General features: G+C 35.2%; 3 protein-coding genes and 2 pseudogenes across 11 annotated transcripts; 3 read left to right on the top strand and 2 right to left on the bottom strand.

The window, feature by feature from the left end:
• Nucleotides 1-45,262: 45,262 nt before the first annotated feature.
• On the bottom strand, nucleotides 45,263-176,817 carry LIN7A (lin-7 homolog A, crumbs cell polarity complex component). The gene is made up of 5 exons (XM_063076255.1): nucleotides 176,736-176,817; nucleotides 123,427-123,545; nucleotides 81,876-81,947; nucleotides 79,374-79,583; nucleotides 45,263-45,481 (listed from the first exon to the last, which is right to left on the bottom strand). The coding sequence occupies exons 1-5, from the start codon at nucleotides 176,815-176,817 to the stop codon at nucleotides 45,263-45,265; spliced, it is 702 nt and encodes a 233-aa protein (XP_062932325.1).
• A 78,444-nt stretch (nucleotides 176,818-255,261) lies between these two features.
• On the top strand, nucleotides 255,262-255,999 carry LOC134361256 (ribosome biogenesis protein NSA2 homolog; annotated as a pseudogene).
• Nucleotides 256,000-303,539: 47,540 nt separating this feature from the next.
• Nucleotides 303,540-490,511, top strand: ACSS3 (acyl-CoA synthetase short chain family member 3). The gene is made up of 16 exons (XM_063076153.1): nucleotides 303,540-303,850; nucleotides 343,489-343,633; nucleotides 362,508-362,696; nucleotides 366,551-366,685; nucleotides 370,608-370,748; nucleotides 384,229-384,309; nucleotides 384,396-384,491; nucleotides 406,821-406,972; nucleotides 419,842-419,945; nucleotides 435,893-435,988; nucleotides 438,796-438,859; nucleotides 448,748-448,829; nucleotides 451,415-451,537; nucleotides 489,205-489,304; nucleotides 489,394-489,569; nucleotides 490,443-490,511. The coding sequence occupies exons 1-16, from the start codon at nucleotides 303,540-303,542 to the stop codon at nucleotides 490,509-490,511; spliced, it is 2,064 nt and encodes a 687-aa protein (XP_062932223.1).
• LOC134360922 (large ribosomal subunit protein uL15-like) lies at nucleotides 328,702-329,123 on the top strand (annotated as a pseudogene).
• Nucleotides 490,512-494,891: 4,380 nt separating the features above from the next.
• PPFIA2 (PTPRF interacting protein alpha 2) lies at nucleotides 494,892-983,328 on the bottom strand. 9 transcript variants are annotated; one of them, XM_063075430.1, is made up of 31 exons: nucleotides 983,304-983,328; nucleotides 978,795-979,045; nucleotides 894,669-894,722; nucleotides 695,249-695,350; nucleotides 674,339-674,503; nucleotides 668,257-668,331; nucleotides 640,049-640,165; nucleotides 611,920-612,141; nucleotides 603,571-603,717; nucleotides 601,800-601,934; nucleotides 595,923-596,006; nucleotides 595,522-595,653; nucleotides 593,553-593,615; nucleotides 589,487-589,578; nucleotides 584,542-584,677; nucleotides 582,561-582,781; nucleotides 575,843-576,080; nucleotides 572,547-572,576; nucleotides 569,292-569,422; nucleotides 567,346-567,500; nucleotides 553,920-554,013; nucleotides 527,967-528,048; nucleotides 524,604-524,804; nucleotides 517,014-517,076; nucleotides 515,808-515,837; nucleotides 514,056-514,249; nucleotides 510,472-510,569; nucleotides 502,461-502,636; nucleotides 501,519-501,587; nucleotides 498,251-498,410; nucleotides 494,892-494,920 (listed from the first exon to the last, which is right to left on the bottom strand). In XM_063075430.1, exons 2-31 carry the CDS (start codon nucleotides 979,041-979,043, stop codon nucleotides 494,892-494,894), a joined length of 3,744 nt encoding a protein of 1,247 aa, XP_062931500.1. In that variant the 5' UTR covers nucleotides 979,044-979,045; nucleotides 983,304-983,328. The 9 variants fall into 9 exon arrangements, with proteins under 9 accessions (XP_062931500.1, XP_062931496.1, XP_062931492.1 ...); XM_063075426.1 differs by lacking the exons at nucleotides 894,669-894,722; nucleotides 983,304-983,328 and adding an exon at nucleotides 540,599-540,607 and having other exon boundaries at nucleotides 978,795-979,043; XM_063075422.1 differs by lacking the exons at nucleotides 494,892-494,920; nucleotides 983,304-983,328 and adding an exon at nucleotides 497,007-497,065 and having other exon boundaries at nucleotides 978,795-979,043.
• Between the last annotated feature and the right edge of the window lie 59,848 nt (nucleotides 983,329-1,043,176).

Raw genomic sequence — 1,043,176 nt, 5'->3', positions numbered from 1 at the left:
AGATTCAGGAAAATGAGAAAAATGATAGAAGGTATTAAAATTAGACATTTAAGTATTTCGTACATGATTTAAAACACTCTATAGTTAAATCTAACCAAATGTTTGTCAAAAACTGGGACTGAATACTTTAAATTCTATTTGACTAACCCTATATGAGAAATCCACTGTCAACAAGTTCTGCCTGTATATATACAGCTTCCAATCAGCTTTTTAGATCTGAGCTCTTAAGTATGTGAAGACAACCAAGAATCAACAGATGTGCAATGAAAAAAAGCCAAAATAATAAAAAGTAAAGTGTTGGAGGAAACAGACTACACAGAGAGAAGAAGACCTCTGAAAATATCCACAGAAAGATTAATTCAACAAGTATTTGAGGAACTACTATGTGCCAGACACTAGGAATTCAACACTAAGTAGTACAGACAAAAAGCTCAGCCCTCATGAGGCTTAGACACTATTGTATCATGAAATAAGAAAGAATTCTATGAAAAAGGAATATTTGGAAAACAAAAAAGAGCTCATGGAAATAAAAAAATATAACAATAATGAAATATTCAAGAGAAGAATTGAATAATGAAGTTGAAGATATCTGCCAGAAAATAGAAAAGAGAGCAAATAGCGAAGAAAAGATTAGACATTTTATTGGACCAGGCCAGGCAGTTTAACATCCAAATAATAGGAGTTTTAAAAAGGAGAACAAAGAAAAAAGTGGAAAGAAATAATTTTTAAAAATCAAAATAATTCAACAAATTTTCCAGAAAAAAAAAACTCCACAGAATTTTTTTCAGATTGTATCAGTCTATTGAATGACCAGTGAAATGGGTGAATATCGACCCCAGCCAAATAACATTGGTGTGCAATTTCAAAAGACTGAGGACAAAGAGAAGATTCTAAAACATCCAGAGAGAGAGAAAAACACAGATTTTGTATACATGATCAAGATCAGAATGACAACAAACATGTCAAGAACAATAGTGAAAAGCAGAGGAGAGCAAAACAATGCTTTCACAATTCTGAGTGAAAATTAATTTTCATCTAGACTTTTTCAATTAACTGTGAAGCCAGAATAAGGACATTTTTAATAGACATGCATGATTTCAAAGAAATTTACCTTCTGTGCATTCTTTTTCTCAGAAATTTACTGGAGGATGTGCTTCATTAGTGGGAAGGGTTTACAAAGAACAGGACATAAGATCCATGAAACAGGAAATCAAACACAGAGAAAGGCTAAAGGGAGATTTCAAGGGAAGCCTGTTTTGTTGCCCAGGCAGATTGGAGCAAGACAGAATTCTCCACAAAGAACATCTTCAGGATTAAACTGAAGAATACCTTCTGTTTTTAAATGTATTGAGAAGAGATTAACAAAACATGTAAGAGTTAGGAGATAAATTAATGATAATGAACAAAAACTCACATAACAAAGAAAGCAAAACAAAAATTAATTCTATAGAAAACAAAAAAGTTGTGCAGGAAAGGAAGAATAATCTTTATACTACATGGCTTCTCTGAGTAGCAGGTACAGAGCCATAAAACTGGAAGTATTCTGGGGGCAGGGATGACCTCATAGGCTGGTTGGTGGATGTTAATTCAGATGTATGAGGTCAGTTCTTGCTTTTCCTGATATATTGGAAGAGCTCTTGAGTTTACTATGCCTTGTTTCGACAAATAAAATGTGGTTGTAAGTGATGTTATACAAGTATCTAGGACTCAAGAAGCCTTGCACTTATCACTTTTGCCCACTTGGAACCCTGAGATCATCATGCTGTAAAAAAGCTCAGCCAAGTCTTTTTGATAATAAGAGAATACATAGAAAGAAAGGGTCAGCCATCCCAGGTGCCCCAGCTGAGCACAGCCCCCAGCCAACAACCAGCTGAAGTTCAAGTGAGATCAGCAAAAGAGCTGTCCAGCCAACCCACAGAATTATGAAAAATAATAAACTGCTGTTATGTTAAGCTACTAAATGTTGGAGCACAAAGCTATGACTGATATAGTAATAGATGGTTGATATAGTATATAGCTATCTATTTGCCTCTTTCAGCAATACCCTTTCCTTCCCCAACCCAATTTTCTGTCTTACCATGAATATTACTAGCTGCTGCTTTTCCTAAAATGCTTTAAGTATTTCCATAATATAAAAATTTTTTAACTTGTTTGGTTTTATACTCGGTACCTATTATGGGTCAGGCTCTTTATACATAAGATGTGGCCTCTGGCTTCATCTCTGGCCATACCTCATTCCATCGCTAATTGCAATCCTCCAAATGTGACAGTTGTCCCATGCCTTTTACTCTTTAAAACAATCATCTCTCTCTCTGGGGTAATCTTCCTTCCTTAACTGCCTGATAACTGCTTACCTAGACACACTGTAATATTGCTATTTCCTGGCAAAGTTTAAAATTAGCACTGCATGATCCCCAGTGACTAGGTTTCATTATTTCTTATTTGGCCTATTCAAAACTCCTTTATTTTCATCTCCCCTGGAATCTGCTTGATGCTGTGATCCTGCACTAACGGACAAAGCCTCCCTTTTCTCCTGAGCACAAGCATAATGGCTGCTGTTACTGCTTTTTGTATATTGTTTTCAGGCTTGTGAGGCCAACATGCTAATGAAAGATTTCAACTGGTCTCTGCTTTTGTTGAGCTGCAGAATCACCTGTGGTAAATTCATGAATAGATGCCCCTGCTAAAAATTTGAAGTTTGTGTTCCAGGACCCAGTAAAGAACAATACCACTGCCATGTGTTCCCCAAGACATTGTTTTCCTGAAGGTTTTACATATTCCAGATCTTTCTTGCTTCATATTTGTTATATTCTTCCTTTATTTCCCTTTGATATTCCACTGCTCCTTGGAGGAAACTTCAATTCAACATTAACATTTTACCTGATGCTTAAATTGCTCCCTTTCCTAATTTATGCAGGTAGCACTAGCAGTATTTGCTTGATTTGAGTGTCTTGTTCTTTCTTTTTCTTACTGGCTCATACTTCACTTTTATTACACATTCCTCTAGATTTTGTCTTGTCTGTGTCTGCCATAGACAGAAATATGAGGTTTATGGGCCTGCTAAAATCTCCCACTATTCAAACAAATGTGTCCACCTTTATTTCTCCAAGTCGGATAATCCCACATAGGAGATATTCTTCCACGGGACATTCAGATCAGGCAGTACTCTGTTATTGCTCTATCCAGCTTCCTTTAGTATATCTTGTTTAGTATGTCTTTGCTTTCCCATGCATTCATAACATCAAAACTTCCCGGAATATATTCCTCCAAGGCAAAGGCGATCTCTGCAAGCCTGTCAACAATAACTTTCACTTTGAAAGTTCAAGTAAATGTTCAGTTTCTATATCGATCTTCCTGATTTTTCTTTCTGAAATATGTCCAATTATTCTATGTTAAAACAGTTTGATATAGCTGTTCGATTCTTCAAGGGGATTTCCCAAACGTATTCACTTCAACTTTGCAGCTTTACTTGAATTACTAACTGCATAGTTCAAAGTCAGTAATTTCCTGAATCCTGCTCTTTGTGGAGCAGTCATTTTAACCTGCTCTTTAAGATCTTGCTTATCTTTCTCTATTAGAAGTTATTGGACCCTAGTTACTACTTATGAAAACAAAAATAATTTTTCCACTTTATATATTCTCTTTATAAGAAAGGAAACCTGGAAGTATCTCCTTTGCCTTGAAGATCTAATGTTTTTCTCTTCATATCTGTCTCAAATATCTTCTATGATTTTAAAATTAAAGAATTCTTTCTCTTCCTCAAGTTTAATTAGTTGCCTTACTTTATTTTTATTCTTTCCTTATTCCTGTGTGAATGTGTGGCTGAAACCTATTTTTATCAAACTGTTTCTTCGTTTCTTGGGAACTGTGATTCCAAGAAACATAATTGTTACAGGCACAGACTACTTTAATTACTTTCATGGGCTTTGGTTTGCAAAAGTTTTACTGAGTTGTTTCTCTACCTCCAACCAAGAGAAGGTATATCCTTTTTATAGTGGGGACCACAATTTTTTTTTTCAGAATTACCAAAACCAACCATCCTAATGTGAGTAAAATCATAGCTTGTGCCTCAAAAATTTAAGTCAGACCTTGTGTAATAAACAAAGCTACAGCTATTTTGAGATCAGGTGATGAAGGTTGTGGAGGGGGTACATGTGGGGAGATGTGAACACAGCACATGAATGGAAGATGCTAGTTCTTACTTTGCCAGGAACGTGGTTCAAGACAACAAAAAGAAGGATGGGATTTCAGGCGGATGATCTAGCACTGTCCATTTAGTCCCAGCACTAATAATTTAAAGTTTGAAATTCACTAGTGGAGTCCACTTGGAACTCAACAGCCTGTTCTTGAAATGAAATTTCAATCTGAAAGCCTGGCTGAAAATCATGGCATAAGCAGCAAATATTTTTCTCCCGATCAATGTTCAAAAAGAACTAATCCATTTTTCTGTCTCTCTTGCAGTGCCAAGCAAAAGCTACAGCAGCAGCTTGCATCCTAGAGCCCAAGCAGCCAACTTCTGCCAAGGCCATTACAGGCCATTTTTGCTGAGATAGAATTAATTGCCTGAGGATAAAGCCATCCTAAGTTGCGGTGTCATGCCAAAGTCGAAATTTCATGTAGCTTCGCACTCAACGGAATACCCAGTCCAAAGACATTCACCTAAATCATGCCAGTTTACAGGTTGATTTATACTATACAACTTTAAAAGCATGCTATGAAGTATAATTTTGACTATCATCTAGGTTTAAAATAATGAACACTTGGTTAAATAAACTACCGCCAAAACTTCAATCCCTGGTTAATATATTACCAAAAGCCTAAGAGTAGATCATAATATATTCTCTGGAAGCAAGCCGATCCCAAAGGGAATCCAGTAGATGCTGGGCCACACATGCTTGGTTCCTGACTCCTTCTTACATAGGAGGAGCTAAGTCATTTCTCCTTCATAAGAGGACTGGAATTTATTCTCCAGCAGTCACACTATACCACCAGTTCCCAACCAGGGGCAACCCCTGCCTCCTCCACCCCAGAGACATTTGGCATTTCTAGAGAAATTTTTGGTTGTCAAAATTGGAGTGGTGTTACTGGCATCTAGTGGGCAAAAGACAGGAATGCTGCCAAACATCCTGCAATACACAGGACAGCTACCACAACAGAATTATCAGGATCAATATGTCAGTAGTGCCAAGGCTGAGAAACACAGCACTACATAGAAATATGAGTTGGGAAATAGTATTTCTTCCTCACATCCAGATTTACCATCTCACTAAAATTATACATTAGGGGGTACAGATAATACTCTATAAGGGTATTAGAATACTGATAGGAAGGGGGAAGATGCTAAAGAACAAAATGACAAATGTTCTCTTCAAAATTATATATGTGTGTTGGGCGTATATTTGGAATGGTTAAGAGTAGCTGTCTAGATGGCAGCATTTTAGATTATTTTAATTTTTTGTATTTATATTTTAATTTTTCTATAATTAACTAATACTTTAAAAAGGAAATAACTTCCTTTACTTGAGTCTTCCACCTCACTTGGGGGAAAGAGCATGTACCTTATGAAACAAATTATTCTGAGCCTCCCAAAAATGTCAGGGAACATGTGTCCCCAAGTTGCCAAAACTGCCAAAAAGTACTGCTCAAATTCTGACAGCCCCTTTGGGAATAAAGAAGAACTTATTACAATTATTATTATTTAACTTTCAGGAGGCAATAGAATTCTCACTGCTCTGCAGAATACAAAGGAACACGTGACTCCGCAAATTCTTCATCACACATTTCCTGGTGCCTGTACTCTCCCCTTTTGTGTAGCATAACGGGACTGACAGAGTTGCTTGACTCTTACCCTATTATTAACTCTAAATCACATCTGAAATAGGAGCCCTGCAAGGAGGATTGAGATAACGGCACATCAAAGAAAATGCAATCTAAAAATATTTGGTTTACAATCTCATTCACAATGTGCCAAGTATTATTTTCCTTGACATCCTCTCTTGCCTGCCTTCGCAAAACTATAATTAGAATAATTTCCCACTCATGTTCAACAGGAAAGAGGGTGGGGATTTGTGACCCAGCCAACAAATTTATAGATAATGAGAAAAGTTTAGTTCAAAGAACTCTAGAATCATAAAATTCTAGAGTGAAAAGAAAATTATGATCATCCAGACTAACTTCCTTGTTTTTAGAAACTCAGAAATGGGGACCCTCACACGGAGGTTTATCTTGCTGAAGATCACGTAGCATGTTAATAGAAAAGCCATAGACTATATCCTGACTCCTGGATCAATCCTTTGTCTACTCTGTGACACTGGCTTATCTATTGTATCATACTTTCATCAAATATTTATGGATCATCCGATAGAGGTCCTTTGGAAATTCAAAAATGAAGCAGAAAACTCTTACAGAGCTGACAAATGGTTAAGGGGAAAGACTTGTATATTGATAATCAGACAAACAGACACTCAGAGATACATGCACTAACAGAGAAAATCAGAGAAATGAAACTCAAACTCCTATAGAAAGTAGACAGGTAATGTAAAAAGTGAAAGCGGCTCCGTGTGATTAAAACACGAAGTTACAAATGTTTGAAGTGATGGATAGACTTAGCACCCTGATGTGATCATTGCACACAGTACCCAAATACCATATTGTACTTGACAAATATATACGATTATCATGGGTCAATTAAGGAAAGTACATTAGTGAGAGAGAGAGAGAGAGAGAGAGAGAGGAAGAGAGAGAATAGTGGTTACCAGAGACAGAGAAGGTTGAAGGGAGCCCAGGGAAATGTTGGTAGACCTGTATAAGGTTACAAAGTTACAGTTAGGTAGGAAGAACAAGTTCTGGTGCTCTAGGGTGACAATAACTAGTAATATTGTATTGAATGTGTCAAGGGAGCCAGAAAAGAGGGTCTTGAATGTTATAACTACAAATAAATGACAAATGTTCAGGTGAGAGCTATGCTAACTATTCTGATTGGATCATGATACAATATATGCATGTACTGAAACAACAAACTGTACCACATAAACATGTAAAATGAAAAAAAAATTAAAATAATGATTAAAAAAAAAGAACTAGTAAGGTCTGGAACAAACAAGAGAATCCAGGGAGTGTGTACTTTCAGTTATGGCTAATTATCACCAGGAAAGAATCAGGCCCATTTTTTCCAAGATAAACTAAGAATCTCACTTTTTATGTAAACTGGTCATATTTTTTAAACTCCTAAGTTTGTATGTGTGTTGTGCAGAAAAGGAGGAGTGATAAGGAGAAGAGAGAAAAGAGAGAGACTAGAGTGATGATGAAAGGCTTTGGGGCTGAGCGGGCTATCAAGGCAGACAGCTAAACATTATACAGGTTTGTGCCTGACCTTGTCTCAGCAATCCCTCTTCCTATTATATTTAATACTGATTTTTTAGTTTTGCTTTAGCGTGAGGTAAATGAGCTATTGTGTACGTCTTTTCGTTATCTCAATACCTGGTCCATTTTCCGACTCTAACATGGCTTCATATGTACCCTGGGTACTAGCATTTGCATTTGTCTTGAGGATTGAGATGTGAAACATCTCTGCAGCTTTTGTGCTACCCCTTTGAACCTCAGGTGGGCAGTGAATCTCATTTGTGACAGGCTCGTATTGAAACTACAGAACAGATGGGAGTTGGCTGGAAATCATAAAGAACAGAGAGAAATCAGCCATGAATTACGATTGCCAAGAAATCCTCCAAAGTTATTCTGCATTAAGTAGCATGGAGTATACTGGAAGACCCAGAATACTTTAAGAATCAGGGAATTCATTATTTTCTCCAAAGAGTAGTGAGAGCTTTTTGACAGATTTAAGCACCTATTTTCTTTCTCCTAAAATAGAGGTAGATGTTGATTTCTTCTCAGACACAGAGTGGCTGGGTACAGAATGGGGACATGGTTGGTACTCAGGTCCTCTTATGACCCACAACAAGAGTTGCTGCACCATTAAAGTGTGAAGTATGCAGTAATGGCACTGTATTAAAGACATAGATCCTATCTTTAAGGTACTTAAAATACAGTATGTGTAGGAATGAATGCTATTTCAGCCATGTATTGATGTAACAGGAGAGAGAAATTATATTTCTCTTAAATCAAGGTGAGAAAATCACAAAGTAGTTTTTCATGGATGGTTATTCTGTTTAATAATGGAGAAGTGATACAACCACTGGGATAAACATTTATAGAGTGCTTACTATATGAAAAAGATTGTCTACCTGCTGGGATTTACTAGATAAATAATACAGTTCCCTATATATATCATGCTCTATTTTGGCCTCTTGGCCTTGAAAATACTATTTCTTCTCTCTAAAACCTGATTCCCTCCTACTCATTCTTCAGATCTCAGATTAAATGATTCCTTCTCTAGGAAGCCTTTTCTGACCGTACAAGGCTGGATTAAGAGCTCTTCTTGTGCACTCTCATAAAAGCCTGTGCACATCTCTATTAAAGCCCTTGACTTCCTGTCTCTTCATCTACACTGTAATGTGAAGGCAGAGTTTTATTCAATCTTATAGCCTCAATGTCTTGCACGGTGCTTAGCATGCTGCATGTACTCAATAAATGTTTGTTGCATGAATGAATAAATGAATAAATTAAGAAATGAATGAATGGATGGATGGATAGAAGAATGAAATACAATCCAGAATGAAGTATAGACCGAGTGGCTTACTTCACCTAAAGAAATTAAGGACTTTACAGAGAAGATAGAAATATATGTTGAAATTTTAAACATTCTTTAACTCGTTTAGTAAAGATTTCTTAAGAGTCCTAATCAGTGTCCTACTTTTTTCTAGGTAGTGGGACTACAGTTCAGAAAAAAATCAACAAGGTCTCTACTCCCAGAGCTTACAGAGTAGGGATAGAGAGACTATAAAGTAATACATACAAGGAGTCCTCAAAAAAGTTTGTGGAAAATGCAAATTATGAAAAAAATCTGCATGGATTTCAAATTTTTTGCATCAAAATAAACTCATACTAACTTGTTATAACATGTCTGAACACGATCTAGTTTGAGTCTAAGAAGGATAAGATATCAGTTTGAAAAGAGCCCATATCAGCGCAACATGGATTCAGCTAACATTGAAGCAAGAACAATTTATGATGAAGCTTGAGTGAAAGAATGGTGAAATCATTGATGTTTTATGAAAAGTTCAGGCAGACAACGCCCCCAAAGACATCAGCAGTTTACAAATGTGTAACTCATTTTAAGAAAGGACAAGACAAGGTTGAGGAAGAAGCCCACAACGGCATACCATCAACATCAATTTGCAAGGAAAGAAATCAATCTTGTTTGTGTCCTAATTGAAGTGGATTGATGATTAACAGCAAAAGCAATAGCCAACACCATAGACATCCAACTGGTTCAGTTTACACAATTCTGACTAAAAGTAACAGTTGAGCAAACTTTCTGCTTGATGGGTGCCCAAACTGTGCCCAGGTCAGCTGCAGACAAGAGCAAAGCTCTCAATAGAAATTTTAAACATCTGAGATCAAGATCCTGAAGCATTTCTTTTTTTTTTTTTTTTTTTTGTCTTTTTCGTGACCGGCACTCAGCCAGTGAGTGCACCTGCCATTCCTATATAGGATCCGAACCCGCGGCGGGAGCGTCGCTGCGCTCCCAGCGCCACACTCTCCCGAGTGCGCCACGGGCTCGGCCCCTGAAGCATTTCTTAAAGGAATTGTAACAGGAGATGAAACGTGGCTTTACCAGTTTGATCCTGAAGACAAAGCACAATCAAAGCCATGGCTACCAAGAGGTAGAAGTGGTCTAGTCAAAGGAAGAGCAGATCAGTCAAGAGCAAAGGTGATGGCAACAGTTTTTTGGAATGATCGAGGCATTTTGCTTGTTGACTTTCTAGAGAGACAAAGAATAGTAACGCATGCTTATTATGAGAAAGTTTGCAGAAAGTTAGCCAAAGCTTTAGTAGAATAACGCCCTCAAAAGATTCGCCAGAGAGTCCTTCTCCACCACAAAAATGCTCCTGCTCATTTTTCTCATCAAACTAGCACAATTTTGCTAGAGTTTCCATAGGAAATCATTAGGCATCCAACTGACAGTCCTGATTTGACTCCTTCTGACTTCTTTTTGTTTCCCAGTCTTAAAAAAAATCTTTAAAGGACACCCATTTTTTTCAGCTAATAATTTAAAGAAGACTGCATCAACATAGTTAAATTCCTGGGACACTTAGTTCTTCAGTGATGGACTAAATGGCTGGTATCATCGCTTACAAACATGTCTCAAGCTTGCTAGAGCTGATGTTGAGAAATAAAGTTTATATTTTTAATTTTTATCTTTTAATTCCAATTTTCCATAAACTTTTTGAAGTCACCTCATACATACATACATGCATCATACATACATATGTTTTAGGTAGTGATTAGCGCTATGATAAAAATAAAAACAGTTGTATGAGAGGGAATGAGTAAGGGCAAAAATGAATACAACTTTTCCAGAGTTCAGCTTAACCGAAACTCTTTGTAATTTTATTAACAAATTCTGGTTGACTCTCAGTCTTCCTGCTTACTTGAAGCAGTTTTTTGAAAAGCACTTTACTTTAGTTGGGCAAAATCTTCAGCCTTTCGCTGCCCTTTCTTCTCCCCACTTTGAACTTCCTGCCCTTTTCTACTCCATGCTCAGTACCTTTTTTTTTTTTTTTTTGGTCTCCATAGCCAAATGATCAAAAGAGTATTCAAGCAAGTAGAGAAGAAAGTGGAGTCTTTTGTTTGGGTTTGGAGTGAACAGAATGAATTGTTGGCATGGGTCATCAGCATGCACAGAGGCAAAAATGTCTTTCTCCTAGATGGGAAAGGCAACACAGAGTAACTGCCTTTCATTGGGCTTTCTACACAGATATGTAATAAATCTTTGACTAGGCTGAGATGAATGGCAGTCCAAAATTCTCCTGTAAACCTACTTAAATAATAATCAAGAAATGTGAAGAGTAGTCAATGAAGAATATATTTTGCAATTTTAAAATTTCCAGTGGAAGCACTGAAGTGTCAAAGAGTTGCCAAAATTCTTTCTTTGATTAAATGTGAGCATATTCAATGCAAACATTTTATGACACATACTCATAAGCATTGTAACTATGTGCTATAAAAATCCCAAAATTTACTGTAAGAACTATGGAGCTTAATGAGTCAAATTCTACTCACATTTATTGCTTAGTAAGCTGTGCTCTTCCAATTGTAATGCATAGGTTTTAGTTACTCAGACTAGCAGCAAATTACATTTGTTGTCTAAAACATTACTGATCATGAATTATAATATCCATTATTCTAGCCTCTGCATCACTAAGGCAAAAAATGCCGTTTCATGGTAAATTTAAGATGCCTGTATTATACGTAGAACTTCTTAATATAACTTACTGCTTCTAACTTGGATCTTTTTAAGTGATCAAATAAGAACTTTACGAAAGCTGCCCTGTCCCACTAGAACCCAGTGACAGGTATTTCCTATTTATTGATTCACTCAATAAATATTAATGAAAGCCTACTATGAAACAAGGCATTTTACTAATTTCTGGGGTGCAATGGAATTTATTCTGTAATTAGGAAGACATTAATTAGATAATAATGTAGATAGAAGTAAAATGCAAGTGGTACAATGGTTACAAAGTGCTTTATGAGCATGATAGGAATCCTGAAATGGTCTGGAGAATCTGGATAAGCTTCCCAGAGATAGAAATAAATAATCTGAGACATAAGGGAGTTAACTGGGTGAACAGAGAGTAGCTGAAGTGTAGGGGTGTAGAAAAGAGTTTCTAGCAGAGAGAACTGCATACAAATTCCTGCACTGAACAAGGCTTCCATCAAAGAGAATACTGTGAAGGAAGGATTATTCTGTGATGAAGCCAGAGAGTCGGGTTGAGGCCAGATCTTGCAGGATCCAGAAGGCCACTTTAGATATATTGGTCTTTACGTTAAGAACAACAGGAAGCCCTTGAAGGACTTGAAGCAGAATAATGATGATATGGTCAGCCATGTGTCGTATTTGAAATAAATTTTTGTAAAGATGCCTCATACTACATCTTAACAAGAATGAAAAAAAAAATCTATTTGCTGTGCTTAAAAGTGGTATGCAAATTTTCCTACCAAATTGTTCCTTTGCTTGCAAACATGTTTTTCTCAATAGTTGTCAAAGTCATAAACATGCTTACTGCATTTTGGATAAGCACAGGAGATAAACACTTGCTGTGCCTCAAAGATGGAAGTGTATTTTGAAAAGGAAAGGATGCTCTGGAATACACTCATAAGGAGTGATGTAACTGTAAAAATTATATAATCGATGCAGTAATGGGTTATGTAACTTTGGGTCTAACCAGTCATAATGAGGTTAATGTGAGTCAAAACCAATCGAATAGGAAATTCTAGAGTGCCCAGTTTCCCCAGACAGGCCCTGCTGGACAAACTGTGAGGCACATTGACTCCCTGCATCCTTGAGAGTGTGCAGAACTGTCACAAATTGCCATGTGAAGAGCATTAGGCAACTCCTGTCCTTGATGAAGACATTGGCAAAGACAATCTGCAAGTGAGATCGTGAGACACACAGGCACGCTTTTTGAAAACCTCTCTTAAACTAGATGGAGAACTGCTTGTCTAGACACTCCTTAGTTCTTTTGCTAGTTTTTCCTCATCCACTTTATTTAAAATTGTTAGCATGACTTGGGCATCAGTTCTTGGTGCCTTCTATTATCTTGATACACTTATCCCTTGGTGAACTCATTCAATTTCATGGCTTTAAATATTTCAAATGTTGAAGACTCCCTAAGTTATATCTCTGGCCTAGATTTCTCCCTCTGAACTATAAACGTATAAATCCAATGGGAATGATTAACCACTCTCCTGAGATGTTTAGAAGGCATCTCAAACAGCACATGGACAAAGCTGAATTAGATATCATCTCTTAAACTTATTCCTTCTCTCTCAAACCTAACATCTTCTTCCGCCCCCTCAGTAAATGACAATTCATTATCTCAGATGCTTAGGATGAAAACCTCAGAATCATCTTCTATTCTTTTTATTTCATGCTATTATGACTTATGATAAAATTCTGTTCTGTTGTCTCTACATTCTAATATAGAACAAAAATTAAATAACTTCTTCCTACTCCCACTGCCACTACATTGATTTTAGCTACCATTTTCTGACACAGTAATCAGAAAGATCCTGATAAAACATACATCGAATCATATTATTTCTCTTCTCAAAACTTTGATGGTTTCTCATTTAATTTCCCATAAAAGCTAAATTCCTTCAAGTTATCTAAAAAGCCCTAGAAGATGTGTTTCCACATTACTTCTCTAATCTCACAGTGATATTCTTTCCCCAGGTCACTCTGGTGTAGCCGTATTTGCCTCTTTGCCGTTTCTTGAACACAGGCATATACTCTTCCCCCAGGGATTGGATTCATCCTCTCTGTATGTAGAATGCTCTTCCTCCAAATACCCATGTGGCTCACACTCTCACTTCCTTTAGATCTTAACTTAAATGTCACTTTCTCAGGAACTCAGAAGTATTCCCTGGTCATCCCCAATCCCTACACACTTCTTATATCTCTTTTCCTGCTTTATTTTTCTCCTGTGATTATTACCATCCAATATAATTTGTATTTTACTTTTTTGTCTTATTCTCTGTTTCTACCACTAAAATATAAGTTCCTAAGGGGCATGGATTTTGTCCATTTTATTTGTTCTTATTATCTTCATAGCCGAAGAAATTGCCTGACACTTAGTTGGTGCCCAATAAATGCATGTTGAACAAAAGAATTCATGTTCATGGCATTATGAGTAAAAATGTAGGAACATGCTCAATAAAGTAGTAGGCAGCAGGTAGAAATACTTAATTAGATTTACAAACAGCATCATAACTAAATCTTAAGATTCAGTGCTTAGTGAAAAAAATAAGATGCAGAGTATAACCTTTTGCATAGTACCATTTACACAATTTAAAAACTCATCACACTAAAGCAAAATCATATTTCTTAGTATATCTACTTATATGAATAAGCAGAGAGGAGAAAAGAATGGTAATGTGGAGTACAGGGGGAAAATAATAAGATATAAAGTAAGAGAGGGACTTGCATGGACTGATGATAATAGTGTGCTGAGTAATAAGAGTAACCCAACTCTTAACACCCAGGGTCCCAAAATAACCACACACACACACAAACAGGAAGCACTCTTGCTATGGTGCAGAGGATGACTCTCACACCAAGAAAAAAGCAAGAGTCAATGTGGAATGCCCAGATATCAATCCATTGCAATCATCCGGGTAGGATACGGTAACAGTGGAGATGGAGAGCCCTGTATGCCTTTGAAAGGTTTTGGGGAGGTAAAAATCATAGGATTTGATGATAGATTGGCTATTGTATGAGAGAAAGGATACGGAGGTTTCAAAGATAATTGCTAAATTTCTGGTTCTGATGTTATCATTCACTGAAATAGGGAACATTAGTATAGGAATTTCCTCATCATTTTTGGTTTGGCTGTATATTTATAATTTTGATCATCTAATTAAAAGTGAATCAGATAGTAGTATTCATGAAGCTAGCTTTATGAACACTAATTTTTTTTGATATATGCATGGATTATATTTTATGGGATCCATATTCATATTTTCTGATTCATTTCAACCTCAGATAAGACAAATGGAATTGAGTCCCATTAGCACATTAGATTATGGGAAGTTACCAGCTTAAAAAAAAATATGTAGAGCTTCAGGGTTCAGGGGTTTATATTTGTCAATGCATTGCTTAAACAAATTGAGGTAACGACAAATAAAGATTACAGAATCTAATAAAATAAAATAAAACAAAACCCATAGCAGTTATTTGGAGTTGACTGAGTTCAATTTAGTTAAATCATCTTTCAAGAACTAAACACACACAAATTTAAAATAAAATTAAAAAATAAATATCTAAGTATTGTAATTCATCTCTTCTATTCCTGCTTTTTCTGTGCCTTTATGTACATTTATATTAGCATATATCACATCCTACAGTGAATTACAGTTATTGCTGTTACATGTCTTGTGTCTCCTACCCAGTTCTAACCACTTACTGGGCAAAGACACTGTTTCATTTTTTTGTATCCTACTCACTCCTCACACATTGCTTAAACTATAATACTCATTCAATATATGTTTGCTGAATTTTGTTATCTTTTAAATTATCAGTTTTAGCTCCTGCTGAGACAATTTTTTTTAGGAGTCTGGATCCAAACTACTCTTCATAAAAAAAAATACAAATATGAGCTTATATTTGACAAACTTGACTGCTAAACCCTATAAGGAAAGAAAAAAAAACCTTTTCTTTCTACCCATCTTAGTATCATTGGCTGGAGCCCTGCAAATTAGACTGATGAAAGACAGATAACAAGAGAAAAACATACAAAAATATTTAATATACATTGCACATGACACAGATGCTTTCATAAGAAGATGAAGACTTGAAGAAATGGTTAAACTTGAATGTTTTTATATTAGGTTTGATGAAGAAAGTTCATCGAGTTGGAAAATTGTGGAAAATTTTGATAGGACAAAAAGGTTTGAGTTAAGTGTATTACGCTGGTGGAGACTTAGCAAAGCCTGTTCTTTCAGATTCCTCTTGAAATCCTTCAGGCTTCAGAAATAAGGGTGCTCCTTTGCATACAGGGAGGCCACCTCTCGCATGAGGGTCTTATGACCTGTTTTAGGGGTAGGTTAGAGAGTTCTTTCTGCACCTGCTGTTCATCAAATTCCTTCAGCTTAAAATATTCAACATGCCAAGGCACCATATTTGGGGGTAGGGTGTTCTGAATTCTGTCAACCTTGAAGCATGTAAGAACTGTGCTTACTTGTCTTCTGCAGCTCCATTCAAAGAATCTGGCATTTTCTTTTCTTCCTGTTTCTGTTCCCTATTCTTGTTATTGTTATTGTTCTGGCCCAGTTATATACAAAGAGATAGCGATATGATGATTGTGTTTCAACAACTACTCCTGGTATCTGAAGAATGACTTCTAAGCAAGAAATGGTGATATGAGTCCGTGTTAACAGAAGCTTGAGTTTTGTCAATCTCATATAAAAAGGGAAAACAAGTAAATTTTTATTTGAACGGTGCTTAATAAATCTTCAATGTTCCTCAATTCCTCTCTACATACTACTCCTGCCCCACCCCCCAATCCATTCAATCATTTGGCAAATATTTATTGAGTGTTTTAGGTAGTGGGGACAAAGAATAAAACAGATCAAAATCCCTGCCCTCATGAGCTTATATTCCAAATGAGGGGACAGACAAAATAACATTGGTAACATAAAAGAGAGAGAAGGAAAGGCTGGCGAGGAGGATATAGACAGATATATATGTTGGAAGGTGATAAGTACTAAGGAACAAAGAATAAATAAAACAGGGTAATATGGCTTGTGAGTGTGATGGGTGTGGACAAGTGGGCTGTAATATTAAACAGAGCAGTTAGGGTGGGTCACACTGTGAAAACAAGACCAGAAAAAAGCCAACTACTTCTCTGGGCGAGAGTGTTCTAGGCAGAGAGAAGAGCTAGCTCAAAGGCCCTAAGATGGACGTGCCTGGCATTTTTGAGGAACAGCACAGAGGCCAATGTGGTTGGAGGGGATTGAGCCATGGGAGGCTGGGAGGACAGGAGAGAGGAGTAAAAGGAGTTGCTCACAAAAAGCCCTGAAGGCCATTTTAAGAATCTTGGTTTTTTCACTCTAGGTGAAGAATCATTACAGGATTCTGAGCAGAGGAGTGACACAATCTGACTTATGTTTTTAAAAGATTTGGCTGCTGTGTGGAGAATAGATTGGAGGCTGTGGAATCAGGGGGACCAGTAGGAAGCTATTAGAGTAATCCAGGTGAGAGATGGAGGCCAGGCCCGGACAATGACAACGGAAGAAGTGAAAAGCAGTCAGCTTCTGGATATATGAGGGTGCTTCAAAAAGTTTGTAGGCAAATAAGGAAAAGCAGAAAGCTTCTGGATATACTAGTGAACCTAAAAAATTTGTGGAAAATAGAATTAAAAGATAATATAAATATTTCCATGAACTTTTTGAAGTATCCTCTTACTTTGAAGGTCGAGTCAACAGAATTTCCTAACAGACTAAATGTGGAGTGTGAGAGGAGCATACAGAGGATCACTCCTCTGTATGTGGTTTAAACAACTGCCATAAAGTAAGATTGCAGGGCGTGGGGGAGTCCTGAATGTGAAGGCCTGACGGTCAGGAGTTCACTTCTGAATGTGCTGGGTTGGAGATGTCTATCCATCATCTAAGATCATACCTTAGTACTTCTTAGTTGAGAAAGAGCTTTGAAACCACAGTAAATGCAATATTTGTCTGACTACCTAATATTATCTCATTTATAGAAACAACTCAATGAATTGCATAGAGCTGCACAGCGTAATTGTTGTGATGAACAGTTCTTTTAAACTACAGTCTGGGCATTAAATCACGGCCAAGCTCAGACTCCTCCGGCCTATTTAAATGAAAATCTTCCAGGGGTAATAATTCCAGTCACCTGAGAAGGAACTTAAAGAAACCTCCTTTGTAACGAAGACATACAACTAACGTTCATTAGGAGTATGCCTCACGCCGCACACACTGCTCCCTTATCTCACTTGAAGATCACAGCAGCCCTATGAGCTAAGGCCTAAAACAATTTTCCCCATTTTACAAAAGAGGTAAGGAAATCACAGAGAGGTTAGGTAGTCTGCTAGTTAAGTGCACAGCTGGGATTTAAACCCAGCATCCTGACTTCTGAATCTAAAGTTCTGCGCTGTGCCCCTCTCTCGTTTGCTTAAGTATTCAAGCCCTAAAAAAATGCAGTCGGTGCTTGGAAGGGTAACTTTGAAAGTTGGTCAGTCACTATGTCTTTTATGACAATTGTGGTTGTGACAATAGGTGTTGAGAGAGGGAGAAGCAAGCATGCATATATTTGGCACTGAGGAAGATGGGGGGTGGGATTACAGAAGTGTGAAAGAGGATAAGAACTGGGGCCAGGGGGAGGAGATTAGAAATCCAGATTTCAAAGACTAATTTTCCAACCTAATTCTACCTATGACTCTAGTTATCCTTTGGGAAAGGCCTATTTAATAAAACCCGGGTGAGCTTATTTATAACATTAAGTGATGCCTTTGAATTAAAGTACATAACATGTTGATTTTGTGTATGAAGAATAATTTATTTAAACTTGCCTACAAACAAGAATTTTACGCTACGATTTTATTGACTGTATAGTCAATGAACTGGAGTTTAATTTAAAATGTGCCAGTAACTACACTGAGTCTTTATTGGCATTTACACACAAATTAAATTGAGAAACCACTTACTTTGTTCAGCTTGCTTTGCTATGACTAAAGAGAACTAAGGAGGTCTTTGTCAGTAAATTAACTGTGGTGATGCCTTGCAATATTTACTTTCTTTAGACAAGTCGAGCAATTCCAGAGAGCAGGCAGGGTACATATGCACATCTTTTCGTTCATTAGTACTTTACCTTCAGACAGAGGAGACGCTGCCTCATCACAGAGGGTTCATAAAACCTTTATATTGTGATGTGATATGGCTAAAATGTTTTGTTTTAACATATGCCTTCTGGCATCCTTTATTTTTAAAATGGAAAACCATTGTGTTTATCAACACACTTCATTTACATTCCTTTCATGGTAAGTTATTGACATTTTCACCTCTAAGGGATCGAAGAAGGGCTTTTCTTCCAAGGCATTTGTCTGCTACCTGGTGGTCAGATAGAAAATTACACCTTCAGGCACTCAAACTGAGTACTTCCCTACCACATTAAAAAAAATATTTCAGATTTGCATTTAGAAGTGCATTGCCTTACATTTCATCAGGAGGTAGGTTCTACATTAAGTTCTATTATTATTTCCTTAGTTTCACTGAGGTTCAAAATGTTCCTTTTATTATAACATGTATACAGAGGAATTTCTGTTTGCATAATTTCTAGTGTTTTACAGCTATAGTTGTTAGAAAATAAAAAAAAAGATGAAAGCAAGATTAAGAATTATTCCTGGAACTGTGAGGGTGAATTGCTGGAGTGGTAAGACCAAGGTTTTCTTCTGGTTCCTATTTTTTCTTTCACACACCACAGACACACACACACACACACACACACACACACACCCCACAAGAAAAGAATAAATTTCCCTTGGTGGTGATTGTTCACTTTTCATAATTTTCTGTTCTGGTGCCCAGGCCCAAAGCAGTATGGCTGCTGCTCAGAGTCTTCCGCAGCATGCTTAGTAAACAACTGCTTTGGCTTCTCTGCTCTACTTTTTCTCTCCTGCATGGTAAATCCCCAAACCCCTTAAAAAGATATGCACGCCCAACCAGAGATAGGTATTCCTACCCTTCTGCAAGTAACTTAGACAATCCACATCCAGAAGAGAATGACTGTGAAACTAACGAGACTTAAACTTCAGGGCCCTCACCTGCAGCAGCCCCTTCCCAGGCTCAGGGAAAGGACCTAGCAATGTTTTCATGTCTCTGTAGAATTTGCAAAAAGTAAGGTGTATTATTACGCTAATTGAAATGAACCAGACCCAGAAGGACAAACATCTTGCTGATTTGATGAAAAATGCTTATGAAAGAAGAAAACATAAAATTTCATAGTACACCATTGCTACAATGAGAACATCAATAACAAAGTGTTTAAAGAATGTCTTCTATTCAAAGAGAATTAATATTTAACTGGTAAATCACTGTGCAAAGACTTCCCTGAGAACGTATGACTCACACATGAACAGAACATGATAGACGGTTTTCTAAATTAATTACAATCCTAAAAAATCAATTCGGCAACTCAAATAACAAGTTATGAAGTTGTAAGAAACTCTTCTAAACTAGCAAAAATTAACACACACACACACACACACACACACACACACACACAAATTTTGATCAACCAATCTAGAGGAAAGAGAATTATCTTTCTGTTCTCTCCACTGAAAATATTATAAAATCAATGTCATATCAAGAGGCAATTCAAAGAGTATACAGAAAAAAAATTAGGAAAATCTATTAAGGACTTTTTCAGGTCATTAGTAAATAAAATTATGCAATATTTCTGTATTGGTTTGATATTTGTCAACTTCTGAAAATTTCTAATTTCTTGTGATTTCTATTCTCATTCTATTTTTTAATTTGCAATTTTTCTTAAAAAGCCTCACTTTCTGCCTCTCCCTAGGTAAGCTTCACACCCCTGAAAAAAAGAATCTAATGCTATAACACCTCCACTGTAACCATTACCAATTGTGGATCCCTTCTCAATTCTTATACAGCAAGGTCACACACGTAGTCTCAGTGGTGATTCGGTTTCCTCTAAGAGTCAAGAGTAAAGCTTGGGAAATGACTTTGCATTTGATTAGCTAAAAGGCCACACTCTTAACATTCCATCCCCAAGGTGAATTCATGTCTGTCTCTCTAATGTAAGAGATGTGCTTATACCTTTCAAACGTGCTACTATTCAAGTCTTTCCCACTACCATCATGGAACAGACAAAACAAAATCTAAACAAATTTAGGTCCTCAATTTCATTTAGGCTCTTTTCCCCAATGTTCCGTAATATTAAATGACTATTCTTATTCAATTTACCGTGTGTCCCCTGTCTAGCACAGGATGTATTTCTCAAGATGTAAGTATTTCTTGTTAAAAAAAAAGAAAAAAGAAAAAATCCAGGTGCCATTAGTACTAGAAGCACTGGCCAGAGAAAGATAAGCCACCGCTCTCTAATTTCTACATAGCAGATTTGTAGTTTTGTGGAAAAGGGAGCATCTGTGACATTATCTTTGCTCAATAATTTCCACTTGGGCTATAATGATAATGACAACTTTATACTGTGGTGTATTTCAGTCCAATACAAATTAAGAAATGCAAATTCTGTTAATGCTACATTGAATGTGATTCTGCTCTCTCAAAGTATATTTCAAATGAGAATCTTAGATCCAAAAGCACAATAGGCAGATTTTGCTCAAATATATAAATACAACAAGCCTCCGTACATTAGCCTATCCAGTTTTTTTTGTAGTCCAGAGAAAGTAAACCTTTCTCTTAGAGTTTTGTATGCTTTTCTCTGATCTGAACTGATTATTTATCTAAATAGTATAAAATTGATGTCTATAATTCAGGAGGTAAGGAAGAGTACTAAGAGGACTAACAGGAGATGTAATTTTAGACCCAGAAAACATTGTATGAACTTCATATGCTGGTGCCTTGCTGTTGGGATTCTGCGATGGTGTTGATACTGGCAATGAGCCATATTATTGATTAATTTCCTCCTTGCACAGGCAATGAGATGAATTAGCATTCCGGTTTAATCAACATTTAATGAAGGAGATACACACTAAAGACCAAAGATGTGGTACCACTGTTGCATAAAAGCAAAATTTAGATTTTTGAAAGGCTGGAATATTCAGAAGCTAATCTAACTTCTTTGGGAATTGGATTTTCTATTTAATCCTTTGTTTCCATGTTCTAGTAGTCTCGTGGCTCTCTTCTTCAGTCTATGGTTGTGTGAATGATTAAAGGAGGAAACCTTTTAGTTTCTTGTCTGTATGGATTTTAAATATAGCATTCAAACACTGCTGATTTATCATGAATCCATTATACTTTACCGGTGGGCTCCATCTTTGATCTTTTGCTCTTTTGGCTAACTAGCAAGATAAAGTGATTTGTCTTAAATCATGCAATTGCTCTCAGAATTGAGAGTTCATTAATACTCACTAAGAATCATATATAATGCAGAAAGCAATATTAGAGATTCTGTATTAGTCAAGACTCCTGACTGCATGTGACCCAACATGAATTAGTTTATTGGCCCACTACTAACCAACCAGACTTTGGGAATGGTATGGTGGGGGAGATAAAGATGGTGATTCTCTCCATACAGATCAGAGAAATTCAGAGATTAAGACATTGTCTCTGTGTTTCCAACACTGCAAAGGAGAACAATTGCTATTCAGAACTCTTACTATTTTAGGGACTAAATGTTTATTTTTCACACAAGTATTTATTAAGCAAAAGTTACTAGGCCATCAATGTCACCTTGGTTTGAATTGCAAAAAGATGCCTCCAGGCAGATGGATTGCAAAAAAAAAAATTAAAAAACCAAAAACCAAACCAAAACAAAAAGACTCTCTCTGTACAGATGAATTACAGAAGGCACTCTCTGGGTAAATAATGGCAAAAGTCTAAAAAATAAAGCACTCTTAAACTGAAAAACAGCCCAAGGCCAGCAAAACTTGGTTGAGAAACTAGCCCCCACTCACCCTCTTTGCTGAGTGCATTTATGCAGTCTACAATACACAAAACCGTACATTTGATCCTGGAGAGTTCATCAGATATTTCTGAATCCTGAATAAACCTGAATAAAATATTGCATTGGACTCTTTTGTAGGGGGGTGAGGGGGCAGTATCTGTTAGGCTCACAATGAAACCATTAATTTTCCTATTCCATCTCTTCTACTACTACTTCCCAACCCCAACAGCTGTATTGTACCACATGTCTTCACATTCTTGACCACATCTGTTTGGACACTGGAGCCAAGCTTTACAAATTAGGGTTTGTTGAGGCTAAGAAAATGATACCCCTAAGTATGGCACTTTGGCATACTAAGTACTTTGAACTGATGGACTGACTTTTTCCTGTCCTTCTTTCTCTTGCTCCCCTTTTTCACCCAAGCCAGGTCATCGAGACTAGAATTCCTTTTCCCCAAGGCAGACCATAGAAACCAGAACTCTTCTCCCTCAAAGCCAGCCATAAAACCTAGCAATAGTACTCTAATCTTCCCCTGCTTTTCTATGTAGGAGCTGGCCATAAAGAAATTTTTTGACCTACCTTGTCTTAAAGTAGACACTAAGATGCCCATTCCAGGAGAAGTCCTGCCCTCCACTGGGAGGAAGGAATGCTACATGGGGGGGCCAAGGAGAATCAAACCCACAGGCCTTGCTGGGTTTCCCCACTCAGTCTTCTCATTCTCTTTTTGTCTAATCACATTTCTGCATGGCTGTGCAGTCTTCATTGAATCTGAGCATACAAATGAACAGTTTTCCCTTGGGTTTTTGAGTATTCCTCTCTGAAGTCTCCTGCTTTACATAAAACTTTGATTAAATAAAGCTGTTATGCTTTTCTTTGGTTAACTTGTCTTTTGTCCTAGGAGTGTCAACCTTGACCTTTACGATGGGAGAAATGGTATCACACTCTTTCCGCCCCTACAGGTGACTTCCTAGCAACTTACAAGTGTCATGAGAGAAATTGTAAGCCTCTCTTAGATGTGCTGCAGTGTAGGCATTCTCTATGCACAGCCCAGAAACATTTAAAAAAAAAAAAAAAAAAAAAAGCCAGTCCAGGTGTAACAGGTTGAACAGAAGTGACTCCGTTTTGTTAAACTTCTAAATTAAAAAGTTTTTTTTCTCACTCCTGTAACCTGAACCGCATAGCTTGCATCTGGATATTAGAATACAATGATTCTTATTCACATGATTGCTAGAACACAACTTTTGCTCACACTGTACATAGAGTAATCATAGAAGAAATTATTCACCCAGATGGCCATTCTTTATTAGCTCACTAACTAGATCTTTTTGAGGTTAATAGGAACTGAATCCGTGACTTGACTTCACGGAGGATGGTCACCATGAATCAGCTCCCACTGGAGAAGTTCGTTGATGTTTATCTACAGTTTTATGATTATGCCTTCATGTCCCTGCTTAGATCACCATGGATCAGCCCCCTACCACCTGTCCCTATAAAACCCTTTGGCAAGTCTGGGAAAAGCGGAGATGGCCTTTGAGACATGAGTCCACCGTTTCTCCAGGCTGCTGGCGTCCTGATTAAAGGTTACCTTTCCTTCCACCAACGCTTGTCTCTCAATTCCTGGCTGTTGAGTGGTGAGCAAACAGACCTTTGGGGTTTCAGCGACACAGGCAAAGAGATGAATGAAGCAGATATGCAGGGGAAAATAGGGATGGAACACAAAGTGTGGGGATGACGTTTCCTGCTTTTATGAAGCCCTTTGCATCTGAGGAGTACCCCCGTGTCCCGATTATACAATCTCTTTTTCTGCTTTAACTAGCTTAAGCTGTTGCAATTGTTGGGGCTCAGAAAACAATACCCCCCAAATATGGTGCTTTGACATGCTGAGCAGAAGCAGCCTCTCTGTCTCTGACCTTCCTCCCACCACCACCCCCGCCCTGTCCCCGCACTCCCCATCTCTCAGTTCACTCCCCCTCTCGCAATTCACGCCCCCTCTCGCAACTCACCCCCCTCGCAACTCACCCCCCCTCGCAACTCACTCCCCCCTCGCAATTCACCCCCCCCTCGCAATTCACCCCCCCTCGCAACTCACTCCCCCTCTCGCAACCCACCCCCCCTCGCAACCCACCCCCCCTCGCAACCCACCCCCCCTCGCAACTCACTCCCCCCTCGCAACTCAACCCCTCTCGCAATTCACCCCCCTCTCGCAATTCACCCCCCCCTCGCAATTCACCCCCCCTCGCAACCCACCCCCCCTCGCAACCCACCCCCCCTCGCAACTCACTCCCCCTCGCAACTCACCCCCCTCTCGCAATTCACCCCCCTCTCGCAATTCACTCCCCCTCTCGCAATTCACCTCCCCCTCTCGCAATTCACCTCCCCCTCTCGCAATTCACCTCCCCCTCTCGCAATTCACCTCCCCTCTCGCAATTCACTCCCCCTCTCGCAATTCACTCCCCCTCTCGCAATTCACTCCCCCTCTCGCAATTCACTCCCCCTCTCGCAATTCACTCCCCCCTCGCAATTCACCTCCCCCTCTCGCAACTCACGCCCCCTCTCGCAACTCACCCCCCCTCGCAACTCACCCCCATCTCGCAACTCAATCCCCCTCTCTCAACTCACTCCCCCTCTCTGAACTCACTCCCCCTCTCTCAATTCACTCCCCATCTCTCAATTTTCTGTCTCTCCCAAAGCACAGGATGAAGCTGTTCTCTGAAGTCTCTTATCTACATAGAAACTGAACAGCCAAAGAGAAATGCGGTTGCCTCGGATCCACTCCCTGATATTTCATTAACCAGAGAAGTTTTAAAATCATATCACAGAAGAGACTGAAAACTAAACACCACATCTACAGCCCAGATAAACTTTGTTCCAAACTATTATCTGTTCTCTAGTCCGATTCTATTTCCAGAGAGCATTATTTACTACTTGGGCCTATTTATTTCGCCTAAAAATTATTTACTACTCCTCAAAATTGCCACATTTCCCGCATCTTCCATTCCCCTGTGAAAAAGGGTGTTAAGCATCTGATCCTCACTGGGTTATGGAGTAATCATTCTCTTGCAATTCCTGTGTTTATGCACATTAAATAAATTTGTATGTCTTTATCTTTTGCTAATCTGCCTATTGTCAGTTCATTTTCAGTGAACCTTTAGAGGGCAAAGGGGAAACTTTCTCTTGGCCCCTACACATTCATAATGCTCATTGCAGGAAAGCTGAAAGCCAGACCCTATTCTAAACTATTCCCGAGATATGAAGGAAGAGGGAAAGGAAAGAGCCCCAGGCACTACCAAGTCACGGTTACAACCGTTCCTCTTTGAATCTTCACATCAAGCAATTGCCCTGTTCTGGATCTGCCTTCAACTCCCAAGTATAATTAGCATCAGGAGAAAGTAGCTGTCATTCATTGTAATCCACCAGCCCTGGGGGTTTAGAAGGGAAAGGATGGAGGTGTGAGAGCCTGAAGCTAGGCAGATAGCTGGCCAGGGCTGGCTCACCTTAATTTCACTCCTGTGGATACCTGCAACAGAGGTCTCAGCCTTCTTGCAGATCTCTGCAGTGGGAGGCAGCCCTTAGGCATTGTTAAGGTGGAAGAGGCAAGAAAGAACAGAATTTCAACTGCGTTTCTCCAGTGTATCCTTTCACTGCCCAGTCGTGTTTTGCCCTAGGCTGCCCTTCTCTTTTCCTTCCACTCTCAACATACCAATTCAAGACCACCCTCCTCCTCACAGGAATTACTGTATTATTTTCCAAATTCATTTTTTCTCTCTGGCTTTTCCAGAAAAAACAAAGCAGTCTGAGCTAATTAATTAACCATTTTGGCAGGATTCTAAATTCCATTGAATAGATTTTTGAATAAAAATTATGTAATAAAAAAGTCTAGTAAATTAGTTAATAGAAAAGCTGTCTATACCTTGTGGGAAAAATACTTTCTTTTTTGATATTCTATTGTGTTCCTGCCAAAGTCAGGATTGTGGGTCCATTACTCTAATTGGTTAAATTTTGAAGAAGGTCCATTGCTGTGATTAGACTTTATTCAAATATAAGCACTTGCAAAAGAGTAAAATAAAATGGGAATATAATATAATTATTACATGTAATGGGTTCATTGAGGAATTTCTATACCTTGGGGTATAAACAGTGCTTTTTGGTTTTTTCCAATCTTTGTTCTCAGAAGTGTTTTTCTTGAATTCCTCTTTGCAATCCTTTTAAACAATATCATGGACAGATTCTATGACTTTCTGGTTGCTGAGGCTTATTGAAATTAAATTCAGTTCTATTCAAAATGGAAAAATCTTCATATTTGTTCCATAGTTCTTTATACCCAGCACATACTTAAGCAGTCCTGTTCAAAGTGGAGCACATAGACTGTTTTTGGTTCATGAATGTTTTGTTATTGGTCAGAGGCATATTAAGTAGGCATTTAGAAATGTGTATAGTAATTTGACTTTTATGTATCATCCAAGTGCATCCTGCCTTCTTCTCTAACTCCTACGCTCCATCACACAAACCCAATGGCATTGCCAAGGCCCTCTTCTGTGAACCCTGAGAACCACAGAGACTTGGAATGAAGTGGAGATTTGTCTGTATCGTCATTTCAAGCACCACATTCCCTTCAAGCTCTGCTGGCACAGGCCCCGAAGGACGCTTCCCTGTCTTAGTCTCTTTGTCCGTGTATGCCCCCACAGCTCCGGGGACATATCTCAAAACTCTCTTACGAACCCTCTCATCACATTCAGCTACAGAAGTACTGGGACCTTTGGGAAACTATAGATTTCTGCAGCTCAGCGTCATCCATCTGAGGAGTTTCCAGTGATGTTTCCTTATAGTCATCTCTACATCTTAATCAGAGTTCATTTCAAAGCTCGCTTCACTCATATGGCTTGGGCTAGATGGACGTGGAAGTGGAAATGGAAAACCTTCAGTCCAAAACACTATTCCCTGCATATCTCTCTTTCTCTGTTGATGTGCTATTTGGTAGTGGGAAGGAGTTGAAGTAAGTGTGGCAAATGCTACTACTTTTAGGAAGTCCAAGGCTTTCTTTAGAGTATGGGAATATATGGTAAATTCTTATTACAGCTTTGGGTCTTAGCCATAACTCTGAGCCAATAAAACAATTCCTCTCAACATCCTACTATATCTGCCTGAGTAGACTGCATTCAGTTTGGGCGTAAGAAGTTAAAATCATCCTTCCAGTTTCTGCATTCTACCCAGGTAACTGGGAACATAAGCAGTGACGATACAGGGTACTCTAACTTCTGATGAGGGGCAAAAGCCCAGAGTGCAGAAAATTCCTGATGCTGGGCTCAGCTATGTTTCCTTTACTATGAATAAGTCCCATCTAGATTTCCATATGCAGGTAGTCTGTTTCTCTGAAATGAAGAATGTTGCAAGAATTAAAAGGTACTAATATATATGAAGCTCTTAGAATAGTACCTGACACATAGAAAACATGAATGTAGTGAATTCTCATAATTTTATGTTGCTTCAACATCCATTTTGAATATAGGTTTGACTTTCTTATACCAGAAGCAGTATTTAGTTATCCTTGCCAGAGTTTCCAGTTCTCCACCTCCTCATAGTTCCTAAAGGTGGTCCATCCAGATATCTGCTTTATACAATCAATACAACCTTCTCGACTCACCCCACTGACCCCCACAGCCTGCATGGACTACACAGATAGGCCCTAGTGACCACCTCTCAGTCACAGTGGGAGTCCATGGAAGTCCTGCCTGCTTGCTTTAAGCCCACCAATTAGAACTCCCCAGTGGAACTCACTTAGGTAATGCCCTGAACCCCAATGAAGGATTTGGCCCATAGGTCTTTTGTTCCTTCTCTTGCTCCTCACTTGCTGGTTGAGTGTGTGTGTCCTGGATGGCTCCTTCTTTCCCATAAGTTTTTTGTGAGAGGAACACCTGTTCATGGGTCAGACACTGAGGCATTAGGCTGTTTGATAGTATAGAGAAGTATCCCACGAAAGGTACTCTAAGCATCCGTGGCCGCTTGCCCTTGTGCCCCATCAGGGCAGGGCTACAGTTTATAAACACCCTACAGAGACAGGCCTTGTATTAGTCCATTTTCTGTTTCTTAGAACACCTGAAAATGGGTAATTTATTTTTTAAAAAAGAAAATTTAATTCTTACAGTTTGGGAGGCTGGGAAGTCCAAGGCCTGGGGGCACATCTGGTTAGAGTCTTCTTCTTGGTGGGGAGTCTCTACTGAGTCCCATGGTGACCCAGGGTATCACATGGAGAAATAGGGAAGAATGCTTATTAACATGCTCACTCGCTCTCCTTATAAAGCTACCAGTCTACACCTGTGATGATAACCCATTAAACCACCAACCCATTACTCCATGAGTGGATTAATCCATTCATGAGAGCATAGTCCTCACAATCCAGTCACCTCTTAAATGCCCCACCTATCAATACTGCTATAGTCTGATTTCCTACCCTATTAACAGTTACAATGGGGACTAAGCTTCAATGAGTTTTGGGGGGACATTCAATCTGCAGCAAACTTCAAGACCAAATTAGAGGAAAAATATAATAACAATAAATGTTAGTTGTTAATTTTAGCTTCACCTATCAGGATGCTTTCCCAACTGTCTTATTTCAGTAAAACACTGTTGTAGGTTTCAAAAAGCATCCAATTTCTGTTGCTCTGAGTATCCATGACCTTTACAATGAACTTCTCCCATCAAGAGGTACAGAGTTATTTTCCAGTCCTTGAGTCTGGAGAGTTATTTTCCAGTCCTTGAGTCTGGACTGGCCTTGTGACCTGCTTTGGACCATAGATTGTGACAGAAATGATATTGTGACAGTCTGAGTCTCTCAAAAGGCCTTGTGGACTTCTGCTCCCTCTTGAATTCCTTACTCTGCCATGAGAACAAGCCCAAACTAGCCTGCTGGAGGATCTGAGACCATGTGGGGGAGAGTTGAGGCACCTTGGTCAGAAGTCAGCCAACCCCGTAAGCAGAGATGCTGAGCTGCTGAGCAGTTGATTACAGACACATGGGGGAGCCCAGCCAGCCAAACCTGGAAGAACTGCCCAACCGAACCCAGCCTAAATTGGTGACTTTCAAAATAAAGAACAAGGTAAATGATTCTTGTTTTAAGCCAAGATTTGGGGTAGTGATCCTCCTCCAGTCAATGTCTATCTCAACACTATTCCAGACTCCTTGCCTACTTCTCAAATCCCACTTGATGTTTAGCATCCATTTCAATTGACATTTCTTCCAAGATTTTTCTAGTTTCTGCAGGTAATGTGTTATCTCACCTATAATTGAACCTCCATTTTTTTTTCTATTTTTGTCCCTTTGTAGTTCTTTTCTTAACTTGTCGTGTATTAGAGCTAGTACGAGTTAGTGTCCCACTCATCTTGGTTTCCCTACAGCTAGTAGAGGAGACTCAGGAGGTACGAGAACATTACCCAGGACTGGACAATCATCCCACCTTTTCCCAAAGAGATTCGCTTCAAGAGGTGAGCACCAGACCCAAGCAGGGTCACTCAGAGTCTGCCTGCAAGATATAAACATTGAGGACAAGAGTCTGGTTTTCCTTTTATATTAAAAGGTATAAAGATAGAGGTCTGGTGCTATGAAGGTCTAGGAGAGGAACATACAAAGGGGAGAGAATGACTGCAACAAGGGAGAACAAAAAGAGGAGAGACGAGCACAGCTGAGGAAGAGAGAGGGGTAGGAAAAGTGAGAATTCTACCAACATCGAGACCTGGATCTGGCCTGCTTTGGAGGTAATTAATTCTCTCTCTCTTGCACGGCGCACGCATTTTTTTTTTAAACTAAAGCTCAAGTTGAGTTGTGTTTTGATTACTTGCAACAAAGAAGAATCCTTCCAATCATTTTGTGAATTGAGGAAGGTTACTATGAACATTACGCCAGTGCTTTATCACTTCTAGATAGATTGGTGCTATAGATTGGATATACTCCCCCACCCTCGCTGAGGCTTAACCTCCACTGTGACTGTTGAGGGTGGGGAATCCTGTTATGGTAATTGAAAGGTGGGGCCTTGAAGAGGTGATTGGATTGCAGGACCATGATGTAGTGAATGGATTGATAATGGTGGTCAGAGGCATGGTTCTGAGGCTTGAAAGGAGAGCACAGGAAGAATTTTTCTCTCTGATCCACCATTTTCTGCCATGTGAGACCCCTGGGTCACATTTGCCACCACCAAGACGCTCACCAGATGTGTTCCCTGGACTTTGAACTTCCCAGCCTCTGAAACTGTAAGCAATAAATTTCATTTTCTTTAAAAAATACTCAATTCCATGTATTTTGTTATAAGCAACAGAAATGGCCACATAATGGGTTGTCCAAATTCTGAGTAAAAGGGCTTGCACTTAATGATTCTGAGAAATCAGATGTTAACTGAGACTGTCTCTTTGAGTTTCCTAGAAAAAAGCAAGTGAACCTGGATCTGCAAGGCTGAGGACTAGATGCTGGACTTTTGTGTTACAAAAAAATCCAGGTATAGATCCTCCACGGGTCTCCTTCATTGTGGCAGCCAATCAGCCTCTCACCTTTATAGCCCTTTTACATACAAAAGGTTAATAAACAAAAGCCCACAGGAAGCAAAAATGTATAGGATAAGTAGCAATTAAGCTCTTTGAAACTATGCCCTGTTTGTGTTGGATATTTCTTGAAGTTCTATTTGTAGTCATTATAAATTAAAGACTAAAACAAAATGTAGGTGTTAGTCCATGTATGAGAATTTTTCTTCAGGATATTGTGTTTTCTATCCTTGGGGGGTGGGGGGAAATCAAATTAATATCATGTTTGAGTTAGATTTTGAATACGTTTGATATATAAATGTTAAACTCATAAAACTTTGTGATGGTAACAATAGAACACAATGTGGGTTAAGGCTTAAGAAATGTTTTGATTTCTATCACCTGTATTAACTTGTATCTTCCTGTATCAAGTATAGCAGTTGAGATCATGGTAATTCAACTCACAATCTCCTGTTCCTGATGTAATGGCTTAGGGTGCCGGAGCGCTAATGAAGAGTAAATGGGTGTGTGTTTTGATAGCAGCAATAGGCAGGACAATTAATAAAGGACTCAGGTCTAATTGGAAGTAGTGTTAGGGTACTCATCTTGCTTGTTCAGATGCTGATTTGAAACCCAGTTTTATCCTTTAGAATTTCTCCCATGGAATAAGCAACCAAATGTGTATCTGTAGTAAAGTCATTGTGAATGTGTGTGTTGTTGGAGGGGTGGGGTTAGTGGGGGAGTTCACTTAATCTGTGTACATCAACTCCATTCATACTGAAAATAAAAATCAGACCAGAAAAATCTAGAGAATAGGAGATAAGGATTACCACTTTTATCTTTGTTATTTTTCTTTTCCGTTTTTAATCAAAATAATAATTAAGGCTCTTTTCCCTTTTAAATATGTCTGGTGTTGAGATCTCAATTCAGATGAACTTTGTCGGTGAGTTACAGAGGCCTGAGACAGACCCCAAATAACCAGCAGTCATTCTCTAAAGTTGATAAGTGAAAGGTGATTCCTTTTTCGAAATATTAAGCACCCACTCTGTGGGTAATTACTAACTGCAGGGGAAATTAAGAAGACAAAGACACAAATGGGTCTCCTACAAGACAAACTAAGAAAAGAGCTAAAGAGGAGCACAAATATCACACTTGGGTTTGATGATGTATAACCTCAGGACCAGAAAAATTATAAAAAACTTATTGTGATGTGTGAGACGGACCATTGAAATGAGTCTTAAAAGTTGAGGAATTTTTCTGGGGAAAGAAAGAGGCATTTCAGGAATAATCAAAAGGTCAGGAGAAGGAAAGTTTGGGACAGTTCCCAGGAATAGGTAGTGGTCATCATGAACTGTCAGGTCAAACAAGAAGGCTAGAAAAGAAGTGCTATAGAGTAGGAAACTACACATCTCTAACCATAACCTCTCCTTATTATTACTTAACCTGTTAGCCTATCCCTGCATATTTCCCACCCCCACCATCACACACACAGACACACACACACAAACACATTCCAAGCACACACTTTGAAATTAGTGGGTCATAATATGATGTAGTCACGTTAGATATCTTTACCGCAGTGCACAGCTAGTTTATCTTTGTATTTAATTTCATCTTGAAGAAAAACTTGTGTATTTTCCAGGGTCATGAAACTCCATGCCTTCTATTTCACAGTCCATATAACAGATTTCAATACCATCACATTTCAGCCCCTCCCACCAACCTCCAGGAAAGTGTGTATGTTGGGGTGTGGGGGATGCTGGAGGTCAAGCTCTATAAAAACTCTTGGACAGAGATTTGATGGGCTTCTGGGTTGCTGAACAAGTGGAGGTGCTGGGGGTGGCATATCCAAGGAGGGCATGAAAGCCCCACCCCCGTTACCTTGCCCTATCCATCTCTTTATCTGGTTGTTCATCTGTACTCTTTATAATATCCTTTAGGTTTTCTCAGAGTTCTGTGAACCAATACAAAAAATTAGATGAACTCAAGGAGAAAGAGGTTGTGGGAACTCTGGCCAGTAGATCAGAAGTATAGGTGACAAGCTTCTACTTTCGATTGGCATGAGTTTTATGGGACTGAATCCTCAACCTGTGGGATCTGACACTACAGATAGATGTGTCAGAATTGAACTGAAGTGAATTGAATTGTAAGATACCCATTTGGTACCTGCTTGGAGAGTTAATTGGAAAAAAACCCTTCACATCTGGTTACAAAAGTGTTCTGTGTTGAGCGTGAGAATAGAAAGGAGAAAACAGTTTTGTCCTTTACAGAACCTGACCCCTCAATGTGATGACCCCACTGTGTAGTTAGAAAGGGAGAAACACAAGAAATCTAGCATCCAAATATTCAGGTAGCTTCGGCATCTAAAAATTTCTCTACATCTGTGCTTTAAAAGAACTTAAAATCATTGGATAATGAAGACAATACTACTTCCAGTCTGGTTTTTAGTACTTTTACTTCCCAGCAGCATAATACCACTTTGGTCAGGTTGAACCACTGCACAACTTTGCAGCTCTTTTAGAAAATAATGAAAACAATCAGAAAGACATGATGCACATGCAATGGTGAAAAATGGTACTATTGCCCAATCCTTCCCCATAAATGTAAAATATCCTTGGTTCATCTCCACACTGTGTATTAATTATAAGCCCTTACAGCAGGGATTTTGTTTCTTTCAGTTTTTGTAGCACCAAATAGACACAGTGGCTAACAATAAAGAATTCTGAAAAGTCGCTGAAATACTTTTCACATCAGAACTTTTCTGGATCTGTACTTTTATCCATGCCCCTGGCTTGAAGTATTCTTCATGAGAGTAAGCTATAAATAACCTAAGATTAACTTCTCACCCTGTTTTTGCCACCAATGTGATTTGTTGACCATGAATAATACCTTACTAATATCTTTTTGTATACTACTTTACAATTTCACAGTACTTTTATATACAGTGACTCACTTACTTTAATGATTCATTCATTTTAATGTAATGATGCCCCCCAAGCCACAGATAATGTTAGGCACATGAGCTCTTCTGTCAGACTGCATGGGTTCAAATCCAGTTCCACCTGCTGGCTGTGTGACCTCGGACAAGTCACATAACATATCTGTGCTTCAGTTTTCTTTTCTATAAAACAGAACCTACTGAATAGAGTTGTTCAAGGGATTCAATGAGATAGTTCAAGAAAGCACTAAGCACAGTCGCCAGAACATAGTAAGAGCTAAATAATGTTATCTATGAATAAACTATTACTTACCTACCTCACTGGGTTATAACTGTGGTTGGTAGATAAACCAGGTAGCATTTTTGAGTAGCGTGTTTAGAAAAGTAGGTTCACATAAATCTGTGCAGGAAGTATTTCATGATTTCCATGGGGTGAGAGATTTTATTTTTTCTATCAGGTGTGAAGGAGACCCGATGGATAGTGAACTCTAGTTATTAATAGGGTAAGTATTGAGGATCCTCACTGTAAGCTCCATGGGGGGACTATATCTGTCTTGTTTGCCACTGTATTTCTGGAACCTAGCACACTCTAGGTACACAATAAATATTTGTTAAATGAATAAACCCATGAAATGCCTGAATAGGTATGTGGTTAATTTTCAGCTCAGTACATTCTAGAAATCAAATAGGAAAGGAGAAATAATCTTTTTAAAGCAGGAGAAGATTTGGGGATGGTGTCTCCAATCAGTACATATTCCTTAGAGAAAAGTTGCTAAATACCGAAGGGAATATTCATAATATGCTTGATGTGACTTTCCTTCTTTTTAAAAAACTAAAACATAATCTTCTAAAAAATTTAAAAGTGGAGTTCCATGTTTGGATCATTCTTGCCAAATAAACCAAGGAGCTTTCATAAAGAGCTAGAAAGTTTGGGTTTTGTATATTGTAACACTCTGAATCCCCAAATATTGTTCCTTATTCATTGTTCAAATGTCCTCAAATCTTTGAAGCCTTTTGAAGTAATGTGATTCCAAATTAATATATCTAAAAATTTTTTATGAAGAGTCAATTCTAGCTCTAACTATGAAATTAAAAAATTATAGTGTCTATCAGTACAATACAAGCTGGTAAAATCTGTGAAATTATCAAGAGGAAAAAATAATTGATTTGTCTACCCACCTATTCAATCATTCATACATTCAACAAATATTGAGTCTACAAGGCAGTCAGCCCTTTCTCTCATGGAACTTGTGATCTAGAGAGGAATGAGATGGGTAGGACCACCCACGTTCTGGAAGATCTTGCTCTATGTTGGCCTCCCTGAATCTTCAGAGCATTGATTTCTACTTCACGATGTTGTCTAACTGGTCTTACTAACAGGCTGTGTCTGTGTGATAAACATGAGCTAGCTAAAAGATGGGAAATTCAGGCATTATTCACACATCCACAATCACCCATAAATGTTTAAAACAATGTAGACAAAATATTCCATGCCTTGGCGTCCTACAGCTGAGTAAAATGAAATAAGATCAGTTTGATGTCATAGTTGAAAACTGTACTTGTAAATTGGTATAATTCATCTCTAGCCTAGTTCTTCAGAGATAGCCTCAAATCCTTAAGAATCCCCTGAATGCTAGATTTTGCATTTAGATCTCAACATTGTCTTAAAAGATAGTGGTAGTTCACACAACTAGAGAATTCCCTATTGATTACATGATTAAGAAAGCACAAACGTCTGTTATTCTTTCCAAAGTCAATTGTAATTTAAGCTCATTATCTCCCTGCAGATGTTCTATTTCAAATGGCAACAGAATCAAAATGTAAATGCTCTTGTGAAAATGTTTGGGAATTCTTTTACTGAACTATGCTCTGTATATTTGCCTTCAAAACCACAGGAAGAGAAAGTTCAGAAAAATCTGTTCCACTGGTCAGGTAACTAAACCTGATCAGGGAACTAAAATTCACCAGGATTGCTGGTGAAGAGTCACAACAGATTTTTCCCCTAACTTTTAATACCTAATTTGTTATATTGAAGATTCAGCTTCATGTGAGAACAACCTGATATGTCTTTATTTTAATATGATTCAGAACATGTTAGTGGCTCTAATGTGATTATTAAAAATAAAGAGCACTAGTACAAGTTGTGGGAATTTTTCCCCCTCCCCTCTGGCTTCAATGAAACTTGGAACTACAGCATCCTCTCTAAGTCTTAGGGATGTCTACTTCTGGTTAAAATTTTAGGGGAAGGCTTAAATTTCAACAAACTAGATTTTATTGAAGAAAAGCGGCCATTTGTATGTAGGACCACAGTGACATGTAATCTGTCCTTAGATGCTGTCAGTGTGATGGATTGCCCCTTCACTTTGACAAACAACCTGGGATATATTTATCAGCACTTAACACTATGCAAAAAAAGGATAAAATACAGAGACTTCTAGAAAAGACAAATGTAATGCATGTGCCCATTTCATAGTTGCTTCTGTAACACCACTGCAATTTTTGTATTAATATGAAACCATATAACTTTAATATTAACTGAACACTTATGGTTAAATGAAAACATACTCACCTTCAGCTCCAAATTTATACAATGTGTTGAAATGACAATTTTCTCATTACAGGGTGCAATGATTTCCCTTTGCTAGAATCTTGTGGCATTGTCTGAAGAGCTTTAATATTTCTTTGTTAAATGATAACTAAAATATATGTCTTATTAATTTTTTTATAAAAATGAAAACTATCTTTTTCAAATTGAGTAATACTCACATAGTCTCCACTCATTCCCTTTCATCATGCTTGTCTTTTTTGTAAATCTATTTTACATAACATTCAGGGTCCTCACTGCCCCCCACCCCCTCCCCCATTCTCACAAGTAAAAAATGATATGTTTTCAAGGACGGGAATATGGAGAATATGTAACCACAGCAGGGCATTGTTGGAATTGTGTACCTCCTAGTTTCCTTGCTGTTTGTCCTCTGGTGGGTGATGTAGTATGAAGAGCAGGGAGAACTTGGCATTCATGATGCCACCAGGGAAAAATAAAATATGCTGGGTAGTTCTAATTGGTTTTATTTTATTTTCAAGAAGACAGTCTCTCTAAACTGAGCTTCATATGTTTCTATTCTGGGGAACTATCAGAGATGTCAAATTTACTGTATCTTGGGTAATCAGTTTCTGCATTTGAAAAAAAGGAATATTTAAATATTTGCCTTAGTTTTAATGATATATCTAGGATGTTTCAACTGGGCAATCATTCTTTTTTCAGGTACATTTTCATGCTTACGGTATTTAAGTGCCCAAATAATTATTGTTTCCTATTCATTCCATAAATTAAAGCCAGACTTAGCTGCCTAGATTTATCATAAGTCAAAATTATGATCTGTATAGGTGGCTCTAATAGAACTTTCCAGTGAATAACACTTTTCAAAGGATGACATCTTATTGTCTATTTACCTATACTAATATGTGTAATGAAATAGTTGTCTTTTCCTTCCGGAGGAAGCAGCATCTGTCATTCACAATACTGATATCACTGGTTTTCATATGCCTAGTTTTAAGAGGAATAACACCATTGATTTCAGAGTGCTAAAATATCCAGTTATGTTTGGGGAAACTGATCTAAACTTTGTGTGACTTCTAAATTTGTATATATATGCATAGATATTATAACTTAGTTTTGTAAAGCCCTAAGCTTTAAAATATCAAATAGACTTGTATGACAGCACATCAGTGCAGGTAGAAAGGGTTTAGATTTCTCCAGAGTTCATCAATCAAAAAACATAAAACTTAACAAGAAAATGTTGAGAACAGGGTTGTATGGATCAGTTCACGAAGCTAGGTCCTTTGCTAATATTCTCTTATTAGATTCATAACACTTGGTCAGAGAAGAATCTAATTTGCAACAAATGTGCTCTGATAATACATATTATGTGGAATAAATATATATTATATTCTGTTAGAATTAATAATAATAGATACAAGTAACACAAATAAAAAAAATAGAGTACTAGAGTTCCTACCCTCACTTCTAACAAACTAAAAGTTGAGCTAAAATTGCTCCACTCTATTAATGCATAAAAAAATTCATGGAAACAAAAAATAAACAGCCAATTGCTTCTAGAACCTGAAGAGAGTATAAATATAGTATAATAACTTGCTATTTTCAAGAGGAGAATAGAGGTTGAATTTGCAATGAACTAGGATTCCAATTCAGACAACTCAGCACTACGGATTGTGGAACAGGTCAGGAAGGGGGGGCAATGTGTAGATTTCTTTCAAGTGGTGATAACCTTGAACTGATGCAGTTTGAACTACAGCCTAATGAGGAGTTTGTTAATCTCTGGAAAAGCTATAGACCAAAGATTCACTTAATTCTGGCCCTGGTGATATAGTCAAAAGTCACAGACTTTATTCTTCTCATACTGTTTCAGTCTGCCGACTGGAAAACCTCTCCCTCTACACACTGAGAATTCCCACTGCAGCGAATGGAAGGTCTATGTGTGTAAAGAGCACGTGAGCAGTGCGGGTTCAAGCCCAGAGAAAGAAAGTGTGGAGTTGCCTTGGTAAAGAATTTATACACCATGTGTTCACAGCTTCTTGACAGGTATAATTATTGGTGTTGTCTTTTCCTTTTACTATGTGCTGGGATTCTGAAGCACGGTTTCAAATTTGTGACTATCAGATGTTTGATCAAGTAGCTTTTCCTCAAGGACCTAAAAAGGGGGAAAGAGTGAAGAGAAATCAGTGATTAGTATTCATTTGTCAACTGCAATATGCTAAAAATATCAAAAGAGCATGTGCTATGTGAACAGCAAGGGTTATTTTGAGCACTATCATTCATGCACACTCTTCCACACATGAAAAAAATCATTTGATGTTTGCAAAGGAAGTAATTATTGAATGAGCATGGAAAAGCCACAGTTATTCCCTAAAATAAAATAAAGAACCCCAGTTGGGAAACATTTCAAATGTAAAACATTTCTTCCTCCCATTTCCAGATGTTTCTATTTTTCTTCATGCAGGCAAAGAATAAATAACACTTTTATGACTCTCAGGGCATTTAGTAGTGCTTTTGTTGAGGTACAAACCATCAAAGCCTTTCTCTGATAGGCTGGAAGCACAATTATCCTTTCTCTGAAGCAGACATTAAGTCTGTCTCTCCTCCCACAAGGTCAGCCTGACACCGAGTAGAATAGAGTAGACAGGGTCCCAAATGGTCAGATTCAGGAGAGCAGCCTCCCCAAATACCTCTTTCCATACCTGACACATTTCCACTATTAAGGAGTCATTTCTTTCAGAGAAAACAATGGTTTTCAATCTCCGTTCTTAAAGCTGCTGATATTTTTATTTCAATGAATGCCAAGCACCGTATACAAAACAGATAGTAACAAAATTATTCTGCCTACTTTGCATCAGCACTCTCCAGCTGCCATGGTTCAAGAGATGTGCCACCTCCACCTCCATCATCACCCACGGTCTACTGAGTGTATTGAAAACCATATATGGGACCATTGTGCTTCTTCAGGGGCCATCTAACAACGTATTATGTAAATATGTGCCATTAACATTTTAACTACTATAACACCACTATTCCTACTATTGCTACTATTACTAAAATTTATTGTGCTCACTAATTGCCACATATTTTGCTAAGGGTTTTACATATATTTTTCTTATTTAATCTCCATAACAGACCATTTTACTGAGTCTTTGAGTAACTTCCTAAAGGTCACTTGGCTACAAAATGACAGAGATGTAGAGAATGTGTTTTCAATGAATTAAATTATCATACAGTTACATGTCCTGAGGGGATGGGACTCAAGAGAATTTTGGTGAGTCTTGGATCATCTATCCAGAGGAAGAATAGGCCTGAGAGGTATGCCAGCAGCTGAGAGAGCACTGGGCACTCAAAATAGGGGTCACTGAAATACCTTGTGGGAAAAAACTATCTGCACCAAATGTCTCATTATTTCCTTTAGTCCTTTGATTTATAATTCAACAGACTACGATTCTTTTTCTTTTTAAACAAATGCCTCTTTTCCATATTAGTGTGAAATTCGTTGATCAAATTGCCTTGCTAACTCTTAAATGAGCCACTGAGTTAGGCAGATCCGTGCCTTCCCCCCCCCGATATGTCCACGTCCTAGTCTCCAGAACCTGTAAATAAGTTAGATTAGATGGCAAAGGGAAATTATGATTGTAGATAGAATAAAGGTTGCTAATCAACTGATGATCTGGTTGAGCTCAATTAAAAGTGGAAGAGGGATGAGCCAAAGAAAAATCATGGAAATGGTTCATTTTATCTAGGTTATCAAATTGGTGGATATAGAGCTGTTCATAGCATCCTTTTACTATCCTTTTAATGTCCATGGGATTTTTGAGTTGATTTTCGTGTATCTTGTATATGCTATGACATAAGGGTCCAATTTCACTCTTCTGCTTGTGGAAATCCAATTTTCCCAATACCATTTATTGAAGAGACTGCCCTTTCTCCATTGTGTGTTCTTGGCACCTCTGCAAATAATCAGTTGACTGTATGTAAATGCATGGGTTTATTTCTGGGCTCTCTATCTTCATTTGTCAGCGTGTCTGTTTTTATGCCAGTACCATGTTGTTTTGATCACTATAGTTATGTAATAAGTTTTGAAATCAGGTACTGTGATGCCTCTGGTTTAGTTCTATTTGCTCAAGATTATTTGGTATTCAAAGTCTTTTATGGTTTCATACAAATTTTAGGATGTTTTTTGTGTGTTTCTGTGAAAAATGACATTGGGATTTTGATAGGGATTGTGTTGAATCCTGAAGAATTACCAGATAATAAACTTGTGTTATTTTGAGTCACTAAATTTATGCTAATTTTTTATGGCAACAATAGAAAATTAAAGCAGTTGTAATGATGAAGTAGTTTGAAGTATGGGGTGCTGTTTTGCAGGTTAGTGGTGAGGGTGACTTGACTTGGATACCTCCAGTTCTCAGCAGCATGAGAATGAATCCCCAGGAAGTTCATAAATGTGTCTAAGAGGTGGAATCAGGGATGTAAGGGCAGGTTTCATTGATTAAAGAGGCAGTGTTTCAGAGTAGTTAAGAGCAAGAAGCTTTGAAATCAAGTTTCTGGCTTTGAATCCTGGCCCTATCACTTGCTAGCTGTGAAATATTGTGTACGTTTAAAAAAAATTCCTGTATGCCTCAGTTTCCTACATGAAACGACATTTAAAATTGTACCTAATCCTCTTCGGGATATTGTGAATATCCCTATGTTTATTTAATTTTATTTAATTGTTTACTTAATTTTAAGTAAATTAATATATATGAAGCACTTAAAAGAGTTCTTGGTATATACTCCTTGTTTAATAATGTTAGCATTATAATTATTTCTGGTCCAGTTTTCTGCTTGGTAACTCTGGATTCCTTGAATTCATGTTTATCATAGTCTTCCTCTGGGACCTGGTTCTGATAGTTTCGATAGTGATAACCTGGATCAGATCATCAGGACCATGGCTGTGGTAGTGGTAGTAGAAGGTACAGAAAGATTTCAGTTATCAACAAAATAAAGGAACTAGGGGTTGTCTTATGAGCAGGACAAAAAAGAAAGCCAGTAAGCCATGACAAATGTCATCGACTCCTTTGTAAATCTGTTGAAATATAGCCTGGTATTTGCTGTCATGAATTCTCTACCCTAGATCCAGCAGTGGAGGCCAGGGACAAGATTTTCAGCTCCACTTCTCCAGAATGTTGACATCTCAAGAAGTATTCCTCTTCCTTCTTACTCTCATTCTTTGGAAATCTGGGTGAAAATGGATGTATGTGAAGTCACACTTTAAAACTGAGATGCTTATCTGAATAAATGCAGCACTCTTTCTCAAAAGAAGTGGGCATAGCATGTAAAAGACCCATATCCATAATCTTTACTTAGATTTCTATCATATTATTGTACAGTAATCCTATTTTTTACATTTTAGGAAATGTAATCTATTCTTCCTAATTATGAAACATAGAAGTTAGGGGGGAAAGACAGCTGTTTTTTACTTCAGGAAAGCTTAAAATTAAAAGTGGGCATAAGAGACAAATTGCCCACACAGTATTTGCTTTCAACCCATTTTCCATTTGTACCCACCATTTACTATTGCTAGTTACTTCATAACTTTCACCACCTCAAATAAAAAGAATATTATTTTGAATTTAGAGAATAGGAATTGTATTTCATCCGATAAACAAGATAAGTATTCATATGAGTATTTTGCTTTACCCAGTCTTTGATTGGTCAAACGTAAAAAAAAAAGAAAGAAATCTGAGATCTATTCTAATTTAAACAGATTAAATTAGCTTCAAATCTCTTCTCAGAAGCAACTGTAGTATGAGTTAGCAAGTGTAACAAATTCCATTTAATCCTTAGAAATTGAATTAATTAAGAGGCAATTAAGAGCTAATGTAGGTCTCTTTGACTGAATTCACCATAAAATCCATGGATGACACTACTTGGTTGTATTTTATTTGTATCTGAAGTGGTCACTACAGTTTCATTCCAAGGGGCCATGATCCTGTGTACTGCAAGTGCTATCTTAGCAGGCATAAATACAAATTTCACGTTCACTTAAGTAGAACTCTACCATATCCTGTGCTAGAAGAAACATCATTTGTAAATGCCTTTTGTTAAAAATTTTAGTCTTTGGTGATGAAATCATAGGAAATGCTGAGATGATTTAATGAAAATGATGGAACAGAAAAATGGAGTTTAGTATATGGTCCAGCAAATATTTAAGGCCAACTTGTGTACTTCCAAAGATAGCTGAATAAGCATAACACTGGATACCCTTAGTATGACCTCAGCAGTCTGAATAGCAACATATTTCTTTCAAAACACTTTTGAGCAATTTTACTATAAGCCAATGTAGTAAATCAATTAGGATAACTGGCACGTGTCTATATTATCAAGGATGGAAGAAACAATGAGTTAGCAGGAAAAGCATCAATATTGACTAGTAAATACTGGGTTGTCTCTATGACCAGAAAGACCTTTGAAAGAATTCTGAAAGTACAAATGTAAAGTATCTTTACATTTGGAATGGATGACAGAGAAGATGGATATGAACAAAATGACTACCATATCTGCCTACAGCACTCCATCTCAACAGCATCATCCTAGTCCAAGCCACAGTGTCTCCTGCCTGTACTGCTACATTTAGCTTCCTAACTGGTCCCTGTTTCTACTCTTACCCTGTAACAAACCATTGTCATAGCAGCCAGAGTGATCTTTTTGATACATAAATGAGATCATGTCACTCCCTTGCTAAGAAACCTTCAGTGGCTTCCATTGCAATAGAATCTAACTTCCCTTAGTGGTTTACAAAGCTCTCTATGACCTGGCCCCTAATGATCTCACTGACCTCATAATCCACCACTGTCCTTCTTACTCACTATTCTGTAACTACCCAGGCTTTCTTTCTGTTCCCCAAACATCAAATAGGTCATGCCTGTCAGAGAGCTACTGCACTGGCTATGTCTTAACTCTTATTCTCTTTTCCTGGCTTCTTGTCATTCAGTCTCATCTTAAATGTTAACTCCTTTGAGAGCTCTTCCCTGACCATGCAGTCTAATGTCACCACATAGCCAGTTTCTATTTAAACACCCTATTTTAACTCTGCAATGTACTGCTCCCCGTAGGATACTTTTATTTACTTGTTTGTTTATTATCTATCTCTTTCAATCAGAATATCAGCATCATGAGAGCAAGGACTTTGCTTTGTTCATGCTGGTTCTGTAGCTCATTGGAAAGTGGCTGGCCTATAGCAATACAAAATAAATATTTATTGTTGAATAAATGTACTTTTTAGAATAACATGTAATTTTAGATAAAAATACTGAAACATGTTATACATAATAAAACTAGCAGGCTATAAAAGATAAATAGGTTGTTAAATTCCCAAGACTGTCTGATGACAAATTTCATACTAATTTTTGCTTCCCTATGTAGCCTCTCCTTTTCATGAATGTCACAAAAAATTAAAAGCCTCATGTTACATCCAGTGATTTTGGTTGTGCAAATAGTCATATGGTTCTGAATGACTGAAAACCACCATTATCCATTATCATTTTTCCAAGAACATTTAAAGCTCATTTCAAATACACATTTGGAGCCATCATAAAATAAAGGTATCTAACTATATGAACAGACTTTTCCAAAGATAGTGCTAGGGGTTGAATCTATCCCCAGGAAGTTCATGTGTTGGAAACTTGATCCCCTTTATAACAGTGTTAAGACAGTAGGAAACTGATTATGGTATTTGAAAGGTGGGGCCTTTAAGAGGTGATTGAGTCATAAGGACTGTGCTCTCATGAATAGATTAATCCACTCATGGAATAATGGGTTAATAGTTTAATGGGTTATTATGGTTGTAGACTGGTGGCTTTAAAAGGAGAGCACATGAAAGCACTCTTGCCATTCTCGCCATGTGAGTGCCTACGTCACCACAGGACTCTGTAAAGAGTTTCCACCAAGAAGGCCCTCACCAGATGCATCCCCTGGACCTTGGACTTCCCAGCCTCCAAACTGTAAGAGATAAATTTCATTTTCTTAGAAATAACTTAGTTTCAGGTAGACTGTTATAAGCAACAAAAAACGGGCTAATATAGATAGCAAGAAAAATTTACATAATTCCAGAATATCTGATGTTGGCAGATGAAATTCCTGGTAGAGTAGGAAGGAAGATAATTCAATGTTACTTATAGGTGGGGTTGTGGGGAACTGACTGAAGATATTGTAGCTTAAGACTGTTCATCTAAAAAAAATGGGATTTTAATAATGTAATACTTACCTTGAAAGGTTTTTCTGAGGATTAAAGATAATGTGTGATAAGGGCCTTGCACATAGTAGGCACTTCAAAGACAGTGCCTCTTATTATTAACATCTTATCAATTTTTTTGAAAATATAGAGCAAAATCTGATTTAGTATTTGTCATAAGCAGAATTTAGAAAAAGACACGAGCATCATAACTACATTTTAAGTGAGCACACAAAGAGAACTTCAATCTCAGAGCATGGACACTGGCAGATCTCTATTCTTTTCAGGGCAGCAGATTTCCAATAAATTGTATCTTCATATTCTAAATGAGATCTTCCCAGGGTCAGCCCTATAAGGTTGTGCTGCTTGTACACTGTATAAAGGCAAGTGGGTGGATGAGGACTGGAATCCAGCTCACACTCTTCTTACATAGCTCTATGCCTGAGGATCTGGGTTTGCACAGAGGCTGCATTTTCCTGATTTGTATAAAGGCATCCTAGAGTTTGTACCTGCCCTTTTCCAAGTATATTATTTTCCAAAATATCTTACATTTGAGGGGAATATAGCTGAATGACACAAAGAAACTATCTTGTTCACATTTTTTGAGATCATTGCCTTTTGTTCAATTTGTTTGGATTATCAAATCTAGTGATTTTGTTTCAGATGTTTAAGAAACTATATCTTAAAAAATAGCAAATGCGTGCACACATACACACATTAGGGCTTTTCTTGTATAGAATAAGGCACTTCTCACCTACGACATGTGGTTTTGCTGTGTTTGTTGCTGCTGCTGCTGTTGCTGCTGCTGAATTAGCAATTGCTGCTGCTGCCGACGCCGGGCTGTCCGTAGCTTTTCAAATCGAGCTTCCATTTCTTCCAGGACTTTGGGGGTATATCGGACCACTAGCTTGACGCTGTCCTTAGCAGCCTTGAGTAGTTCCACAGCTTTCTCATGGTGTTCTCCTTCGACACTCTGAAAAGACAATGACATTCCTTAACGGGGAGACCTTCAATGTTCTTCTACCTGAGAGACAAATCTGAAATTAGTATCCTATTAAGAACACAAAATTTGAAATTTCAAGAAAGCAAATGGCAAATGGGATATCTTATCATCATCAACATTATTTATTATGTTTGTAGCTTCACTATACTCAGGTTAGGCTGCACTAGATTGGATGGAAAGGGTTCAAGTTAAGAGGGTAAGAAACAAGGAAGACCAAAATTATTTTCATCAAGAAGAGTAAATTCACCAGTCAAGAAAATTTTTTGAAAATTAAAAAATAGTAACAGAGGAGAGCTTTCCCTATGAAATATTAAAGTTTATTAAGAATATACAATGATTAAAGTGGTATCTTACTGGTATATTAAGAAATAATAGAACATAACAGAATCCAGAAGGAGATCCAGCATATGTAAAACTTCATTATACAATAAATGTGGAATTTAGACCAAAGGGATTATTAAATAATGAATTTTTAATGGATTTAACAAAATAACAGATTTAATAAAGGATTATTAAATAATGATGCCTGAACAAATAATTAAAAATAATGGAGAGCCTGATCTCATACTCTATGGTAAATATAATAAATTGATTAACAATTTAAATGCAAAATTAAAGCATAAAATAGTTAAAACAAAGGAAAATGTTCATGTTGCAGTGGAGAAGGAATTCTTAAGTAGAAATACCAAGGATTGTCCTGAGTCAGTGGAGAGAAAAAAATAAAATAAAAAGTAGACATATCAAGGGAAGAAAATCACAAAATCAGATTTATATAATGTATGTTTCTATACCTCAAACACTGTAAAAAGGGCAAATAACCAGGAAAAAAATACTTTCCATATATGACAATCTGTTAATATTCTTCATATAAAAAACTTTTACCAGTCAATAAAGATAGAAGCCAAATGAGCAAGTGGCACACGTGGACAAATAATAAAAAAATACAAATGGCCTATAATCCTATGAAAAGATATTCAAGCTCCCTAGTAATCAGTGCAGGTATCACCTGGACATGATGATTTGCATTTCTTTGGGTGCATACCCAGCAGTGGGATTGCTGCATCACATGGCAGTTCTATCTGTAGTTGTCTGAGGAACCTCTATACCATTTCTCATAATGGCTGCACTAATTTATAGTCCCACCAACTGTGTAGGAGGGTTCTCCTTTCTCTGCATCCTCACCAGACTTTGTTACTCTCTTTTTGATAATAGCCAGTCCAACTGGGGTGAGATGATATCTCAACGTGGTTTTGATTTGCATTTTCCTGATGCTTAGTGGTGCAGAGCATTTTCTCATGTGTCTGTTGGCCATTTATACATCTCCCTATGAGAAAGGCCTATTCACCTCCTTTTCCCATTTTTAAAATGGGTTACTTGTTTTTTTACTGTTGTTTGAGTTCCTTGTATATTCAGGACATTAATCTCTTGTCGGATTCACAATTTGCAAGTATTTTCTCCCATTCTTTAGGTTGTTTTCTTGTTCCGTTAATTGTTTCTTAAATATAGACTAACACAAAATATTTCATTTTTAACTTAAAAATGGTAAATAGTATTTTTAAATATGATGTATGGACAAAGATGTAGGGAAATGGGACACTTACAGATGACTAATAAGTTAATAAAAACTGGTACAACTTTTCTGGAGAGCACTATTGTTATTCATTGAATAAACACTTTATAATGAATAATTTTACTTTCAGAGAAATTAGCTAAGGATATAATCACATATGCACACATGCCTATAAGGCACGTATGATATAATAAAAGCAAAAAATAATTCTTGGCCTTTGAGTTTCAGAATAGTCTTTTGAACATCATAGCATAGATAACAGTTGGGGAAACTATGTTTACTCTAAGTAAACACAAAGCTGCTTCTTACCCAACCCTCTTAAGATCCCAAGGTTGGGATAAGAGAGAAGCAAAAGGGAAGAAAGTTGCAATCAGACTTTACAGGACCCTAAGAAAAGGAGGCCCTGCCTCCAGCCGCTCTCTGCTAATGCAGAGAGCAAATGACATAATCCCTCTTTTATAGGATTGAAGCGCAAAGGCCTTCTTGCCTTGCTTCTTGGGTAAAGTCCAGAGAAAAAATGGCTGTGTAGTGTGATAGATAGGGACTGAGATAGGCTTAAAGATTATCAGAACACCTAAGAGTGGCACTGAAGTGTCCAAAAAAGCCACCCCCAATTGGTGGAGATTATATTTTCACAACTCTAGCAGAACGGGGACTCAAATTGTATATGAAATTGAGTTACGGAAAAATAATATTACATCTCAAGCACACTTCAACTATATCTTGAGATTCATAATTACTACTATTATATAGATTTGGGGAACTAAGGGATTGTATTCAATTCTATCATTTGCTTCTGAAAGATGGGTGTGACTGAGGGGAAAAAAGGTTTGAATCTAGCAATGGGGTTGTCATTTGTGGCCTGTAAGAGCACCACTTGTCATTTATCTGAGTACCGAGCAGGTACTAAGGGTTTAAGAAATGACCTTGGTGAGCGAGTTTCATAACCTCTCCTCCACAATGTCTGGGTTAAACAGAAAGCAAGGGGTTGTAAACAGTCTTTCGGTAGAGTGAAATTTTATCTATGGCTGAAGCTTAGGAAAGTAGGCTTGTGTGTTGATTAATTCATCCTTTTAATTATCCATTCAATCATTAACTTAATCACTCGACAGATGTTTAGTAAGCATTTATTCTACTAGTTAGATACTAAGTTATTTAGAAGAACATGAAAGATGGGGAAACTCTGACAATACTGTACAAATTAAGTCCTATTTTTGGTGTGCTTGTAATATTTTTGTAATTTGACCCAAGATAATACGTTAATGTATGGAATTTTCCTTTAAAAAGAAAACTTGGTGATTTGCTTGTCCATACCCTTCTCTAATTTCTTTCTTAATTTTAAAACTTGCATTTTTCTATGTTTTAATAAAAATGGTTCACCTGTTTTCTAGGCCAGATGACTAGTCTCCAGACTTCCTTTTGGCTTTTGTTCTATTTGCTTTCATTTAATAGGGTTGGAGATTCTAGGCCAGATCTTTAGAGGCCCATTATCCCTGCTTAGGCACTGTGAACACAATTCAGAGTTGCCACAGGAGGGCTGTGGTACTAACACATCAGACCCTCCCGGCAGACAGAGTGAAGAGTTGAGAGAAATATGGCCAGCAGGCCACATACTGGACCTGCAGAGCTGTCAAGGTTAGCCTCCTCCACCGTCAGCTCTGCTCGCTCCCACACTGTTAGCAATTTATCAAAAGCAGACTCCATGCTCTCCAAAACAATAACTTTTGCCTCAATGCTTTATCTCTAGATGATGACTCAGATTCTCTTTTGAGCTCACCAGAGTCAACAGGTCACTTGGTTTGACTCCACCTTCCTCTTTGTCTTCCCCACAAGGGCACAGAACCATTATATGGTATCAGGGCAGCATCATACTTCATTTCTAGTACTAAAAATACTTTCTTAAAATAATACAATTACATATTTAAGCAGTGTTGTGGATTGATTGAATTGTGTCCCCAAAGTTCCTGTATTAGAAGCTTATTTCCCACTGTTACTGAGGGTAGGAAATACTATTATGGTAATTGAAAGGTGGGGCTTTGACAAGGTGAGTAGATTGTAGGACCATGCCATAGTGAATGGATTAATAATTTGTGGTCAAGGATGTTGTGATTCTGAGGACATTAAAAGAAGAGCACATGAGAGGTTACTCTCTGCTCTGCCATTTTCTGCCATATGAGACCCTGGGTCACTGTCACCACCACCAAGACCTTCACCAAATGTGTTCCCTCGACTTTGGATGTCCCAGCTTCTGAAACTGTAAGCAATAAATTTTGTTTTCTTATAAATTACCCAGTTTGAGGTATTTTTGTTATAAGCAACAGAAACAGACTAATAAAAGAAGTATAATAGAAAATAAGAGGTGAATTTTTGTGAGATTTGAAAAAATATAAGCATGTTTGTAGAATTTATGATGTCAAACACTCCTTGACTTTGTTTTTTCATTGTTTTTAAAATGTCTTAACTCTTGTTTTAAGGATTGTTCTGGGTGGCCCTCTTTATCCACTGGCTTTGTCTACTTTTTAAATACTTTCGAGTACATATGTTTGTCTCCTTAACCTATTATTTATTTATCTCCGGATTGCTTTTAGTCTGTCAGTATAACATTTTAGTAACAATAGGCAGTTTTCTCTCTTTTCATTCCCCTAAAGGTAGAAAGAAAAAAGCAGATCACCTTCTCACAGAGGTCTTGTTCCATGAACAAACAAAGACCAAAAGATCTGTCCAGTTAGTGTATAAATGTTGATGTGCAAACACTTATTCATAGACATTCCTTGAACCCTGAAGATTTATCATCTATTCCCGCTTTTGACAGTCTATTTCTCATTCTTAATGAAAGTATGCCTATTTCAGGATAAATATTTAAGACATGTTTTAAAATGTGATAGATTGTTTGTAAACAGTTAAACTATTTTTATCAAAGCAGTATATATAAGCCCTTCTGATGCAGGAGTTGTCCTTTACAACAATTAGCTCAAATCTGAACAATCACTGGCAACTTGCAGCACTGGCTTTTGGCACAGGATGAGAATGTGGTTCTTATGTGACTTGAGACCTAGAAAGTCTTCCTGTCTTCAAGTGAAACCCTTCTTCCATTTAAAACCTGAAATTCTATATTTTTAGGTTTCATTAAAAGTTTTGTTATACCTATTGCAAATTGAGAAAGTCACTAGCATGAATTAATTTAACAAGGCTTTCCAATGGACATCTGGTAAAAGTTGGATTTTATTAAGAAGGTGAGGGGTGGTGAAGAAGGCATGGGGTGTACTAGGTAATCAGGAAATATTTTGACTGAAGAGAAGTGTGGTCCTGAAAGAGAAAAGCCCCTAAAGAGAAACTTTACCTACCCCATAGCTGTGCTTTGGTTGGCCTGAGCATTCACTAAAATGAATTAAAATGCACTAGGAAGAATGGATATTCTCACCCTGAAAATATTCCTATCTTTCCCTGTTAAATCTTTTAAAAATACACACAAAAATCAATATGGGAAGGACAGTTCAAATAGTTTTATTACCATTTTAAAATTAATAAATACAAACTAATAAAATACTAAAATGTATAAAATAAGAACTGGATCCCTTATAATGTTAATATCTAAAGATATATATTTTCATTCAGGAAGCTGGGGAAAAAACAGATCATAAAGAACCAGACGCATACTTGTTTCATCAGCAATTGTGTGCAGTAATAAGCTCTTGGAAGCTTTGAAGTTAGTTAATTTGATGGAAATTTAGCAAATCAGTGACTGGTAAATGAACCAAACTTTAAACACGGCTGCATCCTGATATTGTGATAGTTTTTCTATTTCCACACATTGTGAGATATCAAAATGGCTGCTCAATTTCCTAGTCAATTAAGAATCCTCTCTAATGAGACAGAATTTGGATTTTACTGCATACACAAATTTACTCATGATATGTGCTCTCTGCTCCCCTGCTATAGAGTTAAATTTTAACCCTGGCTAGACCTCAGATGGAAGAGATGCCTGCCCTGAGAAGGAATCTTGCTATCTGTGCACCATCAGTTGCAAAATGGCCCATGCCCAGGTCTTTATCCAGGCTTATTTTTGTAGGGATTACATGGACATCATCCTGACCTAGTGTGCTGACAGGTAAATTGCTTAAAAACTTGGTTGGACAACTGAGAGTTGGCTAGACCTCTTGATTATTCTAGGCATATCTCAAGCCAAGATTATGCATAGGCTCCTAAATGATATCAGTTATTTCTTTAGATTAAGGACCAAATGATGTTATCAGGGAATAAAGGATATCAAAGATATCGAGTTATAATACCTTAGTGCAATTAAGGAGCTCAGAAACTCAGAACATGACACCTGGAAAGTCCCTTAAAACAATCTCATTTATCTCTTTGTATCTTAGTACATAAGAAAACAGAGGCCAGCATGGCTGTGACGTACTCTGTTTTATAAATTTGTTAGTTGCAGGGCTGGATTAGAACTCATTATTCTTGATGACTCCTCTTTCAACAACCCCATGCTACTTTCCTAGACTAACTAATCCAGAAATGTAACACATCGCAGGTTGTTTTTTGTGTGGTGTGAAAGAATAGGAACTAATGGCAAAAAAAAAAAAAGATCTGTCAACTCCTAAAGGGTGTGTATTGGAGTAAAGGAGCAGCATGAGCCTACCTGAAAGACTCCCTATTAGTGTGTTATGATTCTCAACTTTCAAAAACCCAACATAGCCAAATAAACACCTACTCCTTTCCCACAAAAGCAACAGTGATTGATCATTTCATTCTTATGATAGTTTTGCTTTTTTTCCCATTAAGATGTCTTAATATTATTTTAAGAGTGTGTGTTTATACATATAAATGTGTGTATGCATGTGTGTGTGTATATGTATGTATGTATATTCTAACATTTATTGAGCACTTATTAAATGCAAGGCACTGTTCTAGGTGCCCAGGTAGTAAGGAGAACAAATCTACCTGAACTGAGATCTTTCTGTGTCCAGAGACTAGGCTCTTACTTATCAATCTATAGCTTTACACAAAATAATAAAGTAAATATCATATAGGTGTCTTTCCTTATTTATGGAGTTTTTAGATAAGTGGTTCTTAAACCTGGTTGTACACAGACATCAACTGAGAAACGTTTTAAATACAGAGACCTTGGCTGTTCCCAGACTTGCCATATCAAGATCTTTAGCAATATGACCTAGGAATACATGACTATTTATAGTACTCTGATCCAGCTAGCTAGTCACTGATGTGCAGATTTGTGTTCAGACACGCTGCTCCAGACTATAACTAAACTAAATAGTAAATGCCATATTAAGGGTTTCTCTACTATGTTACTTTAGGTAAGGGGGTTGGTTAGATGAGAAAAGCTTATAATTTTGCCTTGCTGTAGCTCTATAGCAGCACTTTTGGTCATTAAAAGGAACAGCTATGTTGATTGGGTATTTAATTGAGAAAAATATCTCTGAACAAGATAGAGGATTCAGAAAAGAACTTTATGATTCTTTGATCCTTCCCTTTTCTCAACTATGTTAATTTTTCTCTTCTAAATGTATTCTCTTTTGCTTAAGAAAAGTAGCAAGTGTGTAAAAAGTATCACATTTATCCCTTGGAAACCATATGGTAATGCTCTCCCATAGTACTTTGTTCCTGCTTACATGCTCATATCTATCTCAGGGCACTATGATTTATCAGTTCACAATCATTCTGCTGCCACTATACTGTCCAAGGGCAGGATGAGTCTTATTTGTCTGAGTCAGGATTGCCTGGGTTTGAATTGGAGTTTCTTTACTTACCAGCTCTGTGAACTCAGACAGGATGCTTAATGTCTCCAAGCTTCAGTTTCCTCATCTGTAAAATGGGCATCATACAGTACCTACTGTATAGGTTCATTATGAGCATTAAATTAACATACACAAAGCACTGGGAAAAGTGCCTGGCCCTAAAAAGGATCCAACAAATGTTGGCTCTTTGTTGAACTATTTCCTTTGTGATAATCTTGCTTAGGGCTTCAGATGCTTAAGGACAACAGCAACAACAAAATGTAATTTTGCCTTTGGAGCAGGTAGAAGTTTCCTTCATATTATCTCAGAAACAAAAGTTTACTAAATAAATTAATAGTGTTTGGGGTTTGTTGGAAGAAAGCTTAAAACTTCTTAGGTGAATCTACTGCTTTTAAATCATCCTCAAGTAATTTAGCAGCATTATTTCCATACATACAACTGACATGCTAATTACAAAAGATCATTAGTTATTCATGAAAAACTTCTCAGTCCCTCCAGTGTCACTTTGTTAAGGAAAGGAGGAGTGTGCGGGAGATTCACTTGATAGGAGCATGCATAATGTGAGAGAACTTAAGAGAGGAAAATCATCAAATAATAGAACACTACAAAAGAGCCAGGAGGTTAATGGAAAAAAATGTGTATATAATTATACATATTTTTATCCTGTGAGAATAGTTATAAATATAAAAATTTTTGAACCATGAAAAAGTAGAATGCAGAGCGTTAGCAGTAGGCCCAGGGGGCAGAAAACCTAAAACAAGAAATAGCTTCTGGAAAAAAATCAGTGCCAGAAATCAGATCTTCACAAATCTAACATTCAGTTGAACTTAGCCCACCTTTCAGATCTGGAGACTAAAATTGGAAACAAATGCAGCGACTGCACTGCAGGAGTAATGCTTTATAGTAAGTCTGGTCAACCCTTGACATTCTGGCACCCAAAGAAGGGGAAAAAATACTTCCTGATGGTTGTGTGGATGAACATTAAATACACACACAAAGTTGCCTGGAAAAATATTCCTAGAAAATGAGATCTTTAAATCAGTCTGTTAATTTTTGAGTGGTAGGTTTCACCTAGGCAGTCAAGATTACAGGGAACCCTTCCTAACCATGATTCACACTGATCCATGCTTTTGAGATGCATGTTGTGCCCACCCATGCTCTCCCAACCCGTGACAGTCTGTGACACTGAACTCCCAAAGAGCAGAGCCTCTTGCAAACGTTCCTAAGCTGGAGTGCTGTGATCACCAATTCTTAATATTTGCTTCCAGATCTGCTTTAGCATAGGGAAGGGGTTGTGGAGTTGGTGATAACCACCATCCCCACACATTCATCAAGAACTACCTCCCCCATACTCACCACTATAACAACTCCATTATAAAAATGCAAATGCATCTTAGTCACTAAAATTTAGTGTGACTCCTTAATCAAACCACCAAACTCTTAGCAGAGCCCGTGTGACAGAGCAGAAATGCCAGGGATTGGGTCAGGAGGATCTGGGTTTGTATCATAGACAAATCACTGATTAACAGTGTGACCTTTAGAATGTAACCTCTCCTCTTTGTGCCTCAGTTCCTAGATTGGTACAGTCCCAGTTTTAGCACTGTAAGTCCCCAAATGCCTCAGATCCAGGCAAACGAAGACAATTGATCATTCAAGGCTCAGGAAGATGTTGCGAAGAATGCTGAGTGCCTACTAGTGCCTTGTACATAATATTTCTTTAATAAATATTTGTTTCTCTAAAACAATCAACAGCCATCAGGAATTTGAAATTTCAATGGATATGAGGAGAAGTGATTTTATCAAAGAGCATGGGTCATTGACACCAAAGGGCAGCATGAGGAAGGGCAAGGGAAGAAGAGACTTGAATTAAGGTTTAAAAGAGTAGTTCTGAGAGCACAAGTCATTTTTGCTCATTCTGTAATTCTGCCATGACCCTAAAGGCAGACCTAGTACCATGGGGCATTATCTCCTTCTGCCACTACAGAATCCCAAGAACAATCCAGCCTGGCTTAACATAGCAAAGCTAGTTTAGAGGAAGCACAACAGATTCAGGTGAGGGATTTTTCATGTTTATGAATCAGTGTTGCATACCTGTACACTGGCGGAAATCCCTGAGGACAAATATCAAGGCCACCCTTCAAATAGTCTCCACTAATTTTTATGACAGATGGGCTGTTATTGTGACAGGCACAGGGTTAAATCTGGCAGTTTCTATGAAACACTCTGCAACCTAGAAAAAGGCTTAGCCCATAGGAAGGTTTTTTGGAAATCTTGCTTCCCCAAGTAGAGTATACATCATCTGCCTTCTCTCCCAAGATGACAGCACATAATATGCAGTATTAACATCTTCTAGGATTCTGTCAACCAAAATAGTTTATTATATTTTTCCTTCAGTATCTTACTCACAGAGATCATACTTTTCTAAGGAGTGCCATAGAGACAGCAGTAGATTGCTGAAATTATTCAACCAAACCCTTTAAAAGATACACTTTCATACCTAACCTGTTTTAGAATCCTAGAAGCCCCAGCAATTAATCTAAAGCATAAGTGGGAAACAGCAAATCTAGGGAGAAGTTGTCTGACCTTGGAGCTGTCCAATGTGTTTTTTGTAAAGTGTAAAATGACATGGACATTTATGTTGCTGTGTATCATGAATAACAAAACATTAATAATAGCTATAACTTAAATTGAAGACTCAACATTGCAGATGCCTTCTTGTAGGAGAAGTGAAAATATAAAGGCTATCTTGGATTTGCTGGCCAATATCTCCCTGGCTCTCCATATAAATGTCTTTTCCAATTAAATGCACACCCACAGAATATTGTCTGCATTTGCCACCATCAATTTATGCTAAGATTTTTTGCTTATTTTAAATCCTCTAACTGGCTTTCTAATGTCCAAAGATTCTTTTTTAACCCTCCTCTCTAGTTTCCGCTATCACAGTCACGCAGCCACCTAAACTAGACACCCTGGGGATATCTTTAACTCTTCCCTCAACCCGCATCCAATTAACTACCAATACTGGTTGATATTTGCTGGTCAATTACCATTGCACCTCATCCTCTCCTCATTTTGTACAACGTCTTGCCTGGATTTTAGAATATCCTCCAGCTTCTCTCGTCTAAATTCTTCTCCAGATTCCAGCTTGAGTCACTTGTTTTTTGCATGCTTTTGCTTAAAATCTAGTAAAGAGTAGAAAGAGCACAGCTAGGTAGACATTGTCCTTGAGGGCAGGGGCTTTGCTACATTAATTGTTTCTCCCCAGTATCTAGCACAGCACATAGTACTCACCCAGTGTTTGCTTAACTAATCTGGAAAAGGCTGGCTTTGAAGCTTAGGCACAAAGACTACAGTTATAAGAAAATTATTTCATTTCCCTGAGCCTCAGTTCCCATATACGCAAAATGGCATAAATGACATCTCCATCAGAATTCATTTAGGATTTAATAACCTACCCATGTAAAGTGCCAAGTAGTAAACCTGGGCCACAGAATGAATGCCCAAAATTTGGGTTCCTTACCCCATGAATATCTCCCTATTTTCTGGAAATGAAAATGTCCTATAGAATGCAAAGCACTTCCCAAGAACAAGTAGGTCCAACCCTATATTTCCTAAAATTAATCTTCATTATAAGAGCAATACCGTGTTTTTGATTTTACCACATATTTTCGTGTTTCCATGATCTCTGTTGTATCACCATGGCCTCTAGAATGTCCTTCCTCTACTCCCTCCCCCCATCATCCAAAGTCAATCCCAAATAGCACTTATTCTCTATTATATCACGTTCTTGCTCAAAATAAAATGCAACCACTTTATAATGGCCTCCAAGGACCTTCACTCTCCGCTCCCAGCTGGCCTCTACAACCTCATTTCTAAGACTCTCCCCATCACTCGTACTCCAAATCACACCGAGGATCTTTTCTGCATTGCACATGTCTGGTTCATTCCTGGCCCAATTTTGTATGACTAGCTTCCTCTCATAAAGTTCTGTTATAAGATGCTCAACTTCATTATTAGTTAGGGATTTTAGCTGAATCATCTCAGAAATTATGAATGTAGAACTGTGGTCTGTGGACACCTCAAAACCCCAATTAGAATGGAATGCCACCAAGATTCTGTTTGAACAGTCATGACTGAATGGCTTTTCTCCTGGTATCATTAATTTGCTAAAACCTGAGTTTTACTTTCCTACATTTTCTCTGTTGTTTATTTCTCAGTGTCAGGATATCAGTTATAAAGCCTGGCAGATCACTCATGTTTCAGTGTACATGCTTTAAAGCTGTGTTTTCAGGGATAATCTTTAACTGAGAAATGGTGAGGAAGGCTCACGAAATACTTCATGTTGGAATTTTTGCTTTTCATCTAATGGCTCCTAAGACGAAAAACTGCAGTGATTTCAATCTTGATAAATGTGAGATCCCAGAGAGAGTTACAAATCAGTTGACCTAGGAATTTTCCTAAATATGAAATGAGTTGGCTTCATATTTTTCCTGTGGTACAATTATTATTCCTCTCCCCCGTCCTCCAAATAACAATGTGGCGTAACAAAGAAACATAGCTGTCCCCTACAAAACAGATTCATAATGACATCTGTTTTTTCTCTCATTAAACATTAGTTATGTCTAGTGCCTGGTTGTCCTGCCTCTAATTCTGGCCCCTTCCAAATCACTCTTCACATTGCAATGACAGTAATCATCCTAAAATGCAAATTTGATACTGTCACTGTAGAGTTTTAAATCCTTCTGTATCCTCATATTGCTCAGATACTGCCCCAAAAGTCTTCGCTTTACTGTACCTCGCCCTTTAGGATCTGGCCCCCACTTACATTTTCAGCCTCATTTGCTAACCCTCAAGCTTCCAAAATGAAGGATTTGCCATTTTCTCTAGTGACTGGACCCTTCCATGTGTGTTCTCTCTGGGTTACTCTTTCTCTTTCCTCACTGCCTCCAATCACCTGCTTGCCCGTGGAGGAAAGGTCTCTGTCCCCACCAAAATCCCCAGTCTGGATTAGATGCGCTACCTAAGGTCTTCCATGGAACCCCATACTTGTCTATAAAATAACCTGTGTTGCAAAGATGATCTGCTTCCCTGCCTATTTCTTTCCCCTATAAGAGAAAGTGAAGATTTGTCTTTATTTCATCAGTGATTAGGATAATACCAGGCCCAATAACATTTTGCCAAATGAATGAATGAATAAATATCTGAGGTTTATGGATTGGCTAATGTTTATCAACAGTTTTGTTACGTAAATATGTTGTCACTTTTCTGAATATACTTAACAATTTCTTATTTAAACCAATGGCTGCTGCTTGATTATGAACTAGTAACAATTATAACTAACATTTATTTAGTACTTAACTATGAGTTCAGGAGCGGTATTATGCCATTTAAACACTGAAATATAAAAACCATTATTATCATCTTTCAGCAATGAGAAAACTAATAAGGTTCAGAGAAGTTAGCAAATTACACACCAAACTCCACAAATTACATGGAGTTAATTTATGACTTATAGAGAGTTAGCAAGAATTAAAAGGTTCAGAGCATACAGAGTACTTAGCAAATGCCTGGCCTGCGCATTCTAGAAGGAAGCCTTTTCTGTTACTTTTGTTATCAGTGTTGTTACTACACTTGGGGGAGTCTGCTCTATTTCTAAACCTAATGCCTGGAAATTTTTTAATTACCATTTTAATGTAGTTGACATACATGTCGAGTAGAAGATATGTTTTTTAAAAGTGGATTTTTTTTTAATTAGGAAAAAATTTAAAAATTAAAAAAAAAATGTGAGCTACTACCACTAAACTCATCTCCTTCTCTGTCCTCTACCTCATTCCAGCCCAGTTTCTCCGGCTCCTTGTTGATTCTCCAGCAGGCCAGTGCTCTCTTACCTTAGAAAGTCTGCACTGACTCTTTCCTCTCTGGATGGAATGTTCCCTGTGGCTCACTCCCTTATCTCCTTTGATTCTCTCCTTGAACATCGCTTTCTCACTGAGGCTACTCTGACCAGCACCACACCCTCCCCTCCCCTGCCCTGGCATTCCCTATCTTCCATACACCTTGCTGATTACTTTTTTTTTTCCTTAGTACTTGCCACCATCTACATTACATGTGTTTACTTATTTATTGTGTTTATTGCTTGTCTGCCATACTGTATTATAAACTCCACAAAGGTGAGAATTTTTTTCTCTTTCTTTTTCTTGCCTTTTTTTTTTTAATCCTGATTGCCTCAAATAGTATGAAGTAGATGCTTAGTAAATACTTGTGGAATGAAATGAATAAATGAATATTAAGCCTATGCCCAGCAGTGTTATATAATCTTATTTGGCCACACATGTGCTCTAGATACAGGGTATTTATGTATATTTTGTCAACTTATTGCCCTACCTAACATCTTTCAAACTAAGGGTTTGGTGGAGTAACTGAACAGCTCAATCTATTAGAGAAAACAGATAAATGTGATTGGATCTAAGTAGAGTAACAGAAAAAAGATGGTTAAAATTAGAAGTTTGACTCAAACTTCTAATTCAAAGCCTCCCACTCCTATTAACAATTGAAAGTGCATCAAGGAAGTTTTAATGACTATAGTTGACTTGTTTTATCCACAAATAACCAAACATACATAATAAAAGTTCCATATAATCAAATTCTAGATCATTTTCTTTAAAAAAGTACAAATTTATTACAGGCTAAGCAAATTAAAAATAATTGGGCTTCCTTGTGATACACCCCAAATATGTGTAAAATTATATCCAATGCAACTAGAGGAAAACATATTTAAAACACCTGCAAATACTGACACCATAAAATGATTTGTGATCTAATAACCAGCATCATACAGCTTTGCATTATCCTCCCTGCCAATTCCATCTAATAAAACAGGACTTGCGTGAAATGGTGTGTGCCCTGGGTTCCTGGCGTAATTAGCTGCATCTGAATTGCTATAGCATGGGCAGTGATATTTAACGTTATTCTCACAATGCTTAAGAGTGAGTAGCAGTATAATAATTATCATTTAATTTAGACAAAAAATTTAAACAGACCATGGATGTGAAAATAAGAGGAATTTCAGGATGAGTAGCTATCTAACTCCCCTGATGGCCAGCCTCATTTCAGATCCATTGTAAAACTGACAGAGAGCTTTCAGGTTCCCTGTGGACTTTAGTTACAGATTCTATTGAGTGGTCAAACAGATACTGTGCCTTCTAGACTTGGGCAGAAGAGAAAAGTGGCGATGCTTTGGCATATTTCTGTTTATGACATAGCGGCACAATATCTCTACAAATCACCCAAAGCTAAAGCTAAGACCAATTATAAGTATTGCAGCCATTTCTACTTATGCAAAAATTAACTTGATGTTCCTAGGAGAATTAGATAAAAGTAAGCTCCTTTAGGGTATGATCTATGTTTTCTTTAAACTGTTCCTTTACCAGTGCCAGGCATGGCACAAAAATGATATTCTTATAATACTGTTTCTCTGTAAAGACAGATTTAATGACAAATGTAGTAATGGTGAGCTGTCAATTGCTTTGCCACAAAGGCAAACATCCATGCTAATTAGGATCAACTGTGATGTTCCTCTTCACGGATCCTTTGATTCAGGGACAATCTTTGGATGAAGTCTCTTTTCCAGAATGGTCTTCATTTGTGGCATTCCCTATGTGCTATGATTTGGCAGAAGTCCATTCTATTCACATACATCATACAGTGTACAATGTGTGCATTTAGATTTTAAAAGCACAACTAATATGTGGTTTGCATCAGTTTTCATAAAATTGGGCTGATTAGTTTAAGATAATGGTTCTCAGCCAGGGATGATTTTGTCTCCCAGGGGACAGCTGGCAATGTCTGGACACATTTTTTGATTGCCACAACTGGAGGGAGTAGGGTGTAACTGGCCAGGGTAAACATCCTACAATGCACAGAACAGCTTCCCTAGCAAAGAACTTTCCAGTTCAAAATATCAGTAGCTCCAAGCATAAGAAATTCTGGTTAAGGCAAAGGTAATTTAATGAAAAGTGTACATAGTAGAATTTTTTTAAAATAAAGTTTTCTACTTTGAAATTCTATCAGTTTGACAGAACTCAGCCAATTAACTTTAAATTTACATCTTGCAAAAGGCAAAACTAAATTAAAACCTATGTCCTTGTATACTTTCACATGGATGACCCATAGACACCACAAATTGCTGAGTACTGAGCTTCTCACTTTCTCGCTGTAACCACATTTTCTCCTGCATCAGTCAGCAAGAGGCAGAATCCAGGCCAGAAGCCTGAGACTGTTCTTCACCTCTCACATCCAATCAATCACCATTACCTCCAAAATAGTTTTTAAATCTCTTCCTTTCTCTCTCCATCCTAATTACTCTTCTCTGAGTTAAGACTGTCTTCATGTCTCTCCAGAACCCCTAAGAGCCTAGGTGATCTCCCCACCTTCAATTTTTTCCTCCATGTCTCCACACACCCCATGTTCACATGCTGGCAATTGCCAGAATAACTTATCTACATGCAAATAAAATTATGTTACTTTTGGCTGTTTCCTAATCACCTTCAAATGATAAGTTCAGGCTCCTTATCATGGCTTATGGGACCTTCTGTTACATGGCTCCTGCCCAACCCTCCTACATCCTCTTTAGCTACAAATATGCAATTCCTCACGTTTGTGTCTATGCTGTTCCCTCTGCCTGGAATACCCTCCATGAACCTATCCACTCTGTATTTCCGTAGATAACCAATACTTATCCTCTAAGATCCCACTTATTATTATACACAGAAAGGGTGTTGTTTGTTTGCTTTTAAATTCTGCCACACTGTTCACAATCCCCAACGACAATAACTGGCTGGAACTGTGATGGGGCATTTCTTCTCTAGATTGCCACAGTTCCCACTTGATTATCTCCACTCATTTATATAATCTACTCTTGGATCCCATAATAATCAAATTTATCACTCCTACTTCAGGGAGGGGTCTTTGCAAAACCAAATCTAGTACAGTGTCATGCTATTTTGGCCTTCAGAGGTAGAAGTCCAAAGACTGTCCAGAATCTGCAACTTTTCTAAGGTCACATTTTACTAGATTTCTGAATATGTAATGGCTAGTGTGTATGTGGTGATGAGCTGAGAATGAAAAGGCTTAATTGAGATGCAAGTGCTGGGTGATACGCTGGGTTCAAGCTGATGCTAGGAGATCAAATTTCATGCACACCAGCCTTGGAATGATTTAAATTCATGTCCCATCAAACACATAATTACAACATATACAGACTTTGACTGCAGGATCTAAAGTCTTATGCATTGATTCATATTCAAAGTTACATTCTTAAGTCTTTAGCTATGCTATATATTTATACAATTGTTAGTGATGAACAAGCACATCTATGAATAGAAAATATGACTTCTCCTGAGAAGTGTTTCGGTGCCACTAAAGGGCTGGGTCAGTAATTTGCATTTCAGAGTAAGGTTGTCAGTGACAAAATTAGCAACTAATGATTCTGTATCTATGAGAGAGGAGAAAGCAAACAAAGAAAGGAAGGACTATGGTCCAATATGACACACTTGGCAACTTTATTAAAACAGGCCATACCTCATGGCTGAACTTAGAAATGTGTGCTCTGGCTCCAAAATTGCCAAAACTCATTGCATTTCCCATATCTGAGATTCAGCAACCAACATTTGAGTTAGAGTTTGGACATCTCACACGAACCTCCCAGCAACCACACGTAGCTTACGACATGTTATGTGATTTCATGTTATGTGTCAATGGATTTTCTCATCAGTGTCTTCTTTCTTTGAGAATATAATTAAGAACAGGACAAGGTCAAAATCCATTATAGAAAACTATACTGACCCTTAGACTTATCATTTGTTTGCATTTTATTAGGTATACCCGTGGAACTGGGGTATATTAACAACACTTCAATCTTGCTTTAGTCTGGTGCCAGCAGTCTGTAGACCAGTATCAATAAGTAAGAAGAATGATCCTCCCAAGCAAGTTGGGCTTAAATTGAATCACTGGCTCTCCACTAATGGTTAAAACAATAACTGGTAATTGGGTTTGGTGAGTTCCACAAAGCACAAATGATGCCAGAACTTGACCCATAACAGAATTTGAAGACAAACATGGTATTTCTTTGAGATGAATAATACATTTCTCATACAGAAGAAGGATCATAACTGTTTACATTTTCTGCTTTTGTAAACTAAGACTTTGTTGTGATAGGAAACATGAGGAGACACAACTCGGGGTTTGAAGAAAAGACTGTTTAATAATAATATACAGCAATAATGCTGTGTTTTTGTGGAAACATAAAGTATTATTTTGCCAATACTATACTTATCATTTCTCTCCTTTATCCTAATTACTATTAGGAAGGATAGATGGGACAGGTGTCATTACAGCAGTTTTGCAGATGTAAGAATGCCACAAATTCCAATGACTTGCTAATAATCAACCAAACAATGGAAGGGGATCCAGGTTCCTCTGGAATTAGAGTGGTCAATGGAAGGTTTACTGTCTCTTGAAGATATACAGAAAGCAAAGAGAATGGCTTAAACTGGGCTGAGAATTTAACTCTATACGGAGGCAAAATTGTAAACTAAAAGGAGACTATTACCTGACTCAATGGGAAGAAATGAACAATTATTGGGTCTTTAAAAGGTATCCAGCATAATGGCAGATACTCTCACATACTCTCTCTTATTTAGTCTTCAGTTCAGCCCTGTGATAAAGGTATTGCTATTTCTGCTTTACAGGTGACAAAATAGAGTCTCAAAGAGTAAATGAACATATTAATATTAGAATATCCTTAAACTCCTGAGAAAACTATAAGAACTTGAAATGTAATAAGTCCCTTTTGAAATGGTGAAAATATCAATTGGCAATAAAGTAAAAGTTTCTAATGCCCATTAAAAGTAAAAATAAAAAGAAGGAAAATTGCTCCTAATGTTGTTATCAGATGCCAGATCCTAGTCAAGTGGTATAAGGGTATAGTAAGAAAACTCCAAGAGAAAAAAAATTCAACTAAAATAGAGAAAAAATATAATACATTTCATTTCTTAGTGAACAGGCTTAGGAGATACTAGAAATTCTTGGCATATCACCAGATTTCAGAATTGATGTGCTACATTGAGATTTATATTGCACTTAAAAATGTGTGAGTGCCACCCCTGAGCTCTCAATCAACTCTTCAGCCTCATCTTATCCCACTGCTTATACCCCAGTCACCCTGGTCTTCTTTCAGCCACCCCTAAACGGCAAGTCATGGAATTTCTTACCTTGGTACCTTTACAGCTCTTTCTTTTTTTTTTTTCCAGAACAATAACATGATATTTTTATTAATTGACAGCCTGACAAACTTCTCTTACAACTTTATTTATTTATTTATTTATTTATTTATTTATTTATTTATTTATATTGGTTATGAATATTCATGAGATACAAAGCTGATTGTCAGCCCTCATGCCCATGATGTGGGGGCCAGATTCATACTGGCTGTATATCCATTACCACAAATTGTGATGATGACTCTTCTTTATCCTTAACCTTAGCTTAAATGTCATCCTTCAAAGAGGCCATTCCTAACACTATTAAAAGTAGTTCCTCTTCTTTCATTACATGGATCCTTGCTTTCTTCTCCTTTTTCCTATGTTAACACTTGTCACAGTATTTATTTAATCAGGAGGAACTGTTATGTCCTGAAGTATAAAGTTGTGTTCTTTGTGTATTTCCCTTACCCCTCTGCTTCCTTCAGCCCACACCTAGGGAGAAAAAAGGGACTCAAAAATAGCTGAAAGCCTTTGGCTATAAAGCAGAAAGAGAGGGTTGCATGTGCTCATATCATTTTTTTTCTCATCAAAGACTAGATAAGATTGGGGCTGGGGGAAAGGAGGAAGAGGGGGCTGAAGGGCCTTATTGACTGGATAAGCTGAAGCAAAAGGAGCGAAGTGCCCAAAGCGGGAGGGGAAGAAGGAACTTGCATTGTCAGAACCAAGAGCAAAGTGAAAATACTCATCACACGCTGTCCTGAGAATGGAAAACCAATATGCTCATGGCCTGTGGACAACTGGTCCTATTCCATAGCCCTGGAAATTTGTGAGCTCTCTGGGTTTATAACATTTATACTTTGTAGAAGGCTTGATAAGCTTCCAAAGATATCAGATCCTATTCCCTGGGACCGTATACAATGTAAATGTAAATGTTACCATATACAGAAAAATGGCCTTTTCAGATATGATTAAGTTAAGGATGTTAAGATGGAGTGATTATCTCACATTATCTCAGTGGTCCATAAATACAATCACAAGTGTCCTAAGAAAAGTGAGGTTGAGGGATATTTGGCACAGAAGAGAAGAAGGTAATTTACCATGGAGACAGAGCTTGGAGTGAGATGGCCATAAGTAAAAAATTGCCAGTAGCCACCAGAAGCTGGAAGAAGCAAGAAATTGATTCTCCCTGAGAGCCTCTAAAATGAGCACAGCCCTGTTAACACCTTGGTTTCAGGGCCAGTAAAACTGATTTGGGACTTCTGGCCTCCAGGACTGTGAGAGAATGAATTTCTGTTGTTTAATTCACCAAGATTGTGGTAATTTGTTACAGCAGCCATGGGAAACTAATACACACATGGAGTGAAAATCTCATTACTCTGACCGATGAAGAACTAAACAGAATCATTGGGAAATTTTCCCTTAGGCTGAGATAAATGGTGAATATATCATTACTGTTACATATGCATTATATTTATTATTATTATCATCATTATGCTCTCACTGTCTACCAGGCAGAAAGTTCCATGAGGGTTAAAACCCTTTCTGCTTTGTTCACAACTCTAATACCCAGGGCTTAGATCAGTAGCTAGCACATAATAATTGTTGTCCAAAAACTTTTGAATGAGTGAAAAACATGCTAAAATGACAGCACAAAAATAAGGAAAACAAAAACAATGAATGGTAAAATCAGCTATGAGAAAGACTACACCAGTAACTAAGCTGAATCATTAAATACTCATTACTAATGCTCTAAATAGAGATTTGGGTCAGTCTAACCTCCTGTGTGGGAATGCTTCCTGTGTCTAGAAACTTGTACCTTAACACTGATTGATTGTGAATGTGTTCTGGCATTGACACGTTTTTATCATCAGTGTATGTTCAAAGCTCAAATTGGTCTATTAATGTGTGAGAGCTAATATACTTGGTGCGCATTCTTACAGGCTGAAATCACAGCAAGGGAATGCAGTTCTAGCCTGTGAGCTACTGTTCCCTGTTCTGTTGGGATAACACAATATTTCCCTGTTCTGCTTTTTAAATTAAAAGATATCTTATCATGCGCCAACTCAGAATAAAGGGTACTAGAACACCACCTGCTCAATGTTGCAAAATATGCTTCTACTCCAATGACCAAGTAGGTTTAGAAAATGCAAAGGGCCGATGGCTGTCCAGTCAGCTGTGTTGTTCATGCTATTTTGAAGGCGAATGGGATAATACAACGTAACTGTACTTCTCTTGGCACCTTGACAAATGTGAGTGAAGTGTCAAATGATGTCATTCCGAGAACAAAAATTTGCAGCACTTAACTGAAATTCCAGCTTGTACTCCTGTCTAATTATAACCCAAACAGTCTCCCACTCAGCCTCTGAGAAAGGTAAAGAATCTGCTAATGACTCCTAGGCAGACAGAGGATGTGAGAATAGCTTTAACTGAGGACTCTTAGCCTAGGATTAAGTTGGGGAGTCCTCATGCCAGGCCTATAAGGCCAGTGCTCTGCCTTTCCCGTACTCTGCCAGCACTAGCCTCCTCTAACGACCAAGTGAATTTAGAGAGCAGTGTGGATCAGGCTGTTCAGTCAGGAGAAAGAAGATGGCTTTTCAGGTCACACGCTGGTGCCTGGAGCAAAGTGGAGGGTGGTTAGGCAGGGATGGTACAATTCAAACACACTTAAACCAGGCTCTTCACACATCCTCAGTATTCTGAACCGTTTGAAGTAAACACCTTCTTTTCCAAATAATACTATCTTTAGAAGTGGTTTTTGGTTGGGAGAAGACAAGATGATGGACCAGAGGTGCCCAAGGCATGTTTCTGGAAAAGACCAGAACAAGGAACAGTCAACTAAGTATTAAAGAGAGTATCGGTGAGAGGCTGTAAGAGGGCAGCAGGAGTCTGGTGAGGACAATATGGAGCAACGAAAACACAGCAGAGTGGCATAGAGAGAAGAAAGAAGCACACAGCTTCAGATGCCACATCTCTGATACCAGGATCAGCACAGGAGGAATTTTCCTTTATGGTGAAAAGAATCTGCTCCACTAATGAGCACTTCCTAGTGGTAATCCCCCTCTTGCTCATGCCCCAGCCTACCACCACCACTGCTGCAGTTGCTGCTGCTGTTGTCTGGTTCCAGAATGCCACTCGTCTCTATGCACAGTAGTTCATTCCACTTCCTGCCTCAGACACTGCCACTCATGCTGCCACCATGGCTCCTGCTGCAGATGCCACCACTCCTACTGCACAGCTCCTGCTGCCACTGCCACAGGCTGCAGCCAGCTTTGTCTGGCCCCAGAGTGCTGTGGCTCCAACCACCCATCTCCCCACACTGCAGTTCATTCCCCTCCCTGCCACAGCCTGTGCTGCTCCTGCCACCCAGCCCAGGTGCCACCAGTTCCACTTTGTCCCAATTCGGGTGTTCCTGTGTTTTACAAGGCAGGAGGAGAGTGGAAAGAGGAGAGCGAGTGCAGCCCTGTATACCCAGGGGTGGGAACTGCTTGTGCAGCCCGCATGACTGCCTTGATCCAGGGAGGGAAATGCACAGAGCTCCTGAAGAGTGCAGAAACTCAGGATAGCCAAAGAGAGTATGGAAGAAAATATCCAGCCAGCATCAACCCATCCCCCAACCAGGAGAAGCAAGGATCTAGGAGAAGCCACTGCCTGCAGGAAAGAGACACTCTGCCTAGGCTCATCCTTTCAAGCTGAGGCTTCAGTATACCCCAGTGCACTTATCAGGATCATGGGACACTCGCCAGAGTGCCAACAAATCTTCCCAGGATCACCCACCTCAGCCAAGGAGCGACAGGGTGCTTAGGCACTTCTCCCCAAAACTTGAGATCTTGCTCCCATCCCAGATGGCCCAAAACAGTATTGCTCATCTCAGCAGGGGGCCACTGAGTGCCCCAGTGCCTAGGCCATGTTGGTACTCACAAACAACTCCAGCATTATAGGCAGTGGAATTAACCACATGGATACTACACTACTGTGTCTATCTGGAACCAAAACTAAATGACCAATGATCAATGAAAAACAAATCTACAAGGGGGAGTCTCTCTCCTCAAAAGCCACTCCAGAGTAATAGAAGAAGCAACTGCTCCACAAGATGACCAGACATTAATGTAGGGATACTATAAATATGAAAAAACAAGAACATATGAACCACCAAAGGAATACAAAAATTCTCAAGTACCAGACCCCAAACAGCAGGACACCTTTGAAATGACTGAAAAGGAATTCTGACCAACAATCTTAAGGAAACACAATGAAATGCAAGAAGACTCAGATAAATGACACAACAAAATGAGAAAAACAATCCAAGACACAAGTGAGGAAACTTATAAGGAGTTAGATATTTAAAAACAACATAGCAGAATTCCTGGAACTGAAGGATTCATTTGACAAAATAAAAAATACAACTGAGAGCTTAAGCACCAGGCTAGAGCAAGCAAAATAAATAATTTCTGATCTTGAAGACAGTGTCTTCAAAATAACCCAGTTAGAAAAAACCAAAGTTAAATAAATAAAATAAAAGTCAAGAAAATCTATGAGAGCTACCAGAAAACTGTAAGTGCACAAACATTTGAATCATGGGTATTACAGAAGGGGAGAAGAAAAGAAAAGCCATTGAAAACAAATTGAACAAAACAACAGTGGAAGAGTTCCCAGGTATTGGGGACATATGGAATTCCAGGTCCAAGAAGCTCAAAGGTCCCCAAACAGATTTAATCCAAAAAGTTCCTCACTGAGACACATTATAATCAAAAGGTCAAAAATCAAAGACAAAGAGGGAATCCCGAAAACAGCAAGAGCAAAGTGTCAAGATACCTATAAAAGAGTCCCCACCAGACTAATAGCAGATTTCTCAGCAAAAATCTTACAGGCCATAAAAGAGTGAGATGATATATTCAAAGTACTAAAAGAAAAAAAAAAAACTGCCAGCCAAAAATACTATACCCAGAAAAACTATCCTCCAGAAATAAAAGAGAAATAGTGTATTTCCCAGACAAACAAAAACTATGGGAGATTATCATCACCTAATCAGCCCTACAAAAAGTCCTCAAAGGTGATCTGCATCTGGAATCCAAAAAAGAACAAAACCCGCTGGTAGAGCAGATAAGCAAATGAGAAAGGGAAACTATATTTTACCACCTCAAAAAAAAAAAAAAATACCAATGAACACTGAAGACAAACAATAAAACAGAAAGAAAAGAACTAAAGATATTTAAAACAACCATATAAAAATCAATAAAGTTCCCAACAAGAATTTCTTCATGAGCCCAGGACTAAGAAAATACCTTTCAATAACTCCCCTAAATCTAAATAATTTGAATTGCCCACTCAAAAGACATAGACTGGCTGAATGGATTAAAAAACTAGAACCAACTATATGTTGCCTACAAGATACTCACCTCACATGTAAAGACTCATGCAGATTAATACTGAAGGGATGAAAAAAGAGCTTCCATGCAAATGGAAACCAAAACAAGCAGGAGTAGCTATTCTTACAATGGATAAAATAGACTTTCAACCAAAAACTATAAAAAGAGACAAAGAAAGTCATTATATAAAGATAAAGGAATCTACCAAGCAAAAAGATATAACAATCACAAATATATATTCACCCAACATTGGAGCACTGACACATATAAAGCAAATACTGTTAGACCTAAAGAGACAGATAGATCCCAATACAGTAAAAGTTGGGGACCTCAACACGCCTCTCTCATTACTGGACAGATCATCTAGGCAACAAATCAACCGAGAAACACAGGATTCAAACTAAATCTTAGATAAGTTAGATTTGGCACACATCTAGAGAACATTTCATCCAACAACTACAGAAAACACATTCTTCTCATCAGCACATGGAATATTCTCCAGGATAGCCCATATGTTAGGTCACATATCAAGTCTCAACAAATTGTAAGAAATTGAAATCATTTCAAGTATTTTTTCAGACCACAATGAATTAAAACTAGAAATAACAATAACAAGTGAAACTTTGGAAACTATTCAAATACATGGAAATTAAACAGCATGGTTCTGAAAAAACTATGGGTCAAACAAGAAATTAAACAGGAAATGAAAAAATTTCTAGAAACCAATGAAAATAAAAGATACATCATACCAAAACCTGTGGGATACTGTAAAAGTAGTAATAAGAGGGAAGTTTATTGCAATAAAAGCTTACATGAAAAGAGTAGAAACTTCAAATAAACAACCTAACATTACACCACAAAGAACCAGAAAAACAAGAACAATCCTACTTCAAAATTAGTAGATGGAAAGAAATAAATAAGATCATGGTTGAAATAAATAAAATAGAGACCAAAAAAAAAAAAAAAAAGAAGAAAGAAAAGAAAAGAAAAAGATACCGAACATGAAAGTAACAAAAAGTTGTCTTTTTGAGAAAATAAACAAAATAGACCATTAGCTAGATTAACGAGAGACAGAGAGAGACAGAGAGACAGAGAGAGAGAGAGGACCCAAACAAATAACAAAAATAACAAAAGTAAAAGGAGACATTACAACCGATACCACAGAAATACAAAAAATCACTAGAGATGGTTATGAACAACTATATACCAAAAAATTTGGAAACCTGAAGGAAATGATGAATTTCTGGAAATGTATGAACTACCAAGTCTGAACTAAGAAGACACAGAAAACCTGAACAGACCAATAAGAGTGAAACAGTAATCAGAAATCTTCCAACAAAGAAAAGCCCAGGACTGGATGACTTCACTGCTGAATTCTACTAGGCCTTTAGAGAGGAATTAATACCAATGGTTTTCAAACTATTCAAAAATACTGAAAAAGAGGTCATTCTCCAAACTTCTTTCTATGAGTTCAGCACCACCCTGATACTAAAACCAGACACTGAAACAACAAAAAAGAAAACTACAGGCAAATATCCTTGATGAACATAGACACAAAAAATCTTCAGCAAAATATCAGCAAACAAAGTACAGAAGCACATCAAAAAGATTATACATTACAATTAAGTGGGATTCATCCCAGGATTCAAGGATGGTTCAACATATGCAAATAGATAAATGTGGTACACTACATTAACAAAATCAAGGACAAAAACCATATGATTATCTCAACAGACACAGAAAAAGCATTTGACAAAATTCAATATCCCTTCATGATAAAGACTCTCAGCAAATTAGCTATAGGAAGAATCTCAACACAATAAAAGCCATATATGACAAATCTACCACCAATATCATGCTGAATGGAGAAAAGCTCAAAGCTCTTCCCTTAAGAACGGGAAGAAGACAAGGATGCCCCCTCTCACCACTCCTATTTAGCATAGTATTGGAAGTACTAGCCAGAGCAATCAAGCAATAGAAAGAAAGAAAGGGCATCCAGATTGGAAAAGATGAAGCCAGACTGTGCCAGTTTGCAGATGACTTGATCCTATATATAAAAAAACATAAAAAATCTACCAAAAAACTCTTATAACTGATAAACACTTTCAGTACAGTTGCAGGATACAAAATCAACACACAAGAATCAGTAGTTTTTTAATATTCCAATAACAAACTAGCAGAAAAAGAAATCAAGCCCATTTACAAAAGTCATGAAAAAATAAAATATCTAGGAATCAATTTAACCAAGGAAATGAAAGATCTCTACAATGAGAACAAATCACTGCTAAAAGAAATAGAAGAGGACACAAAAAAATGGAGAGACATTCTGTGCTCATGGATTAGAAGAATTAACGCTGTGAAAATGTCCATACTACCCAAAGCAATCTACAGATTCAATGCAATCCTCATCAAAATACGGATGACATTCTTCACATAAATAGAAAAAGTAATCTTAACATTCACATGGATTAAGAAAAGACCCCAAATAACCAAGGCAATCCTAAGAACACATGAAAAAAGGAAAAAATGAAGCCAGAAGCATTACACTACCTTCTAATTATACTACAAAGCTATAGTAATGAAAATAGCATGACACTGGCATAAAAACAGTCACATGGACCAATGAACAGAATACAGAACCCAGAAATCAACCCAGGTACTCACAGCCAGCTGATCTTAGACAAAGTCACCAAGAACATACGTTGAGGAAAGGACAGCCTCTTTCTATAAATTGTGCTGAGAAAACTGTATATCTACGTGTAGAAAAATGAAACTAGATCCCTATCCCTTGCCATTAACAAAACCAACTCAAAATGGATTAAAGACTTAAATAGAAGACCTGAAACTATAAAACTCCTAGAAGAAAACATAAGGGAAACACTTTACGATGTAGGACTGGGCAAAGACTTTTTGAATAAGACTTCAAAGGCACAGGCAACAACAACAAAAAATAAACAAATGGGATTATATGAAACTAAAAAGTTTCTGTACAGCAAAGGAAACAATCAACAGAGTGAAAAGCCGACCTACAGAATGGGAGGAAATATTTGAAAACTATACATCCAACAAGGGATTAATATCCAGAAAATACAAGGATCTCAAACAACTTAACAGTAAAAAACCAAATAATGTGTTTAAAAATGGGCAAAGGAGCTGAATAGACAGTTCTCAAAGGAAGACAGGTACCTGGCCAACAGGTACATGAAAAAATGCTCAACTTCACTAATCATCAGTGAAATGCAAATCAAATCCAAATGGAGATTTCATCTCACCCCAGTTTGTGCATTATCAAAAAGACAGAGAATAACAAATGCTGACGAGGATGTAGAGAAAAAGGAACAGTCATACACTATTGGTGGGGCTGTTACTTAGTATAGACATTATGGGAAACAGTAGGGAGGTTTCTCAAACAAATACAGATTGAACTTCCATACGATCCAGCAATCCCACTACTGGGTATATACCCAAAGGTATGGCAATCATCATGTCAAAGAGATACCTGCACTCCTTTGTTCACTGCAGCTTTATTTACAATAGCCAAGATATGGAAACAAACTAAATGTCCATCGAAGGATGATCGGATAAGGAAACTGTGGTATATATACACAATGGAATACTACTCAGCATAAGAAAGAATGAAATTCTGCCATTCACAGTAGCATGGATGAGCTTGTAGAAAATTGTTACATGAAATAAGCCAGGCACAGAGAGAGAAATACCACGTCCTCACTTATAAGTGGGAGCCAGATAAATAAATAAAAAAGAAAGGAAAAAAGAGACAACAATCACAATAACGTGTTTAATTTTCAAAAGGAGAGAACAGAACTGTGGTTACTAGAGGTGTGGAAGGGGGGAGGGGAGGGGGCTTAGCAAGAAATTAGTTAAGGGTCACAAAGGATGATTATGTTTTGTGATGACAAATATACTAATTATCTTGATTTGTTCATCAAATATTTTACATAGGTATAGATATTCAACTCTGTACCCACAAATATATATATATATATATATATATATATAATATGTATAATCAGTGATGTTTCCACAAAAAAAACCTGTTTCTTAACTTTTTAAAGGTCAAAGCCCCTCTTGAGTAGCTGAGAAAAACAACTGACCATCTTTCCACCAAAAGTGCACTTATGCATATCCGTAAAGGTTAAGAAACCTTGATCCTTTCTACATCATACATGAATATACTAATTTATTAATGGCTAAGGTAGTTATTTACCTTTAAATTATGACTAATAAGGTCATACTGCCTGAGTTAGAATCTCCATCTCTGCCACTTAGTAGTTGAAAGAGTGTGGGCAAGGTACTTGATCTCTCTTTTCCTCGGTTTCCTCATTTGTAAAGTGACAATCATAATAGCACCTACTACAAAACATCATTATGGGGAAATGGGTTCATTACATAACATGCTTACAGCAGTGCCTGGCGTTCAACAAATATTTCTGGACTTTCAACTACGTACAGGGACTGTTCTAAAATCAGAGATAAGGTAATGAACAAAAATTACTGCCATCAGTAAAGCATACATTTTATTGTGGAACTTAAATTGTCATATAAATCTTGCAGTATATTTCATAGCAATTTATCTTTTTTGTTCATGTTTCCTCTTTTTTTCAGGTAACAGATAAATAAGTTTTTAATACAGATTTTCCCTCTGGGATACTGTAGCTTCACAGAGCTCAAATCTAGAGCTCTAATTTTTGTTTCATCCTCATTCCACATCTGACAGCCATTCTGCATAAATTATTTGGGCTGTGCGTACTCACGCTTAACTTGGCATAGGTATTTATAAAATGGGAGAAAAGCCAGATTCCAGAAAAATGATTTATTCTGTTCCATCCCTAAACTTTTATTCATTCATCTGTTATGCTTAAAAATCAATTAGCAATGTGCATACACTGTATTGACAGCTTTATTTAGGTTCAACTACAGAGCTAGGCAAATTTAACTGTAATTTTCCCTACCTATTCCATGAGACTGTTTTGAGGAACAAATGGAATACCATGTGTGTTAGTCTGTTTCTGTTACTTAGAATACTTGAAACTGGGCAATTTATAAATAAAATCGATTTCTTATGGTTTTGGAGGCTGAGAAGTCCAGGGTGCACATCTGTGAGGGCCAGGGGACACATCTGGTGAGGGCCTTCTGGGTGGGAACTCTCTAAAGGGTTCCTTGACAACCAGGGTATCACATGGCGAAGAGAATGGCCTGAGCAAGAGAGCTAATCTGTTCACTTGCTCTCCTTTTAAAGCCATCAGAACCACACCTGTTACTCCATGCATAAGGGCACAGTCCTCACAATCTAATTACACCTTAAAAGCCCCACCTTTAAAATACCATAATTGGATTTCCCACGCTCTTAACACTGTTACAGTGGTGATCAAGTTTCCAATACATGAACTTTTGGGGGACACATTTGACCTATTGCTCCATGTAAATACTGTTAATAAACTGTAAACACCTAACTAAATAAAAAGTATATTAGATTTCTCATCTTTCCATTTGGAAAAAATATCTCATGAATAGCACACACAGAAGAGCCTACTTATCTGCCTCAGTGTATAAGGCAGAGTGTGTGTGTGCGTGGCAGGGAGCGGTAATGAAGTATATAGCAGTTTCAGCAAAATCCCATTCAAAGACCGAATCACAGAGTCACAGAGTTAGAAGAGACCTTGTGGCTAACTGTTCTCATGCTCTATGCGGTACACATATTTTAAAATACTCTTGTCAGGCAGTCTTCTAATCTCTGACTAAAACTTCAAATGATGGGCACATACCGCCTTACAATTCCATCCTTCTCTGTCAAGAGAGCTCTGAATGTTTAAAAGTTCCTAATTATAACAAACTGAAATCTGCCTTCCCTGTGACTTTGGTCTTGTTTCTGCCATTTGGGCGTCTCACGATGGAGGATGACTGAAGACAGTCATAGTTGCCCTAAGTTTTCTCTTCTCTGCCCTAGAAAACTCAAGCCTTTCTTTAACATGTTCTTCATTTACAAGCTGCTCATCCCTGGATGAATTTATTGTTATTTGCAAGGATGGAACGAGGATCAGAGCACAACAGAGTGTGAGCTGAACAGCATACTCAAGAGTGGCACCAGTCTCTTTCCATGTTCTGTTCAAGACATTTGTATCAGTGCCTCTGCAATCACATTAACGTGTCCCCCCCACCCCACTTGCCTTAAATTCCTCTTGAAATTAACTGAAATCCCCCAGGCTTTTTTTTTTTTTACCCCTAGGCTTTGATTTTTAGCCATTCCTCTTTATTCTGCACATATGTGGCTAGTTTTCTGGGCATAGAAGCAGGACTTCATGCAGATTCTTATTAAATTAGGCCTATTGTACCACTCTATTGAGTTTTTTTTATATCCTGACTCTATCACTAAACATATTTACTGTCCCTGCTGGCTCCACACTGGCTGCAACCTTTATAAAAAGTCCTTTAATCCTTTCTCAAAATTGCTAAGAAAACACTTGAACATAAAAGGGTGAGAAGGAGATCATTAGAAAGCTATAAATTCCAACCCTTACATTTTGACCTCCTATTAACGTTGAATTTTAATTCAGCATTTGGCTGTAAGTTTTTGCTGAGGGTTGACATAAGAAGTAGCCATACACAAAAGGCCTCTGTATTTTCTATAAAATTGTGTTAGGTGATTCAATGTCTTATTTGTAAAAATCCCGTGGGAAATTTCTCTTGGAGCCCAGGGATAGGAAAAAAAAAATATTTCCCAATGATAGCTGAGCTGGTTTGAGTTTCCTTCTATTTTGACTTCTAAGAAGCTAAGAGAAAATAATCTATTGCAGTATTTTTTCTTTATTTCTATTTATTGATTTTTCCCCCTTTCCATCCCACTTTATTAGCTAAACAGTCCTTGTTAACAGTTCTGTATTGACATATTTTATTTTTTACCAGACATCATAACATGTCTTTTCTAAATGCAGGCAGGACATAAAAACAAACAAACAAGTAAACAAAGATAATTGGGATATCATTTCAGAGGTCTTTTCAGATGTTTAAACGTCCATGGAATAATTTCTTTACTTTTTAAGCAGGACAGTTGGAAATTTTCACCAGAGTAATACTGAAGTAGTTAAGATTTGCTTCAGCCCTCCAAATCACTTCCTTCCAAAATTTGTTCTCAGTTTAGAATGGCATGTTCTGAAAATCTTCCATGTTAATCTCTCCAAATGGTAACTTATTTCAAAGTAGAAATAGAAATCATTCAATCATTTGCTAATGTTTTCTTTTTTTAGCCCTTCCATTACAGAATAATTTTTTTCATTAAGTACTGCTACCTGCCTGACATTATGGTTCTAGAATTGAATTAACTACTCTTTGTGTAACTATGAACTAGGTCATAAAGTTTCTCATTTACAGAAGACTTCCTTGTCATGAACACTTGTTAAATATTAGGCACTGTTACAATGTATATAACTTACTTTTAAACACTTTAAAATACTTTTGATTATATAAATGTGCAATATTTTAAGCTCCAATTATAGGAACTTAATAAATCAGTCTAGGGTGGTCAGCCAGTGTTATGTCAGAAAGGCTACACAGTAGAAGTGGTCTGAATAATGGCATTTTTTATACCTATTTCAATGAACAAATAACACTTTGCTTATAGTCAAAAATATGTCAGAAACTGATTTTCTTTGGTGAAATTAGTGGCCTAATAACTAGCATGATGTTATAAATGGATCTCCATTGGTAAAATTATAGGTTTTAAATATATGTAGAATACTAAAATCTACTGGAGACAATCCCCATTTTTGTGTGGACAGGGTATAAAAATCTTAGGGAGACCCAGTGCCTGAACCACAGGATCAGTGGCCAAAGTTGGTTCACTAAACCATCCTACTTCCAACCATCAGTTTAATAAAATTTTGTGTTGTCTGATGCTGAATATATGGGTAACAAAATCTTGGTTCTGCCTCAAGTGAACCTTTTTCCCCAAGGTTGTGATTGGAACAACTGAATGGACAGAGAACTGGGATTTAATCAAATTTACAGAAGTGGCTGTATGAGTTGATTACTGCCTTCTTGCTAATAAATGTTTGCTAAGATATGACTAAATGTGTAGCAGATTTTGCTTTAAGACTTACATTTAACATAACTAGCAAAAGCAATTTCACTGGGGGGTTGTCAACCCTCACCCACTTCAACCTTCTTCAGTAGGCACATTTAACTATCAAAAGTGTGCGTGACCAAATAATCACAGAACATATTTAACAGACATTTTACCTCATTTTGATCTTCATCAGAAGCCTTCAAATTAGTTACTATTCCCCTTTTTCAGATAAGGAAATTCAAGTTTAGGGGACATAATCATGTGGACACTGAGTGGTAGAACCTGATCTGTTTGATTCTATTGCTCCAATACTCCCTGCTGGATCTCAGGTAAGTCACAAGGTCATTGCAAGAAATGGATTGTAAAATGCCTACAGCTATGTTACTTGCAAATATTGGGATAAACAAAGGTTCTTAAGCTTTCTGAACAGATGGTTCAAAGTCAGCCACTATATTTATTGTTGCTTTATACAACTACAATTACTATTAATATATTTTGGATTTGGGGGGTACTTTTCATGGTTTTTACCTTCTTTTGATCTATGCAATATAGTCAGAGAAATCATAAATTCATATGCTGAGGCACAGATTACTGTATGACATAATTGTGTGACCTAGCTCTAGAGCCCTCTACCAGAAAGCTCGACTCTGATATTATCAGTTGAAAAGTGCTTTGAAAAAGTCGAAGTTATCTAAAGGTCAATAAAAAGCTTATCTCCAAGCATTGTTACACAGGAAAAAAAGTAAACGGAATGGTAATTTTAGAGTTGGGAATGCTGAAGTGACATAAAACATTCATAAATTTATCATTTTGATCTACATTAGAGAACAACAGAGGTGGATATTTTGGGTTCTATCTAGTCAGGATAAAAATAAAAAATAAATAAAATTCAAAACATACATACAGAAGAATTTTACTCCATAGTTACCAATAAAATAATCACATTTGCAATACATTTTATCTTGGATATTGTGTTCTGAGCATAAATCGATACGGCCACAAACAACCCAGATCTAGTTTATATATTGAAATCTTAAGTTCTTAGAAAAAATATCTTAGGTTAACAGAAAGGTAAACATTGATTTATTCCTGTTTATATTTCTGAATTTCATGCTTTTAGGTTATTTATTTTTATTTTTGTTATAAGTGACAGGAGAAGAATTTATTCATTTCACATGAAGCTATTTCTTTAGCAACTTATTGTTACATATAAAGTAATGGCATCCAAAGAATATAAGGTAACAAAAAAAAAGTACATTCATACTTTTAGTTTAAAATGTTATATATTTTAATTTAATTTCATTTGAAAACTAAAATATATATGGTGAATAGGTAATGTAATCAAACTATTTTGGAGGAGAGGCTAATATATTTTTATTATATTATAGCTGTAGACCTGACTCAAAGAACATTAAAATTATCCTTCCTCTGTAATTAAAATGAAATTTCCAATGCACTAAAAGGTGATGAGTTTTTTTATTTTAAAAATTTGTGTATTTGCTTATAGTAACTTAGAATAAAAAGTGCCTTGAAATTATTATGTTCCTCTATACTTTAATTCAATTAAAGCGTTATGAGAGAAAATTCTACTTGTTGAGATAATTTCTTAGGATGACTTTTCAACTAAGCTGATATTTATCATACCTGAACAAGATGAGATGAGACATAAAAATATAAAATGATAGCTTTTATAGGTTTAATACCCATCAATGTTTGTTGGGCACAAAATTATGATTTGTTCTAGGATTTCAACACTGATTTCAGTAAACAGGAAAAAAATGTGCCTAGGTTGAAAATCTCTGGTTATTTTATGGACATACCACTCCGTTCACTGATAGCAGCTGGTCTCCTCTTTTGAGGCCTCCGTGTCTTTCAGCCACACCTCCAGGAATGATGCGAGAGATATAAATAGGGGAATTTTGCTCCTTTCCTCCCATCACGTTAAAACCGAGGCCTTCATCAGTCTTTGGCAGTTCGACTACCCGAGGGTGGGAGTGGCCTTCACTAGCTGCAAAAGCTGCAACTGTTGCCTGAAAGAAAAGATGGTCTTTTGGTAATAAAACGAGAAAAATGAGGCTAATCATATGCTTTGCAGTGGGTAGCTCAGGCAACTTCTCATATTTTTATAACATTCTCCTGTTAAAGAAAGAACACAAAAGGGAAGGGCCTCTGCATTTAGATGCCATCTGATTCCTTTCTTTACTAAAGTGCTGCCCAGTTATTTCCAGCTTTCTAGAGCTTATCCACTATGATAAATTTCTCTTCTTCATAAAAATCTTTGCCAGTTGCCTTGGTTAGCTCCAATTCCTCCTATTTCTGGACTCCAAGTAGTTCTGGTACACAGACTACCCAGTATTATGATTATTTTCTACATTTCATACATATTTTCTACATTTTGCTTGATTATGAGCACCTTCAAGGAAGAGATGTGTCTTATACTTTCTGTATAACACACAGTTTAACTCACTGCTTGCACATAAATGTTGATCAATATTTACTCAGTAAATTGAAGAGCATTTATATAAGTATATACTTGTGAATACATATATAATCTTATTATTAGACTATTGGCTTAGCAAATTTAATTTTTTTTATATTGAGGATACTTAAAAGCTAAAATAAAATAATATAATAGATTTAAACAGATTATTATTTCACAGTAATATCCCATATTATGGGAGATCCTCTTATCTGGCACAGGATTTTTTCTGCCTACATTTATTTTACATTAACATTTCAACTACTGTAGCAACATAAGCAAAATAAATAGTCCATGGTTTTATACCTAGATGCACAAAACATCACTTAAAATGGACATAATTTTATTTTAAAATTCATATATTAGTTTCTTTAAGTCCAAGAAAACAACTTACCATTAGTTCCTACCCCCCACAGAAATAAACTAATAGCTTTTAAATAGTTTCTATCAAGACAAGATTCTCTGCCTGCTTCTTATTTTCCACTTCCTTTATCCTGCCTTAACCACAGTTGATTAGATGCCTACTATGAAGTGACTTGCTCAACAATGTGAAAATATTGATTCCCAACTACTGTGCATTCTTTTCCACACGCAGCATTATCACATCAATTTAGCGTTATGCTACTGTCTGCATTGAGTGAAAGATAGTGAATGATATGGAAATAATGGCTGGTTTTTAGCTACATGCATCTGCTCATGCAAATCTTATTGTCATGCATAGGTTTTAATGGCTGACATGGATGCAATGCAGACAGCCCAGAAACAACCAGAAAATATTGTGCTATTGCAACATTATGCTGCTATCCTGCTGTTCTACATGAATAAGAAATGAGAATGGTAAAACACTACATAATTCACTTTGCCCTTAATTAAACCATGTAGGGATCATTTTTCTCTGTGTGTTCCACTTCAGTACAAGCAAAGCATGACGTAATGATAATAATATCCTCTTTTTGCCTGGGTTAAAAACAAAAGATGAAAAAAACAAAAAAAACAAATCAACAGTGTTCAGTAACAGAATGACTACTAAAAAAATCAGGAGAGAAAACCAAACAAGAGGTAATATAACACAAAAGAAATAAATGAAAATTCTGATTATTTTCACTGGATCTTACTTCTTGTACATTATTAGAAAGATAAAAGCTTTTAAAAAGCAAGTCATATTTCTATCATAACATTTCTATATTTTAAAATAAGAACTGCATCAGTGATTTTAGTTTAAAACTACTGTTTCCTAATGGTCTATTTTCTAGAAAGTTTCATGATCCTATTGTAATATATTCATTAGTAGGGTCTCTGCAATCTCTAGATTTGAATTTTTGGAGAATAAATGTGGCCACTACCAAAAAACGTGAGAGGCCTTCCATTAGGTCAATGCCACCTTCTTTCAGCAAGTTACCCACTGCTCAGCTGAATACAAAGAATCCCAGGTCAGTGGGTATCAGGTGAGTTCTTTTCATGTTTAACTGAAATCAAGTCTTTAGACCTGTGCAAATAAATCTCCATGCACTGAATAGGATACAGTCTCTTACGGATCAAAGGAATGTTTCAGAAAACCATGCAGCATTTTATAAAATGAACCAGTAGATTTGCTTGTGCCAAATGGACATCTAGTGAGTTTCATGAAATCATTCTCCTTTCTTAAGCTACAGAAGCAGCAGAAACGTTCAATTTTCCATTAGGATTTTTACCTGGGAAGTAGTACTGGTTCTAGACTCTGGGCTGCCACTGATGTCTAAATTCTCTTACAGTGTACACACGAGAATACCTGAAACACACACGCGCACAATCAATTACTAGATCACTGGGGTCAAGTATATTTTTAAAGTTACTCAAAGCTTACCTTTGCTGTGGCCCTCGCACGGAATTCAGGACAGCCATTAACAGTTATCGTTTCATGCATGTATTGATACACCTAAAATGTTCACATAAAAAAAAGAATGGGTAAGAACATTAATAAGATCAATTCTTTCATTGCAGATAGAACAATAAATTTTTACTGTAGGATAGAAGTTCCCTATCACAAAGTACAATGGGCCAGAATCAATTATCCTGGTGATCTGGACCAAAAATTCCTCCTATTATTTGAGGGAGGAGGAGATTGAGTTGGGAAGGCAATCACTTTTATTTAGAAGTTTTTAGTTTGGCCATCATTGTTTACCAAATAAAAAAAACTCTTTAACATTTTGTTTTATAAAATTTCTACTAAGTAAAAATTCTTACCATTGTATACAGCTCTAGCTCTCAACTGATAAAATTTATGTATGAGGCTACTTCAAAAGTTTGTGGAAAAATGGAATTAAAAGATAATATGAATCTTTCCGTGAACTTTTAGAAGACCCCTTGTATACAGTTACTTCTTGAATCTTGGTAGCACTTTAAAAATAATAGTTGTCTAAATTAAAATTCTGCAAAGCTGGGATAATAATATCCTTTCCTTGGCCCAAACTCCAGCATGTTACTATTAAGGTATGTTACTATAAATGATACACACATAATTTTGAATGTTTGTAACTTAGTCTACTCTGTGAACCTATTTTATTTAAATTTGAGAGGGGAGGATAATCAATGGGTCCTTTAAGCATGAGGATAAAAATGGTATTCTAGAGTATGAAGACAAGTAAAGTTAGAGATTCTTAGAACTAGTAACAAAGGGCGACATATCAGTTATGGGTTCATGTCAACACTTAGATGAAATAAAAAGGATGAGGGTAAAATCTCGACAGAGAATGATGTTGTAGAAAACATACAAGTTTTACTGACAAATGGACCTGACTTTGAGCTTTATAATACAATTGGTCAAGAACATTTACTTAGTAGGGTCATTTTTATTTGGAATAGCACTTTCAAGGTGTCTGGCACCTAATGACACTCCTTAAACAGCAAATGTGATTACTAATTATGATTTTAGATGCAATTATAGAAACTGTTGAAACATAGTAGAAGAAATGTTTTTTTCCTAAACCACTGATATGGGATTAAAAAATCTTTATATCATTAGTAAAATAAATTGCTTCATCTTAAATAAACTAAAGTATGAAGAATGACTTTAAAGCATAGCTTGAAAAAGATATTTGGAAATAAATAAAAAGATTAAATATGTTGGACTATAAGCTCATTTTGGCTTTAAATAATAAAGTTGCAAAAATCTGTTGCATAATGCATAGAGGTGAAGGTCCATTTGGTATTATCCTGTAATATTTTTTGGAAGTGACACATTAGCTATTTCAGAAAAAAAAAGAAATAGAAAAACCGTAACTGAAAATTTAAAGGTTTTTTTCCTCTTTTTGTTCATCTTATTTTACATGCTAATTTGAAAGTTATTAAAGTGAATTCAAATTTGATTAATTCAACTGTTCAACAACTATTTATTGAGTATCTGGGACTAATCGCTTCCCAACATTTTTGGTTTGGCTCATCATTTCTCAAATACGTTTGGTTAAATCTCACTAATGCTGACTCATCTTTCCCAGGTGAGATGGATAGAAGGAGATACACAAAGTTGTCTGGATTCAGAATCTTCAATCTCCTTTTATCTTTGAACCTCCATTAAACAATTGGGATATTCAATTTCTGTTGGGAATCTAAATGGGGACAAGAACAGGTTTCCAACACAGTAACTGTGAAATCTGAGATTTGTTACTACAAATTCTCCAGGGCACCAGAATAGCTGCTAAACATATTTGCATGTTATTTCCTTGAAAGTGCAACATTGTGTTCCATAGAGACAGTCCTTCCACAAATAAATTCTCTGTAGTTTTGCTCTAATAGTCCATTTAAGAGGAGGATTTTCCCTGCCCTCCTTCTCTTGGTAATAAACTCTATCAAATCTGACCTTTCAACCCACTCTTACTCATTATCTCTTATTGAAATCCCGGCACTGATGTCTTAATTGGGTCTCCCCACCACCAAACACTACTCACTTCAGTTATTATCATCAAGTACCTACCTGAGCATGTCACTATTGTCCTCTTGGTCGTCTGCTACCCTTAAAGGTGACAAAGTCAAAAGCCTACAGGAGCCAAGCCAGAGATTACAATGCAGAGCTCAGCCTTCTCTCTAGTCTTATTTTCCATACCTTCTTTCCTCTATCCTCACCGTTCCCCAAGCATATCAAACCCTCCCAGTTGCCCAGGCCTTTGTACATGGTGTTTACTCTGCGTGGAATGTCCTTCCACCTGGCAGACTCATTTATCCAAGTCTAACATGATCATTAAAGGCCTGATTCAAATATTCTCCTCTGTTAAATGTCCTTTGCCTCCCTCAAGCAGAGTAAGTCTCTCCCTCCTCAGTTCCTGGGCATCTGAATTTGTTTGGGGTTCTTTTGGTTAATTCTTCTGGGGAAAATGACTTCCTTGCATTCAAGGTTGTTTATGAAGTTGATCATTCAGCAAATAATTGGGAGGCTGTCCTCAATTGATTAAGACAAAAGATAATTTAGTAAGTACCTGAGATAAAGTAAATACCTAGCATATCTCACAATTTAAGAAGAATTATCTGTAACATCCCAATTTGAATTTTGAATTAAAAAGTGGGATATGCAAGGCCAGTACTGTATAGTAGATAATTACACAGGCTCTGGAGACAGCTCAAAAATAATCCCTGGCTATGCCACTTATTAATTGTGTGATGTTGGTCAGTTACTTGATTTCTCTGGGACTCAATTTTCTCATTTAAAAAATGTGCCTTAACATAGTAATTAACTTCTAGGTCTTTTATGAAGATTAAATAAGTTAAGAACAGATTATCACATGTAGTAAGTTTACCAAAAATTATCTATTATTATTATTGTTGTTGTTCTTCAATGTTTCTCATCTTATTTGACCGCAGGATCGTTTGAAGAGTATCTTCTAAACTAGCAATACCTGAATATTCTCTATGAAGAATTGACTGAAGGCTGTAGTTCTCAATTGGGGGTGATTTTTCCCCCCAGGAGAACCTTGGCAATGTCTGGAGACATTTTTGGTTGTCACAAATGAAGAAGGAGGCAGTGCTACTGGAAATCTAGTACGTGGTAGCCTGGGATGCTGCTAAACATCCTACAGTGCACTGGGAAGCCTCTCGCAATAATGAATTATCTGCCAAAATTTCAATAGTGCTGAGGTTTAGAAATCCTGATCTAGGAAATCAAGTTATGCCCTTCTTAAATAGTAAGCCATAAAAATGCACTTGTATAGCACTGAGTAAATATAGCACTGCGATAAATAATTGTTAGAGTAAATTATCATGATTCTGGTGTGCATTTAGTGAGTATTTACTCTGGACCAAATGTACTGCCAAGCATTTTATATCCATGAGCTCATTTAATTCTCACAACTTATAATTCAGGCACTCTACCCACAAGGAAACTGAGTCACAGAGATGGTAATGTGCCTGACACATGTGATGTGATGACATAGCTGGTTAGTTGCAGGTTTGGTACATAAACTCATCTCTACCTGCTTCTAAAATCTTTCCTCTTTCAACCTCATCAAGCTTTCTTATATTAAGACAGCGTCAGACCACTACTATTTTGGAAACATGCATGCAAAAAGAAAAGTGCAGATGTCACAAGCATTTCTTTATATTTTGAATAAAGGTATCTGGGTTTTATACAGTACCTACCATTAAACACGTGGTGGCTGCAAATGTACAATGCAATAATTCTGAAACTAAAAAGTTCATCACTCCAAATGAATATAAAATAGCATTTTAATCTCCCTTTATAATTATAATATACTAAGATAAAGTGAAATGAATCCAATATTATTGCCAATCATTTTTTCTCTATAACACACAATAGATTTTGATTAGTTGGTTTTTAAAAGTGAGCTGAAGAGGACATGGTCTAGTCACAGAGTCAGGTCAAAGTCTGGAGATATTAATTCTATTTCCATTAGCTGAGTCACCTTATGAATTCCTCAGTTTCTCACTTCCTAAGGGACAAAGGTCTCCCTGCCTATCTTACTGTTCAAGGACAATTATAAAAATATAAAATTTTAAAGAAAGTTGTCATGGAAAGCTAAAGTATTTTACAGATACACTGAGAGAGTTCTCAAAAGGAAAAAAGAAAATGTTTGCATAAGCTTCAACAAGGGGCAGGGGAGCTTATGGTCTCCCGAATCCTCTGGATCCTGAAATGTCGGTAAACTTCAGCTACAGCACTTCTAAGCACATTCCATGGAGTATGATGGGCTTAATTCCTAGCACAGTCAAATAATTGACAGAAACTCTTATAAAAAGTTTTACCTTACATTTCCGCATCAGTAGTCTCTCAACCTTGAATAAATCTCACAGATTCAATAACGTTTTGCATATTTATAAATTATTCCAAACTATTGAAAATTTTAAAAGATATGTCAATTTAATAAAGGCAATGGAATTGTAGTGAGTTGGTTCAGAAAGCTCATTTATTCATTCTTTCGGATAACATTTATTTAGGAGCTATTCTAGTCAATGTGTTAGGCACCTGGGCTAAATTATGAAAGAAAAAAATTATGGTTGTTTTTAAAACTTTGAAATAACATTAATTTTCACTATGGGGTTTCAAATTTTTTTAATGAAAATTTACATTTTACTTTTTTTTACATTAAAAAGCAAATAGATTACTTTTTCTGGATGGAAATTTAATCACTGAGAGAATAACAAGTACACATGAAATAAAAGCTTCACTTTAACTTCAATTTATTTACCAAATTTAGAATAGAATTCCCATTATTTAGAGTTAAGCCAAAGAGCTAAAATTCTAATGCAAGTGGATTTTTGCTTTTGAGCTTTCATTTATACACAGGCCGTGTAAACAATACCATAATATAAACTTTACATTGCAGAGTTCTTCTTGAGTTTGAAAACCCTGATTGGTACAGAGGGGTAGGTAAGGGATGACAAACCTTTATCATGAGTTTCTCATTCTGGATCCCTTTTGATGTGACTTTAAAAGACCTACCATCTGTGCACCTTGGTTTTCTATTATGTAAAACCCTATCTTCAAAGAGGCAGTCAGATAAGATAAAGTACATGGTTCCATAAACCATAACCCATTATTCTTATGATGCTCTTATTATAATAGCTCTAGCTATTATTTCTATTATTACTATTATATGCACATCTAAGATGCAATTGGAATGATGCCTTTAGAATTTAGTTGCTTAGCCAGCAGAAAGTTTCTTTAAAAAATCTTAAGTTTCAAACTACATTTTGATTGTTTGGTCTTCTACTTCCATAGAATAATTTTATTGCCTTTTTGTATTTTGATGTTATTTAAAGATTTCTATGTGAGGCAGACACTTGGCAGGTTAACCTCACACAGTCCCCATTTCAACCCCCTTCTTCCAGCATTATCTGTCCCTGTGACCCAGTTCTGTCCCATGGGAATTCAATTGAAAGTAGATGAAAAGTCTCTGAGAAAGTGTTGCTCTGTTGGTACAAGTATTGTCCTTCCCCATCTTCTACTTCTTGTCCTGAGTGTGGAGATAATCAGCTATGGTTACAACCTTCATCTTCAAGAGAAAGGCCAAGAAGTGTATACATACCAGTTCTGATTATGTGGAGCTCCTTAATTTGTGCAAATAGCTGCCTATTTCTCAACTTGTTGTAAAGAAGAAAAACAGCCTTGTTTACTTAAGGCACTAAAGTTGGAATTTTTGATACTTTCAGCCAAAAGAATTCTTGAATGCTATATTATTCAAGGAAATGTTATTCAGGGCTATGTTATCTTTAGAGAGTCTCTTTTCTTCTACTCCTTCCAATTCTGAAAGAAGTATTATAATTTTGTTCATTAGAAGTTAGTGCAAATTTGTTAATATGAGGGCCTGGGAACTAAGATAGACTAAAATCACAGTTTAAGAAAAAAGCAGAAACAAACTCTTTGAAAAACACTCTTAAGAAAATGAAAAGACAAGCCAACTGGGAGAAAATGTTCGCAAAACACATATCTGATAAAGGCCTCATATCTAGAATCTATAAAGAACTCTCAAAAGTCAATAGTAAGAAAACAACCCAATTAGAAAATGAGTAAAGCACATGGAAGATATATGGGAAGCAAATATGAAAAGATACTCAACATAATTAGTTACTTGAGAAATGCAAATTAAAACCATAAGTAGACACATCGACGCATTTATTAGAATGTGTAGGTTTAAATAATACTGTTGCTGTCTAGTGAAGGTGAGAATGTTGAATAACTAGAACTCTTGTACACTGCTCGTGGTACAGCCCCTTGAGAAAACAGGATAACAGTTCTCTCTAAGGTTAAACCCACATTTACTATAAGATCCACTCATCTACTCCTAGCTATTCATCCAAGATAAACAAAAAGTTATATTTATACAAAAATGAGATGCAAATATTTATAGCAGCTTTACTCATAATCAGTAGAAACTAAAAACCCAAATAGCCTTTCAGCTGTGAATGAATCATCTAATGGAGGTACATCATACAATGGAATACAATCTAGCAGTAAAAAGGAACAAACCAGTCACTTATACATGCAGCAATGTGGATGAATCTCAGATGCATGTTCCTAAGTGAAAGAAGCCAGAATGTGTATTGATTTTGTTTATGCGGCAACTCTGGAAAAGGCAAAATAACAGGGACAGAAAAAATATCAAAGGTTGCCAGAGGTGACCAACTTAAGCATGAAGTAAAATTTTGGGGGTTTTGGAACTGTTCTATAACTTGATAATGGTGATAGTTACATGACTATATGATTACTAAAATTCTTAGAATAGTGCACTTAAAAGAGGAAAGAGATAAAAATATTGAGAAAGTTGATTGTGATTTTGGAAGTTAAAAATAAGGGTTTTGAAACACAAAGATTTACATATAGTTAAAAAATTATTTAATGTAATATAAAGATGACATTAACTCCCATTCCTCAAAGTTTGTAAATGTGGAAAGCAATAGACAGATACTCTAATGGGTGAGAACATCTCTTTAAAATATAGAATGCTCCAGAGATTTTGTAGTGCCTCATTAAGGATTGTCTGGCTACTAAAATGTCAATAGAATTACAATTAGGATCAGATAAACCCTTCTGTATCAGAGACTGGGAAAAAAGAAATAAACCCTTCAGCAACATTGTGAAAAATGAAAATGACATTAGACCAAGTTATCTCAAGAGGAAAAAAAGTGGAAAGACCTATAATCAGAATTATCAGAGCAAACAAATGAGAAGCAAAGTCCTCATGGAAAAATAATATGGTCCAAATCATGGTGTGCACTAAGGCTTGTTAAACGTGCGGCTTTTTATAAGAAAGTTAGGATGTCTTTTTTTAATAAGAAAAAAAAAAATAAAAGAATTAAAGCCAATTTCTATATCTATAGTTTTTTAATGCATTTCCGATTTTTCAGATTTGGAAACTCAGATGATAGTTGAAAAAAGAAAAGTTATTTGATGTGGTATCTGACTTTAAAATACTTAAATATCTTCATAACATTAAAAATAAAAAGTAAGCTCCCCATATTCTTTTGTAATTATAGTCCACCTGGGTAGTTGGACAACATTCACAATATTAAGCCACAATGTATTTATCATAATGTAATAAAAACACTGCATGTGTTTTGAAAGCAGATTTCAGGCCAGAGGAGGTATTGAAAATAAATCTATGGCTCATTTGTGGCTCTATATTTAATTGAATTCAGGGGAATGGAGTTCATGCCTGCAAAATCAAGTGCTCTGATGTGAATATGCATACTGTATTTGATATGACTAGAATAAAATTGGAATAGAGTTTAAATCACCAAAAACTTGGTCTTCTTATTTAAGGATGTTTTGTAGAAATAATTCCAGATCAATTAAAAATTGATTCATCTACTAAAGGAGAGATATTCCAAAAATGTCTATTTTTTTTTGTCTTGAGTTTCTTCTTTCATTTTGGAAAAATGACAGCTACATATAAATTTTATATATTTAAAGCTACAGCTTTCTGTGCATCTTTCATGTACATTTTTCATATGCTTTTGTAACTGTGAAAAACATTCTTTAAAATTGCAGCGTTAGACTTTCTATAAACTAAAGAATTTAGGGTATAAAATTTACTGTATAGAGCAAGCCCCCCTTTTTTTTTCCAAAAAAAAAGCAAAAAAAGGAAGGAAGAAAAGAAAAATAGTTGTCACACACTGTTTACAAGTCATGTCTACTACAGTAAGACCATCAAGGGTCAAATCAATCCAGTGAAACAACCTAAACATTCATCGATGGATGACTGGATAAGGACATTGTCGTATACATATACCATGGAATACTACTTGGCCATAAAAAAAAAGAATAAAATTCTGCCATTTGCAGCAACATGGATGAGCTTGGAGAAAATTGTTAGGTGAAATAAGCCAGACACAAAGAAATACCACATGTTCTCACTCATAAGTGGGTGCTAAGAAAGAAGGAAAGAAAGAAAGAAAAGACCACAATAACACATTGATCTTTCAGAAGGAGAGAACAAATCTATGGTTACTGGAGGAGGGAGGGGGAGAGGGAGAAGTGAGGGGAGAGACTGGGTAAGGGGCATAAAGAATAATTAAGATTTGTAATAATGAACATGCTGATATTGATTTGATTAACACATGTTGTACACAGGTGATAGAAGTCAACGTTGTACCCCCCAAAAGATGTATAATCAATCATTCTTCAATTAAAATAAACACATTAAATAAAATTAACTGTTTAAAGATAGCCATTTTTTGAAAAAAAAAGGAAGAAAAATTAAATGGCACACACTGTTTACAAGTTATGACTACTACAGGAAGACCATCAAGGCTCAAATCAACCCAGCAAAAATCCAAGAAGGATAAAATTTCCAGAGTAACATCTTTCTACATTTCTCTATAGCCATTAACTTTGATAAAAATGTGTCACCCATTGGACAAGAAAAAATACTGACAGGTATAAGGAAGCAAAAGACAACTCTCTATGAGGTTGAAATAATTCACAAAATAGGGTTCAGCCATTAAAGCAGATGTTTGATGGTATTACTGGTAAAATCAGTATGGTTACTGACATTTCTTCCAGGAATGGGCCAAGGACTTGGAGAGGAAACATTCCTCCTTGGTACAGTGATAACTGTGCCGTGTGAAAAGAAATACTCTTTATACCCTCAAGCCAGGAAGGGGAGGACAAATGGACTCTTCAGTTTTAGTCCCAAAGGACATAAAAGACCTGCTAATCAGCTTTGTTGCTTCATTACTATTTTAAACCATGCTGGTGCAGTACACATTAAAATGCCTCTGACTGGATAGTGCTTTCTTTTAGCATGGAAGAAGAAACCATAGTTAACACTGGTCAATATCACTATTGTCTTAAAGAAATAAAATCAGCCTTGCTACAGAGTCTCTTACTTTAATTGTATCCTGACATGATGCATCTCATAACTAAGTCATCAACAGGATGGCACTACTTACAATTAAAAACAAAAACAAAAAAACACTGAATTTGAAGAGTGAAAAGAAATATGATGCTTTGGGACTAAAAACTTCTGGTCCTCCCTCACATATTTTAACCTCTGCACACCTGCTTATTTGTTGCCCAAGACCCCTAAGGAAGGAAGACCTGATCATGTGATTGGTCAGCACCCAGAAACTGTGTTAGGCCATCGCTTTACTAGTGATACTGCTCACTAGTGGTTACTCTAAAAGGTTAGCAGCCATGAGATACACCCTCTCTTTCTGCATCCATGTCAACAGAACTCAGGTAGGGGTTGCCTGCTTGGGGCAGAGATAGCTAGTCTTCTTATTTTATATTCCTCCTTTTTAGGCCAAACCAGACATCTTAGATTCAGACTGGAGGAAAACAGAGAGTTCACCTAGCTCCATTCCCCAATCTACATTTAACAAGAAAGTGGGGCACTAGAGAGGATTCAGGTGATTTCCATGTTGACAACAAAGTGGTACTTTGTTTCCCATTTAGTTATGGTCCTTTCACCTAGCTTCCTTGGATGGTGTCCCCTGGTTGGAAGGATAGAATGCACAAGAGAATGTGAGCCCTCGTGGAGCCCTCGTGTGACACCGTCTTCAGAGCACTGTAACCTCAAGTCTACTTCTTACAGCCCACATGGCATTCATGAGCCCAGCTACATAGCTCAGACATTCTGCTGCAATGCAATAATGCCATGTATGATTTGCTTTAAAGGACATTAAGTAGACTACGGATACAGAAAATCTGAATTGAAATAGTCCGTAATTTGTCGCCAATCTCATGTCCTTAAGTGAATTTATGAGAAAGGTATTACTGGATTGAAGGAAAACGTACTCTCAAATTGCAAGTGATCTCCTATGCTCAGATCTAGATGAAGATGAGGAGCACTTTGGACAAAGTGATGCCCTTAAGTAACTAACCATCTGTCTAGCTCAGTTACAAAGAAACTGGGACTTTTTCTGAAATGCTATTTATAGATTAAGTCTAATGAGAAGCGCACATGAAGAAACATCTCCAGGACTCTGCCTCTTAAGTGATTTGGGAGGGATGGGAGGACCCTCAAGGACAGGATTCTGGAATCACTAATGAGAGGATTAAACGCCCTCTTGTGTCTGACGATAAATGGCACATCCTTTAATTTGTTTTTGATATTGTGAGAACTCAGCAGGGAAGCATCAGGACTATTAGGATGTTATGTAACATAGTCCTCAAAACCTCTACCAACTTTGAAATTTCCGGAAGTTATTTATATCACTTGTTTTAAGTGAATTAAAATGACTATGCCATATACTTAATTTTCCAAATGGAACAGAAAATACTTTGTTCAAGTTTATAGTTTCAAAACTAATTGTTATACAAAAGCAGAGTAATTAGTTATGAAATTATAAAAGTGAAGAATGACTATAATTTTAAAAAGTGTGCCATTAACCTTTAATTTCACTACTTATTTTTAGAATTGGTTTATATTTCCTAGTGGGTTTTTAACGTATATAATTTCCATAAGGTTGTACATATTAAATAATTTGTACAAATCACTTAATAACTTCAAGGCAAAAAATGAGACCACAAATAACAGAGCATTTCTACAGGGTGCACATGGCAGGTGGCCAAGCCACCAAGGAAAAATCTCTTTTCTCATAGTTGTCCAAAAAGAATTCCCTTAAGGCAGCTTTTCTCGTTCTGTCCTTGTTACGCAGCCAGAGTCCCCTGTGACAGGAAATGCCTGAGCGAAACTTTGGGAAGATGTCATTTCCAATTAGTATAGCCCCATTCAAAGTGACTGGATTATCTCTATTTGCTTATTTCAGGTAATATTCAAACAAGGTTCGGAGCTTAACATTTATCTTTCTTTTTACTCATTGGTTTATGTGGGTGAAAGCTCGTGAAGTGCCAGGATACTGGCTCAACAGGGTTGAAGTTTACCAGTGTACTTAAAAGTTTGTAAGGGTTGTAAAATCAGTTTTTACTTCTTAAAATACGTCTTTATCAGGAAAATGAATCAATCAATTTGGAACACTTAGGTATATATGGTCATCGTCATAGAAGTCATATCAGCTAATCAAATGAACACTGAAGAAAAAATTTAACTTGGTTATTAAGAACCAACTTGATTATTCAGTTGACTGAATTAAAAATATTATGGCTAATGCTAAGTTGCTAGATGTAGCAACAGAAATACAGGACGGCTGATTAAATTGAAATTTCAGGTAAACAATGAATACACTTCCAGTTTAAGCATGTTCCACATAATATTTGAGACACAGTTAATATTTCATCTTAGATGAGTTAAGGTTGAAAAGGAAACTTGTACTTTGGCAAGCAAGAGATGTTCAAAATAGTCAATACAATTAAGGAGTAATCAGAATTTGGTGATAGTAAGCTCTGAGTGAGAAATGGGAAGAGGTCAATTTGGTGGCATGATAAAGGATGTGGGATAATGAGTTGGATTTTGGACAATGTTGTTTGAGTTGTCTGTGATCTCCAAGAGGAGATTTCAGTAGACAGCTGGATATGCATGTCTGAAGCTCAAAGGAAAAATACAAGCTGTAAGACATAATTTGTGAGTTATCTCTTTAGTTGGCAAATGAAGCCCTCTGTGTATGTTTTATTGGTAGGAGATATTTAGAGTAAAAAGATGTGAGGATTTTGAGGGGCTCCAACATCTATTTATGTAATTTATAAGCCCAACATTAGTCTTGCATTAAACCTATTGATTCATGGAATACATTTTTTTCTTTTCAATTCAAACAACTCACATGTATTCCTTTCAAGTGAATTATATTCAGGAGAAAGGGAATACAAAGAAATAAACCTTTAAAAAGTGATTTTAAAGTAAAGAACTCATATATGTTACAGAAAATGTCTACGATATAAAACTGCACAAGCAAGACATTAAAATTATAATTCCACACCAAGGAATAACCACTGTTAACATTTTACAGTATTTATTTTTAGTCTTTTTATTTATTGATTAAAGAAGTCATCAGTCATTACATACTTTTTATAATCTTTTTATCTCACAATCTGGACTGCAAAAGACAACTTTGTACATGTCTTTGAGAAGTGTGAGTACATTTCTTTACGACAAACCTTTGAAGTGGATAACTAAGTCAAAAGTATATGCATTTCCAGTGCTGACAGATCTTGGTATATACTGCCCCTCCAGTAGGGTTTGGAGAAACTATAGCTAGCAGACCACACTCAGCTCAGTGCATCCGATAATCACAAGGGCAACCCACATCCTGCATAGAGAGACAATCTGTGGCCCAAACACCCACCACTGGGTGGATAAATAAACAAATGTGGTATCTACACAATGAACAATACTCAGCAATAAAAGTGAATGAACTACTGACTCATGCAGCAACAGGGATGACCTCAAAATAATTATTCCGAGTGAAAGAAAGCACATAAAAAAGAGCATACACTATACAATTTTATTTTACAATTTTTGTTTAAGTTGTAGAATTTTTTTTTTATTTAGTGCTAGATTCACTGATAGTTGTACAATGTTCTACCTACTGTCCATAAATCACAGGAAGACAGTGAAGCAATGTCATAGTTCATCATTCATAATCTGCTATTGCACAGATTTTAAGAGGTTTAGAATCATGTCCTACGGAGATATAAGGCTTAGTGTTTCAGAAAATTGATCAGTGAAAGAACGGATGTGAGTCTTGTCATTCGAAGCGTAAAACAAAATCTCATCCAACTCACAGTCCAGATAAATGCCAGTCCTCTGGGCTTGTACTTTCGCAAAGTGACTGGAATAGCACCTCGAGCAACATAATCATTATTCTGCAGCTCAATTGTCCAGCCTCTCATCTGTCCCCATGGGGGTCCCTTTCCTTCCTGAAAAGGGAGCCTTTACAGACCATGCTCCACTCAGGCTTGTGAATGGACCACTTCAACTTCTAGGAATGTCGGCAGGAATCGAAGCCTTTTGGAACCCAGAACGACTGGATAAACTGAAATCTCTTTGGATTCGGATGAACTATTTAGTTTTTCTTCACAGATGTCACACATTTCTTTTTTATTCTCAGAGAAAAGCAGATTACAATGTGTTGTTTTGGGATCCAGAGTAACATCTTCCTTAAATTACTTCACTTTCTTCAGAGTGAATACTGTGAAGGAAGACAGCACTTTTCTCACCTTAACTGGAAAGAATAGAGAGCCAAAGTTTTCAGGCTTTCATGCCTACCAAAGATACTCTTGATGCCCATCAGCAATTTACTTCTAACAACACACTCTTCTCTGCCACCTCCTTTAGTTTACCGCTGAGTGTAGAAATGTAGTCTGAAAATACTGTTTCTGTTTGCGCTGAGTTTCTATAGAACGTCCATCTCTTCACCAGCTAACCTTGAGAGAATTGCCTCTTGCTCACATTCTACAAACTGGTTCAGGTGCTCAAATTCAGAGAACTATTTCTGTATCTGGGTTTTCTCCCTGTTTCTCGGTTCTAAAGGTTTTTATTCTGAGTAGCTACTAATTTTTGAATGTCTGCATTTGCTTCTTCAGGGGCTCAGTGTAACTTCTGAGTCTCTTCCTGTGATGAGAGGCAGCCTCCTCTATGGGCCTCACATGGTGACCCTGGTGGTCAGGGGGCTGAGAACATGGGGGCACCACACCTCTAGATCCTCCTCATTGAGAAGGGTCAGGATTTGATGTGCTTCTCGCACAATCATGTTGGTTCTTGCCTCTTCTTGCTCCTTATAATGAGGAGGAGTGTCGCAACTTTGGTCAAACTTCCCAGCTGGGTGTTGTTCCTGAAGTGCTCCTCTTGGCACTGTTGATGCCAGACAGGCAAAGAAGCCTGTCCTATAAACCTGCCTAGCACTGTTGGATGCAGGAGTGACAGAAGTTGTGCCCACATCTGGTGGTGGCACGGTCATTCAGGTAATCCCGACAGATGGGGCAGTTGGCTTCTGACTGGAGTCCTGCCAGGGCTGCCACAAATGCCATTTGGTCATGAATGAGTGTCTAGACTAAAGTAGGTTTTCTTCAGGAAGGTTTAGCTTTGCAGGTACTCTCCAGTGAGAAGTAGACATACCCTCAGATATCACAGCCTTTACTGTCCTGACTGTATCCTTGTCTCAACTGGTCAGCCTTGATATCCCATGAGGCCACTGGTCCTCAGTTGCAGAGGGAGGTGCCCAGAGGAACTCCACTTACAACCTGCAGCCAATGGCACATAAGTTGGCAACTAGCTGCCCTTGGCAGCCTTGAGGATACGAAGCCAACTTAAGCAATTCTCTTGGTAAGAAAACAGACATGACTCCAAGGTGCCTATCAGTTCCTGGAGCAGGCAGCTCTGTGGCGGGTCTGTGAGAGTTGTCTTTGAGAAGCCAGTCTTGCACCAGATTGTTTGTATAATTGATATTTCACTTAAAATATTGTGAACATTTCCCCCATGAGTTAAATACTCTTTCACATTATTTTAAGAATGTCATCGTACTTAATCCTATAAATATACCATATGTATTTATGAAAAGATGGTTGAAAAATGGAAGGTCTTCTATGTATGTATTGCTATGGTCTCAATGTCTGTGTTCCCCCCAAATTCATAGTTCGAAACCTAATCACCAATGTGACAGTATTGGGGTCATTTAAATACTTTTTCGATAATAGTTGCATGGTCTTCAAAATAGACTTATTTCAAAATAGAAGATTTGATCTTTTTCCAAAGAAGTTACCAGATGGCTGAGTTATGTCTCAATTATGACCAAGTCTTTCAACTTATACGAACCCCACAAAGAGTGAGGCACAATTTGATAATCTGAAACCTGCAAAACTAGTTTCACCATATTTCAAAATTTCCAGGTACTTTGTAAAATGATGAATTATGATCCTTTATATGATACAAGTGTATACTTAGGCCTGATCTTTCTTCTTGAATTGATTGTATTAAAAATGAGGACTACTGTTGGTTCTTGTCATTTTCAGTAATGTTCTAGAAAGTTTCAGCAAATGCAGAATTAGTAAACACTAAACCATTGTTGCTAGAGAAAATACAGCGTTATGCTCCTGTGAGCCTGGTCATGACAGTTTCACCAGCCAATCAATTCATAAACTTGTTTTATGTCTTTTTGTTTAGAGACATCTTATTTAATATATATTAAAAGTTGGTGAAAAATCGAATTTAAAGATAATATGAACCTCTCCACGAACTTTTTGAAGTACCCTCGTATAATGCATGTTTGAATGAAGCTTACCTAACACATGTATTTTCTCTGTAAGGCACATCACAGATTTCCTGCTGAGGAACACTAGACAGCACTTCAGCACTACATTGGGGGACCATCTTAAATATAAAAATCACTAACGAAAAGCACACAAATGTGAGGAACAGGGCACCCAGTAGATGGTGAAAAACACACTTTTTTGTAGTATGAGAGCTGTACTATGAGGCTTATTAGTCCGTTTTCTGTTGCTTATAACAATACCTGAAACTGGGTAATGCATAAAGAAAAGAGGTTTATTTCTTTCAGTTTCAGAGACTGAGAAGTCCTTGGTCCAGGGGCACATCTGATGAGGGTCTTCTTCTATGTGGAAACTCTACACAGGGTCCAGTGGCTATGCAGGGTATTGCACGGCAAGAATGGCAAGAGCACTTTCATGTGCTCTGCTTATAAAGTCACCAGTCTACACCCATGATAACCCATTAAACCGTCAGCCCAGTACTCCATAAATGGATCAATCCATTCACGGGGGCACAGTCCTCATGCTCCAATCATCTCTTGAAGGTCACACCTTTCACTTATCATAACTGGATTTGCCACACTCTTAACATTGTTACAGTGGAGACTGAGTTTCTAACATACTTGGGGGACACGTATGACCCATAGCAAATGCAGAACATTGCCTTGTTCATCCTTAGCTGGGAAAGTGAGTGTAATACATTGGGTGACAACTTTTTCTACAGAAAAAGAAGCTACAGATTGAAGAATTCTAGATAGGGCTTGCCTTTCCTAATGCTGACCTGACTCATCATTACAGAAACACACTCTACAGACTACTCATTACAGAAACTAACATTACAGATTACAGTCTTCACAGAGAAGAGTTTTCCATTCCATCTTTTCTCATGTTTTCTGTTAGATCCAACTTATGTTCAATGCACCATGCTTAGCTCTATATAGTTAATCTCATAAGTTGAATGAATTTGATTGAATAAATAAAATAATCACTAGGTTCTGATTTGTAACCAAAGATGACCTCTGGCTCTTAAACGTGCAGCTTTGATAGCAACAAAGAGCATGAAAAGGAAGGGGATTTTAAAAATGCTGACTTAAGGCTGACCTCTGTAAACGTTTTATTTCAAGCACATTCATTTAAGGGCTAAGCACATACTCACAAATAATGATTTCATTCTCCATGTACTTGTAGATTAAAATAGGTAACTGAAGTAAAGCAAGTAAACAAGCATAATTAAACATACTTTGTTTATGAAGGTAGAGCCTTAAAAATGTCTAAGGTTTGTTTTACAAAAGAGCAGTCACACGGTGTCCTCTCAAAGACGAGAAAAGAGAGTACATAATTACCTACCCCAAGTATACATAAACTTAATCAAGCTGCTACTAACCACGGATTTTACTTGGCTTGAATTACCCAGATTGCCCATGTCTCTTGACCTTCTACTCTGATGAGTTGTGTAATTATATGTCCTAATGACTATGATGGCTCAGTCACCCAAGAAGAAAAGAAAGGATGTTAATAATAACTCCCCTGGTGGTAAATAGGTATTGAAAAAGTGAATATTTTGATACAGTCTATCTGAGGTGGCATTTTCACATAGTCCTCTTAACACAGACAAATACATTTTTTAAAAAAGTATTTAAATTGGCAAATTGCAATTGTACATGCTTACGGGGTAAAATTTGATGCTTTGATACATATATATGTTGTATAATGATTGGGTCAGGATAATTAACATAACCATCACCCTATGTATTTATCATTTCTTTGTGGCAAAAACATTCAAAAAACTCTCCTCTAGCTATTATGCAATATACAAAACTTAACTGTTAACCACAGTGACCCTATTGTTCCATATACCACTAGAATTTATTCCTCCTATCTAATTGTAATTTTGTACCCACTGGCCAACCTCTCCCTGTTTTCCCTTCTCTCCTCACCTCCCTTCCCCAGTTTCTGTTAAGACGAGTAAATTTAAAACATTATATTTTTTATTACTAAGCAATGGATACAACAGACATCTTTGGTCCTCACCGCATCCTGTGCCCCAGCTGGTGTCGTGGGTTATGATGCCTAAGAATAGGTTAAAGACATCTCTTGTGCTATCAGCTGGAAATTCTTTTTCAAAAGCTAACTGGTGAAAGGCTTGTTTTCTGAACAACATTAAAATGTTTCTTTGAGGAAAGTGCAGCAGCAAACATTCACTTAAACCTCAAAACACATTTCGAGTTTTGGTTTTGCAAAAAACTCAGCTGAATTTTGCAAAATTTCATGTTTTTTTTAAAAAATAAAAAGATTTGTTAAAACATTCACACAGACCTTCTTTCATTATTTTCATCTATGGAAATCTCAAAAGACAGAGTTACATTAATAGGGTTTGAGGGCATAATACTTGCAGCAACTGTATTCTGCACTCTGTATTTCTGTGTTAAAATAGAATCAGCTGACCCAGACATAAGGTTCAGGTTGGCATGGTAAATCAGTTCAGAGAGTCAATTCACAAGGCTTGACCTCACTGCTCTAATTAACCCCATTCCACTTGAGATCTACATAATTTTTGCAAAAATGGTTTGTTTCCATATTAAGACAAGGGAAAAAAAGGTAAAAGAAATGAGTCACTTCAGTGCTGCTACAGAACAGTGCAAAAATGATGAGGAGAAAGTAATGGCTGTTTACATTTGCCATCTTAGAATGAAGGCATTTAAATTTTTTGTTTTGAAAAATGATTCTTTTCTATTTGCCAGGAAGTAGGCATGTGTTTTCATTAGGAACATTGTTGGAAAATCTCCACAGAGAAAAACATCTGCATCATTATCACTACTATCATAAAAATTCCCTGGCATGCAAAGTAGTGAATGTGGCTTGTCTCAGGCAGCAGAGATGCTAACTTATTAAAAAGCCCAGACCTGAAAATGAACTAAACTTCATTTAACTTTTGGAAGTGATATGCCAGCTTTAATTATAGTATGCAAGAAGAAAGGCACCAAAATGCAATATTTTTTACGTGAAAAATATTTCATAAGACATTTTCTCCCTGAAAGAAAAAGTAGGTCAGTTTTATCAATGTGAAAAATGATTTGAATCAGAATGCGTTATTAACCTGTATTTGGGAATGACAAAAATCTGCCTTTATATTTCCATATCCTTCAAATTAAATCCTATAAAAATCTAAGTTAGTTTGGAAAGGGGTGGGAGGAAGAAAAGCTCAGAAAGTTTTAATTAGGTTGAAGTGCTTCATTAGTACCTAGCCTCAATCAGGTAAATGTTATCAATTCACATGGATGCAAAGACTCCCTCCGACACTGATTATTCCTGTCACATTGTTCATTCATTTTTATCAGAGATAACTGTTAGCATAACTTAGCATTAAAAGAAAATAACCTTCTGATTTAACGGCTGTTTCAAAGTCTATGGTGTCCTCTTTATGGTCTTACCGCCTATCTAAATACATAGTTTTAAAAGTCTTTTATTTAAAGAATAAGGTTGGGTAGTCATACTTCTCATCTGTTAAGCAAATTATCTCTTTGTATTATAAAATTTAAAAAAATTCTACTTTCATCTGACCTATGAAATGCAAAGTCCATTCATCTTTTGGTATACCAGCTTTGTTTTTTAAACTAAGTGACCTATCCTGCCATCTGATGAGACTAAGGATGCCTATTTATATAGTATTTATACAAGTTTTATAATCTTACATGAAGATGAAATAGGAAATCAAGTCTTGAGTCCAAGAACTGATCAGTGGAGAAAAGGGATGGGATGAACAATGGCTGTGAGATATCAAGATCTTTGCAGAAATTGGAGGTTTTCTCTGGCAGCTCAATATTAGATCATGATGTAGAGTGATCACAAACATGGTCAGGATTTAAGGTACTAAAAATATCCACTCTTGGACTGCATGGTGACATCGGGGTTCCCAGCAAGATCCCGGGTTTAATGCAGTGTTTTCTGAAAGCGTGAGAGGAGGAACAGGCAGCTGCCTTCTGGATCTCAGTTTAGGAAAAGGACTTCAGAGATTTTGCTATGTGATCTTTACCAGACAAGTAGACAAAAAGAAGTCTCTTGACAAGTAGACAAAAAGAAGTCTCTTTCCTCAAAAGAGGAGGGAGTACAGCCTTCTAGAAAGTGGACAATGTTTCTTCTGTAACTTGTTTGAGTCACAGAATTGTTGCCAGGATTCACAGTGAGCTGTCAGGTTTGTTGCCTATGTCTCCCCATATGGAGTGTAAGTAACTATGAACCATTTCTTAGATGGTATCCTGAATTATAATTTGTGGACCAGCAAGAAGTTAAAATGTTAGAGGGCTTTAATTGAGGATTACCAGTGGTTCAAAAAGAAGTGTGTGTGTGTGTGTGTGTGTGTGTGTGTGTGTGTGTGTGGCTGGGGGGATTTGTAACAGGTGACAGGATAACTAATCTTCCTTCCTTGAAATTAGATATAATGGAAACCAATATTTGTTTCTATTACGTAGACATACTCTCCAAAGAACAAATTTAATAAAGATGAAAAGAGTCTCTCACTTTTAATTATTTTGCATAAATTAAACTACAGGTTATTTGATACACAGCTTTATAAAAGGAAATAATCAGTGAGACTACTCTGTCAAGAGTTGTAGGTACTTGATTGCATTTGAATATGGTTCAATTTGATTGCTAAGTAACTTAGTTTCTTTACAAAATTATTAAAGCATTTTCCTGACTCTATTACACTCTTAATATTGTTTCTGTTTTATTATACAGTGTAGCTACTTGCACAAATAATGTCTTCTGTTATGATTTTTTTCTAGTTTACATTTTGTTGTTTCACTTAGAAAGAACTCAGATAGAAATAAAAAATACAATTCAAAATGGCTCAAACCGGATGGATCCCAAATGTTGACGCACAATGGAAAGACCTGGGAATCCTTCAAATATGGCATGTCTGGCTCCCATCCCAACATCCTGATCAAACTGAAGTGGGGGGGGAGAGCTGGGCATCAGGATTTTTTAAGGCTCTCCAGGTGATTCTCATGTGCAGCACAGTTTGGGAACCACTGGCTCAAACATTGAGAACAGCTAATAACAAGGAAGTTCAAGGTAAAGTGAATTTAGAGAATTAGTTCAGGGACTTACTCTTGAGGTTTTTACTCCTCTGGAATTCTCAGAATGTCCTTCTTTGGTGGCTTATTCTCCTCATAATCCTCTAAAGGCTGTCACAGTTCCAAAAACCACATCCAGATAGAACAACATCCAGTGAAAAAGAGGGCATTATCTGGTCCCTTGTCCCTTTTAATAGTTATGATATCTCTCTCAGAAACTCACCCTGAGCTTCCACTCATGCCACATTTGCTGGATCAGGATCACAGGCCCACTCCCAACAAGGGGAATGAGACCAAGACACCTGCCTTAGATTAAACTGATCAGATTTAACCTCCTAGCCAAGGACAGGGTCGCCCTTCCCTAAGTCATACTGGGAGTAGGGGCTAAGAGGTGGGTGCATAGACACCTGAATGAAATCATATTTCTGCCAGTTAGAGAGAAGTGAAGGAGACTGTTGGGAGAACACCTAGAGTATCTGCTCTATTCCTTTTTTCCACATTCTATCCCATAGCCTGCAATCTACTTGAATGGTTTCTCTTATGTGAGATGTCCGTAAATTTTCTTCTTCAGCTTCTCTCTTTATATGAACATTATGCACCATAATAATGAGAAATAATAAAGATGTCAGGGATATGTATCAGAGGAATATCAACTGGAAACTACCCCATTCCTAAAGTATGCTTCTCTAGGTAGTAAGATCTTATAAAAAAAAAATCAATTGTTTACTTTTTTCCCTTCTTTTTAAACATTTTATTGTGGTAAGAACTCAATGTCACTAAACATCAATTCTTTTCAATTTACACTTTGCTAATATTTGCAACCCATCTCTTTCATAACCAGAGATATATAAAAAAAAAAAATTCCCCTACATGTGTTTTATATTGCCAATTTAACATATCAGAATTTCAATTTTTATTTAAACATGTTTCAGGTTTACAATCCTCATGGAAATATTTATCCCTAAAGTGTTACTACACTGATAGCAGGGCAAAGGGAAAGTTGGGAGCAGATATTTTCAGATTGCTGTGGTGAAATAAGGGTTAGCAACTTGACTGCACGTCTTTTCTGTGATAATGCTTAAGTTGCCTCCCACAGGAGTGTAATAGTGATTATGAGAGGCCATCTGCCTAGTACCAAGGTAATTATTCACAAAGTTCTCTAAACATGTTAGTGTTTGCATACCCAAGGACAAAGAGACATCTGCCCTGCTGGTAAGAGAGGAAAGAAACTGTAGGAGTTAGTATATGCCTTTCTTCACAGCCGTGTGTTATTTATCTTCTGAAATAATTTAGGTCAAAGTTCCCAGGAACTAATTAATTCAGTAACCACGAAGTGGCAAGTACCTCATTTAACTGTCTCCTGACAAGATAGATCTGAGATGCCACCTGCCCAGCTGCTCTCAGCAGAGACTACTGCTTTGCTTTAACTAAGTGAGGTTACACAACCTGTTGGATAGGATCACTGGAGGCCAGTACTGGCCTCTAGGCTGGTTTCACGAGGGGCTCCTATCAGACATGCTTACTCTCAGGTAGGAGGACGGGCTCACCCTTGGAGAAATCCTAGGGCAGAGACTGTTTTCCAGTGTCAAAAGCCAGACCCACTGCATCTCAGATGTTCTGCACTTGACATTTAAGGAAGGTGAATAAGAATGTGATACTCTATGTAAATGATGATACAATTGCCAGCAAGAAGCTGCAAAGTGAAGCAGAAGATGAAGTGGGGGTGGCCTGAGTTTTGGCTAAGTGGAGAAAAGGCGTTTAGCAATTTAGATCACAGTATCTCAATCTACTAAAAAAAGGAAAAAGTCAGGTAGTTCACAAGACAAATGAGCAGAATCCAATGCAGCTCACGTAAAGGCTTTGTGGGAACTCATTTTTAAATTTAGAGGCACGGGGCCGAGCCGGTGGCGCACTCGGGAGAGTGCGGCGCTGGGAACGCAGCGACGCTCCCACCACGGGTTCGGATCCTATATAGGAATGGCCGGTGCACTCACTGGCTGAGTACCGGTCACGAAAAAGACAATAAATAAATAAATAAATAAATAAATAAATAAATAAATAAATTTAGAGGCATGTTTTCTGGTCACACGTAAATAAATAGAGCAATTCAATCTGACTTAGAGCATTCTTCAATAGGGGGGAGTTCTATGGACACCTGGACACCTTCCAACCAATTCAAAGGGCTTAGTTGGGTTGCTTAGTCATGTGGGGGTGGATTCATCCACAGGCAGAAGGCACTGCACTCCATCTGAGCACCATGGGAGAAGGCTGGCAAAAATCCCCAGAGGTTTGGGTAGAAAACCATGTCACTTGGCATCCTCTGATTTTCTTTTTTAAATCACATCTCAGGAGTCCTTTGAAGAGACATAATTTTAGTTTAAAAATTGTTGGGAATCATTTCAGTAAATAACATGCATTTTAGAAAATTCTAAGAAGTAGATGGTCATTCAATAGTATTTTTATTGTCAGTAATTTAAATGGACTATATAGCTACCAAGAGTATTCTGAATTCTGCCTATGGTTATCTATTATTTATTTATTTATTTTGCAAATTGTCTTCTTTTTACCACAAGAGAATACCACACCTGAATACTCTCAACTTTGGCCCAACAGGTAAGTGGACATGAATTACCCTAACAGTGTTGCATGTTAAGCCAATCATAGAATATAAAAAAATACAGAATCAGATATTTCTAGGAAGCATTTCTCATGGACATTGGAGTTTATGGAGAGAAAGTTAACCAGAAGATTGAAAGCCATTGGAAACCATGCCATGTGAGGAGAATAAAAAGATAGAATATTTAACTTAAGGAGAGGAAACTTAATGGTAGCAAGGCTCTGGGAACTTCTGCTAACTCCTAATAGATTTGGGGTCTCTCCTAGGATCTCAATGCACACAGTATTTTCCCCTCTGTACAAAATGGCAAGAATATGTTAAGGGAAATTTCCTTCCATACTTAGCATACTTGGTGCCTCTGTGCATTTTAGAAAAACTGGCCCTTCCTTGAGAAAATGCCATATGCCAAGAAATTATATCAGTAGATATTCAAATTTAAGCTGACTACAAAAATGAATGGTTCGTCTAAAGTTTGCAGTGTATAATCCTATTCTTCAGTTTTTAGAATTTCCAGACATATTTCAAGTGTATGTACACTAAGTATGACATACTCTCTCCCTCAGCAAGAAGAGGTAAATCATGCCAGTCCACATGATCAGAACTGATGCTACATGCAAATACTGAGCAAGTCCTGGGCAGGGGGTGGAAGAAAAAAGCTGCTGTAAAATGAAAAGAAGTGGGGAGCACAGCAAGCATAGAAGACTGTGGAAATGTCCCAAAGATGCACTAAATTATAACTATCATCACAAACACCTACTGTGTGTTTGGCATCATCATCTGTGGATTACTGGGAGGCTACAAAGGGAAACAAAGCCTCTTGTAACTAGAAATTGTGAACAGCAGGAAGTTTGTTGAGCCAGGACAATGGCCAGACTATGTATAGCAGCATTATGTACAGTAGAAAGCGCTCCTCCTTTGCTAGCTGCAAATTGAAAGTTAATATTTTTTTGCATTGAGAAAAATATTTTTGCTGCACTGTCCTAGGTACATTCACATTTACAAATTTTGGACTTAATTTACCTTTGTACATGAAAACTGTAGATATGATATGTTTGTATTATCTTAACAGCAAACAAGCATTCCACGGAATTATTTGTATTCCTAAGGAAGGTGCAATGTCAAATTCTGCTATAAATAGAAAAATCATTCACATAAAAATGATCTAAGCCCCAAGGTCCTAAAACTAGTAACTGATACATTTTTTGAAGGAATGAAAAACACAGGCAAAATTAAGGAATCTCAGACTAAAAATGGTGGGGAAAATATGTTCATTTCATTCAGCTTCTTTCCCTCTTCCAGCTACATTACGAGCTAAAGATGATGGGATGAGAGAAGGTAGAGAGTAAATCAGAGGATATTTTGTTTTCAGAGGACAAGTCAAAGGGAAGCTAATGGAGAAGAGTGTGAAATAGGAAATGTCCATCTGAGTTAGCACATAATATGAAATAAATTTATTTCCTAAATAACTTGTTATATTAAAATGAAATTATGTACATTAAATTGTAGTGTCTAAATATCTCTAGAAAGTATTTCTCTATTAGGAAAGCAAGTCAACAAGCTTAATTACAATGTAACTGCCTCTAAATCCAATTAAATAGATTTATATATTAAAATTAGCCATTGCATTGAGGAAATTCTCTCATCTTACTCTTTTTTTTAGTTACCAATATGTACATCAATACCAAACACTGAAATATAGTTCAATAAGCATGTTTGTCTAACACTTAAACATTTGGCATTGACTAAATGAAATAGTCAGATGATTATCCTGAATATTTTTCTTGTAAACTAATGTTTAATTGAGCATCCATTGTAAAGCACCTTTCAAAATTATGGGTATTTGATAGTCAAAAATTTTCTAGAATCTTAAAAAATGTAAACCTTTTTATTACTGGGAATTCAATGAGTAAAACAGTTTTATCTTCTACAAAATGGAAATATTTTATGAAATATAAACACATTAGTTGATATTTAAATTATTTTTCTCACTATTTGATCGTTATGACTATTTAGCTAACTAAACTAAACATAAATGGTCTGAGATTTTTTTTTTAAGCTGTAGCTTAACAGAGTCCAATTTTCATTACATAGAAATTGAAGTTGGAAAAAAATCCATTTGTACAGCTAAATGTTCAAATAGTGGATATTTTAGTTTTTGTTTTTGCACCTGGCAATGGAATTATTATAAAGCTATAATTGAAAAGATAGTCAATTTCATTAGTCTTTATTTTTAAGTCTTATTTTAGGTGGGCTCCTTATTACTCAGTTTATCCTTTCTAAGATGAAAATGTGAATATCAAGCATGATTCAGTGATTCTATTACTTGCAGTCCTTAAGTCATGGTGATCTTGAAAAATTCCTCCTGCAGCTGCAATAATGTGCCAAAATTGATTAAGGCAAGCAAACATTCTAAATGAATCTCTTCCTCTTAACTATTGTTTGAATAATTGCCTATGCTTGACAAGGTATTTTGCATGAAATATCAACAATGTGATTTGAATCATACTCATAATTACAAACTCTTCAACTATAGTAATTAATAAATTACTGTCCTCTCATGGGATTATCATCAAACATTTAAAATATTTATTATCGAGAAGTTCTATTGAGCTATTATGGTGTCTTCATAATTTTCTAAGACCTTGAATTTCTTCTAACCTTATTATTTGACTATTTTAATTTTTAATTTTCATTGAAATATATTTGACAAAAATCTTTGTCATATTTGGAAGAAGGACATATTTGGAAGAAAGTCTGATTTACTAGTTAATGTCTAGCAATCCCAATACTCTCAATGCACAGTGGTAGCTGGTTAGGCTCTATCCTGGACACAGATGTAATTACTGTTCCATAAGTGAGGAAACTGAATTGTTTTCAAAAAAATTTTAATAGAGTCCAGTTGCAACTCACTTTCTGAAGTCAGGAGTCAACAACTGGCAGTCTAGCAGGTGACCATGGAGGAAAATTAACAGAATATCCTTTCAATCAGAAACCCTGCAAAGTAGGATTCTTTAATTTTGATACACTGCCAGTAAACTTTCCCCCATCGTCTCCATATGTGTTTATATTTTTCAGAATAGTTATCCCCAGGTATTTTTTTTAAAAATATGTGTATGGTACTGTTGTCCCTGTTTGGCTGTGTGCCTGTTGACATCCCCAAGTTAGTGAGACCTTAAAACTATGTAGGAAGATGTGTGAAGAAAGTGATGTCAAGGAAATCAGTGAAAGGGAAATAATCTATCTATTGAGTGTTCCAGGAAGACTAATTCCCTTTTCCTTTCTTGACCTTAAAGACTGAGGGACATTATTGCATTTAACATGGAAAACACGCATCTGTCTGTTGTCATCAAGGTTATGCTTCTGTCAGTTCTCCAGACCTCCATGATTTCTCTGTCACTGGTGCCATTGGTCAGTGGCCCATCTTTCTAGAAGGAAAACTGGGGAGAGGAAGAGGGAGTTTCTGCTGGTCCCTACTCCCTTCTCCTGAGTGACTCTAAGGTAAACGGTGTCTTGTATTCTTTTTGTTGTTGTTTGGTTAATTATTGGTTTATTCGATTCTTATATTTGGTTATTTATTTATTTATTTATTTTTGCATGGTCCCTGAAACACTTTTTAAAAGGTGAAAAGACACCTTTTAAAATTAATGCTTGTCTCTTGCCTATCAACTGGTAGGGCTGCATTCTATGACTGTACCTCCAGGTGCTAGCAAATAAGAAATAGCAAAGTACTTCTGAGCTGGACTTTAGGCAGTAGGACAAGTCTGGGATGTCCTATTGCTGAAGTGTGGGAAACAACAGCACAGAGAAAATGTAGCGCAAAAAGTTTCCAAGTATCATGCTTAATAAATATTTGGGGGTTTCTTAATTATATGATCAACAGTTTGACATGTGAAAAACAAGGTAGTTTGGGAAGATAAAATTACTTGCAACAGATTTCTTTTCTCTTTATCTAGGAAAACAGGCTTTCTCCCTAATTTTGTCGCTATTGATTGAATATGATTTCCCTGGCTTGAGTGCTAACTTACTAAGAAAAGACCAATGGGCACATTTGAATAGACATGCATATTTGTGGTAGATCCTGAAATATATTTGTTAAAGTTTGATCTTAAAAATACTGAATTGTTACAGAAAGAGCCAAAATTTTCTGGAAATGTTATAACTGTTTTGGTAAAATAATGCTAATTATACAAAAATTAGTAACTAAATTTTTTATATTGCTTTCCGGAAACTGAATAACAAACATATTAGAGAACATATTACTAAAACACAATACAGAGTCTTGAGTTTACTGAGGCAAAGAAAGGACAAGAAAGCAAATTTCTTTTTTAAATTATTGTTGGTATAAATGAAACACTGACATGAATAGGGATTATGAAAACGGGAATCATGGTGCAATTTTCCAATTATTTTAACTGATCACTGACAACTAGTGAAATAATGTTTTATTATTTCCACATTTCAGAATGTTCTGTTTTTGCCACTATGCATAGCAAATAGAACTAGGACTGGATTAGGATCCATGAGACTTTGGTTCTTGTGCTAACTCAGGCAATAACTAGATTGAAGGACCACTTAAACTTTCTGCACCTTATTTTCTCATCTATAAAATTAAGACTTTATAGTAGGTCAAAGTGCCAAATAGATCAGTTTCAGAAGATTTACCAGCCCACTTAATTTTTAATAAAAATATTTGCACATGGACATTTTCCTGGAAAAAGGGGCCATAATTTCACCAGACTGACAAATAAATTAATGATTCCCCAAAGGCTAAGAACCACGGAACTAGGTGCTTCCAAGGTTTCTTTTAACCTTATATACATTACTAACCTTTATGTCAATGTTTTGTATAACATTTATACATTTACTACGTAAAATCAATGGATTACATATTTGCATATTCATATCAATGTATATATTTTTGCAAATAAATAAAGAACCCGAAACATTTTAGTTCTAACTATAGATTGCTTTTCAAGAATGGAAGCCATTTTAATGTAAATAAGATCTTATTCTGAACTCAAAGTGTTAACATGTTTTGTCTGATTTGTATGAGCTCAGAATCCCATTTGAAAAGCCAAGATTTCTGAAAATCAAATATATGTTTGTCTACTAATTAAAATGAGTCATCTTAATGAATTCAATTTCCTCATGCAGACAACAAATATTAAGTGTTCATTATTTGGCAGATATCATGCTAGGTGCTAATTTTCTGTTATAATTAAAATAGACATTCTCTATTTTTAGTCTAGTAAGGTAGATGACTCTTACTTAAAATCTTAATTAATCTTAATTAAAGAAATAGAAAAAGATCCACAAATCTTGGATTTGAAATTGTTCCTGTTTTGAAAACTTTAGTCTGTGCTCTATTTTTTTTTTCCTGCCCCTGTTGGACCTCATGTGCAAAGAACAGAATTAAGAGTCTATCACAACCTTTACTTTATGGCACATGCTCATCACTGTCCACTGATCTGTGAATGATTTGCTTTTATTAACTTACTTTTTCACACACACACACACACACACACACACACACACACACACACTTCCTACTGAAACAAAAGCTAAGATCACAACCAAGTAGAATCAAAATTATGTGCCACCCCTCCCCCATACTTATTGCCATAGATCTCCCAAATGAGTTAAATAGTGTGTTAATGAAGGAATAAATTGATCAATTAATCAGAGAACCCAGAAACATATTCATGTGTGTAGACTATGATATATAATAATGTGACAGATCAGAAAAGAAATTATGGATTATTCAATAAATGGAGCTGGAAGTAAATAGTTATCCTTATAGATAAAAGATAAAATTGGATCTCTACCTCAGACCATATACAGAAATAAATTTTAGATGCACTAAGGACATAAATTTCAAAAATAAAATTTTAAGTTAGTAGAAAACATAGATAAATATCTTTTATATGTTGGGGTAGAAAAAGATTTCTTAACTGATATACCAAAAAAGAATTGATTATTTAAAAAAAATCAATGTGAATATTTAAAACTAAGAATTTTATTCGTGAAAGATACCTTAAAGACAAGTTACAAAGTAGGAGAATATATTCACTATATCCACCACCAGTAAAGAATTATTAATAAGAATATATTTTTAAAATATATGTAATAGCACAAACTGGAGAAAAATGCATGAATGAATGTTCACAGAAAAAGAAACTCATATGGCCAAGAATTACAAGAAGGGATATTCAACAATTTAATGGTCAAATAAATACAAATGATGACTATAATGAGATACCATTTTAATACATTCAAACAGTGAAAATTTAAATATCTCATATACCAAGTGTTTGAGGTAATCTGGATACACAACTTATATACTGCTTGTCAGTGTGTAGATTGGAGCAACCTATTTGAAAACTATTTTGTATTGTCTCTTGAAGGTGAACATTCTCATACTTTATGAATGAGAAATCCCCCATCTGCATAAATATATACCCAAGAGAAGTCTTGGTCATCTAACAGGGGACACATGTCTGTTTATAGTAGTCCCAATCGTAATAGTGAAAACCTTGAAGCAACTCAGATGTCCATCAATGGGAGAGTGAATTAATAAACTGATATATTCACACAATGTAATATCACATGACAGCCACACAAAACATGTGATTAAATCTTAGTAGTGTGATATTAAGTGAAAAAGTACATCCCCCCAAGATTTTATCAGTATGGTATCTTTTTATAATATTTTAAACAAATAAAATTAGAATAAATATATTTTAGGAAAATACACATACAATCAGACTATATAAAATAAAAGGAAGGAAATGAACGAACAATACAGTATTTTGTTTCCAGCCTTAAATCTTGTATATTTCCCCCGGAGAGGAAAAAAGATGGGAAGGAAGAAAAAGAGGGAAGGAGAGAAGAGGAAGGAAAGGAGGAAGTTAATAACTGCTTGCATATGTTTGAATTATAAATGATACTAATTTCATTTATTTTTCTATATGCAAACCACCCTCAGAGATAAAAGCAAGCTGGTTTAAAAATGTTGATTTGTAACTTAACATTAACTTTAGATGGCTTGTACAATTGGGCTTTTTCTTCATATGTGTTGGCAATACTGAAGCAAGAAAAGGTTGAATAACTTGTTCACGGAAAAAGAAAAAAAAAATTGTTATCTGTGGCCAAAAATAGTTCTGATTTCCAGTCCTGTGATCTCTACAGAAGACAGAATGTTCACTTTATCTGACGGATATAAAATACAACTTCTCCAAGGACTCTATTATTTTGAACTACAGTAAATACATGTAATTACCAGCTTCTGGAAATATGTACTGTTTATTTTATCATTTGTAATAGCAAACAGAAAGACTTCGGCTGAGAATTTACCCAGCAGTGACTCTAACAGCCTTCAGAGTCATTATAGACTATTTGTGAGGGTCTGTCTAGATATCTTTAAGATCAATGACCCATTAGTACAATTATAATCTAAGATGGTTCCTGCCACACAGACCCTGTTCTTGCTACCAGAAAGTGACATATTGATGTTATAAACATTCTGCACATCATTACAAATGAGTCTCTACTTAGAGAAAGCTGCTGAAACAGAAATAACTATACTTTAAAAATCCTTCTTCCAGTGAGTGATGTAGTCATTCTCTTTTTGCAATTCCCCTGATAAAATTATATATCATATTCTCTAAAAACTCAATAAAATTAGTACGTTTGTTCTTTGGTATTATTTTTACCAGTTTAAAAATCTTTATAGTATCTGTCTTCCCTATTCCAGTCACACAGTGTCCCACAGAGTCACATATTCCTGCCGTCTATATATGCCCAGCTTTTCACATAGATTACATGTAATCTCCATGCACAAAAACAGACTACTTGCTCTGTAACTATAGATTCACAGAATTGGAAGGATATTTATCGACTGGTATCATAATCCCTTAACAGGGAGCAGTTTTCATTTTTTGGCAGGTTGGGGGAGTGGAAAGAGATATTATAGACCCTTCTGAGAATCTGATAAAATTGTGGAGTCATTCCAAGAAAAACCCACCCATGTATGTAAACGTTCATGCCACTTTTTTTTTTTTTTGCATTTGACAATGAGTTATTTCACATATTACAAAGGATTATGTGACTTTTATTTTTCTTTAAAAATTGATGACTCTTTAATAAATCCAAATCAACCAAATCATATATATATATATATATATATATATATATATATCTGCTTAAAATGTATTTCAATAAGAAGGCTGTTTTAACTAGCTTTGCAAGAAGTTAAAATTTAGAGTGGTCTTTTACATGGAAATATTGATGTCATTTTTAGTATTCAATCAATTTCAAGTCTATTTTAATAGCATCAAGTGCTCAAAGTTGTAACTTTCAATAGCAAACAATTAAATTTCCTATCAGAGCAGAGTAGACTTTCATCAAGACAACTGAACTTGTTCCAAGACATTTTCAAGTTGAATTCAGTTTCTACCAAATCCTTTGTCCTCAAGGCAAATAAAGACCTTTTTGGAAAGGTTGGTATCAACAATGAAGCCCTTGTCAGCAAGGAAAGACCTTTGAATCTTTCTTTCAATTTTAAAAAGTCTAGGCAGAAGTAACCTTTAAAAGAATTTTGCAGCATTTCCGGGCATTTGTCGATCTTCCCCATGGATAACCTGTTCAGACTTTTACATTTTCAACTCCCTGGCTCTCATTGAAGTCTTTCTGTCAGCACTGGAGAGGTCACAAGTTTCACCTCCAATTTCTTCCTCCAAAATGGCAAGTGTTTTTATAACCACTCTACTGGACAAGAGAATCTGGAATTGAAAGACCAGCCTCATTCTTTTGGCCTAAGAATAAACTTCTCTTGTCAAATTGTTCTAAGATTCAGCTCTAATTTACTTGCAATAAATAAATAAATAAAGTAAAATTTTGACCCAAGTTCAGCCAAGTACATTAACACTTATTCTCTGGAAAACCGAGAAACTTTTGATAGTAAAAAGAACACATTTGGTTCCATTTCTAAGTAAAAACTCTTGAAAAATATAAATTCAAGCCTATGGCTGTGAAATTACCAGTTCACTTTTAATAGGAAGGCATCTTTTAAGAAAATTGTCAGAGTCTTTGACACTAATGCATGGTGATGGTGAAAAGCAGTAAGTCTCTATGACAAGGGGAAACTCTTGTTGTCACCATACTAATCAAGCTGGACCTTGGATACAGAAACTGTATATGTACTCCATATGTACACACAGTAAAGTATTTTTCTTCCATTAGTTTTTTCCATATGTACACACTGTACAATATTTTTCTCCCATTAGGAGTTTTGCCTGACAGAAAACTTTTCACTGCTGGAAGAACTTGGCCTTTAAGGTATCCAGGGGGCATCTCTCTCTCTCTCTCTCTCTCTCTCTCTCTCTCTCTCTCTCTCTCTCTTGTTCCCTCCCTCCTTCCCTTTCTCTCTCTCCCTCCCTCCCTCCCTCTCTCTCTCTCTCCCTCCCTCCTTCCCTTTCTCTCTCTCCCTCCCTCCCTCCCTCTCTCTCTCTCTCCCTCCCTCCTTCCCTTTCTCTCTCTCCCTCCCTCCCTCCCTCTCTCTCTCTCTCTCTCACACACACACACTCTCTCTCTCTCTCTCTCACACACACGACACTAGCATTTTTGCATAAAACATAAAAATCATTTTTGCTCAAACAATAATAGTTTTACTCAGTTGCATGCCAAATGGGAATGGCACAGCTGTTATTTTCACCATAACTGGCTTTAAAAAATTAGCAAAATGTCAGAGTTCAGGAATAGGTTGTATCAAGAGAACAGAGGCACTGTTTTAATTTTGTTCTTGTGCTAAGCAACCCACCAGTTCAAATATTTCTAGAGAACTTGATAAACCTTTTTGCAGTTATTTATGGTTTCTTTTGCTTGGAAATGTGTCATGACTTTCATGTTGGGGCAAATGTAAGTTTTGGTAAATTTCCACACGTTTATAATTGAACTTCTTCTCTAGGGAAAAAATCCATATTGTGTGATTTATTTTCTGGATGCTCAGAAATAAGCTTTCTTGACTACATGCTCCATTGGCAGAAAACTTATTACACAAGAAAGAAATAGTCTGGCTTTTGTGTCCCATCACATTTAGCAGTGCAAATAAAATCAAAGGAAATGTGAGAGCCATCAAGCTTTCTTTTCTTTGACATTTGCCAACTTAAGCTAAATTTAATGTGAACAAAAAGAGATACACAGAAACATAATGTCAGATACATTTTCATTAGTTCTAATGAATGAAATGCTATTCTGGATACCATTATACAAGGATGATAATTTTACATAAAGAACCCATGCTACTCTATCCATGTTTAAAGGAAAACATTAAAAACATATAAAACATTAAAAACATTAAAATATTAAAAGCAAGACACATATTTTGTAATAAACATTTTTGCACAAAAAGGGAAAGAAACTAAAATAAAGCTAACTAAGTTTTTTATATATGTATTTTACATACATACATACATATATATATATGAGGGGTCTTCAAAAAATTCATGGAAGGATTTGCACTGTCTTTTAATTTCATTTTTCCACAGATTTTTTGAAGTATCCAATACACACACACACACACACACACACACACACACACATACACAACTAATAAAATATATCTTTTTATTTAGCTTTTATGTTTGCTCTTACCTCATCTACAGCATGAAGTCTATACATGACCTTCAGTTAAAAAATTCCTGTTCTAAAATGATCTAAAATATACCAGCTAACCTCTACTGTTGTGATAGGAAGCTTTCTATATTACATGTGAGCCTATTGCTGGATATTTCTAGTTATCCTTAGTTATCTGCATTCTTTCATTTTTCATCCAGAGGTCTGGCAGGGTTACTTCTTTTTTTTTTCTGTATTCCATCAAATACCAGATGACAAATCTCATGTTACCCATGATTTTTCTTTGTTAGTGGCTAAAAATCATGAAGTCCTTAACTTCTCATCATATGACAAAGTATCCACATACCTTCTATGCTGGTTGCCTTATTCTAAAAGCACTACAGTGTGTCAACATCGTTCTTAAAATGGGGAGCCTTCTATTAAAAAATTCATTTTTTTGGATGATCGATAACTACAGGACTATTATTCTTCTTATTCTTAACTAATACTTCTATTAGAACATATTAAAATTTTAGCTTATGCCAATAAAGCCACAAAGCTTTTCACCAGAATAGCTACAATTTCTCAATTCCTTACTCTTTTAGCTAGACACTGGATTAATCAAGGTATTTAATGTTATCTCATTTGATTTAATTTTCCCAACAATCTCATAAAGTTATCATTGTCTTATTTTATCTTAAAAATAAAAAAGAGGATAAACAGAACCAAGATCATATAAGTTAGGTAACTTGCACAAGATTACATAGTTAAATGGCCAAGCAAGGATGTGAATCTAGATTTGTCTAAATTCATTGTCAATGCTCTTTCTGTACTTTTCCATTATGCTACATTAAGCCATGATTCAGCATTAGCCAGACTTCCTTCCTCCCTTCCTTCCTTCTTTCCTTCCTTCCTTCCTTCTTTCCTTCCTTCCTTCCTTCCTCCCTTCCTTCCTTATCTTCCTTCCTTATCTTCCTTTATTCCTGCCTTCTTTTCTTCCCTCCCTTTCTCCTTCACTCTTGCCCACTCTTCCATCTTCCAACTCCTCTTTCTCTTTCTATTATCCTTCTTTTACCTCATCTTGTCACTAGTGACCAAAGTATATGTTCTTTAGAGTAATTCTGAATCTTTGTTCTATCATTCAACCAATCATTTGCTCTCTCATAAAGCTGATTAAATTTGCCTTCTACATTTTCATCCACAAAGTAAATTAAGACATTGTATAAAACAGCATTAAGTACAAAAACAGGTGTCATAATGCTACTTTTCATACAGTTGTGGAATTAGGGTGCAATGGCTTTATTTTGTTTTAGCAATAGATGAAGGGGTAATAAATATATTAGTCTTGTGTATTTTCTTAGATAAAGCTTATAGAAACTATCACTTCTCTTTCCATCTGTCATTCATTTCCTGACTTACTAAAATACTAAAGATAATTTGGGATCCTACTCTTTAATGATAATAGCATTCATCGATTGTATAATTATTGGCTATAAGACACTATACTAGGTGGCTTTACATATATTATCTCTAATGATCAGGACCACTGCAAGACTGGTGGTATTATTCCTTTATTCTAAACTGGAAAATAAAAATTTCAGAGAAGTAAAAAATAAGTAGCCAAGTTGAGATTCAAACCTTGGTCAATCTGACTGCAGTACTACTTTAATGACTTTGCTGTTCCCTCTGACCTGACAGAGTGCTTCACAATGACTTTTCCCACATGTCTCTGGTGGGAGGCATTGTGGTGAAAATCCCCAGTCTTTAGATCCCTCTAAAAAAAAAAAAAAAACCTCACTGGGAACAAGAACACTTTAATGGTAGACTGAAACATTCCAAATATTTCTCCTATCTTGATTATACTTTCAAGTCTATAAGACCAAAATATTGCTTTATAAAGAAATGGTGTATGATTTAGACGGGGGGGCTGTGGTGCTGGAGAGTTAATGAGCTCCATCCTCAGGAAGAAAAGAATAACAGTGGGAGAAAACAGGAGATAATCTAGAAGCAAAAAGAAATCTATGACCCAAGCTTCTCAAAATTTTAAAATTTGTGAATCACCTTATGGCCATAGATACTTATATTGATCACCAATTTCATGCAATTTAAAAAAGACGTATTGCGGTTTAGTAAAAATATAGTTTTTAAACATTAATTTTGTTTTAAGCAGTTAAAGGGTTAATATTGCTTATAACCTTTCTCCAAGGTAAACACGGTTGATGTTCGTGTATCATCAGCCAGGATAGCCTGGGTTATGCTGTGGTACAGTAATCTCAAAATCTTTGGGGCTTAGAGTAATAAAGGCTTATTTCTTGTTCAGGCTGCATGTTCATAAAGGGTTGGCTAGAGCCTGTATTTCTCACTTTCTCAATCTGAAATCCAGGCTGATTAATAATTTATCATATAAAACATTACTAGTCACCAAGCAAAAGGAACGAAACATGGCAAATAGTATACTGACTCAAAGACTTCCAAGAGGAAGCAGAACACATAATTTCCACTCACACGTATTGGCCAAAGCCATTATAAAAACAGTGTCCAGCTTTATGGAGGGTGGAGAAATCCAACCCTAGCACGTGCTGAGAAGTAAAGGAGAACTGGAATATTTTTGAACAACTCTATTGACTATTGCAGAATGATAGTTACTCCACATGGAGTTGGTTTATTCTCTTTTTCTACAATTCTATTACATGAGAAAATACTAACATGGAACATCTGGCGACTGGCCAAAGAAGGCAGTTTTTGGTACCTGTGTCATTTTGCTCGCATTTTTGGTTCAAACATGGATATGACAGTTATAGATGTAGGAGTAGATCCTCACGACAGGCCACTGTCAGCAGCACATCGTGCTCCAGTTCAGTGAACACGTCTTCCTGGAAAGCTTGAATGTTTTACCACTTGGAAAATGATGACAGTAAATAGATTGCTAAATATGTTTTTGATCACTTCGGTTGTAGAAAGAATTTCTTTGCATTCTGTTGCAGAAATTGGATGCCTCTTAAAATATGATCATTTACACATTTATTGATTTCTTTTTCTGAGGCACAAAGAATATGAAGTTTCAGGAAAAAGTCCATCTCTTGGCAATTGAGATATTTGTACTGCAATTCAATTCTCTTAGACAATTTTCTTATTCAGAAATCAACATTTTATAATTATTATATTTCAACCCTAAATGTTTAGGTTATTCAAGCTAATTAATGCAGTACCAATCTAAAACTTGAGGAAGTCACTTAAAATCATAGAAGTGGTCTTTACTAGGAATACAAGTACCACAAAATTTCTATTCCTTCTCTCTCTCATAAACTTGTGTGAAAGTTCTCTTATCAGCCAGGGCATCTCATGATAGAAAAGTAATATGTGTCAGTCTATTTCTCTGCCTGATACTCTGAAATTCCTTGCACAGAATAGGTGCAATTTAATTATTGATCAGGGTTCTTTTGAGATCCTTCAGCAATAAAACACAATCAAGTAATATATTGGTGACTCCTATCTGTATTCTGTGAATAAAGCTGTGTGTGGATTGGCATTAAAGTGTAAGTTACTTCTTACTAGAGCAAGGCCTTTCTGAGTTGTATACATGAATGACCTTCCTTCAGTACTGATCTCAACATATGAGGGTACTTAAAAATTTCATGGAAAAATTGAATTAAAAGATATGACAAATCTTTCAGTGAACTTTTTGAAGACTTCTACTTTTTTTAGTCTTTATTATACATTACAGAAAAATAAGTAAGGAAAAACTTGTAATCTCTTTTAAGCATCCATTTCTAGTAAACCAAAAAAATAACAAAATTTCATCAAATTATTTTCCTCACATATGTGTTGCACATATGCCAACAGCTGATTCAGTGGTTTCATCTAAATGTAAAGCAAAATATAGGATTACCTCAACATATAATAATAACTGCTGTTACACTTATGTAAGACAATTTAAAAAACTTGGCAACAGCTTCTCCTGCTTTCTTTTATTTTTATTTTTATTTTTCTTCATTTTTTGCCAGCTGGCCATTACAGGGATCCGCACCCTTGATCTTGGTGTTATAACACTGCACTCTAAGCAACCAAGCCAACCAGCCAGCCCCTGCTTTCTAGTTGAGCATAATTTGGGTTTTACAATCTGGTTGGCACAGGTGTGACCTGTACCTGTGTTTGCTCTGGTGAGTACAACTAAGAATGACGCCACTGTAACTTTTATTCTTTTCTCGACCTTCCATGACAAAATGTATAATTTTCACACTGGAACTAACGTATTAACTAGCAAATACTTCTGAAAAACTCAAATAATCTAACCACAAAGATTCTGAGCATTATATGAATAAGAAACCAAAACTTCAAAGGTTTCTTGGCAGCATAACAGGCCAGGAGTGAAAATATTCTTGGTTCAATATGATTTAATTTTCAGATATTCGTTGTCCTATTTTTTATTTGCACATTTCTTTTTTTTATTGAAACTTAATTGATTATATATATTTATGGGCTACAGAATATCAATACCTGTGTACAATGTGCGATTATCGAATCAGGGTAATTAACATATTCATCATTATACAACGTAATCATTCTTTGTGAAATTGCACATTTTTTCACTGGCTTTTGGATTCAGCTGTCTGGCAACATGTATTTATGCTTTATATTTTTACTGAAGAACTTTTCACTAGACAGATTCACAACATTATTCATTATTTTTGTATACATATTGCTATTTTTACCATTACTTCTCATAGTAATGAGAACATAGTAATGTAAAGCAACACAATAAGAAAATGAAGAAAATTCCAAACTTAACAAACATAAACAATACCATAAAACTGATATGAAATCCTAGCCAAGATGAAGTGATCTTTCCCAAGTTCTGTATAACATGCATTGCCTTTAAAAACAAAATTATTACTAAGGAAATTACTGTGAACATAAAATTAATCTTACCAGTCCAAATTTGTAAAATGTAAGGTAGATAAGTTATATCATCTCTTCTCTTTATGAAATTGCTGGATTGCCTATTGATCAGTTATAAACTACCATGGATAGCTAATGATGTACATACCCACTTAACCACTTTATATGCTATCTATACAAAGTTTCCACATCTATTTTAATTTTTACTCTCATTTTTTTTCCTTAGCAAACTCTTTAAATAAAAAAGGCCTGTGTGTTTATTTGAATAGATATCTATACCACCTTTATGTTTCCAGACCCAACTTTTCCCCAAGCATCACAGGTAGATGCCATCCAAGTAGAGATGTCTGAGAAGCATCATCAGCTTACTATGTCCAGAACAAAGCTCTTGGATAGTCTCCCTACCCAGCCTACCTCCCAAGATTCCCACATTGTCATATCATTATTCAGCTAACTGTTCAAGCCCAAACATAAGACTCAATCAAGTCTTCTCTCTCTCATAGCCTATATATCCAATACATCAACTATTTCTGTTAACATTGCTCAAAAACATATATCTGGAATCTGACAACTTCCCACTCCTTGCACTACTGTCACCTTTGTCCAAGCTGCCGTCACCTCGGTGCCCACTTGATCTACTTGTTACTTTATCACTGGTCTCTGTCATTTCTACTCTTGTATCCATACTTGTATTCTCACAGCAGCCAGAGAGACATTTTTCAAAAAGCAAATGAGATCATGTCAAAACTCCACAAGAGCTTCCTATCACATTAACAATGAAATTCAATGTCCTTTCTATGGCATGCGACGCCTTACATGATACTAGCCTTTGGGGTGCTCCTTTTGTGAATTAATATCATTCTTGCCCCTCAGTTTTTGCACGTATTTCTTCTAACTGGAACACTATTCCCCCTGATATTTGGGTGACTTTTTCCATTACTTCAATTTTTTTTTCTGAGCACCCTAAATTTAGTAGAGTCTTACCCTGACTCTTATAATTCTGCTTTATTTCTCCATAGACTTTCACCCTGTGATACTGTATAATCTACTTATTTATCATAAGTTTCTCTCACTGGAATATAAGTTCCACGAAGGTAGAGACTTTGAATTGATCATGAGCCATATACCCAGTGAGCAGAGATATATATTTGATGTGTCCTATCCTTTTGTTAATTTGGTGGAAAGCAAAATGCTAAGAAACAGAAAAGATGATAGAATCTCTAAAAAGGAAAAGTCAGCCACCAGATCTCAGGTGAATGGCATTCTGTGAATGCAAAAAAGAGTGTATAGTGGGTTTAGCCTTTGTTTACATAGTGAACACGGGAGTGACCACAGTAACTGAGAAGGAGCTCATGAGGTTTCTAGATATCATATACATTTTTCACTGAGGGGAAACCAGTAGCAGAGAATTCAAATACTTTGAGAAATTTCCTTTCAGCCTTTCATCAAATTTATAGGTTAAAACTTAGAGGTGCAGTTATGGTTATTTACTTAAGCTGTGTTCAATATTAACAAAAATTAAATAGTGAACAATATTTAGCACAAGCACAGTATAAGTTAAATCCCAGAAGAGGGCAAATTTCAACAGCATTGCATAGGCATTAGTTTAAATCTGCAATGAGAGAGGTTCGATATGTCTCTGCCTTAGTCACCTGGGTCTTTTCCACCTAATGACCATTTGTAAACTAGCATTGTTGAGGCAAAAGAATGTGCATTAGCCACAAGTAAAGTTGCAATGAGGAAGAAAGGGTGGTACAAGCATTCCTTGAGAGGTGTATGCCCTGTGCTACAACAAACTCTCCAAGTATTCATTGGGTTCAACTGGCCTTGGAGAGAATGGACTAGATAATTCATCACTGGGGACTTGTAGCAGGGAAAATATACAGAACTAATAGACTGTAGGTTCTAATTAATGAATTATCACCTAGTATCTAATGGGGAAGGGGTAATAGGTTATTGAATAAGCAATATAGTTTATATACCTCAAGTGGCTTCTCTTGTAACCTATGAAATTCATTAGTTGAAGAGTCAGTTCCACCACAAGTCAATACAAAATTCAGTCATTTCAACACACTTGTTTCTTAGTTGTCTTAAAACCATTAGCCAGGAAAGTATTACAAGGATTTGCTACAAAGACATATCAGCCCGTTTGGAAATTTTCCATTATTGCACTAAATAGCAATGAGTGTATAACTATAACTTTAGTCATTAGGAGCTTAATCTACCAGATTTACCTGTGAAAGACTTAGTTGAGTATTCTCCTAAGAAAAGCTGAGCTACCATTCCTATATAAATTTCCAGGTGGTTTCACGTGACCAGTAAATAGTTTAGACTATATGCAACAGTCACCAGCTGAGACAGTCCCTTCATTGGCACCATAAGATCAAAATTTGGTTTTATATGTATGTATAAAACCTGGCTGGATCTAATTTAAGAATTTAGCAGACTAAATTATATTTTATCATCTGTCCAAGGAGCTTAAAACAGAAAATTAAGATGTAGTTCCAATCTCAACTATTTCAACTGTTTGTGTGGAAAAGACATGTTTTCTATTCAGAAGACATATGGCTGAATGGATATAGTTATTAAAATCTTAGTGTCATACCTCTCGAATAGCTGTACAAAACTCACTCTGAAGCACTTTTTTGAGGGATTGTAGTTTGTGCACTGGTACTTCTCCAGATTCCTGTAGTTTTTCCAGTAATTCAATTGCTCTTGCAACATCTGAATTAAAAAAAAAAAAAAAAGATCTAGATAAACTGTATCTCAGCCGCAAAGTACCATTATTCCAATTGAATTGTGACATTAATTGCAAGTGAAATTAATTGCAAAATCAAAATTTACAATTCATAGCTTATTGTGCTCATTTTTTGGTAAAAGTTCATTTTAATCTGGTCCACACAATTTGTTACTTGATACATCTTCTTTGATGGCATTTCATATATGTTATTTTTGTCACACAGATCAGTTTAAGTATTCTTTCAGGAAAGAAGAGCAGGACACGTGTCTATTGTTTATTCTGACACGCTAATAGCCAAACTATATTTGTCAATTTTACCTATGAGATTTTTTTTTTCAGTTTGACCCCTCCTTTCTTATATCACATGTATTACAGTTGCAATGTTACATTTATTAATATATGATTTGATTGATGTGCATGTGCTCCACTTGTCTATAAACTCTTTAAGGGTAGCAACTTGTCTGGTTTGGTCACCACTGCATCCCAGAGTCTGGTATAATACAGTGAATACATGTTTGATGAATGAATGAATGAATGAATGAACAGAATCTCTCCATTTCATTGCCATTGCATTATTCTAGGCCTTCATTATCTCTCCTCTGTCCAACTACAATCATTTCTTCTCCAACGTCTTTATAGGGTCCACAAAGTTATCTTCCTAAAACAAGGATCAATTCATGTACCTACCTACCAGCTTATAAAACAGTACCAAGCAAAAGAATTTTTAATAACAGTTAATTTAAATACCTCTTTTAAGGGCCGGCCCATGGCTCACTTGGGAGAGTGTGGTGCTGATAATGCCAAGGCCATGGGTTAGGATCCCTATATAGGGATGGCCGGTTCACTCGCTTGGAAGAGTGCGGTGCTGACAACACCAAGTCAAGGGTTAAGATCCCCTTACCAGTCATCTTTAAATAGATAAATAAATAAATAAATAAATACCTCTTTTACACTTGAAAATATCAAAGGTTAATGTCAAGAAACATATTGTCTTTTATAGCCATAACTTGAAAATTCCCTTAATTATTTCATACTGCCAAGAGAAAATGAAATAATGAAAGGCCATCTTAAATATATTTATGGGAGATCTCTTCTACCCCTATTGCTACAGTCAACAGCTCACTGAAAAGTCACTTAGGAATTTGTGTTGCAGGATATGAGGTTTTCAATTCCTAGGTGACTAGCTGTAGAAAGTATCCCATTTCCCTGCCATCAGGTTATAAATTCATTCGTTCATGTATCCATCCATCCTTCTGCCCATCCATCCACCCATCCATCCATCCACTAATTTGAGTTCCTCTTATACCAGGCACTAGCTTGAGAAAGATAAAGCACTCTTTCTCTCTGACTCCACAGTCTAATGAGAAAGGAATATAATAGCACAGATACTTATAATAAAATTGTTACCAGCTCAGAATTCAGATGGGGTTAGCATAGGTTTAAGTATCTACCAAAAAAATAACCACAAAGTGACTTTAACAGGGACTCTCCCTGAAGTAGTTATTTTGATTGCCAATTGTAACCCAAAGTAGCACAAATCATTAAATCAATATGACACTGCCAGTTTCCAAAGTCTGTCATTTACTGCATAAACTAAAAGTCAATACATTCAATTGGACAATACCAGTCATATCCACAATCAATAAGGTGCCAAGATGGGATTTTATTCAATTCTAGCTGCATAGAATTCTCTATTCAGATGTCCATGGGCATATGGAACTCTCAACAGGTTTAAAACTGAGCTCTTTATTATTTTTCCCTAAAACTAGCTCCTCTCTTCCTATATTTTGTATTTCCATTAACAGTATCCACACCCAGCCTGTCTCCCAAACTAGACCATGCCATCATCTTTGACACTCACCCCCACATGTAGTTAGTCAGCAAGTGCTGTCAATTGTATCTCAGAAATGCTTTTTGAAAGGAGCCTCTTTGCTTCATTATTTCAGGGAAGCCTTTATCATTTCTCACCTGGAACATCTCCTAACTGATCTTTTTAAAATTAGTATTTTCTTTTTCAGTCCATCCGCCACCACTGCTTCCAGAGTAATTGTCCTGAAATGATTAACCTAATTATTATTCTTGCACATTAAACCTTCCCTGGCTTCCCATTCCTCACTGAGGGTCACAGATAAAGCCTTTAATAGCCAACCTCTTCTCACTCATTTCTGGATACCACCTCCTGCTTATCCTATACATTGGCCATCCAAAATTTTTGCTATTCCTAGAACATGCCACACAATACCATGCCTCTACAGCTTGCCTCATATCATCCCCTGTTCCTAGAATGCAATTCATCCATTCATTCAGTAGAGCTAGGCAATGTGCTGTGCACAGGAGACACAGTGGTAAAGGAGACAGCCCCTTTTCGTGCTTTCATGGAATTTACAGGCTTGAGGGGTCACAGACATGCAAAAAAGAGGGCTGTGTTATAAACGTAGCATTATAGGTTGGTCCATGAATGTCTAACAAAGATATTTATCATCATCCATGAGGCCAGGGAGGACCTACTTGTGGAAGTAAAACCTAAGCAGAGTCCTAAGTAGGAGGTTCCTGTAGAGAAAGGGGAAAGAATGTTCCAAGCAAAGGGAATAAATGCAGATTGAAGGCTTGTTAAGAGAGCATGGGACCTTCAAAGAACTGAAAGGAGTTTGGTGGGCTAAAGCTCAACCAGGGCGAGAGTAGCAAGAGATGAGATGGACAGAAATCACATATTGGAGTATATTTTAGGCCTTGCAGGGAAGACCTAGCATTTCTTCAAACCTGTCTTCCCTGACTCTCCCAAGCAGCTTTAGTTGCTGTCATGTCTATGTTCCCATGGTTTCTTGTTCACTCATCCATTGTAATAATTACTACTCTGCTGTACCTCTGTTTGCATGCACATTTCCCTCCTTCATCCCCACAAGTCTATAAGCTTCGTGAAGTGTCAGGAACAATATCTTATTTGTCATTGTCTCCACAGTTTATTGCACAGTATCTGACAAATATTACATGTTTAAGGAACATTTGTTGAATAAATGACAGACTAATTAAAGAGACTGGCTCAGGAAGGCAGGTGTTAGAGGTCTATGTCTGTGTGAACCTGTAATTTCTCAGACTTCCGGATCTTGGTCAAGCCTTGCTTGGATCTGGAGTGGGGGAAGGAGGCCAGCCTGCATATGCAGGCTGAAGGGTATTAGTGACTCCATTAGGGGAAGTTCTGAAAAATTGAAAATGGCACCAATCTGATTATTCAGTAGCTCTCAACCTGGGCTGCACATTGAAATTACCTGGGGTACATTTAAAAATTATTAATGCCTGAGACCCACCCCAAACGAATTAAACCAGAATCTCTATAACAGTGGTTCTCAACCTTGGCTGCATATTGGAATCACCAGGGGAGGTTTAAAAACCACAGATGTCTGGATAGGTCCCAACCCAGAGATTCCCATGTAATTGGCACAGGAAGGGGCAGGGGGACTGGGCATGGGGCTTTTTAAACTCCTTCAGGAGATGCCAAAGTGCAGCCAAGGTTGAAATCACTGCTATAGTTGACATGGGTATTTTTAAGGTCTCTCTGTGATTCTAATGTGCAGCCAGGGTTAAGAACCTCTGCTGTAGATTAATGGTCCTAATACATGAATGTGCTGAAGAATCACCTGGGAGAGCTTATTGAAATGCAGGCTCCTGACACTCAGCTTCTTTTGAGAGATGTTGATTCAGGAGCTGTGAGGAGGAGGCAGGAGTCTCAGAATTATTGATAAAAGGAAATCTCACAGATAAAAGCAATTAATGTGAAGTCCCACCCGCATTCTAAAACGGTGGTTCTTAGCAAAGGGTGCTCATTAGAATCACCTGTGAAGTTTTGAAACCGGCCTGCTACCCCAGACCAAGTAAATCAAAATCTGTAAGAGGGGAATCCACTCATCGGTGTGTATTATTTTTTCTAAGCTTCCAGATGATTCCTATGACTATGCAAGGCTGAGAAAAATATTGTTCAAAAAAGAGCCATCAAGAAAATCAGACACACCTTCATTAAGACTTATTAAAAGCAGGGCTGACCCTGTTACATTACTCCACAGGCCTTTTCCACTCCTTATAAGAGGTAACTGGGATGTGAGAGAAAATTCAAGAATCGTTAAGTCATTAACTTAAGATAGAATACAGGGTCTTTTGCTTCCCTTCCATCGACTAAGTGAGGAAGGTTCTAACAGAACCAATTATAATGACGGGATGTTCCTGAAGGGAGACTAGCATCCCTTTTGTGGTTGCACAGGCAATGAACTTGGTGATCTGCCCACCCTCTACGCCTATCCAGACCAGGAAAGCAGAGCCTGAACCATCTTGTTTGTCCCCACCCAAGGAAATCTGGCAGTGTGAGGCCTGGGATACACAGTAGGTGATAAGAGCCAAAAGAAATCTAAAAACCAAAAGTGGGGGAGATCAGGTCCCTTCAGCCCAAGCCTGGCTGTTGTTGAGTGTAGGGAAAGTGAAGGAAAATGATCAGGTCCCCTTAGATGTTCAGAATCTTGCTGAGCATTTGATGTAAATATCCACGTGGGCCCAAGTGTTCCTTGGCTATTGTCTAATGTAATTGCGTATGTGCAGGTGTCCTGGATTATGGACTTAAGTATAAAGGATGAGCACTCTGATCTACGGTGCCCCCCACCCCCAGGATGGCCCTGGGGTGACCACAGGGAGGCCACTACTGCTGCTGGAGGTTGTTGCTGCAAGCTGTTGCTGCCAGTGGCCCCAGGATGACCCAAGAGGCCACCACCGCTGCTGCTCCTGCTGCTCCTGCTGCTTTAAGCTGCTGCTGCTGCTGAAGAAGCTGAGGACTGAGCTTAAGTTATCAGCCAATGGCCCCTGGAATCTTTCCCAATTACCTAGAGCGTGGACCTGCATGTGAAGGGTCTCAGCCCTAGCTTCTGACAATGCAAATGGAAACTTAGTATAACTAAAATAATGAAATGTTTGGGGAAAATTGAACACTTTGGTCAGGCTCCCTTGCCTCAGAGTCAGTTCAGGGTCGTTCAGTAAACATTGTGTGGGTGGAGTGAGTGCACCTGCGTGGCGCCACTTTGGCTGGTATTTTTACTGGCTTGGGAACCCGCCCTTTGCAGCCATGTTTTTCCAGACCTGTAGCTTCCTGCGTGAAGGGGTCTGGTGACCCAGCCTGGCATGTGACCCAGTCTGTGAATGGGCTTGAGGGGTCTGGGAGCTCCAGACCCATCCTTAACTCAACCATTGGCCCAGTCGGTGCAGGATTACCAGCAGGTAGAAGAGCTGCGACAACTAGTGTGGTGGCCTAGTTTTACAATTGGCGTCATGAACAGGATTAAGAGCTAGACAATTGGCACTGTGACGATTCCAGGCCTTAGCTGTAGCTTAGCAGTAGCTAGACACCCAGCCATACAATTAGCATAGCTATTGCCCTAGCAAAACAACTGGGGTAGTCAGAGGCAGGATTCTGAGCAAGTATGGGAGCCAATAGCCATTTGGGAAGAGGAGGAAATGCAGCTACTCTTGAGTATGTGGTGCCTGATGGCCACTTTCCTATTGACTGAGGTCTGGTTGCTGCTCACTATATTGTGAGCCAGCATAGACCAGGCACTCCGTGAAGCAGTGCAGCTTCGAGATTTGCAGCAGAAAGCCCCTTGGGAGGGGGAGGAAATGTGGCTACCCTTGAGTAATGTGGTGCCTGGTGGCCACTTTCCTGCTGATTGGAGTCTGGTTACTGCTCACTATACTACAAGCCAATTGAGATTTGCTGCAGAAAGCAGAATTGCTGGACGTGTCGATACTTGTCCTGAAGGATGAAGTGCGGCAATGGGTCATTCCTGCTTCTCACACCAGAGAAGATGACAAACCCAGTGTTGAGTTGGGGGAAACTGTGCATCTCCAGGCACGGCCTGTTGTGCATCAGAAAATGAAACAAGCAGCCTATAGGACCATGCAGACAACCAGTGGAAAATCCACATATGGGACCCAATTCACCACCTATGTCCCCTATACCCAGGTCAAACTAGTTGACTTGGGGAGACAGCTCCGGCAGAAACAGGGGGAGCCCCTGGTTGCTCAGCTGCTGTGGTTATGGGACTTGGAGGTAGATTGTGTGATATGCTCTGGTGAGGAGATGGAAAAGTTGACCTCCATTACCATACACCCATCCCCAAGGCAGCCGCTACAGAATAGCTGCAGATATGCACAAAGGTTGGGTAATCACTCCTTAATGGACTGGGTGAATGCAGCTGCCCAAACTGTGTGGGCTAACACTGGAGAACTGCCTCAAATTGTGAGTAAATGGCAAACATATGCTGAGTTGGTTCAAATAATTTGGGAGCTGGGGATAAGCCAGCCCATGTTTAATGTAAACACCTGTGGCCCAGATGATGACTATTTTACAGCCAGCATGGGAGACACAGTGCTGCAAAATGCCCCATCAATGTCCTTTGGGTCACTGGTGGCCATACTGGCCCCATATGTTGATCTCCCTATACATGAAGTAACAACCATGATAGCCAGTCTGGGGGAAGTGGAAGAGAAAAGACAAGCAAAAGGGGTCCAGAAGGTGGCTAAGACCAAACCCCAAGAAATGCTCAGTATTTTATCCCAAGGGGACCAAGCAAGACCAGCCATAAGCAGATGTGGCTTGACTTGCTTGTGGTAGGGGTTGATAGCAAGAAAACTGACCAGCAACCAAATGCAGTCCTGTTTGCTTTGTGGCAACAATTGTGCCCTGAACAGTGTTTCAGTAAACATCTGGAAATAGGTGATGACGTATGCCACTGGATTTAAAGGATTGTTTGGTTGTTCCCACAGAGGTGGGTGAACTATACCATTTAGATTAGGGAGCAGGCCAAGGTGCTCATCTTTTGGGGGTGGGTGAGGACCGGAGGTCTCACATTGAACTGGCAATATGTTGGTCAAGGACAAATGTGCAGCATGTATTGGCATTGGTGGATACTGGCATAGAATGTAGCCTGATATATGGCAATCCAGATAAGTTGCCAGGGACCACAGTTCATGTAGATGGCTATAGAGGACATAATATTGAAGTCAAAGCTATGTCACTGCCACTGGGCATAGGATGATTGCCCCCTCATGTATATACTATATATGTACCCCAAGTAGCTGAATACATCTTAGGTATGGATGTACTTTATAGTTTGCACCTGCAAACAACAGTTGGAGAGTTTGGGCTGCAAATACAGAGAGTAAATCCTGTGTTACTGGAATATGCTAAACATGACCCACGGGTATTACCCAAACCTGCTGGGAGAACAAATGGAGACAGGTGCCACTATTTTGGAGTTAGAGAAAGTTGGCATTATTCATCTGGCTCACAGCCCATTTAATGCTCTGGTATGGCCAGTGAAAAAACCTGATGGTACATGGAGAATGACTGGATTGCTGAGAAGTAAACAAAATAGTGCCTTCTTAGCATGCAGTCATGCCTTCAGTTCATGACTCAATGGATCAGCTGATGATGCAGCTAGGAACTTATTATGTATTGGACCTTGCAAATGCTTTTTTCTCTATTCCAATCTCAGCTGATAGCCAAGATCAGTTTGCCTTCACCTGGGAAGGGAGGCAGTGGACCTTTCAGGTATTACTCCAAGACTATCTGCATAGCCCAACCATCTGTCATGGTTTAGTAGCTAGGGATGTAGCCAAGTGGACTAGGCCCAGCACAGTTACAAGTTTTCATTATATTGATGATGTGCTACTAACCTCTGATTCTCTTGCAGATTTAACCCAGGCAGCTTCAACACTGCTAAGTTATTTGGAACAATGTGGCTGGGCTGTGAAAACAGCCAAAGTGCAAGGAGCTACAGCAAGTGCAGGCTTTGCAAGTGGCTGATCCCACTAAACCTTTTGAGTTAGATGTACATATAACCCAGGAGGGGTTAGGATGGGGTTTGTGGCAGAGACAAGACTGATTCCAAACACCTGTAGGATTCTAGTCTCTGCTCTGGAAGGGCACAGTATGTTATTCTCTGATACAGAAACAGTTAGCAGCTGTGTATTCTGCCCTAATGACTACTGAAGCTATTGCAGTAACTGCCAAAGTCCCAGTAAGGACAACGCACCCCATACTAGGTTGGTTGTGCACATGGGCAACCACCCCTAAAATGGGTGTAGCTCAGACTCCCACTCTGTCTAAATGGGGAGTATATATAGAACTAAGAAGCACTATGTCAATGAGTCCTCTGTCTAAAGAGTTGCAGACTGTGCTAGGACCAGTAGAGGTTGTGGAGGAAACTTTGACACAACCCTTACCCATGGAGGTGGAGGCTACACTTTTCCATGAGGGACAGGGACCTATCACAGAGCAAGCTTGGTATACAGATGGCTCTAGCATGGGACCCTCAGCATCATGGACGGCTGTTGCTGTCCAACCCTTAACAGATACTACATGGTATGAAAATGGCACAGGGCAAAGCAGTCAAAGAGCCGAATTGAGAGCAATATCGATGGTGATAAAAAGCGAGCCTGGGTCATTGACCATCCGTACTGACAGCTGGGCTGTGTAGATCTCTACTTGGAAATATCAAAGGTGGATGGTAGGCCATTAACCTCTGTGTGGACAAGCCATGTGGCAAGAGTTATGGGAATTGGGGCATGAGAAAGAAGTAAGTCTTTTCCATGTCACAGGACACTTCCCCTTAGCCAGTCCAGGCAATGATGAAGCCGATGCCTTGGCTAAGGTAAGATGGCTGGAGAGAGCTCCAACTGCTGATGTAGCCCAGTGGTTACACTGACGAATGCAGCATGCTGGCAGCAAAGTCATGTGGATGTCAGCTCAAAGATGGGCCCTGCCCATAAAATGGGAAGATGTAGTGAACACTTGTCATGTTTGTCCAGTATGCGCTCAAGAGAGTCCATATCCCCGACGAGTGCCACATACAGATGGGCAAACAACTCGAGGAAGAGTGCCCCTGACTCGATGGCAAGTGGACTTCGTCAGACCACTTCCAAGGTCAGAGAATTCCACATGTATCTTCACTGCTGTTGATACAGCTACTGGTCTTCTGTTTGTATGGCCTCGTAAGGCCCCAGACCAGGTAAGCACTGTGAAGGCACTGAATAGCCTTACGGCTATGTATGGTCAGCCTGTAGTCATAGAGAGTGATAATGGAACCCACTTTACTGGACATGAGGTTCAGAAGTGGGCTTCCCAGTTGTCTATTCAGTGTAAGTTACATATGCCATATCATCCACAGGCAGCAGGAATGACTGAACAGTACAATGGTCTTTTTAAAAAGGGACTAAGGCTATCCGCCCAAGCCCCATCCAGCAGTCAGGATTCTAAATGAGAGACCCCGCAAAGGTGGACCCTCTCCAGTGGAGGCTCTGTTGCATAGGGCTGCAGCACCTATACAACTGCAAGTCACTACAAAAGATAAGTTTTTGAAACCAGGATATGGCAAGAATGGAAATATTCTCTTACCAGCTCCAAACTGTTTACAACAGGGGCAGACAGTACAATGGGAATGGCCTTGGAGAATAGAAGCCCCCTATACACGCTGGGTAGGTCTAGTAGGGCCTTGAGGGAGAGGATTAGAAGACTTGCAAGTTTCACCTTGGGTGACAAGTACCTGGCCTCCCTAAGTGGAACAGATGCCTGGAACAGATAAGCACTCTATTCCAAAGGGCACATTTGTATTATCATTATGGCCAATTATGAGTCGCCCTATACTGTTACATGTAGTACCTACAGATCCAACAGTGTTAGTGGATAATGTATGGTATCATAAACCCAGTAAGATACCTATTCCTGCAACCATCCTTTCTCAGGATGGCAAACTGGCATGTATTCTACCAGGGGGCAAGAACTCCCCCTACTGGTACCAATAACCCATAGTGTTTCGCCCATGGTGTTGTGGCTGCAGGCACCAACATACATTTGTGTGGCCGATGTGTCAGCTTGCTGAATATGCACTGAACTTCCCATCAGTAGGACTACAGGATTCCCAATCACCCCAATGATGACTACTAACTGGACATGCATAAAGGAAAGATTCTCGCAGCTAATGGTTAAAAGGATAGAACTACAGGACAAGCCTCGAGGTGTACTGAATGGACAATAGGTTATATGAATGTGAGGGTCATTTGTCCTCGCTAAGGGAACATCACAGAAGATTCTGGATGTGTAGATTGTACGGCGAAGGACCCTGAAGGGGTGGATTGTAGGGAAAGTGAAGGAAAATGGTCAGCGCCCCTCAGATGTTCAGAATCTTGCTGAGCATTTGATGTAAATATCCACATGCAGCCAGGTGTTCCTTGGTTATTACCTCATGTAATTGCATATGGGCACCCAGGTGTCCTGGGTTGTGGACTTAAGTATAAAGGACTAATGGCTCTGATACACGGTGCCCCCTTGGAATGCTCTGGGAGGCCTCTAGGGCAGCTGTTCCTAGCTCTGAATAAAGCCTATTAATTTTTTACCCACGGCTCCCAGGACTTTTTCCTATTACATAGCTAGTGGACCTGTGTGTGACGGGTTTGTGATCCAGTCTGTACAACGGGCTTGAAGGGTTTGTGAGCCCTAGCTTGACATTGAACTGGAGCTTTAAACATATTTCTGACTTGATTTAGTTCTATAAAAGCACCATAAACCTTCAAGGCTAGTATCTAGAAAGGAGCAAAAGAAGCCTTTGAGCCAGCAAAATATTTATTCTTAAAACTATTGCAATAAAGTGTGTGTGGTTTATTTATGAGAATCCCCTTAAGGTTCTTGTTCAGAACCTCCTTACACTTATTTTATGAAACTTTTCTACTGAGTCTGTTACCAACATAGAAGTCTGGGTTTACTAGAATAGCTCAGATTAGAAGGAATATCTGATAAGGACTGGGAAGCTGCTAGACACAGTGAAAACAAGATGTTAGAATTTCTTCCTGAAACCTGCTCCTATTGTCTGCCAACTCTGGTTAGTATATCTATCCCATTACATAAGGAAAATACTCAGGTGTTACCCATGCCTTCTCACTCTCCTTCACATCTCCCATTCCATCCATCCCCACTTCTGAAAGCAATAATCACGGTAAACTTCTATTGAACATCTGTGATGTGGGGTCATTGTATGCTAAGAGCTTTACATTTTTTAAACTCATTTTATCCTTACAACAATCCTATTTGGTGGTGAATATCCACATTTTGCAAGTGAGAAAATTGAGGCTTATACAGACAGAGTTTGAGTCACTAACAAGTAGAAAATCTGGGTTTGGAGTCCTGATCGGAGTGATTCTAAACCCTGTGCCTATTATTTTCATTTCAATCACAGCTTTGCTTTTGCAGCTTTGTCTTCAACATTCAGTACTTTTATAATAGCTCGACTCTGCAGGCTTCCTTGGTCAGAGGCTGAACTCTTAATCTTCTCTCCCTCAATGAAGATTAACCCTCATTCCATTAAACAGTATAGGTCTCTCAGGTAGTATTCATTGATCATCAGAATCACCTGGACAGCTTTTAAATGATAGAGTGGAGTGGGTCTCAGCCTTGACGGCCCATTGAAATTACCTGGGAGCACTAGAAACACAGATGCCTGGATTCTACCCACATGTGTTGCTGATTCATTGGTCTGGGGTATGGCCTGGCCATCAGGATCTTCAGCGCTGCCCAGTGATTATAATGTATAATCTTGTTGAGAATCACTGATATAAAGTCTCGAGGTACACCCTGGAGATTCTAATAACAATGTTACTTATAATACTAATTGCTGTCACATGTAGTATTTATGTCACTGCTTTAAACATGTCTCTGAACGGCACTAAGAGGTAGGTCCTATTATTGTCCTCACTTAATAGAAGAGAAAACTGAGACTTCTCCAAGGAAAGAGCTAGTAAGTGGTTGAGTTAGGATTTGAATTTAAGCTACAAATGAATTTGAGCTACGTCATGATGTGGCTCAGGAATCCACATACTTAAAATCACTCCCAGAACACTTCTTTTTCTCCAAGGTTGTTAACAGAGATGAAGCTAATCTGATCGACAAATCTCTACTTGAGGTTCTTACATTTTAGTCAACATAAAAATTTACCCCTGGATCATTTGTTAAATTGAGACAAAATAAAATAAAATAAGAGGCCAAGGTGGAGCCCTAAAATCTGCTCTTTTAGTGGTCATCTCAGATTATTCTGATGCAGGAAGTGGCTCACAAATGTCCTCTATAAATGACTGAGTGATGATCCAGAACAAAGTGGGTTAGTAGCCATCATTCATTCAGTGCTTACTTGCCTTACTTAAGTCATCTGATAAAATCTTCACAAGAACACAAAGGGATTACTATTATTTGTACTGCATAGCTAAAGAAAAAGAAAAAAAAAAAAACAACTGAGACTTGGAAAGATGAATTACCTGGCCCAAAGCTACACGACTCATAAATGGTGGGACCAGGATTCAAAACAAGCTGTGCTTGGCTCCAGTGCCCGTGCTCTTATTTATTCCTCTACCCTGCCACTTTGAAAGGGACTAGAAATAAAATTAAGCTTTGCCAAACTTATTTTGTTAAATATAGCAATATGGACCATTCTGAGCTGGAGCAAATAGTAATAACACCGCCAAAATGTCAGATTATATTACAGTATAATCAATATGTTCACAGTTATAACATTAAATCATTGAAAAATAATTTAAACATCAATTGCCTGATGATAGTAAGATGACAAATTTTGGAAAGACTTCCTTCGAAATAGGTAAAACATTATAAACAAAACAAAAACAACAACAAAATATTGGAATTTTAAAAATATAGGAATTTAAAGGGAATGAGTTTCTACTAATCTGGAATAGTTTGATCATCATCTTCTCATTCTTTAATGATGAGTTTTGATTAACTTGATTGACATTTAGACTGTGGAATTTACACATAACTCATCTGAAGCTGGAGCTTGAGTGAAGATAAAGCTGGGTCATTTAAAGCTATTGTCCACTAATTCCACAAAAATTCATTAAGCACAACGAGAAACAGTATGAACTATCTGCCACAAAGCCAGTCCTCTTTATCCCTTGCCTTCTACTACAGAACATACTTTTTCCAGCCACTACTGTAATTTGGCCAAGTTGTTGTAAAGGAAGAACACTGGGTATGGCTTCTAGGGAGGCCTTTGGAATGGACAAACTGCTAGCATATGCCTTCAGCATTTGGGTCTTTGCACCCTTCTTCTTTCCCCTTTCTCCTGACAGCTATGATGCTCTGAAGTGCCTAAAGGTGAAACAACCATTTTGTGATCATGAAAATGACTGTCCTGTGCTAAGGATGGTAGAGCAGGAAGAAGGAAGGGGTCTTGCCCTTGATGTCATCACTGAGCTATTGACTAGCTCTGAACTGTCCCACACCATTATTCTTGTCTATGAGAAAAGATACATGCTTTACTGTGTGGTTTTCTGTGGCTTTCAACCAAATGCAAGCTAGCTGACACAAGAGCACATGACTTTAAACGGCACTGTTTTAGGTGTCAGGGATAAGGTCGATGTAGGGAAACTGGAGTAATGTATGGTCATCCTTTGATTAAAATAGTTATGGAAAACCTCTGGGAAGGTGACATTTGGACTGAGACTTGAATATTAGAAGGAGCGAGCCATATAAAAATCCAAAGAAGGAACATGCAGACAAGAATAGATGCTAAAGTGAGGGGAGCAAACCCGCGTGTTAGAAGTTTAGATAAAATCACTTTCAGTGGAACACTGTAATTGGGGCAAAGAGCAATAGTAATAGTGCTGTGTCGGTAAATGACTAATAACCAGTTCTCCAAAATGAACAGACAAAACCAAACCAAACAAAAATAGCCCTAATTTATTGCATTTACTGATTTCTGTAATACTCTTACCATGGCCAGTTTGAGCTACCAACATAATATCACTCACTGGCTTGTAAGATTCTCGAATATTTAACAATCAGCTCTCAAGCCAGAAAGCATCAACCCCAGTATGATGCTGGATAGGAGACAAAGCTTGAGAAGTAAACAGGGGCCAGATTTTGTACAAAGATTTCATAAGAGGGTTAGATTTTAGTATAATTGCTAAAGAAAGTCATTGGAGAGTATTCTGCAGAAGAAGGATGGGATCTGATTCACATTTTATGAATATCAGTATGAACGTTATTTAGAATAAGTATTGTAGTGGACCAAGGGTATACACAGGAAACCAGTCAGGAAGGAGGCCTTGGCAAGAGATGGTGGAAGCTTAGACTAGAATGGTGACAGTAGGAATGGCAAGACACGGATGGGAGGGTGAGAGGAGAATCACCACCCTGAGGTGATGCACAGCTATATGATGAGGCTGTCCACAAATGCCTGTCAGGCAGAAAAGTGCATACATATCAGTGAGTACATTTACGTGCCTTAACAGTGCTTCATAAATAATTGTGGCTATTGCCTTATCTATAAGCAAATGGTGTCAATAAATTTGGTAAGTGCCAACAATAACACAGTAGAAGAACCCTGAAAACAAAATTATTTTAAAAGGAAATAATGAGGGTGGCATTTTGTCCCCATCATTCTGTTCCTATCCATATAAGATTGCTCAATTCAGGATCGATAAGGGATTATGTAAAATGTCTCATCACTGCACCAAGCAGTTGGAGAATATGCGAATAGACCTAAAAGTCAAAGAGACCTCTGAACTAGAAAAAGTAGTAATAATGACTTTATACAGTTATTGTGAGGTTTAAATGAGAATATAAGTTTAATGAGATTTTAATATAAAGTATTTGGCATGCAATCTATACATGAGATCTATATCCTCTTTTCTCCTCTTTTTTTCTTGTCTTTATTTTCTGTTCTATGAGTGGCAATGTTTGAAGGGAAAATGTAAAATTATAGAAAGGAAATTCTGCAATTCCAATTTCCTTTGATAAAAGGACTAGATATCCTCTTTCTAAAGACATATTCTTATACTTGAGCAATCGAAGTTTAAATAGAACAGCTTTAAAGAACCATATGTAGCCATAAGTCAGTATTTCTTGCATAGTATTGTAGAAGTCACCATTAAGAGTACATTTTAAATAGTGTACATGAAATACTGGCTTTTCTGATGTATATAAAAATTGGGTCAAAGAATGCTCAGTTTAACAGTCTAGTACTGTAAAACACAGCATGTGTAACAACAAAATAAATGGTCAATAATGCTGACTTCCATTGCTGTGATATGAAAGAAAATTGTGCCAATTTACAAGTTACTAAGAAGACATGACAATCACTGTGTCCTACTCGTCTGACACTTGTGTCTGCTTTGATCTGCCAACAACTTGCCATGCTCCTTAAACAAAGACTAATCAGTAAACCCTAAAAGAACTGGCTCAATTTAAATGTGCTCAACTTTTAAAAAAAACTTACACATTATTCTGTTCAAAATACCCATTTCATTTTTGTTTTCAAAAATGGAATGAGTTTTTTCTTCATGGGATTTGGAATGACATTGAAGTATATCACAAAAAAGTTGACAACACTAGAATTTTTAAATCATAAATTTATATCATGATGAAATCCTAGCAGGGACCGCGCAGTATTTGCCAAACCCACTGCAATCACGGGAACAGTTTATGCTACAAAATGCAAATCTACAGCTGCTAAGAGATTCTCTGAAATGGAAGGTACCTATTTCATATGAAAGTGATCACTTACCCAATAAACAAGTCTTTAGGTATACAAAGCTTAAGATGCGGCTTTCTTTGTTAAACAATTGCTATTATGTGGTTGGAATGAGTAATGTGTTCCCAGTACTTTAGAAACTATATTCAGCAATTTGTCCTTTATCTTCTTCTTCTTTTTTTTTTTTCAAGTTCATCTAATTTTCTTTTCCAAGCAGCTAAAGTTGAAGTTTGATTTGCCTACTGTAGGGTTACAGCAATAGCTACACTAATTGTCCAGCTGAGGTTATTGTCCGACTCCTGCTGATGTGGCCAGTTGTACTGATAGGGCTAGGGCCCAGAGACCCTTCAAACCCATTCTACAGACTGGGTCAAAGACCCCTCATATGCCAGGCTGGGTCACCAGACCCCTCACACACAGGTGCACGCTAGATGATTGGGAAAGATCCCGGGAGCCATTGGCAGACGACAGAGCTCAGTCCTCAGAAGTAGCAGCAGCTTACAGCAGCAGTAGCAGCAGCAGTGGCCTCTTAGGGCATCCCGGGTGCACTGGCAGCAACAGCCTCCAGCAGCAGTAACGACTGCCCCATGCTCCCCGCCAAGGGGCATCCTGGGGGTGGAGGGCCCCGTGGATCAGAGCCATTCATCCTTTATACTTAAGTCCAATAACCCAGGACACCCGGACGCACATACGCAATTACATTAGACAACCAAGGAACACCTGGGCACACATGCATATTTACATTAAATGCTTGGCAAGATTCTGAACATCTGAGAGAGCTCTGGCCATTTTCCTGTATTTTCCTTACACCTACCATTACCTGAGACTTCATGAAATCAAAAGTTTCACCTTTTATTCTCTATAAGCTTTCTTTTCTCTTTACTACAGTTGATGTCTTTCCTTTTCTTCTGTATTTTCACCTCACTTTTCTATTTCGTACCCATGTCTTTACATCGTTAGTCAACTATAGCCTTATTTCTAATCACAGTAAAATTAGCGTATTTCATTTTTTCTTGTTTCCAGCCTTGATGGCACCCATGCAAACAAACACCTGACTTGATTGTGTTTTGAGGATCTATGAGGAATTAGACCTGGCCAAAATGTAATTGATTTTTGCATGTCCGAAAGAAGTTGAACAATCAGCTGCCCTCTTTTATTATGAATACTATAACACCTGTTTCCTATTAAATTTTGTACACACCATTGTATCCAGTATAGAATCATGACAATTGCAGACACTTAAAAATAGTTTGTTGAATAGAATTAATTGTATTAAATTAAATTTTCTTATTATATTTATGTAAATATTTGTATTCACTAGTTAACAGTGATACTATGTCAAACGCTATTTGACAAGATTTTGATTTCTTACAAAATGTGAATGCTGAGAAAATGAGGATTTAAGGGATCAGACTCCATCTTTCTATAATGATCAAATTTAATCTTCTACAAGTGAGAGCAGTAAGAAGCAGAGGGGATGACTCAAAAGTAGATCAGAGTTCATTTTAAGCCTCATAAAAATTTGGGGGGATGTCATATTTTTAAGCTCTCTGCAGGAGATAATCTAAAGTATACTGTCCAAACTACAATATTTTGTATGCAGACAATTTTTTTCAGAAGAAGTGTCTTAGAAAATGAACACAATGTGCACTTACACTTCATCTACAACTTCAGTTTATTTTATTTTATTTTATTATTTTTTAATTATGAATATTCATGAGATACAAAGCTAATTGTCACCCCTCGTGCCCATGATGTGAGAGCCAGATTCATACTGGCAGCATGCCCATTACCACAAATTGCATTTGTATCCCATATTCCCTATCAGTTGATTTTAGATGCAGCTAGATGAAAGAACAGAGCTTTCACAGAGCTTTGATTTTAAATTGAAGCCTGTATATTTCACTTTTCCTTCCATAACTTCTTATCTACCACATGATCTCTCAATAAATGTTAGCTAAATAATTATTGTCTGGCATCATAAAATATCAAGAACAAAACGATGTCAGTTACAGTATTTTCCTAGCTTAGTACCTAAAAATACCCAGCCTTTCATGGTTCCACCTGTGCGTGTCACAAAAATTGGGAGTTTTTCCTCATATTATAGTTGGTAAATCCCGCTCCCCTTTTTCATAGTGCTAAGGAAATTGGAAGAGAAAGACCATCAGGAAATTGCTGGACAGAACCCAGTCAAGTTCTGTGTTTTCAGAGAGCTCGTTATGAAGAAACTACAAATTTAACTTTTCTTGTCCTCAAGTACATCCTATACTAGAAAATGGATGAATATTTTTATCTAAACTGACACTTTGGTATATTATTCTGCTATCAAACTACTTAATAGTATGTTTCCCCTTTTACCTTATCACTACTACATCGTACTGTCATCCAATTTCTCAGCTACTTTGAGAGGTATGGTGAGGTTACTGTGGTGGAATATACATCTTTAAAAGATGATTAGAGGGCAAAGTGGAGCTTGGTGTTTATAGAAATCGTTATGGTGAACAGTGTATGAATTTTGTTGAGAACATGATTACTATCAGGAAGTATAAAAGATGATATAAACTTTCAAGTAAAAATTATAAAATAATGAGTTTCTCTTCATTATGTCAGATTCCTTGGGGCTGCTTTTTCAGATTTTCTATTGATGTTTCTTTCATAAACCTGACTTTGGGAATAGAGAAGGAGGAAAAGTAATTGTCTGATAACTTACTGCATTTGCATAGCAAACTAACAGTAACTAATGAAGTGGTATTTAGTCATAAGTACAGATATATGAAATATTGAATAAATACATTTTAAACATTATCAAAAGCCAACTGGAGTAGTTTATTTTCTAATTACAAAATAAATTAATATCTGGGGGTTTTATAGGGTAAGTATAAATCTCAGTCCTAAGCTTTAGATATTTTTCAATGTTTAAAAAAATCTTTAAATTTTTTTGTCTATGTTATCAAGACTATTACTATCATTTTTTTCTAAAATTAAAATGAAAACTTACAAACATAATTGAAAATAACTGAATAATTTTAGCTTGATTTTGAAATTTAGCTATTTTCAAAATTTATTTATTTTTCAATTGACAAATAAAAATTGCAGACATTTGCTGTGTACAACACGATGCTCTGAAACCTGCACACACCATGGAATGGCCAAACCAAGCAGTCAACATATATATATTACCTCACACACTTAGCCTTTGTTTGTAGTGAGAACATTTACCATCTACTCTCTTAGCAATTTTGAAGAATATAATATGTTGTTACTAATTATATTCACCATGTTGTACAATAATATCTCTTGAACTTATTTCTCCTAATTGAAATTTTGACCAATATCTCCCTAACCATCACCTCTCCCTCCGCCCCAACACACAAAAATGCTCACACCCAGCCTCTGGTAACGTCCATTCTACTCTCTGCTTCTATGAGCTCAACTATTTGACTGAGATGTATTATTTGCCATTCTGTGCCTGGCTTATTTCACTTAACATCATGTCCATCAGGTTCATTCATGTTGTGGCAGATGACAAGATTTCTTTCTTTTTTAAGACCAAATTTTATTCCATTGTGTGTATCATAGTCCCCCTTTATTCATGGTTTTACTTTCTGCAGTTTCAGTTACCAGCAGTCAATTGTGGTACAAATATATTCAATGGAAAATTCCAGGAATAAACCATTCATAAGTTTTAAATTGCTCACTGATAGAGTTTGGATGTGTTGTCCCCCCAAAACTCATGCAGAATCTGATCCCTGATGTGACAATGTTGGAAGCTGTTTGAATCATGGGGGCAGATCTCTCTTGAATGGATTAATGCTCTTTCTGCGGGGTGGGGGTCCTGAATGAGATCTCGCTCTATTAGTTCCTCCAAGAGCTGGTTGTTTAAAAAGACCCTGGCACCTCCTCTCTCTCTCTCTTGCTTCCTCTCGCCATGTGATCTGCTTGTACTTGCCGGCTGCCTGCCATTTTCCGCCATGAGTAGAAGCAGCCTGAGGCCCGCTCCAGATGCAGCTGTCCCAGTATCCTAAGCCAAATAAACCTCTGTTCTTTATAAATTATCCATTCTCAGGTATTTCTGTTATAGCACAACAAAAACAGACTAATACACTCACGGTTCTGAATAGTGTGACGAAATCTCACACTGTCCTGCTCCATCCTGCTCAGGATGTGAATCATCCTTTTGTCCAGTGTATCCACCCTGGACATGCTACCCACCTGTTAGTGACTTAGTAGCTATTTCGGGGTTATCAGAGAGACTGCCATGGTATAATGTGCTTGTGTTCAAATAATCCTCATTTTACTTTTATTACATTATATTGTTACAATCATTCTATTTTATTATAGATTATTGTTGTCAATCTCTGATTGTGCCTAATTTATAAATTAAACTTTATAGTAAGTATATATGTATTGAAGAAAACATAGAATATATAGGGTTCAGTACTATCTACAGTTTCAGGAACCCACTGGAGGTCTTGAAACATATCCCCCATGGATAAGGGGGGGAGTACTGAATATACTATATTTTCTTTATCCATCATCCATTAATGGACACTTAGGTTGATTTCATATTTTGGCTATGGTGAATAATGCTGCAGTGAACATGAGAGTGTGGACATTTCCTTGACTAATTGATTTCAATCCCTTTGCATATATACCCAGTAGTGGGATTGCTGGGTAATATGTTAGTTCTATCTTTAATTTTTTGAGGAAACTCCATATTGTTTTCCATAACAGATATACTAATTTACATTCCCACCAGCAATGTGCAAGAGTTCCCTTTTATCCGAATTCTCTCTAACACTTGTTATCGTTCTTCTTTTTCATAATAGCCATTCTACAAGGATGAAGTAATATCTCATCGTACTTTAAATTTGGATTGTCCTGATGATTAGTGATGTTGAACCTTTTATTACACACGTGTTGGCCTGTTGGCCATTTGTATGTTTTCTTTTGAGAAATGTCTACTCAGGTCCTTTGGCCATTTTAAAATTGGTTTTTTTCTTGCTATATGAGCTGTATGAGTTCCTTATATATTTTGGATATTAAACTCATCAGACGTATGATATGCAAATATATTCTCCCATTTTGCAGGTTGTCTCTTTACTGATTGTTTCCTTTTCAGTGCAGAAGCTTTTTAGTTTGTTGTAATCCCATTTGTATATTTTTGCTTTCACCGCTTGTACTTTGGTGGTCATATTCCAAAAACTATTACCCAAATCAGTATCATTGAGCTTTCCCCCTATGTTTTCTTCTTGTAGTTTTACAGTTTCAGGTCTTATGGTTAAGTCTTTAATCTCTTTTCAGTTAATTTTTGTATGTGGTGTGAGATAAGGGTCTAATTTCATTCTGCATCTGAATATCCAGTTTTCCCATCACCATTTACTGAAGAGACTGTCCTTTTCCCATTGTGTGTTCTTGGCACCTTTGTTGAAAATCAAGTAACTAAATGCATGGATTTATTTCTGGCCTCTCTATTCTGTTCCATTAGTCTATATGTTTGTCTTTGTGTCAGAACCATGCTGTTTTGATTACTATAGCTTTGTAGTATATTTTGAAGCCAGGTAGTGTGATGCCTCCCGCTTTGTTCATTAGGCTCAATATTGCATTGGCTATTCAGGGTCTTTTGTGGTTCCATATGAATTGTAGAATTGTTTTTTCTATATCTGTGAAGAATGACATTGGAATTTTTATAGTGATTGCATTGAATCTGTAGATTACTTTGGGTAAAATGGACATTTTAACACTATTAATTCTTCCAATCCATGAAAATGAGATATATTTCTATTTATGTGTGTCTTCTTTGATTTCTTTCATTAGTGTTTTAATATTCAGTGTTCAAGTCTCTAACCTCCTTGGTTAAATTTATTCCAAAGTATATTTATTTTTGTATCTTTTGTTTTCCTAATTTATTTTTCAGATAGTTAATAGCTGTTTTATTTAGTTTTTTTCTAAGTCTCAAAATTCATTTTACTAAGAATTGTAATTATCAATATATGGGATTCCATTTCTTTAAAATTTAGTTTTACAATAATTTTCTTTGTTATCAGATTTTCTTTATGTAAGAATTAAAAGAATTCTGCCTAGTATTTTATTTACTGAGATACCAAAAATTATTCTTCCATTGATTTTAGTGTGTTCTCTGGAATTGTTAAAACATTTTAAAGGTATCTTTTCTTTGAAGAACAGATCTTTGTAAACTCTTGTGAGCCTGGAGATTGCTTAAGGATGGCTTTAGCTTTTTAATTTCTTTTGTGATTGGGCTCTTTGTAGTCAACCTTAAGAATTTTTATGGTCCTCGAATGTATGACTGTCTCTTTTTCATAGAAGCTTATTTTCTCAATTTTCTCTGATATTTATTATTTTAAAAACATGTAATCTGTTTGTTCCATTAATTCAATTTCTCCTGGGATAATTTTTTTTTTTTTTTTTAGGTAGAGGCCTGCATGAAGATGGTCATCCTTAAAGTGCTGGTGACTTTTTTGTTTTTATTTATGTTGGCACTTAAAATTTTAGATTAAATTTTGCACCTTCATCATCAAATAGGTATTCCCATTCAGGTATATCCCCTGTCAGTGGATACAGGGTCCAATAATAAGAGCCTATTTCCAGGACTAGATGTGCAGGTGGCTGAAGAATGGAATGTTCAGCAAGGAGGAATTAAGAGATGATTTGTCACTGAGAGTGATGGCTCAGTCACTCTTAGCCGTTGAAAAGTGTCTTAGGCTATTGCTATGTCTCTTTTCTCATATCACTTCCCACTCTAAAATTTAGATGTCCTACTTCAGAGAGTAATGCTGGGGGCTTTAACCTAGGAACAAGTGCTGTTGTTTCTAAGTGTAGAGAAGTAAGAGAGGATAGAATGGATTCACCCAGTAATTCCAATTCAATTAATCTTTAATCAGTTATCAAATGTTATTAAAAAAAAAAAACAGGACTCTCTTCTGCCCTTTGTATTTGAGTTTATAGTTTTTTGGCTTTCATTGGGGAAATTTGCCCTCACCCTTGCATTTGCTTTCTCAGGTTCATGCTTTGAGTTTTAGTTTTCTCTGTTCTGTCATGATACCACAATGAAAGGAGATAGAAGGAGATAAGAATTAGAGAGGTGTGAAAGCTAAGTGGTTTGAGGACGGGAGGTCCAGAAGGAGTCTCCAGCCTCAGAGTGCCTGGATCAAATCTTAGTTCGGCATTTTCAAATTGTGTCACTTCCGACAATTCAACCACCCTACCTGAGTTATATTTTAAGTAAAACAAAGATGATAATAGAATATACCTCAGAATGTGTATGCTGTTTGTGTATATGTGTTTTGAGGATTAAATAAGATAATAAGTGAACATGCTTAGCACTGTATCTGGAACACAGCAAATGATTAATGGAAGTCACTACTGATATTTACTACTATAATTTTCACTCATCAGTCTGATTTTATCTGTTGGATATCTTCCAGAACTTCTTTAAAAATGTTTGTCCATAATAACACCTTTGTCTTTAATAACACTCCAGCAGCAGTTTTTAAAAGTTATTGTTTGCTTTATAGCTTTTTCACATCTATGATGTTTTGGGTGGGAGGAGATAAAGACATATATGCTTTATGTGACATCTTGATCCAAATCCTCTTTTCATTGATATCTACTTGCTCTTGAAATTCATTATCGTTTTATAAAAATACAAAAACAAAAAAACAAACAAAACAATGGACTTGAAAGAAGTCAAGAGCCCTGATTTCTAGTCTTAACATTGTTGTTGTAAACTTAAATTTTTGGAAATTTGCTTAATTTCTCAGTTCTAGCAGCTTTATCTATGAAATGAGTGTTTGGACTAGTTTATTTCTTCTGGCATTGAAGAATCAGTACTCTGCCTAAAGGGATGGTCCGTTTGTCAACAGTTCTATTAATTAATGGGACACTAAAGAAGCAATGGGGAGAGGGCAATTTGAGTCCCAGAAAGAATGGATCCAATACAGTATTACAACAATGTGGCTTTTTAGAGGAGAGAGGAAAAGGAAGAATGCTCAAAGAGTAGGAGATGATAAAGAGAAAACACTGTTACAAAGTAAACTAACAATAAATACAAGATGGTAAAAAGAAAATGACATTTAAAAGTGTTCTAGAAAGACAGCCTGATTTCAATTATTGTAAGTGTCTGAAAGTAATAAATCTTTATAGAAGTAACAAACTATTCAAATTGAAGGTACCCTAGTGATAATCAAATCAGTCTCCATAAATTCATAGATGAGAAAACCAAAACCAAGTAAGACAAAATTATTGCCCAAAATCAAAAGGTTGAGAGCATTTTAAATCAGTCTGAAATGTCAGTGATTAAGTCAGAACTAGGACTAAGATGCTCTGAATCCCAGGCCAGATCTTTTCCCCACTACATTACTCAATATTTAATTAAAATTGATGAGACTCGTTTTTGCCATTTAGTCCTAATTAAAATTAGCTTGCTTGGAGACACAAATGTTCATAAGAAAGATTCCAACATTTACTAAATCAATATTCGCATATCTACTACATCAATGTTAATTCTTTTATGAAATTCAGATATATCAGTAATAAGAATTACAATAAAAATTTGTCCCAGGGGGAAAAGTTACAAAAATAACCTAGATGAATGCTCTGATTTTAATATGCACAATTGCATGAAGAGTATGTCTTATCATAATTAGATATCTATATTTGTCTATTCATATACCATAGATTGGTCAAATGTAAGTGAAAGATGCTATTCTTGTTTGATTTTTGTCAAGAAGTTATCAATTTTAGGAGAATGAAGTAGCATCACAGAGTTGGAAGTGACATTGTATTCCAAATCCCACTTTTTACATACAAAGAAATTAAGGTCAGAGAACCTAATATATGAGGGTACTTCAAAAAGTTTGTGGAAAAATAGAATTAAAAGGTAATATAAATCTTTCCATAAAATTTTTAAAGTACCCTTGTGATTTGCCTGAAGTTTTGATCACAGGGTTAAATTTTGGGAAGATGTGAGTTTATTGTCAATGAAAAATAAGTACTGGAAAGAGAAGACTAAGGCATCGAGGCTTGTAAGAGAGCTTGATCATGATAGGAGAGTCATTTCTATACTGCTTTGTACTCAAGACAAATGCAGAGTAAAATTTACCTTTTTAAAAATCATGCTTAGAAATGAGGTCTTCTAAAAAACAATTAGAATATCTCAGTGTATTTTAATTTGCTTTTTCCCTAAATACTAATGATAATCACTACCTTTTCATATGCTTATTTTCCATCCATATATCTTTTTCAGTGGCATGTCCATTCAAATCTTTTGTTCATTTTTTAAAAAATTGGGTTGTTTATCCTCTTTTATTGCTGAGTTTTAAGAGCTTTTTATATATTCTGGATACAAATCCTTTATCAGATATGTTTTGCAAATATTTTCTTTAAATGTCTGGCTTGTCTTTTTGTCTTATAGTTTTCTTAATGATATCCTTTAAAAACCAATAATTTTGAATTTATTATCATTTTCTATTATGGTTCATGCTTTTCACATTCAACCAAAGAAATCTTGGACTAACCTAAGGTCTCAAAGACTTTCTCCTATATTTTGTTTTAAAACAATGTAGTTTTAGGTCTTACCTTTAAATTTTTGTCCCATTTTGTGTTGATTTTTGAATGTGATGTGAAGGATTGAGGTTCTGTTTTTTTATATATGAGTATTCAATTCTTACAGTACTTTACCGAAAAAACTAGCTTTTCCCCCATGAGTTTCCCTGGCACAATTATTGAATATCAATTGACCATATATTTGTTGGCCTATTTCTGGACTCTATTTCATTGACCTATGTATCTGTACTTACAACATTATCACACTGTCTTGATCACTACACCATTATAGTAAGTTTTGAAATAAAGCAGTAGTACACTCTTAGTTCATTCAGGCTGCTATAAAAAAAAAAAAAAAAAAAAAACATAGTCTGGGCAGCTTATAAACAACAGAAATTTATTTCTCACGGTTCTGGAGGTACAAAAGTTCGAGGCACCAACAGATTCAGTGTCTGGTAAGGGCCTGCTTTCTGATAGATGGCACTTTCTCACTGTGTCCTTACATGGTAGAAGGGGCAAGGAAGCTCTCCGAGGCCTCTTTTATAAAGACACTAATCCCATTCATGAGAGCTCCATCTTCATGATGTGATCATCTCACAAAAGATCCCAGCCTCTTAAAACCATCACCCTGGGGGTTAGGACTTCAATATAGTAATTTTGGGGGGAACACAAACATTCTAACCATACCACCCCCAACTTTATTCTTGTTTTTCAATTTTGTTGTCCTATGTCCTCTGCATTTGCATAGATTTTACAGTTAACTTGTCGATTTTTACAAATAAAGAAAAGCCTGCTCACATTTTAATTGAGATTGTGTTGAATCTTTGTAATAATTTGGAAAAACTGACATATTTACAAAATTGAGTTTTCCAATCCCATAAACAAGATGTATCATTCCATTTGTTCAAATTTTTAATTTATCTCAACAATGTTTTATAGATTTTAGTATATAATTCATGCACATATTTTGTTAAATTTGACTCTATTCATTATTTTGATGTTATTGTAAACAGTACTCTTTTAAGTCTAGTTTCCAATTGTTCATTACTATTATATAGAAATACAATTGATATTTTTATATTAACCTTATATCTTCTCTTACTATAGTCACTTATTAGTTTTAGTAGCTTTATTGGTAGATTCTTCAGAATTTTCTACATAGACAGTCATGTTGTATGTGAATAATGACAGTTTACTATTATCATTCACATCTTTATATTATTTGTTTCTTTTGTTTGCCTTATTGCACTTAGTAGGACCTCTCATGAAATCCCGAATAGAAGTGATGAGAGCAGACATCTTTGCCTTGTTCTCAATCTTAAATGGAAATAATTCAAGTCTTTTATCATTACTGCTGTAGGATTTTTATAGAAGCCCTTTATTAAGTTGAGGGAGTTTTCTTTTATTCCTATATTACTAAGTGTTTCTATCATGAATGAATATAGAATTTAATCAAACGCTTTTTCTACATCTATTGAAATGACCATATGATTTTCATTCTGGTGAATTAGTTGGATTGACTTTCAAATGCTAAACCATCCTTGCCTTCCTGGGATGAACCCCCACTTGATCATTATATGTTATCTTTTGCAATATGTATCCTTTGTATGGATCCTTCATATGTATCTTTTGCTGGATTTGATATGCTAAAATTTTGCTAAGCATTTATACATTTATATTCATGGGAAATTTTTTTTTAGATTTTTTTTATATTGTCTTTGTCTGATTTGAATGTCAGGATAATCTTGTACTATTAAAACAAGGGAAGTGGTCTTTCTTCTAATATTTTCTGGAAGAGTTTGGGTTGAACTGGTAATATTTCTTTATTATATGTTTGGTGAAATTTACCCATGAAATCACCAAGTCAGGAATTATTCTCTGTGGGAATATTTTAAAATACAAATTAGTCAATTTTTAAAAATAGATGCATATCAAAGAATTTGTCAATTGTTTATCTCAATTACCAATTATTACTACAAATTGGTTTATAATATTCCCTTATTATATTTTTATGCTTCCTCTCTCATTTCTATTATTGGTGATTTGTGTTTTCCTGATCTCTCCATTTTAGTAATACAAAATTTATCAGAAAACATATATCCTGACTTTATCATCACACATTGTACACAGGTATTTATACTCAAATCTGTACTCGACAAATATGCATAATCGATTATATTCCAATAAAAAACATGTTTTAAAAAGACAATATAAATTATTTTTAAGATAATGTTTTGATTGATTTAAGTTTAACACTGATATATTTATATAAGAACAGTCTAGGTAAAACTGTGAGCCAGATAAACTTTAACCTGTTTTCTTCTATCTCTTGTATATACTGGAATAATCTCTTCCTAGACTATGGAAAGAACCCAAACTCAACTTGTTCAAGCCTGAACTCATCTTTCCTCGAATTTTTTCATTTCTAGTATAACTTCTTGAAGAATACTACCATTTTCCATCCAGATATGAAAGCTAGAAATATAGTAGATATCTTTAATGTATCCCTCACCCTATATATTCCCAATAAATAATTAATTTGCATTCCTGTTCATTTTAACATTTTATAGAATGTCTTGAGAATCAGTATATGCCTGTCTATCTTCATTACTTTTCTCTCTAGTAAGTCATTATCGCTTGTCTGGACTACTGCAACAGTTTTCTAGCTAATCTTTTTATTTACTTATATTTTGGCTCATATTAGAATCTATTTTAAATCCAAAAGCACTACTTTTTCCCAAAACATTGTCTTCATGGATATTATTTCCCTATTTAGAACAGTTTGATGGTTTTTCCATTGCTCTAAGAATGAGATTACATTTCTTTACATGGAAGATAAGGCCTTTCTAGACACCATAAAGCACTCCAGCTTCTTCTGGCACTATGTTCTCCTTCGAGCTCATTACGTGCCCACTCTTTTCTGTCTGTTATGATCTATCTTGTCATGCATCTTGTGTTTCCTTTCAGGGACTCTCTTTCCTACACTCTTTACCATTGAATGCTTATTCATGCTTCAGATCTCAGCTCAAACATTACTTCCTCAGGGAAGCTTTCTCTAGGATAATTCTCTATTTTATACCTTTCATTCAGTTATTTTTTCATTAATCCAGCCAACAAATATTAAGCAACTACTATTAAATGCCTAATATATGCCATGGTTCTTTCATGGTATCCACCTGTCTCTGTTTCCTAGTACTTATCATTATGGTATATTTACGTTTATCTCCATGATTATTTGATTAATGTCTCTCTCTTCCAGATTGTAAGCTCCCTGAGAACAAGAACTAGTATTGTTTTTTCTTCTCCCCTGATGCCCAGCTTAAGGCCTGTAACATGGCAGGTACTCATTAAACATTTACTGAATAAATAAATGAGCTAAAAGGAAACACCTATCCAGAAGATGAAGGAAATATTTTGGGGTAAGTTTGTCTTGCTCAATGCCATTCAACACCCATTACTCAAAAGATTGTTCACTGAGCTGTAATCATAACTCAATCTTTGTATACATGAAAATGTATCAGAAATTTTTTTTAATGTAATTTTAAGGACATTCTAGGAGATGCAATTTGGAGGTTAGATTGTAGACTCTTAAGCATGGAGAGTTGATTTTTAAATTTACAAATAAAGCATTAAGTTGTAAAAAAACAGATGCAACAACCTTATATTTGATTTTTTAAATAATTTAATATATTCTTGTCAGCTGAAAAAATTTAATCCCAGAAACCACTAGATGCCCTTAAAATTATACTTGTACCTTTCCTTTTCCAGTTCATGTGTCATTAGGATCTAATTGAGTCAAAATAAACAGGCAAATGCAATAAACTTGAAATGGCTTGTTCAACAAGGTTTTGAATTTATAGTAAATAGCTTGGTTTTGTTCCATCTGAGAGAAGATTAAATAAAATAATATTAGCTTTGTTTATCTTAAAATAAGTAAGATCCTAGTACTTAATTCACATTTTTTTAAATGCAGGACAAATTACTCATGCATAAATAAGTTTAATTTGGAAGGCATTATTCTTCAGGTGGTATTAACAGAAATCATTCCTGCCATAATTAACTGAGCATTTTTATCTTACCTTTATTAGTTATACATACACTAAACACCTTAGCTCAGGTGCAAGTACTTCATCACATTTTATTAATGCTTTAAATGTATTTATTTTTCTGTTACATTTATTAAGGGTGTATCTAATGAATTAGGAAAATTTTAATATGTCTCTTTTAGGAATCCCTTCTCTTCTGCATGCATCTAGTATCAATGCTTATTAATGCATATAAACAATGCAAAAGCAAGAGGAAATTATTGTGCTGGTTTATTAAGCACTGATGCGGGGGCACCCTTATTATCTTTATCTGACATTTCAATAATGGAATGCCAATTCAAATGCCAAAGAAGTAGGAAAGCAGTGAATGAGAACAGCACATTGTTTACCTGAAAAGCATTGTTTATATAAAAGGCATTATGTTCTTCTCAGGTATGGAGTGGGGGTGAAGGAATATACTTAACGTGACAATTATGTTCAAGGAACATTTTTAACTGAATTAGTTACGAAATCAATATGCTTTTTCTTATTAAAAATAGATCTCCATTTAAAAATACATTCTATAGAAAATATGTACTATACATATATTTAAATGAAAAAGATCTAAAGGTTACACAAGCTGGTCTCCAGAAAAGTAAAAAAATAAATCCTTTATGTGAGTTTAACAACTATACCCGCATTTAATAAACTGTGAAATCAAAATAAGCATTTTAAGAATTCTAAAATGTTAATTTCATTCCAAGCAAAAATAAGAACAAAGAACATAGGTTTCTTGGTGAAAAAAAAATAAAAGGACTTATTGTTTTTATTTGCAATCGAAATGTCAAATGTAAGAATTCACATGGCAGGGAGGGAGTTGAAGAAAACACAGGTGTCTAATTCGCAAGCTACAAAAAACAGTATAAAGGTGACCATCTGGGGAAAGCTGGCTGACTTAATTTTCCTATGAGCTTACCGTCTGCTCCACATTTCTTTTCCAAACCCCACATTCTGACCTTGAAAATGCATCTATGTATTTTGCCACATGCATTTCCTTCTAAAAACAAATGCAGGTAGATGTAATTATGCAAAGAATATAAATACAACAAAGGACATATTGTGTTGTATTTGATAGAATCTCAGTTTTCTGAGTTTTTAAAAAATGTTTTGTTCCTGGTGATGACGCTTTTCTGCCTTGCAGCCATTCTATAAATTCCTATACTTTCCATGACACACCTGCAAGTTCTGACAAGCACAGTTCTAAGAAACAAATGCTGCTTTGAGAAGAGTGATTCAGAAGAAGGGGCAGAAGGAAGACCTCTGAGAGTGTGCAGGAGAGGAGATGGAAATCTAGGATTGTAAGCCTGATGTGGACACCATGAATTGTGAAGCAATACCCACAGTGAGGAAGAGAAAGCAAAGGCAGTAGGTTGTCAAAAAACACTGATTGCTCAAGTATCCTGAGTATGTCAGGATTTCTGAAGAAGGCATCACGCTTCACTGCCATGGTAAATAAATATGCTGAGCAGAAAGAAACATCTTTTACTTGGTTTTCCTTTTATATCTCAGCTTGAATACTGAAAATGATGCTTGTCAAACAAAAAGTACTTACTTTCAAGAATTTATTGCCATATTTTTCCTCTAAGTAGTCTTTTGCTCTATCCTGCATTTTTTTTTGCTGAAAAAAATGTAGCTATTATTTCAATATCCTTCATTTATGCTTTAATCATTTTGAAATTATTCTACATCACTATTTACTGTACAGTGTCTGTGCTTCTGAAACCTGATTCTAGTCTTGAACTCCTTTCCTATATCAAAAGCCCCAATTTCTACTTGCTTGTCCTCCAGCATCTCAAAACTCATTAAATGCGAAGCTAAACTCATTAACTTTGTGGACCCATATGTTTTTCCTTGAACTTTTTCTTTCCTTGTTTTTACCACCTATTAATCAATAAGGCATGCCCATTAATATCTATTTCTCCTTTTCCATTTCAAAACCCTTCCTCAAGTGCGGGTCAGATCATCCATATATCTACCATAATATAGTCCAAAATTCTCAAACTGTTTGAAAGAATAATAGGGTTCCCTGAACAAAGAGTTCCATGGTCTGCATATTCCATACTACCTGGAGATTCAAAAAGTATATCATACACTACGGTAAAGAAACATCTTTAAGTTTCTTTAACCCAGTGTTTGGGAAACCCAATATTTCCTAATTTACTTTACCATGAATCTTTCATTCTAGGAGCATCCAATAAAATCCTCCAGAATAATGTTTGTAAAACACTGATCCTCCCCATATATTCAATCCTGCAGCCAATTTTCACATTCATTGATAAATATTCAGCTCAGATCACTTCACTTCCCTGCTCAAAATTTTCAAACTCTCAATTTTCTATCGACGAAAGCTAAGCTTATCTACTGCAACCTACATATTTCACCTTATTTTTCATGACTTCATTTATCTTTGTAGCTCCCCAAATTTCAAGCTTAACATCTATTACACTACAACTGCCCATCCTCACATCAAATAAATGTGTACTATGACTCAGCAATGAATCAACATTTCACATACAACTATGGTACTACGGGCAATAATTTTAAATGTATTCTGATGCTCTCAAACTTGAATCAAACTCCACTTTGCTGAAGAAAAATATATCTACTCTATTTTCTCCATGATTCACAAACCTCTGCTTTTGATGATGAAAGCTACTTGCACCAAATACTCTCAGCAAAATAATTTGTCATATTGCATGATTCTTCTAAAATAAAGTTGGTATGTGGTACTTAGCAAAGTGAGTTAGATGGGGAATTGGTAAGTAAACATGAAGTGCTCATATTATCTGTGATCACTTCACTATTTTTTACCAGTATCAAAATACATATTGTCCAATTTAAAAGTCAAAGTAACATATATTGAAAATATTTCTAAATTGTAACAGATTTTACTTAATAATTTTAACTGAAAAGGCACTTATTTGTTCAAGAAATATGTAACTGAGCATCTGCTTTTGGCCAAGCATAAGGCAGTCGACAATATGGAATAGTTGTTACCATAAGGTATAGTTCTTACCATTATTACAGACACAGGAATTTTAAGCATCTTGAGTATTATATCTCCTTCTAGGTACTCTCCTATTTCTCGTTCCTTTGAAACAAAACTTCTCCAAAAAGTTGTTCATACTGTCTCTAACACATCTGTTCCCATCCTCTGTTGAACCTACTCCAACGAAGCTTTTACACATTATTTAAACAAAGAGTTAGGACCACCAATGCCTCTACACACACTGCTAGATGCAATGGTCAGTTCCCAGATGACATTTACCTCACCTATTAGCATTTCACACACATAATTTGTCACATTTCCTTAAAACACTCATTTACTTGGCTACTGGTCACCAGTCTGTTGGCTCTCCTATATATTCTCAACCTATACGTGTTGAAACCTATGTGTGTTGGAATTACCCAGTGCTGAGTCCTCAAGACTTACATCTTTTCATCCTCCAGATGGCTTTAAATATCATTCGTATGCTTCTAATCCCCATATTTATATCTCTATCCTGGACTTTTCCCTTAAGTTCCAGAGTTTTATTTACAGCCACCAAATCAAACTCTTCATTTGGGTGTCTAACAGATATCTCAACCTGTCCAAAACCTATATTCCTCATGGCCATAACTCTTTCTCCCCTATAATCTTCCCAATCTCAATAAACTGAAGCTTCATTCTTCCAGACACTCAGGCCAGACACCTGATTCATCATCAAACTGCTTTGTTTCTCTCACACCATTCATGCTTTCAACAAATCCTGCTGGCTAAGTCTTCCAAATGTATGCAGAATTTGACCACTTATCACTACCTGTCCTGCCACTACCCTGCTCCCAACTACCATCATCTCTGACCTAGATTCTTTTAATAACTTTCTGACTAATCTCTCTGTCTACTCTTTTACTCCTTACAGTCAACATAACGGAGTGAACTTATGTAAACACAAGTTGCATCTTGTCACCCTCCACAAAATCCCTCCTGTGGTTTATTATCTTAGAGTAAAAGCCCAAGTCTTCAAAACAGCAAGCCTCATCTGCATCCATCCCCCTGCTCTCATGCGCTCTCTCCCTCTCTCCCTCCCTCCCTTTCTTCATCTCTTACTACACTTTCCCTTCTTCACTCTGCTTCAGCCACACTGGACTTACTGCCTCAGTGCATTTACACTTGCTATTTCCTCTGACTGGGTTATGCTTCCCCAGTTATCCTCCTGGATGACCCTTTTTTCTTTAAAGACTCTCTTTCAAAACACCTAATCGTGAGAACTTCCTTGTTCTTCTATATAAAAAAAGCAATTCCCGCCGTGGTGGTTGGAACATTGTCAGCACTCAATGAATATTTGTTGAATGATGATTGGATAAATTTACAAAAGGATGTTACAAGGTGCTATGGAAGCATAAAACAGAGGTACCTAACCTAGGCTGAGAGAACATGAAAAGATTTCTTGAGGAATCTGAATACTGAATACTAACAAGACAACTAGTCGTTTATCAGAAAAAGGGAAAACAAGGGCTGACTATACTGATCTAACCACCACACACTCTACACAATTACTGAAAATCAACGTTGCACCCCACATGTATATATAATAATAAAAATAAATTAATTAATTAATTAAATTAAATAAAAAGGGAAGACAAGGAAGAGAAGAGCTTTCCCACAGAGACATTACCAAGACCCTGAATTTATTAACTCACTCAACAAATATTTATTAAACGCAAGGCTTCTCCGAACTACCTTATTCCTATGAGTTTGAGCATCATACCCACAAATCTGATATGATCAACTTATATACTTTCTATTAAAAAAAAGTTTGACAACTCATATTACCCTTATGCATATGACGTATCTCTATACCTATTTTACTATTGATTATTCTGCTACAAACATAAGAAATATGCCTGATAAAAGAGTTACTTTCATAGAGTAAATAACAGAGGTTAAAGCCATCTTATTTCTGGAATGATAGGAATTGAACCTATTCTTAAGAATTCAAAAATCTCTGTGCCACCTAATTCACATATTCTATAGTAAGGTGAGCTAAATAAGCTGTCAGGCTCATACCCCCAAAATGTTGGTTTATATCCTTCCCATACTCATTAATCCTCTCATCTTTTCTACCATTCTATTTACCCTCCTTACAGGAACCATAATCGCAATATTCAGCTCATGCTGACTAGTAATCCGAATAGGACTAGAAATAAATATATTAGCTATTTTTCCAATTTTAATCAAAAAGGCAAACCCACGATCCACAGAAGCAGCTACTAAATACTTCTGAACATAAGCAATCGCATCTATATTCCTAATAATATCCATCATCAATATATTATTGTTCACTATACTCCAGGCAGTGAACAGTCATAAAAATCCCTAACCTAACAGCATCCCTAATAATTACTATGGCACAAATTAGAAAACTTGGACTCTCCTCATTCCATTTTTGAGTCCCACAAGGAATTTCACTAATATCAGGCATAATCCTACTAAGGTGATAAAAAAAAAAAAAAACTGGCACCAATTTCAATTATATTTTAGGTTTCATCATCAATTGACCTAAACGTAATAATTGCTATACTATCAATTATAGCAGAAGGGTGAGGAGGACTTAATCAAACACAACTATGAAGAATCCCAGCCTATTTATCAATTGCACACATAGGCTGAATAATAGCCGTCTTTATAACCCTTCCAAAATAATCTTGAACCTACTAATTTACATTATTCTAACAGTAACCGTGTTCATAATATTTAATTTAAACACAACCACCACAACACTATCACTATCACACGCATGAAGTAAAGTACCACTAATATGTGGTAGAATTCTTCCACGAACTTTGTGAAGTACTCTTATAATCTCCATAATCCTTATAAACCTTTTATCTCTTAGGAGGTCTACCTCTACTTACAGAATTTCTACCTAAATGAAACATTATTCAGGAATTAACAACAACAACAACAAAATAACAGCATTACCATGCCAACATTCATAGCTATTATAGCATAACAGCTTATATTTGAGTAATATGAGCCTCGTACTAGGCTATGTTCCAGGCATTTGGGACATAAAGTGTACAGGGGAAAGGCTGTATGCAAATAAATATTTGGCATACGGTCACTTAATAATAATGCAATAAAAACAAATTAAGCTGGGATAGAGAATAAAGAATGATGGGGGTAGGAAAAGAAGACTATTTAGATATGGCAGGTAATACTTCTAAAGAGGTGACATTTGAATAGAGACTGAATGAAGTTCACGGTAGGTTATCATCTGAGAAAAAGCATTCCAGGCAAGTGAACAGCAAATTTGGGAAGAGAAGGGTATGTTTATAAATGAAAAGAACTGAAAACACTGGCCTTAGAAAGTGGTGAGAGGGGAGCTGGAAAAATATAGACCCAATTCTAGAAACCCACCAGGCGAGTCATATTAAGAATGTTGCACAATGGGAAGCCACTGAAGAGTTTTACTTCAAGGAATGTCACGATCAAATTAATATCTCAGAAAAAGAAAAGCCAAACATTAACCTGGAGGTTTTAATGCTTAATTCACAATAGCTTCCTTTTAAGTTCAATGGGTATTTCAGAAATAAGGCTATAGCATCAGTTAAAATAAAAATGTTGCTACTTAAATGGTTTTTGTTTCATTGTATGAGTACATGAGTAAATGATATTATAAACAGAAGTTTTAAAGTTTTTCGAAACTTTAATATAAAATTTAATGTCATTTTGTTCTTTAACATCTTCTTTCAATGTTCTTTCTCATAGTTTTCAATAATCTTTTTCAAATTTGCCTATTATTATTTGTGTCATGTTCTCTATTTGTACTCTATTCTTTTACGATATATATTTTTAATATTATAAATATCTTCTTTCATTGTCTTTGATGTCTTCAATATCAAGATCTTTCAGTTCTTCAAACTGAAAATTCTTTTAAACCCTCTTCCCTCTGAATCTGTACCCTCTGCCTGAAACACAGGGCTCATTCGTTCATTGGTTTGTCGTGTGCACTGACACTCCAACATTTCTTCTCTTTCTCATGTGTTTTTAGTGTTTAATTGTGAGTGCACCTGTAGCAGGAATTATTTGTTCTATGAGAAGCCAATGTAGCTAGATGTTTCTCAAGAGTGCTGGCTTTCATTTTACACCATCCAGCCTGCCCTCGCCTAGGAGTCCTTTTATGTAAATTTCTTGAGAGATGGATTTCCTGAACCAAGTGGGTGGCATGTATTTAGACTCCATCTAAGTAATACAGCTTAGTTCATGGGCATAGTGCCTCACCTCCAGTTCCTGCATTGCCCCCAGCCACTAAGTCTAGGACCACCTGTGCCCTTTTCATCTCCCTTTCCCCACTTCTACCAAATTGTCAGCTCACAACCCTACCATTCCAGCCTTCACTTTCTTTTTAATTTCTGGCACCTGGAAATTACACTTCCTCATTTGCAATCTAAGCTATAGATAGTTTTTTAATGGCTAAATTTTATCCAGCACACCTTGATGTTTGTTATGGGAGAGGTTCTGTGTTAGCTCAGCCTGCCGTATTACAGATTCACTTAAATTAGTCTCTAAATTGGATTTTAATTTGAAATATGAGCAACAACATAAAGACAGTCTGCATATCCAAATAGTTGCTCAGATGTGCAAATAAGTACCAAAAATGAACCAGACTGCAAAAATGCTTTCAACGTCTGTCTTCCCAACTGGGAACACAATTTCTTTCTCTACTAGGTGAGCATAAATGATAGCTCACATAGGATGAATTAACTTTGCAAAAGATTAACTTGGAGGTATAAAAAAAAACCCTCCAAGCAGAGATAGGAAGCGAGCACAGGCTTGTTTATCCATGGCACAGGACGGGGAGAAGAGACACAGTTGCTATACCAGTGGGTAAGGAAAATTCAGCTCAGTTTTAACAAATTGATAAAAGGTCAAGTGTGAGATAGCATAAGAGTATAGAATTTCTGAGAGTGGCAAGCACTCATAGACCTTTTCCCACAAACTTCTACTGGGTGTTCCTAAGAAAGAATGGATCAGGGTGAAAGACTAAAGGAGAAGACTTCTGACAGCTGGGAGAAGAGTAAAAGAGAAAAACCCTCCACCCCAGGAAGAGAGGAGGCAGAAAACTGTCCTAGTTCCAATTCTTTGGAATTGCGAATGATATGCCAATCAATATTGAAAATGCAAATACTATTAGAGGTATCCTACCACTGGGAAGGGATAGGAAACTCTCCCACCCAAGACCCTCCAGAGACAGAAGGCAGAATTTAATCTGGCTGACCAAGGAGAGGCAGGAACACTGAGAAATCTCCATCCCTGAGACCCAGGCACACAGGGCTCTCCTAAGACAGAGGCTGGGCTAGGACAACAGAGAAACTCCTTTGACTTCTTTGTCCCATCCCTGCCTTCTCCCCCCGCCCACCTCCTTAACCGGACCAGGCTAGTAAACACCAAGTAACAAGCAACGGCAGTCTATCCTTGGAGAAGGTAGAAGGTAAAGAGAGAGAACCTTTCTGTGACACAGGTACGCACTGAAGACTGAAGGCTGAGAGTGAGCTCCTCAAATGCTTAGAAGGAAAGTAAATAGAAAGTATAGGTTATTTTTTCCATTTTTTTAGTGCTTTCAAAGCAGGGGGCAACAAGCATTTTTTCTGTAAAGGGCCATACAGCAGATAGTTTAGGCTTTATGGCCAAACAATATCTGTCACAACTACTCAACTTTCCCTTGCAGTTCGAAAGTACTCAGACGATTTGTAAATAAATGAATGTGGCTGTGTTCCAATAAAACTTTACTTATGCACACTAAAATTGCAATTTAATATAATTTTCATGGGTCACAAAAGCTTCTTTTGAGTTTTTCAACCGTTTAAAAATGTAAAAGCCACTTAAGTCACAAGCTGTATTTGACATGGGGTTGTAGTTTAGAACCTCTGGTTTAAAGCAAAATTGGTAGCAATAAGTTGTGGGTTTATAGCACAGGTACAACAGCAGAACAAAACTTAGGCAGGAGCAACTGGAAGTATATTGTTGTATATAAATAATATTATTTTAAGGAAATCTCTGATAAATTAAAGATATATATACTAAACCCTTCAGCCACCACTACAACAAATGAAATAAAGATATATAACAAGATAAGCAATGTCCTCCATCATTGGTAGATCAGTAAAGTATTATTTGCATATAAGACAATCAATTAGTTACAGCTCCTTCACATTTGGAAAATTTATAATTTCCAAAGACAAAATCTCATATCGAAATATTCATATTTAGGAGAAATTTTTAAGACTAAAAATAACTAAATATATTTCTTGAAAGCTCTGAAAATAATGGAGAGAGATCCAAGAAAAGCAGCTTTGAAAACTTGCTAGTGCATATAAGACAGAGATTTCTAAACCAAGAGGGGGGAAAAATGGAAATGAGCAGGAAGACAGGCATACTTTCAGTATATCCATGTACAGTTTTCTTGCCTATGGCTAATCCATTGAACTATTTAGGATAGGGGATTGCCAGGATCATGTGATGATTGTTACACTGCCTTACTCGGCTCCAGCTATGTTATCGTCTGAATGTGTGTGTCCATCAAAAACCTAATCATCAATGTGACAATATTAGGAGGTGGGAGCTTTGGGACGTGATGAGGTCATGAGGGCAGAGCTCTTATGAATGGGATTAGTGCCCTTATAAAGGAAGCCCCAGAGAGCTGACTTCCCCCTTCTACCATGTAAGGGCACAGGGAGAAGGTGCCTTCTCTGAACTGGGAAACAGGCCCTAACCAGACACTGAATCAGCCAATACCTTGATCATGGACTTCCCAGCCTCCAGAGCAAGGGCTTCATTTGTTTTGTCTTCTACTATTCCGTTACCAAAAGATCCATTTTCTAGACAACATATGCTATACTGAAGAAGGAAAGGGTGTGTGTGTGTGTGTGTGTGTGTGTGTGTGTGTGTGTGTAAATCCTGTATGGTTAGGTTTAAAATGGTTAAAAATAAAAATTTTGGCCTAAAGGATTAAGCTTCAGATAACTATAAGTTTCACTTAGGCAGAACATCTCTTCCACATTTAATGGTAGACAAATATAGTATTACTTGGGCCACTGAAATCCATATTAAAACCCCAAGACATGTATTTTAATGAGACGGGGTAAGCAGAGTGTGTTTATGACCTTTGGGACATTTAGAACTAATCTTGAAGGAAAAAAATGTCACAAGTTTCCCTTTATGCCTGAAATTCAGGTTCTGCTACATTCTTCCTCTTCTGACTTGCAGGTAAAGACTGTAAGGAAAGTGGACTTGGGGCACTGTTACCAGGGTTCCACTCTCTTATGTGAGCCTGTCAAAATTCTAGGTCTGTAAAGAAGTTTTGTCTGTGCATTACAGATCACTGAAAGGTAACTTGAATGTCACAGTCATTATCTCTTGGCTCACTGGCACAGCCTGGGAAAATGAAACAGAATATTGCTGTTACTTTCTTATAATTCTGTCTATGGGTATTTTCACCTTTAGTACTAAGAAATTAATAACTACTATTAATAATTAGCACAGCCATTTATTAAACCCCTGCGATTTTCCAATAATCATGCTAGACATTAAAAATACCTTACTTAAACTAGTCTATACCAACATTAGTATACATTCTTTTCATAAGCATTGGACAAAGCTCTGTCTTTTTTTCTAGGACACCATGCTCTCCTGTTGTGCCTCCTACCTGTCTGTCTGTTCTGTGAAGCCTCTGCAAGCACCTCTGCCTATAGTGTTCCATACAAGTTCATGTTCCTCAGGGCTTGCTACAGACCTATGCACTTGCTCTTGCCAGTGTGGTGTAGTGATTAAGCCCAGGGTCTCAAGAATCAACCGGCCTACACTCTTAACTTCCTTTATTTAGCCTCCTATATTCCCAATTCTTCAAAGTACTAATTGCTCCTGCCTTACTGGTTTCTTGTGAGGATTAATTAAAATGAAACATGAAAAATGCTAAGCACAATGCCTGGCATGTAGTAAATGCTCAATATGTGTGAGCTGCTGTTATAATACTCACAATATGTCATCATAAATTATTTGCTTAATGTCTGTCTTTTTCCCTAGACTGCTAGCTTTATCCTTAGCCTGTGACTTTGTACCTTTCACACAGTAGGCTCTCATTCATTTTTCCTTGAATGGTTAAGTTAAGGAAAGAAGAATCAAAGGAACAGATCACCATGCAAAGTGGGTGTCATTATTCTTATATTATGAAAGAAAATGTAGACAGTTGGTTATAGCATGGTGATGGTAATACGAAGGTCCAGGGTTCAATCCCTGCAGCCTGCTGCCAAAAAAAAAAAAAAAAAAAAAAGAGAGAGAGTAATCAATATTTTTAGTTTCTACAGATAATAAGTGGCAGAATTGCAACCCACCTCCATATCTATCTAAATCTGAAGCCCATGCACTTCTCATTTATTGCACTGGGGAAAACGCATGCTTCTGGGGAGAAGAGATGGAAAGAATCAGTCATTACTGAGCACTTACTGTGGATCTGGTGGCGTTCTAAGAACTTGCATATGTTTTCTCAGTTAATTTTTACAGCAATGCTACAAGGTAGCAACTATTATTATTTTCCATTTTACAGATGAAAGTTAAAGTACAAAGAGGATAGTAACAGGTCAAGGTAACATGGCTAGGATGAGGCAGGGTAATTAGGGTTGGGACTCAGCCTCAGAGCTCATACTGCCACATGTTTGCTTCTTTCAGCATCATGTGATGCTTTACAATTAAACAGCACTGAAAAAGGAGTCAAACATCACTCTTAGTTATATTGTCTCCAGTCAAGTATTTAGTATACTTTTGTTATCTGTATATGATTAGTTTGTATTAAAAAAAAATAAAAGGCCACTGAACATCTACACAAACTCTAATTCTTGTCCTAAACAATGACTGAATTTTAAAGTCCTCTAAGTCATCTTTAACAACTTTTACAATTTATTATTCACCTCTGCCTTAACATTTCCATTCATAAGATATTCACAAATTCACAGAAGGCAGTAATTCTAATTTTGAAAGAGTGAATGTAGGAAATTTTTTCTTGGATAAAAATCTGTCACTTTACACCTTCTGCTCATTTACCTGGTTTTGCTCCCTGAAACTATGCCATATTTGAAGACAAATGTTGGGAAAATAGAATAGTTTGGTCAGGGCCCTCACCTTGGGTCCAGTTGGGTGTGGTTTTAGCACATCCTTTGTAAGCAAATTGCTTGTGTGTGTGTACGTGTGTGTGTGTGTGGAGTTAATGCGCATGCACACCAATTTATCTTTTCAGTTTTGTTGCTATTCTTGTGATCTTCAGAGAGAGCGAGAGAGAGAGAGTGAGAGAGAAGAGTTTTAGTGAAGCAGGTGGGTGGGCGTCTGCCTTGGGCATCTGCCCTGTGCAGCCATGCTTTCCAACCTATGGCTCCAAGGACCTTTTTGCCAGTTACCTAGCTCATAGACCTGCGTGAAGGGGTCTGGTGACCCAGCCTGGCATATGAAGGGTTTGTGACCCAGTCTGTGAATGGGCTTGAGGGGTCTGGGAGCTCCAGACCCAGCCCTAGCTCAACAATCAGCCCAGTCACTACAGGATTACCAGCAGGTAAAAGAGCCCAACAACTAGCGTGATCATGGAGCTAGACAATTGGTGTCACAAACAGGATACAGAGTCCTACAATTGGCAGTATTGACAGGATTCCAGACATTAGCTATAGCTTCACAACAAGCCACTCATTTATTCAGCAAACATCTGAGCACTTATCTTTCAAGCACTGTGACAGGCAATGTGTGCCCAAAGATAAATATAAGAAACTACTGTTTTTAGGGTGACAGCTGTGTAAAAGAATAATTTCAACCTCGTGTGGTAAGAGTTTTAGCAAAATTATAAAAAACAATTATGGAAGTATCAAGAAGTAAGTTGTTTGGGGAAAGAGGATTGGCAAATTAGGTGAGTATATGGAAAATTTTGTTTTGACCTCTGTCCCCAGCCCTCTGGCAGTAGGTAGGGAGTACATGACATTCCAGGACTTAGAGAAGAAACAATTATCATTGTTGAGTGGTTACAATGTCAGACCTGTTCTAAGTACTTTATACAGATTAACTCATCTAAAACCAACAACTCTGTGTTGGTGCTATTCTTACCATTTGCCAGTATACAGATAATTGATTTGACTCCAAGCAGTCAAATAACTTTGGTGGAAGTTGAAGAGCTAAGTAGGAGGAAAAACTGGGATTCAAACCCAGGCAGTGTGGCTCCAGAGTGCATGTTTTTAAGTGCCATGTGGCTTCCCAAACAACAAGACACCCTAGAAATGACTTATAGTACAATAGAAACTAATAGTATTGGAATGCCACATCACATAGTATTTGCCATTCATTATCTCATTTAATTCTCACAATAATCTCTTTAAGTAGGTATTACCAGCTGACACTATATGTCCTTCTGTTCCTGTCTCCTCTTCCTTTCCTATTACAGCTTTCCATTGCTTGAATCCACCAAGATTATCACCTTTGCACCAGCTTCTTTCCCCTTCTCAAAATGCTCTTCTTCCAGATCTTTGCATGGCTATCTTTGCTCTAATGTCACCTCCTCAGAGTGCCCTTCCAGAATCTCACTGTGTACATAGCTCTCAGTACCATTCCACTGTTTACTTTTCTTCTCCGTATTCATTGCTCTCTGGAATCGTACTATTTGTTTAACTATTTAAATATTTTGTCTGTCTACCCTAAATAGAATGTAAGCACCATCACTAACAGAGAGCTCGCCTATCTTGTTTGCTTCTGTATCCCTAAATATCTACTAAACCGTAGGTAAGTCATATAGTAAACATTCAAAAACATTAATTTCAGCTTTTTTATTCCTACCTTTTTGTTATTTTTATTCTTGTGAATTAGTGTTCTATCAAATTATTAACTTATTTTTTGGATCCAAATAATAATATATGGATAGTCTTTAAACATAGGATTATTGATTTGTGCATATTAGTGATTATATCACCTCAGAAAATTCACTTATACTTTCTAATAGCTATTCAGTTGATAATCAAATAATCTAAAAATAATAATTTTGACAGTTCCTCTTTAATATCTGATTGCTTATTTTTTATCTTATAATATTGATTAAATCATTTCTGTACTGTTCTTGATGTTAATTTTCCATATTTCACCACTAAGTATAAGAATTGACATTGGCATTTGGTGGTTAGTTTTTATAATGTTAAGAAAGTGCTCTGCTTACAAGTTACTAAAGTTATTTATTTCAAAATCAGGTATTGATATTATCTTTCATCACATGCCTTTATCCATATATACTTAGATGATACGGCTTTTCTCCTTTAATCTGTTAGTGTAAAAAAAAATCACAGGAAAATATTTCCTAGTGTTGAACAATCCTACTTTCTTGGAAATCAATGGTTCTCAACTGTACGAGTTGGTACTGCCTGTGATGATACTCCAAGATAGTACTTTCCAGGAATCTAGAAATTCGTCAGGTGTTTTCAGTGACACAATGATGGGACAGACAGAATTTAGGCTGGTATTTAATGCCTAGGAGCTAAACCTCCTACATCACAAATAAGTTTAGGGCTCCAAATACCTATTGTGTCTTAGTTGAGAAACACTACTGTGAGTTAGTTTTTCATCATGTTTTAAAACTTATTATTAATATGATTAATATGCCAACACAAAGTGATTCCTAATTTTGAATCATTCTAACATTTTTGAAATAATACCTGCTAAGTTATGGTATATAAGTGTTTTATTACATTACAGTCGGCCCTAGTATCCTGGGTTCTGCATCTGCAGATTCAACCAACCATGGATTGAAAATATTCCACAACTGAAAAGATACAATAACAATTCAATAATAAAAAGTAATACAAATAAAAAGCCAATACAGTATAACAACTATTTGCATAGCATTTACATTGTATTAGGTATTATAAATATTATAATCTAGAGATGATTTAAAGTATGTACAGGTTATATGCAAATATTATGTCATTTTATATATCTGTCATCTGCAGATTTTGTATCCACCAGAGTCCTAGAACTAATCCCTCACAAATACTGAGGGGTGACTTGTATTAGTATTAAATAGTTTTATATTCAACTTTAAAGAGAAATTGGGCTTTTTTAATATTTTATTTTTTAATATTTTGATAATTTTATCACATTGGTCATGAATTTGTTAAATAATGCCCCCAATATTTTTCAAATCAACTTCTTTTAAACCAGATTGTTCCAGCCGTATTGGAGTGCAATCAATATGAATCTAATCACGTTGTAATGTGATTCAACCAAATCATTTCTACTACATTTTACATCTTTTATTGTAACCTGCTATTTAAGCTAAGTATAATTTTAGAATATTGATTTGGTTGGCCAAATTATTTGCTATTTCTTTCAGCTCTATGTTACCTGTAAATTTGATTAAAATATGTTCTAGGGCACTCATTCAAAATATTGGTAACAGTGCAGAACAGGACAAAGAACCAAACTTCAATGGGACACTGTTTCAACCACTAGAATTCCAAGAGTACAATTATCCACTTCATGTATCTCCACATTTTCCACAAGGCTTCTATAAGAGTTGTAATGTCATGAGTATATAGTATGGCTATGGCATACATCTGAAATTTAGCAGGACCTATTCTTAGGGATCCCATGTAGCCACTTTCTTTCCTAAGAACCAATATTCCATTCTTTTAATAATATGCCTTATATTTTTCTGTTAGGAGACAAACAACAAATGGATTAGTCTATAGTTTCCTAAAACAACTTTATCACCTTTTTGGAAGCCAGGTTATTTGTCCATCAGCAGTTACTGTTCTTCTCCAATTTTCCTCAAAAATAACTTTCAGCAGTCCCTTAACCATAGGTCCTGATTCTTTCATTACTGTTAAGTAGACTCATCTGTGATTTGATGCTTTCCCCCATCCCCACCTAACTTGGTGGTTTATCATTCTGTGACTCCCATCATTCTATCTTTTCTTGATTAAAGGCAATTCTTTGATAGAAAAAAAAACCCAGAAGATTTTATACTGAGATATAACTATCACCACACTGGGAAAGTAAACAAAAATAGCAGAACCAGTTAAGACTTGAAATAGCTACAGTGTTTCTAGGAGAAATTACCATCAGTTTAAATTAGAAGCCCTAGTTTTCTGTCCAAAACAGATATCTGAGTGGAACTTCAAAGTAAGTTTCAATCCCACATGATTTTTTTTTCAAGTGGTCATTTTCTTTTTTTTTTTTCCTGAAAATTTTATTTATTTTTTCTTATACATATTTATGGGGTACACAAAGTTGTCAGTGTTTGTGTACAGTATGTGATGATCAAATCAATATTATTAGCATGTTCACCATTGCAAATTGTAATTATTCATTGTGTCCTTTACCCAATTACTCCCTAACCCCCTACCCCCTCCCCCTTGCCCACCTCTAGTAACTATATGTCTGTTCTCTCCTTCTGGAAGTTCAACATTTTATAGTGGTCTTTCTTTCATTCATTCTTTTTTTTCTTTCTTAGCTCCCACTTATGAGTGAGGACATGCAGTATTTCTCTTTCTGTGCCTGGCTTATTTCACTTAACATAATTTTCTCCAAGCTCATCCACGTTGCTGTGAATGCCAGAATTTCACTCTTTTTTACGGCAGAGTAATATTCTATTGTGCATAAGTAACCACATTTTCCTCATCCAGTTGTCCATCCATGGACATTTAGGTTGGTTCCATATCTTGGCTATTGTAAATAGTGCTGCGATGAACGTGGGAATACAGGCATTTTTATTAGCCACCTCTTCAAATTCAACTAGCACTTTACTTACCAAAACTCAATCATAAGAAAACCTTCTCCATGTAGACCAGAAGTAAAGCACTTACGGATTTTTTAAATCACAATATGATTTTTTAAGGTTATGCTCTCATTTAATGATTTCAAATTAAATCCATTTTAGCTTATTTAAAAGGACATAGTTCTATCATTCATCCATTTGTGGTTAAAAAAAATAGGGCAGTATAGCTCATCTGTCTGTGTGTCGATTCTGTAGCCTGCCCCCTCTTCCCCCCCATTAAAAAAAATTCTTTTCAATCTTTTCAGCTATATTCTGACATTAGCTTGTCTGGTTTAAGTCACAAGTTAAAACAGTGTGGTGGGTGCAGGCAACGGATACAGGGCTATTAATATCAACACCAATGCTTCACAGTCTTTCTTGGCCACAGAGAGCACTCCACTTCTAGAAGTCTGCTACACACACACACAGGCAAAGTCACAACCTAAGGTAGCCACTGTTTTTGCATTATTTTAGGTTGGAAGAGTTTTTGTTTGTTGATTTGTTTATTTTTTAGCATTAGGAATATTCCACGATAGCTAGTATAGCTAAATCAATTTTGTTCATTCATTTATTCAATCAACAAATATGAAGAGTGTGCCAACTGTGTGCCACACAGTATGCTGGGCTCTACATAAACAAACCCAACATGTTCCGTAACCCAGCAAAGTGTATATCCTAACAGACAGATATGAAGATTTTAAGAAAAGAACGCTCTCCAAGAGATGTCTATTTTGCACATATCAAACCATCCCTAATACCCAGTACATCTTCTCATTTGATATTACTCCCTAAATGTTCCCTTTCCCCTACTAAGCAGCTAGGTTCTCATTATGATCCCTAAGAAAAACACTCCAGGAGAAAAAGAATTAATTTCAAAATGACAAGAGTTACACAAATACATCTTGAGGCTTGGATAGTTGACATACCAAGCGGGAAGGTATTCACCAGATTTTCTTTTTCTGGAAACTCTATCATTAATTTACGTATTTCTTTAAAATTTTAAAGCTATATATAAAACTCTCCTTAAGTACAAAATACCTTTTTTTTCTTTGTAATTGAAACTCTTCAGAGATTTAGGTCCTTCTCTTTGGAACTTTTTAGTATCAATCAAAAAATAAAAGACAGATGTGGCAAAATTCTGACTCCTATAAAGTGTTACATAATTACACAGTATAGTACAAAAAGAATAACTCAATATTGATTTACAAAAAAAAGTCAAATAAAAATAATTTTTAAAATTTGGAGCTTACAGAAAATATGTGAAAGAAAGCAAGGACTTAATGTTCGTAGACTAAAATATATCTGGCTGCTGATGTGGGAAGGATTTAGGACAAGTGACATAAAATATAGTCAGCCTCTCTTTTTCCTCCCCAATCAAAACCACCAGGGCATCATCTTTAAAACAACTAGAACTAACTTAATTTTTGCTTTCCTTCTTCCTTAATCTCTCTTCGTGTCAAATAAGAAAAAAAAAAAAAAGTCAACCAGGAGTGAGAGAAGGGGCAAGCCCCTTTGGACTATGAGCAAAAGCCATTTTCAGCAAATACTGATTTTATAAAAACGGGTGAATATCATTGATTAGAAGAGCCATAGGCTGCTCAAGGCTTGAATTGCAAGATACATGAAGCAATAAGCTCTGCATGCCTAGAAAGTGAAAAGGGAAAAGAGAAAAATTTTAATATATCACAAATTCTGTGAAAAGTGTGGCACCCATGGGGTTCTCATTTGCATTCAATTTTTGTTCTCATGTTTTTTCCATAAGGTTGAAATCCACAAAATAAAAGTTCTTGGATTTATATTAGAATTTTCAAAAGACAAAAGTGATTTTTTTTTAAAAAGGAAAAGCATACTAACATTGGTTTAATCAATATCTACGACTTACTTCAGAAGCCAAGAAATAAAGATTTCCATTTCCATTTTTGCAACTTATCCTAAAAGAATTTAACTCACAGAAAAGTTAGATGACAGTAATATCAACATTTTATCTTATATAGGTACCTACATGCAAATTGTAAGCTACCAATCATGTCACAAGGAAAGTATCAAAATTTTTAAATTATATAATTTTAATTCATTCCTAGAAATGTTTTAATTGTTCATTTTTCTTCAAGAGTTGGTTTTGTATGATTCCTTTGTACGCCATGATTTTTTCAAGGCCATTTGGCTTAAAATTAGGAGGAAAAGATAAGCAAAAGTGAAATTCTGGAGAATTCTTTTGAATTATCTTTTCTGACCTTGAGATAAAAAGTGAAGGAGAATTGGAGCAACCGTACTGAAGAAAGGGCCTAAATCCATGCAATCTTTAATACAGTAAATTGTTCCTATGTCCTTTAATGTGAAGGTGTTAAGTGTCATGGATTGCATTCTGTTTTGTTCCCTTGAGTTTAGCTGAAGGTCATTCCTGGTGTCAGAGATTAAAATCTGCGCAAGCTAACCTCTGATGCAGGGAAAAGTTGCTGTGAACATGTTAAAGTCTGGAAGAGAAGAACTCTGCTCTAATCTCCTTATCAGCATCTTCTCTTTGCCACGAGGGTAAATTACATGTACTAATTCCTATATTACTGTCTCACATAAAATATTACACTGAAAATGAATATATCTCATAGTATGACCACTTGGATTAAAAAATGTAGATTTATGCATAGTGATATGTAAATTACAGTGCCCAGTATATCTTTGAAAATCCAATCATAATATATGATGTTTTAGCCTAGCAATAAAAAGAAGTGAAAAGCAGATCTATAGATTTCCTTGGCATACACAAACAAATTTCACCCCAGTATACATACTAAAAGGTGTTATTCCTTGGTAATTTTAATTTTCAATCAGTTTCTTGGTTATAGATGTATTAACTGGATGGTAACCAAGTTGTAAATGTGAAACTACTTTTATGTATACTCTTCCATCTCTCCAGAATGCTTTTCCTGAGGATCATATTATTATAATACATCAAAACCCAGTTTAAATTTTGCTTTCTTAGTGAGCCTTCCTTGAGCAATGCTAACTAAATAGGTCCTTCCCCATTATTCTCTATCCCAAAGACATGTTTATTTTCTTCAGAACTCTTCATATTTTCAACTAAAATCTAAAATCCTAATTATGAATTACATCATCTGCCCCCTGGCTACCAACTTCATGCATACCATTTTCTTTACCCTTCCCTCTCACTTTTCCATACTGACTTCCTTGATGTTCCCAGGATGTACATGTGAGTTCCTCCTCCTGAATACATTCCCTCAGATATCTGCACGTTTCTTTCCTTATTTTCTACAGGGCTCTTCTCAAATGTCACCAACTCAAGAGGCCTTCCTTGACTAGCATATCTAAAACAGCAGCCCCTATCACTTTCCTTTATCCAGTTTTATTTCTTCTATCTAGCACTTATAGTTGTACATGTATGTGTTCATGGTGTGACTCTCATTAGCATGTAAATGCCATGAGATTTTATCTCTTGTGTTCATTAGCACTGCCACAATGCTTGACATTAAAGCTGGCACTCAATACTTAATTGTTAAATCAATTGATTAATCCCATACTTATTATCTGTCTCCTCCACTGATTCTTAAGGACCGTAAAAGTAGAAGCTTTGTTTCTGGCATTCCTATAGTATCTTGCATATAGTAGGTGATAAATGAATATTGAATGAGTGAGTGAATGAATGAATGGTCTACTTGTGTGTGTGTTTTTAAATCTCCTTCCCCCAGTAGGTTCTAATTACCATGAAAAGTAGAAATATGTCCACTTAGAACATCAGTGTATACTAATCCCACAATAGGGTCTAGCTTATAGTAGACCCTCATAAAGTAAGTGAAGCATATCAAGGACTGGGACTAGAGTGAACAGAAACCTAACTCTGGTTATAGCCACACGCAGGTCCCCACAGGGTTAATCTGAGGTCTTAATGGAAGATGGAAAAGGGTTTAGGATATGTACAGAGCCACGAGAGCCTTAAGTCACAGGGCCCAGCCTGGACCTTGAAAAGGCTTGCTTTCCAGGGGAGACCCAAGAAGTTAGGTGCACACATCTGAGCCTCTTACTTTCAGATTACATTTTTTGAATTTGGGGAGGAGTAAACCTTAACTTCAATCCATAGCTTTGATTCGTCTGATTGAAATGTTTGCCTTGAAGATTCCAGATGTATCAATCTATGACATCAAAGGACAACAAACAAGAATTAGATTTTAACATAAAATCTCCCACTAAATAGTACAGTAACCTTGAAAACATCTCCACCGTCACTTCTGTCATGTTTTTCATTTGTAAAATGAAGGTACTAGGAAAAAGGCAGCAGCTCTAAAGTTAGGGATTGCATATTCAGGTTTGCTGAAATGCCCTTGGGAGGCTTTGTCTCTCCCTCTCCTTTCTCCACCTGTCGCAATCCCTCTGGGTTAGAAATTACAGCCTGGGTGAGCTATTGTTACTGACGGGAATCTGTCCAGTGTGTAGGGAAAGAAAAGTTAAGAGCCACTGGCCTATGTGATCTCTACCACCCTTTTCAGGACCAAAAATGTTGTGAATCTATGAACTGTTATGTACCTCTCAGTTCAGTACAAAATCCCTATATTTTAACATTGCTTAAGTTACTGCCATCTGTAGTTTACTAACTACACTAACTTAACTAGCTTACCCTAACTTACACTAACTTAATTTTTGATCCTACTATGAGTCAAGGACTATGGCAGGCACTGAGAATTCAAAGATGAATTTAGAAATGGTCTCTTCTCTCAAGGAGCTCTGTCCAACGGGGAGGCAAATGCAACAGAGTGTGATAAATGCTTTGATGGGGCCAAAGCAGGGAGTAAATTTAGAACACATCAAAGGGCACCAAAGCAGCCTTTTTCTGGAGGGATGATCTGGAAAATCTCCCAGTAAGTGACCCCAAACTGAGTCCTAACTTTAATTAATTGAATTATAGACTGCTAATGCTGTACAGTGTCAGAATCATCTAATCCAAACTCCTGAGGAGGCACAAAAAGGAAACTGATTTCCACAGAGGGTCACTGATTCATCCAAAGTGAGTACCAGGGTTGCAACTAGGACCCAAGTAAGCATTACTGGGCTACCTCTTTTTCAAGACACTTTTTTTGGAGGGAAAATTTTTAGAACTTCTTCCATTAGTTTAATGATGGAATTAATCAATGAACTAATCATAATTTAATAAGGTAGATAAATATTTATACATATTGACTTCATGTGCAGTGGTGATACCAATAACCCATCATCCCTAGGTTACAGTAGCAGTGTGAGCTGTTGGTGAATTTATTTAGATCCATCCACAGTCTAACCCAGCTTGACTCCTGAGCTTCTGCATAGACCTAATCACACTGAGAAGGATGGTACAGTACAGTTTGGCTGTGAATAAGAACAAACTTTAGGAATAAATCTTGGTCTGATTAGCACCTCCCCTCAACAACTGACTGAGGCATCTAGAGGCTAAGGTAAAACCCAAGAAGTAAAATATTTTATTATTAGTAGTAGTAACAGTAGTACTAAATAAAATTGCTCAGGTATGCAATCTTGTTGGAGTTTTTTCTCCTAACATCGTTTTACTCGGATTATTTAATGACTGTGATTTAGTAATGGGACAATATAAGAGCTCATCACATTAAAACAGAACTACTCGGGAAATCCATAGTTTCTAATAGCGTGCCATCTGTTTGGCTCTTACTGGCAATGGATTTATCCTGCTTAGTGCAGATGATGATATTGGGGGTGAAATCATGGATTATACAATAGATTTCTGTGCTATTTAACTACTGTTATTAATTTGCTACCTTTCAAATCAACATTTCCCAACATAAAATCAATTATTTTTTATTTTTCAACTCTTACCCCAACTGAGGTTGCTACAGGCACCATATAGCGTGTGTTCTGGCGCCAATGGTAAAGTCACCCACAATCTCTCCAAATCAAAAACCTCAAACTGAGTTCACTTTTTCCCACTGTACTCGCTGCACGATGCTCTTTTGCCTCGCCCCACCGTCCAGTGCAAAGGTACATCGGACTGAATCATTTTCTTTGAACACACCATTTCCAAATGGCCGCCCAGGGTCCTAAATCCGGCCGCTGCGGACAGCGACTAGCGGGTGCCGTCCTCTGCAGAGCTTTGGGACTCGAGCGCCCTTATAACTGGACGTCGGAAGCCAGAACGGAAACCTGAACAGTCAGGGACAGGTGTCACCCCGCACGGGTGCCCCAGAGAGGCCCCCGAGAGCAGCGAGGGACTCCTTCCCTGGGTTTGCGGAGGTCCTAGGGCGAAAGCAAACACTGTCCCCCGTTCAAGTCAGAGAGCAGGACGCACAGGGTCACAGGTCAGAAGTTGAATTTTAACCCAACCTGCCTTTCACAGCCCGGGCACCGCGGTGGCACTGAGCCAGGAGAGAACGAGGTTGGCTGCGGCGGGAGAACCTGAGAGTTGCGGCCGCCCGGGAGCTGCCGGCGGCGGGAACGGACGCGACCCCCGCCGCATTGGGAACGCGAAGCCGGGAAGAGCCGGGCTCGGCTGCCGCGACGCTGCGCCCCCGGCCCGGGCACGGCTGCCTGCGCTCCGCGTTACTCTCTCGGCAGAAGGCAGCTCCCCGCCACGGCAGCCCCGTCGCCGTGCGCCTGGACACCCCCGGCTGCTCCCTGCTCGCCCCCGGGCGGCCTCCTGGGCACCGGCAGCGGGACCGCCCCTCGCCCTCGGCGCCCGGACAAACTTCCATCCTCCTGGGCCCGGGCCGTGCAGGCTGGCAGGCGGCTCCCTCGCCCGTCTTCGCCGGTCCCCGGCCGGGCGAGCTTCCTCTCTGCCCCTCTCCAACCCCGAGCCCCAGGCACCGAGCGGTCCCCGCGCATCCGCTCCAACAAAGCCGGCGGCCCGGAGGCGACCCGGCCAGGGGCTGGGAGTGGCGGCGGGGGCGCCCGAGCCCGAAGCAGGCGCCCCTCGGCTGGGCTGGGACCGCGGGCAGGAGCAGCGGGGCCGTGGCGGGGACAGAAAGGGGTTAGAAAGTATCCCGCTCCCGGCGCGAACGCCTTCTGGGCTCGTCCTCGCCCGCCCTGGCTCCCCCTGCCCGAGCGCGTCCCGCTGTCCCGGTGGGAGTTGGCGGAGGCAGAGGGGACGGCAGAGGGCACGCGGTGGCCTGGCGGGCCAGCCGCTTCCTTACCTCTGTCCAGAGTCAGCGGCTGGACCACTGTCAGTGTCGCCATGTCTGCCGTGGGAGCCGAAGTGACGCTCGGCTTCAGCATCAGCAACCGCTCGTAGTGAGAAAAAGAGGAGGAGACTGGGGGCGGGGGCGGGGAGGGAGGACGGAGAGGAGGGGCGGAGGGGGAGGGAGGAAGGGGCCGTGGTGCGGGAGAGGGAAGCTTGGGCGGCTTGGTGGCCAGATGGAGACGCGGCTGCTCCGCGGCGGCAGATCCTCCGACGCGGCGTGCAGCGGCGCAGGTACCCGGGCGCCTGCATCGCCGGGCTCCGGGAGGAGGCTCGGCCCGAGAACGCTGCGATTCCGGCCCCGGAGCGCTGGGGGGGGGGGGGGGGGGGGGGGCGCAGCGGGCGGGCTGCTTGCTTTCAACTTCACTCCAAGAAAATGGTCAGAATGTACGTGCGTGGCAGGGGAAGGGTTATGAGGGAGGGAGGTGGGGAGAGGAGTCTTTCCAAAGGAAGAAAAATTGTCAACCCAGCATCCCATTCCCTTTGGAGAGAAAATACTTCTTGTGTCAGAAATGTTTGGGGTTTAATTGCAGTTGCTGTTAATTTCTGGTAAAGTGTTTTGGAATGTTGACATAACGGTATGCAAGATAACTGACGCAAAGCCAGGGTTCCATCAGTAGGTGTCCGTTTAGGATTTGAGGACATTGCCTAGAAAATCACGTACCTTTAAGAGCGAACTTCTAAAAACTGGTTTTAAAGTAAAAACATGAAGATCAGTTTCTATCACTAAGTTTGAAAAACAGGTACCTATCACTTTTTCACGTTGATCTGTAACCAATGGTCATTCAGAGATGCTACTTACTGATCAATTAACGTATGTGCTAGGAACTGAGCTAGGAGTGTTACATACCGTGTGTCATGTCTTAATTTATGGTTATAAGTATAGTCCCTGCCTTCATGTAGCCTGTGATCTAGTGGGAGATGACGTTTTTCAGAGGCTGACTTTAATAAAGTCAGTTGATCAGGATTCAATCGCAGGAACTTTCAAATGACTGTGACCCATTTGTCCCCCAAAACAGACTCCTTTCACTGTCTTTCCACAATAGTGACTCTTCCTGATCAAAAATTAAGAAGCATAGAGAAACCTTCCATAAACAGAATGTGGACAACTGTGGGTGAAGGATTGGAAATGACAAAGCTGCCGCCATTTCCTTTCCTGTGACAGAGCTGAATTGTTTTGGCTTAGCAGTAAACTATTACAGGCAGACACTGTTTTGCAGCAAAATATTTGCATATAATTGATGCTATTTTCTTCTGATTACAATATGATTTCTGAAGATCTTTTCCATCCTATGGTCTACAGCTGAAGAAGAAAAAAAAAAAGCAAGATTTCACCAATGACTGAGAGTCAAAGATGATTAGCTGTACATACATTTAACAGACCCCAAAGACACACCTAAAATAGTAGTTTAATATGCCTATCTTTTCATTTAGTGTTTTAGAAAGAATCCTAATGTTGAAATTCAGGTCTCAGTTATGCGCTCTCAGAAGTCACATCATCTCTCACTGATCCTCAGTTTCCTCATGTCAAACAAGGGAAATAATATCCTTCAGTCTCACAGAGATTCTGTAATATAAGGGAACTAATTCTACCCTGGAATCTGACTGAATTTTGTGAGGGTCTGATGGGTTCATACATATGAATGTGCTTTGAAAACAGTAAAGAATATACAAATTTATTCATACAAGCATACATCTCATCTGAAATGTGTGGCAAGCATTGCTCTAAGCACTGGTTGTGCAAAGATTAACGAGACATGGTCCTCTCTCTGTACACTGCTCAGTCCCGATTGGGAGACAAATAGTGAGCAAACCATGAAACTTTGCAGTAAGAGCTGTAAGTATCATAAGAAGGAAGTGCTGTGAGAGGCAAGAGGAGGAAGCAACAGCTCTGGTTGATTATCATTATTCACATCTCCTGAACTAAGCAATCAAAAGAAGTTGAGTCATATTCAATGATATTAGAGTGTGTTCCAAGGCTTTGCACAAAATACCAAACCTCATTCAATAATTGAGGATGAAAAGCACATGCAAATCCCTTGGTCACCAATGTAGTTCTTCTAACAACATGCTTTATTAGGAATATGTATTTGAGCGGCTTGATTCATAAGTCTAAAAGCCATCATCGTACTTATTTCAACACAAATCCCAGATTGTGAGGTCTATGGAGGCAGGGATTTTGTGTTTTGTGTCCTGATATATCTCCAGCACCAAACATTTCATGTTTCTGGACTTATGCCTTGAGATCCTTAACAGAAAATTTGCTGTATCATTTTTTCTCTGTGTTGACTCTAGGTATTTTATTTTTTAAAAGATTAAAAGAGCAAAGTAAGAGGAAGCAAAAATCACCATATATTCATAAATTATTATTTCTGGTAGTGGCAAGTCTAATGCCTTTAGCTTATGTCTACACTGGTGTAGAAAATGAATAATTCATTATCTGTTAGAATTTGTTTATATAAAGGATGAATAACTACTGTCTCTCCAGTAATATTTGTGAATTTCTATTAGAGAAATTCTATTTGAGTGAATCTCTATGCAAAAATGTAAGAAAATTTCCTTAATCTCTTCTTCTGTGTGGGTGAATGTGCCCATGCCTATGTCTCATGAATAAATGCCTGGTCCTTTTTTCATCAAGGTCACTGTATTTGACCTGCTCACATACCTGTTGCTTTGTTGTGTATTAATCAAAGAATTGTTTAAATGTCTGTAATTATACTTTTATTTTAGCTACTCGCTTACATTATCACTATACTCTTTTCATTAAATTATACATAGTAATTTAGTTCACTGGTAACTATATTTTATAATTAATTCAATAAACATTTACTGAGCACTTTATACATGCCAGGTTTGGTGCAAGTGATCTTTCCCTTTCTTTCCACCCCAGGAAAGTAGGTATTCTTATCCCATTTTGTAGATAAGTAAACTGAGGCTCAGAGAGTTAAGCAACTTGCTTAAGTATAGTAGCACCCTGTGCTTTCCACTAAAAAATCCACATTTTATGCTATATTATTAAAGATTCAGTGATTTCAGCCTTTTATTTCAGAGTTCCAGATGTGTGTGTGTGTATATATATATATTTTTTTTTTCTCTTTTTGTAATTGTGCTTGAGATATACTCAAAGAGAGGAATGCACGAAGGAAAATTAGGTCAAAGGACAAAAGAATTATGATACTGTTTCCATTCTATATAAATATAGTTAATATGAAAACAACTGCCTACATTGAAATATAAAATCTGCTCTTGTTAGAAAATTCATTCAAAGCTACATTAAGGTCTGTTTCACTTAATTGAATCTTTTAAAATTATATGACAAAATCAAGAGAAGGTTTGCATAAAGCATTAGCATACCAAGAAAATGTGTTTAGTTAGATCATAAATGGAGTATAATAAGCACAGTTTTATGTAAGAAAATAGCACCTTCAAACTGGAATTCTTTCAGCCTGGGTGTTAGAAATTATTTATGTCTGATTCAAGACATCACATTATCTTTCTTAATTCACACAGCTTTGTGAAAATAGCACTAGATTAAGATGAAGTGCTAACCTATACTTCGGAATATAAATGTTATGTTTTCCTTAAATCATCATAAATACAGTCTTACTATATTTATTTTATCTTTAGATTTGTTTTGATAACTACGTACTGTCTGTTCATTCAACTAATGCTTAATATACCTGCTACATGCCAGGCTCTGTTCTATGCACTGAGATATTTCTTTTTAATAAGAAAAAGTCCCTGTTCTCACTTGGCTTATATTCTACAGGGAAGAGAAAGACAATACACAAATAAACAAGAAATAGAGCAATTAGTGAATAGTTGCAAAGAATGAATAAGTTGAAGATTAAATTAGGTCAAGAATAATGTGAGGACTATAAAAGACAGAGATAGGAAGAAGGGCTTTCTAGGGAGCAGAGGAACAGAGCCAGGAATGGGAGAGCAGACAAAGTACCTGTTTGGATAAAGGCAGCAGTTCAATTTGAATTATAAGACAAAACAAGCCTAAAGAGGGCCATTGAGAGTCAAGTGGTGGAAAGTAATATAATTAATGGAAATATAATGAACCTGTCATGAATTACTTTGTACCTATCATATAATAAAATGTACAAATGCAATGTGTGCTAAGAAAAAATTTGTTTGTAGCATCTATATTAAAAATTACTAACATCAGAATGAAATGCAGAGTTACTAATTCAGTTGGATGTTAGAAAATGAAAGATGAAATGAAAATATTAAAAGGCAATGCTAATTATTTTTCATTTCCTTTCAAAAGAAATAAAAAAGAACTTCAAGAGGACATCTGAATAAATATTCCTCACTTGTGAGGTCTTGCTTTTCATTATCTTATGTTACCAGTTACGCAAAGCATATGTATAACAATCACCTTTTACTCTGATTCCGCCATAGTCAATAACACATATAATTCATAAGTGCAAAATCTTTTTGGTCCTAGAGTGTTTTGTTTATGCCTGTTTGACTCATAGAATATAAAATAATTTTTTTGTTTCATTTTGAAATGAACATTTTTCTATTTTCACAGTTGGAAGTTATGATTGATCTTTTATAATGAAATTTAAATCCAAAGCTTACATTTTTTTTCTTTTTCTTTATGCATCTCAATCTTATATTTACACCATTGCATCTCAAACTCATATTTACATCTTTTAGGAAAGCCTAAGAGAGACAAGAGATACAAAGCAAACATTTTTTAAAGTGATGCACGAGTCGTCTCTTCTCACACTTGCTCAGAAAATATTTTCAAGCTATTAAAACACACTACCTTCAAAATTTTTAAAAAATTTTAATATATTCAACTTTGTGGGTAAGTTCTGCTTTTATCCAACAAACCTTTATTAAGCCCCTGCTATATGCCAGGCACTGTTCTATGCTTAGAGCTTTGTTTTGATGAAGGCAGATAGATAAAATACAAATAATGTGAAAATAAATCAGACAATCTTACATAGTGGTGAGCACCACAAACATTGGTGTGCTGAAGACTATTTATGCTGTTATGTGAGAGCCAATTCAATTATGTGCATCTTGTCCCAACATCAATTTCAGTGACACTGTACTGGTATCTTCAGATTGGTCATGGTGGGAGTATTTGCATCATGGGATTGGCAAATACTATATACGAAAGTTTTCCTTTTTCCTCCAGAAATCCAGTTTTTAAACACTTACTAGCACATCACAAAGTTCATGAAGAAAATAAAATAGAAATTTGTGATGAAATATGCAGCAAGGAAGGAGGCCTCTTTAGAGTCATCAAAAAGGAAAAGTCACATTGTACTTAACAGAAAAAATTTTTAAATAAATCTACAGTGTACTTGATGTGTACTGTACTGACTTGACTAGGACACTGGTCCGGAGATGGAGTTAGAAGAAGCAGAAGGCATTCACGTTATGTTTGAGGAGTTTACATAGTAATCCAATGGAAAACAGAAGCATAGAATTAATTACAAAATAATGTATCAGCAAGAATAAATGATATTATAAACTTGTGTGTGTTCAAGGCATACAGAAAAAAAGTAAAATCTGGATTGTAAAGGCTTCCTAGAGGCAGATTATGTTCACTTTCAGAAGAAACTTGGACATTTTTTCTTTCATGCATGTATGTAATAAAATGTTTCACCCTGGAGCAGAAAGAGCCACTCTGCAATTTTGAATCAGAAGAGTGCTAACCAAAAGGATCAGGATATTCATTTAGGATTTCATGGAAAGGTAATGAAAAAAGAGGGACCCGGTGATTACAATGGGATGTCTGTGCTGCTGGCGAATCTAACCATGGTGAAGGAGCAACACTGTCACCTTGATCTTTGGAAAGGACGTTAACAATGGTCCTTTGTTTGGGAATTTAGCTTCATTTAAAACATAGTTTACATAGCCTTCTCTAGAAAAGCACCTAAGTTTCCGACTTTTATTTCTTTAAATCCAGCTTAATTTATTCCATCCAGCAGTATAATTTCTCCCTAGTTTTGGTACTACGGAATTAATTAAGGATATTAGAAAGAAACAAATGTAAAAGGCCATCTCCAAATTCTTTCCACATTCTTACACGGCACAATAATTGAGGCTAGTAAGAGAATTTACTCTAGGCATGCTGAAAAACATACATGTTAGTAATTAGCAAGTTTAAGAGCTAAATGAACCATTAACATAGCACATTCTGAAGAGAGTTCCAAACTCTCCTTAGTTTTTATCCTCCAATGCTCTAATTTAAAGCAAAAATTGCTACAATTTTAATTAGTTTACATTTAAATATGATCTTTCTGGGCCCAACCTGAAGCATAAAGTACCGTTTCTTAAAATGTATTAGTGGGATCAAATTATGCTTCTTGAAAACTGAGTTCCTCATGCTCAGCTTCTCTGCCTTCCTGGCCTTTCTGGTCCTGGATGAACTCCTCACCTTGCAGATGGGACTTTCTGATGCTCGTAATCTTATGCCATTTCCCAATTCTGTGCAGTTATGCAAGGAAAATCCGCTTCCTGAAATGCAGTGTCTCTGAGAAGTTTCCTCTTTCAAAGATGTCTTAATTTTATTTGTTGCTCAAAGCATTTATTCACATAATAAATCCAATTATGACCTTATGACCAATTATGACCTTTTAAGGATTTAACCAGAATGGGAAAAAAATGCGGCAGATGAAGACAGTCTTAACTCTGAATATGACAAGGTTTCTGTTACCTGGAATATTGGATAGAATGATTATGGCAAATCAAGCTGAATAAATATTTTTATCTAGATCTCAATCCCAAAAAAGTGGAGAGTGTAAGCAAATCTCTGCCATCTTTATCTAGGTAGGATAAGCAAGAAAACTATTCTATTACGTCCTTTGTATCTTTCGTACATTCTCTTTTTAACAAGGGTTTTGTTTTGAAATTTTAAGTGAAAGACAATGCACATGGCAAACAAGTCAAGTGGTATTACAAGAGCACAAGTAATATTAACAAGGATTCATATTGTCTTTCAATTCCATTTTTTCATAAACTTTTTGAAGTACCCTAGGGTGTGTGTATATGTACACACACATATGCATGCATATTTTTTTTTAAAAATAGGAGTACATGTTACATTATTTTATTTTAGTAATATTTTGATTTATGTATTTTATTTTAGTGATATTTTTATAATAATACATATAGGTTTATATAATTCTTAACTACTTCATAAAATTCCATTGAAATAGGGTCTTATAGATGTACTTTCTGATTTTTTTCTAGGTTTCTACTATCTCAAACAGTGTTATGGATGAAAATCTGTTTATATCATCTTTATCAGCATGAATTCTGCTCATTTAGGCCTTGCATTTCTGTATAATCCAGGGGCAGTGTGGCAATTTTCAGTGATACGCTTCTAGATTATAATACCTGTGACCATTTTATTCCTGCTTCATTGTACGCATTTTATCATATGCCCATTGATAACTCTTATCTATAGAAACATCATATTTAATTGAATTTCTAAAACCTAAAGTAATTTTTTTTTAAAACTAGTTGCTATAGATCGATGGCCATTTTTTTTCCAGTTAATATATGTGGTATTATGCACTATTCAGCAATCTGGTAAGTCAAAGATGATTAACATAATTTTCTACTAAGAAGTTAACACTATATATCTAAAGCAAGAAAAAATTAAGAGCCTAAAAAATCCACTTATTTTATTTTATTTTTTTAAATTGGTAGATAAAATTGTATGTATTTACCATATGCAATATGATGTTTTGAAGTATGTATACATTATGGAATGACTAAACCTAGCTAATTAACATGTGATTACCTCATCGTGATCATTTTAGTGTTGAGAACATTTGCTTTACATCCTCTCTGTCAGCATTTTTAGGAACACAATATATTATTAATTATAGTCACTATGGTGTACAATAAATCTACTTTTAGGTATTTGTTTCATTAAATTTTATTTCCAAATATGAAATTATATAGAAACACAGTGAAAACACAAGTAATCTGTAAGTACCTTAATTTTCAAATAAAATGACACATTGATTTATTCATTGGAGAAAAATCTCAATAAAATTTAAAGTGAGAAATAATAATTTTTATTAAATTTCATTAGTAGTTAGTAATCCAAAAAAAAAAAATTGAAAAGCTAGTGCATGTAGTGCTCTCTACTGGCCTTATTTTTATTGCAACTAAAGTGTCAAATCTGTAGTTATATAGGATCATGAAAATCATCTATCTCAAAAGTCTAATGATATTTTAACTTTAATTCCTGTTTGGTTTCTACTTTATGGTGGTGTGTGTGTGTGTGTGTGTGTGTGTGTGTGTGTGTGCGCGTGTGCATAAATATTCACTCTTGAATTTCTAATATGAAGTCAGTTGTGAACTCTGCAAATAAGTTGGTGGCATATATTATCACAAATAATTATGTAGTAAGGAGAAAATACAAAAAGATGATGTAGAGGATGAATGTCAGAGAAAATGTTTATCAATTCAGGTAATAAACTGTGGCAGTACCTAAGGTTCTTGCTTTCCCTGTCTCTGGGGAAGAAAAGTGTAGCCCTTTCAGGAGCAGAATAGGTGGCTATGTATATCCAGCAATTCATAGGGGACAGAGACCACCATCATGGACTCTTTTCTTTCCTTTCTCCTTCTAATACTTCTTCTTTCCTGTACCATCCCCAAAACAAAAAATCTCACTAATGTTCTTTTAAAGCTTAGGAGAAAATTTTATTACAAGTGATTATATAAAAGCCGTTTGGTTCAGAAGGGTGTGTGTGTGTGTGTGTGTGTGTGTGTGTGTGCGCACATGCATCTGTGCATGTGTTTATGAGAGAGACAGAGATGCATTCTTCATTCATTCTCTAATTTCATGTCAAATGGCCACTATGTGCCATGCTTGTGCTAAACACTGAAGATAAGGCAGTATTTAAGACCACCAATACCCTTCTGAAATTTTTGGTATTTGTAGAATTATTTCTCAATTAAAATAATTATAAATGCTATTAAGGAAAAGTACATAGTACAATGAGAGCCTATAGCTGGTAGGTAAGCCAATATGAGGATTCAGAAAAGACTTCTCCAAAGAAGTAACATTTATGGTATGATGTGAAGAATGAGTATCAGATATTAACCAAGCAAAGGTGAGGGCTGTAGACAGCAGTCCAAGATCAGATACACTATGCGGGAGGCCCCTCAGGCACAAAGGCACTTGGCCCTTTCAAGAAGCAGAAAGAAGAGTTAGTATGACTAAAAGGAACAGAGCCAGAGAGTCTGCCAAGCTAAGGTGAAAATGACAGGTCTTGAATGCTACATTAAAAGTTTTGGATTTCATCCCAAGAGAAAGATGAGGTCATTAAAAAGTCTCAAATGGAAAAATAAGTGAAATGAACAGATTCACGTTTTCTTAATTCTCTGAATGCAACATGGAGAGTGACTGGGGTGCAGGAAGCAGGTATAAATCAGAGGAGACCTTTTAAAAGGCTACTCAGCAATACAGGTGGGAGAGTATGGTGCCTCAAACTGGGTAGATGGAGTCGATTTCAGTGAAGTGGATGGATCCTGGGAATGTTTGGGAGATGACATCAACAGCCCTTGGTAATAGGTAGGATGTAAATGATAAAGGAGAGGAGAGATCAAAAATCCCTCCCAGGCTTCTGACATGAATGAATGAATAAATGGTGGAAGGGAACACTTTAGAAAGAATAGTCTGAGGAGAAAAGAACATGAGTTTAGTTTTTAACGTATGAAGTTTGGTGTGGGTTTGTGATATCAAAATGGCTATGCCATAATTGAAGTATGGATCTGGAGTAAGAAGAGAGTTCTGAACTAGAGGTATAAATTTGGGAACCATTTGAATTATAATTGAAATCGCTAAAGTGGAGGAAACTGCATAAAGACAGACTGCTGAACAAGAAGAGGAGTGTCTCAGATTAAACCCTGAGGAAATCCAACTTTTATTTACTTATTTATTATTATTCTTTTTACATTCTAAGATGTTATGGAGCAGTGGGAGGGGGAGGGGAGAAAAGGAAAGGGGAGAGGCTGGGCTGGCCCATAGCTGGCTCCTTTGCTGGCTTGGTTGTGGAGGACGGTGGGGGACGTGGCTGAAGCCCTCGCCCCTGCAACCCTGGATCAGGAGGCTGGGGGGTCTTCTGGCTGCGGCTGGGTCCTTGCTGGGCTGGATGAAGACTTTGGGGATGGGGGTGGGGTGATACATTTAAAGTTCATATAAAGGAAGAGGATCCAGGAAAGGAGAAACAAGTGGTAGCAGCAACACTAAGAGAGACTGAGAACATACATGTCAGGGGAATACAAAAGAAAGAGGCCTTTGAGCAACAAGTACTACTGATAGAATAGGAGCAGACCTGGAAAAAGTCCACTGGATTTAGCAACGTAGGTCACCGAAGTTCTTATTGAAAGCCGTTCTGGCTTAGAGGTGGAAGGGAAAGGCAATTTGGAATGGGTTGCCTAGTGAAAGAGAGTCAACAAAGTTTTATGAGAAGATTGTGAAGGAAAAAGAGATGGGTTAACATGTATGTATTTAAGGAGAGACTTGAGCATGTTTAAAAATTGGGGAGAAGTAGCTAGCAGAGATGGAGACTGAAGATGAAGAAGTAATAATAGATGGCCAGTGGCTACCAAGAAGGCAGAGGGATAAGAGGGATCCAGGGCATAGGTGGCAAGATAGGCCTTGGTAAGAGGAGGATATCTTCTCCGTTGCAAGAAGAAGATGAGAAGATAGCATCGCAGTTAGATCTGTAGGGTTGTGAAAAGATTGAGCGAGTTTCTTTTGGAAGCCTTCTATGATCTCAATGAAGTAAGCAGTAAGGCCATGTGCTGAGACCAAAGTATATTTGCAAAGAGTAGAGCATATTGAAATACATATTGCCTAGGGTTGGTAATAGTGGATTGAGGCCCAGGTTTAATCAGTCTTGCAGGGATTTCTTCACCTGAGTTGACTGGATAATACCTCAGTCACGTAGGTTCTTCCACTCCCAATTCCTTTAAATGCCAAATTATGAATTCTGTGAATGGCTTTGTGAATTACTCCTTTTAATATTTTTCAAAGCAAATCATAACACTGTGTAGTTTGGCCATTGTTTAGAGTCCTCAATTTCTCCCTAGAGCAGTGAAGTGAGTTCGGACAAGTCATCTTTCCCATCATGACTGTCTGACTGAATAAACGTGGGTGAAGGGAGTACCCATAACTCTGGGAAACTTCCTGACCGGGATTTTCCAATGTGGCCATCGTTTTTCTAAAGCAATACACTGCTAATCCTATGCTTTTTATTATTAACTTTTAGTAACATATGTTAGGCCTACTAAAATATTTGTTTGAAGTTGATTTCTGTTTTTTTATGACTATTTGATATTACTAAGTACTCACATGCTCTGGTTCTGTATTTGGTGCACACTCAGAGAAAGAAACTTAACCCTAAAAAAAGACAACTTTGATAACATATATATTATTGAAAAAGTTGCATCCACCCAAAAATGTTGCTCCAGAGTTAAGTTAAAATGTAATAACATTTTTTGAGCCATGAAGGATGGTAAAGATCATCAAAGTTAACCAGCAGTGGTAAATGAAACACCAAAAGATTATATCAACTGCCCAACTTTACCCGGCTAATGAGGAACACGGCTCAGACTGGAACCCGTGTCAACCAAACCGGTGCCTTTTATATTACACTATATTATTGTAAATTTCATGATTGTAAATTTCATGAATATGTTAGTTTGCCCTTGTATACTCATTGTCTGGCATGGAAATGATGCTCAATAAACATTTGTTAATAAAAGAACCATACTGCCTAGCAGATAATCTTCCTCTTGAATACACTTTACAGTGGAAAATTAGTTCGACTACATTTACTGATTGCTTATTTTGTATAACATATTTGCTCTACTATGTTCTATGAAGATTTACAAAAAAAAGGCTAAATAAAATGTGGTCTCTGCCCTACAAAAGTTTAAAGTTATCATGGTTATCTGCATAACAGGTAGGACATGGTAAATGCCACAACATTCAAGACACATGAGCAAAGTAGTACATGGAACATGGAAGCCTTCATGAAAGAGGTGCCATTCCTGCTGGGTCTTTAAAAACAGGAGGGTTTTGGGCCGGCCGGTGGCGCACTCGGGAGAGTGCGGCGCTTGGGAGCGCAGTGGCGCTGCCCCCGCGGGTTCAGATCCTATATAGGGATGGCCAGTGCGCTCAGTCAGTGAGCGCCGTGTGGGCGACACCAAGCCAAGGGTTGCAATCCCCTTACTGGTCACAAAAAAGACAAAAAAAAAAAAACAGGACGGTTTTTAGGTGGAGGTAGGATTGAAAGATATTTCAGCTGATCTGAACGGAATGTGTAAAGAGTCAGAAAACATTAGCATGTATTTTATTACTGCAACAGTCCAGTTGACTGCAACATGGGAGACAAGAAGGAAAGTAGCAAAATATTAAGAATTGAAAGGAGTTGGTAGGGAAGCGAAATGGCAGATGCGGTAGGGGCTTTGAGAGTCACTCTAAGGAGTTTAGAATTTATTCAGAAGGCCTTTAAAACTTTTTGAGCTGGAAGGTGAGATGAGGTTTTTCTTGACATACTGTATTAAAATTTATAATAGAAAAATGATTGTAAGCTCGAAATAGGTATAATAACAGAAAGTAAAAAATTTTCATATAAACTGATGATATTGCAGACACTTAGGAAGAAAACAGATCCATTTTCAGGCCATAGAGACAGGGCTTCCCACCAAATGACAGGTTGGTCCATTGGTTAGATGGCACTCAGTGCCATTTTCTTCAATATTCTTCATGGCAGACATGAAAAAATATATTACTTTTTTGAGGGCATATGAGTTTGGCTGTAGAAAAATTGTAGGAAAAAAAGGAAAATATGTAGAATACATTTGAAATTCTGAGGACTCAAAATTTCTTAACACTCTACACCTTTCCTAAAATGTGCCTATATATATCACCGAATAATTGTACTGTTTTATAAACTCCCTGTAATTGCATTAGCTTATTTTATCTCCAAGCAGTATAAAAACATGGTAGCAATTAAGTCTCAGCTGGCTTAAGTATCACAGACTCATACATAAAGAGCAACAATGAAATAATAATAATAATAAAAGCTAGAGATTTTAACATAGATAGGAAATAAACAAAATACTGGTATTATATCAGGGATAACATGCTCATTATGGGAAGCTTTAGGGAATTATTGAGGAGACCTCTTCATTCCAACATGGGTTTTGAAATAATGATGCTACATTCATTCAGTTGAAATGTTTTGAAGAAAATGAACTAGATGAGGAGAGAGAGTGGCTATGACTGATTTATGTCAGTTCTGTTATAATTACTATTAACATCAATTCTACAATTAGAAGCAAAGCCTGGGGAAAAATGGAAAATATAATTGAGCCTGTAGAAATTATATTATCAGGTGGGAAGAATCTTTCTCTTCTTACCTCAAGCCTTTGTGTGAACAACATTCTCACCATAGATCTTCGGCATCATAATGTTTTAGTACGTTGTGACTGGCATTTTTATGCAGACTATTGCACGTATAAGACAAAGATTCAATGTGTGTAAGACATTTTAACTGTATACATGGGACTTATTTTTCATTTTCGTGTAGGATGTATAAATGTTACAGTTCTTGAGGCAGAGTACATTTAATGTCAGTGGAACTTTCACATTAGTAGGTGAGATAAAATATTTAGGCAATAGGAAAGATGGTAAATGAACAAGTTAACTATTTTGTGTAATGTGCAGCTTATAATGATAGCTCTGCGAAGAGCTCCCACTGAGTCAATGGGAAGCGTGGGTGGAGGTTAGTGCCAGGTTAATTGTTGCATTCAACATCATTCAGGAGAAAAAGTGGAGATAAAATTGCAGCATTTATATTTCTGCCTTTCAATTTTCCTTCATCTCCATACTCGTTGTATTTTCTTCCCTTATTGTTATTTATATCCTCTGATTTTTTTCCCTCCTCTGTCTTCTGGGTTTACTGAAGAGACATATTCCATAAAATTGACTTTCAAGTCATTTTAAAAATAAAGAAAATGCCATTCATCTATTCATTTTCAATATAGAGTTAAAAATGTAGTTAAAATGTTAAAATGTAGTCCTATGGAAAATAATACTGAGTAATCTAATTGAAAAATAAATTTTGTAAGGAAAGAGGTATTTTACTAGATGTTTTCATGGCATGCTAGGGATTGTACTACACTAACAATGCTAAGCCTGCAGGTAATTTTAATTATCATCTGACAGGTCATTTTTCTTTGTTAGTAGTGTTCTAGCCCTTTGGGATCCACTTCCCTCAATGACCAAGAACTTCCATGAACTTCTGACTTCAAATGTGCAGCTTCAAGAATTTGGTTTTCATTTGCTCTATGAATCCTTGCCTTTACAGTATGATTTAGAACTGAGTTATAGTATAATCATTTGTCCAGGATAGCTTTAATGTTTGATACCTAACATTTCATCAACTCCAGGTTGAAATTGTCTTTAAATTTGAGGCTTTAAATTACTATCAACGTTTTTTCACTTCTTTGTTAATTCAGAAATTAATATTTATATAATTTAAGTAATGTCTGTATTTTATCTCTCATCTTCTTATGTATTCTTTTCTTCATGTTCTCATTCTTCAAATTTTCCACTTCTATGATAGCTCTATTTTCATCTCTTTAAACAATTTTACTGCCTTTCCAAATTTTTACTTTGTGTGATACATTCCATTGCTAAATTTGAAAAGAATTTACGCAAATTCTGAGGGAACTGAAGGTAGCACAAGACATATACAACAACCTTTTGTGAACTATAAATTGTCATGTTTATAAAATGAAAAAAAATTTGTTTTGAAGAAGAATAAACAAAACTTACTTTTTCTTTATGTCTTCACCTTTAAAAGAGAGCTCAGCAAAACTTTTCTTTAGATTACAAATTTTACTGAATATTTTAATGAAATAAACATTCAAATTAAAATTTTAAGCTTTTGACATCATATATGTATTTAAAATTATCATTATGTTGCTTACATCACAACTTAAATTTCTGACAAAAAGTATATTTTGAGTTTAAAAATTATTTAAAATTGTCATTTAATTTTTACAAACCTGAGTGCATTCTATGGTAGAAAGGCTTATGTAATTATATGTATTCATTGGTTTTACTGGTCCTTTTGAGGACTTTTACTTATCTGTATGAAAACCATGAGTCATTCATTCGTCTCCCTAGATATACAAAATCCTAGTTCATTTTAAAATTTAAACAGATCAAAATATGGTAAGATGTCTTTCTGAAACTTGGCAACATTCTTATCTCCATCAGATGAAATCTTCTCAGATAGACATTACCTTATTTCATTGAGAAAGTACAAATAAGTTTTCTTCAGAATGAATTATAGGTTGACCTTTCTCATCTTCTTGGCCTGAAACTACTACTGCCTAAAGGGTTAATTTAATATAATATTCTAGTGTTACTCATGACTTACGATTTTCATTTAGACAAAATAGCAACCGGGCATCAAACTATTGTCTAATTCTATTTGTATCATTGGAACATTTAGAAATCAAAAATCAGGGAATTCTTATTAATAAGATTTTAAATGTAGAAGTATAAAAATAGAAATACACAACTGTAATTGATCCCCCAGCTTCATAACAGATGGCAGTCTTTAGAGCTAAACACATTATTTTTATTATATAGTCATAGAAGAAAAAATATCATGATGACAAAAAAAAAAGCATTTACCAAATTTTCATCTAGTACCAGAATTTTAGCCACTAGAATTCTAAAATATAAATACCAAGATGCATAAATGGTCTACGCATTTTAAATTTCTCTATGGTTTTAAGCAAAAAACTCAGTTCCATTGATTAATATTTGGCATGTTTCTAAGAGTTAAGCCAACACTGAGAAATGTGGATGCTCCTTATTCATTGAAAGGGCATAAGCTGTGCACAAATAAGACCATGTGTGGGTTTTGTTTTATTTTGTTTTTATTTTGTCTACAAATCTAACACATACTGGTGAATGACTAATTAATAGATGGAAAGAAGGAAGGGAAAGAGAAAAGGGACAAATGAATGAATACATGAATGGAGAATGATTAAGGCTTGTGTGATTGGGAAATAATCCTAATAGAGAATATTTCTAAGTATTTATTTTATATCTAAATTTTTTTATACTAACTGCAACACAGCAGTTAGACTAGTGTTACCTGAAAAGTCTGAGCCCTAACAAAGTGATCAGTTTTCTGCTACTAGAATATCCAAGTACCCCGCTAGAGGAGGGCTGATGTTTACTTACATTGTATTTACTTCATAGGCTGTCTGAGATTTTGCAAATTACGGTGAGATTGCCCCTTACTAGGGTTAAGTCCTAAAGTCAGCTGGTAAGGCAAAAACTGCCCCTGAATTCCTTTTATTACCCATAAAACTTTATTTGGAGGTGTATACTTTCAGATAGTAATTTGCAAATGCATTAAAATTTGAGGAGTACTGTGTCAAACTTAAGGCAAAATGAAGTCAAAACCCTGGGTAGTGAGTGACTGAACCATTGCTCAGTAACAGTATAGCTTAGAGGTTGATTGCCTAGTTTGAATTCAGCCACTGACTTAGGTCCATTGCTGAGTAGCTGTGTGACCTTGGCCAAATGACTTAATATCTGGATAATCTGTGTAAGCGGTTTGAAACAGTTCCAGGCATGCAATAAGTGTGTTTGCTATTCCTCCTGACTTTATAATAACTATAAAAACACCTAACAGAGAAAAATGATGGATGAGAATTATAAAATGTTTCTGCTTGCTTGAAGGATTTACTCCATTCTGTTTTAATAAATCAGTTTCTGTAAACAATGAATATAAACATATTGTTTCCTGGAAAGAGGTAAGGAGATAAATATTGCCTGGCACACAGTAGGTAATGCTTACTGGATTTTAATCTAAATCTTGCTTGAGCAGATACATGTGCACATTATTCTCGGAAAAGATACGGAGATGACTTTGGCTGCAGGCATCCTGTGTTTCTAGTCTGTCAGTACCTTTGGAGGCCCCACTGTACAGGAATTAGTCTTATGCTCTCAGGCATTAAATGCTTATTAAGTGAGAGTTAGGTTCTAAACACAGCTCAAAAGTTAAATGTCCTCATAGTGTAAAACCACTGCACTAAGACCTACCACTTCACTCTTTCTTCACAAATCTTTTTGGCTCCTCAGCCAAAATGTCTTTCCTATGATTATACGTGGCCACACTTCAAAGGCATATGCAACCCCAGCTATAATTTCCAAAGGAATTGTTCTTTGGTATGACATATCTTTATTTTCATTCATTTCTAGAAATTTTTTGATTTCCTGTTTAATTTCTTTTTGGACCCATAGGTCATTCAGGAGCCTATTGTTTAGTTTCCATGTATTTTGTATAGTTTCCAAAGTTTTGCCTATTATTTATTTCCAATTTTAGTCCATTGTGGTCTGAAAAGATACTTGGAATGATTTCAGTTTTTCAAAATTTACTGAGACAAGATTTATGACCTAATATGTGGTCTATCCTGGAGAATGTTCCATGAGTTGTTGAGAAGAAAGTATATTCCTTAGTTGTTGGGTGAAATGTTCTGTATATATCTGCCAAGCCCAGTTGGTCTAAGGTATAGATTAAATCCTGTGTCTCTTTGTTGATTTGTTGCCTGAAAGATCTGTCCCACACTGAGAGAGGGGTGTTCTGTATTAGGGCCTATTTCTTTCTTTAGGTCTAAGAGTATTGCTTTATATATCTGTGTGCTCTGGCATTGGGTGCATACATGTTTGTGATTGTTATGTCTTCTAGCTGGATAGATCTCTTTATCATTATATAGTGGCCTTCTTTGTCTCTTTTTATGTTTTTTGGTTAAAGGCCATTTTGTCCAATATAAGAATAGCTAGTCCTGCTCATTTTCGGTTTCCATTTGCATGGTATATCTTTTTCCATCCCTTCACTTTTAGTCTACGTGTATCTCTACAGGTGAGGTGGGTCTCTTGAAGACAGTATATACTTGGGTCTAGCTTTTTAATCCAATCAGTCAGTCTGTGTCTTTTGAATGGCGAGCTTAGTTCATTCACACTTAGGGTAGTTATTGACAAGTGTTGCTTAATTACTGTCATTTAATTGCTTCTTGTTTAGATGGTTTAAATATCTTTTGGTCATTATTTCCCCTTTTATTTCTCTTCTTCAATGTTAGTTGGAAATTTAAGGTGAGATGTTTTGACTTCTTTCTCTTTTTTGCTGGCATTTTTATTTTAACAGTGGGTTTTCAAAAGCAGTACTAAGACGTAAATTTATTGCAATAAATGCTTACATCAAAAGAATGGAAAGACTTCAAATAAATAACCCAACACTATACCTCAAAGAATGTGAAAAACAGCAACAATCCAAACCTAAAGTTAGTAGATGGAAAGAAATAATTAAGATCAGAGCAGAACCAAATGAAATAGAGACCCAAAAAACAGTAGAAAAGATCAACAAAACAAAAAGTTGGTTTTTCAAGAAGATAAATAAAATAGACAAATCATTAGCTAGGTTAACAAAAAAAAAAAAAAAAGAAATGAAAAGGGAGACATTACAACTGATATCACAGAAATACAAAGAATCATTAGAGACTATTATAAACAACTGTATGACAACAAATATGAAAATCTAGAAGATATGGATAAGTTTCTAGACACATACAAACAACCCAGACTGAACCAAGAAGAAATAGAAAACCTGAACACAAAACCTGAAGAGACCAATAACAAGCAAGGAGATGGAAGTGGTAATTAGCAATCTTCCAACAAAGAAAAGTCCAGGTCCAGATGGTTTTATAGCTGAATTCCATCAATCTTTTAAAGGGGAGTTAATACCAGTTCTCCTCAAACTATTTTAAGCAATTGAAACAGAAGCTATTCTCCCAAACTCATTCTATAAGGCCAACATAACTCTGATATCAAAACCAGAAAAAGATACAACAACAAAAAAATTACAGCCCAATATTCTTGATGAACCTAGATGCAAAAATCCTAAACAAAATATTAGCAATCATAATACAGCAACATATTAAAAAATTATACACTATGATCAACTGGGATTCATCCCAGGGATGCAAGAATGGTTCTACATATGAAAGTCAATATATGTGACACATCACGTAAGCAAACTCAAGGACAAAGACCATATGAATATCTCAATAGATGCTGAAAAAGCACTTGACAAAATTCAACATCCCTTCATGATAAAGACTCTCAATAAATTAGGTACAGAAGGAAAATATCTCAACATAATAAAAGCCATTTATGACAAGCCCACTGTCAGTACATTCTGAATGGTGAAAAACTGAGGGCCTTTTCCTTAAGAACAGGAACAAGACAAGTATGCCCATTCTCACCACTTCTATTTAACATAGTAATAGTGGTTCTAGCCAGAGCAATCAGGCAAGAGAAAGAAAGGGAATCCAAATTGGAAAAGATGAAGTCAAATTTTCCCTATTTGCAGATGACATGATACTATACATAGAAAAACCTAAAGACTCTATCAAAAAAACTCCTAGAGCTGGTTAATAACTTCAGTAATGTAGCAGGATACAAAACAAATGTCCCCAAATCAGATGCATTTATATACTCAAATAATGAACTAACAGAAAGAGAAATAAAGTAAGTCCATTTACAATTGTCACACACACAAAAATAAAATACCTAGGGATCAATTTAACCGAGGAGGTGAAAGACCTCTACAATGAGAAGTACAAACCACTTCTGAAAGAAGTTAAAGAAGACACAAAAAGATGGAAAAATATTCCATGCTCTTGGATTGGAAGAATTAACATTGTAAAAGTGTCTATACTACCCAAAGTGATCTACAGATTCAATGCAATCCCCATCAAAATACCAATGACATTCTTCACAGAAATGGAAAAAACAATCTTATCTTTCATATGGAACAGCAAAAGACCCCAAATAGCCAAAACAATCCTGAGCAAAATAAATTAAGCCAGAGGCATAACTCTACCTGAGTCCAAATTACACTGCAAAACTATTGTAACCAAAACAGGATGGTACTGGTATAAAAATAGACATTCAGACCAGTGTAGTAGAATTGAGAACCCAGAAATCATCCCTCAGGCTTACAGCCATCTGATATTGGACAAAGGCAACAAAATCTACACTGGGGAAAAGACTGTCTCTTTAACCAGTGGTGCTCAGAAAACTGGATATCCATATGCAGAAGAATGAAACTAGATATGCATCTCTCACCGTACACTAAAAATTAACTGAAAATGGATTAAAGACTTAAATATAAGACCTGAAACAGTAACATTACTAAAGGAAAATATAGGTGAAACACTTCTGCAACTAGGTCTGGGCACAGGCTTTATGAACATGAGCCCGAAAGCACAAGCAGCAAAAGAAAATATAAACAAATGGGACTGTATCAAACTAAAAAGTTTCTGCACAGCAAAGGAAACAATCAACAGAGTGAAATGACAACCTACAGAGTGGGAGAAAATTTTTGCTAACTATGCATCTGACAAGGGATTAATATCCAGAATATACATAGAACTCAAGCAATTATACAGTAAAAAAAACAAATAACCCAATTAAAAAATGGGCAAAGGAGCTGAATAGACATTTTTCAAAGGAAGACATACAAATGGCCAACAGGTACATGAAAAAATGCCCAACATCACTAGTCATTAGGGAAATGCAAATTAAAACTACATTGAGATACCACCTCACCCCAATTAGACTGGCTATAGTCAAAAAGATGGTAAATAACAAATACTGGTGAGGGTGTGGAGAGAAGGAAACACTCCTACATTGTTGGTGGGACTGTAAATTAGTACAACCACTAGGGAAAACAGTATGGAGGTTTCTCAGACAACTACAGATAGATCTTCCATATGATCCAGCAATCCCACTTCTGGGTATATACTCAGAGGAGTGGAAATCATTATGCTGAAGGGATCCCTGCACTCCCATGTTCATTGCAGCTCTGTTTACAATAGCCAAGACATGGAACCAACCTAAATGTCCATCGATGGATGATTGGATAAGGAAACTGTGGTATATATACACCATGGAATACTACTCTGCCATAAAAAAGATTGAAATTCTCCCATTTGCAACAACATGGATGAGCCTGAAGAAACTTATGTTTAGTGAAATAAGCAAAGCACAGAGGGATAAATACCACATGTGCTCACTCATATGTGGGAGCTAAAAGAGAAAGGAGGAAGGAAAGAAAGACCACAGTAGAGCATACGTCTTGCAGCGGGAGAGAACATTCCTTGGGCTACAATGTGGAGGGGGTGGGGAAGAGGGAGGTGGAGAGAAGTGGGGATAATTGGTTGGGGGGACACAGGGTACAAAAGCACATTTCAAAAAACTCAATTTAAAACCCTTCCTGGGCCATATCAGCTTTTCATCCACCATTCAAAAGCTAACCCACCTATCTCCATTCCAGTTCCAGTCTGTTCTTTATTATTAGCATTCGAGGTTGGCAATTATTTAAATGCCAGCAGGGGTTACTTTGCCAGGAGGATTTGAATCGATAAGAATACTTCTTTGAATAAGACTCTAAACGTAGGCAAAGCAGATAGAAATACTATAATTAAAACGAGGCTAGAATTTGTTTTATTTGATGTTACAATGCATTTTTTGTAAAAACTAACGCACTCGAAATGTTTTCTTTAGCTTTTCTCACAGATATACATAATTGTCTCTAAGAATCAAGCAGTGGTTTGAATGCACCAGATACATGGAGAGGAATGTTGTTTCTTTTTCATTGAAATCTCTTTTCTCTATCCATATAAACTGTGCCCATCTTTAGCTTCTCTTGAAAAACCTTCAAGCATTCTCAAAGCATAGAATCAGTGCCTTATAAAGAATTTGCATTTTACATTTGGCTGTTTCAATTACTGAGTGGCTCCCTTTAGTGTTTGTTCTGTCTTTATGTTTTGTTCTGTTATACAAATGCCTTTGAAAGTTTGAGAAGTTTGGGAAATAGCAAAGAATCATATGCTTCAACCTTAGGAGGCTCCTTTTACCTTACTAATATTTCTTGTCAGGTTTCAAAGTACCTTTGACATATTTTTGTTCTCTAAAATGATAGCTTTAAGCCAGTATAAACCAGGGGCATATATGTAATACGTCTAAGATATTGTCTGCAACCATTTCCTCATAAAATTGCTGGGTTCCAGAACTTTCCCACTTTATTTTTTATGTTCTTTTTTAAAAATTGTATTTTCTGATTTTGTTATAAAATGTTCTACTACTCAACAAGTTAAAAACTAATAGAAAACTTTTTATTTTTTTTTATTTTTTTACTTTTTTTATTTTTCGCCGAACCACATTTTTTGAATTCCTTTAATTACATCAAATTGCTGATTTCTAACATCCATGATGCTGATCAACAGGACATTATTTCTATTAAAACCCATTTCTGACAGACATTCACAATATTCATTTACAAAGCCTTTGTTGTGATGGAGACATGGAAAATAGAGCACTTTTTAAAAGTTGCATTTGAATTAGGGATTTCCCTTTTAAATCAACATCTGTCCATTCCCGGACTGCATTTTTTTTTTTTTTAATTTTATTTTTTTGATATACATTGTAGCTGATTATTGCTCCCCATCACCAAGACCTCCCTCCCTTCTACCTCCCCCCTCCCCCCCAACAATGTCCTTTCTGTTTGCTTGTCGTATCAACTTCAAATAATTGTGGTTGTTATATCTTCTTCCCCCACCCCGGTTTTTTTTTTTTTTTTTTTTTTTTTTGTGTGTGTGTGTGTGTGTGTGTGTGTGTGTGTGTGTGTGTGTGTGTGTGAATTTATATATTAATTTTTAGCTCCCACCAATAAGTGAGAACATGTGGTATTTCTCTTTCTGTGCCTGACTTGATTCACTTAATATAATTCTCTCAAGGTCCATCCATGTTGTTGCAAATGGCAGTATTTCATTCGTTTTTATAGCTGAGTAGTATTCCATTGTGAAGATGTACCACATTTTCCGTATCCACTCATCTGATGATGGGCATTTGGGCTGGTTCCAACTCTTGGCTATTGTAAAGAGTGCTGCGATAAACATTGGGGAACAGGTATACCTTCGACTTGATGATTTCCATTCCTCTGGGTATATTCCCAACAGTGGGATAGCTGGGTCGTATGGTAGATCTATCTGCAATTGTTTGAGGAACCTCCATACCATTTTCCATAGAGGCTGCACCATTTTGCAGTCCCACCAACAAGGTATGAGAGTTCCTTTTTCTCCGCAGCCTCGCCAGCATTTATCGTTCAGAGTCTTTTGGATTTTAGCCATCCTAACTGGAGTTAGATGGTATCTCAATGTGGTTTTGATTTGCATTTCCCGGATGCAGAGTGATGTTGAGCATTTTTTCATATGTCTGTTAGCCATTTGGATATCTTCCTTAGAGAAATGCCTATTTAGCTCTTTTGCCCATTTTTTAATTGGGTTGCTTGTTTTCTTCTTGTACAGTTGTTTGAGTTCCTTATATATTCTGGATATTAATCCTTTGTCAGATATATATTTTGCAAATATTTTCTCCCATTCTGTTGGTTGTCTTTTAACTCTGTTAATTGTTTCTTTTGCTGTGCAGAAGCTTTTTAGTTTGATATAATCCCATTTGTTTATTTTTCCTTTGGTTGCCCGTGCTTTTGGGGTCGTATTCATGAAGTCTGTGCCCAGTCCTATTCCTGAAGTGTTTCTCCTATGTTTTCTTTAAGAAGTTTTATTGTTTCAGGATGTATATTTAAATCCTTAATCCATTTTGAGTTGATTTTAGTATACGGCGAGAGGTATGGATCTAGTTTCATTCTCCTGCATATGGATATCCAGTTATCCCAGCACCATTTGCTGAAGAGGCAGTCCCTTCGCCAGTGAATAGGCTTGGTGCCTTTGTCAAAGATCAGCTGACAGTAAATGTGTGGGTTAATTTCTGGATTCTCTATTCTATTCCATTGGTCAGTGTGTCTGTTTTTATGCCAGTACCATACTGTTTTGGTTATTGTAGCTTTGTAGTATAGCTTAAAGTCAGGTAGTGTTATGCCTCCAGCTTTATTTTTTTTGCTCAGCATTGCTTTGGCTATGCGTGGTCTTTTATTGTTCCATATAAATGTCTGGATAGTTTTTTCCATTTCTGAGAAAAATGTCTTTGGAATTTTGATGGGGATTGCATTGAATTTGTATATCACTTTGGGTAGTATGGACATTTTCACTATGTTGATTCTTCCAATCCAAGAGCATGGGATATCTTTCCATCTTCTTGTATCCTCTCTAATTTCTCTCAGCAGTGGTTTGTAGTTCTCATTATAGAGATTTTTCACCTCCTTGGTTAACTCAATTCCTAAGTATTTTATTTTTTTGGTGGCTATTGTAAATGGGCAGGCTTTCTTGATTTCTCCTTCTGCATGTTCACTATTGGAGAAAAGAAATGCTACTGATTTTTGTGGGTTGATTTTGTATCCTGCTACTGTGCTGAAATCATTTATCAATTCCAGCAGTTTTTTTGTAGAGGTTTTAGGCTGTTCGATATATAGGATCATGTCATCTGCAAACAGGGACAGTTTAACTTCATCTTTCCCACCTGGATGCCCTTTATTTCCTTCTCTTCTCTGATTGCTCTGGCTAGTACTTCCAACACTATGTTGAATAGGAGTGGTGAGAGTGGGCATCCTTGTCTAGTTCCTGTTCTTAAAGGAAAAGCTTTCAGCTTTTCCCCATTCAGGATGATATTGGCAGTGGGTTTGGCATATATGGCTTTAATTATGTTGAGATGCTTTCCCTCTATACCTAACTTATAGAGGGTCTTTGTCATGAATGAGTGCTGAACTTTATCAAATGCTTTTTCAGCATCTATAGAGATGATCATATGGTCCTTGTGTTTGAGTTTATTAATATGGTGTATCACATTTATTGATTTGCGTATGTTGAACCAACCTTGCATCCCTGGGATGAATCCCACTTGATCGTGATGAATAATTTTACGTATGTGTTGCTGTGTTCTGTTTGCTAGTATTTTAGTGAGGATTTTTGCATCTATATTCATCAAGGATATTGGCCTGTAGTTTTCTTTTTTGGTTATATCTTTACCTGGTTTTGGTATCAGGATGATGTTTGCTTCATAGAATGAGTTTGGGAGATTTGCGTCCGTTTCAATCTTTTGGAATAGTTTGTAAAGAATCGGTGTCAATTCCTCTTTGAATGTTTGGTAAAATTCTGCTGTGAATCCATCTGGTCCTGGGCTTTTCTTTGTTGGGAGCCTTCTGATAATAGCTTCAATCTCCTTTATTGTTATTGGTCTGTTCAAATTTTCTCCGTCTTCACGGTTCAGTTTTGGGAGCTTGTGTGTGTCCAGAAATTTATCCATTTCCTCCAGATTTTCAAATTTGTTGGCGTATAGTTGTTTATAGTAGTCTCGAATGATTCCTTGTATTTCAGATGAATCAGTTCTAATATCGCCTTTTTCATTTCTAATTTTTGTTATTTGAGTCTTCTCTCTTCTTTTTTTTGTTAGCCATGCTAATGGTTTGTCAATTTTATTTATCTTTTCAAAAAACCAACTTTTTGATTCGTTGATCTTTTGAATTGTTTTTTGCTTTTCAATTTCATTCAGTTCTGCTCTGATCTTAATGATTTCTTTCCGTCGGCTAACTTTAGGTTTGGATTGTTCTTGTTTTTCTAGTTCTTTAAGGTGAAGTGTTAGGTTGTTCACTTGCCATCTTTCTATTCTTCTGAAGTGAGCGTTTAATGCAATAAATTTTCCCCTCAATACTGCTTTTGCAGTATCCCACAGGTTTTGGTATGATGTATCATTGTTTTCATTAGTTTCAATAAATTTTTTGATTTCCTGCTTGATTTCTTCTTGGACCCATATGTCATTAAGTAGAATGCTGTTTAATTTCCATGTGTTTGATAGTTTCCAGAGTTTCGTTTGTTATTAATTTCTAGTTTTAATCCATTGTGGTCTGAGAAGATACATGGGATAATTCCAATTTTTTTGAATTTATTGAGACTTGATTTGTGACCTAATATGTGGTCTATCCTGGAGAATGATCCATGTGCTGATGAGAAAAATGAATATTCTGAGGTTGTTGGGTGGAATGTTCTGTAGATATCTGCCAATTCCAATTGGTCTAGAGTCTTGTTTAGATCTTATGTTTCTCTACTGATTCTTTGCCTAGATAATCTGTCTAATATTGACAGTGGGGTGTTCAGGTCCCCTGCTATTATGGTATTAGTGTCTATTTCCTTCTTTACGTCTAATGGAGTTTGTTTTATAAATCTGGCTGCTCCAACATTGGGTGCATACATATTTATGATTGTTATGTCTTCTTGATGGATCAGTCCTTTTATCATTAAGTAGTGTCCCTCATTGTCTCTTTTTATGGTTTTTAGTTTAAAGTCAATTTTGTCAGATATAAGAATAGCTACTCCAGCTCGTTTTTCTTTTCTGTTTGCATGGTAAATCTTTTTCCATCCTTTCACTCTTAGTCTGTGTGAATCTTTATGGGTGAGGTGGGTCTCTTGTAGGCAGCATATAGTTGGGTCCTGCTTTTTGATCCAGTCAGCCAGTCTGTGTCTTTTGATTGGGGAATTTAAGCCTTTTACATTAAGAGTTGTTATTGAAAGGTGTTGATTAATTCCTAGCATTTTATTGGTTGTTTGGTTGTCTTAGGTGTCTTTTGTTCCTTGCTTTCTGATTTACTGTTTGTTTCCTGTGTTTGTTGGTTTCTTAGGTTGTAGACAGTGCTTTTGTTAGCTTGTTTTCTCTTCATGAATGCCATTTTTATTATACTAGCGGGTTTAGATTTTTCTTGGGTTTTTATGGCAGTGGTAGTTATTTTTCAGGAACCAAACCCAGTACTCCCTTGAGGATTTCTTGTAAGGGTGGTTGTGTGGTAGTGAACTCCGCAGTTTTTGTTTGTCTGAGAAATATACTATTTGCCCCTCATTTCGGATGGATAGCCTTGCAGGGTAGAGTATTCTTGGCTGGCAATCTTTGTCTTTTAGTATTTTGAAAATATCATCCCATTCCTTTCTAGCTTTTAGGGTTTGTGATGAAAAGTCTGATGTTAACCTGATTGGGGCTCCCTTATAGGTGATTTGACGCTTCTCTCTTGCAGCTTTTAAGATTCTCTCTTTGTCTCTGAGTTTTGCCAATTTGACTATGACATGTCTTGGAGAAGGTCTTTTTGGGTTGAATACATTTGGAGATCATTGAGCTTCCTGGATCTGAAGATCTGTGATTTTTCCTATACCTGGGAAGTTTTCTGCCACTATTTTGTTGAATATGTTTTCAATGGAATCTCCATTTTCCTCCCCTTCTGGAATACCCATGACTCGGATATTTGATCGCTTATGGTTGTCTGATATCTCTCTCAGATTTTCTTCAATATCCTTGATTCTTTTTTCTTTCTTTTTGTCTGCTTGTGTTATTTCAAACAGCCCATCTTCAAGTTCAGAGGTTCTCTCTTCAACTTCGACAAGCCTGCTGGTTAAACTCTCCGTTGTGTTTTTTATTTCGTTGAATAACTTCTTCAGTTCAGCAAGTTCTGCTACATTTTTTTTCAGGACATTGATTTCCTTGTACATTTCCTCTTTCAGATCCTGTATACTTTTCCTCATTTCATCATGATGTCTAGCTGAGTTTTCTTGTATCTCATTCAGTTTCCTTAGAATTATCACTCGAAATTCCTTGTCAGTTATTTCAAGGGCTTCTTGTTCTATAGGATCTAGAGTTTGAGATTTATTAACTTTTGGTGGTGTACTTTCTTGATTTTTTGTATTTCTGGTGTCTTTTTTTTGGTGTTTATTCATTGTTGCAGGGGGTTTCACAGTCCACCGGTTTGAGACTAATGACTAACTAGGATGTTGCTGTGGTTGCCAATTTCGTATGGCTCCCTCCGTGACTGCTCAGTTGGCCTCTAGTGCCTTGTGTGTGTGGTTGTCTCGGGTCTTGGGCTTCTCCAGGGAGCCACCTTTCTGGTCAGCTTGGACTCTGCTGGGCTGGTGGATCATGTACCACAGGGTGTGTGATCTCTGTTGAGCTTTCACTTCCTGTGCAGGACTTCTCCCTGTTCCGTGTGCTCTGGCCCAGGCTGTTAGATCGTGCAGTGGCGACCCCACCGGGTGTGTGGTTTCTGTCGAGTCTCCGCCTCCCTGGCCGCACGTCTCCCCACTCTGTGCGCACTGTGCTGGGCTGGGGCGTGTCTTCTGCACTCCTCGTCTATCAGCTGGGCCTTCAAGACCCTGCTCGGCACCGCCTCGCCCAGGAAGTCTACCAGGTTTCTGCTAGGCACAGACGACCGGTCTCTCTGGGTGCCTTTGTAGCACTATGTAGATCTTTCTCGGGTCTTGTTCACCTTTGTATCCCCCCGGTATAAACCGAGTCTAGTGCCCACTTGCAGCCAGCTCTGCGGCAGGTTCAAGCGGACCTGGGAACTCTCCTACCACACTATTCCCAACCAGAAATTCGTTAGGCTTTTTTCCAAACTGGTGGCCGCAGAGGTGGTATCTGCCTCCCAGTAACAGGGAGTTTACCTGGGGCCAGAGTCCAGGATGTGGTGGAGTGACAGTCGACCCGCCCGTACTTCCTTGCTCTCCCGACACTGGCCCGGGACACCCCCCGCCACCAGCCCCGCCAGAGAACCGCGGAGGTAGTGGGAGCGGAGACCGGTCCACAGGCTCCGGAAAGCCGGCGCCAGGCCAAGCAAGTGGGAGGGCTCAGTGATGGCCGAGCAGGGCGGAGCTGCCCGCACCTGGGAAAATGGAGGCAGCACCGGGAGGTGAGTGGCCTGGTGGTGCAGGCGGGAGCCGCGTGGGCATCCACCCCCCGAACAGAGCTGTGCCAGGGATCACTCACAGTGCTGTGCCAGGTTGGGTGCTCGCTCTCTGTCTCTGGTTTGCCGCCTTCCATGTTCTTGGCCTCTGCCGCCTCGGGCTGTTCAGTCGCGGCGCGGCTTGGGCGCTCCCAGGAATCTTCTTTAATGCCGGCCTGAAACCTCGAATCCTGAATAGGGCAGCTGGCCACCTTCAGCGCGGCCCCGGCCTTCGGGGTCCTGGCTGCATCCACAGCAGCCCTGGCGCCGCATTCCCTGTTTCGAGACTCGCTTTTGCAGCTTAGAAACAGTTCTTTTCCTGCTCCACACTTCAAAGCTGTTGCCTGTAAATGAGGCAGCCTCTCCTGCCGGGGGGTAAAGTGGCGGTCACTCCCCACGACCGGCCAGCAGCAGTGGTCCTCCCTTAAGAGATGGCGAGAGGAAGGCCCACAAGTTTCCCTGCTGCCTGAGGCCCAGTGGGCACCTTTTCCACCTCAGCTACTCCGCGCCAGCCGCCACAGCCGCCGCCATCTTGAAAAAAACTAATAGAAAACTTTTTAACTTGCACCCCAAGTTATTACCTTTCCTGTAAACACCAAACATTCAAATTTATTATTCTATCCATTTATTGAGATATAATTCACATGTCATAAAATTCACCCACTTAAAGTGTACAATTGAGTGGTTTTAAGTATATTCACAATGTTGTACAGCCATCACTGCTGTCTAATTTTAGAATATTTTCATCATCCCCAAGAGAAACCCCATACACATTAGCACTCACTTCCTATACCCTTCCTTCAGTTGCTAGCAATCACTAATATTGTCTCTCTAGGTTTACCTATTCTGGACACTTAATGTAAATGGAATTATACAATTTGCAATCTTTTGTGTCTAGCTATGTTCATTTACCGTGATGTTGTCAAGGTACAACCATGTAGTAGCATGTATCTGTATTTTATTCCTTTTTATGACCAAACAACATTTGTTTTTGCATAGATGGCATACTTTTTAATTCACTGTTCAATGGATGAATATTTGGACTATTTCCACTATTTTGCTGTTATAAATAATGCTGCTATGAATATTCATGTACGCATTTTTGTGTGAACACAGGGTTTCATTTCTTTTGGGCTTACACCTAGGAGTAGAATTGCTGGATCTTATGTTACAATTTGAGGAACAGCCACACTGTTTTTCCAAAGCGGCTGCACCTCTTTACAATCTCACTAGCAACGTTGTGAGGGCTCCAATTTCCCCACCTTCTAGGCAACACTTGTTATGGTCATTGTCTATTTATTTTAGGCATATAAGTGGGTATGAAGTGGAATCTCATTATGGTTTGGATTTGCATTTCCCTAATAACTAATGATGTTGAGGATCGATTATGTAATTTTTGGCCATTTGCATATCTTCTTTGGATAAATATCTATTCAAATTCTTTATCTTTTTTAGATTGGGTTTTTGTTTATTATTGTTTAGTTTAAAGAACTCAGCATATATCTGGATACAATTCCCTTACCAGTTACATGATTTCCAAAATTTTCTTTTTTTACTTTCTTAATAATGTTCTTTGAAAAATGAAACACAAAATTTTTAAATTCGATTCAATTTAGTTTATCTATTTGTTCTTTTGTTATGCTTTCGCATCACATCTAAGAAAGCGTTTCCTAACTCAAGGTCACACAGATACACTCCTACATTTTTCTGTAAGAGATATATATGTTTAGCTCTTACATCTAGGTCTATAATCCATACACATATAATATTTGTATATGGTTTATGGTATCTTCATCCTTTATGTGAACTCTATATTTATTATTTTGTGAACTTTATGTTTATTATTTTGAAGAACTGCCAAACTGTTTTCTAAAGTGACTAAACCACTTTACAATCTCACCCGCAATGTATAAAGATTCCAATTTCTGTACATCCTAGCTAAACACTTGTTATTGTCATTACCTATTTATTGCAGGTGCACAAGAATGGGTTTCCAGTTTTTCTAGCCTCATTTGTAGAAAAAAAAACTTATTATTTTTTTAATGTCTTAGCAACCTCGTTAAAAATCAATCAGCCATAAATGTAGAGGCTTATTTCTGGACTCTTGATTCAATTCCACTTATCTATATTTCTAACCTTATGTCAGTACCACACTATCTTGATTACTGTAGTTTTGTGGTAAAATTTGAAATCAGGAAGCGTGAATTCTACAACTTTATTATGTTTCAAGATTGTTCTATCTATTCTGGACTCCTTGCATTTTAGTATGGGAGTTAGTATTTGTTAATATCTTCAAATAAAACATCTAACATTATGACAGAGATTGCATTGAATCTATAGATCAATTCAGGGAGTATTGCAATTTAACAATATTGCAATTAACGAAGGTGAATGTCTTTCCACTTATAGTTGACAAGTGAAGTCACCTGGGACTGAAATTTTTCTGTGGGAAATATTTTGATTGCTAATTCAATCTTTTTAATTGTTGTGGGTATAGTCAGATTTTCTATTTTTTCTTAAGACCCTTTTGATAGTTTCTATATTTCTAGTACTTGTCCATTTCATCTATGTTATCTAATTTTTTGGCATTCCATTGCTCCTAGTATTCCTCCATAATCTTTTTTATTTCTGTGAGTTAGGTAGTGTGCTGTCCCTTGTTCATTCCTGATTTTAGTAATTTTAATATTTTTCCAGTTTTCCTTATTTGGTCTAGCAAAAGTCTTCTCAATTTTGCTGATCTTTTTAAAGAACCAACTTTTGGCTTTGCTGATTTTGACTATTCTATTCTTTCTTCTACTGATTTCTACTGTAATATCTACTATTTTCTTTCTTCTGCTTGCTTTGGGTTAAAGTTGGGTTTGTTTTCTTTATTCTTAAGGTTTATCTCTAACCACTATGTTAGCTGTAAGTTTTGGTATGTTGGGTTTTTCTTCTCATTCATCTCAGAGTAATTCCCTTGGAATTTCTTCTTGAGCCATTGGTTACTTCAGAATATGTTGTTTTAATTTCTTCTTATCTGTGAATTTCCCATTTCCTTTGTTTCCTTTCTTCAGTTATTTCATTCCATTATAGTTGACAGACAATGTTGTATGATTTCAATTTTTTTAAATATAATGAGAGTTATTTTATGGCCTAATATATAATCTATACTAGAGAATGTTCTATTTGCACTTAAGAAAGATGTGCATTCTGCTGTTATTGCGTAAAATGTTCTGTATATGTCTGTTAGGTTGTTTGTTTATAGTGTTTTTCAGGTCTTCTATTTCCTTGTTATGCCTAGTTGTTCTATACATTATTAAAAGTTGGGTATTGAAGTTGTGGTACTTTACAGTTTGAGAATTTCTATTTGGTTCTTATAAACAATTTGTTTCTTCATTGATATTCTATTTGGTGAAACATCTTTCTCATTCTTTAATTCTTCAGACATGGTTTTTTCGTTTCTTTTTTCCTTTGGACATAATCATAATAGATGATTTAAAGTCTTTGTCTAGTAAGTCTAACATCTGACTTCCTTAGGGATGGTTCTGTTGACTCCTTTTTTTTCATGTTAATAGGGGCTTTCTTGTTTCTTTTTGTGTTTTGTAATTTTCTGTTGTAAAACTGGATATTTAAAACAATATAATGTGGTAAATCTTCAAACAATCAACCTCTCACTACCTAGGGTCTGTTGTTGTTGCCATTTGTTGTCATTATTTTTGCTGTTGTTGATGCTGTTGTTCTTTGCTTATTTAGTGACTTTCTTGGACTAATTTTATAAAGCCTGTGTTCTTTGTTGTATGCAACCAATGAAATTTCTTCTTGGTTACCTTAGCAAACAGCTAATTATTAGATAGAGATTTCCTTAAAGGCTTGAATTAATAAGTCTCTAAGTCTTTGTCAAGGAGTTCCATTTGTATTGTGGTGTATGCCGTCAGTGCTCCAGCACACAGTTAAGACTTTGCCTTAGTATATACCTTCTGCTTGGGCAGAGCATCAAGGTAAGCCAAAGGTGAGAGATTAGGGCCTTCTCATTCCTGGGCATATACACAACCCTTTATTTGAACAGGACCTTCTACATTTCCAGGAATGTGTTGAACCTTTTAAAATCTCCCATCAAGTATCTCATTACCCAGTTTTCTCTTTTAAGAATTTTGGTCAACCTCTTGTTAACTACAACTGGTATTACTGCGTCAGCCAGCTGCAATGTTAAACAATTGCCAATAACTGTTTTCCAGATATACCCTGGAGATAAGTCTCACACAAAGGGAATTCTGAGTTAGGTCAAATAAAGGCAAGTCCTAAGAATGGAGCTATAACTAGGAGCACTAGAAAGGTCAAAGAGTAACATTTCTCTGGGGATGCAGCTTTTAGGAAACTTCAAACCCACTCTGTTCCCACTATGGCTGCTGGTCTACTGGTTATTACAGCTATATACTATATTTGTAAACCTGTTGGTTTTCAATGCTATGGAACCAGGAAGAGTGTGATGGGAAGAGTACAAGTTAAAATGCTACAAAGCTCCTGTTCTTTCTGAGATTCTGCCATTTTTCTTGCATAAAAGCTTATGTGATTATTGCAAGTCTTTGGTTAATTCCAAGAGTTTTCAAACAGTTGATTTTAACCATTATTTTTAGTGTCCTCATTACTTTTATGGGTAGCAGATTTTTAGAGGTTCTGGAAGTGCCATCTCTTCTTGTATATCTCAGTGGTATCTTAATTCAACATCCCAAAATGGACTTATTCTATCCATATCATATCCCCCCACATTTTCATGATCTTCTTTTTTATCTGTCTCAAAAATTAGCCCCAATATCCATCAGGCTTCATTAGCCAGAAATCTAAAGGCTATTTTTTACACTTATTTCTCTTTCTCTCTTTTATCTTCCACCTCATATTCAATCAATGGCCATGTCCAGACATATTTTTTCCTAAGTGGGGTCTCAAATCTATCCACTTTTGAACATCTCCAGGTAAAATGTTATAGCTTAAGATCACATTATCTGTTTCCTGGATACTCTAATAACACTTTAGTTAATCTACCTGCAATCTGTCCAGCCCCATCTGATCATTTATCCACATCGTAGACTGCATGCCATTTTTAAAATGCAAAAATGGTCATGTCACCTTTAGTTAAAACTCTCAAATTCCATTCTCTTCTCTTAAAAGAAGCATAAACTTTCTTACTATTATCTTCAAAACTCATTCATGGTCCAAACTATCTTCTACTATAAGGTATCAGCATACATTTTTCCTTCTACCTGGAAAATTTTTTCTCTTACTTTGGTTTAGTAAACTATCACTTACTCATTGTATTTTTATCTTGGGTGACTCCCTTCGAGAAACTTTTTCCAACACTCTGACTAATTCACATAGCACCATTCACCTGTCTTTCCTAACAATTATTACAAGAGTGATTTTACATTTGTTCATGTTATTATTTAATTCAAATTGGTCTCTTCTATTAGACAATAAGCTCCATGAGTGCAGAGGCCCTTTCTGATTTTGCTTACATTTGTATTCCCAGAGTTTTGTGATCAATTAATATCTGTTAAATAAATGAATGTTGGTAAGTGATCTGTGCTAAGGCTATAATGGGACAAACAAAATTAATTCCTTCCCTTTTAGCCAAGAAGTTAAACAACATACCAGACAGTAAAAGAAATCAGTCCAAGTTTGTTTGTTTCTCCTTCACTGTTTTACTCTTTATTGATAAAAATGTTAGGTTTTTAAAAATTTTTTTAAAAATTTGAACAGCAATATCAGGCCAAACAAATATTTGGAATATTTATATACTCAATTGAAAGTTAATCAGCAAAATCAAATTTTGAAAATTATTATGACAATTAAGTTCCTAATTGCATATTGTATTGATTTTCTTTACATATTTAAATATGTAGCACAAATAAGCTAATAATGTTTTCTATTTAACAGATACTCTCTGATCATCACCAAGAAATAGATGAAATCACTGTATTATCTTGAGCTATTTGAAGACTATCAGTGTTATTAAAAGTATTTTCAAGGCAAAGGCCTCAAAATGCTTAAATGTTTTTCTATTATATTGACTTTTAAAGTTTTTCTGTTATATTGGGGAAAGCCTTTGAAAGTATTGATCTGTAGTTAACTCCATTCACAATGATGTATCTTTTGTTGGAAATGTCATCATTCTCTCAATGATTGAATTGTTTTCCTGTATTTGTAGAGATTGAAAATGAGATTTCCTGAGGATTGAATCAGGGTCTATCACTTTGCTTTTAGCATCAAGGGCCCAGGGTGCCAATAATACCCTTCTCTGATGTGACCTGACACAGACTTTGTACAATATCAGTTTCTTTTTCAGAAAATTGCCAGTATGACTTAATTTGGCTTAGGACTATTATTTTATAACTGAGTATGCTGTCATGGGCTTACAATGCTTTAGATGACAGCTTTGGATTTCTCTGCTTAACTTTTTAAAGCATTCAAACTTTAGCGATGTCTAAGATAAACTGTATCAATTTAGATTTATTCTTGGCATAGAATTGTCCTTGCATTATAAGCTGTACACTTTCTACCTGGAATAGTTATTTCGTAGGAGATATGTTGATGGTTTAGAGTATTTTTTTCTTTCAAATGTAGGAAAAATCTGTTTTCTTTCTTATTGTGCTGATTTTTCCCTCCAAATATACAAATGAATTGCCATTCCATTGTATTGCTCACTATAATTTCCCAGACATCATGCTAACTCTCTTACTGCTTTTGGGTAGCTTCCAAAATACAATACTTGAATTAAATATGTCTTCAGTAGATTTTACTCTTTGACTGTATCCTGCTCCCTCTTTTGTACTGCTATTATATATAATCTCTGGATGATTTTATTATATTCAGAGCATGACTGTTATTTCCTACTATTTTTTTCTTTTCTACCTGAAATAGAGTTTCTTATTTCTCTAGCATTTTTAGGATAGCAGCCCACTAGTTATAAATGTAAAAGCTGCAAAAATTTTTAAGTAAAACATTATATAGCAGAATATTACTAAGAGAATAAACATATTTAGAATCCTTTGATTCATTTTATTGTACTTTGTTAGATCCATGATAAAATAATTTCTACAACAAAATGTGTCCAATATGGCTGTCCAAATACAATAACTTGTCAGGTGTTTTCTGCCAATTTTAAAAGAAACTCTTAATTTTAGAATAGTTTTAGGATCACTGAAAAATTGCAAAAACAGTACAGTGAGTTCATGTATATCCCAGAATATTGGTACATTATCATTAACTAAAACTCGTAGTTTATTCAGATTTCTTTAGTTTTTACCTAATAAGCTTTTTTTGTTCTATGATTCCATCAAGAAAACCACATTACATTTAGTAGTTCTGTCCTCTAAGCCTCCTTGTAGCTGTGACAATTCCTCTGACTTTCCTAGTTTTGTATGACCTTGACTGTTTTGAGGAGTACTGGTCGGAAAATTTGTAGAATGTCTCTCAGTTGGGATTTGTCTGATGTTTTTCTCATGATTAGACCTTGTTTATATATTTTGTGAAGGAAGAATACAGGCAAAGTCCCATTCTCATCAAGGGTACGTGCTATTAACCTGACATCACTGCTGATGTTAACCTTCACCATCTGGCTGAAGTAGTGTTTGCTGGGTTTCTCCACGGTAGTTTTTCCTCTTTTCTGCATTGTACTGTATTCTTTGGAAGGAAGCGAATATGCACATCCCAGACTTAAGGAGTGGACAGTTATGTTCCACTTCCTTGAAGGCAGAGTGTCTACATTATTTTATTATTAATATCAGTGTAGACTCATGGAGAGAGTAAATTAGACTCTGAGTTATAATTTGATACAATTCTCTATTTGTTATTTACTTATTTATTCAAGTAGCCACTGGGTTTTATTTTATTTAATTTTTTTTAGGCTGGCCAGTAGGGATCCTTATTACACTGTGCTCTAACCAACTGAGCTAATGGACCCACCACTAGCCTTGGCCATTGGGAGCACTGTCACTTGTCTCCTGTGTCCTTTTGACATACCTCTATAATTATTTGTTTTGTTTTTTGGTTTTTAGCACTTCTTTACTTTCTGGCACTACAAGATGCTCCAGGCTCATCTTGTATGTTTCCTGTCCAAGTCCTAGAATCAGCCATTTCTTCAAGGAACTCCAGTTCCTCTTATTCGAGAATGGTGTTAAAACCAAGATCTGGGTACAAGATGTTCTGTCATGTATTTTTCAAGTGAAAGGGAAGGAACTAACATTCTTGAGGTTCTACTTTAATCTAAACCTGAGGTCAGCGATGTGTTCTCTAAAGTGCCAGATTGTAAATATCTTAGGCTTTACATTTATATTATCTCTGTCACACCTATATTGATTTTGAAGTGAAAATGCAGCTACAGACTATATGTAAACAAATGCATGTGGCTGTGTTCCTATAAAACTGTATTTTCAAAACTAGGTGACAGGCTGAATTTGGCCCACATTCCATGGTCTGCTTCCCCTGATATAAGATGTTTGTGTGGCTTATGTGTATGTATGTGGAGAGAGTAAGAGCAAGAACAAGGCCAAAAGTGAAGGAGGAGGAAAAAGAAAGAGTGGAGCAGGGGCAGGGGAGAGAGAGATAATAATAAGGTGAGCAATAATCCTTGGGGAGAAAGAGTTAGCGACTGAGCTCCAGTGACCAGATTATAAAACCAGCATTACTTTTATTTTGTTCTACTGTCTGCCAGTCAACAACTTTTCCAGCAGTTCTTTGTAATGTCTTTTTCCAGCTTTCAGAAAGTAGTAAACTATCTCATGGACACACTAATCAGATATTGTAAGTGATGAAACTGTAACAACAATGCGGATTCTACATGTCATACCTGGATATCAATCTTATTTATTTTTAGTAACATATTGTACAGCTATATACTACAGGTGATTAATAAAATGAGCAACCTAGACAAGGGAGCTGTTTGCTAAAATATGCTGTTGGAAAGTAAAGACATTTTCCAGCTAACATGGTTCTCATCAGCTACATGTGTTTGACAACGAACCAGCATAAGACAACAAATTCATCAACAGTCTTCTCCAGAGTCTAACAGAGGAAGACAATGAAGAAAGGTAGATATGACAATTTAATTATACAATCAAACCCTTTTTAAAAAGGGAATAATAAGAATCAAAGAAAAGTTAAGAAACCCTAATGTGAACCAGACTGATCTCTGAGATCATTTTAAGTACGTCGCTGAAGGGAGATGTGTTTTCTCTATATTGGTTCTCTCTTTTCTGGACCATTTTAGAAATTATTCCCCAGTTTTAAGCCCTCACAGTCATAAATTCTTCTATGAATTTATATTCCTATATACTAAATTCATTGATCATGAATTTACCTCTTGCAAGGCAGACTAGCTACTGAAAATAAAGTAACTTCACTTTGGCTGTGAAACAAGGTTACCTGTGCAGTATATTTTCTCTTTCAAAGTGTTATATTACAAGTCATGGGTAATCAATATAAAGCAGGAAAAAAAATAATGTATTAAAGGTAAATCACATAATGTTTCTAGACACATTTGCCTTATGTAGGACATAAGAACTCTCTTATTATTGATTATACATTCTTCTAATTGTTCAAAATCTGTTCTCCAAAATACCAATGATCTTCCTTAGACAGGTTTCAAATGAACTAAATCTCTCCTCCCATTAGGCCATTGATCTGTGATGGAGATAAATCTACAGTGGAGTAGTTGGATGAAACACAAGTTTATATAACTATTGATCATTCATTATATATACTTCTAGGCCAAGAACAGAGTCTATGTGGAAAAGAATTAGAGAAGTAAATTGGAAAAGTTGGGTAGGCAGTTTAGACTTTTTATCTCTGGATAATGTTTCAGAGGATAGTAATAATAATATCACTGTAATTGATATTAATAATAGTGATAGCTGTGTCCATCTGTCAGGAAAACAGAAACCACTGTAGATATTTCAACATCAAAGGGATTTAATGCGGGGAATTAGTTACAAAGTTGTTGGAAAGGCTGGGTGAACAAAAGAGTACAGGGAGACATCCATTGATCCAGACTTGGTATTATTCTTGGGCTGTAGCTCTGCCTTGCTGCTTGTTGGCTATAAGCTCTGCCCCTGCTGTTATTGCAGCAGAGTGAACACCTGGCAGCCACACTCCCACTGAAGAGCCCATCTGACACTGCTGTTACATTTCTGCTGAAGGCATCTCTAAAGGTAGGTAAAAATGGTATCTCTCTTTCTCCTACTTTCCAATCTCTGAACCCAACTAGCAAGAGAAATATAATTTCAGGCTATCACTCCTACAAGTCAAAGATGAGTATCAAGAGCAGGAATAGAGCTTATGGCAAGGGAAAAATAATAAAAATGCATGCAATATAAAGGCACTATTTTTAGTATTTTAAGATAAATAGATAGATAGTTAGATATTCAATTAATTTTCATAACAACCCTCTGTGGTAGGTATGCTTTAACCCTATTTTACTGATGGGGAAACTGAGGCCTAAAGAAACTGGATTATATGATCAAATTCACGTAGTTATTAACAGGTGGAATTAAGATTTGAACCCAGGCAATATGATTCTAGAGTTCATACCTGCAATTATTGTACTACATTCAACAAGGATAAGTGCTCTGGGCCCTCATTTATTTGTCCAAAGGGAAGAGCCAGTCTTTCCAGGGTGCCCTTCCAAGTATTTCTGATATGCACCTGCCGAGGTATTTCATGTGATCTGATCTCCACTTGCCACTGTTACTGGCCAAGCTGGACCTATGTAGCTCCACATTTTTGTGTACCCAACAACACCAATAAGTAATTTTGTATAGACTCCTTTCCAAGGTCACCTTCCCTTAAAGCCACTGCTATTACCACCATACTGGTCTCAGAGTGAGGATAAACACTGTCCCTCCCCTTTCTCTCCATCCTGATGTGAATACCTCACCAAACATGGAACAGACACTTCCTTTAATTTCCCGCAACACAGCTAAAGACGAGGCCGTAAACACTTGGCAGTATTTTACTGGAGCCTGGAGATAAAGAAAGGCTATTAAAACAGAATAAATTTTAGTTACAATAAAACAAGGCTGCATTTGGAGTGCATCATTCCAGGCCCATCCTCAAAGAGTCCCAGTCACAGGGCACCTCCTGATTTCTGGCCTGCCCCTAAATAAGTGCCTCTATACTGGGGCCAGGGTACTCTTTCCTCATGGAATGGTTTTGAGTCTGTTTATCAGAGTCCTGGCCTGCTACCCAAGCTCCGCTTAGGGAAGGAGTCCCTCTCTAACCCCAACTTAAGATTAAATGTCTTAGACTTTATTTACTTCCCCATACTAAGAAAAAGTATCCAAAACTTGGGATGTAAAGGATGAGGGCCTATCCTTTTCAGGGCATACTAGAGCACTAACAGGGCTGCTTCAGGCTTATCTAACTCTCTAGGAAGATTCAGTTTTTTTGATTTACTATTTACTATTGGTAAAATTTCAGACTGTGCAGTTAAACATTAACCTTTAGAAGACTTAAATTGCAAATGATTTTTGTCCAGTTGAGATGCAAATTATTTCTGTCTGATAGAAAAACTAACCCTAAAGGTTACTTTTTACAGTCCTGGAGGACATTAAACAGTTTTGTATTTAATTTAGCAATGTCATTTCAGCAAATTTTTTCTTCCTGTAACTATATATACTTCGATCTTTCCTATACCCATTAAAACAGTTTAACCTTTGACTTAATCCTTCATTAAGGTTTTTGACATGGGCTCACTTTATGTTTTTATCAGTTTTATATATATATATATTTTTTTTTTCTGAGATGGTTTCTTTTTTTATTGGTTATGAATATTCATGAGATACAAAATGGATTGTCACCCCTCATGCCCAGGATGTGAAGGCCAGATTCATACTGGCAGCATACCCATTACCACAAATTGCATTTGTATCCCGTGTCCCCCATCCAATTATCCCCATCCTCCCACCCCCTCCCCCTAACCCCCACTCTACTTTGTAGCCCAAGGAATGTTCTCTCCCTCTGCAATTCCAACGCACCCCCATGGTCTTTCTTTCCTTCCTTCTTTCTCTCTTAGCTCCCTTATGAGTGAGCACATGTGTTATTTATCCCTCTGTGCTTTGCTTATTTCACTCAACATAAGTTTCTCCAGGCTCATCCATGTTGTTGCAAATGGGAGAATATCATTCATTTTTATTGCAGAGTAGTATTCCATGGTGTGTATATACCACAGTTTCCTTATCCAGTCATCCATCAATGGACATTTAGGTTGGTTCCATGTTTTGGCTATTGTAAACAGAGCTGCGATGAACATGGGAGTGCAGATATCCATTTGACATGATGATTTCCATTCTTCTGGGCATATACCCAGAAGTGGGATTGCTGGATCATATGGAAGATCTATCTGTAGTTGTTTGAGAAACCTCCATATTGTTTTCCCTAGTGGTTGGACTAATTTACAGTCCCACCATCAGTGCAGGAAGATTCCCTTCTCTCCACACCCTCGCCAGCATTTGTTATTCTCCATTTTTTTAATTATAGCCAGTCTAACTGGGGTGAGGTGGTATCTCAATGTAATTTTAATTTGCATTTCCCAAAAGCCATTTATGACAAGCCCACTGCCAGTATCATTCTCAATGGGGAAAAACTGAGGGCCTTTCCCTTAAGAACTGGAACAAGACAAAGATGTCCACTCTCACCACTTCTATTTAATATAGTACTAGAGGTACTAGCCAGAGCAATCAGGCAAGAGAAAGAAATAAAGGGAATCCAGATTGGAAAAGATGAAGCCAAACTGTCTCTATTTGCAGATGACATGATATTATATGTAGAAAATCCTAAAGACTCTATCAAAAAACTCCTAGAGCTGGTCAATAACTTCAGTAACATTGCAGGGTACAAAATAAATGCCCCCAAATCAGTTCCATTTATATACTCAAATAATGAACTAACAGAAAGAGAAATAAAGAAAGTAAGCCCATTTACAATCATCATGGAAAAAATAAAATACCCAGGGACCAATTTAACCAAGGAGGTAATAGATCTCTACAATGAGTTATATTTTTAATTTTTAGAAAATCATACTTTGACACTCTTATTGGCTTCTTCACATGATTAGTTAAAATAGAAATGTCCACTTTCCTCAGAGCAAATCTCACCACCATTTTTAAATCTGATGTTTGTGGACCTGAAAAACATTACAAATATAAGTCCACATACAATATGACTAAATATTTAAGTGTTATAAATCAAGATTGCAGGCTATTGAATGAAATATATTCTACCCTTCTACCTTGACAAGTATCCCTTCATAATAAATACATTAAAAGATACATTCAGGTTCAGGAATTTTTATTTCTGAAGGTTAGCAAAATATCAAAAATGATTAGATTTAATTATTATAACATTCTTTGTTGTTTAATTGAAAAGAAGAAAGTATTTAAATGAATTTTAAAAACCACTAATTATATATCATTATGTATTTCAGATAACTTATTTTTGTTGCATTTGTGTTGACAAAATTACTGACGTATTATTATAATCAGGGTTTAATTATAACCCATATTCTATTGACAGCAAGGCAAAATTAGACAATTTTTTCTGAATCATCATAGTGCTTAGATAAGTTTTATTTGTTTTAATAACTTCATTTTGGACAAATTTGTTTGAAATTGTTAATAGAACTAAAAGGCAGTGCTTATACTTGAACATAAAATTTTATGTTCAAACACTGTAATAAGGGCAATGCTTGAAAATTAACACTTTGCAGAAATTATTACAAAAATATTTAATTCAAATATATAAATTTACATTATTTATTAAGATTTTTATCATTGCATAACACAACATCCATAACCATACATATTTCTTGACTTTTTCCTAATTTTTCAATGTTAGGAGATTATAAAGAAAATTTAAAATACTAATTCATGGCTTGATTTTCTCAATTCTCTCTTCCATCAAGACTATACCTTAAATTTATAATAAGCAGAAAACAGCCTCTACAGAAATTAGTTTCAATATTATTTGTATGTATGTCTTCTCCTTTATGGTCATTCAAATATTTTTCTTTCCTTAATCTGTTCATATTTCATTAGAAAGCCAATTTCATTGCATATTTCCACATGTATTTTAACTTAGAAAAATAATTTTCTCTAAATTTTGAATTAGTGTATTTACTGTCAAAATTGAAGTAGCTAACCTTAGATTTGTTTACCTTTTTAAGTATTTGCTAACATTATTAGTGGCAAGCAACAGTTCATACCAAACAACTGTAGATAGCACAAATTCAAAACTGATTTCATCTTCTTTCAAAGACCATAGTTCACTAATTTTTGTTGCTGGCATTTAAAAGATTGTTTTAATGTTGTTAATACCCTTCTGATTATTTACTTGAGTGCACTGGAGATCTTTAATACATGATAAACACTTTCTACAATTAGGTTTGTGTAGCACATATTTAACAATTTAAAGCATCACCTGTATAAAATTATAAGCAGATTAAAAAATATAGATAAACATTAAAACCTCACATTCTCATCACAACTATATGAAATTTTTATACTATTTCAAAGGTACAATTTCATACTTATACACATCCCATGAAATTCTCAGGTTTATTACAGAATTGGTCAAAGAAGAAGAATTTTGTGCTTACAACAGATTCTCAATAATTTAGGCTTTCTGGGTTAAAGCATAGACTAACTTCATTTAACAAGATAACGGTTAGGTGTAATATTCAGATAACATATGCTGTACAGAAATTTTCCAAATCCCTCCAAAAATAGAGAAAGACTTCAAGCATCCCTCTGTCTTAGCACTCCTTGAGTTTAGGGTGTGGTTTTACCATTCACTCCTTATTTGACAAACTTCTGTTGTTTTCCATAACTCCTCTAGTGTATATTGTTTTAATAGCATGTAGTTAACATTTCCATGGTGTGTTTGAGAGTGTTATAAGGTGAAATTTGGTGTTTATTTCACGAAATATTTCAAAAAATATTTCCACTGTTGGCATAGTTGAAGCTATGTTTTTTTGGTAACAGTTCAAAGTAGGCCCATACAAAGAATGATTCTAGCTTTTCACTACAAGTCTAGAAAGTACACATTTCTTTAGTACTATTTCCTGAGATTTCCTTTAATAGTTTCTAAACTAATTAAATAAAATGAAAGAAATCATTTTTTTGAAATTTCAATGAAATCTTATTAAACATTTTTACAAAAATACCACTGATTTTCAGTGTCCAGTTAGGTGCCTCTGAGTAGATCTGATATTGCACCTCACCCATATTAGGTCTAGATAAGCACTGTCACAGAAATGTAATGTGAGTCACACATATCATTCTGAATTTTCTATTTGCCACAATAAAAAAATTAAAACAAAAAGGTGAAATTAATTTTAATAATATATTTTATTTTACCCAACATATCTGAAAATAGTGTCATTTCAATGTATAATCAATATAAAACAGTATGAAGATATACAGTATTACATACTTTTTTAATACTAAGTCTTCAGAATCCAGTATTTATTTTGCACTCACAGCACTTTGGACCAGCTGCTCTTGAAGTGTTTGATGACCACATTGGCTAGTGGCTACTGTGTTAGACAGTATAGATATAAACTTACCTATACTCAAATTTAAGAGAAAAATGATTGTTTTATATTGTAAAATGTTTTTCAGCCTCCGTTAGTGACTGTCACAAATACGCACACTTTGAAAGTACCTCTGATACTGCAAATTGAAACAGGAAGTGAGAAAACGGGCACCCACACTACCAGGAAATAGTATTTTATTATTAGACCAGACTCCACAGGATACCATGAGAAGGGATTTGACAAGTTGGTTAATTTGTCTTTTCTCTTTTCTTTTACCACTCTTCACCACTCAAATCACCTCCACCTCTACCCTTGGAAGTAATGCTTGTCGCAAACTTCAGCAGCAGCATAACACATAAACCTCCAGACCTACCAAAAGCAGTTGTCTTTGTTTTGAGGACAAAAGTTGTAAAGGAGCCCTTCCTGGGGCCCGACCAATGTGTGATATACAGAGCCTCCTAAAGTGCTGTACCCACCATTTAATTCCTATTTAAATCTCAGAGAATCATGACCTGAAGTGTGTGAGACTCAACTCTTTCTTTATTTTATGAGTAATTGCCCAAAGAAGAATACACCATCTTTATAAAAGCAAATACTTTGCTATTGCAGGGTATCCTGCTATGTCCATCTTCAACAACAATGAGAGAGACAGAGAGAGAGAGATTGGTTGATTTTGGACAAAGGAAAAAACAAGTATTCACAAATAGAGCTCTGATTTATTTATTTATTTATTTATTTTATTTATTTATTTTTTTCGTGACTGGCACTCAGCCAGTGAGTGCACTGGCCATTCCTATATAGGATCCGAACCTGCGGTGGGAGCGTCACCACACTCCCAGCGCTGCACTCTCTCGAGTGCGCCACGGCTCGGCCCAGAGCTCTGATTTAAAAGGTCCAAATAATTGCCCCAGTTTCCCCAAGAACAAAGAACAAAAGCCAAACCACTTGCTTTATTTATGTGTAACTAAATAGCCTAATAAGGTGCTCCTCATTTCCCAGCAAGGCACTCTATGCTTTAAAGGACTATTTGAATTCCACAAGTTCCTTTCAAGCCATTTTTTCTAATTTTATCTGACCTCAGAATACAAGAGTGACACTTTTCAAAACTGGGCTCTAAAATGGTTAACGAATATTTTTCCAAGTAATTCATTCATTTATAAAAGCATATTTATACTGCCTCTGTTCCATTTTAGCACGATTCTAGTTGTTGAGAGTAAAAGTGCACAATCCATATTTTTGGTTTTTTAAAAAAATACATGTCATTGTCTGTATTATTTATTTGTGCAAGTGAAAATATTTATGTAGACATGGTGCTTTGAGAGCACAAAAGAAGGATCTATTAGGAAAGCAGGCATAGCATCGCATTCCCAGTGCTATTTCTCTGAGGTAATATAATTAAATTCAATCCCCTGTATTAATCTTCATTTATTTCCTGACTATTGATGACCTTTGAAACCATAAATAGCCACAAGCTGGGACTCTCTTCCAATCATACACTAAAGCCATAAAAAGGGTAAATTCAACTCAGTTACAACCACATCTTTACAATCTCACAACTGTCCCCATAGAATACAATGGCTTATTTCCATGAATGGATCAATGGATTATTTGTTGTTTCTGATAACTTACATCATCACTCCTCTCTATTTACGGTGAAATGGTGGATAGAAAACTGTACAATTAAAATTGAAGATAACAACACAATGGCTTTTAAAAAATCAATGTTAAGAATATAATTTGCCCAGACAGCCATTGATTTAAGTGTTTACAAATATAATACAGGGTAGGAAGACGTGGGTGTTTTTCTGAGTTTAGGCTCAATAGCTCAGAAAATATGCCAGTGAATTCTGGCCCATGAAGACTTACCAGAATGATCAAAAATAATGAAGTCAAGAGGAAAAAATCAATAGTATTTATTCTGCATCACTTAAATAAGAAGGTGTGGTGAATCACTAATTTTTTTCATTAAAAATATATTGAGAATATTTGTGAAATTTTATTTGAATTAAATGATAAAAGTCTTATGAAATATTCATCCTGTAGTTTCTCAAAAATAATTCATACTGTTCATATTGGCCAAATTTAAATATATGTATACACACACACACACACACAAACTCTTTCAAGTTGCTCAAAGCATGTTTACATATACTATCCCATTTATCTTCATGATAATCCCTATGAGATACAGATGGGTTATTATCATCACCTCCTTGGAAATAGAAAATGTGAGGAACAATGGGTTAAATCAATAGAGGCAACCATAAATCGACTTATAGCTTTAAATCCTTGCAAAATAAAATCATGCCTAGTTTACAATTTATTTTTAGAAATAATGGTTTCTCAGGTGTTCCAAAGGCAAAATTTATCACCTTAGACTTTATCTGATAATTGTACAATGTAGTGGTTTTTCAATTACCCTAGAGGGTCATATTTTATTTCTCAAGACATAATCCACGTAAGAAAATAATGCGTAAATGATGTGTATGTAAACATTAATAGAATTTGGTCAGTAATTAACTGATGAAGAAAATTTAACAATTTCTGCTTATGCATGAATACTTGAGAAATTAATTTATAGACAAATGTCAAACATGCAGTTCACATTTTCTGGAATGGTTTTACTATTCTGAACATACTCACAGACTCATTCACTTTCGAATGTGTCATACTGAGAGATTTCATGAGGTTGTAAAACACTAATATACAATTCAGATTACTTTTATAACCTTGGTTCAAATGAAAATGTGGGAGAAAAAAATCCAATATGTTTTAGTTACCAAAAGAAACAACAAAAATTCAGACAATAAAATAGGCCATCTCTAAACCTTGCCTTGATAGACTGCTCTTATGAGGCAGCCCTCGGGGAATGTTTTAATTTATGTCCTAGCCTGAGGGGGTATGCCTTAGAGATCCTCAACCTGTGTTCCAGTATTTGGCTCTTCATCTCCTTTCAGTATTGATGTTATCTTTTCTCTGCTGATCTTAACACACAAAAAGCTTTTTTAAAAAATTAGAAGCAAGATGATAGAATCCTTTGTTTACTTTCTTCTTTCTTTTCTATTCTATGCTTTTTTTATTTTATTTTTATTTTTTAAGAAAAAAGGTCAGGTATGTGTAATTTGAATATAGCTAAAACATAAGATTCTTCATCTCCTTTCTAGGAGGGAACTCGGTAACTATCTACCTTTAGCCTTTTTGGAGCATATATTTACCTCTCTTGTGAGGGAATGCACACTGCACTTCTGTACTGATGAACTCCATCTATAGCCATGGAGCCTCAAGTCTATGATCCTGGTAAATGGCGCAGAATGACATGAACATAACTGAAGATTATAAATCAAGGGCAGAGTTTGGTACCCTCGTGAAGTGTTCCGATCGGAAATTGAAGGATACCCAGAATGCAGAAATGAGTGTAAGGTATCTAGCACATTGTCTGAATAGCACACTAAAAGCACTGAATAAGCCTTGTTACCTCTTCCTTTTCTCCTTCAGATTGTAGGTATCAGCTGAGTCAGTGTGCAGCTTGTGGATTGTCATCATCTGAATTAGCATGTGTGAGAAGCTCAGAGGGAGAATTTATAGCTTTCTGTGCACTGAGGCTCAATAATTGCCCTCTTAGACACCAATGAGGGACTCAAACCCACTGTGTATTAAGGCTTGTTGACCATTTAAACTGCACACTGTTAATTTTTCTAAATAGTTGTTTCATTTGTTGTCAACACAGAACAAAGTATCTTTGGTACTGCAAGGCACCTGAGCTTCTTCTCATTGACTCTTTTTAAAATTTGGTTTTGGTAAGAATAATTCTCCTTTTTATATCTGTCAACAAAAGCACTGTGATAAAAAATGAGAATGTTAGTGAATGTAATACTGATGACATTTTAAGATCTGTACTGAATTGGCTTTACATGTCTCCATGCCTGGAGCGTCCCTCAGAGCCAAAAGCAGAGAATCAGATGGCAGCGTGATTCACCACATTCCTAACCCCATCTGGTTTTGATGGAAATTGACTTGATTGGATTTGAAGCAGGCCTGAATACTGGAGGTGGAAGGTGGGGATGGGTGGCATAATGAAGGGAGCTGATCAGATTCTGTCAGGAGGAGTCAGTTTAGTTTACTATACGATTCTTCCCAAATTCATTAACATCCTGAAGGGCATTTTTTCTGTCTTCTGCTACTTCTGTTTTTTTGTGTTTGTTTGTTTGTTTGTTTTTGCACAGCACCTATTACAGTATGAGCTCATTTGAAGGAGCCTGTTAATATTCCTAAATCACATTAATTAAGGAAAGGGCTCCCTCTGGACACTTAATCTAGAGTGACCTCCCTCTCCCAAGCACTACATAGCCCATCACTCTATTTTGTTTTATTTGTAGCACTTATCACTTTATAGCTTTTTCAAATTCATTTGGTTTTCTATTATCTGGTGTCCCCTTGAGGGTGGGACACCCAACATATAGAAAACTGCCTGAACTCTTATAATCATAAAATAAATAATCGATGAATGAATAAATAAATGAGGAGTGCTAAGGTTTTTAAGGATTTCCTCTTCTGGAAAGTAATTATCACTGTCAGGCTGGTGTGTTTAATTTAGTTTTGAACTATAGACTCATTCCAGGAAAATAATGAAACAGCCCTGCTCCTATCACACCCTTGATTCCCCTGAAACAAGAAGAGGGAAAACAGAACCAACCAACCTCCTAAAATCTATGAGTAGTTTTAGCTCATCTTTAGTATCATGAAGCAGAAGCCAAAGAAACTGTGGAATGTATCAGACCTTAGAGGTTTGGCTGGAACTGAATTAAGTTAGGAATACAATAAACCTAACAAAATTCAATTAGTAGCAAATATTTTGGGGAGGCAGAATTATTTGTTTGAAGGGCACTGGACTATGGAAAATTTCTTTGAGTCATTAGAATCTTATCTTTTATCAGGAGAAGGGTTAAAATAGATAGAAATAGAGGCTATTCTACTTGTGGTGGTCATCCACTGTAAGCCAGATAATTTTCTAGATTATTACTTCACATGCGGCATATAGCCTGGAAGCTCTTCCTTTTAATTTATAAGTATAGATGTCGATAAAGAATTTTTGCCAAAATATGGAAGAGAAACTGAAAAATAACGCTGTGAAGTGAGACTAAAACTCAATGTAACCAATGACCTGTATAGCCAAAGCAATCAATCTGATGAGAAATGCATGTCTGGGAAGTTCTTCTCTCTGTAGTCAAGTTGATATAATGATAATTTTATAGGACTGAGAGGCCAAATGTCTGTTTTAAGTCCATGTGTCTAAAGAAAAAGTATCTTTGTACTATTCAGAATATTCATATTCAGGATTATTCAGAAGGTTATGTGGTGGTGTAGTGAACACCAAAATCTCAGTCCTTTAAAATAGTGTTTACTTCTTATTTATGCTTTGCGTCAACATGGATTATCCCGAGAACTCTACATTTTATGGTGATGCAAGGATCTAAAGTGAAAGAAGTTCCCCTAGTTTACAAGTAAGGTCACTATTTCATCATGATGTTTCCACATTTGCCTTGGAAGGAAGAGAGAGAGCCTGAACGTTTCTTATCCACTCTGAAATGCTTCTACCCAAAAGAAACAGAGACACTAATCACTGCTCCTCACATTTAATGGACCTAAGCAAGTCACATGGCTATTCCTAACTTTAAGATGATACAGTTTCTTTTTGTCCATCCAGGAAAGCTTTAGTAGTGTCTGCCACAACAGCTCTGATTATGAAAGAAGGGATACAGTAGAAACTGGGCATGACAGGGTATGTCATGCATAATGCAAAAAGAGGTTAAAAAAAGATTTTTAGCAGAAATCTAGAGATTTTGGCAGCGGAAAAATGAAAAATGGATACGGTGTGGTCAGTACAAGGGAGAAATGTCACCTCCAAAACTCCCTTCCTTTTTCTTTTTTTCCTTTCTTGTTTCCTCCCTCCCTTCCTTCCTTCCTTCCTTCTTCCTTTCTTACTCTCTCTCTTTCTCTCTTTCTTTTTTCCTTTTTTTCTCCTACCCAGTATGTGGTGTGGGACAAGAATATTGCTAAGAATTTTGATGTAAAACTATAAAGAGATAGTGTATTAGTAACACCTGATGATTTTACTGAGGTCATAGATCTGGCTCCAAGTTTGCCTGTGGTTCTCTTATGTTTTGGGATGAAAATGATTCATTTTCAGGTTAAGAATGCAGACCACTTTTTTGCTGATTCTCACCAAGGGTACAGAGCATGAGCTCCCCTAACAGAGGGAACAGGAATTAGAAGTGTATCTCAACAGGCAGTGAGCTCTCATTGTATCATCTTCTTCCTGTCAGTGAAGAGATGGTATCTTCACAAACCCTATCTAAAAGAGTTTACAGAATAGAAAGTAGAATTACAAAAAATAAAATTACAATATGCTAATTTTATATATTTGGATAATGCTTGGTAAGAAAAATACAATAATAATAACTGACATTTTGATGAGCATTCTGTTGAGTCCTTTATGTAGACAGTCGTATTTAATCTTCACAAGAAAACTATGACAGATGTTCTGTTATTATCCCAAAGTGACAAGTCAAGAACTGAGAGATTAAGTAAATTTACTAAGAGTTGGAGATGGGACTATACTCTTTAACCTTCATCACAGTACTTTGCTAATACAAATGCACAAGAATCAATGAGAATAGAGGGGAAATTCTGTCCAAGTCTTTCTGAAGAAATAAAATCAATAGAACCTTCACAGAGAAGGTGATATTTTGAGGCAAGACTTGAGAACCATTAGGAGTTTTTCAGTCATGTAAGAATTACAGCCAAAATGAAAAACATATTAGAATAAGGTTAAGTTTAGAGGAAGTGTAGGAAACTGACTCAGTGGGTTAAAAGGATAAAATCACAAAGTGCCTTTTGAGCCAAGCTTATGAGTACAGATTGAATAGTGCAGGCAATAGGGAATCATTGAAGAGTTATGGGCATGAGGTGACTTTGTATTATTTGATTACAGAAAAAAAAAAGAAAGAAACACCCTGTGGCAGTGGAAGACGGATTGGAATGATACAGAAAGGAACAATAAACTGCTTTCATATATTGCACAAATACAGGTCACACAATCGACTGGTATAAAAATATGGGCTTCAGGGACACACAGAACTGGGTTTGAAAACTAGCTGTACTATATAGTAACTCTGTGACCATAAGGACATTATTTAACATTTTTTTAAGTCTGCCTTCTCATCATTAAAATGGAAATGATAGCAGTACTTACCTCAGAGGACTGTTTAATGATTTAATAAGATAATCATTATAAACCCCTTAGCACAGTGCTTTGAACATACTATGCAGTAAAAATGATAAGCTATCATTGCTATGAAAAGGCTTTATACATTATCTGGCACATAGTTGGTTCTCAGGTAATGGCAGCCTTTGTACAGATATCAACGTCTTTCTCTATTTATCTACATAACATCAGTTGTAGTATCAGAATGTACTGTAGAGAAAGAATTAGACAACTGGCTGGAAACAAAATGAACAGAAAATAAAGCTCTGTGAACTCTTTTCCCAAAGAAAAATAGAAGCTAAGATCCTACTCCTTCTTTATACTCCCACAAAGACCTGGCCTTCTCATAAGAAACCAGAGAAGGCCCTACATATTGTCCATAAGGAGACATCTGGTGAAAGCAAGAAGAAAATTTTGTGGGCTGTGGTTTTTCATGGGGTAATACATAGAGCCCATTATGTCATAAGCCCTAAGATAATGGCCTCAGTAAAGAGCATGAGTGAAAAATTTTCCCTCCTTTGTAGACATCCCAGATGAAACTACAGCAATACCAAGGCAAGGGAGATAGCAGCATGAGAAAGAAAAATTGATTTTGATAGCTTCCTCTGATAGGAATTGTTTTTTTAAGAAAAAACAACACAAAAAACAAAAAAACCCTCTTATATGTGTGAATACAATTTTGATTCCATAATAAGTATTATGATGTGTCTGGCATATCTTACAGCATAAATATATCAGTTTGGCTTCAATTAGAACAAAGCAGAGACCATTCTAAGCAATCCAAGAAGGAAGAACTATAATAGAAGGAGTTAAAAGCTTGGAAAACCGCTGGGTATGTTGGAAAAGTAAAGATTAGGAAAAGCCACCATAATTCTCAAGTTCACTATTAGCTTCCTGAGAATCACGCAATTGCAGGAAATATAGGGATCCACTATGTATGTTTACAGCTGCCTGTAGCCCCAAACAGATAATTTGCAGGAGAATTCTCAGAGGCTGTTGCAGAACTGCACATCTGCTGAAGCTCGCGTATATCCCACTGCTGCCCCAAGAGCAATAAGATGGTTTTAGCTTCTCTTCTGTTTTCCATTTCTCACATGAGTTCCTCTCATTGCTAAATCTAGGACAGAATCCAGTTGACAAGGGAAAAAGACAGAAAATAGAAGAATTTAGGAATGGTGTTAAGTTGCCAACAATCAGAGATAATAAAGGAAAGTAACTTTTATATTAATCCAGGTAGTACATTGTCTACTTAAGACAGGACATTTATAAAATTTTTAGTCTAGTACTTTTTATTTTGCCAAAGAATGATGGAATGTTTTTATAAGGATATTTTAACTTTTAGTACGTTTATTTATATATTATATTAATTATATGTATACTTCATAGCTGAATAGCAAGCAAATAGAAATCCTGCTTACAGACGTCAACAACTAAGACAATCTTTTTCAACAAATGGTGTTGGGACAATTGGATATCCACATGTAGAAACTGAACACCTGCTTCACACCATATACAAAAATTACTTCAAAATGGATCAAACTAAAATGTAATAGCTAAAATTATAAAAGCTCTTAGAAGAAAATCTAATAAATCTTTCTGAGCATGGATTAGGCAGTGTTTTTTTAAATATGACAGTAAAGCATAAGTAATGAAAGCAAAAATATACAAATTAATCTTCATCAAAATGAAAAACTTTTGGCTTCAAAAGACAGAATTGATAAAGTAAAAAGACTGCCCCCAAAATGGGAGAAAATATTTGCAATTCACAAGTCTGATAATGGGCTTGTAACCAGAAAGAACTCTTACAACTCAACAAGAAAAAGACAAGTGACCTAAGTAGAAAAGGTGCAAAAGATGTGAAACTTATATTGAGTGAAATAAGCAAAGCACAGAGGGATAAACACCACACGTACTCACTCATAAGTGGGAGCTAAGAGAGAAGGACGGAAGGAAAGAAAGACCACAGTGGTGCATTGGACTTGCAGAGGAAGAGAACATACCTTGGGATACAAAGAGGAATGGAGGGGAGGAGGAGGGGGAGGGTGATGTGGGATAATTAGGTGGGGGACATGGGGTACAGACACAATTTGTGGTAAGGTGCATGCTGCCAGTATGGATCTGGCCTTCACATCTTGGGCACAAGGGTGACAATCAGCTTTGTATCTCATGAATATTCATAACCAATTAAAAAAAGATTTGGAAGATTTGAACAAAGATGTCTTCAAAGAAGATAAACAAATGAAAATATGTGCACTTGAAAAGAGGCTCAACATCACGAGTTATTGGGGACATGCAAATCAAAACCACAGTGAGTTTCTACTTCACACATGCTAGGATGGCTAAAACAAAAAAGACAGATAATACCAAGTGTGGGTTAGAATGTGAAAAAATTGGAATCCTCATACATTGTAAATAGGATTATAAAATGATGCAATCACTTTGGAAAACAGTTTGTCACTTTCCCAAAATGTTAAAGATAGACTTACCATAGGAAATAGCAAGTCCAACTCAAGGTGTATACTCAAGACAATTGAAAACATACGTCCGCATTTTAAATGGTTGAATTTTAAGTGAATTATATCTTTTAAAAAAACTATAATTTAAAAAATAGCAGAGCTGAATCTGAAGAAAAGAAAATCCTAAGAATCCAGCAATGCTAGCAATCTAACCTCTTATGTTAACAATGAGAAGTATAATAAGCTATGTAATATAAAACAAACTATAAAATAATTAAATGGGATTAAATATTTTTATTCATAGTGGTATAAAATGAGGAGGTATTTAGTGTGGTTCATGAATTAGATTATAATTTACCAGATAGCAATAATCATTTATGCTTAATACTGTACCCAGTATGGTGTCACTCCAATGCAAATGTTTAATATGTACTTTTAATGATGCTTCTCTTTTAGTTTCAGCATTCTAGTTTAAGAATATGTAATGGTAGCACTTAAACTTAGTGAAATTAAAGACCGTGGGAATAAATTCTAAATTTAAAAAATCTGTTATTAGTACATTACCACAAAATAAAGGTAAGGTAATAACATAAAATAAATGTAATAAAATGCAAAATGTAAGATACTAAAAATGTAAATTATTATTTGTAATAATTAATTATATTAATAATTAAATATTCACATTATTTAATATTTATGTTATTAATTTTAATAATAGTTGTAATACTATATTTACATTATTATAATAATGCAAACATTAAATATTAAATAATGTTAAATTGGAAGAGCATTTGGAAGAGCATTGTTACAAATATGTTTTTATTATGTTTAAACTGATGCAAAGGAAGTTATTTATAGAATAAGTAATATCTTTTTCATTTGTAACAGTAGTAAGAAGGTGAGTCACTATCCTAGGAGAGAATGATATTGAATTATTTAACAGAAATATTTCAATTTTTTTCAGAACAATAGTAACTAAGAAAACATGAAAGTAAAGAATCAGCATATTGAAGTTTTAAATATCTAGATAAAGGTGAACATTGGGCACATTTAATTTTCAGATAAAATCTATGATTTTTTTGGCATCAGCACTGTCATAAACTGTTATTTTTCTTATATACCAGTAATAAATGCTTTGACCACTGTAGATATTTTCCCTTTCATAGTTGTTCATTTAAAAACAAAAATAATTATGGTAGCTAGAATAACTCATGAATAGATACCACAGCTTTCTATATAATCATTGCTTCTTTTTCTTTGCTTTAGCTATACTTATGCCTCATTTTCACTGTATCTTGCTAAAATTCATTTTTATTTCTATCAATTCATCTTATTTCACCTATCCTATGATCTCATCTTGCTCCCTCTTGCCATTTTATGTGATTATTTATTCTTTTTATTTCATAGTCTTATTAGATATTTTTATTCATCCGCTTGGTTTTATAAATCTGTTATTAGATATAAAAATATTTTCATTTCTCACTCAATTTTAAGTCTTCTCTAAAACACTAATTCATACAAATGAAAAACAGGCTATAGGGTGTCTTTGAAGTTAAGCAATTAGAAAAGATTTCTAGTCTCAATTTTCTTCCACCTCCCAGGCTTATGTTAATTTCCTGCCTCTCTACAGGAATTCTCCACAGGAATTGTCATCATTTCTCCAAGGCGTAGGGTTGTGGGTTTACTACACAGTTGACACCCTCTTTGGATCTGGTTGGCAAGATTTGACAAACAGTGTCCTAGATGCCTTGGTATGACCCAAAAATATGCCAGATGGTGGGAGGTAATCCCCATGAAAATTCAAGAGCCTGCTGCCTCAGTGAAGTTTCTAAAGTGCCTATGTCATGTTAACTTATCCCCTCCAAAGTGAAAGATAGATTGCCACACCTTGCACTCCCCATCACTGAAGAAAAGGCCCTTTTAGATTCAGCAGGGAACATGCATTCTCACTTCTCTCTCAGCCTGTACCTAAGACTTCATAAACCTCATAATCTGTAGGTTTCCTATAACCAATTGTACGAGAAAGAAACATTCCAAGGCTGGTTTGCACATTGTAAATAGGTTTGCAGTAACATATAACTCCACTCCACCGGAGTTTTGGAAGACATTAGGAAAATCTTCCTAGTGAGCAAAACCTTGAGCAGTGCATTTAGTGTTTCACTTTGTTGGTCTTGGAGATGATCAGATATACGGATAGATACCAATTAGTAGATGGCCTCAGTGGATTTCCTAAATCGTCATAAACGTGGAAGGAACATGAGCGGAGGATTAGTAACAAGAAAGTCAGAGGGGAAGTAAAATGGGAGATCAGCAGAAGAGGACCTATTAGGTCATTACTGAGTGCCAAGGATATTTGTTTCCCAAGTACACACTGCCTCACCAGAGGGCATACACTGTGGAGGAGTCTCGGGGGATGTCAGTCTCTTTCATCAGCCACTCCAGTGTTTGTTCAATAAATTCAAGAACAAAATGTTCAAGGTAGCTCATATGAAAGTTATGCAAGAGTGTAACCCTCTCCAAAGCTAATCTGGCTAGGGAAGTTGCTGAGTAACTAATGTGCCAACAGCTGAGATGAAAGTTGAGGTTTCAATATGCTACCATTCACCATGGCCAGCAGTCATCCAGCGGCAAATTGATTACATTGGTTTTTACATAATATTAAAGGTAGCAATTTGATCTCTTTGGAATAGACACCGTGGATATGTATTTTCCTTCCCAGTCCTATAATCTGCCACCAGCAACATCACTCTGGAACCCTACTTACTGTCATAGAATTCCAAATATTATTTCTAACCAAAGAGCTCATTTACTGTGAGATAAGTAAGGAGATAAGCTAATACCCATGTGGTTCACTGGTCTTACCAGGTACCCCATCACCTAGAAATATAGTGAGAACATGTGGGCCTGGAACCAAGAGAATAAATGAAAGTGGCTCATCTCATTACTAATACCCCAGTTCCTAACAACTTTGAGCTTTGGGCTCCATGGTTCCTAAGGGAGAAATGCTTCTACCATGAAACCAAATAAAATTTCTATGAAACTAGAAGTTGAGATTGTTATCTTCTAGTTCATATCAATGAACCAACAGGCAGAAAAGAGGTTTACTGAACAGTTTTGGGTAAATGATCCTGACGATTAAGGAAAAATAAGGTTGCTGTTACACAATGGGGTGGAATGTGAAATAGAAAGGATCTTCTGGGAAGCCCTTACTTTTCTATCTACAGTGGGAGAAGTTAAGGATCCTCTATAGCAACTGAATGCAGGAAGGACCACTAAGGTTTAGAGCACCCCACCTAATAAAGAAGCACAAGCACCTGAGGTAACAGCAGAAGACATAGAACAGTTACCAGGAAAGGAAGTTACTATTATTAATTATTGCTTCATTTCCAGGTGCAGAAATCATTATAGTACTCAAACACACTTTCCGGCTTGATTTGCTATGAATATATTTGTGTTCATTAACCTATATAGTTCTTTGTATAAAATATTTTGGTGGTGTAAACCTTATAACTAGTCTTTAGGTTAATGTTTATCAAAGAAGGATTGCTATTAAACTAGAAGGATATGCAACATCACCATGATTTGGGTAAAGAAACTGATCAAACTTTGGATCTTTTCTTTGTAGGGAGAGAGTAAACACATCTTTATTTGAATAAGAAATAATTGCAGCATGTTAGATTTAAGAATGTTGCTATTTTTATTGCTGTTTATAAATTTAAATATAGGTATAAGGGTTTATATCACAAAGGAGGGTTATATCACAAAGGAGTGACTGTGTTGCATATTATTTTTTTCTAGTGCAACCAGCATGCACCCTTATTTATTTTCTGGCTGTCCTTGTATCACAGTGACTGGAAGCTTGGGAAATACATTTCTCAGATCCCTGGCCAGCAGGTTTCTGGGTTAGAGTCCACCAAGCAGAGGCTACAAAGTTTGAAAAGTCCGAGAGAGGCAGAAACCATTATTCTTCATTCGACAGGGCAACCTCATGGGCTTCACCAGATGTGATGCTTTGCGGCCCCTCCGGATCCCCTGGAAATTGCTCATCTGGTGCAATGGTGAGCTGAGATCATTGGTGGAGGTTTCCTGTGATTCCTGAGACTTCCTAATCCTCTCAGGGCTGGCAATGAAACTGTGTAATAGTGAGCACTCTTCATGATCTCTGCTCCTCCAGCCCTTCCTATGTATTTTTAAATCAGCAAATTCACTGTATTAGATTACTTCCTGCTTAAAACATCAGGAGGTTTTTCTATTTTTTCTGATCAAACCCTGACTGATACCACGACACTGTTTGAATCAACCCTTAAAATTTGACATTTGGCAACATTACTTGATTTAGCCTAAACTTTTCAATGAAAATTTGATAGGTTGACTCTTACCACACTGAGCGAAATCTTTAGGCTTTGTAGGATGAGAAATAAGAGAACATGACTGATTCTCAGGGAAGAACAAAAACCTATGGTCCTCTATAACATAATTATATCAAAATAACATTTCTTGAGTGCTTACCTTGAGCTAGACTCTGTTCTGAGAACTTTGCCTGTATTATTTCATTTAACCCTTACAACAACCCTATGAGAGAAGCACTAATATTTCCTCTATTTTAAGGTTGTAAAATCAGAGACTTAGAACAGTAACTTATCAGGCATGGCACAGCTTGAAAAAGGTGGAGACTACATTCATACTCAGCCATTGTCACTACAGAGAGACTTTAATCCTAAATATTGCAGTGTGCTGTTTTGTAATACAAATTTTTTTTAAAAAAAGGTTAATTCAAAGATACACAATGAAAGTGGTTTAAATGAAAAATATAGGATATAGGTGGGCAAAGGTTTTATATAAATTAAAATGTTTTCAGAGGCTGCTTATGTGATATGAACACGTTCCTTTTCTTTTTTAATTTCCTATGTCCCCCAACTCCCAACTTCTACCTGTATCCTGGTATTGGCTGTTTGTTAAAAATAATGATGATGTTATGGTAATAATTGACATTTATTGAGCAGATATCAGCCAGTCACTGTACCAAAGACTTCACATAACACTTCACATATGAATTTCATCCAATCATGACTATGATCTTATTATCGCCCACATTTTAACAGACTGGAAAGTTGAGGCCTAGGTTATTAAGTGATTTGCTGATGCTGGTGACAGTATAAAATAACAACCTACCTCACTCACTCCAGGCCTGGAACTTACCCACCAGGCTATCTTGTTTAGGAAGCTGTCACTATGGAGGAATTGCATTCATGTTCCTTGGAAAAGCCCTGATCTCTTGAAGGCATTGGAGAAATCCAAATTTAAGCTTCTCTCTTTTTTCTACTATGAATACCTTTGTGAAAATAATCTCATGCCCAAGCCCTAAATTACACTAAAGTGGCAAAGAAAGAGAGGCAGAAGCCTAAAAGAAGATCTACTTTTTGCTTTGTGGATAGTGGATTTTTATGGGACCCTGTGCTTCTTTTTTTTTTTTTTTTTTTTTTGTCTTTTTCGTGACTGGCACTCAGCCAGTGAGTGCACCGGCCATTCCTATATAGGATCCGAACCCGCGGCGGGAGTGTCGCCGCGCTCCCAGCACCGCACTCTCCCGAGTGCGCCACGGGCTTGGCCCGGGACCCTGTGTTTCTTAAGGAGAACTCTGGATTTATTTCCTGCAGGTAGAAACTTTTATTCTCTTACTTTAAAAGAAGATGGAACTAACCAGGAGAAGAGGCTGCATGCATGTAAGGCAGGGTTTTTGCAGATATCTTGATGTTTGAAGTAACCTGAAGGCCTTTATTTGCCATTTCATTACTATTTTTCTCAAGTGATATGAACACCTATTTGAGGTGGCAAATGGAGAAACCCTTGATCCAAGTCCTCTGAGGTTTCAGGCTCCCATACTCTAAGAGAAAAAGTGGATAAATAAAACATTCTTATGTTAGCAGATTGACACACCACACATTATACTGTGCTTCAGTTTGATCTGCATTAAACACATCAGCTGGGAAGCAGCCCTGTACCCATAGACTGCCAGTCTTAATGTGATCCAGATTTGGTCTTTAGCATACCTCTGAACAATCTATGGCTTCTTTCAGAGGCAGTTATCTGGCAGAGGCAGTTATCTGGCAGTTATCTGACATATGGTTTTACAGCACCCTATTAAACTTTGTGGTACTCACCACAATTGTTATTATGTATCTGTAAAATTATTCATTGTATATTTGTCTTCTTTTTTGGCCTGGAGATTATGGTACATTGTAGAACAATATATCTAGAGAAGTTGGCTTAGTTATAATTTTTGTAAATTAACAATCAAAGGCTATAGCCACATGGTATAAAAAAAAAGCAGGGGGAGGGGAGCATTTTTTTTCAGGAGATAAACTAGTGAATGAACTTTTATGTTTCAGAGCTTTGATGGATAAATCCATGAGCAGGAAAATTAAAAACCTCAGGTTTAGTAAAGACTTTGTCAATAATTCTAATTCTGTTGACACATAAATATTCAGGATGGGAATTGTCAAACCATTGAGTTAAAAACAAATCCAGTTTGGAGACACTTGCTACATGTAGATTCAGTTATGGTGTAAAGAATCAAGAATTTTAGGCTTGAAAGCAATTTAAATGATAGTCATATATCCTAATTTTGTAGGTGAAGAAAGTTGGTGCTCAGAGTCATACAGATATGAATTTCAAAGCTGAAATCAAAGGGAGGTATATTCTTATCAACAACAGCACATTTTCCCATAAGCAGAAGACATTATTAAGTTTCATAAATTTACATCAGCCAGTGAGCATCCTCTGCTGCAAACAATAGAAATAGGCTCTGGTTTATATTCACAGAAATAAAATTTACAGAATCATTTCAAAAACTTGTGAAATAAAATCACTAGGAATTAGGCTTTAATAGGGTCAGGCAAGAGGCAGACTTGGGTCAAAACTCCACCAACCTTCTAACTGCAATAAACTCTTATTCTTACTGTCAGATTGCTATGGTAGAGTGGGGATACTGGGAATTAACACTGGCTCAGTGTACCAGTTCCCTGAGAGGTCTAGGAAAATCACTTTCTCCAGGATGCAGTTGTGTGAGTAACTGGTCACAAGTCACCTTAAGGAAGCAAATAATCAGACCCTAGGTTTGAGGTCACGCACTGAATCGTGCATGAATCTCTGAGGGGTACTCATATTGCTACCTCCAGCCCAATTTTAAGTTATATTACTTCCTCCTTTGTTAAGTGCCCTTAGAATCTACTCTCACTCATATTCCCACATACTTGCAGATATAAAAGATATCAAAGTTCTGAACTTCTCTGAGCCTGTTCTGAACTTCTTTGAAAGCCTGGGGACAGTGAAGAATATACCACCATTGTGTATGAAGGAAATTGGCTTAATTTCTTAGATAACATTCATGTAAGGAAGTTGCAGTATTTTAAGCAGATGGGAAGGGGTTTCTTTGTCTGGCAAGAGGTCAGTGGAATTGACAAATGAGCATATTTGAAGCCCTCTGGAATCTCCCCCATATACCCATCCCTATTGTGTCCTCACTCTTTCTCAGCCAATGCCATAAATTTCATGTAAAAGAATTAACAAGACCATGGATTCAATGATATTATAATTAGGCAATCATATTTTGGTATTTGGTTAGTTCAGTGTCAATGTTGTACGAGTGGCATTGTTTTTTCTGCTTTATTTTTGTTTTTATTTCTATTTATTTTTTTAAGCACAGTAATAGAAAGTACCAGGGTTTTAGACTGGACTTCAAGTTGATAGTGTAGACAAATGCTGTTAATAGAAATATAACGTGAGCTGCAAGTGTGAGCCTCATATGTAATTTTAAATTTTCTAGTAGCCACATTTTAAAAAGTAAAAATAAAAAGATAAGACTAATTTTTATATTTTATTTAACCAATATATGCAAAATATTATTTCAACATAAAAGCAATATAAAATTATTAATGACATATTTTTCATTCTTTTTTTAAGTACTAAGTCTTCAATATCCCAGATGTACTTAGCCATATGGGCCTACTGACTACCTTAATAAACAGTACAGTCTCCATGCTCCTTCTCTCCATATATAAGCTTTCCAATATGATTATAAGTAGCCATCCTACCCTACAGTTGTAAATTCTTCATGCCCTGCATACCTTAGTTGCTAGTTTTCCACCTATTGATAATTACAGGAGATATTAATTTCCCTTCAGCATTCTTTAGGTCAGAATCCTCATTTCTCTAAGTATCTTCTGCTTACAACTTATTTTGAAATACCAATTTTTTTCACCAGAGTTTTAGTCATAAACAAAAACACCAACTCTGGAGAAGTTAAGTAGTTATTATTTTCCTGATGAGTAATGTTTACTTCAAAAATTCAAAGAAAAGCTGGAGAATCAGTCTCAGAAAATAAGCAGATACCCAAAAGTTAGATATCAATGAGCACAGTCAAGGTCATGCCAAGGTTACCACTCTTGGCACCTCTGCAAGACTCTTGTATTTTTACACTAAAGTCGGCAGTACCTGCATCTTTGCCTCACTACCTCAAGATTCAAGGTCAAAGCTGAAGCATTTCATTGGTCAAGTATCGTGATCTGGCACTCTAGAGGGTCAGGAAGAGGAGATATCTGGATGGTTTAGTTTCTGTAGTAGGAGCCAGAATTCTCTTGTCACTTAGATCAGGAGAATTCTTCCCAAATAAAATAGGTGGTAGGATACCGGATAGAAAAAGAAGTCAACTCTCCACTACAAAAAACACTCAAGAAATAAATACAGTGGAATAAGTGCATTTCCTTGTTTACAGCAAATGAATTTGTGAACTGTCATTAACATGTTCAGTAAAAAACTGAGGGCCTACTACTCTGAAGTGAGAGTTTATTGCTTGTTGTGAATGAATTTATATTGTTAAGTATTTTAAATTTTAAAAAATAGCGTTTCTGGTTTTAATAAGTCAAACAAAGAAAAAATGTTATAATTCTTCTTAAGGTAGCCAGGGTGAATAGTTTGTTTGTTTGTTTGTTTGTTTGTTTTTCTTCTTCTTTTTCTCTATTATTCTGTGCCAGGAGTGATAGTTTAGAAGATTCTCTAATTAAAGTATGAGGGCACTTCAAAAAGTTTATGGGAAAACAGAACTAAAAGATAATACAAATCTTACTATGAACTTTTTAAAGTACCCTCATATTTTCGTATCAGGGTAAAGAAAAGCCTGCATCAATTTTTTTTAAAAAATTATTTTTATCTTAGAAGAGTCTGCAGAAATATAATGATGTTATAAATCTAATGACAGTGACTGAGATAAGGAAGTCAACATGTTTTTTGTTTGCTTTTTGTTGTGGTAAGAACACAACACGAGATTTACCATTATAATAAATTTTTAAGTGCACTATACAGTATTGTTAATTACAGGCACAATGTTGTATACAAACTCTCTAATGTTGATGTCAGAATCTTAAAGTCCCTGAGGAAAGGAATTATTTAGTTCTTAGAACAGCTTAAATAAACAGCATGGAAAGTCTTTGTTGTAGTATCAAGGCAGTAGTATTCAACATTTTTAAAAATAGAACAGGAAGATAGTCACAGAACTCACCATTTACATTAATTTCAATATCACTCTACTAGGATTTAAAACACATTTTTATTGTCATTTGTCATGTAATCCATTTCAAAGATTACAAAAATGATGTATACTATGCAATCTTCTTTATGTAATGAAATGTGAAAATGGCAAGACAGTTTAAATGAACTCTGTGGGATCAAGGGACTGGGTAAAACCTCATCGCAACCAACCAATAGAGCCTCTTAATCAAGAGGAGTGTATGCAGGACACAACATAGTTGAATTTTGATCCAGGGGCTGGCAGACACATAGCAGAGCTGGGGAAATTCAAAAATGAATCGTAATGTAATTTTGATTGATTCTAAATGGAGAATGACACAAAGAAAATCAGGTGCTGACTGTTATAGGTTGTAGTCTATTTTTCCATTTTCTCAGCTGATGCTTCAGTACAGATTTTAGGCCAATCAAAAACATTCGTTGACAACTAACAGAGTTTCTGATTAGGACAATATTCAAGTCATAATGTAAAGACAGGTCTAACTTTACAAAAAATCAGCTGTGATTTTATTTGTTCTATTTTTTCCCCTCTATATATTACAATTAACATCTTTATTAAGTGCCGACTATGACTACATACTGAACACATAATATTAAGCAGTACGCCTAGGTGATTAATTCAACTTCCATATAATGATTTAAAATGCCAATTTGGTAAATGTGTCCTGGCTGATTATACTGTGAGCAATTTGATGTAATCAGCTAGCTAAGTGACTTATCTCCACCTGGCATATTGCTACTTTCTTCATCCTACATCAGTCACTAGTGCCAAAGTGAGCTATAACTCTAACTGCTTTGGTACTGACACCTCTGCCTACTCAGTTACAGAGCACTTTGCTTCATTAGACACTGAGGAGCACCTTAAATGGTAGAGCAACCAGCTATATTTGAGATCTTTATTTCCCAGAGTACAACACATGCCAGGAAATGGGGAAAAAATCAACAGAGACAGAACTGTCATATTTTTCATGCAGAATATTCTTGGTAGTGAGAAGTGAGTCACAATGAAGATAACACAGGAGCTGAGGGGAAATGGAGAAGCAACTAGTTATAGCAACTGATTCCATTTTGTAGCTTCTGCCATTTTCACAACCCTCATAGTATATGCTCACCTTATCATTTCTCTTATAATTTAATATCTGCATCGTGAGTACTAAAAACTTCATTCTTATTTTCTTTTTCAAGATTCTGCCAAATATTATGGCTCTATACAACTGTATACATGTTATGAAGGAGTATAGAAACTCGTATAAACCTACTTTTGTTGGCAAATTATGTTAAACGCTTCTTGAAACCCTCCTGACATTTCTATATAACTTCTCCTGTAATGTTCATATGATTCTAGGATTTGTTTTCATTTATTCAACAAAGGTTTATTGAGAACCTACTACATTCCCAAAACTCTTCTAGTGTCAGTGGCTAGAGCATAAACAAAGACATATAACATCTCTGATATCATGAAGCTTATATTCTAGTGGGAGGAAGCAGACCATAAACAAATAAATAAAATATTAGAGGGTAATAAATGCTATGGAGCAAAGTAAATCAGATTAGGGGATAGAGAACATTGGAAGGTATCCTTTTAAGTAGGATAGCTAAGGAAGACCTTGCCAAGAGGATGACATTTGAATAGAGGCCTAAAAAGAACAGAAAGATTAAACTTTGTAGATAGAACAATTAAATTATTAATAAGAAAATTGATGACTGGGTTTGTGTGGCTGGAGGTGAACTGCATAAAAATGCACCAATGTAAGTATCATGGAAATCATTAATACAATAACAACAATATTTGTAGTACTTGGCACAGAAGTATTTAGTTTACTTTTAGAAGCATATTCCACACAACGCCCATAAACTATTAATCAAATAACAATGGGAGGTTAGAATAAAAGTTGTGAATTAATAGTATAAAAGAACACACAAAATGGTGTGTTCACAATTGTAACCAAAATATAGCATTGGAAATTAACAAGCAGAAAGTAGCAACTTTTAAAGGTAATGAAATATGACAGTTCAAAATATGCATGCAGAATAATATTATGAGACAGCCTAGTCCTCATGTCTTAGTCTGTTTTGTGCTGCTATAACAGAATACCTGATACTAGGTAATTTATAATGAGTAGAAATTTATTTGGCTCACAGTTCTGGAGGCCGAGAAGTCCAAGGGCATGGTGCTGGCATATGCTTGACATCTGGTGAGGGCCTTCTTACTGCGTTGTCCCATGGCGGAAGGAGAGAGGGTAACAGAGTGCATAGGAAAGAGAAATCAAGAGAAAACTAAGTGCTCTTTTATAATAAACCCACTCTCTTGATAAAAAACCCATTCCCAAGATAACAACATCAATTCATTAATCTCAACACTGTTGCATTGGGGATTAAGTTTCCAACACATGAACTTTGAGGAACACATTCAAACCACAGCACCTCATTAATATGAATCTACCGCTAGAATTTTTAGAGACAATTTTGTTAGCTAGAGGAGAGACTATGCAACTGTGATGAATAATAAGTTCACATGTAGAAAGCCACAGCATGGATAAGAATGAATCTTGTGTATTGATTACCATTTACAGCGTATTACCAAAAACATAAAAATTAAGAACTTGATAATACTTCTGTTTATTAAGGGTTATTTTTAAAGTTTCATTAATAGATACTGGCTTCCTTCCTCAAATTTTTTTATTCAAAATGCTTTTATTTCATATTTGAAAGCTGAAGGAGTGCAAGACTCAAATTTTAATTTAATCATATCATACATACAAATTAATTGGATCAAATTTATAAAAGACATCACAGAATAGTTCAGAAGGTCATATAAATAATTAGTAAGTTCTAGGTAAAAAAAAGAAAAAGAGACTATTCTAGTTATTTACTTAGTTTTATAAATATTTGTGATATTTAAATAGATAGCTTACTGTGTTTTTCTTTGGATTTGTTTTAATTTTATCATTATCCTACAAAATGTCTTGCAATCCAGTTACCATTGTTGGTGTAATACCCTAGACATAAGCTCAATTTAACTTTTAGAATTTTAATCACACATTGAGTAGACACAGGATACCTGATAAAAGTATATGAGGTGATGAAAAAGTTCGACTTAACATTAGCAGTGAGAAGATGCTATAAAAAGTACATTCATATATTTCAGTGAGCAGAGCAGTTAGCAGAGAGAAAGTATCCTTTCTGCCGTAGCATATTTAAATCACTATAAATATTTTACAGATTCAGTCTCCAAAAAAAGTAGCAGTGGCTTAGTTACTTATCTTCAAATGCTCTCCTAGAAACCATACAAAGCATCAAGGAGAATGGGGCAGGTTAATTAGATCTTCCACAAAACTAGGAAGCTTGGTGTATTTGTGTTGCTTATAACAAAATACATGGAACCGGGTAATGTATAAGAAAACAAAATTTATTTCTTACAGTTTCAGAGGCTGGGAAGTCCAAAGTCCATCTGGTGGTGGCGACAGTGACCCAGGGGTCTGACATTGCAAGACAGTGGAAGCAGAGAAAGCAAAAGAGACAGACTCTCCTCTTTTCTTAAAGCCCTCAGAACCACACCCCTGACCACCGTTTTTAATCCATTCACTACTGCATGGTCCTACAATCCAATCACCTCTCCAAAGCTCCACCTTCCATTAACGTAATAGGATTTCCCACCCTCTTAACAATCATGGTGGGGGCCAAATTTCTAATACATAAAACTTGGAGGACACAATTCAAGCTTCAATAAGTTTTGGGGGGACATAATTCAATCTGCTACACTTGGGAATTCTGGAGACTATATGTACATATAAAAAAAAGCACATGATACTCACAGAAGCTGAGGAGAAACTGCTGGGCGCAGTGTATCAGGAAAGAATGTGGAGTTATGACTGCAAATATCAGACATCAATAAAACATAGCCTCTCAGAAGGAGGCAGGCCTACACAGAATAGCCGTTTGAAAACTTAATTTTAAAAAACTGCCAAAGTAACTATTTGTTCAAATAGAAGACAGAATCTGCACTAATAAAATTCTCAGATACAAAGAAAAATGAGAACTTGTAGGATACAGCCAAATGTACGCTCAGAAGTAAAGTAATATGATTCAAAGAGGACATTATTTTTAAAGAACAGAGAAACTAATAAATTACTCAAAGAAGAAGGGATAAAAAGTTTACACAAAGTATGAGAATGAAAATAAATAGAATCAAAGCAGGAAATCGGTTATAAAATTTTAGGAGAGAAACAATTTACAAATAAGGCTAAACATTGTGATTGCTCTTTTTGTGTTTTTGTTTTTGTATGTGGGGGAGGGACTGGGAAGAGATGAGGTAAAATATAAATTCTAACAAATGTAAAAAAGGAAAAAAAATTATGTTTTATTTCTATTTTATGTCTAAAATTTTTTAGACATAAAATAGAAGATACAACTAAAAGACTTTCAGAAGCTACTTTTTAAAAATTGGTACATATTGATTGTTCATAATTTTTACAGAGTTATATATTTCAGTACATGTACACAATGTATAGTGATCAAATCAGGGTAATTAGCATATCTGTCATTTCAAAAATTTACCATTTCTTTGTGATGACAGCATTTGAACTCCTCTCTTCTATCCATTTGAGAATGTACAATAAATTATCATTAAATTAACAATAACAGATGCCTTAATAGACCTAAATACATTTAAAAATATTATTGAAATAATTTTCTGAAAAATAACCAATACTGACTCCAGGAGTAAAAATAAAATCTGAATAAACTAATAATCATTGAGATAATAAAAATACATTATTAAAATTATCAAAGAATGTATTTAATATATTAAAGAATTCTTCCCTTAATGATTTTGTTGCAGATGCATCTAATGCTATATAAACTACCATAGAATAAAAACATGGACAGTTTTTTCCTATCGTTTACAAAGTTAACATACTTCTGATATCAAAACCGAGTAAAAATTTCTCTCTCTTGTTTATGCAAACCTGCTTATGAATATGTACAATAAGAGTCTATAGAATTGATTAAAAATCAACATAAACTAATAACCATCTATGACCACTTCGAGCTATTCAGTTACTCACACTAATTCAAGGATATATTGATATTAGGATGTAATATAGAAAAAAAAAACCATTTCAATAAATAACTACAAATTCACGTAATAAAATTAAACAACTAGAAGCTGATGAACTAGGAGGAAAATGAGGCAAATGTGGTATCAGAGAAACCTAGAGAAAAAAAGGATTTCTATGTCAGGTTGGGTGTTATTGAGACAAAGAGTTGGAATATGATAAGGATAGAAAGTAGGCTACTGAATTCAGTAAGATGGAAACACTACAACAAGTATAAAGGAAATCATTGTGATGTCGATGAATGGAGTTTCAATGGAATTCGGGTAGCAAAAGAAAGAATGGGAAGTAAGAACTCAGAGAGAGTAAGTACAGATAATTTTGTGTTCTTTGGCTATGAAGTCAACAACATATATATAATTAGATTGTGCAGCAAACAATTCAATTTCTTTAATATCAACTATGGAATAACTAGAATTTAAGACTGTACACCTAACTAGTGATACTGTTATTTATAAAATATATTTGTTGTTTCATTCACTAGTAGCTGAGCAGCTAGCTACTAGGTAGGAAGAACTCTACCAAAGGATTCGAAGAAGAACTAAATTCTGTTCTATTTATGCGTTTGTATTCTACTTTTGGAAATTAAGGTAATTAAAATGCAGAATAGAAGATTTAGGGCTGTAATGAATTTTTATTCTGGCAAGAAAACACACAGCAGCAGAATATTTCCCATTATTTTTCAGCAGGCCACAGTTTAAAGCTTATTTAGCAATATGCAGTCTAATGCTTTTTAAATTGTACAGTGTCTTGAAAATAAAGGTAGGGGTATTAAAATATGTTATACCATGATAATGCATAATGTCTCTACACAAAAGGTATTTTAGTCCGTTTTGTGTTGCTATAACAGAAATACCTAAGACTGGGTAATTTATAAAGAACAGAGGTTTATTTGGCTTACGATTCCGGGACAGCTGCATCTGTCATGGGCCTCAGGCTGCTTCTACTCATGACGGAAAGTGGCAGGCAGCCGGTGGGTACAAGCAGATCACATGGTGAGAGGAAGCCAGAGAGAGGGAGAAGATGCCAGGGTCTTTTAAGCAAGGAGCTCTCTCTGGAACTCACTCACTACACCTCCTCCCCCAGGGAGAACATTAATCCATTCATGAGGGATCCGCCCCCATGACTCAATCAGTTTCCAACACTGCCACATTGGGGATCAAATTTCCATATGAGTTTTGGAGGGGCCAACACATCCAAACTCCATCAAAAGGCAATTAATTACTTGAGTGCTTCAGGCAGAAATAAATGAAACTGTCAATCTTTTAAGCAAAATTGTCGGTTATTCAGAATTTCTGTTTGAATACCACAAATCTCATTCCTTCTCTAAATATTGACCTAATTTTAGTAAAATTTTTGGAAAATACAAGTAAATCAAAATCTTCAAAGGCCAGGAAAAATAGAACTGGGCTAGGAAAACAAAAATTGCGAAAGTAAATTTGTAGGATAAAGTATTTATAGCTCAGATAATTGGTACAAAACTACTTTTTGTTTGTTAATTAATTCCAAACATGGCTTTTAAAAATTATTTATTGAGTATCTGCTTTGTATAAGGTACTGTGAGATGTTATGAGAAGAATAAATAAAGGAGTAAGACAAGTCGCTCTCATAGCATTTTATAATATAAAGTCTTTTGCATTTCTTGTAGTGCGGATTTCTGGGATAAATATCTTAGTTCGGCTTATCCGAAAAAAATCTTTATTTTATCCCTATCATTAAAGAATAGTTTTGTTGGACATAGATTTCTGATTTCCTTAAGCACATTACAGATATTCCTTTTTTCTCTCCATTTTTGTTCTTTTGTTCTGATGAGAATTAGTCCACATATTTCATGTTGTTGTTTCCCTGAATGTAATTTATCTCCCCCCCCTTTCTACTTAAGATACTTTTTATCTTTTACACTGATTGGCAATTTGTTTAAGATGTCCCTATATTTATTGTCTTTGTATTTACCCTGTGTGGACTTAGCTGAGTTTCTTGCTTTTCACCAAATTTGTGAAAATTTTTTCCAAATATTTTTTCTGCCCTATTCTTTCTCTCCTGTCTTTCTAGAACTTGAGTCACATGTATGTCAGACCACTTAGTATTGATCACAGCTCACTAAGGCTCTGTTTATGTTTTTACAATCTTTTTCTCTACCCTCAGATTGGATGATTTCGAAGGACCTGTGTTCAAATTCACTGATACTTTCATTGTCTCCAGTCTGCTGTTTAGCTCATTGAACGTATTTATAACAGCTTCTTTAAAGCCGTTGTCTACTATCTCCATTATCTCGGCTATCTCAGGGGAAAATTTTTCTATTGAATTTTTTGATTTATTGATGATGAGTCATATTTTGTCTTCCTTTGAGGTCTAGTACTATTTATTGCATGTCAGATATTGTGGGGTTGAGTTGTAGAAACTGTCCATTGTGTTATCTTCCTCTGAAAGTGTTTGTTTTTGTTCCAATTGACAAATTGCTGGTCATTCTCCTTGACTTTGAGAGGTTTGAGTTCATATTTTGTTACACTGTATTAACATTTAAAGCATATTGTTTATTAAAACAATGCTATTATTTCACTAAATCTAGTTGAGTTGGAAGAAGTTATTAGAAAAAAAAAAAACTACTCATGAATGGAAATACTAAAAATGTGCATTCAAACTGAGACAGAAGGGAAGAAAGCCTGATGCTGATAGGATTAACTGCAATCTTGAGACTGAAGTATATCACCCTTCATAGTGCCATCCCGGGGAGCTTTCCAGTTTTCTCATCCCTGTTACATTCTACTAACACCCAGAAGTAGAACCTGACTCGTTTTAAGACTCATGCTTTTGCAAATGCTGTTTTTTACACCAGTAATACTCTTATAGCTTTTATCTTTTAAACACTACTCACATGTAACTCCATCATAAAACCTGTTCTAATTCTATCAGATAAAGTTAAATCCTACATCCTGAGACCTTCCACAATACTTTTTTCATATCTCTATTATAGGTTACATCTCATCATATCACTTCTCTAGTGAAATTCTTCTTAATCATTAATCTATTTATTCAACAACAACCCTGTATGTACAATGTGTCTGGGTACTGAAGATACACTGATGAAAGCAATTGAAACAATTTCTGGCCTCAGAGTCTGGTGGGTTTTGTATGTAGATCTTATCTTGAGAAACAGACAAGGTAGTGGTTAAGGGAACAAACTATGGAACTAGATTGCATTGTTTGAAGCTCTTTCTACCATTTATGAGCTGTGTATCCTTGAGCAAGTTACTGAAATTCTTTGTGTCTCACTTTCACCACTTGCTAAATGTGGGTAATATTCCATAGACATTTTTTGAGGATAAAATAAGTTGAAACGTGTAAAGCATTTAGAATGGTGTTTGGCATATAAAACCTCAATAAATATTTGATATTAGTTGTTTTGTCTTTCCCATGTGTAGTATGATGTACAAAACATAATAGGTAATTATTGCATACTGTGGAATGAATGAATATCTATGCTTCAGATTAAAAAATACGTATATCAGAATTTTATATTGCTTCTCTGTTTTCTAACGTTGTTTATATAAGAGTCTCTGGCTAGAAAATGTTATAAGTAGAAAATGACTGGCCTGAATTACTTTCATTTATGAATGTAATAGCTGAATTTACTCTTTTTCTACTGCGACTTTCATTTGCTCATTCATTCCTTTAACAAAATTTTTTTGGTGCACTTCCTCATTAAAAAAAAAACGTGACAGTCGTTTTTATCATGAGCTTACAAGCTCAATGGAAAAGTGATACGTATTTAATTATATATAATAAAATCTAGTATACAATGAGTACATGAGGGAATCAAATGAATCACACATTTGAAAAAATACACAAACTACTATCGCATATATTAATTTGTGTAATATAAAATTACCAAAATTTTTGACTATTAAAATGTCAATTTAATATGAATCAAAATAATTGCAGATAATAAACAATATATTCTATGTATCAGAATAGTATATTAGTTTGGAAGAGGGAAAAACTCTCAACCAAGATTACCCAGTAAGACTTTAGAAAAGGGGACAATTAGAATAGGTCTAAATAAAAGGTACAGGAAGGGCATGTGGTTTAAAGCAGCGATTCTCCAAGTGTCGTCTCCCAATTTTAGATGGGCATAGAAAGTGTCAACTTAATATAAATGACAGAGAAACTGGCTCTCCAAAAACATGTTTATATGAGAATAGTAAGGAATTGCAGTCAGGATATGCATGCCATAGTGAGCCACAGGCACTGCTGAAGAGGCTGGGGTAAAGACAGCAAGTAGAAGATTACATAAGTTGTTTTGAAACAAAGCTAATTGGTTCTTGAACTTCGTGGCAAGAACTGGCAATTATTCATTCTTAACACTGGCTGTTGCTGAAGTGATGCCTTCAGAAAAGAAGCTTATCTGGAATTCTTGTGGTTTTTAGGGAGTTCTTGCAACAATTCTTATCACAAGCAAACATGCATGAGGCTCCTCCTTCACGGTCTCCAAGCTCTATTTCATTAGGGTTTGATATAAGTGAATTCATTTTGGTACCGACAACTTTCACAAAAGTAATGACCAGAAAACAACTAACCTGAAAAAAACAGTGGTCAGGTATTTTTTAAAAATAGTTATTTCATTTTATTTTATTTATTTTCCCATAGTATCCAACTCTCTGACATGGGGGGGGGGAGAAATTAGCTCAGGAGAGAGTATCTCCAACTTGCAAAGTACACATTCTTTAATTAGTTAAATTTCTTTTAATTAGTTTAATTTTAATTAGTTAAATTTTACAGACCTAATAGTAATTTCAGACATGTAAATCTATGCTGTATTTTGCAGTTGATTGAATTATGTCCATCTAAAACTCATTGAAGCTTGAATTGTGTCCCCCAAATTTTATGTCCCCACTGTGACTGTAAAGAGAGTGGGAAATTCTGCTGTGGTAATTGTAAGGTAGGGCCTTGAAGAGGTGATTGGACTGTTGGACTGTGCAGTAGTGAATGGGTTAAAAATGGTGGTCAGGGGTGTGGTTCTGAGGGCTTTAAAAGAAGGGGGGGCTGTCTTTCTCTCTGCTCTCTGTGCTTCCACCATCTCGCAATGTGAGACTCCTGGGTCACTGTCGCCACCATGAGATGGACTTTGGACTTCCTAGCCTCAGAAAATGTAAGCAATAAATGTCATTTTTCTTTATAAATTACCTAGTTTCAGATACTTTGTTATAAGCAATGAAAAAGGACTAATACACATGTGATATAATATTTCCTTCAGATAATTTTTACCTGATATAACTTCTAAAAGTCCAAATGACCAAGCTGGGTTTTCAGTTCTGTATAGTATAGCACTAAAATATTCTCTATTAAGTCAGAAAAACTAAAATTTATTTTCTTGACCTACATAGACAATTCATTTAGCAAAATTCAGCAACATGCATTTTAAGGAGTCAACTCTGTTCAAACTAATTGATTTAATGAATAAAGAGGATACCAGAGTTGCAGGACACTCAAATACTTAAAGCAGTGCATGAAATTAAGAACACTGTGTGAATTTAAAGGAAGGATTTTCAGTAAAGTTTCACACTTTAAAATGGAAGCAGTTTGAACTCTAATTAAAGATAGACTGTTAATATTTCTCACTTGAAGGCCTGGGTTTATGCTTTTTTTAAACAGAAATTTGAAATGATGTGTATGTTATTTATGAAAACTTCACTTAGCTAAGGAAAATTTTTATTAGATTTCACATTAATTTATATGCCTTTAATACTGATAACGTTATTTTTGTATCTGCACATGACATAAAAATAAACAAAATAACTGCTTATGTTTTGAATAAAATACCATATTACCACTAAGACAATGTGCTTAGTTTAAAGTAGTGATTCAAAAATTACTCCAGTATGCTAATTAATATGAACATTTTATCTTACAAATACCAGTTCTATTCAGGAAAAAATTATAAATAAAAATGAATCTGCTGTTTATTGGTTACCTTAGAACAAACTAAGGAGACAAAGGCATTTTTGATGTTGTGGGATGACCTCTGAACTAGAATTTAGGATACCTTTGGTCACCACCTGTGAAACAAGGGACTGAGATTAGACCCTCTTTATCAGCTCTAAAGTTCTATGATAAGCATATTAGATTCACAAAGAATTCTGAAACTACTGTAATAATAGCTTAATGAAAACTACAAAGGATATCTTTGCCAGAAAATAAAGTATGTTTCTTGTCTATTTCTCTTGTTTCTTGTAGTTTAAACTCAGTCTTTACCCATCTTCCTTTATTTGGTGAGAAAAACATTTTCCACACATATAAGAGACATTTGTTTAACTGAAAAGCCTTCCAAAAACAGCAGAAAGGTGATATTACTCTTCTTGGCATTTGAATAATCATAAGAAAAGATTAAAAATACCATCTTTAATTTTGATCAAAGTAGCTGTTTTCATTTGATCCCACTTACAGAATAAATATATTTTCACAGAACTGACTATAGGAAAATCTGTGAAGAATCTACTGGAAGACATCTTCCTGTAACCCAAGCATTTATTGCTGGGATTCTCCTTCTACCATCCTGCTATCTTTTCTAATGAAGGCAGTTGCTCTTTCTTCCCACTCATTCTGGGACTGGTTCTCAACTGATTTTTTCCTGTGGAGCAACAGTTTAAGGTATGACTAACCAGTCAGGGATACATGGATTTTAATACTGAGGACCCGAAGGAGTAAATTCCTTAGTGACTAAATCTTGATATTATAGTATATTTAAGCGAAGTTTTCACCTATCAGACCACTAAGCAGATACCTACAGAGAAATGTGGTCATATATTTTCACTTTTGTGTTAAATTCTTGCATATCTATTTCCTGTGGTTCTGGACACAAACTCACACTCACATTGGCATAAGAAAACAAATGGTTTACAAGTTTAAAATTGTGGATAATGAAGGACTAAGATCTTAAAGGTAATGGAGTGGTATATGTGTTCAGTGTAGAAATCAAATATGAGGACAGTCGTGCACTGCATAATGGCATTTGGGTCAAGGACAGACCACATATTAGAGGGTGGTCCCATAAGATTATAAAGGAGCTGAAGGTGTGTAGTAGGCTATACCATCTAGGTTTGTGTAAATACTCTCTCTGTTATTCACACAACAAAATCACCCAATTACACATTTCCCAGAATGTATCCCTGTTGCTAAACAATGTATGACTGTAAGTATGTGGGTTGATTTCTGGGTTCTCTATTCTATTCCATTGGCCCATGTGTCTGTTTTAAACGTGAGTTAACTTACAGCCAATTGATCTTCAACAAAGGAACATGCATTGGGGAAAGAACAGCCTCTTCAGCAAATGGTGCTGGGAAAACTGGACATCCATGTGTAGAATGAAACTAGCCCTGTGCATCTTGTCATATACTAAAATATATTCAAAATGGATTAAAAAGTTAAATATAAGACCTGAAACTATATAAAACTCCTAGAAGAAAACAGGGGAGACAGTTCAAGATATAGCACTGTGTAAAGATTTTATGAATAAGACCTTAAAAGCACAGGCAATAAAAGACAAAAATAAAAAAAATGGTACTTTATGAAACTAAAAAGCTTCTGCACAGTAAAGGAACCAATCAACAGAGTGAAAGACAATCTACAGAATGGGAGCAAATATTTGCAAACTATACATCTGACAAGGGATTAATATCCAGAATATACCAGGAATGCAAGCAACTTAATAGTAAAAACACAAATAATCCAATTAAAAAATGGACAAAGAGCTGAATAGACATTTCTCAAAAGAAGACATACAAAAGGCCAGCACACACATGAAAAATGCTCAACATCACTTAATATCAGGGGAATTCAAATCAAAACCACATTGAGATATCATCTCACCCCACTTAGACTGGTTACTATCAAAAGACAGAGAATAACAAATGCTGATGAGGATGTGATGAGAGGGGAACCCCTATACACTGTTGGCAGAACTGTAAATCAGTACAGCCATGGGAAAACACTACAGATAGAACTACCATATGATCCAGCAATCCCACTACTGGGTGTACACCCAAAGAAATGGAAATAATCATGTCAAAGGGATACCTTTGCAGCTCTATTTACAAAAGCCAAGATATGGAACCAATCTAAATGTCCATTGACGGATGACTGGATATGGAAATTGTGGTATATTTATGCAGTGGAATACTACTCTGCCATAAAAAAGAATGAAATTCTGCCATTTGCAGCAACATGAATGAACTTGGAGAAAATTATATTAAGTGAAATAAACCAAGCACAGCAAGAGAAGTACTACCTTTCCTCATCTATAAGTGGGAGCTAAAATAAAAATAAATGAAAGAAAGAAACAAACAAACTAACTAACAAAGAAGGAAGAAAGAACAATCACAATAATATGCTGAACTTTCAGGAGAACAGAACTGTAGTTACTAGAGGTGGGAAAAGGGGAGGGGTTAATGAAAAATTGATTAACAGACACAAAGAATGATTAGGTTTTGTAATGATGAACGTGCTAATTATCCTGATTTGATCATCATACATTGTACACAAGTATTGACATTCAACTCTGTACCCCACATATATGTATAATCAATTATGCTTTAATTAAATAAACAAATAAATAATCCCCCCCCTCGAAATGCATGATTGTAATTGCAACCTATTTCCATTAATTGGTATGTTGTTGACCTGTTCAACCATGTAACTAATTAAGAAAGTAACATATGGTGGGGATGATGAGATGAATGATACAGTTTTTAAAACATCATATTTATTTGTAATGAAAATAATACCTTCAGAATATTTTAGCACAAAATTAGAAAAACACATTAAAACTCACTAGAAAGCAACATAGTGTAATATTTAAGAACACATAGTTGGTGTCAGACAAACCTTTGAGTATCAGCTCTGCACTTGCTAACAAAGGGATTCTTTATAACCTCCTCGACTGTGCTATAAGGCTCTTCTGTAGCTTAAATTAGATGGTTCATGAAAATGCCTGGCACATTGTAGAGTCTCTCAAGTAGATACCTGGATGGGATTAGTCCTGAAAGAGATTTACTGGAGAAGAGAGTAGGAGAAGGTAAGGAGAGCCATCAGACCACAGAAAATCAGGCCTGACACCTACAGAAGGAAGGAAGGAGGATTGGGTTGAAAGAGCCTCAAAGTGCAGCACAGTTCCAAGAAAATTTGGATCAGATTGATGGGGAGTCCTTGAGCCAAAGCCACTTACAGAAGGGGTCTGTTATCGTGCTGAAATGTGCTTGCCATGCTCCGTAATTGGCCGGGAACACCAGAGACTCTGAATTATGCATTTTCATGATTAACACAGCATTAAGTGTACCACTAAGTGATTGGTGTTTTTATAATCACTGTTACAATATTCATCATTTTCAAACATTTCTTTATACGAAGTACCTGCCATACATCTATGACTCTATATATCCCCTTTGTCCTATCAAAGTAAGAGGTATCTAAATACCTTCTTCTCCAGAAAATTCCCTATCGTATTGGTGGTCCCATTAAAAAAACAAAGTTTTAAGTAATCTTGTTCCTTGTTATTAATACTTTTCATTATGGCAGTAATAATTTAAAATTTGCTTTTCTGTCACGAGCTGTGGGGAGTCACCTCATGGACCTCTGAGACCCCCAAACTGAGAGTATCTTCATGCTCTGGAGGCTATGCCTGGAGGTTCTAGGGCCATCGCCATGCCACAAAATGAATATATAGAATTACACTGTAAACACTACGGATATTGTTTGGATGACCATGAGAAAAAGAGAAGAAAAGTTGAGTGGCTCATGAACGTTAAAAGATGGCAAAAAAAAATGATTGGTGTTAAGGCTAAGCTCTACCATAAGTAGCGCCATGCTGAGAAAATACAAATGAAAAAGACTATCAAGATCGTGAAAAGAGAAATACCAAACAAAAGAATGTTGAAATGACTCCACAGGGAGCACTACCTGCCTCTCTACTGGACAGAGAGTGACAGGAAAATGAAAAAGCAGGAAAATGGGATGTCCCTCTGCCCAAAGTTTGTGCCCAGGGAGAAACAGAAATATTAAAAATTATTCGAAGAGGAAAGAGAAGGAAGAAGGTGTGGAAAGGATGGTTATTAAAGTCTGCTTTGTTGGAGATGGCTTTATGAGAAAACCACCTAAGTATGAAAGATCCATTAGGCCAGTGGGCTTACATTTCAAGAAGGCCCATGTATCACATCCTGAACTGAGAGCTACCTTTTGCCTGCCAAAACGGTGTGTAAAGAAGAATCCTTCATCCCCACTATGTACAACTCTGGTATTATTACCAAAGGAACTGTCATCATGGTGAATGTGAGCGAGTTAGGCCTTGTGACACAAGGAGGCAAAGTTATTTGGGGAAAATATGCCCAGGGGACCAACAATCCCCAAAATGATGGGTGTATAAATGCAGTCTTACTGGTTTGACAGCAGTTTCGTACAAGTAACTTCGTATAATTATCCAAGACTACACACTAATTGGGAAAACCACACTTATTGTGCTGTTTCTGAATGCTGCTAAACTACCAAACAAGTCTTACCTGTCTGCAGTCATCAAGAGAACTATTTATTACATTGCAAAAAAAAAAAAAAAAAATTAAAATGGCCCAGTTTTAAAATAATCATAATAATAACCATAATAATTTTAAATTAACATATGTCGTTTGAACATGAGGTGTAATTTTACGTTTTCAATTTTTCCCATTATGCAATTGGTGTAATCATTTATTTTTATAAATATTATCCTAAATGTTAAAATTATATACTCGTACAAACTCATAATTGAATGACTCTTGAAGCTTATTTAGTCTAATCCCATCGCTCCATTTTGCAGATAAGGAAACTGGCACTCAACAATTACAAATTACTTGCCCCAGTCATAGCGTACCAAATATCCTTGTTATGCAGTTTCATATTGCCATTTCACTAATTCATAAATTAGTCCCAATATCATTTTAATATTTAAACTGTATATGTATTTTGTTTAGACATGTTTAACTATATTGTAACAAATTCCAAATTGTCCTAAAAATATTTGCTAACCTCTTAGTACCCATATATTGAAGAATCTTCAGAATTACTTAAAACATATTTATTTATAGGAAGAAATAATAAAAAAACCAAATATTTTAGGTATAAGCTTCCAAAATCCAGAAAGTTACTTGAATTTGGATTTTTCACATTATATTAGGATATTGTGACATATGAAGACATGGAAGAGCCCATTTTTTTTATTATTCTTTAAAATATCCATATCATGCCACATTGATGACTTATTAAGGGGATATTGAGAAGATAAATTGGTGATTATATTGCAAAGGATAGAGTAACATGAGAAAAAGAGTCTTTAGTCCTTTCAAATGTTTTACTGACTCTCTGATTTTAGTTACTGAGACTTCTCCAGCAAAATTTATAGAAACAAAAAACTTTTAGAAAAAAATTTAGTTAAAATTTGCAAAGTACCAAAAAATCTTTTAAATTGATTATTTGGTATGGTTGATTGGTTATGAGAAAGCTATACAAAATTGTCAAATATATCAATGATTTATAGTTAGTTAACTTACCCAAAAGCTTCAAAAGAATCTATGCGGATAATTAACTTATTTCTCATTGGTAGTTGAGGGGGTGGGGGTAGAAACACTGAGAAACTGGAGGAAGATGAATAATCTCTCTTCAGACAATCACTAATTAAATTAGATTAGTTTAGATTAGATTAGATTATTTGGAGAGAGATTATAGATAACAAATACTGTAGGAAGGATAAATAACTGGAAAAATTCCTTAAGAAAGATAAATTACCAAAGTCAGCATAATAAAAACCAGAATGTCTAAACAGTCCTACATCTATGGAAAAAATTGAATCTGTAATTTAAAATTTTCAGTGTTGAGTAGATGTCATGTTAAATGTTCTTACCACAAAAGAGAAAACACACACACACACACACACACACACACACACACACACACACACACAAAGGAATGCAAGGACATTTTTGGAAGTGATGGATATGTCTATTACCTTGAGTTTGGGATAATTTCATGGGTATATGCATTTGTCCAAACTTGTCACTTGGTATACATTAAACATGTACAATTTATTGTATATCAATAATACCTCAACAAAGCTGTTTTAAAAAAATTTAATTAAATCTTTACAAAAGATAAATTCCAGCCTTCAAATGAGAATTGAATGACAGTGATTCAACTTGCACTACAATAAAAACTCATGGTCATTACTAAAGTACTTCCTCAGGTCCTAAGACATAAAGCTAGGGAACTGTATCTGTAAAATATCCTTTTTTCTCTTGCTCAACATTTGTTGATCTCTGTATGTCACATTTCTTGCCAATCCCACTAAACTCTGATGTGATATCCCTTCCTTTTATCAGGGACCTTACTGATAATAGCAAAATTGATCAGTCTATAATATATTTTATCCTTTAAAAAATATATATATAAGATTTTTCCTCTTGCATATAAGTGACTGAATCATGGACATTTAACCTTAGCTGGCACAATCAAGTTGTTTATTCCAGGAATTTGAAACTATGATTCAGAGACAGGTAGGCAATCTTTGTGTGTAAATGAATCTGAAGCTGTAAGCTCAGGAACTATAGGGCTCCTGTTCATGAAGAAGATTTATTCTGGTTGAAGAGCTCTAGATGTATAGCATAGCATAGCAGATGTGTGTGTGTGTGTGTGTGTGTGTGTGTGTGTGTGTGTGTGTGTGTGTGTGTGTGTGTGTGTGTGTGTGTGTGTGTGTGTCTGTTGGTAGATGATAATATAATCACTCTTTCTTGTAGTGATTTATTCAAACTATAAAAATAACTCCTTGAAGCTTAGATTGCTGTAAAAGATAGGCTTACTCAAGAGTTCATAATAATTTATGCTACTACATAAAGGACTATAACAATCCTTCAAAGGGAAAGTCAGCATCTTGAGGTAAAAGAGTCAATACATATAAAAAATTTAAAACAATTTAAACTGTTTTAAAGCACTCATTAAATATTAGCTATTATTAATCATCATATTAATTATTAATATTGGTAACAGACACTAAATATTAGCTATTGTATTATCATGGAAAGCTGGATTGGCTGAAGTGACAGAGAACCTCTTACAATAAAAAATGAGGTAAAGGGAAAGGAAAGATGGAGAAAGAAATAACATGTTCTTTAGAACACATGAAAACTTTGTCTTGCAAGTTAATGAATGTGTTACCAGAATAAAAACCAAAGCTACACAGTGGCTCAGTTCTTAAGTGGATAGTTGAATAACAGGAAAAAGGGCTTTTTATATCTTCAGTTTTCTGAAATGTTCTTTTTTTAAAAAATCACCCAATTTCTTTTAATCTCTTTAAGTATTCAGCCCAAAATTGTTGCATTTGAAAGTGTATGAAGAACACATGCAGCTTGAGAATCAATGAGCTAGTTCATGAAATTACTCTATCGTAATTATATTGCTAAATTAACTGTTGCTGAATGATTAATTTAATTTATAAGTATTTTCCATGGAAACAAACGTGAGGTAGAAAGAGAGCAAAGAATTGTCTGAACCAAGATATGTGATTTGGCTCTCTATAAAAGCCAAATTCAGGACATAAAATAACAACGGTATAATTTAGTTATGGAGAACAAATATCCAGAAAAATTATTTCTAAAATACAATGCATAATCTTGCCTTCCATATTTTGGATTGTCTGATACTAAGACAATCAAATGAAATGTAAATAAAGTAAATACATTGGAAGAATAATTCTCTCTAACATTTATGTATATTTTATGGTGTCAGAGTCTCTGCTAGGTACATTACACATATTATTTCTTTCAATTCTACAAAAACTCTATAAGGCAGACTGCCAAGGGACATGGGTTTTGGCATCCACATCCACCATTCCTGTCCCTACCCCCACTGTAAAGTCACTATGTGGTTTAAGATTGAGTCTACTCCCAGGTCCACACTTTGGTCTAAACCAATAAGAGTACTACTTTCCATTCTTCCTGCCATAAAAAAAAAAAACCATTTTATAATGGTGGGCATGTACCTCTAGATAGTGAAATCTGTATGAAACCTGAGAGCTTGTATTTGATGGTTGAGGGAAAAGTAGATTTCCTTTACTCTGGAAGTAATACTGTGAGATGTGATGCTTATAACCACTGCAGCGTGAGCCAGAATTGGCACAAAGCCTTAGAAAAACAGAGCCAGAGCTGTGATCAAAGCAATCTGGAAACTTCTGAACTCTTTATTTACGTGAGCCAATGAATTTTGGTTAAGTTTGTTTTGAGTAGAATTTTGTGAAACTTATAACCAAGCATACTAAATGATTCATGGGTATATTATTATCCCCATTATGCACATGGAGAAAGTGAGATTCAGAAATGAATGTTATGTAATTGCCTAAGAAAGTGAGTTTTAAAACTAGGATTTAGATTCTAAAAGTCCAAACTGCAGAGCTGTGGTGTTTAAGTTGTAATCTGCAAGGCCTTCCTAAATGATGATTGGAAACATTATAGCATTTATTATCATATTCAAGGAATTTTAAAGAAGTGTTTCTTATTATTTTTTCATCTAGTTGAAAATATTTTAATGGTGAAGTGTTTTGTTTTGTTTAGTTTTTTTTTTTTAAATTTAGTTTCTTTGGGCAAAGTGAAAGAAAGGATTGAGATAATTATTTAGATATTTTAGAAACCAAATACTTGGGTTACCCTGTATAGAAAAGGAATTTTGAAAACATGAAAAAACCACAATTGTTCCATTTCTCTAACTTGGAATCATTGTTGGGTTCTTGAGTGTCTTTTAACTTTGTTGTACGGAAAAGTTCGCTTGTGGAAGTGTGGGAAGAGTATAAGTTTAGGAGATTAGACATTTGGAGACCTTTGATTGAAATCTACATCACTGATGGGCTCAGTGATACTGACCAGTCTTTGAACCTCAGTATCTTCTTCTGTAAAAATTAGTTAATAATACTTCCCTCACCTGCTTGTTGGACAGATGAAATATAATAGTAGAATCATGACTGGAAGAAAATAAGCCCTTAATAAATGATATCAAGATAATATAAAATATTTAAAAAATTCTATCCACTATAGGGCCTTTTAGTAGTGCCTAATATTTTTAAATTCTCAGAGCAATTACATTCTTTAGATAAATGATGTTGGCAATATATTCATTCCTTCCCAACAACACAGAAGAGCACTTAGCTCAAACTCATGGTTTTGTTGCACACATTTGCAAATTTTGTCACCCTCAGTCAAAACTCCCTGTTTATTTCTCCTTGTTGCATGGTGTGTTGTAATGAGTATTGACTTTGTAGTCATAGAAACTATGAAGTTAAAATCTTGACTCTGGTGATTAGTAACCATACAAATGGAACAATTTGCTACCTTCTCTCATGTCATTTGCCAAAAAGGAAGAAAAATGCTTTTTTTAGTAGAATAATTAGTGGATCACAACAGACAACTTCAACCACAATAATAATATAAATAATACATGTAAAATGCTTTACATAAATTAATCATTACTCTGATGTTCGTTCCCACTTGTCCTTCTTGCTATCTCTTTTCTCGTTGTCACTAGAGCCTCACATCAGAGTATTCTTTTATGTGTGGAGGAATCAGCACCTTTTAATGAATGAAAGTTATTCTCTTTGAAATCTGAGAGAATTAGGAAATTTAGAGACTATCTACCTGAGTGCTGAATATAGTTCAAAGTGAGGTTTAAAATTGAATCAAACAATATTTCTCCCTGTTTCAGACAAGTTTATGAAATTCTTCTGCATCCCATTTGGAAATATTGCTTCAAAAACCTCAGCAGGCTGAGAAATTTAGAGTCCTTTGGAAGTCTAGGTTTAATTTTTTCTGTAAAATTTAAAATTAAATTTTTCATGAACATTAGAATGCAAAGATTATAATTCCATGTTATTTTACCATACATGCATGCTCGCGCATACACACACACAGAAACCATACAGAATATATCAAAATTACACAGATCCAAAATCTCCTTTTATTTATACATATATTGAAATTTTTAATCTTAAAAGCATGACTAATTGCTTTAGTTCTCTGTTTTTAATGTGCTTCAATCAACCTTAAATTTCACTCTTTTAAATTAATTTTGCTTCCTGTCCCAGTAGACTTGTACTACGTAGCACATGTTAAATATGTAAAAAAGGTGCTTCATAACACATTACCTTCACCAAAGTAAATTAAGCCTCTCTTTCAAAGAACAAGAATGCTTTTGCAGAATGCTAATAAGTTAGTTGTTTCTTTTTATGGCATCCTATTTCTATTACAAACAACAATACTTTTAAAAATTAAAAAAATATATTAAAAGAACAAAATAATAGGCTAAAAGAAAACCTGAGCAGGTGCAGAGTAATGCAGTATTCAAGGTAGAGTAATGGTAACTTTTTCCTTTGGGCATTTGTGGTTTATATATTTAGCATTAGTGCAGTGTCTGTGGGAGATTGACTTATACAAAGGAGACCAAATTGGAAACAAAGGCCCCTACTAAGGAGACATATATTGTATACAGACTATCTATCATCTTGTGATCCCAAGATTAGTTCTAACAAGGGGCCATATTAGTATTCAGGTTCTCGTGTTTTATTCCTTTTCCAGTTTCTGTTCTTGGAATGAGGTATCCCCATGAAAGTCATTAAACTGCCTATTTCTGTAGCTGACACTCCACTCAGGCATGAATAATCTATGGGGTAAACAGAATGTTGATATAAATATGCAAGCATTTTTGATGAAACATAATATCATAGGTAACTAAGAAACTAAAGAAGACTCCTAAAGCATAAAGAATATTGTACTACTTTTATTATGAGTAGTTATGGAAAACTCTAATCTGAGTTTTAAATGCTTGTTGAAATGCATGTTAGAACTTAATTACCAAGTACTCATACAGATGTAAGATATTATCAATACTATGAGTATTTAAAGCATGGGGATGAGAAAAACAAATAAATAATTGTAAATTCCTTTTCTTTGATCACATTTAAAATAGTGTCTTACATATAAGGTCACAATGGGGGAAGGAATCATTTTTTATTTATTTATTTATTTTTTTCGTGACCAGCGCTCAGCCAGGGAGTGCACCGGTCATTCTTATGTAGGATCCGAACCCGCGGCGGCAGCGTCGCCGCACTGCTAGCGCAGCACACTACCGAGTGCGCCACGGGCTCAGCCTGGAAGGAATCATTTTTTAATATGTTCTCTGGTGGTAGGTACAACTCTGAAAGAAATAAACTGGGACTCAAAAATTCATGCAAATTTAGAAAATGGATCATCCATTTTGAACAATAATTGTGTAATATATCTCAAGGAAACAAATTGAAAATAAAAAATGATTTTGTGGGCCGAGCCTATGGCGCATTAGGGAGAGTGCGGCGCTGGGAGCGCAGCGACGCTCCCGCCGCCGGATCGGATCCTATATAGGAGTGGCTGGTGCACTCACTGGCTGAGCGCGGTGCGGGCGACATCAAGCCAAGGATTGCGATCCACTTACCGGTCACAAAAAAGACAAAAAAAAAAAAAAAAAAAAAAATGATTTTGTGATATGACTGTTGGCACAACAATTTTCAGTCACTAAATTGGCAAAAATTAATGTTTGATAACAATTATAGGGAAGTAGAACTCAAACTTTACTGGTGATACTGTCAGTCTGAAAAATTCCTTATGAGAACAATTTGGCAATAGCTAGTGAATTGTTTTCTACAATATATAAGAAAATTATTATAAATCTATAAGAAAAACAAAATTAACTGAAAGGAAAGAAAGGATATGAGCAGGTAATCCGTAGAAAATATGACAAAAATTATATTAGAAATACCAAACCTTTTTAATGTTCTCACCACAAAGAAATGAGAAATATTTGAGGTGATGGATATGCTAATTAGCCTGATTTGATCATTCCATAATGTGTACATGTATCAAAACATCACTTTGTACCCCATAAAATATATATAATTATTTGTCAATTAAAAATAAAAAAAGAAAAAAAGGCTAAACTTCATTAGTAATTGCAGAGATGAAAGTTTAAATAATATTTTGATACCATTTGACACCCAATAAATTGGCAAAATTGAAACAGTCTGACAATAAAATGATGGATAAATATACGTAGAACTATTGATTCTCTTAAGATATTAGTATGAATGTAAACCAGCTCAACAATTTTAGATAGCAATTTGGCAATATTTAGCAGATTTGAAGATGTGTGCACATTTTGATGAAGCAATTGTGCTGCTAGATGTGTACCTTAGTGGAACTCTAACAAATGTGCTCTGAGTTACAGGTTCATAAGAGTGTTTAAAAAATAAATTCTGATTACTTTTGAGTTCTGTCACCTTCAGATTTTTTTCTAAATCTAATTTCATGTTGTATGAGTATTTTTATATATTTATTTCATATGTAATTTTCTTAATATCTTTTAGCTCATTTTGAAATAGTAGGTATGGTTTTGATATTTATTTGTCTGTGTATATATGTATGTATGTATGTATGTATGTATGTATGTATGTATGTATGTATCAGGAGCATGTCTTTTCTGAGGTCTTTTTATTGCATGAATGCTATTTTGTTTTGCTCATTTCTGTGTAAAATTAGTTTACCTTAACTTTTATGGGAAGATTTGACTCAAATGGGTCTTCTGACTTCACAGACCTTCCACTTCTGTTGTTTCCTGTAGTAGCTTGCTTCCTGAGATTCCTGGCTTTACTATCTCCCCCATTTTCATCCTCTTTCCTTCCTCTCTGCCACCTGTGTCATGCTAAATTTGGATTCCACTCCCAGCAGTTACACTTTAGAGCCCTGTCCTGGAAGTGGGCCTTGGCAGGTCAATTTCAAACCTTGTTAAGGACCAGAGTGTCCCCATCTCTTTAGACTTCCTAACCACGAGCCCTTTTGTTTGTCTATATTTGGAGCATGGCTAACCCCTGCCAGGTACAGTTTTGACTGTTATCATCTCTCAGTGCTTTCCAATGAACACCTGTTGGTAAGTAAGGTGCTCTTCTTTGCTAATACCCATGTGTGTCCTCATCGCTTGGCTCTATTTCCCTCTCCCCTGGTGACCCCCTGACCCCTGTAAACACACAGATGCATGCACAGATCTTGTGGCTACTACTGGTTTGTCTCCCATTTGTCTGGATTTGGAGTTTTTTTAATATACCTTGTCACCTAGCTTTTTTGCAAAAGTTTAGTTTTGCTAACTGGATGTTTTTTTCTAATTTAATGTAAGGATTTGAGAAGATCCAAAAACTAAACTGTCACTGCAACCTCCAACTTCTCAGAGATGTTTTAAATAATAATTTAAAAATACCAACTGTAAATGTTCAGCAGAGGAAATTGGATAAATAAATATGCAATGAACTACTGCAATCTTTAAAATGAATTAACTAAATATACCTAAATCAATATGGAGAAATCATTTAAAAATATTGGTCTTTTAATATCCATATGACTGGGTAAATCATTATCTTTCCCATTTGTTCTAGAAATAATTTAAAAGCAAAAAGAAACTGTAAATAACACATGTACTTGTTAGCTGCCTAACAAACAGAAAACTCATTGGCTTAAAACAACCATCATTTAGTATTTCTACCACATCTGCAGGTCGGCTGGGGTCATCTGTGCAACTTTGCTTCAGTCCCTGGTGACTGTGATGGTTCTGCTTCTCACTGCAAGTCTTTGTGTCAAATGAGGTAGTTCTGTTTCACGTGTTTCTTATCCTTCTCAGACCAGCAAGCTAGCCAGGGTGTGGTAATGTCAGAGACTTAAAAAATAAAAGTGGGAACCCAAAGACTGTTAAGATCTAGGCCTAGAACTGGCTGTGGAGAGAGGTCAATAAGTGGAGCCAAAAATTCAATCTACCAAACCTACTAACTCTATTTTTGGCAATCTATGATATAAAAAGAACACCCATATTCAACATTTCATATAATCTTCCCAAAGAAATTGAGCTCAGAAAGAAACCACATGGAAAGGTTTGGATAAGAAAAAGTGTAGAGGAATCACAGTGGGTCCAGTGGCACTAGGTCTCAGAGGAAAAAAAAAACAAAAAACAAAAACAGTTCCTATAGGTGAGGTTTATACTCATCTTGTAACAGTCAGATCCCTTCTTTAACACCAAAGGTGGCAACCGATGCCCCCAAGGTCTTGTTTAATTCCAAAGAGAAGTTCAGGCATAGCCTCAAAATGAATCACAGAAACAAGCCATAATTACAGGAAGCAGTTTGTCTCTGTGGCAACAGTGATGAAGCAATCTGTTGTGTGTGAAAACCAGATAGGCTGCAACTCTAAAGAGTGGCAAAAATTCTTGCAAATAAAGAATGCTTACCAGAAAAATATAATTACAGTGCAGATAAAAATATACACACACACACACACACACATACATATACGTATACACACACACATATAAACACATGAGGGGCCTTCAGAAAGTTTGTGGAAAGATTCATAGTATCTTTTAATTCAATTTTTCCATGAACTTTCTGAAATACCCTTTTATATATACACACATAAGATCTCTGTTATTATGTTACTAGGTTTGATAATATAGATTTGGTTATATCTTTACTCATATTTTGTATTACAAAAATAAACAAGTTCTGAAAAAGAAGAGCAATGAGCTAGACTTGTTACCTATAAAAATATTACAAAGTCCCAGTAGTCAAAACAGGATGGTTCTTGTGCAAGAAAAGATAAACCAATGGAATAAAATAGAAAGTCCGGAACTAGATACAAATACATAAAGGAATTTAGTTATTTTTATAGGTGACATTTCAAATCAGTGAAAAATATATGCATTATTTAGCAAATGGTGTTGAGACAACTAAAAACTAATAATATCGGATCCATTTCTGCACTGTATATCATGGTGAATTCCAAATAATCCAAAGATGAAGTGTAAAAAACCAAAAAAAACGAGAAGAAAATATGTAAAAATTTCTTTATAAACTATAACATAAAAAATTGAAAAGTTTGGCTAAAATTTGAAAATTTTAAAATTCTGTATGATAAATATTATATGCAAAACCAAAAGGCAAATTATTAAGTGAGAAAGATATTTGCATTTCCCAATATTAACAAAGGGCTTACCACCTTAATACGTAAAGTTTTCATACACATTGATATGTCAAAGTCCTATAACCCAATAGAAAATTAGGCAAAGTTGACAGAAAATACAAATGGCTCTTAAACATATTAAAAATGCTCAACTTTGGTTATAATAAGAGAAATTCAATTGAAAAAACAGATAGATTTTTTCACTCTTCCAATAGGCAAAAAATGCTAAAGTTCAATAATGTATTAGAAGCATATGTGGAAATATGTACTCTTACACATTCCTGTTGAGAGTGTAATTTTACAGTCCAGAGAAATTTAGCAATATCAGTTACAGTTTTATATGTATATAAACATTGAACTAGCATTGCTATTTCTAAGAATTTATCCTGCAGATATAATCATGCTGTAGGCATTTTTTCGTATGGGCCCCAGTGATTCTGCCTCATTGGATATTTTTACACCAGGTGTAATTCCATTCTCTTAGATGCGGGTTGGAATTCTTGACTTACTTCTGGTGAATAAAATATGGCAGAAGCCATAAGCTGTTACTTCTGAGGTTAGGTTCCAAAAGACTATGACTTCTTTCTTGGACACCCTCTCTTGCCATCTATCTATCTATCTCTCTATCTATCTATCTATCTATCTGTCTCTGTCTGTCTGTCTGTCTGTCTATCTATCCTCTATTTATATATTGCCCTATCTCTCTCTCTCCCTCTGGCACAGCTCCTGCTCTGGAAGAAGCAATCTGCCATGTTGTGAGCTGCCCTTTAAAAAGACTCTTCTGGCACAGAAGTAAGGAAGACATCTAGCCAACACACAGTGAGGAACTGAGGCCCTCAGTCCATTAGCCTCTAAGAAACTGAAACCTGACAACACCCATGTAAGTGAGCTTGAAACTAGATCCTCCCCCAGCCGAGCCTTCAGATGAGCACATAGACGTGGCCAACCCCTAATTACAGCCTTGTGAGAGTTACTGAAGCAGAAGAATCTAGCTAAACTGTGCCTGGATTCTTGGCCCACAGAATTTGTTACATTGCAATAGATAACTAATATCACTTACATGTGCAAAATTATGTATATATGTATTATATATTTCTGCATTATTTGTAATTGCTAAAAAATAGAAACAAAATAAATATCATCAATAGAAGAGTAGTTAAATATGTTGGGGTTCATTCATAAAATGAAGCATGATGTCACACTAAGGATAGGATGTTCTTTATGCACTTATATGAAAAGAAAATCAATATATTATTAAGTAATAAAAGTGATGCAAAGAACAGTGTGCATAGCATGCTATCACTTGTTTACACATTTAAAACATTTCTGGAAGGATATACAAGAAACTAGCAACCATGGGTACCTATTATGGGAGACTGAAGTGGGTGGGAACTGGGTGGTTAAAGTACAGAGGTGGGAGGAAGACAGCTCTATAGCATTTTATGTTTATTGACTTGGAAACCATGTGAACAGATTAGCTACTCCACAAATTCGTTAATTGTTTAAATGTTTAAGTAAAATATATAACAGAAATGCATTTACTTATTTTAAAACCAAATAAAACATAATGTTGAACAAGAAAAAGCAAACTGTACTCTGTGTAGTACATTCAGGCAAATCAATAATATATAATTTATTGATATTTGCTTATGAAGTAATAATTCAACAGCATGCATAGAAATGATGCATTTCAAATTTAGGCTCATGATTATTTCTGGAAAGAAAAAGAGATGAATAGGATCAGGGAAGTGGGGGAACTCAAATTATTTCAAATGTATTGTTTACATTTTAATTTTAAATTAGGTCATATAGATTGAAAAAATTCAAAGGACAGATATATGGAAATACTCGGTCATTTCAGGTAAGAAATTATTTTGGGAAAGTCATTTAAATATACTTTATATTTTAATGATATTAACATCAACTGGGATTCTGTAAAAAATCATATGAAATTTAAAGATGGCTATAAATTGAATCGTCATTGGATCTAATTAGGAGGATTTATACAAAGAAATACAAAAGCTCATGAATATATCTTCATTATTAAGAACTATGAAAGTAAACATGCCAGTATGATTAGAATTCATTGATTGCTAATTACTCTACCAAGGCAGTTTCATTTTGTGTTCATAATAAACAACTCAGTTCGTAATATAGCTGAAGCTCACTTTGTAAAAGCAAAGCATTGTAAGCTCACTATGACAACAAAACTAAACCAAAACAATGAAAACAAAAATTGTAATATTTCAACCAAAGCAGAGCCAATAATAAGTATATACACTCATATGTGAGTAGTTTTTATAGCACCATCTTAATAAAATCTAGGTATTTTTTGGAATTCAGGAGTCTTCTTGTTCAACCTATTAGCTCGATATAATGACAGTCTTTGTAACACCCCTGAAGGATGTTTTTTCAGTTTCTATTTCTAGCCAGTTGATCCTAATTATGCCTTCTAGGGCTATGGAGAGCATGTTCAATTTCTCATTGCATAAACCCTTTCAAGTATTTGGAAACTGTTTAAAGTATCTTTTAAACCTTTTGTTTTCAAGCTGTACATACATAATTTTTCAACTGTTCTGTTTATGACAAGTAGTCCAGGTCTTAATAAGCTATTTTTTTTAAGTGCTTCAGTTCAATTCAGTAAATTTTTTCTAAAATTTGGTTCTCAAAATTTACCCTATAACTACCTTAGAAGCATAACTGAAGAGTCAACTGCTTACAAAACATCAGCAGCTTACAGGTATTAGGAAGATAATTCAGGCTTGGTAAAGATAACAGTGAACTAAACTGCCTACCATTGTTTAAAGAGGGTGTGATAATCAGGTTAGATTAACTGCAGTAACAATCCCCAAATCATAATGATTTAACAAAATAAAGGTTTATTTATTACTTACATTACAGTGAGGACTGTATTACTTACATTACATAAGAACTCTGCTCCATGTAATAGTTCAGGGATCCAAGTAACTTTCATGCAGTGTTGTCATCATCTGTTAGGGCCTTAAACTCTTCCAACTATATCCTTTGCATCAATCTGACTTACGCAGTAAGAAAGTGAGCATCGATCATCATAAAGACAATTTTTTCAGTGGCCATTCCTCAAAATGACATATATACTTTTAACTATATCTAATTGGTTGAACTCAATCAGCCATACCTAATTTTCAGGAAATTTAATCTAGTTGTGTTCTCACAAAGAAAAACAAAAGAGAGATTTAGTGAACACATAGCATTGCGACATCCGCTCAGCTCAAAACTATTAATTATAGCATGTGGTAATGTTGATCCAGTGTTGCCAGATCTTTGAATTTTCAAGAGATACTGAATTTTGTTTTCTTTTTTAATGTGACATCTGATTTTTAAATGTTGTCAACTAAACTGCTTTTAATGATTATGTATGAGCCAAACAAAATATGTCTGTAAACTAGATCCTGTCTGTAGGCCAGCAGTCTGCAAACATTGACTGTATTAAAATATCCTAAGAGTGAGCATTGAAGGGAGTCAAAGTTCAAGATCTCTTCTTCTGTAGATTGTGGGTACACAGTGTTCTAACATTAACATATTGGTTGGCACCTAAGAAGAGTTGGTGTGTGGTGACACAGAAGCCAAGGGGTGGGGAAAGATTTTGTATACAGCAGTGGTCAACAAGGTCACATCCAGTGAACTAGGGTGAGGACACAAAGGTCAATGGACTTGGCAAATCAAAAGCCAACCACAACCCTGTAGTAAAGTTATGCTTCCTATCCTCTTGAAACTTGCAGTACAGTTGGAGAGAAGTTGCATACAAACAGAGTGCCTACAAAAAAATACAATCCAGAATTTGTGGTATGGATTGAATACAGCAAAACTGAGAGACATAAGTCATCATTCTGTGGTATGGAAGTTAGAAAAGGCTTTGTGAGGTGGAAGAGACCTGAAACAGAGCTTGAAGAATTTAATAATGGAGAACCTGAGTATATTCACATAGTAAGTGGAAACATGGTAATGAAAGAATGGGCAGGAATCCTACAGAGCTGAATTAACTCTCAAGTTCTGCTTACCTGACTTCCTGAGTGTCAGAGGCTGCTAATTATCTCCCAATTACTGTTCTTACTTATCAGTTTTTGGTTGAGCACATGGCTTCCTTGCCTTTTGGTTCAACCATATGTCTAAATTCTAGCTAATGGATATAAGGAGAGTAGGGTGTGAAACTTGCAGGAAATATTCTCAAATAGAGCCATTTTCATCCCTCTCTCCTTCGTGCTGGTTAGAATGAGTACCTAAATGCTGAAACTTCAGCAGTTATCAGGAACCATGAGGTGGCCTTGGGAATGGAAGTCCTTACAGCACAGCAAGGAGACTGAGGAACCTGGGCTAGAAATCTTTACATCCCCTGAATGGGAGAGAGAAACAAACTTGCCTCTTGTTTGCCACAGTTATTATGTTTGTTTATTGTGATAGTTTTATCTTTATTTTTGCTTTTTTTCTATTACTCAAACTTGAACATACTACTTTATTTCTCTGAGCTGAAATGTCCTTAAAATGAGGAAGGTGGCTTTGTGTAGATAGTCCAAATGATGTCTTTGTAGTTTGGCATTCTACATGATTCAGCAAAATTAAAAAAAAAATCTATTTGAATAATTGTGCCATGTCACAGTTTGCATCAACACATCTTATATAAAATGTGAAAAATTAGCCACTTATTCAGATATTTTCAAACATATTTTTCATAAAGAAAATATGGGATGATATTCCAACAAAAATTGGAATAGAAAAATATTCCAGTTCTGCTCATTCTTTAATATCACACTTAAAACCAAAAATTAAATCACTAATGACAATGTTGAAATTTTTATAAGTAATTCTTTTAAATGGGTGAATAACATTAGCATCCACCAGCTCAATATTTCCCAAAGTGTATTCATTTGAGTACAAATTTTGATAAGGAATAAACAAAATATGTATGTTGGGTTAAAAGCATTGTTTACACCCTTTTTTAAAAATTGACCAATAAAAATTGATATGTTTATGGGATACAATATGATGTTTTGATACGTGTAGACATTGTGGACTAATTAAATGAAGTTAACTTTGATCCAATTTCCTTCTGAGAGATTCACCAAACACATTAGAATATGAAAAACCATGAGCCATCTCAAACAAGCAGATTAACAAAAACATTTATCTACCTTTAATCAGTTATTTTTATAACATATTTAACCATAACAATGTTTTTCTTCAGGGGAGGACTTAGGAAGCAATTCTAGAGTGTATTTTTTCCCAGAATTCTTCCTTTATATCCTGCTGCTTCTCTATTTGGCCCCAAGTTAACAAATAAGTTAAAATCAGTTTGCTATTTCACAGCACATTCCACAAGAAAACTGTTTGTAAACCACAGCTTGAGGTTCTCAGAGGAAAACAAGAATGATCAGTGAGCTCCATCTGAATATCGCACATTTCATTTTGCCTTTTGAGCTGTGTTTCTTGGTGGTAAAGCTCAGTTTTGCTTCAGAAGTACCATTATTGTATTATGAGCATCAGTCAGATACCTGACATATGCCCTAGGCTTTATGTCTGTGGAGAGAGATTTTAAGAAGGGAATTTTAGTGGTTGCTTCTAGATCTTTTCTTGGCCATAAACCTTACAATCTTACATAAGTAATAAAATATTTTTTTTTATATATCAGTAAAAATAGAAGCAAAAGACTAACTTAAGTTTTAAAAAGTACAATAAATACAAAAATAGGCAGTTAGTGCTTGGAAACACCTCCTTTTTGCTACAGCCTAATTTTTTTGTTCTTTTAAATGTTTTGTCTACCAAGAGAACAGAAATCTTCTATAGGAACTAGGAGAAGCCATCTGGTTTTATGCACTAGTACTATAAAAAATAAAAGCTCTGTTTTTCCTCAATTGTAATATATCTAAAGAGCCATTCTCTTGAGATTTCAATTACTGCGCCCAGGGAAACAGATTTTTCTTTAATTTCTTTTTAGCATTTATGAAAATAGTCTAAAAGCCATTTTCATTATTTAAAACACCCCCACAGATTTGTAATACAAAAGTAAGAAATAGAAAGAAAAACTGATACATATCAAGAATTATAAATCCATAAAGTTGCTGAGAGTCCAACATATTTTGAGAAGTGCCCTTAAAAGTTATAATTAATATTTTTTCTCTGGAAATCATAATAACTCTCAACAAGCTACAAAGGGCTATGTCACAAACATACCGATTTTGAATACATAGCACAGATGGTAGGTTTTCATTTTATTTGATTGCTTTACAGATGGGTGCATCAAACATCCAGTAGAATCTTAATTTTAATTTAATTTGCACTTATAATTCTAATTACATATTGTGGTAAGAACAGTTAACAAAATGCCTTTACAGAAACATAACAATAACAACGTATGATTATTGATTCAAAATTGCTCTTCCTGGGGACAGCCCAAAAATCATTTGCTCAGAAACAATTTGTCAGCTTCACACTTCAAAATATATGAATAGTCATGCATAGATATATTTGGTAATGATTAACAATGATGTATGTTGATAGGTTAAAAGAAGATATATTGTGCAGGAAAGTAAGAACAGCTGTAAGAGATCAGATAAGATACTGTCAATTCTGGCTTTTAGCCACATTGGATAAATTGACTGGGAGATAACCATTTGCGATAATTTTGGAAACTGCACATTTTACATGCTTACAAAATGTGATGATCATATGTAACTCAAAATGAAAAGTACAGCTACAGACATGAGGGTTATACTGTCAGTTTGGAGTCAAATGTTTACTTGGCCACAGCGGTATTTCATGAAGCTCTTGAACTTATGAACCAGTGCCATTCTACACGGATGGCTTAACATGAACAGAGTTTGATTGTTTTTCTGAAAGACCAGTAATATTAATTTTTGTATATAGTTCAGAATACTCTATTTTGAAATCCAGGACATTTCCTTTCAGTCTACTGACTTAGTCCTCTAGAGAGAACAGAGACTATTAAATTTTCAAAAATTCTCAGTGCTATTCCTGTATCTAATAGAAAAAGCCAGTTGAAAATAACTACTGTTCCTCAGGGAGTCTAGCTGCACCTTATTACCTAATGTCCATTTTCTGAGACATAGTGTAATCATCATTAACCTTGGGATTATTAAATTGCTGTACTGGCCTTAGATAACTATTTTAATGAGGATAAATTCTAAAAGTTTCTAAAGAAACAGTGAGGCTCTGCCTGTTATTATTGTCATACACCTGCTGCTGTGAAATACATTTCTTTCAATAAGTGAATTTCACAGAAAACAACAAATCTTTTTTTAAGTGTCAAAGTAAACATTTTAATAATATGTACTTTAAATTACAATCCTAATAAAATGAGAATAAAATGAAAATTCTACTAAAATAAACACAATTACCTACTTGCTTTCATAAACAGACAATATCAAGAGTAATTTAGCCCTTAACAACTTTAGAGTCATTTTTATGACCATCAGTTTTACGCTTGGCTTTAATATCATTGTTTTTCTGTCTCCTCATTACTGTTTTTAGTTATTACAGAAAACTTTAGTTTTTCAGTGCATTGATGAGCATATCGAAGTTTTTAAATAAATATTCGTGGAACAATTCTCCGATGAAGTTTTCAGTTACTCCCCTTTTCATTTTATGTGGTCAGAGAAATAAAATAACCAAACTTGCTGGAAATGTATATTCATTATATTGAACATTGAATCAAGGGTCCAGCCAATAGACAAAAATGCTTGAATCTTGGAAGACCAGGTTTCTTAGTTGGTCAGAATTTTTTCACTTGCTATCAGATTCTCAGATTCATTACAGATGTTGAAGTTGCTAACAGGTTGACCGCTGAATCAATCAGATGCTGTCATTAATGAGAAAATGACATGTGAAAATAATGTAGTCTTGGGCAATACTATTACGCTAATTATATGCTTTGCCTCACAATGGTTATTATATTTAGTCATTGTTAGATGTAAATAAAAAGTCATATATAAATGTTAAGATCTCCTGTCTTTCCACATGTGAGGCTAGACAATTCTAAATAATTGCACCATGACAGGATAGTGTTGTATATGTTAAAAACTGCAAAATTAGTGAGCATTCCTTTGGTACAATCCAGGTTTCTTTATATATTCCTAAACTGTTCGCTATGATTTTATTCTTATTGATATTTCCTGGGATAAATATGTTGATACTTTGTTTTTTATGTTTTTAAAATTTATCTTTTTCACTATACATGTTTATGGGGTACAGTTTATTGTTTCAATACATGTGTATATATAATGATCTAATAGTGAGTGTATCAATTATCTAATCATTTATCATTTCTTTGTTGTTATAAGATTCAAGATTCCCTTATATTGATACTGTGAATATAAATACACACACATACAAATACATATATATGAATACCTATATATCAGTATATATTGATATATTTCAGTATATATATATATTGATGTTGACATGATTAGATCAGTAACAAATTAGACAATGACCAAAAACAAGCAAACAAAAAGTAATGTTGTCAGATAATCATTTTTAGAAAATATCTGAACAGTGGGACAATAACCTTTTAATCCAAATTATTGCATACTTTATAAAAATAAAATTTAATTAGAACAACTATAATTCTTTTTGTGTACGTTTTTCCTTCTAGTTTTGGTATTTTTTTCCTGAAATAAAGTTTTTAAAAATTGGGAACATTGGAAAATTATTCTCTTGTGACTCCCCCATGCTTTGCCTTCTCCAGCATGTTAAATGACAAAATTTGTTTGCCTTTTCTTCCTATTGATCTAAATTTGTCAGTGATTTTTACTAATGAACCTTTAGGGGTGAAGTTTGCCTTTGGCTCCTACAGTTAGGGTGCTGTGAAAAGGATAGCAAAAGCTGCTCTATCCTTCTGGGGCTACAGATGCAGGAGAACAGAGCCTGAAGGCTGGAAGAAAAGGGTAGACTCTCTTACCAATCAGACTTCTGTTCTCTCTCTTTCTATGGAATCCAGTTAAGTGGTGGATGGCAAATATCATTATCTCTTTTTGATCAGTGGGAGAAAAGGGTTTGTATGACTAGTTTTTGGTATAGCAGCTTTGGTATATGTTTTGTCCTTTGTCTCTGTCTTTCTGTGTCATTTTTTTCTCAAAGAGAACTATATATGGTTATCCTCCCTTCTTATTTATGTCCTGAAGTTTGACTTATAACCAAGTGGGAGCTCTTTCTCTCTTGGTTTTCACCATTTGGGAAATGTGGTTTTTGAGTCATGTTTGCTGGCCAATTTAAATTAACTGGGAAGTTTGGAACAAGGCAAGCTCTCAGGGGAGTTTGTCATATGATGCTCAGTACATAAGGGCTTTTCTCATCTCAACCTTGTTGTCTTTTTGTGCTGGGAAACTCTCTTCTCAGTATTGCCTCTCTGGGGTCACAGATTAGCAGGTCTGTGACTGGAGGAGCCCCACATTCTATGGAGGACTGAAGACTTTGTCTTAACTATGTGTGGCAACAGGAATATTTCTGCCTATCTCTGAGAGTAAATTTGGGGGGATAATGAGGACTTTCCCTTCTATGCCCTCTCAAAGTCTGAAAACTATTTCCTGATATTTGTTGAATTGTGTTGCTATTGAAATTGGGTGCACCATTGGGGAAGATACAGAATTATCTCTTGAAAGACAATGGATCCTTTGAATTGGCTGTGTGCAAAAGAGAACTTTTTAGAAAGCTCTTGTCTTAAACAAGCTGTCTTATAGGTGCCTATAAAAATATTAATATTATACCTATCCTTAAAAATTTTCTTGGCCAGAAAAAAAATTAAAACAAAACAAAACAAAACAAAAAACTTTCTTGGCTCTGTGATCTAAGAAAGAATCCTAAAAACAGCAAGAGAAAAGGCATCATGTCAACTATAAGGGAGTCCCCATCAGATCAACAGCAGACTTCTCAGCAGAAACTCTATGGGCCAGAAGAGAATGGGATAATATATTCCAAATACTAAAAGAAAAAACCCCTGCCAGCCAAGGATGCTGTAATCAGCAAGGCTATCCTTCAGAAATGAAGAGGGGATAGTGTTTTTCCAAGACAAACAAAAGTTGTGGTAGTTCACCAACACAAGACCAGCCCAACAAGAAATTCACAATGGAGTCCTGCATCTGGAATCCAAAAAACAAAAGCCACTACTATGAATGCACATGAATGAATAAAACCCACTTGTAGAACAAATATACGAATAACAAAGAGAAAGAAGCTATGACTTATCACCTCAAAAAACCAATGAACACTGAAGACAAACAATAAAAGGAAGGAAGGAAAAAAAGATATTTAAAATATCCAAACTAAAATCAGTAAAATGCCAAGAGTAAGATAATACCTTTCAAAAAGAACCCTAAATGTAAATGGATTAAATTCCCCACTCAAAAGACACAGACTGACTGATTAGACTAAAAAGCTAGACTCAACTATATGCTGTCTTCAAGGGACTCAACTCACCAATAAAGACACACACAGACTAATAGTGAAGGGATACAAAAAGATATACCACACAAATGGAAACCATAAACAAGCAGAAGTAGCTATTCTTATATCAGATAAAATAGACTTTAAACCAAAAACCATAAAAAGAGACAAAGAAGGCCATTATACAATGACAAAGGGATCTGTAAAACAAGAAGACATAAAACTTATAAATATATATGCACTCAACACTGGAGCACCCAGATATATAAAGCAAATACTACTGAACCTGAAGAGAGAGATAGACCCCAATACAGTAGTAATAGGAGACTTTAATACCCCTCTCTCAACTTTGGAAAGATCATCAAGGCAACAAATCATCAGAGAAACACAGGGTTTAAAATACACATTAGATCAGCTGGACCTGGCACACACTGACAGAACATTTTGCCCAACAACAACAGAATATACTTCCTTCTCATCAGCACAGGAAACATTCTCCAGGATAGACCACATGTTAGATCACAAATCAAGTCTCAACAAATTTTTAAAAATTGAAATCATTTCAAGTATCTTTTCAGACCAGAACAAATTAAAGCTAGAAATTAATAACAAGCAAAACTCTGGAAACTATACAAATACATGGAAATTAAACAACTTGTTCCTGATCAACTTATGGGTCCAAGAAGAAATTAAACAGGAAATCAAAACATTTCTTGAAACTATTGAAAATAAAGACATATCATACCAAAACCTGCAAAAAAAATAATACTAAGTGGGAAGTTTATCATAATAAATGCTTGGATCAAAAGAATAGAAAGATTTCAAGTAAACAACCTAATGCTACACCTCAGAGAACTAGAAAAACAAGAACAATTTAATCACAAAGTTAGTAGGTGGAAAGAAATAATTAAGATCAGAGCAGAACTAAATTAAATAGACACATAAAAATAATACAAAAGAGCAATGAAACAAAAAGTTGGTTTTTTGAGAAGATAAACAAAATAGACAAGCCATTAGGTAGGATAATTAAAAATAGAAGTGAGAAGACCAAAATAACAAAAAGTCAGAAATGAAAAAGACATTACAAGTGATATCACAGGAATACAAAGAATCATAATAAACTATTATAAACAACCATATGTCAACAAATTTGAAAACCTGGAGGAAATGGATAAAGTTTAGGACACATGCAAACTACCAAGATTGAACCAAGAAAAATAGAACACCTGAATAGACCAATAATGAGTAATGAGATTAAAGCAGTAATCAGCATTCTTCTAATAACAGCAAAAAAGCCCAAGACTGCACAACTTTACTGCTAAATTCTATGAAACATTTAAAGGGGAGTAAATACCAATTTTCTTCAAACTATTCCAAAAAATTGAAACAGAGACCATTCTCCCAAACTCATTCATGAGGCCAGCATCACTTTGATACCACAGGCAGACAAAGAAACAAACAAAAAAAGAATACTACAGGCCAATATCTTTGGTTAACCTAGGTGCAAAAGTCCTCAACAAAATAGTAGCACACAGGATATAGCAGCACATCAAAAATATTATACACTATGTTCAAGTGTGGTTCATCCCGGGGATGCCAAGATAGTTCAACATACACAAGTCAATAAATGTGATAGACCACATCAACAAAATCAAGGACAAAAACCATATGATCATCTCAATAGATGCAGAAAAAGCACTCAACAAAATTCAACATCTCTTCATGATAAAGACTCTCAGCAAATTAGGTATAGAAGGTAAATATCTCAACACAATAAAAGGCATATATGACAAACCCAGTAGCAACATCATCCTGAACGGACAAAAGCTGAAAGATTTTCCCTTGAAAACAGGAACAAAACAAGGATGACCTCTCTCGCCACTTCCATTTAACATAGTACTGGAAGTACTAGCCAGAGCAATCAGACAAGAGAAGGAAATAAAGGTCATCCAGGTTAGAAAAGTTGAAGTCAAACTGTCTCTGTTTGCAGATGACATGATCCTAAGAAGACACAACAATCACAAAAATTCCTGGAACTTTTAAAGTCAAGTGAACAGATATGATGTATGTGTGGGGGGGGGGAGTAGTGGAGAGGAATGGGTAAAGGGGCATGAAAATCAACTACAATATATATTGAGAAGCAAAATAAAATTTAAAAAAGAAATAAAACAAAAACCAAAAAAGTCCCTAAAGGCTCTACAAAAAACTCTGAATTGATAAACAATTTCAGTAAAGTTGAAGTATAAAAATCAACATGCAAAAATCAGTAGCATTTTACACTCCAACAACAAACTAGCAGAAAAAGAAAACAAGAAAGCAAGCCCATTTACAATAGCCACCAAAAAAAATAAAATACCTAAGAATCAATTTAACCAAGGAGGTGAAAGATCACTACAATGAGAATTACAAATCACTACTGAAAGAAATTAAAGCGGACACAGAAAGATGGAAAGACATTCCATGCTCTTGGATTGGAAGAATTAACATTGTGAAAATGTCTATACTACTCAAAATGATCTACATATTCAGTACAATCCCCATCAAAATACCAATGGCATTCCTCAGAGAAATAGAAAAAACAATCTGATATTCATATGAAACAGCAAAAAACCCCCAGAAGCCAAAACAATACTGAGCAAAAAAAAATAAAGCCAGAGCCATAGTACTACTTGACTTCAAATTATACTACAACTCTATAGTAACCAAAATAGCATGGTATTGGCATAAAAACAAAAACTCAGACCAATGGAACAGAGTAGAGAACCCAGATATCAACTTACCTACTTACAGTGAACTGATTTTGAAACAGACACCAAGAATATACATTGCAGAAAAGACTGCTTCTTCATTAAGTGGTGCTGGGAAAACCGGACATCCATATGTAGAAGAATTAAACTGGACCCATACGTCTGGCCATATAACAAAATCAACTCAAAGTGGATTAAAGACTTAACTATGACACTTGAAACTATAAAACTGCTAAAAAGAAAACATAGGGGAAACACTCAAGGATGTAAGACTGGGCAAAGAGTTTATCAATGAGACCCCAAAATCATGGGCAACAAAAGAAAAAATAAACAAATGGGATTATATCAAACTAAAAAGCTCTTGTACAGCAAAGGAAACAATTAACAAAATGAAAAGACAACCTACAGAATGGGAGAAAATATTTGCAAACTATGTTCCTAAGAAGGGATTAATATATCTAGAATATACAAGGAACTCAAACAACCTAGTAAAAGAAAAAAAAAAAGAGTAGCCCAATAAAAAAATGGGCAGAGGATCTGAATAGGCATTTCTCAAAGGAAGATATACAAATGAAAAAATATTCAACTTCACTAAGCATCAGGAAAATGCAAATCAATACCACACTGAGACATAATCTCACCCCAGTTAGGCTATTGTCAAAAAGAGAATAACAAATGCTGGTGAGGATTTGGAGAGAGGGGGAATCCTTCTACTATGTTGGTGGGACTGAAAATTAGTACAGCATTATGGAAAACAATACGGAGATTCCTCAGACAACTACAGGTAGAACTATCATAGGATTCAGCAATCCTGGGGCAGTGTATATACCCAAAGTAATGGAAATCATTATATCAAAGGAATACCTGCACTCCCGTGTTTAAGGCAGCTCTATTTACAGTAGCCACTACTTGGAACCGACATAAATGTCTAACAACAGGCAACTAGATAAGGAAAATGTGGTATATATACACAATGGAATGCTAGTCAGTCATAAAAGGAATGAAATTCTGCCATTTGCAGCAACATGGATAAACTTGGAGAAAATTATGTTAAGTGAAATAAGCCAGGCACAGCAAGAGAAATACCACATATCATCATTCATAAGTGGGAGCTAAAAAATAAATAAATAAGTAAAAAAAAGAAGAAAGAAAGATGCAACAATCATAATAATCTTTGAACTTTCAAAAACAGAGAACAGAACTGAAGTTAGCAGAGGTGGGAAAAGGGGAAAGGAGAGGGAGTTAGTGTGACATTGGTAAAGATCACAAAGCATGGTTATATTGTGTCATGATTAATATAGTAATTATCCTGATTTGATACCCACATATTGTACACAGGTATTGATATTCAACTCTGTACCCCACAAATATGTATGATCAACTATGTTTCAACTTTAAAAATATTTTAAATGTACAGAAAAAAAATAGTGAATAATACTCTGAGGACCCTTGTAACAACTATTGATTTTAAATAAATCTAAACATTTTGTTAAAAAAATAAAAATTAAAAATAAAAATAAAACTTAAAAGTTTGGAAAAAGTTTTTCAAAATTAATACTAAAGTACTAAAAGATGTTCTAATTTTAATGTACAATGATGATTATAGTAATTTAATATTATGTTATGATTCTTCCTAAAATTTTGAAACAAAAAGGCATAATTTAGAAATTGGAATATCTTTTTTTATTTTTAAATGGATATTGGTGAAATTTGTTTTATGAAGAGTAGACTATATTTATTCTGTAGTATTGATGCAACCTCCAGTTACAGGCTGTCTTGGATTTAGATGATACCTGTCTAAAAGCTGGAAATCTCAGTGCATATGGAACCTCAAGTTGGGGTCTGTAGTCTCCTGGATTTGAGGATATGTTCTGCGGTTTTGTTATAATTTTGCTATATAATTTTTAAAATCTGTTCTTCGTTCTGTATGTGTGTGTTGAGTAGTAATTTTCTTACTAGCTCTTAAATTCAGCAACTGAAAACTCAAAACTGAGGAAAAAGGGGCTATCCATGCCCTGCATACTTAAGAATGCCAAAAGTAATTAAGAGGCTATAATCTCCTTGATGGTTGATTATGAGGTAGACAAACAGCTCGGCCACTCCTCATTATTATCCTTGTCTCCAGCCCACCCTCAAATTTATTTAAGCAAAACTTCATGGAATAGGGAGAGTTCAATTTGTCCTAGTTGTGAATTACTGGCACATGGAAAAGCACTGTGGCTTTTCACTTCTTTGCTTTAAGAATGAGGACACGGTACTTACCAAATGCAAGGGAAAAGGCCTCAAGAAGTACTACTCCCAGAAATTAGAAGAAGCCAACACTGGTACCTTATTTCCCAGTTTAATGTTATATATGCAGCAAACTTGTTAATTGGTGCCTATCTGTGCAGAGGTAATAGAATTAGAAAATTCTAAATATAAACTGAATTTGATTTATTAAAAATCTCCCATAATTATTGGTTTAATGGTTATTTTTTTCTGGATCTAGTAATCATTTCAATATGATACAGAATTCACCAAAACAACATAAATATTTTATAAATGTTATAAAAATAACAAGTAAAATTTTGTTTGAAATATATAAGTAATAATTAATTAGACATGAATCTCTTAATGAGATCAAAATATTTGAAAAATTTAGTTCAGGCATGCAAAGATGAATATTATTTTATGTTAGAAAGCAACAAACTTTGCATCAATTTCCTTTCTATTTTTCATTTTTATAGCTGTACAGGCTAAACAATTTGCTTCTGTAAATACGTTCACAGGAATGACAGTATTAGTCAATTATTTGAATTCCTTCTATAATTCAATAACCGTAATCTATTATCAAAAAATGTTGTTAATAACTTATTAACTGATAGCTAAATTAGGTTCTCCTTCAATTTTGCCAAAAGCAAAGAATTTGAAAACCACTGATTTCCAAAAAGATTTATGACATAGCAGTCAAAGACATTTATTTTCTCCTTAGCTGGGAAGTATTATGAAATGACTTTACCAAGACATCAAATGGCAATTTTCTTTAACTGTTACTCTTTTACTAATGGCATCTACTTTAACTGAAAAATAGCTAAAACTTATCCAGTATAGTCTTTCCTAAATGTCAGGAACTGTTAAGAAGTTTCTCTATCAGATTGAACCGTATGAAATTGGTGTCTTTACTGGTCAAAATGGTTGAACACAGAAGTTTCATATAGTTTAGCCATATATTAATCATTTACTCTCATAAAGAGTCATGGATAGGTACTATTGATATCCCATTTACAGATAAAAACTGAAGCATGGAGGGGTTAAATCACTTGTCTAATCTCTTAACTAAAAAGTGGAGAAGACAGAGATTTGAACCCAGACAGTGTAACACTGGTTTGTACTATTATTTACTAAATTAAAACTGCCTCACTGTACTCAGAAAGTTTTGGAAAATGAAAATATTCTTAATTTCAAAACGTATTTGACAATATTACATTTTAATAATATGTTTTATCTTGCCATCTGCATAAGTAGGCTTTATAAAAACTTTGGAGCTGCAGATTTAGCTAAATTTAGCTGCATGCAGCTAGATGGGTAAAGCCAATCCTCATTGTCAAACCAAAAAGCCATTATCGAAAATGTTTTCTGACAAGGAAAGTCTAACTTTATTTTTCTACTCAAATAAACAATTAATACTCATTTTGAAAAGTATTACAGAAATCACTGAGCATAAGAATATAAAACATGTCTTGTAAGATACAGTTCTCTTAATTGTGTCAATTGACAAAGTTAATTCACTCAATTTTATAATAATTTATAAAACAAAATTATAAATCAGTGTCTATTTCTCTTTACTTATTTTTAATAACGCAATATAATACATAGCTCATATCATAATTCATTTATGAATTCAGAAATATTTTCTTATAAAACGTGTGTACGTACACATTTCAAATTCTAATGCTTGGTCAGTTGGAAATAATTAAACTAAAATAGCATATAAAATCAGAGAAAATTCTAATACTTTTGTAAGCTATCATGACCAAACTTTTCTGTGTGTATTTAAGAAAGAAAAACTTCTCTACTGCCCCAAACTAACCATTCTGACAGCTAGCATATACTCTTATTTTGTTAATAAAAAGTAGAAAATGTAGTCATTTTATAAAATGGAATAAGAGAATTAACTAATTACAATATTTCATTCTATGCCTTGAAAAAAATAGATATTAACTATCTTGTTAAATAATGCATATAAAATCTGAAAAAATATCATAAAATTTCATCCATAGGCTTTATCCAGGGTATCATAAAATTTTTGGAGGTCTCCAAAAATATTTTATTATAGTCTACTTCATTAACCTACATACTTCAACTCTTCAAAGCTTTTCTTTTTAGTTAATGTCATGTCCCAAGGATGAGTGTTGAAAATAGCTGAAAAGAACCATGCACATTTAAACACATGAAATAAGCTGTATTCAGCATTCAGTATTTCTTACTCATATGCATTTGCTTTTTGGTCCAAAGGAACTCCCACAAAACTAATGCATTCTTTTGCAGTAGTAGAAAGATGAAAAAGGGCAGGTCATAAACAATAATTATCAGTACCAATGTATTTTAAGTGTTAGTTTTTCACCTTTAACATAAATATCTATAAGACAGGGAAAGATACAAATTCTAAGATGGTTTATGTTTCCTTGATTATCCATTAAAAGCAATTTCTTTTCTTAAACCAGTTGATTGAAGTCACTTTGTTTTATGTACAGAGAGGTTTTGAGGTAAGTGCCTTTCTTCTGTGAAATAGAAGAGATAGGGAGAGGGAGGTGGAAAAGGGCAAACTGCCTTAAGTTTCTTCCACAGATTCACTATCAGATAGAACACATATGAAACTGATTGTATGGAAATTGATACTCTTAAAACTGTCCTTCCCCTTTATTCCTTTTAAAGTCTTGGTGTGACAGAGGTTTGCATACCTGAGTCTAAAGACTGACCAGAGTATCATAAAGGCAGGGATTGGAGAAAACTAAAACTCTCTATTTGTACCCCACCAAGTTCAGACTTTTTAATTACCAGACAGATTGATGGATATATAGTTAGATTATATATGTGTATGTATAAACATGTTATAGATCATCTGACAAGTTCTTTCACAATCATGTAATTGCCTTGTAATTTCCATGTAAGTTTGTGTTTATGGTTTTATTAGACCAAGATATAGCATAAGAAGACTTCATTTAGTGGTCAATTGTAGTATTTCCCAATCTAGGGTTCATAGATTCTCAGTAATCCACAGATTCATTCTCAACAGTCTGCAAATTCTCAGGTCTGAGAAATTCTGGTTAGAGGACTTAGTCATTAAGTACTCAGGACTTCAGAGCTTGTCTCACACGGGTCAAATCATAGCTCCTGCACTTACTAGCCGTGGATCCTTGGAAAAGTTATCTTTTCTCTCTGAATTTGTTTTCTCATCTGTAAAATGAGAAATATAATGTAATGTAAAATGTTCTCTTCCACTTAGTTTAAATTAATTAAGAGAAACATTTCATTTACATATAAAAATCACTAAGCCAAAAATGCTATTTCAGGATAATAGAGATTCCTTGTTATTCTGATGTTTGGGTTCTGGGTAAAATTAAGTAAAAATAATGTAATACTTCAGAACTAATTGCACTAATTTTGTTAGCCATCGTGATCAATTTTTTCCATGCATTTAAAGAACGAGAAACCTTATATTGCTAAAAATTAATCAGCCCAGCAGCAAGTGTTTCATTTTTTAATAGAAAGGGGAAGCTTTATTCATTTTATAAGATGAAATTAGATGAGGATTAATTCTAATTGGAATGAGTATTTCATTGTATGATTGGATAAAATGGGTTTTAACTATAGATTTTCCTTAAATCAGACTCCCTAGAAGCCAAAATTTTTCTATTTCTAATCATAGGAAATTGTCTAATAGAAATATCCTTGCAGATAAAATGAAGTATGTGGGAGAAGAAGTTATTATTAAGAATTAACAAAAGTATTTTCATATTTTGTGGGACAAAGGGAGAATATTTTGATTCTATAGTAAACATGGAATGTTTCTTATTTAGACTCACATTTCTTGTTGTAAAAATGCTGGAAACAATTGATCAATAAATTTCTAATAATATCCAGATCAAATTCACCCTTATTTAGACCAATTGGCACACAGTTAGTGATAACTTAATATAAAGCAAGGTTGAGCATATTGAGTGTTAAGAGAGGAAAGCATAGACAAGATTTCTTTATATTCTCTGTATTATTTACGTTACACTATCCTTTGTAACAAACTATCCCCAAATCTCAGTGGCTTAACACAACAGAGATTTATTTCTCATTCACATCACAACTAACACAGGTAAGTGGTGAACTTTGTTCTTATGGTTTTTTAAGGACCTAGCTCTTTTCATGTAGCTCCACCATCTTTTAAGGACTTGGAGTCTTCCGTTGGATTCTCTGCAGCCAGAGAACAGACAGCAAGGAAAACAAGCTGAAAGATCTTAATCAGGGGTTTTGAGGCCAGCCTCGAACAGCACACATTACTCAGACCCACATTACTGACCAGAGCTCAGACTCATGGCTACACCTTGTAGGCTGCTGGAATTGTAGACTAGTAAGCATGACAAAAAAAAAAAAAAAAAAAAAAAAAAAAAAGAACACAGATAATGGTGAAAACAGACCAGGCTCTGCCAATCTTCTTTAGAAATTCAGGATACTTGGTTTAAATTCACATACTTTTCCTGGTATGTGAATTTCTACAACCTTTTAAAAATGTTTTTGTATTTGCATTTGACTCTCCACCCCCAAATTTTACAACTTCTAATTTGGATCTAATATTATGAATATTATGTTTTACAAATATTTCTGTTACATTAACTTTGTTTGTACTTAATCATAATTGATATTAACTCATTGATTTCTAACTCCCTAAGAATCTGAATAATCTTGTATACATATTGACTTAATTCTATTATGAAGCAATTGAATTAATTATAACAAGGCCAGTTACATAATTGCCAGCAGGTTAAATATAAATGCAGTTAAATCTAATTTCCTAAAAAAAGACTAAGTACAGTTTTGCATTACACCCATAAAGACAGCATCGAAATCTTGAGGTTAATAGTAAAATAACAATAAACCATTGTAACAAAACTAAATTCTCCTAGGATATCTTCTTGCAGACATATTAGTACGTTTATGGGTAATAAGATCAAAATCTTATGATGACAAGATCTAACAAGAAAGGATCTTCACTCAAATCTTACTAACATTATATCTTAAAACATCTTCAAAGGTATCTGACTTGTAAATATTCTTTAGCCTTCTATTCTGTTATTTAACAAGATGTTAAAGCCTGGCTCATTGTTTTGTTCAAAACATTCATGTTATAATGTTAAGTTTCTTCTTCTATCAAAATTCTTGCTACTCAAGTTTTGGTTTTGTCTTTTTAAATTTATTTTAACTGATTCTGCATGAAAGACATTGGGGATTTAATTTTTTAAATTTCCACTCCTACTACTATTCTTGTACTAAAAGAAATTGGCAAATGCTGCTGGTTAAAAATGCTATTTTGTTTATCAGCAGATCTAGAATACTGGAGCTGAATTTCCTATTATTTTCAGTTTTTACATAGTGAAATAAATTATGACCACATGTCCCAAACAGAAAGTATTTGCTTTACCTGAGATTTAAATCCTAGTCAGGCCACAGTCTTTTATTCCTGTATTTCCAATTCTTAAAAAAAAGCAATCAGCATATCCTGTCTATAAAACTGCTTAATATCAGCGAGGTTTATACTAACATCAAAAATGATCATATTTGTTTCACTTTAATTATCAATGCAAGTGAGTCTATCAAGTAATCTTCTTCTACAACCTTTTAAAAATGTTTTTGTATTTGCATTTGACTCTCCACCCCCAAATTTTACAACTTCTAATTTGGATCTAATCCAATCTCTTCTACACATACCATTGGATTAGTCTTTAGCAAGACATTAACTCGAGTGTTTTTGTGTGTGTTTTTTGTATGCCTTATTTATTTGTTCACTTGCTCACTTGGTAAGACAATTGGCAAATCAGATACAGTCACCAACAAATATGTAATAAATACCTACTACTTAACAGTACAATGCCAGATATCATGGTAAGCGAGATCATCGTGGACACAGTGACAGTTTATTGAGGCAGAGAGTAAATTGTGCTAAGTGCTATGGCAATGGAAAAACACAGCAGAAGCATCCACTGTACTTAGAAAAGGCTTCCTGGAGAAGCAATACACAAAAAGAGATGGGAAGGCTGAGCCGGAATTATCCAAGCAAATAGGAATAGAATGGTCTAGCAAAATGAAGCAATGTGTATAAGCAGAGGGGGTGGGAACCAGGCATAAAGCAGTAGGATAACTGAAAGTCCAGGGGAGAACTTGGGAACATGGTAAGAGATGAGGAAGGGAAGCTAAAGAGAGGCTAGATCATGAAGTGCCTTTTAAGTTAGGTTGAGAAATTTTGATTTTATTTGGGGTGCAATAGACAAATAAAATTATTTTCCCACTTTCTTTTCTATCTCTGACATACACAGTCTTTTCCTCAGGTCATAATTTGGCATAAAGGCCTCTGATTTTTTGCAATATACAGTCGTGCTTCTATTGTCACTACTGCCATATCTATATCTTTTGGACTGCACATTCTGCATATTTACACCTGAAATTATACTCTGCTCGGTTCAGTTTCCTTCTTGCTGCATTCCTCAGTCTAGTGTCACAGCAGATACTGTTTTCACATTGACCATGAAGCTTAAATTAATGCTATTACTTGCAGCTTCTGGACCATTCCATCTGTGGGTCTATTTTCTCAGCAGCCAAAGAAGATCCATTTCTCCTTTCCTTTCCCCAAGGTAAGTTGATTCTCTGTAAGGAAAGTTTAATGGGGAAAAAATTAACCTACAGAAAACAACATTCACACACACACACACACACATGCACACACACACACACACGTGCACACACACACACACGTACACACACACATGTGTTTAAGTGCCTTCAATGACTTCTTGTTGCCTTGAAGATAAATTTCGTATTTTTCTATGTGGCTTATAAAGCACTATAATATGAGTTCTGACTACTTCCTTATCTCACCATTACTAATCACTGGGTATGGGTACAGAGAGATGGGGCAACAAGAGAACAAAGAGGTGGAAGAGTGTTCCAGTCAGAGGTCACAGCATATAAAAATAGCTAGAGATGAAGATGAGAAGGGCTTATGCCCATCTGAATCTCTAAAAATGATTTAAGCCATTTTCACTGTCTGTGCTATTTTCTCTGTCTGGAATGCTTTCCTGTCCTGTTTTCTGCCCAACCCATGTCTATTTCTGTAGTCTCAACTTAAAAGTTATCTTCTCCCAGCAGCCTTCTCTGGCTCACCTTGCTCCCCCAACCTCTTCAAGTATGATCATGTGCTCCCATACTTGCACAGAACTTTCTTAGAATTGAAAATTTTTCTCTACTTTGTACTAAACTGTAAGTTCCAGGACACTATCTTGCTCCTATTATATTTCTTTTGGCCAGCAGAATGCCTGGCATATAGCTGGTGCCTAATAAATGTATGTTGAATGAATGAATGGAAATAATCAACTATTTAGTACCAACTATGAACTGAGCTCTGTACCAAGCACTTAATATGCATCATCTCTCATAGCCCTCCAATAACCACATGAGATACTATTGTTAATATTCCCATTTTACACATGAAGAAACTTAGTGTTGGTAAAAAAAAACTTGACCAAAATCACGCTGCCAATAAGAGACAGAGCAAGGACTGAAATCAAGGACTATCTGTCTCAAGAGCCTGAGTTCTTAACCATTAAATTATAATAATTTCTCCCTGGATTTTATATACATATATATTTATCCCTTTGATGACCTACCTGGGAGTTGCAATTTGTTTGACTCATATCAAAGGCTATGGTAGCAACTGGAGAAATTCATATAATATCAAAATGTTTTTAAGTTTCCTTTCTCCATTTCTCTATACTCCTGGATAATATTAGCTTGACATGTTCATTATCAGTGTTTATGCTTATTTCAATCAGCTGTATTTTTATAGTGTGCAACTCAAATTCTGTTCATCTGCCTGCGCAGTATGGTTAAAAGAAATCTTGGTTCATTTTTCTTAAACAGAGATGTTACAGATAAGTTTAAAGTAGAATTAAAATAATTATGCTCTTTTGTTCTTAGTAAATCTTTTTGATTGCATAACAGTGGATACTAATGTTATATTTTAAATCAATGTTTCATCTCCAAAGAGAAATTTGCAGTGGATTATGCCCTTTCTTTTGCAAGCTTCGTGATTATTATCTTTCTAACCTAAACTGATTACATGTATTCTGAAGAGGTGAGGAAAGAGTATTGCCTACAAAACTGATCTCTTAGATCCAGATTTTGTACAAATTCTTGATCAAATTACCAAAAGGAAAATTGTAGCAGTTTAGTTAAACATTTACGTGATTCTTTATTTTGAGTTAAAATGTTTATTACAATATCACTTTCTAATAATATTTGAGGAGAAAAAGTAGATTTGGGAGTTATAAAAATCACAGAACAAATGTGATGACCAATCAGTTATATAAAACACAACCAATCTCTAGGATAGATTCAATTTTGTCATTACTGCAAAAGTCTTTATTTCTGTAGAATCTTACAGAGTGCCACTGTGTGTAGCACTGCTTAAAATCAATGGGCATTGCAGATATGGTAGATAAAGAAGTATGCAGGGGTAAAAGCTAGCTACCTTTTTTATCGTGGCTTATATAATCCTCAGAAGAAGAAATTTTTATTTTTAAGGAGATTTAGTTGTTTTTTTTAAGCTAAAATTTTAATTCAATTATTGATAGTGGTTTATGTGTCCTAAATAGTATTGCATACAGACCCAAGTAAAGGTTTAGTTCAATTCCTAAATTATCTAATTCCAGGAAGACAAAATGTAAAGGAGGCATTCATTGAGGTGAGCTTCTGCCTCTTCTATAGTTCCTTAATCAACGTGGCTTTTTCAGTGTGTTTAATGTTTTTCCATTACAGAGAACTTAACAGAAAAAACATGGTCTTGATGATAGTAAAGAGGATATATTTGGGGTGGAGGTGGGAAGGAGGGAGAGATATAAAATGACTGATCTTTTATCTAAGATTAAGATCTTTCTTAGGCAAGCTGGATGCCTTGGGCCTAGGACAGCGTTGAATGTACTCCAGTTTGCAAAAGAATTATCAGTGTGACAGTGAGGAATATTTGGCAGTATTTGACCATCTTAAAATTGTTTCGGTTTGTGTAGGGCCCAACTCTCTCAACTATTCTTGAGCCTTAATCAAAAAGTCCAAAATGGGGTTTAAGATGTTAGTTTTTTTTGTTGGTGGTGGAAGTAGTCTCCTTGTAGCTATCTAATGTAGACTTGTAAAGGACATCAGCAAGGAATAAGAATGGCTGAAGAATTAATTAAGTGCTGTCTAGCCAATAGGTAAAACTAGAATATAGGGTTTAGGAGAAAGGGCTTCCAGAACTTGAGTCAAGGAAGGAGTCAGTATCGAACTTTCATGAAATTAAAACATAGATAACAGAGGCAGTGCAGCATGAGCAAATCCAAGTTGTTTCTGGTTTGGATATGTTGGTCACAGATGTCAGAATTAGTAGCAAATGTTTATGATAAGAACCAGAATAAGGAGTGTCAAAACCCCAAAACATTACAATAATAAATAAGAGGTTATCACTCCTGTTCTTGAAATTCATCCACTTGCTCTCAACTGAGTTTAGTGTAAAATCTAAACTCCTTTCCATAGCGTATAAGGTCCTGAAGATCTATCAACTCCTATCTTTCAATCTGCATCTCTCAACCTTTTAATGTGCTCCAACATCACTTGTTCACTTTCTAACTCCCATAAATGCCAAGCTTATTCTGACCACAGAGACCTTGTACCTGTTGGTGTTTCTGTCCCTCTATCTAAAGATCTTTTGTAATAGATATTCACATGCCTGATTCCTGCCTATAATATAGGCCTCAGTTTGCTTTGTTTTATTTTTGTCATAGCCCATATTGTTATCTAAAGTAATATTTACTTATTGTGGTATGGTATGCGAGTTTTTTTTTTTAACTTCTCAATATACATTGTAGTTGATTTTCATGACCCTTTACCTGTTCCTCTTTCCCCACTCCCTCTCTTCCCTTCCCCCTCCCCCTGCATCATATCTGTTCACTTGTCTTAACAAGTTCAAGGAATTGTTGTGATTGCTGCATCTTCTTCCATACCCCACCCTTTATTTGTTTGTGTGTTTGTTTATTTATTTATTTTTAGCTCCCACAAATAAGTGAGAACATGTGGTATTTCTCTTTCTGTGCCTGGCTTATTTCACTTAATATAAATCTCTCTACATTCATCCATGTTTCTGCGAATGGTAGTATTTCACTCTTTTTTTATAGCAGAGTAGAATTCCATTGTGTAGATATACCACAGTTTCCTTATCCACTCATCTGATGATGGACATTTGGGCTGGTTCCAACTCTTGGCTATTGTAAATAGTGCTGCGAAAACATTGGAGTACAGTTATGCCTTTGTCATGATGATTTCCATTCCTCAGGGTATATTACCAGCAGTGGAATAGCTGGGTCATATGGTAGATCTACCTGTAATCATTTGAGGAGACTTCATGCCATTTTCCATAAAAGCTGCACCATGTTGCAGTCCCACCAATAGAGTATGAGAGTTCATTTTTCTACACAATCTCACCAGCATTTATCCTTCTCAGTCTTTTGGATATTAGCCATCCTAACTGGAGTGAGATGGTATCTCAAAATGGTTTTGATTTGCATTTTCTAAATGCTGAGTGATGTTGAGCATTTTTTCATGTGTCTTTTTGCCATTCAAATATCTTCCTTGGAGAAATGCCTATTCAGCTCCTTTGCCCATTTTTTATTTGGATTATTTGGGGGGGGTTTTGCTGTAAAGTTGTTTGAGTTCCTTGTAGATTCTGGATATTAATCCTTTGTCAGATGTATATTTTGCAAATATTTTCTCCCACTCTGTTGATTGTCTTTTCACTCTGTTGATTGTTTCTTTTGCTGTGCAGAAGCTTTTTAGTTTGATATAATCCCATTTGTTTATTTTCCTTTAGTTGCCTGTGCTTTTGGGGTCCTATTCATGAAGTCTGTACCCACTCCTACTTCCTGAAGTGTTTCCCATATGTTTTCTTTAAGGAGTTTTATTGTTTCAGGATGTATATTTGATTTTTTTAATCCATTTTGAGTTGATTTTTATATATGGTGAGAGGTATGGGACTAGTTCAATTCTCCTACATATGAATATCCAGTTTTCCCAGCACCATTTGCTGAAGAGGCAGTCTCTTCCCCAGGGTGTAGACTTGGTGCCTTTGTCAAAGATCAGATGGCTGTAGGGGTATGGGTTGATTTCTGGGTTCTCTATTCTATTCCATTAATCCGTGTACCTGTTTTTATGCCAGTACCATGCTGTTTTGGTTATTATAGCTTTGTAGTATAGGTTAAATTCAGGTAGTGTTATGCCTCCAGCTTTATTTTTCTTTCTTAGGACTGCTTTGTCTATGCGTGGTCTTTTATTATTCCATATAAATGTCTGGAGAGTTTTTTCCATTTCTGAGAAAAACATCATTGGAATTTTGATGGGGATTACATTGAATCTGTAGATCACTTTGGGTAGTATGGATATTTTCACAATGTTAATTCTTCTGATCCAAGAGCATGAGTTATCTTTCAATCTTCTTGTGTCCCCTTTAATTTCTCTCAATGGTAATTTGTAGTTCTCTTTGGAGAGATTTTGCACATCCTTGGTTAACTTTATTCCTAAGTACTTTATTTTTTTGCTGGCTATTGTAAATGGGCTTGCTTTCTTGATTTCTTTTTCTTCATGTTCACTGTTGGAGTATAGAAATGCTACTGATTTTTTTGTTTTGATTTTGTATCCTGCCACTTTGCTGAAATCATTTATCAACTCTAAGAGTATTTTTTGTAGAGGCTTTAGGCTGTTCAATATATAGGATCATATCATCCGCAAACAGGGACAGTTTGACTTCATGTTTTCCAATCTGGATGACTTTTATTTCCTTTTCTTCTCTGATTGTACTAGCCTGCTGGTTAGATTCTCTGTTGTGTTTTTTATTTCGTTGAATGAATTCTTCAGCTCCACAAGCTCTGCTACATTCTTTTTCAGGGCATTAATTTCTTTGCACATTTCTTCATTCAGATGCTGTATATTTTTTCTCATTTCATTGTGTTGTCTAACTGAGTTTTGTTGTATCTCATTTTGTTTCCTTAGAATTGTTGCTCTAAATTCCTTGTCAGTCATTTCAAGGACTTCCTATTCTGTAGCTTCTAGAGCTTGAGAGTTATTATTTTCCTTTGGTGGTGATGTACTTTCTTGATTTTTCATATTTCTAGTATCTTTCCTTTGATGTGTAGTCATTGTGGAAGGAGATATCATCGTTCACTCATTCCAGCCTAATGTCTGGCTTGGATCCTGAAGGGTCTGCCAATTCTGGGCCATGGGAACTAGCCTGGGCTGGGTGTTCATGGTGCCTGCCTGTTCTGGCATGGCTGGCTCAGGGCATGTGGGCCCAACAGCTCTCAGGCCTCTCTGGGCAGCAGGGACTGGCTTGGCTGGGGGGTCCCACAGCACCTGCCTGTTCTGCTGTGGCTGACTTGGGGTATGTGTGCCCAGCAGCTCTCAGGCCTCTCTAGGCAGTGGGGACTGACCTGGGCTGGAGGTCCCGTGGCTCCTGCCTGTTCTCACATGGCTGACTTGGGGTGTGTGGGCCCAGCAGCTCTCAGGCCTCTCTGGGTGGTGGGCACTGGCTTTGGCTGGGGGTCCCACAGCACATGGCTCCTGCCTGTTCTGGCATGGGTCTCCTGTTGTTCCTTTTTTTTTTTTTTCAAAAGATGACTGGTAAGGGGATCTTAACCCTTGTCTAGGTGTTGTCAGCACCATGCTCTCCCAAGTGAGCTAACCTGCCATCCCTATATAGGGATCTGAATCTGTGGCATTGGTGTTATCAGCACCACACTTTCCCAAGTGAGCCATGGGCCAGCCCCTGTGTTGTTGCTTTCTAATAGTTGCAAACTGGTTGACTTGTGGGAGATAGTGACACTAGGGACCATCTACTCCGCCACCTTGACTGGAATGGTATGCTAGTTTTTTTATTTCATGTATCTGCCCACTAGAATGTAAACATCATGATATCTGAAAGAAAAGTACCTGTCTTCTTGACCTCTGTATCTGTAAATGCCTCACATATAGTTGACATTCAATAGCTCTTTGTTAGAAACACTAACTGAATGAATGAGCTTACATTGAATCAGTTATTTAGGTATATCTCCAAGCAGAGTATGAGAAGAGTCTGGGAACAGGTGAAGGTCCAGAAAGGCATTCATCATCTAGAAGGTTTGGAACTCAGTCAGGACACGATCATGACTAGCAGGCCAAATGTTACAGGTAGAAATTCATAGACAATTCTGTAATCTAAAATCAAGATTAAAACTTCAACTTCTAGAGGACTACTAAATTATTCCTGAATAGCATAGTTGATTGAATTAATAACCTACTTCTTATGGTAATGTATTTGGATATTGCATTAACACTTTGGGAATAGTAAGCTTCAGTTTTCATAGCTTTCAGATTGTTGTTGCTTGTAACTTAGCCCATTTGGTGCTAGTATTAACTATTTTAGGATGATAACCTTTTATGCTGGAATTGCAGATTCAGTTTACTAAATGCTATTAGCTGTAATATAGCACATTGAGAATTTTATTAACTCATTGAGTTCAGTAGTTAAACATTATTAAATGCACTGAGGCAAGATTATTCTTTCATGATTTATATTAAAATTTGAACTTCAACATGAACATTTTCTGAAAGATACTAATCAGGTAGTGCCCCTAAAATTTATAGACTTTATCTATGAAAACATAATTTCTGCTAATCCTTTAGGCAAAGACATAGCATATTTATTTTTTAAAAAATATTATGGAATAGGAAGGTAAATTTGGACTTCAATAGGAAACAAATTTAATAAAATGTAATCTGGGTTTTAAAAGATCAGGCCAGTTGTTCTCAGGCTTTTATATTCTGCAATTCCCTTTTAAATGGCACATTCTTGTATACACATGTACACATATACAGACAACACACTATTATTTTGATCATTCATTCAACTAATGTGTATTAAAAAGTGTTGACTATGTGCTGGGACTATGTAAAGTATGGGGACACTGAGATTACACAAAGATTATATAACATAGTCCTGCAGGGGCTCACAGTCTTCTGAATGATGAGGATTGGTAAAGGAGTAAGTACATCAGTGCAATAAATGATACAGCAATGATGTAAATAGGGCAAGGAAAAGCAAGGGCTCATTCTGCTTAATGAGATCAGGGAATGCTTCCAGGAGAAGATATTTGAGCTAAATCCTGAAGGGGGAGTTTGAAATTTGCCAAAGTGAAGAAAGCATTACAGCCAGAAGGAAGATTTGTGGCAGTCAGAAGGAATAAGATTTTACAGGGGATCACAAGAAGCTAGGCACAACTGAGCACCAGTATATGCGTGTGGAAAAAGGTAGCATCCACAAAGTGTACAAGAGGACATCATAAAGAGCTATTTGGCAGCACTGCTGGCATTTTGGTAAGGGGCTACAATTCCTTCTTGTTCAAGACATTCATATCCTTGGTCCCTGCTCATGCCTGTAGCAATCTCCAGTCACATTAACAAAACAAATGTGCCCTTACTTTTGGTAACCAGCTTCCAAGATGGTCCCAAGTTATCCTCATTTTTGCTATTCACACCTTTGTATAGTCTCCCATATTGTACTAAGGTTGGTCTGTGTGGCCAATAGCATAAAGCAGAGGTGATAAATAGCCCCTGCTGAGATTTGTGTTATAAAAGATTGTGGAGTCTGTCTTAGTGTCTCTCTCTCTCTCTCTCTCTCTCTCTCTCTCTCTCTCTCTCATTCTCACTCTCACTCACACGCACACGCACCCCCCCCACACACACACACACACTCTCTCTCGCTCTCATGCATCACTCATCTCCCTCTGGGGTAAGCAAGCTGCCATGTCTTCTGAACAGCCCATTGGAACTGAAACCTCCTGCCAAAAGCCACATGAGTGAGAATGGAACCATATTCTTCTGCTCATTCAGGTCAACCTGACTTCCACCTCATTAAAGCCAGTGCTACCCAACTAAACTAACTCAGATTCCTAACTTGTAGACATTAACACGGGATAATAGACATTTATTGTTTCAAGCTGTTAAGTTATGGGATAATTTATTAGACAGTAATAGATAAGAATGCACTGCTCATTTCCAAATGCTCTTTGGGAATGCAGTATAGACACCAAGTGAAAAACCACAGGTCTATGCTAAAGGCTTTAGACTTTTCCCTATAGACAATGGGGAGCCATTGACAGATTTTAGAGAAGAAAGTGATACAATTGACTTACAGTTTAGAATAATTACTTTTGCTTTGAACACATATATTTCCATTCTCTGTACTTGGTCTACTATTGTTTGCTTATCTACAAAAGGCCTAACAAACTATATGGCACATGTTGGCTTATTTTCCTCCTCAATACACTGTGAGCTACCTGAGAACAAAGAAGGATTCTTAGTCATTTAAAAATAGTTCTTTATGTTCCTGGAACCCTGCTGACCATGATGAGCCACTCAAAAATACTTGCACTCTGTAAATACTTGCTGATTAATCCAATGATAGGAGATAAGTGAGCCAGCAGGCAAAAAGTTGGGTTAGTAGGCCATCACATAAACTCACTGGAAAAGTGACAAAGAAGTGGACTTTAGAGATGTTAAAGAAGAAAAAAAAAAAGCAGAAGTTAGTCATTTTACACACACATACACACACAGTTTTGAAGGTGTAACTGACAAATTTCAAAAAAATCCTAAACCTTTGTATTGCCTTCTGGTGGTGTGACAGAGATACAAAGAAGAGACTCCAGTAGCTGGAATAGTCTGATAGAACCCAGTAATATTACTCAAAGTTCATAGTTAAAAAACAACAATACAAAAAATGACAAAAAATAAAATTAAAAAATAACAGTTTTCTTGCTCTTTCAGATGTGATGAGTTGGTTTATAATAGGCCGATACCAGTTTCAATGGGAATAAGCAGTATAGTGCTATAGACAAATAAACTCTATATCCATATACAGTTATAAATATATAAATATAAAGAAAGAAATTTTATATTCACACCAAGGTATAGGCGTATCTGAATTTTAAAAAAAATGCAAGTACAAGCAAATAACAAAGACGACAATTAAAATCTTTTTTGCACAAAATATCTTTTCTAGAAATTCTAAATATACTCCAGACCGCTTGATGAAATTTACAAACATCTCTTATTACAACACATATCATAAGTAAGCTGTAAATGTTTAGTTGCTCAACTCTAAGAACAGGTAGGAAGTTGTATCAGCAGACAAAACATGAAAGTAGCACAAGAATCATCTAAGTGTAGTACCATCATTCAGAATAATGGTTGGAGAAATGTGTCCAAATAGCTTACTGTACCTGTTAACTTTTTTTTATCATGCCATTCCCTAGTTGCCCAGAGTGTAGTGTAGTAGGTGTGGAAGTGTGGAAATGGGACCAAAGAGAAACTGCACAGCTAAATATTGGCCACTTTACACTAAAATCACCCAAATACCCAACATATACTCATATTTTCAGTTTTTTTCCCCCCACAGTGCTTTTAATAAATAAATGAGACACCTGGTTTTATGATCTACTTAAATTAAGTCATTTTCCCCCTATATTGCCTTCTGTTTGAAAATAGTACTTCAGGTGAAATTTTTGTGTTGTCTTTGAAATCCAAAAATTATTACCAAATTCCTTGTTGCATAAAAGCTGCTCCTGCTTGAAAAACTGTCCTTAAGTTTCACTTAAGTTTCATCTTCTTTTTTTTTTTTTTTTTTTGTCTTTTTCGTGACCGCCACTCAGCCAGTGAGTGCACCGGCCATTCCTATATAGGATCCAAACCCGCCGGCGGGAGCGTCACCGCGCTCCCAGCGCAGCACTCTCCCGAGTGCGCCACGGGTTCGGCCCCTTAAGTTTCATCTTCTAGTTTAATTTTATACCCACCCATCCCACCAGGAACACACACACGTAAAAGTTGGCAACCTAAATTGATATTAGGCAATCAACTGCACTTTATGAAAAATATTATGACAAAGTATTCTTCTTTTCCTTTTCATTATTTGTTGGCATTACAATAAGATCCTTTCATATATAGAGAGTATTATTACAAATATTTGAGACCATGTAGTGGTTTTAGTTTACTAATTTCTTAGGAATTATCTCTGCACAAGAACTTAAATCTCAAAGATTTTGGTGATTGGATTAAAATATTTGTAATTTTTATTGACTTTTCTATCACAACTGCATTGATGAGACTTTTTTTCTCAATGGTAAATTGGTGTTCCAAAGGAAAAACAAAAACAAAAACAAAACAAATACTTGAGTAAACAATTAGAAATATTTGCCTAGGTTGTTTCTTTCAGATTTTTCTCAAATAGAAGCCACTAAATACTTTTCTTAACTAGAAATACTTTTTATGGTTTTTGTCTTGTTTTGTTTTTTGGTTTTTTGCTTTTAGAAATAACAATAAGGTTAGTGGATGAATCCCAGGTCTTATTTTATTTGGCTGCTGGAATTAACTGAAATTGTAGAGTGTCTTCCCATCCACTGGAATGTTATTTGTTCTAAAATAATTCTTCCATCTGCCTTTTTCTTTTTGTCTTTACTGCAGTAACTATGTGGGCAAAAAAAATAAATTTTCAATTTTATTGATATGTGCTATTTCATTCTAGAAGGTTTTTATTTGTTTGTTTGTTTTCATTTTAGAAGTTTTAAAACTATTTTTTAAGCTATGAAAATTAGCACATTTGCCAGAAGCCCTTTGTCAAATCAGAATAAATCTGCGGTGTTTCTGCAGGCTCAAATTTCAGCTCAGCATGTACCTGTTGCAGAGATGAAATGTGTTGTGAAAACACTTGTACTTGCCAAGTTTTCATAATATTCAAGCAACTGGAAGAATGAGAATCATAAGCAAAATTTTAGTAGCACTAATACTTACACATAGTTAGATATATGATTCTTAACAAATTTAGGTGAAAGTATGAATTGTGTGGCCAGCAGAATCCATGGCCATGGTAATCTATAATTTCTTCTGAAGTGTTCTGATTGTAAAATTTTAGGTATGTTAATAAAGCTGAAGGTTTTTAGGGTTGATTTTAGGGGATTGGTTTGTTGTTTCACAAGCTTTGCTGTTGTCCTAAATTAGCCTAAACAGCCCCGCTGCTAAGCAATTTACACATATTTAAACCTTGCAACAATCCTGCGAAGAAGTAAGACTATCAGTCTCAGATTTACAGATGCAGAAATTGCAGTATAGGCAAGTTAGTAAACTTGCTGAGTCTTCCACCTAATAAGTAGTAGTACTAAGATTCAAATGGAGACCCAATGGCTGATGATTTTAAACTTTTTACATGCTTAGTGATCAATTAAGAGTCTATGGTGTCTTCATTTAAAGTCTGATGGTTTATTGTAAGGCCCTGAACTGCATCTGACACTATTTTACACCTCCCTATCTGGCTGGTTACAGTAAAATTTTCTAGCCCTACTGTCCTCTCTTGCTCTATCATTACTCTACACTACCTTCAACCCAGGCTCCTTGCCTCTGCTGGACTGCACCTTCACTTACAGTCTCCCCTTGGCCTGAAATGGAGCTTGTGTTAACAATTTATTCTTTACAATTACTTCAAAAAGACAAGATGATGTACTAATGGGTCCACAGGAAGTGGTTTCATCTCGCAATGTGAGGGTTGAACTTCACCTCACAATCTTTTAATCAGTCTTTTTATTTTTAAGCACTAACCTTCATTTTGAACCATCAGAGCAATCCAGGGCCTCCAAATCCTGGAACATTTTAAGTGTCTAAGGAGAAAATCCATTTTCTCTTCCATAACTCGTATACTAGGGATCTAACTTTCCATTCTCTCATTTGGTTTCTTCTCTCCTGTTCTCTGTCCTTGAAGGTTTTTACCACCACCACCACCCTCTTTGATTCTCTTTCAATGTGGTTTCTACAAGGAGAGGAATGAATGTAGGTATTCAATATCTCATATTTTATTGGAAGTCTAAAATATTTTTTAAAAAATGGAAGATAATCAAGCTGGTGTGAAAATCATGGACTTTGGAGTCAGATTTCCCAACTTATTCAAGTCACGGCACAGAGAGAAAATGATATTTGTACAGTGTGCTGGACTAATTGACAGGACTGAAGTGGACTGTCCCTGAGCCCTTCACCTTGAAGTGGAGGTGATCAGTATCATGGCACACCTGTAATTCAAGGCATCCAGGCTATGAAGCTTTGAGCATCAACAAGGTTTGAGTCCTGTTTTACTTTGGCAGCTGTGTGGCCTGGGGCAAGATAATTTCTTTCTATTTTCCTTTTGTAAACATTGGGGTTGTAGTTCCCATCTCTTAGTACTCTTATGAGAATTACAGGAGCTAATACTTTTTTAAGTGCCCAGCACAATATGAACACATTTTAGGTGCCAATAACGGGTGTCAGGTTGTGAATGGGGCCAAGAGATTAAATGGCTTAGGTTAAATGGCTTTGTAACCTACTCTGGATTCAAGTGGAGACAGTGACTTGCCATCAGACATTATTTGATTTGAGACCTTTGTAAGGAATAGAGTAGAATTTGGGTGTCAGGGAAAAGTGTAGTGCTTTGTTTCTCAGTTAAAAAGGAATAGCTGAGGTGGTTATTTAAAGCAATTATTGGTTTTGCATTAGATTTATCTTTGGTGTGCTTGGCCTTTATCTCCACATTATTCCTTTCCTGTGGAATCATTTGTTTACAGCTTCTCAAGTTATGATCCTTCCCTGGGTCAGAGACATTTCACTATTTCTCACCTCAGATTTGGAAATATACATCTTTACGTTTTAGACTGTGTTGGGGCCCAGAAAGCTATATCCCAAAGGGAAGGACTCAGAAACAGCCTCAAAAACAAAGTTTTCCTCTGACTTTCCCCTGCCCTCCAGTCTGTCAGTCTCATTCTCCCCTGACGCAAGCCATGGAGACTAGAATCCCCCCTCCCCAAGGTGGGTCATAGACATACTCTAATCTTTCTCCCTTTCTTTCTGTCTTGGAGCTGACCATAAAGAAATTAATTCCCTGACCTGCCTTGTCTGATTGTAGGTCATAAGACCCCATTCTAGAAAGGGCCCTGCCCCATACCCTGGAGGAATGAATGCTACCCAGAGAGGCTAAGAAGAATCTAAATAGACAGACCTTGCTGGATTTCCCCACTCAGTCTATTAGCATTAGGTCATACTTTTTTTTTGTTCAATCACATTTCTACATGGCTGTCCCTGCTTCATAGAACCTAAGCATAAACATGGAAAATTTTCCCTGTATCTTTGGTCTTCATTCCGATGACTTCCATGTTGCATAAAACTATGATACAATAAAATTTGTTATGCCTTTTCTTAAAATTTATCCTTGCTTATCAGGTGATTTTTCAGAGAACCTTCAGGGGCTCGAAGGGGATGTCTTCACACCAAGACATAATGTATTTGGCATAACATTAATGCAGAAGATTGTATCTGAATTTCCCTATATCATGAAAAACATCAGAGCTTGAAGAATGTTAAACCCAGATAGTAACTTACACTATCTTTCTCTTTTAATTTTCCCAGCTTCCTTTTTATGCTTTTTGATTCATTTCATTCTTACCTAGCCCTTGCTCCCCTTTGCTTTGTTTAGTTTTCTCCTCAGAAAAAAAGGCCACAGAAACGCCAAAAAGTCCAAATAGAAGGGAACGAGTGTAACAAGTCCTTTCTGCTCTCTGCCTGTAGATCCTGTGGGGAGTCCAGCGAGCAGGTGAATCTCCATCCCAGTTGGGTGACCGTCTCCAGTGTCCTGTCAATCACCCCACGAAGTACTTCCCAATTTGGCTGGCACAACCTCCTTCCACTCCCACCCACTCAGCTGTCAGGAAATCCTGGAACAATCCTCGCCCTGGCTCTGTTTGTGTTTTTAATAACCAGGGATGAAGCAGAGTTTTAAAATAAAGACGTAAATGAAAATAACAGTTCAGGGTCTCGCGGCGATGCGCAGGGCGGCTGGTTTCCGCGGTAGGCGACAGGCGATGCCGCCTCCACCGGTGCCCTCTCCAAAGATTAACCCAGAGAAGCTGCGCACAACTTTCTTGTTGGACCATCGAGAGCGAGTTGGGTCCTTTGGCCTTGTCCTTGGAGTAACTCGTGTGTCCCAGTCGAGAGGGCATTCTGCGCTTTGAGGTGCTTTTCCTGGGAAAGCCGCGGGGTCGGAAATGCGTGTAGGGACTGGATTTCTTGCAGCGGCACAACTCGACTCCCTCAAAGGCGCTGTGACACCCCCTCGCCCCGGGTCCCCACTCCAGCCTGTTGCTTCCCCGGTGGCTCCAGGTCGGTTTTTCCCGGCGACTCTAGTGTGACTTCCAAACTTCTGGGCTCCGAGCTCACCTCGGAATTTGCCCCCGCCCCCTGCTTGCTCCCCTCGGTTCGCAGGAAGTCGCAAGCGCTACGGTTGTCGCCTAACAAGTGCACTCAGGGACCGTGGGCAGCGCAGCCTGAGGGGGACGGACAGCCGGCGGCGATGAAGCCTTCTTGGCTGCAATGTCGCAAAGTCACCGGCGCCGGGGGACTCGGGGGCCCCCGGCCTGGGTCCTCTCCCGCCCGCGGAGCCGGCGCGGCCCGCAGGGCTTTCGTGGCCCCAGGCCCGCGGGGTGGTCTCGGGGGCCGGGGCTGCCGGGCTCTGTCCTCTGGCGGCGGTGGCGAGTACAGGACCCACTTCGCGGCCTCGGTGACAGACCCCGAGAGGTTCTGGGGTAAAGCCGCGGAGCAGATCAGCTGGTACAAGCCCTGGACCAAAACGCTAGAGAACAGACATCCGCCCTTCACCAGCTGGTGAGTGACTTTTTCGCCAACTCTGATCCCTGCTAACTTCTTGGGCGCCAGGGCTTGACGTCCCTGGAACCTGGACTCTGGAGTTCTAAGTAAAATTGACATTGGAGATGTGCTTACACCTTTCAATTTGTGTTTGATTTCAATTTTATTGTCAGCACTCTTGCTTTCTCCACTTGAGGGGATCTGTTGTGATCTCAGTTTCCCATAAACCAGAGATTTACCTGTATGCAGGTCTCTGCTTGGTCCTGGGAATGTTAAGGGGACCAAAATAAAGACCTACATCTAGGGACAGCACAGTCAGTAGGGAAGACACCACATGAACAGATGCAAGCAGTGTAATAAACCCAGGAAGGGTTGTGAAGTATGCACGCACTGTGGGGAGGGAGCAGGTTGAGGAATCACACCTGAGTAGGGTGTGGAAGGATGGTATGTCTTCTCAAAGTCAATGAGGGCCTCATCTCAAAGGATTTATGTACCTGCCAAGTAGCTCAGACTAGGTCCAAGTGCTTGTTGTGTATATATAGCTGCAGTATGGTGTACCCAGAAAGAATGCAGATGCAGGCCATGTAGTGTTGGAAGTCATGGTAGGTATAAAATTTTCTTCCTGGAGTTGCCATTATAAGTAGATATGAATATTATTTTTATGTTACAACAAACAGACACGTTGTAGAATAAATGCCAAACTTGTTGGAATATTGTGTGGTTGCTCTCATCTGCTATCCATTAGGGAGGGGTGTTTCCTATAAAAGTTTGAAAAACACTGCTCAGTAAGGAGGTAACGGTCAGGTTTGCATTTGACTAATGTATGCCTCCTTGGTCAGAGCATGGAACCTGGAATGAACTCAACGGGCAAGAATCTCTTCTGTGTCCTCACCATGCCCTGTTCTCGCATGATTATTTGGGAAATGTTTACTTGGTGTTGCCTTTAGAATCTGAGCATCTTGCCCTTCCATTCCAATTTTTTTCAGTAGTATTTGATAGATCCTTTTTTATGTGCCAGACAATGAACCAGGCACTAAGTATACAACAGTGAGTAAAACATGGCCCCTGCTTTCTGGGAGTCATAAGGGTTAAGAGCATGGACACTGAGCCCAGACTACCTGGCTTTGAGTTCTGCCTCTCACAGTTACTGTGTGTGTGTTCACAGTCAAATTACTTAATCTCTCTGTGCCTCAGTTTCTTCAGATGTAAATATGGAAATAGTTTGAGGATTAACTGAGTAAAGGATTAAGACCACGTGTTGTATAGTGTGGATTCTGTAAATGGTAGAGCAAGAATAGTTATCTTTGCAGTCTTATACCACAATATTTTTAGGAGCAAGAAACCTTTCTAGGGTTCCTCAGATCAAAACACAGAGATTATTGCCTCTCCTAACAGTGTGTGGCTTCTTGTCTTTATTCTCAAAGCTCTGTGCACAAATATCTATCATATAATGTGGTCCAATAATTATTTTTTGTGGCCATCCCTACCATAAAACCAATGTGCAGAGAATCCACTTAAGAAGCCACCGAAATATTCTAAATGAAAACCAATGAAGTTCAGACTTAAGGCAGTGGTAGTAGCAAAGGAGGGGAAAGAACAGATTTGATTGATTCAAGAGGGTTAGAGGGGTCAGTGAAGACCCCAGAAAATGCAGAGGATGTTGGAGTCAAAGTGTCCAGCAGTTAGGCACTGGAGATTTCCTTTCTAATAATTTGGGTTTTTTTTTTTTTTCTTAATCTTTATGTGTTTGGCTAAATTTTCTAAAATTTTGTGCACAAAATGTTGCCTTAATGAGAAATTTTGTGAAATGTCCTTGTATTTTAAAAAACTCATTACATTATAGATCACCAACATTTGATAATACTGTATCTGAAGTCTTCATTTTTACACTCTTGGAATCATGCAGCTATACCTATTTTATAACAGCCCAGAAGAACAAAGTGAGTAAGTGAGAAAACTTCAAGTCTGTATTTATTTCAGGAGTGTGTTTCAATCTCCCTACCATTTTTTGGTTGGCAGAGCAGAGTCAGGGAGGGAAGAGAGGTAAGAGACCAATCTTAAACTTCAGTAAGTGGTTTAAATTTGAATAGATTACTGTGTTGGATGCCTAATTGAATATATTATTGATTGATTAGCAATTTTCCACAATGCCAAACTCAAGGGCAAGGTGACTTTTTTGTCGTTTGGTTTTGGTCCTTATATCCCTAAGGTCTAGAGCAGAGCTGGCAAAATGATAGTCAAATAACAGGATATGTAGGTTCGATGATCTTTGCTGCCATATGTCTTTGGGAGGTAGTGAGTGGGTGTAAACACAATTTGGTGTGAAAGGGCTTTGCTAATTTTCTTTAAAGCTGGAACGTGGGGAAGGTGGATTTTGGAAGTCAAGTTCTTAAGCAAAATAAGGAGGGATTGCTACAGCTAATCGTTCTAACCTAAATGGACTGGCATACATTTTTGTCATGGTCTCTGATGCCCTTTGACTTCCCAGAGGCAAGAGGGATTCTCCTTTGTTATAAGCTCATCTATTTGTTTTTCATGAAAATAAACTCCCCTCAATCCACAGCCTTATCAGAAGAGTTGACACATAAAAATATTGTATATTAGCTTTCACAATGGCATAAGCTACCCAATATGTTAAACATAGAGCAATATTAAAATGGAATAGAAATCTTTTAAGGCAAATATATGGAATGGACTCTCCATTGTAGTGAATGACCCTATAAAATACATTTCCAGTACTATAATCTCTGAGATATTTGAAAAGTAAATCCCAATTGAATAGAGGTGCTTTAGGAACTTGCAAACAACTACCTCTCCTCACAGTTTGGAGGTTACTTCATATTGTTGACACCTGGTTCTTTGGTAATAAAGTCTCTGTTTGGGAGACTTCAGAGGAGAATTGTAATCAAAGTTAAAGCAGTTAGAAATCCTAGTAATTCTTTAATCTTAGAAAAACAAAGTGGATGTTTTTGGTTCTTTTCTCCTAATGAATTGGTCATCCTGCTGCATGACTTGAAATTGAAATCCACCTGTCAGTCTCTAAAGGATTAGACAATTTACTTTTCCATTTTTCAATGTGGTTGACTCTCTGGGTCATCAATTTATCCCATTCTATGGAAGCATTGCAATCCAATTTTCATTTATTTTTATTCAAACCACATTCAGTGATAAGAATCTCACATATCATTTGATTTAGAATTTAATATGCACTAACAATATCAAAGATAAACAGAGTTTATTTAATCAAGAAATAGGTTCTAGAACCCAACAGCAGTCTGGACCAGAGATGGTTCAGAGTGCCCCACCCCATCACATATACATATTTAAAGGTAGAGAAAAGGAAGTGACATACAGAAACAACCCAATTGGTTACAGCTTGGTGTTTGCCTTATTTGGGCATAGTATGGTGAGACATTTGCCTTATATGGACATGGTCTGGTCAGATGGCAGCCTATGATTGGCTGAAGCTTAGCTGCTATGATTGGCTGAGACTTGGCTACTTGTTACAAGGGTATACTTCTACACTAGGTTATAGAATTTTTATACATGAAGGTGGGTTACATTTCACTATATACAGAGAAACCTTGGCCAAACTTATTTTGATTTAACAACAGTGAGTATAAACTGAAAAGGAAAATATGATCTAAGTGCAGGTTATTAGAAAATTATTTAAGCTTAGTTAACATTTCTGTGAATAGTGTAATAGTGTAGGTTTTTCAACATGCAAGATCTCAATTACTTACTAGCTATGAATTTAAGGTTGTTTTATCCTGTCAAGTGTTAAAATGACTTATAAGAGTTAATGAACATCAATCATTCACTTACTGTGTGTACAGTACAGAGTAAATGATGAAAGAGAGAGTGAAGAAACTCATCACACAGCATCGGGGGAGACATACATTAAATAAATTATTACAAAACTATTTAGAGTTGCAGTAGAGGCTATGGAATACAATGGCTAATGGGGCATATAGCATAGTCTTCTTCAGAAGGATTACAGAAGAGGTCTTGAGAAAGTGATGTTTTAACTGAGATCAAAATGAGAAGGGATTTGACATGTGAGAAAGGAGGAGGAACATTCCAAAGAAAGCAGCATAAACAAAGACCATAAGGTATGATGTGTTCAGTAAGTTCTGGAAACTGAAAGAAGGTTTATGTGGTTGAGACTTAAGAAATGACAGAGATATTATGAAGAGATGAAAGGAGAGAGCCCTATTGTGAATGGTCTTTGAGTAATGTTAAGGTTCTTTTATTTTTTTCCTGGCATTTAATACCTGTTACATAATAGATGACCAAAACATGAATTTCTTATTCTTTCTTCTGCACTGGATCAATGCAGGCTTGAATTCAACCCCAGCCCTGCCACTTACCTTGTGAAAGCTTCAATAACTTCATTTGTAAAATGAGAGTAATGAAGGTATCAATTTCTAAGGATTAAATGGTGTAATGGAAGCTTATAAAATTTCTAGGAGTGGGGCTGACCCAGTGGCCCACTCAGGAGAGTGTGGCGCTGGGAGCGCAGCAGTGCTCGCGCCGCGGGTTCGGATCCTATATAAGGATGGTCAGTGCGCTCACTGGCTGAGCCCGGTGCGGCCGGTCACAAAAATGACACACACACAAAAAATGTCTAGGAGTGTGCCTGGAAAAAAGTACTAGATATGAATATCTTTGGAATTTAGTAGAGATATTCCCATGAACTAATGTGGTCCAAGAAGCTTTTGGAGGAAATGGTAGCATTTTAACCAGATCTTAAAGTAGGACTTAAAGAGGAGGAAAGACACTTCTGTGTGGGAAAAACATGACAAAAGCATAAAGGTAAGAAAGAACCAAGTGTCCTTGGAGGATAGTTATACTAGACCAGCTGGCTTGTAATGGTTTTTCTGTATTCCTGGTACTTGATTTCAGCAGATAGTTTCAGGATAATTTTAGAAGGCTTGTTGTGGCAAGCTAAGGCATTCATTTAGGCTGCGGGTCACAATGTGGATGAAAGACTGCAGATGGGTTTTGTTGACCCAGATGATTTTTTTGTTGTTGTTGTTGCTTTTGCTTTTTACTTAGTTGCCCATATTTAAACATTGAGAAATTTCATCTAAAATCTAAATTTCCTGTCAGCTTTTGGACTTATCTTAAAAACAAAACAAAACGAAACAGAATATCTGTCAGCAGTGGGTCGGTATTCCTGCATGGCAACACTTGGCCGGAACTGAGCAGCTACTGACTCTTTTAAGTGGTGCATGTGCTTGTTTGTCATCCACTGTCCCCACCACTATTGCATTATACTCTGCTTGTCCAATCGTTAATTTTGGCCATTGTGAGCATTTTTGTTTGCAGTGCCTGCATAAGGCAGTAATGATCCATGGAAATTTTTGTTCAGAAGATAATGGGATAAAATTAGTATCAGAGACCAAGTTTGATCTCAGATTTCAAGGTTTCTTGGGAGATTGGAGAATGAGAGAGATTGGAAAGATCAGAGTAATACTAACATGAAATAATGTGTCTAACGAGCTAGGAATAAGGGCAGGAGGAAACGAAGGAGAGAAACTTCAGGAATCAAGATCAAAGTAGACATAGTGACTGCCTGGCAGTGGGGTTCTGGGAAGAAAGGATGTTATGGTAAGTGCAAGAATTTGAATCAAATGTCCAAGTGGAGGAATTGATTGGGCAATGAAAGATACTGTGTTGAAAACTGAGAAAGAGCTTGGTGTAGAATTACATATTTGAGTATAAGTTGCAAAATGGTGCATGTTAAAAGCTTGTGAATGTTGAGTGGGGTGAGAGAGAGTGGAAAGGGAAGAGAAAATGCTAAGAACTAAACTTTGGGAAGAAACAGAAGAAAAAAGAAAAGCCTGCAGAAATGGATAAGACTTATTAAAAGAAGTGGGAGAAGGAAGAGCAGGATATTTTAGTGTCGTGGAGTATGAAGGAGAGAAGAGATAAAAAATAGAGTCAATAGTGGTCAAGGGCTCTAGAGATGTTTTGAAGCTATTGAGAATTGATGCAAATCAGGTGTTACTAAGCAATCCCTGGTGACTTTTAATAATTTCATGTTAATAAAGAGATGGGGGTCAAAGACAAAATAGTGCATTACAGAGTGAACTGGTGGTAGGCAGAAACATTCCATGGAGGAAGGAGAGACAGGATAACAGCTTCCTTGGGTAAAGTAAATGATATTTCACTTCCCGTCCCTCCCTTATCCCCCTCTCCTTTACGAGAAATATTTGTTTAAAGGCAAAAAAAAAAAAAAAAAGAAATCTGTAAAATAGGAATCAAGGGAATTTTGCTTATTTTAAAAGGTATTGCTCAACAGGACTCCCTGTTTTTGCAAGTTGAACTTTGTGTGAATTCCTCTGTTTTCTTTCTTCAGTTACTAAAATTTCGTGGAAGAAACAGGCTAGAAAATTCTAAGAGAATAAAGAGCTACTCAGAGCTTGGTGTTCTTGTTATATACCACAATGATTGTAGTGAACTAGATATGTCGACATTTGATTGTGAATCTGACAGAGAAGATAAGGAAACAGTTGAAAAGGGATAAGAGAATATTTGTTGAGCTCTTTCTCTAAGCCATAAACTGTACAGTAGAGTTTATCATGTATTTCAACTTAGTCCTCCCCCAAATGCTGAAAAGCTAGTATTGTCATGCCTTTTCTGCGTATGAAGGAAATTAAGCTCAAGGCCAAGCAGCTAGTTAATAGAGGGCAGACCTAGGCTAGTAGTAATAACCCCAGGGGTCCTGACTCAAAGCCTAGACTCTTTTTCTACATATATCTAAGCAACTGTTTCAGAAGCCCAGTTGCCAAATCTTGGAAAATATAAAGCAGATTTTGAGCTGAGGAAGTGTTCAAATTGAAGGAGACTGAAGAGATGGGAACCAAATGCAACAGGTCATTCTGAATTGGATACTTTGCTGTAATTGACGTTTTTAGGACAAGTAAGGAGCCGGAATAAGGCTTGAGGATTACATGGTAGTAATGTGTCAATTTTAATTTCCTGAATTTGATGGTTATATTGTTTTTCTCTAGGAGAATGTCCTTATTTGTAGTAATTACATACTAAATTATTCTAAGTTTATTGGGTATCATGTCAGTAAATGGTTCAGAGGGGAAAAAATTCTTTGTCTTATACTTGTACCTTTTCTGAGTTTGAGATTGTTCCAAAGGGAAACAAATAAGAAAAATATAATGTGGATTTTATGTAACCAGAAAAAAACAATACCCCTCCTAAACATTTGTTCTTTGGCAAACAAATGCACAGCCACATGCAAATGCTTGCGATATTCGGTCTTTTTCTTTCTTTTTTTTTTTTTTTTCCTTTAACTTATTAAGATTCTGTGAAATTTTCTTTATACTTATCAGATATTGAAAAAGTTATGTTTAATTCTGGTTTGAAGGTAGGAGTTTTATATGAAAATGAAAAATCTGCTTTCTTTTGACACACTAAATTAAATGAATTTATTCATAGCATACACAGTACACGTATATTTAAAATTTTAAATAAGAATTTTAATAAAGATATTTCTAAAAGGTACATTGTCAGAATGAAAAATTTTCTCTTAAAAATAAGGTCTCTAGAAATAACCTCATCAAGAAAGTCCAATTTTGAAAGATCGGCCTTATTTTATATTCTGAAGGTCAGCAGCTTGGTTCTTTGCTGTATCTAATTTTCTCAGCCTGTCATGCTGCTGAACCTTCAGGACAGAACAGAGTGAACTACAGGAATGCTGCAATTACATAAGCAAGGATGGATTGCCTGGAAAATAGCACAATCAATGAACAATGGAAATTGAATCAGCTTTGACCTATCAACTACCAGGTGTTGGGAGAAAATCCAACTCTTTGCACCTCCTGGAAGGCAGCTAACTTTTGCTTTGTTCATGTCAGCTGAAAAAAAAATTCAGAGGTTAAAGTTATTTGCTTCTTTTTAAAAAGAATTTCCACTTTCATAAGCAACAAGCCACAACTTTATAAGGTAGACCTTTGCTTTCCACGTAGTATGACATTTGCAAAAGAAATCTGTGAGAGGCTAATGAATCTTTGTAATAAAATATATAAATGTAATAACCTCTCTGAATTACAGTTTTAAGAAGTATATGTGAATATGTAACTCAAATCCTTTAAACTATGTGGATAGAGAACTTGTTATATTAAAGGTATTAATTATATTTGCTTTTGCCAGTATTGTGACCAAATGAGGTAAGGGACAGTGCATAGAAAGGAGACATAATATTCTTATAAAATCCAGGAAGATTAAAGTTTAAGAATTTTGAGTTTTAAAGAGTTGAAAGTATGACAGTAGCAAAAAACAGGTCTTTCACGTTTTGAGTTAGAAAGGGATGGAATTTAATTACGTGACTTTTAGACAAACTGAACTTCAGTGATTTTTGAGTAGGAGAAAAGCAACTAAAGTCCACAGGTCTATAAGCTAACTCTGGACAATAAGAATATCTTTTCCTGTTCCAAGCATAACCTTTCAAGATGTCTCTCCTAAATGGGCTTATCAGTTAAGTAATAGAAATATGGGAAGATGAAGACAAAGAAGGAAAAGGAAAAAGAATGACCAGTCTCTAGTGTAGACCTGACCGACATAGGTATTTGTAAAATAAAATGATAAAAAGTTTTAGAAGCTGAAGGGACAAAAAAATCACTATTACTGACTGCTTGCTAAATAACTTTAAGCTCACAAGTGAGCTTCGAAAAGCCTACTTTTGTACTAATCTCACTTTGTTTTCTCTCCACACTCTTTTTCTTGCTTTCATAGACTTTTATTGATTCTCAATTGAGAGTTAAGTACTTTTCTAAACCACAAATGCCCTGACTATGCCTTCCCACTAACTGTCCCCCCTTAATCAAGTCCAAATGAAGTTTGCTGCTCTTACCAGTGGGAATTGGTTGGATACTATAATTTTGATGGGTAGAAGAAAAAGGTTGAGGATCAGTTAGTGGAGAAAACAATCTGATTTTTGGCTTAGAATCTTGGCTTTACTCTTTAAATGGTATCTTGCCCCCATAATTATAGAATGTGGGGATTATAAAATGTGGTCTGTGATGGGTATTACTGTTCTGTGTGTCTTCTGCTCTCTTATCTGTTCCCCTCAACTTCTGAGCACACAGGAGGATTGGACTTCCCCACGTAGGTGTGGTTATGTGGTTAGCACTGGCTGATGCAATACGAGGATAAGGCTTGCCACTTCAGGGTAAGCCATGTAGTTGCTACAGCTTCAATCCTTAGTCCTCTCTCACCTGCCATGACCATTGTGGAAGCACACGTAGGATAGAAGCAGTCTGGATTGCTTAGCAAAAATACATAGATGACAGTGCTTTGAAGAGTTCACTTGGACCCCAGTAGAGTGACATGAATGAGAATTAAGCATTCATGTTTACAAGTCACTGAGATTTTCATGGTTGTTATTGTAGCATAATCCAGCCTATCTTTACTGATTTAGGGGAGATAGTAACTTTATAGGACTATTGGAAGGATTACATAAGCTAATATATATAAATAGTGTCAGGCATTAGTAAAAATAGCTAACCTTTATTGTATTCATGCGGTGAGCCAGGTGCAATACTAAGTGCTTTAATTTATTTAATATTTTTAACAACCTTGTGAAGTAGGGTCAGTTTTTATTCCCATTTAATGGGTGTGGAAATGGAGATAAAGAGATCTTACCTAAACTTTACCTAAACTTGTAAAACTAGTAAATAGAAGGTCTGGGATTTGAACCCAGGCAGTTTGACTTCGGGGTCTGTACTCCTAAATATATTACATTGTTTCTGTTAAATGTAGTTTACTTTTAAAAATATATATACAATTATAAGAAGAGTTAGAAAAACTCTGAACATACATTTAAGAAATATTTGGTAAATATCCATATTTGGTAAGGAATAATAGATTCTCTTCAACAAAATTAATTCTTCATATTTTGTTGTGTACAAAGGTCCCCAGTGTGGGGCGAGGGGAGCTTTAAATTAGTTGACAACTACTTCAGAAATGTTTCCTGGACAGTAGAAAGCAATATTAATCTCCTCCTTAAAATGCTCTGTTGGTTTTCTGGTTTAAGGAAAATCTGTAGTGACCACATTATTCATTGCTTGTAGTATGCTTTAATTTTATTTTTATGAGAACATGGTGATAAGTAGCCTAATTTATTGATCTATTTAAGAATATTTGAAAATTTTTCTTTCTTCCATCCTCTTAATGAAAGAAAATACTAGGATCCATTGTATGTTTGTAATTATAAAACTTGTTGATTTTATTTACTTTTTAATGAATTTATATGTAGTATTCTTTCTTGCTTTTCTTTCATTGCCCTTTGTCATAATCCTATTCTTCTCCTTCACATGTAGGAGGGAGATATACAGGTGGCCAGACCTTGGTAAATGGCATATGTTAAGTACAGAGGTGTTTTTCTTAGGAACTGCATTACATCCAGATTTCTTAGTTCTAATGCGAATATCCATTTTTCGAATCCAATAAAAAGACCATGGGTTGTAGTCTTTCTCACTTACCAGTGTTATTCCATAGCTATTGCCAAACTTTGGGGTACAAATTGTCTGAAAATGTAAAATGCTTTTTTTGAGTGTTTAAGGGTTGAGCCAAAATAAGATGTGGGCTATTTTGGGAACCTGTAATAGATTGGTAGATAATCACATGAACTCTCTAGTGATTATTCTCTAGATTGTGACTGGGACATTCTTTTCTTTAAAGCTGATGTATTATCTCTCAGCAATAATAATGATGATGATAATAATAACAACAAAACAACAGCAACAACAATGGCAATGACAACAGCAGTACTAATTATTGAGTACTTGGTCTGAGTTAAACCCAATGCTAAGCACTGTACATACATTATTTCTTTGAATCTTCCCAACAAACCTTATGAAATATAATACATTTTTGTAACTGTGTAAGCAAAGAGAGACAAGTGGCTTCTGGAAGTCATACAGTTGTGGACATAATTTTTCAACCCAGTTGGGTCTTACCATAGAGCCTAATTTTGTTGATAGGTTGTAACCATACTCTAATGCCGGAGACCAGCTCCGCAGAGTTCGTTGGACCTGAATAGGTGGTGTGGCATCGGCGAGGAAAGAAAGAGACGGACCATAGATGTCTAGCGCAAGTGTGGACAACAACCACAAAAATCTTGCTTTATTTATATGTTTTTACCTAATCTTTTACCATTGATTTATCTTTTAATCAAAACATTTTGTATTTTGTTTCTATTGAAAAAGAAAAAGGTCAAAACGTTCCAAGGCACTCATGTTGTGACAAGGACACCTACTCATGCATCAATAGTTCCCCCCAAAGCCTGTGGCTTGTGGCCAGGAAACTATACAATAGCAGCATGCTTGGCACTAGAGAGCATCAGACTTTTGGTCTGAATCACAATTCTTGACCTTTTAAACTTACACATAAACTTATATTTTAATTTCTTATAAAATCTTACTTATACTTATATTTAACAATTTAATGTCTTATGTTTATATTTATTATTCTAATTTATGACTAAAATGACAATATATACAACATGATTTTATATAATGAAACTTGATTATAACGTTCTATTATATTTTATACTACTATTAAAAACAATTATGCTATAGACTAATCTAAACAAACCCTATTAATATCAAACACCTTATTATATATTTTTACTATTTTACCTATTCATCTTTATAGTAAAACTTTCTAATTTCTTTACCAATTGACTCTGGGAACAGAACAAGGAACAAAGTGAAAAATTAAATGATCCTACTCAAACTAACAAAAACACAATATATCATTCTTATTATTACAAGGGAAACAACATGTACTTGGCAAATCAAGTGAAACTGTGGGAGTGGGAGAAACAAAGAAATCTGTAACTGGCTGATGATCAATTAGTTATAAACATTACTGCACTCGGACCCACCGTCTCCCTGGGGGAATGTAAATAGAAACCTAACATAATAGCTTCATTCCACAGGTACAAGAGCATGACCACAGCCGCAATGGGTCCACGCACACATCACTAACAAGGAAGATTAATGACAAAATTAAATGGAGCCAACCCATACCAGGAACATGCCTCACCTACACCTTTAGTACTGACAATCCCCTTTAAATAAAGCAGTTAATTTTGATGCATTTTAACATGTCCTTTGAGAAACTCCAGGGAATTTCCCAAAGCCATACTAAGCCAGAAGGTTAGGCTGTTTAATTCTGGGAAGCCTTGTCAAGCAACCAAAGGTGAACAAACAAGAACTTCCATGGAGCCGTGTCACACACATGGGACCTGCTTGTAGCCTGCAGAACAAGGGGTATCACTCCTCAGGCTCCCATACCATTCCCTATAGCAGGACAGCTCACGGCACAGAATTCTAAAAAAATTATCAGGAATTTTAACTTCTCTTCTGCTCATTTTTCCCTTATGTTTCTGTGTCTTCCACTCTCTTCTCACCTTAGAGGAATGTAAATCTTCACTGTTTTCCCAGAGCCAACTTGCACATGTATTTTTGATTTCACCTCCTGCCAGTGTTTGTATGGATTTCACCCTAAAATCTTTAGTGGTTCTTTTTTAAAAAGCACATCAATCTTGTTTCCCTTTCACCTGATTTGGCAAAAAATGTTCAGTACTCATCTCCATTTTGCCACTACACATCCACTGTATAAGCTCATACTCCACTGATACTTTTACAGGTAATTTAACAAATCACTACTAGGTAATAGAAGAGCAGGAATAAGGTCTAAATCATAATTGTTATCTCCACAGCAGAATGCACAGGACCTTATGTATATCAGTTGAACTGATTTTAAAACTTTACCATATGCAGATTAAACTTCTTAATTCATCTCCTAAGTCTGGATTTCTATATAAATTGCAGGTAGATATCACCTGAATCATCCATCCAACCTGAGCTCCAAATGACCCATGAATCCTCTCTATGAAGATATCAAAGAGTTTGAAGTTCTGTTGTGTTCATGGGTCTAAGCTTTATTTTGAGGCAGTTGGCTCCCCTTTCTCCTCCTTTGCTCATTGACCTTTATGCTGTAGAAGAAGGTATTTTACAATGAACATGGGTTCCTGTTCATCAGGTCAAAGACATAAATACTGTAAACAGGGAAACACCTCACTTATGTGGTACAGACCATGAGCCAAATGAATGTGAAATGAATAGTTGTTTCTCCGGCACATATCAGATTCCAAGGATTTCAGATTTAAGAGTTAGATTTGATACAATGTTATCAGATTGCCACTTTTTTAGTAATATGTTAAACAAATAAAAATCACAAGTAAAAAGTGATAGCAATCAGGTAACACAAAACAAAACATTATTTATCCTTAGGGCACATTTATATTATCATAAATTATGATATATATTTATATTATTTAGAGTAAAAACTTGTCATAATGTGTTAAAAGCTTGAAGTTGAGAAAAATATAAAACATTTTACTGTTTTAATTGTTATTTTAAAACCTTGAGTCCCAGCTCCTCAAGATCTCCTACATAATTCTACTATAAACATATCACTATTTTACTTGAATATTTTGAGAGCTGTATGAAATGTAATTGGTAATTACAGGCTTAGTAGGCCTGATTTGATGAAATTTTCTCTTATTTTGGTTTACTTAATTTATCAAAGGATTGATTTTTAAATTTGTAATTAGTACAATATACTTTTTATAAGGAAGATTTTCTTTTTCTTATTAAATTTGTAATATTTTAAAGACTGTGTTTCCTGGAAATGGTACTACTTTTAAATCAAAATCTCTTAAATCCTAAAAGATGATTTTACTCTATAAGTATGTATCTGTGTGTATGCGCATGGCATGTGCTTGGGTGTGTGTTTGTGAGTATGTGCTAAACTATTACAGGATACAAAACGTATTATTGCAGTAATAATGACAACAACAATAATGCCCTTTACCATAGTTGTTTAAGTTCTCAAAAGCGTATGTTCTTAAAGAATTTAGGGAAGGTTAAGTAATTTGCTAATGTTCATTTGGCATGCAGATGGCAGATCTAGGATGAAAAAACAGACTTGTTAGACTTTAGAGTGCATTTACTTCTCCTTGTATCGTATTTCCTGTCCAATTAATCCTATTTTATCCTCACAAATACTAGTGCTACAGATTTGAAAACAAGCCAGTTGTGTAATACATATACACGCACATATGTTTGTTAGCTTGCTATATTTATAAAAGTCGGTTTTTTTTCAACTTATTCATTTTTTGTTGAACTTATTCATTTGTTCCTTCTTTATCGCTTTCACTCATCAAACATTTATTAAATATCTTCTATGAACCAGACACTATTCTAGATGCTGGATAAGCATCCAGTTAGAATGCAACTTTAAAAAACAGTGTCATATATCAAGAGAGAACTAAAAAGCATTTTTGCTTATAATAAGGTAGCCTTCATTTTCCTGTTCAATAAAAGATGAGTTATCACAAGTGATATGGACTGTCTAATTATTATTTTCTGGAAATATGGGCAATAAAATTTGTTTTATTTTACAGTCAACTCTGAATTGCCTTTGACTATTGAGGTGTGAATAACTGGAGAACACAGCCTCCCATTTTGATGAACAGTGGCCATCTTCTAAATTATGAGTCCTTTAATAGATAAAAGAACCAACTAATTTTAATTTTATCACTCTGCACCGCCTCTCATTTTTTGCTAGAGGTGCTAATAGGCAGGAAGGCAAGGATAAGACAAGTAACAAAAGAGAATAAAAGGAAGTAATGGCCTTCGTTAGCAATAGCTAGATGATGGACTCTTGAAGAACTGAGTGAGCTACACTGTATTCAAGTTTCAAATTATGGAAATGTTAATTAAAAATATTTCATCTATGAAACATTCAATTGGGGGATTGGCAAAGATGTAGCAAAGATGTAGTTTGTAACATTGTCCTCAGATATTTCGAACAAGGCTGGGGAAAAAAGGCATAATTAAAAAATTATCTTAGTCTAGTGGGATTTACCTTTGTAGATATGTCAATGTTACATTTGTGTTTGCGTGTGTGTAAGGTTGTTTTGGTGAGGGGTATAAACAGAGTTGGAGAGAGGTGTAGTGTGGTTTAATGAAAACAGGAGAGGTTTTATAAACACAAGGCCTAGGTTTGAGACTTACGTTTGAAATGCTTTTCACTGGCATTTCTACACGCAGGAATAATTCTGACTGAAATTTAGGTTTATGCCTTTTTAAAAATAAAAGTAGTATTACTCAAAATTTTGGTTAGGTAAACCAAGGAAAGCCAAATATCTTGTTATATTTGCTATAGTTCCCTTTAGTCTTTTTGTTTGTTTGTTTTAACTTTTTTATTTTGAAATAATTATAGACTTAAAAGAAGCTGCAAAATAGTACAGAGAGGTTGCCTGTACCCATCACCCAGCCTCCCTTATGGTAACATCTTTTTGACTACAGTGCGTTATAGAAACTAAAACTGATATTGGCATGATATAGTTAACTAGACGATAGACTTTACTCAGATTCACCAGGTTTTGCATTTATTCATTTTTTTGTGTGATATGTGTCGGACCTTAAAAACTAACGCCACCGTAAGTGACATTACAAGCGGTGCCATTATGGGCCCACAAGGGCATATTAACGTGGCAGCCTAAGATGGCGCTAGGAGGAAGTAGGGTGGGAGTGTCTGCCGGAACCTTGCCTTAGCCCTTATTGGCCAAATACGTGCTTCTGCGCTCGTGAACACTGCGTGGTTGCAATAGCTAGGCATTGAGACAGGATGCATGCTCTCGTAAACTTTAAGCTGATTGGAGGATGTAAAAACCTCCCTTCCCCATTTGCCTTTAAAAGCAAGTGCTTGTGTGATAATAAACGGAACTGCTCAACAGAACCCCCTCCGCCTCTGAATGTCCTTTAACTGGGCTGGTTGGGGCCGGCGGCTGTTCTCACCTCTCTTCACAGCTCTCTTCCCCCATCTCCTTCCAAAGGGGACAGGAGGGAAAGAGGAATCCAGGCCATTCGCTCGCCCACCAAAAGGAACGAGGCTAGGGCTGTTCGGGTCGGCCGATGGTGGACCTGACAGAGTGGTGCCCCATGTGAGGCATTTTTTAAAACTTGTGGGTGAAAGGCGAGCGAGTGAGGCCCACGGCTGCTCGGTCCTGAAAGAAGGTCGATGAAGGGTGATCAACCAGCAGAGTGGCCCCCGCAACCATGGTAGTTGCAGTGAAGTAATCCGCCTGCGTGTCAGGGTGAGTACCATAACAGGGGGAAGTCCCTGCACTTCTCTGCCCTTTTGCTTCCCTTTGTCCCTTCCTCACGGGGCAACATGCGAGGCGTGTGTGGAAAGAGTGACGAGATAGCCTGCAAAGCTCTAAAGTACATGTTAAAAAGCAGAGGCCTAGAAATATCTGACTCCACAGTCACCAATACCTGGCGTCATGTGGTGAAGGTGGCCCCTTGGGCACCTTCGTCCAACTTGTTCTCGTATGAGACTTGGGACTGGGTTCAGACCCTGGCCAGAAAGAACGAGATTAGTCACGGGCTAGACCCCCCCCTTAGGGTTCTACCCAACCATCTCTGCCCTAAAGCTCTGCTTCCATCCTGAACATCAGGAAGGGGCCGAAAGGGATTGGGCGCAGTTCGATGAGGAGAGAAAAAAGGAAACAAAGCTGCCAATGCAAGGCCCTGAGCAAAGTTTAGCCGAAGGAGAGAAAGCGGCACCTGAAGAAGTGGAGGAGGCTAGCCCACCTTTAAAAACATCCCCGGAAGAGCTGCAGGTTTTTCCTGTCATGGCTCGCTGGGAACTCCCAGCCGGGCTGCGTGGGGGAAAGCGGCCCCTCAGGCCTATCTGGTCAACGTTGTAAAAGAACTAAAAAAGGCTGTTGCTGAGGCCAGGACTTTATCCTCAGCCTTGCAGGCTCAGACACAAACTTAACCGAAGCCTTAAAGGCGTTTATGGCCCTGATCCCCTCAGGAAACAATACTTCCCCACCCTTCAAGGGACAATGTTTTGGTTGCGGAAGACAAGGTCATTTTAAAAGCCAATGTCCCAAGGCTAAAGGCAAAAAACCCCTTACCACACCTTACCCCCGATGTAAAAAAGGATTACATTGGAAAAAGGACTGTAGGTCCAAATTTGACAAAGCCCCCGGTGGAAATAGGCCGGCTGCTTGGTACCTTTGGGAAGCTCATGAACTTAAAGAGCTGAAAAAGGCTGTCGCAGAGGATGGGCCCAATTCCCCATGGGCAGAAACCATCCTCCAGGGCTTAGCGCACCAACCCTGCACAACCCAAGATTGGAAAATGCTCTGTAAGGCTGTCCTCCCCCCAAACTTGTTTATCAAGTTCTGCGCCTTCTTTAAAGAAGAGTGCCATGTGCAGGCAGAGATAAATCAAGCAGTAGCGTTGCCCAATGCCACCAACCCCGGACTCACCTTCCCACGGGTCCTTGGCAAAGGTTCCTGCGTAGGTGCCAACAAACCCTTTTGCAGCACTGTGGCAAATCTCACCGCCCCAAAACCCGAAATAAGCGGACCCGAAACAAGCGGGCCGCAGGGGCAGCTGCGGTGGCCATCAGCTCCCTCTTGGGAGTTATTGGAGTGGGTACTGGGACCGCCAGAATAGCCTTGCTACATCAACAGGTAGCTTCCCTTAGGGAGGCAGTGGACATAGATCTTGGCAGCTTGGAGGTGTCTGAATCACATTAAAAAAAAAAATCACTAACATCACTTTTTGAAGCTGTTTTACAGAATCGATGTGGAGTAGACCTGTTGTTCTTACAGCAAGGAGGATTGTGCACTGCCCTCAAAGAAGAGTGCCGCTTCTATGCTGACCACTCTAGAGTGGTCAAAGATTCCCTAGCTAAGCTTAGAGAAGGGCTAGAAAAGTGCAAAAAAAGAGCAAGAAGCCAATAGTAATTGGTTCCAAAGCTGGCTTCAACCCCCATGGTTCCCTGCTGTCCTCCCTGGCGGGCCCCCTAGCCATTTTCCTTGTCTTAATCATCTTGGGACCTTATGCCATTCGCCAGGTTGTGTCCCTTATAAGGCGCAGCACCACTTCTCTCGTAATGCTCACCCAGGTGGTAGAGGAGGTGGCCCATAATGAAAGCCCTGACAGCCCTTGGGTCAATATGGCCCTTCAAGAAATCAACGCCAATCTCTAAGGCTCCGCCCCACCCCCGCTTGGCAGGATAGTCAATGACGGGTAAGATTTCCAGAGGGAAACAACCTAAGACAGGCACAGCCACCAGAGGGAATGGAGGCCAGGCTGGGAAGGTTAGCTGCCTCCAGCTGCCTTATTAAAACAAAAGGGGGGAGATGTTGGGCCTTAAAAACTAACACCACCTTAAGTGACATTACAAGCGGCACCATTGTGGGCCCACAAGGGCGTATTAACGTGGCAGCCTAAGACAGCACTGGGAGGAAGTAGGGTGGGGGTGTCTGCCGGAACCTTGCCTTAGCCCTTATTGGCCAAATACGCGCTTCCGCGCTCGTGAACACTGCATGGTTGCAATAGCTAGGCATTGAGACAGGTTGCATGCTCTTGTAACCTTTAAGCTGATTGGAGGATGTAGAAACCTCCCTTCCCCATTTGCCTTTAAGGGCAAGTGCTTGTGTGATAATAAACGGAACTGCGCGACAGAACCCCCGCCGCCTCTGAGTGTCCTTTAACTGGGCTGGTTGGGGCCAGCGGCTGTGCTCACCTCTTCACGGCTCTCTTCTCCCGTCTCCTTCCAAAGAGGACAGGAGGGAAAGAGGAATCCGGGCCATTTGCTCGACCACCAAAAGGAATGAGGCTAGGGCTGTTCGGGTCGGCCCGCGGCAGACCCGACATATATGTTATACCTTTTAAAAATCTAGAATCTATGTCCATCAGCCTGTTTGACTTTCTAGCTCTTTCTCAATTTTTGTTTTTACAACAAAATGGAATTACACCAGTCATATTATTTGATAGGTCATTTTCCACTTGTAATAAGCTGTGATTTTTCCCTTCTCCTATTCCATGATTTTTAATGTGTGCACAATATTTTAACGTATTGGTTGAATATTAAATTATTTATTTCACAGTCCCTTCATACTGACAATTAGATGATTTCTTTTTATTTGCTAATATAAATAAGCAGATATTCTTGCATCTTTGGCCACGACATTCCAAAGATTTCTCTCTTTCTCTCTCTCTGTCTCTTTCTTTTCTTTTGATAAATTCCTAGAAGAAGATTTCTAGGTCAAAGGGTAATTGTGTACTTTTTGAGGTATATTGTTCTTCAAACAATTAATAAATATTGTGAATAAGTTCCTACAGTCTTTTTACTTATGAAATATTTAAAGAATAAATAAAGATAATAACATAGAGGACACTCAACACTGAGCTTTGTAAAATCTTAATGTTCTATAACATTTGGTTCAGATCTTTTTATTGCAACCAGTAAAACATTACAGATACAATTGATGTGCCTTGTGTATCTCCTCCAATTACATCGTCTTTATAGAAACAATCTCAGGATGATTTATAAGGCTCAGTGGAAAGAAAATGTTCTTTTTAGATATTCTAAAATGATTGATAGTATTTTTCCTCTTTAATAAGAGCTTGAATTCAACATCTCTCTGTGGACATGAGCTAAGTGTTGGGCAGAATAAGTTACTAATGTGATATCTGCCTTCTGGGAACCTCAGCTGTAGAGCAGAGTTTCGTCAGAGCATTGCGGTATGTTATTCTCCATTAGCTATAGCCTTAAAGAGAATGGCTAAGATGAAGATTTAACATGAAAATAGGAAAAATATGCAGTCCCAAAGTTCTCAGGTTTAGAGAATATTAGTTTCAATCCTTACCTATTTCTCTCTTCACTTCTTCCCATTTCTCCTTAACCAGAGTAAGATAACACCATGTAGACAAGTCGGGTTTCTCTGCCCCTACATGGTGAAACCACTGCTGTTTATTCTCTTTTCTCCCTCTACCCATCTTTCTTCTTTCTTCATCATTTCATCATTGTTGTCATTAGGATTAAATGCTGAGAGGCATCTTCTGCTCCTTCCAATGAGTGCTAGTTGGCATTGGAGAACACACCCTACCTTTCCCTCCTTCCTAGTTCTCTGGATAATTCTTAGGTTTCTTCCGAGTTACCTGCTTGGGGCCCTTGGGGGGCATCCTAGATTGTAGGTCTGGTTTTCTAGGAACCTACTATTGCTTGGAGTTTGGTTCCTTACAAGTTCTTCATGACTTATTTCTGAGTTGGTTGAAAAGGGACCACGGTTCCTAAGAGTGTCCCAAGTGTTATGAAAAGGGCTGACTGATGAAGTTTGCTTTTATTTAAGAAATGTACCTTAAATTTGTTTGTTTAGCCTTGTATTTGATTTTAATAAACTTTTGCTTTGAAATCTTTTTTTTTTTAATTGTGAATGTTCATGAGATACAAAGCTAATTGTCAACCCTTGTGCCCATGATGTGAGAGCCAGAATCATACTGGGGGCATACCCAGTACCAGAAATTACTTTTATGCCCCGTGTCCCAACCCAATTATTCCCCAACTTCCCTCCCCCTCCTATCTCCCCTACACTCCACTTTGTAGCCCTAGGAATGTTCCCTCCCTCTGTAAGACCACCACGCTACTGTGGTCTTTCTTTCCTTCCTTCCTTTCTCTCTTAGCTCCCACATATGAGTGAGCACATGCGGTATTTATCCCTTTGTGCTTTGCTTGTTTCACTCAACATAAGTTTAAATGTGTTTTGATCTTACCTTTTACTGTTGACTCTTAATATTAATTTGGTTAATTATAATTTTATCTTTTCCTTCTTTTCATATTAAACCAAATTCTATTTCCTTTTCCTTTAGTTCTCTGTTTTTCCTGCATTTTCCTCCAGAATACAAATAAAACAGGATGAAACGGTATCTTTACCTCCTTCTTTGAATTTACTGTCAGGCATGACTCACAACCTGAGAATCTTTAAGATCATTCATTCATGCCTTTCCTCTTTATTGACAGTGGATTCAGTTCAGATAACAGGTATTGATTTCCTGAAAGCCTTTCTTTCTATTCTTTTTCCTGTGGGCTGCATTTATCACACATTAGCAGTTCACTCGGGTTTAATCTGAGATGATCTGGCAGGGGTGCAGAGGTCTGCGCTGTCCTTTCATGTCGAGGTGGGGCAATCTGTGGCTAAGCTGGTGTGATGGGGCCAGTTCTGAGTACACATACTCATGTAGAAAGGATTGATAGTACTCAAAGTGTCTCTCTCATGACATTAGCTTTCTCTGTTAAAATAATTGTCCATCCTACAGAGAAATGTGCTTTCCACATACTTTCACAAAAACAATATCCCTAATGATTAAATTAACATAAGGCTATTGTGCTGCTCCAAGTAAGCAATTACTCAATTTGGAGAGTTGCCTGGAACAGTCAATTGATACTACCCAAGGCCAAGTATCTGTAATTTAGATAGGATGTCACTGTGTGAATAAATCAAAATGATGCCCTCTTGAAAATGCTTAAAGCCTTCTCTTTGTACAGTAGTAGTCTTCTGAGATAGTCATTGTTTTTGCTGAGTGTTGACCGTTTACCACATCAGACTCTTTTTTTTTATTTGTGTTAATGCCTCAGAAGAGTAATACTTCAATTCACATTCATTCACAGTTGCAGGATTTTATTTTAAAATATTTATTGTGAGCATTTGTTGTGCATCATTAATGAGCTAGCACATCGTCTCTGCCCACAGGAAGCAGAGTGGCTAGGAGGGTACAAGGATTACTTATATAAGCATAAAGACACTTAAAATTGGAGCTTTACTCATAACATTTTCCATGGAATTAGAAAGCATTGGATTCCAGTCTGCTACATGTTAGTTTTACAGTTCTGGGAAGTTGTTTGACCTCTCTGAGCCTCATTCTCTTCTGTAAAATGGGAATAATATTGTCTTCCTCAAGGGGTATCATATGGATTAAATGATTTAATATATACAAATTACCAAACTCAGAACCTAGCACATTACTGGTGACTGTCAAAATGTTAGTTTGCTCCCCTACTTCAAAACTGTTTCTTTTTCTTTTTTTTTATTTTTCCAGGTCTCCCATAAACTTGATGTCCACAGATTATAAAAACCTCAGTTTTCTTTGACATCACCCTTCTTCCTATTTCTAATTCTTTTTGATTTGTTCCTATAATAATCACCCTTCCCCATGTTCTTATTGTATAGCGTGACTTTCTAGGCTAGTCAATTGTTCCTAACTGATCCCATTTCCTTGCTTATTTCTCAGGTCTCACCTTCACACTGTCCCCCAGGGATTCTTCCTGAAATCCACTTCTGAGTAGTTCATTCCTCTGCTCCAAAAACTTAATGGCCTCTTCTTCCTTAACTGGACATTTTAGGCTTTTAAGATGAGGCTTGCATTTGTCTTTTCTGCCTTAGCTCATATTATGCTCCCACCCCAAGCACACATCACTTGTTTTAGCAGCACTAATGCTGCTAAATGTTATAGCAACACAAAACAGACAAATACAGGAAACTGGTACTGAGGAGTGGGGTGTTGCTTATAACAGATACTTGAAAATGTGGAAAGGGCTTTGGAACTGGGTTTTGAGGAGAGGTTGGAGGAGTTTGGAGGACTCAGAAGAAGACAAACAGATGAGGGAAAATTTGGAATGCCTTAGAGACTGGGTAAGTGGTGGCAAGCGGAATGCTGATAGAAATATGGACTATAAAGACCATCTAAGGAGGTCTCAGGTAGAAATAAGAAGGAGTTTATTGGACACTGGGGAAAAGATCACCCTTGCTATGAACTGGCAAGGAACTTGGCTGCATTATGTCCATGCCCTAGGAATTTTTGGAAATTGGAGCTTAGGAGTTGTGAACCAGAGTATCCAGTGGAAGAAATTTCTAAGCAGCAAAGCATTAAAGGAAGCTGCACGGCTACTTGCAACAGCCTATGCTGAGTTATGGCAGCAAAGGCACGACATAAAGCCAGAATTTAAAAGGAAAGCAGAGTGTAAAGATTTGGAAATTTACAGTGTGGCCATGTGGTAGAGAAGCAGAGAAAATTTTCAGAAGAAAAATTTAACGGTACTAAGAGTAGTACAAAGGAAAGGGATTATCAAGGGAAGGAGAAAAAGTCCCTGAAGGCATTGCAGAAGCCTCTAGAGCCAACCCTTCCATTTCAGGCCCAAAGACCCAGGGAGACAAAACATTTTTGGAGAACAGGCCTGAGGCACCCTCCATGGGCTTGCTGCCCAGGACCACCTCTAGAAGCTGCTTCCAGCACCAGCATCCCTACTGCTTTGGCTGCTCCAGCTGTGGGTAAATTGGCCCTAGGTATGACTGGACATATAGCTTTGGAAAATACAAGCTGGAAGCTTTGGCAGCATCCATATGGTTTTGGGTCTGCAGGTCTTCAGAATGCTAGAGTTGTGGAGGCTTAGGAGCCTCCACCTTGATTTCAGAAGATGTGTGGAAATGTCTGGGGGCCCAGGAAGAGATCTGTCACAGAGGTGGAGTCATCGCAGACTTTTGCTAGAGCAATGCCCAGTGGAAATATGGGGTCAGAGTTGCAGCAGAGAGTGCCATGCCTCAGGGAGCTGTGAGAGCAGGACTGCCATGGAGACCCCAGACCTGTGGAGCTACCAGCATTCAATGCCAGCCTGCAAGAGCTAAAGCATAACCTAAGACCAGGAAAGCCACAGGAGCAGAGCTGCCAGAGGACTTGGGGACCGAACCCCCACACCAGTATGCAGAGGATGTTGAACATGGAGTCAAGTTACAAGATTTACCAGCTTTGAGATTTAATGCCTGCCTTGCTGAATTTCGGACTTGTTTGGGACCTGTTTCTCCTTTCCTTTGGCCTATTTCTTCCTTTTGGAATGGGAATATATTCACTATTATATTAGCCCATTTTTGTTGCTTATAACAAAATACCTGCAACTGGGTGATTTATTCAGAAAACAAAACTTATTGCTTATAGTTTCTGAGGCTGGGAAGTCAAAAGTCCATCTGGTGGTGGTGACAGTGACCCAAGGGTTTCACATTGCAAGATGGTGGAAGCAGACAGAGCAGAGAGAGAGACAGATTCTCCTCTCCTTTTAAAGTCCTCAGAACCATGCCCCTGACCGTCATTTTTAACCCATTCACTACTGCAGAATCCTGCAATCCAATCACCTCTTCAAGGATCCACCTTCCAATTACCATAATAGAATTCCCCACCCTCTTAACAGTCATAGTGGGGGCTATATTTCTAATACATAAAACTTGGGCACAATTCAAGCTTCAATGAGTTTTGGGGAGACATAATTCAATTCACTACATTCTGCTCCTGGTCCCCCAAAACTCTTGTCTTTTTCACATGCAAATACATTCATTTCATCCCCAAATTCTTAATGAGTTTCAGCTCAAAAACCGAAAGTTTAAAGTCCCATCTGGAAAATCAATACAAATTATCTACTTCAGAGATACAATGCTGGGATGAGCATAGGTGATCTGTGCTTTCACCATGCTTAGTTTATACCTCTGTCAGGAAATTTGTCACATTTTGCTTCTTCTTATATTTATTGCAAACCAGTCTTCCTTTTAGACTGAAGAACATGCTCCCAGTTATATTTTTTCCTCTCTCTTTACAATCTCAGCTCTAATCAACAACAAAGTATTATCAAATTTATTGAATAAAAACACTTTTGAAGAGAAAATTCATTATTAACAGTTAATATTGAGTTGTAATCTGCTGAAGTCTGTTTATGAGATCATAAATTATTTCTTATAAAGGTTGTATATTCATCAATATTTTAGTATGTGAATAATCAAATGTAACTTTCATCTTTGAATTGTTTCTGATACGGTGGCCACAGGTTTATTTAACTTTCGAAAAATAGCCTGAAGTGTATTTTCTGTCGTTGTTGTTGCTGTTCTTTTAAATTGTGATAAAAGCTCTTTTGTCTCGGCTGCCGCCATGCCATCCAGACTGAGAAAGACCCAGAAACTAAGGAGCCACGTGAGCCACGGCCATGGCCATATTGGCAAGAACCAGAAGCATCCAGGAGGCTGGGGTAATTCTGGTGGCAGCATCATCACAGGATCAACTTAGACAAATATCACCAAAGTTACTTTGGGAAAATTGGTATGAGGCATTACCACTTAAAGACGAATCAGAGTTTCTGCCCAACTGTCAACCTTGATAAATTGTGGACCTTGGTCAGTAAACAGACATGGGTAAATGCTGCTAAAAGCAAGACTGGAGCGGCTCCAATCATTTATGTGGTGTGGTCGGGTTACTAGAAAGTTCCGGGGAAGAGAAAGCTCCCAAAGCAGTCTGTCATCCTGAAGGCCAAATTCTTCAGCAGAAAAGCTGAGAAGGTTGGGCGGGTGGGGTAGTTGTGTCCTGGTGGCTTGAAGCTACATGGAGGGAGGTTCATTAAATGCTAACAAATGTCAATAAAGAAAAGAAAAGAAAAAAAATTGTGATAAAATAAAGACCCAAAGAGGAGGTCATCAAGAAATTGTAATATTATACTAGGAATAAAGCTCATATTAGAAGGTAATTTATAAGCTTTGACTTTCCAGTTATTTAATAATAAATATATGCAAAGTGCAGAAATTAGTAATTGAGAGCACAGAGAAGGTTGCAATATTATGACTAAATATGATTGTGTTGAGAGTTAAAAGACAACCGATAGAGTGGGAGAAAATACTTGCAAAATGTACATCTGACAAAGGATTAATATCCAGAATATACAAGGAACTCAAACAACTTTACAACAACAACAAAAAACAAGTAACCCAATTAAAAAATGGGCAAAAGAGCTAAATAGGCATTTCTCAAAGGAAGATATACGAATGGCCAAAAGACACATGAAAAAATGCTCAACATCACTTAGCATTCAGGAAATGCAAATAAAAACCGCACTGAGATACCATCTCACCCCAGTTAGGATGGCTAAAATCCAAAAGACTGTGAATGATAAATGCTGGCGAGGTTGCAGAGAAAAAGGAACTCTCATACATTGTTGGTGGGACTGCAAAATGGTGCTGCCTCTATGGAAAATGGTATGGAGGTTCCTCAAACAATTGCAGATAGATCTACCATGTGACCCAGCTATCCCACTGCTGGGAATATACCCAGAGGAATGGAAATCATCAAGTCGAAGGTATACCTGTTCTCCAATGTTCATATCAGCACTCTTTACAATAGCTAAGAGTTGGAACCAGCCCAAATGTCCATCATCAGATGAGGGATATGGAAACTGGTATAGCTACACAATGGAATACTACTCTGCTATAAAAAAGAATGAAATACTGTCATTTGCAACAAGATGGATGGACCTTGAGAGAATTATATTAAGTGAAACAAGTCAGGCACAGAAAGAGAAATATCACACATTCTCACTTATTTGTGGGAGCTAAAAATAAATAAATAAATACACAAACAACCTGGGTGGGGTGGAGGGAAGAAGACATAACAATTACAATTCCTTGAAGTTGATACGACAAGCAAACAGAAGGGAGATTTTTGGGAGGGAGGGTAGAGAAGGAGGAGGGAGGGAGGTTTCAGTAATGGGCCACAATAATCAACTACATTGCATATTGACAAAATAAAATAAAATTTAAGAAAAACATATTGTTGTGTTGGAGGAACTTTCAACAATTATTTCATGCAAAATGAAATATGGCAGTTACTGAAAGAGTTTTATATCATAGGCCACACTATTAAAAATATATTAAGTTTTATTCTTGGAATAGGAGGGGATAGAGGAATAGAGAGAAATATTTTATTTTATTTTATTACTTTACATCTACTTAAAAGGTTTTTTAAAATTTATTTTGTTGTTGTTTTCTTCATTACACAATATAAACATTTTTTTTGTGTGGCCCTTTACGAATTTTACAAATTTCTCCCTACCTCCCTCCACTTTCCCTCCCCTCCCTTTCCCACCTCTGGTAGCCTCACTTCCATTTATTTTTTCTCTTGCTGCCTGTGCTTTTGGGGTCTTGTTCGTAAAGTCTTTCCCCAGTCTGAAGTGTTTTGTATTTCTGTGGTATTGGTTGTAATGTCTCCTTTTTTGTTTCTGATTTTTGTTATTTGGGTTTTCTCTCTTCTTTTTTTAGTTAGCCTAGCTAATGACTTGTCTATTTTGTTTATCTTCTCAAATACAAAAAAACCCAACATTTTGTTTCATTGATCTTATGTATAATTTTTTGAGTCTCTAATTCATTTAGTTCTGCTCTGATCTTATTTCTTTTTGCTCCTACTTTTGGTATTAGATTGTTCTTGTTTTTATAGTTCTTTGAGGTGTAGCATTAGGTTGTTTATTTGGAATCTTTTCTATTCTTTTGATGTAATTGTTTGTTGAGATAAACTTCCCTCTGAGTGCTGTCTTTGAGTATCCCACAGGTTTTAGTATGATGTGGCTTTATTTTCATTAGTTTCAATACTTTTTTTGATTTCCTGTTTAATTTCTTCTTGGGCCCATAGGTCATTCCAGAGCATGTTGTTTAATATACATGTGTTTGTATACTTTCCTGAGTTTTGCTTGTTATTGATTTCTAGTTTTAATCTGTTGTGGTCTGAAATAATTTCAATTTTTGAAAATGTAAAAATTTAACATGTTGTGGTTTGAAATGATTTCAGTTTTTAAAAATTTGTTGAGACTTGATTTGTCATCTAACATGTGATCTATCCTCAATCATGTTCCATGTACTGATGAGAAGAACGTATATACTGCAGTTGTTGGATAAAATGTTCTGTAGATATCTGCCAGGTCCAATTGGTGCAACGTGTAGTTTAAATTCTGTGCTTCTTTGTTGGTTTATTGCCTATATTGTCTATCCAGTGCTGAGATTGGGGTGTACAGGTCCACTACTATTGTTGTATTGGGGTCTATATCTTTCTTTAGGTCTAATGGTGTGATTCAGTGTTAGGTGCATATATGTTTATGAATGTTATATCTTCTTGCTGGATAGATCACTTTATCATTACATGGTGGCCTTCTTTGTCTCTTGCCACAGTTTTTGGTTAAAGTCTACTTTATCCAGTATAAGAATAGCTACTCCTGCTTGTTTTTGATTTCCATTTGCATTGTATATCTTTTTACATTCCTTCACTATTAGTTTTGTGTGTCTTTACAGGTGAGATGGGTCTCTTGAAGACAGTGTATAGTTGGGTATAGCTTTTTAATCTAGTCAATCATTCTGTGTCTTTTGAGTGGGAGCTTAATCTACTTACATTTAGGGGGTTGTTTTGGAAGGTATTGTCTTACTCCTGGCATTTTATTGATTGTCTTTGGATGTTTTAAATATCTTTCATTCCTTTCTTCCCTTTTTATTGTCTGTCTTTGATACATACTGGTTTTTGAGGTGATTTGATTTAGTTTCTTTCTTTTTCTTGCTGGCATTTTTTTTCTACCAGTGGGTTTTGCTCTTTCGTGTGTATTAATGGTAGTGATTGTTGTTTTTCAGATTCCAGATGCAGGACTCCCTTGAGCATTTCTTGCAGGGCTTTTTGTGAAGTGTTGAACTCCTGCAGGTTTTGTTTTTCTGGAAAATTCACTCTTTCTCCCTCATTTCTGAGGACAACCTAGCTAGGTATAGTATTCTTGGTTGGTAGTTTTTTTCTTTTAGTATTTTGAATATATCATCCCATTTCCTTCTGACCTGTGAATTTTCTCTTGAGAAGTCTGCTGTTAGTCTGACAGTAGCTCCCTTATAGGTGACTTGACACTTTTCTATTGCTGTTTTTAGGATTCTTTCTTTGTCTCTGATCTTTGAAAGTTTGACTATAATGTGTATTGGAGATGATCTTTTTTGGTTGAATCTGTTTGGGGATCTTTGAACCTCCTGGATCTAAAGGCCTGTGTCTCTCCTTACACCTGGAAAGTTTTCATTGTTCTTTTGTTAAAAGGGTTTTCAATACATTTTCCTTTCTCTTCACCCTCTGGAACACTCATAATCCAAATGTTTGTGTGCCTAAGGCTATCTGTTAGCTCTCTTAGATTTTATTTATTTTTAAAAATTCTTTCTTCCTTTTTTTATTTTTTTTCCCCTGCCTGGTTTATTTAGGAAAGTTTATCTTCAAGTCAGAAATTCTTTCTCCTACTTGTTCTACCTTGATGCTTAAGCTCTTGGTTGTGTTTTTTAATATATTAAATGAATCTATCAGTTCTATGAGTTCTGTTGTATTCTTTTAAAAGTATTAATCTTTTTATAAACATCCTCCTTTATATCCTGGACTTTTTTTCTCATTTCATTATGTTGTCTAACTTACTCTTCTCAAATCTAATTGATTTTCCTTAACATTGTTGCTTAGAATTTCTTTTCAGTCATTTGAAGGGTTTTGTGCTCTATAGGATTTGGTATTTGAGAATTATTGTATTATTTCAGTGTTGTCATATTTTCTTGGATTTTTGTATTTCTAGTGTCTCTATGTTGATGTCTGGTCATGTTGTAGAGCAGTTACTCCTTCTGTTACTCTTTAGTGGACCCTGAGGAGAGAGACTTCCTCTTCATTTTCTGGTCTCTTCTGGTGACTGTTCTTGTGCAATGCAGCTGAGTGGCTGGCTGCCCACCTACACGGTGGTTATGGCTGCAACTGTAGTGGCAAGCTGCTTTTGTGGTGGCCATGGCTGTGGTGGGCCACTCATATGGAAATGGTGTTTTCAGCATGTTCCTGCCTTCTGCTGTGTGGTGGGGTCTGCCGAGAGAAACATTTTAGACTTTACGAATTAAACTATCTGTACCTGGATAATCAAATCAATAGATTAAATGCTATCTATTTCCCCCACTGGAAAAGACATTTTTTTTTAGTGTCAGAGTTTTATTGCCTTTTATAATGTTTAAATAACAAATACATACTCAAATAACAAAGTTTTAACTCTCAGCAAAGGGAGGTTGGAAATTGGTGGTGATGGGAAATAGATGGAAGAATCATGTGAACATATGATACTAGCCTTCTTCTGGCACCCAAAGGGCAAGACCATGGAACTTGTCAGGCCCCCACCTCTTAAAAACCCTGTAGATACCCACCCACCTTCATTGACTGAGCCCAGTATGTGAGCCAAATACAAGCCCTGTCTAACTTATTTGATAAAAAGGCCCAAATCAAATACAGGATGGGATAAATTAAATTTTAGGACCGACAAGATATTCAGAGTAGGCTACAGTGAAGAGCAGAAGAAATCAAGTTCAAGGAAGATTTTCTCCATGGGGCTGAATCTAAGCTTTTATTCTGAATGTAAGTTAACAGGAGTTAATGAGAAGGTAGCACAGAAAATTGAAAATTATGTGTAATAAGAAGTCCCAAAGGAATTTCAAGAGCTTTCTTCTTTACCGAGCCCCTTAGGAAGACACTCCACCCTACCATTGAGAGCTCAGATGCTTACACCTTTCCAAGGACATCTAACTTAACAGTAGTGACTATGTATTTACAGAAGCTAAGATTTCTCCCATTTTATTTGTCCTGGAATGCATCCCTCTGCTTCTTAAATTATAAAATATGCGAATTTTAAAGTTTGTTTAAATTTGCCAATATTCATGAATCTTAATACTTTTGTATCTCTCACAATAGACTAGGTTTTTCTGTGGAAATAAACAACCCCCAAATCTTCCCAGTTTAGAATAGCCCAGATATTTCTCAGTTATCTTACAAGTTTATCTTGGGTTATTCAGTAGATTTGCTTTGTGTCACCTGTCCTCACTCAGGTATATAGCATGACGGTGCAGTCACTATTTGGAATGTCACTGGTCCTTGTACAGGCAGAAGAAAATGTGGTAAGCACCCACTGGCTCTTGAAGAATGCTTTGCTTTGGTTACTTCTGTATCTCAAGCCACAGCAAGCCATATGGCCATGCCTCATTTCACATGGGTATAAAAGTGCAGTCTTTGAAGTGCCCGGAGGAAGGACCAAAATTGTGGTGAGCAGCAGGAATGACAACCACAGACTCATAGCAGATTTCTCTTTGTAATTTGAAGCTTCTATGTAGCCATTTATTATTGGCTGTTCAACTGCTTGAGATTGATTCTGGTGGGAAACATAAATATAAAGAAACAAAATTTTTATGTCCCACATTCTGATTTCTTAAAACTGAGTTTAGATGTTGTTACAAATGGAAAAAATGCTTCATTTTACCAAAAGAAAATTCAAAAATGATATTTTTACTTAATTAAAATACTTTTCTTTGATGGTAATTATACGGACTATAAGTCGATGATTCATTCAGACCAAAAGACAAGCAAGCTAAACCATTAAAATTTATATTTTTTGTTTGAAAATATTTAAACCACCCATTCAATGCATAAACACATGCTCATAAAAATCAAGTGACACAGAAATTTTGTTGTACAAAAAGTAGACCCTTCTCCATTACTGCCCCCCAATTTTTCTTCTACTCAGAATTTACTCCTATTAATATTTTCTCATACATTTTTCCATACTCCCTCTTATGTTTTTATACAACACTTAGATATGCACACAAGCAACTTGATTTGACTAAGCTAAAAGTTCATTTTGGACATTGTTTCATGTAATGATTTTACATTTTTTTTAATGATTGCATAGTATTACATGATGTAAATTTAAAATCTTGAGAGATACTGATTATGAGCTCTCCTAATTGCTTAACTAATGTATTTGCTCACCAACATTACATCAGAGTGTTGGTTTCTCTTTATTCTCACCAACACTGTGTATTACATCTTTATATCAATCTGATATAAATGGCATTTCATTTTTATTTTAATGGTCATTCTCCTGACAGTAAGGTTAAGCATCATTTTTTTATACTTCTTGGCCATTCTCATTTTCTTTTGTCAACAGATATTGTGCTGAGATTCCTTGTCTATTGGATTTTTAAATTTTTTTTATTGATTTATAGGAACACTTTAAATATTATTAAAGTTGCAAATGTACCTTTAACCTTGTTAGGTATGTTGAAAATATGCTCACTCCACACCCCGGCTTTATATTGTCTTTCTATCTATCTATCCATCCTTCTATCTCTATTTATGTATATATGCATGTACATGCACACACATACATTCATCTGTGTCAAGATGCAGGTAGCTGAGTGGAGTACATTTCAGAATCTGAGTAAGGGTCTTTCTTCACTCATCAGAGAATGCAGATTTTGATTACTAGAGTCCTTCTTCCTGTGAAAGATTGAAGGAGCAGAGGAGATTTCCAGGTGGCAATGCTATCGAGGGTTTCTAGGCTTCCAAAGAGAGCCTTGTTCCTCTTCTACCAGTCTTACATCTTCTATAAGATTCTTCATGCAGAAAGTCTCTCATCTCGCAAAGTTACATTCTAGGCCAGTAAAAGTTTGTGCGATGTGCATGTGTGTGTGAGTGTAAGGGGAGGGAGGAATGTGTATGGCTTACATCTCAATTATCTATCCAGACACCCATGACCCGTTTTTAATTCATATGCCTCTGATCTTGGAGTTAGTTTAGAGTTTTAATGAGAGAGAGTTTTTGTTGCTGCTGTTGTTGTTGGGATTTTTGTGGGCCTTTTTATTTAACCTGCTTAGGGTTTATAGATTCTTCATGAATGTAGAGTATTCTGTGCTTTGGTTGTATAAATTTTTCTACACCTATCCTTTCTTTCTTTTTCTAACTTACCAACATATAAAATATCATGGAAATCATTTTTGTGTATCAGTATACTTCGATCTACCATGTCTCCCATAACTTCTGGATGTAGCAACCATTCTGCTCCTGCCTCTTTATATATCCAGAAATTAGTCACTGCTCTGGACTGATGATGGCACCATTATCAGTTGTTCCACTATTGCTATCAATTTAGTATCAGTTTTATAGATAATTTTTCTGTTATTCAAATGGGCTGGGAGTACATTTAGATTGCTTGAAATTTTCTATGGAAAAAATTTTTGTGGGGATTGGGGTAAGATAAAGAATATGAAGTCTTTTCTATCTTCAACAGAACTGAAAATTGACTGAGTTCAAAGAGAGAGCTATTCATAAGACTTTACTGACAGAACATTCCAGTAGTTACGTTTAGAAACTATACAACCCTGAAAAGGACTCTGGTATATATTAGATGCCAATACACATAGGAAGAATGGAGTGTCACAAATGAATGAGGACAGCAAGGATTAGTCAAAAATTAATGCTGGGAGGGCTGGCCAGTTAGCTTAGTTGGTGAGAGCATGGTGCTGATAACACCAAGGTCCAGGATTTGATCCCTGTATTGGCCAGCTACCAACAAAATAAAATAATAAAATAATACTTGGAAAATTGACTATTGATAAACAAACAAATATAATTTTATTTTAATGTAATGCATATGTGTAATGTATAACAAATAACAGATATTACGTACAGATCACATATACATGCATATGAATTAATTATTGGAACACTTAAGAGATCAATATAAAAGATAAATCAGAAGAGAGGATACGAAAGTACTTCAAAAATATATGAGAAGATTCGTATTATCTCTCAATTCTATTCTTCCAAAAATTTTTTGATGTATCCTTGTGTAAATTATCTTAGGGAAAGACACTGCAGAGGAAAATGGTGAATTCATCTGAGTACATACAAATTTAAAATATTTTCATATCAGGAAACATGATGAATTAAAATTAGTGAATAGAGAAAATCGTTTGTAACAATGTCAGACATAAGTTCAATATCCTATATAAAGAGCTTTTAAAAATTGGTAAGACATTGTATTTAATCAATATTAGTAACTAAAGAAACAAAATTAAAATAATTTTTCACTTTTTAAATTGAAGAAGATTGAAAACAATCTGTTTGAAGAAGTGTGATGAAATGGACATCAGATAATGCTGATGGTAATATAAATTGATTCAATATTTAATGTGTGTGTGTTTGATTATAGAAATTTAGTCTGCAAATGTAACACAAAAAATAATGTGACCAATATTTCTCTACAAGAAATATCATCCTAGGATCATTTAAACTAATGACAGTGTTGTGGAAGGCAATTTGCAACAATGCAAGGTTCACTTTATTATTGAACAGCTGTTGAATGGAATATTATAACATCATTAAACATAATTTTTAAGAATTTGTTAGGCCCTTGGAAAAAGCTTATAATGTAATACTAAATATAGAGCCAGAATATTAAACTGTCTATACAATAATATTGTTTACATACAGAGAGAATAAAAAAAAAATTCCAAAGTATGTTTTTCAGTTTTCTACAGTGAGCATTAGTTATATTTTTATAATCTGAAGAGAAAAACCATTTAAAACCTGCCCACAAATGTAGAAGGAACAGTGAAGAGACAGTGCATAAAAGGCATTCAATTGACCTTTACTGAAATGATTTGATTTAAAATGAAATAAGAATCTTGTCATAGTAGAATAATCAAATCTTTGAGCTGGGAGGCCCCTTCCAGGTCACTTGGCTGAGTCATCCACAGTAAACCAATCTCTGAGTTTAGTCAATTTATGTTGGTGTATTCATTACCTGTAGCTGCCTCTGGAGCCATGCCGATTTATTATCTCCTGCAACAATTCTTCTTAACACTGCTTGTAGCCCTTCCCTACATTTGTATCTTCTTCCTCCCTGCCCAAAAGGGTATCCTTAAATTTTAAAAGATTTCTTTAAGGATACTACAAAAAACCCCAAAAAAGGTTTAGTAATTTCAACATGAAACTACCTCAAATTTGCAAACAATTGAAAACAAACTAAGTTCTTTGAATATTGCCTATATAAGTAGTGTCATATATTGTTTAAGGGCTTGGTTCTATAATCAGGATTCCTTGAGCAAGTTATTGTCATCAGTTTCCTTGTATGTAAAGTGGGATTAATAATAGTACCTACCTGATAGCAAAGGATTATTTTTTATTAAATGCGTTAATACATATGAAGTCTCGGCCTAGAGTAAGGGTTCAATAAATGTTATTTAGGGACTTCAGATTTCAGGACAAGATGGAGAAAATACACTTCTCCCTATTTATCCTGCTAAACACAGTTGAAAACCTGGGACATTACATATCAAGCACACACAAGAATACTTTGAAAGGTAGAGAGAAGGTCAACCACCTAGGAATTTTGGGACATGAGGAATGACAAGGCAATAAGTCCCCTGGGTTTTCTTTTTGTCTCGTATATCCCAGACTTGGGGCTGGAGAAGTTGGCAAGCCAGAAACACCAATAAGGATGGACTAAAAAATGCTCCAACAAACCCTCTCTCCGTGGCGAAAGAACCAAGAAAGAGACAGCCTAGTAAGACAGAAAACTTTTAGATAATAACCACCCTATTCTAGCCAAGCACTACTGTGGCCACAATCCTAGCCTCACCAGTAAAAGCCTGGTGAAGATTCTAGACTTCTACTCTTGCCAGACTGTAACAAGGTGCCCCAGACATTGCCACCTCCCCTGGTGGTGTCAGATAAGTTTATGTGGGGAGTCACAATTTTCATTCTGGCTAAGGTAACGCGATAAGGAGGCTCTCCCATCCAGCAGTGTCGGTGGAGGCATGTGGGGAGCTCCTCCTATTCTCATCCAGGATGCTGTGGAAACCTAGTGAGAGCCTGAACTTTCACCTCAGCCCATCACTAATGAGGACCTCTCAGCCCAAGGAGTGTCAGTGAGGTCTAGTGATAAACTGGGGCTTACACCTACACTTGGTAGTAATGAGATGCCTCCCTCCCCCACCAACACAGCATCAGAGGAGGCATGCTAAAACAGATTTAAATCAGATCTTTAAATAAGCCCCAGTCTCATGATGTAAAACCCAGGATGTCCAGGATACAATCCCAAATCACTGATTATACCAAGAACTCCGAAAAAACCATCAATTGAATAGATGTGGGCACGGAGATAATACAGAGTTTGGAGTTATCTGACAAGGATTTTAAAGTAGTCATCATAAAAAAAATGCTTCGGTAAGCAATTTTAATACAGTTGAAACAAATGTTTTAAAAGTCTTAATAAAGAAAAAGAAATCCTCAGCAAAGAAGTAAAATATATAAAGAATAACCAAATGGACAGTTTAGAACTTAAATATAACAATACCCAAAATGAAAAACCCACTGAATGGGCGCAACAGCAGAATGGAAATGAAAGAGGAATGAGTTGGTGAAGCTGAGGATAGAAAAACTCATTATTTATAAATGACTGAATGAATAAAAATGTTGTGGACTAGAACACCAGTCCAGATGTCTGAAGACTTTGGTTTCAGGTATGGTTTTCTCCAATTCATAACCAAATGCTCTGGGTGTCACTCTTTTTAAGTCCCTATTCTCTTGACTTTAAAATGGAAGAGCAAAAACATTTCCGGCTAGTCTACTTGGATTCTAAATACATGCTTCTTGAAAGCCTGCTAATGTTTTCATTCATTCATTTGTCAAAAATTTATTGAGTGCCTAGTATATGGAAAGTGCCATAGTAGATCCTAGGACATCAAGGAGAATATGACATGGTCTCTGCTCTCAGGTAGACTGCAGTATAATGAAGGAAACATCTAAGTAAGTGAACCTATTGTTAATACAGTGTGGTAAGTACTATGGTAGAGATATGAACACAGAGCTTTGGAACCACCTGGGGAAGGTTGTGGTGAAGGTGAAGGACAGCCACAGAAATAGCAGCTGACTGAAGTTAAGGGACTGCAAATTTTGTAATTTAGTATAGCTGGATTGTGCAAAATTGGATGACGGGAAATGAAGCTGAGTAGATGAATGAATTTTGCATGTCATCTAAAGATATCTTTTATCCTGAACTTTATGGAAAGGTATTAAATGATTTTGAGCACCATTTGATATGACAATATTTACATTGAGAAAAGACATTCTAGCAGAATTGGGATATGGCCTGAGAGGATGGGATCAGATTAATGATTCCTAATCAAGGAGGTGGTCATTGTAAATCGGTGATCACTGAGAGAACCAAAAATTACAGAGACAGTAATGACAGATGTGACATTACATATAACTAATTGGATGCAGAGTGTGAGGGTCCAAATATGACTTCTGGTTTTCTAATTTAGGCCACCAGGTGCAACACGGTTCCATGAAATATAGAAAGTAAGATGAGAATGATAACACCAAGGTCCAGGGTTCCATCCTTGTGCTGGCCAGCAAAAAAGAAAAAAAGAAAGAAAATAGGAGGAGAAGCAGGTTTGTTGTTGGCGTGGGGCCGTGGGGTGGAGGTGGGGTGAAATGATGTCCAGCAGACTGTTAGCTGTAAATGTATGGAGCTCAGAAACAAGATGAAGAGGGAAGTTGAAACCATAGGAGTATAAAGGTCACCCAGGGAGAGAGCGTAGCATTAGCAAAGGGATGCATATAGAATGCGAGGGATCACAGCCAATTAAAGATGAGGCAGAAGAGACTCCTCAAAAGATACTGGGAAGGAGCAAGTAAAGAGGTAGGAGAATAATAAGGCAAATGATAAAGTGAGTTCTCTATGAATCTCTGGAATTGAGGGAGCCTTTTTCTTTTTTTTGAGGAATGTTATGAGCATAATTAAATATTGAGCACAAAGAGTGATAGAATAGGAGTCGTAGATTAAAGGACAAAAGAATAATGATATCATCAAGAAGTTCCAGTAAGTAAATAGCCCATGTGTCTGAAATTTGTTCTTTTCAGGAAAAATAAATAAATAAAAACCAAAAAATGAAGATATTTTTTTGTGGGAAATTCTATAAAACATCTTTCCTAATTTCTGCCACAGAATGCTGAGCCAACTTTACCTTTTTATTTGTGTATTAGTTAATTTTGACCAAAATTATACTGCATAACAAGTAACCACAAGAGTCTCCTCAACCTGACGTATTCAGTAGTTATTTCTGAGTAACTGCAGATTGTCATGCAGTCAGCTAATCTAGGATGGTTGTTGCTAGGTGTGTGGCTTCAAGACATTTATGCTGCTGGGCTGGATGGGTTCCATGCTTCTCTTGGGTTTTGTTCCAGCCTGTAAATGCTCATTCGAGGTGCCAGGGTAGGGACAGGAACAGTTATACTCTGGAGGCTCTTCTCTTGAAGAAGGTAGAGGTGCAGGAGAGCAAGCCCAATTATGCAAAAGCTTTGCAAGCCTCTGCTTGCATCATGTCTGCTGATAAGCCCATGGATGAGTCCCAAATCAAGAGACATAGTCTCCACTCAAGGATGAGGTCCAAAGGGAAGACACAAAATATTTTCGATGGAAATAGAGTGAAAGGCAGAGGTGATATTTTTGAACAAATATGAGATTTATTGCAGTTGGAAATGCAGAACCATTAATTACTTCTTTTGCTATGATGTAGGTATTCATATTCAGAATTATTGAAGTGTACAGGGTCACTTGACCCTGATAAGACAATCCCTCCTCCTGCCGCCTTCTGTAACTATTATTTTTAGTACTGCCACTGTATCTATGGCTGCTTTTAATTCACTGCTTCACTTTACACATGGCTCTTTAGTTGAAGACCTGAAGTTGATACTCAGCTACTAACAGGACTTTTCTTCTCGCTTGTTATATTTTTTCCTGTTACTTAACATTGTTATAATATTTGGTAGTCTAACACTGGAAGAAATTGTCTGTTACTGTTCTTGCATATATTTTTTAAATCCCTTCCTCCTAAAAAGTAGCAAATACTAAGCTTTTTCTTTTGGGAAAATGAGCTATATGTCCTTAAAAAGTGTCTGCATGTTTCTACATGATGTCTGTGCTTTCAGAGGAAGGAATTGACCCATTAAGAGACAAAGAGTACTGAAATGCAAAGGTGTTTAAAAATTAATGAACATTTTGTGTGTGTGTCTGTATTAGTCCATTTCTGTTGCTTCTAACAAAATACCTAGAACTTGGCAATTTAGAAAGAAAACAAAATTTATTGCTTACTGTTTCTGAGGCTAGAAAGCCCAAAGTCTAGAGAACACAACTGGTGAAGGCTTTCTTTGGTGGTGACTTCAATGATGGCAGAGTATCACATTGCAAAACGTGCAGAGCAGAGAGAGCAAGAGAAAGAGACAGACTCTTCTCTCTCTTCTTTGAAAGCCCTCAGAATCACACCCCTAACCACCATTTCTAATCCATTCCCTTGGCACGGTTCTACAATCTAACCACCTCTTCAAGGCTCCACCTTTCAATTACCGTAATAGGATTTCCCATCCTCTTTAACAATCACAGTGGGGGCCAAGTTTCAAATACATACAACTTGGGGGACAAAATTAAAGCTCCAATGAGTTTTGGGGGGACATAATTCAATGTCCATTATTTATTTAAATTATGAAGCATTTCAGACATGAAGAAAAGACCTTATGTATTCTTCATGTAATTGAAGGTATCACATTGTTTTTAAACAAAAAAAAAATCTGTATGGACCTTTCAAAGAAGAATTGAATTTTCCAGTGAGTTTGTCTGTTTGCAGCAGGTACCAAAACTTTAGTCATGCATCTACTATTTGCCCTTTCAAATCTCTAATGCCCTTGCACTATACATGATTCATTTTATCTATGTAAAATAGATTACTTTGGTACCTGTACTCTAGGTTCATCCTAAGCAACAAAATCCACAAAATTGTCAGCTTAAAGTGCGAGGTGCATTTTTTTTCTAGTGTACATCAAAATAAATACATATTTATTAAAATAAAACTGTATACTCTGAACCATCTTAAATGTCTAGTTTGCAGCCATGATTACCTGGCATAGCATGCACTGGGAAACACTGTTTTAAGGCCAGCTCTGTGAAACTAGAAATACTCGTACAGTAACTTAGTTAAACAATAATGTATTTTGAAAGGAATCATTTACTTTTACTTTTCAATTATTTTTCAGGTTTGTGGAAGGAATGCTTAACATTTGTTACAATGCCATTGATCGTCATATTGAAAATGGTAAAGGGGATAAGATTGCTATCATCTATGACAGTCCTGTAACAAATACTAAGGAAACTATTACCTATAAAGAAGTCCTGGAGCAGGTAATATCATGAACTTTCTCTATATATTGAAAGTCATATAGGAATTACTTAAATAGCATACATTCTCATTGTATAACCTTTAATTCTCTTAATGCATCGGTATATGTTACCATATTTTTTTTCTAATGCACACTGGAAAAGAAAACAGGTGTGTTAACTCCTTTAGTCTTTCTTTATCACTTTAATTTACATTTCACAGTACTTGAAATATGCTCATTTTACAGCGAGAGATTAGCAAATCTCAAGAATATGGTGAAATTCTCTTCTGGCCTTTGCTTTCCATATACATTGCCATCATCTTAGCACAGTCACTCCTCAGCTCTTGGACTGTTGAAGAAGTTTCTGCTTTCCCTATTATCTGGGTAGGCTCATGTTAGATTGTCACCTAAAATGGCCTCAGAGTTTTCTTCCTAAGAAACAACATATTTCTCTACCCTACTTAAAAATCTTTTCCTGAAAAATTGCTATTATTCATAAAGTAAAAACCAGACTGCTGTGTGTATAAGACACTTTGGAATCTGATCACAGCATCCATTCCCTCCAAGCTCCATTTCCCAACATTTTTGGTCATGCACACCATCTTTTTCACCTTGGATGTCCTCTTATTCCCTCAGACACTCTTGGACCTTTCCAGCTCTTTGCACAAGCTCCTTCCTTTGCTCAATTTGCTCTTAAAGTTCTTTCTCATCTGTGTGGTTCTTAGGTGGATCACAATATTGACATATGTTATGAGATTTTTCTCTTTTAACATTAGGGTAGAAATAAGTTTTCAGAAGTAATTATAAAAGTGTTTGGGTACTGAGGGCTGTGGTAAGTTTTTCTAACTCTGTGAAGCATTTATTTATATATGGTTCAAAGAAAGATGATGGTGTAGGGCAGGATTTCTCAACTTTGGCACTACTGACATGTTGGATTAGACAATGCCTTGCTGTGTGGGGTCTATGTATATTGCATAAGATTTAGCAGTATCCTAGACCTCTATCCACTAGATGCCAGTAGCACCCCTCCTTGAGTTGTAATGACTAAAGATGTCTCCAAACATTGCTTATGTCCCCTGGGTGACAAAATTGTCACTGGTTGAGAAGTATTGGTTAAGCAGAGTCTGTCATACTAGGGTTTGGAAGCATTTTCTTTTAAATGAAAACTTTTTGAATTGCATTCTCTCCTTTTGATCTTTAAACTCATTTAAGGGTTCCATTAAATTTTTAGAAAGTTTGGTCAACTCTCCAACTCTCTGAAGTTATATTCTTCTGCATCAGCATTATTTCTATTTAGCCTTGTAAGAGATTTCAAGAGAGGCAACTTAGACAAAACAATTACCTCCCCAATCCTGAATTGTTACAAACAAGGCAGAAAAGTTAAGCCAGCTTGCTCCATTTGGGTATCAGCCTGGCTGCAGCAACAAATCCTAACTTTACCTGATTTACACATCAAAAGGACTTACAAAAAAGGAAGACTGATGAACTAGGCTCAGAAAAATGGTAGACCTCAAGGGAGAAGGGACAGCAGTGAAAAGTTAAGGAGAACCCACTAATTGTCTATTAACCAGACTCACTGCCATAAGTCTATTTCTTTCTAGCTTGAAAGACTGAGTAAGACCATCTGGTTGGACAAATGTAGGTTGCATGCAAACTAGCAGGCAGTCGGGAGGAAAAATCTTGTCCTCTTGATTTCATAAAATCCTTGCCTCTGTCTAGGACACATGCAAGGGAAATCCCAAGCTAATAGGAATGGAGTTCTAATGCTGGGCAGCCCAAGAGAGAACAAAACAAACTGAAATAATGCTACAAACATATTGTTTGGTATTTTGGGGTGGTCTGTAAGTGGGAACCCTGTGTATTTTCAGAATGAAGGAAATTTTCAGAATGCACTTTGAGGCTGAGCAGGGAAGACACTACATTACCGAATGAGCTTGTTATTCATATGAGGATGTGTTTTTATTGTAAAAGATAATGTATATTTCCTGAAAACCTATTATACTCCATGTTCTACTTTAGGTTTGCATTTTCAGCTTTTAGAATCATCTATGATTAAAAACATGTTCCTGTGATTTGGGCATGTTGCCACAGTCTCATTTTCTGAATTTGAAAGCCTAAGATACTGATAAATTTTCACTGATATACAGATCAGGAGGTTTATTTATATACTATAATAATATTATCTATATCAACATATTGGATTTGATACATAATCAAACATCAAAGTCAAAGAAAAAGCTTCAGAGAAACCTAAAATAAGAAGAGTTTTGTGCCATTCTCATTTTCGGTTGTTTTCTTTTTAAATTAATTATATGGGTGTATATGATAATTTTACATGAACATTTTACTTATAAGCTTTTCCGCTAACTCATCTGAATTTTCTAGCGTGAGTCTAGTGTCTTAGACCCTTTTAACATTTGTACTGGTTCATCGGTTTCAGTTTAGCCTGACATCGAAGTACTTGAAAGGACTGTTGTTCTCACCTGCTGATAGCCTCTGATTCCCGAGGCTTCTCTTCGCTAAAGTACTGAACGAAGGAAGAACTGTTAGGAAAGAGAGGAAGGCATTGTGTGCTATTTTGATTACCTGTTCCTGGTTGCCTGTGGCCTTCATTTTATTAAGGAGAGAAGACAGAGGAAGAAAGATTTAGTGGGTAATGCACTGAGAACAAACAAAAAGAAGTCCCTTTGTACATTACTTGTTAATCTCCCCTGTGTCATGTATACTGGGAGCTTCTGGCTAGGTAAAACTTGATTGAGTTAGTATTTGTCTATTCAATTAGTGAGCCAACAAATTTCAGGCTAAATTGCCTTAATGACATAAAAGATCTGAAAAGTTTACTAAATGGTTCAGAAGCAGAGCTTATCCAGAACTGTCATGTTTTATGTAGGTCTGAATATTTCAAACAACTCTTTATTAAGGTTTTTTTTTTTTTTTTCCACAAAGATTTGAGCCCAGTTCAAGATTGATCATTCATCAACAAATATTTGTTTTGTATGCCAAACCCTGATAGGAACAAGGGATACAGGGTAAATGGACCAATTTCCTATTGAAAGAAGCTAAGAAAACATGTAAACAGGTGATTTTAGTGTAGCATAATAAGGATTATGATAGGGTTAGTGTTATATTCTATGGAAACACATGTAAAGGCACCAAACTCAGCCAAGGGTAAATAGAGTCTAGGAAGGCTTTCTGAAAGAGTCAATGCCTAAAATAAGCCCACTTGCCTACCCTATGTTTGAAATAATTTTTCCTCCAAATGTCTTACAGTTCATTTTACCAGAATGTTATTCTCTCAGTGAGATCTTTTCTAACCATACTAAATATAAATGTTTCTGCCCACACCACTTCATCACTACCTTGTTTTTTTTTTTGCTTGCTTTTTAAATTCAGCACGTATTACTTGGTACCATTCTTTATATTTTATTTATCTGTCTTCTTTAGTGTTGTTTCCTTTTCTAGAATGTTAAGTTTCATGAGAGCAAGGATTTTTTCTTTTTTCACAGGACAGTGCCTAGAACCTAGTAATTATTTGTTGAATGATGAATGACTTAATGAATAAAATACCATTTGAATTGTTGCAGGAACTTCTTATCTTTATATTGTGTCAGTAGTAAAACTGTATCTTCTCTCTAAGTAATTCTAATTTCTATCTCTTTAAAAAACTTATTTACATTCAGCTTGGTAGTTCAAGATGTATTTTCTCCTTGAATTTCCCACACTTGAAATTCAGAAGATCTGCATTCCAGGACACATGTATATCTTTATTGTGTCCCTCCCCTTATTAGCTCTTTTCAAGTTAGTGGCTGTTATATTAAACCTCAGTGAAATAAAAGATATGTGTGAGAGAGTATGTTTTTATGAGTATGTATATATTATATACAGTATTAGTCATTCTTAGATATTCCTACATTGAATTTACTTTCTTGATCACTAATTTCATTCTCACTGTACCTCTGTGTGGTAAGTATGCTCTTTTATGCATTATAACAGTTATTAATTTTTAAGTACTTATTTGCTAATTAAGAGTATAACCCTTGAAGGCCATTTGAAAAACTTTCATGAATATATATATATTTATACATGAATATATATATATATATATATATAGAAAGAGAGAGGAATATATATATATATATACACACATGTGGAATACATATATATATGAATATGTATATATATATATGAATATATATATATATATATAGGGAAAATTGATAAAACCTAACGTGTTCTAAATTTTCCCTATTCAATTCAAACTGAAAATGCCTATTATCTCTACTAAAGGTAATTTTTTGAAATATCATTTTGGCAATGTTTATAATTTAGAGGAGAAAATTACTCTGAAATCAAGGGCCATATCCCATGAGAAGTCCTTCCAACCCCTGCCTTTTATGAAGTTCTCTTCAAAGTATAAATTCCATCTACTTAGAAATATGTCAGGGTAAGATAATCTGATATTCATTTGTCTGTCATATCAGTATTTCCTTAAGTGAAAACCTAAGACCGAGAGAACATGTAGAAATTCAGCCCTGTCAGTGGTTATTTGTTAAGTGGAAAGGATATAGCATTGCATACGATCAGTTTTCTTTCCTTGAAATTCCTAAATAAACAATTGAAACTTAATTTATACTATATTCAGCTCTGCTAAAAAGTGTGTCTCTGTAACATAAATTACCTTTTACGTTCTTGGTAAATAGGCAAAGGATGCTGGTATGAGATAGAAATTATAGTAGTTTATATATTTTTGCCCCCCAAGACACATTTTTTGTAACTTTTATTAAAACTGTTATTAAGATAAAATATACATTCAGATAATAACATAAATCAAAATTTTATAGATTTTGTTAGATTTTTCCAAACAGAATACACCCATGTGACCAGATCAGGAAACAGAATATTCCCAGGCCCCCAGAAGTCCTTGTTATGCTTTCTTTAGTCATTTCTTACTGAGCCCCCACATAATTGCTATCTAGATGTTTGAAGGTTTACCTGCTTTTGAACTTTATGTAAATTGAATAATTCAATGCACTCTTTTGTGTCTGGCTTTTTTCATTTGGCTTTCTGCTTATGACATTTATTCATTTAAGTGCAAGAGGTTGTAGTTTGGTCATTTGGATAATGTCTAGTTTTGGGTTATTACAAATAATGCTGCTCTGAATATGTTTGTGTGCATATTTTGTTGATGCTATGTATGCATTTGTTTTGGGGATGTGCCTAGGAATCAGATGGGTGTTTGATATGGTGTGCACATGTTGGACGTGAATAGATAGTGCAAAACAATATTCCAGAGTGGTTGTACCAGTTTATATTGCCACCTGCAGTGTATTCTAGTTTAATTCTAGTTGTCAACACTAAATACCAAGTCTGTTTAATTTTGTAATTTTGGAACTTTCTGGAGAATGCGTAGCGATATTGCCTTGTGGCTTTAATTTGCTTTGACTAATGAAGTTGAATTCCTTATCCTGTGCTTATTGGCATCTGTTGATCATCTGTTTATATTTTTTTGCCCATTTGTTCTTCTGTTGAATTGTTAGCATGCCATGTTTTGAAGTTTTGGAGAAGAGACTTTCTTATGATTACAGAGAAGAACTTATTAATATTTGAAAACGTTAAGAAAAAAATGATAAGGATCCTTTAGTGTAAGTGTTGGCGAGTTAAGTGGTTTTAAGAATCTAAAGCTAAGAAGACATTCTCCCCTGTTTTAAAAATAATTAACATAAAATCTACACTCTACTAGTCTACTAGCCACTCTTTGGAAGCAAATTTGGAAGTGAGTGATCTCCAGCAGAATATTTTGAAACAGAAAACATGAGCCCCAGTGTTTAAGGCTGATGATGCTGGAAGATGATGCTGTGTTAGTGCTTTTATTAATGCTGAAAGACTCTAGTTACATCGATTTTGAGTGGTTTGGTCTAACCATATTTTTCTATAAGCCCTGTTTTGTTTGTTTAGTTTTGTTTTGTTCTTGAGCTATTTTGTATAATTTAAAGTTGCATAAACAGCAGAAACATTTGTATTTCATTTTAAATAGTTGAGTATACACTAAAAATTGACTTACATTTTTATCAAAATTATAATTGGAACTTTGTTTTGAACAACATTGCAATTTAGTGAAATTTAAGTTAAATCCTAGGAGGACTCAATATGAAGAAAATAAGTACTAGACCAATTTTAATAGATAATATTGGAAGAAATTGAATGAAGACATAATGATTTGGTTTCCTATATCTTCCCCTTTTCGATGTTTAGAACCATCTGTTCCAAACTAAAACTGTCTAAAGATTATTCTTATCTCAAACCAAAATAGCAATAATACAACCGACTCCCTTGAACTTTTCCAGTCAAGTTTTTAGAGATTATATTGTCCACTGAATCAAGATTACTGTTAGAAGGGTGGCTCACTTCTTTTCACTTCTCCCAGTGGCAGAAGCTATTTCTCCATGCTTTGAATTCCAGGGCACTTTGCTCATAACTTTTTGTAATATATTGGTTCGTTTTTCATTTTTATTCTACATTAGTACACCTATATGATCTCCTGACCAAAGAAAAAGCTCCTGAGGTAAGGGTGATATTTTATGTTTTTTTAAAATTTTACTTATACAGTAGCTAATATAGGCCTCATTGAGCATGGGATCATATTACACACTAAATGAGTTCAAGAATAGAACATTTAAAAATTCATTCATTAAAAAGCAAAGAACAATCTAATCCTTGTCTAAGAGAAATAATTATTTCCAAAAATATTGCTTGTCATCTTCACATTGTGATTTTTCTTTTTTTACACTAGAAATTGTTATTTTTTAGCAGTGTGAGAATATTCCCTGTTTTAGTGCAATTTCTGATTTTGGAAGTCTGTATCCTGCATCATTTAAAGCCCTGCTTAAAACATATGCTTTACTTTGCCATCTTGGAAACCTGGAAATCTGGTTCATGGCTTTTATTTTTACATTTGCTTAATGAATTTATTTTCATTGTTCAATGATAGGCCCTTACTAGATTTGTCTTATCTTCAGGGTGGCTAAGTACTGACCTTTTAGAAAGTTAACTCAACAAAATCAGTTGGCCATCTGCTTTGAACTTTTTTTGTTGGACTGGAATGACGATGGAGTTGAATTTATAGTAGGCAAGACTGGAAAAAGGGAGATAGCAAATGATCCAGAAAATAAATGAATAGGCACTCCTTAGCTCAAATCCCCTTAGAACAGCAGCATTTGGTTGTGCATGGGAAATGAAGGGATAGGATAGACATAGTCTGTGCCATGGGATTCTGGAAGTTATTCTTACATATGTGTCTTATCTTGGATCTCTGGGTACACCCACTGTGTTTAAAAAACTCTGACTGAGGCTTTTATACAGCAGCCACCTGTAAATGCCCTGCTTGCTCCCCATCTTTCAAGATCTTTTGTATAGCACTACAAGGAATTGTTGTTGTATAATTTTCAAGTAGAATCCTAGGAAAAGAAGACTATTTGTTTTAACTTATTTGGTTATCTTTCATATATATATATATATATATTCAAATAGTTTCATATACATTTTCATCATTTAAAGTTTGCTTAATATTCGATAAATTATTTTCTCCAAAAATCTCTTAAATGTTAGGTTGAAGGCTAAGCTTCCAAAACAAAGATACTTATAATATAGTGACATAAAATCTAAAAAACGTGTTTCTCTTATACGATAATCAAAAGATGATGAGGTTCAATTTGGCATGACCCAGGTTCATCAAATCTTATTGCACCTTCACTCTCTAGTTTGTTGCCCTCATGTGCATTATTGAAGCTGAGGCAAAGGTGTGTCCCAACTCTTGGGAAGGTGAAGGATGACATAGAGGAACAGGCATGCCATGTTTTACGGTCCATACCCGGAAATATACATGGCCTCCACGCACATTTCATTTGGCCATCAGCTATAGGGACGGCTGGGAAATGTAGTGTAGCTGAATAGATTTTGATGGGCAATTAGGAGTTTCTGCCACAAGTACACTTTCATTTCATAGGCAAAATAAATATCAGATCTTACATGTAAATAATTATAACCTGTTAATGTCAATAAACAATGAGTCCAGGAAAACAAATAACAGTGGATAATAAAGTTGCATAGGAGGCAAGCTAGAGATAAAGAAGAAAGACATCTTCAGCTACATATTCCTCAGATATATAGTGAATGCTTGAGTATTATTTACTGTATGAGACAGTGGGGTCATAAAGATGAGTAAAACGTGGTTCCTGCATTCAAGGAATTTATAGTTTGCCTGTTAAGAAAAACACAAAAGCAATTGATTATAGTGTGATCATGTAACAATAAAGCTTTGGGCATTTGTAGCACTGAGAAGAAGGACCAACCTGCCCCAGCAGATCAGAGAAGGTTTCACTGTGGAAGTAACACATCAGCTGGGTCATGTAAGAAAAACAGGAATATGCACAGGCAGCCCTCCACAGGTGTTTCCCCAAGGGTCTGCAGAAGATATATCCAAGAGGCATATCTGACATGGTTAATAAAGAAGGTGTGCACCCTAAGGACAAAATTGAGTGCCTTTACTGGCCTAAGTTCTAGACCAACAAGGTGAATTAAATGGGAAACAAAATAGTAAGATTGTCAAAGAGTAAAAGAGAGAGACAGACAGTCAGTCATTCAAGTTAAGGAGGAACAGAATAGAAAAAGAGTTCCTACAATGTTAGTGAGAAGTACTGGTAACAATTATTTTATCTGTTGAGTAGCACCGACACCTCTTATGCAGTCAGCAATGTTAGGACAATTGAATGCATCAAAAACTCTCGGTTTCAGACCTTTAATAATTAATGTATAAAAGTGTAAAATCATTTGACCTGGCATAATTTTCATAACAAGTAGAGCATAAAGCTAATTAACATAAATTGAAGGTCATTGGGTAAAGTGATACAAATAAAGATATGAGGATGGAATTATATTTTGAGTATATGAAACAAAATATTTTTCACATAAGACTTTTGAAATAGATACATATGTAGCTATGGAAATTAATTTAATTTATTTGGTAGTTTTAGGTTCACATTTGTGCACTTTGCAGAGATATGTAGCAGTTAAGTAAAATAAATTTGAATAAATCAATTGTGGAAGCTTACATTCCACAGAATTATAAAATTAGAGATCTTGGGAAAATTCATTGTTCATTTTCTCATGCTATATTTGATTTAAAAGCATTTTGTTTCCATTATAAGTCTGAATAGTGTTACCTTTATCTTTTATAGTTTTTGTGGGAAACTTGATATATTCACCAATATTTATGATAAATTCTTGGCTTGTGTGATGATCTATGTTTGCTTTGTTTATTAGTTGCTAGTGTATGTATTACATTTGTGAATGTTTCTTGTTTCTAAATGTGTACGGCTCATTTGGTTGAGTGATGTAAATGTTATTGGAACAGACCCAACTATTGCTATGACCTCATGTCCTTGTGCCATTCCTGGGATATTTAGCAACTTCTCTATGAGCCTTTCACATATATTGATTGACCTTCCAGATGTATTCATCAACAAAACCCTAAAGGTTAACAGGAACATAGCCTGATGCTGGGAAGTGTGTTTTGTGTACCCATAGTAGCTGTCATGCTTTATGTACTGTCTATAGAAGTTTAGGGGTGTTTGTTTAATTAGAGCTTTGATTAAATAATCAGTGAAGAATTTTCTAAACCATTCAGAGTTCCTGTTGTCATCTTTTGCTTATTTCATATTTGCTGTTAAGAGCCAAAAGAAAAAAGAAATCTAAAAAACCAATTTATTAATTTTTTTTTCTCAAAATTGTGGGATTCGTAAATGCTTTATTAAGAAAAAACATACTTACATACTTTTGGTATTGACTGAGATTATTTTTATTTTAAAAGATAATGGAAACTAGACCTTAATATCCTCTCTCTTCACAATTCAATACATATATAACACAAATCTAATTCATAAAGTGGATAAAAGAAACTCACAAAGCCAATCAAGCTCAAATTGACAATAATTTAAAATAGCGAATAATGTTTTGCTGGAACTGAATGACTGATTGCAGAATGCGTGTAGTACTGTGGCCCTGGGGCTTGAGCTTGGTGACATGTTCACTGTGATGCCTCAGTTCTCTTGTCACATATTAGTGATAGAACTTCCGTAAAGCCTTTGATTATACAATGTACCATGACATCATCTGGCCTTTACTTAATATGCATGAGATTTTTAAAACAAACACAAATGTACACAATACAATTCCATGAGTGCTCAGATCATTTAAAATATACTATATTAATTTTTTAAATCTGTCATCAAAGTGAAAATACAGTTTAAAAATGCTCATAAGAAAACTCAAAAATTCTCATAGAAAATATCTCCACAGACTCCAGTTTGAGAAACACTACACTAAACAATTTATTTGATCAAGAAAAAAGAAATCTGGCTTTAATTTAATAGCATGAGTTAATATTGCTTTTTTATATTTTCCATTAGCCATTTAATGCAGTGTATATAGCAGCCACACAGTGATTGTTTTAAAACAATAAATGTTTCACATTTTGCATGTTTATTGTTCTATAAACAGATATGTAGGGCAGTTATTACTATCACAGCCTTTATGTTCATTGAAGGGGTATAGCGTTATCTAGACGGCTTACATTAAATTTGGGTTTAATTGAACATTATTAATGGAGCGTAGTAGATTCTGTTCCTTTTCAAACATTCTGTACCTTTGGAAGCTTGTGTACTTGCCACATTATGCTAGATTTTTTAGAATACCTATACAAAGCATGTAAATGCATAATCATGAAAAGTGACTTCTCTAGTAGTATAATTTTCTGTTTCATTTTAGTTCAGGTGGATTATAGTTTTTAAAAGGTAATAAAACTTGCTTCAGGACATGGAATATTTTCTTTAGAAACACTCTTTCAAGCATACAGAAAGTGATAAACTTTGAATCGAGCTGTGTTTTAAAAATTCATTTGAGAAAGTTTTAATTGGAATCTATACTAAATTTCTCCATATATCTATGAATGGTACTTTTCTGAATGGTGTTTGGGTTCCAATCTAGCCACTAAACTGCTTAACAGATAATACAGCTGAAATGCAGTGCATTAGCAGTGAAAAATAACAAAATCAATATTTTTGCAGTACTCAAATAAGGGAAGGAAATAGAATGAATCCAAATTAAAAATTATTGGAAATGTTGGTGCTAGAATCTGTGAAAAGCAGATTCTATTAGAGGTTGCTCGAGGGATAAACTAAGTCATGGGGAGAGAAAGGGGAGAATAATAGTTGAAATTTCTCAAGGATGAAAGGAGGACTTTGTGAGGATAAACTAGAAACAAATATATGAGATAATCCTAGAATTTTTTTTTTTTTTTTTTTTGTAGATGGACAAAGGAAGAGAATATATGTACATTGGGGTTTGTAATTTTTAGAATATCTTTTAAACTTCAGGGGTTTTTTTTGTTTGTTTGCTTTGTTTTTTTGTTTTTGTTTTTGGTGGCTGGCTGGTAAGGGGATCCGAACCCTTGACCTTGATGTTAGCACCACCACCACACTCCCCAAGTGAGTTAACTAGCCAGACCTAAACTTCTGGTATTCTTATACAATACAACAAAACCAGATTTTCGGACAGTTTGGACCGTTAGACACAATACCTATTTAAATAGCATAGTTTTAAATGGTTCGAATGCTGTGTAGTCACTACGTAAGGGTCCCTTCTGTCTTCACCTTTCTCTTTGTCCTGGTTAGATTCTTCAGTTTACCCACACAACCCCTCTCTTGCCAGTATCCTCATCTCTCTTGCACATTGTTGTTCCATCTCACCTCCATGGCAAAACTCCAGACCTAGGTCAATCCAATTCTTTACCATCTTCATTCCTGTACCCAATATGTTGAATCTTGTTGGAGAAAAATCGCATACATACAAATATGGTTTTATTATAAATCTGTGGTCTCCAACCCATTGGGACCTCAATGCTGCATTTAAATTTTTTTCTTTGAATTTGTCTGACAAGTTTTCCTTCTGCTCTCCAGAGGCTGTATTAAACTTTTGACCTTCCCAGCTCCATGCCTCAAGCTTAACAGAAACATTGATTGACACCCAGGAACCTTGACGAGAACTTATCAGCATCAGACCTATAGACTTTCCTGTATCCCATTCATTGTTTTCTCTTTCCCTCCTTTTACAATGAAGGTTAATCTTTCTTGGGTATCATAAAGCCATTTCTTCAACTCTTTTTAGTGCTCTTGTTCTGTTAGCCTCTTTTATATCTGTATCACTGCTGGATTTTTCTCTTCAAACCATGCTTAAGTCTTTGTTGCTAGCTAGTTTCCTGACTATTTTCCTTCTGTGAGTAACTTTGAAATAATCATCTATATTTGCTTTCTCCTACTCTCTTACCACACTCTTCTCCAAAACCTTCTAAAATATGTCACTGTCTCTGAAATTGCCTTATCTAAGGTAATTAATATGTTCTTATCACTGACTCCAATAGATGTTCACTATTTTACTCCATCTGTTTACCACATCTAACGTTTTTGAACACCCTCGGACAGTCTTCACTCACTTCTGCCACACCACCTGTCCTCGTTTTCCTTTTTCCTTGCTGCCCATTTTGTCTAACCCTCCTTCTTTAGTGCTTGCTGCTTTCTCTGCTCATCTCTTCACTACCTACCTGTCCGAGGCCACCTTCTCTTTTCATCATACACATCTGTCTGGGATGCCTATATCTGCTCCAATGGCCTTCACTGCCACATAGGTGATGATTACTCCTAGTGACAACACTGGCTATTTCTATTCTGTGTCACCATCCCACATCTTTTTCCTGACATTGAGATCATGTGTAAGACTGCTGAGTCGATATCTACACATGATAGTCCCACTAACATCTCAGATTCAAACATGTCCAAATCCACTTTTCCTCCTGTGTTTTCCAGCTTTGTGAATGGCATCTCTTTCCAACAAGTTGCTAAAAGCCCAAACCTGGACCCATTCTTAAGCTTTCCTTTTATCTTCTTCCCCGCATTCATCAATCAGCAATCCTTGTACATAGTACACTGAATACTTTTCAAATCAGTTCAGTTATTTTTATCCTCATTGTCTCTTTAGTGCATGCAATAATCATTGAATTTTAAGAATACGGAAAGTACTTATTTCTAAAAAAGACAACACTTTTTGATTATTACACATTGCTCTCAGGAAAGTCTAAATTTAATGCAGCTTAACAAGTTCTGCATGATAGTTGATACCGAATGTCTTCATATCTTTCAAGCCCATCTCACAACCCTCTTCACCCTGAATTTTTGCTCTACCCACTGTGAACTGCCTTTATTTTCTCAGTCAGATGGCACATGCCATGAGGACTAGAGGCTTTGGCTGAAACTGTCAAGTGACTAAAAGTAGGAGGAAGTCATAATTACCCAATTATTAATGCCTAGAGTGGAGAGATGTTAAAATAGTAAAAAGTGGAGTCAACCTATTAATTATTCTTTGTCTATATACATTCTTTCCTTTTTATTACATGCACTGTAGTCATGTTGTGTTAATGATAGGCCTCAATTACACTTTTCATTCTTTTAGAACTTGAAATTCTCCTTAATTTAGGATTATTTTCCCTGTCAACAAAGGCCTGATGGTTACACAGAAGTACTGTTTTAAAACTAATAAGGTGCTGTTTTCAAGATGTGATAAATTCTGATGATCTACTTGTAAATCTTAACACATTAATATGAAAAAATGGAAGAGCACATTTCTTATCAAGACTATGAGCACATATACATAGAGAAATATAGGACTGAACTAATTTTCTGTGAAATATAGTCTGAAAATCACATTAGTCTTAAAAGCACAGAGATTGTTAAAATTGTGGCTATTTTGAGCTTGAACTAAATGAATTAAATAATTCTCCATTTCACTTTGCTTGTGAATACATAGTCTGAAAATGATAAATATTGATTGAAACCCACTTGTGAAAAAAAGTGGAAATGAGAAAAGTGATTATTCTGAGTAATGGTATTTTCTCCTTCATTTGGAGAAAATTATTTAAGAATAAATGTGCTAGAAAATGTTTCCTAAACCACTGTCAGATAACTGTTTTGAACCTAGGATAATATTTTGTATTTTTTCTTTCAAAAAATAATAAAATGCCTTTCCTAAATATAAAATACATATTCCCTTTAATAGTGTTACCTCTACTTTCTTGCTATTAAGATGCCTAATTCACTGTTAAACTACCTTAATATAGAATTATATTTAAATGAAAATTATCTCAATGCTGTATCATACATTGTGACTGTCTTAAAAGTTACATTTCTAGAAGCTTATATTATATGAAAATATTTACATTCTTGAAACATTCTCTTTCAGAAAAGATAGTTTTAGTATCATTTCAAATCTTAAGAAGTTTTAGGATAAATTATACTTTCCACAGATATTTACCTGGATGCATAGTTAGAGCATGGCCAAAGGAACAAATTATTCATTAAAATTAAAGTTTCAATCTTTCTGTCGTTTTTTCGTGACCGGCACTCAGCCAGTGAGTGCACTGGTCAGTCCTATATAGGATCCGAACCCGCGGCGGGAGCGTCGCCGCGCTCCCAGCGCAGCACTCTACCAAGTGCACCACGGGCTCAGCTAAAGTTTCAATCTTTCTGATGGCTGTGTGTATACAAGTAAATCATGCATTTATGAGTGTGTACATAAACACATGATTATCTTAATATGTTTAAAAGTAAAATGCAGGTATTTTAGGTAATCATCTCTTTCTATGGGAAATTCTTACATACTCTCAAGAACAGGCTATTTAACCCCAATTTTAGTAACCTATTTCCTCAGACGTTATAGTTGGTTTTTAAATTGCTTATATTTTCTGTTACTTTTGGATTAGGGTTTGCAATGTAACATTGTTGCAGCTTGAAAATATGCCTTCCCTTGTCTTCTGTTTCATACAGTTTTCTTTGACATGGCTGTGAGGTTGCCCATGATGGCTGTCTTTTTACTATCAATATCAACACTATGTTTTTTATACAAGCATGCTTTTCTTTAGATGGGCACACTTGATATTTGTGAAGCAAGTGCTAATTGGCTCTGTAGATGAGGGCCTTTGGTTAATTTTGACAGATCTTTATATTTGTGTCATGGGTATTTGGCCATGAAATTATGCTAACCCACAGACTTATTTTGAATAAAGAATTTCCAGAACAAATACATAAAATTTTTATTAAATTCTTTTCATTATTTATACCAATATGTTACATTAGAATTCCAAAATTGAAATTTTTTACTTGTACCTAGTGCAATATATATAATATATGTCATCTATAAACCAAATATATGTGTATACCATTTTACATTATATAAATTTTTGTTGTTGTGTTTTCTTATTTTATTATTATAGTTCATATTTGTGGTTTTTCTCCTGAGCTCCAGTTTTTTGGTTTGTTTGTTTAAAGATGAACCATGTCTTTCTCATTTTTGTATCTGCATACTTGACTTTAGTATAGGACACATAGCAGATACAACATAAATTGATTCCGTGACAGTATACTTATCTATTAAAATGGCTTTAAGTTAGTACCAAAATAATGATTAAGTCATAGAATTTCTAGTGGGAAGAATCAAGCAATATTGTATCTAAATATATATATTATATGTTTAAATATATATATTTCTCTGTTTCCCCAGGCTTCCTTTACAGCATAGTTATCCCCATGCTAGCAGAATGGCATTCTCATGCTGGCTGACTATAATTTGTATGGCCCTTCACATCAGACTGAAAATCAATTTTAGTAGTCTTTGCCTGATATAAAACTATCAAATTGTTGATAAATTGAAACACAATTTTAAGAAGGTGCAAAGATAAATATAGATTGGGTGAATGGTGCATGATTTATCTTTTCAGTCGAAAAACTATAGGTTATACATGATATATGTTAAAATATTTTCCCTTTGGATAAGAAATGAAATTATAAGTCTACACTCAGACATCTGTAGTAGGATAGAAATATGTCATTGAATAAAGATAGTATCTATTTATCCTTCTGTTTGATAATTGTCCATCTGAGGTTGATAAAAACAAGGTGAATACTGAAATAGTAGTGTGAAATTGCCCTTTGTGTTGAAGTTCAATAGCACCTTTATTTGAGTGATTATGAAGTCTTAGATGAGTGGGATTTTTAGATTTTTCTTCTTATTATTCATTGTTGCCTACTCTTACCTTCAAAATGATTTTATTTGCATCTGAGACAAGTCCATTAAGTCTTTTGTTCTGGGGCTCCCATTTTAATTGACTCTAAATTTAATATTAAAAATAATTTTTTTATTGAAAATGTTTTAAAATTTACTTGTACATATTTGTCTGGTACAGTATGTTGTTTCAGTGCATGCACATACTGCACAAGGATTCACTTAGAGAAGATAGCATAGTTTTGCACCCATTAGTCCACAACTTTTATATTCTCAAATATTTTTATGTTAAATCAATGTCTACTTAGTTTTTCTTGCTATGCACTAATATTTTGTTTTTCATGAGCCTATTTGTTAGAAGTGTCACCAGAATCTTATTTTCCCATAAATTTTTTACATATGTATGAGAAAATTATATGTGTGTGTGTGTGTGTGTGTGTGTGTGTGTGTGTTTGAGAATACACACATACACACACATCTTTAAATTTACCAGTTACAATGGATAATTTTTAGAGTGACATTTAGCCCTGGAAAACACTGAAAAATAAATCTGTACTATTGACCATTTAAAAATTTTGTCTTTAGACCAATTCTGGTATAGTTATCAAGGTATAAAAACATTTAGGAGTAGCTGCAACAAGCAAGGCCAAATGAACTCCATCTAGTGGTTAACCAGACTCGGTGCAGCCTAATTAACTTTTCAAGGCAGTGGTTGATTATTTTTATTTAACAACAAGCACCATTCAAGATGCTAAGGTTACAGCTGTGAATAAGACAAACTCTTCTCCTTGGTCTCAGTGGAATACCTTAAATGCAATGCCCAGTAATGCGATCAGAGAACATGTTCTCTTTCTGCAGATACTGCACACTGAGATGTTTGGATATAACTTTCCAGTGTTTACTTGGTTCTTGAGCTCCATATAGAATTGAAGTTGATTTATATTACTTTCACGTATCTTTCTCATAATTTTCTGCTGGGCAGCTTTGGAGTTCCTAAAATACAGCACTCAATTATAGAGTTTGCAATATAGAAGAGAATAAAACACTGAGATAGGTTTTTATTTCTTCTTTTTCACCAGACTCCTTAACCTTGACCACGTATTTCTCCATCTACACAGAGGAAGTGAATAAAAAGAAAAGAAAAAAATGGTCAGCACTCAGAATTATTTGAACTTGTTCAGAAAGTAGGAGAGGCAGAGTTAAATAAAAGGAACCACAAATAGCCCTGTGGCCTAATTCCTTCTCTCAAGTCTCCTCTGTTCATTATCTTGAACAGTCACATTCAAAGGCAAGCCATAGTCTTTCCAGCTGCCCACCAGGCCCCTGAGGGCCTTTAATTCCCTGACCTGATCTACAGCTGCCTTCTCACTTGTTCCTGCTCCAGCCCTCTGGTCTCCTCATTGTCCCTTGATTGCATCACATATGATCCTCCTTCCCCTTTACACTTTTGTATTGCTGTTCTTTCTGCCTAAAATAGCACATTTGCAGATATCCACTTATTTTCAACTTTCTGCACATCTTTGCTAAAATGTCACTTTCTTAGTAAAGCCTACTTTGAGAATTACATCCACCCCTTCCCCTATACTCCAATCTCCTGTACTCTGCTCTACTTCCATACCCCTAGGATTGATGACCTTTAAACGCAGTATATAATTTTCTTATTATGTTTATTGCAAGTATTCTCTCTGCTAAAATATAAGTATCTAGAGGGTAGAGATCTTTGTCTTGTTTTGTTTACTGATGTAATGTATTAGAATACAGTGCCTAGCATATAATAGGTACTCAGTATATATTGTTTAAGTGAAAGAACATTGAACTTATTCACTTTGGTCTGGGCATTCTTGCCACAGTTTGCTATAATTGACCATGGAAAGATTTCTTGCAACAAATTTTATTGTGTATGGGCTTTTGATCTGTTTTGTCTTTATTACTAGAAATTGCAAAAACACATGCCAAGAGGAAAGAGACATTTGTATATTTGGTTTCAAAAACACATGTTAAAATAAAAAGAAGTTTGTGTGTTTAGTCCAAATATAGAGGGAAATCACTTATATAAATAATTAATATAAAAAACTATAAAAAGTTTTTTTGGCTTGAGGCAGTAGAAGAGGAAAGAATATGATGTCTGAAGACCAGTGGATGGTATCCTGGCTACCTCATTTACTTTCTCTGATCTTGGTTAGCTATTTATTAGTTTGAGCCTCAGTCACTTTATTTTTTAAATGGCAATAATAATATAGTAGAATCCGTTTCATTTGCCTAATAAGTGTATAACAATACGTTTTCTTAATAAATACTGTTCCCTTTAACAACTAACACCACATACATCTGAATTTGTAATTATGTTATTTTTCTGTTCACTTGGCAGATTCACCCTTTAGAGTATAAGCTCCATGGGGGCAAGTCTGTGTCTTTCTTTTTCAGTGTTGTGTTTCAGACTCTAAACACTGTCTTTTGAGGGTAATAGTTGCTTGGTAAATATGTGGAATGAATGATTTAAAAAATTTAATCCATAAAGTTCATATGACATAATAATAGTAAGTGGGTTTGTAATTAATTAATATATGTTTGTTATTACTGTCACTATCTAAATCATTATCGTCATCATCAAATGTGCTACTCAGGCTTTAATTTACTACCAACATGGTGATCATCTATTAGTTTCACTGCCTTAACTTAGAAGTTTAGTGAAATAATACAGAAAACACATTACTGATCTGATTATTTTGTTACAGGTCTCTAAGCTGGCTGGGGTTTTTGTCAAGCATGGCATCAAAAAAGGTGACACTGTCGTCATCTACATGCCCATGATCCCGCAGGCAATGTATACCATGCTGGCATGTGCAAGGATAGGAGCTATCCACAGCCTCATATTTGGGGGATTTGCATCTAAAGAACTAAGTACTCGCATTGACCATGCAAAGGTAAGTGCTTTATTTGGGGAAATCAAGTAGTAGCTACCTTTACTATAGCTATATTTTTCTGGAAAGGAATCATCTGAGAATGATATTTACTTGTTAGATCATCCTTTCAAATAGGATACTTAAAATATACTTTTTCTTTGGCACATATCTATTAATCAAACATTGATTTTTTGAGTCAGTCCTATGTGAAAGGCATCTTGCTAGTTTCTTTGAGGAATTAAAATATAAGATAAGGTGCATGCCTTTCAAGTGAGCTTGTCATATATTTGGGTATATAAGACATACAAGAGGAAGAACTAATAACTAATTTATTTATTCTACATATATTTATTAAGTTCCCACTATATGTCCTTGAAACAGGAAAATAAACACTACTTATCAAATGGATGGGACACATAACTAGTTTTATAATCTATATAATTCCAGAAATGGAGGTAATTAAGTGATTAAGAGGTGGTGTCAGGAAGATGTGAAGTCACATGTTTGAATGGGTACTAAAATAACAAACTTCATAAGTTTGTTGTAAAATATCACTGAGATATTCAATTTAAAACACTTGGTACAATGTCTAGCATGTAGTACTCATTAAAAATGTTATGGATTTATGAGCAGGAGTCAGAAAATTTTTTTCTGTAAGTGACCAGATAGTTAATATTTTAGGCATTGCAGATTACATGGTCTCTTTGCAATTATTTAGCTCTACTGTTATAATGCAAAGGCAGCCTTAGACAACACATAAGTGAATGGGAATGTCTGTGCCCCAGTACACCTTTACAAAAACAGGCTGTGGGCTGGTTTTGGCTGACAATCATAATTTGCAGACCCCTGATTTAGAGGAAGAAGCATTTTCTTTTAGTTGGGGTGGTGAAGAGGGCTTCCTGAAGGAGGTCAGATTTGAGTTAGATCTTGGCTAAGATTCAGCTCATTGAAGAGAATGACATAGCAGTATCCAAAAAGAGAGAAAAAGGATTTGAGTCACGCATTAGAGGCAAGAAAGAGTAAAATTCATTTGGGAAGACAGAAAGTAGATCAGTGTTACTGAAGAGGGAGAGAAGGTGAGCTTGCAAAGGCAAGTTTTGTGTGAACTGGATTCTGTAAACCTTGGCCAGTAAACGTTTTTGAGCAGGTGAGTGTCATGTTTCAAGCTATGCTAAGAGGAGGCAAGTCTTGCAGTATGATATGAGTAAGGAGAAGCTAGAGGCTGGAATAAGAACCTTTGACAGGTGGTCTATTTGTGAAGCCATGGGTAATAAGTGGAGAATAACAATAGTAGGAAAATTAAGAATGGAAGGTTGTTATTAGAGTATGTGATAGCTGACATTTAGAGTTTTTCAAGCCCAAGATGAGACATTCTTAACAGGGAAGGGAACGGATCCATTTTGAGAGCCTCCTGAGTGCTAGGCATAGAGTGAGGCTTTGCATATTTCACTTGATCTGATGATAGATCAGTTACTGGTACTAGGATGCTGATTTGTTACTTTATTTTTATTTTTCTTGTTTTTCTTTTTTAAATGTTCTGAGATAATGTTTATGAAGAAAATCAGGGGGAAATATGAATCAGTCACTGACCTGCGAATCAGTGGAAAGTTGGGGACTTCTCTGAAGAAGCTATAGACTCCATTTTTTTAGCTAGAGAAATCCCAAACAGCATATAGAAAAAGGTATTGCATGTATTATTTCGTTTAAAAAATTATAAGATATGGAGAAAATGAAATATAGAAAAAATAAGGATTTACAAAATGTATGCTATACACTTGAGTTTTCGTTCATAACACACACACACTCTCACATACACACACACAAACACATAGCCTTTTGAAGGAGTTTAGGCAGTAAATGCATGTTCTTATGCGCAAGGCCATCGGACATATCAAATTTAAGTAATACATCTGAGATATTTGAATAAAATTAATAGTTGAAATCAGGGATGATTTTGATGTCATGATTTTCAAGTAAATAGGCTAAAGAAAAAGTTTTATTTTAACAGACAAAGATGACAAGAATGTATTCTAACAATTTGGTCCAGATCCCAGTAAAATCTCCAGTAAAATACTGTTAATAGAAATATGAAAGGGATTATTTAACCAGAGGAAGAGTTTAATTTTGACTTTATTAAATTATTCACTTCCTAACATATTCTACATATGTTCTTAATTTATCTGGGTTTTGTTATTTTTTATTTATTCGTTTATTTATTTATTTTTTTTGGCGGCTGGCCAGCACACAGATCAAACCCTGGACCTTGGTGTTATCAGCACCAGTCTCTAACCAACTGAGCTAACTGGCCAGCCTGTATATGTTTGTAATTTGATATGCAGCTTAGTTTCATTTATTCAGAATTCTAATCTTAGGAACTGTTATCTAGAGTTATTTTTGCAAGTATTACAGATATTAAAATGTGCGTTATATACAAATTCCTGACCTTTAAAAAATAATAAAAGGAAACAAGACTTATTTTTCTTTCTTTTCTTCCTTTCTTTTTTTTTCTTCTAAAATGCAACTTCATGTAGTGTAAAGAAAAAAGTTCTGCGATCAGACTGGCCCTTTTTTCTGCTTCCGCCATTATAACCTGGGGCAAGCTATGTAACTGTACTGAGCCTCAGCTCCATGCATATTAAATGATATTCAGAAAGCAGAGAGTATTATACATGCATATATTTGGCACAGTATAAGCCTTTCCTAGATGAAATGTACTGTAACCAAAAATCAGAATTCAGGAATGGATGCAATACCTTGGATTGATTATCTGTCTTCTGAATAATTCATTTTCTGTCTCCTTTGCTTTGGATTTCTTGGTGAAGAAACAGTATACTTAAAAGGAGGAAAACATATTTGTTCCTGAAAATTAATGAGAATTTTGGGTCAGTTCCACAAATATTTATTGAGAGCTTATGGCATGGCATGCACTGTACCAAGTATAGGAGACACAAAGGTAAATGGCATCCAAACATGGCCTTGGAAAGTTTACTGTGCAGTGATGGAGATGAACAAACACTTTTACTGTAGTCAGACATCTGAGGTATGCCCAGAATGTACTGAGGAAGGGACATTAACCCAAGCTGTGATCCCTTCCAGGGACACCTTTTGGCTACACCTGAGTATGCCTTAAAGAAAGACTAGCAAGTTGTCAGGTAAAGAAGAGTACCAAGTGTATTTTAATGAAACTTAAATCAACTGGGGGCCCTTTTATGAAATATAATATAAAATTACAATAGAATATGTAGTAAATATGAATATGTACAAGGGATCTTCAAAAAGTTCATGGAAATATTATCTTTTAATTCTATTTTTCTATGAACTTTTCAAATTTTGTACCTCATAGTTCAAATTTTTTACCTCACATTTAAAATGGGAAAAATTCATTTAAAAAGTTATTGGAGACTTGGGTCCCTTCCTTTTGTGGACTCTTTAGGCACTTAGAAGAGATGCTTACATTGAAAACCTTAGAAATGCTTCTTGATGGTAACGGGGCTGGCCTTCTCCACCTAAGAAGTGCTGCAACCTCAACAACAGCTCCTACAGGTGTCTCTGCAATGAGGGGCCCCAAGGTTTGAATTTCACTGGTTCGTGGCAAATCCACAGGGTTTAACGAATTCTTTGGAAGGTGTTTTGTGAGCCAAAAAAAAAAATCATTATGAGCCAAAAGCATCATTGAGTGTGTAATTTTGAATAGGTAAGTAAAATTTATGTGGAAGTGGTTAGATCTACTACATTGGTTTTAGGCCATTTTATTCAATAGAGAACAGAATCGTTCTAACATTTCTTTAGAAATGTTAAACTACCAGTCTGCACCTGAAATATTGTGATTGCCTTAATTAGGATTGTTAAAGCTTTCTCAATTTTTTTTATTGTAGCCCAAGGTGGTTGTTACAGCATCATTTGGTGTTGAACCTGGAAGGAGGGTAGAGTACATACCACTTCTAGAAGAAGCACTAAGAATAGGACATCACAAACCAGACAAAGTTCTCATTTATAATCGTCCAAATATGGTAATTTGAAATTGAGTTTGGTTCTTGCTTATGGTAATGCATTAAAGATGATTTTGGTTTTGACCATTTGAAAGAGACACTCAAATTATAAACAATTAAATAACTGCCTGAATGTCATTGTTATTTTTAGAAAAAAAAAAAAAAAAGATATGTATGATACATACTGATTTTATAAAAAACTAACTTAAAACCAAAGGATTCAAACACAGAAACATAAGTGATATTAATGAATTGGGTTCTTTGTATAGTGTGATTGTGTAAAGTGTTATTTACTAGTTCAAATTATAACAACAATAATAATACTAACAAACACTAATTGGCTGCTTGTCTTATGAGTTTTAAGACACTGTACTAAAGGATAATTTAAAAAATCTTCCCGGTAACCCTGAGCTACATGATACTATTATTCCTATTTTAAAGAAGAGGACTCTAATGAACATAGAGATAAACTTGCCCAGTAGTAAGTGCCAGAGTCGTGATTTGAATGCATGCACTCTGCATGCCTAATTCCTCAGCTATCCTGTCTCTTGGAGAGGTATGATTAATCTGTATGCAAAATGCCTTTTAAAAAATTTGGAAAGGTATTTAGGCCAGAAATAAAACTATGTTCAGGAAAACAAAACATGAATATTCTAAACAGATAAATTATTCTGTGATCTATGAAGGAAAAAAAAATGCATTAGAATACATCAATAAGTACATTTTACAATACTTTTCCTAGTGACTTTGTTCTTATGATCACCTTATTCCCACATCCAAGCAAGTCTCCAGCTATTTATGGTAGGACCAACTTGGGTTTCTAGCAGATTAAATTTTTTTTTTTTTTTTTTTTTTTTTTTTTTTTTTTGCAGAAGAGAAATCACAAGAGTGCAAAGAATTGTGCAATTCTGTGGAACTCTTGAGAGGTTATCTGCAGAAAATAATTAGATAACAATATATGAAAACAGAGAGGATTAAAACAATGCTATTTTGATCACCACCTAGCAATTCCCATTGCCTACATTAAATTTCCGTGTACAGTTTTAGTAGCCTGTGGTTCATGAACTGTTGCACTCAATGATTTTAATGTTCTTACTGTCTCAAAGAAGAATTTTAAGTTTCTTTCAGATGACCTCAAGCATATTTTTTAAAAAGTTGATGCTTTGATGCTGTTTAAATCAAGGAATCAAAGTCAGCAATAAAGAAGGTTTTGGGTAAGAGAAGTTTAGAGGAATGGCAAGAACACACACACACACACACACACACACACACACACACACACAAAAGTGTGTTTATGTGAGTAATGTATGTGTGTTATCCACATACATATATGAATTCATATAGAACTTATAAAGAACTTATTATGTGCTAGGCCCACAGCTAACGTCTTCTTCCAAATACTTCTCCTTATTTAATTTTGTCTCTTAGAGATATGATTAATTTGTATGCAAAATGTCTTTTAAAAAGTTTGGAGAACTATTTGCACCAGAAATAAAACTATGTTTAGAAAAACAAAATATGAATATTCTAAACAGATAAATTATTCCGTGATCCATGAAGGAAGAAAAAACAATAGAATATATCAGTAAGTACATTTTACAGTACTTTCCAATGAAGTAGATGCTATAACTGGCCCTATTTTACAGAAGAAGAGTCTGAATAATGAAGAGGTCATACCCAACGTCACAGCTGATAAATGGTAGAGCCAGGATTTGAACTCCAGTTTAATGACTTTTAATCAACAAGATATATGCTATTTCTTTCACTGTAAAAATATAGGATATGTATATTAATGTTCCCTATTCGAGGGGTGACAATCAGCTTCGTGTCTCATGAATATCCATAACCAATAAAAAAAAATGATAGCTAACATTTACTGAGTGCTTGCTAGACGTCAGGCCCTGGGTTAGTGTTTTAACAGTAATCCTCACATTGAAAGTAAATGTTTTAGGATATTACCCAATATTATTGTCTTGTCTGTAGATACATAATAAGTTTTTAGAAAAGGACAAATGGACAAAAGGATAGCTTCAAGATAGTGATTATGTCTGGGGAGGGACAGATGAGAATAGAGTGTTGGGGCTTCATCTGTATTAAAAATATTGTACCTTAAAAAATGATACATGTGGGTGATGGAAATATTCATTATCCTGATTGTGGTAATTTTTTCATGAGAGTATATGTATGTCAAAATAACAAATTGTACACAGTTATATGTAACATATGTCAACCATAATCAATAAAACCGTTAAAAAGCAAAAAAAAACAAATAGCAACAACAACAAAAAATCAGGAAAAACATGTCTGTAAAAGTAAATGCACATGTGTAAAACCTAAATGTAGATTTTTTTGATTCATTTTGTCAAATCTCCTTTAAACATACCTGTATTTCTTAGCTTCAAGAATAACCATTAATTCAAGTCCTCATTTCATTAGAGGCCTATAAAAAAATCATCAATGTGTAATTATTTTTGTGATTACTCAATTGACATTTTTTATTATGCAGTGAGATACTTTCTTATAGGTCTTTAATTGTGATGCCAAAAATTTGATAAATTGAAATTAATTGCTTTTATCTGATGCATAAAAATAAATGGAAACATGATTTGGCCACATAGTTAGCTGTTTTTATTTATCTAAGTAGCACAGCCAGTACCTAACAGAGTGAGGTTGTATAAGCCAGTTGGGTCTGAAACTTCATCTTCATGAAAGGTCTTCAATTCAGATTGTTACCTATAAATGTGTTTATTCATACAGGCATCATATTTGTGATATTGTATTGAAGCATTAATTTGTAAATGTAGCTACTTAAATATATGACCAGTTTTTACAACCCCGATTAATATATTAAGGAGCCCAGAAAATGGAAGTTGCTTGTCTTTTCTAAATATCTTGGAGTCTTTGGGGTTACCTCAGCTTGCCCAAAGCTTTCACCTTGATGAAATAATTGGTCAAGTACATCTCTACATGGCATATCTCACTAACATTCACTGAGGAATGCATAGCCTTGCTTGTACCTGTGCTATCATGTTCATCAATCATACGCTTCCTGATATGTGATCTTAAGCTTAGCTAACATATCAGAAAATAACCAGACACTTCATGGGTATTAACTCTACTTAAATGGCTTTAACTTCGCATTAGATTAACTTTTCAATAAGATGCTTCCCTACTGTTCACTTACCTGGCCATTTCATTGCCACTGTTTTTAAAGGGGTCTGTTAAATTCTTTAAAGTTGTATCTAATTAATTCATGGTTCCGTTGTTACAAAGTCTACAACACAGGGCCTGGTTCTCAGAACAAAAAAAGAACACAAAACAAACGTTTCTACTACATTAATTAATGACCTAGAAGGAAAAAACTAGGATAGCATTTTAGATATATCAAATAGTCTCATTAATTTTAAAAACTGTCTTTTATGCTTGAAAAAGCAAAAACAATTCTCTTTCACCTCTGAAGATGATTTAGTATTTCCTCATTTGCAAAGGTGGCTGCAGTATTACTCCTAAATGCCCTTGTATAAAGAGAAATTTTAACGGGTTAGTTGACATTTCATTGTGAAGATGGAACTTATAATGTAAAAGAAGTAGATTACAAAAAATATAAATTAATTTATAAATTTATTAGTGTACATTCATCTACAGAAACATGGACCTCTGTTAGGTAAGCTCTGAGTGTTGAAAACCTAACTGCATCAGATTGAAATTCTTGAGTATCCCTTGATTTGAATAAAACATGTCAACATCAAACTCTTGGAATTTTTATAAACATTTACCTTAACTTATGATTTTGAAATTCTTAATCATAAATCTGATGTTTAGTGTTCTATAGGCTTAGATTTTCAGTCATATGGTCAGACCTATATAGATTTAGATACCCTCTGTTGTTCCCTTGATTTAATCTCCTTTTTACAGAGCATATTCCTGTATTTTTGCTGTGTAGGAAACGGTTCCTTTGGCTCCAGGTCGTGATCTTGATTGGGATGAAGAGATGGCAAAAGCCCAGTCACATGACTGTGTTCCTGTTCTTTCAGAACATCCACTGTATATTCTTTACACATCTGGAACAACGGGGTTGCCTAAGGTATTCACTCTCTTTGGAATAAATATCTATAGCAGCAGATTTCCTTTGTGCTCATAAAATTTTATCACTGAGAGAAAATATTTACAGACTGTACCTTCATAAAGTTACTTTATATCAAATTTTGTGGTTTAGACAGTTACTTAATATTAAATGTTGTAGTTAACTCTAAATGTAAAAAAAATTCATTATATTTAATGTCAAATGCTTTGCTTGTATTTCTTTCAAAATCTTTTCAAATACCAGAAATATGCCATTACTTTAGTAAGCTAGTAAAATTGATAAATAGTTGACTGAATATCTGAAGGTTTAATAAAATTTTATACAAATATATTCTAAATGAAATATTTTTATTGTTTTAAATTGAGGTATAACTTTCATATGGTATGAAGTTGATTTTTGATCTAGGGAAATCTAATTTTTTTTACAAATGTAAGTTTGAGAATTGGCCTAGACAGTCTGAACAAAAGACAATTTATCCAGAGTACTGAATTATTTTATTTACAGCATAGAAAATGATGAAGGATTTTTAAATCTGTTTACCATGAGAGGTGTTTTCACAAAGGGAAGTTGAAAGCATCAATATTCATGAATGTGTCAAATGTCAACAAATACCACTTTTGTCTGTTATCTCCAAATAATATTGTTTCTTCATACAACTTTGTAAACGCTTATGGAATCATCTGCGTTACTCATCCTTATTAGGGGGTTCAGTATTCATTGGATCATAGAATTCGGTGGGGGAAGAGACTTTCATAATCACTTTGATCCTGAGGGCAGTGGCCTCTTTATTACTATTAGATGTTTGTAGCATCAGAGTTCTGAACACATAATCTTTTAATAATCCTAAAATAATTAATATATTAGATTGGATTTTAAAAAGGAAATTTAAGATGTTCCAAGTAAAACTTGCTTGTGAAAAGGAAAATACTTGGTAGGGGAATTTATTGTCTCTGAGGACAGAGAACATGTTTTACCACATTTTGGTCTACCATTATGCTTTGTATGTAGTTGATCTTCAATAAATTTTTACTGAATGCATAATAAACAGATGCATATGCATGAAGATATTTATGTCATTGTAGGATTGAAACTTTATGATATTTTTACATCTCTAGTCATTTGAAAATTAATATTCCTTCATATTGAAGACATTAAGAATTTTTTTTGTTTAAGCATTCTAAATCATCTGCTGGACACAATTCTCACCCTCCAGTTCTTGCAGTTCTGCATCACAGTGCAGTTCTGCACCAGCCACATGGAGTCCAACCAAACATTTGGCTGTAAAATAAAAGAGGACTCAGCAAAATTATAATCTAACATAAAAGTATCAACATGAGAGGAAATCCTGGACCCTGAAAACAGTATAATCTAATGAAGTTAAAAACAACAACAAAAATACTTTAACCCTTTAAAAGCCCGTAGGAATCTTATAAAAATGTTTGTACCACCTCAAGACTTTAAATCACTCTGAAATTCACTGTGACCTGGATTAGGATCTGAATGGGAGGAGTAGAAGAAGAGCTTGTCGGCCATTCAAAGCTGACTCAGCCAGGATAGTACAAATAAAATAAAAAGTAATACACAGAGCATTAAGATTGAAAAGTGGTGGTTCAAAATAAGGAAGGATCCTAGCTCCTCCAGGTTTTCTCTGGGTCAAGACGTTCTTTTCTGGATTCCTTTTAGTGCCCAAACTGAAGATCCTTTGATGCTTCTGTCATTCTCAATTTTTCTCCTAATGTACCATCCTGAAGATAATCTATTTCAGTAAATTGGAGAGGGCTTTAGTTATTTGGAAATTTCTCTATTCACTTTGAATTTGGCTCAATTCAATGTCTGTGTACTGAGTGCTCATTCTGTGCTAGAATAGATAAAACTATGAGTATACCACAGTCCCTTCAGTCTAGTGGGATTACTGTCACCTCTCCCCCAGGGTGACAGAGACACAAAGGATTACTCAAAGCCCATTTCTTCTGAGAAGTGAGAGGCCCGAAAGGGGTTAATTTTCCAGGAACCCTCAAGAGAGAGACATTCCTCAGAAAAATAATGCCAAACTAGGGTCTTCTCTCAGTATTTATTCTCCAGGCCAGAAAGTTACAGAAAAGGAACATAGGTAGTTACAAAAAGAACAGTAAGATAATTGTCATGGCAACACTCATTAGGTTTAGCTGAACCAAGGACACCTGCCCTTTAGAGCCAGCAATTTTGCTGTGTTACAATTCTTTATCGACAACAGAGACTGGGGAAAGTTTCCTGTCTTTTGCAAGCTTAACATTTCTATATGTAATTTTAAAAAGTTAGGCCATACGTGAAACTACAGGGCCTTGGAAGCTAGGCCCTGTGAAATATATTTGCTTTATAAATGTTAGTATACTCCACAGATTACAATGTATGTGAACATAGGTAATTCAAGATTTGACTGTGATCCTTTTGTTGGGAAGGTGGTGATTACCCACAATGGAGGCAAGGAGATTATTTTTCAGGCTGTTTAGTTTAGGAATTAAATTAAACTTAACAGGGAGAAATCAGAAGGCTAGGAGTGGACAGAGGAGGAGTCCAAGACTTCAAACCTTAGAACATAGGAGGGTGATTTTGAATCTTCACTGAAATACAAACACATGAGGGTGTTTGGGGACTGGGAAAACTGGGAGTTTTTTTTTAACATATTATGATGTGTCTTGGGGACATTAACATAGAGATGCCCGGTCAATAGTTGGAAGTGTGGCTGTGGGTTGGAAATAGACCCTTGTGGGTCATCGGTATAGAGGGCTGGTGCTTAAATCATGAGAGTGAGTGGTTTTGGAAGGTGAAGTATGCAGAATGGAAAGATAAGGCAATTCTCTCTCAAGGTCCATCAGAAATACTTCCCTCTCTCTTCAAGCGGACTTTGAAATTTCAATTACTTTGAAATTAGGCCTTGCCAGGAAATCTTATTTTTATCTACCTTGCACATATTAGTTTGTATTTAGTTATTTTCATAACATTGAATATTCTCATACTTCTTTGAATCTGTTATGACACTAGCCTTAAAATCTGACCATGGTAGATCCTCAGAATATTTATTGAATGAGCTCTTATTTCTCTAGTTAGCCCCTCTGACTCCTTTTTATTCATAAAATTGTCATTTCGTTTTTGGTAGGCATAATCAAGATTGATAGTATCTAAAAATTTAATGTTGGGAGCTCGAGAATAGAAGTACAGGAAAGATGAGCACACTTGCATTAATAAAGCATTTAGATATAAATTTCATGTCATCATATAGTTAGTTTTCTCAATCTTTGATCTTCGTGAGGAAAAATGATGTTGTGAGCCCATAAAAGTATTCTGCTTAAAAATGCTTGTTTTTCATAGGCACATATAAGACACACATAAGGCAGTCTATTTTTTGGTTAGAATTTGCAGATATATTTAGGGCATATTTGCATCTCTTCATCTGCCATCCCTGGAGTTGTCAGGTTGCTATATGACAGGTTAATCTGTTAGCTGCTGCAAATATTCCAGCAACCACAGCTGAGCTGCTTAGCATACAGTTTAGTTTTGTTGTGGGCTTCGGTCCTGTTTGGTTTGGGTGCCTATATTCAAGAATGTTCAAAGCACTACACAATAAAAGAATCCTTCATCTGAATGGCGTGTTCTTATGGGAGCTGGAGATTTAGTAATGGTCATATTTACCTTCTTCCAGTATAATATCATGGAGGGAAGTGAAAACCAAAAAAAAAAAAAAAAAAGAGAGAGAACAGGGAAAAAGAAACCAAAAGGAAGGGATTGAAAGGAAGGATGCCTTTTGTCCTGATGTGCATTTACACAACTTATGTAATTTTTATTCTTACTTGTTAGGTGACTTATTCATATTTCCTGCCCTAAGGAAAAAAATGGAAGGCAAATTAAAAAAGCAGTGAACTTTAAAAAAAAATCTGTCCTATAATTTTTGCAGTTAAAATGCTGAACTTGCTACACCTTTGCCTCGTATCTCATAGTTGTTCAAACCAATGAAAAATTGGAGCTGCTAAAGTATCCTCCATAGAGGTAGTTTCAGAGTCATCCAAAAACCTGTAGCAAGATTTTGTGTTTGATGATGTATCCCAGACGGAAACATTATATTTCTTCTAAGATGATTCACTGTTCTTCAAGTTTCTAAGGTTTCTCCTCAACGAAGAAGAGTATTTTAAAAAATAATTGTATTGTTCACACGTGTGTTTATTTCCTAAATTGTTCACTCATTTAGTCAGTCAACAAATGTATTAAACGTATTAAATGCTGAAGACACAGAGGCATTCTCTTCACAGCATTAGGTGGTGATGTCAGTGCTCTAATGAGGTTTGCAAGTTCTGGGTGCTATAGAAGACCAGGGACACATTTAACACAAACAATAGGATGAGGAACAATTTCCCACAAGGAGTGACACTTTCACAATGTCTTTGCATACTTGTGTGAACAAGTAGGAGCTAATCAGCTTCAGAAAAAGGATGGGACTTTCTTCTAAAAAGGTGGGAGCTAAGAAAGAAAGGAAGGACAGAGAGAAGGAAGGAAGGAAGGAAGGAAAGAAGGAAGGAAGGAAGGAAAAAAGGAAGGAAGGAAGGAAGGAAGGAAGGAAGGAAGGAAGGAAGGAAGGAAGGAAGGAAGGAGAACCATTATAATACATTGAATTTTCAGAAGAAGAGAACAGACCTATGGTCACTAGAGGTGGGAAAGGGGGAGGGGGAGGAAGATTAGGGAGATAATGGATACAAAGAGTATTATGATTTGTAGTGATGAACAAAAACAGCAGAAAAAATAAAAAACTAAAAGAGGGGATGCTGTCTGTAAAGCAACTATCACAACAAAGTTGATGTTGATGTGTTGGGTTTTTTAAAAAGGTAAATCAGAATCATTTCTTTTATTTCTCAACTCTCTGACTCCAGGAATCATTTGGTGATGGATTTCTTTTCAAGTACACGATTTATTTCCCATTTGTTTCCTCACTATGTCAGGCTGAGTTAAAAAATATATATATACTCATATACATATATACACATACAAACATATACACGTACATATACACATATATAAGACATATACATAAGCATATACATGTCTATAAACAGATATGTATACATATACACATATATTTACATATGCATGTGTGTATAAATATATTTTTTATGTATGTAAATATGTATGTTTCTCTTGTATAAGGCTTTACTCTAGAGTAGATGATAAAGAGGCTCAATTTAGGAAGTATGAAGTTATGTCACATACTCCAAACTTTTCTTGCTTTGTATTTTCAGATTTGCTTTTCAGATTTTTATAAATGTGTTTTTTGATAATAGCACTTTTCTAGGATGAAGAATCCCAGGCTCTTAATTTCACCACACATGTCAGTCTTCCTTTCTCTTCCCTTACAATACCTATTGTTCCAATGGTATTTTTCATTTTTAAGTTGCCGCAACCAAAATTGCATACGACACTTGATACTGACATGTTTTTTCTTTTACTTTAATGGCCCCATGTATGGTATTTTATGACTCTTCTTGTCTTTAAAAGCAGCTCATTAAGTTGGAAATCATAAAGAACCATCTGTGATCACCCTGTGGCTTCATTCCTAAGTGACTAATAATCACCTTTTAATTTTAGTTGTACAGATTGAATTTTTAAAATGCCATTTACATTATAAGTGGTCAAAAGAAAGAGCACCTTTACATTGTCTCCTTTCCCTTTTCTGACATAGAATTCACTTTTATGTCTTTATTTGGGGTCCAGAATGTTACTCCCAGCTCGGTGTTTTACAAGTTCTCCACAAGACTTTAAGAATTATAGCTGATCCTACAAAAAACAAAAACAAAACCAGAAAACCCCAAACAGTATACAGGCAGGTTAAAAGTCTTTTCTGAGATTATATTAGATCACCTAATACCATCATTTTTAAGGTAGGTAGGGTATAACTAAATATAGAAAATAATAACAACGATTCAAAAGACTAAAATGCAGCATGCATGTGTTTTAGGGGTAAGCATTGGTATTGAATAAATATTTTACCTCATGCTAAATATTTCAAATATACTTTAAAAATCAGCCATTATTAGTTTCTGATTAATTTTGCTTGCTTGGAATATAATTTGGTTTTTTGAGCATGATTTAGGTGTTTTCAGAGACTGAACAGGATTTTTCTTTTGCATTTTAATTATTGCCTGGAAAATATAATTGCAAACAAGAAACAGACTCTTTATCATCTTTCTTTAGTCACAAATTAATATTTATAATAAGGAAAATCTTTTTAGACCTAATCTTTCCATTTTTTTTTTTTTTTTTTACTTTCACACTTGTAAAATATCTTCATGGAGAATATGAAACCATGTAGTTCCTTTTTCTTTTTTTTTTTTTTTTTTGGTGGAATATGGAAGTCAGCTTTAATTCAGGAATATTGGTGCCCTGAGGAGAGATGTTAGGCTATCCCATCTCTCTGGTAAAGCTGAAGGAGACTGGCCAGACTAAAACCATCTCCCCAACTCAGATTTACTACTGAGGGTTTTTTTTTTTTTTTTTTTTTTTTTTTTTTTTTTTAAATTTTATTTTGTCGATATACATTGTAGCTGATTAATGCTCCCCATCACCAAAACCTCCCTCCCGTCTCCCTCCCCCTCTCCCCCCCAACCATGTCCTTTCTGTTTGTTTGTTGTATCAACTTCAAATAATTGTGGTTGTTATATCTTCTTCCCCCCCCCCCCCCGGTTTGTGTGTGTATGTGTGTATGTGTGTGTGAATTTATATATTAATTTTTAGCTCCCTCCAATAAGTGAGAACATGTGGTATTTCTCTTTCTGTGCCTGACTTGTTTCACTTAATATAATTCTCTCGAGGTCCATCCATGTTGTTGCAAATGGCAGTATTTCATTCGTTTTTATAGCTGAGTAGTATTCCATTGTGTAGATGTACCACATTTTCCGTATCCACTCATCTGATGATGGGCATTTGGGCTGGTTCCAACTCTTGGCTATTGTAAAGAGTGCTGCGATGAACATTGGGGAACAGGTATACCTTCGACTTGATGATTTCCATTCCTCTGGGTATATTCCCAACAGTGGGATGGCTGGGTCGTATGGTAGATCTATGTGCAATTGTTTGAGGAACCTCCATACCATTTTCCATAGAGGCTGCACCATTTTGCAATCCCACCAACAATGTATGAGAGTTCCTTTTTCTCCGCAGCCTCGCCAGCATTTATCGTTCATAGTCTTTTGGATTTTAGCCATCCTAACTGGGGTTAGATGGTATCTCAATGTGGTTTTGATTTGCATTTCCCGGATGCTGAGTGATGTTGAGCATTTTTTCATATGTCTTTTGGCCATTTGTATATCTTCCTTAGAGAAATGCCTACTTAGCTCTTTTGCCCATTTTTTAATTGGGTTGCTTGTTTTCTTCTTGTAAAGTTGTTTGAGTTCCTTATATATTCTGGATATTAATCCTTTGTCAGATGTATATTTTGCAAATATTTTCTCCCACTCTGTTGGTTGTCTTTTAACTCTTTTAATTGTTTCTTTTGCTGTGCAGAAGCTTTTTAGTTTGATATAATCCCATTTGTTTATTTTTCCTTTGGTTGCCCGTGCTTTTGGGGTCGTATTCATGAAGTCTGTGCCCAGTCCTATTTCCTGAAGTGTTTCCCCTATGTTTTCTTTAAGAAGTTTTATTGTCTCAGGGTGTATATTTAAATCCTTAATCCATTTTGAGTTGATTTTAGTATACGGTGAGAGGTATGGATCTAGTTTCATTCTCCTGCATATCGATATCCAGTTATCCCAGCACCACTTGCTGAAGAGGCAGTCCCTTCCCCAGTGAATAGGCTTGGTGCCTTTGTCAAAGATCAGATGGCAGTAAGTGTGTGGGTTGATTTCTGGATTCTCTATTCTATTCCATTGGTCAGTGTGTCTGTTTTTATGCCAGTACCATACTGTTTTGGTTATTATAGCTTTGTAGTATAGCTTAAAGTCAGGTAGTGTTATGCCTCCAGCTTTATTTTTTTTGCTGAGCATTGCTTTGGCTATTCGTGGTCTTTTATTGTTCCATATAAATGTCTGAATAGTTTTTTCCATTTCTGAGAAAAATGTCTTTGGGATTTTGATGGGGATTGCATTGAATATGTATATCACTTTGGGTAGTATGGACATTTTCACTATGTTGATTCTTCCAATCCAAGAGCATGGAATATCTTTCCATCTTCTTGTATCCTCTCTAATTTCTCTCAGCAGTGGTTTGTAGTTCTCATTATAGAGATTTTTCACCTCCTTGGTTAACTCAATTCCTAAGTATTTTATTTTTTTGGTGGCTATTGTAAATGGGCAGGCTTTCTTGATTTCTCCTTCTGCATGTTCACTATTGGAGAAAAGAAATGCTACTGATTTTTGTGTGTTGATTTTGTATCCTGCTACTGTGCTGAAATCATTTATCAATTCCAACAGTTTTTTTGTAGAGGTTTTAGGCTGTTCGATATATAGGATCATGTCATCTGCAAACAGGGACAGTTTGACTTCATCTTTTCCAATCTGGATGCCCTTTATTTCCTTCTCTTCTCTGATTGCTCTGGCTAGTACTTCCAACACTATGTTGAATAAGAGTGGTGAGAGTGGGCACAACTCTTAATGTTAAAGGCTTAAATTCCCCAATTAAAAGACACAGACTGGCTGACTGGATCAAAAAGCAGGACCCAACTATATGCTGCCTACAAGAGACCCACCTCACCCATAAAGATTCACACAGACTAAGAGTGAAAGGATGGAAAAAGATTTACCATGCAAACAGAAAAGAAAAACGAGCTGGAGTGGCTATTCTTATATCTGACAAAATAGACTTTAAACTAAAAACCATAAAAAGAGACAATGAGGGACACTACTTAATGATAAAAGGACTGATCCATCAAGAAGACATAACAATCATAAATATGTACGCACCCAATGTTGGAGCAGCCAGATTTATAAAACAAACTCTATTAGACCTAAAGAAGGAAATAGACACTAATACCATAATAGCAGGGGACCTGAACACTCCACTGTCAATATTAGACAGATCATCTAGGCAAAGAATCAGTAGAGAAACACAAGATCTAAACAAGACTCTAGACCAATTGGAATTGGCAGATATCTACAGAACATTCCATCCAACAACCTCAGAATATTCATTCTTCTCATCAGCACATGGATCATTCTCCAGGATAGATCACATATTAGGTCACAAATCAAGTCTCAATAAATTCAAAAAAATTGCAGTTATCCCATGTATCTTCTCAGACCACAATGGATTAAAACTAGAAATTAATAACAAACGAAACTCTGGAAACTATACAAACACATGGAAATTAAACAGCATTCTACTTAATGACATATGGGTCCAAGAAGAAATCAAGCAGGAAATCAAAAAGTTTATTGAAACTAATGAAAACAATGATACATCATACCAAAACCTGTGGGATACTGCAAAAGCAGTATTGAGGGGAAAATTTATTGCATTAAATGCTCACTTCAGAAGAATGGAAAGATGGCAAGTGAACAACCTAACACTTCACCTTAAAGAACTAGAAAAACAAGAACAATCCAATCCTAAAGTTAGCAGACGGAAAGAAATCATTAAGATCAGAGCAGAACTGAATGAAATTGAAAACCAAAAAACAATTCAAAAGATCAACGAATCAAAAAGTTGGTTTTTTGAAAAGATAAATAAAATTGACAAACCATTAGCATGGCTAACAAAAAAAAGAAGAGAGAAGACTCAAATAACAAAAATTAGAAATGAAAAAGGCGATATTACAACTGATTCATCTGAAATACAAGGAATCATTCGAGACTACTATAAACAACTATACGCCAACAAATTTGAAAATCTGGAGGAAATGGATAAATTTCTGGACACACACAAGCTCCCAAAACTGAACCGTGAAGACGTAGAAAATTTGAACAGACCAATAACAATAAAGGAGATTGAAGCTGTTATCAGAAGGCTCCCAACAAAGAAAAGCCCAGGACCAGATGGATTCACAGCAGAATTTTACCAAACATTCAAAGAGGAATTGACACCGATTCTTTACAAACTATTCCAAAAGATTGAAACAGACGCAAATCTCCCAAACTCATTCTATGAAGCAAACATCATCCTGATACCAAAACAAGGTAAAGATATAACCAAAAAAGAAAACTACAGGCCGATATCCTTGATGAATATAGATGCAAAAATCCTCACTAAAATACTAGCAAACAGAATACAGCAACACATACGTAAAATTATTCATCACGATCAAGTGGGATTCATCCCAGGGATGCAAGGTTGGTTCAACATACGCAAATCAATAAATGTGATACACCATATTAATAAACTCAAACACAAGGACCATATGATCATCTCTATAGATGCTGAAAAAGCATTTGATAAAGTTCAGCACTCATTCATGACAAAGACCCTCTATAAGTTAGGTATAGAGGGAAAGTATCTCAACATAATTAAAGCCATATATGATAAACCCACTGCCAATATCATCCTGAATGGGGAAAAGCTGAAAGCTTTTCCTTTAAGAACAGGCACTAGACAAGGATGTAGTTCCTTTTTCTACACCATATCAAATACTCAGAAATTCAAAAACTGTACCATCTGAACAAATTGGGAGGCAAGACCAAGCTGCAGATCTAGAGTCTAGATCAATGAATGGTAAAATGATGCTTGACTAAAATTTCTATACTCATTCTTTAAAAAAATAAAAGTGGGTATCAGAGACAAATGAAAAGCAAAAATTATGGATTTCCTCTCAGCTCCATCTTACTTGTTTGTAAGGAGAATCTCTGATGCTAACCTCTAATTATTTTGACATTTGTGCCGTTGGGGTAGTATCAGCACAGAGTAAAATAAAAAGCAATAATTGCTAGAACTAAGGAAATAACTCTTAATATGATTAAATTTTGACCTTTACAACTTTAAATGCTTTTTCATGCATGGTCTCATCTTTAAGTCTCACTTTTTTTGACCAGATGGGTTTAAATATTCGCTAATTTACAGACAAAGTGACATTGGTAAACATCATTTGAAGAAGTACCCAAATGAGAGATAAATAGAAATTTGATAATATATATTTTAAATTTATCTTCTAGGTTTTTCAATTGAATAACTACTCAGTTATGTCCTTCCTAAGCTTTATTCCCTTTCATAATTTCCAGTCCATGCATCTTACCTTCTGTACCATACAACCTAAAAATTTACTCAGTTATAATAATATTTAAAATTTTTTTTTTTTTTTTTTGTCATTTATTTTATTTTTTTTTTTCTGTTTTTTTTTTTGTTTTTTTTTTTAATTTTATTTTGTCGATATACATTGTAGCTGATTATTGCTTCCCATCACCAAAACCTCCCTCCCTTCTCCCTCCCCCCCTCCCCCCCGACAATGTCCTTTCTCTTTGCTTGTTGTATCAACTTCAAATAATTGTGGTTGTTATATCTTCTTCCCCCCCCCGGTTTGTGTGTGTGTGTGTATGTGTGTGTGTGAATTTATATATTAATTTTTAGCTCCCTCCAATAAGTGAGAACATGTGGTATTTCTCTTTCTGTGCCTGACTTGTTTCACTTAATATAATTCTCTCAAGGTCCATCCATGTTGTTGCAAATGGCAGTAAAATTTTTATAGGGCCGGCCCTGTGGCGCACTCGGGAGAGTGCAGCTCTTGGGAGCACAGTGGCGCTCCCGCTGCGGGTTTGGATCCTATATAGGAGTGGCCGGTGCGCTCACTGGCTGAGCGTGGTGTGGGAGACACCAAGCCAAGGGTTGCAATCCCCTTACCGGTCACAAAAAGACAAAAAAAAAAAAAAATTATTGATAAAAGTGAGCTCTAAATGCAGGTACAGGTAGAGTGGAGAAAAAATTCTAAAACATTTAAAAAGTGAAATAATTGCTGAAATTAAGTATCACCATCTATTATAACATATGGACAACATATTGTCTATGAAAAAACTGTACTTTTTGTCTTCTGCACAATGAGTAAAAGTGTTTATAAAAAAGTATATGCAAATTAATATCAAATTTAGCAAACTATTGAGTGATGGGAAAAGACCTTCTCAATAGAACAAACTAATTAGCAAAGGGCATGAAAGGTAGGATAGAATATACTGGGAAAGTAACTGCTCAGTTTGCAATGGAAAATGTATGTGTGAAACCTAGTGGTGGGGGCTTAGGATTTCTAATATTCCCAAGGTGATCAAGAGAACCAGCTTCCTGCTAAACATGTCATACAACCTAGAAAGTAGCTCTCAAATGCCAACAAAGCTGCACCTGATATTTGCCAATAGACCAGGTGTTGTTGCTAGTAGATGAAATATGTTCCACAGCTTGATACCTTGATTTTATTAGTGGTATCTGAGGAGAGCAGCAATTTTGTAAAATAATGGAAAGTCAATTTCTTTTTTATTTCCCTGATTCATATATGTGTGTTAAAGCTGAAGAGCTATGCCAAAAATGTACATCTAACAGCACATTTATTAGTTAGGTCAATGTTTGCCCTTTTATGTAAACCAATTATTTTTTGCATAAAGCAGTTATAATTGCTGTACTAAGAGATGCTTCGAAGTACATGTGAGTGGAATATAACTCGTATTTCTTAGCAGGCATTAACCTGCTCATTCTAAATATCCACATGGTTATGTCTTATTGAGCCAATAATGATTAATGCTTTTAAAGAAGTGATAAATGAAATTAATTATTAAGTTTACCATTAATTCTTATTTATGGTGACTCTTGTGCCCAGTGTTCAAATATTAATCTTTTATTGAAGTTGAATATATTCACAGTTTTGAGGAAAGTTATTTGAAACTGATTTGTAAAAGCTGTACTACAATGATGTATCTTGCCCAAAATGCAAAATAAGGAAAATCTGTTAGAATTAGATCCAGATCATAGTGATTCATTCCTCAGAGTTCCCGAATTCATCATTAAAGAATTGCTCAGCTCTGATACTGTGCTTGCATGATCTCCAGCATAGCATTGTAATGAGGCTCCAGTTAGAGTACGGCTTTGTTTCCTCTAAGCAGCCAATTATTATTTAATTACTTTAAGAAATAGATGTCCTTATGTTAGTCCATATTTTAGGCACTCAACTACATTTTACCTTTCTATGCACTTAATTTTAATAGTTTCCATTTTTACTCTGGAAATAGGCCTGAAAATGTAATGTTAATAATGTGTGTTACCATTAGAAAAAATTTTATTGAGTGTGAAATCACAAGTTTTCTTTAGAAAGTCGAGGATATTAAGTAAGAATGAGTTCTACAAATGGCACTGGTGGGGAAAACTTATTCCGTGTTTAATATTGGAGGAGCCAAAGAAATAATGATTCAAATATATTTATAAAAAAGTCAAAGTAATTTTTAGCTTATAGAATACAAAATTTGTTAAACCAGGAACTTTTAAGTTGGGTAGTATAAAGACAGAGAATCTTTTAATACATTGTTTATTGATTTTAACTTCACTTTTTTCTCTCCTTTAGGGTGTGATTAGGCCCACTGGAGGATACGCTGTAATGCTAAACTGGTCAATGTCTTCAATATATGGACTTAAACCTGGAGAGGTAATAATGGTTTTAAATTTACATCACATGGCATTTATCTGATTAAGATACTCATACATGCATTTTATTATCTTGTTAATTTTTAGGTGTGGTGGGCAGCTTCTGACTTAGGCTGGGTTGTAGGACATTCCTATATCTGCTATGGACCTCTTCTGCATGGAAACACAACGGTTTTATATGAGGTAATACAGTAAGAATAACACTACATATAGATAATATTTTTTTGAAACTTTTTGAGAAGCTGTCCTGAGTAGGAACAGAAAAATTTGATGGGGACAAAGGACATTTTTATAACTTCTTCCAGTTAAAATTATGATTTCAAAAGAGAGAGGGATATGTAAAAAAAGTAACAGCTAGCTGTTTCAATTGTGTTCAAGAACACAGTCAGTAAAAATTAAATTCTGAAAAACATGCAATAAAAAGCTTGATGTTTATCCCTAACAGACTTCTAGAAAGTACTGTATTATCAAACTTATATTGATTTTAGAGTCCTAGAAAAGAAAATAGTTACTATAAAACAAGCAACGTAGATTCACCTTTTTGTGTTGTTATAAGAATAATGGATTTCCAAAGGCATGGGATCTCAATTTTAGCTGATATTTTCCACGGTTTCTGACAATAGCTTTGTGTGTAAGAGAGAGAAATATAGTCTCATCAAATTTATAGCAGAATAAATAACTACTTGAAGATTCTGATGCATGTATTAATATCATCCAGGAATAGGGTTTCTGTGTATATATACTGGAAAATTCCCCAGATATGCCTTTTCAATTTATCAATGATGTGTATGAAGACTTAGAAAATATGCCTATCAGATTTGTAGGAGATCAAAAGCTTGCAGGTGTAACAAATATGGTAGTTTGCTAAACTATTACTTAAAATGATCTTGAACTTTGGGGACAAAACTAATAAGATGGGAAAATACAGAAATCTTTACAGTCTTATATTTACATTTTTAAAAATACAGAAATTAATTAGGAAAAACTTGAGTTGATTGTAGTGTATGTGGTTAAATACGTGGGTTTTATAATCGTCCATAACAAAAACATAAACTGTTGTAGCATTGCTTTAAAAAATGTTCACTATACACAATGATATAATCTTAACTTTACTCTTCCACATTTGAAAATTTGTGTTCAGTTTAATGGAGAGGATAAAAAAATCATTAATGATAAAAAATCATTAATCATTTTCAGAAAACATCTGAAAGAAGGGAGCTAGGATGAAAATAATGTCATACAAGATAGAAATGAAGGAAATGGGAATGATTAGTTTAAAAAATAAAATATTTAATATGCATATAGAGAGCATATATATGTATATATACAAAAAATTATATATTTTTTTGATATGTAAAGAGCTGCAACACATAATGTAAGTAGTCTTACAATGCAAAGTTACAGAGAGTTATATCTTGGAAATAATCAGAGATAATTTTAAATCTTCAGTAGTAGAATAGTAAACTTAAATATAAGGCATTCTTTCACATGAAGTGGTCTCTGAACAAGGGATCTGAAGAAGAGAACATTACATGTGGGGTGTGGAGAATAGTGTTAAATGATGTCAAGGTGTTTTACAATTTTAAAATTTTGCAACTCAGTGAATCTGCACAAATGAGAGGCTATTCTATATTTTCACGGAATTCTCCTAGTTCCCATTGTTATTTAAAGGCCATTGTTATTCCTGGCTGGTTTTCTGTGTCTGAAAGCATATATATATATATATATCTGAGTGACAAAGAAGGTACATCATATCAAAATTTTTGGGACACAGCTAAAGCTGTGCTGAGAGGGAAATTTATAGCACTAAGTGGATATTTTAGAAAAGAGAAAAATTCTCAAATCAAGAATTTAAGCTCGCATGTCAAGAACATATGAAGAAATAAACCCCAAACAAATAAAAGTAAGGAAATAATAAAGAGCAGAAATAAGTGAAATTGAAAACAGAATAACATATAAAAATTAATGAAACAAAGGCTGGTTCTTTGAAAAAATAAATAAAATTGACAAATCTCTATAAGTCTGACCAAAAAAAAACAGAGAGAAGACCCAAATTACCCATATCACACATGAAATACAAATATCACTAAAGATCCTGTAGACATCAAAAGAATAACAAAATAATATTATGGGGCAACTCCACATACATAAATTTGACAACTTAGATGAAATGAGTCAACTTCTCCAAAAACATAAACTACCACAACTCACCAAATGAGAAATAGGTCACTTGAATAGCCTTATTAATATTACAGAAATAAAATCTGTAACTAAAAGACTCCCAACAAGAAATATTTGGGCACAGAGAGTTTTGCTAGAAAATTCCACCAGATGTTTAAAGAAGGATCAACACCATTTCTGCACAACCTCTTCCAGAAAGTAGAAAAGGAAGGAATACTTTCCTGTTCATTTTATAAAGTTAGTATTGCCCTAACAACAAAACCAGACAGAGACAGAAAAATAAAATACTGCAGACCGATATCCCTTATGAATATAGATACAAAAATCTTGGCTAAATATTAGCAAACAGAATTCAGCAATATATAAAAATAATTGTACACCATGACCAAGTGAAATTTATTACAGAGATTCAAGGTTGGTTTAATATTTGAAAATCAACCAACGTAATCTACCATATTAACAGGCTGAAGAAGAAAAAATCATATAATCATATCCATTGTTACAGGAAATAATTTAATAAATTCAACATTCATTAATAAGAACTCCCAGAAATCTAGGAGTCTATTAAAAAACCTACCACTAGCATCGTAGTTAATGATAAAAGACTAAATGCTTTTCCCCTATCCTCAGGAACAAGGCAAGGATGGTCATTCCCACCACTCTATTCAACATGGTTTTGGAAGCTCTAGCCAGTACAGTAAGGCAGTATAAGGAAACAAAAGGTATACATATCAGAAAGGAAGAAATAAAATCATCTCTGTGTGCAGATGGCATGATTACCTGTGTAGAAAATTGTAGAAAACACACAAAAAAATCCTATAACTAAGAAGTGAGTTCAACCCAGTCGCAGGATATAAGGCAAACATAAAACTATCCATTGTGTTTCTGTGTGCCAGACGTGAACGCACGTGTCTAAAAAGGGCAACATGATGGATCCCTGTGGAGCTAGAACTGTTTTGTGTCTTGACTGTATCAATGTTCTGATTGGGATATCACACCACAGTGTTGCAAGATGTTGCCACTGAAGAAAGCTGGATAATGGGTACATGGGGGGCCGGCCCGTGGCTCTACTCGGGAGAGTGCGGTGTTGAGAATACCAAGGCCCCGGGTTCGGATCCCATATAGGGATGGCCGGTTAGCTCGCTGGCTGAGCGTGGTGCTGATAATGGGTACACGGTATATCTTTGCATTTTTCTTACCACTGCTTGTGAATCTACAATTACCTCATATGAAAAGACTAATTAAAAAATAAAAAATACAAAGCTCTCGAAGAATTTGGTTTCTTAAAGAATATAATTCAAACTCATTTGCATGATCCAAATAATCCATAGTTATCTGCCCCCTGCCTACATTCTCTCTGGTTTCTGGCTTCTGACTTTTCCTTCCCGTCCGATACTCCTATCTCCTATCATTCTGGGACTTACATGAACAGAATTCTCCCAGTAATAACGTTGTTTCCTCTGTTAAAACTCCACTTTACTGAACTTGCAGTCTTACAAATAAAGTTCTGTGATACTAAATTCTGTGAGAGCAAGGGTTGTTTGTCATTTCCGTATCTCTACTGCCTGGCAGAGTGCCTTCCAGGAGGTAGGTAAAATTTGTTTAATGAGTGAACCATTTTTAAGAGTGTTAATTAACAACTTGAGCATTTAAAATGCAGAGAAAAATTTTCCTTGATTGATTAACTAAAACAAAATAAAACTGAACTCAAAAAGAGTCCTGACTTGTCACTAAGCCAGTAAGTAAACAGAAAAAATTAAACTTTACAAAATAATTGTCACACTTGTGCTTCTATTTTAGGCTGATTATCAAATTAATATTTAATTTTAATTTACTTTAGTATTATTAGTAATATTTTATTTAGGAAACCAAATTCTTCATTAAAATAATAAAATTATCATCCATTCTATAGTGAACAAAACAATTTAGCAGATCATTAATATACACCTTATAGGATTACCCTTTCTAAGGAGGAATAAAATTATATTACAGCTCAGTGTGATCAAAGTTCTGTTTTTATTCTTAATCAATTATAGCATTTCAAAGCTGTAACATAATATAGATAGTGAAGTGGTATCCAGAACAATATTTTTTCTCAATGATGAATTCTGATTTAACAAAAATTGATATTTTGAAGTGCTAGGAAATTTGCAGTTCATTATGTGCTAAATCATCTAGAGTACAACAGCCAGTTCATAAAACATATCTCTTTTATTGAATGCAAATGATTCATGATATTTTATGAATGAATAATGAGTTGGTCTTTTTTTCTCATCAGCAGAACATTTTTTATACTCTGAAATTTCCTGCAAATCTATAACTATATTATGTGTAAAAAACTCAAAAATGGTTATAACTAAGTTGGGTATTCAGTTTCACTTCTATATGCATAAGAGTTACTTGCTTGAAATAATCTGTTTCAACAAGAAAATATACAATGGATATTTAAAAAAGATTTTCTTTTGTGCCATAAGAAAACATATAGCTGTACATCTGTAGGGTGAAAACATATCAAAAATCCTGTTTTCCTGCTTCGCTGATAATTATCACATGTTTAAACAAATTGGTATTTCTCTCACTGAAACTTAAAAACAAACAACAAAAATCCTTGATCCCTTATTCTCTTGCAGCTACAACATTCTCTCTTCATTTGCTAAGCCTTGTCTGTACTCAATAGCTCCATTTTCTAACCTGGAACTTACTCTGCAGTCTTCTCCAATTGGCCTCTATCATCATCTTTTCGTAATAACAACTTTTAAAAAAATATCCCCAGTCATCTCCATTTTTCCAAAGGCATTGGGCATTTTCAGTCCTCATTGTACTGGGCTTCTCACCATTTGGGAGTGTGGACCATTTGCTCTATGTTAATCATTCCCTTCCCTTCTAAGGCACAACACACTCCTGTTTACCTGCAGTTATTCCTCTTCTCATTCCTGCTGCAGGAACTTTGCCCATTTATTTTGTTTATCTGAAATATACACCTCTTATCCTTCAGATCTCAGCTCACTTGTCACTTCCTCAGGGAAGTCCTCCTTGACCTCTTTTACCAGGTCAAGTCCCCTGAGTCTCTCAGCATTTTTCCTGGTGGCTTGTGTCACAGCTGCAGTTTTATATTAGTTTGGAGTCTCCTTTGATATGTTTGTTTACCCCTCTGTCCTCTAAACTCTGGTGGAGAAGGTCATCTCAGTTTTTGCTCACCATCATTTCTCAGCTCCTAGCCTTATTATTGACACATATTCAGTCCTCAGTAAATATTTAAGTAAATGCCTGAATAAAGATATAGATAGATAGATATCTATCTATATATATATATCTATAGGTAAAGACTTATTTATAATTTATGATTTATAGGCAAAGACTTTTCCTCTCAGTAATTTTAATTTTCTGTTTTACCAGAGGACTTCATGAAAAACTTGTATAAAACAGGCTATATTTTTATAAACAAAGATTATATTTTATTAATTGAATTGAACATATTTATTTATTTATTTATTTATTTATTTATTTATTTAAATTTTATTTTCTCGATATACATTGTGGTTGATTATTGCTCCCCATCACCAAAACCTCCCTCCCTTCTCCCTCCCCCCCTCCCCCCCAACAATGTCCTTTCTGTTTGCTTGTTGTATCAACTTCAAATAATTGTGGTTGTTATATCTTCTTCCCCCCCCCCCCCGGTTTGTGTGCGTGTGTGTGTGTGTGTCTGTGTGTGTGTGTGTGTGTGTGTGTGTGTGTGTGTGTGTGAATTTATATATTAATTTTTAGCTCCCACCAATAAGTGAGAACATGTGGTATTTCTCTTTCTGTGCCTGACTTGTTTCACTTAATATAATTCTCTCAAGGTCCATCCATGTTGTTGCAAATGGCAGTATTTCATTCGTTTTTATAGCTGAGTAGTATTCCATTGTGTAGATGTACCACATTTTCCATATCCACTCATCCGATGATGGGCATTTGGGCTGGTTCCAACTCTTGGCTATTGTAAAGAGTGCTGCGATGAACATTGGGGAACAGGTATACCTTCGACTTGATGATTTCCATTCTTCTGGGTATATTCCCAACAGTGGGATAGCTGGGTCGTATGGTAGATCTATCTGCAGTTGTTTGAGGAACCTCCATACCATTTTCCATAGAGGCTGCACCATTTTGCAGTCCCACCAACAATGTATGAGAGTTCCTTTTTCTCCGCAGCCTCGCCAGCATTTATCGTTCAGAGTCTTTTGGATTTTAGCCATCCTAACTGGGGTGAGATGGTATCTCAATGTGGTTTTGATTTGCATTTCCCGGATGCTGAGTGATGTTGAGCATTTTTTCATATGTCTGTTGGCCATTTGTATATCTTCCTTAGAGAAATGCCTACTTAGCTCTTTTGCCCATTTTTTAATTGGGTTGCTTGTTTTCTTCTTGTACAGTTGTTTGAGTTCCTTATATATTCTGGATATTAATCCTTTGTCAGATGTATATTTTGCAAATATTTTCTCCCACTCTGTTGGTTGTCTTTTAACTCTGTTAATTGTTTCTTTTGCTGTGCAGAAGCTTTTTAGTTTGATATAATCCCATTTGTTTATTTTTCCTTTGGTTGCCCGTGCTTTTGGGGTCGTATTCATGAAGTTCGTGCCCAGTCCTATTTCCTGAAGTGTTTCTCCTATGTTTTCTTTAAGAAGTTTTATTGTTTCAGGGTGTATATTTAAATCCTTAATCCATTTTGAGTTGATTTTAGTATATGGCGAGAGGTATGGATCAAGTTTCATTCTCCTGCATATGGATATCCAGTTATCCCAGCACCATTTGCTGAAGAGGCAGTCCCTTCGCCACTGAATAGGCTTGATGCCTTTGTCAAAGATCAGCTGACAGTAAGTGTGTGGGTTGATTTCTGGATTCTCTATTCTATTCCATTGGTCAGTGTGTCTGTTTTTATGCCAGTACCATACTGTTTTGGTTATTATAGCTTTGTAATATAGCTTTAAGTCAGGTAGTGTTATGCCTCCAGCTTTATTTTTTTTGCTCAGCATTGCTTTGGCTATGCGTGGTCTTTTGTTGTTCCATATAAATGTCTGGATAGTTTTTTCCATTTCTGAAAAAAATGTCTTTGGAATTTTGATGCGGATTGCATTGAATTTGTATATCACTTTGGGTAGTATGGACATTTTCACGATGTTGATTCTTCCAATCCAAGAGCATGGGATATCTTTCCATCTTCTTGTATCCTCTCTAATTTCTCTCAGCAGTGGTTTGTAGTTCTCATTATAGAGATTTTTCACCTCCTTGGTTAACTCAATTCCTAAGTATTTTATTTTTTTGGTGGCTATTGTAAATGGGCAGGCTTTCTTGATTTCTCTTTCTGCATGTTCACTATTGGAGAAAAGAAATGCTACTGATTTTTGTGTGTTGATTTTGTATCCTGCTACTGTGCTGAAATCATTTGTCAATTCCAACAGTTTTTTTGTAGAGGTTTTAGGCTGTTCGATATATAGGATCATGTCATCTGCAAAGAGGGACAGTTTGACTTCATCTTTTCCAATCTGGATGCCCTTTATTTCCTTCTCTTCTCTGATTGCTCTGGCTAGTACTTCCAACACTATGTTGAATAGGAGTGGTGAGAGTGGGCATCCTTGTCTAGTTCCTGTTCTTAAAGGAAAAGCTTTCAGCTTTTCCCCATTCAGGATGATATTGGCTGTGGGTTTGGCATATATGGCTTTAATTATGTTGAGATACTTTCCCTCTATACCTAACTTATAGAGGGTCTTTGTCATGAATGAGTGCTGAACTTTATCAAATGCTTTTTCAGCATCTATAGAGATGATCATATGGTCCTTGTGTTTGAGTTTATTAATATGGTGTATCACATTTATTGATTTGCGTATGTTGAACCAACCTTGCATCCCTGGGATGAATCCCACTTGATCGTGATGAATAATTTTTCGTATGTGTTGCTGTATTCTGTTTGCTAGTATTTTAGTGAGGATTTTTGCATCTATATTCATCAAGGATATCGGCCTGTAGTTTTCTTTTTTGGTTATATCTTTACCTGGTTTTGGTATCAGGATGATGTTTGCTTCATAGAATGAGTTTGGGAGATTTGCGTCCGTTTCAATCTTTTGGAATAGTTTGTAAAGAATCGGTGTCAATTCCTCTTTGAATGTTTGGTAAAATTCTGCTGTGAATCCATCTGGTCCTGGGCTTTTCTTTGTTGGGAGCCTTCTGATAACAGCTTCAATCTCCTTTATTGTTATTGGTCTGTTCAAATTTTCTACGTCTTCACGGTTCAGTTTTGGGAGCTTGTGTGTGTCCAGAAATTTATCCATTTCCTCCAGATTTTCAAATTTGTTGGTGTATAGTTGTTTATAGTAGTCTCGAATGATTCCTTGTATTTCAGATGAATCAGTTGTAATATCGCCTTTTTCATTTCTAATTTTTGTTATTTGAGTCTTCTCTCTTCTTTTTTTTGTTAGCCATGCTAATGGTTTGTCAATTTTATTCATCTTTTCAAAAAACCAACTTTTTGATTCGTTGATCTTTTGAATTGTTTTTTGGTTTTCAATTTCATTCAGTTCTGCTCTGATCTTAATGATTTCTTTCCGTCTGCTAACTTTAGGATTGGATTGTTCTTGTTTTTCTAGTTCTTTAAGGTGAAGTGTTAGGTTGTTCACTTGCCATCTTTCCATTCTTCTGAAGTGAGCATTTAATGCAATAAATTTTCCCCTCAATACTGCTTTTGCAGTATCCCACAGGTTTTGGTATGATGTATCATTGTTTTCATTAGTTTCAATAAATTTTTTGATTTCCTGCTTGATTTCTTCTTGGACCCATATGTCATTAAGTAGAATGCTGTTTAATTTCCATGTGTTTGTATAGTTTCCAGAGTTTCGTTTGTTATTAATTTCTAGTTTTAATCCATTGTGGTCTGAGAAGATACATGGGATAATTCCAATTTTTTTGAATTTATTGAGACTTGATTTGTGACCTAATATGTGATCTATCCTGGAGAATGATCCATGTGCTGATGAGAAGAATGAATATTCTGAGGTTGTTGGGTGGAATGTTCTGTAGATATCTGCCATTTCCAATTGGTCTAGAGTCTTGTTTAGATCTTGTGTTTCTCTACTGATTCTTTGCCTAGATGATCTGTCTAATATTGACAGTGGAGTGTTCAGGTCCCCTGCTATTATGGTATTAGTGTCTATTTCCTTCTTTAGGTCTAATAGAGTTTGTTTTATAAATCTGGCTGCTCCAACATTGGGTGCATACATATTTATGATTGTTATGTCTTCTTGATGGATCAGTCCTTTCATCATTAAGTAGTGTCCCTCATTGTCTCTTTTTATGGTTTTTAGTTTAAAGTCTATTTTGTCAGATATAAGAATAGCTACTCCAGCTCGTTTTTCTTTTCTGTTTGCATGGTAAATCTTTTTCCATCCTTTCACTCTTAGTCTGTGTGAATCTTTATGGGTGAGGTGGGTCTCTTGTAGACAGCATATAGTTGGGTCCTGCTTTTTGATCCAGTCAGCCAGTCTGTGTCTTTTAATTGGGGAATTTAAGCCTTTTACATTAAGAGTTGTTATTGAAAGGTGTTGATTTATTCCTAGCATTTTATTGGTTGTTTGGTTGTCTTAGGTGTCTTTTGTTCCTTGCTTTCTGATTTACTGTTTGTTTTCTGTGTTTGTTGGTTCCTTAGGTTGTAGATAGTGTTTTTGTTAGCTTGTTTTCTCTTCATGAATGCCATTTTTATTATACTAGTGGGTTTAGATTTTTCTTGGGTTTTTATGGCAGTGGTAGTTATTTTTCAGGAACCAAACCCAGTACTCCCTTGAGGATTTCTTGTAAGGGTGGTCTTGTGGTAGTGAACTCCCGCAGTTTTTGTTTGTCTGAGAAATATACTATTTGCCCCTCATTTCGGAAGGATAGCCTTGCAGGGTAGAGTATTTTCAAAATACTAAAAGACAAAGATTGCCAGCCAAGAATTGAACATATTTAAAGTCCGCAATTCTGGAAGCCAAATTGGACAGACAAGTTAAAATATGGAAACCAATTCTGAGTAATTCAGTCGTTAATTTTGAGAGGAAGAAAATGAAAGATATTTATTCAGAAATCTGTTGATGGAGCGCTAGTTCCAACAAACCTAACCTCAGCAACACATGACCAAGGACAAGTATTGGGTATAGTGGTTTTGTCAAAGAGGAGAGATGAAATCAAACAATCTTTTAATGTAAGAGCTTTAATGTATAAACAAATTTAGTAACTTGGTGTGTATGTACATGCGTGTGTGTATGTTGGCAAATGGTGGTTTTACACAGATTTACTTCCTGCCCTCTCTTTTCTATTTAGTATTTGCCCTCTTTTCCAGCCTATCATTTGCAGAATCAAAACCCAACACTTCTCAAGGGCATAGAAAACCTCGTAGGCACTGCATTCTCAGTTCCTTTGCTGCATATCAGTGCACAAATGTGTCTTGCACACACAATCCTTTTCATCATTCAGTGAGCCCAGGCTTCCATAGTGGCAGAGGGATGATTAAGCAAGAAACCAGCTTACTGGTCCTTTGCTAAGTTGTTATCCAGATGTAGAATGGAATGTTAGTAGTTACTGTTTGCCTCAAATCCAGCTTAGGATTAAACCATGAACTAATTGGCATGCTTGGTGTTGGTATGGCAAATGCCATCCTTATGTAACAACAGTCTTTCTAAATGTCCTCAAGGGATGACAGCTTGCTCTCATTTTACATTTGTATGCATTTCACAAAATTGTACACTTCATAGAAGCAAGCCATTTTAGTAAATTCTTTGGTATGCTCACTAAATTAGCCAGGGCAGATAGTCATTTTTTAATAATTCGACAATTAACATTGAAGGTATGTACTACGATCTGTTTTCTCAGGCAATAAATTGGTTAGAGAAAATAGAGGACTTAAGATTCTGAATTGTGGCATAGGAGCATGATCACCAGATTGGAAATATTAATATCTGTGTTATTTATCTTGCTTTGCCTTTATCTACCTATATGACCTCGGCAAATGAATTCAAACTCTTTGGGAATCCATTTTTTCATCATTCAAATGAGAAGGTTGACACATGTTCTCCCAGTTTTCACTTATGTGAATCTTCTTCATGTCAATGATTTTTCTTTTTCTAAAATACATGTATTATCTGGTAACGTTTTAATTTTTCAACTCTGGAATTCATGTAAATTTCTTTTCATAGTTAGCGAAGCTGATTTTTTAAATGTGTTTACTGAAGAAAATTTTTATTTTAAATTAGTGACACACTTTTAGTGTTTGAGAGGAAGCATGGTAGTTAAAACTGCATGGCATGATTTCTGACACTTCTAAGTATTATTTTTTTGGCCTCAGAAGTGCTCTTTAACTGCTTTCTGACTCAGTTTTCTCATCTAATAACTATCAGTAGTAATAATAACTTTGTTACATTACATTCAATTGGTTAATCCATGAAAAGGTCTTTAGACTACGTCCCAGGATATAATAGTACAATCAAATTCTAGATATTATATGCTATAGTTATTATTCAAAAATATAAATTTATTCTATGCCAGAGTAGAATTCTGACACACAAACACTAGTCATCCATTCCCTTGAAATCCAGTTATTTTAATGCTTGAATTTTAAGGTACTCCACATGTCTTCTTTCAAAGTCTGTTTGTCCTTACAACATTGAGTCATTAGAGCACTGGAGGCAGCTCTCTTTAGACCCCATTAATTCTCTTCTAAGCATCAAGCGACGGCGTCAGTACACAGGGATGTGCTGACCTGCTACTGTCAACTTTGAAGAATGAGCAGTAGATGTGGAAAAGAACCTAGTGGTCTCTCTCCTCAAGGATCTGTCTTTTAAGAGTAGAACTTATAAGTGAAATAAGAGTGGGCTTGAAGGCTTTCATCTGTGAATAGTAGAAAACATCTCAGTTTCACCATTATCCAAACATTTATAAACTTTTGCTTCTATTTTTTGATAGGCTCTATCACTACAAGTTTTCATGTTATATATATCTTTGAAAACTTCATAATATTCGGCTTGATAATCTCTTATTGAATGCTCTTATCTTGAATTCTTAGAAGGAAGAGAGTATTTAGATAATTCTATCTTTTCTTTCTTTATAGAATAATTAGTGTGAGAATGAGCTCTTTACTCTCCTGTATTTGTACAGAAATCAAGTGGTCTAGAGTACGTGAAAGTAGTTTCAAAGATTCAAAGAAATATCATTTTATATGTTTGACAGTATACATGCATATTTTATACATGTGTAAGTATGTGTATCTATTATCACTTTATATACAGGGACTAAAACTGTAAGCCATTTTTAAGTATGAAAGTCTCATGTTTGAGAATATTGAGAATGGAACTACTTCCAAGTTATTTTTTGTATTTAACACTCTGCTAAATCATCCCCAAAGTATCTTGGATGAACATGTCATTTATGTCTGTGCTGCACTGGATCTATAATCTTCACGAAGGCATTCTATGCTGTATTTTCTACACATGAACCTTCTGAATTCGTAGTGCCTCCCAGGCTTCATTTTAACAGTGTAATTGTTACCTGCGTTTATGTAGTTATCTTCTCTTTGCATGAATTTTGCATTTTCACTTATGGTAATCTGTTCTCTCTGATTTGTTTATTCCTTCTTCAAGGACAGGGATATGTTACTTCGTTTTAAGACTAGTAGCCATGATGTTGCTAACAAGTAGGCTCAATAGGCAACATCATAGTCCTTTTTTTTCCCCACATGTAATGGAAATTATTTTTTTCTTTTTGCAATCTAGTGTTACAGCAGTTTGCTTTTCTGTATGTCTAGGATGAGAAAAATCATGACTCAGCTATTACTCTGATTCAGACTATATAATTTGATCTTCTCAACTGGAAAAGATTATAAAGCTGATGCCAGCATCTTTTAGATTTCTCACAAGGCTAGTTGTTCAAAAATATTTACTTTTGAGTTTATTTTTCTCTATATGTGCCTGTGTTTTATGTTGGAGTAAGCAAGTGCAGCTGTTGTCATACCTCTATCAACAATATTTATTGGTGCTTACTGTGAGCTCAATATCATTCTAGAGGCTGATCGGAAAACAGAATAAGTATCAGATATGGTCCTTGTGGTGATGGAGCTGACAATATACTCAAGAAATTTAAATTGATATGAAGAACAGAAAGCAAACAAATAAGACATTACCTAATTAAGAAGTCTCTCATACTGTGTAGGAGATATGAAAATTTCTTTGTAAACTGCAGCAGCCCGTCACCTATGATAGATACTCTACGTTTAATTTTTGTACCTGGCTCACAAGTCTGCCCACTAGTCCTTTAAGGGAACTTTAAGACTGGTAGACTGGGAGAACCTTGTGGATGAGATAATAATAATAATAACAACAACAACAACAACAACAATAGCTATTATTGATTGAGTGTTTGATGATCAGAACTCTTGTTAGAACTTTGTATATAATGCCTTAAGTGTAACTACAAACCCATGAGATATTTTGGGTCCCCTATTCACAGCTGTAGAAACTAAGAATCAGAGACAATAAGAAACTTTAATAGTGGCATTAAAATGATGAAGCTGAAATTTGAAACAAATTTCTCTGGCTCCAAAGACAGGGATCTTGTCATAATCTAGAGAAAGACAGTTGGAAGCTGTTGAGTAGTCCAACATACATGACCAGCACAAGGGTGTCAGTGATTAGAACATTAAGGGGAAGGCAGGATAGTAGGGTGCCAGGTGAATATTGTAAGAGAGAGATGAAAAGCGAATTTTTAGAAAAGCTCTGATGTCTTTGGCTAAGAAAAATGATAAAACAGAAGCTTTAAGTGAAGTTCTACAGCATGAGGAACAACTGGTAAAGAGGAAAACAGTACTTTTGGTTTGGGTAATGGTTACACCTCTCGCTGTGTAACAGAGACACAAAAAGATGACTCAAAGCAACATGAATGCAATGAGAAGCCCGAAGGGACTGCACCTCAGCAACTCCTCTGTTAGAAGGAGAAACTGGGTACAGCCCTGAGTTTGTTTTTGGTTCAGTTTTTATGGAAAAGACAAGGAAATTACAGGAAAAGAACAGATGGCTAATCAATCATAGTAAGAACATAAAGAAATTGGCTATGTAACAATCTTTATCCAAACATGCATGGTTCAAAATAGTTTAAACAATATACCATCAAAAAGTCATAAATTTAAGCGAGGTGACATGCAAAAGGAATAGTAAGACAATCAGTAAAGTGCCCAATTTCTTGAGAAACTCAAAGGAACAACTTAAAGCAAAATGTAGGGAAAAAACCCCACGTACTAACTAATCTAGCAAAACGTCCCTGGAAATCTTAACTCACATATTTTCCCATCATTTAAGCTTTGTTGTATTAAGGGTTGTTGCCCTCAGAACAATCCCTGTTTAGTTTCAGTTCTCTTGTTCACATTAAAGGCTTTAAACCTGTGTGAGTTTCCTTCTCACAAAATCTTTCAATGAACCTATTATATTAACAATCAGTATATATAATCCTTTACCCAAATGGTGATTAGAAATGATTCAGTGGGCTCTTGCCCCCTAGCTGTAGGCTCTTGCCTCCTATCTGAGGACTTTTGTCCCATGCATGCATTACCTAAAAACCCTATCTAATAATCAAATAGGAATCAAAATTTCTAACCCTCTGCAGGTAATGTTGAGTTTGCAGGTGCTGCTCAGACACTTGTATAATATTGGAAAGCCAGGTTTGAAGCTAAGAAAAACTTTCAGAATTAGAGATTTAGAAGGATTAATAATTATATTTCTAAAGAGATTAAGATACTCAGATTAAGATTGAGAGCAGAAATTTATGAAGCCCTTGGGGCTGAGAAAGAAAAGCTAGGTAAGTTGAGAATGAGGAATTTGGAGAGGCTATAGGAACATCAGAAGAGCAAAGGGTACTGAAGAACAGTCAAGAGCAGGCTTCTCAGAAGGTGGTGGCTCAACAGTGCCACGTGCTATTGGGAGACGTCTGAAAGGACAACTGAAGAGGGCTTTGGTGATTAGGGTGTCATTAGTCACCTTTATGAGAGCAATGTCACAGGAAGGTTTGTTGTGTTTGTTCTGCTTTTTTTTTTTTAACATGGGGTAATATGAGCATGTTTGAAGGTTGTTTTGGACAAAATATTGGATGGTATGGCAGACCCAAGCTTTGTGCAACCTCGGGTTGAATTGCAGTATACGTATGGAATAGCCACACTTTTCCTGGGCAAAAGTCTGGTAGTGTAATTAAGCAAGAAGCTACTTTAATCTCTCTGCTTACAGCAAAGTCTTACTAATCACTATGAATAAGGAAAAAACCTTAATTTGTCCCTCTAGTACAGGATAGCAGAATGATTGCATATCGGCATGGAAGAACTCAGAAGTGAAATCAGTCCTGCTAGATGCCATAAGCTGCAAGCTATCCCAGGGATAAATGCTCTCTGTGACTGCTGAAAATGCTAAGTATGTCAGAGTCCCTAATTAACTCAGCACTAAGTTTGCAGAATTACCAGTGCCAGTGCTCTGCTTCATGTACCTGACATTCATACTTCTAGAGGTAAGCTTCTTTTTAGTGGGACACATTGACTCTTATCACCTGGATGGAAGCAATGGCTTATTCACTGGGGGGAGACTTCATAATAAGGCCAAATATGTTCAACTCTCAGAGCTGGGAAGAAGCAGAAGAACCAAACCAAAACGGATATATCTAGACAGATACATGTACCATCCGAGTTTGTTTTGTGCTACTATAATATAATACCACAGAGGAGGTAATTCATAAAGAGCAGAAATTTGTTTCTCAAAATTCTGGAGGCTGGGAAGTCCAAGATAAAGGTGTGGCAGGTCCTGTCTTTGATTCTAAGATGAAGCCTTATTGCTGCATCCTCCAGAGAGGAGTAACCCCGTGTCCTCATGTGGCAGAAGAGCAGAAGAGCAAGCTAGAACTCCCAGAAGCCCTCCTTATAATGACATGAGGGCAGAGCCCAAAAGGCACCACCTTCCACAACTGATGCATTGAGAATTAAGTTTCCAACACATAAATTTGGGGGGACACACTGGGACCATAGCACACTCATATCATGAAAATGTATATGGGGGTACTTCAAAAAGTTCATGGAAAAATAGAATTAGAAGACAATATGAATCTTCCCATGAACTTTATATATATGTATGTATAATATGTATGTATGCATGAAAAGATCTTGGAGGTTTAGCTATGAAGATGTCTCACTATCTCGGGCCTGGAAGCCACAGTATGTTCTTAATTGAAGAAAGGGATGGACTTAAGCCTGAGCAATTGCGACTCTGTGGGACCAACCACAAGAAGATGGTGAAGAGGGACTGTCAAAGTAGCAAGCTGATAGAACGCATTGATTCAAACAATGTGAAAGTGCTGATATTTAACTGGTTTTAATTTACAAAAATGGCAATTGCATATGATCAAAGTAATAGGAGGAAAAAGTAGATAGGTCGGTTGGGGACCTCAGATGGAGAATATTTGCAGCCCTTTGATAAAAAGGGGTTGAAAGGTTAGTCCTAAGGAGACTTATCTATCCTGTGGAGAAGAAAATGAAAAGATGTTATTATGGTCTGCACACGGCCACCTGCATTTTTGCTTCATCCAAGCTATTTCTCAGAGTCAAAGAGAAAATCTTTGAAGGTTTAAAGAGAAAATCTTTGCCGTAAAGAATTTGGCACAATGAGCTACTTTTACACAATTATTTCTTCTGTATATGGCCTCCTACAGTTAGATTTCAATGATCAGTATATTTGTTTGTTAACACTTGGACTTATCTAGTTTATTTATAAGAGATGGAAAAAATTATTAATGGCTAATGTTAAATTCTGGGTTCATCCAATAAAGCAACCAGGCAGGTGGACTTTAAAAAATATCCTTTTTTCAAGTAGTGCCTATCTGAAGATGATACATTGGTTTTAAACCCTGCCTGTAGATTACAATACTTTACTGTTAAAACACAACAATGCCAGGCGCAACTCAAGACGAATTGATTCAGAATCTCTGGGACTGGGGACCAGATACTCATCCCTTAATAAAGGCAAATGACACACAGTAGGAACTCAACTTTCCAATTTCTCTCCCTTGAAGGCAGTCAATCTTTTATGTGCAATAGTTAATTTAGGTATAAGCAATGTCTTTTCCCCCTTTTAAAACAAATGATACTGTACAAAAGCATCCCAAGCAGTTCTACTCTGCATATAAGGTTGACAACCACTGGGTTAGTGGAACATTAGAAGGTGGTGTGAGTAAGATGAGGAAAGACAAGTTGGCAGTACGTCCTTACAGGTGAGGCCAGTGGAATGATGGGAAATCTCTAGCAAGCAAGCAATCAAGGAGGTCAGTCTGATATGAATCAGATTGTATTTATTACAAAGTTTTCAATTTTTATTCATTTATTTTATTTATTTACTTATTAGTTTTTTAGATAATTTATTATACATATATGTAGGTTACAATGTTGAGTTTCAATAATTGGTGTACAATGTGTGATGGTTAGATCAGGATAGTTGGCTTATTCATCATTACAATACACCATCATTTTTTGTGTCCGTTGAGCAATTCCTCAGCCCCTCCCTCCCCCAACCCCTTTCCACCTCTATTTTTCTAAAAGTTCATCATATTACTGTGATTGTTGTTTTTTCTTCCTTTCTCTCTGTCTCTCTTTGTTGTTCGTTTGTTTATTTATGGATTCAGTTCCTGGTTATGAGTGAGAACATGCAGTATTTCTCTTTCTATACCTGGGTTGTTTCAAGTCTGCTATAATAACACAATATCTTAGGTCTGAGGAGGTTAAGACATAGGACAAGTATCCCATAAGGCTTTAAAGCAGCAGTAATTTTTTTTTTTTAAATGGGACAAAACAATGTGTTATAGAGAGAAACACTTTGGGGAAGAAAAAGCTCATTTTTAAAAGAGGTTATATACTCACTTGATTCATATTTTTAAACTTACAAAAGGGTAAACTGAAAATATCACTGTCCACTGTTTTCAGCTTTCCAGTTTCTCTCCCTTGAAGACAATCTTTTATGTACAATAGTTAATTCATGATAAGCTATGTCTTGTCCCCTTTTTTATTCAAATGATACTGTACAAATGTTATGCACAGTGATTCTGCATTTTGACATTTTCCCACTAAATAGTATATCCTGGAGAATTGCTTATGTTTTAACAAGTCTCGAGCTTAAATGTTGTAGGCCCATCCAGTCATCCTTTGATAAAGGCAAATGACATACAGTAGGAACTCAACAAATGCTCTTGCCAGTTTCATCATTCCTCTGAAATTAACAAGCCAACGCTCTGCGGCACCTGTCTGCTGAAATGAAATTCAGTACTAGTTGATAAGAGATGCTGCTGTCTTTACCTTAGAACCTCAATAGAAACATGCCTTGGGTGACATTCTCAAAATCAGTGTTTAAAAAGTGGCCAGATGTACAAGGGTACTTCAAATAATTCATGGAAAAATGAAATGAAAAGATAATACAAATTTTTCTATGAACTTTTCAAGGTACGCTTGTACTTCAAAAACCGCGGTTGACTCAAAGATTATGTCAATGTCTGCAAAACCACAAGTAGCCTTAACTTCACACCTTGTATAAACTGAACCATAGAGTTAATAATAATAAATTTATGCGAATTTTTATTAAATCTTTATTCAAATATTTAACTCTAGTGTTTAAATATATCCTCGTTTGGTTAAATGGTTGTATTTTCCTGTATTGGAAACTTAACTTCAGTGAGAAAATTGTGAGAAGTTGAGATGTTACCTGGTTTTTAAATCGGGGATGTGTCATCTGCAGTCCATTCATATTAACACCTAGAATCATAAGTGGTAGAGAATTATACATGGAAGTTAATTTTAAGGTATTTCGGTAACTCTTGGTTTCTGGGCTTTATAGCATTGTTAGCCACACTATAAATCATATTAGCAGTTGATATTTTACCAATCTTTGATGTTAAAAAATCATGATTTATAACAGCTGACAGCTTAGAATCTCTGCTTTACCTTTGGAGATATCACTTTCTGCTTCTGTTATCTAAGTAGCAACCAACAATCAGACTTTAGTTTGGGGAAGGGGATAAAAAAACAAACGGTAACGACATTGATTTGAGTTTGAAGAGTTTCTCAGCTGCTACATTTTAGTTGCATTATTGCTTTTGGTGCGTGTGTTGTTTATTTAAAATCCCTACAATCTTAGAATCTTCTTATTTTTAAATTGAGTATCATTTGGGCTGTTGCAAGTTCTGGTATCAGTGTCATTTTCTCCAGGGAGCTCAGTATGCTTAGTGTGTTACTGGCTACTTTTAAAAAGCATTGTAAAGAAATTATATTTATCGTGAGTGTGTGTGCTCGTCTGTGTGTGGCATATGCAGGAGGGCAGGGAAGAAGAGTGTTCAATAAAATCGGTAAGCCATTCAGTCACTTTTATGGAGTGTTCATAATGAAAGATGTTCACAGGTTTTGCTTTGGTTTTCTGAAGCTACTAGTGTTCTTAAGTGCTGTGAAAGTACAAGTCCTATGATTATTACTGTATGCCTTCCCTTTATTAAATACAAACAGCTTGCCGCATCGGCTATGTAATTTTGAATAACATTGTCACACACATGCACATACACACTCTCTCTTACTTAAGAGGCTGTAAGTTCCATTAGAGCAGGACATTCATTACCTGGCTTATTCAAAAAAATTGTTCTCAAGATTTAGATGCTCAGTAAATATTGACTAATTGAATAAATATACCAACACTACTTACTTTATTATTACTTGTACTTGAACAATGCTTTCTGATGAAAGATCTTGTTCCGTGCCACTTTATATTACCTGATGTGGTTACATCATTGAGGACTTAATATTTATGTTAATCAGCAGGATATTTTGGAAAAGGTAATTTCTTTGAAATCATAATTATGTTTTAATTATATTTGAAATCAAACAGAAGTTCATAAGAAAATAAAGTAAAACATATAAATATTAAAATAGGAAATCTTTTTATTCATAACATCAAATTATCTTCTGGGGATTGGACAATAAAATGCAAAACAACTGAATTTTACTGAATTCTACTAGCTTACAAAGGAACATTGTGATATTTTATGCATCAATTCCTTATTTTTCTAGTATTAATGTTATGTCATCAATATTTTTATTTTCAATAAATATAATATTGAAGGAAATTTGGTACAGGGTGAGACTTGTGATAGTAGTTATAATTTCATGTTATTTATTAAAAATATGGTATAGTTTTTATTAATATTTCTAATACTTTGTCTTTCTTAGTATAATTAAACATAATTAATTGAATACATTTAAATATATCAAATTGTGTCCTTTATGTAGGAAGTCATATTAGTATAGCATTTTCATGATGACACTAATATCACCCTTTAGTGATATTAAGTTATGTTGTCATTGTCCCCTGACACTGACACTGTAGTGGAATTCAACTTCAACTGGTTATGTAATATCTTTCTTTGTTGGAGGTCAAACTTTTTAAAAATATTATCTCAGTGCTTTTAGCTTATTGATGAAATATTGGCAAAGTGATTTATTCTTATTTAGCTGGCAAGAAAATGAAGCACGGGCAAGTCAATTGTATAAGGTCAGTGAACAAATCATTTTTATGTGGGTTAGATCAAATTTCCCAAGTCACAACCTAGTGCTCAAGGGACTGAATAGTACCTAAGACATTTTGAAGAAATAAAAGTAAAATGTTTACCTTGCTTTGTTAGAAAAAAATAAAATTATTGATTCGCTTCAGAAAGATGTGCTCAAGGCTTCAAAATTTGAGCAAAGTTATGTACATGTGTTGCCAGTTTGTAACTAGAAATTTGAATTTGAATTTGAATTCAATTTGAATGAGCTGAACTGTATGAATGGGAATGACATAAATTGAAGTTAAGTACTTTGAGATAATTATGGTAATAAAGTGGATTTTTAGGTACAACAAATACTTTTTTGTGTGTTAAATAAGCAAGAGAGAAAGCGATAGAATATAAAAAAGGGCTAAAGTATTCATTTTTTTTAAAAGAGGAAACATAATTACACTAAAGAAATTAAGGACAACCACTGAAAAATAAAAATTAAAAGTAAATAGTGCCCTATCAAAGATCCAGTTAGAAGTGGATATTGAATCTAAATTATTGAACAGCTATGGTCTACGTCATACTTATCTTCTACTCTTAATATTATTCTCTGTTTGGGGAGATCTCTGAGTTTCCTACTAGTAAATTTTTTCTTATTTTTATCTTAGTTTAGTGTTTTCTATGTGTATTTTCCTGAATATAAAATCCTTGAAAGCTCAGGTGGGGGATTTGGTCAGAGAAGTTTAGGAAATGTTATAGACTGTTAGCTATCTTTTGGAAATTCTTGATGTACTTTAACAATTTTATGGCTTCAAGAAATGATCTAAGATAAGAAGCTTGTTTTCTTTTGTTTACCCCAACCTCTACCAAAAGAATGTGATTTTGAAATATGTATATTTTTGCATAAAATATATTCACATTCCAGGCACCTTGCCTTAGAAACACAGGAAAAGGTAGCAGTTATGAGAATGGATTGAAGGATGAGAGATGGCTGGGCCAAGATAGATGTTATGGGTCACTTAGAATTTTTGCAGAGTTTTTGACGTATTTCAATAACTTGCTCATTTTCCACTTTGCAGAAACATCAATTTAAAATGCTTTGTGTTTTTTTTAATTGTATAGTTTTTCAAAATTGTTGGATTTCTCTGCATGATTTTTCCAATGAGTATGTGTAGTGTCATTTTGAGGCAGTGGATAACATGAATTTTGGATTTTTTTTTTTTAATTCATGGAAGTTACTTTCCTTGGAACTGAAAAGGTCATTGCTCAGGAATCACTACGGTTTCATATTTTTCTCTTTTCTCAAATGTTTTGAGAATTGCTGTTGTCATTTTTAATACTGTAGTGATGATGAAAAAATGTGTTAAATGTTAAAAATTCATAACGACCATACTTTCTTCATTTACTGTACCACACAAAACAATATATTTAATTTCTTGGCAAAGAGAAGAATGTTTTATGTTTTTAATTTGAGCGTGATATATGTTTCCTGTTTTTTATCTTCAAAATGTGAGAAAAGAAAAATTCCAATTTTAAAGCTTTTAGTATGCCATAAATGGAGCAGACAGCCTCTCTGATCCTGGGCATTTGGTTTGTTTTATTTATGATAGAACATGGGAATGTTGGAAAACTAAGATTTGTTGAGAACCCGATTTTATTAATATAGCTGTGTTAAATGTAGGGGCATTGAATTGTCAATGAAATATGAGACATTTTACCCAATGACATTTTAAATGAATCTCATCATAGGGAAAGCCTGTGGGAACACCAGATGCTGGCGCTTATTTTCGTGTGCTTGCGGAACATGGAGTAGCTGCCTTGTTTACAGCACCGACTGCAATTAGAGCAATCCGTCAACAGGACCCTGGGGCAGCCTTGGGGAAGCAGTACTCTCTGACAAGGTGAAGTCGGGATGCACAGGGCAAATTACATTAAAAACTGCAATCAGAATGAGTAACTCAACATTATATTTTTTCTATTACTGTGATACCTCTATGTGAAGAGAGAAAAGATTCTGAATGTTATTGAGACTGATTCTTGTAAACATAACTTTGAAATAGTTAGGATTTTAACTATATTGTAGAGATTTTTAATATATCATGTTTATTTCAGTTCACCTCTTACCAAAATATTTCTCTTTTTAAAACTACACTGGTTATATTTTTCTTAAAAAGAAAAAAGCTGATTATGACTTAAAATGCATGAATACGTATATGTGTACACAAATATAGCATCTGTCTTTTGAAAATAATGATTTAAATGGAGAGAAAATATTATTTAAATTTATGTATACAGATAAAAATGCGAAAATTATAGTCCAAATTTTATTTGTTGAAAGAGTGAAGGAAATTATTTTACTTTTGTTTTGCAATAATGTGCTATGAATAGTTTAGATTTATTTTTGGCCGGTTTATTGACATCTGTTTTAGTTTAATGATGTGTATATTCAAAGATAATTATAGCAATTTGTATCTTCAAGGCAGTTTCCATCATCAATTCTCATTGAACCTCTTCGAAATAGGTCACTATTTATTATAAACTAAAAAACAACAAAGATTTTGTGGTCTCTTCAAGTCAAAAAGTAGACTTGAATTAAGGCCTTAATTTTAACTTAAATGCCAGAGTATTTGCATTGTATGTTCCTATAGCCCAAAGAAATTAAAATAGATATCATACATTAAATTGCAAATATAAGAAAGAAGCTTTCAATTTAGGTATGGTTAGTAGTTTCACTGGTTTCTTTTTTCTCTTTTTTTATTTTACAAAAAAGTAGATCAGGATTTATATAAAATTGTATTTATAATGTAAAGAATGCACTTATTAAAATAAAAGGGTGTTTTTAAAATGTATGTCTTCGATTATAATATTTTATTCACCCTCTTTTTGCTCCTTAATTCACAACTAATTTAGATTCCTCCACTTCAGCCCAAAGGAGAGAAAAATAGATTTTGATCAAAACCTCTTAGAATATGTGCAGTCTATGCACCTTAAGAAAATTCCAGGGGTTTTGAAAAGAACAGTGGTGGTAGCTCCTGCAGTGTCTCTTTACTGACAAGTGCACCCTGATTGCAGGGCATGAAGTTGTGTGACCAGCAAGCTAAGGTCTCACTTTTGCTGTGTCTTCTTTTCCCATTTGCACATCTGTTTTTAGATGTCATCTTCCAGTGTGAAGGCAGAAACCATTTCTAGTTTACCTAGTGTATAAAGCATCAAGCAATACCAAACGCTCACTACATCACTCTTTTCAAACAGATACATATAGACACAAGAGTATGAGATTTTAGTATAAGTGAAATTACAAGAAACTCCCCTGATTATGCCCCTTTGTGTCTGGGTAAGCAAGTTATTGACGATGGTGTGTACATCAGATTTTAACAGATATTTAGGAATGCAGACTCGACAAATACCCTCAAGCTATTCAAATAGGTGTTATTCATATATACAAACACTTACTGCTTACTTACAATATGCCAGACACAAACAATATAAGTTTATTATCTCATTTAATCATCAAAGCATCCCTGTTAGAGTAAAGTTAGGACCAGACAGTTTAAATAACTCTTTAGAAAAAAAACTAACTCAGGCAGACAGTCTGAATAGGACCAACATTCTTAACTAAATAACCCCGGGTGTATTTTTCCTATAAGGGGTAAATTAGAAAACTAACTTAACTCAGGGATTTTGTCATTCATACGATAAAAGTATATTTTCCTTTTTATATTTTTGGTCTATGTAAATCATACCATCACTGAACTACTTTAATAGATTCTCACTTGTAGACTAAGAGAATGTTAGAAACAGGAAGGATCTCAAAAGTCTTATTATTTTATTTTAAAAGCAAGGAAACTGAGTTTCAAAAAAGGTTAAGTATGGATTAGAGACTGAATGAAGAGGAAAACTCAAGTCTTCTCATACAACTATTCACTTAGTTTTAAATTTATGTTCAAGACATTTTATACTTACTGAGTTGACCTTCACTAGACATTATCATTGTAGGCACATAATGTGCAGAGTTTTTTTTTTTTTTTCTGTCTTCTTTTACAGATCATTTTAAATGATGAAGTTTTCCTTTAAAATGTGTTGCATATCTCATTAAAAGATTATTTAAAAATAAATAGGAAGGTTTTCCAAAAATTTCACTTCCCCAAATAGATTTATGAGGGTACTCTGTAATAGGAAGCTAACCAGAACTGTGAATTCATTTTAAGATAGTATCATAGATGACTAGAGTTTGAAAAACTAGTTTAAAAGTCATCTGGTGGAATCATCTCATTTCACAGATGATAAAACTTTGTCATTGAGAGGTGAAATAACATCCCCAGGATTACAGAGCTACTCTGGGCAAAGTTGGAACTAGTCAATATGATTTAGTAAAGATTCTCACTCTGGAGTTACACTTACCAGGTTCAAATGTACCGTTTTGGAGCTATGTGACCTCAGAAAATTTATATTATACCTCTCTGTTCTTCAGGGTTTTTGTCGTTTGGAACATAAGGGTGGTAGCAGTATGGGGGTATAATGAAAATCAAAGGGAAGTAATCTAAGCAAGTCATTTGGAATAGTTCTTAACATAGACTGTCTTTATTATTGTTGCCTTCTGCTTTCTAATTTACTACTCTTTTTCATTACATCATAGTGATTTACTTTCTCACGGTCTCCTAATTCAATTTCAATCAAGTTAGAAAAAATTCAGTGCTGGGACTTCCGTTCAAGATATCATGACAACTAATTCTTTGATGGAGCTCTTCTTTTCCAATTACACAGCAATGAAAGATAATACAAAAGAGAAAAAGCAGAGCACCAGAGATAGCTCAAAAATAAGGTTAACATTTCTGTGGACTAGAAATGAAATAGATTTACAAAGTGGTGAGGTGGCTGAAAGCAGAGGCTTGCTAGGTATATAAGCAGGCATTGGCAGCATGATAGGGATTCAGTATTTCCCTGCTTTGACCATGGAATCAGTCAGCTCAGTGCCTGAAGATGGGCTGGGGTGTAACTCTCCACGTATGAAAGGAGGCTGTCAATAATGGATGTCAGTCATTTTCCAGGACTGTGACTTATGGCAAGATTTGGTCTAGGGGTCTGAATGAGACAGTCCTAGCAACTGGAGACTGAACTATACTGCCCACCTGTCATTGGACCTTGGGGGATATTTATGTCACTGTACCTATTTGACAGAAAGGATGAGCAAAGGAAAGAGAGCCAGAGAAATAAAAATTAAACAAATGCAATTTGTGGTTATGGGTATACAGCTGTTATGAACCTGGCCTCCACATCACGGGCATGAGGGGTGATAATCAGCTTTGTATCTCATGAATATTCATAACCAATAAAAAAAGACATACACACTTAAAGTTCAGTACAGAGTGCAAAGAAAAAAAAAAGAAAGAAAAATCAAACAAAGAACCATACTTTCAAAAAGAGCCTGAAAAATGAGATTTCAAAACACATGAGGAAATCTAATGCTTTAGCAGTTAGAACAGTTAGTATAGTCAAATCAAACTTGAAAATAAGAATGTTAAGGATAATCAAAGTCCTAAAGTAATAACTTTCATTTAAAATTATTAAAAATGTAATGACTGTGAACAAATTACTATAAGAAATGCAGTAGATGGTATAAACTAACTAAATAAAATAAATAGAAGTACATAATGAAAGAACTATTAAAAAGTACAAGATAGTATTAAGGAAATTACCCAGAATGCAGTACAGAGAGAAAAAAGAGTAAAAAGTCTGAAAGAACAGTTAAGAGACTTGGAGGGAAGAGAAAGAAGATGCAAATGCATCTAATAGAAATTTCAGAAAAAGAGAAAGGAAGGATCGTTAAAAAAAAAAAAGATAGTTGAAAAGCCAATAATTAAGAATATTGCAAAACTGAAGATGACATTAATACCAGATAGAAAGTGCTATCCAAGTACCAAGCAGGTTAAGTCTGAGTAAATTCACTTTGGACACGTCATTTTTAAATTTCAGAACATCAATTACGGCTATAGAGAAAATCTAATAAACTGCCAAAGAGACTCACCAGAAAATCAAACTGATGCCAAGAGAGGCCAAAAGAAAATGGATTAAGATGTTCAAAGGGCTGAGGGAGAATAATCGTCAAACTGAAAGATTTTATTGTGGCATGACTAAATCTAGTTAATTAACATATTCATTACCTCACACAGTTATCATTTTTGTTGTCAAAACACTTTACATTTGCTCTTTACATTTTTCAAGAATACATTATATTATTAACTATAGTAACCATGTTGTCTAACAGATCTCTTGAATTTATTCCACCAACCTGATTGAAATTTTGTATCCTTCGAACAACATCTCCCCAATGCATCCTCCCCACAACCACCTCAGTCCTCAGTAACCACCATTGTATTCTGTACTTATATGAGGTCAGCAGGGGAATGATTTTTGGTTGTTTCCAATTTGAGAGCTGTTACAAAATGCAGCATTAATAGTACATGTCTTTTTGGTGTACATACATACATATAATTGTTGAGTGTAATGGCATGATTACGGAGTATTTCAGACAGTTTTTCACACCCATTTGCAATGTATGATTGTTCTAGAATTTCCATGTTTTCACCAGAATGTGATAATGTCATTTTTAAAATCTTGACCATTCTGATTGTCATGTGATGATATCACATTATTGTTTAATTAAAGTTATTAATGAGGTTGACCACTTTTTCATGTTTTGGCCATTTGAAAATCCTATTTTGTGAAGTCTTTTGCAAAATTTATTTTTTTCTTTCTCATTGATTTGTAGGAGTTTTTCATATATTTTGGATTCAAATCCTTTATTAACTATATGCATTACAACATGTTTCTCCAATTTGTGGTTTGAATTTCCTTTTCACTATCTTAATGATCGATTTTGATGAAAGGATTTGTCTTATCATTAATATTTTTTTTATGGTTGGTGTTTTTTTGCATCCTATTTAAGAACATTTCACCTATTCTAAGGTCAGGAGTTATTCTTTTATGTCATTTTCTGGAATCTTTATTTTACCTTTCTAACTTAGAACAATAATCTATCTGGAATTAATTTTTGTATATGACATGAAGTAGGGGGTGAAGTTTTATTTTTTCCTTATATATATCCGCTTAAACAATTTCATTTATTTCAATGGCCCTCCTTTCCCCACTGTTCTGTAGCACCACTTTTGTCATGACAGTGCCCACGTATCCTTGGTTTGTTTCTTGCCTCTGTTTCTGTTCTATTGGCCTATTTGACACACAATCACAGAATCTGCTGGGATTGTGTTTGAGATTGCAATTGAATTCATAGACTAATGAAGTGAAAATTGACATGTTAACGTGTCTTCCAATTCATGTTTATAGTATATATATTTATTTATTTACAACTTTAATTTCTCTCATTAATGATTTTTCAATTACTGTGTGAAAGTATTACATATATTTTCTTAGATTTATTATAAGAAGTTTTACGCTATGATCAACGGTTTTATTGTTTACATTTGCCTTTTAATTTTTTGTTATGAAAAATTATAACAAATTTTTGAGACTCTGGGCGTTGTTATATACCCACAGAATGATTTTTATTTTAGCAGGTGATTATCTTAAGAGAAGATCATTTTCATCTAATTAGGTATTTAGCTGATTTGAAGCTAGTCTTTAATATTTGAGAAGGCAGTTTTCCTCTATTGTTAGGGTGTACCTCTTAGTGTTTCAACTGACCATGAGGGTGTTTTACAGCACCCCTTTTTCCCTTTTTCATTGTGAATTTTGAACTACAGCTTTCCTTTCCCAAGAAATTATGATGGCTTAAATGACTGTTGAGTTTCGAGCCTGTCACCTACACAGTTTTTGTTAGCCTCTCAGCTTTTCAACTACTGTTTGCCAATTGGCAAATGGCTTGAGAGGGAAAAACAGCAAGTCAATATCAGGCCAACTTCCCTATACATTTCTCCTTTGGAGTGTTAATGCCTCAAATGCTCATTGCCCTTTTAGGTCTCTGATGCTTTCAAAAGTGTTTCTTTTTAAAAATATTTTTGTCTAGCTTTTCTGATTGTATTTGAGAGATTGTTGGGCAAAAGGCTAGCTGGCCATTGATAAAAGAGGCAAATACGTGTGTAATATTGACTAGTGTCTTTACATTTTAAAAGTGAATTCTAGTGAGGAGTAAGTAGAAGAAAATAGAATGAAGGAAAAAGATGGAGATAACCTCAGGAATACTGATGTCAAAAAATAATGATGATCTGTCATGCGACCAGAAGTTGATGAGGCGTCACTGAAATAATTTATTTTTATTTAGCATCCGTTGGCACAAGTGAAGAGTAACTTTGCTTGTTTAGTAGTTTATGGACCTTGAAAGAAATATTCATTTTAGTTTTCTTCTGTTCCTACTTTATTATCTGGAAATTCTTCAACACATTTGTCTTTTATCTTTTTATCCAGTTTTATGTAGCTTACTCCTTATTTTGAACTAAAATTAGTTTAACATTACTCTTTTTCTGTTTCATTTTGCTTAATGTTCAGCTTCATCTGAGTCTTAAATAAAATTGTGCTCAATTTTATATAAAATTGGGGAAATGTGAATAGGTCTCATACTCATTAATTTTTTCTCCTCTCCATTTTTTCCTGTTCTTTATATTGTATATTATCTTTCTGTTTATGTTTTTAGCATTACAGATTTGAAAACAGTTTCACCTTTCCATGTATTATCATCATCAAAATATTACCCACACATTTAATTAGTCAATAATAATCTAGGACAGCACTCACTGATAAAACTGAGCTCTACAATATGGTAGGCATTAGCCACATGTGATTATCAAACTCCTGAAATGGGATTAATATTACTGAGAAATCGATACTTTAAACTTTCACAGTTTTAACTAATTTAAATTTTAAATAGCCCCATGTTTCTAGTAGCTACCATATTGTACAGTGCAGATTTAGAGTACATGAAATTAACTTAGCTAAATTTATTGTTGAGAGAGCCCATATTGCCATGTGGAAATGGTTAATTTTAACTTTAGTCAAATGCGTTTTTTAAACAAAATATATTTAAAAAATTTTCAATATGGAGTATTAATGCCTTTGTATTATTAATAAAATAATGTCAAGGTCATTATTAAGAAATCTAACTGTTGAAAACGTTACTAAACCACTAAAACCACTAAACTTTCTTAGCCAAGATATGGAACCAAACTAAACATCCATTGAAGGATGACTGGATAAGGAAAATGTGGTATATATATATATATATATATATACACAATGGACTACTACTCAGCAATAAAAAAATAATGAAATTCCTTCATTTGCAGAAACATGGATGAGCTTGGAGAAAATTTCTTAAGTGAAATAAGCCAGGCACAAAAAGAGAAATACCGCATGTTCTCACTCATAATTGGGAGCTAAGAAAAAAAGGAAGAAAGAGAGAAGGAAGGAAGAAAGAAAAAGAAAGACAGGAAAGACCACAATAAAACTTTGAACTTTCAGGAGAGAACAGCCTGTAGTTACTAGAGGTGGAAAAGGGAGAGGGGGAGGGGGTTAGGAAGTAATTGGGTAAGGGACACAAAGAATAGTTATGATTTGTAATGATGAAGTGCTGATAATATTGATTTGATCATCACATATGTACATAAATACTGATAGTCAACTCTGTACCACATAATTATGTATAAACAATTATGTTTCAATTCAAAAAATTTTTAAAAAATGAAAAAATAAAGTCACTTATTCAAGAGCAAAAAAAAAATTGACAACTCATGCCTAAGATAACTTTAAATTGTAGATTTATACTAAGATTTTTTTCAATATCATTATAATCACAAAAATAGCAAATCCATAGCATAGTTTTGTTTACTAAGGGGAATTGGGTGTTAAATAATATTTGATAAAATATTTATCACAAGATTTTAAATTGTTTCATTAGTCATGTCTTATTCCTAATCTGTATTTGTTTGCCGTGTTTAAATTGGCAGTCTGTAATTGATAAAATAACAATATTTTTTTGGCAGTTTGAAGAATTTCAATACCAAAATAGATTGATAATTTCTAGTGTATTTAGGGAAAGGAATCATCTGCATTACTTTGACATTTTTCTAAGTCACTAATAATCTCACAATTTTTCCTCTGCTTTCAGCAAATGATAAATTGATCTTGTGGAAATGGAAGAGATTTCTCACTTTCAGGGAAGCCAGATGTCACTTTTAACCTCCCTTATGGAATATCATACCTTTCTATTTTGTTTATAATAGTGCCAGCATGAAGATTGCTGCCATAATGACACTAATGTAATTTCAATCTAGGAAAAAAAAAAAAAAAGCAACAGAGTTTCACTGCAAAACCATAGTAATAAATACTAAATTTAAAAATATCTAATGATGAAAATTTCCATCAGGTACGAACTCAGTGCTAACACGTCATTTATTATTATAATCAATTAATTAGATTAATTAGATTAATTGTAGTTTATTTGGCCGAGAGAAAAATGCCAAAAGTTAAATTAATCAGAACTTGTAAAAAATGCTGATACTGTCAAGATATTGGCTGTCACTTGGTTAGCCAAAAATTTTGTGCTATGTGCTAATATTTTTTAACTAGCAGCATTTGACATCATGTCTTCAATAGTAAATATTTTTTAAAAATTCTAGATCTTCAATTTCACATATAAACCAAAAACATGGCCACTTGGACCATGTAGAATCTTTCAAAATGATCTGTGGCTTGATAAATGATGGAAATGAGATCTCTGATATCTCTAAAGCTCTTCTTTTTTTGTTCTTTGCCTACACTATTGGAGTCAGCCAAACTATTATTTTATGTTTAATACGAATTATATAAATGCACAATGTCCTCCAACACAGAAATTTTCTAAAATATTCGGATCCTGTTTGAATAAGACACAATTAAAAATACGTTCATGTTTTTCAGTCCTAGAATTATCAACAATATGGCCTTTATATTTTTAGTTTTGTCCTGTTGTTACATGGTATCTAATGTTATAGATGTGTCAACCTAATTTTAAACTTTAAAACTATACACTAATCTTTGTTACAGTTCAGCCTACTTTTAAAAATTTAATGTGTAAAATATTTGTTTCATTCTACTATAACATTTCTGTCCAATGAGGTCAGATCTGATAATCCAAATTTTAATCTCGAGTTACACATATATACATTTGATTATTTAAATTTTATCTCAAATTGCAAATATAGATGTAATTCATCAAAAGATTATCTGACTTTCTTTTTTTGTAGTCTCTGCCTCTTATTAATTCTCCTTTTCATTCTTTCTATTCTCACCTTTTTTTTCCATCACTCTTCTTTGTTCTCAAAGATTTACATATAACCCAGCAGCCCTGCATGCTGTGAGAGGCTACTCACCAAAATTACCCAAATGATTTCTTAGCAAGGGCTAGTAATGGTTTCTTTCTCATATGAAATTTGAAGTTATGCTTCTTTGTCTTTACCAGCACATTTAAATTTTGCCTTTGGTACCTATCATGTTAAAGGGTGGCTCCTAGATAATTCGGATATGTAGGTGGGAAATATGTTACTGGGCAACTACTCAATCTTTATTTTTGACAGTGCATTGTATTATTATTTGAAGTCTTATAAATATGCCTACTTATTGAACCAATACAAATCCTAAATTTTGCAAGGCTGTTGTGGTAACAGCCTATTTATAGAAACATTAAATAGTAAAATGACATTTGTACTCTCAGACATGCATATGCACACAGATCCAAGTCAGAAGAAATTATTGACAGAATAGTTTGAGAAGAAGTTGCATATTTAGTATTAAGTTAAAACTTTTGTTTGTCTAGACCAGTATAATAACTTTGTTGCTCCTTCAGAAAGTCATGGCCCACCTCCTCACTGTCCCATATGGTAGCCACACGTAGCTATAGAGCTCCTGAAATGTAGTAAGTCCAAATGAGACTTAGTATGAAAACAAGACACGAATATATCTCACTAGTAATTTTTATATTGATTACAAGTTTAAATAATAATATTGTGGATATATTTGTTTTAATAAAATATATTATTAAAACTAATTTGACCTCTTTCTTTTTACTTTTCTGAATGTGGCTATTAGAAAATTTCAAACTACAGGTATTTCTTGCATTTATGGTTCACATTATATTTCAGTTGGACCATACAAATCTAGGTAATCCTCAGGGTCCATTTATATAATTCTAAAAAATTAGATATTGTGGTAAGATAATTTTATTTCCTGAATATCTCTCTATTAGCAGATGGTGATTTTTTTTTTTCTTAGAAAACACGTGGAGCAGTAACAGTACATTGAGTGTTTTACACAAATTAACTAAAACCTCTTTTGACACCCTTATGTATAGATAGCCTCATATATAAATGAAAATTACCAAAAATAATTTCAGCTGGTAGCACTTCAAGTATAGATGTCATTTATCAATGACTCATTTATACTCAGAAACTAATTAACATGTGTTTTCAATAGCTTGTCTGCTACCAGGATTTTATGTAGAATAGTTCAACTCTCACCTTTTTTCCATAGTTGAGTCCAAATGCATCTTTGGGGCCAAGATTATCTATAAAAATTATAGAGGATATTAAAGTAAAGTTGGTAACATGAGAACTTGATAATTCGTTTAATAGCCTGCCTTCAATTGAAGTTCATGCTATCCATTTGTAACACCCTCTCCCCATCTTCAGAGTTCCTCTCAGTGACATTAGTCAATAAATCATGGACTTCCTCTCTATTCTCCACTGCTATGGTCCTTGAGTGATTGTTAATATCTTGATGATGACCCTTCTATAAACACATGCTTATATCCTCCAGTGTCTTCAATGTTAGAGTCTCTTAATTACTGTAAACACGGTCAACCCTCAGAACAGACACATTTTCAAGATACTTCAGTTTAGATTTGCCCTCTCTTGCATGTCCTCACTCATAAGGGGGAGCTAAGAGAGAAAGAGGGAAGGAAAGAAAGACCACAGTGGCGTGTGGGACTTGCAGAGCATAACCCCAGGGTTGCAGGGTGGGGCAGGGGGGAGGGAGAGGTAGGTCAGGGAGAGGTTGGGTGTAGGGCACCGGGGATTACTGAAATTTGTGGTGAGAAGCATGCTTATAGTATTGATCTGATTATCACATCTTGGGCACAGGTGGTGATGGTCAGCCTGACCCCAATAATATGCATAATCGATTTTTTAAAAAATGCCCTTTCTCACAACTATACAGTATTTTTCTGACTCCGCCTTTGTTTTCACCTTCTTTAAAATTTCTTCTGTGACTTCTAGTCTCTTACAACATTATTTTTCCTGGTAGTTCTCTTCAGTCTGGTTATTCCTACTTTTTCTCCACACGACTGTTGCCTGTTGTTTAGTCTGGAATCCCTATACAGCATTTCCAGCATTGATTTGTCATCTTTTCTTTTCTGTATCACACACAATTTGTGCTATCCCAGCATAGCCTCCCAGGCCACTGATTGAGTTCAACTGGCTGTTCTTAACTACTTTCGCTTTTATGATATGTACTTAAACTTTGCTTTCATAGCCATTCCAGAATGTTTCTCTCCTCATCACTGTTTCTTTGTCAATTTAAAAACTCTTGGAAACCAACATGCCTCTTGTTTTACTTGGAAGAGTGAGTCCAACTGGAATAAGTACCTCTGTACTTCATCATTCTGAGCATCTAGAAACTTAAATAAAAAAATCCTACTTATTTTTGTTGGTATGGGGATCAAAAGATGAATGCTTTTAAGAAGCACATAGTTCAGTGTGCGAAATAGACGAGAAACAAATAATTATACAGTGAGATACACGTTTATAGCAGAGAGAGAAGTAGAATGTTCTTGGAGCATAGAGGTGGGAATATTTGAATTTCTGTGAATCTTCATGTAATGAAAAAATAAATTAAGGGAATAATAAGGTAACTTCTGTGGCAGTTTACATTGTACGGGATGAGTAGGCAGGTTGTTGATTTTTGTTTTACCTTGATGATAATAAATTAACTCTTTATACACGTATTCTTTTTTTGACAGCAAGCTATCATGGCACTGAAAACGGAATAAAAATATCCACTCTCTCAATAAACCACTAATTGGGTCAAAACAATGTTATTTTTCTATCTCATTCTTTTTATTCTGTGGCATGATGCTCCCTGCAAAAGTTGCTAGTTCTCATTCATCTCTTAGTAACGTTGTATTCCTATTGATAAAAACATTTCTGACCTACAAGGCCACATGGCATTTACTTTTTCGTCAGATATCTTCCCTAGCTGTGTCCTTGAAATGCGGGAAATACATGCAGTAAATCAGAGTAATCTTTATCAGAGGAACTCACAAAAGGGATAAGTACATTATATTTATGAGCATATTTGTTGCCTTAGCTTGTACGTGTGAGTGTATTTTTGTGTATATCCTTTAGTAAAATAAAGCAATCAAACTTGGAGCTAAAATTAGCAAGGATAATGTCAAGGGGGAAAAGGTTTTTCATCTTTGATCATTAGATGCATATGACAGATGTACTCGTATTACAGAGATCACTCAATTGCTCTTTTCAAAACTGAGAAGCTGTAGCTGTGGATCCTACTTAAGAAGCATCTCAGTCCAAAGCTATAATGTGCATCTGGAACATTTGGAGCAAAACAGTGTCTCTCACCATTTCGCAGTATGATCTACTGGAAATATGGCTATTTTCCTTCGACATAATTGATGTGGTTAGATTCTACAACGTTTAAAAAAGTAGATGTAATTATTTAGATTTATTTTCAAGGAATAATTTGAATTCAATGTCTCTCTTATATGCAGGTTCAAAACATTATTTGTAGCTGGAGAACGATGTGATGTGGAAACCCTGGAGTGGTCCAAAAAGGTCTTCAAAGTACCTGTCCTAGATCATTGGTGGCAAACTGGTGAGCATTTTCCAAACATGCACATAAACATTGCAGAAATGCTCAAAAAAGCTGTAAGGACTGGAGGAAGTCCTGAGCTATGACCAGACAGCACAAACTCAGGATTCAGATGGTTCTGGTTTCAGTAGAAATTACACAATTCTTTGATTGGAGTACTGTTAATGATGTCCTTAATAAGTGACACTGATGCCACCATTTTCTTGGTCCCTAGGTACAAAGCACTAAAGATCTCTTTATCTTCTCTTCTTTGTTTCCTATATTCAGTAAATTACTAAATCTCAGATTTTCCTTTGAAGTGTCTGTCAGATTCACCCACATTCAGTACTTCCAGCGTCTTTGAGCTGTGGCAGCAGCATTATCACCTGCCTTGATTTAAAATATCCTCATCACTAACCTCTGTTTTCTCTAATTTCTTATATACCCTTCACGCTTCTCCCAGAGCACTTTTTTAAAGCACTGGTCCTCTCATAGGATTCTCTGGAAATCTTGTGTTCTATAAAATCTAATCTCTTCTGCCTATCATTCAAGGCAGAAAAATTTATTTTTCTCAAAAATAATGGTCTTTACGTATGTAATTTATTTATTTACTCATTTTATATGTTCACTATTTTCCTCCCACTAAGTGATCATTGGGAAACAAATTCTCATATTAAGTGGTTAGAGTATAAGCTTTGGAACAAACAGGAAAAATTAAAAACCTTTCTACTTCTTCCTGGAGGGATGACTGTGTGTATAAGAGAGAGAGGGTAGATTGTCTGGAATCTGTCTTCTTCCTCACTGAGTATAGGAATTTTTTCTTTTGAACCACTAAAAGTAGCTACGAGCTATGAGAGACTTATAACTTTCATATGTGTATATTTCAGTTCAGTCCCACTGAGTTCAGTGAATTAGATTAACCCTTTTTTATTAGTGTTTTCAGTAATTACACCTTCTCAGCACATGGGTCATAGTATCCAATTTGGATTAAAAAATTAATAAAGTTTCTTTGCAAAAATTAGACCTAATTTTAAAAATTATTTAAAAAAAATTTTATAGAAAATCAAGTGAGTGACTAAAATTGAAGTTTAGTGTTTGATATTTTAGAACATTCTTAGAAATTATACTTTTTATATTACCTCTTGGAGTATTGCTCTTTGGAAAAAGTGATTTTCTATATCCTTTGGAAAATGGAATATAAAATGAATAATCAGAACAGAAGACACACATTCCTTACATAAGATAAAAATCAGAGTGAAGGTTTCTATTCTTTCTAATTTTATTTACTAAGGGGAAAATACTTATCTAAATTTAGATTTGTAACTATTTAGGAAATACAAAAGCTAAGACTGAATTTGGAGAAAGATCAATGCTATGTGTAGAAACACACAAAAACAAGTAAAGAATTATTGCCTCTGCAATATATTATAATATTGATGTATCCCTGTTGGGAAAATGGAACAATTTGGTCAGGCTCCCCTGCCTCAGAGCCGGTTCAGGGTGGTTTGGAAACATTGTGTGTGGGGGTGGAGTAAGTGCGCTTGCAAAGCAGCGCCACTTCGGATGGTGTTTTACTGCCTTGGGTGCCTGCCCTGGGCGGCCATGTTTTTCCAGACCTGCAGCTTCCAAGGACCGTGTGGCTGGTTGCCAAGTTTATAGACCTGCGTGAAGGGGTCTGGTGACCCAGCCTGGTGTGGAGGGGTCTGGTGACCCAGCTTGGCATATGAAGGTTTGTGACCCAGTCTGGACAATGGGCTTGAGGAGTCTGGGAGCTCCAGACCCAGCCCTAGCTCAACCATCGGCCCTGTCGGTGCAGGATTATCGGCAGGTAAAAGAGCCACAACTAGCTTTACAATTGGCGTCAGGAACAGGATTAAGAGCTAGACAACTGGTGTCACAAACAGGCTTAAGAGCTAGACAATCCCCTATTAGCTAGAAAAGTTTTAACAGTTATTTTCCTGAGTGTAAACTGGAAAATATCTTGTCACCTTTAAGATGGTCTTCTTTACATGGTCAAAATGAGGTTGCTTCCCACACAAGTGACCTTACACAAATGCTTGCAGAAGAGTTTTGTTTTTCCCCTTTAGAGGTGTTTATGCTCAAGCTTGTTGAAGGAAACCAACACATTTATAAATAAAATTATGATTATTTTACTTTTTCTTGTAGTTATCTGTGTGCATAATGGCCTGTGGTATATGTAGTTAGTGCACTCAAGCTTACAAAAAAGCTCACTGAAGCCTGTGTGAAATAAGCACGTGAGGTCCCTGGTGTATACGGAACTTCATGTGAATTTGCAATTTTTCTTTTAATGTATTGTTCGGAGGGAATTAATAACCACATTATGTCAGTGTGCTGTCACTGTAATCAGGTTGGAATGGGTACTCATTACTGTGGGAAACATAGTGGATTTCTACTAATAGAATGACTAATTCTTTCCACCCCACCCCCATTTGATTTTATGGCATTTTAGTATTCTGTCCAATTAAATTACACAAATACATACATCTGGCTAGGTAGGTAGGTGGCTAGCTTGCTAGTTTTCTATCTTATAAAATAGTTTCATCCTAGGTGATGCAGATTCAGCTACTAACAGAAAATCTAGTTAAAATTTTTATTTATTTGCATTGAAGAAATCAATTTTTTCATTTTCAAAGTTGTATGTTGTGGTAGTGATTGTAAAGTGATGCTGAAGTTTAGTATTTGCTATTGTTATTCTTTCTTAAGATGATATCAGATTAATGTTAAATCATCAGGGGAAAAGGGTGATTAACTCTTAAAAAAAGGAAAAAAACCCAGATACTTATAGCACATTTCTAAATTTCCTAATGGTTTAACTATCAAATAGATGATGCTGCAATCCCCAAGAGGTTTGCTAGTTTGCAACTGATAATGTTTAAGGGAAGGTTAAGCTTTTAACAAAGAATACTTTTTTAAATTTCAAATTTCACGTTTTCTAGAAGGTTCCTCTTTCTTGTTATTGACTTAGAAATTGATATTTTTATACACTTGCATACTTTTATGAACCTTCCATATATTCGCGAATAATTTATGAATTTGCTGTCTGATTACATTAATAATTGTGCACAAATGAGCTGTTTAGAAACCGTGATGTATAATTTTAAATTAGTAAGGGATATGTTAAGTAACTAAAATGTATGAATAAAAATTGATTGGCTTCTGTGACTTGGGTTGCAAGAAGGTATTCTGCAGTCAATCCATTTGTATTACCATACTGATTTTGTAAACTGAGTGTAATCTGTATTAGCAACAACAGATTTTTAGTGACCAGCATCCTCTTTTGCTCCATTAATATTTACACTCTTTGATATTTGATTTAAATAATATCTAAGATTTTAAATTGAGAACTAAAATTTAATCCGTGGAAAATCCGAGAATAAATCAGCACTCCCCAAGTCCTCTTAGGAACATTTTAATAAAGAATCGTTTCTGTTCAGCACCACTGAAGCATTAAGCTCTTGCTTTGGTTTATAATAATATAAACATTTCGTACTCTCATGAAGGAAATTGGTCTTGCTAAGTTTAGAGAGGGAGGTTGTATCTATTTGATCCATAAATCTGGATAGATGCTAAATCGTTGTTATTCACCTGGATGTTTTAATCTTCACAGTTACTTATCTGCGAGATGATGGAAATCATCCAGATTACAGATTGATTTTTTTTTTTGCTTTCTTTTTTACTCAAAGATAAAGAAACAAATATTTTACAATCAAATTTAAAAAGAGGAAATAAAGGGAATAGATCATTATTTCATTAACATTTGGTAATAATGTGTAAAATGAGCGCCAGAACTTCATTACCCTCAGTTGTACAATCTCCAGATAAAGCACTGTATCGTTGTACATCATTTTTAGTGCTAAGAGAAGCTTTTCCAGAAATCAGACAGGAAGTACAATTTTAGAAGTAAAGAACTGTCAGTGCAATACATGATGTCCTTTACAGGAATATTTTTTTTCTTATTTAAGATGACTGTAAAAGAATTCTTTGCCTTATGAGTAAATGACTGAGTACCAAAAAAGAATTAGAATCTTAAATTTCAGAGACTATTAAAATCCAGACAGAGTAGATCTTATTCCTTTTTGAGATTTCCTTCCTTCCTTCCTTCCCTCCTGTTCTATCTCCCTCCTTTTTTTCTTCCTTTTTTCCTTCCTTCTGTCCTTCCCATTTGCTATAAGATATAGTATTATTTAGAAATGTAAGAAAACAGCTGGGAGCTCCACCTTTTAATATTATTCAATCCTATTTAGAAATACTTTATTCTTCTACTTGCTATCAGTGAATTAAAGACAATGATAACAAACCTAAAATACAATGGCTTTTATAAGGTACAATGTGGTAAAGGGTTTAAATCAACAGAATTCATGACTCTTTCCACCAGTTAGCAGAATACTGTCTGTGTAGTTTCCATCAGAAGATGCAGAGCTTATGTTCAAAGTGTTTCAAGTGTCTTTATGTCCAGGTGTAATGATATAATTGAAATGAGGTAATTACCACCAACTTGAGCAGCACTAGGTGATTTTGTTGTTTGTTTATTTTGTTTCTATCACTTTAATGGAGGAATAAGATTCTTCATAGAATTTTTAAAACCCTAAGGAGGGATTTTAATGAGAAAACAGTAGTCACCTAATGGACATCACCAATGGGACAGTGGTGATGATCAAAGTTATTGATCTTGCTTTATCTGCCTTGAGCCATCTTTGTGGGTTCCTATATCTTCGAGTAATCAGAGTATTTCTCTCCCTATTTGATTAAACTGCTGCAGTTTTAATTGCAATTTCAGTTCCGAAGTAACTATAGTCTCTGTGTAGCCTAAATCCTCTTCCTTTGAGGAGGAATCTGATAATTCTGGATTTTATTAAAACGGACCCAAAGGCTCTAGCAAACTTCAGTCATGCCAGCTCTTAAATCAAAACCGTTGATCCTAAGGGCACACATATCCTAATACCATATTAATAAAATGTGTCAAGGCTACTTGACAAGATAATCCTTATTTTTGCACAGTTCACCAAGATATACTTCCTGAGAGCATACATCTGGGACAAGAGTTTTAACCACAAAAGTTGGTTAGATTAACCAAATTCAGTCCTTATCTTTAGGTATATCTGGAGAAGATCCATTATCCCAGCGTACTTTTTAAAGACAAAAATACATATTATTTATAAGAATAAAAACCACAAAATAGAGTAACTAATTGCAGTTTGATAACAATTATCCTGAGTAGAGATCTCTATGGGAAATGTTATAGGCACAATTATATCACTGTCTCATTTCTCCTAAGTAAACTAACTGTAAAACACTTAACCAGGATTTGAGGATTTGATAGGTAGAGTGTTAAAATCTGTCACTTTTTTTTTTCAATGTTATTCTTTTCCTTTGTTACCTTCAGATTCTCAGACATTCTGCTTTCATGTGTCCACTTTGATATATTTATTGCACAGAGATTCCAATGTCAGTATGTAATTCTAACTTTATCCTACAATAGGGAATTTTCTCCATTCCTAGAATTCATCATTGGAAACTTTATTACTCTTGTTGTTTCTTCCTTTTTTTTTTTACAATTTATAACTATGTGCTAGAAGTGTGACTTTTGTCCAATTTAAAAATATTTTGCTTATTTTGCTTGTGCCTTGTGCAAAATCTTGTGTACTTTACCGCAAAATACGTTCTTAGGACTAAGGCATAAAGGGCTCTATATGGCTGGCATGACAGTAAGGAAAGTGTCTTCTTGGTGACTTTATCTTGAGGACTCTATCTTTAATTATTTAAAGGCCTCTTCTCTGTGGCCAGTAGTCACTAGAACATGTTCCTTTGGCTATAGATCTGGGGGTAAAATATTTCCGTATATAATCAAATGTTGCCTTCTAGATTTTGCTTTTTAACTCTTTGTTATTTCCTGCTTCTAGATTTTACTTAATAATTTGAGTCTATCAAATGTGGGCTATGGTGATAGGGTGCTTTTAAAGAACATGCTTATATTTTCAAAGACAATGGATTGAACTTTGTAAAATGCATATTGTGGAACTGAAAGGGCTGGGTTGGACTGGACTGGCAATGCCATTGCCCATGAACTGGGTTGTCCAGAAGATACCCTATGCTACCTTCGTAAAGCAGAATACAAACAGTCTTTCAGTAATATAAATGAACCACTACTGTCTGATGCATGTTTGTTTTTCACTATTTAATGGTTTCAAATAAATTCACCTTTTTTTTCTCATTCATAGAAAATATATTTTAAATAGTTTAGCATGAGAAGTTGTGATTGGAAAAAACAGTTGCATAGACAGTGTCATCTCAGCAGTGTGCAGCTCAAGATGCTGTGACAGTATCCATCTGGTGAGAGAGAAAAAAAGTCCTGATGTCATCATTGTTGCCTGGCAACAGCATTTTTTTCCCATTTAGAATGGTCTTCATTAATTTAAAGTAGGTGATTTTTACTGATAATTTGAGAAACAGGAGCTTAGAGGTAAGCTATGTGAATTTAGTTTATGGAAGGAGTAATCTTTTGTGAAATGTAAGGCATGCTTGATAAGGTTTTCTCTTTTTGAAAGTGAATAACTGTTTACAAACTGTTAAGCCTTCTGCAAATGAATTCCTAAGCCAAACAGCAGTCATTGAATCAGACATTTTTTATCTTCATAGCATTATAATGTAGAAAGTACATCAAGTGACTTTTTTCAAATATGATTACATGAATTAGTTTGGAAATGTATAATTGTTTTTTAGAACCACTATTTGGGCTCATTATTATATTATTGATGATGTTTTGACAACAGACTAAACACTAGAAAATTGATTAATAGTATAAAGTTGGTTTGGTCTTTGAAATATCATCTATTCTAATTCCCCCGCCCCTGACAAGGATCACGTTTAATCCACCCTAGAAAGGTTTAAATATGTCATGTTTATACAGATTTTCACAAGGAGAGTTTCTAAACCTTCTCTTGACAAACCTTACTATCTGGAAATTTGATTTTCCTGTTTCACGTACACCCCCACACTGCGAACCATTGGCCCCACAAAATAGTTACTAATTCCTCTTTTGCTGTCAGTTTTAATTTGGAAAACAGCAGGTGACTATTCTCCTTGGGAAACAGTGTGGGCAGTGAAAAGTAATATGGAATCCTAATAAGACTACTTTTAAATCCTAGTCCAGCCACATACTCTGTAGCCATGGGCAAGTCATTGATCTTCTGCTCCTGAGTTGTCTCACAAGTTTATAGTAAGCTTTAAATAAAGTGGAATATGTAGAAACAACCTAGCAGATAGAGTTCCTGGTCTGTAGTCAGCCCTCAATAAATATTATGTTTCTTTTCCTTTCCTTTCCATGAATAACCCTTCATGAATGTATAGGCCATTTTTAGCATCCTGGCCTGTAGATAATCTAGATGCAAGAAAACTTAGAAAATAAGAGCTCTATTTATACATGAAAAAAAGTAACCATAAAGAATTTAATTTCCTTGAGCTAACTGGCTAGCATTAAAACCAGAACTCTCATTGTTTTGTGCTGTCCAGAGTCTTCTCTTCATTCATTTTATCTCATGCTTTCATCAGTTCAGCATTTCTTATCGAATTGAACTGCAGGTTATTGAATTGAACTGCAGGGCTTCTCTATTGAGTTACCCACGGTTAGAGGTAGTGCGTCGGTAAGGGAGTAGGATAAGACCAGTGTATCCCAGTTAGAATTAATGGTATGCTTCTAGTACAAACAGTTAGGTTGCTTTGAATTAAGTATTTTAAACTGCAATCGAACCATCTCCTGAACACAAAGATTAAATTGATTTTCTTTCACCGGTGTACACCTCACTGTTTCTGCTTTCTTTCTGCTACCACCATTCAAGTTATTTATAGCTCACTGTATAGATTCAGAGGTGGAGAGGATAGTTTCTCTACAAATTGCCTCTAAGCCCATCATGATGCTGTGATTAATATGAGTCAGCAGTGGTAGGCTGCTGCATTGATTTATTTCTAGGACTTCCACTCTCAGCATGGGCTACCAACTTCTAAATCCACATTGCTTAAATGTAGTGTTTCTAGAATCACAGTAGGGGCAGAATGACAAATTGTCACATGCATCAGGAGCTCTCATTTACAGAGCTGGATTTGTAAATTTGCCACCATATTTTTCACCCTACCCCTTGCTCACATCTACTTCTTTCTGTGTTATCTTTCATTTGTAAGCCAAAACCCTGGGGGTTATCCTGGACTTCTCTCCATCTTGGTCTTTCCCCATACCCAAACAATCACTAAGACCTTTTGATTCTGAGCATAACTGAAGTTCAGTATTACCTCCCACTGCTGCTCACCTGCACCAGACCACAAACATCTAACTCATTTATTGCTCTGGGCTGGGATCATCAGTTTAGTGCTCCAGTTTGCAGCTGAAGAGATTTTTCTGTAATGCAATTCTGAGCAAATTGCCCCTGCTAAACCCCTTGTGTCTCCCTTTGTTACGGGAATAATATCCAAATTTCTTGACATGGAATAGAAGGCACTTCATTATCTGATTGTACTCACCTCTTTTGCTTTGCCTTTCCTCATCTCTCTCAGTCCACCTGCCACCTCCAAGCTTTGCTCACTGAATAAATTGGAGTTCTGTGAAGATCTAACTTCTGAACCTTTACACATACTGATATTTCTATTTGGCACATCTTTCCACCCTTAACACTGCCTTCCCCTAAAAAGAAATGCCTTTCACTGAGTAGGATATATTCAATAAATACTCATTGAAGGACTGACCTCTAGTATCATTCTTGGAATAAGAAAAGATTGTAATAGAATTATAACAGTAACATATAGTTTTTCTGTTCCCAAAGTCCTCTATTTGTCCTTCTCTCTGGTTCATTTTGGGATTGCATTCTGTGACTTACTATTTACTTTTTAAGAGTGCTGATCTTAATAATGGAAAATGGGGCCTAAAATCATGTCAGAAATTTGTATTTACTAGTCAGCCAATGTTACCTGAGCACAAAATGTCAGGAACTGGACAGTTTGGTCCTGCTGATGCAAATGACTCAGGAAAAAGAACTTGATTTCACACAAGCTAAGAGAATGTCTTCATACACAATTCTTTTTGATAATTGCGGTAAGTCTTTTAAGAAAGATTTTGTCAGATTTTTAACGGCAAGTGTTCCATCTATCTATTTCTATATAAAAAAAAATTACTCAAAACCCAGTGCTTAAAATACCCATATCTCATGATTTTGTGGAAGATAGGCAGAAATCAGCCAGGGATTCTAATGCTCCACATTTTGTTGACTAAAACATTTCAGACAGTATTTAATGGTGAATGGACTAGAATGGAGGGTTCTGGAAGGCTTTGCTCTCATGCCTGGGGATTATTGGAAGGCTGGACTCAACTATGATGGTTGACTGAAATGCCTGCACATAGCGTTTTTAGCTTGGCTGACTCAGAGTAGTGGTTCATATATCTTACATGGTGGCTCAGGGGTTCTAGAGACAGTGCATGAAGATTCTTAAGGCCTGTTCCTGGACACTGACATAGCATCACTTCCGCTGTCAGTCAAAGCAGTCAAAAAGCCATCCAAATTAAGAAGATGGCACATGGAACCTACTTCTTGATAGGAGAAGTGTCAAAGAATTTCAGCCATCTTTAATCCACCACTGTGGGTAAATTTCAACATCATGGATGTAGCCTTTTGGACTCGTCAACATAACTTCCCTATTTCTAAGCATTTGAAATAGCTTCTGTTAATATTTTTCTATGTACCTTGCCAAGATATATATTTGTGCTCAATGTATATTATTTACCCCCCAAAATGATTCATCATATTTGTTCTGTTTTATAACTTTTTTCTAAACAATATTTTGTGAAAATTATTTCCTATTAGTGGACATTCTTCTGTAGTCTTCAAATGGCCTTGCATTACTCCTTAATATGGAATCACTTCTATTTTTGGATTATCTAAACTCTAATATAAACAATACTGTGATAAATATTCTCGTTGCTAAATATGTGTGAACATCCACAAATATTTTCTTGTATATAACTCTTAAAGTGGAAAAACAAGGTTAAAAAGTGTGTGCATTTTCAAGGATCTCTTATAAGAATTGCCAAATTGCCTTTCAGAAAGATTGTATCAATTTATATATACATTAACACATTTAATCAAGGCGATTATTTTTGGTTTGTGTGAGCCATCTACCCACACAATCTGTCTCCCATTTACCACCTATCTGTGCCAAATCTTGTGAAATCTCATGTGAATTGGTTCCTGATATTCAGGAAGCCACAGGAATCTATTAGTCAATTATTCTAATACAGCTTTTGTCTGCCTCTTTGTTTCCTCCCACACATCTCCCTTGAAGCCCAAATAAAATAATCCTGGACATAGGACATAAATGGTATGCAAATATTTAAACAAATTACATTTGCATTGTTATGATTCATTAACTTTCTGCTTAAAAGTCCTCATGAGTTTACATCACCACTCAGACTAAAAGCTTGAGGTTTTTCCATGGCTTTAAAGTAGTCTTAACATGATCTGTCTTCTCTCTATCTCTCTGAACTTATTTTCTGTTAATGCTTTTCTTATTCATTCTGCCTCCCTCCCATTGGCCTCACTCAAACACCCTATGAATAAATCTACCTCAGGACCTTTGCATTTGAGATTTCCTCCCCTACATTCTTTTCCTTAGATATCTATGTGTCACATGTCTTCACTTCTTTCAGGTGTTTACTGAAGTGTCACCTTCTCAGCGAGGTCTTTCCTGCTCAGCCAATGTAAAATTGCAGTCCCTCCCAAGACATTTCCTATCCTATCTATGCTTTCTTTCCTTAGCACTTATCATTCTTTAATATACAATATATTTTACTTTTGTATATTGTTCATTGTTTCCCCAACTAGAATATGAGCCACTTTTGTTTATTGCTGTATCTCTGGCTCTAACAACAGCATTTAGCACATAATAGCTGCTCAATAAATATGTGCTAAAAAGATTTGTACACCACTACTTCCATTTGCAAGTATGAGAGACTGGGCTTACTCCCTCTCACAAGGATTTTTCTTCCTCTAATGAGACATAGTCTTGGTGTTTTCTACTCCCTTCTCATCCTCTTTGACATGAGAACCTCAGAAGTGGTATATTTATCTATTCCATTCTTCTCCTTCTTTGGAAGAACTATGTGAACTGGATTATTTGTCTTTTTGCTGTGATGTTGTTTGAATTCCTTATGTATTCTGTATATTAGCCCCTTGTCTGATGTGTGGTTTGAAAACACTTTCTCCCATTCTGTAGGTTGTCTCTTCACTTTGTTGATTGTATCTGTTGGGAATATAGAATAATTTAATCAGGCCCCCCTTGCTTTAGATCTGGTTGGGGGTGGTGTGGTACATTCTTTGTAAGAAAGTTGTGTGTAGATGGATTTAGGGGGCATGTGCGGTGCTGCCACTTGGCTGGCATTTACTGCCTCAGGTGTCTGCCCTGCACAGCCATGCTCTCAAGCCTATAGCTCCAAGGACCTTTTTTCCAGTTACCTAGCTCATAGACCTGCATGTGAGGGGTCCGGTGACCCAGCCTGGTGTGAGGGGTCGGGTGACCCAGCCTGGCATGTGAAGGGTTTGTGACCCAGACTGGACAATGGGCTTGAGGGGTCTGTGAGTGCCAGACCCAACTCTAGCTTGATGTGTCCTTTGCTATGTAGAAGGCTATTTAGTTTGATGTAGTCCCATTTGTCTGTTTTGCTATAGTTGTCTGTGCCTTTGTGGTCTTGTTCAGAAAAGTGCTGCCACCTCCCATTTCATGTAGTATTTCACCTATGTTTTCTTCTAGTAGTTTCATAGTTTTGGGTCTTAAATTTAGATCCTTAATCCATTTTGAATTGATTTTCATGTATGGTGTGAGATAGGAGTCTAGTTTCAATCGTTTGCATGTGGATATCCAGTTTTCCCTGCACCATCATAGAAGAGGCTGTCTTTTTCCCAGTGTATATTTTTGTATCTTTGTCGAAAATCAGTTGGTTACAGATGCAACAATTTATTTCTGGGCTTTCTATTGTGTTCCATTGCTTAATTTGTCTGTTTTTATGCAAATATCATGCTGTTTGGATTACTATAGCTTTATAGTATATTTCAAAGTTAAGTAGTGTGATGTCTCCAACTTTGTTCTTTTTGTGATTGCTTTGGCTATATGGAGTCTCTTGTGGTTCCATGCAAATTTTTAGGTTGTTTTTTCTATTTCTATGAAGAATGTCCTTGGTATTTTGATAAGGATTGCATTGAGTCTGTAGATTGCTTTTGATTATATGGACATTTTGATGGTATTAATTCTCCCAAATTGTGAACAGGGGATATCTTTTCCTTTATTTATGTCTTCTTCAATTTTTTCCACCAAAGTTTTATAGTATTCATTGTAGAGGTCATTCACCTCCTTGGTTTAATTTACTCCTTGGTATTTTATTTTTTTGGTAGCTATTGTGAATGGGATTAGTTTCTGGATTTCTTCTTTGGGTATTTTGTTGTTGGTGTACAGGAACACTATTAATTTTTGAGTGTTGATTTTTTATCCTACCACTTTAGTAAATTCATTTATTAGTTCTAGTATTTTTTTTGGTGGTGTCTTGGGGTTTTTTATGTATATGATCAGGTCATCTGCAAAAAGAGATAGTTTGATTTCCTCCCGTTCAGTTTGGATGCTCTTTATTGCTTTCTCTGGCCTTATTGTGCTGGCTAGAACTTTCAGGACTATGTCAAGTGACAGTGGGGAAAGTAGACATCCTTATCTTGTTCCATATCTTAGAGGAAAGGCCTTCAATTTTTGTCCATTAGGTATGATATTAGCTGTGGGTTTGTCTCTATTAGCTTCTAATGCAGGCTGAGTATAAAATGTACCATTGTAACATTCTTCACACCCTTTAATTCCCTCCCATCTTCTTCCTGGCTATCTCTTACCTAAAGAAATTATGCTAGTGATTTGCTGTGCATTTTGTATTTCTAAAGCTAAGGTCTCTGTTAAGATTTTTCCGAATGAAGCACCCAATTCTCTTCTTCAAAGAGAATGTGCTCGTTTATTAAATCACAACATGACATCTGGATTTCCTGTCTCTCCAGATAACTGTTAGCCAGTTAATTATAGCCTGAGTCGTGTGAAGCAGATGTTTATGGAACATCTTTGAAAAGGGGCTCTGGTAGTCTTTAGGATTTTAGTTAAAGACTGCAGCATGCTTGGGGCTTTTCCAGATCAGAAGCTTATTCTGTGCATGGACCAGCTTGACAGCCAGGGTGTTTATGTGGTCTGTGTGCATGGACTTGTGCACACACATGTGTATGCTTGTGTTGTAGATAGATCAGTCAGTCCTTGGGACCTGGAATGTTCAGAGGTATGCAGAGAGGAAATCAACGTGTTTTTGACAAGTGTTATGGTGGTTCTCATCCCACTTTTGCCCTAACTATAACTCACCACACTTTGAGTCTTAGAAACTGCTATTTTGTCTGATTATATCTTCAGCAATAGTTCTTTTTCTAATCCCCTAGATGAATAAATACATAAGTTCAATGGGATACTTGAATTAATGTCCAAAATATAAACTTATATCATCTACTCTAAGTAACCCGAATAGATAATCCTTTTCAATGCTTTTGAAATTCAAAGTAATTATATAGAAAAATATGCTTTTCATCATTGTCTTATTAACTGTAACAAAACAGGTGCAAGTTAAAAGATTATAAATAAGTAATCGCTATACAAAGAAGCTTAAGAATCTCAGGATGTATTAAACTTACTTTAGACAGAGAATACTGACAGTGCTTTGCCAGTCCTTTCTTGCATTTTTATTTAACCTTAGGTTTTAGTCTCACTTTCTCTTTCCACACTCTCCTCTTGGTGGGATAGGACGAACAGAGTGCCGACGTCTTTTTTAAGAATCCACACTGAGATGGGATCGAGTATGGTGCAGTTACAGTTTTGTTGTGGTGGTTTTTGCTTGTTTTTCTTTTAGGCGGCAGGTACTAGAGCCATTGGTAGGTACATTCGTGGGTTCTAGAGCCATCTGCTGACAAGTTGTAGAGGCCTTGTGGAGTTGCGAAGCACTGCAGAGAGTTTGTACTCCAGACGATTGGAGTGCCTCCATTGAGGAACTGAACCTGATAAGAAGTACTTTTAAAATCAATTTACTATAGCAGTGGCTTTCCAAGCGGATGGGGGAAGGAGCAGAATTATCTTGAAGGGAGTGTCTCCTTTCCTAGTGTGTCCTAGTAGCTTCTGTTTCGTTTGTCATTTTATTCATTCTGCATACCTTTCTTTAGGCAGCTCACTCTGCCAGCTTGCTTCCTGTCTTCACCCCCACACTTCTCTCTCCCATCAGTTTTGAAGAACGGCTGAGGTGTGCACCTAGATGTTTTTAAAAAGACAAAGGGGAAATGCTGTTAATCCTTCTGAGCATGTGGATTTTGTCCCATGCTTTGATTGTACTGTAAGGAAAACGGGCAGGAGCAGTGCACAGGGATGGCATGCCATTTCATAAAATACTTTTCTACTTTTTGTCATGATATGAAAATATTTGAAAACTCTTTGTTAGACATCAGCCATGTCTGCTCTGGTTGCTTGCTGGTTATCCTCAGTGATGACCATATGGCTTAGCTTCTTAAGCACTGGACTGTGACTTAGAAACCATTTTAATGTTCAAAATTCCATCTTCTGTTATTGATGCCAGCTGAGCCACCACCCATAAAATGTGATTAATAAACTGAACTACACGGGGAGGTAAAGAACAGTAATAAATCCTTCTCATCATTCTAAAATTATACAAATGTACAATAAATTATGGTAAAGACCATGGTAAAAGGAATACATTCTGAGTAGTTAGGTAGACGGATATTTTTAATTTTTCAGATTATTTTGGATATGAATGGCTTGGCAATTAATTCCTAGGGTTTATGCATGTGTATGTTTGTGTGTATAATATTAAGCCAGTGGTTCCCAAACTTTCACTGTCAATATCCTGTAACCCTGCCACTCCATACATATATGAGTTTATCTCACATTTAGAAAATTCTGTTAACTCTAAACTTATATTTATCAATAATAACAAATGCATACCTCCATAAAAATAATCACTTTCAGAACTTATAGTTATCAGGTAATAGCTGCTATTATTCTGGCTCATACAACATGAGAAAAAGAAAACAGATTTAACATTTTTGTTAAACAATGCAGGCTAATTATTAATAAGTTCATGGTCTTGGTGGAATAGTCAGCATAGTGTAGACATTTTCCTTCCTATGTTTTGGGGCTTCTGGGTGTCCATAAACAACAGAGTGGGAACAACTTGATAAAGTATTGGTAAATTCAGTTTTAGATGCAGGGTCTCTAGGCAAGTGTGTTCTTAGAAAATTCGAGCATGACATTATTCATATATTTTTAAAAATCTTTTAGTTAATTATTTCAGAGAATAAGCTACAAATAAGAGAAATATTTTGCACTCAACTGTAATTTACAATGATAAACAAAATAGGTGAATCAAGTGAAAGCATCTTTTCTAGTGATCTTTTAGCTTTTAATGTGTGCTATAAAACATACATGGTTACATAATTTGCCATTCTTTATGCCTGCTGATCCACAACTAGAACACTAGAACAGCCTTTCTTTTCTTTAGAAGAAACATTACTGTACAAATTATTCTAAATATGTATCCTTAAGTTTTAAAGCTTTAGACGTGTTATAAATTTCTGGATTTTTTTTTTCTTTTGTGAAATCTTGGTTACAGTCTTTTGTTCATTTTTAAAATATTATTTATAATAAGCATATTATTATTATAAATCATAATTTTTCTTTATGCCCTTTATTTCATTTTTAAATATTACACTTGCAGTATTCATCTATTTCTAATGCAATTAAATTATATGACAAAATAGGGTGTGGTAGGTTGTGCATGCACTGAAGAAACATCATGATCCCAGATTGAAACATTAAATGATAAGTAACATTTATTTCTCCAGAAACTGGATCCCCAATTACAGCGTCGTGCATTGGAATAGGTGATTCTCAAACACCTCCACCCGGGCAAGCAGGAAAAAGTGTTCCAGGATACAATGGTAAGAAATGGCTCTGATTATTTGAAATATGCTGTGTTCATAAATTTGGTATTTTACTGCATCTAGCATGTATCATATTGCATGACGCATACTAGGTGCTTAATAAGTATTTGATTGAGAAAGTGCCTTGTATTAAAAAATAAATGCCTTAATTTTTGCTGTCAAAAGTAAGGTTGTGGACCTTCAGGGACATGTTCTAAACAGCTCTAATACCAAAAAAATATATAATTTGAAATGTATATTAAGAATATGGGTTTGATATTACTATGTATGAAATACCTGGCAGGTGCCCAAACTTTAGACTGCATTATTCTAATTAACACTGAAGTATATTTAATTCAAAGAGATTATTACCATCTTAAAGATGATTAAACTGATGCCCAGAGAGACAAATAACTTTCCTAAGGAAACACAGCTAGTTAGATCCTGCAAACCATTGTGAGTTTTGTTTGTTTGTCTCTTTCTTTCTTTGCTTGCTCTCAATACAAAAGCTGCAATTTCTTCCATTACATATGCTACCTTTTAATTTAGGAGAGATGACAAGGCTTTTGAGCCTTCTTGGCTAAAAATAAACACAAAGAGTAAGAGTTCTAAAGGGAAACATTTGTGATGCTGGCTTTATGTGACAAAGAGATAAAATATCCTTTGAATATTTCTTTTTAAAATTATGGTAGTGATTATAGTAGTTAAATAATTTCCTTTGGACTCCACTCCTCAGCTGTATAACTTATACAAGTCATCTAACTTTTCGAACATTCAGTTTCCTTATTTCTAAATAGAATAATAATTTTATATGCTTTCTAGGGCTGCTGTGTTTTGATGTTATCCAATGAAATATTAACGCAGTGCTTACTAGTAGAAAGACTGAATTAAATCTTAGCTAATAGTGCTCCTGATATTTCAAAAAGCCAGAGGGACTGATGATTTAGATTCAGAGACTCATTTCACAGACAAGGAATATGAGGCACAGAGGTTATGTAATTTGTATAAGGTCACACAATTTAACTTAATAGATTTATGAGGAAAACCCAGCTTTGGGGGACAAAATACGATTCCTAATGGATGTTTTCTATTAGCATATAAATTACAAAATTTAGAGATTTATCTTTTGCTTCCCTAACATAAAAATATTGTAATTTCCTTTTTGGACAATGACTAGTTAAAAAAAAAAACAAACCATGAATCATTTGGTTTAAGTTAGTAGATATATTCATAAAAAGATACTTCAGATTTTTTATTCAGGGCAGAAATAGATATTCCGTGAAATCAGTGACTTCTGAAGCCATGGAAAGGTGAACCTAGATTTACTGAAATACTCCATTTGAACAGTTCTGTCACCTCTGCTTCTTTTATCATAAAAATTTTTGTGTTGAGACATTTTTAGGGGTTGCTGATTGTGAGAGATGTTAAACACATTTCCCTTTTAGTATTTCAGTACCATTTTTAAATACAGCTGTAAGAAAGAGTTAAGCTTGGTTGCCTCATGGAACTTCAATACAGAAGTTTCTCACTGGTTTGCAGACAGCACAGGTTAAATATTTATAATCAGGGAACCAGTGACTTTATGACTGATGATTTTTATGTTTTGTGGTTATTCAGAGATCAAAAGCATAATGTAATATTCGATATTATAATAAAAAAGCAGGATCCTTTTGAGAAAGGAAAGAAAACGCTTTTTGTATGAAAAATATTCAGTGTAATATAACACTTAATTTTATTCATTGAGTATCTTATGCAAGCTTTTCACTTTATATTCCTTGTTTTTCCCCCAAGTAACTCTTGTTTCAACACTATGAGAAAAGAATTTCTCCTATTTTATATATAGGGAAACCAAAGTGGTAATAGACCATGCCCAGGGACACACAGTAATTTGGCTACTGTATTGGGTTTGGGGACAGAAAGATGAATTAGGCATGGCCTCCACCTTTAATGAGCTCACAATCTAGTGAGATACAGATATTCACACCTCTACTAATTGAATGTCAAAATAGGGTTTGAAAACAAATTGCTCCAGGAACACAAAAAAGAAAGCAATTAATTTTTGGTGGGACGGACGATGTCCTTCTCTTCTCATAGCTACTTACAATAGAATTTCCTGGATTAATGAAGCCACATAAAGAATCTATCACAGCTTAGAAGATGATGATTTATCTTCATATTCAGTTTGCAGTAAGGGTTACCGAATGTGGATACCAGCTTTGATCTCCTAAAGTCTTTCAGGATTTTTTTTCAGGATATCACATAAAGCATCTGGATAATATTTGGGAAGATGAAATTGACCTAATTTAAAGTTTATAAGTGGGTATTATGCCTTAAATCAGAATAAGAGGTTCTCTATGCCTTTAAATGCTTTATTTTTTTGCCTACAGTATTTTTTGGTTTATTTTAAAACATTGTTTCCTTTAGTTTCTAGAAAACTGAAAATATTTTTAAAGTTTTTGATAGACTAGACAGATATATTAAATGAACATAAACATAGATCATAAATTTTTCTTCAGAATCTCCCTTAAAGACATCATTTTTCAAATATAAACATAGATCATAAATTTTTTAAAACATAGATCAAAATCTCTTTAAGGGAGATTCTGAAGAAAAATTTATGATCTTGTTAGAAATCAAATGAGCATGCCCTTTATATTTTTTGTATGATATTTTAGTTATTTGCATATGTTTATGGTCTCACAGGAATTGGAAGATTTTTAAGGTAGAGTTTTGGGGGTTAAAAACAGAAAATGTGGAAAAATGGTTAAGCATTAAGGTTATGCATTTTTGTTAAAATTTACATTTATTTATATTTTACTTTGTAGTTATGGTTTTGGATGACAACATGCAAAAACTGAAGGCTCGGTGTTTAGGAAATATTGTGGTGAAGTAAGCAAAACTTTTAATACTGCTATTTAAAGAGCAAAAATTGGAATATAATATTTTTTTAAATGGAGTGATTGTAGTGATAATAATGGAGGAGTTTGCAGAATGAGCTTGTGTGTTGCTCGGGAATTGTGCTAACTCTATTGTGATTTAAACATGCAAGCCCCATGAAGTACAACAAATGTAGATATAATTTTTAAAAAGATAAATTTGCATCTTTTAAAATAATTTTCTTCTGATTATACAAGTAGTGTATAGATAATAAAGTAGCATGTATACAAAAATCATAAACAAGTAAATAAAGATTTTGAACTTTTACTCCTCAGCAATACACTGTTAATTTTGTAATATATGTGACTTTCCTCTTTTTGACAAGCATTTTACATTGTTGAATCAATTCAGTATATTTTTGTGTATTTCTGTTTTCCCTTAAACCTGTCTCAGAAGCATTTTCAATTTTTACTCTGTTTCTTAATGCAGGCCTCGTAGTCTTTTTTGAATTTTTAGGATTATAATTACTACTGTATTGAATACCTTTTTGGTTTTACCTTTTCTTCTTTTCTGATAATTGATATAGTAATGAATAGATTCCTAAAAGTATAATTACTGTGTCAAATAGTAGCATATTATAAAGTTCCTGACTTATGAAATACCACAATACCTTGTTAACATTTTTTATCACTGTTCATTTAATAGGTAAAAGAGCTAAAATTTGAAGTAAAAATATTTACATTTGCTTCAATTAAATCATTACTTTAAAATGGTATGTTAGTGGAAGCTGAAATGGAAGTTTATTGAGAGGCACATAATTTGTGACATTTTAATAATTGATACAGGTTTAGTGCCTCTGGTTAGCATGATATTGGAATCTTTGCTGATGTGGTTTAAGTCATAGAATTTGCCAGAATGAACTGCTGTAAATAAAGAACATTGTATGTGAGGGCTTAGAAAAGACTGGTTTTCTCATATATTTCTGTTAGAACTCAAAAGAACTACTATTTCTTGGCATTTTCAACTTGGTATAAGATTGTCTCCCATTAATAATGTATTATAAATTCTATGAAAATTACTTGAAAAGCACTAGTAAAAAAAGAACATATTTCTTTATCTAGAGATATTTTAACTTCACAAAAAGCTGATAGAGGGATAGACATTATGATACAATTCTTCATATACTCGTATGCATCACTGTTAACACTAACCCGTTTGTTAAAGTTTCAACAAGATGGAAAAGTTAAATATTAAATATGTCATTTGTAGTTATATTTATCTGAATCAGAATCCATATTAACATAGAGCTGGTTGAAATTTGATTTCTTTGGGGAAAAACAGTGGGGCTAGCGGAGTGGGTTTGCTAGAGAAATTAATAATATGAACACAATTATGAGTGGATATTTAGCTTGCTTAGGGAATTACATGGTTTTGGAGAGCTTTAAAAGCACTAGAGGAACACACATTTTTATATAACCTCCTAACTGTGTGAATCATCTATTTCATAAAGCAACTCTTGCAAGATCTCAGAGGTGGCATTTGATGCCAGCACAGTTTTTCAACCCCTCACGGATCCTGTCACTCTAATTATGGATGCTTCATCCCACATCCATTCAGAGATAATAAAATACAGCACTATTCCACATAAACTATAATTTTTTCTAATAGCCATTATTTCAAGTACACGAAAGTAACACAACTATTGCCTTTAAGCATTCTATGTTTCAGATTGTCACCAATTCAGGATGACTTTCTACCCTCTGTAGAAAGGAAATCCTAAGCAGGGAATTTTATTGTACAGATCTGTGGTTCTTAAATTTCATTATAAATTATTTAAGGATGCAATATGTTATAATAGGCCATGGAATTTGATTCTTCTCTTAGGTTGATGGTGAAACTAGATACTTGAAAATATTATATTTATTATTGTTTTAGAATGGTAAGGTAGAAATGATCAGGAAAAAAAAAGGTTACCACTAAGAGAACCCACCTCCCTTTTAATAGAACAGCTCCTGAAACCATTTTTCAAGAGCCCATTTTTATCTATGAGAGCAAGGGTTTCCTTTTGAAACTTGCATCGCCAGTAGCCATTCTTAACTCATCAATGTGAAAATTATTCTTGCTTCCCGATGGCTGCCTGCAGTATGTGCAGGATGTTTTCATATTTAATGTCTATCAGTAAGACTTGTTCATGTATTTTCATATTTAGAAATAGTGATATAAGGAGACAAAAAGGCAAACAAACAAACAAAACCCAAAACACTCTTGGTCCATTTAGATTTTTCCACCTCCTTTGTTATGGCATTCTGGAAATCACTGCTTTGCTCTCCTGGGGACTAGAAGGTGGAAATTTTAGTGATTCCTAAACTACTGTAGGGCCTAGGATATAGTAAACAGGAATCTAGCAGTTTTAGTGTTTTGATAGACTACTTGCATCCATAGAATTTATTTTTCTAGTATAAGAGAAAACTTCGTGTCCACATGGATGTAAGAAAATTCTTTTGATTTTGAAACCTACTCCAGGCAGATAATTGAGGGGAAAAGTTATGGTATCTGAATTGCTATGAATACAAAATGCTCATGAATATTAGAAGGTGCTCTTATAATTGTATCCAGAGCTCCAAGGTGCAGAAATAAAACTATGAGTCAGTAATTTCTAGGTAACAGGGAGCAGGGCATGAAAAAAATTTTAAGTGCATTTGCCATCCTTAGTACCACAGTGCTCATTGTTATTAAAGCCATAGGTCTTTGGCTCTTTCTCTCTGAAGGGCATACATTTTCTCTGGCCAGATCTTTTGTTGGTATTGGCAGGGTGGTTTGTCTACCCCGTGCTGTGTTCCACTGACCTGTGCCCTGCAGTCAGTAGGGGGTTCAAGGGAGCTGTATGAAATTGTCCAAGTGGCTTTTAATTTAGCACCTACCAATTTCTCATTCTCCAGATATGAACTCTTGGCACTTACTGATGTTTGTTCACATCTTTACAGCTTCCCAGGAGTAATTCATTCACTGTGCTGCCATCTAGGGAAAGGGTCAGAACAGCTTTCTTTTCATCAGGGTGTCGTTTGAGTAAAACCAAGGATGTCACATAATTATAATCCTGTTCCTTTACAAATCCCACATACAGATTTTAGTATGATCTTTTATCAGCCTTATAACAACACTGTGAGGTAGGCAATGGGACAGATATTATCCTCATTTTAGTCATGAGAAACTAAGTATCAAAAAAAAAAAAAAGAAACTAAGTATCATTAGTAATTAAACAGCTAGAACTCACATTATTACCCCGTCTTTTGTCTGCCCACAGAGAAAGAAACGATGGCCTAGTCGGTCTCTTCTGGGGAGCTAAAAAGTAACTTCATATAAAAATGTCAAGTAAAGCCTAAGGACCCTTTAGTAAATACTGGGTACAAAGTTGGGATTTAACTCCAGAATTTTCTAGGGAACAGGAATTATGTCTTCAATTTATTTCTTTTACCATGGGGATTCCTAATAAAGGAGTGAATACAGACCATCCCTTATCTGGAAGAGAAGGCACTTAAGAATTTCCCATTTCAGACTGGTCAGGAATATGTTACCCTAGGACAAGGGGCATGCTCTTTCTGCCTTAGCTATTTAAGATTTCTCAGCATTCTGATGCCTCCCTCTCACATGGGTATCACTGCTGCCTTAGTTATTCCTCTTTCCCCTGCAGATTAGTCTCTTTGGAAAGGACATTCTGTAAGAGGAACACCAGATTCACAATTGGAGGAATAGTCACAAAATTCCCTTTTGCACTTTGCTTGGAAGAGGTGGGAAAGGTATCGTAGGGTGGTAGCATTTGATTTTAAATTTGAGGATGAGAATAGGCCTTAACCAGCACATTTTTATATCTTTCCCTTCCTTCTGTCAGTCCAATGCATTTTTATACTATTGCAAGTACAGAAAAAGTGTTCTTTTTCTGTAACTTCAGAAAATGAGCCCCAGTGCACCCACTAAAGAAGAACTGTACTTAATATAGGATAATCCTTAGAATAGCAGTAAGGCAAAAAGTGTTAATTTGGAATACTGCAAAAAAAAATTCTGCTCTAGCTCATATACACCTAACTTCTGTCTGGATCTTTTTGCTTCTCTTCTCACGTTTTCTAAAATTTATATATGTATGTATGTGTGTGTGTGTGTGTATATATATATATATATATAAACATTTATACACCTAATTTGTATTTCTATTTGTATTATACACCTAATTTCCAATTCTGAAAACTTTCTTCTTTTCTGCTTTTCTTTAGGACCATTATATGGCTTATTCCAAGGTTCCTTCTTTAGATATCATTTGCAATACGGATAACATCATCTGAATTTTTAAAGATGCCACACCTTATTAGTGGGGAACAGAAAACATTTCCCTATTTCATCCTATTAATTACCAATTGCAAACTACAATCTTGCTTTTCAGCCTAATTTCAGTTATTTTAGAAGGTGCTCTAAAGGTTTTCTTCCATTTATTTCAAAAATAACTTGGGACAATCACACATGCTATTTCAGCAGTTCCACACCTTGGGTAGGGATGAAAACTTCTCTTCCAAGAGCTTCTGGCAGTGCAGGGCTTAACCACCTGCTATAAAACTTTCCTCACAAACATCTTGAATATTTGCATTTTAACATCATTTCATTAACTAAATGGAGTAGACACCATTCGCGACAGTCTTTCTCCCTATTTTCATTCTAAAAATACTAAATTTCTTGTAGTTTACAATATGACAACATCTCCATACATCTGAGACCGTGGTTTATATCTTTGTATTATTAATACTTAAGAATGACTGAGGAATACCAAGCACTGAGCAAATATCGATTGAACAAAGAAAATGAATGCATGTGTTCATACGTGAATGAATGAACATTTTCATCGTCTCTCCCCTGGCCGCTTCCACTGAAATCTTCCCCATCCTATATCAGCCTGCCTCTCTGTGTGAAACCACTGATTTATATCTCTCCTTCCAGTCACCCACAAATATTTAAAAAGTATAGCTCAACCTTACTGCTTCTACTTACTTCCTGTTTGCTCCTTAATCACTTCAGCTCCCTGAAATATTAATCCTGAAGATATTTGTAATACCTTGATTACTGTGTTCCATGACTACTGTTGAATCCACTCTCAAACAAAATTTGTATTTCATTTGACCTTTTTGAAGACTCAGTTATTATTAAAACTCTACTCTAGTGGCTCCTGTGATACTACTTTCTCTAGGTTCTTGTACATCTCTTATTTTCTTTTTCTTTTCATTCAATTGTCTTCTTTCCTTGATCCTACTTTGACACTAATGTTTGGTCTTGGTTTTCTTCTTCCTCTTCCATATCCTCTCCCTGAATCATCTTACTGATTTCTAACATGTCTTTAATTACCTAGCTGCATATGATGAGCATATCTGTATATCCACAGGCCCATCTCCTTTCTCATTTTCAGACATGTTTTTATTGACATCTTATTTGATTGCTCCACCTATGATGCCACAGGTTCTTAAAAATTGGCATCTAAACCAAATTCTCTATCTCCTCTCTACTTCTCCAAGCCCTAGTATGGCACCTCTCTGGAAAATATTGCTTTTACTACGTTGTGTACTTTGTGTTGGCATCACCATTGGTTTAGACTAGAAACTTTAGAGTCGGATTTGATTATTCTCTCTTCTTCATCCCTCATATTTGATTTCCATCCTCCTACTGTGGCTTCTAGTTAACTAATCCATCACAACACCTTTATTATTCTTCCTAAAACAAAGATCTGACTATATACTTTCCTTCTTTTAAAAAACTTTGGTAACTTAGCATTATCACGTGCCTATTGTACTATTCAGGGTTCTCCAGAGAAATGGAACTGATAGGATGTCTATATACATATATATATATAGAGAGAAATTTATTTTAAGGAATTGGATCATGCATTTGTGGAGACTGGCAAGTACAGAATCTGTAAGGTAAGCTGGCAGGTTGAAGACCCAAAGAAGGGTTGCAGTTTGAGTCTGAGGGCAGAATTCCCTCTTCCTCCAGGAAAGTCAGTCTTTTATTCTGTTAAGACTTTAAACTGATTGGATGACAACCACTCACATTATGGAGGGTAATCTGCTTTATTCTGAGTCTACTGGAAAAATTTCATATAAAAATACCTGCACAGAAACATCTAGAATAATGTTTGACCAAATATCTGGGTATCATGTTCTAGGCAAGTAGATACATGAAATTAACCATCACACCTATTCATGATGTTTAGGGCTATGTAAAATTTGCCATTTGCTCCAGTTCCTATTTTTTCCTTTGTTCAGACAGTTCATACACATCCTTCCACCCCCCACACACATCCTATGTGTGGGTTAGATTAAGCAGACATATGTACTTGTGTACATCTTATTCAGTTCATTTTTTCCAGCTCTTCTTTCTGTACCTTACATATCTTAAGAAATCAGCATATATTTGTTGATTAACTGTCTGAATGGGAAGGGTTTAGGAATGTTGGTCACAAAACATGAAGTGCCTTTGTTTACTGTTCCTTTCTCAGCTTCGTGAATTTGTTCTTCATAATCCAAATCATAGACCTACTATATGTCAAATTCTCTGAGCTCCCTACCTTCTCATGATATTTCCTCTTGTATAAGAAGTCTATCACACATTGCATATATTGGGCTCTTTGTTATATGTTCCTGCAGGATGATTAAAATGATTCTAGCACCTGTTTTTCTCCTTTCAATATTCTGGGACCCTATCTTCCTCTTTTTCCTCCTTTACTTCCTCCTACACTTCTCACCTGTTTTTTAATTCTCTTCATTACCATTTCTCTACCATCATATGGCATATTTAAAGGCAATTACCTCTGTAGTCCAAAAGAAACAAACTAGGCATATGATGTCTCTCCCCAAGGATGGCTTTAATCCTGGAGAGAAAAAAAAGGACTGAGATTTTCTATTTCTAATGATTAAATTTAAGGGTGCTTTAAAGTACTCTTAGGATGACCTATTTTTATCACTGAGTGCATTTCAAGTTGATACTCTATTTCCATTGTACAGAGGTTTTAACGTTTGGTGATTGAATGAAAGTCAAAGACTTTCTCCTCAGAAACATATAATAGATATCTACATATAGCTAAATTTTACATTTAATTTCAGGGGGTTCAGAAATTTCTCAGCCTTGTTCATGCACCTCAGATAAAAATCACTTGGTAAGTTTTTCTTAATTCCCAGGATCTATGAGTATATACCAACTTATGCAGACATTTCTTGCTGTAATGAAAGATGGTATAAATATCTGTACTGTCTCGTTCTTCAGAAAATTTATTCAGGCATTTAAAGCTTTGTGCAATAGCTGAGAAAGCCTGTGTCCTTAAAGCTTTTTTTCTGATGGATGGCTACCTGTACTTTTAATCCTGTAGCCTTCCATAAGAATGTACTCTATCACAAATCACTAACACCATGTCTTTCTCAGGAAGCAAGAGAAAACACAGGTTATAGGGGAATCTCCTCTTAAGAACAGAGGTTGCAAACCTAAGTGACTTCTGGAAAAGTGTAAGATTTTCTCTTTCTTTCTAGTAACACTCAATATAAAATGCTAAACTTTTGGCTCCATCTACACACGTTGAATTAGATACATATAAGCCGCCAGGAAAATCAAATCATGTTCAATACAGCAAGTACTAAATCATTTGGATTATTATTGTAAGAACTTAGGAGTCTATACTGTGAAGAGGCGATATGTGAATGCTGATGAGCTGAAATCTTTGATTTGGGGTGAAGTGAGAGAAACGCTTAACAATATGCACTTTGATATGCATAGTTCTCTTTACGGGCATATTATCTGATTAAATATTTAGATCAGTGTTCCTATGTATCAGCAATCAGATAGAATTAAGAAACACCTGTTCCAGTTGTACCTGGCATGTGCATTCTAATTTGCTCCAGTCCCCACCACTCTCTATTGTCCTCATTCCAGCACGAATGTCAGTTGCCACAGTCTCTCAGAATGACCTTTTATATTTCTTCTAGTATAGTAGAGGGATATTCTCTAATACCCATGTGTCTGTCAAAAAATAGTACCATGAAAGACAGATAGGACTATATATCATGGCATATTTCTTGGAAGCAACTAAAAATTGTCTCTTATTTAATGGGCAAGCAGAGTGCATCTCCATCACATTTATTATTGTTTATTTCACATATTATCTGCTGCATTCATTAATGTTATTACCCCTTTTGGACCCCTTTGGCATTTAATTTGCCACTTCTTCTTAGTGCCTTCTTTACCTCTTTACCTTCAGAATCCTGAAAATATTGCTAAGTTGATTTTTAGTAGTTGTCATATTCACATATTATTTCAATGCTTAATAATGGATTTTATACTTTTTGTAAAATATTAACAATTAAACTAATGAAGTAAAATTATATATATACATATATATGTGTGTGTGTGTGTGTGGTTTAGAAGGATTAACATAGTAAAGTCAGTTATAAAAACCTGACGGGATTATCTGCTTCAGCCTGCTGTCCTCATACAGATGTAGTAATGGACAGCAATAGCAACAACACACCAGCATTTTAATTTTTTTTACAGATTACAAAATGCTTCATGTGCATTTTATGTAATTACATGAGGTCTAGAAAAACTGATGTGGCAGCATATTTTCTCCATCGTAAGGAAAAAAAGAACCTAGCAAAGGAGACGGTCTCACGAGGGTCATTACTGGGAGGTTGAACATGGCAGAAATGGGCAATATCAGCTGGGCTGCCCAAAGAGGCATCCACAGCTGCTCCCAGCTGTAGCAGCATTTTCTGCCTGACAGAATGAGAGAATAAAATTTGGTGCTAATACAGTCTAATATGAGGGTGGCCATCTGACCACCCTGCTTCCCTCTTACCCTGTCAGACCTGAAAACATGGCTTGCAAGGAGAGTGTGTGATGTTGCCTCATGTGGGCAGTAGCCCTCTCTAGGTCATGTTCAATTTTTTCAGAATCGGAACTGTGAAGGTACCATTCTACTTTGTAAGTACTTTTTCATTGTATAAGTACTGGAAAACAGGTTTCTGAAAGTCTTTAAGTTTTACAGTATCTGAATTTGCAAACTAGAATTTCTGTATCAAAGAAACAATCTGAATGGTTATATTTGTTAGTAGGCACTTCCTACAGAGGGCTAACATAAACATAGATGGATAGATGATATAGATGGATAGACAGATAGATAGATAGACAGACAGATAGAGATTAAGCCCTTGCCATGTGTATAACATCTGTTTAACACTATGGAGGAAAGAAGAACGTATGAGAGGAAATTGGCTGGTAAGAAAAGATATATGTTAGCTTACATTTTACATGCTCAGGTATTTCTGTGTGTTCATAGGTGTGAGAAATCACATAGGACTGGATGGTCGTGGAAAGAAAAAATAGAACAGGGAGCAGTAAGAGGCAATTCCCAGAGGAAGGAGGGACATTGATAGTGAAGATAGAATTGAGCACTGAATGCTTAATTGGAACAAAAAGACAGGTGAAGATGACTTGGTACTTCAAATAAGCAAATTTATTTTCCTCTGTTTAAAGAATATTTCTCTTAAAAAGTGATTCAGTTATGCATTTTGGGGGTTTTTTTGCAGATGTTGTGCTTTGGGTTGAAACGATAATTATTGCTCTTAGCTATTTGAATGCCATATGTGTGTGCTTTTTGTGCAACTTCCAGACACTATAGTCATTCTTCAATAATTCTGCTGTGCAATGGTCAGCAATTTAGGCCTCAATAGACATAATATTCCCAGCAGATTTAAGGGTTACATTTCAATGTACGATTTGAACTGTAGTTCTCCATCACACTGGAAAATTAATAGTTCTAATCAAATTGTTTTTATTACCACTTTTATCATAATTTCAACTGCTCTGTTTTTATACAAGGTTGCCATTACCACCTGGGGCTTTTTCGGGACTCTGGAAGAATCAAGAAGCATTCAAACATTTATACTTTGAAAAATTTCCTGTAAGAACTTTAATATACTTTTTTATCTTCTTATATACTTTTCTATAATTCTTGCATAATAAATTGAGTAACTTGCTCCTATGATTATAGATTAAAAAGCAACTTTTAAAGGTTGTCTGGACCAGTTTCCAGATCTCAGGGATGAGAATGATCAAATATATGTCAGTCATTTTTGTACATATTATCAGTCTTCAGACAGAAATTTCTTAGTTCCTTTTTTCAACTTTTCCTAGAACTTAACAGCCTTCAGTGTCAGAAAATTATTGGTTAAATTAAAATGATTTTTGGGTTCTCTATATTATTTCCTCCACTGTGTTTTTCTGTACAGACTGAGAGCAGCTAATCAGAACTATACAAGGTCATGAAGACCCCTTAACCTTCTCTACACCCAATTATGTGAGCAAAATTCATTCAGCTTGCCCAGAAGTTGTATTTTTCCATCCCTTAGTCTATTTTTGACATCCTTTCCTGAATGTACTCTGAATTCTTTGTTTTAAAATCTCATTTTAAAAATACAGATACAGAATAGAGATAGTGTCCTCAAAGCCCAACAGCCCTCAGTGCTCTGGACAACAGCGAGTGTCTACCTGTTTCCCATTTTGTCATTGCCCTGTTACTCCATGCCAAGGTGATGTGGGCTGTGTTCTCGACAGTACTTCATTGATCACACTTGTCACAGTCCCACCAACATCCTTCAGCTGTTCTTTTACTTCTAATTCTTTCCCTGAGAGTGTAACCTAGTCCTCATTCGACATTAGGTAAAAAGGAAAGAATATCAGAATTTTATGAAAAAAAGTTGTTCAAGTATTTAGCATTCTATCTTTATTATTTGTGAGCAAAGGGCAGAGAACCTAATCAACTTGACAAATGACAAGAATTAAAATAGTTTTCTTTAGAAAGAGGTCGTAGATTTGAATGACCTCAGTAGACAAAATTAAACATGCTCCTGATAAAAGATGCAGGGAAGATATGTCAGTATAGTTGACTCCTATTAGCCTAATCTATCTGCTTGGTGGGCCACAGTTAAATCCTCAGAGTACTGATATGATTAATTATAACCTGACAATGGCAAATAATATGTGCATGTGGATTTGACATGATCACCTTAAACACTGAAAACTCCCTCAAAGCCCCAGTTTTATGGTTAAACTATATGAAGTGACACTATAATCTGCCTTGTTACCTGACCTCAAACCTCTAATCTGAGGGCTTAATAACAGTGCAGGAGGGTTAAACCCAAAGTCTGGCTCCAGAGTTCATGCTCTTAACTCAAGGTTGCCTCTCAAATAGTAATCACAGTAGTAATTGCAGTAAGATCAGTCAGTTATTGAGAGCTTCTGATATGCCACAGTCTGTCCTCTTTACTTCATGTAGAGTTTGCTTCTGTGGCTTATAACAAAATACCTGAAAGTGGGTAGTTTATAAGAAAACAAAATTTATTTCTTACAATTGCAAGCCTGGGAAGTCCAAAGTCTAGGGAACACATCTAGAGAGGGCCTGTTGGTGGTGGCTCTACAGCAACACAGGGTATCACATAGCAAATGGGTTAGCAAGACAGTGCTAATTCCTCATTTGCTCTCCTTTTAAAGCCATCAGAACCACACCCATTACTCCATAATAGGTCAATCCTCTCACCAGGATACAGTCCTCACAATCTAATCACCTCTAAGGCCCCATCTTTCAGTTACCGTAATAGGATTTCCTACCCTCTTAACATTATCACAGTGGAGATTAAATTTCTAATACATGAAACTTTGGGGGAAACAATTCAATTGATAGCACTTCATATACAGTATTTCTTAACATATGTATGTATGCTTAACATATACTGTCTGCTTAACAGAAGCCTTTTAAGACAGAGTTCATTAGACCCATTTAACAGATGAACAGACTAAGTCTCAGAAAGGTTAAGGAACACAAATGATGACTTACCAGAATGTGTCCTAGAGCCCATACTCATTAATATACGTATCAAGATAACTCAGAAGCATTAGAGGAAGTAATATTTCTTTCTTTCTACTTCTTATTCTTCTTGATTCTTCATTGTATTGTGATTTCTGGACCAGAAAAGATGTGCTACTTTGAGTTAATTAAAAATTAAATTTCATGTTTACTATTAAATTTCAGTGAAGCTTGAGTACAATCCTAATCCGTATTAATAAACTAGTGCTCTATTTTGTAATTATTCATAGGGAGCTAACTTTAAAGCTTTTAAAAATTAATGCAATAAAGAAAAAATCTATCAAAGAATTACTTTGCAATGTCAAAGTATATTAGAAATATTAAGCTATTACTTCTCCATTTAGAAAAGAAATAGGGTTCATAAACTTTACAACTCTAAGTTCAAATACTTAATTTAAATATATATGAGAACACATTAACTTATTCCTGGATATTAGAGGAGCAAAGAGATTCTAGTAAGCTTTCAAAATAAAAATTAATTTAATTACAAACTGTAGGATGAAAAAAAGTCAAATGCACACAGTAAATCCATTTCTACCACATTTCATATTTTATCAAGCTTAAAAATGATTATGCTGCCTAACACTAGAAGCTAATTAAACACTATTTATTCTTGTTTTCAGGGATACTATGACACCATGGATGCTGGTTACATGGATGAGGAAGGCTATGTGTATGTTTTGTCTCGAGTTGATGATGTCATAAATGTTGCAGGTCACAGGATTTCTGCAGGTTCCATTGAAGAGGTATGGATGAATATTGAATATCGGTATTTTTTTTCCAAGTTGTGTTTAGGAACAGAGCTGAACCGAAGACAATATTGATGTTAAGTCATTCCACACAGAAAATGACCACATCCTTCATTTATAGCAGAGAGTAGGTAACTGTTGTATCTTTCTCACCTCACTTCTGTAGATTTTTAGATTTTCCATCCTCCCCTCATTGCTGAATTAAGTGTATGTATGTTTAAGTTCATAAGAAACTGCCAAACTGTTTTCCAGCATGGCTGTGCTATTTTACATACCTGCAGTGTTTAAGGGTTCCTATTTCTTCCCATTCTTTACAGAACTTGATAGTGTCATTACTTTTTATTTAAACCATTCTAATAGGTGTGTAATGGTATCTCATTGTACTTTTGATTTGCATTTCTGTCATAACTAATATTCTTAGCATCTTCTCACGTGCATATTTGCCATCTACATATCTTCTTAGGTGAGATACCTGTTAAAATCTTTTGCCCATTTTTAAAAATTGAATTGTTTGTGTTCTTACTGTTCAGTTTTGAGAGTTCTTTTTATATTCTGGACACAAGTTCTTCATTTAATGTGCAATTTGCAAATATTTTCTTCCAGTCTGTGACTGCTCTTTTTATTCTGTACAAGAAAAAAAAAAGTGCCCTTAGCAAGGCAAAAGTATTTTTCATTTTGATGAAGTCTAATTCACCATTTTTTTTTCTTTTACATATCATGATTTTCATGACATTTATGTAAGAATTCTTTCCTAACACAAGATCACAAAGATTTACTCTTCTGTTTTCATCTAAGAGTTTTATAGTTTTATGTTTTACATTTAGTTTTATTGTTTTACATTTTATATTATTTTTAAATTTATATTTAAGCTAATTTTTGTATATAGTGTACTGTGTAGGAATTTTTTTAATGGATGCAATTGTTGCAGCATTATTTGTTGGAAAGACTGCCCTTTCTCCATTGAATTGCATTTACAACTGTGTCAAAAAATCAACTGATAATATTGGAGTGGGTTAATTTCTAGAATATCTTGTCTGTTTCATTGATTTAAGTGTTTATCTTTTTGTCAATACCATACTGTCTTGGTATTGTAGCTTTATAGTATATCTTTTTTTTTTAAAAATTTTATTTTGTCGATATACATTGTGGCTGATTATTGCTCCCCATCACCAAAACCTCCCTCCCTTCTCCCTCCCCCCCTCCCCCCCAACAATGTCCATTCTGTTTGCTTGTCGTATCAACTTCAAATAATTGTGGTTGTTATATCTTCTCCCCCCCACCCTGGTTTGTGTGTGTGTGTGTGTGTGTGTGTGTGTGTGAATTTATATATTAATTTTTAGCTCCCACCAATAAGTGAGAACATGTGATATTTCTCTTTCTGTGCCTGACTTGTTTCACTTAATATAATTCTCTCAAGGTCCATCCATGTTGTTGCAAATGGCAGTATTTCATTCGTTTTTATAGCTGAGTAGTATTCCATTGTGTAGATGTACCACATTTTCCGTATCCACTCATCTGATGATGGGCATTTGGGCTGGTTCCAACTCTTGGCTATTGTAAAGAGTGCTGCGATGAACATTGGGGAACAGGTATACCTTTGACTTGATGATTTCCATTCCTCTGGGTATATTCCCAGCAGTGGGATAGCTGAGTCGTATGGTAGATCTATCTGCAATTGTTTGAGGAACCTCCATACCATTTTCCATAGAGGCTGCACCATTTTGCAGTCCCACCAGCAATGTATGAGAGTTCCTTTATAGTATATCTTAAAGTTGAATAGTGTGAATTCTCCACATTTGCTCTTCTTAATACTGTTTTGGCTGTTCTAGTTTCTTTATATGTTCCATATATGTTTTACAATTAGTTCTTCTATAGCTACAATAAATAAATGCATTAATTTTTATTGAAATTATGTTAGATCTATAGATTGATTAGGGAAAAATTGATATCTCAACTATATTGAGTCTTCCAATCCAAACATTTTATATATCTCTTCATTTATTTAGGTCTTCTTTAATACGTTCCGTAAATATCTTATACTTTTCAGCATAAGATTCTAAACAGATTTTGTTAGATTTATACCTATGTTTCAGGTCTTATATTTAAGTCTTTAATACACTTTAAGTTGATTTTGGTATATAGCAAGAGGTACAAGTCTAGTTTCATTCTTCTACATATAGATATCCAGTTTTCCTAGCATCATTTATTGAAGAGACTGTCCTTTCCCCAATTTATTTTCTTGGTGCTTTTGTTGAAGATCTCTTGGCTGTAAGTATGTGGATTGATTTGGGGGCTCTCCATTCTATTCCATTGGTCCATGTGTCTGTTTTTATTCCAGGACCATGCTGTTTTGGTTGCTATAGCTTTGTGGTATAATTTGAAGTCAGGAAATGTAATGCCTCTGGCTTTATTTTATTTTATTTTTTGCTAAGGATTGCTTTGGCTATCCAGGGTCTTCTGCTGTTCCATATGACTGTTAGGATTGGTTTTTTTTTTTTCTATATCCATGAAGAATGTTATTGGTATTTTGATGGAGATTGCATTGAATCTGTAAATCGTTTTGGGTAGTGGGGAAATTTTCACAACATTAGTTCTTCCAATCCATGAACATGGAATATCTTGCCATCTTTTTGTGTCCTCTTCAATTTCTTTTCTTTTCTTTTTTATTTTTTTCCCTGACTGGCAAGGGGATAGCAGCCCTCGGCATGGCATAGTCTGCACCACTCTCAGCCAGCAAGCACACTGGCCATGCCTATATAGGATCCGAACCCATGGCCTCAGCGCTACCAGCGCCACACTCTTTCAAGTGAGCAACAGAGCCAGCCCTTGTCTTCTTTAATTTCTTTCAGCAGTGATTTGTAGTTCTCATTGTAGAGATCTTTCACCTCCTTAGTTAAATTTATCCCTAAGTAATTAATCTTCTTGGTGGCTATTGTAAATGGACTTGCTTTCTTGACTTCTTTTTCTGCTAGTATTTAATATTTTATCTATTGGAAATAGTATTTTTTAAAATTTTGTTTTTCAAAATTTTATTACTTATGGATAGCAATACTATTGACTTTTGTTTACTGATATGTAACCTGCGACCTTGTTGAACTCCTTAGTTCTAGGAGTTTTGTGGGTTGATTTCTTAAGATTTCCTGTGTAAACAACCATGTTGTCTATGAATAGAGACAGTTTTATTACTTCTTTTCCAATCAGAATCTCTTCTATGTCTTTTTCTTGGCTTTATGAGCTGGCTAGTACTTCTATGATGTTGAATAAGGTGGTGAGAGCAGACACCCTTGTCTTGTTTCTGATCTTAGGGTAAAACATTCAGTATGTTAAGATTAAGAATGATATATACTGCAAGTGTTTCTGTAGATACCTTTTATCAAATTAAGAAAGTTTCCTTCTATTCCTAATTTGCTAAGGTTTTTTATTATTATTTTTGTGAATGGATGTTGAATTTTGACAAATGGTTTTTCTGCTTCTATTGATAGGATAATGAGGGTTTTATTTTTAAGCCTGTTATGTGAATTATAGTAATTACTTTTCAGCCTTTAAACCAGTCGTGCATTACTAAGATAAACTTTACTTGTTGCAATGAATTATTATCTTTATAGATTAGTTTTTTAATCGAAGGTAATTTTTTCTTTTTCTGAAGTTCTTTGTGTGATAATCAAATAGCCACTCCATCTTTTTTGGATAGTGTTTGAATAATTTATCTTTTTCCATTCTTTCATTTTTAATCTGTCTGGATTATTATGTTTCATGTGGGTTGCTCATAGACAGCATGTAGTTGAGTCTTGTAGACAGCATGCAATACTTTTTATTTTTAACTCATCTACAGTCTCTATCTTTTATCTGTTATTTTTAGACTATTTACATTTAAATAAATTATTAATATATTTGTTTATGTCTACCAGTTTATTATTAATTTTCTTTTTGCCTCTTCTCCTTTTCGTTCCCGCATTTCTCCTCTTCTTCCTTTTTAAAAGATTTTTCTTTTTTCTTTCTTTCTTTTTTTTTTGTAGCTTCTACTTTTTTGCTGAGAATTTCTATGATTTCATTCATATCAAGAGTGCTCACCCATACTTCTCGAGCTATGATTATCACTGGGTTTTTAATATTCATCTTTATTAATTTTATCATGATTGTGAAAATGATATGTTTTGGGTCAATGATAGATATCTTAATAATAAGAGTGTCGTTGCTGCCTTGCCCCTGGTCTTACCCCTGGGCTACCCAATGAGAGCCAATGAGAACTTTTACTACATGAGTAGCTAGATGCTCCACAGACAAAGGACAAGGAAAATGATTTTTCTCAACTTATGAAAAGGAGGGAGGAAGCTATCTCCCACTCCTCCTGAGGGATCTCCTTAGAAACATAATGTCTTGTTCAAACTCTATCCCTTTGATATATAAATAAAATAGCTCTAGGAGCCAGATAACCCTGTGTGTCTCCACTTTTACAACCTAGAAATGTTTCCAATTTGTGGGGATCCATTTTTTTTGACATGTAAATACCTAGGAAGAGAGTGAACATGTCTTAGCACCTTGGGAATTTATCCTAGGGATCTAGTCTGGATTCTAACCAGTTGACCCTCCCAGGGAAATTAGGAAAGGTTTTTTTATCCTTTCAGACTAGAGCAACTAATTACACATATAGCTATAGATATAATTCTCATGATATTTGAAGAGTTTCAAGATCCTAGAGCTTTTTATAGGAACACCAAGAAATCCAGAAAGCTTTATTTCCCCATAGTTATAATAGCTGCAGTAAAATTTTTGATAATTCTAGTATTTAGGTGATCTTGGATTCGGCTTCTAGTGATTATCTTTTTTCTTAAGGGTATTTAGGTTCTCCTGGCTCTTTTTTATGTCAAGTGATTTTGGATTTTGTTCTGAATATTTTGAATAATATATTATGAGATTCTGGATCCTATTTAAATCTTCTGTATTTGTGTTCTTGTTTTTGTTTATTTTGGCAGGTGGTCAGCCTAGTTAAGATTAGACTATACGTCATTACTCACTTTCTGTGGATTGTGGTTCTAATATCAATTTAGTTTTCAAAGGCTTTGCCAATTGAGGTTTTTTTTACACAGATAATCATGTTATCCGTGAACAAAGACAGTTTGATTTTTTCCTTCGCAATCTGTATATCTACCTTATATTTTCTCTTCCTGTCTTATTGTACTAGCTAAGACTTACAGTACGATGTTGAAAAGCAGTGGTGAGACGGGATATCCTTGTCTTGTTCTTGATAGTAGGAGAGTTTTGACTTTCTCATTATTAAGTATAATATTAATTCTAGACTTTTTGTAGATGTTCCTTATCAAATTGAGGGAGTTCCCCTCTATTCCTAGTTTTTTTTTTTTCCTAATCACAAATGGGTATTGGATTTTGTCAAAATTTTTTCCCTGCATCTTTGGTATAATCATGTGATTTCTCTTTATCCCATGGATGTGATAGATTACATTAACTGATTTTCAAATTTTAAACCTGCTTCACATACCTGGGATAAATCTCACTTGGTTGTGGTGTGTAATTCTTTTCATACATTGTGGATTCTATTTGCTAATATTTTGTTGAGGTTTTTTGCATCTGTGTTCATGAGACACATTGGGCTGTAGTTTTCTTTTCTGGTAATGTCTTTGTGCCTTGTTTTGGTATTAGAACAATACTGGCCACATGGAATGAGTTAAACAGGAAGTATTCCTATGGCACCTGTTTTCTAGAAGAGATTGTAGACAATTGATCTAACTTATTTCCTAAATGTTTGGTAGAATTCCCAGTAAATCCATCTGGAGCTGGTGTTTTTAGTTTTGGAAGATTATTAATAATTGATTCAATTTTAAAATGATTATAGGCCTATTCAGGTTCTCTGTTTCTTCTTATGTGAGTTTTGGTAGATTGTGTATTTCAAGGAATTGGTTAATTTCATCTATATTATCAAATTCATGGGTATAGAGTTATTCATAATATTTCTTTGTTACTTTTTAAAGTCCATGGGATCTGTAGTGATGTCTCTTCTTTCATGTCTGATATTAGCAATTTGTCTCTTCTCTCTTTTTTTCTTAGGTAAATTGGCTTGAGTCTTATTGATTCTATTGATCTTTCAAAGATCCAGCTTTTGGTTTTATTGATATTTTCTTTTGAGTACCTATTTTCAAATTTTGGTTTCTGTTCTAATTTTTATTATTATTTTTTTGTTCTGCTTACTTTAAATTTAATTTGCTCTTCTTTTTCTAGTTTCTTAAAGTGGAAGTTTGGGTAATTTATCTTAGATATTTCTTCTTGTCTAACATATAAATTTAATGCTATAAATTTCCCTATAAGCACTGCTTTTGCTGCATTCTACACATTTTGATAAGTTATATTTTCATTTTTCTTTAGTTAAAAATAGTTTTTAGTTTCTCTTGAAATTGCTTATTTAGAAGTGTGTTATTTAATCTCCAAGTACTTTGCATTTTTCAGCTGTCTTTTTGTTCCAGTTTAATTCCATTAACCTCTGAGAACAAGTGTTATATGATTTATGTTCTTTTAAATCTTTTAAGGTGTATTTTAAGAATGTGGTTGACCTTGGTGAATGTTCCATGTGATCTTGAGAAGAGTGTAATCTGTTGTTCAATAAGGTGATATATAGATGATAATTATATCGCGTTGGTTAATGGATGAGTTCAACTGTGTCCTCACTGATGTTCTGCCCACTGAATCTGTTCACTTCTGATACAGGGGTGTTAAAGTCTCCAACTATTACAGTAGATTCACCTGTTTCTCATTGCAGTTCTATCAATTTTTGCTTTAGGTGTTTTGATGCTCTGTTGTTAAACACATACACATTAAGGATCCTTTGTTTTCTTGGATTATCTACCCCTTTATCATTATGTAATGTCCTTCTTTATCCCTGATAAATTTCCTTTTTCTGAAGTCTGCTCTGTTTGAAACTAATATAGCTAATCCTACTTTCTTTTGATTAGTGTCAGCATGGTATACCTTTCCCCATGACTTTACTTTTAATCTGCATGTGTCTTTATATTTCAGATGGGTTTCTTGTAGACAACATATAGATGAGTCTTGTTTTCTGGTCCACTCTAATAATCTGTTTTTTTCTTTTCAAAATTTTATTTTGTCGATATACATTGTGGCTGATTATTGCTCCCCATCACCGAAACCTCCCTCCCTTCTCCCTCCCCCCCACCCCCCCAACAATGTCCTTTCTGTTTGCTTGTCGTATCAACTTCAAGTAATTGTGGTTGTTATATCTTCTTCCCCCCACCCGGTTTTTTTTTTTTTTTTTTTGTGTGTGTGTGTGTGTGTGTGTGTGTGTGTGTGTGTGTGTGAATTTATATATTAATTTTTAGCTCCCACCAATAAGTGAGAACATGTGGTATTTCTCTTTCTGTGCCTGACTTGTTTCACTTAATATAATTCTCTCAAGGTCCATCCATGTTGTTGCAAATGGCAGTATTTCATTCGTTTTTATAGCTGAGTAGTATTCCATTGTGTAGATGTACCACATTTTCCGTATCCACTCATCTGATGATGGACATTTGGGCTGGTTCCAACTCTTGGCTATTGTAAAGAGTGCTGCGATGAACATTGGGGAACAGGTATACCTTCGACTTGATGATTTCCATTCCTCTAGGTATATTCCCAACAGTGGGATAGCTGGGTCGTATGGTAGATCTATCTGCAATTGTTTGAGGAACCTCCATACCATTTTCCATAGAGGCTGCACCATTTTGCAGTCCCACCAACAATGTATGAGAGTTCCTTTTTCTCCGCAACCTCGCCAGCATTTATCGTTCAGGGTCTTTTGGATTTTAGCCATCCTAACTGGGGTGAGATGGTATCTCAGTGTGGTTTTGATTTGCATTTCCCGGATGCTGAGTGATGTTGAGCCTTTTTTCATATGTCTGTTGGCCATTTGTATATCTTCCTTAGAGAAATGCCTACTTAGCTCTTTTGCCCATTTTTTAATTGGGTTGCTTGTTTTTTTCTTGTAAAGTTGTTTGAGTTCCTTGTATATTCTGGATATTAATCCTTTGTCAGATGTATATTTTGCAAATATTTTCTCCCACTCTGTTGGTTGTCTTTTAACTCTGTTAATTGTTTCTTTTGCTGTGCAGCTTTTTAGTTTGATATAAACGCATTTGTTTATTTTTCCTTTGGTTGCCTGTGCTTTTGGGGTCGTATTCATGAAGTCTGTGTCCAGTCCTATTTCCTGAAGTGTTTCTCCTATGTTTTCTTTAAGAAGTTTTATTGTTTCAGGGTGTACATTTAAATTCTTAATCCATTTTGAGGTGATTTTAGTATACGGTGAGAGGCATGGATCTAGTTTCATTCTCCTGCATAGGGATATCCAGTTATCCCAGCACCATTTGCTGAGGAGGCAGTCCCTTCCCCAGTGAATAGGCTTGGTGCTTTTGTCAAAGATCAGATGAAAGTAAGTGTGTGGGTTGATTTCTGGATTCTCTATTCTATTCCATTGGTCAGTGTGTCTGTTTTTATGCCAGTACCATACTGTTTTGGTTATTATAGCTTTGTAGTATAGTTTAAAGTCAGGTAGCGTTATGCCTCCAGCTTTATATTTTTGCTCAACATTGCTTTGGCTATGCATGGTCTTTTGTTATTCCATATAAACGTCTGGATAGTTTTTTCCATTTCTGAGAAAAATGTCTTTGGAATTTGGATGGGGATTGCATTGAATTTGTATATCACTTTGGGTAGTATGGACAGTTTCACTGTTGATTCTTCCAATCCAAGAGCATGGGATATCTTTCCATCTTCTGGTATCCTCTCTAATTTCTCTCAGCAGTGGTTTGTAGTTCTCATTATAGAGATTTTTCACCTCCTTGGTTAACTCAATTCCTAAGTATTTTATTTTTTTGGTGGCTATTGTAAATGGGCAGGCTTTCTTGATTTCTCGTTCTGCATGTTCACTATTGGAGAAAAGAAATGCTACTGATTTTTATGTGTTGATTTTGTATCCTGCTACTGTGCTGAAATCATTTATCAATCCCAAGAGTTTTTTTGTAGAGGTTTTAGGCTGTTCGATATATAGGATCATGTCATCTGCAAACAGGGACAGTTTGACTTCATCTTTTCCAATCCGGATGCTCTTTACTTCCTTCTCTTCTCTTATTGCTCTGGCTAGTACTTCCAACACTATGTTGAATAGGAGTGGTGAGAGTGGGCATCCTTGTCTAGTTCCTGTTCTTAAAGGAAAAGCTTTCAGCTTTTCCCCATTCAGGGTGATATTGGCAGTGGGTTTGGCATATATGGGTTTAATTATGTTGAGATATTTTCCCTGTATACCTAACTTATAGAGGGTCTTTGTCATGAATGAGTGCTGAACTTTATCAAATGCTTTTTCAGCATCTATAGAGATGATCATATGGTCCTTGTGTTTGAGTTTATTAATATGGTGTATCACATTTATTGATTTGCGTATGTTGAACCAACCTTGCATCCCTGGGATGAATCCCACTTGATCGTGATGAATAATTTTACGTATGTGTTGCTGTATTCTGTTTGCTAGTATTTTAGTGAGGATTTTTGCATCTATATTCATCAAGGATATTGGCCTGTAGTTTTCTTTTTTGGTTCTATCTTTACCTGGTTTTGGTATCAGGATGATGTTTGCTTCATAGAATGAGTTTGGGAGATTTGCGTCCGTTTCAATCTTTTGGAATAGTTTGTAAAGAATCGGTGTCAATTCCTCTTTGAATGTTTGGTGAAATTCTGCTGTGAATCCATCTGGTCCTGGGCTTTTCTTTGTTGGGAGCCTTCTGATAACAGCTTCAATCTCCTTTATTGTTATTGGTCTGTTCAAACTTTCTACGTCTTCATGGTTCAGTTTTGGGAGCTTGTGTGTGTCCAGAAATTTATCCATTTCCTCCAGATATTCAAATTTGTTGGCATATAGTTGTTTATAGTAGTCTCGAATGATTCCTTGTATTTCAGATGAATCAGTTGTAATATCGCCTTTTTCATTTCTAATTTTTGTTATTTGAGTCTTCTCTCTTCTTTTTTTTGTTAGCCATGCTAATGGTTTGTCAATTTTATTTATCTTTGCAAAAAACCAACTTTTTGATTCGTTGATCTTTTGAATTGTTTTTTGGTTTTCAATTTCATTCCGTTCTGCTCTGATCTTTTTTTTTTTTATTTTTTATTTTTTATTTTTTATTTTTTATTTTTTTTTAAATTTTATTTTGTCAATATACATTGTAGCTGATTAATGCTCCCCATCACCAAAACCTCCCTCCCTTCTCCCTCCCCCTCTCCCCCCCAACCATGTCCTTTCTGTTTGTTTGTTGTATCAACTTCAAATAATTGTGGTTGTTATATCTTCTTCCCCCCCCCCCAGTTTGTGTGTGTATGTGTGTATGTGTGTGTGAATTTATATATTAATTTTTAGCTCCCTCCAATAAGTGAGAACATGTGGTATTTCTCTTTCTGTGCCTGACTTGTTTCACTTAATATAATTCTCTCGAGGTCCATCCATGTTGTTGCAAATGGCAGTATTTCATTCGTTTTTATAGCTGAGTAGTATTCCATTGTGTAGATGTACCACATTTTCCGTATCCACTCATCTGATGATGGGCATTTGGGCTGGTTCCAACTCTTGGCTATTGTAAAGAGTGCTGCGATGAACATTGGGGAACAGGTATACCTTCGACTTGATGATTTCCATTCCTCTGGGTATATTCCCAACAGTGGGATGGCTGGGTCGTATGGTAGATCTATGTGCAATTGTTTAAGGAACCTCCATACCATTTTCCATAGAGGCTGCACCATTTTGCAGTCCCACCAACAATGTATGAGAGTTCCTTTTTCTCCGCAACCTCGCCAGCATTTATCGTTCAGGGTCTTTTGGATTTTAGCCATCCTAACTGGGGTGAGATGGTATCTCAGTGTGGTTTTGATTTGCATTTCCCGGATGCTGAGTGATGTTGAGCCTTTTTTCATATGTCTGTTGGCCATTTGTATATCTTCCTTAGAGAAATGCCTACTTAGCTCTTTTGCCCATTTTTTAATTGGGTTGCTTGTTTTTTTCTTGTAAAGTTGTTTGAGTTCCTTGTATATTCTGGATATTAATCCTTTGTCAGATGTATATTTTGCAAATATTTTCTCCCACTCTGTTGGTTGTCTTTTAACTCTGTTAATTGTTTCTTTTGCTGTGCAGCTTTTTAGTTTGATATAAACGCATTTGTTTATTTTTCCTTTGGTTGCCTGTGCTTTTGGGGTCGTATTCATGAAGTCTGTGTCCAGTCCTATTTCCTGAAGTGTTTCTCCTATGTTTTCTTTAAGAAGTTTTATTGTTTCAGGGTGTACATTTAAATTCTTAATCCATTTTGAGGTGATTTTAGTATACGGTGAGAGGCATGGATCTAGTTTCATTCTCCTGCATAGGGATATCCAGTTATCCCAGCACCATTTGCTGAGGAGGCAGTCCCTTCCCCAGTGAATAGGCTTGGTGCTTTTGTCAAAGATCAGATGAAAGTAAGTGTGTGGGTTGATTTCTGGATTCTCTATTCTATTCCATTGGTCAGTGTGTCTGTTTTTATGCCAGTACCATACTGTTTTGGTTATTATAGCTTTGTAGTATAGTTTAAAGTCAGGTAGCGTTATGCCTCCAGCTTTATTTTTTTTGCTCAACATTGCTTTGGCTATGCATGGTCTTTTGTTATTCCATATAAACGTCTGGATAGTTTTTTCCATTTCTGAGAAAAATGTCTTTGGAATTTGGATGGGGATTGCATTGAATTTGTATATCACTTTGGGTAGTATGGACAGTTTCACTGTTGATTCTTCCAATCCAAGAGCATGGGATATCTTTCCATCTTCTGGTATCCTCTCTAATTTCTCTCAGCAGTGGTTTGTAGTTCTCATTATAGAGATTTTTCACCTCCTTGGTTAACTCAATTCCTAAGTATTTTATTTTTTTGGTGGCTATTGTAAATGGGCAGGCTTTCTTGATTTCTCGTTCTGCATGTTCACTATTGGAGAAAAGAAATGCTACTGATTTTTATGTGTTGATTTTGTATCCTGCTACTGTGCTGAAATCATTTATCAATCCCAAGAGTTTTTTTGTAGAGGTTTTAGGCTGTTCGATATATAGGATCATGTCATCTGCAAACAGGGACAGTTTGACTTCATCTTTTCCAATCCGGATGCTCTTTACTTCCTTCTCTTCTCTTATTGCTCTGGCTAGTACTTCCAACACTATGTTGAATAGGAGTGGTGAGAGTGGGCATCCTTGTCTAGTTCCTGTTCTTAAAGGAAAAGCTTTCAGCTTTTCCCCATTCAGGGTGATATTGGCAGTGGGTTTGGCATATATGGGTTTAATTATGTTGAGATATTTTCCCTGTATACCTAACTTATAGAGGGTCTTTGTCATGAATGAGTGCTGAACTTTATCAAATGCTTTTTCAGCATCTATAGAGATGATCATATGGTCCTTGTGTTTGATTTTATTAATATGGTGTATCACATTTATTGATTTGCGTATGTTGAACCAACCTTGCATCCCTGGGATGAATCCCACTTGATCGTGATGAATAATTTTACGTATGTGTTGCTGTATTCTGTTTGCTAGTATTTTAGTGAGGATTTTTGCATCTATATTCATCAAGGATATTGGCCTGTAGTTTTCTTTTTTGGTTCTATCTTTACCTGGTTTTGGTATCAGGATGATGTTTGCTTCATAGAATGAGTTTGGGAGATTTGCGTCCGTTTCAATCTTTTGGAATAGTTTGTAAAGAATCGGTGTCAATTCCTCTTTGAATGTTTGGTGAAATTCTGCTGTGAATCCATCTGGTCCTGGGCTTTTCTTTGTTGGGAGCCTTCTGATAACAGCTTCAATCTCCTTTATTGTTATTGGTCTGTTCAAACTTTCTACGTCTTCATGGTTCAGTTTTGGGAGCTTGTGTGTGTCCAGAAATTTATCCATTTCCTCCAGATATTCAAATTTGTTGGCATATAGTTGTTTATAGTAGTCTCGAATGATTCCTTGTATTTCAGATGAATCAGTTGTAATATCGCCTTTTTCATTTCTAATTTTTGTTATTTGAGTCTTCTCTCTTCTTCTTTTTGTTAGCCATGCTAATGGTTTGTCAATTTTATTTATCTTTTCAAAAAACCAACTTTTTGATTCGTTGATCTTTTGAATTGTTTTTTGGTTTTCAATTTCATTCCGTTCTGCTCTGATCTTTTTTTTTTTTATTTTTTATTTTTTATTTTTTATTTTTTATTTTTTTTTAAATTTTATTTTGTCAATATACATTGTAGCTGATTAATGCTCCCCATCACCAAAACCTCCCTCCCTTCTCCCTCCCCCTCTCCCCCCCAACCATGTCCTTTCTGTTTGTTTGTTGTATCAACTTCAAATAATTGTGGTTGTTATATCTTCTTCCCCCCCCCCCAGTTTGTGTGTGTATGTGTGTATGTGTGTGTGAATTTATATATTAATTTTTAGCTCCCTCCAATAAGTGAGAACATGTGGTATTTCTCTTTCTGTGCCTGACTTGTTTCACTTAATATAATTCTCTCGAGGTCCATCCATGTTGTTGCAAATGGCAGTATTTCATTCGTTTTTATAGCTGAGTAGTATTCCATTGTGTAGATGTACCACATTTTCCGTATCCACTCATCTGATGATGGGCATTTGGGCTGGTTCCAACTCTTGGCTATTGTAAAGAGTGCTGCGATGAACATTGGGGAACAGGTATACCTTCGACTTGATGATTTCCATTCCTCTGGGTATATTCCCAACAGTGGGATGGCTGGGTCGTATGGTAGATCTATGTGCAATTGTTTAAGGAACCTCCATACCATTTTCCATAGAGGCTGCACCATTTTGCAGTCCCACCAACAATGTATGAGAGTTCCTTTTTCTCCGCAACCTCGCCAGCATTTATCGTTCAGGGTCTTTTGGATTTTAGCCATCCTAACTGGGGTGAGATGGTATCTCAGTGTGGTTTTGATTTGCATTTCCCGGATGCTGAGTGATGTTGAGCCTTTTTTCATATGTCTGTTGGCCATTTGTATATCTTCCTTAGAGAAATGCCTACTTAGCTCTTTTGCCCATTTTTTAATTGGGTTGCTTGTTTTTTTCTTGTAAAGTTGTTTGAGTTCCTTGTATATTCTGGATATTAATCCTTTGTCAGATGTATATTTTGCAAATATTTTCTCCCACTCTGTTGGTTGTCTTTTAACTCTGTTAATTGTTTCTTTTGCTGTGCAGCTTTTTAGTTTGATATAAACGCATTTGTTTATTTTTCCTTTGGTTGCCTGTGCTTTTGGGGTCGTATTCATGAAGTCTGTGTCCAGTCCTATTTCCTGAAGTGTTTCTCCTATGTTTTCTTTAAGAAGTTTTATTGTTTCAGGGTGTACATTTAAATTCTTAATCCATTTTGAGGTGATTTTAGTATACGGTGAGAGGCATGGATCTAGTTTCATTCTCCTGCATAGGGATATCCAGTTATCCCAGCACCATTTGCTGAGGAGGCAGTCCCTTCCCCAGTGAATAGGCTTGGTGCTTTTGTCAAAGATCAGATGAAAGTAAGTGTGTGGGTTGATTTCTGGATTCTCTATTCTATTCCATTGGTCAGTGTGTCTGTTTTTATGCCAGTACCATACTGTTTTGGTTATTATAGCTTTGTAGTATAGTTTAAAGTCAGGTAGCGTTATGCCTCCAGCTTTATTTTTTTTGCTCAACATTGCTTTGGCTATGCATGGTCTTTTGTTATTCCATATAAACGTCTGGATAGTTTTTTCCATTTCTGAGAAAAATGTCTTTGGAATTTGGATGGGGATTGCATTGAATTTGTATATCACTTTGGGTAGTATGGACAGTTTCACTGTTGATTCTTCCAATCCAAGAGCATGGGATATCTTTCCATCTTCTGGTATCCTCTCTAATTTCTCTCAGCAGTGGTTTGTAGTTCTCATTATAGAGATTTTTCACCTCCTTGGTTAACTCAATTCCTAAGTATTTTATTTTTTTGGTGGCTATTGTAAATGGGCAGGCTTTCTTGATTTCTCGTTCTGCATGTTCACTATTGGAGAAAAGAAATGCTACTGATTTTTATGTGTTGATTTTGTATCCTGCTACTGTGCTGAAATCATTTATCAATCCCAAGAGTTTTTTTGTAGAGGTTTTAGGCTGTTCGATATATAGGATCATGTCATCTGCAAACAGGGACAGTTTGACTTCATCTTTTCCAATCCGGATGCTCTTTACTTCCTTCTCTTCTCTTATTGCTCTGGCTAGTACTTCCAACACTATGTTGAATAGGAGTGGTGAGAGTGGGCATCCTTGTCTAGTTCCTGTTCTTAAAGGAAAAGCTTTCAGCTTTTCCCCATTCAGGGTGATATTGGCAGTGGGTTTGGCATATATGGGTTTAATTATGTTGAGATATTTTCCCTGTATACCTAACTTATAGAGGGTCTTTGTCATGAATGAGTGCTGAACTTTATCAAATGCTTTTTCAGCATCTATAGAGATGATCATATGGTCCTTGTGTTTGAGTTTATTAATATGGTGTATCACATTTATTGATTTGCGTATGTTGAACCAACCTTGCATCCCTGGGATGAATCCCACTTGATCGTGATGAATAATTTTACGTATGTGTTGCTGTATTCTGTTTGCTAGTATTTTAGTGAGGATTTTTGCATCTATATTCATCAAGGATATTGGCCTGTAGTTTTCTTTTTTGGTTCTATCTTTACCTGGTTTTGGTATCAGGATGATGTTTGCTTCATAGAATGAGTTTGGGAGATTTGCGTCCGTTTCAATCTTTTGGAATAGTTTGTAAAGAATCGGTGTCAATTCCTCTTTGAATGTTTGGTGAAATTCTGCTGTGAATCCATCTGGTCCTGGGCTTTTCTTTGTTGGGAGCCTTCTGATAACAGCTTCAATCTCCTTTATTGTTATTGGTCTGTTCAAACTTTCTACGTCTTCATGGTTCAGTTTTGGGAGCTTGTGTGTGTCCAGAAATTTATCCATTTCCTCCAGATATTCAAATTTGTTGGCATATAGTTGTTTATAGTAGTCTCGAATGATTCCTTGTATTTCAGATGAATCAGTTGTAATATCGCCTTTTTCATTTCTAATTTTTGTTATTTGAGTCTTCTCTCTTCTTCTTTTTGTTAGCCATGCTAATGGTTTGTCAATTTTATTTATCTTTTCAAAAAACCAACTTTTTGATTCGTTGATCTTTTGAATTGTTTTTTGGTTTTCAATTTCATTCCGTTCTGCTCTGATCTTTTTTTTTTTTTATTTTTTATTTTTTATTTTTTATTTTTTATTTTTTTTTAAATTTTATTTTGTCAATATACATTGTAGCTGATTAATGCTCCCCATCACCAAAACCTCCCTCCCTTCTCCCTCCCCCTCTCCCCCCCAACCATGTCCTTTCTGTTTGTTTGTTGTATCAACTTCAAATAATTGTGGTTGTTATATCTTCTTCCCCCCCCCCCAGTTTGTGTGTGTATGTGTGTATGTGTGTGTGAATTTATATATTAATTTTTAGCTCCCTCCAATAAGTGAGAACATGTGGTATTTCTCTTTCTGTGCCTGACTTGTTTCACTTAATATAATTCTCTCGAGGTCCATCCATGTTGTTGCAAATGGCAGTATTTCATTCGTTTTTATAGCTGAGTAGTATTCCATTGTGTAGATGTACCACATTTTCCGTATCCACTCATCTGATGATGGGCATTTGGGCTGGTTCCAACTCTTGGCTATTGTAAAGAGTGCTGCGATGAACATTGGGGAACAGGTATACCTTCGACTTGATGATTTCCATTCCTCTGGGTATATTCCCAACAGTGGGATGGCTGGGTCGTATGGTAGATCTATGTGCAATTGTTTAAGGAACCTCCATACCATTTTCCATAGAGGCTGCACCATTTTGCAGTCCCACCAACAATGTATGAGAGTTCCTTTTTCTCCGCAACCTCGCCAGCATTTATCGTTCAGGGTCTTTTGGATTTTAGCCATCCTAACTGGGGTGAGATGGTATCTCAGTGTGGTTTTGATTTGCATTTCCCGGATGCTGAGTGATGTTGAGCCTTTTTTCATATGTCTGTTGGCCATTTGTATATCTTCCTTAGAGAAATGCCTACTTAGCTCTTTTGCCCATTTTTTAATTGGGTTGCTTGTTTTTTTCTTGTAAAGTTGTTTGAGTTCCTTGTATATTCTGGATATTAATCCTTTGTCAGATGTATATTTTGCAAATATTTTCTCCCACTCTGTTGGTTGTCTTTTAACTCTGTTAATTGTTTCTTTTGCTGTGCAGCTTTTTAGTTTGATATAAACGCATTTGTTTATTTTTCCTTTGGTTGCCTGTGCTTTTGGGGTCGTATTCATGAAGTCTGTGTCCAGTCCTATTTCCTGAAGTGTTTCTCCTATGTTTTCTTTAAGAAGTTTTATTGTTTCAGGGTGTACATTTAAATTCTTAATCCATTTTGAGGTGATTTTAGTATACGGTGAGAGGCATGGATCTAGTTTCATTCTCCTGCATAGGGATATCCAGTTATCCCAGCACCATTTGCTGAGGAGGCAGTCCCTTCCCCAGTGAATAGGCTTGGTGCTTTTGTCAAAGATCAGATGAAAGTAAGTGTGTGGGTTGATTTCTGGATTCTCTATTCTATTCCATTGGTCAGTGTGTCTGTTTTTATGCCAGTACCATACTGTTTTGGTTATTATAGCTTTGTAGTATAGTTTAAAGTCAGGTAGCGTTATGCCTCCAGCTTTATTTTTTTTGCTCAACATTGCTTTGGCTATGCATGGTCTTTTGTTATTCCATATAAACGTCTGGATAGTTTTTTCCATTTCTGAGAAAAATGTCTTTGGAATTTGGATGGGGATTGCATTGAATTTGTATATCACTTTGGGTAGTATGGACAGTTTCACTGTTGATTCTTCCAATCCAAGAGCATGGGATATCTTTCCATCTTCTGGTATCCTCTCTAATTTCTCTCAGCAGTGGTTTGTAGTTCTCATTATAGAGATTTTTCACCTCCTTGGTTAACTCAATTCCTAAGTATTTTATTTTTTTGGTGGCTATTGTAAATGGGCAGGCTTTCTTGATTTCTCGTTCTGCATGTTCACTATTGGAGAAAAGAAATGCTACTGATTTTTATGTGTTGATTTTGTATCCTGCTACTGTGCTGAAATCATTTATCAATCCCAAGAGTTTTTTTGTAGAGGTTTTAGGCTGTTCGATATATAGGATCATGTCATCTGCAAACAGGGACAGTTTGACTTCATCTTTTCCAATCCGGATGCTCTTTACTTCCTTCTCTTCTCTTATTGCTCTGGCTAGTACTTCCAACACTATGTTGAATAGGAGTGGTGAGAGTGGGCATCCTTGTCTAGTTCCTGTTCTTAAAGGAAAAGCTTTCAGCTTTTCCCCATTCAGGGTGATATTGGCAGTGGGTTTGGCATATATGGGTTTAATTATGTTGAGATATTTTCCCTGTATACCTAACTTATAGAGGGTCTTTGTCATGAATGAGTGCTGAACTTTATCAAATGCTTTTTCAGCATCTATAGAGATGATCATATGGTCCTTGTGTTTGAGTTTATTAATATGGTGTATCACATTTATTGATTTGCGTATGTTGAACCAACCTTGCATCCCTGGGATGAATCCCACTTGATCGTGATGAATAATTTTACGTATGTGTTGCTGTATTCTGTTTGCTAGTATTTTAGTGAGGATTTTTGCATCTATATTCATCAAGGATATTGGCCTGTAGTTTTCTTTTTTGGTTCTATCTTTACCTGGTTTTGGTATCAGGATGATGTTTGCTTCATAGAATGAGTTTGGGAGATTTGCGTCCGTTTCAATCTTTTGGAATAGTTTGTAAAGAATCGGTGTCAATTCCTCTTTGAATGTTTGGTGAAATTCTGCTGTGAATCCATCTGGTCCTGGGCTTTTCTTTGTTGGGAGCCTTCTGATAACAGCTTCAATCTCCTTTATTGTTATTGGTCTGTTCAAACTTTCTACGTCTTCATGGTTCAGTTTTGGGAGCTTGTGTGTGTCCAGAAATTTATCCATTTCCTCCAGATATTCAAATTTGTTGGCATATAGTTGTTTATAGTAGTCTCGAATGATTCCTTGTATTTCAGATGAATCAGTTGTAATATCGCCTTTTTCATTTCTAATTTTTGTTATTTGAGTCTTCTCTCTTCTTCTTTTTGTTAGCCATGCTAATGGTTTGTCAATTTTATTTATCTTTTCAAAAAACCAACTTTTTGATTCGTTGATCTTTTGAATTGTTTTTTGGTTTTCAATTTCATTCCGTTCTGCTCTGATCTTTTTTTTTTTTTATTTTTTATTTTTTATTTTTTATTTTTTATTTTTTTTTAAATTTTATTTTGTCAATATACATTGTAGCTGATTAATGCTCCCCATCACCAAAACCTCCCTCCCTTCTCCCTCCCCCTCTCCCCCCCAACCATGTCCTTTCTGTTTGTTTGTTGTATCAACTTCAAATAATTGTGGTTGTTATATCTTCTTCCCCACCCCCCAGTTTGTGTGTGTATGTGTGTATGTGTGTGTGAATTTATATATTAATTTTTAGCTCCCTCCAATAAGTGAGAACATGTGGTATTTCTCTTTCTGTGCCTGACTTGTTTCACTTAATATAATTCTCTCGAGGTCCATCCATGTTGTTGCAAATGGCAGTATTTCATTCGTTTTTATAGCTGAGTAGTATTCCATTGTGTAGATGTACCACATTTTCCGTATCCACTCATCTGATGATGGGCATTTGGGCTGGTTCCAACTCTTGGCTATTGTAAAGAGTGCTGCGATGAACATTGGGGAACAGGTATACCTTCGACTTGATGATTTCCATTCCTCTGGGTATATTCCCAACAGTGGGATGGCTGGGTCGTATGGTAGATCTATGTGCAATTGTTTAAGGAACCTCCATACCATTTTCCATAGAGGCTGCACCATTTTGCAGTCCCACCAACAATGTATGAGAGTTCCTTTTTCTCCGCAGCCTCGCCAGCATTTATCGTTCATAGTCTTTTGGATTTTAGCCATCCTAACTGGGGTTAGATGGTATCTCAATGTGGTTTTGATTTGCATTTCCCGGATGCTGAGTGATGTTGAGCATTTTTTCATATGTCTGTTGGCCATTTGTATATCTTCCTTAGAGAAATGCCTACTTAGCTCTTTTGCCCATTTTTTAATTGGGTTGCTTGTTTTCTTCTTGTGAAGTTGTTTGAGTTCCTTATATATTCTGGATATTAATCCTTTGTCAGATGTATATTTTGCAAATATTTTCTCCCACTCTGTTGGTTGTCTTTTAACTCTTTTAATTGTTTCTTTTGCTGTGCAGAAGCTTTTTAGTTTGATATAATCCCATTTGTTTATTTTTCCTTTGGTTTCCCGTGCTTTTGGGGTCGTATTCATGAAGTCTGTGCCCAGTCCTATTTCCTGAAGTGTTTCCCCTATGTTTTCTTTAAGAAGTTTTATTGTCTCAGGGTGTATATTTAAATCCTTAATCCATTTTGAGTTGATTTTAGTATACGGTGAGAGGTATGGATCTAGTTTCATTCTCCTGCATATCGATATCCAGTTATCCCAGCACCACTTGCTGAAGAGGCAGTCCCTTCCCCAGTGAATAGGCTTGGTGCCTTTGTCAAAGATCAGATGGCAGTAAGTGTGTGGGTTGATTTCTGGATTCTCTATTCTATTCCATTGGTCAGTGTGTCTGTTTTTATGCCAGTACCATACTGTTTTGGTTATTATAGCTTTGTAGTATAGCTTAAATTCAGGTAGTGTTATGCCTCCAGCTTTATTTTTTTTGCTGAGCATTGCTTTGGCTATTCGTGGTCTTTTATTGTTCCATATAAATGTCTGAATAGTTTTTTCCATTTCTGAGAAAAATGTCTTTGGAATTTTGATGGGGATTGCATTGAATTTGTATATCACTTTGGGTAGTATGGACATTTTCACTATGTTGATTCTTCCAATCCAAGAGCATGGAATATCTTTCCATCTTCTTGTATCCTCTCTAATTTCTCTCAGCAGTGGTTTGTAGTTCTCATTATAGAGATTTTTCACCTCCTTGGTTAACTCAATTCCTAAGTATTTTATTTTTTTGGTGGCTATTGTAAATGGGCAGGCTTTCTTGATTTCTCGTTCTGCATGTTCACTATTGGAGAAAAGAAATGCTACTGATTTTTATGTGTTGATTTTGTATCCTGCTACTGTGCTGAAATCATTTATCAATTCCAAGAGTTTTTTTGTAGAGGTTTTAGGCTGTTCGATATATAGGATCATGTCATCTGCAAACAGGGACAGTTTGACTTCATCTTTTCCAATCCGGATGCTCTTTACTTCCTTCTCTTCTCTTATTGCTCTGGCTAGTACTTCCAACACTATGTTGAATAGGAGTGGTGAGAGTGGGCATCCTTGTCTAGTTCCTGTTCTTAAAGGAAAAGCTTTCAGCTTTTCCCCATTCAGGGTGATATTGGCAGTGGGTTTGGCATATATGGGTTTAATTATGTTGAGATATTTTCCCTGTATACCTAACTTATAGAGGGTCTTTGTCATGAATGAGTGCTGAACTTTATCAAATGCTTTTTCAGCATCTATAGAGATGATCATATGGTCCTTGTGTTTGAGTTTATTAATATGGTGTATCACATTTATTGATTTGCGTATGTTGAACCAACCTTGCATCCCTGGGATGAATCCCACTTGATCGTGATGAATAATTTTACGTATGTGTTGCTGTATTCTGTTTGCTAGTATTTTAGTGAGGATTTTTGCATCTATATTCATCAAGGATATTGGCCTGTAGTTTTCTTTTTTGGTTCTATCTTTACCTGGTTTTGGTATCAGGATGATGTTTGCTTCATAGAATGAGTTTGGGAGATTTGCGTCCGTTTCAATCTTTTGGAATAGTTTGTAAAGAATCGGTGTCAATTCCTCTTTGAATGTTTGGTGAAATTCTGCTGTGAATCCATCTGGTCCTGGGCTTTTCTTTGTTGGGAGCCTTCTGATAACAGCTTCAATCTCCTTTATTGTTATTGGTCTGTTCAAACTTTCTACGTCTTCATGGTTCAGTTTTGGGAGCTTGTGTGTGTCCAGAAATTTATCCATTTCCTCCAGATATTCAAATTTGTTGGCATATAGTTGTTTATAGTAGTCTCGAATGATTCCTTGTATTTCAGATGAATCAGTTGTAATATCGCCTTTTTCATTTCTAATTTTTGTTATTTGAGTCTTCTCTCTTCTTCTTTTTGTTAGCCATGCTAATGGTTTGTCAATTTTATTTATCTTTTCAAAAAACCAACTTTTTGATTCGTTGATCTTTTGAATTGTTTTTTGGTTTTCAATTTCATTCCGTTCTGCTCTGATCTTTTTTTTTTTTTATTTTTTATTTTTTATTTTTTATTTTTTATTTTTTTTTAAATTTTATTTTGTCAATATACATTGTAGCTGATTAATGCTCCCCATCACCAAAACCTCCCTCCCTTCTCCCTCCCCCTCTCCCCCCCAACCATGTCCTTTCTGTTTGTTTGTTGTATCAACTTCAAATAATTGTGGTTGTTATATCTTCTTCCCCACCCCCCAGTTTGTGTGTGTATGTGTGTATGTGTGTGTGAATTTATATATTAATTTTTAGCTCCCTCCAATAAGTGAGAACATGTGGTATTTCTCTTTCTGTGCCTGACTTGTTTCACTTAATATAATTCTCTCGAGGTCCATCCATGTTGTTGCAAATGGCAGTATTTCATTCGTTTTTATAGCTGAGTAGTATTCCATTGTGTAGATGTACCACATTTTCCGTATCCACTCATCTGATGATGGGCATTTGGGCTGGTTCCAACTCTTGGCTATTGTAAAGAGTGCTGCGATGAACATTGGGGAACAGGTATACCTTCGACTTGATGATTTCCATTCCTCTGGGTATATTCCCAACAGTGGGATGGCTGGGTCGTATGGTAGATCTATGTGCAATTGTTTAAGGAACCTCCATACCATTTTCCATAGAGGCTGCACCATTTTGCAGTCCCACCAACAATGTATGAGAGTTCCTTTTTCTCCGCAGCCTCGCCAGCATTTATCGTTCATAGTCTTTTGGATTTTAGCCATCCTAACTGGGGTTAGATGGTATCTCAATGTGGTTTTGATTTGCATTTCCCGGATGCTGAGTGATGTTGAGCATTTTTTCATATGTCTGTTGGCCATTTGTATATCTTCCTTAAAGAAATGCCTACTTAGCTCTTTTGCCCATTTTTTAATTGGGTTGCTTGTTTTCTTCTTGTGAAGTTGTTTGAGTTCCTTATATATTCTGGATATTAATCCTTTGTCAGATGTATATTTTGCAAATATTTTCTCCCACTCTGTTGGTTGTCTTTTAACTCTTTTAATTGTTTCTTTTGCTGTGCAGAAGCTTTTTAGTTTGATATAATCCCATTTGTTTATTTTTCCTTTGGTTTCCCGTGCTTTTGGGGTCGTATTCATGAAGTCTGTGCCCAGTCCTATTTCCTGAAGTGTTTCCCCTATGTTTTCTTTAAGAAGTTTTATTGTCTCAGGGTGTATATTTAAATCCTTAATCCATTTTGAGTTGATTTTAGTATACGGTGAGAGGTATGGATCTAGTTTCATTCTCCTGCATATCGATATCCAGTTATCCCAGCACCACTTGCTGAAGAGGCAGTCCCTTCCCCAGTGAATAGGCTTGGTGCCTTTGTCAAAGATCAGATGGCAGTAAGTGTGTGGGTTGATTTCTGGATTCTCTATTCTATTCCATTGGTCAGTGTGTCTGTTTTTATGCCAGTACCATACTGTTTTGGTTATTATAGCTTTGTAGTATAGCTTAAATTCAGGTAGTGTTATGCCTCCAGCTTTATTTTTTTTGCTGAGCATTGCTTTGGCTATTCGTGGTCTTTTATTGTTCCATATAAATGTCTGAATAGTTTTTTCCATTTCTGAGAAAAATGTCTTTGGAATTTTGATGGGGATTGCATTGAATTTGTATATCACTTTGGGTAGTATGGACATTTTCACTATGTTGATTCTTCCAATCCAAGAGCATGGAATATCTTTCCATCTTCTTGTATCCTCTCTAATTTCTCTCAGCAGTGGTTTGTAGTTCTCATTATAGAGATTTTTCACCTCCTTGGTTAACTCAATTCCTAAGTATTTTATTTTTTTGGTGGCTATTGTAAATGGGCAGGCTTTCTTGATTTCTCGTTCTGCATGTTCACTATTGGAGAAAAGAAATGCTACTGATTTTTATGTGTTGATTTTGTATCCTGCTACTGTGCTGAAATCATTTATCAATTCCAAGAGTTTTTTTGTAGAGGTTTTAGGCTGTTCGATATATAGGATCATGTCATCTGCAAACAGGGACAGTTTGACTTCATCTTTTCCAATCTGGATGCCCTTTATTTCCTTCTCTTCTCTGATTGCTCTGGCTAGTACTTCCAACACTATGTTGAATAGGAGTGGTGAGAGTGGGCATCCTTGTCTACTGCCTGTTCTTAAAGGAAAAGCTTTCAGCTTTTCCCCATTCAGGATGATATTGGCAGTGGGTTTGTCATATATGGCTTTAATTATGTTGAGATACTTTCCCTCTATACCTAACTTATAGAGGGTCTTTGTCATGAATGAGTGCTGAACTTTATCAAATGCTTTTTCAGCATCTATAGAGATGATCATATGGTCCTTGTGTTTGATTTTATTAATATGGTGTATCACATTTATTGATTTGCGTATGTTGAACCAACCTTGCATCCCTGGGATGAATCCCACTTGATCGTGATGAATAATTTTACGTATGTGTTGCTGTATTCTGTTTGCTAGTATTTTAGTGAGGATTTTTGCATCTATATTCATCAAGGATATCGGCCTGTAGTTTTCTTTTTTGGTTCTATCTTTACCTGGTTTTGGTATCAGGATGATGTTTGCTTCATAGAATGAGTTTGGGAGATTTCCGTCCGTTTCAATCTTTTGGAATAGTTTGTAAAGAATCGGTGTCAATTCCTCTTTGAATGTTTGGTAAAATTCTGCTGTGAATCCATCTGGTCCTGGGCTTTTCTTTGTTGGGAGCCTTCTGATAACAGCTTCAATCTCCTTTATTGTTATCGGTCTGTTCAAATTTTCTACGTCTTCACGGTTCAGTTTTGGGAGCTTGTGTGTGTCCAGAAATTTATCCATTTCCTCCAGATTTTCAAATTTGTTGGCGTATAGTTGTTTATAGTAGTCTCGAATGATTCCTTGTATTTCAGATGAATCAGTTGTAATATCGCCTTTTTCATTTCTAATTTTTGTTATTTGAGTCTTCTCTCTTCTTTTTTTTGTTAGCCATGCTAATGGTTTGTCAATTTTATTTATCTTTTCAAAAAACCAACTTTTTGATTCGTTGATCTTTTGAATTGTTTTTTGGTTTTCAATTTCATTCAGTTCTGCTCTGATCTTAATGATTTCTTTCCGTCTGCTAACTTTAGGTTTGGATTGTTCTTGTTTTTCTAGTTCTTTAAGGTGAAGTGTTAGGTTGTTCACTTGCCATCTTTCCATTCTTCTGAGTTGAGCATTTAATGCAATAAATTTTCCCCTCAATACTGCTTTTGCAGTATCCCACAGGTTTTGGTATGATGTATCATTATTTTCATTAGAGTCAATGAATTTTTTGATTTCCTGCTTGATTTCTTCTTGGACCCATATGTCATTAAGTAGAATGCTGTTTAATTTCCATGTGTTTGTATAGTTTCCAGAGTTTTGTTTGTTATTCATTTCTAGTTTTAATCCATTGTAGTCTGAGAAGATACATGGGATAATTCCAATTTTTTTGAATTTATTGAGACTTGATTTGTGACCTAATATGTGATCTATCCTGGAGAATGATCCATGTGCTGATGAGAAGAATGAATATTCTGAGGTTGTTGGGTGGAATGTTCTGTAGATATCTGCCAATTCCAATTGGTCTAGAGTCTTGTTTAGATCTTGTGTTTCTCTACTGATTCTTTGCCTAGATGATCTGTCTAATATTGACAGTGGAGTGTTCAGGTCCCCTGCTATTATGGTATTAGTGTCTATTTCCTTCTTTAGGTCTAATAGAGTTTGTTTTATAAATCTGGCTGCTCCAACATTTGGTGCGTACATATTTATGATTGTTATGTCTTCTTGATGGATCAGTCCTTTTATCATTAAGTAGTGTCCCTCATTGTCTCTTTTTATGGTTTTTAGTTTAAAGTCTATTTTGTCAGATATAAGAATAGCCACTCCAGCTCGTTTTTCTTTTCTGTTTGCATGGTAAATCTTTTTCCATCCTTTCACTCTTAGTCTGTGTGAATCTTTATGGGTGAGGTGGGTCTCTTGTAGGCAGCATATAGTTGGGTCCTGCTTTTTGATCCAGTCAGCCAGTCTGTGTCTTTTAATTGGGGAATTTAAGCCTTTAACATTAAGAGTTGTTATTGAAAGGTGTTGATTTATTCCTAGCATTTTATTGGTTGTTTGGTTGTCTTAGGTGTCTTTTGTTCCTTGCTTTCTGATTTACTGTTTGGTTTCTGTGTTTGTTGGTTCCTTAGGTTGTAGATAGTGTTTTTGTTTGCTTGTTTTCTCTTCATGAATGCCATTTTTATTATACTAGCGGGTTTAGATTTTTCTTCGGTTTTTATGGCAGTGGTAGTTATTTTTCAGGAACCAAACCCAGTACTCCCTTGTAAGGTTGGTCGTGTGGTAGTGAACTCCCGCAGTTTTTGTTTGTCTGAGAAATATACTATTTGCCCCTCATTTCGGAAGGATAGCCTTGCAGGGTAGAGTATTCTTGGCTGGCAATCTTTTAGTATTTTGAAAATATCATCCCATTCCTTTCTAGCATTTAGGGTTTGTGATGAAAAGTCTGATGTTAGCCTGATTGGGGCTCCCTTATAGGTGATTTGACACTTCTCTCTTGCAGCTTTTAAGATTCTCTCTTTGTCTCTGAGTTTTGCCAATTTGACTATGACATGTCTTGGAGAAGGCCTTTTTGGGTTGAATACGTTTGGAGATTGTTGAGCTTTCTGGATCTGAAGATCTGTGATTTTTCCTATACCTGGGAAGTTTTCTGCCACTATTTTGTTGAATATGTTTTCAATGGAATCTCCATTTTCCTCCCCTTCTGGAATACCCATGACTCGGATATTTGAGCGCTTGTTGTCTGATATCTCTCTCAGATTTTCTTCAGTGTCCTTGATTCTTTTTTCTTTCTTTTTGTCTGCTTGTGTTATTTCAAACAGCCCATCTTCAAGTTCAGAGGTTCTCTCTTCAACTTCGACAAGCCTGCTGGTTAAACTCTCCATTGTGTTTTTTATTTCGCTGAATAACTTCTTCAGTTCAGCAAGTTCTGCTACATTTTTTTTCAGGACATTGATTTCTTTGTATATTTCCTCTTTCAGATCCTGTATACTTTTCCTCATTTCATCATGATGTCTAGCTGTGTTTTTTTGTATCTCATTCAGTTTCCTTAGAATTATCACTCGAAATTCCTTGTCAGTCATTTCAAGGGCTTCTTGTTCTATAGGATCTAGAGTTTGAGATTTATTAACTTTTGGTGGTGTACTTTCTTGATTTTTTGTTTTTCTGGTATCTTTTTTTTGATGTTTATTCATTGTGGCAGGGGGTTTCACAGTCCACCGGTTTGAGACTAATGACTAACTATGATGTTGCTGTGGTTGCCAATTTGGTATGGCTACCTCCGTGGCTGTTCAGTTGGCCTCTAGTGCCTTGTATGTGTGGTTGCCTCGGGTCTTGGGCTTCTCCGGGGAGCCACCTTTCTGGTCAGCTTGGACTCTGCTGGGCTGGTGGATCACGTACCACAGGGTGTGTGATCGCTGTTGAGCTTTCACTTCCTGTGCCGGACTTCTCCCTGTTCCGTGTGCTCTGGCCCAGGATGTTGGATCGTGCAGTGGCGACCCCACAGGGTGTGTGGTTTCTGTCAAGTCTCCGCCTCCCTGGCCGCACGTCTCCCCACTCTGTGCGCACTGTGCTGGGCTGGGGCGTGTCTTCTGCACCCCTCATCTATCAGCTGGTCCTTCAAGACCCTGCTCGGCACTGCCTCGCCCAGGAAGTCTACCAGGTTTCTGCTAGGCACAGACGACCGGTCACTCTGGGTGCCTTTGTGGCACTGTGTAGATCTTTCTCGGGACTTGTTCACCTTTGTATCCCCCCAGTATAAACTGAGTCTAGCGCCCGCCTGCAGCCAGCTCTCTGGCAGGTTCAAGCGGACCTGGGAACTCTCCTACCACACTATTCCCAACTAGAAATTGGTTAGGCTTTTTTCCGAACTGGTGGCCACAGAGATGGTAACTGCCTCCCAGAGGGGAAGTTTACTGGGGGCCGGAGTCCAGGGTGTGGTGCAGTGACAGTCGGCCCGCCCGTACTTCCTTGTCCTCCCGACACTGGCCAGGGATGCCCCATGCCACCAACCCGCCAGAGAACCGCAGAGGGAGTGGGAGGGGAGGCCAGCCCGCAGGCTCTGGAAACCCCCCGCTGGGCCAAGCAAGTGGGAAGGCTCAGTGACGGCCGAGCCTGGCGGAGCTGCCAGCATCTGGGAAAATGGAGGCAGCTCTGGGGCGGGAGCCGGGTGGGCGTCAGCCCCCCAAACAGGGCTGGTCCAGGGGTCACTCACAGGGTTGTGCCAGGTCGGGAGCTCACTCTCTGCCTCTGGTTTGCCGCCTTACCCGTTCTCGGCCGCTGCCGCCTCGGGCTGTTCAGTCGCGGCATGGCTCGGGCGCTCCCAGGAATCTTCTTTAATGCCGGCCTGAAACCTCGAATCCTGAATAGGGCAGCTGGCCGCCTTCAGCGCGGTCCCGGCCTCCGGGATCCTGGCTGCATCCACAGCAGCCCTGGCGCCGTGTTTCCTGTTTAGATACTCACTTTTGCAGCTAAGAAGCAGTTCTTTTCCTGCTCCACACTTCAAAGCTGTTGCCTGTAAATGAGGCAGCCGCTCCTGCCGGGGGCAAAGTGGCGGTCACCCCCCACGACCGGCCACCAGCAGCGGTCCTCCCTTCAGAGATGGCAAGAGGAAGGTCCACAAGTTTCCCGGCTGCCTGAGGCCCAGTGGCCGCCTTTTCCACCTCAGCTACTCCGCGCCAACCACCGCAGCCACTGCCATCTTGAAACGCCATAATCTGTTTTTTAATTGGTGTATCTAGATCACTGACATTCATGATCATTAATATAATCAGGTTAATATTTACCATACTTGTTTTTGTTTTCTACATGTTGGTTTTGTTCTTTGGTCCTATTTTTGTCTTTCTTTCTCTGCATTTTATGGTTTTAATTGAGCATTTTATATGGTTCAGTTTTTCTCTCCTTAGTATATCATGTATGTGGCCTTTTTTTTTTTTTTTTTTTTACTCTTTTAGTGGTTGCCCTAGAATTTGGAATATACATTTACAACCAACAAAGTTCACATGTAAATAATATTATACCACTTTGCAGGCAGTGTAAGTACCTTATGATAATGAAACACTCTAATTTCTCCCTCCCAAACCTTGCATCAATACTGTCACTTACTTCATTTATATAAATATATATCCAAACACACTGTTGCTATTATTATTATAAACAAAGTTATCTGTGAGAGTAATTAAGAATAATAAAAATAAAAGTGCTTATTTTACCTTCATTTATTCATTTCTGATGTCTTCCTTTATTTTTGTTAATCCAGTTTTCTGACCTATATTATTTTTCTTGTCTCTGAGGAACATTATTTTTTTTTAACATTTCTTGCAAGGCAGGTCTATTGGCAACGAATTTCTCAATGTCTGTTTGTCTGACAAAGCCTTTATTTCTTCTTAACTTTTGAAGGAAAATTTTGCACAGTACAGAATTCTAGACTGGTGCTTTTTTTTTTCTTCTCTTGAAGCTTTAAATATTTTATTCCACTCTCTTCTTGTTTGCGTGGTTTCTGAGTTTATGTGATTCTTCTCATCCTCTTCTATAGTTAAGGTATTTCTTTCCCTCTGGCTTCTTTCGAGAATTTTTCTTTATCTTGGATTTTTTCAAGTTTGAGTATAATATGCCTACTTATAGTTTTGTTTTGTTTTGTTTTTTGACATTTATTCCAGTTTGCATTTGCTGACATTCCTGGATTTATGGATTTGTGTATGGCATTGATTTGGGGAAAATTCTCAGTCATTATTGCTTCAAATATTTTTTGTTTCTATTTTTCTTCTCCTTCTGTTAGTCCTATATGTTTGTTACACCTTTTGTAGTTGTCCCGCAGTTCTTGGATATTCAGGTTATTCAGATCTGTTTTATTTCTCAGTCCCTTTTCTCTTTGCTTTTCAGTTTTGAGGGCTTCTACTGAGATATCCTCAAGCTCCAAGATCCTTTCCTCAGCCATGTCTAGTCTGCTAATGAGCACATCAAAGGCATTCTTCATTTCTGTTACAGAGTTTTTGATTTTTAGCATCTCTTAGAATTTCCATCTGTCTGATTAGCTTACATTGTTTTTCTGTTCTTGCATATTGTCTATTTTTTCCATTAAAGTGCTTGACATGTTTATTATAGTTTTCATTTCTTTTCTTTCTTTTTATTCCTGGTGTGATAATTTCAACATTTCTGACATTTCTGGTTCTGCTTTTCTAGTCTCTTCAAACTGTGTTTTTTGCATTTTAATTAAATGCCTTGTAATTTTCTGTTGAAATATACACGTGATGTACTGGGTAAATAGGCCTTTAGTAATGTGGTGGTAAGGTGTGGGGGAAGTGGAAGTGTTCTACAGTCCCATGAGTAGGTCTCAGTCTTTTGGTGATTCGATGCTCCTGGACTGTGAACTTCACCAGTGCTTCTCAGGATATCTTTTTTCCCCCTTTAAGTAAGATAGGATGGATACAGGGAGCTGGAGGTGGGTATTTTCTTTTTCTCATACCAGTGAGGTTTTGATAAAACCCCAGTAGGTTCTATTATACAGTAGTTTCTTTTGAGAATAAGCCTTGTTAAGAACAGAATGTTCTGTAGTGTTTGAAAATAGTTCCTTTTTTTTCTCCTCCCATCTGAAGTATGAGGGGATTTTCTTCAGTATTCACTATGAGAACCAAGTTGGCTTCCTGGAGTTGAAACTCACAACACTGTGGAAGCCCCCCCCCCGCCCCCCCCCCCGCAGTGGTTGGATTTCCCCGAAGTTTTTAACTCAGACTTATCTACATTGAGCCTGAAGCTATTCATCAGTTACAGTTCAGGTTTCCCCACCCTGGCACTTATTTCTGTGGAGGTTTCCACTCCAATAAGTTGTGATCCTCTGTACTCACCTGTCTGTCTCTACAGGTTTGCCTTATGAACTTATTCTCTGACAGACCTAAGAATTATTGTTTCTCCAGTTTGTTCAGCTTTTTAATTTGTAATTAGGGAAGAGTGGTATCTTCTGAGCTTCTTACATGACAGACCAAAGCCAGAAGTCTCACTTTACTCTTTAATTCCCAATACTCTCCCCTACTGGTCTTCTGGTTATTAAGCCAGGGCTTTTTCTCCCCACATTCTTAACAGGATTCATTCCTGCAGTGTGTATGGGAACAGTTTCCCTGAAGAGAGGAAGGAGGTCTATCTCTTTGCTGTCACTTGCCTGATGTAGGGCAGGACAAGTCAACAGGGATTGCTCTCAGGGACAGTATGGCTGTTGAAGGGGAGAGCAAGTGGCACTGATTCTTTCTGGGTTTTCTTGATATAGGTTTGGAGAGTACCCAGGGCTCCATCCCACAGGATCTGCTGCACAGCTATAGTGGAGAAGGGAAGGGCACAGCTTCTTTGGTGACATTCACTGGGTGTGGAGAGTCAACAAACAAAAATAACAAAATCCGAAAACTTCCAAACAAAGAAGCAAAAAACCAGGGAACTGATCATCAGATTGTCTCTCAAGTTCTAATAGTTCTGACAATGTCTTTTGATATATATTTTAGCCTTTTCATGGTAATTAGTGGAAGAGAAAGATGGAATGTAGTTGCTCCATCTTTTGTGGAAGCAAATCCAAGAATAGCTTTTAAGCTGGAGCAAACAAACTGCAATTTAAATTTAAAAAGTGTTTAAAGTAACATGATTAGCAACTGAGTGGAAACAGAGTAGGCAGACTCAAAGGTTTAGTGCCCTTCCTCTAATTAAAAGACAGCCACCTTCTCTAAAGTTTGTACCTGTCTTCAGCCTAAACTTAACATCTTAATACTTCTTGTCATGTTGGCTTTTCTTTTTAGTGACAGTTAATGTGATATTTTCTGAGCAAAAGCAAAGAATTTCATAAAATATTTTGGACATGTGACCTTTGTGGGCTATTATAATGTTATCTTGTTTATAAATGACTGAATTTTGTGATAACCTGAAATTGAAATTTATGCCTCATGTATTTTGGTGTGTTGGCAAAAGGTAGTTCTGGTTGCATGAACTTTTAATTTCTTGCTTCTAGGAGATAACCTCCACTAGTCACCTGCATTTCTGGCAGACTCGGCTAATCAAAATATGAAGATTACAAATGCATAGCTCTTATTATCAGTCAAAATCCTTAATTCTCTATTTTATTTTTAGAATGAAAAGAGAAGTGACAGCCTCTTCAAATATGTGTTGTGTTTTAATATGTTTCTACTGCATCCTTCTCACTCTGTGTAACAGCAGAGGAAGACAGGCAGAAGATAGGCAGTGAACATGAAAAAACAGAAAAAAATGTGTCAGAATTATTGGCATCTAATAGAAATTTCGTCACTGGGTCTTGGAGTATTTATAGCACATAACAGAACACCTCTCAGGCCTTAATTTTTTATGTTAACATCTCCCTTTGTGTGAATTAAATGATTAACTATTGAGTATTTGTTTAATAAGGAAATTAATATCTCAATTCATAGGTTTGTCTTCTCTATATTTGGAATATCATAGAGCAGTGAACCAAACTCTTTACTGGCTTTTTATCCAGCTCCTAGCAAAACTGCTTAGAAATTGATGCTTAATCATGTACCTGAAATGTTTATGCTGATGACATAATCAGCTCTTATTAAGTGCCCAAACCTTACTATTTAAGTGCTTTTTCAGGGTTCCCAATGGTGAACGCTGGATTCCATTTTAATTTTTTGAAACAAGAATTGATGGTCTTAATCCATGAAATGAAAGTTTATTTGTAGAAAAAAATAGACTGAATGTTGTTTTTATATCTAGTTAAAGTGCCTGTGCTTTTCTAGTTTCCCCAAGTAAAAATTGTATGAGTATATTACTTTACATATGACTAAATCAAGCAGATATTCTGTTAAGATTAACTACATCAAAAAATATTTCAGGAAACTCTGTGTTGCTCTCTCTCTGTTCCCATCATAAGAAAATGGAGCCCTAGAGCAGCTTTTATAAATTTAAGACAATATTATTTTATTCCAATGCAAGTGAGGGCTTTCTGTAACTATTAAGTAACAATCAAATCTATTTTAACAATTGATTAATCTTTGAACACCTAGAATCCAGCTAGGCACTTGGCAACTTTGGTGGAAGTTCAAAAAATTCTTAAGAAAATTGGGTCTGAAATGTTAGTTAAGGGCTTTTTATACGAAGACATCTGCTGAAAAAAAGTTGGGCTCCCTGATTTCATTCTTTCACTTGTAGCTTATGTTTCAGTTTGTTAAATAATCCCACTAATGTCTTTGAGAACTTGAAAGTCTTTTAAATTATTGTATTTAAATTTTAGGGCAGTGTTTAGATACAGTTTGCCCTTTTGAAGGTTGTTCTGACCAAGGTGTCACTGTTTACTTTCCAAGTTAGCTATTTTGTTCGCTATTTTAAGAATGTTTTCTTCAGGATTGAATATATTTCCATAAAGTGACTGTGTACTCAACAAAGATGCCTTGCAATTTCAATTCTATCCAGCATTAAATAACTCCTGGATTTAAATAGTTGCAAAATTGCTGAATATTTCCTGAGTACTGATCTCAATATTGATGAAGATGTGGAATCTCTCTGACAGTTCCTAGGCTACTCCAGTGTCAGAGGAAATGAGAAAGCACCCCTCTTCTTCCATTGCAGAGACAATCTCCCACTGCGGAGTGGCACCTCACACCTTATGAGGCTGATTCCTTTAAACTAATTTTTCTAAAATTAAAATTCTTAAAAGTGTAATTGGCAAGCCTGTGTAATTTAGCCAGCTGAAGCCTTGAAACCTTTTAAATCCATTGAAATCTGTACAAAAATGGCAGTACCACAGAAACAACGAATGGCATTTACCAGGCCTATTTCGGTAACATTTATGTACCATTTGTGGTGAGACAATTACCTTTTTAAGTTGTATCACTTTTTTAGGCACTTAACCGCAGGTTAATCACAGATGCTTCATAGATTTTAGATCGAGGAAATGCATAATTGTGGCTTTTGATTTTTTTCCTCCCACAGGACATTTGGTTGGCTTCTGTCCCTCAAGTGTTGCCAAGACATATTTTGATGCTTTCCTTTTTAATGATTCAGTTGTTAAAATTATCATTTGGCGTGCAAATATTATTTGTGAGACCAACATAGTAAGCAGTCTTCCTTCCTTTACGGCATCTTCCTAACTGATAAATTAATATAATATTTTATCTGCTATAATAATAAACCTCATTTAGAAATGACACAAAATTTGGAAAACGATTTTTTTTTTCTCACAGATTTTTAAGAATTTATCTTCAATAGGCAAAATGGTAAACTTTGATATCATATTTTAGGAAATTGTGTTTAGTATTCTGATTTTAAAATACTCCCTGCCTTTATAGAAAAATAATCAACATTTTCCCATCCATTTCTAAAAGCACTAAGACTAAGGGTGGAAACATGGTGAAATTAAAGTAACAAGGTGAAAGAGTGGCGAGCTAGAAGTTTTGACATCTAATTTAGTTAAAATTATAGTCATATTAATTAGGTGACAAAATATCTAAATGATTGATTTTTTTTTCTTTTTTACAGAGATTTGAACAGTTACCTCGGCTTTTTAGAAATGTAGATACAGAGGGTTATGACACTAATGAACACTTTATTTTATTTTACTTTTTTTAAATTTAAATTTTATTTTATTTTATTTTAACTTCCCAATATACATTGTAGTAGATTTTCATGTCCCTTTACCTGTTCCTCTTATCATGGTTTTTTGACAATTAAAACTCTTGTTAGCCAGGTAAAAGAGTTACTCTTTACTCCTTACAGGAATATTAAGTTGGAATTATAGGATCTAGCCTAACAACTTAATATATATCCAATCTGCTATGGACAAAGTATTCTCTTCATGGCTGTTGGCTAACTACAGTAGCTACCAAAACAAATATCTGGCTATAAGATTTGTCTGTCTGCTTTCAACATATGGATCTTAAGAGTCAATGAGACCATAACAAATGAGAAAGCTCTTGGGAGCCTTTTGAATTTTAAATTGAAGCAGTGGTAGAATGTGGTATTGTATAGTCTATACTGTATGTATTTAGTGGTAGTTTTTAAATTAGGCCCAACTAATGGAAAGAAGGTATGAACATCTTTATTTCAGCAAATGAGTTAATAATAAATAAGTTAATGGTACACAAATCACTTATTTAACAGGTACTATCCTCAGCACTATTGGAGTCAAATGCTACATGAATGGAAACCATTACAACCCAATCCTTCAAACTGGATGCTTACAATAGGATATAGGAGAAATATTGATTTGAATGTTCAGTTAGGGGCAATGTGAGGTAGTACACTGAGTTTGTACCAAACATTCTAGCAGTTCATCGAGTCTTCTAGGACATCAGGGAAGAGAAAGCTCATTTTCAACTTGGCCTAATTAAAAACAAAAATTCTTCATGGAAAGTTTGGGACTTGGAAGTGGTATGTCCCATATTCTGTTGTGTTTTTTCCACTACTTCTCCGGCTGTGCCTTTTTAGTCTAGTTTGCCAGCATCCCCTTTTCATGTGGCCATTAGATGTTAGAGTTCTTTAAGGCTTTCACTCTTTTCTTCTTGCTACTTACTCCCTAAATAATCGAGTTCAAATCTGTAGCTTTCATTACCATCTCTATTAATAATATCCAAACATGCATCTGCAGATTATGCCTCTCGTGAGATCCCTGTATCCAACTGCCTCACTAGGATGTTTCAAAGGTACTTCTGGTGGGGGCTGTTGATAATGGGGAGGCTATGCATGTGTGGGTCAGGGGATATATGGGAAATTTCTATTTTCTGCTCAATTTTGCTGTAAATCTAAAACTACTGTAAAAAGTCTATTAAAAAATTCAATCTGATCTTGCATCTCCTCCTCAGTGCCTGAAAATGCTTTATTGCCTTCCCAATGCTGCTAGAATAACTGTTGGAAGTTTCTAGCATGGCCCCTAACCACATCCACAGCTCCATCTCCTCTCACAACACTCTCACCTTTTTGTTCTCTGCTTTGCAGCCACTCTGGTTTCTTTCAAGTCTGAATGGTACATGTATAATCCCTCCACAGAGCTGCTGCCCCACCCCCTCCTCCTTGCCTAATCAATGTCCAGCCATCCTTCAGACTTGCTCATTGTTATTTCCTAAGGGAAGACTTCTCTGCTCCATGTCCTTCTGCTAAGTGGTTGCTTTTGCTATCTCTCTCACATAAATAACCTGTTATTTGCCCAGAGCCCTTACCACTTTAGTGTTTAGGCATTCATAATAATTAAATATTCATGATTATTTATTAATATCTGTCTCCCCTACTAGACTGTAAGCACAGTGAGGCAATGCTGCCTTTTTCTGCTCACCACTGAGCCTAGTGCAGTGTTCGGAACACAGAAAGCATTTAGTAAATTGTTGTTGAATGAATTAATAGAAGAAAGAGTAAGGACTGCCAAATGAGCTGTTGGTTACAAATTTGCTTACTGTGTTCTCTCGCCATGAAAGGTTTGGAGTCACTGAAGTGTATATATTAATTAATATCTCAGAAAAGGACTTTTATGGCCATGCATTTTTAAAAGTCCCATTACAGCAGAAATATTTTTTTAACCCTAAGCATCTATAATTTAGGCAGTAACTCAGTTCTGGGTTCCTGTGATTCCAAATGGATAGGTGCTTTGTTCTTTAAGGCATTGAGAGCTTATGGTGAACAATATGAAAATGGTTTCTTGACAGTGGTGATTATCTGATGTCAGGGATTCTCTCCATGTTCAGCCTCTTCTTTCAAGTCATAAAAATTTCTCTCTGAATAGGTGGCCACTCAAAAAAATGGAATGCTCTCTTCATTGTTCACTGACAGACCCCAACATAAAATCACTTTTCAGCCATGGGGCAGCCTAGCATGCCTCTGGCAGGTGTTTTAATGGTAGCCAGCACTAAAGCCATGTCACCATGAAGCTGCCTGCTTGCAGCGGCACAATGAACTTTGTTTACAAGTGGCAACCACTGCACATTTTCCCTAACTACATTAATAAACAATGGAGAGGAAGAAACAATTCCCTTACGATCCACATAGGCTAAGCAATTTATCTTAATTACTGTCAGTCTTTAGTGACTACTAAAAGGATCCTAACTGTTCACCTGAATAGTGATGATTTGAATTAGTAGTACATTTTCAGACAGCCAGCTATGGATTTTTGGGTTCTCTGACGTGTACTATTTTTTCCCAATTGAATTTATACACACACACACACACACACACACACACACGTGCACACACACACACACACACATATGTATTCTAAATGGATGCCTTTTCTTATTACAGTCAGTCCTTTCCCATGGTGCTGTGGCAGACTGTGCTGTTGTTGGCAAGGAAGATCCTTTGAAAGGTCATGTCCCCATAGCACTTTGTGTGTTGAAAACAGGTAAGACATCTTTGTTCTCCCTGATTGTTTGGCCCCTGAATGATTTACTAAGGTTAATTCAATACTTACCATCTGAACTTTTTCCTTAGATATAAATGCAACAAAGGAACAAGTTTTGGAAGAAATTGTCAAACATGTTAGGCAGAACATTGGCCCTGTGGCTGCTTTTCGAAATGCAGTGTTTGTTGAACAGTTACCCAAAACCAGATCTGGCAAAGTTCCTCGATCAGCTCTATCTGCCCTTGTCAACGGCAAGCCATATGAGGTAGATTATCAGGGAGTTTCAATACTGGGGTCTGAAATGTTTTCTCCATTTCTGTGGCATCAGCAAAGCTCTTAAACAATAGTTCTCAAGCATGAATTATATCCCTAGAAAGCACATAATAGTACTACTTTTTAATGTTAAGGAGCATTGCCGTTCACTCTGTAGGAATGAGGGTTTTGGAAAGAAACACAGATTAGTTAAGACCATATGCTTTGATTATAGGAACTAGCACGTGGAAATATTTTTACTATTAGTAATTGTCAGTTAAGTTCAAACATACTTGTGGAACTCAATCCTATTGAATTAAAGGTACAATTTCCTTCATTATAGTCATCAATGATTATTAGTAAATAAGAAAGCAGAACAATTGAGGCTGGCAATAAATGTTTGAAATTTCTAATTGATACACATGTTAATTATTTTCTCCTGTTTTGAGTGACAATTATTTGAGAAAACTTCAGGCTGCTTCAGTCATATGTATTCCTTTAATTGGTGTGCACATTATTTGTGCATAGTTATGCATATTTTTATCATAAAGACAATGAAAGGCAATGCAACAGTAAGGAACAGCTGTTTGAGCAAATACAAAAAAAAAAAAATCTTTCCATAGAAGCACATAGAAAGGCTCTTAAGAGGAACTCTAGAGAAAGTACCATCTAGGAAAATAGTTTTATTAATTGAACAATTTATTTTATTACTTTGAAAGACTATAGATAAATTTTAACATATGTTAAAAGTTCCTTGTTTTGGGACATTTCTATATGAGTATTATAAAATAATGGGGAAGACAGCATTGTATATCATTGCTTAATTGTAGAGAGAGTGGAAGAGATTCATAAAAGAGCATTCATCTGACTCTAAATTTCTTTTCAGGTATCTCCTACAATTGAAGACCCCAGCGTTTTTCGCCACATAGAAGAAGTGCTGAAGCAGGCATCATGACTTTTATGTTCTATTTTGAGTCTCCATTTGAGTTAATTTTCTAATTGAAATTAAATTATATGAGTTATTTCCACAAAACAAATATTTAAATGGAAATGACTTGCAAACTGAAATGTGAATTATAAAGCCTGGCCTAAACAAATTTAATTAAGACCAGTGAAAGACCTGCACTTTCTGTTTCATTTGACCCAGTTAACATTGTTATTAGTTACCTGTAACAGGGCTCATTATATATTGCCTAGCTCTTTGAGAAAAATGTGTCTAGTGTATGATTTTTTAAAACTGTACCCTCCAAAAGCATATTTTAATGGAAAGTGACACTAACATAGAGCCACTTCCTGAAATTAAGAATCTACAGCCTTCATTTAAAATCTAAAACTCAAGTTGAAGTCAGAAAATAATTAAAATTTTTCTTGTAGAAATTCTGAACATTTTCTAATATTATTTAGATAAGCACATTGTTTTAAATAAAAGATAAAATGGAAAGTTTAGGTAAATCTAGGGCGGAGGACCTATCTAGCCATACATACTATTCCAAAGGGAAGGCTGGACTCCAGGGTTATAGCCCTGCCTTCAGGACACCTTTAACTTAGGTAAGGGAAATCCCATGCCTGGCAGAGAGCCCAGAGGTCATTTAGTTCAATCTATTCATCATGGAGCTGAGAGTTCCTGGCAGCTCCTTCTCACTTCTCAGGTTCTTAGGTTGACTGTGCACTCCTGAGAGTCCAGCTTCCTATAGAACAAGAAAATGATATACAAACGGGGTAGGGTGGCAAGGAAAACTCTTAAGGAAGGTATGTAAACATTTTTACATTAGACTAAAGATCAAGGGGACTTCCAGGCAGGTAGTGTAATGTCAATAAACTTTGTCAATAAACTTTTGAAGTGACCTTGAGCCACTTGACCAAAATATCACAAGGACAACAAGGAATGATTAGGACTGGAGAACACCTGCTCCATCTAAGGGGGCCGCCCCTATTCAGTCCCAGCAGAATATGGCACAAGAAGGTGATAGGTACTCTGCTGAAAGAGTCTCTGGTTTTTAAGATAAACCAAACATCCATATTTTTATGTGAAATCCAATTTTTAAATAATAACTCATTAAAAATAAACTTCTATAAAACTCAAGCATTTTTTAAAAAAATTGAAAAATGAGTCTTTGTTAAGAAGCTTATGGTAATGTGCCAATAAACTAGAGTAGATACATGTAGGTAATTAAATATTTGGTTTACTTAGTGTTTTACATAGCATCAGTTATCAAACAGTACATTTTAACACAAAAAGTATACCATGCGCATTGCAACTTTCTCAGTCTTCCAGTCCATCAGGAATATTATCATAAAAAGCAGGATGTTCTAATATAATAATCTGGGTACATAAAACGTATGGGCGAGATAATAGATGAGAGTTTATTTAGTTATGTGTTTCATAAAAATAACTCTCAACCTGTATGAAAACATCCTGAAAATGTTAGTTTTTGGAGTCTGGAGGCTATAAAATAAATGGCTTCTCAAAGTAAATTCCTATTTGCTTAAATTGTCTTGATTGTTACATCTGAAAAAATATATTCATCTAGTTGTTCCCTTTGATTATTTCATAGTCTGAATTAAACCAACTAGATAAATACTCTGTAATTTGAAGCTGTTGGCTTTCTTGAACTGTCTCTTCTATTGAGTACATTTTATCCATTATCACAATTTTAGTCTTTACAAATAAGTCATTGTTAATATCTTAGCAGTAAAATGTATTTCCTTACTTTTTTCACATAAGATTCAGTTAATTTGAAATGGCAAATTCTTTAGCTAAATGTATGTCACTGTTCATTTGCAAGATCCCCGAATTGTGTAAAGGTTACATCTCTGATCCTTTTGCACATTTTTTTCTGGTAATCAAATCTGAAGGGACACTTCAGCAAGCAGGCTTGGATTATTTTCCAGTTTAGTGGGACTTAGAAACATTGTGTAAGACTGGGAAAGTAGCTATTTCTTGTGTCTCATTAAGGAAGTTTATCTCCTCTGCAGGGTCAGAAAAGTACTGTTACTTTCACGTGACTAAAAGCAGGGCAAGAAAGATACAATCAAGTCATCAGACTGCTTAAAATTTGGGAGAAAAAAAGGAATTTTCTATTTTAATACTAATTTTAAAGCACTTTCACCAGGTAGTACATAAAATATTCTGAATGAAATGTATCTTTAAAAACAACAACACAATGTTACTAAAAAAGTGAAGTCATACTTAAATTTGCTAAAATAAATTCTTTGTGACCTTCTGATATTTTCATAGAATTTTTTACTGTAAGACATTGGAAAAAGGAAACTATAAAGTAATTCAAAATCTGTAAAAATGTGTTTTCTAATTAACAGAGCTATTTTCCTCACGAATATATATTAAGTATATACAGAGGAGACCTTCCTTCCATTTGAAAAGCAGTTTTATTTATCTGAAAGTGTACTTGATGGACTCTTGATTATTAGAAATGTGAGAATTCTTAATGTTGATATTCCAAAAAGAATAACACTGAGATTCTGAGCTTACTCCATTAAGTGGATTTAAAATCTGGTAGAAATTCTCTTATAAATTAAAGCCTATTTTATGCTTTCTTTGAATAAAGTACTGGATCTTTTCTATTATTATATGTCAGGGTCTATTATAAGTAATTAATATTTCTTACTTGATTTTTAAAAGGAAACTTTAGTGATTAAATGGTGTATAAGAGTAAATACAAATCTGGTTTTAGCACTATAATATCATAGTTTCCATATTATATTTTATTTCTATGAACCAAGATCCCCAAGTTCATATAAGCTTAGAAGGCGTTTTTTTCATTGTTTCGACTCAAGCAACATTTTTAGAAAATTTAAAATCACTCCCACAAGCAAGTTTAGTACTCCCTCTTGTGGCAGACTCACTTCTGACGCTAAATATTAGATTGAAAGTCACTAAAAAATGCTTTTCATTACAGTTCAAGTAAATCATCCAACTTTATGTGACTAGAAAACAAAGCTTAAACAAAGAAATGGAAGTTTTTTTTTTTTTTTATTGACAATGGAGAGGATTTCTGTTACCATTACCTTTTGACTGAATCTGTTAAACAAAAATAGACATCAAAACAAATGTAATGTACGTGCAAACATAGCAAATTATAATACAAAAAGGAAATCACTAATGACAGGTTATGCGCTTAATAAGATCAAGCAGCAGAAAATCAGCAGTTAGATAAATGATATTATTAAATAGATTTTACTTTGAAATCTCCAATATAAACAAAGAATGAACAACAATAACATCACCAAATAAAGCCACAGGGAAGAGATTACTCTTCTATACTTTTATACACTATATATGTTAATCATTCTGTCTTTCATTTATTTCCTCTGATAAAATTGACTTCAGGGAAGTCACAACAAGGCCATCTCGGCTAAAAGCTTATAACATTAGACATGAGTCTGGCTAATGTCCTGTTACACTGACAAAAGGGAAGGGTTTCCGGGATTTTGATTTTCCAGTGGAATGAGCCTCAGACTCTGCAGTGGTTGACATTCACTGTCCAGTGCTGGCTGGAGGTTCAGGATATTCAAATGAACGTGTGATTCTCAGTAAAGAAGTTTTTCTTTTTTTCTTGGTCCACAGGTAACAAGAGAAGATAATGTTTCTTTTTTTAATATAAATTTTTAAAATAATTGCTTTTGACTCTTGTAAACAGTTTGGCTTTGTTTTGTATTGAAAACGAGATCGAGCCATCACAGTGCTATTTCTAAAGATATAGGACATCCCTGATTGCCTTTTAAGGTCTATTTTTTGGCTCCAGTTCCAGGTTAAATCATTCTTTTTTACATGATCAGAGGCAGGTGTTCAGCTTTAAGTATCGACAGACTTGAAGGAGAAACATGTTGAAGCATGAAACATACTTCAAGGAAACGTATTGATTTGACTTTTACAATTCAAAAACTGTAAAAATGGCAGAATGGTAAAATACAAACAGTACTTGGAATTGTCAAATGTTTGCACTCGAGACTCCATGAACCATATATTTCATTTTTTAAAAAATCATATTTATATCCATTTACATAGGACTTACACATTTAAAAAGAAATACACAATAATACATAAATGCCTAGTATATTACAGTAAAACATGAAAAAAACAAGTGGTTCTTTTCATAAAAGCATCTGTTTTACAGAATTTATGATGTGGATGATGCTTATTATTCAAATGACTTAAGCATTTTATTACAATTGTAGTAAACTAACCAAACTTAGTATCTGACTCCCTCCAAAATCACATTTTCAGCTTTGAATAAACCATTACTCATGGTTATATTGTTAGAATTCAGTCTTCACAAAGATTTTCACTGCTTGTCTTCTTAGATGGTAGTGCACTTTAGGTAGAATAGACTGAAAAGACGACATCTAAAATATGTAAAGAATAGTGTTAGTTCACTGAAATGTCCAAGCCCGGTAAATCCCATTCTACTCCTCCATGCAACCTGCCTACTTCTGCCTTAAAAGATAATGAAAAGGAAGTCATCTAAGATCTAACAAATAACTGTGTGAAATTAACATTTACTCTTCTCCAATTTTGTGCAGGAAAGCTTAATAAAAAATAGGATTTGCTCTCTTTGTGGAAAGTATGGTAGTAATATGAACAAAGGAAGTCACACAAAATGTCAGCATGCCTTCTGAAAAATTTGCAACTTGCTAATTAATAAATTCAGTTGAGTAGACCTATTGCATGGGATAGATTTATATTCTAGTTCATATATTTTAGAGCTCTTAAAAAGATACCTTTGTTTAATTGTGATAAAAATGAGTGATAATAAATAGCATTTTAAAGGATGTGTGTCAGTGGTATGGCATCACTGATTCTTTCCAGCCATAATATACTTAGGAAAAGCTTACAGTTACTATTACTGACACAGAAGAAACAGTAAATAGTATGTTCTGAATTATTTTTATAACAAAAATGCTAACATTTTATCAAAATAAAAATTGGTTTTTCTAGACTTACTTATAGCAAATAAATACTGTCATCCCATTTAATGGTAGAAACTAGAAAATATGAACTAGAATGTCATGCACAAAAAAACAGATTGCAAATAGTTAGAGAATAATTCTACCCATCAGTCAAGAGCTAAGAAGCAAGCACTACTGTTCAAATTATAATAGTCATTTGTAAATTAGTGAAGTATTCAGTTCCTGGAGAAATTATCATAAGTGTAGAATCTATTATAAACAGAATTTTGGAAAGCCTCCTATTTAGCCAAATTATTATATACTGTAGATCAAGCCTAATTAGATGCCAAATTGTATACCAAATTAAATTTCTAATGTTAGGGTTGTACATTCTGAAATTAAATCTCTTATATCTCTTATGAATGCTTTTGGTTTTATTAACTTCAAATAGTCACCCAAATAAGGCAGCAAATCAGCTCCCGTATTAGGCCGAAGATACCAACAGTAAATTGCTTGGAGCTTTTAGTTCAAGGCAATGAATAAACAGCACAAGGTGAGCTGTTCCCCTGCCTATAACTGCTTCATCTTCCCACCCCTGTGCATATGTTTAGTTCTAACTATCACTCTAAAAAGTATTTTTCCAAAATACTAATTCATTGAAAATGGTAGAATATTTTGTGTAAAACACAGTCTTATGTTAAAAAAATTTTATGAACATTTGACATTTGTAAATCTAGGAAACCACAGTTTTACTAATAAGACTGTTTTTCAAAAAAACTCCATTTTTATATGGATTTAGAAGTAGCTTTCATCACCTAGTATTTCTCTCGATACAAATTCCTTATATCCTATGGTAATATAACAAGATTTTGTGTTGGTTGTATCCTCCATTCTTAAAAGTAATTTTATTTTGTTCCTATATTATAAGCCCCAGATACTTAAAATTCATATCTGTTTTCAACAAATATAAATCACATTGATGAAAAACAACATACTAAAAGTTCAAAATATTCAAGTTCTACTTTGGTTTCTAATATGAAACCATCTCTAAATCATTTTCCTGTCTCTGCCACTATTTGACTCTGTAAAGTTGCTTAAATCACTACCTACCTACCTACCCTGCTTTGGCTTCCTTATATAAAATATTCGGTTAAAAATACAGGATTTTGTAAGTGCCAAACTCCTATCAATAAAATGCTATGTGATTCAATATAAAATGCTACTAAAAAGTAGAAAACAGTGTGGTAGCAATGCACTGATGTGTAATAACAGGCCTCCAACAGACAGACCTTAAACCGTAGCAGACAGATGGTGATGGGAAATACTAGATTAGGGTATAGTACAAAGATTCCTGTTTCCACATCTAGCAGTTCAAAGGGGCTATCTCACTTCTGTACTACGAGGCCTTACCAAAGATTATAGTGTATATTTACTAGTCTATGTAGCTTCCGTTTTGTTGTTGTTGGTGGTGGTGGTTTGTTTTTTTGTCAGCCAAAGGGGAACTACTCACAGCAGGTCAGTGCTGCCTCCTTTGAGTGGCTTGTCAACATGAGTATGTGCGAACAGTGGAGTTGTCTAACCTCTGCAGTCTTGATGAAGCAACTGCAAATGGAGAAAAGGGCTTTAGAGGGACTTGGATATTGAGTACAAGATTTCAGATGAGAAAGACTTATTTTCCCTGCATAAAGGGATCCTGAACATCTTAGCAGACTCTCTCAGATACTAGCCACTCACCTTCCTCTTCTCTAGACCAACTTACTAATGAAAATGTACCCCAGTGTAACTCAAATGAGCTTTTGAATTGTTATGTATTCCTCCTTAGATGAAATCTGTAACAAGAGCAGCGCCCCAGGGTGCTTCTGTTTTTGATGTGAAGATTGTTCTTAGAGAACTAAGTGTGGTGGATTTTGTTTCCCTCTAAGTATCAAAGAACTTCTACACTAATCTTAATCATGTTAAATTCCTCATGAATTTTGCTGACATGTTCCACAATATTAACAAGTTATAAGAATTGCCGACCAAAGATCACAGTTTATGTTAGAGCTTATTTTAAGAGCCATAAAAGTTATGACCTTGAAAAGAAATAAGTTTCTAGGTGAGTATCTTAATAAGGAGACTGGAACTATTTTCCTTTAGCACCTACCAAACCAAAATAATTTCGTGACTACTATTTCAAAGTTGTTTCTCCTGCAGAATGACTGTTTTCCTTTGGGAAGTATATAACACAAGTCTAATGTCCACAGAAGGAAATACTAATTGAGAAATTACTGTTGGTTTGTGTTTAATTCTCTTCTCATGGTTGTGCCTGTTTATTTAAGGCCTTCTGCCTTGGTCAGAGGTAAAAATATCTGAAAAGTATGAATTTCTGGGTGAAATATTAAACTTGCAGTACTTTAACATGTAGGGTGACAGTGGAGTTCATTTATGTTTTGTCCAAATCCAACCTCTAACTTAAAAAATATATATATTTACTTTGTGAATAGAAGAGTAAAGAAACACAAATCATGGAGATGTTTATTGTTCTTCCTAGATGTGGACATTAGCCAAAATTGTTCTCTTCAGGATATTATGAGTTACCTTAAAAATGTGAATAAAAGTGCCATGAGTTCATGCATTAGCAATGTGCAAAGAAGTCTGATTTTTGATGAAAGCAAAGTAAATTTCAAGCAGAGCAAACCAACCCAAGAAAAGACTCAATTCCAGAAAGCTATGCAAGGTCAGAGAATTGTACTAGCTCTTGCTAAACAAGCTTTTTACTTCATAAGCAGAAATGTAGAACTACTGTACCATCCGTTGTCATTTTCCTTGACTGCCCAGATGTTGTGGTTAACCTAAATCCAGCTGGTAATGTTTCTGAGGACCCGGGCATCATGCTGATTCCATGCACTTCACGAGGAGGAAACTGCCTTCTCCAGGTCGATCCACGTCTGAAACTCTTGTCGTCGCCCTGCCAGTACAGAGTTAGAATCTGATGTAATGAAAACAAGCAAACTAGTCCAGGTGCTTAAAGCTGTACGCTTAGAAACAGGTACATAGATTACTTACATTCGGTCTGTCGAGCATACATATGGAATATTATGCTTGATCTCGAGAGTTCTATTAATTCCACAATGAGAATGTAGGAGATTTGAAACAGAAATGTTTCTATAAAACTTTTAACATGATTTCAGATCTAAGATTTGACATCTATTAAGTCAACATCTTTGAAAACCTAAAATAGAACCCCAAAGTTTTTCCAAAAGGAATATGGGATATATGTTGTTACACTTTATGCCAGCTGGTTTTATGGCATCAGATGATATGCTTAATTGAATCAGTTGTTGGGTACATTACGTTTGACTCGGACACTTGAATAACATCATTTTTATGTATAGAAGAGATATATGTTGCGGGGAAATCTATATGTGAGACGTCCTGGCTAATATGGGATACTATAGCCTACAATCTGTAAAAAAACCTCTAAATTTGTGATTTGTTAGATTTCAAGTGATACAGAATTAACTTGTAATTTGTTGAAAAACATGCGCAGCCTGGACACGATTCTTTCAATAAATATGCGTGCTCTTCAGGTGCCACTGAGAGCATAATATAAATCTTGTTACATTTTAATAATGTAATTCTGGTTGCTGATCCTGCTATATCTTAATGAAATAATCTCTTACCTCCCTATAGATACACAAAGTACAGATACAGTGATTTTTCTCTAAATTGGTAAGCAGCAACATGTAATTTAGCATTTAAATAATAATATTACTCCTGTCTAATTCTAAGGAAAATATTAATCATTCTGTGTAGATCTTATCTTTCTATAAGTTTCTAATTTAGGGAAGGACTGTCTATGCCCTGAGGTTATAGCCAAGTATTTGTTGTTTACCCTACTGCTGCGTTTGACTTCATTTTGGCATATAAAACAAAGGGTCGATATTCAGCTGAAATTATCATTGTCATAAATGAGCAACACTATAAGATATTCTTCTTCATAGACTGCCAATTCAATTAAGTGACATTTAAAGTCAATCTGGAACAAAAAAATCATTTATATATAATTACATATATCCACTGTTAGCATCCCTATCGTCAGTATCTAAATTTTGCTTATATTTGGTAGCCACTGTACAGGTTAAGGATGTCTGCTGCTCTTCTCAACTGCTGTGTTTTAAATTGCCTTAAACCTCCAAATGTCTGTAAACGTAGAAAAGAAAAATAATCTTACAGTTGCAGCCTCTATGACTTCTTGATTCTTAGAGAAGTTACTGCATTAAGCATAACTATTCTTCAGTTCTACAAAACACTACATTCCACTGCAGGGTGATAAACCTCTTATAACAAATGTATGAGCTAAGGGCTTAAAAATAAGCCAGTAAGTCATGAATTTGAATTATGATTCCTTACTTCTGCTCTTTCAATATGTGTTACTGCATAAAGTTAATAGGAACCATTAGCAACAACATCATGAGAAAAAAGTTTTCATAAGATATGGCTAAAGATATCCTTTTAACTGGAGTCAATATCTGTAGAAGTACATCAGCACTTTTCAAATTATTTCCACAGACGCCCCAGAAATAAGTCCACTATGGTTCTAGACAAGTAGTTTTGTTTATTTTTGCTCACACTAAAGAAAAAAAAAAGAAAGAAGAACTGGACAAAAGAGACCACATGGTTTAATGATAAAATCTTGTATTGTGCTTTTAAAAATAAGAAAAAGAGGCAGCATATATTACAGGCAGGTAGTCATATCTTATTTAATTTTCTCAATAGACCTTTCTGCTTGGTCATTACTGTCAAGGATTAATGCCATAACCCATACCCACATAGGCTCGTGTCTCTACTTGTACAGTTCTTAAGGTCAATCCACATTTCATAATGTAGCAAAATGACCGATCTTTAACAATTTTTGTTAAAATTTGTTTTGCAACTTTTAAGTAAGAATAGTTGTATTTTAAAGTGTATGAGTTTATAAGATTACTTTTTGAATCAACAATTTAAAATAAGGATTAAAAAGATTGTCAAACAAACTATAAGACTCACATCAGTTAAGTATTAACTGGGTTTTAAAAAATATTAATCATTGTCCTGATTGGACAAGAGTATGAATTTATCAGAAGTTAGCTGGTCAAGACTATAGAGGTATCTCTCTATAATCTTTTCACACAAAGGACAGTATGGGTTTTCTAAAACCAAGATCATCTACTGTGTCCATTTGAATACGAAATTATTGTCCCATTTTAGGATTTGTTGAAGTCATTCACAAAATTATTTTAATCAGCTTATCTTCATAGCCAAGAAAGACCTGCAGTTTGCAATAACGAATCACACATCTCTGTACTTTCCACTTCATAACGAGATTTCTCTCCCACTTTTCCCAGAAAGTAAAAAAAAAAACAAAAACTCAGGACTATTAAGTGTCTTTTAATCTATGAGGTTTTGTTAATATCCCTTGTATTCATTCATCTTAGGAGGCTACTTACATGTTTATTATTTTCCAATCATCTAAACATGCATATAATATATATAGGAATTCTTACACTCAATATAACTTTCAAATCCTATGACTATTAAAATGTTATTCACCTGTTTTTAAAGAAAAGTCAATATTGATACCTAAAATAATGAAAAGCTTCCCATTTTTTGAAAGCAGGTTTTCTCTTCATTTTAATACCCTAAGATTTCCTGGGAAGATATACTAATGTTTTAAAAATAAGCACATTCCTTATTAAAAAACTGAATTTATCAATATTAGTGTTTGAATTGCTTATAATTTTTTAAAATGTTGCTCAACAGTTTGCAGTTATAGCTCATAAAAATTTCTTTCTGAATTGCTTTTTAATGTTTCTAACTGCTGGGATGATAGTATTTATGAATTCATAAAGTTCTTTCCAAAATTAAATGAGTAATATAATTTAATATTTTAGAAAAATTCTGACGAAAATTTTAGATTCTACCCATAGAACAAGCATCTGATTAATTTCCAGGCACTATTTCTGAAAAGCAAGAACGGTCCATCATTTTTCTTATACTCTCTGAGATCCCTTTTGAATGATACGTAAGGACTTACTTCATCCAGTCGCCGTTCAGTTCCCAGAGCCAAGAGGTTATTGTATTCCCTTTCAAGAATCTGCCTTGCCTGTTGACATTAAATTACAGTTACCATCACTGAAATCACATTTTATTTTAAAAACATATAAGCTGTATTTATCTGAGAGTACATTAAAAACCATGTTTTATTTGTGGTTCCTTAAATTTTTTAGTCCACCTTTACAAGACATTGTAAATTTTAGCTATAAACACTAGGTAGAGCAAATATTTTTTTGTCTGACGATGGTGAAGAGATAGCCTCGAATAAATGTCTGAGGTCAAGAGGTTTTCACCTCACATTGTTATTTTATTCCAATGGAGTCTATAATATAATAAACTTTGATATATGTAAAAACATGATAAAAAATGAAGTTGGACTGCCACATTTTTATTAGATCTATGCAGGTAGTTCTCAAACTGGATCAATGATCATCATTTGGGGAAACTTTAGAAAAGGATTCCTGTGACCTATTTCTTGATATCTGATTTCTTAGGACTAGGATATAGGCTGGAGGCTTTATTTTTAATTTGTAAAGTACACTGTTAATTCATATAATTATCCATATTTGGGAATCACTATCATACCCAATGCTAATTGTATAATTCAGACATGTAAATAGAAATGACTGCCTCTCAGAGAAGCAGAGACTGAATGCCATCTGCTAGGGATTTTGTTTTGGGGAATCTGGTATTCAGGTGGGAGGTTGGGCCACATAACCTCTAAATCCCCTCCTGTTTAATTGTATGATTTTGTTTTGGCTAGATATCTAGTAGCTTCAAATTAAAACCCCAGTGACATAGTTGAAACGCTGAGATAGCTTTTATTAGAATCGTGAATACACAGCCAAATTCTTTTTCTAATATTTTAGTTTGTCATTATATAAACCAGGATGTAGTGAGACTACAGCACAAAGGGGCTTGCCTGGGTGTTCTGTGTTGGAATCTGTAATAATAATGCTAAGCTGCTGTAGTCAAAGTTCTCATCCAGGGCTATAAGTGAGCCGTGCACACCACTCTCAAGAATATTATTTGCATACTCTCGAAGTCCAATTGCTTGTATCCAGCGAATAACTCGATCATTGCTCCACACCAACACATCTAGGAAAAGGGATGCATCATTTTAGGCTGCAGTATTTTGCATAATAAACAGAACCACTGGCTGAAATGAGCTGCAGATATCTGGCCAGGTTGCATTTATCCTAATTTATCCACTCTCTAATATACCTGCCTCCCTTCGGTTGCATGTATTTACTGTTCTAACAACTGAAATTTTGCTCTGTAAGTCTAGAAAAAAAGTTGGCATTTTCAGAGTGTTTAGTATTACTGAAATGACAGCACTTCCATCACATCGAACAAAATGTCTGCAAGTATTCCTCGTTTTCATACTAGAGCTCTAAGGGTCCATCTGAAGTTCAATGTTTTTACCACCAGATGGGGACATTTTTTATTTGTGTCTTGATAAACAACTTCAGTAAACAGCAAAATGAGATTCTAATACTGTTTTTCATTAGAAATGTTTATTAACCACTACTTAAGCATTACAAATAGACTAGAAGATACTGTTTTTCACCTGAAGTCATATGCAAGAACAAAACAGAACAGTAAGACAAAACAGGGACTAAACAGATTGATACTTCTCTATTACTGTCAATTTATTATTTTCCAATCACATAGTAATGCAAAATTCAAGCACTAGTCAAAAGTCAGAAGTTGTTTTTCCTTTGTTAAAAAGTAGTATTTTACTGAGGAACAAAACACTTAGATTTTTATTTTCTAAAAATAAAACCTTCTGAAAAAAATGTCATGAGTCCCTTTTTTAGACAAAAACATATCAAAGTGTATTTTATCACTTATTTTTTTCTGTTTCTTCTCATAATTACTTAGCCAAATGCTACATAAAAATTAGCAAAATAATCAGAAGGAACAGAATGTTCCATAGAAAACTGAGAATTTTAATGAACTTAGGGGGAAATGAAAAAAATTAAAACCTTTTTTCTACTTGTAGAAAGGGAAAGGAAGCCATAATTACTATTAAAGTACACTTTCCTGTCAATTTATTTTTTCTTAATGAAATTTAAACCTTTTTCAGAAAAAGTATAAAAAATATTTAGGAAAATATTATTCTACTTCAACTGTTTATTTTCTCCATTTCAATTATCTGCATAGTTAGTGTACCGGTTGGGAATGGGAAGGAGAGTATTTTATATTGTCTAACTTTTTCAAAAGCATTATTAATTTGTCCTAATGCATTCATTATAACCATCTTAGGTTTTCTTGTGCATAACATTAAAGTAATAAAGTGATAACACAGTCACATAGAGGTTCCCTCATGCACCTTCTCAGTCATTACTATTACCCCAACAGTAACAGCAAATATTCTGACTACTCTCACTAAAGATTAGAATTATTTTAGCTTTTTATAAATGAAATCATACATTATGTACTTTTGTGTCTGTCTTTCACTTAATACAGGATTCATCTATGCTTTGGAAAATAGCAGTGGATTATTGATTTTCAATGCTATTTAGTATTCCATTGTATGATTATGCCACAATATATCCAGTCTGCTGTTGACGGACATTTGGATGGATTTCACTTTAAATTATTAAGGATAGTGCTTTTTTGAACGTTGTTATTCGTGTATTTTGTTGTGTATATTTACATATTGCAGTTGAGTAAATAAGAAGGAATAGAATTGTTGAGTTATATGGCATACATACATTCACTGTTAGCAGATATCACTAAACAAATGTCCACTCTCACAATTTAACCCTGCACTAGCAATGTATGAAAACCTGTATCTTTACCGAGACTTTGTACTTTTTATTTATTTTGTTAGCTTTTTTTTCTATACCATTATGGTAGATGTTCAGTGTTATGGGTTGCATTCTGTCCTCCAAAAATTCATGTTGAAATTCTAATCCGCAGTCCCTCAGAATGTAACATTGGAGGCGGTGTCTTAATAGAGATGATCGGTTAAAATAAGGTCATTGTAATAGTTCCTAATTCAACTTGACTATTGTTCTTCTTAAAAGGGTAAATTTGGAAATCAACATGCATACATGGAGAACACTACACGAAGATGAAGGCAGAGATCAGAATGATGTTCCTATAAGCCAAAGAACACCAAAGATTCACAATAAACAACCAGAACCCAGGGAGAGCAAGGACCATATCCTTCTTGCAGCCCTCAGAATCAACCCACTGTACTAACACCTTGATCTCAAACTTTTACCCTCTAGAACTATGAAACAATAAATTCCTGTTATTTAAGCCACACAGTTTGTTGTACTTTGTTACAGCAGCCCCAAACAAACTAATACATGTGGTATCTCCTTGTAGTTTCAATAAGTAATTCCCATCTTGACTATGAAAATATCTGCTACTTTTATATGTGTCAGTTTTTGCTTTTCATATTTTAAGTCTACATATTAGATGCATATAAATCTTCTACTTCTTCCCTTTCATTATTTTTAAATACTCAACTTATTTCTAGTATGTTTCCTGTCTAAAAGTCTATATTCTAATGTTAGAAGAATCACAACTTTGGTTAGTATTTGCATGTGAATCTTCTTTACTTCTGACTGTTCTATGTTCCTATACTTATACTTATGTTCTTATACTCCTCACCATGTCCAATATGCATTCATCATTTTGTTTCTTTCCTTTGTATTTAAGTTATGTCCATTGTATACAATGTATCCTTGTTTTTGTTTTATCCATGTGTCTTTTAATTGGATCGGTCTACTCACATTTAATATTATTACTCAGATATCTGAGTTTAAATCTACCATCTTTCTATTCGTCCTATTTGTCCTTTGTTCCTTTTCTCTCTTTCTTGCTTCTTTATTATGTATTTTTTATTTTATTCCATCACTCTATTAACTTTTTATTTTTACACTTTATATTATTCTTTTTGTAGTCACACTTAAAGGTTATAATATGAATCCTTGACTTATTAGTCTTCTTTAAATTAATCCTTTTATCATTTCTTATATAATACAGACCTTGAATCAGCTTAATTTTATTTCACTCCCTTCCTGCCTTTTGCATTATAAGTTGATTGTTATGTATTTTAATTCTATGTAAAATTTAAACCCTGTAGACATTATTATTGTTTTTATATTATTATTAAATTTACCCATACATTCTTTCAGTTCCTCTTCATCTTGTCTGCATTTGTTATTGTCTTTAGGATCATTTTCCTTCTGCCCGAATAAGTCATTATAATATTTCTTTTCTATTTAGGTTTTCTAGTGAAGGATTCTCTCAGATTTTGTTTGTCTGAAATTGCATTAATTCTGCCTTAACACTGATGGATTTACTTATTTCTAGGTAAGAAGTTAGTTTGATTTAACATTTAAAGATATCCCACTTTTCTCTCACATTACTTTAGTTGAACAACATCAGATATTTTCTGTTGCACCTTGGAAAGTAATGTGGAGTTTACGTTGGCATATTCTAAGACATTTTTGTGTGAGGGAGGGGGGTCATGGTTTTCAGCAGCTTTATTATAATATGTCTAGATTGTTTTGTTTTGCTTCCCTTTTTGATCTCTCTTGGGGCTCAGAGTATCTTGAATATGTGGCTTATTGTTTCCATTAGCTTTAAAAAAAAAATTTCCTACCAATATGTTTTGAAATATTGCTTCTTCCTCATTCTCTCTTACCTCTCATTCTGGGATTACAATTATGCACACACTAAACTTCTCACCATGTGCAATATGTCATTCATCATTTTGTTTCTTTCCTTATTTCAGGCCAGATATTTCCAAGTGATCTTTTATTTTACTAAACACTAAACTTCTCTTCTACTGTTAAACCATCTATTGAGTTCTTAATTTAGGTTTTTAAACTTTCCGTTTAATTTTCTTAATATATTGATTCTAGCTATATTATTAAATTTCTCTATTTTGTCATTTATTTTTCTAACACATGAATCACAAATTTTTTTTAAAAAAGCATCAGGGTCAATTGTGGATATGTTTTTATTTTCTAATTTATCCTCCTGGTTTTTCTCGTTTTGCCCATTATTTGACATGTCTTATATTATTTCATTGACTCTTAGATATTATGATTGAAAAATTGTAGAGGCTCTGGATGATGTTAATTTCCTCTTGAGAGGATTTTACTTTTATATTGTCAGGCAGTTACAATAAGGACAGATCAACTTAATCCAATCAAAGATTGAGATAAATCCATACTGGATTTCAGTTCTAATCTTTCAAAATAAAGCCTGGTCTACTGAGGTTTGCCCTTGGCCCTAAGATGGGTTCCTTCAGAAATCTGAAATGAAATGTGTGATCTCTGATTTCTGACTCTTTTATCGAGAGATTGCTAAAAACTCCCTTTTTAGTTTTCTTACCCTTTGGCTTCTGCTTTCTCTTCAATATTTAGCTTCTAATTCCATGCTTCTTAGGAGTCCACACATGTCTCAAGAGGAAAGTTGTATAGTGTCAGGCTTACTTATTTCCCTTTTCTCCAAGATCTTGGTTCGTAAAGGCCTGATAGCTTTGGCACTCTAAACTTCAATTCCCCTGGACACACCCCACCCCATCCCCGTCACCCCAATCCCCACTGCTCTGTGAGACAAGAAAAATTACAGGTTTCCCATTTACTCCAATGCATCTCTCTCTCTCTCTCTCTCTCTTTCTTTCTCTCTCTAAGATCACAGTCTCTCAGGTCTTGGCTGTCTTAGTTTCTTTCTCTTTCCTTCAAACAGCTATTTATTGCTATTTATTCATTTATCTAGCATTTCTATTTGTTCTTCGTTGAAGATTAGCTTTGGTCGAATTGATTAGATTCAATGTATTCCATTATAGTCAGAAGTAGAAGTCCCTCAGATTGGTTTGTGCATTTTGTGTCTCTTTAACAATCCACAGTGCTGGTAAAGCATTTGTATATGAGTATGGAAGCTATAGGTATACTTGTTTCACATCTCTTTACTTAACTCCTATAGTGCTTTGAACAATCTCATTTCAAAAGATAAGCCCTAACATGAGGAATGCCCACTTCTCACAGTTTTATTGCTATTACCCGCTTGATCCAAAGCAGATGAAATTCCTGCAGGAAGTAGGACATTTATTGTCTCCCTGAGAGGTTTGCCTATGTCTTTCTCCATGTCTTCAAGCAAAGCAAAGCAAAGGACTTACTTAATGACCTGTACTATATGTGGAAATTTTATGTTGTATGTATTCACTGTGTCTCCCTGGGTCATTCTGAATAGAGGCTTTCCTCTGAGTTTTTATTAGCCTGTTCCCCCATGGGGTGTTTGACCTCAGAAAATGGGATGGGAGCTGCTTAATATTACATTGTGGTTATATTATCAGCTGCTGTTGATAGTAACTGATTTGTTCTAATTACTAGTTACCCCACATCTGAACTTTGAAAGCTGGATAGGTGTGTATGAGTGACACTAACAGTTCCTCACTTGATCTCACTAAATGCAATATTTTTTTAAACCAATGAGACAATGCTCTCATCAAAAAACCAATAAAAAACTGTCATTATTTTTTGGCACTGGATAGATTTGTAAATAGGAAGTGTTTGTTCTTTTCTAGAGCTGGGTTTATATTTTGATAGTCCAAGACATATTATGTAGTCATATTTCTGCAAATATATGTCCATCACATAAACATCCCATTCTCACACCTGTAGTTTAGATTGATCAAAGATACAAAATAACCCATTCACAGGGTGAAGTCTAATAAAGCACTAATCTAAACTTTTCTTCATAATAATAACATTCCCATTTTTTCATTTTGTAAATCAGATCGTTTTCTATAAATTTGTTTCCAAGCATTATTTATGCCCTGACTTTAAAGCTTTGTAGGAATCCTCTTGCCCTAAACAATAAATGGCTACAGATCAGTGTTGACTGTTTCCTAGTAACAAATTAAGTGTTAGTACATTTTGAAATTCACATGGTCTCCTTACTTTAGAAAACAGTTTATTAAGGTCAAGGTTAATTAACACTTCAGATAATAACAGAGACCCCTAGTCACAGTTGAGAGCTATTCCTGTAAGAGAGAGAGCGCCGAATCCTAACCACTAGACCACCAGGGAAGCTGAGAGCTATTCCTGTAAATGTCATGTGATCAGTTATAGAAAACAGGGGCTATTTATGATCTCACTCACAGCTATTTATCATGTGGAGTTAGTTGTTTGTGTGTAATCATAGTGAATCATGGCAGTTTTCTCAGGGCTGCACTCTAACCAGCAATCGCTAAGTATTAACATAATATTTGGTGCAGGGCCAAATAGTAATCCTCTCCTTTAAATCTCCCTATATATGAAGCATTTCATGTGGTGAGACCAGGCGTAATAAAATTTAATTGGAAAAAATATCTCAGAAAGAAAAATAGAAAGTAGTATACCACGGGCAATAAAACCTATATATGTGCTAAAACACCCTCTTTTAGATCAAGCACAGACTTCCTTCTGAGATCTATTTTTGGTCCATTAGTTCCCAAATTTCAATTCAACTGAACAACAAAGGACTAAAAACAACCTGCAATTTCCTGGGGTGCAAAGTAATGTGAAATCAGACAACTCTATTTTGGTAATGGAAAAACACTTTCTGGCCCCTAAGTAATCAGTCAAATGAAGTGTTACAAGAAATCCATTGTGTGTCTATCTACTCTCTGATGAACCATACATAGAAAAATATTTTTAACCACTCACTTTCACATGCATTCAAACCCATTCTACTAGAACTAATGTAATGTCCAAGAACTGTCAAAGATAAAAGTAATTTCTGACATTGTTTATCACAAATGAATATTATAGAAGCCTAAGATGCATGTTTTTAAATAAAGAATAAAACATCACTAAACTTTAATGCTGTGGAAGAAGGGGTAACATGAAATATGTACTATTTTCTTATCTAAGGCAAGCCCCAATGGAAGTGAAGTTAAAAACAGACTCATGCCTAACTTTGAACAATTAGTGTAATATACAACACTCAATGAATTTGATTAAATGCTTGCACATATAAACTCTTGAACAATAGGAAAGAAAATATAAGTAATAAGTAGTTTAATATCCAAAATTTTCCTCAAAAATTTTGATTATATTTACTTTAATAAGCCCTTTTTCTCCTTTAAGCAATATAAGTGGAGGTGTGATTCTTAACATAAAAAAAAGGCCTGCAGATACTTATATTTTATACCCAACAATTTATTTTTTCCGTTAATAGCAACAGTAAAATTCAATGGTCTCTAACAATTATAGTATCTAACATATTCCTCTTTTAAAACTATTATTTTTCCTGTATATTAAGGTACATATTAACATTTAGATGGTTAATTATTAAATACAATACTTTTCTAATAAATCTGGAAAATGCAGTGTATTTTCTTTTCATTCAAATCAAACATTTTTGTACACATAATAGTTGCAGTAATTAGCAATTCTCCTAAAATCATTCTCACCTGGAATTATTAATGGACTAGTCCAGTTTATAAGGGAAAAATTCTTATATATTTTTATATAAAATTTCTATACAATTTTTATAACTATAGTATAAAAATAAAATTTCTAGGCACTGAAAAAAACTCAAATGATATAAACCAAAGAAGAACTGCCATAAAAAATGATATACCATGTTTCTCTGAATCATGAGACTATTCTATTAAAAGTTTGATAAAAATATCTATTTGGAGACATCTTTAGTACAAGCAGAATGTATAATTAATAGGTTCAGAGGGGAATAAATCCCAATTCAAAAAATCAAGAATATGCCCATAACGGGAGGGATATTTACCCTTTTCTGTGTTTTAATTAGAATAATAATGAAAAAAATAAGATGACAGTTCTAGCCTAATACTTATGCCACTTAGCAACCTTTGTAATGTGTATAGCATCTTACTTCCATAAAAGCGAAAGCTAAAACCCCAGAGAAAAGGCATTTAATATGAAAGAAACACATATTACCTTTTATTTCATGTTGGCTTGCTTCCCGTCTTCTTTCTAGCTCTTTTCTGTCATAATTTAACCTTTTTAAGCACATAATTCCATACTGTAAACTTGTTCTGTTATTTTTTTTCAAAAAGAAGAAAACAAATTGAATTTACTCAGCAGGTGAAGAATGGTCTTTGATTAAGCATAGTCAACACTATACACTATTTTTCTAGGGTAACAGATTAATACATTACACTTGTACTTAAATCCTTCTGTATTGGAGGAAAATAAGTTTATAATTATTCTAAACACACAATGTTTCTAAAGAGTAGAAAAAAAATATTTTCAAAATAAGAAAAACTTAGGGATTGTGCTGTTCATTCATGTCTTTCCCTTCTGTTTACCTATTCCTAGGTCATCTGGAGACAAATTAATATTTTATCTATTTGCAAAAAACCTAAAGTCTCTGTTATGAAGACAGCAAGTAATTAAGAAGAAATGGATACTCTCTTCTTATGCTGATGAAATACCAAAATAAATAGTCAGCAAGTCTAAGTGATACACAAGTATGTTAAGAAAAATAAGTCAGCAGACATTGAAACTGTGTGGAAAGGATATTGTGGAAAACCAGAAAATGGACTGATTCTTAAAGGATCAGGTAGCAGAGAAAGGGTTATTATGGAAGATGAAGCAACATGAACATAGGATTGCAGATAAAATTTTAAAGGTGTGGTGATAGGACCCAGAGTTGAAAATCCACACTAGGAAATAAGGAGGAATGCAATTACATAGGTGGATTAGGGATATATTAAGAAAAGCCTTACATTTCATGTAAGTGTGAAATATGTCCAGGTGACAGAGAATTATTGGACAATTTTCAGAGAAGAAATGACAATAAAAGATTTTTGTTTAAGGAAGAATAATCTAGTAGCAAAATAGGAGATGAAGGAAATACGTAATCCTAGGAGACAGAAACCAATTAAGGGGTCGATGCTGCTGGAAATAGAGACAACAGCCAGAGCATGAGAAGAAAATCCAGAGACCAAAGATATTCAGAGAGAAGAGATGAGAAGACTTAGTGATACTGGATTTAAAGGATGTGGAAAAAAGAATCTCTAGGTTTCAAAAGTAAAGATTATTGGCTGTTAGTGATTTCATAAGTATTTAGGAATATACGCAAATTTAGACAAACACTCTGCCAAGCTACACTTGAGTTGCATTTCTAAGCCCTGCATTTTAATAAGAATGATGTTGAACCAAATATTTCAGAATCAGAGAAAAACAGAAAGAAATCTGTATTAGGTAGGTGTTATGGGCTCAAAAGTGCTCCCCCCAAATTTATAAGTTGAAGCCTTAAACCCCAGTATCTCAGAATGTGACTCTATTTGGAGACAGGGCCTTTACAGAGGTAATTAAGTTAAGTAGGTCCTTAAGGTAATGAGGTCATTAGGGTGGGACCTACTCCAAACTGACTGATGTCCTTATAAGAAGAGAAAATTTGGACACACAGAGACACCAGGAATGTGCATTCACAGAGGAAAGTCATGTAAGGACACAGAGAAGGTGGCTATCTGCAAGCCAAGGAGAGACGCCTTGGAAGAAACCAGACCTATCAACATCTTGATGTCAAACTTCTAGCCTCCAGAACTGTGAGAAAATAAAGTTCTATTGTATAAGCTACCTGTCTGTGGTACTTTTTTAAGGCAGTCCTGGCAAACTAATTCAGTGAGACAGCAGATAATACTGATATAATAGCCATCATTGATAATAGGCAACTTGAGATTAAACCAATGGTTCCTGGCTAGTTTCTGCCAAGTTTTTATACGTCATATAAAATTGTGCTACAAAGAGAATATATAATTTGGCAACAATATCCGTCAGATTGAAAACTTGGCTGAAAAGACCATGGGATGCAATATACAGTTACTACCTGTTTTAAGTCAAGTTCAACATAACGTAAAAGATGAAGCTTGTGTATTTCAAACGAGAAGAACAAACAAGAACCCTGCAATTGAGTAATTTTTATTTTTCAAAAAAGAAAGCTTGATCAATGTAAAAATAAGTTTTACTGAGACTATAAAGCAGTGCTAGAAGTCAATTTAGTGAAGAACAGAAAAACTGAACACAAGTGTACTGTCAACATTTCTAAAAATGTCTAACACAACCACATAAAATTTGAAGGCCTAAAGTTTGAGTGACAGGGAACTCACTACCTAACAATGTGAACACTATACGGCAGTTGAGAGTGGTGCAAAGCTGTTTTTTTTTCTATTGAGTGGATATCACTCACCCCAGTATCTACACCTATTTTAACTAAAAATGTGCATATTGAGCAGAGAAAATATTATTCTACCACATAATAATAATCTAAAAAAATAAGAAAAACTTATCTAAAGCCCTTTCATTATTCAAGTTAAATGTCTTTAATGTCTTCAACCTTCTCAGCAGACTTTTACCATTACATCTATAACAATTTAATGCACCTAAATGGATAGAAATGTTTTGTTATCTTACCATATGGTAGCATTTTTATTGTCCCTGCCGATAAACACAATCTAAACATGCCTTGTCAATCCATTAACAGAAACTGAGATTTTTGTGTCAATTATAAATTCAATATCTTTTTCACACGAATTGCTGTTAAATCATGGATTCTCTATCCAGCATTTTAATAGGTTTTTTAAACTGTTATATTTATTTGTACTAAATTCAATCCAACAGTGTCAACAACCGTATTAAAATTCAAAATATCTCCGTACGTTGGAATGAAGAACCTCAATTGTTATCTATTTATCCTAATCTTATGTCATCAACAATTCTGATTTTTTATACCATCTTCATTTCAGTCACTAATTAAATGTTGGACAAGACCAAGTAGTCTCCCAAGCTGAAATCCTCTAGGTTTATATGTATTAATTTACCAACATAATCAACTACAGATAAAACAATCAATCAAATTCCAACTGGTATTTTTTCACATAGCATACAAAACCATTAGGCTGCAATGTGGCATTTATAACATGGTACTACAGCAAGACTTATTTTTTACCTCCTAGATGGTAAACAACAACAACAAAAAAGATTGCTTTTTTTTAACTCTGTGTCCTCATAGGTGCCTCAGTATTTTTTTTATGAAAATTAATACACAAATAATCAAAAGCACTAAAAGACATACAAAAGTTAAAAGTACAAATATGTCCTTCAGAAACAAATTCCTTTTCAAAAATTTTTTAATATGTCCCTAAATTATATAATTTATAACCACATGTATTTGTAGAGTTGAAACTACAAATATTTATTTATTCTTCATGAATAATTTTGTAATATAAACACATACACCTATGTATGGTAATATTGTGAAGATCTTGAAAAAAATAGACTTATGTTCTATTGAGGAGAATTTTGCACATGTATATTTTTGTAAACTTTGGGAACATAATATGCACAGAGCTCTATGTTAGATAGTCCCTGCAATTTGCTGCCTGAAAATATTTCTCCAAGTAGATGTACATAGATGCATCAAATAGCACATATTTTCTATGTCCTACACACCTATTTTTGCTTTAGTAAAATACACATTATTTATTGTTTCACTTTATTCTTTGGCAAAAACCTACCGATGAAAACTATCCACCATTTTTAAATGAACACGGAGATCTTTTTTTGTTAGGTGATCTAACATTCTTGCATCTACCAAGCATTCCATAAAGTAACTTCTGTACTGAGGTAACCCCAGGCTGGGAAGCCATTCGTTTCCAATCCACTCATGGTTCATATCTCCATAAGCCAGGGTCTGTAGAAAAACCGGACACTAGAATTGTTTTATAGCAGTCAAGTTTCTTAACCAATAAAATGAGATGGTAATTGGAGGATATTACCTATTATTATAACTGATATTTAATTACTCTGATGTATGGAAACAAAATAGAAATAATATTTAGTCTGTAAGTGTTTGTTTTATTTCTGTACAAAATAGAACTCTGTGTACATTTATCAAAGTGTTTGCCCACCATAAATGATTGACTATTTACTTTGTATTCTCAAAAGGAATTACATTTTGTCTAAACATGTACTTTGTAAATAAAGAAATGAGAACTAGAGGTATAATACAAATTCTGAGCTTTAAAGTTTTTCTTTATGTTGATAGGATTATTTTATTTTATTTACGTCTGTCAGCTAACACTCCACCATTTACCTTTTCTCAATGCCACTATTGCCATTGTAAACATTGATGTGAAATAGAAACCTCCGTGAGAAAGGAGCAACGAGGTCAGAGAGACAGAATTCTGAAACTTTACACGGACATCGTTGTTAACCTTGCAAAACATGCAGCCAGCATCCCATAAAGATCATTGGAAAGAATCAAAATCTTTTCTGAAATCAATCAGTATAGACTCTATACTTAAAGAAGCAGAGCATGATCAAAAGCTAAGAGAGAACCTATTTCTTTAATATAACAATATGAACTAGTCTTAGCAAATACTGTTAAAAAAACGTAAATGAAAACCAAAATTCATCACCACTAAACCAGTGTTTTAAAAGAACTATCTGTCTCTATTAATTTTAGAGTTCCCTTTTTAGTTCTTTATCATACCATAGATTCACCATTCTAAATACAATATGTATTTCAGGTGAAAATTTCGGTGTTCCTCTTCTGTGTGTTCTTAAGAATGATGAAATTTCTATCAAAATCAAAATCTAATGAAACCCGAAGTAACTGAACGTTTAAATACAGGTCCTAAATATAACTACTCAATTTTTTCTTATATTCAAAGGCTGGAATCACAATGAGTATAGTACACATTTATTCTTTCAGTTATTTAACATGTACAAATGCTGAAAAATGCACAGCTTCTTTGCAAACATACATGTTTGTTCAAAGTATAGATGCTTGCTTTACATGGCCAATTTAATAAATGAGAGCAACTTCTGACTTGTAGTCTGCATTGCTGACACTGGTCTCTTCAACCCCAATCTCCATACATTTGTTATATCTTAAGCATATGGAATTACAAATAAATCTTTTTTTTTTAAAATCCCTCCCTTAGATCCAACTTAAATGATTCTTCATTAAATCTATTCAGGGGTGTTTTCATAAAAATTTAAGTTACAGATCATTCTTTTGGGGAAGAAAGAAAATCATCCTTTAAACAGAGGCCAGATATGAAATTATAATCATCTTATTTGCAAAATATGGTGATTTAAAAAGACATATATAGTATTAAACATAATATAGATTTAAATATACATATCAGCCTCATATTGAGCTAAGTGAAGATTTAAAATATTATGACTTACAATAATGTCTTAATTTATATCCTCATAGCCTACTAAATGATATTAATTCTTAAAGCATATAAATTTCCTACCTGGGCCCAGCTTCCTTCCTCAGATTCTTTCTGCGTTAGCAGCAGGAAATGATTAATAAAGCAGGTAAATATAAATTAATTTCAAAAGAATACAGTAAAATTTTTCTAGCAGAAGCAAAATTGTTATACAAAATGTTAATTATTATGACATAGGCAGATAAATACACAGATTTTTTCTCAGGTCCAAAGTTATCAATTTCACAGTTCAAAGGCAACTACAAGGCAGCTATATTGTTTTTAATTAATTCTAATTTAAATATACATATATATGACATGGGATTTTCATGGTTTTCTGGACATTTGATCTGGTCATCCAAATCTTTTTTTTAATTCTTAAAAGTCTGTAATATTCTGAAGGTAATGTATTATAATAAAAATGTTTGATTATATATACAAATATATGATAAAGAAATCTTATATAAAGTAAACTGATGGAGCGAAAAAATTAACTATATTGCTCTAACAAAGCTTTGTGGTAATCAAATAGATTTCAACAGCCAACAAAACAAAATCAAACAAGAGAAAAAACAAGTACAACTAAGCTAAACTAAAAATAAAAATAGTACATGATATTGGCATTTTTATCCATCATAAATTTCTACATAATAACTTTTTCAAATAGATATAAAACTGAAAGGACATTAAATCAAAAAGAAGTTGCTAAAGATAAAATATATGATACACCCAACTTTGTCACTTTATATGAAAAATGACTATGTATAATGTTATATTTTTAAAAGCTGACAATTATAGAGTCCTAAAGGAGTTTTTTAAATCTGTGCTTTTGGATACCAAATTAACATAGCACTTTTTTTTCTTCTTTTTTTGGTCAAGCTGTGTATATGAGATGGTAAAGCACAAAAAACTACATGTGTATTGCCTGTGAATATGCCCAGTACTAAGAAAAATTGGTTACCAAAAAGTTCCAGTGTTGCAAAATGGATAAATGTTTTGTTAAATTCTTGATTAATGTTTGCATATTACAAACTCTGACACTAGTAACTACATTATGACAATTTAGCAGTGCTTCACAGATGTCAAGTGAGTACAGTAAAATAAAACTGTAACAAAAAATGTTAGTTATCTCTGCACATAACTATATAAACACATCCCATTACACTAGTCGATAGTAAACAACTTAGCTTTTCCATCCAAACAGTAGCAAAATAACTTTTCCTCAGGTTCAACAAAACCGTAAAGACTAACCGTTTTTGCTGGAGCTGCAAGAGTTTCCATTTCTTCATGGGTCACCCAAACGTTGCCTGAAGGCTAGTGAGGAGGCCCAGAGGGAAGCAGTAAAGTCCAGGAGAGGAAAGCAATGGTAAAGAAGAAAGGCAGCACCTCTGTAAGTTAACAGCAGCACAGCAACACCACAGAGCCCCTGCCTCTACCGTACGCTCAGAGATCCCTGCTTCTTCTATTCACGGAAATTAAATAGAAAGAGGCATGCTGTGAAGCTCATGGGAGGGTAGATTTAAAATGATACTTCTGCGATTATTAATCAGGAAAAGGGCATGATCAAAATTCGTATTTCAAAGGTATGTGATTATTAGATCCATTTTTGTAATAATGGGGAGCTGATTAAATTTGATTTGCAGAAAAATGTAATTACTTTTTCTTCAGGAAAAGATGCACATGTATTTAGTTGCATTATTACCAAAATTTCATTCACATAATTTCAATTCTTCAGTGTCCTCGAACAGAGAAAGTCAGTTGACAACACAAGTCTGTAAGTACTATTGTAACCTATTTGGAAACCAGCATCAGCTTTTCCCAAATAATTTCTTCCTTTTGAAATTAAGTAAATATGCTGTTTTCCTATATTTTTATAGATGAAAAAGTGAAATGATATTTTTGATTTAATAAAAAGTATTTTCAGCCTCATTAAGCACCATCAAATTATAAAACCTATACATTTCTAATTTTTCTGCAGTATCCTATACCATTACAGAGAAGAACACAGTGTAAAAGGAAATTTTTACCTCTATCAGGAACTACTCTATTATGAAGTCTCATTTGCTTTTTAAATAAAACAATCCTTGATATTGGTTCTATGTACTGAATAATGTACCATTTCTAGACCAAATTTCATTAGTAACATAGAGATCAGGTCTATCATTAAAGGTACTAGCCACTAGAAACCACTTTCCATCAAATTCCACCATTTGACTAGAAAGTCTTTATGAACATTGCAAGGTTGTCCAAGCACATCCATGAAATTTACATCCCATCTATTACTTGTTACTTGTTTTGGAAGAGGCCCAGTTTTAGAGTACCAGAAGTAGAAAATTTGATATCCAAACATAAGTCTTCACCATAATTCACTTTGGCCTTTTCTACCATTCACACAGTAGCATATTTGACTTTCTTTATATCATGAACAATGTAATTCAATAAAATTTAAAAAGTAACTACATATAAATTAAATTAATAAGTATAATTTGATATATGTGAAATCTCATTAATACATTTTAGTGACAAAGGGAATTGAGTAGAGAAATATCATTATAATAAGTAAATCATATGGGCATAAAAATTCCAAAGGTTAAGCATCATATATATGTATAGAATTCACATTTTGGAATTCAGAGTTCAGCAGAATTTTTTTCCTATTAGATAAATCTGTACACACCTATAAAATACTTTTAGAATATGTGAGCAATTCATGCCATTAGAAGCCCTTTCCCTCTATCCCCAGCTTCTGGGAATGGTGCTCATTATAAACAAAAAGTTGCATATGAATATACGAAACGGTAAATCATTTGGAATCATTTTTATTGACTTTATGAGGAGTTTACTACTCTAAAAAGAACCTGACCCTCATTGGTCTCATTCCTTCACACCCAGTGATCACAGTGCTTTGCCTGGGTGGCTATACCATTTGCTCAAAGTGAGTTTCAGTGATGATTATCTGAGAGGAAATTCATTTAAAACAGTCTTGTTTTAAAGTGATTTTTGTAGCTTCTACTTTGAACTGAATCCAAATAATAAAGATCTCCTTCTATAAGAAACTTGATCTGTATTATCTCATAAGAAAGTATAATCTTTCACAGGTTATCTTGAAGTCTGGTTTGCCAGTCGATCGCCATATTCTGGGATGGAGAACATGATAGAAAGTATGGTTTTATCTGTATCTTTACTTGCAAAATGAGTATACATCTGGAGCAATTTTCTAATTGGCAGATTAGAAGGGTTGGCAAACTTTCATAAATTGTATGTTAGTTGTTTACCTTTGATTAGCAGTTTCACTGGTGAAGAGCATTGCCTGCCCTATAATTTTGTAAAGTAACCCACAAAATAGCTTCTCCACAACCCAACCAAACAGACATTAGTTAAGGTTTTAACAAGTTTATTTTACAAGCAAGCCCATTCTTAGTAAGTCAATTATTGAATCAGATTGCTTTCTTTCCACCACCTGTGTAGGGAATGAAACTTTCATCTGGTTAAGTCAATAAGGAATGATTTAGAGCATGAGAGTTTCCAGGAAGAGCATCCCTAAGCGAATAGCTAGAGTGGGAATCTCTGAGCAACCAAAGGACATAAAGACTTTGGTTCTTTAGAACTGAGGATAGAGAGTCCAAAACGTAGTTTGGGAAAATCATAAAGGACAAACATCAATGCAATTTGTTGTTGAACAAGCAAGAGCCCTTTTAAATCATCTACTCACTGCTTTTGGCAGTCAGTGCTGCAATTCTCCCAAATGTCAGAGCTGAAGAACACAACCAGTAGTCATTTGTGGCTAATGTCATCTAAGACTAACAGGTGATTTATAAATTCAATTACAATTACCAAATTATAATCAGGAGATTCGAGTTCTAGCAGTGCCGCTTTTCAGCAACTACCCAAGAACATTATCTAAACTTCTCTAAATTTAAGATTCTACATGTCTTAAGTGGGACTAAAGCTACATGCTTTACACTAGAAAAATACTGAAAAGTTTAAATTATGATATAGTATGGTCTAATACACGTCTGGGACAAGGATGAAGCAAGTGAGATCCCAGGAGGCTAAATTTAAGGAAGCACAACTTTCAGGGTCATGCAAATGCAGGGTCAGCACCTGACAATGACAGCCTACTTAAATTTCATGCTTGAGATGCCTTGCTTGCCTCCTCCTGTTAGTCCACATGGAGCAGAATATGTAAAAAATATGGTCAGATGAGAACTGAGAGAAAAAATCCTGAGGAGTATTAAGAATTAAAGCACTTGACTGATCAAATCATTCTGGGAAAAGTTATGATGGCAAAATAAATATTAAAATGAATTTAAGGAATAACCATGAAATTAATCAGAGGGAAATAATTATTTCCCTTGCTGTCAGAGATACAGGAAAAGTAAAGCAGCCAAACCTCAGAATAATTCTAAATCTTTTCTAGCTCAAAGTAACTTTTGTTACTACCTAGATCACTTTAAAGTATTTTTTATCTTATAATTGAATTACAAAGTATAGTAACTTGAAATTTACTTTTCACATTCAAACGACTTGGCTCCACATTTCTTCCCTATCTGAATTTTTATTTCTCATTATAAGAATGTTATTTACCTAATTATACCTCACCTTATTTCTAATAAAGGTTGAGGATTATGAGGTTAATAGTAATGAAAAGAGGATCCAAAGCAGACTGAAAGGATTCTGTAACAAAGAAGGAAAACTGACAGAGTGCAGGAACCAGAGAAAGTACTTGTTAGGAGCATAGATTCTGGGCAAAATTTCATGGGAGTATGACCTTAGATAAGGCACTTTACTTCTGTACATGTTTTTTCCATCTGTAAAACAGATGTAATAAAAGTATCTATCTCATAGTGTGGTTGTGAGGCTTAAATGAGTCATTATATATAAAGCACCTTGAACAGTGCCTGGCACTTAGTAAGCACCTTCCTGTTGTTGGCTATTACTGTAATTCTATTAGAAATTCTATTAAGCAACCTCCATTCAAGCAAGCCTTTCCTGTAATAAATACTCTCTATTTCCCTTGTATAATAAGCTGACTAATGCCTATCTTATGCCTTATATTTCTGCTCAAACTCATTGAATTATATGGTTACCAAAGATCATTTTATTTGTTCCCAAACCTATTTATTTCTACACTTTTGTTTTTAAAGTTTTGATTTGGCAATTTAAATAAATATTGCATAAAGCAAAACAATAAATTTGGCTCATGTATAAACACAAAGTTGAATTATTTGGAAAGACCAGATAAAGCCAAATCTCAAAGACCACAGTGGTGTGTTGGACTTGCAGAGGGAAAGAACAATCCTTGGTCTACAAAGTGGAGTGGGGGGAAAAGGGAGGGAGAGGGATGTTGGGGATAATTGGGTGGGGACACAGGGTAGAAATGCAATTTGTGGTAATGGGTATACTGCCAGTATGAATCTGGCCTTCACATCATGGGCAGGAGGGGTGACAATCAGCTTTGTATCTCATGAATATTCATAACCAATAAAATAATTTTTAAAAACTAAATAAATTACTCAGTATGGCAGAAAAACAAACAAACAAAAAACTATCAATAAGACACAACTTTGTTAAAGTCGACAAAAGAAATTGTAAATGTCCAGAAGGATTCTGTACTCAGATAGCTTTTTGAGTTACCTCGAAGTCGTCACTTTAAAGAAAACATAAACTTAAAAAATTAGAGATGTTTTGTGGATGAGTTTATCAAAGAAAACTAATGTGAAACTCCATGCATTGGAAACATAGTCAAGCAAAAGTCCTAGGTGGCTCATCTAAATTTGTAAATGCCTGAATCTTTACTTATTTTTATTTAAGTTTAAATATTTAAAGAATGTAGTAATTCTTTATGACATCCTCCTTCAACCAAATTGCAACTAACCGATATCTCCATTCCTATCCTATTAGGTAAGAGGTATTTTACAGTAATTGTAGCTTGGGAAAAAGAAAAAGAAAGCTGGAAGATTGGGGTTGGCCCAAGGAAATAATAAATGTAACATTTAGATTTTCCTATTGGTCAAGCCCATTTCATCCACAGAGGAAAGAATGCAGAATCAGTTTTAGTTGGTTTAAAAAAAAGCGTAAGTACTCTGCTTTTTCTCCTAAAAATTTGAGTTAATGAACGAGGTACACTGAACAAATCAAATTTCATTGTACAAAAAAACTTGTATGATGTGAACAAATTGCAGTGTTCTGGGAGACATGATAATATATCTTAAAATAAATAAATAAATAAAAATAAATAACTCCTGCCTTTGTACTTTCTAAGTATGAATCCTAATGTATAATTTTAGGTTATGTCTTTAAGATGTGTTAATCTCCACTTTATGCAGTGGAAATATTACTAGAATTTTATATGGAATTTTTGTTTTGCAAAGCAAATCATATTTGAAAAATATTAGAAATGAGTAAATTCTTCCATGTATATGGAGTAAAAAGACGAATTACCATTTAGTATATTATTTTTAAAGCACAGAGGCACAACTTAACTCATGTTATATGTAACTTGCACCAATATTTAGCAAAAGGCTATATCATCTATGAATGCTTTTACACATTAGTAAACAGATAAACATTCCTATAATCTTATAGACAAATAAAAAACGATTATGAATATATAATTAATGTAAGTACTAGATCGATAAAAATATAAAAAATTAAATAGTAGTTTTAAAAATGTAAATTTAAGCAATGAGATAACAAATGTTGACAAAGGGAAGAGAAATGGCAGTACAATTTGGCAATTAAGTTGTAAAACTAATAAGACTATAAATATTCTATACACAAATATTGCAATGAAAATAGCCAAAGTTTATGCAACAATATAACTGCATGCACATATTCTACATACACACAATAAAAGTTTTTATATAAGCAAAATGTCTAATAGTAGGGATTTGGCTAAATAAATTACGATACTTCCATTAAGGAAATATGCAGCAAGTAAAAATAATACTGCAATTACGTATTTAATAAAATGCAGAAAATACTTGTGTTATATTACTAAGTTTCAAAAGAAAAATACAAAATAATATATTGTGTAAAATAATCCATCTTTATAAAAAATGAAGAAAAAAATGGAACGGTCTCTACCAAAAAGTTAATACTGAAAAAAAAATAATATTGATTATCTCTAAAATTGTTATTTTTATGGTTTTTAATTTTTTTATTGTTTTTCTGTACTTTACAAATGTCGTACAAAATCATGTATTAATTCTGTAAACAAATACAAAACTTAAATGATATAAATAAAACCTTTGAGATGAACCGAGGCTAGATCACAGAGGGTCTCATAAGTTCTCTTCTGCCTGTTCTTTAAATAACCGAGTATACTTTTACTTTTAATATTCTGTGATTTAAATATTTTCCAGTCTGGTTGAACAGTTTTAGAAAAAGAGTATTTAATTTTTCCATTTTTTAAAAAATTAAGAAATGGATTAAGCTGCTAAATAAAAATAATAAAGTATATCATTCTTTATCTGAATGTTGGACTTCAAATTTTGTTAATTTTGCCAGATTCAGAATTTTTAATATTTTTACTTGCATTTGCTCTTGGGAGGAGACTGTTGATATAAAGTAGTTGTGGTACTTTTCTCTCAGCTGGAAATTATTCAGAATATTCATCAGATCTGAATTCAGTTTTCAATAACTGTTATAATGGCCTGCACAGTTTTTATTTTAAAATGTAATCTCAGTTTTTATTTTAAACATATTTTATTATAATGGCCTTCTCAGTTTTTATTTTAAATGTAATCTGAATTAACTTTAAGCTTGAGTAGTACTCCAGCTATAGTGAAGAACATTTATATCCATTTAAAAATAATATTATAGGTAAGAGCTTTAAAAATTTTATATTGTTTTCCTACATGTTATTTGGGATGAAGCCAAAATGAAATTATGCAAGAAAGATAAAAGCCCTTTAAATTTAATCTTGTATTTCTGGCATTAGAATCCAGTACTTTGGGGAAAAAAGTGTAAATACAATATAAAATATATATATGATATATATATATAAAGTTATATTCAAGTTAGTTTTTTGCCTGAAATCTGCAATAAAGCAATACTACTGCAATAAAGTAAAACTTCTTTTCTTTTACTGACTGCTCAAATTTATCTCATTCTTCCATATTTTATTATGCTGTATAAGACATGGGATCAGAGAAATCCAGTTAATATTAGAAATCAGATCCTTTGCCAGAAAAACATATAATTTAAGAATGGAAAAAACAAAGAATAGAATATGATTTGGGAGTTTTTTTGTGTGTTTGAATTTGTCATGCATGCCTTTTTTTGTACATTTTAATTTTCCCTAATATTAGGATAGGGACAAAATTATGACAGCATTAGGGATTTATAAATGAGAAGCAAACAGATTTTGAAGGAAAGTTTTCCACCTTGGTATTTATAAAACATCAAACCTTGTGTAATTTCATAGTTGTAAAAACTGCTTAAGAAGTAGTGAGTTTAAATACTGCATCTTCAGAAAACAATAATGCTTACAGCGAATCTTCTGAGATAATACTGAATTACATTTTTAAAAAGAAAAGAAAAGGCACTCTGAAAAAGAATAAGCTCAGTGTCTTGTTGCTTGGGAGAAAGATCTAAACTCTAAATGTTAGTTCAAAAGTCTCTACTGGAGGCAGCCTTCAAGTCTGATATGAATTACAGCTTCTCACCTGTAAATCTATTAAAAGTAGCAACAAGGTTAATGAAGAGCAAGCTAAATCTCTTTGGAATAATTCATGCTGACACTGAAACGTGTGCTGTCACAGTTTTGCTCTGTGGACTTAGACATGCTGCTATTTGCCCAGCACTGGAGAAGAGGAGGAGCACAAATTGACTCACAGTTCGGGATGTCGGAGGTGCCGAAGGACTTGTTAGGGAAACCATCTCCTGGATTGCTAATCGGAGCTTTAAGCGATGCAGTGGATTGCTAATTCCAATTTCTCTCTGGATCTCAGTGTCAGATAAAGCGGACATGATGGCACCGCTCTTCACATTGGCTCGGCAGGCTGCCACATACCAAGCAGGCATTCCCAACCAGAGCTGTTGGATAGGAAGAAAAAAAAAAAAAAAAATACATACACAGATCATAGTAATGGCTAATATTTTAGCTTCTCTTATGTACTAAGAATTATATACTAGGAATCCTTACATACTTGGATTCACAATCACATAAGGTACATGTTATCATTATTTCCCCCAGAGAAGATAGATGCACAGAGACATCAATTCATTCAAAAACATCATCTAGGCAGTGATGAAACTGAGGTATTCTGGCTCCAGAAATTATATTTTAACAACTAATTTATATTACCAGGGATAAAAGTAACTGCTGCATGGCACCAAATTCCCCCTTATATGTAAGGACAAGAATAGACACAGGATGCATTTGGTAAGGGGCTCAATCAACGTTTGTTTAATGAATGACTTCAATTTGTAATTTTCCTTTGGAATTCTGAGTTCAGAGAAATTCTGTCACAGAGAGATCTCTACTATCTCCAGCCATGTGATATTGATCAAAGCACGTGGTGTAGCTAAAACACATTTCCATCTACCTTCTTACACCACGTGAACATTGTGTTACCTTAATTAGATGCTATATATTAAAATGCTTTTTGGATAATAAAATGATGTATTAATAAAAGAAACTAATGTTGGAATCATCTGGGAAACTGGAGCTAAAGAGAGTAACAAAATTAACAATGCATCAGAAATTAAGAGTTCCAATTTTTCAACGTTGCTATGAGGCTCGTGAAAGACAATTGAATCAGTGGCCTTATGCACACAGCACAATGTCTGGTGCACATCTTAAGCACTGGGCAAATGCCAACTCACATGCATTGTATTGTAGCATCTGAATTAAATACAAGTAAAAAAGGAATATTCTACCCATTCTCCCCCCCTCCCCATCATTAGCTATCAGTAAGAAAGAGAAACCATGAAAAATTAGCAGTTTAAATCTTGGTTTTTAAATGTTCAAAATAAATAAATTTTTTCTTGCTATTTTATTTGTTGACATGAGCAAATTGAGCAAAGGAGAGAATGTGTGAGAGTGAGAAAAAGTGAGTGAGAGAAAGAAGAAAAATTATGAATCAGCAAAATACAGAGCTCTGGACCAAGAATCAGAAGGTCTGGGCTCTAATTCTTTCCATGTCATTGGTGAGTCATGTAACCCATCTAAATCTCAGCCTTATTTTTTTTTCACTTGTAAAATGAAGGGATTAAGCTTTATTATTTCTAAGGCATGTGTTAGGCACCTTCGAAGATAGCTCCCAGTGATCCCTACCACTTAATATCCCTGTCTTTGTATAATCTCCTTCCTTTGCAAGATATGTGTACTTCCACACTGGCTAACATTGCCCAAATGCTTACCAATACATTGTTACCAATGGTAATCCACGGTTAGACTTTAAAGAGTTTCTTTTTTTGTTGTCCCCCCCCCCTTTTTTTCCCTTTTTGTGACCGGTAAGTGGAACGCAACCCTTGGCTTGGTGTCGCCTGCACCGCGCTCAGCCAGTGAGTGCACCGGTCATCCCTATATAGGATCCGAACCCGCGGTGGGAGCGCTGCTGCGCTCCCAGCGCCGCACTCTCCCGAGTGAGCCGGTTGGAGCGCACTCTCCCGAGTGAGCCACGGGGTCAGCCCGACTTTAAAGAGTTTCTGATGTGGATAAATGATGTGCCAAGCAACAAACTTCCACCTACACAGCATTCTCAACAGGCTGTGCACTCAAAGGGGTGCTAAAGGAGGTAAAAAGTTAAGAGCTCTCGTTCATTGGATCACCCAGTTCATCCATCCTGTTTATTCCATTTTATAATTTGAGTCACATTAAGAATCACATTATGAGCAATTTCTGTGTGCTCAGGATAGGTTTAATTAGCACAAGTTTCACTGCCTGTCTTTTCCTAGAACCTTAATGTCAGTAAACCTGTTTTTTTTTTTTTTTTCCCATCTGAAGGATTTGTTCATCACTTGCCAAAACAGCAGCTAACTCTCTGTCAAACTGCAGCTCATTTGGCTGAAGTGAAAACTGAACAAAGACCTGCTATCATTTTTGAGGTGTGATTTCTTAAGCATCTTTTCTTGTAATTGATTTTTAAAATATAGTAATTTAAAGGCCCGGTTGGAAAATGCAGCTCTGAACACTAATATGCTAAAATTTTCCTGACTGATATGAAAGAATAAAACAAAAGAAAGTCACAGCCATCTTTCAGTCAGTCCAAGAAAAAAGGCACAGCATGTTTTTTACATCTATATATGTAAGTCTATTTTTTAAACTAAAATAGGTTCTATTTTTTTTTCCTTGATTACTTACTTAGCTCTGGATATGCTATGATAATAAAGGTGGGTGACTATAACCCCAAACCACTTAAACAACATGTGTAATTGCCTCTGTCATGTAAGAAATGCCTAGATTCTTCTCTGCTCTGACTTCAGCAATATCCTAGCAGCTGCTAGCAACCCACATTAAAGAACTGAATAGAACGATCAGTCAATACCACCGATAAGTGGCAGGATGGGGGCCTTGGGGTCAAATATGGATTTCCCTCATGGTCATAGTCTGTTTCTGCTGTCCTCCACCTTGTTCAGATAATGCCTTATTTTTCCAGAACACTTTGTTGTGTAGAAAGTGCTGACTGCAGTTCTTCTTTCATTATAACATTCTGTTTAGACACAAAAGGGAGCTAGGGTATAAATAAGTCTTCTGCTTTTCTTCCCAAGTGTCTAAACCTAGTTTGTCCTTAGGCTTTAGATAATTAGGTTCAGTAATTAAACTACTAGCAAAGGAATGGCTTTCTATACATTTATGTGGCCTTGATAACTTGTTGAATATGGAGATAATTCTTCTCTGTAACCTGCTGATGAGAAAGGACCTTGGACTAATGGAAGGGAGCAGTGTGTTTTCTTGCAACAATAGAAAGATGGCTCAACAATTGATTCTTCTCCTGTTCTAGACGTAAAGAGGGTTGAATTTAGAGATACTTTCTTTTAATTCTACTGCACGCTTTCTTCTGTTACAATCGCAAGAAGGTGTCAGAGTAAAATCACAATGCTCACGGGTCCCCAGATAAGCAAATATTCCCTTTACGAGCAATTCCAGGCTACTGGGAAGCTATGATGTCAGAAACTTGTCTTTACCTGTTTCTGAAAAACTATTATATTAGTAGTGATTGATTTAAGAGCTTCCTGGCTTAATTTTCTTACCTCTAACCATGCGACCACAGTAGGCCCATCCCACTGGGCGAAAGGTAATCCCTTTCTCCGAGCTTCTTCAAGAAGTTCATGCCTGAAGTATTTAGCAAAGATTATTAGTCAGGTAATATGGAAAAAGGTGGCTGTGATTAACTAATTATCCTTTACAAGCTTTTTAAAAAAATACAGAATGACAGAATTCCTTCTTCCTTTGAGTGATACACACAAATCACTCAGTGAAACATTGACACCTAAAAATAATTTCACCCAAAATTTATTTACTAAAATTCAAACATTAAGTGTTAATTGGCTAAAAAGCTGAAGTATATTATCAGCAAATATCTTATTTACTTAACAAAAAAATGACCCACATATTCATATTCAGGCATACATTATAGGATCTAAATGTAGCGACTTGCATCTGCCCTGCTTTCTTCCCCTTGTTATCTCAATGGTAGAGAAAATGCTTGCATGTAGAGGCAAAAGAAAAATGTGGCCGTTTTAGCCCTATTCCAGTGTTGTGCTCAATTTTAGTATGCCCTATGGGCCCAGGGGCCTATCTTTAAGTTAGTTTTTTGTCTAGATTATAAAACCACTTCTCATTTAAAGAGAACTCTCTAAGGTAAGTTGATTTTCAACACTAGAAAGCAATCGAATTGTGAAATTCAACAATACATTTAATTTGAATCACTATTATTTTTAATAAAATGAAACACCTCAATGACAATAAAATAGTTGTTTTTGATAACAAAAGATGTGAAGAGCCCTGACAAATGCATTTATAATTTCATTGTCCCTACTACTAAGCCTTTAGTAGTAGATTTCCCTACTAACAGTACTTACAAAACAAATTTGAAGTCATTCATTATTGAGATATCAGATAAGTGTTTTTATTGAAACTTAAATTGCTACATACCTATACCTGGCCAGGACTATATAAGAAAATAAATTTTCTGTATCTTAGTGTGCCTTAATCTTACACACAAATGATAAAAACACAGTATAATAATTGCTTTATTCTAAATGCGTATCTTTCATGATTAATACGGTATCATGAATATCATATATGAACTCCCAAAGAAGCACCTAAATGTTTTCTACTATTAATTAATTAGTCATTTATTGTGGTAGACTATATTAATACACTAAAATAGATCATCAAAAATGCATGTACAAGGGCTTTCTGTGTTTGCAATAAATGCTACCAACAAAAATGCATGAAAAAAAAAAGCTAGGGGGCAAAACAAAAATTGAAGTGATATTAGCTGAAGAGACACATAAATCAATTGCTATTGCAGTTGAGGGGACAGCTTTGGTAAGTTCTGCATCTAAGCTATTCAGCACCAGGGGAAGGTGACAGTGACACTGGTTCCTTGAATCCAAGGTGAAAAGTAGAATTGCTTCCTAACCTGGCTTGCTCTATCACCACCCATTTACTAGGGCTTTCCAGTGACATTCCTTCATTGAAAACCAGTCGAATAGCTTAGTCTCACTCTGACAGCTATATTTAGAGCAACAGATTGAAAGATCAACAAACCAATCATCAGGTGTTTATTGAGCACCTGTTGTGAGCTAAGAATTGAGGTCAGTGTGGAAATAAAGACCTGGACTCAGTTCTCCAGGAGATCCCTTATTAGACAGACAAAACAAACACATGAAACTATCCAAAAATATAATACGAGGCCAAGTAGCTGTTAAAACTCGGTGATGCACATTCTGAATGAGAGGATGTTGGAAAAGGGGGTAATAGCAATGGAAATAGTTGGTGAAGGCATTGTAGCAACTGAGCTGGCTTTGAGGGACAGGTGGGAAAAAGATGGGGATGGCATTCCAAGCAGGATAAGCAGTCATGGTGGAAATGAAGAGGTAGAACTTAACATGAAATACATGCAGTAAAATTTAAAATACGCCTTCACAGAGCTGAAGCATGTTGTAAGAGCTGTAACATTACAACAATAGGGAAAGGATGTTTCTAGTTATGTAATGGGTGAGTGGCATTAAATGGAAAAAAGTGAATATGTACCTGCAATTTTTTTTTGCTTCATTTAATAAAAAGGAAAGTAAATTTGCTCTGATAACCTAGGAAGCACATAACATTTTAACAAGTAAATTATATGAGTTGTACAAAAGTCATTTTTAAAGATTAGAGCACTTTAGTTTTAAAACTTCTGACTAGTTCCCTAATAAAAATTGCATCAGAAAAGCCAGAGTGATCCTGTTAAAACTTGACTCTGATCATGTAACTTCTCTGCTCATAAATCTCCATTCATTCCCTGTCTCACTGAGAATAAAAGCCAAAGCAGCAGTTAGGATCTACCTCATCTCTTTGACTCAGCTCCCACCTCATCCAGCAACATTGGCCTAATTTCTGTTCCTTGGAAACAGCACAGCCCTCTTTCTGCCTCAGGATCTTCGCAGCTGGTGGTCTCTCTGTCTGGAATGTTCTTCCCCTCTATCTCCACATGGCTCACTCCCTAGCCACTTTAAATCTTTACCCAAATGTTACCATCTTTCTGCTTATCTCCTCTCCTATCTCCTCCAACTCCCAGCAGGCCATTTTTATACCCAAAACTTGCTTTATTTTCTCCACGGCATTTACCTTCTAAAATAGCATATCATTTTCCTCAGACTGTTATCTGCCAATAGAATATAAGCTCAAGGATGAACTGTGTTTTTATATATTCTGTTCAGAGATGAATTTGAATCCAGAACAGAGTCAGGCACCACAGAAGCAGTACTCAGTAAATAGTTGTGAATGTTGAAAAATATGCCAGCCAGTCTTTTTGGTTTAGGTGCTTTTTGGTTCAGTAAATTGTGTCACATAATTTTTTCATTTTTGTTTGTGTGTGTTTGTTTTGTTTTGTTTTGTAGTGCAAATATCTTTTTCTATTTCACCTTAAAGCCATGTTCAAATTTTTATGTTTTTCTTATATCCTTCAACCTTTGAGCTTTTTTATTTTTCTCTTTCTCTGAATAGTACTGGGTCTAGCTAGTCCCAAGAGTCTGATCTGCTTTGGGATCCCAGATAGGAATCTGGCAAAGAGACAACCCAATGTGCTCTAATAGTTCTATTCTCTTTATGAACAGAAACATTAATTATACAATTGCTTGAGAAATTATTGAGAATCTGGTCCCTGTAAAAGTTTTCTTTATTTTTGTTTTCCTTAATTCACAAACCCTCATAACAATAATTTTAGTAACAGTATTCAAAGAAAATGAGATAAGGGAGTCCAAGTCCAGTGGATTCTGCCCTTTGGTCCCAACATCTAGGGCTGAATCTCAAGCGGAGGTCTTAGAGCTGACACACTTGAGACTGTGTAGAAACAAGCCAGACCAGAGTGGATGGCTAAGGTGTACATCAGGACTGTGTGCTACATCACAGAAACTCCAGACCTGCTTTTCCTTAAACTGAGGGAAGTATCAATTATGGAAAAATGAAAATTCATTGAAATTTCCAAAGCAATATTGCACTTAATTGTTGTCAATTATAAAATAATATGTGCCATACAAAATTTATAAGAAGCATATACGTTGGCATGTTGGCTTGGGAGAGAAGTAATGTTAGAAAAACAAAGCTGTGTGGGCAATGCGATAACAGTTTGGAATCACAGTTTAATATATGGTTATTTGCTAACAGATTATTAGGGGCAGCATTAATTATACAGAGGCATGATTGTTGTCATCAGAAATTTTGAAGTTGCTGCAAAAAAAAATAGTGACTTGAAATATTGAGAAAATACTAAATAAAATCTGATTTGGGACAAACAAGCATTTTGATATATTGGTGTTCTCTATTCAACTTGTCCATGTGTGGAAATGAATTCAGACTGGAATGAATTCTCTCTGCACCTGGACTTAAACATTTTTAAAGATCAAGTGACAGTTCTTCCCAAACGAGATTATGACTACTTGCCCCAGCACAAATTTGACTCTGAAAATTACTATCTTTCTATTCAGGCCTGAAGAAACATTTTTGTTTTTCTTTCTTTTTGTTTTTGTCTTCTCAGGTAATCTAATATTTGACCATCTTTTCCCAAAGGATCACTTCCATGAGGGTACTTTAAAAAGTTTGTGAAAAATATAACTGAAGATAATATGAATCTTTCCATGAACTTTTTGAAGTACCCTTGTACATCACTATAGTTATGGGCATGCATTTTAATTTTAAAATTTGGACTAGATTTTAGAGGACATCAGTAGCACTTCCTTTTACAGGAAGTGTCAGGCACAGACTTGTCTTTCCCTGTGTGAAAACTCACAAAAAAGAAAAGTACTAATTGTAAGGGAAGGTCATTTTGAATCAGTAAAACTTGTGAATTGCGTATTTTCAAGAAACACATTCTCATCTGCAATAAAAAATGCTATTAATATCCTCCAAAGGCTTCAGACTCTCTTGCTATGGGTGTCAACATGTTACTGTGACTGGAAAGTGACATGTTAGGAAGGCCCAATACGTGATGAGTACTCAGGTTTGTGAATAATCTGCACCGCCATACATGAATGTGCAGGGGGATCCCGTGCTTGCTATGCCTGATCTGAGGACAGGAACACACAGAGGTGGGCACCCTAGAATGACTGGATTAAAAATTTCTAGATAAAGGAGCCAGAGTGTCTAAAAAATATAAATAAATCAGGAGCATTTGCCAGGCTTCTAACTTCTAATCCGGGCTAATTAAGCAGGTATGACTTTGCTTAAATGACTAAATCCAAATGGAAGTGTCCGGTTCCTCCTTTTTAGGCTTTATTTGTCTCTTCAACTATTGCAGTTCTGACCTGATAGTGGTGTATGGGGAGGGGGTTGTAGCCCTCCTTTTGCATTTGCAAGCTATGTTTCTGCCATTTTAAACAATGTCTGCATACCTTCCTGGCTTGTCTCCCCACTCAACTCTGTCTTGATTTTCAGGACTCAAAAGAAATGCTTCCTTTCAGAAGCCATCCTTCCCTTACCCCTGAGGCAATACTTACTTCTTCCTTTTATAGGCCTCATAGTACTCAGCAATCTTCCCTACAATATCTTGAACATTTTACTGAGTTTTATGGTTTACAAGCAGTGCTCCATTACTCTATGGGCTTGAGAGCCAGTACTTTGTAGGCTCTGCAACTAACCGAGTTGTTTAGGCAGTCAGTCACCTGATTTTTATAAACCTACTATGTGCCAGGTTTTCTCTTCAGCAAATAAAGAATAAAGCTGGCTGAATCTCTGATCTCAAAGATCTTACATTCCAATGAGGAAGAAAGATTTGTATAACCACATATACAAATAAATAAAATAAAATAATTCAGGTATTGATATGTGCTCTGCAGAAGGTAAAACAGAATAAGGCAGTACGGCAGGAAATGACTGCGTATACTACCTTGCCCCAGGTGCTCTGGGAAGGTCTCCCTGAAGAGGCAACATTTAAGTTGACCTGTGTGTGTTAAAACATGGTCGACAGTGGGGGTCTGGTGGAAAAATGTTTCAAGCAGAAGAAACAGTATAACTCCCTAGGAAAGTAGTGGACTTGGATGTTTCAGCAAAAGAAAGAAGGCAAGAAAAGACCAGTGTGGCAGGAGTGTATTGAAAGATGGAGAAGGTGGGGGTGTGGGGGCTGCAGTAAAGAGTAAAGAGTTAATTCTTTGTGCAGTGAGAAGCCATCAGAGGGATTAAACACAGAAACATGATATAATTTGTACATTAGAGAGATCACTCTGGATGCTGAGTATAGAATGGACTTGAGACAGGCCAGTTGTGAGTTAAGATTACCAGTTAGAAGGATGTTGCAATTGTCAGGTAAAAGGTAATGGTAGTTTGGTCCTCGGTTGTGACAGTAGAAATGGTGAGAGGTGATTGGAAGAGAAATTCAATAAATTTTAACTGAATGACTGAATCTCAAATTTTTTCCTTACCAGCTATATGCTCTTTGGCTACTTACTTAATATCTTTAAGGCTTAATTTTCTTATATTTGAAGATGATTATAAACTGACCTCAATACTTATGATAACTAAATGAGATTAAATTAAATTATTAAATTATTAAATTAAATTTATAGTTCTCATAAAAGCACCTAGCAGTCAATAGGTATTCAACAGATACTAATTTTCTTTCTCCATTTTTTTTCTCATTTCCCCAAAGGATTTGTTTTATCTGTCACCGTCAGATTAATTTCCTTGAAGAAAATATTTGTTGTTACCACCAGCTCAAATTTCTATAATACCCTTTATTGACTATTGAAAAATGCCCTTCAATGTCATTTCGGATCTGCCTATAAATTACATTTCTAGATTTATCTATTGGATCACTTCTCTATAGCAAAATTGGATAGTCACTATTCTTTACAATTCACTTCTTCTTTCTATTACTTTTCTCTCCGTTTAAAATGGTCTTTCCTCAATTCTTCCCCTCCAAACCTTCCCTGTCCCTCAAATGGTATTATGTGCAATTGTTAGGAAGTTGATTGTATGTACACAAGCCTTATCTTCTCTACACTATAATCTTCCAAAGACATGTCTCACTAGATTTTATACCTCCCATTGTAGTAAGTACATGGTAACTTAGTAACTTTCCCTAAACATTTTAAATAAATGAAAGGCAAGATCAGCTTAGCTACAATATACCAACAAACTGAGCAAACTCTAAAATAAAATATTTAAATGGCATAAGTATAGTTGCATTTTGAGGTGCTCTTTCTTCCTAAATTTCATGGGTATTTTGGAGAGAAGAGTTGCTTGAATACTTCCTCCTAAAAAGAAGGATTCCTCTTCTGCAATTACTTTCTTTATGCCATAATCATTTTCTTGGAGAAAATACTTATCTGATTCGATCATTCCTTACTTACTTTGGTTTCCTGCCAAATGAAAGAATCAACACTATGATAATTTTAAGAGTATGTTAAATTATTTATTAGGCAATCTTTTTCAGAAATAGCTATCCTTTTGGCAGTTATGTTGGAACAGTCAAGTTTGAATTTGTTAGTGCTTGTATTTGCAACTCCGAGAAATGAAATTCATTAGTTACTCAAAAAAGTCACAGACTGTGGGGGTGGTCAGGTCTCCTCCCCCATATTCTTCCCAATGTGGATGTTTCGTCATTGCTATTAGTAAAAAGGAGACTTTATTCCAAGGCCACTTAGCTCAGGATGCTATTTGAGGACTGCCAGTCTGTGATATGATTAAATACCACACAGCACCATTCCTTCTGTCACCCAAGATGGCCATTTTAATCACTTTCCATTCAATGCCAGTCGATTTCCCTTTTCTACTTTCTATTGCATTTTCCTTTATTTCCTATTTTCACTGCCACCACACTTTCTCCCCAACCTTTAATTGGTCCCTCTCTCCAGGTTTCCTACACTGCCAAGAAAAAAAAAAAAAAATCGGCCTGGGAGGTAGATTTCATAGAGCAGGTGAGAGAGTACTTCTTAAGAGTAGATTACTTGTGCCTGATTCCTGCACCTCTCCTTCATAGCTGTACATCCATAAACAAGTCACTTTATCTTTTTGTGTCTCGGTTTCTTCTTGTGTAAAATGAAGCTGATAACCCGACCTTCCTCAGAGGGTTGATGAGAAAATATGTGTAATGTGATTACAACAGTGCCTTCCGCAAAGAAAACACTCAATAAATGTGAGCTTAAACTATCAATAATCATAGCACTGTCGTCTAAAAGCCCTCCAATGGTTCCTCAAATACCTAAAATATCATCCTTCCTGCATTAGAAAGGCTTTCCTGGTTTAGTCTTAATTCACCTTTCTAATCTTCTTCCCTTACTTCTAACCAGAACTGAAACTTTACTTACACAAATAGTTTGTGCATTATTAGTTCCACCTTTACAAATACGATTTTCTAGAGCTGGTAAGTTTTGTCTCTTATTTTTCAAGTATCAAAATTTTACTGTTCGCTTAAATTCTGACTTCCCTTTCATATGAAATATTTTGTGATCATTCCAGTCCACAATAATGCTTTTCTCCTTTAAAATCTGAAAGCGTATAGCATCAGTATCACTCATGGAAATCACTGGTTAGTGTCATGTGCACGGACCTCATATCCTACTAAAGACAGTAAAGTCCTGGACGTGAGAGTTTGGTCTTCCACTACACCACACGTTTTTCTTTGGATGCTCTAACCAAGAAGATATTTTGAGTAATTGCTATATTGTAATCCACGAAACTCACAAAGTTGACAATGCCTAGGATCCTTGATCATAGCATGATTTTAAAGTATTCTACATTTTTGTTAACCTCCAATTTTTCTTGCATCTTAAAAAGGAATAAGTATTTTGTAGAACAGTTACCCAGGTTGGCTCCATAAAGAGATGAAAGTGCCATTTCTGACGTTCAGAAAGACTTTGTAAACTGACTACCTCCCAGGCTTCTTTTCACACCCTCATCATTTGTGGACAATGGCATTGGGCTCCCACAGTCTCTCTATGTCTTCTTTGATACTCTCTCCCTCCCATCCTTTTTTCAGCCTCCAATGAGATCTTAGTAAACACAAACATTTTTGTAAGACCTGCCTGCCTCAAAGCCTCCAATTGTCCTCAAAATAAATGTACAATATCTTCAGAAAAGGCCCTTTGTGATTGGGCCCTGGGTGTCTCCCTAGCTTCTTCTGCTCAATCAATACTGAAATATTTTCCATTTCCCAAATATCTCATTCTATTTTACTTCTCCATGACTTTCTAAATGTATTTTGCTTCTGCCACAGAGAGAAGCAGCATAATCTCTGTGTCATAATCAAGGCAACTCAAACTTATCTTGCTGACACAACTCATGCTTTATTGTTCCTGTTCAGATTCCAAGACTTCTCACAGGCAGAATTAATTCTCTCTTCTATGACAATACTATAAATTGCATATACTTCAGTAATTGTACTTATTATACCTATCACTTAAAATGTATATTTTTACATAAATGCAATTCAATAAATTGTGTTACAGTGTACTACAGTAAGTGCTATAGTAGAGATTTATCTAATGTGCTCTCTTGCTCATCTGAACTGAACCACTTCATATTCTTATGAAATACAACATAATGGTTGGAAAGAACAAAGGTTCTGAGCATAGACAAATTAGGCTTGGATCCCATAAATAATAATAGCTAACAGGCATTTATCACTTACTATATGTAAAGCACTATTCTAAGTGCTTTATGTGTATTAACCCATTTAATCTTCGCAGTACTCCAATAAGGTACATACTGACACATCATGTTATACAAGAGGGCTCTGAAAAACAGAGGCCACATGGAGTCTAACGCCATTGAGTGACAGAGCTAGAATTTTAACCTGAATAATCTGGCCACAAATTTGGCTCTTTTAACCCCTATATATCCCTTAGCTAATTAACCTCTCTGGAACTTTTCATATCTGAGAAAAGGGAAAATACACCCCCTCATTGTGAGTATAAAATGAAATGATAGTCTCTTTTCCTATGGCTAATTTTTTTTTAGAAGCAGTATACACTTATTTGACTTTCTGGTTAATATATAAGGTATTTACCCCATTACTGTCACAATTTTCAATCCTCAACACTGTAAGAGAACAAAGGAGCTGTTGCTTTTCTTTTCTTGTTACTCCCACTAATATCAAGTTGTGCATCTTGGCTAGAGGAAGGTTAGCCCAGTTTACATAATGGAGATGGAAAAAGATGAATTTGTTGCAATTTGTTTCAGTTCAATTGATTTTGTGTAATTGTAATTCAAAGTAATTCTTTGGCTGAAAAATTTATCTTTAGGGCTTATTGATTTATGTGGCACATGACAAGTACTTGCTTATTGATAAAACCAGAAGGAATAAATATGTGGCTTGATAAGAACAAAGAACAAAATATAAGTCAAATAAATTGACAATTTAATCTACTTCTTAACCTTGTAGTACAGAGAATAAATCTTCATTACACAATGCTAGTAGGAAATGTACATAGACTTTACACTATTATTAGTTGTGAAATCTTGTTCCATTATAAGTAGGATATGATTTCCTCAAATTTCAACCAAACAATGGGCTTATTATAATTCCATCATTCAGGAATCTGTACTTATTGATGAAGTCTGTGAAAGTCAAAATTGATATTTGAGAAACTAGTTGAAATTCTGGTCAGAAAATATGCACAAAATATGGTGCCACTCAATTTTTCTTTTTTAACATCTACAAGCTGAAAATGCATGTCTTAGCTAACAGAATTATTCTAAACATAAATAATATGTCACAAGCCTCAGCTGCTTCAGAACATTGATTACCTAAGTATACATACTTAGCTCCAGAAAATTAAGTTTCAAATTTAACATTAATAAGATTGACTTAATTTTGAAGGCACTGCGTATTGTGACTTTGCATATGTACAAATGCAAGCATGTGAGTGTCCTATTACTGCACATTTTTACATTCAGTGAAAATGTATAAAAATCTATGACACATTTAAGTCATGTTTCATCTAGATTCCAAAAACATATACTAGGATGTTTAGATTTGAAATACTTTGATTACATTAAACAAAAAATCATTCATATTTAAACCTTTTTTCAAGCTGCTCTGAAATATAGGACATAGTCTCAGAAAAAAAAAAAATTATTTCTGAATTTGAGTTGGGATTTACATAATTTTCTTCTTCATTTTATTTTAATTTAATCATTTTCAAAACCATTAAAAAGATAGAAATACACACACACAAATGTGATTGAGCAATGTGATTACTCATGCTGTTATTGAAAACTAGAGGAGCTTGTATTACTTTCCATTAAGTGGTTTTGCTTTTATAAGACACTATGGTCTGTACTCTTCAGTTACTTCTTAATAATAATTGGAGACTTACAGGGGAACACTGACAATTTTTTAGGTTTTATGGATACCATTTAGACTAGATTGCTTTAGTGCTTCATCTAATTTTGAGGGCTTTTTCTCAGCTTAGAAGTTAACAGTTTCCATGCTCTGAGGTTATACATATCTTCCCATACTCTTGCAGGGGGCAGAAAATTGATAGCAATATTAGTAAGTACTTCATATGTCAGTCACCTAAGGGTACATGTAGCAAACAAGTGGGAAAGAAAGGTGGGATTCAACTCTGTCTTCTGATTCCTAAATCAGTGTTCTTTGCTCCTCAAATCTTCCCATGTCATCTTCCCTGTGTTCATGGTGTCTTCCTCTGACATTACATCCTCCAAAGCTCTCTTTTAGTGATTATACTAGGGAAATGATTTTGAGGTCCTAAAATGTTTAAGTTACAAGAGCATATGCAAGAAATTGAATTTTATTTGAATTTTAGAATGAAGGCAATTATATCAGTTTTTTACAGTCATTAATGATGGGGAATCATTTATTTATTGTTTTTCAGTATTTTATTCAACAAGGAATGGGAACTGAAGGTTTAGTTTTTGGAATTATTTTCCTCATGGAAATTAAAAATTGTTAGGATACAGAAGATCAAATTTATATGATTACACAAAAACAATGTTTTAAAAATCCAATGTCCATAATATTTATTATTTTAAAAAAGTAAAGTAAGAGCTTACAACATTCATTTGGCCAGCATGGTTAACTAGTGCTTTAGCCACAGCTTACCCTGCATTTAAAAAACCACCTTACTAAAGCTTTCCTTAGAATTATAAGTTATCCAAATTGAAGTAAATACTACATTGTTAAATAATCTTGGTAATAGCAACTATAGCTTAAAATTAAAGTAGAAAATAACAATATACAATACGAACAGAGTAATATTACAAAGTACATGACCTTGTATTGGTAAAGAAATATCCATATAACCAGCTAATAATACTCTCCATAGTTTCTTGGATAGTTGCATCTCACTGGAGCCATTTTATTTATGACAAAAAAAGTTGCTTTAAATTTAAGAGCAAAATCTTCCCCCCACCATCCAAAGTGTTTTAACAACCTCACCATTTTACCAATGTAAAAGTCTACACCAATGTAAACATTTTATAAATATTGTGCATATTTTACTTTTAACTTTGAAACCCAATTTGTTTTAAGACTAGATAACATAACACACTAATCTTAGCTCAAAGAGCAAGATTTAAATTTTGAAACTGTTATCTGGGTAATGTATATTTTTAAAGTTTTAAAAAAGTAACCAGTAAAACCAGAAACAATGGGGGAAAAAGCCAAACACATTCAGCCAAAACCAAGAATTACTTTGGACTCTCCAGATGTAAAAGTTCTGCTGGGAAGACTTGGCATTCAACCCTGTCCAGCTAAATGCAGTTCTAGTAGTTGACAAATAAGTTTTTCTCTTGAATATAAGGCAGGTGGACAGTCATAAGCACTAGAGGAAGCGCAGGCAAATTCAGACACCCAGCAGGAGCAGGAGTAACCGAGTAACCTGAAAGTACTTAATCCTCACTGAGTGCCACGTTAACTCCTAAAGAATGACGTGAGTTCTAAGGGAAATGAAGTCCAGAATGGCTTTTGACATGTATCTAACACAGCCTAAGAAACAGAAGGGCCTGAGAGGCCAACATAATTGATTCAAGTGAACATTTCTCTGAACCAATGATTCCTTTCACTGTGTTAAAATGAATACACTTCACAATTTTCATTTTAGGTCAGAGGCAGTGCAGCTTGTGTTATAACTGAAAAGAGAAGCACTAAAGATAAAAGAAATAGAGGATGGTGCTGAAAATAAATACGTTCAGCAGCCATTGTGATTCAACTTACCCAGATGTGCTTTTCATGAGATGGAGAAGGATGGATGGAAAAGAAAAGCACACAAATGTTAATGGATACATTTCAATCCAAAGAAAGCCATGGAATAAAACAAGAGCATTATTTCAGATGTAAGGAAGCTCATCATGACACACATACTCACTGTGTCCGAAAGCATGGTCAGGCTGACGGCAGCTCTAATAGTTGACCAGTAAGCCTGTGTCTTGAGTATGAGCCACTCTGAAACATGCATGACCCATTTTCCCAGCCTCTAGTATATCCCAGGAGGAAAACAAGGCACGTTGGTAAAGAACGGTCTTTACTTCAGGCCACTTTGGTATTATTTTACAAATAGAAACAATAACTTGATAAATGGCACTCTCATTTTCATATAGCCTTGTAGGTTTACTGATAGAGCTCAAAAAAAGAAAAAAAAAAAAGTGTAGCTGCCCTCTGGAGAGGCAACAACTTTAAGCGTAGAAAACATCAGTTTGAGGGTCACCATCCCTGGCTTCTAGTTCTAATATACTGTTTGGTTAAAATTACTAACAGATTCTGATCTTCAATTTTCTCAACATAATCAGGGGCAAGAAGAAATTTATGAGGTCTATTCCAAAGTTCACAATTTTATTATTCTAACAATAATATTAATTGTTTTTTGTTCAATGTGTATGTGTCAATAATCAGGACATGAGAAATTGTAAAAGAATTTTATTATTACTCTTTCTCCCTTGCTGTATTACTTCCTTCTGTATTTGAACTGGCAAAAGAAATGTTCAGTTTGTGCTGATTGTGTCTTTCAGTAGAAACATTTATTTATTTAAACAGATATTTATAAATGTTGCTTTAAGAAAAAAAAAGAACTAGATTGGTTCACCAATATTACCAGAAACCATCATGAAAACTACATTGACTTTAATGTAGCTTTTAAAGTACGTTCCTGGATGTAGTAGAGGCATTGAGAAAATATAGAAGTCAAATAATTCAACGAAAAGCCATGGGAATAGTGTTTTAAAATTTCTACATAAGCATAACAAACTAATTCTTAGAAAAATAAAACTGTTACTATAACACCTCATAAAATATATTCAGTATAACAAAATATGAAGCAGAAATTCCTACCTAGGAAATTAGGCAAGCTAGAGCATTTCCTTTCTTATTGCACAGTTATTATAAAGAAAAGTTTGATGTGCAATGGAACAAACACCCTGCACGTGCCTCCTCTAAAGGCATTCATTCAGAGAAACCATGTAGTTTTTTTTAAAAGAGGAACTTTGGAAAAATGCATATTCTTTGGCCTTAGCTCCAGGACAGCTGTGGCAAGCTCTTTAAATTTTAACATAAACAAAAACATAAATGTCCATAAAAATTGGCATCACAATGTCCTAAGAAATTTGTCATATTTTTCATACATACATGCAACAAAAATTAATTTAAGATCAAGAGATAGCTTTTAGGTGCTTAAAATGGTTTTCTTGTGTCAACATACCTGTAAACTCTATGATGAGCTCTGAAAAAAGAAGCAATCTCTGAACTTTCCAGGAAAATTGCCAAAAGCATTTGGGACCAGCTATTACCATGGACAAAATAATCTTCCTTAGTCTACCAACTATCTTGGAGTCACTCTCCAATAGAAGAAGTTCATTAAATTTGCACACAATGCAATAGTAATATTCCCCAGATCTTCAGTTATCATTTTTTAAATTAGGAAACTTATACCAATGAAAATACCTTAAAATATAAAATGTGAGAGAAAACATTAAACAGGAAACACAAATTTAAATAATATTACTCCAAACGTATTGCTAAAAGTTCTAAGATTTCTGTGTCGTCAATTTGTATACGTGGTCTGATTTCTCATAGTTTAAATAAACTTTTTTCCCTTCCATGGTCAATGAATATAAGAGCAATACTGAGCAGCTATTTCACTTTAGGATATTATTTCAGCTCAAGACTTTCAAAAAAATATGTTCTGCAAAGGACAAAAATCTATAGCCGTAAATGACTCAGGGATTTTGTAGTAACGTATTATAAATGTCAGGTAAGAGGTAATATATATTTGCAGAGAAGATTTTTCTTCTGGATAAAGTGCTTAATTTTTCTTCTTATAAAAATTGATACATTATTTCCTAAAAACATTTGTTTATAGTAATGTATAATCTCATTATTTTTTTTCTCTCCATTCCATTACAGAATGTCAAGGTTATGATAATAGTAAGAGAGATTCTGTCAATAATAAATATTCTTTAGTTAAAGACCACTGTAAGGAATAGGCAAATAAGTTTCAATTGACATAGAAAAGAACAGGTTATGTTACCAACTAATGAATAAGATCAAATTCAACTATTGGCATAATGTTTTCTTTGGGAACATCAGCATACATCCACAAACAATAAGAAACTACCAGCTAACATAGGTCTTATATTCCAAAATGGGGCCTTAAACTTTTCAGTTGTCTCTCTTTAATCTCCCAGATCTCTTACCAATTGAATAGACCTTCTCGTTTATAAACTAGTCAACTTTGGATTTACAACTTCAGATGAAAAACAATTCACTGAACAAGCTTCATATGTGGAATATAATTGCCTCTTTTTCTTAAGGTTCAAGTTGGTGACACAAATATTTTTAAATCAAATATTAACACCAAATTGAGGAGTAATTGTGTGATAACTGAAATGAAAAAGTGGAATAAAGAAAGAATTTCTTTTAATATGTGAAACTTGAGAATGTTTAAATATCGATGGGAAAAGCAAATGCAAATAGAATTTGAAACTATAGGAACAAGGGGGAAATCAGCACAAAATGACTTAGAAAATGGGAAGGCATTGGTCTTGGGTAAGAAGAGAGAAGCCTCGTTTTCTGCAATAAGACAGGATGGGGCAAGTGTTAGTGTGTATTTGGCAGCAGATAATTCAGAACACTCAGATGGTTACTTTCTCTCTCTCTCTCTCTCTCTCTCTCTCTATCTATCTATCTATCTCTCTATCTATCTATCTCTATCTCTATCTCTATCTCATCTCTCTCTCTCTCAAGATAGAATGTAAACTCATCAGCAGAAGATGTAGATTTAAGGACAGTGAAGGTCTATAAATAAAGTTTCAGGCAGTAGAAAGAACCTTAGTTAGAGAAAAACTTTGGAATTACGGGGGAGTGCTGAATGCCAAAAGAAGCTGGTCCAAATTTCCCTGCTGTGATTTTCTCCAGCAACACAAACATGTCCAAATGTACACATCGAGAAATAAAGTTTATTAGTAGCTATGGTTATAACGTAGAGATGTGACCAAGTGGACATGGAGTATAGAAATTTCGGAATTTTTCAGTGTGTTAAAATTATGGGCATGGAATCTAAGCTAAATCAAGAGGGAAGAAAGAACAGAAAGGGAGTAATGCCCTGGGAAAGAGTAGAGATTAAAAAGATGCGAGCAGGAAAATTCAATATAGCTCATAGGAGAGAAGAGTGTTGCTAAGAAGGAATGAGATGCTTGAACTCATAAATTTGGAAGAAGAAGAATTTGGGGTGATAACAAGATTCAGAATATGACAGTGGGAGTGTCAGACTTGGGGTAGAGAATGCCATTGAAAGTCATGAAGCCATAAAACTAAAATATTAGCATGTGAATGTGTGATCTATGTGGATATAAGAGTGTCTCAGCATGATGGCAGGAAATGCTTTATATCTAAACACAGATGATGAGATACATATAAAAATAAATAGTCAAGCACATTTCTACTGGTCCTTACAAATGGAGGAAAATGCTTCAGAAGTTTTAAGCATGGTTCATCATTACACTGCAAATAACTTTTGTTAATATTCAAGTTATTAAAGTATTTGAGACTCCTTAAGAGTTTAAGAAATCTTTATTCCTCTAAGAATTTTGTTATTCATTTGTGTAGCAAACCTAACACAGTGAAGTCCCAAATTAAAAGTTTGATTATGCAGAATTTGAAATAGACATTTAATTGCATGTTTGTGTATGTATATGCATAAAATATAAATATATATATGTAAATGCATATACATTTTTTAAATGGAAAGTCTTTTGGTGTAGAGCTATCTTTTTTTGGGGTAAAATTCTGGCCTGAGGATATAGATAATTACTGCCCTTATTAGAAGTAAAGAAACAAAAATAGGAAGTTTGCTTCATAAACAGCTAATTTTAAATAACTATGGAAAGAAACCATGTCATCAAAGACTTTATGAAAAATGCTATACAGAGCTAATATAAAATCCTATATTTGTAGGAAAAAATGTGGAGAATTCTTCTAGACTAAGATGTCAGCATTTAAATTTACCTTGATTAGTGATTGTTTTTCCTTTGAAAAAGGAACTTAATAACCCTTGCTACTAGACACTATCCTGTAAGTTTTACTGGAATGAATAATTTAGATTCATTCAAGCACACATTTAAATTTCTTACATGGCTTATTTATTAGAGAACATGAATATTATTATATCAAACTTTGGAATATTATGTTTGGCTAACTATATCAGAAAAAGCCAGTTTTATAACACAGCTACATCTTGTATTTTGAAATTCACCCCACCCCACACCACAACCCACTCTTAAAAACGGTTTTTGCTTTGAATATACTTGTTGCTCATTTTGAAGGATAGGGTGGGGGCAGATAGGAAACTCATTATTCTCTCAAGGAAAAAATAAGCTACTCTTTTAGGGGTATAAAGAGAGGGATGTTTTTTTTTATTCACTCCCTGTATAGACCATTAAAAATTATATAGGATATTCAAGGTCCAGTTGAGATTGGACTACATACGTTTTAAATCATGGCTCTACTCTGAAATCCTAAACAATTCAGAGGAAAACTGGACTCTGGAGATCTACTACAGTTCCTGGAAATTATCTGTCCTCATATGTGGATGGAAATAGCAGTTTCTACCTCAAAGGCATTGTGAAAAATAAAAGACAATGCATGTAAAATGCATAGAACAGTGCTTTGTCTAGCACATTGCAACCGCTCAATGTGATTATTATATAGTTATTACTGTACATGTAACAGATATGATCATTACTATGTGAAGGATGATGAGAAAAATGAAACAGAAGATATGCACATAAGGAGATAGGAGTAATCATGAACAAGAAATAAATATTGTCTATTAAGACCATGAAATGCAAAATGGGAAGTAGAGATAAAGCTGATGAGATAAGTAGGGACCAGATAAAGTAGGGATTTATGGGCTACATAAAGGCATTTGAAATTTATCCTAGGGCTGCTAGGAATGATTGAGGGGATTTAGGCAGGTCGGGAAATATGATCTAGATAAACCTCTTTATCTGAAGCATGAAGAATGGATTACAGCTAGGGAAGACTAGAAGTAGGAAGAATGTTGTAGTATGACAGCCTGAGCTGGAAAGAAAAAATCAACAGACTTAAGAGATTGTAAAGGGATGTAATTGGCTGGACTTGGTGATGCTATATGGAAGTGTGTAGAGAAAGAATAAGAACAAGGAAGAACAAGAGCAAAGAGGAAGCCCAAGTTTCCAGTTTGGTTATCTGGGTAGAAATCATTGCCCTATTTCCTGTTTAATTTTTTCAGGTTTTCTTCATCCTAGAGTTCTTTCCTTACCCAGCTTCTATTCGTGCATTCAATTTTTCAGAATATGTGTTTTGAGTACTTATAATACGCCAGGGTCAATATGTTAAAAAATTCAAAGCTAACCCTGAGTCTAGTTCTCCCCTGAATTATAAAGGCAATCACAGTATCTCAGGGCAGGGACAATTTAAAGAGCATGTATTCCAATCTCTCAACTGAAAGTCGAATCCCCTGTGTAATAATCCTGTCATGCACATATGCTTGGCAGGTCTATATTGAACATAATCATGGGGAACAACTCTCTTTGCAGGTGGTCAATTATTCCTTCCCAGATCTATGATTGTTAGTAGTTTTCACTTAGAGTCAGCTCAAAGTTTTCTGTAATAGCCTCTGACTTTTGGCACAACGTCTTATCACAAGGCCATAATGAACACGTTTGATTGTTTTTCCTCTTGACAGCACCTGCAACGTTGCTCTCTACACACCAGACATTTCTAATTATTTCTAACAGTCCTTGAAGAAATGGCTTTGTGTCATCTCACTATTCTGGTCATGTTTCTCTGAATATGTGCTGGTTTTAATACATCCACTTCAAGTGTATTTCCCAGAAATTAACATAATATACAGCTACAATCTGGTTAGTGCATAGAATTTTGATCCTACCATCACTTTTATGGATACTGAAAAACATTAAATTCTTTGTCAGGCATTGTTCAGTTGCCTATTTTGCAGAAACCTTTTTCTTAGGCATTAAATTTATATTCTCCTATACAAAAGTAATCAGTAAGTACAGTTCTGAAGCTGGCTGCAGGATTACATAAATGCCCCTATTAAATTCGATCTTATTATACTTAGATGCCTCTGTAAAGGTCTTCCTTAAGCAAAATTCTTTACCTAAAAACATAGCTATGCCTTCTAACTTCAAGCTTTGAAAAAATCTGTTGTTCTTACTTAAATCACTTGTAAAAATGCCTGGTATGCTACCTTCTGTTTCATTTCATTAGTTTTCATCAATTCATTTGTTAAACCTCTTTGTCTACAAAGGTAATTTGTCTTTAGCTTGGAGAATATCTTTTAAATAAGAACACTAGGTACCTTTTAGGCTTGTGGCACTTTTCTCATTATCTTCAAAGACCAGACACATAAAGAAGTGATCATCAACTCTGAAATACTTAAGTGCAATCATTTGTTTTCATGTCTCTCTCTCTCTATAAGCTCTTGGAAGGATGGAACAGTATAATTCAAATATCAGTAGTTTATGACACAGTTCTTGGGACATAATAGATGCTAAGAGAATGAGTGAAAAATCATAGTATTCATATTCCATTAATTTGGTATTTACTTCAATCAAGACAAATTATATAAATTTATTTAGAAAAGGAGGTTATTCTTCCAGTACATGTAATTATCTTGAGTTTAATTTCCATTTACTACTTCTTCTTTTACTCTCTCCAGGTCAAAAATGTTTCTCCTGGGCAGAAATTGTGAAGACAGCATAGGGCTTCTCTTCTGCTTACTCTATAATGTATTAACATTGCACCATTGGCTCAAAACAGCAGCCCGACTCCTTCCGTGTTCTTTCATATATATATATAAATGTATACATATAAAAAGAGAGCACTTTGGTTTCCTTAGCTTTATTTTTCCGAATAAATTTCAGTCCACTTTGGCCTTTAGCTTTTGGATGTTCCTAATATATAGATTCAGGGAATTCTTACAATTGCCCTTGGTTGAAGCTGGGCGGGGCTATGTGCGACCAGATGGCAAAGCGATGATAGCTCTATTTCAGTACAGGTAGAGGAGACACACTGCTAGAATTCCAAGGAGACAATTGGGACACTTTTTTTTTTTTTGTGCCAGGGAAATATTGAGAACATTGAGTTTAGTTTCTAAAACATTCTGCTTTATTAGATGGTTGAATTACTTGCCCAGGAGTGTTCTCCCAGCAACTGTGTCTGTACTAAACGAACCCTTGACTATAACAAATTGATCGAAGTACAAATATCTGTTCCAGACTAGGCTAGTCAGATGATTTCACCTAAGAACTTCAGTTTTGGAATGGGTTGAAGAAGAATATATTTATTCTTGACAATATTCTGGAGAAATATTTCATAATCTCTTACTTTTAAAATTTTGAAGGGAACCTCGCTCTGTTATTTCTAAAATCTGTGAGATGTTCTAATACCCTACAATGAATCCTTTTAGCTTTATCTAGCCAGGCACAATTCCTATAGCACACTTACAAAATATACTTTTGTGGAGGAAGCACATGCATATAGCATTACTTAGATGGAAAAATATATTCAGAGTTTCTAACACATGTCTTACAAATTAACTTCTGAAATACCACTCATTTATAAGTTTAACTTGGCATATAAGCACTTAATACATATTTATTAAGTAAAAGAATGTTGTGGAATTTCTGTGATACCTTTAAATATGAATATTTTCCATGACATTTATTTTGCTTAGAGATAGGCACACTCTGAACCTTCCAAATGCCAAAGATTAAAAATGCGGAGTCTCAAAACCTATTAAAGATTACACACTGAAGGAGACCCTTAGGATTGTGATGGGAATAAATTAACTAAATCTACAGCACTTCACTTTTATGTCTTTGAAGTCCTAACATAAAGATTCGTGGTAGTGATTAACTGTGACTGCTATGCTCGGAGGATAAAACTGCTTCTCTGGAGAGGATGCTGCTGATAGCTGAGTTGGGATGTTAATTTCATTTTAATGATGTTAAAAAATTGATTCAAATATAAAATTCATGTTCATTTAGCAGTGTTATCCATTCAGGATATGTAGAAAATTCTAACATACAATAATGTATTACCTATATTGTAACTAAAGATTGCAAATGATAAATTAGCCCATTTAATAATATTCATATGGTATCTTTCGATTTAAGTCTCAAGATACAGGGGATTTTAGCACGTATATTAACACTAAAAAAAAATCATACAGTGTTAAAAAGGCAGGAGAAAAACATTAGCAGATAAAAAAATAGGCTAAACATTTCATCATTTCATTTTCTGGAGACAGGTAACCATTTGATGGATACTCTGTTAAGTCGAATCAATTTTAACATGTTCACTGCCTATTCAGGACTGTCCTGAGAGTGAGATAGGCATATGACTATTGAAACAGATATCTTCATCTTTAATCCCAGAAGTTAAGTAAAAATAAGCTTCTTGGAATCAAAGTTGAGTTTAGTAATGTGAATTTTTTAGGGCAACACATGTTAGACAGTCAGTCTAATGAGTCCTCTGATTCAAAGTATAAAGTAGAGAAATAAATATATAAAAAATTGAATAGACACACACTTATGATATTTCTGAACCCCAAAGATAAAAAGAAAAATCTTAAAACTTTCAAAGAGAGAAAGAGAGAGGAAAAAGAAATCCTACATGTTATATACAAAAAAAAAAAAAAAAGACAATAAATTGTTATTAGACACAACTGGAAGCAAGTAGAGTAGTAACTTCAAAGTTCAGAGGGAAATTTATTCTAAAACAAGTTTCATGCTTTTGACAATTGACAATTAATTTCAAGTGTAAAGTATATTCTCTGGTTGCTAATGAATCAGGAAGTTTGCCACTCGCCCTATCATCACATTTCTAGAGATGGTGATATGAAAAACTGGCAGCTGTATATAATCCAGGGGGAAAAAGTAGGAAATCTGATGAGATATTAATAAAAAATGAAATTAACACTGGTACTTCAAAAACTCTTTTTCAGGCAAGGGTGCAAATGCATAAAATTTCGTTTCTTTTCTCGTAAGTTCATAGCTTTTGATTCTAGAGTAACATATTTATCAAATTATAATATTATAAATGTTATTTTTAAGGTGAGGTGAGGCTTATACCTCTATACTTTGGTGGAAGCCTATGACTAACCAGATCTTTCTGTGTTAAGTAAGTTTATAAATTTGGATTTTTTTTCCTGCCATATACCTAAGTCATGTTTTAACAGCTTTATTGGTAATAAGGCTTACATTTTGATCTTTAATTGTCTGACTCTTTTGTCTATCATCAAAATCTGAACTTAGGCAAGGAAGAGAGTTTCTATTTATTGGGCCCTCGAATACTCAAATCTAGACTCTATGTAAAATCTGGGGAGTTGAACATCCTTCAGAAACTGAGTTTTTTGTTGGGCTCATTCATGCAGGGTTTCGGTTTTTCAGAAACTTCTATTATGCCATACAGTTATTTTTTTACAGTTATGTGGTTGGCTATACCTGGCCATCCTGAGCAAATAGCTTTAAGTATTAGCTTAAAACAGAGGCTGGAGAGCCAAGAGAGGGAAATAAGTTGTTAAAGATCAGGGTGACAAGTATAAGAGAAAAGAGGTGAAATTCTCAAGTGCAGTTATTCTTAATGTGAGTCTTAGAAAAGGAGAAGATGTTTATTTTTGTTAAATAGGAGAATATGTGTGAAGTTAAACAAAGGATGATAATAAAATCTCAAAGAGTCATGACACCCACCGAGGGAGCTACACTGACAAACTATGAAAAATCACAGTATTAATATGGAGAATAACTATTGAGAACAAGTGACTCATCCTTAATGATTAAGATAATATACAAGGAGGTAACAGAGAAATGGGTCAAATTTTAAAGGAGAAGACCAAGAAAATGAATGTGAAATATTCAAAGAATTACTAGGTGAGTTTCAGTTTGGTATGATTATTGTAGGTATTAACTGGACCGTATATAATCTTGCTGGAGAAATTTATCAAATAGAAGCTTTAAAGGAAAGTACAACAAAGATGAGGCATAGTAAAGGCAAACCAGGCAGAACAATAATAGATAAACTTTAGGCCTAGGTTAGATGCTGTTCTGCAGAGAGAACAGCACCTGTGAAATAACCCCCAGGAAGGTAAAGATGGCTAAGATTTTCTGAAGTAGTTATGCTTTAGCAGATTCAGTATTGTTGATTTTTTATTTCTCATCATGGGACAATAGCTAGAAAGATATGCAAAACCAATGCCTGGACCAGGAAGCAAAGAAACAGTAAAATTAAAGTAGAAATACAGATCTGGTAAGCTGTTATAATCTATGAATGCTAAATTTGCTGGATGGTAAATGTACCTCAAATTAGACCTTTGTTTGGGACTGCCAACATTACAAATTTCTGAACCTTGCAAGAATTTTGAATATCTCTGAAAATGTCTCCCCCATATGTTTTTTCAAAAATGTGCCATAATTAACTTCTCTAGAGATTTCTCCCAATTAAATTTCAAGTCACAGATTGTCAATTCTAGATAGCTGCTATCCTAGCAAGCTGAAAATAAAATTTTCTCTTGTTCTGCTTATTCCTGCAGAGACTAATGAATCTTTGCTATGAACTTTGGGATAGTGAACACAGGTGTTAAGTTAGTTAAGTACTATGGCCCCAAAACATTATTCTGCTGGACCAATGGATGGAATGTAAAAACAACTGATAGGAAACCAAAATGATTGCAACTTTGCATGTACAATCTTTAGAGCTCAACATTTTGTAAGGGGTTGCTACATTTATTATATATATTTTCTCAATAAAATGTACTTAAAACTTTATTCTATCTTGAAAGAAGACTGGTAAACATGCAAGTTGAACACAGAAAAATGTGAGATTGTTTAAAGTGCACTGAAAGAGAATATACTGTCTTAATAAAAGAAAATTAAAATTGTTATTGTTACATGAAATTTTAAACATGAAAAAATCCAAGAACAAGCTGCCAATATTCAATAATTAATCATAATAGAAATAAATTTTTAAATCATGCAATTTTACAGTAATTTATCTTGTTTATCTAATAAGATTAATTACATGGAGACCCTTCACTTTCTGATAACCCAGAAACCAAGTCACAATGTCATGCAACTCTTGAGTAAGTGTTAGCACTTACTTATATGTCTCACAAACACTGGTTGGATATTTATGCTCATAGGGTTCTTTCTATGGGATAGCCAATAATAAGGGAAATTCTTCAGTACTTTTATTAATTCACTCTGTCTTGCCTTGTTGGATCCATTTTAACCCCAATACTATTATTCTGAAGGAAATAATTGCACTAGGAAATGTTAGCCATTGCTGTCTTATACAATGTATTAACATTCTCATTAACATTAAAGACAAGAAACTAAAATCAGTTTCTGACCATGAGGGCTCTCAGGAGTTGAGAAATAATTCTATAAAATTAGTATCAAATCAATCCAAAGTGTGTAAAGTCAATAATAGCTAAACTTTACATATATTATTTTAAATTATTGTATAATTGGAAAGCTTAACTTTAGTAGCTATTGAAAGGATATTTAACTTGGTCCCATAAACAACCAATATACTATGTAATAATGTACTGCCTTAATGTCAGCCTTATATGAACGATGAAAGCAGGTCATATTGTCATTATGTGTAAATATTTATTTGTTGGAGAAACGAGAATAAACTTATAATAAAAATAAACCAAGTCTATTAGCCAGGCTGTGTTTTGATTTTTCATATTCCTTTAGACTTGAAATAAACTAGCCATAATTTTTAAAGTTCTGTCAAAGAATATTTTTTAAAAGAATGTTTTTTCAAGAAATAACCACAAAATCGAATAGGCCATTCCTGAATAGGACTAAACAAAATTAAGATATTTGAAACAGATTTTGAGAATATTTAAGTATACATATTTTGACTGATCAACTAAAGAAGAAATATTTATTATTGAATATGAATGCACATTTAATTGTATTTAAGAAATAATGTTCTCAAGGTCATTTTTTTTCTGGACAAATTTCGACTGAGTTTGGATATATACCTAGTTTTAGTAAGTAGCAAACTAGTGAACAACTAAGTTAGTGAAATGTTTCTGCATCTTGTAAGTATATATTTTCTCATTATTAGTAAACATCTACAAAGCAAGTGAGAAGATGAAATGTGAAGCAAATTGATTAGCCTGTATACTGTAACCATAAGAGCATGTCTGTTACAAAAAGATGACTAGAACAGTGAATCTTCTTTAATAGGAAAGAGGGGACATATGAAAACCATAAATAGAATGTATTAATTACTTGAGAAACAAAAAAGGAATAAACAACCAATAGATCCTGGAATAAAAAGAAATTATATTGCTTTTAAATATGATGTTCAAAGGTGCTATTTTGTCACTGAAAATGTCACTATATATTTTTAAGATATCTTATTTATGGATTTACTTGCTTTCTAACAGATGCTGAGACTCAAACTTTGCCAATTTTATAAGTTATTTAAATGTTCCTTACTATATGTGAATGAAAAGATATACAGTTTCCTGACAGATGCAAAACAATCTGCTTTGAGTCTAAAGTAAGTTTGTATTCAATAAGTCAGATAAATGTTTCTCCTTTTAAATACTTCACTTTAAAGCATACACACTTACACTTGTTATGAGAAGAAACACAAAGTTGGATGGTATACTCTCACTTTACTATACCAATTCAGTACTGAATTCAATACCAAATAGAGTATTACATGATTTTAAGGCTGCATTTAAGTACTTTAAATATATGTGAGTTTTGAAATAAATGCTTTGATTACTTAAAACAAACTTTATTTCTACTACAGGCTGAAGATTATTATACTCTCTCCAACTGTAGCTCACAATAGCCAGGAAACACGAGCACAGAGTTATTTTAGATAATACCAGGAATATACTGGCCTTAATCTAGCTATTTTGTTTCCAATCATCCTCTTTTTAATTCCCTACAAACAATGATAAAGAATAAATAAAAGTTAGAATAGGAGGGAAAAAAATATCCAAACCTACTTTTTCTTCAGTCTTCTATCCTTTTCAGCTTGAGTTCCAAGTTTGCCCAACCCCAGGGACTCCTGAGCTGCCGCTTCTGTCTCCATAAAGCCTCCTGCGAAGAAGTAACTATTAGGATTAGGCGGCATACATTATGTCAGTTTTGAAATTAGGTTCTTAAAAGTTTAGTCCAGCAACTAGTTAGGGTCATATTTTTTGTATTGTTCTTATATTTCCAACTCAACATGCATAAAATGACATGGGTACACACACAAACATACACAGAGAATGAATAGAAACATACCTATTGGGATACCATTCAGTTGCACCTACTAGCAACATAATAAATGCATCCTATACAGTGACAAACACTTGAATATGCAGTCCCAAAGCCTTGAAGTCTATTTTGCTACTTTTCTTATGGAATATGAGAGCAAATATCTGTGTAGTGTGCAAGATATTTATAAACATTTTGTCAACATCTGAAAAAATTGCAATATCTCATCAATAATGGGAAAAATGATAGCCCATTGAGTAGAAACTCAGGTGTATGTTTTCTATTCCAAGCTGGTAGAATGGAGAGGCATTTTCTGACTTTTAAGGGCTCTTCATACCCTGCCCCTGGGACCCTGTTCTCTGCTCAAGTGGCTGATTCTAGCATCCTTCACTATAAACCTCGCTTCCAGAGCTTGATGGTGTTCTGGGCAGATTTTTTTTTTTTTAGTTATAATTACTTATTTCTATTTTATTTTACTTTATTTATGTAGAAATCTGGCCAGTACAGGGATCTGAACCCTTGCCGTTGGTGTTCTTGGCACTGTACTCTCACCAACTGAGCTAACAGGCCAGCTGTATTTTGTTTTTGTTTTTGTTTTAAAACTCTATAATAATAACTGTAGAAATTCTAAATCTTTCTTCAAAAGATTCTGATAAAAACAGGTTTTGCCCAACTGGTCACAAATTACTTGGTTTAATGTCAGTATTGTTGGCTTTGGAATATATAATATGTATGTTATAACCTTGGAATGAAAAGAGGGAGAAAGAAAAGCATGATGTGCATCAAAGACATTTTACAATGCAATTGTTTTATTCAGGATCATTACACATATAATTAATTCATAAAATATCTTTTGTAGTTGGAAAATGAGGACTTAATCCTGTGCTCTGCTTTCTCTTTGGTATTTACTACAAGTTGAGTATACCTTGTCTGAAATTCTTAAGGCCAGAAGTGTTTCGGATTTTGGATTACTTTCAGATTTTGGAATGTTTACAGATACACTCCTAATCCAAAAATTCAAAATCGAAAATGCTCCTTTTAGCATTATGTCAGTGCTCAAAAAGTGTTAGATTTTGGAGCACTTCCGATTTCAGATTTTCGGATTAAGAATGCTCAACCTGTATACAAGTAAATGAAAAACATGAAATCAAGCTAAATGAAAAAATGTTCATTATTTTTAAGTGGGTTAAGGTAAATATACATTTAAAATAGAAGAAATTTAAACTCCAGTTAAACTCAAGATTAGGTAGAAAGATTTAAGCTAATTCCAACTCTTACAAAGACTACACAAAAAATTTCACCAATATATCAATAAATAAGACTATTGAAGATAACTTTCACTCTTCTTTCATTGTAGTGGACATTTCCTTACTTTACATTTGCAGGACTTGACCAAGGTATGTTTTTTCTTTAGCATAATAAAATATCTTAGCAAAACATCAGGGGAAAATTTTGATGTTACCGTTTTTCATATTTTATTTTAGCAAATAATTTAAAATATTAGATACTATTAACTCCGGAACCCTGATATAAATAAGTTAACTTCATAGCCTGATAACTCTGTTACTGAATTGCAGTTATAAGAAAATTTCCTTTAATTGGAAACACATTGATTGCTGTGTAGGTCTAATTCAGGAATGTGGAGTTTGAGGACCAAAATTTATCTTATTCATCATGCACAGGTGAAATTAATACTTAAAGAATTTTTTTATTATGAAAGATTTTCATTGTTGGTATCATTAAGAAAGCCATCCACTGGCTGACTAAAGCACTCCTGGGGAACATTTTTAAATATGGAATTTTCCATTATGCATAGTGAGTGAATATTTTCATTTTATTTCTCTCATCTGTATATTTGCTTTGCTGTACATCCATAAATTACTATTCATAATCTGAAAATAACTATAAAAATGTTCTCTTGAAATGGAAATGAATGATTCACTTAAAAGTTATAAAATTCTTGAACAGTCCATATGGAGACATGGAGATTGATGAGGCTGACCTATTCAATAAACAATGAAACATTTTCAACAACCAGGTAGTTGGATGAGTCAGGCTTTTTATTCTTCTAAGCAATAAAAGAAGAACATTTAAGTTGTGATTTAAATTGTTTCAAAAAAACCCATTTTAATAGGAAAAACAAACATTTTAAAATAATGAAAACTCTGGAAGAAAATAAGAAAAAGCTCTAGGAGTATTTTGTGAGTCAAAAATAGATATTTCAATTTTCTTTTCATAAATAAAATTATAAATATAAAAAGCATTTAGGGCTTAGAAATACTCTGGGTACTTTAAATTTTAATCCTTTGTTTTCAAAGAATTTAGGAGGTAATTGAGGCAACATTCTGTTTGAAAATGGCACTTAAGGCCATAGTAGGTAAAATTATTAAGCATCACATACAGGACAGTACCCATAAGCAGGAATAAAAGTCCTAGCATGTGCACTTTTTTAGCCCAATTAAAACATTTCTGGGTCAGAAGGACATTTTTTCATAGAATTGACCCAGCTGCCCCACAAATCCCAGATTCATCTTTCCACATAGCTTGCCAACTAACTAACTGGTAAGGGTGATCTCAGCCAAACCAGTTTATGAACTTTGTCTTTTCTTTATGGATGATTATCTAAATCTGGTGAGAGTCTGTTTTATTCTTGTTCAGGTATTTGTGGGTTCACATAGCTATGCAGACTTCAGGAATAGCTATTCATCTATACCAATATTTTATTGACTAGCTGAATGTAATTAGTGAGCACTTGAAATGTGGCTAGTCCAAATTATGTGCTGGAAATGTAAAATACACACAAAACTTTGAAAACTTAGTACCAAAAAGGTAAGATATCTAATTAATAATTTTGTATTTATCATGTGTCAAAATGTCAAAATGTTTATATATTGGGTTAAAAAAAGATATTATTAAAATTAATTTCCCCCATCCTTTTTTACTTTTCTTAAAGTGGCTACTAGAAAATTAAAAATTACATATGTGGCTCACATTTGTGTCTTGTACTACATTAATGTTGGAAAGTGCTATATACTGGTGGTTTTCAGCTGGAGACAATACCCATCCCCAGGGGGATTGTAAATACTTGTGTATGTTGGAGGGTACATTTTCTGGATAGTACTGTGACTGTGAAGCATAACTAGTATATACATATTGCGCAAGGAAAAAAGAGTCTCAACATCCTTCAGTAAATAGAAAATCCTGTAGCTTGTCCTTCCTAAAATGGCAAGAGTGCTGCATATGAGAAACACTGGCCTGTGGAAGCTGGGGGTTACACATTCTCTAGGAGGTCCATTAGAAAATCATTTGGAAAGAGCATCATTAAATCCACCCCTCTCATGACTGAGGCACTAGGGCTTGAGTTCCATAATTTGGTGGACTTCTTAGATAATAAATTGCTTCTCACCTTGTCAGGGTGTACCTAATTGACATGCAAACCAGTGTCCTTGCCTTCAGTGCTATTTTCTGGGCTATTACACAGGCACACTTACTTTAGCAAGGTCTTTGAAGGCTTGGAAGTGTTGAAGACAGGATTGTTCCTAGGCAAGCATTTTTTGCCAGCCCCCTTTCTATCTAAACAGTTTGATTTACCCCAAATCTATCACAACAATCTAGTGATCCAATCTCACATAATACAATTCCAGCCAGTGGAATGAGTGATCTACTTGCCAGACCACCCTCCTGGAACCAGGGTCAGGCCACTGGTCTACAATGATCCCTTAGATGCAAGTCACTGGGTTCCACGGGGCAACTGATCAACTTCATGCATTGGCCAGAGTGTCGGGGAGAACCCTGAAGAGGAGGAATAGGGATCCAGGCCTACATGGTTTGGCTGGATCAGGCACTCTGCCCAGATAGCACTGTCTCCCTGTCTGGTCCCAGAAACTGAAGAGGAACTAAGAAAATTTGGATGATTCCAGAAATTGGACCCACACAGGTCCAGGTCTTCACTGAGGGTGAAATCCTGGGCTCTCCCGGACACTGGAGAGGGTCTTAAAAAATTTCAAGGAAGGTGCTGCAAAGTGTGGGACTTCCTAAGGCCCAGGGCCAGAGGACTCAAAGAAGGACCCCCGTAGGCCCAGATTCACAGATAGTACTAATTTGGAGGTATCTATTCAGTTGGATTGTGAAGGCAAATATTTACACATTGCCCAGGCCTTAGATTCCATTCAAAATAACTTATTTCATGTCGGCCCTGGAGATACAAGTCTATAGGAATTTCTTGCCAAAACCAACATTGCAAGGTTTCTGCTCCTCCATCTGTATGGCAGATGTCCCTCTCGTTGTATGGAAAAGGAAGCTCTAACTCTAGAGAAATTAAGACTATAATCTATTGATGATAGGTAGCTTCATCTTTCTTTCATTTGATCTCTTTTCAGTAATAATCAATACTACATAAATACACTTGAATTTATAAATTGTTTTGTAACTGATCCATGTCTGTTAGTCTTTCAGCTACTTGGAAAATGTGCCTAGGCACCATGCCTGGCTCATAAAGGCTATGAAATAAACACATCCATGATAGATGCTAAATACTGCTTTCTTCAAAGCAAGACCCTTTCACCATGCACAGTATGAGTCATTTCTAATTCATACTTTGTAAAATTGACATTGTACTTTTTGGTTTCATAGCATCAAAGAACAATCTAAATTTCTGGATAAAGGCCAGCACAGCCACCCAAATTTTATGTGTAGAAAAGTTCTTGCTATATAATGCTGGTAAAATGTTGATGCTGTTTTTGTCACGATGAAATTATTTTCTTCATTATGCTTATTATAGCAGGCCAATGAGTTCAGACAATTATAATACAATCTGGCAGATGACCACAAAGGAAAGGAAATTGCAATTTGGTAGAAAAAAAAAAAAAAAAACTTTTAAAAAATATATTGCTTCTCATATGCATTTAAAGGATTTGCTAATGTAGCCTTTTTTAAAAAAAAAAACTTAATACGTATTTTTATACCTGTTATTGGGGATTGTGCTTGTTCAAAGTTAATATATCTATTCTTACTATTTTTTTTCATAGCTTTGCTGTATTTGGCTCTACTCGATCAATGCTTTGTTCTGTAAAATCTCTTTGCCTTAGAGTTCTGTTCTGTCTTTCGCGATGCCTGTCTATGGCCTCTTCTCTATCCTGATCATTCATTGTTGACATTAGCTAGGTTGGTTATGTGCGTTCTGTTCTTTTTCCTATATAGTAATCATTATTAGGGCTCTTTAAAGACCTGTTTCCCAGGTGGTAAACTGATTAATATGTTAAGATTATAGGGAACAAGTGATTCCCCCTGAAATAATAAATCTTTTAATATCTCTAGTCTTCTCCATTCGCTCTCACCGTTTTCCTAAGCTGGTAAGCTGCCTCTGGAGCACGGCACTTGCTTGCTCTAACTTTGGTCTCTTACTTCTGCTTGGCATTTGACCTTGGAACTCAGATCTTTTTACTTGTGTGCTTGTCTGCTTCAAGCTGCTGCCTCCTGATCTCTGCATTTCCAATCTCTCTGGAGCTGTGTAACTTGACACTCAGTTCTACTCATTTTCTTGGTGTGATAATTTGGTCTCACACTGTTGACCCCAGCCAGTACCCACTTCCTAATCAATCACAGAAAAGACTAAAGCTTCTTTGCATCACTTTCCCTTTGGAGTTCGTTTGTTCAAATGGCTTCAATATCCTTTTCTCATGGATAAGTCCCATTTGAAACTCTAGCTTTACACTTTTTCAATTCTGTACAAAAACTGTACTTAGATGTTCGTAGTGGAATTAAACATATCCAGGGAGAAAAAAAAAATAGTAATCTAAGCTCCCTACAAACATTACAACTGTACATTTTATAAAATTTGTAATGTATTTTGTGTGATGTCTCCTTTTCACTATTGCCTTGAATTTTTATTTACTTTTTCATGGATTTATTTTTATCCTCAAGAAGCTTTTTTTTTAAAGCTTTCTGAAAGAAATAATCATGTTTTTAATTTCTCTAAGTTTCCAAAAATGTTCCATAGGGCTAGGAGCTCAGTGAGGCATTTCTTTACTGAAACAGTCCTAAGCGTAAACGGTCTGGAAGCTCTAGATTAGGAAGTTGGGAGCCACTACAAACTCTCCTACTAAGCGCTTGGCTTTGCCTTGTAAAATTATCTCAGTTGCTATAAATATAGAATGTGGGGCATTATATGATCTTTAGATATCTTCTAGCTCTAAAATTCTTCAATTTAAAATGTATAAATTTATTTTCATAGTAAACAATTTATGGTATAAGATTAGTAGAAAGAAGACTTGCTGGAGAAAAGACTTAAAAGTTGGAGCTTCATAGATTCAGGATTACTAGGGTTGAAGTAGATTTTAAAGATCATACAATCCAACCACCTTTCCAATGCTTAAATTCCCTCGACACAGCTCTTTCTTATGCTCATCTAGCTTTTGCTTGACCATGTCCAGTGATAAAGAACTCATTACCTGTTAAACTAGCCCATTTTGTATGTAATTCAGACACTCCAGTTTTCTTTCTTACATTGAGATGAAGTCAATCTTTCTACAACAACACTTTGGTTCTAGTTTTGTATGCTCACTCAACAATGAGAAGGCCAATACCTCTTCTACATAACAGCTCTGTAAATTTTTACAGTTAGCTAGTCAGGTAGGCCAGCAAGGAGAACAAACACACGCATCTCCTTATGTACTATGCACATGATTTCAATTCTCCACATCAGCCTAATCTTCCCTCCAACCTTCTTCCAAGGAGATGCTACACCTCTAAAAGTGCAATAAACAGAATGGCTACCAATCCTTAGCTGTTATTTTAACACATTAGAGTAGGAGGGAAAAATTTTTTTTTTATCCCGACACTTATGTCTATTAATATGACCTAAATTTATTGACAATCATATTGGCCTTAGAATCACGAGAAACTTCTAAATTTTTCTTACCAAAAAATGCTCCCAAGAGCTCTACTTTCAGAATGTGATATTTTGGATCCTCCTTGTCTCAAGTTATTTTTTTGTTTGTTTGTTTGCTTGCTTGTTTGTTTTTGTCTTGTTTTGGGGGAAGGGGAGACAGCCTTTAGGGGTAAAACTAATTTTTTCACTTGTGATTCTGTTGGGAAAATAGAATAGTTTGGTCAGGGCCCTCCCCTCGGGTCCAGCTGGGTGTGGTTCAGCATCCTCTGTAAGCAAATTGTGTGTGTGTGGGTAGAGTTAGTGCACATGTGTGCCAATGTATCTTTTTTAGTTTTGTTGCTATTCTTGTGTTCTGAGAGAAGAGAGAGAGAGAGAGAGAGAGAGAGAGAGAGAGAGAGAGAGAGAGGTAGTTTGAGTGAAGCAGGCAGGCAGACATAGGCCTCACGCATCTGCCTGGTGCAGCCATGCTTTTCGGCCTATGGCTCCAGCGACTTTTTGGCCGGTTTCCTAGCTCATAGACCTGCATGTAAGGGGTCTGGTGACCCAGCCTGGTGTGTGTAGGGTTTGGTGACCCAGCCTGGCATAAGAAGGGTTTGTGACCCAGTCTGTGAATGGGCTTGAGGGGTCTGTGGGCTCCAGACCCAGCTTTAGCTTGACAATCAGCCCAGCTGGTGCAGGATTACCGGCAGGTAAAAGAGCTCGCCAACTGGCTTGGTTTCCTAGCCAGAGCACTACAACCAGCATAGTCATGGAGCTAGACAATTAGCGTTGTGAGCCACTGCAGAGCGCCACAGATTCCTATCCATATTAGTAATCCATTAATCAGATACCTGTATTGTTAAAATGTTTATGTCCAAGTCATTACAAAATATGTTGACCAAGGACCGAGTGAGTCCTAATCATACCATTGGAAACTTCGCTCCAAGCATTATTCCACTCATCAGCAGGATAGGGGGGAGGGTTAAACAGTTATAAATCCCACTTAATTGTTCCATCATTCAGGCCCCATTTACATATCTTGTCCACAGAGATGCCATGAATCACGGCTTGCTCATAGCCTTTCCTGATCTGTTACTGAGTAAATTTGTCAAAGAAACAAAGGAGCTTAGTCTGACATGGCTATTTTTAGCATAGCTTAATTTACTTTGTTTCAAAATAGGTTAATGCCTTCAAATAAAAGTCAGGCTAGTCAGGATTCCAATTACTTATACATAATACTGGATCTTGAGGTTTAGAACCACTATTCTTAGTTGCCCTGACAAGACAATGTGGTGGGTAAAATTTTTCTGGGCCAGAAACATAGTGAAGTTTTTGTTTTGTTTTAAATATGAAGTTGTATATGTTTACATAATATCCTTACTAAATTGAAAATTCCTTGATGGTAACAGCCATACTTCAGCAATTTTCCTAAAGTCCCATGGTTGGTACTCTGCACTTAACAGTGGCTCAACATATATTTATTCACTCAAAGTAGGAATAAATAAATGATTTTGGATTACCGACAGGTTTTTTTCCCCTTAAAATCTCAACTCTCTTGGGCTTTAATGCTCTCTTGTTAATGCCTCCTTTCTGAATGAACTCTTTATCTTCAAGTAAGCAGACAGAGGCAAAAACGAGTTTTTAATAGTTCCACTTATTTGTATATTCTGTTCACAACAGGTAAACCTTCATTTCACGTAAATTTAAAAATTACTAAACAAAGATAATAATATGGATTTTATAATTCCCCTTTTGGTCTGGGCAGTTTTTCCAACTGTCAGTTTATTTTGGCTGGTGGCATTCCTGACACAATTTTTACACATCTATACCACTTGCTTATATTTATTGATTGTTATATTTTCTCTTTCCAACTTTTGTAACAAAATCCTTTAAAATCTGTTTTAGGCAGTGTTATGGTTTAAATGTGTCCCCCTAAAAGTTCATGTGTTGATTGCTGCTTGATTCCCAATGGGGCAGTGTTGAAAGGCAGGGTCATTAAGAGTTGATTGGATCATGAGGACTATGCACTCACGAATGAATTAATCCATTCATGGAGTAATGAGTTAGTGGTTTAACAGGTTATCATGTTGTGAACTGGTAGCTTTCTAAGAAGAGCAAGTAAACACATTAACAAGCATTTTCACCCAGCTCTCATTATGTGATACTCTGTATCTCTATGGGACTCTGTAGAGTCCCCACCAAGAAGAAGGCTCTTGCCAGATGTGCCCCTTGGACCTTGGACTTCCCACCCTCTGTAACTGTAAGAAATAAGTTTCATTTCGTTATAAATTACCCAGTTTTAGGTATTCTTTTATAAGCAACAAAAACCAGTCTAATACAGGCAGAGAACTCCCATTTCAGATGTACTACTTCTTCCTTAAGTTCACATCCACATAAATATAATTGTTGAGTGTGTTACCCTCCTCTTGAATTGCTTTGACAGTATGAGGCCTTCATTCTCCTAACCAGTTTTCCATATTAGCTAAGATTCCATTTGTTTCTAGAATTTTAGTAGTAGTGTGTATAAATTCCAGCTGTGATAGGTTGTAAAGTGACTGATAGACAATGAAATTAAAAAAGTATTTGTGGACAACACACTTAATCTTGAATGTTAAGGGTAGGGGAAAGATAAGTCAATATCTGAGGAACGTGACAGGATCAAGTGATGACTTTAAAAATGTAGATTAGACATAAGCATGTTTGAACACTAATGGCAATATCAGAGATGCATTGCATCTGGAGGAATAAATTAATGAGGAAAAAGGACAGTCATTGGGCTACTACATCTTAATAGGATGCTACTACATCCTGAATCTGTGCTCCAGGAAGTCAGCAGAAATACATATTGGTTCTGTTGTCTCCATGTCCTTCAATAAGATTACCAATACTGTTTATGCATCTTTTGATCCTGGTATTTGTGATATAAAAAGAAAGTGAATGAAAATAAAAGAAAAAGAGAAACTAGAATCAGATCCCCAAACAAGCTAGAAGGAATACTTCCTCTGCCAGCAGTCCTTCCCCAAATATAACTGTGGCCTTCAGGAAGTCTTGGTTTATATACATACTTTATTTGTCCTGCATAGTACTTAAAACTTGAATTCAAATGCTTTAAATGGGAGAACAAATGCTAACTGATTCATTTTAGTCTACATCACTCTGTTATTTTATACCCTGCCCAAAACCTGATGCTCCTTGTAGACATTTAAGTTTGCAAATTTTGCTCCTATTTTGTAGGTGAGAATATTATAAACAAAATTGTCAAACCCTCTGATAAGAGTAGAGTGAATTTCCTAAAAGATATATGAAAACTTGAAGCCTCCCATTACTACCACATCTTTCTCTACGCTACTTTTGTGATTTGGGTAAACCAACCATTTAGAAAGGATGCTATAAGAGATTTGGGGAATAAAGTAATTTTGTTTGATTTCTGATAGCTTTATTCAATTGATTTTCAACGTGTTGCTTCCTTTGAGTTTTGGAGTTTCGTTATTTATATTGCCCCTGCTAGTAACATATGAATATCTGTAAAAATAGATAATACACATATTGAGTTTTATTTTCCATGGTTGGGGTTATCTATGTAGTCTTACTGAATGGTCCATAGTATCTGAAGTTTCTGTTATTACCCTAGCTTTTCAAATTGTTATGTAAGACAACCAACATTCTCTCTCCAAATATTTTCCTATGTGAATTTCTACAAATTCCTCCTTTGTTAGTCATCAGTTCTGATAGAACCAAGAAAATATTTTCTTAGTTCTATTTACAGTTTTCTTCTTTTCCCCCATATTTCATTTGAAAGCATGTAGCATAGTTGCTCTCAAGTTAATTTACATTTCTTTGCCCTTATGAGCTAAACTCTCTAGGACTTTATAAATCTTAGGACACAATTCAAACTTTCAGGTTTCTACCATATTACTTTCCATGCCACTCTTTCTTATCTACCATTTCTATTTTCACTGGTAGAAGAAAGAACATTGGCAGTGCTTCCGTGTCTTAATTTTCCAGATCAAAACATTAAAATCACGATCACCAGAGATGCTTTCCTAGTTTTTCTGATGCATGAATCAGCAGCATTAGGTTGTAGGCCCTGGGTTCGAAAAGGTTTAATGGTCTTCCCAACACAACCTTGATATACCTTTCAGGACAAAAGTAGACCGAATGTCCATATTCGTTAACCAAAGTTCCAGTGGGGCTCATGTACCATTTTCTTCTGGTACAAATATGGTTTCCTGGAAACTACTTATGCCTGTATTTTCTTCTTATTTTCTCAAGTCTTCCTTCCAATAAAGACATTTTAGTCTTGGTTTCTCCAGGAGCTTTTATTCACCCTCTACATGGCTTCTCTATAGCTCCATAGGCATAGTTTGTAGTCCTGTCATCCTCATCAGTATTTCAGTCCTTACTATGCTGCTGACTTTGTTTATCTTCTACCTTTCTTGTTCCCTGGAGCAAGAAAAATTGTAAAAAGCTCAGAAATCTTCCCAGGTCTATGATATGACCCCAAATAACTATTACTAGTTTCTGACGTTGGTGGGTTGATAAGAATGTAATTGTAATTGATTCCATTCTCATCTGTTCTGACCTAAGAACATACAGTCACTGAAAATGGATAATAAAGGCTAGGTTTCTAGAAGCCTCTATATTTTTCTAACTTTAAGTTACACATTGGGTTCCCTGATTTTGACAGAATATTTCTGGCAAAATTCCTAATGATTTAGTAATTTCTCATCAAAGTTAAATATAAAATATAAAAATAACAATCTAAGTGAAAAGGGCAATTACATATATTTTAAAAAGAAAAAGTAAATTATAGAACCTAAGATGAACATAGAGGTTGAAATGTGAATAAATAAAATAACTACTGTTAGAAAAATAAACATTTAAAAATACTTAAAAATCCATTTTATTGTGAATTACACTATAATATATAGGAAATAACAAATAATTTGGCTAGGCCACAACCAGTTGTCAAATAAGATAAAACAGATATTTTAAAATAATATCTGGCATGTATATTTTTTATCAAAAATAATCAGCTTCTCTCTTCTTTTTTATGCAATAATATATTTTTTTTATAGCCTATGGAGTTCATCTCCTGAGAAAAAGAAGTCCAAAGAGGATTTAATTCCCCTGCTAAATACCATTTAATCACACAGCTGGCTGCACATCAGTTTCCCGTAGCTTTGGATGCATTTTGTGGGTTCCAGACTGTGAAAATCAGGGAAGGCAATAATACTATAGTTGTAAATCTGCAAACATGAATATAATACTCAGAAATTATTTTGGTGTTAGGGCAGGAAACTAAGTCTGAGAGTTGGGGAGTTCCTTGTAAATAATTGCTTCTTTATTTGAGAAGCCAAAGTAAGTACTAAGAAATTTGTATCACTGCTCAGCACTTACCATTGGAGGTAGGAGTTCAATCCTTTCCCAAAAATATAACTCCAAATATGAATATGTAGGAAGACACCCCCACCCCCCCAAAAAAGGCCAAGTGTATATATCATTTCAGAAATATCATATATCATTTATGTTTCAGACAACTAAATATGTATATATGTAAATATCTATCTATAAATATATATTTACCTAGGGTCATTTCAAATGTACTGATCTATATTTTTATTCAATAAGTCACTGACAATAACTAATTTTAGTACAATCCCTATTATCCTATTTCTTCCCCCCTCCCCCACCTGCATACCATTGAGCTTATTAGGCGGAAGCTGTGGTAGCTTTAAACATTCTGCTGTCCTTGACATTTTATGCTGTGCATATCATAAAGCTTTATTCTGACTTAAGAAAAAATCCTTTTGGATTTTTGGTAGGATTCTCAATTTTTTCAATAGAAAAGCTTTTAAATGTACACAGCTAAGCCTTTATGCACATCTGTGTTCTAAGTGACAGTATAGTCAATGATTTGAAGCAAACTTTGGCACCAGGATGACTATCTCAGTTCTACAAATTATTAAGACATTATTTACTCATCAGTAAAATAAGGATGACAGTAATAACCTGAGCTTCACAGGGCAATTGTGCCTGCCACAAGAGTTAGCATTAAATACATTCTAGTTATTAACAGAAATAAAAGGACTGAAAGATTACAATATTCTTTCACTGTAACTTTTATTAAGTATTATTAGGTAAACTAAATTTACAAAGCTGATTGACATAGAAAGTTTGTCAGGTAGCAAAGAGAAGAAATGAAAAGAAGAAAGATGAAATGACACGAAACGGAAGATAGATGGGCATTCTGAAGTGACTAACACAAGTGGCAGTATTAAGTCGAACACACGCATACTTACGAAGTTGCCCAAGTCGAGCTTTTTCTTTTTTACCAAACAAACGTCCTATGGAAGACTTGATTCCTTTCTTCTTGGGGGCTTTGTGAAGAGAGTCTTGGCTGCTATTGGTACTGCCAAGCCCAAGGCTTTCTGGCTCAAGAGAGGCAGATAAACTACTGCAAAACACAAAAGAGGGCAAACTGCTTGCTTTGAGGCAAAATCCACAAGGTATATATACAAGACTTGTTTTCTTTATCTATGTACAAAAGGAGGAACAAGGAGACTTTGAAAGTTATTTTCTTCCTTTTTTCTCATGTTTCCTCTTAAGATATTCGGGTGTAGTTTCCTCAGTCTCACGTTCCTGAATCTCTAAATTTTCTCTAGAAAAATTTATTTTTGTTCCAAACAGCTTTTTCCCCTTACTCTTCATATGACCTCAAATTAATCAAAGAATAGAGTCTAGTTCATTAAATGACCTTGTATGATTTAGCACTTGACCCATTATCAATTTCTTTCTCAAAGTTTGTTTTCCTAGTTTTAAACATAATGGCCCAAGGTAATATATTTAAATGTAACTAATGATGAAGTTGAAGCTGTTATTCTATCTAACCTATGGTTTTACAGGATTTTCTTCTAGCCATCGTTTTTACTCTCAGTGTTGGAGCCTAACTCATTTAATTCAAATTCATCTGGATAGGATATAGAAGGAAACAATCATATATCCTAGTGATTACTGTATATTTTTTTCTTAATTATAGTTCTCAAGTATTCTTTTGAATATATGATAAGCTGAATGATTTCCAAGTAGTTGGTCTAGGTTTAATTTCTGGTCAATATATTTGATACTCTTTTAATAGGAGGGGTTCAATAGATATTCTTATCAGTTTTACAGGTGTCAATTTGATAATATCATGATGAATTAACTTAACTTTACCTATTCAACCTATTTAATCTGAGTTCACATCTCCTAAACTCCAAAGCAATAGCTTTTTATATGTTAAAATATAATTCACTCTTTTCTTGGAGATAGAAGGCAGTAGATATTTGAAGCTGGAGTAACTGGTATTTTTTTTCCACATTAGCAATTAAAAATAATCAAAAAAGAAAAAAATCCCTGCCAGCACAGAAAGCCTTGTTTTCAAAAGCATTTGTTGTAAAACATACTATTTAGAAAATAGATTCTTACTTAAAGTATTAATCATTGAGTCATTACATTTGGTTGTATCTATCAATTATGTGTACAGAGAGGCTACAACTGATAAGACGGTAAGAGGACACGTACTTATGATATAAGCTGCATGCTTATTTATATTATTAATTATTACAGTGATCTTGATCTGTTTGCAATTTTTTAGGCATACAGGTAAGAAACTACAAAGAGCCACTATGTCAAATGAGATATTTCCCCATCTAGACTTATCTTTTTCTTTAATATTTTGGCCAGTGTATTTTTGCCTTCTGTTCTAAGAACATTCTACCTGAGGAGTTCTTATTGCTGGCAGCAGCAGCACCCCCTTGGTGCACATACCTGTCTGCTAAAAGTAAATGAGGAACAGTCATGGATTTTTCAGACCTTAATTACTCTTACACTACAACCCAAATTTATAGTCTTGTCCTAGAACCTCTTTAGTTTTTTGTTACTATTCCTAATAAGTCCTTTCTTTAACCCAATTCCATTTTAATAGAAAATATCTGCTAAAAATAGAGCCATATATATATATATAACAGCAGCAAGATCACAAAGACACAGTTAATTTTAAAAGTAAACATTTGATCTCAAAATGAAAATGTGGTTATTTCACAAGTGATATCAAGGAAAGGAAGCAAGACAATACCCTGATGGAGAAATACGGCTCAAATAAAATTTTTTGTACACTTTTTGAAGCCGTCTATTTGACAACACTGAAGGAAGAGGAGTGTTTTTGGAAGGACAGCATTCGATGTGCAGTCTGCCTGGAGAGTCGTACCTTCGGGCTTCGTTGTGGTAGGAAGAAGGGAGGGTGTGAGTCATTCTGATGGCTCTAGGGGTAGGAGGAGGAGAAGTCTCACATTTAATTGTTGCTTTATCCTCCCGACCATCTTCTTCCACTACTGCAATCTAGAAGCAAACACAATACATTCAAGTGAACTCCTAAATTTCACCTGAAATTGATACACATGAATAATCATTAAAACAAGGCTATGAGAATTTGAGTATTTCTAATACAAAACCAAACCAAACCAAAACTTTGGGCATATAAGTCTTATACATACATATATACATATAAAAATTCATGCTATTAAAGAGTGAGATTTTCACAGCTATTTAAATTGAAGACACTACAATTAAAAGATCATGGACCCACTACACAAAAATATTATTTAAAAGTAATAAAACTGATTGCTCTCAATTTTTGAAATGAGAAGCTGGCAAAATATAACTTTATCAGATAAAGTGTTTTATATCAGTCAGCCTAATAAAATGTATCCCAGGGTGTTAAAAAAATGAGTTGCAGTTTCTAAGAAAAAAGAAAAATCGTTCTTTTTAAAGTGAGAATAATAAAAGGTAAGAGCATAATTCTTGAAAATTGTTTTGTTTCAGTACCAGTGATAGGAAAATTGGCAAAGACATACAGAAAACCAGAAGAAGATGGGATGGGAGGGATTTCTTTAAAGAACAATTTAATTCAGAATCCAGAACAATTGAGGAGACCATAAATTTTGTCAGATATAAAGATACAGAGCCATAATAAAAGAATAAAAACTTTCCGACAGTCAAGTTAATTGCAGAGAGATGTTTTTTACAACAATCCTGCATTTTTTCATGGCATCATTGTGTATTACAATATATAGAGAGAGACCAAGAGTTGGGAAAATGGAATAAGTTTATCAACCCCCCCCCCCCCCCCCCCCCCCCCCCCCCCCGGCCTGGGGCAGGTTGGGGGTGGTGCAGCATTCTTTGTGGGCAGGTTGTGTGTAGGTGGAGTTAGTGCGCCTGTGTGGCGCCACCTTGGCTGGAGTTTACTGCCTCAGGTGGCCGCGGTGCATGCAACTATGCTTTCCAACCTACGGCTTCCAAGGACCTGTTTGCTGGTTACCTAGCTCATAGACCTGTGTGTGAGGGGTCTGGTGACCCAGCCTGGCATGTGAGGGGTCTGTGACCCAGTCTGGAATGGGCTTGAGGGGTCTGTGAGCTCCAGACTCAGCCCTAGCTTGACAACTGGCCCAGTCAGCAGATTACAGGCAGGTAAAAGAGCCTGACAACGGGCGTAGTCATGTAGATTTACAATTGGCAATGTTGGCAGGATTCCAACATTAACCTAGCCAGATCTCCACAACTGGCAAAGTTGGCAGGATTACGGGCAGGTAAAAGAACTTGACACCAAGATTGTGGAAAACACGGACAAAAGATATATCGTTCTGGAAGTTCCATTGAAAAAAAGTTTTCAGTGTGGCTAAAGTGAAGATTTTGAAGCTGTGCTCTGGGTAAATGTTTGTTTCTATATAAAGCTATTATGCATGAATGTGTTCATCTATGATGAAGATCTTACGTACTGGAAGAACTTAATCAAATTGCCAGCGGTCCTGTCATTGAAGCTTAGATTAGCTTTAACGGCTTAGGTAAGCATCATAATATGATTCCTTCTGGCCATTCAACTAGGATAGTGCCACCAGGAAAATCTTTTTCAAGAACTGCTTTCAGATTGATTCCAATGCTATGAAAAACTCTTTCTAAACCCATCTCCCATCTAAACTTGTGCTTCTGAACTCTTCCTAATATGTATTGGTATTTTCACAGTTCCATGATCTAACCGTGACTCTTTTCTGCCATTGTTTCTGCCAAGCATGATCATTTACACTTCCCAAATTTTGTTCCTGAAACAAATTCTTATCAATACCCTCCTATCTCCCTCCTGTCACCAAACTATGCCCTTTCCCAGTATCAGCTCTTAAGAACATCGTACACAAACCATTGCTCCAAATAATACTTAAGAGCTCATACTGTAAAAACAAAGTGCAGGTGGAAGTCAAAGACAATAAAGACATTATACTTGGTAAATTTGATAGTTGAGTACCAAAGGGAAGATGCTATAGAAAGACAAAGGACAAGAAAAATCAGATTCCGTCAATCTAAGCTATGTAAGCATAATATATATTCCCTTAATAATAATAAAAAGAAGTTCTCTGGTTTCAGAAGTGTTTGGACATAGGTCAACTACCACATCTTGAAGATGCTGGAGAACAGATTTATAGATTTATGTATGTGCTGGATAGTAGGTTGAATCTTTGAAATCTTTCCCATCTGATATCCCATGATTGCAAGCTTTGCTGTTCTGAATTATTTAATAAGATGTCATTTTGTGAATCAGAGCTGAAGTCCAGTTTGTTTCCTATATCTCATATTTGTTTTCTTGATTTCATTCCCAACAGGAAAGCACTGTTTTAAAGATATTTTCTGTGTTCTCCATGCTCTACCATCTGGAGAGACTGCTCCTCCTAATGCTAATGCTACTTAATTCCTAGAGTTAGCAAACTACCCGCTTAAGCGTGCCTTTCATGTATAAACCAACCAATTCAGAGCTCATACTCTGAACCATCTTTCTTATCTGGCTCTTACACTGTAGGAGGCAATATTCCTCTACCCTAATCCCCCCAGGGCCAGGCCTGAGACAACTAGAGGCAATCTTTATATCCCAGAGCCGGCTGAAATTATTCAAACTGTCAATCCCAAACCTGCTTATTTTGCCTTGCTTTTCCCTAAGAAACTCAAAAAGGCTCCTGCCCATGCTTTCCCCTTCTGCTTCCTGACTGACTCTGGTGCTTTCCCAGGGCATGGAGTGCCCCTTCCACTTGGGAAAAGTCAATACCCAACTTTCAGTGGCAGTTGTCTCCTGATCAGTTGGCCTCACCATACCCGAATAATAACAAAACCTACATTTTAAAATAAACCTCATTGTTCTAGTACTAGTTTTAAAATATCTAATCCTACCATTTCTGGTTTAAATATTCAATGGAAAATTAGGATACTTAGTCCTCATGATCTAATCATTGCCCCAGGAAGCATAAACAATTTTATTTTGATGCATTTGCTTTTCTGATTATATTTAAACAATTCGATAATTTAAATACTTTAAAATTTTCTTTTTATGTTAATAAAATACTTCAACTAGAGAGTATATCATTTTAAAGTTTTTATAGCAAAAAAAATTTCAACTAGTAATCATAAAAGTTCTTTACAGTACCTTTCTCCGATGTTTCCTTAGATCACTTGGCTGTGATTGGCAGTAATAAAAGCAACATAAAACAGAACTAATTAATCATCACTATCTGACTGTGTTACAAGTTTAAGTAGTATCTACAACTTACTATCATGTTTTTTCTTGATTCCTTTTCTTTCTAAATAAATGTTTTTTAATCATTGTTGAAGCACTCCTTCTGGTAGTTACCTTAGAGAACCTTTCAAATGATATGGGTAGGGGGCAGGTCTCCATGATGGGGCCATGTGTATATGCATTGGATATGAGACATGGACCTTTGGGAACATAAAGCAGAGTGAGTTAGTCAGAGTAAGTGAGTCCAGCCAGTAGAGTGAGCTAGCCAGAAATAAATACGATACTACATCCTCCCCCCAAAATATACATGGGAATGAAGATCCAATGCATATATACGTTTTTTATGACCTCTCCTTTTCACCCCATCTATGCAGAGCCTCGGGCTTTTTTTGGGCAGGTATGCTGTTTCTGTGGGATCTCAGACTTCTGGTGTCCTAACAACCTTCCCCATCCCCACAAATGCCAAAAGCTCTGCCCTTTGCCTATGTTTCTGGAGCTATTGCTTTCTTGTCAATACTCTCTTACAGAGTTTTAAAATTAGTCAATTTTTTATGATTCAAAATGAACCTTAGGTAAGTGAATACGTAAATATACTTGTTAATTTTTCTTTTCTAAGCAAAAATGATTTTTCTTAAACAATTACATTATGCTTTATATTTTTGTTTTTAACAGAAATTTGTTAATTTTACTCCATTCACTATTCTAACTAGACATTGCTAGCATGTTATTCATGCTCATTGATTTGTTGTGAGATAAAAGTAAGCGCAAATGTACTTTATGATCAGGACAAAAAAACAATGTTTGTAAATTGTTACACAGTACAATTAATACAATGTCTTTTCCATCTCTAATTTTCTGTACCTAAAATTTCTACTCTTCTTCTGAATGTGCAAACATAAATTATATCCAACAAAATTATTTTTTTCTCTAATATTTTCTTATAGATAAGAGGAAATCTACTTGTGCAGATTTTCTACTATAAAAATTATAAATTTGGTGACAGAATTATATTAGGTGATAAGAACTTTCTTATTAGGATACTGAACATTTTACGTATTACTTTACCCTTCAGAAAATGCCCTAATTATTATTTTAATACTTTAATTATAGTGTAATAATGTTCATTTATCAATGATTTATTTATGACAAGTGGCTTAATAAAATGCATAAAAGCACTGGCATCTTTTACACACACACACAAATCACATCTAAATAATTATACATATATTATTTTATTGGAAAATAATAGCCCTATCAAGGGTTATGATGCTAATGTTTATGAAAATCCTTAAAAGGGCAAAATACTACATTGTAAAAATGTAAAGAAATAATAGCAGTACAGAAATAACCAAAGTATCCTTGCCTTGATCACTGGCTAAACTGTGCTCAGCGGTCCAAGATTCTTACTGTAGCTTTGGTAATATTATGCATTACTTATGCAGAAATTAAGCGAGAGACAATAACGTTTTTAGTTAATAAAACTGTGTGGATGGTTCCTCAGTTTCTAAAAAAAGCAGATCGTAATGTGGCTCAGTATATTTGGCTAGTATATCTTTGTTCACTGGCTAAAAGTTTGTGCTGTATCTGGGTGGGATCAGTTCTGATCAGTTAGTCATTGCTGTGATTGGCCATTGTCTGTTCTGCCTATTTAAAAATATTTTCAATATCAAATCTAGAAATGAGCACAGAATAGAGGAATCAATGGCTTAAAGAGGCAATTGTTTCCTTTTTAAAAAAATATACTAGCATTTTTCTTTTACATAGATTCTATTGCTAGGAAGTCCCATAATTAAAGAGTTTGAAGGTAGGAAATATTGCCCTACAATATAAACAGTTTTCTGTTTCAATTCTCAATTGTAAAATTAGAGAAAAGATACCTAAACCTGTATATACATAAAAGAAATTTTGTAAAGATAAAGTAAAAATTTTGAAGATAAAATAAAATTACTTATTTATAAGACAATTTTTTTCTGAGTGAAAACATTATATCCATATATACACACACTCTCATACATATACACATATGTACAACTGATATAAATTAATTCTAATAAAAATTATCTCTATAATTTATTAACCACATTACACACTATTGAAAAATATTTAACAATAAATTGAGACAATGAATTCAACTTTTTTATCTTGATACGTGTGTGTGTATAGATGTCATAGAGATATGGGCATTGTGCACTATTGTAGTCGCTTCACAGCCTTCTGACCACAAACACTGTATAGACTTCATATCATTCTGTAGTATCATTAATTTTTCTCCATATATAAGTGTGCTAGATTTTACAGCATATAAACTATTATATGGGTATTTGCACTTTAATGAGTTTCTACCCCTAAGCTGCTTATTGTTAATTGAAATTTTATTGTTTTAATAACATAGATTTAGTGTTTATTACAAAGACATAGAATTTTGCCTCCATAAACAGTTCAGAATATTTTAACCTTTATCCCTACTTTCATTTCAACACATTTCCTGGTAATGACAGAAAAAGAAAATGCTTTAGAGTTACATAAATTCGAGGAAAAGTCCAGCTCCACTTATTAGCTATGTGGAACATGGGCAATTTCCTCAGACTCTGAAAGTCTCAGTTACCTCTGCTCTCTCTTGAGATAATGTCCTCCAACCTTCAGTTTTGTTATGACAAATTAATGGCTAACCACTGTGACATTCTAACCATATTTTCCAGAGGTTTTCTTGTATTATTTTTAGTATAGGGCCCTTTGATTTTTCCCTCAATTGCGTTCAGGGGACTTTTTAATTTAGGCTTTCAACTTTGAATACCAAATATAAAGATACATGAAATAAAGAATTAAGGAATAAATGTGAAAATGTTGACATGAAATCTAAAACAAAATTAGGAAATTGCTGCTGTTGCTTTTCGTGGCTGATGACATCAATAAAATAAATTTAGAGTACATCCTTCAAAAAAAAAAAAAAGGCACCCTGTTTCCAATGACTTACTATGTGACCTTGAGAAAGTTACACCACCACCGTGGGCTACCCTTTCCTCATTTTATAATGGGATTAATAATTGTACCTATCACATAAGGTTGCTTGGGGTGGGAAGGGGAAGAAAGAAAGAAACAATAAAATACACAGAAAGTTCTTAGACTAGAACAAGCACTCAGTAAGTTTTAGCTAATGCATCATTAATGTTAAAGGGGTCAAAAATTTTCTGCACATGTCATCATACCAGGGTCATGACTCCCATGCGATCCATCTCCCTTGCAGGGCTTCGCGGAGTGAGTTTTGGTGTGGAGTGGCCACTGGGGGGAGATGAACTGGCCAGCGACGAAGCTGTGACAGAGGCAGTGATGGAGGTTCCCGGGTGGACCCTTGCCAGATTCAGACCTTCCAGGCTCACACTAGCCACTCTATTCTCAATTTCTTCAGCACGCAACTCTGTAGATTCTTTTTCTTCCTGAATTAGCCTGGAAGATAGAGTTTAATTTTGATCCATTATATGCTGCTATAATGGTAATTGGAATTTACATAATAAATAGATAAAACTATTCTGTAAACATTTTACATTGAATCTAATATTTTCATATTTTTTTTTTCTTTCCTAGACAAGTATAACTTTCAGCAAATTCCAGAAACTTCCTGGCTGCAATTTAGAAAATCCCTTTTCCCAAATGATATATAATTTCTTTTTTCTTTTTTCTTTGTTTTGCTTTTGCAGCTGGCTTGTACAGGGATGGAACCCTGCACCATGCTCTAACCAACCAAGCTAACTGGACAGCCCTCAAATGATATTTAATCTCTGCCCATTTTCAGTTTGACCCTCTTTCTGAACTACCATCTGCTAAAAGTTTTTAAAAAACTTACAGCCTATTTAATTTCTACCACTAATCATAATCTTACATTTGAACTTAGGTATCAATAAAAGCAACTTTTAGAAACCAAGATCTCAACGAAGTTATTGAATCTTACCTCCCATCCAATGAAAAGTTTTAAAAGGTAGGATCCTCAATAAATGGTCCTTCATAACTATCGTGTAGCTAAATAAAACCCTGAATCTTTTTTAACAATAATTTATGTACTCATCCAAGCCTCTTTTAAATAAGTATCTGACAACTTAATCATGTAAAGATACAGTTAGATAAAAAGATAATGAAAAGAATTAAAAACAAAATTGTTGATATAAATGCTTTTGAGAAGGCAAGCTGTTACTCCTTTCTTTAAAGAGGAAGAATCTTCAAGAATATTTATAAATCAGTTATTTCAAAGTCTGATGATTAACTTAGTTTGTGTATTCACTAAATTTTGTAAATCTCTGTTTTTTAGTAGTGTGTGTTTACCAGCTAAACAGAAAGTATTTTGATAGTCTTCTTACAGATCATTGGAATAAATGATTTTCGTGATTTTAACAGACTTATTTTTAAAAATACAAAACATTTTCTTCAAAAATAACCAATTCTTTACATAATTGCTCTTAAAAATCTAATCAAATATATTTTTACAAAGATTCACTTTAGTTAAAAAATTAAGAGGCACAGTTACACTTAATTATAATATTTCACTTTCACAAAGAATATAAATTCTGTTACTCTCAAAGTTTATTTTCACAGATGGATTTTAACTTTATCCAAGATCAGAATCCTAAAGGAAGGCTTAATCGAGTAACATAGCACATCATCATTAATGCTTAAAACACACTCCAAAGGAAAAACTACCTTCTCCTTAAAAAAAAAAAGGCAATTTGTACTTTTAAAATATTTGATAGAAAAATGACTCCTTTAGAAAAATCTTCTGGTGAAGGACAACATGGTTCTACTGTAAAAAGAAATTTTAGTTATTAAGTCTAGATATTCTATTAATTGTATAGGAGAGCCAAACCTAGAAAAACAAGTTGGGTAAGAGGTAGATCAAAGTTTTCAAGCAGGAAATCAAATGCTACCTAGACATTTGGTTTATTTGGAATAAGAATGACAATTCATTGATCTTTATAATCATGACATAAATATAAAAAGCAAAGAAAAATAATAATGATTAAATGGACTCCCTTAATAATGTCCCAGTGTATTTTGGAGGGAGTCCCACAGGAATCATATTGAAGAATGAAAGAATAAAGACCACAAAACCAAGGCAGGCAAAATAGGAGCTAACTATAAAAGAACAGATCAATGAACACTTCTGTGGCAAAATGGTTTGAAGTAATTTGATCTTTCCCTTTAAGGGAATCAGCGAGCTGAGCTGTGAATAAACCAGAAAAGATGCACTTTTTAATGGTTAAGTTAGTTCATGAATGAAGGAAAATCTTAGCTAAAGATAAATTCCGGTTGGTATTGGCAGATCACCATGGTTCATATCAACATGCCTATTTCCATTGAATATTACTATGTACTCAAATTATATGTACTTTTAAAATTTCTTATAAATCATCAGTTATATTAATCTACATTCTTAATTAATCCAGGCCAAGATTGTTACTGGGAAGTATCACCATAGTATAATAGAGCTGAGAGTCTCTGAAGAGAAATAAATTGTTTTTGAGAGTGTGTGTTGATATTTTTGGTGAAAGTAAATATCAAAAGGACATATACTTGATTTAAAACCTATTCAGTGAATTCAATAACTAGCTGAGCAGTATCAGAAAAAGACATTCAGTTATATTTCATGTTCTACGTTTTTGGATTTATAGTAATCAAATATTTAGTGAGCAAAACTAGACAAATTTTTTGTTTTTATATAAGTTACAATCTGGTGAAGGTAAAGAGCTGAAGGAAAGTAAAACCTTTCCTGAAGAAGTGATGTTGGAGCAGTTCATGGTAAGTAGGAGTAAAATGAGTGAAGAGTGAGGGCATAAGGGTGTGGAATATTCCAGAAGAAACAGCAACAATGAAGGAGAAAGCACGGAACATTCAAAGATTTGGAAGTCCCATATATTGGGACAAGGAGGAGGAGAGGTGAATGTTGAATGAAATAGGTGGGGCATTGTAGAGTACATTAAGATTTTGTTCTTTAGAGCAATTGAAGGGTTTGAAAAATGGATAGTACATACGCACATCTGGGTTTTAAAAAGTCTTCCCTGGCTTCAGTGTTAGGTCGGATTAAATGAGAAACTCAAATACTACAAAGAAAGCAGATCAAAACTGCTATGAACAGTCAGGTGAGGAACTATTTTAAAGTGCAATAGTGTGACAATAGGAGTGAACTGGGTAGATTTAAGTCACATTAGAAGGAGGCCAGCCAGAAAGAACAAAGAAAAGTATTGTTCAAAGAGTAAACTCCTGACACTTAGACCAATGCAACAGAATAGAGAACCCAGAAATGAACCCATATACTTACAACCAACTGATCTTCGACAAAGGCAACAAGAACATACATTTGGGAAAAGACTGCCTCTTCAATAAATGGTGCTGGGAAAACTGGACGTCCATATGCAGAAGAATGAAACTAGACCTGCACCTCTCGCCATATACCAAAATCAACTCAAAATAAATGAAAGACTTGCGTAAAAGATCTGAAACAACAAAACTATGAAAAGAAAACATAGGGGAAACACTTCAGAAAGTAAGACTGGGCAAAGACTTTATGAATAAGACCCTAAAAGCACAAGCAAGAAAATAATTAAGAAATAAATGGGATTATATCAAACTAAAAAAGCTTTTGCACAGCAAAGGAAATAATCAACATAGTAAAAAGACAATCTACAGAATGGGAGAAAATATTTGCAAACTGTACCGCTGACAAGGGATTAATATCCAGAAAATACAAGGAACTCAAACAACTACACAGTAAAAAGATAAATAACCCAGTTAAAAAATGGGCAAAGGAGCAGAACAGATATTTTTCAAAGGAAGACAAACAAATGGCCAACTGGTACTGAAAAAATGCTCAACATCACTAATTATCAGGGAAATATAAGTTCAAACCACATTGAGATACCATCTCATCCCAGTTAGCCTGGCTATAAATCAAAAATACTGAGAATAACAAATGCTGGTGAGGATGTGGAGAAAAGGGAACTCTCCACACTATTGGTAGGAATGTTAATTAGTACAGCCACTATGGAAAACAGTATGGAAGTTTCTCATACAACTACAGATAGAATTACCACATAATCCAGCAATCACATTTCTGAGTATATACCCACAGGAATGGAAATCATCATGTCGAAGGGACACCTGCACTCCCATGTTCATCACAGCTCTATTTACAATAGCTGAGATATGGAACCAACTTAAATGTCCATCGATGGACAACTGGATAAGGAAAACGTGGTATATATACACAGTGGAATATGACTTAGCCATTAAAAAGCATGAAAATCTGCCATTTGCAGCAATATGGACGAGTTTGGAGAAAATTATGTTAAGTGAAATAAGCTAGGCATGGAGGGAAAAATACTGCATGTGCTCACTCATATGTGGGAGCTTAGAGAGAAGAATGAAGAAAAGAAAGACCACAGTGGTGTGTTGGACTCGCAGAGGGAGAGAGCAGACCTAGGGTTGCTGGAGGGGGGTGGGGGGAAGAGAGGGGTCTTGGGGAGAGGTTGGGTGGGGGACACGGGAAATAGCTGCAATTTGAGGTGGTGGGCATGCTGACAGTACTGATCTTTTCACCATATCTTGGGCACAGGTGCTCACAGTCAGCTCTGTGTCTGATGAATATGTATAACCAATTAAATATATATACACACACACACACACACACACACACACACACACATATATTATTTATTACATAAGTCTCACTTGGAAAAGTATAAAATATTATATAGCAGACATCTATCACCCAGCAATATGAATAAACTGATATTCGATTTTGCTATGTTTTCTACAGATCTCTCTTTCTCTTTCTCTCCCTCTCTTCCACTTCTCTTCTCTTTTTCTCTTTTGCTCAAACATTACAGACAAAGCTAAAATTGTAACCCTGTTCCTTCTTCTCTCTTTCCAAAGTAGTGAATACTCTTTTGAAAATTCCATGCATGTCTTTTTAAATTTTACCCCTGTGGATATTTATCATAAAACAATATATTATACTGTGATTGTATTTTGAGAATTCTCATTAATGATGACGTGCAGTATGTATCATTGTGGCATCTGCTTTTTACATTCAACATTTTATTTTTAAGATTCATATGAAAAGTATGTGTAGAACCACCTCTTTGCTTGTAATAGCTACATACTTCTATTGTATGAATAAACTCCTATTTTTCCATTAAAAAAATAGTAAAACCTGTTCATCAGCTGAAAAAACAAGTTAAGAAGAGTTTCTGATATTCAAAAGAGAACAAGTCCATCTGACACAGTTGGGTCCTTCACTGGATTTGGTCAAGGAAATGATAGAAAAAGACTGGATGTCATTAGGATTTAAGAAAATACATATTAATAAAAACTGAAATTATCATACTGCCAATGTTTCTCAATATTTGACATGTTAGTTTGTACAATTTCAAGTATACAATGGAAATTATCTATTATTGGAATATTCTGTGGCATAGTAACATTTTTTCATATCTAGTATGAAATAATTCATAGTTAGAATACAACACCCAAATGGTTTTTTGCCTCTGGAATGAAAATATAATAAAGAGACTTGTTAGTGTATAATATTAAATAATGTCTGGCAGATATAGTAAGACTTTTATTTTTAAAAAAGTGCATATAAATTTGGTCTTTATTTGCTTACTTGGAAAATGTGCACACATTTTCAATACTGTGTGAAAATTTTATCTTTATTGATATTAGAAATATTAATCACCCAATGAGATCTGTATAAGAATTAGGTCTCAGTTTAAAAAAAGGACTATGGTAGCAGTCAAAGTTGTAAACAAGTTCAAGGCCTCAGTGAATACAATAACCTGCCACAAGCATTAAGATTAACAATCTAATACATTTTTCATGCCATCTATTACTACAGAAATTTAATTTTTGTTATTAAGAATAATAGTAGTGTACCTTCAGTTTATCCCATTATTTAAAGGCATTGTTTTTTTTTTTTTTTTTTTTTAAATCTCAGTATTCCTGGCAGAGGAGAGCACTCTATCCTACTTTTAGCATATGCTCTGCTATGGACTGAACTGGGTTCCCCTCACCACTCCCCCAATTCATTTATTAAAGCCCTAACCCCCAATGTGACTGTGTTTGAAGATAGGACTTTTAGGAGGTAATTAAAGTTAAATAAGATCATAAGGGTGGATCCTTCCTTACTCTGATATAATTAAATTCTCTCTCTCTCTCCTGAGTGCCAAGAAGAGAACTTTCACCAGAAACCAATCCTGCTGGAACTTTAATCTTGGACTTTCCAGCCTCCAAACTGTGAGACAATAAGTTTTGTGTTTAAGCCACCCAGTCCACAGTATTTTGTTATGGTGGCCCAGAGAGATTATGACATGCTCCATAGGTGTTAAATGAAAAAAAAAAATTGATATGTGTTTTAAATGCACTTAGCATTAATGCACTTCTAAGAAACACATTGTCCCTGATATAATGGTTTAAAATTGAAAAAAAAAGAACATTTTCATTCAAATGTCTAAATATTTTTAAGGGAGCTAAATGCACATTAATTTATATACTATTTAGTACCTTTACTATGGTATAAAATGTATGTGAAGACTGTACCTTATTAACACAAATACTTTCCACTTAAGTAATAAATTTTAATTTAGAAAGTGCTTTAAATTCATTCAATGTTAACTCATACTTTTATATTGTCTCCAATGTCATTATATATGCTTCATGTTTGCTCCTTGAAAAGGCTGTCCTAATTTCATAGAAGAGATAAACAGATATCTGAGGAATCTTGTGAAAATGTACATTCTGATTCAGTGAGTCTGAGGTGAGGTCTGAGATGCTGCAGGCCTGAAAAGCTCCCAGGTGATGGCAAAACTTCTGATTTGAGAATCACATTTTTAGTATCAAGGTCTCAAATCCCTTGAAACCACTGATGCTAATTGAACTCACCTGATTTCTTTGTTGATGGCATCCAGTTGCTCCTGAAGCATCATGGCTAGAGTCTGGGCATCAGAATGACCACTTGGAGAGAGAAGGTCCATTGAGCTAAAAATGGTTTCTCTGTCATCATCATCAATATCGGACATTTCAGTGTCACTTTCAAAAGGGTGGCTGCTTAGTACTCCAATCTGTTGAGTTCTACTCCACTCATGGTCCCCAAGAGACTTCACCTATAAATGAACAATGTAGAGTATTTATAATAGTGCTCATTTTCGAAGTCTAATCTGAAAAAAAAAAACCAACAACAACAGAAAGCATGCATGCTTTTATATCTGATCTGCCAAAAGCAGAACCAATTATTAATGTTTTAACTCGTTGGCTCAATAAAATAGTTCCTTGACATCTTAAGTAATGGCAGGTATTAATTATCAGCATAAATACCAAGATTTTAATAGAAATAAAGATTATAAACTTCCATATTATTTATGGTTCAATCACATTTCAAGGTAATAATTACTTTAAAGCATCTAAGGAACATTTTTCTTTATTTCCAAACGTAACAATCTTTATTTACTTGTACTCAAACATTCACATTTCTTGTACTAATTAGTTTCACCTACATTTTTCTTATTGTAAACTCAAACCACAAATATTATCACACAAGAAATTACACAAGAATTCTCTCCCCAACACTCATTTACATAGGTTCTAACAAAATATTATTAAAAATATTGCAAAGTGATTTAATTTTATCTCCACTGGTCTGGTCACTTGAACACCTCATTGATTTTGTTTTAAGCCCAAAGCATGCTAATTTATGTGGTGATATTTTAAAAAATTGATATAATAAATCCTCCATTTGAATGAGAGTTTTGAATAACCAATAGACCAATGTTTTTCAAACTGTGATCTGAAGGGATGAGAGGGTTAAACATAAGAGAAGTCCTAGAGTTTTCTGCTTTTTTAAAAATTTGTTTTCATTTTTGTGATCATATAACATGAGTTATATGAAGGACAACATGGTGTATCCCTGAGTACTGATTTAAGAATTGAGGACCTGAATTAACATCTGTGTTACAAATTGTTGTGGTACCAAGTAGCACTAATTTATCTGTCACATAATTATAAGTAAAGAACTGAGATGAACTTAATTAATTCTTCATTTATTCATTTATTTATTCATGCATCCAATAGTTATTGAATGCTTACTATGAGGGATTAATTTATAAATGACATTGGTGCCAGTTAAAATCCAAAAGATGTCAAGGTCCTGTGTATAAATAAGGACAAATGGGTTTTATGTTTTAGATATATAAAAGTGGTTGGGAAGAACACACTATACTTAGGGGCACATAGGAACTATATTACTTCCCTATAAAATCCAACTACATTACTTAATAAGCATAGCTTAGACATTTTAAGTTGCTGACTGAATGAAAGACTAGCACTGCAGTTTATCATGAACACTTCTCTATAAACACTTTGAATCATCTATGTACATGTTGCTCAAAGTGTTTTTAAAGTCATTTTAATTAAAATATTTAATTAATTTTAATTAAAAATATGAATGCCATGGCTTAAGAGCCCAAGCAAATCAAAAGTTCATTTGTTTGTCAATACAGCATAATGGTTAAAGCATGGCATTTGAAACCACACAAATATAGGCTCAAGTATTGACTCAACCACTTTGCGAACTGTGTAATGTTAAACACTTAATCATTCTGAGCTTCAATCGTTTTATGTCTGAAATTAATATAAAAATAGCACCCACTTCATAATGTTATGTGACTAAATACATGTCAGAGGCTTATTTTAACTTCTGGCACAAAGTAAGGACTTTGCCAGTTATGGTTTTAAAAGTATGTCATATACTACATGCTTGAAACTAATAAAAATGCTAGCAATTTAATTCTGTTGGTGTTAAATTCTACCCAAAATGGAAAAGTGTATTTCATTAAAACTATCAAAGAGTTGAAATAAAAAGATTCACCTTTGGCTCATCTCTTCGCACACCCATGCGGCCTCTCCTTGGTCTTCTTATTACTTTAGTTGTTCTGTAATCGGACTGGCTGTCCACGAGGGACCCAACTGAATATCTCAACTCAGCTGAGGTGTCTAGATGAGTTCTGAAAAAAAGGGAAAATGTGAAATATATCCAATCTCAAAAATTAAACTTACCAGCAAACCACTCTCTGCTGCTTGATTGGCAATAAAGCATAAACCCTCAAGGAAATAAACCTCAAGGAAGAAAATTAATGAATTGTCATGTCTCTTTAAGGTTTCTTCACAGACTTATGTTAAAAGTTCCAGTCTCAGGTTCATTCCTGAAGGTCAAGTACATTTTCTTTTTTTTTTTTAGAATATACTTATAACCTTTATTTTCATTATAATTTCTTTTTTTTTTTGGACCGGTAAGGGGATCACAACCCTCAGCACGGTGTGGTCTGCACCACCCTCAGCCAGTGAGCGCACCGGCCATCCCTATATAGGATCCGAACCCGCGGCCTCGGTGCTACCAGCGCCACACTCTCCCAAGTGAGCCACAGGGTTGGCCCCCTTTTCATTATAAGTTTTAAATGGAATACTTCAATGAAACATGTTAAGATCGATAACCAAGGCCCATTGGATTAAATTCGGGCAATTCTATTTAGTTTGAGCCTTTAATAGATATCTCAATATTTGCTATTTATTACCATATTTGCTTTAAATATTTCTTCTTAATCTAACTGAAATATGTGTACAATTTTGGGGTCCCAGAACTTTTTCAATTTAAAAATTTTTTTGAGAAATTTACTCACAAATTCTCTATTTTTCAACATTCTAGTTTTTAGTTTAGAGAATCAACAAAATGCTTAAGATGAGCTTCATATTGATGTGAGGTTAATAATCTTTATTTTTTAAATAAAATAGGATATAACACTAGAGCAAATTTTTTTTTGGCTTTTGATAAGACGTTGTTCCAAAATGATGAACAAAAATCTTTTGATAACCATATTTGATTCTGCAATCTGCTTAAAGACTAAACAGTTGGAAAATTCCAACTGGAAAATATCATCACACTGGTTTTCAATAAACACGGTAATAAATTACACTGTAATCAAAATGCAGAAGAGCTTTCTCCAGACACATTATTCATATATAGATTAACAGCAAATTTGGTTTATTGCTACAATAATGATGATGATAATAACAGCAACATCATGCTCTCCTATAAAATGAAATAACAGATTCATCATCAGTAGGAAATTATTTAAAGCTGTGCTTTCTGTTGAACTTGGGTCTACTGCTGATCTTCTATACTGTCTCCCTTAGTTCTTTTTGTGAGCAAAAGCAAACATTTCCAAATATTCAGCAAAATTAAAAAGGTTAGGTGAGGTCAGGGTGTTTGCAACAGTGGAAGACATTGACCTATCTTAACAGAGAACTTGGTTTGCCAAATAGGACATTAGAGAAAATGAACTAAGGAATCATCCCCTGAATAGATGACAGCTCTTGTTCTTATAGCAATGACTTGAGATTTAATTAAGTAAATTGCTTTTATTGTGGAGAAGTTATATATAAAAATCAGGTCATATTCATAAATGGCACAATTCTCAGCCTTTATCTATTTGTCAGAAGCTCTAAGTTTCATGAAGGCAAAGATGAGATTTTAGTCACCATTCTATGCTCAGGGAGGTGTGCCTGGCACATAGTAAGCACCTCGTAAATATCTGATAAGATAATGTATGAACGAAATTGGTTGTAATACAGTCCCAAACTATCTAGCTCAGAACAGTCTAGGTCCCCTTTGCCTGTGGCTGCTTACATTAATGTCCCCTTGGGCATCAAAGTGGAGTTTCTAACATTATAATTCATCTTCCTAGGAGTAATGTTTTCTTGTTGTTTTATGTCTGAACTCATTTATAAAAACATAAAACAAAACACAGATCTGGTCCCTTCAATGCCCTGATAAAATTCTTCAGTGTCCTTACAAGGTTCTCTACAATCTGGGCTCTTCCTACTTTCCAGCTTCACTTTTAACTGTTCTCTGCCTTACTTTCCATCTAGCTGTACTGGCTTTCAATTCCATCTATAATTCACACTTTGTTTTGCTTCTGAGCCTTTGAACATTCTGTTCTTTCTTTTTTTTTTTTTTTTTTTTTTTTTTTTTTGTCTTTTTCGTGACCAGCACTCAGCCAGTGAGCGCACTGGTCCTTCCTATACGGGATCCGAACCCGCGGCGGGAGAGTCGCCGCGCTCCCAGCGCAGCACTCTACCAAGTGCGCCACGGGCTCGGCCCGAACATTCTGTTCTTTCTGCTGGAAACAGTCAATTAGCACATTTACATGATTAACATTCTTAAGGTCTCAGCTTAAAGTCCTATTGCCATACACTATTCTAGCTCCTTGCATTCCCTCTATCATAACAGTCCTCAAACTAGTATTCCCGTATTTTCCATCAGAAACATGTATTCTTCGTCACCACTGTATCTCCAATGCAACCATTTCTGGCAAGCAGAAATTGTGTAATAGATCTTGAAAGAACAAATGACCTCTCTCAACACTAATCTTAGAAGTGTCTGTCGCTTATGCTTCATCCAAAGAAGTTACTGCTCACATCCCTCCTTTTTTTAGTTTTCTGAGTTAGTTGGGTTTTTGTTGTTGTTTGTTGGTTGGTTGGTTTGTTTGTCTGGCAGCTGGCCTGTTTGGGATCTGTGAACCCTGATCCTTGGTATTTTGACACCCAGCTGTAACCAAATTGAGCTAACCAGCCAGCCCCAAACTAGTTTTGTAACAAGAGAAAACAGAGGCAATATTTCCACATGAATTCAATTTTTAAATTATTTTAGGTGTACAATATTTTTAGAGGTTTTTGAAGGTCAAGTTACAAAACAGTCATTGGTTCCTTTAAACAATGAACTGTGTAGTATCTCTGCCTGAATGTCCTGTGATTCTTGGATATAATCTCATTAAGAACTTCCATAGATAAATCAGGTATGAATTTTCTTAGAGAAAACCTGTTATCCATTCCTCTGCTCACTGGGACATCCTCTATTGTTACCTAGGTAACTACCAGTTACCCAGATCCTAACCTTTCTTCAGTGTTGAACCAAGTCAAACCTTCTCTTTCCAGTCTGGAACTCATTTTGCTTTCTTCTCAGATGAGATCCTGGTAGAGGATATTACGTGCTGATATCCACCAACCTCAGTCACCTCTTCTCACCTCCCTACCTGTTAGATTGAAAACTAGTAGACTGAGTTCTCATACATCTTCTCTTTTCTTTATTGTTTTCTTTTTTCTTTCTTCCTTTTTTTTAAGTTATGTGCTCTTAGAAGCATGGGTGTTCATGAAATAATTGCTGTGTAAAAAACACTCATTTATTCTGTAACTTATTACAAATTCCATCAGTTTAGTTATCTTAAAAATTCCTACAACACTTTATACTTTTGATATAATTTACTGTTTCTAAAACCCCCTTTGCTCATTTGTCTCATTTGATCTGCAAAGCAAGCTTGCGAGATAATCAGAAAAATACTATTTATATATATGTAGTAAAAGTATATAAAATTAGAATCTTAGTAAGGCTCTTAGACTATATTTAACTTGTTGATTAGTTAACGCTTATTCAATTTATTTACTCCTTTGATATTTTATCAGCTCTTCTTCTCCATCTCCTTCATCATTATCATCATCATCATTACCATGTGAATGCATGTTACTGAAACGATAATTTCAGTTCAGATATACAAATAAGAATTTAAGAATTTTAAAAATAAGCATGATTTTCTAAATTTATGACTTACATATTTAAAAGTCCTTTAGGTGTTTCTCAGAACTGTTTTTCTCATACTAAACTGAAGACAGAAACACTCAAAATATTGGATATTGTTTTTATTTAGGCTTATATCGAAAAGAGTATAAAATCCTTTAGAATATTTTTTATTTGGATTTTAACCTGAGTATTCGAAAAATGCTTTCCCAGATATTCATTCATTCTTTCAACCATATTTATTGAGAGTATACTATATGCCAGGTATTTTTTTAAGTACCTATCAAAACAGACACAAATTCCTGTCCTAGTGGACTTTACATTCTTAAGATAAACATGAGACAAAGAAAAACGGAATTTGTCTACAAGCCTGTGGTGGTTGAAAATTTCAAACAGCTGCTATTATTCTATGTTGCTTATTAAGTATATGATTAAATGAGTGAATCCTTCTGGGTTTCTTAACATTAAATAAAAGGCCTTATGCACAAAAGAAAATTATAAGTGAATTATGAACATATAGATCTTTCTATGCATCTATCTATGCTTATCTGTCTACCTACCTATCCATCCATCCATATATAAATCGAGTAAACAGTCCTCCCATTGCTTCTTTCCTTTAAGATGAGGTAGTGAGCCAAAATAGATGAGTAGGGCTAAATTTATTTGAATTTCTTTTACGTGTGTAATTTCTCCTTCCATCTTTATTTGCAACTACTTTAACAAAATAGGTAGATGTTAAGTGGTCATAATTAAAAACACGTGTTCAGCCACATTAATGTTAGACATATTATCTGCTCTGCATTAAACACATATAGAAAAAATTTCATGTAGAGTTCAATTTCTGTATTGAACACGTGACAAAAAGGGCTGACGCCTCCTCTTGGAATGAAATGCATACACAGTTCTTATATAGTTTCTTCCTTAAAGAATCCTTTCATATATTTCTATCTAGATAACTAAATAACCAATACAAAAGGTAAAAATTTAAAGTTTTATTGAATATCTTTAAAAAGGATTTCTAAATTAGAAAGTTATATTTGAATGTAGAAATGTAAACCAGGAAAGAGTCAAAATGACCATTGAGCAGTAGGAGGTACTTATTTATTTTTGTTGAGGAGATATGGAACATAAAGAAATTCATATTGGTCTTTAGTGAACTATAGATAAGCTTTTGATTTAATGTTACCTTGATATTGTGGGTTCAATTAAAGAGCCAGTTCTCATTTTCAATTGGTCAAGTTCAGATCTCAGCTTTTCAATTTCTTCCGCTAATCTTTCCTAAAAATCAAAAAAGTGTTACTCAGAGGGTAGGCACATGCCAATAATATCAATACTCAATAAATCAAGTTTAATGGCTTTTTGAAAAGGGCAAACTGATGAATATATTTTTATTAAATGTTATTAGACATGAGAGTAAAATATGCCTGAATTTTCCCCTTGTAATGAAAATGTAATGTAAATAGCAGAAATCAATAAAAGTTTATCTATATTCCCTGGCATTCACTAATCCTAAATCTTTGCAAATTTATGGGAATATTAAAATCATGACCAGCCATATAGCTATCATTTCAAAACGCAAAGTAGAAATAATATCCAGTTTTAAAAATAATTGAAGGTTTTTATTTAAGCAGTAAGTGAAGAATTCCCAGTATTCTATGAGGGTTGAAGGACATACGGATGAAGAAGAAAGATTGAATTAAAAGATCATCACCTTAAAAAGGAAAGTTAACAACCTAATTATTGGCTTGGTATTGGCACAATTACTTGTGCTGCTGATAGTTTTCTCAGATTGGCATTATAAGTTTTGGTCTATAAATTTATGAAGATAGGGGTTGTCATATAGCCCTTAAATGCTCATCTAAGCGCTTAATTTTGTTTTAATGATTGTAACTTTTATATTGTTATAAATGTCTAAATGTGCTCCTCTAGATTTTCTATTGCTGTTTTCCCCCCTCTCAGTGGCCAATGCTTGACCTCTTACTTCATTCACCCTTCTTTTCTCACTACACATTTCTGTCAATGTGGCCTTTGTGATGTTTCTCTTGTCTGTCCTTTCTATGCTCCCCACCAACATCCTATTCTAGGCCATTTTTACCTTTTTCCTGAACTATTTTAGCAGCATCAGTATCTTCTCCACACATTCCTCTGCTAGACATATCATTTTAAAATACATGCACAATCAAATAAATGCTTTGCTTAAAATATTCAATAGTTTCTTATTGAATTAATTATTCATCTGTTCATCATTTCCACAACAAATGCATTAAGTACCTCTTGTGTGTCAGACATCTAAGATACAGCCATGAACTGACAAATTTCCTGCCCTCATATAATTTTCCATCTAGTGGAAAAGATAAACAATAACCAAAATAGAGCATATAGGAATATAGCATGTAGTTTGGGAGGAAAAAATAGGGAAGTCATGGAGAGGCTTTCCAATAAAGTGAGATTTGAGCAAAGATCTATGGAAAGAGGGGTGTAAAATGTGGGAATATCTTAGAAAAAGGTATGTCAGGTGGAAGGAACAGCAAGTGCAAATGCCCTTTAGTGGAAATATGTCTGGTGAGGTAGAGGGTCTGGTGTGGTGTGTTGGAGAGTGTAAGGAGAAAGATATGGAGGGGATGGATTTAGAAAAGTATGACTGCAGGATTCAGGAAGGGGACCTGAAAGTCCTGTTAAACCATTTAAAGGTCTTTGGCTTTTACTGAGAGTGAGGTGGGAAATGACTGGAGGATTTTTGAGCAGATAAGTGACATGATTATTCTGATGGCTGTGAAATGGACTGTCAAATGGGATTGGGAGGAAAAAAAGAAAATTTTTAGGGCTTTTCCAAAAATAGAGATAAATGAGTAATGTCTTTGACAAAAATGGTATTAGGGAGAGAATGGCTATATTTTGCCTAAATTTTGGTGGTAGAACTAACAGGATTTGCTACTAGACTAGATGTGGAGTGTGAGATAAAGACAGGGGGCAAGGATAAGGTTTTTAATCTGAGTAACTGAAAAAAAAGCTTATGATTTACTAGGAAGACTGCTGGTGGTAGTGGTTAGGTTAGGTGGTGGTGGTGTGTGTTGCATACTTGGGGGTGGGAGGCATTGACATGTTAAATTTGAGAAGCTCAGGTGTCCAAATGGAGATACTGAGTTGGTAGTACAATATACGAACTCTATTAGGGTAGAGGACGCAATAAGTAATCTAAATTTAAAAGTGCTCAACTTAGAAATAGTGTTTAAATTCATAAGGTCAGATGAGATCACCAGGGACTGAATAGAGAGAAGACATCCAAGAATAGCTTTAGGAAATTCAAATTTTAGAGATAAAGATGATAAAGAGAAACATGAGAGAAGAAGTTGAGCATACAGGGGATTTTGCTGATTATGGACTGTGAATATAGTCCAGTAGAAATTTGAGGAATTATAAGAGATGCGGTCAAATTAGTGAATGTACTCAGCTGTATGAAATGTTAGTTCAGAAATGAGGTTTGACCTCAGTTTTGCTTTCTCTGGAGACTGACATAAACAAGGATACAAAGCATTAAATAATTAGTACTACTGTTTGCTTAGGCAGATTGTTGAAGCGACAAGGCTTGGGGAGGCGGTGGGGGGAATGGGTTCTGGGGATATTGCCAAGAGCACACAGAGCTTTAAATAACATAACACTGCACAACAAGATCAAGTCCAGATTTTACAATCTGGTCAAAACCTAGTTCTTTAAACACATACCAGTCACAGCAAGCTTCTGATGATTGGTCAAATCTATCTATGCTTATCTGTCTACCTACCTGTCCATCCATCCATATATAAACAAAGACCTATCCATCTTTGTTTTTACTGTGCTGTTGCATAGGCTCCCATTCTCTACCTAGGATGACCTACCCTTCTTATTTGTTAAGATCATATATGTCTTTAAGAGCTTACTGAAATCATGTCTTCTGTGTAGTCCTTGTGAACTACCTCGGAAAAAATTAGATGGTATGTTCTAGGTGCCATATTATTATTATTATTATTATTATTATTATTATTATTATTATTACTATTTATCTTTCTCTTCCTTCTTCTAGGTGCCATATTACATTGTTCTAGTAGACATATCTATCAGGAGACTGTGGACATCCTGATTGTGAGACCAAATAATTATCTTTTTAAAATTAAGATCATAATATGTAGAATCCGATAGGGTTAAATGTATAACTATTCTCTCTTTCCTTTTTTCTTCATCTCCCTCCCTCCCCTTCTCTCTTGCTCCTTCCTTCCTTTTGTCCCTTTCTTCTCTCCTTCATCCCCTCCCCCCTTCTCTCTCTTCATTCCTTCTATCTTTTGTCAACATACAATTATAGGTCTCTGCTTGAATGAAATAAGACAAAATTGCTCACTTAAGAATTTTACAGGCTAATGAAGAAGAAAATATGTATTAGAAACTACAGGTCTTAAGATTATACAATCTGGTCCTTATCTGTCTCTCCTACCACATATCCAACAACAGGAATAATTGATTTCAGCCAAACTGTTGTGCCCATTGTTATTTATGATATCAAACTCGCTACTCACCCCCTTGCTCCACCAAACACCTGTGATCACGCCACACACATTGTGTTTGAAGGCTACAGCACAGTTCTACCTGTCTTTAAATCTCTAGTCAATTCCTACCTCCTTAAGGGCTTCTTCACTGCAGCAATGTATGGTGATCTTTCCCACCTGTAGCTCTTATTGCTTACTTCACCCTTTTGGCAGATGGTATCTGCTACCCTGCATCCTCATTGGTTTGTCAAAGGTGTGTTCTCTCTCTTCAGTTGGATTTTTCAGCTACTTTGGAATTAAGATCATGTTTGCACATAGATAATTTAGCATGATTCATATATATAATTATTTAATATACTTTGGTTGAAATAATTTTGCAAACTAGACACAAATTAGTGCATACATTTTTATTCCATTTAAATGAAAAACAAAGCAAGACAAAAGCATTCTTTTGTTTATGTCAGGAGTCAAGATAATAATTATTCTTTAACGAAAGAGAAGTGACTGTAAGCTAATGTGAAGGGAGCTTCCAGAGTGCTGATTTTTAGTGTGTTCAGGTTGTAAAAATTCATCAAGCTCTACATGTAATTTTACTTTTCTGTAAGTATAATGTAAAGGTTAAAATTGTTTTTAAAATATAACATCCTTAAATTATTTATCCAATTTATTTTATAACAAAACATTCATCAGTGTGAAATAAAAAAATGGGCAAAAAAATGCAAGTTTCCAGAATACCTTATCATGTAAAGATTCTTCAAGATTCTTTCTGAAAGTTTCTGATTCTTGAATTAAAACATTCTACAGAAAAAAGAAAATAATAAATTAAACAGAAAATATTTAAATATGTAGATTAATGTTTTATTGCTCAAGAATTTTCTTTGATTCCTTCCCTGGTGCATCTTTATTGGTGCATTACCATGGTAACCAAGTTTCAATGGAATCTTAAAACATGACACCTTAACATTTTGAGAAATACATAATTTAAATAGAAAATGTTATTTTGTAACATTTGGGTGGTCAAATGGAATAAACATTACCTTTCAGGCTACTTCTGTTTGCCCCTTCTCAGACTGCTTTTTAAATTAGAAACAATTAGGTTATTCTCCAAATGAAAAAAAGTGAGTAACAAACTAAATATTAGCTACAGGGCTTATAAAGGATACAGATGAACTCATTTTTATTATCTGAAGAAAAAAGAAACCATGAAGTGATGTTTTTAAGAGTTTACCTTTTGGTCATCTATTTCAAATGCAGAATTAACAATTTTTTATAATAGTTAAATTATTAAAGAAATAAAAATAAAATTCTAGCTATTCAAAAAACTAACATGACATGTCATGAGGGCACATGGGAATAAGTTGCACCATAGATAATTAAAATGATCCTTACAATAAAAGTATTATTGTTATTATTTCTTCACTATACATTTCTTATAGTACTACAAAGCATGATTTAAAATAGTGCATTCCTTTTGAATTTGTAGAGTCAAATTAAGCATAGATTGTAGTAATTGCATAGCAGACATGTATTTGGAGTTTTATGGGAAGAAGACATGCCTTATGACTTTCTAACAGGTAAACTAAAGAAACTTATGTTGAGTGAAATAAGCAAAGCACAGAGATAAATACCACATGTGCTCACTCATATGTGGGAGCTAAGAGAGAAAGAAAGAAGGAAAGAAAGACCACAGTAGTGTGTTGGTCTTACAGAGGGAGGGAACATTCCTAGGGCTACAAAGTGGAGTGGGGGGACAAGGGGGAGGGGGAGGGAGGTTGGAGGATAATTGGGTGGGGGACACGGGGTACAAAAGTAATTTCTGGTAATGGGTATGCTGCCAGTAGGAATCTGGCCCTCACATCATGGGCACGAGGGGTGACAATTAGCTTTGTATCTCATGAATATTCATAATAAAAAGAAACAAAAAAACAACTACTTTAACATTTTCACTGTAACATTTTCTCTATTTTACTTCATGTATCAAGGGAAAATGTCTAACTAAAGTAGTGATTGACATTCAATATGAATTTCCAAAGTGACTGGTCCACCTGGGTTTTAGCCGTTACGTTTGTTCATGCTCTAGAATTGGCAACCAGCTCACATAACTCTTGCTGGTCTGGCAACAGCCAACTACCAATTAGACATACCTTATTGTGAGTCAAATTGCAGATTGTACAGAAGCACTTTTTCTGAAATAATTCAGCTGAAAATATTGGATTCCTCAATCCTCTACTGGGATTGACACTAGTTTTATTGCTGATATAAACTCACTCACATTTTGGCTGGTAGCAGGTATGGTAGTAGGTATCAGTCATTTGAGACATATGAATAGTTCAAATAAAGCAAGCCCTCCCACATACTGTAAATATTTATTTTTGTCTGATCACCTTTCTTTTTTGCATACCAGGTGAAGGATCAATAAAATACTTTCATCACAAAAGCACAGCACATTTTAATACGTTTGCCTCATATGAACATGCTAAGATAAAAGACATATATTATGCAGCATTTTTTATTTATTTAAAAATGGATCTTATACATTTTTACAGAAATTATCCATTCCTTTTTAAGAATATGTTAGGCATTTTTTAAACTAAGAAAAATAATTGGATCTGACCAACACAATGACTGCAGCAGCACATAAGACAAACATGATCATAAGAACATCACTAAATGTTCATGTGATTCTACCCTTCCATCATTTTACCTTCTCTTCTAGAGCAGCCATTCTTTCCTTTAAGTGTAGCTGTAGACGTTCATTGGATTCAGTCAGAAGTCTGTCTACAGTGTCAGATAATCTTTTGTTATGTTCCTCATTCATTTTCTCTCTTTGCCTAGCCTTACATTCAAGAAAAAGAAAAAACATTTTTTTTGACATGAAAAACCATTTAAAAACTGTAAGAGTATGTTTTTATAGTTTTGCTAGCTTTAACTGGGATTTAATTTTCTGTCTGTTTTGATTAAATTGGGAGAACCTCTTTTTTAAATGCACAGAGAACATTCATAAGATTTTAAATATAAGTCAAGAAAGACTTCCGTTTTATGTGTAGAATATAAATCCATAAACTGATGATCGGGGAGAGGGGCAGGGATTCTTCATATACATACTCTTTGGAGTTCCTGATTCTTCTCTTCAAGTTGACCTTCCAGATGTCTCATACGTTCTTCAATATTTCCATGCCTCTCTTCAGCCTGTTAAGAAATATAAAGAATGCATCTGAAATGTAAGATTTGATTAACTTTTTTCTTCTAAATAAATTGAAATAAAATGTAAAGCAAGCTACTACCAACTGCAAACATAGTTTTCAAAAAATAAACTTTCTTTAAACAGGCAGCTGAACAGCATTGCTTGAAATGTGTCAGCTACAAAGGCCTGTTACATCCAAGCATCAGCAAAACATTGGAGTTATTTATGAGCAATGAAATCAGCCAAATGTAACATGCAGACTGTGCATGGTTTGAACACAAACCTGCCATTGTCCAATCTTAAGCTCCTGAAGCACTGAACTGCACAGATGGTCGATTATCAATAAATAAAAGTAACATAATTTTTATAAATGAAAATAAAAACTTAGATGGATTCTATTTAGCAATAGAAAGTAAAGTCCAGTAGGACTACCTTCCTACGTATGGAGATCATTTCTTGTAGTTTAGCTTCCATAACATATTGATAATCATCAGATGAGGTAGAAGAGGTTGGATCAGACTAACAAGTCAAGGAAAAGGAGAGGGACAAAATTGAAAAATCAGAACTAAAGACACCGACACTGAACAGAACATAGCACAGAATGCTTAAAAGAAAAGTGTGACAGCAAATTTAATACTTTAATAGACAAAATATTATGTGGAAAGAACTACACTTATATCTGGTGAACATGATGCAGTTGATGGTTATAAATGAAAAACAACGATATGCTAAAATAAAAAGCTGTGAACCCAAGGTATGGAAGGTTAGTGACGGCTGGCAATGAAAGACTACTACAGAATGAATTAAAGCAACTCTAAAAGAGTCATGTGATAATTGGAATTATGGGAAACCAAACACTAGAATATGTCTCTGATTGTTAAAGGTTTTGGATTTTAGTTTGGTTTGTTTGTTTTTATTACTTTAAAAATAATGGAAATATATATCTCAATGTTGAGTATGCTAGGCAGTAGCTGAGCTGTAATAAATTTGAAACAGAATTTACTATGAAACTTATTCCTATTCTGTAGAAATAAGAGAAAAAGCTAAGCTGTGGGGTTAATTAGTATGAGTGTTCCCCAACTGAAGCAGGATTGGATTGAATTTCCTAAGCAACGGTGGCAAGCTTCCGAAATGACTTCTGGTCTCTGAATGCACGTTATAGTTATCAGCTTAAAATCTATTTGCCTATTTTCGGGTATAGGTTTAATTTGAAATTTTAAATAAAAATTTTATCACCAATTATCTAGGTGATAAAAATGCTGTGAGGATAAGGGAACTAATTTGTGAACTCTCCTAAATGACTCTAGGGACCACTCCAAAACTGTTTCTGCATTGATTTGTTGTGGTGGAAACAAAATAGTCCCTAAAGTGAAAAGGCAGCATGATGCCTTGGTGAGCTAATGTTTGCCCAGTGCCAAGGTTAGTTACATGTCTTGCAGGTGACTGTCAGGTTACCACAGGTGCAGAGTGTTCAACACATGTGACATTGCTGATTGCTGAGTTATATTAGGATGTTATACACAGATTACATATAAAGTTACATCAACATTTTCATCATAATTGCAAGTTCAATTATAACATCACAAAAATCCTCTGTCATGACTACAAATTTTAATTCCAGAGCATATTCTATGACATTTTATAAGTTCATTCTAAAATAGTGAAACTTACTTTATGCCAATATAAGACTATCTATAATTATGTCATGCAGTAACTAAAGGAAATAGTAACCTATTCATGTATAGCTTCATATGCATATGTACTATTTTTATGCAACAAATTCCAGTTTAATCTATGAAATAAACATTTACCATTTCAAATCTGGTGTGCTTATGCAAATTATAACTCGACATTTACATTCTGTAAGATTTTCCTTCTGATATTCTTATTTCATAAATGTGGAAGACAATAAAAAAAATCATAAATAACTAATTTTTCTCCCCAGGTCTTTCCCAAATTTCTAAATAAAGAAAGCTACCACAGTCCCCAGTGCCATAAAACAGTTTACAAGATCATTTAAAGCACAAAGTTCGTTAAGAATACAGTAGATGGGTCAAAATGTTGGTGAAATTATATAATCTAAATTCAGAAAAGTATCTGTAATACTTCAAAAGTACATTTTAACAGGCAGTTAGTGGTATTAAAATTAATAAGATGATGGATTCAAAATAGTCAAGACATGAATATTTCAACTTCCAAAACTATTTTTTCAAAAATACAAGTTGTCAAAGGTCTTTAAATATTTTGCCTGCTTCCGTCTTAACTATTGAAACCACACCAAACATTGTGAAAACTCACTTCAGAGATGGAGCAAGAATTCTGTCATGTTTAAATTACTATGTTACTGCTGATACTTTTTATTGGTACTGAAAATGAATAAAATACCTTAAGATTTTTTTCTTAATAATTCAAGATGAATTAGGTCCTAGGTGAGGAAATATGCTTTTTAATTCAAAAAGTAGACATAATAAATCATAAGATTGGGATCACAAAAGGAATAATCTTTATTAGTTAATTGTGTATAAATTTGCGAAAGCCAAAATTTGAGTTTTGTCCATAGCCATTTATTAATATTTCTAACTTTCTAAAAGCCTTAAAGGTGATTCACCTTCACACACACACACACACACACACACACACACACACACACACACACACACACACACACACACACTGATTAGACGAAGAAAAAAATAGTCATAGCAACCAAAGAGTAAACTCAGAGATAATTTCTAAACAATAAATACTGGGACAAATTTTCAACCAACACTACTAATTTGTGTCCATATGTTCTAGGTAATGGCTACATTTTCAACTATTGGTGTAAATATAAAGATCATCTAGGAATAATCTGCTATTTTTTATACTCCTTGATGGGAAACTGGGTTTATTTTTGTTTTACTCTTTAATGAAATATAAGAAACTTTCAAATGGGCTAAGGTTTTAGAAGACACTACATGCAGAGATAGTCTTAAGAAGAACATGAAAATATTCAGAAAAGGAGAGGAAATTAAAGTCAAAGAGAAGAGGACATAAAAAAATAGGTGGCAGACAGAGAAAGTAGAAGAAATATATAAGCCAAATATATTAGCCACATAAAATGCCTAATTAGTTAAGAATACTATTCAAAATCCTGGGAAGGGAAGCTTAGGTTTTATGGGACTGCACCCTTTTTCTAAGCAAAAACAACAGATGGCCTAAATGGATAAAAGGTGGCACCCAAGGAAAGTTAAGGGAGAGGGCTAAGCATAGAGAGGCAAAGCACGTGCACATTTGACCTTTTCAAGGATTGGCCTAAGCTTGGAAATCCCCACCTGCTAAGCATATAAATATGATCTTTTGTGTCACAATGAATGGAACTGCCTGACAGAGCCCCTGCTGCGTGTGTATGTGTTTGTTCCGTATCTGGGAGAGCAGCGGCGTTCTGTGCTCACCCATCTCTTGGAATCTCTTTTCGCCTGGGGGTGAGAAAAGGGCAATCCCTTTGGCCCCAACCCTCTAGGGAAAGGAAAAACCTGTTGGGGTCCTGTGTGGCTGCCGGAGACGCCCAACAAGGTTTAAGCTAAGCAGAAAACTTTTTACTTTAGTGAGTAGTCAAAAAAGTTAAGAAATAGAAAAAAACTATGGAGATCAATAATAGTGTGATATTGAAAACAAATTGAAATGGGGGAAAAACAGGTCATAGAGATGGTCTGTAGCATCCTTGAGAAAAGAGGAGTAGAAAAAGTACAAGATTGTTGAAAGTATAAAGCTCGGGAGAACAAATGAAAGAGTGATCTTCAAATGTTATAAAAGTGTCACAGGCAGAGACAGTGTGTTCAGGATAAAATTTCAACCCTTAAGGAGCCTGCATAATGAATTAAATATGACAATAATATAAAACTATATCTGAAATATGTTGCTGATATAGAACAAGTCAAAAGAGAAAATGGTAAAAAGGAGAGAGAGCTACAGCATTTGAAAGCTTTTTAAGAAGGATAAAATTTTCTGAAACATGGGAAATCAAAAAAGTCCAGAGAAAGTGAAATTTTGGCAATATATCAGATAATAGTAAGCTGAGGAAATTATTTTGGGTGCACAAGGTAATATAATATATATATTTCTAGAGAATAAAAATGGGAAGGGGAAAAAGATGAAACATCTATTTCTAGTTTTTTTTAATTTAATATTTTAAATCAAGGATACTTAGGAATATTTAATTTAAAGCCTTACTTGGGATTATATTCATGATTAATGTATAAATTAATAAAATTATATAATTAATATGTAATTAATTATATATATATAATTAATATATAAAAATATATAATTAATAAAAAACAATTTTTTTAATTTAAAGTATTTTTCCTTAGTCACTCATTTAACTCCCCACCAAAGTAGTGCAATTCATTAACTCCTTATAAAAGTTTTTTATGTCCCTCAGATGAAAAGCCTAAGTATTTGTATCTTAATCCATGTTACAGTAATTTAAATAGGTGTTTGCAAGAAAAAAATAGAATAATACTAATATGTTTGGATATCTTTACATAATTTACAGAATATTTTTCTAATTAAATGATAAATTTAATTTTATCTTAGAAACTACACATTTCTGAAATTGCCAGAAGAGTTTATTGCAATAGTCTGTCACTACAGAAAGATCCAAATTATAATCTTACTCTAATGAGACTAATGTGTTACTCAACTAGTTACTCCAACACTCCATAGATAGCCAGCTATTCCAGTGCTTTCTAACCCTGCTCCACCTGTCAAATGTCTGCTTTTTTACTACTTGATTAACTCCCCTAATTTAACCAACAAGCAGATCAGTCTACTGTTCATCTTTAATTATTTACTTTTTCAGAAAAGCAGGTGTGTGTGTGTGTGTGCCTGTTTCTCTATTGCTGCATCAATTGTTTTGGAAATCCTTAATGCCAGAATTTTTAACTTGAAAGTTTATATACCTTTTGTACCCATTTATTGCAGTGTTCTGGAAAACAGCAAATACTAACAATTGTGTGAACATCTAAATGTGCTTGTATTTTTGAATTGATATCAAAAGTCAAATGTGCTTTTGGTGATAAAATCTGGAGTTTTATTCTAGTGACATGTAAATATACTTTGAAACAGTGCCATTTTTATTTGACCGTAAGAGGTCAGAATAGTCCTTTTTAACATTATAATGGTTGAGAAATTCTAAAATAGGCAGATAGTTGCAGGATCTACTAGCCCTACCATGGCATAAAACTTTGAACATTTTTCAGAATATTATTGATTTTAATCTTTCAAAAGAAATTACAATATAAAAACTACTTTCTGACAATTTAATAGCTTTAGACTTTTGACTTCTATAAGTCTAACTTTCAACTTCTAACAAGTTTTATCATACTATAGTCAGAAATGAATGAACAGCTTATGATATTTCCTACACTCCTAATAGCAAACAATTTATGTGAGCCTGTTAAATTGTTAGGTCATTTGTGTATATACATATGCATATATACATATATAACACTACCATTATGTGTTTATCTCTATGATTATTCTTGCATGCAAATATTAATATAGCAAATGATATGAATTTTGTTTCGTTAATGTCTAAATAAGCAAGGGGATCATTACATTCATGTATCAATCATTCACATCAGCATAAACAAGATATATGCAATAAGAAAAAAATTTAAGTGACAGACTAATATAATAAAGATTAAATAAACTTAATTTTCATAGAGCCTAAAGAAAATCTTTAAAGATTTCATTTTGATTGCCAGTTGTTTCTACAAGTATGTCTAGGTTGACCAGTTGTTACAGTGCAATACCTTTGTTAGGGCTGCAATTCTCTGAGCCAGTTCAGCCTCTACTTCAGGTAATGTTTCAGCCTTTCTCATAGTCTGCTGCAACTTTTGCTCAGCCAGCTCAAGACGCTCTTGTAACTGTCTGTTTTTCTCTTCCATCTGAAATGGGAATGGCAAAAGAGACACTCAAAGGGTCAGAGTTAGGATGGCAAACACTAGTCATTACGAGTTTTGTACTTCATGCATTACACTAGTTTAAAATCAGCCACTTTACAAAGTGTTGGTTGTTGTCATGTTTTTTATATATTACTTACTCATTTTCTTTAATAAAATGCAGCACATTAAAAAAATAGAAAAGCTCTTACCACTGGCAGCAAAAAGAAAAGAAATTTCTAGTGAGTATAAATTTGAACAAATGAAATCAGTACTAAGACTTCAGATGTACCATAACAGCAATGTTGAGATTTGCAGTATTAGACTGAAGTAGGAGAGGGAATGTAGCACGGTAATTAAGAGTCCAAGCTCTAGTCAAAAGTTTGGGGTTGGCAAATTTTTTTTGTATATCATATGGTCTCTGTCCTAAGTACTCAACTCTGCTGTTGTAGCACAAAAGCAGTCATAGAGAATGATTAAATGATTGGGCATGACTGTGTTCCAACAAGACTTTATGTATAAGAGCAGGTAGCCAACTAGATTTGGCTGGTGGGTCATGGTTTTCCCATTCCTGCTCTTAGAGCTCAGTAGACTTTGGCTTCCATCATTGGTTCTGGCTTTTACCAGTATGTGACCTTGGGAAAGTGTTAATGTCTCTGAACCTTAGTGTCCTCAGTATAATAACTGTACCTACTTTGTAAGTTGTGGTTAGAATTCAGTGAAGTAACAATGTAAATTGTTTAATACAATTTCTGGTTCATGTCTAGGTCTAAAATAAATAATAATAATAATAATTATTATTATTAAGGCAACTAATTTGTTTATTTTTCTAGAAAGTAAATTCCAGATTGAAAATTATAGTGGGTTAGAAATCTTGATTCTCCTTTGATCTTAGAATAGGATTTTTAGGTAGTGCATGAATGAGCCAAAAGGCTCTTGAGTAAGGGGACGAGAGTCCACAGATAAGTTTGGCAAAAGCCATCTAATCAATTCTAATCACTGTTTAGGGATGGGATTGTGTACTTTGACTGTTTCAGGTTGCTGGTTTGATTCTGGCTTGAATGACTATTGACTATTTTACTGATTGTTCTTAAGATAATGTTAAGGAAACTGCTTGAATGCTGTTTCAATATGCTAAGGAAATTGCTGTAGGAAGTATGTGGAAAAGAAAATGTTTACTAAGGACAAGCTGTTTGTTGGTGAATTAATCTAGCTTTTTACAAATTACATTCTGGAATGTCACATTGTTAATTTACTGCTGTTACAAGTTTTACACTGCCTGTTTTTATGTCCTTCTTTGATGACTGAGTCAACTGGTTTTTCTTGTGAAACTTCCTTGTCTTGTCAATAAAAAGAAAGGCTGATTTTGGATTGAGGCTGCTGCTTCCCTGATGGGTGGCAATCCCTCCAGGCCTCATTGACGGTTCTTTGAGTGAATTCTTTCTTTCTCTTTTTTCCATCTCGGTTACACAGAGGAAAATGTAACAGAAAATCACATTTGTTTGGTTAGCTCCACTCTAAATTTTAGAGAATGATTAATCAATTATCTGTTAAGAAACACCCTATTTTATTTACTCTATGTTTTGTGGGAATGGTAAGAACTCATACATGGACCAGAAAAACCAAGACAGAGATATCGAACCTGCCGTAGGATGGCCTCTTTATTTGCCAACTCATTTTCTAGCTTATCATTCATGTCATGTATGGAGGTAGATTCTCTCTGAGCACTGAGGTAACGCTTCTCAAGGGTCGTGATTCTTTCTTCCATATCTTCCTTCTGTGCCATGGCCTATAATTGAAATTAAAAAATCAAATCAGATTCTCAGATAGTTTAATGGATTGCCTTGCTATTTAAATAAAATAATAATGCATAAAAACTATTGTTTTCTTGAAGTAATCACTTATTTCTTTCTTTTCATGGAAGAAATGCAAGGCTTCATGTGAATTTTCCCAACTTATCTGTCAGAATTCTTCTTACATCTTGGGTTAACCAAAAGCTTTCTGCTCTCTGAGAATGCCATGGAATACATTTTGAAACTGTCTACTGTAGAAGGGGCCCTCTTAGAAAAGAAATGGCAGATAAATTAGCTCAGTAGAAGTAAGTACAATTATGGGTAGAGTTGCAAACCATATGATTGTTAAAATGGTGACTACAGTTCCAAATTGCAAAGGAGTCTTCAAATAAGGGATAACAACTACAATTAGTATTTTTACCCTCACTCATAATGAAGAGTTAAAAGAGAAGGCCAAAAATAAACAGTATATTTGAGTCACATTCACATTGAATTTACCAAATGACTTGGAAACTTAACCACTTTTATAATATACATTTCGGTTAAATAAGAGCTTAGAGAACTTAATGAATACATAACTATAGGAAAAATATCAACTGTCAGTGCAAATGGAGAAAATCATGACATTGATAATATTTTAAAGAGTAAATTTTTAAAGAATCTAATTTATAGATAATAATACAGAGATGGCTTTACCTTACTAACAGCTTAAATGGAAATTTGTTGGTAGGTAGAAAACCTTCTTTATTGAGAAGTTGGGAAAAGCCAACTGCACAAGTGAACCTCATTGGCCTGGTATAGTTTCCTGAGAATGTGGAAAGTTCCTTTGCATAAGGAGCCTGGAATTGAAGGGATGGTGGTAATTTCTATATATTACTATTCAGATTTATTTGATCACTCATTTGTAATCAGTTCCTTTATCACTTTCCTCCAGGGACCAGAGCCAGTCCTGTCACACTTACAAAGCAGATAATCTCTATTTCAACTTCTAAAAAGAAATAGAAGCCCTTAAATGGACGGCCTCTCCCTTATCATCATCTGGAAATTTAACTGCATGTGCACAAATCCTTAACTTCTAGCTTTAAATTTAGAGCAAATGTTCCACCTTCTCTCAAAGATTAATCAGTATCTGTGCTTTTTCTTCTTTAGGGACCTTGATCACTGTTTTCACCTGAATTGTCAAGCTAATAGTAGAGGTAAATCTCACAACAACAGCTGAAACAGTGAAACAGGCTTACAAAGAAACTGGTACAGATCAGAGCAGAAAGGCAAAGGAAAGCAGGATGGTTCTAAGAAAATAAAAACAAGAATGATAAATTATTTTTAGTTTGATCATTGACCATAATTGAATTGAAAGAAATTTTACCAAACTTTTGGAAAGTCTGGGAAGATTAACCATAATTTAAAATATAAATAAGCAAATTAATATATCAGGTAATTAAAGAAATCCTAGAGACACAAAGTTGTACAACAAGAGGAAATATTACCGTAGAAAACTATACTTGGACCAATTGTGAAAATTACTCATATGGTCATAATTGTGCTAACACTGAATGTGATTTTGAGATAACTATAATGGAAGGATGGTAGAAGAAAAAGTAAAGGAAAGAGTAAGACAGCTGGAGTCCTCATCTAACATAATAGTAAGACTTAGATTAGGTTGAAATAAGAGAGATAATACCAGAAGTAATGGCTAAAAGGGTTGAAATTAAGAATATCAAGGAAATGGGATGGAAACTTGAGGTGAGAGGTGTGAGGGGCTGTGTGTGTGTGTGTTTGTGTTTATATGTATACCTTCTTAACATTATTTGACTTTGAAAAATTGTGTATATAAAAATTAAAGTTAATTAAAAAGTAATATATCTACCATGGAACTCAGCATGTTGTTCCCAGTCCTTCTGCCTACCCACAAATCTGCCCTCCCTCTTGTATTTTTTGACTGAAGGACACCACTCTCTGCAGAAGTTTGGGATTTTTCTTGAAAATTCTTTTACCTTTACTCCCAATTAATAACCTAACCTGTCATCTTGCCATCGGTCTTTTTATCTCCTTACTTATTCTCCACCCTGCTGTCCAAGAGATAATTCTAAATGATGGTCTGATTATATTGCTTCTTGGCTTAAATACTTTTATTTCTTCCCCTCCATCTTCAGTGTAAAATCAGAGATACAAAGCCTGGGCTTTGTAAAGACTAAGAACCTCACACTTCCCTACTTAGGGGTACTGGGGTGAAAGTGTCCCCCCAGAATTCATGTCCGCCTTGACCTGTGAATGTGATCTTATGTGCAAATAAGATTTTGTAGATATAATCAAGTTAAGATGAGTTACACAGGATTAGAGTGGCCCTAAATCCAATGACTGGTGTTTTTATCAAGAGAAGGAGATCTGGGGACACAGATACATACAGGAGAGGAGAAGGGAGGCAGAGACTGGAGTTAAATTGCCACTGGCCAAGAATGCCAATGATTGCCAGCAGTCACCGGAAACTATAAAGGGCAAGGAAGGACTGGTCACTAGAGCCTTCAGAGAGAATATGACCCTGTTGAAACTCTGATTTCAGATTTAGCCTCCAGAACTGTGAGAGAATAAATTACAGATGTTTTAAGCCATCCAGTTTGTGGTAATTTGTTATGGCAGCCCTACGTACACTAATACACTCTGTGACTTCATTTCCAACAGGAATGAATTTTGGTCACCATCTTTGTCTAGGCCAATCCTATTGACTTTCAAGACCCAGTTAAAGCTTACTTGGTTAATCATTACTCTGTTAAATATATCAAAAAATGCTCAACATCACTATGCCTCAGAGAAATGCAAATCAAAACCACATTGAGATATCGCTCACCCCAGTTAGACTGGCTATTATCAAAAAGACAGAGAATAACAAATGCCAGCGAGGATGTGGAGAAAGGGGAATCCTCCTACATTGTTGGTGGGACTGTAAATTAGTGCAGCCATTGTGGAAAACAGTGTGCAGGTTTCTCAAACAACTGCAGATAGAACTGCCATATGATCCAGCAACCCCACTGCTGGGTATATACCCAGAGGAATGGAAATCATCATGTCAAATGGATATGATACCTGCACTCCTTTACTGCAGCTCTATTTACAACAGCCAAGATGTGGAACTAACCTAAATGTGCATTGATGGACAACTGGATAAGGAAAATGTGGTTTTTATACATACACAATGGAATACCACTCAGCCATACAAAAGAATAAAATTGTGTTATTGGCAGCAACATGGATGATCTTGAAGAAAATTGTAAGCAAGCCAGGCAAAGAAAGAGAAATACCACATGTCCTCACTTATAAGTGGGAGCTAATAAATAAATAAATAAAACAAAGAAAGACAGAAAGAAAGAAAAAGAAAACAGAAACAACAATCACAATAATACATTGAACTTTCAAAAGGAGAGAACAGAACTATGGTTATTAGAGGTGGGAAAGGGGAAGGGAAAGGGTGATAGTGTGAAATTGGTTAAGGGTCACAAAGAATGATTATGTTTTTTAAAGTTGACTATACTAATTATTCTGATTCGGTCATCACAGATTGTACACAGGTATTAATATTCAACATTATACCTCACAAATATGTATAACCAATTGTGTTTCAATTAAGAAAATATTAAAAAGTTGTGATGAATAAAAAATAAAAAATTAAATAAATCCATCAATCTGGCAAAAATTATCCAGATGAATATTTTTAACACTTTATATACACACCCCTTTAGACATCCCAAACAATACCTACTATTTGGAAAGCTTTTTAGTTTAAATTTTGCCTTTTTCCATTTTATAGTTGTTTCTTTAGCTCAGTAAGCATAGAACCTTAGAGGACCACTTCAGAGTGCCTAGTATTGTTACTATTCCATTCTCTGTTTATTTTAATACAGAACTCTGGGACTATTACATGAATTTTGTATCCTAAAGAGAAAATTCTGAATGTAGCCTGCATATAGAAACTCTGTACTAAATTCTAACAGTGATAAATTCAGTAAAAGGCATACACATGTTTGTCATGAGCACATGAGCTCATGTATTACATACATGCTCCAAATCTGAGTTTTTGATACTTATTAACTTTGTTATTATAGGTAAATGTTGCTTACCTCTTCTACCCCTCAACTTCTTCAATTTGTTGTTGTTGTTCTTGTTGTTGGGTTGGGATTCTAAAACCTACCACATAATGTTGTTAGGAATTGGTTGATATAATATTTTGAGTGCTTTGTATAATGCCGCATGCAGAATACATACACAATAAATAACAAATGCTTTTTTATTATTAATTACTATTACATCTACAATTGGCTGATCTCACTCTGTGGCATACATTACTTGCAGGACTCATTATATGCAGCTTTGGTACTGTAGTTTTGATTCAGTGATTCATGCAGAAGATTCAATTTTTAACTGCAAGCTGTGTTGCCAAAAATAATCCTTGAATTTACAAGTCACAGAAATAGTTTTCCCTCTGTGTTATTTGGAAATTCTAAAAAAGGAAGCTTTTTCTAAAAGCTTTTTCTAAAATTGCTACCTAAAAATGAGGGAAAAAAAGTATAAAGATTCAATGATTTCTTAACCAGGTTTATAAGTAAATTGGATTTTATTACATCAAATAAATATAACTCTATTTTAACTTAGATCTAGTAAAGTGAAAAATATAACTCCAAGTTTCAGATAATAGAAAAGACAAAATTGATATGTTTTCATTCATTTAATCACTTGGCTAACTTTTGAAGAGATTTTAGTAGAAGTTGGAAAAAATAAGCTGGTTTTATTATTAAAACAAAATATTTCATTGATGGTGAGAGATGATGAAATCTTTCTGATGAAACTCTTCTAAAAATATAACAACATGGAAAATGCAGGGCTGATAAGAATAGTTACATTTTGAAAGAATTCCATGTGAAAGGAGAATACCTTATCCATTAGGTTCCTAATAAAAGAACACCTGACATCAGATGATTGACATTTTCCATCTGACTGGACATTTTGTCATCTACATCTAAGAACTCTTAGTATCAAGGAGTTATTTTAAAATGGGCAGTCAGGGCTGAGCCTGTGGCGCACTCGGGAGAGTGCGGCGCTGGGAGCGCAGCGACGCTCCCGCTGCGGGTTCGGATCCTATATGGGAATGGCCGGTGCACTCACTGGCTGAGTGCCGGTCACGAAAAAGACAAAAAAAAAAAAAAAAAAAAAAAGGGCAGTCAGAAAGGAGGAGCTCCAGATACTTTAAGAAACACTGGATTAGGTTATGTATGAATAGAGAAGGTGAGTGCTAAAATGAAAGAAAAACAGTTAGATTTCTAGAACCATGAGAATGAAGAAGTATAGAATGATGAAAAAAATCAAGAAATGGACCTAGCGATTTAATAGCCAGAAATCCTAATGATTCCATAACAGTGATACAGAAGAGGGATTAAATTTCATTTACTTTAAATGTTTTCTGAGTTTGGGTTAGGGGGAGGAGTAAAGAGATGTATCCATGAACTATTAATTCACATAAGGTTGTGTCATTATCTTTGCTACAGTGGAGCAATCTACCACTTCATGGATCATTTATCTTTTCTGAGACAATGGGCATTATTTTAGTACATATTCTAATCTCATCCATGCCTTTTGATGTTTACTTACTGTAAATACCTATAAACATCCATTCTTTCAACAAAGATTTTTTTGAGTGCCTAGTATAAGTGATTAGACATAGCAGTGAACAAACAAACAAACAAACAAACAAACTAAAAAACACAAAGCAAAAAGCCCAGCCCTTATGGATCTTTATATACAATTGGGAAGGGAGACATATACAAGTAAATCAATAAAATATATATTGTGTCTGATTAGCATAAATTGCTATGGAATAAATAAATTAAAGAAGAGCAAGAGTGTATATGTGTAAACAGGAAGGTCAGGGAATGCTTCACTGAGAAAATAACATTTAAGCAAAAGGCAAAGGGAAAAGAAAATGCAGCAAAATAGGTACAGCTTGCTTAAGAGCCCACCTAAACTGAGTAGAGTGAGATAGGATGAAAGAGTAGGAGATGAGCTCCAGAAGGTCAGGAGGGTAGGAGTAGAGATTGTACATGGTTTGTAGGATACTGAAAAGGCTTTGATGTTAGTGTAAGTAGCATAGTTAGCCATTAAAGAGTTTGAAGCAGAAAAGTGACATGAGCTGACTTATAGACAGGCTACTTAGGCTGCTGTGTTGAGTGTAATCTGAAGTAAGCCAAAGTAGAAGCAGAAAGAAAAATCAGGAGAGTATTGTAATACTCCAGTGAGAGAGAATGGTTGTGTGGAACAAGCAAGAACCATGAAGGCTGTGATAAGAGGTCACATTACGGGTATATTTTGAAGTTGGGGATAATTTGTTGAATCAAATGCAGTGTATGAGTGCAAAGAGGAGTAAGTACCAAGGACAGCTCCAAGATTTTTTGGCCTAAGCAACAATATTAATGGATGTGTAGGACTGTGAGAGAGTCTGGTTTGTTGGGGGAATATCAAGAAACAGTCCTGAAGATGCTAATTTTGAGATACTTCTTAGAAATTTAGATATAAGCATCTGGAAATCAGGAGAGAAGGACAAGCTGTAGATATAAATTATGAGTTGTAAGGCCATGGGTGGTTTTTGGAGCCATGAGACCTTACTCGGGAAGTGAAGGTAGCTTGAGAAGAGAATACACTTCAAGGTTGGGGAGGGAAAACAGAACCAGTAAATGAGCCTGAGAAGAGGGTAGCAAGTAAATACAGAGGACAATTAGGATAGTGTAGTGTACTGTGAGCCCAGTGAGAAAGTGATACAGGGTGGGAAGAGTGGTAAATGGATCAAGTGCTTCAAAGAACTAAGAATTGACCCCTGGATTCAGTAACATACAGGTCAATAATGACTTTTATATGAACAATTTTGATTGGACAGTGGGGCTACAAATGTAATAAAACAGACTCAAGAGAGAATGGGAGGAAAATAATCATGTACATAGAGTAGAGTCAATTCCATTAAAGAAGGATGTTCTTACTACAGTGTAGTAAGAGCCAGACATATAGAAAGAAAGTAAAAGAAAGAAAGAAAAAAGAAAGAAAGAACGGAAAAATATTAAATTGAACTTTCAGAAGCAGAGAGCAGAACTGTGGTTACTAGAGGTGAGAAAGAGGGAGCCAGAGGAGGGGTAGTGAGAGGTTGGTTAATGGACACATAACTGCGAGACAGGAAAAATAAGTTCTATGGGTGTACAGTTAAGCTATGCATCTATACTTCACAATATCTATACTGCACATTATCAAAGGGCTAGAAGAGAGGCTATTGAATGTCCTCATCACAAGGAAATGGTTAAGTTCTGGAATGATGAATATGCTAATTACCTTGAATTGATCATCATACATTGTATAAATTATTCATATTTAATTCTGTACCCTACAAATACATATAATTAACACATTTCAATAAAAAATAAAACAAAACAAAAAAAACCCAAAAGATATAAAAAAGATAAAAATGCATGACATTTACAGATTTCTGAAAATGGAAATGGAGAAAAATTGCAAAATAAAATTTCCACAGATGTAAATAATTTTCTTTTTAATTGTGAGAAAGTAAAAAAATTCTAAACTTTTACCTTAGTAGGTAAGATGATTAGGCAATGTTACAAATACAACATCTCCTTGTATCTTCTGTAGTAACTTTAAAGTACTCTCTTTTTAAAAATATAATAAAGCAATGTTAAGTCTAACAAGAACTGAGTATATAGGAAAAGAAAGCTTATATTATACATATGTATGTATACGTATATTCATACACATACATTCACATTCATAGACACAAACCAAAATAAGAGAGTGGACAATTTAAAGTATTGAGTATTTTCCATATGCTAAGAGTATAACAATTTATAATTCATACCCACCTCCAGGGTTATTTAAACTTGAAAGCTTAAATTTTAGAAAATTCATTAAAAGCTTCAGAAAGATTTTATCACATCTGAGACTTGATAATAAAAATTTCTTTTCATGCATATTTAAAGGGTTGATGAAGTAAACTATTTTGGCCTTTCTGAACAAGAATACTAACTAATATCGTGCATCCCAAATTATAGTTTTTTGAGAAAAAGGAAAGAGAATATGCCATTAGGGGAAATTATAAAAGGAGCATTTCAGACATAGCATTCAGGAAGTAAAGACTGAGAGTGTTATGAATCACTTACCTCCCTAATGTCCCTTTGATATTTAGTGTTCATTTCTTCTGTTTTAATGAGATCCTTTCTTGCTGTTTCTGCTTCCTGTTCTACCTCTCCCACTCTAGAAGAAAGGGCTGCTAAACGTTCTTTCATTTGGGCCATTTCATAGTTTTGTTTTTCAAGCAATTCTTGTAATTCGACTATTTGACTAGTTTCGTCAGTTGAGTCTATAGAACCATTGGACAAACGCTGCAGGAATAGAAAATGAAATGCCATTTAGGATTTTCTTTATATCTAAACTAAGATTCATGAACTCAAAAAAATGAAACAGATACAGCTTTCACACTGAGAAAAGAACTTCTGAAAAGAACTAGTTTTAGGAAAACTAAGTTTCTGAGAAAACTGTTGATTGACATTAAAAAAATATGAAGGTAGATCAGTAATTTTCAAACAGGTTCACAGATGCATTTGAACTGGAATATATTGTACATAAATTACATATATATATTAGCACAAAACATTGATGTATCCTAAGTATTAAATATGAGCTATTATCTTATCAAGCTTATGTATAATTTATTAATACACACTATTATATTGATATAATACAACATATTATTTTAAATTAATAGGTAAGGACACAGAAACTTTGTAATTTTTTTTGTTTTCATTGAAGATCCTTTGTGAATTTACAAGTTTTGTTTTCAATGACACTCAGAAAAAGAACTTAACTTTTTTCTAAAGAAGGTTATTCCTACCATGAATATGAAATAGCTGGAACAAATATACAGCATAGAAAAGTCTTAATTTCTATATTGCTACTGATGTAAAAATCATGTGTACACACAACCTACTGGAAAGAAGCTGAAAAGGGTTAAATATTTTGAGACTGCACATTCATCAGCTAAATATGTATCATACAATTAAAAAAAATCAAAAAAATATTTTGAGATGAATTTTTCTACTTTTCAAAAGGACTGCCTAGAAACCAGGGTGATTCATGTCTTCAGAAGAATGCTCCATAGGCTAATATCTAAAATCTATAGGAAACAAATAACTCAACAGCAAGAAAACAAATAAACAGATTAAGGTATAGGCAAAGACCCTGAGTAGACATTTCTCAAAAGAAGACATACAAATTGGCCAGCAAGTATATGAAAAATGCTCAAAATCACAAATCATCAGAAAATATAAATTAAAACCACAACAAGATATCATCTCACACCTGTTAGTATGGCTATTATAATAAAAGACAATAGATAATAAGTATTGGGGAGGAGGTGGAGAAAAGGGAGCCCTTACACACTGTTGGTGGAAATGTGAACAGCCATTGTGGAAAACAGTATAAGGTTTCTTAAAGAATTAAAAGTAGAACTACCATATGATCCAGCAATTACATTTCTGGGTATATAACCAAACAAATTGAAATCAGTACGTCAAAGACTGTCAAGTTCAATGCCACATTAACCACAATAGCCAATATATGAAATCAACCCAAGTGTTTATCAGTGGATAAATGGATTAAAAAAATGTAGTATGTGCATATATATATATACACACACACACACAAAGGTACAAAGTTCCAGTTAGACAAGAGGAATAAGTTTTAGCGACCTATTGCTTACCATGTGACTATAGTTAATAAATATGTATATTTCAAAATTGCAAAGAGTAGATTTTAAAAGTTCTCACCACAATAAATGGCTAAGTAGGTGAGGTGATGGGTATGTTAGCTTTATTTAATCATTACACATTATATACATATATCAAAACATCACATTGTACCCCGTAAATATATGCAATTATAATTTATCAATTAAAAGTTTTAAAAAAGAAGTATGTTCCACAGCCTAGCTGCATGGAGAGGTTTTGAGGTGTGGACAATGTAGCGATTTGGGAGAAATTACTAACAGGAAATGAGTACAGCCAAGTAGAAACAGGAAAGCATGAAGAAAAAGCTAAGAAAGTGCAGTCAGTTCTAATATAATGCTTCTTTAACAACATGAATGTGTTCTAACATGATAAATATATTAAAAAACAATTTGAACATAATGTACATTTTGTGTTCTCTTATGTGCAATTTTGTTCCTGAGAAGCACTGGCTAAACACAGGAAACTGCACCTAGCTGAACCAACCATGTAGGAATACATAAAATGCACACATGCACTTTCCTCAAATATGTAACATGGACCTCAGTTCCCTACATGTGTTATTTCACACATTCACAACTGTGTTACTACGTTCTGTTTGATTTCAGATACCCCTCCTTCTTCCACTTCATGATAAATGAAAGTCTTTAACTCTTCTAACACTTCCACAAGCAAATTTCAGGTCTTTTTTAGAGCAAAAAGCCATATTTGTCATAATACTTATGCACTTCTTAACCATTTAACATGTAAAACTGTGCTACCATTTTTATTATGGTTTTTTTGTTATGAATATTCATGAGATATAAAGCTGATTGTCCCCCCTCATGTCCTAGATGCAAAGGCCAGATCCATACTGGCAGCATGCCCATTACCACAGATTGCAATTGTACCGTGTGTCCCCCACCCAATTACCCGCAAGCTCCCTCTCCCTCACCTTTCCACCCACTCCACTTTGTACCCCTAGGTATGTTCTCTCCCTCTGCAAGTCCAACACACCACTATGGTCTTTCTTTCCTGCCTTCTTTCTCTCTTAGCTCCCACTTACGAGTGAGTACATGTGGTATTTATCCCTCTGTGCTTTGCTTATTTCACTCAACATAAGTTTCTCCAAGCTCATCCATGTTGTCGCAAATGTTAGAATTTCATTCTTTTTTATGGTAGAGTAGTATTACATGGTGTATATATACTACAGTTTCTTTATCCAATCATCCATCAATGGAGATTTAGGTTGGTTCCATATCTTGGCTATTGTAAACAGAGCTGCAGTGAACGTGGCAGTGCAGGTATCTCTTTAACATGATTTCCATTCCTCTGGGTATATATCCAGAAGTGGGATTGCTGGATTGTATGGAAGATCTAAGATCAGAGCAGAACTAAATGAAATAGAAACCCAAAGCAATAGAAATGATTAATGAAACAAAAAGTTGTTTTTTCAAGAAGATAAATAAAATAGACAAACCATTAGCTAGATTAACTAAAAAAAGAAGACCCAAATAACAAAAGTCAGAAACGAAAAGGGAGACATTACAACTGATACCACAGAAATACAAAGAATCATTAGAGACTATTATAAACAACTGTATGACAACAAATATGAAAACCTGGAAAATATGGATAAGTTTCTAGACACACACAAACTACCTAGACTGAACCAAGAAGAGAGAGAAAACCTGAACAGACCATAACAAGCATCAAGATTGAAGCGGTAATCAGCAATCTTCCAACAAAGAAAAGTCCAGGTCCGGATGGCTTTACAGCTGAATTCTATCAAACTTTAAAGAGGTATTAATACCAATTCTCCTCAAACTAATCAAAAAAATTGAAACAGAAGCTCCTCTCCCAAACTCATTCTATGAAGCCAATATAACTCTGATACCAAAACCACATAAAGACACAACAAAAAGAAAATTACAAGCCAATATCCTTGATGAACATAGATGCAAAAATTTTCAACAAAATATTAGGAATCAGACTACAGCAACACATCAAAAAAATTATACAGCATGATCAAGTGGGATTTATCCCAGGGATGCAAGTATGCTTCAACATAGGAAAGTCAATTAATGTGATACATCACATCAACAAACTTAAGGACAAAGGTCATATGATTATCTCAATAGATGCTGAAAAAGCATTTGACAAAATTCAACATCCCTTCATGATAAAGACGCTCAACAAATTAGGTATAGAAGGAAAGTATCTCAACACAATAAAAGCCATCTGTGACAAGCCCACCACCAGTATCATTCTGAATGGGGAAGAACTGAAGGCTTTTCCCTCAGTTTTTGATCTCCCTCTCTCTCTCTTTTCTAAGAACAAAAACCATATGATTATTTCCACAGATACAGAAAAAGCATTTGGCAAAATTCAACATCTTTTTCATGGTAAAAACTCTCAACAAATTAGGTCTAGAAAAATGTACCTCAACACAATATAGGCCACATATGACAAACCCACAGCTTACATCATACAAAATGGTGAAAAGTTTAAAGCTTTTCCTCTGAGATCTGAAACAAGACAAGGATGCCCACTCTCACCAGTTCTATTCAACATTTCATTGACTTATTTTTGCACCACTGGCTATATATTTTCAAATAGCCTGTGATTCTTCTGCTTCATCTATTCTGCTGTTGATGCTCTATTGCTTTTTTCATGGGATTCACAGTATTTTTCTGCTGCAGGGTTTCTGAATTTTTTAATACAACATTGATAAAGCTTTTAGTGTTGTGCCACAAACTCCATTTCCTCCATTAGCCCTGTGTTTTTTATTGTGCAGTTTTGCATAATTCATGATCTTTAGGAGCCAAATGCTACATAGAGCAGAATTGACTGTTGGAGAAAGGGGGAAGAACAGAAAGCATCATAAAAGCAGTGGGAACAATAAGACACAGAGAAAGGGAAAGCAGACAAATGGCAAAAATCATCGATGAGTCTAATAACCTAACACAAAGTGAGAACACGGAAAAATCAAAACTAAAAGTGCAGAGAAACTTAATGTTTTATTCAGCTGACTAGAAGAATTTCTCAATGTGAGGAGGTAGACGTTCTAGTAAATCTAAACTTGCCTAGTTACTTGTAGATTGTGCACAGAGGTCAAAGGTATTTGAAATTATGACAAAAACTGCAAAGCCATATTTTAGTTATTTCAAATTTGGACATAACTGACTGGCAACTGGTTCCAGCCTTCTTCCCTAATTCAGTTTCCAGTTGCAATTATAACAATTGTAAACTAGCCTTTCTCAGTTCAGTGTACAGACAGTTGTATACTCTAAAAGTTCACAGTTCCCTTCCTCTATAAGAGCACTTCCTAAAGACATGCTCAGCTTTGACCCCTCAGCAAGCAACACTCCCTTCAGCGAGGGTAATAGAGACTGTGGACAGTAACGTGGCCAGCTGACCGCAGCAATCACTTCAACATTCCTACATATTTATAACTTTGCTTACCTCTTTTATTAGACAGAATTCCATACCCACAATACAACAATTCCTTGATTAGATAGTCAATAATAGGTCCAAAAGATTGGGTTTGTAGATCCACCTTGTATCTTAAGAGATAATTTAGTATCCAACAGGACTCCTTGTGAATAACACTTACATGCTGTAACTAATAATAGGAGAAAAGCCTCTGTATTCTTGGGATAAACAGAAATGATTGTTGGTATAATTATATAGTGAAAAAGAACTAACTACTTTTATCTTCAGTAACATGAATGAATTTCAAAAACATGCTGAAAAAAAAGCTAGATGCAAAAGAGTACATACTGTGTGATCCCATTTATATGAAATTCTAGGAAAGATTCTATAGATTCTAATCTATAGTGGCAGGAAAGCAAATTGGTTGTCACCCTGGCCTAGGGAGTGGGGAGTGAAATTGACCGAAAAGGGGCATGAGGGCACTTTTAAGGGTGATGAGAATGTTCTCTCCCTCGATTGGGGTAATGCTTACACAGGCATATATATTTATCAGAGTTCATGGAATTGTAAACTTAAAATTGTATGTAACTTATATGTTAAAGTTGCTGTTTTATAAAACTACAAAAATCACCAAGAACACGTATGTTTGAAACATATTTTTTATAACTGAAAAATTACATTTAGGATTCTAGAGCCCTAAAGAAATTTGGAGAAACTGAGACTCAAGTAATCGCATAGAGCTGATCTGAATTAAAATGAAGAACTTTGAATTCCCTGTTCATTTTATCAAGCACTTACCATATTGCCTCTAATCAGCACATATAAACCAATAGGATAAAATTATACATGCTTTACAGTATAGACAAGTATCAAACATATATAATAAATGTATATGATATACATGATGGTTGTATTTATATATACACACAGATACAAATATACATAATCTATACACACACCACATATATGTATTTGACAAAAAAAATGTTTCTTCAGTGCAACTTAATCTTAATTTTCTAATTAGAAAAATGAATATTCCAATTTTATGCACTTGAGGTCCATTAAAATCTTGTTTAAAAATTACATATTTTTTATTGGTAAGAGAAACTTAACTAAATATAAACAGTAATCAGGCAACTAAAATAAAACACTTTTAAAATGTTAATCTCTTTAATTCTTTTAGGCAGCATATGTGCATTTCATAGTTTTTATGCTACTTTGGAGTGTGTGACTATGGGAACATTTTCAAACTCTCACTTTTTTTTTCTGAAGTGTTTATGAATGTTTTCTGTTTAAAAAATGTGTAATATTTTATCTATTAAAATAACTTGAAATATATTTTATGCAGAGCTTAATAAATGCTTTAATAATTTCAGAGTAGAAAGGTCATATTAAAACTGTGATCTATATTTTAGAAAAATATCTTGTTTTGTTTCAAATTATTGCTATCTTGGCTTACCTTTAAAATAATTTGTGGCATTTTAATTTAAATAACAAATGTCTGAATTAAAGGAAAAGTCAAAGCTTATTTTATTTATTTATTTTTTCAATTTCATTTATATTTCTTTGTGGAGTACAGTGCGTTGTTTCAATACATGCATATAATGCACAATGAATCACTTAGGGTAGACAGCATAGTTTTGTACCATTAGTCCACCACTTCTTCTTGCCCCCACACTCATTCCCTCTCAGCTTCTGGTAACCATTATATTCTACTCTCTACCAATGCTTATTTTAAATAGCTTTATTGAGATATAGTTTAAATATCATAAAAACTCACCCTTTTAAAGCATAAACCTCAATAGTATTTAGCATACATAGAGTTGTGCAACTATCAACATAATCTAATCAAAACATTTTCATTACCCCAAATAGAAACCTCATACCCATTAGCAGTCACTCATAGCTGTCCCCACACCCAGCCCTAGGCATCCACTAAACTACACTCTATTACTATGATTTCCCTGTTCTGTATCTTTCACATAAATGGAATCACCCACAGAATATGTGGTTTTATGTGACTGGTTTCATTCACTAAGAATAATGTGTTTGAGTTTCATTCATGTTGTAGCATGTTATCAGTACTCATTTCTGTTAGTGCTGAATAGTACTCCATCGTATAGATATACTGCATGTTATTTATACATTTATGAGTTGATAGACATTAAGGTTGTCTCCACCTTTTAGCTACTATGAATAATGCTTCCATGAACATTTGTGTGTAAGTCTTTGTGTGGACAAATGTTTTCAATTATCTTAGATGCCTAGGAGCAGAATTCCTACCAGAGTTATTCCATAAAGGTGAAATAACATACACAGAAGCAGGGAGGCATTTCGTGCAGGGTAGTTGTGAGTTCTTCTATAGGCAGAGTAGAAGTAGTGTGCTGTGGGGAAATGGTGATATGTGACTTGAAAAGGAGGGCCAGCATAGATTAAGATGGCCTTTGTTTTTTATGTAAACAGAATGAACTTTGTGTACCAGAGGAAATAATAGAGAGCCAGTAAAGGTTTTCCTATTTACCTGTAATGGACAATTTTTGCTTGCATGCTCAACATCCATTTTTTTCCTTTCCCCTTTCCCCACAGCTAAGGTTACAAAATGAAATATAGGATGCCCAGTTAAATTTGAATTTCAGATAAACAAGAAAAATTATTCAGTGTATCATATGCAGTATTTGGTCAAGCTTATACTTGAACCAAATGAAGCTGAATTGATTATGCAAAGAAAACATTGAGCATATGAGAACCTGCAATATGAGCATAAATCACGTGGTTATTTGGTAGAGCAAACAGAAAGATTAAAGGTTGGGAGACATAAGTTGGTTGAGGATTTTTATGGAGCCCAGTGTAGCTAGAATGGGCAGAGCTACAGCAAGTAGTTGGGAGTGGATATAGATGGGAAGATGATGTGGGTTCTTGAGATCATTGGCTTTTACTCTGGGTGAGATGGGAACCACAGGAAAGTGTCGAGTAGAGAAGAGGTATGATACCAAGTTTTCAATGGATCCCTCAGTTTTCTAGTGAAAGCAGGGTCAATAATGATTTTAAGGAGATGAATTAAGAGGATTTTGTAATAATCCAGGTGAAAGATAATTTTGGTTTGAACTATGGTGTTAGCAGTAACAGTTATGAAAAATGGTTATGATCTTTGAATGGATTGAATGATGTGACAAAAAGCATAGACTCAAAGATAACTCCAAGATTTTTGGTCTTCATTGAGAAAGATGGGGTTCCTATTTATCGAAAAGGTAAAGTCTGAGGAAAAGCAGTATGGGGTTAGGATGAGATCAAATCAGGAACTGGGTCCTGAAAACAAATTTTGAGATGACTTATTAGATGTCAAAGTGAAGGTGTCATGTAGGCTCTTGCTTGAGTCTGCAGTTGGGAGTAGTCAGTGTATGCTTTCTGTGAAGGTTAATTCTAGACGTCTACTTGGTTAGATGAAGGAATGCTGAGAAACCTGGTAAAGCAATCTTTTCAGGTGTGTCCATGAGGGTGTTTCCAGCAGAGATTAGTATGAGAGTCTGAGTAGCGTGGGTGTGAAATACCCACCCTCAGTGTGGGTGGGAACCATCCAATCCACTGGGGGTCCGGAGAGAACAAAAGATAGAGGGAAGAGGTGAAGCTCTCTCTCGATCCGCTGGAGCTGGGATCCACTCTTCTCCTGTTTGTGGACATCAGAGATCAAGACTCTTCAACTTTTGGGTTCCAGAACTTACACCAAGGACACCATCAGCTTCCCTGGTTCTGAGGCCTTTGGACTTGGACTTAGCCACGCTACCGGCATCCAGTTTATAGACAGCCTATCATGGGACTTTTCTTCATAGCCACATAAGCTAATTACCCCAATAAATCCCTCTCATATAATTATAACATATCCTATTGATTCTGTCCCTCTGGAGAACCCTGACTAATACACTTTCTGCGAAAAGTTATGACCCTGGATAAAATCGCAGTAAACTGTAGTCATCAAGGGTGATTAAGAATATCTCTAGAGCTCTCTTCAATTTTTACCTTTTCAGAGAGGTCTTTCATTCCAGACACTTTATATATTTATATGTTGTCTGTCTCACCTACCAAAATATATACAGGTATTCCTAAAATTTTATCTCTATGTCGTGTTTTAATCTCAACCTGTATATTCTTGTATATTCAAACTGTTATTCAGTTTTCCTTCTTGGATGTCAAATAGACATTCCAAACTCAATCTATTCAAAAACCATATTCTTGTGCCCTTCCCCCAAATATGTTTCACCTTCCTCCTTTCCCAAATCTATTGATGAAAACTCCATTCTTTCAATTGCTCAGGCCCAAACAAAACCTTGGAGTCATAATTGAACCCTCCCCCTTTCTCCCATCTCCTCTTCAATCTATTAAAAATCTTAATTAGCTTTTTCCTCACAAAATATCTGAATCTAACCCATTCTCATGACCTCCCTCGTTGCCACACTTGTCTGGGCCATCTACTCTCAGTCAAGGTACTGTAACAGCTTCCTAACTGGGTTCTTTGCTTCTAACCTTATTTTCTTTCTTTCATTCTTCAAGCAATCAGATTGATCTATAGGGATTCTGTTACATTGTAGTCAGATCAAGTTTTTTCTCTGCTCAAAATTGTGCAATGGTTTCCTATTCTCCTAGGCACAAAAACAAAAGTCTTACAATGAGCAAAAACCCCTGCCCCTCCATGCCCCTTGACAGCATCCCCATCCCTCCCCTTATGTCCTTACCTCTATGATCTCTCTCCTACTATTCTCCCATTTTCTCTCTTGCTTCATCCACATTGGCAACCTCACTGTTTCTCTAAGTCAATCACTCTCCCAAGAATGACCTTTGCTTTGTCTAATTCTTCCTTCTGCCTGAATGTTCTTCCCCTAGTAATTCATATGGCGAAAACCCTCAACTGTTTCAATGAGGCTGAACCTCACCATTTTACTATTAAATACATATTTAATAACCTGTCCCCACTCTTACTTATCCCCAGGACTCCTGATCCTTTTGTGTTTCTTGGCTTTTTCTTTTCTTTTCTTCTTTTAAAAAAATAGTATTTATCATTTTCTAACATACCAAATGATTAACTTAATTATATTTATTGTTGGGAACACTTCAAAAAGAATTGGTTTTAATTTTTCTTTAAAGATTTGGTAGAATTCAGTGAAGCCATCTGATCCTGGACATTTCTTTGTTGGGGGACTGCTGATAACTGTGTTAATCTTGTTGCTTGTTATTGGTCTGCTCTGGTTTTGCATTTCTTCTTGGTTCAATCTTGGTAGTTTGTACATGTCCAGGAATTTATCCATTTCCTCCAGGTTTTCAAACTTGCTGGTATATAGTTGTTTATAATAGTCTGTAATGATTCTTTGTATTTCTGTGGTATCAGTTGTAATGTCTCCTTTTTCATATCTGATTTTTGTTATTTGGATCTTCTTTTTTTAGTTAGTCTTGCCAATGGCTCATCTATTTTGTTTATACTTTCGAAAAACCAACTTTTGGTTTTGTTGGTTTTTTGTGTCATTTTATTGGTCTCTATTTCATTTAGTTCTGCTCTGATCTGAATTATTTATTTCCATCTACTAGTTTTGAGATTAGATTGCTCTTGTTTTTTCTATTCTTTAAGATTTAATGCTAAGTTGTTTATTTGAAGTCTTTCCATTCTTTTGATGTAAACACTTATTGCAATAAACTTCTCTTTTAGTACTGCTTTTGCTGTGTCCCATGGATTTTGGTAAGTTTTGCTTGTATTTTCATTCATCTCAAGGAATTTTTTGATTTCCTGCTTTATTCTTCTTTGACCCACTGGTCATTCAGGAACATGTTCTTTAATTTCCATGAATTTGTATAGTTTCCAAAATTGTCTTTGTTGTTATTTTCTAATTTTATTACCTTGTGGTCTGAAAATATACTTGGCATGATTTCAATCCTCTTAAATTTGTTGAGACTTAATTTGTGACCTAACTTATGGCTTGTCCTGGAGAATGATCCATCTGCTGATGAGAAGAACATGTATTCTGTCATTGTCAGATGAAATGTTCTGCATATGTCTATCAAGTCCATTTGGTCTAAGGTGCTGCTTAAATCCAATTTTTCTCTGCTGGTTCTTTGTCTAGATAATCTGTCCAGTGCTGAGCACAGCATGCTCAAGTCCCCAGCTATTATTGTGTTGTGGTCTATCTCTCCCCTTAGATCCAATAACAGCTGCTTTATATGTCTAGGTGCTCCAATGTTGGGTGCCCATATATTTATAATTGTTATGTCTTCTTGCTGCACTGGTCCTTTGATTATTATATAATGTCCTTCTTTGTCTCTTTTCATAGTTCTTGGTTTGAAGTCTATTTTATCTGATATAAGCATGGCAACTCCTGCTCATTTTTGGTTTCCATTTGCATGGAATGTCTCTTTCTATCCTTTCATTGTTACTCTATGTTTGTCCTTATTGGTGAATTGAATTTCTTGCAGGCAGCATACAAGTGGGTCTAGTATTTTAATCCATTCAGCCATTCTATATATTTCAAGTGGGGGAATTTAGTCCATTTACTTTTAGGGTTGTTATTGAAAGTCGGAATTGCCTTATTCCTGTCATTTTATTAATTTCTCTATCTCTATGATTGTCGTATTTTCTTTATTTATTCTAACTTCCTCCAACTTGCTAGATTACAAGCTTTAGGAAGAAAAAGACCTTTATATGTTTTCTTTTTGATGTATCACAAGTTCCTAGAATGATGCCTGGCATGTGGTGGTTATACTATAATTTTTTGTTGACTGAATAAATAAAGGTTTTGATTACTTCTGTATCTCCAGTGACTAGACATCATGTTTTGTAATTTAGAAACTCAAAATATATTTGTTGAATGAATGAATGAATATTTCCACAATTAATGAAATGAATTCTAGAAATAATTGTAAGGATTCAAAATGAAATGAAATATAGAGACATATATGTAGCTGTTACTATGTACAGTTTATGAAAAAATATTTTGATAAAAAAGGCAAATATAAAAGAGAGTTTAGTCTTTTCCCATTTTAAAAACACTAGATAAGTAAATTATCTTTATGTTAAAAGTCAGATAAGTGTAGAAACCATTATTTCAAATGTACATTAAAATGAATAATATGATAGAAATATGCAGTTTACATGTGAGACCTAATGGAGTGAATAAAGCCCCAGAAGTTAAACCATGTCACAATTATGCTGACTTATCTAACAGGATTTTTGGAAGACTTTAGCTAATGGGATGCCCCAGCAAATATTTCTATTAATTACCTCAAAATCTTCAGGTGAAACCATATCCTTCATTGGAAAAATGACATGTAATAGTAAAAGCCAACATTTATTGAGTACTTACTTATCCCAGAACATATATCTGGTAAGTTACCCATTTCTAAACTTGGATTCATAACAATTACTGCACTTTAATGTTTATTACGTTTTATGTGCTAGGCACTATTCCAAGTGCATTATGTACACTTGGTTGTTTAATCCTGAAATAACCTATTGGATATAGAAAATGAAATAGAAGCACAGACTAAGTATTTTGCCTAAGGCCACACTAATAAAAAGTGATGAGATTAAGGTTTGAACCCCAGCCATTCCGATTCCACTACCCTGTTCCTAGGAGTCTTTTCTTTCTTGCTCTTCCTCCCTCCCTCGCTTTTTTCCTTCTTTCCTTCTCCTATTTCTCTTTTGTTCATTCACTGTTTGTTTCATTTGTTCATTCGTTCATTCATCCATCAAGACTCTACTACCTGTTTAGCCTCTGATATATGCCAGGTGCTTGGCTATGTGCTCAGAATATAAAGGTTTTTTCCTAAATGTAACATAATGCGGGAAAATATAACATACCAAATCAAGCCACCAAACAATTCATAAAGATCAGAAAGCATTTTAGCACTGAGGAAGTCAAGGACTTCATGGTCATGACTTCAGGGCATTTTGGGTCTGCCTGCCTAGACTGTTTTTGTTGATCTCCATGTTACTTTCATAACTCTCAAAAATTAGACCTGACCTCCAATTTCAAATCTTGTTCTACCAATATCCACATTTTGTCCATGATCCAAGATTCTTCAGCAAAGAATTCACAGCTGTTATTTTTAATTCTACATTGATTTTTTAAATCTATTTTATATCATATAAACCATCTATTTGCAATTCCTGCAAACCTATAGCCTAGACAAAGCAGAAATAAAATTTGCACTCTGTATCAGTCATTCTCAACCATGACGACCATTAGAATCCTTGGGAGAAGTTAAAGAGAAAATATTGGGAGTTCTGGTCAAGATGGTGGAGTAGTCAGTTCCTGATGTCACTCTCTCCCACAGAATGATCAATTTGCAACTATTAAGGAATAACAACAGAAGACATGAGATCTGTGCTGGAACAGGCAGGAACCATGTGCCATGGGACCCCAGTTCAGGTTGCTCCCCACTGTGTAGAGAGACTGTAGAGCTTCTGGGTCCACCCGCCCTGAGCCTGCCAGGCCAGAGAAGGCAGGCAGGATGGGACTTTTGTCCCAGGCTGGTCTTCACTGCCAGGAGAGACTTAAGAGGCTTGGGGCCCCCACACCCTGAGCCAGTCATGCCAGAGAAGGCAGGTGGAGGGAGACTTCTGGCCCTGGCCAGTCCCTGCCCCGGGGAGAGACTTAGGCAACTCAGGGCCCCCCTCACTCAGAGCCAGCTATGCTAGAGAAGGAAGTCAGGGCAGAACCTCTGGACTAGGCTGATCCCTGCCCTCAGGAGAGACTTAAGAGGCTTGGGCTGTGGGGGCCAGCTATCACAGAAAAGGCAGGTGCAGTGGGAACCCCAGCCCAGGCTAGTTCCTGATGACCAGAAGCAGCATTCCTTTCAGGGTCCAAGCCAGACATCAGGGTGAAATGAGTGGACTGTGATACCCCTGGCCACAGTGACAAAACACCAAAAGAAAGATATCAGAAATATGAAAAATCAAGAAAGTATATTGCCACCAAAAGAAAATAATAACTCTCAAGTGCTAGAAACTATAGAACAGGAAGTCTTCGAAATAACAGACAGGAATTTAGAGTAACAATTCTAGGAAACTAAAGGAGATACAAGAAAACTCAGTTAGACAACACAATGAAATGAGAAAAAATATAACTGATCTGAAAGAAGATTTGTACGAAGAAGTCAATGCCTTGAAGAAGAATGTAGCTGAGCTTGTGGAGCTGAAGGATTCATTCAGTGAAATAAAAAACACAACAGAGAGTTTAACCAGCAGACTTGAACAAGCAGAAGAGAGAATTTCTGACCTTGAAGACAGGCTGTTTGAATTAACACAGGCAGTCCAGAAAAAAGAAAAAAATAATTTAAAAAATTGAAGAAAATCTAAAAGAGATTACAGACAACATTAAGTGCTCAACTATCTGAATCATGGGTATTCCAGAAGGGGAGGAAAAATGAAATGGCATTGAAAACATATTCAATGAAATAATAGCAGAAAACTTCCCAGGTGTAGGGAAAGTCACAGATCTCCAGATTCAGGAGGCCCAAAGATCCTAAACACATTCAACCCAAAAAGATCCTCTCCAAGATGTGTGATAATCAAACTGGCAAAACACAAAGACAAAGAGAGAATCATAAAAGCTGCAAGAGAGAAGCAGCAAGTCACCTATAATGGAGCCCCAATCAGAATAACATCAGACTTTTCATCAGAAACCCTAAAAGCCAGAAAAGAATGGGAAGATATTTTCAAAACACTAAAGGACAAAAATTGCAGCCAAGAATACAAGAATTATTCCATGTATTTTTTTCTGATCACAATGGATTAAAATTAAAAATCAATAATAAATGAAACTCTGGAAACTATACAAATATATGGAAATTAAACAACATTCTACTTAATGACATATGGGTCCACGAAGAAAGTAAACAGGAAATCAAAAAATTTCTTGAAACTTATGAAAATAATGACACATCATACCAAAACATGTGGGATACTGCAAAAGCAGTATTAAGGGGGAAATTTATTGCATTAAATGCTTACTTCAGAAGAATGGAAAGATGGCAAATAAACAACCTAACACTTCACCTTAAAGATCTAGAAAAACAAGAACAATCCAAATATAAAGTTAGTAGACAGAAAGAAATAATTAAGATCAGTGCAGAATTAAATGAAATAGAAACCCAAAAAACAATATAAAAGATCAATGAAACAAAAAGGTGATTTTTTTAGAAAATATAAATAAAATTGACAAACCTTTAGCAGGATTATCTAAGAAAAGAAAAGACCCAAATAACAAAAATTAGAAATGAAAAAGGTGATATTACAACTGACACCTCAGAAATACAAGGAATCATTAGAGACTATTATAAACAACTATATGCCAACAAATTTGAAAATCTAGAGGAAATGGATAAATTTCTGGATGCATACAAACTACCAAAACTGAGCCAAGAAGATACAGAAAATCTGAAAAGACCAACAACAATAAAGAGATTGAAGCTGTTATCAGAAGGCTCCCAACAAAGAAAAGCCCAGGACTGGATGGGTTCACTGCAGAGTTCTACCAAACCTTCAAAGAGGAACTGATACCAATTCTTCACAAACTGTTCCAAAAGATTGAAACAGAGGCCATTCTCCCAAACTCATTTTATGACAAACATCACCCTGATACCAAAGCCAGACAAAGATGCATCAAAAATAGAAAACTACAGGCTAATATCCTTGATGAATATAGATGCAAAAATCCTCAAGAAAATACTAGTTAACAGAATACAGTAATACATACATAAAATTATACACCATGATCAAGTGGGATTCATCCCAGGAATGCAAGGTTGGTTCAACATATGCAAATCAATAAATGTGATACACCACATCAATAAAAGCAAAGACAAAAACCATATGCTCATCTCTAAAGACACTGAAAAAGCATTTGACAAAATTCAACATTCTTTCATGATAAAGACTCTTTACAAGTTAGGCATAGACAGAAAGTATCTCAACATAATTAAAGCCTTATGCAATAAGCCCACGGCCAATATTATCCTGAACAGGGAAAAGCTAAAAGCTTTTCCCTTAAAAACAGGAACTAGACAAGGATGCCCACTCTCACTGCTCCTATTCAACATACTGTTGGAAGTACTAGCCAGAGCAATCGAAGAAGAGAAGTAAATAAAGGGCATACAGATGGAAAGGATGAAGTCAATCTATCCCTGTTTGTGGATGATATGATCCTATATATTGAACAGCCTACAGCCTCTATAAAAAGCCTTCTAGAGTTGATCAATGATTTCAGCAAAGTTGAAGAATACAAAATCAACACACAGAAACCAGTAGCATTTCTATACTCTGACAGTGAACATGCAGATAAAGAAATCAAGAAAGCTAGCCTATTTACAATAGCCACCAAAAAATAAAATACTTAGGAATAAAGTTGACCAAGGATATGAAAAATCTCTATGAAGAGAACTACAAACAACTGTTGAGAGAAATTAAAGAGGACACAAGAAGATGGAAACGTATCCCTTGCTCTTGGATTGGAAGAATTAACATTGCGAAAATGTCCATATTCCCCAAAGTGATCTATAGAATCGATGCAATCCTCATATAAATTCCAATGACATTTTTCTCTGAGATGGAAAAAGCTATCCAGACATTTGTATGGAACAACAAAAGACCACACATAGCCAAAGCAATCCTGAGCCAAAAAAATAAAAATAAAAATAAAGCTGGAGGCATAACACTATCTGACTTTAAACTATATTACAAAGCTATAATAACCAAAACAGCATGGTACTGGCATTAAAATAGACACACAGATCAATAGAATATAATAGAGAACCCAGAAATCAATCCATACACCTATAGCCATCTGGTCTTTGACAAAGGCAGCAAATCTACATAGTGGGGAAGAACTGCCTTTTCAACAAGTAGTGCTGGGAAAATTGGATACTCATATGTAGGAGAATGAAACTAGACCTGTACCTTTTACCTTACACCAAAATCAACTCAAAATGGATGAAAGAATTAAATATACTTCCCAAGACAATAAAACTCCTTAAAGAAAACATAGGGGAAACACTCCAGGAAGTTGGAGTGGGTATGGACTTCATGAATAGGAGCCAAAAAGCACAGGCAAGTATAGAAAAAATAAACAAATGGGATTATATCAAACTAAAAAGCTTCTGCACAGCAAAAGAAACAATCAACAGAATAAAAAGATAACCAACAGAGTGGGAGAAAATATTTGCAAAATATACAACTGAAAAAGGTAATATCCAAAATATATAAGGAACTCAAACAACTTTACAGCAAAAAACCAAACAAGCCAATTAAAAAATGGGCAAAGGAGCTGAATAGGCATTTTTCAAACGAAGATATACCAATGGCCAACAGACACATGAAAAAATGCTCAACCTCACTCAGCATTTGGGGAATGCAAATCAAGACCACTTTGAGAAACTATCTCACTCCAGTTAGGATGGTTAACATCCAAAAGTCTGAGAATGATAAGTGCTGGAGAGTTTGCAGAGAAAAAAGAACTCTCATATACTGTTAATGTAGCTGCAAAATGGTGCAGCCTTTATGGAAAATGGTATGGAGTTTCCTCAAACAATTACAGATTGATCTACTGTATGACCCAGTGATTCCACTCTTGGAAATATACCCAGAGGAATGGAAATCATCATGCCGAAGGGATACTTGTCCTCCAATGTTTATTGCAGCTCTATTTACAGTAGCCAAGAGTTAGAACCAGCCTAAATGTCCATCATCTGATGACTGGATAAGGAAACTATGGTACATCTACACAATGGAATACTACTCTGCTATTAAAAAGAGCAAAATACTACCTTTCACAACAATATGGATGGACTTAGAGAAAATTATACTAAGTGAAACAAGTCAGGCACAGAAAGAGAAATACCACATGTTCTCACTTATTTGTGGGAGCTAAAAATAAATAAATAAATGAACACAAAAACAAATCAAGGGTGCAGGGGGGAAAAAGACAGAATAACCACAAAAATTCCTTGAACTGTTTAATTCAAGTGAACAGATATGATGTGGTGGGATGGGGAGGAGGTAGAGACAAACGGGTAAAGGGGTATGAAAATCAATTACAATGTATATTGAGAAATAAAATAATAAATAAATAAATAAATAAGGAAGAGAAAATAGTGAATGGATCCCATTCTAGACCATATCCAAGGATGGGTCTGGGCATGTAATTGTTTTTAAATCCCCCTAGGTAATTTTAATGTTCAGTGGGGTTTAGAAGCACAGATCTACATTATTACCATATCTATTTTCGTCATCAAATCTGAAAACCTATTTGGCATAAAAAGAAAAAAGATTTAAGTAATAAAATAATAAAATTATTGGTGAAATGAATGTAATAAAAGATGTAATACTAGACCCAAGAAATTAAGTATTTTTTATCCTAGAGTCAACTAATTATATTTAAATGTTTCAAATGGAAAAATGTCATTTTATGTCTTATTTCTAAAAGATGAGAAAAAATAAATGTCTGTAATTGAGTTGACACCAAATATTGACCTGCTTGGAAAATCTGTAGACCAGATCATTTCTTATGTTTACTTCCCCATTAATAATTTTGTTATTCAATATTGAGATTGGCAGTCAGTATGCTGCAGTAAATTCTTGATATTTTTATTTTATTTTAATTAAATAAAAATGGATAGACCTTTGCTTGTCCGTTCTACAGTTTAATGTGATCAATAGTGCTTTGTTAATACAAAATAGATTTATTATTTTCACAGAAATTTTAAGGCATCTTTAATTTCTACCAAATTTAAAAGCAAAAACTTTTTCATCTTAGGAATATCTATTATATTGAAGTTCTGATATTCTCCTAATATTTAAACTAGAATACCATTCATTTCACTATACCCAATGTATGTGGTTTGATGGAACTATACTGTATTTTATAGTGTCTTAAATATATATAAAAATGAGGAATTTCTATTCAGCGTTCCTATGATCAATGTTAATGGTTATCAAATGTAAAAAATAGCTGTGTCCCACAGGAAATAAACACGTTGAATGACTGATGTGGAAAAACATTCATCTATAAAATTCTGCTTGAAGAGATGAGGAGGGAAAGTGTGCATCGTAAGTCATTTTTTCTTTTCTTTTTTGTGAGAGAAAGTTATCCATTGAAAGTATTAAATGTTTCTTTGTTCAATAATAATATAAAGAAGTAACATTAGAGTGGATCTTTCTTCCTAGGTGAATCACTAAGCAGTCTTTTTAGACATGAAAGTATAAATCAAATAGGGTCCACACCTCCGAGGAAGAATACTTAATAGGACCTTGACAAAAAGTGTCTCTTCCCCTGTGTCTTGATATTAAGAGGTGGGAGGAAGAAGATATTTGGCATGATTGCCGGGAAACCTTGGAGGAGAGAGGAAACACAAGAGTGCTTCCTTTCAATTGTGAAATTCAGTTACTTTGAATTCTCTGAAAGACTAAGACAGTTGACTAGAAGGGCTGCAGGAATTCGCAAGGAGAACTTATCAGGAGGAAAGGAGGACTATGGACCTGAGTCCAACACTCAAGGCTGGTGGTGATGGTTCCAGCTTCGTGAGTGGCTGATTCTGGAAGACCTTCCTGGCTCAGTCATCTTGAGTTTGGGAACAAAAGAGTGAACTTAAACCTCAACTGGTATAACTTGGATAATGGGAAATTATTCCTAAAGAGCCTCTCTGGTAGAAATCATCAGTACTGCTGTTGGAATTTCCAAACCAAGACATTGATTGGTATGGGATGTTTTCACTTGGCTTGTGTGTCAGTGGTTTATTGCAATGATACATAGATGGCATTTGATTTCGAGGACACATCTGTTTTCAAAAGTAACACAATATGCAAGAGCAATTATTAAAAAAATGGTTGCTCACTTACTACTAATTCACATTTTACAGTTCTCTTTTCATGAATTGTTTAAAAGAAGGACTGGCCTCTTCGGCTTGATTAAGTTTAGAGGGCTCTTAGAAAATTTAGTCAGAGTGGCCCTAAGAGAGTGCTACCAGACTTACTATTATTTGAGTCACTTGGGCCCTTTTGTGTTTTAGTTAAATAGCCAAAAGAGAGCTCAACTTATCTGTATCCCAATCATGTCATAACAATTATATATGTAAAGAATTAGAGGTAGACAAAGAAATAATAAATATAAATCAAGCACGAGAGAGCTCTTTTTCCTATTTTAAAAAATTACATTTCTGTCAGAGAAGCATGTACATGGTTAAAATATAAAAATTGAATTGTTTATCCCTAGGAAAAGAAAATTAGTTCACCATCAAAATATCTATCAATGGCATCTACTGCTTTTAAGTGGTGAGTGCAACTCTTAGCAAACTTGTAAAAGAAAGGGAAATTCCAAATCTTATAAAAGTGTCTGTCAACTACTCTGATAAGAATCAAAATTAATGGTAAAACTTGAGTAGCATCATCATTATCTAGAAGTTTGTGTCTCCCAAGTTTGCAAACAGTTTGCCAGATAAAGTCTCCTTTGTCCCCAAATTTCTTTTTCAGTGAATTTGTTAACATAGGAATACATTAAAGAAAAACATTGATAACAAAAGACAGAGAAGTAACAATTTCAGGAGAAATATACTTGATCGAATGATTACTGAAGACATCCCAGATAGAGCAAAATTTTCTTTGTCTAGGTTTATTTTTTAAATTTATTTTAAGTCTCATGCTCAGTCTAGTAAGCTTTTTCATTCTTTTAGACACATAGACAGGTTTAAAATTTGCTTAAAGTAAATACTCTTACATTTTGGAATCCGTGAAATCAAGTATTTTATATGCTGCCTTTTTTCACCCCCAGTTCACTTTAATCTTTGTAGACTTGTTACCTATCTATCTCAGCTCCTCCTGTTCACAAGCTATATGACTTTGAGCCAGCAATCCTTGCTCTACAAACCTCACAGTGTTGTTACAGGAATCAAATAAAACAACTTAGGTAAAGGACCTTTAGAAAACTGCAAAGGACTTTACAGTAGTTATATATCTTGTTCTTGTTGCCTTGTATAGCAAGTTGTCCCTTTGTTAATGAGGTTTCCAGACAAGTTTGAAGGACAATTTGCTTATCTTTGAAGGGTCAGAGCCAGCATTATTTAACTCCATATTAAGGCATGTCTCGCAGAATACTTATTCTGGCATAAGCTATTCCCCTGTGGATAAAGGGCATCTCTGTCTCTAGAAACACTGCATTACTGTGTTCTCCTCTTGGAACTTGACAATATTAAAACGTAAACACCCATTAAATTCCTAGGAAACTAGTGCTTCATGAGAAATATTGAGATAGGTAAATTCTACCAAAGTGAAAAATAAAATTAGGTCAATTGAGAAACTTCTGAATGACAAACTTAAAAATTCTCCTAGACTGGCTTAACAGGGCAGAGAAAATACAGAAGGAAAAGAATTTGTTTGTTATATTGCCAGAAAGGGGCAGATTTCTTGACATGAAAGAGATGCTCAAATTAAGCCAATAGGGTGAAGATAAATGAGCAAACTTTCTGTCAAATTCTTGTGAATTAATCAGTCTTTTAAAGTCTTTGAAAATGTCCTGCTTTAGCAAAGATGTCTTTATTATGCTTCCCTCAAATCTGGGCTAATAAATGATACTTGATCTATTATTAAAGACAAAGGAGTCAATTCCACGTTAACTTTCTATCTACTAAGGTTAATGCAAAATAACCCAGTCACTCCACTCAGAGAGAGATTTGTTTTTAATTTAATGAGTTCCCACACAACATTAGAAAGTTTTTCTTTTGCCATTTTACTGTTGGTTATGTGGTTTCTCTCCAACTCAGCTACTAAAAAATTTGATTGGGATAAATTCACGTACATATGGATACACCATAGGACAGCCTAACTTTGCCTTTTACGGGTCCTAGCCATTCATAGACCTGTAGGTCAGTCCTGAATCATCACATTATTATGTCTCATAATACATCACAATGAAATGATGAAATAAAATCCTTTGTCTTCACTCAGGATCACATTGCCCATGTAGCTGTATTAACTTTTCCTTTGTTTTCTTTTGACAGCTGGCCAGTACAGGAATTGAACCCTGGACCATGTGTTGTCAGCACCATGCTCTAACCAACTGAACAAACTGGCCACCCCTTTATTAACCTTTTCTATGTGCATTTTTTTGTTATTGCTTGTTCAATCTAAAATAGCATTGTGTTGCTAAATATCCACAAAATGCTTAATTTTGGTAAAGGCATATCTAATATTCTATCATTTACAATACTTTGGCTCAATGTCCTTCATGCACAAAGATTCTACAATGAAAATACTAGATAATTATTAAATGTTCTGATGTGTATATTCTTACCACTGATTCTTCATTTTGTTTATGTGTTTTTTGCCATAATTTTTCTACCCATCTGACAAAAACTAAAGAACTGAAAACATACAAACTAAAATCTATTTCTGATTTTACATTTATTCAGTTTGCAATTTACATATTACTGTTGCTTAAATGAGTATGTTGCATTTTATTTTAGTTTAAAGAACAGTCATGAATAAATGTCAGATTTGAGGAGGAGAGACTAACAAGAGCAACAACTTAAAAAAGGAAGATTCAGCTTGGTTCACTGAGAGTACTTAAGCTGAAAGTGGGAATGATAAGCAAAGGGGTCTGAGAGGTAAGAAGAGGCCAGCCAGCTTGGGAAGGACCTCAACTGACATGCCAAGGACGTGCCTCCCATGTTATATGGTCACTGAAAAATCAGACATCTCCTCTATCCTAGCTCTGTGAAGAATGAAAGTAGTCCCTCCATCACTAATACAGGAGAAATGTCAAAACGCGTTATATACAGTTAAGTGTAACAATTACTGTTTTGTGAAAGTTCTCTATCAGTTTTACAGACACATGCACACAAATGTGTATGTACATATTGACATATCATACAAATACATGCACGGTAAAGGGTTAAAATTAGATTGTATTTTTTACAATTAAGTGGGTAGCAGACAGATGCTTCCCTGGTATTTGTGAGAGCAAGGGCAAAAGGACAGAGAAACCCACATACCATAAGTCTAAATATCTAACAATTATAAGTCAAGCTAACAAACTGTCAAATAAAAAATATACTACTATCTTCCTTGAAGATGACTGTTAGACCTTCCTTTCACACTGACTGTTAGACCAGATTCTAATTAATAATTCTCAGACTCCTTGAAGTTCCACACTAGAACTTGGTTATCCAGATATGGGCCCTGGACTGTATAGCCTGCTCCCCTCCTCTTCCCAGCCTCAGCTCCCTCCAGACTACACATCTGTTTTGCTTGTATATATGTGGACACTTCAGCCAGAACTTTCAAACTTCATGTAACTCCAGCAAACAGGAGTCCTTTGGTCACTTGTTTAGTCTAGGGACGGGTGCACTAGGGTGCAGGCAGGCCACAGAAGTTGATCTTGGGAAGAAATCCATAATGGTCCTGGAGGTAGGCTAAGATCCATTTGGTCAGGAAGTCTGGGCTTCCAGGTACCTGGTGTGTGGTCAAGAAGGGGTGGTGATGTGACTCATGTGTGTGCAATTTCCCTTAATCCCATGGATTCCTCATCCTGTAGAGGGGCACAGAAGGCCATGGCAAGATTCACTAAATCTTGGGCCTTGGGATTGGGCCCCTCTTGCTCAGGTTTAAGAGCCATACTCATATTAGTAAAAAAATACATATTTTTTTGTTATTTTTATTTATATGTATTAATGGGGTACAGAGTTGACTATCAGTATTTGTGCACAGTTTGTGATGATCGAATCAGGATTATTAGCATGTTCATCATTACAAATTGTAATTACTTTTTGTGTTCCTTACCCAATTACTCCCTATCCTCCCTTCCCCTCCCCTCTCCCACCAGTCAAAAATTGTGAATGCCACTACTTTGGAGGGTCTGCTCAGAGTAAAATGAAATAGCTGGGAGAAGTTGTGGGGAGAAAATAAAAGAATTCCTCTTTTTTTAAAAGCATAATCTTGAATGGAATAAAATAATAAAATCTAGAAAACAAGTGAGTAAGTATAATTATAAAAAAAATTAGAGATCAGAAAAAATAAAATTGGGATAGGATGAATTACAAAAACCAGCAATCACACCTAGAGAAATTATCCCAGCATTAAGGAATGTGAGGGCACAATATTGTCTGGACATGAGACGATTTGCTCCAGACAAATCAGTCATTTCATCTTTTCAAGTAAGTCTCAACTTCATCATCTGTAAAATTAAGAAAACAAAAATTTCTACCTACCTCAGAAGTTCGATGTGTGAAAAAATGACAAATGTATACAAAAGTGTAGTACAAGTGATTTTAAAAGAAAGAATACAATCAAGATGCTTCCGCGCTTTTAACACTTCGATGCCTTGCTACTGCACCGAGAATACAATTGGACTCCTTACCAGAGTCTAAAAAGAACTTAAACGTTCTGGGCCCCTGCTCACTGTTCTGTTTTACCTCCCGCTGCTCTCTTCCATGACTACTAGGTTCCAGTTACCCTGTCATTCACTCTTCCTCCCCTAGAATGCGCCGCCAAAGTGCTTTCCCACCCTTAGTTCATTTGCACTGTTTCCTTTGCTTCACAAACTTGAAGCTTTTCCATATGGTTGACTCCTTGTACTTTTTCAGGTCCTAGTTCAAACACCATCTCTCCCCACCCATCTTGCACTTGTCCCTTGATCACATCTACACCCTTTCATATGTATTGGCTTATTGCCTGTGCCTTCACCTGTCTTGTTCATCACTGTATTCCAACCATCTAGAACAGCCTCCACTTCCTACCACTTTCACTAAGATTGCCGTTAAATAATCACTGAAAAATTAACATGTGAAAATGGAAACAGAGTATTAATAAATACTATAACCATTTATTGCATGCACACAGTGCGCCAAGAATTATGTCATTCATTGTCAGCATTTCCATTCCTTGGATTAAAGCTATAAATTAGGCATGACTATTTTACCCGTAACTGAGACTCAAGGAGGTTAGAGGGTAAAATCACACAGCTAATAATTGGCAGAGATGGGATTTGAGTTAACTTCCAACAAATCACAGTTCCATGCTGCCTCTCTGACATGCTTCAAATCAGGATTGACTTATCTTTTCCTTAAATCATTTTTGATACCACATTATTTATCATGGTTTGCACCATTAATTTGGGCATGTTTATTTTTCACTGTAGATTCTTACTAAATTTATTACAGGAGCTATGTCTTCTGAATATCCACCACTGTTAACATTCTCCTGATTCACATCACTTAGCAAATATCTGCAGCTGGAAAAAAAATAATTGGAAGAACAGAATATAGGAGTAATGAGCATTATTATCTTCTTTAAAAGAGCAGCATGCTTATGAAGAAAAATCACAAATTAATGCCATCTAGAATACAATAGGAAAAAAGTTATGAGCCTCGTTCTGAACAAGGTAAAATGTAATGTGCTGAAAATTTTTATTATTCTGTGAATATTTATGTTCTTCTAAAACAATCAATTCAATTTAAGGTTATGCAAAAACACTTAAACTTGTTTCATTTAAGCTTATTTTTTTTGTTTGTTTGTTTTAAAAATGTTGATGATAATTACAGGACTTTTCCATGAGTAATAAGGCCTGTTTCGGAGTGCGTTTTTATGAGACTATTTTTGTCAACTATTTCGTCAACAGAGTTTTCCAACCACTCACATTAAACATCTCCTGTTGGCTAATACCCTACCCTATGTAATTTAAGTAACTTTACTGACCGAAACAAAGAGTAATCGTTGTAACTAGGACTTACCAGTAACTTTCTGAGTCTCACTAGTATCCAACAACATTTTTAAGATGCTATTCCTCCTGAACAATCACTTTGCAATTTACACTCCAATACTACAGTCTTCCTACAAAAATTAAGTGTTAGGCTTTAAATTACAATCTGGTGACAACTTGTTATTTAATGGTATTGATATACTTCAAATAATCATGCTATAGGGACTAAAACTGAAAAAAAAAGATGCTTTATAATGTTATATGTGTGTAATATAGTAGTATTTATGTAAAGCCCATGAAAATAATAATTAGGATATTACTCTATATTTTATCAAGGAATGTCAGGTAAAGAAATGTGGCAAAAATAAAACTTCCGTCTCACTTTGTCTAATCATCCTGAGAAATCAATTACCTGAGTAATACAAATTGAAACACAGTTTACATACCTTTAAATTTAAAATAAGTAGAGACATTACATATTTTATATATATTTTAGGTTCATATCAAAGGGTATGGGCATGAGTTTTAAAAGAATAATAGTATATCATTATCCCAAAGCATTTGGAAAACACTCTTCCTGCAATTCTGGGAAGTTGTAAAAAATGAATACCAATAATCACAATGCTTAAAAATCTTTAGTTACACACACACAAAGAGTGAGTGAGTTAGCAATGGCACAGAAATTTTCTTGTACACTGGCCGAAATGCCTTCACCAAGAATTAGAAGGCAAAGAAAGTAAGACAAGTGCTTAAGGTTACCAACAATTCAAAATCCTCCATATGTACACCCATATCTGTGAAGTCCAATAGAGAAAAATATCAATTATACATAAATACTCATCTCCTCCAGAAGAAGGCTTTAAGAATCAAATGGTTTGTTAGCACATAGACAAAATCTCAAGTTAGTTATGCTCAACAAAGGCATATTTCTTCAATTCCTGACTAGATTAGCACAAATACAATATTATTATAGAACATAATATTTGATAAATTTCTACGGAAAAGATTAGATGACCATAAAGTCCACTTTCATACCCAAACCAATGTGATTCTATAATTCTCTGGGGAGAGGTATAGCAGTGTACTAATGATGACATAATTAAAATGAAGCAGTGAAAGTACATTAGACATCGGTTTCCTAAATTGAGAGTGCAAATGCCTTGTTCAAAAGATCTTGGTGGTATATTCACTGCTATTTACTGTATATTTAATGTATATATAATTAATTCGTGTACCATTTTATTCAGCTGAAGGAACGAGACATAATTTTATTCTAATCTCAGATGCAATTCATGAAATCTATCCATTAAATTGTAGTTTATTTTTAATACTTAGTTTAAGATGGATAGTTTAAGTGTAAAATACATAGATAAAAGCTAAAATAGTTAAGTCTTAAACAGAGATCTGTTTCTCAACCACCTGAATTGAAGTAAACCTGTCTCTGGTTTACTTGGTTTCTTTTGCTTCTATACTTGAAGCATACAAGAACATAAGCAAGAAACAAGTCCTTCATTTGTTTCAACTGCATAAAGTGAGGAAATTTTCAGTTTATTTTCTGGTTAGAATTCTAGTGTTACTTGTTTTGTCATCCAGTCATTTGCTTCTGAATCTCTAGGTTTTAGAAAACCTCTTGACATTCACAGTTACACCAGTTTAGCTACCTGATTCATCTGGTAACTTATGTTCTTCTTGTGCTGGAAACAAGTGTTTCAGCACAGGAAAGGTCTTTTGCTAGTGGCCAAGCAGACTGCTGGTTTCCTTCACCTGGATTCAAGTACTGCCCAAAAAGAGAATCATTGCCTTCTAAAAAATGATAAAAGTCCCATGACTTCAGACATCATTTTGTATGAACTCATTAACAGAAGGACTGCTGGGGCCTTCCCAAATATAAGGAAAATACCAAGTCAAATAAGAGATTAACAAAAACTTTTGCAGTGATAAACAACAGACAGCAATTACACATAATATCGCTTATAATGCAAAAGTGTTTTTGTATTTAAAATAGGCCTGGATAAATAAACATATGTGTGTGTATGTATGTGTATATATATACTTTGTATATACTCTTTAAATGGTATACTTTATATTTATATATTATAATCAAATTTTTTAAGAGAATCAGTTAAGAGCAAGTAATGAGAAATTCAAATGTATATGCTAAATACACACAACACATATACTTATGTATTATTTTTAAGAAAACCAAATTAAGAGCAATAAATGAGAAGGGAAATCATCATGAACCTTTGCCCCCCAAATCAACAAATGTTAAAGAATGATCATTACATGGTTTTTATATTTCCTATTCCTGTCAAATGATATGAAGTGAGAAAACATTTTCATGTAAGAGCATGTCATGTGTATCATACCTTTTCATGGACTTTCTGGCCAGGTTCCATCCCTTCAAGATGTTCTGACTCTGTGGATCCCTCACTTGATGCAATTTTTCTTTGTATATGAACATTTTGTTCACGCAAGGCAACAATCTGCAAAATAAAAGCACTATGCCTTTAAAATCTAAATAAAGAATAAAATAAAAAAATTAAATTTACTTAAATGTGGTTAATAACTAATCAATACTAATCAATAATTTAAAAGTGAACATTACATTTTATTCATATTATTTCATTATTTTTTAAATTTAGGTAATCATTTTGAATAATATTTATAAGAATTCAAAATATCTCTCCTAAGAAAAGGTGAATGCATTGTGAAGTTTACCTAAGAAAACATTTTCTAGGTGGCAATGTATCTAAATTAATTATGTATATGTGTGTGTGTATCCATGTGTTGTTAATTCAGAAATTGTTTTAAAAATTAATTCATAAAATATAACAAAAATTCTTATTAATTTATATTTTTATAGTATGCAAGAAACATAAATGAAAAGACTGAAAGTTGAAGACTAATTATGATATGCACAATCATTTACCCTGCAGTGATAGTGAATCTGCATTTTTAAAAGAAGCAGATATATACACTAGACTTAAATAATTTTGCAATGCTATCATGAGTGCTTAGAATTAAATTTGTCTCATTGCCTTTATTTTACTTTATTTCCCCAGTTTTATTTATTTATTTATATTTATTCATTGTCATTATTTTAATAGCCATTATTTTATCATTTCTAATCCAAATTTAGTTAATTTGCAAAAAAAAATAGAAAGCAATTTTTTTTTTCGAATTTTCAGCTCAATTTACAGACATGATTATTGCAATGAAGAAACAGGTTCTCAGGTAGTTGTAGTAGAAGTAATCTTAGTAATACAGAGAGTAGAAAATAGCATTCCAGCCTTTTTAAAATGATGTTTTAAAATATATTTGCTATTTATATATGTCATTTTGAAAATATTTACATTATATTAATTCCATAACTTATTTACGTTATGGAATTTTTATTATATTATCAGCTCAGATATTAGTCAGTACTGGCTGAGTATTCCTTATCTGAAATGATTGGGACAAGAAGTATTTCAGATTTCAGAATTTTTTGGATTTTGGAATATTTGCACTTATATAATGAGATATCTTCGGAATGGGACCCAAGTCTAAACCCCAAATTCATTTATGTTTCATGTATACCTTATACACATAGCCTGAAGGTACTTTTATACAATATTTTAAATATTTTGTGCATAAAACAAAGTTTGTGTGCATTGACCCATCAGAAAGCAATGGTATCACTCTGCCACCCACGAAGACACTCTGTGATTGTCTGGCATAACCATCATTCCTGACTCTGAATTTATATGCTACTGATAATCATTTCCTTACACTTAATTCACACCTAAGTACTTAACAATAAAAAATATAACATGCAATTAATACAGCGAAAAAGTAATGCATTCAGGGTAACTAAGTAGCACAGTAGCATCCCCAGAACACCTGTATCAGCTGTTACACAACAGCAACAACAAACAACGGCAGGCTTTCAGTTTCCACCCGCCATGCTGTGTTTTGATTAAAAGGTTACTGTACACTGTATTTTTGTTGTTGTTGTTGTTTCTTAGGTGAGAAGAAACATCAGAAGCAGTTGAGGGACAAGGAAGTGGGTCCTCTACGGATAATGAGAAGGCATCCTGCTGCATGGCTTTTTAAAATGTTTTCTCCAGAGTCATCTACCTCATTAGAAACAATTTTTGTCTTAGAAGCCTCTGTTTGCTGTTATAAACTACATGATTTCTTGTTCTGTTATGAATGCATGCTACTCGAGGCCTTCAATATGCCTAGTACACGTTTTTACAATGTCATCCATAGGCACTTTTTTGCGGTGTTATGGTCTTCTTCATCATCACTATTACAGGTTGAGTTTCCTTTATTTGAAATGCTGGGGAACAGAGGTGTGGAATTTTTCACTTGAGCATCATGTCAGTGCTCAAAAAGTTTTGGATTTTGGAGCATTTCAGATTTTGGGATTTTCGAATTAGGGATGCTCAACCTGTATTAATTCAAGGGGAAATCGATGTTTGCAGTATGTAATACACAATAAACATTGAATTGTATAAAATTTATATGTTGAAATTATGAGATCAATGTGCACAGCAATAAATATCAAATTAAAAAAAAAGAAATTAAGAGGTTGGGTGTTTGTCCTGCTGCCTGCCATTACTTTAATGCCAAATCTACCATGATGTGTTTGTGAGATCAGGTGATCTTGCATCTGACCTGTGGCATTGGAACACATGGCATGTCATTTCATAAGGGTAGATCACCACATAATGAAGAACACCTATCTAAATGCTCTTCTCTCCTGTAGCACTGCAATCACCAAATAATTTGTTCCTTCACTCTCGCTCGCTCTTGCCTATCTACAATCTGGTATCCACGAAGCAGCCAAACTCACCTTTTAAGCTTAAATTATATTGAGTCACCCCTCAGCTTTCTAAAAATCTTCAATGTTATCTTAACTTATGTAAGTATAAATTTAAACTTCCTAACAAGGTCTATAATGTCCTATATGATCCCTTTGCTTTAGCCACACTGGCCTCCTTTCTATCCCACAAACACACCTGGATCATTCATACCCCAAAATGAAAGATTTGATGATTCTCCTGCCTGAAACATTCTTCCCCAGCTATCACAGACAACACAATCTTACCTTTCAAAACTCAGCTGAAATACCATTCCTCAGAGAGAATGTGCCTCACCATCAAACACTTTTTACAATAGATTCCTATTTATTTTTGCGTGTGTTGCATTTATTAAAATCTAATATTTTATTCCTTTATTTACTCACTTTGGTTTTTTATTTAGCTAGCAAGAATCCAAATAATATCTCATGGGAAAATAATTTTCAAAGGAATGTTTTATTGAAAACAACATTTTCACATGAAACAGCACATCAAATTATCATGTGCAGGTATTCAGTAAAAATTTGTTGAATTAAATAATTAATGGATATGGAAAAACAAAGAGTGTAAACTTTATTAATTCAGAGAACAAAAAATAAAGATTGGGAGGACATGAGAAACTTCAGAGACATTCTTTTCATATTAGTTAACATAGAAATGAATTACATCAAAGAAATGACAAAAAGAATTAAATAGTTCCTGGAGATATCGTTCTTGCATTCCAGTCTTAAGATGCTTTTTGCATAAAATTATATTACTACTGACATATAATGAAATTTTATTATGAATTTATTATAAATTTGTAAAAATTCAAGTCTCGTATGCTGGCATTCTACTAAGACAACATCCATGACTTAACAGATATGCTGACAGGTAACAGGACAGTAAAAAATTCTCTGCATTTTCTTCTATTATTTAATCTACTTTGAAGTGAAGGGAGACCTTTTTAAAAAATATTTAAACACTAAATTTAACTCTCAGCTTACAGATTAACTTCCACTTTTTAGTGAGTCAGATAAATTTCAAATATATCCTAGTGTCAAAAATAAAGCAGGACATACATAAAGGTTTACTGAACTGATCAGTGAAAGGATGAATTAATGCCCTTATTAAGAAAACACTGAAACACCAAATTCATTCAGAAAACACCATGCACAAATATGATTGTGCCGCTATGTTAAAAAATTAAAAACTTCAAGTTTTTCACAAAGTACATGCATGACAATTAATTTTTAAAAAGACAAAATTTTCAACCACTAACATGTCAACTGTTTTGTTTTTTAATGAATCAAGTCCAAAAATTAGGCTTTTGAAACAGGAGAGTGGATATACAATACTCTATATTCTCTATCTTTCCAATACAATTTTATTCTATTTTTTTTTCCAATAACAAATTATCCTCAGTAGTTATGAAAGCAAAGCTTCAACACCTGATTTAATTGTAGCTGTTAATAAGCTGATCCTTTCATACTGAGGAAAGTGGGAGAAAGAGGGGTTCTCTCCTAGGAATTCACCTTTAGGGATTGTGCCATCTCTTCAATGTGTTCTAAGGGGTGAGAAGGTAACCTGCAAATCACTGGAGCTATAAAGGTAGCACAGGCCTCTAGGAAATCCTCCCACCTGGCTTGAGAAGGGAACACAGGAAGTGGCTGGAAAACCAGCTTGGGACAGCAAGCAGAATGAAAAGTACCTGATGGTCTCAAAACATCCTTTGGGCTCTCACTGACAGGGAATGCTGTCAGAGAGAGAGTCCAAGTAACCTGTCTTGAAGAATATTGAAATAGGTCTGTATTCCTCACTGCTAAACAACATGGGCTATTCCATGCAGGATGACATGGCAAGTGGGAGGAACCAGTTCTTTATAAGCCCTGTTGTTTACCCAGTACTTACAGAACTTCCATGAAGTACTGAAAACCCACTAGTGCAAGCACTATGCTAAACTATTTTTGTCTGCAAAAGAGGCATTATTTATTTAGCAAGTGTTTAAACTGAGATAAAGAGAGATTAGTGGGGGGACTACAGTGGTTTGAATGTGTGTGTCCTCCTAAAAGTCACATGTTAGAACCTAAGATTCAATGTGATGGTATCAGGAGGTGGAGCCTTTAGGAGGTAATTAAGTCCTGGGGACTGTGTTTTCATAAATGCAATTAGTACCCTTATAAAAGGGCTCCAGGGAACTAGTCAGGCCCTTTTTCCCCTTCCCCTTTCAGCCATGTGAAGACACAGGAAGAGGTGCTATCTTGGATGACCAAAGCAGCCCTTGACAGATTCCAAACCTGTTGATGCCCTGACCTCCAATCTTCAAAGTTTCATTCTTGCCCGTAGTGGGTTAGAAATCTTGATTCTCCTTTGATCTTAGAATAGGATTTTTAGGTAATGCATGAATGAGCCAAAGGCTCTCGAGTAGGGTACGAAAGTCCACAGATAAGTTTGGCAAAAGCCATCTCATCAATTCTAACCACAGTTTAGGGATGGGATTGTGTACTTTGACTGTTTTAGGTTGCTAGTTTGATTTCGGCTTGAATGACTATTGACTATTTAACCTACTGATTGTTCTTAAGATAATGTTAAGGAAACTGCTTGAATGCTGTTTAAATATGCTAAAAAAAATTGCTGTAGGAAGTAAGTAGAAAAGAAAATGTTTACTAAGGACAAGCTGTTTGTTGGTGAATTGACCTAGCTTTTTACAAATTACATTCTGGAATGTCACATTGTTAATTTACTGCTGTTACTAGTTTTACACTGCCTGTTTTTATGTCCTTCTTTGATGATTGAATCAACTGATTTTTCCTGTGAAACTTCCTTGTCCTGTCAATAAAAAGAAAGGCTGATTCTGAATCGAGGCTGCTCCGCTGATGGGCGGCAATCCCTCCAGGCCTCATTGATGGTTCTTTGAGTGAATTCTTTCTTTCTCTTTTTACCATCTCGGTTACACAGAGGAAAGTGTAACACTTGCCCTTGCCTCTGTCAGGTTGTTTTTGTCTCACATCAGTTTCTAACAAGCTGTGATGCATACAGTGGACCACTGGTGGTCCTGATGGCCAGTTTTCCCATCCGTAAACTTCCTCAGCCCACAGTCCTTTCTCTACCTGTCTTTGGGATGCTACCATGCCTTGCAACAGACCTGGTACTACCTTCTTGCCTTTGAAACATTGTGTTTTTTTTGTTTTTTATTTTGACATCCTAGAGAAATTCATTCATTTCACAAATATTCATTGAGCACTTATAATTTATCAGGCATTAGGGAAATACAATGGTGGGAAAAGGCAGAAATCCTCACCCTAATGAAAACTTTATTCTTTTTTTGTTTGTTTGTTTTGTTTTTGTCTTTTTCGTGACCAGTGCTCAGCCAGTGAGTGCACCGGCCATTCCTATACAGGATCCGAACCCGCGGGGAGCGTCGCTGCGCTCTCAGCGCCGCACTCTCCCAAGTGCGCCACGGGCTCAGCCAGAAAACTTTATTCTTATTGGGGGAGAGATATCCTAAAAAGGTAAGTAAAGCATATTTTTAAATGGTGATAATTGCAAAGGGAAAATCGAAGCAAGGGAGGAGTACTGTTAAGTGTAACTTAACTAGGAATTAGGTAATTTCTGAGCATAAACATGAATACAGAAGGGAACACCCAATGTGCATATCTGGGAGAACTTTACAGGCAGAGGATACAGAAAATGTTTTTTTTTTTTTCCTTTTTTGGCGGGTTTCCAATCCAGATCTGATTTCTTCAAAATTTATGTTTTTTAAGCATTATACTATATGCCTTTTGATAATTAATGAAATGATTCACTGAGCACACAATCCAAATCTTTATGTAGGTAAGGTCTAGAGTTCTGTGATCTGATAGCAGGAGAATTAACCTGCTCTGCCTAGGCAAACAATTTAAAAGGTAGATTCAAAAAAGTTAGAAGATATCTTCAGCTATTCCTAGGAATAAACTAGGAATAAAAATCATGCCACTTAAGTTATTTGTCATTTTTATTTATAACTCTTATGTGACATATGCATTTAAACTTATCTTGAAAACTTTCCTATTACTTTCTTAAATAAATCATTTCCATATCAATCTCCTCATGCTAATTCTTCAGGGATCTTCATTCTCAGGTTTTAAGTTCATATTTGCCTTTACCTATTTAACAACTTCCAGACAGTGCCCACATCTAATTAACAAAGATTCTTTTCATCTATTTTTATCCTAAATTCAATTAACAATTCCAAGAGTGAGACTTACAGAAGTCTCACTACACCAACACATAATTTGCTTCTATACAGATGCTAATTTTAATTCTAGCTGAATTCCATTCTTAGGTTACTCTGAGGTTCCAACACACACATGCACACACACACAACTAGTTGAACAGTAGGGATTTATAATTTATGCTTAAGCAACTCTCCAACCACCCACAATACTTGGGATTCATGTTGTTATATATTAATCGTAAAACTGTAAAATTTGAGACACTTATTCAAACAGAATTAAGGACTCCAAGCCAGTAACTATTTCACTTTCTAGCTCTGCCTTTGGAAATAAGACTTATAAGCATATTGAAACTAGCATAAAGCAACTTCATGGAGTCTGTACCATTTGATCAGCTTGCATGTAACATTCTTTTAAAATGTTTTTCAGTGAGCATAGACATTTTGAAAATGTGTGAAACTGAACTGTTCCAGTGAATCATCAAATGTTTTGAGATCAGAATTAGAGTTGTGCATTGTGAGAATTAGCCTCTCATCAGGTCAAAAAATAGTAATTTAACTGATGATTTAATGAATGAATCCATTTGTACTAATGAATGACCAAGTAGTTTTGAGGTGAGAAGAACAGGTTCACTTTGTGGTCGTTTAGAATTTTTACACCTTCTACTACCTCTACTCAGTCAATAAATATTTATTGAATGAATGAGAATACTCTACATTCCTTTATTTTTAAACCTTCCACCCCAATTTTGGGCGAACAGCCCTCTCAATTCCTATCTAGATAAATTGCCTAAGTGTTAAAATTTAAATGTACATCACCAATAAGTTTCTGGTTTTTCACCATTTGATGAAAAACACAATATATGAAGAGTATGTAAATTTGGCTGTTTCCAAATTTTACATTTGAACTAGTTTTGCTTCTATTCAAAAACACAAGAATACTTTGTCTGACTATGGAATTCAGGCTTAGTTTCGAATGGTGAAAAAAAATTATTTAAAAAATAATAAAGATTTTAAAAACCATTCCTAAAACAAGAACTAGAACGCAAAAGTTATTTTTAGTTTTAAGACAGAATGATTCTAATAGCAATAAAATTTCAAATGTATAATTAGGTTCAAAGGTTTTCATTTTGGGAGATGCTTAAGATAGTCATTTTAACATAGATCTATAATTTTACACAAGAAATTTCAATGTATTTTTGACATAGCTATTGATATGTGATATGTAAAAATTACAACTCTACCAAACTATCTGTATTCTGTTCATCTAATCAGTATTTAAGTGATTACATTTTTCAGTGATTACATTTATTTTTACTGTTCAAATAGTTCTCAAATATTTAAAATAATAATAAAATCAAATACTAGCTTTTTCAATAAAGGCATATAAAAGGTTACAGAAAATATGAAAAATTTTAAATTGGTCAGAAGAATCAGTGGACATTGTTAAGTTGCAGGAGTATTATAGTGAGTTAGCAGCTAAGAGTGGCATAAGATGGAAGAATAGTAATAAAAATGACCAATGAAGCTGTTGATGTGGTAAAGTAAGTACAAAAATTAAACCAGAGAAATAAAGGAAAAAACAAGTTCTAAACAGTTTCCCAAATATGTCAGTGGTAGGAAAATACATTCCTAACAAATTATATTTATCTTCAAAAGAAAACAAGCCTTGATTTAAAATATAGATAAATAAATGAGGAGGGATGAAGAGGATTAAGGTAAGTAAATCACACTCAGAAGTGTAACAAGTGTAAAACCAACAACTACATTAAGTCAATGTTGAGTGCTGAGAATGTCAGTAGCAACTAAGCTGAAAGTTTTGAATTTCATGAAGAAACTATGATACAATCCCCATCACCCAGGAAGATGCCATTGCTAATAACTCTCCTCCCTTAAGAAGATAGTAGAATTCTATTTAAAAAAAGGAAAATGGCAAATAGAACTTATAAAAAATGTATCAATTACTATAAAGTACTTCTTGGTACAGAATGGAGGCTTCCTTCAGTAATACTCACTACCCACAATCACTCTACTAGGCCTATTACCCTCTTAAGTCAGAGACATCAAAATGTGCTAATTTGGTTTGGCCTTCAGCTAAGGGTAGAAATGATAACTGACTGCAGTAATTAACTCTCCCCCCACTCCAGTTAACAAAAAGAAAGCAAAAATGGAAGACTGAGTTATGCTTAGAAGAGAGTCAAAACAAACTAAATAATATAATGCATTTATACATGATCAGTTTAAAAAGCAGAAGTATGCTCTGTAAATTAGAGCCTCTGTCTTCAACAGTCTCAAAAAAATGTTCATTTTTTTAAACATGAAATATGTTGAAGTATTAACAAAAGTTCCTATTTAATTCACTTTATGTATGCTAAGAAGTATTAAAATACTTTGAGGAAATACTGATTTTTAAATTTAAAAAGGTAAATCTGCAGAATCCTAATCATGTCTTTGTCTTCTGTTTATTCAAGCATGGACCATCTGCTGTCAGGAATTTTTGGATGTTTTAGAATGAACATTCTGTTTTAATACTCCAAACATGCTATATTTTCATCAACAAATATTTGAATCTTTAAAAATGTCACATTAAAGTTAATCTCTTTAAAGATGAATTTATTGATTTCTATATTTCTTTTTCAGAATCATGAGATCTGACCTCCTCAGCCAGGCATGGTTAACACTGTAAGTACATACTGGGGTTGTTTGTTTTTGTTTTTTTCCCAATTAGTGAAGAAGTGACGAAATTATAAACTGTGTCCTAGAACTATTCTTTTTAGCTCTATTATAGTAGGGAGAGACTCTTAAGGGAAAGAAAAGCATTTCAAAGTGCTTGAAAAGTACTTGAAGAAATGTAGAAAGTGGAAACAATATCCATTAGTCTTTCTTGCACATAAAAAACAAGACAGGTCAATAAATAGGTCTTATCCATTTAGTTCCTTCCTTAGAAATAACAAAATCATATTAAATCAATTATTCTGAACAATTCCTTTTAAAGTAATCCATTTGCTTGGGTTATATTGGTAATTATCATGTGTTGTGTTCATCTGCATGCATTTCAATTTTATTTTTTATGGTATTTTTTAAGTGTGTACATATTAAAAATGTCTGTGTAAGAAAGGAGCACAGCTTATGTGGCCTTTATACCCTTATTTTTATGAGTAAAGAAGATGAAGTTTACAGAAAATGAGTGATATAAATCTCTTCCTGTCCCCAACAAATTCCCACCTCTCTGAATCTAAGTTCAATCATCTTGAAAGGAGTTGGACAGTATCATGTCTAAAGACAATGATGACATCAATGTCAATAACAATAACAATATTTACTATAAGATTCTTTGTGCCAAGAACTCAATTTCCTGATTTTTAGATTTAAGCTCTGTATCACTTTAACACATTGTTTCTAATTTCATTTAAATCAGTAGAAACAGAGGATAAATTATCTCTGAAAATAGAATTACTTTATGAAGTGAATTTGTTTTTTACATGCTATTTGATATACTTATATCTAGAAAGCAATGTTTCAGATGACATAATGACATTGTTTAATAATATTATAAAGGAAACAACTGAGAGAACACAGAAAAAAAAAAACCTTAAAAGTAAATGCCAATTATATTTGCAATATTCTCTATTCCTAACTCTGTGACAATTATTTTATAGAATTTATCACTAAAATTATTTTAAAATTTGTTTCTAATATAAGTTCTCTGAGGACAGAGGTTTCTTCTTCCTTGGTTATTGACATGCCCTTGAGGCCCAAAAGAGTGCTTGGTTCCCACTTGGTAGATAATATTGAGTACTAGTTAAGATCAGGAACTATACAGTAGAATTCTTTTTTCTACCACTTATTGACAGTGTAAAATTAAACCAGTTACTCAACTTCATTATGCCTCAGTTTTCTTATCTATAAAATGGCAATATTCGCAGCATCAGCCTTAAAGGTTATTAATGTGAAGATGAAAGGAATTAAAATACCTAATGCACTTAGAAGAGGGCCTCACATGTCTTAGGCATTCTGTATTACTATTGTTGTTATAATAAATGTTTGTTGAATGAATAATCTTTTGCTAAATATAAATAAGGTGTCAAATTATTGTCCATTCATAAATTTTTAAATTTAACCATTATTTATGGTCATCATTTTTTCTTATTTTTATTTTGCTATTTTTCATAGTATTGAAATTTTTAACTTTTAAAAATCAGAGGCTCAATGCTTGCTTTTGTTATGCCTTGTATTGTTTGAAAGATGCCAGTGTATCATACCTATATAAACAATACATATTTCATTCCCTAGTTATAATTTCACTTTTTATATTTAATTCAATTATTCATCTGAATTTTGTTGGATATTTGAATTGGAGAAGGAAGGAGGAATCTAAAGATGACTTCTGGATATAATTAGTTTTAAACATAAAATGGTTTGCTCCATGTGCACTTGCATCCTAAACCCCAACTCCATGGCCATTCCACATACACTTGTGCTCCAGACCTGGTCACCACTACTGCTCCATGCATGCCCATGCCCCAGACACGAACACCAGAGTGATCCCCTCAGCCACAACTTCTCTGAGGGGTAAAAGGAAAACAGGAGGACCTTAACAGCATTCACCATGGAGGACCTCAGCAGCCCTTGCTCTCTCTGTAGACACTCTTATCCATGGCCACCAAGGAAATCCACAGTCTTCAGTAATGCTAATCTCAGATGATGGAGCTGCTTATAGTCTAGCCACTGCCCTTCATTCGCCCAGAGCTGGAACAGCCACTGTGCACTCTTCAAAAATGAAGCTGTCACACTCCATCCAGCTGGTGGCTTCATAACCACCTATAGGTGAGTTCTTTACCCACTGAAGCCAGTCTGTAAAGTATGAAAGAGGTGATAGCTTTTTCAAATATGCAGATATCAATGCAAGTCTACAAAAACATAAAAAAATCAAGAAAACATGACAATACCAAAGGAACACAATAATTTCTAATAACCACATGCACACACACATACACAATCTATAAATTGCCTTGCAAAGAATTCACAATAATCATCTTAAAGAAGCTCAGCAATGTACAAGAGAACAAAGATAGACTAGTCAACAAAATCAAGAGAACAAAACATAAACAAAATGTAGTTTTCAACAGCATTATAGAAATAATTAAAAAGAGCCCAAGAGAAATTCTGGAGCTGAAGAATACAATAAGTGAAATAAAAAATGCAACAGAGACTTTCAACAGCAGACTTGATCAAGCAGAAGAAGGAAACTTCAAACTCAAAGAAAGTTCTTTTGAAATTATCCTGTCAAAGGAGAAAAAAAAAATAATGAGAGTGAAGAAAGGCTACCAGATTAATGGACACCATTGAGCAGACCAAATTATTCATTATGGGAGTCTCAAAAGGAAAATACAGAAAGAGATAAAGTGAAGAAAGCTTATTTAAAAAAATAATAGCTAAAAACCTCTCAAATCTCAGGAGAGAGATGGATAAACAAATTCATATAGCTCAAGAGTTCCCAAATAGGACCAACCCACAGAGAAAACAAGGAAGTACATTATAATCAAATTGTCAAAGTCAAGGACAAAGAGAATTTTGAAAGCTGCAAAAGAAAAGTGACTCATCACATATAAGGAAACCTCCATAAAACGATCACCCATTCCTCCACAGAAACTCTGTAAGCCAGAGAAAGTTTGATATATTTAAAACACTGAAAGGAAAACACTGGGAACCAAGAACACTACATCTAGCAAAAACATTTTTTAAAAATGAAAGAGAGATAAAGCTTTTTCCCAAACAAAAATTGAGAGACTCTGTCAATACCAGACTTGCCTTACAAGAAATGCATAAGGAAGATCTTCAAATTTAAACAAAAACATTCTAAATAGCAATGCAAAATCATATTTAAGCATAAATTTCACTGGCAAAGGTAAATATTTAAAGAAATACAGATTAAAGTAACATTGTAATGGTATATCATAAATTATTTCTAATCTTAATATATAATTTAATAGATAAAATTTTGTTATTGTATCCCCAACATAAAACAAATAAATAAATGACTCTGAAAACAAGAGCACAAAGCGGGGTGAAAGAGGGGTAAAAGTGTGAAGTTTTTGTTTGTTTTTGAAGTTAACTAGCTATTATCAACTTAAAATAGATTATTATAATTACCAGATATTTTACACAGCCTTAAGCTAACCACATAGAAAAATATATTTATATAGTTTTGTATATATTTATATTTATGTTTGTGTGTGTGTGTGTCATCAAATAACAAAGGAAGACCACAAGAAAAGAGGAAGAAAGGAAGAAAACAACTGCAAAACACTCATAAAATAATTAACAAAATGGCAACAGTAAGTCCTCATCTGTCAATAATTACTTTACATGTAAATGGATTAAATTCACCAAAAGGCATAGATGGATGAATGAATATAAACAAAACAAAACAAAACAAAACTAAGACCCAGTGATACATTGTCTACAAGAAACTCACTTTATATTCAAAGACATACATAGTTTGAAAATGGGAATGGGAAAGGGGAGGGGATGGGAAAAGACATATCATGCAAATGGTAACCAAAAAAAGCAGGGGTGGCTACTTATACCAGACAAAATATACTATAAGTTCAAAACTGTCTCTAGAGACAAATAAGGTCATTATATAACGATAAATTGGTCAATTCAACAGGAAGATATAACAACTATAAATAAATATGCACCCAATATCAGAGTACCCAATAAATAAAGCAAATATAGAGAGATCTGAAGATTGTATTGACAGCAATATAATAATAGTAGGGGACTTCAATACCCCACTTACAATAATGATTAGAACATCCAGAATAAAAATCAATAAACAGCTGACTTGAACAACACTATAGACCAATCAGATCTAATAAACATATACAGAACTTTCAACCCAGCTGCAGAAGAATACCATTCTTCCCAAGGGCACATGGAACATTGTCCAAGATAGGTAATATGTTAGGTCACAAAACAAGTCTTAACAAACTTAAGAACATTGAAATCTTTCCAAGTATCTTTTCTGACCACAGTAAAATGAAACTAAATACAATAACAGCAAGAAAATGAAAAAAAAAAAAAATTCACAAATATGTGGTAAGTAAGCAACATACTTGTGAACATCCATGGAATCAAAGAGGAAATCAGAAGGGAATTTAAAAAGTATCTCAAGGCAATTTAAAAAACTAGAACATACAAAAATTATGGGTTATAGCAAAAGCAATACCAGGAAAGAAGTTTACAACAATAAACATTTACATTAAAAAAGAAGAAAGACCTCAAATAAACAACTTAACCTTACACATCAAGGAAGTAGGAAAAGAAAAAAAAAAAGTTAAGCCCAGAGTTAGCAGAAGATATAAAATAATAAAGATTAGAGCAAAAATAAATTAAATAGAGAATTAAAAATCAACCAAAAATCAACACATTTAAGATATGGTTTTGTGAAAGATAAGCAAAATCAACAAACCCTTTGCCAGACTACATAAGAAAAAAAAGAACAAGACTCAAAATTAATAAAATCAGAAATGTAAGAGGAGATGTTACAATGAACACTTCAGAAATAAAAAGGATTATGAGACTATTATGAACAATTTTACCTCAACAAACTGCATAACCTATGAGAAATGAATGAATTCCTAAAAACATATTACTTCCTGAACAGAATAATAACAAGTAAGGAGATTAAATAAGTAATCAAAAACTTCCCAACAATAGATAGAAATAAATACCCAGGACCTAATGGCTTCATAGGTGAATTTTACTGAACATTCAAAGATAAACTGATACAATTTTTAAAAACTTTTCCAAAAACATAAGAAAAGGGAATAGTTCAAAATTCATTTTATGAGGCCAGGATCACATTGATCCCCAAATCAGAAAAGACACTACATGAAAAGAAAATTACAGGCCAATATCCCCAATAAACATATATGTAAAAATCCTCAATACAGTACTAGCAAACCCAACTCAACAGCATTTAAAAGGATCATACACCCTGACCAAATGGGATTTGTCCCTGGAATGCATAATAGTTCAACATACACAAATCAGTCAGTGGGACACAACACCTTTCAAAAAATGAACGAAAAACAAAACAAAAAAAACCCCCAACATATGATCATATTAATAGATGCAAAAAAAAAAAAATGCCTTTGACAAAGTTCAACATCTATTTGTGAAAAACTCAACACAGTAAAGGCCATATATAAAAAGCACACAGCTAACATAATCAGTTGGGAAAAACTGAAAGTTTTTCTCTAAGAGCTATTATAAGGCAAAGATGCCCACTCTTCACACTTCTTTTCAACATGGTAACAGAAGTCCTAGACAGAGCAATTACACAAGAAAGGGAAATAAAAGGCATTCAAATTGGAAGGGAAAAAGTAAAATGATCTCTGTTTGCAGATGACATGACCATATATGTAGAAAACTGTAAGGGCTCAAAAAGAAAAGTAACTGTTAGAACTAATAAACAAATTAGTAAAGTTGTAGGACACATAATCAACATGAAAAATCAGTTGCATTTCTGTGCACAAAGAACAACCTATCCAAAATAAAATTAAGGAAAAAATCCCATTCATAATAGCAATAAAAAGAATAAAATACTTAATAAACTTATCCAAAGAGGTGAAAGGTTTTAAAGTATATTTTGATATGTTTACATGCTAGGAAAATCTCATCTTATTATATTTTCTATTTCTATAGCATTATTATATAATTTCCAAGATAATCTTACAAAGAAATTTCATATTCATTTTATTTTTACAATATCTAGCTCCATACACAAAGAAATGTAACTTTTGTTTCCATGTATTTAGGTGTCTGTCTTTCCTATCTCACAGTTGGATTTTCTGTCTTAGCTAAAAATTTCTATATATAATTTAGTGTTTATGTACAAAATACATCTTCATATATGTATCTATACTTATTTAAATGCAATATCCTTTTAATAACATTAATCCTGTAATGTTTTCTATTTATTTACTGCTGGTGTAGGAATACTACTGATATTTGTGTATACGTTTTTGTATGACTTTATTAAATCCACTAATGTATTCCAAATATTCTTTATGTTCTGTGTCTTCTGGAGGGTACTTGTTGAAAATTATTATTTATTCTCCCACTCTTAGAAATAGAACTCCTGCATGTGACCACTAAAATAGAGACTGTAATTCCTGGTATTTTTCACAGCTTAGAGTAATATGGAGGTTGTTTTGATAAATGGGATATAAGCAAAAATCATGTGTGCTACTTCCTGATCATGCCCCTAAAAGTTTCCCTTGTATATTTCTCAGTCCCCTACATTACCACTTTACCAGAGAAAAAGCCAGTGTATTTACCTGTGCCTCAGCCCCTTTGTTCTGGATACAACAGAAATATCAGTGAGGCTGCAAATACATCCAATCCCTTGGCTAGATAATAAATATACTTCTGGGAGTGAGTGGTAAATAATCAAAACCTTGAGAAGAATTCTCAAAAGGAGGGATTAGAAGAAATAAATAGATCCAAGGAAAGAGAAACAGGGCAGTCGTTTTCTAGCTTTGTGATTCAGATGAGTTACTTCAAGCTTTACAACCTTATTTTCTGCATCTTTAAAATGGTCACAGGATTTCCTGCCTTGTAAGGTAATGAGGCAATTGTAGGATCTCAATAAATTATCACTGTTAATAACAGTAATCATCTTGTGTTGTGGGGATCCGTAATCCTGAAGGTGATAAGAGGTAAGTGACTGGAGTTTCCTGGAAGAGAGTAAAAAAGTAGCACTTAAACAGTGCTTGATCCATTGTGGTGCTTCGAAAACAGTAGGTGTTCCTCCTAAAATTCCTTGTGACACCATAATTTAACTGTTTTGTAATTTTCTCCTGAAAGACATAACACTCTTTTTCTGTCTTTTTATTTCTCTCTTCCAGTTTTATAAAACTTCCACAACACATATTCTGATTCTACTATAATAATAAAAGAGCAGATTTTCAGAACTGTGTTTGTAAAAAATCTTCAATTAAGATAGAAAGTTAAGATGATTTATAGGTGTATAGTAAAGAATTTTAACTTGCTTAAAGTGAAAGCAAGCCTTTGCCCTCCAGTCTTTAGGAGGTAATCTGTGTCATACCTGATAGAAGTTTCTTTGTTTAGCATGGAAGCTGGCCATCATAAACATTAAAGTGGGGCTGGGCACATATGATAGTTTCAGATTGGGGGCAAGTTATGCAAGAATGACAACAATATGATTTAGGGGGTTCTGGGTCAGAACATGGAAGATGAGATAAACCACATGTGTAATTGATTAATTAATCATGCTTACGTGATGAAACCCAATACAAACTCTGGACACCAGTGTTTGAGTGAGGTTCTTTGGTTGGCAATACTCTGTCACACATGGATTCTAGTAGGGTAATGTATCCTGAGGCTAACGGGAGCTTCATGTTTGGAACCCTCCTAGACTCTGTCCTGTGTGTCTCTTTCCTCAGCTGATTTTGATCTGTATCCTTTACCTGTAATAAACTACAGCTGTGAGTATAATAGCTTTCAGTGAGTTCTGTGAGTCTTTCTAGGAAATTATTAAACCTGAAAATGGGTTTGGGAACCTCCTGAACTTGCAGTTGGCATCAGAAGTACAGGTGATTTTGTGGCAGACTGTGCCCTCAGTCTTGGCAGTTTGGTTAAGATCTGGTTATAGAATATATGGTAGACACCAGCTGATCATATTGAGATGTGTTTTGCTATCACGTTTTGAAAAACTAAAATAATTAGCAGTCAAATTATCAATTAAAAAATTAAAACAATTAATTCATCCTTTCCTCCATCGATTATTTCTCAGTGTTCCAAGAGTTTACCAATTTGGAACTTCCAAATTTTTCAACATTTGAGACCCATTGTATTTTCCTGCCAAAGATGAAATCAGAACAAAATGTGCTGCAGAAATCCTCTGATCTTGTTTAATATAACTTGAAGTCTCACATTTCCTATATGGAAAACATAGAGGCCACTACAGTGTTCTCATGCTATTTGCTTGAGGACACCAAGTCAGTGCCACTTACACTGAAGTCTACACTAATGGAAAATATTTAAATAAAAAGTATGAAATACATTAATTTATCCAAAAATAATTCATAGACATACAATATGAAGATATTGTGGTGAATTCAAATAACTGGTATTACATAAACTGGTGATTTAGAAACTTATACCAATTTTGAAATACAAAGACATGTTAAGAGAAAGGTCGGTAGCATAGTGGCTAGTGTTAAACACAATTTCTGAGTCAGTCATCTTAAATTTGGATTTCTGTTGACTAACAATTCCACTCAGCACAATTAACTTCAATAAGCCTCTGTTTCCAAATTTTCAAAATGCTACTAAAAATTAAATTTTCTCATAGGTTAATTGTAATGATTAACTAAAAAATGTGTGTGCGTGTGTGTGTTGTGGGGGGTGTACAGTACTTAGCATAGTGCCAAGCACATAGTAATCACCCCCAAAATTGTAGATGCTATTATTTTTATCAATTGCATAAATAAGTGAATTGCAAGGTCACCTATAAAATGCATGCTGTGCTACAGAATCATCCTATGAAAAAATACTGTATTTGTTTATCCAATAAAAGCACATTTAGTCCTGAGTATAAAGTTCATATTATCAATAGAAAGGTGTTTTTATTTGCTCAACTAATAACTAATATTGGCCTTTTGAGCCCAATAATAGCAGTACAACTTCAGTATGTCAAGTCTACAAAGTGCTTTCCTGCATATTATCTCACCCAAGTCTTATGACTTCTTTGAAAGACTGCAGAAGCACAGAGAAGCTAAGTTGCGAGGTGTTACAGAATTAGTGAATGATAGATCTAAGACTCAAAATTGAATCTTCTGACTACAGGTTAATGTTCTTTTCTCTTTTTTTACTTTGTACCTTGTATCTCACTAAATTTCAGTATTCCATTTAAATTTTTTAAAAGATCAGTAATCTTTTTCAAATTATTAGCTTTAAATGAATAAGAATACTCTAGTAAACAGATGGGGGAAAATGTGTCAACTATGATGTTTATGATCAAAGTAGTAATATCGAACATGATCTTGCTATTAATACGGAGAGAAACAAGGCAGTTTAAAATCTCCATATGCAAAGATAAAACAACCGTGTCTGCTTAACTCAAGAAAAACAGATCTTGTGCTTTCATCAAAAAAGGATTCTAATCAAAACAGGAAAGAGAGTCTGAAAAGATTTGCAAACAGACTTCAGATGTGACAATTTTAACCTCTATTATACACAATTGCTTCACACAAGTCATAGTAGTAAAAATAGAGGAAGCAGCAAATACCAATTTTGTTAGCTCTCTTTTTGCTGTTGTGGGATTTTACCGTACGCTGTCATAAGGCACCTTGATCTTTTATTTGGGAAAGATTCTTTGTACTGGAGCAGTACAAAGCAAAGAAGACATTTTCTATTGATGATAATAACTTGGATAATTTACAGTTTCGACTCTTTACAATACAATATCATCATAAAGGATAATTTAGAGATATTATAAGAAATCATAGGATTTTGTGAATAAGTACTAGTTTGACAATGCTAAAACTTTGAATTTATCAGTATGAACCAAAAAAGAACATTGTTCAACCATTATTCAGCTTCTTCATAAAATAAAACCAATTAAGAACTGTACAATTTTCTAACCAAGAATGATACAATTCCAACAGGAAGAATAGGTTTCCAATAAGTGGATCTATTAGAAACTCATAATAGTTCACAGACAAGCTAAACGCATAGTGTCAGAGAGTTTTACATTATCTTCAAGGGATATAACTTCAGAGCTGCAAGGATGTCATCACCGCACACAAACACTGTTGTCATTAAACAAATACGATTTTCTTGTAAGTTTAGCCATGGTGACTTGCTTCAATTGTTAATAGAATACCCTTGTATTTGACTTTCTGTTAGAATGTTGATTCATAGTTGGTCATGGAATTTACTAATATAATTAGTAATGATGAAAATAAGCTCATCAGTTGAATTAGGATTGTGGTATGCATAAACATTCAAGAAATTGGAAAGTCATTATAAAATTAATCATTTTTATAAAGCACTGATAGGAAGATTTAATTTTGTGTGTCTTTCTCTCCTAGAACTGGCAAGGAGATAAAATTAAAAGATCCCCAAATGAATAATTTACAAAAGACCTTTCAAGAGAAATGATTCTCAGTTTTAGGATTCTGAAATAATTTAATTCAAGAACTTTTGCAGTGGTCTCTTTTTCTACATCTGGGGCTTTCCACTCATAGATATGGCAGTTTTAATTTAGAGAGAAAACTGTTAGTCATTTCATTAATTCTGCAAACGAATGATCTTATAAGTTCAGATGTATATTGCTGTCACTTCCCTCAAGACAGATTCCTTAATAAGTACTATTCCACAAATCTTCCACTTTCCCCATGTTTTTCTGGATCATTTTCAGCTATTCAAGTTTCTTTTAAACTATTTAAATGTAGCTGAGTTGCCAATGGATTTCAGAAGTTTTATGATTTTTACCCATGTCAACTTTTATGGAAACATTTTAACTCCAAATTTGTTCCAAGGGGCCAAACTCAACAAAGACAACTTTAGTTTCATATTTGTATTGATCAAAACTTCCTTTTGAGTTATGATGAAAAAATAACTTCGTAGATTTATATCAGGACATATCATGGGAGAATGCATGTTGTTTCAGTTGGTCAGTGCTGTGGAAAACTGGCTTTTATTTACTTGGATGAGGTAACTTACTGAGAGCTGCATCTAGGCCTAGCATCTCACACAAAACCTTTTTGCTTGGTCTTATTGGCTCCTTGCCATGTTCACAGTCTCCTTAAGCTCATAAAAAGTAATTCTGTTCTCATCTCCCTTAGCAGATAACCCCTATTTCCTTGGGAAGAATTCCTCTGATAAAATTTCTCTGTCTCTCTTTCTCTCCAAATGAAAATCTGCATTCGTCACTATACAATACATACTGTTTTTCTTCCTCCATTTCTCAGAGGAAGGAGTTCCACTATCAGCGACTGACCTTGAAACCAGGCTTATCGCCCACTGTGTTGCCCATCAACAATTCCTTTTCCTCTGTTTCTTCCTTTCTTCCATTGCCTATAAGCATTTTCTACTCTCTGTCATTCAACAAAGGCTCTCAATACTGTCCCAACTCATTCAGTATTTACCCTCCTCCCTTCATTGCCAAACTTCTCAAAAGAGTGTTACTCATCTTCTCTTATTTTGTAACTTTTAATTGACTCATAAACTTTTCATCACAGCTATTCTCTTTCCATTGTAGTTTATTGAAACCATCTTTGCAAACATTTCCAGTGACCTTCTAATTGTGTCTAATCACCTCATTTTAGACATAATTATCCACGCCTTCATGAAACATTTGCACTGTTGACCACCTCCAACCTCTACTCTTAAAACTCTTTCTCTCTCTTTCTCCATCTATCTCTACCTCTATTTTTATTTCTCTTTTGACTTAATTACTCTTGATGTGCTTGAATCTCACATGTCTCCTTGATTCTCCCAGCCTCCTCTTTGATTTTTAGGGTAGCTTCCACCTTCGCCAGCATCGATTCACCTTTTTCACTTTTTCATTTATTCCCATGAGTTCAACAGAATACTGGTTCTTAACCCAACTCAAAGGACTGTGGTGATGATCAGAAGGATGTACGTGAAGCAATGGCCATGATCTATGGGTCTTTAAATTCCCAAACTGCGTTTGCTGCTTCTAGGTCTTCTCACCATCCTGATCCAATATTCTTCTGAATGTGAGTGGTACTTGATCTGCCCACACAAGTTTTAAAATTTTTCTTTAGGGAAACAGACTTCAGGAATAAGTCTGGTTATAGATGAGGTAAAATGAAATGCTAATTTCCTTAAGAAAATTCTAATTGAAAGTTAGTAAATTCAGTGGTTGGAATAAGCCTATGTAGAGTAAAAGCAGTATAAAAAAATATAGTTCAGCCTACAAGAAAATGTGCCAGTTCTTTCTTTGTAGAATTCAATCATGTAGAAAAGCTTTTAAAATAAGCATGCCTGTGTATTCACTGCAAATTAGTCTGTCAATTGAATTTTTACAAGAGCTTCTGAATAATCCATTTTGTCTGGCTCAATTAAATAATTCAACAAGTATATGGGTTTCTGCTAAAGAAGAACCTATTGTTATGATGTAATATATTTATTCTTCTTTGCACTTCTTTTATTGTACATTTTTTGTGGTTTTGCACTTTTAACCAATAACAAAAATACTCTGCAAGAAATAAAGACTTTATTGTATTTTCTGTGTCTAAATAATCAGGGCTTACTTCTTTTAGGATGATGGCCTAGAAAATTTATTCAATGTTCACAGTACAATCTTCCTATTCGGTACCATTCAAAGAGGCGTAATATTACAGCAAATTTTTATTATGCATATATTTATTTACAATATTTTGTTTGGTTTTTTCATTAATATTTATAATTATCATTAACTAAAAGAACATAAGAAATACCAGACTGGTTAACATCTGTGTTCTACACAGTTCAGTATTTTCTGAAACTGGCCTCTTGATTCTTTCCAGAAATCATAGTTATTCTTTTAAATTTAAACTTTAAACACAGTACCTTGGCCATCATACATATTTTTTACCTTTAACTTTTTGAGATACCAATGATCTGCAAAATTGCAAAGCTGATCATTTCTCTTCCCTCCATAACAAGTCTTTGTTGGCTCGCCATTGTCTATAGGACAAAGCCAAGGCTTCAACCATCCCTAATTCAGATCTGCCTGTCTCTAGCCTCATTCCCATACCTACCTCTACATGCTTTCCTTCTTTTTCCCCCAAGTCCATCTGAGCTCTTCATAGTCACCCTTCAAATTTTAGGTAAGAATGTTTGTTTTTTCTTTCTCTGGGAAGACTTGTAACATCACCTGTTCTTTCTCATTCATACCCATACAATCAATTACTCCCATTTGTAATACTACTAAATCTTGTACCTACTTTTATTTTCACACTAGCCATAACATATTATAATTTCATTAATTGTGGTAAAATATACATGACATAAAATTTATCATACTAATTATTATTAAGAATATTGTTCAGTGGCATTAAGTACATTCACATTGCTATGCAACTTTTACCACCATTCACCTCCAGAACTTTATTCCCAAACTGAAATTCCATATACATTAAATAGTAACTCTCCCTTATGATTACTTTTTCACACATCTATCTCCCATTCTAGGCTGGAGAACAGCATTATTTATTAATATCTGAGTTTTATTAATATGATTATACTTAATACTTAATGGAGCACCTGGCAAAGAGAAGATTCCCAGTAAATGTTTGTTGAATGGAGGTGTCATGATCAAATCACATATCAGATCATTGTGTTAGCCAACCATGCCAGATTATGCCAACTTTCTAGCTCTATTCCACCTCAAACCCACACTTTACCAAAACAAAACAAAAACAAAAAACATACTTCCATCGTTTTTACCTACCAAAAAAAAAAAAAAAAAAAAAAACCCCGAAAACACAAACATACTTTAAGTGTTATTTTTTTTAATTTTATAAAGCATGAAATGCAATTTTAGCATGGCATTCTTGGCTCTCCAGAATCTGAGGCCTATCAACTTCTTCTCTCTCCTCTGCTCCATCTTTTCAAACCCTGACTCTTACAACAAAACATCATTCATTTTTCTTGAAATAGGCAGTTTCATATTTTCATAGTCATACTGTCTACTCAGCCTGAAATGCTTTCCCACAGTTTTGAAGTCATAGTCTTCATTCAAGGGCATGCTCAAATGCTGTCTCTTTAGGGTGAAGTCTTCTCTTACCCTCTGCATCACAATAAATACCCTTCTCCTCTGTGCTCTTTTGCACTTTGTTTGTGCCTCTACTTTGCATTTATTTAGTTTTACACTAAATTACAGGATAATTATGTGGTTACATGTCTGTCTCTTTCATTACACGGCAAGTTACATGAGAATTTACATAATGCCTCATTTATTATTGTGTTTTTCCATTTCTTCCTTTCAGAGACTCCCCAAAATTTCTGCACATGAGGGGTGCTCAATAATTATATTTAAAAGAACAAACACTTTGTTCATTTTATACATATGATCAATGTGTTGCTGTTTATTGAGCATGCCTAAGGTTGCTCTAACTAGCCACTAAGGAAATAGCCAAGGAACAATATGAAAATTCTGGTCATAATTAACTGTATACAAAGCAATTTAACAAGTGTATATTGATCACAAGGTTCATATCACTGTACTGAGTGAAATATATACAAAGGAGAAAGATGTATTTTCTTGGGGAACTACCAACCTAAGCTTAGACAAGTAGATAATGAACCCTAATACTTGTTGAATTGTCACAACACATGCTGAAGCAGTGATCTTTAGCAACTTTTTTTTTTTTTACAAAGGAGCAATACTGTTAGCAAGGAATCATAAAATATTTCTTTAAAGAGTTTGAGCTTAAATGGGGAAGTATGATTTTAATGGGTAGATTGTGGTTGTGGAGGCATTCCAGTAGAGACATTAGCATTGGCTGCTTTCAAAAATGATGCATGCTATAATTGAATAAGACCTTAGAATGACTCAATTAGAGAAGCAGGGGTAATGAGAGTTAAAGCTGGATTTGTAGGTTAGGACCATTGAAGAGGTTTCTGATGGCATGTTATAGGTCTATATAATATACATAATTATATTATTAAAATACATTAATATAACCTATTATATAACTATGTTATTAATATATTAATATGGTATATATTATATACGGTATATATTAAATATCAGAATAGATTATAAAAATGATCAATATAATTGGGACTGTGCTTACCAAGTTTAACCTTGCAGAATTACACAGTAGATAGGGATAGAAGACAAAAACAGATAAAAAGCCCACTGTAATAGTCCAAGTGAGAATTAATGAAGATCTGAACTATTGTGACTTTTTCTTTTTATCAGGAAGATTCAAACTTTACTGCTTAAGAAAAATCACGAGTAAGGGGATTCAGGTTGAAGTGTAGTCCATAATTAGTAATAACAGGTGGAAGTTGGAAAATGTTATGTAACTACTGCAAATACTTAGTACTTCTGTCTATAAATAAGTTGATTATCAAATTCATTTTTTTGATTATGCATATTTATAGGGCACAAAGCTGACCCTCACCACCTGTGTCCAAGATGTGACGATCAGATCAATACTATCAGTATGCCCATTACCACAAAATGCGATTCTTCCCCATATCCCCCACTCAACCTCTGTGACTTCCCTCTCCTCTCCTCCTCCACCCCTCCAAAAAAAAAGATGAATAAATGAATGTGGGCAATATTATAGATATAGTCATATGTATGAATTGGAACCACCTGAATGCAGAGAGTTAAGACAAATTCAAAGATAGCCACATTTTCAAGTTGGAGAGAATAGTGGTACATTAGAAAAACTAACCTCTATAGGCTCATCTATAAAATAATAGTAGTACCTAATTGACAGTATTATTGAGCTGGCATATGTATTTAGCACAATGCTTAGAGATTTAAAGCACTCAGTAAATATTAGCTATTATTGTTAAGTGTTTAATAAAATGATCTAATATTAACATCATTATAAAAACGACATCTGACTAAAATATCTTTGTTATCTTATTTGTTTATAAGAATGAAAATGTATTAAAAATTCAAACACTACAGAAATATATAGTACATATACTTGCAAAGAGCAGACAACTATTGATAACAGTTTGGTACTTATATCTAAATTTTTTTTCTATTTCTATTATAATGCATTATTATTACTTATATTTGTAAAAATTTGAATCATTCTGTGCAACTTCATCCTTTTTACATAACAGCATATTTGGAGCTTATTCTAGAACAGAATATATAGTTGTTTCATATTATTTTTAATAAGGCTACTTTATTACATTAATGTGCCATATGGAATCTAAGCGGGTGTAGGGAAAACTAGGTGGAGATTCAGGCCCACCCAAACATATGGTGCCTTTGCGTACATTAGAAAATGTGCTCCCTATATGTGGTTTCACCCTTCTGGTGCTTGTCTTGATTAGCAAATCCTGAACTGGATTTCCATTACCTGCCCTTTGCCCCCCTGCTGAACACTTGTGGTAGAGAATAATCTATACAAAAGAATGTTTGAAATCTTCCGTGGAGCTCAGAAGAAAGCATGAACCTCAAGCTATAGATTTTGGTTTCTGTTCCATAGAAGTCACTGTTGAAGTCTTCGGTGGCTGAGAATGGTTGAGGAATGGATGAGAGCTCCATAGAAGAGATTATATAAAGAAATATATTACGGTGATAACTCCAAATTCTTCTATAAGAATGGAACAAGGGGAGGGGGAAGAGAGAGAGACAGAGACAGAGAAAGATAAAGAGACAGAGAGAGACAGAGAGAAAATGATGATATACAGATGATTGAATAAACTATGAAAGCAATAAAATGATGATAGAATAAACTCATCTTTCATCTTTTCAGATTCTACATATGCATATATGTATGAATATATGAAGGGACCACTCACAATCTGAACCTCTGCTCTCAATTCTCTTTCTTGAATGTGGGAACTGAACTAATTCAGAAAAATGTTTGGATAAATTTCTCACTATCTTAATTGTTAGTATCATTACTAGAAACTCAGGAATCAAACAGATTCTGATAACACGGTATCCTCACTCTCCGTGCTTGCTTTATAAACTCTGGAAACAAACAGATTTGAATTATGAGGGACATTTGTGAATACATTTTAAATTTAATTTTAAATCTAAAACATCAAATGAAATTTTCCCCAGGGCCTTGCTCATTTAGCCATATGCAAGACTTTTGTTCTAGTACCTAATTATTTTTATTTATGTTATATATTTTTGTCTGGCTCTTAAGAATGTGCTCTTAAATAGTTTTTATTTTTTTCCATAAAAATTTGCTCTTTGCTTTATAAAATATTTCTCTCAATTTTTAGAGCCTCATTTGAATTTACAGGACATCTTTATTTCAACGTAAATACTTTAGCCAACTGATCTTGCCACACCTTTGTTTGTGACACATAGAAATTCTGTCTCTGCCATATTAATCAATACTTTTATATGAGTCGTCACCAAACCTTTTGTTTGTTTACTCTGATCAATAAAGTATTTAGAGGGATTTATCCAATATAAATGTATATTTGAACATATATGAAATCAAAATTAACAATGATAAAATACAAAATTAATACATATTTAACATTTCCTTCCTGATCATTCTAGGAATAAGTATATCCCACTTCATAGATAATTTATCTGCTCCATCTCTTAAAATCCTTGTTATTACCCAATATCTCAGAGGTTCTTTTCTCCTCCGTCTTCTATGACTAAGAAGTATCAATCTCTTACTTTTCTATTTAGTTTCAAACCATCCAGTTTGCTAAGCTGATTCTGGTTACCAAAAACCTTTCTCTCTCTCTCTCTGTCTTTTTAAACTGTTGCATCGCCATTTATACTTTTAATACTGCTAGCCTTTAATTCCCATGGAACTTATTCTTCCCAGATTTGAAAGTCCATTATTTCTAAACTTTAAATTGTTAAGCCTGAAACAAGCAAAAGCATATATAAAGCCATTTGAATGACCTAGCTTATTTTGAAGAACAAATGAATTTGTACTGGATAGGATTTTTTGTGGGGTTTGCAAATGTGTATTTGTCTGCATACATAATGTGTATGTAAATATTATTTTATGAAATTCTTTATAAGACATATCATTATTGACATTAGCCTACCATATTTTTGATTATTTAGAAGTAGGAATATTTTGCTGAATTATTCTAGTATGTCCATTACTAGTAATACCAATATCATATGACTAGAATACACTTCTGGAAAAAAAAATAGCATTGTAAATGTCAGAAAGAGAGTGATCAGGCTATTTTAGCAGTCAACACCAATTTAATTTGTTTCATATATATGTGTACATTTGGTCTAGTTATCTAAGTTCATTTGTGCACTAAAAACCAAAAGAAGTAAAATCTTCTGAAGAGAAAACAACTTTTTAAATCTTAAAGAAACGATTTAATACACTTTCTTAGAGTTGTGAATGCAGCAGAACAAGAGGATTCAACGATGCCACCTAACATGGACACAATGATTTTGGAAGATAAAAATAGGCAGGACCTACAGAAAAATATATACATACATATCTCCAGAGAGCTAACTTTATCTGTAACTCTTTCTAATATTTGACATATTTTCCAGTTTTGGAGCTATTTCCTTGACAGGATGGGCATTCTGACAGTAATCTTTCCAAATCTCCATCTCACTAGTTCACATGTTACTAGATCTTAATAATTTTCCTTTGGTCTCCTACTGACAAATCTGAGTAAAGAGAAATCAGAAAACAAGACTCTGATGACTAGTTTCAACAGGCCTTTATCAGTGGCATATACAGAATGTAATTTATTTTTTGTGATGTGAAACACAAGGGATATAATGTTAGCGATATTGCACCTCAAAAGAGGATAAAGGGTGGTATGTTACCTCCTGATTAGCAGCAGCTAGTTCTTCTTCCAGTGCAGAGACTCTTTCTAAAGAAACCCTCAGTCGCTCCCTTACCTAGAAGAAAAATCAAAATATGTGCAGTAATGTACAGCCCATACATGGTAAACTGTGCTGAATCCATCATTAACATCATCAGAGACAGTCAATTCGGCAAATTATTAAAGTATGTATAGCCCTAAGTGCTCAGAATAATAAACCTGGCAGAAATACTATGAATACATTGTCATCTCATCGTGTTACTATATCAAGGAATTTTCTTGTAATCAAACCCTTTTGGTAGTTCTGATTGAACGTCTGATGGGATTGGAGATTGAGCTCTTTTTTTCTGAATTCTGATTCATAGTAAGTAGAGACAAAGTTCAAAAGTACATTATGAAGCCATCTGAAAAATAGTCACTAATTAATCATGAAAATTAGGCAAAATAAACCCCTTCCTTTCTAATTCTTTAAAATAATAAGTGAATTTGTATTTGGCATTTAGTAACTAACTTCAAATACAGTTTGCCTGAAAGCAAACGATTCTTCAAACTTGAGAAATGTCCATTGCTCCTATGATTTTATTAGTTAGATGTCTACATTGTTTTTGAGGGATTGCAAAGTACTTAATTATTTTAAAATTCGCACCTAGCTTCCGGATACCAAAGCCTAAATCGTTATATTTTGTAGAACCCCAAACTGGACATTTTAGTTTGAAAATAATGTTTTATACATAAGTGAAACACAGAGAAGTGTTTCTTTAATTCTTGCTTCCTTAGAACTTCTTAAATTATTTTAGTGGTTATATGTTTAGATCAATAACCTATGTTAAATTTGTCAAAAGTAAAAAATTCAAAGAAAGAAATTTTGTAAATTAAAATGAATAACCATAGCAGTTTAATTTTCTTTAAAAAATCAACAAACTTTATAGCTTTAACTTAAGATCCAATTCAGTTTATTATAAATTAACATATATTTTTCCATGGCAATGTAACAGCATTTACAAAGTGAATATTATTTTAATATATAATTATATTTCTAAAAACTTTAATTTTGTTAATTCATTGACAGTGTATTTTAATAAATTATATTTTTCTGTCTATTAGAGATTTAACTTGGAATACAGGTTAAATATATGAAATAGATGAAAATCCAGATACATAAACATTTTAAAATTGGAGTTGTAACATTATTTTTAGTTAGCAAAGAAGAAAAGAAAAAAAAGTAGGGTCTTCTTAGCCTAGAATGTATGAATTTTTAAAAAATCTCAATCATATTTTAGTACTGTGCTATGATAACATGTATATTCAGGTGACTGGGTTTACTTAACTCCTGAAATACATCTTGAATAAGCAAGAATAATATCCTAGTGAGGTTTTAACATTTATTATGTTTCACTATGCTCAAACTCTCTGAAAAGTAGTAATACATACATAAATGAACATTTGATATCAAAAACATTTGCATACAATCTTTCATGGTATCTAGCTAAAACAGACTGACTGCCAAGTACCAGCAGTATTAAACAAATATCCAATTGGTTATAAAATGCATAGAATGCTGATTCATAATCAAACAAAAGCTACTTGGAAGAAAATCTTTGATGATTTGACTTTGGAATAGTTTTTTTTATGAATGGCTAAAATAGATGCAAAAGAAACAAATGTCTTGAAGCCATGAAAACAGTTAGGATAGCTGATATGTGGAATACAGATATCAACAAAGGTCTTAATAGACGAGTTCGATATTTAACAGAAAAAATCTTAAAGTTTTATTCTCACTTTCTAAAATATCACCTGTAAATTATGGATGTTGAAAAAGGAGTTCTGGTTGATGAGAACAGCAATATAAAGTGAACTAAATAATATATAAATAAATAAATAATAAATAATAAATAAACTATGGATTTTAAAATATGGATTTTATAGTTAACAGTTAAAAGTTAAAGTTAATTATGTTTCATTATGTTAATAATGTATTAATGTGTTTTAAAATATGGATTTTAAAATATGGATTTTGAAACACATTAATACATTGGAATGTTTCTAAAAGACTCATTCAAGTCATATAAGAAATGGATGAAAGCAGGCTATATTGTAGTTTAAATTATCTTCCCAACTTTCTTTTGCTAAACTGAAAATCTTAGAAACTGTTCCAAACTGTTTCCTATTAACCACGAATTAAGCATTTATATTCTCATTATATTGAACTTTAGAAGAATACTAATTATTAAGCTTATCAAACAATATGGAAATGGAATAATCATTCCTCAATAAATTTAGGGTAGTGTTTTAGAAATCAGGATTATGTTACCCACTAAGTAATGAATCTAAAACTGTCTTTACAAAAGAATAAAAACAATCTGAGTGTATTTTTAACTAATGTTATAAATGTAAAATTTGATGCAGCAAATATCAATACATTATGTAAGTTCTTTAATCACATTTATCTGAGGATGAATTATTCTCTGTGTATTTAATTCTTGGGTAAGATTCAGGATAAATGAAACTTATTAGCTTCAATCTTGCACTTAATTCTATTAAACTTAATAAGGAAAAAAGCAGGGAGACCCAAAGGAATAAACTTTCCAGGACGCAAAGAATCCTAACATTTTACCTTGTCTACTTGGCTTGAACTGCATAATTGGAAAAAAAATAGTATCTCTGACAAGCCTTTGTTTGCTCTGCTCTAAGCATCACAACAGGAGAATGCCACAATTATTTTTATTTTTCTTTCTGGATTTTATGTTCTTGCAAAGCCATCCAGACATGATTGATATGCCATGAAAAATTATAGTTTTAATTTTTTCCCTTAATATAAGTTCTTAGCTGATAGCCTTGTCCCTATATTTAACTTTTTCTGATTTATTTCTGGTTGAACCACATTTAATCCATCGTGTAGTCTTTAAGGTAAGATATATTAATTGCTTATTTACGAAGCTGTAGTAAAACCTTCAAATATATTATTTACATATATCCAGAATTTTTGATTTCTAATTTCATCTGTTTTCTTCATAATGGTGTGAAAAATAATTCAAAGAAGTTTCTGATTTTTTTTTCCAAAAGATGATTTAAGGCCACAGAAATTTTATTTCTGAAGATTAAAATTTTAAAAGTTTCCTGAAAATGGCAAATGTGTGGCAGGAAGAAGATTTTGATGGAAGAAGCACATAGTCCAAATAGGAATTAAGGTATGGCAGGGTTTTATTTTGAGCATTACCAATTCTATAACATAAAATATTTGTGAGGAAATCACTTTAAGCCAGAAGTTCAAATCCAGTTTTGATACTGTAATATTTGATCATGGAAATATATATGGAAGTCATTTATATAAAATATGTTTCGGGTTACTTTTCCCATTAATATTCAATATACATGTTCTTTTAACAATGAATGATTTCTGAGTAATTGCAAATCATTTGGATATTTCTCATTTCTGCCAGTCCATGGAACTGGTAAACATATTTGATGGGTGATGTCAAAATTTCTGTTAGTCTTAGCTAACTGTTTAAATTCTACCTTGCAACTAAGTGGGTGCATAAATAAGTAACCACAAATAATAGAGACTGCCATTCGTTGTAACTGCCATTCGTATGCTCAATCTTCTAGAGTTTATCTAGTTCTTCATGTGTTCTAAACCCATATGGTAAAGTTGGTAGTTCCATATCCCCAAGGCATGATTGCATCTTCTTCTGACATAAATATTTTAACATAATAGCCATAGTACTTAAATTAGAATATTGTTAATTACTTGTTTATATATCTGTATCCTCACCCCTCCTCATCTGCATGATAAGCTGTGAGCTACTCTTAGGGAAATTGTCTATGAAGGAACTTTACGTATTACTCCCTCAATAACTAAATAATATGCTGTTTAAAACAAACATCTGGATCAATGGTGATACAGACATCTTAGTTTGGAAGTTTTAACAAATGCTGAAATTGACTCATGTTAATAATAATATTCATTAACATTCACTGAGGACTTGCCATACGCTAAGCACTGGCTAAAACCTTTGCATGTCAGATCATATCTAATCTTCACAACTCTGTGTTAGGTACTATTATTAACCTTATTCTAAAGAAGAGGAAATAGATGCTTAGAGAAATTAGGTCACTTGTCCATGTCTGTCTGACTCCAGAGTTCAAGCTTATAACATTTTTCCTTCAGTCTGTTGAGCATTACTTACGTGATAATCAATTCAGTTGCCCCTGAACTCACCAGTGTCCAGGACATCTCTGGTGGGTTAATAAATACTGTTGTAGCTCCTAGGGCCACATTAAAGAATACTTCATTTAGTTATGCTAAGCTCACTGAACTTCTACATAGTAAATGTTTTCTGCATTCTAAGTGGCACTACAACCATTTTGTTTTTAAATGTACCCATACCATCAGGTTATGTTTCTTAACTACTGTTTATTACCTTCTGTTCTGGTAAAGAATTATTCTTTATAACAGCATCGCTTACTTAAGTGATGTGGGAGTTCTTATGGGGAACATCCAAAATTACACATTCTCTAGTCACTTAAGTCATTCAAAACTCTTAAATTTTTCTGAATAGTCTATGTTCTTCTTATAGCTCTGGGTTATTTTATATGTTGGTCCTTCTGCTTAGAGTATATTTCTCCTCTTAAAGAATGTAAAGAATGCTTACTCATTCTTTAATACCCAGATCAAATTTCACTCCCTCTTGAAGACATTCTTGTAACTCAAGCATTAGTCACAACTTTTTCTGTGACTACTTATTACATTGCACACATCTCTTTTCAGTACTGCCTATTATGGATATGTGTATCTGTAGCACTAACTATAAACTTGTCAGCGTAAGGAAGATGTCTTCTTTATCTTTGTGTGTCAAATATCTGCCAAGGAGTCATACACATATTAAATATTCTATAAATATAAAGTCTTGCAAATTCTTAACAATGTACTTTTGTAATAAGAGAGGAAATGTAATATAAAACTAAATACTAATATGTTACATGGTTATTTGATATTGTATTTAGCATGGATCTTTATATAATTTCCATTTATGTTTTATCCAAAATTATTCATAAACTAGTTGTCTCTCATGGCTAAAATGAAAATGAGATACAATTTCTTCTTGTTAATCTAGAAGACAGAATTATAGTAATCTTTATAAACACTCTCCACATAATCCCCTGCTCTAAGAACATCTGAAGGACCAATGATAAAATGTATATGTATATAAATATTAAATAGAAAAAAAAAGGTCTGCATGCTCAAAAACTAGATATAATTAGACAATAATCCCTATTTGGATTTTAATGCTCAGAACCTGTCATATACTTCACAGTGAAGTGCCCCAATTCTCACTCTTCTAAGTCCAAAAGCTTTACTAATTTTTAAAAATTTATTCTTTGAAATTTCACAAAATTAAAATCATGTCATAAGCCTTACTAATCTCCAAAGAGTATTATCATCATACTGGATTACATATGCCGGTAGAACTTATTTGAGTAACAGCTACGAGAAGCTTATAGGTACTTTTAAAAACACCTAAAAGCAGGTTTTTCTACTAATACTTCATGCTGTAGTTACAAGCAGAGACTCTTAAAATATATATTCAAGGCAGATATTAGAGACCTAAAGAAATTGGATGCTTCTAATGTAACTGTCTAAAAGTTAAAGTATACCCAATTTGCACTTCAAAATAGGTGTAATTTTCAGTTAGTGTCCTCTTATTCTGGCATCTATAGACATGCATTTCCGAGACAGAGAGAGAGAGGGAGGTTGAAAGAGAGAAAGAGGCTGAATGATAATATTAAACAACATTAAGTTTCAAATGGTCGTCTGGACGAGGACTGTAATGTACCATAATAGAAGTCTAATCCTGATAAGACATAGATTCGGTGATATTAAAAAATCATGGTTATGAATATCACCAATATACACACAGTAATGCATTTTCATTTTGAAAAATGATTTTTCACATAACTCAAATGTGTTCCTGTGAAGTGACTGACTTCAGGCCTCAGGTGAGTCAATGCGTGAAGACCAAGAGCTTGATGCTGATGACAAAAGCATATAATTAAAAGTTTGAAATCTTTTGCCTGTACTATACCTTTTCATCCAAGGCCTTGTGGTGTTCAAATAAAGATTTCAGTGCCTTGAGAACTTCAACTTCACTGGATACTCCTGAGGGGGACTGGGCTTGCCGTTTTACCACCGTCATTCTTAGTGATCTTTCATGTCGTGACACAAGGCACTCCAAATGCTCCAGTAACAGCTATTGGGTTTAAGGGAAAACACAATTATCTTATGGATGCAAGTCACCAATAATTATAAATCACTTCTACTTTAAAATATTACGGGCTTACGTAATATCTAATGATAACCTCGGGTTATACTACGGGTAGTAAAGAACCACAGACCTGTGTCAGCCGGGGCTCATAAAATACATTAAAGATAAATGGCATTTCAATCATATAACAAGTTACTGAATTTAAAAAGGTAATCTAAATGTTATGCATTCCCTTAGAAAGTTTAATAATTTCAGTATGGATTTAGTAGAAATAGAACACAACAAAATATGTATGATCCAATATGATGATTATTAAAGAACACTGCATGATGCATGATAATTTTTTCAAAAGTCATTTACATTTGGCTGTTTAGAACGCTGGAATTAAAGGAAATGAGCATAATCATTACTTTAAATCATTGCTTTAAATTACAGTGATGATCATTTGATTTTATTCACAATTACTCTTTAGATAATGTTATAAAAAAATAAATATGCAACCAACTGGAATACAGTAACTGAAATTCCTGATAGTCATTTTGGGAAAAGGATTTAGGAACATAATTTCTAGACTGTCTATGTTGAAACCTATATCTTCCAGAATAGTCTCTGGAGCTGTGACGCAGGTGAGAGGAAAGTCCAGAGAAGAGATGTCAGGCTGTTTCGGTCTCTACACTCTTACTTTGCCAGAGAAGTTCTGCTTTTAAATATTTTGTGAATTAAGGCTTCGCATTTGTTTTCATTTTAAAAGGGAGTTTTACTGCTAAAACCAAAGATACATGAGAAGAAAAACAGAAACTGCTGGGTTATTTTCAGTCTATTGCAATTTTACCGGTGAAGAAGCACATAGAACTGGTAAGTTTTGTAGAAGAGACCTTCAGAATAGTAAAAAGCATAAGTTAAAAAGTGGTGTCTATTAATGCAAAATAAAGCAGAAATTACCCAAACAAAAGAAAAATGCAGATATACAGTACTGGGGATGGAAAAAAATAAAGAAAACAATTTATTTTTTCTCAGAGCTTTTTCTAAAGCTTAAACTGCAATGAAAAATTTTGGTTTTCACAATACCACTATTAGATTCAGTGTCATGTATTAGTATCACATTTCTTAATGCCTAATAAGTTAATTTCTCAACATCCACTGTCACTAATTACAGTTCACAGTGTCAGAAAATTTATCCTGTTATTGGCACAAAGAACACAAATATCTGAGATCCTAAACTTATATAGGTCAATAGATAAGAGTCATATTTAAGAGTCAAAATAATATTAGTTTTTCAGTATGAAGATGACAATATTTTCAAAGAGCTTTCCTTTTTTTTAATCAATCTCTGATATTTATGGTATTTTACTCTGGATACATGTGTACATTAATTAAAGTCAAGCTGTTTCACATGAGTTATGGAGATTTGCATGAACTTAACCTTGCCTATTTTTCCAGCATCATCTTGTGTTAATCTTTCCCTGGCAATCTACGATCTGACCACAATGGCCTACTTTCAGCTCCTCAATATGCCAAGCCTTTGCCTGTGCTGTGCCCTCTACCTGGAATTCTCTTCCTTTGGCTCCTCATCTGGCCGGCTCTTTCTCATTCTTTGTCTCACCTTAAATATCACCCTCTCCTCAAGGCATTTGCTCACTACTCTATGTAAAGTAGGTCTTTCCTCTTCCCCGCCTCCGTAATTCTCTATTTCAGTCCCTTGCCTCTTTTCACAATGTATCATGATGTGTAATTTTTAAAAAGTAGTTTCACTAAATTTTATTCTATTCCCTAATTGGAATATAAGCTCCGTGAGGCACAGTGGCTGCCTTGATCCTTCTAATCCTCTCTGTATTTGGGTGTTTTCAGTTTCTGACATCTATAGGTATGCAATAAATATTTATTGTATGAATTTAAAAATGAATGAATGAAGTAAATTTTCCTGTGTGTATTCCTGCCTGTGTCAAAGTTAAACCTGTAGCCATGGTTAATTGTCATTATTTACTAAAAGCTGAGGCTAATCAACATTGCTATATACAATGTTTTATCTGGATAACTCACATAAAAAAACAAGCATTATAATACAATGAAAATTGTTTTTCTTAACTGAAAACTAGAGGTAGCTTGGTTTGTAGAATAAATACAGTAAATATTCTAGCATCTAATATTGCATGATACAGTATAGGATACAGAAACAATGATATATAATATTCACCCTCTAGGAAAAGAAACACAATGAGTATTATAATGAAGCTATGAAGGACGTCTATTACTAGTGACTACCTAAATCTATTGATCACACACTTGACATTTGGCAAGTTTCTCACATTGTGAATTTCACCTTTCCAACATAGAGTACAAAAAACTATAATTCTCAATCTTCTATGATACATGTTTTCTACTAATTACACACTCATGCAAGAAGTGAGGAGACAAGTTGGATGAAGGCATCCATTTTACTCAATGGGAATGGCAAAGGAATCATGATTTACTACTGAAAAGGAGAATCAGTCCCCTTACCAGCTTTGCAGTGAGTTTCTGGAAGTTGGTCCAGAAAGGTCGGGTTGCAGACTGTTTTTGCTAAGAATGTTTTAATATCCATTGAAAAGAACTGCCTGCTTAAACTAACTATAGTGAATTCTGTTGTGTGCATCTAAGCACGTGTTGATACTGAAGTCGCCAGGTTCTGTCTACCGCCACCTTTCCAGTGATAGTCATCTGCAATGGCCAGGGTCATTTCCCATTAATCTTTAAATACGTTAACTCCCTAATCATTGTCACTTTTTCCAACACAACTCCAGTCATAATTCTTGGTGATCTTTATTAATCATTTAGATGATTCCGCCAACATATTGGCCTCTCAACTGTTAGACCTCGCATACTTGAGTGGTCTCAATTTCCACACTATCTCAGTAACTCAAACACAGAGTTTTGCTGTAGAATTTGCTATTACTACTAAATACAACTTTTCCATAGTTTCAGTTTCTATCATCTAACTCAAAGATTGCTACATTTTAGCTCACCTGTTTAAGTGTTCAAACTCTAAAAATAATTCGATTTATAATCACTTTATCGTAGGAATTTGTTACTGCCCCTCCCCACATTCATAACTTCACCATCCTTACATGTCCCAGAGGGATCTAAATTCTATGAACTCACCTCCTATTCTTTTTCCTGCTCATTCCAGTATAGCTGCATTGACTTCTTTGCAATTTTTGTTTGTTTGTTTATTTTGGGGGTTTTTAAAAATTTTATTGAAACATAATTGATTACACATATTTGTGGGGTGAAGAGTTGAATATCAATACCTGTGTACAATGATCAAGTCAGTATAATTAGCATATTCATCATTACAAAAAATAGTTCTTTGAGTTAAAGACATTCCATCTCCTCTCTTCTAGCCATTTGCTAATATTCAGTAAATTAATATTAATTATAGGTGCCTAGCTCAACTGTACATCAGTAGAAATTTTTTCTAACTAGCTGTTTTGTGGCCATGAACCCATTTCTTGCTACCCTCCTCACTCTCCCATTTTCCTGCCTCTAGTAACCATGGTTCTGTTCTCTCCTCCTGAAAGTTCAATGTATTGTTATGATTGTTTCTTCCTTCCTTCCTTCCTTCCTTCCTTCCTTCCTTCCTTCCTTCCTTCCTTCCTTCCTTCCTTCCTTCCTTCCTTCCTTCCTCTTTCTTTCTTTCTTTCTTTCTTTCTTTCTTTCTTTCTTTCTTTCTTTCTTTCTTTCTTTCTTTCTTTCTTTCTTTCTTTCTTTCTTTCTTTCTTTCTTTCTTTCTTTCTTCCTCTCCTCTCTCTCTCTCTCTCTCTCTCTCTCTCTTTCTCTCTCTCTTTCTCTTACTTCTTATTTATTTTTTAGCTCCAACTTATGAGTGAGGACATACAATATTTCTCTTTCTGTGCCTGGCTTATTCACTTAACATAATTTTCTCCCAGCTCATCCATGCTGCTGTGAATGGCAGAATTCCATTCTTTTTTATGGCTGAGTAATATTCCATTGTGTAATATACCACATTTTCCAGTCATTTGTCAATGGACAATTAGGTTGGTTCCTTATCGTGGCTATTGTAAATAGAGCTTCAACAAACATGGGAGTGCAGGTATCCCTTCATGATGATTTCCATTCCTTTGGGTATATACCCAGTAGTGAGATTGCAGGATCATATGGTAGTTCTATTTCTAGTTGTTTGAGAAACTTCCATACTGTTTTCCATAATGGCTGTGCTAATTTACATTCCCACCAACAGTGTGTAGGGGTTCCCCTTTTATCACATCTTCATCAGCATTTGTTATTCTCTGCCTTTTTGATAATAGCTGGTCTGACTGGGGTGAGGTGATATCTCAATGTAGTTTTGATTTGCATTTCCCTGATGATTAGTGATGTTGAGTATTTTTTTCATATAGCTGTCAGCCATTTCTTTCTATTTTGAGAATTGTCTATTCAGCTTCTTTGCCCATTTTTAAATTGGATTATTTGGGGATTTTTTATTATTAAGTTGTTTGAGATTCTTGTATATTCTGTATATTATTGATCCCTTGTTGGATTTACAGTTTGCAAATATTTTCTCCCATTCTGTGGGTTGTCTTTTCACTCTGCTGATTGTTTCCTTTGCTGTGCAGAAGTTTTTTAGTTTTATATAATCCCATTTATTTTTTCTTCTGTTTTGATTTTTTGGAATAGTTTGAAAAGGATTGGTATTAATTCTTCTTCAAAGATTTGGTAGAGTTCAGCAGTGAAGCCATCCAGTCCTGGGCTTTCCTTTGCTAGGAAACTGCTGATTTTGCTTCTTATATATTAAATATATTAATATATATTAAATATATTAAATGTCCCCACATTAGGGCCTTTCCATTTGTTTTCTCTACCTAAAACATTCTCTTTCAGATATCTGCATGACCACCTCACTCCATCATCTTTTTCATGTTTTTACTCAAATATTACCCTTCAGTAAAGCTTTTCCTGATTACCTCCTGCACTTAATATCTCTTTCCCAGCTTTATTTTTCCTCCTTAGCATTTCTCCTTATTTAATATACTATTTTATACGTTTATCTCGTTTACTGTCTGTCTCCCAAAAATTAATGGTAAGATTCATAAGGAAAGAAAGTTTATTTCTATTTTGTTCATTGCTGTATCTTCAGTGCCTTGAAGACTGGCACAAAGTAGATGCTCATATATATTTATTGAATGAATAAATGAATCCTAATTAACCCAATAGTTTGTAGGTTTATGGGAAACAACTCTTCAGAGAAATGAGAATCTCATAGATTTGAGGTCTATAATGATTCACTCTGTAGTCTCTAATGAGACCTGAATAGATTTGACAGCAGTAATAGTCAGATTAATACCAAAAGAAGGGACATTGTCTTCCATACTACATAGAGGTGCAATAGGTACTTAAGTAATCATCTGAGCTCTCTTGAAATGGGTCGTCTGTGAAAATAAGACTTTGATGGGCTGAGTCATAGTGACAAAAGACCATTTTGAAGAGCATGAAGAATATAAAGACAATGAGGGAAGGTGGATGCTTTGAACTGCACTGAAGAGTTTAAAGAAAGAAAATGAGAAGCTTAAGGTTTTAAATTCTAGATCAAGGCTCAGTTAGAGAACCCAAGAGTTGCTGTGGTTGCTAATTATAGCCTCTTATTGAGGTCTGAAGATATAACAGAAAGAAGATAGAGTTTGATCTAAGAGAGGTCACTGAAGTACAATGTATGATGAATTCATAGCCTTTTCAGGTGTCTCATACGGAAATTTTGCCACCACTCTGAAGAAAAACAAAAGAGGTACCCAAGAACTAGAAAAAGGGCCTTTGGAAAAATTTAGATGTGTCTGAGTTATCTTTATACACCAAATCCCAGTGAATCTCCCTGCTTCTCTAATGAGGTCAGTCCTACTTACCTTAATGACCATGTAATGACTGTACTTAAAGCAATTCTCTCACAAAAGGGTGTCACATTTTATGACTTCTGAGTCTAGCTCTAAAAGGCCAGGCAGCTTCTACCTGGCTCACTGGAGCATTTGCCTTTAGAGCCTTGAGCTATCATCTAAGAAGTCTGCTACTCTGAGACCACTGTGCTGGAGAGGCCATATACAGGTTCTCTTGTTTAAAATTCCAATTGAGCCTGCTTGTCCTTCTGCCATTCCACCTCAGGTGACAGACATGAAAATGAAGAAGCCATCTCATGAGCAGATCTTTCTGCATCCAGATATTTGAGTCACCCCTTGCAAATGGTGTGCTAGAGCTGGCCTAGTCAGGGTGTGAGAGCTGATTGTTAATTTTCAGGAATTTTGTGAGCTGGTAATTGAATGTACTCTTTAGAACTCAAATTATATTTATAATTAAATAATTAAATGAAATATATTTCAAAAGATAGTAAGCACTCAAAATGTATCAATTTTTAATTATTTTATTATATTTCACTATTATCTATCTCCTTGTGTGATTTACTTCTGTTATACCTAAAAGGTAGAAATATCATATAATGTTTCAGTGCCATGCATCTTTTCCAAATCTGCATCCATTGACATCATATTGGTAGCTTGAAATCAGCCATGGTGGGTGTATTTACACCACAGAAATTGGCAAACACTATAGATCAGTGCTTTCTATTTTATTTTTCTAACAAAATAAATCATTTGTCAGCACATTACTGTCATTAGTCATCCAGTCATTCCAGCTGATACCTCAAATGCTGTAGAGCAGAGAAGGGCCATCCACACTGTTCCCCTTCTCAATCCCTGATCCACAGAGCCTAGGAGCATAATAAAATGTTGTTCTGTGCTGTTAAGTGTTGGCATGGTTTGCTATGAGGCAATAGATAATCAGAAAACTTTTCATAAGAGGACCTGTAACCACTTAGCAGGATGACATTATTGAGGAAAAGAGAATAACAAAGTTTCTAGCTCTGAGCTCAGACTATTTCTTTGGTATCTACTATAGAAGAGACTTTCAATATGGTCAAAATGATTCACTCTGTGAATATCAGCCTATTTCCCTGGCCACTATAGTATTTGCTCAGTGAGCATAAAAGAGGAACCACGATTTCAGAGACAGTGGTTATTCATTATTCGGACAAAATGGGTTTCTCATGATTTTAGGGTTACCACCACTGCTGAATGGCCAAGTTGCTAGCTGCAGCCATCAAACTCGAGCCGCTGACAGGATACAACTATTCACTATTCAGGAGACCAACTATTCACCTTGAAGCAAGCATATTACATCAAACCCCTCCTATCAAGGAGAAGGCAGCCGTCTTTTTCTCACTGTAATAAACACAATTTCTGGATATGGATTTGTCTTCTTTAACGGCTACGCTTCTACTAGCAACACCATCTTACTGGATTTTTCTTACAGTGACCTTATCATATACAACATTACTTCTGACCAAAAAACTCATTTTATAGTGAAAAAAGGTAACGTAATTAATGGATGCTCCCAGGAATTCCTGTTTTCATCATACTATCTCATCACTCAGAAGCAACGGATCCTACACTATGGTTAAATGACCCAAGAAAGATTCTAATTCAAACTGGGAGATAACAAATTACTAGTTTGAAATGCTATCATCCTGGAAATAGTATATGCTCAGAATTAGTGATGGAAATAAAGTGTAAATTCTTTCTTGGAATACATATGGGTTCATATATGTAGGTCCAGGAATCAGGTTTAGAATTGGAATTTATAATTGCCAGCTAGGACCTTGTAACCAATTTGAGAAAAGAGGATCTTTCCTTTTCTGCAGTATCATATATACAATCTATATTAAATTATTCTTCCTTTTTTTTTTTTTTTTTTTTTTTTTACCATTTTTGGTATTTTATATTGGCTAGGTTGATTCCGATCAATACTAGTAGTAGTCCATAGTTTACAGAATACATAGATAGAACACATGCGATTGAGATTTAATGAGAGCAGAAATATACACACCTCAGAACCCTAGACATGTAGCTGAATTCAGTAACTAGAGTTATGGAATTTTATTTTTATTTTTTTTTGAGAAAAGGTGATTTTCTTTTTTTTTTTGTCTAAGAAATGTAGTTGTACTGTTGAGCAGACACATTTTGGTATTGCTGCAGTTTAGAATTTTAATAAGGAAAAAAGGTATAACAAAAAGTGGATTAGGGCCGAGCCCTTGGTGCACTTGGAAGAGTGCGGCGCTGGGAGCGCAGCGACGCTCCCGCCGCGGGTTCGGATCCTGTATGGGAATGGCCGGTGCACTCACTGGCTGAGTGCCGGTCACGAAAAAGACAAAAAAAAAAAAAAAAAAAAAAAAGTGGATTGTAGTGGAAATTTTTCATTTGTGACTGCTCAAAATCTTTTGAACCTATGCTCCATATTTGATAGTTCTCCACATCTGATAGAATCCCACCTTCCTAGTAGTACAGGATCTAAGAAACATTTCTTGGCCATGTTTACCACTAGGTGGCAGACATGTGACTTAAGAGAGTTGAGCAGAACCACCCACGTAGGGCTGAGTCTAAGGGGGGCCAGAGCAGGAAGCATGCTGGACTTGGGGATCCATTTTGCTGACACAGGTAGTGGCAGAGGTTGCGTGTTTCTGGAATTTGGATGTGAGAAAAACTTACAAGGCTAAGGAATGTGGTCCTAGCAACTGTGCCTGGAAGCTCAGTTTAGAGATTTCTTAAATGTCTTAATTAATGTCTTCTTGATTAAAACAGCTAAGCTGTACTCTGTTTTGTGCAATTAGTAACTCTCATCTACATAATAATGAAAACCAAATGTGCTTTATTAATATAATCAGACTCCTTAATGGCTGAACAACTTAAATTATCCTGAATTCTCCTCAATACCTGGGAAAATGTGTTTAACACATGTTTAATACTTGTTTGATTGCAATATGTGAATGGCCATCAATCCTATGTTGGAATTCGCTTTAAGTGACTACAGACTACACAGGTATATACACACATTCATAATACATACACACACACATCACACCTCTTTGGGAATTTTTTGGACTAAGTTCTGCTTTGCAAAACGAGATGGTCTAGGTAATCTAAGTCTTTTATTTAACTATGATTCTGTAAGAGTTTCTAAAGCTATTATACCTTCCTATTAGATCTGAAATCAATACAACCCGGTATACAATTATTTTTAGTTACAAATGGCATTCAAGTAGAAATATATACAGCTCTGTGGACTAATTTGGCGACTGTAATATTGTAATAGAGCACAACATTAATATCTGAAAATGAAAACATTTATACTGTGTTGCTTTCATGCTCAGCCCACTCAACATTCTTTACCCTCAAATATTATTTCTCATGCACGTGCTTGATTATCACATTGTTGGTAGGACATATGTTCATTTTGTATTGTATCCATCATATTCTATCATAACATTTTTCTACAGGAGTATACATACACACATGTAGTATCTTCATCTGCTTTCAACTGCTAATGTCTTCCTTTTCTGAATTGGATTGTGTTTTCTACTTACTGAGGAAATATGTTCAGAGGATATTAATAACTTTTGTAGGAAGAGGTTTGTCAAAAACAGGAAATTTTTCTTTATTAATGACAGATGTCTAATTATATGTGAACATATATTAATATAATTTGTTTGCCTCAAAACAAAAGTAAGGGCATAGTAAGGAATGTCTCATATGCAATTGAGTCTTTCTCTTTTAATTTATGACCCATGAGATTAAATCACAGGATTATTATTTATAACTGATGTTAAGACTAGCTCTCAAAACCATAGCTTCTTTCTCAAAGTCATACAGTAGATATATTCTAAAACATTATCAACAGTATAAGCCATCCTTTGAGATCCTTAGCCATAAAAACAGTTGAAACATTTCCAACAACAAAAATATTCTCCACTGTGATATTGATAGGTAATAACTATATTAAAATTCCCAGTTTTCCTTTACCTTTTCATTAATTCAGATAATTTTGATAAGTTTTATTGACAAATTTGAGTATGTTGAAGTAACACCAGGATTGTTATTTTCTGTAAATATAGCTTGCCTAAGTATGGTCAGAAGAGTTTTAGGAATAAATTGTGTTCCATCATTTTTCATACATTTTTATTATTTTTTTTATTTTTATTTTTTAAATTTTATTTTGTCGATATACAATGTGGTTGATTATTGTGGCCCATTACTGAAACCTCCCTCCCTCCTCCCTGTCCCCCCTCCCACGCAACAATGTCCTGTCTGTATGCTTGTCGTGTCAACTTCAAGGAATTGTAGTTGTTATGTCTTCTTCTCCCTCCTGGGTTTTTTTTAAAATTTTTGTATGTGTGTTTGTGTGTGAATTTATTTATTTATTTTTAGCTCCCACCAATAAGTGAGAACATGTGGTATTTCTCTTTCTGTGCCTGACTTGTTTCACTTAATATAATTCTCTCAAGGTCCATCCATGTTGTTGCCAATGGCAGTATTTCATTCGTTTTTATAGCTGAGTAGTATTCCATTGTGTAGATATACCACATTTTCCATATCCACTCATCCGATGATGGACATTTGGGCTGGTTCCAACTCTTGGCTATTGTAAAGAGTGCTGCAGTGAACATTGGGGAACAGGTATACCTTCGACTTGATGATTTCCATTCCTCTGGGTATATTCCCAGCAGTGGGATAGCTGGGTCATATGGCAGATCTATCTGCAATTGTTTGAGGAACCTCCATACCATTTTCCATAGAGGCTGCACCATTTTGCAGTCCCACCAACAATGTATGAGAGTTCCTTTTTCTCCACAACCTCGCCAGCATTTATCGTTCAGAGTCTTTTGGATTTTAGCCCTCCTCACTGGGGTGAGATGGTATCTCAGTGTGGTTTTGATTTGCAATTCTCGAATGCTGAGTGATGTTGAGCATTTTTTCATGTGTCCATTGGCCATTCGAATATCTTCCTTAGAGAAATGCCTACTTAGCTCTTTTGCCCATTTTTTAATTGGGTTGCTTGTTTTTTTCTTGTAAAGTTGTTTGAGTTCCTTGTGTATTCTTGATATTAATCCTTTTTCAGATGTATATTTTGCAAATGTTTTCTTCCACTCTATTGGTTGTCTTTTAACTCTGTTAATTGTTTCTTTTGCTGTGCAGAAGCTCTTTAGTTTGATATAATCCCATTTGTTTATTTTTCCTTTGGTTGCCCATGCTTTTCGGGTCATATTCATGAAGTCTGTGTCCAGTCCTACTTCCTGAAATGTTTCTCCTATGTTTTCTTTAAGAAGTTTTATTGTTTCAGGGTATATATTTAATTCTTTAATCCATTTTGAGTTGACTTTAGTGTATGGTGAAAGGTATGGGTCTAGTTTCATTCTCCTGCATATGGATATCCAGTTCTCCCAGCACCATTTGCTAAAGAGGGAGTCTCTTCCCCAGTGTATAGGCTTGGTGCCTTTGTCAAAGATCAGATGGCTGTAGGTGTGTGGGTTGATTGCTGGATTCTCTATTGTATTCCATTGGTCAGTGTGTCTGTTTTTATGCCAGTACCATACTGTTTTGGTTATTACAGCTTTGTGGTATAGTTTAAAGTCAGGTAGTGTTATGCCTCCAGCTTTATTTTTTTTTGCTCAGTGTTGCTCTGGCTATACATGGTCTTTTGTTTTTCCATATAAATGTCTGGATAGTTCTTTCCATTTCTGAGAAAAATGTCATTGGAATTTTGATGGGGATTGCATTGAATTTCTATATCACTTTGAGTAATATGGACATTTTCACTATGTTGAGTCTTCCAATCCAAGAGCATGGGATATCTTTCCATCTTCTTGTATCCTTTCTAATTTCTCTCAACAGTGGTTTGTAGTTCTCATTATAGAGATTTTTCACATTCTTGGTTAACTCAATTCCTAAGTATTTTATTTTTTTGGTGGCTATTGTAAATGCGGAGGCTTTCTTGATTTCCCTTTCTGCATGTTCACTATTGGAGAATAGAAATGCTACTGATTTTTGTGTGTTGATTTCATATCCTGCTACTGTGCTGAAATCATTTATCAACTCCAAGAGTTTTTTTGTAGAGGCTTTAGGCTGTTCGATATATAGGATCATGTCATCTGCAAACAGGGACAGTTTGACTTCATCTTTTCCAATCTGGATGCCCTTTATTTCCTTCTCTTCTCTGATTGCTCTGGCTAGTACTTCCAACACTATGTTGAATAGGAGTGGTGAGAGTGGGCATCCTTGTCTAGTTCATGTTCTTAAAGGAAAAGCTTTCAGCTTTTCCCCACTCAGGATGATATTGGCAGTGGGTTTATCATATATGGCTTTAATTATGTTGAGATAGTTTCCATCTATACCTAACTTATAGAGGGTCTTTGTCATGAATGAATGTTGAATTTTATCAAATGCTTTTTCAGCATCTATAGAGATGATCATATGGTCCTTGTGTTTGATTTTATTAATATGGTGTATCACATTTATTGATTTGCGTTTGTTGAACCAACCTTGCATCCCTGGGATGAATCACACTTGATCGTGGTGAATAATTTTTCGTATGTGTTGCTGTATTCTGTTTGCTCGTATTTTAGTGAGGATTTTTGGATCTATATTCATACATTTTTAACAGTATGAAAATATAGAACGATAAAACTTTTTTGTATGTTTCTGTAAATATCCACTTAATTTTTGAGATTTTGATTTTTGTATAATCATGAATTATATTAGGATGATTTTATTTGGATATTTTTGATTTAATTTCTTGAAGCAGCTGGATTTAAGAGCAATCTAGTGTTTAATTTGATTTCTTTCATTCACTCATATTTTTGGGAATTTTTTGGACTAAGTTCTGCCTTAGAAAAAAAGATTTAGGTAATCTAAATCCTTTATTTTAGTATGATTCAGTAAGAGTTTCTGAACTATACACCTTCCTGTTAAACCTGAACTCAGTGTAACGTTGTGTACAATTACCTGGGGACCAGGTCTTTCTGTAGTGACAAAGTGATACATGGCAATAACTTTCAACTCTGACATTAAAATACATACCTAGCCCATTAATTTCTATGTAACTGATAAAAAATAAATTAGGATTGAATTACAGAAAATTCAACAAACTCTGCTCTTCCCTAAACATAATCCCTTTGCATCAGATATGATTTCTAGGTGGCACACAAATAGGATGCATCATTTATAGCCATGTGGACTGTGGCAAGTTACTTACTACCTGAATTAAATAGGGACAATGAAATTGCTCAGATGGTAAAGTGAGTTAAACATGCAAAATATTTAGAAAAACGTTTAGCACTTAATCAATGTTAACTATTATATTATCATTGGGTGCGTACATATTTATGATTGTTATGTCTTCTTGATGGATCAGTCCTTTTATCATTAAGTAGTGTCCCTCATTGTCTCTTTTTATGGTTTTTAGTTTAAAGTCTATTTTGTCAGATATAAGAATAGCCACTCCAGCTCGTTTTTCTTTTCTGTTTGCATGGTAAATCTTTTTCCATCCTTTCACTCTTAGTCTGTGTGAATCTTTATGTTTGAGGTGGGTCTCTTGTAGGCAGCATATAGTTGGGTCCTGCTTTTTGATCCAGTCAGCCAGTCTGTGTCTTTTAATTGGGGAATTTAAGCCTTTAACATTAAGAGTTGTTATTGAAAGGTGTTGATTTATTCCTAGCATTTTATTGGTTGTTTGGTTGTCTTAGGTGTCTTTTGTTCCTTGCTTTCTGATTGACTGTTTGGTTTCTTTGTTTGTTGGTTCCTTAGGTTGTAGATAGTGTTTTTGTTAGCTTGTTTTCTCTTCATGAATGCCATTTTTATTGTACTAGCGGGTTTAGATTTTTCTTAGGTTTTTATGAAGCCTATGAAGCAAACATCATCCTGATACCAAAACCAGGTAAAGATATAACCAAAAAAGAAAACTACAGGCCGATATCCTTGATGAATATAGATGCAAAAATCCTCACTAAAATACTAGCAAACAGAATACAGCAACACATACGAAAAATTATTCATCACGATCAAGTGGGATTCATCCCAGGGATGCAAGGTTGGTTCAACATACGCAAATCAATAAATGTGATACACCATATTAATAAACTCAAACACAAGGACCATATGATCATCTCTATAGATGCTGAAAAAGCATTTGATAAAGTTCAGCACTCATTCATGACAAAGACCCTCAATAAGTTAGGTATAGAGGGAAAGTATCTCAACATAATTAAAGCCATATATGCCAAACCCACTGCCAATATCATCCTGAATGGGGAAAAGCTGAAAGCTTTTCCTTTAAGAACAGGAACTAGACAAGGATGCCCACTCTCACCACTCCTATTCAACATAGTGTTGGAAGTACTAGCCAGAGCAATCAGAGAAGAGAAGGAAATAAAGGGCATCCAGATTGGAAAAGATGAAGTCAAACTGTCCCTGTTTGCAGATGACATGATCCTATATATCGAACAGCCTAAAACCTCTACAAAAAAACTGTTGGAATTGATAAATGATTTCAGCACAGTAGCAGGATACAAAATCAACACACAAAAATCAGTAGCATTTCTTTTCTCCAATAGTGAACATGCAGAAGGAGAAATCAAGAAAGCCTGCCCATTTACAATAGCCACCAAAAAAATAAAATACTTAGGAATTGAGTTAACCAAGGAGGTGAAAAATCTCTATAATGAGAACTACAAACCACTGCTGAGAGAAATTAGAGAGGATACAAGAAGATGGAAAGATATTCCATGCTCTTGGATTGGAAGAATCAACATAGTGAAAATGTCCATACTACCCAAAGTGATATACAAATTCAATGCAATCCCCATCAAAATTCCAATGACATTTTTCTCAGAAATGGAAAAAACTATTCAGACATTTATATGGAACAATAAAAGACCACGAATAGCCAAAGCAATGCTCAGCAAAAAAAAATAAAGCTGGAGGCATAACACTACCTGACTTTAAGCTATACTACAAAGCTATAATAACCAAAACAGTATGGTACTGGCATAAAAACAGACACACTGACCAATGGAATAGAATAGAGAATCCAGAAATCAACCCACACACTTACTGCCATCTGATCTTTGACAAAGGCACCAAACCTATTCACTGGGGAAGGGACTGCCTCTTCAGCAAGTGGTGCTGGGATAACTGGATATCGATATGCAGGAGAATGAAACTAGATCCATACCTCTCACCGTATACTAAAATCAACTCAAAATGGATTAAGGATTTAAATATACACCCTGAGACAATAAAACTTCTTAAAGAAAACATAGGGGAAACACTTCAGGAAATAGGACTGGGCACAGACTTCATGAATACGACCCCAAAAGCACGGGCAACCAAAGGAAAAATAAACAAATGGGATTATATCAAACTAAAAAGCTTCTGCACAGCAAAAGAAACAATTAAAAGAGTTAAAAGACAACCAACAGAGTGGGAGAAAATATTTGCAAAATATACATCTGACAAAGGATTAATATCCAGAATATATAAGGAACTCAAACAACTCTACAAGAAGAAAACAAGCAACCCAATTAAAAAATGGGCAAAAGAGCTAAGTAGGCATTTCTCTAAGGAAGATATCCAAATGGCCAACAGACATATGAAAAAATGCTCAACATCACTCAGCATCCGGGAAATGCAAATCAAAACCACATTGAGATACCATCTAACCCCAGTTAGGATGGCTAAAATCCAAAAGACTATGAACGATAAATGCTGGCGAGGCTGCGGAGAAAAAGGAACTCTCATACATTGTTGGTGGGACTGCAAAATGGTGCAGCCTCTATGGAAAATGGTATGGAGGTTCCTTAAACAATTGCAAATAGATCTACCATACGACCCAGCCATCCCACTGTTGGGAATATACCCACAGGAATGGAAATCATCAAGTCGAAGATATACCTGTTCCCCAATGTTCATCGCAGCACTCTTTACAATAGCCAAGAGTTGGAACCAGCCCAAATGCCCATCATCAGATGAGTGGATACGGAAAATGTGGTACATCTACACAATGGAATACTACTCAGCTATAAAAACGAATGAAATACTGCCATTTGCAACAACATGGATGGACCTTGAGAGAATTATATTAAGTGAAACAAGTCAGGCACAGAAAGAGAAATACCACATGTTCTCACTTATTGGAGGGAGCTAAAAATTAATATATAAATTCACACACACACATACACACATACACACACAAACCGGGGGGCGGGGAGGAAGAAGATATAACAACCACAATTATTTGAAGTTGATACAACAAACAAACAGAAAGGACATTGTTGGGGGGAGGGGGGGAGGGGGGAGGGAGGGAGGTTTTGGTGATGGGGAGCATTAATCAGCTACAATGTATATCGACAAAATAAAATTTAAAAAAAAAAAAAAAAAAAAAAAAAACTATTATATTATCAATATTACTCTTCTATATATTAGATAAACATTCAACTCCCACTGAAACTTTAATTTTCTATTGTGGGAAAAGGTATAATTTGCTCAAATATTGTTATGCAGGAGGGCCCTTTCTGATGTTTTGTTTTTGATGACACTTAAAATTAACACAAATGATCCTATCCACTCATGGGTTCTTTTTGTCTTTTCATGCTTAATTTTGTCTTTTTTATCTCAATTCACGAACATATGCTAACTACTCAACATGGAGATAGCCACAAGTTTATCAGAGCCCTTAAAATTAGAATACTACTTTAAACGTTCTCGTGATCTAACACCTGTCAAGTTTTCTTTAGGTATGAAAAGGAAATACTAGCTTGTTGCTTTCTCTCCCTAACCAATAAGTAGGTGTTTATGGTAAAAACGAACAAACAAAACAAAACAAAACAAAACAAAAAACCCAATAAACAACACATGTGAAAGAGAAACAAGTACATAAATCTGTGAAAACTGTTATATTTAGCAACATTTGATAAGGCATTTGGGGGAAAGAGAAAAAATATGTCTGATTTTCAGCCTTGGATATTTGGAGGGGGGTGGAGGACTGAGAGAGGTGGTTATGTAACTTAAGAAGTTGTTATATAACCAACACTTTGCACACGGGAGTTTTCATAAATCTGTTTTCCTTGATACAATTAACAACAAAAATCTCCCACATTACTGCTTGAAGGAAGGTAGAAAAATGTTTTCCAGTTATATTCGTATTTTATTTTTTTTAAATCATTTCATTTATTTTTTTATTGGTTATGAATATTCATGAGATACAAAGTTGATTGTCACCCCTTGTGCCCATGATGAGGGGGCCAGATTCATACTGGCAGCACACCCATTACCACAAATTGCATTTGTACCCTGTGTCCCCCACCCAATTATTCCCAACCTCCCTCCCCCTTCCCCCCCAGTCCACTTTGTAGCCCAAGGAATGTTCTCTCCTTTTGCAAGTCCAATGCACCACTGGATTTTCTTTCCTTCCTTCTTTCTCTCTTAGCTCCCACATATGAGTGAGCACATGTGGTATTTATCCCTCTGTGCTTTGCTTATTTCACTCAACATAAGTCTCTCCAAGCTCATCCATGTTGTTGCAAATGGGAGTATTTCATTCTTTTTTATGGCAGAGTAGTATTCCATGGTGTATATATACCAACGTTTCCTTATCCAATCATCCATCAATGGACATTTAGGTTGGTTCCAGGTCTTGGCTACTGTAAATAGAGCTGCGATGAACATGGGAGTGCAGGGATCCCTTCGACATGATGATTTCCATTCCTCTAGGTATATACCCAGAAGCGGGATTGCTGGATCATATGGAAGATCTATCTGTATTTGTTTGAGACACCTCCATACTGTTTTCCATAGTGGTTGTACTAATTTACAGTCCCACCAACAGTGTAGGAGTGTTCCCTTCTCTCCACATCCTTGCCAGCATTTGTTATTCACCATCTCTTTGATTACAGCTAGTCTAACTGGGGTAAGGTGGCATCTCAATATAATTTTAATTTGCATTTCCCTGATGACTGGTGATACTGAGCATTTTTTCATGTACCTGTTGGCCATTTGTATGTCTTCCTTTGAAAAATGTCTATTCAGCTCCTTTGCCCATGTTTTAATTGGGTTATTTGTTTTTTACTATATAATTGTTTGAGTTCTTTGTATTATGGATATTAATCCCTTGTCAGATGCATAGCTAGCAAAAATTTTCTCCCACTCTGTAGGCTGTCATTTCACTCTGTAGATTGTATCCTTTGCCGAACAACAAAAGACCCTGGATAGCCAAAGCAATCCTGAGCAAAAAAAATAAATCTGGAGGCATAACACTACCTGACTTTAAATTATACTACAAACTATTCTAACCAAAACAGCATGGTACTGATATAAAATTAGACATTCAGACCAGTGGAGCAGAATTGATAACCCAGAAATCACCCCTCAGGCTTATGGCCATCTGATATTGGACAAAAGCAGCAAAGATCTACTTTGGGGAAAAGACTGCCTCTTCAACAAGTGGTGCTGGGAAAATTGAATATCTATATACAGAAAACTGAAACTAGATATGCATCTCTCACCATACACTAAAGTCAACTCAAAAATGGATTAAAGACTTAGGATAAGACCCAAAACTGTAAATTTACTAAGGGAAAATACAGGTGAAACACTCCAGCAACTAGGTCTGGGCACAGACTTTATGAACATGAGCCCGAAAGCACAAGCAGCAAAAATAAATAAATAAATAAACAAATAAACAAATGGGACCATATTTTCTAAGTAACTATTACTCATGTTTAAAATTAAGGGTTTTAATTTCTGTTATCCTAAAGGAACTTGACATTTTTGCTCACTTTGACTCCTGAAAGGTATTTCAAGTGTAGCTAACCTCACTTCCTTTATTTCTCAAGGATCCCTTGCAGGTGCAATACCTTCAGGTACTTCTAAGTCTCACGAGGTTTAATATGATGCAAGTTGTGTGGATGCTGTTGTCAAATCTCCTAGTTCTCTGAAATTAGTTATAGTTAGGAAGGAATGACACATACCATACTGCAGCAGTCTGACTCTTAGGCAATGTTTCCTCTAAGTTGTAGTAAATCTCTGAGTTCCTTCATAGATACAACTTCAGTAATAGTGCTGATACCTCATAGCTAGGGACACCAGCTCTGGATTTAGAGTGTCTTACCTTACCTTTCAGATCTCTTCTCTGCTATTTACTAACTGTGTGACTCTTGGCAAGGTACCTGGCCTTTTCTGAGCTCATTTGTCTCATCTGAAAAATGGGGATAATTATAATATCTCCTTCATATGAATGCTGAAAGGAGAAAAGTCCTCTAGAAAGAGAGGATATACAAAAAAGAAATGCATACATAGCTAATAAATGAGTTTCTGGTGCATTTTAAATGTGAGATTTAATTAGAAATCTGTCCAAAGGTTTATATTTCCTTTCATTCTCAGCTTCCTAATCCTACTTTTATGTTTGGCCATACTGCATTATATCAGGGAATATAGTCTAAAGTATTAAAATATAAAATAGTGGAATAGGGCAGAATAAATCTTATGGCAGAAATAAAATTTAAATTTACATGGAAACACCCTGTTGAGTTAAAATCAAGGGCTGAAAAAATATATAGGGGGAGGCTGGAAAAATATATAGAGGGAAAGAGAAACAGAAAGTTTACCTGATACCTAATAAAATGATCTGAACTACCCTTGTTATGCCTTATTTGAGGCAATCCTTGTGACTGGCTCATCAAAGTAAAACCAATTCATTGTATGCACCTATTGTTCCCTTTACCGTAAAATGAAAACCAATTCATTGTATGCACGTATTTTTCCCTTTACCATAAAATAAGACCCAGATGAATAAAGACATAATTGAGTTTGATCATATAACCATTGTGCATGCAATTCTGTCTCTCATTAGAGGAACAAGCTCACAGTCTGTGGAGTTGTATTTCTGTATTACTCTCTAAGATCAAACATAAAATGAATAGGCTATTAAGTAACATATTTTCTCAGCATTAATCTATTAAAGCAATAACAATTAAGATATTTTTCACTCACTTAATAACTCCACAAAAGTGGTTTTTCTCTACTTTCTTTTTGTAGAGAAACTACATTCATTTATGGGTAATATGGCAACTTACATATTTTATGAAATTTGGTGACTTTTTCTTCTGAACTAGAAGTAGTATCTTTGATCAAATTTTGAACTTTAATGTTACATGGTATGTCATGTGATTGATAAAATACATGCATTTCTAAGAGTAGAATGTAGTAAATTCCATGAGTTTCATGAAATCAGAATATCAGAAATGGAAGTTGCCTTGGAGACCTAAAATGTAAAGGTATGCCTCTTTTCAATGGCAGATATTGGTTCCAATGGTTTTCCATTTTTAACACTTTTTTTCTTTTTAAATAAATCTTTTGCTGGGATGCGATGTAGACCAAATCCAGGCTACTCCCTCTGAGCACCCCATAATTTAAACTCTTCTTCCTCTTCCAAACCTCTCCTCCCTTGCCCATTTCCAACCTCTGAGGTATTGCCCTCCCTCAACACAACCTTTTCAAAGTTTGAAACCCATTATTGAAATCCAGGCCTTCTTTTTAAAGTCAAATAAAGTAAAGGCCAGGAAGAATAAGAGCATTTACTAAGGCAACATAGTGATTTAGTAGCCTAGACTGTAATTTAGGTTTCCTGTCTTTTTGTTTTGAGTTTTGTAATATACCCTCCTTTACTTTAAGTAACTCACTACAAGTTGGTATCTGCTTAAAGTATTCCTAAAATTCTTAAATGCATATGTTTTCTTTTACATGTATATTATATACAAGGCACTGAACTACATAGAGAATTAATTCCAAGAAGAGGCTGCTTTATGCTTACTCTTGTGTTGTTTCTTTCAGCTTTAAGTTCAGAGATTTCTTCTTCCTTTTCTAGAAGTTGTTCTCTGCAGGCATTTAATTCCTTTGTCAGTGCAGCAAATTCCTGGAAGGGGAATAAAGATATTTGAAGATATACTCAAGATATTAAAAAGTCAACTCAAACAGGAAGAAAAAAACTCAAAATATAAACTTTTGAATGAAAAGAATGGGGGAAAAAAATGACCTAAAATGACCTAGTTGGCTGACAATATAAATTGCTATTATTAAAGTACCTTGATTCCACTCTTCAAAAAATGCTAATTCATGAAATTTATCATATGCATTATAATACGCTGCTTAGACTGGTACTAAAATATCTTTCAAAATATATCAGATACTTCACACTGAACTTAACATGAGCAAGATATCTTATTGCTAGAATAATTTAAATCCGACTAATCTTGTGAACAGCTCCAAATATTTTACACTTTGATTTCTAAACAGTCTTGGGGCCCAGAAAGCTATACCCCAAAGTGAAGGCTTTGAAGCAGCCTCAAAAGTAAAGTTTTCCTTTTCCCCCTGGCCTCTCTGTCAGCCTCATTCTCCCCTGAGGCAAGCCATAGAATCTAGTAGAATCCCTCTTCCCCAAAGCAGGTCATAGATATGCTCTGCTCCCCCCTCCCCCACCCCCGTCTTTCTGTCTTGGAGCTGGCCATAAAGAAATTCTCTGACCTACCTTGTCTGATTGTAGGTCATAAAGGGTCGTGCCCCATACTCTGGAGGAATGAATGCTACCCAGAGAGGCTAAGAAGAATCTGAACAAACAGGCCTTGCTGAGTTTCCCCACTTAGTCTGTTAGCAATAGATCATATTTTTCTTTTTTTTTTCTTTTTTTTTGACCAATAAGGGGATGCAACCCTCGGCACAGTGTGGTCCACACCATGCTCAGCCAGTAACCGCACTGGCCATCCCTATATAGGATCCGAACCCATGGCCGTGGCGCTCCCAGTGCCGCACTCACCCGAGTGAGCAACAGGGCCGGCCCTAGATCATATTTTTCTTATCCAACCACATTTCTACATGGCTGTGTCTGCTTCATAGGACCTAAGCATAAATGTGGACAATTTCCTGTATATCTTTGGGTCTTCCTTCTGAAGGCTCCCATGTCACATAAAACTATGATCCAATAAAATTTGTTATATCTTTGCTTCATATTAATTTGTGTTTATCAGGTGATTTTTCAGAGAACCTTCAGGGGGCTTGAAAGGGATGCCTTCACTTGGCCCCTACAACAGCAATGTTCAGCCAGAGTGTAGTAGTTCATCAAAAAAACAGCAGCACAACACTCTCCTAAATGTGCTATTTAGAGAGTTAAGTAGCTTATTTATTTCTTAACAAAATGAAGAAAGAGAATATACCTGTATAATAATAAAATATGCAAAAATATATAATAGAATATACAAAATAATAAATATATCTAAGATTGTCTTATTTGCATATTGCTCGGTCTTTCTGAAAAGTAAGCTCCATCTGGACAAGGACTTAGACTTATTCACTGCTATACTACCAGTGTCTAAGACATAGTGGGTGCTCAAGTAATACTTACTTTCAATAAATGAAAATGGGTCATATTGTTACCAAAAAAATAATGAGAACTACAAACCACTGCTGAGAGAAATTAGAGAGGATACAAGAAGATGGAAAGATATTCCATGCTCTTGGATTGGAAGAATCAACATAGTGAAAATGTCCATACTACCCAAAGTGATATACAAATTCAATGCAATCCCCATCAAAATTCCAAAGACATTTTTCTCAGAAATGGAAAAAACTATTCAGACATTTATATGGAACAATAAAAGACCACGAATAGCCAAAGCAATGCTCAGCAAAAAAAATAAAGCTGGAGGCATAACACTACCTGACTTTAAGCTATACTACAAAGCTATAATAACCAAAACAGTATGGTACTGGCATAAAAACAGACACACTGACCAATGGAATAGAATAGAGAATCCAGAAATCAACCCACACACTTACTGCCATCTGATCTTCGACAAAGGCACCAAGCCTATTCACAGGGGAAGGGACTGCCTCTTCAGCAAGTGGTGCTGGGATAACTGGATATCGATATGCAGGAGAATGAAACTAGATCCATACCTCTCACCGTATACTAAAATCAACTCAAAATGGATTAAGGATTTAAATATACACCCTGAAACAATAAAACTTCTTAAAGAAAACATAGGAGAAACACTTCAGGAAATAGGACTGGGCACAGACTTCATGAATACGACCCCAAAAGCACGGGCAACCAAAGGAAAAATAAACAAATGGGATTATATCAAACTAAAAAGCTTCTGCACAGCAAAAGAAACAATTAAAAGAGTTAAAAGACAACCAACAGAGTGGGAGAAAATATTTGCAAAATATACATCTGACAAAGGATTAATATCCAGAATATATAAGGAACTCAAACAACTTTACAAGAAGAAAACAAGCAACCCAATTAAAAAATGGGCAAAAGAGCTAAGTAGGCATTTCTCTAAGGAAGATATCCAAATGGCCAACAGACATATGAAAAAATGCTCAACATCACTCAGCATCCGGGAAATGCAAATCAAAACCACATTGAGATACCATCTAACCCCAGTTAGGATGGCTAAAATCCAAAAGACTATGAATGATAAATGCTGGCGAGGCTGCGGAGAAAAAGGAACTCTCATACATTGTTGGTGGGACTGCAAAATGGTGCAGCCTCTATGGAAAATGGTATGGAGGTTCCTTAAACAATTGCAAATAGATCTACCATACGACCCAGCCATCCCACTGTTGGGAATATACCCAGAGGAATGGAAATCATCAAGTCGAAGGTATACCTGTTCCCCAATGTTCATCGCAGCACTCTTTACAATAGCCAAGAGTTGGAACCAGCCCAAATGCCCATCATCAGATGAGTGGATACGGAAAATGTGGTACATCTACACAATGGAATACTACTCAGCTATAAAAACGAATGAAATACTGCCATTTGCAACAACATGGATGGACCTTGAGAGAATTATATTAAGTGAAACAAGTCAGGCACAGAAAGAGAAATACCACATGTTCTCACTTATTGGAGGGAGCTAAAAATTAATATATAAATTCACACACACACATACACACACACACACACAAACCGGGGGGGGGGGGGAGAAGATATAACAACCACAATTATTTGAAGTTGATACAACAAGCAAACAGAAAGGACATTGTTGGGGGGGAGGGGGGAGGGAGAAGGGAGGGAGGTTTTGGTGATGGGGAGCAATAATCAGCTACAATGTATATCGACAAAATAAAATTAAAAATAAAAAATAAAAAAAAAATAATAAAAAAAAAAAAAAATAAAATAAAAATAAAAAATTGGGGGTTCTGGAGTAATCCTGTCTTTATGCAGTTAATGCAACTTTGGATGGATCTTCAATAGCTTCCTTTACCAAATTGGGATCACAGATCATATGATATGAGTTTTACCACTAGGAGGAGAGTTTAGACACAGAAAAGATTACTCAGTAAGAAGACCAGGAAACCCAATTCAACTATTTTGCTACTCTACCTTATAAACAAATATCTAAAAAAAAAAAAAAAAAAAACAGTAAACAGACCCTTTAGAGTGATTCTCAGTAGCAAAATCGATGTTTATCAAATATTTAAGTATTTGGGAAAACTTAGCTCCAGGCTGAGGAGGTACTCTCAGAAGATCAAAAAAGAAAAACAAAAAATGGGGCAGACAGGTTTGATCAACCTAATCTCCATGAAGGTAAATTTAGTTAAAAGTAAATGAATATGATGATTATGCAAAGCTGGGAAAGGTTTGGGGTTTATATTTTTGTTTGCTTCAAACCACTTATTTTGTTGAGTTTCTCTGAACGGCTTCAGCCCAAGAGGGTAGTTGAAAAGACCTCAGAGTAGAGCTTAGAATCTAGACGAAAGAGTTCATTGTTACATTTTGTCTAGCATTACAGATAAATGTTTCTCCCGATTGCTGCCTGCTTAAATGTTATTGATACTTTCTGAGCATATTATTTAAGTGGAGTACAAAATTAAGTGACAAGTAGAACACAATAAACCCATCTCTATAAAAGTGAAACTTTCTTTATACTGCATACTTTTGATAGAGAAGTGACACATAAAAATTCTGTATCGTATATTACTAGCATACTTGCACAGGTGTTAAAATAATCTTATACTCATATATATTATGATATTGACTAGATAAAACACAATTCAAATCTGTACATTTAACATCATACCAATTTTTAAAAAGTAATATCTATGTCTATCTTTCTAGAGATTTAGCTTGCTTTCTATAGAAAAAAAAGCCAAAAAACCCAAAACAGAATTTTGTCATTAAACATCTCCAGGTAGTAAACTTACAAGTGATTTTTGTTTTCTGGCTTCTTCCTATATATTTTTTCTTTAAAAAAAAAAAATTATTGGTTATATATATTCATGGAGTACAAAGCTGACTGTCACCACTTGTGCCTAAGATGTGATGGCCAGATTAATACTATCAGCACACCCACTACCGCAAATTGCCTTCCTATATATTTCTTTCATCAAAACTCTACACTCGAGAAATACGCTTTTGTGCTTAGAGAATAAGAGAAAATGTAAATCTACAAGTGCTCTCAAAGAATCACATATTTAAAACAGAGGACAGAAATTAGTTAAGGTGTTATTGGTAACAGAGGCCAAGAAATTCAAAATTTGGCAGTTTTTGTTGTCTTGGCAATGATCCTGAACAGATTATTTAGTGTTTCCATGTATAAGATTAGTCTTGCATTTATAATTTCCCAGCAAATTTCAGGAACTAGTTTCACATTCATAATCTCATCTTGCTCTCTCAATACATAGTAAGGCAGTCTCATTTCTACGTTATGCTGAGAAAATTGAATTAATAAGATGTTAAATCTAAGTTCGCAAAACTCACAAGTGATAGGAAGTGAGTTGGCTCTGAGCATAGTTCTTCAGACTGCCAGTCTAATGCTTTTCCACTATATCATTTTGAACCTAGTTCTTCACTGGGTTTATATGATTCTGATTTGGTGTTTATTTAGCAATCTCCTTTTTCTTTACCCAAAGCATCAAATAACCAATACTACAATTACCTTCCATGATCCCCCCTTATGTCTTACATATCTGGGACTGCAATAGATGCAGATACCTCATACGGAGTTAACCACCGAACATTTTTACATTTTTCCTCTAACATTTCTCTTTTCCATTCTTACTATCAATATGAACTGAGTCTTACGTCTCTTATAAAAATAATGCTAACAGCAAATATAGGTAACATTGATTGATCCCTTAAAATATGCCAGGTACTCTGCCAGTTTATATTGATTATCTCATTAATCCTAATAACACACTTTGATGAACTACTAAAATCTCACTGAGACATAGAGAAGTTAAGTTGTTTGCCCAAAGTTACACACAAGTCAATGGTGGAGCTGGGCTTTGAACCCAGACAATACAATCCATCTCATACTGGGAGATTACTATTTTTTTTTTCTCCTGACCACAGACTCATCCTTTCTAATTTTTCCTTCCTTTGATGTTTGTGAAAATTATATCTTTTCCAAGCTCATGAAGCTTTCAGACCTTCCTACTTCCCAACACATCAAATTTAAACCAACTTCAATTTTAAAAATTGAAACCAACCAAAATATGGCCCTTTCACAATTAAATGCCTTTATTACTCACAGAATAATAGCAACTACCATTTTGAGCAGGTGGCACTTTGTTTTGCTATGCTCTAAGTGAAATATTTTATTTGAATTACTTTATCTATTCTTTATTTTTCAGATGAGGATTCTGAAGCTTAGCAAGGATGAGTAACTTGCTCAAGGTCACATAGCTAAAAATGATCCATCCCCCTCTGTGTCCAAATGCTTTAATTTCTGAAACACTGACTCCTCTGGCTGAAAATGGAAACTATCATCAAATTTCTCAACTGTACCAAATTTGTCATCACTCTAACTATCCATCTACCCATCCAACATTTACTGAGCATCTGCCACATACCAGACCCTGTTCTAGGTGCTAAGGTATAAAGATAACTTAAATATAGTTGTTGCACTTGACCCCATAAAACTTAACAGAAGTCACGTACGAGGCACATCAGGAATTTCATCATTAATTAGCTCTCAAAACCCATCACCAAAGTGCCACACTTAAAGTGATATTAGTTTCCCTCCTTGGAGGTAGTGTTGATTTAGAGGTGATTCTGCCCCTCTAAAACAACCTTCTTAGAAGGTCTGTCTTAAGCATCTACCACCACAGATTTCTCTTTCCTATTTTCATTTCCACCTTTTCATTTTCCATTTTCTCTTCTCTCTTTTCTTCTTTTTTGACATTTGTTTTTATTGAAACACAATTGATTACATATATTTGTGGGTCACAGGTTCAAATATCAATACATGTGTAAAGTATGTATTGGTCAAATCAGGATAATTGGTATACTAATGATTATAAATGTAATCAATCTTTGTGACTCTTAACTAATTTCTTGCTAACCTCCCTCTTCCTCCACCTTTCCCACCTCTAATAACCACTGTCTTTTCTCTTTTTTTTTGAAAGTTCAATGTATTATTGTAATCCTTCCTTCCTCCCTTCCTTTCTCCCTTCCTTTCTCCCTTTCTTCCTTCCTATCTCCCTTTCTCCCTCCCTCCCTCCCTTCCTTTTTCTTTCTCTCTCTCTCTCTCTCTCTCTCTCTCTCACTTTAGCTCCCACTTATGAGTGATAACATGTGGTATCGGGCCTACCAGTGGCGCACTCGGTGCTGGGAGCGCAGCGCGGGTGCGGATCCTATATAAGGATGGCCGGTGCGCTGCTCACTGCGCAGTGCAGCTGGTCACAAAAAGACAAAAAAAAAAAAAAAAAAAAAAAAAAAAAAAACCCCACAAAAAAACATGTGGTATCTCTCTTTCTGGCTTATTTCACTTAACACAATTTTTTCTAAGTTCATTCATGTTGCTGCAAATGGCAGAATTTCATTCTTTTTTATGGCAGAGCAGTATTCCACTGGTATATATACCACATTTTCCTTATCCATTTGCCTGATGATGGACATTTAGTTTGGTTCCAACTCTTGGCTACTGTAAGTAGAGCTGCAATAAACATGAGAGTGCAGGTATCCCTTTGGACATGATGATTTCCATTCCTTTGGGTATATACCTAGCAGTGGGGTTGCTGGATTGTATGGCAGTTCTATCTATAGTTGTCTGAGGAAACTTCATACTGTTTCCATAATGGCTGCACCAATTTACAGACCCACCAACAGTGTAGGAGGTTTACCTTTTCTCCACATCTTTGCCACACATTGCTATTCTCTGTCTTTTTGATAATAGCCAGTCTAACTAGGGTGTATCTATCTTTTTTTCTATTTCTTTTATATACTATCCACCTAGAATACTCTTTCCCACCTCTCTGCCTAATTCATTTTTTAATGCATAAACTTGCCTTGTTAATGCTCTTTAATACCTTACTGTATTGTTTTTATAATAATTGAATTATGTGTTTATCTCCTCCTAGTAAGCAGTATGATCCTTTAAGGCAAGGTTGTTATCTTATTTATTTTTATGTACTCAGGTCTTAGCATAGCTCTTAGAAACCTAAGTACATATTCAATACATTTTTGTCATAATAATAAATGAGTGGCTTGCTTTCCCTAAATTTTGATTTTAATATCAAAATACCTTTGAAAGGTATTATTAATTAGAGTTTCTCCTTTTTCTGGGTGAGATCATTATGATTTGTTCAATCAATGTACGACAAAAATTGTATCCTTTTTCTTTGTAGCCATAGTTTTTGTTTGTATTTGAAATATACTATACTACATCCTACACAGAAGTGGCATCATTGTTAGCCACATTTTATTGCATATATATAAAGTGATACAGTGATTACCAGGTAACTGCCAAATTCAATAAAATATTCAGAAAATCTTCTCTGATCATGGTAGTTTCAGCAGAGAGATTTACATATGCCTCCAAGCTAGGAATAGGCCATCTCTAGTGCTGAAGGTCATTATCATGAAAGCATAATTTTGTGATAAATGTGCTGTATGCAAAGATAGTAAAATAAAAGAGAGCATGTGTACCTGAGAGAAAGTGAATGAGGAGGAAGTAATGATAAAAAATATTTTTGTTCCTTAGTGCTTTGGGCCTCTTACTCTCAATAATTCATTCATTCAGATTTACTATTTGTTAATTAATTATATCACAGTGGTCTTATTTGTTCTCAAAGTGAAAATACATATTTAACCAATATATTATTTCTCTAGTGCTTCTCTAGCTATGTTCTTAGGACAGCATTTCCACATGATTCCCAGAAAAAATCCATAGCCAAATGGATTTGAGAAATGATATATGTTTTACATGTTGCTCTTGGAAATTTTCTACAGGCATCAGAATACAAAAGATTCTGAGCAAAGTTGGTTTTGTGGGTAAGAATTTGGAACAACCTAGACTTTCACTTATATAAAAAAAATGGATAAATTAGATATAGTAAATGCACATGGTGGAATATTGTGCAAAAGGCAGAATAAATAGGCTCGACCTTTATGTAGCAACATGGAAAGATTTCAAGAATATAATTTTGAACGAGAAATGTAAAAAAAACAGAATCCAACATATAACACACAGTGTTATCGGAAGCTTGAGGCAGTGAGGCATAACTGTTAGAAGAAAATTTCTTTCAAACTTCACATGTCTGAATTAAAAGGAGTCTCTACGAAGAGCTGAGTCTGCTTTGAATCACTGAGACAGGAGGAGTAGATCAGTTACCAACCACAAAGCATATTCAACAACTTTTCAGACCAATCATTTTATTTCCCAACCATAATCTGCCAAATTCTTACTTTTCCCAAAGAGCAAAATGACTTTACCCACTCTGTGGTTCTTTTCTTGGAATTTTAAAGAGTGGTCAGGATCTAGAACACATAGTGCCATGAAAGTACCCTCAGACTGAAGGGAGTGGTGCCCTGTTCTTTCTTAACATGCATGCATGCACATAACCCGCACATTTGTATGAGCATTCACTATGTACTGGACATGTTCCAAGTGCTGGGAAGATGATGGTAAAGGAAGCAAGTTGAAGTCCCTGCTCTGGATATGTTTATATGCATTCAGGCGTTCACCACTAAAACTACTTTGGCTCTGGAATGAATCTTTTCTAGCCACATCAGTCCTTCTCAACACTAATTCAACTCATGATGTACAGCATTAGTTTCTAAAAAAAAAAAAAAAAAGAAAAAAAAAGGAGAAATAAAATAACTTTTTTCCTGTTAGTATCTTTAAAAATTTGAAGGCATCATTTTTTATACACTAACATGAGTCATCTAATTTCTGTGCACTACTAATTTTAAGTACAAGTGTCTTAAATTACATAAAATCTAAAATTTCTTTATTTCAGCTAAGTTCCCAATGTTACTTTCTTCCCACCCTCCACTAATCCTTTTTATTAAACTATTGCTTCTTGAGCACTTATATGCTAGGGACGTCATTAGGAACTTTACATCTGTTATATTATCAGGGCAGCCTTATTATTCCCAGAATGTAGATGAGAAAACTTAAAAGAGATTACGTAATGCTAGAACAGCCCATCCTGGTATATGGTGATGTCAGTGCTGGTACCAGCATCCCCCCCAAGCCCATCCGATCCCAAAGCAAAGGTAACTTGCCTTTGTATCTTAACAGTGATTTCATCTTTGTGTACTGGTATCTGAGCCGAGGTGAATTTAAGTAATTCAAGTGTCTGAGCTGCTAATATCTCAAATGACAGCCCTTAGTTAAATAGGTTTTCTCAATAAGTTTAGTGCAAAGAAGCGTCTCTCGTTTTGATCCCTGTGTGTGTTATTCCCAAAGTGAAAAAATACAGGAACAAAGCAAATATTCACTCAGTTTTTGTGCCTACCTATATTCTATAAGAGTAATCTTGGCGGGACAAGAAAGGGTGCGTAGATTCAGAACTTCCTGTGGCCATCCTTTTTCTGCTCTTCAACTCATGCCTCTTCCTACTTGGTAAATCACCATAGCCTAATATGCTGCCCCTTCTCAGACAGAAGCAGAGCATTCTATTTTTATACATGTTTATCTTTAAATTTATTTTTTCATATTTAACATTAAACATAGGACTGAAAGAGACTGCTACCTTTCCTAACCCATTTCAGATGGTGTGTTTAGCTGAGGAGGTTTAACTGGGGAAAAAGGATATATTTTGTCATTTACTAAATGTTTGATAGGGCTCGATTTAACAGGTGAGCCCTCATCTCAGGAAAGCAGGTCAGGAGAAACTGCATGACAAGAGAGATATTCAACCTTTCAAGTCAATGGTACCAGGTAGTCACCAGAGAAATCTCTGACAATCCATTCACCTTGCTTACAATTTTAACACCCTTTGCCTTTCAATAAAACCTTTCTAATCTTGTGGGCCACTTAATTAATGAACTGATGATGGTCTTATTTCTGCAGCCATTTATCTGAATAAGTATTGGCTGAAGAATCATGAGTGCAAACCAGTCTGAGAGAAAAGAGAAAAAAATAAAGGGTGAGTCAGAATTCAGCTTCACTAAACACGACCAACACCTTCACCAACCACACACATACAAAAAAGCATCTTTTAAGTTGATTCTCCAAAACCAAAAATAGCTCTCAGGAAAGCATATGGCATGGAGGCATGCTGATTTGACCATCTAGCATTTACATTAACAAAATTAACTACTTCAACATGTTTTTTATAATGATTTCCTTAGGCTATGCCCCCCCCCCCATTTACCATATTTTGGTATTTCGTCTTCTGAAAATTGGAAATTCTTCTGGCAATCCTATTTGTAATCCTCAGTAGAAAGCACTGGATTTTAAATTTATATTTCTTTGGATATAATTGCACATCAATTTACATGTATAAAGATACATATCTCCTTTTCTAAACCACAGCACATATTTTCTAGAACAGATAAATAACAGAAGTATTACATTGGAAATATGAAAACAAAGCAAGAAAAAGACTTAGTATATTCTTTAAAGCTTTATATCTATACATATCTCAGTATATCAGCTGTTATAAATCTATAAGAGTCTCTAGAAATTTAGTTAGAAAATCATTAGTTTGGAAACAAAAAGTGTTTGTTTCATAGAAATTAATACTCCCTCAGTATATCATTATGTATATACATTTTTTTTTTTTTGCTTTATTATGTTATGTAATCAAATGCGGTGTTAATGACCTCTGTTCTTATAATTGCCTTCTGGACTAACATGAGCCCCAGGAAAGCTGTCATCCAAAATTACTGTGTGTAACAGCTATGCCTCGTGGTCAGCCCTGGGCTAGACAGCTTGAAGGTAGAATCACCTGCATAACTAATGCAATTTGACAGGCACACAGAACTCAGAATTTTCACAGAAATCATTGAGTACTGCCAAAAATTAAAGGAAAAGTATATTTAAACTTCATGCAAATTATATTTTGCGCCCCCCTTGATTTTTTATATATCTGTATTCTAATTAGAGAACTTTTTGTTTTTTCCCTAAAACTGCATAATACAAGATTGTGTTAATATATCATGGTGACATGGGGGATGCAAGTCTCTTTAAAATCCAACATGCTGTAAAATCCATTTTTATGGTGGGTGTGTACATGAGGTGCTTGGTAACTTTTTTTTCAAACTCTTCCAATTAATAGGTACAAAGCTAGGTTATCTATCCTAAGTAAATCAATGTGCAGTATATGAATATATTGAAACAACACACTATGCAAATATGTACAGATAAATGTTAAAAAAGTTTCCAATTGAGGTAATTAGAATCTTTGAAAAGGTGGATGTTTGTTGAAATCAAATTTTGGTGATGTCAGGAAGCTTCAGGCTGTCTGACCATCAAGCATGTTGCTACCATGAATCATTCACTATGCTTTCACTGAAATGTGTTTGTCTCATATCTTGTCTCCACTCTGCTTTGTGGACTCTAATTTGTCAGTATGGGCATAGAGCTGCCCCAGGTGTTGGGTGCCCTTTAACAGCAGCCTTAGAGATGGTTCGGCTTGTTGTTGAATCCTGGAGGGCAGGCAGTGTCACCATAGATTGGTTGGGAACATATTTAGAGGCAAGGTAGAGTTTTTCAGTATCCCCAAATTGGTTACTCTGATGGCATCACATTATGTCTTCTGTGGGCCCAAGGCACTTTTGCTTTCATGGGCCTATTCGTTTACAAAAAGTATTATATTATATTTTTTGCTTTTAACTTAAAAAAAATTAAAACATTGATGTGGGCCCCCAAAACTATTGTGAACCCTAGGCACTCACTGGGACTGATGGGTAAATTGACCTTATACTCTGCTTGCTCATCAAAATCACAAGTGGTATGATCCAAACAGTACAAATTTTAGACTAATGACAGTGAACTTTTTAAGCCTCAGTTGTCTATCTGGGTAATGTAGGTGGCAGTACCATTTTATTGAAATAGTATGAGTAAAAATGAGGTCATTAGTATAAACATGACTAGCACAGGTCCTGGTTCCAGTATGTGGCCAATAAATGATACATACTCAGTTATTTTTACGGTGTACATGGTTATTCCACATACAACTTTGACTTCTTCCAAGATCCAATTTTCCTTATTAGTATACTATATTTCTTTAGATGCCTCAGGTCATCCAAAAATCATTTAGTTTTTTCCATTAATGATAACTGAAATGCAACTCAAGAATCATAAACATGAAGCTCACTTACATAAATCTCATCATTACTCATTGACCTTTTTGTTTGGAAGGGCCTAATATTGATCCTAATTATAAATCAGGGACAGTAAGATTATCCACATGAGCAACAATAAAAAAGAGAGAGTTCCACTGTATCATTAGTGGACTAGCATAGTAGAAGTGATTGACATTAATGTGATACAGTAAAAATACTCAGCACATTTTTATGAGAAAATGTTTTATTGTACCCTGTTGTTTCTTTGCACTTAGTAAGTTCTTGCTGATTAAAGCATTAGATTATTATTATCTAAAATACATCAAATGACACTCCATATTGTTAATGTCTATAAAGATAGAAACTATGAGGAAATTCTCTGATGTCATAAAACTGTTCTTAAAAGTCCCCTTGAACACATCTCTGGCTTTATTTCCTATTATTCTTTTAGCACCTCTCTGACTGCATCTATTACCACTACCCTAGAGCCCGTAAAACCCTCAAGATGTTGTCTAATGTCAAATAAAATGACAGCATGAAACATATTTGGAGTTTTCAGTAAACCTTTGTGTTGGTTGCTATGAGATGTTGTTTGAGGGGGCCCAGCTGCCTACAAGCCTGGCCAGAATCCAGGGTTACAGCCTAATGCCTTTCAAAGATTCCCTGACTTGCATGAGTAGAATGGATCTTGTTGAATGAAGAGCTCCCTTGGACTCTAGCTCTAAGTTTGAGTAGCTTCTTTACTCCCAGATCTTGTCCCTCTGCGTATTATCATTAGAATGGGAAAAACAGATAAACCCGATGGCTTAGAACCAAGACTGAAGTTACCCACTCCAAGTTTCCTTTCCCTTTGACCTACTCCACCTCCTTCACTTTTCCCCAAACAGAAAAAACAAAACAAAATAAAATAAAACAAAACACTAGGCCTGGTCTTATTCTATCAAGTATATGAAAGAAGAGAGAAATCATCAGAGAGCAATTCTAACAGATGGAGCAAGCCTTTTAGTTCTGTGGCCCAATTAATGATCTTGTCCTTGATCCTGACTCATCTTTACGGAAGGAGAGGGAAAGAATCTTTTATCTCTACCAATGTCCAAAAGATATATTTGTTTGGTGCTTGAATCATTTGAAAATTTATTAAAACTCAACATTCTAAGTACATTAGTAAAATCACCTGGCCCAGTAAGCATTGTAGCTAAAGCATGTCAGGTCTGAGTCACTGCCAACCAAAAACTCTGTTGGCAGGAAAAGCCAATTTTCAACAGCTCTGACAGTGTAAAGCAGGAGGCATGTTTGACAAGATGCTGCGTATTAATTTAAAAGGCTGTAGCATCTGGTTAGGTAACACCTGCTGTGGCAAACACTCCCAGGCACACAAAATAGCATTCAAGCTGAATATTTAGATCTCCCAACATAGCTCAACAAAGCTCCAATTCTAAACAAAACAAAATAAAATCACATCTCTGTAGCAATGAACAGAGTTATAACTATATAACCAAAAATATTTGGGCTACAACATTGTTTGCTATTCATTGAACTAAAATGCTGTAGTGGGTGCTGTAGGAGTTGTAAAATATATTAAGACATATTGTCACACCTTGGAGAGTTTTACTTTGTGCAGCATTTAGAAGAAGAACATGGTTCAGAGAATAACACTTTGTGTCTCGATATGTTGTATTAATAGGTAGCTAAAGCTGAATTCGTCAGGAGATGATGGCATCAAATAACAGAGAAAAACAAACCATAAAGAGAGATGGCAGGGCTCTTCTAAGCACCCTCTCTCGGAAGGGGTGTCCTGGCCCAGGGATTATAGTTGTCTGCAAAAAGGGGTAGAAACAAATGTATGTGTGTTCTGAAATTGTTAGGACATAACAACATGACATGGTACAATTAAAGTTCAAATAATGTAATATGATCTGATTCCATGGATACTAAGAAATATTCTTAGAATACTTTAATTTCCTGCATAGTTTACTGCATAGAAGGGATTTGCCCTTGTCCCCCCAGTTTGGATACTAGCTCTGCTCAACAATTCTATTTCTCATTATAAATTAATAAATTGACATTTTCATTATTCTTTTATTGACTCCACAACATATTATTGGATACCCAGTATGTAAGAAATCCTTTGAATTTTTTTTCCCAGACATCATAATGTGTATAATGACATAGTAAATAAATGTAACTGAATAGCAATTGCAATAGAATGTGATAAATGGTATGATGGGGCTACCTCTAGTGTGCTCAGCCTGCACCCTCATACGGGGTAGGTGTATGGAGGGAGAATCTAAGATGAAATGTGAAAAATGAGTGAGAGTTAGCTGCGCAAAATATATGTTGAATGAAAATTCTTCCAGGGAGCTTGCCAGTTAGCTCAGTTGGTTACAGGGTGGAGTTGTAACACCAAGGTTAAGGGTTTGGATGTCCGTACCAACCAGCTGCCAAAAAAAAAAAAGAAAGAAAGAAAAAGAAAAAAGAAAAGAAAGAGAGAAAGAAAGAAAGAAAGAAAGAAAGAAAGGAAGGAAGAAAGGAAGTAAGAAAGAAAGAAAAAGGAAGGAAGAAAAAAAAAAGGGGGGCGGAAGAAAGAAAGAAAGAAAGAAAGAAAATTCTTCCAGACCAACTCAATTTAAAAATGAGCATAGGATTTGAATAGATAGTTCTCTAAAGATATACAAATAGCCAATAAGCACATGAAAAGATATTCAACATCATTAACCATCAGGGAAATGCAAACTAAAAACACATGAAGCACCATTCACACCCACTAAGATGGCTGTAATTAAAAAGATAAGTAATAGCAAGTGTTGGCAATGATGTAGAGAGGATTTATACATTGCTGGTGGGAGTGTAAAATGGCGTAGCTAATTTGAAAAGCAGTCTGGCAGTTTCCCATATGGCAAAACAGAATTATCATATGATCCAGTAATTCCACTTCAAGGTGTATCCCCAAGAAAACTGAAAACATAAGTCCACACAGAAACAGAAGTGCTCACAGCAGCATTATTCATTATAGCTCAAAAATAGAAACAACCAAGATGTCCAAAAATTTAAAAATGGATTTTAAGAAACGTGGTATATCCCCCCCCTTTTATTTTTGGTTTTGTATTACTTTTTTGTGTGTGATAAGAACACTTAAGATGAGATCTACTCTGTTAACAAATTTTTAAGTACACAATACCTCATCATTAACTATATGCACTGTATTATAAAGAAAATCTCTGGAATGTATTCACCTTTTGTAACTGAAATTGCATACCCATTGAACATTAACTCTTTATATTTCTCTCTCCCCATCCCCTGGTAATCACTATTACATGGTCTACTTCTATTCCTTTGACTATTTTAGATTCTACATATAAGGGGAATTATGCAATATCTGTCCTTCTGTGTCTGACTGACTTCGCATAGCATAATGTCTTCTAGGTCCACTCATGTTGTAGCAAACAGTAAGATTTCCATCTTTCTAAAGGTTGAACGATAGTTTATTGTATGTATATATCACATTTTCTTTATCTAGTCATCTGTTTATGGACATTTAGGTTGTTTCCATCTCTTGACTGTTATGAATAATGATGCATTGAACATAGCAGTACAGATGTTTCTTTATGATCCTGATTTCAATTGTTTTGGATAAATACCCCGAAGTGGATTCTCTGGATTTCTGGATTTCTGAAATCAACCCACACACTTACTGTCAGCTGATCTTTGACAAAGGCACCAAGCCTATTCAGTGGCGAAGGGACTGCCTCTTCAGCAAATGGTGCTGGGATAACTGGATATCCATATGCAGGAGAATGAAACTAGATCCATACCTCTCGCCGTATACTAAAATCAACTCAAAATGGATTAAGGATTTAAATATACACCCTGAAACAATAAAACTTCTTAAAGAAAACATAGGAGAAACACTTCAGGAAATAGGACTGGGCACAGACTTCATGAATACGACCCCAAAAGCACGGGCAACCAAAGGAAAAATAAACAAATGGGATTATATCAAACTAAAAAGCTTCTGCACAGCAAAAGAAACAATTAAAAGAGTTAAAAGACAACCAACAGAGTGGGAGAAAATATTTGCAAAATATATATCTGACAAAGGATTAATATCCAGAATATATAAGGAACTCAAACAACTGTACAAGAAGAAAACAAGCAACCCAATTAAAAAATGGGCAAAAGAGCTAAGTAGGCATTTCTCTAAGGAAGATATACAAATGGCTAACAGACATATGAAAAAGTGCTCAACATCACTCAGCATCCGGGAAATGCAAATCAAAACCACATTGAGATACCATCTAACCCCAGTTAGGATGGCTAAAATCCAAAAGACTATGAACGATAAATGCTGGCGAGGCTGTGGAGAAAAAGGAACTCTCATACATTGTTGGTGGGACTGCAAAATGGTGCAGCCTCTATGGAAAATGGTATGGAGGTTCCTCAAACAATTGCAGATAGGTCTACCATACGACCCAGCTATCCCACTGTTGGGAATATACCCAGAGGAATGGAAATCATCAAGTCGAAGGTATACCTGTTTCCCAATGTTTATCGCAGCACTCTTTACAATAGCCAAGAGTTGGAACCAGCCCAAATCCCCATCATCGGATGAGTGGATATGGAAAATGTGGTACATCTACACAATGGAATACTACTCAGCTATAAAAACGAATGAAATACTGCCATTTGCAACAACATGGATGGACCTTGAGAGAATTATATTAAGTGAAACAAGTCAGGCACAGAAAGAGAAATACCACATGTTCTCACTTATTGGTGGGAGCTAAAAATTAATATATAAATTCACACACACACACACACACACACACACACACACAAACCGGCGGGGGGGGGGAAGAAGATATAACAACTACAATTATTTGAAGTTGATACGACAAGCAAATAGAAAGGACATTGTTGGGGGGGAGGGGGGGAGGGAGGAGGGAGGGAGGTTTTGGTGATGGGGAGCAATAATCAGCCACAATGTATATCGACAAAATAAAATTAAAAAAAAAAAAAAAAAAATACCCCGAAGTGAAATTTCTGGGTCATATGGTAATTCTATTTTTAATTTTTGAGGAACCTCTGTATTATTTTCTATAGTCACTACACCATTTTACGTTGTCACCAACAGTGTATAAGTGTTCCAGTTTGTCCACAAAGTTGTCAACACTTGTTATCTTTAGTTGTAATAGCCATCCTAGCAGTTATTAGGAGACACAAGGAAACTTTTAAAGGTGATGGATATGTATACTACCTAAATTGTGGTGATAGCAACACAAGTGTATATATATGTCCAAACTCACCAATTGTATACATTAATTATGTGCAGATTTTTTCTTTTCTTTTTTTTTTTTTTTTTTTTACTAATTATACCTCGAGCTGGAAAACATTAAAAAATAAAAAAAATGTATACACACGCTCACAATGTGTGTATTACTCTCAGCAATAAAAAGAAACAAAGTACTTACACATGCTATAACAGGGATGAATCTTGAAAACGTGATGCTAAGTTAAAGAAGCCAGTCAAAAAGACCATGTATTGTATCAATTAATTAATAAGAAATGTCCATAATAGGCAAATATCTAGAAACAGAAAGTAAATTCGTGGTTGCCTAGGGCTAGGAGAGATGGGGAGATTGAAGGAGGTGATAGCTAAGGAGTCTAGGATTTCCTTATGGGGTAATGACAATGTTCTCAAATCGATTGTTGTGATGGATGCACAACTCTGTGAAACTACCAGAAGTCAGAATTGCATTTTAAAAGGGTGGATTTAATGGTATGTGAATCATATCTCAATAAAGGTATTTTTTAAAAAAGTAATTCAGTATGTATACAGTGGAGTGTAAGCTATGATGTTAATTATTTGGGTCTTTGGTAAAGGGCAATGGGAGCCATGGAAGGGATTTAAGCAGGGGGAGGACATTATTAACTTTGTCCTCTTTCTTATGAGTTTAGCAAACTCTCAAAAACATTAAAAACACTAAATGTCTGGACTTTCCAGGCTAAGGGCCACAGTTTGCTAAATTTGTCAAGGTAATACAACTTTGGAATACTTTTTTTTTTTTTTTTTTTTTTGACTAGTTAGGGGATCGTCCGCACCATGCTCAGCCAGTGAGCGCACCGGCCATCCCTATATAGGATCCGAACCCGCGGCCTCGGCGCTACCAGCGCTGCACTCTCCGGAGTGAGCCACGGGGCCGGTCCTGGAATACTCTTTTTAATAACCAATCAGTCTTCTTGTGGACCCCATTTTTTCAACTTCAATAGCATTTGTTTATGGTTGCTATTGGAAAATTTTCCATCCCCATCCTATGACCATCTTGATGTCCCCTGTCCCCTCCCCCAGCAACAAAAGATATCCAAAATAATACTTCACCTAAGAAATATACCATTTTCCCTCTTTGCCATTTTCCCTTTTCCTTCCAGGGGAATTCCCCTGATGTCTGAGCATCTTGCTAGTCAGAAAAAGCAGAAAAACATCTTAGAGGACTCTGCTTTCTTGGGAAGCCCTTTGAAAGATAAAATTTTCAAAAAGAAAACATATGAAAAATTATTCACATATTTTCTTAACTTTTGAAACTATTTATAAGAAGTCTGCAAAGACTCAGCCAAAGTTAAAAATAACTCAACTTCCCTCTATCCTATGCTACTAACTAATGTATGAAACAAGTTTTATGAATACTGAATTGATACATAAACATACATGGGCAAAAAATTGCATGTAGATAAAATTTCTTCTAGATAGCAAACTATATAATCAGGTTTATAATAGATTTGATTTTTGCTGTTTTATACTGCCTCTCTTCACCAAATAAACCACGTGTGTTGATACGCTATATTCCTTGCTGGAGACATGAAATAATCATAACACTTTTTTCTTGAAGCAGCCTCATAATATTCCTTGATGCTGCACTTCAGGCGGTAACTACTTAATAACCTAAACTGGCACCCGAGATGAATCCTATTGGCTATTCTGTTCTGGGGTTGTAATTTTTTTATGTCTTCTTCAAAAAATAAAGCATAGCTGATGATAGTCAAAGTTAGGAATATCTATGGCTGAAAATTCTTCAACTGCATAACTATGACTTAGTTTATTATTATTTATTTATGTGAATAAATTGCATTAGAATGATTGACTGTTGTCCATATTATATAGAATAAGCAACACAGGAAAATCACCTTTTTTGGCTGAGGGTCCATAGTACTCATTATTCATTTTTTTATTTACTTAAGCTAATGTTGCTTGAGAAAATGAAAAATAGCTATGAGTCAAAGTATATATTCAGATATGCTTTCTTCCCACTGTTTTCTTTTGATGCTAAAATAGTTTTCTTAAATTACATACTTCAAGAGAAAGGACATATTCCATGAGTCAGAACTTCAATCAGGGGGAAAAAAAGAGGTTATAACTCCAAGGGCAGAAAACTCTTTCAACATTTCCTTCATGTTGAATTTTTAAATTTTCTTTTAAACAACCCCAAATTTGTAAACATATACTAGCACTCAGAACCATTTTGTTATAACTCGATTGCTCTGAAACAGATTTGTTGCCTTTTATGTTTTTTAAAAACTCTGTGTCTATACTTTGTAAGAAAAATCAAATTAGTATTTCCAAATGTCTCCTTCCAATGTATTAAATAGTTTAGGCTTCTTCTATTTAACCATAAGCTTGCTAATTTTTCCCTATCACTTTGCATAGATCACTCTTAGAATGATTTAGGTGGTAAAGTTAATGGAAGATACAAATGGGGAACTCTGAATGAAGAATCTTAATCTATGTTGAAAATATGAATTATTTAGAATACAATGATACCTAAAAATAAAATGGTCTTTTAAAATTAACGTGTTTTTTAAAGTGAGTTATCTCTCATTTTAATTATTCGTGACACTCTTCTTTCGATTTTTGTTAATTTGGCTAGTCAATCTGCAGATTCCACGAGGACAGAAGAATAGAAGCTTTAATTTTATTCTAATATAAACATCTCCGTATCTAGATGGTAAACTCTGTGAGGTTCAGAACAAAGACTTTCTTGTCTCTGTTACATTGCCAACTCCTCACATGGGGCCTGACAAAGATTCTATGTTTGCTAAATAAGGACCATGTTAAAATGTTCATATTTAGTAATTAAAGTTTAATGCAGATTAATAAGCATCTTTATTTAAGGAAAAACAAAACTAAAATCTTATTTGATAGAGCAATTGAAGAATGAATTTTAAAACATGGCATATGCATTTCATTCTTTTAAAAGTATTTTCTGTAAATATTGTAATTTACTTTATATAATATGTATTATAATTCTAATATTTAATATCTGTAAGAATATAATTTACTATTTACTGTTTCTTCTGATTCCAACACAAAGCAACTTGGCTCTTCCTGTGATTTCAAATATCACATTGCAAGTTCATATTTGGTTATCTCAATCTGTGAAAATTCTGTAAAGTCAAGCTGAAGGCACTTTCTTCAGAGAGAGTATATTTTCCTCCTCATTGCCACTATAAATCAAGGGCTGTTTTCATTTTATATAGTTAATAAAAATTTGACCCCAACCCTTTTTAAGGGCAGCATCATGATAACCATATTTTTTGCTCCAACTTAGCTCAGGCTTATATCAATGGTCTTCCTGATGTCTTTTTGCTGATTACAAACTTCCTCTGTCCCTGAGGGTAAATCCTTCAGAGGTTCCGTATTTATGCTGGGGTTAAAGTTCTACTTTCCTTTCTTCCTAGGTTCAAGGCTTTGTTTCCTTCCCTGCTTTTAACATACTCTATGGACATTAAACCCCAAGTTACTAGTTCCTAGGATCAGCAAATGTCTTTGAGGTGCTCCAGCTCTCAGAACACACTGTGCTGACTTTTATACAGTTTATTTTTTTGTAAGAGCAAAATTATGCAGTTAAAAGCATCTATGTTACATTTTATCCAGATTTCTGTAGTGAGAAGGTGTTTCAGACTTTCATAAATGCCACACTGGTGAAAGCAGAAGTTGAACATAATGAAATATTTATAGATGATGAGTTCCTATACTGAATTAATATTAAATATGATTTAAGTCATCAGGGAGTTATCCCTGGAAATTTTTTTCCTCCTCTGCCAGTTACCTAATTTGTGAGACGTGATTCAATGTGACATAAGAAATTAATGAGTTCATAAGGAAAAACATAAGAAACCTAGGTTTATATCATAAATATGAACTGTATTTAAAATAATTCAGTTGACTAAAAAATTGCATTTGAATAATGAACGTACTGTCTGTTAAGAAGTTTGTTCTGATGAAGAAAAAAACAAAACCTCAGAAATGAGAGGAGAGGAGGGAAAGAGAACTACCTTGAATTATTTGAAAGGGTTTCCCCTGGAAGAGTGTCTTCACAGAGAATGATTATAAGAAAGTAAGAAAAAAATATTTTTACTAAATGACAAATTCATACTACCATTTACTTATTAAAAATTTTGAAAGTGACTGTCATGTCAAAAATTGGGCTGGCAGTAGTGCCATGATCCAACAGAGGGAGGGAATATTCCTAGGGCTACAAACTGGAGTGGAGGGGAGGGGGGGTTAGGAGCTAATTGGGAGGGGACAAAGGGTACAAAAGTAATTTCTGGTAGTGGGTACGCCCCCAGCATGAATCTGGCCCTCACATCGTGGGCAGGAGGGGGGACAATCAGCTTTGTATCTCATGAATATTCATAATACATAAATTTTTAAAAATCGTGCTGGGATCACAAAGATTAATGCAATGGGCTGTTGTGCTAATGTTCTGCTCACAGTATGAAGAAACAGACATGTTGCAGATACACTGTGATGTATATTACATTGTGTTAAAAAAACAAAATTTATTCTATGAAAGTGGAGATAGAAAGAATACTTCTGCAACTCAACTGTGCATCTTAAAAAGTTAGACAGAACCTTCATTCATCATTGCTGGTGGGATTGACAAATGGTGCGGTCACTTTGGAAAACAGTTTGGCATTTCCACAAGATATTAAATATACAGTTATCACATAACCCAGCAATTCTGCTCCTAGTTATATGCCAAAGATAAATGAAAACACATCTACAAAAAAACTTTTATATGAATTTTCATAGCAGCATTACCATAATAGCCAATAAATGGAAACAACCCAAAAGTCCATCAACTGACCAGTGGATAAACAAAATTGGTACATTCATACAATGGAGTATTGTTTGGCAATAAGAAGAAATGAAATATTTTTGTATGTAGATAACATACTACAGTATGGATGAATGTTGGAAAAAAATGCTAAGTGAAAGAAGCTAGTCACAAAAGACCATATTTTGGATGATTCCAGTTATGTAAAATGTCCAGAATAGGTAAATTCATAAGATAGTAGATTAATAGTTGCCAGAGGCTTGGAGATGGGGGAATGGAAAACGATTGGTAATGGGTACAGGTTTTGGGGGAGAAGGGAGGATGAAAATGTTCTAAAATTAGGTAGTGGTGAAGGTTGCACAATTCTGTGAATATGCCTTAAGAACACTGAAGTGTACACTATAAAAGGGTGAATTTTATGGTATGTAAATTATGTCTTAATACAGTTAAAAAACTGTAAGAAAAGGAAGCTATATAAAGTATATAAAAATCAAAATGGAAAAAACCTTCATAGAGGACAGTTCTTCCATTTCTGAAGTCTAATATTTTCAATTCTATAGGGTGTATATTTAATTAATTAAATTTCTGTTGTACACTTGGGAATTTATAACATCATAAATGCCATCATTTCTAAGCGTTTTATAGAATCATTCTCTCTGCCCCAACCTTTTTTTTTTTTTTTTTTTTTTTGGTTTGGCTACCTATAAAAGTAAATTAGCTCTTGCCCTTGAGCAGAAATTGAAAGCATTCCTGGCAGTAGGAATCACTTTTAAAAATGTACTACTGCTTCATTCATGGTGCTATATTTTCAAGGGACACAGGGAAAAAAAATGTGGTATTGCCTGGGTGAGAGTCATTTTCTTATTAACAATTCCACAATATTCCAGTGGTTTTAGAGTTTCATTTTAGTGGCCTACATAAGACCAAATAAAAAGCTTAAAATGCCACCACAGTAAAAGTCAAAAGGATGCAGAGAAAGGCGAACTCATCTACGCTGTTCGTAGGACTGTAAATCAGTGCAGCCATATGGAAAACAGTATGGAGGTTTCTCAAACAACTACAGACAGAACTACCAACTGATCCACAATCCCACTTCTGGGTATATACCCAAAGGAATGGAAATCTTCATGTTGAACTGCATCGCCATGTTCATCACAGTTCTATTTACAGTAACCAAGATACAGAACCAAACTAAATGTCCACCGACAGATGACTAGATAAGGAAAACATGGTATACATACCCAGTGGAATTCTACTTAGCCATAAAAAAATGAAATCCTGCCATTTGCAGCAACATGGATGAGCTTGGAGAAAATTATGTTAAGTGAAATAAGCCAGGCACAGAAAGAGAAATACCACATGTCCTCAGTCATAAGTGGGAGCAAAAGAAGAAAAGAAGGAAGGAAGGCAGGAAAGAAGGAAGGAAGGCAAAACGTCACGATAATACTTTGAACTTTCAGAAGGACAGAACAGATCTACGGTTATTAGAGGTGAGGGAGGGGGAGGGGGAGGGGCGTTAGGAAGAATATGGGTAATGGACATGAAGAATAATTATGATTTGTAATGATGAGCATGCTAATAATACTGATTTGATCATCATACATTGTACACACATGCTGATAATCAACTCTGTACCCCGCCAATATGTATAATCAATTATGTTTCAATAAAAAAAAAAAAAAAACTTTAGTGGGAATAATTTTCCTTCTCTCAAAAAAAGTATAATAATAGAAGCCACATATTATAATTTTTTTGGACTAAATGACTTGGAAAATTAAATTAAAACAGACTAAGTACTCACTGCAATTAAATTTACTAAATTATAACATATAAATCCTTGCATAGATAAGAGCATTCTGAAAAAACGTTCCTATTCTGACTTCACATTTCATTTAGGTCATTGCACATAATCTCTGTTACACCATACATTTTCAGGGTTAGAAATTAAATTAGTTTTTAAATGCAATACAACTCATAGGATCAATGATAATAATAATACACTTAATTTTCACTATATTTCAAGCACTGTCCTAGCCACTTTATATGCATCAACTTGTTGAATATTCTATAACCTTGTGGTGTTGCACACTGTGGGAAAATGGAGGCACAGAAAGTTTATGTAATTTGCTCAGTGTCTTATATGCCTTAATTTCTTACTGGCAGAATTAGTATTTAAACCCACTAATCTGGTGGCAAAAACTTAGTTTAAACACTAACTGTACTACCGTTCTAATTATTATATTATGAACATTGCAACATAAACTAATATACAATGAAGAGAACTTTCAGGATATAAGCTCATATAAAGGATTTAAAAAATGGCATTTCTAGATATGATAGTACCAATGCATTTTTCAGGTGCAAACTGCTTTAGTAAAAATATTTTATTTATTTTTAAATAAATGTTAATAGTTTTTAATTGCATATTCTTAGTGATAGCTCTGTTCAATAAATTTACATAAGTATTTTCAAATTTGGATGCTGGATCTTTAAATCAACTTGTGATTACACCTAAAACTAATAGGTATGCCATTCTTAATCCACACAATTTATACTTTCAAGAATAGCTAATCAGTAAATTAGCTTAGAAAAGTAGTACTCATATTCATGTTTGGCTGATAGCAATCATTATAATAATAATAGATAATTTTTGGTCTGCATCAATAAATTATTATGACATAACTGTCAATTCCAGTTATTTGATCAAGGAATGCAAGTGAAACTAAAAAGGAAATATAGCATCTTTAGGCTAAATATTAATATTTATTTTTAAGTAAATCTGAAACATAGCCAGTCAACTCCATGTCCTTCTTATAATCAAATAATGAACAATGTAAAACACTGGAACTAGGTTTCCTTAGAAAAATTATACATTAATCAATTCCTTTGTCTACTAAATGTATATTTATATTTGGTGTGATCTCTAACTTTAAGGAGTTTGCCTCAGAGACGAAAAACATGTGAACATATATAGCATAGTGCATTAAGTGTGGGGCATCTGGAACCTCAATTGGCCATGACTGAGTTGATCTGGAATGTCCATTGGGGCTCCATTTACATGAGGGAGAAAGGTGACCCCTGGGAAGGCAAGTAGCAAGGTCATTAAAATCTCTGCTCTGGAGGCAACTGTTTGAGTTGGAATCCCAGCTCTATCCTTAAGAGCTGTCTGTCCTTGGGGAAGTTTACTTTTTTGTGTCTCTCCTTATTTATCTGTAAAGTAGGGATCATCACAGAAGCAAACACAGTCTAATTGGGCTGTTGTGAGACTCAACTAAGTTATTATATAAAATTCTTAGTTAGACAAGTGTAAGACTTGCTAAGTGCTGTGAACTGAATATCCCCCCAAAACTCACAGAAGCTTGACTCCCACTGAAATAGCACTAAGAGGGTGGGAAATCAGATTATGATATTTGAAAGGTGGGGCCTTTAAGAGGTGATTATATTGTGAGGACTACATCCTTGTGAACGAATTGATCCATTCATGGAGTAATGGGCGTGGTTCTGATGGCTTTATAAGGACAGTGAGTGAGAAGTTTAGCTCTCCCTTGCTCAGCCCATTCTTGCCATGTGATACTGATGCAGTTTGGATGTGTTGTCCCCTCCAAAACTCATGTGGAAATTTGATCTCCAATGTGGCAGTGCTGGAAACTGATTGAGTCATGGGGGTGGATCCCTCATGAATGGATTAATGCTCTCCCTGGGGGAGAGGGGAATAATCAGTGAGTTCTCACTCTATTAGTTCCCACAAGAGCTTATTGCTTAAAAAAATCCTGGCACCTTCTCTCTCTCTCTTGCTTCCTCTCTCTTGCTTCCTCTCACCATGTGATCTGCTTGTACCTGCCAGCTGCCTGCCACTTTCCACCATGAGTAGAAGCAGCCTGAGGTCCATGCCAGATGCAGCTGTCCCAGAATCGTAAGCCAAATAAACCTCTTTCCTTTATAAAGTACCCAGTCTCAGGTAATTCTGTTATAGCAACACAAAATGGACTAAAACAGATACCCTGCATCCCTACAGGGAGTCACCACCAAGAACAAGGCCCTCACCAGATGCACGCCCTGGACTGTGGACTTTCCAGCCTCTAAAATTGTAAGAAATCAACTTCATTTCTTTATCAATTACCTAGTTTCAGGTATCCTGTTATAAACAACAGAAATGGACAAATACAGAAAGTATTAACTATTCTCTATTATTATTATTGTTACTATTATTATTACTGGAACCAAGTCAAAGCTCACATTTTTAAGGATGGGAGTCTCTTGTCACAAGTGATTCTAGGAGCAAACTCTATGTCCCCAAGACCCACCAATTCGTAGGTGCTAATATTGTCACATTAGCATTAATCATCAGCTTCCATGGCTGGTATTTCACATCCATGCTCCCAGGCCAACCCTCAGAATTCTATTTTAGTCATTTCCAGTTATTTCTGTTATGGCAAGAAAAAACAGTTGCATTTGGGCCTTGTGTCATGATAATGACAGATGTTTAATGATCGGCCTGATGTTTGAAGCAGCTGGACAGAACTGGACAGAAAGAGTAATTAATATAGTCATAGAAGTCAAAAGATCAAAAATCTATCATACTCATAAGTAATTTGAAGTGTGTGTTAGGTAATGAGTCCTATAATCTGATTTTAGCATTAGCATTTCAATTTTTATTCAGCCCTACATTTAAATTATTGATTTAAAAACATGTAATATAGTTAAATACTTAGTTAATTCATTAGTCATTGCTGAAAATTCCTCCACTTAAACCAAAGAAAGCAAAGTCCTCTTACACAACATTATTATACACGTACAGATCAAATTAAGGAGGTTTAATTGTCTATCTTATATTGTCTTTTCCTTTTATTTTATTATTCCTGATTCTTTTTCTGTTTGCTTTTGTAGAATAAGATCAGACAAATGACACATTTGTTACAGATAGAGTATGTCCATTTGTCACATACAGAGTATGACCAAGATGAAGCCGGAATCCACCCCAATTTTTATTGGCAAGTGAGTGCAATGCACACTTTCTGGTCTGTTCCTCACTCCACCACTACTGACAGTTCTCATCACCTGCCATTGTGCCATTTAAAGACCAGTTCTCGAAAATCATGTCCCATGCCTCCCTGCTCCATCTTAACTGGGGATTTCATTGAAGTGACCACCAACAAACACACAAACAAACACGGAGAAGAGAGACAGAGAAACAATACAAAGATTTCTCCGTCTTTCTGTCACAGTATCCAATTGATTATTTTGGCTTCTGATAGCGTTTGAGTGAATTCTGTCACTGACTCAGCAGCCCACGGCCTTACAGCCGACACCTAAGGTGCTGGGATCTGACTGATTTTGCACTACCTGTTTCTTCTGCTCAAGGTGCTCTTGCTTGCCTTGTCTTTCTGGAAAATTCTTTTTTTATTCTTTAACACTTTAATAGCATATCACCTGCAGGAAGCCTATCATCTGCAGGGAAGATTTGGAAGCCTCTCCTCAGGTTTTCCGCTGCCTAGATTAACCATTCATGGTGCTCTAATTTTTTTGTGCATTTTTCTACCTCCCACACAAGCCCACATGACTCTGAAGAGCAGGATTGTGGTCTTTTCATTTTCTTATTCTTCTCACAACAAAGTATCTGAGCAGAACAGGATCTCAATGTATTTGAATCAAAAAGCTACCTAAGGGAGTAAATGTATACAATTGTGCATAGCACAATGATTTTATGATGGCAGAGGTCAACCACAAAAACAAGTCCTTGTCCTATCTGACAAATTTGTTAGGCCAAATCACCAATGCCTAACTATTCTTGGATTCGATATACTGTTTACCATATTCTCAATTTATTGTATTTTGGTAACATTGAGAGTTACAAAAATGATAATCTAAGTGTCCTTAAAACATTAGAGAGAGTTTAGAAATTGGTTCCTTAATTACTCAGTATTCTAATATCTAATTATACATATATATATACACACGCATATATATATATAATTATCAATAGATAAAAACATTCATAAAATATCTTTAATTTTTAAGAGTATTTTACTTGTTCTGGGGGTTATGAGAAAGTTCAAGATTTTTTCCCCATGATCAAGGACATTATTTTTAGCTTCCAGCTTATTTGGATGGTTGCATGTGTACATGTTTCAAAGCACTAGTTTAAATCAACCAAAATTACACAAATAAAAATTATTAGACAGCTTTGATTGTGGACTGGGAGGGAAAAAAAGCTAAAAAAAAAACAGCTAAAAAAAACAGGCTTTTCCTTACTTTTCTCTTAGTTACTATATTTCACTACAACAAAATCCTGACAAAATGATCTTCAAATCGCTCTTTGATAAAAGTTTAATTTTCACTGGAAATAATTCAACTATTAGTTGTTACTTCCTATATAGAGTTTTGTGTAAAATAAAATTTCTATCAAACATAATCATACTTAAAAGACCTCACAGTATGTAATGTATATATGAACAAAGTACTGTATTTGTGATTTGAAATTTGTCTATGCATCATGTTTAACAATTCAAAACATTTATGAGTGGAGGTTGACAAGAAATGTCATTCTAACTGTTGCTGTCTAATGTCTTATTGAAATGCTACCCATCTTTCAAGATCCATTTTGCATTCTACCATTATAGACAAAGCTACTCAGATATGCCCCCAGTTAGAAATAACCATTATCTATCTGTCTTTTATGTCACTTGTTCTTATTATTACAATCTTTCTTTTGTATGTGTCCAGTTTCCCTATTATATAACATCTTCTTCATTCTAAGACCTAATATTCACCTCCTTCCCAAGCATAAACACCTTTGCAGTGCTGGGCATATGGTAGGTACTTAATAAAATCATGTTGAATTCAACTAATTAAGCATTTTGGAAATACACAATTGAAACTCACTATGTCTGCTAATTCACACAGAAATCTACCCGTCGAATTTTAGGAGCTACAAGGTCAGCCTTTGGAAAACTCTGAATGAATGTTTTCTTAATTATTTCCTGCTCACATTGCTTTGTAAGATATTTCTTGAAATGCAACCTACTGAAAATTGCAAATCTGAACATTAGAAACTCAGCATAAATATAAACATCCGCCTCAATGGAAATCCATAATTGCCAAATAGAAATGCATTCAGGCTATCAGCATCATTCTTTTCCATAGCTGTTTTTATTATCATTTTGCCATCACTAATGTTTCAAATAAGCAACATACTATCTCTTCTAGATTGGATGTTTATGTTGGGAAAATGCAAAAGTAAGAACACTAAATGCAATTAGAGGTTTGCGTACATCTGTATATTTAGTTCCTATAGGCATTCTGGGTGTCACATTCATCAGGTATAAGTAAATGTTAAGTAGCTTTGACAGTGCAGGGGAGAAAGCAACAAGAAAAATTTCTTCAGACTTCTAAGACTTCCAAGTAGTCACATTTTTCTCTTACAGAAGCCCCCTCTACTTTTCCAATGCATCATTTCGCCTTGACATTTTTAGTGTTTTCCTGCTGTGTTCTGATTTTATACTGCTGTTTACACCACTTAGGCATTCACTAACATATGTTTTAAAGATTTTCCTCATGTTTAACATTCGCTACTGACTGGACTTTCTTCAAAGCATAACTCATCTACTGTGTTTCAATGGAAGGAAATGACACCCTAATTTGTTAACTGTAAGGCAGTATCAGACTTCATTTCTTCAAGGCCCTTGACTTAATTTTGGGCCGCATCTGCTGCCACTTTCCACTTGAGCATAATTCTTTTTTTACCTGTTTCTTTATTATATCACAGTCCCCCCAGGAGGACTTTGCAATTGTTTTCATTCTGCTTGGAATGCTCTCCCCTCTTAAATGTCATCTTCTACCCACTCTAATGCAGGTTTCTGCAACCGCTTCTTACCAGTATCTTCCTATAATCTCTCACACTTTAGGAAAATTATTTTCTGATGTTTTCCCTGAATTCACCATTGCTTATTTTGCTTCATCCCCACTCTATTGAAATAATTGCCAGTCCGGGTTTCTTACCTTCTACCTTTCTCATATTTAATTCATTTTACAGCTAGATTACCACTCATCTCAAGGCTTTGTTTGGCTATTTTATTTCCTCATTCCCTCACCAAAATAAATCACCCGAACATTTGATAAACCCCTCATGCCTAGAGGACAAAACTAAAATTCCTTAGTCTTTGTTATGGATCAAATATGGTCACCACCACCCCTCCAATTCATGTGTTGAAACCTTAATCCTCAACTTGATGGGATTTGGAGGATTTGGGAGGAAATTAGGTCTAGTTTAGGCCATGAGGGTGGAGCCCTCATGATGAAATTAATGTCCTTATAAAATGTGAAAGAGACACAGGATTTCTTGCTTCTCTTTTTCTTTCTCTCTGTGGGTCATGTGAGGATATGACGGGAAGTAGACCCACAGGCACCAGATCTGCCGGTGCCTTGATCTTGGACTTTCCAGCTTCCAGAACTATGAGAAATAAGTGTTTGTGGTTTAAGCCGCCCACTCTATGGTATTCTTGTTCTAACAATCCAAACTAACGAAGATAGTGTTTTATTGAGGTGACCATGCACCAGCTTCTACCTCCAGTCCTAGACCATAACTTCTACTACTCTCTTAAAAGGAACATACTGCATCACAGAAAAAAGCACTTTTACGTGCATTCCTGCTGTTCAGTATAACTTTACATCATTTCTCTTGCCTGGATCATTCTCTCACTCACCCTTCTACATTTCTAAATCTTATGTTCTTTGTTTAAGGCCTAGTTCAAGTCCCAGCACTTTAATGAATACTTCTCCAATTGTCCCAGAATTTAATGACCACTCAATTTTTCTTTATAATTACTAAAATCTAAGCAGAAAGAGTTTTATGTGCCTGACTCTGTAGACTTATTAAGATAGTCTTACAAATTGTTTTAGGAAAAGAAGCATCATGTAAGTACTTGCTACATATATTTGACATAATAAACTCTGCAAAAAAAAAAAATCCACAAAATCTCTCAATTATCTTTTTTTTTTCCCAAACGTTCATCACATTTGTTCATGCATTTATTCATTCAAAGACATTTATAGGCTTCCTTGAAGAGAGATGGGCATTTTATCAGGAAATAAGAATATAGTAGCAGACCACATTTAGTCAAAACAGACAAAAGACCTTGCTTTTAGGGAGCTTACATCTTTGCAGGGATGACAGTGGAGGCTGGAGAGACAAACTGTAAAGGAGAAAAATAGGCAAATATATAGTACATTAGATGGTGGCACGTGCTATAGGATAAAATAAGATAAGGGGTGGAGCTGCAATTTTGATAGGGAGGACAGGAAGCACTTGGAAAGAGTGTGACAATTGAACAAAGGCCTGAAGAGTGAGGGAGTAAGACATGTGGATATCTAAAGGGTGGGTGAAGAGTTTCAGATATATTAGAATGGGAAGTGTAAAGGGCAGAGTACCTGGAGCAGAGTAAGCCATGAAGAGGAGGAGACCAGGTCTCTGAGGTAACTTGGGACTCTATAGGCCATTGTGAGGACTTTGCTTTTGGGAAGCAACTAGAAGATTTTGAGCAGGGAAGTGACATGATCTGATTACTGTGTTAACATAATCCTTTCAGCTGCTGTTTCAGAGACAGACTGAAGTGAGGAAAAAGAGGAGCAGAAAGACCAATGAGAGGACTATTGCAAAAATAAGCAGAGAGATAATGATGACTTGAACCAAAGCGTTAACCATGGAAGTGATTGAAGTAGATTATGAATGTCTGTTGAGGATAAAGTCAATAGGATATGTTGAACAATTACATGTGGTGAGAGATGAAGAGGAAATTCAAAGACAATAGCACATGACTCTGAGGGTTTTGGCCAAAGGACCTAGAAAATCAGAAGAGAGATTGAAAAAATTTTAAGAATATCAGGTTTGGAACAGGAAGCAGGGAATTAGGAACTCAATTTTCAGTGTGTTACATTTAGATACCAATTAGAAAACTAAGTTAAAATATCTATTTTTGAAGTCTGGAGTTTAGGAGAGGGGTCCAATCTGGAGACACATAAAATTGCACTTAAATCTCTCATCATTTATCAAATGATACTTAAATCTCTAATTCAACCAAGATTGCCAAAGGTATGAGATACAATGAATATGTAGAGGAATGATCCAAGGACTGAGACCTAGTGCTCTTACTCAATGTTCGGATGTTAGGGAAATAAGAAGAGAGCTAATGAAAGAAACAGATGAGTGGCCAGAGAGGGATGAGAAAAACTAGGAGTGTGTTACTGGATATCTGGAACATGTTGCAAAGAGGATATATTTCCCAGCATTTTGAACATTAGTGGAAAAGACCCAATAGAAAGGGGGAAATTGATCAAGGAGAGGGACAGGAGAGTAGGCGAGATAGGAGCAGAGGAAGGGGCTGGTTCTTCCACAGTAATGAGTACAGACATAAGATGTGGGCAGGTGGGGAGATGTGATGCTCGTAGCTTCTATTTTCTCAGTTAGAGAAAGAAGCAGAGTCAACAATTGAGAATGAAAATGGAAATGATGGTGCTGTAAATTTGAGAAAAAGTGAAAGTGTGAAAGTGTTGTTTAGGACACCAGTTTTCAAACATATTTGTTCAATTACCTCCTAAAATAAATTTAGAGAATGTTCCTCCTCACACATATTTAAATTAACATCTAAAATTTGATATTACATGTTTAACTGGATGCAAAGTATGCAATGTCTGATATATTGTAAATTTTGGCATATGAAAATAAAACTGTTGTATCACCCTTTTAAATACATCAAATCAAATCATAACACCTTTGCAATTTTATACTCACCCTTATCCACTAAAACACAAAAACACAAGTTCTTCTTTAAGACAAAGTTTTTATTTTTCTTCTACCTAATATTTCCATTTCACTTTTTACAACATGGGATGCATTTTTAAGTTTAAAGTCACTTATTGACTACCTCTGTAATATACGAATATATATTTTTATTGAAACATAATTCATTACACATATTTATGGGGTACAGAGTTAACTATCAATATCTGTGTACAGTATGTGATGATCAAATCAGTATTATTAGGATGTTCTTCATTACAAATCATAATTAATCTTTGTGTCCCTTCCCCAATTACTCTCCTTTCCCCCTCCCCCTTTCACACTTCTAGTAAATATAGGTCTGTTCTCTCCTTCTGAAAGTTCAACATTTTATTGTTGTTTTCTTTCTTTCTTAGCTCCTACTTATGAGTGAGGACATGCGGTATCTCTTTCTGTGACTAGCTTGATGATTTCCATTCCTCTGGGTATGTACCCACAATCGGGATTGCTGGGTCATATGGAGGATCTATATGTAGTGGTTTGAGAAACCTCCATACTGTTTCCCAAAATGGCTGTACTAATTTACAGTCCCACCAACAGTGTAGAAGAGTCCCCTTCTCTCAACATCCATGCCAGCATTTGTTATTCTCAGTTTTTTTGATAATAGCCAGTCTAGCTGGGAGGAGATGACATCTCATTGTAGTTTTGATTTGCATTTACCTGATGATTAGTGACACTGAGAAATTTTTCATGTACCTGTTGCCCATTTCTGTATCTTTCTTTGAAAAATGTCTAGTCAGCTTCTTTGTCCATTTTTTAATTGGATTACTTATTTTTTACTGTGTAGTTGTTTGAGTCCCTTGTATATTCCAAATAAATAATCTCTTGTTGGATATATAGTTTGCAAATATTTTCTCCCATTCTGTAGGCTGTCTTTTCACTCTGTTGACTGTTTCCTTTGCTGTGCAGATTTTTATTTGATATACTCCCATTTGTTCATTTTTTCTTCTGTTGCTTGTGTTTTTGGGGTCTTATTCATAAAGTCTTTGCCCAGCCCTACATCCTAAAGTATTTCCCCTATATTTTCTTCTAAGAGTTTTATAGCTTCAGGTCTCATACTTAATTCTTTAATCCATTTAGGGTTGATTTTGGTATGCAATATACATATATAAGTAAATTGATTTAAAAATGTGTAATACCATAAGGATCCAATTAAAAAATTTTTCTTTTGTGATTTTTATAAATTATTACCAGTCAAAATTGATTAATATGTGTATGTGTGTGTGTGTGTGTGTGTGTATATATATATATATATATATATATATATATATTACAATTACTTGATGTTTAATTACAAAACATAGAAAGTAAATGTTATTGGCAATACGTACTATAGTGAAAAAAAAGCAATGATATTGTGACTGGATTAAGAAATATTTTATAGATGACAATGCTGTGTTTTGTCTTATTCTTTAGAGACCCAGGAGTTTCTATAACTTACAGCAATGCACCATGAAAGAATTCATGCTAGATAAAAGTGATGCACTTTATTCCTTCCTCCTTCCCCCATTTCTCTAGTTCTCTCTTTCTTTTACTTAGAGGGAGATAGGCATTTAAAAATGGGATATGAGAAAGGAGAATCAGCTTGATTCCTTAATAGACAAATCAGTTTCAGGAAAGGGAACTCATAGAAGTTTTAAATCATCCTCCTGCAATGTGTGAACCTTGACTGAATTCTGGATGAAATTTTAAAAACTGTAAACGATAAAATATCTTTGGAGAGAAATGGAAAAAATTGGATATGGACTATATGTTAGATAATGCTATTGTATCATGTGAAATATGTCGGGTGTGATAATATGAGTAATATTGTAGCTATTACAGGAGAAAATCTTCATTGTTACAAGAGACAACCTGAAGTCTGTATTAATGATGCATCACATTATCTGCAACATGCTTCCAAATGTTTCAGAAAAATGTGTCAAAGAAAGAAACAGATGAAGCAAATGTGACAAAACAATCATAATTCTAGGTGAATGGAAGAAATTGATAACAATAAAGTCTCTGTACACTTCGTCGGCATTAATACACATGATCAGAGTTCAGTGTTTATAGCTCCAACCCTCTGAAATAGAAGTAAAACAGGAGGGATATGCTGAGCAAATGTATATCATGGGAAGTTGCTGATGTTGAGACATAATAATGCTAGGCCTGTGAACCAAACTGACTCCAGTTTCCCTGCAGAGGACACTTTGCTACTTTTCCTCTCCTCAGTCATGAGACACCCCCACCCCCAGGGCAAATGATTACCCCATGGCCCGCCCTGTTAAAATAAACTGAGATAAGAGGGGGACAGACATTCACTGGGTTTCAAAAACCCCTCCCCAAGGCTTGTGTACTGTAATTATAAAAATTAAGTTACAGATTAACCTTAAGACCCCTTTAGGAATTCCCACATGTTCACAAAGCTTCAAGTGGACTGCTACAATGACCCTCCTGGGGTCACGATGATCACCACCACCACCATCCTGGACATACTGTGCAGGCGCAAGACCAAAGTCCTGACTGAGCGTGCACCCATGACGCAACCAGGAAGAACAGAATGCACCACCTCCAGTGACGTTAGCCTTCACGCCTTAACTCCTTTCCTTAGAAAAGACCCTGAGCAACTCCCCTTGGGGGCTAGCCTTACTGTAGCTACCACCCTTTTGCAAAGTCTATCTCCTCTTTTAAGAAAGCACTGCTTGCTTTACTGCTGGGTGCATTGTTCATTTCTTTGGCCCAAGAGCCTAATTCACTATAAGCCAGGAGGTAAGGGGACTCTGGGTGCTGGGGATGGTCCTGGGATTTTCCCCATGTGGCACAGGTGCTGCTGTGATAGCTGCACCAGAGAAAATTGCAAAGCCTTGGGCACCAGAGGAGACCCTAGCTGCAAGAGGCAAGTGGCCACTGGGACTATTTTGCTCCCATGTCTCTGCACTTGTAAGTCTCTCCTGGAGTCCCCAGCCTAAATTCTGACAAGACTTTATTCTCTTTTACTCTCCCTTTTGTTTACCCTTTTCTCCCTCTTAAACTCATCTGAACCTGTGAGAAGCTGCTCCCTCTGGCCAGCAACGGCTTGCCTTGATGGGTAACTAGCAGAGGTGGGAAGGCCAGTCCTATACCATGAAGATCTTGCTTGAGCAGGTTCCCCCTGGCATGGGATTCATGAGAGTGGTGGGGATTCATTCCCATGCCACACAGTAACTGGAAGTCCAGAAGCCACTAAAATTCTCTTTACCTTTCTCTGATTTTCTGAACCCTCTCCCACTGTTTGGTCAGATTGCATCCGCTACTATGTAGGTGCACCCTGGAGGGCTCCTGGCTATGCTTTGTTTTCTGATTTAAATCTAGTCAGTACTTTTCTTCGTTGTAAAGACAACCATGGGGAGAACTGTTTTTATCAATTACTACGTCAGTGGAATAGGCCAGCCTCACCAATTGGGACTAGGATAAAGTGGACTCCACTGTTCCTCTTTTCTCTTTGTTTGCTGGATTAGAAATTTAGTTGAGTACTGGTTATATGAATAAACCTTCCAATCCCTGCACCAACTTTTGGACTTTCGAGTCATTTGTTTAGTGCAAGAGGGTAAGCCAAGCCTGGTCTGCTGGTGACAATGTTATGTTTCTATGAGTAAGACCAGAAAAATGGTTTAAAATGATATAAAGAGAGCCAGCTTTGAGGCATAAAAATAAATCTGAGAAGTTGGGTATCTTATGCCATATACTACAGCTTGTTCCTAACTTTGACATGCCCCGGGGCCAATAAAGCACAATTGATAGACTTTAACAATGTCTTTAACTGTACTGAAGCTCCATTTACCTGAAGAAGGGGTTACAGATTTTTTTTTTTTAAAGTCAACAATTAGTAATAAAAATTTGTCACAATGAAAATTCCCAAATCATAAAGGTCAAAATATGTCTCCTAACTCATGCTTAGTTCCTCAAGCCCATGAGCTATCTGGCAGCAGTTCCTCTTCCCTAGAGACAACCACATGCTTTATTCACCAATGACAGTTGTGACTACAGAAATAATCCTCTTACAGATTGTTCTTTGTGATAAATAAAAATGAGAACAGAAGCAATTGCACCATTACCACATTTTTTCAGGTCATTTCATGATTATTTTTGGCTCAACAATATTGAAACTTAAGGATTAAAAAATGAGGTGCCTTTGAACTATTAAAATGAGCTGAGTGAATTTATTTCTTTTCTTCCCAAGATTATTTGTAAATCAATCTTTGTATAAATTTTCTCTTCATTGGGGCACATATTCTCTTATACACTTTTGGCAAATGAGTTGCATAAGAAGACATAATAGGGAAGAGCTATAAAAAGGGTCTCCTTTCTTCGCTCATGTTAGTCTGGCATCTAAATAAGTCTCTATATCTCAGTAAGGTCTCTTTTTGACGCTCTAATACACAGCCTACTGTTCTAAATAGTTTTCTTCACCTTCCATGGGCAGCGTTCAATTTCCTTTTTCCATAATTTTCCCTTTTCCAGTCTCTTCGTTTAAATTGGTTTGGAAAAGACACAGATGAGGAGACAGTATACCAAATTCTGACTAAAACAAACAAACAAACAAAAACCTAATAGCTGCTGTCCTCGCAAATTTACGTAGTTAATATGGCTCAAGAGAGCAAGCTGTGGTATGTGCCATAGGGACTTTTTTTCTTAAATTTAATATGAAATAATTTTAGATTTATAAAAGTTAGAAAGAGAGTACAGAGAGTTTTCATACACCCTCCATCTAGCTGCTGTTAGCATCTTACATAATCATGGTTTATCTATCAAATAAATTAACATTGGTGTAAAACTGTTAACTACAGACTATCTTCAGATTTCCCAAGTTTTTCCACCAATATTATTATTTTGTCACAGGATTCAATCCAGAATACCATGTTGTATTTCATCGTGTCTTCTAAATTTCATCTAATCTGTGACAATTTCTCAGTTTTTCCTTGTCTTTCAAGATCATGACATTTTTGAGGAGTACTGGTCACATATTTTGTAGAATGTCCCTCAATCTTTTTTTTTTTTCCTGACATTTTCTCATGTTTACACTGATATGAATTTTTTGTGATGAATACCACAGAGATGATGTGCCTTTCTTATTCCCTTCTCTCAGTGTGTACAGTCCTATGTGTTCAAATATGCATATTTCCCTTTGGAAAAGTGAGGTGAAGCAAAGCACTGTGTATCAAGCAATGCAAGAAAAAAGATTGTTATGATACTCTGTCTCTGATGGCATTTTTGGCCTATAGGCCATAAGCCAGTACTATAAAATAGCAGGTAGGGTGCTACAAGAACAGCAGTACTGGGCTACATTCATCTTTGCAGGCTCTGCCATCCCTGCAGCTAGCTCACGGAGCACCTCTGTCAGGACCTACATGCTACATGCCTTTGCAGCATGCCCCCATCATGCCACCTCAAGCAGTGCACCATTCCACATTTGCTTTCCATCTTCTATTACCAACCACTGTATAACTAGAGGGAGTACCCAACTTTTTTTTTTTCCTTTTGTTCCAGCTAAGAAAATTGCTGATAACTTCTCACTCTGTCTTTCATTTTCTCTTTCTCCTCTCTCTGTCCTTTTTTTTTTTTGTACATCTGAACGGAGAGGCACAGTCAAAAGCAATGCCCTAGAGAAGTCACATTTTTTTCCTAAATTAATTCTCACCTTGGAGGTAGAGGTTCAGCTAATAATAATTATATTGTTGAGGAACAAAGAAAGGGTGCAAAGAGGATAGGAGTCACCATTTATGACAGCCCACTAGAATAGCTTTGTACTATGCAGAACACTTTCCATCAGATCCCATTTAAATCTGAGAAGCCTAGAAAGTAAGTATCATTTTCCCTATTTTACAAATGAGGAGAGTGGAGTTTAGTTGGATTTAAAAAGTTCTTCAAAGTCAGCCAGGTCATAAGGGGTAAAGAACACAGTTCATAGCATTTTTCTCCTGCCTCTTCTGGAGGTATAAACCATGTACTTTCATTGAGTATGTGTTTAAAAGGCAGATATCTTCCTGATATCACCAATCAAGCCCAATCCTGATCTCACTCTTCTGAAGAGTAGATGTTCCAGTGATTGTCCTGAAACAATTAGTAATGACTACTTCTGTGCCTTTGATCCCTTTTGAAAGGCAGAAAATGACATAAACAATAGCATTCACAGCACTATCAGAGTTCCACCAAGTTCTTATTCAATACAATTCAATTGGCCAGTATTGAATATAGATTAGACCCTGTTAGAGGATGAGAAGGTTTTTGTTTGTTTCCATCAGAGAGCTTAGTGCTGCCCCTTTCACACAGCCAGTCCTACTCTAATATGAGAGAAATTATAGATCATGGAATCCTAAAGTACAAACGAAAAATATGTTTTCTCCATTTCTCAAGGTTCCCAGAAGAACCTTCAACAATGACTAAGAATTTCTTGTAGGATGTGGGAAAATCAGAAACTGAGCACAAAGAATCTGACTTTTACTCTTAGCGTTAACATGATTTGTCTTCAAAGATCTTCAACTTATAGAACAAATTCTTTCACGCATAATGCCTTAGGGCTCCCTATTAAAAATGAGAAGTCCAGCTGACAAGATAACTCAGATGCATGGACAGCTTAGCATTTCCTAGGAACTTTTTTTTTTTCATGTGAGATTCTGTGTCTGGGTTCCTGATGACTCCCCACACCGAAGTACCTCTTTGATAATCTCTCTAGAACACCACTCTTCCAACACTCTGCATTGCTATTTCCAGTCCTCTCCTGGAACCTTTAAACCAAAGGGCATGATCCCCTGCACTGAATACTTCAGCCAACTCAGGTCTCTGACCAGTCCCTCAAAACAGGGAGCCATCTATTGTTGTCATTCATGCCTTTCACAAGTATTCCAGGTCCCATTTCCTTTTGGGTACATAGACAACATGCACCTCTCGTCCCCCTTTGAAGTTAGGTGTGGTCATATTCGAATGTTAATCCTTCCCTTTGGTAGTTATGTGACCTAGACAAGACAGTTAATGTCCCTGACTGCAGAGGTTGTTGTAAGGGTTAAGTGAGTGTTTAAAGCACCTAAAAAATATACTAGCACGTTTTGGGGTTTGTTTGGTTTTTTTTTTCATCATTTTCTTTATTTTATTACTAAAAACACAACCAATCTTTGCCTTTTTCCACTCTCACAGCATATTACTTACTTTTAGGTTGACACCTAACACTGCTTTCTCACCATAGTGGAAAGGGTGGGCAGAGATTATTTCTTATATAAAGGTTTGCATTTTCAGTTTTTAGCACAGTCCAGGACATAGTATACACACAGCGTATTAATTAAATGACTAGCAATGAATGAATGAATGGGAACCTCTACCTGGAAACTTGTACTCATTCTTCAAATGCAGCTTATTTGCTCCCTCATCTATGACATCTTTCTTAATTCTCCCAGATATCTTTAGTATTTTCTTCCTTGTAATTATATTGATCCACCTATCTATCTATCCATCTATCTATCTCAATGTATTTTATAACATGTAACATTGTGAAATTTGGAGTACACTATCCTAAACTCTAAACTCTTAAACTCAGACTGCAAAAGCAGCAATATAGGAACTACCATCATTAATCATGCCATTATTATGTACTTGACTTAAGTACTTTCTATAAATATTTCATTTACTCATCCATCAGTATGTGAAAAGGATATTACAATCACCATTTATATTTGAGGAAATTGAGGCTTAGAAAGATTAAATAACTCAGTCAAGGTCACAAAGCTAGAAAGTATCAGGGCTAGAATTCTAGTCTCTCTGGCCCAAACCCTAACCTCATAACCACTGCAATATACCCACTGTCTAGCCTATGGATACCTGTACTACACTATTCCCCCCACACCACTGCCCCCAATCTCTGCAGGTAGTAAAGTGCTTGGAATACAAGAAACGTTCTATAAATTGTGTTCAATTAAATAATAAGCTTGTTATTAATCTTGAGCTCATTTGCACATCTACCTAAAATTCTAGCCACTTCAGTTTGGAGAGCTTCTAGATTAAAGAGCACACATTTCATGCCCTACAATATTTTGGGTACACAATATTCAACATCTTGTCAATTTCACAACATGCTTCCATCAATACATGATAGAAATTGCTCAATTTCTATTCCTAAAAACTATAACAAATTATTTTTTTTTAAAATATGATTTAAATTAATACAATCAGATTTTGCCTTACTTGGGTATTATAGTATGTTAAAAAGCATTTATCCCAGAGACAAGAGAGTTTTAGTGTCACAAAGTAATTCATTCATTTGTGCTAATGATATTCATGTCTCAACCTGCTATGTGACCCATATCTTTGAACTGTGGATTTTCTGAATTTTGTCTGTTAATTTGACCCTGATTTTTCAACTGCAGCTTCTGTTTGTAAATAGAATAGAATCTTCTGCTTGTAAATAAATTTGACTCTTCTGCTTCTGACCTATGCTCCTTATAATCAGATTAACTCAGATAAAGCTGCTTTCAGAAGAAGCCCTACTTCAGTCTATTCTCAACACAGCCAGGAGATCCTGTTCCCACCAAAGTCCAATCAGCCCTATCGCTGCACCGCTGCTCACAATCTTCCGGTGGCTTCTGACCTCACTCACAATAAAAGCCAATGTCACTGCTAATGCCTACAATGTTCTGCACAATTTGCACTCACCTCTTCTGATTTTGTCATTGATTATTTTTACCCTAATACATTCTCTTGTAGCTGATTTTCCTCTTACCATATATATTTCCACCTCAGGGTCATTGCTATTCCCTATCTCCAGATAGTTGCTCCCTCACCTCCGGTTAAGTCTTGACTCAAATGCTCCCTTCACATCAAGTCATTCTCTGACATCCTTATTTAAATTTGCAGCATCCTTTATTTTTAACCAGAACCTTTATGACTATCTAACAGTATATATTTTCTTTTTTCCCCGAATACCTGTAAGCTCCATGACATGGGCACTTTTTTCTATTTTGAACACTGTTATATTACAGAGTCAACAAAAGTACCTGGCACCTAGGAGCTTCTCAAAACACATTTATCAAATGACTAAATAAATAAATGAATAGACACACCACTATAGACTTCTGCAAATGTTTGAGGTGTGGATTATTGCTACTAAATAATACTAGCCAGCTTATAAGTGCTAATATTATGTGTCACTGTTTTAATAAATCTTTATATTTTTTGTTAAAAATTTATTCTTAATATTTTTATTTTTAAATGTAATTTTAATAAGAATATTCTAAAGACAGCATTCTTTTCAAGATGAAGTTTGGCTCTTAGGTATATGTAATGCTCCTAACATTGGTATAGTCAATTTGCTGCTAAGGCAGATCAAAGAACAAGAATCTGAAAGCTAAAGATGCGTACAGCTGGAGATATTAATGTGGCTTTGAAGAGAAGTATATCTGTGCCTCCGCACTGAGAAAAAGTTACATAATGAGGAACATTTTCTCTCAGAAAAAGGGATGTGCATTTTTGGAGCCCTTCTCCGTCTTCCAGTGGAATATCATATTTTCATGGAAACCATGCCCTGACCTGATTTTTAATTTTAAAAAAAGTAGATCAAATGAGCTTTTCTCATTATAAGATCACTCTTCTGCCATCACAAGTATTTCCCTACTGGTAATTTTAATACTGACCTTGAGTGGACCAAGTAAGTGATTATACTTAATTGCTCCACAATTATTCCATAAGAAAATTTACCAGCAGTTGCTGCTTAACATAAAAATGATGTGGAACTGCTAACTTGCTATTTAAGAGTGAGCCTTTTACTTAAAACAAGGGCAAATAGCAATTAGTAATAGAGTAGAAAAGAAAACATTGGTGCAAATAAGTAGCAGTTCTCAATTCTTTCTGCATATTAGAATCATCTGGGGACTTTTGAAAATATTCGTGTCAAGTATTTGATGCCCTCATTTCTCCTAGTAATCCAGGCTTGTGTTCCAGTAATCTGTATTTTTGACAGGTCACCCAAATGATTTCATGTGCATCTATTTTTAAGAGAAACAAGTAGTGAGAGGAAAATACAAATAGTCCTGTCTGCCGAATACTCTTCATTGATTAATTCAAAATTATATCAAATACTCACTTTCTGCTAGAAACTGTGCTGGGAGAGCAAGTTCATGGGGTTCATACTTCAGTTGAGAAAAAAATATGAATCAGAAAAGCAGAAAGTGTTACTCAATAGTTAATATACACCATGGCTACATTCATCTCAATAAAGCACTGTTGATAATTTCTTTCATTTTATCACCATTCTTAGAGAATCTGAACTCAAATTAATTTATTTTTCATCATTTATCTAAATGATATCTAAGATCTGGTAAAACAGGATTACCATCTATAACCTAAGGCAACTTGTACTTCTCCAGTGCTGCTTCTACTTGGAATGTCTCCTGTAGGAGAAAGTACAGCCTCTATCAAAAGCCATACGTCTACGGAAATTGTAAGAGGGAGAGAGAGAGAGAGAGAGAGAGAGAGAGAGAGAGAATATTCCATTTCACTATAAGACCAGACAAGAATTCTTCAATTATTTTGAAACCCTGTGTGTGGTTTCTGTTCTCTAGACATTCCCACTTCCCATAACCAATTCTGCAATCTAATTAGTCCTTTTTCTGTACTTCTCTCGCTCACACTGCCACTGCCCTGGTCCAGACCAATTTCTCTGGCGAGGACTGTGGGAACAGCCGTCTAAACAGTTTCCTGTCTTTCAGAATCTTCACCTTTCACACTGTCCTTCACAGTTCCAAGAAATTGTTCTGAAACAGATCTGCTCATCACACTGTTCAAAAGAAAAAAAAAAAAAAAAGTCAGATAAATTCCCCTTGTTCACATGATAAGGGACTGAGTGGTTTATCATGGCACACATAGTTTTTCACAACCTGACTCTGGTCAAATTCTCTAATGCAGCTCTAGCTAGCCCAACCTAGATACATAGGACTACTCACTCTTTTGCTGTTTTGTTAATAAGAATAAGCTTTATTAAATGAAGAAATAAAACAAAAAAGGTAAAAACATTCTTATTCATTATGTAGTTTTTGATAACCTTTTAGGTAAAATATGAATTGAAATCTGTAGTCTTTGAACAGAAATTAATTTTCCTGGGTCCCTGATAAGTTGGGTAGATTGCTGATTTTCCCTTAGTTATAAATCTCACATTTAAAAAATATTGACCTCAAGGCCTAAATAGTCATGCAAATGCCTATGTATAAACAGGAAAAAGTTATTTTAAGCAGAATCTACTATGTACAGAAAACTGGTGCAGACTACTAAGAAGTCGGTCTCTAAATTCAAAAACAAAATCTTCAGGTTTTTATAGTTTATGAAGAAGATAAAGCAATTTGAGCAAAATAACATATTTAAAGTAAGATGATTAAAGTTATACAGTGATATCTTGGAGGCAGATTATTATTTGTTGTGAGATACTTTTACGTGTGTCTCATAATAAGTGGTTTTTTTTATAAGAAATAATTTAATTATAAACTAATAATAATTAAATGAGGCATTTCCCAGGTATTTAAAAGTCTTAGTCAGTGCATAATCCTCTTTCTCATAAATTCTTGAAATCAGAGGCCAGTGGACTATGGAAAGAAAAGGACAGAAAGAGCCAAAGTACTCCAAATAATGCTTAAAAGAAGAGGTCCGCCTGAATGTGTTGAGAGGAACGAGATGAAGGAATTAAGCTTCATCTTTGTAAAGAGGTAGGAAATCTTGGCACCCACATAAAAAAACTGAGATTATATTACTGAAGTTTGCCTATTCCATCTTCCTGTTCTCCAACTTTTGGTCTAAGAGTCTAAGAATATGTCAGGGTTGAATACCAGTATAGAGCCCAAATGAACAAGCTTTTTTATTTGCAGGGATTTATATAAGTCTTCTTTCTGTCCCAAGTTGCTTAGGGCCATCGGTGCCTTTGATAGCTCCCTCTTCTTAACACTATCCTCTTGTTTCAGGGAATATTTCTAGATCTTGCTTTCTGAGCCTGTTTGCTCCATCTAGTTCCTTTTAAGGTCCCATCATTTCCGTTTTAGCTCTTGATTCCTGGCTTCCTCTGTGGATTTGGAATCATGTAAAGTCCTCCTGTGTGAGACTCAGACTTTGGTTTCTCTCTATTCCAAGCTCAAAGCTGTTGGTGACCTCAACTCACTCCTGCAATAAGATATGGCTTCTGTGAGCCCAGGACGGCTCAGAATTCTGGGAACCTAGCTTGAACAAGAAAAGAAGTCAGAAGTCATCTTTAATAAAAGTATTCTCTCTTTTCCCTGACTACAAAGGACTCAGCATTATTTCTGTGAGAACTCAACCTTGTGTGTCTCCATCAGAGGTAAAAAGTGAACATTTTTAAAAGTTCAGAACCATTATATGCTATCTGTTAGATGTTAAGGGAGACTGGAAGTTGGAAGAGGAAAAAAGAAAAGTACACATACCAGAGATTAAAAACAACCTGACCACTCCGATTGCTTAATTGTCCACATCTTATATTTTGGTTTCTTCACTTGGCAGATCCCAAAGGTCATCCACACACAAATTCCAAATGGCATTTGTATTTTAGAATCTCCAAAAATTGAATATTTTAAAACAGCTATTATATATATATATCTCCTTAATAACAGAATACAAACAAACAGATAAGGTAGATGCATGTGTGTGTGTGTGTGTGTGTGTGTGTTTTTGTATGTGTGTGTGTGTGTGTGTGTGTGTGTGTGTGTGTGTGTGTAGGTTCCAATCACACTTCCCACAGAAATTATATATTTCTCATGAGTTCCAAGTAATCTGAACTTTACCAAACTTGTCTACATTTTAGTTTTTCCAGTTATCACAAATAAACTCAAACTTGTTTTTATATTTGAATTTGATGCTTGTGTAACTTTTAATCTGTCAGCACAGTAATAATGAAATCATTAACTACTGAACTTAATATTAATTGGGTAATGGACACAAAGAATAATTATACTTCGTCATGATGAATATGCTGATAGTCCTGATTTGATCATCACATACTGTACACAAATACAGATAGTCAACTCTGTACCCCACAAATATGTATAATCAATTATGCTTCAATAAAAATAAAAATAAAGAAAAAAAGATATATAATATTATATCTAGCATTTATTAATCACTTATTAGGTGCCAGACACTTTTCAAAGCTCTTTACAGATTTTTTATCTCTTTCATTCTAAAGACAACACCATGAGGTAAGATTTATGATTATACCAATTTTAGCAACAATAAATAAGCTACAAAAAGTCACAAATTTGTGTGGCAGAGCAAGGATTTAAACACAGGAGATAGCTCTAGAATCCTCACTCTTCGCTATTTCTATTTTTTTAAAATTAATGTTATGATGCCCTAATTTTGTATAGTCATCATAAAAGAAAAAACATTTCAAAGAATTTGCTATTGCAAGCGAAATACTCATGACTAGAAAGAATAAAAAGAAAACATGTCTGAAAACATGTCCACTCACACAAAACATTAAACTCAGATTCAGCCAGGGAAACCGATGTTCCTATTAAAAAGAATCTAATTGGCTGTCTTTTAATATTTCTTTTTTTTTTTTTTCATCTTCATCCCTTCTTTAATCTTCAAATGGCGGTTAATTTAGATGTGTTGTTGTTATATCTACAAAAATAATTTACTCGGAAAAGGAAAAGCCACATTATGTAAGATTTTCATTGCAAAATAAATGACATATTTTCTGGAAGTAGTTGTTGTTAATGATATAAAAAATTCTGATAATTTCATGCAAAACAATGAAAGATGAAAACTCCCAGGTATACAGAGAGGATTCTGAAAAATGTTGGGTTAATCTTGTGACCATTTTTGACCTGCATCTAAACATTTTCCAGCAATATGTCAAGAGATGTCATTTGCATTTGGAAGAGCCTTTGAAAAAAAACAAAAAACCTCTTTCTACCGCTATTAGGTACTTTGTGGTAAGAGTGTTAACCGGTACAATTTTGCACAAAGTTGTTTGTTAAGCAGGTTATACATCCTCCTGAAAAACATTATAAAAATAATCAGAAATGAAGATCAAGATTTATATACAACGATATCCATAGTTGAAATTGATTGAAATACAATTTGTAATCATGCAATTTTGGCAACATAGGAAAACATTCCAAAATAATAGTAAGCTTTATAAAGCATTGTGTAAGACCATTTAATTTCAAATACACAAAAAACATCAAAGTTGCATTCTGCAGGATCTATGAAGAAAAAACAGTATTATTTACTTTCATATCTTCAGCTCCTAGTTCAGTATCAAGAGCATAATTAATGTTTAATACAAAAAAGAAAAGTAACAAATGCATGAATATATATATATATATATAGTGGGATGCCTGGTAAGGAATCCTTTAAGAACCCAACATTTCCAACTGTAGAGCTGATTGTCTAACTGGATAGACCAAGCATGTCTACAGGGAGCAGACAGTCTCTAGTAAAAGGAAGAGTTTCGTTTGCTTCACCTTTTAGTTTTGTAAATTTAGGCAGCAGAGTGTTTCTATTCATTCATTTGAATAAAACATACAGCAGTAAGTAAATAAGGGCTATGGTTACTGTAGTAAACTGAATCCCTCAGGCTATTGAGATGCACTTTGTGATGTTTTCTTCTGCCTGCTTTTAATTCTTTTTTCTGTTGTGTCCATCGATGTCAGCATGTCAGCTAATAACGTGTCTAATACTAAGTAGATGCTGTCTTATCATCCCTCACTTACAATCCCTTAATGGCTCTCAGATGTCTTCATAGCAAAATCAAAACACCTCATACTGACAGGAACGACACCTGATGGCCTGGCCTGGCCCTGCCTCTCCATCCTACCTCCCACTGCTCAGCCAAAACAAATTACTTATAATCTCTGAACTCCTTATTTTCTAGACTTTGAGATACTGCACCTCAGCTTGGAATACAATTTTCCCTTGATCTAATTTCTAATATTTCTTAAAAATTCAACACAATTGCCACCTTCTTTAGGAAATTTTTTCCATCTTCTCCCTTCTACTTGGGTCTGAGTTCTGTTCTCTGCTGCTGTCATGGAAGCTTTCCTTGATTGAGTCCCCGCCAGAACGGCACCTGCTCCAAGTCAGGATCTGTGTCTTTTTCATCCTTTTGAGTGTCTAGAATAAAGCTTGGCCCAAAGTAGAGGCTCAAGACATAACTATGGAATGAATAAACTGCCAACCATAGTGTTTTCAGATGTATTAGTATGGATTCAGGGAAAGAGCTTGTGAAATAATTTTATTGATGTGCTACTTGATTCCAAGGTATCTTGGAAATGAGAAATGAACCACTTTGTCTTCATTGGCATCTCACGGACCCACCTCTCTTTCTAATTCAGCACTTTATTGTTAAGGGCTTTGATCACCTGCTTTTCTCTCCATTCTTAGCATATGATGTGATCTTGGACTTCATGAGGGTATTTATCATAGTCCGAATACCTTTAGGACTCCTTTTCAATCTTCTATAGTAATGTGGTAACTAATGGAAAGGCCTTGATACTTTTACTCTAACAAAATAAAAAATTATATTTAGTAGTATATAGACCTTATTCCTTAATGTCTTCAAAGTAGAGACCTGGAATAAAAATAGAATTCAGGAATCAAAACATCAATGACCTGGTTCATTTATTGTTATGATATGTGAATATTGCTATCAGTACTAGGATAGATACATAAATTCCATTGTATAGTTATTATCAAACAATGTCAGTGTCTACCAATGAAAAACAGGGGCTTGGTAAGATTAAACAGAATTTACAAAGAAAATTGTAAACATAAATATACTATATTTTTAAAAACTAAATCAATTTTGTCTTATAAAATTGGGCAAAAGGGAAAAACAGAATGTTTTCCAAATAAGACAAAAGGGCAATACATATGAGAATAAATATCCTAAGTGATTAGAGATACATTTTCCTCATTTGTAAAAGGAAGCTAATATTTCCTCATAGTGTCATAAATGTCACATACATATCACAGATGTCATTTATAAGGTGACTTGAACAGAGCAGACATACGTTCACCTAAGAAAATGTAAGTTCACACATTTTGGGGGGAAAGCAAATTGGTAATATTTATCAAAATTTAAAATACAGTTACTCTTTGACTTAATAACTCTCCTTCTAAGAATTTATCCTACCTCACGTGAGTACCTGTAAAATTATTTAAAAGACATGTAAATGTATAACCACTATATGATTTTTTTGTCAGCAAAGAAGCCAGAAGCAACCTAGTGCTTATTAATTCATGTATGAATATATACATTATAAGACATTCACACAATAGAATATTATACAGTCTTAAAAGAAATAGGTATGTGCGTGTTAGTTTTTATTGAGTTTTTTATAATTTCAGATTTTTTCAAAAATGTATATTTTCTTAACTTTTTATTTTGAAATAACTTTAGATTTATAGAAGAGCTCTAAAGATAGCACAGTGAGCTCGCATATATCTTTCATCCTGTTTCCTCTAATATTATCATCTTATCACACTAAGAAGTTAATATTTGCACAATTTACTTTTATTTTTAAAAATAATTTTATTTTATTTTTTTCTTTAAATTTTTATTTTGTCGATATACAATGTGGTTGATTATGGTGGCCCATTACCCAAACCTCCCTCCCTCCTCCCTCTCCTCCCTCCCACCCAACAATGTCCTTTCTGTTTGCTTGTCGTATCAACTTCAGGGAATTGTAGTTGTTATATCTTCTCCCCCACCCCAGTTTTTTGTGTGTGTGTGTATGTGTGTGAATTTATTTATTTATTTTTATCTCCCACCAATAAGTGAGAACATGTGGTATTTCTCTTTCTGTGCCTGACTCGTTTCACTTAATATAATTCTCTCAAGGTCCATCCATGTTGTTGCAAATGGCAGTATTTCATTCGTTTTTATAGCTGAGTAGTATTCCATTTTGTAAATATACATTTTCCATATCCACTCATCTGATGATGGACACTTGGGCTGGTTCCAACTCTTGGTTATTGTAAAGAATGCTGCGATGAACATTGGGGAACAGGTATACCTTCGACTTGATGATTTCTATTCCTCTGGGTATATTCCCAGCAGTGGGATAGCTGGGTCATATGGTAGATCTATCTGCAATTGTTTGAGGAACCTCCATACCATTTTCCATAGAGGCTGCACCATTTTGCAGTTTACTTTTATTTTTAAAAATAAAAATAATTTTATGTGCTTTTTTAAATCTGTTATTTGAAATAGATCAATGACATATAATAAATGTAAAATAACCAGGCATACATAGGTGGGTGACTCTCTCTTAAGATTGGTGTTGTAAAATGTTTTTTATATATTTGCCATTAGCAACTTATCAAACAAATCTAGATTTACTTCTTAGCTGTGGTATTTAAGTACCAATAAGTTAGCAGCCTACTTTATATATGATTATTCCCCTCAGTGCCAGAATTAAACCTATTGCTTTACAAAAGCAAGCAACAATGAAGTGATATCAAGTGTCCGGTTTTCATCATCTCACTTACCCATAAGATTATTTCTTGAAGACATCTTGAGTCAATACTACATGAGCAGATTGGATTAAATTGTGAGGACAGACACAAAATCTTTAAGTACGCCTCAGTTAAACTCCTAAGAGAATTTAAGTTAAAATGTTATTTATTAATTAGCCCTGTCCTTTCTGTCCTAGTCCAAATTCCTCTACTAAAAAATGCAGCATATAGGGTCAGTGCAATGAGCAGAACTGCTCAGAAAATTTCTTCCCCCCTGTGAACCCTACCCACATGTGCACACCTATGGATGCTATCATTTAAAATACCTTACCTTTCTTTTACTCTAGGAGAAAATTAATTTAAGTGATATGAAACATTCAGAATGAATGCCTTGACTTTTACATCCTATCATAGTGCAAGTCACATACTGGGTTGTTAAATAACACCACACACCTGTAACTTCCCTTTTGCAATCATCTGAGGAAATGAATTAATGAGGATTTTCATCCATATAAAGGTAGAATATTTTTGGAGGTATGCACTGTCTTATAAATTACTGACATGTAACTAAACTCTATTACTAAGTGTAATTAAAAAAAAAGAAAAAGAAAAAGTTTAGGGAGATTTAGTATTTATTCTTAAATAACAAAATTCTGGTACAACTAAATTCTACTTTTTTGACACACTTGGCAATTCAAAATAATTATTTTTATGTAATGATAAACTTGATGTCCATTTCTTTAAGTGAATATACTGAATTATCCTGCATGGGTTATCTATATCCCTTTCTTCAATCCACTGTGCTTTTTATGATAACAGATTGGTAAAAATAAATTAACTCATTTGTTATTCTATGACATTTACCATTTAAGCTGTCACTTATGTTTTTATTATAAAAAAGAATCACTTGTGGATTCTTAGTACCTTTCTTATCTATTTTTTTAATTCCGTCAGTGTTCTTTCCTTCTATTACTTTTAATCTGTAAGATGATATGGAAGCTAAAAGGAATTTAATGAGAGAGAAAGTATAACATGTTTCTATTACCAGCATTGCCATACATTTTAAATCATTCATTTTCTTTTAATATTTTTACATTGAAAAGGGAATATATATAAAATCACCACAATAAAAAATAATCTGCCAATTAACATTATACTGTATTTGTTATAAATAGTATTCAGGCCTCGAAAAATAATAGATAATGCTAAATCAAATGTAATGGAGCCTACAATAAGCCTACCTGCCTCTTTCCTACCAGCTTTGTTAAAGCATGTGAAGTGGCTTATTGAATGAATCACTGGAGGGCTAAAGAAATATGCTTTGAGTTAAACTCATCCTAAAGCTACCCACAGAATAAGGATCCAGGAGAATTGCTTTCTCTTCCCCAGTTAGGAAGTAGCCAGTTCCAGTTCTTCATCATCACTGCTGAGATGATGTAAACGATGGTGGCAGCAGCAGCTCCAGAACCACAGCATGTCTGTCACAGCCTGCACCTGTCAAATCTGTGCCACAAGCCCTGCCTCTCGAAATCCACACAGCAGCGGATGAGATGTTGAGACCTCTGCTAATACTACCACAGAGGCTCCACACGCCTTTGACTGTGGGCTTGTTGGCCATAGAGCTCAAGCCTCAGAGAGAGAGCATTCTGAGAAAGCATGATGCTGACTCAACCTAAATCACTGAGAACCCTGGCTGCAGGAGAATGTTGAAAACATGGGTTGTAACTTTCCACATTCTGCTATTCGTCAAGGCCCAATAGGAGAGTAGGATGGTACTGAGCACCAATTCACTGTGCCCACCAGATAACCCAGGAATGCTGGTTTGCTGTGAAAGTACGTAAGGTACCTGATGCAGCCTCTAGTTTAGGAGTCCTCGTTCTTGATTGCCACTTCCAGACTATCAGCCTCTCTCCTTCCTGAAAACGTCCAGTTTTGAAGCCCCTACTCTCAGACTACACCTCCTGCAACCTTTCCTTATTGCAGTTGCCCCAGACTTATTTGAAGATTTTGACATCTGGATCACCACCACTTTCACTTTTCCAGTCAAAATTCTTGATGTTGCAATATCCACACAGAAGAAACCTGTGATTTGACATTTTCTTTTTCAGTGATTTGATCCTGTCATGTCTCAGCCATCTACTTTCAAGGTCATATCCATGTCCTGCTAATAGCAATAACTATACCCCACCTATAATCTCAATTCCATACATTTCATTCTCTATCTACCAACTTCTATATTTCTGACTACTTCCTCAAATAGCCAAAATTCAGCAATTTTTCAAAGCCACAAGGACCCATATCCACTGCACACCATCCCTGCATTCTTTCTCATGTCCTCACATCCCTAGCTATCTGTCTTAGAGACTGCAACATATCATGATAATCACTTTCTTGCAGACATCTTTACCTTTCTAAGCACCTTCTCTTTCTCAGAACCCTCTGACCACTTTCTCTGCCCTGTAATTTTCCATAATATCTATCTACCCATCCACCCACCTATCATCTATCTGTCTATCAATTGCCTCTTTTCCTACTTGACTATAATTTCCATGAGGGCGAAGACTCTTTTGTTCATTTTCTTTCTTTTTTTTTTAACTTTCCCTCATAGAATTTCTCACTTTTTAAATGGAAATTACCTCTATTAAAGTAACAATATAATTTTCAAAGATTAAAATTACATGATAACTAACTGAATAAATTCTTAAATTGGTCCATTAAAATAACTGTAGGTTATATTAATATTGTGCTGAATTTTGAATTGATTCTCCTCTCTTCAATCTGTCTTTAAAGAAGGATATTAAATAATTTGAAAAGATTTAAAGATTCGTTTTAATGATGCCTTCCAGCAGTCATAATGTAATTCCCAAATTATTAATTACATCAGGTAAAGCAACAATGACAAGCTACTAATAGAAAATGGAGAAAAAAAATTAAATTAGCGAAAACTATTTAAACTGATTAGCTAATTATGGAGAGACCCATGTTACATAAGCATGTAATCAGAGAGCCCATAGAGGTACACTTACATGCACGTAATTTTGTTTGTTCACAGCAATGTTGATTTCAATACTGTAATGAACCATCTAGGGATCTATGATATATCAAACGGCATGAAATCATACACTTAAAGAAATGTCTCAAGTTCTTGCATAACTAACACGCTCCTAAAATCTGCACAGTCTTCAGATGTAGAAACATACCACATAAAATGTTATCTAGAGCTTATAATAATGTTGGTGATGTATTAGTTTTAAAATGAAATTTTCTGAGACAGTGTATTTGTAATTCCACAGAATATGCAATAAACAGTGCAGGAGACAATTGTTCTTTCCTTCCTTTCTTCCCTTTTTCCTTCTTTACTTCTTCCTTCCTTCCTTCAACAAATATTTATTGGTCACCTACTGTGTGCCAGGAACTTGGACAGGTTTGGCATAATAATAAATAACAGAACAGACAAGGTGACTGAGACCAGAAGGATAGGAAGAACTCAGTCAATAGAATAGCTGCAAGGGAGGGGGTGAGGAGGTGGTAACTAGCTTTCCTGAGCACCCGCACACATTTCTTCTAGTGGCAAAAATATGGTATATTCTAGGAGTCAGTGTGCTGAGCACAGAATGGGTGACAGTAAGTAAGTCAAGAGAAGAGAGAGAATAGGTACCATGCAGTGCCTGGTAGCTCAGGGAGAGAGTTTGGACTATGTTGGAATTTTAATGGGAAGCCACTGTAATGCTTTTATTGGGAGGTCGGGGAATGTAGCATGATCTAAGTACTGTAAAAGATAATAGCAGAAACTTTTTTCTGCTTATATGTTGCCCTATCTTGTATGTAAATCCAGAGAATCACATAAATCCAAAAATTACACTACATTTTTAAAAAAGAGAGGTGCTAAATATTCACAATAGAATTACTACACTATAATTCAATTAGAGGTAATGGAAAACAATGCATTCTTGATACTTTTTAGAGATTTAAGGAGTCACAAGAAAGAAAGTGTGGTCTGATGATCACTAAGAAAAGATCAAAGTGAGTTTTGAGCCTTCTGCCAACCTTAGATAACAGCACCTCATGAATGCAGCTTAATATAGTAACTGTGGTGAGTGGTAATTTGACATATTTATCATCTAATCGAGTCAGTAGAGGTTTACTCTGATCTTTACTAAGCAGTAATCCTTTAGAAAAGATCCAAAGTATGGCAGAGTAGTATTCCATGGTGTATATATACCACATTTTCCTTATCCAGTCATCCGTTGATGGACAATTAGGTTGGTTCCATATCTCGGGTATTGTGAACAGAGCTGAGATGAACATGCGAGTGCAGGTATCCCTTCGATACAAGTATACAAGTAGTGACAATTTGCTTCGTACCCCATGAATATTCATAACCAAAAAAAAAAAAAAGAGAGAAAAGAAAAAGAAAAAAAGATCCAGTATATTGTAGGTACCTGCAATGTAACATCTACAATGGTAAGTGCAGTGTATATATGCAGTAAGTGCTCAGTATTACCATTTTCTTAATTGAGGAACAATTTTGAATAGTTATATGTCATCCAAATGGACAGAGCTTGAAATGTTAATAGATTTTGTTTTAAAATCTTTACACATTTTTATGTAAAAATCAATTTGATTATATGTAAAGTTAAATAGCATCCAGAACTGCTCAATTTTATATTATAAATTTAATTTGTTGATTTTTAGGTAAAGATAGCAGCAAGGATTAATTTTTGCAATTGTTCTTATTCAAACCAAACATAATCAGAAAACACATTTATCTAGGGAAGTAAATAAAAAGATGAATAAAAGAAAATATTTAAATTATGTCTATTGACATATTTGTTCCATATAGCTTTTTGAGTATATTAAATCTGTAGATTTGAAAGAAGAAAAAAATATAAAAAGCATGAAACTAAACTGAAAATATTGATTATTCAGATATTTAAAGCTAGTTATTTAATTGTGTCAAAATAATTTGTTGTAGGCTATATTTTTTCTCTTGATTCTACCCTCTACACCTTACCAAGGAATGAATAAGTACTTTCCTATGTGTACAAGTGCTTTCTTTTTAGAAATATTGATGATCTGGTGTGGATTCTATACATATAATACAAGCAAAATTTGATGTAACTATATATTTCTTATATCTTCAAACAGATATGATGTTTTAAAATAGTATTGTACCTATCTGAAGATTAGCTCTCTGAAAAAAATGTTTTAAATGTTTTCATACAGAATAATTTAAATGCAAAAATTCCAATCAATCAATATTATCCCTCTTTAAGTACACAATAAGAATATTTCCAAATGAGATATCACACGTTTTCTGCCTCCTGGCTCCTGCTAGTTCAGTACTATACTCCATCCTACATTGCTGCAGGACTTATCTTTACAAAATTAACAGCACTAATACTACTGTTCTCTGCTTCATTTCATCTAACTTTAATCTAATTGTTTCCCTCCCAGCCAAATTTCTCCTCAGAAGCCGTTTTTCCCATGATAAATAACTCTATCTATCTTGATTCTTCCCAGAACGCTTTTCCACCTGCTTGCTTTGACTGAACTCTCCAATCAGTGGGCTAAGAGACTTCACTCCACACACTCACTCAAGGACAAAGGCTGATGGAGGTTCTGCCACTTTAAGACGTTGTTTCTAGATTGCTCAGAAGATCAACATTCACCTATCAGAGGATTGCATAAGATTTTAAACTAGGGTGGAGATTGTAATATGCTACTTTTGCCACTGTTTCATTAGCCCTAAATCTGTCAAATGGCTGCTCCTAAAAGAAAGTCAGGATGGGCATATATTATAGCCATGAACCTTGCAGGAAGGGAAAACAGTTTTGTTAAATGGCTAACCAGTTTCTCACAGTCAGGCATATTTCATGTACAACAGGCATACAAGTCTATCGGCATTATTCTGGTTAGTAAATAGTTCCTGATTCCTCAGGACCCCTACAGAAACCGTGTCTTCTTACAATTGGCTACCTTCTATGTCCTTAACTATGTGAGAAATTTTAGTCTTCATGTGATTTACCCATTCCAAAATGTATTTTCTGGTTTTGTTTTTTAAAAACTCATTTCAATATAAATGCTATCATCTATCTCTCCTGCTACCCATATCAACAGACACATAAGCACCTTGCTTTACACATTGTTGTCACTTGAACATTAAAATTATTTTTCATTTTTGAATACTTTGTCCATTCTCTCATCTGCATGCCTTTCAAAAATGCTGCTGGTTTTGTTAGAACTCTAGATGGAAGTCTCTCCTAGCCTGTCCTTCCCAAGACGGGGGGTGGGGGTGGTATCTGTACTCTGTGTTTTCAGAGAACCTAGAGCTCACCTCTATAATGTGAAGGATGGTGAAAAAATGAAAAATTTTCACTAACTTGATCAAGACCTTAGTCTGAACTCTTCTATCCCATACCTCTTACTACAATCAAATTGACCAACCACTAGCTGCTAAACATTGGCCCCAGTCCTGCTCTCTCTACATCCACTCCCATGAGTAAAGTAACATCAGTTTCCCCATACCTTCCAAAAATATGAAAAATGAACAAGTCTCAGAACAAAACTGTACTTTGACAGACCTCTACAACTTTGAAACATCTAGTTACCTAGATGCCCTTCCCTCTCTTATCTGTCTAAAAAAACTCATTTATTTTCTATTACCAAACTCACATTTTACCCATTTGTTAAGCTTTCTGCTGCACCCATTAAAACTGTGGGGGGTATGACTGCCTCCACCTTGATTTCAGTGGAAGCCCTGGATAGCCTCCATGCCAGGCAGAGAACTACCATGGGTTGGGGCAATTGCAGAGATCTTCCACTGAGTCAAAGCCCAGTGGAGCAATAGGGTTGGCACTGCTCCTAGACCTCAGACTGGTAGAGCCACCAGGGTGCAATTCCAACCCACAAGAGCTGTGGTATGCACTGCATCCAGCAAAATCATGGACCTTGGGGGCCAAACTACTGCCCAGCAAAGCTGAGAGAATGGGAGCTCCACCCCAGTGTGTCCAGGAGGCAGGACCTGTGCCCCAGCAGGCCTGGGAAGCAGAGCATTGAGTCAAAGAACATTACTCTTGAGCCCTAAGGTTTTGATTTGCTCAGGACCTGGCACTTGTTTCTTCTTTTCTAGTTCTCCCTTTTGGATTGAGAGTATCTGTCCTTACCTGTCCCACAATTTTATTTTGAAAGCATATAAGTTGTTTGATTTTACAGGTTCACAATTGGAGAACAACTTGCCCCAGAATGAATCATACCTTGAGTCTCACTCATACTCTATTTAGATGATATTTAGATGAGATTTTGCACTTTAAACTTTTGAGTTGCTATTAGAACAAATTAAAGTTTTTGGTGCTCTTGAGATGGAATGAATATATTTTACATCCAAAAGGACATGAATTTTGGAGAGATGGGGTGAAAGGCAATGGATTGAATGTGTGACCCCAAAATTCATATGCTGAAGTCCTAACCCCGAAGGTTAGGAAGGGAAGACTTTGGAAGATGGTTAGGTCATGAGGGCAGAGCCCTCATTAATGAGATTAGTGCCTTTATAAAAGAGGCTTGAGAGAGACTCCTCACCCTTCTACCATGAGAGGTTACAGTAAAAAGACAACTATCTATGGATTGGAAAGTGAACCCTCACCAGACACCAAATTTGCCAGTGCCTTGATCTTGGACTTCCCAATGTCCAGAACTATGAGAAATAACTTTCTGTTGTTTATAAACTACCCAGTTTATGGTATTTTGTTATAGCAGCAGAGATGAACTAAGACATCTTCCTTAATAATCCTCTGCCCTATTAGGTAGAGGAAATTTGGCTCCTGTGGTGGATAGAGTCAATGGACAGGGGCCATTATCCTGATATTCTTTTTCCTCTGCCATTCACTTTCTATATACATTCTCCCCTGGATAGGACCTGTGACTTGTTCCTAGCCAACAGAAGATAACAAAGGTTAAGGGACTTTTGCATATACAATTAAGGTCCCAAATCAGTTGATTTTGAGCTAATCAAAAGGAATATGATCCTCGATGAGTCTGATTAAATCAGGTGAAAAGCCTTAAAAAGAAGATTGGGGGTACCCCTTGAGGTGAGGGAGACTCTCCTGCTGAACTTGAAGGTAATCGTAGGTGGCCACGAGAAGCTGTGCTACATTCACAAAGGTGTGAATTCTGCAAACCACCCTGTGAGCTTGAAAGAGGACCCTGAGTTCTAGATGAGAACTCAGATCTGGCTGACGACTTGATTACAGGCTTCCAAGATTTGAGCAGGAGACCAGCTAAGTTGCGCCCATATTCCCAGACTAAGGAAACTAAGATAATGTGTGTGGTTTTAAGTTGCTAAATTCGTCGTAATTTATTTCTCAGCACTAGAAAAGTAATGTGGACCCTTTATATATGTTCTAGCACTACGTACTAACTCTGTTACAGCACTTGAGACGATATAACTCTGTTGACTCATTCAGATCTTTCTTCCTAGTGAGACTTTGAGTTCCTTGAAGGCAGTAACCACATCTCATTTACAAAATTCAGTAAAGAAGTAGATATTTTGTTGTTGGCTTGAATAATACACTTACACAACAAAATTCTTATAAATTTCCCCACTATTCTGGTCTAAGCAATCTAGTCATTGGTAAAAGAGGTAAAATAAGATAATTGAGAAATTCTTACAAAAATCCAGCTCTCAGTAGTGTACATTGGTAGATCCAAGTAGTTTGGGGGTAATTAATAAATCTTCTAACCTCAGAGAACTTTTTTTTTTGTCTTGAGATACTGTGTACATTTGTGTTCAGCCCTAAGTAGTAGTGTTTTACAATTGTCTATGATGACAAAATAGAATTTAAGTTCACCAATTTGTAAATAAGTAAATTAATGAACAGAAAAAATAATGCCAGTAACAGAAACAATCTATAAGAAATGTCACCAAAAACATTTCCATAGTAATATCAGAATAGTTATTGCTATAATCAGCAGTAAAGAAAATGTGCTAAAGCCAAGCTTTATTTTTCTCAGAATCATGGGACGGCAGTGCTCACCCACACCACAGAATTAGCAGCATGAACAACAACAGAAAATTATATTTTGTGTATAAAACAGTCATTGAGCATTCTACAATTATATGCAAACCAATGAGTACAAAAAATATATTTTATAACAACAGCTATGAAAGGAGACAATTGTGATACTTTTCACTGTTAGTAAATGTATCATATTCTAATTTGGGATCCTTTTTCTAAAACTAACCTATGGCAGCTAGAGCCTCAATTTTAGAAGAAGAAATGCAAGCCCAAATCAAACATCCTATTTGTATCTCATTAATAAAACTGTTTTCTTCTCAACACTAGAAAAAACTCGTCTGGAACAAGAGAGGCACAGACTATCAGAGTCAATGTGTCATACAAAAGTAGCAAACTGACAACTCAAATGAGAATTATTTTTATTTTAACAGACCACATTAAACAAAGACTACCAACTAAGCACTTTTCTCTTTTTTATTGTATTTTATTTTTTAGATTTTATTTTACTTCTCAATATACATTGTAGTTGATTTTCATGCTCCTTTACTCGTTCCTCTCCACCCCTTCCCCCCCCATCATATCTGTTCACTTGACTTAAAAAGTTCAAGGAATTTTTGTGATTATTGTGTCTTCTTCCCTGCCCCCACCCTTTGTTTGTTTGTGTGTTTATTTATTTATAGCTCCCACAAATTAGTGAGAACATGTGGAATTTCTCTTTCTGTGCCCAACTTGTTTCACTTAATATAATTTTCTCTAAGTCCATCCATGTTGTTGTGGATGGTAGTATTTCATTCTTTTTTATAGCAGACTAGTATTCTATTGTGTAGATATACCACAATTTCCTTATCCACTCATCTGATGATGGACATTTGGCTATTGTTGATAGAGCTGCAATAAACACTGGAGTACAGGTATCTCTTTGGCATGATGATTTCTATTCCTCCGGGTATATTCCCAACAGTGGAATAGCTGGGTCATATGGTAGATCTATATGTATTTCAATTTTATTTTTTTGGCAGCTGGCCAGTACACAAATAAGCACTTTTCTATAATAAATAAAGATTTAAGCACAAAATGTACAAATGAATTAATCATTATTACTGTAGCCAATCAAAACTATTTGTTAACATTTCATTTACATTTCCAGCATCAAATATCTTAATTTTCTTGAATTTGTATTTTCCTACTATTTAATATTATTGTCTTTTAATTTTACATTGCACAATGATAGAATCAGGAGTAATGCATTAAAAAACACAAGAGTCTTGGGGGGGAGGGGAAAGAGAGAGAAAAGATATGAGGGAAGGTCAACTTAGAGAAGTAAAACCAAAACCAATAGTCCACCATCAAGGAATAACCTTCCAGGGAGAATATGTGCTTTATATTCATTCCAAATAAATAAACACAGAGAGAGAGAGAGAATCTATATATCAGGATTGCTCTAGACAATAAGAATGCAATGATGAGCAAGAGTATTTCCTATTCTCTGTCAGCTGAATGCCCTTAGACATTATGACTCTGCAGGAGGAGTTTGACCCACTACAGCTTACCTGATCAAATACAACTGACTACCTGTTTTGGCATAATCCATGTACTAAAAATGGTTTTTTACACTTGTAAATGGTGGACAAGGAATTTAAAAAGAAGAATATTTTATGATTTGTGAAAATTACATGAAATTCTAATTTCAGTGTCCATCAATACAATTGTATTAGAACATGGCCATGACCAACCATTCCTTGATGCATGTCTGTAACTGCCTTTGATCCACAACAACAGAGGTGAGTAGTTGTAATATAGACCCTATGACATTCCAAAGTCCAAAATATCAACTATCTGACTCTGCAGAAAATTTTGCCAACTACCGTAGTTAAGCAAAGCTTCAAGAGATAGATATTCAGAATACAAATGAATGCAATTTTAGTATCCAGAAGATGTGGTGCTTCCAGATAGGCAGAAAATTAAAATAAGGCAAAATTCTGTCATACCAGAAAGTAAATAGAGTTGAAACATTTTAAGATCCTAAGAAATGCAAATCTAATCAAGTAATATAACAGCATAGGTGAGGGATGCAGGCCTTTGTGAATAGAACAGGACTATGGAATCTGTGGGCTATGAGATCTAGGAGAGCAACTTTTTTTTAATGTCTATGAATATTAATGAGATACAAAGCTGATTGTCACCCCCTGTGCCCAAGACATGAAGGCCAGATTCATACTGGCAGCATATCTATTAGCACGAATTGTGTTTGTACACCGTGTCCCCCACCCAATTATCCCCATCCTCCCTCCCCCTTGCCCTGTGCCCCCCATTCCACTTTTTAGCCCAAGGAATGTTCTCTGCCTCTGCAAGTCCAAGGCACCACTGTGGTCTTTCTTTCCTTCCTTCTTTCTCTCTTAGCTCCCACTTATGAAAAGCAACTTTTTAAAAAAAATTTAGAGCTTGTGACTTTGAAAGGGGGCTCAGTATGGCAACTGAAATGAACAGGAAAATCACTTGGAATGTGTCAGCAGCTCCTCTTCTGCTCAGTCACAGTCTCTTATTGATAAGCCAGCTCAGTTAGCTGAAAAGGATACAGTCTCTTTCGTGATAAACACTAAGATAGTAAGCACTGGATAAACCCAGAGAAAATGAGATTAAGGATAGAAAAGATCAAAAAAGTATCACATCCTATTAATATATTTATTTAAGAAGGAATCTCTGCATGTTTAGAATATTACGGACTTGCAGTGCTTCAGACATTGTGCCCTTATGATTCTACTTTCTAATGTATGATTGAATAATGATTTAGAATTGTGATTTTAAGTAAAAATCTTACTATGTTTGTATGCAGTGTTTAAATATTTAAGAGAATTTAGACATCATTATATTAGATTTATAAAAGTTTAAGAGTAAATTAGGAATTTAAAATAATCTTCTCTGTCAAACAGTTTAGACCATTAAAAGAGATATTAAATGTGTTAACTGTATAAATGCAGACCGACATATAAAAAAGTATCAGTTTTGTAATTGGCAATGTATGCCTTTAACAAAAGCTCTGTTGAAATTTGCTAGAGTTATGAGTAGAAAAATATGATTTATAATTTGAAATTTAAGGTTTATAAATAAGAGAACTAGGTTAAGGACTTACAACTTTAAGCCATTAAATGTTAATTTTTAAAACCAAAGTAACCATCTAATAAATATTTTCTGTGTATTAAAATAGACCTCATAGATATAGCTGAAGAGTAGGAATGGAGAACAACAAAAACAAAAATGAACAAATGAACAAGATAGTAATTTACATGGTCATATATGAGGAGGTCAGTGTCTCTCTCTGCTTCCACCATCTTGCAATGTGAGACCCCTGAGTCACTGTTGTCACCACCAGATGTGTTCCATGAACTTTGGACTTCCTAGCCTCAGAAACTATAAGCAATAAATTTCATTTTCTTACAAATTACCCAGTTCTGTGTATTTTGTTATAAGCAACAGAGATGGGCTAGTACAACAGTGATTCAAGGGCGTAGGGGTCAGAGTCATCCAGACAGGTGGGAGAGTAGCAGGGGAGGGCTATGAAGGCCAGAGTGAGAATTTGAAGGTTTTTAATTTTTGATTTTTCTTCCCTAAGTACACTGGAAGGCCTCGGAGGGTTTTAAGCATGAAATACAGATTGATATGCATTTTTCAATGATTGCTTTGGTCACTATGATGAAGGACAAAAATGAAACCTCAAGGGCCCATGAAAAGGCTACTGTTATATTTCAGTTAAGAGTTGATAGTGCCTTCTGCAGGAAGGAGATTAGGGTATTTTGATGTATGACATTGGATAAAGCTGATAGAATTTGCTAATTTCCAGTGAGAGTTGGGGGTGGGGAAGTATATAAGGAAAAGCAAGAGATCAAGAATGCATCCTAGAATTCTGGGTTGAGAATCTGACTAAAGGTTACCATTTTCTGAGAGTGAGAAGACGAGGGAGAAAAAAAGAAAGAAGTTTTGGGGGAAGAAAATCAAGACTTTTCTATTGAGGATGTCTAGGGTACCTACTGGACATCTGGGAGTGCTTTCAGTATCAGCTGGATACACAATGTTAAGGCTCTGAGGATGTCAGGGTAGAAGAGATACATTTGAGGCTTATTGTACCTAGTTTTCTGGTCCTTGCATAGTTTTAATATACTTCAAATTAGTTTATATCAATTAGAGGCTAAGCCTAGAGTACATTATGGACATATAATTTTGATTTGCTATAGGAGTATTTGTGATGAAAAAACTAATGCTGCCAACACTAAAGACAATCAAGATTTTTCTATTATAATAGTATTTTAGTGTTGAGGGCTTATTAGGCATCATTTATTGCTTGCTTTTCATTTCTTGGGTGAGAAATCTATGATGCAGAAAGTTACAATTCTTTGGTCAGAGATATAAAAATTATTTCATCACAATCCTGGAGTTAGTTTGCTACTATATCAGCCACCTTTCCCAAGGGAAGGTTTTCAGTTTTCTATATTGAGCCAATAGAAGCCGTGAGAGCAGATCAAACTGGCATAAATAGTATAGAATTTATTCATCCAAAAATACCTGTTGAGTAGGTCCCTGCCCTTCAGCAAACCATAGAATAGTGGAAGAGACATTAATTAAATAATAATACTAGAGTAGAAATATGATAGTATAGGCTGGCCAGTTAGTTCAATTGGTTAGAGCATGGTGCTGATAATACCATGGTCCAGGGTTTGGTCTCTGTACAAGCCAGCCACTAAAGAAAAAAATAAATAAATAAAAAGAAGAAGGAAATAAAAAAAATGATAGAATAAATAGACTGTACCATAAAGTAACAGAAAAGAGAAAGAAAACCCAACATCAAAAGATCAGAGAAAACTTATGGGTGAGTTAAAGCATGGGTGGAATTTTGAATAAAAGTAAAGATTCCCTAGGCTATAAGGGTATCCCTTTTAGTCAAACTGCATAAGAAATAAAGAAACTGATGATGAGGAAGAGGAAGACAATAATTGGTAACCAGCAGATGATGAGGATGGTTGAGATATTGGCATGTGAGGATACAGCAAGATATGAAGTAGAAAGAAAGACAGAGGCTACTTTCCCAGAAACTTTGTAGAATATATGAAGGAAAGATTTTCTCCTAAGGGTTATGGGAAGGTTTTGAAAAATTACTTTTTTCTCCAAACAGTTGACACAGGTGAGTATCCTGAAATGGAGTAAGACTGGAAGTAAAGATTTGAATTCAAAAGCTGTAATAGTAACAGTGTTGGTTTGAAATAAAGAGAACAGCAAAAATCTGAAAATTACAAAGAAAACCAAAGATCAACTACCAGGTTTATTAGATCACTTCTGGAAATAACTGAGAATTAATTAGGTGGATATTAATTAGGAAATAAATATAATGGACACATTTCCTGATAAATGAGCTGCTCACTTCTTAAAAGGTTAGCATTATCTTCAATACAGTCATTTCTCCCTGACCACAACCTTTGGCCTCAGTTAATAGGATCAAAAATTCTTATGAAATAGAAGTAGCTGTGACATTTGCTGGACAGAAACTTATGACTTGGATGGCCTGGCTTTAGCAGATGAACTAATCCTCATTGGAGATTTTGAGATTATTAGTAGTGAGCTGTAGACTTTATAGCAGGAAGAATATGTACCCTTGGGTTCTAGGATGAACAGTTTCAGACTTGTGCGAGTGGATGACTAAGCCAATTTGTAGAGAAAAAAGGATGGAACAGAGAGAAAAAGGAAAATGAGATAAGAATCGTGCAGTCCCTAAGAGATTGTTAGAGCAGCTCAACTTTCTAAGGCTTGCTAGTTACCATGAGGTCAAGTGGTCCTTTTACTACCATTCTTGCATTTTCTGAGGCCCTTCAAAGCCTTATCATTAACACGCACTGTTCTTGATCTAGTTCACATGGATGCTGTTGCTTGCAAACAAAGGAGCCCTGGGTAAAAGATGCAAAGAACAATTAATCAAACAAAATTCCATGCAGTTAAGAATGCCTTTTATGCCACCTACAAAGGAAAGTTATTCAGTGTCTCTTCGAATACCTCTTCTTTCTATACAATCTATCTCATTTTCAAAATTTTATGCATTATAATAATTATTTATAGTATGTTGAACTCAATCTTGCTCCTCATTTTATTTTTAAAACAAGAGTTATACATTTATTTCTTTGTTTTCTCCACCCCATAACCTCCTTCTCTTTAGCAGAGTGCCTAGAAAGGTTTTAAAATTATTTGCATTTCCTTCTCTCAACATGTTAACTGAAGTAGTTTCTCACTGATAGAAGCAAAAAGCCCCTTTATCTCAGCCAAGATGGTATCTCCATTTATCAAATATTGTGTAAGAGTTTTCTAATAATAGTGTTTCTCATGTATCTGGTTTTTGGCCAAAATTTAGCTGACATTCTAAATTTGTGTTATAACATTGGTGCAAAATGGCATGAAATGGCACTTAAACTTCTGAGTAAAGTAGAGTTCTGCTTCATATCCAGCATCACCCACACCCTGGTAGAGGAAAGAAATTTAATAAAGTGCAATGTTTAACTGTGATGAAAAGGACATTGCTTAAAACTTTCAAAATGCATATAGGTATTCAAGAATGTAACTGTTATAACTGTTACATTATACAGGTATTCAAGAATGTAACTGTTATAACTGTTACATTATACAGGTATTCAAGAATGTAACTGCAATATTTTAGTATAAAGGGACTAATTTTCTCCAAAGATCACTTATGATTCTAGAATCTATCAAAATTTTTGTGAATATATTTTTTAAATGGTATAAATGTTCAATATTACTCATCCTATTTTTTAGGCCTAGGTTCGAAGAAAAGCACAAGTGAAAAGACCTCAAAATCTATGGCAAATAAGAGCTGGTAGACTATACTGAGTTGCAGACTTTCTGCAGTAATTTCTCGCTCCTTAGGAACTTTTAAAATTTGTGCAATTTGGGGGTAAGAACTGGAATTGGGTGCAAAAATTGTTCTGAATTATTAATAGTTCTGTAGGGACAAAAGTGTAAATAATAAATTCAAAATTATTAACATGATAGCAAAAATCTTATTTGATTATAATGGTTCCTAAATTTGTATTTCCTCACCTCAGGTCACTGTTTTATCCTAGTAAGGTTGCACAATAACATATTTATCTTTCAAACATCACTTCCTTGCTAGGCTTTTTACCAAATAAAAGAAGGAACACAATAAAGGAGACCAATGTTTTGAAATATTACCAATGCATTTTCCCATGAAATTGCTTCCTTTTTGCTTTTTATTCTTTAAAAGAAAGACCTGAGGGGGTTCATTGAATTTCAAACTTAACTCAAGAATTCATAGCATGGCAGACTCTCAAGAGAGAGAGAAAAAGCTTTTCTAGAAACAACCAAAGCAGAATTTATATGTGTCAGTCAAGGACTAAAACTGAGGAAACAGTCCTTGAAGTCAGAAGAATAAGCAGATAAGTAACTGACACACAAAAATCCTCTTTGGGTAGAGAAAAGAAGCAAAGAAATGGGGGGAAGGAGGGTTGGGGATTGGACTGTATGTAAATTGTTTGCTCCCTGCTCAATGTTGAACTCTCACGGAGGGGGGAGATGGAGTAATTTGAAATATTCAGGTAGCCAGGAGAAACTAATAATTTTGGAGAAGTTTTCTGCTTCCCCCAGTGTAGTCCTGGAAAGCCCCAATGACCTCCAAGAACTTCCAATTTAAGCAGATGCTATAGCCACCATAATACAAGAAGGTAATGGCTGAAGGATGTTATCTAGGTGAGTGAACATTAGATCAGCCTCAGAGGGTCCAGCACACTCCAGCCTGGAGTATGACAGATGGAGTTGTAATCCTCAGGGCAATGGGCAGCAAAGTGCACATAGAAGTTCTGAAAATGCTAGCGGATTTCAAGAGGACTGGGTTCAGCATAAAAGGATCTCAGAGTTCGGGAACTCTAGATTACTGGCAAGGCCAGGTCAACAGCCACTAGAGCTGCATGCCAGTACAATACTTGAAAGACCAGATGGGACCAGCCATACTTCAGTGGACACTGGGTCACCATGCCCAATTTCCTGAAAGGCAAAATTTCACTGATGTAGATGCCATGAGATTAAGATGATGCACCTGAAATGAAGAGCATCTAACTTAATACCACAAAAACACATGTTTTCTTCTCCTTTCAGATACTGTCTTGATAAGGAGGGAAGAAAAAAATTTCCTGAGTAAAACAAAACTCCCTCCTACAATCCCCCCACAAAAACCACAACTAATGAGACTGTTTTAAACCAAAAGAAACTGAAGTCTCTTTTATGACCCTCACACATTGCTTTGTAGGAGGAAATAAAGGCTCAGAAGCAAGAAAAAATCCATTTTAGAAAATATAGAAATGTACATGACTTTCATTTTATTTTATATTTAGGAATTGTGTAAAAATTTCAATTCTAAGAATTATAACTTGAAAAACTCCTTCATTTATATTGCCTTTGTTGTAGCTGAGTACAACTTGAACTTTTCTAAGTGAAACCAGAATAAAACACAAGGTAACATCTAGAAAAAAAGTATTAGCAAACCGTGCTGTTAGCAACTTCACCGAATCTGGCAGGTCATAAAAAACAAGCAAAGCTAGATGTTCAAATTTGTTCCTCAAATTCATTTTCACACATCATCAAATCTAAGTCTTTAGTGAAAATAAGAGGGTTACAAATATAGCATCTCAGCATGCAAAGAATACACTATAGTATTTAATTGCCAAAGCACTTAAAATTCATCAACAACCAGAACAAAGCTGACAACTATTATTTACTTCCATATCAAATTAGCTGAAGATTAACATGAGACAAGACGAATGTATCATCTGTTCTGAACTATTAACACAATAATCATCACTGATTTAGTATAATTTTCAAATTTTATTCTAACATACTCATGAATATTTAATATTACATATTACCTGTACCTTTAATCTAAAACTCTTACTGTAGTTTACAAATATAGCTTTAAATTATATTTTCTAAAATACTCAAGTGCCATACTAAAAAGTATCAACAACTTTATTATAGATAGCAGCTGAAGACAAGTCTCTTTCTCCCCAACATTTTTATTACAGAAAATAAAAAATGGAAACTTTCCCTTAATCTAAAGTTCCAAAATTTCAACTTAAAAGAACCAATCTATTCAATTTCCCTAAGAAAGGAATAACAAAAAGATGTAAATGACAAATTAGCTACTGCAATTACCAATTAATAATAAATATATGTATCGAGTTTGCTACAGGTTATCAAATACACACACACACACACACACACACACACACACACACACACACACACACACAAAACCACATAAGTATGTGTTAAGTTTTGGAAAAAATAAAAAATACTTTCCCCTTTAAAAAATTTTCTCTGAGGGGTTGTAGAGAAGGGGATGGGATTAAGATTTTTTTTTTTTAAGTTAACATAGCTAGAAAAAAAAAGGGCTCTATTTCAAATATACCATTTAATAATCAAGTGAACATTTCTTAACAGGCATGATAAGTTCCTTGCTAGTTTCCGATAAGTTTATGGTTTTACATTAGTAAATATTAATTTATTAAGCACATACTATTTGTAGAGCACAATATAACCCTAAAACCTGAGTGGAAAGCAGAAGGAGAAAGAATTTCAAAAGAAATTAAAACTAAATAGCATTTAAATTTGTATGTATTTTATATGGTGAAACAAAAAATTTAATGTGAAACGGTTGTAGAGAAACCAGGCAACAGAACACAATTCTTTCATGTGATGGAAGGTTAAAAAAATCTCTGGCGGGAAAATTGTGTAGTATATGAATTCCAGTACTTAAACATTTGACTTACTTTTCCCGTTATTTTGCACCATCCCCTAAATGTGCACTTATTAATTTACATTAAAAGAGAGAGAGAGAGAGAGAGAGAGAGAGAGAAATATAGGATGTGAAAGAGGTAAAGGAGGAAAGGAGAGAAAAGAACATTGTACCCCTAACTAAAACTCAAGATATCCAAAAATACATCAGTTCTTTAGTTCTTTCTCACTTCTCTGCCTTTACCCATGCAATACCCTGTACTTGGATTCCCTCTTGCCCTCTACCCCAGTGTTTTGTGGACCATCTACTAATCTGACCCCAATCCTTGAGATGCCTCCCTACACCTCCTGTTAAACTTAGATGTTCTTGATAGACCATTTATTCTACTGTCAACACACCTCTACTAGAGTGCAGATCACAAAGTATTTAAGTAACCCTTCCTCCCATTAGACTGAGTTCTTTGCTTTACCAATTCTTTCAGGGCCTGGCACAGTGCCTGGACTGTGCAGATATTCAATCAAAACAAAAGACTTGAGCTTTAAGGGAAAAAAGGACTGGCTGGCTACAAGGTATCTCAAGGTGTGACATTTTCTTTCTGAATCCTCCCTAGATCAGTGCCTTCCCTACAATCTTATAGGGTTAAAATTTTTATTTTGGTCAGCACTCTCAGAATGGATTCATTCCTTAAACTTGGGTTTGCACTACTCATATTTATCATCTAATGAGTCTCAAAGAGTAAATAGCAGGCTTCATAATATAGTGGTTAAGGGTACAACTCTTGGATTTTATTGAATCAAATGTTGTCATCCCCACTATCTTGCAGTGTCGGAAAGTTATTACATCCCTGAAAGCCCGTTTCTTCACTAGCAGAATAAGCATAATAATAGTTACCTCAAAACTTATTTGAGAATATTAAAAAAAGATAAGGTATGGGAAAAACATAACATAATTACTGCACTTTCAAAATAAGCAGTAAATGTTGATATTATTATGACAGTAACAAAGACAAAGATCAGGTTGTGGATCTTAATGATTAATTAATTTCTTCATTAAATACGTGCTTTTTGAATGCCAGGCACTACTCTAGATGCATGGATCTACCCATGTACAAAACAATATGGGGTTTATGTTCTGGCATGGATGGACATAGGCAATAAAAATACCCAGTAAATATGTATTTTATACTTGCATAATAAGGGAGAAGATGATAAGTGCTTTGGGGAAAATAATTGAGAAGGTTCAGGAAGATTGAACATGCTGAGGATGAGGAAGGGGGAGAAGGATTGAAATTTTAAATTGGGAAGTTCCAGTAGGTCTCTCTGAGAAGATACTATCTGAATAAAGACTTGAAGGAGGTGAGCATGTGGGTATCTGGAGTAGAAGCATTCTCATGAAGGAAACAGGAAAGGCAAAGACTCTAAGGTTTAAAGTATTGCCTTTTTGTGGAACAAGATGCATGCCAGTGTAGCCAACATGGAGTGAACTAGGAATAAGAAAGTATAAGGTAAAGACAGAGCATAAAGTCTGTGACCATAGGTCCTTGTAAAAATTGGGGCCTTTATTTGGAATGAGACAGGAAGGTTAGAGGGTTTTGAGGAAAAAAAATAACAAAAACTGACAGTGTTAAAATCATTCTGGTTGCTGTGTTGAGGAAAGGCTGTAGAAGGACCAGGACAGAAGTAGGATTTAGAGTGTACAGTTACACTATGTAATAATCCAGATGAGGGAAGGTTGCTTGGACCAGGGATGGAGCAACGTAAGTGGGGAGATGTGGTCAGATTTCTGGATGGGTGGTATTGTGTGAAAGAGAGAAATCGGGGATGATTTTTAGATTTTTACACTAATCCATTAGAAGAATTGAATTACCATCAGCTAAAATGGGGAAGTCTCTGGGGAAAGCAGTTTGAGGAGAAGCTCAAGAGTTTTATTTTAAGACATGGCGAGTGTGAGATGGCCGTTACAAATAGAAATGGAGAGAGGTTGGGTAGACATTGGACATTCGTGTCTGAAGTTCAGGGGAGAAATCTGGTCAGAAATATACATTTGAGAGCTCTTGGTCTACAAATGGAATTTAATGTCATGAAATTGGGTGACATCTGATTAGATCATCAAGTGACCAACGTCTGACTTTGTGATATTTCATCATTAGGAAGTCTGGAGAAGAGGATTCAGGAAAGGAAATTGAGAAGGAGCAACCAGTGAGGTAGGAGGAAAATCTTGACAGAAATGCAATTCTTTTGTCCCATCCATGCTTCAATAAATCAGCAGCTACAGAGTGGTGTCCAGCAATTTGTGTTTTAATAACTCTTCCAGGTGATTCTGATGCATGCTAAAGTTTAAAAACCACTGCTGTAGAGGAAAAGTTGAATTTGGGGTAAGAGTGGAAGAACTTGCATTAATCCTCTTAAATGTTAATAAACTGTGGTTGAATTTCTATGAAGAACCACTCTATTTGGAACAGTACTAAGTGGTCACTCAGGAAGCTCACACTCTAACACTTCAAGATCCTACAGCACTTGAATTATAACTTTTAAATTCTTTTATATTCCTTATTTTCTCATTTTCTATTGCTGTTAGTTGTGATTGCTTAGAATATGTTTTATCCCCCCAAGTTGGTTTCACTAACTTCAATTCCTTTTCATTAAATCTGATTAAAACAACTAAAATTTAACTTAAGTTTTAATCATCTGGGGATAATTAGCATTCCAAAAGAGGAGCTTATTTACCCAAATGGATTATTACAGTATGGGGGCAGAGAGAGAGAGAACAAGCAGATGCTTGTGTTCCCTACCTACTTGAGACAAATTCTATATCAAAACAAACAAATGAAATAAAATGATAAGTAATACAGGAATAGAAACACAAACCAGGGAATAAATAAATGACAAATAAACTTTTTGAAGTCTTCTTTAATATTTAAGGAAAGTAGAAAAATTTATTACAGAATTTAGCAAGTAAGAATAGAAATACCAGCCCAACAACTAATTTGAAGAAGGTTATTTGACCTATCATAATTTCTGCATGTTCAACAATAAAAATGTGTGAAACTAGAATATCTTCCCTGAAAATTTACTATGAGTATTTGGATTGGTCTCTCATATGTGAGGATGCCTTGTCAAACCAAGAACTAAGCAGATACCAAGCTGATATTTTAATAGATGAAAAGAAAGTATCTCTCATTAGAGGGAGGAACTTTAGGACAGGGGGAATTTATCTACCATTTACTTTTAAATAAATATAGATCTTAAACTATGACTTTAAAAATGTTTTAAAGACAGATTATATATGTCTACTTATTTGTGTTATTATTGATAAAAACAGGGAATATTCAAAACGAAAATTCACATACTCAAGTAATTAATTATCCATATTCAAACATTATTACAGTTTAGAATTCTAAGGTATTTTGCCCCATTTGAATGAAAATAACATAGAAGAGTACAGAAATAAAATGACACACAACCTGGACCTACCTACCATTAAGATTTGAGATGTTTTTATACTGTCATATTATATTTAGATCTCTCTTTATAAAAACAAACGTCACAAAAGCAAAGCCTGTACCTCCTAATCTCACACCCATTTTCTATTTTCCCTGAGACACCCATTATCCTGAAGTTGGAATGTATTATTCCCATACAGAGACTTGCACATTATACACAGATGTATGTACTTATAAACAACATATAGCATCATGTTTTAAAAAATTTACTTAACACTGTAGGTGAGTGGGCAAACTAGTACAGCCATTATGGAAAATGGAATGGAGGTTCATCAAAAAATTAATAATAAAACTACTATATGATCCAACAATCCCACTACTGGGTATATACTCAAAGGAAATGAAGTCAATATGTTGAAGAGATATTTGCACTCCCATGATTACTGCAGCACAGTTTACAATAGCTAAGATATGGAATCAACCTAAGTGTCCAACAACAGATGAATGGATTAAAAAAAAAAATGTGGTACATACACAATGGAATACTATCCAGCCATTTTAAAAAAATGAAGAAGAAATTATGTCATTTGTGGCTACGTGGATGGACTTGGAGGTCATTGTATTAAATGCAGTAAGCCAGGCACAGAAAGGTGAATACCACAGGATTTCACTCATATATGGAACATAAAAAAATAAAAATAAGTTGATATTATAGAGACATAGAGTAGAACAGTGGTTACTAGAGACTGAGGAGGGGAGGGAGGGGTAAAGGAAAATAGGAGAGATTGGTGAATTGGTACAAAATTACAATTAGATAGGAGGAATAAGTTCTAGTATTCTAGTATATTACCTAATAGCTAGAGGAGAGGCTTTTGAATGTTTTTGCCACAAGGAAATGATAAGTGCACGAGGTGATGGTTACGTTAACCACGCTGACCCAATACAACATATATATCTATCAAAACATTAGGTTGTACTCCTAAAGCATGTACAATTACAATGTGCAAATTAAAATAAATAAATTTTTTAAAAAGCCCTGTCTTTGCAAGTGAACAGATATAATGCGGGAGTGGGGGGAGAGATGCAGGAGGGAAAGAGGAATGGGTAAAGGGTCACAAAAATCAACCACAATGTATATTGAGAAGTTAAAATAAAAATAAAAAATGAATAAAATAAAATAAAAAGCCTTGTCTGAAAATAAAACAAAACAGTAAAGAAAATTCTTTAAGAAAGGTTCAATAAAAGAGTATACTATAGAACAAATCACTTGAAACTGAAAGTATTTTCACTCAAGTTTCATATTGTGAATCACCTTTCCTTGTTAAGGATACAGAATATTTAAACCCAGGAAGATAAGCAGAAAGTTCATTTACTAATGAATCAATTAAGGCAAGGCACGGTCTATCATAAATGGCAAATTTTCTTCTGTTGTATTTTTCTGCTATTCAGTGTAAAAGCATAGATCCTCTCTAAAATGGAAAACAATGTTTGTTAGGAGTTACAAACCATGACCAGCTAATCATGAGACATCATAAAACACGACTGTGTAGAAAATATTAATGGTTTACAAAGTGTATCTGTTGTTAATTACCTCGAACATTAATAAACTTTTAAAAATTTTCATAAATATCATGGATTTTTTAACTTAACATTAAGTATTTGTAATTCATCCATTTTGATACATATTGCTAAATAGTTTTTTTATTATAAGAATAAAATAGTTTATACTCTCATACAGAATCAGTTAGGTTTTGTTTCTGTTTCGTTTCTCTTATTACAAAGTTCAATGACAGGCACTTTCCTCTTAAATCAGTGCAATTTAAATGAATTCAGCTATATGAAATTGTCCACAGCACATTCAAATATGACAGTTCTGTCCATGAGCCCTTCCTCAACAGCTGTCCACACTAATGCAAGATAATTTTGTGTAAAATTATTGCTTTTGTAAGAAGTTCCCATGAGAGGTATTGTCTTCTGCGGTGAGAAATCAAGTGCCAGAGTAAGATCATGAACTTCAAGAAGAAGTATGCAACAAAGTACATCAGTTTTGGTGGCTTCCTATGTGATGTGTATGGCATCCATGACAATTTGGAAAAGGTTTTACTCTTTCGTTGGAAAATAAAACTTGTGAAAAAAGTTGCTCCTGCTCAACAGACTATGCCAAGTTAAACCTACTAAAGTTTAAGTGGTACAACTGCCCTTAGTTTTTTGCTTTGTTTGTTTGTTTCTTCTCTTTCTCTTGCTGTTTTTTAAACACACTCTTTCGCCCAAGGACACAACTTATCCTCCTGTCAGACATGTGACAAAAGCCATTATCTCTTTTCAGGTTTGTCAACAACAAAAGGGTCTGACGACTATCCCTTCCCAACTTACATTTTGCTTAAAATTCAGACTTAGACCTAGGGGCCAGCACCTAATGTCTTCTTCTCCTACTTGGAATTTGACTTTTTGGGAATGAGCCTTCCCAGTGATGAAGGACCAAAATATCTACTTGAGTTGATCATCAATGCTTCCAGATGAAAGGGGATCAAAAGGGAGGAAACGGTAACCAAAAGTATCTGCTCTGACTGGGTCAGCTAAATAATCATGCCTTGGGAGATCTGAGATATGTCAGTAATCACATCACCTGTCCTGAAAAATGTTAATCAGGCAGGACTGTCTTTTCTCTTTCTCCTTTGACCCTCCTTCCTTCTTGTGATTATAAAATGTTAAGCTCTGCTGGCCCTCTTTGGAACATGTTTTTCAGGGTGATCGTGTCTCCGTTTGCAATTGTCATATTGGTTTAATAAATCCTTGCTATATGTATTTGGCCTCAGAGTCTTTTTAGGTCATTATATTCCAAAATGAAAAGTTTATTAAAAAGAGAGACCTTTATTTTTGAGTTGATTTTCTCAGGTCCAAGTTTCCTATAAAAATGCCCATTCTCTTCCCCAGTGCTGATGGTAATAATGCACAAAATTACAGTGTGCTAGGGCAGTGGGTCTTAATGGAGTGGTAGCGTGCCTCTTGTTTATTTTCCAAATAAAACATTTTGAAATATGTGGCAATGTTTGCAGTTTTTACTGGGCCGATTACTGCCATTGGGATGCAGGGGAGCTGCTGCAGTGAATGAGGCAGTCCTGCACACTTACGACATGACTTTCAAATATCTCTTTGGACATTCACAAGGTTGAAAAATTTGTTTGTGGTTATTTGCATCTAGCACTTAATTTGAGTCTCTATGCAAAACTATATAATAATAAATGTTTTACACTGATTTAACATATGATGAATTTTCCAGGAATAGAACTACTAGGTGCATCTAGGAGAGACTCTGTTTAATTTGAAAACATTTTGGAAAGCCTCACTACCAAGAATACAAGTTGCCAGTATAACATACCTTATCTATCACACTCACAGAGATCCTATGTGTAAGTAAAAGCATCTGATTAATTCATTATATCTGGTCATGTCTGAACATTCACATATTAAAATACATGCCATTTACTATGCATTGACTTTCATACTTTTCTTTTCTACATCATAGAGCATTATATTGACTTTAAAAAATACGTATTTAGAAAGATTATGTTTTGTATGAATCTAGCTTTAAGAGTAAAAGAGCATGGTATTGGAAAACATCAGACTTATTATGAGTCAGTGTTGTTGGGTCTGGGTAGTGTAAGGACCACTGGTCCAGGGAACTTTTGATTCTCTCCTTGTTTTCTTCTCTAGTATGGGAAGAGTTAGCAGGTTGTGACTTCTCAGTTCCTAATCATGCCCTACGCCTGGCAGTGAGAAGTGTGGCAGATGCTGGGGGTGGGTGTGCTGGAAGGGAAATGGAACTAATATTTTCTAGCACTTAGAGTTTGGTGTTGGCAGGAAAATTATTTGTCCATGACAAACTGTATTTATCTTTTATGGAAATTGGGCTCACTTTATGGAATTAAAATCAATTTAAATTAACTAGAAACCTAAGTTATATTCTGCAAGTTTCATTTGGATTTCAATTTTATTACCAAAAATCCCTATTAATCAATTATGCATTTTAAATGATTTCAAAATCAGGTATGAAAAGTCCACCTCTAAACCTTAATTTAAAACAAAATCGTACACTCTTCACTGTAGGGTAACCATTAACTTAAAAACTTTTAAATGCTGTATTTAATCGAAGAGGCAACAGAGAATCAGAGAAAGAACAAAGAGAATTGGGAATTTTAGCTCAATTCCACCATGATTTGCTTTGATAACATGAATTCATGACTCCTGTACCTTCAGTTAGGCTTATGAGGTTAGTCATGAAACTAACATTTACTGAATCCGCACCATATGCCAATACACTACATCAAGTTCTATAATGTGCTATACCAAAGTATTATATCAGATGATTTAAATATTTTATCTCACTCAGTTTTCCAAAGAATGGTATGAAGTTCTCATATTTATGTATAGTCATTTCTAAACAAAAAACTGGAAAAGTTAAGTAATTTTTCCAAAGTCTTATAGCCAAGAAATAGCAGAGTAGAAAGTAGAACCTGAGATCGGTTGACTCCAAGGCTATTTTCTTAACCTATCTACTGCCTACAGTGAGCAGTGGTTGGCAACAGCATTGGAACATATTAGGAAAAGTTAGGTCATCTCAATCCTCCCCATATTTTTTTTTTTTTTAAAGCAAGAGTGAGCTTTTTCCTACTTTAATTACTATTTCAAAACTGGACTTTAAGAAGACAGCCAGTCTGAATTTCTTGATTTTTATGCATAGTTTCTGATGTTTAAATTTGTCCAAAACTGGAGAATAAACTGTGATATCTCAATGTTAGTCAATGGTTCATCTGTAAGTAGGTTTTCAAAAACCTCATTTGTAACATCTAGGATTTGTATGTAAAAATGTATGTGACATTTAAAATTTGATATATTTCCTAAATTGTAATGCCAGATGATGAAAAAATCCAAAAGACTGAAACAAAATCAGTGTGTTGAATAAACGTTGAATGGACATTGTCTTTTTAAAAGAAGTATTTTTTTTTTTACCAATTGGAATGGATATGGTGATTTTACTAAAAGAAATTTGAAATCCTCATTATGTGTGAGACTATAATAGTAAATTTGCAAAGAAAATACTTGTGTTATTTCAAAGCTTTAGTTGGTAAACTTCTTATTAGCAAAAATACAAGGAAGCTTAATTTCCCACTAGAGAAATAAATAGTAGAAATTAATGTTTTGAGACATAGCTTGCCTCCACACAAGTGGTGAATCATGTTCTCCTATGTGTCCCAAACTTAATGTATCTTTTAGAGATATCTGCTTCTCTGGGAAGAGCATTGGTAGATATACTTATGATTGCTTTCTTTTATGCAGTTCTAGCATTACCTCTGTCCTCCTAAAACCTTCAGTCTTTTTTGTGATGTTGAGTAGGTATTATATGTTTTATTGGTAAGACACCAATTATTATCATTCATAATTGAAAATAAAGTCTTTGAATTAAGCACTGGAGAATTAATGTATATTCTAAAAAAAAAAATCTGCTTTTAAGATATCTAATGATGCACATTAGAGACACTACAGGAACTGACAGAACATTTAGTTTCTATAAAAATAAATGACCTAGATGTCAACTGAAAGTTAAATAATACTGACTGCTGCCCCCATATTATGTCCTATGTGAGGTCCAATGCATTCCCCCTTGATATTTTTAAATATACAGGAGTTTTCATTATCACAACAACATGATCAGTCCAATGTTCTCACTGAATTCTTGAATATGGTCCTTTCCCCTAGATATTCTCAAAACATCACTCACATGAGACATTTGTGTGTTTAATAGATAGTAAATAATATTAAACTCAGAATAAATAACATTAAACTCAGAATAAATAACAATATGCATACATAACAACATAATAACAGTAATCTGAGTATAAGTCATTCTTATTCTTTTTTTTTTTTTTTTTTTTGTCTTTTTCGTGACCGGCACTCAGCCAGTGAGTGCACCGGCCATTCCTATATAGGATCCGAACCCGCGGCGGGAGGGCCGCAGCGCTCAGCCCTAAGTCATTCTTATTCTAAAATGCGTTTTGGTCACCCCTCCTCCTCATCCCTGGGAATGCACTGCTGTCTAGCTGACCATTTTTCCTGCTGGAGTCTCTATTCTCTCTCCACATTAATATTTTCACTTACTATATAAAGCCATTTACTTATCTCTTTCTCTCCCTGCTTGTCTATACCATCCCCAGATAATTCCATCTTAATAACAAGCTAAGTTTATTAAGGTATATTTCAAAGCAAAGATGATTTTCTTTCTGAAAGAACTCTTTAAACTTTCTGGTACAAAAAATAATCTGGTCTAAAAATTTATCTTTAATCTCAAGTAAACAGACCAATTGCTTACCACTAGATAGAAAGTAAATGACAAAGTCTGTGCCCTTTCAAAATTCACAGTCTAGCTGGGAAGATAGACAAGTGAAAAAGGTTACAGACCGTGCACTAAGTGCTGTAATAGAGCTGTATGGGGGTATTTAAGGAAAATCTAGGGATTAGAGAGCTTGGGGATTGGTGGAGGATTCACACAGAAGGAAACATCCGAGTTAAGTCTTCCAGGATAAATTAGAATTTGTTAGGCACTTAGGAGGGTAAGGCATTCCGGACTAGAAAAGAGCATTTGTAAAGTCATGGAGGTAATTTATTTGGGAAAATAGTAATGGGATATGTTTGACAGGGTATATTCAGAGTGATGTGATCCAATTAGACAGAAGGCAGAGGATTAAAGTGATATATTTTGAAGGTCTAAATAAAGCAGGCTGTAGAAGTAAACAGTAGAGTATTTGAAACAGCTTTCCTGTTGGGATTTTGGTTTCAAAGTACTCAGGTTTCTGGCAGAGGTATCCCTGCAGAGCAATATTAGAGTATCTAATGGTGATTTTTAATTTGGCATTTGACTTGTGCTGATAGTGATGTGCATATAGGACATTGGAGTTAGTTCTTTGGTAGGACTAACAGAAATAAAGTCAAGGTGCCTTTGCTATGTCATTAGTACATAAGAGTGAGTGAAGGTAAATATGTCAATCAAAACACAAAGAAAGAACATAAGAGAGAAGACCAATGGATTAAGGAATGAACCCTGGGGAAAATCAATATTTAATGGCTAAGGTGAAGAAGAATCTGAGAGAGGAAGAAGTCTCGGAAGGAAACTGGGAGAACTAGGTGACTGAGCTCTCTTAGAATCCTAATTAAAGAATTCATGAATGAGGGAGTTATCAACAGTAATAAATCAACAGTGAGATCAAATAAGAAACAGATTGAAAAATATTCATTGGGTTTTGCAAGTAGAAGGACAGAAAACATAGTGGAAGCAATTTCATTGGCAAGATTAGGATGAACACAGATTACAGTGAGTGGGAAATATACACTCAGGATCTGGTGGTAATGTTAGCACATCAAGACCAGACCACAGGACTTAGCTCGTGGCGGATGTTCAATGAAAGTTTATAGAATAACTGAATGAAGAGATGAACAACAAATAAAATGCTGGGGTAATACACATTCAAAAGAAAATGTCAATAATATACCTTGTTATTTGGTGCTGCATTATTAAATTTAGTCAACCTCATTATATTACAAAACTATGCTTTGAGGTGAGGATACTCAGTCATAAGAAAGTAACCTATTATTGAAAGATCATGTTTTTATAGCTACCTATTTCTGTGCTATGAAATTTACTCCTGAATAATTCGGTGAAATTCTTATTTTACAAATAGTTTTTTTATTGCATACATAGATAAATATCTTTTCACATAAGTGTATTTGTTTATCTTTTTGCCACATCTTTGATTACAGTCTTTGTTTTATTCCCCCAAAAGTTTCTCAAAAAGAATAAGATAATACTCTGTAATCTTATTTTTTATCAGAAAACAATAACTGGATTAATTAAAATCCTTTCTTATTCAACATGTTTTTTAATATAAGACTATACTGAGGCCTAGATGAATATCCTGAACACAAAAATTTTAAGAAATCATTTCAGTATAAACAATTTAATTTTAAATAATTTAAGTATCTGTTTTATCATTGTTATGATAACCTAAGTTATGCTATATAATAAAAATTGTTGAACTTCAGAAATAATTAAACAGTAAAATTACTTTATAAGGTTAATCAGCACCTCAAAAACTATAGATTGAAGAATTAATAGTATTATATATACAAGCATGGGATTCTGCAGGGGAGAGGGGACAGTGAAAAAAACTTTCTGGTCAAGTAACCGCTTCATATATTACATTGTGTCCCTTCTAAATGTAAACTACATTCTGTAGTAATTTAAGTTTTTCTTTTTTGTCCGTTTGTTCTTGTTTTCCTTGAACAGACTATTCACAACAGCTAATTACAAGGAAAGGTACTTACCTTATAGATACAGATGCAATTAAGTTGAACATACTATTCTAGAAGTACACAAATGAAGAATGTGAAATTTTATTAAAAGTTCATAAATGAAAGGTTTCTCCTCCATTTTTAAAATGACAAACTAATCAATTTTATGATCTCTAAGATATGTGTACTTTGAAAATGATATGCTATGAAGCAATATAGTATACCAAGGGCTCTGACTTGGTAAACATAGTACAATTGAAATTTCAAGAAACATAGAGTTCTCCAGTATCTAAATTATCAATCATGATGACTAAACTGATAAGAAATCTCAATATCTGTTTGTATGGACTGTTCTAGAATGAAAACTTTTAATCTTTTGTGATTTAATGTTTGGTAGTTTGAATATCAATAATTTTATGTACGTAGCTTGCCAAAACGATCAGAATTAGAATAAATCCATTCAATTAGCACTCTAAATTCAAATTTTGACTAACTTTTATATAAGTGAAATATTAGTTTTCTATTTAGAAAATATAATCCCATACACTCTAAACAATAAGATAGCTAAATTATTTTTGATGATGTAAGTTACCTGAAGAAACTATACTACAGATCTATGTTACCTATCACTTGGTCCATCAACAACTAAGCAAGCGATCATAACATTGCCTAATAAAAATCAAACTACTAACTCACATTTTTTCATATAAGAAATAACGACTGAGTTTTTTGTCATGAATTTTGTTCATCACTGAGGGGACAGATGTCAAAGATTGACTTGTTCCTAATGAAAGCCACAGTTCATGTACAGCACGTCAAGTGCTGTGACAGAGGAATATATGGATACCAAGAAATTACACAGGCGGAGCACTGATCCTAGGGCAGAGGCAAGAGAGGGCATCTTGGGGGAGCTATCATCTAAGCTAAGGTTTGAAGAATGAATAGGAGTTAGCCAGGCAAAGGTGTAAAGATAAGGTTACCACCCCATTCACATTTAGACTTGAATCATTTGTAAAATTGACTCAATTTACCACTAAATTATGACTATGGAGACTGCTATGGGAAACTGGAATGTAGATCAAGAGGAATATAATTATGCTCATCCATGGAAGCCTATGTTTCTTCTTCCCCATTTGAAGGAAGTATTCTTATATGCTTTTATAGAAGTGTTTTTCTCTTCCTATCTAAAGCTATACATTACTCACAGTATTCCTACATTAATATTTGCGTGCCCAGTGGACTGAACTTCATGAAAGGAAGGATCATATCTGCTTTTATTCATTATGATATGCCCAGATCATCACAGTTTCAGGCATAGTATAGACTCTGAATCCTCAGATATTAAAGGAATATTTAAGATCCTTTCTACTAGAGGCAAGCAACATCGAACTAATTTTGGTTAGAACCCCTGTATATTTTCTTTTCTGTTGACCAGAGTGGAGAAAGATCTTTAAAATTAATCTACCTTGGGAAGTAATACAAGTGTTAGAGTTAATGCTTTCTTATTCAAAAATCTCATCATAAATGCCTTCAGTTGTTCTGGGAAGCAGCATTATTTCTGCAATTTTCACCAGCTATCATTAAAGCTAGTCTTTGTATAGGAGAATAGGTATAGTAATTTCTTTTCTCTATGATTTAAACTAATTCATGCAAGTACACTACATCTAGGCTATTACTCAGAGTTAAATACTTTCAGATGATAGCCGAACCTTCTCAAATTAAATAGCATTTAGCTGACTAAATGGGTAATTTACTTAAAAGTATTAATGGTCCTGAGGGAATTAATACTTATGCTAAAATGTGCTTACAGACTCTCTGTCCATAAATTATTTCTCTAATATCATCTGAGACTCGGGAAAGTTGTCTAAAGAATGTCATGGCTTAATTTTTATGAACATTTATGTGAATATTTATAAATATATTATACCTTATTGAGATTTGACCAGAGTATTATGCTTCTCAAGAGCCAAAAGAGCTATCATAGGGAAAGAAATCAACAAGCTCTTTGAAGAGTTGATGGGTTTCCAGTTATAGGCATGTGCTCAGGAATCAGTGGCCCTGGGTCATAATTTTGTAATAATATCATAGTTTCTTTTACATTTCATTTATTTGCTCCATGTAATATTGTTTGGTATTCAGTATATTTTCTTTTACTTCATGAGAGATGAAATATTTTAGTAATCTTTTAAAAAAACATGTTTGAATGTTTCATGTGTTTCTTTAAGAATTCTACATAGCTAGTAGAAACAAAATATAATGTATGTCCTATTTTACTTTCCTGTTAGCCTACAGGTGGCGTTAAAATCTTTCTGCTTTTGTTCTCTAAAACCTGAAAGGAAGGAATGTAAAATTGTACCTCTATCAGATTTCATGGAGGCACTAACATAGCTCCACTTTTAGCAAAGAATCTGTTGTATTAATGTGTTTATCATTCGATTTGGTTAAAATATTAATATGTGGAAATATAATATCTCATTTTTATTTATTTTGATGAATGATAAAATAAATGGTCTTTATTGGAGTAATAAAATATATTTATTTAGATATCTGACACATCTACATTTATCTAGATTTTAAAAAATCAATATTATAGTAAAAATATGTTACATATTTCACGAATGCTTTTGATATATCATGCAAATAGTATTTTAACACAACATTCATGCTGTATTTTTTAAAATGCCAGAACAGAATGTTATAAGTTTAAAAGTATAGGTATAGATATACACTGTAGAAGAATAAAAAAAGTTATCAACTGACTCTCACTGACAAACATGATATATATTTTGGTAAACTAAAGAACATTTGAAATGAACCACAGGGTAGCACAACTATAGGAGGTTTTCCCTGGAATTGGGCAATCCTGTTTGAAATCTGATGTAATAGTAGAAAAGATGTTTTAAGAGTTTTTGAGTCATTACCCTGTTATTCTAAAGATATCCGTTTATACTCAAATCATTCTAAAAAGATGAGATTCTATCAGGTTTATCAAATATAATTTTCTAGGTTGTACCTTTTCAGGTTGTACCTTTTCAGGTTGTACCACATTTCTGCAAGGAGATACAGATGACTCATTCTGCCTTGTATTTAAATAGTATTACTGTATAAAGTCTAATTCTTCTTGCAACTGAGCTTAAATATATAGAGAATCATATTCACGGTTTTTCAAATTTTCTCTATATCATCTAGGTTGTGGATCTTAGACCTAAAACTGGTATTTAGGACAAATAGAGGACTGATGAGTAGTTACCATGATCGACATTTCTTTATTTTAAGACAAATACATTTCAGATACATTATAATTTGATATAAGTTCACTGAGGATAATTAGGAAATTCAGAATTCAGATAAGCAAAATACAAGTAAATAACTGATAATTCCACACTTGCATGGAACATTGGGTGACCCTGGTAAATTGGTGGTAATGGAGATACAGCCCATCCCAATGTGATCACAGAGCTGTGGAGAAATGCACACACACACACACCAAAAAAAAAAAAAGGAAGAAGCCAGGACAGCGGAAGAAAAGAATAGCGCAAAGGATTTGTTTAGGAGGACCCCTAAGACATCTCTGAGGACTTGTAAAATACTTGAAAATGTGGCTCTGTGCTAAAGCTAAGTATTGTGGTCCTGCAATGGCTACTATGGGTACAGCTAATGAAAAATGGGTTACTTGTTGCCAATTTGCACCCTTGCTGGAGTGGCCTGGAGAAGCACACACTATCATATATGTTATGAAGACGCACGTGTTTCCATTCTACGTCACACAGTGGCATCGTGCCATTTCTAGAGGACTGTGTTATTTAAAAAGCCAAAATATAGCCCCTTTGCACTAGAAAAGCATAAAACTTGTTTTTATAAGTTCTTGAATTACAATGTAGGGCTATTTGGTTAGCTTAATCCATTTTCTTAAATTCATCTCAGAGTTAACAGTCCTGAAAATTAAGAAATCTTTGAACCTTTTGAAAATAATGTATATCATGCAATAGTTGAAACAATTTGAAAACACAGACAAGAAAATGCCATCCTTCATTTTTCTAAAGGAGTTAAGAATTGTTTCAGGGTACTCTAACTGATACGAAATGTGGGTAATATCAGTTAAGCATATTTTAAAAATAAGAGTGTTAAACAGCCTTGTTGCTTTTTATTAAAAAGGAATATGGGTGTGGTAGAAACAGTGTGTGTATGTGTGTGTATGTGTGCACATATTTTAGGTGTTAAGGATGCTAGAGGACAAAAGATGATGTAAGGTTATAATTCCAAATAATTGTTCTGTGTATGGGTCTTTCAAAGGACCCATATTTTATATTATTTTATTCCATTGGAAAGATAATACTGTTTATTCCAAAATTAAGTTAATGCTTTCATGTTGCATGACCAAAATTATGACTTCAACACAAACAGGTTTTGTAATCATTTTGAAAATTGTAGCCAAGATATCAATATAGAATTATTTTTCTTAGGGATCAACCATTTATAGACTTACAAATGAGTTCAATTGCTACTAAGTCAAGAATTTCACCAAAACCTAAAACAAACTTCAGATTTAGGTGGAATGTTGTAAATATGCAAAGTCAAAATACTTATTAAATGATTTGTATTTCATTTATTTTTCTCACCCAGTGCTTTTTGCATGACACTTAGTTCTTTTGTAGTCATTTCTCCCTCTCTCCAGAATGATATTGACATACATATGCTCAAATAAATTAACATCCTATCTCAGTAGACTCATTTGGCCCGAATAAAAAGTTCAAATGCTCATCTGTGGGCTGACTCATGTGGCCTCTTCCGTTGAAAATATAACACGTGTTATTACTCTTTGCACTAACAGCCACTGAAGAGCTCTGAGATTTTTTTCTTGTCCTTATCTTTTTAACTGACATTTATTGAGCTATACGTGTGATCCTGAGTAATACAGAAATAAAGAGAGGTAAAATATGGTTGAAATGGTACAGAAACTAGAAATAATGTGATAAAGATGTTTAAAATATTATTAGTAAAGTATGGGCATTTAAAAAAACCCAAAAAACCAAACTGTGTGTGCATGTTGGGGGCATGTATGTGTGAGAGACAGAAAAAGAAAGAGAAAGAGCAAAAGATGAAGAGAAAATCCTAATTTAGCATTGGATGTAGAACTATATGTGAAGGGCAGTATGTAATCATACATTAGTTACAAGTATTTATATGACCTTACCATTTGCTTTTATGAAATATTAGCAGAGAGCCATATGTGTTTTGAAAAGAACTAGATTTATCAGGATAACTTACTTCTTTCTTACATAAAAATGGGATTGACTTATTTAATAAATGTCTAATAAGAGCTTACTATGTATCGGGCAGAAAATTGGGTTCTCTCTCACAGAAGACTTCTTCAGATCTTAAAATTTATAGTTCTAAATATCTTAATCAAGGTAAATGTGTTCAACAATTTGTCTTTACTATTTTTAACATTATGTAGCATTAGATTTATAAGCAAGAAAAAGCATGGCATAGAAGAAAGAGGTCATATTTGAATGACAGAGACCTAAGTCTAAATCTCAGATTTAGTACAGGTGCCTCAGATTCTATGCTATGGGAATGAGGTCTTGGTGAACAGTCAAGCTTAAATTTAGGAAGTTTAGAAAAATAAATCTATCTGAAACGTGGTGATAAATTTAATCTATTGAAACTTCTGATCAGGAAAGACTAGACATTGACAAATCACCTTTTATGCACAAACCTTTCTGTACAAATTTTAAATAAATTAGCTTTGTTCCTAAGTGAAAAATGAATTGCATATATATATTTATATTTATTAGCTATTTTAATTCAACAACTTACTTAAATTACTAAGTTTAAAAGTGTAATAACACTCCCAAATTATCCCTGTGATCCATTTAAGATAACATATTTCTATTATGTCTTACACAGGAAGAAAGTCAGAAACAGACTGTGCATATTATATGAGGTGGCAAAGAGCAAAATGCATGAACAGAATATGCTATCTTCTATGTCCCACTTTTCCCTTATGATGTTGCAGCTAATTTTGTCTTAATAGTTTGAGGCATAATATTGCAATTAGGATATAGCTAATAATTTTAAAGTTTTGGGGGCCTAGTATGTGACTGGCAACTATGATAGAATTAGTAAGAATCAGATACATTACATGCTTCAAAAAACTTACAATCTTTCATGTGGAATAAACAGAAATGATAAACTAATGAGATAAATGTAGAGATTGGGGTATGCATAGGCTAATACATGAGTACCAAGAAAAACACTTAAATTTACTGGTATGTTAGAAAACTTCCTGTTCAGCCACTGTCACATTCTCTACCCTCTTTTGTACTAGTTAATGCTGACTTTTTTTTTTAAGTTCTTAACGGGATAATCACTTCCTCAGGGAAGGTTTCCCTGAACCTCATTCCTTCCCTTCATAGCTCTTACTAATTACTGTATTGATATATCTTTCATTATTTGATAAATATTTGCTTCTGCAGGACTCTAAGAGACCTGCTCTGTTTTTACTTTTTCTCACCACATAGTCAGCACCTACTCAATAAAAAACACTTGATCTGAAGGAGTGTTAAAAATTAAGCAGAGTCATCCTGGTGAAGGTGGAATAGATTCAGCAAACACAGAGAAATAACTAAGAGGCTCTAATGTGCAGGGGAACTAACTAAACATAAATCGCCAGAAAGCAGCCAGAAATGATGCCAAACACATCCTCAGGAGCCAGCCTCCGGGGTCTCTTAAACAGTGTTAGGAAGAGTGGACAGCCTCAGTTTAGCAAAATTAGGAGCCATTGATAGGTTTTGTTTTGAGGAGTGTAAAAGGGCAAGTTTTGCTTTGCATATGGACAATCCTGGCAGTCCCCAAAAGATCAATTTTAGGTACCCTAGGTTGCACACAAAAGTGAGAGCAGTGAAGGTTGGAAAAGACAATAAAAAATCATTCCAAATGCTATACCTCAAAGATAACTGCTGTTAGTATTTTGATGTTGAGTAGATACCTGATAATTAGGAGGTGAGCATTGTGAGCACTGATTTGCCAAAATAACAAATATACTATAACATACAAATTGCCACAGAAGACACAACAATCACAATTCCTTGAACTTGTTAAGACAAGTGAACAAATATGATGTAGTGGGGAGGGGGAGAGGGGAAAGAGGGAGGGGGAAAGAGGAATGGGTAAAGCGACATGAAAATCAACTACAATCTATATTGAGAAATTAAAATCCCCCCCCCCAAATAAACAAATTGCCATAGAAAACTAGTACATAATATTTGAAAATGAAAAGGACACCTTTGGACAACTGATGATTTTACAAATGTATAGCTGAAGTCATACTTTACTAAAATTTTGATAGGAGATTCATTCGTGGGATGAGGATGTGCCCAGCAGAGATACCGCTTAATGAACTGTGGTTCGGGAGGAAACCAGGAGTGTGTAAAGGAATTGCTGAAAGTACTCCAGTGTCTCCTAAACCCATATAGACTAAAGGTTGGTCTTAACTTGGTGGCTAAATTTTATATTCTCTGACACGTTGACTGAGAGAGTTTCACAAGTTGCTTCTTCTTAATTACAACACAGGGTTCTGATGGAATTAGTAACAAATGCAAGCCTCCAAATTCAGTTTTCTATGTAAAAGTCATCACTTTTCAAAACTTCTCCACTTTCTTTCAAAAAAACCCATTTATTATAAAACATATTATGAAATATCACCCATTCTGGTGCATGGTTAACATCAAGTCAAAATTTCTGGTTTTAGATATTTATGCACTTTATCAAAGAGAGTCTTCATATTTATTGAGAACCTAAAATATGTTAATCATTTTGCAAATGCTATCTAATTTTATGTTTGCATTAATTTGTGGAGATATTAGAAGTTTACACAAGAAATTCAAGCAATGGAGAGCACAGTAAGAGAAAATAACCAGGGATGTTTCATAAAATGCAGAGATAAGAATAGAACTGGCCTATAGGAATGAAGAAAAGACAGAGTACTTAAATGTCAGCAGACTCACTCCTCTTATCTGTACTCTTCTGTGTTCATCTTGGTTCTTTTCTCTTTTACCCCTCTGAAGTTAGATTTTTCTCTCCTTATTTATTGCACCTGGTAAAAAGTGGAACTTCATACTGCTCTCAAACTTTATGTGTACATGTACAAAGTTCTTCCTTTTCCTGTTTCTTCTAAAATTCCCTAGAAAGATCTCATTGGCAAGATTAGATATGGTGTTCAGCACTTGCACTATGTAACTGAGTTGGAGGAGAAAGTAGTAGAGGGATGGATGGATGAATCGTGATGGAAGACAACATCTGCATTTCACTGCAAAAAGCCAATTGCTTACCCTGATCCTTAACGATTAGAGTATCCACACATTTAGCCATTTGGATGCTTCTACCTGAGGATGTTTTTATCTATGCCATGTGAGAAAATGCAACATGGACAGAGCCTATTCATCCCACCAAAGTGAAGACAGTAATACTGAGTGTCCAGTGGCTCCCTTTGATGTCCAGTGTATGGTCCCAGCAAAAATTAACCATGTTAGCATTAACAGCAGCATGGTCCTCCAAGATTGCTGTTATGGAACAACAGCTTAGGGCTGTAGGTTTAGCTCACTAGGCCTATTTGGTTTTTGTTTGAGTATGGTTCAAGAAATATGCTATCCAATAAATAAATATTTTATCTTCCAATAAATATGTTATCTGCATTAGTTAAGAGTTGATTTGTGGTGTTTGCACTGCCTACCTTCTTATCTTTTTTTTACTTATCTATCTACCTAGAGTGTTCTTTTTATGGAAATATACTAAGGAAAAATTTTGACTAGAATTTCTTTTAACTTTAACAAATACTCCATGTTCACATTTTTTTTTTGCTAGCATCAGAAAACGGATATCATCAAAGATAAAAATAATTTAATAAGTTAATATTGACAGGATTTCTTTTATTCTAAAGTCTTATCTCTTTAGAAGAGGCTACGCTTGCATGTTTTTCAGACCTAGTTTTGCAGCAGATTGTCTGTTGCCAAGCATTGCAGAAAAATAAAGGTAACTTAGGGAGCAGAAAGAGAAAATTATAAAAATCCAATGGGAAAACATATAAAGATCAAATGAATCTAAAAGCAGTATGTTATAAGAAAAATACATTATGCTACTCTGAAACAAGGGTTAATTGCCTAGATGTTTTCTGATTATAAAAGTATAATTTAAGTAAGTAATAATTAAGCCAGCATATAAAATGAAAATAGTTCATAGAATGTTAGTCCATTATTTTATTACCCAGCAATAATTTGTTTTTATTATATAGATAGCTGCAGGGAAAATACTACTAGGTGAAAGCACTGAAAACTTTTATGTATTAGGACTAAAGGTTCTAGTGCAATAAGGTTCACTAAGGACTATTTCAAGAGCATGAAGCCATTTGTAAGATAGTTTATGTTGACTGTACAATAACCACTTGCTCTCGATATTTTCAGTATGATAATATGAATATTCCTTGAAGAGGTAACTAGATTGTAGGACCATGCCATAGTGAATGGATTACAAAAGGTGGTCAGGGGCATGGTTTGGAGGTCTTTAAAAGGAGAGTGAATGAGGAGGTTAGTGTCTCTCTCTGCTCCACCATTTTCACAATGTGATACCCTACTGTCACTGAAGTCATGACCAAAGAAAGCCTTCACCACATGTGTTCCCTGGTCTTTGGACTTCTGGCCTCTGAAACTGTAAACAATAAATTTTGTTTTCTCATAAATTACCCAGTTCCATGTATTTTGTTATAAGCAACAGAAACAGACTAGTACTGTTACCTTTTCCAGAAAACTCCATCATCTTTTCCTTTCCAAGGATATCAATTTGTCTATGCCATTGCTTTTATATTCAATCTACTCTGATGCATTATTCCTGGGTCCCTCTTCTTCTCAGCATAAGCATATTCACTGGAACTTTCACAATGACCTTCAAACATTATACACAACTAACATATTTAAAGATTTAAAAACAAATGCCTTTAATGTATACTATGGGTTAAATGTGTCTCCCAGATGTTTATGTGTTGGAAACTTAATCTATGCTGTAACAGTGTTAACAGGGTGGGAAATCCTTTTATAGTAATTGAAAGGGGGTGCTTTTAAGAGTGATTAGATTGTGAAGACTGTACCATTATAAATGTATTAATCCATTGATCGTTTAATGGTTGATCATGGGTGTGGCTCTGACGGCTTTAAAAGGAAAGCAAGTGAAGAAGTTCTCTCTCTTGCTCAAGCCATTCGCTACGTGATACCCTGCTTCACTGCTGAGAGTCACCACCCACAAGAAAGCCTTCACCAGATGTGTTCCCTGGACTTTGGACTTCTCAGCCTCTGGAACTGTAAGACATAAATTTTAATTTTTTATAAATTACCCAGCTTCAGGTATTCTGTTATAAGCAACAGAAATGGACTGATACAATGTATTTGCAATATTTTCTACTGCCATAGAATTTTCCTTTTCATAACTACGCGGCTTAAACAAGTGGTCTAACTTCACAGCTTCCACTTGGTTTTCGTCTGTTTTCACCTTATTCATTGCAATCTGGCTACATTTCTAAAGAACTGAATCTAGTGGTCTTTTCTTAGTTCACATCTATTCTGTGTAATATTTGATACAATTTATGACTCCTTTCTTTAAAACTTTCTCTAATCTTGGCTTCTGTGATGACACAATATTCAGTCAGTATTCATTAAATTGCTCGCTTAAAATATGAAACCATTATCATGCTGCAAGCATCACTGTAGATGCTAAGGTATAAAAACTGAGAAAGATATGGTCTCTGAAATTGTGAGAGGAAAAAAGTACACAAATAATTGTAATAAGACATGATAAATGCTATAATAGAGATATTTGCACTACAGTATGTTATCATAGAAGAAGGCTTAATTTAGAAAATCTTTAATACAAATCAGTTTCCACTTAAGTATATAAAATCAACAAAAATTATTCTGCATAAATCTCTTTCTTTAAACGGAAATAAGCAAAAAATGGCTTCTAAAAGTTTCTGTGTGAATGACATAAAACATTATTCATTCATTTTGTAAAATAAAGTACAAAAACCAATTATTTTGAATGGCATTTAATTCTTATTAACATTGTAAATAGAAATCATTCATTTTCTTTGAACACTCATGAAATTAATTATCCAAAGGGCACTTCAAAGTCCGTGTATTTAAAATGAGAAAACTTAAACAGAACTATGGGCTTTTAAAGTTGAAGGGATCTTAGGGAGTATTTGGTCCAAATTTGTCATTTTACAAAGAAGAAATTGATGCTGTGGAAGATACTTGCTCTAATCACACAGATTCTTTTTTTTTTTTTTTTTTTAAAAGATGACCGGTAAGGGGATCTCAACCCTTGGCTTGGTGTTGTCAGCACCACGCTCAGCCAGTGAGCTAACCGGCCATCCCTATATAGGATCCGAACCCGTGGCCTTGGTGTTATCAGCACCGCACTCTACCGAGTGAGCCACGGGCCAGCCCTAATCACACAGATTCTTAGGGGCATAACTGAATTAGAATCCAGGATGCTCTGCTCTAAGTGGTCTTTTCACAAACACACAAATTGAGCACAATATTATGTCCATACAGTGAACTGTACACATCCCTTTCTGAAAGTATAAGTATTTACAATAGCCTAAAGAAAAATATTTCAATGAGCACTACATGTGTTTTCCTACCCCCTCATTTATGCCAATTATAAAATGATAGACCAACTTCTAAACACAGTTTTAAACTCTCAGGAATCCTCATATGGGGGTTATTTAACATAATTGAGACTGTGTTGGCTTAAGAAAAGCAAATAAGGAAATCAGACTCCTAGAAAAGGTTTTCATACCTCATAAAAAATTACAAGCTTTGCCCCTCCCCCTGCCAAATGCCATGGACAATGCAACCAATACTTCCTTTATCTATCATATGATGACTTCATTTTAGGACTATTCTACAAATATTCACTTCCCTTTGAAAAAACTGCTTGCCAAAGATGGACCAGAATCCAGAATTTGATGTTCTTAAACCTGTCACATATGCATGTTTACAGAGAAATCATATCTTCTCTGTGATGAAGGTTAGGTTTTAGAGTTAACTCATAAAGCAGAAATCAATTTATGTAAATCTATCCTGGACAATTCCTCAGGGAGGCATCACACTAGAGGTCATATACTAAGTCCCACTAAGCCTACTCCAGGCAGTTTTCCTCTTGAGTTAGAATATGTCACCCCTACTAGGCAAGAGCACCAGATAAATGATGTGCCTTGTTGGATGAAAAGTACAATGTGTACCTTCTAATGTATGAAAAATGTCTTTAAAAACCAGGATTATATTTAGCATTATGAAGTGCTCACATCATGAGAAGTACAGGAGCAACTTCAGGAACTGTTCAGGTCTCTCATCTTACATTCACTTGGGGGGATGTATTCATTGCCTGGAATCTTCTGTAATTTTTATGTGGTTATTTATCTCCCTTACTTTTGTTGCTGCAAAACAGGCACAGTTGAATTAACATAAGATACGTGTACAAATGATGCCATTCCACTTAATAAATACTCTTTCTCATATATCTCTATCTATAGATAAATATATCTACCAGTACTCAACTGTGTACATATGTATAGTATATAAAATATTTTGAAGGTTTAAGTTTGTTTCAGGAAACTATTGAATTTTGTTGAAATAAAATTCTAACAATAATACCATTTCTAAAATATGTAACTGTTGTGTAATAAAGAATTGATTTAGTCTTTGTCCAGGGTTCCTAAGAGGGAGCTTCTAACCCCTCGGACTTTCCCCATTGATGAGAATGTTTTTATTATTCATGACAGGCCCCTGGGACTACACCTGAGTTTATGCTAATGAAGTGAATCATGGCAGTCCTTTAGATAGTTTCAGTATAAAGGCTAGTCATGCTAAAAAGTGCAACCATATGATTGGTGGGTTGGAGCTATGAGTCATATGATATCCACCTGACCTCCAGACCTCGAGGGATGGAGGAAGCTGGAGACTGAGTTCAATTACTTGGCCAATGCTTCAATTAATCATACCTGTACAATGAGATCCCAATAATAAACTCTAAATTCATTTTGAATCATGTTTTTTAAATAATATTGCTGAAAATTTACCAACATGGTAACATAGTTTGTGCAAATCATATTGTCTTTCTCTGCTTCAGTATTTCAGATTTATTTGGGTTGGAACCAAATGATAAACAAAGTCACAATAATTTTATTTAAACCAAAGAAATGCAGTGTGGATAACAGAGTTGCTATATTCTTTTATCTTTAATAAATAAAAGATATGATAAATATCTAGCATTATATTTCACACAATTTGAAATAACTTTATACAATATTGATTCTGTTGTCCAGATGAGAAATGAAAATATTTTAAAATGAGAATTTTTTGTAGCTTTTATCTTCTCTAACAAAAAAAGTACTGTATATTTATGCTAGAACAATTTGAAACTGCAAATAAGCAGAAGCAAAATAAAATTATCTACAATCTTACCAATCTGACAAAACATGTTCCTAGTATTTTGCAATATATAAATTAATCACTTCATCCTACTGTTTTGGAAAAAAATCTAGTTGTAATATCTTACAGGGTATACTTGCAGATTTTTGAAAATACATTCATTCAAAAAAATTTTTAATAATATCACACTGTACATGGAATATTGTGTCCTATACTTGTAATTTAATACAAAATACTAAATAAAATTAGTATATTAAACAAGTTTGGAACATTTTCATTGTTGTATTAGGGAGGAATTAAATAACACCAGTAGCTTCTGCTTATTGGTACTTAATGAATATAAGAATTGTGCAAAAAGCTTTACACGGTATATGCTATTTTATTTAATGCACAAAATTTATGAAATGGGCACTATCACTATTCCTTTTATTGATTTTTTTACAGGTAGGCTGAAAGTTGTTGTCAACTCTCCAAGGTTACACAGCTGATAATAGGTAGTGAGAGTATTTGAACTCCAGACTATCTGCAATTTAAATCCCAAGTTTAATGCCTGAGAGAATGAGCTATATTTATCAGCTCTTTCTCCAAATTTCCAAATCTAGACACAAGGTTAGTCAGTGGTCTCAAATTATTTCAAAACCCAGAAATGCAAATGTTCACTTTTTTCTTCCCTCTTTTTTACAATCTATGCTCATCACTAATTCATATTTCTCAAATATATGATGATTTTACATATGGTTAACATCATGCACATATATATTATAGCTCAGGAGCCAAAAATACCTGTCAAAGGACAAAATTGTTTGATTAAACCCAGTAAAATAGGATGAGAGATGATTTTTAACTTCACAATTGCATTTAACATTGGTTTGCATATTTCCCCAAATGTTAATAAAATTTTTCAAAATTCATAGGCCCCATGTATTCCTTTACAAAATCTGTACTAAAGTTTTTTTTTTTTTTCTTTCACTTATTGCCAACTTAAATTTAGAGAAAGACAACTGCTGTGTTGCCAAATTGTGAAATATGTTTGGGCGGGATGATGAGAGTTGGTTTATGAGCAATAAGAGTTACTGCTATTTTTGATAAGTGCAATACACATGACTCATTAAAAATAATCTATTGTGTGTCTTTTATGCTATCTTGCTCTGTTTTCATAAACTGATGCATTTTTAAATACATCAATTTTAGGCACTTTTGTTTAAAAGGAGGAGAAACTTTTGTCTCATTCATTTAAAAAGATTTGTATCTATTAAAGTAATTCACAGGCACAAATTTATATATTAATTGCAATATAGTAACTGTAATGTGGATGGCAAAAATAGTTCCACAATGTCTACCAGGAGGTATCACTTCATCATATAAAGCCAGGCTGAAACCCACTGAAGGTTAAGTTCCCTTAGTGGTCTAAATTTTTCTAAAATTTTGACAGCCCTACAAATCTAAATTCACAGAGTATTTTCATTCACATGGCCAAGTTTAAGTTGCATCCCCAAGTAAAAAATTTTGTTGAGAACATTCCTTCTATTCAACATGGAGAACTAACATTAATTTGATTTTTTTTAATATTGAGGATTTTTTTTCCCACTTTACTATGCTGTGATTACACAAACTAGCTATGATACTAGCATTAGCCAAAACCTAACTAGAGCGTGTTTATGTGGAGAATGATTCTAGGATTAAAAATTCCTTGGGTAAAGAGCTGTGGAATATTCTTCCAAATCACCTCAGAATTAGAGTTTCAATTAGTTACTGCTCTTAAAATTTCTGAACTACACTTTGAGTATTAAAGTGGACACTGCAGCTGGAGAATAAAGGAGAAAATCATCCCAGTAACTTATTAAACACATAAAGGCAGAAAGAATATTAGAAGAAAAATATACATGTATACTACCAACCCTCTCTCCAACCTACCCTGTTTTACCTTGCTAACAGTAACACAGTAAGTAACACAGCTTACTTGAGCAAGTCTGTAATATTGGTCCATGGAGGAGGCTGCATGGGTTGAAATCTCAGCTCTCCACTTACTAGTTGTGGGAAATTAAGCAAATTACTCATCTGAAAATAGATTAATTATACTACCTAGCACACTGGATTATCATAAAGATCAATTAGTTAATATGGTGGGTAAACTTCTCAGGACAGAACACACAATGTGCACTATATGTCTGTGTTTATAAAATAAAATAACTTTATTCCCTGTGATTTATAATCTTGTAATAATTATATCCATTTAAAATTTATTCATTCACTCATTCCAAAAACAATTAGGGCACTATAACTGTTTCTTACTTTTTTATCTGAATCTCTATAACAATTTTGTCCAAGGTGACAAGGAACAATATTTGTTGATATATTATAGGTATTAAAAAGTTAATAAAAAAGAAATTGAGTAGGCTCCACTTCTTTCATAGATAGAAGTGGCATTTGAGATAAAATGCTATCTAATTCTGGTATCTGACCAAAGTGGTAAATCCAATTCTAGATTATGTAGTCTTGATATCCAGAAGAGCTAAAAAGAATACCTGTTAAAACAGGACAGGACAGATACGCAGCTCTGTCTGATCACCTCTGATCACTCTGCTATAGCCACACTGGTCTCCTTGCTTTGTGAGGATACATCAAGCAATCTTCCACCTCAGGAGATTTATACTTGCTGCTCTTTCTGTCTAGAGCACCCTTCTTCCAACCCCCATCATCCCTACCCCCCACCACACAATGTTGCAATTTCTCCCCTTTATTCTGGCTTCCTGGTCCTGCTTTGTTTCCCTCTTCACTTATCATTACAGTATTTATTTATTATTTTCAATCTCTTTCCCATAGAGTGTAAGCTTTGTTAGAGAACAGTCACTCTATTTGTATTCTCAACACCAAGAACAGTGTCTACCACATAGCACATGTCCAGATATTTAATAAACAGAAGAATAAATGTAGCTACTTTCTCTACTTATATGCATCTTGGGCTATTTGCTTTCGTGATTGCAAACTAAATAAGTGATGCAGCAATCTGGAGTCATGCTCAATTAGCACTAAAAATTAGCTGTAGTCCTCCAGTAGCAACGAATGCTCCTGGTGCTTGGATCTTGGTTTCTAAATACCTTTTCCCATTAAAAGGAATTAAGATACTTCAAAGAACTGGCCGATTTCACGTCTAGAGAAGGGATGGGAAGGTAAGACTGATATACTTTCTGTGTGTGTGTGTGGCATAAAATAAACAAGCACACAAACACTAACAGAGGCATGTCAAAGAACACAAAGACCAGCGTGAAGGGAGGGGCTCCCACTGACAAAATATGGGATAATTTGAGTATTAAAAAGAAATGACTAGGATTGATTTTAATTCAAAGAAGAAAGAAAAGTACATGAGTTCATAATAATGAGAGAGAGATTTATTTACTATAGTGGAAGTTTCTATCACATCAATTCTTTACCTTGACTATTTGTAATTCACAGTGACTCTTATTGTAGATGGAATTATAGCTCATACACAGCTGATAAGAGAAAGCTAGTCTTTCCAGTAACATCCCAACCAAGAATAGAAGGGATGGTAGAATTACAAAGTTACTGTTTTGCAAACTCCCCCCCAAAAAAGACTTATTCAAGGATAATCAATGGATGCTAAAAAGAAGTTGGGGCACTGTTCCAGAGTAAGAGAGACTGAAAGACAAAAAGCAAATGCAACACATTAATCTTGATTGGATCCTTGTTCACACAAAAAAAGTAAAGCCATAAAATATATTTCTGGAACAACTGGAAAAATTTGAAATGGAATGTTTATCAGATGATACTAGGGAGTTATTGTTAACTTTATTACATGTGATCATAGCTGTACAAGACAATGTTTTACTCTTAGGAGTTCATGCTGAAGTTTAATGATGCACAACTTTGAAATTATTCAGAAAAAGAGAAAATAGAGATAACATAAATACTGCAAAATATTAACTATTGTTGAATAAAAGTGTGCTGATTCAAGTTTTGATGGTACTCTTTGTTCAATTTTATGCCATTTTTGAAATTTTACATGATAAAAAGTTGAAACGGATAATCTGAAATTGGCATTACAATAATAATAATTAATAAAATATTTGCATATGAATTAGAAAATGCTGATGACAATAATAATTGTAGGATACAATACTTTATTTCTCAACCTCAGCACCATTGAGTTTTGGATATATCCTTGTTGTGAGGGACAGTCCTGTGCATCGCAGCATGTTTAGCAATAGCCTGGCTTCTACCCACTACATGCCAGGGATATTGTGTCCTCCAAACAAAACGTCTTCAAACATTGTCAAATGTCCCCTGGGGGAGCAAAATCTTCTCTGGTGGAGAATCATTGCCTTACATATTTTTGGGGGCCATTCCCTGAAATTGCTATTTTTAAGATATTTAGAGAATAAAATTTATTTGATCCTTAATATAAACTACATTTGTTAAATCCAACTCTTCCTATCCAAAACACGCAGAAGTGCATGTTTCCATTTTGATATTTGAAGATAAAAATTACTGAAAGGATCAATAAAAGATTTTTTAAAAATTTAATTAAAATGTTTTTCTGATAAAGCCTCTAGGATATATTTTTTAAATAAAACCTGCCTTTTTTCCACATTACTACTGTTAATAGAGAAAAAACTAGTTTTATAATTTCCTGGTAGTTTAAGACTAGCTGTTTTTAACAAGAGATATCCAAATTGTAACTTGGTCCATAGTGTATTTACACAGAAAAAAGATGCATTCATTTGGAGCAAGAAAAGTACCCACAGAACTGTGTATAAGAAGCTTTTAAAAGCATCTCTATTGTTAATGCATGCAACAACTTGAGTGATTCTCAAAAGGTATTAGGTTGTGTGAAAGTAGATAGTCTCAAGAGGTTAAATTCTGTATGATTCCATTTATATGACATTCTTAAAAAGAAAGTAAAACTGTGGTAATGAAGAACAGTTTCAATTGCCATGTGATAGATATGGGCGGAGAGGATGTATGATGACAAACCAATAGCAGAAGGAAATTTTGAGGGGCGATGAAACTGTTCTGGATCTGAATTGTGGTGGTGATTACATGAATGTACAAGGATTCTTCACAAAGTTCACGGAAAAATTGAATTAAAAGACAATACAAATCCTTCCATGAACTTTTTGAAGACCCCATATAAGTATATATATTAATAGTCATAGAACTGTGTACCAAAAAAGTCAATTTTATTGCATGCTAACTTATAAAATAGAATCAAATAAAATAAGGGTTCTTTTAGAATTCTAATTACAACCATATAAAAAAGGACAATGCTTAATAAAGTTATTTTTCTTTAAAAGTCTATTATTTCTGTTAAATAACAAGGGTGAATTATTAACATATCATATGTAAAAAAAAAGTGTCAGGAAAAAACAACAAAAATGTATAAGCTAAATTTAAAAGTACTTATACAATACGTAATGGGGACTAATATAGCTTGGTTGGTATCATAAAAAGACAATAATAAGTTTAATTAAATGAAATGCCCCAAAGCAGCTTCAAAATTGTTAATTAAAATATAAGTATCTTCAGATTTTCAGATTATGTTGCGGATTGGTGGAAAGAAATAGTACACATGTACTTTCTATAAGTTCTCAATGTATATGGTGAAAGCCACACACCTTAAGAAAAGGGTGGCACCACACAAAGCAGTAGTATATCTTGTCTTGCCTTTTCCTTATGCATGCATACCCTAAAGAGTGGGTATATAATTGCCATTCACATTCTCTGCAGTGGTGGGAAAATAGCCAATTGCTCAGTAATAACAATACATTAAGTGTTTTCTGGTCAGAACTTGTATCACCATTCCAGAATGCTAACCCTCTATGCATGTGCATTTAAAAACCCTTTACAGCCATCGGTTCTTCTGCTTCTCAGACCACATTTGGAATTAGCAAGACTGCATCCTCAGAGGGGAAACTTCTGAATTTCTAGGTTCTTGCTGGTAAATGTCAATCTCCACATTGACGTCAGTGCTTTCACCAGGTGACTGTGGTACTTTGTTGGTCTAACCACCACAATCATGAAGTCTTCCTCCACCTCCCTGGCCAAGAATGTATAATCCCCTTAACAAGTACAGAAAAAGAGTATCATGGTTTCAATCACTGATGCCAGCATCTTCAAAATTGTTAATTAAAATGTTCCTGCATAGCAGTGATTAATTATAGTCCTTAACTATATAAATTATTTTCAAAGTATTTATTGCTGTTAAAGGAACTTTCATTGATCCCAAAGTCTTTCAATAGTCAAAATTTCTTTCTAACTTAAAGGCAGCCTATTATCTTAACTGAAAGGAACCAGATTTAATCAGTAAACTGTTCTAGGCTAGAAACCTTCGTAGTGGGAATTGTGGCACCAACTTTCATCCTCTTATTAGAGTTCTACTGAACATGTCAGATCTGTGATCACGATTTGGCTTGCAACTACACAGATGGTACTCAACTGCACATTTAATGTTACATTTTCTAATATCACAATACAAAAATAGTTATCATGGGCTGCACATCCATTTTCTGTAGACAACAGGAAAAATAACATTCACATTTCCTCTTTTATCATCTACTTCTGTGAAGCCAGAAGGTTGCCTGCCATGCCTCACCATCTGTTGATGTATCACTTGCTAATATATTTTTGTTACCATCAGGGAATTAATGGGGAATTCTAGATAATATAAGACTCTATTTAATAATAAGAGATGATCAGTTTTTAAAGAATTAGATTATACTTAAGACTAAAACTACATGAACCATTTTAGAATATCTTCTTGATGTTTCAGAAGGCCCATCAGAGTTGTGAATACAAGGTCCCACAGTAGTCAATATTTCTTTCTAACTTAAAGGCAGCCTACTATCCTAACTGAAAGGGAAAAAAATCAATCTGTAAACTGTTCTAGGCTGGAAACATTTTCAGTAGGAATTGTGCCACTAACTTTCACCCTTATTTTAGTACAAATTTTCTTGTAATAAAAAACATAATAACAACAAAAGTCCCATTAAATAGAAAATGGTCAGAAATAGAAAAGGCAATTCTTATTTCTATGCCTCTGTGTTCACTTTCCTAGATATGAAAGACTGCATCTTTCTACTAAGACTAAATGAATGCAGTAACAGGTTGCACAGCCCACGGACTGCCTTTTTAGTAGTATGATCTCCAGAATATCCTTTGACTTTCCAGTTCCTATGAATAAAATATGAGCATATGAATTTCTATCTGTAGTCACCACGACGTCCCTATAGACATTTTATTTTTCTTGAGAAAATCCTCCACTCCCCTGACAGGGCTTGCATTCAGTGAGTCATATGTCAATTTATAGAAACAAAGTCCTAATTTAATTGATCCTCATGTGGTTCACATGGCTTTTAAAGGTGTCAAGTTTGTTTGTTGTTCAATGCCTTTGTATTACCAAAGGTTAGATAACATGTAACTGAAAGGATTTTGATGTTTCCTCTTCTTTTCATGGAATTATATTAAAAGTAATTTGAATGCTAAATAAACTGACGTTTCATTTGGTTTGAAAACTGGCAGAATACTCAATATGAAGCAAAAGGACATAATACTTGTATGCATATGAATACATACTCAAATTATGTAGGAAATCGAAGTAGATTCTAAGTAGATAGTTATAAATCCATTACTACTGCTATACCAGAGCAAACATGGGCCTGGATAATAATTTTTAATCAAAGTGTTTCATGAGAAATTTAAAGCCCATCTTAAACTTAGAAGTCTCGGGTAATACATATTATTCAATAATACTTATTGAACAGATATTTATGAAACATATATTTTTTGATCAGCACCATGATAGGCATCAACAATGTGAAGGTGGGCAAAACATGTTGGCTCTGTCCTTTGGATGTTTCTATTAAAAAATAAAAAAGGCAATGCACATAAATGTATACATAATTGTATACTGAGATAGCTTGTATAAAAGAAAATAATGTGGTACTATAAACCTATAAAACAGAAGAATTTGGTCAGCAAAGACATATTGGTTAGGAAAATGATCAGTTGCATGTAAACATATCACAAAATAAGAGTGACAGAAATAGGAGAGAATAAATGCTCTCTGACTAAAAAAGACTACTGGTTACAACAAAATTATGTATGACAGCTCCAAGGTGACAAAAGCCCGTACTCCTTCTCTCTGTTTCTGCCACTTTGAGCACGGGCTTCCACTTCATCATCCAGGATGGCTGCTTGAGCTCCAGCAATCATGTCTGCACGCCAGCTAGCAGGAAGAAGAAAAGTGGGAGAATGGTGCTTTCTATCCCTTTTAAAGAGCTTCCTAGAAGTTTTGCAATCTGCTCCCTTGCAGGAGCGAGTGAACACTCAGTCGTATAGCCATACCTCGCTGTAAGAGGGGCTGGTGCAGCCATGTGAAATGAGCCTAATTAAGAATTGGGAGTCCTTCAATAAAGAAGAAAAGAAGAATGGATATTTGGAGGTAGAGTAGCAGTATCTGCCATAGCTGTCTTGAGAAAATGACTTCAGATCTGAGGTTTAGAGTACTAATAGATGACAACCAAATGGAGGGAGGGGGAAAGAGTGAAGAACAGGGCAGGCAGAAGCACAGTCCACATCAGCCTCCCCTGCAGGTGGACATGGACGCTTCTATCCAGTAGCCTTTTTGTGGGAGGGAAATTAACTCCTCCGTTTTAGTTGATGCTATTTTGTGACTTTTAAAATATGCAGATGAACCCAATTTTAGCTAACCATGCTGTAGTGTAATCCTGCCAACCACACCAATGGTGGAGCTAGGGCTGGGGTCTGGTGCTCCCAGACCCCTCCAGACGGTTCACAAACCCTTCACACACAGGTCTATGAGCTAGGTAACTGGAAAAAGGTACTTAGAACCTTGGTTGAAGAAGGAGTAGTCTTTATTCAGCACATACAACACTATGAGCTGAGCAACCCCCAGAGAAACTTAGAAACTCAATTGCTACCGGCAAAGTCCAAAGAAAAACTGAAACCGAGCAGCTGCCAGCAGAGTAAACATGCTCTACTGTTAGACGCCAGCTCTGCCAGCCAGCCTGCTAACTGAAGAACACACAATAGCTACAAAACTAAAAAGATACATGGGTGCACATGCACACTAACTCCACCCACACACAACTTGTTTACAAGAAATGTCCAGGGAGCCTGACTAAATTATCCTATTTTCCCCACACATGCCTAATAGAATAACCTTTGATGACCCCTTAGATAAGGCGTAGTTCCTCTGTTTTATTATTTTTCTTGAGTCTGGTGCATCATTAATATTTTTGTTTTGTTTTGTTTATTAATAATAGGAGGTTTACTCTTATTTTGAGTTTATAATAGCTTGCAATAGCAGACACAAATGTAAATAAACATCTACCATCAAGCCTATATAAACACCACTAGAATATATACATATTTTGTAAATAGCTGCTTGACATATTTATTGCTGAACTAAAGCAAAAATTTGAAAACTTTTAGATAATCATATCTAATATTTTAGAAAATCTGAAAACATATTTTAAAAGAAATCATTCAACTACTGTAATTTCATCTGAAAATATCCCCTGCCAATTTTGGGGCGTGGGGGAGGGGATTGGCAATTTATTTCAAAATAATTTCAAATATTTTTAGACCAGTCATTTGACTTGGCAAGAAAAGTTTTATAATACAACTGAAGATACTAGAATTTCACATAAACATTATAATATTTCAAATATAAATTAATCAAGCAGTAGAAATAGAATTAATGTTTACTGAACTTTGTTTTTTGGGATAATAAAATGTATTACTAACCAGGGTATTCTCATCTGTAGATTTACTTAACTGGGATTCGACTTCCTTTAATACAAAATGTTATTTTGTACAAGGAAGGTAAACATCAGTACATCTTGTATTTCATTAAATAATTATTTCACTTAACTGGTTTGACAAAATTAACATTGATTTTCTTAGAAGGAAATCATAAGTTATAGTAAAATACTCTACTTTTAAAAAAGCTATGTTACTTTCTTATTTTTTCTTTTAAATTTTCACTTTGGACTGGTTATCTCCTGTATCAAAGGCACAGTATTAGCAAGTAGACATGCCCTTTAATCTGTTGTTTTTTCTACTAAGAAAAAGCCAATGGCAAATGCCGGAGAACATACGTATATTAATTTAACCACTATAACATGAGATATGATCATATGAACAAGCCATCAAAATAATCCAAGAAAGAGAAGTTAAGGTACCTGTTGACAAGCAATGTATGAAGATATTGTATAAACTTCTCAGGAAGGCTTCTGGGAAGAAAGGCCCATTAAATTGGTTTAATGTGAAAGATATTGATGCTCTAAAACTGAAGTATTTATGAGAAGAAAACACTAGGGTAAATTGGGAGGCAAAGATAAGTTGGGTGGAAAGACAGCAAGTCAGTTTGACTAGGGAGACTGTATTGGGAGTAATGAAATATATACAGACAGACTAGGTTACTATGAACTTGATTAGAGATGACAAGGGTACCTGTCAACCTTGGCAGTTGTATTAATTATCTATTGTTGCATAACACATTTTCCCAAAATTCAGTGGCTTGAAACAATGATTGTTAATTACCTCTTACTGTTTTTGTGGGCCAGATTTTGTGAATGGCTCAGCTGGGTGGGTGGTTCTGCCTTGGGGCCTCTCAGGAGGTTGCAGCCAGAGGTCAGCTTGGGAAGCACCATCTGAAGCCTTGCCTACTACTAGAGGATTTACTTTCAAAGTGTTTCATTCACATGACTGGCAAGTTACTGCTGGCTATTAGTTGGGAGCCTTAGTACCTCCCTATGTAGGCAACTCCACATGCTGTTTGAGCATCCTCACAGCATGGCAGCTAGTTTGTGAGTCATTCCAAAACAGCAAGGAAGAAGCTGCAATGCCTTCATGATTTAATTTTAGAAGGCACACACTGTCAATTGCACCATATAATATTATTCATACAGGGTCAGTTCTAATTTAATGAAGGAGGGGTCTACACAAAGGTAGGAATTTTAGAAGGTAAGGATCATGGGGGGTTGTTCTGGAAGTTAGCAACCAAATCAGGTAGTAATATTAATATCTTTATTATTATACTATTATTATCATCACCATGATACTCATACTGCCTGCTCTGAGCTGATCCTGCTGGATATTGCAAGTGGCTGTATAGTGACTGTTGCATCTCTCAAATGCAGCACAAAGTGCAGAAGATGAAGACATTGATCAACACCAATAATTTGGGTATGTTAAAGCATCTTTTCTATAATAGTTAAAATACATTTTAAAACAGTTCTTATTTTACAATATTAGAATAAGATTGCAATTTTTTTTCTCATTGAAACTAAATTCAGAAAAATCTCGAGACAAAGTATTAGTGAATCTTTAACCAATCATAAACTAGTGCTTTATCATGACTGTTTTAAAATTACAATTTTCTTATGAATTGTGATTTTGAACTTTTATGAAAGCAAAAGTGATACTTCATAGGCCTTGTTATGGAGATTTAGCTGAAGGAGGGATAAGTTTTGATATTTGAGAGTTGTGTACTATAGGAACAGCAACTATATAACACCCCTCTATATAACACCCCTCTTCTAAGGAATGCTCATTATTTTAATCAAGCTCTAATTTGAAATAAGAATTTAAAAAAGAAATTGGCCACATTTATTGTAGTGAATAATTTAAAGCTTTTGTTTCATTTTAACGTTTCTGGGTGAAAGATAAATTTCATTAACAAGAGATGAGTATAATTCTTGACACAGCTATGTATTAAGTCTGAATTTGGAAACTCCTTGACAAACATATGCCCTAAGGAGGTAGAAGCTAAAGGTCATCATTACAGAGGTCTGGTCCTCAATTTAATTAACTTATTTTTGTGCAAAAAAGTAGTTTGGAATCCTCACAATTAATATATCACTTGGAGTTATACATTGGCCAATAAAAAAAATAAACGACTTCATCACAACAAATCAAAGCGCATCGTTCAAAAATATAATAATTATTTATAACTGGAGGAAGGCCTTGTGGATATTTAACCTTCTACTCATCATTAATCCTTCAAATAGAAACTATCTTTTATAGGGCTAAAAATACTTGATCTCTTGTCCACTGTTATTCAATTTGTGGTATTTCTGTGTATCGCATCACCTGGGATTCAGTTTAAAAATCCAAATCCCTTGGTCCTTAATATTTTCTGAATTATATCTAGAGGTAGCACGTGGTAGCCTGCATTTTTGGATAATTGTGTATTCTGAAGTTTGAGAATCACTGTGGTATACTAACTGGCTGTATTTAATGAGATTAGATAAATGCAATGAGAAAAGTAAGGGTAATTTTCTAGATGTATAGTGGTACATTGGCCTTTCCACACAAAAACAAACTCCTACCCTCTGTTTAGCTTATAAAACTGACTGTCCCCCTCATCATTATCTACAGTGTTTCATTTACTCATTTCCTTAAGTACATGTCTTGCAGTGCCATTTAATCTTTGTTATTATATATGGGCAAAAAATTAAAATAAATTTTGGAATTATCTTAGTGCAAAATAAATTAACTTTATTTCAGTTATAATATTTTATGAGGTTAAAAAATCTTCAAACTTGTCTTAATAAAGAACATCTATTCATTTCACACATATTTTGGAGTGTTTACTATGTGCCACGCAAGTGGGAATATTCTAGGAACCATTGTTAAATAATACATTTTTAAAAAAATTTATGTCTGTAACATGGTATTATAGCAGAATTAAAGCATAATTTTCCAGCAAGTTTCAATGTTTTTTCCTTTTTGAAAAATGAAATATATTTTCAATCAAAAATATTACTTCCTATGCTTATTACCTAAAGACTGGCCCATATTCAGTCAGTTCAACATTAATCTCACGAGCACTTGGAGTTCCTCAACTCCATAATATTTTGCAGTATCTGTCAATATTTATTTTCATTTCAATTTCCGTTTAGAAAGTTGATCACAGTCTAGCTGAGACTGCTACAAATCTATGCTTCCAATCCCAGCTCGACTCTCACTGCTGCTTGATGTCTATCATCCCCAACATCAGTACAAGACATCATTTCCAACCTTTCCCACTCTCGTAAAGCATGTAATACCATACTTATCCTATGTACTTTTGGTAAAGTGATTAGGATAAGGCCATTTGATGTGAACTGTCTAAACTTTCTTCCTCTTTATCAAGTTTCTATCTCTTTACACCTCTTTTCTTTTCCTTTTCTTCTAAGATGAAACATTCTTGCTTCTAAAGCCAACATTTCAGCTCTTCCTTTAACTTCACCTTTCTTGATTTCTCCAGCTTTCTCTTCCTTCTCTCAATAAACCAAAGAAAATACATATAATATTTATTTTAACCTTTTATGTATGACAACGATTGCTCCCTAAAGATATGAACTACATCTAAAGGAAGTTCTTAGTGTTTCCTGAATGAAAGAAATGTGTATGCAAATATTTGACCTATGTTATGTTATTGTTAAAACATGATTCTTTATGCATTAAATATTTTAACATTAAATAAAATGGTATTAAAACAATGTAATTAAACAATGGTAAAGTATAATTCTTCAAATATAGTGAATTTATAATATTTTATTTAAGAGAATTTATACCTTTTAGGATTTCAATGGCAGCCCCCTTTTTTTTGGCTTGTTGTGTAACATGAATCAAAAAACACCTGTGGCTTTAGGCTTATTGTAACTCCAAAGATGGACCATCTTAGAAAGAGCAGATTAACAATGTGCTAAATAAGACCAAAAAATACAGAATAAAAAGAAATAGTAAGTATGCTATATATCGCCAAGCAATATAATATTGTAGTTCAGAATAATCACTTTTGCATTAATTTTATTTTGTAGAAAACAGTCAATATATTTAATATTATTTTCTATGAATCTTCTGTCCTTTTCTCACCAACACAATTAAAATTGAGAATATTCGAGATACAAGAATTAGGTTATGCTCCTTGCTTCCTAGAATCCTTGCTTAGTTTTCTATTTAACTTCACCAATCTCTGCTTTGTGATATAACTTACAATATCAATCCATGATATTCTTTTAAAATGACAATAGCATCAACTCTTGCTGACTTTCAGTAATACAAATGTCTTTAAATCTTTACATGTTGTATGGAGCACTCAGCATATAAAGTGAACTAGTCTCTTTTAATTTGTAGATATTTTAAATAATATCCTAAAATTTGCCATTTTACAAGCTGGTGATTTTTAATTTACATTTGTATGTTTGTAAAACTTTAAGGTGATAATAAAAACCGTAATGATGATACAAAATGGTAAACTTCAAAATGAATCACAAAATGCAACTTAAAACTATGCATTTATAAATGGAATCCAAGAACAGTTTTGAAAGGATACTTAATATCAATGTTCTGAAAGCTTATGTTCTATAAGCACAAAAATATCTTATATAAAATTAAGACCTTGAAATGTTAATTCAGTATATTTTAATAAGCTCCCTTAACTTATATTGGAAGTAGTTCAAAAGAAAAAAGATTATTTGTGGAATAAATTATGCTATTATTTAGAAAGTACCTTAATCATTAAAAATGACAATAGCTAATCTTGATTGAACGCCATCTTTATTGGAATTAAATACTTCATTCAATATTTCATAATTTTTCATTGAGAATTCACAATAACCTCATAACCTAGATACCCTAATTCTTTTCCAGTAGTTGAACAAAGTGAAAATAGAGAAATAATTTCACTTTCTCATCACCGCATTCCAGTAAATGACAGAATCTAGTTTTGAACTATGTGCTTAATTCCAAAGGGCATGCTTTTAATTATGATGCAATTTTTTTCTTGAGAACAATCCTTATTATTTGTAAAATATTTTTAAAATATAAAAGACAAAAATGATAGGATAACAATGAGAAAGTTAACTATGAACTAGAATTAAAAGTGGATTAGGAAATAGAATTATGCAATTGTATTTACCCAATTTATTATTATATGTAAGTTTAAAGTCTATGCATTTTTGTGTGTCTACTGTAAAGTACAGAATAATGTGCAATTGTGAATTTTAGATAATTTTTCTTGAGGTGACCCTAAGATTCTTGGGTGCAGAGACCAGGTGTTTTGCTCAGCATTGTTAAAGTCTGGCATAATGGGGACACTCAAAAAGGTTTGTCAAATGATTTAACAAATAAATACAAGAGGACTAATTTTAGGCAGTCTCCAATTTACATGTGAATTCATTCACTCAATCAAAAAGCACAGACACCTTCTATATGACAGGCATTAGGCTAAGTGTCAATAAACAAATATGCGTGCTGAAGCAAAATAAATTATATGCTCTCTAGGCATTCACAGCCTAGTGGCTAAGAGAGATTAAGTGAAAAACTGATTGTAGTATAATAAAGCAATAACCATACATTAATTATGCTAGGGAAGTACAAGAACAGGAGGATTTAACTTGAATTAATGGTCAGGAATCATATTCCAGGATGGGACTGAAAGAAAATATAAGCTTTCAAAATGTATTTGCAAAATAAACACACACATTCAAGAAGCAGGAACATCTAACTTTAATTAGGTTCAGGGGTGATATTCAAGGAGGAGTGATATGGAAAATAGCTTCCAAAATGTGTTTGCAAAATAAACTAAGTGCACATACTCAAAATGATGGTAATTCTGGGTAAGTCAATGTGTCCGAGTGTTTCTTTCCCCACCCCACCCCCACCCTCTTCATTCCCTGCCAAAGTCATTTCATCTACTTCCATAGCTCTCTCCACCCTGTAAGCAGATGTCTCCCACATTTACATCTGCTACTCAGACAGACCTTTTTCTGAGAGCCAAACCTGTGTTTCCAACTGTCTACTCAATCTGTCCAAAACTGAACTCAATATATTGCTTTCAAAACCTGCTCTTCTATATCCCTCTCTCCTTTACTAGAAAATGCAGGTAATCTTGCCTTTTCCTTGTCTCTCTCCTGTATTCAGCAACTCAATAAATTCTTTTTAATGTATTTCTTATAGACTTTTCCCTTGTCTTTAACTTCTCTTCCCTCAAATCCTTGCCACCTCTAGAGTGGTCTATGAACACACTTCCTGCTGCTGCTGCTATTGTGGCTGCTAGTGATTGGGCTTTTTCTAACCACCAGCAACTGTGCTCAGTGCATTAAATGCTTTATCTCAAGAGCCTCCTAAATTACTTGCTTTCTTCCAATTTCCTTCCCCTCCAGGCATTCCCTGAAACATAGAGCTATTTTAGCCAGGTATAAGTGAAATATATTTGTGGGCCCCAGCCTGGGACTCTTTCAATCGTTTATGAGGGTACTTTAAAAACAGAAGTAAATGATAACACGAATGTTTCCATGAACTTTCTGAAGCACCCTCATATTGTGTTCCCATGAGATCGTTCTAAATCAGGATGTCAGCAATTCCTATATGACAGTGAGCAGGACATTCTTCTTGTCAATTTGTAATTCAATTCCACACCTATCTACTAATTATGGCTGTGTGCTGGGCCACTCCGATTGGTTCTAGTGAATTAACAATGAAGAAAACGACACAGTGTCTGTCCTCATGGAACACAGAACTTAGCAGACTTCTATTAAATAGAAACTTCTGCAGGGCCGAGTCCGTGCTGCACTTGGGAGAGTGCGGTGCTGGGCGCGGCGACGCTCCCGCCGCGGGTTCGGATCCTATATGGGAATGGCCGGTGCACTCACTGGCTGAGTACTGGTCACGAAAAAGACAAAAAAAAAAAAAAAAAAAAGAAACTTCTGCAAATGGAAGAGTTATGATTTCCTATCTGGAACTCCAGGGGCTATTCATTGATTTCTATGATTGGTTTCACTGATATACAGACCATTATTAAATTAACAAAAGTGTATATTTAGCACATATTTTTCCCCCTAAATTTCCCTTTATTTCAGTGCAATTCCAGAATGCAAATTTGTTGAAAATTTGACTACAATAAAAATGTACTTTCAACTTAGAGAAAACTATATCAGAAAAGATTAAATGATGAGGTATAACTAAATGAAATCCTGTAGTTTAAAAATTCAAAGTGGCAATAGTACAATACTTTGATGTCAAATTCGGAGCCAAATTTCTATAAATTTCCGCCCTAATAGAACAGCAGGATTAGATATGATGTAGCTTACAATACTTTTGCTGCTGTATTTAATTATCAGCAGTTTAGGCAGCAGAATAAAGGGAAAAGAGCATGGACTTTTGTGTTCCATAATCCTGAATTCAGAGAGAAACTATGTTACTTGCTCTATTGGGTACCTTTTGTGAACATCAGTTTTTCATCTGTAAAGTAGGGAAATCCTCACAATTCATCTGGATTTTTTTGAAAGCTACTGAATTGTTCTAAGTTCAATTCTTAGCCAAGTCAACAACCAGGATTCTAACTAAATTACAAATCCGAACCTGTCATTTTATGCTGTAAATCCTTAAATCCCAAGTGTAAGATCCCAAGGATGATAGTCAAATATATCTTTCTGTTCTGGAGTTTGCACTCTTTGCTTTTAGCCATTTCCTGTCTCCAGATAATGTTCCAGTTATATTAAACTCTGCCTTTTCCACACATCAGTAAGTAGCTTTGAACATGCTGTTCTACCTGCTTGAACCACCTCTTGTGCTAACTCTACCACTCATAATCATGAATGCATACAACTGGTTGACAGGAAAAAAACCTCAATTTTTTACTTAGTTGGGCATCTGTGCTTATATTTCTGGGTAATCCTGGAGCCAAAGGGTCTGTCTTTCTTATCATCTCTATAGGGCTACTTTGCTTTTACTCACTTATTTTGAACACTTAACACATGCCAAGCATTCAGATAGATATTTGCAGAAGTATTTTAAATTTATCAACAATAAGAAGTTATAATGTGCTCCAAAGAGTAGAAAATAACAGTGGACTCCTAAGTAGCATCAAAATGATAGAATATAGAAAATCTGGTTCTTTCCTGAAAAGCTAGAATTAACCCAACCTTGTTTTATTACAAAGATATGGTGTTCCATAACAATTACCAATATTACCTTTTGAGTGAAAATTCTTCATGCATTTGAGATTTCCAGCTTACCCATTAGTCCTATAGACTTCAAGTGCTAATCTTATTTACCAAGTATGAAAATATATGTTAATCAAATTTTAAAGTTTTCTTGATAAAATAAGAAAAGCCCCAATTAATAAAGAATGGCAAAATGGTATAAAAAGAAAAATTTTCAGAAAAGCTTTGGCTAGCTGCCAAAGAATTATATTAAAAAACAATAAAAGTAAAGCTTTTCCTTGATCGCTCATGTAACTATTAACATATTTTGAAGAATCCAACATTGTATGGTACATAAAGGCCTAGTGTTAGACAAATTTACCTTTATATATCTTTAGATATATATTCTTAATTAATTAATTTATTTTTGATTATACATATTTATGGGGTACAGAGTTAACTGTCAGTATTTGTGTATAGTGGGCCGAGCCCGTGGCGCACTGGGGAGAGTGCGGCGCTGGGAGCGCAGTGACGCTCCCGCAGCGGGTTCGGATCCTATATGGGAATGGCCGGTGCACTCACTGGCTGAGTGCTGGTCACGAAAAAGCCAAAAAAAAAAAAAAAAAAAAAGTATTTGTGCACAGTATGTGATGATCAAATCAATATTATCAGCATGCTCATCATTACAAATAGTAATTATTCTTTGTGTCCCTTAGATAGTAATTGGGTAAGGGACACAAGAATAATCCTTAAGTATTGTTTCAATTAATATATAGTTATGCCCTGCTATCTGCCCGTATAGTTACAAGAGAAAGAATTTGTTGTTAATTGTGCTAAATTTTCATAGTTTTAACCATTTACCTTTTAATTATATGCCTCCAGCTTATTAAACAGAGGTATTGGTGGTATCCATGTGTTAGAGGCACAACTTACTAAAATGTTCTTGGGGATTATAACAAAGCATAACAATTGCTTCAATGATGGTATGAGCAGGCAAAGGGGATCAAAGGAAAGGCAGTGAATAGAGCAGGAATGAGGGAAGGCTTCTTGGAAAAGGTAGCGTTTGAGATGAATATCTAAGAAAAAATTTTCCATATAGCCTTACAACACCAAGGTTAATGGTTCGGATCCCAATCCTGGCCAGCTGCCAATAAATAAACAAACAAATAATAGAAAAAAAATTTCTAATGGGCAGGTTCAGTGAAGAGGCTAAGACAATCAGCACAGAAGCATACAGACAACTTTCTGGGAAAGTAGATAGAGCACTATGTTGCATGTGTCCCAGATCACAAAGGGCTTTTTATGCCAGTCTACAGAGATGAAATTTATCCTTTAAGGAGAAGGGATACATGAAGTATTTAAGCATGGAAATGGCAGATTACTGTGTTTCTATACTTTGTGGTAAACTATCTTTCTTGTTTTCAGTGGGTATCAGGGGGCAAGAGAGTTAGCCACTTTTGTACACATCGTGTTATAAATGCTAGGATTAAATGGCAAAGCAATGTATCCTAATCAGGAGTAATTCTTCCGTGGGCCCAACAAATAAACCTGCTGCTATCAGAAATTAATTTCTTTGGTTTAAGTAAGTGGTTTGCAAGCTTCTTTTTGTTTTGTTTTTGATAGTAGCACACAGTTTATTGTTCACAAAAGCTTGCATAGAGCTCCAATGAATAAAAGTAAATATGAAATAAAGAAACATTATGAGCCTTGAAATAGTGTTTCACATCCCTACTGTCTTTAGCAACTACTGACAAACTCCCATGAAACCTTAGGGTTGCAGAGACAGTTTGAAAGCCACTTGGTGAAGGTATTTATTTTCTAGGAAATGAGGAAAGCCGTACTGGTGACATGTGGGAGGACTAACACATTGAGTCATGATTAGCCAATCTAGAGGCTTAGTAGAGCAGATAGGTAGTTTTATTTGCAAAAATAGATCTATGAAAGAACAAATGTGCAATCATGTTTGGGTGTCATTTTTATGGACAAGAAATTAAAGGGAATTTGCTGTTTTCTAGTATATGTAAATATTAAGTATTTATATTTATTAAATATATAATTGTTTGTTTTAAATTAGGTTTCCCATTTGTACATATTTGAGCTTCATAAATTGATAAATCTAATGCAAACAAATATTATAATTATTCTTTTCCTCTAGTATAATTTAATTTTTATTTTTTGTGTGTGAATCAAAGGGCGTTCTAGGCAACTATACTCTAGAACTTGACTTTTGGTGATAAGAAATTGATTAAACATTTAGTGTAAACTGGGTGTTGGCGTCTTCAAGGATCCAGGCACCTCTGCATAGGAAAATGCACACACAAGTGTATTTATTCATAATAATATAAAACCGAGAACTCACACGTAAGGGAATTAATTTAAATTGTATTATATATTCTATTCCATAAAAGTATTTGCGTTTGTGTATGTAGAAGCAAAAATGTATGTGGCTAAATTCAAATGCAATGAAAAAGAAAGTCCTGCATTGAGAATATTCTTCAGCTTCTCATTTGTTGCATTTTCACCTTTGAACTACTCAGGTCAAGTACATTTTAAATCTTACTCTTAAAATTCAGTGATGTACAGTGTCAGAAAAAATGACCAGATAGTTTGGACTCTTAATGAGAAATGGAACTAAGACTCAGTATTACTCATGCTAAGCCAACTTAAATATTTTTGCATATGTTAAAATCTGTGCTAAAATAATTTTAAGAAAGTAAGCATTAAAATTCCCACTCATTGATGCAGAATCATTTTAGAAATACATTTATGTCATTCCATAATAAGAACTATTTTTGAAAATTTAAACATTTTCACAGGACACATTTTTTGACAAATGGTCTGTTACTTTTACAGCAGATCATTTCTTTTCACAGCATATAAACCAAAGAAAATACACTGCCTTAAAATAGGTTAATGTATGTAAGAAAAATAATTGTTTAAATTTTTCCTGTGAAAATAAGAGCAAAAAGTCAACTATTTTAAACCTTTATCTTCATGCTTTAAAAACCATCTTTCTCTCTTTTCTCTCTTCCATCAAAACTAAAAACAAACAACAGCAACAAAGAGATAAACACCCAAACACATATTGCCTGTTATCATAAACCTCAGAATCAAAGATATGAGATTAAACATGTATGAGAATAGAGTTCATATTTGCCAACATTTTAAACAAAACCCTATGATTTTTACATGAATATGCTATTATACTAACCAAAAACAGGAGTGGTTAAAAATTATTCCACCACGTTTTCAAAGAAAATCACCTGCCAAGAAAGGTGTCCGCAAGATCTTTACTGAAGGAATTGTAAAAAACCTGTGTCATGACTGAGCATACAGAATTTACTGGCCCTTACACTTGAAGAGACTGAAGTAGAATACCTAATGTCAAAAGCTGCCCCAAAGAGCCAGCCACAGGATATTGTAAAGACTGTTTATATCTCAGTGTATCAAGAAGGGGGAAAAAAGTAATAATTCTGTAGAACAGCCCCAGGGCATTTGCATTTTGAATCACTGCCACAATAAGCAGATCACCACTGGGAAGACAATATATTCAGTAACAACACAGACTGCACTATCAGTAGACATCAGTGTAAAACCAGAGAGGCGACAAGATTAAAAATAGAAGTATAAAAAGGGGAGAGAGAGAGTAATTACATCTACTGCTTACAGTTTGCAAAGGCAGGAGACTTTTGCAAATCAAATGTGCATTTATTCAAAGCTCTCTTTAAAAAAATTCTGACTAGACTACCTTTACTATATTGATTCCCTGGGTCTTTATATTTATTATTTTTAGAACACTATAACCATACAGCCAAAATAATTAAATGTCAAGCTTTTTATATTTCCATAATGTAAAATATGCAGAGAGAGGAGGTTCATTTTCCCTTTTCATATAATGATGATATGACTGAATTACAAGTAAACCTTAGTACTAAAAGATGCAGTATGAAGATATAAATGAGTAGAACCTGATATACTTTAGACTTACCCATTTTCTAGATTAATGACTGATTTATTCACAGACGATTGAAATACATTTAGTAGGTAACAGCTTTGCAACTCACATTTATATTTATATTATAAATCATTTTGACTTTTTGATTACACAGAAAATCTTCCATCTTAATGAGTTTCTACTTCAGCTTAAATTAAAAAGCATACTAAACATGGTACTTAAGTCCCCTGTATTGATTTCCCGTTTATTGCACACATAACAAAATTAAATAAAAGGAATTATGTTAAGCTATGTATATGAAATACGAAACATTTTTCTAAGCCCAGAGGACTTAGTTTGCAAAGTTCCATAAAATGTCTTTTAATTTTACTCTTTCTGTGAGGCATAAGGGAAGTAACTTACAACATTTACCATATTAGACCCATAAATAATATCAGGAGACACAACACATCTCGTAAACCCTCAAGGATGGTACTGTAGCAGATTTAAAAATCCCTGTGGAAAATTGTGTTCACTATTATTTTGTTTGAATTCACAGAGAATCCTAAAGCCAGCCTATTTACATATTTTAAAACAGATTAAACTGACATGCACATTATCCGTTCCATACATCCTCTTCAATATTTTCACACTGTATAGTTTCCTTTCTTTATATTCCCCTTTATTAAAAGTTTGACCGTACATTAACTTCCTAAGTAGTGAAGCCATTTAAAGCACACTTACTTGAAAAGTGTAAAACCGGGTCCCATTAGGAGGATGCACTTTAGGGGAGCCAGAAACGGTGTTCATATCCGAGAAAATCATTTCTGATCACAGAGACAATATAATCCACAAGGAGCTACAGATGCAGAGCAGAGAGCTTAGCGTACAGATAAATCCGTGCATGCACTGAGGGAGACTACAGGGTAAAATGAAATCTGCCCCATCCTTCTCAGATACACAGTGATAGCACTTTGAATCTTTCTTCTACATTTGAAATCTAAGCTGAAAGGTCATCAGCCGCCAACCTTTTGTGCAGCTCGTTGTTTAGAACATACAGTGTTTTTTAAAAAATTAAAAACACAGAAGGAATAAAAAACAAGAACCAACGATAAATGGAGCTGTGCAGAATCTGGCAGTGCTGTGGACCTGCCCATCTGTTCTCAGTGATAATCACCTCCCTCCACCACAGTCTAGCAGAGTGATTATGCTAAATATCCTGGTTAACCAATAACAGAGTTTCATTTCAGGGAAGCATGCAGTGTAATTCAGAGGACCTCTTCTGACTAACCTGAAGCATGTTTCACATACTGTTTAAAGCTGCATTTAGTAACATTTTTTTTTATCACTCCTTTCTGTATGTTTCTAAATCTCTTTGTCACGCCCAGTCTTTTCAATAAGATGCTAATTTTTTTACAGAGCCTTTTTGTAACTAAGTAGTTCAGTTATAATTTATAGATCAAAGTATATTGTAGCTGGCTAATACGAAGGGGCAATGCATACAATTCAGTAAGGCTCTATAATATTAGAAAGTAACAAATAAAATGCACCAAATATTTTCTACTATTCTGAATTCCTAAAGAACTTATGAATATGAATGTAATCATTATTCTCATCTTCCCATCTTAGTTCAAAAATCACTGTTTGATCATCAATGCCTTAAAAAGTAGCATGCATTTGTTTTAAATCATCACAATCTTATTTCATATACATAAAAACAATTAATAAAATATCTTTATATATGTGAAGATTTCTGACTCAACATCTAAAAAGATTGATCGCAAACATCTAGGTTGTGTTGCAAAACATATTCAGTTTTCTATGTCTTTAACAAATGATTTGGTCTGTATAAAAGATCATGTTCAGATGACTTGACAACTTTCAGAGATAAAAATAAATGTTCCATTTACACATGGTTCAAAGGTGGAGACTTCAGTAGGACAAAAAACAGAATGAGCCAAAAGTTATGTCTTAAATGAATGTATCTATGATGATATAGTTATACATAATCATGAACCAGGAGCCATCTTCTTTGAACCTGGAGGCAATAAGAGTATGATGATCGGTCTTTAATACTTAAGTTACTATTCATTTGTACTTTTGATTCTCCAATTATTCATCTAACATAATGTAGAGCTAGGGCTGGGTCTGGAGCTCACAGACCCCTCAAGCCCATTGTCCAGACTGGGTCTCAAACCCTTCACACATAGGTCTATGAGCTAGGTAACAGGAAAAAGGTCATTGGAACCATGGTTGAAGAAATAGCAAGCTTTATTCAGCACACACACATCTAAGAGGTAGGCAGTCCAAAGAGAAACTCTGAAACTCAACTGCTACAGGCAAAGTCCAAAGAAAAACTGAGCAGCTGCCAGCAAAGTAAACATGCTCTAATTTTAGATGCAAGCTCTCTACTATTCAGCCACTGCTTCACAAACTGAAGGACACACAATAGCAAAAAACTAAAAAGATACATTGGTGCACATGTGCACTAACTCCACCCACACATAGCTTGTTTGCAAAGAATGTGCTGCACCACCTCCAACCAGACCTGAGGTGAGGGGCCTGACTGAACTATCCCATTTCCCCAACACATAATATCAATGGGGAGGAAGCAGAAAAGTGATTCTCAATTTCTTAGATATGATTCCTACATTCTAATAAATTATGTGTGTAGGTAATTATTTAACTAACAAACTGCGAATAAATCAGAAGATAATTTTTTGGATAAAATTCTTATTTGGGGATAAGTTTAGATTTACAGAAAAGTTTCAAAGGTAGTACAAAGAGTTCCCATATACCCTTCACTCAGATTCCCCAATTGTTTACATTTTACATCACCATGATACATTTGTCAAAACTAAGAAACTGATGTTAGTACATTATGCACTGGACTGTAAACTCTACTTGAATTTCATTAGTTTTTCCATAAATGTTCTCTTTATATTCTAGATTCCAATCCAAGGTACCACATTTATTTGATTATCATGTCTCTCCAGTTTCTTCTGATCTGTGACAGTATCTAGTCTTTTCTTTGTTTTTCATGAGCTTTATGGTCTTGAGAAGTACCGACCAAGTATCCTGTAGGATATAGCCTCTATTTCCATGATATCAATCATGTTTTTCTGATGTTCTCCTCACAATTAAACTGGGGCTATGGGTTTTGGAAGAAAATACCACAGACATTAAGTGTCCTTGTTATCATATCACATTGGTGGTACATGACATCCACATAATACCACTAATGATGTTAACCATTTGTCTAAGGAAGTTCCTATTTATTTTTTGATCATTTTTATTTTTGTTTTTTAAAAATTTATTGAAACATAATTGTATGTATCTGTGGGGTACAGCACTGGATATCAATACCTGTGTGCAATATATGATGCTCAAATTGGGATAATTAGTATATTTAACACTATACAATGTAAGCATTTTTTGTGGCCCTTTACCAATTTCTTACTAATACCCCCTCCAAAATTTCCCACCTCTGGTGGTCTCGGTTCTTTATATTTTTAATTTTAATTTCAATTTTCTTTTATTGAATCATAATTGATTATACATACATTTGAGGTTCAACATTGTTGATCAAATCAATTTTATTAGCATATAATTATTACGAATCATACTTATTCTTTACGCCCCTTATCCAATCTCTCCCCATGCTCCTCTCCCTCTCCCCTCCCACCACTGATAACGCTAGACTTCTTCTCTCTTTCTGAAAGAGTAATGGTTACTCTGTTGATTTGTTGCCTAGGCCATCTGTCCAGTGCTGAGAGGTGTGTTCAAGTCCCCCACTATTATCTTAGAGCAGATGCTTCTTCTGTCACTCTTGATTGGGCTTTGTGGAGAGAGACATCCTCTTCTTTTCGTTGGTCTCTGCTGGTGATTCTACTTGTGTCAATACATTTGAGTGGCTGGTAGGCTATCTGCATGGTGGTTGTGGCCACTTTTGCGGCAGCCATGGCTAATGTGGTGGCTGTGGTGGGCTACCCAGGTGGAAGTGGTGTTTTTGTATGCTCCTTGCCTGGTTGTGGGAGGAGGGGTCGTCCCCAGCTTCATCTGTTTTTATGTTCTAAGATGTTGTTGCAGAGCAGTTGGGTGGGAAGGAGAGAAGGGAAGGGGGAAAGAAATAGTGTGGGAGAAGGAGAAAGGAGAAGGAGTGTGGTTGAGGCCTGTGGCTTGGTCATTGCTGTGCTGAATGTAGATGTCAGGGGGGTGTGGACGGAGCCCTTGGCGGTGGCCTTAGTTCTGTTCTTTCTTTTTGAAAGTTCAACAAATCATTGTGATTGTTTATCTTTCTTTTTTAAAAATTTGTCTGTGTTTTTAGCTCCCATTTATGAGTGAGGATATGCAATATTTCTTTCTGTGCCTGGCTTATTTCACTTAATATAATTTTCTCTAAGTTCATCCCTATTGCTGCAAATGGCAGAATTTCATTCTTTTTTTTTGGCAGAGTAGTATTCCATTGTGTATATATACCACATTTTCCATATTCAGTTGTCTGTCAATGGACATTTAGGTTGGTAGCAACTCTTGGCTATTGTAAATAGAACTACAATAAACATGGGAGTGTAGGTATCCCTGTGACATGATAATTTCCATTCCTTTGGGTATATGCCCAGAAGTGAGATTGCTGGATTGTGTGGCAGTTCTATCTGTAGTTGTTTGAGGAAATTCTGTACTGTTTTACATAATGGCTAGGCTAATTTACAGTCCCACCACCAGTGTACAAGAGTTCCCCATTCTCCACATCCTCACCATCATTTGTTATACTCTGTCGTTTTGAACATAGCCAGTCAAACTGGGATGAGATGATATCTCAATGTGGTTTTGATTCGCATTTCCCTGATGCTCAGTGATGTTGAGCATTTTTTCATGTTTCTGTTGGCCATATCTATATCTTTCTTTCAGAAATGCTTATTTAGCTCTTTGCCCATTTTTTAATTGGTTGACTTGCTTTTTTACTGTTAAGTTGTTTGAGTTCCTTCAATATTCTAGATATTAATACATTGGATACATAGTTTGTAAGTATTTTCTCCCATTCTGCAGGTTGTCTTTTCACACTGTTAATTGTTTCCTTTGCTGTGTAGAAGCTTTTTAGTTTAATATAATCCCATTTATTTATATTTTCTATCATTGTTTGCACTTTTGGGGTCTTATTCATAAGTTATTTGCCCAGTTCTACTTTCTAAAGTGTTTTCCTTATGTTTTCTTTTAGGAGTTTTATATTTTAAGGTCCTATATTTAAGTCTTTAATCCATTTTAAGTTGGTTTTGGTATACGGCAAGAGGTGCCAGTCTAGTTTAATTTGTTCTACATATGCATGTCCAGTTGTCCCAACACCATTTATTGAATAGGTAGTCTTTTCTCCAATGTACATTCTTATTGCTTTTGTCAAAGATCAGTTGACTATAAGTATATAGGTTGATTTTGGGGTTCTCTATTCTGTTCAATTGGTCTGAGTGTCTGCTTTTATGTCAATACCATGTTGTTTTGTTTACTATAGCTTTGTAGTATAATTTGAACTCAAGTAGTGTTATGTCTCCAGCTTTATTATTTATTTAATTTATTTCTTTGCTCAGGATTGCTTTGGATATTTAGGGTATTTTCTTGTTCCATATGAATGTTAGGATTATTTTTTATATTTCTGTGATGAATGTCATTGGTATTTTGATGGGAATTGCATTGAATCTGTAGATCACTTTAGGTAATATGGACATTTTCAAAAAATTAATTCTTCCAATCCAAGAGCATGGAATGTCTTTCCATCTTTTTGTGTCCTCTTTAATTACTTTTAGCAGTGATTTGTAGTTATCTTGGCAGAGATCTTCCACCTCTTTTGTTGAATTTATTCCTAGGTATTTTATCTTTTTGGTGACTATTATATATGGGCTTGCTTTCTTGATTTCTTTTTCTACTAGGTTGTTGTTGGAGTGTAAAAATGCTACTGATTTTTGCTTGTTGATTTTGTATCCAGCAACTCTACTGAAGTTGTTTATGTCTTTTTTTTTTTTTTTTGTAGAGTCTTTAGGTTTTTCAATATATGTGATCATATCATCTGCAAACAGGGACAGTTTGACTTCATCTTTTCCAATCTGGATTCCCTTTATTTTTTTCTCTTGCTTGATTGCTCTGGCTATTACTTCCAATACTGTGTTAAATATTAGTGTTGAGAGTGAGCATACTTGTCTTGTTCCTGTTCTTAAACAAAAAGCTAGAAGCTTTTTATTCCAGTCAGGAAGATATTGGCGGTGGGTTTGTCACATAAGGTGTTTATTGTGTTGAGGTAATTTCCTTTTATAACTAATTGGCTGATAGCCTTCATCATGAAGGAATGTTGAATTTCTCAAATGCTTACTCTGCATCTATTGAGGTAATCATATGGTTTTTGTCCTTAATTTTTCTGCCATGGTACAAAACCAAACAAAGATACAAAAAAAAAAAAAAAAAAAAAAAGAAAAGAAAAGAAAAAAGAAAAAAAAAGTAAAGAAAACTACAGGCCAATATATCTGGTAAACATAGACACATAAATCCTCAACAAAATATTATCAAACAGAATACAGCAACACATTAAAAAAATTATAAACCATGATCAAGTGGGATTCATCCCAAGAATGCAAGGAAGTTACTATTTTTCCCTTTCTATATGCTAGTCTTTGTCTAGTACATCCTCAACAGGGATGGTAAGGAGGGGTGAAATTAAGCTCTGCTTCATGGAGGAGAGAGCATCTACTATATTAAATGGATTCCTTCTGTAAAGAGGTTTTGCCTCTTTTCCTTTAATTTTTTTGAAGTCATTTATTTATATCTGTATAACCTCCTGTATATTTATTTTATACTTTGGGTTATAACTTAACGTTAAATAACTTAAATTGTTGCTCAAATTGTCCCAGGTTTGGCCATTGAGAGCTCCTTCACTTCCAGTTGACCTATGCAACCCTTTGGCATGCCCCCATCTTTGTTTTTGCAACATTCAAATGGTTATATTAAAACATTTTGTTCTTATGCAGAAATTACCTATGATTTGCTAAAACTATTAATCTTCTTAACAATAACTCTATTGATCATTGCAGATGAATTCAAAAATTGTTCTCTTTTTCAATAATTATTTAAGCAACCATATTATTCTATTTTTCAAATTAATACTTTTCCTTTTTAATCTCTTAGGCCACATGGGATTCATTCAAGTGGACTGACAAACTTAAAAAATGATAATGTATACTTACTAGCTGTGGAAGTCAGTGATATATGCACAAATTTTGTTTCTTCCACTTCTAGATAAGTGTTAGGATCATACTTCCTGTGGTTGTATGTGTGAAGTATGCATAAAGCAAATGTACTTCACAGGGCCTGGTTTTCCAAAGCCTTGCAGTTTCAAATATTGACCTTACAGAAAACAGGAAATTTTCCCCAGGCTATTTAGTCTCTGTTGTAAGATAAAGAGCTGTAACACAGCAAGGCTGCAGGTTCAAAGACAGACTAGTTACTGATTGATATGTAAAGTTACTGGGAAGCTGCTGGAGGAAGAAGGAATGTTTGCTAGATCAAGCTTTTGTTGGTAGATCACTTAATTGCCTAATAGAATGTCATCTGACTTGTTTTTACTGAATGTTACCAGCTTCTATTGTTAAACTTGTTAAAACTATGTCTCTTCCTGTAACTTGCTGGTCTGGAGAATAAATGCAGGAAGAGAACCCCAATTCGTGGTTAATTTCCCAAATGGAAGGAACACCTTGCTCTTGAGGGTTCTGTGATATTGACCCCTTTTTGAGGCTCCTCACTGCTCAGAAGAGATGGGCTTTGAGTAATCTTTGGTGGCTCCATCATCCAAGGGAAAAGGGGTGACAAATCCATGGGAGGCAAAGCAACAAATGGTGCCCTGTGTGAGGAAATTCTGGGTCCATGGATCGGAGACCAACTTGCCAAGCCTTGGAAAGGAAAATAAAGAATAGGCCTCCATAAAAGAGGCAAAAGGAAAAGGACGTCTGCTACTCATCCAGACTAAAGGGAGGTTTCTGTCAAAAGGGAGATCCCTGTCAAAAGGGGTGGCCCCATCAAAAGGGGCAAAGGAAAGAGGATGTCTACTCATCCTGTCAAGAGGGAAATTCCAGTAAGAGGGCCTCACTCCAGTAAGGGGGATTACAGGGGTGGCTTTTGATTAAGCGATTGCATGCCTTTTGCGATGTTTAGCTAGGGTTTTGCCCAGACATTTTGCTTTCTTACTCTCTCAATTGTCTGTCTATCCTTGCGATTGTGGGTAGTTTACTGTCTAAGAGGGAAGTTCAACATAGTTCAGTCCTTCTATGTCTCCTTAGGGCAGTAGGTTATAAAATAACTAACTGTCATCTAAATTATTATTGATTATAGTGGTTTGGAAATTTTATCAAATTGCTTGAAAAATTATTCAGAACCTTAACAAAAGGAAAAAAATGTGTTTATGCCATCAAAGAGGATGAAAAACAATCCTTCCCTCCTCCTCCTCCTCTCCCCCCACCTCCACCTTTGGAGGCAAATAACTCATTTGTTCCCTTGATGGAGTCCTGTCTTAAAGAAGGACATAATATGGGAGTTGATGCTCATCATGTCTTTCCTGTTGTAAAATCTGGGACTCAGTTGAGAAATGAAAACCTCCCATTCTCCTTGTTTAAAAGATTTAAAAAGAGCATAACAAAAAATGGCTTACATAGTACCAGGGATACTTAGAATCAATTGCTAATGGGTATAATATGACTCCTTGGCATTGGAAAACATTTGGAAAAACTGTTTTAACTCTTTCTCAATACTGTACATCTACAAGAATATCGGGAAGCCTTACATGCTATTTTACTCAAAAATTTACTCAAAAAGATGAGGTTCAAATTAGCATGGACATATTACTTGACCAAACAACTAGAGCAGCCATAAAGGCTTGGGACAAAATTCCTGAAACAAAATCTAAACGTCAACCTCTTGCTTCCCCTGATGCATTTTCGATACAAAGATTAGATAAGACTCAGTCACTGTTGACATTATCTGTTGAACAAAAATTAATTACAGATTCGGGGGCTGATCTTACCATAATTGCTAAAAAGGATTGGACTCCATTATGGAAAGTAACTTCTTCACCCATTACACTTAATGGATTAGGTGGGTTCAAAATCCCTTATCAAAGTAAAAATCCTTTGTTGTGTACTGGCCCCGAGGGACAAACTGCCTCCATTATGCCTTATGTTCTAGATCTACCTCAAACCCTATGGGTCCGAGACCTCCCTGCTCAATGGGATATTTATATTGGGACATTTCCTTCAAAATGTATTATGATCGCCATGGCCACACTCCCACCAGTCAAATTACAATGGACCCCTGGTCCTCCAGTTTGGGTGGAACAATGGCCTCTTAAAGAGGAGAAATCAAATCATGCCACTCCACTTGTTAAACAGTTACAAATGGGACATTTAAAGCCATGGCATAGTCCCTGGAATTCTCCCAGTAAATCTTTTGCTACTGTTAGACAGGGACCCACTGTGCCTTATATAGATTTTATTAGTTGTCTTCAAGATGCTGTAACTAGACAAATTGACAGTGCTCATGACAATCCAGAACTGCTATCACAAGTTTATTTACATTTAATCAAACAAGTTAATAATGCTGGTTTACAAGTAGCTCCAGATATAATTCAAAAAAAGGAGCCTTGGAGATGCCTTGGTTTTTTGATCACTCAGAGAAGTGTGTGGCCACAAAATATATCTTTCCATATTGAGGAACCTTTTACTCTAAATGACTTACAAAAATTACTTGGCCACATTAACTGGCTCTGCCCTTCTATGGGTGTTCCAACTTAACAATTACAACATTTGTTTAATACCTTGAAGGGAGACCCTGATCTTTCCTCCCCCTGTTGCTTGTCTGGGGAAGCCAGATTAGAATTAAAACAGATTGAATCCTTTTTACATTCCAGACAGTTAACACATACTGTTAAATCTTTAGTCATTCATTTCATTATTTTAAACACTCCATATAGTCCCGCAGGTTTGTTTGCCAATTTCTTCCTCAAATAGGAGTTATTGAATGGATTTTCTTACTCCATCAACAAAAAAGGAAATTACATACTGAATTGGAACAACGTATTCAGCTGCTCACTGCAGGAGGACACTGTTGTCAAGTGCTTGCTGGGTGTGATCCTGCTGTTATTAATCCTGGTCTTTCTAAAACTGATTTTTATACTGTCCTTGAATAATCATCCCCTGTTCCCCTCCCTCAAGTGCTAAATGTGTGTCGGCAGTTCTGGCAGATCAGGAAAGGAATAAATAGCATGGCAGGAGCAGGGAATCTGGAGGCATTTTGTTGCTGTCCATCATGCGTCTGCTTGGGGGGCTGGGTTGGTGGCTGCCATTGCAGCTTTGCAACATTCTTACAATCAGCCACTTAGTTTAGTAGCTGACTCTGCCTATGTAGTTGGAGTCTTACAGGTAATTTAAGATGCATCTATCCATAAGCGAAATGATTTTCTTTTAATTGAAATGTTTGGACATTTACAAAAACTTATTCAAAAAAGATGTCATCTTTTCTATGTAACTCACATGCATTCTCATTCTGGTCTTCCTGGCCCTTTATCAATTGGAAATGATATGGCTGATCACTTTGTTACGTATAATAATGTTTTACAGAAAGCTATTGATTCTCATCAGTTTTTTCATCAGGGTACACAAGCTTTGGCTAACATGCATCAGATCTCTTACAGGCAAGCTCAAGATATTGTTCATGCTTTTCCAGATTGTCAGAGGTTTTCTAAATCTTATTCTCTTGGAGGAGTTAATCCCTGAGGAATAACAGGTAATGAAATTTGGCAAGTGGAAGTTACTCTTAAATATTTACATGTTACTGTCGATACTTACTCTGGTCTTATTCTTGCCACTGCCCAAACAGGAGAAACTGCTAAACTTGTTAAAAAACATTATCTTTCTGCCTTTGCCACCATGGGGATTCCAATTCAAATTAAAACAGATAATGAACTGGCATACACCTCCAAAGTCTTTCAAGTATTCTGTGACAACTGTAACATTAAATATGTCACAGGAATCCCATTTAACCCCACTGGCCAGGCAACTGTTGAAAGAACTAATGGCCTTCTTAAATCTCAAATAAGTAAACAAAGGAGGGCTAATATAGATATAGGACTGGCCCCTTGTGAACAGGTCTTTAAAGCTCTGTTTACACTAAATTTTTAAAATTGTAACTCTCAAAAATTAATGGCCACAGAGCGACACTTTATACCTCCTAAAAAAAGACCTAGACCCTTGGTTTTATACCGGCATCTGCCAATGGGACCACAGTGGTTGGGACCTGTCAAATTGTTAACATGGGGGAGAGGGTATGTGTCTGTTCTCTCACCCACAGGCCCACTATGGATTCCTGCTAAAGCTGTTAAACCTTAGGTGGACCCCCAAACCAGACAAGGAATTGAACCTGATCCCAAAATCTCAATGCCTCCCCATCACACCTCAATCCATCTCACCGGGGATGGTACACATCAGACCACCAGTTATGAAAATAATGACAACAAGCTCGCAATCAACCTGGGGTAAATTAAAAAACTTCAACAGTCATATAGCTTTCAATAGCTCAGCAACTCATTTAAGAAACAAAAACTAACCTAAAATCTACCTCTTTAACTAGATGGTCTCAAATTTTCTGGCATCCTAAACAGACTTCTAAATTCTCTTCTAGTCTCATCTATATATTTCTTCACAAAATCCTATGGTAGAATTCTATGCTATTTTCTTAAAAGGAAGAGAGTCTTCTCTGCATCTTCTTGAAAAGGCTTGCATACTTTGCTTTACCTTGTAAATTAGTTATCTTGCTTTCCTTAAGGCAGGGTGAGGCCTCACCAATGTCTTTAAAAAAACAAACAAACAAACAAAAACCCAGTCTAAACCTGACTGTACATTTTACTAGTGAGCTTGTTTTTTACATCTTGAACAAAACGTATAAGAACCTTGTTTGTTCTTGTTGTTCATGTCTGCATATATGCATGTGTAAGTTGTATGCTATGTCTATATGTTCAAGTCTGAATGTGTAATCGTTTTATGTAAAAGGTACCAAATTGGCTTATAATTAATGCATGCTCATTAAATAAATAAGTGCACTTTTCAAGTTCACATGATTTAAATTTTCTAAACTTTTGATAAATATATTTTCAAAATTTAATTTATACCTTTTACCTAAATTTGTCTCTAGGTCAATATGTCTGCTTGTTATCTCAGCTCTGCCTCCTGGCCATGCTGGGAGAAACAATATCTTTTAGACATTATCTTTGTAAATAACATCTTCTATCTTAAGCTCCACATGGCTCCAAATGCTTCGTGGAAACCTGGGACCCAAAATGGCTAGTGAAAGAAACCTGTGCCCGATATCACATAGGTCCTAGTTAACATTAACTGATAAGGTTATAGAACTAATACATCATGTTTTTGGCTGGAAAACCATAAATACATATTTGGTAAAAACAGCTAAAACTCAGACTGGGCTTTGTGTAAGTTGCTCTGATAAATGGATGCCTATTTACTAACCTGAATGTATAAAAATGTTCTTATCAGCATTGCCTGGGTTTACTAATCAAACAGGATCACTAGAGGTCTTTTCACTTGACCGCTCTTACTACAAAATTGTAAAAGGTTTTCTTTGTCCCTTAGATAACTGGTTTAAGAAACTTATTTCATGATAATTTCTTGTGCTCTCTGCCTTTGAAACCCTTTGTCACTTTGGTTTTACTTTTGTAATAATTTGTGATTTTATTCAACTAAGTGTTTTAAGCCTTTTGTTACTTGGTAAAGCTTTCCAAAATAAAAAGCCCAAACTTTTTGCTTTAAAATAACTTTGAGAATTCCAAGGGCCCTGGAGCTTCTCAAAGGATATATAAAAAATGTATCAAAACTAATTGGCTTATTTAATAAGTTGGACTATATGGGAAAGTATTGTCAGTACTGAAGGTGTTATGGATATGTGTTCCAAAATCTTGTAAGGTTCTTAAATATCTATGTCTTGATATAAATGCTACTGGTCATAATCTTGGTTTAATTATAATTTTAAAATGTTATATCTTCAAATATTTCATGAAAAAACTCTGATAGGTACAGTTTCTTGACAAACTTTGAGTTCATAGCTTTAAACTGAAGTTCCAAAATTTTAATGAAGAAACTGATGGGTTTGTGAAATTGTTCACAAAGGTCAAAACAACAAAGGTTAATTTGTGAACTAATTAAAAAGAATTATGGGTTTTTACAATTTCCTTATTTTGAAACACTGCAAATTTAAGAAAACTCTCTCTCTTAAGCTATCTATAACTAACAACAGTTTGGTAAAATGTCATTTGAAACAGAAGTAAAAGCATTTGTTTTCTGCCTATTTGATCCCCCAGAATTTAATAACTTTAAGTATCCTTATGATTATTATGGCAATGTGGCTATTTTTATAAATTCAATGAAAATTAACTCTCTCTCTTTATAAGAGGATATAATTTAAAACTTTGGATACAAGATAGCATGTCTCACTTCGAAGTGCTGACCCCACTTTCATGTTGCCTTAATTTGGCCTAACTGCTGCTTCATCCTGCTGTTCATCATTCCCCCTTACATGAGACAGATCACTGAAAGAAAGTGAGCCCAGATGCTTCTTTCGATCACCACCTGGGAAACAGCATTCCCAGCACCGTGGAACTTATTCAAAGAAAAGTAAGACCTTTTCAGTCAAGATATTGATCATTAATGCTTTTATGAGGAATGCCTTGATCATAAAGGGGGAAATAATGTCTTCTCTGCAAAAGCAGTTCTCTAAAGTTTCCTGGCTTTAAAGAAGGTGTTTGTAACTTGGATGAGACATCCTGTTCTTAAACAAAAGACTTATAATTGATCAAAAATTTTACAGAAGACTAGATGCTTTGAAAGCAATAATGTCCTGGACAGTTTAACATTAACAAACTCTCTGGACTCAGAATCAACTGTTATATGCAGCAGAATCCCTTTCTGGAGTTTCAATAATTGGTAATTACACCCAATTCACAGCACCTGGAATGATGCCAATGCAGCCACTCTGAGATGATGATATCATCAGTTCTCACCTAAAGTAAATTAAAAGGACTTGCCATGCTAAATGATACCAACTTTTCTTTAAACGCTTTTGTCTTAACTGTGCAAACCTGATCTATACCTTTTTCTATTTCTTTTAAATAAATAAAATGGGGGGAGATGTAAGTATGCATAAAGCAAATGTACTTCACAGGGCCTGGTTTTCCAAAGCCTTGCAGTTTCAAATATTGACCTTACAGAAAACAGGAAATTTTCCCCAGGCTATTTAGTCTCTGTTGTAAGATAAAGAGCTGTAACACAGCAAGGCTGCAGGTTCAAAGACAGACTAGTTACTGATTGATATGTAAAGTTACTGGGAAGCTGCTGGAGGAAGAAGGAATGTTTGCTAGATCAAGCTTTTGTAGGTAGATCACTTAATTGCCTAATAGAATGTCATCTGACTTGTTTTTACTGAATGTTACCAGCTTCTATTGTTAAACTTGTTAAAACTATGTCTCTTCCTGTAACTTGCTGGTCTGGAGAATAAATGCAGGAAGAGAACCCCAATTCGTGGTTAATTTCCCAAATGGAAGGAATGCCTCACTCTTGAGGGTTCTGGGATATTGACCCCTTTTTGAGGCTTCTCACTGCTCAGAAGAGATGGGCTTTGAGTAATCTTTAGTGGCTCTATCATCCAGGGGAAAAGGGGCGACAAATGCATGGGAGGCAAAGCAACAGGTAGGGCCATGTAACTTACTTTCCGAAGAGATGGAAGTAGAAATAATGTCTCAAATTCAAACCTGAAGCTTCTTGGGAGCTCGGGTTTTTAAGGAAAAAAGCATTTACCAGGTAGATTTTATTGTTCAAATATGAGTATTACTTTCATGCACTTTTATGCTTACCTGTAAATTGGTTCTGGCCTAATTTAGATCAGAAAACTCACTGGATTATATACTATTATATTGTAGAGAAGCCAATAAATCAAATATTTCTGGTATAATCACACATATTCTTGGAATAATATCATGTATGAAGGCACTTTATAAAATTCGTGAAAAAACAGAATTAAAAGATAATACAGATCTTTCCATGAACTTTTTGAAATACACTCATATTTGTTGAATTTGCATCAGCCAGCAAACCATTTTATTTTAGCTAAGAATTCGGAAGCTTTTTGTCCAATAAAAAATATACTTTTTTCTTTTTCATATTTCTTTCATGAGAAAGGGAGCAAAGTGGTATGGGTTAATGTTGAATAAGGCAGGAGAGAGAAACAGTATTAATATATAATTATTTTAAATACAGAGCTTTTTGTAAATGTTACTAAAATTGCCAAAGTATACAATCTTTCCAAAACTTTCTTTTATATAGCCTATTTAAAATAATGATATTACCTTATTATTCTAAAGGTCTATTTGGAAACAATTCAACTTCCTCTTTCTGCTTGGTAGCAATAGGAAAGGTGCTGTCCAGCTCTGAATATTGATAAGATATAGAATCCTGCCTTGTTCATTGTGGTTGTAGAGGACGAGACTGATACATCCAGGTACTGTTCCATTCTGGAAGCTACAAGAGTTAAAGTTATCGAAAGATGGGGTGGGGCAGTGTCTGTCTCACTAAAACACATATCCCTTTGACTTATATTAATTGCCTAAAGGAAATAATAAGTATTAAGTTTAGTCACCCTCACTGACACAATTTTTCTGCAGGGAAGCACCATTGTCAGGACCAAGAAGCCGTAATGGGCATGGACTGAAGAGGAGCCTGGAGCAGGCTCAGTGCTGCTCTGAGTTCCATGTTTAAAACTTCATTTAGCACAGTGGTTTCCAAAATTTGTTGGTTTGTACCCTTAAACATATATGATTTGAAAAACTAGTTCCTCTTCATCAAAAATTTAAGTATTTTAAGGGATTAATTTTGCAGTATATTGTGAGTATTGCTTTCTGAAATAAAGCTGTTTTGATATTGATTTAAATGCATCAAATGAAATAAGAATGCCATAGTAATTTAATGCTCATCATCTTCCACTAAAAAAAAAGGAAAAGTTCCTAAAAATTGGAAATTTTATACTATTCCTTTCACTCCTTCCACTTATATTTCCTTTATTTCCCTACACATAGTTTTATTTTACTATACTGTATTATCCTACTGTATTGGTTGCTTTAAAGCATTTTATAGACAGTATTATAATTTGTTATTGCAAAAAATAGGTATATATATATTAATTTAAAATATATTTTAAAAGTTTTTCATGACTATAAGTTTATTAGTGTGAAAACATTGTCATCTGGAATGGGCTGCATTCACAAATATTACTGGCACACAATTTATCAGAACAGAACAAATGTGTTAAAATGCTAATAAACATAAAAACTAAAATGTTATTGGAAATGTATGTCTTGATACAATTGGAATTTTATCTTTTTAAAACCAGCTTATGTGTCAATTTAAACATACTATTGGAATGAGACAGGGACCCAATTTTTAGTTTTCTGGATTTATTTGTGGTTCACAGAAATAAGTATATGGAAAAGGAAGAAGGTGAGTTGTATCAATGCTATACTTTTTAATAGCAGTGTTACCCAAGTCTTTGAATTCCCTCTGTGTATTTATCAAAAATATATTTTATAATCAATCATTAGATACCTTGATGAAGTATTCCTCCAATTTTATTGAAAGCTAACAACCAGAAAACACCTGGTTTGCAAAAAAGTATTTGTTACCGAGCTATCAAAGTCATTCACTTTCTTAGTATTTCTGGTGGTCCCTTAGTTTAGCCCTTGAATTTTTGAGACCCTTGGGTAAAACAACATGGTAAGATTCATGAGAACTGTGCCACAGTGAAAGGGAAGAATGATTTAAATGCAGGCAGACCTCCCCAACTGCAATACTGTTGTCAGGATAATACATTTTTAAAAAGAAAAAGTATATACAGAAGAAAAAAGATTCCTTTAAAAATATCCATGTCCTTGTATCCCTTGGGTAGTCTTCATACCTTAATTTAAAATAATTATCAAACATTTATCCCTGCAATTAGATACTTCTCATGTGTTTGATAAAAGTTTGTGGACTGAATGAATGTACTGCTTATACAATATGGTTGATGTAATTGATTTATCTAATAAACTTTAGAAACGTTATTTCTAATCAAGATGGCCCCAAATTTGAAATCGGCTTGCCATTGGTCTTATTAGAAAACCAAAATTTCAGCTTGTGCTCAGAATGTAAAGATCAAGATTTAGTGAGCATGATTAGCTCACTGTCTCTTTCTGAGGCCTAGTCACCTCATCTATGGAATGGAGATATCATCACAGCTCTATTTACAACAGCCAAGAGTTGGAGCCAACCTAGATGTTCATTGTCAGATGACTGGATAAGGAAAATGTGGTATATACATGCAATGGAATACTACTCTGCCATAAAAAAGGATGAAATACTGCCATTCACAGCAACATGGATGACCTTAGAGAAAGTCATGTTACGTGAAACAAACCAGGCACAGAAAGAGAAATACCACGTGAGCTCACTCATAAGTGGGAGCTAAAAAATAAACAAAGAAATAAAAAAGAAGTACAGAAAGACACAACAATCACAAAAATATGTTGAACTCTCAAAAGGAGAGAACAGAACTGAAGTTACCAGAGGTGGGAAAAAGGGAGGGGAAGGGGGACTAACGGAGAATTGGTAAAGGGACATGAAAAGTGATTACACTGTACAATGTTGAATATACTAATTATCCTGATTTGAGCATCACATATTGCATCACAGGTATTAATATTCAACTCTACCTCACAGATATGTACCATCAACTATATTACAATGAAAAAAAATAATGCCTCACTCAAAGTCTTCTGTAATAAATAAGTGAGATTGAGAGAGTGAAAAATTTAGCACACTAACAAGTAAAAAGAACCCAAATTTGTTTTCACTCTTCTCTTTAAATTGAAAATACAAACAATAAAGTCTTAAAACCACTCTTATGCTCCAAATTGCTAATGGTACTTGATAGAAGAGATTTCAGGAAGCTCCGAAGTTCATGAGAATAAAATCCCACGTATAAATAAAATATTTATATGCTATGTTCATTTAGTCAATTAAAAAGCTAATTCTTCCTCTATAAGCTGCAAGCTTAGGATTTTATTCAATTTTAAAGATAAATTAGTATTTAAAAAGAAAATTGCTACAAAAAAAGTTTTGAATGTGGTGATATAGTCAAGCCATACACTGGAATAATTATTTAGAAAGACAAAAATATTCAAATTCAAATTTGTAATTTATATATGTGCACTGTTTCATTTACTTATAAATGAAAATGAAGTTTTTTATTTTTAATTTTAGCAAAATTGATTTCAAGTATGTTTTGTTCAATTAAATAATACATATTTATTTTTAAAAATTACACTTATCTGTTGAGTGCTATGGTTAGTGATTATATAGATAATTTGCAATTCAAATGCAAAATATTTGAGGGGAAAAGTAGAACAACCAGTCACTATGCCAGGGCAGTAGATGTAAACAAAGACTGTTCTTGGTAAACCAGAACTCATTATCCATGGTAAACACAAAGGTGTGTTTACCTTTGAGGAGATTTTAATCTATTTAGAGAGACGACATACATACACTTTTAAAAAAATTGCTGTAAGAGAATTACATAGATCAACTCAGTTTTAAAAAATTAAACACATGAGGAAATTCACCTGGGCTTATTGGTTAGGGTAAATATAATGAAGTAAATCATCTGAAAACTTAGAAAAAAAGGGAAAACTAACATTAAGCACTTATGTGTCAGGCATGCACTTATGACATTTAATTTGATCCATACACCATCATTTGGCCTGGGTAATGTTTCAATTTATATATGAGAAAATTGAAATTTAAGAAAGACTAATGTTCCTAAGGACAGAGCCATTGTTACAAGTAAAAAGGAGTTGTCCCTCCCATTACGTCTGCCCCCTCCTCCCTTTTGTTTTTCTTCACATTCATTTATTCAACTATGTATTAATCAAATACTAATTGCCGAATGCTTTAAATTTGCCTGGTACTGTTCCTACATCCTGTGGGCATGATTATAAAAAATCCAGTATCGGTGGTCCTTAAAGAATTTTAAATTTGTTGAGAGAGACATCAACTAACAAGAGGTAGTTAAGTAGCAGGACAACTGCAATGCAGTTTAACAAATGCTAGTGACTTAACTTAAAGGATACTAAGTGAGTTAATCTGGGAAGCACTTACTTAACTCCAGGGATACGTCAGAGTGACCCTGACAAAAGCAAAAGGTAGAAGGTTTTCCAATGAGAAGGACCAATATTCAAAAAGATATGAGAGGGCATGGAATGTCTGGGAAAATATGGCTAAAAACAGTTTAGGACATAAGGGGTAACTGTGATACATGTATTTCTGTATATATAAATTTATTCTTAGTCTGGTTAACATTCCATATCTATAAAATCAAGTAAAATTAGAGCATTCATGTCTAGAAAAAATATATAAAATGTAGAGTCATATTTTGGTATTTTTGGTTAGCATATTTTAACATCTTTCTTTAGTTGGCCAAATGGCTTTCCAAGATTATTTTGGGTTGTCAAGAAACTTCATTCTTAGTTTGATTGCTTTCAACTTATTATAATACTATTTTAAGTATTAACTTAAAAGTAAAAATATGTATGTGGTACGATACTGCATGTGAAATAAAATTTAATGTGCTTCTGGTAGCAATCACTGGTTTTCAGGCAATGTCTATCACATGAAGGATAAATAACATGTTCAATTCATTTGCTGCAGACAGACCACTGTCAAAAATCTCTCAAGATATATCTTTGACCAAAAGAAGTGAATTAAGAACATGAACTCTAAAAAGTTTAATACTAGCTATCTCAACAACTTGAATTTTAACAGAAAAGAATTGAAAACGAAAGAGTAAAAAGATGACTAAATTAAACTTGCTTAAAAATGATTAAAGTAAAAGTCCTAAAGCCAGACACTTGTTTTTAATAGACTTACAGAGAAGATTCCCAGAAATCATCTAATACATACTTCTGCCTCTGGGAATAATTACTCCCATGCCTTCTGAAATGAATGTTATCAGCATGGGTTTAAGAAGTTCAAAAAAAATACTTTAGAGCCTATAATTTTATATCCTGTCAAGAAGATTCAGCTCAAATATTTTTCTCAATCTCTTCAAAATAATTTTGTTTTAAGAAATAGTTGTGAGATATATACAGCTTCAAGATAAGCAATTTTATATAGCCATTTGTTAATTTGTGGATATTGGGTAAAAAGCTGAAAAATTTGCTGCAGTGATAAGAATTCTGTTAGTTTCTAAAAATGTTCCAGGGGCAAATGCCATACTGGAAGAAGAATAAAAAGGGAGGGAAAGAGGGCAGGAGGGAGGGAGATAGATGGGGGCAGGCGGAGAGAGAGAAGAAAAAGAGGAAGGGGGGAGGAAAAGGAAGAAAAGAGAGGAGAACAGAGGGAAGAAAAAGAGAGAGATATCACTATAATTTGCACCATAGAAGTGTAGGATAACAAAGAATTTTCCAGGCAAGTATTCAGTTAAAAGTCATGCCAGATGGAGTGAAATTTGCAGCCCAGATGGGCAAATACATCCTAGTGAATTCATATGGATGGCATATGTAAGCTAGTTAATTATATATTGCTAGCAAGATTATATGTCTATCTATCCATCCATCCATGCATTTTCATATTTATCCACCTCTAGCTGTATCTGTACTCTTATCTTTACATCATGAGTTCTAAAAGAGGCAGCAAAGATAACCATATGATGATAGACAAAACCCTGAGTTTACTTTTTCATCCTGCTTCTAGGTCTTCATCATGATCACAGCTGGCTGTAGACAAGGTTGAAGGGTTCATTCATTCACGCACTCATTCATTCATCATATCATTTACAGTCCCACCAACAGTACAGAAGGTTTCCCCTTTCTCTACATCCTCTCCAGCATTTGTTATTCTGTCTTTTTTATAATAGCCAGTCTATGTGGGGTGAGAGTATGTCTCAAAGTGGTTTTGATTTGCATTTCCCTGATGATTAGTGATATTGAGCATTTTTTCAAAACAGGTATATATACCTGTTGGCTATTTGCGTGGTCTTCTTTGAGAAATGTCTGTTCAGCTCCTTTGCCCATTTTTTTTAACTGGATTATTTGTTTTTTACTGTAAAGTTGTTTCAGCTCTTTGTGTGTTCTGGATATCAATCCCTTGTCAGATGTATAATTTCCAAATATTTTCTCCCATTCTGTAGGTTGTCTTTTCACTCTGTTGATTATTTCCTTTGCTGTGCAGAAGCTTTTTACAGTCATTATGGAGAACCATATGGAGGTTACTCAAACAACTACAGATAGAACTATCACATGATCCAGCAATCTCACCACTGGGTATATATCCAGAGGAAGAGAAATCATCAGTCAAAGGGATTCCTGAACTCCCATGTTCATCACAGCTCTATTTACAATAGCCAGGCTATGGAACCAACCTAAATATCCATCAATGGATGATTGGATAAGAAAAATGTAGCATATATACACAATGGAATACTACTTAACCAAAAAAAAAGAATGAAATTCTGCCATTTGCAGCAACATGGATGAGCCTGCAGAAAATTATGCTAAGTGAAATAACCCAGGTGCAGAATGAGAAATATCACATATCCTCAATCATAAGTGAGAGCTAAATCCATAAATAAACAAACGAGAGAGAGAGAGAGAGAGAGAAAGAGAGAGAGAGAGAGAGAGAGAGAGAGAGAGAGAGAGAGAGAGAGAGAGAGAGAGAGAGAGAGAAAGAAACAGTAATCACAATAATACATTGAACTTTTAGGAGAGAAAAGAACTGTGGTTACTAGAGGTGGAAAAGGGGAGGGGAGGGGGAGAAGGTGGTGGGTTAATGAGAACTTGGTTGACAGACACAAAGAAGGAAAGTTAGCTAACTAACCATTCATTGAGAGTGTCCCAAATAAATCAAGACACTCTTCAGAACCCATTGGGATAGCTCAAAATTTTTAGGTAAGTGAGAAAAAAAATTAAAATTTATAAACTTCCATTTATAAGACAAAAAAATATTAAATCCTTCTTTAATTCACATAAAGTTAATTCAGAAATTTTGGGCTACTCTATGACGTGAGAACCATATATAGATCATTATATGTTGATCTTAAACTTGGATATGCCCTATATGCTCTATTATATAGCATGGTTTTGATTAAATTTCAAATACTTTTCATAAGAAATTGGTAAAATTCTTGGGCATTAGTAAATACACAAAATACTTCTCCCGTGAATAAATTTATATTCTTCACTCTATTTATTGTCTATTTCCCATATACCTTCTATGATACTCAGTACAGAAATTATTGTATAAGGGCACAAAGAATTCTCAGAGTCATGCAGAATTTGGATTTTTTCTTTAAATCAGGAAGCATAATATCAGTCAAAGTTTGAGATTCAATAAGCTTCCTTTGCATGCAAAAATTATGGACTATCTGGAACTTCGACAGCATCACTGTCAAGGACCAGCACAATGCATGGAATTAAGGAGGCATCCAATAAATATTTGGGAAATGTTTGAAACATTTTCCTCTGGCTGTTTTGCTTCTTTCTTTTTGTGAGTTGCATATTAATATTAATGATCTTATTTGACTTGCTGAATAGCCCTGAGAATTATAAATTACCTATTTCCAGATTCTTACAGTTACTATGTGGTATAGCTAACATTTAAACTTTGGGCTGAATGCACCACTTGGTACACAATAGGCAAGATTTTGGTGAATGAATGAACCAACATGGGAATGACCAAATCCACTTATTTTAACTACCAATCCATATTCTTTTCATGAAATAATGCTGCCTAGTAGTTTAGATTGTTTTAAATATTTCAATAGATTTTTAAAATAGAACTTTAAAAATTTTAATAGATTGTTTTTTAACATTGACACATCATTCTGCTCAACTAGCTGCATCCACCCATCCAAATGCACACACAGATATGCTCATCTCCCTGTACTCGTACATGGAATGCTGGAAAAATATTACTTTAAAAAAGAGAAAGGTATGCCCCAAACAAGACAAAGCAGATGTTCTAATGCTCTTCTCTGTATGCTAAACACTTTGTTTATACCATCTCTGAAGAAATGGATGTAAATGAAAGGATGCGCTCAAGAGAAGAATCAGGATAGTAACCAATTCTATGCCAGGGCTTTTAAAATAACATAACCACAGCTAGCATGGAACAATAGAGCATATACAGAACAACAACAGTAGTTTAGGTGGATGGACATTACATTCAGAAGCCCATGTTTAAGGTCAGAAAGATTACAAGAAAAGGCAATACTAGGCAAAACTGTAGAGCAGACTAAAGCATTGCTTAGGCCACGTTATTCCTTACTCTTTAAGATCTCTACTGCCACAGTTGCCATGGTAGCAAGAACGTTATTTCTTCCTTACTTTTACTTTTATCAACATTTTCTTTGGATGACAAAGACAATCACTATATTGTTTCGTTCCTATTAAGAGCAATAACATTATCTCAATACTCATCATTTATTGAATGATGCTTACCAAACAAAGCATTGCCCTTTATAAAACCCTCTAATAAACGTTTATAAGAATAATAATAAACTCTTTATTTATTTCTCAGTTAGGTATAAAAAACTGAGTCTTAGAGAAATTACGTAACTTGTCTAATCACTTAGCTAATAAGTGGGAAAGTCACATTATTTGAAATCAGATCTATCTGATTATGAAGCCACACTGTTCATCACAATTACATCTTGCTACTGTTTTATCTGACATAGATTTTAATTTAAGTGTAGAATATGAAAAAATAATTAATAAATACCTAATTGATTAATTAATTTAATACATAAGATAAATATTAGATGACTATCTGATTAACTATTTTAATTTCATGGAATTTTTCAGATTTTCCTGATGCATCAGACAAGAGTTGTGAAAGACAAAAAGGAATCAAGGACAGCTGCAAGGTCTTTGACCTGAGCAGTTTCTCAAGTATTTTGGCCTAAGAAATGGAAGGATAAAATAATTGCCACCAACTGAGATGGGGAAGACTGCAAGAGAAGCAGGTTTGGGAAAAATTTAGGTGTTTACTTTTGCACTGAGATTTTTCTTAGTCATTTAAATAGAGATGTCACATAGGCAGATGGATATACAAATTTGGAGACCACATTAGAATACAGACTGAAAGCCAAAAGACTGGAATGAGGTCATCAAGGAAGTGAATGCAAATAGAGATGAGGTCCAAGCCAGATCCCTGGTGTATTCCAACAATAAAAGTCCTGGGAGACCAGCAAAGAAGAATGCGTAGGAGCAATTGATGACATTGGAGGAAGACCAAGAGAGCAATGTGCCCTGAAAGTCCAGTGATTGACATGAATCAAGTAGGTGAGAGTGATCATCTGTATCAGTGCTGCTGAGAGCTCAATCAGGATGAGAACTGAGAATTGGCCATTGGATTTAGTAACGTAGAGGTTGGCTTCAGTGAAGGTTTGAAAGGAAAGTATGACTGAAGTAAGTTTAAGAACAAATGAGAGAAGAGAAATTGAAAGCATTGTATTTATATAACACTTCTTTAGTATATTGTCCCAAAGGGTAGCAAAGAAATGGAATAGTGGCTGGCAAGGAAAAGAGGGAGAGAAATAAGAACATGTTGTGCTGAGAAAAAGGTTCCAGGAGAGGATGAAAAATCAATGATGTAGGATGGAAAGGCATGAATTTCTGGAAAAAATGACATTGAGTGAGAGAAGATAGATCCTACAAGAAAAGAGATTGGCTTTAGAGAGGAGGAGAACATCATCTTTGATAACAGGTGGGAAGGCAGAGCATGTTGGTTCACATGCTGGTAATTGTGGTCCTGGGAATTTATTCAAGTTCTCAGAAATTTAGGAAGCAAAGGCATCAGCTGAGTGAGGCTGAGGGAGGGAGTTTTGGATGTTTAAGAAGTGAAGGGCTCCATTCTAGCCTACAGTACCCTTCCCTGTCTACATCAGTGTGATGTAGAAATATCGTAATTTTCTATCTGAGCCACCATGTGCACAAGATTGAGAAACACTTATCTGGTGCACCCTCATCCTCAAAATCTTCGAGATAATATTTCTTCTTTGAGAAGTCTATCTTTTCACATTTTTCTCCACCAAATTCTATGTTTCTTATGTTGATGCCCTCTTCTAAGCAGAGGTCTCATGAACAGTTTTGTGTTATTAGTGAAAGTCAATAAGTATATTTTTAAATCCAAAAATTAAATAAAAATTGAAAAGGTTAAATACCACTTAAAGAGGGAATGGCCTCAGCAAAACTTCATTTTGACAGTGAATTATTAAAAATGTCCTAAATCACAACCTTTTTTTTTTTTTTTTTTTTTTTGTCGTTTTTTCGTGACCGGCACTCAGCCAGTGAGTGCACCGGTCAGTCCTATATAGGATCCGAACCCGCGGCGGGAGCGTCGCCGCGCTCCCAGCGCAGCACCCTACCAAGTGCGCCACGGGCTTGGCCCCCTAAATCACAACCTTTTAACTGGGAATGTAGACACCTAAAATACTATGATCAAGTCACAATTTTGCAGCTTGCTGATTAAGAGGCCATGCAGACACAGATTTAAGAGTTTATTATGTCATGATAAATTATGGACATACATTAACTTCTTTAATTTATCTTCCTGTACTTGACATTCACCTCACATAAATATGAACACTTCATAACAAATGCAGAAATTCTTATTACAAATGCTTTCCTTTAACATCAAAAGGGCACATAATCAGTAACATAATTACAGTGCTTTGGACAGCATTATATACATTGGCAGTCACAGTCATGCAAAATAAATATTAATTTGATTGAACTGATTAGGTCCAAGGAATTGGATATTTCTTTGAATTATGATTGCATTATTATCAATTCATCAATCCAGTGTAATAGTTTAAAGCATGGGCTCTAGTGTCAAACAGACTCACCTTCAAATTCCCACTCTTCTATTTTCTAGGTAAATAAAGATTTAACTTATTTTCTCTGAGCCTCAGTTTTCTTCTCTGAAAAGTGAGAACTAAAACAGGTTTTATTGCACTAGGGCTTTATAAAAATTAAATGAGATAATGTATGTAAAGCTTTCAAGGTCATTGCCACCTTTCGGTCCCTCAGAATCGATATCTTCAACTTCTTATATTTTTATTTTTGGATAGTAGATTGTGTTGAATTTTTCCTTTTCTCAATTGTTTTTCTGTTGCCCAGAATTCTCTTTTCAGTCTTATTCAAGATTTGGCTCCAGTGCCTCCTGTTCTAGGACATCACCACAGTCCAGAGTTATGAAATTTTTTATTCTCCTGCAACTAGTCTGTACGTTAGTTGTAGCTGTCGTTAAGGTCTGCAATAGGCATGTGGTAGTGCCTGCTCCCTCAACTGGGAGCTGCTGGAGAACTTGGATTGTGTCTCTGGTTTCTGCTAGTTCTTTACACAGTAGCCCATGAGATCTGTAAACAAGTAAATCAGGCCATTTTATTCTCCTACACTCAACCCTCCAATTATTTCCTATCACACTTCAGAGGAAATTAAAGTCCTTTCTATGGCCTATATATCCATACAGTAATCAACCCTGACCCTCTCTGTCCTCACTTTATGCCACTATGCCCTACACCCTATCTACCGGCCATGTCGGTCTCCTTGCAGTTCCTAGAACGTAATGTCAACTGAGACAGTGAAGACCTATTGAGCACCAGCTATGAGTCTATGAGTCGTACACTATTCTAGGCATTTAGTATACATTGGTGAGCACAATAGACAAACTCTTCCTTATAGCATTTCCACTGCAGTGGGAAGAAGTACAGAAAGAAACATAAAAAGCAAGTTACATTGTACATTGGAAGGTGATGAGTGCAATGAAAAGAAGTAGAGCAAGAGAGGGGGGACAGGAACTAGAGCAAGGAAGGGAGGAATTAGTGAGTTGTGATTTTAAATCACATGCTAAGTATGTTCATCTGTCAGGTCATTTGCAACTGCTATTCCTTTTGCCTGGCTCTGTCCCCCACTCTCCCAATGGTTCCCTCCTTTAGTTACGTGTCTGCCCAAATGTCAAAACTTCTGAAAATCTCCGTCTGAGGAGAGTGTAAAAAGGCACGCCACCCCTCCCCCATGCTGCTACTCTCTATTAATTTAATCTGCTCTTTATTCTTCATTACATTTTTACTATCTGTATATGTGTGCTTGTGTGTGGGTGTACACACTGATAGTCCCTAACTAACAATGGCTTGACTTACTATTTTTTGACTTTCAGTGGTGGGAAAACAATTCTGTTCTTCACTTTCAGAACAGTATTCAATAAATTACATGAGATATTCAACACTTTATTATAAAATAGGCTTTGTGTTAGATAATTTTGCCCAACTACAGGCTAATGTAAATGTTCTGAGCACATTTAAGGTAGGCTAGGCTAAGCTATGATGTTTGGTAGGTCAGGTGTATTAAATGCATTTTTGACACAATACTTTCAATTTACTATGGATTTATTGGTACATAACCCCATCATTAGTCGAGGGACATCTGTGTGTATGTGTGTATATATATATGTGTGTGTGTATATGTGTATATATATATATATATTTGTATTCATTCTTTAAGGAAGTAGATTTTTTTATGTTTCATTAACTGTTTTATTCCCAGTGCTTAGGACAATGTTTGGCATAGAGTTATTCATAAATATTTATTGAGTACATGAATGCAGGTACTATTCAGCTTCAGCTAATGATTATTAAATTTAAAAGGTAGAACAAAGAAAACTGAAGTTTAATAATTAACATATTATTTCTCAATAATTGGGAGGAGTTCTCGTACTGAAAAGTTCTGCTTTTGATGGCTATGGCACTTCTTATCTGGATAACCATAACCTGCCAAAAATTGAACTTCTTTAAAATGAGATTATTCATTCATTAATTCAGCAATTATTAATTGAGTGACTATAATATTCTAGGCTTTATACTAAGCATCGGTATACAACAATTCAAAAAACAGGTATGATTTTTTTTTTAAGGCATTGTTAATTATTACAAACCCTGCATATGTATTTCTATAAAAATTAAAACACAAAGATCTTTTTTTGGGTTAAATTACCTCTTTTATGTTAAATTACCATTTAATATAATGGTCTTAGAAACCTGAATTTTTGCCATATATACTACTTTCTATATTCTTCTCTTTGAACTCAGAGTGAGGCAAAAACTCCCTCTCTAGTTATGAACTTGAAGCATCTGGATTGGTAAATGAGCTTTCCTTTCTTAGGAGCTTTGGTCCTGAGTACAATGACACTTAAGTGGTTAATGAAATGGATGTACAAAGTGTGGTTAACCAAGCCTGTTAGGTAAATAACTTTCCAATTGCAAGTTGTCATAGGAGCCAGCAAAAGCAGTCCACCCAAATTCCACAACATGTAATCATCAGTTTTTCACTTACCCTCTAAATTTCTACCTGAACATGGCCTAATTTTTTAAATGTGCCCTTTGAACAGTAAATGAAACTAGTTAGTATATTCATTTGGTATCAATTTACTCCAAGATATTAAAGAAATCTGCCACTTCCTATTTCTAAATGTTTAAGATATAATTTTTCCAGAACATGAAATTTGAGTAAGATTTTCATTATTTTTGTAATTAAAATGCTAAATACATTTATCTGGCAACTTTAGAGTTTCTCCTGGAAGGATAAAATGCAAACACATTGGAAAGCCCATTTTTTTTTTACTCAGCTGTGAAGATTTAATATTCACAATACTAAATATCTTTTTTTAACCATCACAAACAAAATAAACCTAAACATTTAAAAAGAAAGCTGCTTCTAGTAATGATAAGTTGACTAGATAAATAGAAAAAAAAGAAAGACTTCTTTATCAAAAGAGTAAAAACAAATGTATCAAAAGTAAAATATCTCACAAATCTATAATTTACATTTTAAAGGAAAAAATTTATTCTTGAAAGCTCCAAATAAAAATGATTCATATGGTTAAAATTTTTCCAGTGGATCTAGAAAGGATGCCAAAATGGATGTTTTAAGCACCAATTTTCATACTTTGGTAAATAGATATAACTAAAACTAAGAATCATAAAAATGTAAACAAATATCCAAATCTTAAGGTGAGAGAGAGCCAAAAATACATATTCTAAGGCAGAGAATGGCAAACAAACTTTATAAACTGTGATGTCTACCATCGATTTTAAATTGTTTTCTGTGCTGTCTCAAAATCAGTAGTGAAAGCTTGCAACAATGACACCTTGGGGAAGGAATGCAGTGGGGATGCATTTATCCATGAACTAAAGAGGCTCGGCAGAGGACAGAATCTGGTAAGACTGGGGTTGAGACTATCTAAGGTCATCAGAATTATCTATCTAAGGTGCCTCAGCCTGCAGTATGAACCTGAAGTAAAAAGTTTCAGGCAAACAACAGGCAAATGCAAAACCTCCCTGACATTTTCTGAAATATTACGGGCACTGAGATACCCATGGTAAAGTTGAACATTTAAATCTTAAACATTAAAGGAAGAAATGAAAGGATGCTCAGAAATTGATTTATTCATTTAACAAATATTTTATTGAGCTCCTAAAGCTGTTTGAATTGGTGAGGATTAAACTGTGAACAAAATAGAAAAAAAAAAAATTGTCTTCACAGAGCTTATCTTTTAGTAGAATAAATAAGCAATTTATATGGCATGTTAGAGGGGGTGGGGGCAGAAAATCAGAGAGAAGAAATAGGAGGGTTGAAAATTTTTTAAAGGCAGTTAGGAAAGGCCTCAATGAGAAAGTAACATCTGAACAGACTTGAGGTGACGAAGGGAGCCATCGAGGTATCAAAAGAGGGTAGAGGGAAGAAAAAAAAATACAAAGGTGTTAAGAGTGTGACTGAGGAACGAGGAGGTGGCAGGAGGTGGTTTATCCAGTGGGAGTGTGGGAGCAACAGAGCAGCAAGTAGTGAAGTCAGAGAGATAACAGGAAACCAGATTACGTTGGCTTTCATAGGCATTAACTAGATATTGGTTTTTACTCTGAGTAAGATTAGGGTGCAGGGTGGGGAAGCTTTGGGAAGTTTTGAGCAGAGGAATGGCAGGATTGAATAACTGATCAGCATTTTAAAAGGATCATCGTGGCTTTGGGGTTGCAAATAGAGTACGGGGAGGGGTGGATCCATCCTGTGCAGATGGAAGCTAAGAGTGGCTTGTAGAGCCTGGTGGTGGTGAGGGCAGTGAGGCACAGCTGAACTCTAAAAATATTTTGAGGGTAGATTTGGATATGAGTGAAATAGGAGTCAAGAATAACTCCAAGGATTTTCCTAAGCAAATGGAAAGATTAACTTGTCATAAACTGAGATGGAAAAGACTATAGATGTATCAGGTTTGGACGGAAGATAAAGTTCAATTCTCAATATGTTGAGTTTGAGATATGCATTAGATATCCACATGAGGTGCCAAGCATGTAGTTGGACATACTAACTTGGATGTTAGAGGAGAGTATTGGCTAGAGATACAAATTTGGGAGTCCTCAATATATAGACTTAATGGAGTATGTGCAGGAAAAGAAGAGGAGAGGTCCAACGACAGGGCCCCATAGCATCCCAAGGAAGTACTAACAAAAGAGGCTTAAAGGAGAGGTCGGTAAGTTGTGTAGTAGGATTGGGTGATTTACCCAGAAAGCAGCACAGCTTTAGGCTCTTGACTGAAGTCCACTTCTTCCCTATCTGGATATCATGGACAGCAAGCCAGGTGAACTGAGGAAGAAGGTATTTTTCAGGCCAACCAGATTGGCCAAATCAACTTTGGTGACCAATAAAGTGACAAATTATCACATGACGAGTTTCCTGTTCTGACGTTAAGAGAGGATCAGAGTGGGAACATAATAATAAACAACATGTGCTTCCAATTTGATACAGGGCTCAAAACCAGTACCCAGAATGATGCAGGAATGCCAGATGTCCATGCTAAAGGGTACAGGATGGCTTCTTAAAGTAAAATGTTTACTTTAGTCCTCTGCTCAGTAATTTTCAAAATTTTTTTCTAACCAGAAGAATACACACATTTTAAATCAAATTATATGTGAAGGCCCAAGATAGAAGACATATAAAAGTGGAACTTCTTTGTTTGAAACAGAAGTAAAAGAATCAGAAAGCTGCCTGCTCAGAGTCCCTGCTGGAGCTATCCTTGAGGCATCTTGACATATTCCCGGAGCCTGGTAAACCCTGTAAACATGGCTTTAAAAACATTGGCAGAAACTTAAAAAGAAAGCAGTTCAGAGATGAAAACAACTGACATTTGAGGTAGTCAAGGATGGTCTGTGTACTACAGTGGAACCAGACCTAGCTGAATAGAATGGGCCCTGGCTTTTGTTTTCAAAGCTTTGTTTTTCCCCTAAATTACATTTCAATTGCAAAACCTCCAGATATCAGAATAGTGGGAAAAACCAGGGCAATCTAGCAAAACTTTTAAGTAAATTTTAATTTAAACAAAGGGAGAAAGGTTACAATCTACAAAAGAAAATTAAACTGTTGTGAATAAGAATATATGTATACAGGGAGGTAAGCCCATTTCAGGAAAACATTAACTGTAAGATAGTGGGGAGGAATGCATTTAAAAGTTTTTTTAATGAAAGAAAAACAAGATAGTGACTATGCTGCTCCATAACTGTCTTGGGAAAAGAAGAAGTTGGAACAAAGAGCAGGCATGATAATGAACCTACAATTGCTTCTAATATCTATTTATTTTAATCAAATAGGAGATTAGCCTTCCAGCCCACACTAAGTGGAAGTGTGAATAGAAAAGCAATCTTGTGGGGTCCCTCAAGGGGAATATTCCAGCTTATTTAGAGATGTGAGGGTTTCAGGAGGCATTCAGAATAGTGAAGTCAGAGATGCTCAAAATGTATGAGCTAATTTGAAAGAGTGAATAAATGTCATGATAAATACAAACTGGTATTAATAAATGCTCATTAAAATGATGAGTATCTTAGACTATTTTAATAGCCCTAAAATGATCATTAACCCCATTCGCCTATTACATAGGATTAGAACATTAATTTTTCTTTCTAAGGCTAAAAGGTGCATGACTAGTTTACGAATGTAAGCAGTTAAATGATCTCTCCAAAATGTTGTGTAACTTACATTTACAGTTTAAGACTCCCACCACATCCTGTTTTCAGACCGTATTATAGTATACCCACAATTGTATCCTATAGGTATAGGTATAGTTCCTAAAACCAGACACTCAAAAGATGAGCAAATGTCCTAATGATCTAGAAAAGTCAAAAATCTCTGGACCTTTCCTTACACAAATGTTATACAAAATAACAACAACAACAACAACAACAAACTGACATGGAATGAATGGAATTAACTCACTTTTTCTTCCTACTAGAATGATGGAAGTTCTATACATGATGGAAAAATTTTGATTTGCTCATTGTAACTAACCTCAGTGCTTAGAATAGTGCTTCATATAAAGTGGCAACTCAATGAATATTTGCTGAAGGAATGAACCCCAGTTAGCATATACAAGCCAAAGTATCTATACCATTTACCGACTGGTCAGTAAAATGTTCATTTTAAACAAGGTAGTTTGCAGGAAGCTCTAAAATGCATATTTACTTTTTAGAAAAAAAAGTTAGCTATCTCCCAATTATAGATAACACACTGCATTTTTTGTTGAAATGTGTTAGGTAAACTATAAACAAACTATAAAAGTTAAGAAATTGATTTCTGTAATTTCAACAAGCCAAAAATCAGCAAGGCTGATTAGGGAAGGAGGAAAACCTTAAAACATGGTTAGGCAGCATTAAGTTTTTCCACTCAGATTAAAGGTAGGCCAAAACAGGTCAAAAAAAAAAAAAAAAAAAAAAAAAACAAGCATAAAGAACCACAGGGTAGTTAAAATTCAGTTTGCAGGTGGCCTGAAAGAGAAATGAATATTGAACTTTGAATTCTCCTTTTTTAATATTAGTTTTTAATTCTTATAAGGACTGTGAGTGTGTGTGTGTGTGTGTGTGTGTGTGTGTGTGTGTGTGTGTATGAGACTGGAGAGAACAAGTAAATCTCACATCCTAAATAAGTAAGTTTATTATAGTGATAATCAATCCTTGTGCAATTAATATGTGTAATTATTTTTCAATATCAAGTATAAATGCTCATACAGTAATTACTAATTCTTACATTAATATATCCAGCCACAGTGGGATAATATCTCCCTCTCCTATACTCTCAGGTCATTCTGCTTATAATTTTGTTAAAATGCTCATAACAATATTTCTTACATTGGAATCATTTGTATATTCATTGTCCTCAATTCACTGTGAGTTCTCTTAAAGAACACAGAGAATGGCTTATTTAACCTTTAGCACTAAGATACTGATAGTTTAATCATAAGATGTGGCAGACAAATCTATATTTTAGTTTCTATATCTATAAACTGAGATCATAAGCCTCATGAGAGTAAGGACACTTACCCATGATTATATCTTCTATGCCTAGAAGGAGTTTAAACGATATTACTGAATGGTTATTAATTATAAAGATTACTAAGATTACTAATTTTTGTATTGTTATGAAGAACCATAGACCTCAGAATGTATAGAATGTATTGATGTAGTTATGCACATTGTTTAAAGAACTTATGCAAAGATACTTAATTAGATTTCAACTTAGATAAATCAGGACACCAGAAAATTTTTTTAATGGAAATTATTATGTGTTAGCTAAAGATATCATGTTTTTGAGTTTGGAGTCTATTTTGAATAGAGAAGTGTTAACCACATCATTTTCCACCTAAGATGTGATGAAAATAAGACTGTGATATTGAGGTTAAAAAAGGTGAATGTTACTTAGTACTCTTAACTCCTATAAACAAGGCAGCTGCATTTCGGGCACTTCTCAAATAGCTGACCAAAAAAAAAAAAAAAGCTAACCTACAACAAAAAATAATTTTCACTATTTTTTGATCAGAATATATGCCAACAATTCTTTGTAGTGAATCACATGTCATATTATTTTGTACTAATCATTATAATTAATCCATCTTTCCCTTGCCAAGGGAAAAAGATTCTATGTGAAATGGTGAATAGGATCGCATAGGTGCAATGGAAAGTATGGGTGATTTGGAAAGTGGGTCTTCATATATACAAGCACTTAACATCAAAATATGCTCTTCTTAGAGCAGTTGACAGCTATATATAACATTGTATATACAATCCAGGTGCTTGCTTTACATTACTCATATGCCAACTTGGAAATACAAAAATATGTAAAGTAGATGCATACTTGTTAATTTCTATATACCCTATTCCTTAATTATCAACTTCTTAGGTTCAGGGCCAGGCCAATCCTATTATCTCCACATTGTTTTAGCATTTGTCCCAGGTCAAAATTTTATATATATATCTAATCATGACAATGATGATGATAAATTGTGTTAAATATCAGTTCCTTCAAATATTAGTAACCAGAATTTAGATAATGACATACTCTTTTGCCAGTTTTGGTCTTTTTCAAAATTTTGAAAATAGAAGTAACTACTTCTAAGTTATAGGTATAAATTTTAAAAATCTCCATATGTTAAATATAACATCAATCAAAAAAAGTGAGGGAGATTAGGTCATTCTGCAATTAACCATATTATTTAAAAAATTGTAGAATAGCTTAAACACTCTATTAAATATGAATAACTGGGCATATTTCACATAGAATGGCATTAACTCCAATAGTTAAAGCACAGTAGTAAATTAATTAGTGAAACAAATTAATCAGTTTCCATATAAATTCCCCAGTTTTCCTCTAGTAAGTGGCACTAGAATTCACCTCATACTTCATACATGTCCTGAGACATAGACAGGTTTGGCTCAAAACATGATTGTTTAGGTAAAAATTTATGGCAGAATGGAATACATTATTACCATCACTAAAAAAAAAGTTGATTTTACTTTTCAAAGAAAAGACTATATATTATACATACACCATATGTCTGTATGAATATATATATACGAATTATATGTATGTATATATATTTCTGTATGACTACATAAAAGTGCGTTTACATAAAGAACAGGAGGCTTTCTCTTCAGCTCATGAGAATCATATATAAACTGTAGAGAGAATCAGACTAGGTTTGTGCCTAGTCGCTAAAATTGAGCACATGCACATTTTAACTGGGGTCATGGTCAGGGCCTAAACCTACCAATCTCAGTAACTCTGATTGTCAAGGTTGTCTATGATATGTCTAATTTGCATGGGCATACCCTAAGCCCTTGGAAAGAGCCATAAATGAGGAATTCAAAACCTCTATTTGTGTCCTGAAACAAGAACATTGGGACGGAAAAATCACACTTAACTTCAAATACAATGTTCAGAATTATTATTGAAATTTGAACTCCCTTTGCATGGCACCCCGAAAAGGCAGGAAAACTGATGGTGAGAAAGAGGTGAAGGCTATGTGTCAGAACTAAAAGCTGGTGTCATTCAATTCCAATACACTGGTACCATGATATGATTTTCTCTGGTTCCTTGGCCAGGCTTCTTGTAAATCTCTTTTTAAAAAAAAGGCCCAAATAAGCCCAAAAGAGCCTTAGAAATTTGATGAAAGTTGACTGACATAGTTTTACATAGCTGTAACATCTGAGAGGAAGCCTTATGAAACTCGATGACTTGGTGACTGGATAAGGTAGAACACTGGTTTGTGCACAGACCTCAAAGCTGACAACATGTGTGTAGAGCATGGTGTAGGGGAGCATATGTGTAGAGAGGTGAATTCTGCTTCTCGATTGTGCTCTGGTGCCCTTCAGATACAGAACTGAAATCTGTCCCCCTCCAGTCCTGGCAAATTATTTCCCTTTCTTGCTTTTACTCTCTTTTTCCTCGTTTTACATCTTTTCTTTCTCTCCCTCTTCTTTCTGTTAGGCATTATGGCTATGTAAAAAACTTGTTGATCTCTAGTGTTCTGGTAGTTTAGGGATCTCCATTAGGAATTTTCACAATAGGAAAATATATACACATATATAATACATATGAGGGAACCTCAAAAAGCCGCACTCTCCCGAATGAGTCAGGGGGCCGGCCCCATTTCGCGAACTTTTTGAAGTACCCTCATTTATATATACACACACATATATATACACACACATATATATACACATACACACACTATATCATATAATATATGTGTAATCCCCTGATTTGGAATCAGATGGCACGAGTTGAATTCTGGATTTGCTACTTTGTATAATGTCTGTTATGTGTCCCTGAAGCAGATACTTGACTTTTAAAATTATGATTTCTAAGGCTGTTAACTAGCTTTAATACCTGACACATACCTGACAGGGTTCTTGACACGATTATACTTGAATATCTTGAGGATAGCTACCCTTACAAGTTGTTAAATAAGATATTTGTTGATTTCATTTATTTACTATTCTCCAGCATTTTTCTAAGCATTAGTATTATTTCCTGACTTTTTTCTTTCTTCTATTTTTACTCCCCATAATTATTTTATATGCTATGCCTTAGGTATCTGTGATAGAAAAAAAAATTATGCATAAGTTACAGAAAGAGGAAGGGATTCTCGATAGTATCCATCCAAATGTCTCCTTAATGAAACTACCACGGAGCCTTGCAAAGTTCATAGATTGTCCAGTTTCCAGAGTAGAATACATAAAACTAGTATTTGTTTCTCCTTTTCTAAGTTTGATTCATAGTTCTTCAGTTTATCAACTCATGCTGTTATCATTTGCAGCAAGTTTGTAAATTTACCTTACATACCCTTCCCAACTACATAAACATTAAACTAAATAGAGGACTCATGCTAGGTTAAAAAAAAAAAAAAGGATTTAAAGCTACCATAAAAATGTTTTCTCCATGAGTTGAAGAGCAAACTATTTTCAAGCTTTTTCTGTTGTACATCAATGGGATATTTTCTACTAATGCAGCCCATTTTGACTTATAAAACTCAAATTTTAAGGCCATATTATATAGTCTGAGGCATCATTCAAAATATAACTACATAGAATATTTAATCCAATATTATTATTATATCCTTTTTAAATTTTAAAATGACATAAACTTGACACTTAAGGTATGTAACCAAATAAACACAATGCTGGGATATAAATAGGATTTCTCTCTTGAGCTGTTTGAGTCACCGTGCAGTATGACTGGTAAAATGGGCAAAGTACTGCAAACAATAATGAAATTAATAAAACTGAAATTGTGTGCTGAACATTATGTTCTTGGCAGAAATTAAATTGATGCTATCATAAAGGACACCTGCTTCCAGAAATTCGACCAGAGGACTCTACCACATTATTTCCTTAGAAACAAAAGCTAACACGCATTTTAGATGATATGCATTGCTTTGGGGATTGTTGGGGTGGCAGGTTATGGTGGGCAGAGATTTTCGAAGTGCTCAGTATGCCAAATCATTTTGTTTATGCTCTAAACATTTTTTCATCTTGGATATAAAAATTAATCATTTTTATGCTACATTACATTTAGTCATAGGGAAATACACGAATTAGTAATCAATTTACTTTTAGCTATCAAAAACATTTTAATCCAAAAGAGATACTTTTTTGCCTGAGGTCATATTTGATGTGCTTGAAAGCCAGTAATGACAATATCAGTGATGAGATAAGGCTCCTTAAAATCCATGACAATCTTCAAAAAATGAGAGTCATTTTGATCGTTGAAAGACTGTCATTCTCTTAGGATAGTATTGACAGTCCATTACAACTGTTTTTCCAAGCCATCATTACTAGAAAGGTATAATCTGATTCTGGTGTCACACATGGGATGTATCTATTGCATAAATGTTAACACCACAACCTAAAGGAAAATGTAGATCTTAATTTGTCTTAGTTGATTTACCAGTTTGGATTAAAAAGCAAAACTATAAAAACCTAGTTAGTTCAACCCTTTTTTTTATATTTTGACAATAATACTAAATTCATGATCAATGATTCCTAACAACACTCACATATTAAATGCAACCGAGGGTTCCCTTGGCATTTCAATTATTTTCATAGGTTGCCCTCTTGTGGCCATATATGACATTACTAAAAACAAAACGAAAAAGTTTCATGTTTTATTCTTTTTTTTTTTTCCCATCTAGTAAATGCTTCCAGGGTTTATTAACAAATATTATCTTACAATTTTGCAATGTGAATTATAAGCAAAATCTTGATTTCTGAAATTTCATTATTTGTTTCAATAAAATTATTCAATATATATAGCAAATAAGTAAATGGGGGTTTGCACGGTTATTTGTTAGGTAAACCATGGACATCCATTGATCCATAAAGTTAATATAATTCTTTAATTTCATAAAATGAAGTTCTAGTGTTATACTTGATATAATTTTCAGGAGAAAGATAAATTTTAGGATATAATACTGCTCTCTAAAGAATTTCTTTTTCGCTACCTAACACAATCAACTGAGCACTTTATTTGCAAAGACAGTTTAAAAAATAAGATCAATACAATCAGACACTTAAGATATTAAAAATTAATTGATCCCAAGCTACCTAATTAAGTTTTCTAGGCCTCAGTTTCCTTATCTGTAAAAATGAGTTTGAGCCAGGTGATCTTGATTTACATACATTTTTTATGTATTGTGCTTTTGATTAGCAAGAACTATCAACAGCTCTTTTCTTTTCTTTCTTTCTTTCTTTTTTTTTTTTTTTTACTTTTTCCACCTGATTTCTAGAATGCAAGTCAAAATATCTATTGAGTCTTCTCTGTATGAAGTTATGAAGTGTTGCCTCCAGGTCACATTTGCAGGCTTCAGAAGTATTCCTTTTTAGAGCAAAGGGATCCAATGGCACGTGATGTTTACAGTCTACTGTTGTTTTCAGTGCTAGAATAGCAAGGTGTGGCCCAGAGCCAATAGAGTGGAGGAAAAAGACCACAGGCAGGAAGATGCTGAGCTGGCTCCCCTGGGTAAATTAAATTAGCTGACCTTTCTACCTCTTCTGGAAGGTATATATGCCTAGAAGAAAAGGTAAAACAAGCTCTGTGGTCACCATCACAATAAGGAATGGTCGTAAATTAGATCATACATGCTTTATAAATGTTCATGTAATATAGACGTGGGGTTTTATATATGTATATGAATGTATGGATTTTATAATATAATCAATTACTTATCAAATTTATATTCCACTGAGTGAACTTTGATAGAATGATGTAACTTAAAATCTAGAAGTCATTTAAAATACTCTTTGAAATTAAAAGCCTTTAAAATAAAAAATAACTCATTAATCACCACTAGATTTATTTAGTAAATCAATGATGAGTCTTTTCAACAGCTGAAGATTCTCTTGATTTTGGGGGGGGAGGGCACGGGGCCTGAACCACCCATCTTCCAACATCATTAATCTCATCCACTGCTGTCTATACTCCATGCCCTCCCTCCCATACACTCAGGGTTATGATTAACTTAAGCAGAAAAGGAACTTATGGAAAGGGTATTCAATAGCTCAGAGAACTACCAGAAGAATTGAGGAAACTGGCTTGGAAAATATAAGAACGATGGGAGGTCTAGCAATAACCTAGACCACACTAAACAGTAAGCCTTCATTCCAGTGCCAATCAAGTGAGGACGCTTGTTACAGAACACTGAAGACCACTGAATTTTCAGCTTCTGCCGGGCTCTAGATGTCCTCTCTGGGAAATAGGTCACTGCTGCCCCTAAGAAATGAATGCTGCTGTTGCTGGTGAGCCACCAGAAGGATTCATGTCATAGGCAGAATTATGGTTCCCTGAAGGGGTCCACACCCTAATCCCTGAAACCTGTCAATATTTTACTTTATATGGCAAAAGAGGTTTACAGATGTGACTAAAGATCTTGAAATGGAAAGATTATTTTGTATTATTCAGTGGCCCCAATGCAATCACATACGTCCTTGTAAGAGAGAGGCAGGAGTACAAGGGTGAGAAAGTGATTTGAAGATGGTACACTGCTGGCTTTGGAAATGGCGGAAGGGGTCAGAAGCCAAGGAATGCAGGTGCACTCCAGCAGTTAGGATAGGTAAGGAAACAGATTGTCCCTGAGAGCCGCTAGAGGAACACAGCCTGACTGACATCATGACTCTAACCCAGGAAGATCAATTTCAGACTTCTGACCTCTAGAGAAGTGAGAAAATAAAGTTGTGTTGTTTAAACTACCAAGTTTATGGTAATTTGTTACAGTTTCAGGAAAAAACCTAGTGTAATTGCCCAGTGCAGATGCTTTTTTGATCATTAGCTCTCAAGTCCAATCCCAGCTGGATGCATCAGACTTGCCAGGTCCAAAGAGCACAGCTACTTCCCACTCACATGAGAAAAGCCAACATTTCTGTGGCTTTTATAAGGCAGATAGGCTCTGCTTCCCCCTGAGAAATATGTGGTGAACAGTTCCCCAAGGATAGGAAGGGGTTTCAGTGCTGCGAAGCCCAAAGAAAGGACAAATATCTTCTATTGTACTTTACTATTATTATTATTATTATTATTTAGACTGTCACCATCCAACCGCTTTTGGAAGCCTGATAATATAGTCCTGATGACTTTCTGGTCAATTAATCTTCCTTGTTTCCTAGATTGCTACCTTTAATTGCTCAAATCAAAAGCTTAAAACTTCAGAAGCTAAGACTTACGATTTAGCTATCAGAGACAAAGGCAAATTCCTGCTGTAATTCAACCTATAGCTCTTTCAGACATCTCATGAAACAGAAAAATAAATCTTTTTTATATAATTGCACAATGCTTTCTTTTTTAAAAAATCATACTGTCACATTCTTATATAAACATTTGTGGGGAAGGACTATGGATTTCTAAAAACCTGTTTCCTACTATTAGATATTGGTTTTCATGCTACTAGTAATTTTGCACTAAAAACACATTTCCAGTTATTATAGTGAATATAAAATTTAGATTATGGAATTGAATTTGTCAGTGTTGCCTGCTGAAAAAAAAAAATGCTGGTTTAAGGGTCAGGATCTAAATTCTGAACCCTACATTTACAACAAAATTCTTACTAAATGAATGAATGGCCTCATGAAAATGATTTTTTATGAGCCCAGATCTTTTTTTGTTAATCTTCTGCCTTACCTAACCAAAAGGTCCGATGATGTGTTAAAATTAAAGAAAACCAATTTACAATTTGCAAATTATAAATTGTTATATAAAAATACAGAGGAAAAGGCAAAATTCAAAGTATACGTTTTTCATTGTATTACAACATTTTTCTGATGATAAATACAGAAAATTTAACTCATGAAACGTAGAAACATAAAATTGGAAGATACCATCTCAATCTAGTAGCAAGATAATTTCCACCATGTCTGCTGTCCAGTATTCATGCTTCTGTAAATACATTCATCAAAATATTGCTTTATAACAGCTCCAAAACATATAACTTGGTCCAAGAGCAAGGCCTTCATTCCCAACAAACCTAGATTCCAGTTCTGGCTTTGACCTATTCTAGTTACAATTTTCAAACACCTCACCTCATATATAAACTGTTAGTAATCATAATATTTACCTCATCAGTTAGTAATGTGACTTAATGGCATGACATAATGTCTTAAGTGACGTGACACAGTATCTGGCACACAATAAGTATTCAGTACATCCTAGATATTGATTTCAGTAATGCTAGTCAAAGACAACTCAAACATGCATTGAGCATCAAATACACACTTGTGTCCATTGCTAGGGGTACATAGTATGTTCACTTATTCCATATGTTTCTACTGTTATAAATCATTAAAATGTACAAAGAGTAAGCAATTTGAAATAGATTTCTAATCAAAATATGACTGGAGAAAATATTAATAAAAAATGTAGAAGTGAGAAATTTGTTTTTGTTTTCTAATTTTAAATAATATCTGCAAAATGAAAATAAAGAAATCAACTGCTTTATAAACTACAATTGTCTTTTTTTATTATAATAATCATAAATATTATCCAAAAGCATTCTACAAATATTTGACAGTGCTTACTTTGTCACCCCAACAGAAGAAATTATTCAATTTCTCTTAAACATCACCCTTACATCATTTGAAAAACATATAATGAATCCCACTAAATAGTGTATAAATATATATATAATGTATATACAAGTATATGTAAAAATATATTGTTATCTTTTATCTAGAAGAGTTCAAGTGTACATTAGACTAAAATTCTTAAAATGCAAAAGTAGTTAAGAGAACAACACAGCAAAAAAACATAATAGTTTGATGGAAGAGAAACATTAAATTGAGCTGAAATTCTTTCGTACTTCATTCTTGCTTTGCCTTTCCAATTCCCTTGCTTTATGATTAGCTTTCTTTACCTGATGATAGGAATTACAGAACACATTTACATTTTCTCCTGTGCCAGAAGTAACAAAGGAAATCTGCAAGCTCCAAATGCTGTCCCTTTTAATCTCTGCTCTGATTTTCAGTGGCATTGGAGCCCAAACTGGAATCTCAGTTTAGTTTCTGCCTGACTAGGAAGCATAATGATTACTTATGCTGCGTGAATCACTCTGTATTATATTTGCTTGGTTTATCACATTTAATATTCATACCTGCCCTTTTGAGGTAGTTATTATATTAATGAGAAAAATTAAATCTTGCAGAGGCTAAAAAACTTGATCATGATCACATATCTAATAAGTGATGAATGTGGTATTTGTGCTCAGGTTTCTGTCTGACTCCAAAAAATTAGACTGTTGCTATTTTTATTACATTTTCCTTTCACCTTCATGGAACTATAGAAAAAGAAAACATTTTTCAATCTCAAACACTTAGAACACATTTGGGATTTTTCTTTCTTATCCAAAAGATAAAAGAATAACCTCTAGAAAGGCTTAGGGATGATTAGAAAGGAAAAGGTTTATTTTCCCCTAGGAAATATTTAATAGGCCAGATACTAGAGTCATAGGCTAGGTACTGGGTCAGGCATTAGAGATTTGGTGATAAATTTCTCGTTGTCCCCACCTTTCAGCTGCTGACAATGTTGTGGGGAAGCAGATATGCAACAACTTTAATACAGTTTGATACAACATATTCTGGAGATAACCTGGGGACTCAGGCAAGAAAACTACATTATAATCATGGTGAGGCTAGGCAGGACAGCAAAAAAATACCCAAACAGGTGACTTTTAAATAGGTTTTGAAAGCCAAAGAGGAGATTGCCAGGCAGAGAGAGATATGCTAGATATAGGAAGGAAGAATTCTAGGCAGGAAGAATTTCATGAGTAAAGGGAAGATATCTTAAACCAAAGATCACAACATTTATACAGATGAAAATTGTATAATTAAACGTAAGAAGATAATGAGACTAAATGGAAAATATTAGACAAGTAGGAGAGTATAAAATTAAACATAATTCCTCATTAGGTTGGAATCTAAGGTAATTTTGCTTTTGGTGTGTGTGGAGGGGGATGGGCGGTAACAGAGAAGTTGCTTATGCTTTTAATAGGAGCTCAGGAAAATATATGCCCAAAATGAAAGGACCAGATACTTAAAACTCTGCTGGAAACTTTGGCAATGATTGTAGGTGAAAATCTGTTTAAGGTCAAGCATCTCGTGTTAAACTAATGCTCACTTTATAATGGCTTGGAGTATAAGTAAAAATATAGCATTTTTTTCCCCCAGTAATGCAATTTTTGTGCCCTACCACATCAAATACAAGTATGGATCCAAATAAAAGTTGGAGCTTTTTTCATTTTTAGAAATGTCTGTGACCTTTGCAATAGTGTTTAGTTTTTATGGGCTGCTCTGTATAATTGGAGGTTGGCATCTTTTTGTAGCTTGCAATATGAAAATTAGAGCTAAATGTTTAAAGTTGAGGATAAGGCAAAAAGTCTTCTCCGTTCTTTTTTTGAATGCTCCTGCTGCAAGAGACTAATCCCATTTTTCATAAAATCAGAATGATTTCTGTAAGCTTATTTTGTGGAAGGAATACATGCTTAAGCTTTTTCATTTTGTATTCTTTAGAGCAAAGGTCATATATTCTGGTCTTTGGGTGAACTGATGAAGTGGCTCAATCCAGTAACTTTGCTGTTACACAGAGCTGAAAAATCTGTCAATAACTTCCTGCAACTGAGCTATTTTCATGTCTTACACATTAATTCTTTAAATTAAAAGTTAAAATCAGTTTCTTCCTTAAGAGGCTTTTGCATTAACCTCTTGTGGTGAAAGTGAAATATTTTTCCTTGAAGGAACAATGCTGCACATTATAACGCAATTTTCAGACATATTACTTGAATTATCATAATTAGTTTTGAGAACTACATTAGACTGTAATAATTTTTGCTTCAACTATTAAACATAATTTTGAAAACTCTAGAGAAGAAAAGTCTATGATATTTATCCATATTTTTGCCCCTTCCTTGTTTTTTCCTTCCTTTTTGATATTCTAAGCTTTCTTCTTTTGTAATTTCCCAATATTATTCCCAATATTGCGGGTAACGTGTCCTTTAAATTTTGTTCTAAATGTTGTTTCTACCAAATAACAGTACACAGTAGCTTTAACCTCCACCATATCTTTATTGTCATTAATAGGTGCTATGAGACATTATTTTAAAACATCCTGCTTTGCATCCTCAGTATGTGTTACAACATTTGGATTTTCCTGCTTCATGATTAGTTCAGATTGTCTGATGCCAGACAATGGGAGCAATTATGAAAATGTTTGGATCTTATGCTAATGGATTTTGAATGGAAAAATCTCTTGAAATGACCCCTTTTCTTCTAGAATCTCTACTGTTCATCCTCCAAATGTGAGCCAAGGGAGGCATACTTTAGGGTGAGAATCTCCTAGATTTTGCTGACTTCGTTTATAAAATTCTTTGCACTGTAGGTAGTATATTTATAAAATTCCTTGCTTGATTTCAAAAACAAATAAGAAAGAGCTGTCACTTACCAATATATAAATCATTTTATAAAGGAAATATATGTACACGCTCACCGTTCCAGTTACCATTGTTGTGTAAAAATTTAGTGGCAGAAAATAATGATTTTATTCAACATCAATTCTTTGGGTCAGGAATTTTGAAAGATCACAGTTGGGATGCCTTGTCTTTGTTCAATGATGTCTGTAGCCTTAACCGGGAAGATATGAAATGATCTCACAGCTGGCAGCTGAAATCATCTGGAAGTGTCTTTATTCATATGTCTGGTGGTTGGTGCTGGCTGTCACCTGGGACTCCAGCCATGCTATTAGCGGAAACAGCCATACCTGACTTGTCCATGCAGCCTCTTTGCATGTGCTAGATTGAGTTCCTTCACAGAAAATAGCCAAGTGGCAGCTATATAGCTTTCTATGACCTAGTTTTGGAAGTCACATAGTGTCATTTCTGCCAAAATCACAAGCCCTCCCAGATTCAAGGACAGAAAAACAGACTTCACCTCTTATTGGAAGGAACATCAAAGTCACATTTTAAGAAGAACATATGGAATAGGAGAGACTATTGTGGTGATTATTGGAAGATGCAGTATGCACACCTCCCTCCCCAACCTGAAATGGATTTTAGGAATAAGGAGGTCTTATATTAGCATTTACTTCTGCAAAACACTTTACTATCAGTCTCCACAGCTACCCAGATTTCTCTCTCTGTTCGCTACTCCTTAATTCCTGTTTCCGCCAAAAGTGATACTGTTAAATGTGGAAAAATATCTGCAATTATACTACAAAGTAATCTTGTACCTGGTTGCTATATTAGTTTTGTCCCTACCTAATACCTCTGTTCTCTCCCTTTAGAAATTAATTTCTACACTGGCACCAGTTATAGTCTTCAAATATAAATCTGATTGTATCAATTATCACTCTGATATTAAAAAAATAAAGAAGAGGAGGCAGCTTACAAAATAATGTTCCAAATCTTTAGAATGAGACTTAATAAGACCCCTCAGAATTGTCAACCTATGCTTCTTCTATTTTTAAGCACTGTCTCCCTCTTAACCTTCACTGTTGGATGACTTACTTCCTAGGGACATATCTCATAATTTAATTCCACTATGCCTTTACTCACGCTATTTCTTTTTCATGATTGCTCTGCCTTTTCCTAAACTTTCTTTCCCGTTACCTACCTGGAAAATACTTGGATTCTTCCATACCTAGCTCAAGGAATGGTCTTCTCTTCCCCCAGTTCTCATCATGTGGAATCACTTTATACAATTGGTCTTTTAGAACTCACCTCATTGTAACTTTAACCTTTCCTTAAATGCCTCATTCTTCTGTTAGAACAGGAGTCTTCTAAGTCTAAAATCAAGTATTAAATGATAACATTTCTTCATCAATTTATATTGAGTACATATTATATGTCAAGAAAGATGTTTAGCAATGGCAACCAAGACAAACTTGGTTCCAGTTGCCTCAGAGCTTAAAGGCTAATGAGGAAAAGCAACAACAGTCGACATATTTCTTCTATGTCCCATGCATGTACCATGTGCCATGTGCCACAGCTGACTGTCTCACAAAGAGGCACAAATAGTTTCAAGTTATCTAGCTTCTATGACATACAAAGAAAAACAACATGCATCTTTCTAAAGGATATAAACATAGATATTGAGATATAAACATGCACTGCTTTTTATCCTTCTATGAGCCATGCTATCTTTTACTCACTCACAGAAGAAAATTTGTATACTTCTTTCTCCCTCTTGCCAAATTATTTTTCCTAGTTCTTGCTTCAAATGTCCTCTCCTTTAAAGTTTATAGCATTGGTACTTATCAGTCACCCTTCTTCCTTCCTGTTGTCATATAACCCTCTCACCCTTTCCCCTTCCCTCCCTAGTCACTTATTCTCATTTGTTGTTGACTTTAAGTCCTGCATAACTTTCTTATTTCAACCCCTCTTCTTATCACCACTCTTTACAACTTGAAAATCTTCTCAGGAAAGTCATTCAGCAACCTGCTTTCTCAGTTTTTCAGTCTCCTCACCTCTGTTAGTTCATTGTGGACACCTACACCCATAGCCATACCTTGATCTTGTCATCATCAGTGTTAGCCTCAAAAGTGAGAAAAGCTATAGCTCAGCATCAGGAATCCAACCCTCTGGCTACCACCACCTATGTTTCCCACTTACCTCCTCCAATATGCCATTCCAGGTGTGCTGTGATTCCAGGCGTACATTTCAAAGGCATACTTTGTATAGAATAGAAGGACTAAATTGAGGAAGTGACACTGTGTGTAAGGGATCTAATGAGGAGACTGCTGCAGAGGCCCAGCTGAGTGTAGGGGCTGAGCCCAGGGTTGTGGCAATGAAAAAAAGAGATGTATTTTGAAAATTAAATCAATGGAAGTTGGTGACAGGAGAAAGGAAGATTCAAGAATCATATCCAAATCTTGAACTGGAGCATCTAAATGGGTGGTAGAACCATTTACTAAAATGCAGAATGCAAGATAAAAAATGAGGGTAGTACTGAATTTGTACTTCAAGGTTTTATGTGACATCCAAGTAAAGAAGAGATAGAATTCAGGAAAAACCTAAGCAACAAATAATAGAAATATCTATGTATTAAAAGATGAATATGTCTTTATAGTGACAGATAATTTTATAGCTCTCCCAGGATCCATGAGTTTGGATGATTTTTATGAAGAGAGACAAACAGAGAGCTGAGGATGGGTCTTGGAGCAATGTTGTTTAATCGATTTCATCCGCATCGTATCTATGCAGAATGATAATTATTTTATAAATTTGGGGTCTCTATTCAAGGAGTTCTTAGAGCTACATACTTAATATGGTAAAATGAAAAAAGCAATTTCAGTTTTTTTCTGGTTTCGCCTTAAATGCTTCCCCATGTTCATATATTTTGGAGGTTTCTACCCATATTTCTTCTCCTGTATGCTCTCGCTTCTCTTTTTCCTCCTTTGAGGGAAGTACTTGCTACTATGAAAATTGTCAAAGACCTTAGTGTGTCAAATATGAGAACCAACAATCTTGTTCATCACTCAGTATCTCTCTCATGAAAAAACAAGACTAAAAAGCAATAACAACTACCAGATGAGTGGCGTGGGAGTATGTTTGACTAGTATCAAGTTTTCCCTACTTTTTTTCTCTTAAGACATGTTCCTCTGGATCAAATTTCTAAATATCATGTGCAAGAAAAACTACATTCAGCACATCTCTGACAAAAGAAAATAGAAACTACAATAGAACATTCACTCCCAAGCCTTGAAATATCCCCAATATATCAAAATACCACCCACAGCCTAGAAAAATAAAATACAACCACCCACATTTTCTCCCACCTCCAGCATGACTCAAGCACACACATTCCCTTTAACCACATTTACAGAGAATGTAGTTTTCCTAAAGTCAGCAATGAAATATATTATGCAGTCACAAGTTCTACCAATGCTGACACCCTTTTTGAGGGGGGGATTTAAGTTAAGAAAGCTGAGATATATGTGTTTTACACAATGGTTATAAATGATTTCCTAAATGATAAGAGCACCTTCCACATAATATATGCTAAGTAAATGTCTGCTGAATAGAATTGAAAAATAATACACTATTTCACTGAAGAGTTCACATAGATATTATAATTCTGAATTATGTAAATGAGGCCAAAGTTGATAATTTGGACAAATCTCTGCCCTATGGTAAGAAATCTGGGAAAGCACTTCCTTTTAAGAAGCAAGACACATCACCTTAATAAAATGAATGTAGGTTTGCTTTTGAAGTGACCAGATGATGACATGATTTCCTATATCAATTGCAATTAATTATTACTATTTGTCTCTGGTAGTACTAATTTTACACTCATCTATGAGGAAGAACTGTTAGTTTTTGAAATATTTGAGTTTAGGGGAAACTTGGCAAAGACTGATGACCCTCAAATATAAATATGATTATATAAAAGTATATATGTATATTGAGGGGGGTCTTCAAAATTTCATGGAAATATTTGTATTATCTTTTTTATTCAAAATACATTAATATTTATGTGTACATGTTCGTAGGGTACAGTGTGTACTTTCAATAGATGCATATACTGCACAACGATTCACTTAGGGTAGATAGCAGGGTTTTGTACCCATTAGTCCCTCACTATTCTTCCATGAACTTTTAAAAGTATCCTTGTATATGTCTAAATTTAATGTATATGTAATATTTGTAGAAGTATCAGAAAATTTTTGAGTAATTTATATTAAGACTCATGCATCTTCATTTTATTCAATTAAAATATTTCTTGAGCTGTTATCATTTATCTATGCTATACTTTGGACTGCAATTATCAACACAGGAAGCAGGGAATACATGAAATCAGTCTTTGCAGAGGAATAAGATTCTAACAGTTGGTGATGATGGTAATGACTGGAAACAGGATGAGCAAAGATTTAGTGCCAGAAAAGCAAACAGCAACAAAAACACCATCTTATCCTACATATCTGACCAATCTTGCCAAATTAGTCATAATCTAATCTTCCACATTTCTAAATATTTAGTTCCGCTGCCTGCTCTTTTTCTTGCACAAATTTGTGCTCCAGGTTTTCTTTATTTCCATGGTTTCAACTATTATCTCTATATGGGAATCTTTATTTTTATTTTCCATCTAAAACTTCCATCTTCAAATTTCGGTGACCCAGCAAAAATTTCCATTGACAATGCAATCAAACCTTCTCCAAAGCAGAATTACTTTCAAATGAAGTTTTCCTTATTAGATGTGTTTTTGTTGTAACCAGGATACTAATCATAACACTACTTAAAATATGAATCCTACAATTCATAAACTCATGCCATTTTTTGAGCTCTTACTATATCAAGTATACAGTTATGCACTTGCGTGATTTCATCTAATTTTCCCAATCACAGAGTGAAGGCAGAAATTATTATTTCCAGTTTTTGGCAAATGAACAAATACATGGGAGCTTAAAGAAATTAAATGATTTGCCTACTTTTTAAAGGACGGAATTGGTGGTAAAATGGAATGGATTTTAATATGGGTCAAATTTACTGCAAATCTTTAACAACATAAATTATGTTGTTTCTCATTAGCTAAGTCACCTCGTTCAAATAATTTAACTTGTCTTTTTCACCATCTTCACTTATTTCATGGATTCCAAGTCCCATTGACTATTTTATCTCACAGTTTGTACCATTTTCATTTCCATGGCTGTAACTCTGTCTGTGGTAGAGTACAAAAGTGACCACAATTCTTTGGTTGTGGTAGACCACAAAAGTGACACCAAGTGGAGTATAGTTACCCATACCTCAAATGTGATCTGGCTTTTGATTTACTGTATCCCAAAGAATGCTCCTGAAGTGAGGTTGTAGGAGTTCTGAATCTAAGCCTGAAGAGATTTTCATGTTTCTGTTGTGAGTCGTGAACTATCTGCCACTGCTGCTTATTGAAAACATCTGGCCGAGCTGCTGGAGGATGAGAGACCACAGGAGAGTCGTCCCAACTGAACCATCTTTAAACAGTCAGCTCCCTTGACCTGGCTACTGACCACAGTCACATGCACATGCCCAGCCAAGCTTACTTGAGCCTAGCTGAGATCAGCAGTAGAGCCCACCCCGAACTGGTACCCCATAGAATCAAAAGCTAAATAAATGGCTACTGTGTTAAATCACTAAGTGCTGGGATTTCTTTATATGCATCAAAATGTAGTTTATTCACTTAACGAAAACTCTGCTTTAGTCAAACTGGCTTACTAACTATTCTCTCACTTCCATACTTGCATACTTCATTTCATAGTTTCATATTATCTTCTCGTAATGATGTCTTATTGATTAAACTCATTGAAATATTTTATCCACTGATGTGACACTACTCCAGTTATCCCGGGCTTGCAATATCAAATATTGGCAATGATTTTAATACACGCAGGTACTTCAGAAAGTTTTTGGGAAAATAGAATTAAAAGATAACATGAATCTTTCCATGAACTTTTTGAAGTGCCCTCATTTATATTTCTATCTCACAAATCCTGTTGTAATAAGACAACACACACACACAGAGACATACACACACACAAGCTTACATAACTAAAAGTTAAAGAGGTGCATCAAAAGGTGTATAAAAAATAAGAGATTAGCTGCATTTATAGAATAATTTCTATATAGAATTTGACAAGATTTTATATAGTTATTTCAGCTTTCTGGTCTCAGTTTTCACATCTGTGTAGTATTTATTGTCCTCTGATCCTTCTACTTATAACAAGAACCTTCCTGGGGATCTGATAATGATAATGTTAATAAAAATTACAAATATATTTAGTTCCTTCCATGTGCCAGATACTGTACTAAGGGCTTTAAATATATACAAGGGGACTTGAAAAAGTTCATGGAAAAATGAACTTTTTATACAAAAAAAAGTATATTTTTTATTTTGTAAAAATATACAAACTTTATTTCTCAACACAATCTTCATCATGTTCAAGACACTTTTGTAAGTGATGATACGAGCCACTTAGTCCATCCCTAAAGATCTGAGGGTCCTAGTAATTTAACCATGTCAGTGCAGATTTTTTTTTTGACATTATTAACAGAAGAAAAAGGTTGGTCTTTAAGATTTTTTTGATATTAAGAAACAAAAAGAAGTTAGAAGGAGCTGAAACAGGACTGTAAGGTAGATGCCTAATGATTTTTCATCAGAACTCTCACAGAATTGTCCTTATTTGATGAGAGAAATGAGCAGGAGCATTGTCGTAGTGGAGAGGGGCTCTCTGGTGAAGGTTTCTCAGGTATTATTCTGCTAAAGCTTTGGCTAAGTTTCTCCAAACACTCTCATAATAAGCAGATATTATTATTCTTTGGCTCTCCAGAAAGTCAACAAGCAAAGTGTCTTGAGCATCCCAAAAACTGTTGCCATGACCTTTGTGCTTGACTGGTCTGCTTTTACTTTGACTGGACTGCTTCCACTTCTTGGTAGCCAGTGCTTTCCTTGTGCTTTGTTTTCAGGATCATACTGGTAAGGCCATGTTTTATCTCCTGTTAGAATTCTTCAAAGAAATGCTTCCGAATCTTGATCCCATTTTTTTAAATGTCCACTGAAAGCTCTGCTCTTGTCTTCAGCTGATCTGGGCACAACAGTATTGGCATCCATCAAGCAGACAATTTCCTCAACTGTAATTTTTCAGTCAGAATTGTATAAGCTAAACTGATTGAGATGTCTATGGTATTGGCTATTGTTCCTGCTGTTAATCGTTGGTCCTCTTCAATTAGGACACACATAAGATTAATTTTTCCTCACAAATTGATGTGGATGACATGCTACCACGGCCTTCATCTTCAAAACTGTCTCATCCCTTCTTCAAATGAATCATCCATTTGTAAACTGCTCATTTCTTTGGAGTTCATCCCCATAAATTTTTCATGCAGCATCAATAATTTCACCCTTCTTCTACCCAGGCTTTCCCATCAATTTGATGTTCATTCCTTCTCCAATTTTAGCAGAATTCTTGTTTTTGGGATGGGGCTCTTTTCAAATTGATGTACTATCCTTCTTGGTCCCTTAAACTAGATGCTATTCAGACATGTTATAGCATGTTAGTATAAGTTCATGGTGGTGCAAAGAAATGTTGCAATCCATGCATAATTTTTTTGTAATACACATTTTCCATAAACATTTCAAAGACCCTTTGTGTATATATTAGTTCATTTCATTCTCATGACATAGGTATACAAATCATTTAAAATATTATTATAAAAATACAATATACTATCTATCATTCAACACTCTACTCAGTTTGGTTAAAAAAGCAAAGGGATTATGATTTGAAATGTATTCAAAATAATTTATTGCAATGTACCATCTCTCTGAAGGACAGGTTTCCAATAGATATCAAAAAAGTAAAAAATAAACATCAAAGACCCTTTAACCTCTAAAATACTTTTACAGACAGTTTGCCTAAGGCTTCTATAAACTATCCTATATAATGATTTCTGGAAATTATGCAAGTTCAATAAGTCTATAGTTAGTAGATCTTCAGACTTTGTCATATTTTTATTAGATGCAATAAATTACTAATGAAAACAGCTAGAAGTTAAAGATTTATTCAAATTATATTCTGTAATAAGAGTAGAGATAAATATTGCTACAACTCAATAAATGTGGTGGGTATGATTATCTGAATTAAGGCTCTAGGAAAAAACATAAGGATACACAGGATGGATGATGTGACAGTGACACAGTTTCTTATCAGATTGAGTAACAGGATTTTGAGTCACCTGAAGGTAGGTTACCAAAAGCAAGACTCAATTTTTGTAAGCAATCCTTTATAGTTCACTGTTATTACTGTATATGAAGACACAAAAGCATGTTTAGAAACTATATGAATCACTCAAAGTTAGAGACATAAGGAACAAAGAACAAAATCAGAATTCATAAATATTCCAACAAACTGGAAGAATCAAAGCCACATTGCTCAATCTCAATAGAAATAATTGCTCAAAGGTTTAATAACTGAACCATGTCAGAACAGGGTAGGAAAAACCTGGATCAAAAGAATCCATGATTAAAATAATAAACAACTTTACAAACAAAAACCAGGAAAGATTTTATTCTTCTGTAATTTTAGCATGGAAGAGTGATATGACCTGTAAAGCAGCAAGGTAATTTGGCATTCCAAAGCATAAGTACAGTGTTTGATTTTGCAAGATGATGAAACACATGTTCTTGTAATATATGAGGGGGTGGGGGGGGCAGGGAAGGAATACTTTCTAGCTCTGGGCTCCCCATTGTAAGAGAAATATAAACAAACTTAAGTCCAACCTTTGAAAGCAAACTGAGATGAAACAATGTCAAATATGAAACTTTTAAAACAAAGACAAGTTTTTCTAATTAAATTCCATGAAACACTAGATGCATTATGTACTTGCTGTTAAAAAGAAGTAAGGATAATGCAACATAGAAAGATTCTAGAAAAAATAATTATTTTAAGTAAATAATAGTATATGTTATAAATTGTTTTATTATGATAACAAAATTCACTTTTGTTAAACAATCTAATCTCCAGTATAGGTCAATGAAGCATTATAATATTTTAATATCTTACAATTGATCAAAAATCAGTCAGGCAAACAGAAAGGATGTTTACATAAATATACATAGCCCACCCATGGGTGTACGCAAGTCAGTGGACACACTAAATATGCCCCCTTAATTTTGGTTTCCTTATTTTTAACATAAGGTATTTTTGGATTAGGTCATTTTAACAGTTCCTTATAATTCTATTATTTTATGCTAAAGTTAGTTCTAAAAGAATTGATGTTTATATACAAAGAATCATTAGCAACTACAATTTTGCAGAGGATTTTTATTGATTCATAAAATATGAAAAAAACTGACATCTAATTGCACAATAAAAGTTTCAAGTTCTATCTATCTTTTAATTTTCCTTAGGAAAAAGCATGATGCTTTCTTTCTACTCTAATAATTTAATATAGTATTCTTTTAATATTTGTCTTCCATTTCATATATGGTTAAGCATATGTTCCCACAAGGTGGTGCTCTGTACTTAAAAATTTCAACAGGAAGCAGTTTGTTCTATATTTGCATAGTGCTCCATGACATGACGCAGGCTTCAGCATAGTGTAAATGACGAAATGAGCAGTAAATATAATTTATTACTTAAAATTTGTTATCATTGTATTTTCATTTTAAAAGTGCTAAGTGTACAAATAAATTTTGGTAGCAATTTCAGTTATACAAATTTAGAGGTTTTAAAAATTTAGAGTTAAAATGTGAATAGGAAAATGCATTTTATTCATAAGCAAAAACATGAAGGGGGGATAGTAAGAAGATAAGTTTGTCTGGAACAGGAGTTATTCTCTGGAAATAGAGGGAAGCTAGAATCTATAGCATGGAAACTGTACAGAAATCCTTTAATAATAAGGAAAGTACAGAGGAGTAATATATTAAGCACATGTTATTGAATTTAGCTATTGGGGAGGATGGAAGAAAGCAAAAGCAAAAAAAAGGTAGAAAAAAAGGAAAAGCAGGAAAGGAATAAAAGAAAGAAGAATTTGAATAACAATAGTGATTTTACCTACCATATCTTTGAAAGAGCTGAATTTATTGAGTGTGTAGCTGATAATTTCAGTCTACCATTCCTCCAGTGCCCTTAGTTCCCTCAAGCTTCTCAGAGTGTTACATCTCACCCTGCTGAGGCCTATTCCAGTGTTTAAAATTTTACCTGATTTGTTTATATCACCTTCAGCACAAGCCAAGTAGTTCATCTTGTAACCAACCAAAAGAAGAATGTTCTCCAATACTGGAAAAAAATAAATTAGATGAGGAGTTCTACTTTCACTTAGGATGTAGAAAGTGTTAAGAGAGCATTGCTATCATGCTAACCATGAGAAAGAGCCAGATAATCTAAAAACAAAAAGTCATAATTTTTTATTTAACCATCAGAGAGCTGAAGACTCATCCAGGTATCAAGATGAACCAAATTCCAGGAGTTGACAAGCCCCTCTGAGGAAAGATAGGATAAACAAACTGTTTAATTATTGGCAGAACATGGGAGCCAAGTGAAAGCAGCTATAAAAGTAGGTAAGAAGGGCCAAGCCCATGGCGCACTTGGGAGAGTGCAGCGCTGGGAGCGCAGCGACGCTCCCCGCTGTGGGTTCGGATCCTATATAGGAATGGCTGGTGAACTCACTGGCTGAGTGCTGGTCGCGAAAAAGACAAAAAAAAAAAAAAAAAAAAAAAAAAAAAAGTAGCTAAGAAGAAGGCAACTAACATTTTAACAATTCTTGAAGGCTTATTATGCACTATCATGAGAGGTCAGAATTCCTGAGAGTTCCATTCCCAAGTGTAGTGTGCACTTGCCTGACCACGAGCTCTTTTATGAGATGGCTTAGCTACTGCTTGGAGATAGAAATGAAAAGAGTAGAAGGTATCTTCCAATGGGGGAAGTACAAGGATCCTTCTGCATCCAACATCTGGTCTGGCTTTGATAAGAAAAGCCATCTGCCATAGGAGAGAAGCAGTAAACTTGCAAATGGCCAAGGCAAAAATCTGGCTGCCACTAGGGAAAGGACAGGAAACAGTGTCATCCTTTACCCCCAGGCCAAGGTCAGCTGCCACTGGTAGAGGTATAGGAACCCTCTCCCCTCCAACCAGCACTTGACAGTAAGAAAACCCATCTGCCATTGGGGAAGGAAAAAGACATCTGCTTAATCCCAAGAATTTGCAATGATATAATGAAGCCTATTGCTGTGAGAAAAGGGCAGAAAACCAGCTTGTGGGAGCACCCAGAGATTCAAGGTAGGGGTCATTATTATACTTTGGAGGAGGGGTAGAAAACTTAAGTTTACTGTAGACTCAACAGGGGAAGGGCAGAGAAGTGAAGAATGTCCCAAATACTGAGGTTTGGTGCACAGAACCAACTTAAGAAGGAAGAAAAGAAAGACCACAGTAGTACATTGGTCTTACAGAGGAAGGGAACATTCCTAGGGCTACAAAGTAGAGTGGGGGGGGAGGGGGAGAGAGGTTGGGGGATACCTGGGTGGGGGACATGGGGTACAAAAGTAGTTTCTGGTAATGAGTATGCTGTCAGTATGAATCTGGCCCTCATGTCATGGGCACGAGAGGTGACAATTAGCTTCGTATCTCATGAATATTCATAATAAAAAATAAGTAAAGAAGTAAGTAAGTAAATAAATAAATAAATAAGTAAGACCGAGGCTGGAGGAGTAGAACGACAATGTCTGAATTTCCCTTTCTTATTGTTCCCACCTCGATCCTTGCCATGATTGGTATTAAACAAGAGTCTGTTACCAGGGAAGGTCAAAGAATGCAAAGAGAACCCCCCCACTTTCCTTTGTAGCACAGGCATGCAAATTTTTCTGAAAATTGAGGGTGGAACAGAAACACTTAGACAAACCCTCTGGCATTCCAATACTCACACAAAATACAACATAGGTGCAGTCCACAAACAGAGGAATTTTAAACCTATGTTGTGCTGAAAGTATCCATAATGACAATTATAGCCCAAATTAAACACAACTTTCTACTGACTCAATCCCTAAATTAATGGCCTGATAGGTAAAGAGGAGTGAATATTTTTTGGTTATAAATATTATTTGTCTCAGTTTCTTTCTTTTTTGTTTTGTTTTGTTTTCTGCACATTTGGCATTCAATCACTAATTACACAGTATTCAAAAAGAAAGCAGATAAGGAAATGAGGCACCAGTGTAAAGCAATAACAGTCCATAGAACCAGACACAGAGAAATCCAAGGTGATGAAACTTCCAGGCAGAAACATTAAAATAACTATGTTTGATACACTGAAGGACTCAGTTAAAACAACAAAAAAGTGGAGAGCATGAAGAAACAAATAGGAAATTTCAGCATAAAAATAGAAACTATAAATAAGAGAATCAAATGGAAAATCTAGAAATGAAAACTATAACAGTGGAGATAAAAAAAATCCCTTGGTGGGCTTAGTAGTGGACTAGACTTTGTAGAGAAATCAGTGAACTTGAAAATAGGTGAAGAGAAATTATCCACACTGAAACAAGGGGAAAAGAGTGGAAAAACAAAGAGAACAGAATGTCCAAAGCTGTAAGACAGTATCAAACATTCTCACATACAAATAAATTTTCAAAAAATAATGGAAAACAAATGAACTATATATTCAAGAACTGCAGAGAACTCTTAAAAAGAGAAATAAGAGAAAAAATACAAATAGGCATATCATAGTAAAACTACTAAAAAGCACAGATGAAAAAATCTTGAAGTCATCTTCAGGAGGAAAAAGACATTATTTACAGAGGAACAATGATTAAAAATGAAAGGAGACTTCTCAGAAGTTATGCAAGTTAGAAGACAGTGGAGCAGCACCTTTACTGAAAGAAAAAGAAATATCTACTTAGAATTCCATAACTGATGAATATCTCTATCTAGGATTATATGAAAAGTATAATACCTCATGGTCCAATGTATTTTAGTAGAGGATTAAAGTTAGATTGACAAATTGAAATCAATTCATGCAATTTATTAGGAAAGAAAAATTATGTAATGTTCTCAATCAATGGAAAGAAGGAAAGATAATTTAATAAAATTCAATTCAACTCATGAAAATAACTCCTAGAAAACTAAAAATAGAAAAGGACTTCCTTAATTTGAAAGAGCACAGTTGCTAAAATAAGATGAAACATAACAAAGAATACTCCATAGCTAACATTCATCTACATAGAGAAGCAACTAGAACTAATAAGCATATACAGTAAAACTGCAGGATATGGGGACAATATAGAAAAATCAATTATAAATTTACATACTCTCAGTAAATACTGGAAATTAAAATATTAAAACAATTCTGAGAGAATTTTTTAAAGACCTAAATAAATAAAAAGATATTCTATGTTCATGAATAAGAATATAAGAATATTCAATCCTGGGAATATATCAGTTCTTCGAAAGCTGATCTGTAGATTCAATGCAATCTCAATAAAATCCCTGCATTTTTTTTTCTTTTTTGTTTGTTTTTATAGAAACTGACAAACTATTTCTAAAATTTACATGGAAATGTGAAGGACTTAGAATAGCAAAAACAATTGGAAAAATACAAATAACATTGCAGATCTTTCAGGGTTTAGTATAAAACTACAGTAATCAAGACTTTCTGGTACTGGTCAAAAGGCAATAATAGATCAATGAAAAAGAAGAGAGTGTTCAAAACAGACCAAGATTTCAGCAAAGGTACTACAGTAATTTAAGGGAGAAATGATAGGGTTTTTTTATTATTGAAATGTAATTGATTATACATTATTCGTAGGGCACAGGGTTGATTACCAGTATTTGTGTACAATATGTGATGATCAAATCAGGAGAGTTGGCATATTCATCTTTACAAAGCGCACTCATTCTTTCTGTCCATTAACCAATTTCTCTCTAACCCTCCTCCTTGTCCTTCCCTCTAATAACCACAGTTTTGTCCTCTCCGAATTTTCGATGTATTATTATGTTTTTAAAATTATTTTGCAGGGGGAAGGGCTGACTGGTATGGGGATCTGAACCCTTGACCTTGATGTTACAAGGCTGCACTCTAAACAACTGAGTTAAGCAGCCAACCCTGATAGTTTTGTTTTTTTTTTAAGGAAATGAACTAGATCAACTGGACAGACATATGGAAAAAAAAAAGAACACTGACATACCATACACCAAAATTAACCATTCACAGATCATAGCCTGAACTAAATGTCAGAGCTAAATCTATAAACATTGTAGAAGAAAAGGTAAAAACAAATTTTTGTACCTTTATTTAGGCAAAAATTTCTTAAATAGGACCCCAAAACAAAAATCATAATAAAAAGATAAATTGAGCTTCATCAAATTAAAAATTGTTTGCTCTTTAATGGGCATACAGATAGTCAATAAACACATGACAACATGCTCGATATCATTAATTATCAGGAAATGAAAACTATAATCAATAATATATGATGATATATCAACTAAAATGGCTAAAATTTAAATTAGCAACAATACCGGTGTTAGAAAAGATATGGAGCAATTTGGAATTCTCATACATTGTTGTTGATGATGCAAAATGACATGCCACTTTGATAAACATTTTGCCAGTTTTTTATAAAGTTAAAGATACACTTATCAGACAATCCAGAAATCCTACTTTGGGTATCTACTGAAAAGAAATGAACACATATTTGAATATTCATAGCAGGTGCATTCATAATAACTAAAAACTAGAAATGACTCTAATGTCTATCAATTGTCAACTGTATAAACGAATTGTGATATATATATATATATATATATACACACATAATGGAATACTACTCAGTAACATAAAGGAATACACTATTGATACTTGCAAAACCACAGTAAAATCTCAAAAATGTTATACTCAGTGAAAGAAGCCATACCATGTGATTCTATTGATTTAAAATTCCCAAAATGTCAAAACTATCATCATAGAGAACAGATCAATGGTTGCTACAATATGAGTTTCAGGGAAGAGTTTGGCTGTATATATGTCCAGAGAAATTTTTAGGGTAATGGAATGTTCTATATTTGATTGTGGTGGTGATTAAATGACTATATACATTTTTCAAAACTAATGAAACAGTATACTTTCAAATTTGTGAATTTTAGTTTGATTCCATCCCATTTGTCTATCTTTGCTTTTGTTGCTATATTTTTGAGGTCATAACCAAAAAGTCATTGCCCACAGCAGTGTCATAAAGCTTTCCCCTACACTCTCTTCTAGTCATTTTAGTTTCAGGTCTCATATTTAAGTCAATACATTTTGAGTTAATTTTTGTCTATAGTGCTAGAAAAGGATTCAATTTCATTCTCTGCATGTGAATAACCAGTTTTTCCAACACCATTTATTGAAGAGACTGTTCTTTCCTCACTATGTGTTCTTGGCACCTTTCAAAAATCAATTGACCATAAATGCAAAGGTTTATTTCTGGGCTTTCTATCCTGCTCCATTGGACAATGTGTCTGTTTTTATGTCAGTACCATGCTGTTTTGATTATAATTGCTTTATAATATATTTTGAAACCAGGAGTATGATGCCTCCATCTTTTTTGTTTTTGCTCAAGATTGTTTTAGTTATTCGTGGTCTTTTGTCATTCCATATGAATTTTAGGGTTGTTTCTTCTATTGTCTTAAAAGAAAAAAACAATGAACAAATTGAAGAGATAACCCACAGAACTGGAGAAAATATTTGCAAACCATACATCTGATAAGGAATTAAATATCCAAAATATATATGGAACTCAAATAACTCAATAGCAGGAAAACAAAAATCCAATTAAAAAATGGGCAAAGGAACTTAACAGCTATTTCTCAAAAGGAGATATACAGATGGCCAAAAAGTACATGAATAAATGCTCAGTATCACTAGTTATTAGGAAATTAAAACCACAAGGAGATATCACCTCACACCTTTTAGAATGGCTTTTATCCAAAAGATGAAAGATAACATGTGTTGGCAAAGATGCGAAAGAAATGGAAATTTCTGTACTTCATTGGTGGGAATGTAAATTTGCACAGCCATTACAGAAATCCATATGGAATTTCCTCAAAAGACTAAAACTAGAACTACCATATGATCCAGCGATCCCATTTCTCGATATATATCCAAAGGAATTGAAATCAATATGTCAAAGGGATATTTGCACTCTCATGTTCATTGCAACATTATTCACAATAGACAAGTCATGGACACACTCTGTCCATTAACAAATGAATGGGTAAAGAAAATGTGGTATATATAAAAAATGGAATACTATTCAGCCTTAATAAAGAAGGAAATTCTGTTATTTGCAACAATGTGGAAATAAACCAGGCACAGAAGACAAATACTGTATGATCTCATTTGCAGAATATAAGAGCGTTCAACTCATAGAAGTAGAGAGTAGGATAGGTTTCAGTTACCTGAAGCCAGGTGTGGGGGAAAAGGAGGGAATGGAGAGTTATTGATTAAAAAGTACAAAGTTTCAAATAAACAGGAGGACTAAGTTTTGAGATCAGTATGACCACAGGGTGACTATAGTCTATAATAATGTACAGTATATTTCAAAATAACTAAGAGCATAAATTTCAAATGTCTCACCATAAAAATTATAGATAGAGGAGGTCATGGATATGTTACCTAGCTTGATTTAATCATTCTACATTGCATACACATATTAAAACATCACATTTTATTCCATAAATGTATATACTTATGATTTTCAATTAAAATAATATTAACAAAAATGTAAATTTTACTATATGTATTTTACCTAAATATAAAAAATTTAAAATAAATATTTTGGATGAGTTAGAGATAATGTATTAACAGTTTTAACATGGCTACTTCCTAAAAAATTTTCAAAAATAATTTTGATTATTTATCTTTTTTTCTTTATGGCTTTCAAATACAACTCCTAATGCATAAGAAGCAAATCCACATAAGTATGAACTTATCGCCTGCAGGAAATAGGAGATAGTGAAACTTCTCAAACAAGAGATGAAATCAAATGTATAAATTAGGAAGGTAAAACTAGATTTGATATTCAGGAATGACTGCTGAAGTTGGGCAGGGGTACAAGTTTAAAAACCTCTGCAATATTCCTCAAATAATCAGTTTTATTTCTCTCTTTAATTGCTAGGGGATGATTAAATATCAAAAGACACTTTCGGTCTGGAGCCAGAGAGTATAGATTTAGTTACTTGTGGTGGAAGCTATGATAGTTACTGAGCACTGCAACAATGTAAGTATGCACAGAGAGAAGCATGTGGCCAAGGACTGAATTTTAGGACATGTTCACTCGGATACAGTGGGAGAACAAGAGGAATCTTTCGAGGCAGAGACAGAACAGTATCAAATGCTACAGAGAGGGCAAGAGAAATGAAGAATGAAATTAGGTCAGCGGATTCAACTATTACAGATCCAAATATAATTTTCGAGCATTCTGTTTTAAGTGGGGGGTGGGGGGGGTGGAAATCATTTCACACAAAACAAAGGAGAGAATCGGAGCTGAGAAACTGTAGCAGGAGACATAATGCACTAGTTTGAGAAATCTGGCTATGTAGAAGAGCCGTGGACGCATACTAGGATAATATAGTCTCATAAAAAGGTTTTCAGCACAGGGGAAATTTTAAAGCAGAGAAAAAGGAGTTAGTGGAAAAGAAGAGATTGCTGGAGGGAAAGAAATACCTGAAGGTTAAAGTTCCCCCAAGAGCTGGGACAGAAAGGAGAGCAGTGACATGGGTAAAAACCAAGAGAAATGGAAAAAGCAATTCATCAAGATGGGAAGAAAATATTTGTTTTTGCTGCAGTGAGAAACACTGAAAAAAGCACTTTTTTTTTTTTTCCGCAAAAACTTTATTGAGTAAATAGTTGGAGGTCAAGGTATCAGTGTTGTACTTACATGATCAGAACTTAAAAAAGCTATTTTCTTCTTTTCTTTCTTTTCTCATTATTCTCTCCCTCTTCTTGCTACTTGAGTCTTCCTCTCAAGGCCAGCTTCTGAGGTGATAATTCAAAATTGTGTTACTTTAATGGTGTTATGACTGAAGCCTACGGGAGGTTCAGAATCTTAATTATACTTACCAAAGAACTATCACAAATCCACTCATAACAGTGAAATGCTGATTTAATTTGAAATGCTGATTTAATTTTATGGATGATAAACTGATGCTCTGTGAGAAAAAGTAGCCTGTCTAAAATCAAAGCACTAATAAATGATAAAATTGGGATTAAACCCTAGAGCCATTTCTTAGAACTTCATTCCTATCTCACATAACCACAATATTTAATAATGTGCTGTTTCTTTCTTTCCCTCAATAAAACTGGAGTCTATTATTGCCTTCTGAAGATAGGACCCCCTTGTGATTAATTCCAAAGAGGAGTTTCTGCAGTTGCAGTTTTGACCAGCCAAAAGAAAAACAGTGATTTTAGTTCTATTTCTGCCACTAACGTGATAGGACCACAGGCAGGTCATTTGCCCTTTATGAACTTTGATTTCCTTAATTATAAAGTAAGGTATACAGTTGTTCAGTTAGTAAGATCTTTCATTTACATTTTTATGAGTCTAAAAATGGTATTATGACAGACCAGTTCTATCATGTAGATGAACCAAACTTGGGATTGACTATGGGTTTATATTCTCCTTTACTCTCCACTTGGATTTTACATATGAACATTTTTTTTTTTTAAAAGTTATGCTATTGGAACTGGCTATGAGGTTAGGAATAGAATTCCATTGAGATGTTTTGATCATGAAGCTGTTGAAAGCAATATGAACTAGACTTGTGGATTTACAAAACCGTCATTGGCAATTTGCTTCAGATTTCTATTTCTTTCTCATGTTAAATAGTAAAAAATAGCATAAAAACTAAAGATACCAAAATGTGAGAGAGTTACACTGACTGAATTGCTGGGAACATTTTTCCCAATATTAGGTGAAAACCCTAAACTCAATTATTTGACTCATAAATCCTTGTTTATATAAGAATAAATCAGTTATATCCATTACTGTAGGGTAATCAATAGGTCTTGGTTCTCCCATTTCCCTCTCTTTCCTTCTATAACATTCATAAATTTTTCTCCTGAAAGCTTTGTATTTAGTGTTCTTTACTTCACATGTTTCCTCTAATTTGCTTCAGTGCTGGTTTGGTCTTAGACTTCTGTCTTTCTATAATTCTTCCCTAGATGGTCTCACTATTCCCATGCCTTTCAATATTATTTACATACAGGCATCCCTGAAATTTAATCTTCAATCCATATTACAGACTCACAAATGTCAAGCTAAATAACATTCCCCTTCTCCTCCTGCACAATTTCTTTCTTCCCTGTGCTCCTTGTTTTGGTAAATGTCATGAAATATCTATCCAGTAACTTGAGCTCAAAACTTAAGAGGCATCTTTAGTTTTTTCTCAGCAGAAAACTCAATCCATCATCAATTCCATCACCAAAATGTATCTCAACCTTGTTCACTTCTCTGTTGCTACCACTCTAAACCAAACTCCCACCATCTCTTACCTGGACTCCTGCAATAGCCTAGCCCCTTACCAGGTTCTTCTTGTTTCAATTCTTGTCCTATTCCACTTAATTTTAAGAGCAACTGGCATAATAATTTTAAAACATAAATATTATCATGTAATTCTCTCACATGAAACTCTCCTTTGGCTTTCCATAGTACTTGAAATAAAATCCAAGCTACTACAAGACCCAACATGATCCAGCTGTTGTTTCTCACTCCAATCACATTTAAGCCACTTTGCCCTAACTCACTAAATTTCAGTCACATTTAAGTCCTTTGCTCCTTGTCTTAGTATCCTAGGGCTGCTGTAACAAATTACCACGAACTTGGTGGTATAAAGCAACAGATATTTATTATTTCACAATTTGGATCTCAGAAGTCTAAAATCAAATTGTCAACAGGTTTGGTTCCTTCTAGCAGCTCCAAAGGAGAAATCATTCCATGCCTCTCTCCCAGCTTCTGGCGGTTGTTAACAATCAATCCTTGGTATTCTTCAGTCTTTAGATATTTCATTCCAATCTTTGTCTCCATTTTCACATGGTATTCTCCTCTGTGTGTCTGCTGATGTCCTCTCCTCTTTTTGGATTTTAGTCATTGGATTTAGGGCCCATCCTAAATCCAGAATAATTTCAATTCAAAATTCTTAACTAATGTACCTTATTACCAAACAAGGCCACATTCTAAGGTTCTGGATGGATGTATATTTTAGGAGAACAGCATTTAACCCCCTATATTCCTCATGTTGTTACATCTGCCCTGCTCATTCTTTATTCACTCTTCAGATGGTTCATCTTTCAAGAGTCGCTTCCTCAGACAGACCTTCCTTGACCTTGCCTTCCATTCTTAATCATAGCTCCCACTGTTTCCTTCACAACACCGGCCAAACATACATAATCTCAGTGGCATATTTTCTGTATAAATATAGTAATATGTGTGTTATAAGTGAAGAACATAAGAACATTTCTTAATTTAACTTTGTCATCGTATATACTCAACAGAAACTAGCAAGAAACAACTGTAATATTTAAGAAATGGAGAAGAATAACAAAATCATCTGCTGAATGAAGAGTATTTGGGAAGAAGAAAAGAAAATGAACAGAAACATCTGTAACTCTAAAAAGGCATCAATGATAAAATATGAGGAAATAATGCAAAGGTAAAGGGAAACTACAAAGTGATAACACTTTGTATTATCTGAGATGTTGAGGAAATAAAACATTTAAATTCTAAAATAATAAATATAAAACTTTCCAATCTATTAATATCAGTGTAAGGATTATTGAGTTCTCTGATAGAATCACAAAACAGGATTATTTTTATGACTTTCCAAAAAACTAGCATGCCAAAGGCAACAGCATCTTAAGAAGGAAACATGAAGAAAGTAGCTTTCTGAGCCATTCCTATAAAACCCAACCTTGACAGGAGTTAAAAGAGAGTTAGATGTCCATCTATGGATACTCTGCTTGATGTGATTTGGATTGATATGTGAATAAAACCTTCATACAGTTTAGGAAAACTTGCATTTTTATAGTCACACTTTGGAAATACATTTGAATTCTTGGCACATCTCCAATATTAACATAAATGAATATCCACAGCAATTTTTCTTACTATAACATTTTGAAAATGGGATTTCTTCATATTTAAGTAAATATTTTAAATTGTTTGAATAATATTAAAATATGTGGGCTTAAGTTAATGTCTTGAGGATTTTGGAATTAAATGTAAGGGCTAGAACATGGCATTCTTCGTATGTTTCTTGTGGTATCCCATATTATCTGGTTTAGATGAGCAAATCACAACTGACATATAATCCAATCCAAAGAGTAGTTTAGTGCCCCCAAACAATTTGATCCATAAGTAAGAATTTTAAAGGTGATTAAAAAAAAAAGGAAGAAAGGAAGGAAGGGAGTGTTGGTTGAGGGAGGGAGTCTTGCTGTGTGATCCAGGATAGCAACTGTACTCTTTAACTTAGCACTAGTTACTTCCTCTGAAAACATCTGGTAAAGACTATTTTATACTAGAACAAAAAGTTTTTTAGGCTGAGAGATATTAAATTTCAATATTAAAAAATATAAAAAAAACCACAATTATAAATAAGAAGTTCAACATTTATCAATATTTTAAACGCATACTAATATAAAACCCTAACTATCACTAAAAATGCATTCATTTTGGTGATTTGTTCATAGAATTAAAGTTCTGTACAGAGTAGCAAAAAAAAAAAAGGGAATATTACTTTTAAAATCTTCTTCCTAGTGTATTTTTCTGTCTACAAAATGAGGGTAGAGACCTTGCATTTCTGGAGCAATCCCAACTAGATCCTGATGTCATATCTTGATGTATTGCTTTATTTAATTAACTACATTTTATTATTAATTTTTGTAACCTTATTCATGGGAAATTGGCTATTATTTTCCTTCATAATGTTCATATCAGGTTTTGCTTCAATTCGGGCCTCATGTGGCAGGCAGACAGATCCTAGGGTGGTCCCCGTGTTCATCCTTTTTATAATACGCTCCCTCTGAGTGAGAGCAAGGCCTGTGACTTGCTTCTAACTAAATAATATAGGGCAAAGGTAATGGGATGTCACTTCCATGACACACACACAAACATACACACAAGGATACATCAAAAAGTTCTTGGAAAATTGAAGTTAAAATATGATATGAATCCTTCCATAAACTTTTTTGAAAACTCCTGATGTGAGTGTGTGAGTGTGTATGTATATGTGTGTGTGTGTAAAGAGAAAGAAAGAGAGACACACATATATATCAACAACCACGTGACCCCAAGCTCCAGATCAGAAAGCAGCCAAGCCCACACCTTGATTGCAGTCAGTTAAACTCCGTTAAAGGCTGAGCAGAGGACTCAGCTAAGCTGTTCCCAGACTCTTGACTCGTAGAAACTTTAATAATAAGTGTGTTGCTTTAAGCCATTAAGGTTGTGGTGATTGGTTATGCAGCTATAGAAAACTAATATACCTCGTAAAACAACTGGGCAAGTGCTGCTTCTTTTTAATCGTCTTTTAGAGCTTTTAATAGTTACTATAATTCCTTCCTTAAATGGTTGTAAAATTTACTGGTGAAGCCATCTGGTCCTGTAGTTTTCTTTGTGAGAAGGTTTTTAATTGAAGAATCTATTTCTTTCATGTGACTTATTATTTGCATTTAAAAAATTTTCTTCCGTTAACTTGGTGAAGGCATGTTTTTCTAGGAATCTGTCCATTTCAACTATAATTTAAAACCCACTAGGATAAACTGTTTTTGAAATATCCTCTCGTTATCTGTGATTGTCTGTAAGATCTGTAGTGACATGCTCTTGTTCAGTTCTGCTATTGTTTGTTGGTACCTTCTCAATTGTTTATTTGACCAATCTACCAGAGAGTTATCACTGTTAATAATTTTTCAAAAAGTCAGCTGTTGACTTTGTTCATCCTCTGTATTAAGTATTTCCACCATCTTGTATTAATTTTAGCTAATGACTTTATTATTTCTTTTTTACATCTATACTTCAGGTTTCATTGCTATTTTTCCCTTCGGATCTTGAGATGAATATTTGTATCATTGATTCTTAGTCTTTTTTTTTCTAATATATATATATATATTTAATACAATAAATTTCTTCCTAAGTGGGGCCTTAACTGCCTTCTTCTACATGTGTCAATATACAGTATCTTAATATAATTCAAAAAAATTTTCTTATTTTTATTTTGAATTCATCTCTGACCAATGAGTCAATATAAGTGTTTGCCTTTCAAAAATTTTCAGTACTTTCTACTTATCACTTTTTAAAATTTTATTTTTAAGTATTAATTTCTAGCTGAACTTTGCTGTTAAAAGAAAACATATTCCTCATGATTTCAATTCTTTGAAATTTATTGAGTCTTCCCACATTTGGTCAATTTTGGGAAATAAAGTAAAGGGCTCCATGTACATCACTGAGTTTAAGCTCGTTTATCACATTTCTCAAATTATCATCATCTTTACAGATTTTATCTATTAGTTCAATCTATTAGTTCAACATACTAACATAAGTACATTAAAATGTTCTACCATGATTGAGCCTTTTCTCTTCTCTTTCTACATTCATTAATTTTTGTTTTCTATATTTTATGTCTTTATATATTTATTTTGAGGGCAGCTGGCAAATAAGAGGATCCGAACCCTTGACCTTGGTGTTACAACACCATGCTCTAACTGAGCTAACTGGCCAGTCTTTTCTATATTTTAAATGTATGTTGTTAGATGCATAAACATTCAAAATTGTTCTGCATTCTTAGCATACCAATTTTTATTTTGAAGTAACTTTTTATGTTTAGCAATTATTTTTCTGGAAAGTCTGTGTTTTCTGATATTAATGTAGCTACACAGATTTTTTTAGTTAGTAAGTCATGGGTTTTTTTTGTCATTTTAGTTTCAGCCTTTCTTCTCATATTTTAGATTTCTTTTGTAAACACATAGTTTTTTTAAAGAAATTCATTCTGACAAAATTTATCTTTAATGGATTATTTTTCTACTTACATTTAATGCAATTGTTTACATGCTTTTATCTAAAAGTTAGAATAATGATGTTGGTTATAATGTCAACTTTTATTTAAATTCTTGGCTTTTTAGAGAATTGTGATTTAAAATTAAAACAAAATAAAATGCAACAGTATTTCTAGATAGACATACCAGAAAGATTTTTAAAGAATTTTTGAAGAAAGTTGTCAGCAAAAGAAAAATAGTCACACATGTGGATTACGCATTATAATCTGTGATAAAGGAAGGGAAAAACAGAGACAATAAATAGGATTTTTCTCATAATTTCTTACCATGCTCCAATCAAAATGTGAATTTTTCCCATGAGTAAAATATAGTATCTGAAGAATTTGTTAAGTAGATGATTTAGTGACTTTCAGAGGACCTTAGTAAACCCTTTTGGCAAAATATTAAATTTTTAACATTTTAATTCTTCCACTCTTTTTATGACACATACTTTTCTAAATAAATTTCAATCACTTTAAATATCTCTTGGAAAAATAATTTAATAGCCTCTCATAAAATCTTTAGGGCATATTCCTATTATTGATATTCTTGAATCAACATAGATCTTAATTGTAAGTAAGGATTCTGCAGAATCTCAACCTTAATTTATCATGAATATACAATCAGATTCCTTTTTAAAGTGCTTGTAGTGGTTATAATTAATGTAAAGTGGAAAAAATAAAAAAGAATGTGCATGCAATTTCAAGCATTTAACTTTGCTGATTCATGTTTTCCTGACTGTATACATTTGAAAAGACTATCTTAGTTACAGAGGAATAGCTCAAAGAAGTTCTTTTTCTTCCAGACAAGTGTTCCTTAACACAAAGACACAGGTTCCCAGGGTAGGTTAATGCTGCCTCTTAGCCTCTGGAGACCTAGGAAGGGGAAAGGGGAGGATCCCAATCTGAAGAAGTTTGCACTTTCCTACATAGGCAAATTTTAATAAATACTAATTGCAGAAAAGAGGGCAAATTTTCAGAAAAGTATCAGCTTTCTCATCTTTCCAAAAGAGATGTAGTATCACCTAAGTGGGGTCTTTGGAGAATCAGCAGCAGCCCTGGATCTGTGCATGTCCTGTTGCCTCAGGCTATCCTGGAGATTGGTTTTCAGACCCTCCTTCTCAGAGGGCCAGCTGGGTGCAATCTTGTCCTCCTGTCTGGAATGCCCATGCAAGCACTAGCCATTAGCCTAACTTCATTGAGACTGAACAGGCTTCCAGTTGTTAGGCTACACAGTCACATGGAAGGTGTCTGGACTCCTAAGGAAAAGTAACTCATAAATAATCTTGGAAAAGATATCTTAAAACAAATTTTAATTTTATATTCTAAATAACTTTGGCAATTAAATTCAAAGTTATTTAGAATAACTAAATAAACAAGTAAATAACTAAACAAGTAAATAAATAACTAAAACAAGTACTGTAAACAAGTTGCAGCAGCTAGCTTTGTTAGTTGCTAATGTCTAGAATTAAAATAACTTTGGAAACCAAAGGAAGACCCTTGTGTTACTTCCATCCAGAATAAAGATTTTAATTTAATGCAAATTAAATTTTTAAGACCTGGTTCAACATTTACTTCTCAAAACAAGTCTTCAAAAAAAAAAAAAAAAAAAAGTCTAAATCCCCCAAAACCAACTTACCATCATTATTTCCATATAACACAAAATGAATCATTCATTTCTATATCCTTTCTTACACTTTACTAATCATGTTTTTTTTTAATTGCTAACCAATTAGAGTGCAAAAATCTATAGCACTAAGTGGGCATCTTTTATTTTTTCTAAAGTGCATAGAATAGTACTAAGTACAAAATAGGCATTGCATATATACTTTCTCAATAAACCTTTCTATTTTATTGGTTATGAATATTGTTGAGATACAAAGCTGATTGTCACCACTCATGCCCAAGAGGTGATGGCCAGATCCATACTGGCAGCATGCCCATTACCACAAATTATGATTATACCCTGTGTCCCCCATCAAATTGTCCCTGACCTCTCTCCCTATTCCCCTTTCCTCCACTCCACTTTATATCCCTAGCTATGCTTTCTCCCTTTGCAAGTCCAACACATCACTGTGTTCTTTCTTTCCTTACTTCTCTCTCTCTCTTAGCTCACACTTATGAGTGAGGACATGCGGCATTTATCCCTCTGTGCTTTGCTTATTTCACTCAACATCAGTTTCTCCGAGCTCATCCATGTTGCGAATGGGAGAATTTCATTCTTTTTTATGACAGAGTAGTATTCCATGGTATATATAGACTACATTTTCCTTATCCAATCATCCACTGATGGACATTTAGCTTGGTTCCATATCTTGGCTATTGTAAACAGAGCTGTGATGAATAGGGTGTTCAGGTATCCCTCTGACATGGTGATTTCCATTCCTTTGGGTATATATCCAGAAGTGGGATAGCTGGATCATATAGAAGATCAATCTGTGGTTGTTTGAGAAACTCCTATACTGTTTTACATAGTGGTTGTACTAATTTACAGTCCCACCAATAGCATAGGAGCATTCCAGTCTCTTTACACCCTCACCAGCATTTGTTATTCTCCATCTTTTTGATTATAGCCAGTCTAATTGGGGTGAGGTGATATCTCAGTGTGGCTTTAATTTGCATTTCCCTGATGACTAATGATGCAGAGCATTTTTTCATGTATATGTTGGCCATTTGTATGTCTTCCATTGAAAAATGTCTATTCAGCTTCTTTGCCCAATTTTTAATTGGGTTATATGTTTTTTTACTGTGTAATTGCTTGGGTTCCTTGTATATTATGGCTATTAATCCCTTGTCGGATGCAGAATTAGCAAAAATTTTCTCCCACTCTGTTGGTTGTCATTTCACTCTGTTGATTATTTCCTTTGCTGTGCAAGAACTAGGTCTGGGCACAGACTTTATGAACATGAGCCCAAAAGCACAGGCAACAAAAGGAAAAATCAACAAATAGAACTATATCAAACTAAACCATTTTTTTTTTTACTTCACGTGTTTCACATTTTCATGAATAATTATATGTATAAGCTGTATTCATCTATCTTTTTTTTCACATAAACATCCTAAATTTTAAGCATCTTTGATAAAAAGTAAAAATAATTCCACTTCACTGTATTAGATAGGAACACTAATTAGAAACCAGCCTTTTGTTTAGTCGAGAATTCTAGACTAAGAAATCTGTTTTATTTTCTGTAGGACATATATGCAATATATATGAAGTATCTGTTACATGTGTTTATATGCTATATGTAAATGTACACATATATATACAAATAATTGTATATATAATAAACATAAATGGAAATAAAAAGAAAGAAAGGGAAGAACAAAAGAACAGAATACAAATATTAGAATTTCTGCGGTTGAAATGATACTACCATTTTGGACAGAACTGTAATAGGTGTTTGGGGGAGCAAAGATAGTTGAATTAAAATAATTTATATTGAACTTCTATTATGTAACCAGGAAACTAAATATATATTAATATATATTTCAATGTTTTATTACTATCATTAACAAAAGTAATGTATCTTTGCAATAATGTAGGCTTCTACTTTATTTTGCTTATTGTGTCCTATTTTATCAACATACTGATTTTCCTTCAAAAATTTTTCTTTACTCTTTTTATAGATTAATTAGACATTAACAGTAGTTTCATTACTCTGAGCTTCTCAAATAATTTACAGACACTGAAAAAAATTTCTAAAATGTTTCTTATCACATTAATCATCAGTGAAACAATATGCTAAGAGATCTCAAAAATGCTTCCCACATTTAATTATCCTAAACCCAATTTTCAGATGTTAGCCTATAATTCATATCTCTTTACTTCTATATTTAACATAATTAAAACTTTTGATTAAGGAAACCACACTGTAATATGCCCAGTGACTAAGTGGTTTGATTATGTTGAAACATAGATGCTTAAATAGTCATAACAATTACAACGGTAAACATCTATGGAGGACTCGCACGTTTCAAGCACTGTTCAGGGCACTCTAACTGTGTTAACTCATTAAATATATACACCTTGTGAAAGAGGTTCTATTTTTATCCTCATTACACAGTTTAGGAAATGGAGACACAAAAAAGAAACATAATTTTCTCAAGGTTATACACAGTTCACAAGAGGCAGAGTCAAAAATCAAATCAAGGCAGACTTTCCAGAACCCACACTCTAAACTATTATGTCTTATGCTATTTTCCATAAATTACAAGAATATTCAAATAGAATATCTACATAAAGTGTAATTTGTATACAATATTGTGTATATTTCTATAATTTATTTATTTTTTGTAAATTGCAGTCTGAGCTGACTGTATGTGTATGCTTGGTACAAATTACTTTGGAAATTTTTCTAGCAGTTACCCTTTGTCATTGTTGGGTGACACACAGAATGTTAACCCTCTCAACCACCAAGCATCTCTATCATGTTTATCTCATAGTGTTTTATGTTTGCTCCCCCCCCCACCCCATGTCTGGACTTCAGCTTGAGCAGATTCATAACTTTCACGTCACTTGGAGTTATAAAAACAAATCTCAGTTTGGATATTAGTAACATTTTCAGGTAAAGGAAATTCAGTGCAGCCCACTATTAAAGCATTAATCTCTAATTCAACTCAGAGCTTCTCTAAACACTTCAACTCAGCACTGAGGGACTTCTATTGGGGAAAAGGAAAATGATCCATTTTTTCACCTGTCTTCTGTCTACATCACCGGTCTTTCTTCCAGGATGGCACAGGAATATAAAAGATGATTAAAGGGGAAAAAGTCAAGTTTTATGAGACTGATGACTTCTATGTGCCAAGTGCCTAAATACTGAATTTCTAAGTTGGGACTTATCAGGGGATTCTTTAGAGGTTTTCCCATAGGGACATTCCATGCCATACAGAGCTTATTGGCATAGGCAATTTGCTATCAGCTTTCTGGCTAACTACTTACCTCCCCTCTTCCCCCAAATTCACATCCCAGTTTCTATAGTTGACAGAACATCTGACATCCTCTTAATTCTTAATACTGGGTCCCATTACCCTAGCATGTAGTCATCCTAGAAAGGGATCCATTATTCTTCCATTTCATCAGTTTGGCCCATGGGAAGCTTGTGCACCTTTGACACACCAGATTCTAGTTGTAAAAGCAACTCTTACTATTATCCCTTTCCGCTGCCCTAATTAGGATAGCTGTAACCAGACTTCTGCCTTCCAGATTTCCTGGGTAGGAAGCAAGCATCTGATTCAGTGGACTTGCATGTCCCTAAACTCCAAGAGATACACATTAATTTACTTCTCCCCTTACCTTATGTCTATTCCATGGAATCACATACAGATTTACTGCTGATAAATATTCCCACACGAAGAAACCCCTGCCTCCTTCTGTGAGTCATTGCTTTGGGTCCACTCTCCTTTGGCTTAGGAGAAGCATACCCTTCTCTCCTTCACACTCCCTGCCAGCTGACAACTCTCTGCTAATGAGTCCTTCTGGTATTTTAGAGAGGCTAATGGCAGTGATTCACAGCAGCAGGACTGATACATCTATCAGTAAGTCTGTGGTGAATATGACTAGCATCTGTCCATGAAACGTGGGGATACTTATCACCAATGGTAGTATGCACTGGGGCTTTAAGTGAAATTTTGAGTCAACAATGGAAATCCCACTTTACATGTTTCTCTCCTTACTCATTGAAGTTTTCAATACCTGGTTCACAGATTTGCCATCTGAATACCTATTAACATCATTATTCTTGGTTAATCCATTTGTCAATTAAATATTTATTGAATGCCTACTATGTGCCAGACATTATCCAAAGCATTGGGAGTCTAGCAGTTAACCAGACAGAAATTCTTGCTCTCAGAAGACTTGTATTCTGCTGATATCAAATAAGATAAATAAGATACAGTATTCTAAATATGTCCTTTTGATTTTCTTTGCTGTTATTTCTCCCAGTGTACAACGTTTGAAGTTTTCCTAGAATCCTATTTCTTTCCTCAGCATAGAATTTTATCAATACTGGTTTCATAAGCCTGTTTCCTCTGCTATTTTTATTCTTACTGCCACTACCATAGTCTGAAATTAACTCTTGTAACTTCATTCCAGAATTACTATAACAGCCTCAATCTCTTTCCCAGTGCAGTATTCTGGTAGTTATCGTTTGAAGCACACAAATATGATTGTATAAGTCATGTGCTTGAAAATATCTGTTCTCTTTCATTCATTCAACAAAAATTTATTGAGGAGCCAATCTATCGAGTATCGTAGATATTTGGTGTATATAAGTGAACAAAAGAGAGAAAACCCCTAACCATATGGAGATTATATTTTAGTAGAAGAAAACCAACAGTAAACACACAGGGATGGCGAGAAGAAAACTGAGTGTTCATGGAGGAGCTCTGTCAAAGTGCCATTTGAACAGAGACCTAAAGAAAGCAAAGTTGTAAGGAAGGGGATTTCTGAGGAGAGAATATGGCCAAAAGAAGGAATACTTACTGGTAATAAGGGACATTACACTTGCTTGCTGGGTAAAGAGGTAGTAAAATGGCTAGTGCAATGGAAGTGGAATGAGCTATGGAGATAAAGATGAATTCCTAGAATTAGTGGGGGGGGGGGGGGGGAAGTCATGAGGGGCCTTAGCAACCACTCCATGGACTTTGGGGATTTTATTCTGATAGGAAGTCAAAAAATATTTAAACCCAAAAGTGCCATGTTCTGACTTACATTTTAAGAAACTTATCCTACTTGGTTCACTGAGAGTGGACAGGTGAGAGAGGATGGTAGCTTTGACCAGGGTGGTAGTTTTAAGCTGTGGTGAGAAGTGGCTGGATTCTGGATAAATTGTGAAGATGGAGCTCATAGGACGACTATAAAGCTTTGGCTTTTGAAAAGAATGGCATGGAGTAGCCATGAACTGATATGGAGAAAACTGCATTAGAAGATCTATGGGGATGTTAGAGAACATCAGAAGCTCAGTTTCTAACTATAGCAAGTTAACATGCTTTTAATTCCTATTGGATATACAAGTGGATAAATAAAATATTTAGTTGGATACAAAAGTCAAACTCAGGGGAATGATCTAGTAGAAATATAAATGTTTCAGTTAGTGTCTACATGGCACTTAAGCTGTGAAACAGATTGGGATCCTCAAGGGAGTGAATGTAGGTAGAAAAGATTGCAGGGCCCACGTGAATGATCCATCCGACACACTAGCCTCCTAGTTCCTTGATGTTATCAATTTCAATGAGCTTTATTCCTCTTTACTTCATCAGCCATGTTCATGACCACAACTTGAATCTTACTAGCACCTGGAAATGTTTTGGTCCTGAAATGCTTAAATCCAGCACCCAAGTGCTGACACAACACACTCACATTTTTTATTCTCAAAATAACTGCTTCTCAACTACATATCTCATATTGGCTATTGCCTCCTCCCACTTCTTTCATAATCAAATTATTTGAAATAGTTTTCTATAGCCACTGAATCCAATTCTTTGTCTTCCATTTAACCTTTTTGGCCACTAGAAACATGATTCCATCCAAATTACTCCACTACGATGACTCTCACCTAGATCACCATTTATCTTCTTGTTGTGAAACAAAATGGACACAGTTCTTGAACTCTCCACATTGTGAGCTGCTAATAACCCTTTTGCCTTCTTCTCTTAACCTTACATTTATCATTTCACATCTTCCTAGTATTCTTTCCTGGTACCCATCTCTGTTGTCTTTTATGAGGCACACTCTTCCTCTGATCTTTCCCTTTTCTCTGATCTTTACTTAACTGCTCTTCTCCCTCAGGTCTTTATTCTGAACTTCCTTCTTAACTGATATACATTACCGATGGGGGCAGTGGTGATTTCATTAACGCCAACAGCTTTAAGGAACTCTTCTACATGTCCAAATTAATGCCCTTAAAGGAGAACTCATTTTTAAGTTCCAAAAGCATTCATATATTTCCAACCCAATCAGCTCAACTTAACATGTCCAATACTGAATTCCTCTTTTCTCCTCCAAAAGTGCTCTACCTCATGGGTTTCTTTTCACCATGAATGGTACCTTCATCCACTCAACTGCCAGACGAGAGAGTTCAAATGTCAGCTTTGACTTCTCAATAGGTCTCGTTTTTCTCTTTCCATACAACCACCTGTTCTTGTGTCCTCATTATCTCATGAATCAGTCCATTCCTCTCCATTTTCATTGTTCTATAGACTTATAGTAATCATTTATTGTTTCTTTTTTTTGAGTGTTGTTTTTCTCCTGATATATCGCCCTCAGTTAGTTTTATAATACAGTGGGATAGACGATAAAAGTCACCATCATTTTCATTATCATTCTTTGAATAACTGCAAGGGTCTTTTCATTGGTCTCTTTGCTTTAACCTGTTCTCTAATTCTCTCTCCAACTACAGCCAAGATAATGTTTCTATAGGAAAGATCTGTGAAGTGATTTTCCTGTTTAAAGAATTTAATGGCTTCTTATGGTCCTTAGTATAGGGCGCAAATTCCCCTATGTCCCACCTAGAACATATCTCATGTTCTTGCCCTGGCTTAAGCTTCTAGCCTTCTACCTCACCACTATCTTCCGTCCCCAGCTTATTTCATACTCTAGCCACACTACATTATTTTCTCATTTCTGACCTAGGAACATGCTGTTTCCCCTACTTAAAATATCATATCTCACCCACTTCCCTGGGCAAACTTTAACTCATCCTACAATTGCCAAGTTAGATATTATTTTCTTTTATTTGCTTTTGATTCTCCAGCCCCTTTCCATTCCCACTGATTAAACTGTGTGACCTTTAAGTGATCCTCCTACTTGCTTTCATCACATCCCATGCTTATATGATATTGCAATTGATTTTTACTGAACTGTCCATCCCACCATATTCTAAGATTTTGAAATGAGGAACTGTGTATTTTTACCACCGTACCTCCAAAACCTAACCGAACACCTAGCACATACTGTACACTCAAAATTACACTGAATTCAGAACAAAAAATAGAAGAATAAAAGGAGGTGACATACCAATATAAGATTCAGGTTGAAAGGAAAAATTAAAGTAGATCGCAATGCAGATTCACATTACCTCATTCCCTCTCTTTTGTAGTAAGTAGACCATTGACATTTTTTGAATAATCAAATTAAAATTAGTTCGGGGGATTTTGACATTTTAAGATCACTTACAATCTAAAAAAATATATAATGTAGTTTAAATAGCACCCTCGAAAAATTGAATTTGTTTTAAATTTTGTGGTATGTTTACCCAAATTGCTAAGAACAATCAGTGAGACCATTAAAATGAGAACAGAAAGTACAAAAATATGGAATGCGCAATTCTGGCTTCTCAGTGGGGAAAAAAATTAATAGAGCTGAAGAACATTCAGGACAGTGTGCACACCAAGCTCAACATTATGAATTAGATGGGTATCCATTTACTCACCACACTCTACACATAAAAAGAACCATTAGAAAATTTGGAAAAAAGAAACTTAGAACAATTAGAAGTACTAAGTTCTATAGGGAGCAAATTTACAGATCTCATTACTCCAAGGTAACAGACAGAAAGAAAAACAAGGAAGGAACTGAATATCCCCAGTGGAATTCTTGCTACAATTTCTGGGTGAGGCAATGAGGTGAACTTCTAAACCCCAATAATATAACTCTGTGAAATAGAACAAAACTTTTCCACATTTAACCAATGTATATTACAATAAAATATTTGGGAATATGTTTTACGTAGTCTAAGGTTTGGTCCACATTACTCCTTATTAGATTTTGTCTGCATTGTCCTTTAAAAAATGTCAGAAATAATAAGAAAGCAAATGGCTACTGGATAAACAGAATATTTTCTTACACCAGAATCACAAACAGAGACATCCCTCATTGTGTCTGGTTGAATCTGTATCCCTAAACTTAACTTTTGTGGCCAAGATGATTACTAAAACCACCTATAGACTTAGACCTAGCCCATAGTCTAGGAGGAATCCTGTTGCCAGGCCCAGGGCTGGCCAGTACCTCTATGCCACTGGCTCATGGGCTCAGCACAGGACAGTGATCCCTCACACTGCTGGTCCATACTGACCTGCACATCTACAGCTCTCCAGATACCAGATTTCTGCTTTAAAGTTGTATAGCAAGGCTTATGCATTGTAGTTCTTCAGTGCTCAAAATCCTCTTGTCCATCTACAGCTGAGATGCTTCTACGTTCCTAAGAGGTTGGTTGACAGTTTGATCACTGGGACACTCTGATTACTTACAGTTCCTAAGTTTTTAACACTTCAGTATTGTTAATGTTTAAAGTTTAAAACACTATGGCAAAGTGGTATATTTAAAAAGCACCATTTAATTTAACAATGATATTTTACCTTTTAGATTTTGGTTATCTATTTTCTTTTCCTTTGTTTTTCTATGTAAATCTATGTTATATTTTTACACTGAAAGCTAATCTGTGATCCAATTTTTTTGAATAGAAGCATATGCTAATATAGAATATCTTTTGATATAAATTGTCAAAAACAGCTTTAAATTAATATTTAACAGATAATATTTTTCTCAATGATAGAAGTTTATTTTAAAAGATAAATATGTGATTTAGAAAAATACGCAAGTTCTATTTGCTACAGCAATTAATTTTAAGTTTCTGAAATAAAAAACATGCTTAAGATTTTTTTCAAAAGAAAGCCATTGTAAAACTTCTCAAATTATCTCTGAAAATCGTGAATGAGTGGTTTTCTCTTCTGTTATTAGCACTGAAACTGAGACTACTAGAATTTTCAAAAAACATACTTAACATTTATTGTTAAATATATTAATGCAAAATTTTCCTCGAGTTCCTCAAATTTATTCTTACCAGACAAGCAAATTTATTTATAATGACATTTGCAAATTAGACACAACCTCTTATATATGCCTTACTATTTGAAATAACACAAACTTCACTTTTTTTCTAATGCTTCAGAAATAATATTTGTGTGCCCAAAGCAAAATTTGAAATTTTGAAATTTACATTTACATTTCAAGATATCTCTGAGATTTCTATTATTCTGGTAAAGAATTACTCCATGGCTATGCATCACTGTTAGAAACCATTTCTTTAGCACTTCACGTATTCTATTCAATGAATGAAACACTATAGGACCTTGAACTTCTTACCAATAAAAATGTTATCATAGAATGGGTTTAGTAGTACATTAAGGACATTTCTACAAAAGACATAACTTTAAAAGCAGACAATAGTATTTTAATGGTCTATCAATAACATTTTTTAAAGAAAATGAAAAAAATATATAAAACTTCAAGTGAATTTAGAATATAATTTAATCTGACTTGAATGAAAAAACAATAGCTTTATTCATAAATGACTGAGGTAACCTCAGATACTAAGGCCATTTAACCTTCATATTTAGACTGCTAAATACAAGTTTTATAGAGGGTGAAAGAAAATGACTTTATCACAATGCTCCTGGCAGTATGTTCCAGATAGTCCCTTAACAATAGGAGATACTAGATTAATGTATACCAATGAACCCTCAGATTGCCTAGACCCTATGTACTCTGAAATCCACATGATGTTTTTCACTCTACAAAAAGTTATAAAATAAGCACAATCATTGAACTTCAGAAAATGTGACCAACAGTGTAAAATACCCATCATTATGGTAAAGCATGAACAAGAAAGAACCCCTATCTTCACCACATTTTAATTAACAATAATTGCCTAAAGAAAAAAGTACATATAAAGATATATATATAAAATAAAGATATCTATATCTATATATTGATATACGGTAAGTTGTATAGCTAATGCCTATTCACTTTTATCTATTAGGAATGAAGTCGATAAAATCTGCTTTAAGGACACACTGTATTTCCTTTTTCCCTGAAAGGGGTTTCTTTCAACAAATAACTAGGCCACATACCCACTCCATTTTCTATGTTTGGAAACATGCTTTCTTAAAAAATATGACTAACTAATTTATTTTAACATATGAATACTGGATAAAATTTTAATCTCCACTTGCAGAAGAGAGGTGTTTAGTTTTGTTTTGAAGAAGGGGCAAATACTTCTAAAACCAAGTAATCTCTAATTGTAGAATTACTGCAAGCATCTGAACAGGTGAGGAAAGTATTTTGAAGAAGTATTTATAAGTTGAATGTTATGTATGTACAGTCACTGTGCAAGGCAGCAGGATGAAATTCTATCATATAAGCAGTCATCAACAATACGTAAGTATAGGACTGGCCATAAATCCTTTCAATACACTTTCTGGATTACCTTGCATTTTATCTTGCCTTATGCTGTAGTATCAGAGGTTCAGGGGATAAATGCAAGCAGTTATCTGAAGCCAATAGCAGTTTTTCTACATAAATTCAGATGACAAAAATAAAAGAAAGAGAAAGCTCTATAATATATTATTTATCCCTATTAGGAACTTGATGAGGATTAAACAATATCATGAGACACAGGAGATGAGACAGTAGAGAAAGACCTACAATTGAATGTTGTCTTTTTAACACTTCACTGGTGTTTTAATGGGATGTACTTCACATAGATGCCTCTATGAAGTACAGCTAAAAATTTATAACATTAAGTTCTGTGTGTTTCTCATTAAATCTTCCCATGCTAAGTAAAAGAGCAAATGGTGATATAAATTTCTGTGTTGACTGCTTGTTGAAATAAATTTAATCTGTCTTTTATTACTTTAGATTTACACATTGAATTCATGTTTATATCTCAAGCGTGAAGTCACAGGAATGTCATCTTAATCAATATTTTCTGAATTCAGACATCACAGAAAGGACTAAGATGTTCCATTACTAGACAATCAAGCTCTTCGTATTGCTTAAAAGTGATAGTCCTTAAGAAGTTTAGAACACTTTCTGTAATCTTCTAGAAGCTTCTTGAGTTAAGTGAAAAAGAAACATTATTAAGAATCAATACTATTTATGGCATGGACAATATAGAAAATATCTTGCAACCGCAGTTCTACATTCATATTTAGAATGGTACACTCTCAAGTTGGTGGAGCCCATTAGTCAAACATAAATTATTGACATACTCTAATGAATCCTTTACTTCTATTTTTAGTGCCAATAAATGGAGATAAATTTTATAAGTTATTCAAACTTTTTAAAACACCAGACCACACCTCAAAGCAATTTTACACTTTTATATTAGTTATTGCAATAGTTACATTTTTAAAAAGTGCCTATAGTAATAAATAGTACACAAGCAACTGTCTGATGATCTGATGTGTATGCATTTCAATTTGTCAACAGTTAAATTTAATGAAGAATCTAACTTACCGGTGGATCAGCCCCCTTAGAACCAGTCAGCCCTCCTGTTAGGGATTCGATATCCTGAAAAGGGGAGAGGTGTTGATTGGAAAATGCTACTCAACAGCATGGAGAGTCCCCCACTCCCACAGTAATTTTTTTTTAGCTGCAAAGTTTTGGGTACTTTAGCTACTTTATTTTTTCTTTTTCTGACTGTCTTGCACACTGTAATACTATATCAATAGCCTATATCTAAAGATCTAAATATTTTCTCCAACTCTGTACAGCCTGCAAAAAGAAAAAAATACATAAAAAATCGAATTATTTTTAAACTAGGCAAAGATAATGGCTCTAGACTGGAAAACAGATGTTTCATCTTTAAACAGCTGAAGTGAGGGCAGGACAGAAACAAGAAAATTTAATAAAACTGAAATTTAACATGTTATTTTCAAGAATATTAATCCCATGGAAAATGCTTAACCTACAAAATTTTTTAATTAACTACGGTCTGCTCTGTTACAATACATAGAAGATGAAAATGCAAAGACATATGTGTATATTCACTATTCTTTTATAAAGACGGATTTCCAATTTTGAATCAGTAATCACAGAGGTCATGACTGAGTAATGATTATAGTTGTCAAAGTTACTGTAAATGGAGAAATGGGTGATGCTGTGATAAGCTTTAGAGGCCGTGACCTGTTTATTTGGATAACTACAATTTAGCCTCATCAGTTCTAGGGCTTTGGTTCCAGGGTTACCAATAATAAGACTTTTTTCAAAAGAGGATAGAATTCCAGATGTTAAAGTAAAATCTCCCAGGTTTTTAATGTTTGCAACTGATTTAATTATTAAAATGCCCCTCCATATCTCCCAAATGAAAACAAACAAAAAAAACTTGTCTGCTCAAAGGCTGCTTGTTAGGAGTATTGGGCTATGTTGATGTGTTACACTTTGTTACGAAAAACGCTCTTTTCTTGTGACCCTGATCACTTTGTATCTGTTTTCATCTAGTTGAAGAGATAGGGATGAGGACCCTGGGGAAATACAGCTGCAGTAAGAAAGCAAAGAAGAAAGATAACTGAGTCAAGATTGGAGTAAAAGAAAATTAAATGCCGATGATTCTGGAAACAGCTAGTACCTTTATATCATTAAGGGTACTTATCCTACTTATTCACTTGGGACTTAATCACATCATTTGTTTTTCTGGTATTTCAAAAATGAGGAATCTTAACAATACAATATGGGGCTGAGATGAGCATATGACAGAAACATTAAAGCAAAGGAGAAGGAAGAGATGATGTTATAACTGTTTCCATCTGAAGAAGCTGACATTGAACAGGAACCCAATGGGTGATGAATTTCTTCATTCATATTCTGTTAAAGTCATAAATGATAAAGCAACCACAAAGAACACCTGCCAAGAAAATTAAGTTGTCTTCTGTGTAACGGATATGTGTGTGTGTGTGTGTCTGTGTGTACACATATGTGTAATGGATATAATGTGTGTGGGGGTGTGTGTGTGTGTGTGGGGGGGTGTATTCCCCATCAAGCATCTTTTGGGAAACCACCTCTTCTCCCCCACTGTAGCTCCATAACAGGCTTATAAAAATTGCTTCAAATGTAGGGGCCTGCCAGAGAATCAAGGCAATACAGAATCTGGGAGATATAATGGTAGAGTTTTATGTCCTTGATTTTATTATTTGAGGAATGTTTGAAACTAGATGTTCTCTCTGCAAGCAACTCAGTTTAAGAGGTTTCTGATTCTCAAAAACCAAAATATCCTAATTAATATATCAGCATTTTTAGACTATTTGTAAAGGACCTTCCTTCTCCATCCTGTTGAAATTCTTTATTACAACACCTTGTGTACCATAATCAAATCACCTAAATTGTTTGATCTTTACATGTTCTTTAACATTTTATTGTCACCTAAGTAAATTATGTCTATTTTAAAAAAATTATGTCCCTGTATAGTGAAAGTAACGCATGAAACATATTTATAAATTAGAAAACAAAATTTATATCCCTATTGAATCCAAAGATAAAATATGATTTTTTTTTTTTTTTAGAATTTCATGTAATAGACTGACAACATTTAGGTAGTAAAATGGCTAAAACATTAGATTAACAGAAAATAAAACACACAGCCCATCACACTGTTTGATAATACTCTTGTTATGACCATGACAAAAACAAAGTTCTTTCCTATAAAAGGCTATTTTCAAGTACATTTAAAATGTAAGAAAATGTTGCTAAGTACATTTTGAGTTAAAATGACTTTCTTCATAGAAAGACATATAAATTATACTAACAACAGAATTTCTAATGGAGCTATTAGAAAGAGAATAGGGAAATTGGTTTAGATAAAAAGTATTTTAGCAATTTAGTTGATGCATTTTGTCATATTTATAAAAGCTCTATCAGGAAGATTTCTTGCTATTATAGATAGGTTGTGCCAATTTTAAGATTTTTGAAATTTTAAGCTTTTCATAATAGTCATGATCTTGAGAAAAATAAAGCAAATGAAGATTTTAGAAGATGAATGAGAAAAAGCATTGATAATTTTGGCTTTTAGCATGTTGAATTAAAAGCAAATTATGAATTCATGGCTCTAAAGAGCGTATAGATGTACACTCTTATCCCCTTTATTCATTCAATTGTAAAACACTTTTTCGAGTGTATGTTCTATTTTGAGCATACGTTGAAAAAGAGTGTCCTACTTGGATAGAGGCCCAAGTTAAACATGGCTCATCACTTGATGTAAAAAGAATTTTTCAGGTGTGAATAATAAACGTATGTGTGCATGAATGCATTTATGTTGTATAGTTAATAGGTAAAATAAATAAATCCTTTGAGGAACTCTGAACATAACGTGTTGCTACATAGCTCTTAAATGATGACTAAAAGTGAGTCAATTTTTTTGATGACTCACTTTTTTTGATGATGGTTGAATATTTTATCTACAAAATATAAGTGAAACCTTTTGACAAATGTGTCTGTCTTGTTCATTAAATATCTTTTTATATTGATAACAACAAAAAAGGACATCAAATAGTAAAAGCATTGATTTCCCAGAAAGTTTTAAAAATTGCTATTATAAATAAACTCCTCATGTACTACAGTGATGCTGTTGGTTGCCTAACTGTACCTTCCCCTACCACCCTCTGCTCCAAGAATTGACATATTTTTCTCTTGACAGATACTTTAAACAATGTAGAGCTATAGGAATTAACAGTGTGTTTTTCAATGCAAGTCATTAAATTCAGATATTGTAAATTCTGCTTCTTCTGTGTGATGGTGGGGGAAAAGGAGAATATTGGGATTTGAGGTCTCTCTCAAGGTTATTGCTGAATCCTTGTTTTTATCCCTGAAGAGTAGGATTAGCCAGTTATGGTCAAGGAAAAGACGATAAAAATTGTTTGAGTATCAATTACAATAAAAATGAAGAAAATAAAATTCTAAATAGTTGAATCTAACATCACATATACCACAAGACCCAGAGTATCTTATAACATGATAGTGACATTTAAAGTTAATATCAAGTTTTCAAGTTTTACTTGTTCAAAAAGTCACTTTATATAATATGAAAATATTTAAAACATTATAATAATTGTTACCAATTACAGGTATTGTAAAATTTCAGATTTATGCATTATTAATGGGCTGAATTATGTTTCACTAAAATTTATGTGTTGAAGTCCCAACCCCCAGTATCTCAGAATATAACCATATACGGAGATAAAGTCTCTAACGAGGTGGTTAGGCGACGAATCCAATGTGACTGGTGTCCTTATAAGAAGTGGAAGAGACACTAGGGATGTTGGCACACTGAGGAAATACCATATGAGGACATAGCAAGAAGGTGACCATCTACAAGCCAACAAGAGAGGTCTGAGAAGAAATCAAACCTGCCAACACCTTGAACTTGGATTTCTAGCCTTCAGATCTGAGAAATAATAGATTTCTGGTGTTTAAGCCACCCAATCTGCAGTATTTTCCTATGATAGCCCTAGCAAACTAATACATGCCTTTTTTTAGAAGTCAAATTTATTTATTTTTAAATTGACAATTAAAATTGTATGTATTTATCATGTACAACATGATGATTCGGAGTGTATATACATCACTGTGGAATAGTTATATCTAGCTAATTGACATACATTTTACCTTACCTATTTTTGTGGTGAGACACTTAACATTTACTCTCTTAGTATTTTTCAAGAACACAATATGGTGCCATTAACTATAGTCATTATGCCTGTTCAATAGGTTTCTTGAACTTGTTCATCTTATCTAAATGTAATTATTGTGTTCTTTGACCTGCCTTTTCCCCAATCACCCATGCCTATTTATATTGTGGGTGGATATTTATATTTATATTTATATTGTGATAAATATTTACCTATTTATATTTGTATGTCTATATTTTAGAGATTCTTTAGGAAAACATTATATTTCAATATAGAGTACAGTTGAGTTCATTAAGCAATCTATTGAAAATGTATCAGTATCGAAGAAATAAATATGAAATAGTAAAAAAGCCATTTTTATTGAATGATTATATTTAAAATTTGTTTCAAAGTCTTTAAAATATTTGATGAGGCACCTGATGTTTTCAGAGAAGTTTACAAAATTCATTATATTCACAATATTAAAATAAAGCATTTCTCTAATCACCTTTATAGAAAAATTCCTTAAAATTCCTCTCATTTCCCATTTTCCTGTGATATAGTCTGTTCTCTCACTACATCACTGCAACCCTTCTTATAAAGGTTGCCAGTTATATCCTGTGGCTCAAATCCAGTTGTCAATGTTCTGTCATTTTTCTTGATCTCTACACCATATCACAGGTGACCACTTCATTCTCCCTGAAATACTTTTTTTTCTCTTGGTTTCCATTTATTTTCACCCTGTATATGATTTTATTTAGAATCACAGCTTTGAGTACCATGTAAGCCAATGAATTCTGTATTTAGATCTTCAGCTTCATCTTATCTTCTGAGATAAATACTGTCTACTCCCATTTCCACTTGGATGTCTTATAGCCATCTAAAACTTAATAATGCACATCAAACTCTTGATTTCCACCTCAACTCCTCCCTCGAATTAGGTTTCTGTCCCAGTGACCTCCATATTGTTGAATGACATCACCACTCATTCAGTTGCTCAAGTTCAAATATATCAGTAAATCCTCCTAAACCTATCTTTAAAATATGGCTTCAATTTGACTACTTCTTACACCCACATTTCTACCATCCTAATCTTTTGGACTACATCAACAATATCTCTCACTTAAGCTAAAGAAACAGCTTCCTAACTGTTGTCTATGCATATGTTCTTATTTTCCCCTCTCTTACGTATTTTTCACGTAGCAGCCATAAATATCTATTTAAAATGTAAGTTGAATGAGGGAATGTGAAATTATATGTTCAAAACTCTAAGCTGCCACAAATATAGTGTTGCACTTTGGAATACTAAAAGATTTCACTTACTTTATAAAATATTGCATAATTTATAAAATGTAAATTAAAGTCTATTGAAAGTGGCATTGCAAAAGGATGCCATCAAGTAATTCTTAATAGATGTTCCACCATTCCACTGTATCACTGGACATTTGAACAATAATAAATGTCACCACTAGCTGAATCTCTCTATTTTCAGCAAAAAAAAAAAAAAAAAAAAAAAAAAAAAAAATGTAAGTTAGATCAGATTACTCCCTTGACTAAAACCTCTTAATGGTTTCACATCAATCTTAGAATAAACTGTAAACTTATTACTGTGTCCTGACATGCCCTGTGTGATCAGACATTTTATAAACATTTCTCTGATCCTGTCTTTCGCCATTCTTACTCTCTCTCATGCTATCCCAGTCACACTGGCCTCATAATTATTCCAAAAAATAGTCCTAATATGGCTCCTATCTCAGGGCCTTTGCACCTGCTTTTCCTGCTGCTTAGGAGGCTTATTCCCTACATATTCTCCTAGTTAACTTTCTCACTTCATTTAGATCTCAGCTTAAATATCAAACTTTGGAACAACTTTTTCTAATTGTCTAAATCAGTCAAGGTTTCACCTTGACAAGCTCAAAGACTTTATAGAAGAACCTTAAATAAAAGGTCTGAACAGTTTAACGGATCCAGCAGAATGGTGACGCACAGGAACCAGCAACAGCTGGAAGTTGCAACCATCACAAGCCTAAAGAAGTAAGGAAGAGAAAAATGTTGTCAAGAGTTCAGCAAGCAGTGAACATCTATTGTCAGCCTCTAAAACAGCTTACCACCCACTGAGAGCTCAATAAACACTGTTGAATGGATGAATAAATCAATAAAGCATGTAATACTGTTTTTATACATAAAAAAACTGGGGCTCAGAGTATATGTGATGAAGTATTTCTTATTTTGCTTACGTATGTCACTTTGAAAACATGGCTCACAGCAACAGCATTTGCATAATAAATATTTGTAAAATGCCTGAATGAACAAACTAATGAATGACTTGCCCAAGATCACACAGCTGGTGAATGCTGGAAAGAAGCTTTGAAATCCCAAGAGTTATAACCCCAAGCCCAGTGTACTTTCTATTCCATCAGACATCTCTAATGAGAATACTTCTAAAGGAAAAAGCTCCCACTCTGAATTATCTCATCTTGAGGTAATAAATTTCTATATGTACTATGGCTTCTAGTTGTAAGAAAGAATAAAATATAAAATGATTTAATAGACAACAAACAACACATTAAATTTGTCTTCTGGTGAAACACCACCAATATTTCAGATTAAAGACCTGATACCTTAATCATTGTACAACAAATTAACCAATGCTTAAAACCTTTACCTAACATATATGCTTAGCATCAATAAACAGTTCAAATATATTAAACTAAAAATCAGCAGTGTTTATTTTTATGTAACATCTCATAAGGTGTAGGTTCACAGCACTGGGAATGAGTAACGAAAGACAAAATTTCTTTTAAAAAATCATTCAGTTTTCACATAATGCTTAATGGAAACACTCTTTCATCACAGAACACCAGCTCTTCAAGGCAAGCATCCAAATAATAAAGCTGAGTTTGTTAATGAGGCATCTTCCTCCTTTACCAGACTTAAGCTGTTAGTGTTTCCTTGGCAACTTTACAGGGCAAATTTCCTGGGAGGCAATGAAGAGGCAAGAAACACATAAACCAATTTTATAAATCTCCTTTCCTATGTAAGCCAAAAGGAACCTTACTTAGTCATTCTTTAAAAAAAAATTTAATAAGGAAAGCACATATTCCTTTACTTTAAGCATAGTCTGGCCCAAATCTGAATTTTTTTTGAGCCACACAATTAATTCCTTCAAAAAAGACCGATTGAGCCTCTGTTGTGACTGTGCTGTTCTCAGGAGGATGTAATGATGAATGTCAAGGTCAAAGCTTTCATAGGGTTCAGAATCTAGCAGGGAGTCAGAATGACAAATAAAATTTAGTTAACAAACGTATATTGTATACATAATAAGCATGAGGCACTGCACCCAGCCTGGTGTATGGCATTCGGAGGCTATGATGGACTCTCTGGCTTTGAGGATTGTTCAATCTAAGAGCATGTTAATCTGCAGAACAATATGGAGAATTCTGAGAAATAGTCTTAATTACAACAGAGAGGGGTTGTAGTGGTAAGTTTTACAGAACGACAATAAGTGTATTTCATGTTGCCAGAATTGTATTTTGTTTTTGAATGCATAATGGGTACATTTGTCTAGACACTTGGTTGGGTAACATAATTAATTAGCATTAACTGAGTGTTTACTTTAACAGACACCATGCTGACAGCTCCATTGCCTCATTAAACAGCATCCTAGCTCTCTTAAGCTGTCACTATGTCCACCATTTTCAAGATTATGAAACTGTGTTTTTAAGAGCTTAGATTACTTGACAAAGGTCACACAGTTAATAAGTGTTCAAACCCAAACAGGCTGACTCCAGAGGCTATGATTTTTAACAACTATGCTCTATTGAATAAGCTGAGATGTGAAAAAAAAAAAAAAATGGGAGGGCTTTTTGGAATGCCACATAAGTGACTTAGGAGGAAACATAAGTACTTGTTTAATATTTGAAGAAGGATTGCATAAAATTGCAAGCAGAGTATTCTGAGGTGAGGCTGATATTCTCTGATGGGAGAAAGAATACCCTTGATTGACCTACAGATTAAGAGTCAATAATATTTGATTTAGCAAAAAAGTAAAATTCCAAAGATTTTGACTATATATTTCTAATTTCAAAGTATTCTCTCCAAAGTCAAATCTAAATAGGAAATACAATATGTATCAAACTCACAGTTGTGTCAGTGGTGCATAGAATAGGCTTTTCTGAAGAAAGTGCCAGAGACTTAGATTCGACCTTTTCCATCCATGGAGTACTCTCTTTCAAGCACATTTCTTTATGAATTTTTTGAGCTGCTTTTTATTGTCTATTGCCTTCCATCTGGCTGAGGTGAGAAAGAGAAACTTTTGCTAACTCCTGACTCAGTCTCGACAAGCTCCTCTTTGCCAACTTTTACACATTGATGTATCCTTGCTATCTCAAACGCAGTACATCCAAATTAGACATCATCTCCTCTCTTCCAATGCCATTACTACAGCCAACTTCCTCCCCTTCAATTTCTACCCACCCCCACACCCCCAGCAGTTGTTTGTTGATATTTTCAATGAACAGTTAGTCATCCAATCTAGATTTCTGAAGTCAATAGAGTCTTCTCTTATTCTGGTATCCATATACAAATCCAGTCAATGTTTCCTTCTAAATATCTGTTTAATCTCTTGCCTCCCTTCACTAACCACTGCATTCACTACCTTACTTCAAAACCTCATTTTATTTTTCCCCACCCCTAGCTTTCTCCAAAACAGTGTCTTTGTTGAGCTCCTTTTCCACTCTCACTCTCATGTACCTCTTCCCCAGAGCAGTCATTCCCAAAGTATGGCCAGGGACCAGCAGCTGCAGTATCACCTGGGAACTTGTTAGAAATTCAATTTCTTGGGCTCTACTTCAGTCTTACTGAATCAGAAACTTTGTGTTTACAAGCCCTCCAAGCGAGTCTGTTGCAGGATAAGGTTTGAGAACCACTGCTCCGAGTGATGTGTTTTAAATGCAAACATGTACAGATTACTTCTGTACTCAAAATTCTTAAGTAAGGCCCCCGTTCTTAGGAAAGAACAATACTGAACATTTTTGTGACTCATAAGGTCTTTCATCTTACAATTCTGGACTACTTTTCTCACATCATCTTTCACCACTTCCCAAAAGAAAACTTGCACTCTTATTGTAATGAACCCTGAACTTCCTTCCGGTGATGAGTATTTCCTTGCTTCTATGCTTTTGCACCACAGAGTCTTCTGCCTAGAAAGCCACCACCCCGCCGGCCCTCTGGAGAAAAGTCCTTTGAGACTCACCCCAGACACAGGCTCCTCGCAAGAGGCTTTGGGGGTGTTTCTAACATTGCTTCACAGAACCTTGCACTTAACTCTATCCCATCTCTTACTACTCCGTTTTATAGGTTCATATTACTCCTCTGCCTTTGCCATTCATTTGAGGGCTAAATCCCTTCAGTGCTATACTTATTGTCTGTGTTCTCAGCAGTTATCGCAAAGCAAAACCAATAAATGTTAAAGACATTGGATAAATTAACATTCAATTTAGCTTCACATGAACTTCCCCTACAGGAAGAGAATGAGATTATTGGTTGACATTAGTATCTGGGACCATTTTGAAATGTACATTATCTCATATTAATAGATTTGCATTCTGGTTACATACGGTTTGTCTCATGTGAACCAGCCATTGAGGAGCTAATTATCTTTATGCTTGCTGAAGAAATTCAACTTTTGGACAGCAAAACTGATGATCAGTTATTTTTGGTAACGCAACAGAGGTACTGTTCCAGGAGACCCTGACTGAGGGGTAGCCAACAGCCCTCCAATTACGTCAAGTTTGCAAAGTGCAACAGATGCAGAAATGGATAGCTTAGTGATCAAGAGAACAGGTTCACTACTTACTAGCTGCATGACCTTGGGCAAGTTGCCTTTTATGTTCCTTATGTAAAATCTATGTCCTGGTATATAAATTAGGAATATCTTGGATACTAATTAATTAATAATTCATGGAAAGTAGCCTACTGATAAGTTACAGTAAATTCTCAATTAATATTAGCTATAATTATCCATGGAATAACGAGTAGGCACAGAATAAATTACACATGTAAGATAGAGATAGGTTATGCAAAAGATTACATAAAGATATACATTGAAACAGACATACATTAGGACATAATGTAAATAAGACCTAATCTTAAGTATAAGTCTCCATTAGATTTCTTGACTGGATTTCCCCTGAAAGGGAAGACATCTTAAGATTCTTTTCACCTCCCCAGTTAGCCTTATAACATTTATGCATTTCTGTAGCTTTTGGTTATTATATATTTTTTAGCAATGTCATATTAAACACATCATTTTTATTCTTCATGCTAAAAATTGAGCAACTTCTTTGCTGTAGAATAAGAATTATTTATTGGATAAAATGCATACCATGAACCGACACACAATTTATTCCCCTTTCCATATGTGTTATTTAACATCACATGTTTATGTACCATTATGTGTGCATTAAGCCTGTAAGAAATGTGCCAAAGCAACTGAGAGGAAGGATCCAACATTTCAAAGAGGATGTCAATGTAATAATCCTAGATACACAAAATTTGTGGGAGATTTATATATCAACCTTTGTTGGTTCAGAGTCAGAGGCTCAGTTACTGTGGTCTTAATTCACAATTAAACAGTCCATTACGTGTTGTTTGGATCTTCCCCTATCTGACACAAAATGCAAGTAAATAACTATGAAAAATGCAATACCCTAGAATTTAATAAAAAATAACATTTTATTTTCAACTCAGTAAAAAACAGGGTAAAATATTTCTTGAGTTAAAAGAAAAAAAAAAAGAAACAAAGGAAACAAACCTGGACATCAGCCTAGCTGAGGGGTGATTTTTGTAAGAGAAAAGAATAAAACACTTCTGTCTTTTCCAACTTTTATTAACTGATATTCCACTGACTGTGGTGCCTTAAAGCAATTTATTGTTTTGATTTATAAATAACTGGAAGGAAGAATTTTTTTGTGAACTGAAAGCAAAAACAGGGCAAGACGGTTATGAAATATCTATCTATCAAATAAATATTTCAATAACAGATATTCCAAATAAATATTTATCCAACTATCTCTCCCTTACTAGACTTTAGGTATTAGGTCAATTAACATAAATAATTTTTAAGGTAATCATGAGAAGCTGGCAAGAAAGTAGATGACATATTTTCAAATTCATTTAGTTCACACTTTTAGAAAAGTTTAGCATGGGATGTACAGCTAAATATTAACTATTTTATGCTCATACTTTAATGTTGGAAATAATAGCCATGGAGAAATAAGACAGAGGTAGGGGGAGAGATGGATGCTTAAAAGGAGACCATCCAAAATTAGCAGCACTATCCAAAATCAGATATGCAAAATCTTCAGGAGGATATCTATTTTGGATCTAAGGGATATGCAGAAAAATTTCCTTTGCATTTCATGTTTCCTTGGGGAAAAATCATCAAGTTATAAATCACAAGAAGTAAATTTCAAATTCATTTCTTATGTCTTAGTTCAATTTTTGAAATGATGAATAATGATTATAATGGTAACAAGAAATAACAATAGAACATAGGATTTATCTATTTTTCTTTTGGGAAGCTCCATTTCAATTGGTGCTACTGGAATTCTGATATAAATCGATGTTTGCAATATGGATACCATATTTTAAAAATTCTATTAAATGAATATAAATAAAACTGACTGAAATCAGAGCATTCAATGCATTGATTTTATGCTAGTAAACTAATTGAGACTATAGCATAATGCGGGAGTGTTAGAGTACAGCATAATGCGGGAGATTTAGAGTCAATGCCAGAACGCTTTAAAGTCATTATATGGTTTATAGACAGTCTTGTTTTGTTCTATTCATCCAATCAAGTTCCCCCCAAAACAACCAAAACAAACCATCACCACTTATAATATTATTTAATTTACTGAGATTAATTTGGAATTTTTTATATTCCTATTTCTCCTTTCCTTAGTATTTCTGTAATATACTTTTCGTTATTTATTCTTCCTCCCAACTGCAACTGACAGCATTCAACTGAGCTACATAGTTGGGTAAGATTTCCAAAGTGCATAGAACACTAAGTGCCTTGGGGTTAGTACAGTGGTGAAGACATTTGGATATTATTATTTCTTGCCTGAAACCAACCAGACAGGAAATGCAGACAGGCCTCACTTTGCACAGTACAGTGTTAACTGAAACCAGTGTTTTAGTTAACTGTGTTTTCACTTTTCATGGGTCAGTGGTAACTGTTACTGTGTAAAGCAAGGACATGGCTCCTCTGGTTCTGACATGTACTGATTTCAGTTAACACAGTACCATTCAAAGCAAAGACTGTCAGTAGTCACATTTTAATGGTACATAAGTCTTCATTTTTCTGCCTCCAGCATCCCCCAAAGTAGTTTGTAAATCCTGAACGCATAATACAATAGCTATATGTAACCCAATATTAAAGTTGGAAACTTTCTCAATTTTAGCTTTGGCCTCAAGGCCAAGAATAATGTGGTGACAAGTGTTCCCATATCCTCAAGCAAGAAGCTACACCAGGCTATGCAAAAATATTGTAAAACAGGTTCTGCCAGAATTGATAAGCATCAATTGATGCTTAAGCAGTCCTTTTAATGGGAGTGTTGTTGGTTTATGGTTAGGAAACTTCTTTATGTACAGCATGGTAACTGCCTTTCAGGATGTTTGGTATCTCTAGACATGGGCACCAAAGCCACACTCCCCAACACCAAAACACACACACACATGCGCACACACACACACACAGTCTCATGTGTATATTCCTGAGGACCAGATTTGGGCTATACATGAGGAAATCCATCCTGAAAAGTGGTTGACCCAACAGCACTGGCTGGAAGGGTTAAGTAACCTAACCTAGGCCATAGTTGGACTACTAGAATTCCAGGAGATGAGGAGTATGTTAATTTCTTATTCTTGCTCTAGCAAATTACCACAAATCAGTGTTATAAAACAACCCATATTTATTCTGTTAAGTTCTGGAGGTCAGAAGTCTAAAAACTAAGGTGTGGGCAGGGCTGCATACCTTCTGAAGATTTCAGGGGAGAATCCATTTCCTTGCCTTTTCCAGCTTCTAGAAGCAGCCTGCATTCTATGGCTCATGGCCCCTTTCTCAGTCTTCAAAGAGCATCACTCCAACCACTGGCTCTATCTTTGTATCTCCTTTTTCTAACTGTAATGCTCTTGCCTCCCGCTTATAAGGACCCTTATGATTACATTGGATCCATCCAGGTAATTCAGAGTAATCTCTCCATCTCAAGATCCTTAACTTAATCACACCTGCAAAGTTCCTTTTACAATGTAAAGTAACATAGTCAGAGGTTATGAAAATTAAGACGTGGACATCTCTGGGAGATTACTGTTCAGCCTCCTACAAGGGGAAATAAAAAATGTAAGCCATGATCATATCACAGTATAAATATACACAAATATCATACTTTACTCCATGAATATATACAGTTATCATGGGTCAATTAAAAAAATAAATTTAAAGGAAAAAAAATTCAGAGACAGAAGCAAAGTACAGGTTACCAGAAATGGGGATGAGGGGTTGGGGGGGGGAAAGGAATAATGAGAAGTTGTTGCTTAATGGGTACAGAATTTATGTTCAGTATGACAGAAAGGTTTTTGGAAATAGATAGAGGTAGTGCTTACACAGAATTGTGAATGCAATTAATTCCATCCAACTGTATATTTTAAAATGCTTAGTATGAATATTCTTATGTTATATATGTTTTACTACAATAAAAAAAAAAAGTAAGCAGAGTAGCCTTGGCCTGAATCACAGGAACTGTAAAAATGCCTCAGATTCAAAACATAATGGAGCTTTCTTGACCAGCCCAGCCATCCACGGAACTTTTACAACATGTATTTTCATCTATATATTGCCTTGTATTATCATTCTATGTGTTTTCTTTCCATGTAAATTCCAACTCCCTTAGCAGAGATTTATCTACACCTCTCTGTATTCTGCAAACTCTCAATAAATATGTTGATTCAAAAAAAAAACAAAAACAACAAAAAAAAACCAAACCATGGAAGGATGCTCGAAGTAGGCAGTTTCCTGTATGGGGGATGCAAGGCCTTCTTAAGGCCTCTGCCAAAAAGTACCCCCTCTTAGCACCCGGAATTCATTACACATTGTTCTTATTTCTAAAGCATTAAAACCCCAAGCACAATTACAGGGTAACACATTATTAGAATTAGTCACCAATACTATGTGAATCATGTAGACAGATTCTAACCAATATCAAACACCTCCACTGCAAACTCACTGAGAGGAAGTACATTCAATTACTCATTCTTTTATTGTCCAGATTGCATTTACACATAAAATAAGATTAATTCAACAAGGACCTATTGATGGATAAAAGCTAAAAGCAAACTTTAATCAGCCTAGGAAAGGAGATGCTAAAGTAACTTCAGACCAGGCATAAGGCTCACAGAAAGCATTCCATAGGGAAGAAATTACCAAAAAGGGAGATAGAAGAAAAAGATGCATCTTATTTTACAATATTGAAAACTACGGTAGGAAGACTCCACAATGATTCCCAATGATCCCCTTGAGTGTAGATTTGTGAAAACATCGCATAAGTGATGGGATGTCTCTTCCGAAATTAGGTTACGAGAAGACGTGACCTCTCTCTCTGTATCTCTGTGTCTCTGTGTCTCTGTCTCTGTCTCTCTGTCTCTCTCTCTCTCTCACACACACACACCCCTTTCTGGGAAAAGCTGCCACATTGTGAGTATCCCCATGGGGAGGTCAATGTAGCAAGAAACTAATATCTCATGTCAACAACCAGCTAGGAACTGAAGCTGGCCAAACTCATGTTAAGTGAATTAGAAGCTGCTCCTCACCCTGCTGATCCTGTGTTGACTTCAGCCCTGGCCTGTACTTTATTTTTTTATTTTATTTTATTTTTTTTAATTTAATTTAATTTAATTTTATTTTATTATTATTTTTTTTAAATTTTATTTTGTCGATATACATTGTAGCTGATTATTGCTCCCCATCACCAAAATCTCCCTCCCTTCTCCCTCCCCCCCCCCCAACAATGTCCTTTCTGTTTGCTTGTTGTATCAACTTCAAATAATTGTAGTTGTTATATCTTCTCCCCCCCCCCCGGTTTGTGTGTGTGTGTGTGTATGTGTGTGTGTGAATTTATATATTAATTTTTAGCTCCCTCCAATAAGTGAGAACATGTGGTATTTCTCTTTCTGTGCCTGACTTGTTTCACTTAATATAATTCTCTCAAGGTCCATCCATGTTGTTGCAAATGGCAGTATTTCATTCGTTTTTATAGCTGAGTAGTATTCCATTGTGTAGATGTACCACATTTTCCGTATCCACTCATCTGATGATGGGCATTTGGGCTGGTTCCAACTCTTGGCTATTGTAAAGAGTGCTGCGATGAACATTGGGGAACAGGTATACCTTCGACTTGATGATTTCCATTCCTCTGGGTATATTCCCAACGGTGGGATGGCTGGGTCGTATGGTAGATCTATTTGCAATTGTTTAAGGAACCTCCATACCATTTTCCATAGAGGCTGCACCATTTTGCAGTCCCACCAACAATGTATGAGAGTTCCTTTTTCTCCGCAGCCTCGCCAGCATTTATCGTTCATAGTCTTTTGGATTTTAGCCATCCTAACTGGGGTTAGATGGTATCTCAATGTGGTTTTGATTTGCATTTCCCGGATGCTGAGTGATGATGAGCATTTTTTCATATGTCTGTTGGCCATTTGGATATCTTCCTTAGAGAAATGCCTACTTAGCTCTTTTGCCCATTTTTTAATTGGGTTGCTTGTTTTCTTCTTGTAAAGTTGTTTGAGTTCCTTATATATTCTGGATATTAATCCTTTGTCAGATGTATATTTTGCAAATATTTTCTCCCACTCTGTTGGTTGTCTTTTAACTCTTTTAATTGTTTCTTTTGTTGTGCAGAAGCTTTTTAGTTTGATATAATCCCATTTGTTTATTTTTCCTTTGGTTGCCTGTGCTTTTGGGGTCGTATTCATGAAGTCTGTGCCCAGTCCTATTTCCTGAAGTGTTTCTCCTATGTTTTCTTTAAGAAGTTTTATTGTCTCAGGGTGTATATTTAAATCCTTAATCCATTTTGAGTTGATTTTAGTATACGGTGAGAGGTATGGATCTAGTTTCATTCTCCTGCATATCGATATCCAGTTATCCCAGCACCACTTGCTGAAGAGGCAGTCCCTTCCCCAGTGAATAGGCTTGGTGCCTTTGTCAAAGATCAGATGGCAGTAAGTGTGTGTGTTGATTTCTGGATTCTCTATTCTATTCCATTGGTCAGTGTGTCTGTTTTTATGCCAGTACCATACTGTTTTGGTTATTATAGCTTTGTAGTATAGCTTAAAGTCAGGTAGTGTTATGCCTCCAGCTTTATTTTTTTTGCTGAGCATTGCTTTGGCTATTCGTGGTCTTTTATTGTTCCATATAAATGTCCTGGCCTGTACTTTAAATGCAGTCTTGTGAAAGACCTTGAGTCTGAGGACCCAGCTACACTGTGCCGAGTCCCCACCCACAGATATCTTGAGATAACACACACTGTTGTTTTAAGCCAGTAAGTTTGGAGGTAATCGTTTTCACAGGAATAGATAACTAATATCAAAGTTAATACCCATACATTTCTAATCTATCATTCTCTTTTGTATATTCACCATATAAGTGCTCATTATAAAAATAAAAATATTTCACCAGATGAATCTTTATACAATAAATCAATAAAAGAAGTAAGCATTTTTCTTATTCTAGTTTTTATGTGTGTACAACTCATTATATTTCTAAAAGTGAGGCGATGTTGGAAAAAATAACACTAAGGGATCAATTGATTGTCTGCATTATTGCTAACAATTATCAATATAAATCATAAAAAATAGTATGTATGACTTAAAATATATCTTCTTCCACACACATTTCCATGGTGTTGGCCAATTCTGAACATATAATGATAATTAAATTTCTAAGAAAAACATTTTTTTGTGGTGATAACTGGTAAGCTGAGTTTTAGTACCTCAAAGCCATATAACTATCAGTTAGGATACGGAATCCTAGAAAGAAAAGCAATCTCTTTTCAGTCACTTATGAATAGCCTGGTCAAATTAACAAGAATGTTTAAAAAGCACTGTGATTTTTAGCTGCGGAATATACCATCAAAGCAGATGACTCATACTTTTTTAAACCTCAGATACTTTAAAAATAGATTTAAAACACTCCTCAGTTAATGTCTCTGACCACATAATGAAAATAAGTATCTAATTCATTTCTAGTGCTTTAGAATAAATAAGGCAGTTTAAGTCTCCTTTTCAGGAAGCACTATAGAGTAAATAAATTTTTTTTAAAAAAAATCCATATAAAGAAACCCCCTCTTTATGAGCATTTGCAAATGATCAGCCTCACTCTGCACATAAAAACATAACTCAAAAGATAAAAATAAATTTCCTCAGCAAACTTATCTTTCTGCTCAAATGATCACCACTGCACAGCAGCAATTGGCTTCTGTCTTCTAGATGGTTTTGCATCTTATATTTCCCAACTCTAGTTTCTTTAGGCAACTACCTGACCTCATTCATTAATTGCTAGTGCTTTGTTATATAATCATCTGAATAAGCAGGGTTCCCCCAAATGAGAGAAATTTATCCAGAATTTTGCAGTCAGAAAAATCAGCAAAGAAGCTAATTTAATATAAACCTACTAAGATTTTGTGTTGTGTAGTTTAGTGTTAGCATTGATATGTGCTGCTTAGTTAGAAATATGAGCTTTACAGCCAGAACACCTGGGTTTGAATATTGGCTCTGCCACTGTCCAGATGTGCAATCTAGGGTTAGAAACTTCCCTATAAAAATTATATAATAATAGTACCTGCCTGAGATGGTTGTTGGGAGAGTAAATGTGTGCACACAGCAAATGCAAATAAGGGATAGCTGGCAGCAGCATGAGTAGCAATAGTAGCAGCAGTTGTAGCTATCACAATATTGTTCTGATGTGTTTTGTTTAAATTTTGATTTACATACCAGTAGGAAAAAATGTCTGGGCCAATTAATTCCTCAAATAGGTCTGTTGCTGCAGGATCTTTACTCTCATCGTCCAATCACTAAGGATGAGGTAGCATAATTTCATCAGGAGACATTGGGACTGAGTGAATGGTAAAGAAAATGACTGACATATTGCATATTTGCATACTTAAGCCTTACAAACCCATGATGAAACCTGGTCTTGCTTATGAAGCAGGGACACAAACCAATGTTAACAGATCTCACAGGTTTTTACAGGTTTAATGGGGACCTAATTAAACGGAGTCTCTTGAAGTCTTCCTGTATATAATGGCCTCAGAAAACCTTTTTCTTTTTAGAACATACTACTGTGTTTTCATTTGTTCAGAGTTTGCTTCTGATTGAGCAGTTCCTTAAAGCATATCATGAATTCTTCACTCAGTAAAAGACATAAAGATTTTTGGACATTTTTTTTTAGATAGGAAGTAAGGAAGTTAACCTATTAAAATGAGATCCAATTAGTCCTGACCTATATGATCTACTGATGTTTTTCTCCACTAGATAAAAAAATATTCTATTATCCTTAAACTTCATGTGCTTGAATGGAAATAGAGTGCTACCTTTTGACCTTGAGTTTTTCTTTTTTGAGAAACAAGTTGTTTTTGCATGTGAAAGAATATACAATTTTAATCTAAAACTCATGTTTATTATGAATTCAGAATTTTTGTTGTTCAAATAAATCATAGATAATACCTAATGATAGAAGTGGCAGCTCACTAAATAATGTAAATCCCACTGAATTGCTAAATTTTGCTTAATGAATATGTTCTAATGTGTAATGAATTAAACACAAAAAAAGTAAAACATCTCTTGCCATCTCTTATAATTGGGAGGTCTTATCAGAAAGTGTACACTCTTGGGCCGAGCCTGTGGCGCACTTGGTAGAGTGCTGCGCTGGGAGCACGGCGATGCTCCCGCCGCGGGTTCGGATCCCATATAGGAATGGCCAGTGCGCTCACTGGCCGAGTGCTGGTCACGAAAAAGACAAAAAAAAAAAAAAAAAAAAAAAAAAGAAAGTGTACACTCTTCAAGTGACATATTTCTTAGTAAATCTTTTTCAAGCCCTTAAGGCTATCTTATTCATTAAATGTTATACAGTGTAATAAGTTACAAAAAATTATGCTAAATTATTTAAAAACTAATTTAAAAATAAAATTATTTATTCTATTTACAATTCTTCCTTGCAACAATTTTCAGCTCAGACTAGACAGATACATCTAATTAGTTTGGAAAAGGAAAGAAAAGGAAAAGCCAGAAAAATTAAATAAGTCATACTTATATTTATGAAGGAATTCTATAGCCCACTTCAGCTGAAAAAAGTCTATATATGAATATGTCAAACTATTGAATTTGGATTTATATTATTCAGAATAGGACAATTTTCACATTTTAGTAATAAAATTAGCCCAGGAACTACAGACACCATGATTTCTCCTTAGTGAACTGAAAATCAACCCACAGAAAAACTTTTCCACAATATTATGAATGCTCTCACACATCTGTGTCCCTCACCATTCATCACGTTTCCTCTAGGCCAAGACTTTGTTTTGTTCACTGCTCTATTTCCAGGCTCCTGGATCGATCAGTGTCTGCATATGATAGGCACTCAATAAATATGGTTGGATGCTTGGCTGAATATACTCTTTTAGTTCAAATTAGGTTAGAATAATCAATCAAGAAATAGCTGATATTAAGTTTTTAAACAAATTAGATACTGTATTTGGAACCTGAATACAGTAATACTATAAACAATGTGATAAGAATAACCCTCTTCAGATACATTTGTTTAATGATATGTTTAAAGAAGCCACATAAAATATATGTGTATGAATGTTACTATGTTTATCACTATTCCAGAAGAGAAACATAAAGATGGGAAAAATACAGATTCCAAGCCTTACACTCAGAGTTTTTGATTTAGTAGGCCAGGAATTGAAAAACTTGTTTCTAAGAAAGGTGATTTATTTATGTAGGATGGTGTGGATAAAGAGCCAGAGGGAGGAATATGAAGAATTAGGACCCTGAGGAAATAAACATTTTATCATTTGAAGCAAACCCTTTGTTGCAAATTAGTTTGCATAAATTTTGGCTATTTTCTATGACTGTGGAGGGGTGGGTATGGGTTATGCAGTTTAGAGGTGTAAATTTCAACCTACCTAGCCTTTTTATACACACACACACACACACACACACACACACACACACACACACACACACACACAGACACACACACACACACTGTGGAAACAAAAAGGTTTATTCATTTTCTCCTTTAAAATAGTGGTTTTGAGTAGATTGGATGTGAATTATCCATTGCATGTTCCATGACAATTATCACATATTATAATAAAATGCATTTGAACACAAGGAACTTCATTATCAATATTGACAGAGCAAAGATATTTACTATTCATGAATAACTTTGAAAGCAGACTTATTTCTCCTAACTTGGAAAAACCTTTAGATCAAATACTCCCCTATAAGTGGACATGCAGAGTCAGGTCACAGATCTATTACAAAATCACAGAAAACCTTAGAAATAAAACATTATAGGGTTCAAGAAATTATAAAAATTTACTAAAGGTTGCGTATAGAGAGTATAACCTTTTTTATAAGCAAATGATCTACCAATATTCTCAAACATTAGTAAAAGATAAAATGTGATCACTTGAAGACAGACCTGAAATTGATTTGTTTCAATAGCAATTATACACTTTGATAGGACTGGGTAAAGACTTTACTCTGGTATACAATATATAAAATTATTTTAATAAATATAGCAATACATCAAAATTATTTTAATGTTTTAGTGACTTTAAGATTGCATAAACATGAATTTTTGCAGAGATATTTTCTTCTTGATTTAAAGGTGTTTTTCAACATCTGTCATGAAGATTTTTGTAACCAAAATTGTGTAGTGGTAAAATTACTTTTTTCATAATAGTAATATTATAAACCCTTGAGGAAAACATATTAACTTAAAAATCATGATATACTCTATAAAACAAAAGTTAGCTTCTTTGATTATAGAATTAGATGTAGGTTAGTTAAATATAGTATAAATGAAAGAAAAGACAAATCATTGGATTTTAAGATGATTCCATAAACCAAAAAGTTTGCTTTTAGTGTGTATCATGACCATGCTTTTTCTTTATCTTATAACTTAAGCGATATCAATTATTGTCTCTGAATATACATTTCTTAACCCTGAATCATTCTTCTCCTGTTTCTTCTTCTTCTTTTAGTCCATTTTCTAGAAAAAGTAGTATACATTTTCCTTTCTCCATACCTATATGTATTATTCAATCCTTTATCTGTTTCTGCTTCTACCACTCTATTGTGCCAAAGGCACAATGACCTCAATATGTTGCTAAAAAACTTCTTATTGAACGTGACTACTATAACATGGTTAACACTTTATTCCTTCAAATTTTAACCAATGAAACTTGTCTTCTGTGAATATCTTGAACTTCCTCGTCCCCCTATGATCATTCATTTTCAGACTACTTCATGGATGCCTGTTTACTCTAACTCCCAAGAAATATTGGTGAGTTCAATCCTTGGTCCATCTGTCTTCTTACTCTATGACCCCCCTTGAATGATCTCATCTATTCACAGAGTCATAATCACCGGGAATAATACATACTGATGATTCTCAAATGTTTATCTGTTCAAGTGCTATTGTCACTGAGACATCTCACATATAATGCCTTCAAACTGAAGTCCTCTTTTCTTCTCCACTGCCCCTTATATCTCAACTACTGTTAGTCACCCAGACTAGACTATGGTGAACCCCTGAATAATTTCTTTCCCCATCACATTTAATGAATCACCCAGGCCTGCTAATTTTACCTCATAAACAGATAAGGTTCAAATATCTCTATACATAAAAGTAACTCAGGAATCTGAAAAAATGTAGATTCCACACCGTATTCAAAAGTTTCTGATTCAGTGGTTCTGTGGATGAAAATCTGCATTTCTAGCAAAAGAACACTGTTTTTGTATGATGGGCAAGGTCTTAGATTGTTTACGGGCTATATATAGGAGGTGGATAGTCACTAAAGAAGAAAATGGGGAAATAACAATGATGTTAGACATTTAGGCATCCCCTTTGTTGTGAAAATGGACCTGTAACTTTTGGTAATTTACTGTGCTTGGGTAGAAGTGGAAGAAGAAATATGCAAACTTACAGACCCCATTATTTCTACCCTTCCTAGTCCTTTTCTTCAGGAATGAGTCAGAAAAATGTCTTTTTTACTTTTTTCCCCAAGTTTTATTGTTTTATACTTTTATTAGAAAAGAATAATGCTTTATCATTTATCCGATTTTATGAACTTGGTATCCATAAGGTAAGATAGTACGATGGTGACTAAAATTGTAGTTTAGAACTCTGTCTCCCATAGAAACTCAGTCACTCAAGATAAACACTAGAGGATTTGCTAATTTCTGCAAATGAAAATAAGAATAAGGTAAGTTTTAAAAAGATAAGGTTTATTTGGGCTTACTAAGTGCCAGCCACTGTTCTAAACTGGTGTCAACAAATTTAATCCTTATAATAACTCTACAATTATTTGTAGAGTTATTAATTATTTAATCTTCACAATAGCCCTATAAAATAAATATTATTGTTATTATTTTATATATGAGGAAACTGACCCATAGAGAAGCAATGATACACAGTATGATATTACTCTTGTTAAAGTGGACTCGCTGTTCCCTAAGTAAGGGCTGAATGACAGAAAAATGGGATGTTCTTTCTTTGCTGTTTTTGTTAACTTTGGCATTGCCTCATAAAGTTACTTGGCTCTCTGAGGCTAGCCTCTGCAACTTATTTGAAAAACAAAGATACCCCTACCTAATCCTAGGAGTAACAACAAAGATGACACTGGATATGTAAATGAAAATATTTTGACATTGTAGTTGCTAAGCAAAGACAAAGTTCTACTAACTGTATCAGTATAGAGTTCAAAATTTTTTAATTTTTATTTATTTATTATTTTTTTAAAAAAATTCTGCTTTTGTGCTTGTTAAAGATGTTTCTTTTGCCAAATATAAAGTTTGTCACAGCATGCAGAAAATGGAATGATGAATATAAGAATAAAACATGGAACCCGAAAACCCTCTGCCCAGAGCAGACATGTATGTATGTATGTATCTACCTACTTACCTACCTATTTATTTTTGGCAAACTCCAAACTCCAAAGCATATGGTTTTGAGATATATATTTAAAAATTTTTATAGCATTATATAAATGATTACTAGTTCCACTTCTGCCATTGTGCACCGTGTCTGAATTTACACATTAACAATATACAGTGTTTAGAATGACATAAAAAGTGATAACCAAAAATTACCACAGAAATATTCCAGAGGACAATTAAAGGTAATGAAGAAAGAAGAAATACAAAACAAAACTGAAATCTAAATAGATCAGTTGGATCTATTGAGCCAAAGAAAAATTTTGTGTGAAAATAAACTCTACTGAGGACACTCAGAGTTTGGACTTTTATTTTATATACTATAAAAACTGGTAATATGTTGCTGACAACTTGTTCCTAAATTGGGATAAAAAGGTTTGGAAGATAAAGTAGAGACAGCCTATGAAGAAGTGGCTAAACTCTACAAGAATTTTGAACAAATAAATAAATGTGCCCAAGCTTTTGAGATTGATGGCTTGGGCTCCAGAGTGAAATTGCTTCCCCCTGCACCCACAGGGGAGGTGGCAAATTACTCAGCTACTGTGAATGGCATTTTCCCCATCTGTGAGACCAGGGCCATTATGGTGCCCACTGCACAGCGTTGTTGGGAAGACCAAAGGAAAGACTACAGGGCCTGACATTTAGTCACCATTCAGGAAATGTCATCTATTAGTAAGTGTGACTGTTGTAGCTGCTGCTATTACCACTGTAGTTAAAGATGTTAGGTAGAGACCTGGTGCCACACTGATTTCATTTCAGGGTGGGGTCAAACTGATTCATGCATTTAGAAAAAGCTAGGAGAGCACCATCTCAAAGGTGCCATGTGATGCTGGAACTGTTAGTACATTGATCCACACCATTATCTGTTCCCTGAGGCAGTAGAATTTAGGAGTTAGAGTCCGGGCGTTATGTCAGACAACTTGGGTTCAAATCCTGACTCCGAAACTTCCTACATGCATGATCTGAATTAACTTACTTAACCTCTTTATTTGTAAAATGAGGATAAAAATAATAGCTAACTAAATGGGTCATTATAAAATTTAAGTGGCACATTTCACATAAAGCACTCAGAATAGTTTATAAAACATAGTGCTCAATAAATAAATATCAGTCACTGCTTAATATCCTACTATTCTCTCCTTCATTGGCTTGTAAAAATAGTAATACAGTTCTCCATTAAAACTCTCTAAACAGAAGCTTGCTACTTATGATTCATTTCATCAGTCACATAACTGTTCTGAAAAGCCCTGAACCGCACTCTTTTTCTCAGTTCAATTAACCCCATAAGAAGAAGCTGTACATTTTATGGGAAGGTAAAAAAGAACAAAAAGGAAAGCAGCTAGAAGCTTAGATTTACAAGAGTTGGGTGAGTGAGGAAAGAGAAAGAGAAATAAGAGCAGACTGTTAGCTGGAGAAAGTGAGAGAAAACGTGGGATGTAAGCAGGCATTTCCTATCACTTGCTCCTAGCACCTGGCTGCTGGATGGGAGTGAGAAAAATAGGGCAGCTGGCAAACACCAGGGGCGTCACTTCTCTTTCTGGGACCCTCCCCCTCCACCAATAGTTCTGTGGCTGCTCTTGCCTACTGCCACATTCTAGACCAGATTTTGCAAGCTGACGTAGCTCTGCATACGTCCCCTACAATATACAAAAATGTTGTAGCATTTTCTTGCCTAAAAGCATTTAATCTCAGTCCATTTTCTTTCCTGAACTACTACTCAGTTTCTCTATTGCCATTGACAACCAAATTTTCAACGTTGCCTCCACTAGTTACCCCCACTGTATTATCCAGCGTACTCTGATCTAGATTCAAATCCTACCACTTCAATGAAATCAGATCGATATCACCTAGTTATTTAAATCCATTTTACTGGATGTCAGCAGCATTTTCTGGTGTTGTCTACACTCTCTTTTTTCTCTTTTTCAAAACATTCAGATTTATGATCACACTAAGAATTCTAGATTTTATTCAAGGTGCCATAGGAAGCCACTGAAAGGTTTTTGGGAGGGGAAGACTCCAATGACACTACACTCTGGGTTTTACTCTTAATCTCTGGTTTCTCCTCCTCAAACAAAACTCTAAATGTCCACTGTTACTGATTAAATGCTTGTGTTCCCCCAAAACGCATATGCTGAAATCCTAAATCCCAATGTGATGGTATGAGGAGGTGGGGCCTTTGAGAGTGTGAGATAATTAGGTTTAAATGAGGTCATGAGCTGGAGCCCCTGTGATGACATTAGTGCCTTATGAGAAGAGGATGAGACACCAGAGCTGCTTCTCTCTGCCCTGTGAGGACACAGCAGAAGGCAGCTGTCCGATCAGGAAGAGGGCTCTTGCTAAGAACTGAACCCACGGGCACCTTGAACTTGGACTCCTGACCTCCAGAATTGGGAGAAAAAATTGTCTATTGCTTAAGCCACCCAGTTTGTGATATTTTCTTACAGCAGCAGAATCAGACTAAGACGCCAGTATTTCCCACAGTTCAGTCCAGAGACCTCATCTCTTCTTTCTCTAAATTTACTTTCTACAGGATTTCATCCAGTTCTGTGAAATGAGATATTCAACATTTAGACTATGTACTGTTTATGCATTTCAAATCTGTACTTTTATAAATTCTTCTTTGTGCTCCAGACCTTTGTAACAATCGTTTTATCTGACATCTCATTGGGCATCTCATAGACACCTCAAACTTAATAATTTGTTCTCTTTTTACATCCCCCTAATTGTATTTCTCTCTTAGTCTTGCCCATCTGAAAAAGAATCCAACATCCACCAAGTTGCAAAAGCAATAAAACCATTAGTCATCCTTGATTCCTCACTCTTCTTCAATCCCCGCATCCTATCCCTTGACATGTCTTCCCCAAATCAATCCAAAATATGACATCTTTTCTTCATCACCACTGCTGTGACCTTGGCACAACCCACTATCTTTTATCACAGAAGTTCCTAAAATACTTCCCTTAGTATTATTGCATTTGCCCTCTTGCCCTCCTTCACTTGCCTCTGCAGAATTATCTGTTAAGCATGAATCATTTCCTTCATCACGGAATGCTATTTAAATAAAAACCCAAATTCCTTATTGTTTTCTAAAATTCCCAGCATAATTCCTATGCCTCCACCTTCATTTCATGCCACTGCCACCAGCTCCATGGGTCCTAAATGCACTGACCATATTTTAAAGCCCCTGTACATCAAGCTCCTTTACACTTAATATTTCCTTTCCCTGGAATGCTCTTCCTCCTGCTCTTCACACAGAAATTCTTGATCCTTCAAATCTCAGTTTAAATGTTACCTACTCAGAGAGGCCATGTCCACTCCATTAATGTTGATTACCTTGTTATTCCTTTCCTCAACCATTTGTTCCTTCACTGAATTAAAGATCTTTTCTTTTATCTATTTGTTGCTTATTTATTGTCAATATTTCTCATTATACTATAAAATACACGAGGGTAGAAACCTGTCTCTTGTACTCACTAATGCATTCTCAGCATCTAGTAAATTTCCTGGATGCACTAAACATGCTGAGTGAATAAACTCAAGAATGAAAGAGACATTCAACATACATTTAAATAATTAAGTAGGGTGCATAAATTATAAAATATAAAAAGATTTAACTGTATTGCTATTCAGTAAACTTTCAATATGAAACATAATTGTTATGCGGAAATATTATAGATTAATAAACAAGTATTTGTTGAACCTAGTACCTATTTTATGCCCAGAATAATGTTTGGTATTATGGGGAAGGTTGAGTAAAAATGAAATGGTAGTTGTTCTTAAACAGGTTATAATATTTTGGGGAGCTAAGGTGTAAATACATAAAACAACATGAAAATGATATACACAGTAGTTCCGTGATGAAGAAAATAGTCACAGAATATTTAACAAAACTTAATGATAGCAAATGGGTCTCTTAGATTAAAGGGATCTTGAAATCCAAGGCCCTCCAAAAAGTATGTACACATGAGATCAGATAAAATAAAGGACAATGTCAGACCCCACTAAAGTAGTTAAGTCAAATTACCTATATGTATGCACATACAAGGTTCATTACACACTGGGAATTTTTAATAGCCACAATTCTGAATTTTTCTTATAAGTTACGTAAGAAAAAGTTAAGGGGCATAATACTTTAACATAGCAACTTAAAAATATAAATATTTATTAAAAAGCTATCTTCTGTCTGGTGCCTACCTCATGGCAGGTTGGCAAAAATGAGTGACATATAGTACCTATGCACAGAGTATCCACAATGCAGATGGAGGGAGAGGAAAGAAAGATAATCATATAAACCCCAAATCAATATATACTACAACAAGTGATATGTAAAATATAGAAACAGTGCTATAGTGGCCCCATTGTTGAGGAATAACTAATGCTGCCTGGTAAAATCTGAGATGGATTTACAGAGGATATGCCATTTGAGACAGGCTCTAAGGATAAGTAGAGGTTTTTACTGACTGCTGATAAAAAGAGAAGCATATTCCAGATGGAAGTGACACAAAACTGTCTAATTAGTCAACTGACTTTTTTCTACTGTGTTAACCATTTTTGCTAATTAAAAAATAGTTTCTCTTTTGGAGAAACTATACTCTATAGGGAGGGACTCTTTTGAGTCATGGATCAATGCATATTCTAATGGGAGCTGCTAGCCACCGATGTCTAATGAACACTTGAAACCCAGCTACTGCCACTTGTTGAAATGATATTTTGGATATATAGGTTTAAATAAAATATATTATTAAAATTAATTTTACCTGTTTATTTTTCTGTGTGTTTAAATTCGACTTCTAAAAAATTTAAAATAATGTGTAGTTCACATTGTATTTCTATTGGACATTGCTGCTCTAAGAAGTTTATGAAACAAATTAATACTGTTTTCCAAGAATGGGACAACACCAGTTTAGAAGATTAGAGATTATCCAACGCTGAGGTGATAAAATCCTCTCTAAAACAATACATAGTATAAATAAAAACACAAAACTTTTACATTATGCAGCACATAAGTATTGTCTTATACATGAAGGAAAGCACTGAGCATTTTTTTAACGGGGTTTCTTTCATCTAGGGAAGCTATATTTCATAATTTAATGAAACCTGAAAAGTCTCTACAGTATTGTGATGCTCTGGTGGAAAACTTCATAACCACCTTTTTTTTTTATGTGACAATTGTGTTATTTTTGTTGTTTCCACAATCCTAGAAAATTATCATGCAAAAATATTGACATTTTCCGATACGTTATATGTATAATACCCTTCCTTTGAATCTATTGACTTCTAACTGCACTTTGGTTTATGTTAATGCCAAATACAAAATAAAAATAAACATCAGGTGGAAATGTATAGTAGTTATATTCATTGTTTTTATCTTTTTTTAAATTGTGAGAAATATTAAGATACAAAGGATGGCAATATAATTCAAAATCAAGTTGAAAATGGCTTTGAATGCTCAATATATATTTATAAAAATAGATCAAACTGTAGATTTTGGGACCCATTTACCAATTGCTGTAAAATTAAGAAAAATGTAGTTAGAATTTACTTGTAAGTCAACAAGCCTCATATGAAAAGCTTTCTGATGTTAACTTTGACAAAATTATTACCTGTAAGACAATTACAACTAAAATTTATTTAGCTGAGTTAAAATGAAGAAATATTGACATGCAAAAGCATCAAGCTAATTATATAGTTCCACTAGCCTAGCCGAGTGCATGCGGAGCAGGGAGACATCCAGCACACCACCAAAGGGTAATAACTCTCAAGCCCTAGATCCTATAAGAAAGGGAAGCCCTTGAAATGTCTGACAAGGAATTTTGAGTGATAATTCTAAGGAAACTGAATGAGATACAAGAAAACTCAGCTACACAACATGATGAAATGAGGAAAAGTATACAGGACCTGAAAGAAGAAATGTACAAGGAAATCAATGCCCTAAAAAAGAATGGAGCAGAGCTTGCCGAGCTGAAGAAATCATTCAATGAAATAAAAAACACAACAGAAAGTTTAACCAGCAGGCTTGCAGAAGTAGAAGAGTAAACTTCAGACCTTGCAGATGAGCTGTTTGAAATAACACAGGCAGACAAAAAAAAAAAAAAAAAAAAAAGAATTAAAAGCATTGAAGAAAATCTAAGAGAGATATCAGACAATGTTAAGCACTCAAATATCTGAGTCATGGGTATTCCAGAAGGGGAGAAAAAAGGAGACTGCATTGAAAACATATTCAACAAAATAGTGGCAGAAAACTTCCCAGTTATTGGAAAAGACACAGATCTTCAGATTCAGGAAGCTCAAAGATCCCCAAAAACGTACCCAACCCAAAAATGTCTTCTCCAAGACATGTTTTAGTCAAATTGGCAAAACAAAGACAAAGAGAGAATCTTAAAAGCTGCAAGAGAGAAGCATCAAATCACCTATAAGGGAGCCTCAATCAGACTAACATCAGACTTGTCATCACAAACCGTAAAAGCAAGAAAGGAATGGGATGATATATTCAAAATACTTAAAGACAGAGATTGCCAGCCAAGAATACGCTTCCCTGCAAGGCTATCCTTCTGAAATGAAGGGCAAATAGTGTATTTCTCAGACAAACAAAAAGTGTGGGAGTTCACTAACACATGACCAGCCTTACAAGAAATTCTCAAGAGAGTACTGAGTTTGGTACCTGAAAAACAACTACCACTGCCATAAAAAACCAAGAAAAATAAAAAACCCACTAGTATAATAAAAATGGCATCTATAAAGAGAAAACAAACAAAAAAAGGCTATATACAACCCAAGGAACCAAAAAATACAGAAAACAAACAGTAAATCAGAAAGAAAAAAACAAAAGACACTTAAGACATCCAAACAAATATCAATAAAATGCTAGGATTAAATCAACACTTTTCAATAACAACTCAATGTAAAAGGCTTAAATTCCCCAATCAAAAGACATAGACTGGCTGACTAGATTAAAAAAGAGGACCTAACTATATGCTGCCTTGAAGAGATCCACCTCCTCCATAAAGACTCACATAGACTAAGAGTGAAAGGATGGAAAAAGACTTACTATGCAAACAGAAATGAAAAATGAGCTGGAGTAGCTAATTTTATACCTGATAAAATAGACTTTAAACGAAAAACCATAAAAAGAGATAATGAGGGCCACTACATAATGATAAAAGGACTGATCCATCAAGAAGACATAACAATCATAAATATATACGCACCCAATGTCGGAGCAGCCAGATTTATAAAGCAAACTCTGTTAGACCTAAAGAAGGAAATAAACACTAATACCATAATAGCAGAGGACCTGAACACCCCACTATCAATATTGGACAGATCATCTACGCAAAGAATCAGCAGAGAAACACAAGATCTAAGCAACACTCTCGACCAATTGAACTTGGCAGATACCTACAGAACATTCTATCCAACAACCTCAGAATATACATTCTTCTCATCAGCACATGGATCATTCTCCAGGATAGATCACATGTTAGGTCACAAATTAAGTCTCAACTAATTCAAAAAAATTGGAATTATCCCATGTATTTTTTCAGAACACAATGGATAAAAATTAGAAATCAATAACAAACAAAATTCTGGAAACTATACAAACACAATGGAATTAAACAGTATTCTACTTAATAACATATGGGTCCAAGAAGAAATCAAACAGGAAATCAAAAAATTTATTGAAACTAATGAAAACAATGATACATCATACCAAAACCTTTGGGATACTGCAAAAGCAGTACTAAGGTGGGAATTTATCGCATTAAATGCTTACTTCAGAAGAATGGAAAGATGGCAAGTGAACAACCTACCACTTCACCTTAAAGAACTAGAAAAACAAGAACAATCCAAACCCAAAGTTAGCAGATGGAAAGAAATCATTAAGATCAGAGCAGAACTTAATGAAACTGAAACCCAAAAAATGATACAAAAGATCAATGAATCAAAAAGTTGGTTTTTGAAAAGAATAAAATTGACAAACCATTAGCACAGCTAACTAAAAAAAGAAGGGAGAAGATCCAAATAACAAAAATCAGAAATGAAAAAGGTGATATTACAACTGATAGATCTGAAATACAAGGAATCATTCGAGACTACTATAAACAAATTTGAAAATCTGGAGGAAATGGATAAATTTCTGGACACACACAAGCTCCCAAAACTGAGCCAAGAAGATGTAGAAAATCTGAACAGACCAATAACAATAAAGGAGATTGAAGCTGTTATCAGAAGGCTCCCAACAAAGAAAAGCCCAGGACCAGATGGATTCACAGCAGAATTCTACCAAACATTCAAAAAGGAATTGACACCAATTCTTTACAAACTATTCCAAAAGATTGAAACAGACGCAGATCTCCCAAACTCATTTTATGAAGCAAACATCACCCTGATATCAAAAACAGGTAAAGATACAACTAAAAAAGAAAACTACAGGCCAATATCCTTGATGCATATAGATGCAAAAATCCTCAATAAAATACTAGCTAACAGAATACAGCAACACATATGTAAAATTATATACCACGATCAAGTGAGATTCATCCCAGGGATGCAAGGTTGGTTCAACATATGCAAATCAATAAATATGATACACCATATTAATAAAATCAAACACAAGGACCATATAATCATCTCTATAGATGGAAAGTATCTCAACATAATTAAAGCCACATATGTTAAACCCACTGCCAATATCAACCTCAATGGGGAAAAGCTGAAAGCTTTTCCTTTAAGAACAGGATGCCCACTCTCACCACTCCTAATCAACAGAGTGTTGGAAGTACTAGCCAGAGCAATCAGAGAAGAGAAGGAAATAAAGGGCATCCAGATTGGAAAAGATGAAGTCAAACTGTCCCTGTTTGCAGATGACATGATCCTATATATCGAACAGCCTAAAGCCTCTACAAAAAAACTCTTAGAGTTGGTAAATGATTTCAGCAAAGTAGCAGGATAAAAAATCAACACACAAAAATCAGTAGCATTTCTATTCTCCAATAGTGAACATGCAGAAAGGGAAATCAAGAAAGCTTGCCCATTTACAATAGCCACCATAAAAATAAAATACTTGGGAATTGAGTTAACCAAGGATGTGAAAAATCTCTATAATGAGAACTACAAACCACTGCTGAGAGAAATTAGAGAGGATACAAGAAGATGGAAAGATATCCCATGCTCTTGGACTGGAAGAATCAACATTGGGAAAATGTCCATACTACCCAAAGTGATATACAAATTCAATACAATCCCCATCCAAATTCCAATGATATTTATATCAGAAATGGAAAGAACTATCCAGACATTTATATGGATAACAAAAGACCACACATAGCCAAAGCAATGCTGAGCAAAAAAAATAAAGCTGGAGGCATAACACTACCTTACTTTAAACTGTACTACGAAGCTATAATAACCAAAACGGCATGTTACTGGCATAAAAACAGACACACTGATCAATGGAATAGAGTAGAGAATCCAGAAATCAACCCACACACCTACAGCCATCTGATCTTTGTCAAAGGCACCAAGCCTATACACTGGGGAAGGGACTGCCTCTTCAGCAAATGGTGCTGGGATAACTGGATATCAGTATGCAAAAGAATGAAACTAGACCCATACCTCTCACCATATACTAAAATCAAATCAAAATGGATTAAAGAATTAAATATACACCCTGAAACAATAAAACTTCTTAAAGAAAACATAGGAGAAACACTTCAGGAAGTAGGACTGGGCAAAGACTTCATGAATATGACACCAAAAGCATGGGCAACCAAATGAAAAATAAACAAATGGGATTATGTCAAACAAAAAAGTTTCTGCATGGGAAAAGAAACAATTAACAGAGTTAAAAGACAACCAACAGAGTGGGAGAAAATATTTGCAAAATATAGATCTGACAAAGGATTAATATCCCGAATATACAAGGAACTCAAACAACTTTACAAGAGAAAAACAAGCAACCCAATTAAAAAATGGGCAAAAGAGCTAAACAGGCATTTCTCAAAGGAAGCTATACGAATGGCCAACAGACACATGAAAAAATGCTCAACATCACTCAGCATTCAGGAAATGCAAATCAAAAGCACACTGAGATACCATCTAACCCCAGTTAGGATGGCTAAAATCCAAAAGCCTCTGAATGAGAAATGCTGGAGAGGTTGTGGAGAAAAAGGAACTCTCATACATTGTTGGTGGGACTGCAAAATGGTGCAGCCTCTATGGAAAATGGTATGGAGGTTCCTCAAACGATTGCAGATAGATCTACCATATGACCCAGCTATCCCACTGCTGGGAATATACCCAGAGGAATGGAAATCATCAAGCCGAAGGTATACCTGTTCCCCAGTGTTCATCGCAGCACTCTTTACAATAGCTAAGAGTTGGAAGCAGCTCAAATGTCCATCATCAGATGAGTGGATACGGAAAATGTGGGATATCCACACAATGGAATACTACTCTGCCGTAAAAAAAATGAAATTCTGCCATTTCCAGCAACATGGATGGACCTAGAAAGAATTATATTAAGTGAAACAAGTCAAGCACAGAAAGAGAAATATCACATGTTCTCACTTATTTGTGGGAGCTAAAAATAAATAAATAAATACACAAAAAAACGGGGGGGGGAGGGAAGAAGACATAACAATTATAATTCCTTGAAGTTGATACACAAGTGAACAGAAAGGACATTGTTGGGAGGGAGGGGGGAGAAGGAGGAGGGAGGGAGGTTTCAGTCATTGGCCACAATAATCAACCACATTGTACATTGTCAAAATGAAAATTAAAAAATTTTAAAAAAGAAAAATGCAGTTAGAATTTACTAGTAAGTCAACAAGCCTCATACGAAAAGCTTTCTGAAGTTACTCTGACAAAATTATTACTTGTAAGACAATTACAACTAAAATTTATTTAGCTGAGTTAAAATGAAGAAATATTGACATGCAAAAGCATCAAGCTAATTACATAGTTCCACTAATTTCTGTCAAGTGCCTTAAAATAAAATTGATTGTTACTATTTGCTGTGTTTAGGGGATATCTGTTAATATAAGAGACTCAGTTTACAGCCTTCTTCAAATATTTGGGAATAACACAGCTGTTAAAATGCATGAGATTACACTGCAATAGCATTCGTTACCTAATAACAAATAAAGGCACAAATACTAATAAGTATAATCACTGGGCCCTAACTGGGAGATGTCTGCTAATTTTGACAGCTTTACAATTAGCTGTAATTCAATGAACCTGAATCCCTGTTAAACTGTTAGGGAAGGCAAAACAGTGTTGTTTCAGGAAGGCAAAGCAAAGGTTATATCTGAATAGCTACTTTTCTAGGCCAGGTAATATTAAATATAATGTTGTTTCACTTCTTATAACCATAAAATGAAGTCCTGCTTCATTTACATATTACACTAGGATTAACCTCCCCCCACCCCCCGAATTTTATTTTGTTTTTTTATACTCATGACTTACCAGGGCCATCAGACCGCCAACATCTCAGACCTTCTCTCTCACTCTTCTCATTGCTCAGGTAACTCCATCAGAAAGACCTTCTTTCTGCTCCAGTCCTGAAAGCCTGTTCCAGCCCTAGAGTCCTTGTCCTTCCTGTCCCCTCTTCCCAGAAGGCTCTGTTCCTCTATCCTTTCATGATTGGCTCCTTCTTTTCATTTAAGTCTCAGGTCAAAGACATCATTCCAAAGTTCGCTTTTTAAGGGCTCACCAATTCCCCTAATGCAGAAATTATTCCTTTCTTTTCATTCACCATCAAATTTTAATTTATCTTCTTAATTTGTGTGCTTAGTTCCTTATTATTGAGCTTTCATCTGTGGAACATACTCTCCATGAGAGCAAAAACCTTGTTTGGCTCATCCACTGCCATTGACAAACTACCATTAACAAATTGATAGTATACATACACACGTATACATGCACTCATACCACATACATACACATATGTATAGACTCACATCTACTTATAAGTATATAATATATATATAACAAGATTAATATCATATTTTCCTGCTATTTGTTAGCCAGTTCTTTTCAAGTAAAAATCTCTTATGAGAGCTTCCACGTCCATAAGTACATCTCTGTAGCAAAACTTTTAATGGTACAGGGTGTTCCACCCTTTGAATACACTACATATTTTTTAAAAATCAAATCATTTATTGTTGAACATTTAGATTAGTATCATTTTTTTTTTACGATTATGAACAGTAGCTTGATTCTTGTCCCTGCACATAAATATTTGATCACTTGCCTGATTAGTTCCCAAGGATAAATTCCATAAGTTAAATTGTTATTAGGTAAATAAAAATGCACATATTTTAAATTTTGGCTCAAATTACCACACTATCCTCTGAAAGTATTTCACCAGTTTCTACTTATATCAACATTTTATATATATGTATATATAAATGTGTGTGTACATATACATAGTATATGTAATATATATATTATATATATTTGCCAAGAGTATACATATATATTCTTGGCAAATATATATGCTCTTAGCAATACTGAAATTATCAATACTTGCCAATTCAATAGGGGATTATATATCATTTTTTTAAAGAATTCTTTATGGCTTTTGCCCACCTTTCTATTGGAAAGTTTATCTTTTGCTTTGTTGATTTCTAAGATCTATTCATACATTAGGACTATTTAATTTGTATAGTCAAATAACTCTACTACAATTTTTTTTCAATTTTTCACATGTATTTTGTTATTTTTTGGTGCATACCTTTAGCTGTTTTCCCTCAAAATTTATTTATTTTTAAAATTTTTATTGAATCAAATCTATTATACAAATTTTGGGGGTTCAACATTAAGATATGCTGATCAAATCAATATTACTAGTATATATATTGTTACAAATGGTAATTATCTTTATGCTCCTCCCCATCCCCCTATTCCTCCCCCTCCCCACTCTAATTACCCTACATTTCTTCTCTCCTTCTGAAAGAATAATGGTTACTCTGTTGATTTGTTGCCAAGATGATCTGTCCAATGCTGAGATGTGTGATCAGGTCCCTCAATATTATCATAGAGAAGCTGCTTCTTCTGTCACTCTGAAATGGGCTTTGTGGAGAGCGACATCCTCTTCTTTTCTTTATCTCTGCTGATGACTCTCCCTGTGTCAATGCACTCCAGTGGTTGGCAGACCATCTGCGTGGTGGTTGTGGCATCTAGCCACTTTCACGGCAGCCATGATTTTAGTGGTGGGCCACCCACATGGAGGTGATGTTTTTGGCATGCTCCTTTGTGCTGGCAGTGTGCCTGATTGTGTGGAGTATCCAGTCCTCGGCTCCATACCTCGGGACCCTGGGTGGGCCCAAGGTGCTGGCACTGTGTGCTTGGTTGTGGCAGGGGGGTCCAGTCCCTTGCTCCATGCTTCGGGTCACTGAGTGGTCCCTGAGGTGATGGCGCAGTGTGCCTGGTTGTTGGAGGGGGGTCCGGTTCACTTTTCCATGACTCAGGTCCCTGGGCAGGCCCTGAGGTGCTGGCGTGGTATGCCTGGTTGCGGGAGAGAATCTGGTCACCTTCTTCATGCCTTGGGTCCCCGGGCAGGCCCTGAGGTGCTGGCACAGTGCCTGTTTCTGGGAGGGGGTCCAGTGCCTGGCTCCATGCCTCAGGTCCCTGAGTGGGACCTGAGATGCTGGCATGGTGTGCCTGGTTGTGGGAGGGGTGTCCTGTCCCCTTCCTTATGCCTTGGGTCCATGGGTAGGCCCTGAGGTGCTGGCATGATGTGTCTGGTTGTGGGAGGGGGTTCCGGTCCTCAGCTCCATGCCTTGGGTCACCAAGTGGGCCCCAAGGTGCTGGCACAGTGTGTCTGGTTGTGGAAGAGGGGTCCAGTACCTTTCTCCATGCCTTGGGTCCCCAGACAGGCCCTGAGGCACTAGCATAGTGAGCCTGGTTGGAGGGCAGGGTTTGGTCCCAGGCCCCTGGGCAGCCCTGAGGCACTGGTGGTATGCCTGAATGTGAGAGCAGGGTCCAGTCCCCAGCTCTAAGCCTCATCTTCCCAGGCTTGCCCCGAGGCACTGGCTGTGTGAGTGGTTGTGGGCAGGGATCCAGTCCCCAGATCCATACCTCATGTCCCCTGGCAGGCCCCGAGGCACTGATAGTGTGCCTGGGCTGGAACTAATTTTTTGTTCTTTGCTTACTTCTAACATGGTAGAACTTCCTGTGGGAACCAGTACTTGAGCTGTGTGATTGAGATAAATTGCTGCTTTGCTGCTGTTTCCCTAGGGAAGGCTTTTTGTGCAGCTCAGGATTTAATGGTTGACCTTATAGATACTCCCGACTCTCCAGAGACTGCGTGCACCTGGTTTATATAGAAACTCTGATCTGGGCCTGAGTTTTTTCATCAAACTGTACCCCATGCAATTCTACATTCCTGACCAGTCTCCTCTGAGTGATCCTGCACTGATTGGGGGGCAGATTGGCTGTCCTTGCTGTGTCCCAGTGTTCTCCTGGTAGGCCCATCTCACCCACCACCCATGCTCCATACACTTCCCATGGGACGGGCCTTGTGGCAGCCTCTTGCAATGTCTCACTGGCCCCTGACTGCCTCCCATTTTTCAGCTGTTCCGGCTCCTAGCTCCTGTGTGGGTCCACGGGAACCATATTAGTGGTATTGCTGTTCTGAGGGCCGCCAAGGCCCTCTTCTCCCCTGCCGCCTCCAAGTAACTCCATCTGAAGGGCACAGCTGCGGCTTCTGCTGGCTCCTGCTCCATGCGCTCAGCAGCTCGAGCCTTAAAGCAGCTGCGGCCCAAAACACTCAGAGCAGTTTTTTCTTTCTCTCATCATGGTTTCTCCTGCCTTCATGAACTCTGTAGGTCTCTCCTCCTCTTCCCCTGAGCTCCAGTGGCCCCCCAATTTGGCTGATGTTACATTTCTGGAGTTGTAAATTGGTTGATTTATGGGACAGAGTGATGCTGTAGACTGTCTATTCTGCCACCTTGACCGGAACTCCGTCCCTCAGGATTTTTGAGTTTAGTATCAACTTTAAGAAGGCACATTTTCCCCTATGACTATAAAAATTAATACACACACACAATGTCCCCGTATTATAATATATACACACCATACATATATATGCTATATATATTTTTTAAAACATATTTTATATTTTAATAGATTTTATGATTTTTTATATTTAAACATTTTATCAACATTTTTAATTTTTTTTAATCAAAATATAATAATTACAATGACATGTAAGTAATGTATAGTATAATAAATGCAGGTATAAATACATATAGCTATTTGAATTTTTTTTCAAGAACTATTAAAGTTTCACTACTTAGAATTAAAATCTTCAATAAATGTAAAATTAATTTTTATGGAAGTTGTAGATAAAAAATATTTTCTTTCTCAAATGGCTATTGATTATCATAAACACACACACACACACACACACACACACACACACACACACACACACACACACACTCTCTCTCTCTCTAGCCCTAACCTACACTTTTCTCACAGAAATAAAATGCTAACATTCTCATGCATTGTAAATCTTCACACAAGTGGTCTTCAAAAAGTTCATGGAAATATTTGTACTGTCTTTTAATTTCTTTTTTTTACCACCTTTTTGAAGTATCCTCACATATATTTTGTTTTCATATACTGTATATATTTAGTCATTTCTAGATACTCTATTGCCTTCTATTGTAAGTTTATTCAAGTATTACTACCATTGGTATCATAACACTTTCTCATTGGGTGGGCAATTCTACCTTTATAACTCATGATATTTCCATTCAACATATTTTTTTTCCGGAATGAATATGAGAATCATTTTCTACTTAAAGACTTGCCCATTAGAGCTCAACATTAGCTTGACTCCATTGAAAGGCACACAACTATATTTATCAATCTCTGTGTTGAAGCTTCTCTTTTTGAATGGGCTCTATTATTCTTAATTAGGAGGAATACTTTAAAATCTTCAGCAAGCCAGTGAAGAACCTTATCAGTGTCCCAGTGGAAGTTTCCAACTCAAACAAAAGAAAAATATTCTATAAATACTCAAATAACCATTTCCTATACTTTTCATACAATGAAAAACAGATCAAATTCCCTAAGAATTTTCATTTGCATAGAAGAATAATAATCAATTCAATGTTTTGAATAAAAAGGGGGTTGTATTCTGGTAGTTTATGAAGTAATTCTCTCAAATTTTATACTGGTGAATATATTACATTTTTAAACCTTTATTATTTTAAAGATGATTTAACATCAAATATATTATACTGATATGCTTCAAATAAAACAATTTACCACCACTTTCAAATAAGGCATCAATTAAATAAATAGTACACTGGTTGAATAAGAGCAAAAGCTGAGCATCACATACTGTTGTTCTCACTTTCATCCTTAATATTCAACAAAAACCTACAAGTAATATTAGAGAAATCACTTTACAAATTTGAATATGTTAAGGCTTATCTCCATGTGCCATTATCATTGTTTGACACAAAGTGTTCAAAACTTTCTATCAATAGCTTTCAAATAGAACTTCACAAATAATGTTTCTGTATATGACAGAAATGCTAAAATTCCTTCATTGCAAATGTGTCGTTCCCAACTGACTTTAATTTTAACTTATAAAATTAAAAAAATTATGAAAATTGAAAAGCATGGACAGGAAAAGCAGGACTGCCTAAACTTTTAAATAGACTTAGAAACTTGGAGTGAAGAGTTTAATAACAAGTATCAGTTATAGAAACTCTGTGTCTATAGGTTGCATTCTATTACCACTTAGAGTTTTCAGTTATGACTAATGAACAGCCCACTCTTAAATACGTTATGAAGGTCAGTACTGTTTGAAACACCGTGACTTAACAGGTGGCTCACTGAAGGGTGACTCAGCCCCTTCTTTCTGGCTCTAACAATAACACAAAGGGATTTTTTTTTTAAGTGGGACATCACTGTTCTTTTTTTGACATTAACTACAAAAAATGACTGTGTCACACTTCCTTCCAATTGTGCTGTCTTTAGCTTGGATCATGGAGTGCCAACCTGTCAGTGCCTAAGCCCTTCTCAAATGCTCTGATATTTTCAACCAAAACTCTGAGAGAAGTGATGTTGTGGCTATAGTCCCATGGAATAAGTAAAGCTCATTTTTTAAAAAATCATAGTTCATGGTTCTAAAGGCAAGGGCTGAAGACTATTTCTGTTAGTCTGTAAAGTCATGATTTCAGACTTTTTTTATTTTCTTGCTCTTCTTTCCCCATAATAAAATTTGATATTAAGCCAGGTTTTTACCCGTGTGATACCTGGCCATGATTAGTATTTTTAAAGTTATTTCTATGATTTCCTTTAATATTTTAGGACAAATGTATTAGAAAATATCATGAGTAATAAAACAGTAACTGAGTTTCTTTGAGGGTTAACTGAATGTTAAGAAATTTAAGTGCATTCATTTACTTAAGCTTCATAGCAAACTTAAAAGGTTGGTACTATTTGTATTCCTATTTGACAGATGAGAAAACTGACATACCAGAAAATTAAGAGACTTGCCCAAGGGTACACAGCTATGAGTAGCAGAGTTGGGACACAAAGCTAGGCAAACTGCTTCTACTGTCTGCTCTTGAAGTCCGTACTCTCTAATATGATACAAAGCCCTTAATAATTTGTACTGATAGATCTCAAAAAGAACCTTGCAAATAATGTTTCTCTATGGGACAATAATTCTGTAAAGCCTTTCATATAACTAATACTCTTCTCCATCTTTTATAGTCTGAAGTTATGACAGGGTCATAATGAAAATAATAGCGATAGTATTTCCTGGACTCAGCAACACCAACTTCTACAGTTACACAGTAACTCAATTTCAGCCACTTCTGACAAGTTCTGGAAGTCCCAATGTGTAGTGGTATCTTATAAGCTTGCAAACGTATTTATCCTATAGCATATTTCCCTTATCACCATCACGAAGTTACCTGCTTGTCTAACTCCACTTTTGGGTTAGTCTGATTCATTTGTTCATCAGAATGTATTGAATGTCCACTCTGTGTCTGTAATAGCCACTGGAAAAATAGCAGAGAATAAAATAAAATCCCTGCTCTTATTAAGCTACATTCTACAGCTGGGAGAAGAGTGATAAATAATTTTTCTGTTAGTAATAAGTGCTGTTGATAAAAAAAAAAAAAAGATCAAAGATGGGGGATTTCATTTTATATAGAATGGTAGGGATAGGCCTCAATAATAAGAGGAATTTTGAACAGAGACATAAATGAAGTGAAGAAGTGAACCCTACAGATATCTGGAAGGAGACTATTCTAGGAAGAGTTCTGAACACCATCCAGGGGACCAGTGTGACTGGAGGGAGGAAAACAGAGGAGAGTAGGATGTGGTCAGAGAGATTGAGAGGGTCAGACAAAATGGGAACTATACAAACACACACACACACACACACACACACACACACACACACACACACACACACACACACACACACACACATGCATACACACCTGCAAACATAAATTTCTATGTTTTGAAGGTAGAGCCAAGAAGATTAAGGGCTGCCTTAGGTATTTTGTGAGAGAAAGAAGATTAAGTCTGGGATGACCTCAAATTTTGTCCTAAGCAACTGAAAGAAAGCTATCTATTGCAAAATATGGAAGGCAGTTTGGGGAGCAATTTTGGGGGAAGTAGGAGGAATTAGGTATTCAAGTTACAGATATGTTAAGTTCAACATTCTATTCAATGTTGAAATGGAGCTATCGAACAACAAGCTGCAGATGTGAGTTTTTCTTGACGAAGAGTAAAAAATCTGGTAGTTCGTCACATTATGAGTTGTACTTAATGCCCTGGACCAAATGATGAGTGGATGTAGAAAAAGAAGACAGAGGACCATCTTTGGTACATGTTGACATTTTGCAACTTGGAAGATGAGAAAGAGACCTTGTTTGAACCAGGAATAAAATATAATGTTAATAAATATTGTATTTAACAATATTTAATAAATATTAAATATTATATTTTAATATAAATATTAATAAAATAAAATATTGTCATAGATCATCTGAAGAATACAGAACTGAATGGAGGGTCTGAATATCCTTCAGATGATCTATGACAATACTATATTTTGCAACAACATCCTTCATAAAAAACACACACTAGAATTCATGGAGATATTGTACTTTAATTTCAGCTAAAGGGAAACCCTTTGGTTTTAACAATGAACCAAGAGGAATGTAAGGTAATATTCTTTTATGAAAATAAAAGCTGTGAATGAGGACACATATGTTAGTTCTTGGTACAGAATTGGGCCAAGAACACATCAACATGTAACATTTCTGAGAGATAATGGTAGAAGATTTGTTATATAATTATCTGAAAATGATCATGGGTGTTAATGAAGTAGAAAGTCTATTTCTATATTTCCCAAGTCATTCTTTTTCATATTAATCTGGCAGGCAAGAGGAGGTCAAGTTGTCAAAGAAATGAATGTGCTCTTTGGCCCTAATCTCACAAAATGGCACGAGAACCCTGGTATATATACATATTCAGATAACTTCTTAATATACACAGCAGGTGTAAAATTTTAATGTACACAGCAGGCAATAGAAATAACACAATTTTTACACAGGGCTCTAGTCCTAGGAACACTTTCTAGATATCTGATAAGACTGTGAACTGTTTATCTTCATTCACCTTTTTCCTCTTTTATTAATCTTAAGAGAATCTAAATATATTAATATTTGAATTTGGTGTATGTTTTTAAATGTTTGCTCATGATCTAAGTTTTGTAAAGAGCACATTTTTAATTAATTTTTTTGAATAGGGGATAATAAATAAGATTATATTTTCTCAGATGATGTCATGCTCAAGACAAATAAGAAAAACTGTTGGATATGGGCAAATTAGGATACAATGAAGTTTTATATGCTTTTTCTCAGTTTTTTTCTATAACATTAGGGTGAGGGCCGTAATATTAATGAGAAGAGTGCAATATTTGCTCTTAGTTTCCATGAACATAAACTTCAAGGCTAGTATAAATAATGAAAACATATTTGTAATTTTAAGATGAATGCTTTACAAACCAAATAAACAAAACTTAGGCAAAGAAATCTAAGTTATATAAAACAAATGTACAGTAACTGATGAAATTATATAATTCACATGCATTTAAGAGAAGCTAATGACATATTCTCCCCTGATGTCATTTTACCTTGTCTTTTTTTACTATTTAAAAATAAATAATTAAAATAAAAATTTAGGATATTATTATCACACAACTATAGGGTATTTTTACATATGACTGACCTTGATATATGGACAAATTTTAAGTTTTAACTCATAGTTCAATTAAAAATTTTAGGGAGAATCCGACTGGTTAGCTCAGTTGGTTAGAGCATGGCATTGATAATATCAAGGTCAAGGGTTCAGATCTCTGTGCCAGCCAACCGCGACAACAACAACAACAACAACAACAACAACAACAAAAAACTTTAGGTAAAATTGGACTAAGTTTTTAAAATAAATTTTCTTTAATTAATCTTTAACAGATTGAATAAATAAAGCAATGACATGTAACATTGATATAGTTCCAAAACTATTTGATTTTTAGTATTAATTGACATGGCCTTAGCTAGTAATAATGGCTAAGTGTTCATTTTTAACATTGACTTTATATTAACATACATATAATTTAGCAGAACAATTTTTATAAAGATTAAAATGTAATCTGAATATACTACATAAAATAAACTTTGTTCTAGAATGTGAATAAAAGCTATAAAATTAATTCTACTGATTTTATCTATTCTACTGCCTTACCCTCTTTGTAACAAAGAGCTTTGCTAGCAAAACATTTGGCTGAACTGAGGTTTGTCTGGCCAAGCGAGAACATAAAGCTAATTAGCCTATATAGGAAACAAGCTCATGCTTTTAAACTCATTAGAACTATGTTCTAACTACTGAGATAGTTAAATCATAAAACAGTTCATAAAATTGCCGTGACATTCATTTTTAATATCAAGTGTAATCCATGGTGATTATTTAAAATTGTATTTCTCACCTAACAGTTATTCAACTAGATATTAAACTACCTTTTAGCTGGAAAGCACCAATACACACACACACACCCCTTTCCTCTCCATACTATCTGTGGAAAAATATTATATCTAAGAAATGAAAGTAAGAAAGGACGCTATAAAAATAGTATCATTTAGAATGAATGATTGCAGTATTTGCACCTGTTGAATAATAAGGACTTCTTGAAAGAATGTTGCTACAAGTGAGAGGCTATTGTTGTGTTCCCACACGTTCCATTTTTTTATTGTTATTATTTCTGTTAGCAAGACTTGTGCCAGGAATGTTTTCCTGAGGATGACAGCAAATGCACTCAGAGTTGTGGACGCTTTGAATAAGTAAGACAGGTTACCAACTAGACAAACAGGAAAAGAATGAAGTTCCCACCAGGAGAGAATAAAGTTTGTTCTGAATGGAAGAGGACAGCAAATGGTGACATGGCAAGGCATGGCATCAGAGACCTTGCTGAACTAAAGACATTTCATGATCTGAAGTGATGCTATTATAAAAATCGAAGAGCTAGTGGGACAACACAGGAGACTAAGTCTGAAATCAGCCAACTTTTTCTGTAGTGGGACAGACGATACATAAATATTTTAGTCACTGGTGCAGCTACTCACCTCTGCTTTTGTAGTGTGAAAGCGACCATAGACAATACATAAATTAATAATTATGGCTGAGTTACAATACAACATTATGAACTATGAAATTTGCATTTTATACAGTTTTCAGGTGCCATAAAATAGTATTCTTCTATAGATCTTTTTCAACCAAATTTTAAAAATGTAAAAAGCATTTTTACTTTGTGGGTGATACAAAATATGGCCAGATTTGGGCCACAGCTCATAGTTTGCTAACTTCTGGCCTAAATCGTCACAGAACTCCAGAAAATCTAACATTGGTAGACAGTAACAGTATTTTTATATATTTTTTCCTTTTCCTCTCATACATTTTTTATTGATATGTAATTCAACAATTTGCTCTTTGGAAGTGTACACTCCAGTGTGTTTTAGTATATTCACAAAGTGTTGTAACCATTACCATTATCTGAATCCAAAACATTTTCATCATCTCCCAAAGAAACACTATGCCCTGTAGCAGTCACTCTACACTTCCCCCTTGCCTGAGCTTTTGTCAACCACTAGTCTTCTTTCTGCTTTTATGGATTTGTCTATTCCAAACATTTCATATAAATAGAATTGCACAATATGCAGTCTTTTGTAACTGGCTTCTTTCACTTAACATGATGTTTGCATAGTTCATCTGTGTTGTAGCATGCATCAGTACTTTCTTTATTTTATCGTTGAATAATATTCCATTGTATAAATATACCACACTTTGTTTATTCATTCATCAGTTGATACACATTTGCATTTTTTCTACTTGTTGGGTATTACGAATAATGTTGCTATGAACATTTTAATACATTTTTAAATTGAAACATAATTGATTATACATATTTATGGAGTAGAGAGTTGACCTTCAGTATTTGTGTATAATATGTGATGATCAAATCAGTATTATTAGATTGTTCATCACTACAAATTGTAATTATTCTTTGTGTCCATTACCCAATTTCTCCCTTACCTCCCTCTTCTTCCCCCTTTCCCACCTGTAGTAATCATAGCTCTGTTCTCTTCTGAAAGTTCAACGTATTATTGTAGTTGTTTGTTTCTTTCTTTCTTTCTTTGAGACTCTTTTTAATGGAGTTTTAAGATGCTTGCAAGTGAAGAGGGTAAAGCTGGTGAATGGACTTATTTTCATAATTTTGTTTGTATGCCTCTCTTCACCTAGATGCAGAATGAAAGCATAAACCAATTACTATGTTGCTCTACCTAAAATAATTAGGGTCTTTGAAACTAAAACAGTTATTCAAAGTTACTTGATGAAAAAGTTAAGCGCCTACATATGCCAGGCACTGTCCTGGGTGCTGAGTATATGGTAGTGAAAGAAGGAGACAGATTGTCGAACTTTAGAGAGTTCACATTCTACAATGGTATATTGGGTCAAGTTCCACAGAAGCAGAGTCTGAGGTGTGAATTCTTATGCAAGCAGTCAATGGGGATGTGCTCTCAGGAGGAAGGGAATGGGGGAGGCGGGATGAGGTAGAAGAAACAACCAAGCAGGAATATGGTGTTAGCTGGCGACTGGCTTCAAATTGATTCCACGAAGAGAATTTGCAGTAGAAATCGTACCACAAGTAGTTGCACCTTGAGGGAAAGAGGCTGGACTTTCGTATTCCTGTTTGGTGAGGACTTAGCCTCACTGAAGAGGCAGCTCCTGTTTGGCCCGACTAAAGTTTTCCCAAGACACGGAGACAGGAGCATCTGTGAGTGGTCAGTAGAGAAATCTGGGCATGGTTCTCACATTGTCCACCACGGGTGGAGACAAACAATAAGCACAAATATTTTTAAACATTTACTATGTCAGGTAGTGACATGGCTATACAGATAGAGAAAGACAGGGAATGACATGGGTGTAGGGATTAATTGATTGGTGTTTTAGAGAGATGGTCAAGGAAGGCCCTGTGATAACGTGAAATGTGAGAAGAGACCTGAGGAAACTGAGAGTCCCAGTTATGCAGTTATGTGATGGAAGAGAGGTTTTAAATCAAGACAGAACTAGCCTTGGAATGTTCTAGGAAGAGTGAGAAGGTGGATGTGGCTGAAATTTAAGGATGGGTGGAAAGGTAGGAATTGAAACTGGAGACGAATGGTGTGGTGACATTATAAAAGGGCCTGGGAGATCACTGTAGAGTGTTCCTCTCTTACACCAAGAGACAAAAACATCAAGTTCCATAAGTATCTGCATCATACTTTTGGAACCAGAAGGGCTTTCAAAAGCCATTTGGTCTAACTCCTAAATTTTAAAGAATTTGTGTAGTGGAAAATCTCATTGAAACTAAAGGACAACGATAGAGTTCTAAAATGTATGGAAAGTGACTTCGCATTTAATACATTTAAGAAAATGCTGCTCTACCTGTTTAAACAGTTCCTAAATATTACGTTTCATTTAAGTCCTGAATCTTAATGTCATCCCATCAACGGCAAAACTGAGAGGGTGAGAGCTAGCAGGCTGACGTGCAGAGGATTCATGCTCACAGGCTGATGTTAGCCTGGCATTTGTTCTACCTGTAATTTCAGCACCTTGGGAAAGGGAAATAGTGATCATAGTTTCGGCAAGTGAGCCACATTTTCCTCACATGCAATGGCCATTTACTCCCAAGTTGACCATAGCTCCGTAAATTGTCAGTTCCACTAAGTCCAATGCAATGCCTTTTATGTTAAAATCGAAAATGGAGAAGGCAGACTATCCTTATAGGATAATCAGTAAGTCGTTACACTTTGAAAATAATGCTGCACATGAATGCCCAATAACAATATTGATATCTTGTGACTTCTCTTAGTTTGAAAAACATTCCATTTCCTATTCGTATTGGACTTCATACAAATATTAATTAGTGGCTTCAGCTCTCTACTGTTGCTATTGTTGTTTTTGAATATATCTAGTAACTACCCCCAGTGCCTCTATTAATTCAAAATTCTTTTATACTCTCCAGTCCAATGCAAAGCCACACCGTGTTTGGTTTATTGAAAGAGAATTTCTTAAGTTTCCAGCTTTACTTTAAATAGCCCACATCTTACTATGATGCCGATTCTTCCATACACAACCTCCCGATTCTAATTCTGCTTCCTGATTTTTTGTCATTATAAACTTCTCAGTGTGATGATTACTCTTATTATCCTTGAAACAAGCCTAATTTTCATCTCCTGTGTCACACTTCTTTTTGTTCCTTTTTTAATATATTGAGCTACCAATGACATCAAAGAGAAATTGACACCAAAGTGATGAATTTAGAGGCGCTATAAAGTTTTTAACAGAACATCTTTACATATCTTAGTTTAATTAAATCTATACTTAAAACAGCATTCAGCCATACTTCTTAAACAGATCACAGGATAAAAATTCAGTTTCTTCCTGAAATTACATATACAATATATATTTTATATTTTATATATATCTAGATGGGACAAAGTCATTTTAAAATAGTGTTGTTTATGTTTACTGACCTTTAAAATAAGACATTTCTGATAAATAACATCATGGCATATTTAGCTTATTTTATTTAAATATTCTTGTTTTAAACATGTAGAATATTTTGGTGTGAAAGAGCATTTATTTCATTTCCTTACAGTTGAGGAGTGATGTTTGTTTAATTAATAAATTGTATCCATTCTGAGTGTATTTAGAGTTAGTAAATTTAAAAAAAAAAAAAACTTATTGCAATTTAAACACAGTCTGACATTCCCTACTTTAAGAAGTGAAATAGGATTCTTATGATAACCTGTGATATAACCTGGGCATGGCCTACATATGTCTAAGTCTCAAATTTCAAATAGAATCAAATCCCTAACTGTTATTCTCTTCAATGCAAAAACACTTGCTCTCAACAGGATTCTTTAATTAGAAAAATAAATGGTCTTGGAAAAAGCTCTTCCTGATTATAAAATGTTTTTTGGGGCGTGGGGGGGGGGAAATTGCTTAAAATTACTGGCACTAAATGCATGTCTGTCTACATGTCAAATGTATGTACTAACTTCATTCCTATCCAGCCAAGAACCACACATATATAAGTAGACCTAAAATGGACAGAACATAAAATTATAGCAAGATTGTTATCTGTTGGTTTCCCCACACAGCATTAATTCCCCCTTTCTGTTAAAGAAAACTCAACTTCTTTGGAATACTACCCCTTTTTATAACATACACTAGGATGATCAATTAAATTACTGCCCCCTTCTAGCCAAGGTGTGGGCCTGTGATTCAAACTACTCTGCTTCAATTCTCTGACTCAGGAATATGAATTTTGAACACAGTGCCATGAAGGCAGAAAAAGCTGGAGGTGATTCATCTTATGTGCAAACACCCCATTTTTTTGTCTCCTCCTTCTGGTTCACATCCCTAGATTTTCCTTGGTCCCCATTTTTTCTGATACCTAACTATTGTGTTTCCTTTATGGACTGTCTGTGGACTTGTATACATGTAATAAGTTCTTTTTTGGCTTTAGTCAGTCAGGATCAACTACTGTTACTTACAACCAAAGACCTCTGACGAATGAAAGCTTATAAGAATGATGAAACTCATATGTTCAGAGAAAAATGAAATGTTTCCGATACCAAATAAAGCAGAATTGGCAAGTAATATGTGCCATAAATCTTAAATTAGAAAGTACTACAGGCAGGTGATTATGAAATGGGTAAACTGTTAACACCTGAGCAGGATAAAAAATTGACAGTTTTTATTGCCTAGTTGCAGCTCTCAGAAATTATATCAACAATCAATAAAGGGAACAGTGTAGAGCCTCTAATGAAATGGAAACAGGAGTGAAGGGAGGGCCAAGTTTAGAGACTCTTTCATGTTAATCCCAGAGGTTTTCCTAGAAAAATTTCCCAGACCAATTTTTTCAGCTATGGTTCTGCTCTCTAGGACTGTATATTTTACTTTGCATGTGTTCTAAGCTCTATCACATTCCTCAGTGCATTTAAAAATTCTGATTGAACAGGACACACACACACACACACACACACACACACACACACACACACACACACACACACACACACACACACACACACACACACACACACCCTTAATGGCAATTTGATATCTAAGGTTGCCTGACCCCTGTGATTAGGTAGCTGCTATTAGGACATGATTTCAGGCTGGCTGGTTGGCTCAGTTGGTTACAGCTTGGTACTGATAACACCAAGGTCCAGGGTTTGATCCCTGCATTGTCCAGCCACCAAAAAAATAAAAATAAAAGCAAGTCAAGGACATGATTTCAAAAGAATTGGGGGTCTCACAATGCATATTCCTCCATCACACCTGCTTCACCTCCCAGATGTGCCAATCTTTCATAGTGACTGTAATTTTTCTACTAGAAAAATATTATTTTACCACAAGCTTTTTATAAAAGCAACCCTTCTTCATAATCTCATGATACAGCAGTGATACCACGCTGTCCACACAATATGCTTTGGGGCAACACATCTGAACTACAAAGCTGTAATAGTCCTCTGTGGCAAGCTATTTAGATCCTTTATGACAAAATTTATGTCTATTTAAAATCTGATGTCTTTACACAACTACAGAAGAGATTTTAGCACAGTAGTTGAATAAAGCATCCAACAAAGGCTTTGACATGCCTGAAAAGAAATGCACACAATAAAATAGTGAACTATGAAGATTAAAAATCAATACCAGAAGGAAAAAAAAATTAGGTTACAGGTGTTCATTCAGTCTCTATTGTTGTTCACACATTACTACTTAGTGATAAAGGTTGGTCTGAACAGGCTGGTGATCAAAATAAAGAGTAGAAAATGATCACTTTTACCTTTCAGGGTTGCAACTCCACGGCCACAAACAATTAGGACAGTCTTGCTGGAATATGTCTAAAGGGCCAGTTGCTGCTTAGCTTAAACTCATTGTTTCCATGAAGAAATGCAAACCCTACTCATCAGATTACTCAAATTTTAAGAGACTAGAACTAAAATTTTTTTTTTATGAAATCTACCAAATTTGAAACTTGGAAATTAATTCATAGTTGGAGGTTAAAATTGATTGGGTCTGAGATCAGACTGCTTGAGTTTACGTCTTGGCTTCGTCATTTACCGTCTGTTTGACCTTGGACAGGACACTATGCCTCATTCTCTATGCCTCATCTGGAAAACAAGTAATAATAACATTAACCTCAAAAGGGTTTTATGAGGATTTCAAGAAGATATAACAGAGTTTGATACATTATAAGCACACAATTAGTATTAACTATTATTACTATTTAAAACAATATGCTGTGAAACCAAAAGATATCTGCAGTGACAGGTGTAAGCCACTAGTTTAGATCTCTGATTTCTAATTGTTTCTAGTGTCCAGAAGGAAAAACGCATCAGTTTTTCAGGGAAAATGTTTCTCTCAGTATTTATCTCTGAAATAATATTTTGTCTTGCAAAACTTCAATAAATGATGCAACATATAACCCAGACAAGATTTTACAGTGCGACTCATTCTCACTCTCCTCCAAGTCCTGCTTTCTGCACAGCCAAGATTAATATTAATAAAAAGTAGTCTTGAACCTTGCCATAATATTAGAAGACAGTATTACAACAGTCAACATTAAGAACTTGATGTCATATATATCAACTTGTCTCTGACATAGAGTTTTCTTTAAACAAGATCATAAGTCACATAATGAATTCCTTTAATATGCATTATCACCCATATCTTATCTCCAAATCTAAATTCACTAGATCCAACATTGTTTGAGATGTATTATTAAATTAAAAGGTAGTGATGCCTCTGTTGTTCCCTTCTAAATATTAAAAATAAAATCCTCAATAATCAACAAAGGTTTGTCTAACATCGTAGAACCCCATGAGGGGTTCCCTATCTCACTTCTATATTAAGCCTCAGCTTCCAACAGAGAAATACCTTGAGGAATAGTTCTCTGTATTTTCTTCCCCCTGCCTTTCTGAATGCAATGAGGGCAATACCTCAGGCAAGTTTCAGTTCCTACAAAGGAAGTTTTTTATGACCAAAATTCAGGTCTTAACATTTATTTTCCAGATCACCTCATTCCAACCCTACCAAGGGAGATTACTGTTCTGAAAAACATGTCCAATTGATGCTCACCTAAACTGGTTGTGCTGCCTTGCCACAATATAATTTATTTTCAAAATTTCTCTTCTGAGGGCTCATAAGGGTGAATTGTACAAAGCATAAAGGATACTAATTATCTCTTCAACTTATCAGTTTTCCAAAATACATGAATTACACATCAACTGGCAATATAAAACACCAAACAACAGGACCTGGCTTGAGGGTATAAGCATCTATCCTCTGTGCCTAACCGCTAATAAAATAAAAGTTTAGATGCACATGTATACATGTTAAAGCATACAGGCAAACATATCAGAAACCTAGTGTTATGAATAGGCTGTGCATTTACTTTGCTGCTTCGTATTTCACTTTTCTACTAACTAAATGCAATCCCTTTAAAACCTTTAATTAACATTTCAAATACTGACTACTTCATTGCACTCCTTCTGCCTGTATTTGAATCTAAAACATAAAGGGGCATGGTTTGTCAGTCTACAGAAAATGCACAGCCAAGACTGCACAGTTTGCCTTATAGTTTATTGTTTGGGTTAGATAAAATGCTATATGACACGTATAATTAGCTCAAACACAGAAAATTTAAAAAATATTAATAAATAGAAATTTAATAAACTTTCTTAAGTTTGATGAAGACTATGACCAAATGTATCACTCTATTAAACCATCTACGTTGAGATTGAGATATTTGTGGGATCTACACAATAAGCACAATCTTAACTATTTTTGTAGTCATTTATTCTGTCATTGGTCTTTAATTCTAACACATTCCCCAGGTGTCCAAGAAAATAATTACTCTTTTTTCACAAAAAATCATGTCATCACTTTATAGAACACAATTCTCTATACACATTGAAAAGCTTCCAGTTGAACTCATCAAATTCTTGCAAACACGTCTATTGTAATGCAAACTATGTAACATACAGACACTCAAGAATTTCTGTCTATAAAGCAAGCTCATTGAGGAAATTCTGTACACTACAATAGGATAATTTTCCCCACTTAAGGTGCTTTACATCTGAAAGCATAAATTAAAGGGAAAAGTTAGGAGACATTTCTCCTTTAAGATTGTAAATGAAATAAATTGTAGATGATATTTTCTGTTAATGTAATCAAAATTATCAACTACAATATCTGAAATTGAAGCACACTTTAGAATATTTCAAACTATTATTAATTTGGTCATTTAAAAAAATGGAGCCATCTACAAACATTTTTTAAAAAGGGAATATATCACTGTTTCATATAATAGTATTCCCAATCATCTTTTGGCTTGGCTAAACTGTTTATCTCTAAATTTGAATAAGCTTAGAAACAATATTAAAATATTTGTAGGATATCTTCTTTACTAAAAAGGTTGTATTTGACACTGTTAATAGTGATTATTAATTGTTCTACTTATCATAAGTTTCAAAATGACATTATGTTATGCCTGGGTGATACCTTGAAAGCTCTATAATTATAAGCGATGTCAAAATGTTATTAAATTGCCTGTATAATTAATTCAGCTTCTTCTCAGTTCATGTCAAATCAAGTGAACACAATGAAATACTATTTAGAAAAAAATAAGATAAGTCAAACATGATCTATACACTAAATTCTACACCATGAAAATTCTATACCCTGAGTAAAGTTTTTTCCCAAATTCCCTCAGAAAGTTCACATTTTACCATATTAGAACACACACCAAAAAACAATAATTTAAATAAATGGAACTAGTAGAGACCACAATTACTGATCACAGTGTACTAAAGATGAAAATACAAATAAAGTTAGAAAGGAAACCAAAAACATCCTCATTGCCTAAAAATTAAAAACGTTTAATTAGTCATTTAATTTTTTTTAAACTGCAGAATATTTAAAACACTACATATCAAAGCCTATTAGAAAGAAACCAAACAACTCTCAGAAAAAAATTGTGGCATTAATACCCATGGCAATGAAGAAGAAGATTTTTAAATAAGTAAATCAAACATTTAACTTCTGAAGTTACGGGGAAAAAGCATGAACGTACAAAAAGCAGAATAAGATATTTTAAGATGATAAAAAATAAATTGATGAAACAGAAAACACAAATACTGTAGAGCTGATGAACCAAAAAAATAATAAAATAAGCTGGAAAAAAACCCCACAGATAATCCTCTGAGTATTCTAATCAAGAAAAAGGAGGAAGGAGGGAGAAAGCATGGAAGCACAAGTAAAAAAGAAAAATATGATAATAAGTAAATCATAGATACTATAACAAATCTGAAGAGGACCCACAATTCTTTCCAGCATATATACCTTAATAATTTTTTTCTTTCACTCTCTTAGAAAACTATTTTGCATCTTCTCTTCTGTCCTCAAACTTGCAAGTCCTCCCCCATATTAACTCTCAACTGATGCCCTTGCTCCCTACTTCACTGAGAACATTGAAGCAACCAGAAGAACTTCCACAGACTCCCCAATCACGTCCACCCACCTATTAGCACTTCTACTGATACATCCTTTAACACCTTATTAACCAACATAGAAGAAATGATGCATTCTCCTACTAAAGCCATTTCCTCTGCTTTCCCTCTCAACCTACTTTAAGACATTAATTAATTACTCAAGAAAATCTTGCTCCTCTCACCTATATCACACATTTATGGTTCTCTGATAGATTATTTCCTTAAGCATCTGCCAGCACAAAAACATCCTGTTGTTCTATCTATCTGATGAAAAACAAAAATCTTTCTTTCTCTTGACTTCACATGACCCGTCATCTCTTCCCATTTTTAGCAAAACTCCTTGAAAGATCTCTCTATACTTGAAATCTCTACTTCTATTCAATTTATTTTTTCTTAAACTCACTGAAACTTGTCTTTTGCCCACCATGCTTCACTGAAAATTTTAGGAAAGTTATAATATGCTAGACACTGTACAAGTGTTGGAAATACTCAAAGTTGAATTTGATACAGGCTTTAATTCTGAGAAGCCTGTATTAGTAAATGTAAAACAGTCATCACTTTCCCTGGGATTACAAACAACTCGGATAAGAAATACAAACACTGCCACTAACTACCAAAACAAACATAAAAACAATCCACAGATGGTCCACGTACTGCTATTCCCTGAAACAAAATTATATAGCCTGCCTGCCTTGTACTGTGTGAACTGTAGTACCTGCTTCTGGGTGAAGTGACCTTTGCCACATCATTTCCCTTAGGCTTAGCTTTGGCCAATGGAGTGTAGGTAGAAATACTCTTGAGATTTAACAGAGTCTTTGAGAATCACTGCATGATTTGCCTATTGCTTTTTTTCCTCCCTGCTGCTTCAATAATGGCATGTCTCCTATAGGATCTACTTTTATAGCTGGATCTTAGAACGAAGAAGGCAGGTGGAACAGAGAGCTACAGTCAAGGTACCCAATATGGCACAAAAATGAGGAAAAAAATCTTTCTTTTTACAAACCACTGAGATTTGGCTTTTGTTGTTGTTATGGCAACATAATCTAGCAAAAGCTAATTGATGCAGTCCAATCTAATGGAGCTAAAAAGCATTAGGCCAAATAATTCTGGGTTTCTTCCATACTTTTCAGACCCTATCATATCAAGTAAAAATAATGTTTTTCCTTGTCACAGCCTTGTTTATATAACTAATGGTTCATGAACACCTTTTCAATTGCTGCTACTTGGAGTAAGACAAAATCTTCTTAATTTTATTTAACTTTCCATTAGCTGATTTAGCTTTTCTAATATCTGACTCTTGGGTGCTTTGAAAGTTAATTTACAAAAGAGGTTTTTCGCTGACCACCGAAAGAAGAAATCTTAGAATGAAAGAAAAGCAATCTAATTCCACTGCAATTTAATCCCATAAACATATACTGAGGATTTGTCTCTTGTTTCTGCACTAGTCTTTTTGGCAGTCTCTCTTTTTGCTACCCAAAGAATAATCCATTGGAAACATCTGAAAACTTGTTAAAAATGAAGACTCTTAGGCCCCACCCCAGACTTACTAAATCAAAATCTGCATTTTAACAAGGTCTCCAGATGATCTAGATGCACATTAACGTTTGAGAGGCTGTAGTTCATTAAGGAATAAGTTCTTTTTACTGGACATTCTGTTTGATGGATCTGGGGTAAATGGGTCCAGAATATATATATATTTTTTAATGAACCTTTGAACTTTTCAGGTGAGATTCTGATGTAAAAGATTAGTAGGATACACTTTGTGTTTAGCTGATCATGTCTGAATCTCCATTTCTTCCACCGAGCACAAGTTGTGTGGCCCTATGAAAACTACTTCTCCAAACCTAATTTTCTCCAATGCAGGAAACATATTAGAAGTTTAATAAATATTTGTTGATTGATTAATATGAGGAATCTATAAATGAATACTATTCACATCTAATACAATAGGGAGAAATTGAACAAAGGGATCAACTCAGGTTATGGAAAAAATTGCTAAAGGCCGATATAGCTCTCTCCTGGTTTTCTGTTGCCTTCACTTTTGTTTGTTAGGTGTTTATATTTTATATTTTGGGATTCCTCTCTCCATTCCTACCCTCCATCAAATCCAAGAGCAAAGAGGCTAAGAATGAATTGAGTGCTTTTTTTTCTTATAGGGCTAATTGAAATAATCATAGCTTTCAATTATTATAAACATAAGAAATTTTAATGGCACAAAATAATACAATATAAATAAAAAGTAATAATCTTCCTTCTTGAAGCATCCTTATGCTCAGTCCCACTTCCCACTTTTAATCATTTATGTTTCCAGGTTTGTTATTTTCTGCTATAATTTTAAACAATGCAAGATAAGAAAATTAGCACATCTACACTACCTGTGAAACCAGTGAACAGACTCCAATGTCCCCTAGCAAACCCCAACTCCAGCTAGATCAGGCCTTGGCTAAGGGGAAATAGGGGAAGAATATCTGCTTGATCAAACAGAAAGGGCTGGATTCCTAGGAGCAACAAATTCAGTTAATAATAAGAAACGAGCTGAATTGATTAGACACAATCTTCCTTGGGCTAAGATTTGATCAGGAGGTCAGAATGTTTGTTCCTTAACTGAATGTTTTCAGGCTTAAGGTAATATCTGTAATGTACATCTCAAGTTATTTCTGCAGACCATCTGCAACTTCAAACCTGCTTTGAAGTGCACATACGCTGGACCCTTAGGTGCCATGGAAAATATCAGCCGAGATGCCAGGAATAGTTGTGCTGGCTTCACCCAGGACCAATCAGCTTTGCACATTGACTCCAGGAACCACCAAATAAATTCAATGAAAATTATATTTTGTTCTATAACTGTATATTTAGGTTTTCCTTGCATTTCCTACAGATTAATTTTAAAATTAAAAAAAAAGTATTTAAAATGCTATTTGACTACTATTTTTTGGCAGAAGCAAGAAAAATGATTAAACAATGACAGAAGACAAATTTCCTTGCCACTAAACCCACTTTTTTTTGTTTTTGTTTTGCCTTTTTTGTGACTGGCACTCAGCCAGTTAGTGCGCCGGCCATTCCTATATAGGATCCGAACCCGCGGCTGGAGCGTCGCCGCGCTCCCAGCGCCGCACTATCCCGAGTGGGCCACAGCTCGGCCCTAAACCCGCTTTTTAATAGAACAGTTGGATTTGATAATAACCCAAAAGAAGAATACTAAAGTGATCATGTAAAGAGGAGTGAACCTTTTTTCAAAAAATGCTGACTAATAATGGATGGGAGGAAGAAAGATTAAGAAGGACATGTTCAGGAGATTCTTAAATACTATCTCTCAAGACAGAAAAGATAATAAAACCATATAGTACTTACCAAAATATCATATAAATATGGATGACATATATGTAAACATTAAAAGACATCTTCATCACAGAATACCAACATTATTTCAGAAATGAATTGACTCTCAACCAAAAACTCTATTAATAATTTCATAAACTGAAATATGTATTATAATAATATAATTAAAATAAAATAAGGAAAATAGGACCTTCTTTTAGAATCAACTATTTTCCACATAGTCCACATAGTGTTATATCCATATTTTTAGAATGACGACATTAGCAGCTTCATCACTAAACTTGAGTAAATGGACTCATTTAACATAATTAGCATGGTCACATGGAAAAACGGCATAAATTATAAGATATTCAAGAACACCCAGATTTATTTTTTAAAAAAGACCGGTTGATATTTTTTAAATGCACCAAGCCATGCTTAATGAGGAACCAAGTCCTTGGTGACATAGTTGATATATCATAGATTATTGTCTTTCTATATCGTACATTATACTTTCTATATCGTGACTGGTTTCAGATATGTAGCACATAGATTACTATTGGAGACTTTTTAAAAAATAGCCCCAAGTGTGGTAGACAGAACAGCCCCCCAGAGATACCGATCTATACACCATAATCCCTGGAACCTGTGAATATGTGACATACATGGCAAGTGGGAATTTGCAGATATAATTAAGGTTATGGACTTTAAAATAGGGAAAGTATCCTGGATTATGGATTTAATCACATGAGTCATTAAAAGCAGCAAAACTGTGCTATCTATCCCTAAGTGATTCATTGTGTGGTATACGCATGTATTGAAACAACATACTGTACCCCACACATATGTGTACAAGTAAATGTTAAAATATTTTGAAAAGTAAAATAAAAAAAAAAAAAGGTAGCATGTCTCCAGCTGGAGTCAGAGAGCTGCTACAGTACCAGTCAGAAAAGAATGTAGTCCTGCCAGACCTTGATCTCAGCTCTGTGAGACTCTAAGTAGGGAAGCCAGTTGACCCATGCTGTACCTGGACTTCTGACCCACAGAACTGTAGGTAATAAACAAGTGTTGTTCTAAGCCACTAAATTTGTGATAATTTGTTATAGCATCAAAAGGAAACTATACACCATGTTACTATCTCTTTTACATAGAAAATCTGTTTTATATATTATTCTCATGTTTTGAATATTCCCATTCTCCATAATAAATTGAGCCTGGCTAAATTAAATGAATATTTAGAACTATTCAAATCCAAGTAAGGCTATAATTTCTGGCTCAACAAAACAAACCCTTGGACCAGAATCTATTCTATGTCCTTAAATGGAAAAACAACTAACCTTTGTATGTCTGCTGTACGATAAATAATATATTAGGAGATTTATAAACAACATTTTACATAAATGTCACTACCAATAAACCCGAGTTAACCTAACTATCAGAAAACAGTTGTTTACATGGAAATTAGTCTGGAAAGCATAAAAAGGGATGTATAAATGATTCACTTTAGTGACAAAAAATGAACAGAAATTTCTGAGTCTTCACAAATGTAGTTGTTTGGTGCTTAAATGGTACTCCTTACTGAGAACAGAGAGTCAATAGTACGTGCTTAAGCTATTCCATCACTGTGGCTCCTGCCATCCTGGGACTGCTGCTCTGCCTGCAACTGCCACCACTTCCATAAGCTATCATCACTGCCACCACTAACTGCTGCAAGGCCCAGTGGAAAATCAGCCTTGGCCTTCAGAAGCCCTGCTGTGGATGCCGCTCTCTTGGCCCAATACTGGCTGCTGGAAATTCTTTCTCCTCCTTCATCTCACTTTCTTCTTTTCTTGTCTGAACCTAGCAGTTGAAGGAAGGCTATCTTTGGTCTGTCTGGGAGAATTGAGACAGGAACTGTAACTTTCCAGTGTGTCTTTCCATTTCTCCACAATACAGTGTGAAATACTTGAATCTGAAGATTTGGTTCTTTTCGCTCTTTTTTCTTGGCTATGGATGTTTATTTACTCTTTAAAAATGAAGACCTAAGGCACAAAGAGGTATGGTAGGTTGACATGACTTGAGAGCCAAACTTCAAACATCACAGGCAACCTTGTTCCTTTGTACATCAAAGTCTAGAGTCTTTAGACTTCAGTGTCTCAAGTTTCACAAACAAAGTTTATTTTGCTTATATCTTATCAGAAAACTTAACTTTTGCTTTTAAAGACATTTCTGTTAATTAAAAATATATAATTTGAAATAGTATTAAACATTACATACTAGTATATGAGTGTATCAATTTAGAGTGGTGGTCAATGTGAGAGTTAGAAATCAGACTACTTTGGTTGGAACTGGAGCTCTGCCATACACTACCTTTGAAACCTAGGGAGGGACAGTTAATTCCTCACTATGTCAGTTTCCTCCCCCATAAAAGGGGAATAGCAATAGTACCTCTAGTCCATAGAGTGGTGGTTCAGATTAAGTTTGTTATGTATGCAAAGTCCTTGGAACTGTGCCTGGAGCTCAAAAATCTCTCAAACATTAGCTACCATTTCTGGTTCTGATTCTACTCATTATTCTGAAGAGTAAGTGGTACAGGGGCTAGTAAGGAGCAGTTCAAAAACAATACAGTAAAGGAAATACACTGGAAAGGTGAAAGTCAATTATTAAACCCTATGTCACAGCATGATTTGAGGAATATATGAGTATGTGAATGTAACATGGAATGTGACCATCTATAAAGCCCATAGAAACTGTCATATGTATGTGTGTGTGTATATATATATGTATATGTATATGTATGTATATATATATATATGTATATATATATATGGCTCATAAAAATATACCACCACTCAAAGACCTTTCTTAAAAAGTTTACTTAAGGATACATCCCATCTGGCCAAGGGGTGCAGTCAAAGGTAAAAACATAAAAATGGGCAAATAGTCGTATACAGGAATGATACAACCATTTAAACAAGTTAAACACTAAATAGAATTTAAATAATTACTGCAAACTTAATTTTAAACTTGAATGCAACTACAGACAACATGTCTTAGGGTAAAAATATTGTATAAAACTTTTTAACAATAAATAACTCACATTAACACAGATGGGGAAGTCAAGTGTGGGGAAAAGAGCAAAGACAGAGAAGTGTCTATTCTTACTCAGTGTGGGTTGGACAAAAAATGGTACAATTAGTATACTAATTTTATTAAATAAAGGAATATGGATAATAACTTTTAAAAAGCACAAGATTCACTAGTTTAGTTACCAATACCATATATTTCTCACATATAGTGGATACGTAAGAACAGAAAGGCCAACAAAACCCATTCAACAGCCAAAGCAAAAAAGCAAAGCAACATATGTTAAATAAGAAAAGCAGCATGTAAAATAACATACAAGGATATTCAAAACATTCATGGAAAGATTCGTATTATCTTTCAATTCTATTTCCCCATGACCTTTCTGAAGTACCCTCATATAGTATGATTATAATTTTGAGTAAAGCACCCTTCCCCTATTGTAAAAAAGGCCTTTTACTTAAATTGGACTTTAATTGTAGATGTAGATACTTGAACATTTTCTGCAAAGCACAAATAAAAAGCAATACAAGAAAACAACTTCCAAGAATAAACCAAAAATTGAAAAAGGACAGTAGGTGACTCAAAGTACAAAATCAACAAAATATGTGTCATAAACTGTGTTGAAAATCAACTCAGAGAAGATCAGAAAAAAAAAAAAAAAACTCTTTTAATTTTGTCTGGTCTTGTGTTTTTGACAAATCTCTTACTGAGAAGATTTTTATAAATGAATACATCAATCACTTGAGGTTTCTATGTAGTAGATTAATATATACTATGCTTAAGTTTATGATGGTGAAGTGCATAAAATTCTGGCTCTAAGGTATGAGTCATCATTCTTAAGAACTTTTTCTTTCATTTAATAAAGTTTAAGGTTAAATAATTCCTCCAGAAATATAAAACACTTTTCTCTTGTTCATTATCTGTCATACTTCTACCACTGTCATACTTCTGTCACATATCATTGTAAACATTGGTTCAATCATTAGTCACCTCAAATAAGCTAAGCATTCCTCAAAGGGAGAGGCGTTCTTCATTTATCTTTTTCATATCTGTAAGCCAAGTACAATGCTACCCTAAATATTTACTTCTTGCATTCCTGTAAACTAGATACATGTATGTATTTTATTAAAATCTTCTGATTAGGGTTCTGTATCTTCTGAAAATATGTAATACCACTGAGGGCAGGAATATAGTGTCTGCCAGGTAGAAAATGATCATTGCACGTCCCATATAAAACTATGTTCCCACATTATCTTGTTTCTTGTTTCAGGGTGCATGCTGCTCCCGAATCTGAGAAAACTGTGGTGAAAATGATAGGTGCTCTCCCTGTGCATGTATCTTACGGTTTGATTTTCTCTTTAACCCCAGGTGAACTGCTTCAAACATTGAACAATTGCTAACTGTAAAGAAAACCAGGCTCAGCACGATGTTAGTAGTTTTGGGAGATATGAACATGCAAGATAAAATCTCTGTATTCAGAGGATTACATTGCATTTGGAGGAGCAAAACACACATAAAATGACACTGAGCAAGATGGCATTAGTAAGAAATTTACACCTGTATTTTAAGTTGAGGCATGGAATGGGAGAATATGAAGGGGAGAGAGGCACATTAGAGATAAGGCTTTAGGACATAATAAGAAGCTTAATAATTTATTTTCCAGATTAATGTTTTACAAATCTAATTATATGAATTATCTAAAGTGCTTGTTTAAAATACGAAATCAAAATTTCCAGAGAAGGTAATGTCATTGTCAAAAAGCGCTGTGCATAATTCTTATTTTTAGTCAAGTTTGTAAAAACTGCTCTTGGTGACTGAAAGCCATGGTATTTTTTTAACAGCTTAATTATGAGAAATAATTTACATACCATAAAATTCATCTGCCTTAAGTTTATAATGCCATGATTTTAGTAAATTTATAGTTGTGTAATCATCACCACAATCCAATTTTAGAACATTTTCATCACACCTAAAAAGATCCCTAAAGCCCGTTCACAGTCACTTCATATGTCTTTCTCCAGCCCCAGTCAGCCATTGATCTACTTCCTCTCCTATCGCTGTGTCTTTTCCAGATAATTCAAAACATGAAATTATACAATATGTGATCTTTTGTGACTGGCTTCCTTCAGTTAGCATGATGCTTTTAAGTTTTATTCCTGTTATAGTACTAGCAGTTTGTTACTTATTATTGCTCAGTAGCATTTCATTACATGGATATACAATATTTTATTTATCCATTTACCACTTGAGGGACATTTGTGCTGCTTCCACTTATTGACTATTATGAATAATGTTGCTATGAACATTTATGAACTGGCTGTCTGTGGACATATGTTTTCATTTCTCTTGGTTAAATTTCAAGGAGTGGACTTTATTTTTATTTTTTTTAACTGCCAAATTGTTTTTGATGGTGGTTGTACCATATTACATGCTAATTAACAATGCATGAAAGTTCTAGATTCTCCCCAACATCTCTTACACTTGGTATTGTCTTTTGATTATAAACATTCTAGTGGGTGTGAAGTGTAATCTCATTGTGTTTTTTTTTTTTTTAATTTTATTTTGTCGATATACATTGTGGCTAATTATTGCTCCCCATCACCAAAACCTCCCTCCCTCCCTTCTCCCTCCCCCCTCCCCCAACAATGTCCTTTCTGTTTGCTTGTCATATCAAATTCAAGTAGTTGTGGTTGTTATATCTTCTCCCCCCCCCCCCGGTTTTTTTTTTTGTGTGTGTGTGTGTGTGTGTGAATTTATATATTAATTTTTAGCTCCCACCAATAAGTGAGAACATGTGGTATTTCTCTTTCTGTGCCTGACTTGTTTCACTTAATATAATTCTCTCAAGGTCCATGCATGTTGTTGCAAATGGCAGTATTTCATTCGTTTTTATAGCTGAGTAGTATTCCATTGTGTAGATGTACCACATTTTCCGTATCCACTCATCTGATGATGGACATTTGGGCTGGTTCCAACTCTTGGCTATTGTAAAGAGTGCTGCGATGAACATTGGGGAACAGGTATACCTTCGACTTGATGATTTCCATTCCTCTGGGTATATTCCCAACAGTGGGATAGCTGGGTCGTATGGTAGATCTATCTGCAATTGTTTGAGGAACCTCCATACCATTTTCCATAGAGGCTGCACCATTTTGCAGTCCCACCAACAATGTATGAGAGTTCCTTTTTCTCCGCAACCTCGCCAGCATTTATCGTTCAGAGTCTTTTGGATTTTAGCCATCCTAACTGGGGTTAGATGGTATCTCAGTGTGGTTTTGATTTGCATTTCCCGGATGCTGAGTGATGTTGAGCATCTTTTCATATGTCTGTTGGCCATTTGTATATCTTCCTTAGAGAAATGCCTACTTAGCTCTTTTGCCCATTTTTTAATTGGGTTGCTTGTTTTCTTCTTGTAAAGTTGTTTGAGTTCCTTATATATTCTGGATATTAATCCTTTGTCAGATGTATATTTTGCAAATATTTTCTCCCACTCTGTTGGTTGTCTTTTAACTCTGTTAATTGTTTCTTTTGCTGTGCAGAAGCTCATTGTGTTTTTAATTTAGAATTCCTAATGACCACAGAGGTGAGTATATTTTCATGTTCATGTGCTCATTAACATCCAGTTACCATCGTTGGTGAAATGTCTATTTAAATTGTTTACCCATTTTTTAATTGGGCTGTCTCCTTACTGACTTGTGAGAGTTCTTTCTATATTCTGAATACAAGTCTTTTACCAGATATATGATTCGATAATATTTTCTCCTAGTTGTCATTGTATTTTTATTTTTTAATAATGTCTTTTGATGTATGAAAGTTTTTAATTTGATAAAGTCCAATTTATCATTTTTTTAAAATGAATTGTGCTTTCAGTGCCCTGTCTAAACCAAGATCTCGAAAAGATTTTCTCTTATTTTTTTCCTTCTAATGTGTGTATTGTTTTGCTCTTACATTTAGGTCCAAGGGCCATTTGGGGTTAATTTTTGTGTATGATGTGTGGTAAGAACCTAAATTAATCTTTTTCCACATGGATATCCAATCATCCTGGCATAATTTATTGTAAAGACAACAAATTATGCTGAAATTATGTGTATATTTGTTGAAAATCAATTGACCATAAATCTAAGGGTTTATTTTTGTACTCTCCATTGCTTCTCATTTTTCACTGATCTCTATGTCTATCTTTAAGCTATTCTGATTACTGCACTTTTAGAGTAAATTGTGAAATTGGTAAGTATAACTTCTCTAATTTTATTAATCTTTTTCAAGATTTTTTGGCTATTCTGTGTTGTCTTCCCATATAAATTTTAGAATCACCTCACCCCTTTCTGCAAAAAAGCTTGCTGAAATTTTGATGGAATTGTACTGAAATTCATGTAAGCATATGTGACATCGTGATAATACTGAGTTTTCTGAAACATGAATATGGAATGTCTTTCCATTTGTTTAGATCTTCTTTAATTTCTCTTAGCAATGCTTTGTAGTTTTCAGTGTGTAGGGCTTGCATGTATTTTGCTAAATCCATTCTTAAATATTTTATTATTTTTGATGCTATTGTGGGTGAAATTGTTTTCTTAATTTCATGTTTGATTATGCTTTTATACAATACAGAAATTGTCAACTTTTTTGTGTATTTGTCTCCTATCCTGTGACCTTGCTGAATTAGTTTATTAAGTCCAGTAAGGTTTCTTTGTGGACATGGAAGAATTTTAAGAAAGACAGTAACATAGTCAGTTTTGCATTTTAAATAGATAATTCTGCAGCTGTGAGGAGGATGCATTTGAAAGGGGAAATTCTGGAGGAAAGGAGATTACTTTTCAACACTGTTAGAACAGTTACTGATATCCAGAATCCTAGCAAAAATATATAATAAGACTAGAAGTAGACAAGAAAATGAATTAAGAAAGATAACTGCTCTCTTTTTTTCACAGAAATGGAAAGGTTTCTTTTAAGATAATTCTTCAAACTCGTTTTTCTATTAATTACATTTATTTGACTCATAATACTGGACTTCTGCTTCCAGCAATTGTACCACCTTGTTGATAAGGACAAATAGAAAAGTTGTATAACTTTTTTCTTTTCAATTTTTAATTCACTTGTGGACCAAGACAGCAAAGAAAAAAAAAATAGTGCAGATTTGAGAATTTGGGATCTAGGGGAAAGGCCTCAGTTATTTAAGCCTTATTTTCTCCTAGCTTTAGAAGGCTTGCTCAGCACTATTTGACAGCTTCATGGGGCTAAAGGAATAAGATTTACGTTCACATCCTAACAGGATTCAGTGGCCCAGGTGAATCCTCCTTATTTTGGGTCAGACTCCTTAGACTCCTGAGGACTGCACCCTAGAAGGAATAATCCCTGGATGATAGATCTTCATTGAGGTAATTGAGGATTACTACTTTCCCAGGCATCTGGCAAAAACAAATAAATATTCCCTCCAGAGGAGTATAATATTGTCCTAGAACTAAAATGACTTCCACTAACAATTTTGCAAATAAATTGATTGCTTCACAGTCAAAACATAACCATGCACATGAGATGACAAGACAAGAATAACAATAATACACCAAAAGACTAAAGAAACTGATCATAGGAGCTCCGGATATTGAAGCTATCTGAAAGACTTAAAATAACTCTGCTTACAATGTTGAAGGTGATAAAAGATAAAGTTAAGAAACAAAACAAAATTGGAAACACTAGAATTTAAAAGGATAGTAATTACAACAAAGAAACAAATAAATGGGTTCAATAGCAAAGGAGTTACAGCAGAGAAAGTTAGTGAACCAAAAGGTAGGTACAAAAATAAAACTCTAAATAAATCATAAAGATACAAAGGGATAAAAAATATGGAAGTAAAGGTAAGAAGAATAAAAGATAAATTGAGAGCAATAGTACATGGGAAGTGGAATTCCAGAATAGGAGAAGAGACAGAACGTGACAGAGCAATATTTATAGAAATGAGTATAAATTTTGCCAAACGAATAAAAGCATTAAGTCACAATATCAATAATCTGTATGAATACTAAGCAGGGAAAATAAATACATTTTAAGCACAACCCAGTAAAACTTCTAAAAAAAATTTTTAAGCAGCTAAAAAGAAAAACAAAAAGTGACAGTTTACTCTCAAAGAGGTAACAATTAAATCAACAACTGCCTTCTCAACAGCAACAACGAAAGTCAGAATACAATATGTTGAGTGCCATAAGAAAATAAATTAACCTAAAATTCTATATACAGTAAAACATCCTTCAAGAATAAAAGTGAAATAAAAACATTTTCTGAAAATCTTAAGCTAAGAAAATTACTCATCTGCAGACCTACATTAAAGGAAATATTGAAGGTTGTTCTTCAGATAGAATAAAAATGATCTCAGATGGAAGATTTAAGATCCGGAAAGGATGAATAGGAATATAAATGGTAAATCTGTGACTAAATCTAAAGGAATATTGCCTGTTTAAAACTACAGTAATATATTTCACGTCACACGCATGAGAATATAGAGCAGGAAAAGTACATATTAATATTAAATTCTGTTGAGGATGCACATTGCAATTTATAGGTTAAAAGAATAGTCAGAGCATAAAACTTCTAAAATGATAGAGAAAAAAATTTGAAAAATATATTTAATCAATCCAAAAAGTTTCATGAAAAGTTAATAAAAGGAACACAGAACAGACATGAAAAACAGAAAGCCTCTAAAAAGGCAGCAGATTAAACACAAATATACTAGAATTACAGTAAATATAAAGATACCAAGTAATTAAAACAGAAAGATTGTCAGACTACATAAAAGTAACATCCAGAAACTTTTTGCTGTTCCTGAGAAATACATGTAAGAAAACAGACACACTGAAAGTAAAAGTATAGAAATGGTATACAATGCAAACACTAACAAAAAAGATATCTGCTTTAATATTATCAGTAACACTAATACTAATAATATCAGACAAAGGAGAATTTAAGGGAAAATACTTGTTTAGGAATAAATGTGGACACTTTATGATAAAAGGTCCAATTGGCCATGAAGTTATTACCATGATATAGTTGAATGAAAGTAACAGCAGCCTCCAAACATATGGAAAAATAAAAGAATTGCAAGAAGAAATAGAAAATCTATAATCATAATGGAAGACACTAAATCTTGTAATTATACCAACATAGAACTTTAGACATGAAACTGCAAGATAAAGTTACATTTTAGAAAAATAATTAAATTTATTTAACAAGGTTACTAAAACTTATGATTTCTAAAAGTCTCATCTTTTCTATGAAAAGATACTAATGGATAAATTGCTTCTAACTCATGTAAAATCAACTGTCATGAATTATTTGTCCAGATTGAATATTGTTCATAAGATTGCATTCTGATGGCAGAATGGATCAGACGATTGGCTAACATAATTGTTAAAATAGCATTTTTAATTAAATAATGGTCCTCACAAAATTAATGAAAATATAATAATCTTGCTATTATTTGGAAATGATTTTATCTCCTTTATTTTAGAAACAGATCATTAGGTAAGATCTTTCTCATGGAAAACTTTCAAATTAATTATCAGCATTTTTTTTACATTTGGTTAATTAATGATCTATTATAAGTTGCAACAATATTAATGCATCTTAAACTCTCAAGAGAATACATTAAAAATTTTAAGCCACCATATTATATTTCTTAATTGAAGCACATTACCCTAAAAGTGGACATAAAAATAAAGGTAAGAATAATCCAGAAAAATTTGTTTACTGTAAAACAATGTGGTATCAAATTCTAATCGCATCCATTCCTAAATGGTTTCCTCTAATTAACATCAAGATTAACATGAGCTTACAAGGCAAAAGAACTCTTCAAAGGAGTAATCTTCTTCTGTTAAATACTTTAGGAATAAATGTCAATCTTTCTACTGGCCTTTGAAAGCAACCTGAGGCTTCCTGACCACCACCTGGGAGGGAAGAGGGAGCCAGAAGCCAAGAACAATGTGATTTGTCTTCTTGCCATAGCACCTATTCCAAGTTTCAGGGTCAAGGATCTCACTTTTTGGAAGGTTAAAAAGGATTTAAATACTTCATTATTGAAAAATTCATCCTAATTCAAGGCCCAAGGAAGAAATTATCAATTATTCAGAATCTCACTCAATAAATTCTGTCACATTTGGGGGAAATTAATAGAACATCACTTTAAAAAAATCATTAGAGTCACAAATTAAACTCTGATTGCAATGCAAAGTGTAATTTAAAATTCAAGACCTATGTACCTTTGGCCTGCTAATCTTCACTTAAATCAAATAAATTTTGATGACTGTTAAGTAATCAGACAACAAATATTACTGTTCTCCTAGGGTCATGTAGCATAAGCTAGTAGAGAGCTACTAATTTGTAAACTAATTAAAGTTCAAAGATCAAGGCAAGGATGTGTGATATAATTAACTAGGGTGTGATAGCTATGTTTTAAAAGAAGAATTTCATAACCATAGTTTTAAATTCGCTTTATTATTTTATAAATTGAGGCATCATGATGAACCATAACGTCCTGAAGAGAACTATCCAGGACAAGTAAATAGTGTGAATTTCAAAGGCTTTGTTACTCAAATGGCTTTGTTACTTACGAGAATTTGGCTTCAAAGATTAATAAAAATAAATGAATCATATGCATGCTAATATTGGGTACACCAAATTATACTATATATTTTAATGGAAAAACTCAGCTTAGAAATTTATCTTGATAATACTAATGGATGTTTTTCTGTTGATATTATTTCCTCTGAGAAAATCAGATCAAGCAAAAAAACAAACAAACAAAAATTCAGGAATTTAAAAAACTACTTCAAAGAAAAAAACTAATCAAAACATGCTACTTTCTTTTTGCTCTTCCACAAAATGAAAGTCAGATATAGATAGTAAACAATAATACTAGTATTATAATGCCATATAACTATCCATACCATTTCTTTTATGAAAGCTGGCATAATTTAGGAAATAAATTCCTTAGTAAAAGAGCATGAAGAATTTGAAAAGAAACAGAATTTGAAGTAAAAAGACATTGGGCTAATATACCTTATTAATACCTTCAAAGAAAGGCATTTACATTCTGACCCTCAGTGCTGTGATTGTAAAATATTCAAAATGCCACCACCACTTCTTGATATAAAACCCACTTCGTTCCAGAAGGGGATTTAAGGTGCAATGTCAATGCCACTATCACATACATAATGACTTTAATGTTTAGTATATATCATATATATTATGTCACTTTAGCCATAAATGCTATAAATTATATTTATTTCCTTGTTTTATCAAGATCTTTGATATATTCTACTTAATTTATTTGCAATTGCATGACTTGCCAAATAAGCATGAGTAAATATCATGGAGAATGTGTTCAACAAGCAAAAGAATGATTTTTGTTTTCATTTACGTAGTATTTTAAAAATTTATTTTATTCATTAATATTATTATTTTTTCTTACATTCTAAGACGTTGTTGTGAAGCAGTTGGGGAGGAGGGGGACAGGGAAAAGGGGAGGAAAGTAGGGTGGGAGGAGGATGAAGGAAGGGGCCATGGTCGAGGCCCATGGTGTTTAGCAATTTTTGAACTTCAACTAAATTTTAGATACTGTTGTAGACAGAAAATATAGCTGTGAACCAAATAGAAAAGAATCCACCAACTTCACGGAACACAGAGTCCAGTCGAGTGAGAAAGACAAAGAAACAAAATACACATTGTAAGATGGTTATACGTGCTATGGAGAAAAAGCAGAGAAGGATTGGGTGTATTAGGAACAGGGCGGTTATAATGTTATAATTTTAAATAGCATGATCAGGCATGTCTTCACTGCAAAGATAATATCCAATAAAGACCTGAAGGAGTTAAGAGAGCAAGCTATAAGATTATTTAGGGGACAATTTTTTCCAAGCCTAGGGAACAGTTAGTACAAACCCCAAAGCCCCTAAGGCAGTTGAATGCTTGACATATTGAACAGCAAGAACACCAGGATGATGGGGTAGAATGAGTGAGCTGGAAAATAATAGGAGATAGTATCAGGCAGGTAAAGGGAGGAGGCGAGTGTTAATGTTGCAGGCTAGTTTAAGGTCGTGGGCTCTTATATTGAATTGGGAAGGCATTTCAGAGATTTGGGCAGATGTGAAACAAAATTTGACTTTTTGTAAGAATCAGGATTTCCCTTTTGCCTTGAATTAGACTGATGGGTTACAAGGGCACAAGTGAGGAGAACAGTGGGAAAATCCCATTTAATTCAGGTAAGAGATGGTGACTCTAAGAGTTAAGGAGGTGATTATAGTGGTTCAATTCTATATGTACTCTGAAAATAAAACTGAGAGACCTTGCTGCTAGACTGAATACAGAATGTCAAAAAAATAAACCACTGAAGCTTTTGGCCAAAGCCAATGGAAGACTGGTGTTACTATTAAATGAGATGTTTAAACATGTGAAGTGTGTGCATTTGATGATAAGAGTCTGAAGGTCGGGGAAATGTCTGGATTAGAGATGAAAATTCAGGAGGTGTTAAAATTTAGGTGATATTTAAAGGCAGTGAGATAAATGAGATTATCAATAGTGTCAGTAGAAATAGATAAAGAAAAGGTGCAGAAACTGAGCCCTGGAATAACCAAGCACTAATGGGCCAGAAAGATGACAAGTAACCCACAATAAGGACAGAGGAGTGGACAGTAAGGTAGGAGGAAAAACAGGCAAGTGAGATGTCCTAAGGCCAAATGAAGAAAGCATTTCAAGAAAGAAGGACAGATCCACTGTGCCAAATGCTGCTGATAACTAAAGCAGGAATGAAGACTGTGAACTGACCATTGCATTTAGAAACAGGAGGTTATTGATAATATTCACAAAAGCAGTTTATATGAAATTGATGGGGCAAACACCTCACTGGAACGGGTTCAAGAGAAGATGTGGGGAGAGAAATTAGGAAAAATAATAGGCAATTAAAACAAAACAAAACAAAAATTTTAAAAAAACCTTTTGCTGTCAAGGGAAAGGTAAATGGGGTGGTAGCTTGGTGGGGGAATGTTAATTTTTTTAAAGTTGGGATTAATATAAAAAACATATTTGAATGCTGCTTGTCATAATCCATTAGAGATGGAAACATTTATGATATAGGAAAAAGGCCAAAAATTTGTCCTGGAATAGCAAGAGGGAATGGGAAGTAGAACCATGAGGGGGCTGGGAGTTGGCCTTTTCTAGGAACATGGACAGCTCATCACAGTAGAGGATGAGAGGCAACAAAATCATTAAGAATAACAGTCAGTTTCAAAGAATTTACAAATAAATGTGATATTCTGTGGAATTTAGGCAGTCCCTTCTTATTACCACTATGTATCCCCAGGAACCATACTTGACCAAAATCTTAAGATAGAATAAAATATAAAAAACAGCAACACCAAGCAGTAAGCATAGAACCTGACACAGAGTAGGCCCTGAAATATCTGTAGAATAAATAAACAATTAAAAAGAATAATGGGTTTTTACAATTTCCTTATTTTAAAACACTGGTGGTTCTCCTAATGTTTTCCAAATGTAAGAAAACTCTCTCTCCCTCTCTTAAGCTATCTATAACTAACAATAGTTTGGTAAAATGTCATTTACAACAGAAGTAAAAGTATTTGTTTTCTCCCTATTTGATCCCCCCAAATTTAATAATTTTAAGTATCCTTATGATTATTATGGCAATATGGGTATTTTTATAAGTTCAATGAAAATTAACTCTCTCTCTCTTTATAAAAGGATATAACTTAAAACTTTGGATACAAGATAGCATGTCACATTTCTAAGTTCTGACCCCTCTTTTATGTTGCCTGAATTTGGCCTGCCTGCTGCTTCATCCTGCTGTTCATCTTCCTCCCACCCCGACATGGGACAGATCACTGAAAGAAAGTGAGCTGAGATGCTTCTTTCAATCACAACCTGGGAAAGAGCCTTTCCAACACCAAGAGATTTATACAAAGAAAAGTAAGATCTTTTCAATCAAGATATTGGTCATCAATGCTTTTATGAGGAATGCCTTGATCATAAAGGGGGAAATAACATCTTCTCTACAAAAGCAGTTCTCTAAATTTTCCTGGCCTTAAAGAGGGTGTTTGTAATTTGGATGAGACATCCTGGTCTTAAACATAACACTTGTAACTGATCAAAAATTTTACAAAAGACTAGATGCTTTGGAAACAGTAAAGTCATGGACAGTTTATTATTAACAAATTCTCTAGACTCAGAATCAACTATCATAGGGAGCAGAGTCCCTTTCTGGAGTTTCAACAATTGGTAATTACTCCCAATTCACAGCACCTGGAGTGATGCGCTGCAGCCGCTCTGAGAGACGATGACCTCATCAGTCCTCACCTAAAGTAAATTAAAAGGCCTTGCCACACTAAATGATACCAACTTTGCTTTAAATGCTTTCGTCTTAATTGTGCCGACATGATCTATCGTTTTGCTTTTTCTTTTAAATAAATAAAATAGGGGGAGATGTAGAGGATTCTTAAAGCAAATGTACTTCACAAGGCCTGGTTTTCCAAAGCCTTGCAGTTTCAAATATTAACCTTGCGATGACTGGAAATTTCCCTCAGGCTATAAAGTATCTGGTGTAAGAGAAAGATTTGTGGCACAGCAAGGTTGCTGGCTCAAGAACAGACAAGTTACTGATTGAGATGTAAAGATACTGAGAAATTGCTGTAAGAAGGGAATGTTTGCTAAGATCAAGCTTTTGTTGATAGGATCACTTACTTGCCTTACTGGAATGTCATCTGGCTTATTTCACTGAAAGTTACCAGCCTATATTGTTAAACTATAACCCCACCTATGTTCTCTTCCTGTAACTTCCTGGTCTGGAAAATAAATGCAGGAAGAGAACCCCAATTCAGGGTTAATTTCCCAAGGAAGGGATGTCTCTTGCTTGAGTGTTCTGGGGTAGTTAACCACTTCAGGGCTTCTCACTGCTCAGAAGAGATGGGCTTAGAGTAATCCTTTGTGGCTCCATCACCCAGGGGAAGTGGGGAGACAAATCCATGGGGGGCAAAGCAACAGTTTATTAAATACTTATGAATAAACCTAAAATGTATGTGCTTTATAATCATTTAAAATTAGCAAAAATATATAATAGATTAGAGGAAACTAGAATTCCCTCTCTCATATGTAGGTAAACAGAAACCTCAGAAGTTTGGTGATTTTCCAGTGTTATGGGGCTTAGCAAACTTGAAAGGGCAATCCAGGTATTATGCTTTCCAGTTAAATACTTTTTCCTGCAACCCATACTCTATTGCTTATAAGAAGGACCTAATGGGCTATAGAGTGTGCTCAGTACAAAAAAGACGAATTCATCATAGCATAAATATCAGGATTTGGGATCCCTGAATAATTGTGTTAACTATAATTATATTAACTCTAATAATCACTTCACATTTCACTAATAATAATTTTGTTTGCCTTATTAGATCTTAGTAGTCACGAGAAATGCTTTCAATGGCCCATGTCTCTTAAAAAATATTTCCAGAGAAGTTTAATACTTCTTTTAATCCAGATGAACATAATGAGATAAAGGAGATGGCTTAGAGTAAAAACAAAAGTATACCATTAATGGAATCCTGGTGAGCACCACTTACCAACTGTGTGGTGTTGAAAAGTCACTTAACCTCTCTGTGACTTGGTTTTATCATCTGTAAAATGGAATAATAATAATAATAATAATAATAACCTCATTGGAATTTTCTGAGTGTTAATTGAAAGGATGTCTCTAATTAGTTTAATGAATGGGCTAGATTCAGTAACCAGCATTATATCTCCTCTGATTCCCTCAGGTGAAGAAATGAATCCCAAATGAAATGGGATTCATTTTGGAGAGATGTCTTAGCTTTTCTGCTATACTTAAACAATAAATGGTCTGTCCTCTATCTTTTTCTTTTGAAATTAAAAAGCCTAGTCTAGACTAATGATTCCATAGTTCTACTCCAATATAGGATTATGAAATATACAAAGCATTAAGCTCTTCTCCAGTCTAAAGCTTCCCCCCTTATACTCAGTTCAGGCTTGCTTCAAGCTTTGAAGTCTGCTTTGGAGGATGAAAGCATGGTGGTCTCTCTTTACTCTGACATCCCCCACCCAACAGCAACTGCTTCTGACCCTTCTCAAATGAGGACCTGAGAAGGAGAAGTTGGGAAAAAAAAGATCACAGTGGCATGTACGGCTGATCCATTTGTGACCCGTGGTCTGGGCTTTCTAGATGGCAAATGTATGTCAAAGACTCTTTTTCTCCAGGAGTGCACTTGTGGCTCTCTCTAAGAATCTCTCTGTAGGTTCTTCCCCAGTTGACTTAACTTGTTCTCAGTCTCTTTTCTGGAATCAATCCTCCAATTTGTTGCTCAGGATTGTCCACCTAGGGACCTGGGTTCTGACAGTCTACTCCCTCATTCTGTAGGTTTAAGATAACCCTAAGCAAACTCCCCTTTTGAGGGCCCCATTTGCTCTTCAGAAATCAAGAACCTTTGTTTTGACATTGGAGGGCTTGACTCTTGCCTTCCATGTGGCTCTTTAATCTGCTTTAGAGGCAGGGGAATCTCCAGTTATCACTGCTGCTTTTAAACTTCAGACTATATTCTTCAGCCTCTGAAAGAAACATGTCAAGCTCTCTGAATGTTTTACCTGAAGCCCCTTTCACTTGGCTAAGTTGAATGGGAGTCATCCCATCCTCATACATGGAGCGGTAGATTATGTACAGCAAACCAACAGCCTCCAGAACCATGCTGTCTTTCTTCTAGTTTTTCCACTTAATGCTGGACTTACTAGTTGACTAAATCTTAGCATCTCTTGCAAATTAAGTCTTAAGCCTCACTTATTTAGCTTCACCTCAAACACACATAGAGAAATTCTCCCATTTTGATACCTAAAACATTGGTGGCATGGTGGGAGTGTTCAGAAATGTGAGCTATTATAATTAACCTTATCTTTATTATTTAACAGTGAAGGAGTAGCTAGATGAGGAGTTGCCCACAGAAAGGGAAAAAAAATTGAGAATTGAGAGGAAAAAGTCAAAAAGATTTAAGAACAAAGATAATGTGGTGACATGAAAGTTAAGGTAGAATTTTTTTGAGAAGGGAGTAATCACAGTGTCATATAAAACAAATCTACTACAATTATCAATTTGTTATTGGTTCTAGTAATCATTTTGAACACAGAGTTAGAGGGAAAACCAGACCATAGTATAGAAAATGAAGAAATTGAAACAGTGAGAACAGACAAGTTGGGAAATAAGTTTACATAAAGAGAAAGGATAGGTTGGAAGCCAAAGGTAATCACAGAATCAGGAAGTATTTATTTTTATATTATACTTGTCATCATTTTAATTTTAAGGAATAGATTGAATATGTTTCAAAATAGCCAGTTGAGAGGAAGAGTAATTGAAGATACTAGAAACAGGAAAAGATAATCAAAAGAGGAGAAGAAAAGGAAAAATCAAAGATTGAGAGGGAAGTATTAATCTTTGTTGGAGTGCAGAAAGTTGTCACGCCAAAATATGGTGCTTTGACATGCTGGAATAAGAAAGATCTTTCTGACTTCTTCTCCCCTCTCACCCCCCACCTTTCAATCTTCTGTCACTCTACAAAGCATAAAAACACAGGATGAAACTGTTCCTTTGTCTAGACCAGCCAAAGAAGAAGACAATTAGCTCTTGCTATGGACCAAATGTGTCCCCCAAAAGTTCATGTATTGGAAACTTAATCCCCACTATAACAGTGCTAAGAAGGTGAGAAATTCTATTATGATAATTGAAAGTTGGGGCCATTTAAGAAGTTATTAAATTGTGAGGACATGCCCTTGTGAATGTATTGATCCATTTATGGAGTAATGGGTGATGGTTTAATAGGTGGTCATGGGCAGGGTTCTGATGGCTTTATAAAGAGAGCGAGTGAACAGGTTAGCTCACTTGCTTAGCCCATTCTTGCCAGGTGACTCTGAGTTGCTGTAGAGAGTCACCCCACCAGGAAGAAGGCCCTCATCAGATGTGTTCCCTGCACTTTGGACTTCCCAGCCTCCAAAACAGTAAGAAAGAAATTTCGTTTTTACCCAGTTTCATGTATTCTGTTATAAGCAACAGATACAGACTAATATGCCTCTGGTCCTTTCCCTGGGTCTTTGTTGACTCATGTCACAGGAAGGAAGACTAGAGTCTGTCAATAAACCTAGACTAACTTTTGTCACAGACCATTGTCCTCTATGTTGGTTCCATTCAGCATTTTGAAGAGGATCATTTAGCAGTTATTGTCTACTCTGAGGCCAGATACACTTTAATCCCAGGCCATTGTTAAAGTCACTTACTTCTATACCTCCCATCTTCCCTTTCCCTATGAAAATGGGTATATAATCCCTGTACCCTAATGGAAAATTAATGAACATTCAAGGCTGATGAGGATGTTTTCGCTTGGCCCCTACATCTGAAACAGGAAAGGCAATGCTTAAGATTGAATAACATTAATAAACAAAGTATGGGTATAAATAAGTGTGCAGGAATACAGGGAAAAAAATGAGTATTGAAGGACAGCATACCTAGTAGCCTAGAAAGGACTGGTTATGAAGAATTAAGGGCATGGAAATTTCAAGGTAAAATAATTGATAGCATTGTTTGACACAGAGAATTCAAGGGACATGAAGAATAAAAGAGGATCGCCAAACTTGTAAACATGTATTCATTGGTGTCATACTGAGCATATTTTAAGAGAACAGTGATAATAGAAACCTGATTGTAAGGGTTAAAAAAGAAAAAAGACAATGAGAAATAAAGGCTGCAGGTGAATACTATTTCATTTGGTCAGTAGGAAAAAATAACTTGAAGAAAAAAATTAAGAAAATAGAATGGCTACAATAGGAGGTAACAAAAGATGCACATCTTTCTCTTTGACAGAGCAAGGGATAAAACACTTAGTGGGCTGGAATTAAGTTTCACTGAAAATAGAAGAACTCAGTCTATATAATATCAGCACAATAGGAAGGGATGTTGTTTGATGTAGTGAAGGGACACGTGGGACTGGCCATTGTGGAAGTGGAGAATTTGGTAAAACCATTTAGGAGAGTGTAGTTAAGAATGACTTTTTTTTTTAAAAAAAAAGGTAAATCAAAGGACTACCACAATTTGATAAGATTGAGGTGATCAAGGATTTTTCGTGCCCTCAATTTGTGCTAGTGTTCATTATTATCAAGTAAAATTGTACAGTTAAGGTTGGCTAAAGATAATGATGGTAATATCTATAGTAATAACAGCAACAATAGCTACATTCAACATTTATTGAGCATGTACTATCTGTGAGGCATTGAATTGATCATTTGACATGTTACAACTCATTTATTTCTCATAATGATCCTGTGAGGCAGTTTCTATCATTATTTGAGTTAAGTACTTTGACCAAGGTTATTGAGCCAGTAAGTAGCAAGCCTAAAAGATACCTAGGCAGTCTGCCTCCAGAATAAAAGCGCCTTCAGGGAGGAATTTATTACTTTCTGTTTCGCCTATGTAGTTTGCATGTTAAAATGTTAAAAGATAAACATAATCCTCTCCTCCACCAGCAGCCTCTCTTAACTTAATTCCTCATCAAGATATACACCAGCACATCCCAATTTATAAAAATACCTGACATTGTATGATGCTCAGAGTTTCTGAAGCACATATACATACCTCTTTCAACCACTCCTAGGGGTAAATATCATCTCCTCTTTCTAATTAAGAACATAGAGTTTCAGAGAAATCATGTTACTTATCGATGGTCCCTCAGCTAATGATTGAAAAAGCCCTAATACAAATTTAGATTCTCTGGCTCAAATTCAAAACCTTGGTCATTCAGTACATTACCAGTCCCTGGCCATTCTTTCTCTTCCATATTTACATTTGTATTGCCTTTCCTAGTTCCATTGTTCACATTCCTATGTCAAATTCCCATACTTCACTAGAATATTATCACAATAGCTTTTCCTAACATGACAACAACCCACATGACATTTGTGGTCAGTCAGTTACACTGATGTTCCCAGTGCTTCACCCTTAGCTGTATCTACATCCTTTACCATGTAATTTTGTTCTGTTTTCACTGTGTCTCTGGATTTGGCTAAAGGAACTTACAAAAAAAGACTCAAGCACTTGTTTATTTCTGCATTGCTCTTACTCCTCTGCCATGACCAGGAGAACCTGCCAGGGCCATCCTATTATAGGATTAGACACATGGCATAGAGCTGAGTGGCCCCAGTTAGACCAGCCAAGGCCATCCCGGAACAGACGATAGACAGCTGACATATAGCTGATTAAGCCAAGATCAGCCAATCCAAGTCCAGATCAGCCGAATCCCAAAACCCCACATTTTTGTATGCCACTGAGGTTTTGTGTTGTTTTCTTATATAGTATTGCTTAAGCAACAAATAGCTGATGCATGAGTATTATGTAATTCATCCAAAATAAAACTGCAGAATAATCTTTCTTCATGGTCATTCCATCTGGTAACCAGTTCAATCAATATTCTGTAATTATCCTATATACAAACTCCTGTTTTTAGCTTTCACCACAGGTATGAACAGCCAACTCTCCTCCACTGCCATTATTCAAAACTTCATTCTTATCCTACAACCTTTCATCAAACAAATTTGCCAGTTATTCTCCTAATTTAATTTCTATTTAATCTTAAACAAACAAACAAACAAACAAACAAAACCACAAAAATCAGGGCTACTGCTACCTCATCTGCCTCCTTTATGCAAATTAGGGACCAAAGCCTAGCCTAGAAAGCAAAGCAAAGGCTGAATTTCAGCTCCCCATTTGTTCTTGAGTAATTGCCCCACAGGGAATACCCTCAAATCCTTTCCAATCTTTTCCTAAAAATACTTCTCTAATATCTCTTCCCACATGAAATTTTCTGTAGTTAATCAGACATCAATTTTATAGCTCAAATATTTTCAGTCCTTCTATAATCTTCCAGTACTATACCTATTTGGGTCCATTTACGTAATTTTTTTCCAAGCAACTCTATTACTTAAGCTCTTTGAGAACCAAATTATGTTCCTTTTTTGCCCTATTCCCTTTACAAACATATGTAACCATTTAATAATATGCATGGGACACAGTATATTCTAATGAATGTAATAAAAAGAAATTTAAAACTTTTATATTTGATGACGTTTTGCAATAGCAAGCACACTCCCCATAACTCTTCTGAAAATATTCTTAACCAGTGTATTAATAGTTGACAAGTATTTGTCCTGTTTTCAAAAATGTCTGATTGTTTATATTGTCAATATTCTTAGTAAATTATTCTAATTGTTCTAATACTTATTCACACACATATACAGAAGTAACTTAATTTTCTGGCATTCGAATAAAACAAATGCAAACATTTCTACATTTAATGCTTTATAAATGAATTAGTTTTTGCTTATATCATTTACTTTATTCATCACAAACTACCCTGTGAGGTATTCATATTAATCCCTTTTTGAAGCATGGAAATCTGAAGTCTTGACTCAGCTGGTGATGTGTGGTAGGGTCACAATACAAAGCAGATCTTCCTATTTTGAGTTTATTGCTCTTTCTACATGGAAATGCACATATGTTTCTTCCTGTTTTACTTTAAAAGCCCTCACTATGGGCCTGGTATGCTGGTGGTCCAGAGGGTTGTGGATGATTAAGCCATGCTCCTGTTCCCAAGGAGTTTATAGGAAACAGACACATAAACAGATCATTTAATGATATGGTAAATGCTAAGGATAAGGAACATAGAGGAAATAGACCTGGAGTTCGGAAAAGGCCCCTTGGAAGAGAAAGTCTTGGCTGGGATGAGAAACTAGGCAGACAAAGACACTGGGGGGAACATTATAAGCAGAGAGATGAATATGCATGAAGAAAAAAGACTGGAGTAGCATGGTGTTTGTTGGGACACTGCAAACATTGCAGCGTTATTCAATCATATAATGTGACACATTTACTAAAGTGGAAATGTTAGGAGATGGAGCATAGAAGTTCAAGACCAGGTGCAGAAGGAACAGTAAAGAGAAGAGAGATTTGAGAATTACTTAAGAGGTGGAAACAGCCTGCCCCACAGTTACTGAATTCAGAGATGAGGGAGAAAGCATCATCTATAAGGATACTCAGCTGTCTGGGTAGAGTTGGAACAGAATTTGGGTGGCGTGGAGGAGGCAGATGATGACTGAGTTTCGGGAGGTCAAATCTGAGGTTCTGTGGAATGTTAAAATGGATCTGTGTATTAGAAAAGCAGATAACTGAGTGTCTAGTTTGGAAACATCAGGTCTGGAGATGTGGAATAATGTGAAATTATCAGCACTCTTTAAACACAGATACACCTAAACACATAATGAAATCTAAACACAATGTCTACAGAATAATTTACATAGTTATGATTGTTAAAATTATTTCTGCATTTCTTCATAAAAATATAATAGGAGGGAAAGTGACCGAAGCAAAGCTTCTAATCACCAACACCTAAAAGCAATTTAAAATAGCTGTGTCATAAAGTTTGTCTGTGCTTTCAGTTCTACCCTATGTTTGCTTTATGATTTTTATTTTTATGCTACTGTAGTAGGTTTCAATTTTTCATGCTTTTTTTCTGCTTCAAATCTCACATTTATCATAGTACTCATTTTCTCCTTTCAGCTAAATGTCAAATGCACAGCCACCAAACAGTGCTGGTATATTGCTTACAAAATATTCAGAAAGATTCAAAGATACCAATTAATGCAGAATATTCCTCTGTTATTTGCAGATAACATATAGCCCTAAAGGTAGAGCTTATTAAATATTTGGTTATTATATACATGTTTTACCAGAAAATGACAGGATCATCATTGTCTTTAAGAACCTGTGGATTTATAGGAGTACTCAGATATTTGTAATAGCATCATACAAATTAATATTGAAAAAGACATGTCAAAGTATTTGCAAAACAGATTGGAACTGTAGTCATCTAAACGTATAGGCTTGTAATCCCTAACCTACAATTCCAAAACCCATACATTCTGAAAACTGATATTTTATTTGTATGTAGCAAACTTGATTGGTGGGCAAAACCAGACCTGTACTAACTTGAGACTATTATTTATAGTCTTTATTTTTTCCAAGTAGTAGGAACATATATAGGATTCACTTCAGAAACATTTGTGTATAATTATGGCATGTTTCCCATAATCCTTCTGGAGCAGTGTTCCATAACATCATTATATTCATACAGAAATCAGGAAAATTCTGAACTCCAAAACACAACTGGCCCCAAGGGGTTGGATGAGAGATTGTGCAACAGCATAACTAAGAATCAAAACTTAAAATTTTAGATGGAATTAGAATCTAGATATCCAATACAACCGAGTTTCTAGAACTAAAATATTTTCATTCTTATACCTTTAAGAAGAGATTTATCTGTACAATATAGTTATGTATAAAAGTATTTTCCAGTTTTCTCCATTTTCCCCAAAGTATCTTATTCTAGTACTTTATTTTTACAACAGCTTTATGAAATAGTCCCCTAATTTTTCACAGAAGAAAAAAAAAATTAAGCCCAAGTTATTCTTAGAGTCATTTTGATTGGGTTAGGATTCAAGTTGCAAATACCAAGCTTGAATGAAGTATAGGAAGACAAATATACAAGGGATACATGCACAGTCGTACAGGTAGGAGCAAAGAGTGAACTTCCAAGAAAAGTGTGGGGAAATGGGGACACACTGCAGTACTGATGCAACTCAGTTAGAAACTTCAGTTAACACTGTCTCCAGAAAGAGAAATAATTGTGCCATTTTATGCTTGTCACAGAAGATGAGGAGTAGTGTGATTGGTTCTGGGACCCCACTTTAACAACAACATTAACCAACTCAAATAATCCTAGGGGAAAGTGAGCAAGATGGTGATCGTTCTAGAAATCTCTTTATGAAGAGCATTACAAAGACTAAAATGTCTACCTTGAAAAATATAATTCTTAGTAAAGATATAATAGTTGCCTTTTGAAATGAATCAACACATTCTGTGATTAAACAAACCAGTGCACCAACAGGTGAGAGTTATTAGAAGCATTTCATCTCAACACAAGACAAGCTGACTAAAAATGAAAAGGACTGGAACAGGAGTTCTTCATACAGGTTTATGGGACTACCTAATGGGGATGCAACAGAGGGATCCTTTCTACTCTGAAAGTCATAAATATCTCAATATCACACTGCCGGTTAATAGTACAGCGGCGTTTAGATATTTATCAACCTCGATTATATAGTTTTCAATAGTATGAAAAGATATTTGATACAAGACATAACTTCATGGAGAGAAGTCAACTCAAGATTGATCAAACGTATTTAAAAGAAAACCGTAATTTATTGTGAGTGATTATTAAAAATTTCATTCATATTCAATGGTTTTTCTCATACCTGAAAGAAGCACTATTATGCCATTCTTAAATAAGTAAAGTGACTCTCATTATTAACTTCATATATAAGTAGGCTGTCAATCCTTAACAATTTCCAGATTTTTTCTATAAAATAAGAAGGTTGTTCAAAATGTATTTTAAAATAACAAAGATAAGTTTGTGAGAATAAGGCTGAACTTTTGCCTTCTTTTCAATTTCCAAAATATTTTTAAAATAAAAAGAAACTGCTTGATGTGTTTTTTTGAGGGAAGAGGATAATATATCAATAATTCCATGAATTTTTAAGCAGGTCTGAGGCATTTTTAAAGAAAGACAAAATAATAGACAGTAGACTTCCAGACTACTATCATTTCCAAGGACAGAGCCCAAACTGAAAAGGGAAAATACATATTTCCAAATGTAGTAATTGTACTTAAAGAGTAAGAAAGATAAAACTGTCTCCATATTCTGGTGATTAAAAGCTGATGAACATGTGTTTTTCTACCCTCATCAAAACATATAGATAAAATTTTCAAGAAACAGACCAGATAGAAACTCATGCTTCACACCACCCATCCCAAACCCCACATCAATATGCCACAATTTTGTTTTAGGCAAGATTTCATGTGAAGTAATTATCTATTCTTTAATTTTTCTCACCAAAACATGCATATCATATGTTAAGAGGAAAAGTAATGATAAGAATGGGAGTACAGAAAATCTTACTTAAATCTTATCACATTTTCAATTACAATAGTAATGACAAATGAAGCATACCTGTGGCAGGGCTGAATTAAGCTGTCTCTGGAGCGAATCTCTGTCATAGATGACATCCTGAAGTCTTTGCTGGGCAAGTGAAAGGCTTTCTTGTGTCTCCCGAAGGGTGTCTAGAAGACGATCCCTTTCATCTAGCATATTCACCATCAGTTGCTCAAAATGGGAATCTGAGTCCGAGCCACTGCTTTGGGACCCCCTTTGGCTCATTGGGGTGTCCTCATTAATCGTGGGCATCACTTCACACATCATTGCTTAAAGAAAGTAAAGAGGGGAGTATCTTAGTAGAGAAATTATTTCCAATAATGCCTCCTGGCCATCAACTCAATAAACTCTTTGCAGCTATTAGCCTAAATCTCCCTATCCCCTACCCATTGCCCCAACTCCAACCAAGCTAAATGTTTTGACCTCACTTCCTCCAACCTACATGCTTTTTCTTTTCATGACAATGGACATATCTCCCAATTGTAAAATACATCTTGTTTTACCTCTTTCCCAAAGTTGTTTTTCATGATTTATCCTATCACGCCTAATTCAGTTTACATAAACATGTCATTCAATTATTATTTTATCACCTTTCTTCCTCTGAAAGTTTACAATCTTTTACAGCTAATACATCTATGTTATTCTTATTTGTTATTATATTGTTAACAGCAAGCACAGTGTCTGGCACTTAATAGATAGGAAGTAATTGACTTTTGAATGACTTAGGTAATTGAATGAATTATTGTTCATCCTTTCATTTAGAAAATAAACAAATAATTTAGTATTCATTTTATATAATAATCAGCTTTTATTTTCTTATTTTACCAACAGATTTTCACACCAACTAAAGTTTTTTGACATTACAACTTTCATTTTATTACTCTTGTATGCTCTCTTCCTGAATTTCTATAGTATGTCTAAGCAGACTAGATAAGTGATACTGACTGAATAAGACATAAATTGTATGAAATAGACTGAGGTACATAAATTTATTTAGGTTATTATACTACTAATTACACTTAATATTACTTTGTTTCCTGTTAGCTCCATTGTCTGATTTCCATCCAAACAATATAAACTAACACTTTTTCAAATATTCTACAAAACAGATGCCATAAATTACATTAGCTAATGTAGTAACATCACATCTCAGCTGCAAATCACAAGCTCCCAGTCATGAAATAAAGGGACTGTGCAAAATATTTTTAAAAATCATTTAGTAATTTGATTTATAATAGACAACAAACATGCAACACTGACCTATTTATTATGTGTCATCCTCAAAATCATAAATTATCTCATTTTCTCTTTCTTCCTCTATTTTATGTTTTTAAAATATCAAACTCATCTCAATTTTGGTTGTTGTACTATTGCCAGGAGCTATTAATTAGAGGGCTTGGTTTTGCAGAAGACTGATGTAGAGAAAGGCTGATTTGGCTGTTGATCCTGGAGCATTCTTTGGTTTTATAATGCAAGGTCAATTCATTTTTCTGCCTACATATTCCAGTCTTTGGGGAAAAATATTTTTGGTGGTATTTTCAAATAAAATGTCAAGATCTAACAACTCAATAGTTAATTACATTTTATGTGACTCTTCATGTAAATTTGGTTATTGAGGAGAGAAATTCAGTTATCTGTGAATGATGTGGTTAGGGTTCACTGAAAAAACTAGGAGTAACTTAAAAAATAAATAAAAGGAAAATAATTTGTGACTAGTGTTTATTTAAAAAAAAAGTCAGTGAATTTTAGAATAATTCAAAATGCTTTGAATTTTTGCTCATCACTCAAAACACTGAACTACCTAAAGGCAGAGGTTGACTTGTTTGATTTCATATTCACCCTAAAATAAATAACAAAATAGACAGTAGAATATATTTAAACATGTGCACACAAGCGCACACGCACGCACACACACACACACACACACACACCCACACACACACACACACACACACCTTCTACTATTGTTAACCATTTGGTGGACAAAAATATATTTTTTTTGCATTTTTCTCAACTTGATTTTCATTCAAAGACTACCACAAAGATGGAAAAAACAGACTTTTTAATTGCTACAAATTTTCTTTACATCAATTAAAAAGGAATTGGAAAACAAAAACAGAAAAGTTCCAACACATTTGATTATTTAAAATGATTGGTTCGCATACCATGCATGAAATCCACACACTGAAGAGCTGTGTCATTATGAGAAATCATTACCAGGAGTCAATGTGTTTATTTTTGACATTTAAGGTTAAAACAAAGTACGGGGAGAGGAAATAACAGCACCATAAAAATTAGTGCTAAAACACTCAAAAGGTTTAAATTTTAGTGTTACCTAAACATTCTTAAATCTATATTTCAAATCATACCCTTCTTGAAAGAATGCTATTATTCCATCTCCACTTTGAATTACTTAAAACAACTTTAAATTCCAAGGAAAAACATAACTGGAATAATTACTCCAAATACAATATTCACCTGAATATAACACCCTAATTCAAACAACTGCTTGTCATCACCGTGGGACATTTGACATTCACAAACTTAAGGCTCTTAGATCAGTATAAAAAGTGGTCTTTGAAAAAAAAAAAAAGTGGTCTTTGATTTAGTCAGTCAAAAGATGCTATGACGAGAAGCAGCCTAGGGACTTAGAAAGTCTGTTAGTCTATTAAAGCTATACTAAGAAGAACTTGAGTCAATTATACTTCTGAGTTATGTGAACCAGAGAAAGTCCCTTCACCTGTCAAAACTTCAGCTCTCTTCTATAAATAGGGATGATAATTTATGCTTTAATAATAATAATAATAATAATAATAATAATAATAATAATAATAATAAGGATTCAATGAGTTACCTAAGAACACACTTTAACAATATAAAGGGCTACTACAAACTCAAGTATTTTTTTCTATTGTAAAGTGACTAACATTTGTCTTTGCAGAAACAATTTTTTACCCTTATGACTCATTCTGTATCCATGCCTAAAGTTTTAACTCTAGTAAATATTTCCAAACTCTCCAATTCAAATTTATAAAAAAATCAAACTACGCAAAAGTTACTTAGGAAATAAGATCAATACTTGCTGCTTTTTCTTCACAAATAGCCAACCCAAATGAGTAAATCCAGTCTTCTTATCAAAATTAGAAGAAAAAACTATCTTTAAAAAATAAGGCCACTTTTGTGATCTAGCTTAGTCTCTTGTATTAAAACTCGGATTCTAATATAAATTTGAAAACATTTAAATAATCTTTAAAATATAGTATAACATTTCTTAATGGCACATTTTAAGTACTAAAAGCAATTAGAAATCTATGTTCAATGTAAGCATTAAACACCCTTTTATAGAATGTATGACATCTGAAGCAACTTGCATGGTCCAGAATGCTATGCTCATTCAATTTCTAGAGTATTGCACACAGATATACCACTTTTAACTTTTACAATCATTTTCAATATTAAAACTGCATTCATATTCATCACATAATTCCTTAAAAAATAGGGCATACTAACAGTTTGTTTTGATGTTTGCTTTTTCATCACCTCTGCCCAAAGTCATTTGAACATATAAATTATGTTATCCTCATCTAGATGTTAATGCCCCCTTCATTAAACTACTGAAGGTTTCAAGACCTAGTTAGGGACATTGTTAAGGTTGTTGAGAAAGGAAAAACTAATTAAAAAAACCCTGGTTGGTTTGATTATCCCAATGTTTAAATTAAGCCTGAAGAATTTTATACTAGGAAAACCAACTCCCTTATTCTTAGCACATAACCTTGACTATCTTCTAAATAGCTCAGATTTCAAAATAAAAGTTTGAATGCCCAAGGGCTTTAATTATCCAATGTGTTCCTTAGCAATACATGTCATACAAGCAATATGTATTCAGATATGAGAACTACAAAAGGCTTTTTTTGTGTGTCAATGAATAACTTTACTTAATCGTGTCACTAAAATTCAGACCCTACTAGAGATAAAGATGCAATTATTCTCTATAGTGAGTTTCTTCTGCAAAGATCTAGTCTTAAGAATCATCCCAGCTCCACCTCAGTTAACCTACAAGGAGTAATTCGGTGAGAAAAATCCTAGCCATTGTCTGATTACATTACACGAATATTCCTCCTCCTATTTAACTCTTTGAAATCCCCTGTCCTCGGGAAATATTAGTACCACTTCTAATGGAAGCCTTTTGCACTTGGTTACCCGAGTGCACTTACAGATGGTCAAATAGCCAGCTCACCCCACACCTCCGGCCAGTTATCGCTCAGCCACACCCCCCACCACCCTGAAGAAGTTGACTTCATAATTTCCGCACTAAAATTGTTCATCCTGCCGAACAGGAGAGAGCCAAGTAGGCAGGAGGCAGGGAAATAAGAGACGGAGAGGATGAGGTGGGAAGCCAAAGGTACCGAACAGTAATCCGCAAGGAGAAATCTGCATCTCATCTTCCCTGGGGGCGGGGTGGGGCCGGGGAGGTGGTAAAATAACAAAGCGGAAGAGAAACCGTGTAACTCAATACAGCTTCTGTACCTAATGTCTGTAATTTCGGGTCCTGCTTCTTCAGTGGATCAATGACAACCGCAGTCTCGGCTTGTCGAGAAGCGAGGCTCACACCCAGGACTCCTGGACCATCTCCCTAGCAACGCCGGCCCCGGCGGCTTCCCGGAACGTGCCCCGGCTCGGTGTCGTGGCAGCAACTCGGCATCTTCCCGCGGCTCCGTCAGCGGCCAAAAGGAGAAGCGTCCATCGGAAAAATGGCATATTACAAATTTTGCTTTGGGAAGCAGAGCTCGGTTCAGACCATTGTCAAAGGGAGGAGAGGGGGAGGCGGCTCTTAAAGCAGCAGCGGCCCCTTTGCCGGAGCGGCCGCAGCTCCCCGCGTGCAGCTGGAGCCCCGGGGTGGGGAGCCCGGAACCGGGGACTGGGTTTGACTTTCAGAAACTTAGCCTAGCGGCGCCGCTCCCCCTCCGCTCCCGGGCCACCCGAGGTGTGAAGGGGGTGACCCTCCAAACCTGTGCTTTGGGAAAAGGCTTGAGAAGTATCTGGAAGGGCAATTCTCCTCCCAGTCCCTCGCCAGAAGCCCCTTCGGAGTTTAAGGCTCACGCTGAGAGTTGGGAAGCTGAAAGGAGGAGAGTCCCCAAGGGACACGAGAGGCAGGACAGGTCTCCTCCTGGCCCCCGGCCTATCTCCGCGCTAGGATGTCTCATTGCACTTGATGGAGGCGCTTCTTGTTTGGAAAGGCGAGCAATCAACCCCGCTACCCCAACACACACACACACACACACACACACACACACACACACACACACACACACACACACACACACACACACACACACACACACACACACACACACACACACACACACACACACACACACACACACACACACACACACACACACACACACACACACACACACACACACACACTTTCTCCTCCTCCCAGGCTCTCTGCAAGCCTCTGCTTGCACCAGTTGGCCAAGAGAACCAACCTGCTGGGCGCCGACGAGGACGCTACAGCATCTTCTCTCCTCACTGCCTCGTGCGGTGGCTCTTGCTACGCCTCCTTTTCCGTCTCCTCCCCCCCTCCTCCTTGGCAGCCGCCACCTCCTCTTCCTCTGGAACGAGGGCTTCCCCTGGAAGCTGCTGCAGTGGTTTCCACCGGCCCTTAAATAAATTCTGAAGTAATCACGTCTTTGCTCTCCTCCTCACGCACACGCGCTCGCCCATGCACCCGTCTCCCCGGGAGCCGCTCCCGGGCTAGCGAGGCTCGCGCTGATCCCAGTGCCCCCGGCGCCCCCGGCCAAGCCTAGGGCCAGAGAAGGGCAGAAGTGGAGAGGGGGTGTCGTCGCCCCCGCCTGAGCTTTGCCCACACAATGGTCTGTACAGGAAAGCTGGTGTCGGCGGCGCGTGCTGTTGGGGATGGAAATGGACTTGGGCACTTCCGACTCCCTGTTCTTCTGTGCTTGCCATTTCTTTAAGCAGCTTTCTTCCCCCTGGGTATGGTAGTCATGGTTGTATAGGGACCTGAGCCCATCTAGGGTGTGGCGGCATCTGTCCCTTCTCATTACCTCTCCAGCTCTTCGCCATTCATTGCTTTGGCAATGAGAAGTGTACGTTAAGTTCTCCCGGCCCGAGTAGTGCCGAGTAAATCTCAGCTTTGAGCAGAGTCTGGTCTCTGGATCGCGTCCCAGACCGCCCTATAGCCACGCATCCCTTTACCGACTCTCTTTTCTTTCTGCCGCTGCTGTTCATTCATGCAGACCCATCAGAAATAAGGAGGAAGCAGGAGACAAAACCAGTACCTACACTAAGTAGAAAGGAAACGTTTCAGTGAGGGACGTGCACGTATTCTGAGTTTAGTAAAAACGAAAAGAACATATATGAGGGAATTGGGAGAAGAATTAAACACTGAGTATAATTCTGGATTAGTGCAAATATCCTAAGTCTAGTGCAAGAAATCGAAAAGGTGTGTTCTACTTTTGTGTAAAGCAAAGAGTCCAAAGTTAAGAAATAGTACTCAAATATCAACTAACTTAAATTATGTACATTATCCAAGAAACAGAATCTTTCTTTCTGGGGATAATATTTAATTCAGTTAGTGACCCCACATGGAATGTGAGGTCAAGTTGATGTATTTACCCACTTCTCTTCTAGATTGCTATTCAAATTCTGTATCACAACATAATCCCATAAGAATTAAATATAAATTGATATGAAAATTCATTAGACGTCAACTGGAGCACTGTTTCTCAAACGTCATATGCACATGGATCACCCATGAGTCTTCTTGAATTGTATATGCTGATTCCCTAGAAGTTGGGTGGACCCTGAGATTCCGCCCTTCCGATAACTCACAAATGGTACCATACTTTGAGTAGCAAGAGTCTAGACCACCTAATGAACCGTCCATTTGGTGTGGCTTAAATACCCTTAACCACATGAAACTCACTATCTCACAAGGTAGTCCAGTCTATTTTCAGATAGACCTAATATTGCAATAGCTTCATCATATTAATCAGATATCAGTTCTCATAACTTTCACTCCCATGACTGCCACAGAAGACATAAAATGTTTCGTATATATGAGAGACCTTACTATTTTTAAAAACAGCTATTATGTCTATCTGTACAAGAATTTCTTCTTATTAATCCTTGGTTCTAATTTCCTTGGCAATCAACATTTGCCACATACAGGCTTAGATGTCTTTAACATTTCCAAGAAGAATTTTCATTTGCCTGACTCCCATTCACATATCAAATATTTGATTTTAAGTACAATCCCCACATACAATTGACACAGCATCATTAGAAAGCTACCTCATAGTTGATATCACAGAAAGCAAAAATTTGATAATGGAGGGCAGGAAGTAATCATGGAATAAAGGATATTTTGATAAGAAGATACAGTCTTCATGGTCACTATCCCCTAATACCACTGCAAAGAGTGTAAACAATATTTTCCATCAAAACTGAAAAAGCGTTTTTAAGAAACAATTTTGCAGAAGGCATTAGGTGAACCAATTCACATGAGAAGAGTCACCACATATTCCAGTTCCTGTAGTTTAGGTGACCTCAAATTTAGCATACAAAAAATCTCCAGAAGAGCTTGTTACTACACAGATTGCTGGACCCAACCACTAGAGTTTCTCATCCATTAGGTCTGTGATGTGGCCCAAGGATTTCCATTTCTAGTAACTTCCCAGGTGATGCTAATACTGCTAGATCAGAGATTCCGCTCTGAGCAACACTGCTTAGATAAATCTGAAGAAATTTGTGAACAAAAAGAAGTACAAAGCAAGAAAGCTGATAAATATTTTGTGCTCAAGGCAAAAAGTCTCTTATACAAATACATATCCATTTTTTATGCTGAGGTAATCATCTTTTGCTAATTACTTTTGATGTAATCATCAATATATCAATGATTAAGTTGAAATATGCTTGTTTCCTAAATAGTCAACTAGATTTAGGCAGGAGTAGCAGAAGCCACTGCTTTCATAATTAGTCTTAATGCCTAACAGCAATGAAAGTATTTAGTCCATAGAGGCATATAACATTACAGTGGCCACACTTACTAATGCTTTCTCTGCACATTTCATTTCAAATATGAGCTTTTGGTCTATTTACTCCTTTAAATGGAGTGTGTCATACAACTTTTCTCGCTTTTGCTATGGTAGCCAGTCCTTCCAACTCTTTAGATAGTCTAAATATCACGTGGTATATGAGTAATATAATAATAATAATAATAATAATAATAATAATAATAATAATAAGCATTTGTTTTTATTTAAGTCAAGGGTAGATTTGTTTTAAAGACAAAGTTTAGTGAGGTCAAGCACCAAAGAAAATGGGTAATTAAGTAAGGGCCATGAAAATAAAAAACATTTTAATGGAAGTAATTTTTCTTTCAAGTACAAGGGTAATTATTATGCAAATAGTGCGAGTAATATTAGTTATTATAGACATGTTGGTCTCACTATCACCTCCTTTCACCTGTATAGTTACCCATTTATAAAATTATTTTGCCTGTTTTCAAAAGTTTGTGTTAACATTAAAAACAATTAAATGACATTTCCACATTTGTGCTTACACTTGAGGTTAAAATTTAAGATGGATTTATGTAAAGATAATGACTCCCATTATGCACTTTACCTATACTCTTGTGGTGGTGTAAATTTTATTTTATTTCCACTAAAAAATGAAGTCATGTAATATTATTACATTGCATTACTTAGAGGAGGCAACAAAACAACTGAAAATATATAATAGGTCAAACCCAACTGAAATTTATTTTTCACTTTTTCAATATTCCAACGTGAGAACTGGTCAGTGGGCTACTTTCTTCCACACAGAAATTCAGGCTACTTTTTTTGTCTGTGCCCTGCTATTCCCTTGAATTTTGCATCCAGATAGTGGAAGGGGAAAAGAGAAGGTAAGAGAAGCACACCACTTCTGAAAAAAAACTGGTCCACAGTGACACACATTTTTCTCACATCCCACTGAGGCAAACAACTCAAATGGCAGCATCTAATTACAAGAGAGGCTGAGAAAGTAGTTTAGCCTCAAGGCCAGGAAAATAATATAGAAGTTTTGGTAAAAACTTGGCCAGTATCTTCCACATAATGTTTCTGAAATGAATCTAAATAAAAGGTATGTTAGAAAATGTTACACCGAACATTTTTTTGTGATGCATAACTTTAAAACGTAGATTCAATGCTATTAATTGGAACCATTGATAATAAAATTAATACTTAATTCTATTATCACAAATAGTAAGCTTTGTTTATTATGTACATTTAGTACATTTCTTGTTATGTTTATGCTACACATTGCTCTTCTTACCTATCTAAAAAAGCAAACTGCAGAATATTAAAGCTATACTAAGTGCATTGCTGCTGACTGCTGTGCCATCACACAAGTTTATAAGTATCAATTCTCACAAAATAAATTTTGAAAATAAATAAATGGCTACATTAATCATCTTTCTTTTATCTATGCATTTATATGGGATAACTGTAAAATCTAGCAATTTGACAAATATTTATTGACATTTTAACTCATAACTAAGGATATCAGTGTTCTCGAAAAGCAAAAATTATTAGTTATTTTTTGAAGTCAAGTATGATAAGAGAAGACAAATTTTATAGGATTTTATCTGACATCAAATCTAAGAACAACAGGAGGGCAGTGAAAATATATAAATAAAAAGTCATGTCTTCTAAAGTATTTTTCTCCTTTTAAAGAAAAATATTTCATAGGAAAATACTCTTTTATGTTTCTCTTTAGACTATTATAAGTTCTGATAGTGAAAAAAGAGGCCTCTCTCTTCTCTGCCATTTTCTGCCACGTGAGACCTCTGCATTGCTGTAAAGCCAACACCAAAGAAGACACTTACCAGATGTGTTCCCTGGACTTTGGACTTCTCAGCCTACAAAACTGTAAGCAATATATATATATATATTTTTTTATAAATTACCCTGCTCCAGGTATTTTGTTATAAGCAACAGAATCAAACTAAGAGAGAAAACTGGTATTAGAGCAGTGGGGCATTGCTTATAACAAATATTTGAAAATCTGGAAATGATTTTGGAACTGGGTATTCAGGAGACAGGCTGGAACAATTTGGAGGAGCAGACTATGAGCAGGCCATATGCTAGTGAAAGTTTAGAAGACAAAAAAAAAAAAGCAGGGAAAAATTGAACCAGACAGGTTAAATGGTGGTGAACAAAATACCTCTAGAAATATGGACCAGTCTAAAGAGGTCTCAGATAGAAATGAGAAGGAGTTTATTGGAAACTGGGGCAAAGATCACTCTTGCTATGAACTGGCAAGAAATCTGACTGCATTCTGTTCATGCCCAAAAGTATTATGGAATGTGGAACTTAAAAGTGCTGACCTAGGGTATTTTGTGGAAGAAATTTCTAAGCAGCAAAACATTCAGGAAGCTACATGGCTACTTGCAACCTTATGCTGTTATGGCAGAGAAGGTATGACATAAAGCCAGAAAATAAAATTAAAAGGGAGGCAGAGTGTAAAGATTTGGAAAATTTGCAGCTTGGCCATGTGATAGAGAAGCAGAGAACATTTTCAGGAGAAAAATGCAATGGTACTAAGAAGATTAGTACAAAAGAAAGGGATTATCAAGAGAAGGGGAAAAAGGCCCTGAAGGCATTGCAGAAGCCTCTGGGGCCAACCCTTCCATTACAGGCCCAGAAGCCTAGAGAGACAGAATGATCTTGGGGAACAGGCGTTCAGGCATCCTCCATAGGTTCACTATCCAGGGCCACCTTGGGAATCTACTGGCACCAGCACCCCAGCTACTTTGGCTGCTCCAGCTGTGGCTAGTTTTACTCTAGATGTGGCTGGACCCATAGCTTTGGGAGATAGAACCCTAAGCCTTTGCCACATTCACGTGGTATTAGGTCTGCAGGCTCGCAGAATGCTAGAGCTGTGAAGGCTTGGGAGTATCCGCCTCAATTTCAAAGAATGTATGGAAAAGCCTGGGGACCCAGGAAGAGTCTGTCACAGGGGCAGATTCTCCACATAGAGTCTTTGCTAGAGTGATACCAAGAGGAAATATGGTGTCAGAGTTGGAGCAGAAAAACCCCACCAGTGCCATGCCTAGTGAAGCCATGGGAAAGGGACCACCATGGAGATCCCAGAGTTGTGGAGCTACTAGAGTGCAATGCCAGCCTGCAAGAGCTGAAGTATGGCCTCAGACCGGGAAAGCCATAGAAGTGGAGCTGCCTGAGGACTTGGGGACCCAATCCCCACACCAGCATGCAGAGAATGTCAAACATGGAGTCGAAGTACATGATTTGCCAGCTTTAAGATTTAATGCCTGCTCTGCTAGGTTTCAGACTTACTTATGACCTGTTACCCCTTTCTTCTGGCCTATTTCTCCCTTTCTGAATGGGAATATGTATCCTATGCTTGTCCTATCATTGTATCTTGGAAGTAGATAACTAGTTTTGATTTCACATATGGGACCTTGAGACTTTGGACTTTTGAGATGAAACAAGTCAAGACTTCGAGGGTGAAATGAATGTATTTGTATGTGAAAAGGGCATGAGTTTGGGGTGGTAGGGACAGAATGCTGTGGATTGATTGAAATGTGTTCCCCAAAGACCATATATTGGAAGCTTAATTCCCACTGTGACTTTTGAGGGTGGAAAATCCTATTATGGCAATTGAAAGGTGGGACCATGAAGAGATGATTAAGTTGATGGTTTATTGGTGGTTGTGGGCATGGTTCTGAGAGCTTTAAAAGGAGAGCACATGCGGAGCTGTCTCTCTATCTCTCCTTTCCTCCATTTTCTGTCATGTGAGACTCCTGCATTGCTGTAAAGCCACCACCAAAGAAGACCCTCACAAGATATGTTCCTGGACTTTACAGATTCCAAAACTGTAAACAATGAAATTTTTTTCTCTCAAATTAAAACAAACAAACCAATAAAAACAGAAGAGAAACTTTCCAAATACATTCAACAGTTGTTTTAACTAGAAAGGAGATTTATTCTAACAGGAAGCCCCATAACAAGGACTTTCATTTTTGACCTTGTTTCAGTTTAGAGACCCTCTCTTTAAAATTAGAGAATCATACAATTTTATCCTGAGAATCCTCATCTAACTCCAATCTTACAGATGAGTAAAATGAAGCTCAGTAGTATTTATTCCTGGGTTTTCCTTCTCAAGTAACTGAAGAAGCTGGGTAGGTACTGCTTGACTGTGATGGGTAGCTACTGCTTGACTTGTGATACCTACTTTTTAACTTCTCCTGTCAAATAGAAATCATCCAGAATGTGACTCATACTTATTTATGATTACATAATTACTTTGATCACTGACATTACTGATACCAATTGAATATACTTAATTAATTAGCAATGTAAATAAATTCAGTGATTAGTACTACTCTTTGGATGAGACATTATTGGGAAAAAATCGCTAACATAAAAATGGCCTTTTCCTTGGTGTTTGCCATTCAAAACATGTGCAAGCAGTCATGGATAGTAAAATAAGCCATGAAAATAACCAATATAAGTAGTCCTCATTTTGGATATGGTTTAAAGACTCATAGAGCTATCAAGAATGCACATGCATGCTTCAGAAAGGCTGTGAAGAGAAGATAGCATCTTCAGTCCCAAATTAATAAGACTAAATTTAAGAAGTCCTAGACAGCTGAAATCATGTAGAAAAGTTTCCTCAAAGTGACAGTAACATTTAATTTATTTAGAAATGCCTCTTGTCTTCTGTGCAATCATAAATACGATGGACTTAAGATTACATACCATAAATGTAGAGGAGTGAGATGAGGAATGGAGGACAAGACCAGGCGGGGAAATGGCAGGTATTCTGGTATCAATTACTGAATAATCGTCATGCCAAAACTTAGTAACTTAAAACAACAATCATTTTGTTATTTATTATGGCATAAGTGGGTCAGGAATTTGGGAAGTCTGGCTTGGGTAGTTCCAGCTTGAAATTTCTCATGCTCTTGCAATCAGGCAGTGGCTAGATTTGTAAGAGTAGAAGTGTGGGCAGCTAAAGTAGCTGCAGCTGCCCAGGAATCCCTCTCTTTCTCTGTGTGTATGTGGTCTTATGTCTTCTCCATATGATATTTCTCAATGGGACAGTTTGAACTTCCACACAGTATGGCAGCTTGAGGGCAGTCAGACATGGCAGGAGAAATCTTCAAGAGCAAGTAGTGTACAGGCAGAAGCTGATTCACTTTTTATGACCTAGCTTAAGAACTCAAAAGTCCAAAAAGACCTTCTCCAAGACATGTCATAGTCAAATTGGCAAAACTCAGAGACAAAGAGAGAATCTTAAAAGCTGCAAGAGAGAAGCGTCAAATCACCTATAAGGGAGCCCCAATCAGGTTAACATCAGACTTTTCATCACAAACCCTAAAAGCTAGAAAGGAATGGGATGATATTTTCAAAATAGTAAAAGACAAAGATTGCCAGCCAAGAATACTCTACCCTGCAAGGCTATCCTTCCGAAATGAGGGGCAAATAGTATATTTCTCAGACAAACAAAAACTGCGGGAGTTCACTACCACACGACCACCCTTACAAGAAATCCTCAAGGGAGTACTGGGTTTGGTTCCTGAAAAATAACTACCACTGCCATAAAAACCCAAGAAAAATCTAAACCCGCTAGTATAATAAAAATGGCATTCATGAAGAGAAAACAAGCTAACAAAAACACTATCTACAACCTAAGGAACCAACAAACACAGAAACCAAACAGTAAATCAGAAAGCAAGGAACAAAAGACACTTAAGACAACCAAACAACCAATAAAATGCTAGGAATAAATCAACACCTTTCAATAACAACTCTTAATGTAAAAGGCTTAAATTTCCCAATTAAAAGACACAGACTGGCTGACTGGATCAAAAAGGAGGACCCAACTATACGCTGCCTACAAGAGACCCACCTCACCCATAAAGATTCACACAGACTAAGAGAGAAAGGATGGAAAAAGATTTACCATGCAAACAGAAAAAAAAAACGAGCTGGAGTAGCTATTCTTATATCTGACAAAATAGACTTTAAACTAAAAACCATAAAAAGAGACAATGAGGGACACTACTTAATGATAAAAGGTCTGATCCATCAAGAAGACATAACAATCCTAAATATGTATGCACCCAATGTTGGAGCAGCCAGATTTATAAAACAAACTCTATTAGACCTAAAGAAGGAAATAGACACTAATACCATAATAGCAGGGGACCTGAACACCCCACTGTCAATATTAGACAGATCATCTAGGCAAAGAATCAGCAGAGAAACACAAGATCTAAACAAGACTCTAGACCAATTGGAATTGGCAGATATCTACAGAACATTCCACCCAACAACCTCAGAATATTCATTCTTCTCAGCAGCACATGGATCATTCTCCAGGATAGATCACATATTAGGTCACAAATCAAGTCTCAATAAATTCAAAAAAAATGGAATTATCCCATGTATCTTCTCAGACCACAATGGATTAAAACTAGAAATTAATAACAAACGAAACTCTGGAAACTATACAAGCACATGGAAATTAAACAGCATTCTACTTAATGACATATGGGTCCAAGAAGAAATCAAGCAGGAAATCAAAAAATTTATTGAAACTAATGAAAACAATGATACATCATACCAAAACCTGTGGGATACTGCAAAAGCAGTACTGAGGGGAAAATTTATTGCATTAAACGCTCACTTCAGAAGAATAGAAACATGGCAAGTGAACAACCTAACACTTCACCTTAAAGAACTAGAAAAACAAGAACAATCCAAACCTAAAGTTAACAGACGGAAAGAAATCATTAAGATCAGAGCAGAACTGAATGAAATTGAAAACCAAAAAACAATTCAAAAGATCAATGAATCAAAAAGTTGGTTTTTTGAAAAGATAAATAAAATTGACAAACCATTAGCATGGCTAACAAAAAAAAGAAGAGAGAAGACTCAAATAACCAAAATTAGAAATGAAAAAGGCGATATTACAACTGATTCATCTGAAATACAAGGAATCATTCGAGACTACTATAAACAACTCTACGCCAACAAATTTGAAAATCTGGAGGAAATGGATAAATTTCTGGATGCACACAAGCTCCCAAAACTGAACCGTGAAGACGTAGAAAGTTTGAACAGACCAATAACAATAAAGGAGATTGAAGCTATTATCAGAAGGCTCCCAACAAAGAAAAGCCCAGGACCAGATGGATTCACAGCAGATTTTTACCAAACATTCAAACAGGAATTGACACCCATTCTTTACAAACTATTCCAAAAGATTGAAATGGACGCAAATCTCCCAAACTCATTCTATGAAGCAAACATCATCCTGATACCAAAACCAGGTAAAGATATAACCAAAAATGAAAACTACAGGCCGATATCCTTGATGAATATAGATGCAAAAATCCTCCTTAAATACTAGCAAACAGAATACAGCAACACATACGTAAAATTATTCATCACGATCAAGTGGGATTCATCCCAGGGATGCAAGGTTGGTTCAACATACGCAAATCAATAAATGTCATACACCATATTAATAAACTCAAACACAAGGACCATATGATCATCTCTATAGATGCTGAAAAAGCATTTGATAAAGTTCAGCACTCATTCATGACAAAGACCCTCTATAAGTTAGGTATAGAGGGAAAGTATCTCAACATAATTAAAGCCATATATGCCAAACCTACAGCCAATATCATCCTGAATGGGGAAAAGCTGAAAGCTTTTCCTTTAAGAACAGGAACTAGACAAGGATGCCCACTTTCACCACTCCTATTCAACATAGTGTTGGAAGTACTAGCCAGAGCAATCAGAGAAGAGAAGGAAATAAAGGGCATCCAGATTGGAAAAGATGAAGTCAAACTGTCCCTGTTTGCAGATGACATGATCCTATATATCGAACAGCCTAAAACCTCTACAAAAAAACTGTTGGAATTGATAAATGATTTCAGCACAGTAGCAGGATACAAAATCAACACACAAAAATCAGTAGCATTTCTTTTCTCCAATAGTGAACATGCAGAAGGAGAAATCAAGAAAGCCTGCCCATTTACAATAGCTACCAAAAAATAAAATACTTAGGAATTGAGTTAACCAAGGAGGTGAAAAATCTCTATAATGAGAACTGCAAACCACTGCTGAGAGAAATTAGAGAGGATACAAGAAGATGGAAAGATATCCCATGCTCTTGGATTGGAAGAATCAACATAGTGAAAATGTCCATACTACCCAAAGTGATATACAAATTCAATGCAATCCCCATCAAAATTCCAAAGACATTTTTCTCAGAAATGGAAAAAACTATCCAGACATTTATATGGAACAATAAAAGACCACACATAGCCAAAGCAATGCTGAGCAAAAAAAAAATAAAGCTGGAGGCATAACACTACCTGACTTTAAGCTATACTACAAAGCTATTATAACCAAAACAGTATGGTACTGGCATAAAAACAGACACACTGACCAATGGAATAGAATAGAGAATCCAGAAATCAACCCACACACTTACTGCCAGCTGATCTTTGACAAAGGCACCAAGCCTATTCACTGGGGAAAGGACTGCCTCTTCAGCAAATGTTGCTGGGATAACTGGATATCCATATGCAGGAGAATGAAACTAGATCCATACCTCTCGCCGTATACTAAAATCAACTCAAAATGGATTAAGGATTTAAATATACACCCTGAAACAATAAAACTTCTTAAAGAAAACATAGGAGAAACACTTCAGGAAATAGGACTGGGCACAGACTTCATGAATACGACCCCAAAAGCACGGGCAACCAAAGGAAAAATAAACAAATGGGATTATATCAAACTAAAAAGCTTCTGCACAGCAAAAGAAACAATTCACAGAGTTAAAAGACAACCAACAGAGTGGGAGAAAATATTTGCAAAATATACATCTGACAAAGGATTAATATCCAGAATATATTAGGAACTCAAACAACTGTACAAGAAGAAAACAAGCAACCCAATTAAAAAATGGGCAAAAGAGCTAAGTAGGCATTTCTCTAAGGAAGATATACAAATGGCCAACAGACATACGAAAAAATGCTCAACATCACTCAGCATCCGGGAAATGCAAATCAAAACCACATTGAGATACCATCTAACCCCAGTTAGGATGGCTAAAATCCAAAAGACTATGAACGATAAATGCTGGCGAGGCTGCGGAGAAAAAGGAACTCTCATACATTGTTGGTGGGACTGCAAAATGGTGCAGCCTCTATGGAAAATGGTATGGAGGTTCCTCAAACAATTGCAGATTGATCTACCATACAACCCAGCTATCCCACTGTTGGGAATATACCCAGAGGAATGGAAATCATCAAGTCGAAGGTATACCTGTTTCCCAATGTTTATTGCAGCACTCTTTACAATAGCCAAGAGTTGGAACCAGCCCAAATGCCCATCATCAGATGAGTGGATACGGAAAATGTGGTATATCTACACAATGGAATACTACTCAGCTATAAAAACGAATGAAATACTGCCATTTGCAACAACATGGATGGACCTTGAGAGAATTATATTAAGTGAAACAAGTCAGGCACAGAAAGAGAAATACCACATGTTCTCTCTTATTGGTGGGAGCTAAAAATTAAGGGGAAGAAGATATAACAACCACAATTATTTGAAGTTGATACGACAAGCAAACAGAAAGGACATTGTTGGGGGGGAGGGGGGAAGGGAGAAGGGAGGGAGGTTTTGGTGATGGGGAGCAATAATCAGCCACAATGTATATCGACAAAATAAAATTAAAAAAAAAAAAATTTTAAAAAAGTAAATAAATTTTCATTTCCCTGAAAAATAAATAAATAAATAAATGTTAATCTCATCCAAAAAACAAAACAAAACAAAACAAAAAGAAGTCATATGGTGTCACTTTTGCCATACCTTATTATTGAATAACAGCCAGAAGCCACCTGGTTTCATGGGGAAGAAACATATATCCCACCTGTCAGTGAGAGGAGCTTCAAATCACCCAGTAAGAAGAGTATTGTTACAGCCAATTTTAGAAAATACAATCAGCTACAGCCGGATACCTTTGTGAAATGTGCATTTGATATTGAGAATGTCCAATTACATTCGATGAATAAGTTTGCAGTTTGTAAATCATAGGCTAAGTCTTTTAGCATATTTCAAGAATCTGTATGTAGCCAGTAAGCAAAATTTTTGTTAGACGTAGGCAGAATTCATGGGAATTGTTAAGTATAAGATACATAATAAGCAGAACATGTGTGTGTTAAACATAAATAGAAAGGAATGGAAAGACCAGAGATACCTAATGTTCATGAGACACCTAGGTACTACATATTTATAATATACAAACATACCTAAGAAGAAATACCCAAGATGCTCTAAGTATTCAGGATACAGTAGATACATATACATGAAAAACTAATATTTATAAGGTCTTTATTTGGCCACCCATTGGTGACACCAATTATGACCCTATATGTCCTCTGCCCAAGTAACACAAAACCCATGGCTGTTCATCAGGCTAATTGAAGAGCTACATCTATCAGCTAGGTGTAATGTCTCTGTGTCTCTCCAACAGAGTGTGTGTCGCTGAGCCAGGATATATTTGGCCTTTTGACCCTTAGCTTAAACCTCAACCCTGACCTTTGTAACCATACCATCAGTGTGGAAGGTTGATTTGACAGAGAGAGGAACAGGACATATACACATTGCATATCCCCTGCTGTAGATTAGATACCGTCCAACCTTACTGAGGCTTAATCCCCACTGTTACTGTTGATGGTGGGAAATCCTATTACAGTAATTGAAAGGCAGGGTCTTGAAGAGATAATTAGATTCTAGCACCATGCATAGTGAATGGATTAATAATGGTGGTCAGGGGCATGGTTCTGAGGGCTTTAAAACAAGAGGACATGAGAGGTTAGTCTCTCTCCGCTCTGCCATTTTTTTACAATGTGAAATGTCTGGGTCACTGTTGTTACCACCAAGACCTTCACCAGTTGTATTCCCTGGACTTTGGACTTCCCAGACTCTGAAACTGTCAGCAGCAACTTTCATTTTCTTTATAAATTACCCAGTTCCAAGTATTTACTTATAAGCAACAGAAACAGACTAATGCACCTCAGGATTCAGGTAGTGTGGTCCTTGCACACTGTTTGTATCCTGTCCTACATGTGATAACCTACCCTCCCTCTTTTCCTTTGCTTCTGTGTGTCTTTAATAGACTTGATAAAATGTGTGATTTTAATTATTTTAATTTGTTCTGTGAGCCTTTTTATTCTGTGACCTGTGGGAAGTTCTTACTGGTCATGTATTTGTAGGCTTCCACTGTATCAAGGTAATGTCCCAAATGACACTTTATCTTTGGAATTAGGAAGGCAAAGCTTGAATTCTTATAATACAAAATATTTTCTCATTGTGATCTTCCTGGATTGGTCCAGAACAAACAACAAACAAACATAAAGCAAAACAGGTAGTAAGAAGCCACATATTATCCAACTAGATGTTCCCTGGAATCTCTGAAATATCATCCAGCCAAAAAACCCAAGACCATCTCATAGATATGTAAGTTGTGGTAGACAACTATCACTAAATGGTGCCATATTGCAACTGGGCTCAGGATAGATTTGGATAGAAGGACTAGAGCCTGGGATTCCTAGCAAGCTGGCAATAAAAACTCACTCTGCTCCTTTGATTAATCTTGAAATTATGGAAACCTGCATTTTATGTAATTAGATTTATTTTAGTGATAATTTTATCATAGTTAGTAAATATTTATTACAGAATACATTTGTGTGTTTATTTTTTCATTTACAATCCCCATTAATTTTTAGAGTTTGGGGGTTATAAAATGGGTCTTTGAGTATGGGAACTTATTTTTGCAATATTATGCACTTGTAAATAAGGTTTTGATTCATAATTCTCAGTTGCCATGCATCATGTGGGAACTAGGGAGTCAGGAGTCACACATTGTGACAAGAGATATAATGGGGGTAATATGGGGCATAGAAAAGAACCATCTGATCTATTTGTAGGAGATCAGAGATGAGGATGAGAAGGGGTTACCAAGTAAATGTATGGATTAATGACATGAAAGGGTAACAAGAAGACAAGTAACCAGCAGCAGCTAAACTATATCTTGCAGAAGGAGCAGGGGATAGTGCCAATTTGGCTATAGTGTAAAGGTGAGGGAGGCTTAGACTGAAAGAAGAGAGAAAAAATCTAAGCAGAAATCATAAAATAAAAAATATGCAAATCTTATTAAAGAGTTTTAAAATTTATCCCGAGGGCAATAGGAAGCCTAGTAAAATCTTAAATTAAGGACATGTGGAGTATAGTTTGGAAGAAACAGGACAAAAATTGGAAGGTAAGACAGAAAGCTATAGGTGATATGAATATTGAATCATCCTTCAGTGGAACCTGAAATGGAAGAGTATATTTGTTTTAAAAAAATGACATCTACTTTGATTGTGTTGAGTTTGATCATGGGACTGTGAGCCATCCAATTAGAGATATTCAAAAAGAGTTGGAAATGCCAGTCTATCAAAGCGAAATCTGGTCTGATGGTAAATGTTTGGAAATCACTAGTGGCATTTGAAATGATGAAGGTGAGCGACATTGAAAATAAAGAGAGTGTAGACGAGGGTAAAATGGCAGAACTTCAATGAACACTAATATTTTCAAAGTGGTTCTAACATCAAAAACAAAAAGGTACAGACAAGGGAGGGAAGCAAAGAAAGCGCAAGCATTGCAAGAAGTGGGGAAAGTCAGATATTCCTGAGAAATTGAATAAGATAAAAATTGGAAAACATCTTTTGGATGTACCAACAACATATTATATTTAGCAAGGGAAGTTTCAGTAAAATGATGATTGTAGAAAACAAATGATAATAGCTTGAGGAGATTATAGGAGATACCTAAGTTGAAATAGTGGCTATTTAATAAATGTGGCTGCTACTAGTGTGAAAGACATAGACAAGTTGAAAAAGGATAATAGGAATTTTTTTCCGGGGAGTCAATAGAGCTCTAAGTGACGCTTAGGTGAGCTTTAGAAAGTTCCAGAATCTCCTGAAATTTCATGCAAAATTTTGCATGTACATGAATAAGTGCATTTCTGTGAGATGCATATTTATAGTATAAAGGCTATAAGGCAATCAGAGATAAAAATAAATAAATAAATAAAGACCGGAGCTGTATATAATATAGTAGATACCCATTAATATTGTATACTATATGTGTTATTTTTAAACTTCTATACAAGTGAATTTTAAAGATTAATTTCTGTCCAATTGGATTTCAGGGCTCTAATTAAATAAGTTAAAAAATAAGACAAAAAGATAAGTGAAGGGAAACAAAAAGAAAAATATCCTTTGCTTTCTAAAAATATAAATGCATTAATTCATCGAATAGTTTAAAATGTTACAAGTGTTAACTATATAAATTTCCCTAAACAAATTATCGGGAGTAAATCTACTAATCTCTTCCTTCAAATTTCTGTTTTCTTGTAAAATAGAATTCTATAATAAGATAACTTACTTGAACACCTTTAAGTGACCTGCAATTAAAACTTAAGCATCATTAATCGGAAATTTTTAGACTGATTTTTAATTTCACTTCAAAGTTATTAAGGACACAAATAAAAATTAAGAGTATTTTTTTTAACTAGTACAAAAATCTTTTAGGATTGACTGAATATATCTGTAAAGCAGATTCTGCCTAAGTGACATGAGTCGATTTTGTTTTATTTATTAACAATTGAGTATTGTGCATTCAATTTGAAATGAATTGGCCTTGAAATTGGCAAAACTGATATTAATCTATGCCTTAGTCTGATAATTTCAATTCAATTTATGATGAACTTCCTGAACTCTTATTCTTTCCCTTCCTGTTTTTCTTCTTCTTTTTTCTTTCTTTCTTTCTTCTTTTTTTTGGCAGATGACCCAGGGATCCAAACCCTTGACCTTGGTGTTACATCACACTCTATCCAAACGAGCAAACTGGCCAGCCTGTCTACCTCTTAATGCAACTTATTGAACTCCTACAGTCTTCTTACTACGTGATATTTAAACAGTAAAAAAAAAAAAAAAAAAAAAAAAAAGAGAGAGAGAGAGAGAGAGAAGGATCATACTATCATATATAATGAAGAAATAAACATATGTACATAGTGATATTATGATATGTTTCTCCTTTGCCTCAAAGTCAATGTATCAAAAATCAAATGTATGCCTTTTCTTTTTATCCCTAAATCCTGTCAGCTGTCCCTTATGTATAACATAGCTATCCTCCTAGTAACTAAGTTTCATAATTTTGGAATCTCCATTTAATTAATTCTAAATTTTAACACTATAACTAGTATAATAGTAAGATTTGTTGAGTTTTAACTACAAGATATTTCTCAGTTTTTCTCTTTCTTTTTAATCCCACTGTGACTCAATATCTCATGCCATATTATTGTGCAAGTCATTTAGCTAAACTTTCCTAATCTTGAAGGAGTTCAGCAAATGTAGGAGGGAATCAGGATATGAAGGGGTTCTTGAGATAGGAAATGGGTAGGAAGATGCACAAGTGAGGTACAGCATAAATTACCTGAAAGTATGTCAGCAGGCATAGCATTTGAATCATCATGTCCACACACAATAGGTGAGACTCAAGAAGGCAAGGAGGGTCAGGCAGGTAGGGTTGCCAAGCAGCATGTGAGGTTTACTCAGATGTAGACAGAGACAGGATTCCAGCCCATCGGAGGGTACAAGGCAGGACAGTGGCCTTAATAAGTCCTGGGAAGGATATCTGAAGAATGAAATGTATTGCTGAAAGTCATCATCTAAACAGACTACCAGTTTCACATCCTATCTCTGCCACATGCTAGCTTACTTTAGGCAAATTATTTAACCTTTCTTTATCTCCCATTTGTTATGTGTAAGACAGGAATAAATTAATATCTACATCACAGGATTAAAGGTGATCATTCATATATAAGGCTTAATAAATGCCAACTATTATTAGCATCAGTAATTCCAGACCTGAGAAACCAGTCAAAACATAGTATTTGCAGGTGAGATAAAAATTGGAGGTAAAGTTAATTTGTATAAGCAGATGAAAGTCAGGAATGGTTTTGGTAGATAAACCATGCCTTGCTCTGTCCTCTCGATTCCAAAGTTTCATCTAGAAAATGCATAACTAAATTATATAGAATTTATGTTAACATTTAAGCTGTCAACATATCATTCAGTTTATTAATGAATTTGTAAAATGCCTTCTTATACAGTTATCTTCATTGCCTCTTTATCAGACTATAAGCGATTGGTTAGGGTAAATTATTAAAGTAAGTATGAGAACGCTTTAGATATTCATTTTGGGAGAAAATGCATTAATATTACCTATTTGGACTCCACGATGGATTCCTAAATCACATGGTATGCGGCTAAAACAACTTGTGAGAACGCATCATTAGCTTAAATCATTTTCTCAAGTAATATTGATTCTTTCACAAAGCTACATGAAAGCTCTTTTTAATAGCATGAGATACATGGAAAAATATTAGTAATATAATTATTTTAGGATGAGATATATTTTAGATCCATGAAAAAATCCTTCTATTTAAAATAATAAATTATTACTTTATTTAACAAATATTTATTGTACAAGACCTAGAAGATACAATAAATATGACATACTTTCTTTGAGCAGTTACCATAATAGTTGTTTAAATCAGATGAGAAATGTATCAAAACAAGCAATATCTTCAACTGTTCTAAGGTATTATTCTTACTTTAAAAGATAAGAAATTGTATGTGCTGATATAGCACTCTAATGATGCAACAGAATGGCTGGCAAACCAGATTCACTGAAGGAAAGAAAAAAAACCAATATTTCTGATATGAAAGAGAAATACACAAAGATAAAGTGTTCGCTTGAATAACTTTTCATGACTGTTCTTGCCTACCTCATCCCTCCTACCTCACCAAGTTGTCATTTATTTCATGGAGTACTGTAATAGTCTTAGGCCAATTTCTGATATCATCAAGGATAGCAGTTACCAGAAAATATTTTCATCCCCAAGTATTGGGACTTTGAAGTTTCCTTAGAAGGGACCATTTTCAAAATCTTAAATAAAACATGATATACTAAAACCAGTTACCTCACAAGATAATATTTTTATGGTAAATGTGACAAAACTTCTATACATAGAAGGCATACTACAGGAAGATAAGCTAAGTGCTCTAAGATAATTTGTATATTTGGGCTCATATCATGAAAAACTGAGCGTGAAAATTGTATTAGGATTAAAACTAGGAGTTTCTTTTTCTAATATTAGTTAATCAAATTTATTATTATTACTACAAGAAAAAACTCAAAATTGCTCTCAGTCAATGTTTAAGAATACATTATACCCTATAATGTTTATGGCTATTTCAAGATTTTGAATGTGTAATTTTTGCTCTGGTTCATCTTAGAAAAGATATTATATTATATCAAATGTTCTAATTTTGATAAATAAATTATAATAACCCATATGAGTGTACTTTATAAATACAAACTGCATATAAAGGATTATGCACATTTAAAAATTGACCAAATAATTGAAGATGTGACTAATAAGATAGGCACTGTCATGAAACTGTAAAACCAGCATGCCACTAAAGAAAAGCTCTCGTTTATCAATTACCAACTCTATAAAATGTTTTACACCCAATTGCTTCCTATTTACAGTTTCTGTTTTAGCACGGTATCCTCCTATATCTATCGCTATTGTTTATATTTATCTGAATATTTCCTAAATATACATTTATATTTAGTATTTAAATTTAAATCTTACTCTATATTATCTTACAAACTCGTATTACTTTAAAAGCTTCCCAAGTAATGTTTGTACTTATTTTCTTGTTTTTTAATGGAACAATGTACTTGTCATGTAAGTTGCAGGCTGTACCTCTGCCTACAAGTCCTTCAAGGGACTCAGTTAATTGCTTTTCTGTCACCAGGAGACACACATTTAAGTTACCCAAATGGGAAAACTATTTCAAAACTCCAGTGTTACAAGGATGTCATCTACTTGAGAAACTTTAGTAAAAACCTATACGTAGTGAAGGAAACGCACATTTTAGGAAGTACTAACTTCACTGGCCAATCTAACTAAGATTAGCAAAATACTACTAAATAATAAACTGCAAATTTTTATAGATCAGGCACCATGTGAACATCAGCAAGAGTAATCCAACAAGTGTTTCATCACTTACCTACTAAAGAACAAAAGAATCCTACCGATCAACAAAGCAATTTAATTTAGACTAATTTACAATTATTAGTTTGTAATACTTAGAGAGTGGATGTTAGCTGAAGTAGTTTGTCCTTTAGAAATTACATCAAGATATTGAAGTTAACCTTCAGATGGTGACCTTTGTTCTTTGTCACCTTTGTCTATTTATAAGTCTTGGTTTCAAGGTTAATGACATTATATCCATTATGCTGTCAGTTTTCTAAGATAAATCAATTCTTAAATGATATAACTGGAGTGCAATTTTTTTATATTGGGAGCCATTCTGGTCATGCACTTCACAATTTAATTATTGTGAAAAGAAAATACATTAAAATGTCGTCATATTAAATAACACCTTTAAACTGAGTGTTACCACTACATTTTCACATTCAAATCTTTAAAAGTAAATAGCAAAGTGATTTTAAAATGTTAACTTAAAAATGCAAAACTCACACAGAATTAAAAAACAGAACAAAACATTTGCTTATCTTTGTACCCTAGATTGAAAAAAATTGTTCTCTATGTATTTATCTAGATAGTGTACATGTCTACATTTTTGTGGAAGAAAATAAAACTAACTAAATACACTGTTTTACTTCAAAGAATGTTAAATATGATCAGATAAATGGAAACAGAAAGTGCGGGTGGAGGGAGGAATCCATCTGTAAGTTTCTAATTCTTCCATGTGCAAATAATTGCTCACATGTAAGGAACTCAGGAATAATGTATGATTTTTATCATAAAGGCAGTTCTTGCCTACCATGACATATGACACCACCCCATAATATTATTGTGAACTAAAAAAACCCAAAAAATCTTTATTAATAATAAAGCCATCAGTATCACTTTTTTCATTTCACGTCGTGGATTAGTATCAAAGGAGGAACTAAAATATTTGTTTCTATAATCTATATCTCCGATTAGTTTGAAAACATTTTCCAACACTAGACAATAGAAAATTGATATGGAAAGTCTGTAGTAGTTCAAAATAAGTAATGGAAATTAAAAAATGTCACTCTGGGATCTATTTCAAGAAATTATTTGCCCGAGTAGGTTATTTATTAGATTATCATTATATTTCAGTTTATAAAATATATACGAGTTTTTGAAAATCTAAGAGAACCAAACTGAGAACTCTGATATAGCATTCTAGAGAGTGAGGTGAGAGGTTTTTATTGAGACTAAGGGTAAAATAAAATTTAAAAAAATAGTATTCTCTTCCGTGTACATCACTGTTTGGCTGACAGGTCAAAGGAAGATAAATTTATTATCTTTGAAGGTTTTGCTCTGGGAGGTTCTAAATTTAGTCTTCACGTTGGAACTACTTAATCAATTATGTCACAGTTGCATTCATCAATATAAATGATGTAAGATTTAACCTTACCATCACATAATACCGTAAATGTTATTTACCAAAGAAGTCAATGTTTCCTGTCATTTTTCTACTTTTTAGAACATTTACTTTCTTCCTATTACAAGAAAGGTAAGCGCATGGAAGTGGTTTATGCCTTGAAATTTCCTTGCCATTGAGGGAATTAAAAGCATATTCTGTAATTTGTACCTACAATATTTTCCCCACTGGTTTGTCTCCTTTATTTTCTTTGTATACAGCAACCTGACAACGGAAATATCTATAACAGACCTATAAATCACAAACCTATTGATTGTACCTATTCATTGTATATCACATTTTAGGGATCATATTATTTGAGCAATAGATTTACCAGCAAGTAATTCGAGCAAAATGATATCTGCCCCTGAATATCAGCAATTGTAATCACAATATTTAAACATCAGTACTAACAGTTTGCTGTAATGTTTCTTCAAGCACTTCAGTCTTCACAGTAAATAATAGTCAATGTTAGAGGCATTGCTTTGGCATAGGAATCCATATTACCTTTTAGAAATTAAAGTATATATTTGAATCTATACTTACATAAAATTCAGCTATCTTCCTTTTGTATTATACTCTGTCATTTTACATTCAAGTCATCGTGATAACAAAAAGTCCTGCTGTTTTGCCTTTCTCCACTAGAAAAGGGAACTAACAATAGAAATGTTCAATGATGAAACCATTGTTACATTAGAAGAAGTTCTTTTTGTATTAGTCAGAGATTCTACTAATTTCTGTTATGTTTTTCATTCAAGGCATATACCAGTATTTTAAAGTAGCTTCTACTCTTTGATGACATATAATAAAAGAGGGGAATTCAGAAGATCAACTTTTTACATTAAAAAATACTGGAGGCTCTTAAATAAAACAGAAATAAAGTATAGCCTTTCATTTAACAAGTGTAAAGAGCATCTTGCAGGTAAAAATCATCATCACTTAAGTTTGCCGATAGCCCAAAAGCAAAAACGTTTCTCGTGTAGAGAAATCTTTCTTCATATCAATAAGCAGACACTATTCTAAAATACCATAACCATATATTACCAAAACATAAAGCACATTTAGTGATTTTATTTAATTATAGAAATTTCAAACTTTTGACTATTGCTCATTAGGTACAAGGAGGAATTGTATTTTTTACTGTAGGAAATCCAACAAAAAAGAAACTTCAATTCGTATACTAATTTTAGCCTTATAAATATAAATAAAGATTTTAAATTTTAACGCATTTATAGATAGATACATCTACATGTATAAATACATACTTAATTTTGAAGGTCATATTTTTTTTAAAATAATAGCTTTATGTGTAGTGTTTTTTGACATGGTCTGTGAATATACAAATATTCATGTGATATATACGTAGTCATGCATCACTTAATGATGTGGATATGTTTTAAGAAATGCTTCCTTAGGTGATTTTGTCATTGTGCAAGCATCATAGAATGTATTTTTTCAAACCTAGATGGTATATACCCTTCTACACATATAGGCTATAAGGTACACACTATGATCTTATGGGACAACTGTCATATATGGAGTCCATTATTGGCTGAAACATTGTTAGGTTGCACATGACTGTATATATTTTTATACAAATAGAGTAACTCAATCAGTAACAACAATGGGTAATATTTATCTGATAAATGGTTTAGCAAAATAAAGATTATGTTCTAAAGCCATGCTTTTTGAGTTCAAATCTAAGTTAAATTCCTTATCAGATATTCCAAACTTTACTATTTAACCTCTCAGTTCCCTCATCTTTAAAATTAGAATAATGATGATAATAAGAAAAATACTCATGTAGTATTTTCTATGTTCTGGACACTATCTTAAACAATTTAATATATCAATTTATTTAATAGTCTGTATTCGTAGAGTAATTGTGAAGACTATAGCTCATGCTTAGAATACAAAGTACATGATGAGCACTAAGTATATGTTGCCTTTCATTACAAATGACGCACATTTTGGTTGGTATATCATATTCATCTTCACATTTAATCCTCATGGTAGCCCAATGGAGGATTATCTGATTTATTTAGAGAGAGAAAATTGAGGCTTAAACAAATGAAATAATTTTCCTAAGGACACTCTATTCAATGACATAGCTGGGACTCAAGCCCAGACTCTAGAACCTGTAAATTCAACCACTATGGTTTACTGTCCCCCATATTCAACTTAATATTTGGCAGGTTGTTTTTGCCATACCAAGCAATAAAGCAGTACGTATCAGCCAGGGGACAACCTAGTATAAGGGACTCTTTATAAAGTTATATTTGCAGTGGAAGAAAACCACAGTAAGTGTGGAGACTAGTGAGGAAAGTAAGGGATCCTTCCCTTCCCCCTAGACATGGGAGATTACCAGAATGCAGAGATCAGAGGGGACCGGGTGTATGGGACTGTTTTACAGGATACTACAAGCCCACTCTTATCTCTGTGACCCATCAGGGAGTGGAGAGTGGTAGAGAACCCTTCTTCGCCTCCTTTTCCAATCTTAACCAGAGGTCAAGAAAGATTACTGGTAAAATTTTTCTAAGTCTAGGTAGCACAGAACTTGGTAAAGAGAGGTGGGAGTGGATCTAGAGGGGCAAACTGGCAATGTCCAAGGAATTCTCTTAAACCAAATCTTTTTAAAAATTTTCAGAATGTTAATTGCATTATAAACACTTAATTTTTTAAGCACCAGTCTTATGAATGGTTAGGTTGTGTTCAGTCAAATTATTGTAAATAGTGGCTATCTTTATGAATATATTCTTCCTCACTTGTAGAGTGAAGTCTATCTGAAAAATTTGTATAAACAGAATTTCTAGTTCAAAATATAGTTTCAATATTCATTGCTTTATTGATTACCAAAAGTGTTAAATCAAGTTACATTAACACATATTTGAGAGTTTCTGTTTTGCTTAACAGTTGTCCACACTGATATTTATCAATTGTTTGCATTTTTATATTTTTCAATTAGAGTTTTGTTAACATAATCATTTATTAGTAGGTTTATTGGCCATTGGTATGTCATTTTCTTATGTTTACTCATTATTGATGTCTTTTCATAGACATTTCTCCATTTTCTTTTTGTATTACATACACATATAATTTATTTATTATAATGTTACAAATGTAGGATCATACATATTACCGTTCTAAAATGCTGTCTTATTTCCAAAATAACATGTCTTATTCTTCTGAACATATTAGGATATAAGAATTTGCCTTTTTCTTTCTATATGCTAAATTATATTCCATTTTTGAATGTACCAAAATATATTTAATCACTTTTTTCTTGAAAAAATGTAGAAAAACATTTTTTTCAATTATAAGTAACCCTGCAATAATCATTACACACATCTCTGCTTTAGAGTGTTATTCATTGTTCTGTTGGGTTATTAGTCTTTTTCACAATTATGTATGAAAGTTATTTGCATATTAAGGAAACTGACCCTCATCTGTCTAATGTATTGCATACATTTTTATCTGTTCATTATTTGTCTTTTGACTTTTTTGACACAGAGTATTTTCAGTTATCATGTAAACAAATTTATTGATCTTTTACTTTAGGGTTCCTGTATTTAATGTCATGCTTATAAAGAACATCTCCATCCTTCAGGGTGGTTCTTTCCCCAGCTTTGGGTAGTTTTCTCATAGGCATGCATTGGTAAGTATTCTCCTGAACAGTCAAGGAGAAACCACTGGAGCACTGTCTCTGTGCAGCTCTCTTCCAGTATTCTCACCGGCAGGACTCCATCCATCTTCGTTTCTTTAGATCTCAGCTCTGACTAAGGCCAGGCTCCAGGTTCCACCTAGATTCTTCTCCCACTCCAACCCCGCTCACCAGACTCTCCCAAGGCAATAAGCTGGGGAAGGGCTTACTTCATTTATTTTACTTCTCTTAGGGAATCATTGTCCTTTCTTGCTTGGTGTCCAATGTTTGGAATATCATCAATTTATACATTTAGCACATTTATTTTTTAGTGGTTAAGGTGGTAGGATAAATCTAGCCTAGCTTCTGTAACTTCATTTTGACCAGAAGCAAAATTCCAAACATAGATTTTTGACTTTGGTTATTATTATTTTCTAGAGACTCAGTAATTTTGATTTTGATTTCCTCTCTGAACCAAACAGATATCAAATTCGTATGTTGTTGATTATTTTGTATATCTTAGTTTACATGATTGTACTTATATTTTTATATTTTATTTTATATTTTATAGTATATGCATATATATGTACATACAATCTGGTTGGAGAATGAGTTCTATACATTTCTAGTTTTCTGAAAGATATTAAGAACTTTTCATGACTCAGCTATAGGCACTGTGAGTTTCACTCACTCCAGTGAAAGGTGTAGAAATCAGCAGCATGGATTCTTAAATCAGCCTTACGAACACATGTTTGGAACTGCTACTTTGAGAGATTCCTAAGTACCTCAGGACACTCTGAGCTGCATCCTTCCCTCCAATCGTCTCATATTTGTATAGTCTGGAAGTTACTACTCTAGTTCCCTGGTTCACTCTCCAATTCCTTTTTGGAGGTGTAGTTCTCCGCTGAGAACTGTGTCCACATGGCTGGTGCTCAGACATTCTGTCCAGCATTTTCAGTTTCCACCCCGCAGGAGTAGATCCTGCTCTCTGACACCAGCTGCTCTTCTTGTGCTGGGGGGAACTAGATGGCCACAGCAGCTGGAAAATGACCCTTAGCTGGCGTGAAGCATTGCTATGGGCCAGGAGTTCCTGCTGACAAGCTCTGTCTTTCAGATGTCATCACCATTCTCAGTCACTTCTCGCCTACAAGCATTCTTCATTCCTCATTCCCATTGTAGGATAGATGTCCTCCTCTACATCAATTAATTTCTCTGTATTCTTCATGCCCAAATTCACTCGAGATAGAACATTTCCCTTAATATGGAATAAAATGAAATAATTAACTATCCCGCATCACATGTCATATTGAAATACGTTTCGAGCTCCTTTTTTTGGTTTGCTTTTACCATCACATAGTATGTCACCAAAGATGAATAAAAAGATGCTTTAAGAAAATTTGTTTCATTAAATTACAAGAAAAATATTTGATTCTATGCTAAGTCACTGAGTCATTTTGTAATTAGGATTTTCAAGACCAAATTAAATGCATTTGAATTAAAAAGGGATCAGCTATAATTCATATTTTATGTAGCACCTGGTATATAATAAAGATAATAAAAACATCAAATTAGTTAATTAACACTTTTTACTAGAATATGATACTTCAATTCTAAAGGAATATTTAATTATAAGAGGGTTTGGGGCCAGGATATGTAGATGTGTCATTATCAAAGGTTATGGCAAATCAAGAATGGGTGGGGACAGTTTCAAGATGGCGGTGGCTGCGGCGGTTGGCACGGAGTAGCTGAGGGGGAAAAGGCGGCCACTGGGCCTCAGGCAGCCGGGAAACTTGTGGACCTTCCTCTTGCCATCTCTTAAGGGAGGACCGCTACTGGTGGCCGGTCATGGGGGGTAACCGCCACTTTGCCCCCGGCAGGAGAGGCTACCTCATTTACAGGCAACAGCTTTGAAGTGTGGAGCAGGAAAAGAACTGTTTCTTAGCTGCAAAAGCAAGTCTCTAAACAGGGAACATGGCGCCAGGGCTGCTGTGGATGCAGACAGGATCCCGGAGGCCGGGGCCGCGCTGAAGGCGGCCAGCTGCCCTATTCAGGATTCGAGGTTTCAGGCCGGCATTAAACAAGATTCCTGGGAGCGCCCGAGCCGCGCCGTGACTGAACAGCCCGAGGCGGCAGTGGCCGAGAACAGGGAAGGCGACAAACCAGAGACAGAGAGTGAACACCTGACCTGGCAAAACCCTGTGAGTGACCCCTGGCCCAGCTCTGCTCAGGGGGATTAGGCCCACCCGGCTCCCGCCTGCATCACCAGGCCACTCACCGCCCCGGGGCTGCCTCCATTTTCCCAGGTGCTAGCAGCTCCACCCGGCTCTGCCGTCACTGAGCCTTCCCACTTGCTTGGCCCGGCGTGGGGCTTTCTGGAGCCTGCGGGCCGGCCTCCCCTCCCACTCCCTCCACGGTTCTCTGGTGGGGCTGGTGGTGGGGGGCATCCCCGGCCAGTGTTGGGAGGGCAAGGAAGTATGGGCGGGCCGACTGTCACTCCACCACACCCTGGACTCCAGCCCCCAGTAAACTTCCTGTTACTGGGAGGCAGATACCATCTCTGCAGCCACCAGGTCGGAAAAAAGTCTAACCAATTTCTGGTTGGGAATAGTGTGGTAGGAGAGTACCCAGGTCCACTTGAACCTGCCGGAGAGCAGGCTGCAGGTGGGCGCTAGATTCAGTTTATGCCAGGGGGATACAAAGGTGAACAAGACCCGAGAAAGATCTACACAGTGCTACAAAGGCACACAGAGAGACCGGTCGTCTGTGCCTAGCAGAAACCTAGTAGACTTCCTGGGCGAGGCAGTGCCGAGCAGGGTCTTGAAGGCCCAGCTGATAGAAGAGGGGCGCAGAAGAGATGCCCCAGCCCAGCACAGTGCGCACAGAGTGGGGAGACGTGCGACCTGGGAGGCGGTGACTCGACAGAAACCACACACCCGGTGGGGTCGCCACTGCACGATCCAACAGCCTGGGCCAGAGCCCACGGAACAGGGAGAAGTCCTGCACAGGAAGTGAAAGCTCAACAGAGATCACACACCCTGTGGTACGTGATCCACGAGCCCAGCAGAGTCCAAGCTGACCAGAAAGGTGGCTCCCCGGAGAAGCCCAAGACCCGAGGCAACCACACACACAAGGCACTAGAGGCCAACTGAGCAGTCACGGAGGGAGCCATACGAAATTGGCAACCACAGCAACATCCTAGTTAGTCATTAGTCTCAAACCGGTGAACTGTGAAACCCCCTGCCACAATGAATAAACACCAAAAAAAAGATACCAGAAATACAAAAAATCAAGAAAGTACACCACCAAAAGTTAATAAATCTCAAACTCTAGATCCTATAGAACAAGAAGCCACTAAAATAACTGACAAGGAATTTCGAGTGATAATTCTAAGGAAACTGAATAAGACACAAGAAAACTCAGCTAGACATCATGATGAAACGAGGAAAAGTATACAGGATCTGAAAGAGGAAATGTACAAGGAAATCAATGTCCTGAAAAAAAATGTAGCAGAACTTGCTGAACTGAAGAAGTTATGCAGCGAAATAAAAAACACAACGGAGATTTTAACCAGCAGGCTTGTCGAAATTGAAGAGAGAACCTCTGAACTTGAAGATGGGCTATTTGAAATAACACAAGCAGACAAAAAGAAAGGAAAAAGAATCAAGGACATTGAAGAAAATCAGAGAGAGATATCAGACAACCTTAAGCTCTCAAATATCCGAGTCATGGGTATTTCAGAAGGGGAGGAAAATGGAGATTCCATTGAAAACATATTCAACAAAATAGTGGCAGAAAACTTCCCAGGTATAGGAAAAATCACAGATCTTCAGATCCAGGAAGCTCAATGATCTCCAAATGTATTCAACCCAAAAAGGCCTTCTCCAAGACATGTCATAGTCAAATTGGCAAAACTCAGAGACAAAGAGAGAATCTTAAAAGCTGCAAGAGAGAAGCATCAAATCACCTATAAGGGAGTCCCAATCAGGCTAACATCAGACTTCTCATCACAAACCCTAAAAGCTAGAAAGGAATGGGATGATATTTTCAAAATACTAAAAGACAAAGATTGCCAGCCAAGAATACTCTACCCTGCAAGGCTATCGTTCCGAAATGAAGGGCAAATAGTATATTTCTCAGATAAACAAAAACTGCGGGAGTTCACTACCACACGACCACCCTTACAAGAAATCCTCAAGGGAGTACTGGGTTTGGTTCCTGAAAAATAACTACCACTGCCATAAAAACCCAAGAAAAATCAATACCCACTAGTACAATAAAACTGGCATCCTTGAAGAGAAAACAAGCAAACAAAAACAGTATCTACAACCTAAGGAACCAACAAACAAAGAAACCAAACAGTAAATCAGAAAGCAAGGAACAAAAGACACCTAAGACAACCAAACAACCAATAAAATGCTAGGAATAAATCAACACCTTTCAATAACAACTCTTAATGTAAAAGGCTTAAACTCCCCAATCAAAAGACACAGACTGACTGACTGGATCAAAAAGGAGGACCCAACTATATGCTGCCTACAAGAGACCCACCTCACCCATAAAGATTCACACAGACTAAGAGTGAAAGGGTGGAAAAAGATTTACCATGCAAACAGAAAAGAAAAACGAGCTGGAGTAGCTATTCTTATATCTGACAAAATAGACTTTAAACTAAAAACCATAAAAAGAGACAATGAGGGGCACTACTTAATGATAAAAGGACTGATCCATCAAGAAGACATAACAATCATAAATATGTACGCAACCAATGTTGGAGCAGCCAGATTTATAAAACAAACGCTATTAGACCTAAAGAAGGAAATAGACACTAATACCATAATAGCAGGGGACCTGAACACCCCACTGTCAATATTAGACAGATCATCTAGGCAAAGAATCAGTAGAGAGACACAAGATCTAAACAAGACTCTAGACCAATTGGAATTGGCAGATATCTACAGAACATTCCACCCAACAACCTCAGAATATTCAGTCTTCTCAGTAGCACATGGATCATTCTCCAGGATAGATCACATATTAGGTCACAAATCAAGTCTCAATGAATTCAAAAAAATTGGAATTATCCCATGTATCTTCTCAGACCACAATGGATTAAAACTAGAAATTAATAACAAACGACACTCTGGAAACTATACCAACACATGGAAATTAAACAGCATTCTACTTAATGACATATGGGTCCAAGAAGAAATCAAGCAGGAAATCAAAAAATTTATTGAAACTAATGAAAACAATGATACATCATACCAAAACCTGTGGGATACTGCAAAAGCAGTATTAAGGGGAAAATTTATCACATTAAATGCTCACTTCAGAAGAATAGAAAGATGGCAAGTGAACAACCTAACACTTCACCTTAAAGCACTAGGAAAACGAGAACAATCCAAACCTAAAGTTAGCAGACGGAAAGAAATCATTAAGATCAGAGCAGAACTAAATGAAATTGAAAACCAAAAAACAATTCAAAAGATCAACGAATCAAAAAGTTGGTTTTTTGAAAAGATAAATAAAATTGACAAACCATTAGCATGGCTAACAAAAAAAAGAAGAGAGAAGACTCAAATAACAAAAATTAGAAATGAAAAAGGCGATATTACAACTGATTCATCTGAAATACAAGGAATCATTCGAGACTACTATAAACAACTATACACCAACAAATTTGAAAATCTGGAGGAAATGGATAAATTTCTGGACACACACAAGCTCCCAAAACTGAACCGTGAAGACGTAGAAAATTTGAACAGACCAATAACAATAAAGGAGATTGAAGCTGTTATCAGAAGGCTCCCAACAAAGAAAAGCCCAAGAGGAGCCCAGATGGATTCACAGCAGAATTTTACCAAACAGTCAAAGAGGAATTGACACCGATTCTTTACAAACTATTCCAAAAGATGGAAACGGACGCAAATCTCCCAAACTCATTCTATGAAGCAAACATCATCCTGATACCAAAACCAGGTAAAGATATAACCAAAAAAGAAAACTACAGGCCGATATCCTTGATGAATATAGATGCAAAAATCCTCACTAAAATACTAGCAAACAGAATACAGCAACACATACAAAAAATTATTCATCACGATCAAGTGGGATTCATCCCAGGGATGCAAGGTTGGTTCAACATACGCAAATCAATAAATGTGATACACCATATTAATAAACTCAAACACAAGGACCATATGATCATCTCTATAGATGCTGAAAAAGCATTTGATAAAGTTCAGCACTCATTCATGACAAAAACCCTCTGTAAGTTAGGTATAGAGGGAAACTATCTCAACATAATTAAAGCCATATATGCCAAACCCACTGCCAATATCATCCTGAATGGGGAAAAGCTGAAAGCTTTTCCTTTAAGAACAGGAACTAGACAAGGATGCCCACTCTCACCACTCCCATTCAACATAGTGTTGGAAGTACTAGCCAGAGCAATCAGAGAAGAGAAGGAAATAAATGGCATCCAGATTGGAAAAGATGAAGTCAAACTGTCCCTGTTTGCAGATGACATGATCCTATATATTGAACAGCCTAAAACCTCCACAAAAAAATTGTTGGAATTGATAAATGATTTCAGCACAGTAGCAGGATACAAAATCAACACACAAAAATCAGTAGCATTTCTTTTCTCCAACAGTGAACATGCAGAACGAGAAATCAAGAAAGCCTGCCCATTTACAATAGCCACCAAAAAAATAAAATACTTAGGAATTGAGTTAACCAAGGAGGTGAAAAATCTCTATAATGAGAACTACAAACCACTGCTGAGAGAAATTAGAGAGGATACAAGAAGATGGAAAGATATCCCATGCTCTTGGATTGGAAGAATCAACATAGTGAAAATGTCCATACTACCCAAAGTGATATACAAATTCAATGCAATCCCCATCAAAATTCCAAAGACATTTTTCTCAGAAATGGAAAAAACTATTCAGACATTTATATGGAACAATAAAAGACCACGCATAGCCAAAGCAATGCTGAGCTAAAAAAATAAAGCTGGAGGCATAACACTACCGGACTTTAAGCTATACTACAAAGCTATAATAACCAAAACAGTATGGTACTGGCATAAAAACAGACACACTGACCAATGGAATAGAATAGAGAATCCAGAAATCAACCCACACACTTACTGCCAGCTGATCTTTGACAAAGGCACCAAGCCTATTCACTGGGGAAGGGACTGCCTCTTCAGCAAATGGTGCTGGGTTAACTGGATATCCATATGCAGGAGAATGAAACTAGATCCATACCTCTCACTGTATACTAAAATCAACTCAAAATGGATTAAGGATTTAAATATACACCCTGAAACAATAAAACTTCTTAAAGAAAACATAGGAGAAACACTTCAGGAAATAGGACTGGACACAGACTTCATGAATACGACCCCAAAAGCATGGGCAACCAAAGGAAAAATAAACAAATGGGATTATATCAAACTAAAAAGCTTCTGCACAGCAAAAGAAACAATTAACAGAGTTAAAAGACAACCAACAGAGTGGGAGAAAATATTTGCATAATATACATCTGACAAAGGATTAATATCCAGAATATATAAGGAACTCAGTGAATAGGCTTGGTGCCTTTGTCAAAGATCAGATGGCAGTAAGTGTGTGGGTTGATTTCTGGATTCTCTATTCTATTCCATTGGTCAGTGTGTCTGTTTTTATGCCAGTACCATACTGTTTTGGTTATTAAAGCTTTGTTGTATAGCTTAAAGTCAGGTAGTGTTATGCCTCCAGCTTTATTTTTTTTGCTCAGCATTGCTTTGGCTATTCGTGGTCTTTTATTGTTCCATATAAATGTCTGAATAGTTTTCTCCATTTCTGAGAAAAATGTCTTTGGAATTTTGATGGGGATTGCATTGAATTTGTATATCACTTTGGGTAGTATGGACATTTTCACTATGTTGATTCTTCACTGGGGAAGGGACTGCCTCTTCAGCAAGTGGTGCTGGGATAACTGGATATCGATATGCAGGAGAATGAAACTAGATCCATACCTCTCACCGTATACTAAAATCAACTCAAAATGGATTAAGGATTTAAATATACACCCTGAGACAATAAAACTTCTTAAAGAAAACATAGGAGAAACACTTCAGGAAATAGGACTGGGCACAGACTTCATGAATACGACCCCAAAAGCACAGGCAACCAAAGGAAAAATAAACAAATGGGATTATATCAAACTAAAAAGCTTCTGCACAGCAAAAGAAACAATTAAAAGAGTTAAAAGACAACCAACAGAGTGGGAGAAAATATTTGCAAAATATACATCTGACAAAGGATTAATATCCAGAATATATAAGGAACTCAAACAACTTTACAAGAAGAAAACAAGCAACCCAATTAAAAAATGGGCAAAAGAGCTAAGTAGGCATTTCTCTAAGGAAGATATCCAAATGGCCAACAGACATATGAAAAAATGCTCAACATCACTCAGCATCCGGGAAATGCAAATCAAAACCACATTGAGATACCATCTAACCCCAGTTAGGATGGCTAAAATCCAAAAGACTATGAACGATAAATGCTGGCGAGGCTGCGGAGAAAAAGGAACTCTCATACATTGTTGGTGGGACTGCAAAATGGTGCAGCCTCTATGGAAAATGGTATGGAGGTTCCTTAAACAATTGCAAATAGATCTACCATACGACCCAGCCATCCCACTGCTGGGAATATACCCAGAGGAATGGAAATCATCAAGTCGAAGGTATACCTGTTCCCCAATGTTCATCGCAGCACTCTTTACAATAGCCAAGAGTTGGAACCAGCCCAAATGCCCATCATCAGATGAGTGGATACGGAAAATGTGGTACATCTACACAATGGAATACTACTCAGCTATAAAAACGAATGAAATACTGCCATTTGCAACAACATGGATGGACCTTGAGAGAATTATATTAAGTGAAACAAGTCAGGCACAGAAAGAGAAATACCACATGTTCTCACTTATTGGAGGGAGCTAAAAATTAATATATAAATTCACACACACACATACACACACACACACACAAACCGGGGGGGGGGAAGAAGATATAACAACCACAATTATTTGAAGTTGATACAACAAGCAAACAGAAAGGACATTGTTGGGGGGGAGGGAGAAGGGAGGGAGGTTTTGGTGATGGGGAGCAATAATCAGCTACAATGTATATCGACAAAATAAAAATTAAAAAAAAAAAAAAATGAAAATAGGGAAAAAAAAAAAAAATAAAATAAAATAAATTGCTACTAAAGATCCTCAGAGGTAAGGACCAGCAGCAGAGAACTCATGTGAACCAAAGAATTCAGTGCCTAAGTCTGAAAAAAAGAATTTGAATGATTTTTTTAGAAAACTAGATCTAATTGGTCCATTTTTGCTCAAAAAACTGCCACTGACACAAAACTCAAAAGGAATTTATCACAAAGTCCGACAATCCTAGTAGCATTTCCCATTGAACTGATTGCTGAAATACATTATAGTCATCTCTCACTATCCACCGAGGAGTGGTTCCAAGACTCCCCACAGATACCAAAATCCGTGGATAATCAAGTCTGTGATGTAAAGTGGAATATTATTTGAATATAACCTATGCACATCCTCTCGTATACTTTAAATCATCTCTAGATTACTTATAATACCTGACACAATGTAAATGCTATGTAAATACATGTTATGCTGTAAAAAAAAAAAAAAAAAAAAAAATATAAGGAACTCAAACAACTTTACAAGAAGAAAACAAGCAACCCAAGTAAAAAATGGGCAAAAGAGCTACGTAGGCATTTCTCTAAGGAAGATATACAAATGGCCAACAGACATATGAAAAAATGCTCAACATCACTCAGCATCCAGGAAACGCAAATCAAAACCACACTGAGATACCATCTAACCCCAGTTAGGATGGCTAAAATCCAAAAGACTATGAACGATAAATGCTGGCGAGGTTGCGGAGAAAAAGGAACTCTCATACATTGTTGGTGGGACTGCAAAATGGTACAGCCTCTATGGAAAATGTTATGGAGGTTCCTCAAACAATTGCAGATAGATCTACCATACGACCCAGCCATCCCACTGTTGGGAATATACCCAGAGGAATGGAAATCATCAAGTCGAAGGTATACCTGTTCCCCAATGTCCATCGCAGCACTCTTTACAATAGCCAAGAGTTGGAACCAGCCCAAATGTCCATCATCGGATGAGTGGATACGGAAAATGTGGTACATGTACACAATGGAATACTACTCAGCTATAAAAACGAATGAAATACTGCCATTTGCAATAACATGGATGGACCTTGAGAGAATTATATTAAGTGAAACAAGTCAGGCACAGAAAGAGAAATACCACATGTTCTCACTTATTGGTGGGAGCTAAAAATTAATATATAAATTCACACACACACACACACACACACACACACACACACACGCACACACACACACACCGGGGGGGTCGTGGAAGAAGATATAACAACCACAACTACTTGAAGTTGATACGACAAAGCAAACAGAAAGGACATTGTTGGGGGGAAGGGGGGAGGGAGAAGGGAGGGAGGTTTTGGTGATGGGGAGCAATAATCAGCCACAATGTACATCGACAAAATAAAACTAAAACTAAAAAAAAAAAAAAAAACGTTATGGCAAATCAAAATAAAATTTCAGTTTCATAAAACTCATCTTGTACATTTGTTCTCTGAATAGTCACACATTTTGATGAATAGAATCACTCTAATTACCAGAATAGGAAAATATCAGTAAAAACATATTTGTATGGTACTTTACAGTTTACAAAGAGCTCGCACATATAGATACTTAGTATATAAGAAAAGAACTAAAACAAGAGAAAAAATATGCTCCTTTAGTTTGCATCATTATACCCTTCCTTGGAGTTATTTTTAGTAATTAAACTTAAATTACACATAAAAATATATTTTAGTTCAACTAAAGACATGTTTAATTCTGAAAATCATCTCTTATTCTTGATATGTATGTAGACATGGTGCCTTCTATGTCCATTTTTTCACTGCATGAGAAATATTTCTGTCCCACATTATAAACTTTTCACCTGTATACATAGAAATAAATTGAATTATTTTGATTCAATCTGATAGGCAGTGAACCCTTTCACTAAAAATGTTTGAACACATTGAATAAGTAGTAACATTAAATAGAATATTTAATTACTAGTCATAGTATTACTAAAGTACTATGGAAAATAGGCTGGCTAGATCCATAAAATGTGTTCTTTTGTGAATATGTTGGAGTTGTATCTTACTCATTTTCACTTGCAGCAATGAAATATAAAAAGACATGAAGTGATATTTTGTTACATACTGAGAAAATCACATTCCTGTAATAGTAGGGTTTCTCATTTTTAGGTTTTTACTAGTGTCACTACATCATGTACCTTAAAAATAAAGAAACTTTATTTTTATCATCTATAGCATATAAACTGATATTGATTTCTTTCCAGTATTGTCATAAATAATGAGTGATTAGAATGACACAGCCAAATGTAGGCAATAAAATAAAACTTTACTGAGTTACATTGTTATGTAAAAGGTGAAATAATAATAACATAATTGAGCCAAAGCTCTTAAACAGATAAATTATTTAATTCTATCTATATATAGCAGTTTTGCTAGTTTACAAACCTTAAAAAAATTTTTTTTCAAGCCGAGCTGACTTTCGCAAGTTCTTATCCAGAACCCAGAAGAAAATCATTAAAAATTTTAGTTTCTATGAAAACATTTGGGTAAAAATTTTACTGAAGCTGAGGATAATAAATGAAAGCTTATTATTTTGTGCCAGGATAATATTTATCAAAACACTTAAATACCATCCTGGTTATAGGTTCCATGAATATTTTTCATCTCCAAGAATGATCACTCAATTTTCACTCGAAAATTCTGACCTAATTATCACAGCATTTCATAAAAGTTAAAAAGCCGTTATTGCCATCATCAACTTCTTAATATTTTTTTCATTTATTTAATGCATTTTATAATGAAATTCATTTCAAACTACTAGAAGCTCGTTTCATAATTTACTATTTTATCCCTTCTTGATAAGTGTAAGATTTCTGTTATTTCTATTAGTTCTAATTCACTTTAGTCTGTTTCACACAGGAACAAATGAACTTTTACAGAGTATTCAAAGTTGAGTATTACACTGGTTTCAAAATATCAGACTGTGCTCTGGAGCTCTCTCCATATTTTGTTTTATTGATCTTCTTTCCTTCTTTTTCTATTCAGTCTCTGCCTTTCTTTTGACTCATTATTTCACAAATGTAAACCCACTCAAGTCTTGTCCATCTTTTAAAAACCCTTCTAATATCCATGTGCTCTGCCAATTACTACTTTATATTTCTTCCCATTTATGACAGATCTTTTTGAAATATTGTCTGTAATCTGTCCATTTCATTATCTCCCACTCATCCTATAATCCACATCAACATTCTCTAAGTTAGTCTTTGAACTTCATGATGCTAATCTAAATGGGCACCGGACAGGCTTCTTTTAACCTGAGTTCAGAAACACTTGGTGTTGCTGACGAACGCTGTTTCTCAAAACTCTTTCTCGTCTGGATTTCCTAAAACCAAAAAAGTCATATTCTCTGACTTTACCCCTAACCAGCATAACTATACTTCTTGATTTGATCCGGATAGTCTTGGATTATGCTTGCTGTTATGGTGTCATATCCAGTTATATCTGTTCATGATTTTTTTCAGTTTTTAATAAAATTTAACTACTAACTCTAGCACTAAACATGACAGATTTTATTTGGTAAATTGCTACTTTGAAATTTTATATTCTGCTATGATATTGCCTGGCATGTGAAAAATGTGCAAAACAGAGAATTTTCATTTTAATAATACATTAAACATTATTATGATATTGTCATATTGAAATACCTTTGGACATAGTCTCATATAGACTGTAGATTAAATTTACACTCACACATATTTTAACAGAGCAAAAAATAAAGACAACATGACTAGTCTCTAATTAATTATTATTTCTGTGCCTTCCCCAAAGCGGATGTTTAAACTCTCAGAAGATATAGTAGTAACTGAATCCTCAGAATCATTGCTTTGGAATATACATGTTTTTATAAAACTTTAAAAATTAATTTCCAAAGTGTTTTTATCTGAACTTTCTATCTATACTAAATGCTTTTCTTTCTCCTACACACACGTACACACACAGTAAAAAGTCTTTCCTACTATTTAACTTGTTTTTGGCTTATTATGCTTTACCATGGATTTACTAGAGTGGACGAGGTAAATCATCTACGTCATGCACATACTTTAAAAAAATATTCACTTCCTTGTCAGGACCCCTGGTGAAAAGATTGTGACTTGCATGGTTTATATTTCTTAGGCTTGATGAAGTACAATATGAATTTGCCAAGTTGGCCATCTGTCCTTGGGTGCACTGTGTAAGAGTCACTTTTAATATTCAGAGTTGCTATTCTCAGCGTTTGAGTTTAGAGTTCTGGAAACTCCAATCTCTTTCTGTAAAGAGTTATATTACAGTATTGGTCCTAAACTGATGCATTCAAGAAGCTGGGTTGGGATGTAGAATAAAAATTTACTGTTTTTTTGTTGCCCAGAATCTCTGAGACCCTATCTTGAACACTTCATTTTTGTTCCTTCAACAAAATCTAGGTTCTTTACATGTTTATTTCCTTTTTCCCAGAAGATATGATTATTTTTACCAAATTTCTAATGTTTCCATTCAATTTAATAAAGTGATTTGACAAGAGAGAATATTTAAATGTTTTTCTAATTTAATACACAGATAGTCCCCCAGTAATGTGACTAGTATACAACTTTTGATAGAATGTAACATGTATTTTAAATACGTATTTCAAAATTTAGAAAAGATAGCCAATAAAATTTACTAAAAACATATGTGATTGCACTTTGACAACTATGAAGTACTAAGCAAACGTAGAATAATACAGTTATTATTTTTACTCTGTTGGGCACTATATTTTCTGTATCTGCAAATGTAGGAAGTGAAAGGAAAACTAGGAATTTGAAAGGGAGCAAACCCTGGGGTGTTTTCTGTGGATATTACATATCCTTGTGAAACAGCCTGGATAAAGCCCTGAGTGACCTCCCTTAGCTCTGCGGCACAGCTACATGCATCAGTTGCCACAGCTTCTTTGGTCCAGTTTTATTAAATTCAACACTAGCACCAGGGTGTGAAGTTGCTAGGGAAATAACTTGGAAAGATACTTATTCATAGCCCCAATTGGTTTTCTCTGGATTAATAAGTAGTTCAATGCAATTTAATTAATTTCAAATCAGTGATGCTACCAATCTATCTAAAGAAGAAAATTATGCTTATCTCTGTTCAACATTTGGTGAGTGAATCACCTATTTGTGCTGCCTACTCCCTTTAGTCTGTAAATGCTTTTAATTCCAATGTAAACAGCATTATCTGTCTGTACAATTCCAGCCTTTAAGATGTTGTTAAATTTTTGCAATAGCTTTCTAACCTCCAATAGCCACTCCTGGTGTATTGCAGCAACTGCTGTCAAAAGGACCTGCCTAAGACAATGATTTCACTGTGGTGCTTTTGGCTCAGGAAAAGGTCACTAGCATATGAATGCTACTGAATCTTTCACTTGAGCTTCTATGATTCTCTAGCACTGATTATCACAATGAATCATTTGGCAAAATTATATACTGCATTGTAATATCGAATTGCTTTTTTTTCCTTGTTCTATGTATCTCCAAATATATTCCAGGTTGCTTAAGGGCAGAGACCTCGGCTTTTTCTTTTGATTTCTATCTTTCATTTAAATCATGCCTGCTATGTTCTTAGAGCATTATATATCTCTTCTATCTAGTTACACAGCACCACATGCTAGTTATCATTATCACCATCTTATATAAGGTAAATTAAGTCAGAGAGGTGAATGAGTGGTCAAAGTGTACACTCCTGAGTAAGTGACAAAGCCAGGACTCAAACTGGAGACCTTGAATCCCAAGCTCTCTCTTCCCACATCACAACATACTGCCTTGTAGTAACCTGTGTTAGTTTTTGATTATATTTGGCCTCAAAAACAAAATTATTAACAAGAAGATGAAAGAAAAACTACTGAATTTGCTGCTGCTTTCTCTGTTTGCTTGATTAGTAGAGCCAGGTAGGAGAAACAAAAGAATCATGAAGCAGATGTCAGGAAAAACATTCGGCAGAGCTGGGCACACTGCACATTGCTCTTATCTGACACATTTTCTCCAATTCAGCACACTATGCACAAATAGTAATAGTAATAAGATTGCTGTATGTAGACTCCAATTTATAAGGTAATCAAGGAGAAAAAAGCACAAAGATAATTATAACCTCATCATTAACATTCTCTCCAGGCTAATAAAAGAAGGAAGAAAATCTTTAGGTCACCTTCCCTGAGTGTTGAAACTCATGCAGATTAACTTTTCCAATAGGAGGTACCACTGCCTGCTGGGAATTTTAGGTGGTCTTTTTTCATAGACAGGTGGAAGGCAGCATATATAAAGAATTTCCCTGAAGTCCTAGGTTCATACTGTATAAAGGAGGCATTCAATAAATACTTCCTACATGTTTATTGAACATTTTGCCTGATTTCATATGTAATACTTTAGAAAAAAATCTTTCATCCCACCTGTGACAGGGTAGAAATTTTTTTCTTTCTTTATTCTGGAAGGTGATAGACACGAATTCTTTTATTTAAAAGTGGACTGTTTTAGTATTCAGCTTCTGTGCTATCCAATCAGCCCTTGACAGCCAGCCAAAGACAAAAATTAAATTTTTTTTAGAAGATCCCACACAAAATGAGTTAGCTATTATTTTATAAAATGTCTGAATTAACAACATTTAAAGTTCATGACTTTGAAAAACTTTGTTGAAAGTCTAAAAAAGTACTCTATCAAGACTCTAGTTTTGACACTCAAGTTCTCTGTAGAAATCATCTAATCCCTTTTCTAGCTTCAGGGGCATTAGAATTCCTCCCCATTAGATCAGTTCTGACCTATGATAATTTCAACAGCATGGAGGCCTTTGTGAATGTACATGTTACATGAATTTTGCATGTATACAAAGTTGGAAAGCTCTTGAAATTCATTTGACAGAAATTTTATGTTACTCTTTTGTTGTTGTAGGAAGGAAGGCAAAAGTGGTTTGTCAGGGATAGTAGTTTAGTGAATTTTATTAATTCCTATTAGTACAGAAGAGAAAACATTGGATAATCAAGCAGAAGAAGAAAGTCTAGTGGCACACAGAAATAAAAAACAGTTTTTGAATGTAATAGCACTAATAGTATCCCTGTGAAGATGCAGCATTTATTTTTATAAAAGAAATGTCAGTAATAAGAACAGACAATTATCACTATTACTACTAATTCTTACCAGTATTCATTTTCCTGGAAACAATAAAAACTACATTTCTCCCCCTTTATGTTATTGAGAGGAAAAACCAAGAGCATGGCTAAAACATGTCAAAGAAGACAAAACTTACTCTGTAAGTACAAGATGGCAAGTGACCATCTATAAATATAAATAACACCATGAATATGTCATGGCAAAAAAGATAAAAAAAGGACTAACCCAATTTGGATATATTCTGGTATAATTTTTATATGTCTACAATTTAGAGAAATATAGCATATTGGAAATATGATATAATTTTATTTGTTTGAATAAATACTTTGCTGTAAGACTATATTGATTTCTGAATTAAAAGGCACATAGAAAATTTAAGCAAAATTCCATTAAGGTAAGAAGAAGCAGTTAAAAGAACTGGACTGATTTTTCTCTCTGAAGTATAATATTACAAAGAATAGTTGATGATTTTTCTATTGTTAACTAAAAATGTAACTGAAAAACATAGTGTCAATGACACCATGCAGATATAAAACTGTGGGCAATACAAGTGTGAAGGGGTCCTTATGATCAGCATCTCACTTACTTGTGCCCATCATGAATCATTCCTAGAACTTTTTGCACACCCTCCCCCAGAGTAGATACAATTGTACGAAGAAAAAACTTGCAATACAGACTTTATTGAAAGTGGGGATTCATTGCAACCATACAGCAGAAATTAATAAAAATCTTTCTAAGCAATTTCTGGTCTATCCCTCCTCTTCTAACTTTCTCTTTCCACACAGTCATTTCCAGTACTCAAAGCTACAGATTTCAGTCTCAAGAATTTGTCCTCAAGTTTTCTCTACAACATAAATCAGTTAACCCTCAATCTCCAAAGTCTTGCAAGTTTCCTCATACTTGTTACCCAGCTCAGCAAGCTTTATATGTTCCTTATGAAGCTTTGGGGCTTGAAATATTAAATATTTTTCTCATTACAAATAAAGTGTTTTTATTCATAAATGAGATAATTATCTGAAAACAAAAAGTGTTTAATGATTAAAACAGGAGCGTAAAAAGAACTTATATGACAGATTTGTAGAAATTTATGGGCAGATCAGTTAAACAGCCCACCAAAAGATAAAAACAACAACAAAAAAAAACAAAACAAAAAACAACTAGGAAATACTGATGGGTGAGATTTTTTAAAAAGTTCTTATATAAATTTTTATAAAATTCTGCTGCATGGTAACTACATCTCCTCCTTTGCAATAAAATTTTATTTTATTTTTTACTTTTTTATTTTTTTATTTTATTTTATTTATTTTTTTTTAGAGTTATCTTTTTTAAAAAAATTTTATTTTGTCGATATACATTGTAGCTGATTATTGCTCCCCATCACCAAAACCTCCCTCCCTTCTCCCTCCCCCCTCCCCCCAACAATGTCCTTCCTGTTTGCTTGTCATATCAACTTCAAATAATTGTGGTTGTTATATCTTCTCCCCCCCCCCCGGTTTGTGTGTGTGTGTGTGTGTGTGTGTGTGTGTGTGAATTTATATATTAATTTTTAGCTCCCACCAATAAGTGAGAACATGTGGTATTTCTCTTTCTGTGCCTGACTTGTTTCACTTAATATAATTCTCTCAAGGTCCATCCATGTTGTTGCAAATGGCAGTATTTCATTCGTTTTTATAGCTGAGTAGTATTCCATTCTGTAGATGTACCACATTTTCCATATCCACTCATCTGATGATGGGCATTTGGGCTGGTTCCAACTCTTGGCTATTGTAAAGAGTGCTGCGATGAACATTGGGGAACAGGTATACCTTCGACTTGATGATTTCCATTCCTCTGGGTATATTCCCAACAGTGGGATAGCTGGGTCGTATGGTAGATCTATCTGCAATTGTTTGAGGAACCTCCATACCATTTTCCATACAGGCTGCACCATTTTGCAGTCCCACCAACAATGTATGAGAGTTCCTTTTTCTCCCCAGCCTCGCCAGCATTTATTGTTCATAGTCTTTTGGATTTTAGCCATCCTAACTGGGGTTAGATGGTATCTCAATGTGGTTTTGATTTGCATTTCCGGGATGCTGAGTAATGTTCAGCATTTTTTCATATGTCTGTTGGCCATTTGTATATCTTCCTTAGAGAAATGCCTACTTAGCTCTTTTGCCCATTTTTTAATTGGGTTGCTTGTTTTCTTCTTGTAAAGTTGTTTGAGTTCCTTATATATTCTGGATATTAATCCTTTGTCAGATGTATATTTTGCAAATATTTTCTCCCACTCTGTTGGTTGTCTTTTAACTCTTTTAATTGTTTCTTTTGCTGTGCAGAAGCTTTTTAGTTTGATATAATCCCATTTGTTTATTTTTCCTTTGGTTGCCCGTGCTTTTGGGGTCGTATTCATGAAGTTTGTGCCCAGTCCTATTTCCTGAAGTGTTTCTCCTATGTTTTCTTTAAGAAGTTTTATTGTTTCAGGGTGTATATTTAAATCCTTAATCCATTTTGAGTTGATTTTAGTACACGGTGAGAGGTATGGATCTAGTTTCATTCTCCTGCCTATGGATATCCAGTTATCCCAGCACCATTTGCTGAAGAGGCAGTCCCTTCCCCAGTGAATAGGCTTGGTGCCTTTGTCAAAGATCAGATGGAAGTAAGTGTGTGGGTTGATTTCTGGATTCTCTATTCTATTCCATTGGTCAGTGTGTCTGTTTTTATGCCAGTACTATAGTGTTTTGGTTATTATAGCTTTGTAGTATAGCTTAAAGTCAGGTAGTGTTATGCCTCCAGCTTTATTTTTTTTGCTCAGCATTGCTTTGGCTATGCGTGGTCTTTTATTGTTCCATATAAATGTCTGAATAGTTTTTTCCATTTCTGAGAAAAATGTCTTTGGAATTTTGATGGGGATTGCATTGAATTTGTATATCACTTTGGGTAGTATGGACATTTTCACTATGTTGATTCTTCCAATCCAAGAGCATGGGATATCTTTCCATCTTCTTGTATCCTCTCTAATTTCTCTCAGCAGTGGTTTGTAGTTCTCATTATAGAGATTTTTCACCTCCTTGGTTAACTCAATTCCTAAGTATTTTATTTTTTTGGTGGCTATTGTAAATGGGCAGGCTTTCTTGATTTCTCCTTCTGCATGTTCACTATTGAAGAAAAGAAATGCTACTGATTTTTGTGTGTTGGTTTTGTATCCTGCTACTGTGCTGAAATCATTTATCAATTGCAAGAGTTTTTTTGTAGAGGTTTTAGGCTGTTCGATATATAGCATCATGTCATCTGCAAACAGGGACAGTTTGACTTCATTTTTTCCAATCTGGATGCCCTTTATTTCCTTCTCTTCTCTGATTGCGCTGGCTAGTACTTCCAACACTATGTTGAATAGGAGTGGTGAGAGTGGGCATCCTTGTCTAGTTCCTGTTCTTAAAGGAAAAGCTTTCAGCTTTTCCCCATTCAGGATGATATTGGCAGTGGGTTTGGCATATATGGCTTTAATTATGTTGAGATAGTTTCCCTCTATACCTAACTTATAGAGGGTCTTTGTCATGAATGAGTGCTGAACTTTATCAAATGCTTTTTCAGCATCTATAGAGATGATCATATGGTCCTTGTGTTTGAGTTTATTAATATGGTGTATGACATTTATTGATTTGCGTATGTTGAACCAACCTTGCATCCCTGGGATGAATCCCACTTGATCGTGATGAATAATTTTACGTATGTGTTGCTGTATTCTGTTTGCTAGTATTTTAGTGAGGATTTTTGCATCTATATTCATCAAGGATATTGGCCTGTAGTTTTCTTTTTTGGTTATATCTTTACCTGGTTTTGGTATCAGGATGATGTTTGCTTCATAGAATGAGTTTGGGAGATTTGCGTCCGTTTCAATCTTTTGGAATAGTTTGTAAAGAAACGGTGTCAATTCCTGTTTGAATGTTTGGTAAAATTCTGCTGTGAATCCATCTGGTCCTGGGCTTTTCTTTGTTGGGAGCCTTCTGATAACAGCTTCAATCTCCTTTATTGTTATTGGTCTGTTCAAATTTTCTACGTCTTCACGGTTCAGTTTTGGGAGCTTGTGTGTGTCCAGAAATTTATCCATTTCCTCCAGATTTTCAAATTTGTTGGCATATAGTTGTTTATAGTAGTCTCGAATGATTCCTTGTATTTCAGATGAATCAGTTGTAATATCGCCTTTTTCATTTCTAATTTTTGTTATTTGAGTCTTCTCTCTTCTTTTTTTTGTTAGCCATGCTAATGGTTTGTCAATTTTATTTATCATTTCAAAAAACCAACTTTTTGATTCGTTGATCTTTTGAATTGTTTTTTGGTTTTCAATTTCATTCCGTTCTGCTCTGATCTTAATGATTTCTTTCCATCTGCTAACTTTGGGTTTGGATTGTTCTTGTTTTCCTAGTTCTTTAAGGTGAAGTGTTAGGTTGTTCACTTGCCATCTTTCCATTCTTCTGAAGTGAGCATTTAATGCGATAAATTTTCCCCTCAATACTGCTTTTGCAGTATCCCACAGGTTTTGGTATGATGTATCATTGTTTTCATTAGTTTCAATAAATTTTTTGATTTCCTGCTTGATTTCTTCTTGGACCCATATGTCATTAAGTAGAATGCTGTTTAATTTCCATGTGTTGGTATAGTTTCCAGAGTTTCATTTGTTATTAATTTCTAGTTTTAATCCCTGGTGGTCTGAGAAGATACATGGGATAATTCCAATTTTTTTGAATTCATTGAGACTTGATTTGTGACCTAATATGTGATCTATCCTGGAGAATGATCCATGTGCTGCTGAGAAGAATGAATATTCTGAGATGGTTGGGTGGAATGTTCTGTAGATATCTGCCAATTCCAATTGGTCTAGAGTCTTATTTAGATCTTGTGTCTCTCTACTGAATCTTTGCCTAGATGATCTGTCTAATATTGACAGTGGGGTGTTCAGGTCCCCTGCTATTATGGTATTAGTGTCTATTTCCTTCTTTAGGTCTAATAGCGTTTGTTTTATAAATCTGGCTGCTCCAACGTTGGGTGCGTACATATTTATGATTGTTATGTCTTCTTGATGGATCAGTCCTTTTATCATTAAGTAGTGTCCCTCATTGTCTCTTTTTATGGTTTTTAGTTTAAAGTCTATTTTGTCAGATATAAGATTAGCTACTCCAGCTCGTTTTTCTTTTCTGTTTGCATGGTAAATCTTTTTCCATCCTTTCACGCTTAGTCTGTGTGAATCTTTATGGGTGAGGTTGGTCTCTTGTAGGCAGCATATAGTTGGGTCCTCCTTTTTGATCCAGTCAGCCAGTCTGTGTCTTTTAATAGGGGAATTTAAGCCTTTTACATTAAGAGTTGTTATTGAAAGGTGTTGATTTATTCCTAGCATTTTATTGGTTGTTTGGTTGTCTTAGGTGTCTTTTGCACCTTGCTTTCTGATTTACTGTTTGGTTTCTTTGTTTGGTGGTTCCTTAGGTTGTAGATAGTGTTTTTGTTAGCTTGTTTTCTCTTCATGAATGCCATTTTTATTATACTAGTGGGTTTAGATTTTTCTTGGGTTTTTATGGCAGTGGTAGTTATTTTTCAGGAACCAAACCCAGTACTCCCTTGAGGATTTCTTGTAAGGGTGGTCGTGTGGTAGTGAACTCCCACAGTTTTTGTTTGTCTGAGAAATATACTATTTGCCCCTCATTTCGGAAGGATAGCCTTGCAGGGTAGAGTATTCTTGGCTGGCAATCTTTGTCTTTTAGTATTTTGAAAATATCACCCCATTCCTTTCTAGCTTTTAGGGTTTGTGATGAGAAGTCTGATGTTAACCTGATTGGGGCTCCCTTTTAGGTGATTTGACGCTTCTCTCTTGCAGCTTTTAAGATTCTCTCTTTGTCTCTGAGTTTTGCCAATTTGACTATGACATGTCTTGGAGAAGGTCTTTTTGGGTTGAATACATTTGGAGATCGTTGAGCTTCCTGGATCTGAAGATCTGTGATTTTTCCTATACCTGGGAAGTTTTCTGCCACTATTTTGTTGAATATGTTTTCAGTGGAATCTCCATTTTCCTCCCCTTCTGGAATACCCATGACTTGGATATTTGATCGCTTAAGGTTGTCTGATATCTCTCTCAGATTTTCTTCCATGTCCTTGATTCTTTTTTCTTTCTTTTTGTCTGCTTGTGTTATTTCAAACAGCCCATCTTCAAGTTCAGAGGTTCTCTCTTCAACTTCCACAAGCCTGCTGGTTAAAATCTCCGTTGTGTTTTTTATTTCGCTGAATAACTTCTTCAGTTCAGCAAGTTCTGCTACATTTTTTTTCAGGACATTGATTTCCTTGTATATTTCCTCTTTCAGATCCTGTATACTTTTCCTCATTTCATCATGATGTCTAGCTGTGTTTTCTTGTATCTCATTCAGTTTCCTTAGAATTATCACTCGATATTCCTTGTCAGTTATTTCAAGGGCTTCTTGTTCTATAGGATCTAGAGTTTGAGATTTATTAACTTTTGGTGGTGTACTTTCTTGATTTTTTGTATTTCTGGTATCTTTTTATTGGTGTTTATTCATTGTGGCAGGGGGTTTCACAATCCACTGGTTTGAGACTAATGACTAACTAGGATTTTGCTGTGGTTGCCAATTTCATATGGCTCCCTCCGCGACTGCTCAGTTGGCCTCTAGTGCCTTGTGTGTGTGGTTGCCTCGGGTCTTAGGCTTCTCCAGGGAGCCACCTTTCTGGTCAGCTTGGACTCTGCTGGGCTGGTGGATCACGTACCACAGGGTGTGTGATCTCTGTTGAGCTTTCACTTCCTGTGCAGGACTTCTCCCCGTTCCGTGTGCTCTGGCCCAGGCTGTTAGATCGTGCAGTGGCGACCCCACCGGGTATGTGGTTTCCGTCGAGTCTCCGCCTCCCTGGCCGCACATCTCCCCCCTCTGTGTGCACTGTGCTGGGCTGGGGCGTGTCTTCTGCAACCCTGTCTGTCAGCTGGGCCTTCAAGACCCTGCTCAGCTCCGCCTCGCCCAGGAAGTCTACCAGGTTTCTGCTAGGCACAGATGACCGGTCTCTCTGGGTGCCTTTGTAGCACTCTGTAGATCTTTCTCGGGTCTTGTTCACCTTTGTATCCCCCCGGTATAAACCGAGTCTAGCGCCCGCCTGCAGCCTGCTCTCTGGCAGGTTCAAGCGGACCTGGGAACTCTCCTACCACACTATTCCCAACCAGAAATTCGTTAGGCTTTTTTCCAAACTGGTGGCCGCAGAGATGGTATCTGCCTCCCAGTAACAGGAAGTTTACCGGGGGCCGGAGTCCAGGGTGTGGTGGAGTGACAGTCGGCCCGCCCGTACTTCCTTGCCCTCCCAATACTGGCCGGGGACGCCCCACGCCACCAGCCCCGCTAGAGAACCACGGAGGGAGAGGGAGAGGAGGCCGGCCTGCAGGCTCCGGAAAGCCCCGCGCGGGGCCAAGCAAGTGGAAGTGCTCAGTGATGGCCGAGCAGGGCGGAGCTGCTCGCACCTGGGAAAATGGAGGCAGCACCGGGGCGGTGAGTGGCCTGCTGGTGCAGGAGGGAGCTGGGTGGGCATCCGCACCCCCGAACAGAACTGGGCCAAGGGTCACTCACAGGGTTGTGCCAGGTCGGGTGCTCGCTCTGTCTCTGGTTTGTTGCCTTCCGTGTTCTTGGCCGCTGCCGCCTCGGGCTGTTCAGTCATGGCGCGGCTCGGGTGCTCCCAGGAATCTTCTTTAATGCCGGCCTGAAACCTCGAATCCTGAATAGGGCAGCTGGCCGCCTTCAGCGTGGCCCCGGCCTCCAGGATCCAGGCTGCATCCACAGCAGCCCTGGCGCCATGTTCCCTGTTTCGAGACTCGCTTTTGCAGCTAAGAAACAGATTTTTTCCTGCTCCACACTTCAAAGCTGTTGCCTGTAAGTGAGGCAGCCTCTCCTGCCGGGGGCAAAGTGGTGTTCAGCCCCCACGACCGGCCACCAGCAGTGGTCCTCCCTTAAGAGATGGCAAGAGGAAGGTCCACAAGTTTCCCAGCTGCCTGAGGCCCAGTGGCCGCCTTTTCCACCTCAGCTACTCCGCGCCAGCCTCCACAGCCACCTCCATCTTGAAACCTCGAGATATTCCTGATTTTTAAATGAGGGATCTGAAGCAGAGGCAGGATCCATAGTTAATAGGAAGTGAAGCTGGGACTAGAACCTGCGTCTTCCAGCACCTGTGTCAGTGTGCTTCCAAGGCCCAAGGCTGTCTCTCCTTCCCAAGCCTGACTGTGCCACTGATGCCAGCCTTCCATATTCTTCAGACTTTTCTATGCACTCTTTGCAATAAAATTTTAATAAACACAATTATCAAAAGAATCTAAAGAGTGTAAAGCCGAGGTTCAGAGAGATGATCTATGTAATATTTATATCTAAAGGGTAACTTTCATTTAGAATATTTTGAAATTCAAAAAATCCAACAAGAAAATGATAGATGAAAAAGAATGAAATTCTGCCATTTGCAGCAGCGTGGATGAGCCTGGAGAAAATTATGTTAAGTGAAATAAGCCAGGCACAGAAATGAAAATACCACGTCCTCACTCATAAGTGGGAGCTAAAAAACAAAGAAAGAAAGAAAGACCATAATAAAATTTTGAACTTTCAGGAGAGAACAGATTTATAGTTGCTAGAGGGGGAAAAGAAGGAAGGGGAAGGGGAATAGGTAGTAATTGGGTAAGGGACACAAAGAATAATTATGATTTATAATGGTGAAAATGCTAATAATATTGATTTGATCATCACATACTGTACATAAATATTGATAGTCAACTCTGCACCTCATAAATGCACATAAATAAAAAAAGACAATGATAGATGAACCTTTATAAAAATAGACAAATGACTTGAACAAAAGACAAAAGACAAAAGAGCAGAGCCTTTTCCTTTTTTAGATATCCTTAGAAGTGTGTCAAGCATAATAACATGTGGCAATATGCTCAAGCTATAGAATGTGATGCTATATCGTGAGGAACACTAAATATTACATATTTTTTCAAAGATGAAAAACCATGTACCCACCAAGACAAAATAAAGAGCCTTTTCTTTCTTCAATATTTGAACCTAATATGCAATTGTCAAGATGGGGGCATCAAGGAGTGAAGATGAATCAAAATCCTGTTTTATTTTATTGAAAATATTGGAATATGGGAGGGAAGTCAGGAAAATTAAGGAAATTTGATACACTAGGATTGGTCACTTATTGTATAAAATCATAGTTTTCTTCTACTAAGACTTTCCTTGATGGGGCCACTTGTGTGGTACATTAAGCCTGTGTCCATGCTGATGAAGGGAACAGCATTATCAAAACTCTGAGAGAGCACATGTGATCATTGTTGAGGAAGTATAAGCTGTCAGGTTTGCCCATGGTAGATGGCCTAGGAAAAAGACAAGGAGGTACTAAGATCAAGGAGGTAGATTGGGTTCAAATTCTGTGAGCCTTAAAATGGTTATTATAGAGATTGTACTCTTTCTTTTTTAAGTGGGGAACCATTTAATGACTGGGAAAAAAAAATCAATTACAGAGCTACACTTTAGAATGAATATTTCTTCAAAAATTAAATTCATTGGAAAAAAGACTAGCCATTCTTGAAATTACATATTTTATGGGAAGCAAAAAAGATATAATTTCTCCAGATCCTCCAAAAATCCAACCTTAGGAAAGATATACCACAGCATTTCAAAGCAAATTCACTTGAAAATGAATAGAATATTCATATCATGAAAGTAACAATTTGATGGCAGAAGAATTAGATTGATGCTTTCTCTCCATTCTCATGCCATTTGGAAATTCTAAACCCAATTTCTAGTTTTAAGAATATCCTAAAAAAAAGAGTGTAAAGAGCCTCCTAAGGCAGACAAAGAATTAATATCCTTAGTGTATACAATTGTCTTTCAGGCTAATCTGAGGGACTACAGAGAGCTTTAGTTCCCACATGACCCCAAAATGCCAAAAGCTTTTTAGCTCTGACTATGGTGAGTATCTCATTATTTTTTGATACCTTGAAGACTTACCAGTTGTCTGGAGCCTCCCATAGAAATGAAAATTTTACTAATAAAGGAATCACCTAACATACTGTTTTTCTTTCAGAACATTAAACAAAAATGCCTCTAATTGCAGAAGAGAAAAATTAAGCACCTATAAAGTATGTGGAAGTACATATATTAAAGTGGCCCTTCCAAAGGACAAAATTTCTTTGTATCATCATGCTTTAAAAATTCATGATGTTTTTATATTCTACTGCACAGCATAACATATCCATGTTTCTTTGGATATGCACTTTAATGTTACATTACTTTAAATTTACTTACCAAAAATTCAAAGCATACATTTCATATCACTTACAATTGAGTAAAACTGATGGTATAAAAAAGGTATCCCATGTGTTTCAGACTCTGATGTTGTCTACTCAGTATTGATTCTTCCCTTCTATCTTACAACATAACTGTGATTTTGTTTGTAGTATCAATGTACTGAATAGAAATAATCACTTTACCAGAACTTCCACTCAGGAGAGGCCATACAACTGATTTTGGCTTCATGTGCTGTAAGAAGGAATCTAACAGTTAGGGATTCTGAATAAGCTATTATTTTACTAAAAAAAAGAGAGAGAGAGAGAGAGAGAGAGAAGCTAAGCAGCTATTGACTCTTGTTCTTTTCCTCTTTTCTGCCTGGAGCATTGGCATGTGGCCTGAAGTTGGAACGTCACTTTGATCTGAAGATTAATAGACAGATGTCCATAAAAAATAACCTAGTAAGCATCTAGAAGGAGCCTGACTGTCACTCTAGCACTGTGACTGCCTACCTCTCCAGTGTATTGGCAAACAGAATAAAACAGCACACCAAACCATACCATAATCAAGTGGGATTCATCTGAGGCATGCAAAGATGGTCCAACATATGCAAATCAATAAATGTGTTACACCATATCAACAAAATCAAGGACAAAAACCGTATGATTATCTCAATAGACAGAGAAAAACTATTTGCCAAAATTCAACACCGCTTTATGAAAAAGACTGTCAAGAAGGAAAGTATCTGAACACAATAAAAGCCATATACAACAAACCTACCACCAACAGCTTCCTGAATGCATGACAGGAACAGGAACAAGACAAGGATGCCTACTCTCGCCACTTCTACTCAACATAGTATTGGAAGTATTAGCCAGAGCAATCGGAAAAAAGAAAGAAAGAAAAGGCATCCAAATTCAGAAAGACAAAGTCAAATTTTCCCTGTTTGCAGATGATATAATTCTATATCCAGAAAATCCTAAAAACTCTACCCCAAAACTAGTAGAGCTGATAAATGAATTGAGTAAAGATTTTGGGGTACAAAATCAATACACAAAAATCAGGACCATTTTTATATATCAATGACAAACTAGCAGAAAAAGAAATCAAGACAACAAGCCCATCTACAATAGCTTCTAAAAAAAGATACCTAAGAATCAATTTAACCAAGAAGGTGAAAGATCATTACAATGAGAACTACAAATCAATGTTGAAAGCAATTAAAGAGGATATAAGAAGATGGAAAGACATTACATGTTCATGGATTGGAAGAATTAATGCTGTGGAAATGTCCATATTACCCAAAGCTACCTGCAGGTTCGATGCAATCCCCATGAAAATACCAATAACATTCTTCATTCTTCACAGAAATAGAAAAAAAAAAAATCCTAAAATTCATATGGAACAATAAGAGACCCTGAATAGTCAAAGCAATGCTGAGCAAAAATAAAAAAAAATAAAGCCAGAGGCATTAAATTCTTTGATTTCAAATTATACTACAAAACTATAGGAACTAAAACAACATGGTACTGTCATCAAAACAGACAAATGGCCCAGTGGAACAGAATAGAGAACTCAGAAATCAACCCACATACTTAAAGCCAACTGATCTTTGACAAAGGCACCAAGAACATAAATTAGGAAAAAGACAGCCTCTTCAGTAAATGGTGCTGGGAAAACTGGATATCTATGTGTAGAAGAACATATGCAAATCATCTCACCATATACCAAAACCAACTCAAAAAGGATTAAAGACTTAAATATAAGACCCAAAACTATCAAAACCCTAGAAGGGAAATACTCCAGGATATAGGACTGTGTAAAGACTTATGAATAAGACCTCAAAAGCACAGGCAGAAGAAAAAAATTAAAAAATGAGATTATATCAAACTAAAAAGTTCTAAATGGTAAAGTAAACAATCAACAGACTGAAAAGACAATCTACAGAATGGCAGAAAATATTTTCAAATTATACATCTGACAAGGAATTAATACCCAGAAAGTATAAGGAACTCAAGCATCTTGACAGAAAACAAACAAACAAAACAAACAAACAAAAACCAAATAACCCAATTATAAAATGGGCAAAGGAATTAATAGTCATTTCTCAAAAGAAGACTTACAAATGGCCAAGAAGTATATGAAAAAATGTTCAACATAACTAATCATGAGGAAAATGTAAATCAAAACCACAATAAGATGTCATTTCACCCCAATTAGATGGCTATTATAAAAAAGACAGAGAATAACAAATGCTGGCAAGGATGTGGAGAAAGAAGAACCCTTCTACACTGTTGGTGAGACTGTAAATTAGTACAGCTATTATGGAAAACAGTGTGGAGGTTTCTCAAACAACTGCAGATAGATCTACCATATAATCCAGCAATCTCACTACTGGGTATCAACACAAAGAAATGGAAATCATCATGTCAAAGGGATACCTGCACTACCATATTTATCACATCTCTACTTACAATAGCCATGATATGGAAGCAACCTAAATAGCCATTGACAGATGATTGGATAAGGAAAATGTGGTATAGATACACAATGGAATACTATTTAGCCATAAAAATGTATGAAATTCTGCAATTTGCAGCAGTGTGGATGAGCCTGTAGAAAATAATCTTAAGCAAAACAAACTGGACACAGAAAGAGAAATACTACATGTCCTCCCTCATAAGTGGGAGCAAAGGAAGGAAGGAAGGAAGGAAGGAAGGAAGGAAGGAAGGAAGGAAGGAAGGAAGGAAGGAAGGAGGGAAGGAAGGATCACAATAATACATTGAACTTTCACAAAGGGAGAATAGAACTGAGATTACTAGAGGTGTGAAAGGGGGAGGGAGAGCGGAATTAATGAGAAATTGTTTAATGGGCACAAGGAATAATTATGTTTTGTAATGATGAACATGCTAATTATCTTGATTTGATCATCACACATTGTACACAGGTATTGTTATTCAACTCTATACCCCACAAATATGTATAATCAATTATGTTTAAAAAAAACCCAAAACTATAAGATCACACCTTAGTGGTACTGATTTACAGATAAAGGAGAATCTCTTAACAATGGGACACAGGATGGAGCAAAAGAATGGAGGCATGAAATACTGAAGAGAGACTGATTTATCACAGGCATGCTCCAATACCTGAGGAAGACCTGCCTCTTTCTAAATGTAATCAAGCTTTTTCATCTGCATTTTATAGTGCAGGCAACCAAACAATGCAGAATGGTGTGTGTTTCTGGCAGGTTCAGCCTTTGCTTCTCAAAGAAAACTGGGGCTCCGTTTCTCTCTCCAAGGGATATGTCACACCCTACATGTCATGCTACTCTAGTTTCTCACACTTCATATTCAGATATGGTACCTCTTCTGACATAAGGTTGCATACTGAGGCAAAAAAGAATGAGTAGGCAGAACTCCCTGAATGGAAGTACATAATACACAGATGTTTAATTTCTTCCTGTTTCCCAGTCATTTTCCTGGAACAGAGGAAGGACAGAGCAGAGATCAATGTGACAATCACCTGGAAGGTACAGAAGGCTAACTTTGGACAGCTGAGAGGATTAGCCCCTACTGCTATCCAATAAGCAAGAAACAGAGTGCTAAAATGTCTTGTCTTTGAAGATTTTGAAAAGACTAGGATCTGTGTTTGGGAATCTTAATCCTAACTGTACATATGACCTCTGTGAACACAAAGTGTGAAGAACAGCTCTGTGATGATCAGTTTCATCCTAGGTTGCTAAAGGAGACACAGCCCAATAGAGTTTCACCCAGAGAAGTTACTAGGCATCCTTTAAAAAAAAAAAAAAAACAAAGCCTTACTGCATTTGTGAAATGAATCATTACTGTCTTTCATGTTAAACATTAAAGAACTCTCCCCTCAATGTGGGCCCCTTGCTCAGATGTATCACACTCAAGGATATTTTGCTACTGGGACTACTGTGTCAGTGTCCCCTCCTGTCCCATCTTCATGCAATCATCAGTGTCACTGCCTGTCCATCTTTTGTAGATTCTTATGTTTGTAAGCAGATCCAGACAAACATTAGAGGATTTAGGAGCTCCCTTTACTTAAATATGGTCTTAATGTGTATTTGATACTAACTGGAGCCATTTTATCAAATTGCAATTGCTTATTTCCTAACATAGGGTTCCTTCTTATATACTCACATGAAGGAAATACTAAAGCATAAAAACATTATTAAAGTAATTTTTAAAGTATTTGCTTTTAATTTTTTTTAACCAAAACTATTGCAAACAGTCACAAACAGGCTTATGACAGCAGGTTTCTTTTCAATAAACACAATTCCAAACCTGGCCAATTCACTGAAGCATACAAGTAAAGGAATTTAAATAGATGGGGAAAAAAAAATACCACTCTCTAGCATGTAAATTCTAAACTGTTTAATGATATAGTGAAATTTAAATAATACTGGAAACAAAATAATAGTGGGCAGCTATAATAAACCCAGGGAACTTATAGACTAAAAAGAAATTTACATAATTAAATGATTTGTTATAAAGGCTTCCTTGGCTATAAAGTGAATAGCAGTTGACATGGCATCTATTGACCACTTAATAATGACAGCAAAGTGTTATTGAGCGCTTACTATATGCCAGACACTGTACTAACCCCTTTATATTTATTGTCTCATTTACTCCTCTTAATCAATTGTTATAATAGTGTATGTAATCAAGGTAACATTTTATTAGCTTTGTGAAAGATTTGCACTAGGTCATAGTTCATTAAAAATGTATGTCATATTATTTTGTAATTATAATCTAGGATGAATAATAATCTCCCAATGAAGCAGTAAGCATAATAGAGAGAGTTTTAAACTGTAAACCCATATGATTAGCATCCTTACATCCACATTGGGCCTTATCGTTAATTTATCAGGTATATAGCTATGGACAAGCCTCTGAAACCTACGTGTAACAATTTGCCCTGTAAATTTTGAGAAACTGTCTCAAGTAATAGCAAAATAATATCTGAGTAAGGAGGAAGATACAAAGTAGAAGATACTCTAGAACAGAAAGCTGTGGATCCAGGATAAAAGGAACAGGTTTAATTATGCTTGCTTCTTAAAGATAAATGAAACAGAAGGAAGGAAAAGGATTCAGAAGTTTTCCAGAGCCAGGGTAGCTTTTATCTGGATTTTCATGAAGAAAAGCATAGCAAAGAAGAAGGAGTGGACAGAAAGTATGGAGCAAACTAGTAACAGAAGAAAACCTAGTTAGAATCAACTTAAAATCACTTATTGAATGTCTCACAATTGCTTCACAGTGTGGTTTCTGTGAAGAGGAATAGATACAGAAAAGGTAGAAAGCATGAGGGTAAGAAATGGGCAGAACTTTCAATTAGCTTACCTGCAATCATGTACTGCAAAAACAAGCGTTCTCAGGAAGATGGGTGGAAATGATGTGTCACCCATCATTTAAATCTTTATAAGTTTGCGTGATATCTTTATAGTGTGTGTGATATCAGAATTCTTAAACAAGCTTATGGCTTTTGTCTTAGGTTGGTGACTAACACTTCTCAGTGATAGACTTCTCCACCTCCTTTGCTTTCTTCTCAAATTACCCATGAAATTAGGAGTATCTGAGTCTCCATGACTGTAGAAGGGAGAGTACTAATTCTGATTTTCCACATCCGGGAGTGATTCCCTCTGCTAAACAACAGATGTGTCAGATTTTGGTGCTCCATATTTTGACCACTGGAACAAACATGACCACATAGGAAAGTCATACTGTACCCGGACCTCCGAGAGACAAGATCTGCACCAAAACTGTGATCCTGCTTTCTTCAGGTCCTTACTGGGCCTCCCTATACTTTTAGTATTTGACTTGGAAACTGAACACTCAGTAAAGTAACTTGAACAGGCGAGAATATTTTCAAACAGGAAAGCCAGCCTTGGGATGTGAATGCTACTATAAGTTGGGGCAGTTATTTTGAGGCTGGCAAAAAGTACTGTTTATTTCTAAATGACCAGGGGAAAGTATTTCACCCTTCAGAGTTGGAAGAACAGACAAAACAAGAAAGATGAGGTCATTCTTTTAATCTTGTGGGACCACACTGACTAACGGCTGCCAGACTGCAGAAATTTGGCAAAGTGCATACTGAACTGTCCACAAGCCAAAGATCTGAGAGGAGTGTTCTGGCAGCATCCAGGTATGTCTGAGAGATTCCAAGGGGAAAACATGCATCTTATCTGTGCTGAACAGTGAACTCTTTGGATAGAGAACTCATTATTCAAGAATGAGAAAACTGGAAAGAATATTGAGGAGTGGAAGTGGCCTTAGGCTAATGAAAAGACTACACAGACGTAATGGGAACATGGCCTTACAAATGCAAGGGATTGCAAAAAGTCCATGAAAAAGTTGAAGATAAAAATAAAAAATATAAACTTTTTTCCTCAACACAACTCCACCAAGTTCAAGAAAGTTTTGTAAGCAATGATACCAGCCATTTAGTCTAAAGACCCTAAAGAACTGAGGGTCGTAGGAATTTTGTCATGTCAGTGCAGACTTTTTTACATTATTAGCTGAAGATAAATGTGTGCCCTTTAAAGATTTTTTAAGATTAGGAAACACAAAAAAGTCAGAAAGGGCCGAATCAGGACTGTCATGTGGATGCTTAATGATTTTCCATGAAAACTCATAAAATTGCCCTTGGTTGATGAAAGGAATGAGTGGGAGAATTGTAATGGTGGAGAAGGACTCTCTGGTGAAGCTTTCCTGGGTGTTTTTCTGCTAAAGCATTGACTGTCTCAAAACAAAGCTGTTATTGTTCTTTGGCCCTCTAGAAAGTCAGCAAGCAAAAGGCCTTGAGCATCCCCCAAAACTGTTGCCATCACCTTTGTTCTTGACCAACCCACTTTTGATTTGCCTGGACCACTTCCACCTCTTGGTAGCCATGGCTTTGATTGTACTTTATCTTCAGGATCATACTGATAAAGCCATGTTTCATCTACTGCTACAATTCTTTAAAGAAATGCTTCAGAATCTAGATCCCATTTCTTTACAATTTCTATTGAAATCTCTGCTCTTGTCTGCAGCTGATGTGGGTGCAAGAGTTTTGGCACCCATCAAGCAGAAAGTTTTCTCAACTATAATTTTTTAGTCTGAATGTGTAAGCTGAATCAATTGAGATGTCTACAGTGTTGACCATTGTTTCTCCTGTTAATCACTGGTCGTCTTCAATGAAGTCCTGAAAAAGATTAAATTTTTCTTGTAAAGTGATATGGATGTTCTGCTGCTCCAGCCTTCATCTTCTGCATCCATTTGTAAACTGATGCTTTCTTTGTGGTATTGTCCCCATAAGCTTTTTGTAAAGCATCAGTAACTTCACCCTTCTTCCACCCAAGCTTCAGCATCAATTTGACATTTGTTCTTGCTTTAATTTTAGCACATTT

This window comes from Cynocephalus volans, chromosome 12, assembly GCF_027409185.1.
Source record: "Cynocephalus volans isolate mCynVol1 chromosome 12, mCynVol1.pri, whole genome shotgun sequence".
NCBI lineage: Eukaryota > Metazoa > Chordata > Mammalia > Dermoptera > Cynocephalidae > Cynocephalus > Cynocephalus volans.
The sequence above is the reverse complement of the archived record's forward strand: the minus strand, read 5'-3'. Positions and strand labels throughout refer to the sequence as shown.

Bases quoted from the DNA above. Each gene is read 5' to 3' on its own strand.
- ACSS3 (XM_063076153.1), top strand. From the start codon at position 303,540: ATGAAGCCTTCTTGGCTGCAATGTCGCAAAGTCACCGGCGCCGGGGGA. The intron at 384,310-384,395 runs GTAATAATGGTT...GTTAATTTTTAG, and splicing joins ATGGACTTAAACCTGGAGAG to GTGTGGTGGGCAGCTTCTGA. The intron at 489,570-490,442 runs GTAGATTATCAG...ATTTCTTTTCAG, and splicing joins TCAACGGCAAGCCATATGAG to GTATCTCCTACAATTGAAGA.
- LIN7A (XM_063076255.1), bottom strand. From the start codon at position 176,817: ATGCTGAAGCCGAGCGTCACTTCGGCTCCCACGGCAGACATGGCGACA. The intron at 123,546-176,735 runs GTAAGGAAGCGG...TTTTTAATTCAG, and splicing joins GCCGCTGACTCTGGACAGAG to ATGTTGCAAGAGCAATTGAA. The intron at 81,948-123,426 runs GTATGACACTAA...TGAACATTTTAG, and splicing joins TTTGTACAGCTATTCGAGAG to GTGTATCAATACATGCATGA.
- PPFIA2 (XM_063075422.1), bottom strand. From the start codon at position 979,043: ATGATGTGTGAAGTGATGCCCACGATTAATGAGGACACCCCAATGAGC. The intron at 640,166-668,256 runs GTAACATACCAC...TTTATTTTGCAG, and splicing joins TAGCTGCTGCTAATCAGGAG to ATTGTTGCCTTGCGTGAACA. The intron at 582,782-584,541 runs GTGAATCTTTTT...GTTCATTTATAG, and splicing joins TGCGAAGAGATGAGCCAAAG to GTGAAGTCTCTTGGGGACCA.